The sequence below is a fragment of the Tenrec ecaudatus genome, chromosome 7, assembly GCF_050624435.1.
Source record: "Tenrec ecaudatus isolate mTenEca1 chromosome 7, mTenEca1.hap1, whole genome shotgun sequence".
Taxonomy (NCBI): Eukaryota; Metazoa; Chordata; class Mammalia; order Afrosoricida; family Tenrecidae; genus Tenrec; species Tenrec ecaudatus.
Window position 1 is genome coordinate 104,519,121 of NC_134536.1, and position 1,153,433 is coordinate 105,672,553.

Sequence of the window (1,153,433 nt, forward strand, 5' to 3'; positions counted from 1 at the left end):
ACAATTGATGTATGTATATGAGTGGATTGAGATAAGAGTTGTATGAGCCCCTAATAAAATGTTAAAAAAAAGAAAAAGAAAGAAAATGATTAAGACAAAGAATGTACAGATATGCTTTATACAATTGATGTATGTATATGAGTGGATTGAGATAAGAGTTGTATGAGCCCCTAATAAAATGTTAAAAAAAAGAAAATGATTAAGACAAAGAATGTACAGATATGCTTTATACAATTGATGAATGTATATGCATGGATTGTGATAAGAGTTGTATGAGCCCCTAATAAAATGTTTTAAAAAAAATTCCGCTCAGCCCAGCTCAAAAAATATATATATAGAATAATTTCCACAAGGATTTTAATCTGAAACTCAATTATAAAGAATTCTGAAGTTATATGTAATAATAACTAACGGTGCCTAGATACACAATAAAATTGGTTAATGTATATTGTGATCAGGATTTTTCCAACCCCAATAAATTATTCTGCCTGCCTATGTCTCTAGCTCATCAATAGTAAGAAAATTTAGACTGGAATAAAAGGAATTGGAACATCTGTGGCCAGAAAATATATAGTCACGCACGAACAAATGACAGCAGGAGAAAAAAGAAAACGTTGATTCTAACTCTTATTCTGTGTGTTTATGACTGTAGCCCCATCCTAAATGCAAGTAGAGATCATGATGCCCTGAGAATTGTCACCCTGATGGGTCTTACCATTAGGGGGCGCTAGGGAGATGCATAGCTAAAACAGGAAATTCCTTTTTCTCCCTCCAGCAGGTCTAGATATGCAAAGATTAAATATGGTGTTGTTGGATTTTAATCTCCAAATCTCTTGCATTTTCTTTCAATTCTTCAAAATGCAAAATGGAAAAAAAGTGCCGGTGGCTATGGTTTTCGGTGCCAGTTTAACACAATGTGCTTATCTTTAATCAGAGGAGTTTTCTGGGCATTAGGTGGCCAGGCGGAAATAGCTGGCAGTAGTTATTATTTGGTCTTTGCAGCAAAATGGTTAGTTCTTAAAACAAAATCATAAGCATTTTCTGGAATTTAACATTCATACAATGACTCCTGTGTTTGTTTAGAAATTAAAAAAATAAATGGAAGATAGATTTTTAGTGAAACAGCAAAGCTAATATTACCAGTGAAAAGTGAGTCGAAACCCCCAGATTCTTGTGAGAAGGCCCTTCCTGAGCTGTTGTCTCCCAGGAGGAAGGAGCAATGTGATTAACCACGCTGAATTGAAAGAAAGGGTGGATTTTTTTTCTATGTAGTCTTTCTGGAAAAATAAATCTCCTCTGAATTTAATTTTTTACCTGTATTTGGAAGTCAATCAAAATGTGCAGTTACAAGGGTAATTACGTCGACTTTGCCTAACAACAAGGCATTCATATCTAATGTAAGAGTCAGTCTATTTTATACCTCAGCATGCAAGTCCCCCCGGCAACCCATGTTCTTTGTTGTTTCATTATTACTTCTAAACAAAAGGTCTCCTCTTTTTACTTAAATGAAAGTTAGCATTTTATTAGAGAAAAAGTCTAAAGTGTAAAACATTAACTTTCTAATATATATATAATCTCCTGTACTAGAATTAAGAATAAAAAATGAAAACAATTCCATAGATTACCAAAGCAAACAACAATCATAACAAATACAACTATAAAATACAACTATAACATATCAAGAATTTTAAAGAAGGGCACATTTAAGTGAAGGGAGGCAATTTAATACAAACTAAGAAAACAAAATTAAATACAGTGTCACTAGCTCAGCACTACAGTTGTTGGTTGTAGAGATAGAATCTCTCTCTCTCTCTACCTCATAGCTTCATAGGATTATTTTTATTTGCGATTAGCAGGCAGAGAGGGAAGCACAGAGAAGTCCAGAACTTGCCGAGAATCCAGAGTGGAGAGGAGACATTCGAAGAAAGCCTCATCTTTCTCCTTGATGGCAGCCCGACAACTACCGTGCCCTTCAAATCCTGTGTGTGTGTGTGTGTGTGTGTGTGTGTGTGTGTGTGTGTGTGTGTGTGTGTGTAAGTGATTAGTTGAGCTGTTTGTCCTCCTGACCAGTCAGAGTGAAATCTTTGATAACCCAACTGCAATTAAAGTGTCTCTCTCTTACTTAGGCCTGATCTCAGCAAGGGAGTCCTGCTAGCCAGTGGTTACACACTGGGCTCTGTAGGGACAGTCACCACCTGCTCCGTGGGAGAAAAGCAAAGCTCTTCGGATAAAAAAGTGCAAACAAAATGGAAAAGAGCAAAAGGAAACGGGCTGAAGCAGCTCACCAAGAAACTACAAAAGATTCACGTGCCGAAAATGGAAAAGTGAACGACGAGGAGAGTCCAACTTCTGATGAGGCAGGAGAAAAAGAAGCCGAGTGTGACTAACGTGTATCATGTCTTATCAGTGGGCCCTGTTCTCTCCCTTCTTGTACTATCCAGAGGTATATTCTTATCAATTATTTTGTAAATGCAAGTATTTTAGTAGCTCTAGAAACATTTTTAAGAAGGGGGGAATCCCACTTCAACTCTTTTTTGTTTTTAAGTGTAAATGCTTTTTTCAAGATGTGGAATCATTGACTGGTTGTTTATTTTTTTGGTACAACCAGAAGATAGCGGGATGTTGAATTGGGGGAAGTTTGACTATCTTGGGTGTCAACATAACATTCCATGGGATGGGCCGAGGGCAGAGGGGATGGGGAGGGGTTTACATCCCTACTACGAAACATTCTTCATGGCAATTTCAAGTCCCTGTCACGCATTTGTATGTCTTGAACATTTAAAATTTAGTTTCCATGTTTGTTTTCTTAATGGAACTGTGTCTGAACCCATCTGTCAATCCGGCTCTTGTCAGAATAGTGTGCGCTCTCTAACCTTTGTGCATGGTCGTCCAGTTTGCCCGAAAGCATTGCTATGCACTGTGAAGGGCTGAACACGTGAGTGTGTAGGGTGTGTGTGATGTTAAATTGTTGATCTGTGAGACTTAACAGCTTACCAACAGTTGAAGATAATGGTACTTAATAATCTGTTTTTATGAGTTTGCCTCAAATTTAAAGCTGGAAAGTCACTGGAATTTAGAAACAAATTTTATCTATATGCCATTTGAGGATTTTGGTACATACATTAAGACTTGTGTACAAATTGTTCATAATATCCCTTTACTATTCTCAAAACGACCAATAAAATGCCAGTTGCAAAAGAAATAAGACCAGAGTTTGTCTCAGCATTATGTCCGCTTCCTAGACAACATCACTACAGAGGACAACTCTGAAGATACAGTCGGGCAGAGTGGCTGGTCTGACCTGCCCACGTGGGGGCAAACCAAGAAGACAGTGCAAGGGACCAGCAATGGGAGCAAAGCCAAGAAGTCCCCGAGGAATCATGATTGCCGTTCTGACACAGAGGGCAGCACTTGGCATATCATCTGAACTGGTTGGGGGATAGGCACAAGGAGGACACACTGAAAGTCTAAAGGTGTAATGGGGTGGGGAATAGGGCGCTACACTGGGGCACTAGACTGCTCCATTCTTGACTGCAGGAAGAGCAATGAGGTCTTGTAGAAGGCGCGCCCCTCAGACATGCATGCTGAGGACTAAAAGGGGAAATGTGCTATTAGGTAAGCAGGTCCTGGGATGCGGATCCCTGAAAGAAAAGGGAATTGGGCTGATGGATTAGAACAGGGCCTGCTCCCTGTTTAACAGAGGGACACTCAGCTTGTCTGGGTCAGGACCACAGTTAGACTTGAACTACATGTATGGCCTTTTTAAAATATCCTTTTGGTGTATTTCTATACAAGATAGGCAGAAGAAGCAATCCCACGGAGACAGCAACAGGGCTGATGGTTCTGCAGAAGCACGGGAGAGGAGGAGATGGGAGAGGCGGGGGGGGCGGGGGGGCGATGATCCAAGAATGACAGGAACAGGAGAGTAGCAAGGGATCTGAAACTGACAGCGAGGAGGGTGTAGCACTCCTTGTTATGTTTGATTAATTGAAATGTATTGGCGAGGAATTACTGAGAGGTGAATGATCAATAAACATGATAGTGGTGCAGGAGGAAAGAAAAAAGGAAAGTACAAGTAAAATTATATCTATATATATAGATATAAACATGTATATATATAATTATAAAAATAGGTATATCTCTGTGTGTGTGTGTGTGTGTGTGTGTGTGTGTGCAAATACAACACGGAAACAAAGGGACTTTGGGCCTCTAATTAAATCTTACCTCAGTACAAGAACGGTTTGTTCTAATAATGTGGCAATTTATGCGACTCACCTTCCCAACACAATCTTGAAGATAAAATGGGTGCATAAGCAAATGTGGTGAAGAAAGCTAATGGTGCCTCGCTATTAAAAGATACAGCGCCTGGGGTCTTAAAGGCTTGAAGTTAAACAAATGACCATCTAGCAGGGAAGCAACAAAGCCTACAAGGAAGAAGCACACCAGCCAGTGTGACCATGAAGTGTCGATGGAAATAAGTATCAGAAGTTCAAAAACTAGCAATCAACTTGATGTGAAGGCGTGTAGATGAAGTGGAGACCCAAAACGCACCTGTAAGATAATTGGACAGTCCCTCACAGAAGGGCCACATGGCAGGGATGATAGATTCAGGTCGCAGTGCAGTAGAGCACTGGTGAACCACATAAATATCCTCCTGTTTTTTAAATATTTCCTCCCTCACTCTTATGGTCTTAGTTCTACTTCATTAATCTTTTTGAGACCTACATAACCTTAATTATACCCATAAAACCTTAATCATACAAATTATACAAATGTTATACAGATTACACAAATGCTCATTTGTATAATTAAGGTTTTTTTGATGCATGAAATCCAAGATAGATAAATACTTCAGAAATAGTACTGGGACTAAGCATTCCCTGAGGGTATGGGAAGCAGGGTGGGGGTGGGGGTATCAGTAGCTGCAATGATGACTGTCTAACCCCACTTGAGGAGAATGAATAGCAGAATTGTAGGTGGAGAAATACATTGGATGGGGTAAAATATGGCGATAAATAAATTAAATTAAAAATAATATAATAATAGCGGTTCCTGGGGTGTAGGGGAAGGGTGGAAGGGGAGAAGGGGAGCTGATATTAAAGAGTTCAAGAACAAAGAAAGCGTTTTGGAAATGATGGTAGCAGCAATTGTACAATTGCTCTTGATCTAATTGAATTATGTATTGTTATAATATCTGTAAGAGCTCCCAATAAAATGATTTTTTAAAAAGTTTGTTTCAGAACCCCACGGGGCAGTTCTAAACCAAGTTAGACTCAATGGCCATGAATTTGGTCTGGTTGTGGATATCTTAATCAGCATACAGTCTCTATAGAATTAAGCTAACCTCAGAGTAAACATTCTGTAAACTATGGTATTAGTTCTACCACTTCTACCCACTTATTTCCCTCCCCCATACTAGGGTCTTTCTAGCCTTGTTTACTTCTGCCTATAAAAGATATTACAGCCGGAGTATTCTCCTTTTCAGAAGAGTTCTACTCCCCTATTGCAATAGTCTCTTTCCCTGTCTTGCAATAACCCTTTCATAGAAAATCACTCCTTACCTCAATCCAGATGTAAACGTGTACTGGACACATCTGCGCCTTTAGAGAGGTGCCTGCCCTGGTGGAAGAATAGTTAAATGCTGGCTCGTGGAAGGATCAGCAGTTTGAACCAAGCAGCCACTCTGTAGGAGAGATGGCCATCTTCTTTTGTGACAATTACATCTCTGAGAACACCTGGGGCAGGGGGGCGGGGGCATTCTTCTTTGTCACAGATGGTCTTTACAGGCTCCAATTGACTCCAGAGCAACACTTTAGTTTGGGGGGGAGTTGAGGCGGTTTCCCTTTCTTCTTTTTCAGGTTTGGTGCATTTTAAGGCAGTATTTTATTCAACCACTGTGAGCAATTTTTGAAGTCATTGCTTATAAGACAGGATAATTACTCATACATCCCTGGCTACTGTGCATTGAGACAATGACCCAAGTGATTCGTGCAGAAATCTCCACACAGCCACAGTCCTCTGCCTTGCAACAGTTAATTAAAATTACCCTTCTCAGACTCCAATGCATTTAATCTGGTTAGTTTAAATTAATACTGAAGGAAAATTAAAGCAAGTTAGGTTCTTAAGAAAGAAAACTGCAGGGAAAGGTCACAACCATTTTACATTTGGTCGATTGCCATAGTTTAGCCGTGTGGTAAGCTAATTTAACTTAGCGCCTAGGTAACGATGAAAGACATCCTTAATATTCTGATTTGCTTGTGCCCTGGGATCTTTAGGAAATTAAGCAAAGCTCACTACGTCCAAGGCTTTTAAATTCCAGTGTTCTTTAGGAATTATTTTCTATATAATTCCCCCCCTCCCGCCCCCAATTTGCGATTATCTGGATTTCTGAGTATAGATTTAAAATTAGAAATGTGTGGGAGGTTTGTTTGTTTTTAGTAGTTTCTTCTCCATAAGACAATACATCATTTTTTCTCCCACTGCCCTTGGTTCAGGTGTCAATACTTTATTTAACCGTCAAATCTACGGTAAGACACAAGTAATAGTTATAGTTAAATTGCAAGAGGAGTTAATTTCTTTGATGCTAAGTGGGCTACAGTTTCAAAACTTTAATGAAATTATTTGGGTTCGAGAGGACATTTACACTGTATCTTTCAAAGTCTAAAACTTCCATTCAGGAATATTCTATTCCTTCAATGTTACAAATTGGGCTGCCAACCAAAAGGTCAGTAGTTCGAAACACCAGCCACTCCTTGGAACACAGACAATGCTTTCTACTCCCATAGAGTTACAGTCTCAGAAACCCACAGGCGCAGATCTACCCTGTCCTATTGGGTCACTATTAGTTAGAATAAATTTGATGGGGGTGAATCTGTTTTTTCTTTTCTTTTTTAGGGGTGGTGGGAGTGGTGGAAGGGGGGTATACCTTCTACCCAGAAGAATTCAACTACCAGAATTAGAGCCTTATAAAACAAAATAGACCTTAGCATTTTTATAAATTCCAACACTGTTTTAGTTTCTAGAGGGATAAATTCTCAATAGTTAAATACTATATTTCTATTTAACTAATGCTAGTAAGACACTCGAATAATTATCCATTTTGGTTTATTGGTGGGGGAAACATGAAAACAAATTCAATTAATATATATGACTTAGGATTCATGTATTTCTCCAAATGAATGAGTGAAGCAGAAAAATCTATTTGACTTAAATATTGTATATCCCGTGTTAATGGTATGATATTTAATATCTCATATAATATTTAATAATTTCACTGGTAATTTGAAAAACATACTTTTAAAAGAAAGTCTACACTTAATGGCAATTAAATGGGTCTATGTCAGGACCCCCTGTGGCCTAGCGGAGAATGCGTTGGACTGCTAACTGAAAGGTTAGCAGCTTGTAATGAACCGGCCCTTCAGGGAGAAAGAGAGACTTTCTACTCCCATAAAGATGTGCAGCCACAGGGGCAATTCTCCTCTGTCCTACTATACATCACGATAGGATCTATGGCACTGAGATTTAAATGAGCATCAGGTTTTTATTTAAGTTTCGTCCATTTCTAAAATTCTCAGCTCAGACCACACTGAAAGCACTGAGTCATATAAACTAATATTTGGGGTTAATAATAAATTGGAAATTTGAGAACTTCTATATTTGAACATTTCTAAACTTTCTCATCAGACCCGTAAAAGCAGGTAAAATCATGTGACATTTTCAAAAATAGAAACTATGCAAGATTTTGGAACACTAGGATGAGAAACGAAAAATCTAATTTGTTCCTAAAATGAAACATTTCAGGTACAGTTTCAGAGGAAACAGTAAAGGAAGCAATCTATTGTACTTCAAATATTAGAATTAAAATATCAATATTATTTTTCCTATCTTCAGCCTAGTATAAACTGCCATTACCCAGCCATGGTGTCATGATAAGATCTGTATCATCACCACTCAGAGTCCAGCACAGCCATCAACTCGTTTGGCCTGATCTTAGCTGGGCCCACAGTATATTCAGTAATCTTTTATGTTCATCTTTAAACAATAACTGGATGTACTCTGCAAAGTATTTTGGCACTTTTCTGTCCTCTAAACTCACGCCCATTGAGAACCTTTTAACTCAGCCGATTGAGACTGGAATTCCCTTAAAAAATCTCTTTTAAAATTTTATCTCATTCATCTAAAACTACCTTTTATTCATATTTGTTGCTTAACCCCCCCCCTCACCTCTCCGCCTCAAACTAAGGAGAGTGCTCTTAGTTTCACTCCCTCTTACTTCCTCTAGCACTTTGTGCATTTATTGAGCCTTTTCCATGGAATTCCATGAACATGACTACTGATAGTCTCAAATCTTGAATTTTTTCAACCTTTCCTTCAAAGTATTTTTTAAAATTAAGATTTTATATATCCAGCTACTTCCTAGCTGTCTTCTGTTGTCCAGTTAGGCCTCAACCTAACAACCATTGTTGTTACTGTTAGCTGTGTTTAAGTCAGCCCTGAGCCCTGACCCAGGCCCAAGGGGATGGAACACTGCCAAGTCCTGCATTATCTAAAGTATGGGCTCTCCATGGGGTCTCTATGATCCATAAGATGCTCAACGACTAATTTTAGAAGTACACTTCCAAGTCTTTCCTCCTAGTTCCACCTAGTTCATCTTATTGTGAAACTTCTACTGAAACAAAGTGATCTGATCCTCATAGCTAGGCGATGTCATCCTCATGTTGGCCGTAGATAACCTCACAGAATATCAACACCAGACAAGGTCAAGGTGAAGTCATGATAAGTAGGATAAAACAGTCACTTTACAATCCAGAAAATATCAACATTTCTCTACCTCACCTAATCTGAGTGACTTATACTTCTATAATAAGTCTAGGTTTTTCTGACCCAAGAGTGCCCTCCCTGTTGGTAGAAGATATTGAGATGCTCAATCAAAGGTAGATAGACAGATATGTATGAGTGACCTGGACCTGATGCATTTCTATGACAATATGACTTACTCAAGGGGTGGACTAATGACTCAAGGAATACTGTGACATTCCCCTGGGATTCATATCCAGCTGGTAAAAAGATGCTGTGTCTCTCTTCTGTTGTTACATTGGATGGCCCATATGTTACGTGGCCATGTGAAGAAAATGCCATGGTAGCGAGAAAGAAGAACGATGCAGAATGCAGAAAAGAACAGACAGAAAGGGAAACTGTGCTAGGGTCCCCATGGGGATGCTCTGGTCTCAAGTGTCCGAGTCTCTGACATCTCTGCCCTTATTGGAGACTAGTTGTTCATATGTCCCTAAGATTATGAGACTTCAATGGCTTATTTTCTTAGTCCTACTGGGTAGCTATCACAAGGAATCTAAATATTTAAAACTGATGAACTTATTTACACTCATCTCAATCCCATTAAACAAACAAACAAACAAAAAGGATATACACAGTGTTCCTATACAGAGAGTTTTAGAGGAAACATGCACTTCAATGGCACACACAGACTCTGCTGAACTTGACCATAGTCTGTAGTTTGGTAAATCTTTTTATTTTTATAGGCAGCTAAGACTTATTCTAGATCTTTCTGTGATCTTTCAGAAACTATTCAAGTCTGGGAAGGTGTTCTAAATGTAAATTGTCTTTTGTTGAGAAGAACACAGTGGAAACGTAAATGGCATAGAAACGGGGCTATAGGTCTTTTCTTCTTATTCTGATTCATTTTCCCACAAAAACACATTTGCATTTAGTCGTTAAGGTCACAGGCTTGGGATTTGCAGAGATGATAAACCTGAGTCGTACCAAATAAAAATGAATAATCATCACTAACACGTTTTATTTTGTAACCAGACTTCTCCCTAACATTAACTCCAAGAAATGCTTTAAACACAGGGGCAAGCCAGGTCTTCACAGTTTATTCTGCAAAATGTTTCTTTGTGATTAAAAAAAAAGGTGGGCGTTGCAGAAAATTAGCTATTTAGAAGGTTCACAGTTACTAGTCAAAGACCTAAAAGTGTGGGAAAATAAGAGGATCCGAAGAATGGAATTCAGGATACTCTTGATTTCCTGAACTTTCCATGGCAATATGATCAATTGATTACGTGTCTCCTTCCAAGAAGGCAGGCAGCCATGGCCTTCCCTGTTCCTCTCTTTGCTGGCTTATATAGGTGTCAGAATAAGGCATTTCTTCCCACTTCCCCCAAAAGGAGGCCAGAGGGTTCTTTAAACAGTCAAGAGGCTATACTTCTGGGCTAAAGGTACGAAGCACAGAGCATAGACTTACAGTCCACCTAGTGGAACGATCACCAGACAGGGGGAGACCTGCAGTGAGTGCCCATTTAAGCCTCTCACCCTGAGCATAACGGGAGGCATTCACAGGTCATCTTTGCAAGGATGGCTCCTAAGTGAGGGAGCTCAGCCTTCATGGAACATTTCAGGCTGCACGTTGTCAGATTTCTGTTAAGTAATAAAAGCTATTTTTTCATGTGCTAATATAGGTTCAGGCTCTGAATGGTAAAATAGGGTGTGTACGGGCACACCTATTAGTTATTCGTAGTGTTCTAACGGACTCCTGGTGACTTCGAAATTAGGTACCACCTATGAACACCACACATTTTGAAGTGGTGTCTTGAAGGTTGTTACAATGAGAGGAATAACTGTGTAAAGGAAATGTAGTTTTCTTGGACACCATTATCCATACATTGTGGACCCATAAACAGTCATAAAGGAAAGAACTGATTAGTTGGTCTCCTTATTTATCTGCTCCCCAGGTGTTTATCAAGCACTGTCTTGTGCCATGCAGTATTCTAGATACTGAGGATCTGGTGACCAAGCATATTTAGTCCTTGGCCACCAGGAGCTCATGTTCTCCTGCTGACACCAATGCATTGAGACTCGAGGGTAGCGGGTCTCAACCTGTGGCTCACAACCCCTTTGCGGGTTGAACGACCCTTTCACAGGGGTCGCTCGATTCGTAAGTAGCAAAATGACAGTTATGAAGTATCAACAAAAATAGTTTAATGGATGGGGAGTCACCACAACGTGAGGAATTGTATGAAAGGGTCGCAACTTTAGGAAGGTTGGGAATCACTGCTCTAGAGTCTGGCTGGTTTTCGTTGCCATAAATACTTTATAGAAATGACTAAGCTCACTGGTCAGAAAGAGACTTGTGGACTCCAGCACCTAGGCCTGAGTTACTCTTCACTTTGGAAATGAACTCCACACTCCATGACTCAATTTTCAGTCCAACAACAAGCAAGTCTATCGGGAATGACAGCACCAGTGAGGTCCCCATACTTTAGAGTAATCAACCATCTATGATGGACAAGGCGCAATCACCTGAGAATAAAGTTCGGAAAAATTAGGAAACAAGGAAACAAGGAACACAGAGAAGAAGTGGAATAAGTGATGTCAAATGGTGTGGATTTCCATCTGTGAGAGGAAACAAATTTGTGTTAGTGAAAAATGGATCTGTTTTCTAAAGCTTCACCCAACTGACAATAGAAAGCTTGGATTTTTTTTTAAAGGAAATGACTACACTCTACATGCATGAGGAAAGTATATGGCCCATGAGAAAGCTACATTATCCACAAAGTAAGTGAGAAAACAGGCTTCAGGCAGCGAGTTTTACAGGGAAAGCAAGTTTGGGTATCCTTTCTACCTGGCTATCTGCTTTGCACATGTATTGAGGTCTGGTAATTTATAGTGATGACAACAACCTTCTTTCTTCTGGCTATAGGTTAATTAGATCATTTATTTTCCAAATTATAGGAGACCTTGTAAAGTGAAAGGAGGCATTCTGGAATGATGTCTGGACAGCAACAATAAAGAACTGCTTTGGGGGAAACGGGACGGACAAGGACCCATCTGTGGACTTGTCTGTCTAGGAAGAAGTATGGCTAGAGGGTTCTTTGGAGCACATGTTGTCAGGAGAGACCAGTTCCTGGAGGAGGATATCATGCTTGGTAAAGTCGAAGGCCAGTGAGAGAGAAGGAAGCCTTCAGAGTGGATTGACACATGGCGACAATAATGCGCTGCAGCACAGGACTAATTGTGAGGCTGGCACATGGTCAGGCAGTAGTTAGTGGTGCGTAAGGTTGCTATGGGTCAGAACTGACCTGATAACATCTCCTTTACCTCACTGCCCCCTGAGTCAAATTGCCTCATAGCGATCCAATTGGGGGTAGGGTTGAACCATCTCTGTGGGTTTCTAAGACTGGAACTCTTTAGTAGAATAGAAAGCCTTCCCTGTCTCCCATGGAGCAGCTGGTGGTTCTGAACTGCTCGTCTTGCAGATAGTAGCCCAGCCTATAGTCACTGCATGATCACCACTCCTCCATGATGGCAACTCAAAGTCTGTCTTTTGTCCCATTACCTGTGACTACCATGCCAGCCTTCCTCTACAGAACCCTAACCTGTCCATTCCGCTCGTTAGTAATGTCACCGTTACATGTTGGGCTGCAGTTAGAGCACCCGATCAGCAGTTCGAGCCCACTAGCCACCCTGAGAGATAAAAGTGAGCTTTCTGCTCTCATAAAGACTTACACACTTGGAAACCAAAAGGAGCAATTGTACTCTGCCTAAAGGGTCACTCTGAGACAGAATTAACTCAGTGGCAATACATTTGACTTTTAGTTTCATCTTAATTTGCCCTGAGCCTTTAAACAGAAACCTGTGCCACCTAGCAAGACTCTTCAACTTCACAAAACAACACGAAACTTGTTGATCCTGGTGATACAAAAGAGGCTCTAATAAACTCTCCGGTTGATTTTAGGGGACATTGAGTCCATTTTGAGTTATTGTAACTCTATTCAATGAAACGAAACACTGCATGATCAGAGCCACCGTCACAACTGGTGCGATATTTGAGCCCATTATTGCAACCACTATATCCCTCCATGTCATGGAAAATCTTCCTTCTTCACTGACCCACTACTTTAACAAACATGCTCTTCCTGAGTACATGTTCTGAGTATGTGCGATGAAGTCTCGCCATCTTCACTTCTAAGGAGTATACTAAAAAACGCACAGCCTGGCTATCCTTCTGCAAAGATAGATTTGTTTGTTTTTCTGGCAGTCTATGGTTCTTCAATATCCTTTGCCAAAATCATGCATCAGGGATACCTTAGTCTTCAAAGTGATGGTTTTTTTTTTTTTATTTCACACTTTAATGGATCCTTTACAGAAGATTTACCCAATGTAATATGTCATTTGATTTCTTGGTCCTGCTTCCATCTGCAGTGATTATGGATATAAGAAAAATTAAATCCTTGAAAACTTAAACGTTTTCTCCATTTATCATGATTTGCCTTCAGCACTGTAACTTGAGGCTTGACTTTTCTCTTTAGTTCTTTAACTTTGAGATATGCTGGAAGTATTTTTCACTTTTGATTTTCTAACTCCAAGTCTTTTCACACTTCATTTTAATACTTTATTTTCGCAAGCTGCCTTTCCACATTTTCTGTTCAGCTCCTGGGCTTCCTTTCTTCCGTTCACTTCAGCTACTCTACATTCAAGAGCAAGTTTTACTGTATTTTTTTATATCCATTTTAGTCCTTTCTTTCTCTCCTGTCTTTTTAATGACCTTTTGATTTTTTCATGTATTATGCTCTTGATGTTTTCCCACAATTTATCTGGTGTTCATTAATTAGTGTTCAATATGTTGAATATATTCTTGAGATAGTTTCTAAACTTGACTTGGTTATACTCAAGGTTGTACTTTAGCATTCCTGGACTTATTTAACTTTGTTCATCTTCAACTTGCATATGGCTAATTGTTCATTTATCTTTTGATTGGCCCTTGGTCTGGCGATAATGAACAACTTCATCAACTCTTTCCAGATATGTATTCAATTGGAGTCATATGTATTCCATCAGACAATGTCCATGTTTAGAAAGTTATACAAAACTATCATTAGGTAATACCTACTATTTTGCTAATCTTGTCCCCCATTACACAGACATATGGATATTCTCTTTAAAAGGCAGGTCAACCTTTCTTGCCTTACCAGCTGCAAAGAAGACATGCGTGGACTCTGGACCCTTGGGGCTCTGTGGATTACAGGCAAACTGTGTGAGAGCACCCCATGGAGCCCTTGCTGTGGAACTGAGCATGTTCATTAAATTTCTTAGGTTGCCACCGATGATGAGTGAGGCATGATTATATGACTTCTATAGGATTTCAACCGCTAATCTTTATGATATACTATGGAATGTTTCATAAAAATGACACTTTTAGTACCTGAGAAATAAAACAGATAATCACTTTGGTTGACAAATGTTGGAACACTAGATTAATGACTTCTGACTATTCTATTATTTATTAGTAGTTAACCTTGGTTGAGCTCTAATGTTATTGCTACTGAGCAAGTCACATTTTCTGTGCTTCAAGAAACATCTGTGAGGTGCTTTCCAACTGATACCTACATAGGTAAAAGTTGGGAGGAGTAGGCATTTGAGGAGGGGAATTTAGGGAGAAATTTGCTTATTATGAACAACCATTCAGTAATTAGCAACTTTTCTATTTCATTTGATGAATTAACCTACATTCTCCTTGGTCCCTATTAGTTCCGGCATGTTCATGACTCCTTTACCACGGGAAATTTATACTCCATTCCTACTGGCCTTTCCATAGTAACCAGAATGCCTCAAATGGGGTAACTTATGAAGGACTAAAATCTGCTTTCCAAACAGTTGATTCTGATGATTCCCCGACCATGCACCTCAGGCACAATCATCAATTGAGGCTATGTGTTGTGATACTTCAGCTAAAACACACTAGGAAGTGAAAACCCTCGAAATCACATTAGTCTGATCCACAACCAATGATGGGACAGCACAGGACCAGGTAGCTTTTCATTCAGCCATGCATGTGGTCACCATGAACTGGGACTGCCTGACAGCAGCGTCGGCAACACTTTGGCCGGAAACCATTTGTCCTCTTTCTCGTTCAAGCACCATGTCTTGTATGGCTCACGACAGAGTAGTTCTCTACTGAATAAATGAATAATGGGTTTGGTCATTTATATAAACTGCAGGATTTTCGCAATACTGACACATCCAACTGTCAAAATATGAGCTATAATTTGGGAATTATCAAGACACAATGGTTTCCTATAGGCATATACAGTTTCAGTTAATACATGTTCTTCTGTACATTGGCATATGAAACGAGCATCTCTATGATTTAATTGAGGTACTTGTAGCACACACTCCTGAAACATCCACACTAGTCTATCATTTTGGTTTAGTGTTTTGAATTGAAGGACTGTCTTCAAGAGTGCTCTATTAAAATGCAAATACACCCTTCACTATAATAATCACCCCCGTGGCAGAGATTAGCTTTCAAAGGAGCTCGAGATGGAGGAGGAAGGCGTCCACCTGCGCTGTTTGCCTCTCCGTGGCCCCCACAGCAGCCGGCGGTAACATTTTCGCAAGGTTCTGAAACACTGCAGATCCTGCAGCTTTGGGGAGAAAGACTCTGAAATTAATCAATATGAACACACTCCAGATCCCAGGACTTTGCAAAACAGCCACCGTAGGCATTACTTTTTTCTTTTATGAACCCACAGCTGTTCGGGAGGATAATAACCATGGATCAAGGGGAGGGAAGGATTTACTTCTTATTTTACACTCTGAGATAAACATCGTTAGTGTTTAGAAAAATTTTAAATGGCACGATCTAAACTGCATTGGACTTGTGTGCTATCAGTTTCACTCAATACCTGTAACTTTCTCAAATACTTAGCCCAAGTAGTGGCGATGAAGCTTTGTTAGGTAGGTGGGAAGAATTATTTTTGTCTTTGAAATATTTGTTTACTCCTTGGGCACTGATATTTCTTATGATGATGTTGATAATTTGGATAACATTGTGTGCACTCTGCTATGTTTTTAGTTCCTTGAGATGGTAGAGCCCGTGAAGATCAGGTTTTACTGTCTGCTTACGGAAGCACAGTTTCTTCTTTAATGTATAATTCAATTGCTTTCCTTAATAAGGGAAATGCTGTTGGGGATGAGAGTCTCCTCGAGCCCACGTTGAATGTGAGGCCCCAATTCAAACTCTTCTAACATGTGCTGCTGGTTCAAGGCAACTACTAAGATGCAAATGAAAGTTTCAACCAAGACATTCCAAAGACAGTACAAACACCAAAATGAAACTGACTTGAGAACAAAATTTGAGAATATGGAAAACTTAACCAAAGGAAACTAAACAACCATAATATAATTTATGAATCACCTCTTTGGTAGAAGTTGATGTATAATTAACATTATGAAATCTTTAACTTTTTATAGATGGATGAGGATGACAGAGGACTACTTCCAGCTAGACTGCTACCCCCATGGCCAGAGAGAGGTCTTCTGGTGTTCAGCTTGCCTCCATAACGCTTCGCAGTTCCTTATTTACCGGCCCTCATTCACCTTCGAGACAAAAGGATGGGAAATGCACCCACTAGCTAAGAAAAAGGCATGCCACTCCAAGTTCATCTCTGTCTCGAATGGCAAAAAAAAGGGACAGTTTTTATTTGAAAATATTTCATGGAGTTATGGATCAGTCGCCTAAATAGTAACTCATATGTCATGTATGTGTTTATTAAGATATGATGAAAGATAAAGCAGTGTGGAAGACAATTATGTGAAGTGTAAAACAAAACATTTGTTCCCTTTTAGTCCAGGGATCATTCCTTAACATGAAATCTCACTGTTCTCTTGGCTCTCAGGGGAGGGTTTAGCTTCTATTTTATTTTTAAAGTAAAATGCATGCATCATAATTTTCTCTTCAATCTGTGTTCTTTTTATATTACCATATCTCAGAGAGATGGGAAGCCAAGGAAATGCAGAGGCCAAGCCCACCCAATTTGTTATTCTAAACCAAAATAAAAATAACTCCCAATCCCGCACACAAAGAAGGAATTCTGGGCTCCTGGGCAGGAAACAGAGCCTTCTGTCACTTTTCTAACACTTGTCTCTTTGGGTCTTGCTTAAATTATAAATAACAAATGCAGAATTGTTTCATAATGTAATAGTAATGATTCAGATTAAAAGGAGATCCATCAATAAATGAATGCATAGAATAAATGTGGTGTCTGCATACAATGGAATATTGTTCAGTTATAACGAGGAGCAACATTCTGAGACATAGGACAGCCTGGATAAGCCTTGAAAACACTTTGCTGAGTGAAAGAAGGCATACACTAAAGGCCAAATAGTGTGTCATCCAGTCAATTCCTATTCATGGCACTGCTATAAAATAGGGTAGAACGGCCCTTGTGGGTTTCCAAGGCTGTAACTCTTTATCTGAGTAGAAAGCCTCACTTTTTCTTAAAAAAATGAATTAGTGGTTACCATATCTGGAGGGCAGACGAGAATGGGGGGAGTTTAATGGGTTAATTGTACACTGCACATGACAAGTTTTGCTGCATATATTTTCCATAATATAAATAAATGAATGGACTGAACTGTTTTCCCTTTATTCCTTTGTCTTAAGCATCTTTAAAGTTGAATTTCTTTATTTTTTCAGGGGATGCAATTATCAGAGGAACCCTGGTGATCCACTGGGTGAAGCATTGGACTGCCTGTCAGAAGGTCTGTGGGCGAAATAGAAGTTGGTCTGCTTCTGCGAAGAATTACATACAGCCTCAGAAATCTTACCGAGAAGCTCTACTCTATGCTGGAAGGTCGCTGTCACTGGAATTGGCTCAGCAAGTTTAGATTAGTACTTACCAAAGTGGCACATAAGAAGCAAGCACAGAGAGGCCTGAGGGGCCGGCTCCAATCCCAACTATGTAGACAGCTGCCCCTCCCCCCAGAAGAATTTATTTCAGAGGACAGCACTGAAGCTGCAGCTCCGGGAGAGGGACAGGTCTGATCAGAGCTCACGGGAACAAAGGAAGGTGGAGGAAGAAAGAGTGGAGCACATCCTAGCCCACCAAGCCTTGAGAATGATATTCCCACTCAGAGCAGCCAATCCACAGAGAAGACCATATGGTCGACCCCACTATGAGACACGACATCTCTCACTGACCCATAGCCCCACAGGGGACAACACTGGAGAGAGTGTGAGATTTCTACCTGATTTGATCCCACCACACAGAGGCAAAACACTAAGGGTGTGGAACAGAATAGCAAGGGGAGCAGAGCAACAACGTCCCCAGGGAATATCAAAAATAGATTTGGGGGCCATGGCTTGGTGCCCCATCAGACTGGACTGGAAAACACTCAAAAAAGCCAACAAACAGTCCTTTAACTACAAGCTTTTCTTGTTGTGTTTTGTTTTTTTGGTCATTGGTTTGTTGTTGCTTTGTTTTATTTTTTTGCTTGGTTTTGTGCATGTTTATTATCTCTGCAGGTCTGTCTAAATAAGATAGGTTGGATGAACAATCTGGAGGAGAAAACAATGGGACCGACAGTTCCGGGGGGGCACGGGAGAGGTTAAGGTGGAGAACAGGAAGTGGTGTTAACAAACCCAGGGACAAGGGAACAAGTGATCCAAATCAGTGGTGAAGAGGGTGTAGGGAGGCCTGGTAGGGCGAGACAAAGGGTAATGTATCCGAAAGGAATTACTGAAACCCAAATGAAGGCTGAACATGATAGTGGGACAAGAGGAAAGTCAAAGGAAATGGAGGAAAGAGCTAGGAGGCAAAGGGCATCTACAGAGGTCTAAACAGAGCATGTACATATCAAATATATTTATATATGAGGATTTGGAAATAGATCTATGTGCATATATATATAGGATTAGTATTCAGGTAGCAGATGGACATTGGGTCTCCACTCAAGTATTCCCTCAATGCAAGAACACTTTGTTCTATTAAACTGGAATTCCATGATGCTCACCTTCACAACATGATTGCTGAAGACAAAACAGGTAAATAAGAAAATGTGGTGAAAAAAGCTGATAGTCCCCGGTTATCAAAAGATATAGCTTCTGGGGTCTTAAAGGCTTGAAGGTAAACAAGTAACCATCTAGCTCAGAAGCAACAAAGCCCACACGGAAAAAGCACACCAGCCTGCGTGATCATGAGGTGCTGAAGGGATCAGTTATCAGGCATCAAAGAACAACAAAAAATAAATCTTATCATTGTGTGCTAACCTCCCCCATACAATCACTGAAGACAAATGGGTGCATAAGCAAATGTGGTGAAGAAAGCTGATGGTGTCTGGTTATCAAAAGATATAGGATCAGGGGTCTTAAAGGTTTGAAGGTAAACAAGCAGCCATCTATCTCAGAAGCAACAAAGCCCACATGGAAGAAGCACTCCAGCTTGTGCAATCATGAGGTGTCAAAGAGATCAGGTATCAGGTATCATCAGAACAAAAAAATCATATCATTGTGAATAAGGGGGAGTGCAGAGTGGAGACCCAAAGCCCAGCTGTAGGCAATTGGAAATCCCCTTACGGAAGGGTCGCCAAGAGGAGGAAACGAGCCAGTCAGTGTGCAATGTAGCAACGATGAAACATACAACTTTCCTCTAGTTCCTAAATGCTCCCCCCCTTTGCCCACTGTCATGATCCCAATTCTGCCTTACAAATCTGGCTAGACCAGAGGATGTACACTGGTACAGATAGGAATTAGAAACACAGGGACTCCAGGATGGATGACCCCTTCAGGACCAGTAGTGAGAGTGGTGATACCGGGAGCGTGAAGGGACAGTGGGGTGGAAAGGGGGAACTGATTACAAGGATCTATATATAATCTCCTCCTTGGGGGACGGACAACAGAAAGTGGGTGAAGAGAGACATCGGACAGTGTAAGATATGACAAAATAATAATAATTTATAAATTATCAAGGGTTCATGAGGGAGGGGAAAGTGGGGAGGCAGGGGGAAGTGAGGAAGTGATGCCAGGGGCGTAGGTGGAGAGCAAATGTTTTGAGAATGATGAGGGCAATGAATGTACAAATGTGCTTTACCCAATTGATGTATGTATGGATTGTGCTAAGAGTTGAATAAGACCATAATAAAATGATTTTTTAAAGCAAGTACTTGAAAAATAGTTGAGTGAAGAACTTAATACATAAACATATGAAGATAATTAAAAATAACTGAGATTAAGGAAAATGTAACTGATGATCCTTCTCAGAGACATCTTCTCAGTGGGAATTCCTGTTGTCAGGGGGGTTTGCGGTCTCTCTGCTTTATTCCTTACTACTATTTATCTTCATAGACAACTAAAGCCCAGTTGCTTTAGTCCTGTATTTGTCTGTTTCCTGTTTCTTGGAGATTCTTACTACTGTTCCAAGAGTGAATCTGCATATTTGGGGTTGTTGTTTTTTCCCCCCTAGAAGGGCTGTTCTCTCTATACTTGATCAAAATTACCTTGCTTCTGATGTAGACGTGATAGGCTCTTGGATTGCTGACTAAAACAGAGCCTGAACAAAACAAGCTTAAGTAAATCTAGTTTGGCTCACATTCACTTGCCATTTTCAGCTAACATTCCCCAGCAAGTAAGGCTGGCTCTCTCCAGAGTCCCTGTACCGTCGTCGTCGTGCTAGGGCAGACTTTCAGGCGTTTGCGCGCAGAGAGCTCTGTGATGAAAGCAGCCCCTGCTACTGCTTGAGGGTCATCCTTGCAGTAGCTGGACCTCCAGGAAAAGTCATGACTTTCATGCAAAGGTTTCTGTCCATATTCTATAGTTTAAAATGCTTTAGTGAGGTATGATTGGCAAACAGTAAACTGCACAAAATTAAAATGCACAATTGGTGACACTTGGGCAAATTTGTTTACAGATAAGACTACTCGAACAATGAAGACAATGAACATATCTGTTCCCTGCCCCCTGCCCCACCTTCCAATTCTCTTTTATCTTCAGGCCCATGCTCTGCAATGTCCTGGATCATTTCCAAAAGAAATGACAAAAATAAATTAATTTAATTTTTAAAAAAGTATTCTCCATGTTCCATTCTATGCCCCAACCTATTATAATTTATAATGGGAATCTTATTTTTACCAAGTAACATACTTATTTCTTCTCTATAGCACTACTGATGATTGGTTTGGTTTCTTTTTATGGAAAATAGAGCAAAAGGGCTCCTAAAATCTATTCTTCCATTTTCCTTTAGTGATTGTTATCCTGAGTTTTCTTGCTCCCTGAAATAGAGGATGATGTAATCACTTATAAATGAAGATCGAGGACTATGGCCTTCAGTATGGATTACAACTCCGAGTAAGCTAAACAGAATCCCCACAAGTAAAGCAATAGAAAAAATCATGATAAATGGAGAAGTATTAAAGTTATTAATGATTTCATTGTACTTTGATTCATATCATTGCATACAGAGCAGTGATTAAAAATCAAAGGATGGATTTGGTTGGGTAAATCCACTGCACTAGACCTATTTAAAATATTCAAAAGCTGGGATCCCACTTTCAGGGTTCAGGAGCACCTAATTTACATGTGAACGGTGGATAATGAATAAGGAAGACTAAAGAAGAATGGATGCACTTGAATTAAGGCAAGAATGCTGAAGTTACTCAAACACCAGAGGAAAGGACAGATGTGGCTTGGAGGTAGGACAGCTAGAATATTTGTTGGAGGTGAGGGGACAAGACTATGGGAGATGGTGGGTGGGTACAAAAAAAAACCTGGAATTTTTTTTCACAGCTGTGTATTTAATTTTTTTAATAAAGCAACCTTTTATAAAGCAAAGTACTCTCCATTATACTTAAGACATTTGTCAAATCTGTGAATCCATTCTTGGAAACATTTTTCAAACACATCTGTTTGGATGGCTCACAGCACCTCCCTCATTTTTTTCTTCACCTCTTCTATGTCGTTAAATCGCTATCCTTTTATGTCCCTCTTCATTCATGGAAACAAAAAGAAGTCCCACAGAGCGAGGTCAGGTGAGTCAGGTGTGTGGGGTAAGAAAAGTATGCTATTTTTTTTGTCAAAAAATGGCTCACTGAGATGGCTGTGTGAGCAGGTGCGATGTGTCATGGTGGCAAAATCAGTTCCCCGTCTGCCACAAATCAGGCCCTTTTTTGTTGCACCCTGTTAAACAATTTTTTCAAAACCACTAAATAACTGGATTAAGAGTTTGACCTGGTGGAATGAACTCCAAATGCAACAGGAGTCGACATTGGTGTCCATTCTGGAAGTTGATGGATGTCCAGGATGAGGTTTGTCATCAATCGACATTTCACCTTTTTTTTTGCAATAAGAAAAATACTTGTACACTTGAGTTTTTCCCATAGCGCTGTCCTTGTAAACTGTGTCCAACATCACTACAGCATTTTTCCCGAGCAGGAAACAAAATCTCACAGCTGCACGCTGTTAACTTACATTAACATCACAAAAAACAAGGCTGGAGTGAGACTGCTTCATGAAAACATTCACTGTGACCAGAGAGCACCTTCCCAGGCAACCTCACTGGGCGCACTAACTGAGCGAGTTTCTTGATGCTCGCCTAGTGGGAAAAATGCGTACTATGAAAGCTCTGTCCAGCGGAGCTTTTTTCTGTAATTTTTTTTGGGGGGAGGGGGATTTCCCCTCATATATCTCAGGTATTTTCAACATGCTATCAGGAAAGAACAGTCCTTGGAAGAGTACATCATATTTGCTAGAGAATCAACAACAACAAAAAACCACCAACCCAGTCTAATGCCTTGACATAGTCAGGGTACAATAGATTCACACCTAATAGTGATTGTAAAGATGGCACAGGGCAAGACAACATTTGGCTGTTTCGCGTAGTGTGCCTGTGAGTCTTAACTGACTAGAGAGCACCTAGCAACACACTGAGCTCTTGTCCAGACACAATCTTTCAACCTAAAATTTTATTTCCCAGTTTCTTTTTAAAGTGCTTCTTCCCAATAGGATGCGAGCAGGAGTGATGGGTGCAACTTCTTTATCAGTTAAGAGAGAGTAGAGTACGCCTCTCCTCATTGGCTCCCTAGTGAGCATGGCTCTCTCAAATTGGCTATGGAACCCTGGTGGGGTAGTGGTTTGCTGGTGGTCTGTGGTCTACATGGTCAGCAGTTCAATGCCACCAGCAGCTCCATGGAAGAAAGACTGGACTTCCTACTTCAGTAAATAGTTAGTCTCAGAAATCCACAGAGGGTCAGTACGAGTCAGCACTGAATTGATGACAGGGAGTTTTTCTTTAACTGGCTGGAATGAAATTGTGATCACTGAAATTGGATCAGCCATTTCGGACTGTGGAATGCACACTGCATGTTGAAGAGAGCAACGCAAACAAAACAGAAGCTGTTAGACATTTTTTAAAACATTTTATTAGGGGCTCATACAACTCTTATCACAATCCATACATATACATACATCAATTGTATAAAGCACATCCATACATTCCCTGCCCCAATCATTCTCAAAGCATTTGCTCTCCACTTAAGCCCTTTGCATCAGGTCCTCTTTTTTTTCCCCCTCCCTCCCCGCTCCCCCCTCCCTCACGTGCCCTTGGTAATTTATACATTGTTATTTTGTCATATCTTGCCCTATCCGGAGTCTCCCTTCCCCCCCTTCTCTGCCGTCCATCTCCCAGGGAGGAGGTCACATGTGGATCCTTGTAATCAGTTCCCCATTTCCAACCCATTCACCCTCCACTCTCCCAGCATCGCCCCTCACACCCTTGCTGTTAGACTTCTTATAATTAAAATTGCTCCTTCTATGTCCTATTTCTTATATGTAAACTACTATATGCATGGGAAGTAGCCTTCTATCGTGCTTCAGACACTGTTTTCCACTGTCATTGAGTCAGTTTGATGCATACCAAGCCTACATAGAGGTTCTGAAGGTTTGAACCTTTATGAGAGTGGATGTCTTCATCTTTTTCTCGAAGAGTTGCAAGTTGAACCTTGGACCTTCTGTCAGAGAGAGTCTTAGAAACCCTGTACCGCAGTTCTACTCTGCCGTATAAGTTTACTGTGAGTTAAAATCTACTTGGTGTCATCACGGGTTTTTAATTAGTTTGCTTCCATTTATTTTAGTAATAGGCTAAATATGGACACAGAGTGAGTAAGGGAACAAAACTGTGATTCGGGTCATTATGTTACAATGCGTATTTTAAAATAAATTGATGGATAAAGAGTGGATTGTTGGAAATCACTTGCAATGAGTGTCAAAGATTTTGAGATATTTATCAAGAAAGATGTTTGCAACCCGAACACCGCACGCTGCCACTCAGACGGAAATTCAAGTCTGTTCTCGTGAACTGCCCTTTTCATGAATGCTTGCTTCCTATGCCAGCCCCACCTCTCATATCCAGAGCATCAATGTTTTCCCTATTTCTCTATGGTCACTGCCGTGTTGCCTTCATTTTCCTGGCAGTTAGAAATTGTCCCAGAATGATAACAGGACTTGATTTAATTTCATCAAGTAAATATCCCTGACACAATGTTCTTTCAGTACTCTGTTGGGGAGGGCGGCGTGTTAAATATGTCATCATGTCACACATTTTTATCTGGAAAAAAGTCTAACTTGACCTTACCCCATCACCACAGGGGTGCTCCCCTCCCACCCCTCAACATTGGGAGCTCCTTTATGATCATAGTAGATATGATGTAATGAAGGTAGCTTCGAAAGGCCGGAACATGGCATAAGTTTACTGCTGCTGAATTGAAATATCAGGCCCAGCAGATGAACAGGTTGCCTAGCAACTGACACTGCAAGCTCGGGCGACGGCTCATGCCCACGGAGATTGACAAGGGAGCCATCCCTGGCTGCGCGGGCCTTTCTGTTTAGCAATTATGACAGCAAGACCAAAACACCAAGGAGAGGGTGGGGGTGGGGGTAATTAATATTTAAAGACATCGCTGCACATTTTTGTTAGTGGAATCTCATATTTATATTGTATTTATATTGAGGGAGAGAAAGCGCGGAGAGAACTGAGAAAGTAGGCGGGGAAAGCCCAACAAAACAGAACTTGAAAGAGAATACGATAGAAAAGAGACCTCCTGTAGGCCTGGGCTTTACATTTTCTATTACGAAACGGTTAATGTTGGCGGGGAGGCGCGTCTAATGCATGCATGGCTAGGCATGTCTAAGAACATTTACCTTAGATTACAACATCCATGAAATGACTTCTGAATATCTGAACAGGCGGAGCTACATGTTTCCCTACACAGCTTTGTATGCAACCATGCTTACTGTGTGTTGTGCTCCAATTGTCAAGCAGTACCAGCAGCATGATTTAGCAGTGCAGGTTTTCCTCCACAAGAAATTACATCAATTTTTAACCGTCCAGATAATTAGCTCTTAGAAAGCATATCTTTTCTAAACAGTGTCACAGAGAGCATTAATCTATGGAATTGGCGAATATATAAGCACGTGGCACCATTTAAAATAAATCTCTTTAAAATCAATCCACTTGGCTGTTGTTCACAGAAAGCCGTTGGTGGAATGCTTAGGAAAGGCATTTCACCCCCTTACGTTTTAGGGAAGAGAGAGAATTTGTGTTAAGATACCTCACATTTTGGAAGCCAATAATTAAATGAAAAGTACAATCCTATTTCAAATAAACTTCACTTCACTTTTGGTTATAAATTTCATATCCAAATCAATTTCTCTCCATAGGCTTAAAAGTGCATGTTCCACTTAGCATGCTTTTTAGTTACATACATTCTCTGACTCACGAAGTCTACTAGTGGAATTTATCTTTGAAAAGGTCCCCAATCTGTGAAAACATTTAAACAATTCAAGGTTACGTATTCTAATCTTGATTATAAGAGAAAACCACTCACTAACAATGTAAATGTCTACTAACTGTGGGCTGGGGACAAATTATCATAAAATGGAATACCAAATATCCATTATAAATGATGATATGAATGTGCACCATGGTAGGAAATGTATCTAAGATCTATTGTTAGGTATACAAATATTTGATATAGAAAATTGCAATTGTGTTCTCAAATCCACTATTCATAAACACTTCTATAAGGATGTGAGCGATTACAGTAGTTACTTTTAGCAGGGCAAAGTTTAGAGTCTATTGGAAGGGGTCTATTAAGGGGGATTTCACTAATAATTTTCTCAAAAAAATCACAAAAATTATGATACATATGCTAATATGCATGTTACTTATTACCAATTCTGTGAAATATTACTTTGATTCCATTTTGCATAGGCATATACGAACCCCCCACACCCCAAAAAAGTACTTTTCATATCCTTTTAGTACAGTGTATCTCTATAATTACCTGCCTTTGAATAATCCTGTTAGGTACAAGATTGCAGATGGCGTCCCTAGATCCTCCATGAGTCTTGTGTGTGCTTCTCAAGTCTTAAGGTAATTAACTCATGAACTTTCTGAATTATAAGCAATTATCTTTGAAACATTCTGAGAAGAGTTTGGGGATTAGGAAGAAGCCAATGTAATTCTGATCTCTTTCTTTCTCTTCTTCTTTATTTGAAGCCCCAAAGCCAATAATATAATTCTCTCCTATTAATTCTATTTCATTCTCCAGCGAAATCACGAAGCACACATTAGTGAAGTGAAACCGTGGGCCTTGTATCCTCTCTAATGCAAGATGCCATAGAATTCTAGGTTGGGGAAAACGCTGGTCTGCGTGGACGGTGCCTTCCCCCTGATCCTCCCAGAGGATCAACAGGCACATGTTTGTGACAAGAATGTGGTGACTTGTCTGCTAGAAGATGGATGGTTTAGGAGAATAAACCAATTTCATGATGGTTTTCTCACCCTATCAAAATAAGTACATGAAAAGCTCAAATACAATTATTTTGCATTTTTAAGGATAATAAGGCCAACTTCTGGTTGGCAATGGTTTCTGCTAGGACGATTAAAATACAGATGTTCAAGAATATTTGGGAGGGTTAGGGGGAAAAAGGTATGTTACGTAAGGATTTGCAGAGTGTCACTCTCCAACACTGCATGCCGTCTTTGAAAACCAGACTCAACTAAACATTCGAGTTTACTTTTCAAATGAGTTTGTTTTTGTTTCCTTTTATGTCATCCAGCTCCTCCTTAAAATAAAGCTTCTTGTCACGTTGCCTGCACGAGTACCCCCGACTGTTTATTGCCAGGACATTTATTAAACACAGGGATCAACTCAGAGGAGGTCTGAGATATACGCCCTCACTCTCACTGCCGGCGAACCAATGCTGACTCACAACGACGCTCTAGGACAGTGTGGAATTGCCCCGGTGAGTTTCCAGTATTGTAACTCTTCACTGCGGTAGAAAGTCCTGCCTTTCTCCCTTAGTCATCCTAGGAACATCTTAATGTTTATTATTCGGTGTTGGTTATTATTTCTCTGAAACAAATTATTCCAAACTGTTGTAGTTAGAACCAAATCCCAGCATTTATTTATGCTCAAAGACTGTGGGGCAGGAATTTTTACAGAATTCAGCAGGGATGGCTTGTCTCTGCACCTTGACATCTGAGATCTCATTTGGGAGAACTCAAATGTCCGAGATGACTTGATGGGTTGACAATAGATGAAACTTATTAACCAGAGTGCTGACAAGACCTTTCTGAATGGCCTCGCTTACTCACAACATGGTGGCTTCTGGGTGCTCAGATTTCATATTTACAGACTCAGGACGTTAATGGCAAGCATTTCAGCAAACATGCAGAAACATCCCAAGCCACAGCCATTGAGTCAGTAATACTTGTGGTAATTCTATTTAGGGTTTCTGAGACTAATTCATAATGGAGCAGACAGCCTCATCTTTCTCTCATGGAGTGGCTGGTGGGTTTGAACCACCGACCTTTGGATTGCCAGCCCAACATTTATCCCGTAGTGTCACTAATGCTTTTTTTAAATTGGGGGTTCTTGCAACTCTATAACAATCCATACATCAATTGCATTAAACACATTTGTACATATGTTGCCAGCATCATTTTCAAAATATTTTCTTTCTGCTTGAGCCCTTGCTTTGGTATCAGCTCCTTTCCCCCACCCTCCCACCCTCATAAACCCCTGATAAATTATCAATTTTTGTTATGTTTATATCGTACACCCCCACTGTCTCCTTTCATCCACATTATTTGTCCCCCTGGGGAGGGGATTGTGCATATCATTGTATTCGGTTCCCTGTTTCTCCCCTTCTACCTCCAATCTTCCCCCTACCCTCATGGTATTGCTACTCCCATTGTTGTTCCTTGGGGGGTTTATCTGTCCTGGATTCCATGAGTGGAGAGCTCTTATCTGTACCAGTATACATGATCCAGTCTAGCCGAACTTGTAAGTTAGAACTGGAGTCATGATAATGGGGAGGAGGAAGCATTAAAGGACTAGTGGAATGTTGTGTGTCCCATCAGTACTATGGTGCACCCTGCTGACTCGTTCCTTCCTTGTGACCCTTCTGTCCAATTATCCACAGGGAATGTCCAATTATCCACAGATGGGCTTTGGGTCTCCACTCCGGCCCCCATCATTTGCATGCATATATTTGTTTGGGGGGGGTAAATCTTCTGATGGCCAATACATTATCCCGTTGACAACTTGTGATCACACAGGCTGGTATGCTTCTTCCATGTGGGGTTTGTTGCTTCGTTGCTAGGTGGCCGCTTGTTCAGCGTCAAGCCTTTAGACCCCAGATGGTATATCTCTTAATAGACTTTACAGATGCTACCTAACCTCTGAAGTCACACAGCATCAACTCTGCTCTGTAGGTCAAGGTAGACACAACCCAGAGTGAAGACTTAGATCTCATCTCTCAATCAGAAATGTGTCAAAAAAATTTGAGTTCAGGTTTAAAACACCACACTCCCATTCACAGAAACATACTAGTTCCCCATATTGCCCACTGGAAAGAAATCTTAAATAAAACCTCCTTAACGACACTATAGAAGGGATAATTATTGGGCGTTTACTTTTTACTCAGTCACTTATAAAACCCTGCCATACATTATCTCTGCTTAACAATAGGGTTTTCGAATTAGATTAGTGAAAATTCAGCCAAAGGGTAGATAGCATATATGGTAATACAGTTTGCCCTAACACAGAGATTCTGTCCATATTATACTGACAGTGATCAACTGGACTCCCTTTGAACATTTTATCACTGGTAACAGTCATTTTTCAGAAGAATTTGTTATGTGTTAATATTGTAATACAACCCTAAATAATATAGTTTTACTCACAGTGAGTTGAAAGTTGCTTCTCTAATTAATCTTTGATCCTAATTTTGCTAGTGAGTCCCTAAGGAATACAAACAATTAAGCTCTTGACTACTAACATCAAGTTGGTAATCTAAAGTTCCTGGGAAACTCTTGGGAAGACAGGTCTGTTGATCTGCTTCCAAAAGGACATAGGAGCATTGCTAATCGCTATACCTAGGCCCCGTGTGTTGGCGAAAGAACAATAACAGCATTGCTGAATCAGTGTCATTCTCTAGTCTGGGATACAGACCCATCCACATAGATAGATAATGCATATGCTTGTCTAATGATTGAAGAGGGTTAGTATATAATCTGTGACTTGTTTTCCTTTCTTTTTCTAGGTTAATCATCTTCAGAGCTTCACACGTTTTGTGAAACACCTAAGTTTTAGGACCTTTATGTTCCTCACTGCCTTCCTCCGTACTTTCTGGTTTGTCTATTGAAGTCAATAACCTACATTTGCGTTAGTTCCTGAGTAATCAATGGCAGTTGAAAATTACCTCCTTTGATCTAGGTAAACTTTTTTCTGTTGATATAACCAGTCTGTAATGTGCAGTCGCTTCCTACACTGTTCATATTTAACAGTGTTGTCTAGGAACTGACTGTGTAGTCTCAGTACGATGGTGTGGTTTCCAATCCTGGGTCACTATTCCTTGCTGTGTGACCTCAGACTGAACACTATGCCTCAGTTTCCTCATATATCATCTGAGGTTGATAATAGTGTTGCTTTGAGCATACATGGCACAGAATTTATATGAAAAATATTTGCTGTATTTATAGTCTAAATATAGGCATGTACATATATAAATATATGCATATATGAGGATGGGGAAATAGATCTATGTGCATATATTTATAAGTTTAGTATTAAGGTATCAGATGGACATTGGGTCTCCACTCAAGTACTCCCTCATGCAAGATCACTTTGTTCAATTAAACTGGCATTCCATGATGTTCACCTTCCCAACGTGATTGCTGAAGACAAAGCGGGTGCCTAAGCAAACATGGTGAAGAAAGCTGATGGTGCCCAGCTATCAAAAGATATAGCATCTGGGGTCTTAAAGGCTTGAAGATAAACAAGCGGAAATCTAGCTGAGAAGCAACAAAGACCACATGGAAGAAGCACACCAACCTGTGTGATCACAAGGGGTCGATGGTATTAGGTATCAGGCATCAAGGAACAGAAAATCATATCATAGTGAATGAGCAGGAGTGCTGAGTAGGGACCCAAAGCTCATCTGTAGGTGCACACCCCCTTACAGAAGGGGCACGGGAAGAGATGAGCCAGTCAGGGTTCAGTGAAGCAATAATGAAACATACAACTTTCCTCTATTTCTTAAATGCTTCTTCCCCTCCCACTGTCATGACTCCATTCTACCTTACAACTCTGGCTAGACCAGAGAATGTACACTGGTACAGATAGGAACTAGAAACACAGGGAATCCAGGAGAGATTAGCCCCTCAGGACCAGTGGTGAGAGTAGCGATACCAGGAGGGTGAAGGGAGAGTGGAATAGAAAGGGGGACTCGACTACAAGGATCTACATATAACCCGCTCCCTGGAGGACGAACAGAAAAGTGGGTGAAGGGAGATGTCGGACAGTGTAAGATATGATAATAATAATTTATAAATTATCAAGTGTTCATGAGGGAGGAGGGGTGGGAAGGGAGGGAAAGAAATGAGGATCTGATACCAAGGGTTCAAGTAGAAAGCAAATGTTTTGAGAATGTATGGACTGTGATAAGAATTGTACAAGTCCCCAATAAAATGTTTAAAAAATATGTTATTAAAAATAAGTTTATGAGTAAATAAAACAAAATATTCACTATTTTGCTCAACTATATAAAATTCACTCAAACTGCATTAAATTGTTGCAATGAAGTGTATTAGTTAATATACCTCTTCTGGTCATAGCCTGTGTAACACACACTAAAAGACCTTGATTTTCCTAATGGGGCTGCTAAGAAGGTGGGGAAGATTATGTGATTCTTCTGTGACTGTTAGTTAACAGGCTTAATTGTAGTCACCATCCTGCTGGGTGTAAAATGAGTCATCTGGAAGTGAGGGTTTCACTACCACCGAGAAAGGGCCAGGAATGGGGTGGGTCACTGGACCTTCAGATCTCTGTCCATCACACCTTCAGCAAGTAAACCTGAATGCTTTGGGGCAGGAGGCTGGCTTGTGGGCTTTGGTGCCTCTGTCCTTTTAATTGGGGCAACTGGAACTGAGTGCCTTTGTATTGAAGTTTATAGTAGAGTGGCATGCCTTTTGGTCATTTATTGGCAGCCTTTAAACCACTGATTAAGTAGGACAGAGGTCAGGCCAAGAGTGGCAGAGAAGATGCTGTTTTGACTGAACGTCTGTATCCTGAGCATTTCTACCTGATGAACTTCCTTAATAAACACCATCATTGTGAGCATCATCAGTTGAGTTCTGTATGGAAATTGTGCTGAATTATAGAACCCAGGAACGTCTTGAGAGTTGTGGGAGGGAAAGTAGAATCAGAGTGGGAAAGGAAGGGTGTAGGGTGGGGCATACCTGTCTCTGTCTTGGGAGGAAGAGAGTTAGATATGACTTCTATGACATTTCGTCAATTATGCATTTCTTCACTTGTACAGTCAGTGGCATGTCTTCCAATTACCCCTATCTGTATTCTACCCCTATTCTGTGTTTTATTAGGCTAGGGTTTTCCATTGTTTTGTACCATCTGGTAAGTTGTTAAAGTCCGTATTTATCAAAGTCACTGATAAAAATTTGAAAAAGAAAATCGAACATAGGCCAAAGAACCAAACCACTGAGGCCTCTTCCGTGTCTCTCCTCACATCAGATCTCCCTGGAAGCAACTCATTATCCTCTGGCAGATAATCCTGGATCTTGCTGTCCAAATAATTGTCCTTCCCAAGAGTGACTTGGTTCAAAGCCACCTTTTCTTTACAGTTCAGCACCCCCTAGAGCAGTGGTTCTCCATCTTCCTGATGCTGTGGCCCTTTTATATGGTTCCTCATGTTGTGGTGACCCACAACCATAAAATTACCCTGTTTCCCTGAAAGTAAGACATCCCCCGAAAATAAGACCTACTTACAGTTTTGCCTCTCGCTGAAATATAAGGCATCCCCCCGAAAATAAGACCTCCCCAAAAATCAGCCTCCCCAAAGCTACTGTAACTCTGGACTTTGGACCGTAGCGGCGGGCACCACCACACAGCTCACTGTTGGGCGCAGTGCAGCCAGAGCAGACTGGAAGTACGAGGTTTCTTTTAATAAAGCAATAAACAATAAATGTGTACTGTATTCTTCATGGAAAAATAAGACATCCCCTGAAAATAAGACCTAGCACATCTTTCGGAGCAAAAATTAATATGACACTGTCTTATTTTCAGGGAAACAGAGTATGTTCATTGCTACTTCATGACTGTAATTTTGCTACTATTATGAATTGGGCAACCCCTGTGAAAGGGTTGTTCGACTCCCAAAAGGGTAGAGACTCACAGGTTGAGAACCACTGGCCTATACCCAAACAGTCCTGGCATATCGCAGGCACTCAGAAAGGAACCAAACCACCTTTGCCATTAGATCAAAGTACAAAGGCAAGAACTGCGAGTGCAAATGTCACCTTTAGGGAGCAGTGAAGATCTCTGACCTGTGATCATTTGAACCGGGCTTAAGAATTGGGAGGGTCATTACTGATGTTGGTGACAGGTAGGGAGAGAGTAATACAGACATTCCAGAAATCCATGGGAGTTTTGTGGGAGTAAATGTACATTGTTTGTCCTTAGGAGGTAAACATTTATTGTTTGCATTTAAGTTAATCTTTGTTTATTAGAATATAGAGAGTTTGTACTTTTGAATGACCGTGAAAGGAAGGAGGAAAGCGGATGGTATAAAAAGGGAGAGGATGAGTGAAGTAGCCTGAGTGAAGGGGAGTTTAGCAACAGAAGGAGAGTTAAGGTTGAAAAAGTAGAACTCAATTCTTTGGGGCTTTGAAAGCTTTATTAAAGAGCTGGCCTTCATCCAGTAGGCAGAGTGGAAGGTTTTCTAAAGTATGACTGCAACATAATTGGATTTTTGTTTTAGAAAGATAAGTGCAGACAAGAACAGATAGGGAATTGAACTAGGGCAGTGGCAGAGGGAAAGGGGATAATGGAACTGCCTGATACAAGAGAATTTTGGATGTGGTGTCAGTAAGACTAGGTGGCTGGTGGAAATAGGGAAAGGGTTGAGCAGAGGAGAAAGTTCTACAAGTCCGAGGAGTCTATCTTGATTAAATGGGCCACAAGAAGATGACAATATCGCTAAGACATGGTATTGGGAAAGACAGGTCTTTCATTCTCTCTGCTGTAAGTTTGTGGCAGGAATGCGCACGAGCTGATGGAGATGCAGTTGTGCGCTCAGTGGATTTCATAGTTATCTGCACCGATCCTTCAATGAGCCTTGGGAGGGATGCTTCCTGGGAGTCATCGGGTTTCCCTGGCTTGCTCACTCTTGGCAGAAGAATTGTAACTACTGTAATTAGGAGGGGTCTACTTATCCAGATGTCTCTACTGTAACAATACCCACTCAGGATGTTAAGATGGTAATAAGTTAAAAATAACTGAGCTCGCACTAAGAAGCAAGAAATAAGAATTGTTAAATTCAATCCAATGATCCTGGTAGGTGCCATTGAGCTGGTTCCATTTCATAGTGACCCCATGTGCAGCGAAAGAAACTCCCACGGGAGCGCTGCCAAGCACATCTAAGTCGGGCTCTGGCTCATAGAACTCGGGGAACTCTTCAGTCCTTCCTCCGGGTTCCGTGTGTCCTCTTTTTGTATACCCCAAGCTATTTTTAGCCTATGGCAGTACTACCCATATATTCATCAGTCATTGCTCAAAGTTTATTTTCAGATCAGCTATAATTGTGATGTTCAGAGGGCTTTAAAAACATTTTCTACTAAATAGCAACAGCAGCAGCAGCAAACAAAACAGATGAATCACCATGAACTCTATGGCAACTCCAGAGTATAAGGGGAAAATTGCTTCCAGTGACTGATCTGCCAGAACAACAACACTGGCCTTTCTCTCAAGGTGGCACTAGGTGGACTTGAACTCCAGCCTTCTTACTAGCAGCCCGTGTGTGTTAACATTTGCGGTATTTAGAGGGTTTTTAAAAAATGTTTTTTTCCCTAAATGCTTTCTACGAAATACCTTTTCTCCATTATTACATTACTCATTAGCCCTAAAATTGCTTTTCCTGTGTGACTGGGCTCTCCCACCCATCTCCTTCAGCAACTTAATTACTATATCTGTTTTGCCTTTGTGTGCTCTTTTATCAGTCCTGTGTGGGATCTAGGAGGTTGAGAAAGTTAGGAAATATTCAGCAGCTCCACATCACCAGCCTAGTCCACAGAAGAGCAGAGAAGCTGTCGACTCCCTCAAAGATCTTCAGTATTCAGAAACCCACAAGGAAATACTTCCTCGTCCTCTAGGGTCCCTAAGAGTTGGAAATTTACTCAATGTCAGTGAGTCTGCTTCTTTGAATTTTCTCTGCATCATGGTATTAGAATCCACCACTGTCTTTTAGTTCCGGGATTTCACTGTCTTGTTGGCTACCTTTGACTCATAGTTAATGTCAAAAATGTACGTGAGATATACTGTCCAGGAGATCGAGTCTTAAAGATGGGACCCTGGTTGTGTTAGGGTTCTCTAGAGAACCAAAACCAGGACACTTATGGTTTTATATATCTATATTTATATCATCTATATATACCAGTATATGGATAGACATATACAGCATAAATGAATATAACAGCTAATTAGTCCACACAGCAGTACAGAGAACTAAGTTCAACTCACTTCCATGAAACAGTTAATATACTGAAAGTCCTTCAACTCACGTGGGCTGCCCCATCCAAGGTCAAAGAAGCAGATAGCTGTGTCTCCTTTAGAACTATGCAGGCAGTCTATTCAAAGGCAGCAAACAGCAGGTTCAGTCACCAACAGCTAGCCAGATGACAGGATCCGACAGTCCCGAGCTCAAGCGATGTATACACCAGCAGCATGGCGAAGCATGCCTCAAAGGAACCTCAAACTTTAGCCACACAGTCCACGGATTTGGTGTCCCACAGGTAGTGTAGCTCACAAGTTGAGGCAGCAACTAGCTAAGGCAGCTGCACACTGGTCGGATCACCAGAGAACAAGAGAGAGAGGGAGGGGTAGGGTTTGCTGAGCCATTTATCTCTTTGCCTCCAATCAAACTGCAACCTTATTAACCCCACATATTCTTATTGACCAGGTTGGCACCATAAATCTACCTATCACACTGGTAAACACCAACACATAAAGAAGAACTGGCGGGTGAGGGTAAAAAGGGGAATAGATAGGATTCCACATTAGCACCTGGAGATCATCCATTTTACCTGCCTCTTTTTCTTGAATATTCACAAACCATTCATTTAATGGTCTAGAATTCTTCTGGAGATGGATGACATGTTCACCAAGTTTTACTTTCTGGAATTCCTGGGACATGTGCCCACCTCACCCCTGGCATGTCTCCCAGGCTTCGTTATTCATCGGTGTCTACACTGAAAGGCTTGGAGTCCACTCCTGCCTCTTCCTCAGCACTTCCTATCACTCTTCATCGCTTACCTGTGGCATACGGCCATTTATCATTATATTCTCCCTGCCCCTGAAATCTAAATTCTAAAATGGCTTGCTAACTGTAGTAGAGTCTATTCCAAGTTAATGAAGCCAGAAATGTTAGGGAAAAAGTGAAATTTTCAAATCTTATTGAAGACAAATTAGAAGGAATGCAGCTGCTCACCTATTGGTCACCCACTCACTGCTGTTAAGTCCATTCTCACTCAAAAGGACCCTATAGCAGGATATCTACAATCCTGACAGACTCAAGCACCTTCTTTCTTACTGTTTAGGTCTGTACCCCATGATGACTGCTTCTGTGCCAGCCTTCTCCTTCGCATTCTAGTTAACAGACATGCTAAAGGACAAAGAATAGCATCCTCGCCTTTCAGAAAGGCTTTCTAGAGGTTCCCACACAATTCACTTCAGTTTTCCCCTCACGGCAGAACTTCATCTCATGGCCACATATTACTGTCAGAGAGCCTGCGAAATGTAGGCCTGCTAACACTGTCACAGCACTGCCGTCTTCTGCTGTGCTGATTTATTTACTTCAAGAATCTCTAACAGCAGAGAGGCTCCACCACAAGACTGCAAGCTCCCTGAGGCCTAGGAACAGGCTTGTTTCACTCACCATTGCATCTCCAGTGCCCACGACAGTTCCCAGTGCATAGGAGGAATTAATTCAATCGCTATTTGCTGAGTGAATGAATGACCTAAGGACTATATAAGGAGCCCTTTATACTCGCTGGTATATTTTGATGATGTGAACGAGGGTAAAGCAAATCTCCTCACCCTGGGTAGCCGTTTTAGCAATATAGGTTCAGGCTGGGCTTTGTGGGTCTCTCTGGTCCACGGCACACCTGTTTGGGCTTTTATTTGTCTGCAGACAGTTGATGATAACCAAAGCTGACTTTAAACTAAATGATGAGGCTTTTAGGTGCCCTTTCTGTGCCCTTTGGTTGCCTCGGTTTCAGGCCCATTCTGCCTCTTTCTCTCAAACCAGCTTCCTTCTATTAAAGAAAGAAAACACCTGACACCAGGTATTTACACTGATTTTCATCATCAGTCTTCATGTTTTGGACCATTTTCTCCTCTTGTTATTGATCCTTTTCCTTATCACCTTTGGGCCTTTTTCATTTTTAATATCTGTCTTTTTCTATTAAAACAGGTATGGTTCTGATATTGGTTATTTTCAGATGTCCTGGTCTTCCATTATTCTTTGCTTTGTTCTAGGAAGCAACTGGAAGCCGACTTTTCTGGTGAAATCTGAGAAGGGTGGGTCTGTCTGGTTTGCTCAGAATTTTCCCTGAGTAAGAACACCTGGATGAATGGATGGAGGAAGATTGAAAAATGTAGTGAATTTTCTGTTTGCCACACCATGTGCCCTTGTGTGTGTGAGTATTTTATTCTCATTTGCACAAAGGCACCATAAACACTGAAGCAGATACTTGTCCAATAGATTCTGACTCATGGGCATCCCATGTATGCCCTCAAAATCTGTGCTCCGTGGGCTTTTCAGTAACTGAGTTCCTGGAAATAGATCGTCTGGCCCCTTCCAACTTTTTCATGGCTGGGCTCTGCCATGCAGCCTCGGTTGGGAGGTAAAGACAAGCATGAGGCACTTAGCACACGCACTCACTGACCAACGGGACGGACAGCTGCTCAAGTGGAATCTGAACAAGAGTGGCAAAACCTCTGGCAGTTGTGGTGGGATCAAAGCCGGGGTGTACCAGCTGTCCAGCAGGCAGGACGTCTTCACCAGTAGAACAGCAGGAACAAAAATCAGCAAACAGTCAGGTTCACAGGAGAATGGTATCAGTGAAGCAGTTAGAACTATCGCATTGGTAGTGCTGTGTGAGAAGAAATGAGAAGTATACAAAATGCATTTCCGCTCCCTGTTAAAAAATAGCATGGTCATATGGTTGGCTCTAGAAAAAGAAATATGATTAACTTGCAAGCTGAACTAGCAATTTTTTTTTCATGGAGCATCAATTCTATCTGAAACAATCAATGCCCATAAGACAGCGGTTCTCAACCTGTGGGTCACGACCTCTTTGGTGGTCAAACGACCCTTTCACAAGGGTTGTCTGATTCATAATCGTAGCAAAATGACAGTTATTAAATAGCAACAAAGATAATTTTATGGTTGGGGGGGTCGCCACCACATGAGGAACTGTATGAAAGGGTTGTGGCATTAGGAAGTTGGAGAACCACTGCCCTGAGATATACTTTAATTACTTAATATGGCCCTTCCGGCCCAGGCCTCTGTAACACCCACCAAATGACCAGGTGGGCCCACACAAACAGGATGTGTAAAACTTTAAAACAGAGGATTGTTCAGTTATGCCGTTCCACTGTCCATATGAGTGAGCCATTTCCAAAGCACAGAGAGATGAAATGATGTGGAGTTGGACCATTCTCCTTTGCGTAGTCAGCGGAGGTCAGGTGTGGCTCCCACACCATTTCCTGCTTGGGCATTTGGGGAACATTTTCGTGATATTGAGTGCCTGTTAACACAACTTCAAAGAAACTGACAGAACTAGCTGCCCATGATAAAATCTGAGACTTCAAGTGAAATTTAGAATTTTGGAAAATTCATATTCACCTCTGTGATCCTGACAACTGCTCATACTTGAAAATTTTTCTGATGATACTGATGGTAACAGAACAAAAGGTGATTTAAAAATATACATCAATGGATATTTTAATATTTGGAAAATGTTACGGCAGTTATATAATCTATCAACTTGTGAAGGGGTAGAATCTAGTCTGTCAATAAGGTCACAGATAATGACCTCATTTGGAGGTACAATGGAGATAAATATCTCACTGGAGGACAAACACACTCTGGCTCATATTCCTGATGACAAGCCAGATGGAGCTACGCTGATGGAACCAGAACCTGGGAGCTGGAGGAGCCAGGTGGAGACCCACACCAGTGCTGAGATGCTTCTACCGCCACTGGATCCACAGAACTTTTCACCCACTGGCTTGTGCTGTTCCTTCCTTCAGTGTCCTTGCATGTGTTGCATAAGCTTGAAGAGCAATTCATAGACTGGTATCAATCAGACTTATGGGCTAATATCAGACTTATGGACTTGAACTGGACTGGGCTGATTTCTTAATATACAATTACTCTTTGATATAAAATTATCGCTTACACATGAGCCTCCCTGAATTTGTTTCTCTACTCTACCCAGACAAACACACGGACACAGGAACCGATAGTTTCCAATGGTCATATAGGGTACAAGATGTGTTCCCAGTACAAGAAAAACCCAACATATCTTAACATAACACAATATGAAAAGTTTATTGTATGGGAGGTTTCAGATTCCACATTGTGAACAACTTTTAAGTTATGATTACTTGTCAAGACTTATGTTACATGAAAAAAGACTATCCAACGCTTTCTCCCTTTGCCAACCACACAACTCTGTGTTCGCATTTTCATTTACTTCTCTACAAGAAACATCAGATAATGTATTAAATACAAAAACCATGACATTCTCATTAAATTGTAACTTGTTTTAGAAAAGAAACTTTCCCAAGAGGTTATGCATGCCAAATGTAATAGTTGTACTATCATTTTTAAATTAATAAACATTATTTTTATTAAGGCTTAATATTTATCCTTCAAATGCTTTAACAAACCTTTTTTTGGAATGCACACTAATTTTTAAGAATGCAAAGGTGTCCCGCGCCTAACAAAACTTTGAGAGCCACTGTGGTACAGGCCCCTTGGGAATAAACTCTGTCCACACTCCCCCCGAGAATTCTGCCCACAATCTGGTCTCTCGTGCTGGTGCGCAAGGGAAGGGTGGTTCTTTAGACCCACCGTTGTTTTGGTGGGTTCCACGGGGTTGTTCTGGCTGCTGGCTCCATCTGACAAAACGTAACGGCTTACTGGGTTTCCTAGACTATAATCTTTATGGAAACAGATTTCTAGGTCTTTCTCCACTGTGCAGCTGGGGACATGCAATAGTCCACCTCTGGCTTAGCAACTAAGCACTTACCCATTGTGTCACCAGGACGCCTTTCAGGCATAAACCAAACTCACTGCCATTGAGTTGATTCTGATTCATAGTCAACTTGTGGGACAGAGTACAGCTGCCGTTTAGGGTCTGAGTTCTCTTTCTCATTAAGAATGGCTGGTGGTTTGCAGTTTGCATCCCATGACGTAACTCACTCTTCCACCAGGGCTCCTTGCTTAGGCATAAAAGGTTCCCCATACACTTAGGGCCTATTATGTTCGAGGAGGCTTAAATATGGCAGCTAGTTTAGTTTCCTGTTGTTTGTGTTTAAGTGTAATGGAGATTTGTGGGGGAAAGGGGAGACTGGTTGTCAATTGGTTGGAGGGCTAGAGTAATTCACTTTCTCATTCAATAATTCATGCACATTTTGATATCATCGATTGCAATCACCACAATGTAACCACACTTTCCCCACTTCAACTCTGTGTTTCCATGTTAATTTTTCTCTCTTTCTTAACCTTCTGAAAGCTAAGTCCCTTAGGTTAACAGTTACCTTTTTATTTTTTAATGGTTTTAGTTTAATTAATGTGATTTTCCTGGTTATTATTGTTCCTCTTTTAGACCTATTGTTTCACAGAAAATTGAGCAATGTTCAGGCCTGAAGAAAAACTACCGGCCACCGTCTCAGGAATTCCACAAGTCTATAACCAGTAAGCTTGATCTTTTTTTTAAATGTTTTTGAATTTTGTTCCATTTCATATTTTTCCCACTCTATGATCAATCTTCTAATGTATCCTTTCAGAGCAGTTGGTGGTGGTGTTAGGTTTAGGGAAGGAAGGCGTGCTTACCTTGGGCACACGGAAGAAGACGACCAGTTGAGATGCACAAGCGGCAAAAGGAGTTTATTAGCTAGCTTGAGCTAGGGCTTCCTCTCTCCACTGCCCCGTCCACTGAGGACACAGCGTGCAAAGGGAATCAGCCCCGAGCGCTTGGTTCCCCGGCCTTTTATAGGGCTAGGGGCAAGGGGCGGGGCAAGGGGCGGGACAAGGGGCAGTCCAGGGTTGCTGTTCTTAAACTTATTGGAGAAAACCTCTGGCGCCAGCATTGTCTAGCAGTGATTGGTGAGTAGATTCGTGCGTGCTTTCCTGATTGGTCCGTCACTGGTGGGCTGTCACTCGAACTCTATTGGCTAAGATGTCATCAGGCGATGTGTTCCATTGGTTAGGTTGGATCAGGCGCTGTCAGGAGATGTCCCATTGGCTAGGTGGATCAGGTGATGTGTTGCATCAGTGACGGGGAAACTGAAACCGAAACCAAAACCGAAACCTAGTCCTACCTCAAACCCCGGCTTTCACACAGCCTGTTTTAACTTTTACTCTGCTGATTCTAGCAGTTGCAGACGCGTGCCCCATAGTGGTAGACTAGCCTCATCAATTCTTCTGGTCCAAGGACCATGGAAGCTGAGGTTCCTGTCGTTTCTAACCCTATTGGACTCATTGTTTCCATGCATCTTTGATTTTCTTGAGTGGCTTACTGATTTATTTTTGCGTTGGATGAGGAGAGGCCCAGAGTTGCACCTTAGATGGCCACTTTGTAAGACTCGCTCTCTACGGGTCAAAGTGGAATGCCGAGCCAGTTGACCTGGGTGCACCCCCCATGCCCACGGACTCATTCCCTGAAGGTGTTTGGTTATGTTTTAAGAAGTTTTAACTTTGCCCTGTATGTTCAACCACATTCATGAATACATTTCTGGTATACGCCTGAAAAATGGCGAGTGTTGGGCTAGTGCTAAAAATAAGCTAAAACTTGAATCAACTTGACATTTTTTAACCTTTAATTATCCTTTGCTTTCTTAAATGTTTCTGTAGTACATAATTCAATACATTTTCTTGTCAGTATATACTCTTACTCAAATAGTTGAGTGGTGATAAAAAGATGTAGGGTATGTGATGTGGAAAACTTTTGTTTTAGAATAGTATTTAGCAATTGTGTTGAGTTTTAAAGAAGATATATATTTCCTCTCTGAAACTGGAAAAATAAAATTGGGGCTGTATTGATCATAAAACTGTAGTGGCACAATCTCTATGAAGCACTAACTACAACCATTTGATGAAAAACAACAGGCCAAAGGAAGATCATGCTTGGTGATAAGCACATCATTCTCAATTGTTTGCTAGAGAACGACATGGCTTTGTAAAACTATTTTAATTTACTGTCTTTTGCAGGGGTATCATTGGCACATTATCCCAGTTCAAGCCCTGCTATAACAATTTTAATAATTTAAAAGCCCACCTAGGTAATTCTGCTATGTAAACTTAAAACATAAATTAGGGTAGAAGCAATCTATTCTCTGAAAAGTTTTCTAAGTGTTTAAGAAAGGTCTGAACTGCAGGTAACGAGGTGTGTGTTTTAAATAGAAGAGATGTTGATGCAATTTCAATCCATCTTTATTATGAGGTAGTTAGATAATCCTTTAAAAGTCACTACCAGTTCTCATTATGAACGTGTGGGCAACTGAAGGAGATTCTATTCCTTAGGAAGTTCAAGGTCCCATAAATATACCTTAAACTTTATTTAACCAAGAAGCAAACATGAGCACATTTTTCTTTTTGTGCAATGTTCTTTTTCTAAGGCATAAGAGATCCTTGAGTTTCGTTTAGAAATAATGGAACAAACTCTTAACCCAACAAGCGGGGATGATTGCTGAATGGTTTGCAAAGTCTACGTTGTGTGAGGCCCAGGGCTAATCACTGCACTGAAAACACTTTTCTAGGAGGTTACCAAAGTTGGCAAAACGGAGGTCAGGCAAGGCTTGACGCAGTCCCTGCTAAATTTCAAGGCCCCGTGGTAGAGAAGACAGCCAGGGTAAGACAGGCTCAGCTCATCAGGAACTGAGCTTAGGTGCACATAAACAACTTAATCGCCTACCTTGAACACTCGACTCTCACTTTAGAACATTTAGACTCAGTTTGGAATTGGGGGAAGAAAATCCCTCGGATGGATAAGGCAGAATAAACAGCCACACCTGACAGGGATTTTTGCACCCTATCTACCAGTAGAAATGATGAGGCTTTCTCTTCAAATCCATCCCTATCAACATCTTGTGCTGCCTTCTAGATTTTCTGATTGCACTGGAGAAGGATTCTAGTAGAAGCATGGAGTGGTATCAACAGTTAAGCATTCGGCTCTAGCTGAAGGTGTGCAATTCAAATCCACCCAGAGACACTTTGGAAGGCAGAGCGGAGGCTCTTCTGAAAGGCCACGTGTTGAGAACTTCGGGGAGCATGTCTAGTATTCAGACATGGGCTCCCCAGGAGTTGGAATCTACTCGAGGCCAATCAACAACAGCAATGAGTGTCATCTGGTTTTGATAATATAGTGCTTTGTTGCTGCTATTCAGCAGATAAAATGATTTCTTCATTCTCAGAAAAAAGGTACTGCGTGTTTCCCATGGATGAGGTTGACACTATTATTAAAATTAACCAAATGTTTCATGGAGGTTGTTTAAATTATTTCTCAACAAGCTGCTAATAAAACAAAGCTGTAAGGTGTGTAAACCATAATCTAAGACTAATTAGTTAGGAAAAGGTGGCCCTCAGGGGTGATCACTGACGGTTTGGGTGGTAAAGCAAAGTATGGTGAAGAAATCCAGCAGTTCCCAGTGAGCAGACAGAATAGTGTCTGGGGTCCCAGCTGAAAGGATGCAGATTATGGTGGACCTAGAGGCCCCTCTGAAGAAAGGCCTCCTGGTCTACTTCTGAAAAGACAGCCTTTGCAAGCTCTGTGGAAGACAGTTCTCCTCTGGCACACAGAGGCTACTGTGAATTGGAATTCACTACCTGACAACTGGTGTATCAGGTGATGTAACCAAGTTATGTTACCCCAGCAGCTGTGGACTCTGCTATTTCCTGGAAGGGAGGGTCTATATTCCCAGCCGGAAAAGGCTAACTTTCTTTCCTTTTCTTTTGGTGGCGTTTGGAAGGATTCATTGTTTCATTTTCATGAAATATAAAAAATTGAAAAAAAGCTGAAATATTCCAAAGTCTTGCCAAATAGGAAATGAGGGGTGCTTCATGAACTTCTTCTTTGGGGACCAAGCATAGGACATTTTTATGTCACTTACAAGTGGAGCTGATAACATAGCATTCCAAGGAGAGGAGTTATGTTTCTGGAATTACTGTCATAAAATGCGGGAGCACATGACTTCTTTGTTGACGTACCATCCCCAATGTTATCTCTTATCTATCTATCTATCTATCTATCTATCTATCTATCTATCTATCTATCATCATCATCTATTATTGACCTAACTCCCTACAATCTACTTATCTGTGGATCGATCGATTTATCGGCGCTGTTGCAACTACGGAGAAGTCCTGCTGGTGCGGTGATTGCACGTTGGGCTGTGACCCACACTTCCTGCAGTTTGAAACCACCAGCAGCTCCACAGCAGAAAGAGTGGGCTTTCTACGCCAGTAAGCAGTTCAGGTACCAGAAACCTACAGGGGGTTTCTAGGAGTCAGCATTGACTTGGAGGCAGTGAGTTTCGCTTTTGGGGTGCTGCTGTGGGAGTCCTAGTGGTGCAGTGGTTAAGCACTGGGCTGCTAACCTTAAGGCCAGGAGTTAGACACCATCTGCCGCTCCCTGAGAGAAAGTTGGGTTGCCACTCTCCTTAAGAATCGCAGCCTCAGAATCTCACAGGGGAAGTTCTACTCTGCCCTACAGGGTCACTGTGAGACAGCATCACCTCGAATGACTGGTTTTGAGGGTTTGTTTGTTTTTTTGGATGCTATGGCTGCAGAGTTATAGGCAAAGAATGTACACCAACATTATCTTTGATCATTGCCAATTCTCCCACCCCAAAAGTATTTTGTTAAGCACACTATTTTACATGCTGTTGTAAAAAAATAGCATAGTCATGTTTATGAAAATATATTGTAAGGTGGTGGTGAATGATTGGCAAAAAATTATGATTTTTGTGTTATTTACATTAAAATGGGTAATCCTGGTTTTTATATATTTTCTGGGTCAAAATCTTTCAACTTAGTCATAGACTATGTATGTTAGAGGAGACCTGGGAGATCATCGAGTTCCACACACTCTCTTCCATGTAGTAAAGAATTCTGTCCATGGCAAAAAGGCCCTTCCTGTTTTCCTGATTCCTATCCCCACCTCACCATGTAGCTTCTCTTGTAAGATTCTTTTCATCTCTTCTGAGTAAGTAATCAGATCAAGTGGTCCTCTGGGCCACTGGGCATAGTTAAGAGTGCTGCTTTTATATTAATGAGTTAAGAGTTGAGGTGAGTGAACCCCAAAGTATAAAAATCTTGTTCTTAATTTTGATCAGTACTTTGGCAAAATATGAAAGTGGGCGTCAAGCAGATGACAAAGCAGGGTTCGTTTCATATTTCTAAGGTACCATAAATATGCGTCTCTGATGTTTCTCTACCATTTACCTGCGGATCAGCTCTCCCTAGACACATACATGAAGAGACTGGATGAGCCAAAGCATTATGAAGCCGTCCGCATTGTTCATAGCAATGACCAGATGGAAAACTCCTGAAAGCATCTTTTACAAAGCACATGGTAGCTGCCGCTCACTGTTTGCTTTCTCTGTCCGCATCTCCTTCACTTGTCTGCTTTTGACCATGCCAGTGCCTGCCAGGCCTTGCCATTCAGTACTTTAGACTGCCCCTCAGCCTTTACATTCTGCACGGTGTTTTCACCACAGACTAGATGTTTCATAATCCCCACGAGTCTTGCATGCTTTGGGCTCACAGAGAAATACCCGTTTGTTTCCATGGTCTCAAACTGTTTTCTCTGTTGTATGGTACAGAACTGGCAAGTCATCGTTCCCTCTCTTTCCCCCTCCCCTTTTCTTCTCCCGCCATCTTCTTTCTCTCTTCTTTTCACCCACCAGCCCCTGAATACCACAAATTGGCTTTCATCCACATTTCTGACAGAGAAAACCATGATCATTAGGCAGAGTGGTGGATTGATGACCATAAATCAAGTTATTTTCTGGAAACCTTCATTTTCACCTTGGACTCTAGAAAGACTTTTGTAAGGAGCATAAAAACTTCTGAGATGGAGACATTTGAGATGCACAGCTTTGTGTAAGCATAACTCGACACTGAGAAGAACGGAAGCCATTTCTGAGTGACCTTTGTTTCTGCATCTGTGGTTATGAGCAAGAACTGCAATTCATTGCTCAACCTCTTTGACCCTCAACATAACAAATATTCTTCTGAGGCAGGCCTGGCTTCACCAGAGGGCATGTGAACATACCCAAATCTGAAAGCGTATAATGTAGTTAGACAGGTGCCCATGAGTCCCCACCAGCTTTTCTTGGCTGCCTGGTGAAGGAAGCAAAGTCAAATCAGAATGATTTGTTTAGATGATGAAGACATTTTCATGAATTTTCTCTTCGAGTATCAAAAAACACATTCCCCCGAAATCAACCATTCTAGGATGATAACACTGGATGTTAATTATACTCATTAAAGTAGGGTCAGCTAGGTTGCTGCACAGCTGTGGTGAAGCGAAGCATTTGAAACTCTGCACAAGGGCTCGCCTCATGCTCTGCAAACACTTGGTTATCATAATGTCTAAGTCAACAGAAAGATATGCAGCTTCAGCTCTGAGATGCCCCAGAAAGCGTATCGGGGAAATACACAGACAGACGGCCCCTGCTTGTGCGCCTGAGAAATGTGTGTATGATGTGGCTAGTAATCATTTCTTGGATACTCCATAATAGTTCTTATAACATGGAATTATCTCTTTCTTTGATAGCTCACAAAACATCTGTAGATGAAAATGTTTTTCTACATACCTTTGAGGAGAAAAATGGTCATAAAACTACTTAGAATTCCAGTGTGCTGAAGAACCTAACCAACATAAGAGGGCTTCAGAGAGCTTATGGAAAGTTTCCAGTATCTATTCATTTCATTTTTCCACCGATTTTTTGAAGCCCCCGTGTATTTTCCATCAGATAAAAGATCGGCTGCTCAGTCAAAGGAGATGTGCTAATGAAAAATGCCCTTTCCCTGTTTGGAAGGCCAGCGTGGATTTCTATGAAGTGTGCTCTAATTCACTGTCAAACTTGGCAGGGAGAAAAGCTTGTTTTGGCCCCTTTCTCCACGCCTTTCAATAGCAAGAGAAAAGCGCTTGGCCCACGCTGAGATTGGTGCTCCGTCCACAAGCACCACTCCATCTGAGTCAAGCAGCCCCACTCCAATTTCATATGCCCCCTCATGTTTCTCTCTGTCATGTAGCCTAGCAAACACGCTGCCCAGAAAATGAGCCCCACGGCGTGTAGAACTGAGGACGGTGAGAATGATTGGAGAGCCTCGATTCCAAGCACAGTCAACGGCATGCGTTATACTCACTTTCCTTCACGAAGGAGACTGAGGCAAATCCTGCCCTCTGATCATGAGAAAAAGTCAGATTTTGCAAATCAACTACAAAGCCTCCCAACAGGTAGGACATTGGCTATGACTGATAGCTATCTGGTGGGTGGGCGTAAGAAAGTCCAGAAATGGAAAAAGAAAGTGGAGAGTTTCATTAAAACTAATTGTGCCCTCAAATTCCAAAACAAGGACAAAGAGAAGTCCCAGTTGGCATCCCAGAATGGCACCACGGGCAGGCTATTGGATCAGAGTGAGTGGAGGACATCTCTGTGGTTAGGGAAGCCGGGCAGACAAATCTGTCCGCTGAACAAGAGGCAAGAGGGGAGGCAAGAGGGGAGGCTCCACTATGGATTCTCCCCATTTTTCCTTTCTGATCCATGGGTCATTAGGAAGGTTGGACAGTGGGAGAGGGGCCTCTCCAGTTGCTTCTATTGTTCTATTTTTCTCTGTTCCCATAAAGGGGAAGATCAGCAAGGAGCAGCCCTGTGAAATTCCTAGACAATTCCTCCTCAGGCTCGGGCCTAACAGCCACTGGCACACATGTAACTAGCCTTGTACAGTCATCAGATGGCTGCAGGCCACTCAGATGGGCCTGATTGCATAAATGGCAACTTTACACTATAGCTTATATAACATTGAAAGCTTTTTTTTCTGTAGCCATACTTGGAGTTTGACATTTGAATTTTCAGTGTTAAATTTAGTCCTGTCTTGGGATAATGTTGAAGAACATGATTGCCATTAGGTAAAATTCTTCTTTTTAAAAAAGACAGCTTGCCAAATTAGAATTGTTAGTTTGTAGACATTTTATCCAAAACACAAGAGTTTCCTACAGCAAACAAATCACAAGTCTGGGTTTATCAAGTATTCTTTGATTTGTTAATAGAGCCAGTGGACCCTACCACCCCCAACTTCCATACCACCAGTTCAATTCCATTCATTGTGACCTCCGTAGAGTTTCCAAAGGAGACCTGATAGTGTAGTGGTTATGTTTTGGTTGACAGTTTGAAATCACCAGAAGTTCCTTAGGAGAAAGACTGGGCTTTCTATTCCCATACACAGTCTTGGAAACTCACAGAGCAGTCACAAAGAGTCAGCTCTGACTAGATGGCAGTGAGTTTGGTTTGGTTTGGATAGGGTTCCCAAGAGTTCAAATCTTGATAGAAGCAGCCATCTCCATCCTTCTCTTGCAGAAGTGGCTGATGGTTTTGAACCATCGACCTTGTGACTAGCAGCTCAACACTGAATCCTCAGTGCCACCAGGCACATGGTAATCTCTCTTTGGTTGAAAGCCTGTTTTCACCTGACAAGAATTCAATGTGAGTAGGGGGGTGAGGTGGACATGGGGAGTAGGAAGTACCCTAAGGATATCTATTGCTTTTATTCACCTTTTGCTTAATAATTCAAGTTAAGATACATATATGTGTGTGATTGACTGGATAATGACACTTTGTTGTTGTTAGTTCGTTGTTGCCACACCAATTCAGATGTATGTACTCAGAGTAGAATGACGTCATAGGCTTTTCAAGGCAGCTGTGACCATTAGAAGGAACCCTGGTGGCACATTAGGAGCTCTGGCGGCATTGGGCTGCTGACTGCAAGGTCCCCAGTTCAAAACCACCACCTGCATTCTACTCCCATAATGAGTTACGGTTCTACCATTTGGTAGGGTCACTATGGGACAGCATCGACTCAATGGCAATGATATTTGTTTGGGGTTATCATCTTTTGGAAGCACATCAACAGGCTTCCGAGACACCCCTGGATAGGGCCAATCCTTTGGACCAGTTGTCAGTTTCATTCTTAGTCAGAACCTAAGGTTTCATTTTACCCTGAGAGTTGATAGTTATGGGAATGATCTCTGAAAGTATAAGTTAATTTACAGGATGGGGGGTGGTGGAAAAACTGAGCTATGTCTTGCTTCTCTAAAGAATCTGTCCTACTTTTTGAAGAACTGAATATGTTAGTCCCTTTTCCACCTTCCAATGTACAGAACAGAAAGGAATAGGTTCCCATAGTCTACCCTATAAGATGAACTTCTGATCTTCAAAAATATGGCCACATGACATATCTAGTACTCGAATGTAATCGTTATGACACGACTTCCACTTCAACAGTTCAAAGCTTTAATCACTTTTTAAGAGAATATCTAGAGAATAATTAATAATTGTTAATTACCTTGGATTAAACCTTGCAACCAGTTTATCCTATAGTAGTCACTGAAAAATCATTTAATGTTAGATTTCTCCCTAAATAGTAAATTTCTTAAGAATATTTTTATGAACATTATATGCTTTAGTAACTTGATTATATCATCTAAGCAGAAGTTATCATTCCAAGGTTCTTTCATACAGAACATCGGTACTGGTCATCACCAAGTTATGAATGAGTTCCTTTCCTATGTGAGGATTTACATCAAATTTGTAGTTAAAGGGGAATAGGTTCCTACTTCGGTGCAAGAAGAGGCTAGCAGATGCATATGCAGCAATGAAGATGATTGTGTTGAAGCAGCTGTTGCCAGTACTGGTTGGTTCATGGTTTCAAACAGAGGTCATATTACCTAACACTAAAGAACAAGTAGGACTTGCCTGAAACCAGGCCTTTCAAAACCTGGGGACTGCTTGTTTTTCATTGTCTCCTGTGCTCTGTAGTGAACCAAATCCACCCACGTGTTCTGAGGATGTTTTCAGGTGTTTTGTTCTCATTACTCTTTCTTGTAGAGCTGGAGCCTCTCTGGTCCAGGTATTTCTGTGTGACTGCACACAAGGAAGCCCACGTGTCTGGTCTTAGTTCCTCCCAGTTTTCAGTAAACTTAACCTTGAGCTTTCACAGTAAAAAATTTATTCAATTTTCAGCGTAATGATTGAGACCTTAGACTGGAGCCGAACTGTGGGATTGAATTCTGGTTTTACAATGACCTTGTGTAACATGGGGAAAGTTCTGTACCTCAGTTTCCTTATTTTTAAAATGAAACTATAAATAGAAGATGCCTAGCAGGTTTATTTTGAGATTTAAATAAACATATGTAATTAAAATGTTCATGATCACCCAAAAGAGTTAGAAGTATTACCAAAATCTTGCTTCTGAGAAATCTACACGTGAATGCTTTCTTGAAGTAGAATACACGATTTGTTTTTTAATCATTTTAAATTCAGCCAGAGAATGGGAGAGCTTCGCACTAAACCACATGATTTCGAACCTGTGAAAAATCACTTTCCATGATTTCACTGGGGTGCTGAGTATTTGCCCTTCAAGAAGGAGTTTAAGAGTTCTCTCCGTGAAACTCATGGGGTTTATAAGTATGCCACTGAGAATCCACGTTGTGAGCAAGCGCGAACGTTCATTGGAGGCATTCCTTGGCTCTGTGCTTCCATGGAGGAAATGTCTGGTTAAATTACTGAGAGACACTGTGAAGCCCATAACCAATGTTTTCATATCACCATTGCTAGGAAGCTCACATGTCACAGCTCTACAGAAAAGTCTAGGCCTTTAGGATATACATACATAGAAGGAGTTAAGTAAGACTCTCTGCTACCTTGTTTGTCCTCTTATCTTTAATTACCATGTATCAGTTCTGTTTCTATTGGAATTCTGGTGGTGTCGTGGTTACATGTTGCGTAGCTACCCACCAGGTCAGAGGTTCAAAAGTACCACCCATGCTTCAGGAGAAGATGAGGATTTCTACTTCTCTACAGAATTACCGTCTTGGAAACTCAACAAGAATAGGGTCACTATGAGTCAGAATTGATTCAGTGACAGTGAGGTTGGTTTTCAGTCCATTTAAAAACAAAGCACAACACAATTATGAAATAGTTATATTTTAATCTGTATAGATCAAAGTTTTAGAATGGGGCATATTAGATGTAAGAGAAAGACAAGATAATGCATTCACTTGACAAATTTATACAAACTTTGAGCTTGGAAGAGCAAAGAATAGGAATTGAAATGTTATTCTTCAATTCTAATGTTTGTAAATCCTTTTCAGAATATCACCTGTTAACAGGTCAGCTGGCCCTATGTGAAGTGTAGAAGTTTTTGTGAGGAGAGAGCTGCACTCAGCCACTTGCTAAGAGGCTATTAGGCATATCATGTACACAAGTCGTTGCTTTCAGGAGAATCAGTTTCACAATGAATTCTTTGTCTTTATTTACGAGATAAAAAGGAGACGTTCTGGGTGGTTATTTTGAGGTAGCTTAAGTTTAGTGGGTCAAAATTATGGAAAATTCTTATTTTAGGTGGTTCTCACATCTATTGATCACTTGGGGATCAATCTGTGGACATTGATTCACATTAGCAACACATTCCCACAAACTAAAAGCCATTTTAATATTGTAGAAAGGTAAGTAATTTGGAATCAGTCTCTCAAAATCATCAAATTTTATGGCACAAAGATACAAGCCATCCAAACCAGGAGATGATTGGTAAGCTTAGAATGGAAGAAAATGGCGTGTTCTTATCTGGCATCCAGTATTTACCAATTTTCACTTGGGAATTATTTTTACTTAAAGAGTCATGGGCTTGGGGCTCATATAAGAGAGGTCTTTCACTTAGGCAGTGCTGGTTGAACACTGACCGATTCTGAGAAATGCCTCATTGCAGTGGGTTTTTCATTTTTCTTATTCCACTGGCCTCGTTACCTGTTACAACACTGAATTTTGCCTGAGCCCCATGTTCCTGGTTAAATTGCAAAGGCCAAGGACTTCCCCATGCTTTAGTGTTCCCAGCATGGCTTATTGCAGAGACTCACCTTCCCCACATTATGTAGAGAAAACACCCAGATGGATCACTTGGGTACCTGTAAGAAAACCTTTTAACAAAAATCTCATTGCCATCAAGCCGATTGCAACTCACTAGTGACCCTAGAGAACACAGGTGTGGGATTCTGAGTCTGAAAATCTTCCTGAGAGTAGAAAGCTTCATCTGTCTGCCAAGGAGTAGCTGGTGACTATGAACTGTTGACCTTGCAGTCAGCAGCCTACTGCGTCACTCGGGCTCCTTACCGATAATGAGACTGGAGATAAATCTTTCTAATTCCCGTCCTTTTCCTCATCATTGATGAGTCGCTTGTTCCTATTGATAAACATGGACAAACTTGCTAGCTAGACAAACTGGCTAACTTGAGGTGACCAAATTTTGTTCACTCTTCTTTCCTGCTCTAAAAGCCCCTCAGGAGAGTCAGTCAACCTTGAAGATATTTCCTGCCTAATCACCTCACCTGCCTGGCCTACTCACGGACACCTGGTTCTCCCTGGCTGTGCTTACTTGACCTTGTAAACGACACACAGGTGGGGCTGCCATGAATCAGAGTCAACTCAATAGTAATTAGGATAACATGTCTGCAGTTTCTGCCTTCACTTTGAAATGCTTGTGGTCTATACAGTCAGAACATTCTCCTTACTGCAAGAGTACCCTCTTCTTATTACAATGCACCTACCCCTCAGTTATCGACATGGTTGGGTTACAAAGATCGGGTTGTTATAAAAAATTGCCATTATGTAAAAATGGTGGATGACTACATCAGATCACGAAATGGAGGATGACCACATCATTACATAGCTTCCAAATGATATCATTACTTAACTGCCAAATTACATCATGGCCCTGTCAACTTGACCATCTCGGTCAAGATTACTATGGCCTTGCACCTTGGCATTCTTTCCTGTCAGACATATGTTATTAATGTGCAAATAGTCACATAGTAGATTTTTGTTTTTGTCACTGTTGGATAGAGATATTGTCAATAAGTGATGAGTAGGTACACTCTTTTCCAGTAAAAGTCTCCTTATATGAGTCTGGATTTGTTTCTTATCTGACACCTGAAAATAATCATCTCCTTGATCCGTAAGACTTCTTCCATTTTTATTACAGGTAAGTATCTAGTTACAAACATCAAAAACATCCAACTTATGAATTACTCCAACTTACCCTTTCATGGTATACACATGTTCCCTTGCCTTAAAAAAGAAACCAACTTCAAATCTCAACAAAATTTTCATCTCTCTCGCCTTCATTTGCTGCATGAGAACTTTGAAACCAGTGGGAAAAAAAAATGGAGACTTTCTTGCACTGAGCCAAATAACATCTACTGCCACTGTGCCATTTTTGACTCACAGCAAGCCTGGAGGACAGGGTAGAATTGCCCCACAGGGTTTTTAAGGCTGTAAACTTTATAGAAGCAGATGGCCACATCTGCTTCTTACAGAGGCAGTGGTGGGTTCAATGTACTGACCTATCAGACAGCTTATTGCTGGAACACTGTCAACAAAGCTCCTTACAGTCATCATGATACCTTAAAAACTGAGAATAATTGGTAACAACCATAGTATTAAATTAGGCTAAATAACAATTGTATTAATTGTTCCAATTTACCTATAAACTTGACTAAAAGACATAGGATGGACCTTACGCATAGCCCAGGGGCAGACTGTGTTCTATAGTTCTTGGTTCTCAAATTTCTGATCGCCTTCATTACCCCAGTTGCCCAAACCTGAATGCAGAGCCATCCCAGAGAGCAGGCAAGGTGGTTTCCCCTATACAAAACTTCGGGAGACGACATACTACGGACATAGCTCTTTCACACTCTTTAATGTAGAACTACAGATTTGCATAATTTATTTAATTGATTTTTGACAAAGATGACTGGACTCCAAAACCTAAATATGTTTCCTAAGGATCTGAGGATGTTACAAATTTTACAATTTCGGAAGCAAAATTTTACTGATTTTTCAATTGTGGTTGAATGTTTATACTCCCTAATGTCTCTGAACCCTGTGTGAAAATTCAGGACAGCTTCTCTCTTCTGGCTCCTTTTAAGTGTGTCCATGCAATAACCAAACCCCCAAAAATACTGATTTTAAGAGAAGTTAAAATGCAATGGGGGAATAACTAGAATTCTACAGCACAGTGCACTTCCGAATCTACTTATGATCATTTGTTATTTTAGGTCAACCGTAGTTTTTGCTAGAATCAGCTGCTAGTCTCCCTATACCTATGACACCACAGACATGTGTCCAGGTTTATGGTTCTATTCCTCACCCGGGAGGCATCTCTCTAGCTCTTGCTGAAGAAGTATAAACACCATGTCATGGGGATGACCCCACGTATTAGGAGTCAGACCACTTTCCTTTCATCATGGGTTTGTCACTTTTTTAAAAAAACAGTATCTGAGGTAGGGTCAAGACTTTTCTAGGCCTTTAATTCTCTAGGATAATCCATTGATTCATTCTGTAGTAGTGTGAAAGATAGGAAATGAAACAAGACCAAACCAAACAAATAGCAGACAGTGGTCCACAAGGATCACGTTAACTCTAGGTAGCCACATGATCCTAGGTTAGATCGCCCCTACACCTGGCAGTTGCATCACTCACCAGGGAGACATTGTGCTAAAAATCCAAAAGGAAACCTACCACGGGAGCAGTCATGACCCCAGGGACTAGGAAGGCATAGAGCCTTTGGTATTTGGCCTGATGAGTGAGATGCTGTACTACTTTAGCAGCAGTTCGCAACCTGTGGGTCCCGACCCCTCTAGAAAGAGCTGGCTTAATGGTGAAATGACACTGAGACTTTCATAACTGTTTAAAGAAATATACTTTACTATCCGAGGGAAATCTGTAGCCTCAGTTTGTCGGGCAAAATTGGGACCAGACTCCATCTTTTTAATTGAAAATAGAACCTATATAAGTCCTATTTTACAAAGTTCTATTCAGCTATTACTCAAATTTACCCATCAATTGTGAGAGCCAGTGATGAAGACATTCCACCAACTTTGTCAGTCCAAAATGGATCAAACATACATTTGAGATTCAGTAGTAATTGCTGTTGATTGGAATATAAATGTTGGAAAAAAGAAGCAGGATCAGTAATTGGAAAATATGGCCTTAATAACAGAAATGAAGCTTGAGATCACATGGTGGGATATTGGCAGAGCAGTGACTTCTTCATGGCAAACACATCATTTTCAACAACCTACTCAGTGACTTTTCCCGGGCCCTCGCCGGTGCAAGATGCAGAGACCAAAGTGACCGCACCATTAGGAAGAGGCTTGGAGGAGTGGCAGCCCAAACAGGGCCGGACTGATTGAACATGCGTGAGAGGATCGAGTTTGCATGTACAAGTTCAGGCCAAAATTGAGTAGAATTAAACCAAGTTAGCAAGAGCCAGAATACGACCTTGAATATTTCCCACTTCAATATAGAGAATAAATATGTCAAGAACAGATTTGACTCATTGAATAATAATGACATAAGGAATACAAAGTAGTTTAAAATCAAGAAAGGTATACATTGGATTGCACCTTTTAGCATACTTATTTAATCTGTATGTTGAGCAAATAATATGAGAAGGTAGACTATATGAAGAGTGTGGCATCAACCTTGATCACAAGGTCAGTAGTTAGATACCAACAGCTGCTCCATGAGCGGAAGATGAGGCTTTCTGTGCCAGTAAAAGACTTGGAAACCCAGTGGGGCAGTTCTACTCTGTCCTAAAAAGTCACTATGAATCAGAATTGACTCAATATCAGTGAGCTTGTGGTATTTTTCGTTTAGATGTACCTGATACAACTTTGTTTGCCGAAAGTGAGGAGGATTAAAGATTTTGCTGAAGAAGATCAGAGACAGCAAATTTCCATATGGATTACAACTCTATATGAAGAAAACAAACATCGTCACAACTGTCCTAACAGACAACATCATTAAAGAATGGAGGAGCGATGGACATTGTCAAGGATTCAATTCTACGTGGAGCTGATATCAACCCGGATGAAAGCAGCAATCAAGGAGTCAAACGGGCTGCTTTGGCATCGTGCAGATGTCTACACTACAAGACCCCTTTAACGTGCTGAAAGGCAAAGACTTTTGAGGAGTAAGGTGGGGTATTTTAAATCATCTCAGATGATGTGAATGCTGGACAATACATATGGAAAGCAGCAAAGAGCTGATGCATTTGAATTACGGTGTTGGTGATGAATATTAAAAGTACCACTGACTGCTGGAAGAAATAAATCTGGCTTGAAAGAAGTACAGCCAGCATGTTCCTTAGAGGAAAGAATGGATTGCCTTTATCTCCTGAATTCTGGACATATTATCAGGAGAGACCAGTCCCTGGAGAGGGCCATCACATTGATAAAGTGGAGGGTCATGGAAAAAAGAGGGAGACTCTGGAGGAGATGCATCGACACTGGCTGAAACAATGGGCTCAAATGTCCTAACAACTTGGTGGTGAGGTGGGCGTTGGGCCATTGCCCAGGACCAGGAAGCATGTTGATTGTAAAATAATTTGATTGTCGTGAGCTGGAATTGACAACAAGGTGCCTAACAACAAATCCTGAAGATTTCTCTAAATAGGCATCAACATGTGCTGATTCAAAACTTTTTGACTCGGTTTACTCTTTTTCCACCAAAATTGTGGCTACTTTTCTGTCATAAAATTAGTTTCCAGAAATGAAAGTATGGTCTCAATTACATTCTGAAGAATTTGAATCTAAGGACTTAAAATAAAAGGAGAATGAGAGAAGAGAAATAGAATCCTAAACACTTGTTAGTACTTGAACAGTATTATTTAATTAGCATCTATTTATGTCATCAATAGAATTTGAATGTCCTGACTGCCTAGTATACGTGTAAACACATCATAGATAACTGGATAAATACGTTTGAGCAAGTAAGGTGATGTGGATGACTATCATCATATTGAAATAAATTCCATAAACCATTCAATAAACACTTAACATGGGAACATCATTGCATTTTGGACCTGAAGAAATACACAATAAATTATGTATCAATTCTGCTCTGCAGGCCATTGTACCAGATATTAGAAGTTCATAGAAATAACAAGATAGAAGAGTAAAAGAAATGTCCTCATAAAACAGGGATGCATCATGGAAGAGTACAGAGGAGAAAATATTTCTAGCTTTGAGGATTATGAAAGAGTTTGTGCAGACAAATTATGAGTTTGTGAAGGCAAATTATAAGTAAAATAAGGACTAGGGGGAAGGGAGCGGGTATCAAAACCCCAGTAAGTCAAGAGTGCAGGCATGGATTCTGAGCACTAGACCACTGTGTATCATCTGAGGTAGCAAACACAAGTCAGCAGTGTGTGTGTGTGTGTGTGTGTGTGTGTGTCTGTCTGTGTGTGTGTGTCTGTCTGTGTGTGTGTGTGTGTCTGTGTGTGTGTGTGTGTGTGTCTGTCTGTGTGTGTGTGTGTGTGTGTGTGTAAGTATGGTGAAAACCTAAAAGGAATAAACTAGCACGAGCCTTCCTTAAAGTTATGCTCCTTTAATATTTGTCTTCAGTATTTTGTTGTAGAAAAAACAAACCCGCTATCACCACAATCTGTCATCATTTGTATACAAACTGACTGTTTGAGTATGTAACATCTGGTTCGTTTTCATATAGTGATCTAGTATTAACTTGCTACAATTTTTTAAAATGGAAATTAAAAATGTAAGATTTTATTTTATGACAGTAAATATGACCGAATTTTAGAAGAAATATTGCCTCGTATATTATATTTCCTTATTTCCCCAGCACACTGAATTCATATGCTTTTTCAAACATATACTTTCTGTCATTTTTTCCACTAAGGCTTTACAATTTGGAATGGATGTTTGCATATGTGATCTGCATTTGTAACTCTAGGTAACTCACATGAAGCTGAGCATTATGTGGATACACAGTCAGCCCTCTGTGTCTAATGGTTCCACATCTGAAGATCCAATCAACTCTGGACTTTAAATATTCTTTTAAAAGAAAAAAAGACAATTAAATGGTTAAAACAATCCTTTGAGCATGATATTATGTGAAGTATTAGAAAGAATCTAAAGATGGGTTAAGGTATATGGAAGGATGTGCATAAGATGTCCTTGAGCATCTGTGTATTTGGGGTTCTGAAGGGGTCCAGAAACCACTACCCCCAATGGATACCAAGGGACAATTGTATTTGTTTATGTATACACTCAAGAGGCTTCAAAAAGTTTGTGGAAAAATTCAATGACCTTTTATTCTATTCTTCCACAAACTTTTTGAAATCTCCTTGTATATTCGTATTTTATATTTATACACATATATACATAAATGCATATATACATTCATGCATTCACATATATATATCATATATGTGGGGAGAGAGAGAGAGGCCAAAGAGAGAAAAATTGAAAAAATATTACTCCTATCACCAGAAAATCCTTTTGTAAGTTGAATAGGTTCTAAAATTACATTATCATTACCATGAATAATTTATCTCATTGAAAACTGAGTCTTTACTTTTGACATACTCTTTTCAGAATGTCATTTTAGTTTTTAAAATCTGATTAAAAATATATAGCATCTGGGGTCTTAAAGGCTTGAAGGTAAACTAGCGGCCATCTAGCTCATAAGCAACAAAGCCCATATGGAAGAAGCACACCAGCCAGAACGTGTCAAAGGATCAGGGATCAGGCATCATCAGAACAAAAAAAACTTTACCATAGTGAATGAGGTGGGGAGTGCAGAGTGGAGACCCAAAGCCCATTTATAGGCCACTGGACATCCCCTTACAAAAGGGTCTTGGGGAGGAGACGAGACAGTCAGGGTGCGATGTGGCAACAATGAAAAATACAACTTTCCTCTAGTTCCTAAATGCTTCCTCTCCCCCTCCCACTTTCATGATCCGAATCCTACCTTGCAAGTCTGACTAGACCAAAGGATGTACACTGGTACAGATGGGAACTGGAAACACAGGGAAGCTAGGGCGGATGATCCCCTCAGGACCAGTGGTGTGAGTGGCGATACTGGGAGGGCATAGGGAGAGTGGGTTGGAAAGGGGTAACCTATTTCAAGGATCTACGTGTTACCTTCTCCCTGGGGGACAGACAACAGAAAAGTGGGGTAAGAGAGACGTAGGACAGAGCAAGATATGACAAAAAATAATTTATAAATCATCAAGGGTTCATGAGGGAGGTGGGAGTGGGGAGGAAGGGGGAAAATGAGGACCTGATGCCAGGAGCTTGGGTGGAGAGCAAATGTTTTAAGAATGATGAGGGCAACGAATGTACAAATGTGATTTACACAATTGATGTATGTATGAATTGTGATAGGAGTTGTATGAGCCCCTGATAAAATGGTTTTTTAAAAATGAGGAGCCGATACCAAGGGCTCAAGTAGAAAGCAAATGTTTTGAGAATGATGATAAAAACAAATGTACAAATGTGCTTAATACATGGATGTATATATAGATTGTGATAAGAGTTGTACGAGCCCCCAATAAAACGATTGGAAAAAAATATATATATACTTTCAAAATACTTTATACTGAAAGCATTTTAAGAATCTGGCAGGATTTAAGCCTGAGTTGTGATGTTTCTAAGGCTCTAGCTTCGTGGACCACCTGAGGGTTGGAGCACCTTCATCTCTGCCCCGTCGGCATGAGAGGGCCAGACTCAGGCTGGTGGGAAGCAGGGCTGGCTCAGTTCAGTTTGGGGTAGACTACAGCAGAACACACAATTCAGCGTGGACTTTTATTTATTTATTATTTTATTTTAATTTATTAAATCTTTTTATTGGGGCTCATACAACTCTTATCACAATCCATACATCCATCAATTGAGTAAAGCACCCTTACACATTTGCTGCCAGCGTCATTCTCAAAATTCACCTTCTACTTGGGTTCCTGGAATCAGCTCATTTTCCTTTTTTTCCCTCCCCACTTCCCCCTCCTCCCTGAACCCTTAATAGTTCATAAATTATTATTTTATCTTATATTACACTGCCCGGTGTCTCCCCTCACCCACCCTCCCATTGCCCATCCCCCAGAGAGGAGGCTACACATAGATCCCCGAAATCAGTTCTCCCCTTCTACACCCCCTTCCCTCCTGGTGTCGCCACTCTCACTGCCGGTCCTGAGGGGTTCGTCCGTCCTAGATTCCCTGTGTTTCCAGATCCCTACGGCACCGCTGTGCATCCTCTGGTCTACCAAGTCCGCAAGGTAGAATTGGGATCATAATAATTGGGAGGGGCGGAAGCACTCAAGAACTAGAGGAAGGTTTTGCATTTCATTGTTGCTACACTGCACCCTGAGTGACTCATCTCCTCCCCACTACCCCTCTGCAAGGGATGTCCAGCTGTCTACAGATGGGCATTGATCCCCATCACGCACTCCCCCTCATTCACGGTGATGTGATTTTATGCAGCGTGGCTGTCACACAGAAGGGGCAGTAGGGACTTCGGTGCGGCCAGCTCACCTGTCTTCTGCATCTCAAACAGTGCTAAATCCCTTTTCTCTTTTTGCAGAGACTCTATCTAAGAATTTTATAAAGCCTCAATGAGCACAATTTTTGTGTGTGAACCTAGTTCCAGTGGTTTCTTTCATAAAGCATGCATAAAACTTCATTACCTAAATAATCGTTTTCCCTGAATTAATATTTTAGTATGTTGACTTACTCTTTTCTAGCAGTAGTCTTTTTGCCATAAGATGTGGGGGGGGCATACATATTTATGTAAGAGTGTATTGCAGCAGACTTCTGACAAGCTCCGTCTGCATGGTACATTGTTCCAAAAGGTGTTTGAGTAGAAAATACAGAAGCACAATACAAACCTACTGTTACATTGGATAAATCATTAGCCTCAAAGGAATAATAATGGTATATTATTAAAAGCATGAATACATGTTGAGTGTCTGCATTAAAAAAAACCTTCATAAATATGTAAATTTGTGTTCAACAAATCCGAAATAAAATGCACTAAAAAACTGATATGTAGACAAAAGTTTATTTACACCATACAACATTTTAAATATTTTATACACAGCTGCAGCAGAGAAAGCTACTCAGAGCTTTCTAGAGAAAACTGCAATAATAAAGATGTGAAATATATTATTCATATAAAAGTGAGATTATTACTTTATTGCATTTAAAGCAATGAAGAATGTAGCTCAACAAACATTCATTTAATGACAAAACTTTGCTTTTATATTATAAAGTAAAAAGTGTAGTAATGGCCAAACAGACTGTTATAAACTTTAAAAACTGCATAAATATATACATTGTGCTTCATGGTGAAGTTTTTTGAAAACTAAACCATATGAAGCGGTTACAACATGAATCGTTGCTTGAGGTTTATCTATAAAGATTACCTTACAAATCCATTCCACGGGTACTTACAACACAGGATGGTCAGAACTGTACACCTGGTCCTCACCCCACCAGCCTGCCTAGTGAGAAGTTACCATACAAAAACACCGCTGACGTTTGGCACATGGAGGTCCTGACAGAGGAGAGTCCCACTGTCCAGCTAGAAAGGCCAGGCTTCCCAAGTCTTTCAAGTGTCAGTGCAATGAGATGGTTGGCCTCCACCAGCTCAGGCCACTCTGATGGTGTTAAACTTCGGTTTGAAAATCACCCTCTTGCACATCCAGAGGCAAGTTCAGACACTTCTCCCACTCCGCCGGCCTCAGTTCCAAAGCATCTTTAGCCTCTGTGTCTAAGACATTGATTGTGGTGTAATGTTGGTACTCACTGGGGCTTTTGAAAGTGTCCCAGGGATTCTTGTTTGGTGCGGGGTTTTCCTGTTGAGAAAAGAGAGGAAGAGAGGCATTTATTTGATGACTGGCATCGCTGCTTGTTGACATTTCCAGGAAGGCAGCATGCTTGTGAGCTTGGTCCAGTTTATATGATTACAGGCAAGAGCTGATTGGAAATTGTGCACAGCTGCAGGAAATCCTCTTGATTCTAGCTTCTGTCCGGCGACAGGCTGCCGAACACCTTCTCTTGAATCTCCTAAATCCTGTGTTTCAGGAATCACAGAAAGTGTCTGACATTCTAGAAGGCAACACAGACTGTTTATTTCCTTTGTTTAGGGCATTTTGTTACATATTAATTGGCATGATGAGGTTTGAATAGGAAGGAGCATGGCTAAGTTTAAATGTCAAAAATAAATAAATACGGCACATCTTGTGTTCAGATAAACAAAGTTTTAGAATATTTAATGGGGTATGCTATTTACCAGGTATAAATAGTTACCCAAACTCTTTCATAAAACAGAATTTCATTAGAAACAGAACTTTAGGTCCTATTTCTGATCGCCTTTTCTGAAGACATTATCATTTTTAGGATATCAAAGTATCGCTGATATTCCCTTGCTTTGTGATTTATGTTTATGCTGTATAGTCCCTACACATTTTTATATACTCGATGGCAAGTAAGTTAATAAATAAAAGTCTTTACTTCAAAGCCCACAGTTTCTTGGGAAACAATAAAAGCAGGTCTTTGAAAATGTCCACCAACCATGATTCCTTTTCCTGCATACAGATTCCAGTTCTGCTCATTATGAACCCTCCCCGCCCTGCCACCTTGTCGGTGTGCGACAAATAAGTGTGTGAATACAATCACTAGAGGCTTCTCTGCCTAATGTTTTGTTAGGATTTAGAAGACAGCTTGTTTTGTTTCAAACTGATGTTTGTTTTTAAAGCATTCTATAAAATGAGGGAACATGACTGGGATAGGACTATGTTGAGTCTCATCAGTGAGCAAGCTAAAAACCCTGGCAGGAAAATTCTTGGAAAAAATTATTTAAAAGACTAAAATCCCAGTGGATAACTTGTTGGATGCTAAGTTATGGGATACTTGATTAAGATGAATTTGTTTACTGTTTTGTGAGGAAATGCCCCCCAAAATTATCTTCTACACACTAGACCAGGCTCTAAATTCATTACAGAGAATCACTAAAATTAGTCCTTATTTATGCATGAAGGTTAATGAACTCTTAATTGTTTGTCTACGTTCAGTTTTATCCTGAAAAAAATATATGAAGCTTTAAAAAATATAGGAAGTTTTAAAGAGGGCCTCTTAGAAAACAAACAAGCATATAAAAAAAAATGCAGTCTTTTCCTGTTGTACAAGGTCTTGATTTCTGTTGTTCTGGAACATTAAAGTTATTCAAAAGGCCTAAAATTCCGTTGGTAATTTTTATTATTTGGTAAATTTTATTCTGATGAAAATGCATTTTCATGCTGTATCAGGCATAGCTCCACTCCTGTTGTATTTGGTACATTGGCTGTGTGTGCTCTCTACTGCTCTGCATCTAGCCAAAGCAGAACTTCAAGTACTTACAGCCAAGTAGCATATGTAATGGGTCCTACAATTATTTTCTGGGTCTCACTTAGTTTATTAAACATCATCTCAAAAAGATTTGCTTAAAAAAGTTATAAATATGCTGGAGGCAATCAATGAAAATACTATAAACTATATATTATATAAGTATTCGCAAAACTTTGATGTTTTCAGCATTAAAAAAAACACAAGAAAAAGTAGCTAACAATAAAGATTCAATAAAAGTTCACTTCCAGGATATGTTTGGGAAACTGATTCTGCTTTAATCTTAATTCCTTGAAATCTTGCTTTATGAGCCAACTCCCCTGCTCTCTCTCTCTCTCTCTCTCTCTCTCTCTCTCTCTCTCTCTCTCTCTCTCTTTATTTCTGCCTCATTTATTTCCTCCCCCCTTCCCTGCCACCCGTCCACAATGTTACCAGGTCCTCTGTGTCAAACACTGTCTGCGCATGAAGGCGAGCCATCACGTGATCTATATGTAAAATGTGATCCACTAGCGAGCACACCATTTAAAGCCTGCTGCATGCAGGTCCAAGCTCCATTCTTCCACTTCCCCTTATACTTCAAAAAATTTAATTTCTTTGAATGTCAACTTCAATGTCTGCAAAACAGGAATGCACTCTATATAATGTGCCCAAAGAGTTGGAACAATCAAAACTTACATAACTTGTGAAGTTGTGAAAAGTGAAACCACAAACATTGAAAAAAAAAAGATGAGAACGACCTAGTGGGTGCCTAGGAATTTAAAAATGTTCCTTATAATCATACTTATTATAAAAATGCTCAGAGTTACAGACAGATACAAGATAAAACCACACTCACTCTTCATCCACTTACTTTCCCACCAACTAATATTTTGCATTTATGCAATAGTGAAAATCTACTATGCAATTATTTTGCAAATGAACAACATATGCAAGAGACGAGTGATAAGGGCTGTGACATTTAAGGTTATATGCCAACTTGGCTGGGCCATGGTTCTCAGTGGTTTGGTAGTGATGTAATAATATAATTTTTAGAGCTATGTAACGATTTAATCTGACTCCATCCTGTGATCTGATGTTGTCAATCTGTGTTTGACACAATGCTGATATTTGCATACTGATCTGGTTGTTGGAAACTAATCATGTTAATGAGTGAGGAGGGCGTGTACCTGTCTACATCCACCTTTCTGTTCCTATTTATGAGCTCGTCAAAGAGCTAGGGGAGTGCAGAGCAGATGGAGAGATGACGGCCGTCTGTGGGAAGCACATGAGCCTTGCCATGAAAAGCGGCATTCAGGCGGGTAGGCAGATGGGCTTGACCATGAAGAACATGTGGCAGATGGGCTTGCCCATGAAGAAACATGCGTGCTTGCATAGCAGGAAGTGTTAGCTCGGCGGTCATAGCAAGGGGAAAGCGCGGAGCTCAGAGAGCAAGTTTAGTTGGATGAAATTAGAAAGAATAACAGAAGAGCATGGGCAAGGTGAAATGCAGTCAGGTCATGCAAGGCCCTGAACTGAGAATTCCTTTTATCATCATTGAGGCATCAGGGCACATTTTGGGGTCCTACAGGGACCAGATCATCAATCACCAAATGAAGGATCCACTGGTGTAAATTTGTTGCATCAAGTGATAGAGGTCTGTCTTACCCATCATAAACCAGGTCTGCATTTAACAGAATTTCCTGGCAATAATTGAGAAAAAGTCCAGACTACAGGAGATGTAACCAAATTGAAGTGTGTGATAATAGTTTAATAAACTATAAACTCAATGTAAGGCAAAGGTGATGGAGCTTCCAAAAATGCTAATGCGGTATTAAGCTTGCATCAGTAGCTACAGAATGTTCAAATGAGATATTGGTTGAATAGGAGAATTCAGACTAATCCAAAATATCATTTAGGCTGCCTAAGCTTCCCCCTAATTCCTGAGTCCAGAGGTAGGATATCCTTCCAAGTCCCGGCTTTCCTCCCACATCTGTTCCCTCTCAGCCCTCATCTACACCTCCTTTCATCCATCCCTCCTTTCATATTTTCTCCTTTGCATTTTCAGAATTATTTGTCCCTCCATCCATTGCTTATTTTTCTTTCTTCCTACCTACCAATATTTGAAGACAAAGCAAAAGGGTTGTATTTATTTTCAAAACAAGCAAAAATTTTGGTAGGCTATTTGGAAAGAGGTCTTGATTGTAAATGGGTTGTGAAGCAGATCCAAAGTCATAGCTTGCTCTCTCTGGATATCATTAAATGGTGCCTTTTTGTTTGTAGATGGATTTAAATGTTGTCCTACTTGGAAGCAGGGAATGGACTAAATGGGCTTTTGGTTTTCCTTTGTGTCCCTAAATTCCATTATTGTACCTCATTCCCATCATTTGCAGTGCTGGGCAGGTGTTGTGAGTTAATAGCCATCAAAAGGAAGGGGAAAAGAAATTTTAAAATATTTTTATCCATCATTATGCAATTTTTCATTAGCAATGTGCCACAACAAATTATATAACTCAGCTACCAGGATGATGAACTCACTTGTGTTTGTTATTAGTCAGAACTGAATAAGGAACTTCTGGTCCTTTTTCCTGTGCTCAAATATCTGGGACAATCGTCACACACCAATGGCAACTCTATCCTCCCCACTCCTAACCTCTCAGAGAGTAAATATTTATAAAGCTCTCTTAGAAAAAGCATGTTGCTACAGACATGTGACATAATTAGTAGACTATTTTGGTTGTCAGAAAACTGAGATACAAATACAGATATTTGTGCCATTAATGATTTCATTCCCAGAGCACACACCAAAGGAGAAATTATCATCATATTATAGCAGTCATCCGGCTGAATCTGTTCATACGTCTTTTAGATTTGTAAATATACTCTTCTTCTTTTAAATAAATTAAGCTTCTTTAATTCACGGCTAGTTTTCAATGTTCCTAAATGAGTTGCTAATATGTTTAGGTCTAACATCAATGGTATCATTCTCATTTTCTCTGCTTGCTAAAAATCGACAGCTTACTATTAAGAAAAGTCAGTAAGGAAGAATCACTTCACATATACCTCTACATATGCAATATCTTCTATCTGGTTAGCATTCAATTGGCAGTACAAATAATTCAGGATTCTTCCATTGAGTAAGAGAGTAAGAAAGACTGGCATCTGGAACTACTTAGAGACCAACCAAGAATTAAAATCTGTAGTACTTCTTATAACCTTCATTCACAGCTACTGACTCAACTCCCACAGAGAGGCGATGCATTCATCAGCAGCCGCAGTCAGCATTGCAGAGGCATGAAGAGGACCAAAATGGAAACATGAAGCTACATACATGCTGCCTGCAGTGCTTATACTTTCAACTTCCTAGCCCAACCCAGTCCATTGAGCAGACTCTGCCCTGCTGTGGGATTTCTGAGGCTGTACATCTTTATGGGGGCAGTCAACGGCATCTCTCTCCCATGGGTCAGCTGATGGATTTGAACTGCCCAACTTGCAATTAGCAACCCAATACTTAATCCACAGTGCCACCAGGGCTCCTAATGTTCAGTTAGGAAGATAAAACGGAGGTTTAAAAACTGACAGTTCTCTGTTGAGCTTTGGACGAGATTGCTCTTGGAATCAATCAATGAATGAATGGTGACTTGCGAAAAAGGAATCGCAAAGGATCACTTGACTGCATAAAGCCCTGTGCTGCTGCGAGTGAATGAATGAGAACGACTGCAATCAACAGTAGAAACCTCAGTGCTGAGGTGTGTATTACTCGTCTTCACAAACCAACAGATTGTTCTAGCACCACCGACTTCCTCTCGGGGTTCAGTTAACAACTTCCAAGGCACAAGATAAACTGCATTTTATGGCCTCAAAATTCCAGGAATTCAAATGAAAACGGACAATTTAGTCAGTTACTTGGATAAGCGAATTACGTCAATTTTCACTTTGATGATTAAACAGAGTGGAGCGTACCTATTTTTTATATGCAATTTCTGATTAAAGTCATGAAACAGTGATATTTAACATAGGAAGAAAAAATGTTAATGTGTGATCATTCCAGTCATTTGTGTCCCTTAGAAGCCAATTGCAAGACACACTGAGAGGGAGGGCAATCATCTCCCAGAATGCTGTCTGGTTTTCAGGAGTGGGGGTCTCCTGCAAGGGGAACCCTGGGAGGTGCAAATGATCAAGGTGCCAGACTGCAAACTGAAAGGTTGGAGGTTCCTGCAGAGGCATCTTGGGAGAAAGTTCTGGAAATGCACTTCAAAAACACCAGCCATTGAGAGTCTGACAGAGCACAGTTATACTTTGACACCCATGGAGTCAACATGCATCCGAAACAATTCCCCAGCAACCTGTTCTCCTTGGGCAACAGGAAGAACACCTGGCTTCTCACCGATCGATGGATGAAGCAAAGCACACTCACCATACTGCTTGTATTTGGTATATCCCGAAATCTGTCCAAAGTTTGGAATTTCTGATTTAGTTCCTGAAACAGTTCCATATGCCTCTTCCTTGTGTGCATGACCTTCTGCAAGAACAGAACACGGTAGGTTTCATTTCCACTGTGATTTATGCATTAAAAAAGATTTCATATGTTCACTTTACTAACAGGAACCAGCAGGTCCCAGAAGTTACCACAAATACAAATGAGTTGTACCAAATTCTTGCTTTCTCTTCAGCACTTCTTAGAGAATTGGCTTGTTCTTCCACTTAGAAGATTACAAAAAAACCACACAAGTGTTTTCTCTTGTGGGTGCATTAAAAATGTAGCAGTCATCTCTGTGTGAGATTTTCATCATTCAAAAGTTAATGCTGTTCTACAAAAATTGTTACGATATGGAAAAATGTTTTAAAATTTGGAGTTGCAAAGTGCCCAAGCCCCTCGATGTTTGTCATGGGAAACATTACTTTTTTTATATGTCTTATTTCCATAAACACTAAAATCCTTTCTGGCTGTACTAATGGGGGAGTAAACTCCCAGGCCCTATCATTAACACTGACTCGAATCACTAAAGTGTCTGAAATTTATCTGGGATCTAAAACCTTGCACTTTCCAAGTGAATAATGACTGAGTTTCACAGAAGGAAAATATGACCCATAGGTTCCATATATTTGTTTACTAGATGTTCCAGAATGTTCACAATTAGGGTTTAGAGCATAAGTTGCGTAGCTGATGAGCTTCTAAAATCACAGATACAAATATGTTAATATTCCACCTCCCTGGTTACACACTTTCCTTGCAGCTCCATCATCCTGCAAAAAATAGGGCTATAAATAAAAATGGCATTGGGATAAGTATCAAGGGCGAGTCTTTTTCTATTACAGAGCATTGAAAAATGCACTAATAGAGTTAGATAAAAGTGTCCTGAATTTACAAGTGCTATATTAAAGGAGAACGTCTTCAGAAATCTTGATTGTGTTTTAAAGGTAAAAGTCCGTATTTTGGTCATTCTCCAAGACTGTCGTTTTGTGTCTGTGTAAGACTTGACATTGCTTTTAAGCAAACACTTCATAACTCACAGTTTGCATATGTACTTGACAGTAAGTATATTATATACATTCCTAAACTGTGATTTGAACATTTAGTCCATTACTTAATTGATCAGATTTTTAAAATATAAGTATGTGTTTTGAAAAAAATATATATCTTACAGAGAATGACTATATTACTTCATCTTCTTCTGAAAAGACACTTATGGAAACCACTTTTCTTCATTGAGGACAAAGCGTGTGTGAGAGGGTGGGGGCTAAAATAATAATGCAAATTATGGCTTTCACCTATTAGCAAAGTCTATGCTTTCCTGTGCATCGATTTCTATACTCAATCAGTTTGCATCTACACAACCATTTGCTTAGCTAATCTTATTTTTTTGTTTTCATTAACCCATTTTCATGTGAGAGAACTCTGCCTTTTAAAGGCTTGCAATAACCAAATGGTTCCATTATCACTTCTCTGAGCTCTAGGAGTGGCTGTTGAAGAATCAGGTGGTTGCAGACTAGAATGCAGTCACATTACTCATGATAGGGACATGAAACATAGCAAGCAATTACAGAGCGATTAACTTCCCATCAGTTTGAGAGAGTGAACAGGAAACAGATTTACAGGATCTACAGAGAAACACCAGGCAAACATAATTTGACTAGTGATGGCTGATGGAGATTTATGAGAGGATTTGCATTTCAGTTAGTATCGGAGCCCTGGCACCACTGTACTGCCAGGGCCCCCGTACAGAAGCAACTGGATGAAAACATGGAAGGATCAGGTAGCTAGCAAACATAAGGTAGTATACTCTGTCTTTAGAGAGGCAAGTATTCCACGCAATACCAGCTCCTAAGATACCAACACAATATGAATTTGTGTCACAAGGAATCATTAAATATATATATATATAATAATAGTTAGCTATACTCGTTAGAAAACTGACTTGGTCTCTAAAAGTTTTTCATAGTAATGAATCTTACTACACAGAGTAATTTTGTGATTTTTGGTCTGTGGGTTTTGTTCTAGGAGTGAGGTCACCTTCCTGATTTATCAGCTCACGGCAGTCTGGTCAGGGTGACTCAGAGTGACCCTACAGAACAGAGTAGAGCTGCCTCCATACATCGCCAAGACTGTAACTCTTGATGGGAGTAGAAAGCCCCATCGTCCTTCCATAGACTGCCTGGTAGTTTTGAACTCAAAACCTGTGAATCACAGCCCACTTCACCACCAGGGATCTATCTAGGAATATTTCATTCTAGAGCCTGTACAGATGAGCATCGTTTATATGAGCACCACACTCTTGGAGAGACAGTGGTGACAGAATCCGATCGAGTTCCTGCTCTTTTGCTGCTTTAAATCTAATGAGGGCAGAGACATTAATTCCATAATAAAACTAATTACAGAAAACAGTGATTTTTAAAGAGACAAGCAGTGCTCCTACAAGCATGAGTGGTAGGGGAAGTTCCTAAATCCAAGTGAAGTAGATCTCCAATCTTTACATTTCTATACTTACATTAAAAGTTTTCAAATCAGATATTCTCCTACTCTTGTCTTTTATCTTTCTGGTCTTTTTCCATTTAAAAAAACTGGTTTCTAGTTCAGTGTTAGTCCTGTGATTAAATACCCTCTCCTCAATGGCAGCTTTCCTTTTGAAAAACAAGGACCTCATTCTCTTCTCTGATGGTTAACACTCCTGGCACATCGCCTCCCCACTGAAGTGGACATCTGATGACATTGTCTGTGCAGCCTCCATTAACCCTTTATCTCATGACAGACCCAATTTTGCTTTGGAAAGCTACAGCTTTGAATCTGTCATTTAAGATCCCTACTAGCTCTTGGCCAAAGGGTGAACTGTTCCATATCTTTTTCAACAAAGTTCCCTTTGTTTGTTAGTCAAATTCACTTCTGGTTTCTTACAACCACATCCTGCTACTAGATAAAGCATGTGCATGAAAGCAAACCAAGTGTGCCCCCATGGAAATGAGAATACATTCACTGATTGGCATTTTAAAATCCTATTCTGATTGAATAGGTAGAGCCTTATTCTTAACAGAGTGATATTTCTTTTGTGGATTTGTATTGCTAGGAAACACTCAAAAATGTATAAGGAAAACATCAAGTTAGGTTGGGTGGCGATGTTATAGAACCAAAAAGCATTTTTCTGTATTCTACAGAGGTTCATAACAAGGATTCTGAATAATAAACACCAACCCCAAAATGAATATGGAAGCAAGTGAGAAATTTTGGATACTATACATACTTCCTACCTCGAAATATCCATTGCAAATATATATGCATGGAGGAAATTCATTCTGATTTGAGGTCACCTCCTTGGCACAGCCCGAAGTCACCCTGACAATGATGACCGGGGGGCTGTGCGGTATTCGAGTTGCCTGTAGGTGGTTCATGTACCTACTGTGAGTTCATTTTGATTTTCCACATGGGATTCCTTCTTCTTCAGAAATGTAAACACTTCTTTTTAGTCGGGGTCAGTGGGGGGGGGGTCCACTGATGAGAAAAGTAACTCACATCACACAGCGGAAATTGTGTAGCCCAGCACTGTTTGTGGATAAAAACTTAACTGCAGTTTTAGTTCTCACAAATAATAAGTCTCCCCCCTTAGGCATTTATTTGGATTGGTCATTTTCAATGTAGCACGCATACTTTATATCGTCTTAACTACTTAGACCTTTTCATGCTTCTACACCTTCTTGGCCCATTGCAATGGCTATATTTCGTTTATTACTAACATGAAGGCTCGCATATTAACCTTACTCATTCTTTTGTGACTAACACATCCCGTTTTCTGAAGAAATTAACTCCTGTGAAAAGTTCCATTTAGAATGCACTTTTCTTAAACCTTATAGAGATTTTCTATTGAAATAATCAAAGATATAGTCTAATTGCCAATTTCCATAAAATTCAGTGTCCTTTCCTTTTAGTGCCTGGCAGATAGGCTAGGCGTTTTTAAAATCAAGGTAAGCGCTTGGTTCTGATGACTATCACCCAACATGATCTGGAAGTTATGTGCCTCCCAATCCCAAGAGGCCCAGGGACATGAAGGTACTCTCTTGAGTAGCTAGTTTCACAGGACTCCCGTCTTTCACTTTACACTTCTGTAACCACAGGAAATCGTCTTTGCTGCCCTTTAGTGCTGATCTTAGAGGGGGAGATGATAAATGGTGAAATCCTTTCGTAATGTTTTTGATTCCTGAGGAAAATGAGGATGAAATGCACCCTCTAAGTCTTGAGACCCTACAGTATCCAGTCACTCTCCCCTATCCCAAAACGAAACTCACTGCCATGGAGTCGATTTGGACTCACAGTGACTCTTTAGGACAGAATAGAACTGGCTCCGTGAGTCCCGGAGGCGGGAACGCTTTCCCGGTGTAGAAAGCCTTGCTTACTCCGCGCAGAGTGGCTGGTGGTTTCAAACCCTTGACCTTCTAGGGGCACTCTCTTAAGATTCCCGAAATATTTGGAATAAGTCAAGTCTAACTGCTCTTTGTCAGTGCAAATTTAGAATTAGATGTCAGTTCCATCCCTTACAAATGGTGTGGTCTGAGGCAGGAAATCCAATCTCCCATTAGCCCCATTTTCGTAATCAGATTGCCTTGCAGGGTTGTTTTGAAGATTTTAAAAAAGAAAGCACTTATCGCTAGACCACACAGATAAAAGGCACTTCAGAAATGGTAGCCATTATTATCTCTTCTAATCCTCACAATAACCTTGGGAGGTAGACCCCACGATCTCTACTTTACTGATTAGGGAGCTGAGGCTCTGGGAGGTTATGTCAGCCCCACCCCACTCCCTTCCTCACCCCCCGCCCCCCTCCCCCGCCCTGGCTCATACAGGCGGGGGTAATAGAGGGCGGGATGCTTTCGGAATACAGTCACTTCTCTTTAGTTGTAACCATCCATTACGTGGTAGCATTGGTTTCTCATATTCAGCGTGAATCCTCTTTTAGATTACTCAGCTTTATGATTATGCCCTGTTCGGATGGAAACGAGCTAAAACAACCATCGGTGGGTTATGTGACTTTTCTGAGACTGTAACTCTTTATGAGAGTAGCAAGCCTTATCTTTCTTCCTTGCAAATCTTACAGGAGTAGAAAGTTACATCTTTCTCCCCTGGAAAGGCTGGTGGGATTGAACCTCTGACCTTGTGGCTAGTAAGAATCACCTTCCGTCCTTCAAGGGAGCCTTGGTGGCAGAGTGGTTAAAGCCCTCGATGTCTAACAGAAACTCTGATTGTTTGAATCCAGCAACTGTGTCTCAGATGAAAGAAGTGGGGTCTGCCTCCGTAGAGATTTGCAGTCTGGGAAACCCCGTGTAGCAGTTTGACTCCATCCTATTTGGCCATTCAGAGTCGGCATTGATTTGATGGCAGTGTGTTGTTTGTCCCCTTCCTGCCCCCCAATCTTTATCAAAAGCCTCCCCTCTAGAAGGAAGGCTTATTTTACACTTCTTTCCTTACATTTCTCATTTGATACTGGCACCTAAATCCCCAACTGGAACTTGTCAGAATGAGATGTGCCCGAGTCCCCTGGAGATCTTGAAAGGGTCCGGTGGGAATCCTGATCCAATACTGCAGAGCCATCATTTTCTGCTCCCTGCCCTCTCACCCCTCTGCCGGGTGAAAGACCAGAACCCACGGGCCCTGCATCTGCCTCTTTCTATGCCTCCAGAAAGTGGACACTCACCATCTCATTCCTAGATTTGTAATCACCTCTTACTTTATATTTCAACATCCTCTCTTGCCATGCTATAGACCATCACTTCCTGATATGCCAGCCAGAATCACTTTCTAAAAACTGAGAGCAGAGCAGGTAATTCCTCACGAAAAAACAAACATTAAAAAAAAAACTCACTAAAAAACAAACAACCAAACCTTAGCAGCTGTTAGTAGCAATCTAGGAGAAAACTTCTCCCTCTGGAGGCCTGTTTCCCCCACCCTTTCTATTCCTTTTTTCCCCACACACACCCTGTTTCAGTCAGTTTTGATTTGCATCTTACTCATGCACTTCACTGCTAAACAAAGGATTGGCAGTTTGAGTCCACCCGAAGGCATTGTGGGAAGAAGGTCTTGCAATTTGTTTTTGAAAAGTCAGCCAGGGAACACTCCCTGCAGCACAGTCTCCTGAGACGCATAGGGGTCACCATGAGCTACAGGCACCTGGATGTGTGTGTGTGTGTGTGTGTGTGTGTGTGTTGTCTGGTTTCTTAAACATGCCACCCTTTAGCCAACATTCGTGCCTTTTTTCTCCCCCTGGACTTTTAACCTGCCTTCTGTATCTCCTTGAGTGGTGTCTTTGACACCCACGGTGGGCATCTTGGCAGCGTCATCTCTAGAACCGTCCATCTTCTACACTGGAATGATCTTGTTAACGTTGTGTTACTTGCTGTCAGTGATCCCACATGTGCACAATAGGACAGCGCCGAAGGGTTTGAAGGCTGCGCGCTTTAAAAACTGATCACCAGGCCTTCCTCGGAAGGTGCCTCTTGGTGGGTTCAAACCGCCATTTGGGCTGGCAGTCCTGTGCTTGACCATGCATGGCCCCGGCTAAGATTAATCTAATCCAATTCAAGATGCTTCAGCATGCGATCAGAGTTTACTGAATGTTTACCATAAATATTCTGTTTGGGACTGAAAATACAAATTTGATCAAGAGTTCATTCGGTAAAGAATATAAAATATCTACAAAATCTGTATATATATTTTTGTAAATTTTCCAGAAAACAGAAGCCGGTGTCGCACTCTTCTGAGCCAAGTCACCCGCAGACTCTGTCTGCTCCAGGAAAGCATGGCTCTTCCGAGACGGGTCTGTGCAAAGGCAGTTTAGTTTTCCAAGGCTCAACACCAACTAACCACAAAGATTTTATGGATACAGGAGTTGACAGAATGTTTTTGTCATATGTAGACTCCAGAGAGTGTGTGTGATACCTACTCTTGAAGGAAAGATGCTCTCGTGAGACCAGGAGGCAAAGTTGGCCATTAGTCAATAAATTATGTGAGTGGGTATGTGTGCGGAGGGTGGGGTGGCGGTAGTGGTGTCAAGTTTGACATAATGGATCTAATCAATCCAGCCTGACAACACAGACGTCCTCTTCATGAGTCATCCGCAAAGTACTAATCAACTAAATTAAAATTCATCAAGGTTTAAATCTGTTAATACATTTTCAGGACACAATCCAGGAGATGTGTACCACTTACCTCCCCACTCACTGCCATGATTTCAGCTCATAGCAATGTATGCCCCTTGGGGTTTCTGGGATTGAAAATCTTTATGGGAGCAGAAAGCCTCACCTTTCTCCCACAGAACAACTGGTTAATTTGAACCTCTGACCTTGCAGTTGGCAGCCCAACTCGTAACCCACTACACCACCAAGACGCCATAGATGTCACATAATCTCAATGGTATAAGAGACTAAGAGGATTAGAATCAAATTATTTTTTAAAATACAATCTTTCAAATTTTGACACCTTTAGCAATCACACAATAATTATAGTAATAAAAGATCTGAAGAACATATCCAGGGTTCTTGAGTTGCAATTTCTTTCCATTACCAGAAAAAAATTAGAAAATACCATGGTTAGGTGTGTAGATTGCCAAGGGCAGGAAGAAATATCATCTTAAGGAGTCTTGCTACCAGTTGCCATAGAGAATGTACAAAAAAAGAACAGTGTTTCTAATGCTTTAAAAGAAACAGTGTGATTAAAATGCTCTGTAGTGCATGCGATTACATAATTTTGGTAGGTTGTATGGAGGCTTGATTTTAGACCTAGTTTTGGACCAAATGCCACGGATGTTTACTTGGTTAATTTCCACCAGTGTGTTATGCTTTCCTTTGAGCAGAACAACTTACTGCTGCTTGTAATACAATGAAAATATACAGTAGAGTTTTCTATTCTTCGCTATAGAAAATACTAATGGGAAAAAAATTCTGTCACTTACATGACCCTAAATAATTTAAATGTCCAAATGGCTTAATAATTTCTATTTGAATTTACAGTTTTTAATTTTTATGCTAAAACCTGTGGCCAAAATAAAATAGTTATCCCAAGTCGGGCTGTATAAGCAGGCTGCAACTGTATAAACATTTGCTAGCTTCTCTAATTCCCATGCTGTAGGAGGCAACTGCAAATGGTGGAATATAAGTTAAAGGTATTGAGCTCCATGTAAGTATCACAGGGTACAACTAGGCTGAGGAAATGTATTATGTATTATATCCAATTATGTCAGCAGGCTATGAATCATATCCAATTATCAAGATGCATAAGTGCATTTTATGTGACACTCAAACATCATTAATTTCGTGCTTAGCATAAGCTGCTCAAATGGTATGATTCCAGTAATTTCCAGCATCAATATAAATTCAAGGCAAATTGAAAATGAAAATTTTCATCTTGTTTACATCTTTGAAAAGGCATTTGCTAAACAGAGGAGCACATTGAACCAAAACTTGATATTGGAGAAAACAATGAATCTAAATGTTACCACAGAGAACTTAAATAATAGGGATTTGGAAACAAGGCAAATGAATAGCAAAGACACCCTAGCTCATCAGCTCAAGTGTCTTCAGAGAGTCTCTACTGATAGACTCCGCCTTCAGTAGATGCCACTGACGTACAATGGGGATCATTGTTTTGATGTTAGAAACCATGAACCTGACATTCTCCCTTCCCACTAACAGAACTGATCAAGTTCAATCCCCTCAATAAATGATCCCTGTATCTCAGCATTTCAAAAATTAATTCCTTGCTTGTCCAGACAATCTCAGTTTAACACATAATGAGAATGTTAAAAATCTTGTCCAGAGCTAATTATGTTGCATGAGTTCTAACAAAAGAGTTGACTGACTTCATTAACAAAATTACTCTATGGAGCTGTACAGAGAAATATATTTAAATAAACATATGAATTTTGAATCCAAATAATACAAATTATGAAATCTTAGAAACTTACCTCAAAGTCAAGGTCTGAGTATCTTGATTTTCTTCTCTGTTAGATGTTTTTTTAAAAAAGAAGAAGAAAAAGGAATAAATTTATGTTACTCATTCAAATAGTTTTGATATAGATAATTCTGCTTCTTTATATTCTGCACAGTTTCTTCACATAGAAGGATAGATACATTTTTACCACTTTAAAATATTCCATTTATATGATTGAATTTTCACATTGGGCTTTTAAAAATTATTATTACTGAAGTATCTAAAAATACAGCATCTTTCTTATCTTGACCTGTCAACACTAGTTTTCAGAAACAGGGATTTCTTTTCCATGAAATTTCACACTAAGTCTCCATTGTAAAGGCCACATTAGGTAAACTACGGCAACACTGCCTACCGGAAACGCAGGATCTAGAGTTAGATTGGGCATTCTGGTTGGTGGCACAATCCTGTAGGCACTCCTGTCCTCCCAGTGACCAAGCTCTGGCTTCCCACCAAATTCCCCATGGCCTGAGCATCCCCGGGTTTCTCATTTGCAGGTTTCCTAGTATTTGCCACCTTGCCCTGATATGATAATCCTTCTTGTTCATTGGTGAGTAGAATATTTTTCTTCATTTCGTAAATCCCAACTAAATACCCACACTCAAGCAAAGCCTAGCTGTAGAAGTTATGACAATGCTTGCTTATGACGCCAACGCTGTTAAACAGCTCCTGAACTAATCATGGCTAAACATGCATTAATAGACTAAAGTAATCAGACAGCAGGCTCAAGAAAAGAAAGGAAACTAATGCAATCTCATGTGATGACACGATCTCCCTGATATTAACATAAGGAAGTTGTTCTTAGCCTCTGTTCCCCAAGGACCCTTGACTGCCTAGGATGAATGGAAGGGAGGGATGTGTTGGTAGAGAATAACATAGATGGATTTAAATTATTTTTGCATTTGTGGGTCTTGCTCGTTACACTTTTGTTTGTTTTTGGTGAGAGAATAGGGATGGGGTCCTGGGAGATTCAATAAATATTAAAGACATTATGTAATCATAAACAGTTGGAAAAGAATATGTACACCTTTGGACAAGCTTCTTCTGCGTCATTTGCCTCTTCTCCCACCCCTAAACCTACCACCATGTTTAATCACTGACCAGGGACTCACAGCCCAAACAGGGGGCTCCTTGGCTGTAACCAAGCGCAGGGAAGGAGCAAAGCAGTAACGTAGCTTACTGAGAAACGTGGCTACGCTTCTGGAGCTGGAATTAAAGCTGTCTGTACAGACCCAGAACTTGCTGTATTTACCCAACTCCTCAAAGCATTCTTCAGCAAACAGAAAGCAGGGCTTCCTGCAGGTTGGTTCCAGTTGGAGCACCCTAGATTCAGAATCAGAACCCACATATTCACAACATCCACTTGTGTTTCCATCCTAGATAGGTGGCATCAGACTGCATATTTTAACAAGATCCTTTGGATTCTGATTCAAGGTGCCTGGTCTTAAAATGCAAACTGTTAGCAAGAGGTTGTATTGGAATGTGCATGTTTGCACCCCAGACAGAACGTGATATATCAAAAGAAAAAACAAAAATCTCACTGCTATCAAGTCTACTCCACATTCTACTGACCCCGTAGGTCAGAGTCTAGGAAGAAGTAGGGCCAGAGTGCTTCCTCTTACATGTTGTCAGAAGAGACTGGTCCCCAGAGAAGGACGTCATGCAGAGTAACGGAGAGAGGCAGCTAAAAAGAGGAAGGCCCTCAATGAGATGGATGGACACAGTGGCTGCAGCAGTGGGCTCAAGCACAGGTACAATTGTGAGGATGGTGCAGGGCCAGGCAGGGGTTCCCTATGTTGTGCATAGGATTACTATGGGTTGGTACAGACTTGATGGTACCTAACACCACCACCACCAACACAGCACAGAGTAGAACTGTCCCTTTAGGTTTCTGAGATTGTAAATTTTTACTGGCGCAGAAAACCTCTTCTAGTTCCTGTGGAGGGATGGTAGATTCAAACTGCTGATCTTGCAGTGAGCAGCCATATGTAACCCACTATGCTATCCTGGCTCCTCTAAATAAAAGTCCATTTAAAAAAATACACTAAAATATTCTGATCTACTTTCATTTTAATGGAGCTGTTTAAGATTGAGAATCTAGCCTCCACGTAAAATCAAGGAGAAAGCTGAAAAGAAGATTGCTTTATGACATGAAAACTCAACTTGGGACTCTTGCCTTGCTTCTTGTCTCCAATATTGCCCAGTGTGGCCCTGGAGACTTCTCAGAAGGGAAGATGTGCAGGAAGGCATTAAACGGGGCCCTCTTTCCCATCTCTCTGCCACAATTGTTATCTAACTGCGCTGTATAAAAATCCAGCTCCACCGACTGCATCACACTCTGCTGCAATATGCTAGACTAAATGTCAGAGCTTCCCTTCTGTTCTTGGACGCCTTGCTTTCTTGGCACTGGGGCTCAGCAGGGCATTTCTGCAAGTGTACATTAAGCAGAATTCCTTCTTCACACAGCAAAATGCAAGCACAGGAGCATTTGATTTTAAGCAATTTTATTATAAAACATGAATCATGAGTTTTGAGTTCCATTAGAAGAGTAAATAGTACAATCTTATGGGAAAGTTTTAGTTAGATTGAAGAGTGAGTAAGAGGCCGTTCAGCTGCGAGAGCTCAAGAGCTGGGTCTTTGTTGCCAGAGGTCATCCGAGCCATATGTTGCCCCATTCCTTTCTGAATTCAATGCTGCCTTGCCTAAGAGCTAGAAACACTGACAGATACGTGCCACTAAAAAAAGCTGCATATTTTTGGACTAGGAGCAAAAGAAGGGAAGCCAGAATGCCAGCAGTAGATTTTGCTTCTGAGAGCAGATGTTACCTGTGTTGATATGAAATACGGGGAAGAAAATAGATACACCGCTACAAATAGATCACATTCTCTTCTGTTTAAATTCACTGGAATTAAATTCTAATGCAAGAGTGTAGCATAAACGGAAGCCCTGGAAGGTTAAATCAAAGAATAAAAATTAAAAAAAAACATGAAACAAAAAAATTAAATCAAAGGAGCCCAAAGATGGAGGTGGGGAGGCTGGGAAACGAAAAAGGGAAGATTTAAAATATGTGAGAGTGAAGGGAGAATGTGGCAGATTGGTAGTTCAAGGTGGATAAAATCCTGTGCCAACATTTTAGTTCTCCAAATACATTCATGCTGCAACATGCTAGACTCTGTATGTAGTGAGCACACAGCACGATTTATTGTTCCCCTTTTATGAAAGAGGAGAAAGACAGGGCTTTCTATTCCAGTGAAGAGCTTGTTGGAAACTCTCAGGGGCAGTCCTCTAGGGTCGCCATGAATTGGCCTTGACTTGGTGGCAGTTAGTTTGGAAGGTTGCCATTTTTTAATGAAAGAGGAAAAATGAGGGCCAATCGAGTTAAAATAAACATTCACTTCCCCAGCAAATAAACTGAGACTCATCATCTATCATCTGAGTCTACACTTAGCACTTTCTCCAATATAGTTCACTGTCTGTTCAGTGGTATAATATTTTATAGCTAATATCCCTTTGATATTTTGCAGACTTTTTAAATGCAACAAGAATAACTGCAAATAAGCCAGTCAGTTAAAGGGACAGCAGGATTTGCATACCTTTTAAACATAGAGCACGATCAAATAGATTAGTTTTAACTTGTCAATTATAGATAAAGGACAGAAAATATCAATGTGATATTCACTGAAGAGTTAAATCTGATGGCAATGTACAAATATCTATCTATATCTATCTATATCTATATCTATCTATATCTATATCTATATCTATATCTATATCTATATCTATATCTATATCTATATCTATATCTATATCTATATCTATATCTATATCTATATCTATATCTATATCTATATCTATATCTATATCTATATCTATATCTATATCTATATCTATATCTATATCTATATCTATATCTATACTGAGTAACACTGTAATATGTATGATAGTTTATGAGCAACAATGCCTAAGAGTCCCAAACTTACCTACCTCCCTGATGTGGTAGTCTTATCGCAACTTTTAGTTTATCTTAAGAAATGTCTATCATTGAATAATTGTGGTGTAAGAGAAGTACCAGAATGTTCAGTCCTTTTTCTGTTTGCACCTTTGGTGCACATGCAGTATACTGAAGTGCCTTTCAAAGTATTAAAGTCAGTTGAAACAATAACAGACTTACTTGTTTATTCAAATATCCTGCTGAGCTGTCACAAATGATATTTTAAGGTTTAAAGGTCATTAGAATAATGGTTATATGTTTAAAATGAGGGTCAATTAACAGAAATGATAAAGTCATAACAATGTTTCTAATAATTTAATAATTACGGAAATAGTCTGCGTAATTTTAAAATAAGTCAGTAATGCTGACACATTCTGTGATGACATAAATCACCCCATTTCTATATTATTTCCAATTATCCAAATAACTTGATTAAATAATCCTCCTTGTCACATCAGGTGGTGTTTCTTTTGATGCTCTTTCCACTTTCAAAATTTCCATTTAGATCTCACTCTAACCTGTACTCTGTCCCCAACACCCTAGTAAAATTCTTACTGTCAAGGCCTCCGGTGGTGTTGGCCTGGTCAAAATCCAAGGCCATTTTTCTGCCCTCAACTTATTTGACTCTCTGAAGTTTTTAAATAGTCACTTCCCTCGCTTCCCAATAGCATTCATTTTCTCTCAGCTTCCCCTACCCCCACCCCCAGCCCTCTGACACTTCCCTTGTCTTTCTTCTGACTTTGCTTTGTGTACTTGCCTCCTCAAGGGTTCTTGGTTGGCAGTTTCTCATCTCCCTTTCTAAATGTTGAGTTCTTGAGTTTTCTGCTTTCTCGTCCTCTCTCCTGGATGACATCTCATCCATGTGGTTTCAATACCATCTTTATGTTCCACATACCCTTTCCTCCTCATGTGCTTCCCATCACATCAGGTGTTGGATGTCAGTTGGCCAAATTAGACACTGAGAAGTTACCTTTCCTACCCAGTTCTCCTTCCCTGTGCATCAAATCCACCAGCAAGAGCTTTCTACTCTTTTCCATCTCTGCTTTCACTTTTCTAGTCAGAGACGGTCTCTTCTCTTGTCCAGATTACTTCAGGGATTTCCCAATAGTTCTTCTACCCCACTACTGGTCCTTTGTCATTTCTCTCCCAAACCACCACGTATATATGCATACATGCTAAGGGACAGATGGTCAGACACAGATGATAGATAGATAGATAGATAGATAGATAGATAGATAGATAGATAGATAGATAGATAGATAGATAGGATAGATAGACAGATAATATAGATAGATGATAAACTATTGTGATTTTTTTTTACTTAAATGATTTTTCATTTGCTTCCATTTAGAAAAGTCCTGCATAATCTGACTTTTTATTCCAATCCCAGCTTCATTTGAAAGAACGCTCCTTACAATGATCTGAGCAGAGGGCAATGTCTTTGGTACCTCAGGCACAGGGCACTAGTTGCTTCCTTTGCCGGAAACATCTCACTCCCAGCTCTTCCAAAGCCATGTTCCATCTCAACTTTCAGTTTTTAGTTTATACATCACGTTAAAAGATTTTCCAGCTCACCTTACTAAAAGAAGTTCCTCCCTCCCCTCCCAGAAATATTCCCCACCACAGCATGCTGATTTAAATTGTTACTTGCTTACTTATCTACCTCTCCCATAGAACTTATCCTTTAGAAGAGCAGATCCGTGTCAATCTTGCTTACGTTTGTATACTTGTATTATGGGCGTCTAACAGAGTGTCTGACACAATAAGGTGAGTGTGTGTGTGTGTAGATATTTATTTATTGAGTTCACTGCAATATAACAGTCCAACAAATCTAAGAGAACTGCTTTTGCTGTTATTTTTTTTTTCTTATAGGAACCTGGGGACAATTTGAATATGCAAGTAAATAAGATCCACAAAGCAACCTATTATGAATGGATCAATTGGCAGCCTAGAGATTCAAGACAATTTACAAGAATATAGGTTTATCACTAATCAAAGAGAGAAATTCTTTCCAATAATTTTAAAATGTGGACATGCACAATGGGAATATTTAGCAAGTGCATGCATAGCGTCATGTCATCATATCCATGTCTTATAAGATAATGGATAATTTCCTAAAAGGGGAAATACCTCATTGTTTTTGTCACTGCAAATTAAGCTGGACAAAGCATTAGCAGATTTATAGCAAGGAATGAATTCCATTGACAAATGAACGACAATATATCTGCCATTAAAAGTTTATATTACAAGAGGAGCAGTTAGCATGACAAGAAGAAAAAGCTTTGATGCTTAATGCACACACAATAGCTATGAAAATGAAACCTGAGCATACTTCATTTTTAGTATGATTTTTGTTTGCGCTGATGTTGTTTGTATGGCTGCATCATAAAAGACAAAACTCCCTCACCCTGGAACAAAACCAAAACAGCCATGGGGCCACCCCTTCATTTCCTCAGTACGATGTAAGAAGACTGCAAAAGGGTGAAAAAGAAAAAAGGAGGTTCTGCACAATGGCCAGTTCCATGCTGGCTTCTGTGAGTGACAGTCTCACAGGTCCCAAATAAGCCGGGCGACTTTGTCTCACGTCTCCTCTTGAACCCCGGTTTGGTACAGCACTCAAGCTTCGTCATGAGACTCCAAGGCACAGCATTAATGAAGTAATAATAACCCAACCTCACATCTGAATTGCGCTCTACATTTTCTAAGGGTTTCACATACATTATCTACTGTCGTTCTCCTAACAGGCATACAGGAGGCACTGGTGCTGTGACATTATAGCTAAAATGTTTTCCCTTTAAGAAGCCATTACGCTGAGAGCTCCATCATTCATGGTGGAGAAGAACTGCCACAGAAAAATTTAGCCTCAAATTGGTAGCGCTTTCCGCCATGGACAACTTCGAAGAGATTTATCTGAGCATAATTCCAACTAGGTCGGAAAGTGGGGCGTGGGGTGTAAACAGGTGTAGGTGTCATGCTCACCCCTCGAAGGTGACTAACTGCTTTGCTTTCCTTCTCTAGGCAGACTGAAGGCACTCAGGGCAGGAGTCATTGCTGTGAAGAATTCTACCACACTCATATTGCAGCTCTCCCATAACAACGGGAACTCCTGAACTGCAACCTTCAGAATTGCCTCAAAGCTGATTCTGGGAATTGACTACAGTTAGAAGGTCACACATTGTATGGGAAGAAAGAAACAAAGATGTTAGCCTGGGAGAAAAATCTGCATGTGCTTTTATGCCAAGAAACTTCATGGATCTTTTCAACGTGTTGCGCCCAGTAATTGGGAGTTCAGTGGACAACTGCCCTGGAGGCTGGCGCCTTTGCTGTGGGCATTTTCCTCAGTGTTGGGAAGACTCCCTCTTTCTTTGTTGCCTCCCTCTTAGTCAATTCACACTTCTACCCACTCACCCAAGCAACAAGGCTCTTTGGCTTCCATAAAATTATACCTGTCCCCCCCTCCCTTTCTTACTGGTTTGTTCATTTTCCTACCTTCATTCTCCCTCAGGTACAATACATTCCGCTGGAGAGAAACTCCCAGCAACAGAACTGTCCCCTCTCCTCTGACTTTCCTCATCTGATTTCCCTTCTTGGCACTTCCTGAGTTCATATGAATATTTGTATCACATCCTTGAAAGGGTATGTCCATCCCCTGTGGGCTCAGCTCTCCAGGCTGGGTGCATCTATGCCTCCAACTTGCCATTCAATGCAGGTGGGCAGAGACTCAGAACTGTTCTGTTGCTTAGGACATCTTCACTTAACAACATCTTCTTTTTTTCCCCTAAGACCCAAGACACCTCCTGGCCTCTATTGACTCCCAACTCTCCTGGAAGTCTCTCAGCATCTTTTTGTTTCCCCTCTATGATCCTCAGCACATCAGCTTCCCCATCAGTTGCCTCTGCAGATACACTTTTGCATCGTTCACAGCTCCACCTGACACTGTGGCGCTCTGCTCAAAACGGAGGCTCTTACACTGCCTTTAGTTTCCGGGGCCATAGTCCACCTTTGCAATCTTTTGGTTGCATGCCATCTATGCAACAAACACTGCCTGCACTTGCTCTGTAACCTTGAATAGATGGCTTTACATTAGGGATTATAAAAACTTCTCCATTGCACAGAGGTGCACTGAAGATTAATTAATTCGTGTTTTTATGGCAATTTGAGGATCCACTAATGAAAGCTGCTATATAAATGCTAATTTTTTATTATTAATTCTCATATCTATATTGTCTCTTTCTGCTGTCTCCTAAAATGGTCACCCTAAGCAATTATCAACTACTAAACTCTTCTAAAGAATAAAAATGAAGAATTGAAATTTCATTCTGAATCCTGAATTTCTTTCCTTTTCAAGATGTAAGCCTGGTGCTCTCTAAGTCATTTAAATATAGATCTTTTTGTTAAATCACAGTAATATATGATATTTATACTTAATAATAGGGAAGTGGAAATTTGGGGAGAAGTTACAAATTGAACAAAGCAGCCCTTGTTAAACAGTCTACAATTCAAAGACACATAACTATATGATATCAAACCCAGCAAGGTTTTAGCCCTTTTATCTAAAGCCAACAGCCAACATGCTTTATTACATGATTATAATATATTTTTATAGAATGGCTTTATAATAACCAACATATTCTAATGACATTTCATCCAAACTTTTAAAAAACATTTTAAAGAGCAACTGTATGGAGGAAACTCTCATATGGCCACGATGGCTCCTTACGATGTCATGGCGTTACATGCATTCTCACTGCAAATCCTTCTAACAGAGCATTTGGATTTTGGATAAATATCATGTAGATTTGTGTTTATGTGGTGATTATGGGCTTATGGAGTAGGTCTGCTAGGCTCCAAGATAAGCAAATTGCAAATAGAGAAACAGTAGTTATTCTGCTCATTCACAGTGACCAAATGCTTTTGTCCACAATGAAACTCTGGCCAGACTTGAGTCAACTTGGCTTCACAGGACCAATGGCCTTCATTCTCAGGAACTGTCCTGGTTTTTAAGCTAGTCCCGAAATCTTATTGTGTTTGAATCCTATTCCTATTTCAGAGACTTCCACTTCCTAACTGTATTCCTACTTTGGTCTAGAATTTTCTAATACAGGTAGCAAAATTGTGCCACTCAACAATGACTTTAGCTGCTCAGAGTCTCTCTTCATTTTAACCTGCTGGAAGTCACGCTTTTGGGGAGAAGATAGAGACAATAGTCTCTGGACATGTTGGACACTGGTTCATAGGACTATTCTCATATCTCTGGTGGAAAAGATAGGGAAAAACTATTGCATCTCTTTTCTAAAAAGTGTTTAGGAAATACTCTATGATGTTTTTGAAAGGGGTAATCTGTGTAAAAGAAAGAATGGATTGCATTGCCTCCTGAACATATGTGCATCAGGAGGGTTTACTACAAACAACTGTCAAAGTCCAAAATGCTTCATGCAAGTGAGTGATGGATATAGAACAAGAGAAATATGACTATCTGTCTTACCTTGTCAATTAAAATATGATACAAGTGTTACTCACATCTGTTAAATATTCTCTAATGCCCCTTTTGGTTGGAAGAGAAGGTGAGAGACGTTCCCTTTCCACTTCTACAGTGTGAACACAAGCAGTACTCTATAGTAGATCATGGAGTCCCGGTCTTAGCCCACTTGATCTCTCCCTCTCTTTTTAATTTACAACTTTCTTGACAATTTTATTTAAAATTAAAATAATTTACAAGTCATCATTCTGTAAGAATTAAGAACAAAACATTAACTCTGAATGCTACTAGCCTAGTATAAAAGTAATGGGGCTCAGAGAATCTTTCCGATTTTGTTATTTTAAAAAGCTGTTCTCACACAAAATATTTCAGTTCTCGGTTCAGCTTTGTATATACCTCTACTCAAATCTAGTTCACTCTGGTAGCTGAGACGCATCCAGAGGGATTTCTTTTTGTTCTGAATTAGTGCTTTTTGTAGTTCCCATTCTAACAGATTTTTGGGTGTGGGTTACCTTTAAATATATTGAAAATAAATATATAAAATTATACATATTGTGTATACACACACGTTGTCAGTGAGTTGATTTCAACTCATGGAAACCCAATGTGTTGTAAGGTAGAATTGCTTCATAGGGTTTTCATGGCAGTAATGGTTAAAGAATCAGATTACCTGGTCTTTTGCCCCATGATGTCAGTAGGTGAGTGCCAACCACTAACCTTTAGGTTCATAGCTAACTGTAAAGCATTTGAAACATCCAGTAACCTTTTAAAAATATATATATATTACAGAGTGCACCTTTTTTAAAAAAAAACAACAGCAATTGGGGGACAGGGGAACTTGTGCAGTACTGGAAACCAAACATAACCAGAATCTCAATTCCAACATGCCCCCAATTATGGTATGCTATATAACTACAAAATCAAATGTGAACTTTATCTCCTAAAACCACTGTAACATGGATCGGTCATCCAAATTTAAAGTGATCAAAGACACTTTATTCTTCTTACCTCCAAAGAACTCATTGATATCGTTGATCCGGTTTCACTTCTGGATAATCCTGCATTATCATCTAACTCAGAGGCCATGAAGTTCTTCACAGCTGTCCGAGGCTCAAAGGGCAAACTCTGCATATGTTCCTGGGGCGCCAGATGTTGCTCTAAGTTCATGTTGAACTGGTCCATTACAGGAGGATTCACGTTGAACTCAGGATTCACTTTGTAGTGCAGTAGCCTTTCATGTGGCAAGGTTTCCATGCCAATATTCATTTTGTTGTCCTCTTTCATGGACGGCTGGGTATTTACAGAACTTCTGGGCATTACAATGTAGTCACTTTCCATCATTCTCTCTTGAGGGTGGACGATGTCCATATCAGCCCCTCTCAAATTGTCATCTGTGCACAAGTACACAGTTCTCCGTAGCTCACTGTTCTCTTTTTTCAAGCACTGGTTGCTCAGCTCATTCATGCTCATGGGCATGTGCAGACCCGTTGGTTGCTGAATTATGACCTTGGAAATGACATTTCCAGGCAATGTTGAGTAGCTTAGCCCTTCGGGGTTTGTTCCCTTTTCTTCTTCGTCATCATTTAGAGAAATCCTAGAAAGTGTCCCTGTTATCGTCGCAGCTCGACAAGGTCCAATATCCTTATGAAGAGCTGTGAATTAGAGCATGAACATCCATTCGTAAAAGGTTACTGCCTTCTGATTTTATTTTCATCATTATTCTCTATTAGCTCTTTTTATTAAAATTTTAATTAATATTTTTGTACATCTATGGAGTCATACATTGCATAACACCAGGGCCAGATGGCTCAATCACGCTTATTGGTTATCATATGTTATCATAGCTCTCAGGTAGCTGACAGCTAAATCATCTGAATTGATTAACAGTCCTTCAGAAATTCCAGTGCCCTGTCTTTAAACAACTCTGCATGACTTCCCAGGATACAGGTAGACTAAGAGAACATTTATATGTCAATCTAATTTAAAAGGTTTTCTGCAATGGATATATTCATGCAACTCTAACATTTTCTTTTTTTTTAAACATTTTATTAGGGGCTTATCACTCTTATCACAACTCTTATCACAATCCATACATATACATACATCAACTGTATAAAGCACATCCATACTCTAACATTTTCTTAAGGATTTTTCACCCAAAGTGTCCTAGAAGTTATATTTATTAAAATACTTACTGAAAAGACTATCAATGAGAATTACATCCTACTACATCAGAAATCCCTCCAGACCTTATGTATGCTGAAAAATTAATGAGAAATTATCTACTGAAGTCCATATGGTCAAGACACACACACAGGGTTCAAACATATTTATCATCATCATCTCGACAAGGGGGTAAAAAGAAATTTTTTTACAAGACCAATCCGTATGCTCAAATTCCCTTGAGGGAGCATTAAAACTGCTGAGTAAGTTTAATTAGGAAAAGCAACAGAGAAAGTGTCTAAACCTCTGAAGCCGCCATTCTGTGTTCAGTCGGAAAAATAGTGATTTAGAAACACTTGCAGTGTGATAGTGAACAAAATAAGCATACATCAAACCAAGCAAAAACAAACCAATCAACAATATATTGAATCAATATATTGCAATATATTTTAGTTTAGTTTTATGGCCTCTACATGAAAAGAAAACTATGTTTCATAGAAAATAGAAGGGGAGTGATTCAAATCATGCTTAATTGTAAACAAACGTCAGTTCTGAAGGCCCCCAAACAGGAACCGGAAGTGTGAGCAGCCCTGGTTCTGAAGCATACGGCTCAACCCTGTGAACAACCTGGCTCAGCACGAGTGTTTCATGACACACCAGTTACATGCAGATGCCATTTGAAACGTGATGTTCAGAGATAACTATGAGATAGTTTGTTTATTCTTTCATATAAAATGTTTGGTTGTCTTCAATCAACCCATTACTATCCAATTTTCAAGTCAAATCATAATTTTCTACATTAAAGGTTTTTAAAGTAAAAAATTATGAATGTCATCTATTACTAAGAAGAGAAGCCTTTAAAATTGCTTCAAAATACATGTCTTTTGTTCAGTACCTTTTATCATTCAACACAGTTTATCTAGTTATTGTACGAAATCTCTTTATTTTAGATACTAAAATTAATATTAAGCCTATAACTATGTATTTTTCAACACTTTTTACTTTGGCTATGGCATTTGTATTTATTATATAAAGAAGTAGAGCATTCTGTTTAATAAAAACTATTATAAAGCCTTTAAAATAAGATTGTCACAATTTGTAGTTACTAAAAGTAATTATGTGTAAACATATGAAGAGAAATAACATTACAGTTTAGTGAATTTACATTCCAAACAGAATACTTTTAAAAAATCTTCAAATTCCGGAAATCATTAACTGAATATAAAATTAATTAAAAATTCATAGCAGTAAAACTTGAAGGATGGGTGTGGTAATCTTTCAGAATGCATCACTCAACAAAACTCACAGCCATCGAGTCAATGCCAACTCACAGTGACCCCACAGGACAGGGAAGAATGACCCCTGTGAGTTTCCGAGACCGTAACTCTTTACAGGAGTAGAACAGTTTGTCTTTTCCCAGCTGGGGACTTCAGACTGCTGGCCTTGCAGTTAGAAGCCCAGTGTGCAATCAAGACCATGTAATTCTATCCTTTTCCTAGTATAATGTAATTATAAAGGAAGTGTTGGTACTATATATTTATTTCATGGTCTTTTCTTAGACCAAATTAATTGAGTTTTGTAAAAATGTAATCCGATTTGACATTTTATTTAATACATTTTAATCAAATGGTGCATCTACCTGTGTACACATTTTTATATCTTAATTATTTGGACTAAGATAATTCTTACGAAACAGTATCTATTTAATTTGAGAGGTAGAGATGCCTCCCTTATAGACTTGCTTAAAATAAATATCCAAGTTTTGAATGCATAACATAAACTCATACTACCTATAGATACAAACAGCTGATGAAGCACTGGGGCTTTTGAGGTACTTAACCATTGTATTGAAGTAAAAAAGAAAAAACAGAATCTAAATATTAGACACAATCAAATGTATATTCCACCCTTAGGAAAATGAGTAACAATCAATCTGGAGAAAGATTCAAAAACTATGCGCGAAGCCCTTCCAGTTGAACGCACTGCACATGGGTTGCAGCGCTCTCAGACAAGCTCAAGCTCACTTCTGCTAGTGTCTGGTTATGACCGTGATAAAACTTAGGAATTAAACCAGGAGCGTGATCTCTCATAGCCTTGGGATTATGACAGAACGCGTGTGCTCTGGGGTCTCTGTAGATGGGCAGTGTGGTGGGTTGGAGGTGCTTTGTTGAACAGAGCAGGGTTCTCCACGGCCTGATACCATTCAGCTCTCTGTTAACCATGGGAGTGAAGACTTTGCAAGTACTCCTACTAAATCTAGGGCCAGAATGTCTCAGAGGGAATATTAATCTTTAGCCAGCAAGATAAAAGCAAATAGATGTAAAGGTAAGGCAAAGGCAATGATTTTCCTTAAAGAATAAACAGAACATATATATGTGTGTATACACACACACACACACACACACACACACACTCTCTCTCTTTGGGAAAGCCCTGTTAGCTCCCGCAAAATATTTTAATTACTTGGCACGATGCAAATATAAATAGCATTAATGCCAGAGCCAGCTGCGATGAATGTTGGACATTTACTAACCCAATACATGCTGAATCAGTGTGCAGACATGTGAGCATTATTAATTTTAAACTGTTGACTAATCATAGACTACCTGGGGCACTAGACCTAGAAGGATAAGGAGTGATGAGGGCAGTATATTTGTTCAGTCTGGAAGAAAGGAAAATAAGAAGGCTTGGTTGGATTCTAGTTGCTTTGGAGAGCTGTCTTCTGAACTACGAAGTGGAGCTCCTCTCTCATGCCAGCAGGCAGCTCAGAGAGCAATGTGAGAACATGAGGTCTATTTTGCCCTAGCATGAAGAGTGATTTCCAACACCTGGAATGACACCACAGCTGTAGTCTCTTTTCAAACTCTTGAGCCATCTGCGGTGCTGACGGTTTATCTCTGGGCAGCCCTGAAGAGCGTTAGCATTCTACTGTAGGGTGTGGTCTTTCTTACTCTCTATTCACAGCGGAACCACAAAAATAATATATGCACCCATTTCACCCTTACAACAATTCATATCTCATACATCTCCAGAATACTGAGCCAGAGGTAGCTAAATTGACTGACATTTTGCCAAGTAGCCAGTAATTTGAAAGGGAAGTCTTTCGTCGCCAGGTATGTGCTTTACTGATTTTACGGTGCTCCCACTTCATCATTCTGAGTCTTGTCCTCTTTACTCACTCTCTCTCTCTCCATTTCCCTCTCTTACCTACACACACACGCACACACGCACACCATGCACACACACACTATTTTTACAATACTTCTATTTATCCTTCCATATAAATACATGCTATGTAAATCATAGCATTAAAAAAACCCAAATCTGTTGAAATTATTTAATATCTGAGTGATTATATTTTCATAATTCAAATATTCTTACCTGATCTACAAGCAATGTCTACATCTTTTTCAAAGTCTGTCTGTAACAAGAAATAATGAGACATAGAACCGTCATTTAGTGTAGCTCTCAAGTAACTTTACAAATCAGATTATCTGAAGCTTACAGGTCTCTGACTAGGCAGTCGTAGTTTACTGCCTCGTGCAAAGGAATGTTCACAAGGAATTATCAGATTTTTTAAAAGACCGTTTCCTAGTAAAGTGATTAATGGATGGAAACAGCATTCAATTTTCATAAGGCAATATGTCATCTTCAGATTGAGTACGACATATACAAGAATGGCATTTGAGGCAGTCTCCTAAATAATAATAAAATACTGAACGGGGCAGAATTCTGAGTATTTTAAAGTAAATGTTACCTAAGCTGTACTAGGAACCTGTATTATTTGAAACATTCCTTTTTAACAGGGTCTTTGTCACATACTATACAACACAGCTTTGTCAAACTCCTAATAGTCAAGCTAGACCTTTTTAATAATATATTTTTACTCATCTGTGACAAACGTCTTTCCAGGTTAGGAATTAAAATCTTAGGATTATACAAATGAGATTAATAATACTACTAAAAATCAAGTAAATTAATAATACAACCACCCACAACCCACTGGAATGAAGTTTAGCCTCATATTTTTCTAAATTTTATGTAAAACAAATAATTTAATTTGAAAAAATAACGCAATTAGCCAATAAATGATTTTTTTAATAATGAAATTAAGTTAGCCCATCTTGAAAGGTCATTTAACCCTAAGTCTCTCTGATAATTTTGAATCAGAAGTTCTAGTACTTATCTACTTGTTTTTTTGTTTTATTTTTAAATCAAGGACTTGATTTTACTTCTCAAGTCTTAGTGATTAGTGAGACATTAGTCTATTTTTATGTTTCCTAGTGTTAAAAAATGCTACCAAATTCAGTATCTTGGGAAAACAATGGGAGAAAGCACTCTGAAATTCAAGTCCTAATTTTAACAACGTAAAAGTTAAATCTCACCTAATTTTTAAAATATAAAAAGGGTGAGCCCAAAAGTGCCCCTGAACTCAACCACGGTCAGAGTTCATGTGAAATCACTGTCCTTCCGTTGGAAGGGTGGCCACCTCTTATCTTTGAGCGTGGTAGTTCTCATGCTGGGCTGTTCATTGGAAACACTGCTACCTGGGTTCCGGCCCCAGAGATTCAGATTTAACAGGTTCGTCCAATGATTCTAATGTGTAACCAAGACTTAGAGCCACTGCTTTAAGACTTGAAGATCACGTGCATAGTTGTCTGAGGTGTAAATATATACTGATAGACAAAGCTTTCTCCCGATTCTTTGTAAGGATGAACATACTCTGCTGTGTTACACGGGCCTCCCACATTCAATGTCCTAGAGGGACGATGAGTGCTGGATTCCACAGCCCAGACAGACTAGCTATCCTGGCATCAAAAGAACTATACCCGGTATCGGATTTCTAAGTCTAGTGATGTCAGAATTATAGGCATTACTTAAAATGGGACTCAGATACTGCTTTACTTAACTAACAATGAAATGATAAAGAAAAACTCACCATGATTTGAGCATGCCCATTAGGAAAAGAACTTGAAGAATCAGCATTGATGGGATCTTGACAATTTCTCAATCGGCATCTAAATGCATCCTGCACCTGTGAGGGTGTAGGGTGGTGGGTGGTAGGGGATGGGGAGGTGAGAGATGAAAGACAAACATCAATTCTCTCCTTCCTTGAAAATGATTACCAACAACCAGAAGCAGATTCGCTGCCATCCAGTTGATTCTGACTCACAGGGACCCTAGAGGACAGAGGAATGGCCCCTCATCCTTTCCAAGCTGTGACCTTGACAGACGCGGAGCACGGCCTCTTTTCCCTGAGAGGTCTAACAGCCAGCCTTCTCGCGAGCACCAAGCGCTTCACCGCTGTGATGCCAGGGCTTTGTGTGAGCATGGCTAAGCACGGTCGACAATGGCAATCACTATGAAAATGCGTTACTCTATTGCCTCTGTCACCTAATGTTCACTCTGTTTACTTCATACTACAAGTCCTGCTGTCCCTGGACCATGCCCTGTATCACAGATTTATCACTTGCCACAATCTCTAAAGGGGAGCGCTGGGAACTCCTCAGCTATCAAAACAGTTACATCTGACTCAACACTAATAATGCTAGCCAGAGGGGAGATTGAGTTCCACCATCACAAGCAATGCGTGTTTCATGGAGGGGTTACTAGTTGATAGATCGTAATCTTCATCCCAGGTGTAAACATAGCGAGAAGCGTGATTACTGTATGATCCCTTGACTGGAATGGATTGGGATTTTCCTTTCATATGTCCTGTAAGAGATCTTGTGAGGGAGTCTTTTTTTTTTTTTTTGGCTCTCTTGGGGAAATATGCTGTGATAGAAAAGCAAAACAAAATGGAGTAAAATGAAAAACAGAGCAAACATCTAACTTTGGGGATGATTGTCTTAGAAAAAAACAAAAAAACCAAGCAAAGCCAAACTTTCCAACTACCCATTCACACTTGGATTTTGAGTAAAGAACAAATATGTCACCAAGATATGTTGACAAGTGCTTCCTTTATTAATTAACAAGGTAAGAAACATGAACTGCTGGTTTGTAAACATGTCAAGCAACTGACAGTGTACTCGGAGCAGATGAAGCCTCAGCATTCATTTGTTCCGTGCTACTTTCTGTGGCGCAGTAAGCTCCTAAGAAGCTACTGGGAGACCTCTCTCCAAAATTAGTTACTATTCCTAAGCCCAAGGCAAGATCGTTTTACTAAGACTTTGTTTTTCTGACTCATTTTATAGATTTGTTTTCCTTTTTGTTTCTTGTAAAATGTCTTATTGGGTTAAAAATGGCATCATGGTGGAGGTTGGCCAACTTGATACACATTCACGACATTGAATTATCCATGAGAAAATGGCAAAAATGTCTAATGTTCTGCTATCTGTATACTTACCATAATAAAAATAATTGACAATGTATAATTGCATTGCATTACCCCAAGTTTACTTAAACTAGCAAGATAAGCATACGCTCAGGCTTGCTTTTGGAAAGAACACTGATATACAATATCTTCTCACTAGTTTGTTTGTGAGATGTGCAGAGTAAATCTGTTGTTTGGAAAAGTCAAACAAAACAACACCAAGTCTGTTAAGTTATTTATAGCGGCCTCTCTGTTCTCTCACCCATTTCAGTCATTAGCAGGCTCTTTCCCCAAACGCAATGTAGTCCAGAGTTTCATCACCACCGCAAAGTTTGGGGCAAGCAAGCTACGAATGGGACTTTCCTGAATGTTCACGTCTATTTCTCCACCTCAGGTGGTAAGCCTGGAGACGTGACCACCGCAGTTATGAAACTGGCAGACATACCCATGGTTTTCCTGGCTTCTCCTCTATTTTGGATTCTAGGATTTCTAATTACGATATTTCCTTGATCAAAAGTAAGACGTTTCTGGATATAACCCAGTGAGATAATTTCTTATTTCCTCTTTTCAAATACTTTGGTAAAAGTTCAGATCCAGTGTAATCAGTTGGCTTATCTTTTCTTGAAAGAATATGTAAATAATAAGACAAAAATCACTTGAATTTTCCCTGTGAAAACAACACTGCTAGGGCAAAGATTGGTTCTTTCACGTGAGTGCTTTCAGACTCCTCAATTTGAGATTAAGAAATCATAGCTAAATGTTATAAAGTGACTCAATAATTTTGAATTGCTAATGAGCATAATGTTCACTAGGTCATCACTTTTTTGTTCTGCAGAAATATGTATTGAGGAAACACTATGAATGAGCATCTCCAGTTAGAAAAAAACAAAACAAACAGAGAGCCAATGACAGAAAAATAGGTACATGCTAATTTTATGCTTATGCCTTGAGGCAACTGTTTTAGAAGCACATTTAGAAAGGAGGATAAACAATATGTTAGAAATAGTGCATTCTGGGAACTTGCCTCACGGAAATTATTTTCTTTAAATCTTTTTCTAAATACGAGCATAGGTACAGTAAGAAAGGTAACACTTGATAATGCCGGACATGAATTTAACTGGTCCTCAGCAGCCACACAGTTTTCAGGCCTTCAAAACAGCTGTTAGGATATTTATGGCGGTCAATGAACTATGGGAAAAACCTGCAACATCTCCAGGTTTTTCTTCAAAATTCACAACCTGAATTTTTGAAAGAGATATAAAAGAAAGCTAGCCTTTTCCAGAACACACACAAACACACATAAGTAGTTGAAATACTTAAACTCCCAGACTCCCCAATATGGCCATGTACTAAGGGCATGGCTACCCTGAGAATGACATCAGCTTCATGAATCAGTCGATGCGTTTTAGAGGGAGCATAAAATAGAAAAGCCTAGGTCATTTTAGTAGCCATATACACACCATAATTCAAGCAGTGAATTCCTTGGCATTTTGAGTGCTTCTGAGTCCTTAAATTCAGATTGATTTTCAGGAGAAATCCCTCTCGATTTCAAAGAAACCAAACTCTATCACCACTGAGTCAATTCTGACTCAGGGTGACCCAATTCAAGACAGGGTAGAACTCCCCCTGTGGGTTTCTAAAACTAACTCTTCAGAGGAGTCAAAAGCCCCATCTTTCTCCCATCAAGTGGCTGGTGGTTTCGAACTGCTAACCTTGTGGTTAGCTGCTCAACACATAGGACTACATCACCAGAGCTCCTGTGACTTGATTCCAGATAGCTCTATTAAATTTTTTTAATCTTTAAAACATAAAGAGGCAATGTAGATGAATTACCTTTAAATATTTGTCAAATATTGTTGGCGAAGAATGATTAGACTGACCAGATGTCACCCTGCATGTTCCTTTTCACAAGACAGGGTGCCTCAGGCAGGACAGCACCCAGAAAACGCATCTCTAGCTATTTGGAAACATTTTGCTAATTAATTGAATCTTCTGTGAGGCAGTTAAAAAGAATTTTATCTTTGGTGAATCAATGTGAGTTTCCCTGGGAAAGAATGACTGGATTCAAATTTTTCATTTCAGTCATTTCAGAACAAGTCTATAAAATGTTAATCCTAAACAAAGAGAAAACATAAAATGAAACCAAACAGCATCTTGAACTGGTCAGCTCTCATTCTGAAAGGAAAACCTGGTGGCAACAGTTGTTACTGCAATGAGGGGCATTCTAGTGGGTACCTTTCCTGCCTTGTGGTCAAGATGGCAGGGAAATAATTTCTAGAGTAATTAAAATCCTTATCAATTGAACTCTTTACGGTTTACTTAGTTTAAATAACGATTTAAATTTACTATTATTTTTAGAATATAACATCATTATAACTCCAAGCTCTCTCAGAATTAGCATTTTTTAAACATAGGACCAGTAAAATATATTTTAGATAAGGCTAGCTGTACTATGTATCTTTCACTTAAACTATGGCACAGTTTAAAAAAATATCTAGATTTTGGCTGTTCTTCGCTTTTGTAATACTCACATTACCTGCCAGCCAGAGGGTTAATAATAAATTCCCAGTGCAGTAGCAACTAAGTGATGTGCAAGTAGTCATGGCATATTTAAGGAAATTTTAGGTAAATGGATGTTGTTCAAAAGAAACAAAAAAGCCTGGGAAGAACGTTGTTTTAAAATAAGATGGGATGAAAACAATCGTGTGTGAAGACTGCCTTCTGAGAGCCTCTAATGAGGCAGGAGCTGACTGAACCCTGCTGAGGGCTACTCTGAAACTCCAGAGCCAACTCAGCATCTCTTAGTGCGGACAGATGCTTGGACCAGGCAGACGTTCCAAGAGGTTTGCAGGGGTGTGTCTGGCTCCTATCTGCCCCCCAGGTGAGTGCAGTTCGGTGCCACAGCAGCAGTGAGCAGAGAGCTTCTCCGTTGGTCCTCTCCCAGAAGGTGGTTGGCAGGATGTCATTGTGAAAGCCAGTGCCAGCTTTCGATGGCGAGGGAAGAGCACCAAGCAATGTTTGGCAGCGGTGCAATTCAGAGAACGCTCCCAGGGAAGAGCTGTACAGTCTGAAATGAACTCTGTATTTAGCTAGGGAGTTCCAGGCCCCCATCTCGACCTTTTAAAAGACAGTTCTGCCTCCCATTATGCTTGGCTTCCTATTCCAGACGATGGTTGTGAGCCCGAAAAGGAAGAAAGCGACATGGTTGTCATTATTTACGGTTGTTAGCTTTAGGAAGGGGGCGACTTACGGATGTTGTGGGAGACTACTCAGCTCTATTGTCATTCCGCCACTCTATACAGTGCTGAATCTTATGCCAACTATCACTTACTGTTTGTGGAAGTGCCTTAGCTATTTTTTATGATGTTAAAATCTTATCTAACTTACATCTTAAACAATGGGTAAGACTGTTCTCAATTCCATGGAGAGTGTGCCAACTGACATAAGAAACATGAATGACTTCACATTAAAGTATTATCTGACTTCTATGATGGCCGAGTCAGGAAGCCAACAAAAAAATGAAACATGTCATTTACTAGACAATGAAGAGAATAACATGACTTTGGGTCTCAAATTTCAGTCCTGACTTTGAAGTGAGCGTAACTTGTTACCTTTAAATTATCTTTTTTCTTGGTATCCGTTTTGCAAGTCAAGTAAGTCTCCTTTAATTACCTTTCACATACATGTTCTGTATGAACTGTAACCACATTTTTTGAGCAAGCATATAGCAAGGAAGGAAGGGAATTTATGTTTGAGACGCCATGATCTATGTCCTCCTATATGAAATCGCATTTCAGCCTCATGCAATCCCTCTTTGAGGCAGACGTTATCCCAGTGGCAGAGTTGAGAAAATGAAGTTTAGAAAGATTAAGCACTTGCTTAAAATCATAACCATAATAAGTGGCAGGGCCCAGCGTGGAGCCACTTGACATGAAAGCAAGGCCTCCCGTCACACCACACTGCCGCCTCCTCTCATGGCCTTGCTGAGCCACAAAATAATACGGTCTAAAGGATGGACCAGATCAAAGCAATGACTCCCAAACGCATCAGAAATTAAGTTGCTACACCACTATCATCAATCTGTTATAATTCAACTGAAACATAAGAAATGAGAAGTTTGGTTTCTGTTTCAACTTTCATTGTCATCATTTTCAACTTTCGGTGACCAGTGGAGTAATTTTGTAGTGGGAGGGAGCCTGAGCTTTCTAGAACTTGCTCTCCAAATTGTGGTCACCTACCTCCCCTGACTCTGACCTTGAAGTAACTGCTGCTCCCCGGAGTGGGGTTAGTTGGGAGGGCAGGGTGTGGTTTCAGCAGAAGGGTTGTGCTTAACAGCAGGCCCCCGGTGGGATGCTCCCGAGGAGGTAGGCTGCAGTTAGCCAATCTCTCTGATGGACTCTCCTCTCCTTCTCTCCCCTGTTCACTGAGGCCATCTTTCATATCTGACTTCATGCTCTTGCTAACCTCGTAAATCTCTGTGTGGACTTCATGGACTTCACATGTACAGATTAAGATGGGCTCTGGCAAATATTCATGACACAATTCAATATGGTCAAGTCAAAGTAGCCCAAATATGGAATGAGAGGTAGAATTTATATAGTCCCTTCCCTGAAAAAGGAGATGGCTATTTTAGAAGTGAGTCGCAAATTTGGGGGCGGGGAGTAGCTAGGAATATGAACATATTCTCAGGTCTTTTGTGCTTACTTAGGGCAGTCGTGTGTGCTGTGCTCCGTTCTGATACTGCTCATCATCATTACAGGACTGCTAGTCATTCTCCCACTTCAAGATATACAACTTATTTCATTAAAAAGGAAACAGGTAAAATCTCATTTAAATGCATTTGTTTTTGAACATCTAATCCAGTCTAATAAAAATAAAGTGCTTACCAGTCCACCCCCCTTCCCTGAATCCTCATCCATGTACAATTACTTTCAGAGCAAGCGAAAACTGTTAGGATCGATATCCTGACCCTCACTACCCAGGGCTACTCCCTCAATAGCGCTCTCAAAACACCATGCAGAGTGCCTCTTCTGACTGCTGACCACATTAACCAGGAAGCTTTGAAACCAGCCCTCATTATAATGCCTCGCCCTCAAATGATCCATCCTATCTCTCACTGCTGCAAATGGAAACTGCTTTTTTTTTTTTTTAAATATATCACTCTGGCGTCCCTGATTACATCATTCCCTTTAAGCCTTGATGTGTTCTGGTGGCCCAGAGAAGACGCAATCGCTCTTCCAGTCACCATATGCTTGGTTCCACCAAACTCTATGCTCTTTGTCCTACTTTGATTCTCCCACAGCCTCTCTGCACTCCCCCCCACCCCACCAGCCTCCCTATGTGCTGAAGTCGCTCATCATACATTTATTTCCTCATCCTCAGAGATCAATGGAAAAATTTCCCCTCCTCAATACTATAGGGAACAGATATGCTCCCTTCCCCACCCGCCATACTAGTAAGTCAAACCTGATATCCCTTTAAAAATCAAGCTTCAGATTTAAGCAACTCTCCATCTGAATTATACTACACATAGACTAGGCTTTTAAAAATATTGCTGCCTACTTATTTCATTACTAATGGTGTGATCTAATTAATTTTAAAATGGGTTTCTTTGGGGGTGGGGGAGGGTAGATTAGGTAAGTGTTATGAGTCAGAGCCAACTCAACAAGGCTTAACAACAACAACATCTATTGAATTGATTTCCCTAAAATACGTGTTGGAATCCTTACCCCCACACCTGCGGATGTCATCTAATGTTGCTGTTGACTGTACTCAGCCCAGAGTCATGGTGGTCGTGTGCATAGGGAAACATTGCCCAGGCTTGATTGGTTACGGTTTAGACCACTATGATATATGGGTCATTGGTTGATTTTCAAAAGAAGATTTTCAGAGTTTTCTTCCTAGTCTTTCTTAGGCTGAAAGCTCTGCAGAAAGCTGATCTGGTAAATTAACCATGCAAACTAACTAAGACTTGAACCTAAGTCTGTCGCATGAAAGTCAAGAATTCTGTGACTGAACCACCTATAATCACTTTTCAGAAGGCAATCTAATGTAATGTGAACAGTCGATGGAGGCTGTGAAAGGTGGATCTTGATAAACAGAGAAAAGGCTGACGTTGTCAAGGATTTCATCTTGTTTGGATCCTCATGTCAGTGCGCAAGGAAGCAGCAGTCAAGAGATGAAAAGACATTGCATTGGATGAAGCTGCTGCCCAGGACCTCTTTCCATTGTGGAAAAGCAAGGATGTCACTTGAGAATTGACCCAGGCCACGTATCATCAATCCAATGCTGGTAAAAGTTGGACCTTGCATGAGGAAGACCAAAGGAGAACTGATGCATCTGAAGGATGTGCTGGTGAAGAATACTGAAAATACCATGGGACTGCCAAAAATGCAAACAAATCTGTCTCGGAAGAAGTACAGCCAGGATGCTCCTGAAAGGCAAGTATGGTGAGGCTTGGTCTCAGATACTTTGGACATGTTATCTGGAGAGACCAATCCCTGGAGAAAGATACCATGCTTATTAAGTGGAGGGGCAGCGAGCAAAAAAGAAAAGCCCTCAATGGGCACAGTGGCAGCAGCATGGACTCAGTCATACAGAACAATGGCGAGTTTGCTGCAGGAGCGAGCAGTTTCCTTCTATTGTACACAAGATCACGGCGAGTCGGAACCAATCTATGGCACCTAACATCAGCAATGTGGTCGTTATGAGTCAGAATCTCCTAGTGGCACTGAGTTTTGACTTAGGATATGCATTACAACAGCACTGAGTAAACAGGAAAAGAGGTTTCTATGCTGTGCATGTCTGCTGTCTTTACGTCCCTTTGCTTACCTGCCCTTATTATGAAAATAAGGAGACTAAATGAGAGATTAGCAAAAAGCGGCAGAGGTGGAAGGGAGTGGGAAAGGGAGGGGGAGGGAGGGGTTCCAGAGAAGAGAGGATAGTAGAAGGAAGGGAAAAGGAAAAGATAAAGAAGGTAAAAATGGTCGTGTTTCTTTTAAGCACACTTTGTTAAAAAAAACAACCAAACACCCACTTCTTGATTTTGGGTAATGATTCGGGGACCCCATCTGGCGCAGCCCAGACCTCCTGCCAGCTCTTGAGCGAGACAAAAGAGGAGCCTGGCCCAGTTACCTCCTTGCCTCTACAGGACAGCCACAGGGTCCTTCCACTCCAATCCCAAATTATCCATTTAAGCACTTTCCTTTTTTCCCTTTTATTTAGAGAGAAGGCTTTACTGTAGCTTATTTTGTATCAAAATCTGGCTATTTCCCCCCTGACCACAAGCTGTCCGATTGTCTCAGAGCCAGGCACAGCCCGAGGGAGGAGAGGAGAGAGGATGCTGCGGGCCCCAAGAAAGTGGTTTCCTATAGCAACGGCAGCTGTTTCAAAGGATGCATAACTCTTGTGCGGTCTGAATTTCCATAGCAATGTGGAGACTAGTAAATAGTGTATGCTGTTATCTGCTTAATCCAAATGGATTCTAGTCAACAAAAGACGGAGGGAGGACAAATCACATCTGTATTTTTTTCTATGAGATTCCATCTTACTAGGTGTTACACATAGTAATGCCCTAGATCTGGGTTTGGTTGCTGAAAGTAATGCGTTTGGGAATTCAGATGGTTTAAATTTTTCTTTTCATTCTAATGCCCCTTCTTATTCTCTCTTCCGTAAAGAAGTATTTATGAAAGCATTTCAAAAGACAGGGTACTCCAAAAGAAGAAACGATAAAGAGTATACATTTTATGAAATTAAAATACTAAGATATCAACTCTCAAGGCTACAACAAATTGCTCTGTACATAATTGCTTTGCTTCTTCTTGAAAATGTGGAATATGGCTGAGTTGGCACTACTAGGGCAATCAATTCTCCTTTATCTCCTGATTTGAAATGATTTCAGTTTTAAAATTGAACCCACTAAAAGCAAAGGCACTTTAAAAAAATTATATACCATAAACATCAAATTCAAAATGTCAGTGACAGGATTTCATTTCTTTTGTCTTTATAAGCAGCAAGACTGTATTCCTCCCCCAAGTACACTTACTCTTTCACAGAAAATATGCAAAAGTAAATAAGTATAAAAGAAATTCTCTGAATTCATAGTGAGAAAAATCAGTAAGATTTGAGCCCCATCAATTATGCTGGGAATGTGAAAAACACATTCGAAAAAGAAATATGTTTGTATAAGTACTGAGTCTCTTTAAATCAACATATTTCTCACAGTGCCTCCACTTTTTTAAGCAAAAAGATTCAAATGAGTAGCATGAATTATGGTGAAGAAAAGACATTGAAGTGAATGAAAAAATAGGGATAATTCTGTGTTCCTCCCACCACCCATGGGATTTTCAAGTAGATTAATAGGCACGATGCATTATTACTTTATATTATCAAAGGAGCCATCTATTCCACTGTCTTCTGTGTGCGTGTTTTGGGTTGTTGTTGTTTTGTTATTTAATGACCTTGCATTTACTCACTGGAGACCTAGAGGCTGTGGAAATGTGCTTCTTTTCGCTTCCTCTGTGGTTAATGTTAAAGCACTGTGATTACAAGTTTTCTAGATTAGATACATTTTCAGTGTCAGGGCCTGTATATGTATAAAGTAAAAATAATTTCTGTGGGACTGCTGAGTCCTTATTATGATGTGGAAATTTGTTTTTTGGAAACTTTTAAATAATTTTCTTCTCTTTTTTTTTCCTAAAACAATTTCTTTGAGGCATTCTGAAACAGAATTGCCCTATAACTGAAATCTTCTCTGAGTCTTGGCAGCAATATTTATTAGGTATTTTTAAGGCTCAGGGTAGAAAAAGTTGTGTGATTTGTCGTTTCACTGTTGGAACTGAAAAGGGTTCTGTCACCGTGCTATTAATTTATCAGCTGTAAGATGATTCAATTTGAACTAATCTTTGAAAATACAATAATAACAGGGCTAATATTCACATTTTTAGTCCACATTGACAGAGAAAACACATATTTACTGACATCAACTTTAGCAGAAGCACTTATTAAATGCTTTGACTTAATTACCCTTATCTCATATCTTTGACAGTTAATAGTCCAATTAGCAAACATGGACAAGTTCTGGTAGAGATTATTTTGTTTGTGCCAAATATTTGCCTGCATGCAAGCAGTAAAACTTTGATAATCAGCCATCATAGTAATGTCTGTCCCTCTCAAACTTGCACATTCTAACCACAGCGTAGGGTAGGGGTTCACCTTCCTAAGGCTGGGACCCTTTAATACAGTTCCTCCAGTCGTGGGGACCCCGTAAGTGGGCATATCTGCATGTGGGCGGACCCGTCAGGATACGGATGGAGGAGCGGGCGGTTCCTAAGATCATCGGAAATATGGTCTTAAGCAACCCTTGTGAAAGGGTCGCGACCCACAGGTTGAGAACCGCTGGCAAGCTCTCTCTGCCATGCTGCCCATTTGCCATATCGTGATAGCAGCTTTCTGTGTTGTTTTTATGCTGGATTGAAAGCCAGTGGTATTTCAAATACTATGTTTGGTCATCCGTGTTGACCAGGTTTGCAGCAGAACTCCCAGACTCAGATAACCTAGAAAAGGGGCCCTGGAGATCTATTTCCCAAAAAATGGCCCAGGGAAACCTTCAGCTGACAGCAGGGCATTGTCTCGCAGATGCTGGAAAGCAAGCAGGACACCACCGGGGAAGAGCGGCTTCCTCAAAGCAGGGCCATGAACAGACAGGCTTGCAGGACTTTCATCGGCAGCTGTGGCACAACTCAGAATGCAGACAGGCCTCGCTTGAACATGTCTAATCGTAAGTGCATCGTAGAAAGTAAAATTTATAGCACTTGGGACATGAAATGGAACTATAAAAAGCACTCTTCTAGGCATTAGCCAGCTGAACTGAACTAGCGTTGGCTATTTTGAACCAGACAATTATATGGTCTACTGTGCAAGGAATGGCGATTGAAGAAGAACAGGGTCACATTCTTTATTAAAAAGAACATTCCAAGATTTACACCTGTGCCAATGATATGTGATATCCAGATATTTATAAGGAAGGTCAGTTATTATGATTAAATTCATCTATCAGCCACTTATGCCAAAGACAAGAAAACTGAAGGTTGTTTTGTTTTGTTTTTTTACCAACTTTTGCCCTCTGAAATTGCTCTGATGAGCAATCGAAGCTCATCGATAATTCCTGAGGTTGGAATAGCAAAGTTGGGGGCAAAGAAGGCCTGGGAGCCGGGAAATATGGCCTTGGTGGAAAATGCTTCTCACAATCCGTGATAGAGTTTAGCAAGACCCAGGGGCCATTCCCGGAAAATGGCAATTTCTAACAAAATAAAAGATAAATTTTGAGAAAGAGCTCCATTATTCCCAGATATAAATGTTTTCAAATAGATGTTCTCCAAGCCAAATTATGTGCCTCATCCCCCACCACCCCCACAATAGCTCTCCATTAAGGAGCAATCTTAAAGGAGCTACCGTACCAGATTAGTCATTTCTGTGTCTGGCTACTTCACTGTGCCTGAGGGTTCTCGGTAGATACGGAAAAATCAGGTTCTATTGCCAAACATTGTAAACTGTAGCAAACTCTGTTCTGACATCTCTTACTGATACTTATCAGAGATTACTACCTCTGGGGAGGGTTGGGGGGGTTAGAGGTCAACTAGCACTAGATCAAGATTGGCCTCACCTCATTGCTTGTTTATTATGTTATTCGCGTATGATATCACCCATCTACTTTGCTGCATGTTAGTTGTATGATGTGCTTGCCTTATGAAATATACATCCCATTATATATACCCATTGGAAAATACATTCTCTCAGTCCTGGCATGGGATGAGGAACACCTGTGCCCTGCTGTCTGTCTGTCTTTTAATATTTTCCACAATCACTAAGTTGCTCCTGAAGACCCGGCTGAGTGGTAGGGATCCCCCCACTCCAATAGTGAACCTCACAAGTTATACTATATGTGAGTCTACTCAATTTTATTGGTAAAAGAGAAGACAAAGAATTAAATATTATCAGTCAGATACAGCCAGAAGATGACTGTGAAATTAATTGCTCAGTTGAAAATATTGATCATTAAGAACTAGAACCAAATACGTTGTGGGATGACCTCAGGCTGGCACATGCAAAAGAAGCAGAAGTCATCACAGAGACAGGAAAGAAAGAAAGAACCTATATGGGTGTCAGAAAAGATCCTGAGACTTGATCTTGAACTAGGTAACGTGAATACAAACAAAAAAATGATGACGTAAAAGATTTTAAAGAATGGCTGGATAAGAAGACAGAGTAAAGTACTAATATAAAATTTTCAAAAGCCTGGAGTTCAAGACCTAAACGGGAAGAACACACTCAGCATTTCTCAAGCTGAAAGAATGTAACAACATAAGGACACTGCTGTTGCAATATCGAGGAGTCTATGGGTAGAATATTGAACAATGGCGAGAGGAAGTATCAAAGGAGAGTGTTGAAAGAAGTCACTGGAGTCATTGATCTAAGCAAGGCTCTATGAACTGATCAAATATCAATCACTATAATAATTGAACAAATAAATGCAGGACTAGAGATGCTCACTCGTCTATACCAAAAAATTAGGAAGACAGCTACCTCGCTGATAAAGTGGGAGCGATCTGTGTTTGTGAAGAGATTTTCAAGAGATCCATTCCAAAGAAAGGTGATCGATCCAACAGAATGCAGAAACCATTGATCGATATAATTAATATTGCATGCAAGTAAACTTTTGCTAAAGATAATTATAGAAGAGTTGCAGCAATACATCTACTAGAATCTGACAGAAATTTGAGTTGGAATCAGAAGAGGACATAGGATATTGTTCCTGATGTCAGATGGATCTTATGTGAAAATTGAAAATATCAGAAAGAAGTCTCTGTGATTTACTGACTACACAAAGGCATTCAGTTGTTTGGCTCTTGACAAATTATGGATGACACTGTGAAGAACTGTAATTCCAGAACACAGAGTTATGCTGATGGGGACCCTGTATATTGACTAAAAGACAGGCCATTATTTTAGGCATTAGTGAGCTAAAATGAAATGGTGTTTGATTAGATCAACGAGACACCATATGGTTTTAACATAAGGAAAAATATGCATCAAAGTTGTATTCTTTCATATTTACCTCACCTGTATGCTGATCACAGAATCTGAGAAGCTGGACCAGGTGAAGACATACATGGTTATCAAGATTGGGTGAAGACCGTTTTGATATGCAGATGACACAACTAAACATGCTTACAATGGAGATGATTTGAAATTGAAGATTAGAGACTAGAGCCTCTCATATCAATCACATCTTAACATAAGAAAACAAAAAGCCCACCCAACTGGATAAATATGGAACATCAAATTAAAGGCAGAAACTATTGAAGTTGTCATCAAGGACTTCATTTTATTTGGATCCACAATCAATGACCATGGAAGCAAAAATCAAGAAATCACATGATGGCATGTGAACACTGTCTCATGAAAACTACTTTAAAAAAAGAGAAAGAACCAAACTTGACCTATGGTGTCCATGGGTGAAGGAGGAACAACTATTGCTGAGAGGGCACTGGATTTATGATAATGGGGGTGGGATAATTTGGAAGAGGATATTAATACAAAACTACATGAATAGCAATGAGTACAAAGAAAAAGAAAATGTTCTAAAATTGACTGTTGTGATATTGTACAGCTCTTCTTGATATGATCGCACTATTGAATTACACGATATGTGGATGAAGTGTCAATAAATCTGTTTAAAAAGTGCAAAAGACCTCTTTAAATAGTTAAAATTCAAATATTCCACTCGATGAGTAAGGTGTCTCTGAATCCGGCCATGGTCTGGGTACTTCTCAACTGCCTCACAGGTAGTGGAAACTGCACAATAAATAAGGAAGAGCAAGGCAACAGTGATGCCTTTGAATGAGGCTGTTGATGAAGAATACAGAAGATACCAAGGACTTCCAGGAGAAAGAACAAATCTGTGCTGGGTGTCACCCACTTTGTGAAACACTGTCCCGCTTTGTGAAACACTGTCCCCGATGGTGCGCAGCTTCCTGTAAAGCTACGAGCAGAGTGGTTGGAGGTTCGAGTCCACCTAGAGGGGTCTTGGAAGAAATGCCTAGTGGTCAAGTTCAAAATGATCAGTCATTGAGAACACGGAGCACAGTTCCACTCTGATACACATGTGTCCCCAAGAGCCAAAGCGGAGAGCTGCTGGCTATAATGCAATGTTATCAAATAGATTTGTCTCATAGCAATGGAAAAGGGCAGCGTAGGGCTCTCCTTATGGTTTCTAAAGCTGTAGCTTTACGGAAGCATCATGCCACACCCTTCTTCCGAAGAGCAGTTGGTGGATTTGAACTGCTGCTCTTTCCTTTAGCCACACAGTACTTCACCACCAAGCCTTCGGTGCTTTTTAACTAGTTATAAAGAAGGCTAAAAATAATCTGGTACCTGGAAGATTTTTGATACTGAAATCCTATGTAGACATTTGTGATGGGGGATAGTTCAGGCTTGGTATTTGTTAGTTGAATCAGATTTTTTCTTTTAAAGTGATGAAGCACACTCCCTTTTGAAATCTGAAATGCCTTGTCATCTGTTTCATCTTATAATGGTCTTAAATCGATGTGCGGCCTGACTGCTGGCATCTGTACCCTATGGAAGCAGCCCAGGCGGCTTGTTCTTCCCAGCTGGTCAATCAGGGAAATGTTTTTGGTTTCCTCGACACATCACTGTAAACATTTTGTGAGTATTCTTGTCGGCACATGGATCTTTTTGCAATGTGCACATCGTAATAAAGTTCTCACTGCGGCTAGATAATGCGAAATGACAGGATGGAGCGTATTCTCAAAATCACTAGCAGGGCACTGTGTCAGGCCCCACTCATCCCCAGAGCAAATGCTAAAATGACTCATAAGCCTTGTAAACACCTTGTCAGCGCTGGCAAGCACTCAGACTCATTTTCACACTGGTCGGGAAACAGTGTTTGACGCGGAACCACCTCAAGCCTGGGCTCCTGCAGTGCTTGTGATGGAATCGGTGCAGGGTAGTGTCTCCCTTATGAAGGGAGACTTCTTCCTTCCATCCCTGCTGCCAGCAACCCTCAGCCACGACCTGGAGAAACGCTGTGCCTCTACTGGCACGTCTATGGTTCTAAGGCAACAGGACTGTCGACCACGCTGAGCTGTGCACATGTTTATTCTTTTCACAGCATGCACATCCATAGCAAAACCACGACTCTTCAGGAACCTTTGGGACAATTTAGTCTAGAGACAGAAGCACTGCTCATTAATCTGCAACATTTCATATCTAAAATGACACTAGGTAAGCACGAGGAAGCTTAGAAGCACAAGTTAGGGAAGGCATCAGAGAAGCAGTGTACAATGTGTGCAAACCGTAACTTGTAAGAATGGGCCTCTGACCGTCTTATCCCTAAAATGTGCCTGGGTCACACACATGGTTAAGCACGCCACTGGCAGCTGAAACACAGGCCATGCAAAGCCCGCCGGATGCGCCTCAGAAGGCAAGCCCTGCTAACCTGCTGCTGAGAGATCACAGCCTTGACACCCCACAGCACAGTGCTCCTCTGGGCACACGGGGTCTCCATTAGTCAAAACTGCCTCTCAGAAGTTGCCAACCCTCTCACCTAGCAGGGATCTCTTTCTCGAACCGATCTACTTACACCAACAGTTCCTTCCAAAGAACGTTTCAAAACCGAACCCAATGCCGCGGGGTCGATTCTGACGCCGAGCAACCCTCCAGGAAAGGGCAGAACTGCCCACCCACTGTTCCCAAGGTGGTCGTCTTTACACCCACTGCCACAGCTTTCTCCTGCCGCAGAGCTGGTGGTTTCGAACCGCCAACCTTTCAGTGAGCAACCAAGTGCTGCTTAGCCAGCGGGCCAGAGCCTTCCTGTTCGTGGAATCGCCTTTCTTTAATCTGTTCTCCCTTGTTCCTGGCACCTGGGGCGGTGCTTCCCCTTGTAGAATCCCCATCCGCTTTTATTCTGTACCTTTCAAAGTCCGCACTAGCCTTTGGAACCATTCCTCAGAGCTTCCTTTGAGCTTTGAGTCCTAAATGATTGTCTTTCTAAGAAGGTAATTTCAAGCTGAAGATCAAGTCGTTAAATGAAAAAAAAAATCTCACAACCATTGCGTCAATTCCAACTCCTAGTAACCCGATGGGAGAGACTAGACTTTCCCCTGTGCGTTTCCAAAGCGGCAAATCTGTACAGAAGGAAAAGCCTCCGCTTCCTCCCTGGGAGCTGCTAGCGGGTGGGAACTGCTGCCCGTGCTGATTAGCTGCCGCACACTTGACCGGCTCTGGCACCAGGGCTCCTTCTTCAAGAAAGAGGATCTTTGTTAGCAAACAGCCTTCATTCTCCTCACAGGAAGTTGATGCCTTACCTCCCTCCGAAGAATGCAGTGGACCATGACGATAACAAAGCCTTGTAATGAATCAAACACAGCAAACAGTATCTGAAACAATATGGAGCGTTTATCTGTCATAGCTAGAACGGCAGACATCCATGTCAGGGCCAGGAGGGGCAGCACCACGCAGGAGCTCCAAAGAGAAGCCCTGTTGAGAAACAGAGAAAGGAACACTCGGTAGCTGCCCAGCAGGCCCCAAACAATAAGCACATCCCCAGCCAAACAAAGCACTTTGTAATGCGTGGACCAAGACCATTAACTTGGAAACCACAAAGCCGATAACATTTGAGAGTTTTATTTACTTCTTTATAGACCATCCCACCATACTTATAAAGGCAGTTGCCAATTGTAAACATTTAAGTATGCTCTTAGCTCCAGTTATTAGCAAACACATCATTATTACTATTTTCATCATAGCATTTTTCTCACATGCACTGTAAAAGATTTGTAACAAGAAGATGTAAATGATTGGGACTAACATGGCGTTACTGGCGGTGGTGGCTGACAAAGCTGTTGTTGAAACTACTCCACACTTGGCACATTTGAGCGTCAAACCGCTATGAGGCTCACTCATCTGACTGCAAACAAACAGAACACCCACAAAAAGAACAAAATATTGAATTGTCACCAAAAAAAAGTTGCTGCTGCAAGTTAGCTTTTCAATACCATTTCATGCAGAAAATACGTATATTTATCAATGATGAAGGTTCTCGGTTGCTTAAAGATGCATTTTCACATACTATTTTCATTCAACATTTCCCTTGTGATCAGATGGGCCTTGGTGGCATGCAAAACATATTCCCGTCATTTACACTCGGGCGGCCCTTGGGTCCATAGCCCCAAGTGGCCCAGTACACTGAGTGAAACAGAAGCGTGCGCTTGTGTTGACATACAGTGAAACCCTTTATCCAGACCTGTGATGAGCAAACATGGGAAGACACCTATGTTCAAGGACTTTCAATGGCATTTACAGAAGGCACCCAGTTATAAGGTAAATCCTTCTGAAACATCAGCACATCTCTTAGGAGTCCATCAGAAGAAGATACATACTTTAAGTCTAATCATTTGTGGGACATGCAGCTTCAACCTCAATACATTTATAGCTTGAGTTTTTCTCAACATTTCTTATAGCACCAAAGAACTGTCAATATTTTGGGGGATGATCTGAATAGAGGGGCTGATGAAATTTGATGGAATATTAGTTGATAATAGTGACATTTTTCCACTTTAATCAACACGTTTAACACAATCATTAGGTGAAATACTCTTTCTATACATTTTGTAATCAACTCCCATTTTAGAGTCTTTAGGTGGTCTACCACTAGCTAGAGGTTTTTGTAGGTAAGCTCAATTTCAAATAGTTCAGATTCAATATACCATATCATAATGCCCTATAAAGAAAAACTATATACATCTGGTTTTTAAAAATAAATAACCCACTGAAAATAGCTGCTTGAGGGAAACAATATTCTAGAGGGGAAAAATAAAGCCAAACCACCCCCCACAAAAAAATCATTGAATCAAAATTCAAAACACCTTGAAATAATCTCCTACGGTAAGCTTCTTATATTCATGCGTACATGGGGTTTGTGTCTGAAAGATATGTTTGCCTGTCGGCTTTCTATAATATGAGAGTGGAGCGGTTTAACTCTGTGTCTCATAAAGGAGGTAGAAGAAAGTAAAATATAAGATACTCATTTATAAGGTCTGGTTGCTTTAAAATACAGAAATGTACTCATTTGTGAAGAGTGCTTGGATGACATAATCAATCTGAATAGTATTAGCCAAATAAATTTGAGAATTGAATGTAGGGTAGAAGAGATGCCACTTTGTGACTGAAAACCAGGGTATATGTATCAGCGATTTGTGGCCACAGTTTTCAAAATAATATGTAGTCAATAATCTCTTAGAACACGAATGCCTCATGGGCTGGCAATGAGTTTGAAATGATCCCCAATGCCAGTATTACCCACAGTGCACATCAGTTTCACCGCTCCCCCTTCCCCAAAGGCGCTTGTTCAATAGGAATCAGCTGTATTTTTAAAAGTTCAATCCATTTAAGTTTCTTCAGTGTTACTAAGTCTTACGATAATTTTGTAAAAGGCAGTGGTACAGGGTCATTATAAGTGGGAATTGGCTCAACGGTAATGGGCTTTGTTCCAGTTTCTGTCACTTATTGTTGTTTTTCTCCAGACATGAGAGGATATATTGAGTTTAGGCCTCAGACATGGATGTGCTATTATTCCCCATTTAGAAATAATTTGGCTTTTGGCTCTGAAACAATATGGGAATGTCAAAGATGAGATAAAATTATTTTAATTGTGTGATACATGAGCCAAAACTTTGACCCTGAAAACAGATTTCATCCAAGTATAGATTTTTCTGAAAATGAAATTTAAATCTGTATCCAAATTTCTCAGGTCTCTCTATTTGAGATATATTTGAGATAAACAGCAACTTAGAAATAAATGTGAACAACAATGCTTGATACAGACTGGGCACTATGAGCCTTTTAATACCGTATGTGAATGAAGCCCAGCAAAGATATGCTATCCAGTGAAAGTTCTTTTATTTTTTTCCCTTCTGCTCATTTGTACAATTACTAATGAAATTAATGTAATATGAAGAGCACTTATTGTAGATTGTATGCTAAATGGAATTGATGCAACAAGAAATAAAATCTTGTCTTTTTGCTACAAAGGCAGTTCTGCATTTATAAATAAAAAGTGCTGACAGTTTTTTTAAAAAGAAAAGGAATTAAATTGCCCACAAATTCAAGTAGACTCAATATATATTCGTGCTTCTGCTAGTAGCAGCCTGATATCATTCCTCACGGTCTGCTCCCAGTAGTACTACAACTCCTCTACAGGCTGTGATTCCCTCCCTACTTTTCTTTCTTTCATTCTTTGGGACAATTAAAATTTCAAGTGAAGTCAACAATGTCAACCTATATGTTTTCATGTGTAGTTAGAATCTGTAAAGGCTTTCCAACATTATGTATCTGGTAGGTTTAGTCTTAATGGGAAAGCTTCCTTGGAAAGAAATAACTCCACCCTTAGAAAAAAATCTCCCAAACTGTGTCAATGACACTAGGAAATTCGTCTTATTCAGTGCCCCCAGATAAAATGAAGCAGCTTATAGTAGTGGCTAAAGAAAACTCCACTGATGTGATTTTCTGTTGAAGATTTCCAAGAAAGACATAGGCCATTTTATCTTGTTTTAACTGAGTGCTATTTTAATAAATGTATTGACATTGAATAATAAACTGCCTCTTGGGAAATATATTTCTTGTGTTTGAAAATTTTAATATACTTTGAGTATTATAAAACTTGTTAAACTAGTATATTAATTACTCATTCAGTTACTCATTCCTTTATAAATATTTATTGAGCATAAACGAGATGCCTAGAAGTTTCTAATAGCCAATTATAATAGGGAAAATAGAGAAAACGAGAGGGGGAACTTCTTGGCACCTTATTCAAAATTATAAACAAACTTCAAAAGAAATGGTTAGTATATATCTATATTCAAGAAATCTTAAATAGTCAATCTCTACAAGGAAGGAGACCAATTGTGAAGTCAATCCATTACATTGTCTCTTTAGTTAATTCTATTATCTGTTTTCATTGAAGTCTTTCTTTATTACTGCACTCACCCCTTTTCTATCAACCAAAATTAGTTCCAATGCCCATATCTTCTAAAATGCAATCTCTGCAAAGAACACACGGGAGTGCAGGGCAAATTTCAATCTCTATATACTGAGTTATCTTTCGTAAGAGACGTGTTTGTTAAAAAACCAAACTAGAACTATTGATTTACGAAGAGCTGCTTTGTGCTTTGGTAGTTTCCAAGATTCTACTTTCATAAGTAACAATATTTCTGCCTCTTCAGTCATGACCTTGGAACCAGAAAAATGCTGTTTGACTCAGTTTTGCCAATAAAATGCATGTTGCTTCTAAGAATACTTTTATAGTTAGTGGTTTTACATTAGTAGTTGCTTTTATTAGCACCTAGAATGAAACAAATCATTTCTAACTTCATAAGATGGTCATACTTCTCTTTCTCCTGAACTTTTCTCATACCACGTATGAGGGTCTGCGTGAGTGAAACTGGACAAGGAAGGTAAAATACTTTGATAAGAAAAACACACTGACTAGAAGTCTAATAAATCTTCTGCACTGTACTCATTCTCATGATCTCATCTCCTTTGCTGAGTTCAGGGTCATGATGGTGGAATCCTAGACTTTGATTGCTAGAGAAGGCAGGAATCTTTGAAAACAAAACAAAACACCTGCCTGGTTTGGAGTCCTCATTTCCCTTATCGGAAGAGTAGCCATCATATGTCACATGTTGAGTGAGTTTTACCATTTGGGTGCTAATCTAATGACTGCCTTATAGACTACAAATCTCATGTATTTCTGGAGGTAGCGGTTGTTATTCCATTTTAAGGGGAGAAAAATGAGTGACAGAAATATTATATATATACACACACACACACACAAGTTTCTGTCACCAGAGGCAAAGCTGTGACTCTCTATCCAGTACTCAATACGGTCAGCTTACTCGGCATGAGTATCTGGAAAGAATAACTGAAGAAGCGATTACTGTGATTTAGACTATAAGTGGTAGATTAACAGCAGTAATAGTATAAAATCTTTGGGTCTACATCACATAGAAGGCTCATTCTCTGTACTACAATTAAGTCTGCTCATTAAGGATACTAGGGAGACATTTATGTCTGGGGAGAAAAAAGCAACCCAAAAAACCCCTCTATTCTAGATGGGAAATGATTCTCTCTCCTCATTGAAATCTTCAATCCAGCACTATAGTTCTGATGTCTGATATAAATAATATCAAACTTTCATAATAAAACCCAGGAAAGTCAATGCTTTACTAGGGAAAAATAGCTTTCATACCTTATCATAAAAATCATTTCATAAGAATTATAAAAACCCCAAGAACATTTAAAATTCTTACTGGCAGATGATCACAGTCTATGACTACTAAGTAATATAACACAAATTATGAAATACAAGCACACTTGTTGGGTGGGTTTTGAATTAAGGTAAAATTTAATGAAAAGGAGATCTATTTATGTAGGAGATAAAAAATGGGAGGCACTGATATTTCACTCAGGTTACTACAAATTTAAATGATCAGGTGATGATATGAAACCTTACAACACTGCTATAAATCTGCATATGAAAGGTCTTCATTAAGATATTAGACTGAGTGACATTACAGTAACAGTAAAATTAAGAGAGGTACTTTCCATATTGCAAGTGGTTAAAATAGGCAAGTGAAAACCATATGTAATACTAGCAAATTATAGCCAAAATGTCATAAAGTTTCCTTTCTGTCAGTGTCATTTCATTTATGACAAGAATAGTGTTTGATAGGTGATCATTTCAAGTATAGATCTTTGCTGATCTACTCAATTAAGCCAAACCCAACCAACTCAAACCAAACCAGACAAATAAAAATTATACAACAAATAATTTTTCTGCTCAATCTAGGTTTGCTCGTCCCCAGTGAATCTGTCAGATACACCCTCCTTTCCTTTGAAATCAAAATTAGGAAGCCTATGGAAACGTAAATAAAGCTGAGTTATTGGAAGCCTTGCCCAAACATTTAATCTTATCAACCCATTTAAATATCAACCCAAATGTCCTGGATGGTTTGTTTTATTGTTTAAAAAATCTTTGATCACATTATGTCAAAATCGTGCATTGGAAACTTTTGAATGACTAAATCTACCAGACATCTAGAACAAAACTCAAGGTACAGTCAAATGCCACCAATGATGATCTGGAATTAGAGTATGGGATTCACTGGTAAAGAGTCTTCAAAATCCACCAAGTGCAGCTTACCCGGCTCTGTGTTTGAGTTTTTTATCTAGGATCCCATCTCTGGAAACAAGTTTATTAAATACCAAAATGCCAATCACCATGTTGACCTGTCAAACAGAAACAAAGGTTGACCTTTGAATGATATTGATGAGAATCAGGTCCCCGTTTTTCCTGAAAATCATGTTAGATTCGTTTATAATCACCAAGAATTAATATACTTACAATAGTAGGCATATGGAGTACTTCTCAAATATTCTATAAGCGCATAAAGGAATGGAGAGCAATTTCACAGTGGTGTGTTTCTTGAAAGTTTTAAGAACACTTAATTCCCCGCGTTTGCCCGTTTGCAGTTAACACAAGGGAATTAACCTTTAATTGCCTAATTTGCAAATGGTACCATACTATGCCAACCTGGCATTCTTCTCTTTCTCTAGTCACCCCTGAATAAAATAATTTGGGTGAACGAGTTTTGTCCTCTGCCTGAGAGTCAAAATATTCTGAGCCTTAAAGAGGGATATCAGGGTAAATTCTAGAAGCCAAAGATGCAGCTACCTACCCTTTTCTCTAGTAGAGAGAATATCAAATGCCTAATTTTCTCCTTTCATGTGGTTTTCCCTTGTGGGGCTGTGCATTTTAATGCACCATGCGTTTCAGGGCAAAGGGGAAACCTATTCAGTTTGCCAGACTCCTTTAAGAAGGGGGACAGGAATGCTTGCTTTTTTTTTTTACACATACAAATAAACAACAACAGCGAAACAATGTGCTGTATTGAATACTCTCATTTATTTTCTACGCCGCTTTTACTTCCACTTAAAAAGTCTTTTGCATAATGCAGCTGAAATTAAATCACACAGATTTTTGTCTTAAGAGGAATTGTTAAAAAGCTGTAGAGCTCGCTATGGTCTATTTGGGGCAGCGTGACTTGAGGGCCTCTGGCTCCCTGACACTCCAGCACTTCGTGACAGAGAAATCCAGTCCAATACTAAAACCCAAAAAAACATGCGAACATTTTGGTCTTCTTTTGTCAAGCTTGTCATTTCCCTTTGGACATCCCTGAGCACCAGGATCTTGGTGTGTTCCTGATGCAATCAGGAAAGCCTTTCCATTAAGAGTATTGTTTCACAGAAATCTGCCTGACATTGAATAGATAACTCGTGAAGAGGAAGGATAAAATTCTGTCCCCAGTGTACTCTGGACAGATGAAAATACATAGGTAAAGTCTGTTTAATAGCTGACACAGGGAGATCCACAGCAACTCTGATGGGGTAGGGTTTAGGAAGCATTACTGTTCACAGTTTGATTCCAATATTATTTAGCTAAGAGAAAGACTTTTGGGGTTATTTTTTAAATAAATATTTATCATTATTTGAACTAAGAGAAAAAGTGCATCCTATGGATTTTATTCATCTACAACTTAAGCCTGAAGTAATTGATCCCTACTCCAAAGACTATACGTTGGTGTTTCCATTATATACATATTCTGGTTTTTTGATTTCAGAGTTAGATGTATATTAGCCTACTAGCTTAGGGAAATAACTCAGTTGATTAAATGAAAATTCAATGCGGCAGACAAATGTGTGCCTAATAGTTTCGATTTCCCTGCGCTCTTTTCTAAAAGTCCTGCCTAGATTTTATTTTTTTCCTGTGAGCCCTGGGTAGTTTCTCCTCCATAATGCAATTTAAAGGAGAGAAAGCAAACTTTGATGAAAGGAAAATGAGCCACATTTCAGAATTATTTTGAAAGATGCCACTGGCTTCCAATTTATTGAATGCATCATTTGAGGAACCAAAGGATAATTTTCCAATTAGAAATCTAATTGCATAGCCTTATTGATCTTTGTATTTAACTCATATCATTTATTTCCTCCCTTATTCAATGATTTATTGGACAGGAAAGATTAACAATCAATTAATTCAGTGAAAGTCAAAGCCAAGTAGGTAAGACAATTTGCATGTTACTATAATTAAAATATTAAAGAATTACCTTTGTGATTGAGAAATGAAAAAAATTATTAAAGGCGCATGCTCAGCTTTTTGTAGTGGTTCTTAAGAGAGGATGTTTTTGACCACCCATGCATGTTGGGTAATGCTTGCAGACGTGTTTTATCATTACAACGGGAGGGAATTTCTAGCAGCAGGAAGTCGCTATGGTGGTACTAGCAGCTAGTAGTTAGATAAATATGCTGCACAAGATCTCTGTAAAGTGCTGGAAAGGAAGGGTGTTCATTTGAGGACTAAAGTACATCTGACTCAAGCCATGGGATTTTCAATGACCTCATGTGCATATGAAAGTTGGACAATGGTTCAGAAAACTGAAGAAAAACAGATGTACTTGAAGTATTATCAAGACTATTGAAAGTGTCATGGGCTACCCACAGAGCTGTTTTGGAAGGAGTACAAACAGAATGCGCCTTAGGGACGAGGATGGCAAGACTTCATCTCGTGTACCCTGGACATGCTACTAGGAGAGACAGGTCCCTGGGGGAGGAGGACCTCCTGCTGGTAAAGCGGAGAGGCGGCGAATAAGAGGAAGGCCCTCTACTAGATGGATTGTCCCGGTGATGGCAACACTGGACTCAAGCACAACAATTCTGAGATGGCGCAGGGCCGGGTGGAGTTCCATTCTGTTGTACGTAGGGGTGCTCTGAGTTGGAACGGACTCAACGGCACTGAACAACAATAGGAGCAGCCAGGGATGCTGCTAACCATCTTACCGTGCACAAAGCAGCCCCCAAATGTCAGTAGGTCTGAAGTGGATGAAATAGGACATATGCATACATGTATGATTATTTTCTCTTTCACAGGCATTTGGTAGCACTAGCTTGGAAGATATACCTTCCTCTTCACAACTGCATAGAATATACACATGACTAAATAAAAAAGCATCGCTACAAAATCACAGAAATCTTTATCAAACAAAAGTTGCAAAATGCGAAGATACATTTCTAGAATGATCCACCATCTAGGTGTATTCACTCCGGGAGGCAGTGGTTGCACTTCTTTAATTCTTTCCCAAAGAAGTCTTCACTCTTCAGTTTATACCAGGTCAAAAGAGTACTTCTGATGTACTCGAGACTCAACCCATGCTCCTTTTCAATGTACTTTGAATGTGGGGAACAAAAAGGAGCCCGCAGGATTAAGGTAAACAGGGTAAGTTTTCCCAGTGGAATTCTCAAAGAAGGAGCAGTAGCAGTAGACCTAAGCCTGGGGAATCCGTGCGTCACGGCGGGGGAGAGACCCGTGGTGCAGCTTCTCGGGCCTTTTTCCTCTCAAATATACGTTTCTTAAATCATCTTTGTAATAAGCCCCAATGACTCTCCTGTGTCCTTGGAGAAAACCTGCCAAGATCACACCTAAGGAATCCCAGGAGAACACGTCCCCATCACCTTCTGAGCTGACTCTGCCTTGAATTTAACTGATCTAGCGGAGCCCATTGGAAGCCACTGTTTTGATTGGCCTTTCTGTTTGTTTTGAAGGTACCATATGCGCCATAGACAGGTGTGTTATTGTGCGAATTTATAGGCAGCCATCCACTGATCTCAAAGGTATGTTTACAGACACGCTGTGTAGAGTAAACCCACAGACCTATGACTGCAGCCAAAGTCGAACTACTTCTTCCTTACCCTCATATGACAGCACAACTGTGAAATGATGGGAAATATTGTATCCTACACATTACAGGGGCAGACTTCTGTGGAGGGTTTCAAACTCTGAAATTACGGTAAGAAAAATCCCATACGCTCAAGTTTAACATGCTTCAGAATTCCAAATAAGAGGGCATTCAAAAAATAGAGGCCTGAGTAGCCCCTTCTCTTCAAATCAAAGAAACAATTCACTGAGTTTTAAGGCATATACAGCAAATGCAACACTAACACAGCCTTGCTCTCACGGAAATACAATGGTTTTCATTTGCTAAGAGGACAAAGCGAATGGGTTTTGATGTTTACCAGCACAACGGCAGCTGCAGGTCCAACGAAAGCGTACAGCAGTCCTCCTTCGAGAGAGAGCCAGCAACTGAAATAACACGAGACAGAAACTACCACGAATTAAAGATGAATCGTAAACCACCACACGGTGATGCATCTCACTTCTACTATGCATTTAGTCTCGGAATTTGGGCACCGTAAGGGTTGGTTAATTTCTAAAAAGTACTCAGAAGAAGTGGAAAAGGCTAGAATTGGACATAGTTGAGTGAACAATGCTATCTTTCTCATGGAAAAGAAACTTTTGTTACAAGGCCCTACTTTCCGGTAGTTAAAACGTTTTAGACAAATTACTCTTGCAGTGAGATTTCTATATTTACTTTTAGCACAAAGGTGACTATTACTTAAGTTTAGTAAAATGCTGCCTTCTGTCCATTTTGGGGTTTCTCACATGTACTTTTAAGCAAGAACAGAATGTTTTTCGAATCTTAACGCATGCCAGTTACCTACCCTTCAATGAGACCATTGACATATCAGGAGAAATTGGTTTAAAGGTCACCATTGCAGAGAATGGGCTCATTTCCATTTTGCATGCTTGTTTTCTTCTAGCTTTATTTTTTCCCCCTCAAATGACCTAGAAAACTCACTAAAGATAAACTTCCAGATTAAAAGAAGCCCATCAGTGCTTATTTCATTTAGCAAAGCTGCCTGGAGATGGAGAGATGTAGGTGGTCCATTTAGGCAAAAGCATTCTTTTGTTCACAACCTAGGGAAGTGCAGAGGGCATGGGTTTGGGCACTGGAGATCCTGCAAGGTGGTACGTCTGTGTGTGTATCATTCAGGAGGGAAGGGTGAGACCCCATTTAATCACTTCCGGGGCACAAGTAACCCAGCCACCATTGCATGAACCCATGTTTGACATTAGATCTTTTCAATATGACCTATCACTTCACAGAATCTATGCGGTGCCCTCAAAAGTACTACTACACAATGACTGTCCGATTTGTGGTTACATCAATGATGCATTTGTCAGCACACATAGAATCGTATGCTAAATATGTAAATTATACCTTAATTTAAAACATTATTCTAGCACACATACTCTGTGGTGTATATATACACACAAATGTTTCTGTGTGTTTGAAGTCTGCACGTCATTATTGTTTTGCTCTTGCCATAGTCATGCACAGGGCAAATCCTACTACTATTCCACTTTGGAATAGACAACTGAGTATCAATTTTCTGTAAAATACCTGGAGAGAAAACCCTTTGTCGGGAAGAACACTTGAGTTTGTCGTCTCAGGAACTGCCACTACATTTCCACTGTATTTGTTTAAATTAATCTTCAACCTGACATGTATTACTCATTGTATTGTATGAGGCTTTGATTATAAACTCCTTCAAAGTAGCAACCATATCATCTATGATCTGACTTCGTTTATCCTCCCTTTTCAGTGCTTTCCAAATACTAGGTTTATACCAAAATAGGCTTGATAGTAAAAACTGTAATAACTTAAAGGCAATAGTGCTGTGATTACACTAATCTGCAATGTATGCTATCGGAATTTCTAACATATAATCGCATGAGGAAACAAGTGTGGTGAGAAAATGAATTCTTCCCATCCTTTAGAAGTTTCTTTTGGATGGGGAGGTGAGATGATGTCTCTTTGCCCATTCTTCGTGTGGAACAACCCAGGAGAAAGGCTAATTAGCAGTGACTCTTACCTCAATCCTGATGACAACTAAACAGAGCTACACATCCCCTTTAAATTTTATTTCTTTAATAAAAGCATATTCCCTTCGCCATTATCAATTGTTTCCTCCATAGGAAGAGGAGACAAAGCAGAATATAGAAATGTATTCTTTATATATGAAATATTAAGTATAAACTTTCCATAGGAATCTCATCATATAATTTATCAGTATTACAGCTTTAATAAGATGGGCCAATGCCATTCATATCCTTCCTTTATCTATTATCTTCACTTCCATTAGCCAAGCCTTTGCTAATGCAGAATCTATTGATTCATCTGATCTCTTTTTTTCCAGAATAGATTATTGTAACATAGTCTAAAACGTGAACTAATGTGACAATATTTATTTTATGCTAATACATATTATCATGGACAAAATTAGAAACTCAGATCACAAACACATTTTAAAATTACGTATGCCAAGACATCCTATGGATTTTTTTTAAAGTATGTGAGATAGAACATCCAGAGTATATACTGAAATCTATTTAAAAGTCAAATAGACTTTTCTTACTAGGAGATGTGAAATCAAAACAAGTAATCTGAACAGCGCTGCAGCGTGTTTTTCCCCAACCGTTGCACATTTTCACTGCCTTACGTCATTCCTTACTAACGCAATTTCTACCATTGCTCATGACTCGGTGACAAAATTCCACCCATCAGGAGAGTCTGCCAAGACTAATGAAGTCTCTTGGCGGATTTGCTTAATTAAAAATGTGATTTATCACCATGGATGGACTTACTAGTGATCAGTGCCATATCCTTTCGTCCGGGTGAAGCCAACTGATGTGGCCACTACTAACGCTGGTAAGCCTGCAAGAAAAGCATTGTCACGTTTTACATTCCATCTGCACACTGCAAAGATTCGCCCCAGGAAAGCCGGGCCAAGCTCCAGATGCCTCGGTCGGAGAGACCCCCTTCGCTGATTCCCTTCACAAAGTAGGGTTCCCTGGCAAGCTTCTTTGCAAGCACAAAAATAGGAGGACAGGAGCTCAGTGTTCAACTCAGCGCACCTCTCTGATGTTGCCAGGTTACCACCACGTTTGACAGGGCTTAAAAGAAACTAATAACAGAGATTTAGTATATCTTTTAAGCTATTCCCCCACCCCAGGGGGTTACAGTTATAAAGGAAATGTATAGTTATAAAATCAGAAAGGCAAAAAACGGATGTTCGGGTGTGATGGAATATTAGGGAAGTGGAACATTTAGTCGACATATTGATCCATATCAAGCTGTACTTCCCATCAGAATGAGGGGGATAGCTCATCAGTTAGCTCGTCATTTATGATTTACTCATGACAACAAGAAGTTAGGTGCAGGATTAAGGAGCTCTGAGGGACTGACACGGTCATACTTCTGAAAGAAGGTCAGATACATGCCAGTTTCTCTTCGTGGACATTTAGGTACCTGCAACTCCAAGCCCTGTCCAATCCCTCTTCCAATTCAGTTACCTTAATGCCTGTCCCAATTCTACCAACTAACATCTTTTCGTTTACATTTGTGGGACTTACACGGACTTCGTTCCAGGTTGGTGGGTCTGCATGGGTTTCGGTGAATATCGCTCTGTCTAATCTACGTTGTTTGAACTTTTCAAAGTTTCAATTATGCCTTCTTTTCATACTTAACCAACTTAGGTCGACAGCATCCTTCTCCTGAGCTCCTTTCTTTCCACCACCTCCCTGCTCCCGGCTGGTCTCTCTCCTCAGCAGAGCCTTGTCTAGAAACACTGCATTATTTCATGAGCCTCAATGCCGCGAGACTCTTGGATGGCATCTCAGGAGGGGCATAGCATATTTTGGAGCAAGTACGTGTGGTTATCTATATATGCTCTTTCTTCATATTCATGCAATTTGTCACCCTTTTTGGATTTATTGGAATAAGTTCATTAAGAAAAAAAAATACTTTCCCCCTCCTGGATCAGAATGGAAGGTTTGATCATTTTCTTTCCATACAATTTGGATTTAAAACAAAAAAAACAGACTTTCTTCATTTTTATCTTACACTTCCTAACAAAACTCATCCTACTGTTGTGTTCTCTTCCAGACGTTCTGATGTTCTAGAACCATTGGCTTAACTTTTGGTGGCTATTGTGGTGCTGGTTGTAGAGGAGGCTAGCTTGAACTCTCTCTCCAGTATCTTGGATTATGATGCTGCAGAGGACAGATACCAGCCAGTCTTTGTACTGCATCCTTCACTTACCTGCAACCTATAATTTCTGCGCCTACACTACTAATTCCTGAGAAAATGTCCCTTTGATGGAATCTAATCTTAGTTTTAAAAGGCATTTGGCATGGAACCTAGACCAAGTGTCAGGAAAGCCCAAGTCGGTCGTATTTTCCAGTTTTATCTTAAATGTTTTCTCTTTTGCTTCTGCAAAAAAACAAAACAAAAAACCTACCACAGAAAGAGATCCTGGCTGAAACTTGATGCTTAATTTTTAAGCACATGTGATCCTAGCATCCAAGAGAAATTATTCAGGCATTGTAATAAGTACACTTACTCACAATTCCCCAGGTTCTCTCTAGCATTCGACATTCCTGTCTTTTAATATGTTAGCACTTTGTTATATATGTCTGCCCTAAAATCTCTCAGTGTATACAACTCAAAAGCAAACATAATAAAATAGCAAAATGTTTCTCACTTCTTAAATGAGGCTACAATTAGAATTGGCCCAATGGAATCTATAGATTGTCAATGTGTCCATTTTGTAGGCATATTCATCTTAATATGACAGACATTTTTCCTGATAAAGATATCCAAATGTTTACTCAGTTCTCTGGCTGAAAGCAATTCCACGTTTCCTCTGTGAAGGCCCCATGACCAGGGGCGAGACTTCACTCATTCTTTGAATGACCCTTGTTCCCCATTCCCATGGATAGCTTGGCCTTCCCTTGTTGCTCACTGTCATACAATAGGTTCCATGCCTCCACGTGCTTTAGATGTCAGTGTTTTTGAGTATTTTGAACTTTTTAGAAAATATTAGTAGAAGATAATTTTCTTCTCCCCTTGTAGAAATCTGTGATCATTCACAACTTTGTCCTTTTTAAAAATCCACATGATCGACCCAGAGTCAAAAACATAATTCTTCTTCCATATATCAAACTCGATCTAAAGAAAAGTCATCTTTGAATAATCACTCTATACGGTTTCATAATTTATGTTCAAAGTTATTGGAACAAGACCATAAAGGTTAGATTCGTGTGCTTACCCCATCCAAGGCACAGAAAGCGTTTCCTGATAAGCCGCGTCCGGATTTTTCCAGTGACAGCCATGTATGACTGCCACGCCTCAGTCAAAACCCAGCAGAAGGAAGCCAGGAAGAAGAAGTGCAGGAAGGCAGTGGTGGTCGTGCAGATGCTCTGCGAAAGCAAACACAAGAGATGCACAACTACTCATCTCCGAGTCACTGCTTTCATTGCAAACACTGACCTCACCTGTGTGAGCAAGGGGCGGTTTTCAGAAATTAGAAACCTCATGGTCTTTATGGGGCACACAATATCGATGATGGCAAAAACAACCAGTGTAACGTGATTCTATTTGTGCATCATTTTTTTAAATGAGGTTAACCTGACTGTAAACTTAAACCCAGGGAAAAATCAAAATCACTCTTTCACTGGAATTTCTTCCTGATAGAAAACTATTGGAATCATTCTTCCTCTCATTTAATTGAAGTTACAAGGACTTTGCATAATTATTTTGGCCACATAGTTTATATCCTTCCTTATTAAGTGAAAATTCTTCGATGTTGTTTTATCTGTGCTACTGTTAAGGTTGCCTTGGCAAACCCCACATCCTTCCAAAAGGACAATGATCCACCACTGCTTTCCTCTAATGCAATTATTACACGCAAAGGACCAGAGACTATAAAATAACCTTTGGCTAAAAGCCTAGTACAAGAATAGCATATGTATTTTAAAGGACTTGGTGCACGGCTTCCGTGATATTACACTGCAATGTGTGTTTTAATCAAATGATTTGAAAAGCTAATCAAGTCACTGGAAGTACTTAGCTAAGCTATGATTTCATCGACTTTTTCTTTATGACATTTAATCCCTGTGAATATGCCCACCAGCAGATACCCATGATCTCTCTTCAAAGGGCCTGCACTTTCTTTCTTTGTTTGGTAAAGCTACGATTCGTTTCACAATTGGTATAAAATCTCTGTGGAGATGGTGTTAGGATCCTCTATAAACTAGAACCAGCAGAAGCAATTCCTCTCTGTGTCAGATCCACTCAAACTGTGTCAGCTGGAAGAACAACAAAACAAAGACAACAGGACTAAACCACCAAACAGAATCTTTGAAAAAAGTGAAAAACAAAAACACAATCTCATCCCACCACCTCCACTCTACTTATTACTAAATTTAGATATCACCTTATAATCTCTAATTTGATGCCCAAATTGTTCATAGTATTTATTTTGTTAAAATGCACCAGATGTTAACTTAGCCTTTTCATCACTTAAATACTAATAACTTTACTATTTTATCTCACAAGATTTTAGCAATGATGAGAGATAGCATATGGAAGTGGCCTAAACCTAAATTGACTTTGTACGATAGTCTATGCTCATAAAGATGATAATTTTCAATCTGATAAAATCATGTTTCTTGAATGCTCTTTCTCATACCTTACTTCATATATTGAGCATACTATAGTAATTATTCATCAATAGTGATTCCTTCTGTGAGTGAGACAGGGGACGTCCCCTGCCCCCATCCCCAAGTTAAGGTTTAAATCTACCACTCATTGCTGAGACTGTTGTGCCATTGTGGTTTGCGTGAAGCTGTAGGTTGCTTTGTACTACCTCAAATACTCGCAGAGTCAACCGTAGTGAACAGGTTTCAGTGGCGCTTCCAGACCAAGACAGACTAGGAAACAAGGCCTGATGAATCTACCTCTAAAAATTAGCCCATGAAAATCCTTTGACTCACAAAAGAATACTGTCTGATATAGTAGTGCTGGAAGTTGAGCATCCCAAATTGGAAGGTGCTCAAAAAGCCCAGTGCCTGCAACCATGACCTAAACACGCCAACCATGATAAGGATAGAACACACCAGCCATGATAAGAATAGAACACACCAGCCATGATAAGGATAGAACACATCAGCCATGATAAGAATAGAACACACCACCAGCAGTGATAACAACACGGGGCAAAAGCAGGAGACACTTTGCTCTGCTGTACCTTGAGGTCCCATGACTCTGACTTAATGGTCACGCAAATCAAGAGCAAAGTTTAAAGATAAGAGCTGCATATCTGACCGTAGTCCTGATCCCTCCATGAATTTCAGAGATAATTTCCAAAGACTAGTTGTACGTCCTAATTTATCATTTCTTTTCTTGCACGGGCTTGTTTCATCTCAGCTGTGCATGTGATAGCCAAGTTATAGGATGAAGCTGTTCAATCTTTGGATACGAAACTTTTCATTTACTTTATTTAGAATACGTTCCTTTGAAACTTCCAGGTATCAATTTAGTTCTAATATAAATTGAAGTACATGCAATTTATTTCAATAATGCAAGTGGAAAACAACACACCTCAACCAAGTCCCCACTTCAGAGCTGATGAATACTGTTGACCCACATTTCAAATTTGAAATGAATCTAGTGAATAAACTGAAGATTGTTCATAGCTATTAACCTCACTTTCAAGTCCCCCAAACACAATACAAATATTTCTTAAATTAACTAATTTGAGGGAACGCAAGAAGCCTAGACTTTGTTGAGGTGGCATTTAGGCTGCGTGGCCGAAGAGAGAGGAATCTTCAATTCGAACAAATGGCCAACTGTGTGGATGCTCCTATGACATGTGGACAAAACAATACAGATTTTTGTCATTGCTATTTATAAAACCTGTATTTTTCTAAAGTCCATTTACATCATTACCCTAAAATCAAGACCACTTCAAGTAAGGCTCATAGCGACCATATAGGACAGAGGAGATCTGTTCTTAAAGTTTTCTGAGGCTGTAAGACAGTCTTGTCTTTCCCCTGCAGAACTGGTGATTGGTTACAACCTTTTGATTAGCACCCTAATGCTTACTCCACTATTACACCAGTGCTACCGATTTGCATCATTGCAGCCTAACATGCAAGGTGTATCGGTACTTAACTAGTGTGTACTTCATTTCGCGGATGCTGCGATTTTATTCTCATTCCTTAAATGAGAAAGCAAATTGTAGCTTCCTTTCTGTATTTCACAGGACTGTCAATCTTACTAGTATGCTTATACAGTTTTGTGATTTAGCACACACATACACCCACATCCCTTAGGTTCCGATGCTTTACTGCCATATTGAACACATTGTCCAAGCATATATGAATATAAATACCAGACCATAGGAAAATGCTTCTCTAGTTATCATACATTGACCCACATGGTTTGCTGTATTGCAAACTATTTAGAACTCACTGATAATTAAGTCAAATTGAAGATAATAATAAAAATAATTTTAAGGGTTCACAAAGGTGGGGGAAGGAGAAGGATAAAGAGGAGCTGATAATGTAAGGGGAGAGCGGCACATCTGATCAGAGGACACAGGATCAAATGAAGAGGGAGGAGAGAGAGTGGAACTCATCCTGGCCCACAAAGTCCAGAGGATGATATTTCTGCCTAGAGCAGGCAATGCACACTGAGGACAATAGGGCCAGTCCCACCAGGAGACACAACACGATGTTCTTCACTGACCCATAGTGGTATGGGGGACAACACTGGGAACACAGTGCGGGAATTGTGCCCTATGTGACCCCATCACACTGGGGCGAAACACTAAGGGCGTGCAACAGAACAGCAAGGGGAGCAAAGTAATGAAGTCCCTGGGGAATACCCAAAATAGTCTTTGGGGCCAGGGCAGGGCACCCCAAAGTTCAACAAACAGACTTGGAACTATTTAGAGGCTTTTCTTTTTTTGTCATTGGTTTTTGTTGTTTTTTATTTTCTTTTGTTGTTTTGTTTTGCTCTGTCTTGTTTTTGTCCTTATTATTTTCTGCATGTCTATCTAGATAAGATAGGCAGAATAAATAAAAAACAATGAGATCAACAGTTCTGGGGTCATGGGAGAGGGTGAGGTGGGGAAAAGGAAGGGGCAGTCAACCAACCCAGGGACAAGGGAACAAGTGATCTGATTTCAATGGCAAGGAGGATAGGGGATGCCTGGTGGGGCCTGATCAAGAGCAGTGTAGCTGAGAGTAATTACTGAAACCCGAATGAAGGCCAAACATGATACTGGGACCAGAGGAAAGTAAAAGGAAATATAGGAAAGAACTAGGAGGCAAAGGACATTTATAGAGGTCTAAATACAGGAATGTACATATGTAAATATATTTATGTATGATGACGGGGCAATAGATTTATGTGTGTATATTTAAAGGGTTAGTATTAAGGTACCAGATGGACATTGGGCCTACATTCAAGTACTCCCTCAATGGAAGAACATTTTGTTTTAACCCGGCATTCTGTGATGCTCACCTTCCTGACAAGATGGCTAAAGACAAAATCGGTGCATAAGCAAATGTGGTGAAGAAAGCTGATGGTGCTCAGCTATCAAAAGATACAGTCTCTGGGGTCTTAAAGACTTGAAGATAAACAAGTAGCCATCTAACTGAGAAGCAACAAAATCCACATGGAAGAAGCACACCAGCCTGTGTGATCATGAAGTATCAATGGAATCAGATATCAAGAATCAAAGACCCAGAACAAAAAATCCTATCAATGTGAATGAGGGGGAGCACAGAGTGGAGACCCAAAGTTCATCTGTGGACAATTGGACATCTCCTTACGGATGGGTCACAAGGAAGAGATAAGCCAGTCAGGGTGCAGTATAGCACTGAAGAAACATACAACCTTCCTCTAGTTCTTTAATGCTTTCTCCCAATATCATGACTCCAATTCTACCTTATAAGTCTGGCTTAGACCAGAGCATGTACATTGCTCCAGATACGAGTTCACAACACAGGGAATCCAGGACAGCTAAACTCCTCAGGACCAATAATGAGAATAGAGATAGCAAGAGGGTAAAAGGAAGGTGGGGGAGAAAGAGGGAATTGATCACAATGATCTACATACAACCACTTCCTAGGGGGATGGACTACAGAAAAGTGGGTGAAGGGAGACAGTGGTCAGTGTAAGACATGGTGGAAAGAAACCGTATATACTTGAGTATAAACCGACCCGACTATCAGTTGAGGCACCAAATTATACCACAAAAAGTGCATTAAAAATGTTCTACAAAACTTGGCTTACACACAAGTATATAGAGTAATTTAGAAATGATCAAGGGTTCATGAGGGAGGGTGGGTGGGAGAGGGATGGAAATGAGGAGTTGATACCAAGGGCTCTAGTAGAAAGAAAATGTTTTGAAAATAATGATGGCAGCAAATGTACAAATATGCGTGACACAATGTCTGGATTGTGATAAGAGCTGTAGGAGCCCCCAATAAAATGATTTTTTTAAAAAAGGAAGGGCTTAAGTAGAAAGAAAATGGTTTGAAATTGATGATGGCAATATATGTACAAGATTGCCTGATATAAATGGTTATGGATTGTTATAATATCTGTAAGAGCCCCAAATAAAATGATCAATAAAAAAATAGAATTAAGACAAATAAAGAAAAACTTGTGGAGTTTAGTTAAGACAATTTTCAGGATATGTGTTTTTTAAGAAGATAAAAACAACAAATCATTAAAATAAATTAACTACTAAAAAGTAAAAGGAATGAATAAAATCAAGAGTAAAAATGAATAAAATATTAAATAAAATGAGTATACTGCTCTATTAAACTACACGGACTCTAAAACCCCAATAAAGCCAACAAACTGTTGGAAATTATAATTTTTAAAAGATGTAGGAAAAAGTCAAAATAAGTAACACTAAGAATTAAAAAAGATATTTACAATATTATAAAAGAACAGTATTTACTACACATTTATAAATTTGAAAACTTATATAAAATGGACATTGTTCTATAAAAACAAATTATCAAAATGATTCAGAAGTTGAACCACTAATTTTAGATAAAACTTAATGAGAATGAAAGAAATGCTCCTTTTAATAACAAGAATATTTTATGAACATGTATAGGCACGTTCTTTATTTCCACTTTATACATTTTCCAGGACCTCAAGAGAAGATTAAAGTATACAACTCATTAAACATCGCTTATATATCATGAAAATTGAAATGAAAAAGAATTCTACAAGCCACTCTCACTTGTTAATATATATGTGAAAACACTAAATCAAAGACTAAACCCAGAAATATAGTGATGAAGAATAAAACTTTATCAAATAACAGTTTGACCATGGCATTCCATGATGCTCACCTTCCCTACAAGATGGCTGAAGACAAATTCATGCATATGCAAATGTAGTGAAGAAAGCCCGTGGTGCCCAGCCATTAAAAGATATAGAGTCTGGGTTCTTAAAGGCTTGAAGGTAAACAAGCGGCCTTCTAGCTCAGAAGCAACAAAGCCCACATGGAAGAAGCACACCAGCCTGTGTGATCACAAGGCAACAACGGGATCAGCTATCAGACATGAAGGAACAAAAAATCAGTGAATGAGGGGGAGTACAGATTAGGGACCCAAAGCCCATCTGTAGGCAATTGCACATCCCTTTACAGAAGGGTCATGGGGAGGAGATGAGTCAGTCAGGGTGCAGTGTAGTGACGATGAAACATACAACTTTCCTCTAGTTCTTAAATGATTCTTCTTTCTCCCTCCCCCCCCCCCCCGCCACTATCGTGATCCCAATTCTATCTTACAAATCTGGCTTGACACAATGTATGTATGTATGAATTGTGATGAGTTGTACAAGCCCCCAATAAAATGATTTACAAAAAAAATACCCAGTTTGACCAGCAATGCAGGGGAATTCAATATTAACAATGACATCCATATAAGTTACAGTATTAACAAGATAAAGAGGAGAAACTGTGTAACCATACCAAAAATACATGATTGATGAAATTCATGGAAGTAATTTTTTTAAAAGAAATTTAAAAATAAATCACACTGCAAATTATGATTAGAGAACACACCTAACAAACATATCTCAAAAACCATAGTAAAGTTTATATTTAATAATAAAATAACAGGAGCATTTCCATCAGCCATGGATAAAAGCAGGATGCTCATCGTCTCCTCTGCTACTAGCATTACTACATGCTACTGGAGTGCTCACGAAAATAATACCCAAAAAAGGTATAAAAGGAAGACAACATGTTTGTTATTACAGAAGTTATATGCTCTTACTTAAAAAGCCAATTTTTAAACTATTAGAAATAGTAGCTAACAATAAGGCGACTGACTGCAAGATCAGCATACAAAGAGCATGCTCTCTACACACTAATAGCAACACCAACCTCTCGTTTGCCTATACCACAACATCACTGGCAAATGTAACACCAATGTCCTATTAGACACGACAACGCTATCTCTTTTCATTCCCAAGCGACATTAAAATGAGCACGTTTTTAATCCGCAAGGAAAAAGGATCTAGACAGTACACAGCAATGGACTCAAGTGCTGATGCATTCAGAACATACTGGCAGAGAAGGGTCTCCTTCAAGGAGCAGAGAAAGTTACAGTCACGGGCTCGTGAGGTGTAAGAGAAGGTCATGAACGGCTGTTTGCAATAGAGCTAAGTGATGAGTAAGGTCTTCTGAGGGGCTTAACTTTTGACGACAGTAGGCTCCCGAAGGAGAAGGAGGACGCAGGCTTTCATGGAGCTGAAAAGACAGGACTGGTTGAAAATTCCGCCCATGCAATGACAGGAACCCCTGTCCTTGCCCACTCAACAGAGCCCAGCATTGTCACAAGGAGCTCTTGAGAGGTATAATCCACCAGTGAGAGCTTCAAATCATTTCATAGGGTCTTTCTTTAATGTGTGTATAGAGACAGCCCGGGATAACTAGATAATAGAGAAAATTTTCCCATATGGATACAAGAAAACCCAAGGCAGGAAGGGGCAGGAATGAAGGATGAGTGGAGATGGGGAAATGGATTGCAACCAATATAGGTATAAACTTCCAAATGGAAAAACTGACTATACTCTTTAAACGTACATCAAAAACTACAATAAATTCCTAAAGTCAAGTAAAGGAAAGCAAATAGAAAATCTAAAACACACCCAAACAATTTCAAAAGGACTAAGCACTTTAGAAAGTGAGAGAAGAGATTACATATATGTCAATTCCCCGTTAAGATATTCAAGGCACTTCCCATCAAATCATATGCAATTTCTTGTTTAGTTTAACAAGCCTATTAAACCTCATAAAGATAATCATATCTGAAGAACAGTCCAGAAATCTAAAATGAATAAAGCAGGATAAAATTTGTCCTAATGGCAAAAGCAGTAAGATGTAGTTAGGTTATCTTCATTCAGTTTTACATATGAGAGCAACACAGTTTAGAGAGGCTACGTCACTTGGCCAAGATCACACAGCTAAGAAATGGAAGACCAACTCAAACTCAAACCCACTGTTGCTGAGTTGATGTCAACTCAGAGATCCAGTATAGGGTTTCCACGGTTGTAAATCTGTGCGAGCAGAGAAAGCTCCCTCTTTCTTCCGTGAAACTGCTGGGTTAGCAACCCGATTACAAAGCCAGTGCCTACCACGTTTCCTACAGGAATAGAGATTGGCTTCAAGAATTCTCTCTGAGTTGGTACACTGACTTAACACCTCACGATGCAGTTTGACAACACTTTCTGCTCATTTCATCTTCGTTTCCAGCCCCCAGCTTCATCTCCCTTCTCTTCTATTGCACGGAGGAGAAACAGATCTGACTCATTTTTTAATGCTCCTAAATAATTATTTAATGTAAACAATAATTTTAAAATATCTTCATTTTTCTCCTTGAAAATAAACTCTTTGTTTCCTACAGCAGAATTGGTAGATTAATAGATTAGCGAGAAGGCAGGTCCCTGGAACCACACTAGGTCTAGTTTCAGACATTCACTCTTTAACTTACTAGTTGTTACCCCAAATCCCTTGACTCTCTTTCCTCCCCTGAAAATTAAGAAGAACAACAGCACCTAGCTAATATGATTAAAGGTTATGTAGAATACTTTTCAAAGGAATGTGATACCCAGAAACTAATCTTGCTCTTCCATTCGTATTCTCTTCTTCTGGGGTCAAACTCCTGCCGTGGAGTGGAATGCAGCTCACACACAGCCACGCGGTAGGGCAGAGCAGAACTGCTCCTTGCAGCTCACACACAGCCACGCGGTAGGGCAGAGCAGAACTGCTCCTTGCAGCTCACACACAGCCACGCGGTAGGGCAGAGCAGAACTGCTCCTGGGACTGTCCTACACAGTTAGTCTTTACAGGAGTAGAAAGCCTCATCATTCTCTCCTGGAGTGGCTGGTGGTTTCAAATAACTGACTTTGTGGTTAGCAGTCCAAATAGTAACCCATTATACCACCAGGACTCCTGTTTATTATTGGGTTCTAGAAGAAATCTCTTCGCCTATAAAGATGCTGATGTGTCTATCTCAAACAAAGCAAGCTCTGTTTCATTGGTCTGTCTCACTGGTGCCACCTCTCTCTTTCCAGTCATGAACAGATGTCTTAAAAGGTTCATGTACTTGCTAAGTTCTTTTTTTCCTCAAGCGTGCTCTCACAGGGAACACCCTGGCCTCCTAATACCCAGAGCTCAGAAATGAGATGTTTTAGGTTTGCCACAAAACACTGGGTGTCAATGTTTTCCCTTATCAAATAAGACGTCTTAACTTCAAAACCTCACAGGCTTTCTTGGCCCTGAAACTCTACAGTATGATCATCTTATGAATGAACTGTTTCAACAGGCTTTTCATATGGTGCATTTTGGTTATTTATATTTTCTGAAAGAATTGACTCCACTTACATTTTCTATTGTGTTAGTGTATGATTAATGTTTTCTTATAAATTCTAAGAAATACTTTCATTTTCTATTTTTACTGTTACATGTCTACACATTCTGTTTCTTATTTGATATATCTGAGAAATCTGATTTACTAATTTCAAAAAGCTTAATGATACTTTAATTGTACCTTCAAAAACTTGTTACATTAACACAGTGAGGAATTTCTTTGAATGTGTGATATAATATTTTCACTGCTTTTCATTTGGCAGATTTTCAAGAACCATAAAAGAAAAATGCAAGATATTATACTCATCTTACTTCAAACCTTTTACATAAATCTGAAAAAGATTATAAGTATTTACAAGATAAGCAATTTCATATATGTACTATGCGAGAAGTTTTAAAAACAATTTTTATGAAACTCACAGGATGTAAACAAGTTATACAAAATATAAAATAGAGAAGCTTTCTTATATTAGAAATGCAAAAAATACATCTAGATAAAGCACTTCAAGACAATGCTTAGAGTCTCTCATATTGTATCAATATTTAAGGACCCCAATGGCAGTATTTATGAAGAAATTCTGAATTATTCACAGTCACTGCAGCATTTCAATAAGCCTCAAAGAGCTGAAATAATTCCACCATAGGAAACTGTTTTTATTTGAATTATTTATGTAATTTCCTCCATTCACATGCTCACTTTCCTGTAGTAAGTAAATTGGCAATATGTATATCTTTGCATTCACAGAAGATTAAAAAGATGCACAGATACACATAGATATAATTCAAGAGCACAGCAGTAACTCCTCACTCCCAAAGGAAGTGCTAACAGACAGTCCTGGCTCCTCACCACAGTAGGTTCAAAGCCAGTTCTTGAAAGGCTAGACTAATAATTGCATGTTTGCACTATTCAGATGGTGACGGCTTTAATGCATAAAGATGGATTACTGTGAGGACAAAATCAAATAATAAACAGCAGCTTGCACAACTTCATACCCAGTAAGCACTCAATAAATAACAGCTATTAAGAGTAGTATCACAATTAAAGACAGTCAAATACATAAAAGGATCTTTGAATTTTCAAAAAAAGGCAAGTGAAGATGTTCAAATATATTTCATGATGTGATGTGCAAATATATGAATGACCTACTCTGCCTAAAACAGCAATTTCAGAGCAATTCTACCAAGTAATCTAAAGACCAAACCCAACCCTGCCATCGAGTCAATTCTGCAATCCTATATAGGGTGGAATAGAAGTGCCTTCCAATTTCCAAGACCTTAAGTTTTTACAGGAGGAGACAGCCTTGTATAATTTCCACAGAGAGACTTGTGAGTTCGAAGTACTGAGCTTGAAGTTGGCAGCTCAATGCCTACCACTCCCTATACCACCAGACTTCCCTGGTAGTATTTTAGAAAGGAAAAAATTAAGCACATCCAAAATCACACAGATGGCATGTGAAGAAGCTTATACGTTTCCTACTATAATATGTTGCATTGTGAGTGAATATGATTTTAACTATTTATTTTGATATTGTGTTATATACTTTTAAACCACCTCAAGTTTTTCATAAATAGGCACATATTATGATAAGAGATAAAAATGATAAATGTGCTAAATCCTTCATTTTCATATCACAACCAAATAATCCAGGCAAAAAGGGCTCATTTCCAAATATATTTATAGTTACCTAGACTCCATCAACACACGTGAACGGAACACTTTAAGCCCAATGAGACAAATCATCAAACCAGTGGACATCAAATTTCATAGCAACACAATTCAATTAAAATATCCATAGCATTAACAGTTCAATAAAAAAGCCGTTAATGTAAAGTTGTCCACTTTATTCTCCTTCTGAAGCTACTGTTACAAGTTACATCTATGGAAATATCATAGGCAGTTAGCTGATGAATGTCCTCCATAGGCTCCTAATTACATAGCCCTGGTTTAATGGAAAACAGCAATAGAAGAGACATTATGGGATCACTTTTTTTCTCTGCAAACCTCTTAGTTTACCATTATTCGAAAACTGCAACACCTGCAGAAAGCTATGACAAAAAACAGCATTTTTTTCAACTCTCTTTTTGAAAAATTTGTGGCAAGTCATTTCTGCATAAAGGAAATCCCTGTCACAAGACTGACCAATGAACAGAAGAAGCTGCTAATATAAAGTCATGGATGGTACAAATAGTGAAGATTGAAGAAATAATAAAAACAGTTCCAAATATAATAATATAACGACCTCAAACATTGCAACTCTAATTTCCTAGATTTTTAAAATCTCATATTAAAATAAAGCACCACTAGTCTAAAGAAAGTAAATACTAGATAGATGTCGATAGAGATAAAAATCTGTCGCACAGATGTCAAAAATATGTATCTCACAGAAAACATGTTCATAATTTGAAGACCTTGGAAAGTGTGCCAAATATAACAGGAAAATCTGATTTTTTAAAGTGTGTCCTTTGGGAATCGAGACATTTGTACATCATACACAGCAGATGCTTCATTTATATACAGCTAACTCCAGGCTTAGGAAAATAATAATTTTATGCAAAACGAGATGCAATTAAGTTACTTGCTAAATAAGGCCAAGAGTTCAACGAAAGCTTTTTTAATAATTTTGAATTTTCAAGATGTGTTATAAACTCCATGATACCTCCAGGAACTGATTCCCACTGTGCTCTGGATCTGTCAAGTAAATCCCGTGTGGGTAGGTTTATACCTTCTGATGCGTGCAGACAGCCTTTCCATCCTGCAAGAGCCATAGATGGTCATTTAAACCAGAGAGAATAGTCATACAAATATTAAATTGTTTCTAATTTGTGGCAAGCAGAGCAAAAATCCTGCACCCAAATTGCTTGAAACTTTAGGCTTTGAACATATGTATTTGATGATTTGGGAAAGTACAGGAAGCTAACAATGCTTTTCCGATGTGTTTCAACATAGTGATCAATAGTCCTGTTGGAGGCACATGACTATTTCAATGTGTGATGAGGTTTATTCAGAGGCAGCATGGTGTGCAAAAGGCTTCAGTTTGTTCTATGTGGACCAGTGATTCTTAACCATGCCTGCACACTGGTATCGCACGAGGAACTCTTAAAAATAGCGATCCATTTGTGCTGTCCTCCAGGATTAGAATGTAATTGGTCTAGGGTACAGCCCGAGCGTTGGAATTGTTAAGGGCCTCAGGTGACCCTAATGGGCACCCATGATTTAGAATGAGCGATTCAGATGTACTGTAAATATTATGTATAATATATACAAAGTGCCCTGTTCTTGAGGGGTTCTCCAAGAATGTTAGAAGCATCGATTATTCATACATATTCTTGACATGGAAAGTTAGTTCCTAAAGCTTTAGAAGATTAACAAAATGAAGCACTCTCTGCTACACATTCATATTTTATTTTAAAACTTAGAAGTCCCTAACAACAACATGGAAACAGCATTCAATAGCTCATATTAGGAAAAACTTTCTGGCACTGAAATGCATATAAAAAAGGAGAAAGAAAGAAGAGCGTCATTCGCTCGCACCCTTTTGCCCCTCTATGAATACTGAAGCGAACATGCCCTCTGTGATCGGACAACCGCCATAGTTAAATTATGCGCACTTTCATCGCTCCGCTTCTTAGAGATTTCTGGCTGTGATGGTAGGTGGCAATCTCAAAGGGCATCTTCTACAAAGTGCCATTTGAATTTTGGGATTGGTTCATTCTCTTTGTGCCTACCTTTCAGCCTCTTGTCTGCTTATCTCTGAGCCATCCACACCAGCCATTTCAAGCTAAGTCCAAAATAAATTCTTCATCTTTCTTGTTACGCCAACTCCTCCTTCTGTATTTGGCACTAGTGAAAGAATACTAGCACCCCGACTAACAACATGGGTGTCATCCTAGTCATTCGCCCTACATCCATCAATTACTAAGTCTGCGTTATTGTACTTAATACTCGGTCTCAACTCCGTTGACTTCTCTTTCTCTATAAGCCTAGAAGAAGCCATCCTGTACTGTATTCTGAACTGTTGATGAATAAGTAAAATCCCTCCAGGAAGATCTCTCCTCCTCCAGGGCCAGGAGAAAATGGGATCATCCAAATTTAGATACTGTATATACTCGTGTATAAGCTGTTTTTTTCAGCACATTTTAAATGCAGTTTTTGTGGTAAATTTAGGTGCCTCGGCTGATATTCGAGTGGGCTTATACTCGAGTATATGAGGGGTGTTCTTGGAGCGAGATGGTAACCTTCCCTTCCCTATTCATATTACCGACCCCATCATGCCTTTTACCTATTTTAAATCAGTCACCAGGAGACTCCTGTTGTCTTACATTCCAAGACTTCCATGCAACCCATTTTCTTCTTCTAGTCAGCAACTCCACAAGCAGCCGCATCTTTAGTAAGTCTTGAAGCTCGTAGGGAACTGACTATATCCTGGCGCTCACACTGCAAGCAGAATGAGTCTCTGGCCCCATCCGCTTCTGGCCTGATCTTTAATCTAAGGCACATTCTTAACAAATATAGCCTCATATCACTTTTCTGGTATGATAGAAGCAAGAGTTATCTTCTGTGTCTCTGTTCTTTAGATAGAAATACATAGTACCTCATAGGATGATTGAAAAGATTGATAAAGTTAATAAAACAAATGTCTTAGAATATACTAGATGCTCAGTAAAATTGAGTTGTGGTTACTGTTTTTATAGTTATTAGAAAGAGATGTGAGTGCAGAAATTTTTAGAATGAAAAATATTAAAATATTTTTAAATGTCTATAAAAGAACCAAGAAAGAAACGAATGAACAGACGTAAGAGAGAATACTTGATTATATTATATTCTGAACAAGTCTAATAAAAATGAAACCTAAAGTTCATGAGACAGATGAGGCTTTGTTAGGAGGAAGCTGCCTTTGTTTGAAACAGGAAGACTGGGACGGATTTAACAGCTTAGTGTACTTTGTAGGGGGAAGTTGGTAGAGGTCCTGTGTGTTTCCATGATGGCTACTCTATTCTTTGTGAAATAGGTGTAGGGCTAGATACTGAAGCTAAAGATGTCGGAGAAGATCAGAGGTTTGAGTGGATTGGAATCGGACTGTGTTAAGAGTCGGAAAGTCAAATTACATGTAATTGCTACAGAGCATTGATGTCTTTGTTGAATGGGAATGAGCATGCTGGATCAGCTAATTCTCATCAGAAAAGACAAACAAACAGCCTATAACATGGACCTGTTCCAACCTCGCAACTCTGAAAACATGGATTTCAGTTCTCTGCAAAGGGAGAGAATGGTAGTTTTGCTGTTGGGAGTCTTCCCTTGGCTCCTGTTTTACTTGTCCATGCCTTTGTATGGTTCCATGTCCTTCACCCTTTCCTTTCTAATGGCACATTTTTCTACTGTAGTACAAGAAGAATAAGCCAGCTATAGGAAAACTATTCAACCTTTGCCAGGAACAAATCAAGATTTCAGCCCACTGGTTGGGAAATGCCTAAATCACTCTGTAGCAAATGCCTTTTCTGAACCAAGATTGAAGATGTGTGTCAAGCTGCTTCTTATCTTTATAATAAACAATCACCTTTGACAGTGCAGCCCTACTAGGCTGGGTTCTCATTTTCCCAGCAGGTGGGAAAGATGACTGTGGTTAGGGTGCTGTATTCCAGATTGAACAAAAATAACAGATGACAAAACAGACGATTTCTAGTGCCATTACTTTCATAAGTAATGACTATAAATACCTTTTTGGAAGGCATTAATTTATTGAGAAAGAACAGCTTAGCACAGACAACCCCTACGTGGTATTTTGTTTTTGTTTCTTACTATACCTTAATGGGTTTTGCCAGAGGAATTCAGGGTCAAAATATTTATTGATTTTAGCCAATGTATGAAAAAAAATGTCCATGAAAAATGGAAGAAGAAAATGTAAGTATTAAAACATGTCTACAAGCAGTCATAATAATATCAACATGTGCTTAGAATGCATTGTTGTCATGAGCAATGTCAAGAAGATAAGGTTATTCATATTTTGAACTTGCTTTTCGTGCATAGAAAAGATTACTAAAATTCCAGATTTCTTTCTTTATTGATACAGAAGATAGCTGAATTACTATAAAATCCATTGTAAAGTTGGCGCCAGAAGAGGAAAAGCAAATAAGAAAGTTGATGGAGAAGGAACTAAAACCTCATTTTACTTTTATTTTCAGAACACGGAAAATCAGTAGTATTTTACAAAATTAATCGAGTTTATTGAGGAATAATAACACCTCAGTCACTGGGCTTCTGGGTTGAGTCAAAGCTTTGCTATGAAGCGCCTTCACTTCAGCAAGCTGTATCATGCTGTTAGGGATTGAATTGTGTCCTCCCCCAAGTATGTGTTGTAAATCCTAACCTTTATACCTGTGACTAGGTATCAACTTGGAAGGAGTTGTTTTGTTATGTTAGTGAGGCAAGATAAGGGTAGGTTGTGTTGTGAGTCAATCTCTTGAGATCTAAAAGAGATTAAATAACGGAGCAGAGAGTTGGGGCAAGATCCCAGGCTCCACTGAGATCTGCAAGGAACAGAAAAAAGAAATTTAAAGCAACAAGGACAAGCCCCAGAGCTGTCCTCCAGGGGTGGCTTCCGGGACTCCGATTGTCAGCCTCTAAACCGGGATAAAATAAAGTTGTTGGTTAGTCACCCATTTGGGAATTCCTGATACATTAGGACTAGCTAATTAAGACAAAGGCATGTTATTATTTTGCTTTACCATATTGAATTGTTTTCTTTGAAACCAAAACAAGAAAATGTGTCAACAAGAAGAGAAAAGCAAAACTCAAAAAACCATTGAGTCAAAAATAGATCATACCAAATATTATAAGTATAGTCTTTTCTTTTTATATCATGCCTTTAAATTATACAGTTTACAGGAATGCGAATGAGTTGTGAAACTCCCTCCATTTTCCAAGGAGCAGAAACATAATGTAGGGCGAGAAAGAGCGGTTTAGGCCCAAGGTTGCGATGGGGAGGGCTGGGGGGTGGGGTGGGGGTGGAGGACCAGATGAAGCGTGTTCCCAGTCTTCTCTGGAGAGCTATAATTCCATTCCCATCATTGTAAAGTGGGTGAAAACTGTTCTTCTCACCCCACCTCCAACCTTGCCTCCTTCTGTTCTTTCCCATACATTCTTGCCTTCCGAGAAGAGGGTGGCAGCAGGCAGAGACAGTATTGGGGCAGCAAAGAGGAGAAGAATGCAATTACATCCAGCTACCTGTCCTCCTACTTCGACCACAGTGCGCTAAGGCCAGAGCTCCGCAAGAAAGAGAGGCCGGCGCAGATATGAAATGAAACAAGTGTTACAAATAACTGCATGGACGGAAAGCAAGCCAGCATTACATAAATAATCCAGCTCTTTGTCAGTGTGCCTACTTCTCTTCCACTCCACTTGAATATACGAAGTGCATATTTCTACATAAAAACTAGGTTACCATTCATATGCAGTTCTCAAATATAGTCACTCGGTGCATCAAATCTTCCCTTGTGGGCGAGAAGTATAGAAGATCAAAGGCATAAATCTGACCTGACAGTTAAAATTTTGTCAGCAGATCCCCAGCCCCCGCCCCGCTCCCCTGCCCATGATGCATGCTGGGCTGGTCTGGCTTCCAAATTTTGTGTACTTTTGGTTTATATTGTGTTCATCGGTTTCTGTGTGTACATATTAGAGTGTATCTCAGAGATGTTGTGGCAATGCAGGTCACCACCTTGAAACCGTGTGATATGCTTTTCTGTTTTGGTTATCACAGAGGGGTCTAGAGGAGGAGATGAGTCAGTCAGGGTGCGACGTAACACCAATGAAGAATACAGCTTTCCTTCAGTTTCTAAATGCTTCCTCCCCCCACCCTACTACCATGATCTGAATTCTACCTTGCAAGCCTGGATAGAGCAGAGGTTGTACACTGGTGCAGATAGGAGCTGGAGGCACAGGGAATCCAGGGTGGATGATACCTTCAGGACCAGGGGTGTGAGGGGAGTTACTGGGAGGGTAGAGGGTAAGAGGGTTGGAAAGGGGAAACCGATTACAAGGATCTACATGTGACCTCCTCCCTCGGGGATGGACAACAGAAAATGGGGTGAAGGGAGACGTCGGACAGGGCAAGATATGACAAAATAATAATTTATAAATTATCAAGGGCTCATGAGGAAGGGGGAGCGGAGAGGGAGGGGAAAAAGAGGACTTGATGCAAAGGGCTTAAGTGGAGAGCAAATGCTTTGAAAATGATGAGGGCAAAGAATGTACAGATGTGCTTTATACAATTGGTGTATGTATATGTATGGATTGTGATAAGAGTTGTATGAGTCCCTAATAAAATGTTAAAAAATTAAAAACAAAGAATATATCAGGATTGAGAAAGCTATAGGGACAGCAAGTAGAATAAGGAGCTCGGGGGGAAGGGGGCACATTACAAAGGGGGTAGGGGGTAAAAGTGAGACGATGTCAGGGAGTCCATGTAGAAAAAGAATGGAAACTGTGGTGGTAATTGTACAGTCTACCCAACATGATTGAAATATGGAATGATGTGATATATGAATTAAATCTCAACTAATTAAAAAAACAGCTTCCCCTGGAGTAAATGAAGCACCTTGAGAGGAAGACATATTCTGTCAAGGTTCCAGGAGGCCGCTTAATGCATGACTACCGCAAATGATGACTGTGTCTCAGAACACTGCACTCTTTCGTTAACGGATTGCTTTCATGAATTGAAGTACACATTCTCTCTGACCATCAACTTAGTACCACAGCCCCTCTTTCATGCTCATTTAATAAACTATAGCTTCTACAGAACCCAGATGATTTCACAGTTGGGGTCCTGCCCTGCTAACCAAAAGATGGGTGGCTGCCTCCCCAGTCACTGTGCAGGAGAAAGATGTGACCGGTTGCTTTTTTGTAGATTTGCGGCCTTGAGAACCATGTAGGCAGGTCTACTCTAACCTGCATAATTGCCGTGAGTTGGAACTGTCTCCATTGCTGTGACTTTTGTTTGTTTGTATATTTCATTAGGTTTTTAAATAGCTTCTATGGTTCAGGAATTTGTTTCCTCCTTGTACATCCCCTGCAATACCAGGCATGTAGATGATACCCAGCATACATCTGCTGTGTGAAAAATTAAGAAAATCATTCTGTTACGAACAAATGGTTTGGAGATTTGGGTTTGGATATCCGTTCTATTAAAAAAGCAACCTGTGGCCACTGACTGATTCCAGCTCACAGCAACACTGTAGAGAGAGTGGACCTGCCCCGTGGGGTGTTCGAGAACGTGTATCTGTACTGGAGTCAAACACCTGGTCCATGCTGCCACTTACTGAGAAGTCAGGAAAGGGAGTCCTTCACTGACCGTTCTGTGCTATTTAGTCTCTCTTTTCCTCACAATGCAACCTGGAGAACTCATAGCTGGGCACATAGAATAAAAGGTGATGCTCTACCTGCTCTTTCAAGTGACAGCAGTGCTGATGAGGAGCAGGAGGAGTGTGTACAACTTTGGGGAGGATCCCTCTTTCTTTTACCTTCTTTTTGGCATATAGAATATGTACATGACAGCTACCTTGGATATGGAAGTAAAAGTTTCATACTTAGGATAACAGAACAGTCACTGGTGGTACACGTTGGGCTGGGATCCGAGGGGTCGGCAGTTGGAAACCACCAGCCACTCAGCAGGAGAAAGACAGGACTTTCTGCTCCTGGTAATAGTTACCATCTTGGAAACTCACTGGGGCAGGTCCACCTGGTCCTGTAGGCTCACTAGGAGTCAGCATCAACTCAGCGGCAGTGAGTTGAGAGCAATCACTCGAAAAGAAATGGGTCTCTATCACTGGCCTGCCAATACTTATGCGAGAATAAAATATATTTTCATTTTTAAGGCTACTCTTTTCTTGGACTTTCCATAAACACTAGGCCAAAGTTAAACCTAAAAATTACATTTGGGGTTAAAAGACCGTATTCATGCTTTATCTTATTCTTAATTAGTAAAATAGTATAGTGTGCTTGAGTAAAAAGCAATCTGAGAAGTTAAAACTGGGATGAAGTATACCAATTTACCAAGCTCTGAATTCAATCTGAATATTTTCACTTCATTTAATAAACTCTGAACCATATCCCACTAAATTCTTCTTCACCTAGCAACAGTGGTATACACAAAGTGAAGTAGGTTTAATAGCCAAAGCTGATGTTCACTATTTCATTTGAGGACACCTCAGCAGGAAATGTTGTTAAACTTACTTTCTTTGTATTATATGGATGAATAAACTATGCCCAGTGAGGCTCAGTGCCTTTCCTCGGGTCACACCATAAAGGCCTAGCCAGGAGCCAAATTCATGCCTTTTTAATGATTCCAGATCTCTCTTTGGTTTTCCCTCACATTAAATACTCTAAGTGAATCCATTTCAATCAGAAATGACTGATAAAAATCAAAATTTATTGGACTGGATCAAAATCTAAAGCAACCAATATCAAACTCATTGCCATCAACTGATGACAACTCACAGCAAACCTGTAGGGCAGGGAGAACTGGCCCTGTGGGATTCCTAGACTGTAACTCTTTAGGAGAGTAGAAAGCCCTGTCATTCTTCCATGGAGCAGCGGTAGTTTCAAAATACTGACTTGGCCGTTTAGCAGCTCAACTCATAACCACTACTGAATCCTTGTGTTATTGCTCCATTCCTGTCCAGTAGTCTCACATCAAGATTTCTGTGCCTTATATTGTCCTGGGTATAATATTGTCATGAGAGTTTGCTCTGGAGTTTTCAATTTGATTCAAAACTTGGATTGAACCACCCCTCATCCCTGTATCTGAGAGTTTATGACTACATGGCAAAAAAAAAAGTCACACTGTGCCAGCCACATGCTCATAGTATTTCACCATCAGCAGGGTCAATTCTTATTCCTCCTGCCCCTAGGGGCTCAATTTGGCAGGGCTATTGTAATGAAAAGCAGCCTACTGGCATAGTGGGTTACTACTAGGTCAGCAGTTTGAAACCACCAGCACCTCAGTGGGAGAAAGATGAGACTTTCAATTCCTGTCAAGAATTCACAGCCTTGGAAACCCACAGCGGCAGTTGTATCCTGTCTAATAAGGTTGCTATGAGTTGGGATTGACTTGCTAGTAGTGAGCTGTTTGTTTTTCATTGTAATGATTGAGAACAGATAGATGAAGTTAATTTTTCATACATTTTTTTACTAACAGAAAAAGTTTTGAAGAATGCAAACCACATGAGATAGCTGAGAGGCCTACTCCTATGTCAGAATCAGCTGACAGGTAGTGGGAGGGAGAAAGGGGTAAATAAAGGATAACTTGATGAGAAATTCCTGGATTGTCAAGGAGGGGGGAAAAGAAGTGCTGACATAAGCTTACAACATAGCTTCCATTTGGCTGTTCTTGTAACCAGGATGCTGCCGAAAGTCAAGATAAACACATATTTAAATTATTCAAAGGCAAAAAAATGACAATTCCTCCCTATTTTGTTACTTGATTTATTTTTCATGTGAATTACTCAATCATGAAAATATGCCTTACCTTCATTTAAAATCCACTTGGCATGATGTGATTCTGAAATCCACTATGTCATAAGAAAATTAACTAAAATAAATGTTTTTTAATTGGTTGCAAAGTGTTGGTAATTTAATATCAGAACCTTAGAGAAGACAATGAAACTTAGATTTTTGGAACATCAGAATTGGATAATTCTCTCCTCAGAATCATATGCAACAACCTAATAAAAAAAGGGGGCAGTTACGGATAATGAAATGAGACTGAATTTAAATGAGTTTCAAGCTTGAATATGAGCATAATTAGGAAAGAAGGAAAGTTCTTAGAGGTTAGCAAAAAGTGTGTGTGTATTTTGCTTTGTTTTGTTTTTAATGGAGTTATTACAATGCCCAGTGCAGAATACAAAGCAGGGAGGAGAGCGGGCATGTTCACCAAGAATTGTAATGCAGTATGACTGAGATGATGATACCAAAGCTTGTAGGAAAATTGTGAGTGGAGGGAATCACGCCAGATATAGGCTCTCCTGCGCCCTAGAGAGGAGCCTTGACTGCCTAGAGGTTATTCTGGGCTGTGGTCAACAAGGTGAGCAATTCGAAACCACCAGCCACCCGAGGAGGCAGAAAGTCTGGGCTTTCTCTGACTGTCTACTTCCTTAAGTAGTTCCAGTTTGGGAAACTCAGTGGCAGCTTGGCCAGGTCCTCTATGGTCACTGTGCATCAAAATTGACTCCATGGCAGTGAGTTTGCTTGTTTGTTTGTTTGTTTGTCTGTGCTCTAAGGAGCCCTGTAACTCCCTATAAGCACCATGGCACATGTCGCGATGGCTTTTTGTCTGCCGCTTCTCTACCAACTCTGTCTCTTCCCTATCCTACTCTGTCTCCACACTCCTTCACATTAGAACGTTAAGTACCATGAAGGGAGAGATTTTTGCTGTTCATCATTGTCACCACAGAATTGAGTGCTGAGTCTGATCCGTGTTGATAAATGAAAATACAGTTAGTTATTCAGTAAGAGGGCAGATTACTAAATGAGGCACTCTGTCTTTGCACTGCAATGTTTTTATTTGATACATCTGCCTTGTGTCCTTTAATAGATGCTCCATGAAAAAGTTCTATTTCCAATGTATTTCTCTGTATGTTACTATTGGTAGCACACATGTTACCAGCCAATGGTTTGGGACTTGATGCATGCAAAATGAAAAAGACATTCTTATTTTTACCATGAATAAGAAGAGTCGACATGTTATCCTCTAAGTGGTAGATACTGGAAACTTTGGATTTAAGGCAAATCAGTGGATAAAACATATCAGGATCTTAATTTTAAAATGATGTGTTGAATGCAGTATATCAAGACCTCACTGGAGTTTTGTGGATAATATTATGTTGGTGGATGATTAATAGATGCTTTCGGAATTAATAGGGTATAAAAGAAAATTCACTTCCTCACCTCCCCAACAGAACATATTTTCAATTAATGATGGCAGACTAATTACAGGCTTGACGTGTGAGAGCTCTATGGCTAATTTATAGCCCAGTGTTGATTATTTAGAGGTATAGAGGGTTACAGAATCAGCTGTTAACTACAAGGTCACCAGTTCAAAACATCCACATGAAGAAGATGAAGTTTTTAACCCTGGTACCCACAAGGGCAGTTCTACTCTGCCCTTAATGTTGCTATGAGTTTCTGAGCTTTACTGATTATTTAAATGATTCTTAAATCAGTAGCCGATTTAGCTAGAGCTTCATAAGTGTGACCATGGTCATAATGTCTTAGTGTAACTGAGAATGGAATCGGCTGCTGAAAACTCTCCAACCTTAATTCTAGAGAGATTTAGAGAAAGTCAGGAGGATTGCCTTCTTATCCAAAAGACAAGCTTACTATAATTAAAAGATATTCTCATAATTCTGGGAAAAATAGCTCACATCCTATCCATCTACAAACTACGTGAATTTGGTTAAAGCAGCGATGACGACAACACCACCCCGATAATCAGTGTGCGTAACAATGGCGTCACGGCAGATCACCATTTGAACACCTTGTGACTAATGAGAAAATGATTGATTTGTGTTCATTCACTTTTGTGTCATATATAGCTGCCATAATTATAATTTAGGAAAATTCTTTTCCATGGCAATAAAAACCGTGCCTTTGGGTTTTGGTATCTGAACGTTAGAAAGGGTGCTAATGTACCTGGCACTGTGGTAAGGGTGGTGCTTGTATTATTTCTAACCTTTACAATACCTGTTCACAGGTAACATCACTTGTTACTGGTTGTACCATTCTACCACAGAGGAAAATGAGGCTCAGAAAGATTCAGTCACATGATCAGGGTCCCAGCAAGCGTAATGAGCCATGCTGGGATTCAAACGTGAGCACAGCCGATACCTTTGCCCTAACGCTTCATGCAGCTCTAGAGATGGTTCGCAGCCATCGAGCTGACTTTGATTCATGGTGACCTTAGGTACAACAGAATACAAAATTGCCTGGTCTTACGGCATCCTCACGATTGCAGCATGATCAAGTCCATGATTCCAGCAATTGCGCCAATCCATATTACTGAGGGTCTGTTTTCCCCTTGCTGACCCTCTACTTCAAACATGGCATCCTGCCCCAGTGACTGATCTTTTTCTGATAAACTGGATGAAGCGAAGGAGTCAGACAATGCTCTGTCCTGATCCATGTTTTCATTTGCTACTACATAGAAGAAGACTGCTATGCCTGCCCTCCTAGTGTGTCTTAGTCTGAAAGCTGTGCTGAAACCTGTCCACCAAAGGTGACTCTACTAATATTTTAAATACCACTGGCATGCCTTCCAGCATCCTAACAACACGCAAGCCAACACAAACTGGCCAAATTCAAGACTCACTGTCATCCAGTCAATACTGACTCAGAGCAGCCCTGTAGGACAGGGCAGCATCGTCTCTGAGTTAGGAGACGGAAACTGAGCACAGGAGTAGAAAGCCGGTCTTTCTCCCATGGAGAGGCTAGTGGACCCTGGAGATCGCAGCCCAACTTGTAACCACTATGCCACCAGGGCTTCACGACACAACTGGCAGGTGGAAGGTATATATTGTTCCATGTTCCCTATGAAATATTGGAAAATTATAGACAGAAAATACAGATCGTGCATGGTTAACAACAAAATTGGAGACCAGAAAGTGATATTGGGATCTCTCTTTCTCAAACTAATTTGAAAAATTGGAAAACTTTGTACATGCCTTCCAAATGGAAAATGTTGATTCAAACAACTGCCTTCATTATAGAGACAGATAAACAAACAAAAACATTTTTTAAAAAGTTGTGCCTTTGAAAACACAAGTCAGAATAGGAATCAAGAGTATAATTTACTACCAAGTTCTGCACAGTTAACTGCCACAACCAATATGTCAAAAGAGAAGAGGAAACCATGTGACTTTCAGCACTGATTTATAACACTAGGAAACGCATCAAGCTACCAAGGAAGCAAAAAAGATAAGTTTAATATAGCCAGGATTACAAATCAACATCATTAAAGCATAAGGACTGAAGTTTTAGTGCCTAAGATATCTGGTTTAAGTCTAATTAAGTTCTAGTATCTCTATTTGTTCCATACCCCATTCCTCTCTTCTGGGAGTCTGAAAAACATCTTATCAAAGAAATGACAGGGCTTTTAAAATTCATTTCTTAAGTCATTGAAGTCTTCAAATCAGGAATTTGAACTTAATGAGTATGCTCAGTATGCACGTTATGTTTTTGTTTTGGTTGAAAATCTTAGAAAACAAATGGTATTTTCCATGAGGATTGGATTTTCCTCCCTATGTGAAAAGCTATATCTGCAACTCAAGGGAAAGAGCTTGGGTTGCTTTACTGTTTACCTACACACCAAGAGTGGGGACATTTGGTTCGATTTCCAAACGAGAAACTATGTGTTTGTCTTTCTTAAACCACAGCAACACAAGCAGCAACTTATGATGTGTGATTAGTAAAAGATGAATGTGGCTGAGAGGCCTTTAGTAAATCAGGGCCAGGAGAGTGCTTGAAGGATGGAGAGGCTTGACGCATGTAGAGCATTCTGGGGCAAAGGAAACCTGTTTTCGTGAAGAATCACAGTTCAAGGGAGGTGATTTTTTATTAAGAGTATGATGGGATCCTGTTTTATGATTCAACCAAATCCCAAACTGTTGGAAAATTAAAAAAAAATTTTCTAGACTTTCTATTGAACAAGGTGTCCTTTAGAGATGGGTCCATTTTATATATACTTTAAAAATACTGTAGGGGAAATGTCTATCGTTTTGTGGGAGACAAAACATAGAGTAGAAATGAGCAAAAAGGGAGGAAAAACTTGAGATGAATTGAACTCCATGGAGGTCTGACTAGATGAGGGGAACTAAAATAAGGTCAACATTTTGTATGAAAAAAAAATTTTTTAAGCTGAATAGGAAGGGCCAAAGGGCTTGGTAAATAAGCAGAAGGAAAGGGAAGAACATATTTCTGAGTGCCTCCGTGAGTGAGCTGCTGCACCTGCCACACTAACTCCTGAGCAAAACCTTTAAGAGGTCAGGTAAAGAAAGTAAATCTGCTTAATAAGTGGCAGAGTAGGAGTTCAAACCATGCACTCTCACTCTCCAAGAACGTTGGGAGGTGGCTGAAATGCTGCTGCTTCCACGGAGTGAGAGTTAACCTCTCAAACCCATGGCTGGACAGGCAATTCTGACTCACGCGACAAGTGCTCCGTGGGCTTTGCCTGGCTGCCAGCTTGACGGCAGGCCTCCCAGGGGTTCTGCCAGAGCACTGTTGGGTAGGTTCAAAATGCCAGCCTAGATGCACGCAGACAGGCACTAGCAGTCTGCACCACCCAGGGGCTAGGAAGATACAGAGTAAGCCTATCACACACCAAATTCAGATTGAATACCCTGTTGACATACACATGTCCTTCTCCTTTTCCTCAGTCATTTTTAAATGCAACAGCCACGGTTCACAAAGAAGACCATGTCTCTAAGTCAGCGGTCTCAACCTGTGGGTCATGACCCTCTTGGGGTGGGGCAAAATGACAGTTATGAAGAAACAATGAAAATCATTTTCTGGTTGGGCGTCACCACCACAGGAGGAAGTGCCTGAAAGGGTCGCGGCATTAGGGAGGTTGAGAACCACTGCTCTAAGGGGTCCACTCAGAAGCCTCGTGTGGCATCTCAGGAATGGTGGGACCCCTGGAAGGTGATGGCAATTCAGAGACTGGGCTCAGACTTTCCTGCTCTGGACTCCAGTCTCTCTCTCCCTCTCTCTCTCCCTCATAGGCCCAGGGTATGAGTACAACATGTTATAATTCAAGTAAATCGTTTTTGAAATAAAATCTTGATAAGTGAGGAGATTTATTTTAATACTGGGAGAGTGGCCATCTGTCTCTTAAGAGCTCAAGTGAGAACACAGCTATTCCTTTTGTATGGAGTAATTTTCAAATAATATGTTTCCTCACCTCCAGTGCTTGAATATTACTTGAGCTGGAACGCACTCGGTCTCCTCACTCTCTGACATGTGTAGGTCTCTAATTATTGCTAAGGAAGACATAAATTCATATTATCGCTGGAAAATGCTGCCACATTCCACAAGGTGCATATGGGAAATGGGGAGAAGTGGACTGAGCAAGTAAAGATACGGTGAATAAAACAGGAGATGGAAGTACTGCTGAATCTCTTGTTTGTAATGCAACATGGCTGAGAAGTAACCATCCACACCTGTTACTCGCCATGGTTATCCTTCATGGAGCTCTGTAATCCCCAAATGTGCACGGGGATTCTTTCCATTGCACTTCTTAAACTGCCATTTGTAACATAACCTTCTCTCACTTTCGATAGTCATCGACTGAGTTAACATGGCTTTTACAATAGAAGGCTCTGGATTTGGTGGAAGTCACAACAGTGCACCATTTGTTGTTTGGCCCGAATGCCAACAGAAATGGTTCTGGGGGCATAAGTACACAGACCAGCTGGAAAGCATGATAAATCACACTACACGTGCCAACACAGGCCTTCATATGCCCCGAGTGCAATAGATGAGGTAACATTTTCCCCCACCACGTCAAAAAGATTTCCTGATCCAGATGTGGACTGTAGTCTGGTCCCCGGCTGTGAATAAGGGCGCCATGCCAACATTTGGAACAGAAAAGGCAAAGATAATAAAAATAAATCAACAACTCTTCATGGCACTTAGATGGTTTGCAGGTTATTGCTTTTTCTTTTTTCACTCCATTGAGAATGATCCAGGGAATTAAGAAATAAATAAAAAGGTACGTAGAATTGTAATGGCTCTGGGCAATTGTTGGAGGGATCTGTGAGCCCTGCCCTGTGTTGGCTTGGGGAAGGGGTAGGGGTTCTGCCCCAAGACAGAGGAGTACTGTAAGAGCAACTGCAGTCTTTCAGGCAGTTCTCACTCTTCCGCCCACCAGGTGGTTCGAAGGTGGGAGCCATCATCTCCAGGTAGTCCACCTCCACGCAGTCCGACGCTCCAGGCTGCTCACACTCCCTCTCTACCCTACGCCGCCTGCCCCTGTGGTAATAAAGCCTCAATTTCTTGAGCTGTTCTGTTGTCAGGGAGCTAAATTCAATCTCAAGGTGGTGGGCAAGGAAGATACCCATCGGTCTAAGACTGAACTCCGAAGTCCTCAATCCTGTCTGAACAATTGACTCTCATTAGGGAGACAGGGTAATGACAACCTTAGAAAAACTGACTAAATGCACAGGAAAAGTCCGTAACTATTGATCAGATGAAGGTCTATTGTTAGGCTTCTGTCGTTGCCTTGTTATTTATAGATTCGATCTGGATTTCAAAGATCCCTGCATCTACTGGCATGGATCATTGAAAATTGGCTGCGGTTTTCAGTCACATCAGGCAATCAAGTTGATTACTTTTCCTTTTGTCTCCAGGGCTAACCCTTGGCAGTGGCTGCTGGGTCACTCAGAGAGCAGGCTTCCTGCAGTGAGGGTGCGCACAAAGGCCCAGAACAGTAGTAATGGAACATCACTGAATAGACGCTTGGCTTTTCTCAGGAACCATATTATTAGCGATGCATTTGACACCGTTGCAGAGAATGTAATTATTTTTCCACCAAAATGAAGGATTAAAAAATTATAGAACCTTACTTGTTAGAAAACAAGAGCAAAGATAAGAAGTCAGATGTAGGGCGAGTATTTGTGCCTTCCAGGAAAAAAAGAAAAAATAAAACAAACAAAACCTGACTATAGGGATTGGATTGTTACATAACCACGCTGTACCTCTCCTCAAGCGTTATCATGAGACCAAATGTGAACATTTCCAGCCACACTACATAGGTTTTATCTTCATTACATAAGTACCATATGTTTAAGTCTTATTTTAAGAGCTAGCAGTGCACTGCCCTAGTAGAATGGCACGGGAAAGAGATCCAGTGTGGGAAGTGTCGGAGCGGATTGTAAGAGCCCAAAGCTGCAGCTTGCCATCATACGAGGCTCTATATTAGGGAAGAGAGAGCGTTGAGTTGAATCGCTCTCACTTTGTCCCCTGCTTGGCGTGTTGAAATATTCCACTGCTATTTTTCCCCATCTGTCCTATTTACCTTGTAACTCCACATGCAAATTTAGGTATTGCTAAATATACACTGTCTTCTGGAACATGGTTTGTGAAATGTATTAGGGAAAGCTTGTCAGAAAAGGTTTTATCCCCTTTCTTCTCTCTTTAAGGAGCCCAGTAGTGCTTTGGATAAGATGTAAAGCTGTTAACTTCAAGGTTGGCAGTTCAAACCAAGCACTGTGTGGGACAAAGATGAGGCTGTCTGCTCCTGTAAAGACTTACAGTCTCTTCTCAGAAACCCTCAACATGGTCACTGTGAGTTAGAGTTAGAATTCCCGATTGTGGGGAATTTATTTTTGAAGGAAGCCTATTTTCTTAAATTTACTGATGAACAATGCACTGACACTATACTGCAATCTAATGCTTAACAAGAAAAACTAGGGCTTCGTCAGAATAACAGTTATCTCATTATATATTTTGAGCAGAAGGACATTAATGTAGTAATTGGGTAAACAGCGAACAGAAATGCTGAAGCTACAAATGAGAGACTGTGTTGCCATCTTGGGATTGATAAAAGCGGGAAGTCACTGCCCTTCCTATCCCGAGATGGTTCCCACACTCAGCTGGACCTGTAGACATGAGCACGGTGGGATTTCACATGGGCTCACATTTCTGAAGACCCTGCCCTTGTCTTCCCCAGACTCCCTGGCATAGGGTCAGTTCAGATGCATGACAATGCTTTTCAGTGTTTCTGAGACTGCAGCTGACAGCTTCATTTTCTGCTCATGGAGTGGCTGCTGAGTTTGAGCCACTGACCTTGTGGTCACCAGCCCAACACTTAGCCCACAGAGCTACCAGGGCTCCTTTGTCTTCTCCAGCTTTGATCTTTCTTACAGGGAGAAGTCTCTTGGTCAAGAAGATATGACCATCCAAATCCAAATCCAACTCCTCTTCCAAACCAGGCACTAGGTTTCTAGGTTGCGGTGCTCACTCGTCCAAATAGATAAAGCCTCGCTCCAGAGCATGAATGGAACTTTCCTCCTTTGATCAATGAGATCACAAGGATCGGGAGTTGAGGGGCGGTAGCCATTTGCAGGTAGAGAGAGTGGGCTAGAGTGTCCATGTGAATGCACACATGGAAGAGAGCCATGAAACCAAGAAAAGAGGAGCAAGCTGTAATTACGAGGTTTAACAGTTTGAGAATTCCAAGTTTGACCTTGGCTTTCCTCTGAAGAACTTAAAGGGCCAATGCCAGCAGGTAAGGGGGATGGTGGCATCTTATGGACAAAGGATGCCTGTCTTAGATGGACTAGAGTGAGGAGAAATATCCTGGTCTCCTTTTTAAAGAGTTCTTCCAATTCCTGGACAGTGAGGACAGGAGAGTGCTAATCGGTGCGTGCGTGAGTGGCCAAACCTTAGATGCTTTAAGCAACCCATAATAAGTGGAAGGAAGTGAGTGCTTACCTGTGAGCTTTCCAAGCAATGACTTTAAAAAATTATTATTAAGATGCATTTGTCAGCGCAGGAAAATAGAAAATAATAATCTGATCGTTAACATTATAGTTTTAAAATATTGGGCCTAGATGTGTGGACCTCCTTTTGTACCTGGGTTGCCCAAATGCTGGAATAAGCTTGCGAAAGCCCATCAGCTGGGCCCATGAGGTGGGAGATAAACCAGTAGGCCGTGCAGTGGAAACTGCCAGGAAGGATCTGGGGCTGTGCAGAGACGGGCAGCCTCACAGAAATGTGGCTCACAGAGAAGTTGCTGCCACTCTAAGACACAAAGAGGTTGAGAGAAACAACCCGACTCTCTCCCTTCTCCTCCCTCCAGTCTTCTTTCAGGGCCACTCATTGACAGAGCCGCATAAAACAAAGTCAAAACCTAAAAGCATTCTTTTTCTTTTATAGGTTACTTGATCTAGTTTAAAACTCTAGTTCTTGAGAGCACGTCTACTGCTCGTTTACATGAGGCCTTCTATGATTCTGGAGTCCTGGTGGTATCTCATTACATTGCTAACTGCAGGGTCAGCAGTTCAAAGCCAACAGCTGCTCTAAAGGAGAACTATCAGGCGTTCTGTTCCTATCATCATTGACAGCCTTGGAAATGCAAGAGGCAGTTCAACCTTGCCCTACAGGGTCACGGTAACAATCAACTCCATGGCAGTGAGTGAGTTTATCTCACTGCTCAATTTTATTAAAAAAGGAGTCTTGTGGTGATGGCATGAGGAACAATTTGAGACCGCTTCTTGTTCTTTCTTAGCAAAATTATTCACCCCATTGTCCTAGAAATATTTTCCATGAGCTTATCTCATTGAAAACACAAAGCCATGCAAAGTTGGACAGCTTCTCTAAACTCCTCTCAAAGTTAAGGAACGTAGAAAATGCTCCATTCTGTATATTAAAAATAAATGTAGACAATACTGATAGTATTAAGGAAGTTGGGGGTTAAAAGGATAATCATGAAAAGACTTATTATCATGGTGATTAAAGTTGAATGTAAGAAGTAATACTGTATATGGTTGAAACATCATGGATATCCACACTGGAATCCAAGGTCTGCCATGCACAATAGTTACTGGGTACCTTACAGCTGATTTCTATGCCTACTTAAGTCTCAATCTTCTGATCTTTCAGATGAGGACAATAATAATAGTTAGCTGTTAGTTATAAGGAATGCCCATAAATATTCTAGCAGACGTGCGTGACAGTGTAGCTCAGTCATCCCACTGATGGTAGTACTCATCAGAATAACAGCTAAGTGAGCCTGGTGGTCCTCTGGGCCACCTGAAGGAAGGAACATAGCCACAGGGCCGAAGTAGCCCTCACATCTATTTTCCATGAAAGCAAATTAAGACAATTTCAAAAATTAATCCGAAGAACATTAGGCAGAAGATGACAAAGCTTCCTTTCAAAACCTATTATTCCAAGTTTTAAATATTTCATTCCTCACTGCGAATCTTAATGCTTGAGACAAAAAATGGTCCGCCAATACAATTTGGTACAACTACACGTGAGAGCAGAACATGGCCAGGCGAGTGCATGACTATCCATGACCCTTCCAGTCAAGTTCATAAAGTTTGACTCTAAAATAGCTTAAACAAAAATCTCAGGTATTTATCAAACTATTTTTAGTGTCTGCTTCCTTGTCCACTTTGTTCTGCTATTTTCAGATGTTAACTTACCTTTGATTGCACCTTTTCAACACATATTATTATCCTCCTCTACGCCATCGCTCCACAAGCTTCACCTGGGACACTCATGTGCTTAGCAGAGGCAATCACTAGGGCTTATGTAAATGTTTACTTAGCTGTTTATTTACTTCTTTGTTTGAGGCACTCTACTTAGCTCGCCAGAGAATAATAATGACGGATACGTGTAGACCTGTGCTTGGCTTTCACAGGGGCACCCCGACAGCGCTGCAAGAAGAACCGGAAGCCACAAGCGACCTATGTTGGGGTGCATTTTCTAGCCCCCTCTTACCTCTCTCCTCTTCCAGTCCTCAAGGGTTAAAGCTTGGACAACTGCGCCATCAGTCCTTGTTACTAATTATTTTCCAACTACCGCTGCAGCAAACTGCTCCGTGCGATTGCTGCTTCCCTGTTCCTGCCACTCCCTCCTGTAATTAACCTGGCTATTCTTAGCAACAAAACCCAGATCTGTGCCAGGCTTCTTCAGGACGCTGTTTTATATTTCAGGGGCCGGTTCCTGTCTGATTTTCTCTTGGGAAAGGGTCTCTAATAGCTCAGTCATATGAATGCTGGGGGTGACTCAATCGTTCGCCGCCACTCCCCTTTCATTCTGATAATATTCAGGGCAATTGATCCACTGTGTTTAGCAAGTAGGCCGTGGCTGTGCATCTGTAAGAGTTGGAAGGTGGATTTCGACACACTGACTGAGGAGAGGGATGCTGACTCCTGACCACCCTCGAGGACAGGGTAGATCGGCCCCGTGGGGATCCCGAGCCTCTAGGGAAGCAGACACCTTTCTCCTGGGGAGATGAGGTGCACACCGCTGTCCATCGCGGACGCAAAGCACCACGGGGGCTCCAGGCGCATCCCGGAGCGGCGAGAATGAATACTTTCCCAGGGAAAAAGCCACTGTGTCTGCGTGTCTTTCCTTTCCGTTTAGAGGCTGTGCCCTCGCAGCCGGCGAGGGGATTCTGGAAGGCTATGGCTCGCGCTGCCGTTCATGACTGCGGCGTGTCAATCGTGGGCGATGGGCCGCGGATGCGCTGCGGCAGGTCGCAGGGCGATTTGTCAGTGGTGGCCGCGACGGGAGAAGGAAGCCAGCGTGCCTGCCCTCCCAGCTCAGGCTGCTCACCAACTGTTGCGGAGGTGAAGCTGCGTGACCCGGGGTGCTTATGGGACCGGAAGCTAAGCGTTGGTTTGCCACTGATCAAATGCATTCTGCTGTGCTTACCGCGTCCAAGGTGCCAGGACACTCAAGTGTAGAGGAGGCATGAAGCAGCAGAACAACTGAGTGGGTCTTAAGGGAAATAGGTGGGGCTGCAAAGACAACACGTGACCGAACTATAAATTTCTTTAGGCCTGAAATACAATCCATTCTTACTGCATCATCAAGTGAAAGGGGTGATGGAAGGGGGAAATCCTCTCTCTTCTTCTTTTTAGTAAGAGTTCTATTAAAAGTACCAAAATGAGCTATATTTGGGCCGTACGGAAATGCAAATCTTTTATTTTTTTTCTTTTCTCCTAGTGGGCGGAATTGTGTTAAGGACCTCTTGTGTGATGTTTGGGGCATTATTGAAGCAGCTGTCTTAGGGGTGTGGTGTGTGAGGGTCTAACACTCTGAAACTATCTCTTTGTTCCTTTCTGTGCTGTCTACCTCCTTTCTACCTGGTTTTAAAATCCACACCATTGGGGGCCACTGTCTTGGATAAAAATTGGACTCTTTCTCAGATGGCCCCCTCTGAGATATCTTTGTGTTTCCTCAGTAAGCCTCAAGACTGGGCCCTCCTTTCCAGTGATTTCATGTGTTTTCTCTCTCTCTCTCTCTCTCTGAGACACTTAATCTTGAGGGACAAGGTGCACATGCAAACATCATGTCATGGAAAGAGAAGCTTGGAGTACAGAGTGAACCTGAGTTCCTCTGAGTGAGAGCTGGTTACACCTGGACCACCTTGACTTGTATAAAAGGAAACAAGCTGGATAGGAATTCCCGCCCCCCATTATCTTCTCTCACCCTACATATAGCAGTACTACTGCTGCCAACTATAAACAGAAATTTTGCAACAGATGTGAGGTAACATCTTTAATTAAAAACCAACAAGTTAACTGGGAAAGCTGAAACCACATGGATGCCCAGAAGGTACACCCATGTTTAAGCTAACGAAGGACTCCCTCAGGGACACATATCTGTATCCAAGCAGTGCCATTGGATTGATGAACCTTAAACCCACCTATCAAGATGTAACAATGTAAAACGTTCTGAATGAAATTTCATTTCTGTTGCTATCAAATGGTAAACCATGATCTTTAAGGAGAGAAAATGATATCAATTTCAATAAAAAAGGCACTGTCAAAAAGAGGTTTTACTGCTACTGCTGATTTTAGCTGCTCAAATGACAGATCATACTGAGAATCCGTGTAGCTACAGTTTTAAGTAGGTCTCTAGGCATTTCTTGATATTTTAATGTAATCTACCTTGACTAAGGAAAAATAAGAATCACTATTGTACAAATACATGGTAATATGATATATTGACAGGATTTTTCTCAAATATAGGAAAGATTCAAATAGAAATCAGGAAACCATCCTAGTGACTTTCACCTACATAATCAATATGGTTGACATCATCAGAGAGGAAATTGATGTAAACTAGCACTCAAAGAGCACAGACAGTGACAAGAGTACAGAATTTGAGTCCAGTGGGCCTGAGTTTAAATCTTGCCCGTCTTCTACTAGTTCTGTGGCCGTGACCTTCAAGAGACTCAAATTCTCCAACTGTGGACAAAGTAGGACCCATTGACACTATCAATGGATTGTTATGAAGTTCCAATAAGCCAACAATTGTGAAGAGACTGAGCTCTATGCCTACTGTCTAGCAAGCTCACATTTTCTTCCCATACTGAAACCATCCTTTCCATGAGAAGTGGCATTGAAAATGGACATAATTAATTGCATTTAAAAAACAGAATCTGAATCTATTGTTCTCTTAATCCAGAGGGAATTTGCATGTATTGGGTGACCCAAGGAACTTTGCTACCCCCTTTTCACTGAGCAGTCCTTCTTCACTCCAGACAAATGTCAGAAAGCGGGCACAGAGTGCCCTCAGAAGTTGAACACCAAGCTTCATAACTGTGGTAGTTACATATTTTCATGTCAACTTGATAAATAGAACGTAGGGGTGGAGTCTAACTTGTCAATCAGGTCACAAGGTAACACCCACCAGAAGGATTCTGGGAACTTTCTCTTTTTCTCCTGGGAGGAGGACAACTCTCTCTCTACTTCACATTCCTGTTGACAAGCCACATGGAACCCTGCTGATGGAGCCAGAGCCCTGGAACTCAAAGAGCCACGTGGAGACTCACACCAGTGCTGAGATGCTTCCAACATCGCTGGATCCACAAGACTTTCTACCCACTGACTTTTGATCTTCCTGCATTCAGCATCATTGCATGACTGTGTGAGTCTAAAGAGGAGTTTATGGACCAGTATTGTACATAGGGGCTAATATTGGACTTAATGGACTTGATCGGGACTAGGCTGGGAAGTTTTCTCAATATATAATTGCTCTTTGAAGTAAAGCTTTCTCGTAAACACATATGAGTGTCAATGAATTTGTGTCTCTTGTCAACCTGGACTAACAAAATAACTTTGAAAGATACCTGTCAGATATGCACCCATATGCACACACGCACCACATACACTAAGACAAGGGCACCCTTCAAAGTGTTCTCCTTTAAGGTAGCTCTGTAATGTTTATGCAATGCAAGATATTCTACGAGGATAGGATAACCAGATATGTGAACTTTGAAATTACAATTCAAATTAAAATAATCCAATAGAGTTTAAAAATACATTCTAATTATATGGACTAGATAAATATTGAAGAAATTCAACACTGTATTAATATTAAACCCACCAAAAAGAATATAATATTTGGTCACTAACATAGTGTATATTATCAGCATATGTATGATATAACAATTTAATCCCGTAAAAGTTGAACTTTTTAAAAGTACTTGATTCCAATTCTTTTTTTAAGAGTAAAACTTTTATTCTCTTCCTTGACAATATGTTGTACCCGACCCAAGAGAAAGTGGATTTCCATGGTGAATTTAAACATGGTGACTTTTAAATGCTGTATTTATGGAAACATTGCCATTTTAAAAAAGACTTCAGCACAGTTTCTCCCTGATCTAATCTTTGGCATGGCAACAGCTGCATTCTCTGCTTGAATCCAGAGTTGGGTTTTGGCAGGCCTTCCCCTGAACCTGTGGATGTGCTGCGCATCCAAGCTTCACTTTGTCGTCCTGCTCTCGCTACACCTGGGCTATTTGGCACGTGCACAGGCTTTGACAATACAAATAGGAAGGGGAGGGAAGGTAGCACCTCGTCGGTAAGTTATAGTTCCCACACTGCTGTCAGGAATACATGCTTGAAAGTAAGAAACAAGAAGATGCAGATGTAGGGTGGAAAGGGGGGAGCAGAGGACCTAACAACAGGGTCCAGGGTATTAGGAGAGAAGAAAAGAAGGGTAAGTGAGATGAGAAGGGGCACGCACTATTGAGCAAATGGGGAAATAAAAAGGTTTATAAATGAAGAATATATATTTGAAACACTTACATAAAACGGGGAGGCAGAGAAAGAAAAGTGAAGAGAATGAGGGTTGCCATGACGAGTTAGCAAGTGACAGGCTTTTCCTAGAAAAATGATTTCTTGTTTCCTCTTCTCGTTTCTCTACGCAGAAGAAAGGGTTGAACCAGCACAGTTCAAGGTAACAGAGACACTCAGGTTTCAGAAGTGGAAACTAAATATGGACAGGCACTATATTAGAAGCTAAAAGCGTGATTCTGTTGCTTTCTTAAATATGCTGAGAAAATATCTGAGAAGGTGACTAAATGAAAAAGATTACAGTATTAGGATGGGAGAAAGACTTACTATGATACACTTACTGATAAATATCAAAGGCCACCATCTTCTGGTGGATTACACCTCAGTATAAAGAAAACAAGTAGCCTAATAAGCAACACCATGATAAATAAAGAAAATACTGAAGCCATCAAGGAATGAATTGTTCTTGGATCCACTATCAACACCCATGGAATAAGTGGTTAAGAAGTCAATCTTTGGACCGCGGTGGGAACTGACACCTGGCCGCTGGTGCTATCTCGCCTTGGAGAGTAATCCCACCCTGCATCTGTGGAACTCTACATCAAGCGGGCACACCACCTGCTACTTTGAGGAAGAGTTGGAACTCCTCCAGCCCCACGGACAGGTAATCAAGTCTCAGTTATCTCCTTACCTACTACTCTATTTCTTCTTTCTTTATTCGTTCGTCCTTCTATCTTTCCCACCACAGTCAGTCTCAAAGAGCTGAGGTTTGTGTTGGGTTTTTTCCTCCCCCGCCCCCCGCTTTTTTCCATTTTTTTCTTTTTCCCTCTTTCTTCTCTTCTCTGCCTCTCTTTCCTCTCATATGCCACTACGGGCTTCCAGGTTACTACCCTCCGCCTAGGGCAAATCAAATAGCAGGGGGAACTTCCAGCCTGCCCTCCATGCGAGTGCTGTACATCATATGAGGAATCTGTGACAGCCATCTACAGTGAACTGCACTGCTGAGGAAACCTCCTTCGGACCGCTAAGGTGATCTCGTTTACTAGGGCAATTCTGCCCAGCATCAATGGGTCCCTGCATTAAAAGGGCACACCCACCTGCCAATGTGGGGCAGGATCTAAGCCCCTGTGGCCCCATATTCAAGCAATCAGGGATCAGCTATCACTTTATTCTTTATTTCCTCCTTCTCTCTCCCCTCTTTGCCATCACAGGCAATCTTAGTGAACACAGTTGAGTTTTTTCCCTTCTTACTCTTTCTTTGCTTTTTCTTTCTTTTCCCCTCTTTCTTTGTTCTCTTCTCTTCTCTCTCTGCTTGTATTATTCTCTTCTCTCTCTCTTTCCTTTCACAGGCCACTGATGGTTCCCAGACCCCTACCCGCAGTGGGGAAAGCTACAGCCTGCCTCCTAAGACAGTGCTACACACAGCACAGCACAGGGTCAGCTATATCTTTATCTGTTTTTTACATTTTCTCCTTCGCTTTATTTCTTCTTTTTCTTTCTTTGCTCACTTTTTCTTCTTTTCTCCTCTAGCTCGTCTAGCTCTTCTCTCTTTGCCGCCACAGTCTCAGCAGATTCAGTTCTCCTTTTTTGTTTCAGTTTTCTTTTCTTACTGTTTTCACTTTTGTTGAGTCTGTGTATCTTAGTCAGGGTGCGAGTGGGTGTTAGTTTTCTTGGCATTATTGCTCCAGTCTTTGTTTTCTTCTTTCTCTCCTTTTCCTCTCCTTTCACTCTCATTCCTGTCACAAGCCACGAGCGGCCTCCAGGCCACTCCCCTCCACATCAGGCAACACTGAAGGCCCAACTGGGGGAGCTCCCACCCGCAGTTATTGGCTTGGCAAGCAACTGGGAAATCACACTGGTCCTCTTCCATACACAAGCAGCAGGGGGTTCTCCCCTGCAAACAATGGGAACATCTCCAGCCTAAACCCCGAGGCCCTGCAAGTGACTGGGGGAAATGCAATACAACATGACATCACAGAGTCCACAAATGGATATAATAACACTGAATATCAATGACCTGAACTCAGGCATTAAAAGGCAGAGACTAACAGGGTGGCTCATAAAACATAACCATCAATCTGCTGCCTCCAGGAGACATATCTCAAGCTTGCAGACAAGAAGTCAATCTTTGGCATTTGGCAAATCTGTGGCAAAAGAGCTCTTTAAAGTGTTAAAAAGCAAGGATGTCACTTTGAAGATTGAGGTGTGCCGGGCCCAAATCATGGTATTTTAAATTTTTTCATATACATGGAAAAGCTAGTCAATAAATAAGAAAGAGATTTTATTTGCATTCTGGTGTTGGCAAAGAATATTGAATGTGCTATATAGACTATCAGAAGAATCAACAAATCAGTTTGGGAATCAGTACAGCCAGAATGTTCCTTAAAAACCAGGATTAGAAGACTTAATCTCAAGGAGTTTGGATATGTTATCAGGAGGACCAGTTCCTGAAGAAGCTCATTGTTTCTGGTAAAACAAAGGGTCAGAGATGAAACTTATTCAAGATATTCAGCTTTTGACATTCCAGAAAGGGCAATAGTTGTCAGGAGTCCACGGCTCCCACACTCCAGAATGGGAAAACATAATCATGTCATAGAATACTCACTCCCCGTGAATCTCTATTATTTCAAAATGCTCACTTTAAAGATTTTTCCTCTGACTTTACCTGGGAAGGAAATGAAATCTTTTCTAAGCTAAACAAGACTAGGTAATCATAAGAGAGTCTACCATATGAAAAGAGCAAACTGAGCATGGGAGGTGCGGGAGATTGACACAGCGGTTACCACATGGGCATAGCAACGCCTGTGAGGAGAGTGCATGGTAGGGAACTGCTTCATCTGTACACATGGAATCACCAAGAGTCTGGAATGACCTGATGATACCTAACAACAAGAATCAGGAACGCATCCAATTAAAGCAAAGGTCTTGTTTGGCCTAAACTTGGGTCTACAGTGGCATCTGTCTAGAGCTAGTGGGTAAAAAGAAATGCCAGATTCAAGATGAAGGTTCTGCTCATGGAGATTCTGGCTAGATGGGATCACATAGAGGATAGTTATACAGAACATCAAAATTTCAGAAGTTTTTAACTTGTTGCTGCAAGTAGTTCTTGAGCAGAAGCCTGTCACAATGAAAGTACTATCTTAGCAAGATTCGTATGAGAACGAAGTGGCGACGATTTGGTAGTAGAGGGAATTGTGAGGTTGTTGAATCAAGACAGGTTTGAGGTACGAGTCCAGGTCATGGGCAAGTCTATGTCCTCCTTCTTAACTACTCAGTGTATAGGAGGAAAGTCATTTCAATTTCTTTTGGCAGAAGTTCTCTTATTAGACTTCTTGATGATAGAAACTAGAACCATTGTCTCAATCGCTGTGGAGTATTTAAACGTGTATGCCTCTTGGGCAGACAAGCCAAAAGAAGAGTGTGTCAATTCCGAAGCGTTTGTTGAGCCTATTGTTACTCCTCAAAGGTACAGGTGTACAGGTTTTATTGTCAACCTTCATCATTATTTTCACATTTGATGGGTAACTATATTCTTCCTGCCTTTCTCTGTAATTTCTTGCCACGTTCATTTGTTAAATTCAAACTTTATTTTATTTCTTTAGTGTTTGTCTTTTAGTTCTCAATTTTCCCTGCTGTTTTTCTGTGCCTGCCATAAAGCCCATTATGATGATTCAATTTTCCTTCTCTCCATGTTTTTAATGAAGAAAGTGAAATTGGAGCACCGATAAAAATAAAAATAAAGAAAGAAAAATTGCTTCCATCTCAACAACTAGATATTTCAGGAAGCACCTTTAGTCATTTGTCAGGTTAAGTGGCAATATTTACATAAATCTAAATAAACGCAGGTTAATTTTGAGGACAAGATACACAATGTCAAGAGAAAGTACTTCTTCCATTTGCATTTAAGGAAAAGGCCAGATGTTAAAATGCAATAACCAAGCCTCCTTGCCCATGTTATACCACGCCTGTGGGTCTTTGTTGAGTGCCTGGCCAAGCTTACAGCCTGAAGCCTGGCTGTTTGGGACCCTCGAACACTGCCAGTGCAGGAATCACGAAGCTGGTAGTCAAGCAGATCAAATTGGCTGATAGGATTCTATTCTCTGACCTTTAACAAGAACACAAAAGGGATCAATTATTTCCATTGCCCAATGGAGTCTAGAGAAAAGCTTGACTAAAAATGTATGATGAGTCTGTGTAAAGTGTGAGCTTAATGGCAGGATGCCAGAGAGAAGAGATGAAGGTGGGGGTTAGTGCTAAGGAGTAACAAAGAAGAGTCAGGATTCTGTTCCAGGCCAGGGTGGTAGAGGATCAATTCAACTCCATTTCAGACAAGCTTCTGAATAGAACTCCTATGGACAATGGGGATGTGCACTTCCCCATCACTACATAGAGAAGTAAAAGTGATTTGGGGTAAAAGGAAGAAGCCTTATTCCAAAGTCCCTTTTGTGGAATAAACCAGCAGCAGCCTATGAGTCATGGCTGTTGTTTTTATCTCTCACTCCTCCCCCCCCCCCCACACACACACTTTTCAGGGAAGGATTTACAGGGTAAAGCAACTGTCTCCTGCCTCTGCATCTTAATGGGGGGAATAGGTACAAAGCTCAGACTTTCACTTGCACCACCCTGCCAAAGCATGCTTTGTTGGGTTAGTGATGTCACAGTTCAAGATGCTAATGCCTCATCTGCTTGTGCTGAAAATAGATTGTCAGCAAATCTATTTGATCATATGTCAAGGAGAGTACACACTGGTTTATTAAAAAGATGTTTATGGAGTCAAAGTCAATTTACTGACTCTATAATTCAAATTCTTAATCATATACCAGTAAATTAGTTTGCCAGCAAGTTAATTTCAATTCATGGCAACCCCATGTGTACCAGGGCAGAACTCTTTCCACTGAGTTTTCAATGACTGACCTGTAGGAATTAGATCGACCAGACTTCTTTCCTGAGATGCCTTTGGATGAATTCGAACTTCCATCTTTTCAGTTAGCAGCCAAGTACATCCACTGCACATACCACCATAAACATAGCGACTAGATCATGCCTTGGCACTATGTGCTCAATAATGCATCATCGTGAAAGAAGAAAACAGGTGTAAAGAGGTCAGATAACATATCCAACTTCACACAGCCACACTTTGAATATAAATCCCACTTTAAGACATCTAAACACTGTCCAACTTCTGCTCTGCTATGGTGAAAAAGTCCAGCTTCCCATTTGACCAATGGGAGGAGAGACAAAAATCATAACAACTGTTATCAATCCACTGGGAAGGCAGGGGCTCCCTCCCCCACCCCTGAGAAAATGGGTGAAGTGAGCGTGAAATTGGCTGTGGGCCCTTGGGCTTTGCTACTCTCTGGAGTATCATCTTTACATCAGTCATACTTGATTTTCATTACAATATAATCTTTTCCCCAAAGCAATTTCTAATTGTGTCACTACCCTGTTATAAAACCAAACCAAAAACAAATATCTTTTAATATATCTCCCAGCCTCACTGGTGATTTCCTAGAAAAGAAAATTCCCATATTTTCTCGGACTTATCTCCCTTTACTCCAGTTACAGCCTCCTATTCTTGAGCCAATGAACTTCTCACAATAGTTCTCATCTTGCTTGGTTTTCTTACCCTTCCATCTCTTCCTCTCCTTGGTCCAGCTCTATCTATTTTCCATTTTTCCTTTCTATTGAAACTCAAATGTCCTTGCTCTATTCTCATCCTCCATCCCTGTACTATCATAGAATTTTACCTGAACCTCCTGTCTTTCGTGTATCTTATAAAATTGTGGATGATAAGATCTGTGGTTATGACATCCCTTTGAATTTTCAGATACTTGGGGATCTGAATAGGAATAACATTATGTTCATGTGTATTATTCTTCCAGAGTACCTTACTTAGGGATTAATAAATATTCATGTAATGATCTTACTTGCTATATTCTGAATCCATGGAATCACATTTAGTTCTGTGAAGCTTGGGGCCACCCAATAAATACCGATCATTGTTAAACACAATAGTCCCATTAATAGTTCTTTTATATATTTCCCCCATTACCCGCTTGTCCTCTAAAATCAATTATATCACCAACAAAATCCAAGTAAACTCTTAGCATAGCTCTGACTTAATTCCTTCAAGTACTTTTTGGATTTAAGAGTTTTAAAATCAAATTTTGACGAACCATGATACTTAGATAGATGGCCTAAGTGCACTTTAATTCACCTTTTAAAAATAGTAATTCGGTCTCTCTACTGAGATCATTGAATTTGTCTGTTAAAATTTTTTTTAAATATATGTACACTGTAGTACCACATCGGTTAGGGCATTTTCTGGCTGCTGTTTTATTTGGGAATACATTATATTTTCATTCTCACAAAATCAATCTCATTATTTAGTTCTGGGAATAAATATCAAGATTCTTATGCCTTCTCAAAGTGGTGGGTGGATTTGCATGTAAGCAGCTTTCAGCTTTTTAATCAGATGCTTTAATCCTATAATGTCCATCCTTTTTCCAAATTATTTTCCTTTGGAGCCATTTCTCATGAGAAAGCTGGAAGTAGAAGCAAGACCCTTGGAGCAGGAGTACCAGCTTGTGATCTTGAACTCCTAGTAGGATGAAACTCGGAGAAACTTTTGGAGAGACTTCAAATTGAGCACCCTCTCCATTCTCTTCTTGTGAACCTGGTGCTACAGCGGTGGTTCTCAACCTTCCTATAATGCTGCGACCTTTTAATACAGTTCCTCGTGTTGTGGTGACCCCCAACCATCAAATTATTTTCATTGCCACTTCATCACTGTAATTTTGCTACTGTTATGAATCAGGTGACCCCTATGAAAGGGTTGCTCAACCCCCAAAGGGGTCGCGACCCACAGGGTGAGAACTGCTGTGCTAGAGCATGGCCCTTCTTGATGTTTTGCATTCTCCTTTCTCTATTGACACTATCTGAGCACTTATAATTCGTAAACACCTTTCTTCCTTAATGATGTGATATAACATGATATCCCTGAAATAAGGAGCCCTAGTGACATAGTGCTTGCTGTTTCTCAAATAATGATGCCATCTTACCCACATTTAAAAGTGGCTGCTAGCTGATTTTAATCTCAAAGTCTCCCTGCTACTAAGTTGGTTCCCACTCATGGAGACCCTGGAGGACAGGGAGAGCTGCTCCAGTGGGTTTCTGAGGCTGCAAATCTCTACTGGAGTCAACGCCTTGTTGTTCTCCCATAGAGAAAAGCATTAAATATTGTTTCTCAGCACCCAGAGTGACTGCCTTTGAAATCTTAGAGAAGTATGCTTTATCTTGGATTTCAAGGTTAATATCTGCTGAGTGAAACAAGTCCATTGAACTGTGGTCTCGGTCGTATAATCCCAATGTCTATGGAATCAAGCTTGGCACCAAGAAATTCACGTTTCCGCTAGTAACAGAAATGCCACGCTAAAGGTAATGCATTTTACTTCATCTTTTGCCACAGCTATCCACGACACAGTTTTAGTGGCCCTTCCACATGGATTACATCTTTTGTATTTGTCTAAAAGAGTGGAATCTCCCCAGATGAGCATTTCTCACAGGCCTCAGTTATCGAATCCTTTGTAGATCTTGGCTGGATTAACTGGGCTCTGATCCCAAGCAGGTTGGCCAGTGCCTCTGAATGGGAGAGGCCTGAGCAAGGCAGGCTTGGGTGGAGCTGATGCAGGGGGGCTGAATGTATTCCAGGTGGTTTTGATTTCCTTCATCCTCCTGGGCCAGGCTTTAGGGTTGGCACAACAAAGACACCAAACTCACTACTGTTGAGTTGATCCTGACTGACAACCACCTTCTGGCACCAAGTAGAACCTCGCCATAGGTTTCCCGAGAATTTGCAGGCATGGACAGTCTCGCATTCCTCCTATGGAGTAGATGCTGGGTTTGAACCCCTGGCCTTGCCGTAAACAGCCCAGTTAGCACCAGGTCTCTTTGGAGTTTGTGAAGAGAGGGAGTAATGGCTCTACATTGGGTAGCTTCCCTTCCAATCAAGGTTTCTAGGGGCAGCAAGACCTTTTTATGGGGATGCCAAGATGCTCTGGGGCACCAGGCCAGGTTTCCTCTAGTTTCCTAATTGTTCTACTAGACATTTCTTGGAAAATGAGTAAAAGCACTAATGGTCTATGCGTCAGTATTTGTGTCTGAGACAGGCTTATCTTCCTTACTAACTCTGAGCTTGAGCCTGGACGTGTACTCCTGGTGTACTCACTCCGTGGGCAGAACATGCTGCTCCTCCCTTTCTTTGAGAGTGCATTTGACCGTACGAGAAGCAAGCCTACAGAAAACTTGAATCAGAAAGCACGCTGCAGCGGAAATGCATGCTCTAAATTACCAAACAAAGTTGACCCTTGGTCTGTGGCTTAATTAAATGCTATGAGGCTGACGGAATTGCTCAGTTCTCCAGGTAGCATTGTCCTTTTGACGAGGCTTTCATACTAATTAATTGGCCCGCTGCCCTAGTTCAGATGGGGATTCTGAAAGACTGGGTACAGGGACATTTTAGTCTGCTAGAAGGGAGATCCCACTGAGATTCCTGTTTCCTGGGATAGAGAACTTGTTTTGTTCCTATTTATTTATTTTCCATGATGTTTCTTATACATTTGGTTTTGATCATTTCATTATTCCAGGGTCACAGTTTTCTTTGGCTGTGGAAAGCTGCCTGCAGGATTTGCTTGGCAAACTAGGTTAGCTATTCGCATTGTGCACTAGGTATTGGGCTGGGTTCTTGGGATTAGGAGAGTGATTAAATCTTGTTTCCTTATCATCAAAGAAATAAAATAAAACCTTGAGAGTACCTACTATGCTCCAGGCATTTTTCTAAGTGCTTTATATGTACCAATTAACATTTAATATTCACAACACAGCCAGGAGGTAGATATTATTATTCCCATGTACCTATGGGTAACGGGATTGAAACCCTTCCCCCAGAGTATACAGCGAAATGGTGATTGAGCCAGAATTCAAAATCAAGGTGTCCTAGGCCAGAGTCCTAGATTCTAATCACCACAATACCATGTCCGCCCAGGAAGCCACAGGGTAAAAATAAATATGTACATAGCAGTGACAGAGGTCCCATAATAGGGGTGGGCGCTGCCAAAGAGTCATGGGTGCATTACAGCTAGTGAGCTCAGGAACGGGCTTAAGATTTGATAGCTCCAAAGGTCTAGTGTTTTATGTCTTTGTCCTTTGTGATCCACAGGTCATCTGGCCTTGACTGTGGCCTTCTGTTCTAATGAGGGATGTTTTTCTGCATACAGCAAAAATAAAGAGCAGATGTAAAGAAAAAAACAAAAAAAAGCCAACCACCAGCAACATTATTTGTTCAAGTCCCACCTCCCTCCTCCCTCTAGCTGTCAGCACCCCTCTGAGGACTGCAGCTTGCTGATCACTGGGGAGCAGAGCCAGGAACAGCAGCAGAGACCACCTGCTGCCAGGGGAGGCCAATGACTACCTCAGCTGAAAGCAGTAGGAGGTTTTTCTCTAATACACTTTGGTTTTCCTAGGAGGTGTTTGATGGAAAGGCAAGATACAAACAGGGAGCTCTGGTGCCTAGTTCATAGGCATGAAAAGAGGATAGTTTCCATTTAATTAATTTAAGTGTACTGGTACTCCCCCGATCCTCCCATTTGTTCTTGTCTTCATCTCCAGACGGAGGACAAAGTTAGTAACCTTCCTGAGAAGGCTGGATTGCACAGACATCAGGATTACAGGAGGATGCCAAATGGTGAACAGAGTTCAATTGAATTGGTTATGGCTGCAGGTATTAAACTTGAAATTGGTGATGGAGCATAGTTCCTACAAAATGTGAAAGTAGTCAGTCCAGGTGGTACAGAATTTTGTTTATTTAATTCTTGGCAGATTAAACCCCAGGAGTTTTGTAATCTAGGTACAGATTACAATTTGGGCTGCTGATCACAAAATCTACGGTTCAAAACCACCAGCTGCTCCACAAAAGAAAGATGGGGCTTTCCGCTCCTGTAGAGAGATACGGTCTCAGAAACTTCCAGGGCAGTCGTGACCTGCCATGGAGGGTTACTATGAGTTAGCATGCACTCGATGACAGTGGGCTTGGTTTGAGACCAAAAATCAGCTGCCATTTTTGACTGGTGGCCATTTTTGAATGTTGGCCAGAAGTCATCATTGTTTAATAAATAACCAGGCAAATTTTTTAAAAGACTCATGCGAGTTATTATGCCATTCAAAATATTGGGGAAGAAAGGTAAAGATGAAGAGACATATTATTAGAGTAGAATTTTCACATAGACATATTTTTAAGAAAGGTTTTCATTTCATTTTCCAGTGGTCCATACAGTTTTTTATGTCTGGATTATATTGGAATGTTTAATTATTGATAATAAAAGCAAATTTTTTTAAATTTACTTCTCCACTATCCTGCTCAGAAAGACATTATTATATAATGTACCATTGCACAGACAAAGAAACTGAGATCAAATCCGATTAGGCAGAAAAAACCCCAAAGAAAGTTCAACCTAGAACACAGGCTTCTCATCAGGACACTGTAAATAATTGCTTCCTGGATTTTTCACAAAACCGGTGATCATTTCTTAAATACAAAAAACACCCTCACAGATGCAGGAGAGTTAATACAGAATTTACTGAATTTGTACCTATGATCGCTATCAATGCTCTTCACAGAAAATCGATTGAGAAAGGTGAAGAGAGGTTACAAGAGATAATAAACAATGGAGAGAAGTAATTTATGAGATAATAGGGAAATTCTAATATCCCAATTGTTACACTGAATTAATTCATCACTAATACACTACGGCTATGCATCACAAGGAACACATCTGAATTCCCTAAATTAAACCTCTAATGACTAAACTTTTTTAAAAATGGCTTAATGAAAGGATGACTATGTTATAGCAAAATGCTTGTTGTCTTTTCATAAAAGCATCTGATAAAAATGTATGAATACTTTTATTACATGAATATATTAAATCAAGTTTTATAGATTGTCACACTGTGTAGAAAATGCTAAGGACCGGTCATATCTACCTCTCCCCCACCGTCCCACCCTGTCCAGTTTATGCCCTTAGTTCAGAGCCATTTGGATGCTATGAATGTCGCTAGAAATGATATATTTCAAATTCCTACCTTTTGAAGAAACATCGTATTTTCCCCCAAAAAAATATGTTTATAAAGCACCAGTAAGAAAATGGATGCCTCGTGTGGAAAGCAGAACACTACAGTGAAAGAGGGCAACTGTAACTTAGGCCGAGCATGCTGTCCTTCGGGTGTGACGCACACCAGCATGGAAATAAGAGTGAGAGATTTCATCCAGAGTGGTCTTACCATACGCCAGATACTATTCTAAATACTTGTATTGTTCATTTAAGCCTGTAATACTATGAGGTTGCTGCCTTTTGATCTTTATTTTAACGAGTCTAAAACAAAGCATGGCGTGGCTAGATCCATTTCCCAAGGTTTGGCAGCTGGAGGTAGAACTTGTGTTCTTAACCACCATTTTTCATGGGTTCTAATCATAATGGTAATCATAATAATATTAATCAATAGTACTTGATGGTGGGAGGAATCAGCTCTCTTAAAAACAGAGCTCTATCAGCTCTATAAAAAATCATTAACAGTAAACCACAAATCTAAAATGAAGTTGACCTACGACCTGAAGACAAACCTTGTAGCACTCGATGACACGCAAACCCTCAACAACAAAAACAACAACAGCAGCAGTTTCCATGAGTGAATGCTGCCTCGTGGCACCCCCACAGGTGTCAAAGTCGAACTGTGCTCCACAGAGTTTTCAATGGCAGGCTTTGTGGAAGTAGATTACCAGGCCTTTCTTGGGAGGCACCTCTGGAGTACAGGAGCCTCCAACCCTTTGGTTAAATGTCTGTGCCATTTGAGGTGACAGGCACAAAACCCTTGCAGTTCTTTGGAAAACTCACTTTACAAGTCTATAGGTCCTCCTTGAGTGTGCCAACTAAGACTACGTTGTGTAGTCTCCGTGTTTCTTCTGGGTTCATTTAGGAGAGGGCTCTGGGCCACTCTGCCTATGAGAGGGATGGTGCTGAATGGTGGAGAACTCCGCACCAAACTTCAGTTTTTAAGCAATCAGTGAAGTCGAGGGTAAGATTTTTAGCAAAGATATTGTGTTCTTAAAGCACACTAGAAACAGGCAGGCTCTACTTTGACTGGAGGGTCTCAGGAAGACAGAGTATGAGGGGAGAAGCACGAATGGGTGACTAATTTGACACTACCTGAATCCTGTTCATTTATTCATTCACTGGTGGCACAGTGGGTACCCATTGGGCTGCAATACAAAAGATCAACAGTTCAAAACCACTAGCTGCCTTGTGGGAGAAAGATAGGACTTTCTACACCTGTAAAGAGTTGCAGTCTTGAAAACTCACAGGGGCAAGTCTACCGTATCCTACAGAGTCACTGTAAGTTGGCATTGATTCGATGACCATGAGTTTTATTTTTATTTATTTATTTTTAACTAGAACCCCAGGATGCTTTGTTGGTGGCTGGTGAAATGATATGGGAAACTTAGTCCTGCCCTTCATATATTACGTCTTTCTTTCTTTTTCTTTTAGATCCTGGACAGGAATTTATTTGAACAGTTTTCTCTTGCAGGGACTTCTTTATTTTCACCTGCCCTGGGGCATTTTCATTTTAGATTGATTCAGATCTGGGATGACTTATACTGGAGAGGTTATTGACTTGCTTCTTTCTCAAAACTCATCTGCATGTCCCTGGACCATAGCTTGAATTCTTGAGAATGCTTATTTTAATTTCTTCTTTTTCATTTGGCTCTTGGTTAGCATCAAAATATTTTGTGCCACTTGTGAATTTGTTTAAAATGGTTTCAATTTTTTTCTGTTCTCCATGGTGTTCACTCCCTCCTCTCTGGCATACCGGAAGACATTTAGCAGAAGTAGGCTAAATTCCTGCCACTTTAGAAATCCAGTGAGATTTCTCTTTGCAACTCAGAGTAATCAAATCTCCCCATCTGATCTACATTTTACCTTCTGGGAAATTCCAATGTTTATGCCAAATATGAATGTAGTAAAATTTTTATTTTTAAAATAAGTGTTTAATATTCTACCAGGGACATAAGATGCTGAGTTCCTACGGAACACTGTGATTTAACTTGAATAATGGACTGCTGATGTGAGATTCTGTTCACTTGATTTAGACTCTTAGCAACCCCAAAGGACAAAGTAGAACTGTCTGTCCCAATGAGTTTTCTAGAAGGGGATCTTTCTGGAAGCAGATGACCAGATCTTTTTGCCCTGGAGCAGCTGGATAGGTTTGAACTACCAACCTTTGGGTTAGCAGCTAAGGACTTAACCATGTGCTATGATTACTTCGTGAATTAACATTGAGGGAGACTTTGTAGCGTGAATGATATTTTCTTAGTTTCTGTAGATGTTCCATTCCTTCAGAAAGGACTAGCCCTTGAATCATTCCATGAAGCTCAAAATTGTAAGAGGAAAACACTATAAATAAGTAATTTAAAATAATCCTTTATGCAAACAAAATGTCAGAGGTTCTCCTTGGCTTTTTGTAGAGTGATGCCTAGCCTTGTGCAGTATGTGGCCCTCATTATCACTTTTATCTGAAGGGTTATCATTGGCCTAAGTATATCGAGCGATATGGAGAAGAGGATCACTACATTCATTTCTTAGGAACACATTTTTCTGATTATAGCACAATGATATCTGGATTGTAGCATAATCTCAATTATGTATCTCTAGCCCTCAAAAGAAGAGTCCTGGGCTTAGTAGTTATATGTTGGGCTGCAGCAGTGTGGAACCATCAGCTGCTCCAGGGGAGAAAGAGAGGACTTTCTACTCCTATAAAGATTTACAGTCTTAGAACCTCATTGCGGAAGCTCTACCCTGTCCAATAGGATTACTATGAGTCACCTCATCTGATGACAGTGAGTGAGTGAGTGAGTGAGTGAGTGAGTGAGTGAGTGAGACCAATGGGTTTATGGTCGTAGCATAGTGTTTATGGTCGGCCTTATAAATCAAAGGTCAGCAGTTCAAAACCCCCAGCCAATTTGAGAAAGATTGGGCTTTCTACTTCCGTAAGGAAATTCAGTCTCAGAAACTCACAGGACAGCGACAGTTCTATTCTGTCATATAAGGTCACTATGAGTCTGAACCACCTACGTGGCCATAGGTTTGTTTTTAGATCAATAACGAATTAATATTACAAATATAGTAACTTTTTTCTCCCCTCCCTATCTTTCTTTTTATTTTACATAACCCACAAATCAGAGTTGAAGTAACGGCAAGGTTTCCAGTTGAAGTAATGGCGAGGGAAAACCTTTAAGTAATGAAACACAACCTCTGAAGCACCTTTGAAATTTTGAATTAGGAATGAAACTTATTGAAAGTATTTGGCTTGAGAGATTCTGGGAAGAGGCAATGCTTGTCAGAATCCCATTGCCCCCACATTCTAGAACAGGAAAACATAATCATCATAGAAGGCTCACCATCATTGAGTCTATACCAATCCAAAATGCTCATTTTAAATACTTTTTTACTGACAACATGGGGAGTGGGGGACAACAATTCTTTTCAAAGTTAAAGAAGTCTGAATAACAGCCAGTAATAGAATCCACCATATGAAGAATGCCAACCGAGCAGAGGTATAACGGGGGATCGTAATCAGTACATTAGTACATTTCCAGGACTTGGTTTATTTCCTTGGTTCTAGGACTGGCCAATGGTCCAATCAATGTTTTAACAACCGGTCGGCGCAGCCCTTCTTGGGCAGAGAAGTCGATGTAAAGAAATGGTAGAAGAGGGTCTTGGAGGCCTGCCTGGTTCACAACATTGCACAGGCTCATCTTTCTGAGTGGGGTGACCTTGGCTAGAATAACAACAGGATTAAATGAACACAATCGCACATATGAGCAGCAGCCTCATCCTCAGTACATATTCTCTCTCTCACACAGCGCACTGCTTTTTTAAACAACTCAAACCCTTCTTTTCTCTTTCTGGCCTCAATGTTACCTGTCAGATAAAAAGGTTTAGCTGTTTGTGACCACAGACTGAAGGGTAAGACTCACAACATTGGTTGGCTTTAAACCCAAAGAGTTTCTCCAGAGGTGAAGGATCTATGTACTAGCATAGCAAACATTGATTTTTGTTTCCTCCTTGAGCATGCTAAAGTGCAACTTGGAACTGTGAGCACTTCTGTGTATGAGTGGATAATGTTATCGCCTTGACCTTGTTTTGTTCAAAATGCCCATTTCAGCCCCTTTTAGGTTTAAGCAGAGATTTGTTGACTCTGGATGTTTTGATTCTCAATTTTGCCCACCTCCTAAAACTGCCACCCCCCTAAAACATGCTCCTACACCAACTCCCACATAGATAGCTTAGCTTTCAGAGCTACCTTTTCAATCCAGTACATCATCTAAATTTTCAGGTGACTGTGATTGATGACAAATTTCCCCATATCACAGTGCCTATGTTGGGAAGACAGAGATAGAGCTCAATTGACTACAGATGATCATTTCCACTAGCATCGAGCCACATTGTACCTGGAATCCCTCCAATTCATTCCCTTGCAATTAAGGTGGTCTTGTTGTTTGATGAGAGCAGTAGTGGTTGTATTGAGTCACACAAAGAAACCCAGAAGGTGCCCATTATTTTACAGTGGTTAGCATGTAAACATTCCCCAAATCAGCGACAGAGCGAACAGTGGAAACCAAGTGCAAGGACTCCTTTGACATTGGCTTGTTCCTGACCCAGTTCACTGTGGTGCTTTATCTCCCAGCTAACAGCCTTTACTCTCTCTCTCTCTGTGTGTGCGCGCGCGTGTGTGTGTGTGATATCTTGGGACCTGCAAAAAGCTGACACACACCAAGGGCTTCTAGGTTTGTAACAGAATCCACATGGAACAGAATATTCCATCTTTCTAGATTTAAACAAGTACTTTAAGTTTTCCCTATGTGGTTAATCAGATGGCCATTCAAAGTGGCCTTATTTCCTTTGTCAGAGTATTCCATGTGAAACTCTGAATTTACTCACCTTAGTTTATACAGGTATTAAAATGACTAGCAGAACCCACTGGAACTAATAACCCTCATAGCAGTGGAGCCTTTAAATTAATTAAATTTTCCAAAACCATGTTATCGGGAGCTAAGACAGATAGAAGATCAAATCAAGCACTATCCATCAAGTCAAGCAGTATCATCCAATAGCTCCCTCAATCAGTTTCAAACCTTTCTCTTACTTCTTAAACTCCTTGACATCCGCTCCCTTTTACCCCTCCAGTAGTATATTCTTTATGGATGAGCAGTTAGTTCAAAACAATAATAATAAAAGGCTATAAAGCAAAAGTTATCAAGACTACTAAATGGAGGGGAAATTACAGACCCTTCCAATATTTCAAAAATAAATCAAATAACGATGGTGGGCCAGCTCATAAAGGATGCTGTGCACCAGTCCCACGGCTGGCCTGACATCTACTCGACTCTTTCCCTCTACCTGCCCAAGCCACTAATCCCTTCATGGGGCGCCAGTCGACAGACAGGCTGTGGCTGTTTATATCTCTACTGTCACAGTGTGGGCACTGTTTCCCAACCCTCAGTCTCTCCTCCGTAGAATCTGTCTCTCATCCTGCAGCCCATTGTATTTTCCTATAGTTTCATTAACATCCTTACCAAGACATTTGAAGCTTAGCTCCATTTGGCTCTGAAGTCCTTTTTTTCAATATATTTTGTGTTGCAATAAATAGCACCATGATACCATTGACTGGTTCCCCCAATATATCCTTCTTGCCTAGTAAATTCTTATTTATACAAGTCCCTTATCCAATATCATGTCCGCCATGAAGCTTTCCCTTATTTCTCATCTCCATTCTCATTTTGATTGTGCAGAATTATTTTCTTTCTCCAGTCTCAATTGGGGTACTTACCACACTGTGTTCTAATTAATTACTGACCTGCCTGTTTCCTCCAGGTTAAGAAGTGAGACCCATTTATCTCCACGCATCATGCACCTTGTGGGAAGGTGGGGGGTGTGTGTGCAAGAGAGGGTGCTATGACAATAAATTTCAGGGCACTGTCCAAATCCAGACAAGACCCATCAAAGCGATTTGGATCAAGTTCACCACCTAATCAATTGGTCTTGTGTGTGTGTGTGTGATACATGCTTTACTTTTGTCTTTCCTTCTTTGGAAGCTTTAATTATTTTTGTCTTTAATGTATCTGGATTTATTTAGCTGTGTTTTCTACCTTTCATATATTCAGTCATGCATGGAGTACACACAATCAAATAATAAGAAATGATGCCTTGAAGCAATGCAATTTTGTTAATAAGCAAGGAAAGACTCAGATGTTTTTAATATGATGTACCTACCAAGGCAGAAATGAAGTCATATTTCAGAAAGCAAAACCAAACAAAGCTGGAACAAAAAGATGGTGATTAATCTGAAATTTAAATAATGTTCCCTGTTATTGGTATGGTGTGTGTGCGTGCATATGCGTGTGTGTGTTTGAATGAGCAAGAGCGAGAATGAGAGCAAATATGAAAGAGGAGAGTGTGCTTCAATTTCGGACTTGGAACAAGTTAGAGAATAGATTGGACTCATAGCGACCATATAGGATAGAGAGAATTGCTCGAGTCTCCAAGATTGTAACTCTTTACAAGAATAGAAAGCCTTGTCTCTCTCCGGTGAAGCTGGCTGGTGATTTCAAACTGTTGACCTTGCATGAGTAGCCCAATGCATAAGCACTATGCTGCCAAGGCTGCAGCCTCACTTAATTTTAAATAAACCAAGCCAAGTACTGTCATCTAGTCATTGGTGACTTACAGCGACCCCCTGTGTGTTCCTGAGACTGTCAGTATTAAAGAAATTGAAAACCCAGTCTTTCTCCTGCAGGGCTACTGACGGTTTTGAACTGCCAACTATGCTTATCACAGCCTAATGCCTAACTACTACACCACCAGGCTCCCATTTTAAATAAAAGACTAAAATATAAAATAAAGCAATTAAGCTAATTTTGGAAACCTCTTGCTACTTTAAAAATATGCTACCCAAAATATTGATGGTAAGTGGGAAAACTATTTAGATGAATGCATTATATATATTCATATACATATATTCATATATATGTATGTATTACTTTGCACATCAAATATACTGCACTGGATTAATTTTTATCCTTGGTATATAAAACAATCCCATCAATTATCTACTCATGGCACTCTTTTTCTTCACCCATGATTCCTTGGATCCTTCTACCTGTGATAGCCACCATCCTTGATATTAGGCTTCAGGTGCCTTTGCTCCCCTATTTATCAATGTCATTTTATAATTTGCCCATCCTCATAGCTATGCCATGGTTAAAGGATAGTTACCACTTCTTAATAGAAAATGTAAGTTTCTTACATCAATTACATGATTCGTAGCTTTCCTGATTTAATACAAATTTTGTGTGCTTTTATGACAGCCAATCATTTAATTGAGATAATTGTCAACTATGCTAAAAATCAATAAATCAAAAATTGTTGTGTTATCAAGTTACTGGATTGCTTGATGGGGACTATTTTGTGCAAATCATATTTTTGCTTTAAATTACTGATAGATGCATACACTCTAAGAGTAGAGTAAAAATAAAAAAATTAAGGATATGTAATATACACCTACTACTAAATTAATCTGTGTATTGGCTCAAATGAAAGGAGAGGCAAAGCCTTAATGAAGTAATGGGGCAGTGGGTAGATTTTAAGAATCTGTCCTCCACCCTTTTCCCTATGTTTTCCAGTGTGATTATGACTTATTGTTCAAACTGCTACTAAAATGGACCTATACATTTGATTGGCTCAATTAAATTGACTAATGAAGATGAGAGTTTCCTCAGTTTTCACGTGCTTTCTTCAGCTATGTATATACCCATATATACATATAAATCTCCATTTCTTTGAAAAGAATAAGCTGATTAGATTTATATTTTTACAGATGAATTATGTCCATAGTGTATTCCTGAAAGTCCAAAGAAACTCACCACCATTGTGTTGATTTTGACTCATAGCAACCTTATTGGGCAGGAGAACTGCTCCTGAGAGTTTCTGAAGCTTATCAGTCTTGAGGGGTGCCGGCAGCCTCGCCTTTCACCCTTGGCTTTGAACTCCTGATCTTGTGGTTAACAGCTCAGTATACAGCCCCCTATGTCAACGGGCTTCTTTCACGCCCGAGAATTGGCCCAATAAGGCTCATGTGAGAAACATGGACCAAGTAAGACTTGATGTTTACTTCAAAAAAAGCAGAGGGAGTAGTCCAGCGACCAGAGTTTACCCTGTGACATCATTTCTTCTCGTCACTGTGACGCCAACAGCATGCTCATTTACAATGAGGTAATTTCACTGCTGAATGCACTTGGCATTATAGACCCAGAGTGCTAATCATGGAAAGCCTGGAAAGCTAAGCCACATCTCTGGCACAAACTCACTGCTGGAAGTCTAAAAGAACAATGCTAGCCGTAGTGGAAGAGCCACACGCGCAAAGTGTAATAGGCCCATCACAAACTCCACAAACTGCCCTGGGCATGTCACTCAGATGATAAAAACTGTAAGGATGGAAAACATTGCATTTTTTACCCTTGCACTACAGAAAATGGTTCCTTAATTAACACAATTGCGCTCAAATGTTTAATTTTACAGTCTTTACTAATGTGTTCATGCTACAAATGATTTTATAATATTTGGTGAAAGAAGAATTCTGTAAGGCAGTAGAGCGTAACGTAGCTCCTACAACCCTTAATTCCGCTTTAATTTTAAAAGGAAGTATTAAACAGGTAGTTCTATTTGAAAAGCATACAGTATAAAGAATATAATGTGGAAACTAAATGAAATCTTATGTTAATATAAATTTCACTCCTTGGGCCATTTTTCAGTCTTAACTTATAAAATCAGATGATACTACAAAATACTTCACTGGGCACAACAGTCTAAATACTCTGATTTCTTTGTAATATTAATTATTTAGTATTAATATTGAGTCTTATAAATACCAAGGTTAAATACTAACTAAAGAAATACAATTCCCCCTCCACTATCGTGACCGTGGTATTGCTTCTCAATTCAGACTAGACTGGAGCATGTAGACAGGTGTAGAAGAGATGGGTATCATGACATACAGAATTCAGGAACAGTACTGGGAAAAGAAATACTAGAAGGGTAAGGATAGGGGGATGGGGAGAGGAAGGGAGAAAGTGGGAACCAATGGCAATGATCTACACATAACCGTACACCCCTCTCCAGGGGGGAAGAACAACAGAAAACATTGGGGAAGGGAGGAAGTGGTCGGTGTAAGATATGAAAGTAATCATTTATAATCTATCAAGGGGGTATGAGGGTGGTGGGGAGAGGGAAGCTATAAAAATAATAATTTATAATCTACCAAGGGGTCTGGGGGGGTGAGGAGCTGATACCAAGGGCTCAATAGAAAGTAAATGTCTAGAAATGGATGAAGGCGACATATGGACAAACATGCCTGATGCAATCAGTGTATGGATTGTAGCAAGAGTTGTAAGAGTCCCCAGTAAAATGATGTTTAAAAAAAGAGAAAGAAATGCATTTTTTCCTGGCTCTATATTGTATGCAATGGAAACACTGACTCTGGGCACGCGGAGCCCTGGTGGGCTTAGGGGTTCTGCGTTGGGCTGCTCACCGCAAGGTCAGCAGTTGCAATCAGCTGCTTGGCTGGTGAGAGGTGAACGCGGAAGCTTTCTTCTCCTGCAAAGCTCTACAGCCTCAAGAACTCTACAGCCAGGGGTGGTTCTCCTGCAGGGCCAGCATGAGGTGGCACTGGCAGTGGGAAGAAGTACCTGTGATTTAATTCATTTCAGAGGCACCAGCATAGATTTCCACGTTTTCATATCAGCTTTTGATAACAAGTAACAGGAGAAACAATCACTTCAAGGTAGATATTTTTCCATGTCAGGAAGTCTCAAGTGGTCACATATTTTTAATATTTTAAGGTTTGTTGATAGACTCTCAAGGAAGGCTGTGGTTAATTTAAAAAAATTGTAAAATATAAGCTTTCTTTCTATTCAGAATAAATACCTCTGCACTCTGATGGGGCTGGAGTGAATGTCTCTAGAATCAGCCAAGCCTAAGTTCAGAACTGGGTTTTGCTTTACACTAGCTGAGAGACCTTGGATAAATTAGGTGGCCTTTGTAGGTTCCAACATTTCATTTCTAAATTGGAGGACAGAAAACAGTGTATTGTAATGGTTTGTTCTGAAGAGTCAATGTAATTATTGACATAAAACCTCAGGTTTAGTGTCTCCCAGAAAACAAATGCACACTAAATGGTGAGGACAATTACAATGGTCTAGGTGGTTCGTTGGTAGAATTCTTGGCGTTCATGAGGGCGATCCTGGTTAGGGTTCAGCCAATGTACCTCACATGCAGCCTCCAACTGTCTATCAATGGAAGCTTATGTGTTACACTGCTTAGGCGGGGCACGGGGGGCGGGGGGGAGGCGTGTTCCGTGGCCTTTCCAGACTAGACGGGCTAGAAGGAAGGGCTGGGGTGGGGTGGGGTCTCTTTCTCAAAATAAAAATCAGCTAAAGAAGTCTATGGATCGTAATGGTCTGATTTGCCACCAGTCATGGGCAGGATGTTAACCCGGCAGCATTTTGTCCCACTGAACACGGGGTCCCCGTGCTTCCCGGGTCAACAGCAGGACACCCAGCAACAAGGGCAAAATAACAATATTTAGAACGATGGTGACCATAAGTGGTTTCAATATCGGGACTCTAAACTGCAGGGCTGAAATGTTGGAACCAAAACGAATCTCTATCCTCCTCTGTTCACGTCATTCTATGGCGGAAAATGAAACAAACCACAAGAAACAGAGAACACCAGTGGCCCCCTGGTCCAACATCTCTCTCTCCCTGTGATGTGCTCTGGCTGTGACCCTCCCCTCTCTTCTTCCCCTGCAGTCCATTTCAGGAATGTGTCATGTGGGGAGTAGTGCTAATGCCAAGTTGAAAAGAGGTTTCCCTCTAACGAACAGGGAGAAATCATGCATGACAGAAAAGCAAAGAGTGCTCAGAAAATCGATATGAAGTTTTTATCCAAATAGCCACTTCCAGAGTGAGAAAAGGGGTCATAAGGTCTGAAGAACAAAGGGCAAGGTCCCCCAGGACAGAAAGTGTCAATACTCGTGTGCGTACTCCCACAATGCTCTGGGAGCCTGGAAGCAAAGCAAACCTCCAGCTGCCTTAAAATGTTAGCAGGGTCATCTTGTCAAAGCAGACTGCTTAGAGAGAAGTCTAACAGGAATGGCAATAAATTCAACCTGATATAAAGCCATGACTGCTTAATATGCTACCTTGGGGCTGCCTCCGACTCATCCAAAAGTAACAGGCTTTTGAGGACAGTTAAGTCATATGTTCAAAAGCATAAAGTATAGTCATTCCTTAGCTTTCATATAATTATATTATTGATTGGGGATTTTCAAACGATAAATGTGCCATATTGAGGAAAAATTAGATGACAATACACACAGCTACATATCCCAATACTATAATTGCACTCTTCAAATACTTTTTATCATACCGTTTCAATAAGATTCATAAGGTTGAAAAAATAAAATCATACAGAACATCTTTCTTAAAAATGAAAATGTTTTCTAAGGTCAGGCAAAGTAAAAAGGAATATTCAACTCTTCATACTGCACATATTTGGACTGAAAATAATATATTTGAACTCAGCATGTTTTGGTTTGTAATGAAATACATTCAACATTTATGAATCTCTTGATGTAAATCAGAAGCATTCTGCTATAGTGAAACAGATGTCAATGAAAACGGTTGTCAGTGGCTGATTTTTCAAAAGTAGACTGCCAGGCCTTTTATTCAGCATCACTCTGGATGAAATGAAACCCTTAACTGTTGGTTCACATCCAAGTTGATTAACCGTTTGTACCACCTAAGAACTCCTGTGGACAAATCAACTGTAATACAACAATGACATTATTGACCAAGAACTGTAATTTTCAGGACTGTACTTCAGATTTACAGTTGTCAAAGTGACTGATGGCAGCTGCGTTGGTGAATTTATCACCGAATGGCCAGACAGTAAACATCAGAAACTTACACCAAAATGACAATAAGCTCAAGCCTAGTCAGAAATTGTTTGATGTAAATCTCATTGAAAATGAAATGAAACTGAAATAAAATTTCAATTTGATTTTAACTAACAGTTAATTTTATTATAGCAATGCATTTTACATCTCAATGGCTTCTATCTGAAATAGGTTATTTTATTTGATAAATAAACCCCAACTTCTGATGCAGGTGTCTCTGTGTGTGTGTGTGTATGTGTGTATGCTAAAAGTAGTCTAATAGGAAAATATTGTTGGGGATATTACTACCATACAGCATTGAAACTGGTGAAGAAATTAATACCCTGACAAGTACAAATGACTTTTATGTTCTATCTGTCACAATATATCTTTTGTAGACGAGGATTTACTTTTAGTGCCAGGATCTCTAGGGATATTAATATTCACTGGGGCACAAGGGGGAATTTCTCTATCTCACTAAAGCCTCCAGAGGCTTTGGACTCTCTCCCTCACGGCATGTAGACACTGAAGATGCAAACTTGAGACCCTAAAGAAGAGTACCGACAATAAAACCTTCAAGCACACCTAGTTGGTCATGTTCACCCATTACTGTCAACAACAGACAAAGAACACCCAACACCGTTCTCTAAGGAAATATACGAAGCAGATACACACACACACACGCCAAAGAAAATGCATCAAGACACCTTTGCGGAAGCAGGTTTCCACAGCTTTCTCTTCTGGAGTGGCTGGTGGGTTAGATAAAGCAACCTTTTGATTAGTAGTTGAATGATGTTTTTACCCCTGTGCACCAGGACTCCTAAATATTAACACACACACATATCTAAGTATTGCCTTAAATTATTCAAAAACAATCCATAGCTGTATTGGCAAATTATAGCTCCCTGTCTTTTTCTTTTCTTTAAAAAAATTCTCAAGCATAACAAAATGAACTTGTTTGCATACATGTTTAAAACCTCTAAGAAAGCACCTATAAACTTTCCTTTATCTTAATATTCTTTCTGGAAGCATTCAAGTGTTTTGGAAGTATTTCTGTACATTTTTTCAGGTATTAAGCTGATCACCAACAGGTATGGAATGAAGCAAGGATTGAAGTAAATTTCATTTTCTGTGGAGCAATTATTTGTCTTCTGCAGATGGGTAGGTAATTACTAAAATTAGGTCCCTCAGCATTCACATGGAAATAGTATTTAGGGAAAGTAGATAGAAAGTGATCAGGAACAATTTCTATTTAAAAAAAAACAAAACAAAACCAAGCTAATGAATAACTTTAGGGTTTTTTTAAAACAATTTATTAGGGGCTCATACAATTCTTATCACAGTCCATACATATGCATACATCAATTGTATAAAGCACATCTGTACATTCTTTGCCCTAATCATTTTCTTCTTTTTTCTCCTCTTTTCTTTTTTTACATTTTATTAGGGACTCATACAACTCTTATCACAATCCATACATATACATACATCAATTGAATAAAGCACATCCATACATTCCCTGCCCCAATCATTCTCAAAGCATTTGCTCTCCACTTAAGCCCTTTGCATCAGGTCCTCTTTTTTTTTTCCCCTCCCTCATGTGCCCTTGGTAATTTATGCATCGTTATTTTGTCATATCTTGCCCTATCCGGAGTCTCCCTCCCCCCCGCTTCTCTGCCGTCCCTCTCCCAGGGAGGAGGTCACATGTGGATCCTTGTAATCAGTTCCCCCTTTCCAACCCACTCACCCTCCACTCTCCCAGCATCACCCCTCACACCCTTGGTCCTGAAGGTATCATCCACCCTGGATTCCCTGTGCCTCCAGCCCTCATATGAACCAGTGTACAACCTCTGCCCTATCCAGCCCTGCAAGGTAGAATTCAGATCATGGTAGTTGGGGGGAGGAAGCATCCAGAATCTGGGGGAAAGCTGTGTTCTTCATCGGTACTACCTCCCACCCTAATTAACCCATCTCCTCTCCTAAACCCCTCTATGAGGGGATCTCCATTGGCCGACACTTGGGCCTTGGGTCTCCACTCTGCACTTCCCCCTTCATTCAATATGGTATACACACACACATACACATACACACACACACACATACACACACACACATACACATACATGCACACACATACATATATATACATATACACACATATATCTTTTTTTTTTTTTTTGCATGATGCCTTATACCTGGTCCCTTTGGCACCTTGTGATCGCACTGGCCGGTGTGCTTCTTCCATGTGGGCTTTTTTGCTTCTGAGCTAGATGGCTGCTTATTCACCTTCAAGCCTTTAAGACCCCAGACACTATCTCTTTTGATAGCTGGGCACCATCAGCTTTCTTCACCACATTTGCTTATGCACCCATTTGTCTTCAGCGATCCTATCATGGAGGTGTGCAGGGAGATGGAGGAAAGAGCTAGGAGTCAAAGGGCATTTATGGAGGTCTAGACAAAGACATGTACATGCAAATATATATAGGAGGATGGGGAAATAGATCTATGTGTCTATATTTATAGGTTAAGTATTAAGGTGGTGGAGAGACCTTGGGCCTCTACTCAAACACTCCCTCAATGCATGAATACTTTCTTTTATTAAATTGGAACTCTATGATGCTCACTCTCCCGACACAACGGCTGGAGCCAACGTGGGTGAACAAGTAAATGTGGTGAAGAAAGCTGATGGTGCCCGGCTATCAAAAGAGATAGTGACTGGGGTCTTAAAGGCTTGAAGGTGAATAAGCGGCCATCTAGCTCAGAAGCAACAAAGTCTACATGGAAGAACACACCAGCCTTTGTGATCGAGTGGTCCCGAAGGGATCAGTTATCAGGCATCAAAGAACAAAAAAATCATATCATTGACTAACTTTAGGTTTTTTAAGCTATTAGGATTTTATAAAACAGTATTTTAAAAAATAATTGGACCAAAATGGTCTCTTTTTTTGGAACAGGTGATTTGGAAATGTATGAGCTAAATCAAATTCATTAGTGAGACACTTTCATAATTAAATTAGATCTTAATTAAACTTAAAAAATATTTTTTTAAAGAAAACACATAACCCTGGGTAGTTTCTTCTTGTGGGAAATCAGGGTTAATCAGAGTGGACAGAGTTGTAAGAATTGAATGTGAGATAAGTTTTATTCAGACTAACAGAGAGGTTTCTTTGTGGGGGTAGAAAATGATTAACATTCTGCTCCATGAACAACTTATATTTCTACCCTGTGGAAACACCTCTACAATGAGTTCATTGATTCCAACTCATCGTGACCCTATCGGGGCAGTAGACCTGCCCCTTTCGGATGCCAGTACTGTAAATCTTCATAGGGGCAGAATGCTTCATCTTTCTCCCAAGGAACACCTGGGAGTTCAAATTGCTGACTTTGTGCGGTTAGCCCCCAACTCATAAGCCACTATGCCGTCAACACTTCTGTGGAAACCCAGTGCCCTTTACTAAAGTCGATTCCTGCTGGCAATGTGCACACTGTATCGCTTAACACTGGTTACATATGAGCATCATTTGTGAAGCATTATACAACTCCAGTTCCCTAAGTTCGTTCTCAAAACTTCTAACTCAGTTGATTTCATGGGTCAGTCCCAGCATGGTTAGCTGTAAATGGCTCTACTGATGATTCTGAGGAGCCAGATTTGAGGACCACTTTATAAGGCCCTGTTGCAGTTTACTTGTTCTTGGTGTAAAGCTATAATCAGGATTTCGTAAGAAACAGAAATAGATGCAACGGGAGAGAGAGAGAAAAGGGGTTTGGTTAGTTATTTGACTAGGAGGCAACCTGATGACATGCAGGTTCAAATGATCAGCTGCTAACAGAAAGGGGGTCAGTTCCAGCCCACCAGCTGCTCCTCTGGTGAAAGACGTAGCAGTCTGCTTATGCTTTGGAAACCCCAGGGAATACGTCTATAATGTGCTACAGGGTTGCGACGAGTTACCATTGACTCAATGACAATGGCACCATTGGCGGATTTATTTATTTTTTAATTAGAAGAGAACCAGTAAGATCATGTTTCTTAAATGATTCAGACTTCCTCCCAAAATAAAGTGTCCATGAAAGAGAAACAATAATCAAGTTCCTAAGACTCTGGGAGGACGGCTAGCTTAGAAACAAACACTCTATTTCCCTGGGACTGAGTAAAGACATTTCTTTAAACGTTGAAAGCAGCGGTCATCAATATTTATTGCATTTATTGTTCTGTCTTCTGTAGGACTCATGGTGGGTGTATGCAGTGAGCATAGATGAGAAACATACTCCGAGAATTCTATAACAGCTAAAAGAAAAGTGTGTGGGGAGAAAGACATGCGGTGTAGTGCTTAAGATGATCTTGGTACAGGGCTGTGGGGGTTCATAGTATAGTTTGAACACAGAATAATGAAACCACAAGAGGGGTGAGAAAGAAGGGACTTCTAAGGCATGTGGCTCAAATTCAGATTGATCGTCCTGATAGGCTTTAACACATGAAAGGGAATCCCTGCTGGCCTTGAAATCACCATGGCGGTTTCCAGGCATCAATCTCCGGAGTCTATGGATCGCAGATACCTTAGTTGTATTTAACTTTTGTATTTCAAGTAAAATACATTTCCCCAGAGAAATTCTCCCTCGCTTTGTAAATGCGCTTTTCCCAGAAACTTTAATAGGATATAGTTTTCTCACGATGTTTATGCTTGATCCAGGAAAAAGTGAGGAGAATAAGGATGCCCATCCGTGGGTGAGCAAACTCTTGTGGGCACAGACTCCGTCCCCACATCCTTTGACACATTTGATAATGGAGTTCAAACCGCCTCTTATGAAATAAGACTCTATATGAAATAGAAAGAATTAGGTTATTCATATAGAAACTGTGGTCAACGAGGTTCCCCTCAGCATCAAATAACTGGAGGAAGAAGCGTGCTTACACCACTCTGCTGCGAATTATGCGCTTTCAGTAAGCCCTCTGCTTCCATGTCCCCATCTAGTAAGTGAGCCGTTTGATAAATTTAATCATTAATACTACTTCCAGAAACAATGGGCTGCGATGAAGCATCCTATTGGTCTCCCTTAGCATTTAACCTGCCTGGAATTTTCCTTCTCTAGGAAGCCGCTCCAAATCAATCTTACAGGGAAACAGACCACTGAGCGACCTGCATTTGCAGAGGAGGTTGGACCTTCAGGGGCTGCAGTTTTGTCTCGCCTTGATATCTAACCGTCATGTTAATCTGTGCCAGCCTTGTACATGAGGCAAACAGGACACCTGTCCTTCAGCTAGACTTCTGTGGCTCCCAGCGCCTGGTGTCCAACACTACGCTTTTAGGAAAACATGCAATCTACTCAACGGAAATCAACCATGTTACTCCTGGCACCCAACTTGTGTCAAAATCCAAGTCATTTACTGGCCATCATATAAAAATCCTCCTTCTTGCCATTGTGATCTTGGAAGGAAATTTGAGAAGCAACCAATTATATATTTGAAAGATAGCTAAGGAAGGAGAGCGAGTGTTTGCATGCCTGTGGGCATGAGGACTCGCATACAGAGCATTCACTGCTGTCAGCAGCTGTTGTGCATGGAGAGCACATCAAGACACAGTGCTCTAGTCCCTTGCCTCATAGACAGCGAGCTGAGAAAGTCATCGCACAGTTGTAATGTCCTTTACTAGCTCTTGAGAGCTATTTTTTTATATGAGGGTAAGGAATATGTAGAAGTTAACCCACTTGTAGCCTTTACTTCCTGAGTTCTTTCCCATCAATGGAAAACACAGACTGTGGGTGATATTTGACACCTGTGGTAAACAAGTGCCATCCACAGAGTCCATGAACCTTTACTATCGTTTAAACCCAACTGTTTGATTGTTTATATCAGGTTGGTACAAACAGTAAGAAATGGGTAATAAATCATAGCTTTTTTTAAACACTGTTGAAATAAGAAAAAATTATGTACATGTACCCAGGCTCAATAGTCCCCAGAGAAAACCATTTGTGTAAAGCATTGCTATGAATAAAATCAATGGAAACAAGGATGAGGCAAATATGAAATCTGCTCCTCCAAAGTATTCACCTATTATATGCTTTCATAGCTATTTATCTTTATGCTACTTTAAATAGATGGAGAAAAAATGAATTAAATAAAAAGTGAGAAGCTGATACCAAGGGTTCAAGTAGAAAGAGTTTTGAAAAGGATGGTGGCAATAAATGTACAAACATGCTTGACACAATGGACAGATGGATGGATTGTGATAAGAGTTGTACGAGCCCCTGATAAAATGATTAAAAACAAGCAAAAATAAGTGGGTAAAGAAAATGATCTTGTTTAAGATAGAAATTCTATGAACTACAGAGGGGTTCTAAATAAATACTACCTTGTGAAGTACAAAGGAAGATTCCATATTACACCTATGTCTGTCTTAGATCCAATCTAAGGTATATTGACTTAAAGACTAGGGGGGACTGGATGTTTTGATCTTTTGAGATACATTTTTACTTTCTTTCCCTAAAAGCACTATTAATGTCTTTATAGGTTATATAGACTACATTGAAGACAGGTAAGCCAACACTGAATAGAAATACTTATAACTTATTAAAGATACATTCTCTAATTTGGCCTAAAGTATTTGATAAATACTCTCTAAAACGGTATTTACTCCTCTAACATCAACAAATGCCACAGGTATCCTTGAATCCTTCCAATTCTGATCCCCTGTGGGCACAATGTACAAATCGTTTTTAGCCAATAGCCTCAAATTGTTGTCTTCATTGGAACTTTCCGATTTGGCTAGTTGACATAAATGGTATGCAGCATAAAGCAAAGATTCACCAGAAGTATCAAATGCAAAGCATTACTGTGTACAGTGGTATTAAGGGTCACATATGTACATATAGTTATTCATCTAGGGTTTTCTCATTTTCAAGTTTTTTGAATAAAACTCTTTCACAATTTTACTCTAGCTCTGCGCTGTACAAATACAATACAATAAAATGAAACAGCAATTAGCTTATTTTACAACATATTAAGATAGAAAGATTCTTGTCTGTGGCCCTTGCGTAAGTCCCTGCAGTCAGACATAGTTTCAATTTCTTGCAACTGATGGCTTTTCTCTTGGATGAACTTTGGTTCCAAGGAATATTTTAAATAACTATTCTTTTTGAAATTCTGCTTATAAAATCTACAAGTCTTTGGCAATATAAACGTACAGCATTTCTGAAATTCTAGCATTTCTAGCAGTCTGAGACATATTGCTTAAGAAACACACACACACACACACACACACACATTTCCCTGCAGGATTCTGAAAAATTTCCCAGCAACACTCATTAAGAAAGGCCACAGCTATCGATTAGCCTTGCTGCTACCATGTTCCTTGTGTTTCTTTGGTGACAATTTTCTATTCAGTAGTGCAACTGCATATAATTATTCAAATACAAAAGACTGTTTTAAAAGAATGGGGAAATGATGGCAAAAACACCCAAAAGCAAATGAACTGCTATGACTTTAGATGCAATTTTATTCTTCACTGTATTTACTGACAATTACCATTAGGAAGGATCATTGTGTAAGAATCTGAGGGCAGATTTGGTCCATTTGCAGAGAGAAAATATTCCTGAATACAGTTTAGACAGGTTCCAATATATAATAAACAAAATATTTCCCATTTTTAGTATACAGATGATTCATCACTAAATTGGTAAGGGAAAAAAAGAAACATAACAACAACTGCTAGTGCCCACATTTTAATGTTAGAATATAGGAAAACTGGAATTTTATAATAAAAACAGATGCCATTTAGGAGAAAATGTATAAGTCTTACAACAGAACTAGTGGAAATGAAAAACAAAATATTCTTCTAGGTAAGAATCTTAGAATTTGTAAAGGAATTTAAGAGGGTTTTCATTTTCCTCCTCCCTGTAGAATCTCATTGTCTGTAACCCACCTCACCCACTCCACCTGCACTCAGCACAGAAACACTGATTTCTCTCTTAGAGCTCCTTTTTCTTTTTTTAATTACTGTTGATAGCGCCTAGGCAGCTTGCCCAAGACTATTTCTTGGTTGATGACAGGGTTAAGATTTGGAATTATGGCTCTTTTTCTTATGCCAAGTTGACTCTGAAATACTGCCCAGAAGAACATCTTAATTATAAAATGGACTTTGTAAGTTGATTTCTGGTCCCACTGAGAAGTGTCACCCTTTCCCCTTGCCCTACTGGAAGAAAGATAAATGCACATATCTAGAAAAGGCCGTCCGGCTTCTCTGTGCTTGAATGATTGACTCTGGACGATAGAACAGAATGGCCTGGTGGGATATAGAAATATGTAATGTCATCATCTGAAGCACCCATGCCAAATATTTTCCCCACTTTACCCAATACAGCCGATGGTCTAATACACAATGAAAGGATGCCATGCCTTAAATATTTTAAAATAAAGTCTGACTTTTAAAATATCCCTCCCTCACATCATCTCATCTATAATAAAATGGCAAACTGTGAAAAAAAAATCTGTAACTGAGCAAAAGACACCCATATATTTGGATGGCATACATTTGAGTTAAAGAAGATTAGTTTTGAGCTTCTAGGTAATTTTTATCATCTCCTGATTTTAATTATATATAGTTAAGGATAAAAATTGGCTTTTTATAACTTAAAGTTAAAACACATCGAATAGGAGTCATCTTATCTCCTACACGTTCAATGATGTCATTATATCTGCTTCCATTAGTATTACGTATGAACAATAATTACTTTCGGTTACACGGCAAGATCTTATTACAACTGTAGAATGGGTTACAACTTGGTAACTGTGTTCACGCTTAACCTCTCAAGGTTAGAACTAGCCATATGGCATTGCACACAGGCACAGGAGGTGACAGTAAAGAAGTGTGACGGGAATGCTGATGACATTGGCTGCAAAGAGGCGAGTCATTAAAGGCGTATAAGCTATCTATTACTTAAAATTATTCTCCTGTAGGCTCTGCTTTTTGGTGAATCTCATCTGCTTGAAATGGAGAACTTGTATTAATTTGAATACTGACCCATTTTTTATTAAATAAATTTGAAATGACATGATATTTTTGGCTTTGTTAGATTCCTTTTCCTTAATCTTTTACTTTTTTTCTGGGAGGGTCAAAGAGTTTATATTAATCTTCATAACATGACTTCTGAATATTCTTATCCTCATTGGACAGGCAATAAAGGTAAGGTGAGGAGATGACATGGCATAGATCAACATGGAAGTGCAGCTAAGGGAAAATCCTCCTTGTGTTTCTTATCCAGCTGTCAATTTTGTTTCAAGCATCCCCAGCTGTGTTTCTAACATCTCATGTTCATTTAGTCCTATAATTCCCCAAGGCATAGAAAAATGTTGTGGAGATGAGGGGAAGCTGGATCAAAAACTTCAAATGGTCCTAAATGCCCTATCTCCCTTACTCTAAGTGATGGAGGGGGCTTGGTGGGGTTGTAAGGTAAGCATTAGACTGAAAATCACAAGGTTGACAGTTCAAGCCCAAGAAATGCTCAGGGGAAGACAGGTGAAACTATCTTAGTCAGTAAGGAATTAAAGCCTCAGAAACACCACTATGAAAATCAGCTCAATGACAGTGAGTTTAGCTTCTGAGTTTCAGATTCTTGTATAAACTCAAAAGACTCTCAAACTTACTGTCCCCGAGTCACTGCCATTTCATAAGGACCCTCTAGGACAGGGTAAGACTGCCCTTAGGACTTTCTGAGACTATAGCTGTTCATAGGAGTAAAAATCCTGTCTTTTCCCCTCAGAACCTGCTGGTGGGTTTGAACTAGAGCTTCTTAATATTTTCACATTTTGTCTCAAATATATTTCCCCACAGCATCCTCTTTTAAATGTGTCCCCCACTATTACAATAGAATAATCCATCCATTGGGCATTAGTCTACATACACCACTTATTCTTTAGGAAAATGGATATGAGTCCTAAGATATTTTGACACACAAATAAAATTATTATATTAATGAATTTGTATCTTTTACTTTGCTCAAGGCAATATTTTATATTTGGAGCAGTTATCAATTGTTATCTATCTATCTATCTATACACACACACCCACAAATATAAATGTGTATGTATATATACACTCAATTGTATATATTTATCTATATACTTACATATACATGCTAAAATTTATTCTGTTGTCAAGTTAACCACATTGTCAGTATTTTGCACATTTTCAGGTTGTCTAAGTGCAGAAAATGGAATAATCATGTTAGGGTGCAATTTTAGAAGTACAAAAATTAGCTACTCCCATCCACCCATTATTTTCACCTCTGTAACTTCCTTTCTTTCTCCAGCCCCTGAGAATTCCTATGATTTTTGTAGAATTGTCCCCACCAGAAATAGCTGGCCTTTTTCCCCCAATCCATTTCTGTGAATACAATTTCATTTCTGAAAATGGAGCTCAAGCATTTTCTTCCTTATATTGCTAGCTGCAGAGATTTCATTCAAACTCCCCTCTTTCCCAAGAAATGGGCTCTGGAAGCGTAACAAGGATCCTCTTCATAGCTGGACATGTGTCTAGGGAAGCTGCATAAATACATGCCAGCAGCTCCCCTGTAGAAGGGCAGCCACAGCTCTACAGACAGACAGACCTGCCAACAAGCATTGAGGGCACTGTGCTGAGCTACCCTGCACGAACCCCTGAAGAACCTAGTTCCCCTTGGTGTGCATAGCTAAGCTCTATTATCCCCAAAAGAAATTACAAGTGAGTATCCAGGGGAGAACACACACCGAGAAAATGCACTTCCCTCACACAATCCGCACCATTTCTCTACGAGACGCTAATGCAGACCAGTCAGCTAAATCTTGAACACGATCAGCAGACAAAATGGCAAATAATTAACTTCTTTCCCCCATCTGTGTAGGGGTTTTCTGTCATTTGTTTTCAATTAAGTTTATCACCACTTCCTAGCAGTGGAAATAGGTAAACCGTATTTTGTTTTACTTTAGTTGGCAGATGTTTTATTTTTTAATTTAAAAAATTTATAATCAATAGCTAGTGAGACAGGGCTTCATTGAGTGCAGGATGGAATAAAAACATATCCTCAGGGGTGGGTGGGGGGAAATCAGTTCCACTGGAAGAGAAAAATCACTTAATAAGAGTAAATCTAAGCACTAATTGAAAAACGTGCAACTTCAAAACTTAAAGCTCAAATAAAATATATTACTTTCTTTGATAGTATAGAAAGCCAAAAAGATGACACACAATTAGTTGTGCAATGTAATCATGTTTCCATATCACTAAACACCTTCAGAGAGAAAAATGGAAACACTTTAAGAAAAGCACAATACAAATTATAAACCAGATCCTTTTGTATCTATGCAAAACTACACAGGCACATTCATTCTACAAGTTGACGACTAAAAATGGCCAGACTCTAATGCTAGATGGGTGAATATATTATTTTTACCTTTGAATAACAACATTCACTATATTTGCATTAATAGACAAAAGAACAGCTGTTTTCAGATATCTGAATGCTGAGCAGACGGAAGGGAATCCTGGTGGTGCAGGGTTTAAGCGCTAGGCTGCTAACTGAAAGGCTGGCGACTAGATTCTACAGCTGCTCGCTGGGAGAGAACAATGTGGCTCTCTTCCATAAAAATTTATAGCTTTGCACAACCCAATGGGGCAGTTCTCTGTTCTACAGGATTGCCATGAATCCAAATGTACCCATGGCTATGGGCTTGACTTGTGTTTTGTTTGGCAGGGCAAAGGGGGAGAGGGGGATGGAGTTGTTTCTAAGAAGCCAGATTCAGAATCCCACTTCTATCTTTTTTGTTTAGCGTAGTCAGTGAGATTTAAAGTATACATGTTTCTAGACTGACCATGTACTAATAGGTTCTTAATTGGTTGGAAGTTAAATGATATTTCCATGGGTGAGCTCTGATCATTTTTAATATTTATCTTGAGAAAGCCTTTGTTCCCATGCAAGAACAATGCCACCGGCCTTTGATTCCATATACGCTCTACAACTACTCCCGTTTTAGCTAAGTCACACGCAAACAATAAAATGGACTATGCACTTACTTTTTACCTTTGAAGGATTTCCCCCCTCAGCTGGTACTTAAAAATCTCACGAAAGAGGATATAAACTCAGTTGCTTATTGCATCCCATGTTGATTAAACTATATGATTAAACTAGTCATCAGAACTGACCTGATGGTAGTAAGGTTTTGTTTTGGATTTTTTAAAATAACATTTTGGAAGGAAAATGTTTCACTTTTAAAAGAAAACATATTTAGGCAGCAATAAATGGTCTCTATCTTGATAATGTGGAGAACATCGGAAAGAAAGGGAAGTGCAGAACACTTAATAGTGCTCACGGGGAATCTGTGTAGACTAAGAAGTCATTTGAACAAAACAAGGGAGCACTGCAGAGTTGAAAATCGGGAAAGGTGTGCATTCGGGTTGTATCCTTTCACTGTACTCATTCAATTTCTACGCTGAGCAAATAATCCAAGAAGCTAGATTCTATGAACAAGAGCGGGACTTCAAGATTGGAGGAAGGCTTATGAACAGCCAGCAACACGCAGATGACACAACCTTGCTTGCAGACAGTGAGGAGGATCTGACAAAAGCGATCAAGGACGGTCTTATCCCACACATGGAAATAACACCAAACGCCCTCACAATTGGACCATCATGATTAATGGAGCAAACACTGGAATTGTGAAGGGTTTTGCCTTGCTCGGATCCACAGTCCATGCCCATGGCAACAGCAGTCAAGACATCGAAGGACATGCTGCATTGAGTAAATCTGCGGCACAAGACCTTTGAAAAGTGTTAAAAGAACAAAAGTGTTACTTCGAGAGCCAACGTGTGCCTGACCGTAACCATGGCATTTTCCATTGTTTCATTTGCATGTGAAGGCCAGGCAAAGTAAAGAAGACCAAAGAAGAATTGTTGCATGGTGTCGTATGGTGTTGGTGAAGAATATTGAATCATGGACTTCCAGAAGAGCAAACGTATTTCTTTGGAAAGAAGTACGGCCAAAATGCTTAGAATTAAGGATGGAGAGACTTGGTCTCACACACTTAGGAAGTGGTAGCAGTAGCTATAATTTTACAAAACATATAATTTATGGGAATGCATGGTGGCATCATGGATTAAGCACTGGGTCACTAACAAACAATAAGATCTGCAGTTCAAACATACCCGCTGCTCCATGGAAGAGAGAGAAGGTTGTAGGTCCCCCAAAACCGAAGGAGTATTTCTATTCTGTCCTGTACAGTCATTATGTGCTAGAATGCACTGAATGCAGCTTGATTGTTTGGGTTTGATATGGGGGTGGTGATCAACTGGAAAAGGGCAGGGATATCCTTCTAGAGTGATGACAAATTCCATTTCTTGAATGAGCTGTTGATTACACAGATATAGACTGGTCAAAGTATCAAACTATTCACTGTGAATTCTGTGTATGTAAAATTTACCTCAATATTACAGTAACAATAATTTAAAAGACTTGTTAAAAGCATTTTGGGATACAGGTATGCTATCTTACTCGGTCTTAAGAGATCTCTTGTTTAGATTCAAAATAATAATAAAACAGCAATAAGAATTAAAGCATGGACAATGTTCTTGGTGCAATCATTGATATCAAAATATTTGTGCTGTGAGCTGGGATCCACGTTACACACTGTGTATACTTGTGTAAATCAGATAATGTCCATTTTATACTGAGTTTAAATAAAGATAAAATTACAGATTAAAGTAGAGCCTATGATTTAAAACAACAGCGCATTTTCTTACGTGAGAGTAATAGAAAATCTATTGTAGCTTTTTGCTTTGAGAAGAGCAGGTGTTCTGGGAAAATTGCATTTTGGCTTCAGGACAGATACCAGACAATTCGGCTAGGCCAAGAATGGGAGATGCCTTGGAAGAGAGAATGGGATATGAGAAATCCCCTCTGTGTGGTTTGCCGGGGCAAGTACATAACGGGACACTTCCAACAGCCCCTGACATAAGAGTGGCACCGTGAAAACATAGAGAGTTGCACCTGGCAACAGGCACAAGCATGGGAGAGGGCACCTAAGCGATGGATTAGTAACGACTCCTACAATGCCCGATGACTGAAATATAATGAAATAATGGAAAAGCAATGCAGATGGGGAGGGGAGGTGGGAGAAGGGTTTGGGGGTCATCTCATGTAGGAGCTCATGAGCCATTCTATAGGGTTTGAATGTATTCCAAGGGTAATGAAACTAAACTTATTTAAGGTGTAGGACTTTAGGCAGACAAGTGTCATGGTTTGATTTATAACTTTCAAAGATCACTAGGCTGTGCTGGGAATGGTTAAGTACCTTGAGGAAGGGCACACAGCCAGTAAGTAATGAAGCTTTCCTTATGCCTCCATCCCCAGTCAGGTCTTCCGATGACTGTGGCTCAGACTCAGTCGCTTGAGAGACTTTGAGAGAGGATTGCCCACTGAATAGCTCCCAACTTTCTAGTTCACAGATATGGTGAGAGCTATCAATATTTATTGTTATTTTAATTAAGCCACTGAACTTTGAGGTAATTTGTTACGTGAGCAATAGATGGCCAGTAAAGATGATCATTTTCATTTTCAAAAAATAATGGTCCTTCTTCGGTACATACAGGATTCATTTTTTAAAACTTTACCTGGAGTCTTGGAGTTTATCAAAATATATAACACCATCTTAAACAGAAAATAAGATGGTGGTGTCTAATACAAAGAAATAAGTATCTATCTGAGAAAGAAAACCAGAAGACCAGAACTAATTTATATTTTGCAAAAGCAATATACATCATTCCTACTCATTAGGAAAAATGACTTTAAAATACAGAATTTAATTACTAGTTGGTAAATAAAAAAATAAAAAGAGAGAAGGCCAGGAACGAGATGCATTGAAACCGTGGCTGCAAAACAATGGGCTTAAACATATAAAATGGTTATGAGGATGGGACAGGAGCAGGCAACACTTTAATTCTGTGTGTATACTAATGTAGCATCTCGTACACACAAAGGCACACACACACATCTATCTGTCTATCTTGATTGGTTATGTGTATATCATAAGGTGCCCAGGTAGCATGATGATTAAACATTTGGTATCTAACCAAAAAGTGTGGTGGTTTGCACCTACCTATTTGCTCTGAGTGCCTGCTGGTATTATCCAGTGTGTGTTGGATTGCTGACCTCAAAGTCTGTAGTTCAAACTCACTAGCCAGTCTACATGAGAAAGCTGAGGCTATCTGTTTCCCTACATATTTGTAGAGCCTCGGAAATCTACATCAGGTCATTGAGAGTCAGAATCGTCTCAATGGCAGAGGGGGATTTGCTCTGAGCGACAAAGACCTGGTGATCTCCTCATATAAATTGCCCTTAGAAAGCCTCATGGGGCAGTTCTGTTCTGTCACCTATGTTGCAATGGGTCACAGACCTGGTAGTACCTAGCAAAAATAACATGAGTGTGATAATTTAACACAGAGCAAAACTAAAGCCATCGTGAACACCTTCCACTGGGACACACTGCTGACCAAGACTTTAAAGTGTTGAAGATCCAGGCTGTCACTTTGAAAACTGAACTCTATGTGACTCAAGCCATGGCTTTTTCAATTGTCTCCTGTGTATGTGAAAACTGGACACTGAATAAGAAAGATCAAAGAAGAATCAACACATGTGAATTACTGTGCGAGAGAATAAGATTGAAAGTACCATGGACTGCCAAAATAAGCCAATCTGTTCTGGGAGAAATGCAGCCGAATGTTTCTTCAAAGCAAGGACGATAAGACTTCATTTCATGTACTTTGGACATGGCATCAGGAGAGACAGGTTCTGGGGAAAAGGCTCCAAAACCAAGAAGGGTCCGGAGGGGATGGATTGATACAGTGGCTGCAACAATGGGCTCAGACACAACAATAGTTGTGAGAATGGCAGAGGACTGAGTAGTATTTCTTTCTGTTATAGGTGGGGTCGCTATGAATCATACCCCTAACGACATCGAATGTACCCCGAACAATAAATCATGAACAGTCATAATTTATGATTGCTTATGCTTCCACTCTTAAAGCAAATCATTGCTTTCTTTACATTAGAAAGAAAACCTTAATCCTTGATTCAGACCACTAGCGGCCTGGAATAAATAAAAATATATCTGAATGTAGCTCACTTTAAATTTTATACATTTTAAAGTCCATAGTTAAGACCCAGACCCAATCTAATCATAAACTCAATTCTTTCTTCCAGGCTTAAAGTTTAAAAATTAACTGACTGGCCTTCACAAAAGAAGTGGAAGGCTAACTTTTTATCTGCAAATATGCTTCCCCCAGCTCACCCCCATAATAAGCATTAATGTTCATTCTTTAGTTCTAAAGTTTGCTGTTGCAATGTTTATGACTAATATACATAATAATAAGGCGGCATTTAGGCTAGTGAGGGCAAGAAGCTGAAAGGCAAAAAGAAGGCTCTATCGACAGCTGACTTGTGGAGGAATTAGCTGGATGCTGCTGCCCCTATTTTCTGCTTTAGATGTTATTTCTCTGTCAGATGAGAGACATTCGCTAATCGAGGCTTTACTATTTATTGCTGTACTTTAGAAGTTTCCTTGGACACAGCAAGTCAGCTTTGTTGTCTCAAGCATTGGATGTTCGTTAACCTCATTTAGCTTCCTCGGTTCATAAAAGGCCTTGCTTGGTCCTGAGTGATTTGATTCGTGTTTTATTTTTTTTATGTTCTAATAACTGGCAGTCACTATAAGTGAAGAAATTCTGTCTTTAGTTCCAGCTCCAAAAGAATTCAAAGTGCTTTACAGCCCTTTTTAATCTCTGCAGAAGCCTCTTCCTAAACTGTCCAAGTTTCTGAAATGGTCCCCTGTTCCATTTCGGCAGCATCTACAGGCTATTCCCTTGATAGACACTTCAAGTCTGAAGGTCATCTTGACACAAGAACATCCAGCCTTAAAAAACAGGCTGACCTCGCCTTACATTGTGGTACTTTTCGTTTCTGTGTGCACTAGATGCGTCCAGAAAACCCAATTGCCCACACTGGACAAACTGCAGCCAAGGCCAAGTCCTTTATGCCTTAAGCCGCTTTCAAGTCACAAGAGTAGTGTTGAGTGGTCGGTGTGGGGCCATTACTCATGGCCACCCAGTCAGATCTGGTTCCTGAGGACCTGAGAGGGCAGAACTGCCCAGGGGGGTTGGATACTGTAACTCTTTCTGAGAGTAGAAGCCACAACTGCACTGAAGGAGCAGCTGGTGGTTTCAAACTGCTGACTTTGTAGTTCACATCCCAATGAATAAACCCACGATGCTACCAGGACTCTTGAAGGTCCACCAAAATATAAAATAATTACTAAAAGAACCCACCAAACTGGCTCTCATCTGGTGGATGCGGACTCATGGCCACTCACTGTGGGTTTCTGAGTCTGCGTCTGTTCACAGGAGGAGAAATCCCAGTCTTTGTCCCTTGGAAATGCCGGCGGTTTCCAACTGCTCACCACGTGGATTGCTGTCGAACTTGTAACCACTACACCACTAGAGCTCCTCTCACCACATGTACTTCAGGTCAACAGTTTAAGACCCAAATTAGACTCGAACATTTGGGAAAAGAGTTCTCTCTGTGCATTCTAATTTCTCTCAGGCCAAATTTTGTCTTTGTCAAATGAGCTCAGTCAGAACTCTTCATCTCAGACTCACCCTGGGAAAGGCGCTGCCCCAGTTTTACCAGAATGAGCCATTGCAAACTCTGTGATTAAAATGATTGACCTTAAAAAAAAATCACCTCCAGTGGTGTTTATTTAGCATTTTGGTACTTTTCCACAACTCATGGGTCAATTTGTCATACTATAGTGGCTATCAAACTACTATGATTTTGAAAGATAGGCCTCAGTATTTCTAATACAAGCAGAGTTGCCCAGGAAGGCTCAAAACCTGGTTTCAGCTAAGCTTCTTGACTAACATCTGATTTTACTTTGGAAAAGTGGTCCATGCAAAGCCTATGGGTAAAAATAGATGGACTGCTAAAAGAAGAGCCCCTTACATTGCAAGGTATTCAGAATTCACAGTGAGTGTGACAATGGACTTGAGCGGACCAACACTCACGAAGGTCACCCAGTACCAGACCACGTTTGGTTCTATGCACATGGAGCTGCCAGGAGCTGGAGCTGACTTGAAGACGAGGAACAACAGCAGTGAGGATTGTCATAAACATTACCATTTATAATCGACTACATCAGAACTCCCTTGCTGGCATTGACCAAATTTCTGACCAGGTTATTCTGGATATTGTGAAGAGACTAGTAGAAAAATGATACAGGTGGAGAAATCTGTCATTTCCCTACTAGTGTGATTCTAGAGGAGAAAAACAGATCATCTTCATCCTGTCTGTAAGACTGTTGGAGAGACATTCAATCATCTCATATCAAATCAGGGCCTCAAAGGTACTTTCTAAGTTTTCAGTGTAAGACTTCAGGGACTTCTGAAGGTTTTGACTCCTTCTTCTCATCACAAAAGAACAATAATACTTTTAAAAATGGATCTGGGTTGCAATTATTCCAAATGGGCTCCCTAATATGGATATGGCTGGTTTTATGATTTCTCATTTCATAGAATTATAACCGCATTCATTCATTAATTTTACTCATTCACCCAACATTTATTGTGCAAAATGAGTACTGACATTAATGGGTTTAAAGGCTAGAAATCAACCTAAAATATCTTCATTGAGGACCACAGTAGTGGCAAAGGTTAATGAGTAATTAAACAGCCATCAAATAATGTGCCAAAACAAAACAATGTGACTGGTTCTAAATAAAGGAAGATCCCAGGAATGAGGGAGCAGGAAGAGTGCATGATGGGCTTTACTAAGATGATTTCCAGGGCCTACTTCCTAAAGGATGGCAGGCATTTATCAGGCACAGTGAACAGCAAGGACAAAGGCCCAGAGAGCTGGCGCCCAGCAGGGGACAGAAAAGAAAGGCAGAAATCTAGCCTTTGTTGACCGCACAGGGGCTATATCAACCTGGAGAAAGGGAACAACCCAGAAGGAGTGCATTTTTCTATTTTCTAGGAAGTCGCCTTATGTGCTGGAGGTGGCCCTGAATGGGGATTATGTTCACAACACAGAACGAACGCTATGTGCCCTGCAGACACATTTGGTAGGATTTTATGGAGGGAAGTGATGTAAGGTATGGGTTTCAATTGTAAGGTCTTTCCCCCACACTTCCCCACAGTAATACAAAATAGAGCAAAACCCAGCTAGAAGGATGTTATAGTAATCTAACTTGAAAATGAAGGTATTCTCTATACCTATAAGGTTTAAGTCACTATTATGCTTTTAAAATGCATAAAATGAGCTTAGAAGGAAAAACATGTATACCTTTGTGAGATTCACTAATATTAACTACATATAGGTCATTAGAAGCTTGTCATAATCAAATTGCATAGAAAATTTCTGAACTTAGACTTAGGAGACATAGAAACATATAAATTATTTAAAGAACAAAATGCTGTGACAGACACACACGCAGAATATCAAATGCAAACAAGCACTCTAATCTCTAACTCTGAAGAAAGTTTCATCATTCCAATCTCTGACCTTGGAGAAAAGACATAATATCCTAGTCTTGGACACTACTGTGGCCCTGTTCTGTGTAGCCAAGGTGACAAATTCACATAAACCCCAAATTTTGACATACTCACAGAGGGCAAGTAGGCAGAGACAGGACTGAGACACTGTTTGTGACTGTTGACTTTGAATCTTTGTGCCTAGGGACCTCCAATGAGCTTGAGTAACAGTTAAGCTTTCCTCCCAAGATCTTGTCAATGGTGACAGTCTGAACTCTAAAGCTTTGAACTCTAAGCATTGCATTAACATTGTAATAATTAATTGTAATTTTGTGGTTCTGAATGAAGGTTATGTGTTCCTACATGAGAAGTCTGAGTGTCTATCTATTTTCTAAGATAAAACCCTATGCAAGTGAAACTGAGGTCCAAAGCTGCGGTGGTGGGAATAGAGAGTGGACATTAGCAATTCTAGGGAATTTTCTAAAAAGTAGTTCTTTACGTTGTCTCAAGGGCACTTCTGCAACCACCTACACATAAATGACCAGAAGGGAACCAGGGTGCCCGATGCTCCCAAAGCAATTACTAGCATACAAGGTGGAGACTTGGTTCGCTCTTGTTGAATGTTTAGACTAAGAATTTGACCTAAGAACAGTCATTTACTACCCAAAGTTATTTGACTCCTTAAATGTCAGCTAACTCAGTAACTCTTGATTCTCAAATAATTCTCTTTTCATTCCCTTTGCTTATACCAAACCAATCCAACATATCAATTTTTACCTTATATGGAGCTGACTTAAATACGCACAAACTAAAAATTTTTATTAATCAGTGACGAGAAGGTTACCTTGTGCCAAAAGTGTTTCCCCATTGCATTGCCTCTTGCTTGGTTAACTTCAATCTAACAGGATAAAATAAGCCTTCAAAATCCAGAGTCTGGGGAAAATGAAGGAACTAGCAACCAGTCTGTTCCGTGGTTTTTTTAATCTAGAAGAATGCTGGTGGAGTGACTAAGTACTTCAAAATGGGCTCAAATGAATCACGCATAAATTTATTATCTTCACATTCTTTTTAAAAAAAATCACTGTCAGCCGTTAAGCTAGATATTAAAAATTCTCAATAGGAAATTTTCGATTCAGCCATGTGGATCATGCACACATTTGAAATATAATAAACACACATTTTAGACATCATTGGCCAGGATATAACTTTTATGAGAGGAATGATATTTACGTAAGTACATTTCTTTGGAAGGTTAGGAACATTGCTTTTGCATGACTTGTCAAGTAAGAAGATCACACCTGTTAGATTCTACAGTCTTCTTAACTAAAACCCAGGACCCAGATCAGTCATTTAGAGCTTACAATAAAATCGCTGCCATCAAGCCGATGCTGACTCACAGCAACACTTTAGGACAGGGGAGAACTGCCCTTGTGAGGTTCTGAGATTGTCGTTCTTTACTGGAATAGAAAGTCCCATCTTTCTCCTGAGGAGCTGCCTGGTAGTTTCAAACTGTCGACCTTGCTGTTAGCAGCCCAATTTGTAACCACAACGCTACCAGGAATAGACCCCAGGAAAAGCCTTAACACCATTTTGACTTGGACCCTGTCAAGATTGGAGGTCCCTTGTTCTTATAAAACTAAATAATGCCCCTTACTAACTCCAAAGTGTAAGGTCAAATTATAGATTCAAGTGACTCCATCCATCCATTCATTCTCATAGTCAATTATTATACTAAGCTTACTAAGCTCAGACTATTTGCCGGACAATGAGGTTAAGAATGAATGTAAAATAATTCTGCCCTGAGAAGTATGTAAACTCTCTGCTATCAAGTCAATGCTGACTCATAGCAATCTTCTGTGGGCTTCTGGGACTGTAACTGTTTACAGGAGTAAAAAGTCCGGTCTTTCCCCGGAAGGACTGCTGGTGGTTTCAAACTGCTGACCATGAAGATAAAAGCCCAACAAGTCACTACTATACCACCAGGACTCCTTGAAGAAGCACTTAGAATTATTAAAAATATGTAACATAATACAATACAGTGGGTGTGCACTGGTGTTCACCAATCCCAGAGTAGCTATGCCGAAGAATGAAGAAGGAAGAACATGTCCTAGAGGGGACAAGGGCTGAGCTGAGAGTCAGAGACTGAGCAGGAGCCAGATGAAGGTTTTGGGAGGTCCAGGATGTGGAGAATAGATCCAGTTTTCCGGCATGAAGGGCAGCATGGAAAAAGAACCCATGGAGGTTTTTTGACAGACTAAGTAGGTGGGTGTTGCCCCTGTTGTAAAAGGCAAATCAAAGAACAAGATGATGAAGTTGGTGAGGTTAGAGTCATGGTACAGCTCAGTGGCCTCTCAAGTTCTGTATCTGCAGAGAACTTTCCTTGACCATGAAGTACTCCTGAGCTCTAGTAGATCAGTGTGACAAAAGCAGCACACGGGGATCTTCACACTTCCATCAAACGTGGTTCCCTGCTTGTGTTTGACCCCAGTGTAAACGTGATCCCTCTGGTTAGTGTGGAGGCTTAGGTTAAAGATGCTGGCCGCAGTGGACTGCTGAAGATGATGAAGAGCTGACTGAATCAAGAAATTGACATGAGTGTGTGATTTATTAGATTTGTTTGATGAGGGAGATGGAGACATATCAGATAGCACTTAGAATTCTAGTGTGTGTAACTGGATTGGAGGCTACATGAAATATACTTGATTTATACCTAATTTGTTGGAGTTGAGATGGGATGGGGGCATGATGAATTTAACAATGAGGAGAAAACTGGACACAGAACATTTGAAGCTCAGAAGAGAAGTTGGGAACTAGATTTACAGCTGGGAATCACCATTATCATCATCATCATCATAGTTACTACTTGATGAAGGCTTACAAAGTACTAGGTGCTGAGGGACCTCTGTATGTTCTGTCCTTTTAAAATTCCATAGCAACACTGGAATGAGCACACTAAGATACATGTAACGTCTAGAGAGGCTGTGAATCTTGCCCAAGGTTTTTGAACTGGGAAATAGCACATTTAGAATTAAAGAAAAACAAACAAACAAAAACTACTCTTTTAGTTGTCAACTGTGACTCCCGGTGACCCACGTGTGTCAGAATAGCATTGTGCTTCACAGGGTTTTCAAGAGCTGATTTTCCAAAAGTAGATTCTCAAGCCTTGCTTCTAAAGCACTTCAAGGTGAACTCAAGGTTCCAACCTTTTGTATAGGAGCAGAGCATACTAACTATTTGCACGAGCCAGAGATTACGGACTATGGATGCTTATGTGGCCAAATCACCTGCTGGTAACCATCACAACTCGAGTAAGAGCTGTCTCCCAGGAAGACAGTGAGATGGATTGCCACTGGATGCAACAATGGACTCACACGTAATAATAATCATGAGGATGGTACATGACTGTTGTACATAGGGTCGCTATGATTCAGAAATGACACACTAGCACCTAACAACAACCATAAGAGAAGCAAGTAGCAATGACTATCAATGCAAGAGGGCTGACTGATTCAGACAGTATCAGGCGGAAAACACAGGTGACTGTATATGCGTGTTCAATATTCCTTCAGAGAAGTGGAAAGCACACATGTCTTCAGAGAGCACACGTGTAAGTAAATGGGTGAAGCAGCTGTGTCTATGACCAAAGAAAGACATGGTAGTAACAGGCGAATTAAAGGTATTGAAACTCAAGGTTGGCTTTCTTTTTAAAACACAATGCTGCCAACAGCGACACACAAAAACAAATTTCCCATTAGGAGTCCACCGCCCTCTAGTTTGGCTCACCTTTACTGATGATCTCTAAATATACCACAAGATGAAAACATAGCATCGTTTCCTTTTTTAACTTAAGGAGAACGTGTATTAAACCTTAAAAGATACAAGGACGACCCAGGCTCAGACACACCCTGCAGAGGAGAGAGGCCATTAGCAGGAGGTCAAATGCTGTCCCCAAGTTGACATCGTCATCAGCAAGGGGACTTGTGTAGATGATGTGAGGTTGACGAAGTGCTCCAGAACAGAGACCATTGGTTAGCCCTAACATTTAATGACGGGCTGGGACAGAGGAGGCCCAGAGAAAGCCAAAGAGGAGTGAAGAAACCAGCATCTGACGAGGCTGGAGCAGCGTCCTGCTGATAGAAAGGCTGCACAGGAGCAGAGAAAGCGCAGGTTCCCTTCAGATTTGATCACGGGGAAGTAAAGTAGTTCAAAGAACGTGCCAGCAGAGGCCAGCCTGTATCAGACAGAGGACGCTGCCGAAGACAGGGAGGTGAAGGCAGCTAGGAGAAATGATTTTTGTTGAAGTATTTACTTTTGAGAGTGACAGGCCAATCTTCTCGCCTCCCCACACCGCTTGGAGAAGCTGTCTGCGTACCCCTGGAAACACACCAGTAAAAATATTTTCTGTTACTGTGATGCCACGAAAAGGCCTGGCAGTCTAACTTAAGGGACGTGTCGCCTGCTGCCATGGCTTAGCTTTCAGACATTCTCAACCATGGTGATGGAAACACCCTGAAAGGATGTTTGGGAACAGAACACAGCCCTTCCCATAAATCAGTGTGCCATACTTAAAGACATATGACATAAATGGTTCCTAACCAGTGCTAAGGAGAATGTGTGTCTATACTCTCAGATGTGGAGGCTTCCATGACTTTATCTATCAGTAAGGGCGTTTCTTTGGTCTCTGGACCTCTGAGAACTGAAGTTGGTATCTAACTTTCCTCTCTTATGTGATTCCATTGTTTTGCACATTTCTCATGAACATGTTAGAGGGCTTATCATTTTTATTAAACATTGGTATTCTCAGTAGGTCCGTGTATACCAGTGAGTTTACCTTAATTCTTGGAGTATCCAGAAACATACTGACTAGGTTGACTCTCTGGCATTCCATTTCAAGTGGACGCTACAATTCCCGCTGATCTATGCGCATTTGCCACAGCCGATCCGTTATCAAATTGGATGTAAAAGATGAGGCTTTCATGGTGCAATAGGTGGTTAATTACGATGATCATGTATTGATGGATCTCTTTATGTAAAATAAAGGTATTGAGGATATGTGGATTGAGTCATATAGATACACACTTTTTATTCTTGAATTGCTTGTGTGATTGATTTCCCTGAAGCCTATATACTGCACTTCTTAAGGATGGGGTCCGTGGTTTTGTCCTTAATCATTCTGTGCCCAATCATTAGTTTAGGAAGATTTCTGATTGGGTGATGCTGACCCAAAGACACAAAATCCTGTCTACATTATGGCTATGTCCATCTCAAGAGAATGTTTCCTACAGATTGAAGTTAACAAATCTAAAGGACAAAGGCCCAAGAGTTCACTGAATTACAGAACAGATTTTATTCCTTATTTGATCGATAATCACTGCTTCTATAGATACCAATATGCATGACAAAATCTGGACTTAGATTTGCCTTCATTATAACTTGGTAGTGGGTTCGTGGGAGAGAACAGTATCCCCAACATCACGCGTGTCGATGTTATCTAAGAGCAACACCAAAACCATTGTTTGACAGAACTTAGCTTTGGTTAGGGAGAAGGAGTGGTGTGTGAACTCTAATACAGCAAATCACTTCAAAGCCTTTTGGGAAGAAGCAGAGAAGATTAAAGAAAATATTAGGCTCTGAATTTATTTGTTCCAAAGATAACCTTTGCTTTATGCAAAACAGTAGCTCCCAAAATAGTTTACACGTCACATCAAAAGATATGTGCATACTTGTAGGTGCAAAGAAAACTCTTTACTAATAAGCAACCTTTAAGATAGAGAAATACCTTAGTTGAAAATTTAAATGCATAAAGAGAGTAAAGAGTAATGTTACATCAAAAAGAAAGCTCAAAATATAATGAAGTGAACTGTAATTAAATTTTACAACTGCATTTAAAAAGGAGATATAATAACTTGCATGGATTCCTTACTGTGCTATGGCAAATGAATCTACAGTTTAAATATTTTAATACATCATATCTTAAACAATGGATTATTTCACCTTGTTCCCATCCAAACTAAAAAGTAAGCAGAGATACACAGTAGTGAGACAATCAGGTGAGTTCTATTTCAACACTCATTTCAGCGAGGAAGCCCTGTGTGGCCCTTCAAAACTATGCTGAACATCAGCAGCAAATAGCAGTTTTCACACAGGACAACTCTCAGACAGTTTCAAATAACTTGCTGACCAAAAAGCTCTATGGAATGGTTCCACTTTTCCATGTTGCAAGTATTAAAGCATAAATCAAAACTTAGCAGGAACTGATTGATGACAGAATGCCTGCGACAGCAAAACCCCACACAAACCCACTTGCCATCTCGCAGATTCCCACTCACAGTGACTCTGCGCAAGGTTTCTGAGAATAAATCACCAGGGCTCAGACAACCTCATCTTTTTCTTAGGGTGTGGCTGTTGGATTTGAATGACAGCCCATGTAGTAAGCAGCCCAGTGTTTATCCCATGGCAACACTAGCAGTAAAGGTGTTCAATAAACCAAACCAAAGGAAACCAAACCAACTCCATGTCGTCAGGTTGACTCTGACACATAGCAGCCCTAAGGGACAGAGCAGGGTTGCCCCACATGGCTTTCCAGGGCTCAAATCTGTAAGGGAGCAGAAAGTCCCACCTTTCTCCTACAAAGCAGCCAGTGGATTCCAACCATTGACCCCATTAACAGAGGAGAGTTTAATCAAGCGGTGAAGAGGTCCTAGGCACAAGCCGCCACTGAGCACTACTATGCACTTCTTTAATGCATCCCGGAGTTTATGCAGATCCTCATTTCACACGGGTAACACATTATACATTTTTCCTGTTTTTTTTTAAGCATTCCTACCTCTACAATAAAACATGTATACCCTTTCACACACCAAAATCTCATGTAGGAAATAAAGGGAATTAATTTAATTCAATTCAATACACAGATCATAATGAAACATATGATTCCCCCAACCCCAGAACCTTGTTATTTCTGAGAGTGCCTAGCAGTGCATACTAGGGTTTTGCCTTTTTTGCCCCTTTTAGTCTTTTCATCACAAATGTGCTCTCTTGCTCGTTCCTCTGCTCCAAACAGTTCATGTAAAATGTCCATAGCATCATAGCATGAGAGAAAAGCATTGATGTCTCATTTTCTTTAGCGTCACCATAACCTATCATCTCTCACAAAACCACCGTGCTGTAAAGCAAATCACGTTAATGGATTTGTTTTTGATTTTTAAATAATAAGAATATAACAGCCATTCCTCATGATCAGAAATGAAAAGTGCAACTCAACACATCTTATCCCATCTTTGAGGCATATTCACAATTTTTGCATGTAGCAAAAAGACATTTTGACTAGGAAGGAGGGCACTGAAATTCTGCGAAGGCCAAACTGGGCAGGCACGATGTAATTTCTCAAGACTGGTTGAGCTCCTGAAAATAATTATAGTCTATACTGTCCAATAGGATAGCCACTATATGCAAGCACCTGTTGAGAATTTGGAATGTGGCTAGTCCAAATTGAGATGTGTGTGAAGGTCAAATGTATACCTGATTTCAAATACTTAATTGAAAAATTATGAAATTCAATGTTCATATTGTCCATATCAAGTATATGTTAAAACAATAACATTTGGAGTATATTGAAATGTTAAAATGGACTTACTTTTTAAAAAGGTTTTCTTTTAATATGGCTACTGGAAAATTTCAAATTACATATGAAGTGTGGCTTTATCATTTGCATTACATTTCTATTTGGATGGCACTGATTTGGATCACTATAAATGTGCAGTAGTGAACCTTGCTGGAAATTCCATATTCCATAATTGGCTCAGAACCTATAAAAACTTTGCCACACAGTATGAAATAGTTTTGAAAGCATATTTTCGACTGACGATGATGCGGATTTGCATAGTCTAACCAGGAATTATTTAAGAGTGTCTGAAGTGTTACAAAAGGGAAGAAAGGAGGCTCTGGGTGAAAAAAAAAATCCTAAAACTTTGGGCTAAACTTGACTTGAATTCTGATATATTTTGCTTCGGGGGAAGCCTCCCTTTCTGGATGGAGATTTAAAGGAAAAGAATTGTGAGCATGAATCAAGAAACGAGCATTTCTCAGGGATCTAAAGTCTAGCCCATGAGACCACGGAAGAGTTAAGTGGTGGCAGGAGCAGCCTAAAGGTCCTCAGGACCTACAGTATTAGCTTCTCTGCTTCGAGCTGCTGAGCTCCTTCCCTCTCGCTCTCCCTTCCCCTAACCCGCCCAGGCCATGCCCATGTGCCCCGTATTTGGTCCACCACTGCGGAATTGGTGCTTTTCTGTCCCCTCCTCCAAAATCACTAGAGGCTCCCCTTACCTTTGAACCATCCTCTCCCTGTTTCCATTTCCCATGTATTTCCGTCATTGATTCATTTATTTCAAAATGATTCCAAGTCAAATCCACCTGGTGGAGAGCCCTTAACCCTCCAGGGTAGAGTGGAACTACCTCTATGGGTTGTTACCAAGACTCTACCCCTGATGGGAGTGGAAAGTTTTATATTTTTCCCAGACAGCAGCAAGGCAGCTAGTGGTTTAGAACTGCTGATCTTGAGGTGAGCAGCTCAGCTGGTAACCCCCTACTCCATCAGGACTCATTATATATATAATAAACATGATCTATAAATGCATATATATGTATCTATATTTGATGCATATGTATTTATAGATAATGTTTATAATATAGTTAGGATATATTTTACTAGACATTATGGTTCTCTCATCTTCTTTCTTTAAGTTGGAAGACACAGTAAAGAAAAAAACCAATATAAAGCATTTGAATCTCAAATTCATTAAGATCATTTTTACCTCCCCTCTGCACCCTTTATTAGTTATTTGATTGTGTTTTCTTGTTAAAGAGCTAGTGGCCTCCTCCTAGCAATGTGGCTCAAAATGGAATCTTCCGCAGACTCACCTCCAGCGTTTTCTAGGCCCTAGCCAGTTCCTTTGGGTGAGCAGCGGGATATCCAGAACGTAGATTAGCAATATAAACAGACAACCCAAAATCTGAACTGCTAGCCAACGTCTTAAATGAACCCGCTGAAAAGTTAATTTTAATGTATATTGTAAAGTTTAATTATTGACTTCTATGTTTGCAAAACAACAACCGGCCTAAAACCATGTGATTAGCTGACAAATAAATGATCAAGGCAGTATTTAACAAAACCCCCTCAAGGGTGGAGTAAATCCACCTGGGATTGCGCTAATGGGTTTCTTGAGATACATTTTAGAAAGTTGAGCATCATTTCTCGAAAAGACAGCTATTCAACTCAAGTCAATTCGCATAAATAGGACTCTTACATTCCACAAAAAGTGCCTATGCGGTTAAACTGCCATTTTGGCTAAGTACCAAAACACATCTTGATAAAGGGGAAAAAAAGTCATAAAACCTCCAGTAACTTCACTTAATACACACTTCCAGTACCGAATAGGGCATATTTTAGGTTCATGCTCAAGAGCAATCCTGTATGCAATGTAAGAGTCAATATGTTAATTAACCAGACCCAAACACAAAATAACCAAACCTTGCACATTTGACATCTCCAGGTTTTCAACACATAGAGCTTTCATACCATGCTTAAAAAAACAAAATAAAAATTTTGGGCTCTGAAGAACAGTTGCTCAACCCCTAGGAAATTAAGCCAATGACTATTTCTGGATGGGTATAGACAATGATTTTCATAACCCAATAACATCTTGATTTTAAAATGAATTTGAACCATTCTTCATTTTATCTAGAATAAATGTTCAGATTATCAATAACCAGCTCTGTGTCAAAACACAAACACACCAATGGAGTTAGATTAATTATCATGCCTACCTTATTATGCGTCTGAGTCTGTCCAACCAGTATGAGGATGTTGGATGAGATGATCGATAGGCAGAAGTTAATCAGAATTATGGACCGCTCAGAGCGTATGTACCTAGCCAGAGAAAGAGTGTGCAACTTCAAAATTCAACAGAAACATCTTTCTATATTTTGAAAAATCAACAAATCACATCAAGGGAAAAACAAACTAACACATGGGAAAAATATGGAAACGAGATTTTTAAATAAATGTTTCAAAGACCCAATGGTATAGTAGTGGCACAGAACGTGCTTCCAAACTACTTTCTCCTTAGATATTTGAATGGACAATGCGGCAAATTCTGCCTAAGCTTCAGTTGCACATCTGCTTTCTGTATAATCTTTTTTATTAATAATAGGAAACATTGATGTGTCAACCAGTATAATGCACCTTGGTAAGACACAGGCACATGCATTCTGTACATAGCAGGTTAAGTATTACCATGGGGATCAACTAACAGAAACTGACACAGCAACACAAAAAGAACAAAATAAACATCCCACAGGAAATCAAAAATATCATTGGCGACTATTAAAAGAAAAAGACCATCACGCTCATGAAGCCATGAACAGTTTCCCCCTGCTCCCATCTACTATTTCAAACATTCAAACATTTGTATGTAGTCAGGCTGTTACTCTAATTTCAATTCCTGAAAATTGGGGGGAAATTCAATAGCTCTCTAAAAGCTAATATGATTCACAAATAATTTGCCGCTAAATGGAAAAATTACACAGCCCTTGCCCCATTTTACCCTTATGCAGAAATGTTTCTATACAGTCTATTCTGTAACTTTTCAAGTGCACCAAGAATGTAAGCCAGAGAGAAAACTTCTCAGAATCAAAAGTCCTACCAGCTATTTACCCTGAAAGGGTAGCCACTATTTTGCTTTGTTGCTTTACCGTACCCAGTGGTAAATCACTGAGTGACAGTAACAGGAAGACCTGCTTGTATTTGCTGTATGTCTGAGCATGCTCAGTTTGTATTAGACCCTGGAATAACAATCCATAGTAGGCGTGGGCTCTCCTGTGCAGCATTAGATGGGGCTGCCCAAGAACTGGAGGCAGTCTTGGAAAGAGAAACATCCATCTAAGTGAATCTCTCTCTTTTTGAGGAGTATTTAGGCAGCAGGCCTACACACCATCACATATTTCAAATCAGAAAGCAAAACAAAAACAAGAGAAAAAATACAAATACATTTTATAGTTACACTAGAAATCTCTTTTTTTCATGAAGAAAGCCCGAAGGATTAACTTGGGCTGAGCCTCAACACAAGATGGCCTCAAATATTACTTAGTCTCACCCTTGCATTCTTAGTGCTAAAACTATCATCGATTACATAATGCAACACGGACGATACTATCAAACATTGAAGTGCTCCTTTCTGTGGGTTAGGGGTGCAACAAAACGTTTAAAGGAGACACAAAATTGATCTTATAGGTGGTATTAATGGCTTCACGGCATCACAGAAATTATCATAAGGGTCTCAGTGGCATTATTTGCTCCATACATAGGAAAATCATAATAATAGATCTCTAGAATTGATCACCTTTAGGAATCTTAAACTGGCTCCATTGTCATCAACACTAAGTCATATTGCTACCAATACAAAAGATTGCTCTAAAGTGTCACCACTTTTAAAACTTTTTATGTCATGTGTGAGGCTTGACACAAAATTGTGAATACATGATTTCGATATATTTATTAAAAGAACATGCTCAATTTTTCATTGATGTCTCAAAAGAACTCTACAGAATCTAGTTGTAAATAGAACATAAGATTCATGTAATAATTCATGAGGCTTGACAGTTCTGTCAAACTATTAATACTACTTCGATTCTTCTGATCTTTTAGACCCATACTTTGGAGTAATGTGAAAAGTTGGCAATGAGTCTCCGACCACCCACTTTAAGGAACTCAAATCAGTGCATTTCTTCACACTTTCCCCTAGACTTCTCAATTCATGTCAAATTTTGATAGCTCTTTTGAAGGTAATTGGTTAGTCATAGAAAACAGTTATAGTAGGTCATTTCTCTAAACATATGATAAATTTATTATGGACTAATTAATTTGCATCTCGCAGACAAATTTTGCCCATTAGTTACATTGGTAGTGCTCCTATGTGGTTCCCCATAGGTATTCAAGGGTAAGAAGAAGGTAGAAAGTAAGGTGCTGGTACCCTTAGTGCTAAGAAATGGAATGCTGTTCTAAATACTTTCGTGAGTATAAATTATGATGCCATTGGGATGACCTGGTATCCTGACCTATGGACACTGTCTCAGTTTTCAGAAAGTGTTGTTCAGGAAATGTGAGAGGGAAAGGTTTTCTTCCCAGACTTTGCCCATCTTGCTCTTACTTTACGGGACAATGCTTAGTTGACAGTGCCATGAGCTATTGTCTACAATGACATGACCAGCAAACGAAGCATTCTTTTGTTTTTTCCTGGAATAGGCCATATCTCTTAAGGTTTCCCAGTTTGTCAATGTTCCATGACAAGGTGGCTCCTTCAAAAAGAGGAAGAACTTCGATTCTATTTGTGAAGACGGGCCAAGCATGTGCATGTACTTTGCTGTGTTATGAAGCATAAGAAATATTAATATCTTTGGCAACTCAAATATCCCTTGACAATTAATTACTTTTTTTTCAAAATAGTAAAATGAAAAACAATGATTTACCAAAAAATAATAAATTCAACATTCTTTCCTTATTAAAAGATAATTAGTTTTTTTAATCTTTATTTTTTATTTAACATAACTGGAAAATCTCTGGAGCAGAAATGTTTGTTTTTGCAATATTAGTAGTTTAAATATTCAGCAAATGATAAATAATTATATTCCTCCTGACATAGTAAACATATTTTTAAAATATATTTTAATTAATAAATGAACATAAAAAGACTGAACATTTGAAACTTTAAAATCCCATTGGAAAGTTTGGTCATATGGTTTTGTACTGATTATAAGTATGTGAGTAGCTATAGAGAACCTCACAGATAGAGTCCTAGATCAAATATTGAGTAATAGCAATTTCTAAATAATATCAGATATAATTTCAAAAGTTTAGATACAAATTTTTCTCAGCCCTTTTTTTCCTAATTTATGCATTTTCTTCTGACTTCATTTATCAATTTGCAAAAATCTGATTTATTCGAAGTATTCAACCAAGAGGCCTTTCTAGAGCAATATGGTGTTATGTAGGCGCTTTAATCTTACAGAAGGGTTCATTCATTGTCAAATACATATAGAAAGCATGAGTTCAAAATTTAGGAAACTGGAGACCATATTTCTTATATTACATATTCAGTCAAACCCTCAAATTCTATAGAAATTTGGTTCAATAGGACCCACACCTGGACCTGACAATTGGGTCTAGGAGTGCATGCTTAGAGGTAATCAACTTGTTGAAAGCTAGAATCAATTGAGAAAAGTGTGTGCATGTGTTTTGTTTATTTTCTCAACACAGGCAAATATAGACAGAAAAATTAGGTAAACACAGCTCGTTTATTACAGCTCAATCAAAACAATTACAACTGTTGTAAAAATACAGCTTTCATCAAATTAAGAGGACAGACAACATATAATGATGATCACATTCCCCAATTTAACTCTGAACAACTAAACCTTGTAGTTCAAGCGTATCAATTGATTACTCACCTCCATAATGCTGCATAGACAACTGCTAGGGTGATCAAGGCCAAGCAAGAAAGGCCACTGCCAACTATTAGGGTGACTGAAGGTGTACCAGAGGATTCCATGATCTAAAATGGAACAAAACAAAGATGGGAAAATATTATAAATTAAAATGATAATATGTCCGTGAAGCAACAATAACGCATCACTCTAAAATAGGCAACACTGTGGTTGTAGTTACCAGATAATTACACATGGAGCCACCACTCAGTTCCCGTATTCCCTACCCCTAAAATGACTCATTCTAACTCTCCTCTCGCTCCCACTGTGAAGTAATACAGGCCACTGAGTTGTACAGGCTTGATGGTGGTGTATGATCTACCGACTGTGGTCTGAAATAAAGAACAAGCTGCAACGTGGTCAACCTTCACATGTTAAATTGTTCTCTAGCTGAAATTTGAAGGAGCATTCATTTTTCGTTAACTAATCACAGCCCAAATCTTTCACAATATGTATTACATTAAAAACTATCTCAATCTTTCAGTTGACAGAAAATAAGGTTCCCTAAATCTAGTTCATAAAGATTGTAAATTTTTCAAACTTCCCTAGTTTTGACAACTTGGTTCTAAGTATTCTTTCATTCAATGTCACTTGCTTGGCCCCTAAAGATAGAGAAGGCTATCAAATTTCAAATGCAAGAGCTGCAAATGTGTTTCATGATTTTCCCATTAACAGAATATATTGAAGTAGTTTTCAGTATCAGTACCCAAATAAATGACCTTGAAAATAGCTTTATATCTTTTAAAACATGCATAAATATCACAAACATTCATTGATCTGAAGGTTTCTGTTCTAAGATATGAACATATAATTAACTACTAATATCTGTTCCCATATTTTTAATATTGGAAGTTTTAAGAGAGCATTCTGTGTTCAAGTGTGTTCCAAAATCTTAGCTATACATACAAAATTATACTAGGTATTTTAAATCACCAGAATAAGTGAAAAAAGTGATACATATTTAGGCCAAATTTAGAATAAAAGTCACATTTATCTGAATAATTATTTTTCAGTACTTTAATTTTTGAAATAATTTCTCAAAATCTATTTGGTGAATATATTATTTTTCTTTTAGGCATTCTTATATAGCTTTTTCTTCCTAAAACTAGTTCTATAAATCCAAACACTTTTAAGGATTTATTTTACAGTTTCTGACGACCATGCTTTCATGAAAACTTCGTTTAATAAAAAAAAGAGAGAGAGAGAGAGAGAGAGAGAGCTAACCAAAAGATGACCCCCACTCCCCCTAGCCCCCCCCCCCCAGGATGCCTGTACTGAAAATATCCAATGCAGATATCCAATGTGTTTGGCTATCGTGTCTAGGGTCTTCAATCTACCACCAACGTTATTTCCACAAATTTCTCAGAATAGCTTTCCAGTTTAAATATAAAGGTTAAGTTGGCAATTATTTTTATTTGAAAGTTTGCAGCATATTAGTAATATGACTGGAGTACATTCTCAAAACTATACTGCAGAAATTTCAAGTTAGAAAACACAAAATTGAGTAGACTATAGTTATATCACACCAACAAGAATTCATTTCACCAAGCTACAGTAGCTAAGGAGGAGAGGAACCCAGTTTTGCCACCCTGCAACATTTTCCATTTCCCCATTTAAAATGCAGCTCCCTGGAGAAACACTCTCCACAATGCCCCTGCCTTTGCATTAAACCCGTGTTTTCCCTTTGTTACTTACTATTTCTCTAGGTTGCTGAGCCAAAATGGCGAAGGTAGAGAGACGATCACATAAGCATTTCGTATGGGATGCATCGGTAAGCACAGTTTTACATCCCTGGGTGGACCACGTTCCCAAAGATTCGTTCCTGCAAAGGGTGGGGGGAGATCGGGATAAATACGCCTGACGGCCAAATCCGTAAAGAAGAAAATGCAGTTTAATCGAGAGAATCGTCTACTGTAATTCCCGTACAGGGGGGGAAATCTACTTGTTGTTGGACAGGACGTAATTTAGATGCCTCTCCAGTAAAGCAAAGACGGAGTGGGAAAAAGCGAGCAGGCGGCGGTGCGGCGTGCAGAGAGCTGTCCAACGCCGAGGGTGCTGAAATCGGGACTAGCTCTGTCCAGCCCTCTGCGAGGAACGGCAGCGGCAGCGGCAGCGGCGACGGCGGCGGCACAAACTGCCGCCAGAGTGCTGGCAGCCACTTCCTATGCTCATCGGATCGTTTCAAACACTCAGGGTGTAAAGAGCCTTTTCATATTTTCATACCAGTTCTGATTCTCGCCCCGCATTTGGGGCCGTGAACGCTGGCTTTTAAAATGCGGATTTCTCTGAAAAGCTTTCCTAAAAGGTTACATTGCTTGGGTTGGTTGATAGGATCTTCTTCGCTGCTGGTTGGGGATTTTTTTCCCCTCCCTTTAGAATTAGCTGCTGTGAAAATTTCACCCTGGAAACGGGAAGCAGCAGCAGCGGCATCAGCTGGTTCTGCCTCTCATTGCCTTTGCCTGGTATCCAGGGGAGGGGTGGGTTTCAGAAGCCAGCTTCCCACTCCACACTTCACTCAGCCCCACTTGGCTCTGGAGCCCTTGACATTTCTCCCCTCACCCCTGACTTTGCCCCAGGGCAGGAGCATTAAGCTAATGCAAAGTCTGCTGGAACATTGGAGGAATAACCCCACCCCGAAGTCCAGTAGGCGGAGGGAAAAGAGGCCCTGGCTCAATTTTCAGCTTGGTTTAGCTATTCATAATGCTAAAGCATATGGTTTATTTCCCAGTCCAGCAGAACAATAAAAAATGGAACCAACCTACGTTTTCTTAGAATGGGGGAAGGTGCAGGAGAACCCTTCCACCCCCAGCTGAACTACTCCACAGGCAAAGGGAGAAAAGGAAAGGGGGGTGGGGCACGGGCGGAGAGGGGGGGGGAGCGATACAGTTCAACCAATCAACTTAATTATCATTACACGTGTTATAAACTGCACCAATTGCCACCCACTCTTCCCCAGGCACCGAGAGGCTACATTTAGCAAACCTGTGTGTGTGTTTAGATTGTGAACCAAGTTACTATCAGGACTAAAAGTGACCCCAAAACTTGAAGAAGGGAGAAACGTATGATTTGGTGTTAATATTGATATGGTCTAAATGCCCAAAGCTATCGGGTTAAATACGCATGCAGGCTATTTCTGAGAGATTCCGGTAGGACGCTTCTCTGTGACCACTGGACTTCCACGTGAGCTCACACTGCCCTTTTGGTTTCAGAAGCAAAAACTTTAATATTCATGATCTGATATCTTTAATATTTATGACTCCATATACTCTTCATTATAACTTATTGTACGAAGAAATACAATGCATTGGGGGACAACTCCATAAAACTTCACCCAAGGGACTATTTCAGTACTTGAGGAGTCTCCTTTCTTTGCCACGCTGACAAGAGGCCATGCCAAAATCTCCCCAAACGAAATCAGTTATGCCTTCAACGACAACACTAATAAATCTAATTCTACCTAGCCATAGTACTACATCCATTTATTTCATTAGTTGTATGTCTCTTATCTCCTCATGACAAACAGTTAAGGCCAAATGAAAAACATTTATCTCTGCTGATTAAAGTTTAAAGAAGAAAGATACTCTTAAGAGAATCTGACACGCTTTAAAACATAATGTCTTCATTATTCATCCTGATGGCAGCTATACTTCAATGCAGTGCTTCAAGATACAGGCTGGTGTTTATATTTTTCATATTATTATCATGAAACCAACCCACTGACTTAAAAGGGGGAGGGGACTTTAAGTAAGATTCCAGATGAGACAAAATTGTATATTTACGTCTATGTAAGGGGGGGGGGAGTTTATTTTCTGAGCACAAGATAAGTATCACTAAACTTTAAGTGTCAGCTAGAAAGTCTTGCACCCAATACAATAATGTTGCTAGATGCGAAAGAGCATGTAAATGTGATATGGCATCTTTAGAAAAGTGGGTCAATTCACCTGACTTTGTACAGTAATCGCATTGCTGACCTTGCCCAGCCCCAGGCCAAACTGGGAAGTAAGTGACACCATTCTTTAACTCCGTCTTTTGGTTCATCTTTTACTCCTGCACTCCCCAGAAATGACTGCCTCTCGTCTTCTCAGGAAGCTCTTGGTGTCTGTGTTTTCTTGAGGACACATCTCTGGTATCCTCTTTTTTCAGAGCTATTATCCCTTCATTGACTTTACCTACATTAAACTAATATATAATATGAATAATTGGGTATGGCTTGATATGCTCTTCCCAGTGTAAAACAAGATAAACAACTCAAAAGAATGTATCTGATAGGAGAGAACAGGATGAGACTCTGGAGCAAATGAGCAGAAAAGGCTGTTCAGTCCCAGGCAGGGGGGGTGGGGTGGGTGGAGGGGGTATGGAGAGGAATATGTATGCCAACCTATGCAATTAGCCTTTCCCAGAGTTGAAAAATAAGCAATGAGCTGTCATTCTGATGTCAACTTTTCTGTCGTTTCATGAAGCCTCTTGATTTTTTGAAATCATATCAACTCTTACAAGTTAGTTTTCACCCCCATATATGTCACTATGTTCACATCCCCTGTATCAGGTATTGGCTTTATTTCTAAACGTTTCACTGCTTGTTGTTACTGTACCAAATTCTTTGAAAGCCCGGCACACGTGTCTGATTGATTTCAGGGAGCTCTTGTAAAGCAAACTGATATGTGGTGCAGCTAATGTGGAGCAAAACAGCTTCCCAGACAGCATGGAACAAGGTTTTCTGAAACATGAGGACTGTTCCAGCAGTCCCGTCATTCTTCTAATGTCATAAGTTCGAATGCTATAATAAATGGAATGTCTGCAAATCACACTGAGTCATTAAGTCTAGGTTGTCATCAGCAGGGCAAACAAATACAGTGAAATATGGATGAGTATTCCAGATATCATAAGATTAACAGAACGATGATGTCAGAAGCAAACACAGAATGATGGTGCAGACATAGATATTATGCTGGGAATCACATATTTCTTTTCCACAGTGTCTTTTCTGTGCATTAAGTCATTTTAAAAATTCTTTTCAAAAATAACTAGGCCTACAGACATCCCATACACCAGCACACCCTTTGTCGGCTCCACCTACATGCACCCATGTGAGCTGGGAGCTGTCAGCTGTACTTCTTGTCTCTCTATTATTAGGTTCGCTGAAAGAAGCAGAGAGTCTGCCTATCCCAAGTCTGCAAAAACATATACCCCCAAACACATTAGTCTGTAAAATGCAAAACATAAAATCTATTAATTCCCAGATTATTATTCATCTGAGGCTTTCTCCCAGTTTTCCTAGAGGGATACACTGTTTCTTTCTGGCTCTGAGTAGATGGGTCCATTCTAGACTTCATGGTATTTTTTTAATACCTTTATTGGGGGCTCTTGCACTCTTTTCACAATCCATACATTCCTCCAGTGTGTCAAGCACATTTGCACATATGCCGCCATCATCATTTTCAAAGCATTCTCTTCCCACTTGAACCCCTGATATCCACTCCCCATTTCTTGGTACTTTTAAGTTATATAATATGGGCCGCATTCTCAAGCATTCAAAATGAAAGGGAATGATAATGTGTTGACTCCAAGAAAGAAAACTGTTTAGTAAAAAGCTGATGGTGAAAATTTCTAGCAATACATTTCAAAACTTGGGTTTAAACAAATTATATTTTTATATTGAAATGGCAACACATATATAGCTATCCCACTTGAATCTATCTTAAAAAAATTTTTTGTCAAAGTATTTCGACTCCATCTTTAAAAACTGCCCCTTCTACTTCATAATAAATCAGTGTATGACCTGTTTATTAATAAGAAGGTATACACTTTATGAAGCTTATTAACTTTTAGTAAATTATTGATCCATTTATTCAAGATAAAAGTAGGCATAATTGCATTTAAAGCATTTTCCATACATTTTTAGCATATTTCCCTCATTTTATAATTGTTTCCAAATCAAAAGTATAGTTCCTCTCTAAGAATTATGTGGCTCTATATTTAAATGCATATGTCACACCAAAATGAACACCATATAATTGGATATTGGTTTAAGTTATTCTCATATCCAGAATGTTTAGAGTATAGAAAAATTTTCCAATCCTGCATAGAAACAGTCTTTTGGGATGGTTTCTAGTTTTCAAGAGCATGCAATTACTGAGGAAATTGTAATATCTAGCAATAGTTATCATGCCAAAGCACAGTGAATCATAAAATGAAGGAGTTTCGCTAACAGTAACCGTAGTGATCGCCTAGACCACAGCTTTCAACCTTTTTGGTGCATTAGTATTGTCAGGAGAACTTTAAAAATTAAACCTTGGGGTGGGGCTTGGGCCTTATTATTCCTCTAAGTGATCCCCAGGTGATTCTAGTGTGCAGTCAGTGTTGAGAATCACTGGCGTATCCTAATCACTTTGTTTTATAGATGAAGAGAGTGAAGGGCAGTGCATTTAGGAAGCGTAGTAGAAACCACAGCGTTAGAAACCAAGCTAGTAGCATGCAGGTCTTATTAATTCAACTAGGGTTTTTTAATATTAAATTTTAATTATAATGTTTCAAAATACAATGCTCAAACAACAGAAATGTAGGCGAGGGGAGATAGCGGATGGTATAAGATATGAAAATAATAATAACAGAATTTATCAGAAGCCCAAGAGGGTGGGAGGTTGGGAGGGATGGGGAGGGAGGGGAAAAGAGCTGAAATCAAGGGCTTAAGCAGAAAGAGAATGTTTTGAAAATGATGATGGCAACATAAGTACAAATGTGTTTGATACGATTGCTGTATGGATTGTTATAAGAGTTGTAAGAGCTCCCAATAAAATGATTTATTAATAAAAAACAAAATAAAATACTACTTATATGTCCTACAAAATTATAAGAAGATCTCAGAGTTCTGTCTATTTACCTTCACATACATTATGGCACACGCTCTAATAAAGTATGGATTACTAATGGATAAAACAAACAAATAAGATAGGCTGTCATACTCTAATTATGGTCACATATCGGTTTTGTTTGTTTATTTTTAATCAATACACTACATTGTACATTAAAGAAAAACATTGATTCTTTTAAATCAATTTTTCAGAATATAAAATACCTTTCGTCCCTTTGGTGGGGTCACCTGCTATTTGGAGTAATATATACCTTCTGATTTTAAATTAAAAAACATGATAATGTGTGAAACTATCAATTCTGTCTTTCTTGTAAGAAATTTTCTGTATTTTGATGCACTAGAAGGTCATGGCTGATATCATCACAACAACACAAAGCATCTATAAGTCCTATTCATATATACTCCATACGACTTAGAAGCGTATGCTTTCCCACCATCAGGATACCCACTACACTACTGGGTATGGTCTTGAAAGTGGCCTGTCTCTCTCTCTCTCTCTCTCTCTCTCTCTCTCTCTCTCTCTCTCTCTCTCTCTCTCTCTCTCTCTTTCTCTCTCTCTCTCATAACACCAGCTTTTCAATTTGCTATTGAGATATTAACTCCTCACAGAAACACTCCACGCTTAAGGCATATCTAAATTTCTCCAGGCTTATTAAGACCTCCAGCCTACAGTGGTAGTTGATAACTTCATCCCACTTTCCTTATTAAAAACATTAACACGTTCTATGCCATACATAAATTAAAAGGGCCAGAGAAGAAATGATCCATTTGAACTATGGTGCCGGCAACTAGTATGGAAAGCCCTGTGGACTGCCAGAAGAGCCAACCAATCTTGCAGGAACTGCCCCAAGAATGCTCCTTAGAAAGAAAGATGGCAGCGCTTCCTCTTGGAATTGTGGGTAACTCTTCAGAAGTGATTCATCCCTGGAAAAGGACATCATTCCTGGTGATGTGGAGAGTTAGTGGAAAGAGGAAGACCCTCAACAAGATGGAACAAGAGTGGTTTCAATATGTTGATGGATCCAATCATAACAGCAATGGTGAGGATGGCACAAGACCACCAGTGGCTGCTTTATGTAGGTGTGGTTGTGACTCCATAGCCCAGACCAGAGGGCCATGCCAGAATATTAGTGCTTTTGACCAAAACTGCATCTACCATGATGTTGAATCCCTAATACACTGCTGAATGAGAAATGTCTATTTGGTTCAATTATTTAATTTCAAGGATGGCTTTTAATACTGAGCAAGATTGTAATATGAAGCAGAAATGTAATATGAAAATGAAGAGTATCAATAGGTCTTCCTAGGCTCATCATTAGCTGTTGTTGCTTCCACACATCATTCAATGGTGAACTCTGAACGAATCAGCATGCTATGGGAATTTTGCTCCATCCAGCCACCAGCCTGAGTCTTCATTAACAGGTCTGTAGTACTTGGTGAGTGCTACTTAAAACAACTTAGTTCCCTTCTTAGAGAAGATGATAATTTGATTTAGGAGGACCAAACAACACACAATCCACAAATAAGTGTTCTGCCTTTCTAGGTCTACAAATATGGTCAGATCCTTGTTCCCAAGCCACCATCATCGCTTGTCTGGAGTATAATAGTAGTCTCGTAGTCTCTTTAGTGCATTCATTGCTTCTATTCTAATTTCAAGATAGCAGGCAGAGGGCCCCTTTTGGAATATATGTCGGCTCATGTAAGTCTCTTTCAATCTTATTCAGAGTAGAACACCCAATCCAGTTACTGGTTGTAAAGTCTTACATGAGCTGGTCCCTCAGTGCCTTTCTTCCTGCATTTTCAACCACACGTGCCTTTGCCCAATCATTACTCATCACAGTGAGCATCGTATTGTATCACCCTGGAATTCTGTGCCGGCTGCTCCCTCAGCACAGGAGCCCTGCTGGCATAGTGGGTTACATGTTGGGCTGCTAACCACAGATCAGCAGTTAAGTCACCAGCGGCTCGAGGGAAGAAAGACACAGCTTTCTCGTCTCATAAAGAGTTCCAGTTCCAGAAACACACAGGGACAGTCCGGCCTTGGCCTAGAGGGTCAGTGTGTGGCAGGGTTGACTCAGTGGCAGTGCATTGGGCTTTATTCCCTCAGGCCCAGATATCCACACTGCTTGCTCCCTTGCATCATACAGGCTCTGCCCTCTCATGAGAGATGTTGCCATTGATTTTCCATAGAAGCCAGCAACTCCTTTCCATTTGTAGCATGATTAAAATGCTCACTCAGTCTATGTAACTCTTCCCAATCAAAACTAGAGTCTGTGTCACTTTCCTTTGAAGTTCTGACTTGATTTGATCAAAAGAATATGGTAGAATTGACACTAAAGTTTCCAAGCCGAGGACCCAGAGGTCTTGTCGTGGCTTCCACTCTTATAAAATAATAGTATCGTGTAAGGTATTCAGGCCAGCTTCTTCCAGGATCAGAGGCCACTCAGCATCGCTGAACTTCCCAATGTCTGCAACCTTGTGCATAGCCCAGATGAGACAAACAGAAAAAGCATCCAGTTAAGCTCAATCCAAATAGCTGACTCAGCATTAAGGAGATGATCTGTGGTTGCCCATAGCATTTATCACTTATGATTACACACACACACACATGCATACACACGGTTAATAAAAATATATTGCAACTGGGGGTCCAGTTCATACAAGCATGGCCTTCTCTCAAACCAGATGTGGTTAAGCATGTCAGTTAATCAGTAGAAGAGTGCAGACAAGTTCTCTCAGTGATACACTTGTCTTAGTCTCATCAGAGACTTCTCATAAAGAAGGTCCAACCCTAACAGTGGCTCCCCAAAGGGATCTGCGGGGACAGTTCAATTCAAGGCAGAGTCGTCAACTCAGAAGGTTGTGATGACTGATTCTGGTGGGCGGGGGATTCCAAAAGGTAATATTGATAGTTCTTGAATGACCCAGGAAGATCATGCGCAGTGGGGGTGCTATTCTGAAAAAGTGTTCGAAAAATTGGAAGCTATGTATATTGGTGAGCCCAAAGGTCAGGAAAATTGTGCCAAGAGAATTTTTTCCCCCATCACGACAATACATCTGCTCATTCATCCAAGGTAGCAAGGATAGTCCTGTGATAACTCCTTTGAGAAACCGTACCCATCCGTTCTACAGCGCTGATCTTGCTCCTTCACACTTCTTTGTGTTCCTCAGATTCAAATAATATTTCAAAGGCACAGGCCAATTTGACCTAGTGCAAACTGGAGAGCACAGCGTTATGTGGGGACAGGTTACCTCATTCACTGCCTTTGAGTCAATTCAGACTCATAGCAACCCTGGAGGCTGGAGTAGAACTAGTCTTATGCATTTCTGAAACTATAACTGTCAGCATAGAAAGCCTTGTCTTAGTTTCGAACTGCTGACCTTGATATTTTTAGACCAACTTGTAACTGACTACATGGCAACATCTCCTTCAGAAGGGATACAGATGGAGAATATGTAGAGGGGAAATAGCTTCACATTTTGATATTTCTGTTTAATGAAGTTATCTATGAATTGTAGTAATACTTTTTTACTTATATGTGTATGTTTGAGTATAAATTTTTTTGCTGTTTATCATTCATTATTTGAATGTTACCTTTATGAGGACATGGATATTACTGGGCTCATGTTGGCATTCTCAAATAAGTGCTCAATAACAATTTGTTGACTGAATCATTAGCATAAAATCTGACCTGATAAAATTGGGCTTCCCTGAATCATTCATTAATTCAACTAGCATGTATTAAATGTCAGATATGATCAATTTTGTGGAATATTACTTCAATAGAAATTACTTTCCAAGTCAAGGGAGATGGAGGAAAGAGCTAGGAGTCAAAGGGCATTCATGGAGGTCTAGACAAAGACATGTACATGCAAATATATATAGGAGGATGGGGAAATAGATCTATGTGTCTATATTTATAGGTCAAGTATTAAGGTGGCGGAAGGACCTTGGGCCTCTACTCAAACACTCCCTCAATGCATGAATACCTTCTTTTATTAAATTGGAACTCTATGATGCTCACTCTCCCAACACAACGGCTGGAGCCAAAGTGGGTGAACAAGTAAATGTGGTGAAGAAAGCTGATGGTGCCCGGCTATCAAAAGAGATAGTGACTGGGGTCTTAATGGCTTGAAGATAAACAAGCGGCCATCTAGCTCAGAAGCAACAAAGTCCACATGGAAGAACACACCAGCCTGTGTGATCGAGTGGTCCCAAAGGGATCAGTTACCAGGCATCAAAGAACAAAAAATCATATCACTGACTGCACACCTCCATGATAGGATCGCTGAAGACAAATGGGTGCATAAGCAAATGTGGTGAAGAAAGCTGATGGTGCCCGGCTATCAAAAGAGATAGTGTCTGGGGTCTTAAAGGCTTGAAGGTGAACAAGCGGCCATCTAGCTCAGAAGCAAATAAGCCCACATGGAAGAAGCACACCGGCCAGTGCGATCACGAGGTGCCCAAGGGACCAGGTATAAGGCATCATGCAAAAAAAAAAAGATATAAGTGTGTGTATGTATGTGTATATATGTGTATATGTATATATGTATATATATATATATCATATTAAATGAAGGGGGAAGTGCAGAGTGGAGACCCAAGGCCCAAGTGTCGGCCAATGGAGATCCCCTCATAGAGGCGTTTAGGAGAGGAGATGGGTTAATTAGGGTGTGAGGTAGTATCGATGAAGAACACAGCTTTCCCCCAGATCCTGGATGCTTCCTCCCCCCAACTACCATGATCCGAATTCTACCTTGCAGGGCTGGATAGGACAGAGGCTGTACACTGGTACATATGAGGGCTGGAGGTACAGGGAATCCAGGGTGGATGATACCTTCAGGACCAAGGGTGTGAGGGACGATGCTGGGAGAGTGGAGGGTGAGTGGGTTGGAAAGGGGGAACTGATTACAAGGATCCACATGTGACCTCTTCCCTGGGAGAGGGACAGCAGAGAAGGGGGGAAGGGAGACTCCGGATAGGGCAAGATATGACAAAATAACGATGTATAAATTACCAAGGGCACATGAAGGAGGGGGGAAAAGGGGAGAGAGGGGAAAAAAAAAGAGGACCTGATGCAAGGGGCTTAAGTGGAGAGTAAATGCCTTGAGAATGATTGGGGCAGGGAATGTATGGATGTGCTTTATACAATTGATGTATGTATATGTATGGATTGTGGTAAGAGTTGTATGAGTCCTTAATAAAATGTAAAAGAAGAAAAGAGAAAAAAATGATTAGGGCAAAGACTGTACAGATGTGCTTTATACAATTGATGTATGTATATGTATGAACTGTGAAAAGAATTGTATGAGCCCCAATAAATTGTTAAAAAAAAAAAGAAATTACTTTCCAGGTGTAGGGTCACTGCCTATTTGTCATTAAATATATATCCAACATAAAAATGTCATTCTATGTTCATTGTGCATCATTTAGAAGTATAAAAACACAAGTTTTATTGCCAGTCGCTTTTTCTGTCTTTGAAAATTTGGAAATAATGTGAACAGAAATGTGTATGGGAGAGAAGAACATTAAGGAAACTAATCAACTCCTGTTATAAATATGTATAAGTATCTTTACCATGATTTATTGATAATTAAAGGTTAAAATATGCTAGCTGCTATAATTATTCAATCAATAGGCAAGTAATAATAATTACTCTCGTGTACCATCCTTGCTATTGTTATTCTATTTCAGCTTATGGTTGCAGCCACTGTGTTGATTCCTCTCCTTGTCAGTCTTTCTCTTTCTCTCTGACCCGCTGTTCTTCTGGCAGTCTATGGGATTCTAAATATTCTTTGTCAACATCATAATTCAAATGCATAGCTTCTCCCTCATTTTCCCAATTCATTGTGAAGCCTTTATAGCATATAAGGTGAAAACATCACGGCTTGGGTCAGGCAGACATTGGTCCTCAAAGTGACATCTTCTCTGGTCAACAATTTTCGGGATATCTCAGTCTGTGTCGTGACTGTGCAAATGATGAACTACTTGCCTCTGACTCTATTAATTTGTGCTTAAAATAAACACACTTTTTATGTTTAAAATCCAAGGAATCATGACACTCCCAAGGCCATGCTAATGGGGAAGGCCTTTGCCAAGAATCAAGCCCACTTTTGTACACCATCAAAACAGACTCCCCTTCCTCTGTTCTCCCACTCAGGGGTGCAAACCCCAAACCAAACTCTGCCATCGAGTTGATAGGAAGCTGCAGGGAGAACACTCCGCAAGATGCCAGAGCACTGGAAATTAACATCTCACAGAAAATAAGTGGGGAGAATTTCATGCAAACATACTTAAGGTCAAGTAAAGTCAAAAGGACAAATGCTTAAGAAAATAAAGGGATGTAGTTTGATAAGGGTTATTGACTTGGGATAGATGAGGCCATTAAACACCTTTGAGAGATCTTTAGTGGAAGTGTCAGATGGAAATAGCTTGCTTAAAGTTTGAAAATGGAATCTGATGATAAGAAATAATTTACAGCAAAAAAGAAAGTAATTGCCAGAGAGTCAGATTGCACAGATAAACAAATTTTTTTTCAAATGTGTTTTCACTTGGAGGTGGTAATCAATCTCCTAATACCTTTCAATGCAAATCTAAAACTTTTCATGCAGGGAGAGATTATGATAGGATGTAGTATTCATAAGATATAAATTGTGCAATTTGATTCAGAGTAATAATGAAGGTATTAATATTAGAAATATAAAGATACCTTCTACTGAGACTATAATGGAAAAAGATTATTCCTTTCAACAAGGTAGAAGAAAATCAAGCTTCTTTTGGATCAATTTATGCCTTTTTTATAAGGTTTCTAAAAATTCATACAGACTATTTAAAAAAAAGCAAAATCTGGTTGAGTAGAAAAAAGAGTTCTGGGAATAGGAAACTGAATTTGAATGGAACTCTAGTAAATTGTTGAATTATGGAAGATAGGTCAAATAAAAGAGCAAAATTACTGTAGTTCCGTATATCAGTAAGCTTAAAAGATCTCCAAAGCCATTTGTAGGCATCGTCAGGGGGAGGCCAGTTACTTTCCTCTTCTTGTCACCAGGCTTTACAATACATTGCAAACTGGGTGTTTGTTCATCAATCCCAATGTCATAAACACATAATTCTCAAATATTTCCTCTCAGGGGAAAAAAACAAAACTTTTGTGAATCTGATCCAGCATTTTCAATGGCCTCAAATGGGTAGGAAAATTGGACATTGATTAGGGAAGATCATATAAAAAACCATGCACTTGAAATATGCTGCTGGGGAAGAATACTGAAATTACCACCGGCTGTCCAAAGAGCAGGTCTGTCTTGGAAGAAGTAGGGGATATTCCTTATTGGTAATGATGGTGAGATTTTTATCTCACACATTTTGGACATGTTGTCAGGAGAGATTAGTCCCTGAAGGAGGACATCATGCTTGGTAAAGTGACGGGCAGTGAAAAAGAGGAGGGACCTCTAAGGGATGAACTGACAGTGTCTGCAAGAATGGGCTCAAATATAGGGACAATCATAAGGATGACTCAGAACCAGGAAGTGTTCCATTTTGCTGTATGGAGCCTCTCTCAGAGGCCGAACAAACTCGAAGTACCGAAACACAACCACCTCTGATCCAGTAACCAATTGATCACCTAATATCATTCACAACCGTTGTGATGCACAACCCAGAAAAAGTTGGAATGTTGAAACAAAATAGAGAAAACGTATACTATTTTCCATAGTGGTTCTCAAATAATTGAACACAAAGTCAGTCCTGATATAAAACAATATGAATCCAACTTGCTCATTTCCTATTACCAATGACTGTTGATTCACACGTCTTTGCCAGAGAACTAACTGCAAATGTGTAAGGGGCAAATGGCAAAGAGCTAGGAGAAGAAGTTCAGCTGTTGTCGTCTCAGAGGACTGCAGCACAGGTACTTTTCCTTGCTGCTTCATCTTTTTTTTTTTTTTAACTTTTCAATTTTCCTTCCAATGTGGCTAAATAACTTCTGTAAAATAGATTTTTAAAAATACAAAATCTAGGGTTAGGGTTAGGAAAAAAAATTTTTTTAATTAAAAAAAATACAAAATCAAAATTATAACAATATTATCCTAAAATTAATTATTTACTGTCTCTCTTTGTAGCAAATGAGCATATCTACTTAAGTTCTTTTCTAACTTGAGCCAAAGTGGTTACCGCACCAAAAATGAAAGAAATTTGTTTAAGGAAAATGTATGTTTTAAAAGGCATATGACTTTATATTAGTTAAGAGTATAAGAGAGTTCCAATTCCAAATAGATTCTCCAAGTCTTCTGCTCTTGGTTTTCAAAAGCCATTTTAAAAAGCGTATGAATTTTTTTCTCTAAAACTACAGAGCCTTATAGTGCATTGAATTGAATTAATGATGATTGTGTTTGTAGATGGATGTTCACTTTTAGTACTTTCCACTGCTCATCAATGACATAGACATCTTATGCTATTTTGGTTAATTTATATAAATAATTTATTCAGGTCTATGGTGATAAGGCAGACTTGGTAAACTGATATGGAACCACCAAGTTAATCATATTTTTAAAGTTTTACCATTATTTTGCTGGAGACTACATAAAGGACAACTGATTAAAAGGACATCTGGTCATAGGTTTGCACGTGAAGGTCAGCCTGAGGCTCTATACAACCTAACTCGGGACGAGATCATGGAGGCGCGATGGAGCCTTTCATATTTCACCCCTAAGTTAAATCACTCTAGCCTTAAACACTGCCTACAAAGAGGTTCCATAAAACATTTTAACGAGGCCGTGAGAGGTAGATCTAGGATGCACACCCATCTTCTATGGCTAAAACAAGTCCCAACAGCAAAGTCACTGAGTAAGCGCTTTGGCAGCTGTTCGCCTTTAACAAGTTTCCCCAATTCCATTTGCGATGATGATGATGATGGTGTGGGTTAGCTATAGCGTGATGTAATCATGCTTTTAGCACTGGGTCAAAGGTTAGTTGTTTTCTAAGTGAAAACGTGAGGACCTGCCTTTAATGTTACTCCTGGCTGGGAGAACAGTAATTCTCAACAATATGCTGCACAGAGGCAATGCCTAGAGGCTGAAGTGTAATTCTTTCAAGAGCCTGATGGAGTGGTTCTGGAGTCAAGAATACATGATTTTAATACCAAAGTTATTAATTCCAATAAATACAAATTTACCTTGAGTAAAATTGTGCTTCAAAAGCTATGATTCATCATTACCTACACAGAAATTGCAAAGATGAAGGCTCATAAGGCATTTGTATTTTTGAAATGACTAGTTGAATGACAGGCTATTCTCAGAGTTCCTAAAAAGGGAGTTCTGAGTAATAGGGGGATGTGTCTGTGTTCATTTCCTCTGGATACGATGCACAATTTGCAGGAGGAAGTGGAAATGATTGGAGTGGCTGATTAAAGTAGAAAGACATAGAAAGGAAATAGAGTGTTCTCTGTTTATATAAAGACCAGAATTCAATTAAAATATAAACTAAGGGCACAATCAATGTACCTTAAACCAAGAGATTCGTAGTCATATATTTACTCAACTAACACATGAATTTTGTCATAGCGTAATATCACTTTTTGCAATGATTGAATTCTTTAAAAATTAATCAATATCCCAGCATTGCAGTATTTAAAGTTGAAAAAAAAAACCAACCTCACACAATAAAAGCCATGCTACAAACATTCTGTACTGACTTAAGGATAAAGTTAACTGTTTTCATCAAATCAAACCTTATATTAATAGCTTCAGGAAAGATTAAAAATCTTTTTTCTCAGCCCCACCCCCCTTACCTAATTGGCATTACACTTTGTGTTTGCCTTTTAATCAGTTTAAAAAGAGCAGTCCAATTCTCCTGTCTTTTATGTCATTTTTAAAACTCTAGGGCCATGATGAACAAATATCTTTGTTCGGTGTGTCTATAGGTAAGCATTGCAAAGTCACGACTGTGGTGACGGGAAACCTGGCCGTGGTTTCAGAGCTGTTACCATTTCAGGTGCACCCTCAGCCTCTCCTGGGGCTCCGGGTCTTCACATGCTGGGGAAAGTCAAGACACTGGAAGTCCTCAGCAATTGCTTATTGAGACTATGGGATGGGTCAGGCATACAGGATGAAAATAAAGATACCATCGTTTCTAAAACATTCTGTATAAATTCAGTATGTCATGATGATGATCACAGGTACCATTTTATTGATGAGAAAATGATCAGAAAGGTTAAATGACATGAACACAAATGTGTGTCGATAATTATCTTATAGTAGCACAATAATATTTCCAGGTTTGAGAGGGGACGAGTGGGTCCCGATGGGAAAGACCCAGAGGTTAAAAAACAAAAACCTGAAGTGATGTCCCTCATTGTTATAGATGGAATCTTGTCTCCCAAACGGAGACACTGAATCCTAATCCCTGACCCTGTGGATGTGCTCTGTTATGAAATAGCATCTTTGAGGATGTTGTCAGTTAGGTTGACATGAGGTCATGCCAAAGAGGGTGGGGTGGGTTCAATCCTATTTGACCACTGTCTTCCTGAAACAGAAGATACATCAGTACAAAGGAAGCACGCCGTACTATGTGACCACTGTCGGTCAGCGGGTGTCTGGAGCTACTACGCAAGAAGAGCCATATGGAATAGTGTCTCTCTCGGGGGCATCAGAGAGAGCCAATGTGGCCAACGCCCTTATCTCAGTGCCCCGGATTCCAGAACTATGGGAAGATGATTTTCTGTTCTTAAAAGCCATCCAACCTATGGTATTTCATTACAGTATCCCCGGAAAGCTAATACCATTTTGGATAAGTAAATAAATGGTATACAACATTTATTTTCTGCTTTGTCTTGTCACTCTTACAGTTTTAAGAAGTAGAAAGGTCATGTGACGTGAGTGATAAGAAGTGGGAAAATGGGAAAAGAAAAGTAACAATAAAATAAAGTGTCTTGTTTTAAGGGAAGATTTTACGCAGTGGAAATGGTGTCCCAGATTAAGAAATCTCTTTGGAACCACAGAGCCACAATCCAAATGCTAAATCACAAACTTTTTAGCTCCTTGGGACTGGCAACATATCAAAGGGACAATTATATACTCCCAGGGAAGGGCCCGGGTCATCAAATGCAGAGAGGTGCTCTTCCTGTACTCTCAACACTTCCATGGCCAAGAAAGTATCAGTGGAAAACCATCACTTAAATCCTTTGGGGTTGGATAGGAGTAGTTTGGTCAAGAAAAACAAAACGTAAACTTGCATAAACATAAGGATTTGTCAATGAATCAAACTTAAGTCAAAGACAACTGTGCTAAAAAACAGCCATCTTCCACAAAACAGGAAGACACCAGGCATTGAGAGGAGAGGGGTTGCCCCTGCTGACAGCTCCCAAAGGAAGCAGTCCGACATCACCTTGTATTTTCCACCTGGTCAAGCTGCAAGGCACCTAGATCAGGAGTCGTAGCCGATAGAGAAAAGACAATAAAAATGCAGGATGTCGTTAAAAGAAGTGTGTAGCATGGCAGTTTATGAGTTCATTGAAAGATGATTTTTAAATGTGGATTCAAGAGGGCAGGATTCTTTCATGAACTTGTGGGCAGGTCAAATTAAGGCATTTCAGTGCTAGTTTAGACAGTCTGAGACACTGAGTGTCATGATTCAGAGAATATGAAATTTTGTCTTAACTTCATGCATCTCTAAGCTTACATACACTGTTCTAGTGTCCCCTGCACTTCCCCACCCACCCAACTGCTGCCCACCTCTGAGTGTGTGTGTGTGTGCGTGTGTGTACTGTGCATAGTACGAGGCATTGGGATTTCAAAAATTAAAAATAAATATAGTGACTGGTCTCGAGTATGGTATGGAGTCAAATATAGTGCTCATCTACTACCCAATTGAAACCCCCCCCCCCCAAAAAAAAAACCCCGCAAAAAACCCTGCCCCTAACCTGTAGCCTATTCGAGTCTTTGGTGGTACAAACTGGTAAACTCCCCACCTACTAACGAAAGCTCGATGGCTTGAATCCTTCCAGCGGTAACTCAAATGAAACCCAGATCATTGTTTGGCACATTTGGGGACCATGGGTCAGAACCCACCCCCTGCAGGTGGTGATCGGAGAGTCAAATGAGGAATTAGAGAGTTATGCCTAGTGTTCTGTTGGCAAAGAGGAAGAGATACATCAGTGCGTTTCTCCGAAAACTTTACGTACACCTTGCCATATAGTTAAATAATATTTGCTCAGTTTTTATATTGCTCCACTGGTACTTGATGGTTCCTAATTCTCTAAGAAGGCAAGTGGTAAAGATTCACCATTGAAGGACAGCACGCAGGTCTCAATGGCCTCATTAGCATTTTCAGGAGCAGTCAAGGCCTCTACTGTTTGATATCTCAACCGTGGGTCTCCTGAGTGCATCCCAAGCTGTTGAGCTCAGAGAATGCGATGTTCCTGAGTTGTTGAGATGTTAAACGTAATGTGTCCCGTAGACCAGGATTACCGCTTGCTGCTGCCCTCCGTTAGCAAAGCTCACATAGGTGCCAGTGTGCCATTCCAGAGTCCAACAGCTCGCTCCCCCTCCTGCTTCTTTTTCAGCAAGCTGAAGAAGCGTACCCATAACACTCAACATCTTGGGGCGGCCAATTCTGAGTATCTAACCAACTAATTGCAAATTCTCCTCATTTGCAAGGTGCAGTGGACTAACTGCTATTTGGGGACACACTTATTTGTAGAGGAAACATTGGGTAATATTTGTAATTTAATTATTGGCAAATCAAACATTGCTGAAAACACCAAGGAACTAAACTTCTTCATTGAAGACAAGTTTGAAGGTCATTAAAAAGCTATTTGTTTTGAGGTTTCAGAAAGTAAAGTACCCTTAAAAATGTTCTAATGGATGGAAAAACACTTTTATTCTCAGATAAAATATCTCAGAAACATTATAAGGCCATCTCATTATTTTGATTACTTGGTCAAAAAAAATCATGAGAAAATTACTATAGGAAAATTTCAAGCATCTTACAAATGAGGTTTCTATTGGAAAGGCCTTTTCTGTCTTGATTAACACAGCATCACTAGTAGCAGATCCAGGTTCCTCTTCCTGTTTTCACATCTCATTTCTGACTGTCACAGACCCAGTACTATTTTATATACAACACAGATAGCACAGTATGTACAGAATCTTGAGGATTTGACACTTATTTATTGGTGATAAGAAACAGTTCAAATTATTTCTACATAAGATGTAAGCATGAAGGAGTTGAAACACTTTTTTAATTAATTAATTTGAAACACAAATTTAAAAACTAAGGTCACCATGTACATTTACCTATAAGTTACATAATCCTTTATCAACAATGCAAATTCCGTTGTGTTCATTGGGAACTTCAATCTTCCTGTTTTTCTCTTAACCATAGTCAAGGTTATCAAAAAAACAAACCAAGCTCCCAACTCCCTCCCCCACAATCCAGTCAAAACACATATTTAGATTGTCGCTTATATGAACAACACATGTCTTTTCTCTCACAGATGTAATTTTCATCTGGACAAGCATATTACAATTTCCCCACAGAAAATCAGACATCAACATGTTCCACAGCATAAACGATTTACTTTTTGAAGTCAGCTATTGTGGCAGTTACATAATGCTCTGTCAAAATTGGAAGGGGTGGAGTCTAGCCTATCAATCAGGTTGCAGCTTGATGACCTCATTTGGAGGAGCAACAAAAATAAATAGTTCCCTGGAGGCCAGACCAACACTCTGCTTCATCTTCCTCTGACAAGGCACATGGTGCTAGGCTGATGGAGCCATAGCCCTGAAGCTGCAGGAGTCATGTGGAGACCCCTGCCAGCGCTGAGCTGCTTCCACCACTACTGGATTCACAAGACTCTCCACCCACTGGCCTGTGATCTTCCTGCATTTGGCATCATTGCATGTGTTATGTGAGTCTGAAGAGGAATTTATAGACTGGTATTGAACATATGGGCTAATATCGGACTTATGGACTTGATCTGGGACAGGCCTGGGGTGTTTTCTCAATAAAAAATTGCTCTTTTATATAATGTTCTTTCTTATAAACATACAAAGGTCTATGAATTTGTTTCTTTAGTCAACCCGAACTAACATAGCTATCTAAGATCTAAGAAGAGCCCTAGTAGCATAGTAGTTAAAATACTCAGTGGATAACCAAAAGGTCTGCAGTTCAAACCAACCAGCAGGTCTGTGGTGAGAGTTGTGGCCTTTTGTATCCAAAAGGGTTACAACTTGGCAACCTCATGGAGCAGTTGTACTTTATCCGACTGCATCACCGTTTGGCAAAGTGGATTCGATAGCCGTGGATTTGGACATTTACCTAGGAAACACAGAAGACTGGCAGCAGAAAGCCAGACTTTTTCTTAATGAGGATATATTTGGGAGAAGGAGTGTAACATTGTTTATTCTGATTCAGTGTAAAAATGCAAACTCACTGCCACCAAGTTGATTTCGGTCCATAGCGATCTCTTAGGTCAAAAGAACTGCCCTTGGGGATTTCTAAGACTCTAACTCCATCTTTCTCCTGAAGAAGGGCGGGGGTTTCAAACTGCTGACCTTGCAGTCAGCAGCCCAACTTGAAACGCACTGTGTCACCAGGGAAACTTTCATTGTGATCCTGGCCCATACATTCTTTTCTAGTTTGGCAATTTCAAAACAAAGGAAGAAGTTGTCTAAGTTCAAGCATCTTGAAATCAGTATATTTTCATTAGGCATATATTCAAAGTCCTAGAGCTTAATTTCGCCAGTCCAAGGTGTAGCCTGAGGTTAAAAAATAACCCTGAGAGTACAATAACTCCTTTCTGGAGCAGGCGCTTTGTCTTAATAAGGTGGCTTGAGAGAAATGCTAATGGACACCTGTGACACCTTTAAGTAAGAGTCATGATACCCCGTGAACTAAACGCAAGTTTGAGAAAACGGTTAAGAAGGGAGTAGACGTACAGAAAATCCATCATGTGTGACCTCACAAGTTCTCATCGGCTCCAACTTGTTCTATTGACCGCAATTTTCTTTCATTCCGGAGCTGTCTTCACCTAATTGTACGCTCTTGCTGTCACACTTGGAGAACAACAACTCCTAGAAAGGCACTTGGATTTAACTGATGGATAAGAAGAAGTTACTTTTGGAGTCTGCCATCATTCCAGGAATTCAGTAAGATTACTTTTAGGTTCTCTGTACAGTCGTTTTTTATGGTAATTTATTTATTCTGGTTCTCGTGGATTAGGCTGTAATTCATTGGCATCTTCCAGGGCAAGCTAGAAAACACTGATCTTCAGTATGACACCAGTCTTCACTCTCTTCTTGCTCTTCCCATGGAGCCAACATGCAGACTAAAGTGATCCTGTTTCTGCGTCTACACAGGGACATACACTGCACGGGCCTCCAGCTAATGCAGCAGTCACATGTAGGTGGGGGGGGGATGTTGCATATGGAATAAAAGCGCTGCTAATGGGTTTATGATCGGGACCTTATTCAAAACATGAGTAACTACTTTTGGTACCAGAATCCGTGCTGACATTAATGGGTTCTACATATTCAGCTACAAGTACTTAAGCATCACTTTGCATAAAAGGTTTCATATTAATATAACAATGACTTTTCATTTTGTGATGTTAAACTTGAAAGGCCTTGAACCATTTGGGGAGGGTGGGGATGAAGGGAAGGCTTTTTTGTGTTCGCCTGCATGTACCTTTGTGTGAAATTAATATGTAATAGATCTAAATGCAAACAAACAAAAATCACAAAATCATGCAAGGCCTTGCACCTTATGTAAGAGTGGTCTACTTTGAGCTAAAATACCCATCATTCTAGCAATCTCTTTTCATTTCTTAAAACAAAAACTTGTCTAGCTCCCAAAATATAAGAAGAAAGGATATAGCCACATTACTCTTAATTCTGCCAGGTTCAAATCTTACTGTCAGATACATCTTAAAAAGGACTCAAGGACAGAGTGCTCTTCAGCCTGACAGCCACGGGGGCTGCATTGTGAAGCGATTCAGAGTTTTATCATCCCGGCAGCACAAAGGAGAAAACACGCTAATCCCCAACCATCCATCTCCCACTGCACCTTTCAGACACGTCGAAGGCCCTCCAGAGCGGAGCTGGACTGTGCTATGCTCATGGGGCACTGGGTGACATGCTGCTTCTGTTTCCTTGCAGCAGCCAGGCCACCTTGAACAACGTACTGCTTTCCTGCTGCATCATGCAGCCTTCCTTGACCGCCATGTTACTAAACTATAGAGAATTTATGACTGCAACACTTAGGAATAAAGGACTTGCTGAAGGCCAGGTTTATTTTGTTTGCTGCCCATTGCTTCCTTAAAAAATATAATATTCCCACACAGGTTTTAATTGCAATAGTAGTGTAGATGTGTCAAAGAAGTTTGGGGTGAAAAAGTCTAGCCGATATTCCACCCCCCTCCTCTGGTCCACAAACTGAGTGGCCCTCTCAGCCACGGAGGGAGTGCTCCCAGGACTCCTGCATGGCCACCAGCGGTAGTGTATCCTTCAGGAGCATGGCCCTGTCTCCAGAGGATGGAGACCCTCCTGCATGTGATGGCTGCCACAGCACAAGGAAACCTCAGAGAAAAGGAGGGCCTCAGTTTCTTTCTGTTTTTTTAAATGGCTTTATTAGCATATAATTCACAAATCATTGACTAGTTCAATCATATTAAGAAGAGTTGTATGATCACCAGCACAATCAATTTTCGAACATCCTGTAAGGTTGCTATTACAATTCTTTTTTTTCCCTTAAGTATATGTATACCTTTTATTTATTTATCTATTTTTAAATTCAGTTTATTGGAGGCTCATACAACTCATCACCATCCATACATCCATTGTGTCAAGCAACATCCATTGTGTCAAGCACATTTGTACATTGGTTGCCATCATCGTTGTAAAACATTTTCTTTCTACTTGAACCCTTGGTATCAGCTTCTTATTTTTCTCCCTCCTTCCTCCACCCTCCCTCCCTTATGAACCCTTGATAATTAATAAATTATTATTATGTTTCCATGTCTTAGACTGGCAGATGTCTCCCTTCACCCAGTTTTCTGTTGTCCATCCCCCCTGGGAGGAGGTTATAGGTTGATCATTGTGGTCAGTTCCTCCTGTCTTCCCCTACCTTCCTCTTCCCCTCCTGGTATGGCTCCTTTCAATATTATTGGTCCTGAAGGGTTTATCTGTCCTGGATTCCCTGTGTTTCCAGCTCTTATCTGTACCAGTGTACATGCTGTGGTCTAGCTGGATTCATAAAGTAGAATTGAAGTCAGTATAATTGAAAGTAAAGTAAAGTAGAATTGAAGTCAGTATAGCATCAGTGCTATACTGCATCATGACTGGCTCATCTATTCCTTGTAACCCTTCTGTAAGGGGATGTCCAATTGCCTACAGATGGGCTTTGGGTCTCCACTCCACTCTTCCTCTCATTCATAATGATATGATTTTTTGTTCTTTGATGGCAGATACCTGATCCTGTCGATACCTCATGATCACACAGGTTGATGTGCTTCTTCCATGTGGGCTTTGTTGCTTCTCAGCTAGATGGCTGCTCATTTATCTTCAAGTCTTTAAGACCCCAGATGCTATATCTTTTGATAGCCAGGCACTATCAGCTTTCTTCACTGCATTTGCTTATGCACCCATTTTATCTTCAGCAATCATGTCGGGAGGTGAGCATCATGGAAGGTCAGGTTAATAGAACAAAGTGTTCTTGCATTGACGGAGTACTTGAGTAGAGGCTCAATATCCATCTGCTACCTTACTATTAAACCTATAAATATATCTACATAGATCTATTACCACATCATCATATATAAATATATTTATATATGTACATGCCTTTATTTAGACCTATATAAATGCTCTTTGCCTCTTAGTTCTTTCCTTTTATCCCATTATCATGTTCAGCCTTCATCAGGGTTTCAGTAATTCCTCTTGGTTACATTGCCATGATCAATCTCTACCTGGGCCTCATCTTCTCATAGCCATTCAGCTAGATTGGTTCCTGGGTGGCTGAAGGGAACATACACACACATGAGGGGGTACCCCCCAAAAGCTATGCATTTAATTTTTTTTTTTTACAAAACAACCTTATCACCTTCAAAGCACTCTCCATGACACTTAATACATTTGTCAAATCTGTGATTCCATTCATGGAAACATTTTCAAACTCATCTGTTGGATGGCTGACAGCATTTCCCTCCCTTTTTTTTCTTCACCTCTTCTATGTCATCAAATCACTACCCTTTCATGTCCCTCTTCATTCACGGAAACAAAAGGAAGTCACACAGAGCAAGGTCAGGTGAGTCAGGTACATGGAGTTTTTGCCAAAAACTGGCACACTGAGATGGTGTGTGAGCAGGATCACTGTCGTGGTGGCAAAAGCAACCCACCATCTGCCATAAACCAGGCCTTGCTTGGTAGCACACTGCACGGCTATCTTTTCTGAACCTCTAAATAGAAAGCTTGATTAACAGTCTGACATAGTGGAATGAACTCCAAATCCACTATCCCCTCCCTTCAAAAAAACAAATGAGAATGTTCTTGATCTTTGATTTCACTCGATGATTTTTTTGGGGGGTGGGGTGAATATGGCGTCTTCCACTGGCTTGATTGATGTTTGCTTCCAGGGTTGTAAGTATGACCTTGGGGGAAAAATCTGGGTTGCTTCGCAGCTGTTCTGTCAAAGCACGGTATGTTTCCACTGGACGCTCTTAGTCCTGGCACGAATTTCACAGCAGTCCTTCTCATTCCCAAATGTTTTGTTAAAATTCCTTGAACTGAGCTCCAAGCAAGTTCAGATAACTTCCTCATCTCTTCAATGGGCCGTGTTGGTCTTCCAGCACAAGTACATGAATTTTGTCAACATTTTCATTCATTGGGAGAGTTAACAGATGTTCAGAGCAAGGATTGTCATCAATCGACATTTCATCTTTTCTGAAACATGAAAACCACTCATCCACTGGAATCTATAAGTGAATGCTGTCCTTGTAAACTGTGTTCAACATCACAACAGTTTCTGCAGCAATTTTCCCAAACAGGAAACAAAAGTTCACAACCACAAACTGTTCTCTTAAACCGGCCATCACAAACCTGGCCGTGAGGTTCTAGCAAAACTGACTCCTCCTAAAAATTCACTGTGACCAGAGAACCTCCCCAGACTCTGCCACTGGGTGCACTAACTCAGAGTGAGTGGCTGGTGCTCGCAGAGGGGGCGGGATTTCGAACTATGAAAGCTCCATCCAGCAGAGTTTTTTCCTGTTTGTTTGGGGGCACCCCCTTGAACATGATTATTGCATAAAACAGGTGGCATAGTGGTTATAAGCACAAGGTCAACAGTTCAGAACCTTCATTCTGCTGGAGAAAGACAAAGCTTTCTACTCTGGAACAGAGTTCACTCTTGGGGACTCACAGAAGCAGCTCCACTCTATCTTGTAGGGTGGCTATGAGGCAGAATTGACACAGTGGCAGTGAGTTTATGGTGGTATTGTTCCAGAAAGGACCTCTGGGGGAGTGGTTGGTTACACAGTGGGGTGTGAAGTTCAAGGTCAGCAGTCAGACCAACCAGCTGGGTTTCAGCAGAAAAATGAAGCTGCCTGCTCCTGTAAAGGTGTGCAGTCTTGGAAAAGCCCACGTAGATTTGCTGTGAGTCGGAATCAAGTCCATGGCAGTGGGTCTGGGGTGCGTGTTCCAGGAATAAGGATCAAGAATCTCAAATGTCTTCTTCCCTCTCCCTATTTTCTTCAAAAAGCCCCTGGACCTTTGAGGACAAGTTCAGCTGCAAGGAGCTATGAGGGCAGGAGTGGGCATTGGGTCAGCCCTTTTGCCCTCTCCATCTCCAAACTAAAAGATTTCCTCTCTCCAGATTCACAACTGATTCCATTTTCCTGCCATGTCATGTAAGTAGTAAAGCATCCCTCCTCCCGTGCAATCTGATTACTTTGTCTGCATGACCAATGCATGGGCTAGCTCTGGTTATTCTGTCCAGTCTGACTCTTTGTGTCTTTTTGAAGACTCGACTTTGGGGGTTTCAATATATGTTCATTGAACACTTACATGCATTCTGTATGTTCTCAGAAGACCATCTTGCCTCTGGTCTCACACTGTCCAGTCCAAGTCTTACCCTCAGGTATTGCCCAGCACCCCTGCTGTAGTGGGTTGCTCCTGTACTGCTAATCACTGCCAGCGGCTCAGCATATCCCATAGAGACTTACATTGGAGCTAACCCTTAATTCTAGTCCCAGTCTAAGAATACTTAGCTCTTGGTCCTGCTTGAAGCTTACCCTCATGAAGTGATCACTGAAGATACAGATACCGTAGCAAAGGGTGGTGAATAAGCCAGATGATGCCTAGCTATCAGAAAGAATTGTGTTGGGGGTCTTAAAGACTTGTCTTTACACCGCAGCCATCCAAGTGAGGCATCAACTAAATTCACATGGAAGAAGCAGGATTGCAAATAATAAAATCCAAATCTGAAGAAGGCAAAAGTATTAGAGCTTAAATTGTGAACACCTGTTTTGAAGAATGCTACGGATGACAGAGAAAGCCCAAAGTCCATTTGCAGGATCCACACCTGAATTAAGCCTCCAGGGAATCCCCTCTTAAAATAACCCAGGGCTGTGAACAGGCTTGCTGGCAGACAGAGAGTATTGTAAAGTTGACTATGGCAGATATAATTAGGTTAAAATGTAATGCCTTACTATTTGATGTCTCTTTTGACTTGTTTTAAAGTTGCTTCAGTTTTTAATATGTTCCGCTTTCTTTTTGCTTGCGGTTTTTCTATGTTTTGTCTAGTTGTTGGGTTTTGTTTTTTTTCTTGCTTCCTGTTTGTGTGATTTTCTGTAAATGAAATCCAGGATAGGTAGATCTACAGAGACAGTCCCTGGATTGATACATGTTTAGGGGAAGGAAAGGGTTGCGGGGTGGGCGTGGGGACATGGGGTTCTAGCAATAAAGAGGATGAGAGGAAAATGTTCTGAAATTGATTGTGGTGGTGACTGCACAAATCTTAATATGACTGAATAATTAAACTGTATAATAAATATGTGGAGTACATGCCAACAAAACTATTTTTTTAAAAAAAGGATTCTTTAGCCCTAACTGTAGTTAATCTCTTTCCTAGCCCTAGCTCCCCAGTGGCTTTTTTTTTTTTTGTTTTTTCGTAGATTTGCTTTTTCTAAAAATTGCATATAAATGGCCAAGAAAAAAAAGAAGAAGAAAGAAAAAGACTGGCATCCTTGAAACCCACGGGGGCAGCTCAACTGTGTCCTGCAGATTCTCCATGAGTCTGAATGCACGAGAGGGCAGTGAGTTTCAGAATGCCCTGGGTGTCTGTACAGTCTCATTCACATCTTGCTCTCCTTCCCCAGAGCTGGTGACCACAGGGGCACCCTCAGATAACCTTGATGAACCCCAGGGTGACACTTCTTTTTAACAAGGTGCTGAAAGCCCTTCAAATTACTGAGCTTCTCGACAGGAATCTTGATCCAGAAACAATCTTAAGCAAATTTTCTCACTAATTCTAGGCATTCAAATGCAAATGACCCCAGGCAGTAGTCTTTGGAGCTAGAAAGCAGTTCTATTTCAATGCATTAGGATCTCTCAATCAAGTGAAATCTTAAGCCTAGGGCATCCCATCCATCCATCCACTTAATAAATAAAGTGCCTACTACTGTCAGCCTTTACCAGGCATTTGGGAAAAAGCAAAAGAAACTCTGCCGAGTCCATTATCATATTTAAAATTAAGTTAGTGCTTAAGACCAGCCTAGAAACACGCTGGGAGGAGTGCACACTCTTTCGATTACGGTCTTGGAACTACGAAGGAGAGGCCTGGGTGCTACAGTGAGCTGCACGCTGGGCTGTTCCCTACGGCCAGCAATCACAAACAAGCGCTGCTAAGTGAAAGAAAGGAGAGACACCTAAGTGCCAGGCAGATGCACACACAGTCTCGGGCACACACAGGGACAGTCCTGTCCGGCTCTAGAGGGCTGTGGTGAGTCAGAAATGGTTCAGTGGCAGTGGGTGTGGAGGTTTGAGATCCAAGTGCACATTTCAGGAAGGAGTCTTGCATTCTAAGAAGTAGTCGAGGGAGATCAATCAGGGCAGCCTTGAATTCATTTAAACCAACTGTGCAAACGCATTACATGGCTTAGCAACATTCTGCTCAAAGATTATCCGGACCTAAACCATTGATTTCATTGAGTGAAAGATGACCAACCACCCATTTTCCTTACCATCTACAAGAAACATTTTGTTTGTGAGAAAAGGCCTCATCTCAGCTGTATCGCAGTAAGGTATGTTTTCTTTTTGAGTTAAATCTTCGAAATACCTCTACAGCAAGGAGGATGAAGTTTTCGTGGGAGGGGTCCAGTGTTGGAAGCGTGCAGGGGAGGAGATGCCAAGGAGCTATGAAGCCAAAGGACGTTTGGAAGTCGATCATGGTAGCAATTGTACAGTTCAGCCTGACATCATTGAAACATGGAATGATATCACTTATCTATTTTGGAAATCTTTTAAATGTCTCTAATGAGAAATGTAGCTATAAGCTAATTTAAGTCTCTTGCCAGTCATATAGCCCATTCCTCAAACCCAAAGTTAGAGAGTAGTTAACGATTTCCTGAAATGAAAATAGATAATTTGTGAAAATAATGGACATTTCACAGATTAAAAGGGTCAATGAGTGAAATCCACGCTCTTTGTCATGGAAATTCTTTAAAGTGGCATTTAAATATTTAAAATGAAAGCTTGAAAATAGTATTCAAAACAGAAAGGGAAATGTATGATGGAATGGGATGTATGGGAAGGAACCAAGATCATACTAAGGAAAATACATGTTCAACTATTCATGTTTGGTCGATATCTGGTCCAAATTAAGCTTTATAATAAATCATCCCAGAATGTCACAAAGGAAATGTATCAATGCTGTGTAGCCACAGAATTTTCTGTGTGATTGTTTCTTTACATAAAGGCCAATAGGTGATGAATTTTAATGTCTAATGATAGAATACAGTTACAATCCTGAATCATGCAAAGGTATTTAGGGACTGTCCCTTAAGATTTGCTACAGCAAAGCACACACCTGTTTTCCAGTCAACACAGCTCTGGTGATTTTGGAATCAAGCTCATTGGGAGCCAGGGCTAGGTATGTCACCCAGAGAAAAGTATAGCTGAATTGCTTCTGTTGGTTGTACTAATTCTAATCCTAGAATTAGCATATAGGAAAATAAATTATACCATTTGAATTTTTTTCAAAGGGAGATTTGGTGAGGGGAGTGAACAAACAGCTGTTTTTTTCCACTTTAATTTTGAATCGAGTATTCACACTCCTCGCAAACAGTAAGTTATCTGAGGGATGAATGAAGAGTCTTCAGTTTCTACTCCCTCGAGTACATTATTAGATTAGTCGGTTACTCTGAGACATCGATCCCATTATGAGGACACTTTTGTCAAGCTATGCACCAAACTTTGTCACAAGAGATAATGTCATTTCCCCCTCTCAATCCTTTATGCACTTAAAACTAAAATAAGGTCGACTGCCTCCCACCACCTTCCACTGTTGCAAAGAGAGGCATCTCGGGCCCACGATTCCATGAGAAAGTTCTAAAAGAAGCAAGATGAAAAGCTGGTTTTGACTTGCTGATAAAGGTTACATGGAAAGGCTCTTAATCAAACACTGCCGACTCTTTTTCTCTAACACATTAAGTTTTCTTATCAGATGAGTTTCATTGTCTGCAGTGGGATTTAAAATAGGACTAGCTGGCCAATTAAATATTTCAAATATTCTGCCTACCAAATCAATGGAGGAGCTGGCCAATCAAGGAGCTCCATTGTATGAATGTTCATTAGCCTGGAGGAATCAAAGAAAAGGGCATATTTCACTCCTAGTGACGAGTCTTCTTCTCTCTCCCACCACACCCCCTTTTTAAAATAAAAAATTCTATGGAAAAAATGATAACGGATATTTTTTGACAACCTTTAACCTCAATTTCATTTTGAAAATTCTGTAAATGAGCTCTTTTGTTAGGCCATTTTGTGTGCGTGCAAAATTCAGTAATGGGAACTAAAGCCAGTGTGATATGATTGACTCTGAAAGAAAGTCTTGATCGTCTCCCATTTTCAGCTGAAGTGAAAGGTCAGAAGATTAGGGATAAAGGGAATTTCCTCCACTGAACGCCTACGCTAAACAAAAATTAGCTGGCCATGCCACAAATAAAGGGGGGCTTGAAAGGAATCAGGTACACGAGACACCTTTGGGGACAATCCAAAGTTGAGTATGCTCAGACCAAGGCCAGCTACGGCAGATGAAGGTCAACCTGGGCACATTCTAGAGACCAGCAACATTAGGTCATACATGCACCTGAACTCAGCCACCAAGAACAGCCAATACCGTCAACCATGCCCCCTCAAGTGAAGGTGGGAGGGGATAAAAAGCAGAGACCAAGACCAGTCCGATCTCTTGTTCAGGTATCCCCTGAAGTGGCCATCTTCAGTCACAAATGCTTGCACGGTCCCTGCATGACCTCACTCGCTTATCGGAGATAGTGTGTACTATCTGAGACTGTAATATCTGAAACTTCCCTGTGTTAGTCTGGATACTTTAGAGAAACAAATCCACAGAAACTCGTGTGTAAGAGAGAGTTTTATATAAAGGTTAAGTGCACATCAAGAAAACATCCCAACCCAGTGCTGCCCAAGCCCACAAGTCCAACATTAACCCATTAACCTATATGTCCAATACCAATCCACAAAGTCCTCCTCCATCTCACAAAATGCATGCAATGAGGATGACTGCAGGAGGAAAGCTGAACCAGTGAGCGTGTAAGCATCTCTGCACTGGTAGGGGTCTCCACATGGGTGCTCCAGCACTTAGGACTGCATCAGGTTAGGTCCATGTGGCTTCTCCTCAGGGATGTCTTGCTGGAAGTGAGCCTTGCCAGCTGAAGCAGGAAACTGGCTAAGGCAGCTGCACCCTGGTCCGACCATCACAAAACAAGAGACCTGAGAACTAGTAAGGCAAGGCTTGCTGAGTCATTTAATCTCTCTGCCCTTCAATTAATCCCACATGTGTTCATTGGCCAGGTTGGCACAAAAAACTAACTCATCCCTTTCCTCATAAAATATACTTGGATTACAAAAGGGCTTGTTCCACTTGAATTCTTTCAGCATTGAGAAGCAAGAACTGGGGAAATCCATCCTAGAAACTTAACAAATAGACTTATGTGACCATTTTAATTTTTTAAATGTAGCTGTATGTGATTTATATTTTCACCAATTCAGCAAAGATAATTAGAAGGCTGCCTTGGAGAGGGCCATGATAACGCACATTTCCCAGCAAACAGCAACAAGGAGAATGGGTTTTGATGCATTTTCAAATGCTTTATAGTTCTGAGGTTATAGCAACTTTATTTGATGTCCTGCAAGTATTCCAGGTTCACTATGTAAATATTGGAAGCTAATGGTACTCCTACATCAGAATTTATAGAGGCCAAATCATATTAAACTACATTTATTCATATCTACAAGTAAAATTACATCCACTAAATGGAATTATAAAGTATATATTTCAATTTATCTATCTTCTTTAGATTTATCTATTTGGATTATGCAATTTCTAAACAGTCATTATATACTAATTTTTTTTAAGTTTAGGATATGTAAAATATATGGTGCCTGGTTATAATCCATCTATAATTGGTCAAACAAGATTGTATTTGGGTATCAGTATAAATTGAGAGTTAAGACTACAGGCTTTAGGGTCATACATTCATGTATTCAACAAACACTTTTTTTAGGTACAGTTCAAGGTTCTGAAAGTATGGCAGTAAACAAAGTCATGTCCCTGCCTTTTTGTTTGAGTGGGGTATAGATAATAATGTAAACCAATAAATATACAAGGAATTCATAAACTAGCAGAGGATAAGGGAACAGTCAGTGATTGAGAACAAGGTATCTGCTTGGGAAAGTTGGCTAATTTAAGCTCAATTTTTCTATCGTTTATAATATTGCGTCTCATAAAATTGGAATGGATTAAAAAAAGATAATGAAAGTAAAATGCTTAGCCAGTACCTGGCACATAAGTACACTTAACAAATGCTAAAGATTTACAGAATTAGATTTGGCAGCAAACTACAGGTAACCCCATGTTTGTCATAAATCTGAAGTAAGGTGGCCCGGGCTGGTAAGATAGTCCCTGAGTTAGGAACCCACGTTTCTTTTCTCTTATTGCGCCATCCTCTACGTCCTCCAGTTAGAGGCTACTCAACCTCGTCTTCCAAAAGCGCTGGTCCAGCGCCAGGCATCACGTTCTCATTCCAGTTATCATGCAATAAATAAATTAATGTAAGGGAAATGTGCTTCCTTTCCTTAAGAACATTTCCTGAATGTTCTATGTTGAAATTAGCTGTGCTGAACGGGTCCTTGATTCCTGGGAACTTCACACACATAGAGAATAAATCCTTGTGATACATAGGGCTTTCATTGTTGGCTTTTTTGAAAAGAGATCACTAAGTCTTGTTACCTACCCTATAATGCCGAATGCGACGTTTTCATAACGTTTAATTAAATGTATATTATTATATATTGATAACTATGAAAGTAAAGAATAACAACAAAATTTCCCCCCTGAAATTAAAAATTTAAGGCATTAAAGGGCTAATCTCTTAGTCTGTAAATCTGCTCAAACCTGTTCAGAATAAGAGCAACAGGCAAGGCTCTGCTAAAAGACTAAGCACCTTGAGGCTTGTTTGGAGGTTCTGGCAGGGGAGCACAGCTACTCCTATACCTTTGACGGAAGGACGGTCCTCCTGCTACCAGGGAATGTCGTCTGCTACAACTGAACGCACAGCTTTGGGAGGGATGCACATGGAGTGGAGAGGGAGGAAGGGGAAGCCGGCCCCGCCAGCCAGATCATCCAAATGAACCCTGGTGCTCAATGGGGTGACAACTGCCACAGCCAGATAGCCCAGGGAACAGCAAAAATAGACTTTGGAGCCAGGGCATGGCACACCATCAGACTCGACTGGAAAAACACTCCTAAAGTTCAACAAACAGACCTGGAACTATTTATAGGCTTGTTTTTGTCATTGGTTTTTGTTGTTCTTTGATGTGTTGTTGTTGTTTTGTTTTGATTTTTTTTTCTTGTTTTGTGCTTATTGTTGACTCTACATGTCTACCTAGATAAGACAGGCATGATAAGCAATCCTGAGGAGAAAACAATGGGCCCGATGGTTTCAGGGGGTCATGGGAGAAGGGGGTGGCAGGGGAAAGGAAGGGCAGTACCATCAAACCTACAGACAAGGGAACAATAAGTGATCTAAAGTCTATGGCGTGGAGAGTGTAGGGCACCTGGTGGGGGTTGATCAAGTGCAATGTACCCAAGAGGAATTAATGAAAGCTGATTGAAGGTCAAACATGATAGTAGGACAAGAGGAAAGTAAAAGAAATAGAGGAAAAGGAAATTTATAGAGGTCTAAATAAACTTAGTGGTAAAGGATATTTATAGAGGTCTAAATATATTTATACATAATGATAGGGAAATAGATGTACGTACACATATTTATAGGTCAAGTATTAAGGTAGCAGATGGACATTGGGCCTCTACTCAAGTACTCCCTCAATGTAAGAACACTTTTCTAAAAAAAACCGGCATTCCATGATGGTCACCTTCTCAACATGATTGCTGAAGACAAAATGGGTGCATAATCAAATGTGGTGAAGAAAATGGATGGTGCCTGGCTAGCAAAAGATATAGCATCTGGGGTCTTTAGAACTTGAAGATGAACAAGCAGCCATCTAGCTGAGAAGCAACAAAGTCCACATGGAAGAAGCACACCAGCCTGTGTGATCATGAGGTGTTGATGGGCTCAGGTATCAGACATCAAAGATCCAGCACAAAAAATCATATTGATGAGAATGAGGGGGAGGGCAGAGTGGGTACTCAAAGCCCATCTGTAGACAATTGGACATCTCCTTACAGAAGGGTCACAGGAAGAAATGAGCCAGTCAGGGTGCAGTATAATAGCACCGTTGAAACATACAATGTTCCTCTAGTTCTTTAATGTTTCCTCACCCCACTATCATGACAGGGAGAAAAGGGGGAGCCAATCACAATGATCTACATATAACTCCCTCTAAGGGGGGTGGACAACAGAAGATTAGGTGAAAAGAGACAGCAGTCAGTGTAAGACATGAAAAAACCATTATCAAGGGTTCATAAAGAAGGGTGGGGTGGTGGTGAATGTACTGTTAACAAGGGCTCAAGTAAAAAGAAAATGTTTTGAAAATGATGATGGCAACATATGTATAAAAGTGCTTTACACAATGGATGGATGGATGGATGGATGGATTGTGAAAAGAGCTATAAGAATCCCAATAAAATAATTTTTTTTTAAAAAAAGACGATGTATGCACATGTGTGGATTGTGATAAGACTTGTATGAGCCCCTAGTAAAATGTAAAAAAAAAAAACCCAAAAAAACCCACCAAACAGACTGTTGCTTCTGACTCATAGCAGCCCTACAAGACAAGGTAGAACTAAGTGCCCCTGAGGGTTTTCAGGACTGTAATCGTTTACAGAAGGAGTCACCTTCTCTTTCTTCGGAAGAGTAGCTGTTGGCTTCAAACTGCTGACCTTATGGTGAAAAGCCCAGGGGTAACCCTCTAGCACAGGTCTAACTTTCACTAAAAGACGAGTGGTGGCTATGTTTGAGGTGCTTTGACTGGGTGTTTAACTTGGGTCACTCGCATTGAAGAGATCAATGAATTAGTGCTGTTCCCCAAATTTGCATAGAACCACTTAAGTTTCATTGACTAGAACTCTAAAATACACACACATTTAATGAAAGTGAGTCTCTGCTATGCAGGTTTTATTTAATTTTATTGTTGTCTTGTTTTGGGGTGTGAGGGTACTAATTCACTCAACTAAATAGGGAAAGAGGTTTATTATTATAGAAAAAAGGGGAGAACACTGGTGGATACTTAACAGATCGGTGGGGTCAGTAAAGGCAAGGAGGCTTATTTTAAATGAGAACTCCAATCAGGAAGAGTCTCCTCCTCTAGGAAAACAAAAAAACACACACTCACAAAAACTAAAAAATAACTGCCATCGAGTCAATTTCAACTCATAGTGACTCCATAGGACAGGGTGGAATTGGCTCTGTAAGTTTCCATGACTGTAACTCTTACTGGGAGCAGAAAACTTCACTTTCTCTCTTGTATCCACTTGGGTTTTCAACTACTGACCGTGCAGTTAGCAGTCCAATGCATAACCACTACAGATGTGAAACACCTAATATTCTCTTAAGGATGGGAGAAATGCAGCGGCCTTGCAGACCCCAGACGGCTTACACTAAATCAAACGTACATGCACAGAGTGGCCAGTAGCTGACTACTTGGGTCAATCTTGTTATGTTATCTAAAAGTGGAAACCAAACCCACTGCCAAAGAGCCGACTCCAGTTCGCAGTGATCCTGGAGCGGGTTCCAAGACTGCACATTTTTAAGGGAGCAGAGTCTTAGCTTTCTCCTGTTGAGCCTCTGGTAGTTTTGAACTGCCTGCCTTGAGGTTGAAGTCCGACACTTCCCCGACAGCACCTCCATGGCTCCTTAAGCAATATCTTGTTTCATCAAAATAATTGTCTTATGAGGTTCATTCCTAATTGGGTTTGCTCTACGGTGAATTTTAAAAACAAATCATTTACCGTTCACATGAGTGATGATGTTTCAAATGAAGATAATACAGAGAGGAACATGCTGCAGATAAATATTTTTTAACTTAATATAAAATGAATCCAACTTTATCATAGTGGGTCTTACTGATTATTACATTAGGAGCATATAAACAAGAACAGCATGCATTGTACAACGTGGAAAGTCTATGAAGTACATATGATCTACTACCTACTCTTAGATGTCACTTAACTTTGCCCATTAGTATTAGAGCTGGCAGGGATACTGAAGACATTGTACAATAATCCCTGATTTTACAATTTAGAAGCAATGTGACAGAGAAGTCAGAAGACTTATTCAAGGAAAAACAACTAAGGGTGACAACTAGACAACGAGTCTTCCACTTTCTATATACATAACTTTGTGAGAATATACACACACATACACATTTATATATATACCCCTCCCTCCAACAAGAGAAACCCTGTAGTTAAATGTTATGATTTAGTTCTTATCATCATCCTACAACACTGACAACCAGGAGCAGAGTACTCAATGCACACAATGCACGCAGATGATACTCTCTCAGTGCACACATGCCTCCATTTTGTGCCTTTTCTTTTCGTTGAGATCTTTACATAGTTGAATATTTTATAATTACCAATTTAATCTTTTCATTGCTGTTACAAGAAAAAGAAGAACAAATGTGCCAACTGAATTTACAGTGGCCCGTGAAAACATTTGGCCTCAAAGAAAAAGAAAAATTGCTTTGAGTTTGAGGACTCTGGGCTTTTATATTTCACACAAAACACTTAAGGTTCAAAAGCTATGCCAAGTCTCAGGGATGCTTTCAAGTTCGAGTTATGTGTCCAGAATAAAGGTTAGGTTTACTCTTAGTGTATTACTGGTTAGACTGCCAGTCAGTCAAGACCATTTATTAAAAACAGAATGTCTTCAAGGCATAGCTTTGGGAACTTTAAATATAGCTTTGTTTCTTTTATCAGAAATCTTCATGATCTTAATGAGTGGTTTAAAAATTCTCACTTGAAATATCCGGGATCAAGTAAAGCAGAGATACATAAAATAAACAGCGGACATTCTCACATCCTCTCTGTGTGTTGAGCAGAGGGATCTTTGGAGTTTCAATGGACCAGACTTGTGAAAAGAAAGGATACTAAGCCATGAGAATTCACATGATGCAATTAATTAGAAGAGATGTTCAAGTCTTCAGAATGGCTTGTTGATAATGTTCACAATGACTACGTCATTGCGTTGGCTCAGTTAGAAGGAAATGCAACAGGAGTTGAAGAAGTTAGGAATTACAGAGGATAAAGCAGGAAGTTGGGTGAACTGCAGCTGGGAGAAGTGGGCCTGGCCGAGTACCTGAGGAAGTTAGTGATTACAGTTTCAAGCTTGGCCTTTACCTTGTAGGTAATGGGATAACTGAGAGATTTTTAAGAGCTAATGGCATAGTTTTCTATCAGTTTCAATAGGAGAAGAGAGAAAAATAGAAGGCTGGAATATAGAAAGGATAGAGAAATAGTTCAGCCATTATGGCCTTAAAACCAAGGTCTACTCTCAGTTGTGAAATACCACTTCAGCTGATGGATAGCTAAAATAATGATAACAAGGTGCAGTGGCTTGGTACCACAGGTCATGAACTGATGGCAGTGAAGTGCCTTCATACTTCCCAGGATTAGGCTGTGATTTGAGATTATTTACAAACCTGATTTCATAACACTGTGGTAATTTCACAAGGAGCTTTCTTTCAAATCTTTGTCCTCTTAATCAACTGCCCCTTCAGGCTCCAATCCTAAGTCATTTAGTGGTTGTGGTCAACAAGTTATCATGATTACTCTCTGTCATGGAGTTAATGTTCATATAACCCTTGCTGTGATGATTGTGCACTAGCAGCTGAGAAGGCTAATTTATTACTTGGTTATTACTGTTGAAGGTCATGGAATGCCATTGTCCTGCTAAAACGTTTGATCACATCCCGCACACCCTGCCAGAGGAAAGCGTCTTTTCTGGAAACTCCTCCGGCTTGTGTGGAATGTATCGGTTTTTCAACCAGCTAGGTTCAAGGAAGTGCGTACTGATTTCTGGTGGCTGCCAATAGAATATCTGACTTCCTCAGCTCCTTCTGTTCTCAACTCCAGCTTTGCTGAACTCAGTGCTCGTAAGAAATGGTGTTCATAAAAATTCAGCTTCCTACACATTCACCCTTCAAATACCAGTAGGAGACTAAGTTAGCTCTGCAACTCTTAAATCTCAAGTAGGGCACTTCATTGTGTTATTTCAGGTATATAGAAGATTTCTTTCATTTCTGGCTATTCGGGTCTATTAATGGTGCAGGTATATACTGTGACTTACAGGATCATTTTGAGACAAGTGGAGAAAGTAGCTTGTCTTACTAAATAAGTCAATGGAGTTGAACTTATGGGGTGTTTCAGGATTTAAGAGAAATGGATTACTTGATTGGATAAGTAGCCGTATTCTAAATCAGAGGAAGGGAATAGAGTCAAGATCACTTCGGTGCACAAAAGAGCATAGGGGATTTTGGAATCTGTCATCCATAACTTCTCATTTAGATATTTCACTCTCCAAATTATTACCATAATCATTGACTAAACTAAAACACTAAAGCTTCAAATTCATGGAGTAAAAATTTGTAACTTAAATACAGTATCACTACATTAAGCATTTGTGAGCAAACATAATAAAATATATTCTTCTTCTTCTTTTAAAAATATATTCTTGAAATAAGCTGAAGTCCATCTTCTGGTTCCAAAGGACACCAGCTGCTGAAAATGCCCAGCCTGTTTGGACACTCTTCACTGCCATTGAGTCAAGGCTGCCTCAGAGCGACCTGCTGGGAGTTTCTGACATGAGCTGTTTATGGGCCTCAAAGCCCAGTCTTCTCCCAAATTGCTGTTGCTGGTTTTGAACTGTAAACCATGAGGATTGCAGTCCAAAGAGTAGCAACCTAGTGATATACTTACTGAAGAAAGCGAGGCTTTCTACTCTCATCAGAGCCCTTCAGTCTTGGAAACCCACAGGGCAGTTCTACCATGTTCTAGAGCAGCGGTTCGCAACTTGTGGGTCGCGACCTCTGTGGGTGTTGAACAACCCTTTCACAGGTGTCCCCCAATTCATAACAGTAGCAAAATAACAGTTATGAAGTAGCAACAAAAATAATTTTATGGTTGGGGGTCACCACAACATGAAGAACTATATTAAGGTCAAATTAGGAATCACTTCAAAGCAGAGTTCAGATTTTACCTGGATATGATTTTTGGGTAGTGATATTTCTGAGTATCTTATCTGTGCAATTTGAAATGATAAAGGTAAACAATGGAAGGTATATGGTATTCGAAGAAATGACAGGCTGGATTGGAGAGTGGTGGGAGCATTCTGAAGCTATTAAAAATATTCTGTTCTTCCTCCCTTCACCATTCTCACCACACTGGTCCTGAAAGGGGGTAGAGAAGGGGAACCGATTACAAGGATCTCCATATAACCTCCTCCCTGGGGGATGGACAACAGAAAAGCGGGTGAAGGGAGACGTCGGACAGTGTAAGATATGACAAAATAATAATTTATAAATTATCAAGGGTTCATGAGGGAGGGGGAAGTGGGGAAGGAGGGGGAAAAATAAGGAGCTTATGCCAGGCTTATTGGAGAGCATATGTTTTGAGAATGATGAAGAAAATGAATGTACAAATGTTCTTTATACAATTGATGTATGTATGGATTGTGATAAGAGTTGTATGAGCCCCCAATAAGATGATTAAAAATAAATAAATAAATTTAAAAGGATTAAAAAAATATATGCTGCTCTGAATAAGACTAGGGCCCAATTGAAAGCTCTAGAATAATAGAAGTATTCTAGAAAAGAAGGTGGGGGGAGGACAATGCCAGTGATATCTATTTGGTTATAATTCTGAAATGGACTAGAAATCAATGACGCTGGCAATGATGCAGTTAGAAACATAAATAGGACAAAGGAAGATAGTTTGATTTTGATAGGTACAGAAAAAAAAAGAAAATGCATAGAAAGCTAAAAACACAACTATAGGAAGTATCTACTTTTACAAGTTAAGGGACAGGAAGTAGAGGCAGCACAGAAAAATTAATAGGATTGAGGGGTCAGATAAAAGGAATCCTGAGGCGAGATAGGAAAATAGCAAAACAGACCAAAAAACAGTGGAAAATAAAATAGAAGCTAGAAATAAAATTGAGAATTCCAAGAGCACCAGTAGTGCTGACACCAAAGAGAGAAAACGCTGACAGCAGCCTGGGGTCAGAAGTCTAAGGGAGTCAGATCCAGAGCCAGGTCAGAATGAGCAGGAAGAATCAGGATGAACAGCACGTCCAGAACACGTTATGCAGTTTTATGTTTGTTTTTTAAGTAAAATACTTAAAAGATGAAGAAGCAGTTAAAAAGGAACAGATGAAATATTGTCAAGTAAGGGTGAGAGATCCAAGTTGTCTGTTCCTGGAGAGAAAACTAATATTCAGGAAGCACTCGAGCAAGCCGAGGAGGGTCTATGGACTGAGGCCCCATAAGGAGGACAGGTTGGAGCAAGAGGAGAGATTTCTACATTAAAGAGGAGAGATTTCTACATTTCTATAAATAAAGTCATGCTCTGCTATGTACTTTTGTTAGTTCATATTACTTATTAAATAAATTGTTTGCATTTTCTTTTAAAAACGTCCATTAAGAAAGAAAGAAAAAAAGCCCCGGCCCTCTCTGAAACTGCCAACGTGGTGGATATTAGTTTTATCTTAATTAACTTCTTGGCCTTTTAGGCTTTATTTCTGACTACTTTAAAAATTCCTCTTTGGGAATCAAGGAGTTTGGCTGCTTCTGGTTTTCCAAAAGTCACTTGCTTGCAGATTCTGGGTCTGTTGTGGCCTCCGGCACAGTCAAGGCGTGTCGCTTGTCAGAGAGGTGGGTGGTGAGGAGCAATGAGGGGCTGTGGAGCCCCCTTACAGATGCTCCCCCCAGGCCATCGTGGTCACTTGCTTTTCTACAGATGCTTGGATGTGCGTGTCAAACAGGAACACTGTATGCTCGACAGAAACTTTAGTTACATAAAAACTGCAGGCACACCCACCCATCCTGTCCGTGGTCCACTCGGACACTCACATTCGGTCGCAGGTATCATCAGCCTTTATGTTCTCCAGCCTCGGTGCCATTCTGATGCACACGTCTCCCGTTAGTAATTTGATCTGTCAATGTGGGCTTAATTTCATTTGTCTACTGATGACAACAGATTGATGTTATAAAATTAGCCTTAATGTTCTCTCTGCCACATCTGTGCTACATGCTTGCCAAACTAATGTCAAGGATAGGGTATCTAGATAATTTCTTCAAGTTACCACTACCAAAATAGTTGAATTTATGAAACGCCGGCAACAATCCTATCCTCCCGTCTCTCTTTCTCTCTCTGTTTCTGTAAATTTCATCATACTGTAAGCCGGCGACCTGTACACGAGAATATCAGACTCACTGTAGTTTTTGGTGTGCTTCCTCTGGAAAGCCCGTTGCTGGTACACATCTGCGTCTCTCTGGTGCGGGAGCCCTGGTGGCACAGTGGGGTACACAGTGGGCTGCTATCTGCCAGGGCAGCAGTTGGAAACGACCAGGCTCTACAGGAGAAACACTAGACTTTTTACTCCCCTAAATGTGTGTAGTCTCGGAACCCACAGGGGGCACTTCTTCTCCATCCTGTAGAGTCACTATGAACCAGAATCGACTCGGTGGCAGTGGGTTGTCTGAGGCGCAGCATTTCTGGGTAAGCTCTGGACTGCTAAAGGCGAGGTGAGTGGTTCACTTCTACCAGCTGAGAGAAAGACGGGGCTTTCTGCTGCAGTAGAGAGTGACAGTCTTGGACACCCACAGGGCAGTTCTATCTTGTAGCACAGGGTCACTATGAGTCGGAATTGACCGGACAGCAGTGAGCTTGGTTAGGTTCTCTAGGGGAAAGATGAGACTGTCTACCCTCATAGAGATATATAACCTTGAGAACAACACTATGTAGGGCTCGTTAGGAGTTGGAATTGAATTGATGGCAGCAAGTTTGATCTTGTTTATCTATGGATCTATCTATCTATCTATCTATCTATCTATCTATCTATCTATCTATCATCTATCTATCTATCTATCTATCTATCTATCTATCTATCTATCTATCTATCATCTATCTATCTATCATCTATCTGGTGTAAACCAGAAAGTCAATGACATCAAGTTCTAGCAGTTTAAACAAAGAAACACTATTTCTACTTCAGAAAGCAAATACTGGAACAAGATGCATTTCCTTTTAAGAAACTCTTTTTCGATTACGTTGAGAGAATAAATAGACTTTACAACAAACAACAGATATATGGAGAGAGCGACTCTAGGGACATGAGTTAACACTCTAAACCATGGTTCCTGCAGCTGAACAGGCACTCTCCTCGTGTCCATCCGCACACCTGAATGGCAGCCTTCGCCTCACAGAGGGCCAGGACCCCTCAGCACAGCCAGCAGTGATGTGCTTTCTCCTCCCTCCCCCTTGTCTGAGTTTCCAGAGTTTGGGAATATTAGCACCACTATGTGGATAACTTTAACAGTGTGGTAGCCCACCCCACTACCGATGTAAAAGGATTGCCTAGACAACTCCCCTACGAGGAGACTTTCCTGTGGAGCCGTCCACCGCTGGAAGAATTAATACGACATCCCAGTCCGGAAGTCCCAGAATATAATAAAATTATCTCTCAGATGGGCTCCAGGTCAGTTTTTTTTCCCCTCTGGCCCCCCAGGTGTTCAGAAGTTGAGTAGACTATACGTATTCCAAAGTTTCAAAAGATTTTTATTTATATAACTATTTTTAATCCACATAAAAACCTTATAGCAGAGATATTATTATTAGCCCCATTTTATACCCAAAGCCATAACGAAGAGAGAATTTATAGAACCTCTGTAAAAATAATTTGTAAAACAGTTTACATTACGGCTCAGGACCAAGCCTTCTAGATTTGGACTTCAGTGGTTTTTCACAATTTAATTATTACCTCCAAACTATAGGTTACTGCTTCGGATGATGTTCATGACTTTTGTCACTGAAATGACAAATTTGTCCTGAATTATTAAAAAGGAGCATAACGTACAAAGCCACTGCCTCTGATTTAGGGTCAAACTGCCCCATGGGGCTTTTAAGGCTCTAAGTCTTCGTGGTAGCCGGTCGTCACAGACAAGAGGTATGTTCAATCCCCAAAACTTTGGGGAGCAGCTGAGTGCTGAACCACTGGGCCAATGGGTCTGCTTTTTCTCTCTTAAGTTAATTCCCAACTTCCTTTTTTGAAACCTGTGGTATAAATGCAGGTTGTAGTGAATGCCAGGAAAAATTGTGAAGGCTTTTTTTTTTTAATCCGGTGGTTACAGAATCATCACATACTAAAAGTTATATTTAGGAATCCAGGTGGCTATTTGAACCTACCAGGTGGTCCTTGGACGAAAAAATGAAGCTGCCTGTTCCGGTAAAGGTTCATAAGAAATAACCTTTATAGGAAATTTTACCTAGGAATAAACCTAGGAAATTTTACATGAGGTTTTTGTGTATCAGAATCAACTCATAAGCACTGGGTTTGGCAATCTGCTCCTACAACCATCTGCAGTCTAGACATCTTATGAGCAGTTCTACCCTGTCTTCAAGAGTTGCTCTCAGTTGGAATTGCCTTGATGGCAGTGGGTTTTGAGTGAGCGCTCTATTAAGGGCTTTACATGATCTCTCTTTATCCTCATGACTGCATTACGATGATGATTGTCATTATCGTTATTCTGTTGTATGTGTTATTGAGTCAGTTTCAAATCATGAGGACTCATCTCCTATTTACCACGGTCAAATCTATGGCAATGACCATTGAACCTCGGTCAAGGTCACCCTGTTGGCTTCCAATATACTTTAGCTGGTAGAACGCGTGTGGTTAACTTCTGTACATACTCTCCCTTGGCAAAAAACACTTGGAACACAACTGAGCTGTTGAGAAAGCTTTCCTTCCAGCATTTCATTGCAATGCCCAAGAAAGTGTTAGCAGAGATGCTCTGAACAACGAAAAGGAACAGCGAGGGAAATCTAGTTTTCAGAGTGTGTGAGTCTACCCGCTGTAGTGAAATTTATGGTCACCTCTATAGCTACTTTACCTCCACTAGCCCTGCTCATGCCTGCTTAGGAAAGACAAGGGAAGGAGCCTGGATTTAGCTTTGCACTCAGTTGCTCTGTGGTCCTCATCATTTGCTCCAGTGAGCACAGCTTGATTCATACGAAAGGATCAGACTTCTTTTTGATTTTGATAGATGGTGTGATTTGGTTGCAGAAAATGATACTATAGTAATTAATCAGTTACTTGCTTCTAAGTAAATGTACTTGAATCACACCATATTGGGGCATTATTGGAATGACTTAGTCACGGACTTAGCCAATATGGGATCATTTCTTCATTCGGTGGGTTCTCAGTAGACTCAAAGTAAAAGCCAACCCCCTGTCCAGATGACAACAATGCCCTAAATGGTGGGGCCCATTTGTAATTATTCCACGTTCTCTCATGAGTATCCCCCACACTCCTGACACTGCAGTGAGACTCAGCACTTAGCTGTGGGTTCCTTAATCTTGCCATTGTGTTAGAATCCTTGTGAACTGACAAACCTGGGCTCTTTCCCTTTAGAAATTTAAATTAAACCATCTACATTTGAAGCACAGAACTCACTAACAATACCAGCTGCTGGAATGTGAAAAGCCCTACTAGCAAAGAGAACCATCTGAGGACCAGATGGCCTATCTCTAAACCCTGATGGCTCCAGCAGATCCCCTCCCCCTAGGCTTGTCTATGGAACACCCCTTAAGGTGTTGCATGGGGACAAGGTCCACTCTGTTTTTCTTGGGCACTCCACTCATTTTTTTTCAACACATAGGACTCTAGAGGACAGAGTAGAACCTGTCTCTTAGATTTTTGAGAATACATCTATACAAGAGTAGAAAGCCTCATCTTGCTCCTGAGGAGTAGTTGGTGGTTTTGAACTGCTGACCTTGGGTTAGCCACCCACTACATAAGCCACTATGCCATGAGAGTTCCTTTTTGAGTACTAGTACTCAAGATATACTCTTGCTCTCCCTTCTACCACTGTCTCATGAATTGGCTCAGTTGCCACAGACTGCCCAAATCACCTGTGATGTCTGAACACGCTTATGTACTCCCTTTCTCTTAAAAACCAACAACAAAAAAACCAATCCCAAACAGTTGTCCTTGAGTTGACTTAACTCATGTGTCAGAGAGCTGTGCTCCATAAGATTTTCAATAGCTCATACCTTGAAAGCAGATGGCCAGGCCTTTCCCCCCAAGATCCCTCTGGGTAGACTTGAAAAGCCAACTATCTGGTTAGTAGCCAAGTGTATGCATTAACAGGAATGCCTTTCTTTCTGTTAAACATGCCAAATATATGCCTGGCTTAGAGCCTGTGTAGTTGTTGATATGTTTGTCAGAAAGATTGGACCTTCTGATTTTTCAGAATGAACTTGCTAACTTCATTTAGGTTTCCACTCCAATGCCACTTCTGCCCAGAGACCTTCGGGATCAACACATAATACATGTATGAAATAAAAGATGACTCCACCATTCCACTGCCTCCCCCCACATGCTGATTTTTGTTCTTGCCACTTTTCCCAGCTGGGAACACTCTATACTTTTTTCTTATTCTCATTTTTTACATTAGAACATAAACTCTTGAGAGTTAAGTTATTTTACAGTCTTGCTCACCTCTTTAATACCAGCACCTTAAACACACTTAGCTTATTTTGAGTGCTTATTTTATTCCACGGTGTAACAATGAGCAAGTCATGGAGCTTATATCCCCTATGTGGAAGATTGACAATAAGCAATCTTTCCAAACTTATCATTTAATTATTTATTATGTCAGATAGTAAGGAATTAATTATAATTATATTAATTATAATTTGAGTGCCTGTGGAAATATGTGAAAATTACAATTATTCATCTAGTTACAAATGCAGAGATAATAAAAGTAGAATGAAGGAATAATCAGGGATATTTAAGATTATTACAGAAAAGAAACTCCCAGCTCACTGCCATGGTGTCAATACTGACTCATAGCGACCCTCTAGGACAAGGTAGAACTCCCCCAGTGAGTTTTAGAGGCTATAACTGTATACTGGAGTAGAAAGCCCAATAGTCTTCCCATGGAACTACTGGTGATTTCGAACTGCCAGCCTTTTAAATCGCAGTCCAACTCAAAGTAGAGTTTGAATTAATTAAGGTATGGCGAGTAGGATGAATAGACATAGGGGAAAGAAAATCCCATGTATATCAGATTAAATCTTTTTTCCAAAATGCTTTAATAGATCTTCTTTTCACCCAAACTTTTACACTGCTTTGCCTCTTATCTTTGGCTGACGATACACCATATTAAAGTGTAAATCCAGAGCACCCCATTTGCAGAAGGCTGTGGATGACGGTGAAAGTGCCCTATCCACTTGTAGGGTTCCCCACATGGATGAAGCCTCCATTGAATTCCTTCTGCCCATTTTCCAGGGCACTCCAATGTCAAAAGGACATTGCAAAAGCAATCATGAAGTAGAATGCTGTGATGGAATTATATCTATCCAATTAATAAAACTATTATTCCAATTTATACACCAAACATGAATATAAGTGAGAAAAATATAGAAAAAAAATCTACCAACAACTTCAGTCAGAAATTGATCAGACATGCAACCAAGATGCACTGATAATTATTGGCAATTGGAATGCAACACTTGTAAACAAAGGAGGAGAAATGGTAACGGGAAAATATGCCTGGGTGAAAGAAAGGAAGCTGGAGATAGCTTAATAGAATTTTGCACAATCAATGTTTTGGTCATAAAAAGTACCTTTTTCAAATACAAAATGTGACTAGACACATGGCGTTCTCCAGATGGAATACACAGAAACCAAATTGACTACATCTGTGTGAAGAAACAATACAGAACCTCAGTACTAGCCGCTAAAAGCAGAGCAGAGTCTGACTGTGGAACAGACCATACATTGCTCATATGGAATTTCAGGAAAAGCTGAAGGGAAATGAAAACAAATCCACAAGAGCCAAAGTATGACTTCAAGTCCATCTCACCTAAATTTTGAGTACTTCTCAAGAACAGATTTGTTGCCTTAAACACAAGCGACAAATGACCTAATGAGCTGTGGGAGGACATCAAGATCATTCATGAAAAGAGCAATAGGTCATTAAAAAGACAGGATGGAAGAAAAGATCAAAGTGGATTCAAGAAGAGACTGAAATTGGATGTTAATCTTAGAGTAGCTAATGTAAATGGAAGAAGTGATGAAGTGAAAGAGCTGAACAGAAACTTCCAAAGGGCGGCCCCAGAAGACAAAGTCATGTAGTATAACGAAAATACCTTGAATTAGGAAACCAAAAGGAATGAACATTCTCAGTATATCTTACACTGAAAGAACTCCAGAAAAAATCCTAACCTTGACTTGCAATCTTGAAAGATTCTGCGAACAAAATAGTGAATGATCCAGAAAGCGTCAAAAGAAGACGGAAAGAATCCACACAGTTACTGTACCAAAAAGAAGTAGTCAACATTCCCCCATTTCAGGAGGTGGCACATGAGCAAGAATCAATAGTGCTGAAGAAAGAAGTTCAAACTGCACTGGAAGCATTAGCCAGAAACAATTGATAGAATGCCAATCAAAATGTTCCAACAAGCTGATGAAGCACTGGAAGCATGAGTCTATGCCAAGAAATCTGGAAGACAGATACTTGGCCAGTTGATTGAATCCCTGTTTGTACCCATTTCAAAGAAAGTGACCTAATGGAATGTTCAAATTATAGAACGTTCCTGTACCACACGCAAGTAAAATTGTGCTGAGGATCCACAACAATGATCGCAGCAGTACACTGACAGGGAGCTGCCTGAGCTTCAGGCTGCATTCAGAAGAGGACTCTCTAGAGAATTGAAAAGAAAAGATGTTACTGTGAGGACTCAAGTGCACCCGACCCAAGCACCTATCACAACAGCCACCATTCACGTGGATGTGAATAGTCTTGCCCTTAGGCAGGCAGCCTTGGAAAGTGGATCACCTCCACTTCTTTCCAGCCAGAGCAGTGAGGTGTGATCTCCCAAAGGGGCTTGACAGAGATTATAGTACTGAGGGTAGGTCTTCATGAGTCATGGCCTATCAGTCTTTAATGACTGCTTGATTAGAAGACCCTGGATCAATCTTGAAAGCTCTTTTGTCCCTAATGTATGTATCCCAGTCATGGTTCTCTGTTCTTGCTTCTGTATTACCACCTTAACCGTGACGTATTGATTTTCCACTGAGAATGCATTTGTAGCAGTTTCATTTGTCTTATTCAAGTAGCTACTTGACTACAAATCCTTAGACTCCATTATGACCTTACACTATGGTGTCCTTTATACTGATAAGGGGGCTCTGTCTTATCGCTATCCGGTTTAAGACTTAATAAGTGTTCTCCTCAAAGTATATTTGAAATTCAGGAACTGTTTTGAACTCTAAAGCGATATCCATATGAATATATTGCACATAGAGTTGAAGGTTTAATTTATAAATAAAATAAGAAACCAAACTCACTGCCATTGAGTTGATGATGACTCACAGGGACCTCAGAGAGCATGGTAGGACTGTCCCTGCGGGTTTCTTAGGCTATAACTCGTCACAGGAGCTGACACCTCCATCTGTCTTGTGGTTTAGAACTGCTAACCTCGCAGTTAGTGGTTCAGCCTGCACTCACAGCACCACCAGGGTGCCTTTTGACTCATTTGGGAAACATAAATTAGAAAGTGAAGGGATCTATGGATACAACATTTAGAAGAAGTCACTGGAAATGTAAAGTTGGTAAAAACTGGTGGGATGTAAGCTGAACCCTTTTGTGGCATATTTACTCTCTTTCCAGAAATTGGCATGCCAAGAATACGTACATGTACCATGTGCATTTTATTATCCTCAACTGAGCCAGTGATTTGAGTCAGTGATTCATCATAATTTTCCACCTAGCTGTGTAGTGGAGTCTCCAAAAATTCTAGTAGTTAAATAACAATAACAAACAAGTTTTAGAATAATGGTTAGAATGCACGTTACTTTAAAAAATGAAGGCAAAATAAATCAGCGACTTGATATAATATATACTTACATGCAACATTACAAGCTTTCACTATATTTAAAAATAAAAATGAAAAGGGATTTGTGTTTTTGAGAAAATGGTGAATAAACTAGCTAAAAATAACACTACTAGATAAGAACATAGAGAATATTACTGATCAGTAAAAATTAATTTAGACTAAAATTACTAGCAGACTTTTAATAGTTTATCTTCTATCTTACACTCAAGCGATTCCAAGGTCTACATAATATTATCAACACAATAATAATATTATATGCACAGCCACACAGAGGTGTATAAACGGTTGGCAGAGTGCTCAGTATAAGGACTTCTAACTCTCACAATACTGCAGTGTAATCTCCATGCTGCACATTTACTATTGTGGTGCTGAGAGGTAACAGTGACTTGCTTATAATAATGTATTCAAACTCAGGTCTGTCTGACCTTAAAGCCTATGTAACATTGCTTTTCTGTAGATAACAAACTGTTCTTTATAGTGAACCAAATAATTTTCTCTTTAAATATTATAACATCTTATTTGCTCTTTCTCTTGTAATATAAGGTTGATCTGTGTGCCATTTTATAAAAAACGACATAACGAATCTCATATTACTGGGACCTCTAGCTAGGACTCTAGTTTACATGTAATTGGCAAGGGAGAAAAATTTTATAATGCATAACTTTATGAGTTTATGCACCTGTTCATTACATTATAAACATTCCAAGATAAATGGGAACTTCACTTTCGATGTAATTTGAGACTCTCTGGGCAGTATGCACCCTTTATCAGTATTCATTTTTCCTCAGAAGTCAGAATTTGCTTCCTGAACACTAAACTAAAAGATGAACGGAGCTTGCAGTCACATACATTTGCCTGGGTGGCACATAAAGACAAAAAGAGATCACTAAATTGTTGTTTGGAATGGTGTTACAGACCTGGGGGGCAGAGATCAGAACAGTGGGATCCTGTTCAACAAAGCTCTGCCTTGCTTCATGTGTACAAAACTCCATGTGTCCCGGGTACACCAAATGGAGACCTGATGACAGAAAACCTGACTTCCCTCACAGAGGGAGGAGAATTGTGAAGTGTGCAAATAGAACAAGAGAACAATAGTGGGAATAAGGGTCTCATCGTCTTTAAAGATCTAGCCAGTCTCTTCAATTTTGGAGCACGGATACTACAATTTTTATAGCTTTGCAATAGTTCCATTAAAAAAAACCCTGGATTATGGGAAAGATTCAGGTCTGGGGTTTCCCACTGGGGTGCAATGAGAAGTGGGCCTACGTGGGGAGGTTCCCACTGAATGGCTATTCTCAAGACACTTGTGGTGATATTCTCCAGCCCCACTTCTGCTCAAGCCTAGTGCTACCGAGAGGTTTAGGATCTCAGTTTTCTCCACCAACAGGTACCATCTCCAGCAATGCAATTTAGTGACTTAGCTACATCAGGAGTCAAACCATGAGCAGCTCGCATGTATTGAATGCACATTATGACAGTATGTGCAAGCACTGTTGTTGGCACTGCACTTAGCATAGCAGAGTCTCGATCCTATGAAATACTATTCTTATTCTACTGTTGTTACACTATGATATACTGAGGTGGAAGATATAAAGTGACCTAGACATATAGTCAGTACATCCAGAGTTGGTACCCAAACCAAGCTGTGGAGCCCCAGAGGCCTCACCCCTAAGTATTCAAATATTTGGACTCTCATAAAATAAAACTCTTCTTCTTTTTTCAGAGAACCAAAAGTCCCACCAGTAGGCTAAGACGTACCCTCAGTAGAAGTTAAGTCATTTGATTACCATCACATGGATCCTAATATAAGTGGTGGTACCAGGACTAGCAGCCAAGATAGCTCATTCCTATGCAAATTCATACATAATCAAAATTGGTTTTGGCAACAGAGAATGGACCCCAGCAGTAATTAACATCTTTACTTTTAGCTGCCAAAGTATGCCCTTATCAAGGAAAAACCAAACAAAGAGCTATTAAGATTCCAAAGATCTTCTGGCAAGTTTGCAGAGAACTAAACACCAAAGACAGAAGCCTCTTAAACAATGATGCCATCACCATTACCTAATATATGTGAAAAATCGAGTGGGTAAAAAACAAACACGCTTTTAAGAATAATGATCATAAAGCACTTTGCTTTTAAGATTTAAGCCGAAACATAAGTATAATATACACTTATACACAATATTATAAGCCATCACCATACCCATGACATATAAATATTTAACAAGGAAATTGAGAAGATACTTAGAGCTTTGAGATAATGGTAAGTAGACTAGCTGAAATTAACACCACTACAAAAAAAGGGAATACTGTTGATCAGTAAAAACAATTATTTTGACTAAAATTACTAGCAGATATTTTAATATTTTATCTTCTATCTTACACTCATGGGATACCAAGTCCATATAATATCATTAATATAATAAGAACTATTAAGGACACAAACACACACAGATATATGAATGCTGGGCAGAGTGCTAAGGCTAGTTATTTCTAATCCCCACAGTCCTGCAATCCAATCACTGTGCTGCAGGTTTACTGGAGGGAGGATGAGAGATCACAGTGACTTGCCGGTAATAATGTATTCAAACTCAGTCCATCTGACCCTAAAGCCTATGCGACATTGCCTTTCTGTAGATGACAAACGGTTCTTTACAATGAACCAAGGAATTTTCTCCTTAAGTAACATGAGCCCTGTTTGCTGTTGCCAGACAGAGCAATGTCCTTAGGAGGCATAGTTAAATAAAGCCCTACACATGCTCCGTTCCTGTTCTTTTGAAGGTGCCACATCTAACTGCTCTTTGATTTTGAGTAAATAGGCAGGCTTATTTTTTCCTCAATATGTCATATGACTTATATTTAAAAGATACATTTAAATTGATTCACATTTATTTTATTGTAGGTGTTTATAGTCACCCTGAGGTAAATGGGGAAATAAGAGAGGTACTCTAATGTCAAACTCAAGTGTTTAAACATTTACAGAGTGAAGTGAGATGAATAAGAAATAAGAAAAATTTATAAAAAAGGAAATGAACATGGTGGATTCCCCTTGTCTTTCAGCAAACCATTGCATTTCCTCTTATATGCTCTTTTGATGCATTGAAAGAGGAAATTAGTATAAGTGCATTTAAATAATAGTTTAACAGAACTTTTTGAGATAAGATTGCTAGTCTGTACTCCTTGGTTATCAAATCTAATAATAATGAGATCATACTTTTGCCTTAAGCGTCCATAAGCCAGTGAGCTCTTTCTCTTCTGGAGTTGTCTGGCTTTATAAGAGCGTTGCCTGCCTTTCTGTGTATTTTCCTTGTCTGTCTACCTCTCACTCTCTCTTGTCCCTTTTCTTAAATGGGAGAATAAACACATCAGAATGGAGGGGGGGAGTCCATTGAAATCCAAATATTCTCTGAAAAACATGATATTTTGGGAAGTGACTATTATAAAAACTTACTCAGAGCTTTATACATCGATTTGATGGCAAGGTTTAAATAGAGTACTGCCACTTGAGCAAAGAGTACCCCTGCTGATGGGTTACAAGTTGAGCTGCTAACTGCAGAGGTGGAAGTTTAAGTCTACCAGCACTCCTCAGGAGACCATTGAGAGGTTCTGTTCACATGCTGATTTATGGCCAGGAACCCTGAGGGGCAAGGTGGCTTTGAGTCAGAATCGACTCGATGGGAGTGAGTTTATAATAAATTCAATAGCAACCATTTCTATCTTCTTTGTTATTCGACTGAAAATAGAACCCATTATCCAGTAAAAGAAGCCACGGGAGTGGGTGGGAAAGCACAGGAAGAACCAAACAGTAGCTGGAGAGAGGGAATGAGCACCGCGTTCCCAGGAACAGAAGACGCTGCTGCTCGTCCTCTGTGCTCTGGCCCTTGCATTTCCTTCCTACACTTGACCTGGGGTTCTCATAATTCAAGTACTGGACTAACATCATTTGAATGCACTATGCTTCATAATGCATATGAATTACATATCCCTTAATCCACCAAACACTACTATGACCCACTCAAAACCAGTCATTTACTTTTTAGATGAGAACATAGAGATTCACAAGGTTACGCAGTTTTCTGAAAGTCCCTTGACTAGTCAGTCGGTGGTACAGCCAGGGATGCAACTACAAACTTACTGCTCTGTGTAGTAAGTCATGCTGCCTCTGACTTGTGCGCTTATAAAATATAGGGTCCTGGTGTGAGGAAAGATGAACTAAATCTACTTCTTTACATCCTCAGCACCTTGCTGTCTCCAACTCTTTTTTCTCTGTTTAATTATTCTCCTGCATGTGGATGAGATTGATATCAGAATTAATGCTTCAGAATAGTCTGGAAACTATTCTACATAGCATGTTAAAACATATATATACTCCGCAGACATAAGGTATAAATGTAGTTTTTGTTTCAGCTCTTTTTCCTCTGCAAAATACCTGCCATTTAGCCAACACTTGGTTTCATATCATTCCTGGCAAATCTCTGCAGAAGATGGATGCTGAGTCAGGGGAAGCCATGACATGCTCTGGGAGAGTGAAATTGGCTGTGAGATGGAGTGCGGTGAATGAGGAAGATAGGAGCAGGCAGTCTTGATGAAACACTGGCAGAGAGTACTACACACAAGGATCTCTGAGACTTGAATTAAAAGTAAAAAGCAATCTGCTTCTAGGTAACCAATCTTGATAGCTGAGTACTCAAGACATGGGGAAGTGAGAAAAAAAATCGTCAACTTCAATTCCCCTAGGAAGGGTCTTGAAAACAGTAACTTAGTTGAGTATATGCCTCCCCACAAACTAACTTAATTCTGCACAAAATATTGGAGTGGAAAAATTCAGCAGTGGAAAACTAGGTACATATGCATATTATGTAAAAATTGCAATTGCACCAAGAATATGTTTGCTTATTCATGATGTATGCCTTCCAATCAGATTAGTGCAGAACATTATAGATACTGAAAAAAGTGAAACCAAAGACTATGAAGTAAAAAATAATTACATATTTTACAATTCTTAAGATATAAGCAAGTGCTTATAAGAAAATAAGCAGTAGGCACATAAAAATATTAAAAACTCTATTGGCATATTTTAAAATGGAAAACAATAATAGATTGTTTAAAATCTCACAGCTTCAGACTCTGTTCTGTTTCCATACCATAGAGAGCACCACTGGTCTGTCAGTTTGGCATACTGTGGTGACTGGAATATGGCTATGGTGCCCGAAGGTACACCAGTGTGTTCTAAGCACCAGCAGGATCCCCCATGGTGGACCTGCAGCAGTGGAGCTTCCAGACTAAGGAAGAAGGGCCTGAAAATCTACTTAAAAAGAAAACTGGCCATTGAAAATTTTATGACCAGCCTAGTATTGGAAGGACTGGAAGATGTGCTGGATAATGAGTCCCTTTACAACATAAAGGCACTCAAAATATATCCAAGGAAGAACAACTTTTTAAAAGTTGAGTTGACGTGGATGGAGTATGTTTTCAAGATCTTCATGGGCTGATATGGCATTATTCAAAATCAGAAGAGACAGCTGCAAACATGGGAATGTGGACTCTACAAAGCCAAAGACAGACTGACACAGTGGCTGTGAAAATGAGCTCAAACATAACAGGTGTGAGGATCGAGGCAGACCGCCCACATAGTGCTTTATTTTGTGGTGCATATGGTCACTATGGGTTGGCATCTACTAGATAGCACCTAATCAGAATAATGGACAGAAATGAACTGTTGGTGGCTGTTTTTAACTGAGCGAGTATATTGTCTACTGTGCCAGGAACGACAAATTAAACAGGCATGGCTTTGGATTTGTTGTCAAAATGAGGATTTTAAGTTCTATGCTGAAGCTCTTAATATTGACAATACTCATACATCTATAAAGAAGACTAATTCACATGACTATCATTCCAATGCACTAACCACTGACTAATGAAAAAGATGAATAAATGGAAGATATTTTTAACCAATCCTGCAGTCTGAATTTGATCATACATACAGTAGAGATGCATTGTTAAGGATTAGAATGCAAAAGTTATGCAAATGAAGGACAAACATCAGTAAGTAATTGGAGAATATGGTGTTGGTGACAGAAAAGAAGTTGGAGGACATGACACAATTTTGCAAGACCAACAATTTATTCATCGCAAACATTTTTTCCCAACAATATAAATGATGACTGACTATGCACGTGTGTGGGAGAAAGATGATTCTTCTGCTCCTGTAAAGATTTATAGCCTCAGAAAGCAGAAAAGGGTAGAACATCTCTGTTCTATAGAGTCAATATGAGTTGGAATCAATTTGTTGCCATTTACCAAGTCATCAAGCACGCATGCGCACCTCACATTTTATTAGGATCCACAATCAATGCCCACAGGGGCAGCAGTCAGGAAACCAAATACTAGGTAGATATGCTGCAACAAACCCTCTTTAAAGTACTAAAAAATGAAGATGTTACTCTGAGGACTAAAGTGCGCTTCACTCAAATCACGGTGTTTGAAACTACTCTTATGCATGTGAGAGCCGGACAATCCACACGGACGACCTAGGAAGAATGAATGCATTTGACTTGTGGTGTTGACGAAGAATACTGAATACGTACATACACACCTGCCAGACTATGTATGCCTGCCAGAGGTATAAGCACATTTGTCTTGGAATAAGTGCAGTTAGACTGATCTTAAATGGAGGATGTCACTCTGTGTCATGCACTCTGAGCAAGCTATCAGGGGGGACTGGGCCCTGGAGAAGGACAGCGACTTTGGTAAAGTAGAGGGCCTCGAAAAACAGAGCAGAATGACACAGGGCTGCGATAATGAGCTCAGGCGTAGGGACATTTGTGCGGATGGTCTAGGACACAGTACCGTTTCGTTTTCTTTTACACGGTGTTAATATGACTCTCGACTGAGTTCATTGCACCTACCATCAACATCAACTGTGGAAGACGGGTCTAACGTCCTCCAGGGTCATCGTGAGCTGGAATCTACTCAACGACAGTGAGCTTGGTATGTAATTTTTGAGTAGATAAAAGAAAATATATAGAAAACCATTCACAAGAATTATTAGATTGTTAAGTTATCTTTCCTCATTCCCTCAACCTAGTTTTTAAGTTTTGAAAATATGAACTCCCTACCCTACATTTAGTTAGCGACATTCACTCACAATTGTCCCAGAAGAGCGTGTCGCTTGATTTACAACTTGTGCATCTTGTATTTTCCAATCCTAACACTCACCAAGCTGCATTATAATTACTTCTTCAGTTGTTTAATTGTCTTCCATTTAATCTTAAATTCTTTGTGCCAGTTGGGACTGCATCTTGCTTATTTCAAGCAAGCTGAATCACACATATTAGTCATTTCAATGTTGGCTGGGTGAATTAAAATGTATTTCAATGCACTTTCTTTGTTGGACTATGGTACCACTAAAGGCTCCCCTATTAAATATATATTATATGATAAGGTAAAATTATTATCAATCCTAAAATCTAATGACTGTTTATATGTGCGCCCCCAAATGATATCTATATCATTTCGATTATTTTCCTGAATTTTAGTTAATGCCTCCAACTTTCCAATCTATTTATAAATACATGAGTGCCTCTAAAATTAATGAATATTTCATTATCTTTTAATTAAATTTTCCATGAGATTCTTTAAGTCTTACCCCCTCCCCCGAGTAAATCCCTTCATATTTGAAAAAGTTGAAAATATTTATATTTGCGGTACTTGAGACAACTTAGAGTAAAACCAGCAGGATGGAATGGAAAAACGCAACACTGCGTTAGAAGCAATACGTCCTGGATTCCCGTCTTAGTTTCACAATAATCACGTGATTTCAAATAAGAACAATAATATTCAGAGGCCAGTATTTCACTTTTAAGAAGTTGTAAAACCTCAGGCTTAAGTATATGAGAGCATTTTGTAAACTCAACAGCACCATAAAAATTTAAGACTGCCTTCTGCAAAGTATCTTTCTAATATAAAGTTAGACTATATTAGGAAATATAGTCTAACGATTCAATATTCTGTCGGTATCTTACAAAGTAAAGAGACTACAATTTTATTGATGAGCAATCGAAGGTCAACTGCTGACTCATTTAGCAGCAACAGGCCTAAATGATAATAGATGAGCCTATTTATAATTCTGAGAGTCCCTAAGGAGAGGGATATTGAACTAGATGTTTTTATCAGACAGAATTTTTTTCCACAGAAATGAATGTGAATGTTAATATGTGTATGACTCTGGTTATAGTCATATTAATAATCCAGTAATATGTCTAACAAAGCAATAAATTAAAAAGTTATTCTTTTAAAAATAGACATTTATGCTGAGTCAATAGTAAGTCCTAAAGCCTCTCTACGTTGATGTAAAATCTTTACTATGAAGCAGCACCAGTGTGGATAAATGGTGGTTAGAACTGTCCACATGGAACGTGCTGCTGTGATTGCAGTCACTGGAGTATAATAATTCTTAGATGAATAGCTCCCAAAGACATCAACGCAGAAATACTAGTGAATGACTGGAGTCCCTATTCTGATTCTGCAAGTGCGAAGATATTGTTACTTACACACTTAATGTAACAGTTTCTGAAATTTGTATGGCACTCCTAAAATTTGAAAGTGTAGTTTTGTGTCCATTTCTATGTACTGCTGAAATGCACATAGTCTTCCAGAAGAATTTTTTTTAATCTAAGGAAAAACAAGAAATTTGTATGTTATGATTAAACTATGTTTTTAATTTAGCAAACTCAAGCACATATATATTTTAAAATGAGTTTTTTGTGTGTTTGTATTTAACATTTAAGCCTCAAAATACGATAACTCATAAAAATGCATCTGTTGTGAAAAGAGATAAAATACACACCTAGGACAAAGAGACCCCAGGAAGCAGACACAGTGAAACAGCTTTAGAACATTTCACTGTGGACTGGTATGATAACCGGATTAGCACCCAGAATATAACCTTTCAGTTTTATTGGTGTGATTAGTTCCCTGAATCTGGAGTTTACTCAGTTCTCCAACAACATCTACAATAAGGCAACACTAATCATGAAACAGCTATCAGATCATGTAAAGCTGAGAATAAGGCTCCTTCCACAAAGGGGGGAAATATGATTTTTACAAAGAATTGGTAACTTTAGTTCATCACTTGGATAAGCCACAGAATAACTAATTTTCCAAATGACCCCAAATTAAGGAAATCTGTAGCCTCCAGGTCCTCCTCTAAATTTGCTGATTTCAGGACTCTCTGGGAAAGCAGAACTTGGTGACCAGCCAGAGCCTGGCTCACAGCAGGTCTACTTGCTTCCCTTTCATAGGACTGTGTCTCCAAGCTCCTTTCAAGAGCCAGCTCCCCAGCAGCGAGGAGGCTTCGTTGAAAGGCAGAGCTTGAAAGCCCTATCTCATGTAAAACGTCTACTTAGAAAATGTGCTCCTTTGATTTGTGCTGAAACCAATGTAACTCATTTTCATTCTACTTTTGAATTGGCTAAGCGCCACGAAACAAATCTTACCAGGTATCATCTTCAAAGAGGATGATATGCTACAATATGAATAGTGCTACATGAAGTTAAGATCGATGGCATATTACGTCTGGAATTTGAAAATCACATGAGTCACATAATTTCACTTTAAACATGCAAGCATCATTCAATGAAGAGCTGATCTAATATAGGTTATTGTCCATTAGTCCTGTCATACACCATCATTATACACATGTTCTTTTGGAAGCTTTGCGGCTCACCAGGCAGTTTCATATAAACAACAGTGGCGGTTATTGTCCTTAGCCTCATCTCTGGCAAAAATCTTATCTCCAGTCCCTTAAGGCTTACGATCCAACAGTATAAATTGTTTTTTAAAATCTAAGAAAATGTAATTTAAATTAGTTACTTAGTAGATTTGTAAAAGCAAAACTGATTTCATACTTTCATTTGGCACCTGACAAATTTTTGCAGGGTGAATTAAGATGCATTTTTCCCTCACCTCCTTCTTCCATTTATTAAAGAACTTAAAAAAATTTATGGAAAAATGGAAGTAAGAGATCATGGACTATTTTTGAACTTTCTGAAGTGTGTATATATATATATATATATATGAAACAAAAAGAAATATGAATACTATAAAGAAATAAAAATCATTTAAAAATTACTTATAATTTTGGAAGAAATTGAGAAACATTAAATTTCAAGTGTTAGGCTTACCACACTAGTATACTGTTAATAGCTAACCCTAGAGATTAAAGAATAAATTAATCTGAAACCCACTGCCATTCAGTGGTATGATCTGATGCCGTATCACAGTGACCCCATAGGACAAGGCAGAACTCCCCCGTGGATTTTCTAGATGATCACTCAAGACAACGAGGTGTAAATGACCAAGGGCACATGAGGGAGGGGGGAGGGGGAGGGAGGGGGGAGGGGGAGGGAGGGGGGAAAAAGAGGACCTGATGCAAGGGGCTTAAGTGGAGAGCAAATGCCTTGAGAATGATTGGGGCGGGGAACGTATGGATGTGCTTTATACAATTGATGTATGTATATGTATGGATTGTGGTAAGAGTTGTATGAGTCCCTAATAAAATGTAAAAGAAGAAAAGAGAAAAAAATGATTAGGGCAAAGACTGTACAGATGTGCTTTATACAACTGATGTATGTATATGTATGAACTGTGAAAAGAATTGTATGAGCCCCAATAAATTGTTAAAATAATAAAAAAAAAAGAAATAGGAAGCTAGATTCTTAAATGAAATCTTGCTATGATCATATATGAGACTAGAACCTGAGCAACTGGCAATTGCACAACCAGATTAAGAAACTTTTTTAAAAGGAATGGAAGAGCCTATTGAATTAATGAAGTTTGTATCGCCCATCCTCACAAGAGATTGCAAATTCCTGAATGGCAACAAGTCAATGAGGCTTTCTGATAATGCTTCTATTTAAATGATGTGTCAAATGAGCATAGTCTTCTTACTCTCAAAATAGAACATGGGGTCTTACAGGTCTAGTTGTGGCCAAGGACAAAAATAACAAACTTACAAATGTCTCTTTTGTCAGTAAAGGGTTGTGAGCCGGTTGAGGACTTACTGTCATCATCATTGTTGCTTCTTCGATTTCATTTGGTAGCACATTTGTTCAGTTCCTTGAATGCCCGACAAATAATATCCAGCTCCTTTTACCCCCTAAGTAGGCTTAGTTCTGTTTTCTTCATTGAATCAAATCTAAAACAAGTTACTGACACCCTCTACTCCTGTATTCCCCTCATATTTGTTTTTAAAGCTAGAAACCTAACTTTTAAAATTTTACTCAGTGCTAGTCTTTTAAGCCTATCTTAAGGACCCTTCTTAGCACACAAATATTTTATTGGAAATATAAACTCTGAATGCATTAGATGAGGGGTTCTTGGGTAGCATTTGGGAATCACAATATGCTAATTGCTTCCCAGAGCACAGGGAAGTCATGGTGGTGTTTCTTTGCACTTAAAGTCAGTGACAAGCAGGTTCTGCCTCTGAGAGATAAGGCACATGCACATATTTTATTTCCTTCAATTACATGAATTGAGACCTAAATAAAGCCTCCTGCAATAAGATCAATGCATGTACCTTGTAAAGGAAATGATACGGATGAATGAGGCCCTTCAAGAGTTCAGAAAGCATTGCACTATCCAGAGGGCACAGAGTATGAACAGTCGTAGATAAAATGAAAGCCGGGATTCTAAGAAAGCAGAGCCTGGTACTTGTACCCACATGCCATGTTCTGTTCTGTGCTGGAAATGTTCCTTTCTCTCCTCTGATCTGGTGCTTCGGTCTGGTAGTAATTCTCCTTTTATGAAAAGTACGGGGGAGCTTGACATTCTTCTAGCCGTCTTTAAACAGTGGATGACAGAAGCCAAATTCATTTTCATGGAGTTGCTAATGTGTCCTAAGACAGTGCCGGACTGGGCAGAACTGTCCCAGAGCTGTAATGGAAACAGGCAGCTACCTTTTTCTTCCACAGAGTTTAAATCACCAACCCTTCAGGTGACAAGCTCCCCTGTAACCACTACACCACAAGGTTTGTATCAATGGATAAGAGCTTATCCATCAATAAGGAATATCCATGCTCTATTGTATTCTGTTCCAAATAGCTCATCTGTATTTGATCAGAATTAGAATTACACGAGGCCCATTATATGTATAGGATTTCCATAATATTTCATTAAATCTATCTCCTAAAATAGCCACTGAAATAAACCTCTATTTATTACCTTAGTTTTCTACATGTAAATGGTTTTCCTGCAAGGACACATTTGAAGCTAACCCAAGATGAGAAAAATCATAAAAGTATTATGTAATAAGAAAAATTTTAAAATTAATTAAGAATGTGAACTCTTTGATAAATCTGATTCTATGTGTGTACAGTGCATGGGTGGGTTCTTGTGTTTAACTAAAAAAAATTCACTGTCATTCAAAGAACCTCCTTTTCTCTTAACCGCATTGGGAGAAAAATGCCAAGGTTGTAAAACCAAACATTTTGAAAACACATTCTCAAATAATCTGAAACTTTTAGGGCATAGTATTCTCCACCCCGACAGATGATACCTCATTAAAATTGTGAATATAGTATTTTCCTGGAGTGTTTCATTTATGTGGCTTTTATTCCATTAAGAGATATTTGGAGTAAATATGAACCTATATTTTATGCTTTCCACAGATCTGTGTTTTTATTTTATTTTTTAATACCAAACAATATAAAATACTGATAAAGTAAAATTTTGCCAATAAAGCAATAATGTTAAATGTAGTTTATAATCTAAACTAGGCTGCTTTAAAAATTGTATGTGTTTTAAGATGTTAAATTTCACTACATTATTCCATTTGGATTTCCAAGTATATTTAATGTACATGTAAAAAGTATGGTATATTCTGCATAGATGTTTGAAAAATTACTTCTAACTTTTAAAAATCTTTGTCATGGGTGGTGATAGTGGTCATGATGGTGTTTTGGCAACTTATTAGGGTAGGCGGGAAGGGGACTTACATTTACATTTTCTCTCAAGCCAAATGAGAAAAGGCAGACTATCACACTACATATTATCACACTATACATATTTTAAATAGCACTAGGGACATGTGCATAACAAGTAATGGAAATGGCTTTAGAAAACAGTGGAATAAGATTCACTTCTATGTAACGGGGGGTATATAAAGGGTCATTGCTTTAAATCATGATTTTCTAGAGATATATCAAGGAGTGGATACATTGAAATGTATTCATTTTTCAATCAAACAAAAATGCTATCGTTACCATGATGAACATGTTCTACTCTTTCACTTATTGATTATAACATGATCTGAAGTAATCACACTTGGGATTTTGCAAATTTATTTTAACTAGAAGTATGGTGCTAATTAATTTTATATAATTATACTTATTACCACAATACAAGGAAGATTAAAGCAAACTTTATTTATGCAGCTAATATCTACAAAGCACCAGGTACAATATTAGTGCGTTCTTCTTCCACAAATGTGTTTTTTTCTTTCATAACCAGGCAATTTATCTTCATTCATGTCTTTTCAGGTCTGTAGAGCTTTAGAGAGTCTAATATAAACCTCTGCATCTTTGAGGAATCGCAATTTAAAGTAAGGAGTTACCCTTTAAGATTAAAATGTAGATCTACTTTTAGTCTTTACACACATCACTTAAGTTCTTCATTGAAGTTCAGGGGAAAATGAAGTCACTGGCCCAGCCCAGGCCTGTGAGAATGAGGCGAAGGAAGGAGTCCTAACGTTCGGTAAGCACTTTGACAAGGAGTCCTGCAGCAGTCTTGATTCCGCAGCGCTCAGCAATTCAAAGCTAGCGGAGGAATTCCAATCTGAAAGAATGAGGGTCTCCTCCAAACCTGAAGCACTCCAACAATTTTAAATTATTTTCTACTCTGTAAGTTCAGAGTCCCCACGACTTGCAAGGAGAGTCGCTTTGAACAAAGGGGAAAGTACCACAGTAATTTCAAATCACTCGACGCCGCATAGGGCAGTGTTAAGACACCAGGTGCTTAGAGGCTTTCTTGTTCCACCTGAAGGCTTTCCGTTTGAAAGCAAGTCAAGCAGTTTTGATTTTGTAGCAAATGAAAAATACACCAAGTGATTTCGAATTTAACAAAAACTATAAAATATTGTATATAGTTCAAGGAAAAACATCAACATAAAATACTCATCCTCTAAAACATAAAAGGATGTTAAACTGTCCCATATTTTGTGGAATTGGCTTAAAATGGAGGGAAAGGCGGGGATGGGGGCAAATATCTGTATGATAGCAATATCATATTTTTAGTAAAGACTTGGAAACTGAATCACATAATGAAAGACAGAGATTCAACCCGGTGTAATGATTTATCCAGTCATGTAGGTGAGCTGGCTCATCTTGGTTTTACGAGTTGATTGTGGCCATCCCCTCACACTTCTGGGGTGCTCTGTGTCATTGTGTTGGTAGTTTGATACCAGTCATAATGGGAGCAGTTAGGCCAGGGACACTGACAAATGTTAAAAAGAGGAGCATTTTGCCGTGGGGAGCCATTTATTCAATATTTTTTGCATAATCCAATTTATGTTTATGCTATGTTCTTTCAATTGTACGAAACAGAAACTCATTTGTATTTCAAATATTAGTGGTGATGAAAAGAATAAGGAAAAACAACTTTCAACTTCAAAGGACACCATGGCTGGGTTTGGAACAAGGCCAAATGTGAAGACTGAAAGGTAATGAAGATAATAGGACATCACTGGCACCAGAATGTCAAGGTCAGTCATTGAGAATCCAATGAGCTCTAGGTTCCTCTGTGGAGCTTTGCTAGCTTAGGATTCCATTGCTAGATCTAGACTTCTTTAGGACACTCTGATGGTGCTGCACAGGAAGTATTGGGGCTGCTAACTAAAAGATCAGTGGTTCAAGACCACTAGCCACTCTGGGAGAAAAATGAAGTTGTTTGCTCCTGCAAAGATTTACAGTCACAGTAATTTTCTATGGGGCCCCTGGGACTATGAGTTGACTTGATGGCAGTGGGTTTTGTATGGGTTTGACATAATTATATTGGAGCCCCTAGATGGTGTAAATGCTTGGCTACTAATCTAAATTATGAGCTGGGCTACTATCTAACCTAGAGGCTGTGGTTTCAATGTACCCAGAAGTGCCTCAGAGTAAAGGCCTGGAGATTTACTTCTGAAAAAATCAGCTATTGTGAACTCTCTGGAGAACAATTCTACCATCTCATAGGGTTATCATGTCTTGGGGTCATCTTGACATCAGCTACTATCAGGATTTTTGCTATAGTATGTCTAGTTATCATCCTATAGCACTCACAATTTTAAGATGATTCTATATCATATGCACCTTTATCTATGTGTATATGCAGAGCTTCTGTCAAATAATAAATTCTTTTCTATGTCCACATAAAAATGCCTGAAGATGTGACAGTGGTGAAGCTACCTTGATTTGTTCTGATTTTGTGGAAAGCACTGAACCAGCCAGCCTATTGATGTCTGTCATTGGGTTACAGACATAACCTGATCAAATCATCCGAGGCGTAGGAGATGGTGGTTCACAGGGTAAAGAACATACATTTAGGCTATCCTCTCCAGTGAAGAAGGTTCAGACAACATTTCTCCTAGGAAAGGACTGATTATGGCAGAAAGTAGGAATGTAAACAGTCTTACCAATTTTAGTGATGAATATCTGCCATTAAAATCCTCTTATGGAACCACTCAATTTTAATACAATTTAATCATTTATTGACTATCTCTTTTAGGTGACTCATTGCCATCTAAAATTATCTGTAAACCCACGAAACCATTGTTTTGCTGTTGTGTGCTGTTGGCTTGGGGTCATACATGAAAGAGTAGAATTGGCCCTATACTATGGTCTCCGATTTTGTAGATCACCAGTTCTGTCCTCTTGTGGAGCAGCAAGACCTAAGATCACCAGTCATTTGGTAAGCAGCTGCGAATGTAACCACTGGGCTCTAGGGCCACTTACCTATCAAGATAATGACCTCTAAAAACATCGAGTTAATGAAACAACTATGTTGTTAGGTGCCATCGAGTCACTGCTGAATCAAAAGGATTCTCTGTACCACGGACTGAAACAGGGCCTGGTGCCGCACCGTCCTCACACTCCGTCTTGTGCTCCATCTCATTGTAGCCATTGAGCCAATCGAACCGATTCTAGTACGCTCTTTGAGCATTCAGTGAAGGGAGAATGTCCACACAAATGAGGACACTTTTAAAGATGTAGTTCATCGATAGTTATCAATACAACAAAGTGTAAAAACGAGGGCCTTCTAAGTAAAAGTAACAACCTGGAAGAGAAGTCTCTCTGGGTTTGTCAGGATTCTGTGTATTGGGGAGCAAGACACAGATTGTCCTCTTTGTTGGCACTACGTTTTAAAGATGGGGGTATAGATAATGTTTTCTTCCAGAACAGAAGACAAGCATGCTAACTGTCAAGTGTAAAATATTTTAGTTCCTTAAGCCCAGAACTCCTCTTTTATAATACGAAACACTACAAATACAAGTAATTACCCTCCTTGTGTCAACATGTGTGACGTGGGACTCAAGGAACTCCCTCCCCCAATGACAGTACCCTAACTATTGTTTGTGAGTTGAGTTAGTAACCAACAGCCCTTCATTTATGACCGAGGAGTTTCACGTAGTCTGCCAGCATTTCTCAAACTACAGCAGGCTAATGTAACAGGCGAGAAGCAGAAGCAATCTCAAACTCTTTACCGTTCTTGACAGCAGTAAGACTTAACACGCCACGTCCTGGGAAGAGGCTGGGAATACAGAAACCTTTAGGCAACACTGGCAATACTATAAGGACTCATTTAGACTTTGATTACCAGAATGACACGTTTGCATTTTTAAAAAAGTATCCAGCACAATGTTACTGAGAAGGTTTTTGATCAGAGAAGTGGTCTGAAAAAGGATGTACAAACAGCACTTATCTGAGTGGGAAGAAGAGTCATTAGGGAATTCAGAGAAGAGACTACTACAGGCATAGGGCCAACAGAATTCAGGTTTCCACAAGGGTGGCCGCAGTACGAACGAATAGGCAGGGATTGATGTGAGAGCTAGGGCAGAAATGATATTTTCTACATTTGGCTATTACTCAAATGTAAGTAGGGAGGAACAAGATCGTGTCTAGCATAATCCCCAAAGTAATATAAACCACATTTACATTTTTTTCGCTCAGTGATTTTGCCTTTGGGAATCAAACCTATGGAAATAATCCTGAAATTAAGACAGAGATTCATGTACAAAGATGATTATTTCAATATTATTTTATATAGTCAAAAATTAAAAAGAATGCATGTGTTCAAAATTTTGGAAGTAGAGATGATAAATATGTACAAATTCAATGAAATATTATTCACTATTAAAATTCTACTAATGACCTTTCAAAAAAACAGAGGACTATATTGATTTGCAATCAATGAGATGTCTGAATTGTTGAGTGAAAAGTCAAGCTGCTCTGTACACCTTCACCCAATTAAAAATGCAACGTTTTAGAAAAACTTGGGTTGGACTTCATCAACAAAGTGACAAACAACTCAAACAAGCAAGCAAACAAAAAAGGACAAAGGATATGAATAGACACTTCAGCAAAGAGACATACAGGTGGATAATATACATTTTAAGAAATGTTCAATATCATTAGCTATTAGAGAATTTCAAACCCAAAATACAATGAGAGAACATATTACTCCTGCAAATAAAAAAAGAGAAAAGAAAGAGAAAAACAGCAAGAACACTGATCAAAAAAACTGATAAAAAACAAAACAAAAATACAATAACAAAACTGGAGACATTGTAGGGAGATTGGAACTCTTATACAAAACTGGTAACATGGTACAATGGTACAACCAGAAGGGGGGGGGGAGTAAGAAAGAGGAATACTTTCCTATCCAGCAATTCTACTCCTAGGAATAGACTAGAGAAACAAGCCATGACACAAATACATACACGTGTACCCATTTCATGACAGCATTACTCACAATAGCAAAAAGGTGTAACCAGAGTAAATGTCTGTCAACAGATGAATAGATAGACAAGGTGTGGCATATAAGAACAATGGAATACTACACAATGACAAAGAATAATGACGAGTCTATGAGGCATCTTATACTAATAATGAATCTAGAGGATATTCTACTGAGGGACATAATTGAATGACATCACTTTTATGCACAATCAAGGAGAGGCTTCTATACAAAAAGCAACATTCTTTGATGGACAGGAAAAGGAGGGAGAATGAGTTACTAGATAGTAGACTCATGTTAATCCTGGTTAAGGGGGAAGCAATATACAATGTGAGGGAATTCAGCACCATGTGACCAAGGTATACAAACACACTGAGACGAACTCAGGCATAAAAGAACTGCAATGCTGCAACAGCAGCAAACAATACAAACATGTGAGTGCACAGGTCGATATGCATGTTATACAGTAATGGAGGGGAGTAGGGGAGTTCTGCCAGATGCATGCATCAGTATGTCTGTGGGCATTTCTTGTATGTGCTGCGTACACACCAGGGCATGGTTATGGAAACATTTCAGACATATACCAAGACCTCATGAAACTGGGTTACCAGACTTGAAGGGTAAGGATGATAGGCGTGGGTGATAGGTAGGCCAATGGCATAACGTAGTTCATAAAGAAAATGTCCTATATCCTAGATTTTTAGTAGCATCTGGAGTCATAAAAGCCTGTGAGTATCCATCTATGATATTAGTCTCTTCCCATTTGGAGCAGAGGAGAGAGAAGGAATCCAAAACTCAGAGCAGCATAAGTCTATTGAATGAATGGCTCACATGAGCCAGAGCCTCCACTAGCCTAAGACTAATTTTCTATGCAAAATTCCACCTGAAACACCACTGAGGTTTTTATTTGTGTGCTCAGTATCTTAGTCACCATCTGGCTATGTGTATTTTTCTCACATTCTCTCTGGTTCGGCTAACTCTTTTCACCCACCTGCCATTATTTATCCCTCATCTCCTAATCCCTTTAGGTCGCACTCTCTGCTAGGTGACAACAAAGAGGAATGATGATTTCCTGTCTGACGGAAAGGGTAGTTAACCTAGTGTAGCATTCCTTCCATTTCTCTAATGTTTTAACTGCCTGAAAATCCATGTGTCCATCTTTATTTTTCACTGCTACCATCTTAGTCCCAGAAACTAATTTCTACCTTAGATGACTGCCAACAATTCTCTTGCTCCTGTCTTATCCACTAAGTTGTACATAATTAAATAAAATAGCAAGCAAATAGATAAATAAGTCAGACTTCTTATTCTCATTTAAAAAAATATTTGGTGGCTTCCCATTTTTCTTAGAAAAGAATCCAAATAACCAAACTGAGCTAAGGAAGTTAATAATTCCTTAACAGAAGTCTATATTAATCTCATGCTAAAATTACAATATTTTGATATATAGAGTGTTTCTCTAGAGAAACAAATTCATAAACATGCATATGTATATAAGAGAGAGCTTTATATAAAGGGCAATTGTCCATTAAGAAAGCATCCCAAGCCAGACCATTCCAAGTTCATAAGTCTGATATTAGCCCATATATCTGATACCAATCTATAAAGTCCTTTTCAGACTCATGAAACATATGCAATGATGCAAAATGCAGGAGGAACATAGGCCAGTGGGTAGAAAGTTTTTGGATCCAGTGGTGTGTAAGCATCTCAGCGCTGGCAGGGGTCTGCACGTGGTTTCTCCAGCTTCAGGGCTGCATCAGTGTGGGTCCATATGGCTTTTCCAGCTCCCGGGGTGAAGCACCATGCGTCATGTCAGTAGAGCGCCTCCAAGGGAGTGAGCAGAGAGTCTCGCCTACCTCCAAGGAGGAAAAACCAGATTTCCCAGAATTCTCATGAGAAAGCCATGCCCACACAGAGGCCTCATTGGCTGTAATCCGATGGACAGACTAGACTCCACCCCTTCACTCATAATCCTCTGAAATTGACACCAGATTATGTAACCACCACATATAGGGATACAAATATATAACAATGAATCTCCTTCCAGCTTATTTTGTCAATGCGGCTATGGGAAAAGGGAAAAGCTACGTATGCAGCTCTTGTGATATTTCTATGGACAATACTGAGCTATCAAGTGTTTGACTGTGACCTTCTTTGAGCGCTTCACCTTGATCTCTTCTACATTAAACAAAACTGAACTATTTACAACTGATTTGCTCTAATCACCCAGCGGCATCCCTTATCCCCACTCACTGTTCAAGTTCTCGCTCCACTGCCATCTCTTCCATGCAATCTCGCCACAATTCCTTTCCAACTGGAAGTCTTATTTTTCTTTGCTTGGACTACCTTACAACTTAGCCTGCGGATTTTCTGGCAGAAATTATTCTTTGTTTTACATGACTATGAAATTATTATGTGTTTAGAAACCTTTATTAGACTTCATGCTTTCTTATCTGAGCAGAGACGGTGCTTCTGAGAAGCAAGAGGGTCAGATAAGCATATTTTGAAGAATATTTTAGAAATCATAGAATGAGAGCTGAGCAAGTGTAAGGATGCAGAGGGCTTTGCACAATGGTGGGACACTCTTTTACAATGTCAACAAAAAGAGCACTTCTGTAGAAAGCGAAACGCATGCAGCTAAGAATCCACACCACTCAAAAAGTCTAAATCTAGAGGTAGTTTAACCAAAATACTATGTGTTCTTGACATACACTTGAACTGAAATAAAGGGGAAAGAAGTTTCAGACTTGTCCTTATTACAGAAATTTGGAAAATTACGTTTCAGCCTCTCAAAGAAATTCAGGTTAAAAGTCTAGTAAAACGTTCACAATATTTCAGTGCTCTGGGATGCTGGGAGAGCAGGAGCAAAGGAAATCACCTGAAGCTTCTTCTTACGGCCAACTTCCCTCCATTAGTGGTGCTTAGAACGAGTACTAGTGTCTCCTGAAACCCGGCTGGTCTTCCTGACCTGATTCCTGGTAGAGTGATTAAGTTCCAAGAGTTACCACAAAGCCTTCTAGCCAATTCTAAGTTTTGCTGCACCTAGGTGGCCAAGGACCTCCAGGCTCAAGTAGAATAGAGACAGTGCATAAGCATCTAATTCAAGGTCATGCTGTAGCTATCATCTGTCCAGCCACAGTTGCCAGGCAAAAGTTTAATAAAGAGCCATTGCATTTAGAAAAGGTTGAAAACTCCTGACCTTTGAAAACTGGAAACCAATAGCTGTGGAATATTTTCCTTCTTTAGTTTTTTTTTTTTCTCAGAAGATCTTGTTTACATTTAAGGTCAAAGCTATTATCTTCGGTATGGACTCATACTTTCTGATTTTTTGCAAGTTCTTCAATATCTACTGTTTATGACTTAATGCATACCATTTTTGGCAAAGAAAGCATCTTGGTATGACTTACAAATAAGCCGAGAGCATTGAAAGACAAAATAAATTTAAATAAGTAAGAAAGAAGGCAAGCACAATAAAGGTAGGTAAATAAGCTATTATATGAACTTACAATGAACACAGCACTCCTGTTGTAAAGTTCTACACATCTGCTGGATATGAGCCACATATTTGAGACAAAGCTGCGTTTCCAGAAGTCAGTAAAATTGTTTTAAGAGGACTTATAATAAATGGAAATTTATCTTTCCTTTGCCCATCTATCTAGTCCAGTTTCTTCTGTTATCATCAGGTCCCTTTCTTGAAGATAAATGTTGTCACCCAGGTAGAATATTTTTCAAGGAACTGACTTTTTATGGGCATAAACTTTCATCTGTGATATTTATAACAATAGATATTTCAATATTCGAAAAAGTCACTGAAAGTTAATCCCCTTTAAGTAGAACAAATGTTCATGGCGAATATCACAAACTGACCATTAAAAAAAATCCAAGGTAAGTTAGAATGCTTTCTTAAAATACACAAATAGATAAATAACATATCAAAGTAGGTTTATTTTATAGTTAACACAATTTGGTTTATACTTCCAATTCTTAGTCTTACTTACTAAACTCAATAAAGGTTTTTCCAACAAAAAATGCTACATAGGGCCAAATAATATTCTATTAGAAATTTTACTGGTATGAATAATTCTGCATTACATAGAAACGTGATTACCTAGATTACATGAAATCACACCTCAGAAAGTTCAATTACAAAGTACAATTTTAGTTGGTAATTTACTTGTTTTAAAATAGAGTGTTAGGAAGACTATTTAATACAGGTCATAATAGGCTAACTAATAAAAACATTATTAGACCCAGTGGACATAAATGTACGGTGAGCCAAGTGGGGTATTTTAATAGACTGGTTTTATAAAACATTAGCTTATTAGAGAATATTATCCTTTAAAAGCAATCTTTGGTTCTTCATAAGCACCACAACTTTGGTACTCAGCTAGTAAATATACAGGTAATTGCTGTGCCCCTACATCAACTAGTCGATTTATTTGCTGCTTTCCCATGAGATAATTCTACCTTTTCCCTACTTTTAATTATCAGATAACGGCAGCTGCGTTTGCCTGAAACCACATTTTATCTGGTAAAATGGAACCCGGCACCCACCGGTTTTCATCTACTTGACGGCACGCTACAGCCTCCTACTGATTAAATAACTGTCCTTGATGAACACTGACTCCTATAACTTACTGGATTCTAAACTACATAACAAGGAGTCCTGGTGGTATGGTTGTTACCTTGGGCTGTTAACCGCAAGGTTTGCAGTTTGAAACCAGAGAATGATGAGGCTGTCTACTCCCATAAGAACTGCCCCTTGGGGAACTGATTACAAGGATCCACATGTGACCTCTTCCCTGGGAGAGGGACAGCAGAGAAGGGGGGAAGGGAGACTCCGGATAGGGCAAGATATGACAAAATAACGATGTATAAATTACCAAGGGCATATGGGGGAGGGGGGAATGGAGAGGGAGGGGGGAAAAAAAAGAGGACCTGATGCAAGGGGATTGAGTGGAGAGCAAATGCCTTGAGAATGATTGGGGCAGGGAATGTATGGATGTGATGTATGTATATGTATGGATGGTGGTAAGAGTTGTATGAGTCCCTAATAAAATGTAAAAGAAGAAAAGAGAAAAAAATGATTAGGGCAAGGACTGTGCGGATGTGCTTTATACAAATGATGTATGTATATGTATGAACTGTGAAAAGAATTGTATGAGCCCCAATAAATTGTTAAAATAAAAAAAAATGTAAAAAAAAAAAAAAAAAGAACTGCCCCTTGAAGGCAGATCTATCTTGACCTATAGGGTCACTTTGAATCAGAATCAATTTGATGGCAATGAATTTTGAGACACAGAGTTAGATTAAGACATTCTAAACTTTTCTAAACTTAATATTTTAATAGTAACTTCAATTCTGCATCCAGCATCTTAAATAGTTAGTCATTATTTTTTATTATTATTATAAGTAGTAGCAGTAGCAGCAGCAGCAGTAGTCTTGCTCACATTTGTAGGAGAGATATATGAGTAAAGACACCGAGTATTGTAAGGTAAGGAGTTATGAAAGTATAGGAATATGGCTTTGGAAAAGAATATTGAACGGAAGAAAGAGTCCATCTGTCCTGTTGGGGGAAGCACAACACGATAATCCTTAGAAGCGAGGATGGTGAGACTTGGGCTCTTTATTTGGGATATGTTATCAGGAGAGAGAAAGAAAACCCTGGGGAAAGATATGTGTGGCAAAGGGCGAGTGAAAAAGAGGGAGACCTCAACAGAAGGACTGGCAAAGTGGCTGCGACTGTGTGCTCAAACAGCCATCATTGTAGAACGATCAGGAGCAGGCAACATTGCAGTCTGTTATATATAGTTCCCGCTGAATTGGCACTCACTCAATAGCACTTAACAGCCAAAAATGGTGAGCAATGTCAGAGGTATGTGAAAGGGCCACAGATAATCCAATACATATATGATGCTTTTCAAAATCAAGGTCTGTGTCAAAGCTTTCTGGAAGATGTCAGCATGTTTTTGAAGGGTGCAAACATGGGTTCGGGTAGCAAGCTAAGAAAATCAACTCTCTGAAGATTCATGAAGTCCAGAAGATCATGGTGCACCGGGGAAGCACACAAAGCATTGCTATTGCTTGAGGGTATGGCGCAGTTGAGGGTAAGGTGGATGAGGGGCAGGGTAGTACCAGCAGATGCCAGAGAGAAGTGACAAACATCCTCTGTCCTATTAAATAGCTTGGGTTTACCCTGGGGTTCTTAATGTAGGGTTCCTAGACCTTTGTAGGGGTGTCAGGAACGAGCTGCTGGGGGAGCATAAATTAGAGTCAACATCTTGTGTGTAGATGTGTTTATTATATGTGGGAAGACAGATTTTGAGACTTCAAAAGGATTTCAAAATAAAGAATTTCTTTTATTTGGGGGATTATGTGATCTTAAGAAAGATCAGATTTTTAGGGGTTTATAAAAATCCCTTTAGTGGCAGTTATAGAAGGATGCCTCATATAGGATCTTGGTGTAAAGTGATGAGCCTTTGTGATTAATGTAATTTATTATTTACATATTAGCATTAATGAACTTAAGGCAAAAGGCTCACTCTTACCAAGTTGATGTTGACTCATAGCAACCATCTAGGACAAAGCAGAACTGCCCCTGTGGTGCTTTTGATACTGTAAATCTTCCCAGAAGTTGGAAGCCACAGCTTTCTCCCACAGAGCAGGAATTGCTAACCTGGCAGTTATCAACCCAACGTAGCAATAAGCTAAATAGAATGTGTCTTAGTTGTTTCTTGCCCGCTAACTTGTACTATCTGCCCTGCAGCAGACATTGCTCTGTAGACGCTGGAATGACAATAATATTTGTATAATAACCACTATCTTTTACTTATCCGTTAGCACAAAGTCCGTCTGCTCTAAGAGGTATATCTTATTCTAACTTAAAACTTCAAGTTGCACAGTAATACATTAATTTATCCTGATCCCTCATGGGATTGATTCCATGTCTGAGTATGTGATTACATCTGGTTGTCTCCAAGTCTGCATGTTTTTATTCATGAAGCCATTTTTCTCTGAGAGTTTGTATCACTTGACATGAAAAAAAATGATGCTGTCTATTTGATTTGCCTTGACATTCCTTTTGACCTTTGCCTCTCTATACTTAAAAAAAACAACAAACAGTGACACAGTCCCACCCATAGGACTAGCTTAGTTATTGATGACAAATACATCTATGAACAAGTATGTATGGTTAAAAAGGACCAATGAGCAGTGCAAGAAAATGACCACTCCTTTCTACCTTGGAGAAACATACTGGGGGTATAAAGCTGACTTAGACGTTCCTTTGCCTCCATGGATCTCCCATGGTGGATGACTTCGCCTTGGAGAAGTACTGAGAAGAATACTGAAGGCGTACACTGAGATCCAGAGGGTGTCTCATTAAACTACTGGAAATACTAATGTAGAATTTAAAGAACACCCTGGCTAAATATAGCACGGTTCAAAGACGGCAAAATTTGAAGGGGCTTACTCACAATGTGTACATTAAAAAAAATGATCAAATGATCTGTGGATTTCCTTTCTTACAAAATTATTTCTAGATAATTAGATCTGAAGCATTGGCTACTTAATTATCTTTATTTTAATACTAGAGAGCTAGAGGCAGGAGAAAGTTGAGGCTCTTCAATCCTGGAAAGATTTACAGTCTTGGAAACCCACGGGGAACGTTCTGCTTTGTCCTGGAGGGTCACTCTGAGTCAGAAGTGGTTCGATGGCAGTGAGTTTGGGGGGGATTTGTTCGTAGAACTAGAACCCAGTTTCTTTCCTGCAAGGGCTACGTGGTATCTACAATTCAATCAGCTCCTTTATGTAGCCCCATGCAATCTTGATGACCATTTTATTTTACCTGGGCTTTGGCTCACTTCAAAGCAGTTTGTTATATCTATGATTCCCTAGTTGAACTGATTAGCATTTGGAAGGCCAAGCTGAAAATACATTCTGTCTCTGTCTCTCTAATTTTTCCTTATGGTATGCATGGTTTCGCTGGCTGATTTTCTGAGTAGTGTTTTAACCTTTTCAAAAGCACGTCCATTTGCACTTTGCTGAGCATTAATCACTTATCGCATGGCAAAATCGGAAGGGTGGGCACACCTGGTTGCAGAAACCTGGTTTCTGGTTGCAGAAACACTGGAGAAAAACTACTTGATTTAAGTAAAGAAGACTTTTGTGTGCTTTTGGACACATAAGCTAATTTTCCGTGGCTGTGAACAGCTGAAATAGTGCTGAGAAAAACACTGATCTTGAATAGGCTGCTGTCTGGGGAATGGATGACTTGAAGCTGTCTATGGCTGATGTGATGGGTAATGGTTAGGGTACTTCTGTTCCCTTCACTCTCTTTGAGATGATTAAGAGAACTGATAACATGTTGAACTAAAGGTCAGCCAAAATCAATAACTAGGAGGTGAGTATGGGCTGAGGCAAGAGATGACTTGAGATAAATAAGCAGACAAATGGAACAGAATCCCCAACTACAGAGGCTAAGCTGCCCCCTGGTGCTGTGGTAAAATACTATGAAATCTGCTCTTGAAATTGAATGACATAGACTCTGAGTCTGTGTGGGAATGCTGATGAAGTTGTGCAAGTATGCTGCCCCATTGGGCTCAGAGGGCAGCTTCTGAGCACAGAGTCTCAACCAGACTTTCAAGATCTGGGGGGTGGGGATGGGGAATATATAGATGTACATGTGTTTTTAGAACATTACATCTTCCCATGCAAAAATAATTCCTTTAAAATGTCTACTTAGACTACTTTTAAATGAAATAAACTATTCCTTCATATTAAGAAATACTGCTTTGTTTTTTATATTGATTCCTCTCTTGATTTTAACAGTTATTATATCCTTTGTTATATCATTAATTTGCAGGACAGTGTAAGCTTTCAGAGGCAGAAGCATAGAGAAACACAGAGACATAGAGAAACACACACACACACACACACACACACACACACACACACAGAATATTTGCTGATATTCCAGGCTGCAGTATCTCTCAATTTAAACCCCTGCTTAATGATAAATAAAGGGACATGGTGGAATTGAAATACTTAATGGCATTTAGCTCCACAATTAATTTTTATAATCTTGTTTCTTTGAATTATTTAATTTATAGGATTTTATACAAAGAATTGATAGCTAATGTAGATAATTTTTAAAAAAGAAGAGCACTACTATTTTAAACAAGACAATATTATCTAAACATACAGATCATCTCAGATTACTGCAGTGACTTCTTGGTTAGTCTCATGTCCATTCTCGGCATCTCTCCATGCTAGACCCATTCATGTCACTCTCCCACTTAAAATCCTTTACAAAGTTTAGGTTGTAATCCCCGAGTCAGCAGCAGCTGCACCATCACTACCCTCTTGGCAATCATTGGTAGCTACCTCCTGGTATCAATGTTCTTGTGAAATTCCTTCTCATTGCCTGTGGGCTGAAGTTAGAAATTCACTTCTAACAAGCAGCATGTGAAAGGTGGTGGGATGCTACGTCCAAGATTAAGTTACAAGAAATACTTAGGCTTCCATCTTCGGAGGGCTCTTTGGCTCACTATGAAGGGAGCCCATTGCCGTGTCATGAACAGTCTCACAGAGAAACTATGTGACCAAACGTGGAGAAAGGTCTTTAGCCAACAAGCAGCAAGGAACCCAGGCCCTCACTCCAGCAGCCGGAGAGAAACTGGATTCTGCCCCAAACCTCCTGAGTGGGCTTGAAAGTGGTTCTTCCACCAGTGGAGTTTTCAGAAGAGACACACCTCTCACTGACATCCCCAAGCTGTGAGACAATAGATGCTTATTGTTTTAAGCCAATGTGTTTTGTTTGCTACGCAGCAATAGGGAAAGGTAACCCTGGGAACTAGTCAAAAATGCAAATTCTGAGGATCAACTCCAGACCAATTGAATTAAAACTGGAGGTGGGACCCAAGAATCTGTGATTTTCAAGTCCTTAAGGTGATTATAATGTATATTAAAGTTGTAGAATCACTATTTCACAGTATACATTTCTTAGCTAAGTATACAAGGACCTTTTTATGACTCTCTATCTATCTGTCAATCTATCTATCTATCTATCTTCTTTCTAAACGACTGTACCACCAGCCTGCGCCACTCCTCTCAGCATTTCGCATGGACCCAACCTTCGCAGCTAACGAAGTTTTCACCGTACTGGCTGTCTTAAGCCAAATGAAACCTGCTTTACTGACTGCCACACACTACGCTAAGAAAATGATAAATGTTTTGTTTATTCATGGTAATTATAATAAAGATCATGATAACTACCACTTGTTGAGTAATGGTTCATTACCAGACTTCACTGTAACCACTCTCCATATCTCAAGGAGCCCCGGAGGTGAAAACTTGGCTGCTAAACAAAGATCAGCATTTTGAACCCCTAGCAGCTCTGCAAAAGAAGTGACCGGGCGATCTGCTCCCACACAAATCATACCCCAGGAAACCCTGCAAACCAAGCTCCTTGTCACTGAGTTCATTCCAACTCACAGTAGCCCCATAGCAAGCATACAACTACCTCTGTGTGTGTCTGAGACTGCAAGATTCTACAGAAGTACAGAGGTCATCTTTCTCCCCCTTTCGCTCTGTCATACTCTGGTGGAGTAGTGGTTGCCCATGGCACTGCTAACTGCAAGGTCAGCAGTTAGAAACCAGCAGCCACCCTGAAGGAGAAAGATGAGGCTTTCTATTCCGGAGAGTTATAGTCTCAGAAACTCACCGGGGCCATTCTACTCTGTCGTTTAGGGTCGCCATGAGTTGGCATCAACTCCATGGTAGTTGGTGGTTTGTGAAAGAGTGGCCCACAGGCCACATTTAGGAGAATTGCACAAAAACAGTGTAATATCATGAGAGACTTCCTAACAAATCCTATGTGTTATAGTTGAATGTCTTCTTGACCAGCCCCCTAGACGTGCTGGATATGCTACCCAAATGCCTGTGACTGGTAATAAAGTTGTCTCATTATGCTTTGAGGCCATACCAGCTGGGGATACCCTAAACCTCCTTCTTTCTGAAGAATAAAGGGCAGATTAGACAGACACACAAGCATACGTAGGGGGATATGCCACATCAAAACTGCCAAGAGTCAAAGCCTGCCTTGGGCCCCTGATGAAGAAGAAATATATAGTTGAGACTCTGATTTGAACTTTAGCTTCCACAAATGTGAGAAAATGGTTTTTTCCCTTTAAAGTCAGCTATTTGCAGTATCTCTGTTACAGCAGTGCCAGAAGACTAGGACAATATGGATTTAAGTTCTTCTTGCCCTCATTTTATAAAAGTGGAAAACACATTTCTGAGAGAAAGGAACTGGTCAGCGTCAGAGACCTTGTGGCTAGAATGCCACGGATGAGCTGCTCCTGGGACACCAGCCTCTATCCGTCCGTGGTTCTCACCCTTCCCCCAGCCTTAAAGTGATTTTCGTTGCTACTTCATAACTGCAATTTTGCTACGGATATGAATCGGGCGACCTCCGTGAAAGGGTCGTTGGACCTCCAAAGGCGTCAGGACCCACAGGTTGAGAACTGCTGCACTAGGTCCACGAGCTTGTTTTCTTCTGAAGCCTCCAGGCTTCTTACATCAGACCTAATAACTTATAGAACCTCTTTTGGGGCTTTCTCTGGCAGAAATACATGCTCATTCATTCATTCAAAAATATTTATTGACGTCTGACTGTAAAACCCCACTGCCACAGAGTTGAGCAACACACCGTGCACCTACAGAATTGCCCCCCAGGGTTTCCAAAGCTGTAGTCTTCATGAAGGCGGTCCCCCAGCTTTCTCCCGTGGACAGCTGGTGAGTCTGAACTGTTGACCTTCTAGTCAGCAGCCCAGCACGGAGCTAACTCACTGTTCCAACCAGGCTTCTCTCAGGTTTATTCTCCCTGGAACAGAGAACCCATCATAGCGGAGTCAGTTTTGACTCACCGTGAGCCTATAAGATAGAGCCGGATTTCCCCAGGGGCTTCTAAGACTGTCGTTTGTATGGAAGCGTACAGCCACGTCTTTCTCCCGTGGAGCGGCTGGTGGCATCTAACTTTTGGTTAGAGTGCTTTCCCCATTCCACCACTAGGGCACCTTCTCAACGACACCAAACTCGCTGCCATGGAGTAGATTCTGACTCGTAGCGACCCCACAGGACAGGGTAGAACTGCCCCTATGGCTTTCTGAGACTCTAACTCTGTATGAGAGTAGAAAGCCTTGCATTGTTCACGGGGACTAGTGGTTTTGAACTGTTGCCCTGGTGGATAACGGCAAAACATAAGCACGGGCTCCTTCAGCTTGTGGTACAACCCACTGGCACTACAGTGACCCTACCAGTGGAGCCTATGAAGTAATCCATTGGGGGTGGTGGTGGTGGTGGTAGAGTTATGTTAGATGATAACAGGAAATGGAGTAAAACAAAGCAGAGGAAGACTATTGGGGATCTTGTGGTGAATAGGCCAGGATTCCTGTATTAAATGCAGTGGTCACGGTGACCCTCTCTGAAAAAACATTTGAGCCAAGCCCTGATGTAAGTAATGGAGCCAGTTTGTAACCTGAGTCTAGGAATGTGATGCTTTGGAATGAACGGTGCAGAGTCTGATGTGGAGAGTGCGTAACATGTTGAAGGACCACTCTGAGGCTCTGTGACTGGAGAATATGTTAAGGAACAAGCAGTGGGTGATACGGTCATAGAAGGAAAGGGTGGGGAAATATAAAGAAGGGCCTGGTAAGCCACCTATAAAACATTTGAATTTTTCCTTTTATGGAAAAATTGTATTGTATTCATTATTGTATTCTTTACTTTGGAGCTGGTAGAAAACCAGCTTATTCTTATTGATTTGAGGCCAGGGAAGAGCATTAAAACAAAGGGCTTTGCATCGTTTGATTTATACTTTAACAGTTGACTCTAGCTGATGGGCTGAGAATAGATAAAGAGCTAAGGACGGAAGGATGGAGAACAGTTAGGACGTATCGAAGCCTATTTCAATAATCAGAATTCTAGATCATTGACTATGGTAGCATGGGTTAGAATGAGAGACGTGGAAGTGGAGAAAATAGAGAATGGTTCGATTCAGCATACACTTTGAAGACAGAATTGAGAGAATTTATTAAAGATTTTTTTGGTAAAATCTGAACATTTATAAACACAATTCCTAACAGATTTGATGTGGGATATAAAGGGATAATTCAGATTTGTTTTTTTTTTTTTTTTTTTTTTTTTTTTACCAAAAAGGCCAGAGCTGTCTTTTACTGACACAGGGAAAAATGGGTGAGTTGTATGTTTGGGGGAAAAGTCCAGGAATTTTTGTTTAGAATGTTGATTGTGAGGAAAATTAGTATATTCTCAAGTAGAGAAACCAGAATCAAATATTCAGTGGAGCAGCTGAGGCTAGAGGTATAAGCCTAGATGAGATCATTAAGAGAATGAGTATAAATTCCTTAAGACTCCTTAACAAATATACACGTTCAAATACAGCCCTCACTCATTATTTTTTCTTCTCTTTTAAAACATACATTAAGAACCTCCTAAATGCCCAACATCCAGAGAGACCTGTTTTTCCTCCTGTTCCCCTGTCTCCCTACCGACTACTTCATGGAGCCAGACTCACAGGTGTTCCCCTTTGCATCCAAGTGTTGTACATGCAGATTTTGAATCTGTGTTGGTTGACGAAGCTAATAACTATAATAAACTTTACAAATACTTGCGATAAGAAGAATAAAACACGAACTCCAGAAATCAATAATGATCTTGGCATAATATGCTGACCATGGTCAAGATGCCAGTGGAATGCAAGAGAAAGCCATGTGCTTTAGTCTGAAGTCCTATAAAAGCATCCCTGACTGAGGCGTGGACCTGACATAAGTCAGCTCTCACGGATGTTGCAGGAGCCCTGGTGGCCGAGCAGGTCCGCAGTTGGAAACTCCAGCTGCTCCACTAGAGAAAGATGAAGTGTTCTGTTCCCATAAACACTTACAATCTCTGAAACTTTTCTGGGTAGTTCTACTCTGCTGCTATGAGTTGGAATGGATTTGATGGCAGTAAGTTTGTGTTGTTGTTGAGTAGTTTAAAAAAATGTTTTCATTACTGTGGCCTTTTGTTATCAGGATCCTTATAAATCCAGCATTGTTTTGAACAGTAAATCACAAAACGGAACATCTGCAAGTAATGACATTAACAATTTGTGTGCTATGACGATTACTGGCGATAAGATGGACAAAGAAAACCCAAACCACTGCTGTAAGTGCGGTTGATAGTAACTTGAAAACATCCTGAGTCAGGGGCTGTTTCTACCTCAATGACGAATATTCTTACTAAGACTCGGAAGTTACAAATGGGTTAGGTATTTAAGCCGATATGGGGAAGTGTCTTAGAATACTATGAAAAGAGATGCAGTAGAAGGAATGAGAAAGCAGGTCTACTTCTTTGTGCATGTCTCCCTTCCTGATTTTATGTAGGAATCCAAAGACGCCTGGAAACTTTCAACATTGGGCTAAAGTCATACTTTACCAGGGTTCATAACTGATGACCCCTGAAAAGAGTTTCCAGGATACGCCGGAGAAGAGGGAGAAATAAGGTAAATAATGCTACAAAACTATGGAATTAGGAGCTTGAAGCTATCCTATTCAGATCTTCAAAAAGATTGAAAATTTGTGATAATCAAATTATATTATAGCCTTCATTATTGTATTCTTTACTTTGGAGCCGGTAGGAAACCAGCGTATTCTGAGAGTGCTCTCATGTTGCCTTTGAAGTAGTGAAGGAAACGCTGCAGGGAAGCAAAAGAAAAGAACCTTCAAGCAAGTTTTAGAGGATTTAGCACAAAGGCTTATGAGGTAGGGACAGTTCTCCACAGTATCCTCCCACAAGTAGTATCAATAAGAAAAGTTTATCCATGTTGAGTAATTAAAATCATTTTTATTATACTCCTCCTATTTTTATGAGGTCACATTTAATTTTAGGAAAGCATGCTTCTTACCCAGGATATCTCTTAATGAGAGCGATGCCCTTCTATTCACATTGATTCTTTTTTAATTTGAAAAATATTTTTATTTTCATATTGATTTTGAGACTGCTAAAGTCTTATTCTGAATTGCTATATTTCCTCTAATTTCCATTAGAAGAAAGAAAATAGTTAATATAGCTTTTTAATCTAGGTTTAATCTTTTTAGATGATCAGAAATTAGAACTATAAAAATGGGGTAAGGAAGATGTAATTACCAAGAGCTATCCGACAGAATTCAATAAACATTAATCAAGTTTCATGTAGTACCTAAGGAATATCACAAGGTTATTAAAGAGGAGGAAACAAGTAAGAAACAGAACTCTGACCAGATTCTTTACCATCACTCAAATCAATGGCATCAAATTGATTCCATTAACGGACAGGATAGAATTGCCCCCTATGTTTCGGAGACTGTAACTCTTGGTAGGAGTAGAAAGCCCTATCTTTCTCCTGAAGAACAGCTCGTGGCATTGGACCGCTGCTCTTGCCTACTAGAAAGAAATCCGAGGTGTAAGCGCTAAAGAAGAAGAGAATAAGAAAATACTATTAGGGTGTTAGCATCTTTTATTAAAAAAAAAACAAGCATCACATTAAGCAAGAAATCTAACTATTATCTGCTGGGAAAAAGGGATAACTGAGGAAATATGCCAGACAGGATGATTCCCCTGTAAGTAAAGTGTTTATCAGTCTGATAAGCACTAAGGAAAATGTCCTTAAACAAGCAGGGTTTATTGGTAGCTCTCTCTTCAAAGGGCTTGCAGATACAGGTAGCTCTGAGATGGTTCGTTCAGCAGCGGGGCTACTGCAGGATTGTTACCGTATGTTTCTCTTTATTTTCACAATGCGGCTGCTACTATGCCAGTCATCCTCTGACAGGGTCACTAGGAGTCAAAGTCACCCTGTTGATAAGGGTTTGAGTTTTATTATTCTATGCATGAGATCCTCCTGTAGAAACACTCAACATCATGCAGGGGAAAATGTTTCTTTATCAAGGAAATAATTTGTTATTAGGAGCGTCTTCTAACTTTGCACATACCCCTTCACAACATGCTCCCCAATGATCCTGTCAGACACAGACGGTCAAGTTCAGAATTGAAGTCTGGGAAAGAACATACAACAGCATTTAAACCTTCTGTATGTTCGCATATGCACACATGTGAGTAAACAAGCACAGGAAAGAAGAGCTGGAGAGAGTGAGCGAGAGAGCGAGGGAGAGCCAGAGTAAGACAAAGGCTGTATAAAGCCAGAGAAAAGTAGACTTCTGTCAGTTGTGAAGCCAGGATTGACTGTTTCTGTTACTGTCACCATCATGTGATTTCTTTGATATATGCCTATCAAATATGTATATCAGAAATATATCTCCCACCATTCCCACTACTGTAAAAGTCCTCCCCAAACCTATGCACATCCGTGGAAACTGAACATCTGTTACTTGCAACACTTAGCATTTCTGGGCTCTAGTGGCCCAGTTTTAGTGACTAATCCGGCCTGGTGGTGCGGTGGCTTGGATCTTGCACTACTAACCATGAGGACAACAATCCAAACACACTGCTCCATGGGAGAGCGATGCGGGGCTACCTGTTCCCACAAATGTTCACAGTCTGAGACCCCTGTACAAGGTCACTGTGAGTTGGCATCACTTTCATGGTCATAGACTATGTGGTGCAGTGAATTATAGCCCTTTTATCCACAGTCTTTGTAACTTCCAATACATGGCTAGATTGAACCATGCAAAGAGTGTGTCTAAAACTCTAACAAGGGGATCCATCATTTTTGCCATGCTGCTATGTTCAAAATGAGCCATCTCAGAAGCAGAAAGAAGAGCCAAGAGCAAAGTGTTTGAGTTCTTGAATGCTGGATCCCTGCACTGAACCTCTTCCATCAAGGAGACAAGGCCGTGACACTAGAGACGTGGCTAAAGCACAGGCCGCAGCACCAAGAGTGTGAGACAGATCTCAGAGCAGGTAAAGAAAGCTTAGTGCTTTGGGCAGGAGACTTCTGGTGGAGTGGGGTGCCTCCAGGCACTTAATCAGGAGAAGCTAGGTTTGCTGACCTACAAAGCTGGAGCCAAGTGCCTTTGAACTGAGGCTTAGGGCCAAGTGGTGTGCCTCTGGGCATTTATCAGCAGCACTAACGGAGCTCTGTAACACTGTCTCAGCAGAGCGAAGGCCAAGGAGCCAGTGGCCGAGGTACCAAGGGCCACGGTCCTGTGCCTGCAAGCATGAAGGAAAAGAGATGGTGCTGACCACAGAAAGGTTGGATCCTGAGTATTTCTGATCTTGACTTGTAACCAATGAACTTCCAGAATAAATCTCATACTTGTGAGTATTCTCTGCAAGTTTTAGGTAACTAGTACAATAAGTTTTGACTGCGACAGAGAAAAAGCATGCTGTGGGAAGGAAGCCTGGTGTCAGAGTAAGCAAAATTAGAGGCTGGAGCCCTATTCTACGTCAGCCAAGTAGGATTAAACGTGGGGTGGGGTGATGTCCAGTTTTTTCCCCCTCGTGAGGCCAGAAGAGGTCAGACACCACACACGCCACTTATTAAATATTTACCAAGCACTGATCCTAATGCTGCGCATATTAATTTCTATAGTTACCTACACAGTAGAGTACTGGGCAGTTTATGCAGAGAGACCCACAGTTGGTATTTTTACCATTTTATGTGCTGCTTCCTCTGGGTTACGGAGGCCTGGGGTTTTCTCTGACCCAGAAAGCTACTTATCTTGGGAGCTATACTAGACATTACCTGGGCTTTACTTTCTTCATCAGAATTCTCCTTGTGTTGATGAAACGATACAAACTCCTTGTAATGGCCTAAAGCAGTGGTTCTCAACCTTCCTCATGCCATGACCCTTTAGTACACTTCCTCGTGTTGCGGTGACCCCCAACCATCGGAAATATGTGTTTTACGATGGTCCCAGGTGACCCCTGTGAAAGGGTCATTCGACCCTAAAGGGGTCGTGATGCAAAGTTGAGAACCACTGGTAAAGACTAGGAGCTCACCCCTGAGTAACCGCTCTCTCATTCTGTGCGCCACAGGCAACGTGTGGGGCTTGTCCCTGTGGTTACCACATCTGAGGGGTTCCTGGCCCACCATCATACCCACCGGGTCGCCATCAGGACACCTACGGTGGTGGACTTAAACTCTCAATTGAAGCATCACCGCCTCACAGCTGCTGCCCGGGACCATTCTGTCTAGACAGAACCCTCCTCTGCTGTTTCCTGCAATAGCATTTTTCCACTTTCTGAAATTCTCCTTAAGTCTTAGGTAGGCTCTAGGCTCTCTTAAAGAAATCGTTTTATTGGGGGCTCTTGCAGATCTTATAACAATCAATGCATCAATTGTATCAAGCACATTTGTTGCCATCATCATTTTCTTTCTATTTGGAAGTTGTCCTTTTTAATATGTTTAACTATTACGCCTAGAATTTCTTGTTTAACAAAAGCTTCCCAGTTCTGTAAAACACAATTATAATATTAAAGCTTAATCAATTTGGGAGAGGTTCTCAGTTTAATAGTTAAATGAATATTGTTCAATTAACATTAATATCAATATATTTAAATTAAATTAATGAGCATATAAAGTAAATTCAAAGGTTTTCTAATTACACCTATATTTGTTTCATTAATTATGTGCAAAGGGGCTTTAATAGGTTCATGGGAAAATTCCATTATCTTTTAATTCTATTTTTCTATGAACATTTTGAAGTATCACCATATAAGAAATATCATGTCGAGATACTGTCAATAGCTCTATCAGTGAACATGACTAATGGATATATGGGGTAGTTACACAATTTCATGTCAACTTGATGAAGAGTGAAGGGGTGGAGTCTAGCCTGCAAATCAGGTCACAGCCTGGTGATTCCTCCTTGTGGGTGTGGCCTTCTCAGGAGGATTTTGACACTTCCTCTCTTCCTTCCTGGGTGTGGGACACACATTCTCTGCTTTGTCTTCCTGTTAACAAGCCACATGGAGTGGAGCTGATGGCTGCCAGAGCCCTGGAGATGCTTCCATTGCGAATGGACCCACAAAAATTCCCACCAAAGGCCTGTGAACTTCCTGCATTTTGGCATCCTTCCATGTGCTGTGTGAGTCTGAAGAAGAATTTATAAACTGGTATCAGACAGATGGGCTAATATCAGACTCTTGGACTTGATCTGGACTGGGCTGGGATGTTTTACTGATGTATAATTACTTCTTGATGTAAAGTTCACTCACACATATATGAGTGTCAACGAATTGTTTCTCTTAGTCAAGCCAGTCTAACACAGTATGGGTGTAAACATTAAAGAAGCTCTAGTGGGACAATAGTTAGGCACTGGACTGCTAACTGAAAGGTCGATGGTTCGAACTTATCAGCTCATCTCCAGCAAAAAGAGGTGGCAGTCTGCTTTGGAAACCTTGTGGGTTTCTCAGATGCCCTAGTTCTCCTCTGCCCTATGAGTTAGAACCACTTGACAGCAGTGAGTTTGCTTGTTTATGTGTTTCTGAGTTTGTGTAAATATTAACACTCAAGCAATTACATGGGATTTTTCTTTTCCACATGAAACTTCCATAGGAAAATAAAATAATCAGTACTTTATTAGACCTTATAGCTGTTGAAACTAATGCATTTAATAGAAACAGGTTGGCTTATGAAAACATTGTAAATGATAGAGAGTATTTGTACCCTGGCATCTGCTGTAGAAACGGCTCCAATATTGTATGACAGCAGAGGATTGGCTGATTGGGTTGACAGAAGTAGCTGACCTTTGGAAATTTCCTACTCCATGATGGTTCAATTTGTTCCTGCATCTAACTGCACTTTAAAAATATTATTGCCTTAATTTTTGTAATGAAGTCCATGTATTTTGAAAAGTAACAAGAGATGTGAACTGATGGCAATGATGGCATAGTGTCAATTTGTATTTTTCCCTAGACTTTCTTTTCTTTGATTTTCTGGAAAGCAAACAAAACAATGCGAATAGGGAATTGCTATTTCTCTTTTGGCAGAAGGAAACAAGCACCTGTAACCTGCCTGGTGGTGTATACAGAAATGTAGATGTTTATCTTGTTTCAAAAGTTAATGGCAATAGTCTTTTGGGAGATGTGGTTGGCAAGGAGAAACATTGCTAAGATGTGGAGTCTCTGCTCTTAGTAGATCTATTGGGCACCTCCCTCCTCAGGAGGCAGTTTTTCACATTAGGCTATTAGCCGTGTGAGAATTAGCTCTCAAATTCAAGTTAATAAATCAATTCTAGGATTTGAGAATACTTGTAAAGACTATTAAGAGTTTCAGAGCTACTTAAATAACCAGATGTGGGCAAAACGAATTTTCAGCATTCTCTGTTCATTTGATCACTTTTATACTGTCAAAGCTACTGCAATTTTAAAACTTAAAATGACCATTCTTTACCTATATGAATATGCTGTCTCTGCAAATATCAAGGGCCTTTATAAGCACAATGAAATCCAATACCTGCTGGTTGAATAAATAAATGGAGACATATATTATGGCAGACTTGAGTATACTGTTCAATGCATCCCCACAGATACATAATGAACATCTACTTTGAGCTAGATACTGTGCTAGGCACTGGGGAAATCAAGTCACAGATGCAAGGCTTTGATTTTTACCCCTGTACTCCCGGGGCAAGATGAACACTAGCACAGAAGCTCATTACCATGTACTATGTGCTAAGTTAGTAGCAGATAAAGGATGCTTTGGGAATACAGAAAGTAGGGGCTGCAGCTATGACCTGAATTTGCCAGGTAACGTGTATGGAGAGGGCTATTCAAGGCAGATGGAATAACATGCAGAAGGTGTGACTCCATTTGGTTGCTGAGAGGTCTGCTGGAAGGTGAGGGGAGAGGTACAGAAAGGGAAGAGAAAATGATGGGTGCTGGGGCAGGATCACAGAGGGTCTCCGGAACCATACGAAAGCGGGTTGATTTTAATCTAATGAGAAGGCAGGAAACCATCAGAAGACAAATCTTCTGGTAGAAAAAGAGAAGATTCATGTGAGAACAATAGACACAGGTCAAGTAATGTCTCCTACTGAAATGATTGATTATAAATGCAGGTTTCATCTCACCACCAAAGCCAGGTGTGATTCTTAAACCCTGACAGGGGTCTAACACAGAAACAGCAAACAATCAAAGGCCTGTAGGCCACTGTAAAAGGTGACTATAGGTAGCTCTGGAAGACGGTTCATTATTGCATCAGCACTGTTAACGATGTGCTAAGATTAGGCCAGGCCTACGTTCACTATGATGTCTTTAACGGGATTTACGTTATTTTTATCAAATACCAATACCGAACTTTTTGTGTGGTTTGCTATTCAGAGATGCAGGCAAGTCAAATACTCTCTCTGGTGGACTCCATTTGATATGTCCAGGGTTTACGACATTAAACTTGACTTACCCTTCAGAAGACAAACAAGTGGTTTTGTACCTTGAAGGAAAAGAGCTTCTTTTGATATTGCAACATTTTAGAGCTTAAAATGTGTCACCCTCTGGGTCTTGCTCCTTTAAAATAATTTTTTCAGTCTATTTTACGATGCACTTGTGCTTTTTTTGGTGCCCAACTCCCCCTTTCATGTTATTCCATCTGTTTGTGTGTTTTTAAGAATTTAGGTTTATTAAGCTTGACTAAAAGAAAAGACAAACAAACTGCAATCCAAGGGTCCATCAGCAGTGTCGCTACAAGGCTTGCAGCTCAGACAGGCACGGCTTATTCCCAGCACGGCGTGGGCAGTGTAAACCTGTCTCTGACGTCCATCTGTGACTGGAGTCACACTCTCTCAATGACACCCGTAGTCTCATTTCAAACTTACTGCCATGGGGTCTGTGCCAGCTCACAGTGACCCTCGGGGACAGGCAGAACTGCCCCTGTGGGTTTCCAAGGCTGCGATTCTCCACGGAAGTAGAAACCCTCGGTTTTCTCCTGCGGAGTGGCTGAGGGTTTCCCACCTTATGGGAGCCTTATGGTTAGCAGCCCAGCACATCGCCCGCTATGCCACCAGGGCTCCTCTTTTTATTAAAAAAAAAAAATCATTTCTTTGGGGGGGGAAGGGCTCATACAATTCTTATCACAATCCATACATCTAACCACTGTGTCAAACACATTTGTACATTTGTGGCCATCGTCATTCTCAAAACAGTTTATTTCTACCTGAGCCCTTGGTATCAATTTCTCATTTTTCCCCTCCCTTCCTCATGAACCCTTGATAATTTATATATATATATTTTTCATGTTTTACACTGACCACTGTCTCCCTTCAACCATTTTTCTGTTGTTCATCCCCACTGGGCGGCAGTTATATGTAGATATCAGTTCCCTGTTTCTCCCCCAACCTTACCTTTACCCTCCTGGTATCACTACTCTCATTATTGGTCCTGAGGGGTTTATCTGTTCTGGATTCCCTATGTTTCCAGCTCTTATCTATACATGTGTACATGCTCTGGTCTAGCCAGATTTGTAAGGTAGAATTGGGATCATGATAGTGGGTGGGAGGAAGCATTTAGGAGCTAGAGGAAAGTTGTTTGTTTCATCGTTGCTACATTGCACCCTGACTGGCTTCTCTCCTTTATGTGACTCTTCTGTAAGGCAATGTCCAATTGCCTACAGGTGGGCTTTGAGTCTCCACTGAGCACTCTCCCTCATTCACAATGATCTGATTTTTTGTTTTGGATCTTTGATGCCTGATTCTTGATCCTGTTGATACCTTATGATCACACAGGCTGGTGTGCTTCTTCCATGTGAGCGTGTTGCTTCTCAGCTAGATGGCCACTCATTTATCTTCAAGTCTTTAAGACCCCAGATGCTATAGCTTTTGCTGGCTGGGCACCATCAGCTTTCTTTACCATATTTGCTTATGCACCCACTCTGTCTTCAGCAATCCTGTCAGCAAGGTGAACATCATGGAATGCCAGGTTAATAGAAAAAAAAGTGTTCTTGCGTTGAGGAGTACTTGAGTAGAGGCCCAGGGCTCCTCTTCATCTCATGAGGGCTCTCTAAAAAGAAGTTCCAATCAAAACAGTGATTCCTGTGGGTTACGCTGAGTCAGTAAAATTCAAGGCAGAGAGGCTAAGAAGGTTGTGGTACTTGATTTTAGGGAAGACAGAGATTGAGACATGTTAAGGATTTTGTTTTTCTTGGATACCCAATCAATGCTCATGGAAGCAGCAGTCCAGAGATCAAAAGACAGCTTGCTTTAGGTAAATCTGTTGAATGAGACCTTTTTAGAATATTAAAAAGCAAGGATGTTACTTTCAGGACTAAGGTGGACCTGACCCAAGCCCATGGGGTTTTTATTTGCCTCATATGCATGTGAAAGCTGGACCTTGAATAAAGAAGATCAAAGATTGATGCATTTGAATTGTGATGCCGGAGAACATTGAAAGTCCCATGAACTGCTAAAAGGACAAAGTGATCTGTCTTGGCAGAAGTAAGCTCAGAGTGTTCCTTAGAGGCAAGAATGGCCAGACTCTGTTTTATATACTTTGAACATGTGTTCAGAAGAGATCAGTCCTTGGAGAAGGACATCACATTTGGTAGAGGGGCAGCCAAAAAGAGGAAGGCCCTTAAAGAGATGGATCGACAGCGTGGCTGCAACAATGGGCTCAAGCAAAGCAACAATTATGAGGACGGCACAGGCCGGGCCCATATTTCGTTCTGTTGTGCCCGAGGTCGCCACGAGTTGGACGGCCCCTATCAACAATAACAACAACCAGGGATAAGCATGACAGCATTTCTCAAAAGACTCGGGATAATCGTAAGGGCTGCTACAAAGAAGTGTAAGAAGATTGAAGAGTGCATCAGTGAAGTAAAGGCCAGGAAAGCTGTACAAAGGAGTTATTTTCCATCACGACAGTCACCCGCTCGTTCTTCACGTGTAGGCGTGGCTGTCTTACACGAATTTCAGTGGGAGACCTCATTCACTGACAGTCCTGATTTTGCACCTAGATGTATTTTTGGTCCTCAAACTCAGAGACCATCTAAAGAAACATAACTCGAGGCTCTGATCCTTTCAATGGGATTTGCATTGGAAAGTGCAGGATTCCTTGGGGAAAGGAGTTGAGAGATGGCAGATCTAGATGGAAGCTATCTTGAGAAATATCTTCACATTTTGTCAAATAAATCTTGCTAGGATTTTTATGGCGATGTTGTTGATAGTTACCCTCATAAGACTCCAATCCCAGAAGTATGCATTCAGAGGCAGGAGGAAGAGTGACTACGTTGCGAAACACTTTGTAATACTATCCTCTCTAATCTCCCATGAGCTAATCTCCACATCAAAAATCTGCTCCCTTTCCTTTTAAAAAATGTTTTTTCCTATCATTTAGCAGATTTTAGAAATGAAAGCCAACTCTTTATACTAGGTTTCAGACATCCTAGAAATAGTCAGTTTAGTACCTAGCATGGCACTTCATTCTGCTTTCACTCCTATAGCCACACATTACTGGTTATGGCTCCAAGCTCAGGACTCTATTTTATGATTTTCCCTTAACACTATGACTTAAATATGTATTAGAAAATAAGTGATATCATAAATTGATTGCCTTAGTGTAGCTCTAGGACCCTCGATTTAGAGATATGAACTCCAAACTTAACTCAGTCAGTGGGGTGATTCTGACTCACAGTAAGCCCATAGGCCAGCACAGGACTGCTTGGTAGATTTCCAAGACGGTAATGGTTTACGGGAGCAGAAAGCCTCGTTTTTATGCCCATGACAATAGAAAGCCTTGTCTTCCTCCTAGGGAATGACTGATGGTTTTGAACTGTTGACTTTGTGGTTAGCAGTCCAACATGTAGCCCACTATGCCACCAGGTCTCCTCAGGCTAGAGATATAAACTATCCTTTTTACAATTTATTTAAGGTTTTCATTTACTGCTGTAGTACAAGCAAGTTAGAGAAATGCACGTTCTCTCCCTGCTCCCTGGAGTTTTGACTGTTCAATCAAATTCTCTTGTGAACTAAACCCAACCAAACTCACTGCCATCAAGTCCAAGCCAGCTCATATAGACCCTATAGGACAGGATAAAACTGCCTCTGTGATGCTCTAAGATTATAATTGTTTGCAGGAGTAGAAAGCCCCATCTTTCTTCCTCAGAGCTGCTGCTGGTTTTGAACTGTTGACCTTGCAGTTAGAAGCCCAGTACATAACCACTACACCACCAAAAATACTATGTAAAATCACTGTTAATGTCTTATCAAAAATATCATTAAATGTGTGTCAACTGTGGAGGATAAATTCTCGTATTTATAAAATGAAAAACACATACCCAGCTATGATTATGGATTCTGGCACTTAGCACACTTATGGATTGAAAAATTGTGTAGCCAACACAACTGCCCCTATGACTTAAGACACACAGAATTAGCTATTTGTGTCCTTGTGATGAGGCTAAGTCTTTAACAGCACCTGTAATTAACCACCTGCTCTCCTCATTACAGAAACGTAGATGAAATATTCTGGAAAGCAATTCGCTTTCCACATTTCAGATTAAAGACACAGATTTACATAATAGGAGAACATTTATCCCACTAATGGGTTCTAATAAATTCATACTCAATTTGCATTCAGGAGAGTTACATTTTGGACCTGAATTTAAACACTACCCTTTCAAGATTTGTCTCTGGATGCTATAGATGCTCCTAGAAACATTGGCTCCACAAGATAAATCTATTCTGAGGTAACTATTATGAAACAATATATGCATTTTTGACACATATAAATCAGACATAGAGCTTGAAGGAAATAAAATTGTTCTTTCCTCTCCCCAAAAGACACCTTAAAAAACAAAAGTAAAATGCACCAGTGAGCTCTGATTAGGAACTTTGGAATAATATTACTAACTATCTTGCCCCTTCATGATATTAGAAATATTTAGCCAGGAGCAACTAGACAGGATTGATAAAATTGTTTAATAATTTCACTAATTCATTAATATATACATTCAACAAACATTTAACAAGACCTGGCCATACAGTGGGTTATTTAGGCAACTAGCCAAAAATTTGGCAGTTCAAACCCAGCATTTGCTTTGTATGAGATAGCCTGCTTTTGTAAACATTCACAGAATCTGAGGTACTTTGAGGCTTTCTAACCTGTCTTATAGGGTCACAGTGAGCCCCACTTGATATCAGTGAGCCCCACTTGATATCAGTAAGCTTTTTGCTTACTAAGGGTGAGGCATTTTGGATTTACCCGTGATTTTGTTTTGTATGCTAATGGTGATTAAAACAGACACAAGCATCTCCCTCTTTTACCTGCGTGGAGTGAGAGCAAATTACCAGCAGGGTAAATAAGTTAAATATACAGTATTTGCGCACTAATTGCAAAGGAGAATAAGTAAAGCAAAGTGAGAGATAAGAAGCATCCAAGTAGGACACATGAATCCATTGTGTACCATGAATTCCAATGCACCGTGACTATCCCATGGCAAAGCAGAACTGCCTTCTGAGGTTCTCCAGGCTGTAACATTTCCAGAAGCCAATTGCCACATCCTTCTCTATGGGAGTAGCTGGTGGGTTTGAACTACTGACCTTCTGCTTAGAAAACAAATACTGAACCAGGGCTCCTGCGAATTTGGGGTCAAGGTTGAGGGGTTAGTTAATAGATCATGGAGAAAGCAATAGTTTAGTAAACAGGTAACAGAAATAAGTTAGCGAAGTATTCAGGTATCTAGAAAGAAAGCTTTCCAGCTAGGGAAAAGACACCATTTGTGAGGATGCCTACCGCAGACCAGAGTGATGTGGAGAGCAAGGAGGAGTGTATTAAGCATACTTCATGCAGAAAAGGGACCTATCTGCTGATAGCAAGGGCAATGAAGACAGAAGTTAGCATTAAGATTTAGACGTTAGGGTATCTGGGTGATGACCAAGTCGAACTGCTCCATTTGAAGACGAGGAAATCAACACACAAAGCGGCCGGGATTTTCTCACGTTTAGCTAGTAAGAAGGAGGGGGTAGAATTTGCAACTAACTCACGGCCATCATATCGACAGGCTCAAAGTTGCACAGACACTACTCAGGAAAGAGTATATCTTAGCTTTAAGGAAATCCGAAATTGGTATTGATGAGTTTAGAACTAGTGGCCTAAGCGGAACAATTACATTAATAAAGTGTTCAGGGAAAATGGAATTCTCTAATATTATGCTTTAATCTTGATTTTGGCAGGTATTTCATTTATTGAATGTCTTTAATGAGAGCATGTTCCATACGAAAGAGTTCGGGTTGTTAGATTGAATCTTTGAAGGTTAGCTTAAAATAGTCTCAAACATTGGCTTGTAGGATCTACATTGCACCTCTGTGTTTTGTGTATATAAACTGCATCATCTTTTGTCTATAACTGTATATGAGCGTGTGAATAATCAGGACTACATGGGAAAGTTCCCCATGGGCATCTAGCTTAGTTGGTGAAGGCTGGAAGCTAATTAAGTTGGGAGCATGAGTTTTCCCCTGTGTGGGTTTGTTCCTTGGCCCCACCGCGGCTGCAGAATGATCCCAAGCCCTGGCCAGCTGTCTCAGAAATGCATGCCCTCAGTCAGTCGAAGGACAGAGCCACACAGATCAATCACTGTTGATGGAACAAAACTGCCCAGAGCACAAGCCATACTGGTAGTAGGTCAGCAGCATCCTATTAATATAGGCAATGCACTGGCTCATCCTGAGTTAGGGCAAAACTGGTTACTTTCCTGGCCTGGCTCAGAACAACATAGGCAGATGAGCAGCAATTTTGTCTCTCAGTGTGAATGTCTCCTCATGTCTGCAGGGAACCCTGCGAAGAATTTCTCTCTCAGTGGGTCTCTGTGTGGGAGTATGGACATGTTCTAATCTAGGAAGTGATCAAACAAGATTGCAGGTTTTTGTTTGTTTTTCCTCTGTGTTCTTCTTAAAGAAAGACCCAGTCGCACTTCTCATGAATTGCTCTAGTTGCTCTCCTTGCAGACACCTGCATTAATGGTCATGGGATTTAGATGAATGTATATGGTAGGTAAGACACTGCCAATTAGCATGTTTCTATTGAGCTTCAAATTCCCATGTTTCTCAGACACAATGCTTTCCTTTCATACTCAAAGGATCAGTTTTTCATAGATCAGTGGCTCCAGTGGGATAATCAATGAATCGTGTAGGACACATGCAGGAGTCAAAATGCAAGTGGAAGGAAGAGTGACTTCCGTTCTATCCTATGCTATCCAGCTAGCCAATTAGGCGATCGTGATGAATGTATTTCATTTCTATGGGTCATCATAGATCAATAATTTTAGACAAGGTGTTCTTTCAATTTCCTTCAAAACCTTAATGTTTTCTAAAACACAAACAACAAAGTCAGGACAACCTAGCTGTATTTAAGACAATGGGCATTGGCCCATGACAGAACTGTGCCCTCAGCTCTCTCCCCACTTCATAGTTGGATGAATATGGAAATTCACATGCTTTCACTCCATCTGTATTCATTTGTAGAAGAGGGATACAAATTCATAGTTTTTAGAGGAAGATCACCCTAGAGCTCATATATGGTACTTAAGAGAAGTGAATGACATACAAGAGGTCATCAAAATGTAGCTCATCACGGAGTTTTCAGTTGCTTCACCGAGTTGTGGACAATGAATAACAGAGACTGGAGAAAAATGAATGCATTCAAAGTGTGATGTCGAGGAGGGATATTGATGATACCATCAACTTCCAAAAGAATATATAAACCTCTCTTGGAAGAAGTGCAGCCAGGCTGCTTCTTACAAGCAAGGGTGGAGAGGCTTCATTTCAAGTACTTTGGACATGTGAGAAGGGACCTCCCCGGGGAACGACTTCACGCTATGTCTATGTTCAAGGTTAGGAAAAAAGAGGAAGACACTCGATGAGATGAATTGACCGAGAGACTGTAACAACAGGCTGAATCAAGAATGATTCTGAGGATGGCACAGGACGGAGCACTGCCATGTTCTGTGGTCATTATAAGTGGAAACGGATGTGACAATCTAACAAAATGGTAGCTTTTGTTATTGCCTTGACTCTTTTCAAACACAAATGATTTAATTATACTATAATGTGAGAATAAAGAAAACAAACCTTCACATAAAGCACCACCTTAGTAGACATGTGTCATGATTTCAGAGACAATAAAGGGACACACACACAGAGACAAAGCCTTTTCCCTGAACGTAGAATGCCTGGAATTCTTGCGTCGGTATTTCGTTTGTACATGGAGTACACGTAGGGCCCACTTTCATCGGAATGAGTCACACAGGCATTTGTTCGTTCAATTTGCCTGTAGGAAGCAAAGGCTTGAAGGTTCCCTGTGCGGCCAGGAGTGTGCTGATAGACAGCAGGAGAGTGGCGTGCGTACCCAGGAGTAGCATGCTACCTAGACGGGAAGAGGGGGCCCTGGAGTGCCAGGTGAACCTGGGTATCCTGTGAGGGGGGAGAGGGGAGAAGGGTTCTGAAGAAAGGGTTGGGGAAAGCAACAACTCTGGAATCATGAATGTCACATATCAGGACTTGGCGATGAGCCAGCCTTCTTAGCCATAACCACACCATGCGAATAGAAGGCATCTCCTGTGGAGCGATTTTCTTCCATTTTGATGACCTTTCAAATACAAATTCTTGAGCATAGACTAATTAAAAAAACACCCAGAAACTGCTTATTCTGTATAGTCATGCAGTTAATTTTAAAGTCAAATAATATTTCCCTATAGAGTCTTCTGATGGGTAAAAAGCAATTTTTCTCACATTAACATTTTCCCTCTAATAACCTTGGCTTTCCTTAGTCACTTGAATTATGATGTGAATTTTATCATACAGCTTTCTCTTGTAGTTTTAATGGCAGCTTTACAATGGGACATTCTTATTCCTCATTATAATTCATTAACTTGGCACTTTATAAACTTAATATTATAAATCTCCTTAATTTGAAATTCAAGGAAGACAAATAGTAACCTCCAATGAAAAACAACTTATTGTATCTGATAACTCATTTTAATCACAGAAGAACTCAGTACTGAAACAGGTTTTCAAATATATATATATATATATATATATATATATATATATATATATATAGAAGCAGTTATGTGTGTGTATATATATATATATATTTGAAGCAGTATATATATACTGAAGCAGGTTTTCAAATATATACATATATTTGAAATAAATATATATATGAAAGAAATAACTTGTCAATGGGTGTGTGGAAGTGGAGGTTATAAGAGTTTGGTTTAAATCTCACTTCTCTTTTCATTCCTTTGAACAGCTTCAATGAGCTTGGACACTGACGACCTCTGAAGACGTTTTCAATCAGCTGCCATGATGAACGAAGGGCACCCTCTTGGAAACATTACACTGCTGCACTTTGAGCCTGAATAACTCTGGAAAGGTACAGCTGACAACCTTGACATAGTGAACCACAAACAATACGAACAATGGAGAGCTAGCAACTTTCTCATACCCCGCTTGATTCTGGGGCAAGAATGCCATGAGGGAGCCCTGGTGGTGTAGTGGTTATGCTCTTGGGCTGTGACCTGCATGGAGAAAGACTGGGCTTTCCACTCCTGCAAACAACTGCAGGCCCGCTAACTCCCAGGGGGGGTCACTATGAATCAGTGATGACTCATTGTCAGTGAAATGCACTTATGACAACATTTGGGTTAGGATTGTTTTCTATGTTAATGAAACATATGTTTCTTATGTTCTATTTGTTAAAGCCAGCTATTTACAATATTTTTATGATAGAAGCATGAGAAAACTAAGACTGGATTTGGTACCAAGAAATGGGATCCTGCTCTAATAAGTACCTGTAATGTGGAAGTGATTTGGGTATTGGTTAAGGGGGAGAGGATGGAAGAGTTTTAAGGTGCTTAATAGTAAATATCTAGATTGTTTTGAAGAAATCATTGTGCAAATTATGGACATTTAGGTAAACATGCAGAAGGCTTAGAAGAAGTGGAGAGAGCTTTAGAGAAAGTCTCTACTGCCAGTAAGCACATGGCACCAGCCACAGACTGTTGTTAGACATGTGGATGCTAAAATTACCCCAATAAGAGTGTAGAAGAAAATGACGAACTTTTCAAAATGGTAGAAGGAAAAACACTGTTCAAATGTTTGATTTTAGAAATTTAGATGGAACTTGGAAATGATGGATTTGCTTGAGTAGCTTTCTAAGCCAAATCTAAATGAATCACCTAGGTTGCCCACTTATCATCAGATAGGAAAGACTTAAAAATGAGCGGTACAAAATGAAAGTGAAATTTAGAAGATCTAGAAAATCCTACTGTACAAACTGAGGACACATGTTCTCAATTTTCAACAACAAAGGATCTAAGAAAGCATGATAGCAGAAAACTCATCACCTTGGACGGAAGGAGGAAGGGGAAAAATGAAATGGAAGTCCTCTTAGAAGTCTACAGTCAGCCCAAACAAGCTAGAAGAAAAGGCCCATCCCTGGGGGAGCTCAGAGATCAGCTGAAGTGCTGAAAGGAGCCTGGGAAGGGGAGTTGCCTTGATTTCAAATGGTGGAATTATGGCCTTCTGCATTTCAAAAGGCGAGGCAACACCTGCCAACCCAAACAGTTGCCAACCAAAGTGAGTGGGGCTTTCCTGCCCAAATGGCAGAAGAATAGAGCTGTTGGGGTCAATGCAGTGGGGCCATCCCATGAAGGAAGAAAGCCTGCTCAAGCAGAGCTTCCATCTCAGTACGGCTGCAAGGCTGAACTAAAGCCCAAACAGAGGAGCCTCTATTTATTCTGAAGGCAAAGGTGTGACCAACCCCCAGTGTGTGAAGAGTTAGGGGGGTTAAAGGCTTGTTTACAAAAAAACAGTCATCTTAGAGAGATGTCTACTAAGTCCACATGAAAGAAGCACATGAACATCTGTGGATCCAAGGATTATAAATTCTAAAATCCAAATCAGAAGGAGGTAATAGGATTAGAGTTTATATAGTGAGATTCTGGTTTGAAGACGGCTATGGATGGAAGCAGAAGTTCAAAATACATTTGCAGGATCTCCACAGGGAATAAGCTCCGGGTGATTTCCCTCAACCCATAATTGAGAGATGGAAATAACCTGCTTACCAAACAGAAAGTGGTGGAGAATTGACTACAGTAGATTAAAATGATAAATCCGACTTGAATGTGATCTCTCCTCTAATATACTTTGGGCTTGATTTGGTTTTTAATATTTTCTGTATGCTTTAAAAAATTATCTATGTTGTATTTTGTCATTGTGGGTAGCCTTCTTGAATCTTTGCTGTGTGTATATGTTTTTCAGTATATAAATCCAGGATTGATGGAACTATAAAGGCAACAACTCATGGGGGGGGGGCTATGGTGGGAAAGGTGGGCAGCTGTGGGGGAGCTGACAACAAGGAGTTTACAAAGGAATAAAATGTTTTGAAATGGATTTTGGTAGCAATTGTACAGTGCTGCTTGATGTGATTTAATTATAAGATGGTATGATGTCCTCTATTAGTTCCTAATAAAATGGTTTTGGGGAAAAAATAGACATGGCACTGCTTGATGCTCTGCCTCATGAAGATCCTGAAGATCTGGATGCTATAGTAAATTGTGGGAAGGAACTAGATGCTGGCCAGCTAGCAGTCAGAATCATGTCTGGGGTCTCAAAGGCTTGTTTTCAAACAAGCAGCCATGTAAGTGAAACATCAACTACATACACATGGAAGAAGCACTGTGTGATCCCAGGATTGTGAATCATGTAATCCGAATCTAAGGGAAGGAATGGCAAAGGAGTTTAAATTGTGACCACCCAGTGTGCAGACAGATGTGGATAACAGTGGGAGCCCACAGTCCATGTGCAGGGTCCACACATGGATTAAGCCCTAGGTGAATCCCTCTGATCGTAGTTGAGGAATGGGAAGAGCCCTGCTACCAGACAAAGAGCACTGTAAAGTCCACTGTGGCAGTCAGGTCAAAATGTAACCTCTTACCATTTGATCTCCTTTTTCACCCATTTTAACCTGTTCCAGTTAAAAAAAAAAAAGAGGTGGGTGGGGGAAGGGAAATACATGTGGCTTAGTCCCCTGGTGTGTCTCCTCTGACCACGGCCCAGGGATGTGGATCACCTTGCTCACAGGCAGAGTGCACTGGGCAATGGACTGTTGCAGATGCAGTTGGGTTGGATCACTTGATCTCCCTAAATTTGTTCTAGTTTCTAATATTTCTGTTTTCTTTTGGATTGAAGTTTTAATTTATTTTGTTTCTTGTTGGGTTTTTGTTTTGCTTTTTAATTAATTTTGGTGGGGTTCTTTTGGTATATGAGATCCAGAAACGGTTCCTTAGGGGAATGGCAGGGGAGGTTGGGGAAATAAGATAATAACCATGGAAACAAGAAAGAAAATGCTCTAAAACGGATTGTAGTGACTATTGTACACCTCTTCTTGATGTGGTTGAACTATTGAATTGTATGATATATGAATAACAATGCAAAAACATTTAAAAATTCATAATTTATGAATTATTAATGAAAAGGTCATATATATCTATATATATATGAAAGGGAAACCTTTGTTTGAGACCAAAAACCTGTATAGAAACAAGGAGAAAGACTAAATATTTCTGAAAATTTCATACCAAATACTCATCAAATGCAGGTATTACAAGAGACTATTCATCATCCATTTTTATTTGAGTCTACATGTGAGACCACAAAGACTTGACAATGGGGTAGGGAGATTAGGGATACTTTAAATAAAAATAAATAAATAAATCTTTTGAAAAAAGAAAAACATCCAATTCTGAAAGATTAAAATTAGTTCTATGCTCAATGAAATAACTGGACTTCAAGAACATACTGCCTATTCATTGTAGATCACATATGTATGCAACCACAAAGTGCCACACAATGCTGGGCATTACGCAGAGTAGAAAGATAGATTCCCTTCACCTGAAACATATCACCAAGATCGGAAGATGTGGACGGAAAACCCAGAAAGTTCAAAGGAGAGGAACTAAAATGGTGAAAGAATACACAGGTTCTACACGGAAGTAATAAGATGACATTTTAAAGAAAAACCATTGGGAATATCCAAAAAGGAATGAAATCATCAAGAGATAATGGATTAGTTTACAAAATTCTAAGCCTATAGAAATAGATCAAGCCCTGGTAGCATAGTGGGCTATGCCCAGTGGTCAGTAGTTTGAATTCTCCAGCCAGTCTGAGGGGAGAAAGATGAGTTATAGTCTCAGAAATCTACTGAGACAGTTCCACCCTGCCCTATAGAGATATAAATAAATAAGGGGTTCAATATCAAATGAAGTTATTTACTTTTTAAAGATAGAGATATGCATGTCTTTGCAACATAAAACATCAGCCTTTACCACGGGCTGGCCAATCAACATACAGAGAGGAGCCTGTTTACAGCTTTAAAAGCTGAACCCATAGGAAAAATATATTTTAAGTGTACATCCCTAAATTTTTGAGATTACTATAGATTATAGGTGTATTTTCCTGGAGATTATATTTGACACCACTGTTACCTACAGAATATGGGAGGGGAAAATTGATGTTTTACTTAGTATGCCATTTCTTATGTTTAATATTTTTATAGCCACTGTGTTTATACTTTATTAATAGCACATGGATATATGAGGGTAAATGATGAATTATTGCTATAAAATTAGACAAACTTTTATTAAACAACACCATCAAAATACAAAGCCATTGTTTCTTGATATATCCTCCATCCAGGTCTATATACTTCTGAAGGCAGTGTTTCCATCTCCCTAACCCTTCCACAGAGAATTCTGTGCTCTTAGATTTATTCCAAATTCAACAGGCAGTTTTGAATCCTTGAGGGATTCAAATGGTGTTACTTTCCAGTGTTCTCTGAGCTTGCCGAGCTTCAGAAGAAGGGAAATCGGTGCTGTTGGGTGGATGGGGTAAACTCTCGGAGGAGAGCCCGATAATGAAGGGCCTTGCCACGATGTAAAATTTCTTCAGCACAATTTTCATGGCATTTTCTAACCAATGAAGTCTCCCCTTTGCTGCAAACATCTGTATATTAAGCTCCCATGATCCTCCTTTGGATATTGAGAAAATTTACCAAGATCACCCATTTGAGATTCCAGAAATCTGTTGTCATAACCTTTTTGCGTTATCTCTCTGCCTTGAATTGAACTGGTTCAGGAGATCCCCTCAGAAGCCACTGGTTTGATCAGACTTTCAAGAAATCTAAAGAGACTATGGCAAGTGCCTCATTGAGAGAATTTGGCTATCGCCATCCACTGGCAGGGTCATGTTTAACTATGCCTTGTGCGGGATAAACCCGTGGATGAATGAGCTGCAGCTCTAGCAGCAGATTCTCTGACTTGCCCGTGCGTGTACACACACCCACAATCCTTATGCACACCTCTACATACATGGTGTTCCTGAGTTGGGCAAATCATTAAGCCTTCAACTAATAACTGAAAGGTTGGTTGTTCCTATGCATCCAGAGCCACCTCAGAAGAAAATACTCATATTCCATTTCCAAAAGATGACAGCCATTGGAAACCCGATGAAGTTCAGTTCTACTCAGCCGTCTGAACCAACTCAATAGCACTGGTTTTAGTGTTTGAATACATATATTCACGTTAATTAAGGCCATATTTCTAAGTGATTTCTTTTAATTAAAGAATAGACTGGAAAGATATATCACTGGTTATTTCTTAATTTGGTTTTGTTATTTTTCTATTTTCTCAGTGGAGTTTAAATCAAAGTTACATATATTTTGGTACATTTCTTCTTAGTTCATTTAAATCACACATGGGCTATCTTTAGAGGGAACTTTTTTGTTTGACTTTCTATTTGTTCCTACAGATTAACCTGGTATAACTTTCCCAAATTCAATAGCTGGAATATCTTCTTCCTCTCCTACTTGTCTCGGTGGTCTCTTCCCCCAGATAGTGAGGACTTCGGATGCTCAGGCACATTTTGATAATCATAAGCCTATGAATAGGAGATGGTGAATTTTCTAAGTCAATTGAAATTGGTCCTTAGCCATTCTTTAAACACAGAGACTGCGCAGTATAGTAATTAATGTGCTCCAACTTGCCTCTTGCGCTGAGCAAGGATTTTTAAAATAATGACATAAAAAGTATCAATGCCATGTTGTCTGTACTTACAAATTTATATGTAGGAATTAATTCATGTATAACCTTTCCTTATGCCTAATAAGAGTGTGCATCTGATTTTGTTGGATTAAAAGAACTTAAAAAACGATGACTAAAATTTCACTGGCATTAAACTATTAGCTTTTAGAAGGCAATTTTTATCAACTCCATTGAAATTGATATGGATAGGTTCACACGCACACACACACACACACACACACTTCTTTGAAAAGGCCTGAGGTAACACATTAGAGTTGTTACGTGGTAAAATGTAGTTGTGAATTTGGATGAACTGGTTAGACTGCTTCCAGCAGAAAACAGATAGATAATAAGAAGACTACAGTGCACAATAATAGCTATGCTACTTATTTGAAACCTAAAAGTTTTCTTATTACTTTGAAATCTTATCTTCAGAGATTACTCTGAATGAAGTAAATCCTGAATGAAATTCTTAACTTTCTATTGAAATTTGCACTCCTAAAGAACACTATGAAAATAGCGTTCTTTACAGAGAACAAAGCAAAAGAAAAACAGCAGGGACCAATAACAGAGGCTTAAGATGACGTTTATATTCAGGAGAAAAAAACCCTGCCCTAATCATTAGAGCATTTACTAAAAGCCTGCATCAACCTCTCAGCATATTCCACGGAGGAGCCCTGGCGACACAGCATTCCAACCCTGGGCTGCCAACTGACAAGTGGCATTTGGAAACCACCAGCCGCTCTTTGGGGAGAAAGGCATGCTTTCGACCCAAACGGACAGCTCTGCCGGGCGGGCCCTGTCGGTTTGCGGCTCCCTGGCAAGCAAGGGCTCTACGATAAAGGTGTTCTTACTCTTTTGCCACCTCGTTAGGTTTGCCTCAGAGGTGCTGGCTGTCCATGTGCTGGGGTTGGATCTTTACATTTTCCCTTGGTGCGTTTAGGTGAGCAGGTGTGTGTGTCTGCTCAGGTGGGACACCGACCTTCCTAGGTTCATGAGGGCAGAAGCTGTTTTTTGTGGAATTCCCTTGTGCACCCCTCTTCCTTGTCCCTTGACTACTGGACGGGCCAACACACTCAGACAATGTGGGCAATGCAGCCTGGCGGTACTGTGGGCTTCCAAAGTAGCCAAAGGCATGGCCCGGAATTTCAAAAACGGTCTCACAGTTCCACTGGCAAAATGAAACCTGAAAGTTCGCTGACATCACACGGCAGTGTGTGAGGGGCATTGTAAGTGACGATGAGTACTAAAAAGATCCAGGGATTTAATGTGGCGAGGGAAAGCTTTCGGGAGAAAATGGACTGAACCTGAGCCCTTGGTGAAGAATAAAGTGTGTCGGTATGAAAGAGTACTGAGCATAAAAGGAGACACCAAAGGGTGGGAGGAGGGAGTAGAGGGCTTGTAGTATATAAGGAGTGACAATTTTAAATGAGTCCCAGTTAAATCTTTGTGTGACAACTCTAAAAACACACTCAGAATCTGTGGTTCTTGACATTATGCACCAGGCCTTTGTATTCAAATTTAAAAACTGTCTTCGGTTCTGTTTGGTGCTTCACTTAATGGGAATTCCTCAGTGTTATCTCTTCACCCCATTTAGCTACACATAATTCCCAATATTAGCTTTCTGCACTCTACAATCTGACGTCCACAATAATTCTACAATTTGTAATTAAAGGTCTTATACTGAGAGGCTATTGAGTTAAGCATTGTTTTTTAAATTTTTTCTAATTTGGAGCTAATTTATACTAGGCTTTCATCTTGAAATAATTAATGGCTGGCTCTTTCCTAACACTTGAAATTCCTGGTCGCTTTCCAAAGAATCATTTCATTTTGCTGGTTCTTAAGTCTCATCTGGATATTTTATTTTTAAAAGAAAATGTAATTATAATTTTTAATTAGTCAAAGAAGAAATTATACTCTATATAATTCAATAACTAACATAGGTTAAAATATATGCCCAGACAAAGGTGGAAAGAGGTCTGTAATAAGATTTGCTAGTTGAAAGAACTACTAAAGTATCTATTTCAAGTAGAAGAAAATTGATCCATGTCAATTTGAAGAAATTATAATGTCAAAATTAATAATAGGAAAATAATTTGCTAATTGTAGATAAAATTTAAAAGCATAGATTTATAAAAACAAAATGAATAATTATGTAATTGGTGAATACAGACAAAAATGATTTAGAAGTCTGGCATAATCATAATAATTAAAAAGAAGCTTCTAACACTTGGGGAAGATCTGAGCTTCAGTGAGCTGTATGAGCCAAATTAACAGACAATTCTGAAGAAAATGAATTGCGCACGCTCATATGGTCGAGACAGTGAGCTATCCCAAATGCCCTCCAAGAACATAAAGGATGAAGAGTTTAGGTAAGACACCAGAGGTGGAGCTGTGGCACCCACTAGGACAGAGAATGAAAGTAGACCTTATAAGTCCCCGACTTGAGTGCAAGTATGTTTGTAGTTAGGTGCCGTAGAGTAGATTTTTACTTATGTGACAGCAGAACTGCCCCGTTGGGTTCTCTATGTTGAGATCTTTATGGGAACAGATTACCAGGTAGTGCTTTCTTAGAACTGGCAGGGTTGGGGGGGCGGTGGTGGTTGAACAACCTATCTTTCAGTTAGCAACTTAGGGCTTAACCAACGTGCCTCCAAAGTTACTGAGGGTGTGCTTATAGTGAGAACAATAAACACACAGATTAGTACAACTAACTCCTGAAGAATGCTCACAATGAAGGCCCAAGTTTAAAGAAGGCAGAGACGAGCTAAGGAAAGAGTCAGAGGACTATCAAAGTTCTGATTGCCACCGGCAAGGAAAGAGTTTTACAGTGGAAGTAGCAGGATCAGTAACAGACACATACCAGATAACACAGGAAAAGTACAAGTCAGAATTTTAGAACACTGGGGTTGCGTCATTTCATCCCAGAAATTCAATTGTCCTTTAGTTTGAATTCCACTGGAAATGAGATTATTTTAGAATGGGATATATTAATTTTGACTATAAGTAGCAAAGAATAGGCAAGCAGAGGTCCTAGTTATTGGTTAGGCAATAAATGATTAAGGGAGAAGATGTTAAGTATATATTGGGCTCTAGGCATGTTTCAAATCATACACATTCCATTAAAAGTGTGTAAACACAAAACGAGCACAAAGCACCCAGGGGAACTGCAGACAATTTCACTTCCAGAAAATTGTGCTCAATGCCAGCTATGTCCTTAGGCAAGTTCCTCAACCAATCTGAGCTTTCGTTACAGGTGGGTAATAAGAACCTAAATCCTAGAACTGTTGTGAGGTTTAAATGAGATAATACCCAGGAATGTCTTGGTAATTGAACCATTCAATATTTGAGGGAAGACAAAAAGTATTGTTATTGGCTTTATTCCAAACCAAACCTGGTATAGCGTGTCTCTGCCATTAGTGGATGGCTGCAGACAAGTTTGTTCAGTACTACACTTGTCTCCGTCTCATTAGCAAGAATCAAACTCACTGCCATCGAGTTGATGCTGTCTTAACAACCCTATACAGGATTTCTGAGCATGTAAATCTTTATTGGAACAGTTGGACCCCACTTTCTTCTGAGGAGTGGCTGTGGGGTTTGAACCAGCGACCTTGCAGTTAGCAGTCCAGTGCTTACTTGACGCTGCCACCAGAGCTCCTCTTCGTCTCACACGGTTCCTTAAAACTGTAGAAAAGCTAAGGAAGATAGCTTTCCAGGCTATCTTCTGGGCCAGTCAAAGTTAGGGCAGAGAGCTCAGCTCTGCAGGTTATACACTGTTCTTTTTGTCATTTTCATTCCAAAGGGGAACTCTTGGTAGATTTACTTGAAGGAGAGCAGACAATCATGGTGACGTGTCATGAAGAAGTTTTCAGAAAGTTGAAAACTGCATTGTGGAGAAGAAAGCAAGGGAGGAAGGACAGGACAACACACCTGCTCATTTTTCCAGGGTAGCAAGGGAGAGTCCAAGGGGGATGTCTTTGGGAAGCCTTGCCTTATCTACCCTATAGCTCTGATCTTGCCCCTCAGACTCCTTTTTGTTCCCCCAAACTCAAAGGACATTTAAAAGGACTGTGAGGATGCCCAAACTGCCATATGGATGGAGAGCGAAATGAATAAAGCAGAACAGGAGAGAGATGCATGAAGCATCACATTAAGAAGCATCTAGACCTAGACGGAGGCTAAGTCAAGAAGCAATGACTTCAAATTTGATGTTTTTGTTTACATGATGTTTCTATGATTTTGTAACAGGACTTTTTAATGTACTCTCATCAATGCCAGTCTTATGGAGTGGGATTTTGAAAGATGTTACAAAAAGGGAAACAAAAACCAAAAGAACAATGTTTGAAGGAATGTGAACCCACACTTCCTGACCAACAGCCCATAGCTAAACTCTGTACATGAAAACTGGATACAAATAGTTAGAGCAGATTTTTAATTGGAAAGAGAAACAGAATGATGAGATAGAGTGTGGGAAATACTTTCCAGGGGAAGCAGATACTGTATTATATGTTGTATTTCTGTTCCAGAATGAGTCCTTAGAGCACTTGTTCTTCAGATTTTGTACACTGAACAAGCGCATCATAAAAGGTGCAGCCCAGTGCAACGTCGCTCCAGGCATCTGAAGGAGTGCCTGATGCTGACTCACAGGGGACAGAGATGGAGAGTCTGGGAGACGACACTGACAAAAACTGGCAAGCAGGGCTAATTTAGGAATAGAATGCTTGCTTTTACCTTTTTTTTCAATCAATAGTTCTATTCCAAGCTCATCAACAATAATTTTTTAGCCCTTTTTTTTATAAAGTGAGAGTTCTCTTCTCTCACTGATATTAGTCTTCCCCCCCCCTCCCCCAAGCAGGCTCTTTGAGCTGTGTATATTGGGATTCTAACTACCCTACAGCTTTGATCTTGCACCTTCTGACTTCTTTTTGTTTTTGCAACTCAAACAATATTCGAAAAACAAACATGATTTGAGTCCCCCAATGATTCCCAGGCATCTTGCCATTGTGTACGTTGAGGGAAGAATGAGATGGAAACACTGTCCAGTAGTGTATAGACCTAGTTGGAGGAGGTGATGACAAACAGTAGCTTCACATTTTTATATTTTTGTTTAACAAATGATTCTATGACTTTGAAGCAATACTTTTTTACTTGCTCTTGTGTACTCTAAGCACTGGGTTAGGCCTTAAGAAATGTAAACAATAAGAAAACACGAGTCTGTGTTCATAAAGAAATAAGTGTCTGGCCAGATCAATATCTGACCGGCTCCTAGCAGCAGGTGACTTCTGAACCTCCCCTCACCCATGTGCAGAGCTGACCAGAGCTGGCTGAAACAACTAGCAGTGGGTGACCTTGAATCTCTCCCACACACCTGCCGAGCTGACCAGAGCTGGCTAATGAAACCTGTCAGCCATTTGGCAAGCTTTTTTTCCTCTTCTTTTGCTCACAGCCCATTTTGATCAAGGCCTGTTTGGCTCATGACCTGCTTTGTTCTCGGCCCACCTCCCTGCACCCTGCAAGAATACACCCGGAACCAGGAAGACACCTTACATTGCAGAAACCCGGACATACCTGTATCTCCCCATCCCTGACTACCTTATATGGCCTCAAGGCAGCCCAGTCACATGTTCCCCAGCTATATAAACACCACTCCTGTAGTCTGGAGTGCAACTCCCTCGGCCTGGACACTGTGGACCGTGGGACTTCGCCCAGGCTGAGTTTTTCTCCCTATTAAAAGCTTGTTTGCTTAAATTAGACTGATTTGGTTTCTAACGCCTCTTGACTACCTTACATAAGGCATCGTAGCACCATTAAGCAGTCTGCTGCTAAGGGGAAGATGGGTCATTTGAATCTACCAGTCAATCCACAGAGGAAAGCTAAGGCAGTCTCCTTCTGGGAGAGTGGCACACAGAGGGTTAAGCATGGGTTTATTAATTATAAGGTTGCTGTTTGGAACCCATCAGCCACTCTGTGCAAGACCAATCAGGCTGTCTGATTCCATGAAGATGAATAGCCTGGGAACCCTATGGAACAGTTCTATTCTCTCCTATAGGGTACTGATGAGTTGGAATCGACTCAACTGTCAACGGGCTCAGAAAGAGTTCATAAACCAGTGTTGTTCCAGACAGGTAAATCATCCATCAAATGAAAAGGGTGACTGAAAATGCGCCACATGGAAAAAGGATTAATACCTTGGGAAAGATTGGCCCAGCAATCTTAGAAAGGTCTTGATGGACCCAAATAATTCCATGACAGTTCAGGAAAGAGAGGTGAAAAACAACTCAAGTTTTTCTTAAATGTTTAGAGAGGCCAAGTATTATAAGTTATTAAAAAAAAGTGGTGTTATAATTAACATGAGACTGGAGTATGCAGGCTTGAAACTGGAGTAAATTCACTGAAGTAGTTCCAAAAATAAACAATGTAAACAGCCTCAAACATATGAGTCTGAGGTGAAAGTAGCACCATTCCATTTACATTTTTATTGTCTGGTCTATTGAGGAAGTACTAAGAATAGATTGCCTGGCTTAAAGCCTAAATCACTGATTCCTGGAGATACTCTCCTCTTTTTCTTTGGGGGTGGAGGTGAGTGGGTCTATATCTACTGTATGATTCACAATTGGCGAGGTGTTATAAGAAATCGAATGAGTACAACTGCTACATGCTAAAGACACTGAATGACGATAATAAATTATCACTATTATTCTTGCAGGATAAATATATTCAAATCATGGGCCTCAGGATCCCCTAACAGCTCTCTTCACTTAAACTAGGCTTTAAGTTTTAATAAATGACTCTAAGCTGTGGATTTTGTCATTTTGGCTTTGGGGAATCAAGTCTTTAAGTAAAATTGATGTGGCAAAGATACAGAAACACATTTGACTTTCAAATAAAGGAATAGTTCTTAGATATTTTTCCCTATGAACCGACAGGTGACAGTGAGTCTCGGATAATATGCATTGCATTCTGATCATAAGTCTTGGCCATTTGTAGTTAGCCTGTACCTTTTATAGATTACCCACAACCTACCTAATTTTTTCACCAGAAATGAACTGATTAGACTTTAAAAAAATGAATCATCTAAGGAATCTTGGTGGCATAATAGGTAATGAGTTGGCTGCTAATCGAAAGATGAGCAATCCTAACCCAGCAACCTTTCCACTGAAGAAAGATGAGCTGTCTGCTCCCTTAAAGATGGCAAAGCTTGGAAGTCCGAGGGTGCAGCTCTCCCTTTCCTATAGGGTCACCGTGAATCAGAATCGACACAATGACCATTGGTTTTTTTTTTTAATGAGCACATGATGGTGATTCTAGGCATTTAATTTCCTTTCTTTGTAGGGGGACAATTTTATTATCTCTTGTGGGCAAAGCAGGGAAATTATGAAAGAGACCTGAATGGCACCTATATTCAAATGCCACAGCAGAAGGGACATCTGTTTTCTTGGCTGTAGCTTTGGTCTGTAGGCCCTCCCTTCTACATCTCTCAGGTAACTGGGCAATTTAAGTAATGATGGCTTAACATTTACAGTAGGGAAAATCTGATTTATCATTTCATGCCAATATGAAGAATTATATATATATACACACACATACGGATTGTTCTATTTAAAATAAAATGTTTTTTATAGTGCAAGCAAGGGAAGGAATGTTATATTCTATTTTGAACCTCAACATATTCTAGCTACTTTTCTATACATTGATCTTAAGACATTTTGAGTGATTAGTATTGTATTTGCAGTTTTATAACAGAGAAAGGTTAGACAGGAAAAAGATCAAGTGACATGTCCAAAGTCAGTCCATTATTCTATTCTATTCAGTCACTGGGCTGAAAGTAGTCTAGAAGCTATTTGACTCAAAACCTTATGGTTTCCTCACTCTGATTCATTAAGGGCTAGTGCCTCTGATTCCTCAATTATTCACATTCAGTGGAATAGTTTATAATTTTCTTGTAAAATTTTGTGAACTTGAACTTTGTTAGCTGCTGTTGAAGTGACTCCAGAGTCCCTCAAGCACAGGGAACAAAAAGGTTTACAGTCTTTTTTCCTTCCATGGAATGACAGCATCTCTTGGCCCCTGTTAGCCAAACTCCCTGCCATCAAGCTGACTAGAAGTGATGTAGCAACTTCTGGTTGCTTCCTTTACAGAGAGTAACTTACTCTCTTCTTCCTCTGTCCTTCTGTTCTTAAACTACCTAAATCAGTACAGTGGTACTAGAGCACTTGCCAGAGAGCTGTGTGATGGAAGCCACATGTTCTGAATGACAGAGCAACACAGCAAAGGAAGCCTGGTGTTCTGATGATTGTGGAGCTTTCAGCCAACCCTTAATTCCTTTCCCCGACTTCTTGTTGTTGGTAATGGCCTATAACGTTCTTTACACAACAGAACAAGCCATTGCCAGCACTGGGTCATTATTGCAATTGTTCCTATGATCGAGCCCATTGTTACAACCACTGTGTCAATCCATTTGGTTGAAGCTGTTCCTCTTTTTTGCCTCCCCTCTACTTTACCAAGCTTGTGGTATCCTTTTCCAGGGAATAGACTTCTGATCACCTGTCCAAAGTATGAAAGACAAAGTCTCACCATCATTGCCTCTAAGGAGGATTCTGGCTGTACTTTTTCCAAAACAGATTTCTTGGTACCTTTGAAAGTTCATAATACTTTCAATATTCTAAGCAAGCACCACAATTCAAACAAATCCAATTAAGCTACTATCTTATGGTTGCCTTTTGTGATACACAAAGCCAGCAATTTGAAACCACCAGCAGCTCTGATGGAGAAAAATAGGGCTTTCTACTCCCAAAAATAGTTACAATCTCAGAAACTCAAAGGGGCAGTTCTACAGTATCCTATAGGGTCATTATAAGTTGGCATCGATTCATAACAGTGAGTTATGAATCAAATTGCCAGTAGTCAAATTTCCAATAACTTAAGACAATACTTAAGCAATACTAAACAAAATAATAAAATTCCCTTCAAACATAAAGGAAAAAATCCTTTTAAAAAAAGATTGGCCATCAATAAAAAAAACACACTTATGGGAAAGTCTATTCTCAGCAAAGCAGCCATAACGTTGTTTTAAAATATTAGATTATGTCCTTCTCTGATTTTATCATGACATTTTCTCCCAGATTGAATCTGACATCCTACGATAATCCCAATAATCTTTGAGATCTGACCTTGTCTAACTCCTTGCCCACTGGACTCAGGCTACATTTCTCTCTTGGGTAAGTGTCTGGCTTTCGGGCCCTTGAACCTGTTGTTTTTTCTGCCTGGATGGCTCTTTCCCTGCACATACCCCACTCTTCCTGTGAGTCCTGTGCAACTGTCCACTTCTCATGGAGGTCTGTCCTCATCATCCTGATTAATGCTACAGTTTGCCCTCCACCCCAAGCACATTTTCCCGGCTTTGCTTTTTCTATAACATCATCACCTTCCACCATGACAAATCTTAACTGCCACACAGTCAATTCTGACTCAGAACCACCTTTTAGAACAGAACTGCCCCCATGTAACTCTTTCTGAGAGTAGAAAGCATCGATAGTCTCCAGCGGAGTGGCTAGTGGTTTCAAACTACAGACCTTATGGTTAGCAGCCCAACAGATCCACTACACCACTGTCTTCCTCATAGAAACGATCATAGCATCATAATTTTACGTGTCCTTTTATCTTGGTCTATGGATAAATTAGCATTTTCATGTAAACTTGCTAATTTAAAGTTTTTACAAGTGGTTAAGTGATAGACTTTGCTCCTTTCATGGGGGAGAACTGGATTAGAATCCAGCCCAATATATCTTATGGACGGCCACCACCCATTGTCAGTGGACACAGATCTTCATGTGATGACACTGAAGAGGTTTCAGCAAGGACTGCAGACCAAAACTACGGTGATCTGCTTGGCAGTCTATGTCTATGAAGCAGCCAATGAAAACAACGCACTGCACCACAACAGTCCACTATGCAACTGATCCTGGGCCGGTGCAAGAGTGAGCAGCACTGTGCTATGTTGTGCATGGCGCTGCCGTGAGTCGGAGGGTGACGTGATGGCAGTTACAAACGACATTACTTTATGGGGAAGAAGAACATTTCTACCCCATCACTTCAGTTTTATGGAAGATAAAAGATCCAGTGAAGGCAAGCAATTTGCTCAAAATTACAGGGCTACTTATATCAAAGCTAAGGAGTGAAATACATTCTTTCCTGTCCAACTAATTTTAGTTTTTCTGTCTGAAAGAGAAGAGCCATACAGAAGAGTAACAAGGAGCATGGCTCTCTTGACCTTACTGCTGTCTTGTTAGGAACCTGGAACCAGGAACCAAGTGGGGGAAGAAGGAAATGCTCAGACCGAAGTACCAGAGGAGGAAAACGAAGCAGAAGGTCCAAGTTATCTAGAGTGGGCTCACTCTTAGAAGCCACCGCAGCAGGAATATGGCATACCTGAAGCTGGGACACTGGGAAAACTTGTTCACTGCCCGTTACTGTCTAGAACTTCTATCAATCTAGAATTTTGATCACAGTCAGGCACCTGAGCGGCCCACCTTGCTCCCTTTTGCTGTCTTCACTGAAGAATCAAGAATCTAAAACACAAAGGAGACTGAAGAATTGACATAAAGGATGTCTCTGCCAGTTTATAATTCAGGCTCATATAGGCAAGGTGAAAATCTGGTTGGAGAATATTTGTGTATTTCCAGCCCACTAAATTATCCCTTGCTCATTAGATAAAGGATTTCCTTGATTGATAGTATGCATTTTAAGATACCATGGAAGTTTTTCCAATATGAGAGATTCAACTTATATTCAAAATTGCAAATCTAGGAGATTACACATAAATAGCAGTTGTATAGCATAAGAAAATGACAAAAATAAATTAAGAAAGAAAGTATTTAGGATTAAGGTTAAGTATTTCTTTTCCAAAAGAACTCAACCATGTGGCTTAAAAAAGAGGAGCACCCAGGTTAGCAACAGAGAAGTATCCAGGTTAGCAATGACAAAACATATAACTTTCTAGTTCTTAAATGCTTCCTCCCCCACCCACTATCATGATCTCAATTCTACCTTACAAATCTGGCTAGATCAGAGGATGTACATTGGTACAGATAGGAACTGGAAACACAGGGAATCCAGGACAGATGACCCCTTCAGGACCAGTGGCGAGAGTGGCAATACTGGGAGGGTGGAGGGAATGTGTGGTGGAATGGGGGAACCGATGATAAGAATCTACGTATAGCCTCCTCCCTGGGGGATGGACAACAGAGAAGAGGGTGGGGGTAGACGTCGGACAGTGTAAGACATGACAAAATAATAATAATTTATGAATGATGAAGGGTTTATGAGGGAGGGGGGAGTGGGAAGGGAGGGGAAATGAGAAGTCGATATTAAGGGCTAAGTAGAAGACAAATGCTTTGAGAATGATGAAGGCAACACATGTAGATATATACTTGACACAATGGATGGATGTACGGATTGTGATAAGAATTATACAAGCCCCCAATAAAATGATTTAAAAAAAGAGGAGTATCTATATTTTTTCTTTCAGCACTCATATTTTTCAAGCAACATAGTTTATCAAAACATGAATTTGACTATAACGGAATTAATTGTTCACTTTTGCACTAAAAGCACAATAGACATTTTTATGGCAGAGTTAAACATCATCTGATGTTAAGGCTTCATGCCCCAAAAACAATTCATGCAGTTTATGGGGCAAGTGGACCTGTACAGAATCATTTTTAATAGGAGACAGGGATCAGGAACAGACTCACACAGAGAAAGAACACGGTTAAGGAGCTACCTTTAGAGAATGAACAGGTAATTATGAACCAAATGGAGATTAGCAAGGAATGCCGCGACCTTCTTTCTTGTCCTACCAGAGGCTGTGAAAATCTAGTTTGGACATTGCAATTTAGGAAAACCATCTTCCATGACAGGAAGCTCCACAACAAAGTCAAGGAATATCAAGTGTGTCTGTTCAAAATTCACATTATTCATTTTGTAAATATTAGTTCATATGAATAATTAGTTCCATGAGTAACATGCTATTTTTCCTCTAATTCTGAATCAACTAATATTTATGGATTGCTTAACATATGCTATGGCAGAACCAGGCACAGAAATCAAAATAAGAATTCAAGTAAATAAAAGGTGTTTTGATAGACTGGTAGGGAATTGTTTTAATGTCACTTCAGGGCCTCATCTTTTAAGATTAGAAATGGGAGGGAAAAACTTAGTTTTTAACCTTACTTTCAGTTTTCCAATATAAAATTGGTTGTTTAGAAAACATTTTGTCTTTGGACTGGCCCATATAATAACTATATCTGGGCTTTGCGTATTAGGACAATTATAAACTGCCACGATAGTGCCTACATCTCAATCCCAGAAGCAAGGTCATTTCAATGAACTATTAGAACTGAAACATAATGAACTACTCAGTGATAAATTAGGCCTTTTAATTAGACAACATTTTCAAAGCACTGCATTGCATGGATATCTAATTTTGTGATCTTCTTTTTGGAAAAAAAAAATCTCCCCTTACTCAAGCCTGGTTTTGTTTTTATTTGGTAGTGAATGCTTTCTATATTTCTGCTGGCAGTTGAACAATCTGAAATAATCTTATTAGAAAAATTCAAAAGTGGAAAGCAAAAATTCCCAAAATTGTTTGTTGAGATTTCAGTTAAGTATTACTTACATAAAACCACCCATTTTAATAAGATTTCATTATTTTATATAAATATATGTAGGTATAAATTACCTTTATTCTGTATGGATTGTGAAAAAATATACACCCTAAGGACCTTCCTCCATATTCTGCAATTTATTCATTTCTCTACAGCGCTTAACAGCTCCTCAGTCAGAAAGCAGGAGCAATGAAGATCAGCTTGACCCAACTATTAGTTGACACTTGTGTCTGGAAAGCACTATGGCAGAACTAAACTGACTTTTCCACACACATTTTTAGCTAAAATATTTCCAATGAAGAGGCCTTTTTAGTTTCCTTGAATGTAGAAGACCATGACAATCAATGAGTCCTTTAAGTCACACAGACTTGGCCTTAACAAATAGCCTGACTATATTTTCCTATAACAAAATGAGAGAATGATGAGTTTTCCTGAAAAATTAGTTCAACTGCATTTCCTTTTTTTTAAACTTTCTGTAGTCAAGTGTTTACCCATAAGATCACCAGATTACCTTCATATTCTAGAGACTTCTAAAAGCTTTTAGATGTTATAACTTACTTTGTTACATAGGAAAAAATAAATCTAAAAACTGAAAACAAAAATTAAACCAATACGCAATAAACAACCAAGATAAACTTGGGAGATAAGTGGAAACTATCTCCATTTAAACTCCAAACCAAAGATTATTTTCCTTCTACATAAACTGAATAAAAATTCTCAAACATAATTCCTATTTCTACTGAATCAAACACCTTGCATGAACCCTGTATTTGAAAAGCAATCAGTTGTTTTAAAATTTAGCAAAACTTCAATAATAATCCTGATTTTCAGCGGGATTAGTAGAAATTATTTTTGGCAACAAGAAAATAATGGATACGGCTTTGGGAAAATTATGTGGCTTCAACTCCATCCCAACACTCCCAGCTTTAGCTACAAAGCTTGTAAATATGACTTTCTCATTGACATTGTCCTCTCTCGAGATACCTCCTCAAGTCAACCTGGTGACATATTATTATTACTCGCTACCCATTAAAAATATAAAAACTAAGATTCAGATGAATTGCCTGCCTTGTCTCTTCTGATTTCTTACTCTAAAATCATGACAAAACAATAGTGTGACTGAAAGCAGGGTTCTCTTGTTTCTCAAACCGGCGCGTGTGGCAGAGTCGTTTGAAGGCCTGGTGAAAGCATGAATGTCCCAGGCCCAAGCCCACAGTTCCTGTTGCTGTATATCTGGGCTGAAGCTCAAGAATTTTCAGTTCTAATGTGTTCCCAGGGTCATTGATATTAGAGATTCCGAGGCAACAATCTGAGAACCCTAACATGTACAAATGCACATTCCCCAGCTTTAGGAACATCATGTAGAACTCTTATTTTACCCTCCACCTTTCTAGCTTTCGCAACCTCACTTAATGGATGTTATGCTTCAACCCATCCTTAAAGTCATTCTGCCGTCCCTTGTTACCTTCATCCTTGAAATGCAGACCTCCAAACACAGAATCATTACCTCCACGGCTTCCGCCAGGACAGAGCTGACATCTGCTCTCGCCAGGATTACTGGGAGAAACGTCTTCCTCCCCTCCTTCTTTCCTTCCAGCCCATGCACAGCACTGCTGATAACTGTAGTCACCCCAAGATCTTTGCAGTGTTCGGTTTATAGTATTCATCACCACCTGGTGGTCTCCCCTTTGCTGACAGCACTCTGGTCATGTCAGCCTCCTTGTTCTTCTCTAGAGAGCCAGGTAGTCTCCCACTGAGCATCTTTACCTTAGATGCTTCCTCTGCCTAGAAGATTCCCCTTATATGCACGAGTGACTTCCTCAGTGTTTTTAAAACTCTTCAAATCACCCTTCTTAGAAAGGCCTGTGCTGAACGCACACCCATACATCCCTATCATCTTAACATGCTTTTTATTTTTTCAAAGTACCCTCTATAAGATGACACATTTACTTATTAGGTTTCTTGCTTATTGTCTGTATATCCTTGTTAGACTATATACTCCAAGAGGACAGAAATGTTTGTCTATTTTGCTCACTAATATATTTCAGTATGGTGAGCATAAATAAATATTTGCTGAATGAATGTATGATTCTGCTCATCCATCTAACATTTATCATAGGCTAATACATTCAATGCAAATGATCTGCTCCTAGACTGAGCCATTCACTGATGAAATAACTTTATAATACAGAGAAAGAAAACACAATTACCAATAATTCAGATTGATATGCAAATCATTTTCTATGACAGTGGTTAACTGGAAAAAGGGTATTTATACAGTGGTACGAGGATTTCAAATATTATTATAAACAAATGTCAGCTTGGGAAAATCTATAACATAAAGTACCAGTATTGCTCATCTAATATCAGCTCTAATTCTTTCTTACCAGAATAAAAGAGGAGCTAAAGTACACCTTAACTCAGATTCTGTTAAATGGATAAGAACAAATCCTATACTACATCTTAGAGAAAAGACTGAAAAACAATCATATTACATTTTTTAAGGCAAATTCATCAAATACTCTTTTAAGAAAATCATTTTACTGGGGGCATTCCATACATCGATGTATCAAGCATATCAAGCATACATTTGTTGCCATGATTATTTTCTAAACTTTCTATTTGAGCCCTTGGTATCAGCCCTTGGTATCTCCCTCCCCACCCCCCCGCCATGGCCCCTTGATAAATGACTAATTATTATTGTTTTCATAGCTTACAATGACTGCTATCTCCCTTCACCCATGTTTATGTTGTTCATCACCCTAGTGGGGGTGGGGTGGAAGTGGGGATGGGGGTTTTATGCACCAATCATTGCGATTGGTTGCCCCTTCCTCCCTCATGAACATTTTAGATCAATGGGGAAAGGTAATATTTATAGCACTGCTACCAAAGCACAATCTTATCATAGGACAAATAAAAGTTTGATTATTAATGATTAAATAATCACTTTCAAAATCTCATACAGTAACATTTCCATTTTAAAAAATAAGACATGCTTGTGTACAACAACATTGCCTTGTTACATGACGCTGCTGTAGCAAGAATGCCACAGGTGGATAGTTTTTAAAAGAAAAAATATTCTCCCACATATTTCTTTGATAAAGCAATGGCCTCCTTATGCATTTTTGGTATCAATCTGATATTGACAATGGCATGATCAAACTCTCACCACCAAATCCAACCTTGGTCAGATGTGATGTCCTCAACTGCAGAGAGTGGGCTTTTAAAATGTGACGTGGCCCAGAGACCCGCCTAGCGAGGGTTCTGAACATTCTTAACTACCTCCAAGGAGATGCATCTCTTGCGACATCAACTTAGAATTGAGATCAGTGAGGGGAGAGAAAGAAGGCACCAAGGAAACCATTGAGTTGCTACCAATTTTACTTGGCCCTTTACTCCTGGTGTCTGAGTCATTCGCTCTTATAGACAGCTTATTCAGTGATACAGCGTGGCCTTCACCTGCATAAATGGCCAAGTTTTCTGTTCAGAGTCATTCAATATCAGATATTAAATTATCTGACATTATTTACTTGTTGGTAATTTGTTTCTGGCCCATACAGAAGTACTTTATTTTACAGGTGAGGAAACTAGGAAGTATCTGCTTTCCTATTTTTTTTTGTGTGTGATAAAGCTATTCCTGAATTTCGGGAGCCCCTGTCTATTTGTATAGAAAGTCATTCTTGCTATACTTCAGTGTTAATTACATCACTGCCATTTGACTTTGGAAATTTCATATATGCATGGAATAATGAAAACAAACAGGAAGAAAAACTCGGATGTTGCAGACAATGCTGGTACCATCTTCACATATTTTGAAATAGTCATTTTAGAAATGAACAATACACCTTTGCACTGTGGACATTAGCAATTCATGAAATAAGCAGTAGTGATATTTCTGGAGACCACTGCATAATAAGCTCCCAAACTTGATTTTATTCTAATTCAATAAAACGCATCATCCTCAGACATAAGAAGACAAGACAATAGTTAAAGAGCACGGTGATTTTTTCCCCTTAGATTCAGACTGGCTGCCTTAAAGCTCATAATAATGAAAAATTTTTAAATGGTTGTTCTTGATTCATCACTCTTCTTTCAGAACTTGTGGAGATAATTAAATTTTAAACTAATGTTTACTTCTGAAATATTACCTATTTCCTACAAGGATTTAGCTTACTGTAATATGGTTCTGATATTCCTTATTAGTAGGTGATGACTTAGTATATCCTTTTCTATTTCTCCTGCTTAAAGACAGAAAGAAAGTAATGTATGCCTGGTAGCCCGAGGACCACAAAACTCTCCAGAATGTGTGTTATACTGAAATAGCAAACTTTATATTTTTATCAGTAGTTTGTAAACTCGACTTCAACACTAATAAAGAATATCAATATAATTGAATTCTATGCAGCTCCTACAACTCTTAGAAAAATACAACTATTGATATGGAACGATTTTAATGACATAGTAAATAAAAAGGCATGTATATAAAAACATAAAGCCATGTCTTAATAATTATAGTCTATCTATACCCAAAGGCACATTCACATTCATATCCATGCTAAGCTAAAAGCGTGTGCAAATAGGCATGAAGATAGGTGGCAGAATGGCAGGTTTGAAGTTTTTAATTTTTGCTAATCCCTTTTTAAAATTTTTATTCAGGGTATCTATATGATTTTTACAAAAAAGAAAAAAGTTTGCAGTATCTCTTGGGCTTTGACACCATGTCAGTTGGAAGGAATGGGCAGCTAGACAGAAGGTTGCACAGAGGCCCACCAGCCAAGGGCCACCCTTGCCAGGCTGACTCCCCCTTGGAAAGCACTGAGGAGGCTGCAGATCAGCAGAGGCACATTAGTAAGCCCAGCATGCCCACTGCTGTAATGTGTTTTCATAAAGCTGTGCCCCAGGCAATGAGACTCCAGCCCAAGGACAATCGCTTTGCTAATGAAACTTTTCTTCTGAAAACCATATAACTTCAGCCCACCCTAGTAGTTTTAACCTTAAAGAGAGCAGAGCTTTTGTCTAATACTATATCTTACACAAACTCCACTTTCCTAATGTCACCTAGGGTACGAAATTGCCTTTCGTTTTTACTGCAATCAGGAAAATTAGCATCCACCACCCTTTGTTTCCCCTGATCCCTCCTACAGCTTATGTGAGTATCAACAGAGACACTTTGTCACAGTACCGAGCCCTCAGTGTCCTGAAAGACAACTTTCATCTGCACATACAGCTCCACACATTGGGGAAAGCCTGAAGAGAGTTTCCCGAATTTAGGTTTTCTTTTTTTTTTTTGTGTGTGTGTGTGTGTCTTTATTGTACAAAAGGCAGCTGAGAGGGGAAGGGGGGTTTGTTTGGGAGAGTTATTTTAAAATCCACTTTTATCTACATCTGAACAAAAAGTTGTATACTTGTAAAAGAGCTTTGGAATCAGAGAAAGAAGAAGGGAGGATCCTGCCCTTCCCTGAGCTCTTTCCTTACTTTTAAAACTCAGTTTTCTTATTTACAAAGTGGTGAAGACACTGCTTACCTGTCACATGATTAAAAGACTTAGGGTATTCCTGGGACTGTGTGAAATCTTAGGGAATGATGGATATGAAAATGAGAGAGCCCTGGCAAGCCTAAATTATTCATTAGGGTTGCAGCACCATGGGCTGGAGTCTCCAGGAAGGAAACTTGTTAGGGTTGTTGTTTTTAGATCTGTACCCAGGAACACAGAGGATCAAGTAATGCTCATTCATTTTAATAGGCAATTGAAAGAGCTCTCCTCATTCTGTATTAATAGCTGTCTAAATCAGACCTGAAGTAATAGTCATTCAAATATTTGATACTGCAACACATTATCAGGAAAAGTCATAAAGATAAAAATTATGTCCACTGCATAATTTATGCCCACAAGATTTTGAATAAATCACTTCCCCAGAAGCAAAATAATTGACTAATAGCCTCATTCATGTAAATTTATCCTTTCCACAGTTTCAAGTCAAAACATGTAACAAATAATATACGATGTTGAACTTAGGTACTATAATAATAGATGTAGTAGTTTCACATAAATATTTATAATATTTTTATATGAAAATATGATCACCCCACTTAATTTACTTAGAGTTATAAAGGACCTATAGCTATTTTTTGTTATGGTTATTAATTTTTATTTTATTTTTATAGCTTGACTTTTTATCATTTTCGATCTCCTAAGCAGAAGAAAAAGCAGTATTTCAATGGGAGCTACTGGAGTAAGATGCATTTTTATACATTTACATTCTTATAAAGGTAGGTATATGTTTTCTATTATTAATGTTTTGGTAAGAGGGATAACTGTGCTTGTGGTTCATATTCCAACCATCCTTAAAATATGCTCTTACCTCTTTAGTCTACAGACCGTAGAGAGTTTTAGCCAGAGACTACCTTTGGTAGTCTTTATAGCAACTAAGTGAGTCATATGATTTTGACTGTGGTGTTTTAGTCAATGGGATGTAAGCAGAAGCAGAGCGATCCACTTTCCAATAACATTATATAAAGGGAATTTCATACTCTCCCCTTCCTCTCTTCCTTCCTTTCTGCTGACTGGGAAAGGATGACAAATGGAGTTGTCTGCCCAGGACCCACATAAGGAAGCCAAAGTGTAGGGTGATAAAGTAGCACTGCCAGCTTGGGGTATGGTCTCTTGGGGACATTTGGAGCCAAGTTACCCATCCTCTCCTGAATTCCAGTCTACCTAAATCCTGCTAAGGAGCAAAAAGGAAACCACTTTTTTTGTTGGAGGCCCTGCATTTTCACATATATCTGTTACAAGTCTAGCCTATTCTAAATATCCCAGAATCCATTTGTCATCCAGAGGTTCTTGCCCAAGCTATGAGATAGGTTCTGACCTTTGAAAGGGAGAAGAAAAGGTTGACATTGTCAGGGATTATTCCCCCCCCAACCATCCCCCCATGATTCCACAATCAATGCATCAGGAAGCAGCCATCAAGAGGTCAAAGGAGAACTTTCATTAGGCAAATCAGCCCCACAAGCTCTCCTTAGAATGGTGAAAAGCAAGAATGTTATTTTGAGGACTAACATGCAGCTGGCCTAAGCCATAGTATTTTCCCTTGTCTCATATGCATGTGAAAGTTGGACATTCAATAAGGAAAACTGAAGAATAGATGCATTTGAATTGTGATACTGGACAATATTGGACTGGGAACATGGACTGCTCAAAGCACAAACGGGTGTGTCTTGGAAGAAGTACAGCCAGAGTGGTCCTTAGAGGCAAGGGTGGTGGAACTTCATTTTACATACGTTCGACACGTTGTCAGAGGAGACCAGTTCCGAGAGAAAGACATCATGTGTGGAAAAGCAAAGAAGAGGACGGCCTTAAAGGGATGGATTGGCACCATGTCTGCAGCCATGGGCTGAAGCACAGGGACGCTTGTGCGATGACACGGGGCCAAGCGGTGCTAATTAGATTCTGTTGAGCACAGGGTCACTATCAACTCAATGGCACCTAGCAACCGCAATCACGGGACCTTTGAAAGGCTTTTAAACTAGTGACAATATAAATGATGTCTTCATGTCCACAGAAAATGGCCCATATTTCAACAACATACACCCAATATGCCAGCCAAAGCAGCAAAAAAATACTTTCACATTTTCTTTCAAAGTTTCCATAGAGAGTTTTGTTTTTCTTGACCAGATGGCTCATATATACTGAGTTGTTTAGTTTATTCTGCTTTGCACAAGTCTGAGGTGAAATGACATTTTCTTTAAAAATAATTCATTGCATCAATTACAGTGATCTTTCTTCCACATCACAAGAACTCCAGTCAAACTGACGCTAGATGGTGCTAACAGCAGGGGGGCTCCAATCAGAACCTCCAGAGTCTCCCTCAAACCTCAAAACCAAACTCCCGTCACTGAGTTGAATCCAGCTCACCGCAACCCCACAGGGCTTCTGAGACTGCAATCTTCTGGAAGCACACAGCCTCATCTTTCTTCTGTGATCTTGTCACCGCCGAGACACGTTTTGGTTCCTTCTGTCAAGTTGCTTCACTCCAAAAAAGTTTATCCTAATTCTGACTCAGCCCAAGGTCTAAAGAGTGCTGCGGTTAGAAACCATGGCTATACAGTGCTTGTTTATGGCCACAAAAGATTTCTTATCTCAGAAAAAAGTTAGGAGGTTTGATTTAATTGGACTACTTTACCACATGTAAGCACAGCAATCATGTGGCTGAGGTGATGAATTTAGGTCAGTCAACATTCCCTGTGGCTTGGGTTAGGGATGATGCCAAACACAACATTTTATAGGAAGGGATAAATGGATTTATTACCAACTATCATGCAATTCTTCCTATTAGGAATGGCAACATGAGTACATGCTGGGTAGCAAACTGCTCATTTAACATATTTCAATCACAGTGCATTTGGAAAGGCCCTAAGTGATTCTAATGTACAAAAATTGAATAAATGCTCATGTGTCTGTATGACAGACATTGTACTTGTTGATAAAAGACAGAATATATTTTAGCACAATAATATATCATTAAAAATAAGACCATGAAAAAGAGACCAAATCCATTTGATATTCAGAATAATGATGAAAATACATTATTTATTTTTGAGGAAAACTTCCTAAATTTGTTCTCTATTATTGAGATGTTGACTGCTTCTACAAGTGGAAAGTTTAATCATGTATATCCCAGGGAGAAATGGAAGCTAGTAAACATCACCAGTAAGAATGTTGTTAATTTCCCTACCTCTCTTTAAAAAATGCTACCATTAACAGACTGAAAATTATGTACAAAAGGTTTATACTTCACCTCATTTGATGGGATAGATATTGAAAAAACAAGTAGGGTAAAATATTTTTCTTTCATTTCCCTAATGATTGCTTATCTTCAATTATTTAAATCAAGAAAAAGGGGAAAGATAAGATCAAACACAATAGTTCTCTGGTTCCTTAAGGTCTCCCCACCTCCCACCATCATGATCCCAGCCCTGCCTTTCAGTTCTGGCTAGACTGTAGCATGTTCAATGGTACAGATAAGAGCTCACGACACACGGAATCCAGGTCATATAAACCTCAGGAACAGAAATGGGAGTGGTGATACAGGAGGGTAAGGGTAAGGTGGAGGTAGAAGGGGAGGAAGGGGGAACTGATCACAATTATTGATGCCTAACACACATACACACACCCACATACACACACACACACCCAGGGGGACAAACAACAGAAATGTGGGTGAGGGGAGACAGTGGTTAGTGTAATATGTGAAAATATGTGGTAATAATTTATAATTTATCAAGGGTGGATGAAGAAGAGAAAAAAAGAGGAGCTGATACCAAGGGCTCAAATAGAAAATGTTTAAATATGCTCAATATAACTGATGTTTGAAATGTTATAACAGCTGTAAGAGTCCCCACTAAAATGATCTTTAAAAAAAAAGAATGAAGAAGGTTTCATGAGGAATGTCAATAACGTGGTTGTATTCAAGGAAAACTGGGCTGCTCAGGGGGGAAGGGAGACTCCGGATAGGGCAAGATATGACAAAATAACGAGGTATAAATTACCAAGGGCACATGAGGGAGGGGGGAAAGGGGAGGGAGGGGGAAAAAAAAAAGAGGACCTGATGCAAGGGGCTTAAGTGGAGAGCAAATGCTTTGAGAATGATTGGGGCAGGGAATGTATGGATGTGCTTTATACAATTGATGTATGTATATGTATGGATGGTGATAAGAGTTGTATGGGTCCCTAATAAAATGTAAAAAAAGAAAAGAGGAGAAAAAAGAAGAAAATGATTAGGGCAAAGAATGTACAGATGTGCTTTATACAATTGATGTATGTATATGTATGAACTGTGATAAGAATTGTATGAGCCCCTAATAAATTGTTAAAATTAAAAAAAAAGATTAAAAAACAAAAAAAGAAAAAAAAAAAAAGAAAAGGTACCGAGGACAGAAGTTGTAAAGTCAGCTCTCCACCGCCGGTCTGAAAATCACTGGGTATGATAAAAAGTGCATTTAGGGTTGTAAAGCCATTCTGTGGTTGCCCCTGATGACCAGGAAAACCCCAAAAACTAAACTCACATCTAGTCACTTCTAACTCATAACAGCCCTATTGGACATTGAATTGCCTTTATGAGTTTCTGAGGCAGTGACTCAATGGAGGTATAAAGCTTCATCTTTTCCCCAAAGAGTGGTTGGTCGTTTCAAACTGCTGAAGTTGGCAATCCAACTCCCTCCTCAGATGGCTTATATGTTATTGAAAAATGCTAATGACCAAAAGGCCATTTCAAGTCATTTTTCATTTCTCTCCACTGTCGCTTTCCCTTCCACCATTCAGATAAAATATTGGTAAGTCTGGAGCAAGAAGTATCAAAGTTTGTTGGCAAGATGGGGAAAATTCCTCCTGAAGGATGGCGAATACATCACCCAGGTGTCTGGCAGCTACAACCAGTGTCTGAGCCATATCAGTATCATTACCAGAAAGGGGCGCCACATACAATTTGGCCTTCCAGGAAGACATAAATTCTTGACCTTATCACCAGGGTCATCTAAGGGGTCAGCTCCATCAGTGACCAGATGACGTGGATGTGTATAACAGATTTGGCTTTCAACTGGGCCAAGATGGAGACTCCAACTACACCCAAACCAAGCCCCTCATCTACTACTAGGCCCCCTCCAGGAATTTCAGTCTCCCGTTCAACCACTATGAGCACTTACTCTTCCACATCTCAGGGGACTTCCTCTCCTACATCTCAGGCCACTTCCTCCCCCTCTCCCACTTCCTCGCCGTCTTCTGAACCTCTTCAAGAACAGCAACCGGAACAGCAAACCCTTCAAGTAAAGAGATAGGAAGTCCAAACTTTCAGCTACAACTCTCACTGGAAAAGAATGAGTTAGCCAGATGTACGATGACCTTCCCAGCAAGGAGAGAGACATAGAGCACTGGCCAATCCCAATAAATAAATACGGCTGGAGAAAAAAAAAAAAAGAAAAGAAAACTGGGCTGCTCACCTCTGAGGAAGGAGCTGCTGAGAACCTTATGGATAGCTTTGAACCACTGTCAGCACTGAAGGACCAATGAATGGGAGCAGAAGGCTATCTTAGATAGGGCTTGAGGATGGGCCCTGCTGGTCTGAGGGCACTTGAAATGTGATTGAGGAGGAGGTACTTTCTCAGTGAAGCTGACCATGGTAACACGAGTCAGGTAAGGCCTTTGGGAGTAGAGCCATTGAGATTGTTGGGATCATCATTTGTTGATGGGGTATGACTCAGGGAAATAAAAAAGGTGCAAAAATATTCTAATGATCAGAACTTGGAATGTGCAAATTATGAATCTATGAAAATTAGAAGTGGTCAACAATGAAGCAGAATGCAAACAAGATCCATATCCCAGGCATTAGTGAGTTGAAATAGATGTCTTGACCATTTTGAATGAGAAAATAAAATTATTTATTATGCCAGGAAAACACAATCCAGTGGAATGGCTTGGTATTCACTGTCAAAAAGAACATTGCAAAAATCAGTCATGAAGTACAATAATGTCTGTGATAGGTTTGTATCTATCCATCTTAAAGGAAATCCAATCAATAAAACTATTAATCAAATGTGTGCACCAGCCACAAAACTAGTGATGAAGAAATTGAAGAATTCTACCAAAGACTTCAGTTAGAAATTGATCAAAATGCAATCAAGATACATTGATAAGTATTGGTGACTGGAATGCAAAGTTGGAAACAAAGAAGGAAGAGCAGTTGGGAAATGTGGACTTGGGGATAGAAAGGAAACTGGAGCTAGCATGGTCGAATTTTGCAAAAGCAATGACTTGCTCATAGCAAATACCATTTTTTAACCGCACAAAAGGTGATTTTACATATGGATTTTTCCAGATGAGAAATAAAGAAATAAAATTGACTGTATTTATGGGATTAAGCTCAGTATCAGCAGTTAAAATCCAGTCTAGGGAAGACTGTGGAACAGACTGTCAATTGCTCATATGACCACCAATGACCATCAATTGGTCAGGAAAATCTGAAAAAAAAAAAAATTAAAACAACTCTAAGAGAGCCAAAATACGACCTTAGGTCTATCTGAATTTCAAGGAAAGCTAAAGAACAGATATCATTGAAGACTAAAGATGGACTTGATGAGCTGAGGGAGGACATTAAGAGCATCATTCTTGAAGAAAGCAAAAGGTCATTAAAAAGACAGTAAAGAGAAGAAGGATCAAAGCGGATGTCAGAAGAGACTGAAAATTTTTCTTAAATGTAGAGGAGCTCAAAGCAAATGAAATAAATGATGACGCCAAAGTGCTGAATAGAACATTTTAAAGGGCAGCTTGAGAAGATAAAACCACATATTGTAATGAATTGTGCAAAGACAAAGAATTTGAAAACCAAAGGAAAGAACACCCTCAGCATATCTTACTTAAAAAAAAAACACCTCAAGAAAAAAATTCAAGTTTCCATGTCAATCTTGAAATATTCTATGAGCAAAATATTGAATGCGGCAGAAAGCATGACAAGAGGGAACAAGTATACAGAGTCATCACTGTACCTGAATGAACTAGTCGACATTCCACCATTTTAGGAGGCAGCCGATGGGCAAGGACCAATAGTTCTGAAGGAAGAAGTTCAAGCTGCAGTGAAAGCATTAGTCAAAATCAAGGCTCCAGGAATTGATGGAATACCAATTGAAATGATTCCAAAAGCGAACACTGGAAGCACTTATTCATCTATACCAGGAAATCTGCAAGACAGCTAGTTGGCCAATGAACTGGAAGAGATGTATATTTGCAAACATTCCAAAGAAATATGGTCCTACAGAATGCTCAAACTATAGAACAATATCACTGATATCACATTCAGGTATGCTTTTGCTGAAGGTCATCCCACAATGGTTGCAGCAGTACATTGACAGGGAGCTGCCAGAGCTTCAGGCTGGATTCAGAAGAGGACATGGAACAAAGGATATAATTTCTGAAGTTAGATGGAGCTTGTCTGAAGCAGAGAATACCAGAAAGATATTTACTTGTGCTTTATTGACTATGCCACTGCATTCGACTGTGTGCATCATAACACACTATGGAGGACTTTAAGAAAAATGGGAATTCCAGAACATGTCATTGTGCTCATGTGGAATTTGGATATGTATCCAGAGGGAGTTGTATGAACAGAACAAGGAAATACTGCATGACGTAACATTAGGAAACGTGTGCATCAGGGCTATGCCCTCACACTATACTTATTCAAACTCTATGTTGAGCAAATCATCAGAGAAGCGGGATTATATGAAGAAAAATGTGGCATCAGGGTTGTAGGAATGCTTACTGACAACCTATAACATGCAGGCTTGCTTGTCCAAAGCCAGGCGGACTTGGAGCATTTGCTGATGAAATCAAGTTTCGCAACCTTCAGCGTGGATTAGGACTCAATATTAAGAAGACCAAAGTACTTGTAACTGGACCGTCATAAATGGAGAAAAGGTTGAAGGTGTTAAGGACTGTTTCTTTCCTGAATCCACAATCAATGCTCATGGAAGCACCAATCCAGAGATCAAACAAGAACATGCATTAGGTAAATCTGCTGCATAAGACCCCCTAGGGAATTGAAAAGGAAGGATGTGTCTTTGAGGACTAAGGTGCACTTGGCCCAAGACATAGTATTTTCAATGACCTCACATGCATGTGAAAGTTGGACATGGAATAACAAAGACTGAAGAAGGATCTATACATTTGATGTGTGGTGCTAGAGAAACATATTGACAATGTCATGGACTGCTAAGGGACAAACCAATATGTCTCGGAAGAGGGAAAGCCAGAGTGCTCCTTAGAGACAAAGATGGCGAGACTTCATCTTACATGTGCTGGGCATGTGTCAGGAGAGACCAGTCCCTGGAAAATGACGTCAAGTTCAGTAAAGCAAGAAAGAGGAAGGCCTTCAAAGAGATGGATTAACAGAGTGGCCTCAACACTGGGCTCAAGTATAGGAGCAATTGTGAGAGTGGTGCAGGGCAGGGCAGTGTTTGATTTGGTTGGGCATGAAGTCACTATGGGTCAGAAAGGACATGAGGATACCTAACAACAACCTTCTCATTATATATATTCAAAATCAACCCCACTGGTGAGGTTCAGGCACTCTGGCAGGGTCAGACCCAACCCAGGGATCCATAGGGAAGCCAACTAAAAAGAAGGGGGAAGCGAAGGAAAGTTTTAAAAATGAGAATGTGGGAAATGGGGGACCAGGGCACTAACCCACCCACAGGGAGTGTGTTAGTCTGGATACTTTAGAGAAACAAATCCACAGAAACTCACGTATAAGAGAGAGTTTCATATAAAGGTTATGTGAGCATCGAGAAAACATCCCAACCCAGTGCTGCCTAAGCCCACAAGTCCAACATCAACTCATTAACCCATATGTCCAACACTAATCCACAAATTCCTCCTCCATCTCACAATGCAGATGCAATGACGCTGACTGCAGGAGGAAAGCCGAATAAGTGAATGTGTAAGCCTCTCAGCACTGGCAGGGGCCTCCAGCACCCAGGGCTGCATCGGAGTAGGTCCATGTGGCTTCTCCTCAGGGATGTCTTGTAGGACGTCAGCCTTGTAGGCTGAAGCAGGGAACTGGTAAGGCAGCTGCACCCTAGTCCAACCATTGCAAAGCAAGAGACCCGAGAACTAGAAAGGCTAGGCTCACTGAGCCATTTATCCCTCCGCCCTTCAATTAACCCTACGTATGTTTATCGGCCAGGTTGGCACAATAAACTAACTAATTCAGGGAGGGTATTGTTTATGTCTCCACAGAAAACGGAGAGAGCAACCAGACCTCAACCTTGTAACAAGTCTTGAAGACAACATCCTTGCACGAAGCAGTAAACGAACAGAGAGGTCTGCAGAGCCAGATCAATCCCAGCTTCGTGGACCCCCTCCCCAGAAGAATGCACTACAGAGGACAGCACCAAAGATACAGCCCAGGGATAGTGGTGGCTCTTCCCAGACCATATGGGAAACTAAGAGGGAGGGAGGGAGGGAGGGAGGGAGAGGGAGAGCGAGAGCGAGAGCGAGAGCGAGAGCGAGCGAGCGAGCGAGAGAGAGAGAGAGAGAGAGAATATACCACATCATGGCCACCAAGCTGGAGGACTACATTACTGCTTGGAGCAGCAAATGCACACAGAGGATCTTAAGGCCGGCTCCACCATGAGACACAACTTCCCATCACCGATCCATAGCACCTACAGGTGGAAAGCACTGCAGACACAGTGAGGGAATTGTGCCCAGTCTGCTCCCCACACACCGGTGCGAAACACGAAGGGAATGCAACAGAGCAGCAAGGGGAGCAAAGAAATGAACTTCCCGAGGTATCCTGAAAATGGACTTTAGGGGGAGGAGTTTGGCACCTCTTCTACCTGAACAGAAAAAAATCATAAGGGTCAGCAGACAGACCTGGAATTATTTATAGGCTTCTAAAAAATGTCTATCTATATAAGATATGCAGGATAAACAATCCCAAGGAGAAATCGATGGGACTGATGGTTCTGGGGAGACATGGGAGAGGGGGAGGTGGGGAAAGGAAAGGGAGAGCCACCAACTCAGGGACAAAAAGGGATCTAAAATCAATGGCTAGGAGGGCATAGAATGCCTGGTGGGGCTTGATCAAGTGCAATGTAGCTGAGAGGAATTATTGAGAGCCAAAAGAAGTTTGAACAAGATAGTGGGGCAGGAGGAAAGTAATGGAAATAGAGGAAAGAACTAGGAGACAAAAAACCTGTGCAGAGGTATAAAAACAGGCATGTACACATTTAAATATATTTATATATAACAATAGGGATATAGGTCTATGTACATCTATTTATTAAGTATTAAGGTAGCAGATGGACATTGGGCCTCTACTCTATTCAAGTGCTCCCTTAGCGCAAGAACACTTTGTTCTAATAACCTGGCATCCTGTGATGCTCACCTTCCCCACATGATCCCTAAAGACAAAATGAGTGCATAAGCAGATGTGGTGAGAAAAGCTGATGGCCCCTGGCTATTAAAAGATATAGCATCTGGAGTCTTAAAGGCTTGAAGATAAACAAGTAGCCATCTAACAGGGAAACAACAAAGCCCACACAGAAGAAGGACACCAGCCTGTATTATCATGATATGTCGACAGGATCAGGTATCAGGCATTAGAAGACCCAAAAGGAACACTCATATTGATGTGAACGAAGGGGGCTGGAGTAGAGACCCAAAGCCCATTGGTAAATAACTGGACAATCCCTCACAGAAGGGTCACAAGGAAGGGATGAGCCAACCAGGGTGCAGTATAGCACCTACGAAACATACAACATTCCTCTAGTTCTTTAATACTTCCTGTCGGCAAATCATGACCCCACTTCTACGTTACAAATCCAACTAGACCAGAGCATGTATACTGCCATAGGTAAGAGCTCTTGACACACAGAATGCAGGACAGATAAACCCCTCAGGTACAGTAAAGGGAGTAGCAATAGCATGAGGGTAGGGGGAAGGGGAGGGAAGAAAGGGAGAAAGGGGAACCAATGGCAATTATCACCATATAACCCATCCTGAGGGGGATGAACAACAGAAACATGGGGAAAGGAAAACAGCGGATGATGTAATTATGAAAATAATAATAATTTATAATTTATCAAGGGTTCTCAAGGGTGAGAGGGTGGAGGAGAGAGGGAAAAAAAGAGGTGTTGAGACCAAGGGCTCAAGTAGAAAGAAAGTGTTTTGAAAAGGATGATGGCAACATATGTACAAATGTGCCTATACAATTGATGCATGGATTATTATAAAAGCTGTAAGAGCCCCAATAAAATGGTTTATAAAACAAAAACAACTGGAAAAAAAACAAAACAAACTCAACCCCACTATAATGAATGAGTTTCATGAATGCAGGATATGTTTGAATTTTACAATGAGTTCATTTTTCTGTCATAATACTCTAATTACTGGTGACTCTTTTTTCTCTTTGTGTATCAACAAAGTTTGAGATGCTTCCTTACTTACTTGTCATTGAATCAATTCCAACTCATATCGACTCAATAGAACAGAGTAACATTACTCTGTGTGCCTCTGAGGCTGTAAATCTTTAAGAGAGTCTAACTCCTCACCTTTCAGCCTCAGAGTGCCTGGTGGTTTTTCTCTGCTGACTCTGCAGTTAGTTGCTCAATCTACTGTTATCCACTATACTGTGCGTTATTCTCAGGAATATTATGTTCTCCAAAGTATTATGGCTTTATTCTATCTTTGACTGAAACTTAGCAAATATCATTTCATTGTTTTAAAACTATTTCAGAATAAATATTATCACCTCAAAATTATGATAGATCTTCTAAGGTACTTCAAAATAGCAGAATTTTCTCACACCACAGTTTACTTGTGCATAGAAATAGCCATAGCAACAAGACAAGAGTCCACAAGAGTCCATCTTATTTCATTCTCAATTTCCTACTGCACCACCAACATGTAGTTGTAAGCAGTCACTAACCCACCATTCCAAGTATAAAGATTTAGAACAGGAACAGGTGCTGTGCCATTAGACAACCTGAGATGAATTTAAACTCTTTACCTATTAGCTATAAACCTTCTTACCTCAGTGTTCTCACCTCAATAAGCCTTATTCCCTCAAGTATAGAGTAGGCTGGCTCTTACCCCATAATTTGTTAAAGGCTCACTTAGGGCCATTCCCAACTCAGTTAAAAAGGACAATGAAATATAAAGCCCATACTGTGCTTCCTAATCTACAGTAAGTACATAATCAATAATCTTCCTTATTATTACTATTTTCATTAAGATCTGTGGAGAGGAGTAGATCCACGAACTGAAGTTCAAAGGAAATGGAGGTTATGGGGCGGGGAGGGTTAGTAATATTGATTCAGACTTCACTTCCTTTAGGCAACTGGCTTTGGAAGCGTGCCTCAACAGGAGGTGATAATAAAATAATTTTCACACGAATCCTCAAATTACCAAAGACATCTCTTCCCCTTTGCAATTTATTTATTATTCACAGCCATCAAGTCAGCTCTGACACATAGCTACCCTACCCCTTTATTTCAAAAGTGAAATATAATTTCCAAAGTATTCAACTTTGGCTAACCTATGTTACCAAAGCAGGCTTTCTTTTTGTTTTTCTTTTCTCTCTTAAAGAATAAAAATATAGTATTCCCAGAACCTCTAGGCCACTCAGAGTGTGCAGCTTTTATTAAAACATAAATCAGAAGTTTCATTCTTTTGTGGGTCATCCTTCAGTGGCTTCCCATTGCATTTTGAATTAAAAACAAAGTAAAACTCCTGCGCATGGCAACCCCTAGGGTGTGCATGTAGACTGTGTGCTTATGTCAGCCTTGGTTTACATCTGTTGTCCCACATCATGTTTCATATCGCCCACTCACCACCACTTTTACTTTCAAAGTGTCCCAGTTTACGATACCAATTAGGTACTCATCCTCCAAATGCATCCCCTGGGACAGCCCACACCCGTCACACCACTGGCCTTTCAAATCCCGGAGGGCACCAACCTCACTCCTGCAGGGAGAGCTTCAGCATTCCAGGCCTTCGGTGGTTTGGCATGCCTTTTTTTTCTCTGCTCTTTCCCTGGATGATTTTCAGCTGTCATCAAGGCATTAATTTGATTTCACTTTCTCAGAAAGGCCTGTTTGGACTTACCCAAAGTAATTTCGTACAGACTACAATTTAATAGAGTCTCCACCCTATTGTTCATTCTCGGGGTGTCTTGTTCTTTAGCATCCGACTCCTTATAACAATTTATCACTACACAGACATAGCCCCCCACCCACCCACCATCGCATTTTCAGAAGTTATCTTCCTTATCCACACACCGTGAGCTCCAAGAGGTTAGGTATTTTGCATATGACATTTGATTGGAAACTACTTTGTAGGCATCTTCACAGTTCTATCAGAGGTCAGATTCACGAACAATACAGCTTAGTTGTTCCAAAACAGCTTAGTAGTTGCCTGCGGAGCGGATACCAGACCTCACATTTCTGTGACTCTAGACCTATCACTCTAGTATGCACCATGCTAGTCTCATGGCTTTGTTAACAATCAGGCATTCTCTGGACCAGTCTTCAGGTCTGTAGAATTTGAATGTTAAGAAGTGGTCTCTTGGCCAAGTTTAACATGCATAGTTAAAAAAAAAACAACACTTTTATGGCTTGAAGGTAAGATTTCAAATGTTATGACTTTTCCCGTGATCCAAACAATTAAGGAGATTCCTTCTTCCCTAGATATATATATTTTTTTAACTCCACGGCTTTTTTTAAAAAAAAGACATCATTAGTTATTTAGTGACTATAAAAACCAATTACAAGGATCTCCATATAACCTCCTCCCTGGGGGACCCACAACAGAAAAGTGGATGAAGGGAGCTGTCAGACAGTGCAAGATATGACAAAATAATAATTTATAAATTATTAAGGGTTCATGAAGGAGGGGGGAGCAGAGAGGGAGGGTTTATGTGGAGAGCAAATGTTTTGAGAATGATGAGGGCAATGAATGTATAGATGTGCTTTATACAATTGATGTATTATGGATTGTGATAAGAGTTATTTGAGCCCCTCATAAAACAATTTTTAAAAATCACGTATTTTTAACTGATTTCTCACAATGAGAAAGCTGCAATTTAAGAAGGGATATAAGAAACAAATCTTTTTTTATTCTAAGGACTTTTCTGGACACATAATAACAACCCACTGCCATTGAGTCAATTCTGACTCATAGCAACTTCGACACTGGGTTTCCAAGACTGCAAATCTGTCTGAGAGTAAAGAGTTTCATCTTTCTCCGGATGGCTGGTGGGCTTGAACTGCTGGGGTGATTAGCATCCCAACACTTAACCCAGAGTACCAACCATGCTGCTTAGACACATAGTATGTATCCAATAAAGATTTACTAAATGGACTTGTGCAGGGTTCAGTATATTACAATCTATATTCAACATATGTTTGAAAGTGATCTTTAAAGTTATATTCAGTGTGTTGAATAAAAAGTAACTTCTTAATTTTATAAAACTTGGATTTTCAATTCCTTTGTCCATGTGTTTAAGAAGAAATGTATAAAAGGTTTTTGCTATTAAAAATAAAAAGCCTAATTAATAAGAAAGTACACTTACATGCACCCTGTAATTTTCTTGCAGACGTTTAGCAAAGATTAGTCATAGAGTCTATTGTTTTGCTGTTTAGAAAGAACATCGAAGATTTATTTAGACATTCTTTGGGAAAGATAATTATGAAACAGATTTATCTAAAATAATGGCATGAATGTTATGAACTAAAAGACGTTTACAGAGACTGGAGAATTTAGACAGAGTTATGTTCAAGCTAACTAATGTGTCTGGAGCAAAACTTCCTCCATGACTTTACTTTTCCTGATGGAAGGTCTCTATTCTGCAGGGATCTGGAAACTTCTACCTAGATCCAAAGTTACACTATGATGCTACCATAATGGAACACTCTTAGCACCTTAAATCTTAATCGGATTTACCTCAGATACTTAGCCAAGCCACTGGTCTTTAACATGGCCACTGGCACACTGGCTGTCTCTATACTACCAAATGGAACAAGCGGGAACAGGTAATTCATGACGCAGAATTCCCCTGGTGCTATGTTCTTTAAAACAGAAGTCCCTTGAGGAAAGTGCCTTTACCAGCTTTACAATTTAGAATATGATTATAGTCTCTAGAACACTGCTAGCGTCATTGAATTCTCAGGTTGAGCAAATAACTCTACCAGTGGTACATGAAATGAGTTGGTTAATAATCAAAAGGCTTTAAGTTACTTAGATATTTTCCAAAATGTGATTTTTATTTTCCATTGAGAGGGAGGAGGGCATACAAATATATTTTTCGTCTCTTTCTTTCTGTTTTAACATTTTCAGGAACAGGAAAAAAGGGTCCAAAAAATTAACTTACGGCAAGGGTGAAAATGTCAACATAGGCCTGTCAAGCTATGCAGACTGCCATTGTGTTCAGTGAAATTTATACTTCTTTACAACTGGATCTTTGGCAGTGCACAGCTGGACAAGCATGCTTTGATGAAGTAACAGTAATTATTATAGCAAAACTATGATCGGGTTTGATTATTGTCACAGAATGAAGTCCTCAGAATATTATTTTATTTATGAAAACATATTTTGCATATACCTTTAGATGCTTTAAAACAATCTTCCATGGATTTTAGTTATCATGTTTTGTTTTTATTTTGACCATTTCCCATGTTCTATAGTTGAGTAGTACCATGTCATTCTTTGCTTTTCATTGATTTCAGAGTATATTTAAACCTCGGGAGGAAAAAAAAAAGCAACTTTTTTTCAAGGGACAAAAAGTACATCAGGCACATCATTTTCTGCAGACTCCAGTGCATCTCTCTAGGAAGGTTTAGCACATGAAGCTGACGACTAGCCAAGCCCGCCCCTGATTCTTTGAACATCTGTGGCGTGTAACGTGCATTCGGACCTGAAAGTTGCTGTACTTACGTGCCCTCCCGTTGGTTCCACCTGCAGAGACCCTGTGAGCTACAGAAAGAGACAGGGCCTGGCCCGGTGGCACCATGCTCACCAGTGTTCCTATGCTTAAGCCCTTGTTGCCGCCATGTGTCACTCTACCTCCTCATGTGTCAATCTACCGCTCTGTTTACCAAATATCACTTCCTTTTCCAGGACTGGTCTCTTGCGACACCATGCCCAAGTTAGGGAAGATGAAGTCTCACCATCCTTGCCTCTAAGGAGCACTCGGACCGTATTTCTTCAAAGATAAGATCAGTCCTTAGTTCTTTTCAATTTTCTCCTCCAGCACCACAATGGTCATGGAGCGATTCTCCTTCAGCATTCCATGGTCCATGTGAACTTTCACACGCGTGTGAGGCGACTGGAAAGGCCATGGCTATCAGGTGTACCTCAGTGCTCACAACAGTTTCTGTGCTCTTCGGGACTCTAGAGAGGTCCCATTTGGCAGCGTTTCTCAATGTAATGTGCCTTGTCTTTGGATCTCTCTTCTGTTGCTCCCATAGCGCTGATTACGGATCAGCAAGAGGAGATCCTCGGGAAGTTCAGCCGTTTCTCTCTGTGCCATCATGCTACCTCTTCGCTCAGGGGTCAAGAGTCTGGTTCTCTTTACATTGAGTTTTCAGTCAATGCCACTTCACAGTTGTAAAGCGAACTGGCATTTCAAGGCGACATAGCTTTTTTCACATAATGATAACATTATGACTTTTAATGATATATTAAAAGGATATTATACTAAAAAGATGCATATTGAAGGAACGAAAGTGTACATTGATTATACAGAGAATTGCGCATGCATGTATCTCAACCAGGGAGATTTTGCTTTTCTGTGAGATTTTGCCTTTCTCCAAGGGATATTTCACAATGGTTAGATATTTATTTTTTTGGAGTTCATCCATGACAGTGATTTTTTAAAAGATTAATTCCCCTATCCTACAATTCAATAGTTAGATCATAGCAAGGACAGATCTACAATCATCACCACAATTTAGCCTGGAACACTTGCTTCATTTTGTCCTCATTGCTAGCTCACCATTTCCTCCAACTTCTCTGCCACTCCCTGCGGAAACCATGAATCCAGTTAGTCTCTCTATAGAGTCACATGTTTTGGATTTCATATATTGAACAACACACAAAAACAAAAATCTAAGGAACCAAAAATCTAAAAACAATATAGAGAAAAACCTCGACTTAAAATAAAGCAACAAATATTAAGAACTAGAACAGCATTAAAATAAATGCATCCAAAGGGACATCAAGTGATAAGGAGTTAAGTCTTAATCTATCCACAGCTGGCCGAATCCACTTTCTAATGCACTCTGCATGGTAGAAAGGCTTAATCCCTGGGTATTTCCTCATTCATTTTTTTTCTTGAGTTGATACAACTTTTAAAGGGGGATCAAGTATGATGTTACATTTTAATCTAGAAATATCTACCAAAATCATCTTTACAATAGGCTCTGTATGATAACAAGGCTATTCACACCCTTTGATTATGGTCAGAGGGATTCACTGGGGGCTTTAATCTATGTGTGGACCCTCCAAATAGATTTTGGGCTTCCACTGCCTTTCCTAGCCTTCTGCAGACCAGTGTTCACAATATATCTTTGGTAGTCTCTTCATGAGGTCAAGGACCAAAGAAGGCCATGTCAGAAGAACTAATTGTTCTTAGACAGTGGCTAAAATTAAGTTCAACCCCAAGATTCATTACTATATGCCTCTGGTTTTCCTTAGAGACATCATTGTCACTTTACATTAGAAAATATCCATCATCTTCCTGGGGCATAAGGCAATCCTACTGGTAGTGTCACTAAAATAAAAGTCTAAATTACATGAGGAAGAATATCAGACTGGACAAGAATTAGGAAGAGAGCAGGAGATGAACTAAGAGCTTGAAGTACAGGATAAGAATTTCGTCAAGACAAAGGTGCCGTAGAGTTCGGGAACATCTCCTCCACTAACTGACAGGAGAGACCGGGATGTTAAAACAGGAAGATTACATGGTGTACCAGTGCACTGTGGTCCAAAACTAGAAAGGATTTCCATACCCAGGTGGGCCAAGGACGCAGGAGAGATGCTGGTTGCATGGACACAGAGTCTGAAAAATCAGCTTATCTTTGATAATCAGAGTGCAGTAAACCCCAATGGAGGTGAAGTAAACCTCAGAAGTATTGGGGTTGTGACCTTAAGAGACTGTGTGAAGCAGGAATTGAATTTCCATGAAGCCAAGTAAGATAAAGCTTAGAAGTCAGATTTTACAAAAAAAAAAATGGTAAAAGGTTTTGGTATATTTCCTGCAATCCTAAATCTGTAAAGCACAAGTTATATCTACTGTATATCCATTCCTACAACACTTATATGAGGATTATTAGTAGTGACTAAATAACTACTTTACATATTTGAGGATCAATTTTGAAGGCACTGGATAAAGAGGGCAATATTAAAGTAATTTTACATTATAAACCATATTATAATAATAAATACACAGGTGCCTGGTAACATACTGGGTTAAGCACTGGACTCCTAAACCCAGGATCAACAATTCAATCCCACCAGCCCCTCTAAGGGAAAAAATAATAAAAATGCATAGGTTAATTTTTAGATTGATACCCTCAATTTACAAAATATTTTAATAATAGGTATATTGACATATAACTTAAATATCAAGTACTTTCAATAGTTCGTTCATAATAAAAGGGGCTGTATCATCATCACCACCATCAGTTCTAGGACGTTTTCTCCCTCCTCATACACATGATTAGCTCCCTATTTACCCCCACATGCACTAGAATTGTCCTGCTGGAGAAGAATAGTGAAGGTACCATGACCTGCCCAAAGGACAAACAATCTGTCTTGGTAGAAGTACAGCCAGAGTGCTCCTTAGAGGTAAGGATGGCGAGACTCTGTCTTACCCACTTTGACCATATTTTAGGAGGGAGACCTGTCCCTGCAGAAGGACATTATGCTTGGTAGCCCGGAGAGGCCGAGCACAAGCGGAAGGCCCTCCGTGAGAGGGTCTCAAGAGCGGGCTCTGGCCCAGGAAGGATAGAGAGGACGGTGCAGGACCTCCTTCTGTTGTGCACAGGGAGGCCACAGGTGGGAATAACCCGATGGCAGCTAACAACAGTTTTCCCTGCACCCTACCCTTGCATACCCCCAACCATTAATATGGCTTTGAGTGATGTCTTTGGAACAGTGGTGCTCAACCTGGGGGTCAACTAACCCTTTCACAGAGGTCACCTGATTCATAACAGTAGCAAAATTATGGTTATGAAGTAGCAGTGAACATAATGTTATGGTTGGGGGTCACCACCACATGAGGAACTGTACTAAAGGGTCGTGGCAGTAGGAAGGTTGAGAACCACCGCTTTAGACGAAAATGGGCAGTTAATCAAACAGTAAAGCAGAACCGACATAGCTACTTACACTGACCACAAAGAACCCCGTTTATAAATGAAATTTTTCTAGAAATTTCTATAAAAGTGAATCATCAATAAATGGATGGAAAAACTAATAAAATATTACATTATTAAGCAACTGGGGGAATCTTTACAGAGAAAGATGTTATGTTTTCAAGGTTACGTACTGCTTCTCTATCACAGAGAGTAGCTGGTTATGAGTTTCCCCAGGTTTCTCTAATTGTACTATAGAACAGTGCAGAATATTCTGCATTCTAAAATTATATGATTTTTAAACATTTTTAATTAAAAGTTGGAAAACAATCTAATAAAATTATTTTTTAGAAAATCCAAAATTAAGAATAGAAAGAAAATCCCAAATTATAATTTAACAGGCAGAATTTATCCCCTGTCCTGAACCTTGAACACATCAAAATATAAAGTTTCATGGGAGCTAAGCTATCAACAAAACTCCCAGGCCCATAACCCATTAGTATTCTGTCCCTGGCATCTTCCTCTCTAATTTAAATAGTAATGACAGCACCCATGAAAACCTTGAAAGATAGAACCAAACTGCTAATTAGTTTCCCTACAACTTCTCCCACTGTCACTACCTGATAATTCTTGAGCACCCATGCTTCTGTCTCATATATGCTTATTTATCCTTATAAATACATTTTACATAAACACAGACGTACAGACGAGCACGTGAGCTTTTCTGAGTGCACGGGTGAGAGGAGCCATGCAGTCACCCTTCGTTGTGTTCACAACTCACTACAGGAGGAAATTAAAGGCTAGGACTCAGAAGAAAGGCTGCCTAAAGCCCTTAGACATTTTAAGAGAGGATAAAGAGAATTGTAAAAATTGGATCACAGCCATGGATTTGTCATAATTAATAAATATTCAAATTCTCATTGCCAAACGAGCCCAGTCTCTTTTATTTTTAGCTTAACCAGTACATTAAAAATATGACTATGGAGCCAGAAGGTGAGGACATTTTACTTCAATATCCATTTATACTGTCTAGCTATGATGTGTATGACTGCATCTATTAAAAAGCTTAGTTAATGTATCATCTAAGTAGAGCGCTATACAATAGCTCACCCCCACCCCTTATTTATTTTTTTGTTGTTGAAAATGAACTCCACTCCGTCTATTTCATTGTCTAAGTTCCATTGTACTAAATATGGTCACAATTGCCTACTTATGACCCGCCTAACGCCACTAAGTGGAACAGAATTTCAATATGCCAGAAGCACTGGGATTGTGTCTAAAATGCACCTAGAAGTCCTCGTACACATGCTCCAGCAAGGGCGACATGACCTTCCAGCGAGAGGTCAGCAGCATCGTGTCAGTTTGTGCTTGAGGACACTTTCTGAAGCCTGGAAGGTTCAGACTGAGGACACCATGGGCGTGAGTCCATTCCGAGCATACTGTTTGACTTGGAGCTGCTGTCTCGAGAGCAAATGCACAATACAGCACAGGGCCTGCTGATGCTAACCCATGCAGTAGGAAAAGAGCTGCCAAAGAAGGAGAGAAGCTATAATTCAGATTCCAAGGTTGTGGATTTTTATAAATAAGTCTGAACACATCTCAATATTGTAAGAATGAGCTCCAGAAACATATGAAATAGCAAAGCAGTAATTTATTCATGAACTTAAACAAGAAGTACATATTGATTAGAAAAGGTTATGACTTCCTTTTGCAAAGGTCAGTTAGAGCTGGACTTTCATTACACGTCCACTCTGTTCCATAAATCAGACATGGCACCAGGTAGACTCTTTTGTCCCCCCACCAAGTAATCAGCACAAAATTCCTGAAGCTCTAGTTTCCATTTGGGCTTCAGCGGTCCGACTTGGTAGCCCTGCTGCTCACTGATCGGAGCCATAATGTCCCTTCGTGCCCCTGGTGACACAGGGGTCATGGCTCCCTCTTAGCCCAGGGAACGTGGTCTCAATCACAATACCAGCCACCCCGAATCCTAGCATCATGCATTTAAAAGCCTGCTTCTTAAAACCTACAGCACATTATATCTATGCAAAAAGGTGATCTGGTTTACCCTATTTATAAATTTAAGAAACAGCGCTCCTCCATTGAGCCAATTTTCCAAGTTCATGAAAACAAAAGAAAAGATTCTAATGAAAGGCTTCAAACTCATAGACTATACGAATGTAGTTAACTGTTTTGAAGGTGGAGATTTCTGACGTATTACCTTAGAAGACAGCAACACTGACGCTGGAGCCTAACCAGGTTTATATGCCAAGGCAGGTGAGACTTGGGCTCAGCTCCTTTGACACGTTGTCAGGAGAGACCAGCCCTGGAGGAGAATCTGCTACTTGGTACAGGGTGAGCGCAGGAAAAGAGGAAGCCCCTCCACCGATGATTGACCTGTGACTGCAACAGGACGCAAGCAGAGGACCCAGTGGTGTTTCCTGCGGTTGAACAACGGGGAACTGAGCCTGACAGCTTAGTGATGAGGTCCCGTAAGGCATACATGGTTTCAAGTGGAGCTGCTAACCCTAAGCTCAGCAGTTCAAACCAAGCAGCGACTCTGCTCTGGGGAAGACAGCGGAGGCTTTCTACTCCTGTAAGTTGTTACAGTCTTGGACCCTCCAGGGGCAGCTCTAGCGGGTCTCTATGCGTTGGAATCAACTCCGTGGCAGTGAGTTTGGTTTGGGTTTTGTAGTGACATTGGGGAAGTTTTAAAACTCACTCTTCTTTGTTCGCTAATGTATAAATGAGGGGCAATATTATCTTATAAATTTTCACGTGGTTAAATATGTTCTTATACACAGAAAAAAACAACAAGCAGAACAATGCTCTGGGCATTCACTTCTAAGGAAATTGCAGTTAAAATAAGTTTATTTCATTGTTTACTTTGATACTCTCTGCCACGAAGTCAATGTAGACCCTCGAGAATGGGGTAGAAGTGCCTCTGTGGATTTCTGAGACTCTAAATCAGGCATCCTCAAACTATGGCCTGCGGGCCACATGCGGCCCTCCGAGGACATTTATCCGGCCCGCAGAGTGTTTTTGCCCCGTTTGTTTGTTTGTTTTTTCACTTCAAAATAAGATATGTACAGTATGCATAGGAATTTGTTCATATATATTTTTTAAACTATAGTCCGGCCCTCCAATGGGTCTGAGGGGCTGTGTAATGGCCCCTTGTTTAAAAGGTTTGAGGACCCCTGCTCTCAATCTTTATGGGAGTAGAAAGCCTTGTCTTTCTCCAGGTCTACTTCCATAAGAAGAATAGAAGTGCACCTTACATTTTCCCCTATGGATCTATTGTATATACTTGCTGTACCTAACATTAAGGAGCCCTGATTGCCTAATGGATTAAGCTTTTAGCTGCTGATTGCAAGGCCAGCAGTTTGAGACCACCAGCCTCTTCATGGGACAAAGTTGAAGCATTCCTCTCTCAGAAAACCCCAAAGTCCACCTTGGACAATTGGGCATCCCTTCACAGAAGAGCCCCAAGGAAAGGACAAGCCAGTCAGGGTGCAGTATAGCACCAACAAAACATACACCATTCCCCTAGTTCTTTAATGCTTCCTACCCCTCCCTCCCCTAATATCATGACCCGTTCTACCTGAGAAATTTGACTAGACCAGAGCATGTACAGCAGTACAGATAAGAGCTCTTGATACATGGAACCCAGGAAAGATAAACCCCTCAAGAATAATAACAGGAGTAGTGATACCATGAGGGTTGGGGCAAGGTGAGAGGAGAAAGAGGGAATGGATCACAATGAGAGACATATATCCCCCACCCCACCCCCGGGTGATGAACAACAGAAACATGGATGAAGGGAGACAGTGGATGGCAGACGATATGAAAATAAAGATAATTTATCAAGGGTTCACAAGGGTGGGAGCATGGAGTGAGGGAGGAAAAAATGAGGAGCTGATACCAAGGGCTCAAGTAGAAAGAAAATATTTTGAGAATGATGATGGCAACAAATGTACAAATGTGCTTGACACACAATGGATGTATGGATTGTAATATGTACTGTAAGAGTCCCCAATAAAATGATTTAAAAAATAAAGTAAAAATGAGGAGCCTCGGCTTGGACAAATAAAGAACTCATGTGACCTTTTATAACCAAAAACAAACCCATAAGCCTTCTCATTGCTACTGAGCCATTTCCAACCCTTAGTGAACCTACAGTGCAGAGTAGATGGCTCCTGTGGGCTCCCAAGATCGAATCTTGACAGGAAGAAGCAGCTTCATCTTCTCCCTGCACAGTGGAGGCTGGTTTTACAGCATCAGAAACTCATGGGGACAGTTTGACTGTGCCTTACAGGGCTGCTATAAGCCAGAAATGACTTGATGGTGGTGAGTTTCGTACCAATATTTACATTGGTGGCCTGATGAATGTTATAGATTTCAAAATAACCTTCTGAGTAAATGTAATCAGACAACATTGCTTGTAGGGACAAAAATAGACAAAAATTTATTTCACCTTATTGTAGACTTCCAAAATTCAGCAATCTATTCATGCTATACACATCGCCCTTCATGAACCGCAACCTTCATTTAAGCCGTGTCTCACTTTAGATTACTTGTGGGTTCACTGGGAATTATGGGAACCACTAAAAAGTGGTTATTTATCCAAGTTTCCCTTAATATGGGAAATGAGGTAAGACATAAAATCTCATTTTAAATTAAAAAAATTTTTAAAAGGTTGACCTCCTGTTTCTAGGATCATAACAGCACATGCACATCACTGAGTGTCTGTGGATGCTTGTGGACGCCTCTAGAGTCTGCACTGACGGGCTCTTCTTTCCATTCCCTCCTTCTCATTCCCCCCTTCTCGCTCCACTTCTTCCTCCCCTCCCCCTGCTTCTCTCCCTCCCGCTACTCCTTCTCTGAACAAAAGAGTGTTCTAAGATGGCAGTGCAAATGTACTTTAAAAACTATAAATTGAGTAATAAATAGTCATTATATTTCTGGAAATAAGGTATATTTTTAAAATATACCTTGTAAAGTTTTTAAAAACCATTCTAGCAATCATTTTAGTACCAGAACTTCACTAATTTGAAATAAGAAACCATGTATGACCTATCTAAAATAGATGTACTTCTGTGTCTCTAAGTTTGTACAACAACCAAGACATTTAATACAGGAGAAGGTCAATTGTCTCACTCGAGTGAAATTTTTCTAGTTAATATTGATGAAATGGAAGAACATTGTGTGTGTGTGTGTGTGTGTGTGTGTGTGTTATTCTTTCTCTTTCCTGAAACAACAAGAAACTATTTCAGGGACTTGAATCAGAGAGAAACAAATATTCGCCTAGGGAAGCCTGTCATTCTCATCTTTTATTCTGGATGCTGAAATGCATCGCTGGGACCGTTGCTGTTTCTTTGGTAATAGTTTCGAGTACTGAGAGCCTGGGATATACTGCACGCAATGACCATACCTCTCAATTGCACAAGAGAATTAAGCATAAAATGCATGGTATTTGTTGGAAGTTATTCGTGCCTTGGAATATAAATAACTTTTGAGATTTATTTACAATATACTATTTTCCTGGTGAGCCTTTTATCGGTTGAAGCAAATGCTATTATTTTTATCTTTCTGTTATTCTGTATTCTGTTACAATATCCCCCCACCTTCGAAAGGTGAATAATAATAGCACATGTTTCTTAAAATGTAAAGGAAACTAAACATAATCAAAATAGAAAATTTAATATATGAGATACATAAAATGATAGGTGCACACAGAGTGGTTTCCCGGGAATTTCACAGTACAACAAAGGGCCCATCTCCATATGCATGGCTGTGACAATGTGCATTCCCATTGATAGCTAGAGTACTGTCCTGAGAGAGGGCCCAGTCTGAAAGCTTTTGTTTTCACAAAGAATATCTCTATGTTCAGGTATAAATAACTGATGTGTCCAAAAGGTTTATAAACTAGACTTAACAAATCTTTTCTCTATTTGAAATGACTCCACTTTTCCTATTTTACTCTTTATGGATATTTATGGGAGAGCCACAAATAGCCACACAAAGAAACAAAGGACTGTAAAATAGTGTGTATTCTATAAGCAAATCATTGTGATGTATCATTAGATCTGTTTTATGCAGTACAGCTTATATGATATGGGGCAAATGGATCATAAAATGAGCACTTGAAATGGCTTATCCGAGGTTGAGAACCAACCTGATGGCAGTGGGTTTAGGTGTCTGGTTTGCTGGTGACAGCATTTTACCGTTCATCACTTTGTAGAACACATTAGAACAGAGCAAAGTCTCCTTAGAATACTGGATAACTCTTTTACTTAACAGAAACTGTACGAATGAGTGGGCAAACATGAGGGACTGCCTGGTAATGATAACATAGCAGGGGTCCCTAAACATGCGAGGGCTCTATCGAGGGAAATCAATGCTAAACAGATGAGAGCTTTAATAGAGTCTGAAAGTAGAGAAGGAGTCCTGGTGGCACAGTGGTTCAGTGCTCGGTCACTAACTGAAAAGGCAGCGGCTCTAATCCACTAGCCTCTTGGAGATAGGAAGATTTAGTCTTTTCTCCCCTTAAAAACTACAGCCTGGGCAAACCTTGGGGGCAATCATACTCTTCCTACAAGGCCATTGTGAATCTGAATAGACTTGATGGCAATGGGATGGTTTGTTATAGAAACCGAAGAAAGGCAGGCTCCATCGTGACAGGAGTGGTTGCTTACCTCAGCCAACGTGACCCTGTGGCCTCACTTATTAACCAAGGTAAACCCGAAGGAGGGCTTCAAAGCGTTTCTAAATATCATCCCCAGTGACATTTTAGACCGGCTAATTCTTCTCGTGTGGGGCTGCCTGGTACATTGTTGAATGCTTAGTGACATTCTTGGCTTCCCCACAAGTTGCCCACTGTAATGACAGCTGAAAATGTTTCCAGACATTGGGAGAGCTCCCAGGGGACACACTTTGCCTGGTTGGGAACCACTGAACTTGTTATTAGTATTTAAATTGCACATGTCATAATATTATGGATGTAGATACTTAAAGATGAAGCTAATTATGGGATTCCCAATCACTGGTTCTCAGAGAAGTGCTTGGCACTAAAGAAGTTTTCATTTACATGGGGTGAAGTGGCAAAATAAAGATAATACAGTGACCGTTTGTCATAGCTACGTGTACTTTACTTATCATCATTCTATTTGAATTTTTAAAAATTTATCATAGTATGTGAAAGATACCCTTTCCGTGGTTTGATAATGCTCAGGTAGTGCTTTTATTTTGACTTTTTAAATAAAATAAGCAGATAACTACTTGTTGAGAAACATGACTCTAGTCCTCAAAGGAGGTAGACTCGGATAAATTTCACTCTTATTTAATACACTTACTTTAACATGTCTTTGAAGTATCACAGAGCAAAATTAAGAGCAAGGAGGGAAAATATACGGATACATTTGAAGTAGTTTATTCACCTGAGAAGTCATGCACAGGGTGATTGAAGAAAGTAACCTATTTTTACCTAAATGATCTAAATTCCAACTGTGCAAATGAGGCCAGGAAATGTCTGAGTTTAATGTTAACATAATTAAGCTTTTACTCTTTCTTTCCCAGGGACCACTATGACTGTGTAATTTAAAGCAACTCATAAATGTGTAAATTAGAGATTTCTATCTATTTGCTAAGTTCTTTTTAAGGAAGAATGTCATTTTGCAGCAGTGGTGACTATATTTGTGTACTCAACAAATTCTAGAGAACACTTCCAATCTATTTGGTTAATCTAGATTTTTCCCACTTCTGTGGCAGCCTATAATTGTATATGCATACTGTATGCATATGAGAGGGCTTCAAGAACTCATAGAAAAAAATGAATAATGGAATTTGCCATGGACTTTTTGAAGTATCATCCTGCTGTGTGCATGAGTGCACACACACACAGAGGAAATGCTATGGTCTAGGCACTGGGCTGTTAACTGCCAGGTGGCTGGTTCAAACTCACCAGCCACTCTGGCCCTGTGGCCGAAAGATGAGGCTATCTGCCGCCACAGAGATTTCCAGCCTCAGCAATCCTATTTTATAGTGTGGCTAAGAGTTTGCATTGGCTAAATTGCACTAAGTTGTTTAGAAATGGATTTGGGATTTAGAGTTCTTCTGCACTCAGAGAAAAGTAGCTCCTATTGAGAAACATCTCTCAAGAGGATCGGCATGATCGACTGGGTATTCTGCATTTGTCCATGCAGGAAAGAGTTCTCGTTTGCCAATTCCTGAGATTCTAGCCTTCAGAGATCACCGAGAATGCAGTGGACTTTCAGCACTAATTAATTCACCCATGATCTAGTTGTTATAAGACTTTAAAAAAAACAAACCAACCTTTTCTTCTAGTGAAATCATTGGCTTAAACACCCTCTATGTAGTGTGATATTGCCATTCATTCAAAATGTTCAAATCTAGAGATACAATTGTATTAGCCTTATTAAACTGGTCATTGCACTGAGCTTAATCAGAATCACAGACGTTCTAATCGCACAAAGTTCTCCATGGCATCAACATGACCTAACTTTAAAAATGACTGAACGGCCCTAAAGATAAAATGAAACACGAGGTAACATTGAGCTCTCATTACCAGCTTCTTCGACACAGAGCTTTTTAAAGGGAAGTTGCGTCCTCAGTGTCCTGTTTCACCCGAATGGGACAGGACATCAGGGTCAGCTTCTAGTATTTATGTCAGGCAGGAATTCAAATAGCCTACCTTCCAAAGAAAGTGATTTTCACTTCATTTCAAAGGCTCAATGCAAATTCCATTTGGATTCCTGAGAGACCCTGTGATTCAGTTCACATTTCGCTTGCAATGCAGTGTGTAGTGGGGTTAAGACACAGGAGAACACACTCCTTGGTGCCCATCTTGTTCCCTCAAATGAAATGAGGCGCTTGCGGAGGTCAGAATGGTATCGCTGTCTTCCCTGGTGGAGTTGACGCAATGTAAATGGACACAGCGTCCCAGCGGCTTTTAGAAACTGGGCACAACTCACTCGATGGGGGTTGTTTCAGTTGAAAAAACAAGACAATAAGATTTTGATAGAGAAAAATTTAAACACAAGCCATTATCACCATGACAGCGATTTAAATCCAAATATCAGATTTTAATTTAACTAGCTGAAACCCAGATAGATACTTTGTAAAATAAGGCAGCGAGGGAGCTAATATTCAGAGTGCTTACATTTAGAAGCATGTGGGTAGGTAGTATCAAGTCGCTAACAAGCTTACAAATGCTTTCCTTACCCTCGCGGGAAACCTAGGTATGCCTAGTAGATGCATATAATAACACAGGATGTATTTACTAGTGATAATCAAAGAAAATGAAAGAACTTTCATCTTGAGCAAAATAAAATTGGCTTCAATGAAGGCAAACTCACACAGCTTTGGGACTTGGGTTGTTTTCACATATAGATGCTAGGCACCACCGAATACTTTAGGTGATAGCAGTTTTTCATGAGGAAATTAGGAAAGTTAAAATAGTCATTCATGACCTAAAGGGACTTTAAGATTTTATCATATCAGAAACACTCCAACTGGAATTGCTATGAAGTTTCATGAAGAAATATGAATTCTTACTTTTAAAAATTGCAACATGAGCCTCAAAACAATCTGAGATAGGAATGATGGATATTGTGCTGAATTTTCTTTGCCTTCAAGGTGCTCTGAATTTAGTTGGAAAATATTTAACATATTGGTATTACTGCTACTTATTTACTCCTGATCTGTGCTTCTGCAAAATTACCAAGAAAATAACAAAACTTTCTCTGTGATTATCCAGAAACATGGAGGGGTTAAGAACAATAGGGAGCATAAATAAACAAGGACTGTGTATGTGTTTACAGTCCTATCCCCCTGATACTGAAGCAATACATTTCAATAAGCATCCCTGTTTGTCTAGTCCAGGGACATGTGAAGTAAATAAATGTCTTTCATATGCCTAAAACACATGGGCCAAATAGTAAAAACTCAAAGCCCTGCACTTTCTCCCAGACAAAGCTAGATATTAAACGATGTTAGAAGCCGGAAAAATTGTCTTCCTAACCCAATTTTCTGAGCATGAAGTTTGATATTACTGATCAAATTTATCTGCATACCCAGCCTAATTTTCATCATTTTCACTAACTAAACATATTTATTATATCTTTGAATAAATGTATTGTCTTCTCCTCGATGCATAACCCCGAAAAGGCGTGCTCCAAACACTTCCTCTCATTCTATTGATAGAAAGCACATGACCTTCACAAGTAGACCAGAACTCCTTGCTGAAATTATGATCAAAGATCCTCCTTCTGACTACTATTTTAAAACAATTAGAAAATGCAAAAATAAAATAAGTTGGCAAATCTACAATGTTCCCACTTTTTCTTTTAACTGGATGTAACCTCTACATTAGCACGTGTAGATGTAGTAAGTGCCACATGTGAAAAGCAGATGGCAGAAACTTTAAAAGACATTCAGAGTTTTTGGCCTCATTAATTCTTTCTGCTCCCTTCATTGCCCAGAAAACAAGAAAATCACACGCAAACAAACAAACAAATAAACAAACTAACTAACTGCCATCAAGGTCTCTCTGATTCATAGTGACTATATAGGGTAGGGTAGAACTGTCCCTGTGGGTTTATAAGACTGGAACTCTTTAGAAGTAGAAAGCCTCCTTTTTCTCCTGAAGATCCACTGGCGGTTTTGAACTGCTGACTTTGTGATTAGAAGTACAATGCATAACCACAAAACCAACAGCCACCCCCCCACCCCAACAACAACAAGAAGAAGAAGACAGGTTCCTTAATGCCTGATCTGAACTCCTGCAGAAACCTTTACAGCAGTCTCAGTCCTCTAATCTTGATCCCTCTGGTCCATTGAAATGACATAGTTCCCTGATTTACAAATTTTGTGGCTTTCTTCATCGTTAAGAAAAAGTCTACACTCTTTAGCAGGGTGAATATAACTCTTGCATCTCTGCCCCTGGCTACTTTTCTCTCCTGTGATTGATGGCCCATCACCACCAGCCCTGGCACTTAGGCTCAAAGCATTCTCAAGAAGCTGTGACTGGAGCGCCACCCTCTACACCTTTCGAATGGTTTGATGTTTCGAACTTCTCGCTCCCCAGGCCTGTAGTAGGAACAAATTCAGACATCATTTCTCTGCTGAGAGATCCTCCCTGAATCCACTAGTCATATATGCACTCTTTTGTTCATCAACTGTAATTTGTGGGGTTTTTTTCCTCCTGTTTTCATCATTAATTAAACCTCCTTGGGGTCAAGATATTTATTTGTGTATCTATTTATTAATCTGTATATATTTAGTACCCTGCAGAGTGACTTGTACAGCAAGTACATTTCATACATAGTGTTTACACATATCATTAGTCCATCAAATCTCCAAGGGCGATTTTCATCACTCACTGTGTGCAAAAGATAGGTGCATATTTAGGATGGGTTGAGAGGTGGACACGAAAATAAATAAAAGTTGTCTCTGCTTACAAGACATTTATAATCTAGTTGGTGAACATAGTGGAATAATGAAAAGTTCATTAGAACTATTACTTCAAATTAAGCATTCAGTAAACATATAAGATCCACACTGTTGTTTTGAGCTCCTTTCAAAATAAACATCTAAACAGATATAAGGGTGCCAGGCATTTTGGCACTCAACGAGACAAGACATTGACTTTGAAGTAGGATGGAAGAGATCAGACACATGCATCAAGCTTGTGAGTATCCCTACAAAATTAAAATTAGTTCAAAGATGTTCACTTCTAAGAAACTTAAAAATCTTTGCTGGCAAAAGAGGAAAAGGCAGTAGGGAAAGTCAGGCTGTAGAATCAGAAGAAAACTCAAACCAGATCCAAAGCCACTAAGTCAATTCTCACTCACAGGGGCCCATCTCAGGTTTCTGAAGCTGTAAATTGTGAAGGAGTAGACAGGCTTACCCTTCTTCTGAGGAGCAGTGGGTGGGCTTGAATCACAGACCTTGTGGTCAGCTGCCCAACAATTACTGGACAGCACCACTGCCTTCGAGCTGATTCCGACTCATCGTGACCCTACAGAGACTTCCTGAGATTGTAGGCAGGTACCATTTTTCAGGTAAAATCTTCAGAGAAGCTACAGAAAAAGGACTCTAGAACCCAGGAAAAGAGATGAACTAGCCTGTAGATCGATACAAGTAAAAAATGCTTCAGACAGAAACCTAAATGGTACTCACAGTAAAAAAAAAAAATTAGTGTTAGTGTTAAAACTTACTGTTCTGTTTTAAATAGTCTAATCTTGTCAAAAATACTCCACACTTGAAACATAATACTTCTATTTTTTAAATTTAGTAAAAGATATTGAAGGCTATTCCTAACACCCTTTTATATCTAAAATTAAACCATTGTGGTAATTTAATTAAATCTCAGGAACATGTCCTCTTCCTAATTGTAAGTGCACAGGAAATATGTTTACCACTGTTAACCTAATTTCCCCTACGATATTGGTCACGATTAGGGTAGAAACATTAGACACTAAATTGCTTTTCCCAGACAATGAGGGTGTTATTTCCTTTGCCGAATAAATGAGTTCCTCATTGACCGCCCTGCCCCCACCCCCGAGCTGGGGAACTCAGTTACAGCCCCTTGCTACAGGAAATCAAACCTTCCTCTTGCAAGGGCTTAGCAGGCTCCCTGGATTCCATACTTTCCCAAGGTTGTAAATCTTTAGAGTGCCTCGTCTTTCTTCATGGAGAGGTTGTGGGGTTCTAACTACTGTCCTTTTGATTAGCACCCCAACACTTAACCCACTACAACACCAGGGCTTATTGTATTAGTCCTGCTTCCCTTAACGTTTGCAAGTTTCATATGTCATCATTTGTGAACCACACACTTCACAAAGTTCCCAGCACAAGGTGGCCGCTCAATGGATAGCTCTGGAATCTCAGGATGATGCATCCATTAAGTACATGGATAGCTGAATTAGTGAAGGGTAAAGACATGCTGTGCTCTCTCCACAGAGGCTGCTACCTATTAGGTTAGTCTGAGCAAATGCGTCACCAGTCCCGGAAGAAAAGACCCTGTCAGTCAGAGTGATCTGTCGGGTGACATCACCTCTCACCTGGTCAGGTCCAGGCCATCATTCCACAGCGAAATTTCGCTGGGGCCCTGTTTCCTCCCAGGCCCGTCCACAACCGAGGGCCCAGAGGAAGCACTCGGTTTTAGGGTCCAAGAACTGATTGAAGGGTAAGTATTAAATAAATGCAAGACTTGTAGGGGTTTAGAAATATGTGTAAAATTAAATGTACAGATGTGGCTTTGGGATTTTGCATTATGAAACAGGAGTTAAGAAAATGAAAGTGAACATCAGCCAGGGTTACTTGTGGTAAACTCGTTAAAAACCCATTAAGTTGATTCTGACCATTAGTGACCCCATATAGAATTTCTGAGGCTATAAATCTTTATGGGACCAGATAGCCTTCTCTTCTTTCTCCCACAGAGTGGCTGCTGAGTTTGAACCGGTGACCAAGGCAGTCCAAGGCTGACCACCTAGAGGCTGCATGTGCTGAAACACCAAATCACACAGAGTACTTCTGTCACCTCAAAGACTGGGTTTCGGTAGATCTGAGCTAAAGGCAGGAATCTGCATTTTTAAGAAGTTCTCCTCTTCCACTTGCCCTCAGTTGGGGGGATTCTCTGCTTTCCCAGGTGAGCCCCGCCCCAGAGGCGCTGCTGGCTGGCACATAGCAGGTAGAGAGCAGGCATTCTCCCAACAAACAGCAGTGCCAAAACTGAGAAAGGACGCTTCGCAGGATCCTGCTAACCCGGTGGAAAGGGCAATGCTTCAGAACAGCAATGTGCTCACAGTTTCGGACAGGCCCCCACCCATGCGAGGATATACAGTACATGCTGGAAAGATCTAGATGAAATGTTTCTAAAAGAGGTAAGCTCCACTTGAGTGGCCTTCTTTGTACAAGGATGACTTCACCCGCCAGTGAAGCTGGATAAATGAGGCATCAGCGGATTCTTTACTTAACTCCAGCAACAGAGGCTCGGAAGAATTGTGGTATTCCTGGGAAACCTGCAAGGGAGTGTCTGGCTCATTAAAACATATGCAAATGCTTATATAACAAATATTTCCTTTTTAAAACATTTATTGAGAACCAAATTGTCATACTTTAGAAAAATATCTGAAACGGTACACTTTGTAAAGTCGATGATTCTACCTATGTTCAGTTAGGTCTCCATAAATACTTTTTTCAGGTTAGTGGTTATTTGTCAAATTTAATCATAGTTTGGAGTGATTTTTGTCCTGATGGCATTTTTCAATGCTGTTCACTAGTGCATACTACTGTCTACTTTCAAAACTAGTAGAGATCTGTTTATGCTGTGCTGAACTTTTAGACATCAGAAAACAATATGATATTTGCCCTTCAGAGCTTCAAAAAACTGTCACTAATTAACCCTTTGTCTCTTTAAAATTAAATTACCACTCCCTAGCATTTCAAGACAACTGTAAGCTTCCACTCCGAAATCTGTAATATCAACACATATGACTCGTTTCTTTCACCAACTGTAGTTGATTTACCATTTAGCAGAACAAATTAAGAACTTATCAGTAATTATGAAAATAATTTCCTCCTTTTATTGAAATCCTTTGCAGGCACTGCGGCTGAGCACATTATGATTCTGGGGGGCGTAGGTGTTGTTGAAAGGCAGTGTGAAAATAAGAGCCTGAATTATAAATTCCTCCCATGAACACCGAATCACTTTGTATTTTCTGTGGCTAACAACTTATTTCTTGCTTTAAAAAGCAGCAGAAAAAAACCAACGAGAACATTTTAACTTTCAGGAACACTCAAGATTGCTCGCATTATACACTGAACCACTCTGAAAAAACATGGTATTCTTTACTTCTATTTGTTCTTTTAGGTTGTGAGTGTAACATGTGCATCAACTTAGACTAGCACGTTGCCTTTATTAATTTACGATCAAATTAAATCCTCCAGTAAGTTTCAAGTCAGCAAGTGCTTATTCCACAGTGACTGTGAGAAGGCCCTCAGTGGGCATGAGCAGCCAGCACGTGATGAGCAGCATAAAGGGTAGAGGTTGAGGTCTTGCAGTTACACAGGGAAAGCAAACATTTGGGGCTGCTCCCCTCTGAAACCCATGGGGCCGACATGAGTTGGAACTGAATCGAAGGCAAAGGGCTTTTTTATTGTTGTTGTTTTTCTTGAACTGTGCTAGTTTAGAACAAACAGAAACAATGCCAGAGACCCAGAAGATCTTCCCCAAATCCAGAAGTGTTAGGAAGCTCCAAAGAAGACCAATGGGGAGCTGGGGGGGGGGTGGGGGGGGGTAGAAACCAATGGTTTTAAAGACAAGCATCGAGTGTTTGAAACACTTAGCAAAACACACACTTATTTTTCTCAGTTTTTCAAGATGATCTTCCGTGGCAGCCACCTTTGTGGACTCCGGTTCTGTGGAACAGATCTAGTACCACAGGCACTACATGGAGCTCAGGCAGAACGTGTCCTTTTCCACGTCACCGTTCAAAGGAGAGATCCTCTCCTGTGGCACAGACTCGTGGGGGGTTTGAAGTGCCTTCAACATGGATTTTTCTTTTTTTTAAGCTGCATAACAGCGATGTGACTCTAAGCTATTTTCTAATTCTCTCCACCTGTCCTTTGTGCTGAGCCCTGATGGCACAGTCCAGCAACTCAGTTAACCGAAAGACGGTCAGTTTGAACCTATCAGTCACTCGCAGGGAGAGAGAGAGACAGCAAAGATGTACCCCCTTAGAGACTCTACCCAACTGGGTCGGAATTGGAATTGACCAGACTGCAACTGGTTTTTTGTTTGTTTGTTTGTTTTTTAATACGTTTTGTACAAAGAACTTCTTTATACAAGGACTTTTCAACATTAGGTGAATATGGATCATCAACATTAGCATTTAGATGAACAGATATTCTTCTATTTTGTCAACGGTTTTAGCTTAGAAGGGGTGGATGGTAATACATTTAGAACCGTAATGGTGATGTACTCTCTTCCTTTTAACTTTCAGAAACCCTTTTCTGAAAGTGGATATGGCAGAAAGTAAGAGCAAACATATGACTCATTTCCTTTAAAGTTGTAGACATGGAGGTTTAGGCCTTCTCTGGGGTCCAACTGTAGTCCAGTCTCAAGTGCCGACGATAAAGAACCAGGGGTGTACAAGCCCAGAAAGGAAGGGGACTATTTTGGTGACTTTGGGGTGCAGTTCATTGTGGAATGGAATGTTGAAGCTCTCTGGCACATTAGTACAATTGTATGTCTCTAATAGAATCCCTCAAGGTGTACATAATGCCATGTTTAGCAGAGCAGAGAACAATTGGGGGACATGGTTGAGCACATTAAAGTTCAAAATCTGTTTAGTTGAACATATATTTCATGCACACAAGCATTCAAATAAAGACTAGGCACATGCTACTGTGATTGTTGAAAATGATACAAAAATACATATTTGCTTGATTTCTTTTGTATTTGCTTCAATGCTACCTCAATTTTCCCCTTCTACTCTTCTAGACAAAATTGTGTTTTCTGAAAATATGTGTTGTGAATCCTCACCACTACACCTGTGGTTATAATCCAATTCAGAATGGATGGTCTCTGTTATGTTAATGAGGCAGGATTAGTGTATATTGAGTCTGGAATCAGTCTCTAATAAAATATAAAAGAAGCACATAAACAAGCAGAGGTGAGGGAAGACGAATGCTCAGTCCCCAGCAGACCACCAAGGAACTAGCAAAGAGAAGCAGAGGGACAAGGACTCCGCCCTCTCCCAACCCCCCCCCGCCCCCCCCCCCCCCCCCCCCGCCCAAGCCACCACTAAGGTGGAGAGAGAAAGCCCTGAGCTCAGTCTTCCAGCCTCCAGAACTGGGAGAAAATAAGTTTCTGCTTGTTAAAGCTCCCCACTCTGGTGCTAGTGGCACAGCAGTACTAGACACCTAAGATCACCCTCTCAGCATACTTACACCCCAAAATAAGCAAAAGAAAATCCAACACCAGGTTTCCATTCTTTGGCTCTTTTCTCAAATATAGTTTCACAAAACCTGGCAAACAAACCCACACATTTACAATCTACTACAATCCACCTCATTGCCTGAGTGAAACATCATGGAACAGTACGGTCCAGTGCTGCCGTATGCTGCTCCCAGTCCAGGGCAATGCATTTCTCCAATTCTCCTAGAGGCCAGGAGTACTTGCAGGGGCAGGGAGTTATGTAATGTAGCTCTCCTAGCCAACAATTCTAACGTATTACAAAATTTCTCTGAAAACCAGCTCCCTTTGCTTGTCTAAATAGCAGCCAGCTATGAAAGGATTTATTCTGGACCAGTGAATAATTCAGGTATTGTAGTAAGGGGTTAACCTACACTGGTCCAATATCCCTCTGTCAACCGTGTTTTAAAAATTAGTACCAGGGCCTAATCAGTGAGAATATTAACAGAAGATCTTTTTGCTTCAGGGAGATGATTGATAAGATTCTCTACCATATATTAATAGTGACAATATTAACAGAAGATATTTATGCTCCAGGGAGATGATCAATATGATTCTCTACTATAAATTAACAAGAAGGTCTCTACAGGGAGCCAAAGTCAGATAAAAACCAAAAACATAGATCCAGGAATAGATTTTGGGCTTGCACGAAATCCTAGCTCCAATTTAAGAACAATTAGTAATTACATCATGATGCTGCTCGATACTAATCCCCAGGAAGGGAATACAGAAGATACGGTGCTACATCAAAGTGTGGTGAAGTGTGGTGTCCGGCTATCGAATAAAATATGATCTAGGGTTTTAAGGCTTGTTTACAAACAAGCAGCCATCTAAAGAAGATGTCAACAAAATCTACATGGGAAAAGTACACCAACACCAGTGGCAAAAGGATTGTAAATCACATAATCCAAAGGCGAAGGAGGTAATAGTACCAATGCCTAAACTGTGAGATTCTGGTTTGCAGCTGGCTCTGGATCACTGTAGAAGCCCCAGATACATTTGTGAGATCTACACAGGAAATACGCCTGGGGTGATTTCCCTCTGTCCATAATGGTAGGATGGGAATAAACTGGTTATAAACAGAGAGTATTGGAGAGATGACTATAGGAGATCAAAATGATAAACCTGATTTGATCTGTTAAAATATTGTCACCTGATCTCCCTCTGTGGCACACATTGGGCCTGATCTGATTTTCAACATTTTCTTTCTTTTTTGCATATTGGTATTTATCTTGGATGTGTTTTGTCATTGGAGTAGCCCCCTTGAATTTTTGCTATGTGTTTTCTGTTTTTTTTTTAGGTATATGACACCCAGAATAGATGACACTATAGAGACAAGAAGTAGAATAGGGGCTCCTGGGGGTGCAGTGGGGGAGAGGGGGGAAGCTGACATCAAGGAGTTCAAGAAGGAAGAGAAGGTTTTGATACTGATTGTGGTAGCAATTATACAATGCTGCTTGATGGGACTGAACTATGATATGATATTTGTATTAGCTCCCAATAGAATGGTTTTGAAAAACAAACAAAGACTTTTTCTTTCATGTCTGGTAAGAAGGTGGGGGAAGATAATTCTGGGATTCACCTGTGAGACATTTTGACCAGAATACCATGCAGTGTCAGTGTGCTTCTTGGGAACTGGGCCTTCTGAGAAACAGGAGGAGGGATTTACCACCAGCAAGATCCTTGAACGGTACACGCTCTCCTTACCCGAAATCCCTGTACAGTGAACCTCCAAATCCAGAACACAGCTAGACCGTCCTAGGAGCAGCAGGACCAGGAGTTGAACATGGAACAAAGTGATGGACTTCTCAACCCATGGACCAAGTGAAGCTGAGTGCTTTAGTTCAAGAGGTTGACTATATAACCCACCCCTAGGGGATGAACAACAGAAATGTGGGTGAAGGGAGACAATGGACAGTGTAACACACGAAATAACAACAATAATATATAATCCATCAAGAATTCACAAGGGTGAGAGGGTGGGGGAAGAAGGGGTAAAAATAGGAACTGATACCAAGGGCTCAAGTAGAAATAAGATGATTTGGAAATGCTGATGGCGACATATGTACTAATGTGCTTAATATAATTAAATAATGGATTGTTATAAGATTTTAAAAGCTGCCCAGCAAAATGATTACTAAAAATATAAAATAAGATAGAAGAATTGCCTATAGAAAGGAAAGAGAATGGGCAAACATTATATTGGCAACATAGTGTTCAAAGTAGTATTTTACTATGAGAGTGAAAATATTGATGGCATTTTAAAAGTGGTTTTCTTAAAAACACTCTTCTATAAGCCATGTCTTTATATATTCTTAAAACGCCGTCTTTTATGTCCTATCTTGGCAAAATGTGTCATCAGTAGTATGATTTAACTTGTTTGGGAAGAAAATTTTAAGATGTCAGGGTTGCAGTTCTTAGACTCACAACCCTTGGGTATAATTGTGTGCGCTCCAAATCACCACAAACTCACTGCCATCAAGCCAGTGCTGACTTAGCAAACCTACAGGGCCAGGGGGAACAGTCCGTGTGGATTTCTGGGGCTGTAATTGTTTAAAAACCCCACCTTTCTCCACAGGAGCAGCAAGTAGCTTCAAACGACCTTGCGGTTAGCAGCCCAATATGACTGCTCGACCAGGGCTCCTATTTATATACATCATACCACCCGGCCCCCCCGAAAAAGGAAAGACACTACTCCACCAGGGCTCTTATTATACACGTCATACCCCCCCCCCCCCGAAAAAAAAAAAAAGGAAAGACAATGATTTTACTTCTTCAAAAGTCAAAATCTTTACTCCAATATGCACTCTTATCCTATCACTCTTCTGAAGCCAGCCTAGGACAGGGAGCCCCACAAAGCTGGGTCTATCATCTCATAGATAATTCCACACCTCAGAACGGTGTTCTTTACATTTAGCTTATTCCTATTAATGTTATCCAATCAATATTTCAAATGATTTAGAAGAAATTATAGGAAGTCACTTAAGAAAGAGGATCATTTGGTTAACATTTCCTCAGAAGAATTGAGATCAGCCTCCTTTAATGATTGAACATCTTGTAATTAACCATGGCACAATGGACAGTTCTGCTCTTAAAACAAGAAAAGGAAATAACAAATTCAGTATTAACAAAACACATCTAGGCTGTTTTTAAAGGACATATAAGAAAGGGAAATTTTAGTCTTGTGTCATTAAAAAACTAAGGAAAACCACAGGACTTAAATGATCTCATATGAATTTTCAGCCGTTTAAAGCGTAGACCTACTCTATAAACAGAACTATAGACATTAGAAAATTAAGAAGTTCATGAGAGGCCTATTCTTACCAGCCAGCACTAGGTAGCTCCTATTAATACCGTGCCCATTAATATTTTAACAACAGGATTTTTAAAATCCCGTCAAAAGGGTCTCCTGGACTCATCCCAGGATCCCAAGGAACAGTAGAAATGGGTGCAAAGTATTGGATGAACTCCCAGTTTTGCCGTTATTGATTTTTAAAACATTCTTTTTAAGCTAATACTTTGCAAACTAACTTCAATGACTTTCAGGAAGGAGAGGGGAAAGAAAGTAGACGGAGCGGGGCGCAGAGCACCCATTTACCACAGCGTAAACATGGGTGACAGCTTCACTGGCACCCAAGTCTCCCAGCCTGCACATCTTGGTTTTACTTTGTCCAAGTGAATTTTTTCCCCTTCTCACTCTGGGTATACTTCCTTCTCAAGGGTGTCTTATACAGTAAAAACAAACAAACAAACAAACAAAAAACCTCATCCAGATAGATGAGGCCCACTGTTTGGGGCAGGCAATAAAAATAACACACCTTCCCTATTGAGATCTCCTACTAAATAACCAGTCAAACAGACAACCTCCCCATTCCCCAAACATTCACTGAGCACCTGCCATGGTTAGCCACCCTCAAGCTTCTAAAAGTTAGCAGATCTTTTCTAAATGTATGTTCCTGAAGCATGGTGCTATGCATAGATGAGGTTAACTACCTAAAGATTAAAGGAGAAGACCCATTCTGCACACCCCTCCTCCCCACGATGAGTGGCATGCGGATGGGTTTTACTTCTATATTTTCCAGGGCTCCTACTATGAGGTGAAGGATGTGGTGACTACCAATATAAATGTCAAAAGGAGAGAAAAATGTTCTGGTTATGTAGAAATAGGCATAACAGAGCACAGGAGAGGAATCACTGCAACTCAATTACCTAACACCGAGATAAAACACGGCCGTGTCAATCTTAGTCAAGATGTGACTCTCGCTATTCCCAACGCTAATAAATCAATTTGAAATGTAGAAAATGGGGATGTTCAATCCTTAAATGCTCTTCTTTTCAACATTAATGCAGGAAAATAAATTACACATTGATTGATAAATTGTTTATTAATAGTGAAAAAGTTACTCTAAGGAATTAAAATTCTAAAACATTTTCTGAAAAGAAACAACAATCATTCAGTGAGTTGAAGGCATCACACGGTTTTATTAAGGCCCATAAAGAAACACTTGACCTTAATTTAAAATATGTTTCCCAGGGAATGTACTCCCTACATATAATTCAATACTCAAAATCCAAATTTGAATAGCCCAAAGAACATGCATACTAGCCATCACCCAACTGATAGTTCTGTAAGCCATTATAAGAAGAAAAATGGCATCTTCTACTTAAAACACATCTCATTTTGAAGTGATCAAATGCATTTCAATTTGTGAACTACGTGAAGTACTATCTGCATCATGCTAATTTCTTAAAATCACACGCACACACACACACACAGAGCAAAGCAAAGCAAACCAAATCACTGCCACTGAATCGATTTGCATTCACAAATACCCTACAGGATTGGGTGAAACTTCCCTTGCGAGTGTCTGAGACTGTATATCTTTAGAGGAGTGGACAATCTCGTCTTTCTCCCACAGGGCAGCTGGTGGTTTCAAAGTGCTAACCTTGTGGTTAGCAGCCCAACCTAAACCCACCAAGCCACCAGGGCAAATCAAATATGTCTTTATCGTCTTCTAGAACTGGCATGTCTATTGACAATAGACTAAACACCTTTGCTCGGCATCATCAGGATAATACATTACTTTTAAAAGTAAAATAGGCTGCTTATAAAGTTACGTTGGTACCCACACCAGCTGGAATGTTCTTTCATGCTTCCAATATTAGATCTAACCATTGCTATAAATGTATACATTGATTGTAAAAATGAAACAGAAGTGACATTAATTCTCAAATAGAAAGCATCCTCTCAAGGTACATGTAAATCTTTCTCTCAAGAAACTAAGCAGTAAATAGTTGCTATATGCACAAGTGTCGGACGAGGCACCGAGAATGCCATGGTGAGTAACAACCATAAGACAACTCACCAGGGTGCTCCGGTGACAAAGTAGGTTATGGGTTGGGTTGCTAACCATAAGGCTACCAGGTGGAAGCCACCGGCCGCTCCTTAGGGAAAAGAGGAGGGGTTTTGCTCTGGTAAAGATTTACAGCCTCAAGGGGCAGTTTCCTCTCTGCTGGAGCTGCACTGTGAATGAGAATCAACTCAACGGCAACCAGGTTCCGGTGGTTACTTTCTTGTGGGAGTGACACACAATAAACCCATAGAACAATGACTAATAAAGAAAGGCTGTGCATGACTGACAGCCCTATGGGGGACAACACTGGAGACACAGTGTGGGAATGGTGCTCAATCTGACCCCACCACACTGAGGTGAAACACTATGGTCATGCAACAGAACAGCAAAGGGAGCAGAGCAAGGACGCCCCGAAGAATACCAAAAATAGAGTTTGTGGCCAGGGCGTGGCACCCCATTAGATTCCACTGGAAAAGACTACTAATGCTCAACAAACAGACCTTGAACTATTTACAGGCTTTTTTCTCTTTGTTTGTCATTGTTGCTGTTCTGTTTTTTTGTTGCTTTTTTTTGCTCTGTCTTGTTTTTTGTGTGCATCTTATTATTTCTGCAAGTCTCTCTAGATAAAATAGGTGGGATAAACAATCTGGAGGAGAAAACAATGGGACCAACAGTTCCAGGGGACATGGGACAGTGGGGAGACAGGGGAAAGGAAGTGGTTATTAACAAAACCAGGGACAAGGGAACAACAAGTGATCCAAAATCAATGGCAAGGAAAGTGTAGGAGGCCTGGTAGGGCTTTATCCAGGGCAATGTAATAGAGAGGAATTACTGAAACCCAAATGAAGGCTGAGCATGAAGGCTGAGCATGAGGGAAGTAAAAGGAAATAGAGGAAAGAACTAGGAGGCAAAGGGCATTTATAGAGGTATAAATACAGACATGTACATATGTAAATATATTTATATATGATGATGGGGAAATAGATCTATGTGCATATATTTATAGGTTTAGTATTAAGGTAGCAGATGGGCATTGGGCCTCTACTCAAGTACCCCCCCAATGCAAGAATACTTTGTTCTATTAAACTGCCATTCCATGATGCTCTCCTTGCCAACATGATTGCTGAAGACATCGCATAAGCAAATGTGGTGAAGAAGCTGATGATGCCTGGCTATCAAAAGATATAGCACCTGCGGTCATAAAGACTTGAAGATAAATGAACAGCCATCTAGCTGAGAAGCAATAAAGTCCACATGGAAGAAGCACACCAGCCTTGTGATCATGAGGTATCGACAGGATCAGGTATCAAAGAGCCAGAACAAAAAAATCATATCATTGTGAATGAGAGGGAATGCAGAGTGGAGACCCAAAGACCATCTGTAGGCAACTGATCATCCACTTACAGAAGTGTCACGGGGAGGAGATGAACCAATCAGGGTGCAGTATAGCAATGATGAAACATACAACTTCCATCTAGTTCTTTATTGCTTCCTTCCCCCCACTATCATGATCCAATTGTACCTTATAAATCCAGCTAGACCAGAGGATGTATACCAGTACAGATAAGAACTGCAAACACAGGGAATCCAGGACAGATAAACCCCTCAGAACCAATAATAAAGGTATTGATACCAGGTGGGTAAGGGGAAAGTGGTGTAAAAAGGGAGAACTGATGACAAAGATCTATATATAGCCCCCTCCCTGGGGCACAGGCAACAGAAAAGTGGGTGAAGGGAGACATTGTACAGTGAAAAACATGACAAAAAATAATAATTTGTAAATTACCAAGGGTTCATGAGGGAGGTGGGGCGGAGAGGGAGGAGGAAAAATGAGGAGCTGATACCAAGGGCTCAAGTAGAAAGAAAATATTTTGAGAATGATGATGGCAACAAATGTGCTTCTCACAATGGATGGATGTTTGGAATGTGATATGAGTGGTACAAACCCCCAATAAAATGATTTTTTTTAAAAAGAAAAAAGAGGTTCTGATACAAGGGCTCAAATAGAAAATAAATGTTTAGAAAATAATGATGGAAATATATGTACAAATATGCTTGATAAAATTGATGTATGGATTGTTGTAAGAGCTGTAAGAGCCCCCAATAACATTATATATATAGAAAAAGAAAGGATATGCACTTTCAAGGATATGACGTAGAATAAGAATCAGAAAACAATGGAGTCATTCTTTGGATTGGTCAGGGACATCCTCAAGGAGGAATCCATAAGAAGGTAGCACATAAAGGCAGCACATTTTTTAGGAGAAAAATTATTAGAAGCCACCTCAATGACCACTAAAATGGGTAGCACCAAGTGCACTGCAGCATGCATTTAGAAATGTGGCAGATTTAGTGAATAAAATGTAAGTAGTAGCATAAAAATATCCAAGATTTCTTGCTGAATGAGAAATGGAGAGGGCAGAGTGTCACACACAGTGTATGAGTTATTCTAAAATGGTATTGTTTTCTGTGGATGATACTTATGCCAATGTAAAGCTGCTTAAAGATGAAGGTCTGAGATCATACACGGTATTAAGGATGATCCTGGGGAGGTGTGTGAGCACAAAGGACCAAAGAGGGGAGGGTCAAGGGGACCTTTGGATTTACTGTCATATTTTAAACTTTTACAATCAAAAGATACTCTGATTACTTCTTGAATAAAATTAAACCATTTTGAAGGAGAAAAAAATTGATAACCTAACCAAAATTCAAAAGCGGTTTCTAATTTCACTTTTTCACTAGAATCTTTAAAGTATCATTCAATTCATTTTTTTCTATATAAAAAGAAGTGGCAATATTTTTCAGTATTATCTTTATTGGGGAATATATAAATAGTACAAGTGTTGTACATTGAAAATATCCAAAGTAGAAGGGATATGAACAAGTTGTCTTAACTTTCCTTATTTAAAAACTCACCCTAAAAGCCATCTGGTAAAATGTGACTAGAAAGGATTTCTCTGCAAGGCAGAAAGCTTTTAGATCCCTTTTCGGTTTCACCAAGGAAAGATGAGCTACACTGATCTGATGAAATCTCCTTTGAAAAGCCCCTGAGCACACTTCCTTCTCGCACCAAATCGGTTCCTTCAAGGACAACTCAGAAGTTGAAATTTGTCGAGCTAAGACATGTTCGTCATGACTGATAAAGAGTCGTGTTATCAGCAGATGCTAACGAAAGTACTGTGTGACTGATTCCCAAGGTTAACACCAATCGCCTTATAAATCAAACTGCACACCTCAGACGTCCAGGAAAGAACACCAAATGTGGCACAAAAAGAGGATGCCGTTTTCCTTGTAGTGTCCCTGTAACAGTCCCTAAGGGTTTTGGGAATTGGCAACACTTTCCTGTTTGGATCAATAGAAAAGTATATCAGAACCCACTTAAAGGATGGTAAGCCTAAATCAAAGTTGGCTATTATGTATGAATTTGTGTAAGCAACTACGTAAAATTTAATATTCAGTATCGTATGTTATTCTCGAGCAAAAAAAAATCAAACATTTTGAGCAAAACATTGAGCAAAAACCTTGTTATAGTATTTAATTCTTCCCTGGGGTTGTACCCCATACCAAGCATTGTCTTCATATGCTGCCTCAAAGTCTTCTCTGGACATTGGTAGAAAGGGAACATTCACAGAAATTTTACTGCGGTGGGTTCCAGGTTTGGTTGTTTTTGTTTTTTTAATATAGTCTCATAGACAGCAAATCATGCAGTGGATGAAAGCATACAGCTCATATTATCATCAGGGTAAGTTGAAATTGCCCTTCTCTGCTAGGGACTAGGATTCCTAGCAGAAGAGGATGCCTAGAACACCTGGATCAGTAGCAACAAGTATATGTTGACACTACAGATTTCTTAACTAAGTAAAGACACCTCTAGATTAGATCGCCTTAGTACCCTAGAACTGAGCACCTTACCTGTGAGTTTGCTCTTTTACTAGAAATTCTATGCCCTTTTTAGACTTCCTAGTAACTGCTGGTGAAGAAACTGACATCATAAAATCTCAGACGTCTGTCCGATTTAAAGAAATAACACTGAGCGAATTCTGAGGAGATACAGCACTCTACTGCCTGTTTGATAAAATTTTAGCTTTGGGGTTGATTTATATATGCCTCCAAAGGGAATGCGTAATCTGGCTACATCATTACAATAAACCCAAGTAGTTAGAGCATGAATCTAACTAAAAAAAAAAATGAAAGATTTTTCGGCCTTGAAGATATTAAAATCTCATAGAATTATGAATGAGATAATTTGACCAGATATATTGCAATCATTTGTACAAATAATTACTCATCCTTATCTAATGCAATTGTTTGCTGTTAACTACATAAATTCACAAAATATATGTATAGAAAGTTAAATGTCACTGAATGTTTTATATATCAAAACAAATTGAATGAGCCCTATAATAAATGTTACATTGTTTTGATAATAGATTCAAGGTCATGCAAGTCATGCATTGGCCAATTGGCCCAAGACACTGCTTTTCGAATCTGAACAGCTAAGCTGAATCACTAGAGAAAGAGGTTGAAATAGCATTTGGGCTTCTATAATTTCAAAACATCAGAGCTTTTACCAAATCCTGGACTCAACATTGCAATGCACTTTGCACATTAGGTAATGCAATCCTATCCGGAGCCGTGCCCTGATGGCATCACACACAAACACATTCATCACGCTGCCCTGCAGAGTCAAAAACAAGAGACCGTTTTCTCTCTGAGTGTAACTCACATCCCCCGACTTCTCATGTTCCTGTTGACTAGCAGGCGGCTGAACTAACTTAATGTGCTTTGAATATTTAGTCCAAGGAAATGTAAGAAAACAGCTGTCACTTACGCTTTTGAGTCATCCCACAACACACAATAGGGGTTCAAGGTGCCCTAAAAAATAAGCACAGAGAGAGTGAATAAATCTCAAGTATATACAGTTTTAAAATTAGGGGTTTTATAAAATGCAAGTCAATTGGTGGCTGTTGTATCTGGCAGTGAGATACCTCTCTACATCTTTGATTTGTTGCATAAGAAATCGCACTTCCTTCTTCATAGATTCGATGGCCGCTGTTATGGACTCTGAATCATGAAAACCACGCAGTCATTCCATGTGAATTTTAAATGAAGTTTTCTTGTACCCAAAGACCCGTACTTTGGTGACATCTATTTCTTCTAAAGTATTCATTGCTGTGTTCTTAAGAAGACCTGCAGTCACACTATCCATGCAGCACTCTCTCTCTGTCCCTCTGCCTCTAGGGGGAACTGCCCGGAAATTGTTACATATTTCTAGAGGGGCTTTAAAATTTTTTGTCTTGTCCTATCTTCTTCATCATCAGATCACACTTGTATCAAATCACACCTAATGATATAGTAAGGAAACAATGCTAGATTTTTATTTAATTCACTGACTGTGCATTGAGAACCCCCCAGAACTCTCAGGACGATACAATGGGCTTTCCATACTGTATTATTAAGAGAATATATTTTTTTGTTTCCAATTTGAATTGTTAGGTCCTGCCCTCCCCAGCCATTTATATATATCTATTTACATTCTTCTGGGCCTTAATCTGTGGAAATTAGTCTAATAATTCTCCCCTTAAGGAATAAATTCAGTTAATCTACAGATCATTAATACATCCCTGAGGGGTCTTCTCTTCCCCATAAAATACATTCTTTTGGTGTCAAGTTCTCTCATACTCTATGACACTTGTTTTCGGGAATACACACTCTTAAAGTGCAGTGAGATTACTCACATATATGTGGGACTTGTGCACAATAAACTGAATTACTGTGTCTGCAATTTAGGTACCATATTTCTAAAAACACAAACTAAGACTAAATAACTTTATTATTTTTTGAAACTGGCCATGCTGTCAGATTATATTTTAGGGTATGCATAAAATATTTTAGAAAGAAAGCTTAATAAGTTTTGACATAGGTGTTTGAGGATAAGTAGAAAAGTGCTTATTCCAAATAAAACATGTTTAACATGTCTCTGTGATTGCCGGAGATGTCTGCAGGTAAGTTCTTTCAGTCATAATAATGGCTTCTAGGGTAATCGGCTGAGGTTGTTAAATTCAAGGCTAGAGGAGTCCATTGCAAAGGTATGGCTACTGCTTTGAGTAATCCCAAAAGGATTTCCCCAAAGGACACAGGACAGTCACAGGAGCTTATGAAGCGGTTTGCATAATTTAGAAAAGGTTATCAATAATGGTTGTACAACACAAATAGTATAATCAATAGCATTGAATTATACATGGAGAAGTTGTTGAATTGGGGTGGGTGGGGGAGAAAGAAATTTTCTTTTTTTGTTTATTTTTTAATTAAAGCTACACTGATGAGAAAAAAAGTCCAGAAAAGTTGTGCCCAGGCATTTTTGTTTCCTCATCATAACGACACATCTGCTCATTCTTCAAGGGCAGGAATGCTGCTCTACAAGCATCTCATTGGGAAACTTGATCCCTACTCACCCTACAGCCTTGATCTTGCCCCTTCAAAATACTTTGACTCCTCGAACTCAGAAACATTTCAAAGGAGCATCATTTGAGACCCCCAGGATGCCCAAACTTCCCCTGTAAAGCGGTGTAAATTGGAGAGGGTAGAGAATTCTTCAGCTAAGGCTTAGAGAGAAGGAAACATCGCCTTTAGAAGCAATGAAGGGTATGTCAAGAAACAATACATTCACATTTTGGTATTTTTGTGCAGTAAAGGTTTCTAGGACTGTTTGGTTTATTTGTTGGTTTTTTTACAATTAAGAAAATAAGCACATGCATCGATCCAAATAATCTCCTCACGGATCCTTCGAGTCCCATTCCCATCCACCTTCCCCCACTGAATAACTCTTTTGGATGATCTCTCCTTGGGCTTGACAGATATGATGTATGCATTGCGAAATCTTGGCGGGGGTGTACTTGGAATCCAACATTTGCTACCCCGGATGTTTATCAAACTTGCTTCCAAGATGTTGGTCTATATAGGATTATGAGATGCACATGAGAGCTCACACAACAAAGTCAGTGATAAAAAAAGCGACAGTTCAAGGTGAGCATACGACAGGCCTGAAGTAGGTCACTGACTCTTTTCTGTAAGTGAACCAACCAACCAACCAACCAACCAACCAACCAACCAACCAACCAACCAGCTATAAATGATCCAACTAATCAACCCAAACCCTGAGTTAGCCCTCAGGTCTCAGTGCTTGTTTGCAAACTGAAAGTTAGCTGTTTGAACACACCTCCACTTTCTAGGAAAAGTTGTGCAATCTGCTTCCATAATATCCTTAGACATCCTTCACTTCATTTCCACACTGTCCTACTGGGTCACTACACATCAGAATTGACTTTATTTTGTTTTAGTCACCCATATATCTAGGAAAGCCACGCCTGTGAAAATCTAAAGCTTTTTTTTTGTGTGTGTGAATAGTGTCTTTCTAAGTACTGTTTGTTAGTCTTTTGTAGAATTTTGTTAGAAATAAAAATTAAGATTTCTATTTTAAAATTTATGAAATGTACTCCAATTTTAATAATTATTCACTTTAACTTGGAAGCTTTATCAACTCCAACTCCGTTGCTGTCAGTTGTTCGGTGTGGTCCAGTGAGCTCTGGTGCATAGCGACTCTCCAGTGCGGTGCCATTCTCACTACTGCTGTAAGCATGTGCGCTTTCACATGCACGTGAAATGACAGAAAATGCCATCGCTTGGGTCAAGCATACCTCAATTTTAGAAGTAACGCCTTTGCTCTTTAACACCCACGGCAATACATCATGTGATTTCCCCACCGCTGCTTCCATGAGCATCAACTATGGACCCAAGTAAAATAAATCCTTGACGTTGAAGGACTTTTTCCTTCGATACTTCCAATTCTTGTTCATTTGCATCTCGTGAAAGGTTGAATGTCGACCAGTACTTTTTGTGACAGTGATTCTGTGTTCCTTCTAACTTCTTTTGATGATTCTTGCATCATTCAATATATTGCCCAAAGACACCTTCGATCCTGCAGCTCACGGCTTATCTGCTTTCTTCCTTTCTTTCCCTCCAATGCACGCTGAGCACAGTTCTCTTTGGCTTTTCTAACGCCAAGTATTTGCACCTTTCTTTATCCTGCTTGATTTCTGACTTCTAAGCTGCCTTTTGAAATTGTATGTTCGGTTCCTTTATGTCATCGTTTCATTCATGTGCAAATATCAGAGTCTCTTTTGACACCCACTTTGGCCTTTGTGTGCAGTTTCCTTACCACTCCCCACACATCCACAGATCCAGCGTATTTGACATCCTATCACACATTCATATTTTAAATCATGCTGGTAAAGTACACAAATGAACTCCTCCCTGAGAAGGTTAGTGTCTTCTGGACAGACAATGGTAACATATAAAAATGCTTATACAGCAGTACAAGAAAACTGCGCATATAAATGGCACTCGTTATAATATGGCATCTAAACGACAAGTGAGGCACAGAGTGTCATGGTCTGTGGTCGTCAGAGCCAATTTCAGGGAAGAAGTGCACTTTTAGCTGGCTCTTACACAAGGCATGGATCTGGATGTTCAGGGCCTGGCGTGGGTAATGATATTTCAAATGGTTTCTTAATCCACACTAAGAGAAGGTGTCTACTTGTAGCTGTAGACATTTTTTCATATAACTTGCTGCTTTCTGAGAAACCTTCAGCACAGCTACCATGCTGAATCCTAAGATCAGATGATATTTATCTAGGGTGTGGCTGAAAGGAGCTCATAGCACTTAATGGTCAACACATCGTTCTTGCCGGGTCACAGGCAAAGATATGGGAGTGTGCATTTCATGGATACAGAAACGAGCATAGGTGAGAAACCTGAGAAAAATAGATCCTTTCAATCCAGTTCACTCCTGGTTTTATTCCTTTCTCCATTTCCAAAAATATATTATTTTATTGTTTTTGGTGAAAATTTACATGCAAGTTACGTTTCCAATCGAAAAAAGCCACATAATTCTCATCTTCGCTTAAAATAAATGTTCATATTCTGGTCTCATGCAGGTGATTTATTTAATTTAATTTAATTTAATTTTGGGGTAAAGCACTAATCTTACGGGTTGTATCCTTTATTTTGTATTTGCTACTCGGATATTTTGCTAAGAAGATGAACTCAGTGGATACTTCCTGTTTAAAGTTAAACTTGATTGTGTTAGTTGGTCTTTTTTCTTTTAATTTAAGAATTTGGGGTCTCTTCCCAGTTTTCTCCCATTCTACTTGGACCATCGAATCGGATCCTGGTCAGCCGCCTGTGGCCTCCGGGTCGATGGCGGCGTGCTTCTTCTCGTCTCAGTGGAGATGAAGGTGCGCGTCCAGGGAGCCGCTCCCCTTACTTTTCTCTGAGCAATTGCGGTTATCTTCTTATGCTTTTGTTCCAGAGCCGTAGAGACCAACGGTTTTCTCCTAGGTAGATTGCTTGCAAGCTTAAGGACCCCAGGCGCTACTCACCAATCCAGAGTGCGGCCTTAGTCACTCCTGTTTGTAGCGTCTGATGGAGCGGAAGTTAATCTCTACATAAATCAGTGCAGGGCACTGACTTTGTATTCACCTGTCCTCAGTACTATCCCTAGCAGGGTATGGCAATAGGAAATCTCTACTAGAAGGAAAAGACAACGTGTGCAACATGAAAGGATGATGTTTGAGTAACCCTTTACTCCTGAAGAAGTAATTCCATGAAGAAGCTAATTTCTGATTTGGGACTAAAATATAAAAACGAGAAACGCATCTTTTACTCTTATTCCCTGTCTTCACTAATGCTCCGTTTTCTCCTCGATCTCTCTTACTTCTCATGTCCTATATGTTGTTACAGCCTTCCTGTTCCCTCTCTCTGCACCGGTGACATGTGGAACAGCATCCACGTAGTGTTATCACTGGTTCCAAGCTGCACTGATGTGTATTACTATGTATTTAGGGATGTGTGGATCAGACAGACCTTTATCGTGAGCATATGTGCAACCAGAACTATGGAGCCTTGAAAACTGCGGTCAATGGCGGGTACGATTCAGAATGTTAGAAAATAATCTAAACAAACTAATTCAAGGAATCATTGTGCCTGGTCACTGAAGGTGTAGGAGTGTGAGACCGGTCATACATAGCAAAAAATGAGTGCATTCTAAATATATATATATATATACACACACACACATATATATAATTGGTTATAAGTTTCTGACAGACCACTTGTAAAATATTTGTTATTAGTGTTCAGAGACCTCTCTCAAAGGGACTCTGGTACAAGATCTGTTATGAGGAATTTACAGGAAATCAATAGCAGGAAACGCTGAGCTCAACAGAGAGCAGTAACAAAATGTAATGACAGGGCAAGAGGAAAACAAGCTATGGACTGACCTGTAGAAGTGGATTTAAGAAATGCATTAAACCAGGGGTCCTCAAGCTTTTTAAACAAGAGGACAGTTCACTGTCCCTCAGACCCACTGGAGGGCTGGACTATAGTTAAAAAAACAAACTATGAACAAATGTGCATGGACCCTGCACATATCTTATTTTAAAGTAAAAAAACAAACGGGCGAAAACATCTAGCAGGCTGGATAAATGTCCTCTGTGGGCCGCATGTGGCTCACAGGCCATAGTTTGAGGATGCCTACATTAAACAAAGAAACAAATATTGTCATGTAAAAGAGACAAGATGGTCTACAAAAGGTTAATTTACCAAGCTGTCAATGGTCACTTCAAAGATATTAAAGCAGTATGTATTTGAAAACTTTTGGAAAGGATATGCTAATTTTGACAAACATGTTTTGGGCCAGACAAATACAAATGGTTCTATTCAAAATAATCTAGTTGAACTTGTTCTAACCTAAAAAGTAAATAATTCCAGTTTTTAAGCCTAATGACCCCAATTTTAATTGCCACAGATATTCCCCACAGCACTTTCATTCCTTGTCTTTTCCATTTTGTTTTACTTCTGTTTTAACCTCAACTAAACCACATTTATTTAAAAATAACAATAAGAAAAAAAATTGCCAGCTTTGTCAATATACTTCTTGGTTGACATAACTTCTCTCTTATTTACATCACAAGGAGCTCAGATGTAGCATTCCATGCTGTCCAGGCAATTTTAGTAATAATTAAGAACATCATGACTCCTACTGACCCTATAAGACAATGCAGAGCTAACTGCCCCTGTGGGTTTCCAAGAGTGTAACTCTTGACTGGAGTGAAAAACCGTGTCTTTCTCCCCGGGAGCAGCTGGTGATTTCAAACCACCGACCTAGCCGTCAACAGCCCAGTAGACATTAAAAATCCTTGGGAACACATGTGAGAGGATGTAAGACCTTAGTAGATATCATAGATTTAAAAAAAAATTAGGACAGGTCTCTAAAACACTGATTGATGGAGGAGGGGCTATATATATTTTTAACATATAAACAACTTCGTAGTCTCTGGAAGTACTTGTCACACAAATTATCATGAGGCTTTTTGTGTATATGACCAGTCTGAGAATTAGAAGTGAACCTGATTTGCTTTATCAACTCTACCTCCTCCCTTCGAGTGGCAGCTCAGAGACAGAAAGAAAAAGAAATGCGGACTGGATTGAAGGCCAGGGGGTCTTTCTCTTTGAAATGGAACCACACATCAACAGGTTTGCTTTGAAAACAAAAGTATGTTCAGGCTGGCAAAGTTGATCGTGCAAGAAATAATTAAAATGTTTTTGTTTCTATATTCTTCTAACTCATCTTTAGAGGTAGGAATGTGAGTCCTAGCGTCATAGTGGATTATGAGTTTTGCTGCTCACTGTAAAGTCAGTAGTTCGAAATCACCAGCTGCTCTATGGTAGAAAGATGAGGCTTTCTATTCCTATAAAGATTTATTGCCTTGGAAACTCATAGGAGTAGTTCTACCCTAAGAGGGCCAATTTGAGTCAGGATTGACACGATAAGGGTGAGTTTGCATTTTATGGGTTTTAGACAGTAACACTCAACCCTATTTAGTCAGGTTCACAGATGGAATGTGTGTACGTGTATATGCTTTGTGTGTGTTTAGTGTGAGTGTATGAACATGTATATACCTACAGATTCATTTTAGTCCATTTATTTAAGTCACAAGAATGACTTTTGCTAAAACTATTAACTGTTATTGTGCACTCTCCTATGTTCCATAAATCTACTTAATCTCAACTCAGAATAACCCTATGTGGGTTTTTTGAGTTATATAGCTACATAGGAGCAAATAGCCTCATTTTTCTGCCTCAGCACTGCTGACAGGTTTGAACCACTGACCTTGTGTACAACGCTTAACCAAAAGCTACACTATAGCTCCATCTCACTGCCTTTGAGTTGATGTCAACTCATAGTGACCCTACTGAGCAGGGTAAAATCCCTGTGATTTTCCTAGACTGTACCTGTTTATTGAGATAGAAAGTCTCATCTTTCTCCCACAGAGCAGAGAGTGGTTTCAAACCACTGACCTTAGGTATTACAGCCCAATGCTTAACCACTACACCACCATGATTCTTCATCATGGCTCCATAGAGTCTAGTAATATGGGTAAGTGTAAATGTCACTTTGAATGACTTTGAGTTACATGAAAAATATTTTTTTCAGGCAAAAGTAAAATTTGACATTTCTTAAGCATGAACAATCACTGTGTCTAAGCGTCAGGGCTGTAAACTGTAGACTACAGGTCACAGCAACAAAATCGTTATCCCCAAAAACTGAAATTAGAAAAGCAATTTACTCATTAATGACTTACGAGCTAGTTACAAGTGCACTTGGCTTTGCTAAGTACCATTTGGAGTTCCAAGGTTACATATTCTGTTACCTCGTCTTACCCACTCCCACGGGCCTTATTATATTTTACATACTGTGAATGCTATTTTAAAGAGCATATTTTGTTTAGAAAATGTTAACAGGCTTTTCCTTAAACTCACTATAACTAATAGTTTCCATTTCTTATTTTTTTTCCACATGGTATCTGAACCAGATATAATTTGCAAGTTAATATTCTCTCCTAAACTTCATGAAAGTGCATGCAGATACTTTTTAAACAAGAAAATAAGTGAAAGCACACAAGCATAAATTAGTAATATGTCATATCTAAAATAGTTATGAAGGCAATAACATGAAGTTGCAATCAATTTCATTCCATATATTTAAGATATATCTTCTCTTCACATTTGAGTTAAGTTTGTCATATTTCTGGAAGGCTTTTTATTCATTTTCTCTTATTATGAGTAAATTGAGTATATATTTATAAAAGTGGTAATAAATATTAAGATATTAGTAAATCAATCATATTCCTCTCTCACTGAAATAAAAATATATGGTCTTTAAAAAGTCTCTTTGGGGTTCTGAAATAAACATTGGCGTAACAAGTACATTATGCTCAAACCAACACCACATGAAGGGCTCTCTCTTGGGCAGACCAGTGTGAGCGTAGTGCTTGAACCGAAGGGAAGAGAGGAGGGCTTGAGCCGTCCGGAGAGGTTCCATGGTGGGTTGACAATTAAAGTGACCTCCGAGGAGGTTGAGGAGGCCTGGAGGTCTGCTGGTTGAGCATTAGGATGCGAACGGCAAGACGTGTGGTTTGAAACCATCAGCCACTCCTTGGAAGAAAGATGAGGCTTTCTACTCCAGTAAAGAGCTATAATGTCTGAAGCCCAGTGTGACAGTTCCACCCTGTTCCATTAGGTTATGAGGAGTCTTTGGAATGGATTCCATGGCAGTGCATTTGTTTGTCTCTTTTGTGGAGGAGGGTGTTGAAGTCCCTGGATGACAAACATGGCTGGCTGCTTACTGAAAAGTTAGCATCAGGCATTTACACAGAAAACCAAACGAAACTCACCGCTGTCGAAAATCGATGCTGACTCAAAGTAACCCCCCAGCCCTCACCCTGTGGGTTTCCAAGACTGTAACTCTTGATAAGAGTAGAAAACCCCATCTTCCTCCCACAGAGCTGCTGGTGGTTTCAAACTGGTGACCATTTGGCTTGCAGCCCAACAGGTAACTAGTAAACCACCTTGCTCCCACATTTACACAGAAGTAGCTAGGAAATAAAGCCTGGCAATCTACTTCTGAAAATTTGGTTATTCCACACCTCAAGGAGCACGATCTATTCTGGTACTTACGGATCACCATGGGTCAAAATTCACTAGACAGAAACTGGTTACAGGTTTCCGAGGATGGCAACTGAATAGACCCACCAAGTCAGGGGGAAATGGAGTGAGAGCAATTTGAAGAGGCCTTTCCTTCCCATCCTCAGCGTTTCTTCTTTCTCCTCCATTCTACTTTCTTTTCACAAAGCATGTGCCTATGTTTTGTGAAGGCTGGGCCTTTTTGAATGGGGGTAGTGTTCTTTTGACAGCTGCTAAACTTGCTGACTCAAAATATTTGAAGGCACAAATTGACTCTAAGAGAGATGGGATGAATACTTCACCATTGGCATCTGGTCCTCTCCTTGTTACTCCAGACACTAGCTGCTAAGCTTACTTGACGGGCCCTACTGGCTCCCATAGGTAGCCCATTTGTTCACATGCAGGGAAGTTCTACTGTAGGTCAGCAGATACAAGCACTCAGAAGAGTAAATTTTGACTCCGAGTTTACAGATATTCATTTCCAAGAGTTTTAATTAATCCATATAATGAGACTGTGTTAGAGGCTATCCCTTTTTAAAGCATATCAAAAAACTTTCTTTTAATTCTTATGTTCTTTAAATTCTAAGCACTGATTTTTACCCTACTTTGGAAGTATTTGTAACTCTTTCTTTCTTTCTAAGGAACATGGCACATATTCTGACATGGTATTGATGATTCAGTGATTCTACAGGTTTTTAAAAAAATTTTCATTGTGAATTAGGTGGAAGTTTAAATTTCAAATAATCAGTTTTGCAGTCAACAATGGAAACTACTTATCAGCCCTCATAGCTCACCCTTCCTGCACTCTCTAGTTTCTCTTCTCCCTCTTGCAGAACACTCTCTACTGCCCCCAAGTCAACACCTGCCTACTGTCTTGACTGTGTTTTACTGTCTTCCCTAGTGCTTGAAACTGAATATGCAGTTCCACAATGAGCTATACAAAATAAGCATTAGCAATTATATAGTGAGCAAACGCATACACACATGTTCCTCGAAAAGAAATACCATATGTCCTTCCAACAGTCAACGCATGAGGAGTTTAGGTCGCTCCTAAAGCATGAGGAGCTACATTGTTGAAGTAAAACACATTCTTTAGCTTAGAGAGAACCCGGATATACAGTCCTTTTTTGACAACAGTAGGAAGAGACCTAGAAAGTTTAAGAATTATTAGTGATGTTGGAAAGTTATTGCTGAGAGATTTGCAGTTTTCATTAAACAAGCTAGGAAGCCTGGGGCAGCTTAGTAAAAAGTAGTTCACTGGGAAGATCACTGACAATTTTCACAAAACCCAGGTTGATTTAGAGGAGAGAAGCAGGAAGATACAACAGCAGACAATACAGAGGCATGGTAGCAAAGAGAATGTGAATATAAAGTTTGTATGTCAATCAGTAAGTTGATGACTTGGGGAAATGACTTAGCAACTTGGCACTTCTGTTTTTTGATATGTCATGGTCAATTTGATGGAAGCTTTATGAGGGATAAACAATGTGGTTAAGCCTGAATCTGGCTCATCTTGATTGTCCCAACCTAATAACAATGTAGTTATTTAAAGTGAATGTATAAGGATGAGTAGGCATTCTTAATTTCTGTGCAGAACTGAACAAGAGCTGTAGAAATTCATCCCCAAAAACGATGCACATATAAGCACTGTCCATAGGCTATGATTAGAACCTATGTTGCTGCATGCATCTCTACTCTACATATTTACGTGCCAGTATTCCCCACTGCACAGTTAGAGAGGATCTTTATTTATTTGGTGCCTATCACAATGTTCAACTAATATGTATTCACTAATAAGTTAAAATGCTGTTAAATATTCCTTGGGTATAGTTAAAAACAAAGAGAGAGAGAGACTGATCGTGGGGAAAATCATAGAATAGTAAGGGGCATGTCAATTTTATGTCATAGCAATATGTGACAAATTCATTCATGGGTAACCATAAATATTCTAGAGTGCGTCGCAGTTTTATCGGACAAGGAACTCAGTGCCAAGTGGATGATACTTACATTAGCCAAATGAGCGAGCTCTATCTCCAAAAATGAATCCGTTGTTTTGGGTTCAGGTCTGATTGTCACCACGATAATTTTGGAATTTACAACAGTATAATTTCTGAAACAGAAGAAATAGGATGAAAAAGATACAATATTAGGGAAAGTATTACTTGCTGCTGCTCAATACATGTTTAAACGACATATTAAAACAGTGGGTTGAAAAACTGGTCTGTGAACTGCCCAAAGTGGGTTTGAACCAAAAACCACTCCCAAGGAAAGGATGGCACTGTGTACTCCCATGAAGTTTCACAGTCATGAAAACTCCTTTATGGTGACCGTGAGGCAGAATTACTTGATGTCACTGCCTTTTTTTAAAAAAAGCAAATGAATGGAGAGAAATGTTTGGTCAGTAGATTTAAATCATTATTCAAATATTTAACGGTTATTTTTGGAGTTATTGTTATTTTTTATTTTCCAGATCGTTATTGTTATGAACAGACCACTCTGGAGCTAGAGAAATTTGGGGGGAAGCTATTGCTGCATGTTACCTTTTAAATGTAGAAAAGCTGAAGAAGCAACAGGCCTGACAAGCATCCCGTTACTTAAATCTGATTCACCTAGGAGAGAGGCGGATTGTGAATTCAATCCTTCAGGCAAACTTTAATGAATCTTACTTTCTCCAAGGTGAGCCTAAAAGGGTTATTCTCCTGGAGATCCAAAAGCTTTCTTACAAAGTGCTGCCTTGGCACTTCTAGGCAATCATTTTGGGGATGATTGACTGTAAAACAATATTTTTGCTAATTACTGACCACAATCATTACTGTAATAGAGATTTACAAGTCAATGCTTCATCTCAATATGCTCAATTTATGGAAATAGATCTTTTGAAATAATTCACTACGCACACTCTCCTCACAAAGATATTTACGCTATTTAAAATATAATAGTTATACATTATGAAGTATACTTATTTTAATACTTATTAACTGAAATAAACCTTCATTGCACATACATGTTCTAATCAAAATGTGTAATTTATTTATCATTTATAAAACTAAAGAATTGTCAACGGGACTTTTAGGTATTGGAAGGTACTTTAGAAATTGGAAGAAATTTGTTTTTTATTTGAATGGAACTACCTGCTATTTATAGGACAGTGAGACCTGGTAGAAAAGTGAATTAAGCATTGACTGGGCTGCCAGTCTTCATGTCAGAAGTTAACCTACCAGTTACTCTGCAGGAGAGAGATCGAAAGGGGCAGTGCTATTCTGTTTTAGAGGGTGGCTGTGAGCTGGAAGTGACTCACTCCTTCACAGCGCGTGCGCCTTACTCACTGGACATGTAAGACTGGGGTACTCCTGGTCAGTATCAAAGAGAATCATTTCATTTATTGCCCCCCTTTTGTTATTTACTTACAAATGCTGAAATGCAGTTAGTTTCAGTGTGTGGCGGTTTGCTCTTGGCAATGGCAAGCAGTGATGCGCCCACCATCACGATGAGAACAGATAACTGACTCCCCACCCGGAAAAGTCCCCTCAATCATCTTTACACGATCTCCTCTCCTCCCTTCGCCCATGCTGCCCCTAAAACCCCCTTTTCTAGAATTTCTTTCAAAGGAAATAATCTATTACAGAGATTTGCGTTTGACTTTATTTAGCATAATGCTTTTGAAACTTTAACAGACCAGATCGTTTGAAAGTCTTCAGCTTTGCCTCTGGCTGCTGAGCACTATTCCACTGTGTGCACGTCTACCAAGAGTCGATCCCTTCACCAGTAAATGGACATGTGGGTTGCTGCTCGTTTTTAGTTGTTATGAAGCATTTCAGTTCCTAGTAGTTTATTAGATTAATAGGCATTCACCCTTTACGTATGGGAATGCATTTTTATGTCTTTGTTGAATATCTAAGTGTGGCATCTCTGGATCATGTGATACACATGATATTTAATTTAAAAAGTCATTGCCATCTTGTGATTTCTAGAGTGACTGTAACATCACAGTCATTTAATTTTGAGACTGTACAGCAAAGTGATCACATCTATTTGTGATCACATTTATTTACAACCAAGAAGAAGGCAATGCTATTAAAACTTATTGCTATGCTATGAGAAGTCATTGCATTTAGTAGCTGAAGAATTATAAATATATTGTGAATATGATAACATAACCTATTTCTCATTATGCCCTTTAATAATGTCAAATAACAAACTCTTAAGTACCCAGGAAATGGTAGTCAGGCTAGTAGAAAAAAGTCACAAGATAATGAAGCATGGGTTTGTTTTTGTTTTTCTTTGAGGGAACTTATTGCCCGGGAGTTGGTTTGGATTCATAGCAACTCAATAAAACAGAGAATGTCTCCAGTGGGTTTCTGAGACTATAACTCTTTATGGGAACAGAAAGCCTCATCTTTCTCCCACAGAGCGGCTGGTGGTTTCAAACTGTTGACCTTGTGGTCATTGCAACTCATAACAGCAACACCACCAGGCCTCCTCCTCTTATAAGGAAGGTAGTTGTAATAAGGAGGCTATTAATTTTCTTTATTTTATTTAATAGCAATTGAGTTGAGTGAAGGTCTTTGACATGGACATAAAACTAAGTTCTTTATGCCAAACTCCCCGTGCCAACACACCCTTCCTGGTTTCAAACAATGTGTTTAAACATGGCTCTGGGTGTCAAAAATCTGCCTTAAAAAAAAGAGTAAGCCAATCAAAACAATGGCTTCTTCAACTTCTGGGGCAGCTCACTTCCCAGCAGAGAGGTCAGTTCAGATGGTACTGGTGACTGCCGAGGGGGAATCTTGATAGGTGTTTCTAGAAGAACACAGTATAAACACTGGCTCACTATGAAGACATTTTAGGAAAATTGAGAACAGCATTGATGAGAAAAAGGGATTTTTTTTCTTTTATTACAATTCACTTGCTTTTCACAGCAAGGGCTATCCTAGGTGTACTTTATTAGGAAACCTTGACCCCTTTGATCCTTCAGGCTTCTTTTTGTCACCCAAAGTCAAAGAAAAAAATAAAGGAACCTTAATTTAAGACCTTGAGGATGCCAAAAACTACTGTTTCCATTCAACGTAGGTTGAAGAGAGAAGAATTCATTAGGCACATGTTCCAAAAAATAAAAACCTATAGCCATTGAGTCAATTCTGACGCACAGCAACCCCAGACAGGGTTTCTGAGACTGTGAATCATCGCGGGAGCAGATAGCTTTATTGTTCGTTCTCCTCGACAGTCACTAGTGGTTTTGAACTACCAACCTTGGGGTCAGCAGTCTGATGCTTATCTCACAGTGACGCCAGAGCTCCTTTTATAGAGGCATTAGGGAGATGGAGAAACTACATAGATGGAGACAATATCAAGAAATAACAGCTTCATCTTTATTTGCTTAATAAAGATTTCTATGATTTTATAGTAATACTTTTTACCTATCCTCATATATGATGCATGGGATTTCTGAGACTATAAAATCATTTTAGGAGTGGCCAGTCCCATCCTTCTCCTGTGGAGTGGCTGGTGGTTCTGAACTGCTGACCTTGTGCATCTCAGCCCAACGTGTAACCCACTGTGCCACCAGGGCACTTCAGCATACTGCCACTTTTATGCATTATTCTGACTTCTGGTTTGGTGGTCTCAATCAAAATGACTTGCCACTCAAATGATAATTTTTACTTCATTCTGATTCTGTGAATAATTCCTTTCTCTGCTATAAATAAAATCCAAAGGTTGTTAATTTTTATAATAAAAATAGGTAATCTTGATAGTATCAAGCTAACTTGCATTATTTTAAAAGTTGCATAAATGGAAATTTTAATAAAAACACAGAGAGTTATGATGAATTTTATGAAGTTTGGTTTGTTTGTGTGGGTATGTGGAAACCTTAGCCCTGGGAATCTGTGCTTTGGGAAAGAGAACAGCTATAACAGGATGTGGAGTATATTACATTGCGTCATATTGAGCCTGGCGTACTGGAGGAGGCACTTAGCGGTTGGAGTGGGCCACATAACTGTGGGAAACGTGTGCCTGATTTGTTTGTGTAACAGACTTAGAGTACAATGAAAATGTGTACTTAGAGTACAATGAAAATGTGATGCATACAGATTTTTTTCTTACAGGACAATGCATTTGCTTTTGCATGAACATAAATATGCTTAGCTCATTAGTGTGTTAGTACTTTACCTCTTGTGCCATGACATAGTTACCTTCCATTTGTAGCATATTATGTCTTCCCCATAAGATTGTAAGTTTATTGAAGACACTGTTTGTATCCAGCATTTAGTATATCCCCATTCACATAATCCTTGGTACGATTTAGTGCTCAATTTAAATTTGAATGACTCGTTAAATAAATGCACACTAAACACAAGTATTGAAATGTTGACCAGGTAGATTTAAGATGTAATGCCAATATCATGACATTAAAATGCTTAATGAAGGAAAAGTAAGTTGTTCTACATTATGTGACAACTCTGCTTTAACTCTGTGTTCAGTGTACAAAATTATATTTAATTTATTCCATCATTTTGTTCTAGTTTGAATAAGCGAATAGCTGGCTTCTGATATGCCAAGCCAGCCTGTGTGATCTACTGATGCTTCCTGGCTGGGCACACTGTTGCATTCATGGCTGGAAAAGCAAATCTTCCAGACAAAGGAACTTCGTGACTGAAGTCAGAAAGTTCTTTCCTGTCCTTGAGACTAGTTTTAGCTGCTGTCTTAGATATTTAAATACGTGTGGGGTTAATCTTTCAAAGGAGACCTGACTGATTTTTCACAATTGATGAAGAGTCTTAGATGCTTGGGCCCAGGAGCTCTATCCCAAAAGGGGGTCAAAAAGAGATCACATACCCGTACAGTGGTCAAACATGCTAGAGGTTTCACGAAAATCATGCAGTTCCAGTAGCTTCTTCCCATGAAAAAGTATCGCTCATATAGATTTAGCTTTGAGAGCCCCAAATTTAAACAAAACCACACTAAAATAGATGACTTCTTATTTTGGGGGGGGACAGGGAGACTACAAAAGAATAAAAATTATTAGTCTCCACACATTTGTTTCTTAAACTAATATCAACCGATGACAGTTGAAAGGTAGAGTGAGACTTACTTAAAGATTTGCTACCCAATTTGTTCATGTTAGGTTTCCTAAGCAATGTAGCATCTAACAGCCACAAAACACAACAAGAACAAAGTAAAGAAAAAAAAGTCACTTGTAAAAAGTTTGGCCAAATTAATTTCAGATTTTCCATATAATAAATCGATTAGGTTAAAATATTTACATACTAGTATTTATCGTCCAATCACGTGTCAGTTTGTTGTACTGTGGCTTATGTGTTTCTGGAAGCTTTGCCACAAGTATTTCAAATACCAGCAGGATTGCCCAGAGTGGGCAGCTTTCAGTGGAGTCTCCAGACTGAGCAGAGGGACCTAGTGATCTACTAAAAATGTTGTCCCTGAAAACCATAAGAATAGGGGCAGCACAGTGTCAGATGTAGTGCTGGAATGAGCACCTGGCAGGTTGGAAGGCACTTTCAAAGAGCACCTGCTAGAAGTGAAGCCGACCGTAGTGACATGAAGAGAGCAAAGTTTGGAGGACCTTCATTTGCTGATGTGGCATGACACAAAATAAGAAGAACCAGTCACAAACAGCCATTAATAATCAAAACAGGGCTCCGGGCCAGGTGCCATTGACCACTGGGGCATTGAGTCCTGGCTCTTCAAGGTGCACAAAACTCACCAGAGGCTGCAACCGAGGTCCAATGTGAGCACTCCCACAGGGGAACTGGACTCTCCCTCAAACACACTTGTAACCTGACAGTTTAGGACTGAGAGTTCATGGTGTTTGATGATGCAGAAGACAGCTATACCAAGATTACCTTGGGATAGGCTTACTGACTTACTAAATCAATTGACCTTCCATATCAATGCCCTATATGCTGTATAAAGATCTATTATTATTCTGGCAAACCTGTGCCTGACATTCTCAGGGAATATAATTGTAAAATTTCCCTGACAACCAACTCCCATTGTTTGTGTAAATAGTGTCCAGTTTTGAAAAGATTTATTCTGTTCAAGTGAATAATTCAGGTATTAAGATATGGAGTTAACCTACATTGGGTAACTCCATATCCCTCTCTCAACAGGGTTTCAAAAAATTAGTACCAGGGACTAATCAATGACAACTTTAATGGAACATATTTATGCTCTGGGGAGATGATTGATAAGACTCTCTACCATAAATTAACAAGGGGCCAAAGGCAAATTAAAAACACATACAGGAATGGGTTTGGGGCTCACAATAAACACTAGCTACAATTTAAGAACAATTAATTCTAATATTATGGCCCTGCTCAATATATGCCCTCAGAAAGGGAACACAGAATATATGAGTTCTATAGCAAAGCATGGTGAAGGAATTAGATAGTGCCCAGCTATCAGTAAATAACATCTAGGATCTTAAAGGTTTGTTTCCAAACAAGTATCCATCCAAGGGAGATGTCAACTCAGTCCACGTGGAGTACACAAACTTCAGAGGCTAAAGAACTATAAATAAAAAAAATTTGAAGTTGCAGGAGGGAATGGTATGAGAGCCTAAATGAGGAGATTCTGGTTTGCAGAAGGCTCTGGATGACTGGAAGACCAAGATATATTTGTTAGATGTACATCAAAAATAAACCTCCAGTGATTTCCCTCTGTAATGGAGGGATGGGAAGAAACTGATTACCAAACAGAATGTATTGGAGAGATGACTGTAGGCGATCAAAATAATAAACCTGACTTAAAACCTTCTCACTTGATCCCCTCTGACCATGCTGGGCCTGATCTGGTTTTCAACATTGACTGTTTTTTTTTGTATTTTCATCAATATTGGTGTTTCTCTTGGATGTGTTTTGTCAAGGGGGTAGCCCTCTTGAATTTCGGTAATACGTTTTCATGCCTTTTCAGTATAGGAAACCCAGGGTTGATGAACCTATAGAGACAATAAGTAGAATAAGAGTTCCTGGGGGAGTCATGGGGGAGGAAGGTAAAAGGGAATTGACATCAACGAGTTCAAAAAGGAAAAGTTTTGAAACTGATTGTTATAGCAACTACACAATCAAGCTTGATGTGGCTGAATTTTGTATGGAATGATATGATCTGTATCAGCTTCCAATAAAATGGGTTGAGTAAAAACAACCCCCAAATAATCATCAAAACATGAAATGTAAAAAGTATGAATAAATAAAAGTTAGAAGTTATAGAAAATGAAATAAAATATTTAAGTACTGATGTCCTAGGCACTAGTCAGTAGAACTGGATTATTATTGGTAATTTTCAGATCAATTATATGCCCAGAATGACAAACTGAAGAGGAACATCACATTAATTTTCAAAAATAATATTTCAAGGCTATCCTGAAGTGCCATGCTGTCAGTGATAGGGTAATAAGCATACATCTGGGGAAAAAAACATTTCAAATGACTGTTTTTTAAAAATTTCACACCAATCACTAATGACAATGGTGAAGAAACTGAATATTTTTACCAATTTCTCCAGTCTGAAATTGATCAAAGGTATATTGGCAATTATTGGTGAGAAGAATATGAAAGTTGGTAAAGAAAAACTACTCAGTTATTTGGTAGTTGAAAAAGAACAAAGAACACCTTGGTAATATAAATGACTATAGATATGACATGAATATACTTTGAAAGTTCAATAGCTTATTTGCTGTATATTACATCTGAATTTATAGACCATCTCAAAAATATATTTGACATGTTGAATAATGAAGATCAAAGCTAGACAAGCGATAGAATGGCATCAAGAGTATCAGATATGAAAAAAGCAAAAGGTTATTAAGAAGCAGGATACAAAGTACAGACCAAAATTTTGCTAGAATAGACTCTGAATCTTGCTCTTGAAAATAAAGTTGCTAACGAATATGGAAGAAATGATGTCTTAAAAAAGTCGAAGAGAATATTTAAGTGGTGGTTCAAGAAGACAGAATAAAGTACAACAGGGAACTGTGAAAAGACTTGAAATTAGAAAATCAAAATGGGGAGACTATGTATGACACTTTTCAAATTAAGAAAATTGATGAATAGTTGAGTTTCAAGGTACAGTATTGAAGGAATCCCTTGGCTAAAAATTATATAACACAGTTAGTACAGTGTCATACATGATGTCACACTACCAGAAAGCTGGTTGATGCCCACTCATTTCAGAAGGCAGCATACAACCAAGAGCCAGTGGTTCTGAAGGAAGAAACCCAAACTGCACTGAAAGCACTGATGATAAACAAGACCCCGGGAATTCGCAGACACCATTGAAACGATCCAACAGAGGGATGCAAAGCTGAAAACGCTCACTCATTTCTCTAGACGAAGAAATTAAGAAGGAAGCTACCTGGTCAACCAACTGGAAGGCACCCGTGTCCATTCCAAAGAAAAGTAATCCAACAGAACGTGCACATTATCGAACAATATGATTATTATCACATGCTGGTAAAAATTGCTGGAGCTTCGGCCAATGGAGATCCCCTCATAGAGGGGTTTAGGAGAGGAGATGGGTTAATTAGGGTGTGAGGTAGTATCGATGAAGAACACAGCTTTCCCCCAGATCCTGGATGCTTCCTCCCCCCAACTACCATGATCCAAATTCTACCTTGCAGGGCTGGATAGGACAGAGGCTGTACACTGGTGCATATGAGGGTTGGAGGTACAGGGAATCCAGGGTGGATGATACCTCCAGGACCAAGGGTGTGAGGGACGATGCTGGGAGAGTGGAGGGTGAGTGGGTTGGAAAGGGGGAACTGATTACAAGGATCCACATGTGACCTCTTCCCTGGGAGAGGGACAGCAGAGAAGGGGGGAAGGGAGACTCCGGATAGGGCAAGATATGACAAAATAACGATGTATAAATTACCAAGGGCATATGAGGGAGGGGGGAATGGGGAAGGAGGGGGAAAAAAAGAGGACCTGATGCAAGGGGCTTAAGTGGAGACCAAATGCCTTGAGAATGATTGGGGCAGGGAATGTATGGATGTGCTTTATACAATTGATGTATGTATATGTATGGATTGTGGTAAGAGTTGTATGAGTCCCTAATAAAATGTAAAAGAAGAAAAGAGAAAAAAATGATTAGGGCAAAGACTGTACAGATGTGCTTTATACAATTGATGTATGTATATGTATGAACTGTGAAAAGAATTGTATGAGCCCCAATAAATTGTTAAAAAAAAAAGAAAAAAAAATTGCTGGAGCTAATTGTAAAAGTTTGCACTACATTGACAGAAAACTGCCAGAAATTCAAGCCAAATTCAGAAGAGTACTTGGAAAAAAATACTTTCATTACTGATATCAGTTGAATCTTGACTGAAAGCAAAGAATATCAGAAAAATATTGACATTTATTTTATTGACTATGCATAGGCATTTAATTGTGTGGAGAAGAACCAACCATGAATAACATTGCCAAGAATGGGAATGCCAGCACACTTCATTGTAGAGCAAGTGATAATTATTGGAATTAAACTGAATTACTGAAATTTAGTAAAATATGTGTCAAGGCGATATTACTTCATCAGATGGAGTCACATGGTATGCTGAACAAATACTCTAAGAAACTGGACTATAGGTTGAAGGAAGTAGGGTCTCTATTGTAAGATGACTCCCTGCCAGCATTCAACGTGAAGGTAACCCGACCTGGCTTACTGCAAACAAAGAGGGCTTGCAGCACTTGCAGATGATGTTCAAAGACTGTGTGGACAGTATGGATTCTGCCTTAAATAAAGAGAACAAGTCTTCACCAGCAAATCAATGAGCAAGAGTATGAAGTTCCCAAGGAGCTCCCTCCACTTACATCCACAGCTAACACTCATGGAAGCTGCAGTTACATGATTTAAAAAATAAGAATTCATTGCACTAGGAAAATAAGCTGCAAAAGAGCCTCTGTGGGGTGTTTAAAATATAAAGATATCTCTTTGAGGATTAACATGAGCCTAACCCAAATCATGCTATTTTAAATCACTGCATATGCTAGTGTAGTGGTCATGCATGGGGCTGATAACCACAAGGTCTGCAGTTCAAAACCACTGGCCACTCCACAGAGGGCAGGGCGAGGCTTTCTACTACCATAGAGAGTGATAACATCAGAAACCCACTGGGGCAGTTCATCCTTTGTGTCGGAATCGACCCGTTGAGAGTGAGTCGACATGTGCATGAAGAAGTTGGGTCATGGAGAGGGAAGACAATTGATGCCTTTGAATTAAAATGTTGGCAGAGGATATTAAATATACCAAACTGCCTGAAGAAAAGACAAATCAATTTTGGAAGAAATAATATCAGGTTGATGTTTGGAGGGCACTTTGTCTTAAGTACAATGGGCATGTTCTCTCCAGGGACTAGTCCCTGGAGAAGCGCTTCGTGTTTGGTAGAGGCTTTGTGGAAAAGAGCAAGACCTTCAAGGAGATGGATTGACACGACAGAAGCAACAATGGTCTGAAAGATATCAGAGCTTGTTAGGACAGTGCAGAAAGGAACACATCTGTTCTATGTAGAGTCACTTATTTATACTTGATGGCACCTGACAACAGCAGGTATGTAAATGTATTGTCTCACAGATAGTTTTTATTCCTAATGTGCACATGATAGGGGATTAGAAAATGGACAGACTGTCATAAAATTACTTGATCCTACTGGAAAGGCACAATAAAGAAACAAGGTTTCATGTGGAGGGCTTGAAACTAAAGGAGCATAGCTTGAAAAAGCTGATTACTTCAGGTTGATTGCTTTTAGAGTGCGTTGTTGAGAAAGTGATTATGTCTGAGTTTTTCTATTATTTCCAATATTATTTAGTTCAATTGCTTTTCCCATTTGCTTTTAATTCCTGTAATATTAGGAACTCAAATGAGTTCCAGTTTCTAAATATGAAGAAATTTCAGCATCATTTATCTATATTAAGTCAGAGCACTTGACAGCAAATTCATGTGATTTTGCATTATTGAAATTTGTTCCATTTTTAGGAGATAATTTTAAACTACTATTGGCTTATGAGAAGGTTGTCGTTTTTCTGTCCATCTGTTTTTCTCAGGTAATTTATTACTACATAGAAATCTGCATATATTGCAGTTAGATTATTTAAAAGATTTTAAATGTTAAAAGCAATATGAAAAGGTATGTTTAGGTTTTTTTTCAGATTTTTTTTTAACTATCAGGATAAGTTCTTTTATTCCCAGCAGTTTATTGGCACATAATTTACATACAATTCAATAGTTCATTTGTTCAATCATATCAAGAAGAATTGTATAATCGTTACCACAGCAGTTTCTGAACAACCCCCCCCCCCACTGAGTTAAATTGCCCTCAATTCAGTTTGAATACTTTTCAAACCTACACTAGTTGAAAGCCATCAGAAACAACACCCACAAGCCAGTAGGACAAAGTTAAAAAGAATCAGTGGCAAATTCCACTTGTTTTGTTTTTTAGCACCAGCTCCAGGTAATGCATTTTCTTTGGCTAATGTAAGACTTTGAAAGGTAGAGTTTAAAGTCTAGCTGGTCGAGGCCAAAGGTAGAGAAGATGAGAACCTGTCTAAATGCATAGCTTGTTTAATTGTTTAAAGGACTATATTTTCCTATATATCTTACTAGGAAAATTATACATCATCCACATGTTTATATATGTGGTTTGTGGTTTTCTCACAAAACTAACACCTCAATTTATTAAGCAAATCAGAGGAAGGATTGTTTACAACTGATACTTGCATCCTTGGCTTGAATGTGTGGTAGCCTGATTAAAAAAATCATTTCTTTAAAATAAATTCTTATAAGTGAAATTGCTATGTCAATAACAACGCATTTTTAAGAGCTTCTTGCTATTGCCAAACTGGTATACAAAGAGGTAGTTGCAGTTAAAATGTTTACCAGTATTTTCTCAGCATTGCCAGACTCTGGGTGCAGATGCCCCACTTTTCGAGATGCCTGACCTGCATTTTGAGACTGAAGGCATTGCGAAGGCCATCCTATCCCCTGGAACCCCAAAGGGTCTTGCCATGGAAGGGAGAGGGGCACCTAAAGTCTCGGGCCTCCAAAGCCTAGGCTGGGGTTACTAGGAAGAGTTCTGGCTCTCTAGAGCCAGTTCACGGGTCTTACACTATTTTCTGCAGAAAATACACGTGTTTCCACTCAGCATAAAAGAAAGCTGTGGGTTGTATCACTTAAAAGGATTAAAGGCTGACAGTCCTGAAGACAGCGAGATATAATGGAAGAATTGGGCAGACAAAAGACTCAGTTGGATTATAACTCAGTCACTTACTAGCATTATATTATTGGTTTAAGGATCCTTAAGCAAGAAAATCTCCATTTTTCTCATCAGGATTCAGACTTTCAAGCTAGCTTGTAGCACTAATATGGTTCTATACATTTTAACTGTAAAGTGTAATTCTGTGAAGAAGCACAAACGTGAGAGCCCACGAATAACACACATTTACTGCGGAAGTGACAGAATACTATTTCCTTCCATTATAGGGGCAAGCTTATAAACAGGAAGAAAGTCCAGAGCAGCATAAGCATGGCGGCTGGAAGAACATGTGGATTCACATGAGAAAGGAGGAGAAAAGCAAGTCTAAAGGAGAGTCACCAAAGTCATATCCCTTTCTGTATAAATGAAAAATTCTAAATTAAATCTACTCAAAATATCATGTCACGTTTTCTTTCATGGTGTTCATGAGAGAAATTATAAGAAATATTGTTTTGAAAATGATTATGCTAAAATATCAAATTTCTAAAAGCACTAACAGCAAATCCAACATTTTTTGTGTTTGGGAGAGTTATCCCTAGAAATTTCAGAAGGTGTTTCATAAAATAAATATTAACTAAATACATAGAGTAATTTTTATATTAATATGTTCATATGGAATTAGGAGATACTTCTTTTACTATATGGTCAATCTATAGTCTAAAATGTACAGCAAGACAATTATGAAATGATATGTATTACATTCCTTTGTAAAATGTTTCTATAATAAAAGTAAAATTTTTGCAGCTCACTGTTTAAATGGTCATATAAGATATGCTCTCAGGAAAAACCCATTACATGAGCACAATTTCTCAGTCGTTGTTCTTCAATGAGCATTCGAGAGTCATTAATCATGGTCAATGAATCAAAATGTGAATATAATTTTCCTAGAAAGCATCATTTTCTGATATAGTCATTTACCAAATTCACATGTGTACAGAAAGAATAAATATGTACTCATTGCCATCGAACTCATTGCCTTCTGAGGGGATTCGGACTCAGAATGACCATCCAGGCAAAGTGGAGCTAACCCTTTCATATTTCCAATGCTGCCATCTTCATAGACGCAGATGGCCACATTATTGGCAGTGAAGCAACTGCTGTGTTCAAACCTCGGTGATTTTGGTTAGTAGGTCACTTCACGAGTATGTCTACAGAGTCATAATTCTTATACCTAAAGTGTCTAAGCGGTTCATTTTAGAGAATGTGTCAGAAGCTGGGTAATTTTATTACAATAAAAATCAGGACATTTTTGATTTTGACAAAAAAATGAAAATCTTTTGAATTCAAGCACCACATTTTAGTTACTATACAGAAAGTCAAGGCCTCACTCAGATAGTTTGTGTCACAGGTGGCATTTGGCGCCACTTCTCCTGATGCCTCCTTGTCGTAGCGATTCCTCTCTACCCAGTAACTCTAAGGGACTGCTTTCTGGGCAGTGATAAACATTGCTCAAACATTAAACAACTTCATTATAAAAAACACCATAAAAGCAGGTGTTTCTAGATCAATTTCCAAAGTCCTGAGTGTTTTGTGCAGATGTGTGGGACTTACAATAACCTGACTCAGTATGTATGGGTGAATGAGTTCACTGATACCGCGCCCCATTCGAATGATGCTCATGCAACTCTGACAGGGCACTGGAAGGCCAGTGCTTCATAAGGCAAATCATGCTTGCTGGACGTTTTATTTGCATAACTCAGTACTTATCAATATACTTCCTTTTTAAAGTTGGAAGAAACACAAAATTAGGCCCAGATACAAACATGACCTGAACATGTTTATGAAAGTCTTGTCATATTAAAATTGAAATCAAAATCTAAGAAACCTGATTTCAAGTTAGTGCGTAGTCTAAAATACTTAGAAGATATGCTTAATACAAAGTACGCGCTTATTGAAAGATGTCAAACTTGGATTATTGGAAAACAGCTAAGCTTAGCACTTCTTTCCCAGAAGAAGTATCATTGCCAAAGTGCAGGCAGTGTAACTATCAAAAGATTTTATTTTAGGATAACTTTGCATACCAATATGTTTTCATAAGGCCATTGTGAAAAAATGGGAGCAAAGCTAGTCATTTAAAGAAAAAACAAGTGACCAACACCAAATCAGACCTAAACTTATTTACATTCACGAAGCTAACATTCCACCCAGAGGACATGGGAATTAAAAACAAAAATCTCCCTATACCTTCCCTTGGTTGCCTCTCTGGTTGAAGGAGAATTAGTTTTGAATTCAGAACTCTTCATGACTCACTGATTAATAATAAATGTTTCTCACCGAAATATTTTCTCCATTGATCAAGACTATTCACTGCAGCCCTTTGCTGCTGGACTGAACTCTAATGGTTTTTATTTATCAGACTATTCATGATGCTCTTGGTATAAATGTGAGCATCATTCACAGTCTTCCTCCCTAAAATCTTGAAACTTTATTCATGAGGGATGAACAGGAAGCCATGCAAAAGTGGCTGTGTTTGAGTAAGATACAGCTCAGTGTCAGTTCTCCAGAATCTAATGATGTGGAGGAAACAGGGAGTCACGAGGGACCTCTCTACCCAGATAGACATAGCTGTTGTTTTCTGTGAGGCTTGGGAAAGCAGGTGAGGCAGTAGACCATATAAATGTATAGTGGTAGAATCACTGTTTGTAATTATTTCCTTTAACGTCTGGGAGAAAAGAAAATCAATGCATTTCTTTCAAAATTAGACCCTTAAATGAATGATGGCATCTCCCCCCTCTTATTGTAGTTATAACTGGAAATTTATTTAGGAGAAAATTGAGGTCTTGTGCAAATGAGGAACAAAACCCATGTGTTCCCAGACATCATGTCACTCCTTTAATTTCATATATCGTTGATGAACCAGAGTATCAAGTACAAAGGGCGACAGATCAATTTTTCAAAGGTCCATTCTATTACAACTTTTTGAGGCTTTTTCTCTTTTTGTTTTCAGTCTGAAGGCAAATCGTTATTACTTCCAAAGAGTTTCAGGGCTATAATCAGACACCCAAATTGTCTTTTCTAATTGTTTTGAAATGAATAATATGCTAATAACCTAGTCCTTAAATTGGTATTATCTATTTCATTTAGGGAAAAAAACCTTAGCATTAGTAAAGTTTGTTTGACTATTTTCCAAAAAATGAACTATAATTACAGTTTTAGAATAATTTACATAGATGACAACATTTTACGATATTGTGCCTTACCTCAAAGTGGGCAAAATAAGATCCAAGTTTTTGTACAGGACGGCTCCAAGGACAAATACAGATGAATCATCTAACTCTAGAAAGAATACATTTTTAATAATTTAGAAAAATAGCAAGAAAATCGTGTTTTATAAAACACTAATCTCCTCATTATAAGGGGATTACAGTACTTACTGGTGCAAAGAAGAAGCTAGGGAGGGAAAAAAATTGTCTTTCTCACTAAGCATAGGGCAGGCTGATAGCCTCACGCCTGACGCATAGGTGGCTCTCGCGGCCCGGTCCATGGTTCTGCTTCAGAAAGCAGTGTTCCTCAACCAGCTACAGCTGCGAGGCTACATTTCTAATGATATGGGAAAGTCAATTCTCTCCTGGACTTTCAAGTTACATAGGCAAAACCTTCAAGGTTTTTAGTTGCCAATGAATCAATTTTTTGCTGATGATGTCTTCTTATGTGAAATATTTTTATTACTCCACTTGATTAATTGACTGTAGCTTATATTCACATATTAAGTATTCTACTATTAGCCAAGAAGTCTACAACCAAAAGGTTCTAAACTTGAACAGATCCTTTCCTTCAGTGAATTCAGATGTGCAAGATCGAAGCCAAGTTTTCTATGACTTATACAGTGGGTTTGGAAGCACGATTGCTGACTAGTTCTCAAATCAATGTAAGGAATTTTATATGGAGTGTCTCATAAAATGATCTCTGAATAAAATGTTTTATTCAAAATCCAGTGTGTATTTTACATATTTACCTTTTGATGGCAGAGGGGTGAAAATGCTTTTTGGAATGACCACTCTGTCTTCTGAGTTTCTTGCCCAGTCAACCATTCCCTTCCGCCCTTTCATTGGGAAGTTGATGTCCGTTAGAACAGAGGCTGCAGGAAGCTTCTGAATGCTAGCCACTATTGGAATAAACAAACACAAACATCATGTCAAGTAAGATCTTGTTTTATTTCCCTGTCTAATCACAGGAGACCAAATTAGTTCTTAAGTATTTTAAATTTCAAGTCCTTACATTTAAAGTGAAAATTATCAGAGCCACCAGGAAGGCTATTCAAATAAGTCTTCATATTTTTTTGTTAAGGTTGTTGATGATTTCACTTCTTGATCAAAGTTATATGCTGGTTTCAGAAGGAGTCATGCAATGATGGCTAAGGGTATTGTGACTATTATGAGAACTGATAGATACCAGCAAAATGGTGGCTCATGGTGTGCTCCCTTGCCAATTATTAGAAGGCCATAATGTATAATTTCTGAAATATTTTTATTTTTATTACCCAATCTGATTCATTGCCTGAAATTTATATTTAACTATGAGCTTTGTCTTCAGAAAAAATGATCTACATTTACATCTGAATATTATCTCAAAACAAATCCCATGTAGAACAAAACCACATTGCTTTGGAAGGTAGAAGACATAAATCCAAGTACCAAAGCACCACTAGTACTATAACCACAAATTTAATGTGATATCCCAAATACTCATAAAATAAGTTACTAGTAATCAGTAATTCTTATAACTCCCTCCCTACAAATGTAATTAATGTACATACGTGAATGGTGAAATATCATGATTAAAAAGAAATTAATGTATTTGAGAAAAGTCATGAATAATATATTTAGTACTGTATGCATATGTAATTCTCTCATGTCATATATGTGTATGTACATTATGTATATTAATACTAAGTGTAATAACCCCCATTCATCTGTTTGTGTGTAGTGCCTTGCGTCCTGCCACTCTGCTGGAGATTCGGCCATGAGGATTTCACACTACAGCTAGTTTTCAGCATAGTGCACACACTAAAAATGGCTTAGAATGAAGGGCAGGCTGTCCCCTGTTAAACAACGACCCACTGAAAACCTTACAAATAACAGCAGGTCCCTGTTTGATCAAGTGCCAGGAGAGGAGACCCTCCGGATGGAAGGCCCTTGAGGATCATCAAAGTAGACTCGAACTTCCTGACATGGACGGAACACGGTTTCTGGGACCTGCCTCTGCTGCTGGAGCATGAGGAGACACAGTGGGTACAACACACACGCATACGCACACTAGTAAGTGGAACTTAGAATGTACAAAGAATAAAGAACGAATCAAGGAAATCTGGTAGTCATAAAAAATGAAATGGAATAGTTAGAATCAATATCTTAAGCATTAGTAAGTTGAATTGGACTAGGGCTGGCCATTTTGAGTTGGGTAATTACATGATTTATTGTGCTAGAAATGACAAATGCAGGAGGAATGGGGTCACAGTGATTTTCTAAAAAGAGCAGCTCAAGCTGTATCGTGAAGGACAAAGCTGTGTGATGGGATCATATTTCCAGGCTGAGAAGTAAGTCCAGTTAAAACAATGATGGTTCAAACTTATGTGCTAACCCATGCTTTAGAGATTGAAGAGTCAAACAAAGTTCTTCGGTTGGAAATTGCTCAAGCATGCTATTAAGATGCCTGATAATCAATGGTGGCTGGGATATGAAAGCTGGAAACACAGAGGAAGGATCAGTACTTGGAAAATGTGGCCTTCGTGACGGAAACAAAGATCACATTATGAAATTTTGCAAGGCCATTGACTTTTTCATTTGAAATATCCCTTTTCAACAGCAACAAAAACGGTAGCTAAACATGTGGTTCAGAGACAGTGGAATACACAGGGATCTCAGTGAGGACGGCTTTGGGATGAGACCAGGGAGAAGCCTTACATCATAAGCCAAAACAAAGACCCGTGCTCCCTGTGATTAGACTACCAATTGTTCATATGCAAGTTTAGGCTGAAATCAAAGAAAATTAAAACAAGTCCACAGGAGCCGAATTGTACCATTAAATACATGCCCCCTGAATTTAGGGACAGTTTAAGAACAGATTTGACACACTGTATACTAACAACTGAAGATCAAACGAATTGGTAGATGTCACTAAGAACAACATACGAAGAAAGCAAAAGATTATTTAAAAGGCCGGAAAGTAATAACAGACTAAATTAAATGTCAAAAGAGACTGAAATTTGCTCTGGAATGTAAAGTACCAAAAGTAAATGGAAAACTCTCTAAGTAAAAGAGCTGAACAAAAATGTCAGTCAGCTCTAGAAGGCCAATGAAAGCACTGGAATGAAATGCGGACCTGAAGTTAGGAATCTGAAAGGAAAGAATGCTTTCAGTGTACATTCAGCTGCCATACCTGGGGGGAAAAGTCAGGCACCAGTTGAAATACTGAAGGATTCAGGAAATATCAAAGGAACATAGAGGGATGCACAGAATCACTGTACCCAAAAGATTGGTCAATGCACAACCATTTCCAGAGGTAGCATATGATTAAGAACTGATGGTTTTAAAGGAAGAAATCTAAGCAACCTTGAATTCATTAGTGAAATGCAAGGCTCTAGGCCTTGATGGAGCACCATTTGAAGTGCTTCAAGAGACTGATGCAGAATGGGAAGCACTCACTCATGTAAGCCCCAAAGTTCGGAAGACAGCTACCTGATCAACCAACTAGAAAATATACATATTTTCCCCTCCTAAGACAGGTGGTCAAACAGAATTTAAAAATTATCGAACACCATCATTAACAGAACATGCATGTAAAATTTTGATGACATTGATTCCAAACTGTTTGCAGAAATATATCAACTGGGAACTACCAGAAATGAACCGTGAATTCAGAAGAGACTGTGAAATGAGAAGTATCATTCCTGAGGTCAGAAGGATCGTGGTTGAGAATACGGAATACCAGAAAGATACTTATTTGATAATTGACTGCATAAAAGCAATCTATTATGGGACTTTAACAAGCTGTGGATACCATTGAGAAGAACGTGAGTTTTAGAACATTTAAGTATATCCGTGTGTAGACTGTGCATAAACCAAAAAGTAATTTTTGAATGGGGCAGGAGAACACTATATGGTTTAAAAGCCAGAAAGGGCGAGTCAGGGTTGCATTTTTTTACTATACCGTTCTAATCGTTTTTTATCCTGAGCCAATGATCCGATTAGTTGGACTATGTGAAGAACAACTTGGCATCGGGATTGGAGGGAGTCCCCCAACAACGCGCACTCTGCAGATATCGCCAGCTGACTTGTGAATGTGAGGGGGACATGAAGTACTTGCTGAAGATGAAAGTCTACTACCTCCAGTCTGAGTCATAACTCAATGTCAAGAAAAACCAAAGAAGCCAAACAACTCTTCAAAAATGAACCAATCATGATAAATAAGAAGAAGATGAAGTTGTCAAGAATGTCCTTTTATTTGGATCTATACCCAACATTCATAGAAGCAGCAGTCAATAAATCCAGTGACACTGTGCACTGGGAAAATCTGCTGCCAAAGACATTTTAAATTATTAAAGAGCAAAAATACCATGAAGAAGCATTGGACCAGTGCCTGCAAGTGGTGTGTGAGGGCAAGTGAACACGGAACACTGAGTAATGAAGACTGAAGAAGAATCGATGCATTTGAATTATGGTATGGGCAAAAAAAATGGAAAGTATCCTAGCCTTCCAGGTGAACAGACAGATCTGTTTTGGAAGAAGTGCAGCCAAAATGCCTATAGTGAGAATTTATCTCATATATTTTGGGCAGGCTAACAGCGGGGACTGGCTCCTGGTCAGACACATCATGCTTGGTAAACAGAGGGTGAATGAACAGAGGAAAATCCGCCAGGAGATGAACCGACATAGTGACTGCAACAGAGGGCTCAAAGGCAGCAGCAATGGGGAGACGAGCACAGACTTTGCCATGGCACACAGCGTCACTGTGAGTGGAAACCAGCTCCGTGACATCTCACAACAACACAGCAACAACTGCAATGAAACTGGGAAGTTACTTAAGGAACTATACATAGGCTTACTTATATTCCAACAGCAATGATCATTTTCAGATAGGTCCATGTTTACTAGACACGAAACCATACAAGTGTCCCATGGAAGACTTAAATGGAAAAACGTAAAAGCTGTCACGACAGGGCGGCACAGTTCAGTCACTGGCTTTGCTCATAGGTTTTATGACTCCCACCAAATCATTGGCAGGAGCTGGCAACCAGGTGGGGAGGACTCTAATGTGGGCATTGACACAGTTTGCCATCCTGTTGTATATAAAGTGAGTCATCTCAGAAGCAGCAAAGAGAATTCCATAACCATCCATCAAGAAGTGTGGCTGAGACTCGTATGTAGAAAGCGGGCTGTGGTCATGGGAAACAGAACAGCAGGTCTCCGGGCCTTCAGAACAAACAAAGCTGAGTGCCTTTGAACAGGAACTGGCTTGGGCAGTGGGGTACCTTTTGGCTATCTGTCAGTGCTAATGGAGCTTTGTAACTTTTGTCCGAGCAGGGCCAAGGTCAAGGGGTGGTGCAGCTGGGGACAAAGACAAAACAAGTAGTATGGGCAAAATAACTGTGCCCATAATATTTCTGAACCTGACATAAACTGTAGCTTGTCTCATAAGCTCCCTAATCTTGACGATTGTGCTGTCTGTGAGGCTGTGAAACCGCTAGCTGAAGCCAGCAGAGAAACAGACCGCCACGACACAAACAGCTGCTAGACTAAGGGAAAGAAGCTTAGCGAGCGGCGGCATGTCTGAGCCCAGCCTCATAGACACCGTCCTGGAGCAGATGTGGAGCTAGATTCTCTTTCTCCCCTATGAAGTCAGAGCAGTAGGATGCTGCCCCCATGCCATTTCCTCAATAGGGGGATTAAAGCAAAACACTATGAGGCTCCTCAACAGTAGAGTTCCTCTTAAAAGATCTTGTAATTTAAATTAAAAAAAAGAAAAACCCAAAGCCATTGAGTTGCTTCTCTCACCAACCATGTATTGAGCTTCCTAAGCTACAAGTCTTCCTGGGAGCAGATGGCTCCCTCTTCTCTGCAAAGTAGCTGGTGGTTTTGAACTGCCGGCCCTGCAGTGAACAGTCTAGTGCTTAATTTAAACCGGGGTGTCTTAATTTAAATCAAGAGAGGCTAAAAATTAAGAATTATTACTGTACCACTAGCTTAATTCCAAATTAGATTGGTAATATATTATTGTGTCAGACAAGTGAAATTGTACTTTATTAAATTTTCCCAGGCTGTTATACACATCCATTATCAGCATAGAATGGAATTTCATTTAGCCTGTAATTGAACACATTAAGCTTAAAAATGAATTTTGTAACAAGGTGTTGAAGGAAGGAGGGTATTGGGTAAAACAGTTTGGTAAAAGAGTTTCTTTATATAGCCTTTTGCTATGATTCTTTGGAAAAAACAGCTTCAGAGATTTCCCCCATAAACCTTTAGGCATTACCCGTGTCTTTGTTTTTCACCACAGAGAGGTTTGTTGCTTTGGTCCAAGTTGATTGACATTTCCTGGCTAAGCTTTCAACAGGAATGGCTTCCTACTTTTTGCCTTGCCCTTGGTAGCCTTTGCCTTGAGTGGCAGATGCTTTGCATGGCTTAATCAGCAGAATATGCTAAGTAAGTATCTGCAGATGAAGTGTATGTGGATCTTGTGAGAGAAAACTGGTCAGTTAATGGTGTTGTTGGGAGCTATACCCTGAAATTGATTTTTTGTTTTTAAATTGTAGCTATAAGCAGCTTAACCTCATAGTGGTTTCTGAAGCAGAAGGAAACAGGAGGCTGGGAGAGACAAAGAAACAAGCAGCAGCGGAGGGGAGAAAGAAGAGAAAATAATGGGAGAGAGAGAGTGAGGAGGTAAGGGACCTCCAGAAGAGATGCGACATGATGCAAGAGGCTGAAAGGAAGCACGCATGCTCTGAAGACGCTGCCAGCAATGTCTTGTACAGAAAACTGAAGCCTTCGTGCCGCTGACCTGGAGTTACAGTCTTTTGATGTTGATCACAAGCAGTACTCTTGCTTCTTTAAATACTGTCTGTGAGGTCTGCGTGGTCATGGCAACAGATTACCAAGGCAGCAGAGTAGCAGAGAGTGCTGCCGGAGGGATGGCTGTTGCAGGATTAAGGGGAAACATTGGCAGGTTGGAAATATGTTTGACCTTCACCTCACAGGGATCAGCTTTGGGCTGATTTTGATTAGACTGATCCCCTGAAATGAGACAGGTTCAGAGAATGCTACCAATCTGACCATGACTTCACAAGCACAGTTTTTGATGGTAGCTCTAATTTACCTTAGTTTCTTTTATTTCGAAATCAATATAATCTTTGCTCTCCACCAATATATAACTCGGTTCACATGTCCCAGATGGTTTGAGCTCTGCATACTGACTGACAAGTCACCATATTAGTTGTAAATTCTTCCTAAAAGTTCCCTAAGCTTTTTTGCAGTTCTTAGAACTAAGCTCAGTCACTTTCAAATTAACTAGCTTTAATTTTGGTTGACCCTGAGTCTACAACAAATACATTTCACCTCTCTAAAAGCTGATTCAAAGAAAGTCGATTTTCTGACACACAACTGATTCGTATAGGAATATAAAAAAGATATAAATTATTGGGTCCTGATGCTGAATAATTCTTTTTTCTATAGAGAAACAAAACAATAAACCAAAAGGAACAATAATAAATAGAAGAAGCATATCTCTTATTGACTATAGGTTACTTTATCCTGAACAACTGCTAGTCTAACCATATTCTAAAACCTATAAAAATGTTATATAAATGCATTCATTTTTGAATTAGTGATACACTAGCTATTAACTTATAACTACCTAGATTGAAATTTACTTTTGAACAAAATGCATATTAAAAGAATAAAAAAATAAATTAAGAAAACAATCTAAATTGTAAAATAATATCCTTTAATCCTATAGTATTGAGAATGCAAGGGAAAAAAGGTTTCATTGTATTAAGAATCCAGTTCTTAAAGTAAGATGGTTTTGTCAATAACTCCATTATTAAAAAGATGTCTTCATAGACTGATAGGGTTAAAATAATTTGGGATTCAAAGGATCAGTATACAAATCTGTGAAATCTGAAGCATTTAAAATGGTACACAGTTTTATCTAAATCTTTGTAGGCATAGCTTAAGAAAACATATTTTTTCTTCATAAACCAGATGATAAATAAAAAAATCTATTTCCATGTAGCAAAATAGTTTAAAGTGGCTCTCCTGTCTTTCAATGGTTATTCCAGACACTTGGGATGATTGTTAATCTCATCCCTATTCTGGGTCTTTGTCCAAAGCTTTCAGGGGATATTTAGATAAAATTAGGTTTTAAGGTAATGTGAAGTTCATATAGTATGTGAATATCAAAGAGCTAGGACTTGAAAAATAAATGCCTAGACTTTACTAGGGGAAAATGCATGCCTGGTTTTGACAAAGGGGCATAATGCATAGCATACATATATGAACCACATACCTTGCTTCTGCAACAATTGGCGAATTGAAACCACACATTGAGGGAGTTTAGAGGATATGGTATCTTTTCTCAAAATAAATGAAGAGAGAAAACACCTTTCTTACCGAGGATTGCAAGGCTTAGAGAAAACTCAAAGAACACAGTGTCCCTGAATAAACAGGCACATCTTGAGCACTTCAAGAATTACCCTGATCTCACTATAGAGAGTTTTCATTACACTAGATTTGATTTCTTATGCAATAAAAAATAGGTGACTCACCACTGATAAACCTTGGCGAAAAATCAGCTGCGTTTTTGTTTTGTCATTTTAATGCTTTCACTTTGAATTTGATTTTGCAGCATACAGTTTGCTTGAGAACACCATGTGTGCTGTTGGCCCGGGTTTCATAGGACTCTGGGTCAGTATAGATTTTCGCTCATCAGGAAACATAAGGAAAGTTTTCAGCAGCTGAGGCCAAACGTGCCGTTTCACTTGCAACCTTTGAGCTTTCCTGAGGTTCCTGAAAGCAAAGTGGTCTCCCCCCTTATTTTCTGAGGGGACTCAAGAGCTGTCAGTCTTCACTGAACGGGAAGTTGAGAAGTCTTTATTATGCCAACCCCGTGATGGGAATTCTCCCCAGATGAGTTGGAGATGGTTAATTAGACACATCGTTTGCCAAATGAGCGGGATGGGAAGGCACCTGGAAGGAAAATGCTGGAGAGCAAGGACTGAAGGCAAGGATAGAGACTGAGGGGAGGAGGGAGGCCGATGATAGAATAAACAGTCTACTAGATGGGTTATCCTATGAACGCAGCCTGGGCCATGGGTAGAAATCATTTGTTTTGTTCTATTTTTAAGGTAACGATACATCATGCTTTTCTCAAGTTAATCCCGCTGCTCTGTAAACTCATTAATGCCATCGTATGTCCTGCCACCCCCTCCCCTCCCCCCCCCCGCACATCTCAGTTTAGAAGAATACATATAGGTTCAATGTATGTGTAACTCAGAGCAGATCAACTAGCCTCTCGGTGCCCCGGCTTCCTGTGCTGTGATGGGAATAATACTGAGGAGTAAACAGTTGGATCTATTGAGTGGTGAAGGCACGGCACTTAGTGTCTGGCCCAAGGGTCACACCATGGGAGCACTGGTGAATAGCTGGGCAGGTTTTCCTATAACTAGGTCCAGGGCAGCCACCTTACAGAATGCTTCATCTTATGGTAAAGCATCTGGATTTGACATTGGCTTTGCAGTTTGTTTTCCTTCAGTGACCTTAGATAGGAGATTGCATCATCAAAACTTAAAATTGACCATATTCAGACTACCAAAAACAGGGGTGACAGAAACAAACAGCTCACCCTTTAATTCTTATGTGTTCCAGCTAGACAAATGAGAAAGTGTTCTTTTTTACTTAATGATTTTTCCTCTCCTGCCTCTGCTCCTAATAAATTCTGACAGAGGAAAAGAGCTGTCTTCTCTTGTTATTGGGTTATGAAGATCAGTCAGGATTAAAAAAAAAAGTCTATGAACTCAATAGTTTTGGGAATAACTGCATCACGAACGACAAATACATTATTCCCATTACAGCCACGACTAAAACAAGAACTTCGAAACACTGACTCTCCAATGGTGGCTTGAATGCTTAATGCAGTGCTTCACTCTGCAGCACTCAATGAAATGATTAGAGATGACACCCAGGGCCAGGGTGCCTCAGAGCTCTAAGCTAACATGTAGGGAGGCACAGAAGATGTATATGTGCTGCCTTAAAAACGACCCTTTCCACAAGGGAAAAACATGGGACCCCAAATGGTAGAGAAGGGGGAGTGGCAGGCCTGGTGGGAAATGATCAAGGGTAAGGTTGCTTAGAGAAGAGGTATACTCTAGCCCAGGTGGCGATGAAGCATGGTAGTAGGGCAGGAGGAAAGTCAAGGGAGATGGAGGAAAGAGCTAGGAGTCAAAGGGCATTCATGGAGGTCTAGACAAAGACATGTACATGCAAATATATATAGGAGGATGGGGAAATAGATCTATGTGTCTATATTTATAGGTCAAGTATTAAGGTGGCGGAAGGACCTTGGGCCTCTACTCAAACACTCCCTCAATGCATGAATACCTTCTTTTATTAAACTGGAACTCTATGATGCTCACTCTCCCGACACAACGGCTGGAGCCAAAGTGGGTGAACAAGTAAATGTGGTGAAGAAAGCTGATGGTGCCCGGCTATCAAAAGAGATAGTGACTGGGGTCTAAAAGGCTTGAAGATAAACAAGCGGCCATCTAGCTCAGAAGCAACAAAGTCCACATGGAAGAACACACCAGCCTGTGTGATCGAGTGGTCCCAAAGGGATCAGTTACCAGGCATCAAAGAACAAAAAATCATATCATTGACTGCACACCTCCATGATAGGATTGCTGAAGACAAATGGGTGCATAAGCAAATGTGGTGAAGAAAGCTGATGGTGCCCGGCTATCAAAAGAGATAGTGTCTGAGGTCTTAAAGGCTTGAAGGTGAACAAGCGGCCATCTAGCTCAGAAGCAAATAAGCCCACATGGAAGAAGCACACCGGCCAGTGCGATCACGAGGTGCCCAAGGGACCAGGTATAAGGCATCATGCAAAAAACAAAAAAAGATATAAGTGTGTGTATGTATGTGTATATGTATGTGTATGTATGTATATATATATATATATATATATATATATATATCATATTAAATGAAGGGGGAAGTACAGAGTGGAGACCCAAGGCCCAAGTGTCGACCAATGGAGATCCCCTCATAGAGGGGTTTAGGAGAGGAGATGGGTTAATTAGGGTGTGAGGTAGTATCGATGAAGAACACAGCTTTTCCCCAGATCCTGGATGCTTCCTCCCCCCAACTACCATGATCCGAATTCTACCTTGCAGGGCTGGATAGGACAGAGGCTGTACACTGGTGCATATGAGGGTTAGAGGTACAGGGAATCCAGGGTGGATGATACCTTCAGGACCAAGTGTGTGAGGGACGATGCTGGGAGAGTGGAGGGTGAGTGCGTTGGAAAGGGGGAACTGATTACAAGGATCCACATGTGACCTCTTCCCTGGGAGAGGGACAGCAGAGAAGGGGGGAAGGGAGACTCCGGATAGGGCAAGATATGACAAAATAACGAGGTATAAATTACCAAGGGCATATGAGGGAGGGGGGAATGGGGAGGGAGGGGGGAAAAAAAAAGAGGACCTGATGCAAGGGGCTTAAGTGGAGAGCAAATGCCTTGAGAATGATTGGGGCAGGGAATGTATGGATGTGCTTTATACAATTGATGTATGTATATGTATGGATGGTGGTAAGAGTTGTATGAGTCCCTAATAAAATGTAAAAGAAGAAAAGAGAAAAAAAATGATTAGGGCAAAGACTGTACAGATGTGCTTAATACAATTGATGTATGTATATGTATGAACTGTGAAAAGAATTGTATGAGCCCCAATAAATTGTTAAAATAAAAAAAAATAAAAAAAGAAGAAAAAAAACAAAAACAAAACAAAAAAACGACCCTTTCCATTGTTTCCTTAGAGTGATGGTTCTGATATATTTCAAGTTTACATCATGTTTCATATCGATCCAGGTGGAACAACATACAAACTTGGTCTGGACTAAGCAACCTTAGAAAATTGTCCAGTTATCAAAAAGGAATTGTTAGTGGAAAACCTCACTCAACATTACTAGATGGCCAAGTGTGTGGGTCTGAAATTCAGAAAGAGAACCGTGGGAAGGAATGATGCATTGCTTGTGGGTTAGCAGCCACCATTCGTTTTGTCCGTGTAGCCTCCTGCAGAGGCTGTGCTGGACGGCCAGGCAGGGTGACGCTGGCAGTTCGTGGTTCAAAAAGCCATGGTTTTCATATTGATATACTGATGATGAATATCTTGTAAATATTGAGTGCGTTTGGGAGGGGAGGGAAGATTGATGGCATTTACTGATGTCTTGCTAAGACCTCGGCACACTTCATCCATTGTTTAATTCATTCAAGAAGTATTTTCGAATGCCTCCTCTGTGCCAGGCATTGTTCTGAGTGTAGCACTTGGCCAGGTGCTTAATGCATTAAATCTTAATAAAAAAAAACCTTTCATAGCATCCTTACTATCAATATGTTTATTATTACCAATGTGGTCATTTTACAGAGGAAGCAGAGACTCTGTTTAAGTTACTTCCCCCAAATATTAAGGGCCATTGTAAGTGGCATATTGCCATTTAGATCTCAGTGTGGCTATCCAGAAAGCCCTATCTGGATAGCTTTAATTTTACTTAAGCTAACAGCAAATTTACTTTGTCGTACTGCCACGCCCCCCGCCCCTGCATATAAAGGTAGACATAGATATGTAATTCAAAAAAATGAAACTAACAGGCGATTCAAACTAGAAGCTACCCGGAAGAATGGTGGTTATCAAAAAGGGATAAAGATACATGTACACATCCCACCTGAAGCAGTCTAATATAAATGCTCCTTTGAATTTTTGATGAAAGATCACATTTTAGGGTTCTGTGACAACATTAAAACAGAAAAGATTTTCAGTTTCCTACTTCTGCGCTCTGCTCTCCTCATCTACTCTGTATCCCTGCCTAAAGCCAGGGTGGAACCCTTAAGGCCACAGAAAGAGAAATATCGCCAGAGAATAGCTGTTAACCATCCTTTCCCAGCAAGCAAAGCAGGAAGGCAGGTGCATCTTGTAAGGACCGTGGGGCTGTGACAGAGGCTCCATCAGGGCAGTCTATCCATCGCCAATACACAGTTGAGGATCCCCCAGTCCTAGGAGTTCCGTTCAGAGATTTAGATGGGAAAATGCTTCCCATCAGGAGTTCACAGTTTAGTAGAAAACCAGGATCCTTGATTTTCAAAAGGAGACAAATAGGCAGTTGAGAAATTAACTTAATTTTGTTTTTTTTTTCATTTGCTAACAAATCTTTACAAATATAACGATCAAGATACTTAGTTAATAGTGATGATTTAAAATAATGAAGCATTCCGAAAATTCCTTTCAATGTAAAAAAACCCCCCACAGAACCTTAAAAGTTATTTTTGAATCATCAGCTTCAAATTATTGTTATTATTTTATCCATCAGCCATTTCAAAGGCTGGAGTCTCTTGGCACAGGGACCTATCTGACTTTGGCTGTTGAACTTGTTGGCAAAGTTGGGCAACTCTTGGAAGATTTCCTCAGCTCTCTTTCTTATTCCTGCCACTTCCCCAACATTGAATAACAATGATACAAACAGAATGTCAATGCCATCACCATGACTTTGAAGCTGAACTATCTTGCCTGGGAGGTTAGGAAAGGCGCCGCTAGTGGCACAGTGATTAAAGTGCTCAGTAGCTAACGGAGAGGTCTGTGGATCCACGTTCCCACCTGCTTCATCAGAAAGAGATGCCACAGGCCGCTTCCATCTAGACTTACAGTCACAGAAACCCGTGGGGCAGAGCTCCTCTGTCGGGCAGAGGATAGAAGTTATCGCACCCTAACTAACACACAGACTAAGTCTAACACCTGGTTTGCCATGGTCTACAACGTCAACGTGCTCTTCACGTTCTAAAAAGTTTGCAGAAGAGAATAAAATGTTTCCTAAAATGTAAAAATCATACGGAATTAAAACCCCCATGCCCACAAAGTGTATTGGAACAGAGTCCTTCGAACGCGTTTGCACGTTACCTGCAGCTGCATTTGGGCTACGTGGCTGACATGAGTAGCTGCGACAGAGGCCATCTGGCCTGCAAACCCTAATTACTATTTGACTCTTCACAGAAAACGCGTGCTGCCACCTGGCTTAGCAGCATTGTAATAGAGCTACTTTTGAATATGACAAGCTTTCCCGAGGAAGCGCTGCAGTTAGTGCACCTATCCAGCTGTCCATTACTTTGTCTCTCTCTCTGGAATGCATAGACTATGCTAGGAAAAGCTTCAACTGATCCACTCCTTCCCACCTTCAAAATCATACGTAGCTTTTTAGGAATAGCCATTCATGACTTTATACCTAGCACAGATTTTTAAAAGTGATATGGAAAATCATTTGTGCACATGTAACTGGGCATTAAATATAAACATAAATGTAGAAAATACTTTGGAAAATTAGCTTCCCCCAAATAGTGAAATGACAGAACATTAAGCCTGTAGAAAAATGAAAGGATAATAAACCCATCCATAAAACATAATTTTTACACATGAATCATTCTTAATTATGTGATTGTTATAAAATGCATATTTAATATTTTACTTAAAATATTATCAGAAAATATTCAAGAGCATAGGGAGACACAGGCATCTAGACAGCCAGGAAATAAGAAGTGAAGGCCACGATACAAGTGACTTCTCAAGGTAGTGATCTATTCCCAGAGAAGCAGTAACATTGGAAATTTCTCTGACTTGACAATGGAAAAAGTTCATTGTAGCCTAAAAAGACTAATCTGGAAATTCACTTACATAACCAATTTAATTGAGTCCCTAGGGTGCTCCAGGCACTGTTTTAGCACCAAATATTTAGCAAGTAAGCAAGAGAGATAACATCTTTGTCCCCAAGGAACTTATGGGCCAATGGGGGATACGCACAATTTGCAATCAGATAATTTAGATTGGTGCCATGAAAGATGGGTATGATTCACGAGCCAGGGCATTGGTTGGCCGAGGAAACCCTGACTGAAGAAGCATTACAAGCACTGCTGTGGTGTCGTCTGAGTATGAGCGGAATGAAATCACCAGAGAAAAGCAGGTGACATTGTCAGAGGGCGGGCGACACTAAAATGACTGTAGCATGCTTCTGTTTTAGCAGAAACATAGTCTATTTATTAAAAAAATCTCCAAAGTTATAGAAACAAAGACATTAGTTGTAGTAATAAACGTTAGGTACAGTAACAAAATATTGCTCATCACCCAAGCTTCCAAACCAAACTCACTGTCAGTGAGTCAGTGATGACGCAGAGTGATTCCCCGTGGGTGAGCCAGCTTACCTGGATCCACAGACCCACCTGATGGGCAGCTACCACGTGTTCAGTAGTTGGAAACCCCCAGTCTCACCAAGGGAAAAAAGATAAGGGTCCCATGAACAGCCAGACAATCTCAAATACAAACAATACAAACAAGGATAGCTCTCCCTGACCTACAGGGTCTCTATGAGGCGTCTGATAAGAGTGCGTCTGGTCTGTGTTTTTGAACTGTAACCCACATTCAATGCTCATTGAAGCAGCAGGGAAGAAATCAAGTTATACATTGCATCGGGCAATCTGCCGCACAGACTGCTTTAAAATATTGAAAAGCAGGGTTGTGACTTTGAACACGAAGGTATGCCTGACCCAAGTCATCATGTTTTAAATTACCTCATATGCATGTAAACGTTGGACAAAGAACTGATGCATTTAAATTATGGTGCTGGCAAAGAATAATGAAAGAATCACGGACTGCCAGATTAACAAAAATATGTCTTGGAAAAAATACAACCAGACTTAGAAGCTAGGATTGAGACTTCATTTCATGATAATTGGGCATGGAGAGGCCCGTCCTGGAAAATGACCTCATGTGTAGCAAAGTAAAAGCCAAAAAAAAAGTGGAGACAGTCAAGGAGACAGATCGCTACAGTGGCTACAGCAGGGGCTTAACAATCATGAGGACTGCACAGGCCCAGGCAATGTCCCTTCTGCTGTCCACAGGGCGACTATGGGGCAGAACTGTCTCCGGGCACCCAGCAACAACAATGTGCTCTGGGCACTGTCTACAGGAGTGACAGGACTTCAAAACGTGAGGTTTCATTGGCACACACTATTGTAATTTAAAGGTGAAATTTCATTTTTGTTAGTTGCATGTTTTTACAACTGTCACACCATACAGTGATATGTAGGGATTATACTTTATGAGTAACATTATCACAATACATTACTACTTTCTATATGATCTGATAAGGGAAGAGGTACCATTGCATCATAAATTACCACCAAGGATGGTACCAAACCCCCTGCCTGGGCTGAGGTAAGAAGAAACAGCCTATGCTGTTTCTTAGAGGCTGGACAGAGCTGGCGATGTTTTAGAAGGGAAGTAAAAAGGAAGGATACTCGATATAGGAAGAATGGCAGGACAGGAGGATAGGAGGGATAAGCACAGACATGAGAACCAGAAGCTTAAGATACCTTAGCAAAATCCAAACCAGCTCATTACAAATTTCGGGAGCACAGAATTTATGTAGAAAATATACTGGAGAAAAGCCAAATATGATATTGTAGTAGATTCATAAATATAGACTGTGATCAAATTTAGAATATGGAGATAGCTGTTGATGGTTATCTTCTTACTGAAACTAGTAGTTGACAGTGTAGATATGGATAAATTCTCCTAAGGAGAAAATATAATGGACAAATTCATGCATTTGGCAAACATTAAATGTGCACCTTGTACATGCCACACATAGTTCTTGGCACTGGGGATGGGCCAGTGAATGAGAGAGTCGAAACCCAGCCTACATGGAACTAACATGCTCACTGGTCAGGCAGACAGAGAGAGATGTACAAGCCCAGGTTGAATGTTGTTGGTAATAAAAATGAGATCGACAATTGTGAGTGTGTTTGGGACACTATGATAAGAGGGGAATTTTCTCCATGAGGTGGGACTTGTGCAGATACCTGAAAGATGTGAGACAATGAACGATGCAGATATTGAGAAGATAGAGGAAAGGAGAAACATTCAGTTTAAGAAAGGCTCACTGTTATCAGATGGAGATAATTAAACCAGAACATATAATGAGGAAAAAAAGAGACCAAAATTACTAAATGGTCAGAGAGGGGGTTAGAAAATCAGAATAGTAAAATAATTCCAAAAAATGGGTAGGGGCTGGGGCGGGGGGGGGGGGGCGGAGGTTATACTCTAAAATTAGGCTAATGCTATGCTCTAGAGCAGTGGTTTTCCATCTGTGGGTCGCGACCCCTTTTGGGGTCCAACAACCCTTTCACAGGGGTCGCCCGATTCATATTGTTATGTAGTAAAATTTCAGTTATAAAGTAGCAACAAAAATAATTTTATGGTTTGGGGGTCAACACAACATGAGTACCAGTATTAAATGACCATGACATTCAGAAGGCCGAGAACCACTGCTCTAAAGCCAGGGTCTTGGGTGCTATTCTGAGTCACTTTGGGGCTCAAGTTGAACTCTCCCAGTGGCTTCTTACTCCATGCAGATTGACAGGCACAGAAACCCTAAGCCGAAGAGATGGTACAGATATGAGAACGGTTTGTAGAGTTTATACTCCAAAGCAGGACTGGCAAACTTTTTGTTGAAAGGGACAAATAGTAAATATTTTCCGCTTTTTGGCCACTAAATCATGATCCCAACTACTCAACTTTGTAATTATAGTGTGAACGCAGCCAGAGACAATACCCAAATGAGTAGTCAGGGCAAGACAATCAGGCATTCACTCATACAAACAAAACTATATTACATGAGTAATAGAAAATGACTCTTTAAGTCAATAAATATTAAGCGGAAACAGAGTTTGGTTTGTTGTTGTTGTTTTTGAACACTAAAGCACTTTCTTCACGTCTTTCCCTAATTTCCTAGAAGGCTCCCCCATCTACTCCGATGCGCAAACTCATGGCGAATCACTCTTCCATTCAGTTGCTCCTCATTGCCTACATGCTGTCCATCAACACACGGTAGCCCGGTGTGGAAAACGTGCCTCACACCGTTGAGCTTTGCCCTCTCTCCATGAAACAGTGAAATCACTAGTATCTCTCATGGGCTCACTCAGGCCGTATGGATTCGACTTTGGTCCTCCCCATTCCTTCCTCCCTCAGGTACCCGAGTGATACTTTTAAAGTACAAATCAGGTCCTACCTTTACCTGAAATACTTCAGTGGCTTACTGGTATTTTTAGAATACAAACAAACCATGTATCACTGGGCTTGGCTTCGGATAGTCTGCCGCCACATTAGACAGCTTTCGTGTGGACCGTGATGAAGTCACACAGGTGTCTTCTACCATGGGGATTGCAATCTCGATCTAGCACAGGCGTTCCACACGTTCATCCTTGAATCCTTACTAGTTTATTTACAGAATTTTATTCATCTCATCCGAAGGAAAATTTCAGGTCCTATGTACTTCCCCCCGCCCAATAGGAAGAGTTGAGGTTAGCAGTGTTTAACAATATAATTTTCTACAGAAAGAGTGGAAAATAGAAGTATCAGGAGATGATCCTTATCAAGCACTCAAATGCTGGACACCATGTATTATCTAACTTGATCCCACAACATAATGGAACGAAGGAGCGCAATTAGTCCCACTTTGCAGACCATTTCCAATCACAAAGTTGTAAAACCCATCTTCAGAGTCTAAGTGTACAGAAGTAGAGAACCATGCACTTAAAATTATAAACAAAATTAGGAATGTGCAAAATTTATATATATATAAATAAATATATATATATATATATATATAATCAGCTTTCTATCTGTGAGCATTATTTCTTTCCCCTCTCAGGGAATAAACTCATTAACAGAACTAAACTTCAGGAGATAGTTTTGTTCTTTGGATCACCAAACCCAAAACCAAATCTTCACACAAACAATCATTTTCTGCTCCTTCCCCACCAGCATGCACAAAATATAAACCAAATTATCTATTTCACAATCAATTATATTCAGTTAAAAGAGCATATCAGCTAATTACAATTTTGCTTCACTTATAAGTAACAGTACACAATAATATATACAACTTTTGATATTAAATACTCTTTAAAATAAAATAGTCTATGATTCTAAGGTGCTATGACAGATTCAGATAGTTCTGAATTGTAGAATGAAGTCAAAGGATAATAGAGGTTATTCTCAATAATTAGAATATTACTGGGCTTGAGGGAATATAAGGAAAGAATTTGAAGGTATGAGAGGAAATTAGAAGAGAGTAATTAGGCAATCAGTTTGGGGAAAGCAATAGCAGATAATGTCAAAAGAACTGAGAATGGGTTTAATGCTCTCAAATAATGGAAGCAGATTCTTCAAAAGGAGAAAAGTTCACCTTTTAAAGTAGAATAATGTACCCCAAATTGATAAGAAGATGATTATTAAAACATTTTTATGTCAGTAAAGAGAATGTTTTCATACCTTAATTTCAATGATAGCCTATATAACCCTATTGCATCTTAGAACTCTATTAATAATTTCAATGTATTCGGTATTACTTGAATTCAGAATAAATATTTGGGAATATAAACTCTTTATATGACATAAATCATTCTGTTATGGCCTGCTCAGTCCTTATAACTCTAAGATCACCTTTTGTAGCTACAAACTACACCTTAAACATACTGTCCAGCATATGCAAAAAGGCACCAAAAAGTCCACAGAAAAATCTCAAGATCTTTTCATCCATTTTTGAAGTCCCCTGAATAATTGTATTCCCTTTAAAATCTATTACTTTGGATTCTCAGTGCAATTATCTTTTAATGTAAAAGGGTCTTAATTCTTTAATGTAATTTAAAGGAATATATAAGTCTCCCCTGGCACCACAATATGAGTTTTAATGGTGTCTGAAGTAATGGAACCCTAGGTTCAAATACTGATGTTTTAGAAACACACACAGATAAGCAGACACTCACACTGACTCTCTCATATCTATCTGGCCTAGGCCAAAATGAAAGACGAAACTAAATGAAATATATTAAACTAGCAATAAGAGTCATTGTTTACATTTTAAAAGTTAAACACTTTGTGTGGCAATTTCAGTGGGTTGCTAAGGCAGATCGAATTATGGTTGACTATTCAAACGACACTGCGGAAGGAAAGGAGTGCTGGGGCTTGGTTATGAATGTAGGTAAGAGTCTATCACAACACTAAGGACTGTTTTGATGCATCGATAAATACATTGATTTTAATGTCTATGGAGAAATCATAAAATTTTGCCATGACAGTTGATACATTACTTGTAAAGAGTAAAACAGAAACTATTCCTTTTCAGGAATCATTAAAGGAAGCTCGGATCTAACTAATGAGGAATACTGAATTTGTAGACAGAAGAAAGGGGTTGTTTCTTAAGAGAGTAAAATGTCCTATATCATACTTACCATACTTGTGGTGTCATTAGACCACAGAAAGTATACTTCTTTTAAACTAAGAGACATATTTTCAAGCTTTAGTTATATATATTACCTGCTTAGAAGTTTGGGGGTTTTATTTGCTTTGAGAATTGAACAATAGCATGTTATTGAGGCACACACAAAGGATATTAAATTTTATGTAGGAACTTTGGAAGGCCCTTAGAGACTAGGCTGTGGCTCAATGAGATTGAATGATTTGACCAAAGACACACACGGAGTCTAGTGGAGCTCAGATGACGACTGGGTCTCTATCCACTATCAATTATTGAGGTTATATTATGCCTCCCAGAATGTTGGGTCTTACTGTTGTGGTTTTCATGATGATGGCATGCTGGAAGATATACCCTAGCATCTCATATACCAACATCATCATCCATGGTGGACAGCCGTCAGCAGAGATGCCAAACAAGGCAGAAAGGCCTGGTGATCTACTTCCCAAGCCCAGCCACTAAAAAGCCCTATAAAACATAAAATAATATTATCTGATACACTGAGTCACTTCCTGGGGAAGGCCACAATGGACTCAAATATACTGGTTATCATGCAGATGGGGCTGTCTGGGACCATAGTCCATCTCTTGAACGTCGAGTTGCAATGAGTTGGAGCCAACATGGTAGCCAGTAACAACAACTGTATGCCACATACACTGTATTTGCAGAGAGAGACCCAGAGGGGAGATATGATCTCTGATTTGTCGTGGAACACACGGATGGATTTAGAGATGCTCACAGAGCCACAATATAGCCACAAGTACTTGGCTCCAAAGCCAGAGGGTTGTCCAAGGCACAAAACGACATTCCTGCTCATCGTGATTTAAGAAGTGCCGGTCTTGACTCTGAGTCAAATTTTTCATTTGCCAAATTCTGATTTGTTTCTCAGTTTCATGCCAGGACTCATTTATTTGCAATTCAGTGAAGGAAGCATTGGAGAAGACGAATAAACTTCCACACAGAACTTCTAGTATAAGCAAACAAAACAATGCTGCTTAAAGGGTGAAAGTGGGAAAATGAAACAAAGCCTGCTATCTTGCTGTGTTTCTGACGCATAGCAACCCACTAGGACTGGGCCATAGGGTTTCCAAGGATGGGGACAGATTTTCATATACTCCTCCCTGGGAGCTGATGGTGAATTTGGAGAGAGGCTGAACATTCCCTACTGCACCAATAGCTCTCATCTTTTAAAAATATAGTGTCTGTTTTCTTCCTCTTGTTCCTTACTGGTGATGGTTATAAAGGCAGACCACTATTGCCATAGAGATAAGGAATGATTGCCATAGAGACAGTAAAAATAGATTTAAAATTTTTTTACAAGTTCAGGTAACATCATTTTAATTTAGTTAAATAGCAAAATCAGGAAAAGGGCAAACAGGATAGCAATTTAACTAATTTCAAATAACTGAAGCCTAAAGAAGCCAGAGATAATAATTCACTTGAGTTTCACTTCATTTTAGATTTTAGCTTTGTATTTATATCAAAATGTGAGTCTATAAGATTTTGCAGAAATTTACCTCAAACACAAGAATGAATTCACACTGCAAAGCCCTGGCATCCAAGTCCTTTCAGAGCTAAAACCTCTGGGGAAGTGGCATCTCCTCATTTCCCATCCGGTCCATGTGTTCCATCAATCGCTCTCTCAAACCCAGCCCAGGTTAGCCTCCTCAGCCAGATCTCTGGACCTGAGGCCTAGCACCAAACCCCTGAGGCAAACTGTCAGGCTCCACTTCATAGTCCCTCCTCCTGTCAGGCAAGCAGCCGCCTTTGTGCACAACACCGGGGAACTGTGAATTAAAGGACGCTCAGAACGGCAAAGTTCTGTGACTAGGTGTGTGTGTTAACACATCACCAAAGGCCCAGGAGCTCCCTCTCCGCAGTGCCACCAGAAGTCGACTTTTTGAAACTGGAGCTCGACTTTCATAATCAAATACACTAAAATGTGCAGTGCCCAGACCGTGGTTTATCCTTTAGGCCTTAAACTTATTCTCATAAATATGCACAACTCTCACAGAACCAAGGCCTCCTGCTTTTCTGACCCCCAGTGCTGCGGGGCTTCTGCATCAGCAGGCAGTAAGTCTGGGAAGGGGAGTCCCTGGTTGGTGCAGTGAATGAGCTGGGCTGTCAACTGAAAAGATGGACGTCGTGATGACCCCACAGGTTTTGGAATTCACTTGGTGGCCACTGTGGTTACGCATAATATGCTTCCAATCGAATTGTATGTGATCCCATCATGGGCAATGTCCCCAGTAAATATAATAAAACTGATGACAGAGGCAAAGATTTGTTTCTCTATCTATGTACCCGCTGTTTGACAAATTAGTGAAGGAACAGATATTAAAGAAGTAAAAAATATGATAGGGGTGTGTGTGTGTGTGTGTGTGTGTGTGTGCGTGCATCACATTATCGGTCATATCCTGTATATATGTCAACCCAGTGAAATGATGTGACTGTCTATAGCAGTTATAGGGCTCATGTAAAGAGCAATTCAAACCCATCCTTTCAAGAAGATGTATTTAACCAGAGAACCATTTTAGATGTTCTAAATGGTAAGTATATTTGAAGACTATTACTACAAAACAGAGCAAAACATTGGTTAGGAGTTATTTTATCTTGATGTAGAGATTGTGAATATTAAAGTACGATTTCCCGAGAGTCACATCAAAAACTACACTGAAGTCCTTTAGAAAACAGAAGTAGGTTAAAGTTAAAGTGTGGATGGCTGAGCAAGATAATGACACAAATCTGTAACTATCAATTACTAAGATGCAAAGGGGAAAAGAAATGTTTCCACTCCAAGTGGGAAGCACTGATGTAGGACAAATTGTGCGGTTGCCCTTACAGCTCAGGCTTCAAGGTTACTTGGAGTAAACGGTATTGTGCATGATTGCGATAGTATTACTTTGGAAAGGGCTTCTAATGTGCCCCCTTAGACATAGGAAATGCTTTATCAAAACATTCCTTGCAACATATCATCAGAGGAGAAAATCACACACACACACAGTTTCCTACATATTGTACTTAAATGGCACTTCTGCAAAGAAGTCCTTAGAATAATAGTCACTGACTGATACTAGTGCATTTGAATGTGTATTTCACATGTACACAAAAGGTAATGCAAGGCAAAAGCATTCAGATAGGTCTTATTTTTGCTTTCTTAATGATAAATTAATTCAGGACAAAGAAACCAGAGCTATGAAAGCCAATGTGGAGATGAAGCGGGAGATTCAGAACTGTGCAGCAGCTCAGAAAGAGTGACAAGTTGACGTGCCAAAGAAACAACCTGGTCACCACGCAGCGGATCCCTACTCGGAAGGACCCTGAAGCCAGAGCCAAGCCACCCCCAGAGATTTCGAGGTTGTTTAAAGGAAGCAGACTACTGCATTTTTCTCCCATAGAGTAGCTGGTTGATTTTATCTTTGTATTTAGCATTCTAATACTTATACCCGGAAGCATCCCCAACTCCAGCTCACTACCACACAGTCCATTCCAGCCCTAGAGGGCAGGGTAGACCTGCCCCTGTGGGTTTCTGAGACTGTAACTCTTTACAGGAGTAGAAAGTCTCATCTTTTTCCCACAGAGTGGCTCTTGGTTTCGAATGACTGACCTTGGGTTTCACAGCCCAATGTGTAACCACTACGCCACCAGGGCTAGAACTGAAATTGGGATAACACGGACATAATAAAGGATAAGCTTACGCCACCAGGTTTTCCAGTTTCCAGAGGAATGGCTATTAATAATGTTTCTTAGTTTGGGGATCATTTTTCAAGAATTAGAAGCACTACTTGATACAGACTCTGAATGCTTGAGTCCTTGAGCATGGTGGTAAAAAGCAGATCAAGCAAATGTGGGAATATTATACCATTTGTATCCCATCCAGTTACATTATAAGAGAATGGGGTTTTCTGATCATTTGAAATCCTATAGCACAATTGAGTGTTTCCCACCTCAGGCCAAAACCTGTGTCTAGTGTAGAATGTGAGGCACACCACACTTACAAGTGCCCCTAACCCCCACACCACGCCTTTGTCAACATCTTATTTTTAGTGATATGTACTATATGCAGTGTTGCAGTGTGTAAACAGCTGATGTGATCATTCTCAGGTATTGTGCTTATTTATAAAGACACTTGTGACAAAAGAGAATCACGATAAAAATAAAACAAGGCGCCTCAGTGGCACAGCTGCTAATGAAAAGGTCAGGGGTTCAAGTTCACCACCTGGCTCACGGCAGACAGACGAAGTCACCTGCTTCTGTGAAGATCGACAGCTTCAGAAGCATGGTGGAGTCGCTCGTCTCTGTTCCGTAAGGCCACTCTGGATTCGAATGGACTCCATGGCGGTGGGCTTTATGGTTTAGTAGTAACAATTTAAAAATAAGATTTATTTGATGGACTCTAGATTCAGCTTACAACAGAAACACGGGCTTGGAACCTCATCATAAATCCACAACTATCTGTAGAACTACTCAGACTAACTTTTATTTTTGGGGGGAGAACAGAACTAAAGATGCTGGTCAAAGACCATTCCAAAACACGCGATACACTTCTTTTCAAGAAGTTTCAGGTAGTACAGTGGAAGGGACTGCTTTAGGGTTGGACTTGGTTGACCCTTAGGAGCCCTTTCATTCCGATTCTCTGCCGTTACAAATAGAAGAGGTAACAACACCACTATCAGCATGTTAGAGAAAATAGGGCTTAGACCTACACAACTGGCAGCTCCAACCAAGTTACAGCTTTACAAAGTCACTTTGATCAATAATTTCATGCCCAATATTCCAGGCGGGGCAGATGATGACAGGATGCGGATGGCTTCAAGAATAAATGGTCCAACCTGACTGAGAACACGTCCAATAAAACGAGCTTACATCAAAAGAGCAAGGATTTGTGTGGAACCCAGAAAAAAGAACAAATAAAAAAACAAACAAAAAAGCTCCCTAGAGACTCAAAACTTTCAAGACATTTAAATGATGGCCCAAAGCAGGATTTTAACATCTGTTTACAGCTTCACGTTCAGGTGTCTCCTTTCGTCTCTGTCCGTGAGTCCTGAGACCTACCAGGGAGCTGTGTTCACACCTTGTGCTACTGTGTCCACTGCACCTCGCCCAAGTCACCACGCTACCTCACACAACACAACCCGCATTCACTCATCCCTGATTGCTCACTGTAAAGTCCTCCATCTGCAGAACAGGTTTTCTGATGAATTCACTAGTAAAATAGGCATTTGTTGAATGAATGCCATAGTGAAGGTAGCAAACTGACACCAGAGACCAGTTGAAATGAGCAATCTCTGTTGGAAGGGACGGAGTCCACCCCCTGGAGCAGTGTGCCATGGTCAGTTCTTGAAGGGTCTGCAAGAGCCTTTCCTAACACCTTTGCAATGCTTGCGATCACTTCTGTTCAGGAGAAAATATCAAAGAACTCATTGCTATGGATTAAATTAGGCTTCTGCCTTAAAAAAAAAGTATGATGATATTCAACCCCTGTACCTATGAGTGACTGAGTTTGGAGAAGTAGTTTTGCAGGTGGTAGATTAAAGGAGGACATGCTGGAACAGAGGGGTGCCAATCCTAATCTCCTTTGTGTGACATTATATTTTTAAAAATTACGAAGACATACACAGAAATAGAGGCCCTTGAAGGGGGGAGATGCATGTATGTGAAGATGGTTACAAGCTCAAGTGCACCCAAGTCGCAGGGGGCACGGAGAGTGTGGGTAATACTGAATACTGCCAAAGGGGTGACACCAAATGACTGTCTATAATTCTTTGTGCAGTGTTTCAGTATTGTATGATCCAGCCCATTGACTTGGGGTCAAGCCACTCTGTAGGACAAAGCAGAACTGCTCCTTAGGGTTTCCAAGTCTCAGCTTTGGGGGAGTAACCTGTCTTCCCCTCGAAGAGGTGGGGAGGCTAGACCTGCAATCGTGCAGTTTGCAGGCCAATACTTAACCCATCCTGCCACTTTGGCCCCTTCCCCATTGTAGTGAGTTAAAGCAAAGACTTTTTTAATAAGCATGCTTTACAAGTATACATATGCTCACAAGATTCAAAATCTATGATAATTAACTTCGTGAGCATGCTAATGCTCTCTGGGCAGACCTAATCATTATCCAATGCGGATGATTCTTCCAATCACATGGTTTCCTCAGCCAGTAGCATTGTCATTTAAAGGTGACATTTTAATTTTGATTTAAAAAGCTATCTACCATCTATCTATCTGCCATTCAGTGATATATAGAAATGCAATGTATTACTAATCTTAGTACAGAAACATGGCCGAGGATTCTGTATGGTCTGGTATGGGAGGAGGATTATGGGGGAGAGGCGACCACAGAAGGGGTTTCACTGGGCAACACCAGCTCCAGGGACACATGGAACCAAAGAATGCTAAGAAACATCACCCACTGGCTAAAGAAGATGAAAGAAACAAGAAAGACGTTTTACTCTTAGGGCCTACAGAGCACACAGTCCCGCTAGTCACCTGATTTTAGACGTAAGCTTCCAGAACTGTAGTAGTAGTAATAATAGTAATAATGATACATTTGTGTCCTTTGCGATGACAATGTTAGGAAACTGAGTCCCTCCTAGTGCTGCACGTTCTCCCAGCTCAGAGATTAAATTGATGTTTAAATTGCTTGTTTTTCTCAAAGGAGCCAGTATATTAATAACATTGGGGAGAATAAGAATAATGGCAAAAATAACACACAGATTTATTTCCGGACCTACAGAAAAACTTGTAGCTTGCTTCGAGTGTCTAGCAAGAGTGGTAGGAAGGCAGGAAGTGGATGTTGCCCCAGACACTTTCAAACTCTAGTCTAGCTAACTGAACAAGATGTCAGGTACTGCAAATGCATCACAGCCACAACAGAAAGATGTTAAATTGTGCTTGTCTCAGACTTGACGTCAACCGACTACCAGTGTCTTATTTTTAAAGAAAGGAAGTAAAACAAGTGATGGGGAGGTGTGAGCCCCCAAACTAAGCAGTAACCAAATGGAAAATAAACCTAGAAAGAGCGACCACTTCATTTTTATATTTACATCATCAGATAGGAGGTGAGCTTGTCAATTGAACATCATGGCATTCTACCAATGGCATTTACAAGTTTTACCAGTGAATATTAAGAAAACCCACAGACTTGATATTGATGGGAAGGCACACTGAAGGGAGATGAGAGGTCAAAACTACATTGTACCGTTACTCAGATTGAATTCAGATCCCACTGCAGAAAATATCAATAATGAATGTCTACGCTTGAACCCCAGTATCTCATATTTCTAAACCAAGAATAGATGGTGATACTCAGTTTGTTGAGACACTGGCCTTCTTGAATGACTGGGAACGAACCGAAATGCACTTTTAAGACTCGTGCATCTCTGACCGAGATTATTCATAGGCTTGTATTTTAAATTCCTGAGAGCTGACAATGATAATGCTCTGTATTTAGAGATGCTATTAGCCTAGAAAATTCACCTTCCATCAGATATTGTCAGCTCTGGAAAATTCCTAAGGAGCAGTTGTGAGGCAGCAGGAAGTGGGTGTGATAACTTTCATCTGTGCACATTAAATCCCAGGTGACCCTATCAAAATGTTCCAGTGTGATCCGCAGAAACCACCGAAAAAGCGAAGAAATCTAGATCATGTTCATTTATGTCTGCACTTTTCCTGAGGCATGTCATATCAGCAATCACATGAAAATGTTCTCAACTTTTCAAAGCCTTTGACCTTCATTAGCAACTGGTATTAAGTGCAGTGCTCATTTTGAAATAGTCTCTTCCTCTTGAAAATTACATGACACAGATTTTTTTTTAATTGCCCTGACTGGAAACTCCCTGTTGCTTCCATCTCTGAACATGCTTAGTCTGGTAAATTCCCTGATTGTTTCTAAGGCAATAACTCATTAATTCCTTATCCCTTTTGCTCTTTTTGCTCATCTAAAATATTTTCATGACCTTAAACTGTCACTTTTAAGAAGTTGTTTCCCAAGTCTATACATATAGATTTCAGCAGGTCATTACATTTGCATATGAAAGACATTCACAAATGTTTGTCAAATAAACAAAATCTCAAGGCTTGACGTTTAGCAACCAGCTATCTAGCAGGAAAGCAACAAAGCCCACATGGAAGAAGCACAACAGCCTTTGTGCTCATGAGGTGTCCATGGGATCAGGGATCTAAGACCCAGAAGAAACAGCTATTTTGACACCAACAAGGAAGTTTGGAATGGAGAGCCCAAACCCATCTGTGAACAATAAATCATGCCCTCACAGAAGGGTCACAGGAAAGGGAAGAGCCAGCCAGGGTGTAGTATAGCACAGACAAAACACACGGCATCCTCTAGTTCTTTAATGCTCACGCCCACCCCGTCCATCATGACACAAGTTCTGTCTTACAAATCTAGCTAGACCAGAGCATGTGCACTGGTGCAGATAAGAGCTCTGGACACACAGACTCTAGAAGAGACAAACCCCTCAGGACCAACAATGAGAGTAGTGATACCATGAGGGTAGGGGGAAGTGTGAGAGGAGAGGGAACAGATCGCAATGATTGACATACAATATCCCCCCCCCCCCCCCGCTCCCACCACCACTACCAGGGGACTAACAACAGAAACATGGGTGGAGAGAGACAGTGGATGATGTAAAATATGAAAATAAAAATAATTTATAAGTTATCAAGGGTTTACAAGGGTAGAAGAGCGAGGGAGCGAGGGGGAAAAGAGAAGCTGACACCAAGGTCTAAAATGGAAGGAAATGTTTTGGAAATGATAATGGCAACATATGTACAAATGTGCTTGATAAAATTGGTGTATAGAGTGTTATAAGAGTTGTAAGAACTCTCAATAAAATTATTTATTTAAAAAAATCTCAATTTCTTTCTTTATACCTGGAAGATCAGTAAATTATGGAATTCTACCAATTCCATGTTCAGAGATAATGTCACATGCGCAGCCCCATTTTTGTTCCGGATATTACTCCCACCATGCTTACAGTCTAATTTTCTGTTACAGCATTACTATTACCAAAGTGCAACTCGGATCAAGTCCAGCATTAACAGTTCCCTCTTGTCTTAGAACTCAGAACCATCCCCATCATGGCTCAACATGCCTCTCCAATTTTATTTCCAGTGTGTGTGTTTGAATCAAGATAGGCCACGTGCCCCTGAGCATACGCTCAGCTGACATCTCCTTACTGTTCGATAAAATGACATACTACAATGTGACTCACTTCTTTATCGTTCATTCCCTTTCTTGTAGTTATCAATAGTTCAATCATCTTTCAAAAGCTACATCAAATCCTTCTTTAGGAAGTTTTATCAGCTCTTTCCTCAAACCAGCATCTCTTGGAATGAAGCCCTATAAATATTGGTTTATATGGTATATGCCAAGATTTACTTGAGATTTCATTTATTTATTTTATTTCTTTCTTTCTCCCCAGAAATAGACTGTAATATCCTTGCAAGCCAGGAGCTATTCATTCATTTTATTTTATTATTTTTATGATTTATCCGGTGTTAATATATGTACACCATATCATGTCATAGTTCAATCCCATTCAGCAGAATTGCACAATTGCTACCACAGTTTCCAAATACTCTTTTTTTCCCCTGGACTCCTTGACATCATCTTCCTTTTAAATCCCGCCCCCACCATTGTACCCACTACCCCTGAACCCTTTATTCTACTTTAATGCCCTGATTCACTCAACAAAGATAGTGAGGATTTTTTTTAATGGAACATCATCAATGGACTATCATCAGTGATCTTCCATATAATCAATTTGATAAATACAATTCAAAGAATAAAACTAAAATAATTTTTGAATAATGAATAAAGCAATCATAATGTATGAGATGAAGTTAATATGGGAAATAGATGAGCAAAATGTAATAGCTTTTAAAAAAAACCCCAAAATTCCACTGCAACATTAGACAAATCTTCATGACAATGAAGATATACACACCTGTCCTATCGTTTTGATGGGGTGAAATACATTCTAGTTGTCTCTGCAATTGCAAATAGCTTGGTCTCAAGAAATGTAAACATTTCCTTTACAATGTTTTATCTCATTTATGTCATTGCTTCAAAAAACATCTAAATTTTTCTGAGTCATGAGTAGCCCAGAGGTTAGTTATCTCAACCCACTCCAGACCCTTCCGAAGAGAAGTCTGGCCCTCTGCCTCCTTAAGGTCACGGTCTGGAGAGCCCTCTGGAGCAGCTCTGCTCTGAGCAACTGGAGGTTGCCGTGACTCAGAACCAACTGTACAGCAACTAACAGCAAAGTGCTACAGATGGACAAAGTTCATTGCTTGAAGTTAACAAGTCAGCTTTGCTTGTAATGTTCACATAGGAATCCTAAAAATACACATTCCAAAGCTTCTATGCATGCATTCAGATGCTTAACATTTATGTTAGGATAACCATATTTCCCAAGCCTTGTATTAAATTAAACTTTTTGAGATCACAAATCTTTTGAGAATCTGATCAAAGGTATGGGCTGGTGCCCCAGAAAAATGAATGCATACTTACACACCCAAATGTTCAAACTTTTTTTTCATGTAAGAGCATTTCATTTATCAAAAGCTGATGTAGGTAAGGACACTTTTCAGATAAAAAAAGCTTTTAGCTTTTTCATTTGAACTATTTTTTGGAGGATAAAAAAATCTTTGTCATCATGGCCATATTAATCAGAATACAGCAACTTTATTTTGTTCAACCAAGAACATAGTTTTAAACATCAATTACTGTTCTAAATTTTAGAATGAATATTCTCAAAAGTGAGGCATGAATTTGGGTTTGGTCTCACAGAGTAGATTCTACACGGTTTATTGCATCCTTTTCATACCTCCCCCTTATTGCACGGATTCTGTTTGTTTGATAGGTGCTTCTAATGGCCCTCTCTCTGCTTCTGAATTTTTTTTTAAGCCAGTACCAGAAAATGGAAATGCTCAAACTGTATATAAAGTTAAAAGGAAATAACTAGACTATTCATGAGATTCTGGGAATTTTAAATTCAATTGTATGACATTCAATTTTTACTAATAAAATGTTCTCATTCTTTCTCAAGGAACAAGCATTATCTCTATTCCAGGAAAATTGGTTAGCTGTTTACATATAATAACATTCAGGGATTGGGGCATTATTTAGTCTTTACCAATTACACCCTCACGAAAATTTCCATGACCACTGAGAAGCCTTTCTTAGTTCCCTGGTCTCTATTGATCACTCCCATGTGGAGTATGTGTATGTGAGTGTGATGAATATAAAGACACCAGTTATGTGGAGCTTCATCCAGCTTAACCTGGTTCCAGAAAGTCTGTATCCTATGAATATGTGAAATTCTGTTCTCTTTTCCTTCCTTTTAATTATTCTTATACAGACTCTTTGATCAAAATATTCAGTGTTGGTAGCCAGGCAACATTCAGTTCTTCTGGTCTCATGGCAAAGGGGACAGTTATTTATGAAGGCCATTAGCCAAACACTTCATATCTCCCCTTGCTCCCCTCACTCCTTCTTACTATGCTGTTCCAGGCAAATAGAGACTAGCTGGAACCTTAAACCAGAAATACCCCTTAAAGCAGTAGTTCTCAACCTGTGGGTTTCGGCCCCTTTGGGGATTGCCTGATTCATAACAGTAGTAAAATTACAGTGATGAAGTAGCAACAAAAATAATTTGATGGTTGGGGGGTCACCACCACAGGTGGAACTGTATTAAAGGGTTGTGGCATTAGGAAGACTGAGAACCTCTGCCTTAAAGTCTCCTTAAAATCAAATGATGAAATTTCCCGACATCATGTCGAATCTGACTCAGAGCCATGCTACAGGGCGGAGTAGAGCGTCCCCTGTGGGTTTTATTTTCCAAGACTCTAACTCTTCATGGGAGCAGGAAGTCTTTCTCTTGAAGATAAACTAGTGGCTTTGAACTACTGCCCTTGCTCTTAGCAGCCCAATGCACAACCACTGCGCCACGAGGGGTCCCCAAATCAAATACCTGTAGTTTAGCTTAATTAGTAAAGAATGTCTGCTTTAACTAGTAGGCGTTTAAAAGATAGATCAACGGAAATCTGAATGATTAGATAGAAAGTTTAAGGTGCAGTAGTTTATGCTAATGGGGAAAGAAGAACTTGAAAAGGAAAGTGAGAATTGTCGCCTAACTCTAATTGAAGCCACTGAAATGAACCACTGTGCAAATCCTCAATAACAGAAAAATAAAATAAAATTAAAATCCAAACTACTGCCCATATTTTTACTAATGAAGCAATTAGTTTTTCTTCTAACACTATTATGAGGTTACCAACAGCCTCTTGTAGTGTTCTTAATGTTAGTTTTGTGGGTTTAAAAATTTTTTTAATGTTACTTTTTCAATGAAATGAATTGTATCTCCCACCTGATAAAGAATTTAATTAGTCCCACTGATTTGCACATGTAGAAATTGTTGACTTGGTACATCTTTGCTTTTGTATACAAACAAAGCCTATTGATGCTGGATGGTTAACATTTAAAGCTACATTGGATGGCTAATGCATGCCAACTCCCAGTGTCTTCACTTGGTACAGTAAGATCTCCTCTACGCATAGCCTTGCTCTGAAACATTGACAGAACAGAATCACATATTCTGCACACCGTCGTATATACTAATAGGCTTCCTGGGTAGTGCACAATTAACATGCTGGGCTTCTAACACAGAGGTTGGTCCAAGCCCACCCAGAGGCTCCTCAGAAGACAGCTCTATTGAAATCCTTCCAAAACGAGCTGCTGAACTCCCTGTGGGGCACATTCTCTTCAGACACACAAGTTCATCATGAATGGGAGAGAGCTCTACAGCAAGTGGCACCCTATACACTAGTGTCAAACTGGACAGTCAGAAGAGCCTGAGTGCAAGGACTTATCACTCACAGTATTCAATTTGATACTAGTAGATAAAATAGGAGATAAACTTTGGAAAACCACTAATATTATGGAGAACAACCTCGAAATTGGTGTCATATGACACATCCCAAGTTAGCATCATTTAAAGAACTCAGCCACAAGTAAGGTCTTGCTATGTAACATGTTTCAAGGTCCTGGATCCCAGAACATTGTTTATATGTCATAATTAGCAGGATTCAGGTGATTACATGGCACAACTCTATCTGTGCACGAGATGAAGACACTATAGGACGATGTTGGCTTTATCTGCAGCGTCCATGCTTCATGTTCAATAGCCTTCTTCAAGTCCAGGGATAATAAAGGAAAGGAGAAATCCTAGGTAGCATAATCTTCATGTGAAAAAGAGCACGCATTTTCAACTGCACAATTGTGGCAAAACAGAAAAAAAATGTTTGCACGTTTTAAAGAAACCTTTATAGAATTTTGTCAACAAATGAACCAGTAACATAGAAAAATGGATATGCTTGCTTGTTTTCTTTTTTTTCCTGGAATAGTCTACATTAAGCCCAAGTTTAACTTTCCTACTCTGAGATTGGCTTTGTATTTTATAGATTTCTTCCCCCAAAACACATTCTGAACAAATGCCATGTATTGATTTGATAATACTTTTAAATAGCAGTGCCTTTTAGAATCAGATGGTAACATTTACAAGAAGAACAAGACAACAATAGTTCTTGCTCTTTTCTCCTCTAGTTTTATGAGCAAATTACTTTGTCAGTTGTCCAATCTGGTACAGTGTCTTTCATAATTCCTTCCTCGCCTACCAGAGAGAGAAGCAAAACTTTGTAAGAGACATTGATGCCCCATTCATCAGCATCTTCTGTCTCTAATTTTTTCTTACATGGACTCTGAAACCACCAACTCACCATGCTCTAGTTCTTTACAGTCATTTTTTGGAACACTACATTCAATTTGAATTTTTCCTGATTTCTGAGTTCATTTTTCAACAAAAATATGCTCTTTGGTCTCTTTATAGAGAGGACATGTTGATTTCATACCTGAAGCTGCCCATGGTGCTGTACAGTCAGTCTGGGAAAGTCTGAGGATTCAAGATGATTCAGTAGGAGATATTAAGACATCAACCTAACTGATTAGAACTTATACTTTGTGAAAAGCCATCAGAAGGTTATCAAAAGGTATTTGAGAACTCCATTAACCAGATTCCCTCCACAGAAGAATATTATTAGTAGTTAGCTACAACCCATTGTATTCTGAGTTCACCATGGTAGAAGGTATCGCAACTACTGATGAGTCTCTGTAGGTCTAAAAGACCTTAAGAAGTAATCGAGTGTACAATAAATGACCCTAAGTCTTAATTGTTAAAAGAAAATGCTATACTTGCTTCCAGTTGAACCCACCAATAGTAGATTCCCCACCAAGATAAGTCTTTTCCTGACCCAGACACCCAAACTTATGCACTTATGATTAAAATACACTTATTTAAAGATGTACCATGGTCTTTATCCAAAAATCACCAAAGCAGAACCAGTGTACAAAAAACTGACTCACAGTAATATTAAGAGAGAAATTTAATATTTAAAGAAAACTATAACCTATCAGTCCAACATGCATAATATTTAAGAAAACTATTTCTTTGTTCTTGTCATTTTTTATAATTACCAATAGAAATGTTCAATTTAGCTAATATAATTGTTGCTCACTCAATGTAATTGTGGAGAACAAATGTGTGTGTAGGTTTTGCTTCTCTGTATAATTAATCCCGATTGTAAGAGTCGGTTTTAAAGGCAAATAAAAATAAAGGAAGGAATATGTCTCCACCCTGGCACTGCAGAATCCGCTAGGTCCTTCAAGCTCTCGAAGCACTCTCAAGCATCCCCCAAACACACGCAGCTCCGCACTTGCTAGAGACAGCGAGCAAGAAAGTAACTGCCCCTTTCTGAACCGTGTCTTTATTTGCATGCGTAAGTATTCAAAATGAGCATGGATAACAATGAGTGCGGCTTCTCCTTTTTCCCTTTAACTTTAGCACATGTAACAGGAATCATGTACTCTCCCTCACTTCTCTGTAAATAGATACATACAAGTCGGCCTATGTGGACTCTTACAAAGGCGTCACATGTGTGTGTGTTTATGCATATATGTATAATGTACAAGTGACTGAGCCTATCAAAAAATCACACTAGGTATGTTTAATATAATTAATCACATAGGCAGGAAGACATGAACAATTGACATTTTACTTATTAATGAAGGAAGTAGATACTTGCAATCTTTTTTTTTAAAAATTTCAGAATGATTTGGGGGAAAATCTTACTTCTTACCTACATTTCCAGTCATTAAGTATGAATTTTGAAACTCCATCATCCCCATTCCAACAATGTGTATAAAATCTTCAATCACCTGCATTAATTCTATTGAGCCTGGGTAAATCTACAAAAATAAGTAAAGATTAGATAGTATAAAATGTTTTTATAATAGAATTCACAACTGAAATTAATAGACTGCATAATCAGGTCACTCTCGGAGTGCTGTATTTTTTTTAAAGAAGTTTCTGCAACTGGAAAGAGCTATAATTTGTCAGGTACCACACAACAAACACTCTGAAGGCAACAGGATAGTGTTTGATCTTCGGTATACCTAAGAAAACTCAAAATAGCTGTGCAGACTCGCTACTCAGAAATAATGAGCTCCTTTCCTTACTTAAATGTAACATAAAACAAACTCTGAAATGGTGCTCTTTTTATTTAGTGTCTATGTAAAGGAACACTAGGGGCCAGAGGGGGTGGGATGCGGTGGGGGAGGGAGGGACAGTATTATTGCTATCACTAGGATTCTTAGAAACTACTAATTCCATTATATAGTGAATACCTATCTTGGGAGAAATATTTATTCTCTCCAATTACAATAGTCATCATATTAGCATTGGTTTCTGTACTGAAATAATAACTTGAAAAATATTTCATATGTATATAAAATATTTATGAGATTGACATTATAATTCTTATTTTATACAAAAAGGAGCTCAAAAAAAGTTATATATCTAAGAAGATGCTAACAAATATACCTAAGGTAATTGTTTTTTGTGGCTGACATAGGATGGTAATATATATAAATATATACACACATATGTATATCTGTATATCTACTTAGCTACTTAATGGGCTGTCTGCATTGATGGCCCATAGTTTTCGCTCCAATATCATGCCACCTCATGCACTATACATAGATAAATATTTCTGGCAATAAATGTATATGTGGGATGTGAAGGTCATTTTGAACAGGTCACATTAACTTTTGCGTGTGTGACTCATAAAGCTTACAAAGTCAGCCTTTATGACGTAACTACATTGCAGCAGACAGTCTTTTGAAGTGGGGGTCACTTCCTTCTAGCCCTCCAGCACCACTAGCTTCAATCCATGAAAAATTAAGTGGATTAGAGAGTTCTAGCTGCTTTGCATTTGAAGAAGCCAGTTTTTAAGAAGAAATATTCTGATTCACAAGGAAGCAGACAGAGATGAAAGGAAATTGGTAGGAAAGCTGGTTGGGAAAAGGGGATTTTGTAGATTGTGGTTGTAACTATTAAAAAATCAGATACCAAATATTCATGATGTATATGTACCTAGGTATTTGAAGATATATCTTTCTTACAATAAAATTTTATTTCCTATTTATTTTTCTATTGAAAGATAATTTTGAAGATATATTTTTTAAAGTTTATCACACTTACACATCCATGGTATAACCAGAATCCCAAACCAAACCATTCATTGCCACTGAGTCGATTCCAACTCAGATTGAGCCCATAAAAGATGTGAAGACTGGGGCTCTTAAAGTGAGCAGACAGCCTCGTCTTCCTCCCCCGAGAGGCTGCGGGCTTTGAACTACCCACCTTGAGGTTCTAAACGGAAGGGCCACTAGGGACTCTGCATGCATGACATACATAAATTACTTTTTTTTTAATTTCATGAAAGTCTTGGTAAAAGGTATTCTTTCTTACCTACATTTGAGGCCATTAATATAAATTTTAAAAGTCCACCCTCCTTTTAAGAATGTAACTAAAATTTCTCTGTGTGTGTGTGTGTTCTATTTCTAACTTTAAAATGTTTGTGTGTGGGGGTAGGTGTGGGAGCTTCCGAGAGCTCACGTAAGATCACGGGCATCTTTCCACGAACTTTGTGAAGCCTTCTCATATGTCTGTATGAGGGGCCCCTGAGAAGCACAAGTGGTTAATCATTGATCTACTCACGGGGGGGGGGGGGGGCGGGGGTGGTGAATCCACCCACTGTGCCGGGTGAAAGAGAAACGAAATATGTTGCTGCCAAGTCCACTCTCACTCCTGCTGACTGCACAGAGCCGCCTCGTAGGTTCGCTTTGCTCTGCTTCGCAGGGAAGTCAAGAGCTACGTCTTTCCCTTGAGGTGTCTCTGAGCAAGTTTGAACCGCCACCCATTCGGTTAGTGATAACTGTTTACACCATTTAGGAACTTTTCCAAAAGATCAGCTCCATGATCACCCACTGCCACTGAATTGCTTCTGACACAAATCATTCTTCTCTGAAACATAGGGCGTCACCATGCATTGCAATCAAGACAGTGGCAGCTGCTTCCGGCTTTATGTGCATATGACGGTGTGCAGACAAATGTTCTAGAGCAGGACTGGAAACATGTGTTGGCAGTGAGCCAGAGAGTAAATATAGTTCTGCCTCCAGTATCATGGGGTCTCTGTCAGAACGACTCAACTCTGCTGGGAAAATGGAAATCAATGGGTGTGTCTGTGTTCCAAAGCTTTATATGGAAAACTGACTGCAGATGGCTCAGCGGCCAGTTTGATGAGTCCTGCTCTAGAGAGCCGTATGCTTTCGGTGTCGCAAGAAATAGAGAAGACAGTGGCATGACTGAAATGGCTAATGGTTTGTCAAATCCAACTGGTGTAAACTGTATTATATGGTCTTTCCCCCATTTTATATACTGTATTTTTAGTAAAATGCTTTGTCTGAATTTACTTTGATCTTCCACAGCAAGGTCTGGTGACTAGCCACCAAGACCTGAAATGACTTTTAGTGTTTAAAAGTTTAAATTCTGTCTACAAGACTTTTGATGCCAATGCTTACATTTAGCTAGATTTCCAAATGTGCACCGAGCTGTTTTATATTTTATTTTGTTCCTGCCACTACTCTAAAATAAGATAAGAGGACCCACAAAGGACTTAAGCAGTCCTCATTTCTGACAAGTTCATGACACCAATCACCTTTTGCAATATAAACTTGATGACCAACTTATGATGTAGCAATGATGACAATAGCTATTACTAAAATTTGCAGAATATTCTGTTTGTTTTTAAATTTCAAATTGTTAGTTTTAAATATAACAACATTTAAGATTATTACTGCCGCAAAAGTGCTTACATGGTAAGAATATAGCTTACTCAACATTGCAAGCAATAGATGGATTGGACTGGAGAGTTTCCATTAACTCTAAGAAGGTGTACCACCAGCCATTATTCGTTCAAGTTGGGACCTTACAGTAAATAACCCTATCTGATGACTTGAAGTCTTGTTTTAAATAGGGTATTATACATTGGTTCTAAATATATCCATAATTAACAGTCTCAATGTTCTACAAGGATGCGCTTAGACTCTGCAGCTGTGTTCTAAGGAAAGACGCCATTTTCTTATAGTGAGTGAATGAAGCTCTCCTCTACTTGACCGCCGAGGACAAATGAAGAATTCAAATGAGTTCTACTAGAAGATGGATTCAGGAGCTTTAACTAAGGAAAATATTCGTTTCTTCCTTGCTATGGTGAGAAGCACAAAAGTTGTACCTGAACCCTGGTTGGCATGGTGATTATGAGATAGGCTGCTAACTGCAAGGTCAGAAGTTCAAAACCACCAGCCACACAGGAGAAAGATGAGGCTTTCTATTCCTCTACAGAGTGACAGTCTCGGAAACTCATGGGACAATTCTTTCCTCAACTAGAGTGTTGCTATGTGTCCCAATCGACTCAGTGGCAGTGAGTTTGGTTTGGGTTAGGATGACAGAAAGAGCCCTGGTGGCTTTATGTGTGACATGCTGGACTGCAAAAGGTCAGCAGTTTGAATCCACACGTCACCTTTGGCACACAGATGATCTTGCCTTCTCCTTTTAAGATGTGCGGCCTCAGAGGCCCCAAGAGAGAGTTCTGGTCTGTCCTAGAGGGCCACCATGAATTGGAATCTATTCAATGGCTGTGGGTACCAGGAAAGGAATAAAGAGCCCGCCTTTCTCCTAAAGGCCCAGAGTAGCATGGGGGAGATAGTTCAACCAAACCTCAAAAATTACAAGGCAGAGGCCGGGGTACAAGCTTTAGTGGAAAACTTCATTACTTTTTAATCTTGTTTTTCAACTGACTTTTTTAAACTCCCTATATTCAGTCTTTCCTTCTAAGTTGCATTGTTCTCATAGATTTTTAACAAAGTACAGTAGAAAGCAAAGAAGTTGGTACAATCAGTTTTTAAATGCTTCTATGGCGTAGAACTGCTGTACACTCTTTCCATGATTGGAAGTCTTCACAGAAGTAGAATGTCAGATCTTTCTCCAACTGATCAGTTTATAACCAGGGCCCTTCTGGTCTCCAGTTGAGTGTTTCAACCACTCAGCCACAGGAGGGAACATAGTTATTATGACTTAATTCTTTAAAGCACAGAATTAACCTGTTATTTTTCCCCTTCACATTTATATCATGTGTCCCGTACACTGATATAGTAAAAAAGATCGTTCATTTCCTCTAAATTTAGCATGATATAATACAGAATGATTTTACAAAATCCATTTCTGCTCTTGGAATTCTAATCATTTTTTTCTCCCTAAAAGATCAACCTTGACTTAGCCAACTTCACTTTAAGTTCTGAAATAATTCAAATCTTACCTGTTGTGCATCTTCCCACTTTTCCTTGTTTTCTTCATCTAGAAGGTTACTAACTATTTGAAAGAAGTTCTGTAAATTAAATTAGATAAAAAGTTTAATATTACATGAGAGAATATACTTTCAACAACATCTCTCTCAGCTAATTTTGTGGCCCTATTTTAAGGCGATAAACATTTTGCAATATTGCTTTGTGATCCTGATGGATTATTTCAGGATATCTCTGAGGACCCTTTATTAGCACCATCATTTCAGGATTTCTATGAAGCGTACAAATGCAAATCTCAGACGAGATAAAAACAAACAAACCTGAAACTCACTGTTTAGAGGTTGGCTCTGAATAAGAGTAGGTAAACACTTATTTTCATTCACAATCCCCTGTTCCATTATAGGCTATATTCTAGTCTATAATATTATACAAAGAAAGAAACAGAAAATCAATTCTGACTCATAGTGACTCTATATCAGACTTCTTTCTCTTTGGGGTTTCTGACACTGTACATCTTTCAGGAGGCAGGCAATGCCATCTTTCTCCCCAGGAATGGCCGATGCATTTGAACCACCTGTCTTGTATTAAACAGTCGAATGTCTAGCCATAGCATCACCAGAGACCCTTAATTATTTTATAAATTACCGTGGGTTCCTTCTGGAATAACAGCCAATCTCATTTGTCTTATTGATAGTTATCCTGTTAATTTCTGACCATGATCACTACTTAGACTGGTATTCTGAAGTGCATCATAGTGAAAACCCTGACTATGCATGCCATAAGTTAGAATTCTGGCTCATCCCTCTCCGGTAAGACATTCAATAAAGTTTACCTCCTTTTACATTGTAGGTCCTGGGTGGTGAATACAGATAACAAGCTTAACTATGAAGAGAAAGGTTGGACGTTCCAGTCTACCCTGAGGGACCTCAGAAGAAGGGCCTGTGATCTATGTTCGAGAAATCAACCATCTACAATCCTATAAATTTAACACACGTGGGGTCACCGTGAGTTGGAATGAACTGAGGCCATCTGCTTAACTTGTTTGGTTATTCCTCATTCTCTCACTTCTTTCCTTTGCTAGAAACTTGCAGTAGAAGAATAAACATGCAGAGCAATGTTTCCTAAGAAAGTTTTGATTTTTTGGTGAACTCTCCTGGAAGGTTCTCCTCTCCCTGAAGAGTCGAGGACTTATTTGCTTTAGTTTCGTCTGGCACAGCCCACTGAATTTCTGCAGTTCATGCAGACACTTTTCATTCACGGTGCACACACTGATGAAGAATGGGGCTCAGTTCCGCTCTGTAAGTGCCCATTTCATGCACGAGGGCTTTTCTGTTTGTCTGTCTGTGTGTTTTGTCCAGTAGGAAAGACCTTCCTTTCCTCTCATCTGGCACTGGGCCATCCATGTCCTGGAGTAAGGAGGGGACAACCAGAGTGCCCACTGAAGACAAGTGGGCACCTGACGTCACAGAAGATCTACAAAGCACAAAAGGAAGTTAGGACTTGACCTGTGTCTTAAGCTACATAAATCGTGTCCTCTGGTTGTGACCTCGAAGGCCACGGCCACTAACTGCTCTGCATGTAATTTGTCAGGAGCATTACCGATAGACAAAGACATTAGCCTAGGACAAGAGTCCCCTGAGCACAGATGCTTTATTAAAATTTGTTTTAATCTCATGTCTTCCTTCCCGTCTAACTTTTCAAAACAGTCATTTGTTCTAATTCAGATAAATCCACCTGGGTGTTTTTAGAAGGGAAGCAGCTACATTTCCTTTGCTCGTGTGCTTTGAAGCTGTTAGTATCTATATTTAATTGGCCTATTTGTGCTATTTATTTTAATAGTTCCTGGCAATCACATGGCTGAACACTCTTCAAGTCATGACCTCTGTCAAAGCTACAGACTCTTTTATGCAAGTCTTGACAAAACGGCAAGTCTGTTTCAGTCCTATTTCAATTCGCTTAACCTTTATGTACTACCCGTCATTTTTTCCACTTAAAATTTCCTGGTTGCCGTGATAGCATTTTAAGGCCTTACTCCACTGAGCCGTAACTCTACCTATGGGTAAAATGAATTAACCTTCAGAGTCTTCAATTGCCTATGGCTGGTTAACTCAGTAGGGGGCTTGGTGCTAATGAGGAAAATGTTGCAAATTTCAGCCCTATCCACGCCTGATAGCTGTGCCGAGATCCCTGACCGTGGTCTGTGTTCTCACCCCGGCCAGCTTTCATGCAAACACACACCGGTGCTAACAAGACGCCACGAGAATAGGAAGCAATTGGTACAAGTGTATCTCTGGGCCTGGGAAAACATTTCACAAGACATGTTTCACTGACAGAAGGTCAGTGGCTCTGTACTTTACATGAAAGCCGGTACTCACACACAAATCCTCAACAGAAACGGCAAGTTCAGAGTTCAGGTTTTAAAAATTCACCGAAAAGCATGCACGAGGAAAGTCAGAAGAACGCAAGGCCCAATGCAAACATACACTTTCATGTCTATCTTTTCTGGAGAGCCAAAGAGAGAAGCTAAGGGATATTTTGTACTGTTTGCCATGATCACTAAATTGGGAAGCAGTACAGAAGAAAATCCTGCCACAGAAAATCTCTCCTCCTGTCTGCCCGTGGATTGGATTTGGGAACAATCAGTGGAATGCAGGAACAGAGTAAGTGACCTGTGAGCATCTCTGGCACTTGGGTCCCCAGGGGAAGCATGGCTTTCTTGACCATTTGCATGTCCTCAGCACAATGTCAGGGCCCCGAGTAGGTATTTAAGACAATTCTAAATCATAGGAAATGATGAACTCACAAAGTCAGCAGCTTGCGTGTTCTCAAACACCATGTCTATGAGCTGATCTTGCTCCAACTCACTTCCCAAACATTGAAAGAGGGATCGGTACATGCTTTCAAAGCATTGCTCAATATCTATGATAGATTCATATATACATAAAATATACACACATAAATGGACTTCAGAAATTTTGTGGAAAAATAGAATGAAAAGATACTGGGATTTTTCCTAAAAACTAAAAAGCTTCATGGTTCGTGAGGGACCAGTGGAATTCTAATAGTATGGCCCTTATTCTCCAGTCTAGAAATGAGTTCCCCCTGGTGAAAATGGCTCAGCTTTCAGCCAAACCATCGGACTGGTCTATACGGGGAACAATAACACTACAGTGGCACTCTCACCTTAATCTAATCAGCCATTTGAGATCAAAAGGGACGTTCCCCACGGACAATGTTCAGAAGGGTTAATAAAGGGTTAAGGAATGTTAGTGGGAAGCACAGGGAGGGCGTGGGATAAGTGATATTACATTGTGGGGGTCGCAATGAGTGAGGTGAAACAAATGTGTGCGAATTATTGAGTGGAAAACTGATCTGTGCTGTAAGCCTCTACCCAGTGAGCAATGAAAAGATATATTAATAAGCTTTTTTCACATACTTTTTAATGCCCCCTTGTATGTGTGTTCATCAGCAGAGCTAAATGGCATTTGATGGACATATGTGAACTATCTTTGGCATCTTTTCAAAGATCATATAAACTGGACAAAACTGAACCCAACAGAACAGTCGTTTTTCAGAGGAAATCCATTGCCTTTCAGGTCATTTGACTGCATTTTTTGAAGAAAGTAGCCTGACAATAGAACTGCAGTTTGCTTGGAATTCTCTCAAAGCTCCACTGTTCAAAGGGCTGATAGCTCTCTTTTGATGACACATGGACCGGACCGGGCCACTCATTTCACCCCCTGAAATGCGTCTGCCAGTAAAGTTGTGCTTGTTTGTTTGCGTCAGTCCAGAGCGCTATGACCTTGCATGGTCTGCAAAAGCCAATGCCCTCGTCAGTTTGAAGTTTAAATTTATAGTTTAAAATTCTCTGTATCACTTTTTTTTAACTGTGGGCTTCTGGGAAATGCTGCCCACCTGTGCTTCCCTTCCCTTCTCTGTACAACAGAAACAAGAATCGCCATGCAGAGCTGCTGTAAAGTTTGAAGCTAATTCTTAGCATGGAGCCTAACACATGGTAAGTGCTTGCTATATGGTGCTTTGATGGTTTTATTTCCTCTGCAATATCTTTTTTTTATGGCTGGCTGCATGATTTGTGTTTATAGCCCAGTAGAGCAGATAGGAGACCATAATGTGACACTCTTTCCTCTTCTTTTTTAATGTCTCTTCCTCTCTGGGCAATATGCAGAACACAGAACTGATTCATCACTAACCTCAGCTATATAATTTGTTCTTCAGAAATATCATCTTCTCTGGAATGTGCTTTTCCGGGAGGAGGGGGTTAAATGTAGTTATTATTAGACACCTACTAGGAGAGGCGTGGAGCTGAAGCGTGGTAGGACACAGAGATCAAGGCGGCATGGTTTTTGCCCATCTTTGCAGGAAATATATGAAGACAGCTGCAGCAAAAATATGTTACAAGAACAGCACCAATATTTCTGCTACATTGCTAACACTAGTCCTAGATTTGGGCTTGTGAGAAAGAAGGCACACGCTCTTTAGGAAAGGAGGCAAAATAATTTTTTTTATTTCTGAATGGCTTCTACTTGACAGATTCCACATGAATTATATTCAACAAACAGGAGATAAATGGGAGCAGCCTTAGCATTTAGGTATTGCTGAATTCCCCATGGACAAAGTGCAGTAGATTAAGGGATCCATTTGGTATAACCGAGCCTCTGAAAATGCAGCTTTCTTCCTCTGAACCCAGAAGCAAATTCCTTGTACACACAGAGACAAAGAGAAGCCTGAAAGAATAATTTAACAATGTTGGAAGACTCTTGATAATCCTGACTAGAAATGCAAGGGGATCCTAACAAAAGCTTAAAGGTTAAATAAGGCAGGGGGAACAAGCCATTTGGATAAGGCTGTGGAGGATAAGATAAGGGATTCCCAAAATGGAGAGGTTGTCAGTTACAAGACCACGCATGAACCAATTTCTACCTACTCTCCAACTTTATCTTTTGCTACTCTACCTTAGACTTGCTATAATGTAGGACATTTGATCATTTACAATCATCCCAAACTCTTTCCTGCCTTGCTGCTGGGCCTGTGCTTATATCCACGCTGTTCCCTTTCTTGAACTACACTATTGCACATGCTTCCTCTGAATACATACAAGATAGGTTGCATGGCCTAATGAATCAAGAAGCAGCAGCTAGGAATGTTTATCCTCAGTGTTAGACATGGTAGCAATCAAGGAATGGAGGTCCTCCTTTTAAGCACCCTGCTCACCCCACCACACACCATTATTTTTTACCCCAAACCCACCTCTGGTAGAGTGCATTGGTGGTAGGAGTTTAGCTTTTTCCTGCACAAGACGGCCACAAGGAAAGTAATAAAAACATAGCCCAGACAGCAAAGCGGAAGGGATTCCCAAAGACAGATAAGCATCGAGGGAAGGAATGGCACTCTGTCAGCTTTATGAATAGCCCAAAACAAAGGCTCTGAAGGGCTGAAATAGAGCACTGGGTACAGGAATAGAAAGGTACTAAAGATTTGGAAAATATTGAAAAGTTTCTTCTTATATTTGAGAATGCATCTATAGGAACAAAATCTGTTGAGATACACAGCTGCTGATGGCCTGTAATAGGGCTTCTCACAATGGGGTTGGACTACTGCAAACTACCAAACTGAGAGGCTCATAAGGGCCGTTTATTGAAAAGGAATATTTTAAACAGCCCCTAGTTCTGGAGAAGAACAGAGACTTTAAGGACATAGTCATCTTCCTTTTTGTCACAAATGTCACAGAAGCTCTGACTCATTTTGAAAATAACATAAAAACATCGTTCCAGGAAACACTGGCTGCCTGCACACTCATCTCACTGGCTACTATGAGGTAAGGCAGTCTGACCTGCAGTTTCTGAAAGACGTGCATAAGCATGTGCCCTCCACAACCCCCCAGTCCTTGGGCTCAAGGACTTCTTGATGGAACAATCGAAGGACCCTTCTTTGAGATTTTGGTCACTGAGCAGAGGATATGGGGTGCGGGTGGGGAGATAAGTCAGTGAGCCTCATTGCTTTGGGGCACGAGAGTGGTGTCACTTTCCAGCCTTTACTTACAAATAGAAAGAAAAAAAAGTAGCAATACTAGTATGCTTACATATGCTAAAAAGGATGCCCCAAGAGGCAGGCTGGAGAATAAACATAATGGAGTGAAACCAAACAGTAATGTTAGTCAGACTGTAACCCTCTACAGAGAGCCCATGATTGCCCAAGGTGGAGCAAGTCTGGTTGCTGTGCCTCAGGGCCACCGTAAGCAAGATGTACACTCACCACACCTTCACACTCTGCTTGTGGCAGCCACAGTGGATCCAGGGCTGGGGGAAGAGGGCTAGCACACACCTTCCCTCAAAGGCCACTCTCACAGTCCTTCCTTTTAAAGGAACAATTATTTGATAACAGTTGGACTCACAATCTTCTAATGAAAACCTCAAGATTTTCTATCCTCTAAGGGAGATAAGGGGGCATTCTGAAAGGACGGACCTCCCTACTGGGGTTTTTCTTGTGGATATGTGTGTGCGTGCACTTCTTTTTCTTTTTTTAATTCAAATAAAGCGTCCTTTGCAGGACTGGGCGATAGGTTGCACTGGATACTCTAAAAAACACTCTTTCCCACTTGCTTGTTATGCATACTCTGCACTCCCCAATGGCGGTATCAGTTCCACTCAGCCCACACAAATCTTGTCCAGGGTGGGGTTTAATAATGTTGAGTTGTAAAGGAAGACTTGTTCAACATCTTAACTTCTCATCTAAGGAAATTACTTGATACTAAATTTCTTATCTGAAATTATCTTTATTACATTATCTTTAATAATAAAGGCCAAATCAACTGTCAGTGACTTGCCTTCCCCTCAGTAACTCTATCTAGGGTTTCTGAGAGTACAAATCTTTCTGGGAGTAGAAAGCTTCATCTTCTCCCCACAGGGCGACAGAGCACCTAGCAAGTTTGAGTGGGGTTAACAGTCCATTCTCTCGAAGACAGAGAAACAAGAAGGAATTTTCTCAGATGGCTAGTATGGAGAACAGTTGCCTTCAATGACTTGAGACGCTGATGTGAGCTGGGACTTACCTTCCTCTACATGACTTGCTTCCCACAGAAAGAGGAAACCCCAATTTTGAATTAAGCAAATACCCTCAAAGACTTGGCTGCTACTTCAATGGCCCAGTGGTTTCTTTCATGAGGTCTAGTGCTCTTTTTCTGCCTCCCATTTCTCTGACACCTTTCTTGCCTTCCTTTGTACTAAGTAACCAAAAAGCAGTGCCCACTTCCTGAGGCGCCACCAGGAGAAAAGTCTGACCTATTTGCTTGGTAGAAGAGATTCCCAAAATACACATCAGCACTGGCAGCAGGTGACTGTTCTCCAGACTCTTTGGGGTTTTCTTGGTCTGTCAGAATTTCACCTTTACAAATAGTAGTGGTAGCTCCATCTACTGACCTCTGACTATGGGCCAGGTTTCTCCCTACACACAGGTTTCACCTTCTATGTAAAATCAGAATGTTCATATGAAAGCTTTCTTAAGCCAAAATGGCATAAAATGAAGACGCACACACCATTCATATGTGAGAAAGTGTAGCATTTCCAGACACAAAAACGATCACACATAAAACCTACAACAACACCAGCACAAAGCGTTCATAGAGAATGCAAAGTTAGGGAGGCTGTAGCTGAGAAGCGGAGGGCAGTTTCCAGGGAAGAAGTTTGGTGATGCCACGCGTCCTGCGTCTGGTGCATGCTGCCTCTTTAAAGGCTTGCTCCTCCACCCCTCCCACCCCCAATTTCCCCGCAACATACTGAATGCTAGTAAAAACACTTGCCTTTTTAAAAAAAGTGACAGTCCTTTTCTGAGTTAGTGAAAATTGGTGCTGCTGTAGGTCTTTACGAGTGACACGCTGTGAAGTGGACTTTTAATACACAGGAGGATAAAGTAATTCCCACATCAACCCTATGAAGAGATCCTATTTCCACAGGTGAGGGTCATCGTTCTATGATGGAGTTACACAACATCATCACGGAGTGATGTCACCGGTCAATGATGTCAATGGGTCGCGGGTTTGAAACCATGTGAGTGCAGCTTTTGCAAGGGAGAAAGATGAGGCTTTCTACTCCCAAATGTGTAGCCTCAGGAGCCCGCCAGGAGCAGTTCTTCTCTGTCCTATATGCTCACTATATGGCAGTAAGGTTTTAATACATGTTACCATGACAACACACATACTCACAGTCCTCAATTCACTCTTCTCTGTGCAATAGGTTAGAAGTGGCTGGCATCTGAACTACACAAGACACAATTCTCAAGGGCTTCACTGAGTAACCCAACACTAATCATTGTCAGCACAGGACACTTTGACAGTGCCACCTATATTCTTGTTCATCCTGTGTTTTAGGCTAGACTATGCCTGAGCCAGCGGAAATCACTACCTCTGTTTTCAATGCACTCACTTGGAACTATTTTAAGCAGAATACAGTCTATATTGGAGCAGCCCTGAATTATGCATTGGGCAGCTCAATGGTGAGCAGTTCGAAACCACCATCTCTTCTGCAGCCAAAAAGATGAGGCTTTCTACTCTCATCATAAGCAGTTACAGCCTCAGAAATCCACTGGAGCAGTGCCATCCCATCTTAGATGGTCACTGTGAGTTACAGTCCATTCAATGGTAGTGGGTTTGACTTTGAGTATTTTATAGTCCACATTGAAGGGGAAAAATAGAAACTTAGGATTTGAGCTTCCTGTTTAAATTCAATGATTGAAAGGTTAATTTTACAGACCTTGGGAAAGTGGTAGCTGAATGCTTATTTTTACAAATGTCGAGAACTATAATCAACTTTTAAAAAATGCAATAGAAGATAGAATTAATTGTAATCATCAGGATAAATATTATTTTCTAATATTCAGTTACAGTGAGCAACAGTCAAAAATCTCTAGAAAACATGGATTTCGGTGGATAGTTTAGACAAACCATCTAAGTAGAAAACAGAGAACTGGTTTTCTAAGTAGAAAACAAGGAACAGGACCTCTAAGTAGAGGGCAAAGCACAGGGTATCTGAGTAAAAATTGTTCCTTGCATTCAGGCAGTGGTGAGAAAGTTTTTCAGGAACACAGCTTCCTAGCAGTCTCCATGGATACCACCATGTAGATATATTTTAAATATCTTTACTTAAAGAGAAGATGGAAAGAACACACAGAGTCACTGTACCACAAAGAACTAGTAGACATTCCACCATTTCAGGAGGAAGCATAGGAGCAAGAACCAACGGTGCTTATGGAAGAAGTTCAAATGAAACTGAATGCATTTGCCAAAAATAAGGCTCCAGGAGTTGATAGAATTCCAAGTGAAATGTTTCAGAATGCTGAAGAAGCTTTGAAGGCACACATTTGCCTTGCCAGGAAATTTGGAAGACAGCTAGCTACTTGACCATCTGACTGGAAGAGATCCACATTTGTGCCCATTCCAAAGAATGGTGACCCAACGGAATGCCCAAACTGTAGAAGGACATCATTGATACCGCACACAAGTAAATTTTTGCTTAACATCATCTCACAGCGGTTGCAGCAGTACATTGACAAGAAACCACCAGAAGTTCAGGCCAGATTCAGAAGAGGACATGGTACAAGGGATACCATTGCTGATATCAGACAGATCCTGGCTCAAACAGAAAATACCAGAAACGTGTTTACTTGGGTTTCATTGACTATGAAAAGGCATTCGATTGTGTGGATCATAAGAAACCATGGATAACCTTGAGAAGAATCAGAATTCTGGACCACTTCATTGTGTTCAAGTGGAATTTGTACGTGAACCAAGAAGAAGTTGTAGGAACAGAACAATGGAATACTTCATGGTTTTAAATCGAGAAAAATGTATCTAGGTTGTATCTTCTCACGATAAGCTGATCAAATCATCAGAAAAACTATGCAATGTGAAGAACAGCGCAGCATCTGGATTGTAATCCAATACTGAAGGCTACAATCTTTGATCTTCCTCAGCAAGTGCTTCAAGTCCTCCTCACTTAGAGCAAACAAGGTTGTGTCATTTGCATTCCACAGTGTTTGATTTTGTTGTGCATGGGGTCACTGTGGGTCAGTGCTGAGTAGATGGCTCCTAAGAACAACAACCTAAACTATTTTAAGGACCAAGCTTTCATTCCATTAAGAGGTCTTTCAACTATTTCTGGTTGTCTTTCAGTAAATATGTTTCTTTTTCAGGAACACTAATGTGTTAGTCTGGGTAGACTAGAGAAACAAATTCATAAACATGCATATGTGTATAAGAAGAGTTTTATATAAAAGAGCAATTGTATATTGAGTAAACATCCCAGCTCAGTCCAGTTCAAGTCCAGAAGTCTGATATTAACCCATATGTCTGATACCAATCTATTAATTCCTCTTCAGACTCACACAACACCTGCAATGATGTCAAATGCAGGAGGATCACAGGCACGTGGGTGGAAAGTCTTATGAATCCAGTGGCAGTGGAAACATCTCAGTACTGTCAGGGATCTACACATGGCTCCTCCAGCTCCAGGATTCTAGTGTAGCTCCATGTGTCTTGCAAACAGGACTGTCTCCCAGGGAGTGATTGTGTGTCCCGTCTCCAGTGAGCTATATATTTCCTTAGTGCCTCCAAATGAGGTCACAAACCAGCAACCTGATTAGTGGGCTGAACTTCACCACTTCGTTAGCAATTGTCTCAAATTGACAACAGATTATGTAACTACCACAGACCACCCCTGGTCAATTTGACACTCTCACACAACTCTTTAGCCATACATAATTTTCAAACAAGGATAAAATCATTTCTGTACCTAAAAAGATAAAACTAAAATGCGCACAATCAATATGTGACACCCTCATTTAGACATAACATTCTATAAGTGGACAAAACAAAAAAAAGCCTATGCTTATATGAACACCTACACCATAAACCTATGAACATATTCCTAGGAATATATTCCCCTACCTATGAAAGTTTATAACACAGCCCCTTCATGCCTCTATCCTCCTAATTTTGGATATACAATTTCTATACTGCCCACTTACATCAATCCAGTACTCTCAGGAGACAAATATGTTCTCTGATGTGAAGAATCTTCATTCCAGTTGAAAACTTGTGAGTCTGCATCCATAAGCAAAGTCAAATCAGGACAGGCCATCCATAAAGTAGCAGCAATATGCACCTGTTCACAAATCTTCTCTTTATCTAGTTGGGTTCTGGTCAAATCAATGTGGGCTGTCTCACTTAGCCTCACCAAGGTGCCCATTGGTTACCTCATCTTTAGACAATGGGCACTGTCACAAATTCTCAACAACCCTAGCTCCCTTATGCTAGGTCATGAACTTCAGACCAGTCAACCCACTCTGGTCTTCTCCTATAGTCCCTGTGAACCACGTTCATGGGTATCAGTGGACAGACCCAACCCATCTCTTTATTACTGTATTTCTCACTTCCACATAACAAGTGGATCCAGGTGGTCACCTAGCAAGCATTTCAGCTTTCCCACAGGCTCCCTTTAATAGTTCAATCCTAGAGTGGAGAGTTTCTTCAGGAATCCAGAGTTTTCCAGCTTCTGACAAAAACACTAGTTCAAGATTCAAAAAACCAAAGAGTACTTTTTTCTTCAATCTGTCAGTAGCCCCCTAGGCAAGTCTCTTGGAAGGCAAACATCCTGAGCACTCCAAAGCACTGGGTGAGGCTTATCTTTTCAGAGCCTTCTTTGCAGATCTGTCCCAACCCATTTAAAGATTCAAATTTTAATGGTTGAAAACAAGGCTTAAAAATGCTCTATTTTTATCCTTCCCAATAATCACTTCTACCAATCATTTTATCAACAAAATTAAAAGGAAATAAGTATAAACACAGTAGAATCAGATACTAATCTCAATTCTTAAAACAATCCAGATCAATCCTTATCTATCTTATCTTAATCCTTATCTAAACTATTCTATTGATACAAAATATGGAATTAGGCCTCTGATGGCATCAAACCAGAACCAGACTTTCTGTCAGCCACTTTGACCTCTGTCAGCCATTTTCACTAAGTAGCTCTGAGAAATTCAAGAGGTGATTTTGTCTCCTGAGCTCAAAATATACATTAACAGCATTCATTTTCTTCATTTCACATAGGAATAACCAAAGACAACAACCAAACAAAATAATCAAAACTAACTTCTCATATTCTTTCGAGAAAACAACCCAGTCAACTGCATGGCCATACCTGACCTCTGGCTAGCCAAAGAAGAACACTACACATCCATTCTCCGTCTTTATGATATGTTTCTCTAGCACCCTACTCCCAAGTTACCAGAGTGTGTTAATCTGAGTAGACTAGAGAAACAAATTCATAAACATACATATGTGTATAAGAAAGAGTTTTATATAGAAGGGAAATTGTAAATTGAGAAAACATCCCAGCCCAGTCCAGATCAAGTCCAATATTAGCCATATGTCTAATACCGATTTTTAAATTCCTCTTCACATTCACGAAACATATGCAATGATGCCGAATGCAGGAAGATCACAGTCCAGTGGGTGGAAAACCTTGTGGATCCAGTGGCAGTGGAAGCATCTCAGTGCTGGCAGGGGTCTCCATGTGGCTCCTCCAGCTCCAGGGCTCTAGCATAGCTCCATGTATCTTGTTACCAGGAATATCTCCCAGACACTGAGTGTGTGTCCTCACTGCAGCAAGCTATTTATCTCATTAGCGCCTGCAAATGAACTTATCAACCAGTGACCTGATTGACAGGCTAAACTCCACCCCTTCACTTGTAATAGTCTCAAATTGACAGCAGATTATGTAACTACCACAACTACCATAGTTTTCTTCTCCAGTTACCTTTAGAATCCATGTCCTCTACCACCATCATTTGAGTAATACCACTTGCATTTATTAACCTTGCCTATAGAAAAATCAAGCCCAAAATCTTTTTGGTCTAAATGTCTTTATGATCTGTACTTGCTAATGAGCTTCTGAGTGTGTTGTTTCACGTGTTTCTATGTCTAGCTTGCTTCTGCAGATTCTATCTCGAGGCCTAACTCTCTATTTTGATACTACTGCAGATCAGACCTCTATCCTTGTTGTTCATCACCGTGGAGTCGGTTCCAGTTCAGAACGACTCTATGGGCATAAAAACAAAACATGGCAGGTCCTGTGCCACCCTGACCATTGTCCTTATGTTTGGGGCCATTGTTGCAACTGCTCTGTCCATCCATCTCTTTGAGTACTTTACCCTTTTCCCTGACCTTCCACTTTTCTAAGCACGGCATCCCTCTCCATAGACTAGGCTCTCTTGACAACAGGCAAAGTATGAGAGATGAAATCTCATCATCCTTTATGTCTAAGGTGCACTGTGACTGTACATCTTCCCAGACCGCTTGAGTGCTGGGCTGCTCTTTTGGCAGTCCATGATACTTTCAATATATTCATCACGAACTGGTCAGACCTGTGAATTCCTAGAAAGGAGACAAACTGTACTTCTACTTCATTGCCATAATTTGACTTTGTGTGTCTCTTCTTCAATAATTTGCAACCAGTTCCACAGCAAGCCTGTTCACTTTTACATTAAGAGCTACCAGGCTGATAATAATGGCATGGCAAAGTGTGCCAAGTCTTAACAAATATTATTATGTAAATATAGATATATATATTTGAGGGGCCCTGGTAGCATAGTAGGAGGCATGGGGGCAAAGTTATTAGTGTTGGGATTTGATCCTAGTGGTCAGCAGTTTGAAACCCCTAGCAGATCTGCAGGTTCTATTCCCATAAACAGTTACAGTTTCTAAAACCCACAGGGGGTCCCTATGAGTCAGCATTGACTCGATGGCAGTGAGTTTCATTTACACGTGGCTCTGTAATCCACAAGGTGCACATTATAAAATCACCAGCCACTCTGTGAAAGAGAGACAGGGCTTTCTACTCCCATTAAGAGTTACAGTCTCAGACACTCACAGGGGCAGTTCTACACTGTCCTATAGAATTGCTGTAAGTGGGTTTGACTCTACTGCACTGTTTAGTTTATTATTATCATGTATTTAGCAAACATTATTTCCAAGTTTTGTAACAACCTTGAAAAATAACCACTGATATCTCTTTTCATAGTTCCTAGTGAAGGTGCTGTAAACTCAATCCTCTCTTGATAAAATGAGACAGGTCTAAGATTTTACAGAGGTTAAAAAAAATAGGCAATCTCTTTCTCTCTACTGCTCTCTCTGCCTCCCTTCCTTCTCCCTTCCCTCACTCTTTCTTTCAACAAGATGTCCAGAGTCGTTTTCTTATGTTTTGTGAAACAATGTGAATTCCCTAGACACCATTCTATCACTTGTGTTCATTCCTTCATTACATGAACAAATCTTGAGTGTCTGCTCTGCCTCCGCAGGAGCTGACGGTGTTGTGGAGTACCTAGCGGGTTGCTCACGACAAGGAAAACAGTGACAGCTAAGTCCAAGGAACCGTCACCTACTGCGTGGGAGGAAGTGAGGCTTTCTGTGTCAGGAATATCCACAGCCTCAGAAACCCCAAGAGGCAGCTCTGTGCTGTCCCAGGAGGTTGTGATGCGTCAGAATCGACCGATGGCAGTGAGAGTGGCTGCTTGTGCTTCGTGTTTGGACTGTCCTTCTGTGCTACAAGACCCAGGAGAAGTCCTGGGGACACAGACATACTAATGTCTCCAGGAACTCTTAATTGACAGCTTCTAAAAGACCTAGGAACAAATAAGTAGGCATACACTGCTATAGGCAAGATTATGATGGAGGGATGTTTACAACATTTTGAAAGACAACACAACTAAGGGGAACAATCAAGTTTTGATCTGACTTTGGTGACTTGTCAGCTGAGAGGAAAAAACAAATATTTTTGAGCTGGATCTTGAAATAATATGTTCAAACTTGAAAACTGGGAAGATAGTCCACATGTAATACAAGTAGAATCTTGGATCTATGACACGTCCCAAAGTTTGGGAAATGTTATGCCTGAAGCGAAAGAGCAAGAGATGTTTGGAATGTCTGTTCTACAAGTTTTCTTTCTTTCTTTCTTTTTTAAAGATACCGATGTATCACTATTCTAAACCATACAGTCATTTTTGTTTGGGTTGTTGTTTCCAGGTTACCGTGTCGGAAATCAGGACTAGTCTCAGAATGAGTAGCATCTTAGCAGTGTCTCAAGAAACCCCGGAGGAACTGTGGATCATGAGTTGGGTGGCCACTCACTAAGAAGGTCAGCAGTTTGACTCCAGTAGCCACTTTTAGGGAGAAAGATGAGGATTTCTGCTTCCCCAAAGATTTATAGTCTAAGAAATCCGCGGTGATAGCTCTACCATGGCCTATAGGGTCACTGTGAGCAGGTGTTGACTCAATGGCAGCGAGACTATTTTAGTACTATGTAACAGCTACATGAGCTATATTTTCATTTTAGAGAGACGTAAAACATTGATATGTATTTTAGGGTTTAGTGTCTAAAAGTAATGAAACACAGTCCTGCAGTCCTATCCAGAGATGGTTCCTTTGAGGTAAGAGGCATACGGCTTTATGAGAAGCTTCCCTTTCTGATTGTAATGTCAAACACAGCAAAACCAGAAACTCCAGCTTTGCCTGGAGTATAATTTGCATATGTTTTATTAAATGCACCTTACAGACCCATTGGGTGTCTAGCTAATGAGAGTGATAATGCTCTGAAGCATCTTCCTTGTTTACCTTTTAAATGTTTTATCTATTTTTATTTTATATTTGTCCATAAATATCAAGTTTGTAGCATGAAAAACTAAATATTGAGGAACTGGCAAGTGTTGTTGGAGAGGAACCTTTGAAACAATGACCCAGGAAAAGAAGAGTAGCTATTGAGATTGCTTATGATGTACAACCAAACACCTCATGAGATATGGTTCTCTGATTTGGAGGCTTAAGAACGTGGTTTCATGGGACGTCTCATTTAATTGACCTAATGATATGCTTATTGTTCTATCTTCCTCCTACTTCCTTGACAAGTGCGTAGTGTCTTGAAAGTTTACAATTGACCATCCATGGTACAAAGACAGATGGATGTGTTGCCTGCAGCTACAGGGGAAGAAGGGGAATGAGGAATAAGAGGAGTGATGTGTGGTAACAGAGAATATATGCTTAATTATCTCTAAACCCAACATCCTCCTTTGCCATGAGACCAGAAAAACTGACTAATGCCCACTTAATACGACTGAACATTTTCATCAATGAGTCCAGCGAAGACTAAGGATCAAAATGGGAGAATACAAAACAAAAATTCAGAATTTCAAATTCTTAAGAATTACAGACTTTATAGAAGGTTAGATGGACTCCTAAAATTATTACCCTGCCTGACATCATCTTCAAATCTTCTGTGCAGTGAATTATTTTGTATGGTCCTTGCAGTTTTAAGCTTCATAACAACAACAACAACAAAACCCAATAGGGTAGAGCTTACAAAGGAGAGGTCCTTATGGCCCACCAAGAGGATTGGATAGCTGATTAATAATGTCAGTAAGGTTCATGGCACCCTTGTGGGGTAAGATCATCCAAGTAAAGTGCATGGGACCTTAAGGGGGGAGGGGTGTTAAATTTTTCATCCCACTACAAGAGGATGAAAATGAACTTACGCTAAGCCATCCCAGGGATGGAAAGTGGAATCTCATCACAAATAAGAAAGAAGAGAGAGTCCATTGGATCTGATATCCCTGCACTGACCCTCTTCAGTACAAGAGTGAAGGCTATGATATCAGAGATGGTGAGTGATGGCGGGAAGGAGTGGTATCAGAGGCAGCAGAACCAGGAGACTCGCAGAAGACAGTGTGGTGGGCTCGCTCTGCCCTATGGAGTGAAGAAGCCAAGTGCCTAGGGAGGAGATTCATTGATGCAATGGTTGAATTCTGAGCATTTAACATGGAGGGATCCCTAGAAAGTAGCTTCTTGAGCGGAGTATGAGGAGCCTTCTGGAGAGATTTTTCCCAGTAGTTGAGGCTGAAGGGCCATGGGACCAAGAGACCAGAGTACCTAGGAGCAGTCGAGAAGTGCCTTCTCTTGCTGGACAATCTGGATCGTGAGCATTTTGGAGTCTAAATTGTTCCAATCACATAATTATGAATCTCATCTGTGAGCTCGGTAGTGCAATTCTGAATTATTCAAACCAGCAGGGAAATATAGCATGCCATCAGAAGGGTGGTCCTCAGCCATTTTTAAAGCACCTTATATGAAGACCATTTCCTCAACTCTTCTTGAATTCAAACAATATTTTAGCTTAAGTAGCAACGATGCTCAACTTGAATATTATGCTGTAAATTGATGCATATGGGATTAAATTGACAATCATAACCTGAAAGATTATGTTTATATAAATGAAGGAGGAGTAACTGATAAAGGAGGGTCAAAATAGTAGCATGGTTCACAAAAATGTAACCAAGGTCACTGAGTTTCATATGTAGGAATCACTAAATTGGTGTATGTTCTGCTATGTGTAATTTTAAGAGCTGAAAATAAAATAAATTCTTTTAAAATGAATAAACAATGAGTTTAAGATGTATGCTGTGATGGTGGGTATCATCTTACTAGGAAACAGCTACCAAAGAGTTAATTAAATGATTTCTGTCAAAAACAGTTCCAGATCGAAGGAAAGGGCCTTATTTCATTTAAACTCTTTTCCCTTATTAAAGTAAGTATGCACTTCTAAGTGAAACTTCGTGTTGACTTAGCAAAGCAATATTTTTGGAATCCAAGACATGCTTTTCCCCCCTTTTTTACATATGAAAACCATAGCAATATATGTTAAAGCCCCAATTACCTTCATTAGATAAGGAAATGCTATGTATACTACCCTGATTTGTTTTTAAATGACTGGTTCCCTATCTGGCTTCCTGTTTTCTCAGCTGTCATTGGCAGTCAATCATTGCTCTTCAGTAATGAAAGAGAACATCTATTCTCAGAACTCCAAATTCAAATTGTTACTTGCCTTCAGGTTGGTTCCGACTCCCAGAGACCTCCCTCAGGTGGTGCAGAGAATAACTGACACCGTCCGCTTGGAATACTGGCTCTCACTGATGTGGATCATTCAGAGTACATGGAGTGAAACTTTCATTGGTTCTTAAGCTGAAAGTGGAGTCTCTGGGTGGAGCCAATGGTTAATGCACTCGGAAGAAAGGTGTGGTGGTCTCCTGAAAGACCACCGCTAAAACCCTGTGGACCACTGTTCTAGTCTGAGACTTATGGACTGGGTCAATAGGAGTTGGAATTGACTTGATGGCAACCTGTAAAATGTTTCTTTAAGCTGAAAAGAGTATTCTGCTTTAGACAGTTGTTAAGCCACACTTGTTGGGGGGTGGGGTGGGGGGAGTGCAGAGTAGGGAAGGGTGTGGGAAAAAAACAAAACATTTAAAACCAGTGAAAAATTACAATAGATTTGTGGTGAGTTGATGTGAGGGAAGGAAAGGAAATAACAATGTAATCTAAAAATATGTGGTCCAAGGTGGCAGTTCATGGGTTTTCTCATTAAACTCCACTTGATAGTATGGGAATTGTGCCCAAATTGACCCCAACACAATGGGGCAAAACACTAAGAGTGTGCAACAGAGCAGCAAGGGAAGCAAAGGGGCAGGGCATGGCACCCATCAGACTTGACCAGAAAATACTAGTAAAGTTCAACAGACCTGAAACTATTGATAGGCTTTCCTTTGTTGTTTTGTTTTGCTTTTTTTTTCTTTTGTTGTGCTGTTTTGTTTTGTTTTTATGGTTATTATTGTCTCTGCATTTCAATATAGATAAGATAGGTGGGATAAACAATCCAGAGGAGGAAACAACAGGACTGACAGTTCTGGGGGTGGGGCTGGGGTAGGGGAAAGACTGAAGAGGGGGAGGTGGGAGAAAGGTAGGGTGTTGCCAACAAATCTAGGGACAAGGGAACAAGTGATCTAAAATTTTATGGCGAGGAGGGTGTAGGAGGCCTGGTAGGGCTGGATCAAGGCCAATGTAACCGAGAGGAATTACTAAAACCCAAATGAAGGCAGAACATGATAGTGGGACAGAAGGAAAGTAAAAAGGAAATAGAGAAAAGAACTATGAAGCAAAGGACATTTAGAGAAGTCTAAATACAGGCATGCACATATGTAAATATATTTATATAAAATATGTATTTATATATAATGATAAGGAAATAGATCTCTGTCCATCTATTTATATGTTAAGTATTAAGGTAGCAGAAGGACATTGGGCCTCTACTCAAGTACTCCCTTAATGCAAGAACACTCTGTTCTAATAACCCCGGCATTCTGTGATGCTCATCTTCCCAACAAAATTGCTGAAGACAAAATGGGTGCATAAGCAAATGTGGTGAAGAAAGCTGATGGTGCTCTGCTATCAAAAGATATAGTGTCTGGAGTCTTAAAGGCATAAAGATAAATAAGCAACCATCTAGCTGAGAAGCAACAAAGCCCACATGGAAGAAGCACTCCAGCTGGTGTGATCATGAGGTATCAATGGGATCAGGTATCAGGCATCAAAGACCCAGAACAAAAATTATATTGATGTGATTGAGGGGAAGGGCAGAGTGGAGACCCAAAGCCCATTGGTAGATCATTGGATACCCACTCACAGAAGGGTCACAAGAAAGAGACGAGCCAGTCAGGGTGCAGTATAGCACTGCTGAAACATACAACATTCCTCTAGGTTTTTAATGCTTCCTTCCCCCACTATCATGACCCCAATTCTACCTTACAAATCCAGCTATGCCAGAGCATGAATACTCCTACAGATAAGAGCTTGCAATGCAAGGAATCCAGGACAGATAAATCCCACAAAACCAGTAATGAGACTAGCCATACCAGGAGGGTAAGGGAAGGTGAGGGGAGAAAGGAAGGACAGATCATAATGATCTATATATAACCCCCTCCCAGGGAGATGAACAACAGAAAAGTGGGTGAAAGGAGACAGTAGTTCGTGTAAGACATGGAAAAAAATTATAAATTATCAAGGGTTCATGAGGGAGGGAGGAAGGGCAAGGGAGGGGGGAAATTAGTTGATACCAAGGGCTCAAGTTAAAAAAAATGGTTTGAAAATGATGGTGGCAACATATGTACAAATGTGCTTGATATAATGGATGGATAGATTGCGATAATAATTGTAAGAGCCCCCAATAAAATGACTAAAAAATACTGCTACAAAATCATTGAAACCTTTATTAACAAATAAAAAAATCACTTTATAAATTTCTTATATATTAAAGTATTATTTTTGAATGGATATGGATAATACAGAATGTGAGAATGGGACATAAATGCAAAAAATTGCATAGAAAATTCAAAAGCCTTGCTAAATAAAAATCACCATTGACAGACTTTCTCCAGGGTTTTGCACTAGCTCTTGTTGAGGGGAGTGGGTTGGAACAGGACAAAACATTTTCCACCATTCTAAAGACTTCAGAGTACAAGTAATACAAGATCCCAAAATGCAGCATAGAAGGTGCTAATGCAGTTCAGAAGACAAAAGTACCCAAAGATGTCTTTAGAATGCTGGATGGACCAATGTAGGCTGACAGCACAGGGGGATAAAAGATGAAAAGCCAGGGAGCCTTCAAAAGGGCGGAAGTAGTGAATTTCACTCAAATATGGTCGCTTTAAAGAAGAGAAATTAATGCACACAGTTAACCTACATATTATAGAATGCACTAAAAACAAAGCTAAAGGCTGTAAATTGTCGTTCCAAAGGCTTTAAAGCTCCATTGAAGGGTTTGTCCAGAAGGAGCTATTAATGAGACCATAATGTCTAAGCAGGACGGGGGTGCAGATCAAGGTGGGAAAGAAGATAAAAGAACAAGGCCAAGAAAATAAGGTAGGCTGAGGCATTCGGAGACCAAATTAGAACAGCAGCAGTGGGAAGAGAGGGGGAAAGGATGGAAGATAACACGTGGGCCGACCCAAGAGAAAAGGAGAGAAGCGGAAAGTCATCCTGACACAATGGTGCTGGCATGGAGACTGATCATTCCAAATGAGAACTAGGAAATCTAAGAAGTTTTTAAATCTATGATGAGTTTAATTTATTCACATTTAACCTGAGATTATTGGCCATTAAAAAAAAAAACCAACCAAAAGTCTTGAAGATAGAAGATTGAAGTGTTCCTATAAAGGTAAGGTTAACTGAGGTTACAAGCTGGATATTTAACCATGTCGTGAAGATTTTTTTTAATGGGTGCAGAGTATACGTAGAGCTCCTGGGAGATAGAAATGGCTAACCTGCCCTGAGACTAACTGAACAGCTCATAGTTGAGTCCTCCCAAAGGTGCTTCGGAAGAAACATTTAGTGATTACTTTCAATAAATCAACCTCTGAAAATCCCTTGAAACCCAGGTCCATTCCCATAGACTTGAAGTTCCTATGAGCCAGGACGAACTCAAATGACGACTGGTTATAGGCTATGTAGTGAATTATGGAAAGCAGAGTAAGCGAAGCATACAGTTCTCTGAATTTCAAAGAGACGGATCATCTGCAATGGAGTTAGGTACTACATAATCCAGCAGTCCAGAAGACTTGCTAGAGTTGGGCCAGGATTTTTGATAGGCTGAGATGAAAGAAGAAAGAAATTCAATTGAGGGGGGCCATTCTAGATGCCATAAAATATACTAGAATTTTTTTTTATTGCAGCTCCTATTTGTTAGAGAGGCTAGAGCATCGATATAACATGACAGAGGGTTTCTGAGACTGGAAATCTTTACGGAAGCAGAGAGCCTCATCTTTCTCCCTCAGAGCTACTGGTGAGTTTGAACTGCTGCTTTTGGGGGCAGCAGTCCAACACATACCCAACAGGGCCACTATGGCACATAAACTAGTAGGACAAAACAGGAGAAACCTATTCAGTCTAAGAAAAATAACCACAAGCTAGGTGGTCATATTCCATATATCCATCCAGTAAATGGCCTAGACAAAGCACTGGCTTAAGGTAATTGTTAATTAAGTGAATGAACTCTAATGAATAGCTAAACTAAAATATGCCCCACCCCCCACAAACCTGGGCACCTTAATTTTTAAACTGCAGCAGATAAACACCCTAAAGTCCTGCACTCTAAAGGGCACTAGAAATTCTTTAATGTAAGAATCTGCCTGCTGTCTGAACAGTAAACACCATGTCTTATGTAAAGTTTCTGTTCTTGAAAATGCAGCTTGCATTTTCTGTCAATGGCATCACATTTTATTTTTAAAACTAAACACTAACAGAGAGAAATGCTTCAGAACTGCAAAAACAAAACAAACAAAAACTTGCCTTTTGTGTACTTTAAAATTTTTAAACTTGGAAAGCTTTTTCATTTATTGTAAGGGGGTAAAAAGATATAATCTTTTCATTTTCCCCCAAAGTAAAGTCATTAAATATGTATCCTTTAGAGACTGGTGGTACAACAAACAACACTAAGAATGCTCAAAGCGGTTGGTTCATCAGTAAGAACGAGACACCATTGGCTCTCCATACTCTCAAGCTCCGCATCTTCAGATGCAACCAAGTGAAGCTCAAAAATATTTTGGTGGGAAAACAACCACGTTGTCAAAGCAGCCCCTTAACACCTAACAAGGGGCAGGGAATGCTATTTCACAGCCTTTCACTGGGTTAGGATTCCTAACTGAGAGATGACCGCAATATGAGGGGAATAAGCTATATGTACACATGACACCATTTTATATGGAGATTTGAGTATCCTTTGATTTTTATATCCATCGGGGAGGTGGGGGTACCCTGGAATAAATCCCCAGAAAATACTGAGGGATGACTTTTAAGAGTTCCGTTGCTATCTCAAAGTTAACAGCTCAAAACTACCAGCCACTCTCTGTGAGAAAAGACCTGGTGTTCTACTCTCCGCCAAATGACTGTCTAGACATCCCATTGAAGCAATTCTACTTAGACACATGCGACACTATGAATCTAACTCCATGGCACAGGGTAACAAAAAGCCACAAGTGGTGAGAAACTCAGAATTATTTTTGAATGGTTCCATGATTTCCAAAAGAGCCCCCTTTCCCTCCATAGCCAATTTACAACACACACACACACACACACACACACACACACAACTGTAGCTCAGGGCTAGCAAGTCAATTCTAACTTACAGTGACTCTATAGGACAGAATAACCCACCCCATAGGGCTTATAAGGCTGTAAATCTTTATAGGTGCACAAAGCCACAACTTTCTCCAATGGTGTAACTGTGGGTTCAAACTGTTGATCTTTTGCTTAGCAGCCTAGCTCTTCATTCACTGAAAAAGCAAACTGAAGAAAAACAAACTCACTACTGTCTAGTCAATTCCAACTCAGCACTTCTGTACAACAGAGTAGAACTGCCCTTGTGAGTTTCCAACACCATAACTCTTTACAAGAGTGGAAAACCTCATCTTCCTCCTTCAGCACAGCTGGTGGTTTCGAACTGTTGACCTTGTACTTAGCAGTCCAATTTGGAATCCACTACACCACCAGGGTTCCTAAATGGATCCCCAAGGCTACTTATATATATTTAAAAATCACACAAATAATATTTGAAAAAAGAAGGAAAAGAAAATTTCCATTCTGCACATAAAATTCCTAGATGGAGAATAGACTAATTGAAAACAATACTTGACCTGGGAGTTTTGCCAAACCTCTATTTTAATGAAGTTAGATAGAGATGTGGGGAAGACTGTGATGGAAACACAGACACCGGCTCAGCATTTTGGACAGGAAGGAATACATTATAGCCTACAGCATGAAAAGGGTTAATCTGAAATGCAACTGGAGTTGCATTAAATATGCTTTGTTTGCCATTCAACAGGCTTTGTTTTAATGGCATAGGCAATACTTAAAAGGGTAAGTACTTAAAACTGTATTATGGACATAAGTGAAGTTGCTTAGAGAGTCTTTCTTAACTAGAAGCATACACTGAACAATTGTACTCAGAACGAGTGCCTATTTTCCTGATATACTAAGACAAAGGTGCCACAAAATTAAATATGATTTCCCTTTTTCTAATACAAAAAATAAGCAAACACATCCTAAACAATGGCTTCCTTGCAGGTTATAGTTAAGGCACTTTCATTATGCTTAGTGTACTTTAATAGCCTCCATGGCAAAATGGTGATATTAAATGCGAGACTGAAACATCCATGGTGCTCCCTCGAATTTGCGACAGCACTTTTAGCTGAAGGTCACAGCACTTTCGGTGACCCATATCCCCATTCAGGGGCTCCTTGAGGTGTTTTATCTCCATTTTATGGTAGAGGACACTGAGGTGCAAAATGACTAAGAAAATTGAGATCATTTCTGAGCTCACACTAAGTACAAGCTAGATGATCGTCCCTGAAACGGGAGCACTCTCTACCTCCAGTCTCGCCTGCCTCCAAGATGGCCGCGTGGACTTGGGACCGCAGATTGATTGCATCGTCTCTAGTCTTTTCATTCACGTGCTTGTCTCCCTTACCTGGACACCATCAGACGCAGGGGTGTAACTTGCCCTTTTAAATGTGTCTGTCACGTTTCTGAGGATTTCAACGGACATCAGAAGATCCCCTGCATAGAAATTTTTCCTCTGAGTTAAATCCAACAGTGTCTTGGTCACCTGGGACATCCCATCACCTGCTAGCATCCGCTGCCCCTTAGCAAGATGTTCTTTAATCTGTGATGGTCAAAAGAACAGAATACACATCAGAATCTTCATTACGATTTCTCTGAACATCATGAACAAGTCAATGTATTTAGTTCTCAGTTAATTTTAAGATAGTTTTTCAATAGCTGAGAGCATTTAAAAACTGTAATTCATGTGAATTCTAAACTCATAGGCCAACATCCCAGATCAAAAAAAAGCCAATGAGCATATAAATTTGGCAGACTTACCAGGTAAAATTCTCAGGATTCACAATTCAAGACATTGGGGAAAATGAATACTGCTTTAGGTTTCTAATTGAAGTAAATATAAAATGTAAAAATAACTTTACATATGGTAAACTACGTGTGATCAGAGATGAGAAATTATATATACTTCAAAATTTCCATTTTTACAAACAAGCTGAGCTATTACCTTTTGCATTGCCTCCTAGTGTAAACACATCTTTATATAGCATCAAAAGCAAAAACTTGCCACAAGAACAATTTCAGTTTAAAACAAGGTAACAATTTCAGCTTAAAACAAGGTATCAAAAACAACACATTTTTTCAAAGCTGTATATTACTTTTTTTTTACAAAGCAACCTTATCAAAGTACTCTCCATTACACTTAATACATCTGTCAAATTAATGATTCCATTCTTGGAAACAGTTGTCAAACTCATCTGTCTGGATGGTTGACAGCACTTCCCCCTTTTTTTTTCTTCACCTCCTCTACTTAGTCAAATCACTATCCTTTCATGTCTCTCTTCATTCGAGGAAACAAAAACAAGCTGCAAGGAGCAAAGTCAGGTGAGTTAGGTGCCATGGGGCAAGAGATGCATGCTGGTGTTTTGGCCAAAAACTGGTACACTAAGATTGCTGTATTAGCAGCTTCTTTGTTGTGGTGGCAAATCCAGTCTCCCGTCTGTCGCAAATCAAGCCTTTTTTTTTTATGTCGCATGCTGTCATGCAATCTTCTCAGAACCGCTAAATAGAAAGCTTGAATAACAGTCTGACCTGGTGGAATGAACTCCAAATGCACTAAGCATCTCACGTCAAAAAAACAAATGAGCATCATCTTGATCTTTGATTTCACTTGACGAGTGTTTTGGGGTGATGTGACAATGGTGTCGTCCACAGGCTGAAGAATAGCACCATGTCTCATCACCCATAACGATTGCAGATAAAAGTCTCGGTTGTTTCAGAGCTGGTGCTTCAAAGCCCGGCATGTTTCCACTGGATTCTCTTTTTCCTGGTCAAGGCACATATTTTGCAACTTTCCTTCTCATTCCCAAATCTTCTGTTAAACTTCACTGAACCAAGCTCCAACATAGTCCCAAGAATGTCCCCATTTCGTCCATGGTCCCTCGTCAGTCGTTGAGCACAAGTGTGCGGATTTTGAAAGTGCACACAGTTTCATCCCTTCAGGAAGTGGAAAGACTTCTAGAACGAGGTTTGTCATCAATCAGTTTCACCTTTTTAGAAACGAGAAAACTACTAGTATATTTAAGTTTTTCCCACAGCACAGTCCTTGTAAGCTTTGTTCAACATCACAACAGTTTGGGTGGCATTTTTCTCCTGAGCCGGGAACAAAATGTCACAGCTGCACACTGTTCTCTTAAATTGGCCATCACAAAAAATGAGGTTAGAGCGAAACTGCTTTTATCAAAAAATGCACTGTGACCAGAGAGAACGCTTCCAGGTGACACCACTGGGTGCACTAAGTCAGAGTGGTGCTCCATGCTCGCCTAGCAGGAAGTGTGAACTATGAAAGCCCTGTCCAGCGGAGTTTTTCCTTTTATGGGGGAGGGGGTACCCCCTCATACAATTGGTGTCAGTGTGGAAAATGCTGAATTGGCAAATGTAGTGATGTATCTATGTTCCCCCAAATACAAAAAATTAAAAAATTAAATAAAGGTTAGTAAGGAAATATAACCCCACAGAAAAATTGATATACAAGAGTTAAAGTGAAATACGTGTAACTACTCAATTTTCATTTCTTGTTTCCCTTTTTAAAAAGGTCCCAATCTGTCTTTCAAGAAATGACAATCTGAACAAAAAGATTTTTTTAAAAAAATGTATTTACTAAGGTGTTTTTATTTACATGCTAGATATTTTACAACATTTATCTTTCATCTCTAGTGTTCTGTTTAAAATATTTTGGTTAAATAAGCATTTTTATGAGACATTCCTTTGCATAGTTTTATGCTAAAAGTCTCTATTCAGGTAGCGTATTTCATCCTGTTTCATCTTTTAGTCCTCTTCCTGTCTCTTCTCCGTGGCAGCCATCAGAAATGGACTAAAGTCCAAGAAGTGGCACGGCATCAATGATCTGTCTAGTCCTTTTGAATCTGTTTACTCTCAGCGCTCATTCCGTTTCTCAGCCAATCAGAAAGGATTGTAAAAGCCAGCTGCTGGCTTCCCTGAATAGTGTCATGAGACGGAATCCAGTTGTGCTTGAAACTACTAATAGCATTTACAATTTTCTGTCCAAGTCATGTATTCCATGCCGTTGTGTTTTTTCTCATAGTACATTTCCCTTCTCTTCACTACACCTTTGCATATAACCACTCAGATTTGATTGCAAGTCTTCTAAGTAGCTAAATAGAGTTAATCAATTCTGTGTCTGTGTTCTCTCCTACCTTACGCAGAGCTGGCTGGTATCACAGTGAATTCTAATGATTTGATCTTGCTGCCTGTATTTATAGCCTGCAGCACACAGCACAAGTTAGTGTCTGTAGTGAAGTCAGGTCTACGAAGTCGTACTCTAACTATAGCATTCACAAAAATACGTTTTAAAAAAAAATGGGTTTGAAATCAGTGGTGCCTGACTTTAAATTCTAATTTGCCAATTTATTAGCTGCATGATTTTAGCATCTTGGAAACCTAGCTCAACATTTCTTTTATTAAGTTAAATAAACTCACAACCCCCTAAAGTAATCAGCACACTTTCCAGCATAAATGAGAGTTTATGATGAAGCAAATGGTTAATGTGCTTGGGTGCTAACCAAGCAGCTGACAGTTCGAGTCTAGGAAGAGGCACTTCAAAAAGAGGCAAGCTAAGCTACTTCTGGAAACTTCTCCACTGACGAGTCAATGGAGCACACTTCTATTCTGAAACACACGGGTGGCTGTGAGGTAAAGGGATTCAGCGGAACTTTTTATGTGTTTATTTTTTATCATATAGACCAGTGGTTCTCAGCCTTCCTAATGTCGCAATCCTTTAATACAGTTCCTCATGTTGTGGTGACCCCACCATAAAATTATTTTCATTGCTACTTCACAACTGTAATTTTGCTACTGCTATGAATCATAATGTAATTATCTGATATGCAGGATGTATTTTCATTGTTACAAATGGAACATAATTAAACATAATTAAAGCAGAGTGATGAATCAGAAAACAACATATAATTATATATTGTGAAATATTTATGTGTTTTCTGATGGTCTTAGGTGACCCCTGTGAAAGGGTCGCTTGACCCCAAAGGGGTCACGGCCCACAGGTTGCGAACTGCTGATATAGATGAAAGCTTCTCTCCCAGCAAGGTCTGTGTGCCCTACATGCTGGCGTTTTAGACGCTGCTCTCGCTGTTTTGCCCCTGCATTTCCTTTTCATTGCAGTAGAGTAGAGCAGCGCTGTTGACTGCAGCACCAGTGGCTGCACTGCACGAGAAAGACACGGTTGCTAGCCCCCTTGAAGACCTCGGGCTTCAGAAACACAACGGGGCAATTTGACGCTTTTCTGGAAGGTCACTGTGAGTTGGAAACCGCTCAATGGCAGTGCTTTTATTCCTTGAATTTTGAGGCTTCCAAAAGAGATGCATGTGTTTTAGGTTTTTACCCAGATATGAGCTCCCTCAGATGAGTCTTGCCTGACTCTGTACCTAAAAGCGTACCCTTATCATGCTCAATCCTCGTACCCTGATTCATCATGCTTAACCTCACCAGAAATCATGCTGTCTCTATCTTGGTTGCTTTGTTTTACCATTTTTTCTGCTTCACCTGTAGATTAAAAGTTTTGTAAAGGTGAGGTGTGACCTATTTTGTTTACTGTTATCTTCTTGGCACCTAGAGAAACTACTCAATATACTGAATAAATTAATTAAATTAAGGAATGAGTCAACTTCCTTCTTCATTCCTAGATTTAAGTCAGATCTAAAAGCTATGCCAGCTCACTCACACATAATTTATAACAAACACTAATATCAAATTGCTAATGAGTTGATTCTGAATCCTGGCAGTCCCATGTGTGTCAGAGTAGAATTGTGCTTCATGGGATTGTCAATGGCTGATTTTTATTTTATTTTTTTCAGAAAAAGATATTTCTCCCAAGACAGTGCATAGTGGACTAGAACCACCAACCCTTTGGAGAGAAAAATCATTCCATTAAATGCTTACATCACTCAAGGACTTGCATCCACTTTGTTGCTGTTATGTGCTGCCCAATTGGTTCCAACCCAGAATGACACTCTGTGCAACATAAGAGAACCTGGTCCTATATCATCCTTAAAATTGTTCTTATGTTTGAGCCTATTCTTGCAGCCAGTGTGTCAATCCATTTCTTTGAGGGACAACCACTTACCAAGAATGATGTCCTTCTCCAGAGATTAGTCTCTTCTGACAACATGCCCAAAATATATGAAGCGAAGTATCGATATCCTTGCCTCTAAGGGGCATTTTGGTTGGACATCTGCCAAGACAGTTCTGTTCTTTTGGTAGCTGATGGTATTTTCAACATTTTTCACCAACATGGTAGCTCAAATGCTTCAATTCTTCTTTAGTCTTCCTTCAATGTCCAACTTTCACATGCATATGAGACCTTTGAAAATGTCATGGCTAGAGTCAGGTGTACTTTATTCCTGAAGGTAACATCCTTGCTTCTTTTTTAAAAAAACACTTCAAAGAGGTCTTGTGCAGCATATTTACCCACTGCAATGTGTTCTTTGATCTCTTGACTACTGTTTCCATGAACACTGATTACGGATCCAAGCAAGGTGAAATCCTTGACTACTTCAATCTTGTCTCCCTCTTTCTGGATGTTACCTGTGGGTTACTGCTAAAAGTGAGGACTTTGGTGGTCTTCACATGAGTTGTGTCCATACCGAAGGCTGCAATCCTTGATCTTTATCTGCAAGCGCTTCAAGTCCTTACTTTCAGCAAGCAAGGCTGTGTTATCTGCATATCATTGGTTGTTAATAATCTTTACCGATGCCACAGTCTTCTTCATAGAATTCAGTTTCCCTGGTTATTTACTCGGCATACAGATGGAATAAGTATTATGAGAGTATACAACCCTGATGTACACTATTACTAATTGCAGACCAGGCAGGATTCCCTTGTTTTGCTCTCCTAACAACGGTTCTCAACCTGTGGGTCATGACCCCTTTGGGGGTCAAATGACCCTTTCACAGCAGTCACCTGATTCATAACAGTAGCAAAATTACAGTTATGAAGTGACAACGAAAATAATTTTATGGTTGGAGGGGTCACCACAACACAAGAACAGCATGAAAGGGTCGTAGCATTAGGAAGATTGAGAACCACTGGTTTAACTGTTTCTTCATCCATGCACAAGTTCCACATGAGCATAATGAAGTGTTCTGGAATGCCCATTCTTCACAAAGGTATATAGTTGTTGTTGTTTTTTTTTATGATCCACATAGTTGAATGTCTTGGGTAGTCAGTGAAACCTAAGTACACACCTTTCTGGTATTCCCTACGTTCAGCCAGATCCATGTCCTCTTCTGAATCCAGCCTGAATCTCTGGCAGCTCCCTGTCAACTGCTGTAACCATTGTTACAATAACATTGTTACTTCAGCAACACTTTACTTGCATGAGACATCAGTGTTATGGTTCTGTAATTTGTGCATTCTGTTGGCTCATCTTGCTTTGGAATGGGTACAAATATGGATCTCTTCCAGTCATTTGACCAAGTAGCTGCCTTCCAAATTTCCTGGCATAGTTGAGTAAGTGCTTCCCATGCTTCACCAGCATGTGGAAACATTTCATAATGGATCCCAACAATTCTTGTAGACTTGGTTTTGGCTGACGCTTTCAGTGAGACTTGGGCTCAAGTCAGTACCATTGGTCCTTGTGCAGATGCTGCCTCTTGAAATGGATGAATGTTTACAAGTTCTCTGGTACAGGGATCTGCGTATGATTTCCATCTTCTTTGGATGCTTCACGTATCACTCAATATTTTACCAATAGAAATGTTTCATATAGCAATTCAAATTTTTTCTAGATTCCTTTTGATTTAAGGTATGCTGAATGCATGCTCTTAATTTTTTATTTTCTGATTCTAGGTCTTTTCACATTTCATAATAATATTTTATGTTGTCTTCTCAAACTGCCCTTTGAAATTTTCAGTTCAGCTATTTGACTTCATGAGTTCTTCCATTTGCCTTAGCTACTCTTTGACTAAGAACAATTTTCAAAGTCTCTTCTGACTTTCACTTTGTTCATTTATCCTGTCTTTCTAATGATCGTTGGGTTTCGTCAGGAATGCTGCTACAGATGTCAGCCCACACCTTATCAGATCTTCAGTTGTTAATGTTCAATGCAGTGATTCTGTTCTTCAGATGTCAAAATTCAGGTGACATTACTCAAGATCATATTTTGGCTATCATGGATTTGTTGTCATTTTCTTCAACATCAACCTTTGTCCACACACGTAGTCAGTTTGATTTCTGTACATTCTATCTGGAGAAGTCCATGTGCACAGCCAGTCACCTTTTGTATGGTAGAAAAACAGCATTTGCAATGAAGAGGTTGTTGGGTGGCAAACTCTATAATGAAGTCTACCAATAAGACCATTTTTCCCCTAACTACTGTTCCTTCCTCTTTGTTTTAAACGTTTGCATTCCAATCACCAGTAATTATCAATAAAATCTGTTCACTTTGGGTGACCCTGCTGGTGTTGAAACACCAGTGACATAGCTTCCAGCATCACAGGAGCACACAAGCCACTATGACAAACTGCCATGACAAACTGACAGAGAGGCGGTGGATTAAATAGTAGAACATAAATCAGCATCCTGTCTAAGATGCACAGTAAAGCTTCTGGGCTGGAAAGTGTCTTGTTCAATTGATTGCCTATGAAGAATATTTTGAAGGGAAATAAAGTTAATAGAGGCTAATAATAATAAAACTAAAAAATCTGTGTGTATATATATGCATATCTATGTGTAGCTACAGCTATAGAGATATCAGACTTTCTGTCGTTACTCCCCAATGAAGACAATCTTGCAGCTATATATAAGTCAATGGTGAAAATTATAACTTTAATGTTCAACACAGCAGGATGCCTAAATTGCTCTCCCAATAGTAATAGAAGGTAGCAATGATTTACCTTGCTTGTTAAGGCAAACGACACTAGATTGCTTCAGATTAGACTTGTATTCTTTTGGCAACAATTTCCCAAGTCTTTGAGTGATCTAACATGTACAGATCCAATTCGTCCTTCCTCTCAGACAAAAACATCACACCGCAGCCTTTAATTTTGAGGAATAAAGCAGGTGGATGTATTTTCTGGTTGTAATAAAAAGAAGTACAGAAGACACTGTAGAGCTCAACTAATCAGCTAGTCTCTCACCTCCGGGTCAGTACCAAATCCGGCTCATTAGGAGTAAATAGATGCCATTGCCAGCGGACAGCTGCTTATCAGGCTGATAAAGAATAAGCTTTTCTCAGTCCAGCTTTCAGCGGACAGGTGCGCAGATTACAATATCAGCCCTCACAACTGATATGAATTAGTATCCTTCCTGGTATTTCAGAAGAAATCACCAGAGTAAAGCTAATGTAAATTTCCAGACACTGTTGCAGACTCTCCTAGCATCCAGAAAGGGTAGGCAGAATTTTTAGATAAGACCGATGGTACTTTCTACTTTTCTGATCTTCTGTCCATGATGCAATCACACTGAGAAAAGTGATTTCCTTATCTCAGGTCTATGATTTTGCTGTCTTTTTCAAGAATGGTAAATCCTGGTGCTATTTGCCACGCTGTTTGTCTCTTCTCCAGATTATGAACACAATAAATCTTAATTGGATTTGTTCATTTACCTTTCCTCCATTGGAAACTATTCTTTACTTGCATTCTAACTCTCCTGTGGTATTTCTACCTCTATGGAAGAAGCATCCCCTCTCATTAAGATTTTTAAAAACATTACCATTGAACTGACTCTCCTTCATGGTGATCTTATCTGTACCAAAGAGGACCTGTAAACCGTCTTGGGGCAGTGCTACCTTCTCCTACAGGGTCCCAGTGAATTGATATTGACTCAGTGGCAGTGAGTTTGGAGTTTTGTACATAGGGCCACAGGAAAAAATATTCTCTCTCTCTTAGAATAATTTGACCCAAGTGTTAAAACTCAGTATCATAGTCTCCAAATTTATCATACAGAATTTTCACTCTGTGCCTAAATATCTTTTACATTTCTGAAATGGTCTCTTCCTTGTTCAAGAAAATTACAAAGCAACAAAAAAAAAGATAAAAAAATGCTTCCAATTCATATCAAAGCAAAATCAGTGTCAACAGTTTGTCTTATTTTGTTGTTAGGTGGCAAGGAGTCAATTCTGATTCATTGTAACCCTATATACAACAGAACTGGGACTTCCCAATCCCATGTCATCTTCACAACCATTCCTGTGATGTCTTTCTCCAGGAGCTGAGTCCTCCTGATTAGACGTGCAAAGCATTTGAAGTCTAAGTCTTGCTATCCCCACTTGTAAGGAATATCCCAGCTGTACTTCTCCTATGACAGATGTGTTTGTTCTTCTGGCTGTTTATGGTATATTCAATATTCTTCACCAGCACAATGATTCAAATCCATCGATTCTCCTCCAGCCTTCCCTATCCTCTTCCCAGCTTTTGAATGCATGAGTTTGACTTACAAGAGCCTTCAAATATAGCTCCAATTGATGCTTCCAATCTTTCTTACCACTCTCCCACCTTACCTACCCCAACTCTACATGGCAACTATTTCTATTCAATTAGTTTCAGTATTTTAGTCTCACATTTTCATCTCTTTTTTATTTAGTATTTTAATTCATTTTGTCTTGAATTCCTCAAATTGTTTTTACAATGATTATTGGTTTTTAAATAAACAGTAAGTGCATCCAATTCCTTCTTTCACTGTTGCCTCATGGCGGTTGCTTGTTTTCACATGCTTTTTTTTTCTGTGTGTACTTTCCTCCCTCCCCGCCCCTAATCTTGTAGTGATTGTTTGTTGAGGTTCTTGGAAGACTTTCAATTTTGACGGACAGTCTTTGTGTCAGACATACCTTTTGATCGATCTTTTAGATAGGAGTCTGTGGTAATTACATAATGTCATGTCAACTTGATACAGGGGTAGAATCTAGTCTGCCAATCAGGTCCCAGCCTGGTGGATGCCTACTTGTGGGCATGGCCTTCTTATGAGAATTCTGAGTGTCCTCTCTTCCTCCCTGAAGGTGGGACACATTCCTCTTTTGCCTTTCCTTCCTGTTGACAAGCCACATGGAGTCATGCTGATGGCAGACAGAACCCTGGAGATGCTTCCACTGCCACTGGATCCACAAGACTATCCACCCACTGGCCTCTGATCTTCCTGCATTCGGCATCATTGTACCACGTTCTGCATAAGTCTGAAGAGGTATGTATGCACTAGTATTGGACATATGGGCTATTATCAGACTTATGGACTTGATCTGGACAGAGCAGGGGTGTTTTCTTAACATACAATTGCTCTTTGATATAAAGCTCTCTCTTAACACACGAGTGTCTCTGAATTTGCTTCTCTTGTCAACAGGGTCTAACACAGAGTAGTTTTATTGTCTCAATATTTTTAACATGTGGTTTTACTGCCTTTTATGGTTGCAGTTGCAAAGTTTTCTGGTAGTATAAAAGCCATTCTTTAATAAATCAGCAATCTTTCATTTGTGGTGGCTTCTAAATTTTTTTTCTATGCCCTTGGTATAATGCAGATTTGCTTTATGATTAATTTATTTTATTTGTTTTACTTGGGAGTTGGGGATCTTAATAGCCTATTTGTTCTCAACTTTGAAAAACTCCTTTGCCCTTATTCAGAGAATATTATCTCTTAAGTCAAGTTCTTCCTTGTCTCTTTCTATAAATTCTAATAAATATATAAGGGTTCTCTTATTTGTTTTCTCACTTTTATTTTTCTATTACAGTTTTCATTTCCTTATCTATATGTTCTGACTTCTGAGTAATTTTTTTCACACTTTACTTCCACATTAATAATTTTCTCTTCAATTGTATCTTATTGGCTAATAACTTTTTTCACTATTTCCAGTACCAATATTTTTAACTTCTAAAAGTTCCATTTAGGTATTTTAATAGATTTTCATTTTTAATTGTGCTTTCTTTTATTTCATCTTTTAAATTATCATTAACAAATATTTTATAATTTGGCATTTTCTATTATTTTTATTTCTTGAATTGTTAATTAATCAGATTGCCACATTTATTGTTTCCCCTTCAAGATGTTTTTTTCTCATGGTATTTATGATTATTTCAAAGTTGTATGCAGTGGTATTTATTTCTAGTAGGAAGAGACCATAAAGTACCTGGCTTGTGAATGAGTATATTTGAGTATATTTCTCTGGGAAGACCTTAATCCAATGATCCTGGATCATTTCCTGTTATATTTTATGTTAATTTCTTTGGCATACATTTGGGTTTATTCTTTCAGTTTTTGGAAAGCAGTGACTCTATTTTCCCTGTCTTAAAAGCATTTCATAGCTAGATCCCACATTTCTTGGACATATCTTAGACTTGAGTGCCTAGGGTTTTATGAGTCCATGAGTCGTGGGAAAATGATAGATGGTAGTAGACCACTGCAGAAACAACTTGGATATCACATCATCCCTTATGTGAAAGGAGGTCCTGTCAGCATTTTCAAGAGAGCTTTGCCATTTTCCCCCCAGCCCCTACAACTTGCATATAAAATGAAAATAGTAGGGGGTGCTGAATAATTAGTTTTCCTTAATAACTCTAACTTTAATTTTTTCCTTGCATTTCTGGTATCTAAGCATTTCTGAGTTTTATTTTTTCCATTTGAGCACAGCATTACTCAAGGTTTGAAAGTATATTTTTACTGCAGTTCGTCCAAACAACCGTGTGATCTAGTCGTGTCAGTTTGTCCCACCTCACTGTTGTACTGCATCTGAAACCCCCAAACCACCCCCCAGGTCTGCTTATCATTTCCCAGAGAAACCTCATGGGTTTCTGACATTGTAACATGAGTCAGGCTATTCTATATCTTTAAATGCTGCCTTTATCTTACAATGTTATCTTCCCTTTCTCCTTCATGAATTCTTTCTACATAGTTGCAATCATGGTGCAAGATCTCTACCTGCAAACTCTACAGAAGGAATCTTCCTGTATCCTCTATTATTATAGTGTTTGTGTTCTCATCGTATCCATTTGACTAGACTATCAACACCTAAGGAGCTTGTACATGTTACCCGTCTGTTTGCTTTGCAATCCCTAGCATTTTGTCTGGCACACAATAGATAATAGCTCCAAGTGCTTGCTACCTTGAATCGAGACTACGGAAACATTTTGTTTTCCTTCTGCAACTAAAACACTCATAAGTTAACATGGTAAAGCATAGCAGTCCATGATTATTCAATATAAAGAAATATGCAATAACGGGAGAACTTTTGTACATCCTGAGAGAATTATCATTTAAATGAGATCCAATTAATATAAATAGGCATATTATTTTAAATGTATAGACCTCTACAGTTATAGGTCTATAATTGTTACTTTTAATAGCTATAGGTGGATCATTGCTACCTTTGTAAACAATAACAACATTAAGAACAATAAGGATAGAGCATTAACATGGCAGGTCCTCATTTGAGTGGTAAAACAACCCCAGTGGTGCTCTAGGACCTGTGTTTCATAGATGAAGGAGTGAGGCTAATTGTACAACTAGGATGGTTACAAAGCCCATAAGGAGTGGTTGCACTATGATTTGATCAGCCTCTACATCCTTTATTCGGGTTTGACATATTGGTTTTCTTTGAATCTGTCAAATATGAATAAGGGCTTAAAACTGTTCTCAACCATGCTTTAAGCATTATTATTATTATTAATTATTCATATGAGAAAAGCATACAAGAAGCAGGAAATTTGAAGTGGTTTGCCAGATTCATAATATTATTGACAATTATTTGGTTAGTAGTCATTGCTTTGCAAAATATTATTTTAAAATCCCTATAAACTATTTTCAAATATTTATAAAATGTTTTGTGGGTGAATACATACACACATATTGTATAAATAAATTGTACACATAATTTATTTTAAGGTATATGATGTGTATATATAAATGTATATCCCAAAATATATAGTATATAAAGATTTCTATTTCCCTTGGATTGTATTTTTAAATTGTCTTAATTCACTCACTGAGATAGGTTAGAAAAGTACTGTACATTTAATATTTATTTTTGATATTATAATTATCAGTGATTATCCTTGATTGTACTACAATTTTCTCTGAAGAATTTTTTCCAAAACAAATATTAAAAGTTTCTGTGTCACTCACATTAATATTGCTTGACAACATCCACAGTTTAAAAACATAAAACAAAACTGAGATCCTAGAATAGTTATTTTTTTATCGTTCTGGATTAAGTGTCCTTGTTCTTTATAGAGAGGTGCTGAGGGCCATGGTTTAAAGAGTAGGCGTGCTCCTGAACTAACCTTTCCACTGAATGCCTCCTACTGCCATGCACAGTTGTCTCTATTGTGTGAATTCTAAAAAAAGGTGTATCAAATGACATACTTCAAGTATCATATATTTATATATTATTTTCAGCATCCACCCCTACAGTCCATCTGTAAGGTATATTAACGGTTCTCACAATTTTAAGTGGCTTCAATTAAAAGATAATTATACAAGAAGCTTCTTTTCATAAAGCAATCATCTAAATATACATCATTTGCTTGAGCTGAAGAGTCTGTCATTTTCTAATGCTAAAGGTACTCACTAGATGATGAGATAAGATTATTTACAGATCTACCTAGCATCTCTACAAAAGGCAGTGAGAGTGCATGAGAGGCGAGGCTGGGAGAATGGAGGATGAGTGGGTTGGAAAGGGGGAACTGATTACAAGGATCCACATGTGACCTCCTCCCTGGGAGATGGACAGCAGAGAAGAGGGGGAAGGGAGACTCTGGATAGGGCAAGATATGACAAAATAGCAATCTGTGGATTATCAAGGGCTCATGAGGGGGGGGAGGGGGGAGCGGGGAGGGAGGGAAAAAAACAGATGACCTGATGCAGAGGGCTTAAGTGGAGAGCAAATGCTTTGAGAGTGATTAGGGAAAAGAATGTACGGATGTGCTTTATACAATTGATGTATGTATATGTATGGATTGAGATAAGAATTGTATGAGCCCCTAATAAAATGTAAAAAAAAAAAGAAAAAAAAAGAAAATGAAGGCATGCTCTTCGTTCTAAGACATGAATAATTCTTCATTTTCTGTTTTATATATATATATGTATATATAAAACCTTTGACTCGATCATAGACTTGTTAAAGAACAAGCGGTTCAAGTTAGAAAAGCAGTTCTTTTTTTACATTGGGGATTCTTACAGCTGTTATCACAATCCATACATATGTCCGTTGTGTCAAGCACATCTGCACATTTGTTGCCATCATTTTCAAAACATTTTCATTCTACTTGAGCCCTTGGTATCAGTTCCTCACTTTTCCCCTCCCTCTCCCACTCTCTGAAAAGCAGTTCTTAATGTAAACACAATTTGATTAGAAAAGTTAACCCAAATTCTCCCTGGGTAATCATGTATGTGTGGTACAGTTCATAAGATTGTGTCGTGATTAGTACATGGCCAGATGGGAATGGAGCCCCCTGGTTTCTTGACCCAGGACTCCCCAAATAGCGAGTGAGGATGCCATGGATTTGAGATTTGTAAGGTATTGGTCTGGGGGAAATGTGCTTACTCTGATCAAGAACAATGAAGCCAACACACAGTGTGCGCATTTCACTGTGCAGCATGCACATTTCCAAAATACGAGATGGCAGTGAATCCCTCTGCCCAGTAAGAACTGAGGAATATCTCAGGTTGTAGTCTGTGCTCTGAATTCATCAAAAGCATAATTTCTGAGCAAAAGTAAAAATAAGTGAGATTCTGTTTCCTCACATCAAAGCTGTGCTGACTGCTAACCAAAGGTTCAGCAGTTGGAAACCACCAGCCACCGCTCAGGAGAAAGACGAGTCTTTCTACCTCCAGAAAGAGTTACAGACTCGGAAACCCACAGGGGCAGGCCTGTCTATTCTGTCCTATGAGGCAAAATGGACTCATTGTCAATGAGTTTGATTTTTTGGTTGTAACACTAAATAAATCCAGAATTCCGTCGAGTATTCTGAGGTAGGGAGTAGATTCTGAAACTGAGGCCACGAAAGGAAAGCAGTATTGTTGACACAGAATGAGTCACAGGCTTCCAGGAGTCTGCATCCAATAGTAGGTAGAATAGCAGCCAACACCATAGCCTACTACCTGTGAGCTGTCCCTAGCTCATAGTGACCCTGTGGAACACAGGAGCACTGCGCCATAGTGGAAAAATCTAGGGTAACCAAGTCAGAACATCTTCGTGGAAGTAGAATGCCAAATCTGTCTTCAGTGGAATAGTGGGTGCCTTCAAACCACCAATGTTTTGGTTTAGCAGCCAAGCACTTGAACCATGACCCTCCCCAAAATTCTCAGAGCAGGAAGAAACCCAGTATTTCTCAAAGGCTTACCAATTCCAATTTCTTAAAACTTTGCCTTGTGAATTGGATGAAAGTTTTCAGAACAGGTCATCAATTTTTACATATGACGATTCATACATATTATATGATCAATCATAGCCATCCTCTCAATATAATTTCACTTAGCCCACTTACCCTTTCCGCTTCCTATGTCCATGCACCCCCTTCCCTAGCACTTCTGAATTTGTTCTTGGCTCAATGCTGCCCCGTGGAGGCAAATGGTTGGTTATTCTAAGGGACATAAACCTCACTGGTGTTCTTGTTGCCCTTGTAGAGCTGCCTGTTGTTTGGCTGGAAATGGAACTACAGGGAGGAGTTTAGTTCCAGATCTCTAAGATAACTAAGGTCTAACCAAATCTATAAGATAACTAAGGTCTATGCAGATCTCTAAGATAACTAAGGTCTATCCAGATCTATAAGACAACTAAGGTCTATGCAGATCTATAAGATAACTAAGGTCTATCCAGGTCTATAAGATAACTAAGGTCTATCCAGATCTATAAGATAACTAAGGTCTATGCAGATCTATAATATAACTAAAGTCTATCCAGATTGATAAGATAACTAGCATCTCAGGGGGATTCGCCCATTTCTATCTGACCAGAAAGTCTGGTTTCTGTTTGGATTTTGAATGTGATTACACAATTTCTCTATCAGACCAGAAATTTTGTTTTCTTTGGGGATTTTGAGCTTTGTTCCACACTTGTCTCCCCCTCTATCCCGGACCTCCTCAGAGCAGTGCCATGGCGGCCAGCCACCATCCCTTTCTTTGGGCCGCAGGGTCATGGAAATGGAGGTTCCCGTGGTTCATTAGTGCACTGGATAAACTGTTTCCCTGTGTCTTTGATTTGTATCACTCTGTACTTCCGGACAGAGGAAACCAATATTTGCACCTTTAGATGGATGCTCACAATCGCTTGCAATCCTAGTTGCTACTCACAAAAGGAGGATGTAGAACATCGTCTTTATGGCTTGTGTACCCCCAAAACTGTAGTCTGGAGACCTCAGCAATTGATTGTTTCAAGGTATTTGGTCATGTCTTTGAAGATTTCATAACTTTACCCACTATAAACTCCACCACCATTATGGATATATTTACAGCAAATACCCTCTGTTTGGCACATGTATCCTCTGTCAGATTGAAGTGTGTGTGAGTATCTCCCAGTCTCCCTTCAATTTGTAGACCACCATTATTGCAGGACTATGGATAGAACAGATTTGACTCAGCTGCACTTAACCCTGATAGTCTTCTCAATGTCTTCCCTGCCTCCATCACTTTTGGTTCACTTTGCTATTATTGTAGAGAGCAGCGGTTCTCAACCTGTAGGTCACACCCACTTTGCAGGTTGAACGACTCTTTCACAGGGGTCACCTAAGACCATCAGAAAACACATAAATATTTCACAATATATAATTCCATATTGTTTTGTAATTTATCACATGGTTTAATTAAGTTCAATTTGTAACAATGAAAATACATCCTGCATATCAGTTATTTACATAACAATTCATAACATAATAGTGGCAAAATTACACTTAAGAAGGAGCAACGAAAATAGTTTTATGGTTGGGGGTCACCACAACATGAGGAACTGTATTAAAGGGCCATGGCATTCGGAAGGTTGAGAACCACTGATATACAGTCTTCCCCTTCACCAAAATTAAGGTTTGCCTACAATATAGGCCATGACTGCCCTTCTCGGTGTCCAGCAAATAAGGTGTGTGTGTGTGTGTGTATGTGTAAGGTTCTTGTTGAAACTTTACAATAGTGGTTTCATACAACATTTGTCCTTTGTGACTGATTAATGTAACTCAATATACTAGCCTCCAGGCCCATCAATGTTACAGAGTGTTTCACAGATTCATTTTTAATCTTTAAAAGTTGTACAGTATTTCATTGTATGCATAGACCACCGTTTCTTGATCTCTCTTTCCTTCCACCACTGGATATTTAGGTGGTTTGCAATTGTTTTCTATTTTGAATGATGCAGCAGCAAGCATGGTGTTACATATAACTAGTCCCGACATGAGGCTTATTTTTCCGCGAGATAGACCAAGACTAGGGATTGCTAAGCCACGTGGCATTTCTCTTCTCCACTTTTTAAGTAAGTGCCATGCCAGTGTTTATGGTTTTGTTTTGTTTTTATTTCATCAGTGGACAGTCCTCCCAGCAGTGCATGCGGGTCATCTCTCTCCATGCCTTTACCAGTATTTGTTGTTTTCTATTTTGATTTCACTATTAGTAATGGAATGAGAGGATATCTCATGGTTGCTTTTATCTGCATCTCTCTAATGACTAATGATCAACACACGTCTTCATATGTTTATTGGCTGCCTAAGGCTCTGTTGGCTGAAACGTCCAGAGTCCTTTCCACAACCATCTTACTAAGCTCTTTTCAATGTACATATCTTCCCTATCTTCTTTCCTCCAATATAGTGAATTCAATACCCTTCATTTAGGGAAGCCAATTCCTTGAATCTTATTCAAGAATTACCTTCTTGAATTTTCTTTATCTTCTTTCTTCTAAATCCTTACCAGTTTCTTTTTCATTTGAATAATTTATTTTGATATACAAAACTTCTCTGATATCTTCCATTGTAAATTCAAAAATATATTATAATAAAACAAAACCCTATTGACTTCACATTTTCTTCTAACACTGGCCTAATTCATATACTTCCATTCAAAATCAAGATCTAGATCAGGATTTTGATTGCTAATTTTATGTGTCAATTTGGTTAGGCTATAGTATCCAGTTATGTGGTTAAATGCTAGTGTAGAGGATTTTGTATAGGTATTTTATGGATCTGACTCACATTTACAATCAACTGATCCTAAATAAAGGAGATTATTCTTAATAATATGGGTAGTCCTGTTCCAATCAATTGAAGATAAAGGGCTTTAACTCTTTCATCTTGCCTGACCAAATTAATTTTTGCTTTGAATGTTTTGTTGATATTATGTGTTTTCATTAATAAGAGGCATTCGAGAATTAAGTATTTGAGGTAACATAAATTTTGATACAATAATGTGTGACATATATGTCTCAAGTAGATTTTGGTGGTAGGATTGGTAGTGGGGTGGCCTATACATTCATATAATTAGCTCACTACCAGATGGAAATACATTCTATCACTGGGATAGTATGACATCCATCATTTAGGTTACAGTTTTAGACATTGTTTCTTCAGATTGACCATGCTGCCTCTCTTACCCACAATAGTCCTAGCTATTATCCTCTATGTTGGCACCTCATTTGTTTCCTTCAAAATGTGACAATTTATCATTACTTTATCCTTTTTTAATGACTGCTTTATTTTGTTTATATTGTATATGTCACATTCATATTCCATCCACAGGCCCTTTCAATGTACTTGGCACATAATGGAAAATCAGTAACTATTTGGAGAACTAATTAAAAGATAAATGGATGGGTGGTGTAAGAAGGTACACCTTCTCATGTAATCTCTCCCTTCTGTCTTAGCTAAAATGGACTATTTATGCAATATTTGATTACCATCTTGCAGGGCAGTGAATTATTTAATGTTGCTCTTCTAGTCAGACTCTCTCTAACTCCCACCAAACAACCTATTCTTGATGGATCTGAATATGAAGGTGGGGGAAGAGCCTGGTGGTTCTGAGTACTTGTTCATGGGATTCATTGTAATGGTCATCCTGCTGCATAGAACGCGTTACCTCAGAAGCAGCAGGGGCGATTTCACTACTAGCAAGAGTCAGGAGTGGAGCATCTCTTCTGGCCCCAACAATCCCTGCACAGTGATCATATTTGATAGATGGGACAGAGAAGTGAAAGAAGAGCAGCAGCAGAAGGTGGAGGATGAGACAGCAGTGGGCTGCTCAGCTCACAGAGCAAGTAAAGTAGGGTCCTTTGGGCAGGAGTCTGGTCTGTGGAGCGGGGTACCTCTGGGAGCTGAATGCAGGAGGCTGGCTTTGCCAACCTGCAGAACTAGAGCTGATTGCCCTCAGGTTGAAGATTATAGCTGAGGAGCATGCCCTTTGCGCAGCTTAGCAGCAGCCCTAAAAGGAGATTTATAACATGCCCCACCTAACAACTGTATGCTGAGCATTTTCCACTTGAATTGTAATCTGTTTCCTTATATATTAAACCATGTATTCATAAATATTGTCTGTGCATTTACAGTGGCCACTGCAATGAAGTATAAAACCCACAGCTGTAAAAGTAGAGTGTTGTATATGTTTGATGTTATGAACATCAATTTTAATTCAGTAAATTTTAATGTCAAAATTTTGCGATAAAACCTAAATTTTCCTCATCAAAGTACATAAAAGCCATATGATGGTAGAAGTCTCAGAATCATCTGGTCTTTTGTAGACATAATCTGTGAGATGTTCTAATGATATAAAAGAGAAAAAAATGAACATACCTTAACCTTATAGGATGATTTCATTTATATAATTTTATAATAAAATGATTTCCAAAACCCTAGGAAGCATATCATTGGTGCGTAAAGATTATTTTCTTTACTAAAATTGAAATTTTCTGGTTTGTTAGTGTGTAGTAATTAATATAAAGGTAATATCACAGCAACTCCATGATGGATTTGAGTGGCTGAAAAATTATGCATTGAGCATTTAAAGGAATCTACGTAAACTGGCAGGTGTTAGCGTGAAAACACAAACACAGAAGGCATTTCCCTCAGTCTTGTAAGTGCTTTGGGAACACGTGCCCACTGGTGGATGAAGCCGGCCTTAAACACCGAGCAGGTCTCCGTGTCAGGACATTTGCTGGCTGTGAAGTTGCTTGGGCAGAAAGTTGGTGCACGGATGGAGCAAGGAACCTCTACAGGGCAGATCTGACTCTCCCAATGTTGCTCAAGGCTGACAGGTGCTAGAGGAAAGGGGGCTAAGCAGCAGTCCTTTTACTAAAGCTGAAGGTCGGCCATGCCCTAGAGCAGCCCCTGTGACAGCCGGAGGGATCCGCCCCTCATTCTCTTTGCCCAGTCAATGAAAGGGAGTGCGTTCTGGTGGAAGATGGCAGTGTCTGCAGATGCCACACTTTTGTGATACAGAAACATCAGAGACTCCACTTTTTAAGAAAGGACTCAATATGCAAAGAGACCATATTATGTGATTGATAATAAAGTGGGGAGGGAAACTGACTGACACGCAATCCAGAATTAGACTTAACTGTCAAGGGCATTGAAATAAGTGTGGTTAAAACAGTAAATGAAACACAAAGTCGACTGAACAACAGACAAATTCAAAAAGTTAGAAGTTTTTTGAAAAGACTAAAATGTTTATTTAATGTCAGACTCCAGTGAACTACACATCCTGGCCACACCACGCCCACCACCTGTTTCTACAGGTAACATCTGATCGGAGCATGGTCAGTCCTCGCTCTGTGTTTATTTTCTGTCTAGATTCCACACAATCAGAGCCAAGGGACGTTTCCTGGCCCTTTTTGGAACTACAATGAAATATACGACCTTAAAAAAATGGAAAAACTCATAGGTCTAAATTTACCAGGAACTTGTGAAATAGGTTGTAAATGTTTACACATGCGTTTTTTTAGACCATCCGGGACTAAAGGAGCTCTATTGTGTCCCCTCCTTCTGGCTAGGCCAAATTTAGCTTCAAAGTAGGGAGCAAATTAAAACAAATCTATCCTCCGTGTACTTATTGCTCTCTGGATTAACAAATTATTCATAATAATAGAAGAAGTAAAGTCCTGAAAGCAGGATTTGAGTTCTTTCACATCTTTTTTCACACAGGTTGTTGATTCAAATCTGTATTTGTTTGTGTAATGAATTTTTGAAGAATAGAAACAGAGCTTTAGTGATCAACAATTTGAAAGAAAAAAATGTGTACTCAATTCTTCATATTTTGATATAGAGGAACCTCCTTGAGAGCAACATATGTGGACTTTCTCTGTCTCCATCCTTCACTTCTACCCAAGGAGGGAAAAGTAACTTATTTGCCCGAGTAATTAAGTTATATGAATTAGTATGCTTGCCTCAATTCCTTTTTACTTTGTATCTTCAAAGACTAGTATTCTGCAGTGTTGTATACAGCCCATCTCTCCAGGTGTGTGTGTGTGTGTGTGTGTGTGTGTGTGTGATAGACACATAGAGAGAGATACAAGGTAAATACAAGATTAGAGATAGATGGTAAATGGATGGATGGAGGGCGGGCGGGAAGAGGAAAGACTCCCTTTGGTTGCCTGGTAGAGCAATAATGAAGTGTGTTTATTTGTCTAATTCAGTTTGAGGTTGTCCCACATGGCCATAGTATTTACTCATTTTCTCTAAAAAGTTCTACCAGCAATAATAGTTTAAAAAACAGAAACAAAGACCCCCCTTCCACCCCCACACCCCAAACTCACTGCCCTTGAGTCATTTCTGACTCATTTCAGCCCTCTCCGTGACCATCAAACCCACGGCCATCAAGTGCATTCATACTTAGAGCAGCCCTCGCGGGGGTCTCGAAGCCCGTCCACGTACCGGGGAGCAGAGAGCCTCAACTTTCCCGTGCCGCCGATCAGTAATACGAGATGAGACTTCATTTTCCTGACTCTTGTGTTCATCTCTCAACAGTTTCTAATTTTATTTCTCCCTTGCTTAGTGTAAAATTTTAAAAACACCTCACAGGATGTATCAAAGCTTTGACATGTGAAAAAGGAATTTCCGATACGACTACATTTTGATCCTGTCCCTTCATTTTGAAAACTGCAGGAATGTGTCTGCATCTGTGTACTTATCCAGCAACAGTGGGTTCACAGTATTTAATTTTGCATGCTTTCTAAGTGAATTTCACTAGTTTTAGCTTATTGAAATTGGTCTTCAATGACCAAATCATTTCATAAAGTGACACCATGAATTTTTTCACATTTATAAATAAATTGGGGCTGGAAAACTGCACATTAAAATAACGTTTGTTATTTTCACATGATTAAAGTTCACGAACATTAAGTCTGGTAATTAGGTCTCAGAAGTCTCCAGCTGTCTCAAACTCAAGTCCCTTTATCCCTACTCTAAGAATAAGGATGGAGTCATTTTTCAATGCACGCATGTATGGAAAACTGCATACAGGAATGAAGGTGAAAATATGGTCCCTATCTTCAAAGTAATTCAAATAAAATGTTCAAATTGGTGATGTTATATATAAAATTCATTAACTACTCTGTTTTTCTATGTCAACTATTTTCATAATTTCAGATTTCATTTTTTCTCTTTCAAATAGTTTCTGTTTCTCTTCATTATTGGCCAATAGACTTTACTCGCAGACTGTAAGCTTACTCACAACTCAGTGGATTATGAAATAAAATTTTTCCGGAAAAACAAGTGGCATGTCTCCTTCTTAATAAACTTGTAAAGCTCAGCTTATTTTTTATTTACTTTATCAATGTAATTGATTGTCTCCATTCATTAAAATAACTAAGCAAAAACTGATTGTGGATGTGACTAAGATTAAAGAAAACTTAGTGTCTAAAATCAGAAAAACATAAAATTCATTAGAAAATTCATATACTTAATTCTGAAATATATGTGCTCAGTTATTGACAGCTATTAACAGAAGAAGCTTTAAATGGAATGTTTGCAATTCTATATTATTAAATTAAATATAAGCATATATAAATATATACTAAATTCATGTAAGTATACATTAAGTTTGTATTAATTTAGTTTATAGATATTTATATGTGTAAATATATAATATAAATTTTAATACATTTAGTTTAAATAAAAATATTTACTTGTAAATAAATATATACTTAATATACATTTAGCTTAATAATACATAAATGCAAAATATTCTATTTAAAACTTCTTTTGTTATAGCTGTCAATAATTCAAACTTGCTTATGTATTAATGCTCTCCCTGCAATCAAATTAATTCCAACTCATAGGTAGGACTGCCTTCCAAGACTGTAACTCTTTATAGGAGTAGAAAGCCTGGACTATCTCCCTGCGAGCAGCTGGTGGTTTTGAACTACTGACCTTACAGCTAGAAGCTCAAAGCATAACCACTACTCCACCAGGGCACCTTAAATTAAACATAGACAAGCAGAGATAAGGCTTTATGTCCACAAATTACATATTGATATGTAAGGTACAAGAATGATTTGCTTTTCAGAATAAAAATAAGGCCACCTTTTGCTCAGACAATGAAATAATTATTCACTCTATTAATTGATAAGGGTTGTTATTACACAAACTATTTCTCCATCCATAAGAAGAATGATCTTTAGGTTTTTAAAATTAAATATACTCATATTTTTGGATGATGCTACATAATTTAAAATAAAACCTAAGCATAACAAAACTTAGAGTTTCTTAACATTATTTACTGTAGAACTTTCCAAATGACTCATGTTTATATTTTGTTCCATTCTTCACAAAGTTTATCACCTAAAGTGTCCCTCGTGACTATTGAGCTAAAATGACAACAGTCTCAAATAACAATGACGTATGTTAAGCAGAATTTAATTGTGCTCCAAATACTCACAAATCATATTCTGAATAATCAATGATATGAGGGAAAAGAGGAACTATTTTTGGAAAAGTTGATCCTTGTTATCTTTCGTGAGCAATTCCTTTCCTCTGTCATTGTCTCGTGTCTGAATCTTGAGAAATGTGACAGCTAAACAACATAGACCTATCATTCCCCAACTACTGAAAAAATTAAAATAATTTAATCTTAAAATGCAATCCATTTTGAAAAAAAAGTCTTAATATTGATCAAAAACGTGCAAATCTTGACATCCAGTTTAACTCTTAGAGAGATAATTGAATAGGAAACTGCTCAGTCTTTCACCCATTAGACAAGAGATTCTTTCACTGAAATAGTAGGCTCCTAAAAGCCCAAACCTTAAGAACAGAGCAATTTTTCACTGACTAATAACAATTAGCTTTCTATCACGTTCTCTTTCCTTCAGCATTTCTTGAGAGTGCATTTAGTGATTCGGTTGTATACCAGAAGGCCAAATTCTTACACAGTGGTTATTAGCCAGGATAAACAGAGCAAGCACTAAAGCGGGCTTTGCACCTACTGAATGCTGCAAGTGGCGGTACTCATTCGACGTGCATCTTGCAAAGCTCGGCTGCTCCCAGAAGGCCACTCCGTGAAGACTGAGAGAGCAGCGTCTGCTAGTGGTGCCTGCGTGTCACAAAGAACAGAGGAAAGCTGCATGAAAACGACGCTAGAAACCATCGCTGCATTGTGAAATGGGCTAAACGTGGGGTCTGTATACATATAAAGCATGGCTTTAGAATGTGTGTATGAAGTGATTTTGATTATTCTTATTTTAGTCATACTGGGAAAAAGCAGTACAGCCACGATCATTTATTTCTCGGGCTCAGCGTTAGCTCCGCTTACCAAATCCTTTGCAAAAATTGCTACCTTCCTAGCTTGCAGGATAGACATATTAATTGAGGTCAGACAAAGCCATGACTTCATCAGCACACTGCATGCTGCTCTTGCAAGACGGTCGTTGTGCGGAGAGGAAGGATTGTCCTACCGTACCTGTGGCATTGAGAGGGCACTGATTGAACGCCAGGTCGCCTGCCGGAGTCCTTCTCCACACCATTGACATCAAATCATCCTCTGGGCATATTTCATAAGGTGCTGCGATTTAAATCAGAGAGACCTGAATGCCAGCAGTGTTTTATTTTTCTAAATATTGGCAATAACAATCTCCAAATGTATCTCTATAACCTCAGAATGCTTTCATTTTCTTGAAATTGATTGTTTACTGAAAGGTTTGAAATGTCTTCATTAGCAAAAATAAAGACAACAACAATAACAACAACTCCACAACAACAACAACAAACCAGGTTTCAACTTTATTATTCACAAAATCTCCACAAGGTAGTTTCTTTTGAAAGTACTTTCTGAATAGGCTTTTTAAAAAGCTATTTAGATTTGCATATAATTGACATTATATTCAAAGCATATAAATCAAAACTATTTGCAGCATGTGCAATTTTTCAGGTGTTACACAACAAAATGATTTCCAATCAGAATTCTGAATGGAATTAGCAAGAATAAATATTAAAGAGTAAGACAAACATAAGGGGCAAAAACACACACTGTGTCTAACCACAATGATGTAATGTATACTACATTATATAAAAATTAATTTATTTGATCTTTTTTCCTATATTACCTTCAACAGTTCAGTTTATTTATTTAGGCAAGAAAGTATTTCAAGAATAGCAGATGTATTCAAAAACATTTTAATGAAAAGCCATAGGATTTTGAAAATACAAGATCTGGCTGTGCGACAGGTCTTGGGATGTCTTGTCCCTCTTCTAGAAACAGTGTTGTACTGATGCCATTGTCCGGTACTTGACATGTTCACGTATTTGTCTCAGGACTTGGCCAGGATCACATTCAGCCTTCTCTCTATCTTTGTAACACCCATGTCTTTCATGCAGAAGTTATTCAAAATTTAATCCACACATGAATGTACTATTATATATGTTCCTTAAGAAATATATGTGCACCTGGAAAATAACTAACCAAGTACATAAGTGTGACTCCCTAGGACACACTTCTTCCCTTAAGGAAATGCACTATTGGCTCCAGAATGACCACACTTCCATGGGTACCAGTTCTCTTAGTACTTATGAATCTGTCAGGATGTACCGCAGCTGTTTGGTAGGTGGTGGATACATTTGAAATGTAATCTTGAAACAATTCTTTGTAACTACCCAAATAAGATAGGGGTTTTCTCTAGAGTTGCAAGGTCACCTATGCGGCTGATCACCTATTCTGTCTCCTTTCTCCTAAGAGAGAAGGTTCCAGCGCCCCAAAGAAGGCGTGTGCCCTGCTAACGGAGCGAGGCAGCAGGTGCAGGCATGGCAGGCCTGATCCCAGGATCCCTGCCTCCTCAGGAGCTGTGTTTGCATTGCCTGCATCTCCTCTTTGCAACGTCACTTTGTTCAAGAATAGTGTCTCTCATTCTGAGTTCATGTATATTGTTGAACACACAGTCTCATTAAAACATACTGGCAACTATTTCCTATTTATAAAGTCTTTCTTTGGGGATAATTTTGTAATTGACTCAGCTTCTCCATAGCGCTGTTTTCATAAACTGTCTCCTTGTTGTCTTCGCAATGATATTGTCAGGCCCAAATCTCATGCTCGCACCTCAGTCATTCCTCGCTGAATCTTCCCTGGGACAGCACTGGCTCTCCTGGATTTTCATTGCTGCTTGAAATGTTTTCCCTAATTTCTTACCAAACTACTAATTAGCTTTCTCCAAGTAGATCCTCCCTCTGCTCTTCTTTTCAGAATCACCCATGCCTGATCATAACAGGATTCTCTCATTAGGCACATGCTAATCACAAATGTACAACCCATAGGCAAAATGGTTTCATCTGGTAATTTCACACACATTAATATTAGTAGTACACGTTATATCAGCACTCCTTGAGCTCTGATTATGAGTCTAACAGGCAGAGACTGATGCTATTTCCCCAGCAATCATAGGAAGTATGGACTCTTGCTATCCTCCTTTCCAAGGGGGAAAGCAGAGGCAAAAAGAGATGAAGTCACTTTTCCAAAGTCACAATCGGTAAATATTTTTTTTAGGAAAACATTAGAATACTTTAAAGTTGCTGTCGAGGCAATTCCCAGTTAGGGTGGCCCCACAGCCATCAAAGTAGAGTGACCCTTCGTTGGGCTTTATCTATTCTGTTGCTCACCTTGATAACATACCCTAAAAACCATCTATTCAGCACTTGCATGTACAACTCAGTGCTATAAATTACATGCCTTGCGTCAACCAACCACACCCTCTATTTCAGAGTGCTGTCACTTCTAGTAACAGCATCTCACTGTAATCTAAAACTCTGATGTAACCTTTGAGTTGTCACTTCAATCCCATAGCGAGAGTTCTTAAATAAAGGATAATTTTCAAGATGGACATCTTTCTTAGTTAAGCTAAAGCATCATTGGTTTTAAGAAGATGTCAGGGGACACTTTTGGTTTCAGGTGTGAAGATTATCTTAGAGCAATAGTGTCAGGGTCATAGGATGACAGTCATTGATTTGAGGGGATAGGGATTATCCAGAGTTTCTTTCAAGATACTGTGCATGAATTTGAAGTGCTAATTTTTGGATTCTTAGCCCAAAGCATGAAGCATTTGTGCCACCCAGATTCCCAGCAAATATTGGAGATACAATATAGTACTGGCAGTTTGAATTTTGATTCCACATTCGAATTGCTATGTTGTAGTCAAGTCTCTACATATGCCTCTTACACATACAGTTTGCTGCTGCTGTTGTCTGCTTAGATGATATTGGTAGGTAAAACTTGTGCCTGAAGTATTTTAAATCTAGCTTTCCCAAGAAATCTCAAAGGGAATCTATCTTCTCCTCAAATCTTGTTATTTCCCCCCATAAACCTGCCTGTTAACTCTTCTATATTTTCTAGATGATTTAAAGAAATTTTATTCTAGGCCCACAGCTGAAACTACAAGGTGAATCCACTCCACCAGCTCTTCTCTTGGTCTCTAAGATTTCACATCTGACGTCTTGAGTTCGGGCTTCCTCCCATCAGGAAACAGCCTCACGAGTTTATATGGGCATTTACTCTGACTATGTGCTAGGCCCTGTCTAGGGGATTCAACAACTCAACAGAAAACGTATATGCCTTGTGTATCTTACAGTCCAGGAGATAAAGCAGAAGCGATGAAAAAGGAAACTGAGTCCTTGAGTACAATAGTCACACGGATTTCCTAGGAGAAATACAGGGTGTGCTCTTATTCAAACTGAAAGGATCAAAGAAGGCTTCGTGGAAGAAGAGGCGTTGCATTGAGAGGGGTTGTGTCAATGGACAGAAACACTTCAGGCCAAGGGAAAGGGAACGTGAGTGCAAAGACTTTAAACCGGGGGCCAGAGGGGATGCAGGCCAGTGTGGCTGCGGGGGAAGACAAAGGACAACATGGAGGAATGGGCTAGAAGAGTAGGCTGCCGTCAGAGCTCTCCAGATATTGCCCCAGTCACAGAAGATTTGTAAACAAAAGTTTACAAAAGCTTCAGTTTTTAATTTTAAAAAGATTGGTTAGCTGACTGTAGACAAAGTGGCTGGGGGAGCCGAAGGCAGGAAAAGTGGCTCTGAACAGGCCGATTGAGGCCTTCAACTCTCAAGCAGTAGCAGCTGTAGGGAGCCAGGCTGCGCTGCAGATGAAGACAAGGAGGTGGACGCACAGGTACACTTAGGACGTTGATTGAAGACATGATAGAGGAGACAGAGGGAGGGGACAGGAGGAAGCATGGTTTCTGACATGTAGAACTTGGTATAATTTGGTAATGTTCGCTAGTACCTTTCCTATGTAATGCCATGTTCAGTCACAGCCAGAGAGTAATCCATAAACTAAAGTGGTGTCCTCTAATTTGTTGCTTAACCCACTCTGGTGGTTCTCCAGTTCTTAGAGGATGCCGAGAACTATTTTCAGTCTGATGATCAGATGCTCTACTAGCACCCACTTCTAGTATCCCCCCATGTCTGAGTCACCCAGAATAAATGACCACTCTCCACAATGCCCATGCCCATTCAGGCTTTGCAAACCGTATCCATTCCTTTTAATGCTTTCTTCGTGGATTAGTTTATGCAAATTTTCTTGTCATCCTTAAGACGTTGACATTGTCTGAGAAACCTTCCTAACAGCCTAGTGCCTGGATAAAGGGGTCCTGTTGTTAGGGGCCATCGAGCTGGTTCTGACGCACACTGGGTCTGTGCACAGCAGAATGAAAACAGTGCCCAGTCCTCACGACCGTTCTCATTGGTGACCCCCTTGTGGAAGTCAGCGTGCCAGTCCAGATTGTTACCAAGCATGCTGCTCTTCTCCAGGTCCTGAGCCCTCTTTCCAGCACGTCCAGAGTACGTCAGATGAAGTCCCACCTCCTTGCTTCTAAGGAGCATCTGGCTGTACTTCTTCCAAGACAGATTGCTCTGCCTGTCCAAGGGACTGTCAACCATCTTCTCCAGCACCACCATCCAAATGCATCCCTTTGGGTCCTCCTGATTCAATTGGTGACTTTCAAATGTATATGAGGTGATTGGAACTTATTCAATCTGTGACTTTCACATGCATTTGAGGCGATTGGAATGGCCAGGACTTACCTCAGCTTTCAAAGTAACATCCTTGCTTTTCAAGATTGTGATGCCTGCCTGCTGCTTCCACGGGCACGGACAGGAGCAAGACGAAAACCTTGGCAGTTTCAATCTTTTTGCCATTCATCACGCTGTTCATCTCCATTTATTACGTGTTGACCTATTGGTCAACTTGAGAATGTTTCAGTTTTCTTGACATGGAGTTGTAATCCTTATGAAAGCTGCAGTTCTTGATCTTCATCAGCAAGTGCTTCAAGTCCTTCTCACTGTCAGCAAGCAGGTTTGTGTCATCTGCATATGACAGGTTCTTCCAACCCCGATACCAAATTCTCCTTCTTACAATTTAGTTTGTCTGATGATTTGATCAGCATACAGATTGAATAAGTACGGTGAGAGGACACTACCCTGACACACTCCTTTCCTGATTTTAAACCATGCAGGATTCCCTGGCTCTGTTCACACAGCTGCCTCTTGAGCCGTGTACAAGTTCCACAGGAGCACAATGAATTGCTCTGAAAGCCCTATTCTTCTTGACACTATCCATATAGTCTGTTATGATCCGCACAGCTGGATGCTTTGGCACAGTCATTGAAACGTAAGTACCCATCTTTCTCGTATTCTCTGCTTTTAGCCAAGATCCATCTGACATTAACAATGATATGCCTTGTTCTGCCTCTTCTTCTGAATCCAGCCTGAACCTCTGTCAGAACCGGAAATCCTCATGACTAGAAGCAGAGCATTATCAGACACAGGGCCGCAGGATGAGCTCCTTGGACACTCAGCATATGACTGAGGAAGAGCTGCCTTCTCAAAGTAGAGATGACCATATGTGTTAATCTGGTAAACTAGAGAAACAAATCCAGGGAGACTCATTCGTGCATACAAAAGAGGTTTAGAAACAAGGGCAATTAAATATTGAGAAAACATTCCAGCACAGTCCAGATTAAGTCCAAAATTAGCCCATATGTCCAATACCAATGTATATGATCTTCAGATTCATGAAAACATGCAATGGTGCTGAATGCAAGAAGATCACAAGTCAGTGGGTTGGAAACCTTCTGGATCCAGTGGCATTGTAAGCATCTCAGTGCTGGCAGGGGTCTCTATGTGGCTTCTCTGGCTCCAGAGGTTTGGTTACATTGGGGAGGTCCATGTGGCTTTTCCAGCTCCTAGGGTGTAGCACCATGTGTCAAGTCAATGGAGCATCTCCCATGGAATGAGTTGAGAGAGAGTCTCTCCAGCCACCAAGGAGGAAATCCAGGAATTCCCAGAATTCTCAGGAGAAGGCCATGCCCACAAAGAGACCTCATTGCCTATGATCCGATTGACAGACTAGACTTCACCCCTTCACTTTTGATCCTCTCAAGTCCCAAACTGACACCAGATTATGTAACTACCACACTATAATGATGTGGATGGAATAAATCTAAAATGAGGGAAACTGCTGCAAATATCAATTAACAATCAGAAATCAGAAGATATGAAGTATGACCCTAAGAAAATTGGAAGTCATCAAGAATAAAATGGAACTTCCTCATTGATATGAATACGGCAGTTCTTTTTAAGTGAATGGAAAGCATTTGGCTATGTGTGGGCAATTCCCCAGTCCCTTACCTGTGCTCTTTTATGAGAGGAAGCATATTTTATTTGATTCCCATTAATCTCCAGTTATAAACCACAGTAGAGTAGGAGCTCTAAATATGTTTGTTAAAGAAATCACTTTTACTGTAGACACAATGCTATAAGAGAACTTTCTGAAATGATGAAAACCTGAATTCTGTGTTTTATTTCATTTTAGCAAGTATGAAATATGCATTTACATTTACATAGCCATCATGTTGGACAATGTTATTTTAAAAAATTCACCACCCTGGAGTCAATTCCAGCACATAGGAACCCTATCGTAGATGATAACTATCTTTTTGTAAATGCCAACCCCAAACCCCCATGAACTTTGCTAGAGAAAAATGAATATAGGTTATCAATAGGTTATCAAATACATATATATAATATCTTCTGTGAATGAACATACTAGAAATATCACACAATTTAACATTTAGTTTGATAAAAATCTAAACTGTGACAACTCCCCCCCCACCCTGTGTAGTAAAAATTTCTTTTCAGTTCAATTATTAAGGGTTGTGCCCCCTCAGGTAGGAGGCTAGAAAAGCAATTTAGATAATTCGGAGGCAGGAACCATCTGCATTCAGGGGCTTCCCGGGTGGTGGTCTGGGAAGGCCTGCACAGAAGCTGGCCTCAGTTTAGATTTATGTGAGGATGTTGGTCTCATCATCCCTAGAGAAATAGAAGCATAGCTAAGTCCCAAACTGCCTTCTTAGAGAATCAGTTGTAGCCTGAGATCACTGTAAAAACCTGCTTCTGTCACGTAGTTGAAGATCTCTAACTAGCTTAATTTTTGCAACAGTTTGGAAGTAGCCAACCCAGCTGCTTCCTTCTCTGGTGCCTTTCAGACTAAAGTGAGAGTTTCTCAAATTACCCTGGTCTCAGCCAGCCTCGGCTGAAGGAGTGCCAGGCCTTCCCTGTCCCTGTTTGCTGGCGTCAAAATGGCATGAATTAAACTGATTACTATTACATTTGATTTGATTTCTTTCCTATTTATGCACCCCACTTCTTATTTCTTAATTTATATATTTTACCTTCACTCCCTTCTTGCTCTCTTCCTTTAAATCTTCAGTTTTATCTGTGCCATTAATGAAACTTGAAAGACCTTTTATAAAACCAGTTTCTGTAACTTCTAGTGGGCTTTTGTTTGTTTACATCTTAACATTTTTTCCAGTGAATGTATCGTGTGCATGAGACTACTTCATGGTCCCTTTCTGGGTTCAGAAAGCTGTAGGCCTTTACAGTCATTCTGGCAAGCAGCAGGCTCCTTTCTTGTGCCCTTCCCCCTCATTTGACGTTATAGTCAGAATATCCTGCAATTGCACACAATGACCACGAGATGGCACTGGTGGGCCAATAGGGTGAAGCCTCACTGCAGGAGAAGGGGAGCAAGAATCCTGAATTTTAAAATCAGTGGAGAGAAGGAGCTACTATCTGCCTGGGAATAGGAGTCAGTGCTCGGCTTTTCTTTTTCCTTTTAGATACCTTCATTTTCTTAGGTATACTGCTTAAGAAAACACCAAAACTTCTTTCTCTCATGTAAACACCACATTTAACAAATACATAAATTAAGCTCAGTTACAAGCCCCTGCAATCTTTCTCCACCCCAGCTATACTGACCTCCTGTCTACCCCTCCCAAACCCCAGAGAAGTCTCGGTCTTTCTATCTAGGGTGCGATCGATCCTCCCTTCTAAAACTCAGCATGTCTCCCTCCCACACTGCCTGCACAATTTCCTCCTGTGCCAACCTCTCAGGGCTCCGCAAACCTTCCTCCATGGAGAGCTGCACAGAGCACTTGTCACTGTGTGATTCCGACATACTCTGATGCCTTTTTCTTATTATTACATAATTGTGCCTCCCCCTGACAGCAGGTGCGCACGATGAGAGAAAGAGGTTTTTGTTCCCCGCCCCTCTCTTTTGAAAATTCCTATATCATTTAAAGGAGGTGGCACTGTCAGTTACAATTAGGATGCTAGCCACAAGGTAAGTGGTCCAAACCCACTCCTGCTCCTAAGGGAGAAAAAGAGAGGCTATCTACTCCCCGTAAAGTGCCACGACATTGGAAACACTTTAGGGGCCTACGAGTCAGAATGGGCTTCATGACAATGTATTTGTTCGGTCTGGCTTGGTTCAGTTTGGTATATGCCTTGAGTTCTTACAGTTCTTGGTGCACTGAAGGCACTTCATGATTATTTGTTGAATTGACACATTAATCAAAGAAAAGCGAGTTCGTGTACTCCCACTCTGAAGTCCCCTGGGTAATACCCCAAGTTACTCCTGCTTGTCAGCATGAACGGGATTCTCTGGCCAACCCAGTGGCTCTTACTAGGGAGGCAGCTCCCTGGCTCCATGAAAGTGTGGATAGACCATTGATATGCCTCATATGCATAATCGACAAATACCTATAAATGCAGACCCACACATGCTTACCGCCAGGCCCTCCGATACTAAGATCTGTATCTCAGTGATGCAGTTTCTCAAGATCACAAAGGAAACAGAAACAGATTCTGGGTCTCTGTTGGAGGCTGGTGCTATACAGTGATGAGAACTTTATGTGTGCAAGCATGTGTATGTGTGTGTAAGTGAAGGGAGAGAGAGGTAAATTGTCTACAAGCAGGTAGTAATATCCACTTAGGGACAGTAGAACTGAGAGCTTAGCTTCCACAGTTATCCGGATAATTGGCCAAATGGATTTCCAGAGAACCAGGTATTGACTAAAGTTGGCACTTGGAGGGCTCTGCCTGATTTAGTAAGTGTCATGGGGCCCTTATTCAGATGCCCAGGATGGGCTTTGGCTATATCTTGGCTCTGATTAAACAAGAATCTGATTAAATAACAGTTATCCTTCTCCAGCCCCAACACTCCCCAGGAATCTAGTGTGAAGTCCTGTGGCTCAGTGGTTAACCTTTCAGCTGCTGATCCAATGTCACTGTGTCACACTCAAAAGCCGCCTTGCAGAAGACACTGGAGCAGTCTGCTTCTGCAAAGATGCACCACCTTCGACACACCTCGGGCCACATGTACTGTATCCCATCTGGTCACTATGAACCAAAATCACCTTGAGAATTGTGGTTGGTATCTATCTAGTGACTTATAAGATTGATCTATTTACTCTGAGAGCAAAAGAACCAGAAGGCTTGCAGAAAGTTTCAAAAATCTAAACCTATGTTTTCCTCCCCTGCCAACATATGCAGTTTGAATCTTGCTTTCATGATGCGTTTTGAGGACATAATTTTAGCACATAAATAATTTAAAAATAAGAAAAAGAAGATGACAGGGAATGGTATACTCAAAGTTGCAAACTAGTCCTGGGTTTTCAGCTTTTCTGTAGTGATATCAAATCCCACAGCTGCTTGAAATATTTCATCAAAGGTGATTCATGACTCTTTGAAGATTACATCTTTTAAAAAAATTAGCTCAAAAATAGGTCTATTTGTACTCGTGCCCAAAGCAAAAAAAAAAAAAAACACAAAAAACCCCAGGCATTAATATCAAAATGTGCTTTCAGTCATCCTAGCTTTATAAAACCTCCACTGCGGAAACTTTCTGGGTTCTCATCAGTACTAGCTTACAGAATTTATCCTTCAACGAATATTTTCTAAGCACCATAAGGTCCCAGTATCCCCCACCACCCTGCTTCCATCACATATGACACTTTAGAAAGATTGGCAAGCCTAATCATGGTCTCTTAGCTCCCAAGCTGGCCAGGGTCCCAGTAGGTAGAACCACTGCAAAGAGAAAGGAATATTAGTTGGAAAATATCATCTTAGTGATAGAAATGAAGCTGTAGATGTGATGATAGAATTTTGCAAGACCGATGATTTCTTCATCTCAAATACCCCTTCTCAATAGCACAACATGGTGCTCAATACACTTGGACTTCTCCCGACAGAGTCCACAGACATCACATTGACACTACCCCTGTGGGAAGACTGAAGAAAGGCGACCCAACACAAGGCTCACTCTATAGAACAGTATCCCTGACATCACATCCAAGTCAAATGCTGCCAAAGACCATCCACCAATGGTTGCCCCAGTCCACTGACAGGGGGCTAGCTGCCAGTGCACACCAGATCCAGCAGAGGTTATGCCACAAAGGGGTATCACTGCAAGGCCAGATGAATCTTGGCTGAAGGCAGAGAATACCAGAAAGACGTTTACTTGCTTTTGATCGGCTATGCCAAGACAATTGACTGTGTGGATCGTAACAGACTACTATGGCTACCCATGAGAAGCAGAGAGACTCCAGAACTCTCCATTGTGCTCGTGTGGAAACAGTACCTGGATTAAGAGGCAGTTGTGCACACAGAACAAGGGAATACTGCGTGGTTTAAGCCAGAGGTGCATCCTCTCACCACACTTACCCCAGCTGTCTACTGAGCAAATCCTCAGAGAAGCTGGATTATATGAAGAAGCGTGAGGAGTTAGGATTGGGTGTTTATTAACAACTGGTGATATGCACACGACACGGTCTTGCTTGCTGAAAGTGAGGAAGACTTGTAGCACTTGCTGGTGAAGATCACGGATTGCAGTCTTCAATGCAAAGACCATTTCCTTATAGATGGACCAATAGGTAACATCACGATACCAACTGGTTCTGCTTTGAGAAGTTGGGTCAGGAGTGCCTAATCCAAACCACGGGGTTTTCAATTGCTTCACACGGATTCTGAAAGTGGGACGTGGTGTTGGTGAAGCGCATTGAAAGCACCACAGACTGCCAAAGGGTCAGACGTCTGTCTTGGAAGGAGTACAGCCAGACTGTTCTTTATAGCCACGGATGAAAAACATTTGTCTTACAACTTTGTAAGTATTATCAGCAGAAAGCAGTCCCTGGAGAAGGACATGGGGCTTGATAAAGTGGAGGGGCAGCGAAGGAGTGGATGCCCCGAAGGAGCTGCATTGACACAGTGGCTGCAGCTGCGGGAGCCAGCAGTGGGCCAATTGTGAGCATGGCTCAGGACCGGGTGGTGTTCAGTTCTGTTCTGCATTGGGCCGCTATGGGTTGGGACTGACTAGATGGCATCTATCAGCAACTCATTGGACCGCAAATATAGTATCTCATGACCCAGCCATACGAAGGCGAACAGCAACTCTTTATCAGCGGAAAGATAACCACTGCTTCCTACCACTAGTGGAGGATATACAATCCCATCTGTAAGACACAACTGCACTTGATGTCACAAGTGTGTAGTTAGCATGCTCCCTGAAAACAAGGTAGCAATTACCTAGTGATTAGCTGTTAATCTGTCTATTCAAACTGATTTTCTGTCTCTTAAAAATAGCAAAAATTATACAGAGCTTAAATCAATTTGATGTGGAAAATTAGTTTTCAAGCCATACGCTGGAATTTCGGCATTAGAGAGAAATTGATTCTAAACTGTAGAGCTCGCACAGAGATAAAGAGAAAGGCACGCACTACGCGCGCGCCCACACTTCAAATGGCACTTGCGGGGGGCGTGTCCTTAGCTCCTCTTTTCAGGGGTGCCACAGGCGGAGGGTGCAGAGGGAGGGAGAGGCAGTGTGCGGGCTGCAGTTTTCAAGTCTAATTTTAAGAGGTGAAACCTACTCATGTGAAGAATCCATGCTGATGCTAACGGGGCAGGAGAAAGACGAATGGCACGCACGAAATGTGTTTTCAAACATACAGCAAACAGCATTCATCTGCTCAAAATATGCACAATTAGGTCAGCAATATTTACGTGCCAGCAATATTTACATATCACCCCGCGTCCGGCACTCCTCTAAGCAATCACATATGTTAATTTGTGCATTTTCCAGTGGCCTTAGGAAGTGGATAGAATTGTTATTCCATTTTAAACATGAAGAAATCAAGCCAGAGAGACTTGACCTGACTTCCCGCAGAGAGGAGGAGAAGGATTGACTTCTAAGTCCATTTTCAGACAATATCACTCTGTCTCAGAGCATAAGAGATTGTCTTTTGTTGTGGCAAACAGATCATTGACACAGGTTGCAAATTTTCCTTTTTTTTAAGACTACAAGTTAGCCAACTTCAAACTTTTAATTTATTAGCAAGTACTTTTTTATAGATTGCCTGTTTAGGTACTTGATCTGGAATTTTAAAAATATATTTTTCTTCTGGATTACATATTAATACATTTAAAAATTTTTATATTTCAACATCAAACAAATTCACTCTTCCTCTAACCTGTTAACGACAGCAATAATAAAAACATATTTAACTTAATTTTGAGGAATAACTAAGACACTATTAATAAACTTTTGCATTGAACTACTCTCAAGATTTCCAGGAGAAATTACATTATTTACCTTTCTGTACTACCTTACAAATTGCTTAGGCTAGTGCTGCTTCTCAGCCTCCTCTATGTGATGCCATGTGTAAGAAATGATAATAAACCTAGGCTTCATGGAGTAAATAGGCCAGGTTGGTAGAGGCTGGAGGCAACTACCATAGCCCTTGCTCTTGTCAGAAGTTTTACAAAATCCAAATGAACAAACTCCTTGTCCGCAAGTCATTTCTGACTCAAGTGATCCTATGGAACTGAGTCAAACGGCAGCAGAATTTCCTAGGCTATAATTTTTATGAGGCTAAACCATCAGACTTTTGTTTGAGTGCCTGGTGGGTTGGAACTACAAACCTTTGAATTATCACCCAAGTACTTAACCACTGAACCACCAGGGCCCCTTCCTTTAGAAATTCACCATCTGAGTAAACGATTAGAGGGGGCTGGTCTGGGAGCTCTGTCCTAAGAAATGAGTTGGGCTAGAAGGTGGGGAATGAACAATTTGCCATTGAAACATATATGTGTGTGTGTATATATAATTTTAAAACCCCATATTTTTCTTACCTCCAAAATTTCATTATATATTTATAAAGAAGACTGATGCCATAAATTATTTATATGATTTTTATACAAATCTCTTCCTTAGCCCAGCTAGAGTGGCTATTACATGGAATAAAAACATTTAAAATAGCATGTTTTTAATGACTTATTGTGCTCAAGGCATAGTCCTAATTTCAATGCAGAATAGGGGCTTTGAGAGGTTTAAATTAGATACCGCATCTTCAATGATCTGGGATTCTAATCAGAAAGGACACATTACACTCTAATCATGGATTTCAGAGGAAATTTTGTAAGAACTCAGAGAGGGAAGAGCACTTTTATTATTGTCGGAGAGGAGCGTCAACACGATGGCACACCCATACACCGCACAGTGTTCCTCTTATAGCAAGCCTTAAGGAAACAAGTGGAACAGCTACATAGGGCAGCGTGGGCATCCTGAGCATCCAAGGCTCAAATGGAATGCCACGTGGAAAAAGCCAGTGTGAAAAGGAAAGCAGATCATCGTCTCAGAGAACCACCGATCGACGCCCTGCCAGATACATCATGTTGCTGTTAGGTGTCATCGAGTGGGTTACGATCTAAGGGACCCTGTGCGCAACAGAAGCAAACACTGCACAGACCTTCGCTGTGGTAGTTACATAATCTGGTGTCAATTTGAGGTTCAGAGTGACAGACCATAGCCAATGAGGCCTCTGTGTGGGCATGGCCTTCTCCTGAGGATCCTGGGAACTCTCTCTCAGCTCACTCCCTGGGAGACATAGCAGCTGACAAAACACATGGAACTAAGCTAGTGCCCTGAGCTGGAAGAGCCACATGGACACCCCTGACAGCGCTGAGATGCTTACAATGCCACTGGATCCACAAGACTTCTTACCCACTGGCCTGTGATCATCCTGCATTGGGCGTCATTGCATGTGTTTCATGAATCTGAAGAGGACTTGATAGGTTGGTATCAGACATATGAGCTACTATCAGACTTATGAACTTGCTCTGCATTGGGCTGGGATGTTTTCTCAATATTCAATTGCTCTTGTATACAAAGCTCTTGCCTATACACATATGTGAGTGCCTCTGGATTTGTTTCTCTATCAACCCAGAGTTGTTCTTATATTTGAACCCATTGTTGCAAACACTGTCAATTCATCTCATTAAGGGCCTTACTCTTTTTCACTGTCTCCACTTTACCAAGCATGAAGTCTTTCTCCAGGCCTGGTCTCTCCTGATAACATGTCCAACTTACATGAAATGGAGGCTTGCTGTCCTGTCCAACTTTCACATTCATATGAGGCAATTGAATATATCAGGAGTTGGATCATGTTACCTTAATCCTGAAAGCAACAGTGTTGCTTTTCAAAAGATCATGTGCAGCAGATTCACCCAAAGCAACATGTCTGTTCTCTTGTCTGTTACTTCCATAAGCATTGATTACGGATCCAAGCAAGACAAAATCCTTGAAAAACCCCATCTTTTCTCCATTTATCATAGTGTACCCTATTAGGTTGTTGTGAGGATTTGGGTCTTAATTACATTGAACTGTAACCCACACCAAAGGCTATCCTCCATCATTTCATCAGCAAGTGTTTCAAGTCCTCCTCACTTTGAGCAAGCACAGAAAGGTCTTAGGAACACTACCAGTTGCTAATAAGCCTTCCTCCAATCCAGATACCCCATTCATCTTCATGTAATCCAGCTTCTCTGAAGACTTGCGCAGCTTAGAGACTGAATAAGTGTGTGTAGAGGATACGACTCTGACACATACATTTCCTGACTTGTTTTCCTTGCACTATTATTCATAGAACCCTTTACAGGTTCTGTATGAGCACAATTAAGTGTCTTAGAATTCTGATTCTTCTTATGACTCTCCATAGTTTGTTGAGATTCACATAGTCAAGTGCATCGGCACAGTCAATCAAACTCAAGTACACATCTTTTTCGTATTATCTGGTTTCAGCCATGACCCATCTGACATCAGCAATGACTTATCATGCTCCGTGTCCTCTACTAAATTTGGCATGAACCTCTGGCAGCCCCTTGTCACGATGCTGCTGTAACCACTGCTGGGTGATCTTGAGCAAAATTTTACCTGCATGTGATATCAATTATAATGTTCTATAGCTTGAGAATTCTGTCACCTTTCTTTGGAATGTGTACAAATAGAGATCTCTTCAAGTTAGTTAGTCAAGTAACTGTCTTCCAAATATCCTGGAATAGATGAGCAAGTGCTTCCAGGGCTTCATCAGCTTGTGGAAACATTTCAATTGGCATTACATCCGTTCCTAGAACCTTGTGTTTGGGTAATGCATTCAGAGGAGCTTGAACTTTTTCCTTCAGGACCACAGGTTCTTGTTTACCTGCTACCTCCTGAAATGGTGCAAAATTGGCTAGTTCTTTTTTGTGCTGTTTCTTTCTGTGTGTTCTTTCTATCGCCTTTGGACTCTTCCTGCATCACTCAATATATTGCCCATAGAAACTTTCTTTTTTAAAAAAATCATTTTATTAGGGGATCATACAACTCTTATCACAACCCATACATACATCAATTGTGTAAAGCACATTTATACATTCATTGCCCTCATCATTCTCAAAACATTTGCTCTCCACTTAAGCCCCTGGCATCAGCTCCTCATTTTCCCCCTCCCTCCCCCCTCCTTCATGAACCCTTGATAATTTACAAGTTATTATTTTGTCATATCTTGCACTGTCTGACATCTCCCTTCACCCAGTTCTCCGCTGTTCATTCCCCAGGGAGGAGGTCACATGTAGATCCTTGTAATCGGTTCCCCCTTTCCAAGCCACCCTCCCTCCACCTTCCCAGTACTGTCACTCTCACCACTGGTCCTGAAGGGATCATCTGTCCTGGATTCCCTGTGTTTCTAGTTCCTATCTGTACCAGTGTACATCCTCTGGTCTAACCGGACTTGTAAGGTAGAACTGGGATCATGATAGTGGTGGGGAAGGAAGCATTTAGGAACTAGAGGAAAGTTGTATGTTTCATCATTGCTACACTACACCCTGACTGGCTCGACTCCTCCCTGAGACCATTCTGTGAAGGGATGTCCAGTGGTCTACAATTGAGTTTTGGGTCTCCACTCCACACTCCCCACCTCATTCACAATGATATGATTTTTTTGTTGTTCTGGTGATGCCTGATCCCTGATCCCTTTGAAACTTTCAATATTGCAAGTAGAGTTTTAAAATTTTCTTCTTGAGTTCTTCCTATTTAAGATATGCCGTGTTGTTCCCCCTTGGTTTTCTAATGATAGGTCTTTGCACATTTCGTTGTGATATTTTCCTTTGTCTTCTCTTGCAGCCCTTTTGAAACTTTCTGTTCAGCTCTTTGACTTCATCCGCCTTTCATTTGCTTTAGCTACTCCACAATTAAGGGGAAGTTTCTGGATCACTGCTGATGTCCACTTTGATTTTTTTTTCTTTTGTCTTATTAATGCCCTTTCACTTTATTCATGAATGGTAATCTTTATGTCATCACACAGCTTATCAGATCTTCTGTCATTAATGTTCAATGCAGCAAATCTGTTCTTGAGATGTTCTTGAAATTCAAGCGGTGTAGGCTCAAGGTCATATTTTAGTTCATGTGGAGTTGATTTAATTTTCTTCAGCTTTTCCTGAACTGCTATATGAGTAATTGATGGTCTGTTCCACGGGTTCAGCTGCTGGTGTTGAGCTTATCCTGCATCTCTTCCCACTCTCTCACTCTTCACCGTCATCGAGTTGATGCCGACTCACAGCAAGCCTGTAGGACAGGGTAGACCTGCCCAAAGCGACCCAGGGCTTTTTTTTGGGGGGTGGGGGGAGCGCTGTCCTGTGAGCTGTGAGCTGAAAGGTCAACAGTTGTAAACTATGAGGTGATCTGCACCAGAAAGATGGGGGTGTCTACTCTCATAAACAGTTACAGTCTCTCTTCCTACAAATGTAATCAATTTGATTTCTGTGTATTTCATCAGGAACAGAACCTTTTGGGTTGTTTAAAAAGGTATGTGCTATGAACATGTGTTTGATTTTTGAAAAATTCTGTTGTGAAATCTCCAACTTCATTTATATCACCAACTCTTTAATTTCCAACTACTTTTCCTTGCACTTTGTTTCCAATATTTTTCATTCCAACCAGCAATAATTATCAATACACCTTGAATGCATGTTTTCCCAATTTCAGACAAGCTGTTGGTAGAACTTTTCAATTTTTTTGTCACTAAATTTTATGGTTGGTGCATAAATTTGAATATTATTTCTATGGATTGGATTTCCTTGAAGATAGAAGGATATAATCTTATCACAGACAGCACTCTTTCATGATTGATTTTGCAATGTCTTTTTTGGCAATGAATGTTATGCCTCTGGATTGTTTTATTCCTGCCTTAATAAACCATATGATCTTCAGATTCAAAATTGCCAATACTAGTCCATTTCAGCTCACTAAAGCCTAATATATCGATCCTTATGCATACAGTTTCATTTTGAATACTTCCAATTTTCCTAGATTATTTCATGCATTCCATGTTGTGATCATCAGCAGATTTTTGGAGCGTTTTCTTTTTACCATGAGTTTTGCCTGTCAGCACATGAATATCCCAAAGTCTCCACTGCCGTGGGCTATGCCCAACTCAGGTGACTGTGCTTGACTCCACCTTGAGAAGTCCGTTCCTCCTCAGTCAAGTTCTGAGCGCCCTCTCTCCCACGGGGCTCACCTTCCAGCACTATCTCTGATCAAGCTCTGTGTAGTCCATTAGGCCTTCAATATCTGACAGTGTTCCGAAGCTGTGCATAGGGTTTTCAGTAACCCCTTCCTCTGAAGTGGGGAACAAAGTACTTTTTCATTGTCTGTTCTTAATCTGAAAGCTCTGAAGAAACCTGTTCACTTTGGGTGACTCTTCTGGTGTTTGTAACACACCTGGTGTAGCTTCCAGGATCACACACACTACCTGTCCAACAAACTGACAGACAAGTGGTGGAACAGGACTTAGTCACAACCAAGTAGCGCCTTGAAGAACTGAGTCATCGGCCTTAGGGCATGGTACTATCCTCTTGGGGGACAGCTAAGTAAAGTGGCATAATATACTGCCAAAACACTACATCTTCCTGTAGTCTAAAGAATTAGTGGAGCATGCAAAACCCCAGCCCCTGCTCATCTGAATCCAGGAAAAACAGAGGGTGCCCAGCTGCCACTACTAACCCTCAGATTACGCTCAGAGCACAAGGGGTTGACAAAAACAGGGGATAATGTAAAACTAAATCATAAGAAAAGCTACTTGTCTGAGACTGACTGAACCAACCTGCAAGGCTATGGCCGTTAGCTATCTTGCAAACCTGGAACCATAGCTATCCTGAGGAATCGTCTTTCGGACAAGTCACAGTCAGTTCTAGGGAGTGAGCAATAACCCCCACGACGACAGGCCTGCTTGAACCAATCACTTACAGGGCTTTGAAAAGGCAGCATCTTCCCCAAGGATATTTCAGAAGGTAGGAAGCAGCAGGAAAGAAGGAAGAATGAAAACCAGGAACATAGAAAAGGGGTAGGAAAGGGCTGCAATATTAAGGAGATAGTCACTAATGTTATGGAGCAAACTGAAAAAAAATTCTTGCATCCAAATTAACGTGCTCTATAAACGTTCAACCAAGTCATAAGAAAATGTCCAAACATAAAGATTAAAGTGGTTGTGGGATAAGAAAGAGTGATTGCCTTTAATGGATGGGGTCTGGACCATTCCCATATCAGTTGGTTGAGAGGAAAGGAGAGGGACCCTCCCATTGTCGTGATGAACAGCAAGGACCACAACAGTGCAGGCAGCACACACAGCCAGTAGCACGAACGAGAGATCGAATCTATTTATTTGGGTAAAAGGAGGTAACATAGGAAAGCTACACATGGGGATACTCAAATTGCAGAATCCCAGCAATACTTTGCCTGTGATTGAGATGCTCATGACCAGTATCATGAAGAAGGAAAGGCGATCAGTTAGTGATCTGGGTAAAAGAGATTAGAGATGTGGCTGTTGCAACAGTATGTGCAGCAGAGGAGGAACTAAACTGCTGTTTAATAATTCCAGATATAATATCACTTTAGTTTTTCATTTTGATAGCAACCCCATGCGGTAAGTATTACTTCCCCCAATTTACATATGAGGATACCCCCCACCTCCATTACTGTTGAGTCAATCCCAACTAATAGAAACCCTAGAGTTGACTCCAGCTCAGAGCAACCACAGAGTGCAGAGTAGAGCTGCCCATGGGGGTTCTGTAAATCTGTCTGGAAGCAAATGTCCACAACTTCTCTCTGGAGCAGCTGTTGGGTTACAACGGCCAAACTCTGGATGGCAGCCCATCTTGAGGGGACTGTGGCTGGAGGAGGCCAGAAAATGTGCTAAGGTCCATCAGACACTTAGCTACTGATGAGCAAGAGTCCAACCCAACGGCGCTCACTCCCCCGCTGCACTGCCTCTCCACCAGGACAAGGTGGTGGCAGAGGATACAGAGAAAAAGGACCACTGTGGAAAGGAACTTAATAAAAGTGGGATGACCAACAGGAACAGGATTGGTCAGAAGGAGAACCTACTCCAGATCACATCAAGGGGTCAGAAAGGCAAGTTCCCTTGGTCATGTGGGGCAGCCTTTGGGAAGGGAGGTCAGGAGGCTGTTTGAGAGATTAGGCGTAAAGATGTAAGTCTGGCAGCGTTGTTGGTGTTCCTCACAGCGGAATGATCAATAGAAGATCATTACTAAGAGAAGGATGGTAAAGGTGTCACCCATGTGTCTGGGGAAAAGAAACGGCTTGGACATAAGTGGGGGACCAGACACATGAAGAGCTGAGGTTCAGGATTAGGGTCTTGGTAAGCATGAACTCCAAAAAGGAAGTTCTCTAATTGCAAGAATTCACATTTCTTAATGTTAAAATAATTGTGAAGTGTTCACTAAAATTTATGTTTAGTTGTACTATAAAAATAACATTAAAAAGAAGAAAATGTCACAAATTCTTGCTTGGATTTTCTATTTAAACTTGAAAAAGATCAACATGTTGTCAAATAGTTCTAAATTAGCCTCCATGGGATCATCTAAAATTATAACAAATTGCTTTTGAAGTTTCTTCAGTGGCAGAAGTTGTGAGAGTTTTCTTGAAATCTCCTCTGATGAGCAACCTGATAAAACACATTTTCAGTTTCCCTAAACAATTATCTCCATTGCAATAGGGTTGAAAAGTGGACAGATAGTTGCATCTGAGATGCACATAGAGTCTTTCGAATCTCGGTGCTCTTCCCTATTAGTGCCCATGAAATTAATCTGATTTGCTCTTAAAGTCTAGATTAAACTCCATAACCACATCATAAAACCCATGCTGCTTTCTAAAAGGTTGGCTGCTAATAAGCAAGAAGCCATCTTTGTTGCTCTGGAACATCTTCCAGTTTGAACTAATTTTCCTACTTTTAAAATGCACCTGACATGACAGGACAAGAACAAATATCTTGCGATAAAAGGAATTATTACTTAGTGCCACCTACTGTCAGTATTGAACTCAGTGGTTGGTTTAGGCCTACAACCAGTGTGCATGCTGAGTTGTGACATTATTCGCTTATATTCATAAATAATTCGAGAAAACATGCTTTAACCTTTTAAAGAACCTAACAAATAACAATAAAGTACATAAAACAACTGATAACTGAAAATATTAAGAATTGTGCTAGAAGGAAGCTCATTTAAAGTACTAAAGGTGATGAATTAACCTTATGCTTGGTTATGAAAATTAGTAGTGCCGGGCTTAAATTGCATGGAATAGTCTAGTGAAGAATATGAGTTTCTTTTTTAACTTTAGAAAAGAAATGTAAAATTCACACGGAAATACTGACATGATGATTACATTTAGCCTCAAATGCAGGAGCCCACGTAATTTAGAAGAATCTAAATGATTTTATAGTTGCTAACAGTGACAAAATATTTATAGAGTGATTGATTACTCTTCTGGTAACTAGAGCCTTAGAGAAAATGAAATCAGTGTAAGATAGGACAAGCGGCCATCTAACTGAAAAACAAGAAAGCACACATGGAAGATGCACATCGAAGATCATGATGCATCGAAGGGATCAGGCATCAGGCATGAAAGATGGAAAAATATCACAGCATTGTGAATGAGGGGGAGTGCAGAGTGGGGAGCCAGGGCCCATCTGTGGGCAACTGGACATCCCCTTGCAGAAGGGTCGCGGGAGGAGACAAACCAGTCAGGTGCAGTGTAGCAACGATGAAACATACAACTTTCTTTTAGTTCTTGAATGCTTCTGCCCCCTATCCCCTCCCGGAACTATCATGATCCCAATTCTACCTTACAAATCCGGCTGGACCGGAGGATGTACACTAGCACACATAGGAACTGGAAACACAGAAAATCCAGGATAGATGATCCCTTCAGGACCAGTGGTGAGAGTGGCAATACTGAGAGGGTGGAGGAAGGGTGAGGGAGAAAGGGAACCAATGACAAGGATCTACATATAATCTCCTCTCTGGGGATGGACAACAGAGAAGTGGGTGAAGAGACGTCGGATGGTGTAAGATATGACAAAATAATAATAATTTATAAATTATCAAGGGTTCATGGGGGTGGGGGGAAACAGGGATGGAGGGAAAAGTGAGGAGTGAATACCAGGTGCTCAACTATAAAGCAAATGTTTTGAGAATGATGAGGGAAACAAATGTACAAAAGTACTTGACACAATGGATGTATGTGTGGATTGTGATAAGAGTTGTATGAGCCCCAATAAAATGATTTAATTAAAAAAACAAACAAAAAGATAGAATATCTTTCTGTCGACAAAACGTGCATCCCACCACCAAATATTATTTACTTGCATATATATATATATAATATGTGATAATATATAATATATATGTAATAGTTTGGAGAATAAGAGGCAGTAAGAAATGCATTCATATTTAAGAAGAATGCTGTTGGGACTGGCATAACTTCAGACATCCAGGTTCTGGTACTGGACAGCTTTAGAGCATACCTGTATAAATAACTCCCAACTTTGGTATTTGTTCCCTTTCCTCCTGCTTTCCATGGAACAGGAAGAACAGGAACCCAAGAAGCTGAATGGAGGTCCAAGCAAAGCAACTGATCTTGAATCTGTCATGAGACATCTTCCTTCCCTGGACTCTAGTCAATTTTTTACTCTCAGAATAAGAATCGGAGAGCTGGAATTGCATAGAGAGCAAGCCATCCTCCTATGTCCACAGTGGCTACTTCAATGCCCAATCGTTCTCTGAGTGACTACTGTAAGGAGATCTCATTTGGATGGAAACATGAGTTGGCCAAAGAGGCTTACCCAGGTCACACTTCCATTGTATGAGTCCCATGGCACAGTGGCAGTGTGCTAAGCAGCTCGCCCAAAGGTCTGTGGTTTGAAACCACTGGCCAATCTGTGGAAGCGTATGGTAGGTGGTTTGTGTAAGATTCACCCTTGAGGAGCAGTTGCACGCCCCTATAAAGCCTGTGTGAGTCAGCATCGACTTGACCACAATGTGTTTTGTTTGAATTTTTGGTATTTTCATTGTCAATTGATTTCAGAAATAAGCCTTCACTATTTATGAAGAAACTTTCAATAAAATAAAATGTTGCACTATTGATGAGGTGAAAGAATGTTTTCTAGTTCTTTGTTCAGTTTATCAATTTACTTGTTTTACTAAGAAGCCCTCAAGGCCAGCAGTTTGAAACCACCAGCCAGCACTCCACAGGAGAAGGGTGAAGCTTGCTACTCCTGTAAAGATTTACAATCTTGGAAGCCCACCTAGGCAGTTCTATGGATCCTATAGGGTGGCAATAATTTGGAATTATCTAAATGACAGTAATCTCGAGTTTTAGATTCATTATACTGTAGGCCAATAAGACTCAGAGACCAACACCATCATCATCGTTGTGAATTGGTTAGAAAGAGAGATTCCCAGGCCCACACTAGACCCATTGAATCGGAAGCGCTGGAGGGTCAAACACAGGAATCCATGATTTAACCCACTCTCCTAGAGATGTTTATGTGTGATACTCTTGGGGAGAACTTCCCTAGACAGCTAGAATCAGAGCCGAGTTCAAAAAAAGCAGGCTTACTACCAGTGAGTCAATTCTAACACATAGCGATCCCATAGAACAGAAGAGAACTGCTCCTGGGGGGTTCTGGGACTTTGTTCTCCTGGATGTAACAGCTGCCTTGTGCTTACGCATAAAGCCTACTGTACAAAAAAGAAAGCTAGTCACAACTCAAATGATCCTGTTGGAGAGCAGCCCTAGAGATCTTGGGCGCAGTCCTCCCTGGGAAAATATTTCTCCTCATGGGGTTGTCCACATGCATTATATTATAGAGATGCCAAATTGTAACATGTAATGCATCTCAATATTTGGGGGTCTGGGGAAGAAATTTTAGATTACCAAGCCCACTGTTCCCTTCATTTGTTCTCAATATTTAGGATAAGTCTCATACCAAATGCTACATTTAAGTGGTTATTACCAGATTCCTCTTTGCGGTGGCTAGCCTATTTTGCAGCCTATTCAACCTGTGCTTTCCCCCACCATTTGCTGAACAGGTCACTTATGCTCAGAAAGAAAACCTTACATGTAAATCATTTCAACATCTACCTTAGAAAGCAGGGTTCCAAGTTAGCCCCACACGATGACAGAGTAACGGCTCTTAGGGTTCCGGTTGGAAGAATAGGGAGCCCTTCCCTGATCACAAGGACCCTGGGGCACACTTGCTGTTACCCAGAGTCGGTAGTTTGAAACCGTCAGGCAGTATAGAGAAGAGAGGCGTTTGACAGCCTCTGGGAGTCCAGAAACCCCAGCGGGAAGTTCTGCTCTAGCCAAGTCAGAGTTCAGGGTGACAAATTTGATTTTGCCTCTGACAACAGTGCAAGGAAGTTTCATACTGTAAGGAAGCTTGGAAATTTACTAATAACATTTGCTTTCTGAATGATATGGATCAGGAAAATACTTCAAAACACACATAAATAAACAGAAAATAAAATATTATGTTCTCAAGTGATAATAATGCGAAAAAAATCACAGGGGCTATTAATATTTTATCATTTTAACTCTCAAAGCCTGGGGGTATTCAAGGAGATTAAAATCATTACCTGGTCAATTTGAATAACAAAAAATTGGGCAGTTTAATTAACCCCTCTGAATTACTCTATTTCTTAATGTGTAGTTTTGTTCTAAAATAATATACATATATATATTAATCCTTCTAATTGTCCTCTTTTATGAAGATGAATTCAATACCTCATTTTTCGGCAATGATGTCATTTTTTCCATAATTTTATTGTATCTATTTGCCAGTAAAGAAATACTCTAACTTGATCAGAAAATATTTTTATATCTACTTTTTTGTATCTATCAGAGCAGCTTTTGACTAAAGCCAGATGATTAATCATTATTTTTATTAATTATCCAGACAAAGATGTGCACATATGACAGCTTTCTTTCTTGACAACAACTTGATTAATTTGTTATGCATGCAAATTAAATGAAGCATAAAAATATATACTGTCCTGAACAACCTGGAAAAAAAATGAAGAATGGAAAATACTCAAAATAATCCCAGAAAAATATCAATTTGATAGGATATTTGTCACAGCTTTGCTATTTTAAAAAGAGAACAAATGCCTTAGTGATGGTTATAGTAATGTTCAAGTGTTTTTAATTAATATTGTCAATGAGTAAGGATAATTTAGTCTGACTGTAGGAATTAACTCACTGCTGGCTGAGTCCTGATGACTCCTAGTGGCCCTCCATGGGTTTCTGAGACTGTAACTGTTTTAGGGAAGTAAAAAGCCCAGTCCTTCTCCCGTGAAGCTGCAGATGGTTTTGAACTGCTGACAATGTGCATTTCAAGCCAATGCATAGTCAAAAAGATAAAAGTTAAAAATCCACTTATTTTGATTTTTAAAAATCCTATGTAGGAGCAAATTTTAAATTACTAGTCACAAAATTTTTATAGAAAATGCAAATTGTATTTGAGATTAAGTATGTTCAAAAGTTATTGTGCAGTATACATACATATATATATGTACATATATACATATATATTCTACTACTCGATGAGCAGTAATTTACAAATAATTTAGCTGCTGCAAAAATTCGTTTTAATTATGAGAATATTACTTACATACCTAGAAGTGATTTACAGTTCTTTACAAAATATACTATTGAAAAGCATAAAATAAAAATCTGTTAGTACAAGAATATATGTACTGTGATATGATACAATATTTTTGTTTCATATGCTGATTTTCAAAGTCTCCATTAGTTTAGCTGTCTAAAATTCCAACATCTTGTAAACAAGCCTACCAAATCATGCATGTTTCTTATAGTTTTGCAAAATATTTTCCAAACAGCAGGTGGCAATCTTTCAAAATTTGATTGTCAAGGCACCATTTTACCTCTGCATATGCAGATGAAAAACAGTTTTAAAAAAGCAGTGATTTATTTTGATATGTTCACACTGATTTAGATAGCATCAGACACTAAAAGAGTTTTACTTAACCATGCCTATCATTCTAAGGAAATTTCTCTCTGGCAAAATGCTATTTAGCATTTACTTCTCAATTCTCATGCAGCAGGGGAGGAATTTCATAGCATTAATCTGTGTCTGCATTCTATTCAATAAATCCCAGCATACTTGGTATGTATTGTTTTTTACTTGCTACTTATTGTCATTTCAAATTCAAATGTGCTTAAGAATTAAAACTAAAAATTAGTTTTATATATTTTCTGAGTTCTTAAAATCAACAAACAACAAACACTGAAATAGTATTACTTTGAAAGTCTTGTACCTGTGGTTATTCTTAGTATTTAAATGTGAGAAATCTTTGAATTTTAAGTGTAGAGAAATGGAAAGTTTTGACTCCTGGATAGCTGGGAGTGTCTTGTGGTTTTTTCTCTAAATTTTCAAAGCCAGAGATTTCTGAACTGAAAAGGAATTTGAGACCTTCTGCAGACTGCTTCACTCATCGTATCCCCAGGAAACCCGTAACTACTTGTCACAGATAATTACGTGCAGGGACGAGTCTCCTTGGCCTCTGTTGCTGTTAGCTGCCATGGTCAGCTAGGCCTCAAGAGACCCAGTGAACATCAATAGTGAACACTCACGACGGGCCTGTGCCATCCTCATCATCGTTCCTATTTTAAGTGACTTCCCACCTGAGGGGCTCATCTTCTGGCAGTACAGCAGACGATGCTCTGCTGTGATTCGTAAGGCTTTCGGCAGTTGATTTTCCTGAAGTGGACCCCTTTTTTCTTCTTCCTTGTCTGATTTAGTCTGAAAGCTCTGCTGAAACCTCTACACCCCTGGTGACCCTGCTGGCGTTTGAAATGCAGCTCCCAGCATCGCAGCAGCATGGCAACCACAACAACACAACAAACAAAATGTCCCAAACTCACTGCCGTTGCTTCCGACTCACAGCAGCCCTGCAAGCCAGGGAAGACCTGCTCTTGGGGGCTCCATGACGGTACCTCTTTATGGGAGTTGAAAACCTTGTCTTTCTCCTGCAGACCGGCCGGTGGTTTCAAACTGCCGACCTTGCAGCAAACAGCCCAACAGCACTTTCCTCTCTACTCCGCTGTGAATATAGAAATTTTCCACCTTCTCGACTATACTTATGCCAATTTCACACGTCATATAATTCTAAAGCCCTGACAGTCACAGATTTATGGAGTCCTTAATGTGTTAGTAATCGTTCAGGAAAAACACACCAAAGTCGAGTTCTTAATGACCCAAATAGTAAACTGCTGGTTGCAGGTTATTGGCTACCCAATAGTGCCTCGGAAGAAAGGTCTGGCAATCTAATGAAAATCAGCAATTGGAAACAGTATGGAGCACAATTCTACTCTGAAACACATGATATTGTCATGAGTCATAAATTCACTCAAAGGCATCTGGTACTTGTGGGTACGCATTTAAGACTTCTCACTATAAATGATAGTTTAAACTCTGATTTCTGTCTTCAGCTGAGTTCTCTACAATCTGTATAACTTCTGATGTTTGATTCCTTTCTATACATATATAGGAGCACTCCCATTCTTTCATCACTAAGACTTTATGCTTTAATTATAACATGTGTCCCTCATGGCATTTCCTTTTTGTAGTGGACAATGGGGCAAGAGCAAGTAATCAGAGACGGCTAGAGTCATACATGGAGGTAAGATGAATTAGGATCAGAACATTAACGATTCTGAATTTCAACAGCCATCTCCTTTCTGACTTAGCTGTGGCTTAGAACTCATGTTTGTAATATAGATGATCTTAGACAACTTGTTCTATGTTGTCACTAAAAATAATTTCATTAGAATAGCGGAAAACATTCTACCCCTTACAAAATTATATTACATTGAGTCTCCTTACTATTTGGCATGACTGCCTTTGTACTATTTCATACTTTGAAAACATTACCAAGCAAACATTTAAAAATCTACAGCAGAAATATCCCCAAACAAGTTAAAAACCAAAAAGGTTACCCTATACATTGTCACTATCATTTGCAATCTCTTAACCTAGGAAATACTTTCTTTAACACAATATATGTATATAAATAATATATATTAATAATATATATGTAATAATATATATTTTAAATGAAGTCATAAATATTTTGCATTGGGATAACGTCAGCTGGTTCTCACCAGGGCATCTTTGCTCACTGCATCTTCTTACTTCTTCGCCTGACCCGTCACAGTGCTGCCCGGTTAGCGCGGCGCCCTGGCAGGTCCGTATTCGCCTTTCCCAGCCGCCGTCACAGGACTTAGAACATCCACTCCAGTGACCCCACTGATTCCACTGGCCATTGGCTGAAAGACACATGTCAACATCAACAGCTACAGTCTACCGTGCATTCTTTGGGCATTTAAAAATCCAAGGGCAACACTCTCACTTCCAATTTCAGTAAGCTCCAACCATGAAGGCTTCCCACCTTTCGTTTGTCAATTTGTTGTACTGCCTGTTGCCACAATGCTGAAAATTAAGTCAATAGTACTGCAAATACTGAGTAGACAGGGTTTAGCAGAGCTACCAAACTAAAACTTGATCTAAATAGTAAAGCAGCTAAAACAAATGGAAGAAATGATGACGTCACAGAGCTGAATGGAAAATTTCAAAGGGCAGTTCCAGAAGACAAAGCCAAATATTTTAACAACATGTGCAAAGAACTAGAATTATTAAACCAAAGGGGAAGAACATAGTCTGTATACTTTAGACTAAAAGAATTCAAGAAAAATTCCAGTCTTAAGCTGCAATATTTAAAGACTTTATGGGAAAATGTTGAATGAGGTAGGAAGCATCAATAGAAGATGGAAAGAGTATACTGAGTCACTACACAAAAAAAAGAAATAGTCAACATTCCACCATTTCAGGAGAAATCACATAAGCAATCATTAATAGTGCCGAAAGAAGAAGATCAAGCCACACTAAAAGTATTACCCTCAAAACAAGGCTCCAGGCATTGATGGAATACCAATGGAAACGTTTCAACAAGCTGATGAAGCACTGAAAGCACTCACTCGTCTATGACAGGAAGTATGGAAAACAGATCTTTAGCCAACTCATTGGAAGAGATCCCTATTTGTACCCATTCCAAAGAAAAGTGACCCAATAGAACGCACAAAACATAGAACAATATCACTGATATCACATGCAAGCACAATTTTTAAGATCGTATAAGGACTGCAGCAACACATTGACAGAGATGTCGAGGTTCAGGCCAGATTCAGGAGAGGATGTGGAACAAGGGATATCATTGCTGATGGCAGATGGATCTTGGCTGAAAGCAGAATACCAGAAAGATATTTCCTTGTGTTTTACTGAAAGTATTTGCCTGTGTGGTTCATAACAATTGTGGATCACTTTGAGAAGAATGGGAATTCCAGAAGACTTCTTTGTGTTCATGGGGAACTTGTACATGGATCCAGAGGCAGTTATGAGACCTGGAGAAGGGCATACTTCCTGGTTTAAAGTCAAGAAAAAATGTGCATCAGGTCTGTATTCTCTCACTATGTGTATTCAATCTGCATACTGATTAATCATAAGAGAAACCAGCATATGTGAAGAATATGACACCAGACTTGCAGAAAGATTGACATACTCATGACACAACCTTGCTTGCTGACATTGAGGAGGACTTGAAACACTTGCTGATGAAGGTCAAGGCTTGCACCCATTAATATGGATTACAACTCTATGTAAAGAAGACTAAAATCCTTACCATGGGATCACTAGGTCACATCATGACAAATGGAGAAAGGTTGAAGTAGTCAAGAATGTTGTCTTGCTTGGATCCACAATGAGTGCTCATAGAAGCAGCAGTCATGAAACTGAAAGGCAAGTTGCATTAGGTAAATCTGCTGCACAAGACCTCTTTAAAAAGAGGTCTTAAAAAGAAAAGATGTTACTTTGAGGACTAAGGTGTGCCTGACCAAGCCATGGTATTTTCAATGACTCATATGCATGTGAATGGTGGACAATGAGTAAGATTGAAGAAGGATTGGTGCATTTGAATTATGGTGCTGGAGATGAATGTTGAAAGTACCATGGGATTGTAAAAGGACAAGCAGATCTGAATTAGAAAAAGTCTAGCCAAAGTGCTATCTTCAGGAGAGACCTGTCCCTGGAGAAGGATATCATCTTTGGCAAAGTCGATGGGCAATGAAGGAGGAGGAAGGCCGTCAAGGAGATGGATTGACATGGAGGCTGCCTCAATAGACTCAAGCGTAGCTGTGTGGAAGGGACAGAACAGGGTGGTGCTTCGGTCTGTTGTGCAGAAGGTCACTGTGGGTGAGAATGGACTTGGGACACCTAAAACAGCAACAGCAACAACCAGAGAAGAGAACAACTAGGAAAAGAGACCGGCAAGCTACTTCTGAAAGCCATCTAATGACAGTCATGGCCTACAGTAGAATATTCTCTGATCCAATTCAGGAAGAAGAGCTCCCTAGGTTAGACTGCCCTCAGAACTAAAAAGTATGAGAAACGGCCACATCAATGGACAGCAGCATGCCAAGAGCATAAAGATGGCTGATCAATATTCTATCAGCCACAGCTGACTGCATAGCCATTAATTACTATATCCGTAGACTTCATTCAAGTATCTATATACAACATTGTGATTAACAGAAATTTTCATCTTTGTTAATAGACTTTGGTACTTACAAAAAGTGAGAGACGACACTTAATTTCATCAATGGTAAGACTATTTAATCTCATAAATTCTTATTCGCTCATAAAATTTTTTGATGAATATATTTGTTATTTTATTAATGTAACTCACGGTTCAGTGAGGTCTGGTATAATTGCCTCCACTCACTAGAAATAAACAGGCATGCTTTGATTATTCTGTAACACTGTGGCATGGTTCTATGTTTGCTAACGGGCAGACATGCTGCCTGTGCAATGATCACGCCTTACCTGTGCATTCCGGGTTGTAGCACTCTCTGCTTTCTGCCCAGGGCCCTCTGCATTCCGAGCCCCCGTGAGCAGCTGCAGTGCACTGCCTGCTTCTCTGTTGGGTCCCATTCGAGCATGTCACTGAGCACTGGCTCCAGGAACTCCATTCTTGCCACTGTCCATCAACTATCAAGGCAGAAAAGAAAGAAAGAGTGTAAGAAGAGTATGGCTATCTTCTTACAGGGGCGCTATGCAGGAAAACAACAGAGCTCTATGGTGAAACTCACCTTCATGATGCCTTCCAGTCAGTGGGCTATGAGTAAATGCCATTGAAGGCATACTGGCAGCAGGAGCTGCTGTTACTCCTCTCCTCTTCCACAACTCACGATAGTGTCTTACTCTTACTTTCTTATCTCTACTTTCTTTTATGGAAGGTCCCTTGATCCATTTATCCCTTCAACATATTTACCGGTATTTACTGACCACACAGAAATCCAAGTCCTATGTCAAGATTCATGGACACAGAGTAGAAGAAAGATGGGCTTTCTACCTCCTTCAAGAGTTACAGTCTCAGTAACCCACAGACGCAGTTACACCCTGTCCTATAGGGTCACTATGAGTCAGAATCGACTCGATGGCACTGAGTGAATGACTGAGGTACACGGTCTGTTCTGAACTGAATTGTGTCCCTCCAAAATACATGTGAATTCTAAGCTTTGTGTCTGTGGTAATAATCCCATTCTGGAATGGGCGATCTTTGTTATATTATTGAGACAAGGTTGGTAGAGGTGTGTTTTAAATCAATGTCTTTTGAGATTGAGGAGATTAAACAATCAAAGCAGTGATGGAGGAAGAGATGCCAACATACATGAAGATCGCCCAGGAAAAGAAGTCAAAAGAATGGCCAAAAGGCCATTCCTTTAGATCTGACAGAGGACAGTCACTCTTCTGGTCTCCTTCTCCTGAAAAATATATTGTTAGAGACATTCGTTTGAAGTATTTTGGTTTCAGCAGCACTACCTAACTAAGACAGAATTTGGTACTAAAAGAGTAGGAAGCTGCTCTCACATATACATCAAAAGTAGAAGAGGTTTGAAATGGGTAATGGATAGGCTGGAAGAATTTTAAGATGCCTACTAGTAAAAGCCCGGAGTATGTTGAAAAGACTTTTGATAGAATTATGGATATCAAAGACAGTTCTGATTATGGCTCAAAGGATGTAAAGGAGAGCCATAGAGCAGTCTCTATCATCTTCGAAAGCAAGTGTTGCTAACAGCAGAATGCTATTAGAAATTACATGGGCTTCTTATAAAGCATGGGATTGAACAATGGAAGAAATGTGCTACTTTTTATGCAGTGGCAAAGCACTCGTCTGAATTATGTTCAAATAGTTGGTGGAAGAGAGAACTTCTAAGTAAGGAAGATGGATATTTAGGTGAGGAGATTTCTAAGTAATGTCTTAGAGAGGCCATGTGGTCTTTTCTCCCAGCTTTTAGGAAAATGAGAGAGGAAAGAAATGGCCTTGAAAGGGAAGTGTGCACAATAAAATTTTTTAAGATTTAGAAAATTCAGTTCTACAAATGAAGGACATATATGTACCCTGGCATATTCTTCTAGGATATGGCCAATCTTTTGTTACAGACATTGTTCAAGACATTGACCTGGTGATTAAGCCAACTACCACAGCAGACAACCCATCAGCTTAGACTGAAGGGGACAGAGGAAGAACAAAATGAGAGAATTTCTGCTCGTAATTCTACAGGCAGGAAATAGACCAAGAGAGCTACATCTGTAGTCTATCACAAAAGGAAAAGAACCATTTCATGGCTACTTGGAGCAGAGTTGTTGGGAACACAGTTGGCAGAGCGACCTTGAACTCAAAAGGTGGGGCAGTAACTTCTGGGGTCTCAAAGGCAGAGGCTACCACCTCCTGCACATCACAATGGAGACTCAAAGGCTCCTCAATTCAGCAAGACAGATCTTCACGCACTTGGTTCTGATCTGCAGGACTGGGAGGCAGGGCTGTCATGCCCAAGGTACAAAAGCATAGGACCTGCTAAGGTCAATGGGGGAGGGGCACCACTCAGAAAGACCAGGGCAAGGGAAAGTGAACAGAGTTGTCCTTCCCCTGGGCTTGGAAGGTATTGCTTAAGGCCAAGGATACGAATCAAGAGCCATGGCTATTGTCCAGAGTCTAGAGGACAGGGTCATTGAATAGGTGGTCTCAAAGAGCAGGGAATTATTTGTTAGTTGTGAAAGTGAAGGCTGGGTTTTCACTTGCTTGAAGCCCATTTTCCCTTCTTTCCCTCATATTTCTATTTCTAATAGTAATGTCTACCGTGTCTTGTTCTATCCCTGCCTTCCAGAGCCATTAATTTGACATCAGATTTTGATTCATAAGATGAGATATTGAATTTCAAGTTGATTCAGGACTTTGGGAGTGAAAGTGATAGGGTGAGTGTGCTGTGCTTGTGATGTGGGTATGCAGTTTTAGAGGCCGAAGGGTGAAATTTTAAGCAGTGAATTGTGCTCGTTCCCCCGAAACAGGTGCTGTGAACCAGAACAGCTATGCTTGTGGCTGTACTCCCACATAGGAATCGGCTGCTCTTTAAAATGTTGAAGAGCAAGGGTGTCATTTTTAGGATGAAGTTGCATCTGGCACAAGCCAGGGTAGTTTCAATTGCCTCACATGGATGGGAAAGGTGGACAACGAATAAAGAAGACCAAAGCAAACTGAATGCATCTGAATTCTGATGCTGGTGAAAGTACCACGAGCAGCCAAGAGGAGAAACCAATCTGTGTGCGCAGAAGGACATTCCAAATGCTCGGAGCAGCAAGGGTGGCCAGACTTTGTCTAACATCCTTTGGACATGTTTCCAGAAGAGACAAGCCCTGGAGAAGGGCGTTATGCTTGGTAAAGCAGAAGGGCAGTGAAAAACAGGAAGACCTTAACGGAGATCGACTGATACAGTGGCTGCCGCGACGGGCTCTGACACAGCAACAACTGTGAGGACTGTGCAGCATCTGGCTTACCCAGGGTCCCTATGAATTGGAAGCAACTTGACATAACCTAACAACAAAAAGCGGTAAGAAAGTTAATTTATGGCTGTTAACGTCATCCACTTGTCATAGTTTTGTCATAGTGACATGGGAAAAAGCAAGAACACTGAACAATAAACTAGACCTCATCCTTTAGCGAGGGAGTCTCTTGAATTAATTAGTTGTGAAGCAGTACTATGAAGAAATATTTTGGAACAATAAGATAAGATGGTAAAGGAGGTTTGGAATGTTTCTTGAGAAAGTGATGTTTCTGGTATGCTTTAAAAGAAAATGACAAAATACCAAGGAAGAGGGTATGTGTAGAGAAGAGAAATGTACAAAGTTTCTTGGCAGAGGGAACACAACCAGTCCTAAGAATTGAATTATGGTAATTTTTATTGGAATCTAAAGAGTCATGTGGAGAACTGTACAAGAGAAGGTTAATAAAAAAGGACCAGAGCTTGAGATGAATGTTAGAGTTTTAAAGTTAGCAGATTGGGTACAAAAAGAACACAAAAGAATCCAAAAAGTTTATGGATATTTCCATTTTTATTTATATTTTTCCAGAAACTTTTTTGAAGCCCTTTCATACATAAAGGGGGAGACAGATATCATTTGATAACAAAGCTAAGGATGAATTTAAAAGCCATGGAACAATTTCTGACTACTGTAAGCTAAAGAAGACAAACAAGGAAAAAAGATAAGACAAACAAGGACCTGTCTTTAGAATCAGCATCCTAAACTGAGACATCTAGACTCTACATTTGAGAAGATAAATTTCTGTTCTTCTAAGCAATTCACTTGTGTTACTTGTATTAAAGCTGTTCCAGAAAACTAAGAAAATGACTCATAAAATGTTTAGATTTTCAGAAGGCCGCTCACATCTATTTCAAAAGCAACTATGCTAGATTTATTATGGCAAGATTTGGATAACTTTGACAATGAGGATATTGATGAAGCCAGAAAATACAAATGAACAAAGAAAAGAAATGATCAGATTTAAAATTCATAAAATAGGATATAAACGTTAAAAATATACTTGTACATGGCTGTGTAATTTTTCCAGTATCATTCTAAGATTCTTTGTCAATTTCATTACATGTAAGACAGAATACACCATAAGTCCAGAATTCTGATATAAACTGATATGGTTATGAAAAGTCAACCTAGTTTCAGACCTTGCATGTAGCTATTAGAAAAGAAGTGTGCTTAATAACTATCTAGCTGTACTTAATAAACTCTTTGTGAGATTAAAAATCACAAAATGCCAATTAAATCATTCCATTCAATACTTTCAGCATCTCACTTTATTAAAAGTATCTGATACAATCATATTGGCTTTGCAGTCTATTTGTTATACATAAAAAGAAAATTCTTGTGACTCAAAAGAACATTATAATAATCAACTTCCATCCATTTTGGCATTAAGGATGAGTAAAGTTTTCATTTCAGAATTTTGCTTTCCAAAGTTTACACTCGCTGTTGGCATTATGAATTCTCACTGTGCTAAGCATTCTGAGAAGGTCTTAAATTATGCAAATCATGCCCTGAACCTTACCATTAATTTGGCAAGAAGATGTCTCGATACAAAACGCAATGAGAACACTCAGCAAACAATACAATAACAAAGATGAATTAAGCGAAGTCAACCCTATCTAGATGCTGTGTTATTTGAAAAAAAAAAAAAAGAAAGGACTGCATGATGTATCCTTAAGGATTGTGGTGTGAGGCAAATTTTCTGCAGTTTTTTATAATGTAATGCAATAGTTACACACTCACTGGCAACAAAGAGAAGGTAAGTCTTTCCAGCTAGGGAGACGTGGGTCAGGAATGACTCAATGAAGGGGGAAATCAGTGGATGGACGGGGCAGGGTGTGTTACACGTGAGGAGCAAGGGAAGGGCTCGCTGAGAGAGAGGAACAAGAATGCGAACACCTATCGGAGAGGCATCTCCTTGTCAGGTGGCTCCTGGAAGAAGACTCTGCATCATCATCAGTAAAATGTTAAATATACTTTAAATTCACAGTTAAACATGTAATATTATATGTTCAGCCCTTTCTGTCAATGCCAACATTCTGTGTTTTGACTAAAAAAAGCCTGAGTTAATTATACTATTTGAAATATCATTGAAGATGTAATGCTATCCTACACATTACCAAAATGTGTTATATTAGATGTGAACAATTGTTTAGTTAAAGTTATCATTATGTAAATAAATAACAATGAAATTGAAGGTTCTCAGGTGGACTTGATAGTGGGGGGGGGGTGTTGTTATTTTGCACCAAGTACTGGAAGTTCCTTTTATGGATCATTAGCTCCTCCATTATGAAAAAGTGGACCTGACCAAGAAACTAATTGGATATAAAAACAAAAGAGAAACACAATATTTCTTCAGTATGTCAAGTTCACATTACTGAGGAACTAGAAAGGAAAAACAATATATTAAGATTAAAACCGAGATGACAAGCTGACATTGCATACACATGAAAAAATATGTCAAATGTGTGACATTGTTTATTTTTGGTTTGATCTTTTAGAAATAAAGAAAAAAATCACTGATTTGTACATTCTTTTCAGGTACATCAACTTGATCTCCTGCTATCAATTTGAATAAACCCGGTGACCCCACAAGACAGAAGGAAGTAGCCTTTCTGAGGCGATATATTTTTACAGGAGCAGATAGGTTATCTTTCTCCAGAAAGCAGCTGATGGATTTGAACTGCTGACTTGTGGTAAGCAGCTCTTTGTTCAATTCACTCAGCTACTAGGGCTCCTTACATCAGCCCTGAGATCTCAGGAAATGATTGTTTCAATTACTTAATGGAAAAGGATGGAGGGAGAAACGAATTTTTAGAGGTGCAAATTTATAGTCTAGGAAACTCACAAGGCCAGTCCATTCTACCTTGTCCCCTAGGGTGGCTATGAGTCGGCATCGACTTGATGACAGTGAGGTTTGTTTCCTTTGGGGGGCATGTTAAGCAAAACAGTCCAGTATATATCCAAGAATATATGTGTATTACATTTAAGAGATTCATTTAAAAATTAAAACATGCATCCTATTCTACTCCTTAATATTTATTTTTATAACCAGCCATCTACAGACTGCTTGTTCTCTTTCTCTGATCTTCAGCTAGGGATCCAAAGCACGTATACAGATGCCCTGCATACAGGCTTGCCTTTTTTGCTTGATTTAGTCCAGAAACAACAGACTATGGATGCCTCTCATCACCGTCCACTCATTCCATGTGTACTGCTGATCCCCAACATTTATGAGCTACCTTTGAGGGTCATCGAAGATTGACACATTTGGAAATGCCTCCAAACTATTATGAATGCATTGTTTCAGACATAATAGGTTGAGAATATTTAAACATTTAAAAATCCCTCATGGTTTCTCAGAATTCACTTATAAAAAAGATTTACTGAGAAACCATGGAGTAACTGGCCTTGTTCTACTATATCCTGGGATACCCTGTGAAAATCAGTGTGACGAAGAATGAATGGGCCCCTGCTCTCCTGGAATACACAGTCTGAAAGCTGTGGTGAAGACTGAGAGATACACAAATTAAAACACACATAAACAAGGGAGCTTCAGATAGAGCTGTTGTGAAACAATGCTAGTTATAAAACTTGAGAAAGAGTCCTTGGTGAGATCTCTATGAAGAGATGGTGCTACAGATCTGGAACAGCTAGAAGGACCCATCATGTGGAGATCTCTGGAAAGCTGTCCCTCATGTACAAAGTCTTCAAGTCAAACAAGCTTTCTGTGCTTAGGAAATGAAAGCTGTGGCTTGCAGGGCTCATGAACAAGGGGAAGTGTCAGGAGCTGGGTTCTGAACGTGGGCAAAAGCCAGTCACCCTCCAATACATGCTAAAGAATAAAAAATTTAGGTCCACAGATCCTGAAACATCTTGCTCTAGGTCACAGATAGATCTGGCCTCCTCAGGTAGATTTGTATTCCTGCATCTCTTTCTTTGTGTTTTTCTTTGTTACTTCCTAATATAGGCCGTGTGACGACATAATCTGGTAAGCCATGAAAGAATGTGGTAATATGTAGTTAATAAACTGCTTCATGTATGATATCCAAATTACATTTTAAAATTTGATTTTGCTACTATGTAAAGAATGGAGTGGCAAGGTGATTCTTGATAGGTGTCAGGGGAATCCACTCTGGTGCACACAAAAATTATGGTGGTTTGTACTATGGTGGGCTTCAGCAGGGACATTAGTGAACGGTAGAGAAAATAGGGAATCAAGTTTGATGGTGGCTTGTTAAACAATGAATGGTGGATCTATTTATCAGAAGTGTTTTATTGGGGTTAAACAGAGTTGGTTTTTTTTTAACAAGTTAAACTTGAGAAGGCACTTTTGACTGATATAGAGGAATTCTGTATGTAAAAAAAAACCAAATTCACTGTAAAACAATTATCTAAAATTTATTTTCAATATGTCTTAACCTCCATACACACCACATCCTATGAAATACTTTTAGTAAACCCTACACTGGGATATATAGTTTCTATAATATTTAACCAGGCTGAAATAACATAGACTCTATGCTTTAAAAGAGCAGCTTATGTGGGCAAATGCAGGGTGCTTTATGGTGCACTGATGTTGCGCTCCAGAAAAGGTTATATTTCATCAGGGTAACACAATACTACATTTTCTGCAGCCTAAATAAGCAACATTGCAAATGTTAAATGCTAGGTTCCCAGACTTTCCTTTCTTCCTACCATATATTTGGAATTGCAGTTGAGACCAATCAATTTAATGCTATGATATCTATATCAATATCATTGATATCTATTATCTATGCCTATACTTATATATATACATATGTCTAATAGTTTCAATGTACTTTCTTGAATTGCTAAATAACTAGTGGCCATATTGAATAATTAGATTACAATGGCCCTAGTTAGATTAAGTGCCCGTCCAAAACAGGAGTATTTCAGACATGTCAACCAGTTTTGGCAACTGTTCTGTGTTGGAGATTGCTGATTGATTTGCTGCCCTTTGTAGGCAGGATGTGGGCTGGGGGAAGAATTCTAACCATTGGATTTGGGGTTATCTAATGTGATTACAACCATGATAAGTTCAGCTATGCACTGATTTGGGAGTAGACAAAGAATGAGAAAATTTCTTCAGCACCAAAGACTGAAATAGAAAAGAGGCCAAGCTCACTTGAATTTGGCACATACTGTAGAGAATGAATCTATGTTTCCTACTTGAAACTTTAAAATAAACCATAAGAGAAAGAAAATTTAAAAATGCTTCATCTTTTAAAATATTAGAAAGAAAATAGATATGAGTGATCACAGTAAGGATATTTTTAAGTTGGTAAAATTTTAACAAAAAAGTTAAAGTGAGAACAATATTAAATAGTTAGAAGAAAGCAAGCCAGTATTAATAAAGGCATAATAAATGAAAACTGAAAGGTCACCAAAATAATTCTAAAAGCCTAACACATTTGAAAAAAAATCCAAATGAATTAATGAACAGGTTAATGAGGCAGCATATTAATTTGAATGATAACATCTTCATGCAGAGAGAGTTAGTAGACTTTGAATCAAGGTCAGAATACATGTTTAGCATCTTCTCCCCACATTGTCCGCACCAGATGGGCTCCCTGCGGGAGGACTCCAGGCAGGTGACCCTTCCTGGGATGCTGAGGGATACAAATCTTATATCCAGAGACACTGACGCTTCTTCCTCTGGATAACATAGTCCATCAGTGCTCCTGAGACCTTACCCTTGGGCAAGGTCTTACTCTTGGATGATTACGTCCCCATTCTGACTTTTTGAAGAGCATGCTAATATACCAGGAGGTTACAACCGAACAGAATCTCTCTAGGGTGATTCTCAGTTCACAAACTGCATTTCTCAAATGCTGAATGACCCAGAGAGATGCTACTCACCCCACACATGGACACAGCCCATGTGTGCTTTCTCCAGCACAAACGTGAGGGAAAATGCAATGGAGCCTCCAGGTAAGGTGGCTGAGAAACAATACTCAGAAGTGAGCATGAAATCATAACTGTATTTGCCTATTTAAATCTCAACAATAAATGAAGCTGTCATGAGCAGAGGGGTCTAAAGTGATCAAATCACTAGAGCTATTGGGAACGGTATGACATTTACAGGGAGGCTTAATGTCTTTAGAGCCAGACCACCTTGTTCTCCTTGCTGGACAGAAACCATCTCAGAGAACGTCAACATCAGACATTCAATAAGGTCATCAAAAGAACATAAGAAAGGCCATTTCATATTTTTATCTTAGCACAGAAAAAGAACAAGGTCACCGTGAAATCCACAAAATCCCAAAAGTCCCTTTCTCTCCCAGTTAATATGAAAAGCTATTTCCTTCTTAGGGATCCCGCTGGCATCATGGTTAAGGGCACTGCTGTCATGAGTGGGCACATGCCAGTCAATAATTGGGAGAGAAGACTGGGCAGTCTGCTCTGTAGCAAGAACATGTACTGGGCAGTTCCACCCCACCCGGCAGCAGCTTCTTCCTCATCAATTGCATTTTAGCTTCACTCTGCTCTGCTCTTCCTTCCTCCGTAAGACATTCAATCTTAGAATTACTTGTTCCTCTCTCTGACAGCATTCAATAAACTAAACCCCAATTTCCTGAAACTCTATCCAAATTCATTAAGCATATGGCCAAATACCTCACTGCTAAAAAGAACAAAAACTCTCTTCTACTGAAATACTCCACGTTTCATTGCAAACACAAGATAGAAAATTATAAGTGACCCCGCACAAAGAACGAACCTAGTAGGATTTGATGTGAGGGCAGTGGGATGGTAAAGGTAACAATAATGGCTACGTGTTGTTGTTACTTTCGGGCCCATCCAGTCAGTTCAGATTCCTAGTAACCATGTCTGTATACAGCAAAAGGCCACACTGCTCAGTCTTGTGCCATCCTCACAATAGTTATTTTGGAGCGACTGTTGCAGCCACTGTGTCAACCCATCTCATTGAGGGGCTTCCCCTTTTTGTTGACCTTGTATTTTATCAAGGAGATGTCCTTTCCCAGGATTGGTACTACCTCGTAATATGTCCAAAGTACACATAAGAAAATTGCAGCATCCTTCCATGCAAGAATTATGTTGGATGTTCTTTCTCCAAGACAGGTTTGCTTGTCTATAGTACTGTCAACCTTGTTCGCCAACACCTTAATTCAAATGCATCCCATCTTCCTCAGTTTCACAGCATAGTCCAGTGAGTTATTCCAGCACTGCATTCATTTCTCCAAACATTTCTAGTTGTATTCCATCAACGTCTAGAGCCTTGCATTTCACCAATGCTATCAATGCAGCAAGAAATGCTTCAAAACCATCATTCAGAAATGATGTGGAAGGCCAAGTTTCAGTCCTTCCGATTCACAAATGAGAAGAAGAATTAAATCCACATTTTCCCAAGGACGGTTGTTACAAGGTGGGGGCAATCATGCCTCTACCCTCAATCCTTCTTTGCCCCATTCCTCCCAAGAAACCCAAGCTGATTTTCTGCTGAGTTTGATAATCCCTTGCCATGGCTACACAGAAATCACAGCTTATTCTCACCATGATGGGGGTTTATTAGGGAAATTAACAGGTTAACACAAGTCACAATCAGAAAACTAAGGATACAGTCGTTGGCCCACAGCAGGGCCTCTTCTGAGACAGCTGCCATATTTTTCTCTGGTCCTCAGTCACATGATCATGTGGCTTCTGCCCTGTTCCATGGGCCAGGAATCTGCCACTCTGGCTCAAGCCAGGTCTGGTGTTGCCCTTCTGCTCTACCGCCCGGTCTTGGTGCTGAGATCTCCAGTGGCTCTGCTGCCTCTGTCATTCAGACAGGGATCTCACATGTACTCAGGTTGTCGCTCTTCTTTTTTATGGTCACAAGATTCTTCTTTCTTGCTCCCAAGAGGGCTCTCCTACACCCAGAGAAGTTTCAAGCTGACCAACCCGGAGTTAGAGCCCGTTAGACCTCATTTGCATGTTCTTACCCAGTGACAAAGAACAAGAATAGAAGAGCCATATCCAGTCATTTCACTTTACCACACACTGAGTTTTAATCATATGCTATCTCTTAAAATGAGTAATCATTGGCCAATTATTTTTGGTACAGTGAATGTGAATATTCCTTCCATACTTTTGATACTTCCTGTATTTTTCAATATTTGGCCCTTTGAATCCTTCACTATTGCTACTCAAAGTTTGATTTTTCTTTTCAGTTCTTTCAGCTGAGAAATGTTGATTGTGCTCTTGATTCCTGGCTAACTCCTGCTCTTTGCACAATTGTGATGCATTATTTTTTCTTGAGCTACCCTTTAAATTCTTTAACTTAAATATAACCTTTAAGTTCATCTCTTCTATGTCATCATTTCTTCCAATTCCTTTAGCTATTCTATATTCAGGAGCAAGTCTCAGAGTTTCTTCTGATATCCACTTTGGCCTTTCCTTTCTTTTCTGTGAATTAAATGACCTTTTGTTTTTTCAAGTATGATACTCTGGATGTCATCCCACAGCTTGTCTTCTCTTAGGTGACTGGTGTTCAATGTGTCAAATTTGTTCTTAAGATATCACTACAATCAGGTGAAATATAATCAAGATCATATTTTGGGTATCATAACTTTAAACTTTTTTCTTCAACTTTAATTTGAAGTTGGATGTGATCACTTACCATATATATTCAAGATCATATTTTGACTCTCATAACTTGGTTTAGTTTTCTTCAGTTTCAACCTGAACTTGTCTATGAGCATTGATGGTCTGTTCCATTGTTGGTTTCTGGCTGATGAATTCATGCTTTTTGATTATTTCTTCCCATGAATTTAGTCTTATTGATTCCTGTATGTTCCATTTTTCAGACCCTTGTGCATAATTAAAATTTGTGCTGTTGAAAATGGTATGTGCAATGAAAAAGTCATTGGTCTGGTAAAATTTCATTATGTGATCGGCAGCATTGTTTGTAACACAAAACACATGTTTTCCAACTACTGATCTTTCCTTGTTTCCAAGTTTCTGTCCCAATCACCAATAATCATTAATGCTACTTGCATATATTATCTCTTTCAAATTGAAGAAATGGAAGAATTCTTCAATTTCTAAATCATTGGCTTCAGTGGTTGGTGCACATATGTGAATAATAGTCATGCTAACTGGTATTCCTTGTAGGCATATAGTTCTTATCGCCTATCATAGATAGTATAGCCTTTCAAAATACATCTTGAAATGTTTTTTTGTTTTATTTTTGTTTTTTGATGATGAATGTGATTTCATTTCTCTTGAATTTGTCATTCTCAGGATAGTAAACCATATGATTATCTGATTTAAAATGGCTAATACAAATCCATTTCAACTCATAATACCTATGATTTAGATCATTGCACATTCCTTTTCATTTTTGATGACTTCTAATTTTCCTACATTCATACTGTGACAGTTGGTTTTTTTTTGTGTGCCAACAATGGCACCTATAAGAAGATATGGGTGGAGTTTTGCCTATCAATCAGGGCTCAGCTTGATGATCTCCTATAGAGGTGCAACCTAGATAAAAAGCTCTCTGAAGGCCAGTCTCTCTCTCTCTCTCTCTCTCTCTCTCTCTCTCTCTCTCTCTCTCTCTCTCTCTCTCTCTCTCTCTCTCCCTCTCTCCCTCTCTCTCCCTTTCTCTCTCACCTTCCTGTTGAGGAACCACACTGAGACCCGCTCAAGGCCTGTGATGCAGGCACAGACATTGGATCTAAACATCTCTGCACCAACTGGCCTGTGGCCTTCCTGCATTCTACATCATTGCATATGGTTGCATGAGTCTGAAGAGGGACTTATGCACTAGTATTGAACTTATGGACTAGGATCTGACTTATCAACTAGTATCAGACCTATGGACTTGAGTTGGACTAGCCTGGGATGCTTTATTGATGCACAATCACCTCTTGATATAAATTTTCTTCTATGAGTGGTCTGGATTTATTACTCTAGTCAAGCCGACCTAACACACATCGTTTGTAGATTTCACATTCTGATTATGAATCGAAGTTTGTCAATATTCCTTCTCTTGAGAAGTGCCCCATCATCAAGTGAAAATCTAAACCATTTTGGTCCATTTGCTTGGTCAACTCTTTGAGGAGACAGCTGTTCTCTCCTTGTATTTTGACTGCCTTCCAACCCAAGAGTCTCTCCTTTTGTCCCTTTAACAGACAAAATTCTGCCGCTCTTCATCAGGCTTTCAGTGGTTAATCTCTTAGAAGTGGATCACTTGTTCCTCCTTCCTTTTCTGTTCTTCTGGAAGCTCTGCTGAAACCTGCTTGCCATGAATAACCTTGTTAGTATTTTGAAATATCTGTAGCATAATTTTAGAATCACAGCAACAGACAAGCCACCACATTATGACAACCAAGAAGCCATGTTTATTGTTGACTGAGTTATCTGATTCACAACATGTCGAGTGGTTGTCATACAACCTTGAGATGAGTGTTATTATTGTCTTTATTTAACACATGAGAAAACTAAAGGCCAGAGAATTGACATGGAACCTAAACATGAGTACAGATTTAAATATGTGATATATTGCAAAAGTCCAAAATTTCTACTGTATCTCAATGATATATTTAAAAAATACAGAAAAGAGGTTATATGGAAAATCTGGATGAATTTTAGAAATTTGTATATTTCTATATCATAGAAATCCATCCAATTTTAATGTAGTAGATGTTACCAGGTAAAATAGATGCATGGAAAAATAGAGAGGAACTGGAAGAGAAGTTTCTTGCCATTAAATAATATATCAACTAATATTGGTAAATCAATTAATAACTCTATGACCTTGATTAGTTGGTGACTTTACAATTCAAAGAATAGAATGTTTGAGTTTTTAAAGCTGGAATGTCAAAATTTTGAATTTGATTAGATATAATATACACACCCAAAAGACCTTTCCATAACATGGCACTGAATTTGTATAGAGAAGAGTAGCAATGATTGTGCTTTATGATCCATTAAATGAATGAATCATAGTTAATTTATTTTCTTTCTCTTGGTTTCCTGTCCACCTCCCCTCTTTGACATCAATCCTTGTTTTCTGACCAAGGTACAAAAAAAATTACTGGTACCTTCAATGAAAAAAATCTGTATTGACGCTTTCCTTTTGTTCTAGCCTTATCTGTTGCTCGTGCAATGGGCTGCTCTAACCTCAAACTGAGAGGTAGCCTGAATGGTGTTCTGCTATTAGCTCACACTACACACCTCACAACTCACATAGGTAAGCCCTGCAAAGATGTTGAGTTATCAGATACCCGATTTATGATTTTGAATGTTCCTATCCTCTCCTGTTAGCCCTTAACAATCTGCTACCCAAGAAAACCCTCATAACTCCAGCCCATGTAACCCGACATGCTCCCCATCCCATGACATTTTAGGTATATCTCGGGTAGAATGTTTAGAAGAAGCATTACTAAATCACAAAGTCCTCAAATCAGCAAATTTCACGGAGGCTACCATATCTGTATTTTCAAAACGGCATTCAAATTTAACACACTTATGTATGAATTTTCTGAATAGATTTTACATTTTTTTATATCAGGGACTACATATTTTTATCATTAATGCCTTAACAGCTAATTGATACTTATGTATTCAGTGAATGTGCCCAAGTTTAGTTATCTAATAATTAGTTATAAAGAGAATTCTAAATGTTTGAACCATATCAATCTTTTATATTTTAAAAGCATAATACCAACATTTCAAGCAGATTATAAAAACAATTTATAAAAATTATAGCTGTTAGAATTTCCATTTAGATAATAAATTAATCAAGGTAGAATGCAGTAAGAATTCTGCATATTTTTGATACAACTAAATTTAAAAATAGATACACCAGGATTAGGAAATGATACATAAAAAGTTATTAAATAATCAAGGATGGATTCATGATGCTTATTTATATTATAAATAATATAAACAAACCAGAAAATGAAGGACCAACACTGAAGCCATCCAATCTCAATGGTCTTAGAGTGATTTCCAGCAACAGTGTAAGCTCATTAAAAACAACTAACTTGAAAACACACATTCTTTGATCATTATTATCCAAGTAGACAAAACACAAACACAAAAAATGTGCAGAACACACATAGGAAACTAATGCACAAGAGAGTTGTGTGGTTTGCAAACATTCTTACAATGCGTGTATTATTCACATAAAATATGCAGTGGTATATTAACTTGGTATATTAAAACCAGGTTTCATATTTTAAGTCTAACAAATCCTATCAATTTATAGGCTGGTCTTTTGCTCCTAGTAAAGTTGATAAAACAGATTATGAGATACCTTGTTTGTAATATTTGAACTGATTGATAATATTATAACTTTGTACTTTAGGAGTAAATGAACATAATTTTTTAAAAACTAGAAGAAAAATTCTATAGTTACCTATTATTTCTTTATCTCCTCAGACTATTTTGTTTTCTCACTCCCTTGGACAAATGAGAGTAAACTATACATGATACTTTGTAAATGTCACAGTTCAAAAAAAAATTTTTAAAGGATTCTAAACATTGAATAAGTTTTGGCAAATGTTTGGGGGAAAGGAAAGGCTTTCATATGTATGTCTGTGCCTTTGTGTCTATCTATTTTATAAAGAGAAAATAAGGTTGATCTCAAGAACTAGAACAGCTACTGACGAGGTCTGCAGTTCAAACCCACCCTCTCACCCACGGGAGAAGACGTGGTCAACTGCTTCTGTAAAGTGTGTAATTCTGAAATCCTGTGGGGCAGGTCTATTTTGTCACATACAGTTCCAAGAAAGGCAAGTAGTTTTCATATCCTTCTTCTAGATTTCTGGATAGATCAAAGAACTGTTTGTGCTAGAAACTTGAATAGTTCTCAACTAGGTAGCAGCACTGTTGAAGACATGGCCTGACGATCTCCTTCCAGTAAGATTACAGCAAAGGAAACTCTATGAGCACATTTCACTCTGTGTAAATCTGAATCAATTACTCTAAACAATTAATCTTACTCCCAGGTGTGCTTTACCAGTTCTGGAGCTGCTATCATTTATGTATGTGTATGATCTTCCATAAATTGTGAGCCCCTTGAAGCTGGGATCAATCACTCTTATTCATTTTGTAGGAATTTGTTTTATGTTTAAATATATGAATAAATAAAAGTATGCTATTAAGAATGCTGATTTCTAACATAAAGGCTGAAGTCAATTTTCAACATAAAGATTTGGAATATTTTAAGAAAAAGAAAATATTAAGATAAAATATAATCTATAAAGAGAAAGCATAATCTGTAAAAGCATATGAATATTACATAGTCTTTCGGATCTAAACAGTGCATACATCCTGAAGCGGACCTAGAAAGTCTAACTAACATCCTAGCATATATTTGGTCATTTTCATACATTCACATTCTCTATTTTAAAATGTGTGTGAAAGAATAACATGGGAAAGGCAGCCTCTAAAATTAACTCTCTAGTTGGACTATGAAGGCAATAATCAATCTCAAGTTCTGTGGGACTAACTGAAATCTTCTTAGAAGGGAAAACTAAATGTGGGTGAAATCTTCATAAAACCAAAAAGTGTGAATTAAATGGTACTCAGCCAAGGACATATTTCATCACTTCATATAATAAAATCTTCGAACGAACCCAGCATCTTGGCACAGTTTCTCCAACCAAAGAACACTGCTTTTCAGGGTGACTGAATGAGCATCCTTAATAACAAAGACCACAAATGAAGTACATAGACGCACAGTTCACCAGATTCGGAATACGCTCACCTGGGCATAGGGCAATATTACAAGGCTTATGATGTGTTTCCGGCCCTTCACACGGCCTGCCCCCATACTGAGGAGGTGTGCATGACCTTGTTCTCGTTCGTTGGCCTCGACCACAAGTAAATGAACATAAACTCCATGGTGACCATTCCTCCCAAACTCCGTGGACTGTAATAAAGCAAACAAGCTTCAACAACAAAAGCAGAGAGATAAAGTAAATAGTATTTTTTCTTTTTAAAATTCTTCATCGTTAAGAGGAAAATTCTCAGCAAACAGACAATTATAGGGATATTTTTAAAAGAAAAACTGTATTAACATTCTCCATAAAATGTAAATTTTAATTAGAAAATTCACTAAAATAGGAAAAACACATGTTCTTCACATTTGAACATAATTTTGCACATAATAAAGTTTAAAATTTTCTTTTCTTCAATAGAAATATACTCTCTTCCCAGATGGCAAAATAGTCATGAATATTTTTGAGTGAAGAAAATTATCTGCAAGTAAACTCCCATTTAAGTAGAGAAGGGTCTATTTATTTAATTTATTACTTGTAAATGTTCAGGCTCAATGAATTTTATGATTTCAGAAAATAAAAAGGAACAAAATTTAACAATGAATAATACATATTTTAAAAGCTTATTAACCTTACATTTGACAAAAAACAAATATGCTTGTGCTATTAAAAAATTTTAGGTGTCTACATTCAAGATCTCTATAACTAAGAGGGAAATTTTAGATACTGTATCTGTTAATATAACATCCTCCTCTTTTATCTCTTTTCAAGAGTGGCAAATATGAAGATCTCTTAATGGTCATGATACCAGATGATACCATTCCTGTCCCAATAGCTTGAAGGAACTGGAAATTTGCCCAATAAATAACATTTTCTAATGAAAATTAATATCCCATGTAAGATTAAGTCTAGCAAAGCTGTGGGTTTATGCTACTTCAGATATGTCATGACCATGAATTCAAACTTCATCTGAAATACCAGCACAGTTTACATTCTTCTATATCAAGATGATAAATACCATGCATAATTAGTAATACCTTCTTCAAAAGTTTATCAGGGTTAAAAGTTTAGATCCCTTGCCTGTATTTTTACCTAACTACTACCTAACTACTCATCTCAATTCTTAATATTGAGAACAGTAAATAAATATTATTAAGAGAGAGAGAGAATCCTGACAAATTGTGCTTTGGCTTAGGGTTCAAAAGCTTCTATCTTAATGCTGAACCTGTGGTCTTACCAGAAGTTTAAGAGTTCAGATACTGAATATATTGCCTTTACTAAGGTGGACATGGAGGCATTTATAGGCAATGACAAAAAATAAGACCTTCATACTCTCCATCTCATTGGTAGTACAGTCAGAGGAGTTAAGCCTATATATACAGTACATCTAGAAAATAAGTTTTATGTATTTTATGACCTAGTTGTTACTATAAAAATATAGTTGTGAGCTACCCCATTCTCTTTTATGTTACTGAAATGACATGTGAAAATATGCTTAAATAGTGAAAAATGGCCTAAATTACTAATGTTCAATAAAAATTTTAAATATTATGTGACATGTGTTGGTAAAACATATTTAATTAGTATCTAGAAGAGAACAATCGAATGAGATAACGTGAGATGCTTACTTTTGCAAGGGTATTTAAACAATCAGGTCCTTTAAGACAGTTTGCACTGATTGTCATAAGAATCAACAGGAGTTAAGCTACAAAGGACTTCAGCAAGGTTGCGGACCCCATGGAACTGACAGACAACAGTAGTATGCCATGAACGTTTTGGAGTTCCCTCATTTATACTCTACTGTAAACAGATGTTTAAAAAGTAACTTGAATAAATGCATTTTAAGTGAGATATCCATTTTTATCAATTTATGCAGTTTTTACACTTACCAAGATTACTCTATGTAAAAATCTGCTCACCCATTTCTGGAATGAAATGTTAATAATGTCACATAGAATTCATATTGCTGGTTCATGGCATTGTATGCAAACATTACATAATACCAGGACAAATGTTTCTAAATTGGCAACATTTTTTCTATTATTCTCAAAAAAGGTTAATGTGACAGCTTCAAAAATTTGAAAGAATTCTCTAAAAAAATAATAAGCTACTTAATACTTTTAAATTTTAAGCTACTTAATGCTTCTATTACTTATTACTTGTTCCAGAGCCTCTTTTTGTTTTAAATGGTGAAATTTCATGAATCATGTATAAAATAACTGCATTTGAAAAGGACTAAAAATGATTACTTTAGACACAATTGCATTAATAGGAAATTAACACATACCTTATATTTATATATGCTGTACATTAGATTTATTCTAAAGATGAGATATTTCCATTTAAATGGAAATTTGTTAGTTATTCTATCTAGCAGAAAAATATGAAAATCTGTAAATTAATCAGTCCATTCAAAAACTCAACTCTAAGAAAGGTAAATTAAATGAATAGATTTCATTAGTTATCTGTTTGGGTTTAGACACTAGCTATATTAGCAAATCTTTACTTTGTGATGTTTAGAGATGAAGTGAAGAATACATAATAACAAAAAGAAGCACTACCAGATTTTGAAAATAATATCTAAACATTATTATTTAATTTTATTGGGCTGCACACAATATAACATTTTATGTAAAATATTGTTTAAATAAATGAATAATGTAAGAGCTGACATTTTCAAAAAAGGATTCTAAATCAGTCCTTAGCCCACATTAGTTTTTCCTAAGGACTGAAATATGTTTAAGGTAGACTAGTGTTTCTTCATGTGGGATACTCTGGCTCCTGAGGGGCACTTGGAAAAGTCAGGAAAGAGTTCTGGCTGTCGAACTTTGGAATGAGGTGCTCCAGATGAAGATGTGCCTCTGGAATCTAGAGGGTAGAGGCCAAGGACGCTGCTGATGTTTAGCAATGCCCAGGAGAGCCCCCAGTAACACTTAACTAGGACAAAATGAGCATAGTGCTAAGGTGGAACGACTGAGAGTAGACTGCTAAACTGCCAATCACAAACCAGGCCGATAAATATACAGTTTAAGGTAGCTCTCTCCTTTCCTCAGTTTACTTTTGGTGCAGACCCATCATTTTCTCCTCCAAGCGATAAAAGCTACTCAAGAGAGTATCATGTCAAAGCATCAGTTTTGAAGAAGACTGGATTTTCCTAGTGCTAATATTGGAAGTAACATATAACTAAGCAATTTATTTTTACAAAACAATCATTTTTTAATCATTTGAAGAGTAAAGAGGAAGGCAACTAAGTTCTAAGACGATTGCTTAGCCTTTTATGTTCAAATAAATACGCGCTATGATTCTAATAAATCTATCATTCCACGTGCTTTGTGGAAAGTGACTTCCAGATTGCATTCATTCTTTTCTTGAGTACTTTTCATCAATTAAATGATAATTACATTTGAGTATCCATTGTGTGACAAATTGGTTTTGGTCACTAAGCTAATATTCTTTTCTGATTTTTAAAGTATTATTTACAGAGATGTTTATACTGTTTAAAGTATTATTGGTTTGTTTACGTCCATTATGCACTGCTCCCAGGACATATTTAGATAAGAAAGAGTGCATTAATTAGAATGCAAATAGCTAGGCAAAAGAGTGAACATAAAATATCTCACAAATAATACAATTATCGTCTGAAAACAATTTAAATTTCCCATAATGGCATATTTGTTCCATCTTTTAGTTAAGTCACCATGTTTGCAAGGTTAAAAATAAATCCATAAAGCTATTTTTCCTTCCCTTAAATTCAGCAAATGAACTAAACGGATTAAAAGATACCCTTTAATACTCAATCAGTACTACTTAACTAAATTTAAAAGGATCAAAACTATTTGTATATATTAATGTGAAAGGAAACTAGTAATTATTATGTACTTCCTCAGTGTGTACAAGTACAGGAAGTGTAAGAAATTGAGAAAGAATGGAATTATAGATTATGACTCAGCTTCAGGACATGAGGCACAAGGAGTAGAGGAGAGTCTGGCAACACCCCGTGGAGCCAGGGTCCTGCGACTGGTGCCCTCCATGTCCAGTGAGGGTTTAAGAAGCCATCTCTGGCAGAAGATCGAGGTCTCCACTTGTCAACCCCATGAACGTACATAACCCATGTCTGCAGAGTAACCTCTGAATGGACAATTGTGAAGAATACTAGCACATTTGAGAGACCCATTATTGTTTGGTTGGATATGTTGAAAGATATACTGAAAATACACATCAGTACTTGCAATATAAATGTTGTTCAGCATCATTATCTATTGACACTTTAATTACCAAGGGGAAAGCACAGGACATTAGAGTGCCCACTGGAAATTCTTTTAAAGAGTGTCTAATTACTCAGCCAGATAACCATCCTAGCCAACTCATCTGAAAATCTACAAACCTTTGTTTTCGGAAGAGTTCATTTAAAATAGTCCCAGTTCCTTGCCTCCTCTCATTTGATGACTGCCTACCCTAACCAGAATCTCTCTGCTCCCTGAACCCTGCACTGTCTGCTCCCTTCCATGGGCTCTTTTCACTTCATGTTCTTTCTCCCCTAGTCTCATTGCCATGGCTCCTCACTGATTTTCTTTGTCTTCAGTGGCATGCATTGCTCTTTGCCGGCTGTCTTTTCTTTCTCATAGATGTTAGCTTTCTGCTCCATTTAGCTTTTAATTCTACCTTCACCTATGGTTTTGTTCTCACACAATTCTGGTATAAAGGGATTTCCAATCTCATTGTCCTATTCCTCCTCCACCTTCTCCCCATTACTCCCTTTACCTTGTCTTTCATCCAGAATGCCTTTTAATGAATTTATCTTGCCCTGTTCTGCTGGAGAGTTAGAATTATCCACTCCCTTCCCCTAGGCCCCCCATGCTCTACTTTCCCCTTTGGCAGCCACAGACCCAGTCATTTCTGGAAGGAAAACTCACCAGGAAGCCTTAAAACACAATTTGGCAGCTGAAGGGCTACTGCAATGCAAGCCTTCTGCATTGTGCACACCCCTCAGGGGGCCCAGGGGAAGAGTGGCAATGCACACTCAGTGCCAACTGCAATGGGCTGGGAGTTGTCATCCATCCACCAAAGATTTGAATAAATCTGGAGAGCCACAACATCATGTGCTATAGACTTCTTGAAAGAAAGGCCAGGTTTCTTTGAATACTTAGGTTTACAGGACAATCACTGGTCTGAAATGTAGAAAATCCTTAACTGTCCGAGTAGGTATTGATTGAAAAAGAAAATTTTGATGTAACGTGGAAAAATCTCACCCAAGGTGGATAAGTATTTGTGTTTTTCTCCAACAAACATTAAAGATATTTTAACTCATAGTAGCATTCCTTAATGACTAATTGAACTATGGCCTTAAACTAGCAACCTAAAGCTCATTTCAGTATGCTAGCAAGTTGCACATGATTTCGAAATGATAAAACTGGACATTGTTCCATTGAAAATGAGGAAAATCTATTACAAAACTAAACACTATTCGAAGCAGATACAGAAGCTTGACGCTGATATTTGGGGAGAAGAGGCAGAGGAGTGATTTATTCAATGCCCTGACCGCTCTGAGAGCAGAAATGATTGCTTACATAAGAAATGCTCACAGTTGAATAAGTACCATACTTAGCCATTCTAATTAAAATGCCCAAACCCAGTTCATATGGAAATAACAAATCGTTCCAAATGCATAGCACGACAAAATTCAATAACATCCACAGTTGTAGTTGCTGCTAACACTACCTGGACAGAGGGCAGTGTTATTGCAAACCCTTGATTCTCTTAATGGGCCGCTGCAGTGTGTCCCGTAAGGTGATACACAAGTTCTGGTTCGCACCTGCGACCCTTGACCACAAGTAACTGAGCATGAGCTCCACTGGGACCACTCTTCCACACCAGATTCACCTGCGTGTGAGACAACAAATAAACGTGAAATACTGTCTTGAATATTCACAGGGAAAGCATTATATCAATCTGACATTATGACATGCAAGAAAAATTCTAATGTAAAAATGTGACAGTACATCAAAAGATAACACTTCAGAGGAAAAGAAATTTAAAGACAGGATGTGCAAAATGCTGATGCAATGCTGAGTTTGCTGTAACCTTGTTAGCAAAGCTGCTCTTCCCAAATTCCACTGTGCTATGGATGCTCTGAAGAACTAGTCAGCGTTTTTCAACAATAATGGTTTTTTGAAGTGATTCTCTTCAAGCCAATCTAAGGTTTTGCACTATGATGGGAGAGGAAGCAAAATGTCTTGGTCAGCATACTCTATATCTTTTGTGATCAGAAATATATTGATGCATTCTTTCTCAATTTTTGTTTTGATAGCTTATTGGAGCCCGTTTAGTGCTGGAGGAAGTGGACCTCTGAGAGTCTCTGCATATCTAAATATCATTCAGTTGGATACCAACACCCATTTATGATTTAAGCCAAGTGCGATTCCCACATTTTCAACTAAATAGGAACCTAAAAGGCCAGTGAATGTCTGATATTTTCTTCAAAACAAGAGTCACATTAACACTAAGACTAATTTCTATTACCTAAAGTCGTGTCCAAGGAAATTTAGAGTCAGGTGTTAAGGCCATAGCCAAAACACAAGCCCATACGCCAACCAACTGCCATAGAGTAGATCCCAACTCACAGTGGCTTAACAGTGACCCTGTAGGGCAGGTAGAATGGCCCTGTTGAGTTTCTGAGACTCGACATCTTCACGGGAGCAGGCAGCCTCATCTTTCCCCAGTACGATCGGTGGGTTCCAACCGCTGACCTTGTGGTGTGCAGCTCCACGTGTAGCCCACTATGCCACTGGGGCTCTTTAAGAAGACCCCAGGGTCCTCATAGTCTGTTCTAATCTTAGGCTCAGGATAGATTTTTAAAATTGGCTTCAAACCTTGCCATTACTTGCAGTGATTATTTAAGTTAACAGTTAGTAGTTGAAACACTTATAAGTATAATGTTTCTGAGAATTTCTATCCCTGATCTTATAGGTCAAGGAATAATTTAACTCTAGCTTTTTACGTGATTAAAAACTTGCCTTTGGAATGGACTCAAAGGGAAGAATCTGATCATCCATCTACCATATCTTGGTGCGGGGGAGATTGGTTAGTAAATGCCATGCAAGCGTCTTAAGACAGCTGGTCCACAAACTGGTTGTTATTGGTGCTCCAGGACCGAAGGAATTTGCACCAAAATGTAATTCAGCACACAATTATATCATTGATAAAATCCTGTTTAAAAAAGGCAACTGAAATAAAATATGTGTTGGACGAACATGCTGATTTTACAGTCTCACAAAAATTCTTCCTATTTCTTTAAGGGTCTATAACAAGCACTGGACACCTGACAATGTTTTTAGTAGCACTGTTGTGAAGTATCTACACTTTCAGTGGTACATTGCGGAAATGCATATTTAAGCATTCAAAGTATTTGTATCCCATTAAGTATCAGAAAATGGGAATCGGAATAACTTATTAAATTAAATAGGGCTGTTTTTCTATGTAGTGATCAGAGTTTGTCTTGGAAGTAATGCACATCTTTGTTCATTTCAGTCTATTTTGCCCATATACATTTATAACTATAATTCCTTGAAAATTCTCTTGGATTACTACTGAATAATATTTAAAGTACCAAAAGTTAATGTACCATTATTGGTCCTTTTATATATAAAGACTAGTCCCTGAAGATTGAAATCAGTACTCTACAAAATCAATTATTTGAAAAAAATATTCACACATATATACATGCCTATCAACATTTAGCAGTGAAAATTTTAAGTTAAAGTTAGTGAAAGTCTTATGCATTTGTTTTCTTATAATATTTCAACCTTTGTGATTAAATTAAACTAAGTGAAGGCATTAGGGTCATATATTATTAAGACAAAAGGAATGATGTGAGCATTATATTAAGATGTTAAAGGTTATGAATAAAAGCAGTTATGCTTGGCCACAAAGCAGTCTTTATTTTGCTCGTGCCAGGGAAAAATTAATTAAATCAAGGAACAAATCAGGATCAAGAATTACTTTTAAATACATCTTTGTACACACATTCTTAAATTGGCTTGCTTCCAAATGCATGAATGTCCTGTGTCCTGACTGCCATGTGCCTGTTGCTTCCAGACGATGAATGAGCTATATATTCATCCATGCACTGTGATGACTTTGAACTGGCTAAACACTGTGCCTGGGTCATGAGAGGCTGATTGTGGAAGGTCCAAAACGGCCTTCGGAATACTCCCTACACCCTCAAATTGATGACCCATCTCACAGATCAAAATCAAAAATAAATAAAATGCACACTGGCTTTCACATTTGGAATAAGATTTTGCATCTAAAATGCAGCGATTTTATTAGAGCTCAGATACTACACGTTGATGGACATTTCCACTAATCACATACCTTTATGTGACCATTTTCTTCCTAAAAACCGTGTGACATCTATTCTACATGATCACCTCGGGTCATTTCTAGAAACAGCTAAGCTATTTCATAAGGAAGATATTTAAAATAATTTAATTATATTAAAAATGAAAGATTCTATTTTAAATATATGTCTCTTGGGTGATAACACAGACTAGTCTGGGGCCTTAACTTGTAACTGGAAAGTCATATTAAAGACCATGTAGAAGGTTTCAGTATCTAAGGTACTATTAAGGCTCTTACTTTGGCACCCAAAAAAGAAACAAGAAAAACGGAGAGAAGAAATACGGAAAATCAATGTAATTAAAGTCAGAAGACTTGAGCGTGATAAAAAATCTAATGAATTCTAACTCTGCGACCTTGGGAATGTCACCTGGTCTATCTCTGAAACACTTCAATATACATCTACCTCAGATTTTGTGAAATATACATCTACCTCAGATTTTGTGTTAAGCCAGATAACGTGTGAGAGTGCTTTTGAAGTTATAAGCAAATCACTAATAGAATTTTGCTAGCATGTTAAATTATGAAATTAGAAGCATAATTTTAAATTTATTTTTCCATTTTAGATTTCACACTACACATTCCCAGAGTAGACTCTAAAACAAAAGAATGATTTTTAAACATGCTTGTACAATCATTTACTACATCTGATGAAAAAAACCTCAAGAAAGAAAATCAAGATGCCTTACACATTTAATAGTAATTCAATTAAGATATTTCTATGTCTAGCACTTCATTTTATTTCTCATGACCTTAAAGGCACATTTTCGCCTAGATTGTTGATCAAAGCCTATTTATATTCAGAACAGTTTGGCTCAACTTATGTTGATTAAATAAAGCCCCTTTATTTGATATTATCCTCCTTTCTTTAAAAATGTTCATTTACTAATAGTTTGGCTTTGTTTTTCCTCATTAGTCATATAAAATTTACAGTTTCTTTTATTATTTAATTTTAACTATTGTACAATACTGTCTCCAATGTTAGCAAATGTTTATGCTTATTGATAAGGAGGATTAATTTCTTGGTTTGAGAGAATAATACAAAGAAAAGGTTTATAATTGAGACTTAATTTTGGTAAGGCTTCACTGTAGGGCACCTGCATTTACTCAAACCAACAGTCTTAATACCTATAGAAAGTATAATTTCAGAAAAATGTAAAGCAGAAAACTTTTACTTTAATAACTTTCTTTATTTGCTGTCCATATTATCCTTAAAATTGTAGCTATTTAGTTTCCTACTCTTTTATAAGTAGCTTAGTGGTTATCTTTGAAAATAAGGATAACACTTGTATTTCTATTGGCTTATATTATCTCTAAGGTTCCTGGTAGCATTGTGGATGTGTTGGGCTCAAACACATGAGTCATTCCATGGGAGGAAAATGAGGTTGTCTTCTCCTGGAAAGATTCCTAGGCTCTTAACTTGTTCTAGGGTCACTATGACTTGAAATGAACATGATGGCAGTATGTTTGGTGTGGGGTTTAGTTACATAATCTTTGGCTTAAGATAATATATATATATATTCAATTTAAGCACCCAATCAAGATTTTCAGAAATGTAATTTTGATGTTCATTGTAGTTTCTTAATAATTGTTAATAACATGGGAACCTTGTTTTAAAACTCATTGTGACTCTATTTAATAAGTGCTTTGTCTATTTTACCAACTCATATATTACCATATACATTTAATTCAAAATAATGACTGAAAATATAAAAAGAGAAAACAGTAATTTCTCCTTATGAAAGGATAATGTTCTTTGTGATTTAAATTTTTAAAATGGGTTCAGAATATTGTGTTTGAAATCCTTCTTGTTATATGTAACTAACAGACAAATCCAAGAACTGAATTTGTCTAAAAATTCATGGCCAAATTTTGAAATATTTGTGCATAATACAATTTTACACTACTTGTGGAGAGTTAACACTATTTGTCTCCATTTCACTCCCACCAATCTTAGCCTTTAGGAACCACAAGTAACCAGTGCCTGCTCTCTGTTTCCACAATGGAAGGGAGGGCACCTTCTATTCCTGCGGAAAGGCTGGAAAGGGAAGGTGCCTGAGGAAGGTTAAGTAGTCAATCTGTGCTTCTGTATCATCAGCAATAGACACTTTTTGCTATCTGTTAAGGAGAAAAGCACATTTGGAAACACTGGAAAATTGCCTAACCCTGACAATGCACTTTTGAACTTTTCAAACAAATAGTAAACACGTAGATCTTTTCTGTTCTCTAAATTAGATGGTACAACAAAAACAATTTAGATAAACAACTTTTCTCCACTTCTGAAGTTGGCTGAAACAAGCATCTCTTTAGAAAAAGGTGTCCTCGTTGAAGAATTTATTTTAAAAACCATTTCTTTTCTGAGAACTCTAACCTTCTTCAACTTGCATCTAAACTTCCCACTTTACTACTCACCGATTAAGACACTGGGGGCACAGAGCGCTAAGGCGCCATGTTACAGTTCCAACCCACCAGCAGCTGCACTGTTGAGACCAGCAGCCTTCACAAAGAGTCAAAGCCTCAGACACTCTGGGGAGTGGTTCCACTCTGTCTTATGGGGTCCCCATGAGGTGGGATAGACCGGATGGCAGTGGGAATCACCCATTACAATGCCATTATGTCATTAAGATCCTTGGCCTCTTAGAGCTGCAGATTCAGAGGTGCATTCTGAGTAAATGGTTTATTCTGAGAACATCTGAGCTGATTGAAGGAGGTATCACATTCTTCCAGGGAATTTCCTCAGTCATTCTGATCATATACTTTTACTTTCTGGATTCATGGTAAGCAAATTGGCCAGTTTTCAATTTATAAAGCATTCAAAGACAGATGAAATAGCATTTTCCCAAAATAAAGGTGACAGCTGAAAATGTTCATGATAAAGTTTAAATATTTTTCATTTAAAGATGTGCCACATGCAATGTAGGTAGATGATATTTTAGTCAATTTATTATTATTGGTCAAAAGATGTATTGTATTTCTCCATTCAAATTCTATAACAAATTAAATGAGCATAAATTTAATACATTCAGATTAAATATGTGCATATATTCTGAATTTATACGATGTTTATATATACATATACACACATACTGAAGAAATTATAAATAAACATTCACATACAGTTTAAAATTTTTAGAAATCAAAACATCTTTTTGATGATATTTAACTATTTGGAGTATACTACATCTTACAAATAAGGATTTTTCAAACTTTTATTTGCTAGGTTTTTAATCCAGGATCATTAACATTTTTTAATCGTTTGAACTAATTTCTATACAGTTTAACAATTAACTGATACTTATATATGAAGTATGAAATTTGAAAAATATTCAAAATATTAAATTTTGTTCAATTAGTTGTCATCATCCATGAACCTATTTAAGATTCTATTTCTAGAAAGTGCTATGTCATTAACAGATGAAATATTCTATATTGTCTTTAAAAGTTTAATGTTTTAAGCAGTTAAGTAACAGAAATAATATTAGGTAAATCCTAAATGTCCCTGCCTGAAAGCAAAATAATTCCCACTCCATATTTTTTTGCACTTTTGAATTTCCCACTACTGTATTTATGGACTTTAATTAGTGACCAAAATAAAAATGGTTCAAAAAAATCAGCTCCAAAAACTGACAAATGTGCAGCAAAAGATTATGAAAACATGCAGTGGTTTCATAAAATTAACAACAATAGATAGAAATATGTAACTAACGTATTACCAGTTTGTGCCATAAATTTAGCAGCATCAGCTTGTTCCTGAGGGACCCTTTTTTCATGAACAGATCGAGGTCGCTGACTTTTAATTGTATGATCTCCCATCATTCCAAATTCTAAAGACAGAATAAAGGGATATGAAAGCTTGTGTGTAGACATTTCTCACAAATTACATCACTGACTCATGCAATATGCTCCTACACACACCTAGAGTTTATTGACTGAATTCACAGTTCCTAAAACTTGCTAGGCTGATCTGTGTGGAATATCTTTAAACTCAAATCAGGAAACCTATAAACATGAGCAAGTTCCCAAGAAACAATATTGACAGTGCATGAAATGACACATTTGTTTTTTAGGTCAGCTCAATTAATAGAAATATTGTACTCTTTCCTGATAAAATAAATTTTCAGAAAAATATATTACCACGGTGCTATTGTTTTACAAACATGGAATGCTGACTAGTTAGCAGCTTATTTGCTGTATGCTAACAACACCACAACATTTTACCAGGAATGAGAAATCTGGTCCCCAACTTTTCCTGAGCTAAACATGTACTTTATGAATGAGGTTGTCCTTGGTATCATCAAAGGCTCCTGAAAAACGTTGACGGTAGTAACCCTATTTCTCTCATGTCATAACCTCAAATTATTCCTCACCTCATTTCTAGCCACAAGTCAAGCATATTTTTTCTCTTTTAAAGTCAAGTGGTTAACTTTTAAAGGTACATCATGGGACATGGGTTTCTGTTACTTAATCCTTTGAGAGTGCAATTCCAAATAATTGCAATATATCCTTATGCATGCATAAAGATATATGGCAAATATATATATGTATACATATATACACACAGCTAGGAATATATAGGAATGGGTTCCATAAAACATATTTTTAAAATGCATACTCCTAGAATTTTGCAAAGGTGCAATTTGATTGCATTTTTACTGTCAAACAATGTAAAAACATCAAAGCCTAATGCATCTAATAATTGGTCAGCCTCATAGGAGCGGAGGTAAAAGAAAACGGAAATTCTGAAGAGCAAGATACGGTGGTGGTTCTTGTTTAGAAAGAAAATGATTGTGTCCTTAAGACAAGGTTTGTTGTGTATGATAGAGATGGCTGTGTAAATATATTTATTGGTGGAATGTGGTTTGTCTAACATACTTTTGGAATGAATAATTTAACCACCTTATTGTTTAGCCATCTCTCATCATTTTCAAAACATTATTCTTCTGGGTTATATAACTTACATTTCAAAATTAAGCAATATATGCACTAATCCTACCTAATGGTTGTGTTTTAGACGCTGGGGAAAAAAAGCTAACATGAGTTTTTGCTGATTCTGGAAAATCCCCATGTAAAATTAAGTATGGCACTTTACAAAGAATGATTTGACATATGTACCTTCTAGATATTTAACCCAAAGTACATCCTCTGAGAAATTTAAGAAATCTAAATGTGGTTTGTTTGTTGTCTGCTTCTTTAGATATCCAAGGCTAGAAATGGAAATTTTGAGAAAATATCAGTTGATGTTATCTTTCAAAATCTTTCACTGATTTCCAAGGAGGTCAAAACTCTTCCAATCCAATATATATGAACAATACAAGGATGAGCCAAAAAGTATTGCTTCTAGTTTATCAATCTGTATATGCACTGTTCTAGTAAAAACACATTGCAATTCGCCTCTGAGGTCAAGGAAAGGCTACAGACAAGTTCTTTGAGCAATACACTTGTCTTAATTTCATTAAGGTGCCTTCAAATCTGACCCAGTCAAACAGTGACTTCCAATGGGATATGCTGGGCCAGTTCAATTCAAGTCAGAGAGGTCAGCTCAGAAGTTTATGACCACTGCTTCTGGGGAGTCTCTGAAGGGGTAATCTTGATAGACTTTCTTGACACAGAATATTAATGGAGTTCTTAGGAAGAAATTTTAAGAAAATTAAAAGTTCACGGATGAGAGCAAACACCAGGCAATTTTACCTAAGAATTTCCCCCACCCCCTCAATATTACAATGCACATCAGTCCTTTCCAAGGTTATCAGGGGAAATCCTATGAAAATTTCATTGGGAAACCTGACCCTGTCCAACCTATAGCCCTATCTAGCCCCTTCAATCTTCACTTTGTTCTTCAAGTTCAAAGATCATTGAAAACAAACACTATGTAAGCTCCTCAAAGGTATAAAATCTGCTCTCTGTGATGTGGTATAAACTGAAAAGAATCCTCGGGAAGGTTAAAACAAAAACCACGAGCAACAACAAAAAGTCACTGCCACTGAGTCCACTCTGACTCACAGGGACCCTGTACACCATTCCTTGGGCTGCTAACCTTTCCAGGAGCAGAGCCTTATCTTTCTCCCACGGAGAGGCTGATGGGTTGACCATTAACCTTGAGGCTAGCCACCCACTGCTTACCCAACAGTGCAATCAGGGAAGACTCAGAGGACGGAAATACTGTCTCTAGGAGCGTGAAGACCTATGTGAAGGATATGTTGAAAACAATATCTGCATATTTTGATGCTATTGTTGACTATAATTTTTCAATGATTTTGTAGCAATAATTTTACTTTACCCTCATAAATGTTATCGAAGCCCTATTTTCATCATGACAATATGAATCAAAATTGACTTGATGGCAGTGAGTTTGGTTTGCGGGGCTTGGAATAATCACGTAGTCATATGTTACTTAATGACTAAAAATGGTTTGCTTACAAAATGTCTATCAAGATTCTTATGCATTAGTCAGTATTTTAAAATGTTACATATAACTATTTTTTCCTGGATCTGGAAAAGCAAAATAAATTCAGTACTAAGTTTAATTAACAGTATACTTCATTAATAGTATAATATAAATCAAAGGATGTGTGTGTGGATTGCATAATTTAGGGCATTTTAGTTGGAGTATTTGTTTACATAAATAAGTTGGAGAACTCTTAATACTAAGGCATTTTTGGAAAATAAAATGCCCTCCCACATTTGTCAATGCCTATAATTTATTACTATAAAACATCATGTAGTAAAAGAAGAGTATTCCACGTAATCACGGCATACTCGTCTGCAATCTGTCTTCTAAGGGAATAGGTTCGCTTGTATGGTAAATTATGCATCTGGCAAATAGTAGTCTAAGTGTGCATGTAGACATTATTAAATAAATTTAGATGTGCCATCTTTTATTTTAATGATTTTCTAAAGTTTAAAGCAAATGATGTACTTATGTTCAAAAATAACATAGAATTTGAGTAACACATTTAAAATTTTAGTTGGCTAAGAAAATTTAGCTGAAATGTGATTTATATCTCTCTAAACTGTTTGATGCAAATTAAATTTCAGTATTCTCCACTGTAGTCTTCTACTTATCATCAATAATAAGTGTTATGGGAGAATTAGTATGGATACTTTATCATGGTACAGACTAAGATACAAAAGGCTTCAATATTTATTCACTTCGTTACATATATCTTAAATAATCAAATGTTTCAATGAAAATTATCTTCAAAATATTTATTAGAAAAAGATTTAAGTGGATATACATTCAAGGCCTTGTTATAGCTTAATTCAGTGTAAGACAGAAGGCATGCTAATAATTCATGTTTTCCCTTCAATGGAAAAATAACACTATGGTGGTATTAGAAGAAAATACTAGGCCTAAAGAAAAACACAATATAAATGTATTAGTAAAACACATAAACCATTATTTAACAAGTGTGTTTCTTAGTTAAATGTTTGGTAGAAAAAATATATAATTTTTATCATTGTTGCTAGAAATTTTAAGATTTAAAATTAAATGCTGAGGTTCTATCCATACCTTGTAATAAGATATTTTCAAATATTTATGTTTTTTCAAGATGAAATTATCTTCTATATTTTTAATTAAAATATAGGCCAATTGCATTACCCAAACATAGAAAAAAATTAAAAACTAAGACCTTTGCTATTGCGTTTTTCCTGTGGTAAATATGGGTTACAGTATAGCTCTAAGCACATGAATAATATAAGGTCTTCATGGGTGGCTGATTAATATTCAAACAGTTTGAAGTTTGGCAAAGATCATATATTACATTAGTTACATGATAAAAATAGCATAGCCAAATAAAAAGATGATCTGTTTTGATGAAGCAATGAAAATCAAGTAGTGATATCAAATGAAATTAAGTACAGCATCAGATTGTATATGTACACATGATACATGGGTTATGAAAATACAGGTTATTTCCTATATGTTCATGTTGGTGGTATAAATGAAGTGGTGAGTAAATAACATGGTCATGTATAAAATCCCAATGATTGAAGTTGACTTCCATGTTTTGGTATATTTTCTTGGGTACCCTTTCATTTTGTTTCTTGTTTAAGAGTTCAGGCAGTCAGATGTAATTGGAGATACTTGAAAAAAAGATTTTCTTGAAAAGCAATTGCCTTAAATACATAGATGGTTTTATGTTTTTCTTTCCCCACCCTGGAATTTGTAAGCAAATCATTAAAAACAAAGAGACCTGAAACCTGACTTTTATAGTCAATTGTCAATTATGAAGTTTTTGTGTGGAAATCAAGAGTTATAATGAGGAGGAATTGAAGTCATGTGGAGTTAAGACTTACACATATTCATTTATTATTTTACCATATGTTTGTCAACTATAGATAATCAGAATATTAGATTAGTAAACACTTAATACTACAAACGATCTTGCAACGGAATTACAAAGGTCACACTCTTAACTAACTTTTCATTGCCTATCTGTGACAGTGATCCAAGTCCAGGCCATAATTGCTTCTCCAGAAATTCTTCTTGTGGTCTTTGAACTAATTATTATCATGGAAATGTCTCAGCAGATGTACTTTTCTCAACTTTTCCTCCACCTGAAAAGTTGCTCTTACAGTTACCCTGTAAGGAAAGCCCCCAATCACACTCAATGAAGTCTATTACCAACCAATCAAATGTGGCCTCTGCCTTCCTGAACTTCTATTCTGCTTTGTATCAATAATACATTTTGATTCCAACTATTAGGTTAATTTGATCATTTCTCCTATTATACTAGATTTAAAATTTCTAAGGAAATGGAAGTAGGCCTTAAGCATCTTAAAATCTCTGCCTGCTTTGAACGTCACTGGTATTCAATGCTTCTTGATTAAACAAATGTATTTCGGGCTAAGAACTGCTACACCAAATGAAAACTTCAAGATGTCTATAGTCATACCTTGGAGAACAGTGTGATGAAATAAAACTATGCCAAGTAAAAACACTAATTCAATATGATCTGAACTTTTGAAATACCAAAGACATTTACTTTCATAAAAAAAATAATTATACTATACTTCAGACCCACTTTCATGCTTATTAACCAAATTTTTAAAAAGCAGTTGCTTTGAATTCCAATGCATGGTGACCCCATATAGTAAGTCTAGAACTACTCTCCACAGAGTTTTTATGGATGTGACCTTTTGGACGCAGATGAATAGTTCTTCTCGGGAGATGGTGAGGGGGTTGGAACCACAAGTAGCTGGTTAGTCAGTGAATACCTTAAATATTTGTGTCACCTGAGGAGTCCACAAAGAATATCCTTAATTATAGTAATTTACTAATCTGTCTTCAAAGAGGAAATGCATATTTAAAAATTCTGCCATGACACTTCATTTTACATAACCTAACACAAGAGAGTATGAAACATATGATATGCTGGCATCTTCTGCCTGGATTATAAAGGGGTACAAAAGTAAATTTTGTTAGGAAGCAACCAGATAGTTTCTGAAATGTGATTATTAGATTTAATGCATTTTAGATTCATAGTTAGACATGAAAAGTTATTGAATTTGTTCATTTATTTTTACATTTACTGGAAACAGAGTTGGCATAGCAATTTTGAATGAATGAGATTTTTTTTTCCTGTCTCTAGTTGGGAAATATTTAGATCACGAAAGGAAATCCAGATCATTAGTCATTCTAATATCTTTTTATTTCTTGAGGTTGTGTGGTAGTTTTTATATATATTTAAAAATGATGTTGGAATAAACAATTATCATTCTTTCAGTAAACAAGTGTTTGTCAGGTACTATGATCCACGAGGCCAGCAATTTGAGACCACCAGCTTTTCGGGGGAAGGACAGCTTCCCCTCTCTTACACAGGTAGAGTCTTGGACACGCCCAGGGGCGATTCTACCTGCTCCTGGAGGGTCCTTGGAGTTGGCATCAACTCAATGGCAGTGATTTTGAAAATACAGAGCTTCTGAATATACAGAGTCCTGAAAATATAGCGTTCCTTGAGAAAAGTAATTGAATATTCAGTGACCCTTGCATGTTAGAATTTGAGAAGCCATGATATTATAGAAAATTGGGATTCTATAATGATAAATTATTAGTTAAATTTAAAGGACATTAAAATGTCTTACTTTGTATGAATAATACATTTTCATTTTACTCATTCGATTATTTCATCTCTCCTACTAGATTGCAAACTAATGGAAAACAAGTATGCCTTGGGATTCTTAAAATCAACTAATTTTCTAAATAATCAAATTGGCAAGAAATCAGTGGGAGGAAGTTCAATTTTTAAAAACTTAAAACTAAAAGCTCTATAATAAACAATTGGAAAAAATTAATATTAAATACTATATATATTAAGAAATATTAAAGAATCAGGAAAACATATCATTACAATATAAGAAGTTAATTGTCATGATTTCATTTAAATGATTTTTAGTAACTTTATGTGAGATATATGTATAAAAGTGAAGAGTCAGCAGTTCAAACTCAGTAAGTGTTCTTCGGGAGAAAAAATGATGGCATGTGATCGAGTAGAGCTTTACAGCCTCAAAACCCCTATTCTGAGTCCCCAGGAGCTGGAATCAACTCATTGGCAGTGGGTTTCGTTTTGGTTGTTCTTGCAAAGCACTGGTGTCTTAGAAAATATTTGTTACTGGTTGATGGTAAGAGAAATAAACGTAAAAGCAAATACATACTAAATACAATTCAACTGTCAACAGCAAATTTGTTGAATTTTATTTTAGTCTGAATTGTGTCCACCAGATATTATGTGCTGCCAATCTTAACACCTATGCCTCTTGTTATGGTCCTATTTGGGAAAGGGTAGTCTTTTGGATGTTAAAGAAGCAGGGTGAATGTAGGTGTATATTGAATCAATGTTTTTTGAAATATTAAAGTGATTAAACAAGGAAATTAAGAGGGTGGTTTTCAAGATGCATGGAGCTCTCCAAGGATCAGAAGGGGAAGAGAAGAGAACCTTTTCCCGGGGCAGCAGAGAGGGAAATAGTGACCCTCCTGGCTGCTAGCATCCTGAAATGTGAGTCCCTAGAAGCCATCCTGGTGGAGGGCACAGTCCCTGGAGAAGAACATCATGCTGGGATAGGCAGAGGGGCAGGGACAGAGGGAAAGACCCTCTGCCAGATGGTGGACATATGTGTCTGCAGCGGTGACTCAAGGACAAGACCAAGTCTGAGGGCAGGCCGAGTGTTCTGCAGTGTGTGGGGTCACGACAGGCTGGAACTAACTGGACAGCAACAAACCGAGAAAATAAATACATTTCTGTGTGTTAAAACCATCTGCATATGGCCTATTTGTTACACTAGCACTAAAGAACTAAGAGGACATATTGGAATTTAATTAGCATCTAGATGTTTGACTATAACTCTTTAGAACCTTGAACAGCATAATCAAGCGCACAACATGATAAGATTTGAACAACTCCACTGCAAATGTTCCTAACGTCTCATGAGACTGGAAACATAAGAAAGCACAAACAACTGTCTCCATAGAAAGTATTTCTAATCCTTTTCTAGCCTGAACAGATGTTGGCTCTTTTGTTTTTTTGTTTTGGGGTGTTGTTTGTCAAGATTGACCTTTCGAGGCATCTGGGTATACATAAAAGCCCTTGCAGGGGCTTACAAGCGGAGACGACTTCCGCTGAACCAACAGCCCCGTCTTCTGGGCTTCACCTGGAAGCCCAACAGTGAACCAGGAACCTAGTCAAGTGTTTCTGAAGTGATAGGCTGCCGTCCTGACTGATCTGGAAAATGTTTAGTTAGAAAATTCGGCATTTGAGGTGGTGGAGGGTGGGATAAAAGAGGAGCTGATACCAAGGGCTTAGTGGAAAGGTAAATGTTTAGAAAATAATGATGGCAACATATATACAAATATGCTTGATACAATTGATGTATGGATTGTGATAAGAGCTGCAAGAGCCCCCAATAAGATGCTATTTTAATAATAATAATAATAGTAGGAGGAGAAAAAAGAACATCATTTGAAATTGCTGGATGATTCGTGTTTGCTGGGCTCCAAATCATTCATTGATACGGACTCTCACCAAGATTCTTCTCCCAGCAGAGTCACCCACTGATTAAACGGTGAGTGCAAAAAACATACTTTCCCCTCTTCATTCTCTGAGCATTTCTCATTGTCTGTTAGAGAAACCTGTGTAATGCTTTCCTCACTACCCATTAACTCAACAATGTCAGGCCAAAGAATGTAAGCTTTCTGAATTGAATGAAATGTCTCTTGACATGCCTCTTTGGAATTCACATTCATCGTGATTTCTTCAGCATTTAACACCTGCACACCCTCTCCTTTCATCACGCCCCATCATCAAATCTTCCCCTCCCTTGACTGAAAGCTGACAGTGTGCTTTCCTTCGCCCTCTTGACTGTTTTCCTCCCTCCTTCAGTCACTCGCCATGCCGTTCACCAAGTGTGCATTTCCTCCCATGTTCCACCTCAGCACTCTCTCGCTCGGAAATCCCACTCCCCCTCGCACTCCTTGTGGTCTTTAATTTTCAGAGACTATTCAGCATGGCAAAAGGATCATGGAAAAAAAAAGAGTGCGTGCTTTCTCAAAAACTATAGTTTGGTGTCCAACTTATTTTTGAATAAACTTTTGACCTTCTCGTGGACAAAATTCTTTAGACTGTAGTTAGAAGGTTAGGAGAAATTCAAAGAATCTTCAACACAGAACTGTGCATGCCATAAAGGACATAAAAATGGATTCTTAATATAATCAAGAGCGGAGGATATTCAACTAAGAAAAAGAAAACCTTAGGGACAAAAGGTAATTATCTTAGATAATTGGAAAGTTTTCATATAATAGATGGAGCAGAGATAAGTTAACTATGGTGTTTATTAGGAAAAGATTGAAAAACATCAGTCAGATCTATACCTCAGTTCAAGATCAGGACAGGAAGTGATCAAAGAGCACTTTGTGAATACGCTGCTGCATATTTGCTCTGACACAGAGAGCCGGCGCGCAGCAGAACCAGTTCTGCACCACACCCCCAATCACTGTGGTTGGGTCCAGTGCTGCAGTCCCCAGGTCAGGCCAGCTTTTTGAGGTCCCTCTTTTCTCTGACGCTGCACTTTGAGGCCGGAGGTTCTTCTCCAGGAACTGATCCCTTCTGGTCACATGTCTGTGGTGATTGGTGCCTGTTCTTTTCGATGTTATTCATAGTTTGCTATGATCCATACAGTTCATTGGCTTGGTATAATCAATAAAACATAGGTAAACCTCTTTCTGGTATTGTCGACTTTCAGCCAAGACCTGGCAGTCCCCTCTGCAATGATTTTTGTATTACTGATGGCAAAGCTTTACTTGTGTGCGTGAGTGATGGTATTATTGTGTGATAGATTCTGCATTATTGGATCATCTTTCTTCAGAATGGGCACAGATGTGGGCAGTGGTTGATCAAATCTTCCAAGTCTCTTGACATAGACGAATGAACCTTCAGATGGTCTCTCTGCATATTGACATATCTCAATTGTTATTCCATTAATTCCCGTGATTCAGATCCTACACAAAATTAGCTCTTATATTTTATCATCTTTTGAAAAAAGGGAAGCTTGTTTAGGCTCCAGCCTTTATGAAGTTAATATGCATGTTAGTCCCTCAAAACCTCACACGATAAGCAGATTCTCTCTCCACATAACAGCACCAAGATTCTAGTTTAGTAATTTAGAGGCAAATTAGCAGCAAAAGTATACTTCGCAATGTTAAATGGCAATACACACACACACACACACACACACACACACACTTTGTTGATTAACATGTGCCGAACCCAAGCTGTAGTATTTTCATTATGCACTTGCAAACTGGACAAGGAAACAGGAAGACCAAAGAAGCAACTGGATCTGGTGTTGGTGAAGAATATGACCAAATGGACGGAGAAACTTGTCTTGGAGGAAGTGCAGCCTGCCAGAGGGCTCTTTCTGAGCGAGCAATGAGATTTTGTCTCACTTAACTTGGACAAACAATGAAGAAACATCAGTCTTATTAAGTAGAGGCCAGAGAACAAGAGGGAGGTGATCGGTGAGATGGGCTGTCACAGGGGTCGCAGCAAGGAGCTCCAATAGGGCCATGATTGGGAGAACTGTCTGGACAGGATCGCATTGCGTGCTATTTACACAAAGCTAATGCGTTGGAGTTAGCTTGACAGAACTAAACAATAACAGCTATCCTGAACAATTAAAAGTACATGATTTACCCTGATAATTCTGCCCATTGTTATGGATAGTATTTTTGGACACCTATAAATATAATTCATGTGTGCTACCATTATGTTTTATCCAGGACTTCTAGAAGTTTTTTTTTAACATCCACAGCAGCTCACAATGTCATGTTGTGAGGATATTTTTCCCAATGAGCTAGCCACCATATTAAGAATTATTTTCCCATGAGTTACGTATAATTATTAGATTCATTTTAGATATGGATAAAATAATGTTTTAGGAGGTTATGCCACCTGTCCATCATGACACAGCTAAAATCTAAAATCTGTAGTTTACAAAGCTCTATGTCGTAGACAAGGCAGGCTCTCAAGTACACACATGTATGAGTGGGTTTTAAAATGTTTATGGGAAAATAGAATTAAAAGACCAGAAAAAAAAGACAATGGAAAGTTATATGGGAGGAGATCATATTTAAAGTAGTTTTACTTGTCATGGATAACTTACTTGAATTTTAGCATGTGATGTCAATCATCATGCATAAGCCCAAATATAAATAATATAGAACCAAGTTGATGTACACTTGGGGATTTTTTAAACTCAGTTTTGGGTCCTTTCTAACTGGTTTTTTATATTTTATGCGATACTCCATTGAATGCAAAATATGCTAAATTATCTGAAAGTATAAAATGATATTAGCAGATCCCAAAATGGGTATTGCTGTCTTTTTGTTAACATCAGGTTTATTATAATAAAAATGCATTAACAGTGAGTTAAAGATCATACTGCTTTTCCCCTGATGTTCAATCATGGTAACCAGATGTCTTGTTAATTTTCCCCATATCAAAATGCCTTTATTGAGCAGGAATAAAAATATGCATATATATTTACAATGAAGCATTTTAAAAGGTGAGTATTTTGCCACATTAGACTTAATTTGGAAAAGGCACATAAAACCAAAAAAATTGATGCACTTCATCGAATAAATTATTAAGACAAAAATGCATTCAAATTGCTTTTCCCATAAACCTTAAAATTTTCCCAGCTCCAATTTTAACAAAAGAATAAAATTCTCACAACAGTGCTCAGTTCTTAGCAAATTGCTGAGAAAAAGCTGAACTCCTTTACCAGGCAAGCAATCTGCTAATTACTCTGAAAGGTCATAACCGAATCATACAAAAACTGAGTTTTTCAGTCTAACAGTGCTCTGTTTTTCCCCAAGCCTCGGGTTCTAGAGAACTAGCATTTCCCACTGCCTCAAAACACTAGCTTGAGCTGAAAAACAAGTTTGGAAAAAAATCTTCCAGACATTGAAAACAAGAGGCATGAGTAACTACCAAATGATATTTGACATTTAAGAATGACCTTTGTGTAGCAAAAAGAAAAGCCATTTTCCTAAAAGCCAACATTCAAACTTTCCCAGAAACAAATCTGCAAATGAAAATACATCACCAGCTCAAAAATCTTAATCACTAGCCACAAACTTTGGGGACCTTTTTTTCAAATGCAACTGAAACCAGTGAAGCTGACTTCCCAGACTAAGTAGAGACGGTGTGTCAATGCTCGTGTCACTTGTGCAGCACTGCTGAATCAAGCTTGATACCTCTAGTCACTGCACATTTTCTCTTTAATTGCTAACCCTCCTTATCCACAGTCTGCTACCAAGAGAGAGTGCATTATATGCGGGTGAGCACAGGGTTTCACTGAACTCCCAGATGTAGGCATTAAAACAGGTTGGTTGTTTGCTGTCTTGACTGCAGCAAGGTTCCTGCTGATTCAACAGAAGGAACTCTCTGAGCTCCCAGAAGCCCACTGTCTGGAAAACGGGTCCTCAGAACCAGGCAAGTCTCTCACTAAGGCCAAGCACCAAGCTACAATAGGAGAGTTGCCACAAAACGATCCTAAAAAGCCACTCCCGCCTTTTTGTCTCTGGCTGTCTAAGCGTTCTGTGCCATCATGAATGACACGGTAACCATCCGGACCAGGAAGTTCATGACCAACCAACTACTTCAGCGAAAACAAATGGTCATTGATGTCCTTCACCCTGGAAAAGCAACAGTGCCTAAGACAGAAATTCATGAAAAACTAGCCAAAATGTACACGACCACACCAGATGTCATTTTTGTATTTAGATTTAGAACCCATTTTGGTGGTGGCAAGACTACTGGCTTTGGCATGATTTATGAGTCGTTGGATTATGCAAAGAAAAATGAACCTAAACACAGACTTGCAAGACATGGTCTGTATGAGAAGAAAAAGACCTCCAGGAAGCAACGCAAGGAGCGCAAGAACAGAATGAGGAGAGTCAGGGGGACTGCAAAGGCCAGCGTGGGTGCTGGCAAAAAGAAAGAATAAAGCATCTACAGGGACTCGATCTGCACTGGTTATGTGGATTTTTCACCAGAGAATGAATAAACTATAAAATCTTTAAAAAAAAAAAACCACTCCCATCGAGTCCATTCGGCTTCATAGATTGGTGGCATGGTGGTAATGCCTTAGACTGTTAACCTCAAGGACTGTAAAAATGACCAGTTACTCCAAGAGAGAAAGAGGCTTTCTACTCTCATGAAGAGTTACAGTCTCAGAAACCCACAGGGACAGTTTTATTCTGCCCTTTTGGCTTACAGTGAATCAGAATTGACACGATGGTAGTACGTTTGGTGTGGTTTTTGGAAGGCACTGGGGACCATTTTCCAAGAAACCCCGTGCTTCTCCAGCATCGTCACAAGGACTCCTTATAAGGGAACATCATCTCAGAGCCCAAAGAAATGTGTGTCAACAACGATCTTTCTGACCTTAATGGAGACACCAGTATTTCCTGATTCTCCATGACTACCTGTTATTAGAAGGATAAAGTGTGTTACCCTTTTATATTTGTGAAATAATCTTAGCCATTGTAACCCAATGTCAGTGTTTTTAAATTTAGGGATGACTTATAATCATGGAGATAGTAACCATGAAGCCATCAACTCAAGCCGTCCAGCTGCTCCAGGGAAAGAAGATGAGGTTGTCTGCTCCTGTAAGGATGTGCAGTCTCGGAATCCAAAGGGGCAGTTCTGCCCTGTCCTATAGAGTTTCCCTGACTTAGGATGGACGCAATGGCAATAGTTTGGTTGGATTCTATTAGTTCTTAAGGAGCCCAGATGGTGTGACAGATTAAGAATTAGGCTTGTACTAAGATCAGCAGGACAAACACAATGGCCCCTTCATAGGAGAAAGGTTATCTGCTCCTGTACAGATTTACAGCCTCAGAAACTCAAGGGACCCATTCTATTCTGCCCTATAGGGTTGCTATGATTCAATGGCTATGGATTTGAGATTGTTCCAGCAAAGAACACTTTAGAATAAGCATTGGGCTACTAATGAAAGGTTGAAGGTTCAGACCCACTAACCTGGGGAGAAAGATGAGTCTGTCTATTTCTGTAAAGATTTACAGACCCAGAAACTCTAGCGAGCAGCTCTACTCAGCCCTATAGGACTGATATGAATCAGAATAGGCTCTGTGCTCATGAGCTGGGTGGTTTTCAATAACCCTTCCTGGTTGAATTTCTTCTTAGTCATCAGAATCTGATTGTCAGCTCTGTGAGAGAGAGAGAGAGAGAGAGAGAGAGAGAGAGAGAGAGAGAGAGAGAGAGAGAGAGAGAGAGAGAAATGACAAGACCAAGCACAGTGTGAAGACAACATTGGATAAGCTTCTGAGTAAAACAGGCAAGGACTTGGATAACTTCAGGATAAAAAGACATAGAAGTCTGATGTTCTCTTCTCAGCGACCAAGAACTCCCCACAAGGAATCATTTCTGTGGAGTTTATGGTTTCACTAAACATCATAATAGAAATGTTCAGCAAGTGGTTAGAAGAATGAATGAAGGATATCCATATGAGAATATAACCTTATACCATTTCTAATGTGATGGGAGTTGGGTGAGTTCTACAAAGCACACAAGAATCACACAAAGCTTTGGAGAAGCCCTACATGTAGGTTTCTGAGCAGAAAGTGGAATTGTGAAGACAATAAGGGATAGTATAAGCTGACAGAAAAACAGAATTTTTCACCAGGGAAGTCCTGCAAGCAAAAGAATTCTCTTGGGGATGCAGAAGATTGGCATGTTTGTAAAGCAAGTACTGGAAACTCTCCAGAAACAAATATTTTTCAAGAGGAATACGTAAATAATAAATTAATTAGAAAGAGAAAAACTCATAACTTATCATAATCGATAAAGACAATAGATGTTTCTTTCTTACAGTGACTGGACAAATCCTGCAATTATAAGAGAAGGAAAATATAAATTTAAAACAAGTGAGTAAGAGTTTATATACCTTTAGTACAAATTGTACTCATGAAATTTAAGATCCCATTAAAATAAAATTTCTCAGGGAAAAACAAATTTAAAGTAATACAAGAAGTAACAGACTTCTTCCTTCATGTGACCAACAAAAAAAAAGTCACAGAAGATGTTGTGAAATAACCATATGCAAATAAGAATCAAGGGAATAGCAGTAGTGGCTAGTTTCTGATTCACGCAAAATTTTACAGCAGTTTAAAATTATTAAAAGCTACTAAGTTTTTATTAAATTAAAATTACACAGAAAAATTATTTTACAACTAATTCAATGAAGTAAATAAATAAAAGGACTAAAATATTCATAATCTTATGAAACCAATGGAAAAATATCATCTAAAACTCAAGACAAATTGGAAGGTTTCAATCACTAATATATATACACCATATATACTAGAGTATAAGCCAACTGCAATATCCACATAATTTTACCACAAAAACTGCATTAAAAATGTGCTGGAAAAACTTGGCTTATACTCGAATATGTATGGTATTTTTTGAAAAAACTAAGCGTCCTTAATATTACTAGGAGAAACAACAACCACATCAACAAAAAAGTCTCTAGCCCTAGTCATCATTCCTGGCAGTGAGAGTGAGCTATGAAACAAATCCACTAATATGAATGAGAATTACTGAGTAGGTGAGGTTTTATGCTGAATGCATTACACTATTATATTATTCAATTCCTTCAACGATCCTACTATATGTATGCGTTAGTATCTTTAGGGTCTTAAAACATGTCAGTACACTTGATTAATATTGTAAAGTAAGTGACAGAAGAAGAAAGAGGCCAAAAAATAGAAGAGAGCAGGAGGTGATTGAATGGGCACAGACAGTAATAGATGTGACAGATTTGACTTCAGAAAATGCTCTGTACATAATAATTTCTTTAACTACAAAAGTCATAAAAAATACAATGTAAGCTTTGACAATAAACCTGAGCAATATTTATAACAATGTTATGAATAAATATAACTTATAAATAACTCAAAACATGGTGGTTCCAATAGCACTCTGAACACATGATAACCACAATAATAAATGTGTCGAACTTATTAAATTGCCACCTTTAACAAAAAGATCGATGATCTTTTTAAGGACATAGTGAAGTGGGCACTCACATGACGCTTCAGAGAATCTAAACAATTTTAAACTTTGTCTTTAGCAACTTCGCAATTTTTACAAGAAACATTAAGTTGATGATATTCTTTGACCTAGCAAATTTATTTTTCTGTCTTCTGAAATGATATTTAAGATGGGCTTAAAAGTGTGGGATCAACTATTAATCACAGACTCATTTTGAAGATTAAGAAATCAGAAGGTAAGGAACAGTGACTTGTAAAAAATTAAATTTATAGGCACTTGAAAACTGTTGTCCAACAATTTTTCATAGCAAAATAAAATGTTCTTGCTTTATTTATAAACAGTAAAACTGAATTAAAAAATAACGATCACAGTAATTCTTTCTGTGATATTATAAAAGATTGTTGTGTCTTCTTTATAATTTATTATCTTGTCCAAGTTTCCACAATGGCTATGCATTATTTCTAAAAATTAGGAAGGGATCATTGGACAGCAACAGACTCAGCTCACTACTATTGAGTTCATGTTGCCTCCCCGTGACTCAATGGAACAGGGGAGAACCACCCCTGTGCATTTCTGAACCTGTGATTCTTTCTGGGAGTAGAAAGCCCAGTCATGCTTCAGCACACGAGTGGCTGAGGGTTTCAAACTGCAAACGTGGTTCACAGTCCAATGCGTAACCACCAAGTGTCCTCTAAGGGAGTTAGAAGTGTATCTTTAAGGAGGCAGACAGCGAAAACTAAATGAAGGTAGTGGCCAAATTCTTTCACTCTGTAACTTAGTGGAAAAGAAAACTGGGACAATAGCTAGGGGCAAGAGTAGAGTTTGAATATTTAGAAAGTTTAACCTCATTTGCAGAACTCATTTACAGTTTGACAACAAAGAAATGCTAGAAAGCAAGGCTACGTGGGAGGATCGCCACATATCCCTGTGGAATGAGAACATTGATGATAGAGGTCAAGGACCAGCCCGCAGCAGGTAGACCTTGAAGTAGGACACAGGTAATTGTCTGCTTGACCAACCAAGCAGAAAAGGAAGCCTACTGGAGTTGCTGTCATTGCTATTGTAATTATAATAGGTCACAGCATGTTTTGTTGCAAAATAGATGTATTCCAAAGTTACTTTACAACGCTATCCCATAAAAAAGAAAGTGTTTTTGCTCAGTCTTGATTGAGAAATAATAAAGAGATGTCTCATGCAATAAGGAACAGAATTATCATTCTTAATTATTCTTAATGGTAGAGGCATAGCAGGAGACTTTTGTGGGATTCATGTGGTTTTGAAATGCAGCTGGAGAAAGAATGAGACCACACTTGCATCACTAACAAAGCTAAGCTGAGAACATATTAGAAGACCCTTCATACCCTTATGGATCCTAAATGCTGGAATTTCATCTTTAGGAGTAAACAAAACTCTAATAAACCACATTATTTTGGATCTAACATTTGGGGCTATTTATGTAGATAAATACTAGAGCTATACAGTGGTCAGATAATATTAAACATCAATAATCTAAATATGCTTGTATATTTTCTTCCTTCTGATTTCATCCAATAGGAGAAAAGTTGGTCATGATCATATCAATTTTTAAAATGAAATAAAACTCAATCTCACTGTAATTGCAATTTGATAAACATTTCTCACTTTAAATAAAGAGGAACTATTGACAACCTTAGGAGTCTTATGACCCAGAGTAGGCCTGAAATCACAACTGAGCTTCAAGAAGTTGGGGGGGGGGAGGGGCGGGCTGCAGGCCACAAACTGCACTGGGGAACAGTTTCCGTCTGTGAAACATGACCTTGGCAATAAAAACAGAGAGTTTCTAGATATCAGTGGTTGGAGGTATAGCCATGGAAACAAGCTACGTATTGTTGAACTATCAATAGAAAAACACAATAAACTAGAATCCAGGCCAAAAGAGGTGTAAAGAATACTGTAAACATCACAGCTGAGGCAGATTTGTACATATGGATATTTTTACTGCCAATTGAAAGGAGAACATGTCACATAACTTGTGGACCTGATTCCACTGATTCAGATTTTTACTAAAACACATTATTTCTGAGGATATGTCACAAATATGGCTACTAGGATTCCACTTCATATACGAACATGTTTATTCCAAATGAAACCTGTTGAAATAAGTCTCTGCAATCATTGCAAACAAGCTCTCTCCGTAAGACATGTCTCGTCTGCTAAGGAAGCCTTCACCCTCCGAAAAAGGATATGCTTTGTGCCATAGGGGGGAGAAATGGCTTTCAATGTGGGCTAAACATTCTTAACAAACTTTAATGACCATCCTCTCAAATCATGAATGCTTTGCAACATGTTTTTTACAACATGCTGCCCCATCTAAAGCACCAGTTTTTATGGATCGAGCATTTGAATGAATGTCGGAAGACCTCAAGATGACCACCAACCTCCACTAATGGAAAAACTGAAGTTGAGAAGATGATGGGAGAAGACTGTACCATCGCCATTGATGTGATAGCTACAGACACTGGGATCTAACAAGGTTTGGTATTTTCAATTTTAAACAAATATTTTGACCTTAACAAGCTTTAGGCTGAATGGGCGGAAAATTGTTGAGCAAGAGTCAGCTGGCTCAAAGAATGAATCTTTCCTCCACGTGTTAAGTAAGATGGAAGCTAAAAATAACATTTCATAGAAAGAACTATAACTGGGAATGAGTCTTAGATTTATGATACAGTCCACAGAAAAATGTCCATTAAAATAGTGGCTTCCAGAAGGATCTGCTGGGCCAGTTCAGTTCAGAGCAGAGAAGTCAGCTCAGGAGGTTATGACAAAAGGTTTTTGAGTGATTCCAACGACTAACCTTGATAAAGTTTTCTCACAGGACAAAAGATCATCATTTTCTTGCAAAAACTTTAAGATAATAGAAACTATATCATGAGGGAAAAGACCAGAACATTTGTATTAAGAATTTCTTTGTACCCTACAGCAGGACATATTTTGTACCCTACATGTGCTCATTCTTTGAATGTAGCACAGAACTGCCATTTAATAATTTCATTGGGAATATCTTGTCCCATTTATGCTACAGCCCTGATATTGCCACTTCAGACTTATTTTTACTCCCCAAACTCAAAGAATATTTAAAAGGAACATGATTTAAGTCCCTCCAAAATGCCAAAGCAAGGTTTAAATGAAAGAGCACAGGTAGATATGGGGGTGGGGTGGGGGAAGCATTAGAGAGATGAAACACTTGCCTTTAGAATTGTATAAAATGATAGAAGATATTTCCAGAAACATTTGCTTCACATTTTGGTATTTTTATTGTTTCTGATCTTATGTCAATATTTTAATTTACATATATATATTTATTTACATATATAAATTCTTGAGTCATTTCTACAGAAACCCTAAGGGTTTCTGTAGAAATGACTCAAGAATTAAACCAACTGTTAACACTGGCTACTACATGGAGGCAGAATTGGCCAGGAGGAGAAGAAACAATAGCATGCTGTCAATATCCATGTGCACAGTTTGGAGCAGTTACAATAAGCTTGAAATGACAAAACAGCTTGGGAAATAAAAATTTTTAAATTCTTCAGGGAACATTAAAAGGAAAGGCTTATGGTTTATGAATAACAAGAACAAAAAATTCACTTAATTCCAAGACAACTCAGAAGGTCTCTATTTCTTATAAATCTAAATAAAATGCATTATGGGTTTTTATCCTTTAGAAAAGGAACTCTCGTGGCTCAACAAGTTAAGCGCTTGCTTCAAAGTCACCACCTAAATCCCAGGGAGGAATAACCGGTGATCTACACTGTAAACATTACAGACCAAAAAACTGGATGTCAATTCTACTCCATCTTACAGGGTCGGGTCAGAGTTAAATCAACAGCACAGACTAACTACAACATGTCTTAAATACAATTTAATTCCAAGGTGTTTCTGGACTTACTGGTGCATACAGGATTCAGTTGTCAAAAAAACAAGTATTAGGGAACTATGCCTGAAGCAATAGTTTCTTCCAATAGGAAGCTTCCATTTGCATTGTTCATCTCCACAATCCTTTCTTGATGTGAGGAGCCATTTCAATATTTATTTGGAATCATAACCAATTCAAATATGATATTTTGCTGATGGTCCCACTGAGCCCCCCCAGAGTGTCCATGGGCATCACTAAGCACATTCCTCTTTCTAGCCCTGCATTGGCATGTAGTGACTAATTCTTGCACAATGCTTTCTGAAATGTGTCCTAAATACATATTCTTACACTCTAATGCTATTGTTTCAAATGTGAATAATTAGAAATTGCCATGCGTCGCTGTAAATAAGATGAGAGTCATAGGTACAGGAGTAGGTCTCTGTTCATGCAGGAGATGTGCTCTCTTGCCACATGTAATATTGAAATTAATAAACAAAAAAGCCCAGTTTTTTTTCAGAGAACAAGTGATATTTTAGTAATGCTTCCAATAAAGCCAGGGAACTTAACGTTTGCCCTTATTTTCCTTTCCTTTTGTTTTCAATGTTCACATTAAATACCATTTGCAAGTGTTTCTACACCTGCCTCAGGAGCACAGAGTGCACCCTTTGTTAAGCATCCGATGAGTCTACACAGTCTGCTATAGAGCAGACTTCAATTTAATTCATTACGTTCTTGGGTAGATTTTTAACTCACATTACCCTGAGGATAGACTAGAACTAGTCTTTTAAATCCTATGGCAGCAGTTTGCAATATTTTTTTCCCTAAAAGACATTTACGTGGCTTTGCGCCCTAACCTTTCAGTTAGCAACCAGGGCTTGTTGCTTCCAGATTTCCTTCCTTACAATCCTCTGTGTTCTCTGAAGCTCTTATCAACTGGCCCCACGTGTTCACAAAAGTGTTTGATCTGGTGTGCACCATGTCTTCACAATCATACACTTTCCCATGAAAAATATGCTTCTGACTTCACTGGATCTATCAACACAGGCCAGCACACTTAATTAAGGAAACAAGTAAATAATAATAAGATGAAAACTTATTAGACTAGATATACTCCCGAATCACCTTTCCTACCTGTGTCCCACATTACTGGTCCGATGAGCTACTCGAGGCTCTCAGATTGACTAAGTCTGTGCACAGTTTGGTTGTTCCATCTTATCATTAAAATCTAGTAACTGAGGTTAAGACCAAATTTATGTAGCGAACATGCTATACATGTATATATGCTAAATGCTATACGATTATTTAGTCTGATCCATCATGATTTCAATCAGAGTTTACTGTAAGTGAATGGAAGAGATTTAGTTACTAAATTTAGTGTTAAAAGTTTTATGGTTGTAATCAGCATTAAAGGAACTCTGATCATTTTATCAAGTTCCAAATCGCCTCAATTCAACTGCAGATGTCCAAATTAAGTAAAATTTTCTATGAAAATTTGTAATAGAATATGGAGTTATTAGATTTTTTCTATTAAATTTGTTCCCTAAAATAATGAATATATATGAAGCAAATAAATAAGTCTTGACAAGATTTAACGTTTTTGAAATACTATCATCATCTTCTAATCTTTTCATTTAAAAAAATGTCAAAAATTTCAGGGTGAATTTCTGTTAAAAGGGAGATCATCTGGCTATTTCTTGATTTTAAATAGGAAGCTATTTAGGGATAAAGTAGTGCATAATCTTGTTTTTATTGATCATGAAATGGTTCCATTTCAGACTGTCAGATCTTATAGGTACTGTCCGCATTTCCCATTGCCTATTACTTATAAAGCTCCTCCCAGCTTCTCCAAATAATTTTCCGTTTCACAGCGGCCCTCTTTTCTGGTTAGATCACTATGCCTGTTGCTAATGATATCAAGCTATAAATGCAAATTATGGGCCAGCTACCTTTTCGATCTCAGTCCAAGATTAAACTGCATGTCCTAAATTTTTAAAAATAGTCCTAATCTAAATATTATCTATCAAAAAATACTTCCATACTTATCAGGACATATACATTGATACTTGTTTTCATATTTCATATTCAAACTCATTTGCATAAATCAGAATCCTTGAAATAAGTCACTTCTTCCCATTAGACAATTTATAATATATTGAAAACATGGGATGTGAGGTTGGAGCGACTTTGAAATCCCGCCATTCAGCCCAATTCATTCATTCTTGGAGGATTTAAGGTTATAGTGTTAGTGTCAAGATCATTACACAGAGCTGTTACTTGACCATCCAGATGGAATAAAACTGTATGATTATATTTGGTAAAATGTTGTTTTTGCTTGTCCTTTTTCTTGGCAAATAATTTACTTACTACCTCAAAGGCCTCATTTGAATAGGACCTTTAGCTTTTCATTGTTTCTTTCAATATTATCATACAGCCAAGCATAGGATTCACAATTTGAAATATGAACAGCAATTTTTTAAGTTCTCCTTTAAATCTTCTTGCAATTTTCTGATTTTTTTATGACACAATGTTGAAAAGGGCAGTGAGCAATGCCCTTTGATTTGCAATCCATTATGAGCAAAGCCAACATCTCCAGTCTACTAAGGAGACCATAAGTTGTTTCCTAACAAAAAATAAATGAAAATCATTGAACACTGCCACGTTAACAGGTATTGCCTAAGTAAAGAAATTTTTAAAAATCTACCGATGTTTCAATTTATTGTCCAAAAAAAAGTTTCAAGGAATAAAGACTTGTTCTGTATACTTTTTTTGTGATGGTAGACATAATCTTTGGTGAAATAACCATGAAATACCTGCTATTTGAGTTATAGGTTGTAGGATAAATATCTAATGTCCTATAAATTGGTTTCAGAATTTAGATAAGAATATGTGGTGAAAAATCATGAATTCTTAATAAAATAATACTATAAAACCTAATGTTAGTACTGATGTGCATCTCCCCTATGCTCAGTCACATCTACTTGATAATAATTTTTAAATGAATTCATATGTTGAGAATATGTTTCTTACAGATAAGTAATACGAACACTAAACATTACAAGTATGGCACCATGTCTTTCATTTAAAATAAAAATGTTTCAACAATATTAAGTGTTTTTAAAATGAAAACTTTGGCATCACACACTCACTCTGTTCCAATTTAATTTTTGCTTTTTATGTCTTCTTTTCCAGTCTTTACACTTATACATTCATTTTGATCTTTTTCTTGCTATTATGATTAAGATAATTTAATAAGAATGTTCCATTATGCTTTGTACTATAAAGAAGTGCTTTAAGGATTTCTTTTACTTTAATCATTAATTATGCCCTTATTATCATTTAAGTTATTAAAAATTCACAGTGCTGCTATAGGAAATGATAACAGAAGCTGTCATACATAAGTTCTACATATTTACTTGGTGTGTGGCAGTGTCTTAAATGGTTCCAACTCTCACCTCTTGGTATTCACTTGTGTACTCGACTGGATTTAGAAGATGTAGTGACTCTGAAAAACAGAATATGGCAGAGGTAATGGGAAGCCATCTACTAGCTTAGTTTATTGAAATATTGTGGAAACTTCAGTCTTGAGTGATTTTATATGCTCTTGGTTCATTTGTCCTGGGGAAATCCGGGTACCATGCAATGAGGACCAACATGATGAGGTGTTAAGGTTGTGACACAATCAACGGAGTGAGGCTGACAATAGATCCACACCCCTAGGGGAGAGACACCATATCCTGACTGGCTGCACGCTTATAAAAGAAAGGCCTTAAAAGGTACCTTGTTTGCTGAGATCTATATTCCAGAACCCCAGAAACTGAGCTACAAATATTTGTTAGTTTAAGCTGCCCAATGTTGGCATAATCTGTTACTCAGAAAAGCATACTTTTATATAGCTTTGGGGGCATAAGTAGGGTACATAAGAAGACTAATACTCCCATGACTATGGGCCTACTGCTATACTTCGTTCACAGGGAAATAATCCTTAGTTAGAAGTGATGGAACACTAATAGGATAACAATGCACAACTCCTTCTGTAAGCCCTTCTACTAAAGTTCACCATAGCTCTGACAGAAGCACCGCGGAGAGGAACGAGAAATGCAAACCCAGAGTATGCATGAAGCGCTGTCCTCTTCCACGAGGGAAGAGGTCCATAACTTATTGATGGTCTAAGGCAGTGGTTCTCAACCCTGTAGGGTCGAACGACCCTTTCACAGGGGCCACCCAATTCATAACAGTAGCAAAATTACAGTGATGAAGTAGCAACGAAAATAATTTTATGGTTAGGGTGTCACCACCACATGAACTGTATTAAAGGGTTGAGACCTTAGGAAGGTTGAAAAGCACTGGTCTAAGGGAACGAGGCCATGTCAGGAGCTCAGCGCTCGCCTCAATTGCTTGCAGATCAAGCACTCGGGATTGATTGTAGTCACACCACCCTAAATTAAGTGGAAATCTGTTACTGAATCCACCCATGATAAACCCCATCCTTGCCAGTATGGTCAATTAGTTCACAAGTACATTGGCAGCATCAAGAGTGGCCAGGGAAGAAGGCTGACTGGTGTCAACTGAAAGGATTTTATTTCATCAAAATAAATTTTTCCTGTGCTAGTCACTCTCTAGCGAGTTCATAAGGGATACAAATAGACTCACACCAGTTTCTGACTCAGTACGTAGGTGGTTGGTGAAAATGATTTGCTCTCAATGATTAACCTAAAGGCTAGCAGTTCAAATCTACCTACCAATACAGAGGTGATCTCCTTCCATCATAGTACAGTCATTGATCACCCAAGGGAGCAAAGTTCTACAGTGAACCCTACGAGGTCGCTATCAGTCAGAATCGACTTGACAGCAGAAGGCAGCCTGTTCACAAAAGCTGACCATACATCTTTTCCAGACTCCTTGTCGCCTTGCTTCAAGCAGCAGGCCTCCCGCCTCCGACCAGCTACCCAGAGAGCACACTTTCTGAGCCCTGCAAACCTGTGTCAGGGAATGCAGCAAGCAATGAAAAGGACACTGAAGGACTTTCTTAAAAACACGGTAAAAGCGCTACGATACATGTTTATGCCTTTGTTGGTGAAGATTGTTATTAAAGTTTTTCAGTCACCAACGATATTTGACTAACTCATTTGACTGTTAAATTATTGTTATGCATGTTTAATTTATTAATTTAATCAAGTATATATGTACATATATTCTTTTTTTGTACATATATTCTTAATAGAATATATATACACACAACTACATTCTATATATAAATGGTAAAGATACCAAAGTATTCTGAGAAATTGTTATGTTCGTGTTTAATGTTCTATTTTTTAAATCTCCTTCATTACTTTCAAATGCAAAATTTCAACTCTAATTTTCTTGTTATTTATCCTCATGCATATTGCTCATATCATTGTTTAATAATATGCTGAAGATACAATGAAAAATAGTAATTAATTGGAATTCCTAATCTAGTGTCTATGTTAAACTTTATAATCCTGTTACATAATGTTTTTCATTATTTAAGCAAAGGTTAAAAATATATACTTTAACTTTCATATTTTTATACCACATTAGGCCTTTAAAAATACCCTCATGAGATATGACAAATATTTATTTCTGTTACTATTATAACCATTTTTTAATCTTATGAACTATTTCATTCATTTGACCTACAGTTTTATACAAATTGTTGTTAAAGTACAAAAGTATTTCAGAAGAATCTTTTCTCATAATTTCACCTCACATTATTCTATTACCTCACAATTATCATAAAGCTCCTATTATTAAGTAATAAGTAGCTTATAGCTATTTTTCTGCATAAGCTGTTAGACTACATAGAAGTTGGAAAGTAGTACAGAGCTCCCACACCCCGCATTCAGTCGGTTTTCGCTAATGCTAGCATCCTATGTAACGGTGCTGTATTTGTCTCAACTAATGATCCAATACATTCTGATTAACTGAATGTTTCCTTAATATTTAATGGCCTCTTGCTGCTCCAGAATTCCAGGAAGGACATCATACTACCGCTAATCACCACGTCTTCTTAGGCTCTTTTGATTGTGACAGGTTCACACACTTGTTCTCGATGAACCTGACCGCTGTGAGGAGTTTGTTGTTGCTGTTATGAGGTGTCATCAAGTTGCCCCTTATGGAGAGCAGAATGAAGGGTCGCCTGGTCCTGTACCATCTCCAGGATTATTACTGTGTCTGAGTCCATAATTTTGACGGTTATGTGAATCCAGTGATATCACGGAGGGTTTTCTTTGATTGCTCTCATCCTCTACCAATCATGTTGTTCTTTGATAGCAAATGATATTTCCAGAGTGAGCAGGCTGTAGTCTGTACATGTTTGGGTCCTGGTTGGTCTTTTGTAGTATGTCCTCAGCTGAACTTTGCCCGATGTTTTATTTTTATTGATTAGAATTGGGCCAGGCGGTTGTAAGGAAACCTCTCAAATAGGCTAAGGCTGGGGGATTGAATTTACAAGCTGTGGAGCAGGAGAGAGATGTGGTAGTGGCTTCTACAGAGATCATCACCTTAGAAGCTCTGTGGAGCAGCTCCACTCTATCCATAAGGCAGATCTGACGTAGGATCAACTGACGGCCTTACGACTGTTCATGCCTTTCTCTCTTTTTATGATTATGGATGTGCTTAGGGAAGGAAGGCCACAGAGATAGAGATCTAGTTATCGTATTGATGTTTGACAATAAAATTATTTTCAGTTCATCTCCTCTCTGCAGGTGCCTACCTCCCAACTGTGCCGACCTCCCAACTGTGAGGCTACACAGGCAATGGTTTATATCAGTTGGGTGGCTTCTCCTCAGATGGGTCTATGTGTGGGAAAAGTAGGACTGAGATTACAGCAACATTTTATAGACTCTGTTATTTAAAACTCTATAGCATGATTCTTATAACAGGGACTACTTTGAGTTGCTGTTAAGTGTAGTCAGAGGATCAAAAGATGTATGGATTTTCACATATGGTGATGTTTTAAGGTTACAAGACTGAGTCTACAAATAATGTGATAGCAACCGTTTTCTCTGCCAAAGGTGTTACATGTGTGACAACAGAGATCTAATATGATTGGGTGATCATTTTGATTATTTCCTCTTAAAAAAAACTGAGTAAAACACGATATATGCAACCCCCATTTCTAATAGGATCTTTTTTCTCCTTTCCTATCATTTTATTGGGTGGGATCTTACAAATCTTATGACAATCCATCATTAAATTTTATTAAGCACCCTTGTAACATGTCAATATTTCCAAAGCATTTACTTTCTACTTGAGCCCTTGGTATCAGCAACTCTTTCCCCCCTTCCTCATGATTCTTGATCAATTATATATTATTTCATGTCTTATACTGTCCATTGTCTCCCTCCACCCACATTTCTGTTATTTGTTCCCCACATATAGGCATACCTCAGAGATGTTTCAGGGTCCTTTCCAGACTACCGAGATAAAGTAAATATCCTAATATACGAGTCACACTTTTGGGGGATCTCCCAGTGCAAATAGAAGTTATGTTTACACTTTGTGGAGTCTATTAAATGTGGAGTAATATGAAAACATTTCAATTTTGTGAGACTGGTCTGATTGTGACACAGTGACATGCAGTGAGTACATGTTATTGGAAGAACTAGTGTTGATTGGCTTGACGGATGGTTTCCACCAAATTTCCAATTTCATTTAAAAATAAGATCAAGCACCTACACTGTGCCTGCAAATTGCAAGGAAACCAGACATGCCTCTACTTTGTGCCTTGCAAACAAGAAGCTCGCTGGTGTCACTGAAATGAACACACCTTTGTGATTTTACCTTTGCAAGTATGCTTAATTAAGGCAAGAAGGTCGCAGCCTGGAGGATTTATAGTCAATTAAAAGAAAGAGAGAACTGGTTCTTGACTAATGGAAAATTCTTCTCAGCATTTTCTGCTTGCTTCAGTAACCTAACATTGTCATTCTGAAAATTCTTCAGTTAATTATTTCTTGTTAAAAATTTCTTTAAATAGCTGAAGAGCAATCTTAGGCTGAACAGGGAGAAGCAGCATTTGTGAATCCCCTCTTAGCAATGTCCCTGACTGTGCCCCCAAGGTCATTTGGATGTTTCACCTTGTCTTCTACGCAAATCATGTGTATTCGTTGGATGTGGAGAACATGCAGAAGCGAGTCTGAATTCTGTAGGCATATATATATTTCAAAACCTTATGTGACTATTAGCTGCCAGGTCAACACATTCTAAGAGAAGTAAAGTTTCAAGGAGTGCTTCCACTTGGGAACTTCATCTTTTGTACATTTTTAGGTATCGATTCTGGGGGAGGATCATTAGGCTAATGAACATGGTCTGTTTTAAAATGAATGAATCCAAGAGTTTTTGCTTATGGTTACACCTTGAGCTGCTAGCTGCAAGGTCGACCGTTAGAAACGACCAGCTATGCCCTTGAAGAGCTACAGCCTCAGACAATCCTTGGGCGCTCTGGCTGTACCCTGAAGGGTTGCTATGGAGCCTTGGGGTGTGGCAGTCACGTGGTTTTTATTTGTTTGGTGCTTAAAATGTGTTATTACATTATTTTACATTGCTTCCCTTTACCAGTGAGCCCTTTGTTTTGATAATAGCAATTAATTTTTTCCAACCATGATGCTTTTCAAGAACCAAAATCAATTGAGACTTACAGCCATTCTCTAGAAAGAGTCTGTCCCTTAGGAGTTTCCAGTGTCATAAATCTTTATGGAAGCAGACTGCCACCTTGTTCCTGCAGAGTAGCTGTCTGATTAGAACTGCTGACCTTAATGTTAGCAGTCAAGTACTCTAGCCAATTGGTTTGGTGTTCCAAATGATGATGGGATCAAATCTGAATATCCACAACACACCAAACACTAAAATTAGCAAATATGTTAATTCATATACCAAGTAGATTAATAGTTATTTGAAGTAACAAATTAAGCTGTATCTTAACTCTTACGATTTGAAGTGAAATGTTTATGCCAAAATTACTGGAGCACACGGCATGTTCCTTAGACTCATTTAAATTTTTGAGATCAGTGTGAGTTAGTGTTTTGACGGAGCGATCTAAATAATTACTTCATCTGCATTTCACAGGCCATTAACACATTTTTTATACCAATCAATCCATCTGTGTATACAACATGAGTTCATAGGTAATTATCTACCTACTTTTTAACATGCCCCTTTGGGGAAGGAAAGGAGATTTTTTGTGGAGCAGTGTTTAAAGCATTTAGCTACTAAAAAAAAGGTTGGAAGTTTGAACCCACCAACTGCTGTGCGGCAGAAAGGTGGTGCAGTCTGCTTCAGGGCAGGTTCAGAAACCACTCTGTCCTACAGACACTGGGAGTCAGAATTGACTTAGTGGCAGTGGTTGGGGTCTAAAGACAGACCAAGACAGACATGTCCTCTGGGGACTTGGGTTACACTTTTCAGCACTTGGGAACTATCAGGTTTTTTTTTTTTTTCTTAAATGTTCCCTCTTCTTGTGACTGCATAAAGCAAGCTTTGTAACTCACAACTTATAGACCTTTTGCTCCAGGGTAGACATTCTAGAAGTTCAGTGATTACACTAAAAGTACACCTTAGATAGCTTATTTCATATTCAAAATCAAATTCACGGTCATGGCGCCAATGCGGACCATAGGACAGGGTAGAAATGCTCCCTGGATGCCCAAGACCATGACTCCTCAAAGGACTAGGAAGACCCTTCTTCGGCCCGAGGAGCAGCTGGCGCTGCTGACTAAGTCTTAGCCACTCTACCACCACAAGTCTCAAGTCTGAGGCCTCGGGCTATCTTTCAGAACTCAAAACAAAGACCCATTTTGCTTTCTTCCTGAAGGTGGTACATTGGCTTGGAAGTGCCATGGTCCCCATGATTGGTTGCAGTTCAGCCCTTTGTGATCCAGACGGTTTTCAATGGCTGACGTTCAGAAGCAAATTGCCCTGACTTCCATTTCAGCCTGCCTTCATTTAGAAGCTCCGCTGCATCTTGTTCAGCACCATGGCAACATGCACCTCACCTTGGACAGATGGGCCACTGGTGGCTGCACAGGAGGATCCTTGCAGGAATCAAAACCAGGTCTCCCACAGGCAAGGAGCTAAGTCCACCAGTGGAAAGAAGAAGGGATTGGCAATGGATTTCAGAATGGATAGCATATAGTCATATTACTTCAAGGTTATCTATATTTGGGGGAGCACACTAGCACAATTACCTTTTCTATTTGAAGTTTCATTTTATTTTTCTAAAATATATCACTTTTAAAACTAAACCACACACACACACACACACACGCATATGTCACATTTATGTACATGATCTTTTCTCATTTAAGAAATTTTCAGAAAATCAGATTATGGAAACATCTATTTGAATAGAGAACTAAAACTCAAGGTAAGTTATAGAAAGACCACCAGCTGAAAGGTGTCTTTGAACTATTGGAAAACAGGCCTTGAGAGCTACTTCTGATTGGTCACAGCCCTGCAAGTGCTATGGAAAAGCTCAGCACATAACAGGTTTTCATGAGTCAGAATCAACAGGAATGGCAACTATTAACGACACAGAGTTAAAATGAGCATTTGCTTTTAGATTGGATTTTTGTTCCCAGGACCTTTATATTTATAAAGACTATGCATATAGGATGGCAGTGAGTGTGTATTCATATAGTAATAGTGTTAAACACATAGGAGGAGATTTTTCACTTAGGTTTGGAAATACATTTAGCATTCATTTAATACATACGTTTGAGGTAAAGGTTACCCACCTCATATTAGCATCCTGAGCTACATTACAATATATTTCTTTCTATTTTTCTCATCTTTTCTTTTTTCCTTCCCTTAAAGATTTATACACTCATAGGAGCAGGACAGAAAGCAAGGCATTTTTTTTTAAAGCTGGTTGTCAGGTGGACAGGAATCCTCTTGTCAATAGATATGCATCCTCATCTTAAATGTGAAGAAAACTTCTGGATTCCATGTATGTAATTATTTTTCTATTTGACCTTTACTAGATCTTGAGAAACAGACTCTTAGAACAACACTCTACAAATGTTGCACCATCAATTCCATTCCTAGTGAAATGAAATTTTATGAAAAGCATCCCTCTCTGGTTTCTTAAGTAATGAAAGCAGTACCACGGGCTAGCAGCTTTATTTCACAGAGATAATGAAAGTAAACAACCATTTTTTCCCTGGATAATAAATCAGCCATTATTTCTCATGCACCCACAAGCAGGTCCTCTCTCTTTTGTTACTAAACTACCCAGCAGAGAACTCATTCTTATTTTGTTTTCTCCATGCTAAAAGCAGTGGTGTCTACTTCCACCATCACTGACAACTCCAGCAAGTATCCCAAGCAAAACTGCTCCAGTGTTTTCAAGGAGCAGCGTTCAGGGGGTAAATCAGATTTACATAATGGACTGAAGAGGACCTCTCAGAGGAATGACACTCAGCAGAGACTTGGAAGATGAAAAGGAGCCAGTAATGAAAGCACAGAGACAGACGGAGCCGGTTTCGGAGAGGACAGAGGCTGTGCCTAGAAAAAGAACCCACCCTCTTGGGGACATGGGGAAGCTGGTGGCTGGGCTTTAGTAGGGAAGAGCGAGGGCTACCCCTCCTTATAGTCACGCGTATTATTTTGTATCTTATTCCATACAACGAAAGGTCACTGGAGACCTTGGAGCAGAGGACAGCCACATTCCAGCTCACATTTCAGGCCTTTCATATGGCAGCTAAATGGAAAAATTATTGCCCTGAGACAAGCGTTTTAAAAGTGTGTGTAACTGCATGACCCCATTCAGTAGCTGCAAGGGACTTTCATATGCAAGCTAATTAGCAGTATATAAAAATTAAAATTTAGTTCCTCAAGAGTCGTATGTGACGACTGGCTACCTGTGTCCTGAGCAGCATAGATAAAGGACATTTCCATCAGGGCAGGGGGTGCTCTCTAGGCATCGTTACTCTGGAACAGGGGTTTCTCACACCGCGGCCCGTGGGACACATGCGGCCCACTGAGGCCATTAATCCGGCCTGCCGGGTGTTTTTTCCCTTTTGCTTTTTTACTTCAAAATCAGATATGTGCAGTGTGCATAGGAATTTGTTTATAGTTTTTTTAAAACTATAATCCGCCCCTCCAATGGGTCTGAAGGACAGTGAAATGGCCCCGTTTAAAAAGTGTGAGGACCCCTGCTCTGGGACATCACACATATGGTTTTCCTGGTCACCACCCTTCAGCTCCTCCAACTTTATGCAGAATCTACCAGAGATAAAACCACTCTGAGATTCCTCCTCCTCGTTTCTCATTTTGCAATCTCTTCCAGTTCTCCGAGTACTTCACAACGTCCTTCCTCCTCCTCATTGGCTTCTACTTTAGACTCCACTTTCCAGCAGCCCCTGGGAAACTTCGGTGAATGACTGCCACAGCAGCTTACGTAAGTTTGACATGTTCAAATGGATTTTGTTTTTACCATAATATTACTTCTTCCAAAGCTCTGTGCTTTTACCTCCTGGACCACCATCTCAGTCATGATCCTGAGGTCATCTCCTTCCCTCACTCAAGCACGGGGAGAGGGTGTTCAATCAGTGGCGTCCTCATACAGAATTTGCCTTCAGAGTGTCCTACAACCTTTTTTGCTCCAAGATTGCCCAATTAGTTCTTGGCTGCTATTGTTTCAGTTCGAGGCCATCCAGTTGAAATCGACTACAAATGATGTCACATGACAAAGTAGAAAGGCTTCAGAGTTTTCTCATGAACTTGGATGTGTTAGCAGGAGAGATGAGGTCCTGGTATCGTCTGCTTAGTACAGTACAGTCGAGGGTCAGTGGACGAGGCAAGATCCTCAATAAGGTGAGCGGACACAGTGGCTGCAGCAACACGCTCAATGATAACAGTTGTGAGAATGGCGTAAGACGCAGGGTTTCTTTCTGCTGTACACAGGGTATTAGTCAGAACCACCACAAAGACACCAACAACAGTGTTTCCGGCAGCAGATCATCAAGCCAATCCCCCCCGGAACAAGTGGGTGGGAGCAAATCACCAACCCTTGGTTAGCAACCAAACGATTAACGTTACCGATGCCAAGGCACTGTGATTAGACTCTTTGTTACGTCACTGCTAAAATATATCCCAAATCCCTAGTGGTGGATTAGTCTTAACTTAAAGCGTCAAATATTCAAAAGAAACATATGCTTTCTCAGTATTGTTATAAAAAACAATATTGAATTTCCAATTTTACTGTTTTATATTTTCCAAAGCTCATCTGCTGAATTTGCCCCGTGCTTTTTCACCTAAAATATTTGCTCGTTACCATCTTTTCTCTTGAAATCTTCTAATCTCTCTTTATAATTGTGGATATTAATACTCATAGCAGATGCTACTTACCCTGTGAGGTCATTTTTTAGATTCAAAACTTGAGGTTTTTCTTTCATTGCTTCCTAGGCACTTTAAAAACAGAACAAACAAACATAGTGTTCAGAGTATACAGTCTCCACCTTGAATTATAGGCTTTATTAATTATGTCATATCCTTAGCAATCTCTGAGAGCAAGAATAGACAAATTAATATCTCCAAGGGCACCTCAAATACTTATTTAGTTGAACTAAGTACACAAAGACCTCAAAATGACAGATTTTATTGCTGCTTTAAAGAAACATTCCATCTGGATTTACCACGGTATCGTAAGTCTAATGTCGTTGCCAAGACAACTCAAGCGCAGTATGACAATGCTCCTATTAAAGAGTTTGGGAGTGAGACCTGGAGTCTTCAGTCACATGGTGGTCACTCCCATGGATTGCTCTTACCTGTGAAAAGAAGCATACAATGTTCTATTTTCTCAGGGGAAAATGATTTGCTAATGATAAATTGAACATAGTGGGTGGAATTCTCAAATGGCTGTACTTACCTGTAAGGTAAAATCTGCCAAGAGTTTCTCAAATTCTGCAGTCCAAGATAAATGCCTGGGAGTGTAAAAGCCATGACTTGTACGTGGGTACTGAGTAGTTCTCCCGATGAGAGGTACACTCGATGAAGATAAAGCAGGTGCTAGCTTGATCAACTAATAGCCTTTTGATTTCATCAGGACTTTATTAAAAGAAGGAATTTCAAATAGAAAAACAAAATCCCTTCATCTTTTCAATCATACAATGTCCAGAAAATGTGATTGAAATTTTATTATTTCCATTTATTTGGGGGAAAATAATTCAAAATATTATTAAATTCGTATGGAGTTGATGGGTATGTTTTTTACATTATTTATAACTGTTTTATCTCCATATAACTATGTATGTAGAACATGTGTGTACACAAAGAAATGGAAATTTTACTCCATAATTTTGGGTTAATCATGTAAACGCTAATGACAAGACCCATGTTTTTACAGTCATTTTGCTGCTCATTAAGATGTCAAGAATATTTATGTATTGTCAAACTGGAGCAAAATTTCAGATGTTTAAAATATGCATATAACTGGTTCCACTGCACACGAATTTACAGGCTCATAGTCGCAGGGTAATTCACCCATGGATACTATTATAGCAGGATTTCCTTTGAGCAATCTCCGATTGTTCTCGGGCCCTAATCTCCACTTACGGAGGACAGATTTTAGCCAACTGAAATTTTGTCTCAGAAACTGAAAAGCCTGATTTTAGTAAGCATACCATGGTGGCACGAGAAGGTAAGGGCCTCATTCCTTTCACCCATCAAATAAGTGAGGGGAGGACTTCAATTTTCATACATAGTCATGTTCACTTATTTAAAATTTTCACAGTATGCTGCCTGTTCAGAGACTGGTCTAAATAAGATTTGTCTTCAGCATCAGTGTTTTCTTTGATAAACTTATCTTTTGATAGATTTTATATACTTTCTGAAGGATTGCACTATTGAAGAAAAGCAAAGTAAATAAAATAAAGTAATCTTAGTAAATATGCCACTTATGTGCAATTAAACAAATAATGAATGAAAAGTTAGATAAACTTAGGACTTTTGATGTTAAGCAACAGTAGGTATAATCGCATCTTGCCTCTTTGATGTGGCACCGAAAGTTCTTTCCCAGAATGGACATAACCATTCAAATTATCTTTAAATGTTAAGTGTACTGGTTGACAATTAGAATACAAGATTTAAGAAATAAGCTTTCTGTTACAAAGTGGGCATAGAAGAGGAATGAGTAATTTGAAAGGAGAAATAAAAATAACCAATAAATACATAAATATGAAAGTTACTCACAGATGAACCCCAAAGTATAAATTAGAACCTAAGATATAATTTTTCACATATTAAATTGTGATGATAAAAACCAATGATAAAGTCTAGTGTTAAATTGTTAATAAATAAATAAGTGAAAGAAGAGCTATTTACAGAGCATGCACAGGGGAAGAAACATGATTTCTGTACAGCTGTGTGAAAATATGAATACTCAAAAAAAAATCTTTGACTGTGCTGGATGGAATACAGCTTTTGTAGCATGCATTTTTCCCGGCAAATTAGCATTGAGCAACTTGCCCTGCATTAGTGCACCCAGTGGCATTGTTTGGGAAGGTTCGCTCTGGTCACAGTGAATTTTTTTCATAAAAGCAGTTTTTTGGTGTGTGGTGGCCGATTTAAGAAAACAGTGTGCCTCTGTGAAATTTTGTTTCTTACTCGGGAAAAATGATACAGAAACTGTTTTGATGTTGAACACAGCTTACAAGGACAGCACAGGGGCAAAAACTCAAGCATATGAGTGGTTTTCTCATGTCAAAAGTGGTGAGATGTCAACCAATGACAAACCTTGTTCTGGAAATCCACCAACTTCCAGAATAGATGAAAATATAAGCTCATGGTGCAATTTGGAGTTTGCTTCACCAAATCAGACTGTTAATCAAGCTTTCTACTTAAATATTCTGAAGAGATTGTGTAACAGTGTGTAACAAAAAAGGTCTAATTGGGGCAGACTGGGTAATGGTTTTGCCACCATGACAATGCACCTGCTCACACAGCCATCTCCGTGCGCAAGCTTTTGGCAAAAAAACAGCATGCCTCTCTTGCCCCACTTACCTGACTCACCTGAACTCACTCCTGTGACTTCTTTTCATTTCAGCAAATGAAGAGGGACATGAAAGGACAGGGATTTGATGATGTCGAGGAAGTGAAGAAAAAACGAGGGAGGTGCTGTCAGCCATCCACCCAGATGAGTTTGAAAAATGTTTCCAAGAATGGAATCACAGATTTGACAAATTCATTAAGTGTAATGGAGAGTACTTTGAAGGTGTAAAACAATTTAAATACATAGATTGGGGGGGTTTCCATTTTGGGGGGGTCCTCCCTTGTACATATTATAAGTCTCAAACAGCACACAACTTTGATCCAACATTATTTCTTAGAAACTGACTAAGGAAATGATCAAAGAAGTATGTGTATGGATGTAAGTACGCACACATATGTACAAATTATATATGAGAGCTTCAAAAAGTTCATGGAAAATGGAATTAGAGTTCTACAAACTTTCTGAAATCCTTTGATTGTGAATATATACACTAAATCATACATGCATGTTTAGATAATATGTTTATCTGAAAATGTACAACTTTTACAGTGGAGCCTTCCAATCATCTGAAAAGAGATTATTTTTTTCTTAAATAAAATTTAATAGGAGTCTTCAGAATGATAGTGTTCTACAATTTTCTATTGAAATACATTAGTGACTATAGATGGACTGAAAAAAGCAGGCAGCAAAATAGTGAATACAAAATGTTGACATTTTCAGTATGCAGAATATGATCACATTACAGAAACATACATTAGTTCTATGCATTACAGAGAGGAAATAAATTGGGAAGGTCATATTTGTTAGTTACAGTCAATAGATTCCAACTCCTCTGTGCATAGTATAACTTGTCCACTGGGTTTTAGGGTGTGACTCTTGGTGACTCTTTGAAAGCAGGTCACCAGGGGTACCTTTTGTTGAACAATCAAGTACTTAATTGCTAGAAGACATATACTAACATTTGCCAGTGGTTATCTTTGGAGGGTGTGATTATGGTAGTTCTAACTTTAATCATTTTTGTTGTCCAGAGATGCTCAGTAAGTGGGCTAGCTGCATTAAAGGATGTATTTTAAGTCAGAATTAAGATTCCAGTGATTTCCCTCTATCCATATTAGAAGGATGGGAGGAAATTGGTTACTAAATAGATTGCATGGGAGAGGTGACTGTAGAAGATCAAAATGGTAAACCTCACTCAAATGGTTAAAACTAAATGGTTAACACCCTGTCAGTTGATTCCTCCCCTCGCCAACCCCCACCATTGCACATTAGGCCTGATCTGGTTTTCAACATTTTCTGTATTTATAAAATTTTTGTTCATATTTGGGTTTATCTCAGATGTGCTATGTCATTGGGGATCACCCTCTTGAATTTTTGTTATGTGTTTCTGTTTTTCAGTATATGAAACCCAGTATTGATGAACCTGTAGGGACAGCCAGTAAAATAAAATTTCTGGGGGTAGAGTGGGCTGAAGGTGTAAAAGGGAGCTGAGGTCAAGGGGTCCAGGAAGGAAAAGAATGTTTGGAACTGTGGTAGCAACTGTACAAAACTGCATGATGTGATTGAACGATGGACTGATGATATCAAAACCAATCAAATGGTTTTGAAAAAATTGTTTTAACAAAAATCTTCCAAAATTATCTGAAAATAACAAAGACAATGATTTGATTATAGAAAGAAGCTTTTTGAACCAGGAATCTCTTTAGGAATACAAACTGTGGTTATGTCTGCCTCTAATTTTGGAAACTATTAAATAAAGGGCAAGAGGGAGGATATGTGAGACAGACCTATTTGTTGAAAAGTTTTTATTGTGACTTAGGAGAAGGTTTGCACAGCATCAGTTTTACATTCAACAATTTATACATATTTTATGTCAACTCATCCTTTTCAATCCTATCAAGATACCATTGGTTCTCCTACGTCGTCCTTGTGTTTCCATTTTCCATCCTGTCTTCTTTCCTCATCTTCTTCCCTTGGATAAAACCTGCTGCTGGTCTTTTTCTCCTAAATGGTTGATTGTATTTACTGATATGGGGGTGAGTTTAGTTCTTGATCTGAAGGTTGACTTAGGGCCATAATATGTTGGGTCCCCATCATTATTGACCAATCCACCTGGCCTTTTGTAATGCTTCTAGGCTCTGTTCCACATTTTTGTCCCACTTTACCCAGCACTTTCTAATGTGATCTCTTTCAGAAAAGTGGGAAGTGGTAGCCGGGCACCATCTCATTCTGGTCTCCAGGGGTGGTGATGGATGTTTGCATGGTCCATTCGCCCACTGGGCAAATTGTTGCCCTGCATCTCTTGAGTGGTGGTCGCTCTTCTTTCCCCGGACCTGGAGAAGAGCAATGCCTGCAACTTGGAAGGGGCTGCTCATGAGCTCTTAAGACCTCTGTCATGAGTCACCAAATTAGGATGGAGAACATTGTCTTTGTGAAATATGTTACATTAATTGATATTTGTGTTCCTCCGAGACTATGGTTCTGTGACCCCAGGCCAAGTAACTCATTCCATTGAAGTGTTTGGTTATGTCTAAAAAGTTCTCATAACTTTTCCCCTGGTAAGCTCCACTACTGTCAGGATATATATGAAGCAAAGGTAAATGCACATATATTAATACCTTCGGTCAAATTTATAAATATTCATTGCTACATTTCCACTCTCCCTCTCACACTTGTTCAGCATGAATGCCTATCCAGGTAATCTACCTGTACATCACCACTATTGCAGGACTGTGTATATAAAAGTATTTGTCTTAATTGCCTTCAACCACCCAGTATCTTGTCCACACCCCCCCATAAATGTCCCACTTACACTTACTAGGCAAAATTACAGCAGAGCAGGGGTCATTATTGTCCCCGCTGCTGGGGGAAAAAAGCCACACGAAGGTCATATCATGGGGGCGCATTCACTAGGTAATGGACATTTTACGTTACATTTGTGGAAAATATTAGTTAGTGAGGGTTAAGTAAATAATATCAAAGAAGGTAAATTCCATCCTGCAAGTCTAAATATCAGAACTTGACAGCTGTGGAGATGCGAGTTCTGTCAGACCCGGGGTCTGAAATTTGCACTGGTAATGCTGCCGTTATCACAACAAATGAGGAGCCTGGGAGCACATTGGTAAGAAGGCCAAGGCTGATGACTGGGTTAGCACCCACCAGCGTCTCTGCAAGAAAAGACCACATGATCAGCTCCCATAACAATTACCGGCAGTTCTACTGACCACAGAAGCTGCTGGGCATCGGAATCCATCACAGCACACAAGTCAAGGTGGAAGCTGGGACCATTTGGCATCACATGGATAGGAGATCCCACAGATACAATAAAGTACATATTTTCCAAACCTCATAGCCCCAAATGCTAACTCTAATAAGTTTACTTGGTCTATATTCTATGGTCTCTCAAGACCAACTTTCATTTCCTTTCTAAATAATCTCTCCTACTTTTAGTCCAGGTTGTCATAAATCCCCCTTTAAGCAAACTCAAATTCCCCTTTATTTCCAGATACGAAAAGAAGACTCAGATCAAGGTAGCTTTCTGACAAGTCACTGACTATACCATGGATTATTCTATCACTGTCCTGAAGAAGGTCTGATGGCAGAGGGGGTTACGTGTTGGGCTATGAACCACAAGGTCATCATTTCGCAACCACCAGCTGCTCCTTGGGAGAAAGAAGAGGCTTTCCACCTCAGTAAAGACGCATAGGCTTGGACACCAGAGGAAATGTTCTACTCTGCCCATAGGGTCATTTTGAGTGAGAACTGACTCAATGGCAGTGAGTGTTTATTATGAACGTAGATAATGCAGTATCAGGATTAGAGAAAGACACAGTAGCAAAGAGTGACATTCAGAAGCTACTGCCTTACATCCTGAAAGGGAACAGGACTGGAACGACTTAAAGGCAAAGAACACAATCCACAGAATCAACATGGTTCATGTCTCAACACAAAGAAAACAACGATCCTCACAACTGGACAAATAAGGTTATAGTACGATAAACAGAGAAAATAAGGAAGTTGTCAAAGATTTCATTTAACGTGAAGCTACAATGAATGCTCACGGAAGCAGTGGTGAAGATGAGGAGCTCTATATGCACCTGGAAAGCCAGCTGCCTGCGGATTGAGAGTGTTAAAAAGCAAAGAGGAGAGTAACAGGAAAGAGAGGAAAGAACTAGGAGGAAAAGGGCATTGGTGGAGGTCTAGATGCAGGTATGTACATATATAAATATACTTATTTATGATGATGGGGGAGAAAAGAAAACCGGGGGGAGCAAAGTTTTCACTCTGAGGGCCAAAGTGAGCCTGATCCAAACTATGATAGTTTCAATTGCCTCATAAGCATGTGGAAGCTGCATGATGATTAAAGAACCAGAGAATCGATGTTTTTTGGCAAAGAACATTGAATGTACCTACGTGCCCCAACAATGCACGAACCTGCCTTAGGAGGACAGTCAAATGCTCCTTAGAAGCAAGGATATAGAGACTGCCTCATTTACTTTGGACATGTTATCAAGAGGGACCAATCCAGGAGAAGGATGGCTGCTTGGTAAAGTAGAGGGCCCCAGAGAAAGAGGAAGGAATCGGCACAGGAGCTGCAACAGTGGGTGCAAGCACAGTGAAGATGCACGGCACTGGGCAGTGTTTCACTCTGCTGTACAACGGATCACAATGAGTAGAAACTGACTCAAAGGTACATAAAACAACAGCTATTGTCCTAACATTTTGTTTAAATCTTTGACAATGAATTAGTTTTTAATAGCCTCATCACTTTTCTAACTAAAACACACTCCCTAAGATTTGGTATTGGGCTTTATATTGGTAGTTTTAAATGAGAGTATGAGTTTTTTTCAGTTATACATGAAAGCTTTCTAAGGATCTTTTTCAGGTTTTCAAATTCCATGTATGCTCCTGACTAAAAATGTCTTTAAAACAAACAAACATGTTAAAAGGCGAACTTGTATAAAACAAAGGCAAACCTCGTGTCCATTTAGATTCATCTTTGCGCTGCACCCATCTCTTCTCCACTACACCCATACTCACGTCTGACTTCCTGCCTCTTTCTCTTTTTCCCTTCCCTTTCCTTGTCTTCACTCTTCTTTACCACTCCATCGCTTTCTCTGTGTCTCTGCTATTTTCACTGAAGGAGGGAGCTTCAAAAAGTTCATTAAAAAAATGGATTGTTCCCCACAACCTTATTAAAGTTTCCTTTAAAAAGTTTCGAATCCTGAGCTTGCCTTATGCCCTCCATGACTGCCTTTCTGCCTACTCTCTCCGTCCTCCTCTCTGACACAGTCCCAGACCCCAAGCTTATTTTATTCCTTGGGCTTTCCTTTAAACCTTCCTCTCCCTGAAATGCGGCCGCATGCTTCCCTTGACAGCTGGCTAATTCCTCCTCAGCTGCAGGCTTGAGTTGAAGGTTCTTATTCTCTCAGAGAGATATGTCCTAACTCAACTTAATTTAAGTTGATCCTATTATTATCTTCCCTGACACCTAAGACAACTATCTTTGCAGCACTTACCACAAATATGTATCTTTATAGAACTATTTGTGTGATTCTCTAACATTTTTCTCCCCCTGACTCTGAGCTCCCGAAGGTAGGAATTGTTTGAGTCTTGCCCACTGCCCTTTCCCAGTACTGAGCACAGGGCCTGTCACAAAGAATGTACTCAGACACAGAGCAAGCGAAAGAGCATATCCAAGCATATCTTAATTCTAAAAGCCATTGTACTTAGAATAGAATAATCTGTAAACACCATGGAAATGAAAGCTGTGATCTCATTTCATAGATAGACAGGGGACATTATGGGAGTTGGGTTTTGTGTCAAGTTGGTTGGACCAAGATTCGCTGTGGTTTGACAGTTGAGGTCAAATCCCCCAAATTAAGAATGTGACCAAACACTACGTAATCAACTCCTTACAAGGATCTGCCCTGAGCAGCCAAACAGTTGTATGAATATTAAGGCCACAGCCCTACAGCAATGGAAAGGAAATGTCCTTGGGGATATGCCTACTTCCTTTTTAAGGATGTGGTGAAAAGGCTGTTTGGTTTGTTTGTTTGTTGTTGTTGGATCTGGATCCTGCAGCTGACTTTTGGACCTCTGAAACTCCGATTCTTTGGACTTGAGTCAGAGGTCCGTCATATCACCTGAAGACCCAAGAGCCATCAGCAGCCTGCCATCTGAGATGCTGACTTTGGATTATCTGCCTCTACAGTCAGAGACCTGGCCCTACAATCACCCATCTGTGGTCTTCTTGCCAATCTTGGGTTCAGCAGCCCCTAAATCACCTAAGTAAGGTGAAGCCTGTAACTTAGCATCTGATCCATAGATCTGGGGCCTGTCGGGATTTTCCCAGTTTTACAATTGTGTGAGTCGTTTTCTTAATATTAATGTCTTATACATATATAAATATCACTAGTTTTGCTTTTCTAGAGATTCCAGCCTAATATACATGTTTAACCAAAAAAAAGTTTTAAAAAGATTAGAATTGGAATCAAACACTCCAGTCAAATCTCTTTCCAGTCTGCCATGCTTACTTAACCAATCCCCACTGATAGGAACAATTGGGGAAATCTACTTAACTTCCTGTTTGAGCACAAACTTCATTAATTCTAACTTGATCAGATAAATGAGATGCTTATAGATTTAAAGCTGAACTTTTTCTCACTATCTCCATCTGTTTAATGACGGTTCTTCATTAAAGACAGCGTAGTAAGGCAAATCAGAAGGAATGACTGAATTCTAAAATAACTATTCTTTTTTCTTTTGAGGGTATATTCATTAAGGGCCTTTAATACCACTTTAGTAATTATGCTGAAAGAATTTCTCAGATATTATGTGGACTTGATAGAAAAAAAATTGGAAAGAGGAAGAGATAGATGTATTTCTTTTGAGAATAACCTGAAATAATGCGTAATAAATATCACAGTTAGGTTAGGTCTTACATAGTATCTGGTAAGGGGCTGGGTGCAGGGCCACTATAAAGAAAGTGGATGATTCTATTTAGAGTTAGAGAGATAATCTTATGTGATATTATCATGGAGAAAAACATACAACATGAAGGAAGAGTAAAGTTATTTGAAGATCTCTGAAATAATATTTTTTAGAAATCACACCAAATGCTATTGTTTCACAACACATTTAAAACAATACAGTAGAAATCTATAGCTCTTCAGATCAAGCAATACTATATATCATTAGGAAACTGCAACAGGAAATGAGAACTTCAGTATCCTATGGCTTAAATATTATACATTAAAGTGTAATAACTATTATTTGTATGCAAAGTACATGCATTGCCTATATTAAATCTCTACATCAAAAGATTTTTTGAAATACCTTTATACTGTACCATCTAAATAAATGTATTTTTTCTTTGTAGTAATAGAGCAATTACAGATAATGTCAATAATTTTCTGTGGGAGTAAGATCTATATTATGTTCATGGTTTAGAAAAAACATTAGAAGAGTATTTATGAAATGAATGGGAATGTAACATTTCTAAATCAAAGGCAAATAACCTTTAAGAGAACATTAAAGGTTGCTAATGGAGCTAGTTTATCAACACCTAGGAGGATACAATAGTGTAGAAAAGAAAGATTTACAAATTTCACATAGCAATTAGGAGTAGATTATTAAATCACAGACCCACATATACAAAATCTGAGTGTAACTTGCTTAACAAACTCAAAACTATAGTTATGATAGCACTTAAATACGCATAAAGTATTTAGTTTACTCCAGTATGGAACAGATGAATATTGTAAGGGGTTTTATTACTTTATCCTGAACGATAATCATAAAAGAAACAAAGCTATGTTTTATTCCTTTATAAAAAAAGATTAAAATTGAGCTTCTAAAAGAGCAAGATGCTACCTTCCAAATTTCTAATCTAAGTGTTCTTCAGTGGTTTCTGATCTTTGAGCTCACAATCTCTAGTATCTGAGACTGAATCTTCATAACCGCTGGCTCAAGACAGACTATCTTTAGCTCATCCATGTGGCCTTGCAACATGGTGTGCATCATGACTTATCTGCAAAGATCTACTGATTCCAAATGGAAAGGTACATGAAAAGAAAAACTTTGTTTCGTCACCATAGCAGTGGATAGATTAACAGGCCCCTGGGTAGTACCAATGATTAAATGCTCAACTACGAGCCCGAGGTTGGCAATTGTAACTCACTCAGCGGTTCTTCAGAGGACAGGCCTGGAAATATGTTTCAGTAGCTGTTGAAAGGTCACAGCTAAGAAACCCCTATGGATCCGATCTCCTCTGCACGAGTGATGCCACCCTGAGTCATGCCTGATTTCTACGGCACCTTCCAACAGCAGTGCCTTGCTCATCAACACTCATTCAACAATTATCGACTCAACCGAAAAACGTATTCACTCAACACACATTAACAGGACACCTGCTATGTGCTGAGATTTTGATAAATACTGAATAACAAAAACACAAAGTCTTCTTCCTCATGGAATGAAATGCTTTCCAGTAAATAAGAGAGCAATTCAAATAATATGAGCTTCGTTGATATGGGAAAAGGTATGCCAAAATAGGTTATAGAGGGTAGTCAGAAATGCTTTTTTGGATGAACACATTTTGACAAGGCAAGCCCTAATGATCCAGAAGGACCTTAGGCCAAACACAGAGATGTTTAATTAGAACGCTTGCATACTACAGTATGGGAACATGGAGGAGTTCAAAAGAACACCAAAAAATAAAAGAGTGAGAAAGAAAAGAAGATGGATAAAGCTGAGGAATGATTCTGTATGGAATCATAAAAAGTCTGGCAGCACATGCTAACACATATGTCCTATGAAAAGGAACAGATAGCAAAGGCAGAAAAATAGGGGAGGGACAGACTAAATCTGCCTTTTAGAGACATGACAGGTGGCAAGATGTGTGCATTATCACACAAAACTGTGTATTTCACAATAAAAATTAAAAACAAATGTGCTTTATACAATTGATGTAAGTACGGATTGTGGTAAGAGTTGTATGAGCCCCCAATAAAATGATTTTTAAAAAGAATAAATTTTCATACAAAAAAATTAAAAAACATATCCAACACATAATTTTGTTTTTTTGGTTCAGTACCATTATAAGGAATAATAGTTTAAACGATTAAGTGCCATTCTAGGATCCCTCCTATGCCTGGAAGTTCCTTGGGGGCAGAGGGGAGAATGCATTCTGCTTATAGTTTCCAAGTAACAAAAGTACTAATTTTTTAAAAGGACCTTTTTAAATTGGAGTTGAATTTTCAGCTGTAAAATAATGTTTCTGTTTAATAAAGAACGTTGATAGACTTGTGTTACATTCAACACAAAAGAGGGTAATATTCACGTGGAATCGATGACATCGGCCATCGCTGATATTAGAACTAGTTATCACACCAGCTTTCAGCTTCAAGCATTGTTGGCAGGTCGGGCAGCTCACACTTCTGAGTCAACATCACCACTTAGTTGATGATGGTAAATCATCCATTTCTTAAATACTATCCTCTCTTCCTTCTGACTTAAAGCGTAAGTCAGGATCTTTGGCACTTCAAACCTGATTATAATGCAGCAATACCTCTTGAGTTAGCAATCTTCAAACAGTTTTCAAGCAATCTGATCATATCCATTTACCATTGGTCCAGGAGTTTTGATACACACAACCAGATTTTATGGAAATTGGTTTACATCTCACTATTTACTAGGCCTTAGTGGAGACCCACTTTAAACAGAATTGATCTAGATCAAAGTGCCTGCAGGAAGGGTAAAATGCGTCGATATCTGCATTGGCTTAATTGTCCAGACATTGACTGAACCTAAAGATGAGCTCAGGGCCACAAATGGCCCGAACCAGGAGCTAAATTATGTATCAGAACCTGAGCTCAAGTTGAACTCAGAAAAGATGACAATTGAAATGTAGATGAAATCGCTCATTTATTCGGTCCCTATTTAAAGGGCTTTTTTTTTAGTTCAAGAATAAATGGAACTAAAGATCATGAATTCGTGCCATAAACTTTTGAAGCCCCCCCTGTATATGCAAAACACTTTATAAAATCAATGGTTTCTAATACAAGAGGTTTTAAATTTGGAAACAATATGCTCACGGAAATGGGAATATCACGATCACAAGGAAGCAAGCAGCAGAATGACTGGGTCATTGGAAAGGAAACACATCTACTTAATTGCTCGCTCGACTGCTCTCTCTCGGTCCCGCCCTCTCTTTATTCTTGAGTTTATTATAAGCAAGTCAAGGACAAGAGGAAAATGCAGGAGTTTAATTTAGATGGGCCTAAAAACGTCCCCACGGGTTTACTTTTTAAAGAATAACTGAATCTCAATTTAACTCTGCTCTTAAAACTATACATAAAACATTTACTTTTTCTGTGCCTAAAAGCCTTAAAAGGCAAGTCTAAGAATTTTAATAATCTTTATTGCACAAGTGTTATGGTTAATGCTACCAGGAAGTGAAGATGCCCAATGTGTGAATTTCTTACCTGATCTCACCTCTCATTGTATCCTAATACTCCCAATTTAATACTGAAAACCATGAATTTATTAGATTGATGATTTATATCAAGCCCAGCTCTATACTAATTATACTCAAAGAGGATCTGAAGTAAATGATACATATTTTTAAACTTTGAGTCTAATGTCTAAAAAAATAAACAAGATTGGAGCGATGGATTAGATGAAACTGAATTGGAAATTATTCAACAAAACTTTACTTTTGGTGATAATTATTAAAGTTAACATGTATGACAACCAGAATGTTTGACACTGATTAGTTTTAAATTGCATTTTATCTTTTCACTGCACATTCCACATTAGAATAAAGTCGTTCTTAAAGCTACTCATTTCAGAGGGAGAGAAAAGTAGAAGGAACTTAAAAATATGTCTAATTAGACAAGATTCATTAAAACTGGAGATATGCTTAGACAGGCCTTTAGGTGTACCCATTTAGGAGACTCCCTGCCTTTAATAAAAGCATAAACAGCAAACAAGCTGCAGGCTTTTATGGGGAAAAAAAAAACCAAAACAAAACGGGACTTATTTAAACATGAAACTACTTTTGAGTGTTCCACATCAATTGGCAGGCTGCAACTTGATGAGTGATTTTCATGTATCTTTATTAAAAGTAATAAGCTCAGGATCTTTTCTTTTTACCATAAGAATTATTGTTCATTACGTTTCTAAATGGTGGCGACTTTCTATCTATAACTGTTCGCAAATGCTGCCACCTAAAGGTGAAATCTGAGTATAGCCTAAGATGTTTAAAAACCAAAAACAAAAGTGCAGTATCCGAAGATTTACAAAAAAATGCAATGATTTCCTTGGGCCATAATGTCCATTTAAATCTAAGCATGTCTCTCAGAATGGCCCAGGAAGGGAATCACAGTGATCAACTATTAAATTAACAGATGTACCGTATTATCAATGACCCTAACAAAGAAAATAGAAAAATAAAGACTGGCTTATTGTCTAATACTTAAGTATTAGTAACTTTATGACTTGATACTCTAGTAATAATAAGGCTGCTGTTGCATAAGAAAAAGTCTAAAACATTTATTTGCTTATCTGGACATTTAAGATTAACATGAGTGCCATTCTCCATAATGCATTTTGCAGTGGGTGCAAAATGAACTTAATATATTTGAGAAAAAGCTATTCAAATATACATTCGTAGTCTATAAACATTTTGAAGAAAGCAAACACTCTAATCAAGATGAGTAAGCTAAGTCTAAAAATATATAATACTGAAATATAACTCTGAACCTGCTAAATAGTTTTATAATGGTCATTTTGGGAACCTACACAAAGAAAATTACATCAAAATAATTTTTCAGTATTTTTTATCATTCCCATAAAGACTTATAATCCCTGGGAAATAAAATAATTTGGTCACCAAAAATGCATTGTGGAAGTGTCTTGGAGCCAATTTCTGGAAGAAAAAAACACATATAGTGTATCCAATCATTTAATCTAAATCCCTTTCCTATAATATAGTTATAAAAAGCCTCCACCAATATTTTCAAGTGCCCAGCACTTCCTAGCATCACCTTCCATCAACCCAAAAACACTGCTTAGATTCTAAAACCCTCTTCTCTGAATTTAGTTAAAATGTTTATCTGCTTATCAAAGTCAGATTATCCCTTGGCCAACTGATATTCCGTTTCAAAAAATTTAAATAAAGTTTTCTTACCCAACCAAGACACAGTTCATGTAGGTGGGAACTCTTTACAAAGCAGATTTTCATCTCTCAATTTGATTTAAACAAACTATAATTCATCATGATAAACTTAAAAAATGCTGACATTGTTAAGGATTTAATTTTGTTTCACTCCACAATCAATGCTCAGGAAAGCAGTAGTCAAAAAAACAAAGGACATACTCCATGGAGCACACCTGTTTCACGAGAACTCTGCAAATGGCTGAGGAGCAAGATGTGTCTTTGAAGACTATGGTACTCCTGACTCATGGTGTGGTATCTTTGTATTGAAAAAGTTTAAGTTTTATTAACAACCAATTCACATATCATACAGTTCAACTGTTTAACCATATTAGAAAGGGTTATGCAAGCATCACTAAAAGCAATTTAAAAAGACTTTTCCCTTTGTACTCATTATTATTAATTCCCTAATTACTTCCTAATCTTCGCTGCCATCACCCCAAGGAATTTTTAATCCAGTTACTATGATGAATGAAACATTTACCTATCCTGAAATCCATATAGAGAAAAACATACAAAAAACAAACAGCAAAAAGAAAAAGAAAACTAAAAATGAAGCAAAATAAACAAAAATAATAAAATGTAACAAAACAATAGAATAACCTCAATTGAAATGATAACAGAAAGTAATAAAAACTAGAACAAATTTTAAATGATTCAACGGGAGAAGAAATGAGAAGGTATTAAATTTTAACCTATTTACATCTGCATTAGTCCACTTTCCAGGCAATCTGATAAGAAGCACATTCACATCCTGATCAGTGATTGGAGTTGGTTCACTGGAGGCTGAATCCAAGTGGAGATCCTGCAAACGGCTTTTTTCACTGTGATCATGAGTCGCCTTCTTCAAAATGGGTCTTCGGATTTAAGCTCGAATACTGTTCCCTCCTCAAGTCTTGGATTTTATTATTTACAATCCTTATATCCCACAAGCTAGTGGGCTTCTTCCACTGGACTGAACTGTCACCTCAATTAGATGGCTGCTTGTTCTAAGATACTGCTGTAAGACTCAAGACCCCATTTTTTAATTATAGCTACCAGGCACCCTCTGGTTTCTATAGAAGACTTTACAATATCATGCGAATCCTTTGTAATCTCTTTACGAGGGCAGGTATTGAGTAGGGCCATGTCATAAGAACTAATTATTTTTAGATCAGAGCTAGAGTTAAGTGAAAACTCAAAACCTATCCACATTTTATGGTTTATATACACCGAAGTAAACTTTATACATATCATTATGCTTTTATTTGGAACATCAAAAATCATCCCCATGGGGAATATGGTATTTATATTACCATCAATTTAGCCAATGTTACAGAATTTCAAATCCTGCTTCCACCCAATCTTAGCCAAAAGGCCGAGGAGCAATCAGGAATTGGTGCATTTGAACTATGGTGTTAGCAACGAATGCTGAAAGTACTATGTACTTCCATACCAAAAAAAAAAATCTGTCTTGGAAGAAGTGCAACCAGAATGCTCCTTGGCAAGGCTGCCTCACATAATTTGGACATATTTTAGGAGAGACCATTTCCTGGAAAAGAACATCATGCTTAATAAAGCAGAGGTCAATTGAAAAAAGAAAGACTGTACAGGAGATGGACTGACACAGTACCCACAAGAATTAACTCAAGCATACAACTACTGTGAGGGTGGCATAGGACAGGGTATTGTCTTTTTCTGTGGTTCATACAGGATCATAAGGAACCAGACCTGATTCCATTGTACCTAACACCAAAACAACAACTCATTTTCTGTTTGTTCATAACAATCACAAGACAGTATGGTCCACAGAGACTGTGTTTGATTCACTGAGTCTCTAGCTCAATGCCTAGTGCAACTACTAGAACAAACAAATAAGACAATTTTGTACATTTTCAAGCACTGATTATATGTTTATTAGTTATAACTGGAACTATACTTCAAATTAAAAAAACTATTATTTTTTTACCTAAAATAACTTCATTACGATTCAGGATTATATGAAAAACATTAACAAATTATTTTTACCAATTTAAAACTTTAAAAACACTAAAACTTTAATAAAATATTCTCAGAAAAACTGTCACCTATTTCTTTTTTATATAATGTCACTCATTTTTTTTCTTTCTTAATGTGATTAAACTGGTATCACCTGAGTTAAAAATTAAAATACTCTAACACTTAGGCACTCAGAAACTGAGTTCACATCCCAACTCTGTACACATTAGTAAGAAACCCATCTCCCTTATATGTGAAATGTCAATAAGAATATTTTGATGCTCACATGATCATTGGCCCAGCACAATGACTGAAACAAATAAACATTCAAGAAATACTTGGCATACATCAGGATGAGGAAGAATATCTTGCTACTTGAAACAGAGCTATTTCTCAGAACCATATCATTATCTAGCAAAAATCACGCACATTAATACACAATGTCTAAGTTCATGCTTTCCACTCAGTCCCATCAAATGTCTATGATTTAGTCAGGTATTGAAAAGAAAGGGCCCAAAGAGCCAGTCTTCCTTTTGCAATACAGCTTTTGCAAGAAAAAAAGTACAAATAAATAACATACTTCCTTTCTCCCCACAGAGATGTTTGTGGTGGCTTTCCCCGGGAGAGTAAAGGACAGGAAGTGCTACCATCTACTTAAGGAGGGTTTCCATCCTCACATGAGCATTGGGCGTCGCAGAATCCAGCTTCCTTTCAGTTTACCTTTTGTTCCACGCAGCCTAAGATATGCTCATCATCATCATTTGCTCTTAACTCTTTAAATTCAGATTTCTTAAGAGCCAACACCAAATAAGGTACTGTATGTCATCACCAAAAAGTTAATGGGACATAGTCACAGATAGATGGCTTAATTGAACAACTTAGTTAAAAATTCCTTGGAAGCAGCTGCTCCTCCCACTGGATCAATAAGCAGCAGCATGTTAAAGAGAAAATAATGATGTTGTCAGGATTTTATTTTACTTGAATTCATAATAAGTACTCATGGAAGCAGTAGTGAAGAAATCAAATATTTTATTGCATGAGGCAAATCTGCACAAGATCTGTCAAGTGTTATTACTACTTTAAGGACCAAGCTGCACCTGACCCAGCTAGGGTATTTTTACTGGCCGTATATGCATGTGAAAGTTGGACAGTGAGTAAGGAAGACTGAGGGAAAATTGATGTGTTGCTTTGATGGTGATGGAGAAGGGTGTTGAATATCACAAGAATAAACAAATCTAGAGTGGAAGAAGTGCAGCTAAATGCCCCCTTACACGTGCAGATGGTGGGATTCTGTTGCAGCCTTTGGATATGTTACAAGGAGGGGGCCTGTCTTCAGAAATGGATGTCCTGCCAGGCAAAGTGGAAGGTCCTTCAAAAAAGAGGAACACCTTCAGCAAGAACGATTGACCAAGTGGCTGTCACAATGGGCTCAGCTGTATCAAGCTGGTGAGCATGGGGCCTGACCAGGCAGTGTCTTGTTTTCTTGTGCATAGGGTTATTCTGAGTGAAAGCCAACTTGATAGCATTTAACCAAAAGGACAAGCCTTATTTCACATGCAGTCACTGATGTTTAACTGCCAGATGCTCTATTAGAATTTCATCTATAGAATTCTAACTGAATCTGGTGTACACATTTTGGGCTGCAGAAATAATAATATTGGGCCCTTTTAATGGTCCTACAAATAAAATATTTATTTAGTTATGTAAATAGCATTTTCAAATTTTCATAAGTTAGTGACTATCACTGTATGAAACTTAATTCATAGAAAGCTAATTCAGAAAAGTGACAATTTTATTTATTGTTAATTTCTAAGAGACCAGGATGCTATCAAGACTAAGTGCTCTTTCAGGTAGGAATATTTTTAAGTGTGTTTAAAAGTGTACAGTTCATAATTCACACTCAATAATTCATAATTCATAGCTATGGAACATTTATAGTAATAAAAGTCAAGCCTAGAAATTCAAGGTGTTACCCGGAAACATAATAATAAATCATTAGGGCATAACATGTTATTTCCCAGAAGGTTGTGTTTTAAGAAAACAGCTACAGTAGTAATATTTATGTGAACTCAAAGACTTATGCTTTCCAACAACTCATTAATAGATAGTAGCATTCATTACATTGAATACTATCCCGTCATATTAGATGGGACTCTCAACAATAGCACATGGCATGAGAAATAGGAATATATACAGTCAGCATTCCTGAAAAGTCAAATTACAGAACTGATGTATACAACAATTTGTGGAACATTAGCATTGAGAACTCTTCTATATTGCATCATCATAATTATACTATCCAAGTACCAGTATGATTTTAAAATCTTCATGGAATATTTAAGATATATTTGAGTTATGCTTACTAATTTGGAGTGAAGAGAGAATATGTATTACATTTTTACAGAATAAAATGTCCTCCCAAACATTCTGAATTACCTTTAGAGAAATATGAGTATTTTGAATATTTAATACAAATTCCTAATATAATGAAGTCATCAAAATTTAAATTTTCTTCTCATTTCCCCTCTGAAGAGTGAATATTTTATTTAATACTGTTTCTCTGCTAGAGAAGCTTAGCTCTTGTACTGATTTCCTATATTATCAGTGTTGAAGTTCATAGTTGATCACTTTAAGGTTGAAATTGTATGTATTATTAATGCTAAGTTATTGAAAATAACAATTGAAGGCATTGGGTCATCATGAAATTTCCCTACAGGAACAGCACAACTTAACTTTCCTATTTGTCAATTTTCCTTGTGGAATCCTTATTGCTAATTTACAGACTCCTGTTTTATCACCGGCATTTATAATTATCACATGTGTTATGCCAAATGCTGTCCCAGTTGTTTCCTCTCTAGGGATTAATGACATTACATCCAGGAGATTTTCAATAGCTTTAGAGAAAAATACATAAAATATAGTTTTAATCCAAACTAGAATCTCACTCAAAATTACCAAACCTAAAAACCATAATATCTTCACCTGCTGTTCAGAAATAATTTTCCCCAATATTCTTTACTGTGAATGGCTCAAAATTATACAAAAATATGGCAAGTACCATAGCACATATTGTTATCATCTATTTTTAAGACATGCAAAGGATTTGGCCTGATTTTATTAATGCAATTATAAAGGCTATCTAAATTATTTTGCTTTTCAACAATGCTATTTTCCAAAAGTCAGCGTGTCTTTCAGATAGAGATAGAGATGATATAGATAGCAATAGATAGATACTTTTAGGTTTGTGGAATTCTGTAGAACTTGCAGATAGATCAGTGTGTCACCACTTAGTAAGCACATTTATGAGCCCCAAATCCAAGTATTCAATAGGATTTAACTTTCCAATCATTATTTTTTTCAGAGATTCTATTTTTGTAAAATGAACCTAGAGTGGTTCAGAATGCTCAGACAGCAATAAAATACAGACAGGCCTGGACTGGGTGTTAGTCACAGCTGGTCTCATCGCTAAAGCAGACTGCTCTGATCCCTACAATTTTGTAAATAGGCACTGCAACAGTGGCTATTCACCAGACGACAGAAGACAAACCTTTGGTTTACTGAGGCTGTAAATCTTTTCAGGACCAGTAAGACTCATCTTTCTCAAAAGGAGTGGTTGTTGGTTTTGAACTGCTAATCTTATAATTAAGAGCCTAACTGCTGACATTGAAATTACACCCCAAAGGGTAATTGAAATCATATATAAAGAAAACATAAAATTTATCAGGCATTTCACATGGATCCTCAAGGAAACTTAATAAGGCAGGCTCTTCTTTTTTTCCTCCTGACTTTACAGATGATAAAACTAACATGCAGGAACACTCGATAACTTGGTCACCTAACCAAATCATTTATAAGTGACCTTATAGAGCATTTCAGAGGCTGCCAACAGTGATTGGTGCAGATGGCCTCAACTCTTTCCTATAGTGATACCGGTGGGTTAAAAGTGCTAAAGGCCACCGATCTTGTCAATTGATCTATTCTGAAGCTCACAGAGGGTCTACAGAGTGCGTGTATTAACAATTATATTTTATCACCTGGGAAACTCAGGGGAGCAGTAAGACCTCAGTTTTTTCTATTATAAAAGCTAGAATACATAAGGGGTCAACATCCAAATGTCTTTAGAAACTACATTGGTACTAAACAGTAGGAATAACGTGGGTAGTGGCAACCCAGAGATGTGATCCTTCTGAAGAGAACTCAGTTCTAATTCACGGATATTGAATAACAAACCAAACTCATTGTAATTGCAAGTTTATCCTAAATTTCCAGGATAAGGTAGAAATCCAGCTTTTATGTCAAAAAAATGAGTATAACTCTAAATGGACCGATACTACTGTAGCTGAATACTACCCATGAGTCACTAGTGTGTGTTTCCAATATCTAAGGCATTTGTAGGCTTTTTTCAGAGCTAATGTCCAAAACTTACTCCATAATACCCAAGGAGGTAGTGTATTGGATAGTTATTTCTCATGGGAAAGCAAGGAAATGCTGCCACTAGTTTTCAGCATAGGATATACAGTGAAAATCACATAAAAAATGATGAGTTGTCTTCCACACTACAACACATCGTGCCCGTTACTCAGAGCTATGTGCTGCGATGTGTTTCTTACATACAGTTAGATTTTACTGACCTTTAGTGGTATTTCATATATGAGAAGAGTCCAAAATTCTAAATATGTTTAACACTGATTATTGTTTCTTTTTCTTAGAAGGAATTCACTTTTGCTTTCATGCTGTGTTTATGAAATGCATATTCTAACTGATAATGGTCATATAAATTTTGCTTACTGCGGCTTATAGTTACATTTCATTCACTGTATCACAAATGCTTAGATCTATCTTGGATGCTCTTTTATGATTTCCTCCCCTATCTTTTTACCTAGAAAATTTACGTGTTTTATTTTTTAAAATGTATTTATAACTCTAACTTGGAAACATTCATTTGTCATAGTCAAACCAGCTGCAGATACTCTTTTAATTTTGTAATGCAGAAAATCTCCATAATACAGTTATAGTTTTAGATACAGTTAAAATTCTAATCAGATAAAGAATTATATGTATGAACTATAGACTTGGTTGAACTAGAGTATGAACTATAGATCTATGGTTTCCATTGCCCATATTTAGCAAGTAAAATATGGAAGGAATCAGTAATTGCAATGATAATGCAGAACAATTGAAACACAAGCATCTTGCAATTAGTTTCTCTCATGTACTTTAGCTTCCATCTGACTGCTGAGAAAGATAAAATCTTTTAGGTTAAACACATTAGTTTCATTGGGATCTTCTGGAAAGCATTCATTTTGCTTTGAGAGCCCATCAGCAAAACCCAAGCATAACATTTTAGTGCTCAAAGGGATCTGGAGTTGAAGTTAAACACACAGACGCACACACGCACACACATCTGCAAGTCCTGCCTTGGAGCTGTCCTGACTACATAAAATGCTGCATGGTTACTAGTCTTTCAGGAGTTTATAATAAAAGAATGCATATCATCACACATCTGGCATATGCCCATATAGAAATATTGCACAAATGTGTATCACAGTATTTATTCAAAACATCGCACAGTAAGATAATAGTAGTTATCAAGGTTATGGAAATTCCCCAAACAAGATTTCAAAAATGAAATGTAAAAATAGCAACATTTTATATTCCCATAAAAAGATACTATGGGAGCAAGAAAAAATAGAAGTTCACTTTAGATGTGCGTTGTGAAACCACAGTAAAATTACTTACATCAAATTTGTTTTGATTTTAAAGATTCCATTTTCCTGTATAGAACAATACATATTCCCCATTATGAACTCTCTCACTAGTTCTTCAAGGTAACAACATTTGGAGTGAGACTAGTATCACATTCTACAGACAAAGAGTTTTGAAGTAATCTACATTCTGGAGACAAAATCACCAAAACCCATTGATGTTCAATCCATTCTAACTCATAGGGACCGCCTATGTCAAGTGTTACATGTGTTTCAAAGCCTGTAAATCTTCCTGGAAAGTAGACTCATCTTTTTTCCCATGAAACGAAAAGTAGGTTTGAACCCCACTGACATTGCAATTCGCAGGCCCATGCTTGACTCACTGTTCCTCAGGCCAGCATTATATCTAAGAGGTAAGAGCTGCAGAATCCCTCCCATCCCTTTCTAGTAAACACATGCAATGGAATCGAAGTGGAGTGGAAGCTTGTGTTCTTGAAAAAAGGTAATTCCCTCCCCTCTGTCCTCATTGTGGGGAAAAGGAGGTTGGATGTGTGCTTAGGTAGCAGATTTACTACTATGTCCCAGGCCTCCCTGCGCCGAAGAGTAATGGCAACTACACACAGCAGCCTCACACCTAACACTGGGTGTGAGAAGATGTGTGAACTTCGATGCACTAGGTGGACCCTTTTGGAGGATTTGAGTCCTTCTGCAAGCGTCCGTCAGAGAGAACTGCCATCAAATGAAGGCATCTCTGTGGTTAGAAATTGTAGATATTTTGCACATCACCTATACAACATCCTTAACATGGCTAGAGCCATTTCTGGGGATTGTGTAAGGGGCTCTTGAATCCTGAAACATTGGTAGTTTGAACTCACTAGCTTCTTTGTGGGGGATAAAAAGACTTGTCAATCTGCTCCCATAAAAAAGTACTGCCTAAGAAACTCTGTGAGGTCGTTCCACCCACGCTGACCTAGGTGGTTGTGATGAGCTGCCATCAGCTCACCAGCACACAACAACAGGAACTGAGTAGTAGAAGGTCTATATAGCCTAGAAACTCTTAGAAGGACATGCACTGAGCCTTTTGCACTTTAATCACACAAAGGACCCCTATATCAGAACTATCAGTTTTCACACCGATGAAATTGCTCTATTGCATGGTATAAAATCCGCATATGAATAAAAGCAACCACTTTAGAGAGAGGAGAAAAGTTGCTAGTGGGAGACATACTGTGTTAGTTTATAGTTATCTGTGGTAGCCGAAAAGAAAATACCATAGGGAACACACAGCACAGAGTTCAAGAGGCATTCACTGTAAGGAAGGCTGCACTTCATTCATTTATTGTTTAGCCTACCTGTAATGCTGAGGTTACTCGCTGAAGTTCATTAGGAGTATTTTAAAAGGCTAGGTTCTTTGAAGAAGGCTGGGGAGCATGTAGTGCATTTTTATGGTGAATTGGTTAAACTAATGATATGCTTAAGAGTACAACTTACTGGGTATTTAGAAAACTCAGCTTTCCAGAAAATCATGCATTAAATAATCTACATAATTGAAATTTTAATTTTAATGTGCTCAAATGTGTATTCTTAAATGTGTTCACCATTAAATAATATTTACATACATAACATCACATATTTAAAATTACATATATTTATAAATTGACATCATTTTGAGAAGACTGATAATTATTTGGCGTTCAGTAATGACAAATCAAACTCATTTTGATAAAATATTTCAGCATATTCGAAAATGACATTGTAATATGTGGTAATCACTTAAATAATCCAAATTACTTTAAACTTAGTTGCAGCCATTGTACACTGTGAAACAGTAAGATTATATATTTATATTATTTGCTATAAAATGGTAATTTTAACAACAACTAACTTCTCTGTTAGTATGAGGATAGAGAAAAAGAGAGACTGTGTGAGAGTAATTTGAGAAACAAAATAAAACAGATGAGTATCTGTCCTTGATTCTTAGGAAGATCACATAACCGGTACAAAAACTAAGTGTTGATGATTAAAAAGTACAATGATAATTCTTAGCACTAAGGTTTTTGTAAGCTTAAATTAATGACTATGGCTTTTTTTTTTTACAACACTGAATTTTAAAATAAAGTTAAACTATCCTTGAAAGTCCAAACAGGCACCAGCTGAATGCTACAATCCTGAAATAAACTAAGAACACCCATTATTTGCGCATCGGTTATTGGAAGGCTTGAGGGAAAATCTAGATAACTGGAAACAATTCTGGGTTTTGAAATGGTATTAAATATATATATATATATATATATATATATATGAAAACAAAGCAAAATCATTGTTTAGCTTCAGGGAAAACAAAAAGTGGTGCATAAAATTTTAAACATGCATACCTGGAGACAGCATTATCATAATATAAATACTTAAGATTCAGATACACCAAATGTATGGTCTACCTTATACTGGAAGAACGCATATATTTTCTAAGTATAGGGAAGGATTAGAGAAACAGATTCTCATCTCCTACAGTGGGAAGTGAAGAAATAATTTCTAAGGCTGAAAACTCATATGGCAACATATAAAGGTAAATGTCAAAGTAATCATCCCAAAGACGCAGAAGTGGTGGCCTTATAGGCAAAGGGTGGAGCAGAAAAGATATTGTGGTTTTACAATGCAATCCGTTATGTATATTTGACCTTTTAAAAGTAAAAGTACAAACAAAAATAAAGAAAACAGGGATGAAATATAATCTTATATAAATGGTAGGTAAACATAGCTAAAGTAGTGTGGGCAGACACTGTACATTCTGATAAGCTCTTTGATATATAAAGTTAATATCACTAAACCTTTGTCCCCCTTACTTGGCCTCTGTAAAACGGGACACTTACCTCAGAGAGACTATAAAAATAAAATGAGATTACATTTGTAAAGTACCAAAACCACCAAGAGGTAGGTATGACATTTCAGCTTTTCACCAAATGAAATTAATAACAATGCCACACAGCAAAAAACCTGGTGCTTGACTGGGGGTGGGGGTGGGGGCTCTGTTTTTGAAGTAATTTCCTTGCTGGGGAAAAGAACAAACACCAAACCTTAGGCTGAGGCAAGGTTGGTGCAAAAATACAAGGAGGGGGAGTATTCAGGAAGTGGAGTCTAGGGGCAGTATCAAATCAAGAGCACTGATACTGATACTGATACCTTGAAGCTTCTCCAAGAAAGTCTTTCTCCAGAAGGAGAGAAAAAGATGTAGCTAGTAAAAGGCCTGCAGTGTGTAGCTAAAGGAGAGAAAATAAGATTAAACAAACAAACAAACAAACTAGGTCAAGTGTTAAACTGGAAAGGCAAGGCTAAACAAAACAAAACTGCAGACACAAGAGTGAGCCAGTGTTTTGGCCATGGTGAGACTGGATTCGGAGAGCTGCATGGAATGAAGGGGTCTGGCATTTCAAAGGCTAATCTGTACAATGCTGGTCCACACAAGACACCCATTTTCCCTAGTGAAACCCCTGGCACGAACAAAAGCAGTTCTTTCAAGGCGGTCACTTCTCTGAACTACCCAGCACAGTTCCAAATTCCAAGCTCTTGAAACTGTAAAGCTACAAACTAGAGAGAAGCTTTCAGAGAACGTGCAGTGATGGGGTGGCCAGAGAACTGCGGAGATTGTCTAACGGAAAGAAACGCTACACAAGCTGTCACAAAGAGACAGCTGATAAAGGCTTTGCACATCGTCTCAACTTTGACCATCCCCAAGCAGAAAAATATAGGAGTGCTGAGATGAGCAACTGGCAATTCCTACATAAAAACCAACATGGCAAGCAAGCACATTCAATTGACAATTAAGATGATGAATAAAAGATGTGGGAGGAATGAGGTAAATACATTTTCCCGTGCATGCACTTGGTTAAGGATTTCGGAACTTTCTTGGTGAAAAAGGCTGGAAGTAGATATCAGAAATATATTACATAATACTTATACTTGGTTATAATTACGCATGCTCCTGGAAACTCTCCACCACTTGTCTGTCATTTTGTTGTACTGTGGTGGCTTGGGTGTTGTTTGATGCTGGAAGCTATGTCATTGGGATTTTGAATGCCAGCATGATCACCCCAAGTTAGCAGGTTTCAGTGGAGCTTCCAGACTAAGAAGAAAAAGAAGAACTTGGTTCCTTACTCGGGCGGAAGGAGATGCCAAAAGCCTTCTACAGAGCTTTGAAACATTATCAGATACTGAAGTCTAATGAATGGAAGCAGAGCAATGTCAGGGACAGTGCCAGAGGAGGACACTTGATAAGAGGGAGGAAGAGCTGATTTCTCCTGGCTGAGTCAACCTGACGTCAGTTGCGTAGAGCCAGTAGGAATGAAGCGGTCAGGATCTTTGCTGTTGATGGGGCACAGCTCAAGAAAAGGAGAAACGCTGCACAAGGCTTGCTGAAAAGCAAGGATGTAACCTTGAAAACGCAGGTGTGCCCGACCCAAGCCATGGTCTTTTCAATCACCTCACATGCATGTGAAAGTTGGACACTGAATAAGGAAAGCTCATGAAGAACTGATGCATTTGAATTGTGCTGCTGGAGAAGACATTGAAAGTAGCAGGGCTGCTCATGGGCCAGACAGACCTATCTTGTAAGGACAGCAAGAGTGCTCCTGAGGGACGAGGATGGCAAGATTTGCCTTGAATACTTTGGGCATGTTGCAAGAGAGGCCGGTTCCTAGAGAAGGGCATTAGGTTGGGCAAAGTTGGGTGGCAGCAACAAAGAGGAAGGTCCTCGAGGGCGTGGACTGGCCCAGTGGCTGCCACAGTGGACTCAACACAGCGACATTCGTGAGACGGTGCAGGAGCTGACCGTGATTAGTTCTGCTAGGCACAATGTCACTGCGGGTTGAAATAGGCTCAATGGCTTCTAATAAAGATGCCAATGCCATTTAATAATAATGGCATCTAATAATGGGAACTCTCTAACAAATGGAAAACAGTTCATTCCATGGGCAATTTCCAAATTTTTCACATAATTTTAAGTTGTCTTTGGCCATTCCAAATTTAGGAAAACTTTTTTAGCTAATTTAAACAAGGATAGATATTTGAACCAGGTAAATTCCAAATGGACAAATACAGAGAATATCCTCAGACAGATACAGAAAACTGCACCATTACTAGTGTGTCAAAAAAAAAAGGAGATTAGAGCTGTTTTTCCCACTGATGAATTTATTCTTTATATAAGAGCTTTTTATTTTAAAATTCCCATAATTCTTTATTTAGAAGAATGAGTCACTCCAGAATAAAAAAAAAGATTATCTTGAAAAACAAAATGAACAGAATAATAGTTGTTTCAAACTTAAGGAATTGAACACGAGGCTTTAAACTCTGTTGAATTCAATATAGGCTATGAAACTTAACTCAATTATGATAGTTAATTGCTTTTATCCAAAATACGCTTTTCTTTATATTTAGTCTGGCTATTTCACCCGGTTATTAGCATACTTTGTCATGCTTTGGTTTATCATGATTGTATAATAGATTAAAGGTTCACTCATGGATGAAAATAAATTATATACACAAGTGAACAAATATTTCAACAGAAAAATATTGGGGCTCTAGAATGCATGCAATGCAAACTATATCTGATTTCAGGGATGAATTTAAATGTTGAGCTTTGCCAAGCTGTTCAATTTTACACTGAGGAAATTGGTGCCGTTGAACAATGCACGGCCTCGTCGCTTAATATTCTAGTCATAAAAGTGACATGGTTTCTATTCCTGGCATTTTCGTCCACTGGCTCTAAGGATGTAACTCATTATTCCACACTGAAAATCAACATTTTCTGGTTGAGACACAATTCCAACAAAGTTAATGTGAGCTGAAGATGGCATTAATTCAATTTCCAGTTAAATTAGTTATCTCATATTTGACAACCTGCCTTGCTACCATGTGCAGCAGTGAAGTCTACAGAGTTTTCAGAGGGGGAGAAAAGTTCATGAGCTAGAAAACACCAAATAGATGTATCTAGCATTTTACAGGGGGATATTATTAAACCAGTGTCACCAATGATATTGACAGTAAGTCCTAAAACAGGAATTGATTTTACATCAAATATTTTTAAAAAGCCAAATGAATTTATTTATCTTTAAAAGAAAGTAATTCTAGGTGTCTTTATGAACTTTGTGATAATAGCTAAAACAGTTTATCTAGAGATTTTAAAGATACATAGTTATTGACTATGTATTATTAACTATATAAAATATTTTGAGAATGTGTATCACAGATTAATTACCTCATTTTTATTTCTGTCTTATTAAAATATTAAGCAGATATTTATTTAGCTATTCTAACATTCCTGCACCCTTTTACAAAATCAGTGTACTAAGAATTGAAAACTTGATGATTTTTTTAAAAGATTCAAAGGCTACAATAAAAATATCCAAATAAATCTGGATCTTCATGATTAGAACACATTTATAAGTACTTGGTACTTGACACATGATACTTAATCTCTAATTTTTTGAAAACAAAAGAATATGAATAGTTAATATATTTAAGAAGTTGCCTTGTACCCACTGGGTTACAATGAAAGGAGTTAAAAATCTATTACAATAGATTATAAAAATCAACCTGAAAATGAATTGTTAATATACAGATTTGATACATCTAAGAAAATAAAAATTAACCCATGGAAGCATGCAAGTAACTTGCTTATTTTTTCTTTATTTAAATAACTGATAGCAAACAGAGACAAATCCATGAAAACCATGTAAAGGCAACTTAAGTTCACTACAAAAGTAACTTATATTTGCTACAAAAATGATTTTACCTACTTAAGGAAAATATAAGTATGTATAAGAACCATCTCCATGTGACAAAGTTTTTGTTATTAATGATTTTTAAGTGCAAGACATTAAAAAAACCACAGTTCATGCAGCCTACTTGTCTCAGAAATAGAATGAGCATGGAAATTTACACTTGGAGATTGGAAAATTTGGCAGTGTATGCCAGAACTTTAAAGATTAAACAAGGACTTCTAGGTTAAAATGACAATTTAAAATATCATAACAGAATTAAAATTCTCTTTTGATACTAAATAAAATTAGAATATAAAGGAAAATCATGCCAATGATAAACAAATACATTGACTATCAAAAATGACTCAACCATAGAGAGAGAGATGAGTGTGCTTCTAAGAGTACTACTTTCTAGCACATAATTCTCTGTCAACAAACAAGACTGCTATTACAAACAAAACAAAATTCTGAAAAGTCTTTATTATTATTGTTAAATACGGGTAAAGCTCATTGAACAGACAGCCATATTAGGAGAAATGAGGCAAAAGTAAATACTCTGGGGGTAGATATGAATTGGAGGTTTCACCTGAATATCAAGGGCCAGACTAAAAGGAATTATGAATACTGTGATTTCTACAGTTAGCTGGAGTGAATACAGAAATTTGACATCTCAGAATGGAGAAAAAAAATCCATTAAGAGATGGACATTGGGTCTCTACTCAAGTACGCCCTCATGCAAGAACACTTTGCTCTATTAAACTGGCATTCCATGATGCTCACCTTCCCGACACAATTGCTGAAGACAAAATGTGTGCATAAGCAAATGTGGTGAAGAAAGCTGATGGTGCCTGGCTATCAAAAGATATAGCATCTGGGGTCTTAAAAGCTTAAAGATAAACAAGCGGCCATCTAGCTGAGAAGCAACAAAGCCCACATGGAAGAAGCACAGCAGCCTGTGTGATCACGAGGTGTTGATAGGATTTGGTATCAGGCATCAAAGAACAAAAAATCATATCATTATAAATGAGGGGGAGTGTAGAGTGTAGACTCAAAGCTCATCTGTAGGAAACTGGACATCCACTTATAGAAGGGCCACAGGGAGGAGACGAGCCAGTTACGGTGCAGTACAGCACAGATAAAACAAACAACTTCCCTCTAGTTCTTTAATGCTTCCTCCCCACAATTATCATGATCCCAATTCTACCTTACAAATCAGGCTAGACCACAGAATGTACACAAGTACAGATAAGAGCTGGTAATACATGGAATCCAAGACAAATAAGCCCTCAAGACTAATAATGAGAGTAGCGATACTAGAAGGGGAAGAGGAAGGTAAGGGAGAAAGGGGGAACCTATCACAATGATCTACATATAACCCCCTCCTTGGGGAATGGACAACAGAAAAGTGGGTGAAGGGAGACATCGACAGTGGAAGACATGAAAAAAAATATATAAATTATCAAGGGTTTGTGAGAGAGGGAGGATGGGAGAGGGAGGGGAAAAAACAAGGAGCTGATACCAAGGGCTCAAGTAGAAAAGAAAATGTTTTGACAATGATGATGGCAACAAATATACAAATGTGCTTGACACAATGGATGAATGGATGGATTAGGATAAGTGTGTATGAGCCCCCAATAAAATTATTTTAAAAATATATCCATCAAAGTAATTTGGCATACACTAATGCCAAAGATAAAGAAATTAAAGATTTTTACAAAAAAAAAAAAAAAGAATGGTGTGTCACATAAGCTTAATTCCTTTCTCTCACTCCCTTTGCCATTACCTCAGGCTACTGGAAAATAAAAATGTACACCATCATATGACAGATTTGAAAGAAATATGAACTGGCTTCAGATAAATTATAAGTAAAAAAGAGGCATCATCATTTTATCAGAGCAGAGAAAAAATTTCTATAGAATTTCCAACATGAGCAAAGAAACAAGAAAAAAAACAATACAGAAAAAGGGGGTGGGGGGAAAGGAATGAAATTCTTCATAATTATTTCCTGTTTTTTGTGCCTTTTGTAAAAATAAATTCAAAGATGATAAAATATGATGTTAAATATATACCATGGACTTTATAAACATAAATGATAAAAATTATACTACTGCATAACAATATATAACATAGAAACAAAATCAGCTTCACTAAAAATCAAACCAGTGACAAAAAAAGGTATTTATAGTAAATGCTGGCTTTGAAAAAGTTCAAGGAGTTAAAAACATTAGAGAACACAATTAGACATACAGTGAGGAATTGGGATTCCAGCATAATCATTGTGAAGTAGGGTAGGGTACCTATACAATTCAAGCGAAGATTCATTTCAAGTCTGTAAGATTAGAGAATTCCTCAGAATGAAGAAGAAACTGAATACAAACACTAAAATAATACACTATAGATTGATCAAACATGATGTAGAACAGTCAATGCCAAGACAATGCCTATTGGTACCCCTCTGATACTGTACACTACCCCACACTGAGTTAATAACAAGATCCCTAATAGGAGGGAAAACATTAAAAACATGAAGCTCACAGTAAATACACATCTCTAATTTTCAATGTAAGTCGTGATGCCGACAACATGGTAGGATAAAAAACTGGAAACAAACGAATGAAACATGGGAAGCAGGCAACACTGGGCGGACATAGACCTCTGAAGGCTGGGTTGAATGAGCCTGTCTATGAATTGTTGAATGTAAAACTGTTGTCCATTCTAAAAACCTTCTCGCAATTCACAAAAAGTGTAAAGGAAAAAGAAAATGGCACCCGAGCTTTCAGTATAAAATATTAAATATTTCTAGTATAAAACTCTTCGTTATTAAAAGAGTGAGAGAACAGTAAATCTTCTAAATGTGGAGTCGGTAAACACGTAAAATTTAAGGAGGCATTTTTCTAGTCTATTGTGAATGCTTTTTAAAATCTTGTCTTTCTTTTCTTTCCTGGCTCTCCTCTTTTTCTTTCTCATCTGCTTCCCTCACTTAAATCATCTTAACTAATGCACTATATTGTGGTAACCATTTGCTTAATATTAAATCCTTTATTTCCATATCAGTCTTTATATTCTGACATTTAAGTGAAACTAAAGCTGACCCTTTTTAAAAATTTAAAACACTATCTGAATTGTGATTTCCAGATTACCAATGATCTTCATGAACTCAATATACATTGGGTTGCTGTCCTCATGGTCGGTGGTTCTCACCCATCAGTTACTTCACAGAACAAAGACGAGGCTGTCTGCTCTTGTAAAGATTTCAAGTCTGGAAATCCCAAAGTAATAGTCCAATGTTGTCCTACAGGGTCGCTACAGAAGCTCTGGAAGCATAGTGGTTACACAAAGTCCCATTTCTAAACCAGCAGCTGCTCTGGGGAGTAAAACACGGCTTTCTACTCCCATAAAGAGTTACAGTCTCTGAAACCCCCAGGGGCAGTTCTCCCCGAGCCTATAGCCTTGCCATGAGCTGTGATCAACTCAATGGCACTGAAGGGAATGAGGCAGGGTCACTATGAGTCAAATAAACTCAATGGCAATTAGTTGAAGTGAGTTGTTAATGTATCCACTCATACATCCAAGTATCCATATTTCTACCTGTATTTCAGCACAGTGAATTGCGGTGTAAAGAGATGTATGGGATGGTGTTCAGCCTATCTTAAAACTAGACACTTCAGAGAGGACAGAAATTTAATCTTTATCTGTATACTTTCAGTATGTATGTACCTTTGCAAAAATATTTCTTTTCTGTTCAATATAATTTCTAGTAGTTTGAACTTAATGGAAGATTACTCACAGGTTTGATTTAGATGAGGCGTTAACACTTATGTGTCACAGCTTGTCTATTTACCGCTTAATATTTCCTTCCCTAAGTAATAACAAAATGAGCCCGGGTAGTGTGGTGGATTTCACCTTAGGCTGATACAAAGTCAGTGGTTCAAACCACCACTGCTATGCTGGAAAAGATGAGACTTTTTAGTCCTGAAGAGTGAGAGGATTGAAAATATACAGTTCTACTCTGTCCTATCAGGTTGCTATCAGTCAGAATCAACTCTATGGCAGGCAGTGAGTTGCGAAGCAATAGGTAAAGTAAGAAATGTTAGTGAATCTTTTAAAAATGGTAACGTTGAATTTAATTTAAATGTGTAACTTAGGTATCAGTCTTCACATTCTGGCTCTTTGTTAAAACTTCCTTCCAAACCCCCAAGCAGGTACAGATGATTAAAATGATACTAATAAAATATATTATTAAGTACCTACACTCGGAGCAATTAAATTTATTTAAGACCACTGATATTTCCCAACAGCCTTTTTTGATGATTCAAGAACCAGGTATCACCTAGAGAGGACATCAAACCTTCCCTCTCAAAGTCTTCTAATAAACAAATCAAACATCACCAGAGCCCAGGTGAGCATTTAACTTTTGTCTTTTTAATTAAGCAACCTTGGAGAGGAATCCTAATTGTTTTCTGCTTCCTCTCTCTAAAACAGCTGTTCTCAACCTATGGGTCAAGACCCCTTTGTGGGAGGAGGAACCTTTCACAGAAGTCGCTGGATTCATAACAGTAGCAAAGTTACAGTGATGAAGTAGCAACAAAAAAAATTGTATGGTTGGGGGGTCACCACATGAGAAACTGTAGTAAAGGGTCGCAGCATTAGGGAAGTTGAGAACCATTTTTCTAAAATGAACCCAGGTATGACCTTTCTCTTTACTGGAAAGATACAACAAAATTAGATTTATATTTGTACTGTCTGCGCTCAAAAATCAATAGGAAATCCAGAGGATGCAATACTACCTCAAAACAAGATTTAATGACAGTGCATATGAAACAATTATTAAGTTTTATGAAAACTTGATAGGATTGGTCCTTGATGGTGTTACACTCTTTAAGGTGAAACAAATGCTGACAGAACAAAAAAGCAAACACAAACACTCTTTCCATTAGTTTTTCTTCAGTCAGAATTTCCCTTTACTCTAAAACAGTGGTTCTCAACCTTCCTGATGCTGCGACCTTTTAATATAGTTCGTTAGGTTGTGGTGAACCCCAACCATCAAATTATTTTCGTTGCTACTTCCTTACTGTCATTTTGCTACTGTTTTAAATCAGGCAACCCCTGTGAAAGGGTTGTCAACCCCCAGAAGGGTCACGACCAACAAGTTGAGAACCACTGTTCTAAAAGATCATGATTTTAACTCATGTAGAAAACCTGAAACATTTTATAGGAATGATTAGAAGCATCATGCAAAGTTAGGAGTCTGAGACTGAACATAAAATATGAAACGCAAAACTCTGATAAACAGAATATTGGATATCAAATTACTTAGATCAAGGCAAAATATGAGTCACATATTATGATTTTAACAAATAGCAAAATTCCAATAATCCAAATCCATAACCAATACCCATGGAAGCAGCAGTCAAGAGAGATCAATCAACGCAATGCATCGAGGAAATCTACTGCACAAGACCTCTTTTAAAAGTATTGAAAAGCAAGAAAAATGCTAGCAAGCACTCAGGTGCACCTGACTCTGCCCTGGCATTTGCACTCACCTCTTATGCATGTGAAAGCTGACCACTGAATCAGGAGGACTGAAGAAGACTGAATTGGTGCATCTGAATTGTGGAGCTGGCAACAAAGATTGCAAGTACCATGGATTGCCAAAAGAACGAACAGATCGATCTTGAGAAAAGTACAGACAGAATTCTCTAGAGGTGAGACTGTCCCATATCCTTTGTGCCTACTCTTGGCACAAGGGACTCCATTTTGAGTTCGGCACCTCCACCTTAGCTCTCAGAACTCACCCCTCTCTGGCCTCCCCTCCCCTCGCTGAAAACAGCAAGTATATGGTCACTCCACCCATCCTTGACATGTAGATAAGAATAACGACCTTCTCTCTTCTGAAGCACCTGTGTGCACAGATCCTCCCCAGCTTTGATCCTCCCCAGCTGTGCCTGCCAGCAGTGGGCATAAAAACCTTGCAGGGCTGGATAGGGCAGAGGCTGTACACTGGTGCATATGAGGGCTGGAGCCACAGGGAATCCAGGGTGGATGATACCTTCAGGACCAAGGGTGTGAGGGGCGATGCTGGGAGAGTGGAGAGTGAGTGGGTTGGAAAGGGGGAACTGATTACAAGGATCCACATGTGACCTCCTCCCTGGGAGAGGGACGGCAGAGAAGGGGGGTGGGGGAAGGGAGACTCCGGATAGAGCAAGATATGACAAAATAACGATGTATAAATTACAAAGGGCACATGAGGGAGCGGGGAACGGGGAGGGAGGGGAAAAAAATAGGACCTGATGCAAAGGGCTTAAGTGGAGAGCAAACGCTTTGAGAATGATTGGGGCGGGGAATGTATGGATGTGCTTTATACAATTGATGTATGTATATGTATGGAATGTGATAAGAGTTGTATGAGTCCCTAATAAAATGTAAAAAAAGAAAGAAAAGAAAATGATTAGGGCAAAGAATGTACAGATGTGTTTTATACAATTGATGTATGTATATGTATGGACTGTGATAAGAGTTGTATGAGCCCCTAATAAAACGTTTAAAAAAAAAAAACGCTGCCAGGATATTTTCCCTGCGCGGTTTCAATAGCTCAATACCCCCAGTTGCTGAACCCGCCCGCAAGCTTCTCAATAAAACCTGCTTCTAAAACTTTGCCAATTGGATCTTTAGTTCTGTTTCACGCCCAATAAACCTTACACTTTGGACCTGACATGAGGAGAAACTGGTCCCTGGAGAAGGACACCAGGTGTGGTAGACGGGTCTTCCCAAAGATTGCTTGACGAGAGGGCTGCAGCATGGGCTCCAAACTCGAAGCAGCTGTGCGGGCGCACCTGCGCAAGGAGTCGCCATGCGTCTTTAGGGACTCCTTGAAGGCGGCTCGCAAGCAGCCAACAGCTTTACTTACATGAACATCTTTAGAGCTAGAGTTCCCACTGTCTACCTTTGGGCTTAATTTTTCAATGCCATAAATTCAGGTCCTATATTTTGATTTTTTAAAATGCTTTCTTTTTTTTACCTTTTATAAACCAAATCCTCTGCTGGATAATTTTGAACTGAGTTTTTTATAACTTAGTTACTCCTTTTGATATCATTTATTTATCCCATGGTCAGTGAGGAACGCCACTGGGAAGCTATTGGGAGAAACGCAGTATCATCTAGAGGCGGTAGGAAATTCCCTATCAGCGTTTATCTAAAACTATTAAGAGGAATCTGTATTTCTGGACACTTAGGAGAAAGCAAGAGCAAACTTTCCCAGGGGAGTCAACAATGTCCACTTAGAAATGGTCACTCTGATCTTTTGTGACAATGCTGCCTTTGGTATATAATATATGCTGCCTTTGATACATAATCAAGTCATCATACGAGAGCTTATCGTGGATTCTGATAAGCTCTGGGGAAATATGCACAAAGAAAACGGGTTTAGGGAAGTAAATTTTCTTTTAAATATGACTATTCCATCCAATCTCTTTTGTGATACATTGTAAAGTCTAATTTCTACACTGGTGGTTATAACTATCAAGGATGGAGTTCTCTATTATGTTAATGCACAGGATTAAGGTGGGATAGTTTCGGAGTCCCCATATTCCTAGCGGATGTGATTCAAATCACCATTATTGGTTTCCCTATAGGTATTATGTGTTGAAAGAGAAAAACCACACCTTTATGAAAGCCATTCCCGTATCTTAAAACCAGAGAGGAAATCCAGGGATCATCGAAGAAGAGGAATCGTCAGCATTAGTTCAGGAAGTTCCAGTTTCTTACCTAAGGTAGTGGAGGCTGAGCCAGGGGCCAGGGCACAGTGACCATGGGTTACACAACACAGCACAGGGGCTGAGCTGAAGACCACAGGCAGGAGACCTGAGACCAGGAAACAGGAAGTTGCAGTGGGAGATGGGTTTCCTGGCTACAGGTAGGAGCCAAGGGACCATGTGGCTTAAAGGCACAGAAACTTGTTTGCTGGCTGAGAAGAGGGGTTTGGCGGACCATTGGCTGTATACTTACTGTTTATGAATCCTGACTTATGTTAAACTGTTAACTTGACTAATCAACCTCATATTTGTGCTTGCAATGAATTATTGACCCAGCAGAAAGAAAAATAGTGTTTTAGGAGGAACGGTTAGTGTCCAAAGGGGGTAAAGACAGATGGAGGTTGAGTTAGTTAGTTTACTGTGCCAACCTGGCCGATAAACACAGGTGGGGTTAATTGAAGGGTAGAGAGATAAACGGCTCCGTCAGCCTGGCCTTTCTTGTTCTCGGGTCTCTTGCTTTGTGATGGTCACACCAGGGTGCAGCTGCCTTAGCTAGTTCCCTGCTTCAGCTGTTAAGGCTCACTTCCTGCAAGACATCCCCAAGGGGAAGCCTCATGGACCTACCCCGATGCAGCCCTGGGTGCTGGAGCAGCCATGTGGAGACCCCTGCCAGCACTGAGATGCTTATGAGTTCACTGACTTGGCTTTCCTCCTGCAGTCAGCATCATTGTGTCTGTTGTGTGAGATGGAGGAGGACTTTGTGGATTGGTGTTGGACATATGGGCAAATGGGTTAATGTTGGATTTGTGGGCTTGGGCAGCACTGGGTTGGGATGTTTTCTTGATGCTCAAGTAGCCTTTACATAAAACTCTCTTTACATGAGTTACTGTGAATTTGTTTCCCCAAAGTACCCAGACTAACACAGAGGTGGAAGCAAGTCTAGTTTTTGTCTTTTGGCAACGAGCCTTGGGCTGATGTGGAACTGTAGTCAAAAGAAAAGACAGATATGACTTCCACACCATTTTCTCAGCAGGAAACACAACTTTGCCTAGTTTTCATAAGAAACCAGATGTTATTGAAATTTACCTGAATTTCTAAGAGAGCATGTAAATGAAAACCATATTTCTAATTTGAACCACTCCTCTAATGACTGGCCCTAAGAAGCTCTCCCTCTCCAATGAATTTGTGAGTCTCTGTGTATGTGTGTGTGTGTGTGTGTGGGGAGGGGTTGTACTTTCAAATGCTGTGAGTTATGTAACTGCTGTATTGAAACAAATTGTGAGCACTAGGTTTTCAAAAAGCTACAATCTACAGAAGAGCTCTAAATTCATTTCTGGATCTCCACATAATCAGCTTTCATTTGAGTGCTGGCTAAATGTGCACATGAAGCGTTTTGGCCTGAGGCAGAGTGTGCTCACAGGTGGATTACTGCCCTCGCTCTCAAGGAAAAGCCTAAGCATGCCCTGGATGGAAACTGGGATACTAGGGTCCAGAGTCATGAGTTATCCCCTAATTGCCTCGTGAGGAAGCCTCTGAGCCAATCTTGCAGACTTGTCCGATCCCAGTAGTGTACCTGCTTGCAGCTGAGATCAACGGGTCTGCAACCAATCAGGATTTTGTGGCATTTTCCCTTGTCCTTCCTGTCCTAGCTAAGTGTCTGCATGACTGTGGATCTCTGGGCACCATTATGGCCGCCACTTGAAGCTCTCCCTCATGCAGCCAAACGATCTATCTATGTCCCTCTCTTGTTTACGACTTAATGTGACTTTCAAGTTTCTACTTGAATTCTGGGATATCTTCCCTGCCCCTAGAATATTAGTTTATTTTTTCCTTCATGTGTTAATGTCTAAAAAGTGAGACCCAACTTTTGTCATCCTAGTAGTTTAGACTTGAATTTAGTTTTGCTTTGGCTATCCCTTTGTATTGGCCTATCCTTATGTCTTGGTCAAGCACTTCAAATAGTTTTTGGAATGAAGCAGAGAGAAAGAAAAATACCAACATAGGAAATAATCCTCAATATAACCATTTTAGCTATTTGAAACGGCATATCAACTTTGCATTTGGGACACAAATATGATGAAGGACTTTCAAAAATTAACTCAGTACATAAGAAAATCTAGAACTCCCAACCCTGATGGAATCCTACCTAACTGAATGCCCATTCTTACTTCATTTGGCTAAGCTACAGCAATTTGTTTTACAAAAGAAAAAAAGTCAAAACAAAAATCAATTGGCCAAATAAGATGATCATGATTTGCCATCACATACAATCTGAATGAAAAGAAAACAGAGGAAAAGGGGTAGTTTTGTCTGTTTCCTTTAATATTGTGGTAGGAGTGAGAAGTAAACTAAGGCCAACTATTTCTTGTGCCCTCAAGGTATGGGGGTGGGGGGCTGTAAGGGAGCTGATGTCGAGGAGTTTAAGGAGGAAAAGAATGTTTTGAAACTGAATGTGGTAGCAATTGTACAGTACGGCTTGATGGAATTGAACTATGGAAAGATACAATATCTGTGTTAGCTCCCAATAAAATGATTTTGAGACCAAGACAAAAAGAATACATTCTTGGTCTAGTTACAAATGAGCTCTAAAGGGGACGAACATTAGACAAGACTTACAGGGCAAGTGTAGGGGATATTTCTGAGTGTTTTGTCAAAGGACTACCATGAACAGAGATAATATGAATTCCCTATTTGGGAAGACATTGGAAAATGAGTTCTGTTATGCATGAATAGTCTGTAAATTCCTTTTTACTGGGAGCATCTATGGACCGTGGCTTCTGGAAGTCACATTGTACAGAATTGCTAGCATCCTGTTATCTATCCTTTGGCAGGCTGATATTTCCCTTTAGGGTTTTCATTGTTTTTTTCTTGAATACTGCTTTCTAACTCTTATTTTTTTTCCTCCACATAAAACTGAGAATTTAGATGTTGAAAATTCAAGATCCCAAAACAGGGTGATTGCTATCACAACAGCCTCAGAAATTATCGTTAATGAACTTGCCCATAGTTCAGCTTGAGATGATGCTATTTGGCTGTTGCTTCTGTAGATATTTTATAAAACTGGTTAAATCTTCGCACCATGGCATTCTCCTTGAAAAGAGTTAGTGGGGGTTCAAGCGTACAGGTTACTCTAAGTGATAAATCCACTCAGAAGGAAGCGTGGCCTTCAGAAGCCATGCAATAGCCCCCCAGGTCACCAAACCAATTTTTCAAATGAGAAAGGCTACAATCCCAGCGTGAAAGGACATCTTTAAGCCCATATCCATTTCTCTGGCTATGGTCATAAACTATTACTAAATGATACAAAGAAGTTTCCATCCTATTTTAAGACTTCAAAAAGAGCATATGAAACTTTTATTGATAACCCTTCTCTTTTCTTTAAATGACAAGCGCGGTCTAGAAATTCTTTAATTTATCTACCATACTTCCTACTAAACAAAGGTTAAATTTACCACATTATCTGTAAAAATATTTGAATAATTACACATGTATTTATAGTAATGTAAAGTAAATATGAAAGTACATTTAATACAATAATTTTTCAGTTCTTGGTGGCCTTTCCATCTTTTTGTCCTTAACTTTGCAGTTCAAATTAATAGCATTTTTCTTATTCTTAGGAGCCCTTGTGGGGAGGTCAGGTAAGTGTTAGACTTCTCACTGCAAGGTCAGTGGTTCAAACTCATCAGCTGCCCCAATAAAGAGAAGTGGAGCTCTCTGAGCTCCTAAAGGTTTACAGTCTCAGAAACCCTATGGTCACTATGAGTTGCAACAGACAGGATGGCAGTGGGTTTGGGCTTTTTCTTTATCATATAGCACACCAAGTATCCGAAAAGCAGTCTTATGAGCCACGACCATCATTTAACTTCCATACTCCAGTGAAACTTCACCATTACAGAGAAAAGCTCTTCAAAGACGTGTTTTCTTTTTCACTCGCTGTTTGATATGAATGAGTCTCCAAAGTAATGCACTACTTCCCATCATGGGATTTGAGTATAGGAAATTACTGGTTGGTGACAGTGGTGGTGACGGTGACGGTGGTGATGGTGGTGGCAGCAGCAGTGGCTGCACTGGAATTACAGGAGGGAAATGCCACATAGATTTCCAGCTTCTCTAAGTTAGAATTCTCAAAATGGAGGTAATTTTTAATATTCTGAATGTATAAGAAAATGGAAATGAGTTTTGAAGTTATAGGCATATTTTTATATGTAATTTCTTTCCATTCTCTCTCTACATAGCTTCTTTCCACTGACATTTTTACTCTTAAAATAAAGTGTGTGGGATTGAGGTAAGGTATTGTGCAATGCTGTCTCTTACAATTGAGAAAAAATAATTTTTCCATAGCACATGGGGTCTTTTTCAGTAGCTCCCTCAGAGAGCCCACCAGCATTTCAAGGGCTATGTCAATGTAATCTGGTCAGTTAAAAGGTGCCCAAGTGAAGCTCTCTTAGTTGGGTTCCTCTTTGAGACATTAAACAAGAGAACAAATATAAAAGGGATAATGTCATCTTGGGTGAAATTAAGAAATGGCCAACCATAAACCCTGAACCACAATCTGAGAAGATAGTTGTCAAAAATAGTCAGATCTGACCTGGCCAAGGTCAGGAAACGAGGGAGCCACTCTCAAGGAACATGGAACTAGAAGTGCCAACCAGTGTTTGCTCGCCTAGAAAGGCAGGATGTGGCTGTGTAGAAAGGTGTGCATGAGATCCCCAAGTCTGTCACTACAGGGTGGCAGAAGAGGGGCCCAGATTAGAAAACACATTCCTGGCCAACTTGGATAAAATGTGAGCACTTTGTCAGATGAAGGAACAAAATTCAGTTCTGTGATGGATATCAGGTGCATTCAGGTGAAGTAAAACACTGCATCTCACAGGTGCTGTGTACCGCATCTCCATGGGCCTGGTTCACCTTCTAGCAAGGAGCAGAGGCTCTCACTTCTAGGGTGAATGGCTGCAAATCTGCGGTGGATTTCTGACTCATTGTGACCCTAGAAGACACAGTCAAACTGCCTCTTGGATTTCTGAGGTTTTAAGTCTTTGTTGTTGTTGAAAGGTGTCTTTGAGCCAGTTCTAACATGTAGGGTCCCTAAGTAGAGAATGGAACACGGCCCCGCCCTGTGCCTCCCGCACACCTGTCCTCATACGGGAGCCAATTGTTGCAGCTATGTGGCAATCTATCACCTTCACTTCTTTCCACTGACATCTTCCTCTTAAAATGAAGTGTGTGGGATTGCAATTAATGACCATTTGCTTTCTGTTCCTCTACTTTTATCATGCAGGATGTCCTTTTCCAGGAGCTGGTCTCTCCTGATTACAGTTCCCTGTACATGTACTGCTGCAACATTTGTGGAATGATCTTCAGATACGTTTATTTGCATGTAATATAAATATTGTTCTATAATTAGTGCATTCTGTTGGCTACAAATATGGATCTCTTACAGTTAGTTGGCCAGGTGACTGTTTACTAAATTCCCTGGCTTTGACAATTGTGTGCTTCCAGTGCTTTATGAGCTTGTTAAAACATCTCAGTTGCTCTCCCGTCAGTCCCTGGAGTCTCTGCCTGGCTCATGCCTTCAGTGCAGTTTGGACTTCTTCCTTCAGTACTGTTGGTTCTTGCTCACATACTACCTCATAAAATGGTTAACTAGTGACTAGTTCTTTTTCGTACAGTGGCTCTGTATTCTTTCTCGCTTCCTTTGATGCTTTTTTGCATTGCTCAATATTTTTCCAACGTCATTTTTCATATTGAAATTGAGGCTGGATTTTCTCTGAGTTCTTTGAGATATACTGAGTGTGTTCCTTCCTTTTGGTTTTTGAATTCTAGGTCTTTGTATATTTTACTTTGTCTTCTTGAGCCGCCTTTTGAAAGTTTCTGCTCAACTCTTTTACTTTATGATTTCTTCCATTTGCCTTTGCTACTCTATAATTAAGAGCAAGTTTCAGAATCTCTCCTGATATTCACTTTGGTCTTTTCTTTCTTTCCTGTCTTTTTAATGACCACTTGCTTTCTTTATGCATGATGTCCTGATGTCATCTCATCAGGTCTTCTGTCATTAGTGTTCAATGCAGAAAATCTACTGAGATGGTCTCGAAATTCAGGTGAGATCGACTCAAGTTTTTATTTCCTTCTCTTGTGGATTGGTTTTAATTTTCTTCAGCTGCAAATGGAACTTTCACATGAGAAAGTGATAGACTTTTCCATAGTCAACCACTGGCCTTGTTTGAGCTGTGGAGAGTGAGCTTCTCAGTCGTCTCTTCCCACAGATGTACTCCATTTGATTTCTGTGTATGCCTCCTGGACAATCCCACATGTACAGTTGCTGGCAAAAAGCTATTTACTACGATGAAGTATTGGTCTAGCAAAACTCTCTCATGAGATCCTCCACTTCATTTCCATACTGAAATCTGCATTTTCTACCTACTGTTCCTTCCCTTTTGTATTCAACTTTTGCTTTCCAATCACAAATAATTGTCAATGCATCTCGACTGCATATTTGATAAATTTCATACTGAAGACATTGATGAAATTCTTCAATTTCATCATTAGCTTTAATGGTTGGTCCATAACTTTGAATAATAATTATATGGACTGAATTTCATTTTATGTGGCTAGATGCTATCCAATAACAGAAAGTATTTTAGTTCAAGAAAGATCTTGAAAATTTCCTTTTTTGATGATAAAAAGATGCCATTCCTCTTAACCATCAGTCCCAGCATTGTAAGTAATATGATTTTTTTAAAATTCAAAGTGGCCAATACCAGTCCATTATAGCTCACAAGTGCCTAGGATATTGATCATTATGCATTCTTTTTCATTTGTGAAAACTTCAAATGTTCCTAGTTTCATACTTCATACATTCCAAGTTCTAATTATTACTAGATGTTCACAACTGCTTCTTCTCATTGTGGGCCATGTGCTATCAGCAAATGAAGGTACCCAGAGCTCTACTCCTACAAGCTTTACTCTGTTGTCCGGTCATTGGCCAAATCTACTTTGAGAAGAGAGGCAGCTCTTCCTCAGTCATATTTTGAATGCATTCTGATCTAAGGGCTCATCTTCTGGCACAATCTCTGACAATGTGCTGCTGCTATTCATGAGGTTTTCAGTAGCTGACAGTGTTTCTATGGTATCCATAAGGTTTTCAGGGGCTACATTCGCTAAGAGCCTATGCCTTCTTCCTAGTCTGTTCCCAGTCTGGAATTTTTTCTGAATGCAATTTGTTCATTTTGGTGACCTTGCTGATATTTGAAATACTAACAGAATAGCTTCCAGCAACACAATAATATACAAGCCACCACGGTATGACAAATAGACAGACATATGGTGGTCATCATTCCAACAGAAAAACACATCTTTCTCCCACAGAACAATTGGTAGATTTGAACTGCTAGTTAGTCCCACTTTTAACTCACTACACCACAGGGGTCCTGTAAAACATAGTCTCCATTAAAAATGAGCATTATTAAAAAAGAAAAGAGCTTTTAAAATGCCACCAAAAATAAAGAAGGACAAGAAAAACAAAAGGCAAGAGTCCCCCACAGCAGACAAATGTACGCTTTAAATCACGTGAAAGGTTTAACTGACTCCTTCATGAAAGCTAGGAAATTGCATAATTTGACCTGACATCTGAACCCCATAAAGGTTTGCAAAGGCTCAAAAAGAGACAACATAAAATAAAATTTTAGCTGGCATAGCAAGAGACAAATATTGAAAATGAGAGTGGGGAAAGATCAGCCCTCATGTTTTTAGAGGTGCTGTATGTCATTTAGCACCTCTTGACTCTTCTAGACAACTTCCACTTTTGTTCTAGATACCTATATTTCAAAGATGATTGAAAATGAAAAATGCATTCATTCCTTTCTTACAAAAACAGAATACAATAAACCAACACATTCTTCACTTGCATACAATTTCTCTAACTACAAATTCCACCAAAAGACAAAGATCAAGCACTTCGAAATTTCCAGTGAGACAAATTCAAACTGAATCATAAAAGCAGTGCTGGCTCATGAGGATCAGTTGAAAAACCTACACCTTCTGTGTGGCTCTGTAGCCTGTTGTAACACCCAAACCTTGTTTCTCATCCCTTACAGTCAGCTGGAAAGGTTTCCCTAGTGACAAAAAAAGAGCATGTGCTTTCCCCAAAATCCTCTTATAATAATGGTATTTGTCAATTCTTTAGTGAAGGGAAATTATGTGGGGAAATATGTTATACAGTTTTATCTGATCCAAATATTAGTTTCTTCACTAATATCCAATTTAACTAGCTAGTATTTTTGTTTCTCATATAGATATAATTTATCCCATATGTATATATCTCCAAGATATAATTATTTATGTATATATACAAATATGTGTGTATATTTACATATATGTGTGTGTGTGTACATATCCGAGATCTAAAAGTTTGAGTCTGATCTAGAGTCTTCAAAGACAATCCTGAACTTTGTTTTATAAACAGTATTTCACATGCCCTGGTGCATTAGAGTGTGCTCTTAGTACGTTCATGCTCGAGTGACTCATCAGCCTGGAGTTGGAGGCCACCCATAAATATTCTTCCAGGCTTTCTGCACTGAACAGATGGAGTCGCCATGAATAAACCAGCAAACATAACTCAGGATCTGAAAGTCTGGGGAAACAAGGGGTTGAAGTTTCCTCTTAAGTAGTTCAATTGGCAACAATCTTGCAGGCTTCTTCTTCACTCAAAGCTGTTATTTTTTAAGCTATTTTTTCCCATCCTTTGGAATTCGGTGGAACTCGTCCCAGGAGGAAGAAGTCCTGGTTACACAGTGGTTCGGCCCCTCACTGCTAACCCAAAGCGTGGCCATTAGAACCACCAACCACTCCTGGGAAGAAGGCTGTGTCAGTCGGCCTCCGTAGAGATTACAACCTCGGAAACCTGTGGGTCGTTCTCCTCGGTCCTCCAGGGTCACCAGGAGTTGGCACAGCCTCAGCAGCCCCAAGGACAATGGGAAGCCACAGTAGAAACCCATCAATTAAATGATCTTAAATAATTTTATAACTCATATTTAGAAAAAATATATAAACTCGTATAAAATTATAAGCATAGCAACATTATCGTTTTAATAGTATCCTATTTTTTCATGCATTAAAATTATATATTGGCCCATGCTCTGGAGGCCATATGTTTGGCATAATAGTTTTTTCAGAATGATTAGCTTTATGATGATCCACATCCACATATGCTTAGTTCATATTTTGACCTGTGTATGAGAAAGAATTGAAAGAAGCAAAGTTTTGAAACCCCAAAATACTGACATTTGGGGGGGACACCATGTAAATTAGAAAACAGTCCAGGAAGTGTCATAGTTGAGCACTCAGCACTAATCATATGGTCGGTTTGAATCTACCGAGGAGGAAGACCTAGCAGCCTGCTTCTATTAAGGCTACAGTGAAGGAAACTATGTGCTAGTTCTATTCTCTGCCCTGCGGGAGCAATGAATCAAAACCAACAGCCTAGTAAATATATGAAAAGAGATTGGAAAACAGAGCTGAAAGGGTATTAAATATTTATTTCTTAGCTAAGGTATGTGTTATTTTTCTTGGTTCAGCCCAATTATGTAAATTACATATGGATTTGTTTCCAGATGATCAGATTCATATTTCATTCATTACATTTTATTTATCTAAGTTTTATTAATTATCTCCTACTTGTGTGCACTGCAGATGGTGAGGAGGATCTAGCAGCAAACAAAGCAGACAATAGGCCTGTCTGCAAGGAGATTACACTTTTTTTACAAAGGAAAAGGATTTGTTTTGGTTTTTGCCTGACTTGGTTATTGTGTTTTGAAAGTGGCATTTTACTTTCCTTCAATTCCAGAAAATGACATAATATTTTAAAATTATGCTCACCAACACTCAGTCAATTTTTCAGTTATTTTGTCAAATTTTGCATTCTATTTTGGATAAAGTCATTTGTTTAAATAATAAATTTTCTTGAAATAGTTCAGCACAAAAAACTGCAAGTATATAACAGAACCAAGAAGCAGTAAGAAATCTTGTACTTTCAACTGAATAAAAATTGGGGCCAGGGCATGGCACGCCAACAGACTCAACTGGAGAACACTCCTGAAGGCCAACACACAGTTCTTGAACTTACTATAGGCTTTTCTTTCTCGTTGTGTTTTTTGTCATTGGCTTGTTGTTGTTTTGTTTTATTTTGTTGCTTGGCTTTGCTCTGTCTTGTCTTTGTCCATGTTATTATCTCCACAGGTCTGTCTAAATAAGATAGGCTGGATGAACAATCTGGAGGAGACAGCAATGGACTGACAGTTCCGGGGGGGACATAGGAGAGCGGGGGTGTTAACAGACTCAAAGACAAGGAAACAAGTGATCCAAATCGGTGGTGAGGAGGGTGTAGGAGACCTGGTAGGGCATGATCAAGGGTAATGTAACCAAGAGGCATTACTGAAACCCAAATGAAGACTGAGCATGATAGTGGGACAAGAGGAAAGTCTAAGGAAATAGAGGAAAGAGCTAGGAGGCAAAGGGCATTAATAGAGGTCTAAATAAAGGCATGTACATACGTAAATATATTTATATATGAGGATGGGGAAATAGATCTATGTGCATATATTTAAAGGTCTAGTAGTAAGGTAGCAGATGTATATTTACTCCTTATCAATGAATCAATTTAACATTAAAATTCTGTAGACAAAGCAGGTGCATAAGCAAATGTGGTGAAGAAAGCTGATGGTGCCCAGCTATCAAAAGATATAGTGTCTGGGGCCTTAAAGGCTTAAAGGTAAACAAGCGGCCACCTAGCTCAGAAGCAACAAAGCCCACATGGAAGAACCACATCAGCCTGTGTAATCACGAGGTGTTGAAGGGATCAGGTATCAGGCATCATCAGAACAAAAAAATCATATCATTGTGAATGAGGGAGAGTGTGGAGTAGAGACCCAAAGCCCACCCGCAGGCAATTGGACATCCCCATATGGAAGGGTTGCTAGGAGGAGACCAGCCAGTCAGGGTGCATTGTAGCAATGATGAAACATATAACTTTCCTCTAGTTCCTAAATGCTTCCTCCCCCACCACTATCATGATCCCAATTCTACCTTACAAATCTGGCCAGACCACAGGATGCACACTGGTACAGATAGGAATCGGAAACACAGGGAATCCAAGGCAGATGATCCCTTTAGGACCAATGGTGCGAGTGGTGATACCGGAAGACTAGAGGGAGAGTGGGTTGGAAAGGAGGGACTGATTACAAGGATCTACATATAACCTCCTCGGGGGGAGGAGGGGACAACAGAAAAGTGGGTGAAGGGAGATATCGGACAGGGCAAGATATGACAATATAATAATTTATAAATTATCAAGATTTCATGAGCGAGGGCGGAGCGGGGAGGGAGGGGAAAAATGAGCTGATACCAGGCACTTAAGTGGAGAGCAAATGTTTTGCGAATGATGAGGGCAATGAATGTATATTGATGTATGTATGGATTATGATAAGAATTGTATAAGCCCCTAAAAAATGATTAAGAAAATCTTTTTTTAGGAGACAGCTAATTTGGTTTAAAACATAAAATTTTTAAAATTTGTGTATCTTATTTAAAGTCCCCTTGTGAAAGGATTTAATCCAAAAGTTTTATTTTATTCCAATAAAATATTAATCATTAATCATATTTCTGAGTATTCTGATGATAACAGAAAGCAATAAGGTATGCAGTTGTGCCAACGTTAATAAGACACGGGAAGATCGTCAATATAGCCATTTCAAATATTGGGGCATGGTGAAGAAACTGCTGGGCTGGTTCTTAGGAATAGCCATGCTGGTGATCAACACAGAGTTGACAATTGCTTGGATGGGTTTTCCGTGGATATAGAGGGATGGATAATGACTTCTCTACCTCTGTCTACCATCCCACACCAGGATGTTTAATCAGCAGTGCACAGCTGCCAAGGCGGGCAAGGTTAAGACTGAACTTGCGGCTGTTGAAAAGACAGCTAAGGATGCCAATCATTATTCAAAAGTCTAATGATCTTATTTGTAGGACACTCTAAACCAATTCATTAACTAGTCAATGATATAATGAGAAAATTAGATTAAACAAGATAATTTGAAGAACTGTAAAATACGAAAATGTGAGCTGTCAATACTAAGGAAATAGCAAAAATTAATCTCATCAAACCAGATATGTCCTGTATCACACAAGAGGGCTTCAAAAGTTCTTGTAAAAATTCCATTACCTCTAAATTCCCTTTTACCATGAATTTTCTGAAGCCTTCTCACATTTGTTGATTTGATGTTGAGAAAATTTCCACTACATCTCTAACTTCAGACTTTGAGTCTGCATGCGAAGCAATGTTGGAACCTCAACAGTGAGTCAAAGAAGGGGAATTCAGGCTTAAGAAAGTGACTAAGTGATTAGTAAATAATTCTAAACCAAAGTTAAATAAATGGAAACAATAACTATTCAGCCTTATCCATGTTTATACAAGCGCACATACTGTTTAACTACGGAAATAGATCTAACTACTACTGAGTTACTTTAAAATACTTTCTAAACATATCATTTCTTCATAAATATGCTTATGCCAAATAAACTTAAAATTTTTAAGTTAATTTTTGTCAGACTTACTAGGTTCTTTACATTTTCATACAAAGTCCAATATAGAATATATGTTTTAAAGTGTATATAAAAACCTCCTGCCATGTATGTATATGTATAAATATGTATTACACAGAAATGCATCAGTATTTAAAGTAAACCATCTGATTCAATCCCTTTAAAATTGGGCTTTGAACAAATCCTAGCCATACTTATTGCCCTCCAGTTGATTCAAACGTGTAGTGACCTTAGCCGGGTTTTCCAAGGTCATGAATCTGGCAAAGGAACAGCCAGCCTCGTCTTTCGTCTACAGGGCGGTTTGAACCAGTGCTCTGGTAGTCCTGTTAGGAATGGCAATATCATATATAAAGTCTACGCAGACCCTGATCATTGTAGTGTAAGTCAGTAGAATTCATATTCACACAAGTGAAAATTTAAGATTGATCTAAAAGAGAATTCGGAACTCTGGAGATGAATAGATAGAAAAGACAGGAGATATAATTTAGGAAGACAAAATGAAGTTCAGAATTTAAGAGAGGGGCAACTCTCAGAACAAGAATTTATGTGGCTTTAGCAAATAAAACAAAATTCAAAGTTCAGTTGAGACCTTAAAAGTTTGCTATTTTTACAGTGTCTCTAATCATTTTCTATCCCCCAAATCTTTGCAGCACAACCAATTTCTCATTCCATTTCATTTCATCTCTCAGACCAAGGAACCTGACCCTTCTTACAATTCCCTTAATATGATTCTTCACTCCTCCTTCCAGGTTTTCTCTCTACCTCTCTGATGACTGTTTCAGCTAACATTTTCCCCCACAGCTCTCTTGGGAGGATCTCATTTACTACGTTGGTTCCAAATTATGTAAGTTCAGAGACTCTGAAACCATAGACAGATCTGTGTATCCTGTAGGCTCTGGGGCAACCTGACAAATACAATCCTATCTTCTCTCAAGCTCTGTATTCCTTTCTGAATTGTTCACTGACTGCCCAGAGAAATAGTTTACAGAAATCAACATACCCCAAAATATTAAAACTAAATCTTTTCTGTTTCTGTATTATAACTTTCAACACTTTCACATTGCTTAAGTAAACAATCTTGGGTCCATTTTGATATTGTAATCTCTCTTTCATGCTCAAGGCTAATTCATCACCATTTTTCCAGTTGCATTTCTTCATGTGCCAAGTGCGCTCCTTTCTCGTTATCTCTCTTTTCTGTTATAATTAACTTCTTTGTGTTCCTTCACACAGATAATTGCAATACCTTTTAAAGGTGTCCATGTGTTTTCAGAATTGCTTGCTCAATTCACTTTCAATAATGACATTAAAATTTAATAGTGAAATTTAGGTCAGATCAGGCCATTCCATCCTCTGACCTTTCAGTTGTTCCTTGTGGATTTGAAAATGATAGTTACTGCTCTTGCACGTGGCAAGACACACAAACAAGCAAACTTCACTATTCGGTATACTGGTAATGTATGTTTCCAGCCGCATGCCTATTGCCCACCCACACAACTCACACCCTAGAGTCAGAAATTAACATCCTCTCACACGCGATCATTTCATCTTCCGTGCCTTTTCATAAATGATTACAAGAGGTTATAAAACTTCTTTTATAAAATAATTTTAACTTGATCAACTCAATTACTACTTCCTCTTAAGCTTGACCTTTTTCTTGACATTTTATCTGTGGTATTTAAAATACTTAATTTCTGGTCAACTAGATACAAAAATATTGTCAATGAAATTAAGAAAAAATTAGAGCATGAATTCCCTGCATTTTCTAAATTTTATTACACCAGTTGCTTTAATTGAAGCTGATGTTCATGATTGTCTCATCTCTTAGAGCAAATGTAATGAAGCCTGGGACTAAAGTTCCAGCTCCCATATATTATATCTTATATGGTGGGTTTGTAGTTGGAATTGACAGATCTAGGTTACAGTAAAAAGTTATTTCACCTTATAAATTGCAATCCAGATTATGAACCTTTGCTTTTTTTGAAATTTGCTCCTATCATCCTCACCTCACCCCCACTTTGATTTACCATTGTATTTTCCATGTGACAGTAAAGGGCAAGACATTTCCAGTGCTACATGATACTATCATAGATCTGAAAATGTCAAAAATAATACTTGCTAATGGTGACTGTTAACTGACTCTGATTATGGAAATACTTATGATTCACAAGAAATCAAGACATTTTTTAAAATGAGCCTCATCTGCTACTATTCTTTTAAGGTGAAAGTTTACATGGTTCTTATTACATCTGCTTTGATGGAAAGATCTTAGCTGTTTAGCACTCTCTTTAAACAAAGGATAATTGTACTCAAAGATAATTTTGTAATCTCTGTATGCCAGAATAGCAGATGTAGCTATTTATTTCAAATAATCATTCTAATAATTATGTTCTGTCTTATATGAGACAGTTTTACTTCATTTTCTAATAATAGTAAATTCCACAGAGAACATTGTTTTCTATTTTAATCAAAGTGCAAAACAGAGCTTTTGTTACATGATAGTCATTTAAATATCAATGTAGAAAACATTAATTACAACTAATCTGAATAATGTGACTTCTAAGTGAACTCTTTTGATTATGTTTCAAATCAAAAGAAGATCCTAAAGGAAAGAGCTACCTGATATTACTAAATACATTTGTCAATAAAGAAGTTTCCTAATTCACATTCATCAAGAGCAAGGCTTTGGGTTTAAGACAGATCTATCAAAAGCATGATGAATAAAAAATATCTTGTCTTCCTACGAATCCAAACCAAATCCACTGACATTGAGCTGATCCTGACTCAAAGCACCCTTAGAACAAAGCAGACTTGCCCTCAATGGTTTCCTAAGGCATCTCTGTACGGAAGCTGATTGTCACTTTTTCACTTCTTTCCTCCTGCAAGTGGCAGGGAAGTTACACCATCTACTGTTAGTCACAGATGAATGCTTTAACCACTGAAGCACCATGGCTCCTTGAATTCCTCCACTTCACTCATTTCTTTTTTATTATGAAGTTACTGGGAAGCATGATAATGTGGAATTTTCATGCTTCTCTTGGAATGAAAAGGTCCAACCTGGCACAAAACATACCACATTTAATTTTACAAAGTAGTTCAGTTACTAGAGTTAAGAAAAGAGAATTCTTTCTGTGAAAAAAAAAAGAAAAAGAAAATTCCAGATTGCATCAATAGGAGCATATCATACCCGCCCCCTCCCCCCACCACCACCTCATAGTTAATCAGTTCTAATAGGTGCCAGGGTGTTTCCTGAAGGATCTAAAACCTCTCCCTTTAATTTTTTTTTGTATCAAAAAATTCTACATGTAATATATGTTGGAGATTGTTGGGGCTGACTTTTGTTTTGATACTGCAGGAATGACTTAAAAAGCACCAATTACATGAAAGATGTCTTTAAAAATGTTTGTGATAATTGAGGTATTGATGAAACAGTTGGAAATCAATTTAAAAGATTTTATGAGTCTGGAGTCTACCATATGCCGAAGGAGGTATAATTCTAGGATAAGAGTTGGTCATCTCTTTCTGTGGAATTCAATCTTTAAAATTTATCTCCGTACCATGTTAACTCCAGTCATAGGGGAGCACAGCGAGAAGAAGGCTGTCGCCTCCAGTCCACAGCTCTGAAACAGAAGTCTCTGCTGTCGACACCCTTCCACTCATCACACAAAGAGCAGAAGCCAAGGCCAACCATTCCTTTTCTTTGATTCCAAGTCAATCCAATAGCTCATGCTCTAGGTTTTCATTTGTGTTAAAAGTCTCTTGATTTTTGAGATCCAATAAAACCATAGTCAACCACATTGTTTTACTACTCATTTTGCTTTTCTTACATTAACTCCAACTACATGCAGTCACTCATTCAAATGTATTGTTTAAATTGTTATTTCAAATTACTACTCCCTTTGCCCTGCCCAGCACACAGGCTGACTATCCATGTGCTTCCCTAAAGACACGCTTTTAAGACCAGAGAATACTTTATTGTCGTGAGCAAACATTTCAACTATTTGAAGCAGTACTTGGTAAGCTGTAGGAACATAGCTGAAGTTCTTAAAATTAAGCTTAGATTTGGATGTCTAAATAACACGTATGCATTTTTCTTTGTTCTTTTTGAACAAAGTACATCTTCTTCCAACATAAAACTATTTGCTGGCTTATTGCAATTATACTCTAACTGCTAAAATATGTTACTCAGACAGCACAAAACTCAGCGCAATTATGGCAATAATCTACTTAGTCTTCTCGCCACTTAAGCAGTCATACTGAATAACAAGAGGGATGCCTGTGCATTTACTTGTCCCGTGCAGCTATAAATTTAGCACGCTTTTTCTTTTAAAAAAAGCATTTAACTCGAGATATGCTTGTTAATCAATTAATAAATTGTGAGTGCCATTATTTTAGGCAGTGCTGGGTGAGCCTTGGGTTGCCAAATGCACGGTCCACATTTCAAATGCTCCAGTTGGCCCACGGAGAAGAGAAGCTATCAGCTCCTTAGCAGAGTTAAAGCCTCAGAACCTATATATGATCACTAGGATTTGGAATTGACTCAGTGGAACTGAGTCTGGATTTTTGGTTTTGGTGGTTTGGTTTTGGTTTCTGCTATGTGCTCTTTACAAACAAGTTGCTGGCCTCCTGAGATTGATGTCTAATGTTAAAACAAAACAAAAACAACCTGGCAAGTATCAAATGAATGAGAAGTTAGGTTTGTGGAAACTACTACGAACTTCATAGTGGGTTCCAAGGGAGCAGGTGCCAAGGCCCTAGGGTGAGTGGGGTCACAGGCTTTCAGGAACGAAAAGTCCACTAGGGGTGGGATAATAAGATAAGGGGCTAGACAATGTAGGGGCTTTAATAGCATGCTGACAAACACGACACACTGTATTTGTGAAAATAGATGGTAATTTCTAGCCACGTTTAGCACTACATAACCCAATAAACTCCATTTATGAAGCACCTTAGTGCAAGCATTCTTTTGAAGCCAAAACTCTTTGGACAGTTATCAAAGGTCAGCTCCGACCTTAATGATGCACTAGATCCCATTCCATCACATCAGGTCAAGAGCATATCTCGGAACGTTCTTGCTTCTCTCTTTTACATCATCATTGTTTTCCTATTTCCCCTCCATTAATTTTTCCCTTTACAAACACATGGTCATTTTTACCCTCTGAAAATACTCTTATGTCCCTACTTCCCTTTCTGTGATTTAATTCTCTGCTCCCATTAAAACGAAAAATACTGCTCCCCACCCCTGTTCTCTCTGAGACCCCTCCAATCAGCATATGACAAATGATCAGTCTCCAAGTGGCTGGTGCCATAATGAAACCACAGTCCCCACGTGTTGTGGTACAGTCAGCATCAACTGACACACTTGGTAACTCTGCGATTGTCCTCCCTTCCAGGGCAGTACATTCACCTGAGTTATTGCATTCTCTATTTCAACTTGCATTTGTAGTTCCCTCTCCCCTCTCGCCCTCTCATAACATAGAACTCTGCTCTCCAGGAATCTACCTCTTTTCTATCATCACTCACTTCTTTTCGGAGTAATCTAGTCTTGAGGCTTTAGATAAAATCTCTTTATTCATGCTGCGCTAGTGGTCTTGGTGATGTTGCAGGTTAGGTGTTGGGCTGCTAACTCTAATGCCGAAAGTTCAAACTTAGCAGCGGTGCCACGGAGCAGTTCACCCCTGTCCTGGAGAATCACCCTGGGTCAAAACTGACCCTCTGGCTGTGGGTTTGGTTTTGGTATTGATGCGGCAAACATGTAAATGTACTGTCCTGACTTGTCCCTTTCACTGCCATTCTATTTGAAATCTCACTGGAATGTCCAGTATGCAACCCCAGACAAACACTTCTGAAGCGGATGCTCTGATTCACTTTACAAGCTCACGGTCCATATTCCAGTTGTTCAGACAGAAAACGTTGCAGTCATTCTTGGTTCTGCTTGTGCATATCCCACATTCAATCCACTGACCTACCCTGTAAGCTCTAGTTTTAAAATCCTGGGAAAATCTATGTGCTCAATATTTACACTGCTATCACTCTGGTACAACCACTTCCAGCTTCATCAGAGTTACCATGGCAAGTCTGTGTTTCCTTCATTGACCAATTCGCGTCGATTTCAAAACTGCAACCACGCTTAATCCTTTAAAACATACATTAGATCCTATCATTTCTCTTAAAAAAAAGTCATCCAAAAGCTCGCTGTTTCCCTTGCCATAGCAGTCAAATTTCCCCCAATGCCTGTATTACAATAGAGTCGAACCCTATTATTGTGCACCTCATCTCCTATCCTTCCCATGATCAGTCTGCTCCAGTCCAGCTGGCTGCCTTTCCTCTGCACACATGCCAGTTCAGGACTGTTTTGTACTCTTCTGCAACCCAGACTGTGCTTTTTCCATGTCGCAACACTGCTCTTTTGTCACCATTGACAGATCTTTGCTCTCTGATAGGCTATCTCGACATCCTTCTTCAACGTGTACCCTCTCTCCCACTAACACTCCGTTTTCTTATTCCATTCCTCCACGGCATTCCTTGCCATCAGGCATACCGGATGACTCACTCAGAGCTGACTTTTCCCTAATAGAATTTGCAATATATGAAAGCAAGGAGTCTTGTTTCTTTTGCTCACTCCTGCATCTACAAAAGTATCTGGTGCAAACTGGGCATTCAATAAATATCTATTGAATATAAAAATAAGTAAATGATTAGATGGCATCATAAAACATTATCTGGCATAAAAATGGGAGGAAATTGAACAATAAGGTATGTATATCCAGGTACTGGGTAGTTATTATAAAAATTGGTCATGTCACGTTCTATTTCCTAATCTGTGGCATAGTAAATTAGGCATTTATTTTAATGTTGTTTCCTTACATATGGAAATTATTTACATGCATTCCTTTTTACCTATGAAATTTTTACATGTGAAATATGAGGTGATAACATTTTAAAATAATTTTGTATATTCATTGAGCACCAACCAAGCAAAAGCAAATACAAACTCTCTTCTGATGAGCAAACTCACAATAACGGACACACAGAATGACTGCTGACAGGCCTGTGCACAGCAATGCAATCGCAAACTTTTGAAAAATAAATGCAAGGCAAAGAGCCGCCGTGAGTACAATTCAGAAAATACACAAACACAACCAAAATAAAGCAGAATTAAACTACCAAAAGACTCAGATTATAGGATTACTGAATGCCTATCATAAATCTATCTGAATAATTAAAGCATAAAACAATAAATGAAAATATTGGCAAGGAAAAGAACAAGATAATTAATAATCAACATAATACATAATAAATTTTTAAAATGATAAAACAAAATACAAAAGAAGTCTTAGAGAAATATTTTATGTCATGATATGACAGTGCTTAAATAAATTACGCATTTGAAATTGGTATTTTATTTTATGCAACTAGACCTCAGACAAGTTGATTTTTAAATAACTTATAGAAATGAAAATTCAATTATTGAAATCCAAGATGCAATGAATTGAGTAAACAGTATGCTAAATCTGTTTTTTTTTAATTAATGGTCTAGAAGATAAAGCTGATAAATTATTTTTCCTCTCAGGAGGATAAAAGGTATGGAGATACCAAAGTGTGAAGAAGTCATAGGCTACACAAAAATTTAGAATAAATCCCACCTAGATTTAATATATATGTTTCACAATGAGAAATGTGATACAATGAGAGAGGGCAGTATTTATAGTCAAATGGATAAACTTTTCCCAGAGTAGATGAAAGTCAGAAACCTCAAATCTAGAAGCACAACCTACAGGAACTCCGGCAAGTATAAAGCATTTCTCAGAGAGGCACAGAGTATCCCAAACCCAGCAACTAAAATAAAAAGCAAGAACATGTCAAAATCCACTAAAGAAAAAAAAATTGCAAGAGAATAACAGACAAGCTCGCAACAACAGAAATGATAAGATAATGGAATAAAATGACCAGTTTTCAGAAAAAACAGAAAAGAGGTAACAACGATGACATTTTTATATAAAACCTGAGAAATTAACCGAGGCTCAGTGAAAGACCTAATTGGACAGATCAATCACAATGTAGAGCGATCCTATAGGGCTGAGTGGAACTGCTCGTGAGGGATCGGGGACTCTCAATAGTTACGGCATAGAACACCTTTGTTTCATCCTCTAAGGAAGGACTGCCATGCAAGAAATAATGATTATTGGGTCTAATACAGAAATTGAGTTCCATTCCCATTTCATAAGATGACCCAGTATTTCTAATATCTTTTCACAATTCAACTCATCATCTAACAGAGCACATAAAGTAAAAATGGTTCTGCCTCATTAATATTGCTAGACACTGACTTGATTCTTAAACAAAATATGAGTTTTTCTTGAAAGACTGAAAACAATTTCCATAACTGGATAAAAATTCTCATCACTATTTATATTAGGGGGCATAAAAAGATTAAGAGCAAGAACATAGGAAGGAAACATTTCCTTCTGCATTAATAAGCATTTGCATTGCTTAACTAAACCATACAATGTTGGTAACTATTTACCTATCTTTATCTATCTATCTATCTATCTATCTATCTATCTATCTATCTATCTGTCTATCTATCATCACCTAGATTGGAAGCTATACCATGTTGAATAAATTTCATTTTTTTATATCATACAAAATATATTTGCTCAAAGTGTCATGATTTCAAAAGTTCAGGAAAATATAAAAGCCCATGTTTGCCATGCTCCATATTTTTCTATGAACAGTTTCTTAGTCATAATCATATTGGCTACAGAATTTTATCATCTGCAACTTTAACATTATTAGGGTTTTGAAAAAGTTCATCTCTGTAGTGACACCATATTCCACTGGACAGAGGCATGAAATCTGCCTTCCTTTGCCCCTCTTGTGGATCTCTTCCATTACTGCGAATTAGTTGACATCAGCAATCATCTTTTTGCCAACAGCTTTGTTTTCAGTTTGGTTCCTAGACATGAAACGACATATTTTCTAGCTTGGAAATGAATACAGTATTCTTGTAGGATGCAAGATGAAAAGATGTTCCAAAGACTCTTAACTTCCCAGCAGCTTTGCTTCTGAAAATGCCACTAACTTTAACGACCTGAGAGTCGTTTAATCTGGAGTCTGAAATGAAGTGCCTCATAAAATGCATGGATGACAAATTCGGTTTCTCAAATTCCGTATAAGAGCATCTTCAGCGATAGTCCACGGCTTGAAATGGAAACTTTACGGAAGAAACATTTTTTATCTTCATGGTGAGCTCTTCCTTCAGTAAAATATCTGATGACTCAGATGGACATTAGCTGCACCTTGAATGGCTGCCTTTGTCCTTTAATAATAAGGAGGGACAGTGGAAATATCGGCTATCGGATGACACAATAAACTCTATTTGAAGAAAGCTTTTAAACTACTCTCCCTGTAGCAATCCATCTGAAGCATTTTAAAGCACAAGTATTTCAAATGGAACAAAATATGAGACAAAGAGAAAGTAGGTGAAAAGAAACTAGGTTCTAGTAGACCAGTAAGCCGTCGCCAGACCACTTTCATTACTGCTTCTGATAGAATCAAGATGTGTATGCCTCCAAAGATAAGCAGTTACTTCATTTCTCCATTTTCCTCCTTTGACATCCTCAGTTTAATTTTTTCATATTCCTCACTTTTAAGCGATGAACTTGGCTACATAAAAGTCGCTTATTAAGTTGTGTTTAATATTTTTAATCACTTACTTAAGACCAGTCAGCCTCACTTTGCTAACGTTCCCTGAGAGTTTCTTTTATTCACCTCACATCCGTATCTAAGAGAAGTAGTAGAAGGTCTTTTCGAACATGAATTGTCTCCAAGGGCTAAATACAGGCACCAGGAAGCGGGAGTCGAAATGGTCTGTGGAAGCAGACCAGTCTTTGACGGAGGGCCTAAAGTCCCAGGTTAATGCAGCAGGCTTGGAAGGTGCTATTATATATTCAATGTGAATACTTAGGAAGGCTTACTTGACAAAGAGGAATGATGGATTTGGATTGGGTATAAAATACAGTATAAAGCTATTACAATACCTCAAGTTAAAAATAATAAAAATTGGCAGTACACTGTTGTTAGTATAAACAAAAAGAGGTGAATTTGGAAAGAGGGGGAAAAAAGTTGGAGGAAAATTACACAGGACAAAACCAAGAAAGAAAAAAATGTGAAAGGAAGGTTTGCTTTCTTTTCAAACTTGATCTCTACTAACAAGAATAAGAGAAAAGACATAAATGTTCTTGGGAAATAGTGATTTTGGCCTTGGAAATTTGAGGTGCCCAGTGATACCTGCAGGCAGAAAGGCCACAGCAGCAGGAAATATATGGGAGATGTCAGCAAGAGATTTGGAAGCCACATCCCCAGAGGTCCTCAAACTAAATTCAATTTACAGGAGCAAACGGAGATACTCTGGAAGACAGTTTTCCAGAGAGCAGTCATCTGACCCTGCAGTCTTGTTACAGATAGAAAGATGGGAGCCTAAGAAATGGGGTGGGGGGTGGGGTAGCTTGGGAAATATAAAGGCAGATAGTCCCTAGGAGTTGGGGAGGGGGATGGAGAGTGGTGAAAGGAGGCAAAAACAGAACCAAAGGAAGCAGAGATTGAAGAGAAGATGAGAAGTGCCCCGAGTCTGACGGTCCTGGTGATCAGAATGAGCAGTTCTAATGGAGCCGAAAGGATGAAAGCCAGCAAAGAGTCAAAAGACAAGGGAACGTGACTGCGAACACACCGAACAATACGCAGTCAGTTACAAAAGAAGATAGCTGTTTGCTTTTGGACAGAGAGGTGGGGAAAAATGAAAAGGGAAAAAAAAGCATCTATATACGAAAGGCTGGATAATTCCTTTAGTGGAATAAACAATATTCTGCTCATTTAGCCATCATTGTTGCAGCAGATGACAGCTGTGGAATTTCCAGATAAAGAAGCATCTGCCGTGGCCATTGTTCCCTGTCCAATCAAACATTTTATGTACGGAAGCATGTACTTATCAATAGTTTACAGAATTACTTCAGATGTCTTTCAAAGGTGTCTTTCCTCCCGAGAGATGGGTTTCTCTAAGGACTTGAAAGAGAGAAAGCCAGAAAGATTGCATAAAGAATGGAGAGGCTCGCTGTCCTGGAGTTCTCTGCATTGAAAATGTTTATACTGGCAAAACATAGAGCATTTCTTTGGGTCTTTCTGCCCGAGGATAAGAGGATCTGGGTAGTTCATTGTGGAACTGCAGATAAGTAGAGATGTAAGTGATAAATAATTAAACCTACACTTCATGGGAGGAAAATGAAACCCAGCGAAGTTCACCGGGCCCCAGATTACACAGCTCGTGAGATTAAAGCGAGGAATGAGAGTTTTATTGGTTTGCTTGTTTTGTCTTGTTCTGCTCCTGTCTGATAAGGGCTTCACACTAGCTACACCATATTGTCTCTAAATAACAATGCCCCCTCCTAGCATTGCTCACACAGCCCAGCTGTTTCATTTCCACAATGCGCCGAAGAACTTCAGGGAAGGAAATAAAGACCTATCTACCCAGTGCCCTGTTTTGTGCTGGATGCTTATCAGTTAGGGGTTCCTTCTAAGGACATGAGACCACTGAATCCCTATTTTACTTCAAGCAGCATTGTAATGCTGAAGAGTAAAGTCCATCTGTGCATATAACTACTCATAGGACAAGAAGCAGTGTGCAGATTGAGAATGCTGAGGGCACAGAGAATGGATGCGCCATTTACATTCCTTGCTAACAGGAACTTGTCAGCTAACAGTTCAAATTACAAAGGAGAAGGAATTGCTCCCAGTTTGCCATGGGATTCAACAGGTTTGAAATTGTGTGGAAGCAGTAAGAGACAAGACAAGCATCAAAGTATCCTCCTGGTGACAGGAAGAGCAGTGGAATGCAACAGAAGCACTGATCCTGTCAGGGTCCCTGGTGGCTTCAGATATCTGGAGGACACCAACCAGTGATTAAAGACAGTACACGGATCCCCCAACACCAGCATTTCCTCCTGCCTTCACTGCTGAAGGTCGGCTTTGTGTTTTGTGTTTGTATTCTTTCCCCCTGATTAGTCTTAACCTTTGTGCAAGTCTAGTAACTTAAGTGAAATTAAGGCAAGGACGGCTCGACAATTTATGCAGTAATAAAGGTGATTCTTGACTCCAGAGCCATAGACATTTAGAGGTGGATAAATAGCATTTGTTCCATATATAAGAATTTATAAACTAAACTAAGTAAAGCCAGGAGAAAAAAGCCTTCCTCTTTAATCTGGTTGTCATTAATACTGCAAGAGTTATTTTGCACCCCTGTAGAGATAATTACAAATCAATTTTATATAATTAGATATTAATACTCTGTTATGTTTTCTAATAATTCTCCATTCAATAGTGTCATAACTTGGTACAGATCTTTAATCATTTTCATGATAACAAATAATCACAACTTTTATTTTAATAAGCATTGGCTACTTGCTGCAAACTAAATAGTCCTAGTAGGTTGATTTCAGATTCTATATCTTAAGTATATTAATGAGTGCTTACATCCAATGAAATGCAAAGCCAATTTAAGTTGCTGCTTTAATATCAACGAAATACTTTTTCTCATCTAATATTAGCTAATTTTGTATTTTCAAATAGAAACTTTGGCCCACACTTTGATTTTCACTTCATCCCTCTGTTTCTCCAGGAATGGATTCTTACGAGTTATTTGGCATCTCTTAACAGTGAAAACAGAAGAAAGAGTGTTAGAAAACACCTTTATTGTCTGTCTCATCTACTGAAGAATTTCTTTCAAGATACACAGTTATATTGAAACCAGACTAAAACAAAACGCCTATGCTCCAACAAATGGAAACGGAAATACCCTGGAAAGATTCTGTTTTATAAAGCCTTTCCAACTTTATTAGATAACTATAATGTTAACAGGCAATTGTCTCCTGTTACTGTAATCTTTTAAAAATATTTTGCTCCAAAGTATTTTTATAGTCTCCAACCATGACATTTTGGGTTATTATTATTGCAGAGAAACAGAAAAGATTTTGAAAATTGGGAAATAACTTTGCAAATGAAAGAATATTGTTCTAGAAGACAATAATATGTAAATAATATGGTAAGTAAATCTATCAATTCAATAATGTCAAATATGTACATTATATAGACTTCCTAAAAATGTGTCAAATACTTTTTTTGTACTTTTCATATCAAATATCAACTAAAGTGCCCTATTTTTCAGAAATGCTATAAAACATTGTAGATATTAGGAACTGAGTAAAAGATTTCTGTCTCTAAATGAATAATCCAAGTCTGAACTTTAAGCATACTTTGTATAACTGTATATGTAAAATGTCTAAGGCTGATTATTTTTCTTCCTTTACTGAGCCTTCATAATCCAGAAAGAGATTTCAAAGAAATGTTATATCAAATAAGGTGTCCTACTGGAGCTGTTGGATCAGTGCTGGGCTACTAATCACAAGGTCAGTTGCTCAAACTCACCAGCTTGTCTGTGTCTATATGTGAGTGAAGGAAGCCTGCAGTGCTGTGAGTAGCCATGTGGGTCATCAGTTCAATCCCACTGGCTGCTCTGAATGAGAAAGATGAGGCTATCTGCACCCATAATGATTAACAATTTCATAAACCCTATTTTAAGATTGCTATAAATTGGAATCAACATGACAGTAGTGGTTTTATTTTTATTATTATTTCAAATAGGAACTTCTCACACCTATACTCACACACCAAACCAAAATCAAGCCCTGTGACATCAGCTGAATTCCAACTCATAGTGAGCCTCTCTTTAGGACACAGTAGAACTACTCAGAGTATCTGAGACTGTAGATCTTTATGGGAGCCGTAACCTCATTGTGGTCCTTCAGAGCAGCTCGTGGGCTTGAACTTCTGACCCACATGCTGAACCCACAGCACCAAGAGGCTTCCTTCACTCACACAGAGATACATATTATTGTCATATTTTTCATAAGTGGATTCTATTATTTATATTGATTAATTATTACATCAGTGTGAAAATTAGTATCTTAAAAGTTGGGTGATGATTATCAAATGTATTTCTGGGTGAAATAAAGCTAATGTAAAATAATACATTTTCTATTTGGTTGACGTAGGGGAGTCACCTAGAGAATAATTGTCTGGATGGAGTCAGGTGGGAAAATTGAAAGGCCCCCTTCAAAGCTGAAAACTGGCCGGGCCAAAACAGAGCCAAGACGGAGGAAGTGTAAGCTTGCATTCTGGTACACAGAGCACCGCAAGGAGCTGACAAACCGTTCTCCAAGCACCACCTGCCGCCTCAGATGGTTTCCCCACCCCCAGGCACCTTCTTTAAAAATCATATACCCTGACCACTGGGCATGACTTCCCCGACCTGCCTTGATAAGTCACGGAACCTCGCCTGGGGACTCTTTCGCTACAATCAAGCTGTCCTTAAATTTACTTTCCTTCAATCTGACTCAGGTCTCACTTCTTGCCTCAGTTTACCTTACAATAACAAAATTATCTAAAACTGTTTCTTTCAAAAATATATATGCTTAACTTTGTTCAAATTTAGCCTCTTGCCAAAATATGCCAATGGTCAGCTGCTAACTGACATAATAAGTCAAATCCATCAACTCCTCTGTGAGGAGAAAGATAAAGCTGTGGGCTCCCATAACGATGCACAGCCTTAGAAACCTTGTACAGGATAGTTTTCAGTTGTAATCAACTCGATGCTCATGGCTTTGGCAGTGGATTTCACTCACTGAAAGGCTAGCAGTTCAAATCTACTCATAAACTCCACGGGAGTGAGACTTGATGACTTCTATGAAGATTACAGCCTAGAAATCTTTATGGGCTTGTTCTTCTCTGTCACATCAGGTTGCTATAAAAGAAAAATACAACAGAAAGGCACACAATAGTCTAATCATTTTATATAAAGATCAAAACTCAGTAAGGCCTATCATCTAAGATTCAGAACTTAACCTTCCTGTATAGTAAAGGATGATATCAAGAACAGCGATCCCCATGCTAACTAAAACTGTGTTGAAAACTCAAACCAGCTGAGCAAAGAATCTTGACAGATTGCTTAGCCAACAAGCATTAAAACACTCCATTATTCACAGCAAGTTAAATACTTCCCACTGTCTGAATCCTGCGTGTTCTACCATTCATGGAGTCTACATGCCTGCTACAGGTATTATTAAATCAGGTATCTGTTATTATCAGAAGCTGGTTTATTACTGTGACTACTTAACATATTAAACTGACACCACCAAGCACAATTTAGCCCAGTAGGTGTAAAAGTAGTGTCCCATGTTGAGGATTCTAAAAGCATTTAGATTCCCCTGGCTCAATTCTTAAAGCATCCCTAAGTAGCAATCTTTGTACATTGCCTGGTGGGAGCGACATTCACAATTAAGCACCTAATAAATGACTCTTTGTGATGAGAATAAGCCTTCATGTGTTACACAGGCCACTAATTTGTACAGTTATTCCCACAGGGGTTGAATCCATTAGGCAAGGCACAATGTATAAATAACTACCACAGTATTGCAGTTATCTGTGAGATATTTTTTACAAACAATATGTTTCTATTGCCATTGGAAATTAATAGAATAATATAAGAAAAAAGTACTTAAACACTCTGAAATACACATGCATACTTTCTTTAAATAAAGTTAATTCAGACATACTAGGAAACACAGGTTATGCTATCTTAAGCATATCAAATAATGTATATATTTCACAATCTTTAGATACCCATGTGGAAGTTAAAAAACCTCTTAACCATATGGTTTAGCCAGAGACCAACAAAAGTATCTTACTCCAAACCTTAAAACACTTTTGCAGAAAAACAAAAATGAACTTTTCACTAAATAATATATGCTAAAATATGTATTTTTTGACATTAGATTTTTAGCACTTTGGAAAGAATTGTCTTGATTTGCATAATATGCTTGGTTGCGATTCAACGTCAAGCATTGGTGGAAAAAGGAAGCAGAAACTAATGTGTTTTTAACACAGATTTAAATGCCCATGTCAAAAAATAGGTCTATAGAAAATGCCTTTCCTCCCTTAATCAATAACTCTCAACACCAATATGTGCAATATTGTTTTAAAAGAAGGGAAACGCCATTTGATTGTAACCTTTGGAACTGAAAATTTATCTCTGCTTTTTATGCCAGAAGTTTTTTATAGATGAGAAGTGTTTAAATTATATATAAAGAAATAGGTTTATAATTTCAAAAGTTATAATTAAAGCATGCCCCTTGCATAACCCTTGGGGAAGCCCCATCTGACCTCTCTGGATAAATATGGAAGAAGGAGAATTCAATACCTCATCAGCACAAAGTCTGTGGCCACAAGAGAGAGGTTAGACATGAGTCCACCCTCCATCTTTCTTTACCCAGTCTGACACCAATCATTCCTCCCACAATGCTCAACTTTTATGGTGGGTTCAATGATTTGTTGCAATGGCAACACAGAACTCATTGATAATATTCACAATCGTGGCAGGAGATTAGGGAATTAGTGGTCACCGCTGACAGGATCAATAAACAGTAAGGGTACACTCTTTTGGTCCACAGCGGCATGTCTCCTCAGCCAGCAGCCAAGTCTTCTTTCTAGTGCCCAGACTCTCAGTCATGTGGTCCCTTGGTCTCTCCCTGCAATGGGCCAGAAAGCCAGTCAGCTGTTCAGCATCAAAGATTCAGAGTCTCAGCCCTGCTCCTTTCTCTGCCTCACTGTCTCCATGCCAAACCCTCTGGGGCTTCTGGTCTTGGCCTCTGCCACTTCAGACAGCGAGCTGGAACATCCTTCACTGGTAGATCTTCCTGTCATCATCCTGGGAATGCGCTCTGGTACTGTTTCTGAGATGATGCTTATACACAGAGGAATGGTTTTGATGGAGGTGTGGTTTTTGTCCTTCAGCAGGCTGGACCCCCAAGGAAGCAAAGGGTAGTGATTTGGTTTACACCCTTTAGTAAGGTGAAGATGCAGAATACATCTGATTTTAATCTTGGCTAATAGCCTAGCAGAGAACTCCCTCCAGAATGGGATTAAAATAATACATCACATAAAGGAATATGGCTAGAAGCACTTCCTATTCAAATCATTATAATTTCTATGCTTTGGAAATTAATTCATATGTTAAACCTTCATAACTTCATTTTGTTACTTAAAGATTAATCATAGTTATCATTCAGCTTGAAAGAAAGATACTCTGAAAATAAGCCATTTTTGTCTAAAATTCTCCTGCTCCTATTTTAAAAATTCTCACTCTTATAGTAGTGAATGGAGCAGGGTGAATGAGTTCTTCTTAATTTCTGCCTCCCAATGTTTATTTTCTTTCAGTTATTTATGTGTTTATATTTGTCTTAATGATTGTACAGAATCATATTATCTGTATAGATGTTCTAAGGAACTATAAGTTTTTAAAAATAAGTCCATGGGTTAGAACTTTAAATTAACGTTAACAATAGGTCTCAAACTTCAGTAGAGATAAGACTCATTTTTTGCTGCCCATTAAAAAGCAGATTCTTAAACCCCCTTCCAAGGAAATCTGATTTAGTAGCTAGGAGGTTACATGCAAGAAGTTCTATTTTTAACACATTCAAAAAAAGCCACTTAAGGTAATTGTCAGCTACAGAGACTATGCAAGCACTTTCAGTTCTTCATCCATCATTCATTGTGTCTGTCCCTCTTCATCAGCTCTTCTCTTCCTCCTGCTCAACAACCACTAGTGAATATGCACAAAACACATTGCTTTAGGAACTGAATTACCTTGGACAGTGTTTCTTAGCTGTGAAAGCATTCTGGAGATATTAGGATATAAAACAATTATACAGTTTAATGACACTTTCATATTTTCCTTTGATCCGTTCTTAGCAAAGATTACTGAAGTGCCCTCCCACCAAATAAAACTCCTTGGGGGGAAAACAATAATTGTTAAGTATTAAAAAGAGATTATATGTATATATATATATTTTAATGATGCAAATAGCTGTTAGTTACCCATCAAGTTGATTTTGACTCAGGAGAACTTCCCAAAGCAGATCAGTCGGCCTAGTTTCCAAAGCACCCCTGGTTGGGAAGAACCTCCAACTTTAAATTAGCCATAGAGAACCTAATCATTCGCACCTCCCAGAGACTCCAAGAAAGAGCTAGAGGGAACATCAACAAAAACATAAGTCTTAGTAAAGTAAGACTTTCTCTGACCAGAGTCAGTAACAAATCTGTCTTACTGAAAACTGTTCTAATGATGCTATTTCAAATAGAATCCCAAGACTACTTTGCATCTAGCTGACCAGGTGATAGATGCTCTTACCAAAATAAGCACTTTTCTCTTTGATTATACTTTTGACACCTATAAAAGCCAGGTCAGAAACTGTCATACAGGAATTTTGGGAGCCTGATTAAATTTTATATGGCTTTATTATTTCATAGTTAGATCCACATGTCCTTGAAGTATTGTTATTGAACTAATTTTATAAATATTTTAGAGTTCTCTCAAAGGCACAGCAAATCCACTGTGACAAGGTACCAATGCTACGAAAGCCAAAAGGGGAATTTCCGTATCTATTCGATGTCCTCATAGTTCTTCCCCCATGGAATTCTTGCCAATATTGACTGATAGCTCTAGCTCACAGAACTGTGCTCGCCAGATCCACTGAAAAAGAGGACAAGTATCTCCTAGAACACAATTAGATACTTCTTCTTTCTTTCATCTGAATGTACTACAGATTTATGAGTTCTCACAGGAGTGGATTTATAATTACACATTGTTTTTAAATGCTTAATTTGAAATAACTCTCGCCTGTACCCATCAAATAACCCCGCTGCCATTGAGTTGATCCAACTCACAGCAGTCTGACACGATGGAGTGGGCATCTTCCGTAGACCGTAGACCGGGCTCCCTGGCTGTGAATCCCCACGGAAGGAGATTGCTACATCTGTCTCCCTTAGAGCATCTGGTATGTTTGAACCACTGACGTGATGGTTAGCCGTCAAGTGTTTTTACTGCTCTGACCACCAGGTCACCTTAAATGATGTTTTCACATTTCTCAAATGTTTCATTTGAAAGAATTCTTTCTATAAACTGACAATTGGAATGCCTTGTCTGTGCATCATTGTCATACTATCTTTATTTTTACTTTTGAATTTTAATTTTGTGATAAGTCAGGTATATATCACGAATCACTGCCATGTTAAGAAAAAATAGACATTTTGACAGAATAACTGCATCAATGGGCTCAAACATAGTAACATTGTGAGGATGTCACAGCACCAGGTAGTGTTTCGTTCTGCTGTACAGCGCCTTACTGGGGGTCAGAACTGACTGGTCCGTAAAAAAATGGCATGGGATATATTTAGTATGTTATCTCATATGATCTGTAATTAAGATTAGGTGGGTTTTTGGAGATATTTTGTGATGTTTATGCAAATTCAGCAGTTTATACTAAAAGTGTATTTTTAAAATGTTCTAAAAGGGAAAATTGTGTGTCATCCACTGCTGCTGGGACCACAAGCTTCCAGAAGCTTTGATGGAGGTGGTCCTGTCCATACTTATCAGAAGGCTTAAAAATATGCCTACCTTTAGTCCAATATTAAGGATATTTCCAAAGTAACTAATCAATCTTGTAATAACATTAACTTACATTTTAGTATTATTTAAAATGCCAGTACATTATATATTCACAGAATTACAATCATAATAAATACATTAAAATGATGGTATATTCCATAAACACTATGCAGGCCACTCTGATTTACAGTTATGAAGAATGACCATAATCAGCAATCAAAATTTTGGGTTCTAAAATATATCTTTTGAATATATACTTATTGATCATATTTCATATGAGCATGTTCATATTCATAAAAATGTAACTAGATATTTAAAATATTAAAGGTATAGTTCAATAGTTACTCTCAGTGGAAAGTGGAATTATTAGTACTATTCATTTTTAAATCCAGGCTGCTTACTAATTCATACTACTACTGTAAACTCAGGAAATAGTTTTTAAAAATTAATATGGTATTAATGAGAGTATTGTATAAATTTTATCACGTAACTATCTAGGATAGTGTTCAACCATTAACTGATAATTAAAAAACTAATAATTTGGAAAGTCTTTCTGGAAATATATGAACACTCAGAACACAAAACTGTGTATTCTAAGGTTCAAATGTAGTATTACAGAAATGCTCTTGAAAGGAATGGGGGAAAGTAACATTAATGAGCTTATTATATATTATGACAATTTTAGATGCATATATGCACATGTATGTATGCATGCGCACAATGTAGATTCCATTATAAAGTTGCTTGAACTGAATAAATTTTGAACTTCAGGATATGAACCCCAAATCATCATCTATAAATATTAAAACACTTGCATACAGGTCATACATTCACTACTTAATTTTTAAATATCTAATAAATGGATGAGATTTTGAATTACTACACTTAAACTCATTGTATTCTTTGTCTGTTTACTTCAGGATTATCAGAGTTTTACAAATGCAATGTTTATTATTTGATTCAATGATAAGTATTAGAATTAATATGGATTGTATTTTTATATCTAGGGATTTACTTTTGTTTTAAAAATATTCAGACATCATGACATTGTCTATAAGAATAATGCAAAGTTAAATATTTATAAAATTATATTTTAAAACTGTATATCTGAAAAGTGTAGCAAACAAATACTTTGGAGTAATTCATTCATTCATCCACAAACATGTATAATATGGAGACACTGTGCTGGCTCTTAAAGTCTGAGTAGCAAAACTGGCCAGTGCTCTTTTATGAACTTAAAGGTTGACAATTTGAACTTACTAAGAGGTGACTGGGAGTACAGGCCTGATTATCTGCTTCTGTAAATATTACTGCTATGATAACCATACAGAGCAGGTCTACTCCATACACATGATGAAGTCACCAAGAGTTGGGATCGACTTGTCCACAATGGAGTGGATTTCTGGCTCCAGGCTCTAGAGATGTGGTTACATATATCACCACCACTGCCTACTGAAAGAGTGAAGACAGATTTTTAACATCTACTTCCATGATTCAAAGGCTGTCAGTTCAACAACTCAACTCACAGCCATTGTAGCAATTATTTGGAGTCTTATTTCTGCTTTGAAGGCCTTCTGTGGATGAGAAGATACCCAGAACCCTTGAAAGATCCCCAAACTCACTGCCATTGAGTCAATTCTGATCACAGCATACCTGTAGGGTACAGTAGAAGAGCTCCTGTGGTTTCTGAGACTTTTAAGTCTCTCCAGGTAGACACAGCCTCGTCTTTCTCCCACAGAGCAACGGGTGGGTTTGAACCAGTTCAGTGCAGTTGGAAGCTCAATAAATAGCCCACTAGACTACCTGTGCTCCTTCCAGAAGAAAACGAATAGTGTAAAATTTTCCCGGAAAAAAGAAATCAGTACCCACATAAGCAGTCAATACTGTAGGGGGAGTAAGTACTTGTAAGATGTTTACACTGTATTTTGTATTTCTTTAAGAGACATATTCTAATATGACATTCTATTTTCAGAGCACTAATCTAAAATATGTGAAACCACAGAAAAGTCAGAGATGATAGATGATGAAAAATGAGAACTACAATGAATGCTAGTTGGATGACTAACAAAGAAAATACATATTGAGTGAAATATATTTTAAAATACTATCTAAAATGTTTAATTTTGTTACAATAACTGTGAGGAGAAAAGTAAGCATTTATCTCCTAGCTATCCAAATTCAATTTTTTAAATGGCAGAAAGAAATTTTTTTTCACTCCTCTTATTTTTACTAACAGCTTTTAGAGATGCTTTCAACCCCCATAAAGGGTTAAAAGTCTGTAATCCATGGGGCAGCTCAATCCTGACCTGTGACATCATTAGAAGATGAGATGCTGCATGACAGGGAGTTTACATGCAGGGCTAAATCAGAATTTCCCAGACTACAAAGACTCAATGAAGGAAAGAATAGGATTTTCAAATACATTAAGATTTAGTGGTCACCAATAGGGTACTAAGCTTTGTGAATAGATAAATTAATTAATATAGACTCTAACCTAATTAAGCAGGAAACATACTGGGGAAGAGAGAGAAGTACAAAAAAATCAATACATGATATGGACACTTACTGAAAAATCCTTGCATGCATAAAAGTGCTAAGGCAGTAAAATGGTTGTTAATTGTCCATGTAAGAATCAGGGAAATGGTCACAGTGAGGATCACATTTGAGTGGTAACTTCCAGATAAGCAGGACTTTTTCCAGTTGAAAAGTAAGATAGAATATTCTGTTTAGAAGCCAACAGCACGGACTCTGAAGGCATGACGATGCAGGATATTTCAGAGACCTTCCGGTGCGATGATGACAACTGTCGTAAGGGAGAGTTAGCGAGCCGATGGCAGATCATGAAGCTGATTCTGTAAGGCATGGAGAGGAACTGATGGCATTTCCGTCTTTTTTTTTCCAATTATACTTCATTTTATTGGGGACTCATAAAACTCTTATCACAATCCTTACATCCTTCCATGTGTCAAGCATATTTGTAAATATGTTCTCACCATCATTTTTAAAGCATTTTCTTTTTCCTTGAGCCCTTGGTATCAGCTCATTTTTCCCATCCCTCCCACATGAGCCCTTAATAATTTATAACTTATTATGTTTTATATCTTGAACTGTCCGATGTCTCCTTTTACTCCCTTGTCTGTTGTCTATCCCCCTGCAAGGAGGTTATAGGCAGGTCATTGTGATTGGTTCCCCCTTTTCTTGCCCCCACTTCCCCTTTCCCTCCTGGTAAGGCCACTCTCAATATTGGTCCCGAGGAGTTTATCTGTCCTGTATTCCCTGCGTTTCCAGCTTTTGTTTGTACCCATGTACATGCTCTGGTCTAGCCAAGGTAGAATTATGGTCATGATAGTGGGTGGGGAGGAAGCATTAAAGAACCAGAGGAAAGCTGTATGTTTCATTGGTGCTATACTGCACCCTGACTGGCCTGTTTTCTCCTAATGATCCTTTTTTAAGGGGATGTCCAATGGCTTACAGATTGGCTTTGGGTTTCTACCCCACAATCCCCCCCTCATTCACATTATGATTTTTTGTTCTGGGTCTTTGATGCCTGATACCTGATCCCATCGACTCCTCATGATCACACAGGCTGTGTGTGCTTCTTCCATGTGGGCTTTGTCTTCAAGCCTTTAAGACCCCAGATGCTATATCTTTTGATAGCTGGATGCCATCAGCTTTCTTCCTCATATTTGCTTATGCACCCTCTTTGTCTTCAGCAATCATATTGGGAAGGTGAGCATCTCAGAATGCCGGATTATTAGAGCAAAATGTTCTTGTGTTGAGGGAGTACTTGAGTAGAGGCCCAATGTCCATCTTCTTCCTTAATACTAAACCTACAAATATATGTACATAGATCTATTTCCCCACCATCATATGAAAAATTATTTACATATGTACATGTCTGTATTTAGATCTCTATAGATACCCCTTGCCTCCTAGATCTTTCCTCTATTTCCTTTTACTTCCTTCTTTAGGGAATAACATTCTGAGATCTGTATTCCAACTAGGCCTTGAGCTTCTATGGGACAAAAAATAAGATAGGCAAATAAAAGATGCAGAAAATCCCTATGCTTAATGCTAAGAGTGGGCAGTATTTCATGAAAGAACAGATATGTTTAATTGTGCTGAAGTACAATAAGAATGAGGCAGAGAAGCCCACTGACTAAAACAAATAACCAGTAATTTGTACTTCAAGGTCATTTCAGTAGTGCTGTGACAGTTAACATCTGTGTGCATGGAACTGAAGGATGCACTAAAGGATACAGTAAAGGAAGGAAATTCGAGTCTGTGAGAGTGGGATTTTATGTCAACTTGGGTGGGCCAGGATTCCCCCATGATATGATCTAACATAGTGTGGTCAATTCCATGATGGAATCTTGTGTAAGGCAATCAACCAGCTGTGCGAAGAACAGACCTTCTTAATCTGGTTACAGACTTGATATGATGGAGGAAGGTCTCATTCAGAGTGTGCGATACTCTCAGTATGAATTTACAATGGGTGGATGTTAGCTGGCTTTTAATGCCAGAGTAGGAGCCTGCATCTGGTTCTTTGACCTCCTCTCCATGATCCCCAGAGGCATCAACAGACTTCAGACCTTGGATTCTTCCAGCTGATCTCAGATTCGCTCTGCTTGACATCCACCAGTGTGTGTGTGGTCTTCCCGCTTCCAGTTCATTAGCCCTTGGAGCTACAGGAGTCCAGAGAAGCCTTCAGTTTATATCTGACCCATGAGTTTTAACTGAATTAGACTTGCCCACTTCTACAACTATGTGAGACAATTCTCGATATAAATCTCTTTCTACATACTTACACATTTGAGTATCACTGATTTTGCTTCTCTAGAGAACAGAGCCTCATCAACGAACAGTCCAAACATTTGATCATGAGCAAAGTGCAAGCAGCAAAAGAAAGAGGCAAAAATGGAAGAAGACATTGTTTCTTACAATGAAATAAACAATTATTTTGTAATCTCACCAAAAGAATCAATGAAAATGGGCAGTGGTTGGATTCTAATAATTTAACAACTGGTGTGCTGCTTTATTGACTGCTTTCACTATTTATAAAAGCACACTGGTAGTTTATTATTTCATACATTAATACTTAAATAAGAACAACAAAAGAGGTACATAAAATTAGATCATGTTATGCCAGTTTTCAAATATTAATGAAAAAATATTTACTAATACCTGACAAAAAAACTATAAAATGGTCATTTAAGATATTTCCATATTGTTTCTTCTTTTTAAGCCAGTTTCATTTGCTCGTTTTTTTGCACTGGAATTATTCTTCAATAACATCCTTAAGATTCTTTGTCTTAATCCTTAACAACCACACATGTGCAACCACCCAACGACATCTCGGGGTTTTCCTTCTCGGTCAGTTTTGCGGAGGCCTCCCCACTCCCCACGTTTCGTGCCGTCATGAACCTTAATGAGGTTGACTTGGTGTTCAGCACAAAGGCTCTCCACTCTCTTGACAGACACGGGCTCGTCACCATTGTATGCTTGGTGCTTCTCTAAGGCGCTGGCACTTCAGGAGTCCACATGCTAGGCCATCGTGGATGAGGGCAGTCGTCAGCACCTCGTGCGAAGCAGTATTAACGTCCATTCCACCAGCAGCAGCAATACTTTCCTTCATATTGCTCCTTGATTGATGTCCTCACTTGCAATCTTCTTCTTATCCAATCATCACAGACTGCGTGATTTATCCTTACCATCTTCTCACTTGTAGGACCAGGATCCCATTCCTTTAGAAGGAGGCCAAGTAGGCAATAGTCATTGTGTCTGACACATTTAAACCCGTTAAATGACTTCTCATCTCTTAACATATTATGTTGTCTTTGAAAAATATTATTCTACCTCTGCTGAACTTACAGCAATGGTTCTAACAATATTTTTAGCTCTTTGAACACTTTCTGGAGTTGTATAATTCACTTATAAGATCTCTTGTGAATTTGGGGTGTAACACTAAGTTCGAACGAATGACAGAGTGTCACCCTCTGGTTCTTTGGCACTTTTCCCCTTTACATTATATGTCTACTGAAGTAAGAAAAAAAAATCAAGAGAATAAAACTGGTATTTCATCAAAGGTATAATGAGTTTTATGAAATAAATAAAGGCTGCAAGCATCGTACTGTCGAATTTTTTACACCTATGGATATAATGAGCGTTACTATGGTACTGAGTCTGTACGCTATTGCACAGATGAACGTGAACATGGAGTAAGGAGCGTAAACCTGTGCGTTCCACTTTGGGGGCTGTGCACCGCCCACCTCTGAGAGAATCCTGATGGTTAAGTGCCAATTTAACAACGGCTGAAGCTCTCAACCAAAAGTTACACTCGGTTCAGCAAACCACTTTGAACCTGCTGAGCCCCACCCTTCAGCTAGGCAGGGGAAGACAGGAGAGAACCACATGTCAAAATCCCACGTGACAAGAGAATTGGTGGGAGGTTTAAAAAGGGATGCTTTTAAAGTGTCACTTAAAACATGGCAATCCCAGGAAGCTGGATGAGATGCCTGGAGGAGCAAGGCGAACTTTCTCTTCCCTTAAATAGTGTCTTGAAAACACGGGGGCACGTTACTGTGAATTCCAAATTACTTTATCTAGTGCTTCCATCAACTATCATAGCCCCAAGCTGAGAAGGAGTGTGGTATCGCTCTTGGCGCTGTTAGGGGCCATCAAGTCTGTTCCAACTCATAGCGGGCCGTCCTGCAACAGCATGAAACACAGCTGCCCCTGCGCCAGCCTCACATCCCCTCTCAGGTTCCAGCCACTGTGCCGGTCCATCTTGTCCAGGGTCTTCCTCTGTCACTGTCCAGTACGTTACCAAGCACGATGTCCTTCTCCAAGGGCTGCTCTCTCCTGACCACATGTCCAAAGTGCGGGAGATGAAGTCTCGCATTCTTTGCCCCTCAGGAGCCATTTGGGCTGTGCTTCCTCTAAGATCTATTTGGTCTTCTTTTGGCCGACCATGATCCTTTCAACGTACTTCACAGGTACCATAATTTAAATGTGTCAGTTACTTAATAAAAGGTAGATAATACTTTTTTGTTTTTTTTTATTATTTTTTATATTAATCATTTTATTGAAGCTCATACAACTCTTATCACAATCCATACACCCATCAATTGAGTAAAGCACCCTTATACATTCGTTGCCCTCATCATTCTCAAAGTTCGCCTTCCACTTGGGTTCCTGGAATCAACTCATTTTCATTTTTTCCCTCCCCTCTCTCCCCACTCCTCCCTCCTTCATGAACCCTTAATAATTTATAAATTATTATTTTATCTTATCTTATACTGCCCGACATCTCCCTTCACCCACTTTCCTGTTGCCCATCTCCCAGAGAGGAGGTTATATGTAGATCCCCAAGATCAGTTCCCCCTTTCCACCTCCCCTTCCCTCCCGGTATCGCCACTCTCACTGTTGGTCCTGAGGGGTTCATCTGCCCTGTGTTTCCAGATCCCTGCTGTACCGCTGTGCATTCTCTGGTCTAACCAGGAGATGAGGCACTCAGGGTTCAGTGTAGCAATAATGAAACTCACAACCTTCCTCTAGTTCTTAAACACTTCCTCCCCCCCCCCGCCCCCAATTATCATGATACCAATTCTACCTTGATAATACTTTTTAAAAAGGAGATTGGCTAGAAACGAGATGCGAAAACTGGTGCTAGCGACGATACTGCTGGAAGGAGTTGTCAAGGGTTCTAGAATATAGAGGGGTTTGAAGTGTATTCTGTACGAAATGGATTTTGGTCAAAGATTTTTAATAAAATAATTAATCAAAGAGTTTAAAATGTTAAATCCAATGGCAATGTGGAACCTGCACTGGGAGAGACTGTTATCTCACCATTGACCTGGAAAATCAGATTTCTAGCCCTTTACTCAGATAAATTCTAACAACTCTGACATTTACTTTATCTACATGTCGTCATGGATTTGACTGATTAAACTGATTCATTAATCAAATGATTTGTGCAATTAGATTTGCATTTCAACTGACAGATGTTTCAGTAAACACACATCACTTTGAATTGCTATATCAAACTAGTCTACATCAGGTTCATGAGCACTCAAAAACTACCATAATTTTCTGCAAATAACACAGCCTTCTACATCTGTTTGCCAACTGTTCTCTCGCCCAATCCAGGAATATCTACAAGCACCATTATGCCATTTTAAAAAAACATGTTATTGTAAAAAATGATAAGCTTAGCACTACATATCCCAAAGTACCTGTGAGTGGTATTATTGGCAAAAAAAAAACAATGTATAAGGCATGTTACTTGCATCAAAATATGATAAATATAAAAAATTCATATTTCTTGTCAATACTTTTTTTACTTTCCAAACCACCAAACTATCTTTGCTTCTATATTACAACTAATACAACTTAAATGTGAACAATAAAAGAGAATTTAGCAAAACATTGTAAACACTTTCTATATCCACAATCTGACATATGCTTATACGATAGTATATACTTCTCACCTCAAATAGTGTTCTGGTTTCCAAAAGTATTATAAAATTAATCTGACTACTCAACAGACAGAATTAAAATATATTCATTATATATATATAAATTTGATGGCTGTGGTTCACACACACACGAAGCAGGAAAGGATCTGAAAGACTTAGGTTCATGTCTGAGCTCTACGACCTTGAGATTTATGTCCTTAGCGATATCACTTAAACCTAATGGATTTCAATTTCCTGAAGAGAAAAAAAAGTTGAAATATGATCTTTCTTTGTCTAAATTCTAAGATACTATTCTCTTTCCCTTTACAAAAATCTGTTTTGTTACTATGTGCTTTCGATAGTCATTAAATTGCACAGTCTGTGGCCAAGAAGTTAACTTAATTTTAGGCTCTGTCCATTGCTGTGGCTAGGGAGGATAGATCAGAAAAGAGCTGATTTATGCATGTCTCTGAGAATTTCCTTTTTAAATTTATGAAAGAAAGACTGAGGAATGTCCTCTCAGTATCTGGGAATGGAGGTTAAGAACTTTTGGGGGAGAATGGCCCTCGAGGACAGAATAAAGGCATTTTCTTTCTGTTGAGTTTGAATCTAAATCTGTAATCACTAACCCGAAGGGCAGTGAGGCCGAGAGGGAGCGAGGGGGGAGTGCAGCACAAGTAGGGAAGGAGAACAGTTTTGCTAAGAACAGAGGACTTGGTGAAACCATCCTGTGAGAATCTGAGACGCAAGAGAGATGAATAAGAAGGCTATATGACATGGGCAGCAATCAAGTCAAACACTGGAATAAATGGCACCACATTAATTAACCTCATATTGATAGGTCAGTGGAGCCAGAGGAAACGGATATTATTTCGGGTCATCATCTCATCAACTGCACAGAATCACTTTCACGTTAGTCTCAGAATAAAAGCCTTTATAATAGGCTATTTCTAAGGTTAGAAGGCCAACTGGCCCCATGGCTCTTCTGGCTCTGACACTGCCTGCTTGTGGCCTTCATTCCTCTTATTTACCCTTTCCTCCAGAGAGACATAGTTAGCGTCTGCCCCCTATCCCCCGCTTCTGTGGTTTGCACCTACCCAGTATACACTAATATTTTTGGAAGGCTGCTATGCTCACCACTATGCCACCAACGCAGTAGCAATAATTTTACTTTTGCACAGTTATTTTAGATGTGTGTATATGGGTCAACTCCAGTTTTCTAGACTATTAAGAGTCTGAAACCTGTTAATTTTTTAAAAATTTATGTCACAAAAAATCTGCCATACATTCCTGCTCAATTTACCTAATTTTTCAACAGAAATGGTCAGAGTTAATTTGACCTTTTTAGAGCAATATTTGTGGAAGTCCCCCACTCCCAAGACTGTTCCTGCTTCTTCTACTCCCCCCCCACCCCCCGCGGGTGTTCCACTCTTCCTGATCATTTTAGCATACCCCAAGGCTCAGTGAGTCCCCATGCCTTTCCGGTTGGTCCTCTAACTTCAATGAAGGCCTTATTTGGATGATCGTTGGCACCTCTGTAGTTTTAGGAAGCCTGGTGGCGTGGTGGGTTATATGTTGTACTGTATTCTACAATGCTAGCTGTTTGAGACCACTTATTTCTCTGTGAGAAAAAGATGAGGCTTTCTACTCATAAATGTTTACAGGCTTGGAAACCAACAGGGCAATTCTATCCTGCCTATAGTCATTATGAGTCAGAATCAACTCGATGGCAGTGTTTTTGGTTTAAGCTAGATGATTACAGAAAAATAAAGGAACCCTGGTGGCAGGCGCACCACATGCTACCAATCCCAAGGTCAGCTGTTAAAAATCACCAACTGTTCTGAGGGAGAAAGCCTTAAGCTTTTTACTCCCATGAAAATTTGCCACCTCAGAAACCCACAGGGACAGTTCAACTCTGTTCCATCAGGTCACTATGAGTCAGAATTAACTCGATGGCAATGAGGTTAGAGTCTGAATAAAAATTTCTAAAATTCTTGCTAGCCCCACTCTCCTATGGACAAGGACCAAAATCTAGTACTTCCCCTTGACTATTTTTTTCCTGCATAAGGAAATGAATAAATCCGTAAATCCTTCATTTAAAATATTCAAATACACACTGAATACAACCACTCCTCAATGCCATACTATCTCCCTGGTCTAAGACATAGCATTTACCATATAAGCTGCGAAAGTAGATTTCTAAAGAGTCTCTCTGCTTCCACTCTGAGCTCTTATAATCAAGTCTCCACACTCAACAGCCTGTATTTGAAAACTAACACATATTATAACTCTGAGGGTCATGCTCATCAGAGTCTCCATCCCACACTGCAGAAAATCCAAACTCCCTTCCATTGCCCACCGCTCTGAAACTCATTTACTACAATTCCCTAAATCATCTTGACTTAGGCTCTCCCACTCTAATAATATAGCTTTTCTTGCCAGGATTATTCCAATCTCACGGTATTTGTTTTTCCCAAGCTCTCTACTTGAAATGTTCTTCTCACAAATCTTCACATGAATATCTGATTCATTCATTCTTCTAATGAAAGGTCAGCTCCTCAGAGAGACCTGCTATTCTCTCTTACCTATAACAATCTTAGCCTACAGTTACTCCCTCTTCCTTTTTGCGAGCATTTAACACTGTATAGGGTTAATGATTCTGTTTATATGTATCTATTTTTAATAAAATATATGGTAGTTAATAGCTGCAAGGGTTTATTTTCTGTAACGATCAGAGGACAATACTGTCATGCAGCAAATCGTATTAATCAAGTTAACGGAAGGCAGCTACTCCAAATGCCTTTCTTTTCTAGGCACTCTCTGTGATGTGGCACCACTTCTCCATCACTCTCCAAAGCCTGAAACCTCCATGTATTCTTGGGCCCTGTCTTGCTCCTTACCCAGATTCAAAGACTCGTTCATTCAGTTTCTCCCTCCCAAATAATTTCGTCCTCCTTCCCCCATGGCACTATCTTGTGAGTGTCTGTCAGCATTTCTAGGTCTGAGATTTTGTAGCAAATACCTAGGAGCCCAGGTCGTGTAGTAGGTTATACATTGAGCTGCTAACTCAAGGTCAGTAGTTCAACACCACCAGCTCCTGCACAGGAGAAAGATGAAGTTTTCCACTCTCATCAAAAATGAACTGTCTTGGAAATCCTCATCCCTACTTGGCAGAGTTTGAGTTTTGATTGTTTTTTGTTTTTGAGCAATTTCTTAAGCTCATCTCCCTATTTCTGGCTTCTCTCTCCCTTCCTCAACTCAATGATCTACCTTTAAATTGAAATTGTTTTTGAATGTACTCTGCAAATGTGTTCAAATAAGTGTCCTGCTTTAAAGACTCTGCTGTCTTCACATATCGCAAAGGGTGAAGTCAGGTGAGGTTTATTCCACCAGGCAGCCATTATCCCACCAGGGAATTGGGGTAGTTATATAATCTGTTGTCACTTTGAGACTTAGGAGTGAAGGGGTGGGGTTGAGCCTGTCAATCAGGTGGCAACTTCATGACCTCATTTGGAGGCACTAAGGAGATAAATAGCTAACTATAAACAGGATACACGGTCACTCCCTGCAAGTCCTTCCTGACTACTAGACACATGCAGCTACACTAGAGTACAGGAGCCACGTAGAGACCCACGCCAGTGCAGAGAGGCTTACAATGCCACTGGATCCACAAGACTTCCAACCGACTGGCCTGTGATCTTCCTGCATTTGGCGTCACTGCATGTGTTTCGTGAGTCCAAAGAGGACTTTAAAGATTGGTATCAGACATATGGGCTGATATCAGACTTATAAACTTGATCTAGAGTGGGCTAGGATGTTTTCTCGAAACTAAATTGCTCTTGTATATAAAGCTCTTTCTTTTATACACATGAGTGTCTATGAATTTGTTTGTCTAGATTACCCAGACTAACACAGGCCCTCTTCTCAGCATCCTTTCAGACCTGATGCTTACCTAGACTTGGGGACTTAACTTTCCTAAGCAACCCATGTTGTTTCATCTCTACATGTTGTCGTGTGCATGTGTGAGCAGGAAGTCTGTTTTTCTGTGAGTAATCTTCTCTTGCAATTTGCTCCTCCTATAAAACTCCTTTCTAGTTTATGAGAAACTACCTTTGATCCTTTTTGTCACTCTTCAGGAACTCTGCGTTACTCTTCCTCTTCAGTATTCTCTCTATATATTTACTATTGTAGTCTGTATTTGGTATATTTCCGTATTTAGTTGCTTAAATGTTTGTCTCTCCTCCCAACCTGAGGTGGAAACAGTATTTTGTTCCTCTCTTAATCCTCTACATGGAGTCTTTGTGGTGCAGTGCATTATGCAATTGACTGCTATCCTCAACCTCAGCAGTTGGAAACCACCAGCCCCTCGGAGGGGAAAAGATGAGACTTTTTATTCTGGTGAAGATGTACCATCATGGAAACCTGCAGGGTGGGTTCATTCTGTCTATAAGGTTGCTCAGAGTTGTGATGAATGCAATGGCAGTTGAGTTTGGGTTTGGATTTTGGAACCTTCTACGTGGAACACAGCGGGCTCATGAATAAAGACTACTTGCTGAACTAGTTTAAAATACACTTTCATAACCTTTTGTCATGTAGAGGTTAGTTGTTTTCAAATAACTATCCATTTTAATAAGTTCATTTTTAATATCATCTATACCTCTCCTCCTTTGTCTTGCAAAATAACTCTGATGCTGGGGAGAGGGTAGCTGGAAGATGCTCTTTAATTTTACAATATGTCGTGTTGAAAATTACTTCTAACTAGAAATTAGAACAATGGAACTGTCACAATAAGAAAGTACATGTAGGAGGGAGGAAACATGGTAAGAATAGAAAAGACACAGGTACGTTCATTGGTAACTACTTTAAACAAGTCAAATTGATATACTTTTAAATGGCTTAGTACAGCAATGAAAATATTACATGGGTTCAGCCTCCTTGTTTAATACCTACTGTCCATTGAGGACCAAAACCCATGCATGAAGAATATCCCCTCCTCCACCCAAATCTGATGAGCAAGACTTGATGAAGAAGGAGATGCTTGTTTCTACATAGCCAAAGCTAGCCAAATCTCTACTGAGCTGGCAAATCCACTAGACCAGAAGCTACAAGAGTCAAGGTCAGTAACTAAATTCTAGAACATTGACCTCATGAACAAATTTGAACTTCTCTGAACCTTCACTGCCAATTCTTTATGGTGGGGAGGTGACCTGGGCCTTCCTTACTTCCTATGGCCATTCTAGTGAGTGAAGAGCCAGGTGTTCAAGACAGATCAGGTATCTTAGGTTTCATCTTGTGTCAAGATCTTTTGATTGCTTCAATTCTGCAAGTGCAGCTCCTTCCGCTTAAATGGCCTTGCCTTTTCCCTGCTTTTTATTGCAGAAATGCAGATGAAAGCTGTCCCTTACAGCTCAGGCAACGCTGGACATGTCTGTCTCGTTTCTTTTCTACAACGTACTTGTTCACATGTCTGTATCATCTCACTAGACAGTGCACTCTGGATCTCATTCTGAGTCATGGCACACTACCACTGCTAGATATGCACAGAATACAGAGAATCAGATATTAGAATTCCCTCCTGCCCTAAAAACAACAGCAGCAAAACCAAACAAACAAAAAAACCTAAGTAGTTAAAGAAACAAACATTTTATTGTTTCTGGGTATTTCAAATAACTTTTATCAGTGTATGTGAGATTCTTTTCTTTAGATTTTGCAAAGAAGGAGGTATAGAACAGATACAAGTACATATGTATCATTTTTAATTTTCTCTTGCACTGATACCCCCTGCCCAGAAAATGTGTGTGTGTGTGTGTGTGCGTGAGAGAGAGAGAGAGAGAGAGAGAGAGAGAGAGAGAGAGAGAGAGAGAGAGAGAGAGTTTCACCCTATGTTCTATCAAGCCCATCTGTTTTCACGCACAGAGAGAACTGTGCCTCGTGTGGTATGAATGGACAAGTGTCCCTTCGACTGTTTACATCAGAAGTTACAGAGCACACATCTCATTTCACAGTTTTCTGAATTTGGGTCATAATAGTAGCATTATCACCAAGACAACAGAGATCTGAGCAGTGAACCTCAAAGATGGGAGAATCTATTTTCAGGAGCAACATATTTGGAAAGCGCTTTACAGAAGTTCTCAGACAAAATAGGAAAATTTCAAAAATTACTTTTTAAGACTGCTGGCAGGATGATTGGAGACATTTTGGAATAAAATATAGATAATCTCATCTCAAAAGAATGACAAGGATAATAAGAAAACTTGTAATCCTATAATATTTTGAAAATGGAGGAACATTCATCCAGAACAGAGTTTAGACTTTTGTGAATACAAGATTATAAAATAGAAGTATTGGGGTAAAATCACATCTAGGTAGATTCTAGTCAGTATCTTTTCTAGTAAAGAAGGAATAACTTTCTTGGGTATATTTTGATAACCTACTAAAATGTTTGCATCAACCAATAAGCAAAGATTAGACTAATAAGGAGTTATAAGTAGATACCAAGTATAGTAGTTAGATACCTTTATGTCAACTTGAAGATGTGTAAAAGTGGAGGAGTGAAATCCAAACTGTCAGTAAAGTTATAGCCTGACGCTTTCTCCCTGGGGGGGTGGGGGTAGCCTTCTTATAAGGTAACTGCTTTCTCCCACCACTTTGCATGCTAGGTCTGTGCCACTGACCCTGAGAACTGCTGGAGCCCTGCCCTGTTTCCCTAGACCTTGGGTCCACCTGACTCTGCCCCCACTGGCCCGTGGTCTGCCTGCATGCTGCCTCATTGCATGTGGCTATGTGAGTCTGAAGAGGGGCTGATGGACTAGTATCAGATATATGGACTGATTGTGGGCCAGTTGACATGTAATTACTTCTTGGTATAAAGCTCTTCCATATATATATGAATGTCACTGGATTTGTTTATCTACCCAACCCAGTCTAACACACAAGTTATATATATATATATATATATATATATATATATATATATATATATATATATATATATATACACACACACACACACACACACATACCGTATATACTCATGTATAAGCCAAGTTTTTCAGCACAAAAAATATGCTGAAAAACTGGGGTTCAGCTTATACACGGGTCAGTTGTACCCCAACGAGGTGTAACATCTGGCAGGTGATTGCCGTTCCTCCGCTGTTCAATCAAAGCCCCGCTGACACTGCAGGGCTTTAAATGTTTGTTTACTCACATCTAACCAATCAGAGCTGTCCTATGACATGGACGGCTCCAAGTCGCAGAAGCACACGTAGTGATTCACTTACACCGGCAGCTGAACTGGTAAGGATGTGTCTGTGACTGTGCTCCGTCTCTCCCCTCTGGTCTCTGTGTTAATTCACATCCTGCATTTTCCACTCTAGGCTTATACTAGAGTCAATCAGTTTCTCATTTCCCAGGTACCTCGGCTTATACTCGGGTCGTCTTATATTCAAGTATATATGGTAATTTCATTTCATTTTAATTTAATTCACTATAATTTTTGATATTTGAGTATTATTATTACAAGTAAGATTTGATGAGAATTTTAAAAACTGAGGAAAAAAGCTCAAGTGGCAGAGAAAAGATTTGAACTCTTATCTACCTGATAACAATGTTTTCTTCTGCCTTTTATTGCAGTGGCTCTTAAGCACAGAGTTATCATTGACTTGGTAGAGAAACAGACAAGATTCAGGAAGCTGAAAACGGAATTTCTTTGAGGCTATGATTGTACAACTCCATGCAAACGTCTCTAAGCCAGTGTAACCCACGGAGAGGTGTAAAATATTAAAAAATATAATTTGGGGTAATAGTTATTGAGAGTTTTAGGCTTCTTTGAAAATCTGATGAAAGGAACAAACTTTCTCCCCAGAATAAATTAACTAGATACATATCCACAGTGTTTTGCCTTTTAAAATAAAGATGTCCATGGGCATCTCCAAGCCCATTCACGGACATATTGTGTTTATGTCTTACTTATCTTAACCTTTTTCAAAGACTTCTTAAATATTCAACTTTTGGTTATCCCATAAATATTCAATCTTTAAAAATAAGAACTTAACTAATGAAAAATTCTGAAGTTTTGATTTGAAAGAAAACATTGATTTGACCTCTAGCTAGCTAAAAGCACCTTATGATTTGCATTTTATCACTGTATATTTGGACCTGATTATTTTAAGAAGAAATTTATAATTGCTTCTGTGTTTTTCCTAGCAACCTCTGCCTTCTTGAATATCTAATCAATCTCTATTTGAAAAGAAAATGTCTCATTTATCTTAGACATCATATATGTATATGTTATTCATATATTTTATGTTATTTCACTATATAATTTTCCTTTAGAATTATTTCACTTATTCAGAGTTTTTCAAGATAAATTTACTTTTCTATTTTTATCTGCCTTCTTTCGAAATGTTATCTACTAATTACAAGATTGAAATTTTCTGATTGCTAAAGTGACACATTTTCAGTGACATATACCTGAAAGATCACTTAATAGCTAGTCATGGAACACACCTGACAGTTGAGGATGCACAGATATTGAAATCTTATATACATGTTTACTTTAATCAATTTTACTAAAGTGTTCCATTACTTTCTTCCATCTATGACTTAGTCACTATTTTATATAATCTCAGAGTTGCATAGAGCAATTGTAGTTAAAAATGATAGTTAATGTTCATGAGAGCCAATAAAGAAAAATGTTATTCATGTGTATAACTTGAAGGAGAAAATATAACACCCTGCCTTCTCTGGACTCTTCCAGTATCCACCACGGAGATTTTTACATTCTATGACCACAGCTAACAGTCATTCACAGAACAAGATCAAGCTGGATGTAACTCACTAAGCTCCAATACTTTCCTCTCTCAGAGAGGATTTATCTCACTGAACTCCAATACCATTGAGGATTTCCAATCCCTAATAAAGCCTCTTCCTGAACTTTATTCCTAATGACATGGTTCATTCCTGGAGCTCAATCTCCTTCTGAACTACAGAGGGACGAAAGACACTGAAATAGACTATCGGCTAGCAGATGTGCTAATTATAACATCCTGGGTAAATTACATAATTTCTTTAAGTCTCATGTGCAATTTGGGAATAATAATAATACTTTATACAGTTGCTGTGAATTTTAAATAAGATATGAATACAAAGTGCCACCTGAAATGAGCTCAATATGTTGTAGCTATTACCACAGCATAAATTTCTTCCACAGGTTGCATCATTTTACAGAAGAGTAAAAATGAACAGGCTTGAATTTCAAACTGATTCTATAGCTCCAATAATTCTTACATTTTTTTATTGATCTAGTTTTAGAGGTGAGTGTAAATTTCAGAGATGGGTGCTATCCAAACATTAAGCAGGGTTAAATAACATGGCTCGCACTGAAAGGATTATATTTTGATTTACATATTCACTGAGACTAGCGCCTTGAACCATTTCCCAAATTAAAAAATACATAAAATTTGTTAAGATGCATAAGAAATTTATCCATCTAGCAGTGCCAATGTTAGTTTCCTTATATAGTATAAAGTATGAAACCGCTTTAAGCTGAAATATTGCTTCTCACTGCACAGGACAATTTTTAACATTTCAAGAGACAACTTTACAAGCATCTTGAGAGAGCAACAATGGGAAAGCTCATATTGTCACAGATGTAAGGGCAGTAAATAACAAAGTAAGAGCAAATAATGTAGGAAAATTTGTAGGCAAATTTGTAGGAAAAGTAATTTCTTTAGTGTCATCTGTGATCCCAACTAATATAAACTAATCTCTAAATAAGTTGGTAATTTTTACCAATAAAACTCTTAAATGCAGTGTATAACCCAAAGAAAAATATGAATGTACTCATAACAAATTCATGTAGAGATAAGAAACTAATCTACTGGATTAGACAGATAAATAATTAATTTATAGATATAACAATATATGTACATAGAAAAATTCACATAAGCACACATATCTATATATATATTTACATACCAACCTACCTACTTACCGACCTACCATCTTTGTATAGGAGGCGGCTTTTAAAAGTTCATGGAAAGAGGAAATGAAAAGAATGAATTATTCTGTGAGCTTTTGGAAACCTCATATATAAAGAGTACAGACGATATACACCAGTTTCACTTGTTAAAACGTTAGATGTATATAAACTTACTGCCATCAAGTCAATGCTGACTCCAATAGCCCCCTGTGGATTTCTGAGGCTGCAATTGTTTCTGGGAGCAGAAAGTCCAGTCTTGGTTCCTTGAAGTGCTGGTCGTTTTGAACTGCCAACCACAGGGATAGCAGCCCAATGTATAACCACCACACCAGCAGGACTCCTTGGATATATATATATATATATATATATATATATATATATATATATATATATATATATATATATATATATATATGGAAAAAAAGCAATGCCACTGGGATTCTAGTTAATACACACATGAGTTTATTCCAAAAGTGTGTCTGTGACTAGTGGTTGGCTGCAGGCAAGTTCTCTCTAATACATTTGTCTCATTTAATTAAAAGTTGACAGATAAGTTAAGAAAGTTATGGCAAATGATCTGGGCATCCCAAAATGGCATTCTGAGTAGATTTTCTCAAAGGATACAAGATAATCATCAGTGCTTATTAGTAAAATGGTTTACTAATTGAAAACTGTGTTGGTAAGACCAGAAAAATTATGTCAATTTTTTTCTGTTGTCACAAAACATCTGCTCATTCTTCAAGGATATGAAGGGCTATCCTATGAGAATTTCACTGGAAAACCTCACCTCATCCACCCTATAACGCTGACCTTATTTCTTCAGATTTAGTGTTCTTCCCCAAAGTCCAAGGACACTTAAAAGGCACACAAACAAGATTACGTGACTGCCATATTGACCCAGTGGAAATTAAATGCTTCTCCAGGGAAGGAGTAGAGAAATGCAATACCAGCTTCAGGAGGGCATCGGCACAGCTGGAAGATAGCCAAGAAAGAAGAACTTCATGTTTTGGAATTTTTATTTAATAAATGTTTTCTTGGCTTTTTAGCAATACTTTTAACTTTCCTTTGTAAACAACCTGTGTGTTCTGTTGTATATGAGAATTATAATAGTAAGCATCAAGTTGTAGTGATCAAAAGTTCACTCTCAGCTAACAATGATGGAATAAATGCAATAGTGTAAGCACTTCAAAATATACAAGCAACCCCTTGAACCCATCCATGTGTGGTATCACTTTCAACTTGGTTGAAAGTCCATGTCTGTGAAGTCTTGTTCTAGGTTGAGTAAGGGTCTTCAGTTGATTCTGAGAATCAAAGAGTTGACCTCTCTCACATAAATCATGGGGAGGGGGGGAGTACCAAGAACAATTCTGAGAGCTTGATCATGAGAGTAAAAATAAAAAATAAACCAAAGACATCGTTATTCTAAAATGGCCAAATATACTTCCTGGAAGTGAACAACTGTATTTTGGGAAGGGTGACATTAAGGAGTCTTGGTCATAAGAGATGTTACACCTGGTCCATTGAGAAAAAACAGAAACAGGCTCGGGCATCTGAATGCACACACTTCTGAGGAGGATGTCAAAGACTGGCCTTCTCAGTGAATAACAGCAGTCCATGCCTTGGGAGGTCCTAGATCTAGATGATTTGAAAGAGCATGGAGGTGAAGAGGGAATCAGGAACAGTGAGAGCACATGGGCCCCCTCTAATAGACTATGTGGTCACCACTATTTTTTCACTGTGCTCCAATCCTCTGCCCAATATTAGGCGTTTCCTCTGCCTGATAATTAAGCTTTTATTCAAAGAAAGGATTAAAAATGGTCAGAATCATGACTCCAAAAGAAATATTCATTATGGCCTTCCCACTTGTGCCCCTATATGTCCATAATGGACACAAAGGGCCTCATTACCTCTTGTACCTTTGGCTAGTACTTTTGGCAATCCAATCCAGTCCATTCAAATGGCAAGAAGGGATCAGAATGAAACAGAGAGCAAGGCGTCTCAGCTGCAGCACCCAAGACACACGAGAGGATTATTGGCTGCTGATGAAAACTAGGCATGAGGGTCTTCTTATTTCATCCCATCATAAGGTATATTTTAATTTAGACTCAAAATAATAAATGTTTCTACAAAAAATGGGTTCAATGACAAACAAGTCAAAGGAAACGCTGCTCCAGCAGAGCCACCAGGGCAGCACAGACACTCAGGTAAGACGGGTGGATGACCTCCAAGGACGACGGGCAACCTGTGGTCAAAGGGAACGAATTGTGAGGTTGCCTCACTATGAAAGATCCTTCAAGCAAGAGAGTGAGGATATACTGTAACGTCCCCAAACGGCCCTGAAGCAAAAGTGGGCGAATCAAAAACTATTGCTACAAAGACTACTTCACGGGACAGTGTCCATAACTGATACTTTTCTTACTAACGCTTAGGTTATCAATGCACTGAAAATGGCAAAGATGAATTCAGGACCAATAAATTGTACCCAGATACCTTACAGAGGATGGGTTGTCAAACATTCCCACAAACACATTTATATTTATAAATTCTTAAGTAAAATAATCCTTTAAGCTATCAGTCTTACAGGCGCCCTTATCGAGCACTTCTGGTCAAGAGACTAGGGTCTTGAACCATGATAAAGTGAACTGACTACCAATTGTCCTTAAAGCATAAAAGTCGCTTCAAGTATCTAATTTGAATACCAATCCTACCTTGCCCATTAGAGTCCCTTGTGGGTTACATTTTAATTTATCCTGAAGAAAACCTCTTAGCCTGGGAAGACACAGAGACACATTCACATGTATGGAAAATGAGGCATAATTTCCTCATTCAAAGTCTGCCAGCTCGCTAATTGCACAGTTGGAAATACAACTCACCCTCTGACTCACAGACTCTGTAGTGTCTATACATGACCCAGCATTAATATTTTCCTAGCAAGAAGATGAATTGTACTAAGTAGTAAATTTACATAGAAACAACACATCAAGCAATATTCAAATCGTTCCTTCAGATTTATTGTATCGTGTCTGTATGTACACGCACACTGCTTTAAGGAAAGCGTTTCTCATCTTCACCTCTACGGTCATGGTTTGCTTTGTGGTTACATGTACACATGAGCAGAGGTGGGAAGGACCTAAATGGATATTTCTTTGAGTGTGAGATGCGCTCTGAGTACGTCTTAGCTCCTGTCTCCCTCACCTTTCTCTCAGGAAAGCCCTCTTCCAGGGCTGGCCACCAACACTTCTCGTTTCCCTGCAGGAAGCCAAGTTTCTCAGGCTCTTAGCAAATGTATGCACTGCTGATCCTGCACTTTGCCCTGACCGCCCTTGCCTTCCTGGTTCACAAAGAGAAACTCTCACTTATATTTCAAGTTCAACGTAAGTGTTGTTGCCCCATCTGCTATCCCTCTTGCCCTGAATGGTCACTTCTTCCTCTGTGCCTACATTATGTCCTGGACAAGGAAATAATCGAAGGTCTTCTTACACAGTATTATATTTAAACTCATGTTAGCAACACATATTCTAGAGTTAGAATATGTTTCAGTCTAACATAATGTCTATCCATTAGGTGACCCTGCATATTATACTTAACTTCTTAAAACCTCAATTTTACTTTCTGTAAAATAAGTTAGTAATGAATTGAACCCAAAGTGTTAACTGTGAAAAAAACATGTGGCTTAATTAGTATGATTCCTGGAACATAAGATTTATTTTAGGGTACAAAAGAGACCCCATATCAAATATAGTTTAAGGAGACCATTTATTAAGTCCTCAAAGAGACAAAGGCAACACAAAGACACAGAGTCATCATCGGGATGAGAGGACCAAAACAGGAGGTTAAAATGGCATCCCAGGATTTGTTGATCTACCAAGCTTTATAAAGAGCAAGGTGGGCAAAGGAAACTCACAAAAGCATCAGTACAACTACAGATGGGATTACAGAGGCCGAGACAGGACCGTGATTGGGACGCAGACATCTTTAGACAGAGGTGTTTACAAGATTGGTACTGGGTCCAGACTGACAGGGTGACTCATGACTGTGTACCCACCCTAAACCATTCCCAGAATGGTGACTTCCCTCAAGGACACACCTAGGCAAGCCCCCTAAGAGGGATGGAGGCAGTTCACCCTCCTAGGGATTCTGCCTGAGGGTAAAGTGACCTCCATCCTTGGCTACTGATCAGAAAGCATTCAACGGAGGCTCAATCAGTGTGCGGACTCTGCAAATGGATTCTGGCTTGCCCCTGCCATCCACCACCCTTCGCAAGCCAGGGTGTCAGAATTAAAGCTCAACTCAGATAGAAATTGTATTAAACATGCTCGCTGCTAGCTAACTATCATGTTAGCACCTATAACGATAATTTTGCTGTTTATATGACAGTGTTCCCTTATAAACCTGAGAATTGCTTCACAGCAGATATATTATCCATGTAATCTAAGTCCTTTATGTCCAATAACAGGCTACCCCAGAGTAATTCTTTTTTCAAACAGCACAGCGATATTTGGCACATTTACTCTCAGACACTCACATGCTCTATTTGGTGAACCTGAGCGGAGGCAGGCTGGGAGCTGAAGCTGTTTCCCTGATTGTCTTGTCAATGGGCGTCTGGTCAGGTTTGGCCCGTGAATGGCCCAGTCTAAGTACCTCTGCTTCCTGGGATCCAGTGACTTTGTCTCTGCTCTTGCGATTTATTGTTCAGCCCTACACAACTACACAATTTCTGTGGTTAACCTTAGGTTTGTTTCGCCTCTTCTGAATGTCTTTTTGCCCTTCTTTCTAGGTCTACTTGTTTATATAAAATTCTCCATATTAGATTTCTTCTGCTGTTTTATCTCGCAGAAATGTCTCTCTAGATGACCCAACATTTTTTTTTTTTGGTACAATGAATGGAGCAAGTTTTTCTTTTGTTATTTTCTAAAGGAATGCAGATGACCTTTATAGTCATAGAGATCCACAAAGCTTAAGAGGAGATAAAATTATTTGCTCTGGGTTCTTGTGTAAGATCAAGGAAAATCCTGTCCATAAAAGCATTTTAAAACTACAAACTGTTACAAAATACAAATTTTTGTTATTATTTTTTAATTACAAATGTGAACCTAGCTTCCTTGTTTTATAGGAACAATTTCCTTTCTTTCTTTCAGGAACAATTTTCTGAAAATACTAATATCTTCCAATGGCAATAGGCCTGTAACTTATATGGCAGAATGAAGGGGAGCATAAAGTCAAAGTGGCCACTAAATCTGATGTAAGATGAATTTTATTCACAGATATTGATGAAACTAGTGAAATTTATTTTTTTTCTGAAGGCAAGGAGCTACTTGGAAGACAGCCGTTTTAGAATGCGCTCTTAATTTTGCAAGTCAGCTTTCATATGATCATCTATTAGAATTCATGCCATGATGGAGAGTATTATCCATTTATTAGAGAAAAAAGCAAAAAAAAGAGTAAACGATAAAAGCTGACAGCAAATCCATGAGCAATACATCAAAATTTTAGGTAAATTTGAAGTGTGTATTAATTAGAATTTTTACAAAGTATCTGCTCACAGTAGAATAGTTAAGTGATTGCTAAAAATATTATTTCAAAAAATCATTGTCCTAGTTACCAAGTACTGCTATAAATAACTGAAACACAAAAACTAACAAAAATTACTTTCTCCCAGTTTAACCAAACCAAATTCACTGCCAATAACAACTCATAATGATGCTACAGAACAGTGTAGAACTGCCCCAGTGGGTTTCCAAGGCTGTAAAGCTTTATGGGACTAGAAAGCCCTGTCTTTCTCCCTTCGCGTCACTGGTGGCTCTGACCTGCCCACAGTAGGAATCCCAGCCCAATGCATACCCATTAGGCCCCCAGCGTTCCAGAGGGGACTCAGAGGCTTTCTCTGTGGGCTATGGAAGGAGGCCTTGTGTCTTTCGACATTCTACTGCTCTGCGCTTGGGTGATCTTCATGTGGCTCAGCTTCTCTGTTCTGTATCTCCGCTTCTCCGTGGCTAGTTTGATCACTTTTATATACAAAAAGAGGCTGCATCAAGACACACTGAGCCTAGTTACCATAACATACACAACCAATTCCAAACGCCATCATAGCTCCAGGCATAAAACCAAAACCAAATCCACACCATGGAGCAGATTCCCAGGGAATCCAGGGCGGATGATCCCTTCAGGAACAGGGGTGTGAAGGGTGAAACTGGGAGGGTAGAGGGTGAGTGGTGGGTTGCAAAGAGGGAACCAATTACAAGGATCTACATGTGACCTCCTCCCTGGGGGACGGACAACAGAAAAGGGGATGAAAGGAGACATCGGACAGGGCAAGATATGACAAAATAATAATTTATAAATTATCAAGGGCCCATGAGGGAGATGGGAGCGAGAAGGGAGGCGGGGAAAAGGAGGACCTGATGCAAAGGGCTTAAGTGGAGAGCAAATGCTTTGAAAATGATGAGGGCAAAGAATGTACAGATGTGCTTTATACAATTGATGTATGTATGGATTGTGATAAGAGTTGTATGAGTCCCTAATAAAATGTTTTAAAAAATAGAAATATAGCTCCTGGACAAAACTTGCATCGGGTTTCCGAGGTTACCATCTTTCCAGAAACAGACAGCCACGCCTTTCTCCAGTCGGTTCCTGATGGATTCCAGTGGCTGACCTGTCAGTCAGCAAGCAAGCACTTGGCTACTTTGTCACTAGAGCCCATCCTACAGTCACCTCACTCAATGCCAACTCACAGTGACCCTATAGGACAGGGGAAAACTGGCCGCTGTGGTTTCCAAGGCCTCATCTTTCCTCAGCGTTTGAACTGCAGATCTTGTGCTTTCAAATTGCAGACCCAATATGTATGTAATCTCTACACCACCAGGGTCCTCCTACAAGCAAAGCGGTTTAGAATTACAATACACATTTTGGGCCAGGATTCAATGTTGTAACAATCGTAGTCCAAAAGGAGGGCTGTACTTCCTAATGTGAGTCCAAGTGGTGCTGTGGGTTAGATGTGTTAGGTTGGGTTGCTAACCACAGATGGGCATTTTGTGGGAGAGAGTTGAGTGAGTCAATACTATGTGCTTCTGGAAAGATTTACAGACAGCAGGGACCCCAAAATGACTGTGTCAGGTGGCTCTGGTGCTGTCATCATGCCACAAAACGAACCTATCAAGTTACACGGTAAGCACTAGGGGTATCGTTGGGATTACCATGAGAGAAAGAGAAAAAAGGAAAGTTGAGCAGCTCATGAACCAATGATTGCTCTGAAGCCCAAGCTCTACCATAAGCAGCGTCATACTGAGAAAATACAAATGTAAAAGACTATCCAGATGTGTGGGAAGAGAAACACCAAAGACTGATGAGAAGACCCCACAGGCGCAGTGCCTGCCTACCTGCTGGACAGGGAGGGGCGGTCTCGAGCTACAGTCCTTTTCAATATGATCAAACAAAAACAAAAAGAGACAGCGGGGAAATGGGAAGTCCCTCTGCCCAAAGGCCATGCCCAGGGAGAAACTAAAGAGGAAAAAGAAGGAATGAAAAAAGATGGTTACTCAAGTTTGCTTTGTTGGGGATGGCTTTACATGGACACCACCAAAGTATGAATGATTCATCAGGCCTATGGGCTTATGTTTCAAGAAGGCACATGTTACGCCCCCTGAACTTAAAGCCTCCTTTTGCTTACCAACACTTGGTGTGAAGAACTCCTTATCCCCACTGTACACAATGTTGAGTGCTATTACCAAAGGGACTATCGTTGAAGTTAGTGTGAGCAAGCGGGGTCTGGTGACACAGGAGGCAAGAGGATGTGGGGAAAATATGCCTAGGTTCCCAACACTCCTGAAAGTGATGGCTGCACAAATGCAGTCCTACTGGTTTGCTGGCCCTTCATCCGAGGACCCCCTATATTTGGGAAGATGACAGACGAATCATGAAAACCACGATTCTTACCCTGTGTTTCTGAGTCCCACCCAACAGTGTGCGTGTCTGACATCAGCAAGAAAACGATTTATAAGAAAAACAAAACATTAAAATAGTCCAGATGATAAAGAAAAAGGTTTACAGACTGGGAAACTCGAAGGAGCAGGTCGACTCTGTATCCTAAAGACGTTTCTTTGCATGAGTCAGAATTGTTTCCATAGCAGTGGGTTTGGGTTTTTGTGGTTATGATTATTATGAGTAAGATGTTCTCATTCGGAAAATTGAACAAATATATACAAGAATTCTCTGTGCTACTTTTGCAAATTCTTATGAATTTAAATTATTTGAAGTTTTTTTTTAATGCAGTGGACCAACAGATAATAGTTTTTGTTATCAGTTGCCATCAAATTCAGTTCAGACACATGGAGAATAGAAATGTTGCCCAGGCTTCTTCTCAAGGCTGTGAGTTTTTGGAAGACCAGTAAGCTTGTCTTCTGAGGTACCTCTGAGTGAGTTTGGACCACCAACTTTTGGGCTACCTGTCACATGCTTAACTATTCGTACCACCTAGGAACTCCGAAACAGATTACCCACATAAAGAATCATGAAAGAGATGTCTCTAAAATGAGCCAGAGACATATTTAAACCATAGGTGTATGAATGGATTGGAGACTCACATGTGATTCTAGCCCCAATCTGAGAAGAGTTCATTTTTATGACATGGATCCACTCACTATTCAACATCAGACGAGATCACTGAAAGAATTGCATCTGGGGTCTTAAAGGCTTGCCTTCCAAAAAAGTAGCCATATAAGTGAGATAAAATTAAGTCCATATGGAAGAAGCACACCAGCTTATGTGATCCAAGGATTGATCTGATAAATCCATATCTAAAGGAGGGAATGGTATCAGAGCTTAAATTCTGAACACCCAGTTTGCCGAAGGCTATGGATGACAGTGGAAGCCCAAAATCAATTGTCAGGGACCATACATGATTTAAGGCTCCAGTGAATACCCTTAGACCATCATTCAGGTGTGTGAAGATTTTGCTATCAGATAGCATTGTAAAGCAGATTATAACAGATGTTTCACTCACTCACTGCCATGAAGTCAATGCTGACTCATAGCAACCACCTGTGGGTCTCTGAGACTGTAACTGTTTATGAGAGTAGAAAGCCCAGTCTTTCTCCAGTGAGGCTGCTGGTGGTTTTCAACTGCCAACCATGCAGATCACAGTCCAAACTCCTAACTACTACACCACCAGGGCTCCTTAGTTAGGCTTAAATTTTATATCTTATCATTTGATCTTCCTTCTGACCCATTTTAAAGTTGTTTCAGTTTTTAATATTTTCTGCTTTCTTTTCCACTGAGGTTTTTCTGTATGGTTTGGTCATGGTTCCTGGCTTTTTGTTTATTTTCAACTTATTGGTGTTTTAAATGATTTTTTGTATATGACATCCAGGCTAAATAAATCTGTAGGGAGAGTCACTGGATTGATAATTACCTAGGAGCAAGGCAGAGGCGCCTAGGGGGAATGGAGAGCTAACAATGTGTACAAGAAGAAAGTGTTCTGAAATTGTGGTGATGATTTCCCAACTTTTCTTAATATAATTGAACAATTAAATTGCATGATAAATGAATTATGTACCAATAAAACTTATTTAAGGATCCACTAACGAGATGAGAGTAAAATCTGAAAGTCTTAAACGTACTGTCTAAATTCAATTGGAATGTATACAACTGCTATGTAACTAAGATACTCAGATGTTTTAATTACTAGACAGACATATATCACCAATTGGTTGTGTTGCCATTGCCTTTCTGATTTTCTTTACTGTTTCAGAGATGTGCTGTGGTCCTTTCTGACCCATCTGCTGTGTAGCTGAGGGTTTCGGGTCATTCAAACCTCCCTGCTCCAGGTGAGTCTTTCCCGTGCCCGTACGAGGTTGGCGAGTCATCGGATCCTCCATACTAGCTTTCAGAATGGCAGAGTATGTGTTCATTTATGAGTCAAACACCAGACCCGGCGGCCAGCTTGAGGACTCCAAGCAGCGGTGCCGCCAAGACTCCTTCATGTGATTTCAGGTGTCGTGTGCTATTTAGTATGAGTTGGGAGGTTAGTTGTGGGGTCTGGAAACCCTCCAAATGTTTCTCTCTTTTTAACGATGATTATATCTTTGCCACTTCAGTTTATGAAAGATCTCAGAGGAGCACCCAGTTATGGATCGAATGGGAGATCGGTATTAGTTCACATGAATTTGGCAAGGGATTGGCACATTGGAAACTGCCCCTGTCCCCTGATACACCCCCTCCTAACCAAAGACGGGTGTGTTATTCTGAGACACTGGGGCTCGGAGCCTGCTTTCACACCAAGGAATGATACGAAGGGTGACTCAACGTCAGGTCAACCAAACATGGCAGCTCAGGTTTGTCAGCGGAAGTGACTTGCCCCGTGTGCAGACGCAGCTGTGCCACAGCGAGAAAGCAGGGTCCCAGATCTGCAGCATGCCATCCGGTGAAAACATGTCCGTGCCGGGGTCTCTAGGGAGAGGGCCTGAGACAGTGGGTGGGTGTGTGGTGACAAAGGGCAAGGCGATATACTGCTCTAAATGGTGAGGCTGCTTTCTTCCTACTGTGATTCTCTCTCCTGTAGCTATACAAGCAGATACACATATGCACTCATAGACCCAACCTCCCACATATATATTTAGAGAAAAATTCTTAACAGTCACCCTCGCATTCCAAAACCTGCAGAGTATCTTATATAAAATATCTTCCTCCCATATACTCTTGCCTCCAGATTATTTCTAATAACTAATAGAATGGGATGCTATGTAAGTAACATTTTTACACATTCTCTTGAGGGATAGCTACTATGACTATTTTGTTGGTTTCTAGAAACTTTTTTTTAAAAATGTCAATCCTTGGTGAGTTTAATCCCCAGAGGCAGAACCTAAATAGAAAGACCCCACTGAGTGAAACCCCCCACCCCACCCCCACATACTCTCTCTCTCTCTCATATATTCACATATATATGTAGCTACATATATATAGACATGATTTAGAAATATATATGCACACATAAAGAATGGTGGAAAAAATATTGCTAAAGAATTATATCAGTTTTTCTTAAGCAAAAATATAAAACTGTGAAATTGTTTCTCAACCATCTCGCTAAGCCTTCCCCCAAAGAATTCTGCACTCTGATTTGTACCATGTCAAAATGACAGTTCAGCATCCCTGAGAGCCTCAAATCATGTCCTTTTAAGTGTTCTTTGAGTTTGGGGAACTGAAAGTCGTTGCAAGGGGAAAGTTTCAAGCTGTAGGATGAATGGGGTCAGTTCTCCCAATGAGCTGCCCATGGAGAGCCCTGTCTACAATTGAAGATGGAACAAGGAAGCATCTTGCCGTGATGGAAAAAGAATTCCAATGCACTTTTGCACTTTCTTAATATTTCTTTAGCAGAAGCCCCTGTGATCGTCCTGTGCCCCTTGTAGAAACACTATGAAGATACTCTTGGGGATAACCCCCCCAAAAAGAAGCCATCAACTTTTGAACTCATCTCTCGCCTCTCATTTTAATTGGCCTAACAGAGGCACTTAGATGGGAGCTTTTCCCTTTTCTGATTTTTGGAAGGCATTCTAAAGGGACTAAGAGTCGTGTATGGTTGAGAAAAATGGTCAGTAGTCATCCACTGTGCACAGACAGATGTCTGCAAGGACCATGTGCTTCCGGAAACTACAACCCTACCAGTGATGTTTCTTGATGTTCTCCTCTGGGTGTGTATTCATGTGCATGCTTCACACTGTCTGATAACACCAAGCAGGCCTTGAGTGGCACAAAGTACTCATTCAGTAATCAAAAGGTTAGTGGTTCAAGTGCACCAAAGGGTGTCTCAGAAGAAAGGTCTGGCAATCTACTTCGGAGAGATCACAGTCACTGAAAACCCTGAAGAGGACAGCACTACTTTAACACACACACAGGCTATGAGTTAGATTTGAATCAACTGCAACTGATATTTGTACTCTTAATGCATTGGGTATGTGGTCTCTTCCTGTCAATTCATCACTTACCGTAATTACTGAAGCTCCTACGGAATGTCAGCTGCTATAAACATTACCATTGTCTCCTTTCTTCCTTGTAGGCTCATCTGCATTTGAAACCAGAAACAGGGTGCCCATTGGCTATACTGATCCTTTAGAAGCCTAACTGAGAAACCAGCATCATACAATTTTGGTTAAGTCCAAAATAGAAATGCCTTCTCCGTTCCACCAGATGGCAGTCCCACATCAGGACGGATAAAGATGATGTTGGTGGGGGAATATTTGGGAAACAGAAGGATGCAATTCTGGTATATTTTGAAATGGGAAAAATTGACAAATATGCAGAATGCTCCATACGAAATGAAGTGTTGGGGTTTTGTACAAACGCATCACAAGTGTTCTGCGGGGAAAAAAAGCCAACAATTGGAGCTGCCGGAATTAAAAAACAATATTTTGATGACTAACCTAAACTTTTGCTACATGACATAGCAAAAATGGAAAACAAATCTACCAAGCACAGAATGTGTTCAGGTTTGAGGTTGTAGTCACTAGCAGCATTTGATTTCTGTCCTAAATATGCTTTTGGCTTCCGAACTAAAACTACTATAACCTTGTCATTTGGAAAATGGGCATGACAACATGTTGTTGGTACAATTAAATGAGATGGATACATGTACAGGAGCAGGTTGTAAGAGATCATCTTTCTGCGGTGATAAAGGGATTCTAAAAGTCGATTTGCACAACAACATAGGGTGTGTGAACATTTTTCCATCTGTTGCAGCAGCCTCTACCACGCACAATAGCAGAGAGAGTTTTTGCCCAGTTCCCCTGGAAAACCCACTAGCCTGGCTCTGCTGCCAGGTCATGCTACTTGCTAGCAGTGAATCATGCTAATGAAATAGCATCTACTTCATGATGGATGCAGCCTCATGTGACGTCCATGCCAGTCTGGGAGCCATTCACTAGACAAGAAGGGGTGAGTCTTTTTCACTGATGGTCTTCTACCTACTGAAACTTGATGTTACATTGGCATCGATGGGTTCTGTTGCTTCATCATATAAGGACATGCCAGTTTACCAGGTTGAGGTGGTTTTGCTTTACCTTGATAATTGAGGTAGCATTTCCCAGCATGCTCCACACATCAACTAATGTGAACTTTCACCTCAGCTTTCAAGGTGATGCTTCATAAGCAGACTCTTTGTACATGTCTATGTACGAATCCTCATGACCTGAGCTCATCTGGTCAAAGTCAGCTCGAAGCACCTGGAGAGATGAGTGAAATCTTTTCCATGTAATACACGAGAGGGCTTCAAAACATTTCTGAATGGATTTTCCATTATCTTTTCATTCCATTTTTCCACAAACATTTTGAAGCTCCTCTGTATGTTAAGCATATCATGCTTATATTCTTATTTACCAATTTTCTTAGCTATAAGAGGAAGCAATTGATCCCACCATCCCTTGGGGCCCACGGGCAGTTTTCTGGAATCACATGCTTCCTTTTCAGTCATTTACCATCATTGCTCATGTGTCCAAAGAGAGTCTACCTTTGTTCCTGTGACTTACACCAGAGATGATTCATATTACCTCTGGCAGGGAATATGAATTAGAATTTTTTGCATTCTAAAATAATTGATCTTGCGAAATAAAAGTACAGAGGCATTCTGGGTAGTACATGATTTAGGAATAAATATTTCTACATCCTTCCCAGAACTTTGGGTCAGGCATCTTATTCTATTTATGAGTACAATCAATACATTAATGTCTACACGTATTTTTCAATTGCATCATTGTGCACACAAACTAAGGTCAATTAACTCGGCAGAGTTTGCTGGCATTGGTAAAATTACTCCATCATTATGCTTTTAGAAATAGGAACATACACTTACCATTCTGTATGAAGCACTGATAAATCATGTCTTCAATTTCCCCTGCACATAAAATGCACAAAGACTGAATTTTCCAGCAGTGGGATTGTATTATAACATAGAAGGCTATTTCACTTATTATGGATTTGAAAAACTCTCCCCAAAAATGTAGGTTTGTTAGACTGTTTTGCAATATGTTTTCTATTATCAAGGAGCTAAATAGGTCACAGGTTTTTTCTTTTTCTCCCCTAGCCCAAAGGGCATGTAGAAATTTGACCTAATTAAAGTTTCTGTAACGAGCTTTTTTATTAATTTTTCCACTACTTTGAATTTTCCCTTAGTTATGAAGTGTAATGATTTCTTTCTGATTATTTCTTAGGAAAATCTTCAAGGAAGTCAAAGTAGATTAATAGCCTTAGAAGCAATGTGGCACCTAAGGACTCTGCCCTTTCATTGTGAGTTCCCAATGTAATCTGCAATATCAATTTTCTTAGCTTTGTTTACTTTCCATTACTCATAATTGCTTCTTTTAATTGGACCAAGCTAGCCTCGTTGAGACCTCCCTTGAGAGTGATGTTGGCAGAAATGATTGGCAGCTCTCTCCCCCACACTAGGCAATCCTGAAATTGCAAATGTCAGTTAGCAGGTTTCTCTCTCCAGTGTTTGAGAGTAGGAGTCTGCATTTAACAAAAAGGAGTCTGGGTGCACATATTTCTGAATAAATGCATAGGAAATTATGCATTCAAATTACTGAATCAAGGGGCTGAAAGGAACAGGGAGAGGTCATCCCTGCCTCAGACTTCAGGTTCCTCAGCCACCTTGGACAGGTAAAACGAAATGATTCTGTCTACCCAGCACTCCGTTGTCTATGGTAGAGGGTGAGAAAGGGCATCATTGACTAAATTTGCAAGAACTTTTTCTATCATGACTTCCTGCAAGGAGGCTCGTGCTGGAGCTTCTCATCGGAAATACAAGTGACAGCACTCAGTCCCCTTCCTCCTTATCTTGCATGCCCAGTTAACATTGAGATGCTATTAAGTAGTGATAGATAGGGCGAAGGGAAGAAGGGATGCTATAATTGGCAATAGAGAGTCTGTAGATGCCATGACCTCAGGATCCCGAGGATTCACTTTCTATGCACTAAAACTGGCCAGGAAAATTCAGAACATCATTCTACATTGAGCCCCCTCCTCCGCCAACCCCCACCCCCAGTTCTCATTTACAAACTCACCACACACACACAAAACCCCACAACTTAAAAAGGAACTTATAATTCAATGAAAACGATATGATTAAAATATCTTTATGACAAATCAGCTGGGTGTTTTTTTAAAAGATACAACAAAAGGAAGAAACTGCATTGATAGCCTGGCTGTGCAGATTCAACACGCATTGAGAAGAAGAGAGGAAGCAACCCCGAGTAAAGTCCCCATAGGTGAAGGCTGAAGCAGAGAACTTTCTGGTAATGTGGATAAGAGGACCTGCCTGGTACAAAACAGAGCCCTGGTGTTCCTTTGTTCTTTTCTAAATCCCGGAGCAGAAGGAAGCCACGGTTATGTCTTCTATTTGCAACACGTCTCCAGTGTCTTCTCCGTGTCAGTCACTGTTCTGAGTGCTTCTCAAATGTTATGTCTCTCATCTTGGAGGAGTAGGCCAGTCAGAGGTCAGGGGTCGGGAATATGGCCTCCATAACGCTTCCACCTGGGGGTGTTTGTGCTCAGGAATACAGATCTGCCACATCCTCTCCTCTCTGCCCCAGGGTAGGCCCTGCCCTGATCTGACTCCCAGGATCAATGCCAGTGAACGCATTAGCCTAGGGTCTTAAGGATGCTTCCAGCGGCGTGCAGACAGCCACTTCCCTTCACCTGGTCCAGTCCACCCTGAATTCATATCGAAATATCCAAGGAGCTCCCTCTCCCTCTTTGGGTCCTCATTTATCAGAACTCCTGTGGCCCAATTACCCACCTCTGGGGCCACTGAGGGACGTGCCAAGAACTGAAGTGGAAAGCAGGTGGAAGGGAGAAATCTCACCCCCCACACCCTTTTTTTTTTTTGAGCAGGTAGCTTGTGAGAGTATGGAAGTGAAGGTTTCATAGAGCTTCCTTCATTTCATCGTATATGGATGGTTCTTGTTATCTCCACTGGAAGCCACATCCATGAGTCTGCTATCCATAGACCTCCCGCTTTCTCAACAAGGCACTGGGCTACACAACTTAAATGCACCTCTACAAATGACTGATCTTTCAGAACCCGTCTTCCCAAACAGAATACCAGATTTCTCACCATCGGTTACTGTTCTTCAGCGCTCAGCTGCTAATGAAAATATTGGTGGTTGGAACACATCAGTTACTCCATGGGAGGAAATGACGTGGGGGTCTTCTCCTAAAAAGAACCACAGGCTTGGAAGCCACAAGGAGGTTCCACTCTGACACGCACAGTTACCAGGAGGCAGAATTGATCTGATGACACGGGACAACAACAGGGGGATTCATTACTGGAAAAGGTTTCTTTTCAAATCTAACGTGCAAATATAATTTGGGTTTTTTTGTTTGTTTGTTTAATGTCAATCCAATTTTCTATCCAATTTGCATTTTGATTTCACACTTTCGTCCAAAATCCAGTTCTCAATTGTATGAGTCTCCTGGATATTCAAGTAAAGTGTTTTATCATTACCTCAGAGTCTAACCCTGAAATTACCTGCCCCGTAACCAGAAAGAGGCTCCTCCACACATCTTCCATCTCTCCCCGTAGGGTGCACTGCACCCACCATGCTTACAGTCCTGGGTTCAACATTTCAGAAGCGTCAGTGATGCCCCCCATCCTTCATCCCCGATTCCTTTCCTCGCACCCACATGATGTCCGTTTTCTTTTGGCAGTCCTTTACATCTGTCTTCTCCATTAAAACCTCAGCCCTAACTTGCCTGTGGGTTTTGCTATACAGTTTCCTAACTAATTTACCCGGTCTGCATTCTTTCCTACTCCAGTTCCTCCTACGAAGTGCAGGTGAGCTATATTGCATTCCTAAAAGTACCTCTCTCCTCACAGTAGTCCTTTGCTTATAAATAGCAGCAAGCAATAAACGGAGAAGTTAATGGCCTCCACTCACTTGGAAGGCCATACTCCTTAGCAAGCACTCAAAGCCCCATGCAGATATTGATGAATCACAACAGTGCCTCGAAAACAGCCTCTTCTCCCTCAAGTTCTAGTTGGTATTTACCACAGATCTGTTGGCTCTTTGCCTTTATCCACCTACATGAAATCCAGCTACCTCATTTTAATTTACCCAAAGTTTACTTCTTTTCAATGACTACTTCAAATGTTTCCACCCCAACATTTCTAAATGACACTAAACTAAAATTTGAAATACCTTTCCAACATTTGGAATAGAGAATGTCTTTCCACTCTGGGAGGTATTCTGGTGATGTAGTGAGTTACATGTTCTGTTTCTGACTACAAGGTCATAGGTTCAAATCCACCAGCAGCTCTGAAAGGGAAAGATGAGCCTGTCTGTTGCCACAAAGATTTGGAGCCTCAGAAACCCACTGAGCCAGTTCTACTCTGTCCTGTAAGGTTGTTATGAGTCTGAATCGACTCAATAGCACTGAGTGAATCCCACACAGTGCTAAGGTGAACAGTTTATGGCACCTTAATTATATAGGCCATTCACATTTCTTCCCCCAAATGATTGAAAGAGTCTCCTAAATGTTCTACTCCCATCCTTCTTAACCATCTGAATATACCTCACAAAGGACCACAGTGATTATGGGAAAAATCTAATCTGACCTCAGAGCTCTCCTTATTCAATTCTTCCAATGGTTTCCCCTCACACTTGTAATCAAAGTCTTTATGATGGCCCACCTGGCCCTGGATGACTGATCTTAGCTCTGTCTCGTCGCTCTGCCTTCTCCAACTCAGCTTCAATGGTAGCCTACTTCTGGCTCCACAGCATGTCACACAAAAGTTCCTTATTGTTCTTATATAAAGAAGACCTTAAAGAAAATACTACAATTATACACTAATATGGACCATTGTATAAAATGTATTTTCTGTTACTTGTGCTGTTATTGAGTTTCTACTTCCATTCAAAGAACTCGTTCCGTGGTCATCCTGATATCTCACACTGGCACATGCTTCTTTATTCTGCAATATATTTTTTCATGGAAATTAAAATTATACTACATTATGAATTTGTTTGCCTATTTATTGCCTCTCTTGTTAGAATATAAGTTCGCTGAATATGGGAACTTAGTTCCATTAGCTCTTGTGATCTCAGTTCTTACAATAATGTGTGTGTGTGACTCAGTCGGTGCTCAATAGAGAAGGATTAATGAATGGATGGATCTGGCTTTTACTATATTAGACTTTATAATACAATCAGTTACATACACTTAAATCTCATCAATTAGAAGTAGTCTATATACAAGCATAAACACATGCCCTGTTTATATCCCCTAAACTCTCTAGCTTAGATCTACAATCAATACTAATGGAAACAGCAGTCAATGAATCGAAGGAAGTACTGCATCAGACAGATCAACTACAGAGACTTCTTTAAAGTGTTACAGAAAATCACGTCGATTTGAGGACGGAGGTAAACCTGCCCAGCCACGTTATGTCATTATGTTTAATCTCTCCATAAGCATGCAAAAGTGGAACAATCAGTAAGGAAGACTGCAGGAAAGTGATGCATTGAATTATGATGTTGGTGAAAAAATATGGAAAATACTGTCAGAACCATTTGTCTTGGAAGAAAGTATGCTACAGAGGGCTCCTCTACGTAGAAGGCTCATCTCATAAGCTGGAGGATCTTATGAGGAGAGACCAATCCTTGGAGAGATCCATGCTTGGTCACGTGGGGGGGCCAGCAAACAAAACAAAAGGAAGCCCCTCACTGGAAAAAAACGGACATAGTGGCTACAACAATGGGCTCAGACAAACAACATGACAGAACACTAGCCTGGACAGGGTTTCATTCTGTTGAGCTTGGAGTCCCGGTTAGTTGGAAGCCACTAGATGACCCCTGACCACAACCAAGCAGCAGTCGGCAATGTCTCAGGCACATGACAGGTGTGCGATGAACAGTGAATGGAATCGCATTTTATGCACACGTGAAATTTGATTTTATGATTGCTCTTTGTTAAACCATGTTAAAAAAAAGAAACCTCCTAGTTCAGTTATTTACTTTTTAGTGTCACCAACATCTGAAAATTGAAATATTTTATAAAGCAAGGTGAAAGCTTAAAGAGTAAAAGTTGAAAATTAAGACAATTTACTACAATCTGTTAATGGCTGTACTATTCCTTCTTAGTGAAAGTGAAAGGCTTTTAATCTAGGATTCAAGAAGTAAGAAAAAGAGACTGCACTTGGTGATTAACAATCACTTGCCAGTTACATGGCACACATCAACGCTCTCCCAATTTATAACAATACTAAGGAGCAGCGAAAGAAAATCACACCGCCTTTGCCTCATCAGGAACTTTTCAACATAGAGTTGTTGAATGAGGGAGTAAATTCCCAATGTTACAAAGCAAAGGATGGACGATGTGCAACCGGGTACCAGTGACTCCAGGAGAGGTTCAGCTTTCCCCTGGAAGCCACTATCCCATGCCACTTCTCAGAAATCACAATGTAAGTTTCCAAAACCAACCCCATCCCAATTAACTTTATGGAACAAATTTTAAATCCTCTTGTTTATAATCAGTGGATTGGTGATTTTTGATAAAGACTCACCTAGTTTTAATACTCTGAAATCTAAAGTATAATTCTCCATTATTGTCATGGACTAAACTGGGTCATCCTCCCGAATCTCATATTAAATTCTAACTTTGGGAGGTAACCTTGTTTGGAAATAAGAAAGTTTCTCTTGCTCTGTTAATGAGGGCATATAGGAACAGGAATAGGGCTAACCATGAACCTCTTCTCTGCACAGAGGTATCTTGTTACAAGGGAAGACAGACACGGAAGCACACAAGAGGAAGAGAACAACCATATGAGTAGCATCTGTTAGGAATTTCATGGGGAATGCCAACGACGGGCACACCCAAGCTGATGCCCTGGTTTGGTTTTCTAGCTTCAAAAACCATGAGAAAATAAGCTTATTCTACAAAAGCCACCTAGTCTATAGTAGTTGTATTATGGTAACTAGCTATATAAGACAGTTATTCAAGGCAGCTTCAAAATGTTTATAGGGGAAAAAACGCATTATCTTTTAATTCCTAATTGTTTCATTTATTTACAAGCATTCAGGGACATTTTTTGAAAACACAATAAACGTATGTATGAATGACAGGAGAAGAAGAACGTTGGGTACTTGATATAAATAACCACCATCCTATTTGAAAAACAAGTTCTTTGAACAAAGGAAAATTAATTATTCCAGCTACACTGCTGGTGGATGTGGTGTGAAAGATTATGAACCACGTAAGAAAACAGAAAAGTCTTCTAAATGCTCCTTAAACGTTTCCATGGCCTTTGCTTTTGTTAGTCCAAATTAGGTTGCAGATGCTAATAAGAGTTTTTAAAAAACAACCAATAATATATAAAGTGGTGAGAACAGGGTCTGTATATTCCTAATGTTTTAACTCAGGATAGCCTTGCGCATTATCAACATCAGGACATTGGTGATTCCGGCAACCACTTCTCAGACAGGGTTCTTGTTCCCCTAAAGCGGTCCTTCCAGAGTGCCTGCCCTACTGGCCAGATAATCAATAAGGGTTCTGGGATGAATAATGGCAATGGAATCTCAGAATCCAGTTAGTCGGGCTTGTGTATAAAACAAGAGTAAACAGGCAGTTTTCCCTCCATACTGCTGAGATGAAAAAGACAGTGATTGTCCGTTGAAAATGCAGGCAACCAGTTTAACTCAAAATCTTAACAACATAAAGAACACTCACTTTGATTATTCATTATTTTAAAGAACACTAATGCTGTGACAATGAACTCAGTGTTTTCTGAGTGGATTCTGGCTCCTGGCAAACCAACAGGACAGAGTAGAACTGCCCCTTTGGGTGTCTGAGACTTTAAATCTTTACAGCAGCATTCAGCCGCATCTTTCTCCCAGAACAACTGGAGACTTTGAGTCCTTGGCCTTTTGCTCATCAGCAGGAGGCTTCTAAGCCCACCACTGCAGAAAAAAAGGCTTCACTGGGACATTGAACCCCTGCCCAGGGCGGGGAGAGCATGGAATCCTGCCTACTAGACCCCCAGGGAGTCTTAGACCAACACAGACTATAATCCAAATATATCACCCAAAATAATAATAAAGATATTGACATCTCTTCTATATGTTTGTTTATGCAATGTTTTAATATTACTCACACATTAAGGCTTATGATTGTAATGTGAACAAAAATTTAAGCAGGTTTGGTTTGGATTTTCCTTTTTAGCTGAATCAAATGCATACTTTTTTCATCATAATAACTAATATACAGCTCTATCATTTGTTCGTTTGCCTCCTCTAACCTAAAAAGCATTTAGACAAAGTAACTGAAGTTATTTAAGATATAGTTGGGGTGAGGGCTGGGATCAGCTATCTCTTCAGAAGGAAGAATTTTAAAATGAGAAAGATGATCTAAAATGTAATGAGGAAAATTATTTTAATATAGATTCTCTTATAAATTAGTAAAAGATACAAGCATCATAATAGAATTGTTATTTACTAAACCTCCCCAATTTTATTTTTCATTAATATAATGCCAACTTTCACAGTACACTGGCATATGAAATATATAACAATCCCAGTGTTTTACTATCGGTTATAAAAGTATTAATTAATTTTTTATTGAAAAAATCCTACATGCTGTACAGTAAGACATTTATACTACAGTAAGAAAGTATTTTATAAAGGCAGAATTGTGTATATATTTAAACTATTTTTAATTGTAACTATGTTGTGTACACTGGTGTGATAATATATTTATTTTAATTACTACAGTTCATTAATGAACCATTTTAAAAGGCTTGGCATACATCAATGATCTGTATAAATGACCCTATAATCATACAATTCAAGAGTTACTAACCCACCCAAGGGGAGGATATTGCTTATATCTCCACAAGGAAAGAAGGACCAGACTTCAACCCTGTGCTTCAAGATGTGAATGCAACATGCCGGCGTGGAGTAGGGAATCAGTGGAGAGGTCTGAAAGGCCAGCCCCAAACCAAACTACTAAATGGACACCTGCCCCTCCCACCAGAAGAATTTTTTTCAGAGGACTCCACTGAATCTACAGCTCTGGGAGAGGGACATACCTGATCAGAGCACACAGGAGCAGATGAAGGGGGAGGAGGAGAGAGTGGAACACATCCTGGGCCACCAGGCCTTGAGGATGATGTTCCCTCTTAGAACCGCCAGTCCACAGAGAGGACCACATGGCCGGCTCCACTATGAGACATGATGTCCCTCACAGACCCATAGCCCTACGGGGGACAACACCAGAGACACAGTGTGGGAATTGCACCCGATCTCTTCCCGCCACACTGAGGCAAAACACTAAGGGAGTGCAACAGAACAGCAAGGGAACAGAGCAGCATTCCGCAGGGAATGCCAAAGATGGACTTTGGGACTAGGGCTTTTTGTCCCAACAGACTGGACTGGAAAACACTCCTAAAGTCCAACAAACAGTCCTTGAACTAACTACAAGCTTTTCTTTCTTGTTGTGTTTTGTTTGTTTTTTTCCCATTGGTTTGTTGTTGTTTTGTTGTATATTGTTGCTTGTTTTGGCTCTGTCTTGTTGTTGTGCATGTTATTTTCTCTGCAAGTCTGTCTAAATAAAATAGGCTGGATGAACAATCTGGAGGAGAAAACAACGGGACCGACAGTTCCAGGGGGACATGGGATAAGGGGAGGTGGGAGGAAAGGAAGTGGTGTTAACAAACCCAGGGACAAGAGAACAACAAGTGATTCAAATCAGTGGTGAGGAGGGTGTAGGAGGCCTTTAGGGCATGATCAAGAGTAATAAAACCAAGAGAAATTTCTGAAACTCAAATGAAGACTGAGCTTGATAATGGGACAAGAGGAAAGCAAAAGGAAATAGAGGAAAGAGCTAGGGGGCAAAGGGCATTTATAGAGGTCAAAATAAAGGCATCTACATATATAAATATATTTATATATGAGGATGGGGAAAAGGATCTATGTGCATATATTTATTGGTTTAGTATTAAGGTAGCAGAAGGACATTGGGCCTCCACTCAAGTACTCCCTCAATGCAAGAATACTTGGTTCTATTAACTTGGTATTCTGTGATGCTCACCTTCCTGACACAATCGCTGAAGACAAAGCTGGTGAATAAGCAAATGTGGTCAAGAAAGCTGATGGTGCCCAGCTATCAAAAGATACAGCATCTGGGGTCTTAAAGACTTGAAGGTAAGCAAGCGGCCATCTAGCTCAGAAGCAACAAAGCCCACATGGAAGAAGCGCACCAGACTGTGCTATCACGAGGTGTCAAAGGGATCAGGTATGAGGCATCATCAGAACAAAAAAATCATATCATTGTGAATGAGGGGGATTGCTGAGTGGAGACCCAAAGCCCATTTGTAGGCCAATGGATATCCCCTTATCAGAAGGGTCTCAGGGAGGAGATGATCCAGTCAGGGTGCGATGTAGCAACGATGAAACAAACAACTTTCCTCTAGTTCCTAATGCTTCCTTCCTCCTCTACCCCCACTATCATGATCACAATTCTACCTTACAAATCTGGCTAGACCAGAGGATGCACACTGGTACAGATAATAGGAACTGAAAACACAAGGAATCCAGGGGGGATGATCCCTTTAGGACCAATGATGTGAGCAGTGATACTGGGAGAGTGGAAGGAGGGTGGGTTGGAAGTGGGGAACCAATTATAGGGATCTACATATAACCTCCTCCCTGGGGGGTGGACAACAGAAAAGTGGGTGAAGGGAGACATCGGACAGTGCAAGATAGGACAAAATAATAATTTATAAATTATCAAGGGTTCATAAGCAAGGAGGGAGGGGAAAAAATGAGGACCTGATGCCAGGGGCTTAGGTGGAGAGCAAATGTTTTGAGAATGATGAGGACAATGAACATACAAATGTGCTTTACACAATTGATGTATGTATGGATTGTGATAAGAGTTATATGAACACCAAATTATAAAAAAAGGAATTAAGAAGTGAAATAATAAAAAATGTTTATTTTAAAGAAAGCCTATAGTTTTGTTGAACATAGAAAAAATATATAAAACATATTTCACTTGTCATAAAAATATGGCCTATATAATTTAAATATCTGTGAAAAAGACAAAGAAGACTAATCTGATACAACTTTGTAGGGAGCCATGAGTTATAAAGGAGGTCATTAAAAATGACACTGCTCTTTCCAGATTTCATTATAAGATGATTTCTACTACAATGCTTGATTTTTGTATTCTTCAGAACAGATACTATCTATTTGGAGCAAGAGTAAGCTATAAAATGTTTTTCAATAAAAAGGAAAAGTTATATATATGTATGTCTCTTTTGGAATTTCTCTAGTAGAAATAGTGACCATGAAGTATCTAAAGAGAGGTGGAGAAGAGGTTAAAAAAAAGCCCCTTAAATGAGGTTAATTAGTAGATTTATTAGCAATGATCTGTAAGGAAAACTGTGTTATTAGAATAATCAAAATATAAATCAAGCAAGCATATAATTATATTCAAACTAGCCTTACCTAAGAAGTCTTGACAATCAGAAAGCAAGAATAATACACTAGTTTTGTTGATTAAATTATTAATTCAGAATAAGATCTATACAGACTGTTAATTCCTATTAAGAACTACAAACCTTGAATTATTACCTCACATTACTAAAGTTAGTCTTATTAATAACATCTATAGAATACATATAAGTACTGAATGCAGATATAAAATATAGGGGAAAACATGTACTTTCATATTTAGAGCATGTATAAAGTGACATAATTTAGTGTGTACCACATGGTGCTACAGCTTCTTAAAAGTTCATATTCTATAGGAAGCGACTAATGCAGGATCTTTAAGAAAATGTGTACCCAAAATATACTTTAATAGGATAATTGAAAATAAGTAAGATAAGCATTCAATACAATGGGAAAATAAAAGAAATAGAATAAACATAAGTGTAGGGGAAAGATTTAAGATGTAAAATAAATTAGTAATATAGGAACCAACCATAAAATACAGTTGGTAAGTCAATAAAATTATTTTTTATTAAAAATCAGAAAAATCTATCAAGATTAATCAAGAAAAAGAAACAAGTCATGCATAAGACTAAAATATATAAAATAATAAAATTTCAGACGTTTTAATTTAAAACATACTATTATTAAAACATGTTGATGGACTTTTAAATCTAACTAAAACATTTTCTGGAAATATATAAATATATACAAATACAGATTATGAAACTGAGCAAAGAATGCTAAAGTAGTATAGAAATATTTTCAACAAAAGTCCTGTCAGAGTTTTCTAGGGATATATGCATATAATTTCAAGAAGTAGGTGATCCTAAAATAGTATATTCAACAATATAGTGAAAATAAGCAAAGGTATTCACTTTCAGAAAGTAATTTAATCTTAGGACAAAGAATCATACAAAAGCAAACAAACATACAGCCATCCAGTCTTGATGACCCTATAGAATAAACTGCCGCTGTGTATTCCAAGAATGTAAATCTTTACCAGAGCAGAAAGCCACATCTTTATCCCATGGAGTGCTCGTAGGCTGAAACAGTTAACTCTATGGTTAGCAGCCCATAACACACGAGGCCAACAGGGCTCCTTTAATACATCGTATGGAAAGTAAATTATAAGCTCATTGCACTGCTGTGAGTTATTAATGACTCTTCTACCCAGAGATAGACTTTGTTACTCCCACTAAATGACTTTTCCCTGATGGGTCTGGGCAAGAAAAAGAGGGAAGATACTGATTGCATTATATAATTCAGTTGTGAGTGATTGTTAACAGGGTTAACTATTATTCCCATACTGTTACATTTGAATTATAATGCTGGTGAAAATATTCAAAGTAGCATGGACTGCCAAAAGAAAACATCTATCTTAGAAGTACAATCAGAATGCTCCTAAGAACCAAGGATGCCAAGACTTCCTCTCACTACTTTGAACATTTAGGAAAGACCAGTCCCTGCAGAAGGACATCATACTTGGTAAAATAGAGGGGTGGTGAAAACGAGGAAGACCATTGACAAGATAAATTGACACAGCGATTGCATCTGTGGGTTCAGGCATCAGAACAACTATGACAATGACACAAGACCAAACAGTACATAGAGTCTCTGAGTCAGAATTGACTAGATGTCACCTAATAACAGCAGCATACTGCTGGGTATAAAATGAGTCATCTTAGATGCAGGGAATAGGAGCTCACTACCAGAAAGAGAGAAGATCCAGAGGTGGCTGGCTCCTTTGGACTCTGTATATGGTTTGTCTTTCTCTGATTCACTTCTACTTCACAGGACTTGAGCTGCAGCATGCCAGCTGCTGTGATTTCATAAGCTTCTTCAGACTTGTGGCTCAGGGGGGATTCTCCAAATAGATGCCTGCAATTTGAATTTGGGGTTAACCAACCACTACAACTTCTGTGTGAGCCATTTTCCTTTAAGTTGTGCAGAAAACTGCAGAACCTTGGGATGTAGGGCATCTACAAACGGGAGGAGTGGTGGTTAGTATCAGGGAGAATTAGCAGGACAGATTTTTTTTTAATTATGGGGTCAAATTGGGACCTTTGGAACATATTTAAGCCCACTTTTTTAGTACCAAAACCAAAGTCCCTGAGATTGAATTCACAGTAACACTATAGGACATGGTAGACCTGTCCAAGTGGGTTTCTGTGGTTGTAACTCTTTACAGGATTAGAAAGAATCATATTTCTCCCTTTTTGATGCTAGTCTTATATTAATTTTTGAAAAGAAATTATCCCTGCACTTATCAAACTTAAAAGCAAATACAGATGAATTAAATGAGATAAGAACCTTGCAAAGGTCAATAATGTTCAACGAAGAGTATCAGCTATAACGCATCATTAATTTAAACTTCTGTTCCACTTGTATAATGGTATATTTAAAAATAAATACACAATAGGCAGGATATTTTGTTTGTTTTTCAAATGATGGCTGACATTTAGAAATTCTATCAATTCTGAATTAAAACAACGTAAATAATTACACACAGGGGAGTATTGAAATCCATGTGTGGAATCGGGCTAAAGTTTGCAATATGACTATGAGTTAGTGATCTTTCAACACTATTTCCCTCACTCGAAAATCATGGAAATTATCATATGACATTAATAGAGGACTAAATGCAGTGTTAGATGTAAATCCCTCGGCATTCCTAATACAACACAAGGTCTCAGTAACTGATAAGATGCTATTATTTTTGTTAATATAGGTGTCCCTGGGCGGTGCACACTGTTAAGCACTTGGAAACTAACCAAAAGCTTAGCAGTTTGAATGCACCCAGAGATGTTTCCAAAAAATCTTGGTTCTCTACTTGTAAAGAACCACAGCTCTGGAAAACTCTCTGGGGTGCGGCTCTCATCTGGAACACATGGGGACGCTGTGACTTGAGAGCTATACTGCAACCTAACTGCTTCCTCACTGTCATTGTTCTTTCATCATTCATAAATGCTCTTTGAAATTCTATCTGTGTTCTACTCTGCAACTATTGCATGATGGGTATTATTTAGCTTTAGGAATACAGCATTTGAGATTGTGCCAATATGTTCATGATTATTCATTACTTTCCTGCTTAAGGAAGGTGAGACTCCAAGTTTTCTTTTCGCCAAACAATTAATTTTATTAACAGGTCAATTCTTTGAGTCATTAATAATTTATTTGGCCACACTGCTCACTCAGCATATTTATATTCACATTTGGGATTATGGGGGGCAGATTTAGTTTGCCTTATTTTGCTGCTTCTCTCTGTACAGTGGTAATTTAATCAGTGGGAGTTCACAGTAAGGCTTAGCACTTAGAACAAGTTGCTCATTATTATTAAATATTTTTATAATTATATAATATTCACCTGTTTATACCTTTATATTAACTCCAGGATTACCTTTACAAAATCGTTTGAAAGGAAATAGAAAGGGGTGGGGCATGAGAAAATAAGAGAGGAACTAGTGAAAGAGAAGGAGGAAGGAGAAAGACAGGGAGCAGACAGACAAGAAGGACAAAGAGATGGAAGATGGAGACTTTAAAAATAGTGCATACATTCCCCCAAAAAAATTTGGAAATAAGGGGTATTTTCACTTTGCTTAGTTTTATGATCCAAGAACATGGGCATTCTTTTGAATACTGAAATATAATGACTTCCAAAAATCAAACCTATTCCTGTCGAGTGGATTCCAATTGATTGCAACTCTGTAGGACAGAATAGCATGGCTCCAGAGGGTTTCCCATAGAGAGGTCTGTGGGCTCACCATTGCAAGCTTAACCAGTGAAGCCCCAGGACTCCTTAGATATTACCGAAGTGGATTTTGTTACATTGAGGTGGAATTTAAATGTGTCATCATGGTTCAAATAATTACACTGCAAAATCTGTCATCCTTATATAATTACATTGGCAATATATGCTTCATATACAACATTCATATACACTATCCATTGGGTAAACAAGAAATTAACATAAACACCTAATTAGACTCATAATCACATTTTCTATTTTTAATGATCACTTTGGACAATAGGACACTACAATGATGTGTATTATATATTAATGATATATATTTAACATTTGCATATGATGAAAACCTTAAATGGAATCAAATGAAAATCAAGTTTGCACCATTTAAAAATTAAATAGCAGAAACTAGTAAATAGGGCCAAGAGAAAACAAGTCAACACCAACTAGTTAGAATCAACTCGATAGTACTGGGTCAATGGGTAGCTATAGCCTATGTAGTAATCATAAATTAAATATCTGGCTCATGAACAATTTGATCATTGCAGCATAATATTTTGCGCAATGAAGAAGAGCACAGATAAGAACAAGGCTGCTGAGGATACAAAACACAACCAATGTTTCATGAGAAATACCAATAGACACACAAGCCTAATTTTAGGGAGCGCCACAAGGAGGTATAAAGTAAAAAATTGTGTAGAGTCAAGAGAGAATCAAAGAAACTGTGGGCCATTTGTGTAAGTATATATATGTGCAGGGGGGGTGGGCGGGAGGTGTACGGGCACATATGTGTGCACGTGGACGAGCCATTGTCTTTTATTCCCATCTTTTCATGATCTCATTAAACTCCCACGGATATATACAAAGGTACCTACTGGAGAATGCTCCAAAGGAGAAAGATGGAACTACCTGCTCCTGCAAAGATTTACCGCCTCCTCAGAAGCCCTTGCACAGGTCCCAATGAGGGAGAATCGACTAGATGCAGTGGGTTGTGCTGTTGCTGTGTTTTAGGACCTCCTAAGCCTTAGGACCTAAGGAACCCTAATGGTAGGATTGTTTAGTGTTCTCGAAGGCATTGACTCTACCAGAGAAAGACCCTGGGATTTCTACCATAAAATAGCAGAAATTATATAAGACAGTTGCCCTCTGTCCTATAGGAATGCTGTGAGTTGGAATCGACAAGATAGCACACAATAATCACCACTACCTCCTGCTTATTCCTCCCTCCCTCTCTGGTGTCTTGCGTATTGAGAATAGGAGAGAGAAAGGGCAGTGCCCTTGCAGAGAGAGCCTGGGAGCCGAAGAGGACCTCAGACCTTGTGCTGCTGTTTAGTGCTCTGGAAGCAGCTGCCCTGCCCTTGGGATCACCAAGGAGGAGTGCAGTGAGACCACCCACCGTGGGACGTAAAAGGGAAGTACATCAACAGAATGGACTTTATTCTTTCAGCATAGAAATGTCTGAGCTCTTTAACTAGAAGGCAAACTTCAAAATAACGCTTATATATTTTAGAGAGTATAAGTTTACCCAAAAATAAATGACAGCATTTGCATAGTTCCCCCTTGGTTTCCACTATATGCCACATATCTAAAGCCTACAGAGAATGCAGCTGACAACTTTATTCGCGGAAGTGGACATGATGCTATTATAGTGTCCTGTGGTAGGCTCAGTAATTGGACACTGAATCCAGCTAGAATTCATACTCAGTTACATTTTGGTCGGGGAGAATTTATCCTGGCAAATGGCATGATGTTTTCTAGCAAGACTACTAAAAGGGACACAGTCCACCTGCATGGACAGCTGCTACCTCACAGACCCTTGGCAGCAGCCACGCTGTAACAGCGTTGTGCAGGCATTCTCTTCGTTGTTTTTTTCTGACCCAGAGCAAGGGGAGTGGGACCTGAGTTTTAGTCTTTGACTTTCATAGTTTCTGAAATGTATTAGAAAACGATACTTGGTAGTGTCATTTTATTTGGTTCGGTCCAAAGTAATCCTTTGATACTTTCTGAATTATTTATCTCACTTTAATAAGGCTTAACATTGCAAATTAACCTCTTATACAGTCCTAATTAGTTTTTAATGAATTTTAGTTCCTCTGTTAGGGAAAAAAAAGTCTATCTAACTAACTAGCAGGAATTTGATCTCTGTTACTAAAACCACTTTGGGGGTAGGCGGGGAAACGTTTGTGTATGTGCGCATCTGGCATTCTAAGGAATAACTTAAATATTGAACAAAAATTTTATCTTCAACTTTGATGGCAGAAGGACCTAACATCATTTGCAACTAACAATGACTTTTATTACCCAATGACATATGTAATATAAATTATACAAATTTTGAATATACTTAATTGCCTTCTTCTGTCTCTATATTATGCTTTTAATCAAGATAATAATGGAAAAATGATGGACCTAACCAGAAAATTAGGTTATTAAATATAACCTTCCATGTTAAGGATACATTGATTAGAGTGATAACAAAGGTATATTTGGTCCCCAAAATGAAATAAGACATATAATTTCAAGTAATGGTGCTATTTGCTTTATCTAATTTTTAAAAAATTATGAGATTTTCTTAGGAAAAAATACATAATATGTACAGAATACCCAGGAAAGAATTCATGCTATAAACATAGATTTTCTTCAACTATAGACCTCATTTCTCATCCTTCAATCGACCTAGTTTGTTTGTTGAAGGAGGGAAAAGAAGGGTCCTTTTTCTATATTGAAGAGATTTTAATTAACACCCACCACCACCAAATACTGTACATAGAAGTATTTGAACCTCAAGAACATACACATTAAAGAAATGTTAGGAAAATATTTTGGAAACAAATGAGGCAATCTAATATAGAGATGATATGTGCAGCAGAAGGAAATCAGTAGCCAAAAGTTGCATACATGTTCTTCTATTTAAAATAAAAAGAGGAAAAAAATTAAATGAACAAATAAATAAATAAAAGAGGCCAGTATAAATTTTAATGTAGTCAATACAAAGAGATTTTTACAAATATATGTAGTTAATAATGAGCATATTTTTTCATTGCAAGGTTATGCGAATTATTTTGAGCTCAGATAAGAAAAAAAATCACAGGGATATGTAAATCTTTTGTACTGGTAAATGTATAAAAAGGAAACTTGGTATAATATATTATTTATTATTTTTCTTTTAAATGCTTACCCAGTGACTGTGGATATTTATCCATGCTATTTGTTAACAAAGGAGGCACCAACCATTATAAAAGACATACTTTAAATGACCCAGATATTCTACCACTCCGCCTTTATTGTTTTCTTAATAATACTACATTGTCAGGGCATGCTGCCCATTCTAAAACACTTTGTCTTGGTTAATCTCTCTAGACAGAATGATCCTTTGAAGTATCAAAGCCCACAAGAGATTATGTACTAACATTTCAAACTTTGGGCACCTGTTATATTTAAATGTCATTTAAACGGTATGCGTTTGTATGCGGGTACCTGTAAAGCTGTCAGTCCCAGACTCGCACATCTGAAGCATCAAAGTGGTTGAGGGCAATTCAAAAATGAATGGAACACTGCAGTTTCCCTCAAGCAGCTTTTAGGCTTGGGAGAAGAGTGATGGATACTCATATAAGCAACTCGTTAAACCACAATGCAAAATAACATAAATACCATAAAGCTGCAAAAAGTGCTGCATAAGCACAATAGGAGAGACATTGAATCGTTCACTGCAACGGGGCACTGCAACAGTGACTTCAAAAGAGGAGATAATATTTTAGCTGGACAGCGTGAGTGGAGAAGCCCAGGAACATAACATTTCTGGTTGACATGCCAATTACTAACATCGATACGATTGAAAGTAGGTTATCTGTTTTGACTTGAACACAGGATATAGAGAAGAACATAGTAGTAACAGTGGAAGTCATAGATGGTGTAGGTGACATGTTAGGGCAACTGAGTTACAACCGGGAATGCTTACAAAGAAAGTGACCCAATGAGATTTTATTTGTCACTGTGTGCTCAGCCTGGTGTTGCTGTTAGCAAAAGCAGACACGATCCCAAAAGAAAGGGTACAAACAGGACTAGAGAGCCGCTTGATGATCCAGTAATAAGGTGCTGGTGAGGATGATGGCTATTGTCATGATTATGGTGGCAGATATATAGGGAATGGTGACATAAGCAATCTAAATTCGACTGCATTTCTCACCTGTCCAAATCGGTTAAATGTTAAGACCTGTTACCTCAAATTTTGAAAACAAAGAAGTCGGTAAGGTTTACCCCCTACAGATGAATGAATGATGTATGTATGCAGTGTGATTAGAGTTGTATGAGCTCTTAATAAAATGATATAAAAAAAGAAAAGATGAACGAATGAATGCTGGACAAATTAAGAAGCCCCCGCGACAGTCATGTTCTACAAGAGGCATTCCACCATGGTGCTTCCCATCAGTGATACTCCAAAATGGAGATGTAATAGAGAGTCAGCGATCCAAGCTTCAGCAGATTCAAGGCAAGCTGAGCCAACACTGAACACAACATGCCCGACGTGCTTAGTGGAACTAGGGAACAATCTCTATAAGCAGTAACTATGGATGCCGGAGGAAAGGGATGAAAAACTTAGAGTAAGGCAGAAGCAATGGTGATGTCATGAGCCTCCCTTTCTAAAAGGACAACAAGAGAGATGAGGGAGGAAATCAGGATTAGTGAAGGGTTTTCATTTTCTCTTAGTTTTGTTTATTATGATAAAGAAGACAACCATGGAAGAGGGACTTGTAAGGGGAACGAATGGAAATCCAGGAGCATGTGTGCACAAAACACAGCAAGAAGGAATTCAGCAAGGACAATGCTCACACTGGAAGCACAAGGGCCACACACACAGCTGCCACCGACAGGTTTGGGGTTGGGGCTCACCCCATGATTCCACAGGAGGAAGGCTTGAGGAGCTGCTCCTGTAAAGATCACAGCCGGGACAACCCCACAGGGCAGTACTCTTCACACACGGCTGCGACGAATCCAGTCGGCATCATCAGTAGGCAAATAACCAGAATGCTCGCCTATCTGGACCCCTGGAGAATCTCAACCTTAAGTCTGAGATAGGAAACTCGGTCGAAACAACAATAACAAAGGTTATTCTCCGCAAGGGACTGAGACACTCCTTGATAGAGAATAGCAGGGAAGTGAGACATTTATAACGGAATTGGAGGGCAGTGCTGGTAATTCGAACCTCACAGAGAATTAGACATCTGGAGGGCAGGGCTGGAGTGTGAACTGTGAGAGGGCCGGTGCTAGGTCACGGGCATTCTGCGGGAATGACGGAGGGCCGCAGCTATGAGAAATGGAGAGGCACCAGCCCTGAGAACTGAGCCAAATGCTCCACTATATTGCACAAATGGAAGGCACATGGTATGTGATTAAATGTCCATTATCACCCCTCAAGAGACACCATACCTGGAGATTTTTAATCATTCCAGGAACGTATACATGTGTCGAGTAGAGAGCAGTATATCTGCAGTGATTAAAATACCGAGGGGTTTGGAATCAAACCGTCTCTGTTCCTTGTGGCAACTTCCTCCATCATTAGAGGCCAAATGATAAACAAAACCACCCCGAGCTCCCATCTATGTGCACCCTGGGCGTTCGGGTGGTATTGAAGTGTGCCTGCGGTACAGTGAGCATGTGCACTACTATATCATTCCGTGCCATTCATCTCAAAGAAGTTTCAAAATCAAGGAACCCAAGCTTCTGTTTGCGACACTGTGTTTGTAGGAAGGCAACCGCTTTCCTCCACAGCCTCGCTTACTACATTGCTTCTGTGCACATAATAATCCCCATTGGATTTAAAGTGCTCTGTGCATGGGAAGGGAAGTACTGTATGCACTTGAAATATTATCTCATTAAATTGTTTTAGTTCTTAACTCGCATACCCATGGGGTAGATAGGAAGGAAGCAGTGTTATTCAATTATAAAATAACTCTCTCCTTAACCAAATGCTTTAAATTAAACCCTGGCAATTTTTTTCATTGGTGGCATTTAAATGGAAGTTGTATACAGCTGTCTCCTGGGGCATCAGTACTCTGTCCTCTACCCTTAATTTGACCTGAAGAGACTTCCCAGAGTGGAGTTAGGCTAGCAAGGGAAGGCCGTGGAAACATCTGCTCATGGAAACTCTAGAGAATGCATATATCAACTTTTTCTCAAAGCTCTTTCTAACGGGGCCATGAAAAAGAAAGAGTTCAACTGTGCCTGAGAATTTTCCTCCTTAAAGAAGTTTTATTTGTTGTGGTTTGTTTGTGTTGCGTTTTGGGGGGTAGTGTGGATTTCAGGGTAAAACTACACAAATGGGCCGTGCCTACATCAGGTTGGCACAAAACAACAAAATGACAATTATCAGAAAACCTGAAATCATAGACACAGTGTTACAAAATAAATTTCTTGAGTCAAAGTCTTGTGAAAATATTTCTCCTTTATCTGAGATCCCTCCACTTCCTGTAATCCAAGGCATGCACTCTAGTTCTTCTCTAGCATAAATATTTTGAATCTTTTCCTCCAGGTGGTTTCTTGTCTCCCACCTTCAAATACTGAGTGTTCAATTTTCCCTGTGCTGATCTTTGGCTTCCTTCATTCTCCCAGCATCCTTTTTCATCTTTATTGATCTTCTCCCATGGAGTATCTATTCTCACCTGACCTTTCTTCCTTTCAGGCCCACATCAACCTCATTCTAGTAACTCTTACCTGGCAACTCGAAAGGAAAAAATCCAGACAGACCATCGTATCTATTTCTAGCACAGTCCTAGAGCCCCCATCCAGGACAGTGAGTATCCCTACTAATTCTCATTGCCCTGTCGAATGCCAACCAGTAGAGGAACCCCTTCCTGCTTGGTGAAAAACTTCCTGGGCATCTGTCCACCACTTTCTACTCCCCAGGTGTTTCTTTATTCATTAACTTCATCAATAGTAGCATTTTGCTATTCTCCTTGCCTGGATCATTCTCTTACACAATTAAGCATAATCCTATCAACAGATAACGTGAGAGAAAATGTAAGCCTCTACTCTTCAAATGTATCTGACTCTACTACTTTCAGCCCTACGCTTCTTCGGCCTTTGGTTAGCTGATGTTGCCATATCTTTTGTCAAATACATTTCTATTTATACCTCTGATCAACCACAAAGCACACACACAGGCATGCATTGCATAGTCTCACAACTGTCTCCCCAGTGGATACCACTATATTCGACCTGTCTGGTTTACACCAGCTCTTCAATGCTCTGTCTGTTGGGTTCATTTCCTGCTCGTGGCATCACCCCATGTCTCCCTCATTACTTACCCTACAGTCCCTGCCGCTCAGGAAAATTCCTCACGACTTAATTCTCCATCCCTTCTCTTTTTCCTTTGAATTCTCATAAAGAACATACATGTGCCCATTGTTGAATTTCTGAAAGGTGGTTTTTCAAATTTCCCTTGAATTCTTATTCTGCACATACCACTTACACAAATAAATAGCTTTGTTAAATGAAGAAAGTCTCATCCAGATCACTTAGAGTTACCTAGTTTATGATTTTTTTCTGAATTTAGGGACCAAATTTTCTATTTAACACCATTTCATTGAACTCAATTATCCTCAAATAGTACCTTGCCAATAGTGAGCATTCAACAAATTCCTATCAGATGCTGTGATAAATGCTAACAAGAAAATACAAATAAGATACAGTGTATCCACCCAGATTCCCTATCATAAATGAAAACTGTTTAATACTAACTGCTAATGGTTTGGTGGATGTAAACACAACAGGAGAGAAAACAGAAGGGTGGAGGGACACAGTTCCACCTTCTTAGTTCTCCGCGACACTTGATGACTGTTTTCTAAGATCCCCCTCTTACACTTACTCAAGGTACTCAGCTACTATCCAAATGGTGGGCAGTTCAAATCCACCCAGACTTACCTCAGAAGAAAGGTCTGGCAAGTGACTTCCTAAAAAGCAGCCACAAGATACAGCAGAGAGAATAGTTCTCCTTTGAATATGCATGGAGTTATCAAGAGTCAGACTCAACTTCACAGCAACGGCTTTGCACCAGAAGACTGATTGGAAGTAAGGGAACGAGCTCAGGAATTAGCAAAAATGTTTATTTTCCCAAATAACAATGGGGATAACATTGTCTGCACTGCTACTTCATGATTAGGATGAGACTCAGACACACATGTCACCTGAAAGTAATCTAAAATTGTTTGCTTAGTTTTAATCTCTGATTTTTGCCCATGCTCTCGCTTGCTGACTATGGGAGTGACCCAAGCCACAATGTGTCACTCTGTTCCTTCCCTTGGGATGTGCTCTTTTACAGAACTCATGAATGAACCATCTGGATTAATATTTATTTCACATCCCCAGCTGTTATCTCAGACACATAAGACAGACTTTCTGTAATTCCAAATCCTTTTTGTTTAAATAATGTACTTCTAAAATTCCCTAAGACCCTATGTTTTCAAAAGCTACATCTGTAATTTTCTATCAAACACTTCCAAGTGCTTATCCTCCAATAGCCTCAAGCCAAATCTGTCCTATTACCTGAAAGATATCCCATCCCCCTCCCGCCAGCGTAACAACACTCTGCTTCTCTCAGTACATCACCTCAAAGACATGCCAGTTAGGAAAGAAGGTGTGCATGACGGTGTGTCTATGTGTTTCTACGTTCTCCTCCCTCACTCCCAGTTGGCTGTTGGCATTATATTTTATGCCTTATAATCCATCCACCCTGTCTTTTGAATTCTTTTTTTAATTATTAAATCATTTTATTGGGGGCTCATACATTGGCCTTACATTGGCATTGATATTTGTGTGTGAAAATGCTTGTTCCCTCTAAGGCATGGATAGCATATGACACCACACACTATGCTTATCCCCTATGGTAGTATGTTTAAGACTATTGCCTCCCTCTATTTCTTTTCTTTTAAAGAAAGGCTGATGGTATGGTTTCATCCATTCAGGCTCACACTGTTATCTCCCATAGCACTCTGCTTCATTTTCCCTACTTCAAATGTCACCCCTAGTAAAATTAAACATAGCTCCTTTTCTATCACACAATTCTAACCACTTTCAGGGCTAAACACAGTCTATGGATCAAAGTTTGCTTGATTCTTTAATTTGCTCAGTTTCTCCCATCAGTAAAATATTTTGCAACCTTATGTCATATTCATATACTAACATGGGTTTGTTCTTTTAATGACTCAACCAAGCAATCATAGGCATACTGCACCCACTCTATTGAAAGCAAGACATTATATGTGGCCTCTTGATCTTAACCCTAGCACCTCAAGTGTGACCATCAGGAATCTTCATCAACTGGATATACCTCTTAAGGTAAAATATTTACTTTTCTCCAGGCAATATATTTCTAAGGCTTGCTAATGGGCAGCTCCATATTTTGGGAATATTCTACCATAACTGAAAAGCCTTGTCAGCCAAGTCAATTTCTATAATTTCTTTATTAGCTAATTCCATATCTTAATTTTTATTTCTTATAATACATATAGTCTTAAAAAGAATCCAAGTGATATCTTATGTTTGCTTATAAATGCTTTACAACGACTTCAAACTGTTTCATGCATGAAGGTTCACTCATTACAATCAAATGTTCTTTTTTTTTTTTGAGACTCAGAATTGGTCTATTGATGATGCTCCATGCTGTCCTCTGCTCTCAGGATCAAAAGAACCCAACCCAAGTCCCTAAAGTTGGTGTCTTAGCATGGCTCCCCTCCCTGAGGGAGGGCAGAGCAAGTACCCTGGCCTGTTCCCATCAGGCCACCTTTGGGATAGGGAGATGCCTGAGCATCACACAGTGCCACCCTCTCCGCAGCCGAGACTAGAGGGGTCACCTTTACTGGGGTGCAGAGATGGTGTGGCCCCTGCCTATCCTGAGGTCATCCTAGAACAGTCACCCCGGGGAAAACAGTAACCAGATCCAGACACATACTTTGGCTCCCCCCTTCTTCAAACTGTCCCCACCACTCCCCGAGATCCAGGCCATGGCAAAGGGGCTGGCAAGAAGGGAATGGGGAGAAATCAAAGGTTTTTTAAAAGAAAGAAAACCTTTTTTAAAAATGTCTTTTTATGAATAGTCAGAAAATAATAATTAACATATAATTACATGAAATATACAATTAGTTCCCAATATTCTAGAACTATACTCTATCTTCAGAACAAATAGATCTATCTTAGAAGAAGTACAGTCAAAATCCTCTCCAGAAGCAAGATTGGCAAAATTGTCTCATATATTTCGGACATCTTATCAGGGAGGATTAGTTCCTAGAAAAACACAGCATGTTGGGTTACGTAGATGGTCAGCAAAAAGAGGAAGACATTTGAGAAGATGGACTGATGTAATGGCTGTACCAACAATGAGTTCAAGAAATAACTATGCAGAGGATGGTCCAGGACTGGGCATGATTTAGTTCTATTCTGGTCGGTCACTATGAACCATTGTGGCATTTGACAACCCCAAGACATTATGTGCTATATAGACAGACATGGCTCATCAGGGATGCACGCACACTTTGTGCTCAATAAATAATCAGAAGTACTTAACAACTGGAATAATTATAACATGTCCTCTTGGATTTATGTTCTCTCTATATATGAAACAGAATTTTCTAAAACTGAATGGACTCAAATTTGGACAGAGTGAGTAAAGATGGAGAATACATTTTTTTTAATTGGTCAGCTTTTCTTATTTCTCTACAGGTTCTATTTTGATTTATGTGAGGGCAAAATATTCTCTTGATATCAGGGAAAATTGAATATGGCTTTTTGGTTATGTAAATTTATTATAATATCTAGAAGGCTACTGTTGTGCATAATAATATATTTTAAAGCTATCTTTCTTCTCTTCAGCTTTAAGGTTCTTTCTCTTTCCCTCAATGTAAAGGCAGGATGTCACTGTTCAGGAGGCAGAAGAGGTCGAATCTCTTATTCTCTGCTGAGAGCTTTGGAGTATTCAGAGAGGGGAGGCAGGGTGCCCCGATGGCTCAATGGTTAAGAGCTCATCTGCTAACTGAAAGCTGAGAAGTGAAAACCCATTATCTGCTCCATGAAAAGATGTGGCATCTGCATCATGAAGATATATAGACTTGGAAATTATATGGGAAGAATCAATAGCCAAGTTCCATTCTATGTTATAGGCAGTTCAGCTCTGCCCTTAAGGATCAGTATAAGTAGGAATCCACTAGATAGGTCCATGAACCCAGCACAAGGGAGAACTGGTGTTAGTTTGGGCATAAATCAGCTGGGAGTGATCAGTGAATACTTGTGTAGTGAGTTCATCATAAAAGTAAGAATAGTGCAAGATCCAACTTCCATAACAAAGCAAGAATAATTCCAAAGACTGAAAATGATTAGTAATTAAAGACGCAAATGGTAGGAAAACAGAGGCAGTCCTTATTTAGGAATCATTGAGAGAAAGTTGGCAATGGATACTAGTGATGGTATCACAGAATGACAAATATAATCAGTGTTTATGGATTGTAGATATAAAAATCATTGAACTGGAAAATGTTGTGTTATACATATATGTAACATAGAATTTTGTTTTAAGATAAGGAAATTCTTACCGGGAGATCATCTGGTCTGTACAGCATGATGAAAGGGTAAGCAATGGGCACTCAAAGTGTAGTGCAGAGCTCAGATGGTGGAGCGATTAGAAAGAATGGCATCTGGGGTCTCAAAGTCTTGTCTTAATCCAGGACCAGAGGAGGGAAACAGCATTAGAAGGTAAATTCTGGGCACCAATTTTATGGAAGGCTATGGACGACAGTCAAAGCTCAAAATCCATTGGCAGGGTCACAGTATGGATTAAGTCTCGAGTGAATTCCCTCTGAACATAGATCAGGGATGGGAATAGCTTTGCTCTCAGACAGAGTGCACTGTACACTGGATTATTGCAGAGGTGGTTAGGTTCAATTTTATCATTTTACCTCCCTTTTGACCTATTTTAATGTATCTCTAGTTTTCAGTATTTTCTGCTTTCTCTTTTATATTGAGGTTATCTGTTTTATTTTGTTATTGCCATTGGGTTTTTGGTCTGCATGGTTGTTAGGTTTTTTTGGGGGGGGGTATATTTTTCTGTATATGAAGTCCAGGATAGGTAAATGTCTATAGACAGTAACTGGATGGATGGTTTCTTGGGAGGATGGCAGGAATGTTGTGGGGAGGACAGGAGACTAACAACCATGAGTACAAGAAAGAGGAATATGTTCTAAAATTGATTGTGGTGATGATTATACCGCTCTTTTTTAATATGATTGAACTATAGAATTAGATGTTACATGAATTATGTGTATAAATCTCTTAAAAGTAATTCGCTGTAAAAAGAACGAAAAGAAAACAAATACGTGCTCAGTAAGAGATGAACTAGAGCTTTCTATTACGCAGCCCGAGAGAGCAACTGTATCTAGTAATGAGCTGCAATCATCGCTGCCTCTGTTCGGCATTTTCACTGGTGCTCTTACAGAGAGAGCTTGCATTCAGGTGTGCTAAAAATGACACAAGAGAGTAGCCTGGATCCACACCAGCATAGCAGCTGCACAGATGGAAAACAGTATCTTGGGTAAGGAAGGCTCATTCTATCATCAAGAAAGTAATAGAACAACAGCCTCAGCAACTCCAGGCCGATGCGGGGGGGAAAGGCAAGTGCTCCGGGGTATTATCAGAAATACGTGGAAAAACGAACCGAGACAAGAGTTCCTGCCACCAGGGATCGTGTGACATACACAATGGTTGTGATGGTATTAAAGGCTGAAGGCTAAGTTCTACAGCATTTCAGGGGAAAAGAGGTGTTCTAACACTGTACATATTTTCTGATTTATTTGCATCATATACCAACCCCCATGTCCTCTCTTCTGCCTGCCTGCCCCCATCCCATCTCACCACGAGCCTGTGGAAGGTTACAAAACACACAATCCATAAGGCAGAATTCTTTTCAATATAAACTGCTTTTGAAGACCAGAAAACAACTGTTTATGAACAAAGTGGTAAGCAAATTTTTCAAATGGTATTATTAGTAGAACATTTTTTGGTAACATATTGCTGCAATACAAATAAAACATTATATTTGATAACACAGAAGCATAAGGGAAAAGATGCTCAATTCAAGAGCTATAAGCAATGAGAAATCAGAATATTGGTATTGACAGTCAATAAACCTGTATCTTGTCAAGACTGACCTCTTTGCTCCAAAATTCTCTCCACTCTCATCACATGGCTTTAAACATTAGGTTCTAGATTGCATGGTCTATGAATATATGAAAGCTTCCATAGTAGTTCCGTAATCACAAATAAAACCTCATTATTTAACAAAAAAACCTTTGGTATAATACTAACAAATAAAAAATAGTCTAAATCTTGCTACTTCCTGTTAGAGCAATACAATTTTATCTTTACAGTAAAATATATAGATATTAATGTTAGCGGCAACAATGTTCACCTTTGAGTTCCAGTAAGCCCAGTTTCATAATATAGTAACTGAAATTTTAAGTAATGTTTGTTTTAATTATCCAGCATGGTCATGAAATAAATGTTCATTACTGAAATATTCTAGCTAATGCAAAGATGCTGTACATGGATTACCGGTCATAACAGAATTAGAATGAATGAAACAGTTAATTCCTAAATGATGGTAAATAGTTTATTTTTTCCTTTGACTCAAGTAAAGCTTCAGGAATCTGTGGTATTATGGGATCATCAGTATGGACAGCACTATCCTTAGAACTGTGCAGAAATGCAATGCGATACGCTCGGTACAAAGGTTACTTCAATTTATTTTGTTAGTAGTCACAATCTTTGATTTAGAATGTCACACAGTCCTTTTTTCATCTGTATTCTACAACTTGCCACAATAATTGCTGCAAAAATATCAGAACAGGTAATCATAGTGATTAAGCCACGTTGGATTTATGGAATTTAATAACACTCTTTTGACAGCCAGTATTATTGGACAGATTCACACTGGCATAAAACTAAATCATGATGCAGTTATTTGAGCCCATTTTTATTCAACCTTACAATCTGGGGCTAATTTACATGCAATATTACCAATAAAATACTAATACTGCTAATGACAATTTTTGCCAAGTGGTAATATAAAACCTGTGGGTATTTTGTTGGCAAGAATACTATCAACTGGACAATTTTATTTCTAGATTTCATAAGCTCTCATAAACTATTCAAAGATTCTCCCATTTCACACTTTCATATCAACCTTCTTCCCTATGCTACGTTTAGTGCCAAATTTGCAAATGAAATTGGCTGAAATGATTCTGCTTAAAGTACTTATATAAATTAAGCAAAAGTATAGGGAAACGGTATATTCAGATTTGGAGTCTTAGCTAGGAAATGCTGTCTGTTACTTGAGAATGCAATGTAACTGTTCAAATGGATGAAAAGAAGGATGAAGATACGTGCCATATGATTAATCAAATAAAGCCTTCAATAAAAATTGTTGTTTGATACTTTGAAATTGTGATCTAGGTGAAAGTTTAAAGATAAAATTAGCTTTCTATTAAAAATATATTCTCATATTGTTTCATGATATTGGTTGCAATAGACCACCGATGTAACAATCTCTCTCTTTATTCTGATTTCCTTTCTTATTTCCCTTTCCTTATTTTTCCTCATTTGCCCTTTCTTCTGGACTCTTTTGTCCCTAGGAGCTTTGATTTTGAGCAATTCTCTGTTCACATGAGGTTCATTGTACTGAAGAGTACATTCCACCCTGGTAGGCATATCCATTGTTTGGCTGAAAGCTGATCCCTGGGAGTGGAATCCCTTCCATGCACACATTGAAGAGTTCTAGAGAAACAGTCTTGGGGGTTCCACCAGCCTCATTCAGACAGTAATGTTGACCTTTTCTTCATTTTTAATCCTTTTCAATGCACTTTTATCGCCCTCCGTTCTGTCCAGAATCTTCTATTGCGATTCTGACATAGCCAAGAATTATCTAGATATTATCGTCTCGGGGTATTCTAAGTGGTGGTTCAAGTGCATTTGTTCTTTGTACCAATTGTTTTTAAAGGAATACAGTTTAACCAACCAGTCACTCTTTGGAGAGAAAGATGGGGCAGGCTGCTCTTGTAGAAACTGACAAACACAGAAATCCTGTGGAGCATTTCTACCCTATCCCAGTGAATCCCTCCTGGCCCCTTAAGGGGAGAGGTGAGGGATGGGGGATGGGAATGGCTAATGATTATAAGCATGTCTTCAAGCATTTGCTGGCTGTCTGTATGTCTTCTCTCATGAAATGTCTATCCATAACTTCTGCCCAATTTATAATTGGATTGTCTGTCTTCATTGTTGTTGTATTTTATAAATTTTAGAGAGAATCCTTTGCCAGATATACCATTGTCAAAACATCCCCTCCCCCACTGCATGACTAGATTCTCTTCTTTAATGCTGTACTCTTGCTGTACTTCAGTGTTCCGTTTTCCAGAGTTCCCAGTTACCTAGGTCATTGCTGCACTTCAGACAGGTCTGCCAAGAGTATGAGTGTCACACAAAGGTTTGCCATTGAAGTGCATGTCCTTCTCACGATGCACACTTGGCTTATCCACTGTTCTCTAAGACGTGACAAGAGAACCAACGATGCAAAAGTCCATTGTATCTACAGAACTGCATCTGTGTTCACAAGGGCATAAGATAAATTCCAGAGGAGGAAAGGAGGAGGTTTGAAAGATATTTTTACATCTAAAGCATATGTGTGTGTGTGTGTGTGTGTGTGTGTGTGTGTAGAGAGAGAGAATAGTTTTAAAGGTTTTATGTAAACATGAAATTCAGAGGCAATGTAATTTTCCAAAAATTTTTGAATCTACCTTGTAATATATACATAAAAATGGAATATATATATATATATATATATATATATATATATATATATATCCCTGTGTCTAAGGGGCTCACCACCACTTCCAACCCTTGAATTCTGTTTAAGCCACTAGTATGTATACTACATTTCTCAGGCTACAGTGAATTAACAAAATAGTGTTGTATGGGTGCCATGATGTGATTCTGATATATTCTGTCCCAATGACACAACAGTATGTGAACAAATGCAACACTGTACAAGGGAAAGCAAATACACTGAGGGATGAAGAACATGGGATGAACTAGAAGAGGAAGTAAAAATAAAATTAGCCTCAGAGAGAATTAAGTAAAATAGAATTGTGTGCTTAAAAGATTGCAGTGCACAAAAAGAATTATTAACAATATCACGTAATGTCTTTTCAAGAAGTTGAAAAAATCTACAACAGAAAAAGAAAAAAAAGAAACTCCAAAAACAAAGAATAAACTGTTCTAGAATAAATAAATAGAAATGAAAATAAAATTTCAACCAAAGAAAGAGCTAAAAGATAATTGAGAGAAGGTCCCTAGGATAAGAAACAATAAGATGAATAGTTGATGAACAGTATTAACAATACAAGAAACAAACTTCTAGTTACCATGTAATTATAAAATGTCATATAAAACAAACTCATTTATTTGATTAAGTAACAATCTACAGAGATTCTTCTAAACAAATTTGCAGAAAGAGCGCTTGCAAATTGGCAAGGAAAAAAATAAGAAAAAGGGAAAAGTTGACAAAAAGGAACAAGAAGTACACAGAAAATTTACACAGCACTTATGAATGAAGTATGGAAATTCTCACCCCATTAATATTAGGAAACATCAAAACATTATATGAGTCTATTCATATTGCATTAGAGAACGGTCTTAGCTCATACGTTTATATAAAACATTTAAATTTATGTTACCAATGTTGGCAAAGATGCACCTGAAAAGACATTCTCAAGATCTATAGAGGATAATTTGGTATTCCTGAATTTTTTTAAATGGAAAAAAGCCCTCAAATGTTCATTTGTGTGATCCAGAATTCCATTACTAAGAATATACCTATTAGAAAATGTATGCAGAAGTGTTCATTGCAGCTCCGTTCTTGATAAATATCCCCATCCAATGAAGAACGGAAGCACTCTCTACCAAAAACCACACTTCCCATTCTGATGCCACCATAATCTGCATGATCATTTTTGAAAACTGTTAATAAACTGACACAAAAAGAGATATTGTGAAGCAAAAACAGGCCAGCTAAAGCACAACGTAAACACTAAGTTCTCATGTGGGATAAAACCGCCACACGCACTGCCTCACAGACACACAAGCATCCATACAATCAAACTCACTGCCCTCTCTGAGAATGGACAGAATCATCCTCTTCATCCCGCGGAGGAGGTGGTGCATCTGCAAAGCTTAACTCGCAGCTATCAGTCCCATGCTTACTGCACATATATATGTATATATACACGCACACATACACATAGGCCCATGCACATCTATGTATTTATGAGGGCAGTCAATATTTGCATATACATAAAATACGCAAAACGCACGCACAGACATGTATTAGGTGCCAAGTCACAGCAAACCTACCAACAAAATTAAATTAACATGGCCGAGTCCCTTGCCATCCTCACAGACACTGTCAATTGAGGGTCGTCTTCTTTTTCAACCTGCTGTTTCAAGCATGATGTCCTTCCCCAGAAACATGTCTTTCCTGATAACATATCCAATGTAGGTGTGCTGATACCTCAACATCCTGCCTTTTAAGGGGTGTTCTTGCTATACTTCTTCCAAGATGGATTTATTTAATTCTGTTGTTGGTGGTGGTGGTGGGTGCCGTTGGGTCAGTTCTGACCTACAGAGATCCTATGAACAACAGAAAGAAATACTGCTTGGTCCTTCGGCATCCTCAGAACTCTTCCCATTCTTGAGTCCATCTTTGCAGCAACTGTGTCAGTCCATCCCATTGAGGGCCTTCCTCTCTTGCAATGCCCTCTGATTTACCAAGCATGATTTCCTTCCCCAGAACTGGGCTTTCCTGACAAGCCCACAGTATGTAAGAGGAAGTCCCACCATCCATGCCTCTAAGGTGTACTTTGACGTACTTCTTCCAAGATGGATTTGTTTGTACTTTTGGCATTCCACAGAACTCTAAATAGTCTTCATCACCCCCACCATAACTGAAATGCATTGATTCTTCGGGCTTTCTTAGTGAAGGACCAATTTCCACATGCATCTGACGTGACTGAAAATACCATGGCTTGGGTCAGGGGCGCCTTAGTCTACATAGCAACATCTTGGCTTTTCAATACCGTAAAGAGATTTTGTGAGGCAGCTTTGATCTCTTGACTGCTACTGCTATGAGCATTCACTGTGGATCCAAGCAAGATGAAATGCTTCACAATTTGAATCTACCACATTTATTGCCACGTTACCAATTGGTCCTGTTATAAGGACTTTGGTCTTCTCTTGGTAGAACACACTATCTTCAATATTCTTTGTCAACACCACTATTCTTTCATGTGAACTGCTCAGCCTTTGCATGTTATCAGGGGACTGTACATCCCATAACGAGTTAAGCGTACCTTAGCCCTCAAGGGGGCCTTTTTGCTTGTGAACACTTCAGCAGTACTAATAATAAGAGGGGATATTTTTGTTGTTTTGTCTTGGGGAATTTTTGAAGCTGGTTTTTCCAAGACATCATTTGATTACTTCCCTGTTGTTGCCATGAGCACTGCATGCAGATTCAAGTAAAATGAAACCCTGGACACCGTCAGTATTTTCCCTTGTACACTGGATGTTGCTCCTTGGTCACTTTGTGAGGATTTACTTTACACTGGGTGCAATCCATAGTGAAGAGTGTAAAGTTTGATCCGCATCAGTAAGGGCTCCTAGCCCTCTTTGCTTTCAGCCAGCAAGGTCATTTCCCCAGATCACACGTGTTTAGGGAGTTTTCATCCAGACTTTGATGCCATATATTCTCCGTGATAGCGTCTCTGCTCGGATTATTTGCTCACCAGAGGGATTTGAATAACTATGATCAAAGGATTCAGCAGGATACAAATCTTCCTAATATGAAGCCATGTACAATCCCCGTTCTGTTGCCTCTTTTTCTATGTACAATTTCCCATTCTTCACAATGTTATCTATAATATATTATAGTCCGAACAGCCAGATTCCATTACATAGTCTATAAAATGCAGGTACGTATCTTTCTGGTATTTTCTGCTCTCAGTCAAGATTCACAGGACATCAGCAAGGGTATCCCTCATGCCATTTCTTCTGAATACACCTCGAATGTCTGGCAGTTATCAGTTGATGTACTGCTGAAAATATCTTTTAGGTATTGTCAGTAAAATTTTACTTGTGTGGGTATTTATGAAATTGAATGACAATTTTCACCTTGTGATAGATTGTCTTTCTTTGAAGTTGGTGGCACAAATATAAACAGTTTGAATAGTCTGGTCTTTCTTCTACATTTATTAGCACAGATCAGTGAGCTTTTACACAATTTCATTCATTTGTTGAAACATTCCATTTTTATTCTGTCAATTCCTGCAGATTTCTATTTCATCAGTACCTTGAGTGTAAGGTTGACTTCTTCCTTCAGTAACATAAATTCTTGATCATATGCTACCTCAGAAAATCGGTGATTACCAACCACTGTTTGTCACGGTGACTCTGTATGTTCTCTCCATCTTCATCTTCTTTTTATTATTACTTCAATGTTGAATAATTTGACAGTGGAAACCTTCAATTTTTCAAATCAAAGCTTCCATTTTTTTGTTTTTCCAGCTTGTGAAATACTAAGCATGCTGTCCCCTCTTGGTTTTTTCTCTCCAGAGCATTACATATCTCATAATACTTTACATTGTTTTGTCTTCCAGGGTTGCATGGTGAACACTTCTGTCCCACTCTTTTATTTCAGTAATTCTTCCATTCAGAGTTTTTCTGATACCCGTTTTGTTTTCTTTTTCCATTGATTTTGTTTGAATAACCAGTAGTTTTCTTCACATATGATGTCCTTCCTTGATGCCATTCCACAACTTTTCTGGTATTTTTTAATTATTGTTCAATGCATTTAACATACTCAACTTCATACTTTGACCCTCTGGGTGTTATTTTAATTTCCTCAAAATTCAACTAGATTTTCCATATGAGCAGTTGGTGATCTCCTCTATATTTAGCTTCATATTTTGTTGTAACTAAAGGTATGTGACTTCTCCATTGTATCTTCCCAAGGATGTAGTATATTTTATTTCTGTGTACTCCATTTGGAGAGGTCTACATTATGGAGCCCACATAGAGTAGTGGTTATGATTTGCACTGCTAAATGCAAGGCCAGCAGTTTGAAAACACAAGTCGCTAGATGGGAGAAAGAGGAGGTGTTCTACTATAAAGAATTATAGTCTGGGTTTTCAGACACCCACAAAGACAGTTCTCCTCTGTTCCACAGGAGCACAATGAGTCAGAATTGTCTCAGTGGCAGTGAGTTCTTGGACTGAGACATAGAAAGCAGCCATTTATGTTGTTGGGAAAGTATTTCCAATGAATTTGTCTTTCGTCTTTCAACATGATATCCCCAGTAGTGTTTCTTTTTTACAATGAATGTGATGCCATTCCTCTTCATTTTGGCATAGTGGGTAATGCACAGAGTCATCAATTCAAAACCACTACTAAAGATGAGGCTTTCTATTCTTGTAAACATGCACAGTCTCCGAAACTCACAGTCTATTCTATACTGTCCTATAGGGTCACTATGAGTCAGAATTGACTTGATATCAATGATTTGGTTTTTGGTGAGCATAGTAGACCATTTGATTTTCTAATGTAAAATGACAAAACTAGTCTATTTCAGCATTTTGTATTTGTTGTTGTTGATATCTTTCAATTCATAGTGACTCTATGTACAACAGAATGAAACACTGCCCAATCCTGAGCCATTCAAACAATTGTTACTTTTGACCCCATTATTCTTATCAATCTACCTCATTACAAATCTCCCCCCACCCCACTTTGTTGACCTTTTATTTAACCAAGCATGATGTCTTTTTCTGGGAACTCATGCTTAAGATATTGATCCTTGTGTTCAATTTCATTTCTGAAAGCTTCCAATATCCCTAGATCCGTGCTTCACACATTCCATGCTTCCAGTTATTAATGAATGCTTGCAGCTATCGCTTCTCTTTTGAGTCATTCCATATCAGCAAATAACGGTTCTGAAAACTCAACTCCTTCCTGTTCATTAAGATTGACTATACGTTCAGCAGGCAACTCTTCCTCAGTCATACCTTGGAAGCTTTCCAACCTGAAGTGCGTGCTTGTATTCTGGCACTGGATCAGACAGTATGTTGTCCCAGTAATCAAGGTTTTCACTAGGCAAGAAAACTTACAAGTAGGTACCAAGCCCTTTTTATTCTGTCTCAGAATGGAAATTCCACTAAATCCTGTCCACCATGGGAGGGCTCACAGGTATTTGAAATAACAATGGCATAGTTCGCAGTATCACAGCAACACATGTGCTACCACTGACAGGTGTGGTGGATATGTAAGACAGGGCTTCACATGGAAAATATGGAATGAAAAGATCATGGGAAAATTTCTGTAAACATTTTGATACATACGGTCACCCCTCGTGCTTATGTAATCCTTTATGAACATAAAATCTCGTAACATTTTCAGATTGTCTTGTCTCCGTTTGACTTTTGGGTGAGTTGAAAGTCACCTTGAACAGCAAAAACAGCTTTTGAGGATATGGAAATGCATCACTACATAATCGTCTGCATTTCACAACCTATAAGCAAAACACTTCTCAATTAAATAATTCAGGAGATAACATGAAAGTGTCGTCACTGCTGAGACCTTAATCAGTGAGCTAAAATATCCAGAGCAGAAGGAAAACATGAATGCAAAGATAAGACACTTAACACATAGCTTCTGGAAGCTCGACACTCAACCGGAATTCCAGAAAAAGAAGGGACTGGGGAAGAAAAAGCTAAAGCCAGACATACAATAGAAGGCAAATGTTTCTGAGTTAAAGAAATATATGTATGATTCAAAAATAGACAAAGATTTTTAAATTCCAGTCTATATGTAACACACACACACGTACCCTAGTTATATCTGACAAATTAAGAAGAAGCATAAAAGTCCTACACGATACCAGACAGGGAAAATGAAAACAATGACCTATAAAGAAATAAGATATCTTTATCATATAAAAGTTAAAATATACAGAATATCACACACACAAATTCCTTGCAATCCTGTCACATAAAATTACTTGTGAACTTCAACAACATTATACTGAGTTTATTTTCTTAAATGAGTGGGGGGGGGGAATTAGAAACTTCTATGGCCATGGTATCACTATATCCATGTCCATGACTTCAATTAACATTTTAGAATAAATTCACAAGTGAGGGCTGTCTATTGAGTGCAAACCAAAAACAAACAAACAAACCAAACTCACTACCTTTGAGGTGATGCCAACTCATTGTGACCCTTGAGGACAGGCTAGAACTGCCTTTGTGCGTTTCGGAGACTGTAATTGTCTACAGGAGTAGAGAGCACCGTGTGACATTTTCTCACATGTTCTTTACTCCACCTTTACAGTGGTTTATCCTCCACAGATCCCTGTGCAGCAGCACTGGCTATCTTCCTGGTACAGAGAGTTGGTGACGTTGCAAGGTGGTACAGAGGTGAGGCATGGTCAAGTTTCACTCCCTGACATTCCTGTCCTATCTGTTCTCTTTCAATTATAGCAACTCACCCTTCTGGAAATGAACTTCAATTTTGAAAAATAAGATTACAATAGATAGTGCTTTTGTTTTTCTTTTTGCCCTTTTCAGAGTTAAATCCCAGAGGAAGTAGAAAAACTGTCAAGATTTCTTTTTAAACATATATGACTTGTCATTGGGAAGGCTTAAATCATCCAGACAGTTATGCTAAAATATAATATATAAACAGTATGCTAAATTACAACCTTGAGAATCTACAGCGTATGCTGTATTGGAGCCTATTTTTACATCAGGAAGAAACTGCTCATTAGCAATGATTTGTGATAAGTGTGGGGAGGGGAAATTTATTTTCTAGGATTTCGCTACAAGTCAGGTGCAAAGTAATAACAGGCAGTGAAGGACATTGGGACCAAAACTGTACTATTTCAGAGAAAAGGTTGCCATGGTTTGTGTGTTCATATTTCAAGGTTAAATACTCTTTATGAGAGATGTATGCAAGTTCAGGGTTCTGACCAAACTTTCACTATATTAATTTGGGTTCAGATTTTTTTCATGAACTTTTTCACGTTCACCTCTTTAACAAAGCTGTACATAATGAAAATGTTCACATTTTGATTACTTTTAAATAGAATACCATAAATGAAGACATAGATGTTTATGTCTGCTTGTTTGTAAGATTTCATGAGAAGCAAATTTGGGGGCTCTAAGGAATTAACCCTGGTGGAGTAGTGGTTACACATATGGGCTACAGTCAGAGTGGTCGCAATTCAGAACCACCACCCGCTCCTCAGGAAAAATCTGGATTTTCTACTCCAGTGAATGGGATTCTAAGACTGGAAACTCATAGGGGGTAGCTTAAAGTCAGCATTGGTTAGATGGAGGTGAGTATGGTTTGGAAGGAATTAACAGCAGGGATTAAAATGCCATTTTTCAACTGTTTAATATAAGATGACCCTCCTCATTATAGATTAAAAATGGCACCATGACCGAGTGGTTTTTCAAGCAGCGCCAGTTCTGCTATGTATCGGCTGCATGACTTTGGGTTGGTGAGGCTGAGTTATATGATCTTTTTTGTAGCTCAGTTTCATTCTCTGTACAGTATGAATAAAAAAACAGTATTACCTGTGATATCATGAAGATTATGGTTATAATAAGTGTAAAACACGTAAAGCCATGCCAAGCACACAATAAGCCAATAATACATACCACTAATTTGTGTGAGTGCCTGTATGCCTGTGTATTTCCTTTGTTTCTGTACATGTCAAAGTAACAAATGGCTTTCTACCAACTTTTCATAAATGTTTGTGTCCAGGAATCCGAGAGCAGTTTCTTCTCCTCCCACCTGCATGACCTTTATACTGGGACTGTCACAGAAGAAAGCACCGTAGGGGGGTCAGGCCCCTTCCCCTAGTGCCTGGAGTGGTAAGGGATATAATTAACTGTATAATTGTAAGGTGGCAACGTCTAATCTTAGAACCCAGAAGGGGAGGGAATGTTCTTCCTTGATGCCAATGCCACCAAGGCTGGGTATAATGGCCATCAAAGTGGCACATACCCTCAAGCACAGAGCACAGCATGGGGCAGTTTCCTTTTCCTCCCCTGCCTCTTTTCCTAGGCAGCAAAACCTTGACATTGAAAAGGCCTCATCTCGTTGTCCCTTTGGCTTTCCCCTGTGGCATATCAAGGGGCAATGAATGAATTGAGATGGTTTCTCTATCAGTCCACCCTGGTATGAGGGCCAAAGGAAGATCAGTCTGAGACAGAATTCTACTCAGTCACTCTTTGTCCTAAATACTGTGTGAAGTCACCAAGGTTGCGGTCCCCACATTGAGTCAATGCCACTTGTTGAGAGCAACAGTGCTACAAGAAGTTGGCGTCTAGTTTTCATTCTAGGCTCACACTACTTTCTAAGTTTTTAAAAGAAGCTCTTTGCTAATAACTTAAATTCACCTGGCATTCTGTTTCCCTTCCTCTCCTTTTCAGAACCTAACCGAACTTCTTGCCATCAAGTCAGTCAATTCACAGCAACCCTGTGGGGCAGGGAAGACGTGCCCTTGTGAGTTGCCGAGACAGTAGCTCTCTATGGAAATACAAAGTCTGTCTTCCTCCCTCTGAGTGGCTGGTGGTTTCAAACTACTGCCCTGGTCATGACAGCCCACTGGTAACCACGAGGCCTCTAGGGCCCCTGTCCTTTCCTTCTCTGGAAACCAAACTCTTTCCTTCTGTGTAATAACCCTGCTCACTCTCTCCATATTTTCAGCTGAACTGTGGACCCCTGCTTACACGACGCAAATGAAGGAGAGGGTCCAATGAAAGGAATGCCGTGGCCCACTAACGTTCCCTCCAACTGCACTTCAGTTCCCACAAAGTCACATCGTTTTTAAGGAAGTGGGAGAAATGGAAGAAAGGGCTGTGGCTCTATTTTAATTCCACAATTCACAATGTCCCGTAGATGCACTGAAGATAGTCTGTTTAAAACTTGCTTAAAATATAAAATAGTGGAAGGATAAATGTGTAAAGACCGGTTCTTATAAAATTTCTGACTCATTATCACTCTCCAAATTGCAATTTTGTAAAAGAGCTGTATCTCATTGAAACTCTCCTCTCTGCCATATTGCCACCGACGATGAATGATGCGAACTGATGGGGTTTGCAAAAGGGTCTGTGTGTCTGGTATGATGATGCTTTACTTGTGTCTAATATTTTTTCTATTTATTACTTTATCAATTAGTATAACCTAATTCCTTTGGACAGCCTGCTCAAACATCGTTCACATTATAATTGGTCCAAATTTAACACTCACTGAAAGATACTCTTAGATTTGTTTTGAAAGGAATTTTTTATTGATTAGCAGAAAGGGACGGCAGCAGAAAATATTACCAGAGTTCAGTCAAGTGTAAAATAAAATAGTTGGGAGAAGGTTGTGTGGGACTCTACTACTCATTGCCAGCTAATCGATTCCCATTCTTAGCGATTCTCTAGGGTTTCTGAGGCTGCACATCTCTATCGGATCAGATCATCTATCTCATCTGTTTCTCAGAAGAGGCTGATGGGCTGGAATCACTGACCTTGCAAATAGTAGTCTAATGCTTCCCTGACACCGGGTCTAGGTATCTACTAATTCTGAGGGATTGGCATTAACCACCTCAGGCGAAATTTCCTGTGTTGAATCTTGTTATTCCCTTGAAAATACTAAATGAGGATTTACCTCAACAACTAGCAACCTTTTGTTTCCAGTCATAGAGAAAGTTAAACAATAGGATAGAAAGTTAATTAAAACCAAACAGGTGAGATAATGAAACTAAATGACTGCTAATGACTTAAACTGCAATAAACTACACGGATGACTTGATGTCTGTTAATAATTAACTGACTATAATTTAAATATGTAAACATTGTGTGGAATGTATTTTGTAGCATGGATTTGTTTTCTTGAAACTTTTTTTTAAAAGTAAGTAACAGCTTAAGAAAATTCATTTTTCTTAACCACATCTCCACCTCTGTTCCCAGTCCTTCAACACCCACCATCCATACTTCACAGATGCTGGGCCTTCTTTGTATGTTACTCAAATATACATACAAGCAGAAAAGTGCTTTCCACAGCTCTCAGCCCAGTTTCTAAATACTTTCCTCTGGACCTAGAGACTGTGGCTTCCCTCAACTCTCTCTTGGTTCCTATTTCAAGAAAATGCCTCAACTGTGCACCAGATTCCATGCCTTCTTGCCTGATTTCAGCTTTTTTCTCCGTTGATACTTATGGTATAATTTCTATTCTCTCTTAGGATTTATTCTCCTATAATACAGTAACATAAGAAACTTTCTCAAAACTCAGAAGCAAATCAAACAAACACTATGCATTTAACCACACATAATTTGCTAATTCCACTCATGTATGTTTCAATGAAGGCTAGTCTTTAATTTTTACTTCAAACCCCTTCCTTCTTATTAACCCTTAAAGTTAAACCAATCAGGTCACTTAGATTTCTGTCTTGCAAAATGGCACCAAAATTAGCATCAAAGACCAATTTGTTAATTCCATCATTTACACTCTATCATTTTCCTCAGCCACCAGCAGCATTTGCCATCTGTGCACACACCCGTTCGTTTGTCTTCACTTAGCATATAGGACAGAATATTCTTCGGCCAACCCCTCTCAGTCTACTTGTCCCAAGAGCCTGAAAAACTCACGGAAAAGGGGAACTTAGGGAAGAATGCAGTGAAGCATTTAATACTCCACAAATTGACCTTCATTTCTGGATAGTTGTAAGAAAGTGGAAGATATTGATTGGATTATGTGATTGAACTGCAAGTGATTGTTAACAGGGTTTATTGTGATTCTCATTCTAATGGGTATAAAGTAAGTGGTATAAAGAAGTAGTCAGGCAGGAATCTCACTACCAGCAGACCAATGCTAGGAGTGGAGTGTGTCCTTTGAACCCTGAGATACCTGTGTGATGATCCAAGGGCATGAGATAAATCAGTAGACTACACATCCTATAGAGGAAGTAAAGTGGAGTGCTTTGAGGCAGGAGGCTGGCTTGAGGAGTGGGGTGCTTCTTGGACACTCAATTGGAGGATTAGGTTTGCTAACCCATGGAGCTGGAGTTGAGTGCCTTGGAGTGGAGGCTTACAGGAGAATGGCATGACGTTTACTGGCTGCTATAAATGAGCTTAGTAACACTGGCAGTGCAGGGCAAAGACCAGGCCAAATGGCAGACGGTCAGAGAGTGATCTGCCAATGGACAAGGCAGAGAAAAAACTGTCTTGATTGAACAAATGTATCCTGAGCATTTTTCATTTGAACTGTCTCTGTTAACTTTTTAAATATACCCCATGATCAGTATTGTCTGTGCGTTCTAGCCAGCCATTGCAATGAATTATTAAACAGAACCCCAGAACAGCTATGTGAGAGCTACGACTGCTGTCACAATAAGGTCAAAAGGGGAGGAGGGTGGAGGTGAGTCAGCACTTTCTTATGGCAATCAACTCTGGAAGCTGGAAGAGGTCATATGGAGACCCCATGTCGACCCCATATTCCCAAAGGATAATGAAGTTTTCCCATGAAGTCTTTGAAGCCCCCTTGCATCTTTCTCGTCTCCCCAACCTTTAAATAGTGTAGTGTCTAAGTCCACGTCAAATCTATCTAAATAGCCACTCTTTCAGTAAGATTATAGAGACATTTCATGCGTTAAAATGCCGTTGATTTATTGAAAATATTTATGCTTGTATCGCCATGAAGACCTCTCTCCTGAATTCCAGTGTATCAGATCAAAAAGCCTATTTCATATTTCTGCGTAATGTGAAATTGGAATCTCAGCTTTATTATGACCCACACCAAACTAGCAACCTGCTTGCAGAACTTGCTCCTTCCAGTCTTCCTCGTGTATGTGAATAAATAGTATCTAAATCCTGATGGTTTCTCAGGCCCCAAACTGCAGTCATCCCTGAAGACTTGCTCTCTCTCAGATTCCAAATCTAGAAAGTGAGGAAATGATTTTGACTTTGCTCTCAAAATGCAGAGACTAATAATTCTCCCTTCCTCCACTGTCCTAACCCCCTGTTCTTAATCTTCATAGTTATAACCTTGCTCCAGTCCACCAGGATTTTTTCTCCTGGGTTATGGGAATAGCTTTCTAATGTGTTTTTCTGCTTGCACTGCATACCTCCCCCAACTGTTCTCAAACAAGCAGCCGGAGCGATCTATTTAAAATGTGTGTCAGTTAATGTCATTCCTCTTTTTAAAGTCCTCTGATGGCTACACACGTTACTAAAAATAAGAAATAAAAAATAGCTAAAGTCCTTGCTGAGAAGATCAAATCCAGCTTATCTGACGCCTATGTCAAACCAGAGCAGGTTTAATTATTCCACATTTGGTAGTACCTGCGTAATGCACTACGTCTACCTCTAAGTCTAAGCTAAATGAGATTCCACAAGTTAAAGAAGATGGCCCTGGAGGGTGACAGGTGTGCCTGAGGCCTCGCAGATAAAAGTCTGGGTTCACAATACAGACCCCCCAAAAATTTGGTCTGCTGGCTGCACGTTGGGGTTTGCCCACTATCCCTTGGGGCTATCAGGGGTTGTGAGTGCACCCCTCACTTCCAATTGACGACTCCTGCTTTTCCTTTGGGTTTGATGATCAGGTAGAACAACTCACAGAACTCATGAACAAACTGCTACCATTATGACTGAAGTGTTATTATAGGGAAAAGTATACAAATAGATCTGCTGAATGGGGTCTGGGCGGATTCCCAATGCATATGTTCCCTGTTCTAAAGAGGGCTATGCTGTCATCCTACGTACCTACCGCGATGTCTTCCATAACTCACTGGCCCACGGGGCTCCCGTGCCCAAAGCTTTCCTGGGCATCACTACAGACACAACTGATTGATGATCCTCCCAGCCTGAAGGGCAAGTTACACGTATTTGTAAGTCTAGAAACAGAGGACTTGGACTCAAATCTTGATTGGACTTCCAAAGGCACTAAAAGGCTTACTAGTCCGATGCAATCTCCTCGTAAATAAAATGTAAGTTTAGAAGTAAACGATAACAATAACATTGCATTCAGCATATGTGAAAATAGCTCTTGAACTTATTTTTTAAATGTATCATCATTAGTATTACATTATATGCAAAACAACATACCATTTTTAAATGATAAAATATTCACGGCTATGAAGAAGGTGGAGAGTTATCTCCTGGGTGAGGGAAACCTTTCAGATAACTCTTATACATCAGTAGCTATACATAAATCTTATACATAAAGAACTGCTCAATGCAGCAGCTCCGTTTGTGAGCAAGAGCCGCCTGAGGGACGCATAAACATGCACCCTTTACTACATTTTTTAAAAGTTCAAAAATAAATAAAGAGTTAAGCAACTTATAATTTGTCCACAAAGTAGACCTTGCCATATGTAATATCCCCTATTTCATAAGAAAAGTCTTTTCATATATAATTAAAGGAAAGTATTCTTAGCATCTGCACAGTATCAAAGTGCTAAACGTGACGACCCCAAACAAGCAGGAGATGTGCAAACAGACTGGGAGAAAAAAGAAAAAAAAAGAAGATCACTATTGAACACTTCCTGGGTGCTGTCTTTAAAAAAATTAAAAGAAATAAATGATTTGAAACCCTGCCTTTTTGACAAAATAATAATTTATAAATTATCAAGGGTTCGTGGGGGAGGGAAGAGCAGGCAGGGAGTGGGAAAAATGAGGAGCTGATACCAGGGGTTCAAGTAGAAAGCAAATGTTTTGAGAATGATGATGGCAACCCATGTACAAATGTGCCTGACCCAATGGATGGATAGATGGATTGTGATAAGAGTGGCACAAGCCCCCAATGAAATGATTTAAAAATTAATTAAAAAGTACAAAAAATCACTTTTTTATTGTTCTAAATATATAGTTAAGTAATTGCTTGCCATTTCAGTGTTCCTCATGAGAAGCCTCCATAGATATTCATTACGTGAACTCACCATTCAATCCTCATTCTTCTTAGGTCCTTCCATAAACATACAGCTGTCCTAAAGCATCCAGCCTTTGTAATGGTAGATTCTCCAGCATCCCTCCCGCGCCTCCCCACTCCGAGCCAGTCCCTCTCTGTGGCCTATCTATCCAGATGCCTTTCTCTTAGAGACCCCATTTAAATGCTACCAGCATTAAATCCTAATAGCAATAGATGTCCAATTAGTAAAATCATTCAAATTTTAAGAAAACAAGCTGTCAATTAACTCCACCAATAAAGATAAATGGAGTTCCCATGAATACAGGTTAAATATATTTTTTTATTTTCATGGAGACACTTAATGCTATTTATATTGTAGGCTTTCTTAAAATCATCCAACTTTCTACTACTGGGATAAGGACAATAATGTTTCCGGGATTTCAACTTTAAATAGGGTCATTTCATCATAAAATACTGATCAAGCAATTGAAAGTTTTAACATTATCTATCTCCAATGCGAAATTCAAAGCAAATAATGATAATAAAATGTGATGTTTAGAGGACAATTCACTGTTGGGTATGAGTATTACAAATATCAGTGAAAAGCTTTGTTCAGTTAAAAAAATCAACTAAAACTGAAGTATTTACCCATTTTAAGATAGAAACAAAAAGCAAATTTGTCTCAGAAGTTTGCCCCTAACAGCAGTCTGCAGTTTGGATTGTCCTAGTTAAATGCAGTCTACAGAGCTAAGCACCCAATGAATAACTATCTCAAGTGAAGCATAGCAACAGGACAACCTCACAAATTCTAGTTTGAATCCTTTTCCAGGGAATAGATTGAACAATGGGGTTTATCTCTCCTGGTTTTTGTTACAAACTTGTATCAATTTGGAAAAGCTTCAATTTCCAATGTATTTTAATATGGGAACAATCGTGCTATTAAATTATCATCACAATCCTGGCATTTTTTGCAAATATTTGATCACTATATATTAATAGATTACCTTTATATCTCTGATTTATATTTTTGTTTTCTTCCATGTCTTATGTATTGCATATAGCCTATAATTACAAAGCAGTTTAGATCATCTCAGATTATACCTAATGCCTTTCCTCAGGGATGGTCTTTTATTTAAAAAAAAATAAATTTCCTCCATTGCTGAGAACCCTAAATACATTAGATATTCAAAGTATCTACAAAACTTTGAGAATGTTTTAGGACAAGAATATTTTTACATCAGAAATCCGTTAGATCTCCTATCTATACAAGTTCATTAAAGACTGCCCTCTAAGACGTCAGACAGGGCAAGATATGACAAAATAATAATTTATAAATTATCAAGGGTTCATGAGGGAGGGGGAATATGGAGAGAGGGGAAAAATGATGAGCTTCCAGGGGCTTAAGTGGAAAGCAAATGTTTTCAGAATGATGAGGACAACGAATGTACAAATGTGCTTTACACAATTGATTTATGGTTGGATTGTGTTAAGAGTTGTATGAGGCCCTAATAAAATGATTTTTTTTAAGTTAAAGAAAGCAGAATTGAGTTGATTATTCCCTTCTCTAAGGTAGTATTTGATCTTGTGCTATATTAGTCACTCCACATAGAACTATTAATAATGCATACTCCCCATTTTTGGAGCATTAAAGAGGAAATGATTTTTTTCTAATAGTGGACTTATAATCAAAGGTATGGTGAGAGTTAGGAAGAAGATGATCATAGAGCTAAAACCTGTTACCATAACTAGATCAAGAGTATAGGGAAGAAAGATGGAGTGGATAACAAGACCAAATGAAGATCACATAACAAGACCGCGAGGTAGGAGAGATCCAGGTACATTTTCAGAAACAAAAATTATTCCTGAACAGGGAACAGAGTGAAGAAGATGAAGCTGGAGATAGAAAGGTGAGTTGAAGAGAGAAGATGAGGTGATAGAAAAAGGTAGGTTGGAGAAAGAAGATAAGGTAGGAGATAGAAAGATAGAGGGAAGGTGACTGGTCGCAATGAGAATCTATTTAATAATTTAAAATCAAGAGTGACTCAGTAGTATAACTGATCTCAATTCTTCAACTTTTCCTTTGAGTCTGTTACTTTTGAAAACAATAATCTATTTTTATACATAGTAAGGATGTAATCTACATACTTCTAAGTCATCAACTCACAAATATATGTCACTTATTTCTCATACTTGAAAGTAAATGTAAATTTTACATTGTAAAGTGACTAAGATTATGTGATTCATCATTTTATCATAAAGGAAAACAGTTTGGTTTAGTTATACTTCATACCATGTTATAAACTATACTTGTGACTAAAACATGAGTAATCCAGAAAAATTATGGAACTGAAATATAAAAATATACATCATAGTATTATTATGGACTGAAAAACAATGGTTTATATGAAGAATATCATCTCTGAAAACATCTATATTCTAAATTTGAAGCATTTAATAAAAGCATCTGTATTATGAATCATAGTCTCATGTTACAGTCTGAAATTTTAGGGTTTTACATTCTTCAGTAAATTTTTTATGCGGCTGTTCTCTTCTAGTCTTGATATCTGGAAATGCAGCTTGTTTTATATTAATGTATTAAAGTAATGTAATTCCTAGTATAAGTAACAATCAGAATCATGTAAATCGTACTCTAGGGGATTTCAGTTTCTTTCTGACCGAACTAAAAATGTACAATATATAATAGAACTAGGATAAATCAGTAAAAGGAAGATTCAGATGTATCTATGGGAAACCTCCTTTTGAGAAAAGAAAAAGTGGGGCAGAAATGACAGACCAAATATTCTCCTGTTGCAGGTTCCCACTGAATCTACTGTCATGGTCATCCCATGTGCACACTGCAGACTTGTTCCTTGAGGCTGCCCAGGATGTAACAGTCAACTATTTAACTGCCCGTGCCACCCATGTGGTCATGATATATGCTTTATTATCATTAAGTCTCCTTGTCTTCAGCACAGTTCTAAGAAAGTACATTTATGTATATATATACACACACACCTATTTGTGAGCATGTATTCATATACACATATACAGGCATGTATGTCACTAGTTTCTTAAACCTGCTCAGACAATACCTATACGCTCCCCTTGGTTGGGAGTTTGTGGATGGTGCAAACAGCTAACGTGCTTGGCCGCCAGCCCCCAAAGCAGGGGACTCTGGTCTACCCAGAGGTGCCCCCAAAGCAGGGATGATGACCTACTCCCCTAAATCCATTCATTTAAAACCCTTGCTACATGACTTCTATGGCACGCATGAGGTCACCATGAGTCAGAAGGACTGCAAAAATGTTTGGGGGGGTGGAGATTGTGTGCTAAGACCTAGAAAAAAATGTTTAAGTTCTTCTTGTTTTCTCCCTAAGGTTTTTCTTGCCCCTCTGAATAACAAAAATATTTTTCCCTCCCGTTGAACACACGACTGAAATCTTGTGGCTGATCGACCAAAGCAAGAGGCAGCATTAGACAGCAGAGCACAGTCTCAATCTGTAGATTAATGTTTGGAATAAAAGTTAACCACAGATTTATGGCTAATTGAAAAAATACAGTCATGCATAAATGAAAGCTACACACACTTTAAAAGTCTAATTTAAACCATTAGTTTCAGTATCTTCCACTATGACTTCTCTTGAGAATGTGTGACTCAGTCTCCTGAATTTAAGCCCCTCTAACTTCCTTCGTTCCTATTTAACCCACAAGAAGAGAAAGTCTGATGATGACTAAAAACTATAACTAAAGAGGGACACTATGAAAGAAGTCCCCATTGCATGTGGATTTCATTTCTTCCACATGGATCATTTATCATTATATAAGTTCACTGCCATCTAGTCAATTGGGATGCACAGACACCCTATTATGGACTGGGTGGGAAGGCCCCTGGGAGGTTCCAAGACTGTAGATTTTTTTTTAACGCTTTTGATATTTTTTTGTAATCATTTTATTGGGGGCTCACACAACTCATCACAATCCATACATACATCCATTGTGTCAAGCACATTTGTACATTTGTTGCCATCATCGTTCTCAAAACATTTGTTTTCTACTTGAGGCCTTGATATTAGCTCCCCACTCTTCTCCCTCCCTCAGGAACCCTTGACAATTTAGAAATCATTATTATTTTGTCATATCTTACACTGTCTGATGTCTCCCTTTACCCACTTTTCTGTTGTCCATTCCCCAGCGAGGAATGTAGATCTTTGTAATTGGCTCCCCCTTTCTACCCTACTTCCCTCCACCCTCCTGGTATCGCTACTCTCACCCCTGATCCTGAAGGGATCATTTATCCTGGATTCCCTATGTTTCCAGTACCTATCTGTACCAGTGTACATCTTTATGGGAGCTGAAAGCCTCATCTTTCTCCTGTGGAATGGCTGAATGCTTCAAACTGCTTATCTTTCCGTTAGCAGACCAATGATTAACCCACTATGCCTCCAGGACACTATCAATATACATGTACCTGTTCTTTCTTCTGTCTTCACAGTTCCTGAATTATCCATTTGCTAGATGAATATTGAAGAATAAATAGAAGAAATGCCCTATGTTTAGAATCTGTACAGTACTTTTACAATTGTAACTAATTCCAAGCTACACAGAAGCAGATGCCGCCTCCTTTTTTCCATGGAAAAAAGTTTTAAATTCAAGCCTGTAAGTTAGAAACCCAGTGCCTAACCCACTGTGCCAATCGAGATCCATAAATAAATTGTCTACATCAACACAATATCACTACTTTTATGGGATTAATTTCATCCTCCTTCTAATGGTTTCTTAACCTTTTATGGTGAATCTAGAAGCTTAGAGAATGGGAAACATTTTTAACTAATGGTCAATTTATTCATGACTAAAAAGTTGCTAAAATGTTACAAAGGAATTTATGGTATATTTAATTGAACATGAGTTTATGTGGTCACATGGTTCAGGATTGGGAAGACTTCTATATAGAAAGAACAGTGAGGCAAAAAGCCTCAAACTCTCAAATGGCTTTGGAGACAGTTCTAGCTCATCCTGGGGCTCCATGTGTTTTCCAAGTCTTCACAGGAGCAGACAGCCTCTTTTTTCCCAGAGGCGTGGCTGGTAGGTTGGAATAACCAAGGTAGCAGCCCAACACATCTTGTAGAACGGTGCTAGGCTCTAGAAATATAAAAATGAGTGAGACACAGTCTTATTTTCCTATATCACTATTTAACAATGGTGACCGTCAGGCAAACAGAATGACATCGGTTTATTTCTAAATACCATAGGATTTATTTTCCAAGTCTCTTTTTGCTACTATTGTAAACTTTCCTATAGCAAAGTCAGTTTCTTAAACATCTTTGATTCCTAGAGCCAAGATGTGTGTATTGCCAGCTTGTAACTTTAGCATAATAGATTTTTGGCTGCTAGAGTTGGGATCTATACTGTAAGAATATGAAGGGGAGTGGGATGGTATTTGTAAATGGAGAATCAATAAAGCAAGGAGAAAAGTCGTTATCTGAGTATGCTTTCCTTGGGTTTAGCACTGATGTTAACGATTCTGAAAAGTGCCTTACAATAACAACAGTGATTACAAGCACACAACAATCATCAAAACGTTGGCCCTGGTTCTTTATGGTAGTTAGTATGGAAAACAGATTTTCAGGGATTCTTAAGTGACTGCAAGGTGACTTAGTGCCCTTAAGAGCCTGCACTAGTACACCAGAACCTCAAACCCCAGGTTATGAGCGTTAGCATGAGAAACGCCTCCAGGGTCATCTCCATACTGATTGTGGGGAAGGTTCGATCTCTGACTGTTCTCCACTCTATCAGGCTCTTCAGCAGAGTTTGCTAACCCCTTTGTGTGGATTCCTCAACCGCATATCTTCACTGACTACCAGCTTCCCTGTGAGTTTCTGCTTTGTTTTTGTTTTGGCCTTGTTAACAATAACGCTGGCTGGGATGGTCCACAAATCACAAAGAACCCTAAACCCATTTCTTCAGCCAGGGTTATCAGGTCATCGCATAGATCAGAACCTTGGATTTCTGTATCTAAAGGGGAGATCCGATAGATTACTTATCATTACCCCAGTAGCATGAAAACTTCTAATGATATTAGTATTTTAAAAGTCTTATAATAAATAACGTGTTCAATAACAAGATAATGACTTTTGCAGCAAATTAAGCAGTGAGAATAGATCTGGACTTTACAGCATGTGCCTTGCTAAAAAAACAAAACTTCATATTGTCTTGATGACTTAGGGGTGCTGCTGGCTGGCCGCTAAATGTTATCACCAGGAACAAAAGGAGGACTAGGAAGGTTTTCCCAACAGCACTGCCACCCAGAGCCAGGTGACTGGGCAGAAGGAATAAAAGTGCCCCTGGGATAATTAATGCCACCATGTAGAATCTACTCTCTCTTTTTTTTTCTAACTGACTACAATGGCAAATATATTCTCAATTTTATTATATGTGTACTATCTGTTTTATTGTATACTTGTTACTGTTGCATCCCATCGAGTTGATAGCAACCCTTAGCAACCCTCAACAGGTCCACTGCTCCGTGGGTTTCCTGGGCTGTAATCTTTATGAGTGCAGGTCATCATGTCTCTTCTCCCACGGAGCCTCAGGTGGGTTCAAGGCCTCAATCTTCAATTAGCAACTGACAGGTTACCCATTGCACCACTCCCAGATTCTCTGAATCCCTTGCCTACTTGAGGGTTGCATAGCTTATTTTGTTACTCACTAGTGGAAAGTTATATGTTAATCTGTTAAGGAACAACAACCAAAAATAGAACCTTCCAGAATTTCAGGATTCTGAAACGTCTGGTGTTTACATTTTATACCTGGATATATGCTTCTAAATTTTGTTTTGCCCATTTTACTCAAGGCCACATAGTGCAGTTGATTGGTTTCACTAAGGACCCTAGAGCTTATGCTGCCTTATTGAATTCTAGCTCTGCTCACTGGTGGCCCTGTGATCCTGGGCAATTACTTGCCTTCTGTGTGTCACAGTTCTCTTCTCCGCAAAACAGTGCAAAAGCATCCCTATTTGACAGGGAAACTATCTGGAAAAAATACAGCCAAGATATAGGATGGATGGATGGATGGATGGATGGATGGATGGATGGATGGATGGATGGATGGATGGATGGATGGATGGGTGGGTGGGTGGGTGGGTGGATGGATGGATGGGTGGGTGGATGGATGGATGGACGGATGGACATACAGATGGATAAAAAGGAAGGCAGGCGGATATAGTGATAAATACAGTCATGTTGAAGAGTGCCTGGAACATAATGCTTTACAATTGTTTATATATGCATTCAATTCTTTTGGGTTAAGCAAAATATTTTATGAAGAAAGATAAACAGTACCATTTGGAAGCTTCAATGCCTATGTAAAAAGGCTCTTTTGGGTTTCAGAGGCTCTGGGTTGGTTTTTGTTTTTTTTTTGTTTTTTTGGTCCCATATTGCTAGAATGGCAGATCAGAGTTTTGTGGTATTCATAAACTGCCAAGAAGTCAATTTGCATGCATAAATTTAGATGCAGAAAGATGTACAGAGATACTGTCAAATCTCATCTGGACAAGTAGTGGAAAGTATGGCTTAGGGAGCTACCAAACATCAGCAAATATGCTATCAAGCTGCAAAGGAAATCAAAATGTAGTTTAAACTGTCCCTTTAGTGTACTATGTCAATATTTTATTTTTCAAAGAACATGGCCTATCTACTAGGAATTTCAATAATGTGTTAAACCATCAAAATGTCACTTTGAGTGAAACATACAAGTAAAAAGTCATTCTCATAGAAGAGTCAGAAAAATCAAATCAAATCAAATTCAATAAAACATACCCAGATAAAATAAAACAGATGGAATTTATACTAAGTTTCTGACAAATGCTTGATTATTTCATTTTCAGAAACTATTAAAAGTTCAACATTCATCTCTGGTGAATTAGTTCACTTGGATGCTGGAGAATTGTTTTATGTCATTTGAATGACATGACAACCATTTTATCACCCAGACAGACTTCCTGTCAACCTGTTGGATGCAGCACATGCTACTGAATTCACACAAATAATTCTAGCATCAATTTTCTAGCTTTCCATGTGGCATTTAGATTTCCAAGGAATGTGTAGATAGATAAAGCCCCCGTGTTCTGTATGTAAGAAAAATAGTCTGAGCCTTTCAAAATGAATTAGGAAATGTCCCGTGAAGGAAAATACAGAAATTCAGTGACTCCATGCAAGGATGAATGTATCTTATTCTACAAAGTGGCTCTTTAGGGGAAAAGGAGGTTAAATTACAATGAGCCACTCTGAATTTCTTGGCATACATCTTTTATTCTCTCCAGATTTTACATAATGCTTAAAGATATTGTAAAGGAAGTTTAAATACAGCCAATAAAGGAAGGGTATCCTGTTGATCACATCTTGGAACATTTTGTCTAATAATCTTTGCATAATCTTAAATGCATCAAATGAAATGTGGGGGTGTTTTTTTTGCACTTTTGACAATGTTAAGTTTGGTTTATAGTAAAATTATGTGACTGAAAATCAAGAAACGTGCTCATCAGAGTTGTGTTCTTTCACCATACTTAGTCCCTCTGTATGCTAGGCAAATTATGTGAGAAAAAAGGAGTGCATAAAGAAGAATGTGTAGTTGGGATTGAAGGAAGACTTATTAACAACATGTATTGTGAAGTTAGGAGCATATCTGGTTATGTATTTGACTGCTAACCTCAAGGTCAGCAGTTCAAACCCACCACAGTGTCACAGGAGGAAGATGAGGTCTTCTGTTCCTGTAAAGAATATTTTAAGGCTTGGAAATAAACAAGCAGCTGGACTCTGTCCTATTGGGTGCTATAAGTTGCAATTGGCTTGAAGCCAATAGGTTTAACTAGTAAAATGAAGAGGACTTGAAGTACTAACTAATGAAGACCGAAGACTACGAGCTTCAGTCTGTATTATCCTTCAGCATTAAGAAAATAAAAATCCCCACAACATAACCAATAAGCAACATCATGGTAAATGAGGAAATTATTGATGTCAATTTCATTTCACTTGAATGCATATCAAAAGCCATAGCCACATTAGTCAAGAAATCAAACAATGGGTTTCACTGGCAAGTACATTCCTCTCTAAAGGGTGAAAGTGAAGACTGCATTCTGAGTATGAAGAGGAGTTTTACTCAAGCTATGGTATTTTCAGCCACTTATCATATATACAAAAACGGCACAAAAGTGACGACTGAGGAAAACGTGTTGTCTGATTTGTGGTGTTTGCAAAGAAGGGTGTTTGCAAAGAAGACCCACTCTAAGGCACCTAACAGTTTTATTAGACGCCATCAGCACTTTAACATGCACAAAATAGAGCAGGTGTAACAAAACAACCTAAACATCTTATAAGAAATCAAAATTATACCTCAATCTCACTGCATTACACAATGTCTATTGTGTTTTACAATCCCATATTACTCATTGACCATATATGGATATAGCCCATATTTCCAAATATAACATCTTGCATGGTCTGTCCACAGGGTCCATCTAAATGCAGCTCAGCACTATCAATTCCTGTGAGTCCAGATTGAGCTGGAGGACAGATGGCGGCAAACCATGCAGAACATTTCTGCAATGACACAGCTCATTTGTTTTTCTCTGCATAAAAATGACCTCTATCTTTCTGTTCACGGAGTAACACATAAGACAGCAAACCAGGAGTCAGGAGATCAATCATAGGCTTGGTTTTGCAACTGACTTTGGGAACGTATTGGGCAGGACACTTAAAAGTTCTGATGACGATTTCCCCCTCTCTACATTGGGCAGGAGGGCAGAATTAAGATCATCTCTAAAGACCTCCTAATAGTCCTTTCCTATTTTCTAGGATTTTTATCTTTAGACCCCAATAAATCACTCAAATGGAAACATATAAAATGATCATTGTAGAATCCTTTTTTTGTGTAATTTAAAAAATAAATCTCACCAAATTTTACCTAAAATAAATTCATACTTGCTCAAAATAAATTTACTATTAATAAACCAACATTTATTCAAAGGTCTACAGGTTGACTACAATCTACAACACAACTGAAATATTTTATCAATAATAGCTTCCCAATTGCCAAATCCAGAGACCTGTAGTTTTTTTCAATTCTTGGACTTTCCTAAAATTCGACTCTGACATTCATCCTCTAACTTCCTCTACTTCTATCTTAATTATTATGTCAACACCCTCTCTTGGAACTTCTCTATATTCATTTTATTTCAACTTATTTAATCTCAGACTTTTGGCTCCTTTTTCTTAATCCTCCCCATAAAATCTGCAAACCCTCCCAATTTTTTTTACTCGGTGCTTTCTCCTAGAGCTGACCCATCCGTGGTCAGATTCAAAACGACACTTTATAGTTGCTAGTAATTCCTAAAGAACAATCTCCTACTCTAAACACTCTCTGGGAGTCAGATCAGATGGACCTGCCACTTGTTATATCAAAGTAGCCCAGGAACCCAATAATCTTCTTTATTCTCAAAAGCTCTTTCCTCTGCAATCTCCATGACACCCCAGCTACAACCGGAGGGGGGGGGTCATCCTCAAATTCTCTTTTTCATTTCTGACATCTAATTAGTTATCAATTGGTTTCAACTGTGTTCTCTGAATACATTATTTCTGGGGAACATCACCTCCTGGCTTAGTTTATATCTATGCCAAAAATATGACTGCAAAAAAAATAAAATTTTAAAAACAGAAACAAACCCATAGTCAGTGAGTTGGTTCTGACTCGCAGTGATCTTATAAAAGGTCTCCAAGACGTGTGCATCTTTCAGGAGCGGACAGCATGACCTTTCTCCCACAGAGAAGCTGGTGGGTTTGCCTGGCAGACCTTCCAGTTAGCTGTCCAAGGCTTCCCCGACAGGGTCACTGGAGCTCCTTGGGAACAACTGCAATCGTAGCTTAATTATTTATCTCCTCCTTTTCTTTCAACAGAGCCCCTGGGGAGCTGTCCAGTAAGTTTCCTTGCTAACTTCAAAAACAATGGTTCAAACCCACGAGCTATACAGTGGCAGACGGGTGAGACTATCGGCTCTAGTAAAGAGTTTCAGCCTCAGAGGCCATAGAAAGGGTTGCTAGAAGTCAGAACTGATCCTATGGCAGTGAGTTTGTATTTTTCACTTTGTTTTGTTTTTTGAGAAAAATGTTCTCAGCACTAATGCATCAGAAAAGGAGCCCTGGTGGTAAAGGGCTAAGAGTTGGACTGCGCTGGACATGACCAGCAGGGCAAAGCCACCAGCGGCTCCTTAAGAGAAAGCCTGGACTTTCTGTGTGGGTAAACAGGTACAGTCCCAGAAACCCACAGTGGGTAGCTCTGAGTCAGCACTGACTCAATGGCAGTGAGATTGGTTTGGGCATGCAAACTACTCCTGAATTTTCTTTCAAAGACAAAACTCTAATGTCATTTTTAATGGTTTACAAATTGCCTATGGAATACAATCTAAAAGGTTCAATATGTGCTATCACACCCTTCTAGAGAGCACCTTTCACTTTGGTCTCCACCACAGCTCCAACAAAGCCAGGAGGAGCTCACACCGACCATGTTTGAAATATATGTTGCATGTCCATACTAGGACGGCTTTGGATAGTCTATCACTCTGCCAAGGCTCTTCTCGCCCCTTTGAGACGACCCCAAAAGCCCCTTCCTTTGTGGAACCTTCTTAGGCTCCCTGATGATTAGCAGCATTGCTCCTCAGACGCCCAGCAGCACAGCTGTGAAGGTTGATAAAATTTAATATCTTTATGGAGATGGAAGGCCAGTTTGCTGAACATTAAGACCATTCTATAAACTCTGGTTTGCATGGTGGCTGTAGGTATGCCTACAATTGTAACTATCTTTCTCTGAAGCCATCTATTCGTCATACCTAACTTTATACCATTTAGTATTTGACAAACTAATTAGTTTTTCATTTCAAACCCTCCCAATGAAAAATATTAAAGAAATGCAGAAGAATGGGTAAAACTCTTCATTAGATTTCACTAAAACAACGAGTAAGAGTCTTATAGACAATTCTCTTTTATTATTTTGTACTTGTTTGTGCTATATATTAACCTGCATGTGCCAAGGTCATATCTCCAAAATGCAAAGGGACACACAAAATCAGTAAAAAAGGCCTTTATTTTTGGTATATACAAGATCATATGAAAATAGGATGAGGTATGTAATTTTTATATTTATTCTAATTATTATATATAATTGCATCGGGATACTAATGCAGATGTTGTTAGTATGCAGAAAATAGAAAAATTGCTGTCCAACATTAACAAAGCTTTATTCGATTAGAAGCTTCCTTCCTAGAACAATAAACTATTGAGTTTTGAAAACTGACCTGCAGTTGACCTAGATGTTGACCCTCCCAAAAGTGAATAAAACATCCATTGAACCTCTCATTTAATTCCATATTTCCCATGTTGCAATTAACTCTGTTTCTGGGTCAAGAATTTGAAATCTGTTCAATAAAGATGGAAAGAGTCCAATGTAGACAACTTGGATTCCTTAATGTGAAACATGACATCTACAGAACTCTTGAAAGTATCCATTGGGACTTCAAATTTCCTGCAGTGTACATAGTATGGACCATATAAAATAAATACCAACTGGGTAAAAGTCACATCTTACTGGTGATATTTTCTATGTATAGCTCTATCATGTCATGTTAATATTTTATTTACATTTCTCTTAACATCTGGGGCAAGATTTCTCCAGCTCTGAACTTTGGACATATTTTCCTTCATAATTATTTGGGGTGGGGAGCAGTCCTGTGTATGTGATCAGAATCTCAGGATAAGGTCACTATGAGTCAGAATTTACTCCGAGACAGTGGATTTGTTTTTCCCGGTCTTGTGGACTGTGGGGCACTTAGCAGTACCTTTAGCCTCGACCGCTAGATTTGAATATCCTTTGTCCCAAGCATCAATAGCCATAAATGTCTCCATTTTTACCCAAATGTTTCCTAGAAGGCAAAACCAGCTCTAATTTAAAACCATAGCTTCTATATAAATATTTACTGAGAAATTAGTGAGTGGTGATATTTGGGATTATATGTTAAACTTTATATAAAAAATTCTAGAAAGATATATTTTACCCATAAGGCATATCCCATTCATGCTTTCTAAAAGAGATGATCAATTCTCCCCACTCCTGAGAACATATCATCTGACCTCCTTATTTGTAGATAAGTAGCACCATCTCTTATGTGAGGTAGAACACAATTAAAAAAAACAACCCTCATCAGCGATTGCGATTCCTAGTGAAAAAGGAAAACATGATTGTCACGGTGAGACAAATTACCAAACTGTCACCAGGTAAATAAATGAGACTTCTTTCAGATTGGCAGACTCTGACTGTAATTTCACTGACTGTATTAACACCTGAATAGAGAAAGAGTCACTTCGAGAAGTGTTCAACCTGGAACAAATGGACAAAAGGGAAAATGATGGAGGTGGATGTTGGGTCTCGTCATTCTGAGGACTGACTCCCGGTAGCACAGTAGCTTTTGACAAAGCATGTTTTTATATTATCTTTTTATCATCAAACTACATGGGAAACCATGTGATGAAAAGTTTTCCAGCTGAGCATAAAATCAGAACACGAGAAATGATTTATACATACAAGGCCTTCAAATACTTTTACCTGAGTGCAACCATCTGCACGGATGAAATTTCATCAAAGAAATTTCAACATCTGAAGTCCTTAGGAGTCTCAAAAGTTATTTCCATGCTTATGGGGGCCTTTTGCTGCACACATTTCCTTCCTTTTACTTCAATTGGCTTCTTTTCCCTTGCTTTATTACTGTTACTATTTATTATTATTATTAAGGCTTCTTGGTTTTATCTATAAATGAGTACCACCATAGGTAAATTTAGACTAAAGGCATCCCCCCTCTACCCTTTAGAAGTTGATTTTTTTAATTATAATAAAAATATCATTAATCTATCTAATGGCATAGAGATTAAAATGCTACTGAAAACCAGCATTTACATCTTTATATGTCTGTATTTACATCTTTATATAAGTATATTTATATACGATGAGAGGGATATAGATCTATGTATATATATATTTATAGGCTGAGTATCAAGAAAACAGATGGATAGTGGGCCCCTGCACAAGTACTCCCTCAACACAAGAACACTTTGTTCTAACAATTTGGCAGACCGAGATGCTCACCTTTGTGGCATGATCGCTGAAGACAATGGGTGCACAAGAAAATGTGGTGAAGAAAGCTGATGGTGCCCAGCTACCAAAAGATATAGCACCTGAAGTCTTAAAGACCTGAAGATAAACAAGCAGCCATCTAGCTGAGAAACAACAAAACCCACATGGAAGAAGCACACCAGCCTGTTCCGATTTGATTGCTGAGGACAAAGTGGGTGCATAAGCAAAAGTGATGAAGAAAGCTGATGGTGCCCAGCTATCAAATGATATAGCGTCTGGTGTCTTAAAGGCCTGAAGATAAACAAGCTGCCATCTAGCTAAGAAACAACAAAGCCCACATGGAAGAAACACACCAGCCTACCCTGACACGAATGCTGAAGACAAAACAGGTGCATAGGCAAATGCAGTGAAGAAAGGTGATGGTGACCAGCTGTCAAAATATATAGAACCTGGGGTTTCATAGGCTTAAACAAGGGGACATCTAAGAAACAACAAAACCCACATGGAAGAAGCACACCAGCCTGTGAGATGACAAGGCAAAGAAGGGATCAGACATCAGACATCAAAGACCGAAAAAAAAAATCATGGCATTGTGAATGAGGAGGGAGTGCAGAGTGAAGACCCAGGACCCATCTGGGGGAAATTGACATCCCCTTGCAGAAGGGCTGAGGGGAGGAGACGAGCCAGTCAGAGAGCAGTGTAGCATCAATGAAATATACAATTTTCCTCTAGTTCTTGAATGCTTCCCCCCCACACACACACACACACTATCATGATCCCAATTCTACCTTACATATCCGGCTGGACTGGAGGATGTACACTGGCACAGATAGGAACTGGAAATTCAGGAAATACAGGCCAGATGAACCCCTCAGGACCACTGGTGAGAGTGGCAATATCGGGAGGGTGGAGGTAAGGTGAGGGAGAAAGGGGGAACAGATGATAAGGTCTACATATCACCCCCTCCCTGGGGGATGGACAGTGGAAAAGTGGGTAAGGGAGACATCATATGGTGTAAGATATGATAAAATAATAATTTATAAATTATCAAGGGGGAGGGGAAGGGAGGGGAAAAATGAGGAGCTGATACCAAGGGCTCATGTAGAAAGCAGGTGTTTTGAGAATGATGATGGCAACATATGTACAAATGTGCTGGACACAAATGATATATGTATGGATTATGAAAAGAGTTGTATGAGCCCCTAATAAAATGATTTTTTTAAAGAATGAAAACCAGCTTTTTAGACCAAAATACACGACATGTTCTTTTAGACCATTTGTGCCAGTTAGGTTTTATGTCAACTTTATGGTACCTCCTGTGTGGAGGTAGAGGTCAAGCCCAAACTGTCAATCAAGTGAGACCCTTATGACACCTCCTTGGGTTATGACGTTTTGGATAAAAGAGAGACATTCCTGCTTGCTCAGACTCTGTGCCTGCCTCCAGGGGCAGCCTCCAGTGGGCCATCCTACCCTGAAGCTGTTTCCACTGATCTGGGATCCATGAGACACCACACCCAACAGCCTGAGCTCTCCCTACTTCCACCTCACCGTTCAGTGCCCTCAGCCTGCACTTACATGAGTCTGAAGAGACCCTGGCTAGCATAGAACCTATGGACTTGAGTTGGACAGGGCTGGTATGCCTTGTTAATATGAAATTACATCTTGATATAGAATTTTTCCTTATACAGACGAGTGCCCATGGGTTTGTTTCTCTAGGTAACCCAGCCTAATATACAATTTAAAAACATAAGTGACAGACCACTGTTTAGGAAATAATGAAGGTTGGACACAGGCAAAAGTTAAAATAACGCTCTTTCACTAAATCCAAACTATGTCTTCAGGATTAAGCTATATCATAAAAAGCAGAGAAAGAATGAAAATAGCAAAATATATGGTAGTCCTAAATTACCAAATATTGTATAACCTCAAAAGCAAGATATTTGAATCAAAGTCTAATGACTTCTAAAGATATAACCTTGGGATAGCAGTCATCTGCTCTTTTCACATGAAGACATTTCAGCCTCAAGTCCAAAGGAATACTTTGGTTCCTTTAATTTAAGGTAGAGTTCAGATCACTTACTGGATTTCCAAAACAGATCATTCTGGGGTGCCCTATGAATAACACTGTACAGACAAAACCTATCACCCAAATATCCTAGAGCTCTCAGCCTGGGTCAAGAGCTGAAGAGAAACTCAGTAAAAAATGCACGATTAGGGATAGCACCGGGTAACCTCTCCCACTGGGCCAGGAGTCCTATATAACTAAAGTTAGGCGATTTCTCCAAGGACAGGCTGCCCATCCTGGTTTGTCCACCAAGAGACGTGCAATCAGCTTCTCACAGACAGAGATATCCACCACCACCCCACCCCTCTGGTCATGAATTTCCACCGAAACTCACTGAACACTATTGTAGGAGTATCTATGAATTTGGGGTGATGGTGGGGCAATGCTGTATAGCAGGAGCTATTTGGTCCTCTCCTTCGAGCCCCGAACAAAACACTGAGCCCAGCTGAGGTGTAGCCTCCTCTGAAGTAGATTTTGAGAAATAAAAATAAAGGAGTGATAAATGGATTATAAGCATTAGACAGTCATTCCACCACATGACTTGAGAGACCAGACTAAAGGATTTCCTGACCTGGGAACAGATACCTGTTCTTCATCTTGGTGGCGAGCCTTACAGTTGTGGTCTCATACAACAGTGTCCTTTTGCGATCGCCTAAGGAAATTGATTATTTTGTTAGTCTTCAGACTGTCTCTCATGTGATGGGATGACTTCTAATCCTCATCTTTTTAATTATATCATGGTTATTTGGAGAATATACAGCCTTTAATGCTGACTTTGGATGTTTACAGATTATAGATTCAGTTATAGAGAAAAAGAAATTTAAAATAAACTCAATCATCATTAAAAGCAGTATAACCTCATTTTTAATGTTTTTAAAAAATTTTTCACCTCCCTTTTTAAATAACAGCAAAATTTCAGTTCACCCACAAATATGTACCTCAGAATCATTTTTAAATGCTTCATACTATTCAAATGCATATTAATATCTTGGGATAAAATTAGAAATAATTTCTAAAAGTTTAAGCAAGCACAAGACATGGACAAAACTGGAGAACACTATGCTGACCTTTGCAAACTCAATCAGTCTTACAAAGATAAATAATTAACATTACTATTGTTATTTAAAAACACACATGCAAAAAAGAAATGAAGCTTAAAACACCAACAGACAAAAGTATGATGACTGTAAGGAGACCTGAGATGGGATGGGAACAGGTAGAGGGGGAGGACAGGGAGAGAAAAAAAATAGGTTTAACAGGCTATTGTTGATTTATATAATGTCTCTTTAATGCCCCTACCCCACATTAAAAAACAATCTCTCCAGCTTCCTTATCCTAAAACCGACAGTGGTTTGAGTGGCTTAGAGGAAAAAGAAGTGGAGGAAAATCAAATTAAAATGGACTTGGGCCTCTTCAGTGATGAACAACTCACCTCAAAGAAACAATTAAAACTAGTCTCAGAAACAGATTCAGTTGCAGCAGAGATGCATGAAAAAAGAATGACAAAAAAATAAAATATGAGCGAAGAAAAAGGTCAGTATTTGTTAATAAACTTTTATGGCATAGTTACAAAATACATACCATATTTTAAGAAGATAAAAATTATTCAAGTAGCCTTTCCTCCCCTCCCCTACTTCATGTGAGCAAAAGGGAATGCAACTAAGAGGAGGGTTGACCTGCCTCTGAAACCCCATGGACCTATGGAAAGTATGCCCCCCTTCCTTTCCTAAAGCAACTGAGATGAAATAGAGCACTGTATTTTAAACCTATGTAATTGAGGAGATCATCTAGATGAATATTTGCAAAAACAAGTCATTCCACCCAGAGATTACAATGTCTAGTGTAGATCCCACTGAGTGCCCACCTTTCCACATTTTTATTCAAAGCCTTCAAAAAGGTCCAAATAAAGCCTCTCAGGTCATCTTTCTCATGTCTCCAAGCCCAACAAAGCACGCACAACCACACACACATGCAAAATGTATGTCAGCCTTGAGATGTTTCTAAATGTGTTTACTTTCATTGGTAACGTGGCACCCTTTACTCTTTGAATTGATGACATTACAATCCATGTAAATGGTAACTGTCCCCCAAAGGGAGGTTTTTGTTTTCCTACAGACTCAATGCCATTACAAAAGGAGGCCCAGGGAAGCGACTTGCTGCTGTGAGTGTTTTCCAGTCGTACCCAGTTTTCTCCAAAGCACAGCAGCCCCATGCACCATAGTAAAACCACTGGCCGGGCACCATCCTCGCAATTCGTATGTTTAGGAACTTTCTGCATGGAATTAAAATTTTTACACCCAAATTTAATTAAAATAAAGCAGATCACACATTTCTTTAAAGCAAAACTATTACTACCAACAATAAATACAGTCATCAGAGCTTCTTATTGATGATGTAACCACTGCTTCCTCCTTCTCACATCCCTATTTAAGTATTATAGCCTGTAGTTAGTGGAGGGGCCATGGTTACATGTTGAAATGAGCTCCAAAAGGTCAGCTGTTCAAAACCAACAGTGGCTCCTCAGAGAAAAACCGTGTTGTCTACTCTGGTAAAGAGTTGCAGTCTTGAACATCTCGGGACTGGTTCCACCCTGCCCTATGGGGTCACTGTCAGTGGCCATCAACTCAATGTCACTGAGTTTGGTTTGGGGTTTTCTCTCTAGTGTAATGATTAAGACAGCTTATATTCTTCCCTCTATCTGCTTTGTCCAAAATAGTGCTCACTAGCTACAATGATTTTAATCAATATTAGGTACTTAAATTCCCTCAGTGGCACTGGCAACATGTCGATGGCTTGTTACCCACATGGGCCTAGTGGCTATAGTACTGGATTAGTGAGGTTATAAAACATTTTTTTATCATTTCAGAAAATACTCTTAGCACTATATAAAGACTTTCTTAAGGACAGAAACCAAAAACCAAGAGGTAGGAATGAGAATAATTTATATTTCCTTTTTAGATATGATAAATGTATATTCTACCACTCTTTCTATATTCTCTAACCAGCTATTTTATATAGCCTATGTAATGCCAGTTCCTCTGAGGGAGAAAGGAGAGACGATCTACTCTCGTGAGCAGTCGCAGCCTGGGAAGGCCGTCAGAGGGAAGTTCTACCCTGTCCTTCAGGGTTGCCATGAGTTTGAATATGGACTTGATGGCAGGGAGCTTTTTTAAAAAAAATAGTACCAAAATCCTCTAATCATTCTCTTAAGTGCATGTGCATAATTAATGTATAATCATGTGCTAATTATGGACAGCACACATTCTAGGGCTGGAAAACTCTTAAAAACATATGGAAAATATTTTAGGCATTGAGAATCCTGTGTCCCTACTGCCATTAGAGTGTGAAAGCAGTCTAAAACAATGTGTACATGAATGGACATGGCTGTGTTCCCATAAGACATTATTTACAATCTAGGTACCAGCAGAATTTTGGCCCCAGATCAAAATTCGCCAACACCTGCTCTAGCTGACAGATAAGCATATACATTCTACGTATATAGATACAAGAACACTTTGATAAATGCTATAATATGTTCAATGTCTTGTGGGAACACAGAGTTGTGAGATACATTTTGTCTGAGAGAACTAGGGAAGATTTCCCACGGGAGGTGAGCTATGAAATGGGTTTTGAAAGATGTGTATGACCTCATTAAGTAAATATCGAGAGAAGGGGCTTTCAGCAAGAGGGAATAACTTGAGAAAAGACAAAAGGCCTAACAGCATTGGACTCGTTGCAGGAGTAGGAGGTAGATCATCGCAACAGGAGCTGACAGAGGCACCAAAACATGGATTAGTAGGAGGCGAGCGTGCTTTCTAAAAATATATTAGGATGTTATTTCCTACCATCAATAAGAACCAGTTTTCCCTAAAGTGATCGATGGGTTGGCAACCTCCTCTACAGACAATGTGAAAGTATACTTTTTATATCACTCAACAAAAGCTAAACAAGTTAAATGTTTAAAACAGGCTGAAATTTTAAGAAAAGCACAGAATTACTGTTTTAGCTGTTTTTAGCCTTTATCCCCTCTGTAAGTAAAAGATTGCAGAAGTTTAACCATTCACTGCTTGAAATGGATTTCAAGAAGCCCCTCTCCTTTCTAATTTACTTAAATCCTAGAAGAACCTATATTCTCCATCTAAATTGGTGGATGGATTTGTAAAGTTGTTATTCCTTTTTCTGGACCTCAGCTTTAAGGAATAAAATATACAACTCTGTCTACTTATCCTCACTCACATGCCTCTTCTCATATTTTGAAAACATCTGTCCTATAGTATTTAATATTTCTTTCTTCATATACATCAGAAAAGTTTATACAACCAGGAATATAGATGCTCACATATTATTAATTATAAACTTGTAAGAAATATTTTGGATAATTTTAATATCATCATCAAATACTGCAAGTGATGTAAATCTGTAAATTCCAATCTATAAACGACAGCTACACATCACTCATTGATGGATGTACATCCCTGTTCCCAGTATTTTCCCAAGTTGGAAGTTCTTTTAAAACCAGTCGCAAGTAGGATCACTTTTCCCTAAACACATTGCTTGCCCTTACTTACACTAATTTCCATTCATTTATTTCACCCATTTATGAAGATTTTGCATAACTTTTTTTTTAGATTTTGGATACCTAAGACATTTGTAGACAAGAATTTGGTATGATGTGGCATTTCAAAATACATCATTTTTAATGTCAAGACTTTGAGTGTAAACTAAATTGGAGATATTAGCATATCTAACAGAGATTCTAAATTTGGAATGTTATAAACAGTTGTGCAATATGTATAGATCTCCTGCTATACAGACCTTCCGAGCGGTGCATGCTTAACATTTAAAACTGTTGATATGGCAGAAGCAAAAATTTCCCTTACAAACTGCCCTTTATTGAAAGGTTGTTCAAGGCAAATTGAAGTGATCTATTTATAAATATATTATAAAATACAGTGGCACTTTTTGAAAAAGAAGGCCATTGCAAACAAAACCTTTTTGGACAGGACATGGAAACTGCTGGATATCTCATGTAGGAAGATAAGCACCTCGGTGAGAAAGGAACAAAGCCAGCATTATCATAAGGTCTCTTTGTGGAAATAAAGAACGTGAGAAAAATTAATAAATCCTATAATAATAATAAAAATATTTGAATCTTAAGTTTACAGGCTTTCAGAAAATAAATCATTTCTAAAAGTGAGAGCTTATCTTTAGGGAACAGGAGGGTAATTTATTTTGCCTAGATGCAGACTCTTCAGAAATCTGCAAATATGTCAGTAAGCTTTCTCCAACAAGAGTGAAAAGCAGTGATGAGGTGGTAAAGCTGTCACAGCACTCCTGGAGAGAGGGCCCGGAGGAAGTAGGAAGTGCTGCTTTGTAGTGTTGCCCATTTCAGTCCTGTAAATATGCACCATTTGTAGACCCTTGGGCTGTCACTAAAATCAAAACTGAGGACAAATGCAAGTTCTTCTGGGTTGGTCTGAGCTGGCTCCCATGTACTTCTAGAAAAGAAGTATCTGTGGAACCGAAAACCATAGGTTCATATTTTAGAGTGATTCAAAACCTCCATGGGTTTTTTTAAGAGCATACTAATAAGTAGCAATTTTTTGATAAAGTTGGCTAATAATATTTCAACTCCACCCAACTATTTTGTTCTTATAGTATAATATGTTGCCTATAACACATATGTAAATATGTATGTATATACATATATAAATCCACAAACACATATATCACTGACATGGAGTTGATTCCAACTCATAGTGACCTATAGGACAAGGTAGAACTGTCCCTTTGGGTTTTCAAGAGTGTAAATCTTTTCAGGAGCAGAAAGTCTCATCTTTGTCCTGTGAAGCAACTGTTAGGTTCAAACTGTTGACCTTGTGCTTAGTAAGATAACTGGTAACCCACCATGCCATTAGTGCTCCAAGTATCAACATGTTTCCATGTAAAATGAGCCTATCAGCTTCACATTTAATTGAAGCAGATGACTGTATCATTGTCAGTGCATTGACACTTAAAGTGTAGTCTCTGGGAGGAAATAAAAGAGCTTTCCAAATTCCCTGCTGTCTGTCTCTCTTTCACATGCACACACACACACACACACACACACACACACACACACACACACGCAAGCACTCAAAAACTTGGATTTTAATGCCAAGTTTACCAATTAAGACTTCTGTAACCTCAAACAACCAATCTATCCTATCTGAATCTCAGTTTATTTATTTGTTCAATCGAGATAATACTATCAATCCTCTTGGAACAATGTAAGTAAAATGCTTGGCACTTAGTAGAACCTTAGAAAGATTAAAATTCCCAACACTGAAAGCATACCCCTGCCTCCCAGACATAGGCAGATGTACCCCCCACTCAAAAGACCTAGGAGAGTATAGGAGAGCCTGCTCATTGTGCCCCCAACTCCTCTCATTACTTTCAGGCATCTATACAAAGTATTTTGTATTATGCCTTTTTGTGCTTGTTCATTCCCAACAGTGTCATAACTGACAGCAATGGGTAAGGTCAGGGAATCAACCTCCTGTGACACATGGGAGCCCTCATGCAGAATACATGCTTAGAGCACACGAGTTGCCGGCACAGTTACCAGAATTGCCTTTCCTTCTTTGCTAAAATTGACAGGCATTCAGAATAGTTTAGATAGTGTGAGAGATTCATGTAAAACTGGGCCACGAAATAAGAAATCCAATACACGTTTGACCACTTAGTGTTTACATGACTGTGAAAGAGCTTCACCGAGAGTCAGTCGCTCATATATTTAAACGGAAGTAACATCACAGAACAGGAATCTTCATGTGATAGTAAGCAAGAAAAAATAGGGAGAAATATGACAGAGATAACTGGTACTTGCTAAATAGCAGGGGACTTTTCATTTTTCTACAATCCCTAAAAGGGGAGGGGCATACGGGGAGCATAGAAATGAAGAACAGAATAAATGTGTGAATGCATGTGCAGGGCACCGACTGGATGGACCGGGACAGAGGCTTGCAGAAACTATTGTGCTTGCCAGTGATGCACAGTCAAATCTCAGAGACTGTTTTCAGGAGGCAGAATTAAAATAATTGTTATTGTGGAAGAGTCTCCAACTCAGCTTTTCAAGGAGGCCGTTCCCGTTCACGGCAGCCCCATGAGTGCAGAATAGAATGTTCTAGTCAGATCACTAGCTCTATGTTCTGTGGCCCCTCTGGGTGGGTTCAACCAGCAACCTTTGAGTGAATAGTTAAAACTTAATTATTTGCATCACCCAAAGACTCCTAGTTTTGCTTTATCTAACCCACAGCCATTGAGCGTGTTTCCCAGAGTTGGGAAATCTTGGTGGGACCAGACATCCTCATGTTTCTCCTATGGATTTGAACTGGCAACCTCCAAAGATTATGAAACAGTACCATATCTATGTTCAGTCATAAAAAACATAAACTGATTTTAATATAACCCTTTAATGGTGAAAAAGATAACATTCATATATTGAGGACTTATTTGGGGTCAGACCATAAACTAAGTGTTTTGTATGCATTAGGTCACCTGATTCTCCTCACAACCTCCAATGCGACATGGGGCATATTACCCTTACTGTGCAGATGAGAACATCCAGTCTCCGACAGACCACCTTCCCCAGAGACCCCAAAGCTCCAAGTGTGAGGAAGAAGAACAGAGTTCACATCAAATTCCAGTCTATCCTCTTGGAAACATCAAATACAATTTAATAAGACTATTTAAAATAAATAAATAGGGCGGTGGGGGGAACCTGCTGTTTCTTAAATTTTCCTGACTCTTAAATTTTCATTTTTTTGAAATGGCTCATTGTTATTCCTAAGACATATAATATTGAAATGGTACAAAAGTTATTTCCCCACAGGCCTGTTTTAAAATCCCTCAGCACTCTGCTTCATCTTCATTATTGGCGCATGTGAGACAGAAGCACCTTCCACGTGATCTGTTATCATACCCTGGTGCTGTGTGCACAGCACAGAGCCTTCGATCAAGCCGGGCCTCCATGATGCTCATTCTTTTCCAGACTGACTATTAGGTAAAATAAATATATGAATCTGTGTGCGGTTAATGCACACCAGCCAGCCACTACTACCACATGTTGGTTAAAAAAATGGGTGAACACCGACAAGACTGCCTTCTGACTTCAGTAGAATGAAACTGACCACATTTACAATGAGTTTTTCACAGAAAACTCCTCTTCATTAATAAAAACTTACTTTTTAAGAGATACTCCTTTTTATACACTCTTGTATTTTGGAATTTAAAGCTAGGCTTCAGATATCAACCAGCTACACTGATGAATACTCAGCAATGACTGCAAATAATATATGAATCACAAAGAAGTGCAAAAACTGTACAGAACACTCAAAATTAAGAGTTGGTATTTTATAGGTTAAAAACACAACACAAAGGGCATAGATGATTGCCAATAAATTATCTTTTAAATATAATTTAGCATGCTCTTCCCTTTTAATATATAGAATTTACTCTATAACATTCCATTTGTATAAAAGTATTTATATGTAATCTGCAATAAACATAATATGTAAATGATGTAACTTATTATTTGAAGTATTATAGCAAAATAGACCATTTTATATTAAGGCATGGATAAGAAGAACATACTAAACATTAATAACAATATGCATAAATAATAGACACAGACTCTCCTGGGACTATAAATATTAACTTCAAATTTCTAACTGTAAAACTAACTTGGGTTTAGAGAGAGCGATGTGAGTACGTGAAATGAGAGGAGTTTCTCTTTGTTATAGCCCTGGCTAGTTCAATCTAAAGCAGGCAGGGTGGGTATAATGTAAGGGAAACGAGAAGGCAATCTGTGTGAACAAGGAGGCTGACAACAGGATTTGCAATGGGAAATGAAAGTAGAAGCAAATTTTAGTAAAGCAAATGAAAATGGTAAGGTAGAGCCAGAAAGCTCCATAAGGCTGCGAACGCAGCCCATGGTCACTGAAATTCTGAGAGGGATCGGAAAGCATGAGGCAGATCCGGACCTCACGGACAGAATGGTTCCCGTGGTCATGATGGATACAGTTTTGTTATCATTTCATATGGATCCTATCTCAGAGAATTCAAAAGCATAGACTACAGGAAACCAGTAACAAAGCACCTTGAGATCTAAGGAAGCGTGTGGGTTTGCAGTGGGAGCAGGTAGGTAAGGGAGGTTGCTCTTACTGCTTCTCTGAGTGATTCATTCATAACAATTGTAGGCAGTGGGAAAGTGCCTGATCCAGCTTACCTGCGAGCTTCTTGTCTGGCTTGTTTTTCCATCAGGACTCATTTCCTCATCGTTGTGCCACCATATGTTATCCCTAATTAGACCACAAACCTGAGTTTGATTTCAAAGAAGGGCTGAGATGTTGGAAATACATGCTGATGCAAAGTATAACCTTCAGCTATTTTGGTAAAAGGCAGGCTTAATAATCCAAAATGCACACAAAAATAAGATTTTCTGCCAGTGTTTGAATGTCAAAGAGGCATTTCAGTACATATAATAAATTGACCAACAGCTATATGGTTCCAAACTGAATTTCTAAACAACAACAAAAAATGCTTCTTCATCCATTAGAAAAAACAATCAGAATCCAATAAGAGTGGTTTTTAAAACATCAAAATATCCAACTGTAAAAATTAAAGGTTTCAAGGAATAAATGAGGGTTCTTAACTGCTAGAGTTTCAGCATTTCAAATATTAGTGATAAATTATATAATTTTTGCTTATCACTCAAGAAAATGGGGGAAGGCAGTATTCCTCAGCGTGGTATACAAACATGCAAGGTCCCACTTTACTGGACTCTTATTGTTCTCTCTCTTTCTCCTTCTCTTTCTCCAGGGTCTCTTTTTGTCAGTCCCACTCTATTCTTCTTTGCCTAGATACATGGCCTCCTTTTACAAATATCCTTTTCATAACCTTCTCAAATTTACTCACACCTTCTCTTGCTTATTTCTTAAAAAAAAAATACAGGGTGGTATTATATGAATGTGGTCCATGGTGGTTTTGACAAGCAGGAATAAAATATGCTGGAGGCAAAAATTCACTTTTGTATTCAAGTGTTAGAAGCAAAGCTATTAAAATACCAAAAAGAGTTAGAATGAATTTGAAATAGTAGATATTGAAATGCCTGTGGTGTAGATCAAGACCAAAATTGCTAATATAGCTATGCCCTTTACCTTCTCATTCATAGTCACCAAAAATTGCTTCCTCTTTATTTATGAAAGGGTTTTATCTCTGCTGAACTGATAAGTTGCAAAATGATGGTATCCCACACATAAATTAGACCTCTGCTCAACTTCGGTCTCATAAAAATTTTAGTGCATTTGGAATTTCAATAAATTTATTAATAATATTTTTTGGCTCCTGTCATTATTTCTAGAAGTGTAGTTCCTACTCCTGAAGAATATTTATCATAGAATTAGCCTTTGTTTGGGTAGCATAATATTGCAAGCCAAGAGCAGACTTAACTATTAAACTACTGTAACATTAAAATGTATTATTGCTGTCACTGAGGCCATCCCCACTCCTAGCCGCTCATGAACAACAGAACAAAGCACTGCTCAGTCTTGCGCCCTTCTGACAACTGTTCCTACGTCTTAGCCAGGGGTGGCAGCTACTGAGTCATCCATTTGTCCAGGGGCTCCCTTCTTTTTGGCTACCCCTCCACTTTACCAAGCCATTAAAAACAGTCACTTCTCAGTGTGTCGTACTGTGGTGCATTGTATGTGGCTGTGGTGCTGGAAGCTATGTCACTGGTATTTAAAATACCAGCAGGGTCACCCAACGTGAACAGGTTTCAGTGGAGCTTCCAGACTAAAGAGACAAGGAAGAACTGGGCTCCCCACTTCGGTGGAAGGAGCTGCTGAAAACCTTATTGGAAACTATGACTTCTAACAAAATACTTTCTCCAATATATCAACTACTCCCAATCCTGTCTCACTTGGTAAGAAATTTTCACAGATGTAATAGTTTTCAAGACATTTTGTGCTAATCGGACTTACCTGATATGAAGGCATAAAGAACATGTTTCTTTGAGTCATGTGGCGAGTAACTTACGGGTGTCAGTGGGGTCGACAGAGGATTAAAGGACACAAAGGAATCCATCAGAATGCTTGTGCACATTGATAAGTGAAGGGAGGTAGCACGTTACACGAGAATGCACGATATGGAAGGACGGCGGCAACAACCGCAACCTCACTTTTCCTGGGGCAAAAACCTCATGAGCTTTCCTCAGCCTGCTGACTCCCCAGACAAAAGCAGATGTGTGAGGAAAACACTCGTGCAGAAGGTTAAAGTAGGGACAGTGGGGGAATGTCATAAAGCACACTTAACTCCATTTTATTGGATTAAGACTACAAGGATTGTGACTAACATGTATAAGTTCTCTAGCATTTCCATAATTCCCAGTATGTACTAATTTTGTAAATTCTGTTTGCTTACCTATGAATCTCAAACTCTCTTTCTCTCTCCCTCCCCCCTCCTCTCTCACTCCCCCTGCCATCTAGTCCAATCTGACTCATGGTGACCCTGTAGGACAGGGTGGAACTGCCCCTGTGGGTTTTCAAGACCTATGAACAGTGACCATATAGACTAACACAAAACAGACATTATTTAATCTGCTGTTCTCCCTTGCTGCATAATAAAGGAGAAAGAAAGATTACAAACTGTGGTTCACCAGAATTCTGGAGGCGGGGGAATGAATATAGAACAAAGAAAATGTCATAGTAGTGAGAAAAAGGGGACAGAGAAAGACAAGCAGGTCACATTATTGCCAGGAAGAAAGAAATAAGGTCTTGACATATAAATCTGGGATGTAGGAAGAGGAAAAATAGCATCAGCGCCCTCATTCTTTAGGCATGCGGAGACTGGCAGCAGATCTAGCCTGGGATGGAAAATCAAACAATGGACCAGAATGGAAACCCCGTGGGTCAAATTTCACTGCAGAACGTGGGGCAGGAGGAGGCATAAAGAGAACCAGAAGAACAGCTGATTGAGGTCTTTTGATTATTTCAATGACTGGATGGGAACAAAGGAGAAGGGGAATTCCAGAGGCAAAATTACCCTGGGAGGGAATTTCTCAAAGCATTCAAAAGTGTCAAGGCCCATCTCCAGAAGCTCAAGTTCTATGAAGACCACCTGGTAAACTAATTATGGAAAACACATAGCTTCTTGTCAAACCTTCAGTTCGGAAACTAGGTAGGAGTCACAGCTTTTCCTTCGTTTCCTTGCCTTGTGCAAAGGCTTACCTATGATGATGGTTCCAGTTCATTTCCTACAGTTCATGTGGCAACTAGAGAAAAGGGTCTGCTTTGAACTAGAAACATAGAATCCACTAGAAATGTAAGGAACCATAGCTGGTTTTTCTTTCACGACTTAACAAAAGCACATCATCAGTTAGAAGACGAACCAGATGGATACAAATGAAAACTGGTATAACACTGAAAAATGTCCAACTCAATGCCAGAAGTGACCTGGGCAGGATCTGAGGATGGAGAATCACCCCGAATAAGCGTGAAGGCAACACAGATAGAAGCATGGTGAGTCAGGTCAAGTGAAAGGAAATACACAGCACCAACCAAGGAGTAAACATGTTTGATGACACGAGAAGAGGAACAGGAAGGTAGAAACTTCTGGGGGAATGAGCTTTCGGTGACTCTTCAGCTAAGACAGGAAAGTCAAGATTACATTCACACACTGTTTTTAAAAACAATTATCTCTATCTTTGATTATACCTTCCTTTTCTGCCTTGTCAATCCCTGTAGCTTCCAAGGTATTGAAAGCATTGAAAGGGTAAGCTAGATCAACTAAGTTCAAGTCCATTGTCCACTTAGTAGGATGGCATCAGGTAAGTTACATGGTCCCACTATCACCATTACTTCTGGGTTTTGCTTATAAATTGTAGCTAAGAAAGAGCTCTATAGCATATATGTGTTGTGAGGTCAAGAGTATAATCTTTCCAAGCACTAAGGGCACTGGAGTGTAGTTGTTGTCATAGCTACCATACGCACAACAGAATGAAACACGGTCCAGGTCTGTGCCACTCTCACTGTTACTGTTCGGTTTGAGCCCACTGCTTGCAGCCATTATTTCAGTCCATCGAGTGGAGGGTCTGACATCAATAAAATAGATGAAGAAGGCAAAAGTCCATTAAAAAGATAAGAAAGGAAACAAAGACCCAAATGGATGTCAAAAGAGACTCTGAAACTTTTGAACATAAAGTAAAAGAGAAGTTCTGCAGAGGCCAGGTAAGCACAGGGGGAGAGGGTCGATGGTCCACACCACGCCAGTTGCAGCCCCAACAGCAGGTGTCAGGGTCGGGCAAAGTGAATGGGAGAAACACTGAAATCAGAGCTGGACAGAAAATTTCAAAAGGTAGTTCGAGAAGCCCAAGTAAACCACTATAATGAAATAGGCAAGCCACGGAGTTAGAGAACCAGGAAGGAAGAGCACAGTGCGTCGACTTCAAGCCGGAAGAACAGAAGACATTCAAGTGTGACGTTTCCATTTTGAAGACTTCTACATAGACGGGAATAACATCAGTACGTGCTCAATAAATAATCACTATTCGTACTGGCTTCCTCATCATCAATATTAAAATAAGGTTTAAATCTGGCTAGACCAGAGCATGTGCACGGGTACAGATAAGAGCTGAAAACACAGGGAATCCAGGCCAGATAAACCCCTCAGGAACAATATTGAAAGTAGCCATACCAGGAGGGGAGGGGGAAGGTGGGGGGCGAAAGAAGGGACCAAATCACAATGATCTATCTATAACCCCCTCCCAGGGGGATGGACAACAGAAACATGGGAAAAGGGAAACATAGGTCAGTGTAGGACATGAAAAAATAATAATTTATAAATTATCCAGGGTTCACGAGGGAGAGAGGGGAGGGAAAAAGTAGAAAGAAAATGTTTTGAAAATGACAATGGCAACAAATGTACAGATGTGCTTGACAAAATGGATAGATGGATGGATTGTGATAAGAGTTGTATGAGCCCCCAATACAATGATTAAAAATAAGATTTAAAAATACAAAGAACAATAAGAAATAAGATTAGCAAGGATAAAATGAGGGCTTAAGAGCCTATTGGGATTCTATTTCTCAGAAACTGAAGAGCACAATGATATTCACCAAAAGAGAAACTCATCTACCAACTGCATTTCTTCAAAAGTATTACAATTAGGTCATTTCTATCAACATAGATGTCCTTTGAAAAATGTGGTTTGACACCAACAGTGTCTCTTGAATTGCCATTTTAATACAGGCACTGTGTCCTTGATGGCAATACTACTCCTTCCTCATCACCCTCAAATATCACTATTTGGAAAATACAGTGGCCTTCTCTTTCTTCATCAGAGCCATTCACATCAGTGGGCTCAGTATCTCCCGCTGAAGTGCTGAGGCTCATTTTAAACACTGAAAATCTCTCAAGCTTAAGGAAGCTAATAAAAAGCCCCCACTGATTCCACCAGCAGACTCATTAGTGGGGAAACACATGTTTAGTATTCAAGCAATCTCATTGTTATGTTAAATTATTTTCTTAAATCTGATACATTTTTTGCATGGGATGAAAGCATCATGTCATATAATTATTATAATTTTTGCCAAGTTAAATTAATTTAAAATAGTGTGGTACAGTTTAATACACATTTTCCCTCTTGTGAAACACATTAGAATACGATTAGTATTCAGTACTCCATCTCAACTGGAAAAGAAAAAAAATCAGTGTGACCAATGGAAATGTTATTTGCTATTAACTCGCTGGAACAGCAGCGGGTCTAAAGTAGCTGCATCTCATTTTGGATTTAATTATTGCAATAACATCTCATTTGCTTCAAGGTATTACAATTATCTCCTGTTTTAAATTGAAAGGTATTTTAGAATGAATGTAGTTAATGAAGCAAAGGGTTCAAAATGTGCAGAGCATTGAGCTTTAAAGCAGAACAACCTACATTTTAAACAAACCCTTACTAAAGGGATGCATTTTCTTTCATCAAAGCCCAGTGTCTGTGCCCATGACGGAGTTATAATGACTTTTTTATTTCAATGGCATTATGTTAAAAATTATATTAGGTACAGATTGATAATAGATAATTGGTATTAACATTAACTGAGCTTTGAAAAACTGCTCGCTTTAACAGTTTCATAAGATACCATTAGCATGTATGAAATATTCCCTTATTTTCAGTAAGAGAAAATTATTTTTAAAATCAAATCATATCAAGCTTCAAATATAATATGTATCCAGGGCAAGACATTGTGTAGTCCTTATTTATCTTTAAAGTAATTCACAGTATATAGCTTTTAAATAGCCAATACAGATATCCATGGTTAAGATCTCTTATGTGATAGATCTCTTCAATTAGATGTGTCTGTTTTTGTTTTGATCAATGTGATATGATCCAGACTTGTACTGAGATGAAAGATTTCATAATCCATAAATTGAGTCTTTCAACAATTTATTTGAATATCATTATTACTACAGACAAGGATTACTTGAGGAAAGGGTCAGGAATGACCCATAAACTCTAGTCAAGACCAAGTACAGAACCAGACTAGGACAGTACTAGAGCATGAAAGACATATCACTGCCATTCAGTTGGTTCTGACCCATAGCAACCCTATAGGGCACGCTAGAACTGCACCTACGGGTTTCCAACACAATCTTTGTTGGAGTGGAGAGCCTCATTGTTCTCTTACAAAGCAGCTGGTGGTTTCCAAATGCTGACCTTGTGGTTCGCAGCCCAAAGCATAACCACTGTACCACCAGGCTCCTAAAAAGGCACAGAGGATTTTGTTTAAGAGTTTGAGGAAATCTGTTCATTTCTTGCATATACTCAGGAGAAACCTGAATAAAGCCTAGTTTTGATTATATTTCTTTCTTTTTATACTCATGCAGGAGCCCTGGTGGCACAACAATGAAAGGTCTTGGTTGCTCACTCAAATGTCCATGGTGAGTGACAGTCACAGACTGGAGCAAGGTGACGACCAGGTAGCCTACACGGGATGGACCCCGCAGAATCTAGGAGAGGGGTTCTCAGTTTGCGAAGCAGAGACAATAACTGATGCAATAGTTAGGGAGGGGTAGGTGGGGAAAGGATGAGGGGAATTGGGGAGCAAATAATGAATGCAGGAGGGGTGAGGGAGTATTAGAACCAATTGTGATGATGTATATACAACCCTTTTTTGAAAAGTGAAACAATTATGGAAGTGTATGATATGTGAATATTATATCAAGAAAACTACTGAAGACAAAAAAAAAAACAAGGAAAGAAATCAAATTTGACCTATGGTTACCATGAGTGAAGAAGGAAGAGTGCTTGGGGGCATTTTTCTGTTAATGGTGGTGGAATGATTTGGAAAGGTCTATCAACAATGATTGCACAACACAAAGAGTATAATCAATGGCACTGAATTATTCATGTAGAAGTTGCTGAACTGGAGATCATTTTGTTCTGTCTTTGCCACAAATTAAAAAATAATAAGTACTCAAATAAAGAGTACAAGGAAGAAAATATTCTAATATTGATTGTGATGATGATTGCAAAACTCGTTTTGATATGAATGAACTATTGAATTGTATGATATGTGGATGAAGTGCCAATAAAATGGCTTTCTTAGGAAAAGTAATGGTTCCAACCCAGCATTTGTCCTATAAGAAAAAGCCATGGCGGCTGGCAGTAAAGATGGACTGCCTCGGAAACCCTACGATGGGCAGTTCTCTGTTGTGCGAGCCCCGTGCTTCACAATCGCCTGGACAGCAGTGCGTTTAATTGTGTTTTCTTATACTTATGCGTCGATTCAAATTCGGTTGATATTGTGAAAAGGGGCCCAAAAGGCAAAACTCCTCCAACCTGTCTCACAGTATGTTGACATTGTTCGTATGTTTGTTTTTAGTGTATATACAGGAAGATTTCATAGATCACAACTGTCGGTCGAAGCTACAATTGAGCCTATGGAAATCTAGAAACTATCCTAAGAGTCACTGGCGCATTGGCCCAAGTCCTGTCTCCATGGTGCCCACACTGTTGTCCTGGCTTCTCTCAGTGACCTAACTGTTCTCTCTTTGCGAGACCATCTTCTGGGGCAGGGCCTTTGCTCCTCAAGCTATTTGCCCCTCCCGGTTTGCTCTCCATAGGTGACTTACACATTCCCACTCTGTGTCAACATCCATGGCTGTGCCTTGGGGAAAAGCTGGAGATTAAGCCATCCCTCCTGAGGCCCTGAACAGGTCCTATCAGAGTGCAGAGCAGATAGAAGATAATCTCTTATTGTCCTGATATTGCTGGTGTAATTAAGTTGATTTTATTCCTCTACATGAGTTAAGGAGCCCTGGAAGCTTAATGAGCTAATATAAGGCTGTTAACCGAAAGGTCAGCAGTTCTGACCCCCAGCCTCGCTTCTGTAAAGACAGCCTCACACACCCTGGGGAGCGGTTCTCCTCTGTCCTGCAGGGTTATGTTACAGAGTTGCTATGAGTTGGAATAGATCCACAGCAGCAGGTATGATTTAGGTTGCTAAAATTATACCCACTTGATAAATTAATTTTGAGTAAGAATAAAATATTCCTTGAAAATTTGTCATCGTAATTACTCAATTCATTTCATGCATATGTGAACCTACATTTTTAACTTCAGTGTATTCGTTTAGATTATTTTAATATATTAACTGTAGACAAATGATACAGTTAAAAGTGAACTAATGTGTTGTCCTCTGAGTGCAATAATTAAATTGATTAGTATATGCTTGAAATACCTTCTCTTCAAAATATGCACACACACATGCATAAACATATATACATCCCCCACACAAAGAGGATTCTACCTCAATGTTTGTAACACAGAATCTGTACATTGGAGTTTTGTGAGGCATTTGGCTATATCACACATATGTACTAGGAAGAACAATATCAACACCACAGTCCATTTAAAAAGACTTGAGTTAACTTTGGTTTTAGCTGGTTTTATGATTTATTCGTTTGTTTGACCAATTTCAGAGTAATTTGAAAGAATCATTTCTAGGAGACTGCACAACAAAAATAAAATTATTCCTTTAAATTCATTTCTGTCAATGATATAATCCAAAATAACGAAGAAGAAAAAAACCTCGCTGCCAATAAATTGATTCCAACTCACAGTGACCATGTAAAAGTCATCTGAGCCTATGAATCGTTTGACACCAGCCTGCCTCGTCCCTCTCTATTGGAGTGGCCGGTGGGTTGGAACTGCCGCCTTTATGGTTAACAGCTCTCAGGTCCCCAGGGATCCTACAGATAGAGTATAGAATAGCAAATATTTTCTTCCATAGCAATCTTAATTATAACTTAATGTCTATGGGTGGCTATGAAGTCCTTATGTGACAGAAGAGTTTGCACTGGGTTGCTAACCTAAAGATTGGAGCTCTGAACATACCCAGTGCACTTGGTGGAAGAACTGACAGTCGGGTTCAACTTAATGTGACATCCAGGAAAACACGATGGGCCCTAGTCTTTAACATGTGAGTTCACCACGAATCAGAATTCCTGCAAAGGCAACTAACAACAACACAGGTAGACAGATAACATATCTAAATGTACATATTCATATAATTATACCAACCTTTAGTGAGTGCTTCTTAGCTCTCAAGACTGGTTCTCAGCACTTAGCACATAGATATATAGATGATGATATAGATATATTCTATTCTGTTCAGATCTCCTGTTGAATTAGCAATTAGGGTATTCCCTGCACCCCAAAGTTTCTTCACTCTGCTGGGTCACAGTAGTCACGGTGGATGTATTTCTCTTAAAACGAGCCCTAGTGAGCAGTGATTAAGCGCTCAGGCTGACTAAACGGCTGATGGTTGGAAATCTCCAGCCACTCCACAGGAGAAATATGTGGCAGCCTCCTTCCACGAAAATTACAGCCTTGGAAAGCCTATGGGGCAGTTCGCTCCTGACCTATATGGTTGCTATGAGTTGGAACAAACTGGAGGGGAGTGGTCATTTCTCTGGGCTCCAGACACCGGTTATCTCTCCAAGTCCTAATTCCTGTAATGTTCCTTCCATTTGCCTCTCACAGCAAGGTGATAATAACAGCTGCTTCCCCTGTTGCTAGTTCCTGAGTGCTTCCTGTCCCACATTCATCCCTTTACGTTTTCCACTCCTCTAACTTCTCTTTTATTAACTTTTTTCCCCTCCCAACTAAACCTCTCACAGTCCATCTGCTTTGCTGGAGGGCTTCTGACCGCTGCAGAAAGAGCACCAGAATTCCAAGGTGCACCACTGAACTCCATGATGGTCCAAACAGTCAGACGTGAAAAAAACAAGCAGGAACAAGAGGAGAGGAATCTGAGATTAGTTTACTCTCTTTCCAGACCACTGAAATGTTGGTTTGCATTTGAATGCCCTTTAGAGAAAGGCGGCTTAAGGCATAAATAAACTGTTCTAATTTTTCTAATTTATTGAGTATCTATTCTGGATTAAAAGAAGGAAGACCAGTGCTATCAAATTCATTCTGGCTCCCAGAGGCCCTATCTAGGGTTTCCAAGGCTTTAGCTCTTTGTGGGAAAAGAAAGCCTCATCTTTCACTTGCAGAGGAGCTGTGGGGTTGAACCACTGGCTCTGTGTTTAGCAATCCAACTCTTACCAACAGGGCCAACAGAGCTCTTTGAGGAGATACAAACAGGAATGAATGAACATTGAGCATTGAGAAGCTACAAACTGCTTTTGAGCATTGATTTCAATGCTGAAAACATACCAGCAAACAACTCATTAGCTGCTACCTAAAAACCATGGTGATGTATTGTGCTGCTGTGAGGGCAGCAGTTTGAAACCACCAGCTGTTCCTTGGGAGAAAGAGGAGGTTTTCTACTTCTGTAAGGACCCACAGTCTTGGAAAACCAGAGGGGCAGTTCTACATTGTCCTACAGGGTTGCTATGAATCAGAATTGACTTGACGGCAGGGAGTAAGACCCCAAAACCAAACCAAACTCACTATCAAGGCATTCATTTTGACTCAATACAACCCTATCGAAGATGGTAGACTTCCAAGGTTTTCCATAGGTTTTGCAAATCTGTAAGTCTTATGGAAGAAAACTCTCTCATCTCTCTTATGGAGCAAGTGTCATGGGTTGATCATTTGTTGAGTAGCCCAGACTTAACCCACTGAGCCACTCGGCCTCCGGTAAGTACGACACTCACTGCCAGCAAGTTGGTTGTGATGCATAAAGTACCTGAGACAAAGTTGAATAAAATTTCTTACTATGGCTCTTCTGCCCACTTCTCTTAACTCCCAGCCAACGACTGGGTGAGACTACATAAGGCGGGCATGTGTCACACTAATGGAGGGACTGGCCAGCTGTCATCTCCATTCTCCTGGCCATACAGATGAGCCACCTTTGAAGGAGGAGCAGAGAGCAAGAAAGCCCAGAACCATCAAAAGAGCACCTTCCAGGCCGAGAGCAGAGGCACCAGAGACTTTGGCATGGGACAAGAAGGACAGCAGAGACTATGGAACTGTGAGACTGTAAGAGGCAGCTTCCTGGCTGCTGAAAGCAAAGGCCAAGGATCAAAACAAACAAACAAACAAACAAACAAAAACTGGGCTGGTGACTGAGAATTGTTGCTGTGGACCAGTGACTGCATCATTACTGAGTACTCAGCCTGACTTGTGGTAACCGAAGGATGTCATTAATAAGCCCCATCAGTATGAGTATTGCCTGTTCCTTCTGTTTGGCCATTGCAATGAATTATCAAACTTAGCAGAGCAATTAGGTGGTGTGGGAAGCACAGTTGGTGTCAGAATGGTAAAGGATAGAGTGTGGGCACATTGAGAATGTCTGACACCTGCCTCACACCAATAGAAAAGCCAAAGGTCAGCTCTGCCCCACTACAACATTTACTGCAGAAGTAGGACTGCTCCTTAAGGTGTCTGAAACTAAGTCTTTAAGGGAGCAGACAGCTTCCTATATCTCCTCTGGAACAGCTGGTGGGTTTGAACCATAGACCTTAAGGTTAGAGTCCAGTGTCAGAACTTCTTTCTTGTAAAGTGTTTTATTTGAAAAAATAAAGACAGATAGCTTCACTGGCCTTCAGGTGCAGAGCAATCATCTTAGAAATAATGATTACTAAATTGGAACCTAAAAATAAAGAGTCACTGGACAAGTCAGAGAGAAGAATATTCCAGTTAAAACAAAAAAGTAAGGAAAGAGACTGTGATGATATTTTAGTTTTGTGTTCTTTAGCCTGGTAACTCTTCCTAAGTGAAGTGGCCACGGCCAGGTCATTGATTTGAAGCCGCCAGTCTCTGAAGAAGAAAGAGGAGGCTTTTACTCTCATAGGGAGCAGACACCCACCAGGGCAGGTCAATGTCACTCAGAATCAACCTGATGGCAGTGAGTTTGGGTTAGGGAAAGTGATTATGACATTTAAAACTGTCGTTTAAAAGTGATATATAATCCTTAAGAAGATGTGATATAATGTTAATAAGCAGATGTCACTTATTTGTTAGGTTTATGCATTTGAGATATATTTTTCCTCAAGATCATAGGATTTTAAGTGTTTCAAATAGAGTTGGATTTGTTTTTATTCCATAAGCAATCCTTTGCCATTGTAAGGGTTGAATCATGTCCCAAAATGATTCATGTACACCTGGCATCCTAAAATGGGAGTTGAGTTGGAACTAGAGTTTGTTGTTTAACTCATGCAAGTAGACAAGGACTTGGATGAAATCATACTGGATTTGGGAAAACCCTAAATCAAATGACTGGTGTCCTGAGTGAAAAAGTGGTGGTCAAGTGACTCACAGAAGAGTCTGAGATGAAAATGGCAGCAGAGACAGTAATGATGGCCCTACAAAGCAAGGAACATCCAGGGATTCCTGGAACTGCCAGGAGCTAGGAAGAGACAAGGAAAGATTTTTCCCAAGAGCCTTCAAAAAGACCCAGACACGGCTGGTGCCCTGATTGCAGATGTCAGAACTCCAGAACTAGCCAGAGAATGCATTTGTTGTTTGCAGCAATCCAGTTTGTGACCATTTGTTAGGGCCACTGCGGTTAACAAATACTGCCAGAGAGCAGGATTTCATTTTATAAAACTCATCAGGAGCCTGTGGAGAATCAAACCACAATTATACCTACTGTTAGACTCCTGGACACTTTGATATTTATTTAGATAAAATTCTGTGCTTCTCTATTTCAGCTGCTCTCTCAGTGAAAAATAAAATAAAATAGCGGTGGGGGTGGGATGGGGAGAGGGCTTTATGAAGTCCATCAGAAGGCAAGAATATCAGCTCACTGCAGCATGAACCTGAACTGTGACCCAAATACATTTACACTCTAAAAGTTATTGATGGAAATATTCCTAAAACCAGTGAAAAGGTTTAAAGTAGGTGAATTCAAATTTGATGCCATTAAAAATAGCTGCTTCTTGGAACATACTGTTGTCTTCGTAACTTTTAATGAACTCTTGAAAGCTCACTTGAGAATGATAATCAGGTTTGCATTATTCTCTACGTTGCCCAAACCGAAAAACAAGACAAAAATTTTTAATACAACACTTGAATACATATAATACTTGGGGTTAATAAACCTTGTTGTTTTAATGACGCCATGTTTGTCTCAATATTTTAAGAGATATACTCTTATATTCTATTTTTTTTAAACTTGAACTACCTCTAAATTGAATGCAAATGGTGCTTCTTAATGAAGCATAAAAAATGCTTATGATGTTCAAATGTTGTTCATGAGTGAAATGTAAATGGCCAAATAAGTTGCTAAAATAACCTACTACTATATCAAGGTCAGTAAAAAGAAAGCATTGCTTCCAGTGTTGCTACTAGTCCATACAGGCAAGGGCTTATTCGGAACAAACCATTGTTTGGATAGCTCTCCATGATGGCTGCAGACAGGTTCTCTCGGTAATGCACTTTCTTCAAAACGCTTGCCTTTCAAACAAAGGTCCGTCAAACAGTGGCTCCCAGGGGCTCTATTGCAGCTGGGCCCATTAAATTCAAGACAGAAAGGTCAGCCCAGAAGGTTGTGCTAATAGTTCTTGTTTTGTTTTGTGTCGATGGGGATACCTCAGTAGTCATATTGATAGATTTTCTCAAAAGACACAGAATAATCACAGAGGCTTGTTATTATGATGGAGTTTTACGAAAAGTGAAGACTGTATCCATGAGGAAAAGGCCAGGTCCCGGAGACAGTGGAACAATGCACCTGCTCCTCCTCTCACGGCAGCCAGAGCTGCGCTGCAAGAATTCCATCAGGAAACTTTACCCCTTTATTATAAACACCGAGCAAAGTTGAAAGGATTTTACTATAAAGAGCTTACACACCACTCAATTTCCATGACATTTTCCATCACTCGTCTAGTAGTCTGCCATATTGTGGTGGTTTCGGTGTTGCTTTGATGCTACAGGCCAGGCCATTAGTATTTCTTAGGGCCAAGTCACTCATGGGGAACAAGTTTCAGTGGCACTTCCCAGACTAAGACAGGTAAGGAAGAAGGAAGAAGCCACTAAAACCTTCTGAACAGCAATGGCACCTTATCTAATTGTCTCAAACCTAAGACAGACAGACGGTAAGGAAGGTCCAGGAAGGGGCACTGTTTCCTTCTCTTGTAGAGGTACCATGAGTTGGAACTGACTTGACAACAGCAGTGAACAACATCAGCATTTCAGTATACTTCTATCCATCTGACAAGAGCCCTGGTGGTGCCGGGATTAAATGTTGACCTGAGGTCTGTATGGATAACAGTTTAAAACCACCAACTGCTTCTCATGAGAAAGATGAGGGTTACTACTCCCCAAAACAGTTACAGTCTCGGAAACCCACAGCTGGTTCGCCAGGAGTTGGCATTGATTTGATGGCAGTGAGTTGAGGGCTTTTTCCCCTACCCATCTTATCAGAGTTTCCATTTATCCATATGTTTTAACTTTTCATTAATTCAATTCTTTTAAAAATAATATCTCCTTGTATCTTAGGCAACCAGTGAATTAGGTTACCATCAATCAATTTTTATAGAAATTGTTAAAGGATATTGGTTAAATGTTTCACAGTGTTTCAGTCAACATCCTCTGTTCCATTGCTTCTAGAAGATTCCATCCTGCTTCTTGCATCTTATCTTTGCTTGTGGGTAAATGTTGACATTTTATCTGAAAAAGTTCATTGTTTAAAGGAGCATGCAGGTGCTTATTTTATAAGCTTATTCTATAAGCCAATCTATTATTTGGCTGAAAGATGACTTCCAGGAATAATTTCAGTTCCTAGGTCAAAGGTGATGTTAGGGCTGTCGCAGCTGATGATGCAGTATATCTTGCTTTTTTAGGAATTAAGCATTTGCTGTACCAGTGGCTCCCATTCTATCTGGGATCTTCTCTGTGTCCCTGGTCAGACCAGCTGGAAGCGGTAGTTAGACACCAGTTAGTTCTTCTGGTTTCAGGTTAAAATAGTCCCTGGTTTGTGTGGCCTGTTGGTTCTGTGGACTAGTTTCTTCTTTGAGCATCTGATTTCCTTAGTGCTCTTTTCCTCCTTAAAATTACAGAATGTATCATTTATCCATTTTTAAGTAAATTCACAATATTACATGTTAAATATAATTTCTTACCATACTTATTCAATTATTTGCATTATTCATAAAGCCTCAGGATTGCAAAATTATATTTCCAATGCTGTTTTTGTTAGGTGTTATCTCAGTGCTTTTGATGTAAGGTAATCCCATGCATACCAGAACAAAGCGCGCCTGGTCCGACACTAGCCTCACAGTCGTTTCAATGGACAAGCCCATCATTGTGGCCAAGGTATTAGTCTATCACACCGAGGGTCTTCCTCTTTCTGGCCAACTCTCTTTCACTGAGCATTCCTATTCCAGAGACGGGTCTCTCATAACATGTTACAAAGCACATGAGGTGACACCTTGCCATTCCCGCGTCGAAGGAGCAATCTGACGTCGAAGGAACAATCTGAGACAAGTGCTTTTGTTCTTCTGGCCGACCGTGGTACAGTTAATACCCTTCACCAGCATAACCATTCAAAGTCATCGTTTTCTCCGCAGTCTCCTTGAGTCACTGTCCACCTGTCACGTGCATATGAAACTACTATGACTTGGTTTAAGGGCACCTGATGTCTTCAAAGGGACAGCTTTGCTTCTTAACTTTTAAAAGAGATCTTTCACAAGTAATGCTATCTCACCTTTCTTGATTCTTTAACCTCAACTTATCGCAGATGCGCTCTGTTTTGTATGCATTCTTAAGAGACACTATTATTTGGATGAAAGGTGTTTATTGGCACGGTGGGTCTTATGCCTTTATGGCTTCAGATCCCTTCTCCCTCTCTCCTGCTCTGCTCTGTAGGGTAGGACAACTGTCCCCTGATAACGGGCTGCCTTGATGGCACTCAAGTCCTTAAAGAATTTAAAAATAATTTGAGGAACTGACTAAATACACTCAAAAACTGTATTTAAAATCAAATCTTGCAAACTCTGACCCAATTTCTTTGTTACTTCCCAACCAGAATCTGTACAGGGTTCTGCTCCCTCTAGTTGAGTGAAATGGACAACAGAAGAATCTCAACAACTTCGTGTACATAAGCATCACACTTACCTTGAAGGGGTGACGAGGAAATGGATCCTTGTGAAACAGGACCTTTCTGGTGCTGTGTGGCTGCGGCACTTGATCTGAGAAAACTCTGACTCCATTTTTTGAAGCAGTACAATAATAAAGAAGAGCCAATTTAAATTGCTTTCAAAGCACAGGAGAAAAATGAATCTGCTTTTCATCCCATTGCTTTGCAAGCCCCTCAATCAAAAGAATGCTGAACCAAGATGTGATAAAAATGAGACCATTACATAAAAGAAGTAAGTTTGCAAGATGTTCTGCTAATTTGAGGTACGAGGCAGTGATAATCATAGATACAAACACCTTGCAAATACAAATGTTTCTTTCCTTTTCTTTCATTCTCTGTGATCAAATTCCTTTATGAAGAAAATTTAAAGATTAAATTATATTATGAATTACATCAACACTGAGAGGCCGAGTAGCCTTCATCTTATGAGTCGACTCAATCAATTGGCAGGGCGGGCCGGCAGTCCTGTATTGAATGAGATTGCAGGGCCTCATTTGAGTCAGGTGGGAACGAATGCCCCGGCCATGATGGATGTCAGCCTTTGGCAAAGATGGAGGAGAGGAGCAGTGAGTTCTGTTTATTTGTTAGCCTTGTCCCAAGCACTAATCTGAAATTACTTTATGGTCGTTGGCTGTGAAGAAATCTATGTAATGGAATTGAATTCTTGGTTTTAATACTGTACCCTTTTCAACATTGCAAGGTGTAGTCAGAGGGCATTTTTTAGCTGCCAAAGAGAAATGACAGTTTCATAATGGCAAGTTTCACTGGTTATTGAAATCACTTAAGAATGCTTTTCATACTTCGGTATTACATTTACTTCAGAATGACATTAAAGATATCCATTGGAAAGTACTTAAGCCTTTCATGTGTTCTACAGAATACCTACACTTCATCTAAAACAACTTACATAATATATTTTATAAAGATGAGGAAAGGGTCAAACTTCAATTCTACATTTACTAAACAATAATGTGGCAAAGTGGCTTTTCTTTTTGTTTTTTTTTTCTTCTTCAAATTTTACTGAAAGGGTTTAGAATGATAGTGGATGGAGGAGGGATGCATTTTTAAAAATATCAAAGGAGCTCTGAATATAGATTTTGGTCTTTGCTTTAATAACAGGCGTTGGAGGAGAAAAACAGCACCAGGCAGATCTCTTTCATAAGACCCAAATTCCCTTCCTTATGATTGAGAAATGCTCAATTGAATCGAACCCCTTTGGTAGATACTTTTTTTTGTCTTCTATTGACTTTAATAAGTGTGTGTGGAGGTCATTGTTTTCAAAATAAAATAGAGGTAATTGAAAAGGAATGCACTGCTTGCCTTTCAGCACTCTCTGCCTCGCTGCCATTGAGTTGCTTCTTGACAGCAGGCACCTACACAGCTGAGTAGAACTGCCCCTGTGGGTTTCCAGCATTGTAACTGTCTAGTGGCATTGAAACCTCATCCCTCTTTCTCCTGCACAGCAGCTGGTGGTTTTGAACAGCTGGCCTTTCCAGCTCCGCTATGCCACCGGAGTTTCCCATTTACCTTTGAAAATGAATAATATTGGGTAGTGTATTTGCAAGATGTCTGAGAATTGTTGTGGTAAAAAATATTTTGAAACTGGGACTTTTTTTATCTGCATTTAAATTCCACCATCAGAGCAGTCTCTTTGCTCTCTCTTTTCACTGAAAGGGTACCCCCAAAGCAAACAAAACAAAAATGGGCAACCAGGGTCAAAGATCCCCATAACTGCAGGCCACAGTCCTCTGTGATGCTATACTGCACAGCTACTTTGAGTGGTGAAAGCCAACCACCTCCTTCCCCGCCTCTGAGGTTTTCACCGTGGCACACAGCCCTCGGAGTGTGCATTCTCTTTCCGACTGTGCCCATGCATCAGGTCTGATCTGCGTCCCTATATACGAGATGGCCTCTTAACACAGGGAGATCTATGGGACATTGAAATTTAATCAATCTACCACCATCAGCTGCGGCCTAAAATACATTTTCAGTTACTCATAAATATGTGACAAAATATTAAAACTTGTGTCAGTCAAATGCTGAAGGTGCCACCCTTCTGCTAAGATTAAAAATATATCACTACATCCCAAGAATCATGTCTATCTGGGCTTATAAAAGCTATGTGAAATACTGGTCTCTGAAAATGTCTAGGAACAAATTAGTTGGGTGTACTCTTTAGAATTACCTCACTTACATGTTTCTCGCTCTCTCTTTTTTCCTCTCAATGGCAGTAATATACCCAAGTAGATCTGTCAGTCTGGTCATATTTATTGTCTTGAAATGGCAGCAAAACAGACCGCACTTAATCAAAGAGTAAGTTACCTTCTAAATCTAAACTCGCTGTTTTCGCACTGACTCCCACCCACAGGGACCTTACAGGATAAAGCAGACCTGCCCCCTTTGAGTTTCTGTGACATTACATTATTTAAAAATCATTTTATTAGGAGCTCTTAGAGATATTCTAACAAATATAATTAAATTAACTCAAGCACAACTGTAAAATTGCTGCCACCATCATTTTCAAAACATGTTTTCTTTCTTCTTGAACTCTTTGATATCAGCTCCCCTTTATACTCTCCCTCCTCCACCCTACACCCCATCAACCCTTAATATATCATAATATATTATTATTATTGATTATTATGCTGTATCTTATACCAGGTGAATGTATCCATTCACTTACCATTCTGTAATTCATTTTTTTCCTAGAGTGGGGTTATACAGTCATCATTGTTATCAGTTCCTCCTTCCCCCACTTCCCACTTCCCCTATTCCCATCCTCTTAGGGAATCATTACTCCTGTTACTGTTTCTGAGAGGTGTATCTATTTGGGATTTCATGCATTGAATGATCTTAATTATTTAAATGAACATACACAGGTCTAACAAGATTAGTGAGTCAAAATCAAGGCCATAATAGAGAGGGGAGAAATGATAAAGGACTAGAGGATCATTATGTGTTTCATCAATGCTATCCTGCACCCCGGATGTATCATTCCTTCTGTGTGGCCCTACTGTGAGGAACTGTCCAATTACCTTGCAGGTGGAATTTGAATCTTTATGGAATGGACAACCTCATCTTTCTCCTGGAAAGTGGTTGGTGGGTTAGAACTGCTGGCCTTGTGGTTAGCAGCCCAGTGCTTCCGAAACCAAATTCACTGCCATCAAGGCAAGGCTAACTATAGGGCAGGACAGAACTGCCTTGTAGGTTGTCAAATTTGTGCTTAGAAATATATTAAATAGGGAAGAGCCTATGTACATTATAGGACTGGAAGTTTCTGGAATTGGGATCCAAAATAAGTAGGATATAATTTTATTATTATTAAAAAGATTTTCCAATTTTTAGTATATGTGCTGTCACAGCGAGCACTAAAAAGATTTTCATATTCACTTTATTTCATTTCTTTTTACATAGGGAACATTTACAGAAAAGCCAAGATATTTGTGTTAAAGTAAAAATAACCCTAAATATTATACGCATCAGAATTCTCTAAGAAATCTTTTCAATAATAATGCATATTCAAGACCTACAATTTAATACTCTAAGTCAACAGGTCTGAGGAAATGTCTTCTTTCTTTCATGGCTGGTGCTATGAATTACCCATCACCCATATCATACTTGCATTTCTTTACCTGGAAGTCAAAGGCAGGTCCTTATGAGGAACTTCATTGAATGTTGGAATGCATACTAGGGGATTTCAAAGAGTTAGTGCAAAAATGGAATTAAAAGATAATGGACTTTTCACATGAACCTTTGGGAAGTTCTCAGTACTTCTCAGATTGACTCCTTCCCTGGCATTCCCCTCATTATCAATAACCAAGAAGCCCAAGTGATGCTGGGTAAGGGCTTGACTGCTAACCACAAAGTCTTCACACCCAACAGTCATTCAGAGAGAGAAAGATGAGGGTTTCTGCTCCCATAGAGATGTACAGCCTTGGAAACACTACATAAAGTCAGAATACATAGAAAGCAACTTGATTGGGTTGTATTTATAAGCAGGTCCTCTAAAAATTCCCTGTTGTTTTTATTCTTTAATGCACATACTCAGAAAGGCAAGACTCATTTTTGTGCCTACATGTGGGCATTCAGTGACATCCATTGAAGTAAAATAACAAAAAGCTTGAAAGCAGCAGCAAAAACAGATGAAAGAAATTATCCAAAATAGGTGCAATAAAACTAACCAAGTAGAAAACTATGGAATCCTATGTATGAAACAAGGATATCTGCTTACTGTGAAAAAAAACAAACTCATCCTACTTTTTCAGAGCATGATCTGTTTGTTATTTTCTGATCTTTCCTCTGCTTTCTATTCTTTATTCTTTCACATTTTTAGATGATGACTGTCTGGTTTACATATTCTCTAAGCTTTGCTTTTCTTTTCTTTTCTTCTGTTGCCTTTTCCCAAACACACAAATAGTATCCAACTGAAAAATGCTCAAAATTGGCAAAGTATTCGATAAAATTAAAATATACAGGTAATCCTCAATTCATGACATATTTGAGTTACAACACACTACACGTAGGATGGTCAGTTTTTTAACCTCAGCAAAATATACACTCTAATATTTTATGTAGTACATGTTGACAAAGATAAAATTTTCAACATAGACAAAACTGGCTTCTTTGCAGAAACAAAAAACAGGCCGAGTCATTGCTTCAGCTGAAGGCATCCAAAGACAGCGACCTAGGTGCTTGGCAGCAATGCTCACTGCCCTTGGGTAGATGCCGACTCAAAGCGACCCTACAGGACAGGTTAAACTTCCCTGTGAGTTTTTGAGACTGTAACTCTTTTGTTTTTTTTAAATAATTTTATTGGGGGCTTGTACAATTCTTATAACAATCCATCCATCCATTGTCTCCGGCACATTTGTACATCTGTTGCCATCACCATTCTCAAAACATTTGCTTTCTACTTGAAGGCCTTGATATCAGCTCATTTCCCCCCTCCCTCCCCACTCCCTCCTCCATCCATGAACCCTTGATATTTCATGTTATTATTCTTTTGTCATATCTTACACTGTCCGACGTCTCCCTTCACCCACTTTTCCATTGTCCATCTCCCAGGAAGGAGGTTATATGTAGATTCTTGTAATCGGTTCCCTATTTCTCCCTCCCTGGATTCCCTGTGTTTCCAGTTCCTATCTGTACCAGTGTACATCCTCTGGTCTAGCCGGATTTGTAAGGTAGAATTGAGATCATGATAGTGGTGGGTGGTGGGAGTGGGAAGGAAGCATTTAAGAGACTGTAACTCTTAAGGGGAGTAGAACGTCCTGCCTGATGGTTTTGAACTGCTGACCTTGAGACTAGCACCCACACTAACCATTACACTACCAGGACTCCTTTTGGAGATATTTCTGCTGGATTTAAATGAAAAATGTTCCTTGTTTACCATTTTCAAAAGCCCAGGTATGCACAAACATCCCTGGAAATAAGTTTCTGGTTTGCTGTAAGAACAACCCTCAGGTCTTGACCCTGGCTGTTACTGTAAGAGTGATTCAAGACACTGGTTCATACCGGCAGTACCTGCCAAGTGCCTTGAAAGGGTCTCTGCATACACTATTCTGATGCTACATGATGGAGCCCTGGGATGTGCTCTTCAAGTAGACGCTCTAAATCTCGATGGGAAAATTGTTTGCCTACTTCCCAATACCACCGCTGTGGTTCAGTCATACTACCTATCTATTATGTTTGTTCAGAACGTATCTGCAACCAATGGGGGTTTAGCAACATTACCCAATGTCTGCAAGAATCCTAACATCTCTCATTGTGTCTGGAATGCTGCATCTTCCTAGAAGGAAGTCAGGGAAAACGCTTGCAGAGGATGTGGGAAAAAACTTCTGAGGTAGAGGAACATTTTCCAAGCATTTGGTCTGGATTTTATGACAGAAGATATTGGTGGGGAAACCATCCACGCGGCAAAACCCTAAATTTAGAAACTGATATTGCTGAGGTGGAACAGCTCTCAGAGCGCATGGTCGGGGAATTGCTACATCAGGTCTTAATGGTGCTGGAAGAGGAAAGAAATGGTGAAGAAGAAAGAATTTTTTTAAAGGAGAAAAGCTATCAAAATATTTTCTAGTGAAAAGATTAGCTAGCAGTTTTCTCTAAACTAAATCAGGGATTTCAGTTGCTTGAAAACATGAACCTGATTACTTTGCTAATGTCCATAGGAAGATTTGTGAAGCAGTGTGATGTTAATGTAAAACATATTAAGAAAGAAAGAAAGAAAGAAAGAAAGAAAGAAAGAAAGAAAGAAAGAAAGAAAGAAAGAAAGAAAGAAAGTAAGAAAGCAAAGAACAGAGCTATCCGGACAGTCCTCACTAGCTTTCTGACTATGAACACCATTCCCAGCCTCAGGGGTAATCTAGCTCCTTTATCCAGAAGTGGAGTTCCAGCTGAGAGAGAGAGATCACTCTTACCCGACTCTTTACAAAAGCTGAGATAAATGTTATGATGTGCGGTTTTGACTTATATATGTATTAAACTATAACTGTAAATTTATAGATGATGTTTCTAATCTCCCAAAGATCAGATTTATAAAGACACAGATAATAAAAGGCAATAATATTAAGAAGGGCAGAGGAAACAAACGAAGTATTTGACTTGCATTGGAATCAACTTAATGACAGTCACAAAATGGAATACCATCATAAATTGGGAACTTGTCATTAGGATTTGATTGCTTAATCATCAATTCAACATAGATGGCAGTAGTTATAGTTTCAACTTGCTCTGTATTAGAATTTGTGGTTAGTATTCATAGCTATTCACCTATCCATTTAATCTTTAAATAACTATTAATAGTACATATTGATCAAATTCTACAGATAAAGGAATGTGACTTTATATATGTTGAATAATCTGTGTAAATTCATTTGAATATTGGCTGCTAGAGCCAGAATTCAACCTCATGTGCTCAGTTTACAAATTCTATCGCTTTGAAAATCTAGCAAAAAAAACAGTCTTATGTCTGGAAGTTGAGGCAGTCTGGAATGTGCTGGAAGGCACCTGTGCAGGTAGCATGCAACGATTATCACCCTCTAGTAAAATAAGTGACAGTGATGTTCCATTGACTGCACTGAGCAGAAGACATAGAAGCTGGGGATAGAGAGTGGAATCCCTGCTTCCTGGACCATGATCACCATCATGACTAACTAAACAGCTATGTCAGTCCATTCTGATGACTGTTGACCAAATTACTAATGTGAATGAGCAACATTTTTTATTATAAAGGATGTGGCCTTGCACACTGAAGATAAATGAGAGGAAAATTAAAAGCATAAAAAGTAATTTTGTGTATTTCTAAACAATATGTAATGTAAATGAAATCTAATTCAAGGTGAGTCAGTCATTTGCCACTGGGAGAGATGATTTAAAAGAAGCAGTAAAGAAACAGTTGTCATTCAAGGTAATCAAAGTCAGACATTGTTTTAAAAATTCTAGCCTTAAAATAATTACATTCCTTACTTTTAGAAATCCATCCAAAAACTAACTCCAAAAATTAACAGTGAAGCAACTCATAAAATGAGACAGTAGTTATTACTTTACCTTTGTAAAATATTGCAAAAAATGGCTACAAATTTTTAAAATAGCATGAAATTTATCTCCATGTAGAAAAAGCCAAAGCTATATATTTTTCTTTTATATAAAATCAGGATTGAAGTATTAGCTATCAAAGCTTGATCCATCCCCCAAGCAAGTCCTCAGAAAATATCTTCATAGGATTGTCTTTGGTCCCCTGAGGTCTTTTTGTTATTCTCCCACTGACTGATCTGAGGATGGAACAGCACAGGTGATAATTGACCTAGAGTAAGAAGTACTACACTACAAGGGATGAGCACAATGGAATCAATTTATGGGAGAATGAAAGCCCTTTAATTACATCAAAGCAATCTGGGCTTTTCAGACTCTCTTACAGCAAATACTGGTGCACAGTTAAGGACAATCTAACTAAATTTCCTTCATACTGCCTTGCTACAAAGCAAAAATAAATGTCTTACTTTTCTTGATTGAAGAATCTATATACTTTATAATCTCTAAATCAGTTTAGAGGTCAACTATTTGAAGCTAAATTGGAAATTGTTATTTAAATACTGATAGTCATTCATTAGGAAGGGAGCTCGACTGGTTATGCATTGGGCTGCTAACCTCACGGTCAGCCTTTGACACTAACAGCTACTCTGAAGGAGAAAGGCTGGGCTTCCTATTTCGGTAAAAAGTTTCAGTCTTAGAACCCCCAACACACACACACACACACACACACACACACACACTGTCTTACCCTGTCCTATAGGTTCACTGAGTCTGAATCAACTGGGTGGCAGTAAGTTTGGTGTTTTGGATTGAGTTTAAATGTTAGAACAGAGGCTACATAAATATGTAGGATTCAGAATTTATTATTAAACATAAAAACATATTCTTAGTTTATGAATGTGTTCGGCAGCTTAGCTTAGGAATTGGGAAGTCCATTTACGCATACCCAGGAGAGCCAGCAAAGGACAAAGCTGGATTTTCCTGCCGGTGGGCTCAGATGGGCATTACACCTGGAGCAGCCCACCTGGGCCAGGTGATTGCAATTCAGCCAATGGGAGCGACCTGGGGTCATTCACCATGCCTCCCCAGGGAACCCTTGAAAAGGCAGGGACTGGGAGGGAGAGGGGCTGATCTGGTCATCTTCCTGTGAGGAGAGATCCTTGCATGACCCGGAGCAGTCTCTGCCAGGCCGCATGGGTGCCGCGTAAAACCTGAAGCTTCTTTTAACTCTCATTAAATTCACTTGGATCACGAGCCCCGGCTTCGGCGTGAAATCTTTCTCGCGCCAAGGACTGAGGTTGGAATTTCGACCAGAAAGAGAGACCTAACAAATGTAAACATTTTCTCTAAGCCCCTGAGTAATTATAGATGTATCAGAGCAATAAGACCAAGTGCAGGAGTATCCTCATCTAAACACTTATATTAATCCAACTGTGATTTTTACTTTACTGTAAAATGAGGATCTGTGATATCTCATAATGTCTCTGTTTTTTTAAGATACAGTATTAACAAATATTAGTTTTCAAAAATTCAGAAAACTGAAAAAACATTTTAAATCTCAAATCATATAGTTAACATTATTGTTTATGTCCTTTGTATTCTTGGTACAGGAAAGCAAAAAGAAAAATAATTCCTCCTCAGCTTCTGATAGCCAGAATAAGCCTGAATTCACAGTGACACATCCTCCTGAAAGCTGGGCTTGGTTGAATAAGGCAAATCAGAAATTAGAAAAGTTCTCTTTAAATATTACAATTTAAGCTTGGCCAATGCAGATCACAAAAGCTTACAATGAACCATTGAGAGTACAATTTAAGACAAGTTCTGCCTGGGCAGGAAAAAAAATGCAAAGGCTTTAGATGGGGAGGAAATGGAATTTAGATATACAGAACTTCCAAAAGAGATTCCCTTCCTGTGCCTCGTCCCACCATTACAAGGGATAAGAAAATCTATTAAAACAATCCCAGATTTGCAGATGGAAAAATCCAAGAATGTGCTGAGTATGACGTCCATTTTCTCTACCACATTTAATGTGGCAAAAAGTGTTAATCCTGCCTCGTAGATTCCAAAGTACTGTAGATGTACTCTACAGGAATCAGTAGTTTAATCCTAACAACTACTAGGAGACCAGACTGGGGATTGACACAAATACCTAGGGGGCCCGGAGAGTAGCCCTTTGACGAGCCCTCTCACCTGCTGTAGACTATTAACAGAAGAGGTTATGAAATTGCCCAGGCATCCAGGAAATCAAAAGAAACCAGAGATTGGCTTTCACAGGGGATCCCTTGCCTATTCCCAGAAGACTAGTCATGAACTTTCTTTTGCAACTTTGTATCATCCTTAAAAAAGAAGTGAGCATCTACCCAGAAGACACCCTTAACTAAAGGTTTAAATGTATCACACTTTAAATTCCCAATTTACCACCTTCACTGAGTACTCAGAGATAGGGAAGCACAAGAGAAATTTCTAATCTGATATATAGTGACCAATGGAGCAGGTTTTGTTTGTTTGTTTTTAAGGTAATTGAGTTGCAGTGGGTAAAATCCAATTTTGTTATGTTATACCATAATTTTCACATATAATGTTTACAATGACCATTTTTCAGTCTTTTTTCTTCCTTGTCTGTCAACACATTCAGACCTATGATATCAAATAAGCAGCCACTAGCTATATGCGAAAATTTAATTTTAGCTAAATACGTAATTTAGCTAAATACGTAATGCTTTCTGAGAAATGGTGTGTGGAATAAATCAAACCTTGACACAATTTTTTTCATTAGACAGTGACTGCCATCATGGACATCACAGATACTGTATATTTCTATCATTGTGGAAAGTTCTAATTAAAACACTAATAAGGGACTAAACTGTGCCAACTGCCCCATCACAAGGAATAGAAAAGAACCCAACATAGATGAGAATAAAATAATTCTGATTTTGTTTCTAAAAGCTTAAGCTCATAGAGATAAAAGGAAACTCAAAGGCATATCGCCACAATGTGGAGAAAATTTTAGAAGGGGGGAACTTTCTCCAGTTGGGAATCTAATCTAGAAAGTGCTCCCAGTAGCAATTCCAAAGATAGAAAGTCACATACTCAGGCTTCTTGTGGCAATGGCCAGTATAGAGAGCTGCTGAGATTCAGAAAGCTCTAAGTTTACCTATCTCCTTATCGCACTATAATCTGTAAACAACAAAATAATTGCAAACGTCAAACCTGGAGAATGCACCAGAACTTAAAGGTGCCAAGCTGCTATAAACACAGTCTGTCTCTGAGCTAAGCTAGGGCCAAAAAAAAGCATTGTAGGTCATAAAGGATAATGGGTATCTCAGCATGGGTAAAAACATGGGGGTTGGGGGAAGATGAACTAGTGTCCCCACTCACATCTACTCACAGCCTGGTCAATGCCTAGACCTGGATACCAGCTACCCTCCCCCACAGCGACAAATTGAGGAACTGAGGTAAGGAGGCACATCAGACATTTACTGAAATCATAATTCCACCATGAGTAGGATGTCAATCCAAAAGGAAAATAAAGAGGCACAACCATATATCTTACTATATCTCAACGATTGAGAAAATATAGTCATGTCTTCATTATGGTTTGATGGTTGGGTTCATTATGTCAATTTGCTAGGCCCCTGGCATCTTGCCTTCCACAGAGAAAAACTGCCCCTTGTGTCAACAGTTCCAAATTCACAAATAACACTTTTGAGTGTTTTCCAAATTTGGGGGTAGAGCCATGTGTTCCCAGTGATTAATGTGCATCTAATTTGTCAATTAGTTTAGAACATCCAGTTCTGATGATATCATAAGTTCAGAGTGAAAAAAAATGTTTTGGTAATTCATAGGCATATATATGTCTGAAAATCAAAGTTTTATATATTAGAGAGAAGAGAAAATTAGAGTGTTTAAGATACCCTGCATCATTTAGGTGGAAACAAATCCAAAATTCTTTCATAGGAAATCAGAAGAAAGTAATTTGCCATTTATACACGGGAGTTAGTTCATTATATAATATGCAAAAATCCTGGAGTGTTTCAATAATTTTTAAATTCTTAAGTATAAAATACTTTGCCTAAGATATGGAGCAATATAATGTTTACTTTAACGAATTCCTGATACAGTTGGTATGTTTCAAACGATGGCCATTTGCAGGCCTGATAATTCATTTCATTGTCTCTCTTAGCTGTGCAATTGGTTTCCATATGTCTAAGAACTCAAAGTTGGAATTTTAGAGACATGTGAAAAATTGAGGCCCATGAACTATATTATCTATTGAACTCACAAAATTAGACATGATTATTTTAGAAATCTAACTTCAAGCATATTTCCACTATTACTTCTCCCCTTCAGAATGGTTACTTTTAAAACTTAACATGCTTTCAGTTTACACCTCTCCTTAATTTGATTCTGCAGAGCTGAGGAAGGTCTTAGAAACTCCAAAGACAATCTTTTCATCGGCACATGTTTTTAAGTAGGTGATTTTTAAGAGTCCTTTTGAAAACATTATTCACTGTCGACATTTTTAAGGGAGCTCTGCACTAGTAGCTATCACCTTCATTTCTCTTTGCCACCCCCTTTGCGGTTGGAAAATGCATTCTCATACATCTCAAAGTAGGAATGGGAGTCAAAAGGCAAACTCTTTAAAGCAATGATATTGAGTTTCAAAATTCTATACATTTCAAAATGACAGAAACAAAACAGAGCAACAAAATGTTCAATAATCTCTAGTAGATGATATTAGTCTCAAACATCCAGTTCAAAATACCCTACGGCTCCCCTACTTAGTTTGATTTTAGCTTTAGTTAAGGAGCATTGTTGGCAAATATGTATTTCATGGGCCACTGGGTAGACAGAACACAAGTTTAGTAACTCCCCAGGAAGCCTTTACTGAGGTTTTTATTTGGGTTTTCGTTTTTATCTAAGTTTCAGAAATGGTATAACAAAAGAAACATTTAAATATACTCCCTTACCTTCTTAAATTGGAAGAAAAAAACAAGAGTTCAGAAATGGAGAACGTGTACGTTGAGCAGAATGGCTCTGTATGTGTTCAAAGTCTTAGATTTCTTTACTGCTATCCTTTGGGGTTTTTTTTTTTTAACTTTCTCTCTGTAATTTTAAATGTGGGAGAAAGATTTCATAGCTGTAAACACCAAATTAACTTCCAGGGAATAATCAAAGTAGTTACTCCATATGTAAACAGCATTTCAAATGACATCAAAGTTACTGGACTCTGAAAACTGATGGCAAGAGATTTTGCAGCTTTACTCCAAATGTTAGAAAAATTGTATTCTAAGTTTCTTAACAATTATTTTTAGAGTTACTCTTAGAAAAAAAAATTTAAATGATCCTTCCTTTACAGTTATAATGTAGTATAATATTATAATTAGTTCACAATTTTATATTTATGAGTGTGTACATAGTAGTATAACTTGTTACATGTGTCCATTTTCAGTAATATTCTATATACTATAAATTTATGATTTACCATTATTGGCATCTGTTAGGAAAAGCCAATGTACTTAAAATATATAAGCAATCCAAATATACATTTTATTGTGTGTGTCCTAAGCTTAAAAAAATAGGCAAAAACTTGCTAAAATATGTGTAAATTGTGGGCTTTTTAAAAATTAAGGCTTTATATTGCACTCTCATTCAGAGTAGAAATAAGAATTGTCATATTTTATTATTATAGTTTCATTGATAATACTTTACATACCATGCCAGTCACATATAATTCATGGCTCTTGCAAACTACAGTAATCTGTTATATTGGTAAAAGGTGAGTTAGGGCTTAGTTTGGGTTCAAGATTTAAAGCTATATCTGAGCATTAAACTCATGGTGCTTCTCCAATCTCAACCGGTCTGAAATATCTAGTTTGTTTGTTTATTCAATTTTAGGAATTTAGGCTCTATGATACATTTTTCTTTGAGTCTAATAAGCTAGCATGTTAATAAATGCTTATTATTACATTCTTGCCAATAATAATGCTTACCATAACTACGTACACAAACAATTTGTGATCTCATCTTTTTTTAATGTTGTTGTTAGATGCCATTGAGTCACTTCGACTCAAAGCAACCCTAAGCACAACACAACCAAACACTGCCTGGTGCTGGGCCATCCTCCCATCTGCCCCTGAACTTGAGCCCACTGTGGAACTGAGTCAGTCCATTTCTTTGAGCACCTTCCTCTTTTTTGCTGCCCCTTCACTTTACCAAGCATGATGTCCTTCTCCAGGGTTGGATCGCTCCTGACATGCAAATTCAATACAATATTCACTATAGTACTGTCTTCTAAGGACTATCATCATATCTAAAATAGTAAATAAGAAAAAGGCAATTACAGAATGGATACACTTTGGATCACTTACATTCAGGGAATTGTGTATGAATGTTTAAATGCATCGCCTTCAAATCTGAGAGTCCACTAACCAACATACTTGGCAATACAGAAGCTTCAAACCATGCGTGAAAGTTGCCAGAAGCCTTAGCCACATCAACTTCACAAATTCCCAGAGAGAATAAAACTTACACACTGCGCATTCATCTATCAATCGACCAAATGCCAGCTCCTTGTTGCAGAGATCCTGAATGCTCACGGAGCTGTGACTTAGCTCACTTACGAAGCAAGCAGCTATTTTCAGTGAGAAGAAAGAAAACATGACGAGAAACCCACTCCAAGGTCTACCATAACTCAGGCAGTTAATTAAGGGGGGAAAATCATGTGCTCTATAAATCACATTAAATTTTGCTAAGGTCCATTCAAACATTCGATTGATGCCCACAGCTCTAACATGCTAAACAAATAATTACACCTAAGCCAATATCTATGTTGGCCTCCTTGGTCCACAGTAACAACAAATGTAATACATCAGTGAAGAGTATTGTTGACAAACATTAAGTCTATGATAGGCATAAAATAATGTAGCATTGTTGGATGAACTATCTAGCTGTCTAGGAATAATCCCAGGTGTTTTAGGAATCATTACTAGTTTCCCCCTCTTTTTACATTCTATGCATGATTTCTTTCTTTTCTTCAAAAGGAATATAACCCAGGTTTAGTATTTTTATGAAATAAAAAGGGAAATAGACATAAACATTAAACACAAAACCTGCCATTTCTAGGGAGAAAACTGAGAGAGGAGAACTGTTATACTGACGGTGTATATCCTATTAGATTATGTATAACTGTATAATTATATTGTACACTTGGTAGAAGCTACTACACAGCCTCATTTTATGGATGAGAAGTAGCAAGGCTTAGAGGGTACCGCGAATGTCGTACAACTAGTAGTGTTTCAAACCCATGCTTTTCAAACTCAAAAGCCTTTTTCCTTCCATAACCACATGAAAACGGATAAATTAGAATCATGCAGTGCTTGGAAATGCAAAATCTTTTTCTTAGTACTTTTGTACAATTAAGATATAAAGGATTCTATTCTGCTCTTGAAGAGCGTACAAATGGGCAGCAACCCGCAGCATGACCCCAGGAAAACCTCTTATAATGTCACACAAGGAGCTATTCCTTTTGTGAATGACATTCTGCAAAGAGGAAATTTGTTGTTGTTGAACTCCTATCTACATTTTGAACTATACCTCAAAGCCTTAGAAACAAACAAACACCCACTGTACCCACTATAATAGTCTCAATCTTTTTAAGGGGCAAACCTCCTACATACAAACCAGAGTTGCAGTTAGTCCTACACATTGTTCTGCAAAAATCAACCAATATAAGGAAATAGTCTCAGAGCCTAAATTGTAAGACTCTAGTTAACAGGTGGCTATGGATGACAGTGGAAGCCCAAGACACATTTATGAGATCTATACAGGAAATAAGCCTCCAGAGAATTCCCTCTATCAGTAATAGAGAGAAGGGAAGACACTGATTACCAGAGTTGATTGGCAAAATGACTATAGATCACAATAATAAACCGGAGTTAAAGGATTATACAACCTTGTCCATTGATCCCCACCTCTGATTCACACTGGGGCTGGTTTTCAACATTTTCTCTGTGTATTTGTGTGTGTGTGTTTGGCGGGGGGGGGGGATTGTGTGTGTTTCATATTGCGTTTGTTTCAGATGTATTTTGTCATTGTAGTGTGTCAGATGTGGTGTGTCAAGCTTTTGTCATATGAGTTTTTGGTTTATGAGACTCAGGCTGATGAAGCTAGAGAGACATCAAGTAGAAGGGTGCTTGGGGCAGGGGGGACAATGTCGAAGTGGGGGAGGATAAAAGAGCTGATATCAAGGGGTTCAAGAAGGTAGAGAATGTTTAAAAACTGATTGTGGTAGCAATTGTACAATACTGCTTGATGTGATTGAACTATGGTATGTGTATCTGTAATAATGCCCAATAAATAGTTTTGGGGGAAAAATCAGCCAATATAAATCTGATTAATCTATAACCAGTCATGAACTAGTACAGGTTAGGGGGACATTTTGTTTTCTTGAGTGTGTGGGGACTAAAGAAACGGGAGGGCGGCTAGCAACAGCTACATCATCACGTACACAGTGGACAGACACCATGCCAAGAAATCAAAACAGTAGTGCTCCCCTATCGGCAGCATACTTGATACACTCACCATTTGTTGCCCCTCTCTCTGATGGACATATAAAAAAATAGAACTTATCAGAAGTCCTGCATTTTTAGAGCACAAACAGGAAGCAGTACTACAAACAGCAAATTCAACTGGGTGAAAGTTGCATGTTTTATTCATCTCCATTATCAATAATAAAAAACATGCCAAGGGGAAGATGAAATCATCTTTATATTTTTCTTATGGGGAATAACATAAAAGTGATTAGAAAGCACATAGCAAAATTCTAGGGGAAAAAAAACTATAATGAGCTGTGACAGTCAACAAAATAATACAATTATCAAATGGTTGTTTTGGATGTTAGCATGTCTATGGTATTATCCGTTTTTGAATTTTACATTTTGCAATGAATTTATCTCATTAGTTTTAATAAATATTTTGTTTCATACTTAATTTTGTATTCTCTTTCCTTAAAAGGGACTTGAAAATTGAATAGGCTTCAGACCCAGAAAAGCTGCTGATAATGTCAAAATAAGGCACTCTGTTGGCAAAGTTTAAGTACTCAAGTGCTAATCAAAGACTGACATTTCAAATCCACCCTTGGCGCCATGGGAGATGGGATTTGGCAATCTCCTCCAATAGAAATCAGAGCCTAGAAAACCCTACAGGGCAGTTCTACTCTGGCCTTAGGGCACACAACAACAATAACAACAAGGTCAAATGAAGACAACCAACCGTAATTCTATGGGTCCCAGTTTTGGGTCAAACAATCACCAACTTGTCGTCATGGAACAGTAGTGATATTAGTTTGTCTGAGTTGGAGACTGCTTTCCATAATGTTATGTAGTCTAATCACCTTAGATGTAATATAATTTAATCATCATCCATAATGTAATATAATGTAATGAAGTGGTTAAGGTCATATTATTATAAACTGGATCCTAAATCTAATCACTTTTGAATTATAAAATGATGAGGACAGATGCAGAGATGCACACAAGATTGATGCCATGTAAGACTAGCCCACAAGTCAAGAACACCAACACAGGAACACCAGGTTTGCCAAGCAGAAAGAACTCCACGAGACTTAAACTTTATTTGGACTTTTAGTACTCAGAACATGAGAAAATAAAGTTCTGTTTTACTGGCAACTTATTTAGCGTGTTCATGTTACAACAATAGATAACTAAGATAACAGGTTAATATTACACATAGCATAAAAAACACACTTTGCTAAAAGAATAACAATTCATGTGCTAATGCTAAATCATGACTAGCAATGGTATGCACATGAATATAAAACTCGAGTCATTAATAAACATGCTTTTAAAAAGTCAAGAATGAATACATAATACCTGGAAAGTAAAAAAAATTAAAATCATTTAAATATGAGAAATATTATTTTTGATGAATTCTCTTCCAACCAATCTCCCCTTAAAGTTTGCTTTCAACAAGAGTCACTACCCACTATTCACTGCCTTGTTGAAGAGCAAGGATATTACTTTGAGGCCTAGCATGTACTCGACCCAATCCATGTTTTTATCAGTCACATTCTATGCAAGTGAAAGTTAGACACTGAATAAGGAAGACCAAAGAAAATTTAATGCATTTGAATTATGATGCTGTGGAAGAATATTGAAAGTACTATGGAATGCGTAAAGAGGAAACAAATCTGTCTTGGAGGAAGCAATCAGAGGGCTCCTTAGAACCAAGGATGGAGATACATAACTTCACACATTTTGGACATATTACCGGGAGAGACCAGTCTCCGGAGAAGAACATCATGCTTGGTAAAGTACTGGGGCAGCTTAAGTGAGGAAGATCTTTGAGGAGATATGGATTGGCACCGTGAGTGCAGTGATTTGTTCAAACAAGAACAAGCTGTGAGGATGGACCAGGACAGAGCAGTGTTTGTTCTGTGGCACGTGGATGGCTATGAGTCCAGGAACTGACAAGACGACACTTATCAGCAACAACAATACACGAAAGACAAGTGCAAAAGCTAGACTAAAAGACTGACAGTTACCATCACGGTTCCAGAGAATTACTAGAGACATCAGCTTAGAAAATGTCTTACGTTAAAAAAAATCAAAGCAGAAATGGAAGATGCATTTCCATAGTCATATTGTGGAAAAAGTAATTGTGTAAAATTCACTGGAGTGGATAAAAAGCTATTAATCGTAGATGAGTAGATAATAGCTGGGTAATTTCAGAAGAACGCAGTGAGGGTAAAAGATATTCCATCTCCTATTCTGTTCTCTCTCTTCCTTCCTCCTTTTCCTCCTTTTTCTCTTCCTCCCACCCATCTCCCAACTCCCATTACTTTAAAATAAAAATCCCAAAATAAATGAGATAAAATCCTGAATCAAACTAGATATAGCTCTAGAGTTTCATTACTTTGTGATATCTGGATAAAAAATAATTAGCATGATGAAATGCAGATAGGTTGAAGGAAGAAATTTATCTTCTATACTGTTTTAATTTTAAGTAAAATCTTTACATTTTATTCTTATTTTAAAAAGAAGATTGACTATGCCATGTGGCTTAAGAGTGTTGAGAACAGAGGGCTCATATCAAGTCGCATCCTAATTAACCTTCAATTCATTTGTGACAGGGGGTGATTTCATTTACCTAACTATCATGTTTATCGTTAGGGGCTACTCGGGCAATTCTGACTCACAGGGACTTCTGCGCTACAGAATGAAATCTTTCCCACATCCTCACCATTATTGCAATATGTGATCCCATTATTGCAGCAGCCATATCAATCCATATTTTTGTCATCATCTGAGGTAATTAGTTATCATCTGAGGTTATCATCTGTGCCAACCTAATAAACACAGATGAGGTTAATTGAAGGGCGGAGGGAAAAATGGCTTGGTGAGCCTCGCCTTTCTAGTTCTCAAGTCTCTTGCTTTGTGATGATCGGACCAGGGTGCGGCTGATTTAGCCAGTTCCCTGCTTCAGCTGGCAAGGCTCACTTCCTGCAGGACATCCCCAAAGAGAAGCCGCATGGACCTATCCCGATGCAGCCCTGGGTACTAGAGCAGCCGCGTAGAGATCCCTGCCAGCGTTCACTGATTCGGCTTTCCTCCTGCAGTTGGCGACATTGCATGTGTTTTGTGAGATGGAGGACGACGTATGAGTTAATGGGTTAATGTTGGACTTGTGGGCTTGGGCAGCACTGGATTGGGATGTTTTCTTGAGATGCACTTAGCCTTTATATAAAGCTCTCTCTGATGCATGAGTTTCTGTGGATTTGTTTCTCTAAAGTACCCAGACCAACATCATCCTCAAAATGATAGGGCTGGCCTTCAATTTGTTAGATACCTTTTTATAACTACAAACCAAGCTTAAATAACCTGGCCTTCAAAATAGTGCCTGGAAGTAAAGAGCTTCAGCTTTCATAACTTGATATTCTTTCACAGGTTACTCAACCTTCTCTTGACTCAGTTTCCCCAAAGGCACAAATAGCAATAATAATATCTCTCTGTCTGTTTCTAAATTTACTGACAGGGATGGTGAAAAGTTACTGTTGAAAACTTAGTGTAACTTAGTGATCAATGCACCTCAGGAAAGTCACTTTATAAAAATGATGGTATTTGGGGAAAATAAGTTTTGAACGTTCATACATGTTATACATGAGAACTAAGCATATAAAAAATATATTTAAATCCTCAGTGTGTTCTCTTATTTTCCCTCAGGGTGCTGGTAGTGATACGTCACCAAGTGAATTTAAACACATAGTGATGTCATAGGTCACAGTTCAACTGTCCCATAGGGTTTCATAGGCAAAACTCTTTACAGGAGCAAATTATTTCCTGGTTTTTTCTCCCCAAGAGCTGCTGGTGGGTTTCAATGGGTGATCTAGTTAGCAGCAAAACTTTGGAAAATAGTGGTTGGAACTTTTAGGCATTTTCACAGGAAAAAACATATTGCAGGATTTTTAAAACTCTCTTAGGACACTCTGCTTTCCCTCATAGAATGGATTAAAACTGGTAGCTGAATATTTATTCATGTGGATAATTTATTCAATGCCTTCTGCACTGAAAGGGAAGATGTACAGTGAGTGCTTAGAATAAGGATACAATATGTTTGTTGATTATAGATGCATCAATGAATGACTGTTGGTTAATTACATGTTAAATTCTATAAGTATATATGTGTAAGTATGGAGATACAGTGTCACACCCACAATCATCTAGTTCACTTTAACACTTTGTACAAGATTTTTCAACAGATATACAAGGTAATTTCTTAAAACTCATGGAGAAATGAAATTTAAAAACAATGTTATCTTTCCACAACCTTTCTGAAGCCACTCATACATGAGTAAAAGTTTTCTTACATTTAGAAAAATTACATGGAAAGGGAAATTACACACCTTCCAAGAAATACCATTTCTGGGGGAAAATCCAACCTGGAGGCATAGAAATTTCTAAATATTATCTTTGAATCAGAGAAAACCAATATTTCATTATTAGTATTATGGGTAAACATTGGTTTTCACATCCTTTACCATTTTGGGGAAAAAGTTTTAAATATATAAGTGTATTCCCAGTTACCGTCAGGTCAACTCTGACACATGGAAACCCTGTGTGTGTTTCTCAGTAGATCTGTACTCCACAGAGTTCTCATGGTTATAAGTTTTTGGGAAATAGAACATCAGGTCATTCTTCTAAGTTGCCTGTTGGTGGGTTTAAAACACCAACTTTTCAGTTAGCACTGAGATTAACTGTATCATCCCAAGAGTCCATGTAATGCAATATACAAATATGCACCTATTGCTGCTAAATTAAAACTATTTTAAGTTTTGAGTCAACACAAAATAGGATCTGCCTTATCATTTTAAATTTATTATAATATTTAATAAAAATAAAATATTTAAAACATTTGCTGAATTTGAAAAAAAACAGACGGAGGGGAAAAAAAAGAGGACCTGATACAAAGGGCTTAAGTGGGGAGCAAATGCTTTGAAAATGATTAGGGCAAAGAATGTACGGATGTGCTTTACACAATTGATGTACATATATATATGGATTGTGATAAGAGTTGTATGAGCCCCTAATAAAATGTAATAAAAAAAAACAAAAAAAACAACAAAACTGCTAAAAAAAAATTTTAAATAGGACCACTAAGAACTTAAAAAAAAGGAGAGAGAAGGAGGGGGGTAGAGGCATGTCTGACCTTTGCCTCATGGCAATTGAACTTGGACTGGTGAAGAGTTGCATCCTCCTTCTCCCTCGCATCGCCAGCAGCGGTTAGATAGGACCTCATTTTCTCAGTAAGTCAAAAATTATGGCCACTAGAATTTTAGTGCAGGGGTTTAGTCCAAGTAAGACATATCTAAAAATGTCTCTGCTATCAGTGGATGGCTGCATACAAGCTCAGTAAATAAAAACCGAAATGACAAAAAAAAAGAAAAAACCAGTCTTTCTTCATCATGTGTCAAAGTTTAAAGACCTGCCATGACAGACTTCCTAATGACATTGCATATATATATATGGATGAGCTAGATATGCACACAAAATATCATCACAGGCTTTTTCGATGTTATACAAGCAATCTCAATGAACTGAAATGACATGAACACAGAAATGAGAGATTAAAATGTTTCTAAATGGGAGAAATGGACAGAAAAATATCACATTTGAGCTAGATTTTAAAATATGACGTAGAAACTTTTTGCATCTTTGGTATGTTCAAATTCATGAGGCTTTCTTTATCTCTTCCAACTATTTCCGGTGGCACAGATTAGGGGGTGGTGGTTATCGTTCCAACTCACAATGGCACTGTGTGCAACAGAACGAAACTCTGCCCGGCCCTGCACTGTGCTCACAATTGTGTGAGCCCACTGCTGCGGCCAATGGCTCAATCCATCTCCCCGAATGTCTCCTTCTTTTCCTACCGTACTACAAAGCATGATTTCCTTCTGGGACTGGTCTCTCTTGATACTATGTCCCAAGAACATGAGGTGAAGTCTCACCATCGTAGCCTCTAGAACTCCACCAAGGCAACTCTGTTTGTTCTTTTGTCAGTCCATGGAACTTTCAATATCCTTCACCAGCATCATAATTCAAATGCACTGATTTTTTTTCCTCCTTATTAAATGTCCAACTTTTACATCCACATGAGACCAATGAAAATTGGGTCAGGTGCACTTAATCCTTAAAGTGGCATCCTGGCTCTTCATTACTTTAGAGACTTTAAAGTCTAACAGTTAGGATGTTCTTTTTCCATGTTTGGAAATTTCTCACTTTTCCTTGGATCCTCTATTTTCTGGAGCCAATAGCTCACTCATTTTCAGCTTAATTTCATCATGCTGAATATCACCAAAAATGTTCTTGAAAAAGACTCTCTGCCATTTAGTAAATGCATTTAGTCAAGGCTGACTCATCCTGACTCCCTGTGGGTTCCGGGGCTGTAACTGTGATGGAGCAGAAAGCTCGTCCTTTCTTCCCAGGGAGCTGCTGGTGGTTTTAATCTGCCAACCTTGAGGATCACAGCCCTGTGCTAGCCACTACACCACCAAAGTTCTAGGATGCAAACTTCTGTCATTTTTGCTGTTTTAAAATATCTCTAATCAACATTCATGTTGGATTAACTATCTAACTGAGTACAGTACTCTGTATGGAAGATCAGTTCAACAGAAACTTGGAAGAATTTATTATCTTCTAGTTTACAATGTCGCCATAAGATGACACGGCAATTCTTCGCTGCCCCTATTATTTAAGTGCTACATGTTGGCATGATTATCTTCTTAGAAAATTTTTCAAGATTCTCTTTTTTCCCCCAATGTTCAGAAATGAATAATGCTGTGCCCCCTCGCCCATCTCACTGGGGGCTAAAATCAGAATACTCGTGTCCTTTCCTCTGCATTTGTAACACTCTCTAGTAATTAACATTTTTAAAATCTTATTTTTGCCCACATATTGTTCAGATTTGAATCTTGCTGATTGCAACTATATACTTCAATTTCATTCCTTTTACATTGCTCATCATTGAACTTGCTTTACTTTCTGAATCTAACCTTTAATTTTGCATTTCAATTTCAAGTATTAAATTTTTATTAACTTCCAAGAGAGATTCATTTGGTTCTCTGTTCTCTGCTTACTTCTCACATAGCTATCTTTTTTTTCAGTTTTAAAGAAGCAACATAGTGTACTTCATTGTTCACAGAACTATTTATACTTCTTTGAGGTATTATTTTGCTCTCTGAACGTCTCCATGTCTTCTGGGCTCCATTTTTTCTCTCTTTTGTTTATATTCTTAATATTAGAAGTTTTCCTAAATTTATATAGTACTCGTTCAATGGATAAGTAGGTTATAAACTCTGTATAACTGTATAATCAATGGGCTTCACAGAAATGCAAACAGATGGCCAGGTAGCTCAGCCACTGGGGACAGTCAACATTGAATATATAGGTCATTTAAATCTAGATTGGCTTTCTTTCTGGCTGTCTTTCCCTGAAGGATATTAATAGCACTACTTGTGGCCCTGAATAGAGTTAGACAGTGAGGAATCCTGTCAACTTTTTCTTCATATGGTTTCCTCTCATAAGTCTGTCCAAAAACTCACCCTTCTCGCTTAGTCTTCTAGGAAGCCACGTTCAATCCTCACTTATTCTGTATTCACAATTTTTTTATAAAATGAAATCTATTGAAAAAGACTAATTATTAAAGGCTGGGAATTTATGATTATTTTATTAGCATTAATGTTGACATTAAATTTAAAGCTCTTTACTATATAGCACCGGTTCAAAGGGATAATCTGGTTATACTGTTTTTGTATTTGCAGTAAATATATCATAAGTATATTCTCAAGTTTTTTCTGAAAATTTTCTGCCACATTACCATATTAATTGTTCATCACAGCAAATCATATATTCTTTTCATATTTTTCCCAGTGGAGCACAAGTCCTTCTTAATAAAAGCCATATTAAAAGAGAGGACCTAATTAAAAGTAGGCCAGACATCTCAAATCTGATTTCATTGACCACATTATAAAGTGCAACATTAAATCTCAAGAAATGGCCATATTCGGTTTATCTTAAAGTGCTAAAATCTAAAAAAAATACATCTTTGAGCTAACAATATTATTATAGACAAAGCTGAAACTGATTATTTTTTTCTAACTGACTGAAAGTGAATTTGAACAAGCAATGCCGTAGACTGAACACTAAAAAGCAAATGGCCAGAAAAGGCATTGTGTAGGCTCAGGAACAAACCAAATCAATAAATAAGACAGACAGGGTAGATAAACTCAGTAGATTAAATCCAGAGTGACAGTGAAAATGGGAGGGCAGACATGAGCACTACCAAGAGGGAAATTAGGCTGGAACATTACAAATTATTCCAAAGCACTATGGATGAAAAACAATGCACACTAATCCTCCAGAGGTCGATCTATTCCACGTTTGTGTTGCCAGATTCATGATTTTTTTCATTTCACAGAAAATACAAATTTCCAGTTTTTCTTGATAACGTGTCAAGTAACAGGTGTCCCCATTTTCAAATGACAGCAATTATGTGGAATTGGGAAGCAAATACCTCACCCAGAGAGCTGTTTTGTGTTCCTACCATTCACACAGGGTATACACACCTAATGCACTTGACACCTGTCCCCCTTCTCCATTTATGTACTTGCTTGATCTGTGCACAGCACTGAATTTGCCATGCCTTAGATGAGGCATTCATACAGACAAAGAACACCGCTTTGAAGCCTAAATGCACAAAACTGTTGTCAGGCCTGTGAAAATGTAAGTTAAATGTCATTTCCCGTTTCACAGCACTCCATTGGTCCTGTACCTCACTCACTCTGAGCCAATACACTGACTATCTCCATCTTCATTCAAATGGCCTAAGGAAGTCATTTTTCTGTTTTTTTTAATTCTCCTTGATAGGAAGATTTCATTCATATAAAATAATGCAGTCATTGTAGAAAACCTGAAAACTATGAAAGAGGTGAAAAAAAGATTGCTCATAATTCTACAATCTAAAAATTGTTATAATATCTGTTTTTTCTACATAGATTTTTTTTGGTAAATCTGATTTTTTAAATTTAATAATAAAAATAATCCAAACAAATATATCATGTCAATAAAAATGCCCTAAGCAGCAGTTCTCAACCTGTGGGTTGCGACCCCTTTGGGGGTCAAATGACTCTTTCACGGGGGTTCCCCAATTGAGAACAGTATCAAAATTATAGTTATGAAGTAGCAATGAAAATAATTTTATGGTTGGGGTCACTACAACAAGAAGAACTGTATTAAAGAGTCACGGCATTAGGAAAGTTGAGAACCACTGTTTTATGCCTGCAACATCTCGTCTTTTATAATACATCAAAATTTGATTATCATCAAGTGCTTAGCTACTTGTTTTCCAAAAGAGTGTATGCATTACAAATGTATTACTACTCCCACAAAAATCTTTAGTAACATCTCAGATTATCTCTGGCAAAACAGGTTCTAAATTATAGGTTGTTTCCCAGTTAATGTTTCCATTGTACAGGTAGGCCAAGTTAGATGCTGCTAAAACATGAGTCTTACCTTAACCTAAACAGCATTTACTATTTCCTTTTGAAAATATTTAATGATTTTATTTTTAAACTAAATCAACTACTTATGTGTCGACTACTACTTCATTGTAGTGGTTTAATGCATGAATTCTTTAATTTTACATACATAAATAGATTCATTCATTTCATTCTTTATATAATACCCTCATCTTCAAAGAGGATTAACATACTCGGTCGCTAACCAAAAGGTTGGAGGTTCAAGGATAAGCAGAGGCACGCCAGAAGAAAGACATCGTGATCTCCTTGCAAAAAACAACCATTGACGACCCTGCAGAGCCCAGTTTTACTCTAACACAGATGGGTGACCAGAGTCAAAATCAAGTTGGCAACAGGGTTGTTTTTCTTTCTAAAGCACATAAAAAGAAATTATGTCAGGCAAAGCAGATTATGATCAAAATTTGAGATATCATTCTGAAATGATTCATTTACAAGTTGGTTAAGGGCCATTATTGGCATATATGACTGAATAGTTTCAGCAAGAGAAACCTGGCAGTGTTGAAGAACCATAGCTATTTGTTACTGGTTCTCCCAACACAGGAAAAGGGATTTCTTCTTCAGAATCGGTCCTTGGTCAGCTATGACCAAGGAAGCTCCTCTGACCAACTGTCAAAAGCTCTTAGTGCCCGCCTAGCATTTGACCACCCTACCCCAACAATTCGTTGTGGCATTTTTAAAAAATAAATTTTATAGGTGTTCTTTCTACATGCCATCTGTATCTGTTTCCTGCTCCCAGAGAATTAGCACTTTCAAACAACTGTCATGCTGGAAAAGGTAAATGCATAGGCTCCCAGGGTCAGACGAAGAACAATACTTTCCACAATCCAATTTGACATAGATAGCTTTGGAATTTTTCTTGGATAAATAAAAATAAGTCTTAAAGTACACTTCCCCAGAAATTAGCATAATCAACTGTAGTCTGATAATTTCTATTATTGTTGTTATTCTTCATTTTATTATTATTTATTTGCTGAGTGGCCAAACTAAATCTAGTGTATTTCCATAATGAAATCTCATCATGAATTATAGCTCAAAAAGAAAAAAATGAGAGAGAATACATTTTGAGAAAGAAAATAATTTTTAAAGAGTAGATATAGGCAATGCAAAATCAAAATTTTGCTACAAAATTGTAGAGATGTTTATTGAATAAAATATCAAAATATAAAGGTATTGTTTCTCAACATATCTTCCATGTAGATAGTTATACTTCTGAACATGGTGTTTTTGTTCTTATTCCTTCCCTGAAGAATTTGATATTCTTGAATTTATACCATGTCAAAAATGGCGGTTATAGCATCCTCAAGGTTTAAATCATGCTCCTTTTAAAGGTTTTTTGAATTTGAGAAACAAAAAAAAAGGCTGAAAGAACAAGATTATTTCTGTAGGGAACACAGGATTAAATTTCCCCAAAAAACCTCATAGGACAAACCTTTGGCTCTCAAAGAATGCACAGGTGCATTGTCACGATGGATTAAAAAGCAAAAACTAAAAAACAAACAAAAAAGGGCTACATGCCTGGCCTTTTTCTCATCAAAGGAGCTTTCATTTTCTTAAAACTTATTCATAATAAGAAACTGTAATTGTTCTATGTCTTTTCAACCGAGCTAGCAAGACTACACCTTTGAAATATCAAAAAGTCATCATCAAACATTCTGAGTTGACCTATGCCTTGAATTTAACTGGCCCAGCAAACGGCCTCAGAAGCCACTGTTGGATTGGACCTTTTTTTTTTATTGGACCATTTTTTAGGTATGTTATTGAAATAAGTGCATCACTGACAGAACTTCAATCATGTTTTTTAAAACTGGTTAGTTAAATACACTTCTAATAGATATTAAGTGTTTAATAACTGTTCTTTAATTATTTTAAGCATACCTGGTGGCTCAATAATTAAAGCACTCACTGTTAACTAAGAGGTCAGTAGTTCAAACCCACTGGCCACCTTGAGGGAGAAAGATGAGACAATGTGCTTCCTTAAGGATGTATAGCCTTGAGAACACTATGGGGGAAGTTCTGCTCTGTTTTATAGAGTGGCTGTAGACCAGAATCTACTCAATGGCAGTAAATTGTAATTATAGTAACGATAGTTCAAAATGACTAATTTAAATGCAGATTTTCCTAATGGAAAACAACTCTATATGAAAGCCTTTCTTTGTTTTCTGTTTCTACATGCAAGTCTTTGGCTCTGCAGATTCAAAATTAAGCAATCAGGAAATGTGCATTTCCACATAAAAAAAACTTAAAAAAGACAAAATTTCCTTTCCTTAAAAACATATTATTTGTCCAGACGTCCTTTAGGAATACATTTCTCTACTTTTAAGAAACTGTGAATGCAAATATACCACACATGGTTCTTTCCCTAGTGCCACCATTGTGCCCAGGGTTGAAATAGGTGATAAAGTGAACTGCATACTTAACTCATTTTAACCATTAGAGGTAAGAAAATGCAATGAATAAAAAATCAAAAGCATTTATCCTATAGCCTTGAATTTCCCTCTCTTACCAATGATTTCATAACATCTTATTTAGTTACTATTATTTTCTATACTATTCTCTCATGTTCCTGATAAACAGTAAATAGATTTCTCAGATTGTGTGCAAATTATTGGCTCTCGGGTCTAAATCATCCAATGGTAACTTTAAGTGGCCCCAATTTGGATGTAAGAAATAAATTTTCAATATGGTGTATAACTTCAAAGTTCCATACAAATATCGGCCTTATTTTTATTATTCACCTTCTGATAGTTATCATTTATGCTTCAAAAGACCGTTGTACTAACTATGACACCTTTGGGATTGATTGCATTTAGTTTTTCTGGTTACTGACCCCGAGTCCTAGAAATTAATTTCTGCCCTGCTGAGCAGTTCTAGCTATTTCATTCAGAGTATGGCCTCAAAGGCTTTGGGATGAAAGAACTGAGGCACTCTCTGCAAGGTTAACTGGCTCTACCACGTTTCAAACACACAGAGTTGCGAATGTACTTTTCGCCCATTACTGCACCATAAAGCTAGACACACTCTTCAGTCCACTCTTCAAAATGTGCCTTTCTCTGCCCTGTTGGTCACTTTCATTGTCTCACGTACCTAGAGTACTTAGATCTATTTTTACCACCACTAGTTTTTTGCCCCTTTATAATTTTTATTTTTTCCTATCCCATAATTTATTGTTTTTCCTTTTCTTTTACAGTTTCTTTACTCCTTCTCTGCCTCTCTGACAATAATATACCCAAGGAGAGTGTTTTTCATTATTTTTTGCACCTTTATAAAAAAACTTTCCATTAGCTATGTTTCATTCTTACTGGATAGGAGAAATTGACTGAATTGTGGTATGGTTTACAACAGATACTTTTAATTTAAACATGTCCCATACATTGATCTTTATTTATTGGTTGCTGTATTGAAAATCATGGCATTTATTCAAAAAGAATAAATAAGTGGGCATCAGAGTTGTATCTTTTCTCCTTACTTATTCAATCGATGTGCTAAACAAATCATAAAAGATGTTGGAATATATGAAGTAGAATGTGACATCTAGAACGGAGGAAGATGCAACAACTTACAATATGCAGGTAATAAAACGTTGCTTTCCCCAGATGAGCATGGCTTGACACATGTACTCATGAACATCAAAGACTACAGCATTCAATAGGGATTAAAAAGGAATGTAAAGAAAACAAAAATACTCACAAGTTGGCAAAATTTTTTTCAAAAAATGGAAAAATTTGAATTTGTCAAAAATTTCATTGTACTTGGATCAATAATCAATACCCATGGGAAAGGAAGCCAAAAAATCAGATAAAGAATTGCATTATCTGCCACAAGACCCCTAGGAAAGTTTACAAAGCAAAGATTTGCTTTGAAGACTAAGGTGTATCTAAATACAAGATATGTAATTTTTAGTTGCCTCGTGAATTGAGAACACTGGACAATGAAAAATAAAATAGAAGAATTGAGTTATTTGAATTTTGATGTTCACAAAGAATATTGACTGTACCGTGGAGTAACAAAAGAACAGACAACTGAGTTTGGGGAGAGAAACAACCAGAAAGCTGATTAGATGAGAGAATTGTGAGACTACATTTGTTTTGTTTTGTTTTGAAGGCATGTTATCAGAAAGTAGAGACCTGAGAATCCAATGGCTAATGAACCTGACCACTAACTAAAAGGACACCAGCCACCCACCAGGGAGAGTTGTGGCAGTCTACTTCTGTAATGCTCTACAGCCGTGGAAAACCTGTGAGGGCAGCTCTACACTGTCCTATTCTGCTGCCTTGAGTCAGAGTGGCAGTAGGTTTCAGGAAAGATCAATTATAAGCAAAGGACATCATGTTTGGTAAAACAGTGCCAGTGAAATGGATCATCAAAGAAATGGATTGACACCATGATCTCACACATACGATCATAAACATGGGAAGTTATAGTCAATTCATTAATATGGTCCTTCTAGCTATAATTCCTTATGTGCTATATATAATATATATTACACAAATAAAGTGATATATAGTTTTCAAACTATAAGTCTGTGGCTACATTTTTGAGGACATTCTCTACTATAATGGGCACAGTTAGGTTGGGATAAAAACCTGGCCATGGTAGCGGGTGTGAATCAAGCTCACTGGACAAAAGGGGAGATCCTCAAAGGAGGAATGTGGTTGGAAATAAAGAAGAGCATTTAAGAATAGACAGACGCATGGAATGTATTTAATCTCCAGCTCTTCGGGACTATTCTGGTATTAATGCCTCTAAAAACTATTACCACAGTTGTACAGGAAGGAACAACATTTAGCTCTATTACATATGCATGGGGTTGCCGTGAGTCACAGTCGGTTGGATGCCAACTAGCAATAGCCTGTCCGGAGCCCTGCAGTCAGTATAAACCGAAGCCCTAAGTGGATGGCTTCATTAACACTGGCAGGTAAGATTGCCTGTGTCTGGAGGGCATGCTACCCACCAAAATTTGAGCTCCAACTTTCACTATACTGATGGGGTCTCTGGAAGGTAACTCCTAACCAAGGCCTTTATTTTCCAACACTCCTTGTTCCTAAGTGTGGTCATGTAACTAATTTGTATAAATGAACATTTGAGTAAAAATAAAAGTTCAGGACCAATAGAAGCAGAGCAATCTCCTCTGTTAAGTTTTCCCTTTTTATTTATTTGTTTATTTTTTAATGGATTTCCCCTTATATTAACCTTGATGTAAGTCATGCTTTTAAGATGACACAGACTAACAGAAGATAGAATATGAGGACATATAACAACTCACAAAGGACTGTCAGGGCTATTTTCATTGAGTTATGAATGGAGCAAAACTTAAAATTCTATTGCTCTCAGCCACTAAGAACTTGAGGATTATTATAGCAACAACCATGACCTAAACAAATACATTATTGACTTCAATGGTTTTGTGTTTTCTGTTTTATTTTTTACACTTGAGAGTGTTTATAATAATCTAAACAAATATTTACATCTATCGTCGGGCCTCTATATAATTAGTAAACTATATTGTAATTATTTTTAAAATAAAACAAGATTTAAACAATTCATTAATATGAGAAAATGCATTTAAAAAGTAATGGCATTGTAAAAAGCAATTAATCACATCCAAATATTTAGCATCAGTATATCTGTTAGGTAAGTCCTTAGACGATGAGAAATAGCATCATTTAAAAACAAGTTTTATTATGCTACCCCTTTTATTTTGTTACTGACTTTTTCATTATATTATTTTGACGATATTAGATTGTAAGAGAATTGTAAAATTAACGACGTGCTAAGATTTTGATAATGCTAACCATGTTATATATTAAGAATCCCAGAAAAATAAATTAATCTGAGCAACCCATAAAATTGTATAAAACTCATGTATATATAACCAGAAGGATTCTTTACATTAATTTCACATATTTTACTTCATCCAACCGTCCTCAGTTCACACCTGCCTTGCAAATGCATCTGCAGCTTCTCCTTTTCATTTACGTCTGGTCATACGTGCCAAAGGATAAGTCACAAATGGAAAGGGGTTGGGAATGAGTTGGGGTTGGGAATGAGTAATATCTATGAGCCATACTTGTCTGGAGTGGCCAGGGAAGTGAAGACATGCGGGAGGTTGGACCCAGTCTGGGAATGCAGACCAGGCTCCAGGCAACTGCTGCCCTGTGGAAATGCCACCCTGGTGCCTTTAGAACTTCTGACTTGTTCAGAGGGATTGAAAATCCAGAGCTGCATGAGAAATTACTTCCGTTCTGGAATACTGAAGGGCAAGTATACAGCACTATGGGCACAGTCGACACCTATGCTCTGCAGATCCTACCCACATGTAAACAACTCTATTTTAATTTTTTTGAGAAAAACAAAGAGCACAGATCATTTATTTAAGACCAAAGATGCTTTGGCTCCTTGTTTGACTCAGCATGACCTAAAGAGAAGACATGCCATTTTTTATGGTGGTTTAAAACCAGTATGCGTGTTATTTTATGCCAGGGTCTACTTCACACTATCACTTTGAAATGATTTTTCTTGTACGTGAGTAAGAAAAATGGAGGAAACTTGGATGCTTCTGTTAGATAAACAACAAATCAAACCCACCAGCACTGTGTTGATTTTGACTGGTAAGAACCCTACAGGACACAGAACGTCCCAAAGGGACGCCAAGGCTGTGGCTCTTTCCAGAAACACTGCCACATTTTCCTCCTGGGGAGCAGGGGGTGAGTTCCAATGCAGAGTATTTATTTAGTTAGCAGCAGACTGCTTTAACCACTGTGCTACCAGGGCTCCTAGTTATCCATTATATAGCCCCCATTTGACACATCTTGGAAATTCTTAATATAGTCCTGAAATTCCATATCTTCCAATAAATTTGAATGTTTCTTATTTTATCCATAGCCACGGCAACGGAGTCCATTCCAATTCATAGGGACCCTATATCGGGTTTCCAAGGCTCTTTAAGGGCGCAGAATGCCTCATTCTTTCTTCAGAGGAGCGACTCAGTTTTGTACCACCAACCTTGGGGTTAACGGTACAATGCTTACCTGACAGCTCCTTTAAGCATACAGATTTTTAAAATAAACGATTAAAGCAGTGACATTCATGAAAATTATTCTGAGCTAGAGTATGTAATGTCAAGAAGATAGCAGAAAAATCTTCAAGAAAACTGAGCATTTTCTATGGTTTACATTAAAGCAGAACCAGTAGAAAAGGATTGAGAAGAGCAAAACGTTTACTTTTGAATAAAAGAGCAGAAACACTGGGAGGGTGGGGTAGGGAATTACATACTGAGAGGATTGAAATGCATGAGTTGAAGCAAAAGGGCTCTAAATTGTTGAGTAGAAACTGATGCTCGTCTCTGTAAACACCTTCATCTAAATCACAATAAAGAGTCAAAAGAAAAAAAGCTATAAGCAGCTTAAAGAATAAACTTTCAGTTTTGCATAAAATACATTCTGTTTTGGTTTGGTACAGGGCTTTTAAGAAGTACAAATATCTGAATAAAAGAAACAAGAGAATCTTGCCAATACGAAATAAGAATCCTTGCCAGAAAATGATATATGGAGTATTTACTCTTCATGTATACTCTTTGCCAAACAGGAAAAGATGTGCACTAAATAGGATTTATTTATGATTTCTAGAATGAAACAGCAAAATGCAATTAAAATAAACAGTATTATGGAATGGCTGGCTCCTGCATAACTGCATCATTTTTTTTTTGCAAATTGAATTAGAGACTATAAAAATTCAGGTAAAGTGTGTCTTGTAAGGAAGCTAGCTATTTCGTTTAAGTGCAGGTTTACTCGACTTGAAATCTTTAGTAAAGATGCCACCTGGCTCGAGTTATATGCACAAAAGAACAGTATCATTAATTGAAAATGCATTCATTAAGAAGTACATTTTAGTCAGCAATGGACCAAGAGGTTTGGAGAGCATAAAAGCAGTAAGATGCGATTGTCCTGGGGGTCTTCGCCATCGAATGGGGAAGACTAGATCACGGAAATATTAGAAAACAAAAGTGAGTGCATAATAATAGAGCGTGAAAGAGATTCACAACATAGGTGGGTGCTTAAGCAGCAGTGCTCCGGCTATGAATTTGCTTTATGACAGTTCCGTTACTGCCTTAGCATTTTAGAAAGACAACATCAACCAGAAAGATGCCAGACTTTCATGAAGAATCAAACCCTAAAGACTAGAAGACAATTTCATTCTTTCTTTTAACGCAAGATAGGATTTAGGTAAAATATTTTTAAATATATATGGTTTACATATAAGTATGTAAAAACTATTTTTATATAAATGCTAATATAGGACAAATAAACTATTGACTGGTAAGTAGAAAACAAATATTAAGAATCAGCAAAGAGAATATTTTATAATCATATATATATATTTTTTAAACTTAGGGTGAATCTAATTAGAGGGTAAGACTAAAAATCTAAAGAATCATCAAAACTCAGAATTGAACTCTACAAGCAGAAGATTATTCAATTACATCATATTTTGATATCTCTGAATTTCTTTTTCTTCTGTTCTCTTCTTATTCCTTCTATTTCTTATCTTGCTTTCATTAGGTTTTTAGCAATTCCTAGAGTTATCAAATTCTTTATACCTTACACATGTCTTATGCTCTTTATTTTTAATTTTTCTTTTATCCCAACATATATTTCATCCCATTTCTTTCCTTTAAATGCTGTATTTGTCATCTTAATACAACTACAATACTGTAGTAAATTTCCCCACCGATTTTGTTGCTTACTGACTTGAAGCATCCCCTCAGGCTCTCTCTGTGAAAGCTTATCCAATGCATTAATTGTCACCTTTATTCTCTCTTTTGATTTGAATTTCTTACCAGAGAGATGCAGGATTGAGAGCAAATATCTATATAACAAAATAACAGGAGGGAGGCTATTAAACTCCCTGCTATCCCTGCTCTTTCTAACCAGGAGTTTGGAAGAAAATATACATTTCCCTCTAAAATATTAATTGCAGATAAGTAAATGACAGAGCATTAAAGTAAGGGTTTCCATTTTGTAAATCTTAATATTTGAAAAGTATATTTTAAAGGTGTTGTTTTTATTTTAAGTGCCATCAAGATTTCTAACTGCTTTATAGGATCATTGTGAGTCAGAATTGACTTCATAGCTGTTCAGTCAGTATCAAACTCTCGGTGATTCCATGTATCACATGACTGAACAAATGATTTGGCTGAAAGGAGACTGTTAGGCCCAAAAATAAATCAGTTAGGTACACTGGAAACAACTGCTGAAACAAAATCTGAAACGTTAATTTTAACGTAAATAGCTTAGTCCACACCACTTGCCTGTCAACTTGTCCTATTGCATGCAGTGCCTTGTTTGCTCTATACTGTAAGCTACTCTAAGTCACTAGCATTTCAAATACCAGAAGGGACCTCCAAGTGAACAGGTCTCAGTAGAGCTTCCAGAGTAAGAACACAATTACTCTTACTGCCATTGAATTAATAATGACCCTTAGTGATCCCCTGTGGATTTCTAAGACTGTTTACAGGAATAGAAATCTCAGTCTTTGTCCTGAGGAGCTGCTATGGTTGCTTTTGAACTGCCAACCACGTAGACTGCAGCCCAAGCAGAAATCACTCCGCCGTCACGGCTCCATAAGAACAGACAATAAAGAAGTAATAGGCCACTGACCCCCTATGGATAGTATGGACACATTGTCAGATACTCAAAACATCATGAATCGAAGGCAAACTCTGCCGGAGAGAGCACCAGAAGATGAGCCCCTGCAGAGAAAGCACTCAAAACGCAACTGAAGAAGAGCTACCGTCTCACAACAGAGTCAAAGATGATGATTTGGATGGAGTAGAGCTCACTGAAATAAAGTTTTCGGAATCTTCATTTCTTGACAGAACATAACTCAAAAGGGAGAAGAAATGGCCACAAATTTCAATTAGTAAGTGGAACTTGGAATGTACAAATTTGGAATCTAAGAATATTGGAAGTTGTTAAAAATGAAATGGAACACATAGAGATTAATATTCTAAGTGGTAGTGAGCTGAAATGCCCCGGATTTGTTCATTTTGAGTCAAAAAATTAAATGTTTTTCCTCTACTAGGAAATGGCACACTGAAGAGGAATGGCATTGAGGTCATTCTCAAAAAGCACATTTCAGGAGCTACCTTGAGAACAATGCTGTCTGTGATGGGATTATGTCTGTCCAAATGTAAGGAAATTCAGTCAATACAACTATTATTCACATTTACGAACCAACCACTAAAGCTAGTCATGACGGAATTGAGCAATTTGTATGGAAGAAGTCAGGCCAGAGTGCTCCTTGGAGGCAAGGATGGCAAGACTTGGTCTTACATACTTGGACATATTGTCAGGAGAGGCCAGGCCCTGGAGAAGGACAACATGCTGGTAAAATGGAAGGGCAGTGAAAAAGGCCTTGACAAGATGGACTGGCACAGTGGTTGCATCAACGGGCTCTGACATAGGAACGATGGTGAGGATGGCAGAGGTCCGTGACATGTTTCTGTTGTGCACCGGGTCACTCTGGGTCGCAGCCAACTCAATGGCATTTATCAACAACCTTCCCCATTAGAGGTTAACTCCTAAAACAGTAAAAAAAAATAAGTTTTCCATTTGGATGTCCTCTGTGGCACTTCCTGTGTATACTGAGAAATATTTTAGGGGAGAAGGCTTTTTGAAAAAAATGTTCATTTTCATTTATATTTCATTATGGAGGTGTGTGTATGTGAAGGGGGGTGGAGGGGAGTGGTGATTCCCATTTACCAAATCTTATGCCGCATATATTTTATATCTCCTCAGATTTGATAATCACGTCATTTTGCATGTTCTCACATAAAACAGTATGACAAAATTCCAAAGAAAAGCATATTCTTAATATCAAAATAGTTGTTTATGTACACATATGATCAAGATGCCAATCACTGAGCATCCTCAGAGAAATCACTTCTAGCATGAAGTCTTAAACAGACCATCATTAAATGGTTCAAAAAAATAGATGTGATATACTTTCCAAAGAATTTCTAAATAATGCAATATTTAGAAATAACTTTGGCATTGGGCTTTGAAGGTTGTTTCTTACAGTATATAAAAAAGTGTATGACAACTTTCTTAGCAAAGGTTCCCACTTCAACGCTCAAAAGAGTAGCAGAACAAACACATTCCAGTTTTAGAATATAACATGTTGTTCTAGGTCTGTATGTACTAAATTTTCACCTTGTCCAAAGAAAAGATCTAGCCATTGTCTTTGGCTTCTAGGAGAAAATTTCCAACACCTTCATTTACCTGGAGATGTTAGGTCATTGCAGTATATAGTCTAACAATGTGATTTAGCCTTCGGATTGGATCCATATACCCATATGATACCTGGAGATTTCGATTAGCCACTTGGAAAATAAATCAACCATGGGGACATAAAGGTGTCAGTGAACAATGAAGCTCAAATGAGCTTCTCTGTCTGGCAATACCCTGGGTTTATCGCCATAAATGAATACTGAGAGAATAATTCATCTTGATTATCCAAGTAGTTTGCAGAACTCCCCAAACTGTATTTGTATCATGAGAGAAGAATTTTCGTGAAGATTGTTGCCTCTAACCTTTGAAGTTGGCCCTGAAACTCATCATAATGTTTCTCAATGACATATACAATCTTGGAATCTACCTCAGGAGAATTTAAAAACAAAATCTGCAAGGATATCAAGTCAATTCTCCCTCCCACTGAGTGGCTGGTGGTTTTGAACTGCTGACATTGAGCAAGAGCCCCAAATGTAACCTACTATGACACCAGGGTTCCATTCTGACACACAGGCAAGGAAACAAAATGTCCCTAATTAAAAATAAAGTTCTGGGGAAATGCTTTCTTTAACATTAGGTAAACTGTCAACTCCAAAAGCCAAGACAATGGCAGAAAAAAAAGACTGCTAGGAAAACAAAATTGCAACTTTGTTGCTTTCCCAATAACATAGTAAATTTCATCCTTTAATCCTATCCAATCCTCCCTCCCATTACCTCCCCTATTTTTGCAAAATATTGTACTCTCTGGCTAATCCATGGTATCCTGGCAACAAAATAATTTAAGAAGTGGGTGTTTGAAAGACGGTTCTCCAGATTGTAACATTCATTGGGCTGCTATAGACTTCCCTTCCCCAGGACTAGATTACTCTCCCAGTGCAGATCAATAGTAATAACCCTCACTTCCTAATATTTCTGTGGGCCTTAATATAGCTATAGGCTGATTCAAAGTTTTTGCACATGGGAGGTAAGATGTAGCCAGTTAGGCGGGTTCTTCCAGCCATAACCGCGTATGCGATACAGTATAAATTCTGACCTCCATGCCTGGGACTATAGTCCATTGTGGAAGGAGTTCTCTGCTGTGCTAATGCACAGGACTCAAGTGACTTTAAATCTCCACTTTTAGCACTAGATATGAACCAAGTCCCCAGCCCTCGTTCCCTTGGGCTTATGGTCTACTGAAAAAAAAAAAAAACCACATCTCCATTAAAGCCATAACTGTCTGCAAGAGCCATCTCAGAAGCAGAGAGAAATCCCAGAGCCACTGAAAGAAGAGACAATGGAGAACTTTGGAAATTTCTGTCTGAAGTGTCAAAAGCCAAGACTAGAGGCACTAGGCATGGAGAACATGGGGCACAGCAAAGGAGTACGGCCAGAGACCAAAGACCACGGCAAGAAAACCTTGAGACAGAGGAGAGCAGCAGCTCTGAGACTGTACGACTGTGAGGCAGAGGAGAGGGCTGCCTTCCTGGTCTATGGAGGTAGAGACTAAGGGACCACAAGGCTGAGTGGTCCAGGACTGGAGAGGGAATCTGCTTCTGGTTGTGGAAAGGTGTTGCTGTGGGCCAAAGGCTGTATCCTTTCTGTTCACTAATCTTGACTTGTGTTAACCTGCGCCCTAATGAACGCCCATAATTTTGTATACTGTCTACTGCAACAATTTATCCAATCTAGCACAAAAGCTGAGTGTTGTGGGAATAGGTAAACAAAGACAGAGGATGGAGGCAAATCTGACTTCTGCCTCATGAAAGAAACTGAGGCCAGATGAGGTACGATGTGACCCTGCATGCTATTTCCACAGTGGATTAGTTCCTTTACTTCCCTACAGTACACTTCTCTCATGCATCTGCCAGGAGACTCCATTCTAAGATAAGATCAACTCAGAAAACCTATGCCCTTGAATACTAGCTAGTTTCTATCCTTTGCTATCAAAGGTAGATGCCAAAATTTTTTTTAATGCAACTGCTTTTAATTGAATCAGTTACCTTTTAAAGACTCTGTGCAGGGTTGTGAATTTTATGTGGTGCTTCTAGACAAAGTTTCCGTATCTCCCACCAAACAGCCTTTTCCTTTTTGGGTCTGGGTAAGAAGCTGGGGGAATTTCACAACCAGCTAGAGTCAAAAGTAGAGAACATACTCTGGACCACGAGACCTCCCTGTGCAATGAACTTCCTTCACCCGCTAGACAGCTTTGACAAATGGGACGCAGAAGAGCAGCAGAACTAGGAGCTACAGCGTGAGACTGAGTGTTGGCCTTCCCAGCCCACAGAGCAAGTAAAGATGAGTGCTTTTGCACAGGAGGCTGGTTTACAGTGTGGTGCCTCTGGGCACTTAACTGGAAGAGCTGTGCTTGCTGATCCACACAGTAGAGTGCCTCTGGGCGCTGAAGTTGAGGAGCTTCATTCAATAACCCCTGAAGCTTGAGCTGAATGCTTAAGGTTGAGATTGACAGAGATGTAACATGCCCTTTGGCATTTTTTAGCAGCCTCCGAAGGATATATTTTAACACATCTTGAGTGAACATCTGTATGCTGAGCATTTCTCATCTGCATTGTAACCTCCACAATAAACCCTGTAACAATTAAGTATATTGTTAACTTCCACCATAAACCCTGAATTTATAAATATTGTCTGTGAATTCTATGGGACCATAACAATTAATTATAGGGCCAAGCGGGAAAAGTAGATTGCAGGAAAGGTAGAAAGAGTTCTAAGTTACAGAATATGAAGGAACGATATCCACTACACTCACTGACTGCATAAATTGAAGCTCAACATCACTGCATTGATTCTGACTCTCTGGGAACTGATAACGGAGAGTGGCACTGCCATTACAGGCTTTCTGAGACTAAACTGTTATGGGAGCAGACTGCATGGTTCTCCTGTGGAGTGTCTGGTAGGTTCATACTGCTGACCTTGTAGGCAGCAGTCAAGCACTTTATTCAATGCAGTACTGAATCCTTCAACATCTACTCCAACTTCCTAATATGAGTTCTTGTGTGTTCAATTTTGAAGAGTTAAAAATTCACATTTCTTAGAAACCTCTGGATAAGATTTTTTTTAATGTGGTTTCATTTCATCTTAATACAGGGCAGAATTTACAGAAGAGATGCTCTTTCTGCCATAAAGTATTGCCATGAAAATATTTTATTTTCTGGGGCACTGTCCCACAGTTGATGGTCTTCAAAAGAAATAGCATTGGATTTTACTTTTGGTCGCTAGTAGTTACTGCATGGCTCTGAGCTCTTATTTGCATTGTTGCTTCCTGGTCTTTGATTTGCAGCAAAGAGAGTTATTACAAGCTTGCTGCTCCTGTATAGAATGTAGTGACAAAACAATAAACATCCATTATTTTTTAAGACCTTTGGGGTTGGCTAAATGGGCCTCCAGACCCTCAACCAGTTCTACTGTGCTACATGGTGAATATAGCCAAAGTTAAATTTAGTCTGGATAGATGGAAGAACTCCAATCATTATCCTGAGTGCTCTCCTTTCTCCAGAGGTTGTCTCTAAAGGCAAACAGTATTCAATGTCCCATTAGCCTAAGCAAATCACATGGAATACTCACTGTGTACATTCCTATTATCTAGGGCCAGAGGCGAGTTCCCGACTTCCTCAATCTGGGGTGACCTTTTAACTTATTCTGCCAAGTCAAATATGGTAGAGATGACAAAGTACTCTTTGGAGTCATATCTTAAACAGCCTTGATGTTTCTGCTCTTGCTCCTTTAGAACTCTGAGAACCTATGAAGAACCTATGCAGTGAAGAAGTGGTACCTGCAGTGAGAACCACACTCTCCAGGCAAGAGTCCTGGATACATCAACTTGGATTCATCAACCAGATAGTCTTGGATACATCAACCAGATTAGGACACAAGATAAGAGCCATGGCTCGGGATGGCATGCCCTTCAGCAACTCTGTGAGCATTTAATCCTATCAATTCCTTTGTATTTATATAGCTTGAGTAGTTCTTGTGATTTGGAGTTAAACCCACTTTTATTATACATTATAAATAATATCCTAAAGATATCTATATGTGCATAAATATATTAAATACTGTGTAGATTTCAACATATGTATTTAAAATGTGTGCACATAAAATTTTTATAAAAATATTTATAAAAATTAGTTCAGCAACAAATAAGATTGTTGTAAAGATTGTCATTTAATACCTTCTTATACACTTTTATACTCACTGGAGTTACCGAAAGAAATGAAAAGGCACCTACTATAATCCTATCATTAAAAATTTATAATTATTTCCCTATAACCTTTATTTTTAAAATTTTATTCTGTAACATCTTTAAGTTTTATTAGCACTTCAATGCTAACTAGCTCTTCATCCACATGTCATGCTATAATCTTTGCATATACACATATACATTCTAAAATCAAACTTTAGTTTACTTGCACTTTTTTTGGCTTACCATTATATCATGTATTTTGTGTCATTTAATATTCAAACTAGTGGTTTAAAATATCCATATTACTTCATCATATAAAGATATAATTGAATTATTTCCATATAATTGGCACATGGATTGGCAAATATAAATAATTTTGTGAGAATGTGCCTGTAAATTATTCTGAAAATGCTGATATGTCTTAGAATGTGGAAAAACTGTTCAAACTCCTGGTTTATATAATTTTCATAGGGTTTTCACCAATATTACTTTTAAAGAAGCTACATATGATCTCACTCTTATCACTACTTTGAATTTTTTAAATTGATATTCTATATAATATCCTAATGGCTGTTTAAGTTTATATTTTATTACCCATGATATTAAATATGCTAATATATTTACCCAGTATTTGGGAAGTATATTTCAGTCTGTTTCCTATTCATATCCTTTACTCTTTCATTACTTTTTTTTCCTGATTAAGCTACTATTTGTTCAAAATATTATTGTTTATTGAGTATGGTGAAAAGCAGTAATTTGATTATAAAGGAGCTATTCCATTTTTCCTAAGTCCTCAGCCTCCAAAGATTATTTAAATATCAAATGTTTCTTTCAATTCTTGTAATTAAACATTTTACATTTAACTCAATGATTCATTGAACCTATTCAGATAAATTTTCCCGAGTAGCAGAAAGAGAGCCATGGTAATGTAAGGGTGAGGCTCTCACTAGCTCTCCAAAAGAGCTGACCATTGGGACCCCTGCTTCTCCACGGGAGAAAGATGGTGCAGTCAGCTGTCCTGGAGATTAATAGCCTTGGATACCTTGTGGAGAAAGTTGTCTTCTCTCCTATCCAGTCTTGATGTCTAGTGGATTATATGTGAGCCTGCTAACCACCAGATTAGTAGTTCAAATCCCCCGATCTTCCTGGAGAAAAAAAGAAGCCTGTCTGCTCCCCTAAAGATTTACAGTCTTGGAGATTCTGGGCATCCATTCTGCCGTGTCCTATAGGGTCAGCTATGAGTTGAAAACCATTTGATGTCAGCTGGTTTGTTTTTTGGTTTTATAGGTTCACAATGACTCAAAATCAACTGTATGGCAATGAATCTGGTTTGAGATAACCTAAGAAGAAGGCAGGTTTCCAACTTGAGTTGTAATTTCCTAATAGCACATTCATCAATACTATGCGTTGAGTGATTTATTCTGTTTGCGATGCTTCCCTTATGAAATATTAAGTTCTAGCTTATTCTAGGATCTGTACAGTTTCATTTTTTAAATCCACAGTCCTATCAGTTCTAGGGTACATATCAATTAATCATTTGAATATTGAGTATAAGTTCTCCTCAGAGCTATTATCTTAAAAGTGTACTTATTGGAATAATTTTTTTTAATTTTTAAATTTCTTCCATCTGAATTCTTCCATATGACTTGAGTCATAATTTGATGAGGGAAAAAAGGACATTTTTATAATACTGAGAATTATCTTCTAAGAACATATGTTCTATTTTTTTAATTGTATTTTTACTTAAATGTAGTGCTTTTTATACTCATATATTTCTAATACATATTTATTTTGAACTAATATTAATTCTAAGAATATCTTGATCAATTATTCGGGTTCTAAACATATAAATTCTACTGACAGGTTCTAAGGTTTATTTTATGCCTCCATAGCCTTGGGTTGTAAGAGTCCTGGTAGTGTAGTGGATTACAAATTGAATTACTACTGCATTGTCATTAGTTTGAACCCACTAGCTGCTCTTTGGGTGAAAGATGCGGATTTCTGTTCCCAAAAAGATTTACAGCTTTGGAAATCCAAGCAAGTTTTATTCCTGTCCTGTAGGGTCACTATGAGTCAGAATTGACTTAATAGTGGTAAGTTATTTTTATTGCCTTGGGTTCACAGAGGACAGAACACTGTTGACACTAATCATAGATAATCCTTTCAATTAGCATCTTCACATTGAAAGCCAAGTTCTGTAGCAATATGTGTGATCCACCAAACAGCTTTATGTGTGTGTTAGTCTAGGTACATAAGAGAAACAAATCCACAGAAACTCATATGTATAAGAGAGTTTTATATAAAGGGTAAATGCGTATAAAGAAAACATCCCAACCCAGTGCTGCCCAAGCCCACAAGTCCAACATTAACCCTTATGTTTGATACCAATCCACAAAGTCCTCCTCCATCTCAAAAAACACATGAAATGATGCCAACTGCAGGAAGAAAACCGAATCAGTGAATGTGTAAGCATCTCAGCACTGGCAGGGGTCTCCACACGGCTGCTCCAGCACCCAGGGCTGCATGGGGTAGGTCCATGGGGCTTCTTGCAGGAAGTGAGCCTTGCAAGCTGAAGCAGGGAACTGGCTAAGGCAGCTGCACTCTGGTGCGACCATCAGAAAGCAAGGGACCCAAGAACTAGAAAGGTGAGGCTCACTGAGCCATTTATCCCTCTGCCCTTCAATTAACCCTACAAGTGTTTATTGGCCAGGTTGGCACAATAAACTAACTCAATGTGCTTATTTGCATTAGTAATTCTACCTTTCTGCTGCCCCATTCCCTACATGATAAGTAAATACTCACTGCTGCCCCATTCCCTACATGATAAGTAAATACTCACTTTCAATCCCCTATCAAAGCCTGTTTTTTTTCCTTCTTTTTTTTTCAAAGCCTGTTTTAAGTAAGTAAAATAATCACAGTCATTTTTCAATTATGATTGCAAATTGAGTTCAGCTAATAAGAGCAGTTTGATGTTCATATTTTAGTTATATTACTATTTTCTTTCAAAATAAAATGGTATATAAAAATGCTAGATAGATGACTTCTGTAGGCATATCCATCATATATTTTTGCCTATACAAAATTCATTACAACTACTGAATAACAACTTAATCTTTCAAATACTACTATTAATACTAGTGGATCATGTTCTATTTATAAAATACTAAAAATAATCCTGTTAATTTGGATATAATACCTTTCTTACAAAAAGTAGAAATAGCTTTCCTTAATTCATATCATTGTCTTGATAATTAGCCCATCAAAATTCCCAGTCTTTCATGATATCAACATCATTAATCTGAACCAGACTTAATTACTTAGAAAGGGCTTATCCTCCTGTTGGAGTAAAAATTATTTTTAATAATTTAATCTTAAAGGGTAAATGATTTTACTAAATAAATTAACATGTGAAAACCCAGTTATATTCAATTAGGCTTTATTGCAACAAATATGTATTATTTTAGGGATGTATATCAGGCCTAATAATCTGGATTTAGTAATTCTAACCTAAGGCATAGCACATATTAATTTTATTCACAATTTTAAAAACAGCCATTTTATCTGATATGAGCATTCTCTTTATCTCCAGTGACCTCTGATTTTTCCAAAAGTTATTTAGGTATATAGTGAATAGCTATCTCAAAAAGCACCCCATTAAAAACATTGAATAAATGAGTGATAAGCTTTTCTCTGGTGGCAAAGTGGGTGAGGGGTTGGGCTGCTAACCATAAAGCGAGCTGTCTGAACCCCCAGTGCTCTGTGGTAGGAATGGGAGGCTTTGGGCAACTTGGAAGATCTAAGCCTTGGAAACCCACAGGAGACAGTTCTCTGCTCCAGAGGGTCATGTGTTGGAATCAACTAGCTGGGAATGAAAATGTTTAAATTTTCTATGAAATAATAATAATTGACTAACATGCATTTTTCAATTATCATTTATGCCAAAATCTGGCACATGATTAGCAGTTATATGTTTTTCAGAGAGAGAATTAAAATAGCCAGTGGAAAAAGTAAAAAACCGAATAGGTATAAACCTTGTTACTATAAACGGACATTTTTTTCTCAAAATATATCTTTTTAGGCCAAGAAACCATGGATCTTCTAAAAACCATGATATGTTACTCTCTGGGCCACTGGTCAAGCGGAACAGTGTGTCAGCAGGACAGACACCACCTGCCCTCAAGAGCTGTATTCCAGTCGCAGTTATGACACAACTCGTGTAATAGATGTGCAGTGGGAGACCAACAAAGACTTTTTCTCAAATATAGTCCATTAAAAGAGGGACAAAGATATAGATAGAAAGCATCTACAAAATTAGAAGGGACTTCAGAGATGTACCAGGAGTCAAAAATCTCAAGTCCTGCCAGTGGTTGCATATTTGGCATGAATGTCTGAAATAACCTGATATAAACTATTGTAGCTTTGACTGAAGTCATTTAACTTTAAGAATACTCGGGACACTGATAATATAAAAACCTTTCTCCAGGCCTGATTCAGGTTTGCTAGTTTATGGTTTTGAAACTTGCCTACAAGATACTTAATAATGAAAAGTATGATAATCAGGAAAAAAATGTTTAGAGGTAAATAAAGTCTATGAAAATATCCTAGCTGAGATACATACAGAAACAATTAAATGACATTCAAATAATGTATGAATAATTGTTATTTAGCTTGTAGGAAGAATGACTGTTTCTGTTTTGACCACAACTTCATCCGTTTATCATTTGATATTAGATCAATTATTTAAGAGATTATATGCTAATGCTATGTGGCAATAGACATGACACAGTGAAATATTAATGTTTATATCATATAAATTTATATTTAGCATATCATAATGAGAAATATTGAATACATGAATACACTGATATTAAATTCTATATTAATGGTTAAAAATAAAGTATTAAAGCAATTGTTTTTACCCATTTTATATTCAGATAAAGGAGCAGGTGGTATAAAGGATTACAAATTGCACTACTAACCCACAAGGTCAACAGTTCAAAATCACCAGGTGTTCTGTTAGAAAAAGATGAGACTTCCTGCTTAAGATTCCCAGTCTCAGAAACAGCAGGGGCAGTTCTGCTCTGTACCATAAGGTCACTCTGAGCTGGAATCAACTAGATAGCAGTGAGTTCAGCTTTGTGAGTATTTCCAGAATTCAGAGTATATTTCAGAATTTAGTATATTATATGTAAAATATAGCTATTAGACTTAATTTCAAAGTGGAATACAAATAAATGCAAGCAAAATAATTATTATGGTGTATGGCACTTACAGCAGCACTGGTGGCCTGACACTCCTAAGAAAGACAATGCTTTCTGTTCCTGTAAAGATGTATAGCCTCAAATACTGTACAATCACTGAGTTAGAATTAATTAGTTATTAATTAAATCAATGGCATTGCGTGTGGTACTTGACAAAACGCTTGGTATGTGTTTTACCTTTCAAGGCGCTCTACAGTAGCTCTATGTAGCAAGTACTTGGGTTTTTTCTCTTTCAAAAGCATACAAGTTACACGAAGTTACCTAAAATCTCAGTTTTAATTTATAAAAACTTTTTGAGCAAACTATCTTAGGCTACAGTTAAAACATAAAGTCTACATGTCATCTGAACCACACACTAGGTCCTCATGAGCCCACACAGAAATGACAGCTAACACCGCACCAGCAGAAGATTAGTGAGGACGTCCAGAAGCTTTCACTTGCAACCTCTCCTCCAGACTCCACCCCCAAACACTCCCTACCTGTCCTCTTCTTGTCTGTAGGAAACGGAGGGCCTGAGGCAGCAACTCCTCAGCCCAAGCTGGTTCTGCCTCTATACAGGGGAGTCCTTGGGAAAGACACCCAGCCTCTGGGCCTCAATGTCTTCATTTTGGCCAGAACTACATAAAAGTACGGCCATGATAATGCTATCCCAAATATCAAACTACGCAAACCTCCTTATATTACTGAAATAATGCAGTTTTTCAGGATAACACTTACTCCTTATGTAGTTATGACAATGTATGACATATAAACATATCCACTATAGTTCATAAAGGCAAAGATGTCATTTTGAGGATTACAGTAGGATCAACCAAAGCCATGCTATTTTCTATTGGCCTGTGAGCATAGCAAAGCTAGGAAGTGAAGCATACAGACTGAAGAAGAATTGATACATTGAAGTTACGGTGTTGGTGAAGAATATATTGAATGTTCATGGGCTCCCAGAACAAATTTGTGTTGGAAGAAGTAAAGTGATAATGTTCCTTAGAAGTGAGACTGGTAATACTCAGTGAGAGCAGTCCTCCGAGAAGCACATCATGTTTGACAGAGCAGAGATCACTGAAAAAGACAAAGAGCCTCAAAGAGACGGACTGACAGTGGCTGCAACCCTGGGCTCACACCAAGCAATTGTTCGGATGGTGCAGGATCATGCAATGCTCTGTTCTCAGGTGCACAGGGTCGGTCGGCATGGGCTGGAAACAAGTCAACAGCACCAACCACAGCAACAACAGTGGCCAACCGGGGGGTGGGGCGGAGGGAGGGTAAATGAAGACAAATGAGAACACTGATCATTAGGTAAATTATCAATGTCACTCATCTTCTTTTCATTCAGCCTCAAATAATCCTTTCACCTCATGAGTACAATTTTTATGTTCATATATTGCTGACAGGGCAATTTTCCTATTGACTTTTATGCTTTTAGGGAAAATTAAATTGCACAGAGACCATTACACTGGGGGCATTTTATTTAGGCTATTTATAATTTATAGATAATATCACTCTAAAGATTACAATCTTTAGTGCACTGTAATATTTGTGTCGTCTTTGACATTCATATATTCATAAATAAGTTTCTAGATGAAGAAGAAGAAAATAGTAGCAGGCCAAAAGCTCTGTTTAGCTGTTTATATTTAACTTATGCTGAAATGAGGCAATGTACTGATTGGTAACTGCAGTACATATATTACTTGTAAATTACTTACAGTCAAAGCTATTAATCGTTCCAAAGAATGAAGATTAAGATGGCAATGAATCCGACTCCCATCTTCTTAAAACCCTATCTTCATCATAATAATTTTGAATTCCCCAAATGTCATTGAAATTTCTCTCTCTCTCACTGCCTGGGGGCCAGTGCTGACTCACAGTGACCCCCCCTGTGGGTTTCTGAGGCTGCAACAGTCCATGGGAGTAGAAAGCTCCTGCAGAGCTGCTGCTGCTGAAGTGCCAACCATGTGAATCACAGGCCCAACGTGTAAGCACTGTACCACCAAGGTCTCCACACACCTCGGCCATTTCTTCAAAGGCACAACACAGGCTGCACGACTTGGACGGACAATTTTATTCCATTACTCTCAGGTTTCAAGTTCCTAAAATTTTTCATAAAATATAATGATTTTCAATAATAATATCTTTTTGCAGAGTTGGTTATGTAAAATTTGAAGTCATACTTTTTTTAATACATGAAGAAAAAGAAAAATAATCTAAAATCAAAACTATATCGAAAAGCTTAGAACTAATGGGAAACAGAGTGCTGGGTAGAAAGTACATAAGAGATACAAATATAATTTACTATTTATTATCAAAACTCTTCCTGGAAAATCAATTTATATATATTTTTGTGGTAAATCTATGCAATGAAACTTTTGCCCCTTAACATTCTTCAAATATGTAAAACAAAATTATAGCACATCTGAAAAAGAGATTATAACATTTTTTCATAACCACTATCATCAAGACAATTCCAACTTAACTCATAAGCCACCCTGAAAATAGTTTATAAGGTTGTACATCTTTATGGGAACATATAGTCTCACTTTTCTACCTAGTAGAGGCTGGTAGATTTGAACCATCGGCTATTCTATTAGCAGTGCAAAGCTTTCCCAACAGTGCTACCAGGCTCCTTAAACAGATGAATTATTAAAATTATAGGAATTTTTTTTCTTTTCATTATTTCCTATAACTGAATAATCCTAGAACAGCAACTTTGCAGCTAATTTGTGAGACCATCAATAAAGAATGACGCCAAACACTATTTACATGTATAACATAATAACATCAGTGCGTATGCATAATTAGTTTTTAATAAGGCTAAAATAATATTTTATATGTGTAATATTGTGGTCTCAATTTTTATAATGAGGGTAATTGTAATCTAATATTTTTTAAGCTACAAATTTATCACTGCTGTATACAAAGGCACTATAATAAAACCTTTAACTTAACTCATGAACCCTGGAAATATAATTTATTAAATATTGAAAGAAAAATACCTACAATTTGAATATTCCTGGTTTTCTTTATGCGTCATAGACCATAGTTTTGACTATCAAGTTTTGTCATGCTTTGCGGGGGGGGGGGGGGAAAGACACAACTTCTAAAATACTTATTTGATGACCAGTTTTAATTCTTCACAACATTGTCTTTACCTCAACCTCTGGATTCTATTTTTCTGCCCCCACTCTTCACTGGATTCTAGAAAGATCCTAACAACCAAGTCCTATTCTATGAATTACACCTCAATTATCTTTCTGTCTTTGCATATAGTTTTTTTATAATACTGAATAAATCATCCTCTGAAAGTCAGATTAGACTACCTTTTCCAATTGCTTCCTATTTTCTTCTAAATTATTAAACACCAACTACATGATAAGAACTTGTCTCTACTGGAGACAAGTTGCAGTTCAATCTCTTTACCACTCATGAAAAGTTCATAAATATTTACCTAAGTAGCCCACATGAAAACAAAAACAAAACAAAAAATTACTGCCATCAAATAAATTGACTCATAGACACATTTTATGATAGGGTAGAACCGCTCACTCAGACTACAACTGTTTACAGGAATAGAAAGCCTCATCTTTCTCCCACATATCCCATAATAAATATATTTTTAATTAAAGCTGTTTCCTTTGGCCTCATTCTTTCAAATCTTTGAAAATCCAATTCTAATATTAATGGCCACAGAACAGATGCTATTTTCCATCTCTAGAATATTAGAATTTCTTCTTTCCAGATGTGACAATATTTTAATTCCTCTTATTTGAGGGTTATATTAAATGTATTCTTCATTTATATTCCATGGCTGTAACTTCAAGGTCAAAGGCATTAGAATGCAATAAATACCTGTTAAACCTCATTCATTCCTGAAGTAATTAGATATACTACTTGGAAGAAGAAATTCTAAAACCAAAAATCATAGTATAAATGTTATCAAAATTATAGTACACTATAACTCTGCCATGACATATATATGATAGGCATGATGTACTTTTGAGTTGCTATACAATACCAAGAATCATGCTTTACTTTCAGCCACATAGCCAACTTACCCCACATCTTTTGCTTATTAGCTAACTACCACCATTATCACATGCCATGAGCTAAATTAACATTTGTTAAAGAGAAGCAGCACACAGCAAAACTCAATCCTATTCTTTGACAAGATATTAGAAACGAAAATTAGTGTAGGAGTAACTACAAAATTATATAACCTGCTATGTTATTGAAGCACTTGGCTAGAAAGGTTTCCTTTTTAAACATTTTATTGGGGTTCATATAACTCATCACAATCCATACATACATACATCAATTGTGTAAAGCACATTTGTTGCCCTCATCATTCTCAAAACATTTGCTGTCCACCTAAGCCCCAGTCATCAGCTCCTAATTTTTCCCCTCCCTCCCTGCTCTGCCTCCTTCATGAACGAACCCTTGATAATTTATAAATTATTATTTTGTTAGATCTTGCACTGTCTGACATCTCCCTTCACCCACTTTTCTGTTGTTCGTTCCCCAGCGAGGAGACTATCTGTAGTAATACATATAACCCCTTGTGATTAGTTCCCCCTAGAGATATTTTAAGTCTATCTTGCTTTACTTAAAGTAATTTGAAACTTTTCGACCTTACCTTTAATTGCCTACCACCTCATTCCTGAAAATTTAGAGATGAGATAAAAATTTAAAAGGAACTGTTAGGTAGCAAGATAGGGGGTTGTTCCTCTCCATTCCTAGGGGACCCCCGAAGTTGGAAGCCTATAAAGGCTAAAGGGCATGCGCAAATTCAGGCCCTGGGGCCAGTACACCTGGGTAGGCCCAAACCAGGCCAGGTGGGATTAATTCAGCCAATGCCGTTGACCAGTAATGTCAACCATGCCTCCCAGCCGAAAGGGCCCAAAAAGCCAGAACTGGGAGATCAAGGCCTCTTTTTCCAGCTATACCTCGCTTTCTGCATGGTCATGCTGTGGTCTCTCTCTCTCCCTCTCTGGGCTCAGGCCACCACATGTAGGTATGTAGTTCACAAGTTTCCCCATGCGCGTGACTGTAAAACCCAAAACGTCTTCTGTCCTTTATTAAAATCACTTGGATCACAAACCAGGCTTCGGCATGAATTCTTTCTCAAGCGAAGCCAAGGACCGAGGTATTTCTCACCCAAGAATTCTAATAGAAACGATAATAATGTGAATGACATCTAGTGATGTGGAATTGGAAAGGAGAAATCACATCACCAACTTCTGGTGTTTCGCATAAAGTGGAATTGGGAGTATAGAGATTATTTATTTTTAAAATTAGATTAAAAACGAACTTTTTAAATAATAACTGAGCATGCAAGTTTAATTGACATTTTTAACTAAAAGTTTCGAAATGCTATTGTTAGGTAGTTTAGCTTAGGGACTAGGGTGTCCATTACACATGCCCAGAGGTCAGAGCTACTGGAACAAGAGTGGCACACTGCACATGCTCAGAGGTTCAGGTTTTCCGCCAGGAAGGGGAAGTACACCTGGGTAGATGCTGCACCTGGATTGGCCAACGTAGGCCAGGTGTATTCAATTCAGCCAATGGGGTCAACCAGAGTCGTCACCACGACTCCCCGTGGAATAATTGGAAAGGCAGAAGCCTGGAGCTGACCAGGTGACTCTGCGACCAGCTTCTAGGAAGGCTGCACGTTTGTAAGGAGCCCTGTGGGTGCCTATGTAAACCTGAAACTTCTTCTAACTCAGAAAACTCACTTGGATCACAAACCAGGCTTTGGTGTGAATTGTTTCTTGTGTGGAGCCAAGGACTGAGGAATATCTCTCCCCTGAGAGATCTAACACTATCATTGTACTAACTGAAAATAGAAGAATTCTATACATTTAGTTGAAAAGGTAAAAATATGCTCTCTGGAAACATATTATGTATATAGACAGACTACATTATAAAATTTATCATCTAACAAATAAATTAAATATCTTAAAAGATGTATAAATAAATACTCCTTATCAATTTAACATTACAATTCTGAAGACAAAGCAGGTGCATAAGCAAATGTGGTGAAGAAAGTTGATGGTGTCTAGCTATCAAAAGATATAGTGTCTGGGGTCTTAAAGGCTTGAAGGTAAACAAGCAGCCATCAAGCTCAGAAGCAACAAAGACCACATGGAAGAAGTCCACCATCCTGTGTGATCACGAGAGGTCTAAGGGATCAATTATCAGGCACCAAAGAACAAAAAATCATATTGTAAATGAGAGGGAGTGCAGAGTGGGGACCCAAAGCCCATCTGTAGGCAACTGGAAATCCCCTTAAGAAGGGTTGCAGGGAGGAGACCAGCCAGTCAGGGTCAGTGTAGCAATAATGAAACATACAACTTTCCTCTAGTTCTTAAATGATTCCTCCCCCACCACTATCATGATCCCAATTCTACCTTACAAATATGGCTAGACAAGAGGATGTACACTGGTACAGATAAGGGCTGGAAACACAGGGATCCAGGACAGATGATCCCTTCAGAACCAGTGCTGAGAGTGGCAATACGGGCAGCGTGGAGGATGAGGGAGAAAGGTGGAACTGATTACAAAAATCTACATATAACCTCCTCCCTGGGGGTTGGACAATAGAAAAGTGGGTACAGACAGACATCAGACAGTGTCAGATATGACAAAATAATAATAATTTATAAATTATTAAGGGTTCATGAGGGAGGGGAAGCGGGGAGGAAGGGGAAAAATGAGGAGATTCCAAGGGCTCAAGTAGAAAGCAAATGTTTTGAGAATGATGAGGGCAACAAATGTACAAATGTGCTGGACACAATGGATGGATGGATGGATAGATGGATGGATGGATGGATGGTGATGAGTTGTACAAGCCCCCAATAAAATGATTTAACAAAAAGGAAAAAGGAAAGATTCTGTTATACACTATGAGCCCTGGGGTCATAGTGGTTTCATTGGGCTGTGATCTGCAAGTTCTAAATTCCAAAGAAGAAAGACCAAGCCTTCTACTCCCTTAATGAGTTACACAGCCTTGGGAACCTCCAGGGGATTTCTACCCTGCCCTTTAGCATTTGGCTCTTAACCCAAAGGCCAGCAAGTTCGAAGCCCCAACCTCTGCTAGAAAAAAAGATGAAGTTTTCTACTCCCGTACAGAGGTACAGTCTCAGAAACCCACTCTGTCCTATGGGTTCCCTGTGAGTCATAACGAACTCAATGGCAATGAGGCTTTCTTTTTTTAAAATTGTACTGTAGTATTCCTTATTACCTAAAATATGCTATATGAATGTCAATGATCCACATTCTTCATCAATTTTCAAGAGCTAGCTTTCCTTTCCAAATTGATATTGATAGAGTTGAAATCTGATTTTAATCAATGCTGTCCTCATTTTGCATATGAAGTTTAGCTAACAAGCTGCCGGTAAGAATTCTCAAGTTTTCTCTTCATTTTCAAAGTGAAGCCCCATGGCAAAAGCAAGCAAGAACTGATAGCAGTTAATCCTTCCTACTGTGCATGGGGGCTCAGTGCAAAATATGGTTACTGTTGTGTTAACTTCCATTATTCCAGCTGTTTACCACACATTCCAAATCAGTAAATTGCCTTGGAATATTTTTCTAAATCTTTTTGTTCTTTAGTCTGTTAAATTATGAAAATGTTAGGATATTTTTAATCATGTACCTGCAGCCTTTAAACGTGACTATCATGATATCAGAATCAAGAGTAATTTTGCTTTCTTGCCTTTTTTGAAATGGCAATATATGAAAATTGCATAGGGGATTAAATGAAAGATGATTATTATAAGAAAAATGAATTAAATACAAAGTACTTAGAAATGGTAACACAGACCAAAATTCTAATATTCTTTCCTATCACATATGCATAAGAAATTCAGGAAACTATAAAATAAGAGAAAATGGAGATATACCTTAAATCTTCTGGTCCCATGAACACTGTAGATATATACATATTTTTAGGTTATCTTTTCTCTTTGCTGTATTCTGATTAGCATTGTCCTACACTAGGTCTTTGGATCCCCCCTTCTTAGAATACATAGAGAATCTGTTCTTTTCTGTAAAGAAAAACAGATCTGTTTTGATTTTTCCTCTCAGGGAACCTCTCTATTCCACAAATTTGAAGCACTACCATGAAAATATGTTTGATAAGCTTGTAGTAGCTTAATATTCAGTAATGAAAGTGTGCGGTAGAGTGAAATTGCTTGTTATGGCTTTTCTGGCCACAGTCTTTGTAACTCCCACCTTGAGAGCAGGTAAAGAACGTGACGGTCTCTCATTCAAGGACTGGACCGTTTTTGCCATTCTGTTGAGTATAGAAGGGAGTCACCTTAGATTCAGCAGAAGGAATCCCACAACCATTGATAAAGAAAAGCCACTAGTGAAGCTCACTGAGATCCCTGCCAGCAATGTCAGAGTCAGCAGAGGCACAAGACCCAGCAGCACCAAGACAATGAGACGGAGCAGAAGAGTCTCATGAGACCATGAGACAGAACAAAGGAGCAGCACCTTAATGCACAGCAGTGAACTTCCAGACCCACAGTTAGTGAAGCTGAGTGCCTGCAGGCAAAGAACAGCTAACAGAGAGAGTGCCCTGTGGGCATTTATCAGTGTGAAAGAATCTTTGAAACACTGTTCTAGTGACCACAAGTGCAAGAGGCTAAGAAGGAGGGAGAGATGACTGCCAGCCATGCTGAGAAGTCCTGGAGACAAAATAACTATCTCCTTAACATTTTCTGGTCCTGACTTGATGTAACCTTGTAGGTTCCACAAGAAATGCCCACAATCATGAGTCTTGTCTGTGAGGTCTGTGTAGCTCTTGAAACAGATTGCCAAGCCCCGTAGAGAAGGACAGTGTCCTGGGAGGGATAATTGGTGTCAGAATCTGCAAAAGAACAAGGTGGTTGGAGGAATGTCTGACGGCCACCACACAGGACTCATTCTTGGACAGATGTAGCAAGAGGAGGTCACACATGGCCCTCCCATCAGGGTCCTCAGAGTGCTCTCACACTTAAAAAAAATCCCACGGTGTATCATTTTAGCTGAAATGTATCAGGATGTGTTATTTTTCCTATTAGACAATATTCATGTTCAGTGGCCATGCAAATAATAGTTGGAAATGTTACTAAGTACTTATATAAATTGTTTTTAAATACAAAAATTGGATAAATTATCCCCTGACCTAGTAAATGAACTTTTCACCTCGATTCCTTGTATACAATACTGTTTCCTAATATTAGAAATGCTCATTCTAACCATAAGCTATTTTTGTCTAAATATAAATGACATCTTACCAACTTAAATTCATTAACTTATACAAGAAAGGTTCATTGTAATTCTAGTTTTATTTTGATCTTCTATGATCATAATTACAGAAAAGATTAAGCACCTCATTGTGTTAATGTGGTGCTAAGTGAAGTTCAAGGTAATTAAACCGCCAAGTCTTTACCATCTATGCCCTTATAACCTAAGACATTCACACTTTTATAGAACAAAATATTAAAAACAGACTATACTGCTATTTAAATGAATATTTACATTAATTTCAAATCTAAAAATTCGATAAATTAATATTAATCTGTAGAAAGTATTTCATAAGTGCTGCATGTCTCAGAGCAGGTCAAAATCAAGACTCTATTTTAATCACTTAGAAAAGGTTCCCTGGGAAAGACAAGATGAAGAATTATTTGACTAATAGACTTGGTTAAAGAAGAAAGCCCCTCTATTAGGGAAGAAAGATGCAGACCACAGTTTGAGAAGGGCTAATAGATAACAGATTCAGAGGTTACTGAGCATATGAGAAAATGTACTTCAGAGGATTTTAAACAGAATTTTACCCTATTTTAAAATAGATTATATCCAAAGGGATGGCATGAGTGAAGTATTTTTTGAATTGTTGAAAAACTTTAGACCAGCGGTTCTCAACGTGTGGGTCGCGACCCCTTTGGAGGTCGAATGACCCTTTCACAGGGGTCATCCAATTCAGAACAGTAGCAAAATTACAGTTATGAAGTAGCAACAAAAATAATTTTATGGTTGGGGGGTCACCACAGCAATGAGGACCTGTATGAAAGGGTCACGCAATGGGAAGGTTGAGAACTACTGCTCTAGACCAGATTTATCTTTACTGAAGAGTTAAGATGGCTTGAAGGTCGGCTGGAAGTTCCATGGCTTGAAGTTTGGTTCAACTTTTTAATTCTCAATGTAATATTGGACAAGCTCACTCAAGTTCTCTGTGCCTTTGTTTCCTCACCAAGGAAAATGCGGTTAAGAATAATCAGTGTCTCTCAGGGCTTGACGGTATCTCCCAAGGTTCGCCTGAAGACCAGGTGCACTTCAAATGGCACCGGACCTATAGTTAAGTGATACAAGAGTATCTGTGAATATTTAAAAAAATAATACACGGAAAAATACATATAAAGTATACACTTAATAACCTGTTTTGTTCAATTAGGATTCTCTTCAAAATATCCACTAGAGCTAAGACATTTCTAGTAAAGATTTGTGTTTAAGAGCTTAAACAATTGTTGCAGTCATTGTGACTATCCACCTGTGACGTTCCCCACAGATGCAAGGTTTGCAAAAGAGTTTATGACATCCAGGTCTGAGTTGTGTAATGCCAACTATAAGAAGCTATAAAGAATAAAAAGAGTTTAAGAATTTGACATTAGCCTGATTTAGCATGAGGTAAACAGATCTGTTTGGGTTTGTTTGGTTTTTTTTAATCTCAATATAGCTTTACCTATTTCTTCTGGAGCCGTGGGCGAGGCACAGGGCCACTAAACATAAGGTTGGTGATGACTGGACAGACATCCACACACCAGCTTGCTATATAGGAGAAGGTCGAGGCTGCCTGCTCCTTTAAAGACTCACAGTCTCAGAAAACCTCTAAAGGACTGTTCAGGGTCAGAGTCAACTAGAAGGCACTGGGTTATCTAGTTTGCTCCACTTGTTCAAAAGCACAAGATTGAGTGTTGTTAAAAAGGTTTTGCCTCGTATTAAGTTTGTCAGAACTCAGCACAAGTTCTAAGTATTTCAAGTAGAGAGTAACAGGCAGAGGGCTTATTTACCTATTAAATTTGAGGCGTTATTCCATGAAAGCAAGTTTATGAGTGGCTCTGTGTTCCAAAATAGTCACACCTATAAACCGCAGAGGCTAAATTCGAATCTGTAGTCTTTTCAAGAGTTCAAAGACACCCTATGAAACTGTGAAGGTCTCCATATTTTATTCTGCTTAAGAATTTATAATTATGTAAAGTATATCTAATTTGTATTCCTTAAAAATTAACACATTCAAATTTTCATTAAGGTGATACAGATTCTTTACTTATTTATGTGTAGCCATGGGCTGTTGGAGAAAATGAATAATTCTATGAAATTCCAATTTTGCTTAGACAGTTTTTCAAGAATTAGGTAAAGTTTTCAGTAAGCATTAATGTGAATCCATCTCATCTAAAGCTAACTCTTGGCTTCCTCAAGAAGGAAAGCATGTGTTTATTTCTAAGCAGCCTAACTGATTGACATGAGAGTAGAAGCTTATTATGAGGAGATTAATTATGTTTTTTATCTTCATCAACAGTGTAGGATGACTGGCGCTGAATGAAATTGAAGTCCATATACTTCAGTTTACTGTGAGCAGCCTAAAACTTAAGATGTGCTATTACTTAAAAACACACAAATTAAGAAAACCGCTTCTTTCCACTTCATTTGTAGATCATTATCATTATTATTGTGCAAACTATATACAAAAAAAATAAAGACACATGGAACAGGAATAATCTCTATTTTACAACTGTAGAAAGTGAGGTCCATTAATGTGAACCAAATTGGCATATGGTCACAAAGCTGATGAACAACAGGTGAAAAGGAAACTGAACTATTTGAATGTGGTGACTGATATAGAAAAAAACAGACAAGACAAACAATAGACATGCTTCTCCCGAGGACATTAGAGTCTTCTCAAATCATGACAATTCCAAAGATTCCTTTCCATATGAATCTTTCTGCTGTTTTTGCTGTTAGGTTCCAACTTCTATAGACCTCATGGGCAGTAGAATGAAGCCACTGCCCAGTCCTGGGCCATCCTCCCAATTGTTCTTATGCTCAAGCCCATGGTTGCAGTCACTGTGAGAATCCATCTCCTTAAGAGCCTTCCTCTTTGTCTCTGCCCCTCCACTTGACCAGGATGTCCTTCTCCAAGGACTGGTATTTCCTGACAACATGTGCAGAGTACATGAGGGGAAGTGCCGCCATCTACGCTGCTAAGGAGTATTCTGGCTGGACTTCTTCTTAGTCAGGTTTGTTTCTTCTTCATTGGATTTCAGTATTATTTTACATACATATATGGTGATGAAGTAAACTAGGAAAACTTAGTTTTACAAGTAGCTATTGACAAAAACAGTAACAACCACAATAACATCTTCTGATACCACTTGCTCTTTCCTCAATGGCTTTCTTGCATATTCCACTTTTACTTCCCATACAAGCCTATGAGTTACCGACGACTGCTCTTCTTTTCATAAGTGAGAAAACAGAAGCTCTCTCTGAGAGAGTATGTGACTTGACTGAAATTACTTGGAAACCAATGGCAAAATGTCATCCGGACGTCAGTATTCAGTGTTCTAGCTGAAGTGCCTTTTCAAACACAAGGGACTAGAGAGAGTTAAAGCTCTAATATCACTTCGCTAATTCTCTTGTTTGTAATGTCCAAAAGTTTTATGGAATTGAAAGCAAGGAAGTATAATCTTTTGAAAACAGAATATAGAATCATATTTTATTGCCAATTTCCTGCATTGAGCCTAAGAACAAATGTTATAAAAGAAGACAGCAAGCAAGATATTTTACAAGGGGAACTGAGTCCTTTCCGAGGGATGCAGAGGGAAAAGGGATTCGTGGCAGGCTAAGAGATACACATTTGTGATGTGCTTCATTTTCTTTCTTTCGAAAGAAATCAGAGGGCAGATTTTAATTTGACCTCATCAATAATGTGTGACGTGATTTGTACTGTAACATTATTGATAACTAGACAAAGGAGGCATTTGCTCAGGCAGTGGAAATGGAATTGCTGCTTTTTCCAATTCAGAGTCGACGCCAACCTTTAGGGGACTCTCAATTGTGGTTTCTCAACTTTGGCAAACAATTCATGATGTAAACAGGGAATTTTTTTTTAATGAGTTTGGAGTAAATGAGAACAAATATGGCAGCTTACTATTCTTTTTCGAAGAACTTGAACACACAGAGGGGAGAAAGATTTAAAGATACAGTGCATGACTGCAGACCAAACAATTGGGAAGTCTTCTGAATTACTTTGAAGTCAATTAAATAGATAGATTTCTTTCCCAAGTGAATCAAATTTTTATTTGTTGAATTAAAAAAATCTACTGTTCTAAATGGTTCCAGGGTCATTCAATTAATGAATGTTAACCATTAGTGAGCCTATACTAAACAGTCCCAACATTACGCTGTGTATTTTACAGGCATTACTCGATTCAGTTTCTCAGTTAATTCACTGAAATCATTATCCCTTCACACACGAAGAAACTAAAATTTAGGAGGTAGGTCATTTTCCAAGGCCACAATGCTAAATGTTAGAAAATTGGGACTTGAACCTAAGAAGTCTAACTCTTGCAGCAAATTAACATTTTATATTAAAATTACCTTCGCCCGGGATATATCTAAAAATGAAACTGAAATTATAGTTTGGGGTTCTAATATGTAACGATGTTCTAAAGGAACAAAACATGGGGGAAAAGAGGTTTTAAAAGATGATTAATTTTTATAGCACAACGTATTGTTCCTATTTCCAAAATGTGAAAGTAAATTATTCTCTTTTAATACTAATACTATATCAAGGAATTTATATCGCAAATTACAAACTCTCAAAACCTAAGAAAAAATTTCATTTCTGATATACAAGAAAAGTCAGTGGATGCTATTCTGTATGTAGTGACCGTACTGAAAGAATCCCAAGTGACTTTTCAAGGCAATCAACTTAAAATGTAAAGCCTCCATTGCAAAAGGTCTTTTTATTCATCTGTCCTATGACCTTTAAATAAGTCATGCCAATCAAATTTATATTTAGTACATATTTAGTTAGTATACGTAGTGTAACCAGGTATATCTTCTCAAATTAATGGCAAGCATTTACTTGTTCAAATTATATAAGTGCATAATGCTGTGAACATTTCATGGCACATATACATGTGTTAAGTATGTATGTCACCCCTATAAATTAGAGATAAACTTGTGGGGCCTAATGTGTAGTTAATTCCATTCCTAAGTTTTTTCTCCAGAACACAACATAATGGGTAAAAGACAAAAGTAGATTAGTTTTTTAGAGTGCCAAGGTGGTGCCAATTGTTAAGAACTCAACTACTGGCCAAAAGATTGGCAGTTCCAACCCACCAAAAGACACTGGCTAAGACCTGGTGCTCTTAGTAAGGTGATAGCCTTCAACACCCTGTGAGGTAGTTCCATATTCTATTTAACTTTCTCAGTTGGTCAATGACCTATATATTTTTCTTTGAATGCTAGAGTATGTTTCCTAAAATTAACAAGCAAACCATAATCCACACTCTTGAGAATCATAAAGCTAGGGCATGAATGGAAGGCACAGCCCAGTGGACCAGATTTACCAGCGTGCCACAAGCACTAGGAAGAATTATTCTCTTGCCACTAAGTAACACAGAAGCATTCTTGAAGTTCACAGCAGCCTACTCGCTCCCCTCCGCCTCTCATGGGAGGTAAGAATACTTCTCATTGAAACAAAAGCCCACCTACTCAAAGGGGAGGTTAATTATTGCTACATAATTAACCTTGCAAGAAAATTGTTAAGATTAATGAAGCACTGTTTACTAAGTGATTACAAGCTCCCCATGAACTACCATAGAAATAGATTTACAATAAAACCTCCTACATGGATATTAATATCAAGATTCAGTGTAAACTATTGCAACATATAATCTATAGGTCCTAAAATCATATAGGAAAGTATAGGGAAGTCTATGTATTTTGCAAACATTAGAAAAATTAAAGGAAGGGAAGGCAGAAGAAGGAAGAAATAGAATGTAGGACAAGATTTTACTTTTCAGTGTGAACCACTGGAAATACTAAATGAATATGATGAACGCACTTAGGTTGGTGGTAAGGTTGGTGCTGCTAAAGATTAGTCACCCCTTAATCTGGGTACACTTGCAAATACTGGGAAACCTAAGTAACTTTTTGAGGAAAAAAATGTTGAAGATGTGGTCATTTGTCATGTAAATACAGAATTATTGTAGCAATTTCAGTATGAATTCAAATTAGGCTGATGCAAAAATGTGGGTTGTTTCCATTAAGTTTAAACACAGAGGCCCTAGAGCAGTGGTTCTCAACCTGTGGGTCGTGACCGCTTTGGGGGGGTCGAACAATCCTTTCCCAGGGGTCTCCCAATTTACAACAGTAGCAAAATGACAGTCATGAAGTAGCAACGAAAATAATGTTATGGTTGTGGGTCACAACATGAAGTGTATGAAAGGGTCGTGGTATTAGGAAGGCTGAGAACCACTGCCCTAGAGCCCAATGTACACTAGTAAGTGACATGGCAGTGTGCAGTAGTACTTTTGGGCTAGGAAACCAAGTTGAAAACATTGGAAATTTTAAAAATTTGAAAAAATTGAAAAGGAATTCAAGTGGTTAGGAGGAGAGATGGAGAATCGTGGCGTTTACCCTGATGTCCACAGAAGACCCTCTACAAACTGGCTCCAGATAGACTTTGAAAGAAGTGTTCAGATGATTAAGCCTTCAAAGTGAGCCAGGCATAGATGTCTTAGTCAGCAGGTTTGACACAGAGTGGAGAAGAGGGGGTGGTCTCTCACCTCTGGCCTGAACCCCAGTATGGTTTCATCACACTATGGTCTCTGCAAAGCCAGGGAAGAGACCCTTGAGCCTAGCAGGAGACAACCGAGGCCCACCAGCTCGGATGAGGCATGCCAGAGACACTGCAGAACACAACCACACCTCTCCCCGAGAAACCGGGAAAAGGAGTCAGGCCTGGATGAGGGTGGAAGTGAGAGCCTGCACACTCGGCCATTTCGTCAAGCAGTAACAAGGCATGGAAGAAAATTAAGCATACCACGTGGGCCATAGGAACTGACAAATTGTGAATTTTGTCCTGCGGAAACACCAGAAAAGCAAAAGGACTGTTCTGATGTATTCTTAGTGATCACAATACTGAAAATATTAGTTCCAAGGAGGAAGAAAAAGTCTATAAAGTTAATTCTAAAATGTCGCTCCATATAGAGGGGCTCTCTGATTTATAGTTTTATAGTGCTTTTCCAGGGTTACCTCTGAGACCAACAGAGGAAAAATTTTTGGAGAGACTGATTAAATAGAACTCTGGTCCTTCTGTCCACATCAACAGAAGCAACTCTAATCTTGTAAATCTTTTAAAAATTATTATTATTTTTAAATCATTGTATTGGGGGCTCGTACAACTCTTATCACAATCCATACATACATCCACTGTGTCAAGCACATTTGTAAATCTTTTTAATATATTGGCTTTTACTTAGGAAGAAAAATGCTCCACTTCTAAGAAGCAGCAGGAAAAAAATTGGTGAAACTTACATCGCGCGCCTTTTACTGATTTCTTTCTCCTTCCTTAGCTCTTACTATTGAGTGAATCAATGTCAGCCCTGCTCCCAAACTCCACGACTTCATGTCTGTGGTTTCTGTGGCTTCAGGAGGACAGCTTATTTCATATTTATTATGCCCAGAACGCATTTATACCTTTTATAATCCATTCAGCACCTAGATATGGCCACCAGAAAATTCCAGGGAAACCACTAATCTACACTAGTCATAAGCTTATTAAGAGAGAGAAGTAGATTCTTCACATATACAAGCACTACGGTATTAAAATACTGTGCAAGTGAAACAGTGGCATTCTACAGTTACTTTGCATCCTCAGACTTGAAAGTAAAGCTTATGGGGAAATAAAAAGGCCACTGTAATTGGTTAATTCATCAGGCATCACTTAAAAAAATAGCTGCACTTTGCTCTCTATATTATAATAACCAAGGCCAGCCAAAGAGAGCTGACCACAGGGTGATCTATCTGCAAAGGAAGCTGACCTCTCTGGCAAAATACACTGAAATCTCAGTCGACAGATTCCATCAGGTAAATAGATTTTTGTCTTCTGCAGGGATCCTATTTTCCACGTTATAATTATGAATATCAAACATTAGAAATGTCTCTAAAAGCACTTATGGTACACAAAATGTTCGTTATGAATTACCTGTTCAGAAAAATCCTAACATAATCTATTTCAACAGGCGTTCAGAAAGAAACGGTTAACCATGTCTTTATGGGGGTGGGTAGGTGCATTTCCTGTCCTCTTATTTCTCTCATGACCTGAAGAGCAGTCAATACAGACACACTAGACCAAACCAAGCTCACTGCTTTAGAATGACACCAAAGGTAGGGTAGAACTGCCCTTTTGGGTGTTTTCCAAGACTTTGACTATAAAAGCAGCCAGCCCTGTCTTTCCCCTGTGGAGCAGCAGGCGGGTTCACTGCAGGCTAGTGGGCAGCAGCTCTGTGCGTATAGCCTGTTTGCCACTAGCACCACCAAACCCACTGCCAGGGAGTTAACTCTGACTCACAGCGACCCCATGGGACTCACAGAACCGCCACGTGGGTTTCAGAGACTAACTCTTCACAGCACAGAGTGTCTGGTGACCTTGTGATTACACCACCAGGGCTCTGGTGACTGATTCTGCATGAAGGCTACTGTCCGTAATAAATTCATAGTAACAGTTGACACACACGACAAAGCCAACGTCTTCATTAAAACCAACAGTAATGATTTCTTTATGTACTATTAAAAAAACAACAACCCACTGCCATGGAATCGATTGCAACTCACAGAAAGCCTACCTAATAGTTCCAGGCCCTGACTCTGTAGGAGAGCAGATAGCCTAAACGTCCTGCATAGAAGTGGCTGGTGGATTTAAGCAGTGAACTTGACGTGAGTGGTCAACGTATTCCAACAGTATCATTAGGACTCCTTAATGTCCCATTAGGAAACTAAAGAATATTAGACATGTTTTTTCTCTAAAGCAGATTCTCTAGCAAATAGTGATGAAATGAAAATCCAAGCTAGGTCTTGCTAAATCATTTTAGTAATTCTAGTCAGACTTGAACTTGAAACACATAGCTCTTTAAATTTAATGAGATTAGATGGAAAATCAATAGTTTTTTGAGTCCTCTGCCACATTTTTTTGAACATACACCAAATAGAACAAAAATATAATGAATGGACACTTTAATTTGTAGAGACCATTCTGCATTAAATAGTACAGCAAAATATAGTCTTGGATCTCATTAGTGCACTGACTGAATATCAAATTTTTTGTTTTTGTAGTGATTAATCAAACAGTCCTAAATGACCATGCCCATTTTACATTAAGAGACATATTACGTATAAATCCCATAAAGTTATGTTCATAGGAAACCACCTTCCAACATTTTTATGCAGATTAGAGTTCTATTAATCAGGTAAATTTTGGACTAGATAATAACCAAAGTCCCATATAAATCTGCATATCTATGATTCAGATTCAAGTGCTCCAGAAATAGGGGAAGAATCAACATCGCCAAAATTGTCAAGCTTCATTTGAAACAATTTATATTAAAAAATTCTTAGAGAAAGGAAGATGGTGTTTTTCTTTTATTTTCTTAGGTGGGCTACGTGGATAAAGTTTCCCTCTAAAATATGTTTTATTGAAACAAGTTATTAGTATTTGATATGCAAGCATAGACTTTTTTTTAATTTTCCATTAAGAAAAACACCTCAAAAGGGAAGCACATCAGTAGAAATAGTAAATAAATACTGCATATTTAAAATTCTGCATCTGCTGTGAGTCAGAAATGACTTGATGGTAGATATTTTTTCTTTTTGGTTTTATAAATTACCCCAGAGAACAAATGTTTCGGTGACATTTCTATCACGTCAACATGTCGTTACTGGGCACCTTCAAGTCATTTCAGGTAGCAGAGTACGAAGAGCCCCAGGGTCTTCCAGGCTGTATTTTATGGGACAGGCTGGCGGGGCTTTCCCTAGAGGGGTCTCTGGGGGTGTCTGTGCCACCAGCCTTTTAGCAGAACAGTGTTTAAGTGAGTTTAACAAAATTATTGTTTAAAAAAAGTAAGTTTCTCTCATAGACTCAATTTTCTCAATGCTTTCATTGTGTATGAGTCCATTTTAATTGTATTTAAAGGGTTTTAGTTTGTTTGCATGAGTATTGTCCTGTCTTTTTCATGTACAGTCACATTCTTTTTTCCTAAACAAATCTCAGTCCCGAAAAGGACTTAAATCACCCCAAAGAGATGATTTGAGAATATAACATCTAGGATTAGTTCTGTCCATGGCTTGGAACCAGTTAGAACTGATTCAGTTCGGGTCCTCAAGGTGAACTAGGAACAGACACCAATGTGCAAGCTGTAGGTCTACTGAACCCACAACCAGATTTGGAAACATGGCAGGCAGAGCCTCGCTATGGGAAACTCAGAACCCTTTCAGAAGGTCACATTATTACCAGGACTGTGGAAAACCAACCATGTTCAAAGTAGTAAAATTAGCTGTCATCTCTGTGCAGGGCACTATTGTTTGCAACTCTGCTGGTCAAGATAGGTAGTTGCTAAGCAATGCCCGTGGCGCCTTTGTTTTCCTGAATAGAGATTACACTTCTAGGGGGACACTGATGGTACTTTTTCTGCATTCCCATGTATCGTTCTGAAACACCCATATTTTACTGACTGTACACCGTCTACCTTCAACATCCATGACTGATACGTGAAGAGTCAATTCAAAACCCTAGACCTTTCATTTGATAAACAGAAACCGAATGGTAAGCATTTGTCTGCCGATTTGACAATGCATTTCAACAGAATGAATTTGAGATAGGAAAAGTTGGGATGAGGAAAAATGAACATAAGCAGACATATTTCAGGTTTCAGAAATTCAGACTTTCCTTCATTAATTTTCAGATAAACAGTCTCATGCATGTCCCTGTATTTACTATGCATTTCTTACATCCTGTGAAATGCAGAAATGTATTCTTTATCAACCTTTTGTAACGAGATAACCAGGCCATTCTCTTCATGTGAGTTAAAGCCCAAGAAGTTAGTTAAAAGATAACTGAATAGAGCATCTTATAGAGTCATACAGCTACACCATTTTGCACAATTGTCCTGCTTTAAGCAAAAGCAGGATCTCTGAATGAGAACTGTTCCTGGGTGCCCTACAGTTGATGGCAATGCTTAGCAGGCCTCTATGCAGAGTAGCAGTGGTCTGCGGGCTTTCTAGGCTGCAGTCTTGAAGGGAGCACACCTTGGAGGCCAGATCTTTTCTTCTGTGGTGTCCCCACTGCGGGGAAGCCACAGGCCTTTCTGTTGGCAGAAGGCATAACCACTACATGGCCAGGGGTCCTCAAATAAGCACCAGTAGATTATTCTGAAATGTGAGCACCTTCGGAAGACTCTTGGGGCTCACTGATATATAATAATTGATCACAATTCATTAAAATAAGCTCCAGCAGTCATTTTGGTTCCAAATGGATGAATATGCACTATTTCAAAGCATTTCACTTTCAAAATGGATCTCAAAACAGAAATTTCATTTTGAAAAATACAGCAAACACTGAAATATTTGAAACTGTTTAACTCAAATGATTTCCAAGTCTATCTGCAATGACACCCAGAGGACAACTCCCCCGGGCTGAGATGACTCATACACCACTGGCTGGATCTGTTTTGATGTATTAGTCATGCCTCCATCAACACCAAGGTATTGAGAGGCTACCTTTTCTTTATGTAATACAAAGTATTCAAAATGCTTACAATCTTCTTGCTAAATGCCCTACATTCCTAGATGATTTCAAAAAAATTAAATCACCGTCAACATCATGATTGAATATCAATTCTCCATGGTTTTCAGCCAAAATGCATGAATGAAAGAGTATTTAAAAGATGACTTGATTAGAGAACAACCTTTTACATTTACATAGACTAATAAACTGTAAAAGCTGGGCAAAGTCAACTAGATACACTAAGGAAAATACGTAGAATCTTCACTATTCCAACTATAGAGTATATCTGTGATAAATGCTTGCTTCACAAAGAAATGCTATCTGCAATTTCTTATTTAGTGAAAAATGCAGCCGTTTGAATTCATTTCCCCTACCACACATAGGCTTGGGGTATTCTGTGCTTCAAGAGGGAACCGAAAGACTCGCAGCGCTAAAGCATCATTATGTCTTATACTTCAAACAATTTCACTATCAGCAACATACGTCCATTTGAATTTCACAGACGAGCATTAAAAATTGAAATTCTTTACTGTTATTTCTAACTCAAATTCTCACCATGTCCCTCAGATTGGCATTCATTGAGTAAAGAGTGTCTATCCACAAAATGTCACTACCCAAGCCAAGTACTCAGTATGCGTGTAATCAGTGAGGAGCATTTGAATAATGGTGGATCAACCAAGAAAAAAAAAGTCTTAACACCTGTGATGGCATCCTTTTCTCCCAAGCCACCACACATTGCAAAGTAATTGCCACACTGACATGGTTCTCAAAACCCTGAAGACCCACCCCAAATGACATCTAGCTTCACAGTTACCAGTCAGCTCTCTTTGCTGCCCCATTCCTGCCCTCACCCTCATCAGCCAAAAGCAATTACATCAAACACCTAGCTTTAAATCTAAAACAAAAATGGAATCAAGAGTAAAGAAAAATAGTCAAAAATGATGAAGCCCTACACAAGCTTTTTTTGCAGTTTATTATTTTTAATGCTGGCTTTACCCATGTCATCATGTCTACAATATTTGTTCATATAAAATTCTATATTGGTTATAAAAAGCAATAAAAATGGTGTTAAGCATTTTATAAGGAATCGTTATGATGCAGAGGTCTAAGATATATAATGTCAGTTGATGAGGAATTGCTTTTATTCACTCAAATTAGGAATTATTTTTAGTCACAAAAAATCCCACAAATATTGGGAGCAGATGGTAAGGGAAAAGAAAAGGCACTGATATTTACTGAGGGCTGAATATGATTTGAACACTTTGATAAGTAGTTCACACATACAATCTATGGTGGGTATTATTCACATTTTATTGGTCAGTCTGGTGAAGCCAGTTGAAAAAGATGGAACTATCTAGTTAAGTCATCCTAGGAGCTCAGGTCTCTCTGACACTAAAACAGGCTTCCTTTCAGTGAGGTGACACACACAGAAAAACTGAGTATCATTCGGATTTCTTATTAGTTAATTGATTGGGAAGAACTTTCCACAAGACTAGACAGACAGTAAAATATCCCAAGCTATTAATTTTACTAGTTGGGTTTTTTTCACTTGTAATGTTATTTCCTGTTCTTCATAACCTAGTCTAAGAATAGAAAAATGCTAACATAGAGTAACAGTTACTATGTAGAGAAAGAATCATTCAAACTCGTTTCCCTCTGGTTCAAAATCTTAAAACTCAGCATATGATCTTTTGAATACAGTAAGAAAATTTAATTTTTTTAATGAAAATGTATTTCTGATTCAGGAGATGGATGCCTTTCCTAATATATGCCAGATGAATTCTTTTTTTAAAAAAGTGTAATAAAAGTAGCTCTCTCAAGAAGTTTTTTTTTCATGTAACAATAAAATTGCTTCTATCAGGAAGTAAAGGCATGCTTGAAGCTAGAGCCCAAGTTCAATCCCCCATGTCACTTTCAGAAGAAAACTAACCTTTAACACGTTTGCCTACAGCGATCTTAAAACCTTACCAGACACATCTCTTGGCCCAATGGTACATGTGTGCCAGAATGCACATATGCATACTTACATTTAACTCAGGTTTTCATATTTCTCTTAGTTTATTAAAATTATTTACCTTAAAAAGTAATCCTAATAGAATTTTTCTATATTAAACACTTTACATGCAAGTTATTTCCTAAATTGTTTGGGAAAAAACAAGATAAAAATGAGAAAAGAACATTCTTGACTAAGCCTACAATATTAGTAACAATCAATCAGTACTATAGTTATACAGGGCGAATAACAGAAGCACTAAACTTGACATGAAATTGTATCCTTTCCTCTTTCTTGGAAAGAGATTGCATATGAGAGGGCTTTTAAAAATCTGTAGGAATCTTCCAGTATCTTTTAATCCGACTTTTCCAGGAACTTTTTGAACTCCTCTCCTCTTTGTCCTCAAATTGTGGAAGGATTTGGGAACTATCATTGCTATAGAAGTAATGACAGACCAGAAAAAAAATGAGAAACGTTGAGAGACATGAAGATGACCAAACAGAAATTTGCAAACTTTCTAGAGAGCTATGTATAATACCCAAAATAACCAGAATTGTTGCCCCTCAAACTTATGTATTTAAATTTTTTTACAAAATAACCTTATCACCTTCAAAGTACTCTCTATGATACTTAATGCATTTGTCAAACTGCAATGCCATTCTTGGAAACATTTTCAAACTCATCTGTTTGGATGGCTGGCAGCACCTCCCTTGTTTTTTCTTCACCTCTTCTAGTCCCCAAATCTGTTCTTTCATGTCCCTCTTCATCCTCGAAAACCAAAAATGCTGCAAGAAGTGAGGTCAGGTGAGTAAGGTCTGTAGGGCAAGAGAGGCACACTGCTTTTGCCAAAAACTGGCCGGCTGAGAGGGCTACAAGACCAGGTACGTTGTCGTGGTGGCAAAGCCAGTCCCCCGTCTGCCACAATCAGGCATTTTTGTTGCACCCTATTACACAATCTTTTCAGAACCTCTAAATAGAAAGCTTGATTAACAGTCTGACCTGGTGGAACCAAATGCACTACATGCTGACATTTTCTTTGTTTGGGAAGTAGATGGATGTCCAGAATGAGGTTTATTGTAAGTCAAAAGTTCACGTTTTTTGACATGAGAAAATCACTCATTTTCAAACTTGAGTTTTTCCCATAGTGCTGTCCTTGTAAGCTGTGTTCAACATCACAACAGTTTTTGCAGCATCTTTCTCGAAAAGGAAATAAATCTCACAGTTGTCTGCTGTTCTCTTAAATTAGCCATCTCAGAAAAAAAGGAGGCAGAGCAAAACTGCATCTACAAAAAAATTCTCTGTGACCAGAAAGAACAGTCCCAGGTGATGCCACTGGGTGCACTAACTCTGAGTGGGTTGCTGATGCTTACCTAGTGCGAACATGTGCCCTACTAAAGTTCTACCAGTGGAGCTTTTTTCCAATTTTTTATAACCCCTCATAGATAGCATGTTATATCGATCACTACATTTTAAAAAACTGTATGAAGGGGCTTCAATATTTCATGGACATAATTCCATATTTCCATGAACTTTTTGAAGTCTCCTTGTATACAAAATCAACAATATTTCTTAATGAATCCATTCCTCTTAAAATTTTATTAAGTCGTACCTTGGAAATAAGAAACATGCATGAGTAATACATTAATGAATTTGGAAATTCTATCATGGTAGCCCTTGAGCCCTGAGAAATAAAAGAAAGTGAGAGATGGCTGCTGCCTCAGTGTAACATACTTTTTCCTCTACTGCATGTAATCAGCGGATTCTCATCTTTCCTAGACATTTTTTTTCCTTTTAATTTTGGTCATTTAAGCTTTGTGTAAGCAAATGCTTGCTGAAACCCTACTTAGATTGTGTTAGTCACGTTCAAGACCAGTTTTTATTCTTTTATCTCCCAGTCTTTATTCTAGAAGAAGTCAATGTCTGCTGGAAGGAGAGGAACGTGTCAAGAATGGGGTGGGAGGAAGAAAACAGTCTACTATACTAAATGCCGGAGGAGAAGCATAACCTGTGTAAATGGCAAAGAGGTGGAACAAACTGACTCTGTTTCTTCCAAGAGCCACTCCCTCTGTCTCAGTACTCCTTCCACGTCCTGATAAAGAATGCGGACTCAAGCCAGTTATTTACAAAGGATGGAAGACGGCAAGGGTAAAGAGGAGGATGAAAGGGGGCTAAAAAGTCATGTGGGGGCAAGAATAGTACAGGTAGAAAGTACCAAGGACAAGTACACTGGAAAGGTTGTAAATTGCTTTAAAGTGCTTATGTGTGCCTAAATATGTGTATGTGTACGGAAACGGGTCAAGTTTACACAGGCACATGGTTAGACCTCCCTGGGGTAGTAGAACTCAAGAATTAGCAGGGGCGGAATAAAGAGACAAATGAGTGTGTGTGTTCAGATTTCCTGGATTCTATACAGGGGTACCAATTTCCCTTCACATAAGTAGGGCCATTGATGTCAGTAAGGAACAAAGGTTCTATTAATGCTTATTAAGTGATTTAGATATCCTGGTGCGGACTTCTGTTCAAACTGTTTCATTATGTATTATAAGTGAACTTGTAATAAATAAGATCTTATATCTCATTTTATATCTTAAATAGTCTAGAATCATCTATGCTAATAGTTCTATAAAGTGTAGAAAAGCTCTCAAGAATAATGAAGATGTTCTCATGAATGTTTGCCAGCCTCTGCCCAGAGTCGACACAGCTGAAAAAACCAGGTGAACAGGAATGGTGTTTGCGTTTCCTTAAAAAGTAGAAATATCTATATACGCAAAGAAGTTTCTCTGTTTTGTGTTATGTTGCTTAAATAACTGCCTGAAGCAAAACATCATGGTAACTATTTCAAAAGCCCTTATTGTATTGATTTACACCTCTTCACAATTTCATATTATGAGACATTGAGGGGAGTGACAACCAAGATTGCATGCTACCTCAAAGTACGTAAATTACGATCTTCAATGAGAGACACTTAAATGTATAAGCATGTTAGTTCTTTAACGAAACATCGGCACAATAGTTTACTTTGATCGCAGATTCAAGATTGCATTTGATGCCGTCACTACAGTCACAGTTTTCCTCTCACTGTTTTCAGATTGGGAAAGTCATGAATGGTATTAAAGAACAGTCTAGTGGGAGTCCTATCGTAAAATATTCCTGAGAGCCTATTGTTTCCACACAGACTAATTAAATATAACCTTGTAATCCCAATGGGTACATTCACAATATTTAACATTTGATATACCTTTGCCATTATCATCAGTGTCACACCAGACCGTGTGGAATTGCATTGACTCGGTGCACAATTTTTATTTTGCCAAATCTGTGTCATTTCTAGGAGGTAATCCACATGAAAAACATTTCTATTTGAGGCTTTAGGGACTGATTACAAAGGATACAATGGGAGCCATTAGCTAGAGAAAATAATCTTTGATTTATTCCCCTCATCACTAACAGGATATGTTGACTGTTTCCCTAGTAAACAGAATTCGTTGAGGAATATAAAACATACGTATGTTTAAAGTCTCATTTTCAAACCAAGGATTAAATGCTATCATAAAAAGTAGAAGTAAGCGCCCCCAATAAAATGATCCTTAAAAAAAAAAAAGGCGGGGGGGGGGGGGGTGAGAGGGAGCACACTAGGGAATAAGATTAGATAAGCAGCACAACTCTCTGTGATTTTAAAGTCAAGCCTTATGCATAGCATCCTGGAAACGTTTGATGTGGCATTAACAATTTTCAAAATCATTGTATATCCACCACTGATATGAACAATTATCATGGTTTCCATAAATCCCAGCCCTGCCTTAACCTACATCTCATGACCAGAAGAAACATCTTTTCTCAATGTGGTCCCAGTGACATTGTTTTTCTCATTTGCTGCCTTTCACAGAAAGGCTGTGAAAGTGGGTTCACTTTCTGAGCAGCCAATTCCATGATAGCATTTTAACCATTGAAGAGATTTCATTAAAACAACAACAACAACAAAACTTGTTTCTGGTGTTAATTGTCTTATTAGCCAGTTTGTAAGATCGCATTTTCTGTGTGTACTGTAGCTTCTTATTCTAGGGGACACTAATTAGTTTTAAATGGTGTTAAATACCATCCCTGCAGTTGCAAGGGCTTCTCTGGGATTTTTACTGGAGAAAAGATCTGCTGTAATTTAAAACCACTTTGTTTTCTTCAGTCACAGATATTAGTGAAGGGATGTCCGGTAGAATCTTATGGGTGTTTCGCCCCCCTCACACTGCCATTAGCTTACACTTATTTTCGGGCATATCTTGCCCCCCCCCACTCTCAGTACCAGGACGCCACCACAATCCCTCCCCCCACACTGCATCCACCAGGGAAACCGCAGAAGCTTAGTTTGAGTTCTCCTTGCCTCTCTCCCTCCCCTTACAAAGCCTTGGCTACCCTTAAAGAAAATTCTCCAACAACGTGTCAATTTTATATTGCCCACAAAGGCAACTTCTGTTGGGGAGGCAGGGGAGAGGGACTGGAGCTTGGCTGTCCCTTTGCACAGACAGGGATCTTTGTGGCAATCGGAAAACATTTCCTGCATAAAAATCAACACATTCCCTGGTTGCAGCTTTTGGGAGCAAGAAGGAATACGTATCAGCTCGGTCCTCACAGGAACGAAACCCATCCTTTAACCTTCCAAACAGGAAAGTCATTTTCTCAAAATATGTCACACTTTCTTGCTTTATTAAGCCTAATCCACAATCTTAAATCCTCTGGCATCTCTTCCCACAGGGACTGGGCAAAAGCTATAAATCACTCCAGGACTTTCATTCTTTCCTCCGCATTTCCGTTGCACTGTTTGTTTGAGGGTACACCCCCCCCCACACACACACACACACACAAGCTCATCTCTGGCTGGCCTGTCTCTCTCCGGGTGTAAGGGCAGAGGACCAGGAAGCACGCAAACGGTAAATGGGATCTGAAAGGATCTGCTATTTTTTTTTTTAGCACCAGCCACAGTAGTCTCATGAACTTGACCCCACAAAGAGAGCAAGTTAAATCTGTGTGTTTTAATTCCGGTCAGGCCTCCCCCTCCAGCCTGCACATGACTTCACAGGCCAGGCAGACCCCAGAGAGTTTGTGCTTCCAGTTGGGTCCCATGTGGGGTTCTGCTGACCCAGGACAGTGCGAGCTCACTAGGTTTATAGGGCAAAGCATGTCAAACAAAATCCAGGTGGGGGTGGGGAGGCAATTTATAGTCTCCTGTCTGAAGGTCACTTGGAACCTAAAAGGCTAGTTAAGAAGTTTAAGTTTAGTCTTTGGAGTTTAAGATCAGACTTGCCTGGGTGGTGAGGCTTGAGGAAGCCAGGGAAGGCAAGGGGGGCACAGGGATAGGAAGTAAAGAGAATATAGGGCTAGGCAGGAGGCAAGGGGCACCTACAACTTCATTCCTCAGCACTGTGTACATGGCTGTGCCTGTAGGTCCCCTCCAAGCTCTGCAACCTGAGCAAGGGACTCAGCATGGCAAGTCAAGTCACCCTGCCTCCCACCTCCAATGCAAGCTGTCAGCCACATTTCAGAGCCTTTCAGTCTGCACTTCCTTCTGGGTCGTGTGATGGAGCAATCCCATTCTCAAAGTCCCACCATTAAAACCTGGAACCTTCAAACAAGTTTAAAGGTTCTTTCTGTATCCGGAAAGGTCACAAATCAACTAAATTCAAAGATGGCAATGTAATGGAGCAAAGATTAGTCCTGGGCTTTGAAACAGCCTGTGTTTGCCCCATCCCCCAAAGTCAACACAGTCCTCATTCCCCACCCAGAACATTGTGATCCAAGCCATCACCACCACCACCACCCTGTCCCCCCACTGTCCTTTGGGCACTTACCTTCTTTGGGCGGTCGCTTGACCTCCCTGGTAAGATTGCAGACCTGGGTAGTTTGCAGCTCCTGGGTCAGGCAGCCCTCCGTCTGCTCATTCAGGGGTAACACCACGTTATTTAACAAAACCAGGGACTGGTCGTCGATCCCCCACTCTCCCAAATGCTGAGGGCAGGTGCATTTTGTATACATGATCCCACAGGATTCTGTTCTCCCATTTTCCGACTTTAGGCAGCTCTCCAACCAAGTGCATAAGACATGGCAACCAAACTGGCTCGGGCTCACCTTGTTCAACACCAAAAACTCAAAAAAAGATTTCTGATCTTCTTCCCCTTTTTTCTGTAATCCTGGGAAATCAGTTGGAAATACCCGACGTATCTGAATAAAATTTTTATCATATTGTAGAAAAACGAAAGCATTCTTGGAACTGCAGAGTTGCATTATAGAATGGTTCTTTCTTAAAAGATCCTTTATCTTTTCATGAGAAAAATGATCAAACTGATAAGCCAGGAGAGAAAAGTTAGAGCAGCTAAGGTCCTTTTTGGAAAATTTCAGGTAAATGCTATATTTGGTTGGATCTGGATTTTCCAGCGTCCAAGTGCAGTTTGTAAAGTTTTTGGGAAACATTTCACTTACAGAATACGATCCATAAATGACTCCCTTCACCAAAGTTGAACACCAGAAGTCTTGGGCAGCATTAAATCCAAACATAACCAGGAGATAGGTGGAAAATATATAAATCAGCAGGTTACGAACAGCCTTCATCCTATGTCATTTGGCCTGTAAAAATGGCAATGAAAGTAAAATGCAAGTCGATGCGCATTGAAAAAAAGAAACTCCTTCCAATATTACAGCCAGCTGTTTTCAAGATTTCAGTAAAAACCCCTTTTAAAAAGAAGGGCAGGTGATTTTTATTTTATAATGCCAGGAAACTATCCGCTGCTGTGTGAACAGCGCCCTCACGTGGTCATACACAATGGTCAAATTCTCCACATTTAATTTAAAAATAACATTTAATAGAATATTAATAGGAATGCCCTAATTTATCTAGGAGGATATCCTACAAGTGCACTATGTGTGGATGAAGAGAATAAAATGTAGGATGATCTAGATCATAACCCAAATGTCCATTATTGGGATTTTTTAATCAACCTATATAGTCCGTTCCCCCCCCCCCACCCGCCTTCTTCAGTCTTCTGTCGGCAGTAAACATCATCACACAAAATCTAATCTGATAATCTGGGAACAGCTGTCATCACATTATTTCTTTTCTCTAAAATGTGAAAAGCAATTATGATAAATTATAGGCACAATTTTAAAAGCATAGATTAAAATTTGTTGCAGATGGAACATCATTTCCCAAATGCCCCTACTTGCCTTTGCAGGGGCCACCATGTATACTGATGAGAAAATTCCTGTGCAAAAGCCTGGGCATCCCTCTGGACTGGCAGGATTTTAAAACTACCATCTGGGAGAGGGCTTAGATGGCTAGGTACAGAGCAGATACTTGTTGTTCGGCATCACCACTGAAAACCAGGACTGGAGGTAGTCATTTCTATGTGACATGCCTCTTGGGATAAATAAAGTGAATCACTGTATTAGTATCTGTATCCAAAAGCAATGTCAGTGAAAAATCCCAGAACCACAGTCATGGAGCTGCCGTGAGTTTTTAAATTGCCTCTTTTTTTAAATCAGTGTTATTATATCTGGGGTTATCTACTGTAATTTGAGATGTACACATGGTAGATACCAGATATTAGCCTTTTCTTTCCTAGCAGATTTCAATGACTGAATTGCTCCCTTTCCGATCACAGTTCCAAAGCTCCTCTTTTCCTGCCTTCCTTCCTTCCTTTTTTTTTTAAATCTTGGTCTTGCATAATAAAGTAATCCTTGGTTATATTTACCTCTAGAACTTGTTATCCAAAAATAACTTCAATTTCTTTCCTGCTTTAACCTTTAAGAAGTTATTTCTTAGAATAAATGACACTGCTTTTTTGTTTAGCCTTTGAGCTGAGGAAAGCGATGCCAAGTTAATGTTAAGTCTTTAGGCTGCAGTCTCTTCCACTGTTCTGTAAACAGAGACAGACACACAGACATATAGATAGTTAAAGAGTGTCCATCCCTTTGCCTGGGGCCTCTTTGAAGCAGAGGATAAAACCTGTCCTTCCCGTTGCATAACACACACCAACGCATGCACATAGAATCCAGTATGGAAAGTCTCTGAAGCTAGAGCTGCATTTTCGAGATGGTAATTCAAATTCTAGTCTTGATACAGGCAAAAACAGCCCCAAACTCTGAATCTCTATAGAGCAGCAGTCTGAAATAACATCAGAATCACTGGAACTATCAAAACAGTGTTCTCTGGTGTCAGGCATAGAGTTTAATGAATGATACATTTTCTGCTTCAGGGAATTAAGTCAGTGCACATTTAAAAGTTTAAAAAAAAAGGAAAGGAAAGTTGTAGGAATTTCTGGGATTTTTCCCCCCCTTTGCTGTAGCACTTTGCAGGCAATGCAGGTCTGCGCAGTGTTCTTCAGGATAGAGTGTAGGCGTTGAAAGCCAATGTGACAATAAGTGTCTAAATTAGGAATTCCATCCATGAAAGGGGGCTTCGTTTTAGAATCAGTAGCTCAGAAAGAGGTCGTATTTCGTTTCCTAATGAATCCTGGTACTTTTGCTTCCATGTATTTGACAGAGCATGTCTGCAGTGCTGTGCTCGGCTCGGCCAGGATTAGAAAGAGTGAGGAAATCGCTCAGATTTCACTTTCACGCCTCTGGACATCATGCTTGGTATCTTAGATTCTTTAAGCAGCCTCGGCGTCCAGTCTCCTTTCCTTCTAAACAATCCAACACGCATCACTGAGGCGCCCCCGCCTCACCCCCACCCCCCAGGACTGCAGGGCCAGTTCACACCACTGCTGTTTCCCTCTTTACTAGTGACAGCGATGCTGGAAGAATGGGGGCGGGGGGGCTCTAGTGCTGGCCACCTAAGTCTCTGGGAGGCTGGACGTCTTTATTTATTAATTTATTTGTCTCCTGCTGAGGAGCAAACGGGCGTTTAGTTGAGCTGTTCTCAAAACTGATTTTCTGGGTGACACTTTAGTTTAGCCAAACATAGACGGCGCCATCACTCCACCAAAAATGTTCCCCGATCGAAGACCCACTGCCTCCCCTTATTTTAACTTCCTATTAACCTCAAATCCCCCCCAGCCCCCACCCCATAAAATTACCTCAATCACACACAACCGCCAGATTTCCCCGTCTCTCTGCCGGTTCCTTCCGAACCGGGCACCTCGCTGGGAAACCAGACTTCGCCAACTTTTCAACTGCGGCGTGGAAGTGAACGCAGCCCATCGGGGATGCTCGCAGCCCCTCCGCCCGCGGGCGGCAGCCCCTCCTCGCCTCGTCCTCTCTCCCCCTACGCCGAGCGCAGAGCCCCTCGGCGACGACCCTCGCCGCCCCCCAGCCCCGGCGGAGGGAAGGGGACCCGGATCCCGTCCTTACCTTCCACTCCGAAAGCTCCGGGAGGCTCTCGCTCTAAGCCACCAGCGCAGGCACGCGTCCCAGCAACACTGACCGAGAGACTCCCCTTCGGTCCCGATCACCGTGGCCCATTTTCCCCGGCTCAGCGCCCCAAATCAGGGTTTAGTCTCAAAAATGCACACATGCACGGAGCCGACGGCAGAGATGGGCTGACCAAAAAAAGAGGGTGCGAGGGGAAAAAACCCCGGGAGCCCAGAGCCCGGCGCCGCGGGAACCAACCTCCAAACCCTGAGGGAAATCCCCCCCGCGAAGAGAGCCTCTGAGGAAACCAAAAAAAAAAAAAAAAAAAGCAAGAAGAAGTGGCTTCAGGTGGAGGATTTGTTTTTCCCAAATCCGTCCCCACAACAAACCGATTAGCCGAGAAGAAGGGGGGGACAGAGGGAAAACGCGCCGAGAGGCGAAGTGCCCGGCGGCGGCGGCGGCGGCTGCAGGCTGGTTTGTCCGGCGCTGGGTTTCTCACACGAGTGCTCGCGGTCCGATGCGAACGCTCAGCTTCGGCTGCTCCCCGTTTCCGCCGCGCTCCCTCCTCAGCCTGCCCACCTCGGGTACGGACGGACCGACGGCCAGGAAGGGAAAGGGGAGAGGGAGGGCGCGGGGAGGAAAATCCTCGGCCGGAGCTGTGTCTGGAAGCGGTTTGCAAGCCAGGCGAGGAGGGAGGCGCGCGAGGGAGCGAGATAGTAAAGCTCTGTCTCGGGAGTGCGCGCCGGCGCGCGGCGCTCGCTCTCCCCGGGGCGCGCGCGAGGGAAGGGGCGCGCCCGCCCGCCCGCCGGCCGGCCGGCCCCCCGCGTGCTCGTGCGCGCGCGCGTCCTCGCGCGCCGCGGGCCCCGCACCGGCAGCGGAGCGCCGGGTGGCCCGCCCGAGGCTGGAGGCGCGTGGCGCGGCCACGGCACCTGTCCTGGAGCGCTGCCCCCCGAGGGCGCGGGCGGGCGGGCGGGCGAGCGCCGCGGCGGCGGCGGCGGCGGAGGGCAGAGGGGGGCCGGCGGCGGGGGACCAGGGGCGGGAGCGGGGTCTCCGCGGAGCTCCAGCCGAGGGCCGCGGTGCGCCCACACGTCACGGCTGCTCAGAGCCAAGCACGTCCCGAAAGCGGCGTGTTCTACGTCTGGGAGCTGGGTGCATCCTCCGTTCCCACCGCTGCGGCTGGCGGCGGCGAGGGGCAGGAGAAGCCCGCGGGGAGGCGAGGCAGGGGGGCGAGGAGGACGGGGAGGCGACTCGCTCGGAGGGGTGCGGAGTCCAAACAGGACTCGGTGGTTTCTCACTGTGTCTTTCAGCACCGACCGACCTGTCGCCAGCGGAGAGCTGCGGTTCCAGCCTCGGGATCCGGAGGCATTGATCGCGTCTGCTGCGGCGGGGCACGTCTCGGCGAGCAAAGGGCTGCGCGTCTCCGGCTGGAACAATAGTAGTTTTTTCTCGGCGAAGCTGCAATTAACATCTTATTTGTTCGGGCTCCATGCGGGCTTTGTCAACACCGCTGCGCGGCGACCGAGGTTGGGCTTCTGGCACTGCTTTCTGCATGGCAATGGGATCCTGTGGTGGTGGCTGAACTTTTTCTTTCTTTTTAATGTGTCTGATTCTTTTTTTTTTTTCCAAGTTTCCCCAGTAACAGGTTATGGTCGGGGCGGTAAGAAATGAGGAGGAGAGGCTATCCGATTCTTGCCTTAGGAAGGGAAAGTGCTGGGCATGGGGGGTGGTCTTTTTCCACCCTAAACCCACTGGCCTCAAATCGATTCAGACTCACCACATCCCCATTCCCTTTTATTGTGTGCGTCTTTATTTGTTTAGCCTCCTGGACAGTTGGCTGACGCCGTATTTGATGAACTAACCACCGATACATGCTGCAAAAGGTCATTCTTCTCCTGATTATGTCTGCTTGTAAACGCAGTTGGTGGTTTGCAAAACAAGTGCTAAAATAATGCAGTGATGTGGTGGGAGGAGATCATAACGGGTAATCCATATAAAGTGTCCGAGTCTTCCAAAGGATGAGTTGCTTGAGTGGCAGGTGGAGTTGAATAAAGCAATTTTCCAACATTTCCTTTCCTTCCTCTTTCTGCATTTTTCTGCCCCTCCTTCCTCCAGTTCCTCTCCCCTGGGGCGAATGGATAGCCAAGCACACCATTTTAAAATCCGGTTGTAGTGAAAACAAGAAGGTGTGAATGAACTTTGATTCACTGGAGTTGTTTGAAATACTAAAATTGGCCCTTTACTCCTTAATACATATTAATAGGGTCAGCCCTTTCAAGATGTTCTTTTCTAGGACAAGTGTTTGGAATCACCCCCTGCAAGGCAAACAGTTAACCATTCCCCCAGCCAGCCGGCTTTCACCTTATTACCAAGAACAAATCAAGAGCCCACTTGGTGCCGTTTGGGTTTTGTGTCATATTTACTTCATGACAAGATTTTTATAAATCCATTGGAAGGAAGGTGAAATAGAAATAAGGTGTATGTGTAGGGCAGAACCCAAAACACTGTTTCTTAGGCAAACATTTTCTTTGAAAAACAAACAACGTTCAGCAGTAGAGAGAAGAAAAACATTTCATTTATTCCAAACGTCAACAGAGGTGGTAATTATGACATTTGTTGCCATTTGAGTCAGTTCTGTTATTGTAAACAAAACAAAAATGAATATTAATGATAGATATGAAAAACACTAATTGGAGGCCGTTAAAAAAGAATGCTTTGCATGGTTTGAACACAAAAAAGAGAGGATACACGAAGAGCTTGAGTTAAGCTGCTTCTCCATCTAGTGATTTCCAACATTGTGTTTCAACGCCGTTGATATTTCTAAGACGTTCTGATATTCAGGATAGAGTGACACAAGAAGAACAGCCGAAAGGGACACTGCATAAAGCCTCAGTCTTAATGGGAAGGAGCCCTCACTCCCAGGGTCATTTATAAGGAAGGAGAGCAGAGGACTGGGTCAGAGAAGAACACCACCCTTAATAAAGCACTCCACCCTTCACACTGCTTCCCATAACCTTCATAAATTGCAGGCTACTGAGCTGGCCTGATGATGATCCTGCTGAGGTATATTTATAGCAGTTGATTCGTGAATGATAAATATGCCAAGCAAGACACAGTCTCCAGTAACCCCAGGCTGGTCTGACTTCCTCAGGGGCTCATAATCAAGAGTCACAAAATAAAGAGCCATCGAGAGAGCATCTGGGCTCTGGCCCCTGACAGCAGCACAATCCAAAGCTAAATCAAGGAGGAACCACTTTGTGTTGTGTCTGCACTATCTTCAGGTGAAAACGTGGCTTACCTAATTGACCCAGTGACAGAGTATTAGCTTACCCACCCTAGGCCCTCTGGACTCTTAACTCCCCATTCCAAGTCGGTCATTTCTGATACTTTCATGGCGCCATTTCAAATTATACTCACTAGCCATCACTGACCTTTTTCACAAGGCTGGTCATGTAGATGTGTGTATACACATATACAAATTATATATACATAGCTGAACATATATATTATGCATGCATTTATACATACATAAATGTTTCCTCCATAGAAGTGGAAGTCAGTAAATTAAAGGACATATTGCATTAGATAAAACTGTAAAAGATCTATTTTAAATGTCAAAAAAATCAAATATGTTATTTTGAAGACTAAGGTGTATGCCTGATCCAAGCAACGATATTTTCAATGGCCTCAATATAGGTTCGTGATCATTGGGCAATAACAAAGAGAGACCAAAGAAGAATTTATTTCTTTGAATTATGAAATCAATGACTAGAGGACTATTAAATATGGACTGAAGAAGAATAAACGTATCTGTTTTGTGAGAAGTACAGGCAGAATGCTCCTTAGAAGCAAGGATGACGAGACTTAGCTTTATGTCTGTGACAACGACCATGTTATCAGGGGATTCCAATCCTCAGAAAAGACAGCGTGCTTGATATAATATAGGATCAGCAATAAAAGAGGAAGATCAATGAGATGTCAATGAGAGGAATTGACACAGCAGCTGCAGCAGTGGCCTCTAATCTAGGAATGATTGTGAGGACGGCACGAGGGCCAATGGTGTTTCCTTCTGGTGTCCATAGGGTCAAGATGAGTCATAAGGGACTGAAAGGAGGCCAACACAAATGATAACTATCATTGACATGTACACATATGTACCAGATGCACATATATTTTTAGTTACACAGACAAGGAAGCTTCAAAAATTTGTGGAAAATAGTATTAAAAAACGATGCAATTTTTCCATGATCTTTTTTGAAGTCTCCTCATATAACTGGTGGTCAGTTCTGTGTCTGGGAGATTTGATCAACTCACCAGCCTCTTCGTTCATGCATTCATAAATGTAAGACGAGTAAAATTGAAAAGGAAAAAACCCTCAAAATACAATAACATGAGAATGTTTTCACAATGTTGTATTTCTCTTTGATAAAACATGGTAAGCTCACCTCTAAAACAGAAATTGCTGTATAAACATGGTTAGCTGACCCTTTTTAATTTTGAAAAGAATTATTACAAAATAAGTTACAATACAGCGCAATATAAATTAACAGGTCAACTCTAATTCATAGCTACTCTGCAAAACAGAGTTGAACGGCCTCCTCTGGCCTCCAAGGCTGTAAACCTTTACGCGGGCAGATGAGCACGCCTTTCTCCAGTTTCTTCTATCCTGTGGACCTTTTGCTTAGCAAGTGAGCTCTTTAACCACTGTATTTTAAATTGGCCCAAATATACACTGTTAATTTGTTTTAGAAATTTTCACTCATTATTTATATATTTTATTAAGATGCCTACAAGGAAATGAAATTTCAAAATGCAAATTTCTAAGTATAATTTATCTCTTTTCCTTCTATTGCTTTTTTATTTTTGGCTAAATTTAGTATTACTATACTTGAAAATCACCTCACACTCCAAGATCATTGCTTTAAAATCAGTATAATCTGCACATTTTCCAGGCTGCAGTAATATGTTTACAGATTAGATTTAGTACTTAATTTTAGAAGGATCTCTTTCTTAAAGCGGTTCTCAACCTGTGGTCGTGACCCCTTTGGGGGCCGAATGACCCTTTCACATGGGCCGCCTGATTCATAACAGTGGCAAAATTACAGTTATGAAATAGCAATGAAAATAATTTTATGGTTGGGGGGTCAGCACAACATGAGAAACTGTATTAAAGGTTCACTGCACTAGGAAGGTTGAGAACCACTTCTCTAGAGTGAGTGTGCGTGTACGTATCCTAATTCTTGTAATTTGTCTTCTTTAGAAAGACTATGTAACACAAACAGATTATTCTTGTTGAACATGCTCCAACATTCTAAGACTTATCTGGAATTTGTACACAAAAGAAAGTCTTTTGGGAGCTGTTAGTTAGGGGAGACTAGAGAAACAAATCCATTGAAACTCATGTGTATGAGAGAGTTTTATATAAAGGGTAATTGTACATTAAGAAAGCATTCCAGTCCAGTCCAAGCCCATAAATCCGATATTATCCCATATGTGCGATAACAATCTATAAAGACCTCTTCAGACTTACAATCACGTGCAATGACACCGAATGCAGGACGATCACAGGCCAAAGGGTAGGAAGTCTTTATATCCAGTGGCATTATAAGCATCTCAGCGCAGGTAGGGGTCTCTACGTGGCTTCTCCAGCTTCAGAGGTCTGGTTGCATCAGAGTAGGTCCATGTGACTTCTCCAGCTCAGGGCACTAGTGTAGTTCCATGTGTCTTGTCAGCTGCAATGTCTCCCAGGAAGTGAAGTAGTGAGAGAGTTTCTCTTGCCTCCAAGGAGGAAATACCGATTTTCCAGAATTCTCAGGAGAAGGCCATGCCCACACAGAGGCCTCATTGGCTATGATCTGATTGACAGGCTAGACTCCATCCCTACACTCGATCCTCAAATTGACAAACGATTATATAACTACCACAGAAACCCCTAATTTCATCATCAATAAAATCTTTGGAAATATGAACCTTAATTATCTTATTATTTTCTATAGATTATAATCAAGGGGTGCTTTAATACATGGTTTTAATAAAATTATAAAATGTTATAATATTGGTATGCTTAAAATTAACATATTTACTATGAAATGAAACTAGTACTTCTACGTTTTATTAGTATTTAATTATGAAGCTGCTCACAAGCCAACCTGAGTACCCTTAATTCCCTATCTAAAAACAAACTGGCCCCTTTCCACTTGGACATCCCAGAATAGACAGTATGTGACAAATGTGCTAGAAAACAGAAGGACAGAGTAGGGTAGAGGGAGAAGAGATAGGATGATTATCCTGTTCATTCCTGCTGTCACAGCCTGAGTTATTTAAAAGTCCAACAACCCACTCGCATCAGGTCTTGATTTGTATCTTTGTTTCCCTGTAGATTGGTTGACACATGTAAAACAATCAAATTGTTAATGTTTTGGGTCACATTGTCCCAAAGATTCATTCATGACACTCAGGAAATACCATAAGTAGGTAAAACATAATGTCATATTTCGTGTTTCAGAATCATCTTGGGAAATATGAACGCTGAAAGTTCAAAACACGTGTTTGTAATTAAACATGAATTCGCCCTACAATTCTTCTCCTGTCATTTATTTTACTGTTTCTTTCTTACACGAAGTTACTATTCGGAGCCCCTGTGGTGCAGTAGCTACAGGTTGGCCTGTGATCCTCGAGGTCTGCAGTGAGAACCCCCAGCAGCTTCTCAGGAGAAAGACTGGGCTTGCTGCTCCCATGAACAGCTACTGTCTCTGAAACTCACAGGGATTTGCTGTGAGTCAGCAGTGACTTGACAGCACGGAGATGTCTGCTACTATTCTTCTCCAAAGGTTACTATTCTTAGGCCCTGGCATTGCAAATGAACCGGCAACCAACTTTCTTCATTTTCACCCCTGAATCTGACACTAACTATATACCTGGCTGTGGAAAAGGAGCCATGGACCCTTTGGAATTCAGTTTCCTTACAGAAAAGGGGCTTGACAGAATAATTTCTACAGTCCTTTCTGACTCTATCTCACAAGAAATGGAAATAGTCACACACAAAAATAAAGCAAAATCTTTCACTGGAAAGAATCACAATTGTTCCAGTCAAATATTAGAAACTCTTTTACTCTATCATAGTTTTTCAACCCTCTTCAGTACAGCTTTCCCCCTGCCCCCACCCAACCCTGCTTCTTGCTGTCAACTGCAAGTGTCCAGAGACTCAGCTTTTGTTGTGATGAATGTCTTTCTTGGACTAAGGTCCCACCCTGTTGTTAATGAAGATAAGAACAAAAGTTGTCAAGATCAGCATTATCTGTTGACCTTAGTTAGTACCAGAGATTAAAGTCCACTGGTGACCCATTATCTGTGAACTTCTCTGCCTCTCTGGGTCTATTCCTGACTCACTCACCCACCATTCCTCTTCCTGTCAAACCCCCCCCCCCCCATTTTACCCTCTATTTTCTTTCTCTCCTCTGCGAATTAACATTCCCAGAATGTTCCCTCTGCACCTTCCAGTGACTAAAACCTGATGTCTTCCCAAGGTGTGGTGTCTCTTGAAACCATGTCAAATGAAAGCCACTTATGTTCTTGCTATTTCCACACCTTAATTAAGTAGTTGCAGTCATGAGCTAGAATCAGTATCCTGGCTTTTCCGCCACATTCAGATCTGTACACCTAATGTCACCTTATGCATTTTTTCCTTTAACGTTATACCTTGTGCCTTTATCAATTTGGCTTTTTCTTCCTTTGCCATCGTCTTTTGATTTTTATGTTGTTGCTTTTCCTTCAAAGAACCCTTTAGGTGCCAGTCCGAAGACGTCATTAAATATCATTCTTTCTTCTAGTGAATTCAGCATCAATGTATATGGTTTGTCAAATATTCAAGCTTCTTAGTTACTTTGCTATATTTTCCTCCATTCCTATATTTGCCTCCATATTTTCCTTCAACCGCATTTTCCTATGATTTGCCATTAAAGATGTCAATCAATAACTCCGCCACTCATCTGTCAGTTTGTCTTATTGTGGTGACTTGTATGTTGCTGTGATGCTAGCTAGAAGTTATGTCACCAGTATTTCAAATACCAACAGGGTCATCCATGGGATACAGGTGTCAGTAGAGCTTCCAGATTAATAAGGACTAGGAAGAAGGGCAGGACAATCTACTTATTATTATTATTATTATTATTATTATTATTATTATTATTATTATTAATGGTCAATGATGGCATTATAAATAGCAGGGGAACATAATTTGATACAGTGCAAAAAGCCAACCCTTCAGGTACTAATGGGAGATGGGAGATAGAGAATCTACAGGCAGAGTGGGGGAAAAGGCTGGTCGTGGGAAACACTGGGAGCGGCAGGATATCTGTAAGGGTGATCTCAACAACCAAGAACAATCGAATCTTAAACTGGCAGGCATCAGACACCTAAGCTGATTCTAAATTCCAAGATCATCAAACCCAAGAATCTTTTTACTGACTTTGTGTGCCTGCTTTCTTGTCCAGTCCCAAGCAAGACCGAGCCAAGGGGAGACCATGACCAGGTTTACGATTGGACCTGAGAAATACCAGTCTCGGGATTGGTCCGTTCATAACCCAGAGATGCCGATAGGTCAAGTGCCCCCACACCTGAACACAGTTCATTTAACAGCAACTAAATTCAGCCCCACCTGCTGTGTCAGGTGCTTTTCTTTCCTTTGCAAATATACTGTTTTCTACTTGCTGTTTTGTTTCTCTTTAGTCTATTCGTTGGTTTGTGAGACCAAGCGCACCTAGATGCATCAGAGCAGGTGCAATAAGAAAACGCTCAAAATATGGCCCAGGGAGAACTGCTTCTTAAAGTAGGATCAACCTTAAGGCATGGGTGGAGTAAAGCTTTCAGTATCTTAATTTGCTGACTCAAAATAAAACACAGCAGCAAACATTCATTAATAATCATGATGTGGAATATAGGAAGTATGAATCTATGATAATTGGCATTGTAAAAAATGAAATGGAACAAGTGCATAGGTCAGTAGCCTAGGCTTTGGTGTATAAAAAGATTGGTTTTGGCTATTTTGAATTGGACAGGCACATTTTCCACTAGGCCAGGAATGAAAATTTAAAGAGAAATGGTGTGGTTTCATCATCCAAAAAGAACATTGAAAGTTCTAATTTAAAGTTCAAAATGGTCAACGATAGGCTCATGTCCATACCCTCACAAGGAAAACCAGTTAATACAATTATTTTTCAAATTTACTCACCAACAACTTGTGCCAAAGATAAAGAATTTAAAGATTTCTACCAACTTTTGTGGTCTTAATTTAAAAAGGAATCAAGTTGCAATTTTAATTACTAGTGATTGGGATGCAAAAATTGGAAGGAAAGAAGAAAGATTAATACCTGAAAATATGGCCATCTTGATAGCAACTATGTCCAAGATCACCTGATAAGTTTTGCAAGACTAACAATTAGTTTACTTATTGGAAATATCTTTCTTTCATTTGCATAAAAGGCAACTCTACACAAGGACCTTGACAGATGAAACTCAAATGCACTACATCTGTGAAAACAGACCATGGAGACGCTCAGTAGCAACAGTCAGCACAAGGCTAGGGGGCATCTGCAGACTAGACAGTCAATTGTTTATAAGCAAGTTGAAGTTGAAGAAAATTGAAAAAAAGTCCACAAGAGCCTAATACCTTGGTACTATCCTATCAGAATTTATTGACCATCTCAGTAATTGATTTGATGCATTGAACACTAATTATCCAACTTGTTGAGAGACCACAAAGACATTATACATGAAGAAAGTAAGTCATTAAAAAGACAGGAAAGAAACAAAAGAACAAAATCGATGTGGGGGGTAAGGAAGTGAAGTTAACAAACCCTGGGACAAGGGAACAACATGGGATCCAAATTGGTGGTGAGGTGGGAGTGGCAGGCCTGGTAGGGAATGATCAAGGGTAAGGTAATGTAATGAAGAATTATAGCTGTAACCCAGGTGGGGACGGAGCATGATAGTGAGGCAGGAGGAAAATCAAGGGAAATAGAGGAAAGAGCTGGGAGGAAACGGGCATTTATAGAGGTCTGGACAAAGACATGTACATGCAAATATATATATGAGGATGGGGAAATAGAGCTATGTGCCTATATTTATAGGCTTAGTATTAAGGTGGCGGAAGGACCTTGGGCCTCTACTCAAGCACTCCCTCAATGCATGAATACTTTCTTCTATTAAATTGGCATTCTATGATGCTCACCCTCCCAACACAACCGCTGAAGCCAAAGCAGGTGAACAAGCAAATTTGGTGAAGAAAGCTAATGGTGTCCGGCTATCAAAAGAGATAGCATCTGGAGTCTTAAAGGCTTGAAGATAAACAAGCGGCCATCTAGCTCAGAAGCAACAAAGCCCACATGGAAGAACACACCAGCCTGTGTGATCTCGTAGTTCCGAAGGGATCAGTTATCAGTCATCAAAGAACAAAAAATCATATCATTGGGTGCACACCTCCATGATAAGATCGCTGAGGACAAACGGGTGCATAAGCAAATGTGGCGAAGAAAGCTGATGGTGCCCGGCTATCAAAAGAGATAGTGTCTGGGGTCTTAAAGGCTTGAAGGTGAACAAGTGGCCATCTAGCTCAAAAGCAAAAAAGCCCACATGGAAAAGCACACCAGCCTGTGCGATCATGAGGTGTTGAAGGGATCAGGTATAAGGCATCGTCAAAAAAAAAATCTTACCATAGTGAATGAAGGGGGAAGTGCAGAGTGGAAACCCAAAGCCCATTTGTCAGCCACTGGAGATACCCTCACAGAGGGGTCTAGACGAGGAGATGAGTCAGTCAAGGTGCAATGTTGCACCGATGAAGAATACAGCTTTCCTCCAGTTCCTAAATGCTTTCTCCCCGCCACTACCATGATCCGAATTCTACCTGGCAAGTCTGGATAGAGCAGAGGTTGTACACTGGTGCATATAGGGGCTGGAGGCACAGGGAATCCAGGGTGGATGATACCTTCAGGGCCAGGGGTGTGAGAGGCGATACTGGGAGGGTAGAGGGTGAGTGGGTTGGTAAGAGGGAACCGATTACAAGGATCTACATGTGACCTCCTCCCTGGGGGATGGACAACAGAAAAGGGGGTCAAGGGAGACGCCAGATAGGGCAAGATATGACAAAATAACAATTTATAAATTATCAGGGGCTCATGAAGAAGGGGGAGCGGGGAGGGAGGGGAAAAAAGAGGACTTGATGCAAAGGGCTTAAGTGGAGAGCAAATGTTTTGAAAATGATTAGGGCAAAGAATATACAGATGTGCTTTATACAATTGATGTATGTATATGTATGGATTGTGATAAGGCTTGTATGAGTCCCTAATAAAATGTTTTTTTTTTAAAAGAGTTTGGATATCATGGCCTGGAACAGTCTTTTGAATGCCCCCCCCCCGCCCCTCCCCCCCCCCCCCCGCCAAGTCTTGTCCTTGCCTGGCTGACCATCCAAGAAGTAAGCAAAAAAAAAAAAACAAAAAAAAAAAGAGAGAGACTGAAACTAGCTCCTGAACACAGATTGCTAAAAACAAATGGAAAAAATATTGAAGTAAAGAGCTGTACAAACTATTTTAAGAGAAGACATTAATGGACAAATGGATAAGACCAAATAAAATATTACCTTAGAATGTATAAAGACCTGGAAAACAAACAAGCAAAAAAAAATTTTAAAAAGAACATATCAGACACCTTTGAAGTTGAAAGAAGTAAAGAAAAATCAAGCCTCCAGTTGCAATATTGAATGATTCTACATGGAAAAATGTTTATGATTGAAGGAAATATCAAAACAATTGAATGAATACATAGAGTCACTGTTTCAAAATGTTTTGGTGGCTTTTCGACCATTCCAGCATTTGATCAAGAACCAATGGTATTACAGTAATACGTCCAGGCTACATTGGAAACCCCAAATCAAACTCATTGCCATTGAGTTAATGCCTACTCATCGGGACCCTGTAGTGCAGACAGAGTAGAATTGTCCTTGTGAGTTTCTGAGATTCTAACTGTTTATGGAAGTAGAAAGTCTGGTCTTCGTTCCTGAGGGGAGGATGTTAATTAGGAACTTCTGACCTTGCCGTTAGCAGCTCAACAAGTAACCACTACACCACCATGTCTCCTATGTTGGAAAACATGGTCAAAAACAAGGCTTTAGGAATTGATAGAATGCCACCTGAGATGCAGTCTCAACCGGAATGATCACTTTCCAAATGCATGCAACTCTGGAATTGATCACTTTTCTATGCCAAGGAAGTTGAAAGACAGTTACTTGGCCAACTAGCTGAAAGACATCCATATTAGTGACCATTCTAAAGAAAGCTAACACAAGATAATGTAGAAATTATTAAACAACTTTTTGAATATGACATGTAAGGAATATTTTTAAGTAGTTATTTAGGTGAAAGTTTACAGAACAGATACGGAATTTTATATTCAACAATTTATACACATTTTGTTTCACTGTACTAAAGCTTTTCATTATACCGTTCTTTACCTTGCTTTCTTCCAGTGTTCCCAGTTTCTATTCCTACCTTTCCCCAACTCTTTGTCCTTGGGTAAATACTTCGCTTTTGATCTTACGTAGTTGATTGTTCTAGCACAAGGGTTATTTCAGTTCCAGACCTGACAGATGACGAAGAACCATAGTCCTGGGGTTTCCACCAACTCCCAGTCCTTATCCAACAAATAAGCTTGATCTCTTTCATGATTCCCATTTCTGTCCCACATTTTCCTCCCACTCAGGATCTTCTTTTTTTTAATTTAATAAATCTTTTTATTGGGGCTCATACAACTCTTAACACAATCCATGCATACATCAATTGAATAAAGTACCCTTATACATTCGTTGCTCTCATCATTCTCAAAATTCACCTTCCACTTGGGTTCCTGGAATCAACTCATTTTCCTTTTTTTCCCTTCCCCATCCCTCCCCGCTCCCCCTCCCCGCTGAACCCTTAATAGTTTATAGATTTTTTTTCTTTTTTTTTTTTAACAATTTATTGGGACTCATACAATTCTTATCACAGTTCATACATATACATACATCAATTGTATAAAGCACATCTTAGATTATTATTTTATCTTATCTTTCACTGCCCGGCATCTCCCCTCACCCACCTTCCCATTGCCCAATCCCAAAGAGGAGGTTACACATAGATCCCCGAGATCGGTTCTCCCTTTCTACAACCCCTTCCCTCCCAGTGTCGCCACTCTCACCACTGGTCCCGAGAGGTTCATCCGTCCTAGAGTCCCTGTGTTTCCAGATCCCTACTGTACTGCTGTGCATCCTCTGGTCTAACCAGGCCCGCAAGGTAGAATTGAGATCATGATAATTGGGAGGGGAGGAAGCGTTCAAGAACCAGATGAAGGTTTTGAGTTTCATTGTTGCTACACTGAACCCTGAGTGTCATCCCCTCCCCACTACCCCTCTGCAAGGGATGTCCAACTGTCTACAGATGGGCATTGGGTCCCCATCACGCACTCCCCCTCATTCACAGTGATGTGACTTTTACTCCCCCCCCACCCCAGGATCTTCTATTGTGATCTTTCCAGAGCAGTTGGTAGTGGTGGCATCTCGTTCTTCTAGTCTCAGAGTTGTGGAAATTCGTATTTGAATGGACTAATCATTTTTATCTGCTTTTCAATTTTTATCACTCTTTTTTTTCCCTCCAGATGAGGATACACCAATATATGCACCTTAGGTGGCTGCTCATGAGCTTTTAAGACCCAGTTGCTTACTCACCATAAAAAGATGTTGAACATAGTCATTGTGAACTCTGATAAATGCAAATAAAAGTTTTCTGAAGATAGTCTAAAAAAAAAAAAAAACAGTTGCATCAGTACATAGACAGAGAGCTGCCAGAAATCCAATTTGGGTTTAGGAGAGGACATAGAATGAGAGAAATCACTCAAATGTCAATTGGATGTTGATTTAGAGCATACCAGAAAGATATTTACCTATGTGTTCATATACTATGCAACGGCATTTGACTGTGGTTAACACTGCAAAGATAGGGAGAGATCCCAGAACATTTAATTATACTCATGCAAAACATGCACATAGACTAAGAGGCATTTCTCTGAATAGAAAAAGGGGGGTTACTGTGGTGGGGGTAAGGGTGAATAGATTATCTTCAGTTTTTAGTATCATCGTAATGCAAGTAATGTTGAAGAATATGTGATATATGGTACACACTCAGTGTGTTGACACGTTCTTTGTGTGTTTTATTGTTGAAAACATTAGGTGTTATTCTATAATCAGTGAAATCTACATGTCTGATGTACTAATTAATGCAGGTCAGTGTTATTGTTGGTAGCTACCCTCAATTCCTTCGAGACTCATAGCTGCCCCCCCGCACACTTCTTTTTTTTTTTAAGATGGTTGGGTGCTGAGACGAGTGAATCCAGCCAAGGTCGGCAGTCATCGGTGGCTCCTGGGATTGACAAGCGATATGACAGGAGTTCCATGAACCAGACACAGGAGCAGTAGAAGGATCAGCAGCAGAAGAGAGCTACTTCCATGCATTGTCAATCTATACTAAATGGAAGTCACGCCTTGAAGGAAACGTCCCTCAATTGTATCATGACTATGGCCAGATTAAGGAGGTGGTTCTCTACATTATTCTTCCAAAAACTGCCTGGCTGCTTCACAGAAGATCCCATCGTGGAGCTAACCACACTGTGTTAGATCATTTCATGGGAGAATCGTGGTCCCCCCAAGTTGACGTAAAACCTATCACACTATGGACATTCGTTAATGTCACTGAACAATGCACGTGAAACATTGAACTGGCTGATGTTGTGTGACAGAGGTAGTTGGTGTCATCACTGGGTTTTGTACAATTCTGCCATTCCATCACCAGCATCATGTCTATCACCATTGCCATATTTTCTAACTACTCCACTTCCTCTTTGCTTCTTTTTAAAAATTGTTTTATTAAGGACTCATACAACTCTTATCACAATCCATACATACATCAATTGTGTAAAGCACATTTGTACATTCATTGCCCTCATCATTCTCAAAACATTTGCTCTCCACCTAACCCCCTGGCATCAGCAACCCTTTCTATATACAACAGAACTGAACACAGACTGGCCCTGTGCCCATCATCACAATTATTTTTTGATTTGATGCCGTTGTTGCAGCCAGTAAATCAATCCATCTCACCAAGAGTCTTCTTCTTTTTAGAATTCCCTCTACTTTACAAAGGATAATGTCCTTCTTCATGGATTGATCTCTCCTGATAACATGTCCAAAGTACATGAGACAAAATCTCACCATCCTTGCTTTCAAGAAACCTGGCTATACCCCTTCCAAGGCAAATATCCTTGTTGTTCTGATAGTCTGTGGTACTTTCTATATTCGTTGACTGCAACATAGTTCAGATGCATCAATTCTTCTTTGATCTTCCTTATTCAATATCCAACTTTCACATGAATATGAGGTGTTTGAAAATATCATGGTTGCCTCGGGCACACTGTAGTACACAAAGTGAACTCACAGTTATTGAGTACTTTAAAAAGGTCTTGTGCAATAGATTTGCCTCCTGTAAAATGAAATTTGATTTCATAACTGCTGGTTCCATGAACATTGATTATGGATCCAAGAAAGATAGAATCTTTTTTCTTTCTTTTTTTGTGTGTGAAGATTTTCTGATTATCTTTTTATTGTACCCAGAATACTTGTACCCAGAACTAATTCAAGTTGTATCTACAGGATGGTCCACTGGCCAAGTGTCCAGGATCTGCCAGTGGCTCAGTCTGACCAAATACTGTGCAGATGGGTGTGGGGCTCTCCATCCCCCACGTCCCTCCACAAATTGTATGTTCATAATTTTTGCTCTGATGCTTTTCTCCTCACCAGATTTGAATTTTGTGTTTGTTATCTTTGAATCACACAAGCTGGGTGCTTCTTCCATGTGGACTAACTTGACTCCTCGCTTGGATGTCTGTTTTTTTTTAATACAAGTCTTTAAGACCTCAGACACTATTCTGATTGAGAGCCAGGCATTTGTTTTCTTCACCACATTTTGCTGTAGCACCTTGGTTGACAGTGATCATTTCATGAAGGTGAGTATTGAGAAGGGCCATGATGCAAGAACTGATTGTTCTTAAGTTGGCTAGAATTTAGGGTGAGCCCCAAACCCATTCCTAGATTTATGCCTTTATATTATTTATTTTTTTAAAATTAATTTGCTGTACTTCGGAAGCTAATACATATGTCATATAGTTCTATAGTTCAATCGTGTCAAAACTAATTTTACAATTTCTCTGATATACATACATATTTTCCAAAACTTAATTGTCCTTCCTGGATTTCTTGACATCATCTCCTTTTTGTCTCTCTCACCCCTCAATCACCCCTTTGCCAAAACCCTTGTTATATTTTCTTTTCCTGTAGGCTCAGCATCCTTTGGTTTCAATTTCCAAAAAAATTATAAGACAAATAACACAGCTTCAAGAAGATGAGCCCCAATGGTAACACCTCTCTGAGATACTCTCTAATGTAAATGAGCATGTGCAGAAAATAACAGAGTGGCATTCACGGGGTTGCCAGGATAATATGTGTCTTAATGCAGCAGAGTGGGTGTTGATGTACCCAGACCTTCCTTGTGTGTTAGTCAACCAACAGTACACAGCCCTTGGCTCGGATACCCTGTGTTTTAAACTGAGGCTTAAGTCCTCAGGTTACAAATGTGTCTGGGGTAGAGTCCAGTGGGGTCTCACTGATGCAGCCTTTGGAGCATGACGTGTACCCCGAAGGTCAGGATTCAATGTCCCAATGTTCTGTGACACTCATCTGAGTTCCCGGGTTTCCTACCCCCAGAGGCTCCAGGTCAGTTCTGCTCTCCTGCTACATGCCACTAAAGACCCTCCCCACCTAATGGTCCCCCAAAGCATCCTCAGTCTCTCCTCCTCCCACCAGAGTCAGGGCTCCCTCCCCTCCCCTCAATTGACATGCACCTGTCTGTGTTCGCCAAACCTTGACCATTCCCTCTCCCCTGTCCTATGCTAGCCCTCTTATCAGTAAGCATCATCCCCCTGATAGGGCCTTCCTCCCTCTCAAGGAACCTCACCCCACGTCCACATGGTCATCACTCAGCAAGCAGCATCCTTCCTTTCTCCCCTAGCCATTTGATTCCAGTGTCATGAGGCACCCTGTGGTCAAGTGGCTTACACCATACTTACTTAGAGTAGCTAATCTGTGGTTCATTGGCACTGGTCTGGCTCTTTACCAGAGTGTCTGGTCCCTCCAGCCAGAAGACTGATGCCCTACAAGATTGAATTTGCACCCATTCTGCTACTCGTTCCTACTGCAGTGGACTCCGCGTATTTGTCCTTTCATGCCTGATTAACTTCACTCAGCCTAATGTCTACCAGACTCCTCCAGGAGCTGGGGGTTCATGGTTTGATTGCTGTTTTGGGGGGATGCAAACGATTCCATTCTGTGTACGTACCACAGATTTTTATCCACTCTTCTATTGTTGGGAATTTAGGCTGTTTCCAGCTTCTTGCTATTGTGAACTGTGGTATGATGAGCATGGGGGAGAAGACGTCTGTTCAGGATCTGTTTCTTATTTCCTTTGGGTATATGCCCAGTAGTGATATTGCTGGCTCTTATGGTACTTCAATTTCCATCTATTTTAGGTAGTGCCATATCGACTTCCATAGCAGCTGTACATGTTCACAAGCCCATCAGGAGTGGGTAAGATCTCCTACCCCAATGGTATATAGGAATCCAATTGATTTCTGCTTGTTAACCTTGTATCCTGTTACTCTACTAAACTCTATTGTTTCCAGCAATCCTATTGTGGATGCCTTAGGATTCTGAATATATAAGGTCATATCATCTGCAAATAGTGAACATTTCACTTACACTCTTGATATTTTGCCATTGTCTTATGGTGTCGACTAGGACTTCCAGCACAATGTGGAACAGAAGTCGGGATAAGGGACATCCTTCACAGGTTCCCTTGCTCAACAGAAATCTTTTCAGCTTTTCTCCATTGAGTGTAATATTTGCTATTGATTTTTCATATGTGACTTTTATTTATTGAGGTCTTCTAAAACTATTTTCTTGAGAGTCTTTATTAGGAATGGGTGTTGGATGTTATCAAATGCTTTTTCTGCATCCATTGATATGATCATATTGTTCCTGCTCTTTTTTGTGTTGATGTTTTTCAAATGTTGAGCCATTCCTCCATCCCTCATATGAATCTCACTGGTCATGATGTATTATTTTTTTATATGCTGTTAGATTCTATTGGCCAGGATTTTGTTGAGGATTTTTGCACCTATATTCATGAGCAATATCAGTTTGTAGTTTTATCCTTGTGTGGTCTTTGTCTGATTTTGGTATTAGGGTTATGCTGACTTCATAGAAGAGTTTGGGAGTTTTCTATCCCTTTCTATTTTTGGGTTGGGAAATTCTTGATCACCTTGTCTATTTATTCTTTTGCTATGGGGCTGTTCAAGTTCTTAATGTCCTTGTGAATTTAGGGAGAGAATGATTTTCCAGGTAATTGTTTACAACCTCCATATTATTGAATTTGTTGGAATACAATCTTTCGTAGCACTGAATAATTAATCTTTTTATTTCATTGGGGTCTGCTGTGATTTCCCCTGTTTCATTCCTAATTCTATATATTGACGTCTGGTCCTTTTTCTTCTTTAAGTTTACTAGTGGTTTGTCGATTTTGTTGATCCTTTCAAAGAACCAACTTTTTGCTCTATTGAATCTTTCTATTGTCCTTCTGCTTACAATTTCATTTATCTCCACTCTGATTTTTATATTTTATTTTATTTTGCTGTTACAAAGATGATGTTATTGGTTCTGTTCTTGATGCTGAAGGTGCTGAGTTAAGGTGCTGACCACACTTCTCCTATTTTTACATGTATGCATTTATTGCAATAAAGTGACCTCTGATAACTGCCTTTACTGAGTTACATAGGTTTTGACATGTTGCATTTTATTCCCATTGGTTTCTAGGAACTTGTTAATTTCCTCTCTAATGTGGGTAATGCCCATTGGTTTTTTAAGAAGCATGTTATTAAGCCTCCAGGTGTTTGTGTTTCTATTGAAAATATCCAACTTTATGGTGTTGTGGTCAAGGGTGATTTGAAGGACCTCTTTGTCTTTGAATTTTCTCAAGCTTGTCTTGTGTCCCAGGATGTAGTCTGTTTTCCAGTATGAACCACATGTATTGGTGAAGAATGCGGTGGGTTTTGTTGCAGGCTCTGAGATAAGTCCGACTCCGTGCTTTGGAGTACTCAGGATGTTTGTATTCAAAGAGTCTTGCCTAAGGAGCCATTGTTGACAGATTGAAGAAGTAAAACAGGAACTTTTTGGATATTTGAATTTTGAACTAGTGGAAAAAATCTGGAACCATGAATAAAACTCCTCTCTGGGACTGAACATTAAAGGGAGCCTGTGCCACCTGGATCCACTTGTTGACTGGAAGTGAGAGAAAAGCAGCAATAACAGACAGGTTAAATCTGGCCACTGACACCCATGGACCTGGTTTATCAGAACTAGAGAAGATGAGAGTGGGTTGACTGGTCTGAAGTTCATGACTAGCACAAGGGGCTAGGTTTATTGAGAATTTGTGATGGGGCCATGATCTAAAGGCGAGGCAACCAATGGGCACCCTGGTGAGACTAAGTGAGGCAGCTCGCATTGAGTTGACCAGAACCTGACCAGATGAAGAGAAGATATTTGTGCCTGTGAACTGGTGCATATTGCTGCAGACTTTATGGACAGCCCATCCTTTTTTTTGACTTTGCTTATGGATGTGGACTCACGAGGTTCCACTAGGCATGAAGATTCTTCATGTCAAACAATATGATTGTCTCCTCAGAGTACTGGGTTGATGTAAGTAGGCAGTATAGAAACTGGATAGCCCAAAATTGGGAGGATAAAGGCATGAAGTGGCTGGCTTACAAAATGTCATATGTTGAGGAATATATTCATAGGATTATAGGATTAAAGTATAGGTGTTATTTAACTGCTATAATTAGGCACAGAATAGTTTTATTTGTTCACTTATAGAATGTTATGTTTAAATTAGATGACACATATTGAATTGTATGCATTTTAGTTTTATCATGTTAGGTACATATATGATTTTATTATTGTTTTGTTAAAAATTATGTATGGCTAAAGAGTTATGAGAAAGTGTCAAATTGACAAGGGTGGCCCGTGGTAGTTACATTATCTATTGTCAATTTGAGTATTAAGAGGGAAGTTTAGCCTGTCAATCAGGTCACAGCTTGATGACTTCATTTGAAGATGTTAAGAAGACAAATAGCTCACTTGAGGTGGGACACATGCTGACTTCCTGGGAGGCATTGCAGTTGACAAGTCACATGGAGACAGGCTGATGACATCTAGAACCTCCGAGCTAGAGAAGCCACGTGGAGAGCCCTGCCAGCACCAAAATGCTTCCACTGCCACTGGATGCACAAGACTTCCCAACCACTGGCCTGCGATCTTCCTGCATTCGGCATCATTGCATGCCTTTTGTGAGTCTGAAGAGAACTTCATAGATTTTTATCATACATATGGGCTAATATCAGACTTAAGGACTTTATCTGGACTGGACTGGGATGTTTTCTTAAAGTATAGTTATTCCTTAAAGCTCTTTCTTATACACATTTGAGTGTCTATGAATTTGTTTCTCTAGTCTACCCAGACTAACACGGTATATTAAAATCACATATTATAATTTTTAATCAAGTGATTTCTCTTTTCATCTCTTTGAGAAATTGATTGATGAATTTCAAGGGTCATCCATTGGATACATATATGTTTATTATGTTCATTGGTTCTTGGTCTACTGATCTCTTGAGCATTATGTAATGCCCATTCTTATCTCTCTTTATGTCATGTACCTCGAGGTCTATTTTAGCTGAGATTAGTATTGGCATTCCTGTTTTGTTTTTTTCATCGCCATTTGCTTGTTAAATTTTCGTCATCCTTTAATTCTTAGTATATTTTTGTCTGTGAGTTTGAGATGTGTCTCTAGAAGGCAGCAGATTGCTGGATTTTGTTGGCTAATTCACTATGCCACGCTTTGTCTTTTATGAAACCATTAACATTCAGTGTAATTAAATCTAAATATAGATTGGTTGCTGCCATCTCATTTGGTTTGTGTTTACTATTTTCCTTTCTTCTCCATTAAAGGATGCCGTGTATGTGTGAGGAATTTATTCTTGGCTTTGTACCCATTCGGTCTGTAATGTTTGGGGTACTGCTTTTAGTGTGTTGGTTTCAGGGTGGTGTTACACCCTGTGCTGGTCTCATGTGTGCATGCTGCGGTTGTTGGTTTTCTGCCCAAAAGGAACTGGAACATATTTTTTATAATGTTGGTTTTGTTCTTACAAATTCTCTAAATGCTTCTTTAGCCAAGAGAAAGTTAACAGCTCCTTCAAATTTGATGAAAAGCTTTTCAGGATAAAGGATTCTTGGGTTGCAGTTAATGTCCTTCAGTTGTCAGAAACCGTTGCTACAGTTTCTCCTTTCCTACATGGTCTCCGCGTGAAGGCCTGAGCTTATTTTACCTGTTCACCTTTATATGCGACTGCATTTTTCTCTCTTGTTGCTCTCATGATTCTCTCCTTTTCCTTGATATTGGATAGTTTGACTATTATATATGTGGCAGTTACATAATCTCCAGTCAACTTTTGAAGGGGTGGGGTTTTGCCTGTCAATCGAGTCGCAGCTTGATTACATTTGGGAGGGACAAATGGAGATAAATAGCTCACTGGAAGCCACATACACGCTCATTCCCTGTGAGACATTCCTGCTGACAAGCCACATGGAACTATGCTGATAGCACTAGAGTGGGGGGAGCCACGGGAAGACCCACGCCAGCACTGAAATGCTTATACCACTACTGTATCCACAAGACTTTTCACTACTGGCCTGTGATCTTCCTGTATTCAGTGTCATTGCATGTGTTGTGTGAGTCTGAAGAAGAATTTATAGATTGGTATTGGACAGATGGGCTAATATTGGATTTATGGATTTGATCTGGTCTGGGGTGGGATGTTTTCTCAATATTCAATTGCTTTTGTACATAAAGCTCCTTATTATGCACATGAGAGCCTATGAATTTGTTTCTCTAGTCAACCCAGACTAACACAATAAATATTTTATGTGGTTTTTTTTTGTTGAGGGTTTAATCTAATTAAAGTTCTCTATGCTTCCTGAAGGGTTATAATCTGCTCCCTTGTGATGGTGGGTAATTCCCCCCCCCTTCCCAGGAATTCCTTTATTATTTTTATGTAGGCTTATTGCTGTCTTCCTACTTCAGTATCCCAATAATTCATATATTGTTTCATTTCATGGAGTTCCACATCTTCCCCTGGCTTTCTTCAGATTCTTGCGCTTTTTAGCTTAACTGTTTCTTTCATTTGCTGGATACTGCTTGGTTATCTTCTAGATGACTTATATGGTTCACCATCTCTGTCACTCTATTATCAATATCCTTTACCTTTTTATCTATTTCTGCTATGTCATTCCTAAACTCTTGGACTTCCCTTTTGTGTAAGGATTCTAGTATTTCTATTCTTCTCATTTGTTTTCAGGATCGAGCCCCTAATTTCCTGAATGGCACTACGCAATATTTCCAATTACTTTTTCACTGGCAGTTCAAGGGCTACTTCTTTGGTGTAAACCTTCATCTTTGGGTCCTCTTCAGTCAAGGAATTTTACAACAGCTGTATCTGTTAGCAGCTGCTTGTGAGCATCTTGGGTGAGTGGCTGATGGAGTGGTACCTTCTAGGATGTGTAGGGGTGGGGCTGGCTCTTTAGGTTAGGGGAGCATCAGATAGGTGCTGGAAAACATATTGTATGTAGATGAGGAACTGTTCGTTGGGTGAGAGGAACAATTAGAGTATAGGTGCTCTGGAGTAGGTTTTAAGTAATGGTATTAATCATAGGAAGCCTTCCCTTAGGTATCGTAACTTTTGATGAGTTGGAGAAGAGGGTTATGGGAGATGGGATTTTACTTGGTAAGTAAAAGGAAGTGGTGTGTTGCTGAGGTGGAGGGAACAGGTTCCGGAGGGGTATCGTGTTTGGGGTAAGGGAGAGGTATAATGAATCTACCAGAGTCTCTTATGGACGCTGCTTATTATTTAGGAAGAGTGTACTCTTTCCATCGCTGTGTTAATAACAGTGTGGCTTCCTGTACAGCTAAGAACTATATGTTCCTTATATGTGGTCCTGTGCTATTGTAGGTAAATGTGCTATTGTAGGGGATGCCCAAGGAGGAGGGCTACCTTTCAGAAGGGGATTAAGTTAGAGTCTGGGCACCACTCTGAAGGCTCCGAGGACTGTGGTGGGAAAGCTGCCAGGAAGTCCAGAAATGCTGGCTTCTGTTTCCACTGAGAGGGTGAGGAGCGCTGTGATTCCTCTCCGCAAACCAAGTGGAATAACCTCCACTGACTTCCTAGAACCCCTTGGTGGTGGATTCCAAACACTCCTCTGGTGCTGAGGCTATCTCCCTCTGGCAGGATCTGTTTATCTGCGGGGGTGGGTGGGTGAGGGAGCTGGGCCTTGGCTAGGGATTATCACCAATGGGATCTCTCCTTCCTCTGTGGACCACCTCGGTTCCAGTGTTTGCCTCCAGTTGTCCCAGAGGCCGTTTGTGGGGTGCCTCTGAGGTATAAACAGCCCCAGCCACTTGCTCATGCTGGAAAGCCACCTATGGAGGTGGAGGGTGGGGGCAGGGGCGGGGGGATGAAGGGCTGCAGCGCGGTGGGCAGAGTTGCTGCAGCTCCTGTAAGGGCGGCGAAGATTGGGCAGGCGCTGTGAACAGGACCACATGTGTGAGGAGTACAGCGGTGCTCTGTGGGCTAACAAAAACGGAAGTGAGACCTGGTCTCATATCCCGGTCCCCGCAACGAAGTTACCTTACCCCCAAATCCGGCGATCCTACAGCAAGCTGTTCACACAGACAATCCTATATCAGCACCAAATTCCCGGAATCAAGATGAATCCTTGACAGTTTCAAAGTTTTCTCCTTTTATTATGACGTCACCTATAGGTCTAGTTATGAGGATTTCAGTCTTCTTTACATTTAGTTACAAACCACCCTGAAGGCTGCAAACCTTCATAAGGATCCATTCCATTTCCAGTGTGTCATCTGTATATCAAAAATTGTTAATAAGCTTACCTCCAATTGGAATGCAGCATTTGTCATCATATAAGTCCAGGTGTATGTTTTATCTGCTTGGGATATACATTGAATAGGTAGAGCCAAAGGAAACAGCCCTTACACACACTTTTCTTGTTCTTAAACCACTCTGTGTGTCCTTGATTTATTTGAACAAATGTCTCTTGATTCATGTACTGGTTACACATAAGCACAATTAAGTGTTCTAGAATTCCCATTCTTCTCAATGCTATCCATTGAGTTTCTTATGATCCAATCCACACAGTTCAAAACTTTTTGTAATTAATAAAACACAAGTAAACCCCTTTCTTGTATCCTGTTTCAGCCAACATCTATTTTGTGTCAACAAGGCCAACCCTCGTTCCCCACACCTTTCTGGTTCCAGATGGACTTCCTGGTAGCTCCCTGTGGATGCGTTCCTTGAACCACTGTTGAATGTTCTTCAGGAGAAGTTTATTTGCATGTGATATTGATATTGTTAAAACATTTCCACATTCTGTTGTGTCACCTTTCTTTGGCATAAGCACAAATATGGTTCTCTTCTCTCAGTTGGCCAGATTTCTTTGTATAGGCTTCCAATGCTTCATCAGTTTGCTGTAATACTTCAATTGGTATTCCATCAAATCCTGAAGACTTGATTATAGATGATGTCTTCAGTGTAGCTCAGGCTTTTTCCTTTAGTATCATTGGTTATTGATCTTATCCTATGTCTTGAAATGGATGAAAGCTGAACAGTATTTTCTGTGTATTCCTTCAATCTTCTTGGACATCCCTTTACAGAAGGGTCACAAGGAAGAGATGAGCCAGAGAGCGTGCAGTATAGCACCAATAAAACATACAACTTTCCTCTGGTTCTTTAATGCTCCCCTCCCCATCCAATTCTACCTTACAAATCTGACTAGACCAGAGCATATAAACAAGTACAGATAAGAGCTGGAAACACAGGGAATCCAGGATAGATAAACCCCTCGGGACCAACAATGAGAGTAGTCATACCAGGAGGGGAAGGGGAAGGCGGGGACAGAAAGAGGGACCAATCACAATGATCTACATATAACCCCCTCCCTGGAAAAGGGGCAACAAAAAAGTGGGTGAAGGGAGACATTGGTCAGTGTAAGACTTGAAAACAATTATCAAGGATGTATGAGGGAAGGTGAGAGAGGGAGGGGAAAAATGAGGAACTGATATAGGCTCTAGTAGAAAGCAACTCTTTTGAGAATGATGATGGCAACAAATGTACAAATGTGCTTAACACAATGGATGTATATGTATGTATTGTGATAAGAGCTTTATGAGCCCCCAATAAAATGATTTAAAACAAAAAACTTCTTTAATTAATTATTGATATATAATTTACATATCAAGCAATTCAATAGTCTAATCATAGTTAAAAGAGCTGTACGTTTATCACTATATTCAGTTCTAGAATATTTCCTTTCTTCTGTACTCATTGATATTAGTTCCCTACTTCACCCAACTTTCTCTTTATACCCCCAATAAACCATTATTCCAATTACTGTTTCTTTATATTTATCTATCCCAGATATCATATACAGGAAAGCATTCACACACATACAGAGAGAAAACCAACAGCAATAACAAAATAAACTTTAATCAAAAAGAAAGCAGAAAATAGTAAAAACTGTAACCAATTTAAAATGGTTCAAACAGGAGATCAAATGACTAGGTGTTAGATTTTTACCTAACTACACCTGCAACAATTTACTTTCCATTGCATGATGCCATCATACCAAGGCCATTCATAGTCCTGGTCTGTAGTCAGAGGGGTTCACTGGAGCCTTCATCCATGTGTGTTTCCCCTTCACTTTTATTTTTTTAATGAAACAACTTGAAAACAGGTCAAAAGGGAGATCAAATGATAAAGTATTACATTTTGACTTAACTATGTCTGCCATAATCTAGTTTACAGTGCTCTGTCTGATAACAAGGCTCTTCCCATCCTTTGACTTTGGTCGGAGGGGAAGCACGGGAGGTTGATCCATGTGTGGACCCTGAAAATGGACTGTGGGCTCCCACTGTCATCCATAGCCTCTGCAAACCAGGTGTTCGCAAGTTAGGCTCTGATACCATTCTTTCCTTCTGATTTGGATTTTATCATTTATAATCATTGGACCACACAGAGTAGTGGATTTAGATGATGTCTCACGTAGATGGCTGCTTGTTTGTTTTGTTTTTTTACATTTTATTAGGGGCACATACAACTCTTATCACAATCCATACATATACATACATCAATTGTATAAAGCACATCCGCACATTCTTTGCCCTAATCATTTTCAAAGCATTTGCTCTCCACTTAAGCCCTTTGCATCGGGTCCTCTTTTTTTTTTCCCTCCCTCCCCGCTCCCCCCCTCCCTCAAGAGTCCTTGATAATTTATAGATTGTTATTTTGGGCTGCTTGTTTTAAAACAAGCTTATGACCCCAGACACTGTTCTTTTGTTTGTTTCTTTTTAAAATCATTTCATTGGAGGCTCATATAGCTCTTATCACAATCCATACATCCATCCATTAAGTCAAGCATATTTGTACATTTGTTGCCCTCATCATTCTCAAAACATTTTCATTCTATTTGAGCCCTTGATATCAGTTCCTCATTTTTCCCTCCTTCCTTCACCCTTCCTCATCAACCCTTAATAATTCATAATTTTTTTTCATGTCTTAGACCGATGTCTACCTTCACCTACTTTTCTGTTGTCTATCCCCCAGGGAGGGGGTTATATGAAGATCACTGTGATTGGTTCCCCCTTTCTACTCCACTTTCCCGTTTCTATCCTGGTATCACTATTCTCATTATTAGTCCCAAGGGGTTTATCTGTCCTGGATCCCTGTGTTTCCAACTCTTATCTGTACCCGTGTACATCCTCTAGTGTTGCTAGATGTGTAAGGTAGAATTGGGATCATGATAGTGGGGTGGGGGGTGGGGTGGAGAGGAAGCATTAAAGAACTAGAGGAAAGTTGTATGTTTCATCATTGCGACACTGCACCCCGACTGGCTCGTCTTCTTCCCCAGACCCTTCTGAAAGAGGCTGTCCAGTTGCCTATAGATGGGCTTTGGGTCTCCACTGTGCACTCGCCCTCATTCACAATGATATGATTTTTTGTTCCTTGAAGCCTGATAACCTGAATCTATCTACACCTTTGGATCACACAAGCTGGTGTGCTTCTTCCATGTGGGCTGTGTTGTTTTTCAGCTAGATGGCTGCTTGTATATCTTCAAGCCATTAAGACTCTAGATGCTATATCTTTTGATAGCCGGGCACCATCAGCTTTCTTCACCACATTTGCTTGCACCTGCTTTGTCTTCAGTGATTGTGTCAGGAAGATGAGCATCGTGGAATGACAATTTAATAGAAAATAGTGTTCTTGCATTGAGGGAGTACTTGAGTAGAGGCCCAATGTCCATTTGCTACCTTAATGTTAGACCTATAACCTTATGCACATAGATCTAGTTCCCCATCTGAATATATAAAAATATATACTATATATAAATAAAATCTGTTTATTATTATATCTATAATTTATATTATATTTAATATATTAATATACTTACACATGTACATGCCTGTATTTAGACCTCTATAAATGCTCTTTGCCTCCTAGCTCTTTTTTTCTCTATTTCTTTTTACATTCCTTTTGTCCCACTATCATGCTCAACCTCATTTGGGTTTCAGTAATTTGTCTTAGTTACATTGTCATTGATCATGCCTTACCAGGCCTCCTACTCCCTCCTCACAATCGATTTTGGATCACTTTTTGTTCCCTTGTACCTGAGTTTGTTAACACCTATTTCCTTTCCCCCACCTCCCTCTCTTCCATGTCCTCCTGGAACTGTCTTCTCCTACAGATTATTTATTCAGCCTATCTTATCTAGATAGACCTGCAGAGGTAATAATATGCATAAAAAACAAGACAGAACAAAACAAAGCAACAAAAGAAAACAAAGCAGCAACAACAATAAAACCAATGACCAAAAAATAGCAAGAAACACCTTTAAATAGTTCAAGATCTCTTTGTTGACCTTTAGGAGTGCTTTCTGGTTGAATGTGATGGGGTGTCATGTCCTGGCCCCAAACCAGACCCTGTTCTTTTTGATAACCAGGTGCCATTTGTTGTTTTTTTCCCCACCCATATCTTCAGTGATCTCTTCATGACGATAAGCATCAAGCAGGGCCATGTCATAAGAACTAATTATTCTTAGCTTGGAGATAAAATTAAGTGTAAGTCCAAAATACAACCATGTGTCTATGGTTTATATGTGTCTCTGGTTCACTTTAAAGGCCTCATTATCTTTTTATGATAGAGAATATCATCAATCATCCCCTTGGGACCTAAGATCATTCTATTGATAGTGTCATTAATTTATCTAATGGTATAGAATTTAAAACACTGACGAGAAAAGGAAATCATACACATATAGTTCAGCTACAAAGTATTTTACATTAATTGATGATTTGTAGAGATGATACTCTTAAGAGACTGTGCACTATTTACAATAAAAATGGGGCTTGGTGATAAGCCAAATTTTCCAGTAACATTCACTCACAATGGTAGAACCACGCTTACCATACTAATGCATGTCACAGTAAATCAAGAAACACATTCATTGAGCACCCTCAAAGCAAGGGATCGGAACCAACGTGCAGTGATCGTGAATCCCATAACCTTGGGGTAGCAGTTATATGCTTCCTCTAATTCTAGGGAGTTTCAGCCATAAGTCCAAGTGCTTCAGGTGAGTTTAACGTAAGGCCCAGTTCACTTAGTGGAGTTTCCACATGGAGTCATTTGTGTGACCTTTGATGGATGCTATGTGCCTCGAAAGGACAGAGTAGTTTATAGCATACAGCCTGGATCATCAAAGGTTGGAGAGAAGCTAGGTCCAAAATGTCCAATTAGGACCATAGTACCTCCCCCAGATTGACTTGAATCTTCAGTAAGTTTCATTTATCATTCTGGTAAGGAGTGTTTGCCGAGTTGGGGTGAGCTTCAATGTTCTTTTGATGCTTCCTGTATCATTCAATATTTTACCCAAAGAATCTTTCAGTGTTGCAACTTGAGGCTTGAATATTTTCTTCTGTTCTTTCAGCTTGAGGTATGCTGACTGTATTCTTCCCTTTTGGTTTTCTAATCCTAGGTTTGGGGTTCTTTTTTTATATATAATACTTTGTCATTGGAGCTGCCTTTGAAATTTTCTGTTCAGCTTTTTCATTTCTTCAGTTCTTCAATTTGTCTTATCTGTTCTACAATCAAAAGCAAGTTTCAGAGTATTTTCTGACATACGATTTGATCTTTTCTTTCTTTCCTGTCATTTTAATGAATTTTTACTTTCTTCATTTATGATGTCTTTTATATTCTCCCAAAGCTCATCTGGTCTTCTGTCATTAATAGTCACTGCATCAAATTTATTCTTCAGCTGTTCTTAGAATTCAGGTGGAATATACTCAAACTGGTATTTTGGCTTTAGTGGACTTATTTTTAATTTTCTCCACCTTCAGCTTGAACTTACATATGAATAATTAATTAATGGCCCCATAGTTAGGCCGTGGCTTCTTTTTGTCTACTGATATTGAACTTTTCCCATGGATATTGTCAATTTGTTTACTGAGTATTCCATCTGGGGAAGTCCATATGTATAGTCACTGTTTATGTTGTTGAAAAAAGTTATTTTCACTGAAGAAGTCATTGATATTCCAAATTTTTATTATATGATCTACAGCTTCATTTCTTTTATCAAGTTCATATTTTCCACTAACTATTCTTTCCTCTTTGTTTCCAACTTTCACATTCTAGTCAACAATAATAATCAATACATCTTAATTGTTTGCTTTATCAATTTCAGACTGAATAAACTAGTAGAATTCTTTAATTTCTTCACCTTATCTTAGTGATTATGTGTAAATTGGAATATTGTATTAATTGGATTTCCTTTTATGCAAATATGTACCGTCCAATTGCAGACAACATTGTACTTCAGGATAGAGCTCACAATGTTTATTGATACGATGAATGTTACACCTTTCCTCTTGATTGTGTCATTCATGGATAGTAAATGACATGATTTTCTGATTCAAAGTGACCAGACCATTTTAGCTATCCTATCAGTGCAGGGAATATCCATTTTTATGCATTCAGCTTCATTTTTGATGACTTCCAAGTATTCTAGACTCATATTTTGTATGTTCTAGATTATTAATAAATGTTTGCCACTGTTTCTTCTCATTTTGAGTCATGCTAAGTCACTCGTAAGTACTAAATAGCTTAAATTCAAAAAGAAACATTACAATGTAAACTTCTAAGGGACAGGCTGTTATTTCACTCTACAATATCACTAGCCTTTGAGATAGGATCAAGTAAATAAATACATATGGAACAGCTCTCAGTAATCAAGTATATTTATTCATTTATCTATCTATCTATCTATTTATGTTTTAGTTATTAGAGAATGCTGTTTAACCAATCAATCCAAGTTTAATATCTATTATACACAGAGCATTCTCCTCTTACAATACTCCTAGTAGTAACTGTTAGATTAACAGTATTCCTTTTTTGTTTACCTAGACTGGTTCTCTATTTATCACCCTCTTTTCTTATATAATTTCAAATAATTCATTCCATCATTTACTCCAGATTTTCCCAGAAATCAATATTCAATTTATTAAATGAAGATTGCTATAATTCAGTCCCCTCTCTCTTTAAAATACTGTTAGGATCTATCTTCTCATAGAGTCTTAGTCTTATGCCCACTTTTTCTCCAAGATTTTTCAAAGGTTGCAAATATGAGTTCATAAGAACACTTAAAACATTTAAAATATATATTGTCATGCAATTTTTGTAGACCAAGACATATGAATTAATATAAAGAAGCTTAGACTCTTTAAAAATCTCTATGTTCCCTTGGGGATTGTTATACCCTTAACTAATGCTCCATACTTGAAGTGAAAGATCATCCTATTTTTGGAAGAAGATGGCATCAAAGTAGCAATTGAGTATTGCTCTCTGTCTTCAATTCTCATTAAACTAGAAAGTCAGATCTCATTCAGCCGTTACCTTATTGTGACACATTTAAGCTTTAAAAATATTTTATACTGCATTATACAGTTTGTTTCTACCTTTTTCATTAAATTTGATCTAAATGAGAGGATTCCTACTGTTGCAATGGACTATCTTCCACCACCTGGGCTTTAATTAGCGTGGGTTATTCTCCCTTTTTCAGCAATTTCTTTTAAAAATAATTTCTGACTTTTTTCCTTGAAAAATAAAAAGATCTATTAGAAATTTCAAGTCCTTTAGAATGCATTTAAGAAACATCTTATTTATACCTGAATCCTGATACTATGGAGAATGTGACAGCTCACACTTATTGAGAAGGCATTCCCTTAATTATACTATTCTTTGAAATTGCTAATAGGGAGGAAATCTTAAGTAGATTCTCATTTCCATATCAACACTGCTTCCCCACGAGATCCTAGTTGCTCTACTAAGGGAAAAACTGGCAAACAATGTTCCAAACATGCCTCCTTTTCCAAAGCCATCTCATCACCTTAATTGTTTCAGTGTCAACATCTGACATAATTTCCCTACATTCTAAAGTGTGTTCAATATTGTCTTGGAGTTGGTACTGCCCAGATTACAGGCACAGCAATCAACTGACAGTTTCATCCTTAGAACATTCACTCTGAAGCACTTATCCAGCAACTTAAAAAGAAAAATGCAAGGACCATACAATTATCTAACTGCATCTTCACATTTTCTTTATACAGAAGGGAGGGAATCTAACATGGATGTTGGTAGTCATTTTCTCTCTGTGCCTCTCCTGAGTGAAAATAAATTAGAAATAGCAATATATATATATATATATATATATATAAACTTTAATATGTCATTAAGATATGAAAGTGGAGATCTATATCAAGTTATTCAGTATTCCCACAAGCTAAACACGAAGTAACCGTACTGAACATGTTACCCACTGAATTACTGAAGGCATAAAACATAGGAAGACTTGTATGGCTCATATATGCAGCTTCATCTTCATTTGGATCAAAATGTCATTCTTCATGTGTCCTCATTTCAAAGCTCCCAGTAATAACAGACAATAAACGGAGGCTAAATTTTATTTTCCTCAAGAAAGTAATATACAAATGGGACAAAGTAAGGATTAAACACAAATATTTGGTGGTGATGAATAATTGTGTTTATTCACTCTCCATTCCTCTGCACAAAAAGTTGTCACAGTAGCAGAGCTCTGGGTTTTCATAATTACAAGCAGCACTAGAGAGAGTTTACTCCTTTGTTTCTGAAACTTCTCTATCGCCATTGCCAATTGGGTAGCTCTTAAAATACAGTGAGCAAATTCTTCCACACTGTTTTCTCAAAGAGTTTTAGGCTTCTATATTTTAAACACCATACGTGACTCTATGATCTTTCAAGTTTGGGGACTGGCGCAGTTCAAGATTCTCATTCTCGATAAGGTAATTGAGAAAACGACAACAGTGAGCGATGCGATGTTACTCAGCAAAGCCAGAGTCACGTGCTAGGTTTTTATCGTCTCTTGACCTCTCTCTATAAAAACATTTCTAATTAGATATCTTAATCTTGGCTCCTTTTTTAAGTATAAGAAAGGCCTTATATCAAGAAGTAATCTTCTATAACAAAGGCCTCTCAGTCCATTGCAACTCACGCCCTTGGCTCAGACAGATGCTCAAGGATGGAACCTTCTGCGGGCTCATGGGCTGCAGACCGACATGCAGAAAGGTGAAGCTGGAGGCAGGAAGATCACCAGTGGGTGAGCACAGACCGAATCTTGGTTCTTAAATGAGAAAATAACTCATTGTCCTCTGAGGAACCAATTTGTTGTTGATCACTATATGATCACTTGAACAAATACATGCTGTGTTGTTTTCTTCCTTGATGATAAACCACAGGCATTATTTTTATTCCTGCACTGGGAACTACATGTTAGCGGCCTAGAGTAGGTGCCCTGCACAATGCATGAAGCCACCATTGGACTCTCTTTTATTTGGATCTGGTAGATCCATTTTGTAACTGCTGAGGGCTTTCATGAATGCCCTAGAGAAAGCAAAGAGGCTAGATATAATTCTTAATGTTAATTAAACTCACCAATGAAATTCATGGAAGTGAAAAAGAGCATCGCAGCATGAATAAGATTTTATTAATACACTAGTTTAAGAAGAACTTTTGTTTGTCCTTTCCCCAGCATCCAAACCAAAAGCCAAATACACTGCCTTTGAGTCTCTGCTGACTCAGAGCAACCTACAGGACAGGGCAGAACCGCCTCCCAAGCCTGTTCACTACTTAGAGGAGGAGAAAACCCAACTTGTAACCTTTATGCCATGAGGGCCCTGCTCCTGCACCACACATGTTATATTTGAAATACATCAAAGCACATTCAAATACCCACAGGACAAACTTGACCAAATCCTTTTGAGACAGTAAAAGGTGTCATTTCTGACTTTGCCTCCTCATAACTGAAAAGTGAGAAAAGTTGCTTCCCTTTTGAGTATAACTATTTTTAATTTAATGATTTTATTGTTTAATATGGTTTTAGATTTACAGAACAACTATGCAGAAAGTATGGAGTTCCTATAATGATAACTCTACTGCTGACCCAACAGTTTTCCTGATTATTATCAGCCCCTTGCACTACTGTGGTGCATTGATGAGCCTATATTGGTACATTTCTATCAACAAAAGTACATAGTTTGCAATAGGGTTCATTCTCTGTGTTGTACAGTTCCATGGGTCGTAATAAATACATAGTGTCAACTGCCCACCATCACATTATCATACAGAAGAGTTATCTTCAGTGACAGACCTATCCAGCATGATTTCCCTCACCTTGAACTCCTGACAGTCACTGATCCCTTTTATTGTCACTATAATTTTGTCATATCAAGAATTTCATATAGCTGGAGTCACTCAGCGCACAGCCTTTACAGTCTGGCTTCTTTTACTTATGATTGAGCACTTAACGGTGCCCCATGTCTTCCTGGCTCATTTCTTTTTATCACTGCTTACTCTACTGTGGGGGGCGCAAAGTGTGTTGCTTGTTTAGCCATTCGTCTAGTGAAGGACACCTTGTTGCTTTCAAATTCTGATCATTATGAATGAAGCTGCTGTAAACATTCAGAAATACATAAATTTTATCTCATTTGAGGCATTGACTGTGTTTTGAGGTCATTATTGTTACTAAATTGCAACAGTCTTTCCAAATTACTAGGCATAAGAGTTAATTAAAAACAATGACCAATAATTTCAATTCATTTTTTTTAAAGAAGTGTGATTGCTGATCTATTTAGGACACATGTTGTGGTCATTAGGTGTCGTTAAGAGTAGATAGCTAGATAGATAGGGAATGGCATGAACATGAGGGGAAATTAAAAAGTTCATAGAAACTGCAATTCCAAGATGATAATAACATTTTCCTACAAACTTTTTGAAGCCTTTCTAGATGTGTTAATATTTATACCCTACATTTGGAGTTGGACTGGTTGTCAGCAATTTCTGAAAGTTTTAAAACTGCTTTCAGATATACTTATGACAAAAATGGATTATAAATTTTCAACTTGTAACTAAAGCAAAAGTCTGACCTCCATAATGAATATGGCACAAACTAATCACATATAAAATAATCATTCAAATCTATCTCTAATTGTATGTACTGAATAATTAATTATCTCATGAATCAGGACATACATTAGCATCTAAAATCAATTTTAGTTTCTTTTTCTGAAATAGAAGAAATAAAAAACTATCAAAGTATCCATTACATACAACATTCCCCAACACGTCATCAAATAGCACTGGGATCTTTAAATTACTTAATATTTTCAATAGAGATCATTTTAATTTTCAAGTTTTGCTCTAGAATGAATTGAAAACATATGCTAAACCTAAAATTTTCCTTTTAAAATTCAATCCATACCATTAAAAGTTTGCTGTAAGACATGTATGTAAAGATTTATTCTTGAGTTAACATTCCTAGCTAATGCCAAATTACCTGTACCTTTCTGAAAAACATTCAGAGAATATGACATTGGCAGTTTAATTGAGTGCTTCTGTAATAAAGCTCAAGTAATTGGAAAATTAAATTTCTGTAGTGTGCTTACAGTAAAAAGCAGATTGTAATAAATCATTGAAAACTTAGTTAATATGAATTAAATTTAAATATTAAACTCTAGCTGTTATAAGGTAGTGAGTGAAATTTTTGAAAAGTATTAAATATGTTTTGGGGTCAATATTGTTACTAAATTATAATATTCTTTCCAAATCATTACAAGGTATAAGTTAATTAGATACAGCCACCAGTATATAAGTTTAATTGTTAAGCCTTTACATTTCTTTAAAGCAAAAAGAGTAAAAGACTCATGGAAATTTTTGAAGGCAATATTAGACATAATATCAGATACTCATAAATTCTTCCTTTTTTGTCTTCATAAATAATCACTACAATGAAAAGACACACAAAAACAAATCCTATCTACTGCCAGCAGCTGATTCTGCTGTAGAGTAACCCTGAAGGGGCTTTCCAGACTTGTAGATTTTTGATGGGAACAGACAGCCTTATCTTTCTCCCTTGGAGCTACTCGTGAAATTGAAATGCTGACCTCGGGGTTGACAGACTAAAGCCTAGCCCATAGGGCCACCGGGACACCTTATTAATATCCATGGAAGCCTTACAATTTTGAAATTGAATAGGAATTTTAGAATCACATGTTTTTCTAATATGTGAAGAAAATTGATGTTGAGACCCTAACAGTATAACCAAGCTAGTATAATGAAGATGGATCAGGTTTGAGGTATTAGGAAAAAATACTCTCTTTTGTGCTTACTAAATTTCAAGATGTTAATCTGACAAAGTTATGTCTATCATTGAATATGAACATGTCTGTCTAATGTTAAATAAATTCTTGATGCTAAACCATGGAACCATGGAGAGGTTCAACTTGGTTAAACATTAAAACAAATGGGTTGCCACTGAGGGTAGCATGTCTGCTGGAGACCCTTGCGAGTCTCACTCTGCTCCACAGGGTTCTCAGTGGCTGTTTGTCCAGAAGCCGATCATCAAGTCTTTCTTACAAGGTTCTTCTGGAAAAACTCCAACTGCCAGCTTCTCAATGAGCAGCTGAGATCTTAACATTGGTGTCACCAGCAACACTTCGTTATAAATACTTACTATTAAATAGGTGACACTGGAAAGCTTGGAATTTGGTTTTGTCTTGAAGGAGAATTTGGATAGAGAACCAAAAATAGAAAAGTGGAAAGTGAAACAGGCAAAAAAAAGAAGTAAATTGGAATAGCATGTCAGATATTTAATCATCTACAGAAAGGTGTGAAATTATAAAGTTCATTACAGATCATGAACATTATTATAATGCCTATTTTTAAAGTCTAAGGCTAAGTAGTAACTACATCTAACAAAGCAATATTAACTACTTTAAAAATGGTTCATTAACAGAACATAGAGAAAACACGAAGCAAGAAGGAAGGGAAAGTTGAAACTATAAAGTGACAAATTGGACCAAGTACATTTATGGTGACTAACTTTATGCGTCCACTGGAATATGATTCCCAGTTATTTGGGGACACACTTGTCTAGATGCTCCTTGGAAGATAGTTACATGTTACTAATATTTTAATCAGATGACATTAGACAAAGTAGACTTTTCTCCATACTCCATAATGTAGGTGGCTCTCACTGAATCAGGCAAAGGTTTTAGACCAAAACTTGATCTCTGAATGGAGAAGGAGTCTGTTGCCAAACTGCAAATGGCATTCTGCTGTCATTTCCGGCCCACTGCATACTTGCTATGGGAATAATTGTGTTTCCCAAATTGTTCTGAGTTTCATTATGTTTTATTATATGTATAATATGCACACACTCACACACATCTACCTCGAATATATAGGTGCTGTGGATTGAGGGATTATTTTCCCCAAAAAATGTGTGATGTAAATCCTAACCTCCATCCCTTTGGTAAATTTGCAAATGATATTTCCTTGTTATTTTAATATGGCATGATTAGTGTAGGGTCTAACTTGAGTGGATTTCTTTTGAGCTATGAAAGAAATTAAACAAGCTAGTAAGAGAAGCAAAGAAGGAGAGATGCCAAGCACATGAGCACTACCCAGAAACGAAAACTCAGAAGAGATAAGGACCTTACCCCAGAGCAGGCACCCTCAGTACAGAACCGTAGCATCCAAAAATATGGATAATACATTTCTACTTGTAAAAGTCCGTGGTGTTTGTTTTATATTAGTACGAGATAACTAAGACACTGGTCTCTCCAAATTAAGATATAGGAACATAGTATATATCCAAACATGTGTATGAATATCATTCAAATATATACCACTCTATTATGTATGCCTAACTAATATATATTGTACATATTCAAATATATATATACATATATATAACTCACTGTGCTCAAATCAATTTCAACCCATAGTAACCCTGAAGGACAGGGTAGACCTGCCCCTGTGGGTTTCCATGAAGGGAACTCTTTATAAGAGTAGAAAGCCTCATCTTTCTTGTGAGGAGCAGCAGGTGTTTTTGAAGAAAATCGATCTTGTGATGTACAGTTCAACACGTGACTACGATGCCGCCAAGGTTCATGTGTATGTGAGCTCCTGAGCGCATGTATACAGGGAGCTCAGGGAGTGAACGAATAGGGACATATTATTCAAAAGGACTACCATCAGGAAGAATAATCAAGGAAATTTTAAAAATGAAGCGAAGGGCAATTTTAATGGGCAAGCAATAACAAATGAAGTAAAGAGGGTCATTTTAAAATTAGATAAAATTAAAAAGCCCAAGCATAGAAGAGTAAATCAGGAAAAAGTGGGTTATTTTTCATTGATAAAATATCTACAGAAAGTTCCTGGATTAACGAAAAGTTTCATACATAAGTCTGCGTTTAAACTCAATTTGCATGTCAATCTGAAGTTAGATGCAGGCAAAGGTAAAGCCAATTTGTCAAATCCTTATCTAAATGTACAGTCTACAATGTACTTTTGGTCTACCACTCATCTACCTGTTGTTGTGGCATGCATGTTTCCAGGAAGCTGGGAGCTTCGTCACTGGCATTCCAGACACTGGAAGGGTCATCCATAGCGCACAGATTTCAGAGTGATTTCCCGACTGAAAACAAATTGGGAAGAAGGAAGAGACTGGTTGCTGCTGAGGGATTGGCCCCTGAAGACCTTGTGAAGAGGAATGAAACATCATCAGATACAGGGCTGCGTGCTGAGCGCCTCTGTTTGTGAGGCACACAAAACACTGCAGAGGAAAAGTTGTCCCCTGAAAGTAGAGTCAGCCTCAACGAGGTGGATGTGGTAAAGTTGTAGGGACCTTAATTTGTTGATGGGATTTGACTCAAAATAAGAGGAAATAGCTGCAGACATCCTTTAATCATTGGAAAGTAAAATATACAAAGTATGAGCTTAGAAAATTGGAAGTCATCAAAAGTGAAACCAAGCTTATACTTAACCTGGCAGGGGAGATACCATGATCACGAAGGTGGTTTTCCCAGGGCGAGGCTTATCCATTGCGCTCGGGATGTGCTGACCCCTGCGATTTCCCCAAATGCGGGAAACTCGACTGCATAATTTGTGGTAGTGGGGGACTGCGTTTGCGCTCTCCCCTAAAAAAAATGAAGCCAAGCTCATGAAGATAGAGACCCTAGCCATTAATGAGTGGAGAGCTCTAGAGTGAGAAAACCAAAAAGGAAGGGCACACTCAGCATATCCAACACTGAAAAAACTCAAGAAAAAATTGAGCCCTGAGTTGCAGCTGGACGTTTTGAACTGCCAACCTTTCCGATTATAACCCACCACGTAGCCACAACACCACCAGGGCTCCTAGGAAAGTACAGAAAGTAGAAGGCCCTCCACAAGTTGAATGGACACGGTAACTCCATAGGATGAATTGTGAGGTTGATGTAGCACCAGCGTTTCATTCTGTTGTGCACAGGGTGGATGGTACTTAACAACAACAACCACAATGGGTGTCTTATATTCAAGCTTCCCTAGATCTAGGAGGTCCTCATGGCATGGACCTGGGTGCAAGGCGTGCACGCTCCTCACAGCTCTCCTCTCTGGGTAGAAGCAGATCCTTCAGTGACCAGTTTACTTCTCGATACTTTCATCTATTGTAAGATAAAAGGCGTTGCAAGGCACACCCCAGATACCTAATACTCTTTGATCTAATTAAGGCTACCATGGGATTAAGAGATTCATCTTTAAACCTGTTGCAATGGATTGGGTTATATTATCCTTTCACATCACAGGCACCATTACATAGTTGTTACATTGCATGGCTACATAATGGCAAAATCAGTGAAAATTATGGCTCAGCCAAGTGCACACATAATCATCCCACTCAAAGCCATCCAGTCCATGCTGACTCATGGTGATCCCAGTCATAGTGGGTTTTAAAAGCTTGTGGAGAAATCCCATTATCTTTCAATTCCATGTATCCATGGATTTTTGAAGCCTTGTTCCATTTCTCTGTTATTGTCAGGTGCCATCCACTCAGTCCTGCCCAGAATGACCCAATGCACAACAGAATTCAACACGGCACTGTCTTGTGCTTTCCTCAAAATTGCTCACAGTCACTGTGTCAATCCCTCTCATTGAGGGCATTCTTCTCTTTTGATGTTTTTCTAGACTGGTCTTGTTTGACAACATGTCCAAAGTCTGTAAGACCAGGCTCACCAATTGCTTCTAAGGAGCACTTTTTCTAAAACAGCTCTGTTTGTCCTTACGGGGGTTGGTGGAACTTTCCATCTTTTTTTCCAGCACCACGGTTCAAATGCATTAATTCTTCCATCTTTCTATTCAATGCCCCCATTTTATCCCATCCTCCCCTGATTTCCTCCTAAGTAATTATTAATACAGTTTCTGTCTCTATAAATATACCTATCCAGGATTTCTTCAGTCTTCTTTATTTAATATCTAACTTTTCACTCACATATGAGGCAATTGAAAATATCCTGGCTAGGGTCAGGCACACTTTAGTCCTCAAAGTAGCATCCTTGCTTTCCAACACCCTAAAGCAGTGGTTCTCAACCTTCTTAATATCGCATCCCTTTAACACAGTTCCTCGTGTTGTGGTGACACCCCAAACATAAAATTATGTTTGTTGCTACTTCATAACTTCAATTTTGCTACTGTTATGAATCGGGTCTTGTAAAAGTGTCATTCGACCCCCAAAGAGGTCAGCGACCCACAGGTTGAGAACCGCGGCAAAAGAGATTTGTGTAGCAGATTTGCCTAATGAAATGTGTCTTTTGATCTGTCGATTGCTGCTCCCACGACTATTGATTGTGGATCCAACCAAGACGAAATGTTTGACAATTTCAACCTTTTATGAAGATGTTGCCTATTGGTCTAGTTTTGAGGATTTTCATCTTCTTGACATCAAGGCACAATCTATTCAGAAAGTCATAATGATTGATCCACATCAGTAAGTGCTTCAATTCCTCCCCACTGTCAGCAAGCAAGGTTGTGATACCTGCATACCACAGCTTATTAATAATTCTTCCTTCATTCTCAATACCATATTCTGCTTCATGTAAACCAGTTTCTCTGGTGATTTGCTCAGTGTACATATTGAATAATGATGGTGCAAAGATGCAACCCTGCCTCACACCTTCCCTGATTTTAAGACATGAAGTATTTCCTTGTTTGGTTCCTAAAACCCCTCTTGATCCATGTAAAAGTTTGGCATGAGCATAATGAAGTGTTTTAGACTCCTGTTGGAGCTCTAATAACTAATCAATGTTACTATCAACTTTATAGATAGCATTAAAATAGTTGATTATCCTAGAGTCAAATATTTTCACTGGGTCTGGTATATACAAGTTCAAGTATTATTATTAATTTAAAAGATAAGTGGAAAAGTATGCAGAGAATGCATATTCTATCTCTCCATTTCACAGTCCTTGGATCCATACCTTTAAGTAGTGGTGTATTTTAGAAAAAGAAGAAAATCTGTGACGCTTGTTATCTAATCTTCTAAGTATTTATAATAAATTAACAGGCTTCTGGTGACAGTCTTCATATGTACATATCTTACATCTATTTTTGTTGAGGTTAAAACTATACAAACCGAAGGGAAAAGACACAATATTAGGCTAAATAAATGTTGCAGTCACTGTGTCAATCTCTACTTATCAATTTGGAAAATGCACATGATTTTAAATGTATCATGTAGAAACTTATGACGCCACTAGTAATTGTTGAACAATTTACAGTCGGGAAGATGAGAATAACTTCCATAATGTAAAAGCAAATTCTAATGAAATACTTTGTCTAAGTTTATACTTGGCTTCTAAGTTCAGCTTTTGAAGCAGTGACCCAGAAAAAATTCCTAAAGTTCCTTGCTTATTAAAATGATTTGTTATCATAACAATAACCAATCTCATTCTAGATAGCATCCGAAAAAATTCAGTGCAATTGACTACCTCTTCCTCAAAGTATGATTTAAAAAAATTATTTAACACATAGCTCTATTCTCCTGGTTCATACAATCTTGGTGTCAAGCCAATTTTTAATTGAATTCAGTTAGTTTAATTGCTCCTTAGAGATGTCCATAAAATGTGCTCTCCCAGATTTCCTAGCAGAATTGCCATTGTCCCTGCTCAGCATTCCCAAGGAGACAGCAAAACTGCCATCAGGCTCTGACTTGCTCAACAATGACTCTTTAATGTGGTCATCTCATGTGTTTTGTACTTCACTTATAATTTAGAACAAATTAAAATCTATTTAAATGGAGAGCATCATCTCTTAGTACTCTTGAAGGAAAACCACTCCAGAGACTCTATCTCCTGAAGGTAGCAGAGTTTTTTAAAAGGCCATATTTTGCCTCCTTAATTTTATATCATCAATTTTATTTCCCTTCTGGTTTAATTATACATTTTTTGTCAGCATTCATTAGACAAATCAAGTGTGCTTTTGTCACATACTCTAAATTGACCAAACATCTAAAGCTTGACACTTAAATGAATACCTTAGGTATTCATTTGGTACATTCAGCAATCTTGTATTTTAATATTATGAAACAGGTCATAGAACACTGACAATTACTTGCTTTGATATGGAAGAAGCACATAATGCTTCAGCATAAGGATATCTCATGGAATATAGTCTTAGTTTATAAAATCCTTGATAATAATAAACACCATGTAAGACTATACTTGTATAGCACATTACGTTTTAGGAAACCCATGCCCATATATTTGATTACTTACACCAACCCAGTGAATAAACAAAACTGCTGTCATTGCAGACCATATTATAGTCGAAAAGAATAATAAAAGTAGGCTATGCACATCAAATTTCAAAACCGATCTGTTTTTGTCAGTTGATGTTTATTGCAATATGCCCGTGCCCATTCTTCAACATACTACTTATGGCCCTTTGTTCTTACCACAAAGTGGAGTGGGTGTGGCAAGGACCACAATAGTCCACAATGTCTCAAGTACTTGCTATTTGATCTTTTAGAATATTAGAATAATTTTACCATCTGTACTGTAAGTAACTAATTTGAATTGAATTCCAGAAATGTGACTAATGTACCACACACATATTTCTCATGTCATATACCATATATATACATATATTTGCTGCACAAGGCCATATTTTTTAAATATTCATTGTGATTTAAATGGTAGTTTACGGAGCAGATTGGTTTTTCATCCCGAATTCCATACACATTTTGCTTCACGTGCAGTTCCCACAATGGAACAGCCCTCTTCTCGCTTCTTCTGTTTAATTTTTCCATTCATCTGTTTTTCTTCATTCCTGTTTGATGAGCATTATTACTGGACAAGTGCTGCCCTTTGGTCTCATGTGGTTGACTATTCTAAGGAGTGGGTACCTCCTTGATGATATTTCATCCTTTAGCCTGCTTATTGTTAGGTTGAAAGTTGACCCATGGGGGTTCTAGGCATGAAGCCTGACTAAGAACTATAGTTTTGGGGATTCCACCAGTCTGTGTCATATGGGTGAGTCTGGTCTTCTAACATGATTTTGAATTGTCTCCACCTTTGTTCTCCCATTCCATGTAGGAAGTTCATTTAGAGCAGCCGGCAGTGGGAGCTGGCTAACGTTTGCTCCTTCTGGTTGGTCTTAGGGCTGTGGTGTCTCAGGTTCACAGTGGTCCACAAGCTCTCCGTGTTTCCTTGGCAGTCTTTGCTTTCCTTCATTGGGGTTGCAAGACATCAATAGCTGCATCGTAGATGATTGCTGGCAAGTTTTTAAGACCCCACTCACTGTTCACCAAAGTGGATATACTACATGGTTTTTGTGGACCATGTTTTGCCAAGTGGCCTTGATGATTTCTGAAATTAATTCCCAAGTAATTCGGACCAGTGACTCATTCCCTAAAAGTATTTGGATAAGGAGAAGAAGTTTACATTTTTTGTGCCTTATTTATTTTATTATAAACACAGATATATTTACAGCATTTACCAATATGTTTGGAGAAACGTTAGCTGCTAAGCCTATATATGGTCATGAATGTAGCGTCTGTCACCTACTCATATCTGCTCATCTTGTCTGTCTGCCTTTGTATCCACTAATAGAGAAATGTTCATATTGCTGGGCAGGGCTGTATTGGCAGTAGGGTTTTCCTTTGCTGTCTGTAACTCTTGTGCTCTTCTCTGTGTTTTTCTTTTCTTTATTGGTACAGTGCTGATCACCCTTTATTGTCTGTCATCTCTCCCTTAACCTGACTTAATACGTTCTATAACCTAGTTAGTGATTTCTCCTTTTTTCCTTCCATCTCTGGTAACCATCAAAAATATTTTTTCTAAGTGTAACATTTTCCTTGACTTTTTATAATAGTAGATTTATACAATATTTGTCCTTTTGTAATTCACTTACTTTCTCATCATAATGTCCTGCAGGCTCACCAAGGTTATGAAACATTTTGTGGATTCTCTAAATTGCAAAGTACTTGATTATATGTATGTACCACAGTTTGTTTATCCATCCATGTTCCTATTTCTTTGCTAATATGAATAATGTTGTGATGAACTAGGTTGTATATATATATCTATATATGTCCACGTGTGTCTATTGAACTAACTACAAGCTTTTCTCTTGTGAACTGTTTTATTCTGTTCTTTGTCAGTGGTTTGTTTTTGTTGTTTTGTTGTCTAGTTGTATACTGTTGCTTTGTTTTCCTCTGTCTAGTTTTCGTGCATGTTAGTGACTCCACAGGTCTGTCTGAACAGGACAGGCTGGATGAACTATCTGGAGGAAAAACAACGGGACCGACAGTTTTGGGAGGACTTGGGGTGGGGGGGTAGGGGGGGTAAGGAAGTGGTGTTAACAAACCCAGGGACAAGGGAAAAACATGGGACCCCAAAGGGTAGAGAAGTGGGAGTGGCAGGCCTGCTGGGAAATGATCAAGGGTAAGGTTGCTTAGAGAAGAGGTATACTCTAGCCCAGGTGGCGATGAAGCATGGTAGTAGGGCAGGAGGAAAGTCAAGGGAGATGGAGGAAAGAGCTAGGAGTCAAAGGGCATTCATGGAGGTCTAGACAAAGACATGTACATGCAAATATATATAGGAGGATGGGGAAATAGATCTATGTGTCTATATTTATAGGTCAAGTATTAAGGTGGCGGAAGGACCTTGGGCCTCTACTCAAACACTCCCTCAATGCATGAATACCTTCTTTTATTAAATTGGAACTCTATGATGCTCACTCTCCCGACACAACGGCTGGAGCCAAAGTGTGTGAACAAGTAAATGTGGTGAAGAAAGCTGATGGTGCCCGGCTATCAAAAGAGATAGTGACTGGGGTCTTAAAGGCTTGAAGATAAACAAGCGGCCATCTAGCTCAGAAGCAACAAAGTCCACATGGAAGAACACACAAGCCTGAGTGAGCGAGTGGTCCCAAAGGGATCAGTTACCAGGCATCAAAGAACAAAAAATCATATCATTGACTGCACACCTCCATGATAGGATCGCTGAAGACAAATGGGTGCATAAGCAAATGTGGTGAAGAAAGCTGATGGTGCCCGGCTATCAAAAGAGATAGTGTCTGGGGTCTTAAAGGCTTGAAGGTGAACAAGCGGCCATCTAGCTCAGAAGCAAATAAGCCCACATGGAAGAAGCACACCGGCCAGTGCGATCACGAGGTGCCCAAGGGACCAGGTATAAGGCATCATGCAAAAAAAAAAAAGATATAAGTGTGTGTATGTATGTGTATATATGTGTATATGTATATATGCATGTATATATATGTATATATATATCATATTAAATGAAGGGGGAAGTGCAGAGTGGAGACCCAAGGCCCAAGTGTCGACCAATGGAGATCCCCTCATAGAGGGGTTTAGGAGAGGAGATGGGTTAATTAGGGTGTGAGGTAGTATCGATGAAGAACACAGCTTTCCTCCGGATCCTGGATGCTTCCTCCCCCCAACTACCATGATCCGAATTCTACCTTGCAGGGCTGGATAGGACAGAGGCTGTACACTGGTGCATATGAGGGTTGGAGGTACAGGGAATCCAGGGTGGATGATACCTTCAGGACCAAGGGTGTGAGGGACGATGCTGGGAGAGTGGAGGGTGAGTGGGTTGGAAAGGGGGAACTGATTACAAGGATCCACATGTGACCTCTTCCCTGGGAGAGGGACAGCAGAGAAGGGGGGAAGGGAGACTCCGGATAGGGCAAGATATGACAAAACAACGATGTATAAATTACCAAGGGCATATGAGGGAGGGGGGAAGGGGGAGGGAGGAGGGGAAAAAAAGAGGACCTGATGCAAGGGGCTTAAGTGGAGAGCAAATGCCTTGAGAATGATTGGGGCAGGGAATGTATGGATGTGCTTTATACAATTGATGTATGTATATGTATGGATTGTGGTAAGAGTTGTATGAGTCCCTAATAAAATGTAAAAGAAGAAAAGAGAAAAAAATGATTAGGGCAAAACTGTACAGATGTGCTTTATACAATTGATGTATGTATATATATGAACTGTGAAAAGAATTGTATGAGCCCCAATAAATTGTTAAAATTAAAAAAAAAAAGATATACACCTAGAGTGGGATTGCTGGATCAAATGGTATTTTTATTTACGATGATTTTAAGAAGTACCATATTGTTTCTCACAGTAATTATATCACATTTGTGTTAGTCTGGGTAGACTAGAGAAACAAATCCAGAGACACTCATATGTGGGTAAGAGAGAACTTTAAATCAAAGAGAAATTGTTCACCAAGAGAACATCCCAGCCCAGTCCAGATCAAGTCCATAAGTCTGATATTACCCCATATGCCAATACTAGTCCATAAATTCCTCTTTAGACTTATGCAGCCATGCGATGATGCCGGACGTAGGAAGATCACAGGCCAGTGGGTGTGGATCCAGTGGTGATGGAAGCATCTCAGCGCTGGCGTGGGTCTCCACATGGCTCCTCCAGTCCCAGGGCTCTGGCTGTATCAGTGCAGCTACATATGGCTGTTAACAGGAGAAGAAAGCAGAGAGTGTCTCCCACCTCCAGGGAGAAATATAGGAGTTCCCAGAATCCTTAGGAGAAGGCTATAGACACATGGAAGCCTCATTGCTATAGCCTGATTGACAGGCTAGACCCCACCCCTTCAGAAGTTGACCAGAGATTATGTAACTGCCACAACATTGTAACATCATCATCATTGGATGAGAAATCTCATCTCTCTTTACCCTCACCCACATGTGTGTTCCTATCATATTGAGCTTTGTTGTGACTGCTGCAGTGAGATGGTATCTCATCATTGTTTTGATTTTTAATATTTCAAATGGCTTAGGATAGTGGACTTTTCTTCATGTGTTTTATTAGCCACCTGGATATCTACTTTGTGAAATGTCTGTTCTTTGGTTCAGGCCATTAAAAAAACTCTAGTTCTTAAATGCACCCCCACCCCCACTATCATGATCCCAATTCTACCTTACAAATCTGACTAGACCAGATGATGTACACTGGTACAGATAGCAACTGGAAACACAGGGAATCCAGGACAGATGACTCCTTCAGGACCAGTGGTAAGAGCGGTGATACCAGGAGGGTGGAGGGAAGGTTGGGTAGAAAGAGGGAACTGATTACAAGGATTCTATATATAATCTTCTCCCTGGGGGACAGACAACAGAAAAGTGGGTGAAGGGAGATGTCAGATAGTGTAAGATATGACAAAATAATAATAATTTATAAATTATCAAGGGTTCATGAGGGAAGGGAGAGCGGGGAGCGAGGGGGAAAAATGAGGAGCTAATATCAAGGGCTCAAGTAGAAAGCAAATGTTTTGAGAATGATGATGGCAACAACTGTACAAATGTGCTTGACACAATGGATGGATGTATGGATTGTGATAAGAATTGTATGAGACCCCAATAATATTATTTAAAAACAACAACAATAACAACAACAAAAACCCAATTGGATCATTTGGTTTTTGTTGTTGATGTAATAAAGTTTTCTATAAATTTAAAAAATAATTCCTTGCAAACTATGATGTTACTATTTTTTCCTAATTGATAAATTATCTTTTTACCCTTTTGGAGAAATTTTGACTCAAATAAGTCTTTACATTTTAAAGGTAAGACTCATTTACTTATCTTCTGCAGTATGTACATGTTTGGTCATATTTGATAGTCTATGTCATAAATTTTGGCTTTTAATTCTGTGACTCACCAGTAGACCTTGTGGTGGTGTTTTTATGTGTTGGGCTGCTAACCACAAGGTCAATAGTTTGAAACCACCAGATACTCTTCAGTAGGAATACTGGTGAGGCAGTTAGTTTATTGTACCAATCTGGCCGATAAATACATGTGGGATTAATGGAAGAGCGGAGGGATAAATGGCTCAGTGAGCCTCACCTTACCTTTCTAGTTCTCGGGTCTCTTGTTTTGTGGTGGTTGGACCAGGTGCAGCTGCCTTAGCCAGTTCCCTGCTTCAGCTGGCAAGGCTCACTTTCTGCAAGACATCCCTGAGGAGAAGACACATGAACCTACACCGATGAAGCCTTGGGTGCTGGAGCAGCTGTGCGGAGACCCCTGGCAGTGCTGAGATGCTTACATGTCCACTGACTCCGCTTTCCTCCTGAAGTCAGCATCATTGGGTGTGTTTTGTGAGATGGAGGAGGACTTTGTGAATTGGTGTTAGACATATGGGTTAATGTTGGACTTGTGGGCTTTGGCAGCACTGGGTTGGGATATTTTCTTGTTACCCTTTATATAAAACTCTCTCTTGTACATGAGTTTATGTGGATGTTTCTCTAATGTACCCAGACTATCACAACTGGGCTTTTTATTCCTGGAAAGAGTTATAGTCTCAGAAACTCACAGTGGCAGTTCTACCTTGTCCTTTAGATTCGCTCTGAATCAGAATGAACCTGACAGCAGTGAGAGAGAAGTCTGCACCTATTTTTTCTTTGTTGTCTTTTATGTTTTAGGTTTATTTGATTATCTTCAGTTAGTTTGAGTGCATATAGTGTGATGCTTGAGCCTTGTTCCACTGTCCAATAAACAGGTGTCTAGATTTGTTGCACAATTTCTTAAGAAGACTATTTCCCCCCATCTAATAAATTTTAATCATTTTTAAGATCAGCTTCCTTAGATGGATGAATTTTTTCTGTGTTCTGAATACTATTCCGTTGGTCCCCACATTTGTCTTTGTACTAGTAACTGACTACTTTGACTACAATAGCTGTACAGTGGGTTTTTAGATAGGGAAGTGTGAGACTTCCCACTTTCTTCTTTTCTTCAGCCATACTTCGCTGAACAGGGTTTCTTTCCTTTCCATATACACTGGGATTTTTTTTTTCATGTCCTTAATGAACATTGATGCAAGCTGGATTAGGATTGCACAATATCAATTGATTGCTTTGGGTAATATAGACATTCTTAAAATGTAACTCTTCTTATCCATGAACATGATATACATTTTTCCTTTTATATTGGTCTCTCAGTTTCTCATAGTACTGTTTTTATTTTTATTCATGTATGTTTTTTGTATCACTGGAAGTATTGTATCTTTTTGGTAGCTCATATAAACAATACACATACATTTTATTTCCTTTTCAGAATTAACTTTATTGGTGAATGTTGATTTTGTACCCTGTAGCTTTACTGAATCTTTTAATTAATTGCAGAGATTTTCTTACTGACCTTCTGAGATTTATTTTTTAAAATTATTTATAGGACTATATCATCTGCAAATAGGATGACATTATCTTAAATATCGTGCTCATTTGGATGCCTTTTTATTTCCCTTTCTGGCCTTATAGCCCTGATATACCTATTACAGTGAAAGCTAAAAGACCATGAATGAAACCGGGATGCCTCGTTTCTCCATCTCTTAAGTTTTTCAGCTATGACAAAGTTAAGTCTTAACACTTTTGTGTTGCTTATTTCCATGAAAAATATTTGTATTTTCCTTTCCTGACTGGTTTATTTTCTTTTAAAAAAAATCATTTTATTGGGGACTCATACAACTCTTACCACAATCCATACATACAACCATTGTTTCAAGCACACTTGCACATTTGTTGCCCTCAGCATTCTCAAAACATTTGCCTTCTGCTTTAGTCCCTGGTATCAGCTTCTCATTCCCCCTCCTCGCTCCCCGCTCCCCCTTCCCCCATGAGCCCCTGATAATTTATACATTATTATTAATTTGTCATGTCTTACACTATCCGACATCTCCCTTCACTCACTTTTCTGTTGTCCATCCCCCAGGGAGGGGGTTATAGGTAGATCCTTGTAATCAGTTCCCCCTTTTTACCTCACCCTACCTCCACCCTCCCGGGATCGCCACTCTCACCACTGGAGCTGAAGGAGTCAGCTGACCTGGCTTCCCTGTGTTTTCAGTTTCTATCTGTACCTGTGTACATCTTCTGGTCTAGCTGGAATTGTAAGGTAGTATTGGGATCATGATAGTAGAGGGCAGTGGTCAGGGGAGGAACCATTTAAGAACTAGAGGATAGTTGTATGTTTCATTGTTGCTACACTGTCTCCTGACTGTCTTATCTCCTCCCCAATGTCCAGTTGCCTACAGATGGATTTAGAGTTCCCACTTTGCACTCCCCCTCTTTCACAATGATATAATTTTTTGTTCTTTGATGCCCGGTATCTGACCCCTTCGACACCTCATGATCACACAGGCTGGTGTGCTTCTTCCATGTAGGCTTTGTTGCTTCTGAGCTAGATGGCTGCTTGTTTACCGTCAAGCCTTTAAGACCCCAGATGCTATATATTTTGATGGCCGGGCACCATCAGCTTTCTTCACCACATTTGCTTATACACCCATTTGTCTTCAGCGATCATGTCAGAAAGGTGAGCATCATGGAATGCCAATTTAATAGAACAATGTGTTGTTGCATCGAGGGAGTACTTGAGTGGAGGCCCAATGTCCATCTGCTACCTTAATACTAAACCTATAAATATATGCACATAGATCTATTTACCCATCATTATATATAAATCAATTTACCTATGTACATGCCTGTATTTAGACCTCTATAAATGTCCTTTGCTTCCTAGTTCTTTCTTCTATTTCCTTTTACTTTCCTCTTGTCCCACTATCATGCTCAGCTTTCATTTGGGTTTCAAGAATTCCTCTCAGTTACATTGCCTTTGACCATTCCCTACCAGGCTTCCTACACCCTCCTCACCACTGATTTTGGATCATTTGTTGTTCCTTTGCCCCTAAACATGGGCGAGGGGGAAGTGGAAGAAAGGAAGTGGTGCTAACCAAACCTGACTGGCTTCTACCCAACAAAGATTTCAGCTTTCGTTGGTTTTACTATATATGCAAGTATCTGCGATCATTGGTATGAGTTGGAAATTACTCAAATAACATCTAACAACAACAGAAGCCACGTGAGTCTACAAATACTTCATTATCAGGGCCTACAGGGGATGGAGGATATATGAGGCAGAAAATTGAAGAATTGTTTTGGAAGGTAGTTAGGTAGAGAGTGAATCTTCAGAATTTGGCAGTGGAGAGGTATACAACTTCAGCCAGTGCAAATCTTGGGCGAGCCAAGATTACCAGGATTCAAAGGCAGAGTACTATTAGAGTCAGCAGCTGGGAACCAGCACATTGAATTCAACAGTGTTGGGAATACGAAGCTCACCTTCATCAGTCAGCAAGTGCCCCCTTTATGCTTGGCCTATTTGGGCTTAGAGGCAAACATTTCAGAATTTTAGATTTATTTTTCGTTTCTGAAAATTTATGTTTACTTGAATTCTTAGTTAGCTCTATATACATTGTCAGTCTATTTTCATTATAACCTGAGGAAAGTTTATCGCTATTATAAGCACCAAATAAATTGTTTGACCCGATTAACTTTTTTCAAAACACATTATATGTGAAAAAAACATAATAATTCATATCTGCTAATTTGTGGGCACTGCTTAAACTTAGCAATGGTAAACCTGGCTATTAATTAATAATTTTGTTGTTATTCTTGTTACAGTTGATTCCTTAATTCCTGACCATATTCTAATTCTTTAAGCATTTTTATAATTTATTTTCATAAACCTATATTTTGAGATTAGATGGATTTTTTCTATTTATAAATTTTCTTTGCAATATAAACTATAAAATTTATTTTCCCTCTTAAAATAATTATTATTAAATGGGAGTTAATATGCATATCATTCCATAGTTTAATCACATCAAGTAAAGTTGCTACCACAATCAATTTCCAAACATCATTCTTTTTCTTCCTGAACTCTTTGACGTTGTCTCCCTTTTACACCCCCCTGACCACTGTACTCCCCCCACCACAATCCTACTTGCTGACCCTGTTCGTTCATCAATCCCAGGTTTCCTGTACTGAAATATATGCACACATATAACACAACTTCATGACGGTGACCTCCAATGACATAACACTTCTGAGATACACTCTAATATGAACAAACAAAACAAAAATAGAAAATGCTGACAATCAGATCAGGTCCAACATGCATCAGGGGACTGGGGATGGGGAGGGCAGGGAGGATCCACTGATAAAGTTAATATTTCAGAGTGGCTGACAGGTAGCCTTAAAATTAAGAAACACCCTTTACTGGTTTTATATTATGCATTTGCATGATAGAATTAAAAGTTCTAAAGAAGATACTGCAATACAGAAAGGATATTTAAGTATTTGGAAGTCAGTTTAGCTTGAATTCTAATGATAAAATTCAAATAGCTTGACATCTAATTGAGGACTCTGTGCCCTTGGGTATGATTTGTGCCTATCTCTGAGGAGCCCTGGTGGCACAACAATTAAGTGCTCAGCTCTTAGTGGAGAGGCCAGTGGTTCAAACCAAACCAGCTGTTCTGAGGAAGAAGCCAGCTGGCTCTCTGCTCCGAGAATGATTACAGCCAGGCAAGTCCTGGGGTCGCCAGGAGTTGGAACTGGCTTGGCAGCATACAACATCACATATCTACACACTCATTCAAAAATACTTGTTGAACACCCACTCGGTTCCAGGTACTGTTCTAGATGCTTAGAATGCAGCCATTGACGAAGTGAACACACTTTCTGCTCTCCACGTGCTTGTGCCATGTGGTGACAAGTGCTGTGAACAGGAATGAGCCTTCGGGGAAGGTTAGTCAGTCAACACAGAATGAGGGATCTGCCTTTGACAGGGAGTCAGACCTGCCTTTCTGCATTTTCAGAACAAGAAGGAGCATAGTTAGGACATGCATCACTTGTGCGTTTGGAGCCAGCTGTGAGGGGAAGACCAAGTGCCAAGGTGGGAGGTAAGAGTGTGCTTTCTGTGTGCTTGGAAGATAAACAAAGAAGGTAAAGTGAGGAAGCCAGCGAACAGTGAGATCACAGCGAACCGAGTACCCCAATGCTGCGTGTCCAACTTAAACAATATGCGGCTTGTCAGCGTGCCACTTCTCCCTCTGCTGTGAAAGCTGCCGTCTGCTGTGAGCTCTTAGAGGCACCCTTGCCATTGCATTAATTCTACCACAATAATTGTTCCTGGGATTTTTATCATAAAATTTCTTATATCATTTCTAAAATAACATGAAAATTAAAGACGTTCTACTTTCTCTCTCCAATCTCTGGGCATGGCTAGACACTTTCAAAGTATTTTACTACCTTATTAATAAAGGTCAAATTTTTTAATGCCATTTTTTTCTTGACTATAAATTATATTTTATAATTAGCTCATTACTTTCTTATATTTAGTCAAATAATTTCTTTCTCTAAGTAGCTCTTTCTTAATTTCACTAGTGGGCTCATATTTCAAAAAATTTTCTCACTTAAAAAAATAAAATAATTTTTTCTCTAAACAAGTTATTGTTTAATATAAGGTAATACGAGTTCCATTTGATCTTAAGTCATTTTGCTTATAAATTATATCTTTGTTAGAGACCAATATTTTGAGACCGCATGTGCACCTACTGGATAATAACAAGTAAATAACAATCTGCAATTTGCCTATATGTTTTCACTTCTGGGCTTGCTTCTAAAAACTGGATACACAGATAATATAAAAGTTCTTAAGGGCCATATGTTGGTAAAAAATATAAACAGGATGAAAAGGAAATAATTCAGAATTAAGTAGTTATACTTTGGCTTATATTCTTTCAATATTATAATCTATATATAAATACATATACAGACATACACACAGTTCTATCATCTACTGCATAGAATTTTATATCATATATTTATGAGTTGAAATTAGATTATTTTAAAAGGTTAGAAGTTAAAAAAGATTAGTAAAGAGATATTTAGTACTTAATAAATCTAAAAGAAATTGAGTGGGAAAATAAAGCACTATGAAACCCCTGATGGATAATAAAAAATAAAACAAAAACTACAATATGAAGCATGGCACTCTGGTGGCACTCAGGGTTAAAGAGCTTGTTAGCTAGAAGATTGGTAATTCAAACCGACCAGTAGCCCCATGGAAGAAAGATGCCAGAATATGCTTCTGTGAAGGTTGGGTAATAGGCTTGGTAAACTTCTGAGGACGGTTCTACCCTGTTCTCAAATGTCAATAAGTCAAAAATTAACTTGAAAGAAATGCGTCTATACGCCAGGGTAATATTTTTTAAAAAGTGTCATAACTTGAGTTTCAGTTAAAACATGCATGGACTTGTCTCCCCCCGCCCCCTTGACAAACAGGTTTAAACATGTCTCTGCAATCGGTAGATGGATGCAAACAACCTCTTCCAGTACTCTAGTTGTCCTGGCCTCGTTATCTCATAACCCCCTGTCATTGAGTGATTCCTTCGCATATGGTTGTTGTTAGGCACTATTAAGTCGGGTCTGACACATAACAAAGCTATGCACAGCGGAACAAAATACTGCAGGGTCCTGCATCATCCTCACAATTGTTCCTTTGCTTGAGCCCATTGTTGCAGCCACTGTGTCAATCCATCTCATTGAGAGCCTTCCTTTTCTTTGTAATACCTCCATTCTACCAAATACGATGTTTGTCTCCGCGGCAGGTCTCTTCTGACAACATGTACAAAGTATATGAGACAAAGTCTTGCCATCTTTGCCTCTAAAAAGCACTTTGGCCTTACTTCTTCCCATTCAGATGGGATTGTCCTGTTAGCAGTCCACAGTACTTTCAATAATTTTCTGCGACACCACAATTCAAGTGCCTCTATTTTCCTCTGGTTTTCCCTATTCATTGTCTAACTTTCACATGCAAACAATGCAATGGAGAATATCATGGCTTGGGTCAGGCACATCTTAGTCCTCAAGATAACATCCTTTTCCTTTGATATTCTAGAGGCCGTGTGCAGCACATTTACCTAATGCAATACATTTTTTGATCTCTTGGCTGTTGCTCCCATGAGCTTTGATTGTGGATCCAAGTAAGACAAATTAGGTACTTGACAACTTCAACCTTCTTTCCATTTATCATGATTTACCTATGGGTCCAGTTGTGAGGATTTTGGTTTTCCTTAGCAGTGAGTTGTAATCCATAATAAAGGCTACAATCCTTGATCTTCATCAGCAGAACCTTCAAGTCCTTCTTACTTTCAGCAAGCAAAGTTATTAATACGCCTTCCTCCTTTCCTGATGCCACACTCTTCTTCATATAATCTAGGCTCTAGATTCTAGAGTATCTGCTCAGCATAAAGGGTACAACCCTGCCACACACCTTTCCTTATTTTAAACTATGCAATATTTCCTTCTTCTCTTCCCACAGCTGCCTCTTTATCCATGTACAAATCTGAAGGAGCACAATTAAGTGTTCTGGACTTCACATTCTTCTCTACGTTATCCACAGTTATTATGGTTCACACAGTGAATGCCTTTTCATAATCAATGAAACACAAGTAACCATCTTTCTGGTATTCTCTGCATTGAGCCAAGATCCATCTGACATCAGCAATAATATCCTTTGCTCCATGTCCTCCTCTGAACCAGGCCTAAACATCTGGCAGTTCCCTGTCAATGTACTGGTGCAACCATTGTTGAAGTTTTCTTAAGCTGAAGTCTATTTGTTTGTGACATCAAGGATGTTATTCTGTAGTTTGAGCATTCTGTTGGAACAACTTTCTTTGGAATGGGAAAAAATAGGAATCTTTTCCAGTCAGTTGGCCAGCTAACCATCTCCCAAATTTCCTGGCATAAACGAGTGCTTTTCAACTTTCTGAAACATTGCAGTGGGTATTCCATCAATTTCTGAGACCTTACTTCTGGCTAATGCACTCAGTGCACTTTGATCTTCTCTCAGCACCACTGGTTCTTGCTCTGCTCATATGCTACCTCCTGAAATGATGGGATGTCAACTGGGTCTTTTTGTACAGTGACTCTCTGTATTCTTTCTATCTTCTCTGATGCTTTCTGCATCATTCAATATTTTTCCTGTAGATTACTTCAAAATTGCAATTTGAGGCTTGAATTTTTTTTCTTTGAGTTCTTTCAGTTTCAGATATGCTGAGTGTGTTTTTCACTTTTGGTTTTATAATTCTAGGTCCTTGTCTTCTGGAGCTGCCTTTCGAAGATGTCTACTCAGCTCCTTGACGTCATCCTTTCTTCATTGGCTCTCGCTATTCTACTAGTGGTAGCAAGATGCAGTCTTTTTCTGACATCCATTTTCATCTTTTCTTTCTTCCCTGTCTTTTCAGTAATCCTTTGCTTTCTTCTTGAATGACAGTCTTGTTATCCTTCCACAGTTCATCAGTTTTTTTGTCATTAGTGCTCCATGCATCGAATCTATTCTTGAAATGTTTTCAAAATTCAGGTGAGATAGACTGGATGTCATCTGTTGGCTCCTGTGGTCTTGTTTTAATTTTCTTCAGCTTTATCCTGCACTTATATACGGGCAATTGATAGTCTGTTCCACAGTGGGCCCATAGTTTAGTTTTAGCAGCTAATATGGAGCTTCTTCATCATGTCTCCACAGATGTAGTCAATTTGATTTCTGTGTATTCTATCTGGAGAAGTCCATGTGTAGAGTTGCCTTTTGTGTTGTTCAAAAAATGTATTTACTATGAACAAGTAATTGGTTTTGCAAAATTCTATCATGCAATCTCCAGCTTCATATCTATCACAAAATACCAAGTCCACGTTTTCCACCTACTGTTCCTTCCCTTGTCTCCAATTTTTGCATCCCAATCCACAATAACTGTCAATGTATTTTGATTGCATGCTTGATCAATTTCAGACTGAAGCCATTCATATAATTCTTCAATTTCTTCATCAGTAGTTTTTGTTGGTAGGGTATAAATTTGAATAATAGTTTTATTGATTGGATTTCCTTGAAGGCAAATAGATATAATCTGATCACAGATAGCTTTGTACTTCATGATGGATTTAACATTAGCCTTTCTAAAAATGAATGTCGTACTATTCCTCTTGATTGTGTTATTCCAGTGTATTAGACACTTCCAGTAATAGTAAATCATATGTTTTATGTTTAAAAATGACCAAGAGTAGTCCATTTCAGCTCAGTAAGGCCTAGGACATCGATATTCACATGCTCCATTTCATTTTGACCACTTCCAATTGCCCTAAATTCACCCTTGTCTGTCAGTTTGTCATGCTGTGGTGGCTTGGGTGTTGCTGTGACGCTGGAAGCTATGTCACCAGTATTTCAAATCTAGCCGAGTCACTCAAAGTGAGCAGGTATCAGCAGAGCTTTCAGACTAAGAACAGATAGCAAAAAGGACTTCCTCCACTTCAGAGGAAGAAGCAGCTGAAAACTTTATGCAGAGCTTCCAAACATTTTCTGATATGCGAGCAGTCCTGGTCATCTCCTTCAAGATAGTGATGAGATTCTCAATGAAGGATAAAGCTAATTTGTGTCCAAACTCCTGACTTAATGATCCTGTGAAAGGAAGGCACTTGTGTTTTAAAGCTAGTAGATTTGTGGTGAAATATTACACCGTGTTGTTTTTGTTGTTAGCTGCTCTCTAATTAATTCTAAATTACAGGGACCCTCATGCACAGAATAGAACTTCTCCAAAGGGTTTTCAGAGCTGTGACCTCTTGAAAGCAACTCACCAGGCTTTGTTTTCTGCAGCTTCTCCAGGTTGTTCCAGTGACTAATCTTCCGGCTAGTGGTGGTGCACTTAACTATATGTCCCATCAAGGACACCCTACACAGTAAAAAATAACGAATATCCATTGTTCATTTCGGTATTCCTGAGCATATTTAAATGCCATATTTTCAATTTCAAAATTAATATCTCCTTGGGTCTTTTGGAAGAACCAAGACTTGAAACTACTTAGCTTTATTTCTCAAACTCAAGCTGATCCTGACCCATAGTGATCCTGTAGGATAGAGGAGAAATTACCCCGGGCGTTTTCAACCGTGTAACTCTTTAATGGAGTAGAAAGCCTTCTCCTTCTCCTGAGGAGCAGCTGGTGGTTTCAAACTGCTGGCCTTTGGTTAATGGTCCAATGCATAACCTGCTATATAATCTAGTATTTAAAATTTCACCCTTCTTCATTTATTATGCATTTAGAAAAAGAAAAGTAAGCCATGACCAGATGGAAGTGTATCATCATATACATGTGATGTTTATGAATGGGCTTAAGCATAGCATGCAGAGGCTTTTAAATGTTCATAACTAGCATCAATAATGGCCCACCTAATTGAACTTTATCAATGATTCAGAGAAGAACGTGATTAAAAAGATTAACATGGTACCTTAGCCTCAGCACCAAGTTTCTAGAAAGTAGACTTAAAAAAATCTCTCCTATAAAAGTAAAATACAAAAAATAATTGTAAATATAAAAGCTTCAATATTTGTAAAAGAAGATAACCATGTTCTTCCTTTACCAATAACCAGAGCTTGGGAATTAGAATAAAATTAATTTCAAACTCAGAGCCAGGCAAAAGAGAAAATGGCAAAGGAAATTACTGAAGACAGGAGCAGCCTGAAAAACGGCAAGAAGAGCAAAGTACTCGAGAGGACATCGTAACTTCTGATCAGCCTCCACATGCTCTCTTCCGTCAACATTTGTTTTGTTGCAAGATTCTACGTTCTAAAATATTATTTTTGGAATGTCATTTTCCAATTCAAAAATGTTTAATTTCATAAACTAGATAAACCAAAGTGTACAGATACTCTTAAACATATCTATTTTCTTCTAGTTTGCACAATCCTTATTCTCTCAGTCCACCCATGTGCAGTTAGATTCCTCTTGTGTCAAGACAATTTATTTACCAACCCACAATTGCACCATGATGATTTCCCTATGATTCTATTTCAAGTTTTCCTGGCCATAAATTAAATTGAGTTCAATAAATATATTCAATGAACTCCTACTCTATATAAGATGCCGTGAGAGATGCTGAGATGAACAGAAAGCGTCCTTCTCGGTTGCAACTCGTGTCTTTTCTAGCCTAAATGCTGTGAAGACAGGGATTCATAAATGAAGGGTGATATTATAAATACCATTATACTTTTCCTTTGCTGTTTCTATTTTTGTAAGGAGATAGACACTGAATCGAGTCATTTCCTCCATGAAGATTTCTTTAGCTACTCCAACAATAAAACTAATTGCCATTGAATCAATTCTAACTCAAAGGACAGGGTAGAATGGCCTTTGTGAATTTCCAGAACTGCATATTAAGTACTCTAATTCTTAAATATGTCTTTCTTCTCTAGCTATTAAAGTCCATACTCTTTTAAGTCAAACTATGGTTCAAGAATTAGAGCACTGAATCACCAGTTTATTAAAAATTCAGAATCTCAGGTCTCATTCTAGACCTACAGAACATGTCTAATTTAAAATTAAAGTCTACTTTTAACTAAGATCCCTAGTGATTCACGCACATGCATAACATTTACAAAGCACTGGTCTATACCATAGAATTTACATTATTTTTTTTTCACATCATTTATATTACTGGCTATTCCTTACCTAGCTAGTTAATCTCTTAACTGCAGAGTCACTGAATTGCCCTGCAGTAAATAAAGAATTGATACTTATTTGATCCTAAATAAATATCTGTTTATTTATTATAATAATGCATTTCAAACCCATTTTTAATTTATAATTCATAATAATTTCATTGTATTTAATATATAACATTTAGTAATGAGGGAAATAACTCTATTGAGTAACCAGAAGGAAATCTTTAAAACTGGTCATTTGACATATAGTAACATATCTTAACCTTATATGTAATCTGTCTTAAATGTTTTTTCTTTTCCAAAATATAATCTTTATAGCTTCAACAAAAAATCAGTTTAACTTATCAAGTGTTTTCCATTAATTCCATCATTAGTGACAGCTAAAAGTGACCCTATCAAATGAAGTGAGTGACAGTTGACACTGGCAGAGCCAGTCACCTCTGGATTGCTTTCTGCTAAGTACAATAGCAAAACTTCCTGGTATATTATAAAATTGACACAGACTAGATCCGGTGGGTTATTAGGATTTATTCAAATATCTGGATAGTTAAAGATAGCTGTAAATGGCACTATCTTTTACTTCCAATTCTGAAAAAAATGTGTCTATGTGGCATATAAAACTGTGTTCACCACATTGTGAGGGGGTTATATTAAAGATATCAAAACTATACTTATATAAATAAAAATTTCTTGTTTCTGATTTTAAAAAAATTCTACACCAGGGAAAAGTATTGTATTTAGTCTAGTTTATTTTTACCTAGTAGAGCTACCCTTCTCATTTGTATATTTTCTTGACATTGGTACTATTTTTAGGAATTGTGGCATAGTGGGTAATGGTTGGGCTGTGATCTGAAAGGTTTGCTGCTCAAAACCACATGCCGCTCTGTGAGAGAAAGCTCTATTTCTCTGCAATGGAATGGGTCATGGTTTTGAACTGCTGACCTTGAAGTTAGCAGTTCAATTTGTAATCCCTGGTCCTTAGGGCTCCATGAACTTAAAGGGACTCCAAAAAACACTTGGAAAATTTTATTATCGTTCAATATCAATAATCCATGGACTTTTTAAAAGTTCTCTCATGCATATGTGTATATTATGTGTGTGTAAATATATAATTTATATGTATATTAAAGGTAATTGTAAAGGTAATTACTCTCTTTTTATTTTTAATTCACCAAATTATTTTAGATCATTCTATTGGGGGCTCATATGCCTCTTATCACAATCCATACATATATCCATTGTGTCAAGTACATTTGTACAAATATTGCCATCATCATTTTCAAAAGATTTTCTTTCTACTAGAGCCCTTGGTCTCAGCTCATTTCTCCCCCCTCCCTCCACCTTCCTTGCATCATGAACCCATGTTAATTTATAAATTATTTTTTTCATGTCTTACGCCAACTGCTGTCTCCCTTCACACATTTTTTGGTGTTTGTCCCCCTGGGAGTGGGTTATATGTAGATCATTGTGATCAGTTCCTCCTCCCGCCCCACCCCCTCCATGTAACCTCCGGATATTGCTCTCTCGTTATTGGTCCAAAGGTATTTATCTGACCTGGATTCCTTGTGTTTCCAGCTCTTATCTATACCAGTGTACATGGTCTAGCCAGATTTGTAAGGTAGAATTGGGATCATGATAGTCGGGGGGAGGAAGCATTAAGGAAGTAGAGGAAAGTTTTATGTTTTGTTGGTGCTATACTGCACCCTGACTGGCTCTTCTCTTCCTTGTGACACATCTGTTAGGGGATGTCCAATTGTCTACAGATGGGTTTTGGGTCTCCATTCTGCACTCCCACTCATTCACATTGATATGATTTTGTATTCTGGGTCTTTGATGCCGGATACTTGATCCCATGGACAGCTCATGATCAGACAGGCTGGTGTGCTTCTTCCATGTGGGCTTTGTTGCTTCTGAGCTAGATGGATGCTTGTTTATCTTCAAGACTTTAAAACCCCAGATACTATATCTTTGATAGCCATGCACCACCAGCTTTCTTCACCACATTTACTTATGCACACGTTTGTCTTCGGTGATCGTATCAAGAAGGTGGGTACCCACTGATATGATTTTTAGTTCTTTGATGTCTGACAACTGGCTCCTTCTACACCTTGTGGTCAGCCAGACTGGTGTGCTTCTTCCATGTGGGCTTTGATACTTCTCAGCTAGAGGGCCACTTGTTTATCTTCAAGCCTTGAAGACCCCAGATGCTATATCTTTAGATAGCCGGACACCATCAGCTTTCTTCACTACATTTGCTTATGCACACATTTTTCTTCAGCAATCGTGTCAGGAAGGTGTGCATCCCGGAATGCCAATTTAATAGAACAACGTGTTGTTGCATTGAGTAAGTACTTGAGTGGAGGCCCAATGTCCATCTGCTGCCTTAATATTAAGCCTATAAATATATGCAAGTAGATCCATTTCCCCACACTCTTATATAAATATATTTACCTATGTAAATTCCAGTCTTTAGACCTCTATAAATACCCTTTGTCACCTAGTTCTTTCCTTTATTTCCTTTTACTTTCCTCTTGTCCCATTATCATGCTCAGCCTTCATTTGGCTTTCAGTAATTTCTCTCAGTTACATTGCCCTTGTTGAATTCCTACCACGCCTCTCACACCCTCCTTGCCACTGATTTTGGATCACTTGTTGCTCCCCTGTCCCTTGGTTAGTTAGCACCACCTCCTTACTCCCGCTTCCCACTCTCCTGTGTGCTGCTGGAACCATTGGTCCCATTGTTTTCTCCCCCAGACTATTCATCCAGTATATTTTATCTAGATAGATCTTTAGAGATAATAATATGCACCAAAAAATCAAGCCATAGCAAAATAGGCGATGAATGAGAACACAGCGATGACAACAAAAAAGAAAACCAATTACCCATAGAAGAATAAATTAATTAAAAGAAAAAAATTAAAAAGAAGGAAAAACCTGTAAATAGATCAAGGTCTGATTTTTTATCTCTAGACGTATCCTTCAGTCAGGTCCAATGGGGTACCATGCTCTGGCCCCAGTCTGTCCTTTGTACTCCCTTAGGGGCTCCCTGCTCTACTCCCATGATTGCTCTGCCTCACGTCTTTAATGGTTTGCCTCGGTGTCACAGGGTCAGTCTGGACCAGTCCTGACACTGAGTCTCCAGTGTTGTCCCCCTTAGGGCCCTGGGCTATCAAGGCACAGCGTGTCTCCTAGTGGGATCAGCCATATTGTCCACTCTGTGCATTGGCTGTTCAGAGTAAGGACATTGTTCTCCAGGTCTTGTGGGCCACGGTGTGCTACACTCTCTCTTCCTCCCCGTTCATTTGCTCCCATTTGTTTTGATCAGGCATGCCCCTCTCCCCTAGCTGCCACTTCAGTGCCATCCTCTAAAGTAAATTCTTCTGGGGGGAGGGGCAGTTGTCCACGTAGCTGGTATGGGGGCCGAGCCCTCAGACCCCTTCACTGGCTCCTCAGTCTTTGCCGGCATGCTGGATTCGTCTGGCACTGGCTTTAAGTCTGGTCCCTCTTTCCCTGTAGAGACACAAACAATACCCTCCTCTTGGGTGGGTCAATGCCCTATTCCCCCACCACACATCTTTTTTTATTCTTTCCTTTTTCCTCCCTGCCTGCCTCCTTTTTAGTTGGCTACCATATGTGCCTTGGATTTGGTCTGGCCCTACCATATGACCTGGACCCCACCCCTGGAGAGTTTGTATACAGTACCTTTTCCCCTTTGCCCCTTTTGCATTTACCTTTCTGTTCTTTATTTGTATATATATATATATATATATATATATATATATATATATATATATATATATACACATAAACTTACCTCAGCGGACTCCTGTTATACTTGTCCTTTTGTGCTTGCCTTGCTTCACTTAGAATAATTTTCTCCAGTTCTTCCCATATGGTGATATGCTTCATGCATTCACCACTACTTTTTCGTGATGCATAATGCTCCATTGTATGTATGTACCATAGTTTCTTAATCCATTTGTCTGTTGATAGAAATTTCAGTTGTTTCCAACTCCTTATGATTATGAACTGTGCCGCAATGAACATTGGAGCAAAGATGTCTGGCCGTGGTTTGTTTCTTGCCTCTTCTGGGTATATGTCCAGTAGGGGGATTGCTGGGTCATATGGTAACTCAATTTCCATCTGTTTGAGAAATCACCAAATCAATTTCCATAGTGGCTGTACATACCTACAGGTCCACCAGCAGTGTATGAGAGTTCCTATCGCACCACAGCCCTTCCAACACTTGTTGATTTCTGATATTTTGAATTGGGTCATCTTTGAGGGTGTTAGGTGGTATCTCATAGTTGTTTTGATTTGCATTTCTCTTATGGCTAATGATCAGGAACATTTTCTCATATGTTTATTGGCAACTAGGATTTCAGACTCTGTGAAACTTCTGTTCAGGTCCTTTGTCCACCTCCTTAGTGAGCAATTAGTTTTTCTCTTATTGTAAGCTTGCAAAGTATTGTAGATTTTAGTAATAAGGCCTTTGTCTGATGTGTTATTGCTAAAGATGTTTGCCCAGTTGGTGGACTCTCTTATTACTCTCTTGGTGAATTCTTTCGATGTACACAGGATATCTTCAGTATATCCCTCTTGACTGTTTGTGACTCCTCTGTATTTGTATCCTTCCCTATTTCTGATAGCCTATGTATTCCCTGTGCCAAGGTTCTCAGGTTGGTCCCAATTCCATTACTAATGGCTCTAATTGTTTGGGGTTTTATCTCAAGGTCTGTGATCCACCTTGAGTTTATTCTTGTGCATGGAGTGAGGTAAGGATCTTGCTTCATTTTTCTCCGGGTAGATATCCATTTATTCCAGCACCATTTATTAAAGATGACATCTGCTTCCCATTTAATATTTTTTTTGGCCCTTATCAAAGATCAGTTGTCTGTATGCAGATGTTTTTATTTCTGAGTCTTCAGGTCTTTTCCATTGGTCTGAATATCCGTCATTATGCCAGTACCACACTGTTTTGACTACTGTGGTTGTATAGTACATGCAAAAGTCAGGTAGAGCATGCCCTCCTACTTTGTCCTTCTTCTTGGGGAGTTCTCCACTAATTCTGGGCTTCTTCCCCCTCCGTATGAAGTTGGTAATCTGTTTTTCCAATTTTTGAAGAAGGATGGTATTATTCGTATCAGGTTAGCATTGAGCTTATATAGTGCCTTGGGCAGAACTGACATCTCTACTATATTGAGTCTGCCAATCCACGAGCATGGGATATTCTTCCATTTGTTGAGGTCAATCTTGATTTCTTGTAGCAGTGTTTTATAATTTTCCTCATATAAATCTTTCCGTTTTTTTTAGTCAGGTATATCCCTAGGTATTTCAATTTGTGCTTGGCTATTGTAAGGGGCACTGCCTTTTTAATGATCTTTTCTGTGATCCTGTCTGATGTGTAGAGCAGTCCAATAGACTTCTGTTTGTTGATTTTGTATCCTGCCACGCTGCCATATTCCTCTATTGCTTCCAACAATCCGCTTGTGGAGTTTAAGGGATCTTTGATATATAGAATCATATCGTCTGTGAATAATGATAATTTTGCCTCTTCCTTCCCCAGCTGAATACCTTTAATATCTTTTCTTGTCTTATGTTGTTAGCTAGAACCTCCAGTATGATGTTAAATAGGATTGGGGCCAGGGGCATGCTTCTCTGATCCCCTTTTTCAGTGCAATTGTTTTCATCTTTTCTCTGTTGACTACCACGGTGGCTATTGGTTTTTCATATATGCCTGGTACGATATTGAGGAAATTCCTTCTATTCCTTTCTTCTTGAGTGTCTTAAACAGGAATGCGTGTTCGACGTTGTCGAATGCTTTCTCGCATCTATTGATATTATCGTATGGTTTTTATCAATTTTCCTGCCAATGTGGTGAATAATGCTGACGGTCTTTCATATGTTGAATCATCCCTGCATCCCTGGTATGAATCCCACTTGGTCACGGTGAATTTTTTTAAATATGCTTTTGCATTTTATTGGCCAGTATTTTATTAAGGATATTTGCATCAATGTTCATTAGGAATTTTGATCTGTAGTTCTCAATTCTTGTGGCATCTTTGCCTGCTTTAGGTATCAGAGTTATACTAGCTTCATAGAAAGAGTTTGGAAGTTTTTAATCTTTTTCTATGTTCTGGAAGACTTTGCATAGGATTGTTGTCAGTTCTTCCCTGAATGCTTGGTAGAATTCTCATATGAAACCATCTGGCCCGGGGGATTTTTGTTGGTAATCCTTTGATTATCTTGTCTATTGCTCCCATTGCTATGGGTCTGTTGAGATTCTTGACATCCATCTAGGATAGTCTAGGGAGGGAATGTGTTTCCAAATATTTGTCCATGTCTTCCAAATTGTTGAATTCATTAGAGTATAGACATTTATAGTACTGTGTAATTATCCTTTTGATTTCATTAGGGTCCATTGTAATTTCCCTTGTTTCATTCCTCATCCTTGCAATGTCTTTTTTTCCTTCCTTTCTTTGGTTAGGTTTGCCAGGGGTCTATCAATTCTGTTAATTCTTTCAAAGAATCAACTTTTAGTGGCATTAATTTTTTCCATAGTTTTCTTGTTTTCCCTCTCCTGTATCTTGGCTCTGATTTTTATTATATGTATCCTCTTGCTATTAGTAGGGTTGTTCTGTTGACTCTGTTCTAATTGGTGTAAGTTTTGTGCCAGCATATCATCCACGAGTCTCTCTTCTTTTTAATGTGTGCATTTATTGCTGCCGGCCTTCCTCTGATGAATGCCTTTGCTGTATCCCACAGGTTTTCATACTTCATATTTTCTTCTAGAAACTTCCTGATTTCATCTCTGATCTGGGTCAATATCCACTCCTTTTGCAATAGGAAATTGTTCATCCTCTCACTGTTTGCCCTTGCTTTCTTCACCGTCTGAGATAGTTAGTTTATTGTGCCAGTCTCCTCGTGGGATTAATTGAAGGGCGGAGCGATAAATGGTTTGGCGAGCCTCGCCTTTCTTATTTCTCACTCTTTGATGGTCAGACCAGTGTATGGTCAGACCAGTGTATGGTCAGACCAGACTGCCTTGCTTGTTCTGTACCTCAATTAGAAGGTTACACCAACTGTGGGACGCCTAGTCTGTGAACTTTGTCACTGTAAGTTGAGGTCCCTTTAAGACCACACAATTGGAACTTACATCTCTTGAGCTGGGGACTGAGTGTTGGTGACATGGTTGACTGTTGGTGACCTGCCTTGTTGCTTGCTGCCTGTGCTAGGATAGCCTGGATCTCTACAGAGGACTAACTAATGGCCCTCAAGACTTGAAGGACTTCCAGTGTCTCACAACTCTCTCATGGGAGTTAGTTGCACTAAGTCATTTGTAGTGCTTCATAATTTAACTGTTCATTTTTTGTGTTATATACCGTATACTTGAATATAAGCTAACCCAAGTGTAAGTCGAGGTACCTAATTATTACCGGCAAACCAGAAAAACTGATTGAGTCAAGTATAAGCCTAGGGTCAAAAAGCCTTTAGCTCTCTCTTGGGTGATTTGTATGAGTACTTCTATGAATTACCTGCTGGTAGTTGTACTGTGGGGTCAGGCTATTGCTACATCTTCCTGTGGTTTCACTCTTGTCCTAGCCATCCAGTATTCCGTTATTTGAAATGTGTGTTGGATATTCCTCTCATATGATGCTGGTCAGATTGTTGTGGGCCCATGAGGGCATCACTTCCATAGATGATATCTAAGTAGGCTTCACGGTTCTTGGCCTGTGGTGTTTCCCTCTGAAACTGGAGTGTCGAGGAGGGTGTGTGGGTATACCCTCCTGTGTGTGTAGAGCCCTGTAGCTGACAGGGGTAATTACCATAGACAGAGAGATTGCCTTGGAGATTGGGTGGATGTTCCCACAGTAGCGTCGAGCCCCACAAGTGGTGTTTAAGCTTTTCCCCCAGTCACTTTTAGGACCTCGGGGTTTAGGCTGGAGATGTCTCCATTGTTTTTAGGGAGAACCTCCTGCTGCTTGATGTATGGAAGAGGACCGGCATGCTTTCCCCAGCTGCTTGTCAAGCCAATAAATGTGGGTGTGAACTCACCCAGTTGGGCCTTCAGAGTTTCCCTAGGCATAGGGTAGTGGCCTGGAGGCCACTAGTGGCTTGTGACAGGAAAGAGAGTGAAATGAGAGGAAAAGAGAGAAAGAAGAAAACAAAGACTTGAGCAATAATGCCAAGAAAACTGTATATCCACTCCCACACACCTGACTAAAATACACATACTAAACAAAAGTGAAAACAGTAAAAAAAGGAAAGAAAATAAAACTAAAAAAACAAAAAAGGAGAAGTGAACCTGATGAGACTGTGGCATGAAAGATAGAAGAGCTAGAACAAGAGGAGAAAAGGAGAAAAAGTGAGAGAAGAACAAAAAGAAAGGAAAATAAAAGTGAGGGAGAGAAAATTTTAAAAATAGATAAATAGATAGCTGCCCCTGTGCAGTGCTGTGTGTAGCATTATCTCGTGCTGTGTGAAGTCCTGTCTTAGGGGGCAGGCTGTAGCTCTCCCCACTGGGTGGTCAGAGTTGTCCTAGGCAGAGGGTAGGGGTCTGGGAACCAGCAGTGGCCTGTGAAAGGAAAGAGAGGGAAAAGAGAGAATAATACAAGCAGAGAGAGAAGAGAACAAAGAGAGAAGAAAGAAAGAAAAAGAGAAGAAAGAGAAACAAAGGGGAAACGTCAACTGTGTTCACTAAGATTGGCTGTGATAGTAAAGAGGGAAGAGAGAGAGAAGGAGGAAATAAACAATAAAGAGATAGCTGATCCCTGATTGCTTGAATGTGAGGCCAGAGGGGTTTAGACCCTGCCCTACAATGGCAGATTGGTGTGCCCTTTTAATGCAGGGACCCAGTGGTGCTGGGCAGAATTTCCCTAGTTGACGAGATCATCTTAGAGGTCCGACGGAGCTTTCCTCAGCAGCGCAGCATATTGTAGATGGTTGTCCCAGCTGCCTTGTGTGGTGTACAGCACTCCCATGGAGGACAGGCTGGAGTTCCGCCTGCTATTTGAGTTGATTTGCCCCAACCAGAGGGTAGTGACCTGGAAACCAGTAGTGGTGTATCATAGGAGAGAGTGGGAGAGGAGAAAGAAGGAAAAAGAAGAAAAAAGAGGGAAAAAGAAGAAACGGGAAAAAACACAACACAAATCTGAGCTCATTGAGACTGATTATGGTGGGAAAGATAGAAGGTCTAGTGAATAAAGAGTGAAGAAATAGAGTAGTAGGTAAGGAGATAACTGAGACTTGATCACCTGCCCGTGAGGCTGGAGAAGTTCCAACTCTTCCTCAAGGTAGCGAGGTGGTGTACCCGTTTGATGTAGGGTTCACAGCTGCTGTGTGGGATTACTTTCAAAGGCAAGATCGCACCTGTGGCCAGGCATCAGTTGAGTGCTGGAGTTCCCCTCTATTTCTTTGCACTTTCCTCTTGTCCCACTCAGTCTTGTTCAGTCTTCATTTGAGTTTCAGTAATTCCTCTTGGCTACATTGTCCTTGATCAAGCCCCACCAGGCATTGTACGCCCTCCTCACCATTGATTTTAGATTACTTGTTGTTGTTCCCTTGACCCTTGTATTATGGACACCTCCCTTCCTATCCTCCACCTCCCTCTCTCCTGTGCACCACCCCACCACCACCACCCCCCCGCCAACTGTTAGTACCATTGTTTTCTCCTCAAGATTGTTTATCCCATCTGTCTCATCTAGATAGACATGCAGAGACAACAATATGCACAAAAGCAAGACAGAGAAGGCAAAACAGTAAAAGCAAACAAAACAACCACAACGACAAAAAAAAGAAAAGTCTATAACTAGTTCCAGGTCTGTTTGTTGATCTTTAGGAGTGTTTTCTGGTTGAATCTGATGGGGTGCCATGCCCTAGCCCCAAAGTCTATTTTGGTATTCCCTGGGGACTTCTTTGCTTTGCTCCCCTTGCTGCTCTGCTGCACGCCTTTTGTGTTTGGCCCAGGTGTGGTGGGGTCAGATCGGGCACAGTTCCTACACTTTTTCCTGTGTTGTACCCATAGCAATATGGGTCAGTGAGGGACATCGTGTTTCGTGGTTGGGCTGCCCCTATGGGCCTTTCTGTGCATTGGCTGCCCTCAGGGATTGCTGGGCTGGGATGTATTCCACTATCTCTCCTTCCCTCTTTGTTTGCTCCTCTGGGCTGTGATCAGATGCACCCCTCTCCCTGAGCTGTAGCTTCAGTGCTGTCCTCTGAAGTAATTCACCAAAATTTGAGTAAGATTAGAAATACTATGAAATCCCATAGGCAGCTTACAAGAAAATTCATCAATATTTCTTATTTCATGTTTATATAGCTTCTATTTTTACATTTAAATCTTATAAATTTGGTGTTTATTATTACATATCTGAATTTTGTTTTATACAATTATTATAAGCTTTATAATGGTAGTGGGGAAAAGTGAGTGGTCAATAGACCATAGAAGTTATGATAAATTGGCTGAATAGTAAAGTTAGGTGGCATTTCTATTTCTGAAATCAGCTTTTAGTCATGCATTCTTTCATATATTATTCATTTGTTCATTCGTCCATGAAGCAGGTAATAAATGCTTAATAAAGTCTGTCCTAATTATCCTAGAAATATTATTGTAAAAGTCACAGTTAGTAACCATAAGATATAAGTACTTCTTTTTTATATATAAGTACTTCTATTGTTCTCATTATGTGGATGAGATGAGTTTAGTAATTTGGTCATGTTTATAGAAGTCTACCAACCCAGTTGACTTGGCCATCGATTCATTTGTTACTCAAACTATCCAGTGGAATAATGAATACAACAAAATCCAGATACCATTATTCCAGAAACCAAGCATCATGCAATATACCAGATAGCATGATAGTTGCCAGCAATCATAGTGAAAGCACAGGACTAGGTAGTTTTTTGTCTGCTATATAGGGTTTTATAACTCCAGGTCTTTGCACATTTCATTATATATATTTTTCACTTTTTCTTCTTGAACTGTGCTTTGAAATTTTCTGTTAATCTCTATTCATATATTTTCCTCATTTACTTTAACTGATCTACAATTCAATATAAAGAAAACAAAAATCCTCATAACTGGTCCAATAGGTAATATGATTAGTGGAGCAAAGATGGAAGCTTTCAAGGATTTCATTTTGCCTGGATGAACAATCACTGCTCATGGAAGTGATAGTCAAGAAATCAAATAATGTATTGTACTGGGCGAATCTGCTGTATAAAACAAACAAAACAAAACTCACTGTCATTGAGTTGATGTCACCTCATTGGAACCCTAGAGGATCAGGTCGAACTGCCCCTATGGGTTTCTGAGACACTGTTAACTGCTTATGGGAGCAGAAAGCCCCATCTTTTGTCCATGAAACACACTAGCCACCAGGGCTTCATACAAAGCTGTTGCATAGACCTATGAAAGTATCCATCTCCAAGGATGTCACTTTGAGGATTAAGGTTTGCTTGATCCAAGTCGTGATAGTTTCTTTTTAAATAAAAATTATATTGACATATAATTCATGTACCATACAACTCAGTAGCATATAGATATGTATGTGTATATATATGTGTGTGTGTGTGTTGTGCAACTATAACCACATTCAGTTTTAAACACTTCTTTATTTTGTTGTACTCATTAAGTCATGACATTTTCAATTGCTTCATCTGTATGTGAAATTGGACATATAATAAGGATGACCACAAAAGTATTTGACTCGTGGTGCCAGCAAGCAAAGAATATTATTGAACCTACCAAGGAGTACCAAAAGAACAAACAATTCTGACTTGGAAGAAGTACAGCCAGAATGCTCCTTGAAGGTAATTTGTCTAACGTGCTTAGGATATGTTATCAGGAGAGATCTCATTGCCATCAAGTTGAAGACAGAACAGCTTTTAACTGGTTAGAGAGTAGACGACCTCATCTTTCTCCTGAGGAGCAGCTGGTGGTTTCAAACTGCAAACTCAAGGATAGCAGTCCAACGCATAACCACTATGCCACCAGAGCTCCCATCAAGGTGGCATCGGTCCCAGGAAAAGCCTGCCTTGCTTGGTAAAGTAGAGGAGTATCAAAAAAGAAAAGATCCTTTACCTGATGAATTGATAGACTGCCTTCAATAAGGGACTCAAACGTAAATGTGAGGATGGAAGAGGTCCGTAAGGAGTGTTTTGTTTAACATAGGGTTGCTATGAGTTGCTTCCCAAGATTAAAGCGGTTTTTAAAGCATTGGGCCTATCGTGCAGACTGGAGGATTGCATTCTTTAACTTATGAGATCAGTGCAGGCTTTGTGTGATTAGGGCCAGAGCAAAGAGAAGTGCTGCAGGTGCAGGTGCTGCTAGAATAGCCGCGCCGAAGGGAAAATAGGGCATTTTATCTAATTGACATAAACAATCAAAGGGAATTAATATAGTCAATTGGATCCCTGGGGGATTTTACCATTTTTCATTGTCCCCGTCAATTTTAAATGTCTTTTATAGTATAAATGGTGAAAATTTCCTCCGCTGCAATATGTAATCTTTTGCTGTTTAAAAATAAACACATTATTTCAACAATTATTGCTCCAGTGCTCTTATATGAGTACAACTTGAACTTCCTTTAACATATATTTTATTTCACTATTTACACAAATCCTTACAATTCATATCACTGAATGATGATTTCCTATTATTAAGTCTGCATTCATATGAAATATGTTCGGGATAAAAGGAGAAATGAGGAAGAAGAAGAATGACAGCAGCAACATAGATTGTGAGCTTCTTGTTCACACCAAAACACACAATAAGTAGTAAATCAGCTTTCTATGTAGTAAATGTATAGCCAGCACCTTTATGGTTAAACACGATTCTGTTTACTATGTAGCTCTTTGCACAGTGACTTCACCCCTTTATTTGTTTTATATATGCAAAAACCTGGAAAATAAAAATAAACTTACCTTACAATGTAAATTGCTAAAAATTATTTTCTCACCCAATTGTTTTTACAAACCATGAATATATGTACTTATTAGTTCTTATAGTTTCCTCTTGTATTTTCTTATTGCCTTAGTCACAGTTTTACACCTATCTAATTTTTGGAAGCAATCTTATTTACTGAAAAAATTACGGTATATAAAAATTGAAGATTTGTGTTCAATGAAAGAGACCCAGACAATAGAATTGGGGAACATACACTTAATAATTGGCCTTGAATTAATATTTTGAATATAAAAGCAATAAATGATAAATTGATTCAAAATAGAAACTGAGCAAATTATTATAGAAAAATGAGAACCAGAAAAATAAGCTAAGACTTTAAAAGCATATGAAAATATTTTCAAACAGATTGTTGTTGTTTATAGATGCAGTCAAGTTGGCTATGACCTGTAGTGACCATATACAGCAGAAAGAAGCACTGTCCCTTGCTGTACCATCCTCACAATTATTCTTACGTTTGAGACCATTGTTGCAACTGTTGTGCCGATCCATCTCCTTGCGATCCTTTCTCCTTTATTTTCGCTGATCCCACCACCCAACCCCAACTTTACCAAGAATTATGTCATTCTCCAGGGAGAGGTCTCTCCTGATAACATGTCCAAAGTCCATGAGATCAAGTCTTGCCATCTTTGTCTTTAAAGAGCATTCTTGTACTTCTTCCAAGACAGATCTGTGGGTTGTTTTAGCAATCCAAGGTACTTCCAATATTCTTTACCAGCATCATAGTTCAAATACATTGAATTTTCATTAATCTTATTAAATGCCCAGATTTTCCATGCAATATGGTTATGGACACACCCTGTTTTCTTTCTTTCTTTTTTTCATGAAATGTTTTATTTTTATTTTTTTTAAATCATTTTATTGGGGCTCATACAACTATTATCACAATCCATACATCAGTTGAGCAAAGCACCCTTATACATTCGTTGTTCTCGTCATTCTCAAAATTCGCCTTCCACTTGGGTTCCTGGAATCAACTCATTTTCCCTTTTTCCCTCCGCCTCCCTCCCCGCTCCCCTATAAATTATTACTCTATCCTATCTTACACTGCCCGGTGTCTCCCCTCACCCACTTTCCTGTTGCTCATCCCGCAGAGAGGAGGTTACGTGTAGATCCTCGAGATCGGCTCCCCCTTTCTGTACCCCTTTCCCTCCCGATGTCACCACTCTTACCGCTGGTCCTGAGGGGTTCATCCATCCTAGATTCCCTGGAAACACCAGGCACACCTTACTCCTCAAAGTAACACGTTTGCTTTGCAACACTTTAAAGAGGGTTTGTACAGCAGATTTACCTAATATGATGCATCATTTAATCTCATGACTGCTGCTTCCATAAACATTGATCCAAGTAAGATCTTTTCTTTGTTTATCATGATGTTTCCTACTGTTCCAGTTGTAAGAATTATATTTTCTTTAATCAAACTGGTTATAATCATATAAATGTAAATTAAAATGGCTATTAGATTTCACTAGACAACTCTAAGCCTGATTGTAAGTGAAAAGTTTAGATGAGAATGTGTGATTGAGACAGTCTAGATCTCTGTGATGGCATAGTATAAATATTTCTTTCTTATTTTAATATTTCATATAAGATTATGCTAGCTATCATTAGTTAAGGAGTGCTGGCGATGTAGTGGTTTATGAATGGGCTGCTAACAGGAAGGTCAGTGATTCTCCTCCATCAATCAATCTTTGGAAGAAAAGATAAGGCTTTCTACTTTCATTAATTACAACCAAGAACCCCACAGGGGCTATTCTACTCTGTCCTATAGTATCACTGGTGAGTTGGAATCAACTTGTTGGTAGTGGATTTTTGGGGGCTATTCGTTATTTATCTACCTTAATATAAATATTAACATATCTTAAAGTAAATCTATAGGGAATTATGAATGTGTATGCTCTGTGAAGACTTGTTGACATTGTTTCGTGCCTTTGAGTCTGTTTTGAGTCATAGCAATGCCATGCACAACACAAAGAAACACTGCCCTGTCCTGGGTCACTCTGATACTTATTGCTAAATTGAGTTATTTGTTGCCAAGATCCATTTGCTTTTATTTTCTTTAAAAAAATCATTTTATTGGGAGCTCATACAACTCTAATCACTATCCATGCATACATCCATGGTGTGAAGCACATTTGTTGCCATCATCATCCTCAAAACATTTGCTTTCTACTTGAGCCCTTGGTATCAGCTCCTCATTTTCCCCTCCCTCCCCAACTGCCCTCCCTCCTGAACCCTTGATAATTTATAAATTATTGTTATTTTGTCTTGTCTTACACTCTCCAATGTCTCCCTTCACCTATTTTTCTGTTGTCCGTCCCTCAGGAAGTCAATCCGTTTTCTTGACGGTTTTCTGGGCCCTCTGTTTATCAAGCACAATGTCCTTCTCTAGGACTGTCCCTCCTGATAACACACTGAAAGTACACAAGAGAAAGTCTCACCAGATTTCTTTCTAAGAAGCATTCTGGCTGTACTTTTTCCCACACAGATTTGCTCATTTTTCTGGACGTTCACGGTATATTCAATATTCATAATAATTCAGATTCATCAGTTCTTCAATCATCCTTATTCATTGTCCTACTTTCAAATGCACATAAAGTGATCGAAATGAACATGGCTTAGGTCAGGCACACCTTAGCCTTCAAAGTGACAACTTTACTTAAAACATGTTAAAGAATTCATTTGAAGTAGATTTTCCCAATGCAATACATCATTTGAATTATAGAGCACTGCGTCTATGGACACTGATTGAGAATCCCAGTGAGATGAAATCATAACATTTTTATGTGTTTTTTATTTATCACAACACTGATTATTGCTCTAGTTATGAGAAATTGTATTTTCTTGTTGTTGACATATAATCCATACAGAAGATTATAGTTTTTGATATTCATCAATTCGTGCTTCAAGTCATCTTCACTTTCAGCAAGCATATTGCAGTTTATTAACGAGTCATCCTCTGATCCTGATGTTGAATTCTTCTTCAAATAGTCCAGCTACTGGGATTATCTGCTCAGCAGATTGAATAGTATGATTAAATCACACAATTCTGGCACACACTTTCACTAATTTTAAATGATGCAGTAGCCCCTTGTTCTGTTTGTATGACTACCTCTTGTTTTAATGAAAGATTCCATCTAAGCATGATCATATACTCTGGAATTCCCAATCTTCCCTCAAAATGTTTTCAATAAACTGGTGTGTCCATACAATGGAATGGTTTTGCATAGTTAAAAAAACATATGACCATCTTTCTGATATTCTCTGCTTTTCAGCCAAGCCCTATCTGACAGTAGTAATGATAGATCTTGTTACATGTTTCCTGACTCCAGTTTGAATTTCTAGAAGTTCCCTATTGATGCCCTGCTGCAACCACTTTTGAATTATCTTCAGCCAAAAGTTTGCATCAGTGTGATATGGGAGTTCTGGTGGAGTAGTGGTTAGGCTGCTAACCACAGGGCAGTAGTTCAAAACCACCAGATAGGACTTTCTACTCCCATAAACAGTTACAGTCTCAGCAACTCACAGGGACAGTTTTACCCTGCCCTATAAAGTCACTATGAGTTGACATCAGTTCAGTAGCAGTGGTTTTTGTTTGTTTCTTAGGGAGTAGGGGTTGATGATATTAATGATTTCGGGTTCACTTCTTTGGAATGGGCACAAACATAAATCTTTTCCAGTTGTTCAGTAGTTCTCTTCTAATTTTATTGGTGTAGATCAGGGGTGTAAAACTGTTCACCCATGGCCGCATGCAGCCCCCGAGGTAATTTTTTGTGGCCTACAATGCTCTGAAATAAAATGTAACGAGGGAATTATGTGTATCGTATTGCCTCGATCTCCCAGGCCTAAGTGCTATTTTTTTCATAACATTTTTTTCCTATTTTCATTTTATTTCAGAGCATCGTGGGCCACAAAAAATTACTTCAGGACCGCATGTGGCCCATGGGCCGCCAGTTTAACAAGCCTGGTGTAGAGGAATAAATGCTTCCAGCAACACCTCTTTGTGTTGAAACTTGTCAATTGGTATTTTCGATAATTCCCAGAATCTTGTTCTTCGCCAATGCCTTCAATACACCTTGGACATCGTCCTTCAATAGCACTGGTTTTTGACCTCCTTAAATAGCTGAACTTTGACCAGTTCTTTATGGCTCAGTGAATTAAAGATCACGAAATACTTCTGTGGGCTTCTTGCAGGTCTCTTGTACCACACACTGTCAGAAGAATGAACAAATATCTCTTTGAATAAATGAGTGGGAAAGCTTCTTAGAAGAGAGGCTGATGAGACTTACTTTCACATACTTTAAACAGGCCACCAGAAGATACCAGGCTCTGGAGAAGGAAGTCATGTTTATAATGGGGGGTCAAAAAAGAAAAGAGGAAATAATTATTTCAAGAAGGTGAATTGACACAGTAGCTTCAACAATGGGCTCAGGCACAAAACAGTTGTGAGGATGGTGCAGGGCTGGCTTGTGAAGCCATTATTGTTGTACATAGGGTAATTATGAATTGGCATCAAGTCGATGTCATCCAACCACAAAAATAGGTAATTGTGCTTTGAATATATGCTGTTGCACTATATTCAATGGAACTGTTTTGAGATTCAGACAGTAACTTTTAAGACAGATCTTAAAAGAAGTGGTTAGTAAAATACCAAGGAAGAATCAGGCGTACAGCCCAGTGGCCTTCTGTGAGAATTAAGAAATTGAGCACACAAAACAACAATACATATGTCACAAGAACAAATACTGATAACAATATTTGAATATATGGCTAGATAGCAGTGTTGGGAAAGAGTGCAGGGATAGAAGGAACATTTTAAAATAATAATAAAGAAAATAAGTCAATATTAAAAACCGCATGCCAATTTTTCTTGTTTACATTAAATCCTTAAATAATTCATCAAGATGCACAAAGTATGATATAATTTCTGTCACGTTTCAGAAATAGTGTAGACTACATCTCTAAGTTAAATTAGTTTATAAGTAAATATTTGATAGGTTTTATGAAAAAAATTGAGTTTGAAAATATGAGGGAGTAGCAACTATTCTGCTTTTTAGAATTATAAGGCAAATTACAATCTCTCAAAATGTTTCTAGCCTGTGATGTTAAACCTTGCTAAAACGCCCATCGGGATTGCAAACTTCCAACCTTCGTATGCTAGAAAATATACTTCCCAGAAACCAACTAAGAGTTGAGTAGGAGTCTGAAATAGGTCATCTAGAAGAAGCAAAATTAATGATTTGTGATTGGAATGAAATTGCATTTCTCCCAAAGAAAGTCTGATCTGCGCGTAGAGGTATTCTCGTGTTAAGGAACCTTTATAAGACATTTTGAAGTTTTGTGTGCCACACAAATAAACGGTATCATTTACACATGGATAGAGTCACTTTCATTGTGACCAGATATCCACAAAGGGCAGATTTTTTCCCTTTCCTAAATAGATGAAAACAGACTGACACAGAATACAATTGATTAACTTTCTTAACAATTTCTTGGAAAAATAGAAAAGAATTGAATTTTCGCTATAGAGTACCACATAGCTTGTCTCTTCCTGCCTCAGCGCTCTACCTTATATGCTACTAGACACTTACCTTCATTTAACTTTTAATTTAGCGGATAGATGCTTTTGCTATTTTATTTCATGACAACCAGAAAAGTTGATAGCTATTATTTAACTGCACCCCCCTTTTTAACTGATTTATGGAAATCACCAAAATATATGCTTTTTATTTCAGAACCACAAGCCAATTAGTAATATCCATGAAGGATTTTATAAGTTTACAGCATGTCCTTCTGATGGAAACAACTGCATCATTAAATAGTCATTCATGTTCTGGCCTTATTAAGAGTCAATGGAACATTAGGAAGAAAAATAATCCATTCTATGATTATGGTCTATTAGAAAGCCAACAACAACAACAACAACACACACACACACACCCCAAAAGAAAAATAATAACTAAACAAATCTGTGACTATAAGTGAATAGAGCCTGGGCTGATAATCATAGCATAGGATGACAATCCTCCGCTTGGCCTATTGTACTGTTTTCCCACCCGACGGGTGGACATGACACTTAAAAAACAAACAAACCACTGTACGAGTGTAAGTTCAATTTATCCTGAAGTTGCTGTTGGTTTCGTGCTCACTGATCATAAATTAAAGCGCTCGGGGCAGTGCCAGTCTCCCCTGGAGCGGGGTGAGCACCGGGTGGCTGAAAGGCTAGTTGCAGGAAAAGATGATCTGTCATCATCCGGGCACTTTTTTTCCTTTTGTTCTTAAGATTTAACAAAAGACTACGACCACACTCTAAAATCTTCCCTCACATATGAATGAGGCAACAGTACAAAAACAAAATAAAACAGAAAGACAGACTGGGTTATTAATAGCAATGTTTTCCATGTGAGATATGAGTTTATTTTTATGATTATTTTCAGGTCAGAATAAAATGGTTTATTTAGATGAGTCTTTTCAATAAAGAATCACTGGTGGCATTACCCTTTATATATTTTAAATCACGGAGCCCCAGCTTCCACAGCAAGTCTCTTTGCGGCAGTAGTTGGCATTATTCCAGAGGAATTCAAGCAGTGAAATGCCGTGCCAAAATGGGGATCTGATCTCATGGAAACATTGAAAGCCTTTCTTTCTTTCTCTTCTTTTTTTCTTTACTTTGTTAAGGCTGAGTTATGTGTTGTGCCACAGTTGCAATGATCGGCCATAAAATTTAAGATGGCAGGCATTTAGGATATTTCATCATTTGCCTTGTAAGACAGTCAACTACTGTTGGCTTCAATAGAAAAGAAACCAAACCAAAGCAAAATTATATATATATATGTCACTGCCAATTGCTATACGTTCAGGGGAAATTTTTTTTTGTATTATCAACCATAGTTTACCATGTTCAGTTGTTTGCCGTTCAGATACTTTTGTAAAGGTGATATATACATTTTCTCTTGAAAAAAATCATATGTGGTATGGTTGCTTTAGATTAGATTAGGAAACTTTAAAACAATTAAATAGTTGAATTCAAATCTCTTGTGAATGTGACAATCCATCAACATGTATTTATGTCTTTAAAAGTTGTTAACACAACTCATTAAACTTTAGAGTTGATGATGGGTTATGATAACGATTCAGCAGAGATTGGAATGTTTGAGTTAAACTGTTCAGTAATCTTCAGAGATTTTGATGGAAAGATTAATGTGGATTTGTCCCACTTTCTAATCTAATTTTTCCAGACTACCTATCCAGGGTGAAACATAACTAATATTTTACATTCATTGTAAAACATGGTGGTTTTATATATAAATGCCTCAAAATTTATTCCTCTTTACCTTTGAAGAAAAACTCATCGCTAATCCCATTTTATGTTTTATGAATTATTGTTATGAATTCTATTTGACATTTTAATTAAGGTCACAGGAAAGCTGAAACACAGAGGAGTGCAACGTGTTTTGAATTTTTGTTTCAGAAATATAGAATTAACTAGGACCACCAAACTAGCCACATTAAGCAACAACTGATGCATTTATATAAAAACCAAAACAAAACAGGAGGAAAGTCATCCAAGAAAGGACATGCTGTGGATGTAGACAGATGACATCAAAGGGCATTAAGCCCCAGGGGATGTTTTATTTTCACCAGGATGGTAAGGCACTGTCTCCTAAAAACAGGTCTGGAGTCTTATTGTTTAAAAATCTTAAACCTCCAGAAGATAGAAGACCTAAAGGCTTGGTACAAATGTCATTTTTGAAGTACAATGTCCAGCAGTTCTTTATTTGATGTCTTCTTTTTTTTAATTAAAATTTTTATTTGATGTCTTCTAAATGATGGTGGTGATAACAATAATGCATAATAACAGCTTACAATATGCAAATATTTTAACTTTTGCAAAAACAGCCCAACCCAATGTGGGACTAAGGTACTATTTCTACCTGTCAGTTTTTTGTTATTGTTGTTTTGTTTTGTTGTTCAGTGAAGAAAAATCAAGCCCGGATCACATAGCTAGTAAGTGATGAATATAGACCTTGTATGTTTATTTTATTCAAAGTACATTGCATTTTCATTTTGGTATGGATTATGCACAAAGTGTTATCATAAATAGTATTATTTACCTGCTTAGACAACAGAGTAACAAACAAAACAACATATAGAAAGTACGATTTCAGAAGTTTAAACATCCTTTGCAATATGTGTCATAGTGAAGTATGAAGAACAATGAATTTGTAGTAAAATTTGGGGACATGTTTTGGAGTTGTGTGAATAACATTACTACATATCTTTTCTGGGTGTTGCTTACTTATAAAAAGAAAATTAATAATTGCTCCACTCCCCTTATTGCACCGTTTGGAAAACATAGACTAATATTTCATTTGTAAGCCGAAACCTAAAAATCATTTACACACAATTGAACCACCCAAATTAGAAGGTCTATAGACCCTATCTCTTCACTTGTAACATGATATGTTTAACAAACATGAATAATGCCAGATTTCTAATAAATCAGAGTTGTGACATCTGTTTTGTCAGTAGAGCATCTCTCAGGGAGTGAACAGAGAGAGAGAAGTGTCTCTAGCTTCTAAGGAGGAAAATATAGGAGTTCCTAGATTTCTCAGGAGAAGGCCATGCCTACCCAGAGGCCTCAATGATTATATCTTGATTGACAGGCTAGACTCCACCCCTTCACTCTTAATCCTCAAATTGACAAACGATTATATAACTACCACACATATAAATAATATTTTTCTAATGCTTCTGTAGCTGACACTTTAGGTATATCACCCAGATTCCTAGAAATTTCTTTTAAGAGTGGCTATAGTTCTGTGAAAGGCCAATATCGGCACCCTTCCCTGGAGGACTCCCTTGGGCTGCATGAGCTGCTTCTCCAGTTGAAGACCAGACAATAATTGATTAGGCCCGGCTCACAAAAGTCTGCACCAGGGGAAGCAAATTCTGTGATGCAATGGATTCTCTGAGCTCCATAATAGGATCAGACTGATATTTCACCTGAAACGACATGAACAGTAGCTTCTTACCTTCCCTATACTGTTTCCTTTATTTATTTATTTTTTACACATTTCTTCTAAGGACATTCATTTAATAAATCATAGGCATTCCTTTCCAGGTTTAGCTTTACCTCACACAAACTCTGATCCAGGTTACTTAATCCGAAGCTACTTAAGGGTGACATTTTAGGTGGCATTCAGTCACATATTTATTGATCACAAAACCAAACTTTGATAAGAAGAGCAAATTACTAAAATTTAGGCAAAGAGTAAAAATTTGGGAGAAAGATTATATGTATTTCACAATTTTATGCAAACTAACGCAGGACAAAGTTAGTTACTAGCCTGAATATTGTTGCCCAGCTGACTGAAATAAAAATTAATCTTTATATTTAACATAGAATGATGTGTAACTCAGCTTTTTATTTGAGTTTTAAAGTAGATTTTTATGCTTTTACTTCCTCCCCCTTTAAAAATACTATTTAAAATGCTTTGTCCTATGTCCACTTAAAATAAATCCTGCCGTTTCCTGTTCTTTACATGCCCTATTGTCTGGTAGCATCTCCATCATTTCTTTCCACAAGCATAGTCAATTTGATTCCTGTTCAATCTATATGGTTAAATCCACAAGTACATCAACTGTTAATATTTTTGAAAAATATTTCTCAATGAAAAATTGTTGGTTTTACAAAATTATGTCATGTGGGTATTACAATCCTATATATGTAAGAAAGAGCTTTAGATCAAGTAGTTATATATTGAAAAAAGATCCCAGTCAATTCTAACTAAGCTCCATAAGTCTGGACTAGTCCATAAGTCCCTCGTCAAACACACGGAGTCACATGCAAGGATGCAGAATGCAGGATGATCACTGGCTGGTGGGTCCAGTCGTGTGGATCAAATGGTGGTGGCAGCATCACAGGGTTCACAGCAACCAGGGTCAACCACCAGGAAGGTGAAGGCAGAGAGAGAGTGGGGGGGGGGGTTCCCAGGATTCTCCTTATGAGAAGGCCACGCCCATAATGAGTCACCATCAGGTTGTGACCTGATTGACAGGTTAGACTCCACCCCTACACTTTTACATATCTTCAAGTTGACATGAAATTATGTGACTACTACCTTGTAATCTCTAGGTTCGATTTGACCACAAAAGTCAGGAAAGCGATATCTGGGATAACTGTGGAACAGACCATCAATTGTTCATATACAAGTTGAAATTGAAGTTGAAGAAAATCAAAAGAAGCTCATGAGAACCAAGATACATCCTTGATTATTCTAGAAAAACAAAACCACTGACACTCATGAATTTATAATAAAGAAAATTATACTGAGAAGGAATTGTCAATCAAGAAAGCAGCCAAGCTCACTCCATGGGTCAGATGCTAGCTGGAGACCCTCAGACTCATGAACCTTCTGGCAGATGAAGCAGGAAGGGGAATCAGGAAGCTGGAGGATCACAGAGTCATGGGACAGAGTTATAAGAAGCTAATGCTTCCAGGAACTAGGAGGGCTAGGACAGCTCTCAGCGATGGCAGGTATCATGCACGGTACCCCAAGCCGACACAGAATCCATGCAAGGAAGGTGAAGAGGGTCAAGAGTGGGCTCATTCTCCCCAGTGTCTCTCTTATAGCGATTTCACTCAGCCAAAGAGGCATCACCAGGCTGTCACTTCATTGATAATGAGGTGTGAGTGGAGTATGAGGTTCCACTCATACTCCTTACAGGTGCGAGGTTGGCACAAACCCTGTCATATCTATATCCCATCTGAATTTTGAGACTATCTCAAGAACAGAATTGAATCACTGAAAACTAATCACTGGACTCTTGATGCGTTGTGACAAGGCGTCACACATGAAGAAGGCAAAGGGTCATTAAAAAGTCAGAGAAAGAAACAAAAGACCAATGTGGATGTCAGAAGAGACTCTGAAACTTGATCCTGATTGTAGAGCAACTAAAGCAAATGAAAAAAAAAACTGTTGAAATAAAAGGGCTGTACAGAAAATACCAAAGGGCAGCTCAAAGAGGAAAAGTAAAGTATTATAACAAAATGTGCCAAGATCTCAAGTTAGAAAACCAATAAAAACGAACAGGTTCATCATGGATAAAGCTTGGAGAACTGAAGAAAAAGACCATGCTTCAAGTTTCAACATTGAAAGATTCTATTGCCGAAATATTGAATGATACAAGAAGCCTAAAAAGAATTACACCAAAACAACTAGCCAACATGCAATCATTTCAAGAGGTGACATGATCTACCAATGGAATTGCGGAAGTCCAAGCTTTCCTGAAAGCTTCAGACAAAAACAAGACTCCAGGAATTTGTGGAATACCAACTGAAATGTTTCAACAAGCTCATGAAGCACCAGAAGCACTCTATCAGCTATGCCTTGAAATCTAGAAAATAGCTACCTGGCCAGCTGGCTGGAAGATATCCATATCTGTACTCACTGGAAAATAAGCTAACCCAATAGAATACAGGGATTATTGAACAATGAGATTCCTATAAGAGGCAAGGTCAGTTTTGCTGAAGATCATTCAACAATGGTTGCAGCAGTATAGAGACAGGAGGCTGCTAGGAATTGCAGCTGGATCTGCAAGAGACCATGGAACAGAAAATATTACTTGTGACGTCAGGTGGATCTTGGCTTAAAGCAGAAGATACCACTAGGAAAGGGGAGAAAGGGGGAACCCATCACAAGGTTTCATATACAGGCCATCCCCAGGGGGACGAATAATGGAAATGTGGGCGAAGGGAGACAACAGACAGTGTATGACAAGAAATAAAAACCATACTACATAATTGATTAAGAATTCACAAAGTTGGGGAGGTGGGAGAAGGAGGGGAAAACGAGGAGCTGATGCTAAGGGTTCAAGTAGAAAGTAAAGGTTTTGTAAATGTTGATGTCAACATATGCACAAGTGTGCTTAATACAATTGAATGACAGTTTGTTATAAGATTTGTAAGAACCCCCAACAAAATGACTAATTAAAAAGGATATTGTTTAGTGTTTTCTTGACTGTACAAAGTCATTAGATTGCGTGGCTCTGAGAAAATGGACCTTCTCTGCCTTCAGTATTGCCGTGAGATGGAGAGCAGACATGCCTACACTCACCGTCTTTCTTTATCTTATTCTGACAGCAACCATTCCTCCCATAACACTCTGCTTTTCTTCTGGGTTTGATCATAGGCTGCAGGAGTCATACAGAATGCCACACGATACTCACAATGAAGGGGGTTTGTTGGGGAATTAATAGATTATCACAAGTCAGGATCAGTAGACAGTAAGGACACAGTCATTGGTGCACAGCCAGCAGCCCAGTCTCTTTCTGGTCCTCAGTCTCTGCATTATGTGGTCCATTGGCCCCTACCTCCATAAACCAAGAAGCCAGTCTGGTGTTCTCTCTCATAGTTTTATAATCTGGGAAGGCCTCTGGTCTCAGTGTGGCTCCTATCCCCTGTTTTATGATCTCCATGACACAACCACTGAACTTTAATGTGCTTCACTGGTGGTTCTTCTTCCAATGGTCATTGAATTTCTCTTTGTTGCTGATTCTGAGACAGCTCTTAGGTGTAGAAGAATGGCTTTGATGGACATATTGTGTTTGTCTTTCAATAGACGACATCCCCAAGGAAACAAAGAATAGTGTCTTAGTTCACTCTCTCTATTGAGGCAGAGACTGAATGCATCCTAACTTAATCCTGTAACACATACCTCCAGCCAGAACAGGATTTTAGCCAAAGGCATTAAAACAAAGCAAAACAAAGCCATGAAGTGGACGCTGAGTCACTGCGCTCCTACAGGACAGGGTAGAACTACCCATGTGAGTTTCCAAGACGGCAATTCTTTATGGAGTGGAAGCCCCATCTTTCTCCTGTGGAGCAGCTTGCAGTTAGCAGCCCAGCTCGGCACCACTGCACCATCGGCACTCCTGTAGCCACAGACCTAGAGGCTAGAATTTATAATGCCTCCTTGAACAGTTTATGGCTGGAAAGGCCATTTTAATGGACTATATAGCAGGATCATGACAAATTATGGGTAGTATTGAGAAAATGAGAATTCCAGAACACTTCATTGTGCTCCTGTGGAAACTGTACATGGAGCAAGAAGCAGTTGTTGGAGCAGCGAGTAGGAATACTGTACGTGTGGTTTAAAATCAGGAACTGTGTATGTCAGGGTCACGTCTTTCATTTGTATGATGAGCAGATGATACCAGAAGCTGGACTGTGAGAAAAACCATGTGTCGTCAGGACTGGAGTCCGGATTATTAACCGCCTTCCATTTGCAGATTACTCAGTCTTGCGAGGGGAATGCAGGGAGTGCTTGAAGCACATGCTGGCGAGGATCAATGACTGCAGCCTTCAGTATGGATTGCAACTCAGTGCAAAGGAAACAAAAATCCTCACAGTTTGGATGAATAAATCATAATAAATGAAGAAAAAATGTAAGTGGCTAAGGGATTTCATTTTGCTTGGATCCACAAGCAATGATCATGAAAGCATCAGCCAGGAAATCGAGCAATGTATCGCATTGAGCATACCTTTGGGACAAGCCCTCTATAAAGTATTGACGAGCAAGGCTGTCACCTTGAGGACTAAGGTGCGGCTGGTTCAAGTAATGGTGTTTTCAGTATGTCATATCCCTATGAACACTGGACACTGAATAAGGAACACTGAACAAGAACTGAGTTTGAATTCTGGTGCTGGTGAAGAATATTGAAAGCACCATGGAGTAAACAAAGAACAAACAACTCTATCCTAGAAGAAGTACATCCAGGATGCTACTTGTGCTTTGGCCATGGTGTCAGGAGATGCCAGTCCCTGTGAAGGATCTCATGCTTGGTAAAGTGGAGGGAATGAGTGAGACCCTTGATGTGATGGATTGACACAGCGGCTACAACAAGGAGCTGAAGCAGAGGAGGGCATGGGTCCTTATGAGTCTGAACTAACTTGCTGGCACCCAACAACAGGGTCTGGTAAATACAGAAATGGAACAACTTGTTTTCAAAATAGAGATGGATTTCTGTGCGCATATCTCAGTCTTTGCCCTGAGAACAATGTTGGATGTTAGAACTGTATCTTCTAAACTCCCCACAGGGAACAGTACCCATATTGTGGGAGTAGAGTTTTACAAGGGTACCTCATTTATCGTGCTTCAATTTATTGGGATTCTAAGACAATATATTGCTAATAAATGGAAGGTTTGTGACAAGCCTGCATCACGGTAGTCTGTCGACACAAATTTCCCAACAGAATGCGCTCATTTTGTATCTCTGTGTCACATTTCAGTCATTCACACAATATTTCAAACTTTCATAATGTGGTTGTTCGTTATAGACTCCAGTAGAGAGTAAATATAACTTTCATTTGTACTGGGAAACTCCAAAATATGTGATTTGCTTTATTGCGATGTTTGTTTTATTGTGTTGGTCTGCAAACAAGTCTGCTATATCTCCAGAGTGTTCTGTGGGAGCAGTCCCAGGACCATTTGCAGAAGGGCAGATCTGAGATCTCTGTCTCAAGTGGCAGAAGTCAAGCCCAGGGGCACCAGAGACTATATGGGACAGAGCAAAGGCATTAGGCCAAGACCAGAAGTGAAGCAAGGAAACCCTGCGACCGAATGAGGAGCAAGGGGGGGGGTGCGGGGACCATGGGACTGAGGCAGAACAGAGGGTGGACTTCCTGGTCAATGGAGGCAGAAACCGCCTTTGAGAAATTGTGGCTGAGAGGCTGAGGACCTGAGAGCTGCTGACCGTGGACCACTCACTATATTCTTACCGTCTACTGATCCTGACTAGGGGTATCCCATTAGCTTCCCTAATGAACCCTCATAAATGCATGCGTAGTATGCTTGCATGGGGTTTTATTATGCAGTACTGCTAATAATAAAATACTCATCACTGACTGTTTACAAAACTCAGACTATTTGTTGCCACCTTTTCTGTTCTGTTCTCATTTCTCCTCCTGCTTCTCTACTCTTTGCCCTGTCGTTCATTCGACATCTCAAATCTTTTAGTTGGCAACACTCCTTAACTCCTCCTGTTCACCTTCCAACTTGCTGATACTCACATTCGGGCATCTCCCTGGATTCCTAGTTGAGTTACAAATGACTCATGTGTATCAGGCAGAGCTTCTCAATTGCTTTAGTATCTAACCACTAACATTTTATCTATTTTATGCTAGTCTGTGGATTGTAGTTGCCCTTTATCTCACTATAAGAGGGCAGGGCGAGTTAAGGTTGCTGCTTCACCAGAAGGTATATTATCAAGGAATAAACACATTTAAAACAGATAGGTGGGCTGGGTTACAGGAAAGCAAGGTGGTGAGGCACAGTATTATTCCTTAGTGCTATAATTTCTGGAGCACTTTCTATTGTCATCCTACTCAAGATAGATGGTGTCTCTTTTAACATTTTAAGATGAGGAAAATGACTGGGTGTTGGAAAGCTTAAACAATATATATAATAAAGAATATTCCCAAGATTTAAGCCCTCTAAAAGCGTGACTCACTAAAAATCACATGCTTTCAATAATTATGCATCGTAGGAAAGTATTAGACTTGTTAAGTTGACCCTCAAAATTTCTGACCCCAATATGGGAGTTGTTTGATGCAGCCTAACAACACACACTATGTCTTTTTTCTCTCCTTTTGTTGTGCAGGGAGACAAGCGCTTGAAGCAGGGTTGGGAGTGGAGGTCTGGAGGACTAGTAGTAGAAGAAATACTCGTGCTAATAACTTACCTACTTTCCAGAGCATTAGTCTTTTTACTTCGCCCATCTTTGGTAGACACTTTCAGCATTTCACCATTTTCTTCATCCATTAGTATTACGACGATGAGAATTTTTCATCCTACAGTACTCTTTGTCTCATCAAAGGACGCTTTTTACTCACTCACTGCCATTGATGCTGACCCATCGTGATCCTACAGGGCAGGGTGGAATTGCCCCCTTTGAGTTTGGGGATCGTGGCCTGGGAGTTTCAAACTGCCACCTTGAGGATCCCAGCCTAATGCGTACCTACTACAACACCAGGGTTATTGATACTTAAAACAGACACACACACACACACACATATAATTTAGTCTAAGTATTTTCCAGTGCCTTTACTTTTTTTAACACTGCAAACATTGATATTATGAGTATGAATGAAATAGATATGTACTGTAATACGCCCACTCACATAGAATCTTTCTGGCTCATTAAACAAACAAACAGAAAATGATCTCTTTTGTTCTTCTGCCAATCTGCAGCTTTTTGATGGCTACAGCTTTTTTCTTCTATCCACTTCATGAGGGAATGAACTAGTAGTTAGATCACAGATATTATATCTCCCTGTATAGCCTTTAGCAAACTAATAATTAAAAACAAAGTGTGGCTGTTTGTGAAAACAAGAAGAAATATAGCAGTTACTGGGTAAAGTAAATTAAGATGAAAACATTACATTCTAATTGCTAGGATAAGAACGACATTAGAATTTCCCTGGATATGTAGAAAATACACACTGCAGAATTTGCCATATAATGTTAACCTCTCACAAAGGAAAAGTGTTTCAAACACTTATAAATCACAGGATTTTATAATTTAAAATGGCAGTTTATTTTGCCTGTAAGGACTAAGTCTATGCTCCTGATCAGACTTATTTCAAACAGAATAAAAAATACGGCGACAGCAAGTATCTTAAGTCACTCTGCTATTCATCATGAGGGCGGGTACTATGACTCAACCGGGGCACGGTATTCATCCTTTCTGAGGCTATTTGTAAAAAGAGATCACTTTATCACCTCAATTGTATTGTTTGTGAGCAGTGAGTAGGAAATAGTATGTGTAAACCATGTTAAATAATGCCTAGTAAGAGAGATCGCATGTTTGAGCTTAAGTTGCTGCTGTTATCATTGTTTTGACTAGTTTTATAATTGGAATAAAATATCTTCTTTGATTTATCCATGATCACCTAATATCTCGATTTTAAAAGCTTTGCACATACACTACTTATTTTCTTAGAAAGTTATTTTTTAATATGTAAAATTTTGATATTCTGTTCTTGTAAGTGGAAGTGAAGGAGTATTCATTGACTGAAGGCTGTTACTGTCTCTATTAGACAAAAAGCACATGATTTGAAACCATCAGGAGATCAGAGCTGAACAGGATCGCTATTTTTCTAGCCAGATTTGGAGCAGTTTCACCCCATTACCTTCAAGGGTTATGAGTCTATCACATGTCCATTAGTGCACTTACCAAAGACAAAACAAATTATTCCCACCGTTCTCTCAGGTAATGGATGAGAATGCACAAGATGTTCCTGATGGACTGTCAAAATTATGTTGGGGAAAAAACCCCAAAGTTTTGGCTTAGGACATTTAGAAACTTCAGGAAGGGAAAAATAGGTAATTCATGAGACTGTTAGAGTATCTAATTCTAAACGTAATGAATAAGTTGTGTCTAAAAGTCTAGCAATTTTAATAACTTAATATACTTAAAAAATATTACTTTTTGAATGTGATTAAGCTCTACTGTTAGAAATTCATAAAATCTATAACTTAAAATGATAGCACATTTTGGCATATCTTTATAAAGAGAAACTGAGAAAATACATTTCTGTTTATGAAATACCCATTACAAGGACATAGTGTTATTATTATTGTTCTTGTTATGTGCTGTGGACTGAGCTCCAACTCATTGCAGCCCTATGAGTGACGTTTTGGGGAGTTTTACCTTATATAACTTCTATAATGAATTCATCAATTCCTAATTGACCAAATTCACATGAAATGTCCACCCCCAAAAAGCTTCAAATGACAATTAATTATTCATCTTGTGACTAATGATTACCAGCCAAAAACTTGCCGTCATGTTAATTTCACCTCATAGCAACCCCACTTGTGCCAAAGAAGAACAGTGGCACAGAGGTTTCTAGGACTGAGATCTTTGTGCTGAGATCTTTGGGTTCACTCACAGTTTGAAGCACCACTCTTTCAGTCATTACAGGTTTTGCACTATCCAAGTACTACTTGACTAAAAACAGTGAAAATATTTCAGATTTTCTCTCTTTCTTTTTTTTAGGAATTAATACCCAAAAGAGTATTTTATCTATCTATCTATCTATCTATCTATCTATCTATCTATCTATCTATCTATCATCTATCTATCTATCTATCTATCTATCTATCTCTTTATCCATCTATCTACTTATTGATCTATTTATTTATTTATAAGCTCTTCTTGAGTTTGTCCTCATGCTCTACTTACTGGGCTTGTGTAGAGTTTCCCAAGCGGTCACCTATTTGTTAGTTATGTTGTTTCTTGAAAATGGAAGTGCAATACCATAAAATGTTAATATGTGGGGAATATTGCATTGTTCAATGCTGCACCAAACTCAAATGGCCACAGGAATGGTTCTGAGGCACAGCACAAGACTCAGATAAGCAATGCACGTGTCTTGGATTCTGATTACATAAGAAATTTTCATTATGGATTTTGATTGCTTTTGCACTCGCCCCACCTCATACTTTGAAGGAAGACCCAGAAGGCTATGACAAGAGTACAGGAAACATCATGCTACAGGATCTTGGCTCACACCTGTTTGCTCCAAGAAAAGCTGTGGTCAAGTAGGACTGACAGGAGGCTAACTGGACTGTGTGGGTAGGGTGGCGGTGGTGAGAGGGTGAGTGTATGAGAGATGCAGTCCACAAGAGCTATCGTGTTATAGCTACATAATCTGGTGTTAATTTGGGACTTGATAGGATTAAGAGTGAAGGTGTGGAGTCTAGTCTGTCAATCAGATCATAGCCATGAGGCCTCTGTGTGGGCATGGCCTTTTCCTGAGAATTCTGAGAACTCCTGTATTTTCCCCTTTAGACACTGGAGACACTTTCTCTCTGTCTGATCATTCCCTTGGAGACACTCTACTGACAAGATACATGGCGCTACAGCCTGGGATTTGGAGAAGTCACATGGACCTACCGTGATGCAACCAGACCTCTTGGGCCAGAGAGCCACATAGAGACCCCTGCCAGCGCTGAGATGCTTACAACGCCACTGGATCCACAGACTTTCTACCCACTGGCCTATGATCCTCCTGCATTTGGTGTCATTTCATGTGTTTCCTGAGTTTGAAGAGCACTTTGTAGATTGGCATCAGACATATGGGCTAATATAGGACTTGTTGGATTGGACAGGACTGGGGTGGGATGCTTTCTTAATATATAATTACCATTTATATAAAACTCTGTCTTATACACATATGCTTTTCTATGGATTTGTTTCTCTAGTCTTTCTGGACTAACACATACGGGATCTAAAAAGAATTGAAAATCTTATCAACTGCTAAGCCTTCTATGGAGGGTGTTGGTGGAGAGAGAATGACTAGGATTGATGACATTTTAGCTTAAAGAAATATGATAGTTAAGTGAGAAAGAGGATTCCTCTGTTTTCTTAACTTGTGTACTTGGCATTGCCTTGTTCTCTCCTTTATTCCTCCATCCTGTATTTCCTCTTCTCTTTTCAAAAATTCTGATGCTTATCAGCTACCCATCTGCCACAGACTACCCGCAATAAAGTCCCATCTTATTATCCCTTGAATCTTCACATTCTCAGGCAGAGCTTTAAAATCTTATAAGTGGGATTACGTTTTTGGAAGGTAAATATGTGTTTGCGAGTCTCGTCACACACTTGCCTTGTACAAGTTGCTATGATGACAGATTGTCAGCTTCTAATGGGCTCAGAGTCTCTTTAAAGTTTAGATTTGGAACCGTTCTCAGCCCAGCAACTTGTATTCAGAGCTCTGACTATCTGGTGATTTAAATGTACTATCACACCACTATATTGCATTCATTAATTGATCATTTTCTAAGAATTACATAAGCTCTATGCTTGCATAGAAAATCAATATTTGCAACTAATATCAAAATCTTGATTCTTATTACTTCTTTGACTAGCTCTTTTTTTGAAGATAAAAACAGATTTTAATTAATAAAAAGCTCAAAGTAATTTATTTTTCTACCTTTTCATTAAAATGTAAATAAAACCAGCTATTTTTCTTCAAAACTAGCTCTTGATTATTAAAAATACTTTTAAAATATCAGTAATAGTGCTAGAGAGGGGTCAGGTAAACATTTTGTTTTTAAAATTGTTAAATTTCAATATGAAAGGAAAAAAATAATTCAAAAATGTGAAAAGATAAAATTATGTCACTTCTTTTATTTTAAATGCCAGTAATATATATAAAATGTATTATTGGTACAAAATGTTGACAGTTCTTTATTGCCTAACAGCTCAAAGGACAAGGTAAACACCCATGCATAAAGAAAAAAAATCCAAAGGTTAGTTCATGTCAGTTAGTGAAGAGATGTAGAAACAGGCTTCTATAAAGAGTACAACTGAGAACACGCAATGGGAACATGGGCAGTTCTCGTGAGGATGTCGCTGGGAGTCGGGATCAACTGAATGACAATGGATTTTAGGGGTTTTACTGCTTTCTCCCCAACAATATATCCCCGTGTCTATGCCTGCCCCCACCTTCAAGAAGAGATTGCGAGTGCATTTCAGCTCATAAATACTACCTTGGGCAGGTGTCCAACTTGTTCAGGACACAGCGTGTATCCTGGTGCCAAACCAGAACAAGTTATAGATAATCACTGCAAATGTCTAAAGAGGTCAACATTATCAGGAGTATTCCCTTGTTGCCATCACATTCCAGCTTTATGTTAACAGGTCAAATATAAAATGATGTGAATGGTAATCGTTTCTATTTACACAATATAAAACTAGCACCATAATTTGGGTAATTTAATCTGCCAGGTATTTTTCTAAATTTTTATGGGTAGGTGTTCCTAATCTTTTTAAGGAACACATTTTTGTTATTAAGTACATTATAGTGCCCTTTATATTTCCAGAAGGAGCTTGGTGGTGCAGTGGTTAAGTACTTGATGAGTAAACAAAAAGTCAGTCATTCTGATCCACCAGCCTCTCCATGGAAGGCTATGGCAGTTTGTCTCCGTAAAAACAGATAGCCTTGCTACCCCTATGGGGGAAGTTTTACTTTGTCTTCTAGGATGGCGAGGAGTCAAAATTGACTCCATGGAAATGTTTTTTTCTGGGGGGGGTGTGGAGTAGGGGTGGAGTGGGATAGGGAGGGCCAGGTGGGGGGGCTAGTTCTTTAAAATGTAACTCGATTTGTTTCTGACACTTCCAGGGAACTGCCTTTAGGAATTCTCAAAACACAGACCACAAACTGACTTCGCTTTCTAGAGAGCATGCAAACAACAAAGTCCTATTGCCTTTGGCTTGGATTCTTGATTCCCTCTTGTCCTCCTCGATGGTTTTCGAGCAGTCCACAGTAATCTGAGCTACAGGATAAGGACTACCGAAGAATAATTGATGCATAAGAATTATGGTTGTGGCACAGGATATAGAAAGTATCATTGACTGCCCAAAGAACAAATAAATGTGTGATGGAAGAAGTATAGCCAGAATGCTTGTTAGAAACAAGAGTGGTACTGTGGACATGCTGTCACGAGAGACCAGTGCCTGGGAAGGGATTTGTTTGGTAAAGTAGAGGGGCAGAAAAAAAGAGGAAGGCCCTGGGATGAGACGTATTGAAGCAAAGGCTACATCAATGAGCGCAAACCTAACACGAGTAGTGAGGCTGGCACACGACCAGGCAGTGTTTGCAAACGGGTGTAAAGTGTGTGGCTATGAGTCAGCACCGACTGGATGGCCCCTATCAACAGCAACGTAGTAATCTGTCCACATTGATTAATTTAGCGTTTGCCAAGATTTGCCTGTGATTGCTTCCTTACCCTATATCAAAAGCAAAATGACAACTGAGTATGATAAACATAATTTCCATTTTCCTTGGGCTAAGTAGTTAATTTCTGAGATGATTACATTTCTAACATTAGAGAACTCCGTTCATATAAAAACTCCGATGCCATTTTTGACTAGTATTCTCAATTTGATAAACTCAATATATTGCATCTCTTGATTCTCCTGCATTATGAAGTCCATCATTTCACCACAAAGATAACTTGTTCAAGTTGAAAAATATGCTTAAGCACAAGTTCTCCCTTATTCACCACACAATCACAGGTTGATATGTTCTTATATTTTTCAACCCCTTAACTTCTGACAGGTAGGTTAATTGCTATGTTTCATATTGTTAAAGGAACATCCTTCAGGGTAAGAAATGTGTCACATCTGTATTCGCTGTTGCAAATAACAAAGTTCAACCCACAGAGTAAGTTCATAATAAATTACTGTTGAGTTGAATTTTTTAGCCATTATTATATTATAGTTTTGAAGCAGTTTTCCATATCTAAAAATGATGGCTAGAGACTTTGAACCCCCAAAGAAGCACATACTCCTATGCAATGTTCACTGAAGAACTTGAACTAGGAGCCCTGTCCTTAAGAATGTCTTAAAACTTGCCACCATCAAAATGATTTCGACTTGCAGTGACCTCATAGGACAGGGTAGAACTGCCCCTGTGAATTTTGGAGACTAGCTCTTTAATGAAGTAGAAAGCTTCTTTGCTTCCCCAAAGTGGCTCATAGCTTTGAGCTGCTTACATTGACAGTTAGCAGCCCTATGTGTAAACCACTACACCCCCAGGGCTCCTTAAATATGCAGTTCCCTCAACAGCTCAGAGGCCTGATGTTCTAAAAAGTGATCCGACCAATTTGGGCGTAGGCGGATACAAATTGTCTTATCCAAATAGATGTGTATCTGTATGTAGTATTTTGATTTATGATCACAAACAAAAACAGCAACAATAAACTATGTCTACTTGAAAGCTGACATCTGTATTTGTTTAGCATGGTAATGAGAAAACTTACTCTTTGCAATCTTAAAGAACATGCAAGATATGAATCTAGATAAACAAGTTGGCATGGCATTAGGAAACCATACCTAACCTATAGGAACGATCAGTGAGCATTCTGTAATTCTTCCTTGGTGAAAGTAGGAAAATGAAGAAGTACTCTGGGCACCGGAGGCAAGTAGTCGGTTAGCTGTGAAGCACACGGAGCCGTGTTAATTTACTTTGGGGTATAGTCTACTCACTAATTAGTCCAGATAGGAAAATCTCAATGCTATGCTATTTTTCCACTTTTGAAAACCATAGAAACGAAAGCACGCGGCTTAATTTTAAAGATCAGCTTAATTTTAGCTGTTGCTAATTTCAAATGTTCGTTTTCCTTGAATTCACTTTTTGGACGCATTACTTCAGTGCCTCCGCTGGTCGAAAAGAAGGTTTGCAGACACTGAAGACTATCAGTGGCCAGCAGCACATCGGAAATGAGCGACCAAAAGCCCTTCGCGTTGCCTTTCAATTCACCACAAAGGGTGGAAGATTGGTCACTCTTTGAGGGGTGGTTTCATTTTGACCCGAACTGTAACTGGTGTGACTTCATTTTTCACACCAAAAGTATATTTAACATTGTTATCACATCAAGGAATAAACAATTGCTTAAGGAAATGTACGGTCCTCGTGTCTGGGCTCCAGTGCTGACTCAGTCATGCAGAACTAATTTCCTGGCGGTCTCTGAATGCCCATAAAGCTGCTCTGGAGCTTTCGCTGACCATGAACTAGTGACTGGAAAAAGGAATCTTAAACACAGTCGCATCTCCCGACTGTGAAAATCCTGTTCACAAGGCAAACTGATCTAATACGCTACAGGACAAGAATAACATTAAAAAAAAAAAAAAGCTAAGCAATATACAAAGTTCCTCATCTTCTATTTTTTAGGTTGTTGCTAGGCAACACAATAATTTTTTTTAAATCCTACATTCCTCAGAGTATCAAAATTCTATTTAGATATTTGTGCCCTGAATATTTAAATGATGAAAAGTTTGCTAGATCCACGACCTCAGAGTGAATACTTTTCATGACATGTGAAAGGAGACGATTGTGTAAGTTTTCTTGACCACAGAGTGTGATAGGAAATTATTAATATCTTGATGCTTAAAAGGGAGCCGACTCCTTCAACTGATTTGTAATCTAATTACAGTGGGTGGCTTGCTAACGAGTGCTTATTGATGGGGTTGGATCAAATGGTGGGGTTCTGTTTAAAGCAGAAACGTAAGAATCAGATGGATTTATCAGATAGACCTTATTTATTACTTGGCAGAAAATAAAGCAGAAAATCACATCATACAGCACCCCATGTGGTTTCGCCAGGGTCTAATTCTACTGACCATTTCCTGAGTTTGCAACAAGGCTTTCCTGCCCTCTAGTAGTAACTAGGCTTGCCAAGTTCATGAGGAAAATGAATTGCATTTAAGAATTTAGAGATATCTGAGAGAAGAAAGAGCATCACGTTTGAGTCAAGACAGATTTTCCATCATCCTCATATTAATAACTATAAACTCCATTAGAATATAGTTTTATTGGACTTATCATTTTAATCAAGTTTTATTGACTTTGTCTACATTGAAGTGATAAGTTTTTTTTTTTTTTAGGGGAGAGCGCGAACGCAGTCCCCGACTACCACAAATTCTGCAGTCGAGTTTCCCACATTTGGGGAAATCGCAGGGGTCAGCACATCCGGAGTGCAATGGATAAGCCTCGCCCTGGGAAAACCACCTTCGTGATCATGGTATCTCCCCTGCCAGGTAAGTATGAAGTGATAAGTTTTAATCAACATCAACCTCTGAAAGAATTCAATATGAAGAAACGTTATTTTTGTTTTTTGAAGGAATGGAATTAGAAAGAATAGAATTAGAGTTGCTAATTTAACACTACAATTAATTAGATTCAAATAGATTTTATTAAGTTTTAAACAGCATTTTTTGGCTATTGAATTGTCATTAATTCTAAACACAAGTAAACAATGCTGTCATTTAATTTTAAAATAATGGGGCTCATTATCTTAATGTATTCATATTACTATTTTAAATTCATGGAGTCATAGAAGTGTGGAATTTGAAGGGATCTTTTATCTTATCTGTCCAAATAATTAATTGGGGAATATTTAAAAATATGTGTTGATAATATTTTCTATATAAAGGTTTTTTTCTTAATTTTTAATTGTAGGCAGGATAGATAATGCTTTAAAAAATGCAGAATATTTTTATTTTGTGTTCCACTTTATGATAATTTCTAAAAATATTTTATTTTTAATTACAATAAATAGATATTTTAAAATTTAGGGATAACCTTACAAAAATATCAACATTTCATCCTATTGATTATGGTATGGAATCTGCTATTCTCACCTTTCTATTGATCTGTCCTAATAGGTATGCATTGTTTTAAATTCTCACACTTAAAACATTTCTCCCAAGTTTTTTGTATCATTCATAAAGGTCTATAAATGTGTCAGTTTTATTATTTATATTTTTATGTGTGAATATAAAATTTATTTTTGTTTTATGGGTGTTTTATTGTGTGGAAATAGCCCTCTGCTATTATTTTTGTTAGATTTTTACTTCTTCTGTGAACACTTCTTCCTTCACTTGTGTAGGCTGAGGAGCATTTGCAAGTTTACACCTTTGCTGATAGAAGTCCTGGTGGAGGTGTGAGTGTCCTTTTGGCCTCCAAACTGCAACGCCAGTGTGCTCAGTGCCTAGGAGAAAGATGCCGTTTCTGCCCCTGAAATGAATGACAGCCTTGGAAACCCTTAGGAGCAGTTCTACTCTGTCCTATGCGGTGGCTATGGGCTGGAGCCTCCTTGATGGAAGTGATTTTAGTTTTCTGATTTATTTTTGCAACTTTAGGGTGGGAACATGTGATTCCACACACCTGGTTCAGAATTGAGTTTGTGGCCCTAGCTGGATGAATCAGAACGCCCCCACCCCGGCTGTGTAATCGCTTATTATGGGAAAAAGATATCTATAAGTGTAGCTTGTTTTCAATGTGATAACCTGGTGGTGAGAGCTTTTCCAGTCAATGAAGGCAACAAAGGAAATAAAAAAGTAAGAGCTATAGTCCTGCAGCTAGGACTTTTGACACACTAGATCCCATCTTATCTGAAGCAAGCATAGTCCCTTTTACATTGCAATTATATGAGGCAGGACAATTTATTTATTAAGTTAGGGCTTTTGTTACCAGCAGTCAAAAGATTCCTGAATATTGTAGACATGAACACATATTTTCATTCATATGAGAACCCCTCTATTATTCCCAAGTTATATCAGTTGATGGCAAAAGTTACATTATTTAAAACTCAGTACTTTTAGTCTTAAAAATCATAATATGTTTATTTGATCTTTTAAAATACTTAAAGTAAGTTTATATTTAGATGATATGCCATAAGAACTAAATGTACACCTTTTGTCGCCTGCCTCATCATTTCCTGGCTATGTGAGAAGGACCAATCACTTGGTCTGCTTCCGAACAGAAAGGGGAAAAATAAAACAGACCTCACAATGTTGTAGAATAAATGAGGTTACTTATAATGTGTTCAGAAAATGATGAGGTGATCATTGAATGCTCTTTAGCTAATGTTTTTATATCATTTTAATGTTTTCTTATTTATTAGCTATGTTTTATCTCCTTACATCTTTTGTAAGATGAAGATTCAGCCATCTATTTATCAAGTTTCCAAACATTCTTCCAGTGGTTAGGCTTTACATTTTCAATAAAATATTAGTTATTTTTATATAAACCTAGACTTGAGCTTATTCTATCTTTTTCTCATGATTTTATGAGAAGAAAGCTCTGTAGGCAGATGCTCTTTCACAGAAATGTTATTGTTTTTGTTATTATTCTTATTATAATGACTTGTGACCCTGACTTCTATAGTACTTGTTCTCATTACTTCCTCAGTAGCATCTGTAATGTCTGATTTGGGTCTCCATTGCCTGTCCTCCTTATTGATCATCCATTTCATTTTCATTTATACATTTCCCCTCCATTCTTCAGAAATGTTTTCATGTTGTAGCTCATTTACTGCTTTGCCATATTAATTCTCCTTTTTATGGACTCTTTTTTAACTGAGGAATTTAATTCTGGTGTTAACATTAGTCACTTTTTTCATATTCTTTTTTGAAATCCCTTGCTATGTCTGCACCTTGACAGCTCAGGACACTGTCTTTAATCTCATCTTGCATCTTGTAGTCGCAGCAGCTACAGCATCTTATTTTTGTCTTACAACTGTGTAAGTTAGATGCTATCCAAATATTTTCCCTGCTTCCTAGAAAAAGAAAACTTGTTAAAATGCATTATTTCTCTCCATCTTTCGGGAAATGTTCCTTCTCCTTTATGTTGCTGAATTGTCTCATCTTTTCTCTGCTGCTGCTGGTAGTGACTTATTCATCTTAACAGGGGAGCTCTATGTAGGATTGATGTTTGCCAACAGATACGGCGTGAATTTCTCCTCCATGGACACTAATGTCTGGCTTGATAAGGACAGAATTATTCTCGGTTTTAAACATAAAGCCTAGAGGTGTACATAATAAAAACAAAACAAAAACAAATCCCATGGCTTTCCAGCATATGATAGATTGACTTCAGTAGATAAGGAGGGACATTTTCCTGAACTCAATACCTGGTTCTTTCTGTGGACAAAAACGTATTCCTGTAACATAAGGTGCACTTTGTGCTTCTTTGACTATGGAATGCACAGAAGCACCACAACCAACAAAGTCAACTGTAATCAGAAGGCTCTCGACTTCCTCTCGAACACTGACATTATTGTGAAACACAGTAGCAAAAAGACCCTCTGCTTGTTTATTACACATATGTGACTGATTGCTTTTGTTTTCTGATGCTGCCATGTATGAATAGCTTTAACGAACATAAATTTAATTTCTTCCCATTTAGAAAGTTTTAAGTCCTGGAGTATAGATTCTAGGAGTTCTTCGTCATCTCTGGGAGAGAATATGGGTGTCTGTCAGCTTCTGTTGCCATGAGTTCTCTGTTGCTCCTCAATTTCTCAGGTCTTTGATGATCTACATGAAATCTATCCCCTCAGATGTTGTGCTTCCATTTCCATGCGTTTATACTTCTTCTTGGAACTCAAAAGCGATCAGATGTAGGATACACCCTATACCAAGATAGCATCACTCATGAAACAGAAAGCCAAAGCCTGTTTTTAAACATGATTGCATCCACAAGCCTTCCAGACTTGAACACATATTTTGAGTACACATATTTTGATCCACAACATTGATGCTATAGGACGACAGTGGGAGTTGTAGCTCTAAGTAGATGGGAGGCTAAAGATAGGTGTGATCATTGAGTGGCTATGACAAGTGGCTGGATCGGTGTGAGGTGAGGAGGTAGAAGAAAGAACCTTTCTCAGAAAGACAATGAGGAGTATCTATAGCCTTAGACCAAGATTCTGCAACAGGGAATATGATTCTAATCTAACTACATTATGCTTTAAAAATACTGTTAATTGACATTAGACAGCACTATTCATTGATCAGAGAAAACGCCTCAATCAGATTCCTTTGAAAATAGGTTAATTCATAATCTTATTTTTCAGTACTGTTATAATTTTTCTACTTTTGTGGTTCTTTTGGTTATTCAAAAGGGCTGAAGAGAATATTTCAAAGTGAGAAGACAAAGAATTATAAGGAAAAGTACAAAGAATTAGAATTAGAAAAACAAAAGGGATGAGGTAAAATAAAAGAACTGAAGAAAAATAGATTTGCAATATTGAAAGATTCTATAGAAAAAAAATCGAATGATGCAAGAACCAGCACACAAAAATATATGGAAAGAATGCACAGGGTGTCTGTAACAAAAATAGCTAGTTGACATTCAAACATTTTAAGAAGTAGCATATTATCAAGAACCAATGCTACTGAACAAAGAAGTTCAAGCTGCACTGAAAGCAACAGCCATAAACAAGTCCCTAGGAGCTGAAAGAATGCCACTGAACTGTTCCAACCAGCTGCTAAAACACTAGAAGTAGTTACTTGTCTATGTCAAGAAAATTGGAAGACAGCGACTTAGTCGATTGCGTAGCAGAGTCCAAAGGAAGGTGACCAAACAGAAAGTGGAAACTATCAAACAATATCATTGATAGCACATGCAAATAAAATTTTGATAAAGATTATTCAACAATGGTTGCAGCAGTATATCAACAGGGAGCTACCAGAGATTCAGGCTAAATTCTGAAGAGAAATAAAACATGGAATATCGTTGCTGATCCTTTTGTGAGGGATGACTCATTGTCTACAGATGGATTTTGGGTCTCTTTTCTGACCCCCCTCATTCTCACAATATGGCTTTGCTTGTTTGTTTGCTTGGGTTTCTCCTGTTGCCTGTTACCCGATCCCGTCGACACCTCATGATCACACAGACTGGTGTGTATCTTCCATGTGGTCTTGTTGCTTCTCTGCTAGATGGCCACTTAACTTCAAGCCTTTAAGACCCCAGATGCTGTATAATTTGACAGTAAGCACCATAGTTTTCTTTTCCACGTTTGCTTAGGCACCCATTGTGTCTTCAGTGATTGTGTCAGGAGTGTGAGCATCACAGAATGTCAGTTTGTTAGAACAAAGTGTTCTTGCATTAAGGAAGGGCATGAGCAGGGGCCTGTAGTCCATCCACTAGCTCAGTATATTGCCATATAAAAATATGGATATAGGTCAATACCTATATCTTTATGAATTAATGTATTTACATTTGCACACACCTATGCATGTACCTCTAGCCATAGCTTTGCTTCCTAGATCTTTCCTCTGTTTCCTTTTACCTTCCTCCTGCTCCACTAACACACTCACCCTTATTCTGCCTCTTAGTAATTCCTCTCAGTTAGATTGCTATTGCTCCAACACTCCTAGGATCACTACATTTTCCTCCTTGTTGATTTTAATTCCCTCATTATTTCCTTGTCTATGGGGTTGCTTGCTCACCACTCCCTTCCACTGCCTCCTTCTCCCCCCAACTCCCTCTGGAACCATCAGTCCCAGCGCTTTCTCCTCCAGTTTACTTCCCATGCCTATCTTATATAAGGAGGCAAACCAACACTAACAGAGACCAAAGAAAAAGAAAACAAAAGATTAAATAAAGAGAGAGAGAGAGAGAGAGAGAGAGAGAGAGAGAGAGAGAGAGACAACAATTACTAGCAATAAAAGCATACATAATTCCAGCTCTGTCCACTGACCTTTATGACTATCTCCCTACTGGTCCTGGGGGAATTCCAGGAACTGCCACTCATAGCCTGAAGTCTATTTTGGAGGCTCCTCAGGGGCTTTGTGGCTTTTCTATGCTCCCGTTGTGGATCTGTTATGCTCTCTTCTTGCTTTGCCTCATTGTTTGGTGTTCAGACCTAACTAACTCCCCGTCGTTTGTTCCCAGTATTGCCCTCTGTCGTGGTGTGCTCTAGTGAGGGTACATCATGTCTTGAGCTGTCGTCGACCCTACAGTCCTCTCTGTGCTTTAACAGCGCCGTGCAGGTGCAGAAATGTCGACCACCAAGCTTGGCATGCCAATTTTGGGTCTAGATGATCCCTTTTTCTTATTCCTTCTGGGTTTGCTTCTGTGTGGGCAACCTATAGGTTTAGTGTTATCCTTGTAGCACATACTTTTAAGAAGGGGGTCAGTTTAGCCCTCAGTGGGGCTGCCCCTGTAGCATGCATTGCTTCACGTGGTTACATTGCCCTAAAGGTTTGGTGTGCCATTTTGGGGGCTGCATGCACGCTCCCAATTCTGTGGAGAACCAATACTCTCCACTTGGGTAGCTTAGGGCCCTACTCCCCCTGTGCCATTGCCCCACCCCTTTTTTCCCTCCTCCTTTCTTCCTTTCCCCTTCTTTATGTTGGAATAACATGTACCTCCTTGGGTTTAGTTTGAATCCCACCCAATGACCTGTACCTCAAACTGGTAAAGGGTGAGATAAGTGTTTTTATTCCATACCTTCTGTGCTAATACTTACCTCAGTGGACTCATGTTGTATTTGTCCTTTTGTGATTGACTAATTTCGCCTTAAAGAATTTCCTCCAGCTCTTCCCATGAAACGATGTGCTTCATGTGAGCATTACTACTTTTTTAGTGATGCTTAATACCCAATTGTGTGTATATGCCAGTTCTCTTATCCACTCGTCTATTGATGGAAATTTAGGTTGTTTGCAATTATTTGCGATTGTGAATTATGCCACAATAAATATTCGAGCCCAGACAACTGGTCATAGCTTTGCTTCTTCCCTTTCCTGGGTATATGCCCAGTAGTGGGCTAGCTGGTCATTTTTCATTTATTTTAAACATCACCAGATTGCTTTGCATGGAGGCGTACGTATTTATAAGACTACTGGCAGTGGAGGAGAGTTCCTGTCTCTCGTCTCTCCACATCCCCTCCCACAATTGTTGCACTGTGGTTTTTTGATTTGGGCTATCCTCAAGGGTGTTAGCTGGTCTCTCACAGTGGCTTAATTTGCATTTCTCTAATGGCTAATGACTGAGAGCATTTTCTCAAATGTTTATTGGCCATTCAGGTCTCTTCCCTAGTGAAACTTCTTTTAAGGCCTTTTGCCCACTTCCTTACAGGGTTAACTGTTTTCCTCTTTTTGTAGGCTAGGAGGATATTGTGTCATTGCTAAAAACCCTCTCCCAGTCTGTGGGTTCTCTTGTTACTCTCTTCGTGAAGGCTTTCAACGCACACAGGTATTTATCCTTAGCATATCCCATTTGTCAATTTCAGGTGTGTGTGTGTGTGTGTGTGTGTGTGTGTGTGTGTGTGTGTACACTTCCCTATTGCAGTTACTCTATGTATTCCCTGAGCTAAGGTTCTTAGGTGTGTCCTGATTCCTTTGTTGATGGTCCTGGTAGTTTGGAATTTTACTTCTAGCTCTGTGATCCACCTTGTGTTTGTTCTTGAGCATGGGGTGAGGTAAGCTTCTTGTTTCTTTATTCTACAGGTGGCTATCTATTGTTTCCAGCACCACTTGTTAAAGAGGGTATCAACCTCTCACTTGATGTTTTTGGGGCCTTTGTCGAAGAACTCTTGTCTATATGCTAATGATTTTATTTCTGGGTTTTCTGTTCTTTTCCATTCGCCTGAGTATCTGTTATACCAGTACCACCGTGATTCGACCACTGTGGCTGTGTAGTAGGTGTTAAAGTCAGGTAAAGCAAGCCCTCTGGCTTTGTCCTTCTTGAGTTCTCTGATAATTCTGAGCTTCTTCACTCTCCATATGAAATTGGTGGTCAGTTTTTCCTGATCTTTGACAAAGGTATTGGTATTTGAATCAGGATAGTTTTAAACTTATACAGTGCTTTAAGTAAGATCAACATATTTACTATATTGAATCTTCTGATCCAAAAGTATGGGATAGTCTTCCATTGGTGGAGGTTCTTTTTGGTTTTCTGAAGTAGGGCCGTGTAGTTTTCCTTATATAAATCTTGTGTTTTTTGGTTAAATGTATGCCTAGATATTTCAGTTTGTTCTTGGATATTGAGAAGGGTACTTGATCTCTTCCATGGTCTTGTCTGATGCGTATAGCAAACTGATAGACCTCTGATTGTTGATCCTGCCACTCTTCCATATTCCTCTATCAGTGTCAGTACTCCTGTTGTGAAGCTCTTGGGATTTTCAATGTATGGAATCATGTCATCATGCTAGTTTCACCTCCTCTCCCAGTTGGTACCTTTTATGTGCTTCCATTGCCTTATGTTGTTAGCTAGGACCTCCAATAGGATGTTGAATAGAATTAGGGCCAAGGGACATCTTTGGTCCCCTTTTTTCTGTGGATTGTTTTAATCTTTTCTCCATTGACTTTGATATTGGCTGTTGGCTTTTTGTAGACAGCTTGTATTAACTTCAGGAATTTTCCTTCTATTCCTAGCTTCTTGAATGTCTTAATTAAGAATAGTTGTAGGATGTTGTCAAATTTTTTTCTGTGTCTATTGATATTATCATGTGATTCTTATCCTTTTTCTTTTCAATGTGATGTCTGCGATCGGTGGATTTTCAGATGTTAAACCATCTGGTTATGGTGGGTGATATGTTTTATATAACTTTGTATTATATTGGTCAATATTTTGTTAAGGATTTTTGCATCTATGCTCATTAGAGATATCAATCTGTAGTTCTCTATTCCTGTGGGATCCTTCACCTGTTCAGGTATCAAAGTTACTCATTCACTTAGTAGAATGAGTTTAGAAGTTTGCCATCTTTTTCTGTGTTCTGGAATAATTTGTCGAGGATCGGTGCCAACTCTTCCCTTAATGCTTGGTAAGATTCTCCTGTGAAATCATCTGATCCAAGGGCTTATTTTGTTGGTAGTTTCTTGGTAGCTGTGTCTATTTCTTTTTTTGCTATGGGCTGTTGAGGTTCTGGACCTCTATCTGGGATACTCTAGGGAGGGATTGTTTTTCCATGTATTTGTCCATGTCTTGCACTTTGCTGAATTCATTGGTGTGCAGACTTTCATAGTATTTTGTGATTATCTTTTTAAACTCGTTGCGGTCCATTGTGATTACCCTTTTTCATCCCTCATCCTGGTTACTGATATTTGCTCTTTCTTTTCTTGGTTAGGCTTTCCAGAGGTCTGTTGATTCTGTTGATCCTTTCAAAGAACCAGCTTTTTTGCTGCACTGATTCTTTGCATTATTCTCTTGTCTTCCCACTCATTTAACTCTTCCCTGATTTTTATTATTTATTTTGCTATTGGAGGGGTTTTTCTGTTGACTCTGATCTACTGACTGGAAGTTTTGTGATAGTGTATCACTCATAAGTCTCTCTTCCTTTTTTTATATGCACTTATTGCTATCAAGCTACCTCTGTTACTGTTTTTGCTGTATCCCATAGGTTTCGGTACTTTACATTCTCATTCATTTCTAAAAACTTCCTAAACTACTCTTTAATCTGGGCCAGTACCCATTCATGTAATAGACAATCATTGTTCATTCTTCAATTATTTGCCTCTGTTTTTCTGGTCGCCTTTTTATTGATCACCAGCTTTATGGCGTGGTAATCGGAGAGGGATGTCTGAATGATCCCTATGTGTTTGAATTTACTCAGGCTCAACCTGTTTGCTAGCATGTAGTCTACTACTGAAAATGAGCCATGACCACTGGAAAAGAATGTGATTTTAAAAAAATTTGCATTTGGATGGAAAGCTCTATAAATATCTATCAGGTTCAATTTCCTAATTGTAGTGTTTAGCACTGTAACCTCCTGATGAGCTTCTTTACAGTTATCTATCTTACTATGACAGCAGTGTATTAAAGTCACCTACTATGATTGTTGAATCTGTAATCTCTGTTCTCATCTTTTGAATATTTTTTTGGCGAATTTTGTGGGTCTCTCATTAGGCACATATATATTTATTATGCTCACTGGTTCTTGGTCTACTGATCCTTTGAGCATTATTTAGTGCCCCTTCTTGTCTCTTGTTGTGGTTTGAACCTTGAGGTCAATTTTGTTGGAGATTAGCATTGCAACCCTTGCTTTTTTAAAGGTGCATTTTGCCTGGTATATTTTCCACCAGCCTTTAAATCTTGGTCTACTTTTGTATGTGAGCTTAGGATGTGTCTCTTGCAGGCAACAGATTGTTGTACATTTTCAGAGTCAGTCTGATAGTCTTTATCTTTTCATGTATGAGTTGAGCCCATTGACATTCAAAGTTATTATCATGAGCTGTTGATTTATTACTGTAATCACATACCTTTTTTGTTGGGTGTTTTTCTATCTCCCTTTATATCAGTATGCTGTGTTTCTGTGTGGTGCTTCATTCTTGCCATCTTTACAATATTATCTTGGTAATTTTTTATGGGCACATTGGCTTTTGGGTAGAGTTGGACTCTATGGTGGTCTCCCGCTTATGCTTGGTGGATGTTAGTCTTCTGAACATAGTGAGTCAGCAAGGATTTTCTACATGTTTGGGTGTCTTATGGCATATTTTTTTGAGTTTGTCCTTGTTCTGGAAGACTCTTTTTTTTTCTTCTTTTTTTTTTCTTTTAACACTTTATTGGGGATGATACAATTCTTTTCACAGTTCATACATATACATAAATCAATTGTATAAAGCACATCCGTACAGTCTTTGCCCTAATCATTTTTTTCTCTTTTCTTCTTTTACATTTTAATAGGGACTCAAACAACTCTTACCACGATCCATACATATACATAGATCAATTGTATAAAGCACATCCATACATTCCCTGCCCCAATCATTCTCAAGGCATTTGCTCTCCACTTAAGCCCCTTGCATCAGGTCCTCTTTTTCCCCCCCCCCTCCCTACCCGTTTCCCCCTCCCTCATATGCCCTTGGTAATTTATACATCGTTATTTTGTCATATCTTGCCCTATCCGGAGTCTCCCTTCCCCCCTTCTCTGCTGTCCCTCTCCCAGGGAAGAGGTCACATGTGGATCCTTGTAATCAGTTCCCCCTTTCCAACCCACTCACCCTCCACTCTCCCAGCATCGTCCCTCACACCCTTGGTCCTGAAGGTATCATCCACCCTGGATTCCCTGTACCTCCAACCCTCATATGTACCAGTGTACAGCCTCTGTCCTATCCAGCCCTGCAAGGTAGAATTCGGATCATGGTAGTTGGGGGGAGGAAGCATCCAGGATCTGGGGGAAAGCTGTGTTCTTCATCGATACTACCTCACACCCTAATTAACCCATCTCCTCTCCTAAACCCCTCTATGAGGGGATCTCCATTGGTCGACACTTGGGCCTTGGGTCTCCACTCTGCACTTCCCCCTTCATTTAATATGATATATATATACATATATACACATACATATATACATATACACATACATACACACTTATATCTTTTTTTTTTGCATGATGCCTTATACCTGGTCCCTTGGGCACCTCGTGATCGCACTGGCCGGTGTGCTTCTTCCATGTGGGCTTATTTGCTTCTGAGCTAGATGGCCGCTTGTTCACCTTCAAGCCTTTAAGACCCCAGACACTATCTCTTTTGATAGCCGGGCACCATCAGCTTTCTTCACCACATTTGCTTATGCACCCATTTGTCTTCAGCAATCCTATCATGGAGGTGTGCAGTCAATGATATGATTTTTTGTTCTTTGATGCCTGGTAACTGATCCCTTTGGGACCACTCGATCATACAGGTTGGTGTGTTCTTCCATGTGGACTTTGTTGCTTCTGAGCTAGATGGCTGCTTGTTTATCTTCAAGCCTTTAAGACCCCAGTCACTATCTCTTTTGATAGCCGGGCACCATCAGCTTTCTTCACCACATTTACTTGTTCACCCACTTTGGCTCCAGCCGTTACGTCGGGAGAGTGAGCATCATAGAGTTCCAATTTAATAAAAGAAGGTATTCATGCATTGAGGGAGTGTTTGAGTAGAGGCCCAAGGTCCTTCCGCCACCTTAATACTTGACCTATAAATATAGACACATAGATCTATTTCCCCATCCTCCTATATATATTTGCATGTACATGTCTTTGTCTAGTCCTCCATGAATGCCCTTTGACTCCTAGCTCTTTCCTCCATCTCCCTTGACCTTCCTCCTGCCCTACTACCGTGCTTCATCGCCACCTGGGCTAGAGTATACCTCTTCTCTAAGCAACCTTATCCTTGATCATTTCCCACCAGGCCTGCTACTCCCCCTTCTCTACCATTTGGGGTCCCATGTTTTTCCCTTGTCCCTGGGTTTGTTAACATCACTTCCTTACCCCCCCTATTCCCCCACCCCAAGTCCCCCCGGAACTGTCGGTCCCGTTGTTTTTCCTCCAGATAGTTCATCCAGCCTGTCCTATTCAGACAGACCTGTGGAGTCACTAACATGCACGAAAACTAGACAGAGGAAAACAAAGCAACAGTATACAACCAGACAATAAAACAACAAAAACAAACCACTGAAAAAGAGCAGAACAAAACAGTTCACAAGAGAAAAGCTTGTAGTTAGTTCAGGGATCGTTTGCTGGCCCTTAGGAGCGTTTTCCAGTCCAGTCTGTTGGGGCATCACGCCCTGGCCCCAAAGTCCACTTTCAGCATTCCCTGGGGACCTTGCCACTCCATTCCCTTGCTGTTCCACTGCACTCCCCCAGTGCTTTGCCTCGGTGTGGTGGGATCAGGTCAGGTGCAATTCCCACACTGTGTCTCCGGTGCTGTCTCCTGTATCGCCCTTAGTCACTGAGGGGCATCATGTCTCATAGTAGGGCCAGCCATGTTGTTCTCTCTGTGGACTGGCTGCTCTACTCAGGAACATCATCATCACGGCCTGGTGGGCCAGGGTAGAGAATTCTTAGACTGGCATTTTTTTCTTTCAGCTTTTGGAAGATGTTACTCCATTCTCTTCTCTTCATGGTATCTAGTGATTGGTTTGAGCATATTCTTACCTGAGCACCATTGTATGTGACAGCTTCTTATTCTCTTGCTGTGCTTAAAACTTTCCCTTTTCCTCAAAGTTGGGCAATTTATTATATTCCTTGGTGAGTTCTTCCTGCTGTTTAGTCTAATTGGTGTCCTCTCTTCTTGCTGTATGACTGTTTGATTCTTATTCATTAAGGTGGGGAAATTTGCTTCCAGAAATCCCCTCCCTTATTTACTGTTGAGTTATTCATTGTTTCATTCTGGTAGACCAATTATTTGAATATTGTTCCTATTCATAGTATCTGTAATTAATCTCAGATTTTATTCTGCCTCTTTAATTATCTTGTTTGATTGTCTTTCCCATTTGTTGAAGTCTGCCTGGTTGTCCTGGAGATTGCTGGAATGATTCTTCACCTCTTCTATTCTATGAGTGAGATCTGTGGTCTTGTGTTTTGCTTCTGTTACCTCATCCTTTAACTCTAGTAGTCCTCTTTGGCGTGTGAACTTCATATTCTCTATCATTGTGTCCTTATTCTGTGTTGCTTCCCTTATCTTATATATTATTCCCAGCAGCCTTCTGAGGATTTCTTTTTGTGTCAGATCCATGTGTGATTCTTCTATGAGCGTCATTAGCTCTGAAATTGTTTATTTTATTTCTTCCTTGTTGAGAGTGTTGTGGTATATTGTTGTTTGCAAGTCATTTTGGAAGAACTGGGCACCATCTTTCTGGGCGAGCAAGTGGCCCTGAGCTCTTTCTCTGTGTAACTGGTAAGAGTGTTTTCAAGGATTACCTGTCATCTAATATAGTGGTGGGTCAGACTGCTATGTAGGCTTTGTGTCATGGAAACTCAGTGGCCAGCAGCAGATATGGACCTCAGAGTCCTGGCTGTGGCTGGTGACTGTAGGTAAGCCACTGGGCTGGGTTGGAGCAGGCCTTCAGCAGGGGTGAATGTCTGGTCTGTACTGTCAGGTCACAATTTTTAGCCTTTCTGACCCTCCATGAAGCCCATGTTGGTAGGGCATGTTATTTGTTATGTTAAAAACCCTAGGCTCTGCTCTAGAGATTAGCATTCTGGTTACCTTGGTATGTTAATTAATGCTAATGGACAGAGTTCTGCAGGCTTACATCAAAAGTTACACAAAAGGAGACACTTCTCTAGATCTGCAATTAAGCTGACAGTTGTAATTCAGCCACTCACATAATGAGACTCTGGACCTGGTTCTCAGCAATGTCAGCTCTGTTACTAGAGGAGAGAAGGCTCTCCCTTGTAGCACAGACAGTTGCTTTCAAATATGCTTGTTGGTACCTGAGGCACACTTCTGAGGCTCTGAGACCATCCCTCTCCTTAATCACACTTTCCATTGTAAGAAGGACCAGAAAACCAGCTTCCCTATACTTGTCATCCTGACAAAACTCCTGGAAAATATCAAAGATACGATCACTCAGAGCCTCTCCTTTAAACAGCACCCCATCTATCAGTAGTGATACTGTAGATATTAGCTTTGCTATTTCACACCATGGATTAGTAAGGGTAGCAGACTTATCCATACTTTGGGGCATAGAAGTAGCATTATTAGTGCTGTTAACACATTGTGGACAGATCCTGAGTTTACTCGTGTTTCACGTGCAATCTGTTATGAACAGATCACAACATAACTTGTGAAGCCGCATGAACCTGTGTTCATTTCAAGCAATGGAAAAAAGGAATTTCCTACCAGAATCTGTAGAGTTTGAGTTGCCCATGGAAAAAGAAGTGAAACCAGGTATATTTCCAAATTTTGTAAGTTACCGCTTCACAGAGAAAAATGTTATACAAAATACCGTACATTAAAAAAATACTAGGAACCTGTGTTTATATAGGTCCTATACTAACTATAATATATGAAATAATCTAGGAGATCATTTTTGCACAGTGTTTCAGGAATAATATTTGCACACTGTCTTTGTTTCTCAATGTAGTTGTATAGTATAGTTGTAGAGTACAGTAATAATAGTACATTGTATAACAAAGGAACATATCAACAAATGAACAGTGGGGGACAAAGAATGTATTTTTGTTTGATATACTGTATTTATTTGTACTGGTTTTCAAAGTAATATGGATTAAGTTGATTATTTTTACAAGAAGTTTATAATTTCATGAAGATTATATATAATAAAAGTAATAATGTTCTGCATACATTGCAAAACATTGTTTCATAATGTGAAACGTTTTATATTCAAAATCTGAAAGTTATAAATAAATATGATTAAAAAGTTGATGAGATGTAAACCCATTTATGGTTTAATGCAAAAAAACCCTAACAGCTGAAAAAATACACAGCTACTTGGATAAGCTGGTAAAAAACAAATCTGCTCTTTAATGTATAAGACTAATCAGGCTGGAGAGCTAATGTAAGAAGTCTATATTTATGATTTTATTTCTCTAGAAGCACTTCTGGTACCAAAATGTGTTAGACAGGGTTCTCTAGAGAAACAAAACCAGAATGCTAATAATTTTACATATATTTATACTGATACATAGATTTATAACATAAGAAATAAACTGTTAATTTGAAAGAAAAATAGAAAGTTACACAAAAGATCACAGGATGGAATTGAAAGCATTAAAAAAGGTCCTTTTTATAATGGACTTGTGGGGTGCCCTGATATTGGGTCTGTGCCATGCTGACCCCAGGGAAGGGGGCCCAACTTAGCAGAGTGGTTTGGGGACTGACTGGATCTGAATTCACCCCCAGCTGTCCTCCTGTGCCTCTCCAGCTCTATTCTGTCAGCACTGCCAGTTTTGCTCTATGGAACTGTGTTCTGTCACAGGTAAATATCCCAGTAGTTCTTCAGTTGCTAAAAACTCCTGGTTAATTATCTGTGGTAGCCCATGGTGGCAGGTATGGAGCTGGGGCAAGCTGGGAAGGGGATGGTCAATGTAGTCACTTTGTTCCTGCCTGGGGAGGGTATTTGAGAAGCCCTAGACTGCAGACTGGGAGCATATAGCATTGTGGGGTACTCTAGTGTGAGGTCTTGTGGCTATCTCTTGGAGGTTCTCTGTGAGTCTTGGATTATAACCACTTTTAGACAGCAGTCTGGGGGAAATTACTGCTTGCTGCAGGACTAAGGTGCAGGTAGGGGTGGCAGGTGCTGACTTGCTGGACCTGATGAGGGGTCCACAGGCAGATGCAGTATCAACAAATTCTCAAATTGCTTTATGGGTGAAAATCAAAGAGGGATATCTAAACTGGATCCTAGTACACTGAATCTAATTTTAGCATCCAGTTTCCCAGTATTAGCCTCCTTATCTCTTAATTTTCTGGTCTGACAACAAGAACACAGGTGGTTGATACTACTTGGATGCTATCTTGACTCTCTGAAAAGTGGGAGCTTCATATATCTATTTTAGATAACCAATACAAGGGGATGGCCCTGGGACAGGGAAGTGTTGCATTCTTTTGTAGTCAGAATCACTTTGATGGCACCTGATAACAACAAAATGTCTATTCAATTAAGTCATATCCTAGTTTATTTAGAAAGTAATAGTATTCCTTTGTTTTTAAATAGTCTTTTGTTCCAACAGTATAGCTGACAAGTTAATCTTTGAAAGGTCTTGTTAGAAGATGTCAATATGCAGGACAAAATTTATTGAATATGTTTTTCTTTAAACTACCAGAATTTTCTGAAAAGTAAGGGAAATTCTAAGAATCTAAAGTGAAGGAACTAAAATCAGAATATTTGAGTAACTAAATTTATGCTAAGTACATTTTGTTGGGTTTTCAGTTAGATAGCCAATGGACTTGGCTTTTAACTTCCTCTTTGAAAATTGCCCAGAAAGTATTGAGCTAAAACCCAAACCCTCAATAATAGTAGGAGTTAATCCAACACTGCTAGCAAAGCAAAGATTTTCTATGTTTTTTTAGGCCCGAGGTTATGGAAAATAGCTTACCCAAGAATTTGCAACCATGAGCTTGGACCTAATATACTTGGATTTCAAATCTATACTAACAATGTAGACTAGAAGGCCCTCAACATGAAGTAATAATAAACATGTATCCTGGAGGTAGTCAGTAAGAGCAAATGTAAAAAGATTTGAAGAAAATACAGAGTCAGCTCAATTCTCACATCATTTCTAGGGAGAAAACTTTAGTAAGATAAATCTGAAGATTTCTGTTTCACAAAATTTTACATTTTGCTAACAAGACCAATCCTAAGGCTCATAAAATATACATAAATTGGAAGGATTAACATGTTTGTATGACATATATATCTTTATAAATTCATGACATTTACATGTTTGTTTCATATTCATGTGAAATTCATATATATATATATATATATATATATATATATATATATATAACAAAACATGTAGGGGGCATAGTTGTGGAGATTTAGTAGATGTAACCAACACATCATGAGATTGGTTTATTAGAGCAAGTGGTTTTAACCTTTGTCTTAAAGGAGAGCTAAGTCAATCAGGATGACACAGATCATAAAAATAATTCTCTATAGCATAGTTGGGTGAGTGGAACCTGTGGTTGTAAAAGCTTGAACAAAAAAGATTGAAGGAAATCACAGACTCAGAAAAGAAAGTAGTGCACAGAACAACTGACCACACAACCAGAACCTATTTACACCGGAAACCACCAGAAGTAGCGGATGCTCAGCTAACACTTCAGACCACTCTAATCACAGCAATAATAAAAGATCCTACAGATAATGTAAAAAAATGTAGAACAAAATTCGAACTCATAAACCAATATCAGACATTTTGAATGGCTAACCTCTGAGACTATTGCCCTAAGATAACCTTTGAAATAGAAGCTTAAGCTATTTCTGGAGGTCACTTTTTAGTCGAATAATAGATTTGCTTATGAAATAAACCATTTAATGTGCTCCCTACACAATCACCTATAAGAACCCAGATTTCTTTGCATTTAGATAAATGTGGAAAACCTGGTCTCAAGGATGGAATGGAAAGTTAGATTAATAGAAACAGAGCAAGTAGTACAGAAATAATGAAAATGTTAACACATTGTCAACATTTTAACCAATTATGGGATGATTTTTATAAAATGTTTAAATGTTAAACACAATAAAATGGTATTAAAATGTTCAAAATGCACAATAAAAAATGGGAGGAATGAGCATCTCTCATTTAGGGGGACCCATGACTCTTTCTCTTCAAAATGAGCCTCTGAGCTTATCAGGTTAGGAAAAGTCATGGATTTGGGGCAAGTATTTATAATTTTGAGGATGTAATATGTTGTCTTAACAACAATATTTTCCTCATCATTAAAAAATTATAATGGTTCTATTTGCAGTATATTTTGTAAAACTGATATCAGTTTTATTATACATATGTAACACTCTATGTTTCATCCTTATTATATATGTGTGTACACATATGTATCGTAGATTATACAATTATAGTATATATACATATATAAATGACCTGTCTCACACTAGACTATCAAGTGTTATTTATAGCTTCATTCACTTGTTTCAGTAGCCACACAGAACTCCCAGACAACGATCATGATTATGGGGTTTATTACGAAAGGTGACAGATTTTAATAAAGGTGAAAATTCTTAAGCTAGAGTTGTTCAGTTTTAAGATGTTATAAAATATGTTTACAGCTGTTAATACATGCTCAAATGACATACTACTCTGCTGTAAGCTTCAACCTAAAGTGACTTCACTCCAGTTTTCTGGGTTAGTAACCCTGAATTAAGTGGCCAGAGGAATCCCACTCCATAAGCCAGCCTCAAGCCCCAAAGCATTCAGCTTGACTCCTCTATGGACTGGGAAGTCCACTGCCCTGTCTCGTGCTGCCTCCTATTCTGCTGCCACTCCTCCTCCATCACTCTTCTGATGGCACAGCTGTCTTCTGTATCAAGTCGATTCATGGCCCGGCGATCTCATGGTCCCGAGGACTCAGTCCCGTCCCTCCCTTCCCTGACACAGGCGGGTAGTGAGATCATCAGCCCTTCTGATTTCTCCGAGGGCTCATATATACCCAGAAATACAACTATCACAATGAACCCCATTACCTATTACTCACCTGTGCTCCTATCAGTGATTTCCACCACACTCTTGTCTTCTTAATAACCTGTTGCTTTCTTCATGTATGATGTTCTTGGTATCATCTCATAGCTTGCTGTTCTTTAGATGGTCTCAAAATTCATGTTGAATATACTCATGGTTTTATTTTGGATCTTGTACACTCACTCAGTGATAAATGCTGCTGTCAATCTAAGGAACAGATTAGTACATATGTCCTACTCTTTTGGATATATTGTTGCTAGTTACTGTTGAGTCAATTCCAACTCAGAGCAACCTTATGTGCAGCAGAATGAAGCACTGCTCAATCCTATGCCATTCTCAGAATTGTTCTTATGTTTGAGTCCGTTGATGCAGCCACTGTCAATCTATCTTGTCTATGTCCTTTCTCATTTTCACCGCACTGCTACTTTATCAAACATCATGTTTTTTCTCCAGGGACTAGTCTCTCTCAGCAACATGTCCAAAGATTGTGAGAGAACGTCTCATTTGGCTATAACAGACGAAATAAAGGAAACAAACAAACATGGGAAAAACACACCAAATGCATCTACCGATTAAACACAAAACAATTCTACAGTTTGCCAGAGACAACAGTCAACCTGAGTTTGCATGAAAAAGTGAGATAGAAGGACTTGAACAAGTGATCAAACTTCAGAAATAGTGTTGTACCTAGCTGAAGAGGAATTTAAGTCTGATACTTGGAAACCTTAACGGACTGAGAGAACGACCTGGAAAGCACAGAAAAACAATAGAAGAAAACACGGGTAATATTGTAGAATAATTCAAGGAAACACTAAAAGTGCAAACTGAGAAAAGAAATGAAAAATTTAAAACCATAAAAAAGCAGCACATAGAAATCCAGTCATTTAATCCTGAGATTCTAGAAATAGATACATAACAAAATATTAAGAAGTGAACTGAGTCAAGGGGACACATAACTAGACAGAGTTGGCATTGAGAGTTCCAAGTACTAGGGGCCTGCATTGTCTGACCAGTGGCGGTAGCATAGGAAAAGCAGAGCCACTGATCAAAGGAGGAAAAAAGTTGTGACTTCCCAAACAAGCCTGGATATTATCCATGAGTTCGAATTAGGAAGCACAGCAGAGCCCTAATTAGTTTGGAAAGACACTGTTATAACAGTAAAGGTGCAAAATCTGATGAAACTCTGTGGGACAGGGCTCATGATTCAATTTAACCTTTGCAAATCATTATGACCATGGGGTAAAGTAAGAAATCTAATGGGAACTGCTAAAACAGATTTTGTGGAAGATTAATGCATGGAGTCTAATGTAAGAAAATGTGATTGTTTTAGACCCTACTTTTCCCTGGGAGGAATTCCAATGTCTTAAAAATAGTCAAATCCTGGTTAGGTGGTGACTTAGTTCTATTAAATAAATATAGCATGCAAAGTGATCTAAATTCTATGGTAGTAAATATAGACAAGCAGTTAAGGCATACTCTTTAGAAATAAAACTTCATATCTGCCCTTTCTGAGAACTCCTTTCCAGGCTGTAATGTAGATTTTCTTAGGGAAGAGACTCATATTTGTGGAGATGTGTATAGCATACATGAAGGGAGGTGGTTTAATAACAAATTAGCATTTGAAAATAGTTTATAGACACATGCTAATTTCTTAATATGAGAACCAAACCAATTATGAAAACAATTTACATAAAGCCCTAGAGCCGACATTGGGATTGCCAATGTTTGATTTATTTTACTGTTAATACATCATTTCAGAAAGACTTCATCTCTGTGAATAAAAAAAAATCCTCGAAAAGAAAAATGTGTTTTAAAATTATTTACATTATCAATTCTTTTTGGTTTTAATTAAAATATATATTAAAAGTGTCACACATATATACATATATTTTAACATTTCTGAAAACACCTGCTTTTAAAATATAAAATAAAGTTAGGTATTAACTGAAAACAGCACCACTTAATGATGGAGTAGGTCTTACTTTCAATTCATTTAAAAACTTTCTGTGAAATTATTAGACCCTTACAAATATTCTGTTTTTTAAACAGTTTCACTGTCTCCTTAGATTTGAATTTATTATACATAATCACCAAAATGTAGTCATAGGCATGTCCAAAAGGTATAACCTATTTATTGTGATTATATCTTGATATAGGAGATCACTTCCAGTAAGTTTTCTTTCTGAAAGAGACTGCCCAAGCTGAGTCAGGGTGGGTGGTACTCATGGGAAGTACAGATTACAGCATTGCCTATAAATTTGGTAGCCAGACACTAATAAAGTTTCTTATATTAATACTGATTATTAGAAAATAACCTTGAAGAACATATAATTAACTATCAAGATATATCCTTCAATTTTTGAGTTCCAGTTATTCTATTTGTCCTAGACTTTAATGAAATCATAATATTTTAAGTTTTATTGGCATATAATCCACATATCATACAATTGAGTAGTCCAGTCATATCAAAAAGAGCTGTGTTATCATCACCACAATCAGTTTTAGGAGAGTTCCTTCGTTCTTGTTCCCAAAGTCATTGGCTCCCAGCTTCCCCCCATCTCTCCTGCCATGCTCCCAAGGAACCATTAGTCAGTCACTGTCTACAGATCGACTGTTCCTTAATTTCATATACAGAAAAAACATTACAAACCCCCCCAATCCACAATGATAACAAAGTAAAGCAGAGAACATCCTCCATAGAAAGAAAGGAGAAAAGGACTTCCGGGAAGATGGCGACGGAGTAACACATACCAGAGGGACTCCGCAGAATCCAGCCCAGGAGAGTTGCTCAGAGGGAAATTCAATGCCACTGGATCGCAGGAGACGCATCATAAAGATAAGTAGGCTCAGATCCACAGGGTTTTGAGGGCCTGGGGGCTTTTGGCTTACCTCAGTGGAAGCAGGCTGGGGCTCGACCCTAGCCTAGCCACTGTGCCTGCCCAAGCCAGGACCATTTGGAGCCTGTAGCAGGGCTTGGCCTAGGCGCAGCCACAGTTTTCCCCTGCCTGCCTCAGGGCAGGGACAGGGCCCTTGAGGCTCCACCAGCAGGGATTGGTGTTCAGCTGCATTGTTGCTTCTGTTTGCATCTCTGCCCTATATTCCCACGCAGCCTTGGAGGGCTGCGCAGGGGCTTTTTCGGGGCACAGCCACAGCTTGCCACGCCGCATGGGCTGAGCAGGGACTGAACCCAAACCCCCACAACTCCATAAGCAGGGATCAAGCTTCAGCTACACTGCGGCGTCGGTTAACATCTCTGCTCTCTTTCCTCCCACTTCTCTGGGGGCTGCTCAGCAGCTTTCTTGCTACTCTTCTTGAGGCCCAGCTACGGACTGCCACTGGAGCTTGGGGCAGGGAGTGGGCCCTTGCAGATCCACAGGCAGGGAGTGGGACTCAGCTGCATAGTTGCTTTTCCTTCCCTCATTTCCCTGTACCCCCGGCACAGTCCAGTCTCACTGTTTAATTTTTCTCCCCCTCTTGTTCCTGAACTGCTCTCTCACACTCCATTGCAGACTTACGGGACACTCCCATTGCCCTAGGGTATTTGCGCCTGGGCCACACCCAGCTAGGTGAGCTCCACCCTGCATAGATAGCCCAAGGCTAGGGAAAGGCCTGCTTGCTCTCCAGAGGATACTCCTCTGACTCCTCACCAGGGAGTTCCTGCCTGTGTACCTGGGGACATAAGGTAGCTCAGTCAACACTTATCAATATTCAAACCAATAGCAGGAACTTCAGCCCAGCCTCTGCAACACTGGGGCAGGCAGCCTATCTGCCATCTGAGGCACTCCCCTGATAGGGAAGCCACAGGAAGATAAAGTGGTAGGTTAATAACCTAGCAAAATCAGCTGTAGGCAGTTCGAAGAAGCATTCCTATAAGTCTTCCAGAGAGAGACTAGAAAATGGCACCTGGTCCCTCAAAAACAATTCAACGCAAACAGCCACCAGCCCCCACGACCTCAACGAAAAAACAGGAGAAACAAAAGACAAAGGCAGAAGATGTGCTGAACATAGCAACATACATAGAAGAAGCAGACATTGAGAAGCCATACAAAGAAACTCTCAGAATGCCGCTTGGAGTCATGCAGGATATGAAGGAAACAATACAGAAAAAGGATGAAACGATAGAGGAGATAAAAGCCATACACCAATGGGAAATACAGGAGCTTAGGGAGGAAAAACGAAAAACAATAGCAAAATCATGTTCCTTGAGAATCGACTGGAGGAATCAGAGAACCGCATCAGTGTCTTGGAGGACAGCCAAGCAGACTTTAATAAACGTGAACAAAAATCTAATAAGAGCACCAGAGAAGCTGAAGAAAACCTAAGAGCTATGTCTGATGCTATGAAGAGGAACAACATTAGAATTATTGGCCTACTGGAGGAAGACACAACAAAGAAGTCATCTGCAACAATAGCGAGAGAATTCTTGGAGGAAAACTTCCCCAGCCTAATGAATGAAAACCAAGCAACCATCCAGGAGGCTGAAAGAACACCAGCACGACGGGACCCCAAGAAGAAATCACCAAGGCACATCATAGTTAAACTATCCAACTTTGAGGAAAAGGAGAAAATCATGAGAGCAGCTAGGGCAAAAAAAGCAATCACATATAAAGGTCACCACATAAGGATATGTTCAGACCTATCAGCAGAAACTATGAAAAAAAGGAGAGAGTGGAGTAACATATTCCAAAAGTTGAAGGAAAACAACGCAAATCCAAGAATACTCTACCCAGCCAAATTATCGATCAAGATCGATGGAGAAGTAAAAGTCTTCCCAGACAAGGAAAAACTCAAAAAATACGTTACAACAAACCCAGCCTTACAAAAGATCCTCGCCGACTCAGTATGGGCAGAAGAACAACACTCACCAAGCACAAATAAGAGACCAACACATAGAACAACTTCACCCAGAGCACAACAAAGAGAAAACAGGCCCCAAGATAGCAATGGCTTAAGGATGGAAAGAAGTCAAGAATGAAACACACACAAAACACATACTAATGATAAAGGAAAGTAGGAAAACTCCCAACACAAAAGGTATAAAATGGCATCACAGAGTCCGCACATTGAGATAATAACCCTGAATATCAATGGCCTGAACTCAGGCATTAAAAGACTGAGACTAGCAGAATGGCTTAGAAAATACAACCCATCAATTTGCTGCCTACTGGAGACACATCTCAAGGCTACAGACAAAAATAGGCTGAGAATCAAAGGCTGGAGAAGGATCTACCAAGCAAACAGCAATACAAAAAAAGCAGGGGTTGCAATTCTTATCTCAGATAAAATTGACCTCAAAGTACAAACCATAAAAAGAGATAAGGAGGGACACTATATAATGCTCAAGGGAATGATAGACAATGAACCACTAAGCATTGTAAACATATATTCCCCGAATGAGAGACCAGCTCAATACGTGAACCAAACACTCCAAAAGATTAAGAAAGAAATCACAGACTCGACAATTATAGTGGGTGACTTCAACACACCACTCACTGAGAAAGATAGATCACAGGGAAAGAAACTCAACAAGGAGACTAGGGAGCTAATCTCCACAATTAGACAATTTGACCTAATAGATATTTACAGAGCTTTTCATCCAAATAAAAAAAATTTCACATTCTTTTCAAGTCCCCATGGCACATATTCGAAGATAGACCACATGCTGGGGCATAAGGCAAATCTACATAAATTTAAGCACATTGAAATAATACAGACCTCTCTTTCTGACCACTGTGCCATAAGACTGGAAATCAACAAAAAGAAGACAAAGAAAATAAGAGCAAATAATTGGAGAATGAATAACTCTCTACTGCAAAAGGAGTGCATACTGGTGCAGATCAAAGATGAAATCAGGAAATTTCTAGAAACCAATGAAAATGAGCACACGACGTACCAAAACTTATGGGACACAGCAAAGGCAGTCATCAGAGGAAGGTTCATAGCAATACAAGCACACCTAAGAAAGGAAGAGAGAATCATGATGGATACGCTGACACAAAATTTACAAAAACTAGAGCAGAGTCAGCAGGACAACCCTACTAATAGCAAAAGAAAAGAAATTATAAAAATCAGAGCTGAGATTCAGGAGAGGGAAAATAAAAAAAAACTATGGAAAAAATTAATATCGCTAAAAGTTGGTTCTTTGAAAGGATCAACAGGATCGATAGACCATTGGCAAACCTAACCAAAGAAAGGAGGGAACAAATCTCAATAGCAAGAATAAGGGATGAAAGAGGGGTCATTACAACAGACCCTAATGAAATCAAAGGGATAGTTACACAGTACTATGAAGGATTGTACTCCAATGAATTCAACAATTTGGAAGACATGGACAAATTCCTGGAAAAACAATCCCTCCTTAGACTATCCTCGGCGGACATCAAGAATCTCAACAGACCCATAGCAATAGAAGAAATAGAAAAGGTTATCAAGGGATTACCAACAAAAAAATCCCCTGGACCAGATGGCTACACTGGAGAATTCTACCAAGCATTCAGGGAAGAACTAATACCAATCCTACACAAACTTTTCCAGAACATAGAAAAAGATGGCAAACTCCCAAACTCCTTCTATGAAGCTAGTATAACTCTGATACCCAAACCGGGCAAGGATCCCACAAGAATCGAGAACTACAGACCAATATCCCTAATGAACATTGATGCAAAAATCCTTAACAAAATACTTGTCAACAGAATACAAAAGTATATAAAACAAATAATTCACCATGACCAAGTGGGATTCATACCAGGGATGCAGGGATGGTTCAACATACAAAAGACCATTAGTATTATTCGTCACATTGACATCAAAAAGTATAAGAATCACATGATTATATCAATAGACACAGAAAAGGCATTCGACAACATCCAACAACAATTCCTGTTTAAGACACTAGCGAAGATAGGAATGGAAGGAAAGTTCCTCAAGACAATACAAGCTATATATGAAAAACCAACAGCCAAAGTCATAGTCAATGGAGAAAAGACTAACACAATCCCACTGAAAAAGGGGACCAGACAAGGATGCCCCTTGTCCCCACTACTATTTAATATCGTGCTGGAGGTTTTAGCTAACAGCATAAGGCAAAGAAGTGACATCAAAGGTATTCATCTGGGGAAGGAAGAGGTGAAACTATCGTTATTTGCAGATGATATGATTCTATATATGGAAAATCCCAAAAGTTCCACAAAGGGAGTACTGGGAGCAATAGAGGAATTTGGCAGAGTGGCAGGATACAAGATCAACAAACAGAAGTCCATCGGACTGTTATACACATCAGATAAGACCACAGAAGAAGAGATCAAAAAGGTGGTACCCTTCACAATAGCCAAACACAAACTGAAATATCTAGGGATACACTTGACTGAAAAAACAAAAGATCTATATAGGGAAAACTATAGAACACTATTACAAGAAACCAAGAGCGACCTCAACAAATGGAAGAATATTCCATGCTCTTGGATTGGGAGACTTAATATAGTTAAGATGTTAGTCCTGCCAAAATCACTATATAAGTTTAATGCCATCCCGATACAATTACCATCATCATTCTTCAAAGAAATGGAAAAACTGATTACCAACTTCATATGGAGAGGGAAGAAACCCAGAATTAGCAGAGAACTCCTCAAGAAGAAGGACACCGTGGGAGGGCTTGCTTTACCTTTGACACATACTATGCAGCCACAGTTCTCAAAACTGCATGGTATTGGTACAATGACAGTTACTCAGACCAATGGAAAAGAACTGAAAACCCAGAAATAAAAGCATCAGCATACACACAGCTGATCTTTGATAAGGGCCCCAAATATATCAAATGGGAAGCCGATGCCCTCTTTAACAAGTGGTGCTGGAAAAAATGGATATCCACATGCAGAAAAATGAAGCAAGACCCTTATCTCACTCCATGCACAAGAATAAACTCAAGGTGGATCACAGACCTTGAACCCCAAACTATTAGGGCCATCAATGAGGGAATTGGGACCAACTTGAGAACTTTGGCGCAGGGAATACACAGGCTATCAGAAATAGGGAAGGACACAAACACAGAGGAGGCACAAATTGACAAATGGGATATACTGAAGATAAAACACTTGTATACATCTAAAGAATTCACCAAGAGAGTAATAAGAGATTCCACAGACTGGGAAAACATCTTTAGCAATGACACATCAGACAAAGGTCTTATTACTAAAATCTACAATACACTGCTAGCTTCCAAAAAGAAAAAAACCAATAGCCCACTTGAAAGGTGGGCAAAGGACTTGAACAGAAATTTTACAGGGACAGAAATCCGAATGGCCAACAAACATATGAGAAAATGTTCCCGATCTTTAGCCATAAGAGAAATGCAAATTAAAACAACAATGAGGTACCACCTGACACCCTCAAAGGTAGCCCAATTCAAAAAATCAGAAAGCAACAAGTGTTGGAGGGGCTGTGGGGAGACAGGAACTCTCATCCACTGCTGGTGGGCCTGTAAGTATGTACAGCCACTATGGAAATCAATCTGGCGATACCAAAAAAAGATGGAAATAGAGTTACCATATGACCCAGCAATCCCCCTACTGGGCATATACCCAGAAGAGGCATGGAACAAACCAAGACCAGACATCTGTGCTCCAGTGTTCATTGCAGCACAGTTCACAATTGCAAGGAGTTGGAAGCAACCCAAATTTCCATCAACTGACGATTGGATTAAAATACTGTGGTATATACATACAATGGAGTACTACGCATCACTAAAAAGCAATGATGAACGTACGAGGCACATAGCGGCATGGGAAGAACTGGAGGAAATCATGCTAAGCGAAGTAAGTCAGGCACAAAAGGACAAGTACAACATGAGCCCGCTGAGGTAAGTATTAAAAAAAATTTTTTTTAATGCAAAAGTGGCATAGGGGAAAAAGCTACTGTATACAAACATTTTTGGGGTGAAGACTGTGTAGTATGGCAGAGACCAGAACAAAACCAGGGATGCACATGGTAGACAACAGTGGAGGATGTGGGGAAAGGAAAATAAAAGGATGAATATAAGGAAGAAAAGGGAAGTGGGGGCGTGGGGCACTAATCAACCCAAGGGGAGGGTATTGTTTATATCTCCACAGGGAAAGTGGGACCAGACTTCAACCCAGTGCCGCAAGGTGTGAATGCAATATCCCAGCGTGGAGTAGGGAAACAGTGGAGAGGTCTGGGAGGCTGGCCCCAGCACCAAAAATTAAGTGGATTCCTGCCTCTCCCCCGAAAAGAATTTGTTTCAAAGGATGACATTGATTCTGCAGCCCCAGGAGATGGACATATCTGATCAGAGCACACGGGAGCAGATGAAGGGGCAGGATGAGACAGTGAAACACAGCCTGGCCCACGAGGCCGTGATGATGATGTTCCTGAGTAGAGCAGCCAGTCCACAGAGAGAACAACATGGCTAGCCCTACTATGAGACATGATGCCCCTCAGTGACTAAGGGCGATACAGGGGACAGCACCGGAGACACAGTGTGGGAATTGCACCTGACCTGATCCCACCACACCGAGGCAAATCACTGGGGGAGTGCAGTGGAACAGCAAGGGAATGGAGTGGCAAGGTCCCCAGGGAATGCTGAAAGTGGACTTTGGGGCCAGGGCGTGGTGCCCCAACAGACTGGATTGGAAAACGCTCCTAAGGGTCAGCCAACGATCCTTGAACGAACTACAAGCCTTTCTTTTGTGAAGTGTTTTGTTTTGTTCTTTGTCAGTGGTTTGTTTTTGTTGTTTTATTGTCTGGTTGTATACTGTTGCTTTGTTTTCCTCTGTCTTGTTTTCGTGCATGTTAGTGTCTCCACAGGTCTGTCTGAATAGGACAGGCTGGATGAACTATCTGGAGGAAAAACAATAGGACAGACAGTTCCGGGGGGGACAGACAGTTCCGGGTGGGGGAGGGGGAGGAGGGTAAGGAAGTGGAGTTAATAAACACAGGGACAAGGGAACAACATGGGACCCAAAATGGTAGTGAGGGGGGAGTGGCAGGCCTGATGGGGAATGATCAAGGGTAGGGTTGCGTAGAGAAGAGGTATAGCTGTAGCCCAGGTGGGGATGGAGCATGGTGGTGGGGCAGGAGGAAAGTCAAGGGAGATGGAGGAAGGAGCTGGGAGTCAAGGGGCATTTATGGAGGTCTAGACAAAGACATGTACATGCAAACATATATATGAGGACGGGGAAATAGATCTAATTGTCTACATTTATAGGTTTAATATTAAGGTGGCGGAAGGACCTTGGGCCTCTACTCAAGCACTCCCTCAATGCATGAATACTTTCTTCTATTAAATTGGCATTCTGTGATGCTCACTCTCCCGACACAACTGCTGAAGCCAAAGTGGGTGAACAAGTAAATGTGGTGAAGAAAGCTGATGGTGCCCGGCTATCAAAAGAGATAGTGACTGGGGTCTTAAAGGCTTGAAGATAAACAAGCGGCCATCTAGCTCAGAAGCAACAAAGCCCACATGGAAGAACACACCAGCCTGAGTGAGCGAGTGATCCCAAAGGGATCAGTTATCAGCCATCAAAGAACAAAAAATCATCATATCATTGGCTGCACACCTCCATGATAGGATCGCTGAAGACAAATGGGTGCATAAGCAAATGTGGAGAAGAAAGCTGATGGTGCCCGGCTATCAAAAGAGATAGTGTCTGGGGTCTTAAAGGCTTGAAGGTGAACAAGCGGCCATCTAACTCAGAAGCAAAAAAGCCCACATGGAAGAAGCACACCAGCCAGTGCGATCACGAGGTGCCAAAGGGACCAGGTATAAGGCATCATGCAAAAAAAAAAAGGGGGAGGTGCAGAGTGGAGACCCAAGGCCCTAGTGTCGGCCACTGGAGATCCCCTCATAGAGGGGTTTAGGAGAGGAGATGGGTCAGTCAGGGTGCGAGGTAGTACTGACGAAGAGCACAGCTTTCCCCCAGATTCTGGATGCTTCCTCCCCCCAACTACCATGATCTGAATTCTACCTTGCAGGGCTGGATAGGGCAGAGGTTGTACACTGGTACATATGAGGGCTGGAGGCACAGGGAATCCAGGGTGGACGATACCTTCAGGACCAAGTGTGTGAGTGGCGATGCTGGGAGAGTGTGGGGTGAGTGGGTTGGAAAGGGGGAACTGATTACAGGGATCCACATGTGACCTCTTCCCTGGGAGAGGGATGGCAGAGAAGGGGGGAAGGGAGACTCCGGATAGAGCAAGATATGAGAAAATAACGATGTATAAATTAAAAAGGGCACATGAGGGAGGGGGAAGTGGGGAGGGAGTGGGAAAAAAAAGGGGACCTGCTGCAAAGGGCTTAAGTGGAGAGCAAATGCTTTGAGAATGATTGGGGCAGGGAATGTATGGATGTGCTTTATATAATTGATGTATGTATATGTATGGACTGTGATAAGAGTTGTATGAGCCCCTAATAAAACGTTTAAAAAAGAAAGAAAGGAGAAAATATTAAAACTACAATTTATTCAATATGGGTTGAACAGTGTCAAAATAATTGATTATTATAAATAGACAGAACTTTATAATGTAATTGCCTTTATATGTTTAATAGAAGAGAAATACATTCTAGATACAAAGATTAATGACTTGCTAATGAAGTTAATCCGTGTACATGGATGGGTAGAGTAAGGTAGAACAGTCTTAAAATAAAGACATTTAAGGTCAGCAATTTTGAAAATTTCATTTCTTTAAAAACACATGTCGATTAAACATGTGGTCATTTAGCAGAGAAGGAACAAGCCCACATGGAAGAAGCACACCAGCATGTGTGATCATGAGGTGTCAACCGGACCAGGTAACAGGCATTCGAAGACCCCAAACAAATAATTATATTGTTGAGAATGAGGGAAGTCGGAGTGGAGAAAAAACCCATCTGTAGACAATTAGACATCTTCTTACAGAGTGCACAAGAAAGGGTTGAGTCAATCAGGGTGCTGTATAGCACCAGTGAAAAACACAATATTCTTCAGGTTCCTTGAGGCTTCCTCACTCCCAGTATCATGACTCCAGTTCTACCTTACAAATTCGGCTAGACTGGAGCATGTCCGCTGGTACAGACGAGTTTCAACACACGGAATCCAGGACAGATTAAATCTGTCAGGAAAAGAATAGTGATGTGAAGAGGTGAAGGGAAGGTGGCGGGTGGACTGGGGATCACAAGGAGCGGTGTATAAATGTCCCCCGCCACAAGGGGAATAACAACAGAAACGTGGGTGAAGGGATACAGCAGTCGGTACAAGATATGAAAATAATAATAATAATAATAATAATGTGTAATTCCTCAAGGGTTCCCGAGGGGCGGGACGGAGGAAGGAAAAAAGATGAGCTGATACCAAGGGCTCAAGCAGCAGGTACATGCTTACAAGGCGATGATGACAACACATGTACAAATATGTATGATAAACTTTATGTACGGATTGCTATAAGAGATGTAAGAGCCCCCAATACAATGATTTAAAAAACTCAACTCATGTCAAGTATTAATGCTAATAAACCCAGGTGTATCTCAGAGTGACTATTATTACTCATTCACTATTAAATCATATTATATACATATGATCATGTTAGAATGAAAAGTTCATGGAGAAATGGAATGAAAAAGGTGTGAGATTTTTTAATGAAAATTTTAAAGCCCCTTGTATATAAATGAAGCACATACATAATTTATATTTATAGTCATAGGAAACGTGCATCCTGAAAACTTCAATGAAATCAATCTGAATTAAAAAGGGATTAGAATCCCTACATAGTTCTTTGGTTTAAAATATATTAAATAATCCTTCAAAAGTGAATATAAAGTTTAAACTTGAAAAGAGGTAAATCTCACAAAATCTTTCATATAATGAAAGTTAAAAAGCAAGATATTTGTAGATGTCTGATGATGTCACATAGAATTAATAATTTTTAACCAAATTAAAAGTTTCCTCTGACTCTATTATTATACTCTGGAAATGTTTGAGGAAAATCAAACTCAACATAATTAATGTATGATGATGGTGAGTTATTCTTTTCTTACATAATTTGAAGTGGTGTCCACCCAAATGGCAGCATTTGAGTAGAATATTTTGTATTAAAATTGACCTGAAAACTGACAAGAGAAAAAAATGTGTTTTTCTGATTTCATGGTTAAGAAACTATTGTCAAAACCTTCATTTTGACAATACGTCAAGTGGTAAATGTATGGATTAATGTAAAAAAATCATGTTCTTTATTTCTGAAAATATTTTAAAGAAAAATACACTGCTTCAAGAAGCATAAGGAGTCCTGGCAGTGTAACGGCAAGCACTGAGCAGAGAGCCCGTGGTCGAAACCACCAGCAGCCAAACAGCAGAAAGACTGCTTCCTAATCCTGTAAACAGTTACAATCTTGGAAACACACAAGGGGCTGCTATGACTCAACATTGATGCTATGTCAGTGAGGTTTCTTTTAAAGAAGGAAAACATTGTGGTGTATGACATAGACAGGTGTCAAATGTATGCTGTTAGAGCTAGATAAAATATGAAATATCACATAAAAGAAGTCATAATTGTCTCATATGAATGTCTTATTACTTGAAGTAGATTATGAGATGAAAATATATTGTAAATCCTAAAGAAATCAATGAAACTATAAAACAATAAAATAACTACTTAACATAATCAAGAGTATTATTAATGCAATTAATTCAAAAGAAGGCAGAAGTAATGAAAAACTTAACAATGAAATGATAGAAAAAATATAAAACAATTATTAAGATAGTAGATTTAAACTCAATAAATAATCACGCTAATTATAAGCAGCCAAAATACTACAAAAAAGGGAAGTATTATCTCATTGCATGAAAAGATATGAGATCTTCACAAGGTTTATGCTGTTATTGTTCCTGGACACCATCAAGTTGGTTCTGCCCAACAGCGACCAGATGTACCACAGAGCAGCCCTGCCGGTCCTGCGCAGGCCTCACAGCCCATTGATGCAGCCCTGTGTCACTCCATCTCCTTGAGGACCTTCCTCTTTTCTGCTGTCCCTCCACTTTGCCAAACATAATGTCCTTCTCCAGGGACGGGTTTCTCCAGAACCATGTCCAAAGTACCTAATGCTACATGTCTTTTGATCTCTTGACTGCTGCTTTTATAAGCATTGATTATGGATCCTAGAAAGACAAAATCCTTGACAACTTCAATCTTTTATCATGATGATACCTATTGATCTAGTTTTCAGGATTCTGGTCTCCTTTACATTTAATTGTAATCCATACTGATGTATGGTATGTAATCCATACCACCCTTGACCTTCATCAACAAGTGCTTCAAGACCTCCTCACTTTCGGTTGTGTTATCTACATATCACAGGTGGTTAATAAGCCTTCTTCCAATCCTGATGCCACATTCTTCATATAATCCAGCATGTAGATTGAACAATCTGGTGAGAGGATACACCTCTGATGCACATCTTTCCTGACTTTAAACCATGTAATATTTCCTGTTATTTATTTAGTGATTTATTCATTTATTCATTTATTTTGCACAACTGCATTTTCATCAATGTACAAATTCCTTATGAGCAAAATAAATTGTTGATACGAAGGTTCTAAAATACCACTACTGGAGGCTGAGTGGACCATTGAGACTTCAGCTGCTTCTGAGAAGTTAAGGAGGCCTATTCCCCCCTGCTGGGAGGGATTTTATCATTTGAGTTCCCACCTGGAGCCATTTGGAGTAGAGGAAAAGGTAATTGATCACACACACAAACACACACGCACACACACAATTGACAAGAGGGATAGGTGTTTTTGGTTCAGTCCTTAATAGGGGACATGAGATCATATGGTAAAATAGCCCACATGTGATGAAGCAAATTTCTTGTGGGTATTGGACACAGGAGTCCAAAGTATTCTAATTAATCTCCAAAACCTGTCAATAAAATCTTGCCTGCACAAGCCTGAAGATGCGGTACAATCTTAGCAAAGACTTCCAAGAAACGGTAGTGATCGAGTCACAGCAAGTGGACCAGTCAAGAGCAAAGGTATTGGCAATAGATGATATATAGATATAGATGATATAGATATAGATACTCAAGACATTTTGTTTGTTGACTTGAGAGTATTTTGAGAAAGTTAACCTTATTGTAGGAAGAAAAATGCCTTGGAAAGTGTTATCACAGCTTTCCGCCAACATGGCAATGCTCCTGCTTAATCCTATCATGAAACAAAGCCAAATTTGCATGAGTTTTGATGGGAAATCATTAGACATCCATCTTGCAGTCCTGATTTGGCTTTATAAATTACTTTTGTTTTCTATCTTTAAAAAAACCCTTTTAAAAGTAGCCATTTTTCTTCAGCTAATAATGTAAAGAAGACTCCATTAACACAGTAACATTTCCAGAACATTTAGTTTTTTGCAATAAGCTAAATGGCTGGTACCATGCCTTACAAGAGTGTTTTTAATATGATGGAGCTTAGACTGAAAAATAAAAAATAAATTGTTTAACCAATTTTTTGAAGACTTTTCCCTATATGCTATCTATAAGAATAAACTCTACAACATAATGACCCAGGTAGATTAAAATGAAAGGCTGGAAAATGATCTAACATGTAAACACCAATCAAAAGAAAATATTATAAGTAATTCTGTCACCTTATTTTTCCTTAGAATTTTCCCCCTTGCTGTTAATTCAAAAACTGAATATGCACCTTTCCAACTTATTCCTATTTAGGATGGAAGGTAAACCTTTCCCTGTTGCTACAACAACATGAGAAGTTGAAATTTAGTACATAGATTCTTATCTGCCCCAAATTCTTACTATTTAACTCTTTCTCTTTCTGTTTGTATGTATGTGTGACTAACTCCTTGCTTCTCCTTCAGCTAATTTTCAGTTAGCATCCTCCTCATCAAATCTCTTGATTGGCACTCCATTTCAGAGACTAGGATGAAAGCTTTGCTCTCACTATCGTCCTGCAATTGAATGTCACTTGATGTAAGTGACAACAGGTGTAGCAATACATTGACAGTAAGATTCCATAATTCAAGCCAATTTTAAAGAACATAGAGAAGGAGGAAAATCATTTCTGATATCAGATGGATCTTGACCGAAAACAGAGAAGGCCAGAGAGATGTTTATTGTGCCTATTGATCTGGCAATGGCATTTGGCTGGATGGATCATAATTAACAAGATATTATTGTGAAATATAGGAGTTGCAGAACACTTAATTATGCTCATGTGGATCCTGTATAGATCAAGAGACAGTCGTTCAAATAGAACATGGGAATATGACATGCTCTGAAAAAAAGTCAGGAACAGTGTGTGTCAGGACTTTAACCTTTAAAACACTACTTATTCCATCTATAAACTTCATTAAATCCCTGCCAAGGACTCTAGGCAGACAGAGAACTGAGTGGAACTGCCAGTGTGAGGTTCTAGGATGTTAACTCTTTGCTAGAATAGAAAGCCCAATCTCTCTCCTGTGGAGTGGCCGGTGGTTTTGAACTGCTGACCTTTCAGTTAGCAGCCCAACTCTGCTGAGAAAAAAAATCAGGACTATATGAAGAAGAGCATCTGAATTGGAAGCTCATTCATTAATGACATATGATACAACTTTGCTTTCTCAAAATCAGGGGGACTTCAAGCATTTGTTGATGGAGATCAAAAAGTACAGACTTCAGTAGGTATTACAAATCAATGTAAAGAAACATTTAAAAAACCTCACAACTGCTGAAATAGCATCTTGATAAATGGAGAAAAGATTGAAGTTGTCATGAATTTCGTTGCATCGGATACATGATCAATGCTCATGGAAAAAACAATCAAGAAGCCCAATGAGACATTGCATTAGGCAAGTCTGATGCACAGTTTCTCTTACAAGTGTTAACTAGTGAAGATGCCACTTTAAGGACTCCGGTGGGCCTGCTCTAAACCATGATATTCGAATCTCCTCATCTGCATATGAGAACAATGGAAAAGGAAGATCTAAGAATGATTAATGCATTTGAATGATGTGGGTGGCAAAGAATATTGACATTTCTGTGGGCTGTCAGTAAAATGAACCATCTGCCTCGGAAGAATTATAGCCAGATCCTCCTTAGTAGTGAAGGTAGCAAGACTTCATCTCATGTGCTCCAGACACGTTATGAAAAGAGAGTATTCCCTTGAGAAAGGCATCATACTTTGTAGCGAGTCAGCAGAGAAGAAGGGCTCCAACACTGATACAGTGGCTGAAATAATGAGTTCAAACAAAAATTGTGGTGATGGATGGCCCAGGACTGGAAGGGCTTCATTCTGTGATGCAGAGAGTGCCTCTGAGTTGAAGCTGACCCGATATGTTATATGTATGTCATTATAGCAACAGTCGTTCCGTGCAAAATTACGTTTCAGTTCTCGAACTCTCCGCGAACCACTCACAGATGCTCTGGAAGCAGGTTCCTAAGACCTCACCGACATATTCCACGTTCCCTACATCAGTCCCATCTGTCCGTCTCTCACGGACTTAGTCATCTTACCTCAGAGAACTTCGGAGTCTCCCTATCACCTCATTTCAGCCTAAGTTACATGCCATTTCAGCCTAAGGCATTGCCAGGTAAACAGCTTCTCTATAGACATCCCTATTTACTATACAACTTACCAGTTAGGAAGGATCATAGCCTCTGAATTATTGGACTTAAAAAAAATAATGAATCACCAATTTGGAGGTATGGCAGTGACCTATTCTGAGGGCTTGCCTTCTGGCGAGGTAAAATACATTGCTTGACTTTTTACTTACTGAGAATGTTCATGTGGCCAAAGTTTCAGATTTAGATAGTAGAAATATTTCCATACATTAATTTGAAGGATATGGTCTTCCGTTTTAAAGAGTCTTCCACTTACCTGTTACAAAGTAAGTAAACAAAAAGGTTCTGAAAGAGACTGGAATTAAGCCTTAGCAATTACTACTTTGGCGGGAAGTAGTTTCTTGGTTCACTTGCTTATGGCAATTAATACCATACTAGTAAGTGGTCTGTAGGGGTAAACATAGAGTGATTTTCAAGGATGACCTGAAGGGGAAGTTCTTATAGGGGAATGGGGGTGGTTAAAATAAAGCTTTATCAGGTTGACCCTTACTAGGTATGGAGTTCATGCGACTGTCTATAGGTATGACGCCAAATGACTTGATGGTGGTCAATGAAGGGTTACTGACAAATATTAAAATCCACACTCTAACTTATATACATATTCATCTCCGTAATTCTACCTCTCACGGAAAGGAATGGGCAAGTTCATCAAGTAAGTACAAATTGTAGACATGTTTTCCTTCCCCATTCCACTTTCCATTTTAACAATGGCTGCTTTTTTGACAGAGAGCCGTCAAAAAGGACAGACTAAGGAAGCTGCTGTTTACAAAATGATCACATTTCAACAAGTTCATGCTACTTGGTAAAGGGCCTTCAAGCTGGAGTTGGAACATCTAAGGAAGGATTATTGGTCCCATCTAGCTTCATATTCCTGAACGGTGTCGAGGAAAGAACGCGGGAGGCTAAAAACGATCGCAGCATCCACCTGCTCTAAATGGCAATCCTATTTTAACAACAAAACCAGACTTTCCTGGCAGCCTTTACTGGGAAGCATATGTTTACCTAAAGCTGTTCACGTCCAGGTAACACGGGTTTCTCAGATGCATGTGGCTAGGAGACCATATAGCCGAAAGGTCTGTTTTCCTTTTTGCAACAGAATCTTTTTTTTAAAGGCTAAATGTTATATCTGTTTCTGACAGATAGTTTTAATTCTGTAAAGAGACCACAAGAGAAAGACAACAGAAGAGTTTTAAGGGAAAGGGGTCTCATTGTACAAATGGAACATTCGAGTGAGATAGAAAAGTTACATCTGCTTTATGAAGACTTCACTCCTTCCCAACCTGAACAATCGCATGTGCAGATATTCTAGAGTTTAACATGTATTGACTTTTTTTTCTATTTTCTTACTTAAATGTTTGTCTCTTTGAGATCATTTAAAGTTTGAGGGCAAATATTTACAGATAAAAATATTTGGTAAATCCTTTTATTAATTTGAAGAAACCAATAGGAAAATAATGTGAAATGACTGAAGCGGCTCTTTCTATTCTGCTCTAAATTCAAACTAGCCTCAGCCCCAGGGTAAGCCCCTACCCTGCTGTCTATGAGCCCTTTGGGCTTTAGTTTGCTAGTAGCACGTGTGTGCCATTGCTTTCTGCTCCATAATTCTAGAGTTCTTTTCTTCCCTTGCTATCTTTCACATGTCATAACTCTGTGACAAGCTCTAGCGGAAGTTCCCAGATGAGCAACTACTACTGATAATTGAAATTGGAAAAACTTTCTAGAATCCTGCCATCGCATTCTCTTTGATAGCTTTTCTTCACAGAAAGATTTGAGGTACTGCATGTCCAGGAACATGGTGTGCCCCAGAAAACACTGTTTTAGTGAATTATATGTTGCTGCTCAGGCATTTTAACTAGCAGTCCCAGTACTTAGCATTTAAAGGAGTAAAACAATGCTCCCCCATCATGGACCTTGTGCTTATTTTTCTCATTCATAATTTAGTCATGATAGCAATAAATTGGCATGTATGAGAAACAAATTTTAAAGGAGGCTTCTGTACTGAAACTATCTGCCACTGAATTGACCCCATTTCAAAGCCCAACATCCTAAAATTATGGAAATGCAAATGAAGCAAAAATGTTGACACTAAATTGCAACACGGCTTAACATCTCAAACTCATCCTTCTACCTTTAAAAGTTATTTCTATATCTATCCATCTCAAATTGAGAAGAAAACTCACAAGCTTACATTAATAATCAGAAGATAGAATATACAAAGTATGAATGTAGGAAAATTTAAAGTTATCAAAAAGAAATGAAGCACATACATATTGATATCCTAGACATTAGTAAGCTGAAATGAGTTGTCATTTTCCATTTTGAATCATTTCAGTGACTATACCAGGGATGACAAATTCAGGAGGAATGGTGTCATAGAGTCAAGGAGAACATTTAAAATTCTAACTTAAAGTACAATGATAGGATAATATCTACACCTATGAAGGTGATCAGTTAATATGACTATTATTCAAATTTTTGAAATAACCACTAAAGGAAATTATGAAGAAATCGAAGACTTCCACTAGTTTCTCCAGTCTAAAATTGATCAAACCTGCAATCAAGATGTGTTAATTATTGCTGGTGATTATTATGGGGAAGTTACATACCAAGAGAAATGGTCATACCAAGAGAAAAGTTACATACCAAGAGTACTGCGAAAGTATATCAGCATGATAAAATTCTGCAAGACCAACAGTCCATTAATTGCAAATAACTTTTTTTTAACAACCTAATGGTGACTGCATATGGCCGTCACCAAATGTAAGACACTGAAACAAATTGACTACATTTGTGGGAAAATATAATGGAGAAGTTCAGTGTCATGAGTTAGAACAAGGTCATTAGCTGACTGTGGAACAGACCATCAATTACTTAGATGAAAGTTTAGGTTGAAGCTTAAGAAAATTAAAATAAGTCCAAGAGCACCCAAGGCAACCTTTAATATATCTCATACAAATTCATAAGTCACCACATGCAAATTTGATGTATTGTATGCAGATGACCAAAGACCAGATGACTTGTAGGATGACTCCAGTAGCATCATCAATGAAGAAAGCAAAGGTCATTAAACAGTCGGGAGAGAAGCAAAAGTTCACAGTGGATGTCAGGAGAGACTCTCAAACTTGGTCTTGTATATAGAGTAGCTGAAGGGAATGGAAAACATGATGTTAGAGGGTTGTACAGAAATAACTGATGTTGGTTATGGCAGGTCAAGAAGACAGAGTCAACTATTATAATGAAATATTCAAAAACCTGAAGTTGTAAAACTAAAATGGAAATGTCATTCAGTAGGTCATAAGCTGCAATAACTGCAGAAAAAAGTGAATCTGAAAGTTGCTTATTACGGATGCCATGAGCAAAATATTGAATGATGCAGGAAAATGAAAAGAAGATGGACAAAACACACACTCACTGTACCAAAATTGATTGGACAGTCAGCTCTATCAAGAAGTAGTGTATATTAAGAACTGATGGTAGTAAAGTACAAGTTGTACTGAAACAGTTTTGAATACCAGGATTGACAGAAAACCAGTGGAAACAATTCACCCAGTGACACAGCACTAGAGGCGTCACTTTAAACCAAGAAATTTAAGCTAGCTACGTGGCCAACAAACTGGGAGAGGACCATCTGTGAATCCACTCCAAAGAAAGTTCACCCAACAAAATGTTGACATTATTGAAAAACACAATTAATATCATTTATATCATGTGAAAATAAAATTTTCCTAAACAAAATAAAGCAAAGCAACAAACAAAATAAAACCCAGTTTCAATAGGACATTGACAGGGAACTTGCAGAAATGTGAGCCAGATTCCAAAGAGGACATAGAAGGAGCGATATCATCGCTGATGTCAAATGGTTTCCCCCCAAAGCAGAGAATACCAGAAAGATATTAACTTGTGTTTTATTGTCTAAACAAAGGGATTCAACTGTGGGGATATTCTTTGTAATCTGTTCTTCACCTTGAAGCTCCATTGACATCTGTTCACCTTGAATGACCCCGCTAGCATTTGTAATCCCAGTGACATAGCTTCCAGCACCACCACAAAAGGATGACAAATGGTGGAAACTCTGGATAGCATTGCCAAGCATGGGAAATCGAGAACATTTACTTGTGCTCACGTCGAACCTGACCACAGAGAGAGCTATCCATTTGTACAAAACAAGGAGATGTGAAGTGGCTTAAAATGAGGAAAAGTGTGCGTCAGGGCCCTATCCTTTCACTATGTTTAATCAATCTGCATGCTGAGTGACTAATCAGAGAACCTGTATTATATAAATAAAAAGGGGCATCAGGATTAGAGGAAGAATTTTGAAAACAATACACAGGTGGCACAATCTTGATGATTGAAAGCAAAGTACCTGAGTCATTTACTGGTGAATGTAAAAAAAAAAAATACAGCCTTGTGTTAGGTGACTGTGTTAGGCTGGGTTTTCTAGAGAGTCAAACTCAGGGATATGTATGTATATGAAGAGGCATTTATACCAAGAAAAATGCTCACACTATATTATAAATATGCTCACAGTATATTCTACTGAAGGCTTTTCCTCACACCCATGACTGCCTAGGTACGGGGAAACGAGGAGATCTGGTAGAGACAGAGATTGAAGATTAGGATCAGATGTTTTGGCAGGTCTTGGGTAACTCCCAGAATCAGCAGGAAATATCTTGAGCGGCAGCATGCATCCCAAGAGACCAGTCACAGATTTCAGCAGCAAGGAAAGAATGAAGGAAGGAAGGTAGGAAGGAGGAAGAAAGAAAGGGAGGCAGGAAGGAGGGAAGGAAAAACAGTCAGTTCTTTTTCTATAGCTCTCAAGATAGGCTGCCCCTCCAAGTAGACATCATCTGGCTGTGATCAGCTCCTTTTAGAGGAGGGCTTACTGTCAAATGAGGAGAATTCTGCTGAGGGAGTTAGTTTATTGTGCCAACCTGGCCGATACACACATGTGGGATTAATTGAAGGGCAGAGGGATAAATGGCTCGGTAAGCCTCGCCTTTCTAGTTCTCGGGTGTCTTGCTTTGTGGGCGCAATGGGGTGCAGCTGCCTTAGCAGTTCCCTGCTTCTGCTGGCAAGACTGACTTCTTGTAAGATACCCCCAAGGAGAATGGACCTACCCCGATGCAGCCCTGGGTGCTGCAGCAGCTGTGTGTAAGACCTGAGATGCGTACACATTCACTGACTCGGTTTTCCTCCTGCAGTCGGCATCATAGTGTCTGTTTTGTGAGATAGAGGAGGACTTTGTGGATTGGTGTTGTACATATAGGTTAATGGGTTAATGTTGGACTTGTGGGCTTGGGCAGCACTGGGTTGGGATGTTTTCTTGATGCACACTTAACCTTTATATAAAACTCTCTCTTATACATGAGTTTCTGTGGATTTGTTTCTCTAAAGTACCCAGACTAATACAACTGCTCGGGCAAATTGACATAAAACCTATGAGAATCCTTAAATTTGCATTAGATCCTTAAACCCCAATATAAAGAAAACAAAAATCCTGACAACTGGATCAATAAATAATATTTAAATAAATGGAGAAATCATTGAAGTTGTAAAGGATTTCATTTTATTTGTACCACAATCAATGCTCATAGAAACCGCAGTCAACAAGTCTAATGGCATATTTCATTGGATAAACCTGTGGCACAAGATCTCTTTCAAGTGTTCAATAGCAAGGATGTCATTTTATAGACCAAAGATTCACCTGACCCAAGTAATGCTGGGTGGTTTCAAAGACCTCCTATACCTGTAGTGCTGGCTAATGAATAAGAAACACCAAAAAGAATTGATGCGTTTGAGTTATGCTAGTGGATAGTCCTGAAGTTACCCTGGACTGCCAGAGAAACAAAGTCAAGGGAGAGAGGCAGAGAGACAGAGGGCGAATGCATTTCATTAATTTAAATCCATGATAGGAGACGCTTGAGGATGTCAGAGTTTATATCTTGAATAGGATTTTATTATCAAGACACTCAGGATATAGGAAGTTGTGTATTTCCCATAGACCTAAACACAGGAAAATTGGGCAAATTTATGAAATATACCTCTTGTTAAACATAATAGGAGCCCTGGTGGTGTACTGATTACACTTTTGTCTGTTAATCACAAGGTTAGGTGTTCAAAACCATGAACTTCTTTGTGGGAGAAAGGTAAGGCTGGCTACATCCTTCATTACATTCTCAAAAACCCACAGGGACAATTCTACTCTGTCCTATATTGTCATTATGCTTCAGAATCAACTTGATGGTAATGAATTTGAATAAAACATATTTACATGACACTGAATTAAAGGAGTGGATCTAACAGTCTTTTACTAATTTAGATTATATAACTGCTTACTTAGTATACAGATATCAGAAGTAGAAGATTATTGAAAAACTACAAGTATGACCTAGACATTCACTGATGGCCTCATAAAGAAAAGAGTTTATTGATTCTAAATAGACTTCATTTTCATATGTCTCCAAAAGTGAGAATTATCAGCATTCTTCTTTAAATTATTCCATGCAATTATTCTAAGCATGTGTCACAAATTATGTCCTTTTAATCTATTTCTAACCCATTAAGAAACAATTCCCATTTTTAAGATGATGACGAATCACACACGATGGGAGGGGTCTGTTGTTTAGGCCATACAGCTAATAAATCCTGCAGCTGGAATGTGATTAAGTCTATTTTCATGAAATTCTATACTTGCACCTACCATGATATACAATTTCTAAACCTATCATGCTTATAACAAATTGTGGCTCAATGACAATGTTATGCAGAACATGACATTTTATGCGACTGTAAAAAAAACATTTGTATCCATACTTTACAGTGCTCACTGACAAAACTATGTTTTTATTATTTGTACAAAGTTGAGATCAATAGTCATTTTATTCAAAATGATAGTTCAAAGTAAGCATATCCTTGTTTTAATAGTGAACTACGCATTTATAAATACCACTCAGAAATACACTGAAGAGCTGTGTAGTATCTCTGTGAAGTGACATGCGTGATATAAGAATGACCGCTTTACCAGTCCCATCAAAACGGAAGTAATTACAAAATCTTATGGGTTTTTTCCTCACTCAGACTGTATTAGGAATATGTTGCTCTTAATAAATTAAGTGCATGAAAAGTACTTCTGAGTCACTAAATGGAACTGCAGGTAACATGTTACCTAGATCCTTTATGAGGTGAGGAATTTAAAACATCCAGGATTTACTATTACTCTGGCAATATTCCAGCAAATTGTGAAATCTTCAGACTTTTAGGGACTTCACAGATCTTCGCCTTCTCCGAATGGTTACCCCCCCCCCCCGCCGCCCCCCCAGGAATATCCCTGACAGCAATGCTTAGGCTTTTGTTTTACTTCTCTAATTAAGCCATTCACTATTCCACATTCCGTTTCCAAAGTACTATAATTATCTTTAATTTCTTCTCTAGTTTGCATTTAAATATACTTTTCTGTAGTACCTGTTCATCAGTCCTAGATTTAAAACCATATGGAATCACTCTAACAACGCAAACATTTGAAAATGATTGTCTCGTTAGGTGCTCCCTCATTCTTGCACTATTGGCTGAATTTCCCCTTAGATATCTTCCTTTTCGTGAATCAAGCTTCTTCAGAGGCAGCTCACTGGAGACACACAGAGACATCATCTCTTAATAAACACCGAAGACCATGTTAATCAGTGTTGACGTTGGAATCTTGGGTTTCTGAAATATATTTCCTACCAAAAACTCTCAAAATTTAAGCAGAATGGTTTAGCCCTTTCAGACACAGGGCAGAGTCTCTTAAATTGGAGTATTATTCACAAATAGGTAACCTGATTTTAATGAACCTTAAAATTCATAAATGATCCCATAATACTTTATAAGCATAACAAATTTTATGCTCAGTGTAATTTTCACATTTCTATTGCCTTTTTCAGTTCAAGTAAATATTAAAAGGAAGTTCAATCAGTCTGCAAATGATAATTTTTTGGACATTTCATACAAAAATGAGATGAGCAGAAACTAATTTTTATTTGGCTAGTGGGTCAGAGGAAAGTATTATTGTCAATTATCTACCTTCTCCTCTTTCTAATTAATTGTATCTGGCAGTTTTCCAACATGCTTTTTAGTTCTTAAACTTTATCTTCTGAAAAAATATAAATGCTGTGAGAATAGAGAAAGTTTCTAACAGTTTATATTTGCTATAGTTTTAAAGTTATGGAAGGTCATATTGTATTCTGTAATGTCTGAATTTCATATTAATTTATAGTATTCTTAGTTGATCTTTGAAAAATATACATTAACAATTTATTAGCGAAATATTCCCCTAAAACCTACAGATAACTTCTGAAATCGGTGATGTAAGCATTAAAAAGGATAGGTTGGAAAGAGTCCCTTTAAATATATTCAAGCCTGGCAAATTGCAGATATGTGAGCCCTTTTGATTTTGTCTACTAGTGGCATGCATAACACAAAAGCATGAAAACTAGACAAGACAAATGTGACCTCCCCCAAAAGACTGTTTCCCCACTTCCTATAGTGTATTATTTTATCATTCCTTGAGTCATTATTCTTGTATTACCTGTGTACATATCATGTCCCTGTGGGGTAGAACAGATATTTATTCTATATTCCCCCACAATATCTGGCACATAACTTTTCATTGCGCTTCACTTAGGTTTTAAATAGAAGTGTATCACACAATGGATTATCACTGCTGTCCAAAAGAAAACAAGAAAGACGATAAATAGGGTAATTTTGCCATTACTCAGTTATCCCTTAGCAGAAAGGTTGAAACAAAGCTGAACGACATTTCTTTTGAATCCTCATTGAAGCAATGGAAATAATGACGTTGTTCACGTAAACTCGATGTTGCACAAAATGCATGATTAAAACCATTACCACTCCGTCTAATCTGTGCACTGTTGCCAGTCAACAAATTGTCCCTCCAGAACTATATAGTAAGTAAGTATGTAGCAAAATGTACAGTCATCGAGCTCATTGGTTTAATCGTTTGGATCTACTTACAAAATCGGGGGCTTGTCTAGTGTATGTGTTTATTTTATGTTTATTGTGAATTGTTTTAGTCTGCTACAAAATTATCCACCCAGAATAGAACAGAATTCGAAGGAAAACAGTCTCTCCCCACAGATGGTGTGAGAGCACGGCTCTGGACCAGCAGCCCCTGACCAGTCTTTGTCTTCTATTGATAAAATGAGTGCAGGAAGTGAGTGCATGTTGACGTATTACAGTCGATGAAAGTTAAAGACACCTCTTTATTTTCATTTTCTAACCCATCCATTTCCAAAGAAGCACTGGTGGTGTGGTGGGCTATGCATTGAGCGGCTTACCACAGGGCAGTAGTTCAAATTCACCAACTACTTCACCAGAGAAAGATGAGGCTCTTCCTATGGTCGTCATAACATCCTGTGAAAGAGTGTCCAGCTATGTAATATAAGAGTTATTAGGCATCATGAAAATCTATAGCATTTTAATGATTTTAATTATCATGTTAATAAATGTTCAAATTTCATATTAAACAATTTCATTCATTTATGAGAATTTAACTGATGTCTAGTTAACTGATAAGTTTATTATAATTTTCAATGATCATAAGTAGTGTTTGATTCTTTTCTCAAAAAAGTAATATGTATTTTTTAAATGAAAGAAAATATTTTTGTAGTGAGCATGAAGTAAGATAATAGAATCAAAACATAAATCATATGAAATCATGTATATAAGTAGATTTGTTGATTATTAAAACATCTCTGAATAATAAATTATATATTATAATTAAACTATATGTAAGGTATTTTAAAATTATCATTAAGACAAATGTTTTAATTGTTATGGAAGTCCATGGAACATTTGATGTTCTTCCTCAAAATCATAATTCTAAGGCTTTCATTCTTATTTGGTCTTCTCACTTGGTGCAGCTTTGGCATACATAGGAGGTCATTGAAAATCAAATGGTTACAGTTTGGAGTTCCTCCATCCTCCGAAGTGACGTCTTTGCTCTTTGACAATTTAAAGAGTTCTTTTGTAGCAGACTTACGCAGTGGGCTTTGCCATTTGGTACCCGTTACTGTTGTTTCCTAGGCTCTTGATTGTGGGTCCAAGTAAAATCAGACGCTTGACAACTTCACCCTGTTTTCTGTTTATTATCACTTTGTGTATTAGTGCAACGATGGTGATGTTTCTTTTCTTTATACTGCAGACTGCAGAATTTCATCATTAGTGTTTCAAGTCCTCTTTGCTTCCAACAGGTAAGGTTGGCTTATCTGTGTATTGCGTGTCTAATTTTTTTGTCACGTTCTCCATGTAAGCTTCTTGAATTTTTGCTCATCATGTTGTTTTTGTTAGGTATCACTGAGTGGATTCTGACCCAAAGTGGTCCTATAGATAACCAAACAGCACCAGCTTCGGCACCAACCTCACCACTGTTGCCCACTGTGACAGCCACTATGTACAGTCATGTCATCGACACCCATCCCCTTTTTTAGCTGGCTCAACACTGGCATGGTGTCATGTCCAGGGATTGGTCTTTCCTGACCGCATGTCAAAAGTATGACAATGCATTCTCACTGACTAGGATCTTTCTGGTTGTACTTCCCTCAGACAGATTTGTCCATTCGTATGGTAATCCCTAGTTGACTTAATATTGCTTGCCAACATTATAATTGAAAGATCAATTTTCCCTTGGCTTTCCTTTAATACTTAATATTGTTTACCACCATCGTAATTGAAAGGTCAATTCTTCTTTGACCGATTCTTCTTTGGGTTTCCTTAAATGTGTCCTGATCTTTTAAATATATGAGCCTACTGTCATCATGTTGATTCCTACTTCCCGTGTCCCCACAGGACAGAAGTAGAACTGTTCCTTAGGACTGTTCTGAGACTGCATCTCAAAAGAGCAAGCCACTTTATCTCTCTTACTCAGATTTTCCTGCATCATTGAGGTGTCTAAAAATATCATACTTTGTTTCAGACACACCCTAGTCTTCAAAGGGACAGTTTTGCTGTTTAACACATTGAAGAAACCTTTTGCAGCACATTTGCCTAATGCAATGATATTTAATGACTGCTAAAGGCACTGACTGTTGCCTTTATGGGTATTGATTACAGACCTAAGAAAAACAAAATCCTTGCAAACTTTATTTCCTAGTTTCTCCCTTTATTGTAATGATGCTTATTGGTCAAGTTATGAGGGTTTTTATTTTCTTAGTGGCATGCTATCATCTATACTGAAGGCTGTAATCTGTGATCTTCATCTGTAAGTACTTCAAGTCCTTTTCACTTTCGGCAAAGGAGGTTGTGTCCTCGAAATGTCCCAGAGCGTTAATGATTCTTCCTTCATTTCTGATGCTGTGTTCCTCATATACTCCAGTTTTTCTGGATTTTCAATATACAGATTGAATATGTATGATGCAAAGATACTACCTGAACACATACTTTTCTTGATTTTAAATCATGTAGTGTCCTTTTGTTCTGTTCAAACAACTGCCTCTATGTATGTGTACAATGAAGTGCTCTAAAATTCCTACTTTTTATAACGTTACCTATCATTTGTTATAGTCGATACAGTACAATGCCTTTGAATAATCAATAAAAATATACACAAATATATTTTGTTATTTTTCTCTTTCAGTCAAGATCCACCTGACATCAGTGATTATAGCTTTTGTTCTATGTCATGTTTCCCTTTAAATGTACTGGTACAACTTTCTAAAATTATCCTCAGCAGAAATATATTTTTGTGTGATATTAATTACATTGTGTAATAATGTTAAACTTTTCTGGATCACCTCACTCTGTGGGATAGAATATGACTTTCTTTCTGCCGCTTGGTAAGTCAGTTGTCTTCCAAATGTGTCAGCGTAGATGACTAACAACCTTAGTGCTAAATCCATTTGCTAGAACATGTCGAGGGCATTCCATCAGTTTTTGGAGTCCTGGTTCTTTAGCAATGCCTTCAGTGCAGCTTGGAATCCCTCTTGTGAACTCATTGGTCCTTGATCATATTTAATCTTTGAAAATGACTGACTCTTGGTCAATTTTGGGGGTACAGATTCTGTGTATTTCTCCCATTTTCTTTTGATGCTATTTTCTTCCATTATGTTTCCTCATAGAACCTTCAGTATTATTTGATGGTCTTCACTTCTTTTAGCTTGATAAATGCCAAGCAGATTCTTCCCTTTTGCGATTCAAACTAGAAGCCCTTGCAGATTTCATTATACTTCACTTGGTCTTTTCCAGAAACACTTTACAGGAGCCTTGGTGGCTTAGTGGTTGCATGTTGGATTGGTAACCACAAAGTCAGCAGTTAGAAACCATCAGCTGCTCGGTGGAATGAAAATGAGGCTCTCTATCCTGATAAAGAATGCCTGTTTGGGAAGCCCGAAGGGGAAGTTCGACCTGTCCTATAGGATCACGATGAGTCAAAAACAACTAGATGGCAATGGTTTTTTTAAATTTTATTGGAGTTACCCTTTGAAATAGTCTTGTTTAGTTCTTTTACTTCAATACATTTTACATATTTCTAGCTATTTAAATGTATTCAAGAGAAAATTCCAGAATATCTTCTTACACCATTTTTTTTTCTTTCCAATGAACTTTTGCTTTCTTCATATGTCATGCCCTTGATGCTATTCCACCATTTCCCTTGTCTTTGGTATTAATGTTCAATGTGTCTTTTAAAACTCTTTTAAGAGGGTCTCTATATTAAGGAAGAATGTATACTCAAGTTTATATTTTGGTTATTGGGGATTTGTTTATAATGTCTTCAGATTAAACTTGAACTTGTCAATGAGCAACATAAATAACACAAGAGCAATTGATGGTCTGTTCCAAAGTCAGTTACTTACAGATCACTAAAACCCAAACTCACTGCTATCAAGTCCATCAGACTCCTAGTGACTTTATAGGGTAGTTTTGTTAGACTGCAAGTATTTTCAGGAGTATCAGCCTCATCTTTCTCCTATGTAGTGGTTGGTGATTTCAAACTGTTGACCTTAGGTTTAGCAGCCCAACTTGTAACCCATTATGCCACAAGTGCTCCCTCGCATCACAAATATAATCACTTCGATTCCTTCCTGTGTATTATTATAGTGAGATCCATGTGTTGTTGTTGTTGTTGTTAAGTGCCATGAAGTTGGTTCTGACTCTTGGTGAACCTTTGTACAACACAATTAAACACTGCACAGTCCTGCACCATCCTCACAATTGCTGGTGTGTTAGAGTCTATTATTGTAACCATTGTGTAAATTCTTACCAACAAAGACCTTCCTCTTTTTCTTTTTTTCCTGACTCTCTGCTTTACAAGCATGCTGTATTTCTCCATTGACCGATTTCTCCTTATAACATGTATGTGAGGCGAAGTCTCACCACCCTTGCCTCCAGAGAGCACTCTGGTTGTACTTCCAAGACAGATCTGTTTGTTCTATTGGCAGTCCATGGACCTTTCAATATTCGTTGCCAATACCTCAGTTCAAATGTATCTATTATTTTTGGTCTTCTTTGTTCAATATCCAAATTCCACATATATATGAGGCTCTTTAAAATATTGTGGCTTGGGTCAGGTATACCGTAGTCCTGGAAGTAACAGCCTCACTTATTAACACTTTAAAGAGGTCTTGTGCAGCAGATTTATCTAGCGCAATTTGGACTTTCATCTTTTGACTGCTGCTCACATTAACATTTGGGAAGATTTTGGTCTTTACACTGAGTTGTAATCCATATTAAAGACTACTATCTTTGCTATTAATCAGTAAGCACATCAAGTCTTCCCCCTCATTTTCAGCAAGCAAGATTGTGTCATCTGCATATGGCAGGTTGTATATTATTTTTCTCAGATATCGATTCCATATTTGTCTTCATATAAACCAGCTTCGCTGATGATTTGCTAAGCATACAGATTGAATAAGTATGGTGAGATGATACAATACTGACACACTTCTTTCCTGATTCTAAACCATGCACTGGTCCCCTGTTTTGTTTGCACAACTGCTTCTTGATCCATGTACAGGTTCCACATGAGCATAATGAAGTGTTCTGGAATTCCCATTCTTCTTAAGATTATCCATAGTCTGTTATAATGCACACAAGGGAATGCCTTGTAGTAGTCTCTTTTCATATTGTTGAAAAAGTATTTGCAATGAACAAGTCAGTAGGCCTGCAATAGTCTACTCTGAAATCTCTGCCATCCTTTTTATCACCAAGGTCAGATTTTCTAACTACCCATCTTTCTTTGTTTTTACCTTCTTCACTCAAACTACAAGTATGCACGATCAATTGATTGTATGTTTGATCAATTTCAGATGACATAAAAACCTAAACTCACTGCCATTAAATTGAGTTTGACTCCTGTCAGCTCAGTAGTGAATGTCTGAAACTGGAAATCTTTAGGTTTGCACTACTCATCTTTCAGTAAGCAGCCTGACACTTGATTCACTGTACCACTGGGGCTACATTAGGGTACACAATTGGTAAACCTACAATTTTGTTCATCTTTGGGATCGATGGTTGATGGATAAATTTGAATAATAGATGTATGAATTAATCTTTCTTGTAAGTGCATGGCTATCGTTGTGTATCTGATAGTGCACATCTAGGTAATCTTTTTTTTTCAGTTTCTCTTTCTCAACCTTGTAGACCATCTGATTTAAAACATCAGCCCATTTCAGCTCATAAACACCTAGGACAGTAATCTTTATGAAACCAATTTTATTTTTTATGACTTCCAATTTTCCTAGATCCATTCTTTGTGTATTCCACATTACAATTATTAAGGGGTATTTACAATTGCTTTGTTGTATCGTTCTCATCTTGAATCATGCCTTATCAGCAAATGCAGCACTGAAAGCTGTTCTTTATTCATGTCTTTAAGGTCGACCCTCTTTGGGTGTGCAGCTCTTCCATAGTCTTATTTTGAATGTCTTCTGACGTGAGGGGCTCATCTACAGGAACTGTATCAAACCGTTTCAATGGTTTGTCATAAAGTTTTCGCTGGTAGATTTTGGGGAAGTAGATTGCTAGTTCCTCTTTTGTAGTCTGTCCTAGTCCAAGCCTGACTATCAGCTCTGCCGAAACCTGGCCAAGAAGGTTGACTGTGCTGCTATTTGAAATTCCAGTGACATCGCTGTAGGCTTCACTGTTTAACACACTGACAGATGCGTGTTCAATGGTAGAACTCTCCTTAATGCAGCTAATGAAAGAGGCGCCGGTTCACTATGAGTTGCAATCAGCTTGGTAGCAGTAGGTTTGGATTTCTTTTGTGCAGGAGGTATACATCAAAATATGTAATGGTTATGGATTGGACCAGTAACTGCAAGGTCAACAGTTCAAGAACCACTGCTTCATAGAAGAAAGGTGAGGCTTTCTACTTCCATAAAGAGCTAGAGTCTTAGAAAACCACAGGGGCAGTTGTAACTTGTCTGATAGAGTTGCTATGAGTAGGAATCAACTCGATGGCAATGCATCTGGTGTTTTAGAAGCACATGGGCAGAAATATTATATTCAATGTTGTTACATTACCAAATATCCCTAAAATCATTTGTAGATTTAGCACAGCCACTATAACCAAAATATCAAAATTTTGAAGTTATAATATTTTAAGGCAATTAAAAATCTTATATGCCAAGATTTAGGTACTGAAATCCCATATGTAAAGATTTATATGTAAATATATTTACATGTAAGATTTAAATATCTAAAACAAGTTTTAAAATAGAAAAGAATGCTGGATTATTTACATCACCTGATTTCAACACCTACTATAAAGTTATTGTGATCAGTCCAGCATGCTTTGTTCGTTAAGGCATGGGAACATAAATGGCACAGAATCAAGAGTCCCAAAATAGACATGCATTCATCAGTAGAAAATAAAAGTAAAGAAGTATTTAAAAATATAATTACAATAAAATCTAAACCCACCAACATTACTTCTATTTAGTTGATTTCTACTCAGACCATCCATCTAGGGCTTTTCAAGATGGTAAATTTTTTGTAAAGATAAAATAGTAATACAAAGATTACAAATGCACAAAGAATAAGTAAGAGAGAAAGACCCTCATCTGTATTGAAAAGGCCAGGGAGGAAATGTTTGTCATGGAAATACTTGCACCTGGTACAATTTCAGGTTGGGTCAAGAGGGAGGCCAACTGACGAAGAATCAAGTTCAGTCCAACATAATCACGATTCTAATTATCTCTATCGGATTGTAAAGCTGTTCGAGATCCTTGCCTGTGGCTGTAGGGGATCTGGTGAATCTTAATCTGACTGGAAGGATCTTCATCTATAAAAGAAGGCGGGCACACCTTTCCCCTGAGAAGGAGATGGTTGACTGAAATCCATGGCCATTCGAGTTAGCAGTCAAATGTTTCACCAACTGCACCATTAGAGCTCATGAAACGAAAAAAGGATCTAGCAGTATGAGACTTGCCTTTATTTCACTATAGGCAAAATAAAAATACAATCAACATGCCACATTTTCAAAGCATTCCTGACAAATTGAGGTCAAATAGGAAAAATTGTTAATACTATAAAGGAACGTGCCTCAGAAATGCTCTTTCTGAGAACAACATATATACTATGTAAATAGATTCTGGAAGAATTTCATTAATAATTTAAATAGTAGCAAGTTATCTACATATGAGGTTATAGATAACTTCATCTGTGAGGGAGATGAGATGTCTTCTATTTTAATGATTTCAATTCTGACAATCAAGAAACTGTGAAAGCAAGGAGCATCCAGCAAAGATAATGTAGTTATACGAAACAGAAAAAAAATCACTAGTCATTCTAATTTGATAATACCTAGTATGCTTAATGTACTGAAAGAAGTATTGAACAGATTTAAATAGCTTCCAGTCTGCCAACCAATGACTAAAGATATTATAGCATTTACTAAAATTATAGTGGTAAAGATAACACCTTATAAACCACCAGGCAAGAAAGGGATAAATGATGTAGACTTTAGGTGGTGGTAGCACCAGCAGATAAAGAGCCAAATCATGATTCAGCAAGTTCATAATTTAAAAATCAGTCTAACTGCATGGAAGTCGAGACACATAACCCATCAGAAACAATAATAGGAGTAATGGGCTGCTGAGGTTACTGTAAGTGGAAGGAAGCTGTTAGCATCGATGACTCGATACGCCCATTTAATGGGATGGAACAACAAAATTGCATGTGAATGGATATATTGGATTGCAAGATATGTCAAAAACCAAACCAAACCAAAAAACCCAACTATTATAGAAAAAAAAAATCCAACAAGTGTTCCTGGGGGTTATGGTAGAAGAGAGGGGAATAAAAGGGAGCTGATATCAAAGAGTTCAAGAAAAAATAAAATGTTTTGAAACTGATTATAGTAGCAATTGTACAATACTGCTTGATGTGATTGAATTATGGAATGTTATGATACCGTCAAGAGCTACCAATAAAATAGTAAAAAGTCTTTTACCACTGCCAATAAGAGAGTTCTCAGACATAAGATCATTGTCTACAATATTGAGTGGTTATAATCTTATCTATAGGTCATAATATTATCATAGGTGAGCAATGTCTTGCTGGTTCCAACCAAATTCTCCAAGAAAAGAAATTAGCCTGGAGCAGCTAGTTGGAAAGCTGAGAGGAAGTGACAAATGTCATCCACAAACTCAGGACAGTTGCTAATTGGCACCAACTCAACTCTTAGACCATTCATTGGCCCTTGCTTTCTTCTGGTTTACATTTTTCATTTGATGACTGGTACTCTAGTATCCATATTTGGTTATGTCATGATATTGTGAATGATAATAAAAGCCCAGCAGAAAATTAAATGTTTTCATCAGAGAGGGCCCAGCGGATCTTCCATCTTCCTCACTTTGTTTTCCTTCGATATTCCTGATGTAAGAGAGACAGAGATGATCTTGTTTAAACTTCTGTTCTTTTTTTACCACTGTTTTTTTTTTTTTGAGGGTTGTGGTAAAAAAAAAATTCCTATCTGTTAAAACTGGATATAACATATAACAAATCGCCATATTTTGTTACCATTATCAAAGGAAGGTTTTTACAATTTAATTATGTTAAGTATTATGCAAATTGATGCATATTCGAAGATCAAAGAGTCATGGGTTTTCACTGACTTCAAAACTGAAGCTTAATCACTAGGGAGTTATGTATGAAATGTCTTCCTTGTAGAACACTAATTCTAGCACTTAATTTTTTCATGACGGTTGATGTATAATGTGTTTTCCAGGGAGTAGTACTTTCTAGGTTAATTAAACTATTTAAAAAGAAGTGTTAAAAGAACCATTTATGACCACTAGACATTGCTACTAAGGAACCTTGTCTTATATTTCAAAAAGTTTCCTGCTACAGTAAGTAATGAAATCTACACCTCCACCCTTGCCCTCCTTGCACTGGAACAGATCAGAAGGTACAGGCAGTTGGACTTCCTTGGCGTTGTCCATATGGCCCTGGCTGGCATTGGATCTAGGGACTTAAATTGGACTGGGTGGGATGGCTTCTTGTTATAAGATTACTGCTTTATCTAAAGCTCTTTCCTCTACTGTCATTGGTTTTGTTTCTCTAGGCATCCCAGTCCAAAACAGGTAGCCAGCTAGGACTACTGGAACAAATATACCACAAGTGGATTGCTTCAACACACAGATTTTGTTTTTGTTTTCCTCTCTCTCACAATTTAGAAAGATAGTTCAAATTTCAGCACTAGCTAAAGGGGACAGCTGTCTCGCTTTGCTGGCTCTGGGGGAATGGCTTTGTCATTTCTCAATGACAGTGTCCCTGTCAATGTCCACAGGCTTGGAGTCCCTTGGAGACCTAGGTGTGTGCATTGACCTTCCCCAGGGTCCATGAAGAACCCAGGCCCAAAGGAGACATTTCATTTGGATCTGGGCATCAAAGGAACCAATCCAAAAATTCTTATCTATAAATGAAAATTACAAAAATGAAGAATTTGAACACTCTGCTACAGAAATTATGTTATGAGTAAAAGAGATTCACAACCCCCCTTTTTTTAAATGGTGGATGAAGGTTTAAATGTTCTAAACATGGAATTATTGACAGGCCTATTGTCTTTTGAAAGAAGAGAGTCTCTTTGAATTTAAAGGGCATAGCATTTAAGGAGTGATCAATAAACAAACGAAAGACTCCCAGGAGCATTTTTATATTGTGCTTATTTCAAGAAGCCCTGGTGGCGCAGGGGTAATTCGATAGGCTGTTAACCACAGATGAACACGGGAAGCCCAGCTGCTCGTAGGAGAGAGGTGAGGATTTCTGTTGCCATTAAGATGATCATCTCAGACACCCACAGGGACAGTTGTACCCTATTCGATAGGGTCCCAATGAATTGGAATCAACTTCATGGCATGCTTTTTGAGAATTTATTTGAACTAGCGCTAATTTAGACTTGTGTGTGCAAAGTTAAGTTTGCAAAAGAAACAACTGAGAATTATTGAAAAGTTATATTCAGAATTTCCCAAATATCTAACAGGACATTTTATGAGTGATGACAGTTCTTGGGAATGAATATGTATTTCCTACTGTAAAGAAATATTTGATCATTCTTATTAATTTCAGTGTTTAAGATGATTTCTATGTTAAGTATCTAGTTTCCTTTATATTCTTATTTTTATATCTAATTTCACTAAAAAGTGATTTCCTCAGTGTGGTGGGATCAGGTCAGGTGCAATTCCCACACTGTGTCTCTGGTGCTGTCCCCTGTATTGCCCTTAGTCACTGAGGGGCATCATGTCTCATAGTAGGGCCAGCCATGTTGTTCTCTCTGTGGACTGGCTGCTCTACTCACGAACATCATCATCACGGCCTGGCGGGCCAGGCTGTGCTCCACTCTTTCCTCCTGCCCCTTCATCTGCTCCCGTGTGCTCTGGTCAGATATGTCCATCTCCCGGAGCTGCAGAGTCAATGTCGTCCTTTGGAACAAATTCTTTTCGGGGGAGGGGCAGGAATCCACTTAATTTATGGTGCTGGGGCCAGCCTCCCAGACCTCTCCACTGGTTCTCTCCTCCACGCCGGGATATTGCATTCACACCTTGCGACACTGGGTTGAAGTCTGGTCCCACTTTCCCTGTGGAGATATAAACAATACCCTCCCCTTGGGTGGATTAATGCCCCATGACCCCACTACCCTTTTCTTCCTTGTATTCATCCTTTTGTTTTCCTTTCCCCACCTCCTCCACCATTGTCTACCATGTACATCCCTGGTTTTGACCTGATCCCACCACGCCGAGGCAAATCACTGGGGGAGTGCAGTGGAACAGCAAGGGAATGGAGTGGCAAGGTCCCCAGGGAATGCTGAAAGTGGACTTTGGGGCCAGGGCGTGGTGCCCCAACAGACTGGACTGGAAAACGCTCCTAAGGGCCAGCAAACGATCCTTGAACTAACTACAAGCTTTTCTCTTGTGAACTGTTTTGTTCTGTTCTTTGTCAGTGGTTTGTTTTTGTTGTTTTGTTGTCTGGTTGTATACTGTTGCTTTGTTTTCCTCTGTCTTGTTTTCATGCATGTTAGTGACTCCACAGGTCTGTCTGAATAGGACAGGCTGGATGAACTATCTGGAGGAAAAACAACGGGACCGACAGTTCCGGGGGGACTTGGGGTGGGGGGGTTAGGGGGGGTAAGGAAGTGGTGTTAACAAACCCAGGGACAAGGGAAAAACATGGGACCCCAAATGGTAGAGAAGGGGGAGTGACAGGCCTGGTGGGAAATGATCAAGAGTAAGGTTGCTTAGAGAAGAGGTATACTCTAGCCCAGGTGGCGATGAAGCATGGTAGTAGGGCAGGAGGAAAGTCAAGGGAGATGGAGGAAAGAGCTAGGAGTCAAGGGGCATCCATGGAGGTCTAGACAAAGACATGTACATGCAAATATATATAGGAGGATGGGGAAATAGATCTATGTGTCTATATTTATAGGTCAAGTATTAAGGTGGCGGAAGGACCTTGGGCCTCTACTCAAACACTCCCTCAATGCATGAATACCTTCTTTTATTAAATTGGAACTCTATGATGCTCACTCTCCCGACAAAACTGCTGGAGCCAAAGTGGGTGAACAAGTAAATGTGGTAAAGAAAGCTGATGGTGCCCGGCTATCAAAAGAGATAGTGACTGGGGTCTTAAAGGCTTGAAGATACACAAGCGGCCATCTAGCTCAGAAGCAACAAAATCCACATGGAAGAACACACCAGCCTGTGTGATCGAGTGGTCCCAAAGGGATCAGTTACCAAGCATCAAAGAACAAAAAATCATATCATTGACTGCACACCTCCATGATAGGATTGCTGAAGACAAATGGGTGCATAAGCAAATGTGGTGAAGAAAGCTGATGGTGCCCGGCTATCAAAAGAGATTGTATCTGGGGTCTTAAAGGCTTGAAGGTGAACAAGCGACCATCTAGCTCAGAAGCAAAAAAGCCCACATGGAAGAAGCACACCGGCCAGTGCGATCACGAGGTGCCAAGGGACCAGGTATAAGGCATCATGCAAAAAAAAAAAAAAAAAACCAACGACATAAGTGTGTGTATGTATGTGTATATATGTGTATGTGTATATGTATATGTATATATATACCATATTAAATGAAGGGGGAAGTGCAGAGTGGAGACGCAAGGCCCAAGTGTCGGCCAATGGAGATCCCCTCATAGAGGGGTTTAGGAGAGGAGATGGGTTAATTAGGGTGCGAGGTAGTACCGATGAAGAACACAGCTTTCCCCCAGATCCTGGATGCTTCCTCCCCCCAACTACCATGATCCGAATTCTACCTTGCAGGCCTGGATAGGACAGAGGCTGTACACTGGTACATATGAGGGCTGGAGGTACAGGGAATCCAGGGTGGATGATGCCTTCAGGACCAAGGGTGTGAGGGACGATGCTGGGAGAGTGGAGGGTGAGTGGGTTGGAAAGGGGTAACTGATTACAAGGATCCACATGTGACCTCTTCCCTGGGAGAGGGACAGCAGAGAAGGGGGGAAGGGAGACTCCGGATAGGGCAAGATATGACAAAATAACGAGGTATAAATTACCAAGGGCACATGAGGGAGGGGGGAAAGGGGAGGGAGGGGAAAAAAAAGAGGACCTGATGCAAGGGGCTTAAGTGGAGAGCAAATGCCTTGAGCATGATTGGGGCAGGGAATGTATGGATGTGCTTTATACAATTGATGTATGTATATGTATGGATGGTGATAAGAGTTGTATGAGTCCCTAATAAAATGTAAAAAAAAAAAAGAGGAGAAAAAAATCATTAGGGCAAATACTGTACAGATGTGCTTCATACTACTGATGTATGTATATGTATGAACTGTGATAAGAATTGTATGAGCCCCTAATAAATTGTTAAAATTAAAAAAAAAAGAAATAAAGACCATCTATGGAACCTGAAAAAAAAAAGTGATTTCCACTGTGTAGAAACCCACCATAGTGATAATTTATGTATCAAGCTATCAATGGCATCAGACAATAAATTTTATTTTTTTATGCTTTGTATCTTGAGGTAATTGTCAAAAAATAATAAAGGAGTTAATAAAGTAACTCCTTCAGATATTGGAATTTTGGACATGAAAACATAAATTAATACAGTACAGTTTTTTCCGAAACCATTTTATTAGGAGCTAATACAAATATCATATCATTCCATGGTTCAGTCACATCAAGCAGTATCATACAATTGCTACCACAATCAGTTTCAAAATGTCCTCTTCCTTGTTGAACTCCTTGATATTGGCTCCCCTTTCTCTTCCTTCCCCACAGTACCCCCAGGAACCCTTATTCTATTTGCTGTCTCTACAGGTCCATCAATCCTGCATTTCATATGCCGAAAAACAGGATAGCAGATCACCGAAATTCAAGTGTTACTCACAATGAAAAACCACATCTGAGAAACCCCCCAATATGGGAAAGAAAAACAAACAAACAAATGATTGAAAACCAGGCCCCACGTGTGTTAAAGTGGGGATCAACTGACAAGGTGTTAAGTGTTCAAGTCAGGTTTACCCATTTGACCGCCTATAGTCATCACTACAGTGCACTGTTTGGTAATCAGTTTGGTAACCAGTTTCTTCCCACTGCTCCACTATGTATAGACTATGTATAGACTGGGAAATCACTGAAAGTTCAGTTCCTGTGTAGCTCTCCCAAATGTATCTTGGGCTTCCACTGTCATCCAGACCCTAAATTCTCCCAATTTAGGTTCTGATATGATTCTCTCCTTCAGTTTTGGATTATGTGATTTATAATCCTTCGGTCACTGATGCTGGTGTTCTTCCATGTGGATTTAGTTGATATCTCACTAGATGGCTGCTTGTTTGCAAACAAGCTTTTAAGACATGCCACCCCCCCCCAATTAATCTGATATCCAGGCACCATCTAATTTCTACACCACACTTTTCTATAGCACACACATTTTCTGTGTGCCCTTCCTGAGGGTGAGTAGTGATGTAAGAACTAATTGCTCTTAATATTGGAGCTAGGATTCAGTTTGGGCTCCAACTGAATCTATGTATTTCATCTGCCTTTGGCTCCCCTTAGAGAAATCCTTGTTAGTTTATGGTAGAGAATCAATTGATCATCTCCCTGGATCATAAAGGTCTTCTGTTAATCATGTCATTGATTAGCCCCTGGCAATAATTTTAAGACACTGTTGCAAGAGGGGTATTATTTTTTTCACAAAAGAAAAGCTTGTAGTTCGTTCAAGGATCGTTTGCTGGCCCTTAGGAGCGTTTTCCAGTCCAGTCTGTTGGGGCACCATGCCCTGGCCCCAAAGTCCACTTTCAGCATTCCCTGGAGACCTTGCCACTCCATTCCCTTGCTGTTCCGCTGCACTCCCCCAGTGCTTTGCCTCGGCGTGGTGGGATCAGGTCAGGTGCAGTTCTCACACTGTGTCTCCGGTGCTGTCCCCTGTATCGCCCTTAGTCATTGAGGGGCATCAGTGTTCCACTCTTTCCTCCTGCCCCATCATCTGCTCCCGTGTGCTCTGATCAGATATGTCCATCTCCCGGAGCTGCAGAGGCAATGTCGTCCTTTGGAACAAATTCTTTTCGGGGGAGGGGCAGGAATCCACTTAATTTTTGGTGCTGGGGTCAGCCTCTCAGACCTCTCCACTGGTTCCCTACTCCACGCCAGGATATTGCATTCACACCTTGCGGTACTCGGTTGAAGTCTGTTCCCACTTTCCCTGTGGAGATACAAACAATACCCTCCCCTTGGGTGGCAAGAGGGGTATTGCATCATGTAGGCTAACCAGATATTATGATATCTCAATTATTCCCTTGTACAGAGTAAACCTTAAATGGCCGAATGCTACTTACATAAACAATAGGAGTTGACTGTTGGGGAAAATTTACAATAATATTCTCTGACAATGTCAATCAAGGTCTGTCAGAGTAATATATATCTTAATACAGCAAGTAGGGCACTGATGTACTAAGTCAATGTTTGTCCTCCTACAGAGAGTTCAATATTCTTGGTAGAGCTGTCTTCTCCTTTTTCAAACACTGAATTTTTAGTCCTCAGGTTACAGGTAGGTTTGAGATAGAGCTCATCTCACCTAGTGGAGATTTCACATTGGATCCCTTTGGGTATGGCCTTTGGGGTGTGTTTGTGCCTTTGGGGTGTGTGGCCTTTGGGGGATGCTTGTGCCTGGAAGATCTAGGATCCAATGCCCCAGTTTTCTATGGCACTTGGCCTGAGTCCCCAGGGAGTGTACAGAAACTTGGACTAAAGTGTCTCCTTAGATACGTATTAACAGGCAAACTCCCTCCTCAGTGTCCTTAGCAGTATTGTCACTATTGACCTGGTCCCACACTCCACCATTTGGTCCTCCCCTTTCTCTACCAATAGACATTTTTTTTGCCTTATAATACATGTACACATGTATATGATTTTGAAAAATATTTTGATATAGAGACAACAATGTTTAACCTATTTTTAACTCAATTCTTGTATCGCAACTTCCTCCCTGTTCAGTAATAACATTCCTAAGATTCATGTCAACAAAATCAGAACAAAGGAGTTTTATCAGTCTTAAAATTATTCTCTGAACCTATGATTATGGACAACTTAATTGCTAAGTGTAAAATATTATATAAAATAAAATACCAAAAGTTAGAGTGCCAAAATTATCAAAATAAATCTTCACCCTTTCCTTTTATTCATTTAATTCACTAGAAACTGGCAATCCAGATAATGTATGTGGAATAACATTCCTGCTGCTTATTCAAAGAACACTTTATCAGACAGAGACATGCATCACGTCAGCATCTACCCTTCAAAAATTATGCCCTTTCATGTTATGATCCATAGTTGCATTACACTTAAAATGATGTAAAAACTTAACTGATAGAAAATAAGAAAAGAAGCTCAAAAGCTAATTTTCATTTAAAATGTCTTTAAAAATTGGATAACTACTGCACTCACCTTTACAAATGTGTTAATATCCCTTTGGGATGCAGGAAATACTGGAGGAGGAAAGCCAAGGGACATGCAATCTAATGGGAAAATGGAATGATTTATATATAAATATATTTTCACCTTAGTTTGAAATTCTGGAAGCAATTTCCTAAGATAGTGTATTTGTTCAAGCCATAGAAGAATGAAAAGAAAGAACAAAAAGACAGTCAATAATAATATAGGATTATAAGTATTGGAAAGCTTAGCTACAATAGGATTAAATGATATCCAGAATTCTTTGGGATTTTGGATATACAAAAGACAGATGAAATAAATAGTAAACCGATCTCTATCTTGTAGTTTTATGCTTTAAATTATTTTATATTTCAAGGCTGAAGAGTTTTTATTATTATCCCTCATAGTTATTAATGTGAACATCCAAACAGGACAAAAAAAGAACCTAATTCTAATTGATTTTGTTTTGTAAATCAAGAATAATTAAAAAAAATTATGCTCATTTTACTGTGATAAAAACCTAAATCAGCAACCTCACATTTTACATATCATTGCCTCTTACTATACTTTTATTAGAAAATAAAATGATATATTAAGTATCTATATTTTAAAACATATATTTAGGTATAATTGACATTTATTAGAATTCTGAGATTGAAATACACAGTTTGATTGGTATGATATACACACATGCCTGTGAACCCATTACCAAAATTAAGACTGTGAAGAAATTACTATCTACAAAATGTCCCACTTTTCAGCTCTTCTCACATTGTATCTTCAGTCAATGACTGCATTATTTTTCATTAGTGTAGATTAATTTTTGTTTCCATATTCCACAAGTGCAATCTTACAATATGTACCCTTTTTTGGTCTGGATATTTTTACTTAACATAGTCACTTCAAGGTGAAGCTATATCGCCACATGCATTGATAGCCTATTCATTTTGATTTCTGAGTAACACCCAACTACATCAACAATTCATCCATTCTTCTGTCATTTGGCATCTAACTGGGTCACTTCTGGGAGATTACTTAAAGCTCTATGAGCATCTGTGCCCAGCTCTTTGTAGTGACATACACTTCGATTTTTTCTTGGTTGAGGACTCAGTAGAATAGTAGGATCATGCAATAGTTGTACAGTTATTTTTTAAAAGAAATTTCTAAATACCTATCACAGATATTCCTAAGGTTATTTTATATCATTTCACATTTGAAAATATACTTCTCTTTTTTTAACGTGGTCTTTATGCTATTATTATCAAACATGATACTAAACTATATCCTATAAAACTTTAAATTTATTCTTATTTTGGCTTAACCATCTATTATCCTTTATGAAGCTGTCAATATTAATAAAACATAATTTTACTCATGTACTATTTTTCTTGCTCTTTGTTCTTTGTATGGACACACATTTCCTTCTGGTATCATTTTTCGTTTGTCTGAATGTCTTCCTTGGACATTGATTGTTGGCAAGTCTTCTGGTCATAAGTACTTCTTTGTAAGTCTGAAAATGTCTCTCTAAATACTTTTTTCTATATTTTTTATAATGAAAGATCATTTCATTGGGTTTAAATGTTAAGTCAAGGGATTTTTAAATTTCTTTTGTCATTTTAAACATGCTGTTCTGCTGTCTAGCTTACACCATTTCCCTCATGAAAAGTTCTGGCATCTGTTTTCACTGTTGTTTAATTGTGCATAATTTACGACCTTGTTCTCTGATTGCTTCTGAGGTGGCGTCTTTAGAACAGGTCCTTAGCAATTTGCACATCACATGCACTGTTGTAACTTCATGCTCCTGGAGCTTGGGTTGTGCCCAGTTTCTTGGATCTCCGTGTTTCCTCAGATTTTCAAATTGGTCTTTTGCTTCCTTAAGATCTTTCTTTGTCTCTCTTCTCTTCTCTTTCTTCTGTGAGTGTTCCAGTTACATCTCTATTAATTCACTTTAGTAGTTCCACCGTTTAGTGATGCACTTTTACTCTCACTATACTGCCTCAAGCTCGTGGGTTTTGGTGGGGGCAGGGGACACACTTTCTATGACTGTGTTTTCTTGGGCCTGAGGTATCACAGTGTTGTCTAAATAGTAGTGAAGGAGAACAACCAAACACAAACGTTACCTGCCACATCTTAGACTTGTGTGCTCTATGCAAGGTTTGGCAGAGTTCTTCTGGATTGCTCCAGCCAGATCCCACCGCTAATACAGTCTCTAGTCTCTCAGGAATCATTATGGTTTAATCTCACTGCCATGTTCAATCATTGCCTGGAAGAAGCCAATGGCAAATGTGATCTCAGTTCAAATCTGATAATTAACGTTCATGTGCAGCATGCGGCATCTGAGGCCCTTTGTTAATCGTATATTCTCATGGTCTAGCAGTTCTGAAATTGCTTTCTGAATTCCAGAATTGAGTAATATGTAAAACACATTGAGGATAATAAATATGAACCAAGTTTCTGACAGTCACAGAAGAGGAGCTATGAACATAGATAGAAATCATCACCACTTATACTGTTACAGAATCTTATTTATTTACTATAGTATTTTAATTGGAGCTATCAGTATAAACTCATGTTTTGAATGTAGATTGATATATGTATAGGAATACATGTAGTTCTGCATGCTTACAAACATCTCCCCTCTAGTGTGTTGATAAGCAAGAATGGAAATTGCGAAGAAATTTTCAATCTAGAGATTTTTCTTTGTTTCCTCATGGCTCACCAAATTGAGAACAGACTTAAAAAAATAAATGAATGACTTCAGTACTAATTTAAATGACTTTCCAAATAGTGCTCGAGAGTACCAGTTTATAGCTCATGTTCTGGGGTCTCATTGTTATTCTGCTGATCAACAGCTAAGACGTGAGAGAGAGAAGGCTAGGTAAGAAGATATTCAATTGTTTTAATAATTAGTTTTCTTTTTCAATGTGGCATCATTTTGGCAGTTGAAAATGTCAGATGAAAACTTTTGCTTTCAAATATAACAGAAGTCTGTCTGGATATAGATAATCAATATTATTGTATTTATGGATTTATGAAACTAATTTACAGATGGCTTACTATATCCCAAGAGTGCTCCTAGATGTTGCAATTCTAAAGGTTGGTATTTGAAGTCAAGCGAATGAAAGAAATGTCTGTGTTAAAGTTAAAGAGAAATCAGCCAAAGACTAACATAGATGGAGATAGGGCAGGAAGAGAAATAAAACAAGAATACGTGGCAGCAAATGAGAAAGCCCACCTTAAGGTTTGATTTCTAAGCATCATGAAACATTTCACAAAATCTTAAAAATGACTGAGAAAATGAGGTACTAAGAACAAACTACTTAGTCCATGAGGATACCTTAAAAAGCATGACTACTGGAATTCCAGCTCATATGTCATATACGCAGGAGTTTAGTGTAAGCAAAAATAGATTTGTACGTATCTCTGCAATTATACGGTGCAGCCCCTGGAGATTAAAAAATATTAAAAATACATATTTTTTGCAAGCAAAGAATAACATATGATCCCCGTGAGAAGATATTTTAAATGCATATATCCAATAGGACTTTGTTTCCTAAATATTTAAAGATTTGCTGAAAGAAAATCAGTTGAAATTGAAAAAGAAATCAATAGTAAAGTATAAAAGATATTTGAAGGCTATGAAATGTTCATGGAAAAATTCCATTACATTTTCCCCCCACAAGCTTTTGAACCCCTCTTTCATATGCAGGCGTTTTAGAGTAGACAATAAACTATTGGCCAGTAGACAAAGGAAAAGCTGCTGAGTATCTTTATTATATAGGAAAATGTTAATTTAAAACACACTAAGTTCTGAATACCAAAGATTATCAAAAATTTTAAAGTCTAGTAATACCAATTTTTGTTGAATGTTAGAGCAGTGGGAGTGCCTATCCACTATTAATGGGAGAATAAGTTGATACAATTACTTCATAAACAATTTAACATTACCGGACAAACTTAAAGCTGCATGCCTACAACCCAGAGGTTCCATTATACAGTCTATGACTGAGATAACTTTTGGTAAATATGCACCAAGCAAAATTTAAGAACATTTTTAATGCTGTGATTTGAAACACAAAAAGAAAAGGAAAGTAACTTAAACATCTTCTAACAGGACAATGAGCAAGTGAATTCTGGCAGATTAGAAAACAATGTGTACATAGGGGTAGAATTGAATAGGTCCTAATCTTATAAAATTAATTCGATCAAATAAAGCAAATACAAAAACGCTCTATTATTTGATCTATGTAAGTGTCAAGTCATACATAGATAAACATGATGTGATTTAAAGGTGCTTACATAATTGGTAAATTATAAAGAAATGCAAAGAAAGAATAGGTATTAAATTTAGGATAATGATTCTATGCAAGAAGAGGTGATTTCATATGGTGTTCAAAGGTATAGATAATATTCTATTTGTTACGCTCAATTGTAGATACTATTGTATTCTTTAACTGATAGTATTTTCACTGCACATTTTATATACTCTCTCCAGGTACAATATTTCATAAAATTATTATTTAAAAGGTAATGCATAAAGGAATCTCCAACACATCCATCTGAAACTCAAATTCACTCCCATTAAGTGAGGCCAATGCATAGTAAATCTGTAAAATTCCCCCCCTCCTTGAGTTTCTGAGACGGTAATACTTTACAGGAGTAGAAAGTCTCATCTTTCTCCCACAGAGCTGGATGGTGGTTTTGAACTGCTGACCTTGCAGTTAGCGGCCCAGCTCTTAACCACTACACCACCAGGGCTTCTACATATATATCTAAGCCCTCAAAAATTCTAAAGAAACTTTTCAGAAACTTAACATCTTCACTACATATACCATGTCACCTTGTTTAATGACTCAGCCTTCCAAGCTGTCACTAATATTTTCAAGTATAGTGGTGGTGCCTGTGTTAGCCATTTATGTTGACTTGACGATGTATAAAAGTATAGGGGTGGAATCCAATCTTCCAATCAGGTCACAGCCTGATACTGTCTCCATGGGACGTGGCCTCCTATAAGGAGGGTACTGGGAACTTCCCCCTCTCTCTGCCATTGACCTTGAGAGCTGCTGGAACCATCCTCCTTGGATCCACACAACTCTGCACCAACCAGTCTGTGGTCCCCTTGCAGTCTCCATTATTGTGTGAGGATGCATGCGTCTGAAGAGGGACATCTGGACGAGTATCACACTTTGGTCTTGAGTAGGACTGGAGCAGGGTGTTTCTTTTATATAATTACTTCTTGCTATAAAGTTCTTTCTTATACAGACATGAGTATTTGGTTCTGAATTTGGTTCTGTAGTCAACCCGGCCTAATCCAATACATTTACTGATTTTTTTTCCCTCAAATGAAAATATCCTTTGATGTACTTATAGTGAGGGAACCACTTATGATATATTTATAGCTACAAAATATAATGAGAGCTAGACATGTATTTGAGAGGTGGCTTAGTCTCATAGAAGGGTGGGTTTCACTCTGGTTTGAGACATCAGCTTTCACACTTTCTGGTTGTTGTGTCCTGGGGCTCTTCACTCTTTTCTTCATATTCTTCCAAAGTGCTTCTAGCAACTACGGTCTCAAGAATTTGTGTGTTTGTCTTTAGAAGAAGTGGCCTAAGTTCAGCCATAGACAGACAATGGCAGTGAAATATAGAAAACATTCCTGGTATAGGGAAAATATGGTTTTTGAGGATGTGCAGTTTCTGAGGTAAATAAAACATCTGTTCTCTTTTAATACACTGTGTTAGTCTGGGTAGACTAGGGAAACAAATTCATAGACACTCATAGGTGGATCAGAAAGAGCTTTATAGATAAGAGCAGTTGAATATAGAGAAAACATCCCAGCCCAGTTCAAATCAAGTCCATAAGTCCGATATTAAACCATATGTCTGATTCCAGTCTATAAATTCCTTTTTAGATTCCTGCAATACATGCAATGATGTGGAGTGCAGGAAGACCACAGGCCACTGGGTGGAAAGTCTTGTGGATCCAGTGGCGGTAGAAGCCTCTTAATGCTGGCAGGTCACCATGTGGCTCCTCCAGCTTGGGGGCTCTGGCTGCATCAGTGTAGCTCCATTAGGCTCGCCGTCAGGAATGTCTCTCAGGGAGTGCGCAAGTATCTAACCTCCAGTGAGCTATTTTTTTTCCTTAGCGCCTCCAGATGAGGTCATCAAGCTTCGACCTGCTTGACAGGTTAAACTCCAACCTTCACATATACTTTTGATAAAAACGATATAAATTAAACTATATATTTTTGTATCTAGAATTTGCCTAATATTTTTACTTTGTCTTTTAAAACACTGTGTTTGAAGAAGAAAAGGAGTACAAGCATTTTACAGAGAACTTTGAACATAGGTAACTTATTTATGACATTCAAAAACTTTCTGACTTCATGAAGAATGTACCATCAACATTTTGCCACTTATAAGATTACCAACCACAGAAAATACATTAGGTTTACTAAGGAATAGTAAAACATTTGGCTATGTTTGATTTACACAAAACATAAACAAGATTATAAATAATTATAAAATATCTTTAGAACTCAAGATATATTCATTTTAGAAGGCATAATAAGATAGTATTAACATTCGAGTGAAATGATAAATGTGAAATAAATATAGGAAGTGTGTTACTTTGTGTTAGTCCAGGTTGACTAAAGAAACAAATCCAGAGACACTCATATGTGTATAAGCCTAGTCCAGATCAAGTTCATAAATACAATATTAGCCCATATGTCCAATACTAGTCCATGAATTCCTCTTCAGACACACACAGTACATGTAATGATGATGAATGCAGGAAGATCACAGGACAGTGGGGGGAAAGTCTTGTGGATCCTGTGGTGGTGGAAGGTGAAACAGAGAGTTCCCAGAATCTTTTTGAAAAGGCCACGCCCACAAGTAGGGATCAATCAGGCTAAACTCCACCCCTTCATTCTTTCATCAAGTTGACATGAAATTGTGTAACAACCATACTTATATGAAGTTAAAAAACTGTATGCACTAGCTAATTAATTTCCTTTCCTGGACAGATTATTGCTACAATCTTAGAACTAGAAGAAAATGACAACACAACAGGTAAAGAAGGAATTGAATGAAAAAAACAACTAGCCTTTTTAACGAAGCTCGTCTGAAAATGAGAGAACAGATGACTCCTAACCTTTGGCATTATGCATCCGGATCATTTAAAATACGGAGTCTCTAAATGGCACAAGCAGGTAAGTGCGGGATCCTTAGCTGACAGATCAGCAGCTCCAGCCCTTTCAGGAATGCCTCAAGAGAAAGACCTGGCAGTCTCTTTCTGAAAGATCCTGATCAAACCAAATGCCCTGCCCTCAGGGCAAATTCCAACTCAAAGACACTTCAAAGGACAGAACTTCTCAGTAGGGTTTCTGAGACTGAGCATCTTGATCTGAGCACACAGTTGCATATTCCTCCCTTGGAGTGGCTCACTTTGCCATTAGCAGCCCAACATGTAACCCACCGCAGAAGGAGGGCTCTGAAAGATCAGTGTTCAAAATGCCTAGGGAGAAGTTCTACTTTGCACCCTTAAAGTTGCTTGCCATGAATCAGCGTCTACTTGATGGCAACCAATAGCAACTAGTTTTTCACTGTGTGAACTGTCAGCAAGAAGTTCCGGCGGTGGTGGGTGCTAATGTCAAAGCTCTAGTGACAATGAGTTAGGTTGCTAATGGCAAAGTCAGCTGTTCACATTCACCAGTCACTCTGCAAGGGAGAGATGAGGCAATCGGCTCCCTTCAAAGTGTAAAGCTCCCAAAGCCTCATGGAGCCTTATAGGTGTTCTACAGTGTGACTGCAAATCAGAATTGACTCAATGGCAGTGTTTTCCAAAGGGTTAGGTGTGACCTATAAATGTCAAGGATTTCAACCAATGCCCATAGAAGTAGCAGTCAAGAATGTAAATGATATATTGCATGGGGACACATCCATGGCATAAGACTTCTTTAAAGTGTATAAAAGCAAAGCTATCATTTTGAGGTCTAAGGATGCTCACTCTATGCCATGCTATTTCAGTCACTTCATTTGCACGGAAAAGTCACACACTTATTAAGGAAGACCAAAGAAAAATCAATTCATTTTAATTATAACCTTGGAGAAGATATTGGCTATTTACTGGACTGCTAGAAACTGTTTTGGGAGAAGTTCAACGATAATGCTGCTTAGAAGCTAGGATGGTGGGATTTCATCTCAGTATTTCGTTATTAAGAGGGGACAGTCTCTTGAAAAGGACATCAAGTTGGCAGATGTCCTCCTTTTGATGAAAAAAGAGGAAGATCTTAATGAGATGGAGTGACATAATGGCTGCAACAATGGACTCAAATTTAGCAACAACTGTGAGGAAGGCACAGCATCAGGCAACATTTTGTTATATATATATATATATATATACACACACACATACATATACATATATATATATAGCAAATATATGAAGGGGCTTCATAGAATTTTTAATTCCATTCCCCAAAATGTCTTTGAAACCCCCTGCATTAAGGAAGCCAGAGCAATGGTGAAGTGCACGCTGCTATCAGCAAATTTGGTGGTTCAAATCCACCCAGCGGTTCTTTGGCAAAAAGTCTGGTGTTACGCCTATATGATTACAGCCAATAACACTGCATGACTAATATTTTCACAATTTAATACAAACAAAAACAAAAAAGAACTTAAAAGCACGGGAAATAAAAATAAATCCAAGTACAAGAGGTATTTTTTCTTCAGCATCCTAATTTAAAGATAGACATTTATGCTCCTCACATAATTTTGATTATGTATCCTTCTTTGGAACAACTGAAAAATGAGTGGTTTAGAGTGGATGCACATCAGTGGTAGATTCCAACTTTACCTAACATAAAACCATGCATAAAGTTAAAATCAGAATATTGTGAGATTTTTAAATGGCATTTTATAATAAAAGTGCTGACAGGTCTTGCATGTCTTTCGCTAAAATTGGATATGTTTAAGTGGGAGATTCAAGTTCTAATAATTTTCAAGTCTTGAAAGTTGCTTTGAAGTGAGTCAATTAAGGCAGATTGTTCTGTGATTTTTAGTTTAGTTCAGTTTTCATCAGAAATCACTTTGTGGAATAATTTGAGCTCAAATGAGGGATATTTGTATAAGATGAGCATGAATTGAAAGCAATTTATGACTATATAACACTTATTAACATATTTTATTTTTTGGATGTTATTAGTAATTATAAAAATTAAATATATTCTCTTGGCATGTGTGCTGCAGTGAGCTGCTTTTACATTGTGTTTATAGCTATCATTTTTTATCTCTCCCAAAATTATTGTTTGAATTATAATCTTTCAACAGATTGGTCAGTTTTCTATGAAAATTGAATGATCTCTTATACTGAGGAGATTGATAAATGTATAGTCCTAGTGGGGGGGTTATGCCTGGAAATTGACAAAGACTAGGTTTACACAAGGGCTAATCCCACTGAAGTTAGGGGAAACCACTCCTATTAAGGAAAATCTGGTACACAGTGGGTTTCTTGGTCACAGAGTCCCTGTGCAGAGAACCTTCTTGACTCCAAAGAGAGATGGGCCGGACACTGAGATGGTACAAGATGGCAAGAGAGAGCAATGGTGATTGGGCTGGCAAATGGAGTGATAACTCATTCTTCTAGTAGGCAGCTTGCTAGCAGAGCTAAAATAAATACTTGCCTGTATATCACAGTGACCCAAGGGTGCCTGGTACAGGGTCTGCCTAATGGATCTTGTGCAAACACCTTGCTACAACACGATAGCGTTGGATGACTCTGGGTGGCAGCAGTTTTGTTAGTAGAAGGAAAAGAATTGTAATACTTACTAATGAAGGGCAAGAGAGGGTGCGAGCCTAGCAGGGCATACATATCATGCAGCCCTGAACAGTGTGGATCCTGGTAGCATGTGACAATAGCCACACAAACTTGGATAGGACAGTGGTAACTGGCAGTGGAAGCCAGTGAGGTTGGCAGGGCAGAAGGTTTGGTAGAAACTCCGGTTCCTCTAACAGTGTGGTTGTAGCCAGAGGCAGCCGTGACATGAATGTACGATTAGACCTGACCACTGCACATCTGTGCTGTTATATCAGAAATGGGAAGTGTAAGCTTTTTCTTTTTAGTTTATTGATTTCTTTCTGAAAATAAGGGGGCGGGGGAGGAATGAGGAGCTGATACCAAGGGCTCAAGTAGAAAGCAAATGTTTTGAGAATGATGATGGCAACAAATGTACAAATGTGCTTGACACAATGGATGTGTACATGGATTGTGATTAGAGTTGTGTGAGCCCATAATAAAATGATTTAAAAAATAATAATGGCTTTCACTTTGTCAACACTAATTGTCTTGTGTGTCCAGTGAGAAACATAGGACCCATAGAATAGTTGATGCCCATAGTTTGTCTTATGGCTGCCTGGAAGTTTAAGGCATGGCCTCTCTGCATGTGCAAAGCAGGCAAACAAGACCATACAGCACGGATGAGGCAAATTGTTTTATCCATGAAAATGTAGGGTTTTCTTTCCTCTGTCTTGGTGGTTGATATCTTTTGTTTGGGTGGACTTAAGGCTACGTTATGGGAACAACACACACTAAACTATCCAATATTTATGAAAATATCCTAAACTCTCATTTGTCTTTCCTTCCCTTAATATTTCATGGGAGGATATGTTATAACACATTATGTTAACATGAAAATATTGAATAAATATAAGGCTTTGAAAATAAACATACATGCAAACAGTGTGGTTGTCATACTTTTAAAGAAGAAAAATGCAAAACTCTTCAAATTATCCATGAAATTTTGTCACTTTTTGTAGATAAATTCCTGTGTTAATTATTGGAGGCTAAAATTTTCCATGGGAAGGTAAATCACTTTCTAAATTTGGATTACTGAAAGATATTTTTATGAGAGCCAGGGACATGGTACTATCAGATTGAGAGTGGGACTAAAAGACAGCAGAGCCTAAGTAGATGATAGATGTAATTAGAATAAGCAATTTCTGAAGCAGAAAAATAGGCAAAACAAAAGTCACTGGCACAAGTAAATAATTTTTTTTAGCTTTGCTCAAATTTAGATGATTCCTTTGGTTTAGGTACATAGTGGCTTGTTTAGCCTTCATTAATGTGTTGAAGAGTTAATTTCTTGAAAGCAGGGATGCATTGTGACCACAAGGCTGGATCTTTCACATCAATAATTGAGGGCTAATCTCCCTATTAGACACAGCAGTGACATGAGCTCCTGTGACATGAGTTATATTCAAAAGACTCATTTTGAACACCCAGATCAAAACTAAAATAATCATGGTATCTGTCATATATTAAGTTCCAACAAATATACACAGTTATTAGACAGGAAATTGTTGGGAATTCAAGCTGGAGTCAGAAGAGGAAGTGGGATACAAGATATAATTGCTTACATCAGATAAATCAGGAGTGTCAAACTGGTGGCCTATAGGCTGCATGCAGCCCCTGAGGTAATTTTTTGTGGCCCGAGATGCTCTGAAATAAAATGAAAATAGAAAAAAATTGTTATGAAGTAAATAGCACTTAGGGGAGATCGGGGCAATACCGTACACACAATTGCCTCGTTACATTTTATTTCAGAGCATCGTGGGCCACAAGCAATGACCTCAGGGGCCGCATGCAGCCTGTGGGTCTCCAATCTGACACCCTGAGATAAATCTTACCCCAAAGCAGAACAGAAGGATAATCATCTATGTTTTGCTGACTGCCAAAAGACACACAACTATGTATGTGAAAACGAGCTGTGGGCACCCCTACAAAGGATAGACATGCCAGAAGACTTCACTGTCTGCATTGTGTGCATGTGTACAGAGACCAAGAGACAGTCCTTTGGACAGAAAAACAGGGATATGCATGGTTTTAAATCACGACCTGTGTCTGTCAGGACTGTCGTCCTTTACCCCATTTATTCCAGCTGTATGTTGAGAAAATCACCCGAGAAAACTCATAGCATCCCAAAGACAGAAGCAAACTGTTCCCTAGGGGTTTCAAAGGTGCAAATCTTCACAAAGGCAGGCAGCCACATCTTTCTACTGGGAAGCCAACTCTTCATTTAGCGACAAAATGCAGAAGCCACTGCACCACTAGGGAATGTTTCATCGGAGAAGCTAGGTTATATGAAGGAACACAGCACCAGGATTGAAATAACTCATTAAAAACCTGTCCTGTGCACATGACAGAAGCTTATTTTCTGAAAGTGAAAAAGACTCCAATCCCTGATGGATAAAGAGGAAAGAACACAGCGTTCAGTCTGGATTACACCTCAATGTCACATCAGCAAAAGTCCTCTGAGGGCCAAGAGGCAACATCGCACTCAGCAGAGAAAGATCGAAGCTGTCAAGGATATAGTTTTATTGGGATGCACAGTCAGTGTGGATGGGAAGCCGCAGTCCATAAAGCAAACAACACATCGCATTTACTGCACCTGCTGAAGCAGATCCCGGTAAGTGTTGAAACAGGAAAGACGTCCTTCTGACGACCGAGGTGCACTTGGCTCAAGCCCCGGTCGCTTCAATACTGCATATTGATGCAAAACCTGGGTGATGAATAAGCAGAATTGAAGAAACGGTGATGCCATTGGATTATGGTATTGTGGGGTATATTTAATATATCTACACCATGCATTGCCAGAAGAATGAAAGAAAAATCACTTTTGAAAGTAGTATAGCCAGAAAATCCTTGTCAGCAAAATTGGTAAGATTTCACTTCAGTATATTGGACATGTTATCACAAGGACCAGTCCCCAGGGAAGGGCCTCACACGTGAGAACGTACAAGGTCAGCAAAATAAAGAGGACAATCCTCCATAAGATGCACTGCCACGGCACCCTGCTCCAACAGCGGATTCAAATGTAACAAAAGTTCTGAGAGCACTGGCCTTGCTTCTCTGTGATAACGTGGACTGCTTGCTTAATGTCAATGCCGTTCTTGTTATAACTTTCATTCACATATGAGAGTCACTGGGTTTGTTTCTTTAGAAAACCCTGCCTAACACAGTAAGGCTCAGAACCAACTAGCTGGCACTGAACAACCACCACCACCTAAGGATTATACAGGGGCAGTGCTGGTCTTGTGGTTGAATGTTTGTCCTTGATGTGGAGGAACTGGGTTTGATTCCTTGCAAATGAACCTGCAGTATAGCCATCAATGAAGTCTTTCATGCACCTATCATACTGAGAAGAGTTTGGTGGTGTTTCTAGCCTCAGTTAAATAAGGAAGAAAGGCTTCCTTATCGATTTTTGAAAACTCAGCCAATGATTCCTCTATTCATCACCAGGATTTGATCATGTTATGCATGCCCCTCTGTTGAGTTGGGGATAATTTTCAGCACCAACAAATAACAGCAGGTGTTATTTGTTTTTTATATATATATATGTATATATATAATGATCTATATCATCAAAATGAAATTCAACACATTCCTGTAAGTTAAAAGTTTTTATTTCACTTGTATCAAATGAATACATTGAACTTAGGAAGAGTTTAACTAACTTGCTTAAATTCACACAATTAATATGTATTGGAGCAATATATCTCAATCCTATTATCAAATTAAGTCTGTTATAATTACAATATCCAACTAAATTTTCAAACTAAAAGAAATGCAGCCTGAGGGATTTTGAGTCCATTTTCAATTATGTTTGAAAAATGCTTTTGAGCATACTGATAAAATAAAATCAAGCATAACATGTGCAGCTCAAAAAACATGTCACACTTTTGTTCCTTATCAATTAGAGAGAACCAAGTACAATGGAATATGGCTATTTATTACTACAACTAAAAATTAACATCAATGTGGAGATCAACATCCAGGTCTATTGAGAAGAACTGTGCCTTTTCATTGTCTTGAGATACACCTAACATGCCTGAAAATATAGAAAATAATATAAAAGTGATGATAGTAATACTAAGTGGCTGTTTGGATAAACCAACAGATTTATGAAAATTGGAAAATTAATTTTAAGAGGAATAATCAGAATTAATATTATTTATGTCAGTACATTTCATGATAAAAACAATAGGAAGCAGATAGATATAATGGGTGGGGTAGGAGAAAAGAGTGAGAAAATATTCAGGCCAGAAAAAGAGGGTTTATTGTAAGTCACAGGAAAAAAAGAGGATACTAAGTATGGGTGTGCACAGAAGAAAAAGAGACAAATGAGACAAAAACCAGGGGTGTAGGTGCTGGAGTTCGGGGTAAATATGGCAGGCTTGTGTATTCAGAGGAAAAAAGGAAGGAAAACCATTTTTAAGGTGGTTGTATCCAAATGTAAAGGCCTGCTTGTTTTGAGTGTGGGAAATGCATATTTTCAGGATGGTGGGGTCACATTGGAAGAGGAAGTCAGAAAGAACTAGAAAAAACAATAAAATGATTATAATAGAGTAAAAACACCAAAACAAAAAAAAAGAAAGAAAAGAAAGCAAAAAATAAAAGCACTTTGTGGGGTGGAATCTGTTTTTGTAGTATTTTTCATAGTGTTATTTTTGATGGTGTTAGTTTGTGTAATGGGAGGAGGGCTGATGGGAACAAAACCAGCCAGGAGAAGAAGAAAAAGGACAAAAAGATGTAAGATGGTACTGAGTTTCTCAGCAACCAGCTGTCCACAGCTGCAGAGGCCTCAATCTTGCTTGCTGAAAGTGAGCAGGACTTGAAGTACTTGCTTATCAAGATGGAGGATTGTAACCACCAGTATGAATTGCAAATCATTGTAAAGAAAACCAAAATCCTTACAACTGGACCAATAAGTAACATCTTGATAAAAAGGAAAAAGATGGAAATTGTCAAGGGTTTCATCTTGCTTGAATTCACAATGAATGCTCATAGAAGCAACAGTCAAGACCAAAGGGCACCATTGCATTGGGGTAAATGCTGCACAAGACCTCTTTAAAGTTCTGAAAAGCAAAAATGTTACATTGAAGATCAATGCCTGGCCCAAGTCATGATACTTTTATACATTTGAAAGCTGGACATTGAAAAAAAAAGCTGGACATTGAATATGAAAGCCAATAAAGAATCAATGCATTTGATTTATGTGCTGATGGCATATTGAGGAGTACTATGGAATATTAAAAGTACTATGGAATACCACAAAAACAGACACATCTGTCTTGGAAGAAATATAGTAACCAGAATGCTCCTTAGAAACAAGGATAATGAGATTCCATCTCAGGTACTTTGGACATGCTGTCAACAGACCGGTCCCTGGACTGGGGATCATGCTCGGTCGAGCGGCAGTGCACAAGAGGAATACCCTTGACCAGACGGACTGACACAATGGGTGCAACCAAGGGTGTGAGCATCCCTCAGGATGGCACAGAGCAGGCAATGGTACATGCTGTTGTACCCAGTGTTGCTATGTGTCGAATGGCACCTAACAACAACATCATGGCAGTGCATTGCCTCAAGGCTGAAGAATCAAAGGTGCATGAGCAATAAAAAAGCAAGCACGTCTTTAATAGTACTGATTTATATTGAACACAGAAGACACCCTTGAGAATACTTTATTTCAATTGATGCATCAGGACTGTCACCTGAATATGGATGTTTCATCCCATGGTAATCTTCTCAGTACTAATTGGCTGTAAGTGCATTGTGTTATTTCAAATCACCAGGGATTATTATATATTCGCTACCAAGTTAATGAGAATACTGGTCAAGTCAAGTTAACAAAACTATCACTGTGGTTAAGTACTTTGCTACTAACTGAACTTTCTCGGTGCTCTGGAGACCACGTACAGCCTCAGACCTGATGTGCAGCTCTACTCCGTCCCAGAGTTGCAATGAGTCAGAATTGATCCAAAGGCCACAGTGGTTGTCGTAGTCCTTTTGTTGTTGATTTTACTCTATGTTGTTTAAGATGACGGCATTGCGTCTCTGTTACCTTTATTTACTGTGCTAAAGATTCAGGTCTAATTATTTTAAAATTTTCAGAAAAATTAAAATTATGGGATAGTCTATAAAATACTTGATGAGTAGGGCACAAAACTGTTTAGATGTTCAAACACAAAGTGTGACTGATTTTTTTTTCAGAAGGAAAACTGGTATTAAAAGAAATCTATTAGGAGAGGAGATGGGTTAATTAGGGTGTGAGGTAGTATCGATGAAGAACACAGCTTTCCCCCAGATCCTGGATGCTTCCTCCCCCCAACTACCATGATCCGAATTCTACCTTGCAGGCCTGGATAGGACAGAGGCTGTACACTGGTACATAGGAGGGTTGGAGATACAGGGAATCCAGGGTGGAGGATACCTCCAGGACCAAGGGAGTGAGGGACGATGCTGGGAGAGTGGAGGGTGAGTGGGTTGGAAAGGGGAAACTGATTACAAGGAGCCACATGTGACCTCTTCCCTGGGAGAGGGACAGCAGAGAAGGGGGGAAGGGAGACCCCGAATAGGGCAAGATATGACAAAATAACGAGGTATAAATTACCAAGGGCATATGAGGGAGGGGGGAAAAGGGAGGGAGGGGGGAAAAAAAGGAGGACCTGATGCAAGGGGCTTAGGTGAAGAGCAAATGCCTTGAGAGTGATTGGGACAGGGAGTGTATGGGTGTGCTTTGTACAATTGATGTATGTATATGTATGGATTGTGGTAAGAGTTGTTGGAGTCCCTAATAAAATGTAAAAGAAGAAAAAAAAAAAAAGAAAATGATTAGGGCAAAATATGTACAGATGTGCTTTATACAATTGATGTATGTCTATGTATGGATTGTGATAAGTGTTGTATGAGCCCCTAATAAAATGTTTAAAAAAAAAAAAAAGAAATCTATTTCCAAGTACAAATTAATAAAAAAAATAAATTAAATTTCTCTAGCATTGTTAAATGCATGAATATTCAAAGCAACACCTGGCTTACTTTAGCATGATTTGTGATATGTATAACAAGGACCAGTTAATTATGTAGATATATTTTCTCATTCCATTCTTCACTCAAATTTTGCTCAAATTCCACCTCTCTTGAGAAGTTTTGGCTAATAATTAGGAAATTTCCTTTTATTGAATTTTGATGTTATTTGTGAACTGAATCAAAGTGCTTGGCATTTAAATCTGAACTTAAATTTGTTTGTTTTTAAAATCAAGAGTGATATTTCCATCACTAATATTATCATTCTTAGAGGAGCACTTTTGAAGAGATAGAATGAACTGGAATGTGACAAATCCCACAAGATGAATCCCAGCTATCATCTTGATATTGCATACTTTATCTGTAAAGTAGAAGGTGACCGGAGGACCTTCTCAGCATACAGAATAAATAAGGACGGTGAGAGAATACAACCAGCCCCACAAATACCCTGATTTTATAACATGCAGTATTCCCTTGCTCTGTTCAAGCAATGCAGTATTATGGAATTAATATTCTTCTCAACCTTACTCACAGTTTGTTGCATTTAAGTAGTGAAAGCTTAATAAACTTCTTTCTGGTAGTCTTAGGTTTCAGGTAGAATCCATCTGACATCAGGGAAAATATCCTTCATGTCAAATCCTCTTTTGAATACGACTTCAATTTCTGGCCGCTCTCTGCCCATGGATTGTTGAAACTATTGTTGAATTTTCTTCAGCAAAATTTTACTTGCATATGACATTAATGATATTGTTGTAAATTAGCTCATTGTGTCAGGTCACCTTTCTTTGGAATGGGTGCAAATATGCATCTCCGCTGATTGGGAAGGTAGCTGTCTTCCAATTTTCTTGATACAGGTGAGCGAGCACGTCTAGAGCTGCATCAATCAGTTGAAACATTTCTATAGGGTCTCCATAAATTCTCTGAGCCTTGATTTTATCTAAGACAGTATACTTTGGACTTTGTTATTTAATACCTTTGGTTCTTGATCATTTATGACTGCCTATAATTTTTAAATGCCAATCAGTAATTTTTGGCAATGTGACTTTGTGTATTCCTTCTATCTTATTTTGCTGCTTCCTGCATTGTTTAATAATTTCCCCACAGAATTTTTTTAAATATGACAACTTAGAGCTTTATTTTTTTCCCTTCCATTCTTTAAGCTTGCCATGTTGGTTTCCTAACTCTAGGCCTTTGCACATTTTACTATGATTCTTTATTTTATCTTACTTTTGAAATGTTTTGTTTAGCTCTCTTATTTCATAATTTCTTTCATGTACATGAGCTACTGTACATCAAGTTTCAGTCTCTCCTGACCTACACTTTGACCTTGTCTTTCATCTCTTTTTAATGACCCTTTGCTTCTTCGTGTGCGATGTTCTTGATGCTACCCTACAACTCATCGGGTCTTTTATCATTAATATTTAATGCATCAAATATATTTTTGAGATATTTTCAGAATTAATCTTGGATATAGTCCAGGTAGTATTTTGGATCTCATATACTTATACTTTTATTCAACTTCAGCATGAATTGAATTTATAAATGAGCAACTGATGATCTGTTTTACATTTAGCCCCTGACTTTGTTTTGACTGTTGATCTTGAGCTTCACCATTATCTCTTCCCACAGATGCAGTCCACTTTTCTCTGTGTAATTCATTTGGACAAGTCCAGATGCTATAGTCACCCTTTATATTGTTGAAAAAATTGTATTTGTGATGAAGAAGGTGCTGGTATTTAAATTCTGTCATGTAATCTTTGGCTTCATTTTATCACCAAGGCCATATTTTGCAACTAGTGTACCTTCCTTTTTGTTTTCAAATTTTCCATTCCAATTGCTCATTGCTAATAATTATCAACACATCTTGATTGTATGTGTGATCAATTTCAAACTGAAGAAGTAGGTAAAATTCTTTAGTTTCTTTATAATTAGCTTTAGTGGTTGCTGCATGTATCTGAATAATATTTGCATTAACTGGTATAGTTATTGATGTTACTTATATATGTATTGATATTATCTTCTCACAGACATTGTTTTAACACAAAACTTTAAATGTTCTTTTTTTATTATAAATGTGAAATTATTTTTCTTTAATTTGTCATTTCTAACATAGTAAATCATATGATTGTCTGTTTTAAAATGTCAATGTTAACTTACTAACGCCTAAGATCTTGATCTTCATTTGTTACATGTCATGTTGGATTTCTTCATATTTTCCTAGATTCATACTTTTTATGTTCTATACTCAGATTATTAATAGATGATTTCAATTGTTTCGTCTCATGTTGAGTCATGCTCAGCAGCAGCAAAGGGTCCTAGAAGCTTTCTTCCGTCCGTGTCGTTGTGGTTGATGCTACTGTGAGGAGGCAGCCCTTCACTAGTGTCTTCTGAGTGCATTTCGACCTGAAGGACTCATCTTCCCACAGGAGCATCTTCTGACAATGCTCCTCTGAGGTTCTTAAGGCTTTCAGTGACTATGTTCCTCTAATATCTATATGATTTTCTGCGGCAAATCAAACAGAAGTGGACAGTTTTTCTTCTTTATAATCTGTTTTTTTAGTCTGGAAGCTCCACTGAAACCAATTCACCTTGGGTAACCCAGCTAGTGTTTGAAATACTGGTGGCCTAGCCTCCAGCACCATAGCAACGCCTAAGTGACCACAATATGACAAACTGAAAGACAGGTGGTGCTTCTAATACCTATCAGATGTCAAATAGTGAATTAGGCACTTGTTTAGAGTAGAATGTTGTTTTGGTAATTAAAATAAGTATTTTGATTGTGTTAGACTGGGTTGACTAGAGAAACAAATTCAGAGACGCTCATATGTGTGTGAAAGAGTTTTATATCAAAGAGCAGTTGTATATTGAGAAAACATCCCAGCTCAGTCCAGATCAAGTCCATAAGTCTGATATTAACCCATGTGTCCAATACTGGTCTATAAATTCTTCCAGACTCACACAGCACATACAATGATGAAAAGTGTAGGAAGAACACAGGCTGGTGGGTACAAAGTATTGTGGATCCAATGGTAGTGGACCCACATCTAGGACTTTGGCTGTGATCAGTTTGGCTCCATATGGCTTGCCAACAGGAATGTGAAGCAGAGAGAGAGTGTAGCCCACCTCCAGGGAGAAAGAGGAAGTTCCCAGAATCTTCATGAGAAGACAACATCCACAAGGAGGTATCATCAACATATCAACTTTATATCAACCTTACCCCTATACTTGTTTATCAAGGTGCCATGAAATTAATTAACTACCAATTTGATATAGTAGCTAAGTGTGACAACGTGGTTACATGTTGTGGTGGTAACAGCAAGGCCAGCAGTTCAAAAATCAACAGCCACAGGAAAAAGATAAGGCTTTCTATTCTTGTAAAGAGTTGCAGCCTTGGAAACACCTAGGGGAAGGTCAACCCTGACACTATGAGTCAGAAATGAATCTATGGCAGTGAGTGAGTGCATGTGGGAGTGAGTGAATGAGTGCTAGGCTACCAATCTATAAGGATGGGTGGCCATTATCATAGGATAGAAAGGTGAGGCATAGTCTCTTGTAGAGTACAGAGAAATTTCAGATGATGTCAGCATTTGGTCTTGGAAAATAACTAAAGAAAAATATTATACTGGAAAGAAATTAGAAGCTGAAGGAATAGCACCTGTTGATGCACAGGAGGTGGAACAATTGTTCCATGAGCTCAGAAGTAATGAGAGAGATTTGGGGACACAGTCAGTGACATGGATGTCATGCTAGTAAGCTCTTAAAGTGGATCTCAGTCTCCTTAGAGGAAATAAGAGTCATAAAGGGTTTAGAGGAGGGAGGGGGAAATAGATGGTACCTTTGTTCTCCCCCCCATTTTATAGCCCAAGCAATCCTCCTTCATATATTGAATGATTTAAATTGTTGTTGAAATTAATTCATTCATTTACTTAACATGTGTTTTTGAGTGTCCAAGATGTGCAACAATGCTTAAAACTGTTTTCAGCATTTTAAGTATCAATGATCCAACAAGACAAGTCCATGTTGTCAGGGAGTTTATATTCCTGGAATGGGATAGATTAGTAAAATGGTTACTAATCAAAGTAAATAAATAAAATGTTTTTCAAGTTAATTAAAACCTAATTTACAAAAAACAAGAAAGGAGGTCCTAAATGTGTCAGAGGGTGGGGATTTAGAAAGGTCCTGGAAAGGCATAATTAGGATACTGTTATTTGAGTATAGTACATGTTATAAATTAACAGAAAGCATTCTTCTGATAAAAAATATATAAAATATTGTTTTAGACATTAAAGTGCTAATGCATGCTTTTGGTAGATGGATATGATTAAATTTTAAGTTTAAAAGGATCAGCTTTTCTTTAGCATAGAAAACAAATTGAAGCCAGGCAAGGTTCTAGGCAACAGAATCTGTGCCGAGTTTACCGAGGAAAAGCAACAACAAAAGATTTACTTGTTGAGGCTAGAAAGGGTTCATGGATAAACTACTGTGGTTTCTAGAGGTAGAAAGAAATGTGAACTCAGACTGTGGACACCCTGACAAGACACTCAAGTGAGGGCTGAAGGCAGGATGGACAAGTAGCATGGACAGCGAGAGAGAGGTAGCATCACGGTATCTTTATGAAATAAAATAGGCTCAACTCGGTAATGAGTGGGAGAAAACAGAAAAGCTAAGATAATTCCTAGATTTCTGGAGGAATGGTTGGCTATAGATTTTAACAAAAGAAAGCTTTACAATAATATGTAAAGGTGTTCACTTCCAAAACAGAGTGTTACCTTCATGAAAAATCAGTTCACCAGCTTTCTGGTTCAACACTATATCCCTCCGCCTCCTCACTGACTTAAAGTCCTTTCCAACTCAATGACCCCATAGGACAGGCTAGAACTACCCCCATGGGCTTCCAGGACTGTAATTGTTTGGAGGAGCAAAATGCTTCATCTTTCTCCAGTGGAACTACTGGTCTTTTCAGACTGCCGGCCTTGAAGGTAGTCGTGTGGCCATCAGGCCACCAAGGCCCCTTGAATCTATCCTTAAGGCCTGGCGAGCACGTGCCAGATAAGGACTCAGCAAATAATTTTGTCAGGAAAGGCCAAATGTTAAGTGTTAAATTTGAAGTGAGTGTAACTACAATGGTAAATGGGATACTAAGGAGTAAATCTTGGCATGAACATATCAAAGTACTGTCATGATGTCATTAAAATCAAGGTAGTAAATAAAATCAAGAAAGCGAGGAAATTAGGAAGACCGTCACATATATAGCAAACACACAGAGAAAAGTGGAATGCATGCATTAAGGTGGGGGCAAGTATACTCAATATAATTTAATGTATAACTTCACCTAGACTTCACGGTTGTTAACATTCTTGAGCATCCTCTCTCTCTGTCTTCCCATCTTGTTGTGAGGTTGTCTACTTGAGATGGGCTCCGGAAAATTATACCGGGCATTTACCATCATTTGTTCCATATTTCAGAGGGAACTCTCTCCTACGATTTGAAAGTGCCATCATTAAAATCAGGATGCTGACATTTGTAGAGTAAAGCCACCTACTCCATGGATTTCTTTCAGATTTAATAAACTTGATCAGCAAGGGCATTTATAGTGAAAAGGTCAGGTCTAGGGTAATGCACTCTATTTATTTGTAATGCCTTTTTATTTTCCTTCACTGAAAAAGAGTTCTTCATTTTTCTTGACTTTTTTTATTGGCATTTTGAAAATTATAAGCCAATTATTTTGTAGGATGCCCTTCAATTTAGCCTTGTCAGAGTTTTCTTCAAAATTAGATTTTGCTTTCCAGGTATGCTGGAAAATGACAGATGTGGAAAATGTTCTTAAATCTCTCTTTGTTGTCCATATGTTTAAAGTTGACCATAACAAGGTCTTCATCCTAAATAAAAATTCGCTTCTGATTCTATTCCTTTGTTTGTACAGTTATCTTTCTTCTTCGTTTATTAAACATAAGCTGCTGCTTTCATGTTAAACTCCTCATGCCTTCCACAGTCCCTTGCTTTTGAAAAAATTCTTTTTGCTGATACTTGAGTTTAATATTTGGACATAAATTCCCTTGATGTAATTCATTTCCACTGCTATCTACACGATTGCAATGTCCATCAGTTTTGTCCAACTTAAAAAGTGTCAAGCACATAAATAATCCCAGTAATAAAAATTTAGCATCATAAATGTAACAATTATCTTGGAACATTTAAAATTTAGCAAATGATGGGGGTGGAGTAGAGTTTCCAAGGCTGTAAACATTCACAGAAGCTGACTACCACATCCTTCTCCCAAAGCAAAGAGTGGGGTTGGGTTACCAACCTTCCTGAGAACTTTGACCATTGTGCCACCAGAACTTCTATCAAAAGTTTACTTCTGCAGACATAAAAATTGGACTACACAGTTTTATGTAATGGGATATTATAATTGAATAAATAAGCATTTCTCAAGGTAATACACATAGATGTGAGACTGTATGGCTAGAATTTCTTGTACACTTTAATGAATAAAAGGACCTCTTATTCATATCCTTTTATTAGAATAGATTAAAATAGATAGTTTTCACTCAAGATAAAATAGAATTCAAAGTAGGAAAAAATTGCATTTAGTCAGTTGATGTCTATCAGTTATAAACATTACCTCCATAGTGTAGTCATCCATGAAATGTTCTAGGATGGATTAGTTGAGGTAATGAAGCTTAAGACCCTACACGTGATTGTTCACGCCAACATACGCCTGTCTGAGTAATCACATACTATGAGGATTCGATTTAGGGACTTCAGTTCTAAATCATATGGTGAGCAACTAAGTAGGCCAGTTTACTTTTTTAGTGGAAATAATACATGATGGAAATCATAATTCTATTTCAGAGGAAATAATTTTGACTGATATGATTGAGATAAATTCATTTTAACCAAATTCTTATATTTTATATTTCTTTCCATTTCCTGTAATATATGCTTTAACTCTAGAACTGTATCCAATTCTATAGTTTTCTGAAAATCATATGAGTGACATGACAATATTTTTTAACTTGTCAGTATAATTATGTTATTATAATTCTGTTCTCAGCTACCTCTTCCTGACAGTTGCTAGATGACAGAAAGATGGTCCATTTGATTTATACACCAAGACTTGGTTCTTGTGTTCTTTGCTTCACTGTGTTGAAATCATTTATTAACATCGAACTCTAGCAGCCCAAGTCTCTGGCCTGCTGATGAGAAGTGCACTGAGAAAGGCAGGGAATTTTTCCCATTACACACCAGAACAGGCCAAATGCTGACTACTTGATTTCAAGTCTAGTGACAGATTTAGGATCTGTTTTTTTCAAGAAGTTAAGGGATTTGAAACAAATTCAAGGTGTTCCCTATTCCCCAATACCTGAAATATTACTATAACCTGAAATATCGGCCGTTATCTTCTGAATTTTATTAAACATGGTGGTATTGACTGGGGATATCATAATATCATTCACATGCATCTAAAAGTGAAGTATGACAAGAGATAATTTAATTTTTTGACATGATTGCAGTGGAGATACATACATCTTTTAACTTTGTGGAGATGAATTATATAAATTATAAATTTAATATTATTATGGGTCAAATTTTTAAGATAGGAGTTAATATATGAAAGCTTTGTGGGTAAGAATCTAGAGTTAAATATGGAGTGCCGTCCTTGCATCACCTCGTAAAATCTTACAGAATACAGGACTTTCATTACTCAATGGCCACTGTATTAATAATTGCACATGTATATGCTATTTTATTTAGTTTACATATATCCTAATGCTATACATCCACTTTTTATCCCCATTTTCTACATGCAAAAATTCTGATCATAGGCATTAAATAGCAGGTAAAATTTTTGTGAATAATATATTTATAAGTATAAAGTCATCATCTTTTCCACATGGGTTTTTCTATATGACAATTATTTCTATAATGGTTAGCTATGTATCAAAATTGATAAATAAAGAGCAAAAGGATTTGGGAGATCAAGGAATTCAGTTATTAATCAACACTTGAATCTACCGAGGCCAGAAAATATAGACATGGGCATCAACTCTATAGCCATTTAGATAATATCTTATAGGTACTGATAAAACTCTGTAAAGAGTTTAAATTTCTTTAAAATCCTGTACCTAGGTGTTATACATGATTTACAATGTGTTGTTAACTAAAAGGCTTATTGTTTCAACCAACGAAGCAGAGCCATGGGGAAAAGGCCATGTGATCTGCATTTGTAAATATCGCAGTCAAGAACACCTTGGGGAACATTTTTATTGCATCACGTAGGCTCCTGGTGATTTGGGCTCGACTTGATGGGAGCTATCAAAGAATTTCAGTCCCAGTCTCCTTTTCTATGTATTCTCTAGAAATGTTGAACATTTAACAGCTCTGCGTGGTACTCAAGGGTTGGTACATCACGTGGATGTGAGCCGAACAAGAACCAGAGGGAATTGGAGGTGCTGGTATGGGCCATACCAAGAACGCACCTTCAGGACAGGTATGGGCATAGTTTGAGTTGCTTCTTTACCATTGTGCCCACTGTCTACTTTTGTATCATGGCTTGGGTCAGGTACACCTTTGTCTTCAAAGCAACCTCTTTGCTTTGCAGTGTTTTAAAGAGTCCTCGTGTGGCAGACTTACCCAATGCAACGTGTCCTTTGATCTTTGGCTGTTGCTTCCAAGAACACTGATTGTGGAGCCAAGCAAAATAGACTTCTTGACAACTTCAATATTTCCCAGTTGTGAGGATTTTGTTTTCTTTGCATTGAGTTGTAATCCAGACTGAAGTCTGCAGTCGTTGCTCTTCATCAACACATGCTTCCAATCCTCCTCACAGTCAGCAAGCCACGTTTTGTCACCTGAATGTTCAAGGTTGTTAATGATGCTTCCAATACTGATGCTGCATTCTTCTTGTGTTAGGATTCTCGAGAGAAACAAAACTAGGACACTTATGATTATATATAGCATGAGGGAAATATAATATCTAATTAGTCCACAAAGCAGTACAGAGGGCTCAGTTCAACTCACTTCTGTAGAAGTTAATATACTGGAAGTCCTTCAACTCGTGAGGGCTGCTGGGTCCAAGGTCAAGGTAGCAGACAGCTGAATCTTCCATAACAAACAGCAGGGCAGGTCATCAACAGTCAGCAAGACAGCAGGATCCGACAGCCCCAAGTTCAACCCATGTATACACCAGCAGTGAGGTGAAACAGGTCTAGAAGGAACATCAAGCTCTAGCGACATCATCGATGGGTTGGCTGTCCCACAAGTAGTATAGCTCACAATTTGAGGCAGAGAACTAGTTAAGGCAGCCAAACACTGCTCTGATCACCAGAGAGCAAGAGAGAGAGAAGCGGGTCTTGCAGAGTCATTTTTCCCTTTGCCCTCCAATAAAACTGCGACCTTCTTAATCCACATATTCCTATTGGCCAAGTTGGCACAATAAACCTACTTATCACGCTTCTTCATATAATACGGATTCTCTAATTAGTTGCTCAGCACACAGGTTGAATTAGTATGGTGAGAAATACAACCCTGAAGCATTCCATTCCTGATTTTAAACCATGCAGGATTCCCTGGTTCTATTTACACAACTGCCTCTTGAACTATATAAAGGCTCTGCATAAGCATAATGAAGTGTTCTTGAATTCCTACTCTTTTCAAGACTATCCATAGTTTGTTATGATCCACAGTTGAATGCCTTTGCATAGTAAATAAAACACAAGAAATCATATTTCTGGTAATCTCTGCTTATAACCAATATTCCATGTGACATCAGCAATAGCATCTCTTGTTCTACGCTCTTTTCTAATTCTGGCCTGAGCCTCGGGCAGCTCCCCTTCACTGTTCTGCTGCAGCTGTTCTTTGATGATCTTCAGCAAAAAGTTTACTTGCATGTTATATCAATGAGATTGTTCAATAATATGAACTTTCTTTTGTGTCACACTGCTCTGGGTAGGGTAAATACATAGATCTCTCCCAAACAATTGGCTAAGTAGTTGTCTTCTAGATTTCTTGGCAAAGACAAGGGAGTACTTCCAGTGCTTTATCAGCTTGTTGAAACATTTCGATTGGTCTTCTATCAGATACTGGAGCCTTCTTTGTGACTAATGCTTACAATGCAGATTGAACATCTTCTTTCAGTATTATTAGTTCTTGCTACCTCTGAAATTGTGGATGGAGTGTCTACTAATTAGTGGCCCTGTGTATTTTTTTCACCCTCTTCTTTGGATGCCCTCTGCCTCGTTAAGCCAAATGTTGTATTAGACAGAGCTTAATCTGAGCACTAGGTGGAAGCACTAGACCCATTTTCCAATTACATAGATTGAGGCATCATTGAATTATTTACAAACATTAATTGACAATTTCAAATAGCTTTGTCCTCAGGCAGAATGTGTTAGAAAGTGGAATAATACTACTACCTTAGCCAGTCCATTGAGATTAAGGAAATAGTCACAAAATTATGATAGACAAAAGATCAATGTGTCATAGTTTCAGGTATGATTACAAAACTACAAAAGAGGCCATTGTTTGGATTATGTACATTATAGCCGAGGAAAAGTTTACAAGATTGGATGAGAGCCCTCTAAGTAAGGTTTATCAGGTTATCACTTATGACTATGCCAATCCTCATACACCAAACTCTTTCAAAGACTCACCTAGGCAAGTCCCTAAGGGCTTGGCTCTCCGTATCCTGTTCAAGTAGCCGTGTTTCTGTAAATCTTGGGATGCCATCATGGCCTTGTTCTGTGGTGTTCCTCATCTGAATAAGGTGTCTTTGCCCCATTTAAAAGTTAATAAATGTGTTTCTATAAAATATATTTAGCCATGGGCTCTATTTTCTCCCCTAGCATGGTGCATAGACTTTGTGCCATCAGGGCAGCTTTTGTGATCCTGATAACATTCATAAAATATCTAATTTTTGGTATTAGCACTAATGATGAAATATGAAGTGTACTTCATTTGGATAATATTTTCATGCTTTAGATGTACTGATCTAATTAACATAATCTCCTAAAGTGGAGTACTTATATTAAGATCCATATCTAACCTTTCACCAAATATTTTACATCCTAATAAACACACCTCTGTGCATATTTTGAGGTTTCCCTGGACTTCACTTTATCCTCTTGTTGAAAACAAGAAGCTTCATGGTAATAGACTCTTGGGCCGAGATTTCTAGGTTCTAAGTGATTCTCAGCTCAGATGAAATAATGTTAGAAAATACTCATGTTCAAGTCCCAGTGCCCCAGTATCTCATTTAAGTAGTCAGACATTTAGCAATACAAGTGTACTTTAAAGAGTCCTCACCATTCTGTGAAATACAGGCAGAATTAAGACCACTGGCTTACATACAGTAGTAAACAGACATTTAAAAAATAATTCTCTGGACAATATAGGCAGTTCAACCCTCCTCTCTGATCCTTTAGGGTTTACTTCCAGTAGATCTATTTTGAGCTGAGACATATTAGCTCTTGTCTCCTGTGGATGCTATTTGACCTTAAATGCAACGATAAGCCTCTTCCTAAAGAGAGGAGACAGATTCCAAAAGATAATCCAGTTAAATGCTAAAAACACAAAAACCTTTAAGGATAGAATTTGCATCTGTTATTCATTCTCCTGCAAGTACAAATATAACTCTCATTCCTAAATAAGGAATGACAGAAACCACAGGGTGCGTTGACATTTGGCATACTTTGCTTAAGATCAAGTGTAATACTATTCAAGTCTCTAACAAGAAGACCATTGCATGGCTGGTGACCAGGGAGGAGGAGTATTAGGATTATTAATTTTTTAAAGGATGAATGGAAATCACAGACATAGATAGGGGAGCTTCACTAGGCACTGGAATATAGTCTCACCTCTATGCAGCTGATCTTGGGCATACCACGTACACATGGTGCCTTTTTCTAACTAGTGTACTAAGAAGGAGGGGTCACTTATTCTTACCCACCCCGGCCTCCAATTCCCGAACTGGGAAGACTAACATAGTGGTCCAGGAAACCTACTCTTGAATATTTTCTAATTTGACTCAAGTTACTAGTTTTATCATCATGGAAAATATCTTTAGCCTTCTGCGCCTCACTTTACTCATCTATAAAAGAAGACTAATATTAGATCCAAATAATGAAGAGATTATGGAGATCAAATAGGTTTTATTTGTAAAAGGCTTAGAAAAGTTCCAGTGAAGAGTCAGTAATATGTGAAAGTTTGTTAATAAATTAATAATCTGGCTGTTTCCACGAGGAGATTTTTAGTTCTCTAAAGAGAGAGATCTGTACGTGCAATTCCCAAAAAACCCAAAGTAAACTCACTGCCACCGAGTTGATACTGACTCACAATGACCCTACAGGACAGGGTAGAACTGCCCTTCTCCCATGTTGGTTCTCGATAGCTGACCTTGTGGTTAGCAGCCCAATGCATAACTACCGCCCCATCCGGGTTCCTTATATGTGAAACTGGAGGCAAAGTCCATTTTATTTTGTCCTCAAAACAATTTTATTTTGTATGTTTTATTTGCATGGAAAGGTAGAGAAGCTGAACTTGGAGATATTAAGTATGTTTTAGGGTATATAAAAACACAATTCTCAAATATAGTTTAAAGAAACCATTTATAAAACATTAAATGGGACACTAACTGCTTTGGGTTACAAAAGAGATTCTAATTCCAACTATAATTTAAGGATAATGTTTGTTAAGTCGTAAAAGGAACAATGCCAACACAAAGACATCATCTGGATGAGGGAGGCCATCGACGAGAGGTCAAAATGGCATCAGAGGATTCACAATCTGGTTAAACAAGCATGGAACAAAGGGACTGCCAACAATAGATCATATATTCATAGTGGAACTATAGGAACAGGAAAAGGACCATGATTGGGACATATGCGTTATGTTAGAAAGGACTTAGAAGACCAGTCCCAGGGCCTTTCAACTAAGACAATCAGGGTATGACCGACGGGTCTGATTCATAAAAAACAACACAATCTCCTGAACTGTGCCCAGTAGGGGAATCTCTGTCAAGGACACACCCAGGCCAGCCCCTAAGAGATTGCCCCTCTCTGAGCTGGCTGGAAAATGTAGTTTTTGCTAGGCACTAATGAGTTGCTTTTGACCCATAGTGATCCTTTGCACAACAAAACAAAACAAAAAACTACTCCATCCTGGGTCCTGTACGATCATCACAATATTCCTTTGCCGGAGCCCATTGTTCAGCCAGGTATCAATCCATCTCGCTGAGAGCCTTCTTCTTTTTTGCTACCCCTCCACTTTACCAACCATGATGTCTTTCTGCAGGGACTAGTTTCTCCTGACAATACATCCAAAGTATGTTAGACTAAGTCTTGTCATCCTTGCCTCTAGGGAGCAGTCTGGCCTGACTTCTTCCAAGACAAATTGGTGTGTCCTTTCAGCAGTGCATGGTATTTTCAATCTTCTTCTCCAGCACCTTAATTCAAATGCAAGGATTCTTCTTGGGTCTTCCTTATTCAATGTCAACTGTCATATATACGAGTCAATTGAAAATAACATGGCTGGCCTCAGGTGCACATTACTCTTCCAGCCTTCCTTTTTAACACTTTAACGAGGTCTTATGCATCAGATTTACCTAATACAATGTGTACTTTGATCTTTTGCTTGTAGCTTCCATGAGTGTCGATTGTAGATCAAACAAGACAAAGTCTTTGACAAACTCAACATTTCCCCCCATTTATCACGCTATCTAATAGTTCAGTTATGAGAATTTTTGTTGTTGTTGACATTGAGGTATAATCCATTCTGAAGGCTACAATCCTTGATCTTCACCAGCAATGTTTCAAATCCTCCTCACTTTCAGCAAGGAAAGTTGTGTCATCTGCATTTCACAGGTTGTTAATAAGCTTCCTCCAATCCTGATGCTGTATTCTTCTTCATAGACTTGTTTTATTTTTGGTCAGCATACAGATTCAATACATATGCTAAAAGGATACAACCCTGGGGCCTTGTTTATGACTAATGCTTGATACATTGGGTTGTAATTAGTCTGACCTGACTCAGTGACACCTAACAACAACAACAACAGAAATTACCTATTGAACAATTGGTGGTTTAAACCCACTCAGAGGGGTATCAGAAACAAGGTTTGGTGGTTGTGGTAGTTACATAATCTATTGTCAATTTGAGACTGAAGAGTGAAGGGGCGGGGTTTAGCCTGTCAATCAGGCCGCAGACAGGCTTGCTGATAAGACACATGGAGCTATGCTAGAACCCTGAAGCTGAAGGAGCCACAAGGAGACCCCTACCAGTGTTGAGCTGCTTATACATTCTCTGGATCCACAGGACTTTCCACCCACTAGCCCGTGATCTTCCTGCATTCAGCATTATTGCATGTGTTGCATGAGTCTGATGAGGAATTTACAGATTGGTATCGGACCTAGGGGCTAACATCGGACTTATGGACTTGATCTGGTCTGGGCTGGGATGTTTTCTGAATGTAAAACTGCTCTTTGATATAAAGCTCTTTCTTATACATATTGTCTCTATGAATTTGTTTCTTTAGTCTACCCAGACTAACACAGGGATCTGCTTTCTAAAAGTCACAACCTTAAAACGAACCTTGGTGTTTCAAGTTGGAGTGGAGTCCCTGACCTCCAGCAACAATCACAGCCACATCTATTTACAAACTAACTTACTTTATGGATAGACTACAATCAAGGCCTTGCTCCTAATAGATATTGTTCAATCAGAAATATATCCATTGTCATTCTATGATTGTTAATTTACCTCAAATGTAAGAACAAGTATTTTTTTAAGTAAGGGAGTGTGGTAGTTACATAATCATGTGTCAATTTGAGGATATTCAGAATGAAGGGGTGGAGTTTGGCCTGTCAATCAGGTTGCTGCTTGATTGGGGGAGAACCTAGATAAATGGCTTTCTGGAAGCTTGCCTCCCTTTTTCTCTCTCCTCACCTTCCTGTGGACAAGCCACACAGAGCCACGCTTAGACCTGGGAAAGCCCTAGAGATACATCCACCACTACTGGATCCACAAGACTTTGCATCCACTGGCCTGTGATATTTTTGAATTTTGCATCATTGCATGTGCTGCGTGAGTCTGAAGAGGGATTTATGGAGTAGGACTGGATTTATGGGCTAATATTGGACTTTACCCAGACAGGGCTGGGATATTTTCTTAATATACGACTACTCTTTGATATAAAGCTCTTTCCTATACATATATGAGTGTCTCTCGATTCATTTCTCTTGTCTACCTAGCCTCATAAAGGGAGGTATATCCAAAAGGAATGAAGAATGCATAGCAAATAATATAAAATCTCTATTGGAGTGACTGTTCTTCATCAGCCTGATCATTTTTTCACTAATGGCAATTATTGTTTACCAGAGCATTTCCTGCCTCCACTCTTTTTTATATTTTTTATCTTAGGGTGTATATTTGTATAAGTTATTTATCTTATTTATTTCCTGAGTTACCATTAGAATGTAAACTCCTTGATGTAGATATTAGAGGATTATTTTTTCCCTGACTAAGTAAGAATAGGCAACCAATAAATACTGAGATAATAAATACACGAATCCTCTTTCACTCAGAAAAGGTGGTTTTTGAAGAGCTTTAAAATTTCTTACAAGTAATATGTCTTTGAAATAGAGTAGGAAGACTCTAGACTCATAGTTAAAATATTTATTTCATATCTCTATCAAATGTTTGGAAGATGGTGAATTAAATGTTTTTTTTTCTTGAAATTTTCATCGAAAACATATTAATGGACATATTGGTAAACACTGTATGGCAATTTTCTTTGTTAGTCTCCATTCTAAATGCTTGCATCTATTATCTCATTGGACCCTTGCATCAACCTTACTGTGTAGGAACGACTACAGTCAAACCCATAGGTAGGAAATGAAAGCACTGAGAAGGTACATTACTTACCCCATCTCAGACCCTTGTGCAGTGGTTGGTCTATGATTCTAATTTATAGAGTTTGACTATAGAATCCGTCCGGTGCCTCCCAACACTGTGTTTTCTGTTGCACTTCTATAAGATGCTTTATGTTTGATGTCACAAAATAATAAGAGACTTTTTGCTTTAAAGACTCAGAATTCTTATTTGTTTTCTTACTTAACATAAATTACTTGAAATGGGGCCAATATTCTTCATCAAATATTAGTTTTGAATCTGAGCTTTGAGTCTTATCAAGAAAGCAAAACAGTGTTTGATTAAGGTTCTGGAGTTCTTTAACCCATAAAAGAAGGGTTGGCTGGTATAACTCTTACATTTGAGGGCGTGTTAATTGATTGCTTTGTCCTTAATGGAATTGCTTGTATTTTCTTATTAATGTAGACCCAAGTTAAATTCAGAAGACATTCTCAGGGTTATTGAGAAGTAAAGAATACTGCCAAGTGTTTAAATAAATGAACTGTTATAAAGGATGATTTCTTACTCTCTACCGCACATACCTCTCATTTGTACCAGTTGTCGTTTGTCATGATTCCTGCACTAATACATTGCAGTTCCTGTAAAACTGGGGCATCTGCTCTTGTCCTATTCACTGCTGCCCTAGAGTCGATTCCTACTCTTAGTGGCCCCATTTCATAGCTATGGACGTTTGGGTGCTCTTTCCAAAGGCTATAGGGGTATCTCCTTTGTCTCCTCCGCTCTGGGTGTTCCTTATTCTACATACTTATGTGGCCATCTTCCCTCTCTGTCTCTCTGTGCCCTTTCTTTATAAAGTCATCAAGCAAAACAAACAAACAAACCCATTGCTGTCAAGGCAATTCCTACCCATAGCAACCATATAGGACAGATTTGTTCATTTATGGCCTGGACAACCACATCTTTTTCTCACAGTGTCTGGTGGGTTAAAATCGCCAAGCTTTTGATTAACAGTTGAGTGTTTTAATTATTTCAGCACAATGAGTGGCATATAAAGGTGTTCATATAGAGGCATCAGCCAAAATGAATTAAGAGACATTCTACTCTGACATGACCTTATATTAATTTGATTGACAACATCTTAAAAAACCCCTTTTTGTTAAGACTGCAACATAAAATTTTGAGGCACAATTCAATCCATAACAAGGGATATGGTATTAATTCTAAGAGAGATGTGATAATTTATGGACATATATATTTTAACCTTTGGAGCAAACTCTTAAAATACCAAGAAAGATGATCAGAAAGAGTAGAGTAAATTAACTGTAACATTATAAAATACTTAATAGCACCACTCATGTCTATAAATTAAATTAATTAAGGACTCCAATTAAAAGGCATTATCATGTGTGATCCAAGGATTGTAAATAGTAAAATCCAAATCCGAAGGAGGGAATGGTACAGAGCTTTAGTTGTGAACACCTGGTTTTCAGAAGGTGATGGATGACAGTGGAAGTCCAAAATCCATTTGCAGACTTCCCACAGAGATAGGCCTCCTGAGAATCCCCCTTGGAGCACAGTTGAGGAATGATAATGGCCCTGATACCATCCCAAGTGCAATGTGAAGTCAACGATGGCAGATGTATTTAGGTTCATATATAATATGCTTTCATTTCCTTTTGGACCTGGTTTTACAGTTGTTTCAGTTAAAAACAAAAGTGAAGGGAAAATATGCGCGGGTTAAGCCTCTGGTGAATATCCTCTGACCATAGGCTATGGATGTGAATAGTTATGCTGTTATGCAAAGTGCATTGAAAAATTGATTTTTGTAGATAAAATTAGGTTAAGATTTAATACCTTACTATTTGATCTCCCTTTTTATCTATTTAAAATTTTGTTCTAGTTTCTTATATTTTCTGCCATCTTTTCTATTGAGAAATTTGTTTTACTTGATTATTGTTGTTAGTTTTTAAAAATAATTTTCTGTATTTGAAATCAATTATAGATAAATCTATAGAGAGTAAATATATTAATGGTTCTACCTCTACTCAGTGACAATGAGATAGGTTTTAGTTGGTGGATGTATGGTAAGGGAGGTTGGTGAAAAATATACCTATATTTTGCTAATAACAATGAGCAAAAGAATGAAAAAACATTCTAACACTGTCTGTGGTAATGATTGTACAACTTTTCTTGATATAATTGAACTATTGAATTGTATGATATATGAAGTATGTGCAATAAAATGACAAATCAAAACAAAACAGGACTAGCCAACCAAATGGCATTGTTTGATAGCATAGAAAATTAAGACCTGTTCTTAGATTTCTAGAAGAAAATACTTTCCTTGGTCAATCCTATAAAACTTTAAAGAAATGCCAATTTTATATAAATTATTTCTGAAATCATAAGATGTTAGCACAATCTTGATATGAAACCTTAACAAATGTATTACAATAACAAAAATATTAAAGAATAACCACTCGTGACTTGATATAAAAATACATAATGAATTAGCTATTTAATTTTGCAATGCATACTATCTGAACAAAACTATCAAGTTAATGCTGACTCCCAATGAACCCCTGTGGATTTCAGCAACTGTAACTCTTCATGAGAATAGAAATCCCAATCTTTCTCTGGCCGAGCTGCTGGTGGTTTGGAACTGCCGTCCATGCGGATCACAGCCCAACTCATAACCACAGCACCACCAGGGCTCCCTATATAAGTACTTAAGAAAGTATATGACAAAGAAGGAAAAATTCACTGCCATCAGTCAACTTCTGATCCACGGCCACCCTGTCGGATAGAGTAGAACTCCCCCTGTGGGTTCAGAGATTGTCAGCCTCTATGGTAGTGGAAAGCCTGGTCTTTCCACCACAATGGCTTCTGGGTTCAGATGGCTGACCTTGCTTTTAGCAGCCCAACTCATCACCCATGATGCCATCAAGGCTTAACCAGGGAATAATCGATAGAGGAAAGATAGATAGATAGAGACAGATGGATATGGCTATTTATAGATAAACAAATACAGAGATATAAGAATCTGTTGCAGGGAATTGGCTTGTACTGTGTGTGTGAGCTAAGGTAACTCTGAATTTTGTAGGCCAGTTAATCAGGAAGAAAAGTACCCATAGATATGGGCTGAAGATGCCACGTCAGAACTCTTTTATATTGTATTCGTATATGACAAGATTTGTCGTTTTGAATATGCCTTTTCATTATCCCATTTCACTGGGTTGTTTAGTCAATGGAAAACAAATGTAAGTCCACATTTAAATCAGAGAGAATGCATACACTTACTAAGATTGCTCTTGTTATGGTCACTCACTCAAATCCTAGAGGCTGTAAGTGGCAGGTTGAGTAGATTAAATTATATAAAAAGATTGTGCACATTGATAACATCATTTTTTATGCTTCAACCCAAAAGGTAATTCTGAATTTGACAAGAATATTCCCGTTTAGCCCTCCTGAGCTATATTTAGTTATGGCAGTTCTGTATCTACCCCTAGGTAATAAAGTTTACATGAAATTAAGGTGAAAAGTCTTGTGTTTAGATGCAGGATCTTTCAGCCTTCTTTCAAGGCCTTATGAAAATTTAAAAACATGTAAAGTTACCCAGCATGCAGTATTTGCATCAGGGTACATTTTTTTCCTTTCAGTTAATTAAAAATGAACTAAACCAAACAAGGAAGACATAAAAAAGATATCAGATAAAATTAAAATAGTAGAGCACACTGAAATACAGGCTTTGCAAAGGCCGAACAAAGTTAAACACTTAAACCATTAAACAATGCAGGGAATATAAGTAACAAACTTTTACAAAAGGAATTTCCATCTCATTGACATTGAGTTTCTTAGGGGGCATAGAGGGTTTGGTGTTTCTGATGTGAAACTTTTAAAAGGTGGTGTACAGACCCATTCATACACAACTACTATGACTTCTCTATTCTACCTGTTAAAGAAGAAATTTGAAAACTTAAATTGTAGTTTTTTTGTGCTAATTTAAGGAAGTGAGACATCTGGACAAATTACTTGTCAAAAATGCAGAAGATCAATACTTTTTTTTTTTTAAAGAATTTCCCTAAAATGTGCCAAGGTTCTACACAGCAACATGTCACTATGTACATATGCATTTTAGTAATCTTCTATTACAATGGTTCATTCAAGAGCATTTATATTTTTATTCAACTTCATTTTTACTCATTCACAAACACATTATTAAAACATATTATGTATTAGGAACTATGTTGTATATCCTGATGTAAACTCCCCTAAGGTACAACTCTTGTGCACAAAGAACATTAGATATCATATGGAGAGAAGTTCCTTTACAACCTGATGGATGCCTTCATAGGTTTATGCCCAGCATCCAGGAGAGGAGAAACTGAGATCTTCCCAAAGGTCATCTCAGCAGGAACTGTATTTTCAAGGATGAATTGACAAGAGGGAAGAGTTGATATGATGGGAGGAGGGAAGAGTAAGGGCATTCATGCAGAGGGAACCACATCTTGCTACTGCACCAGAACATAGGTCTTCCTGACATGTTTATGCTCAAAGAATAATGATTATACTGAAGAATGATTGTCCATGAGGCTATAAAGAGAGACAAGACTTATGTTGTTAGTTTGTTGTTAGATGCCATCAGTTGTTTCCAACCGATAACAACCCTATGCACAAGAGCACTTAAAACACTGCCCCAGGCCAGCACCTTCCTCACAATGGTTCCTATTCAGCCCATTGTAGCCACAGTATCAATGCTCCGCCTCAAAGATCTTCCCCTCCTTCATTGGCCCTCTGCTTTACCAAGCATGATGTCTTTCTCCAGGGACCAGTCTCTTAGACCACACATCCAAAGTATGTAAGACTAAGTTTCGTGATCCTTGCCCCTAAAGAGCTCTCTGTCCATACTTCTTAAACAGATAAGTTTGTCCTTTTAGCAGTTCATGGTACTTTCAATATTCTCCTCCAGCACCACAACCCAAATGCATCCATTCTTCTACAGTCTTCCTTATTCAGTGTCCAACTTTTACATGCATATGAGACACCTGCTTAAGTCGAGTATACTTTAGTCCTCAAAGTAACATCTTTGCTTGTCAATGCTCTAAAGAGGCTTGTGCAGCAGGTTTACCTAGTGCAATTCTTTTGATCTCTTGACTGCTGCCATATGCACATAAGCACTGATTGTAGATCCAAGCAAGAAAAAAAATCCTTGACAATTTTAATCCTTTCTCCAGATCAATACTTTTTTTACTCTTCCTTCTGGGCTCTTGGAATTACTAAGAATTTTGTAATTTTATATACTTATATATAATATTTAATTTACAAAGGAAATAAAAATAATTTTTATAGCAGATAGTCTTTATCAGACACCAAAAATGTTGAGAAAATTTATTCCAGGGTTATTCAATTAATGTGCTATGTCTATGCCTATTAATCTTTGGTCCATTGTGATTTATACTATTACAGTTAAATTATGAAGTGTATATCAGATTTTCAGATTATCGTAATAAAAATTTGATTGACAACTTAGAAAAATATTATCATTATATTGAAAGGTCACAATACATTTTCAGTATAATGTATATGCTATATTATGCATTTGTTATAGATGCTTCTTTCTTTTAACCATATATTTAAGTTAGATTTGATTTGTTTATAATTTTAATATGTAAATAGTAACTGCTTCCATAAGGAGCTATGGCTATATATGGGGCTGTACCTTGAGCGAAACATTAAGTCACCAGGTTGAACCCACCACATGAACCTGTCTGCCTCTGCAGTTTTGAATGTTTCAGAAACACAAGGGTGCAGTTCTGTGCGCCAGGGGGGGGGGGGGGGAAGGGGGGGGATTAGACCAGCTATCCTGCATCAAGCTGGGTTCAAACTGAGGCATCTGAGGCATGCAGATGAAAGGAAAAGAAAGAGCTATGTACAAAGCATGGGAGGACTCCAATCTCATGGACTGAAGTCTGGAGTATATTTGAAGCTTGGTATATACTCTTCTTACACAAGGGAATTGGTTACAAAACAGACATCAAAGAACTTAAACATTCCTGTCACAGTTTCTTAACTTTAGAATAACAAAAGCACTGGGTTCAAGGACAATCACACGGATATGCAAGATTCAAGAGAGTCTCAAAGAGATCTTAAATAGCTGAGTTATCCCTCAATGCTTTTAGCAGCAAAGTCACAAACAGTCATTTTGCAATGCTTTTGTCTGCAAAGACACAGAGGAGCAGGGGACTAAATAGTCACCCATTAGTAAACATCTAGATCAGCCGGATGCTTCCTACAGTTCTGTTTTTTCCTACAGCTTTACTGGGAGTCAGAATTACCTGGATGAGAGTCATGTTTGTTTTTTAACTGATTCCATTAAATATAAATAAGTCAATGACCAATGTGATTAAGTAACCTAGATGTAGGGGTAGAAAACAGAGTCTAAAATGAAGAAGGATCAGAAATAAATATAATTGTGTTAATTTGTGATGTATACACTGAAAGTTGTGCATATCACTTGCTTTTAAAAATTGGTTGGAACTTATTTTTACAGCAAGCAGGCTTACTTGAAATAATGAAAACAAAATCCTTTCAGTAGCATGTGAGTGTAAGTAAATGTGTTACCCTTTTGTAAGGACTAAGACCACTGGTGGGGTAGTGACTTTGCATTGGGCTGTGATCAGCAGTTCAAAACCACCATCAGCAGCCTAGGCAAAAGACAGACAGGGCTTCCTACTCCGGTAAATAGTTACAGTCTCAGAAACTTACAGGGACAGTTCTACCCTGTCCTCTAAGGTTGCTGGCAGTCAGTATTGACTAAATGGCAGAAAGGGATTTTGTTGTTGCTGTTTGATTTAAATATATAGAAAATTTTGCAAATGTAATTGTTAGGATAACACAACCACACTATCTCCATGGGTCATGTGATAGGTAGGTTTGTCTTACCAACATGCCCAATGAACACATATGGGATTAATTGAAGAGTAGAGAGATAAATGACTGGGCAAGCCTTGCCTCTCTTGTCTCTTGCTCTTTGATCATCTGACCACTGTGCGACCACCTTGCTTGTTCTGTGCCTCCATTTGCAAGCTATACTACCTGTGGGACACCTAACCTGTGGACTGTCGTTGTAATTTGAGGTTCCTTCAAGACCTGCTTCACCACACCATTGGAATTTCCATTTCTTGAGATGGGGACTGTCAGACCCTGTCATCTGGCTGGCTGTTGGTGACCTGCTTGCTGTTTGCTGCCTGTGGCCGGATAGCCTGAACTGCTCCACGGAGGACTACCCTGTGACCCTCAAGACTTGAAGGACTGCCAACGTACTAGCTGTCTCATGGAAGTGAGTTGCACTGAGCCATTTGTACTGCTTTATAGATTAATTAACCATTTATTTCTTATGTTATCTATCTATATAAATATTTATAAAATTATTAGTGTCCTGGCTTTGTTTCTCTGGAGAGCCCTGTCTAACACAAGTCATCTTGCTGTCTGAAATGCATGCCCACCTTTGTTGTCAAGCACCCACACACACACACCAAAAGAGAGAAAAAAAACAACCAAACAAAAGGGCAAAATGTAGTTGGGGCAAAGCAGTTTCATGATCCTATCATTAGACTCGTGGTGAAATAATCAGAAATGGTATATAAACTGTTTAATGGTGATCAGCTGCTTGAATTTTGGAAGTGCGTGTTTTGAAATGGAAAAGCCTATTCAATTCTGATATTTGCAATTTGAAATCCACATGGTTCTGGTGGCTGAAAATCTAATAATGGGATAAGAGAGAAAGAAGGGGCAGGGATTATTCATTCGGCAATGACATGGCAAGCATATTATTCAGCCCAACAAAAGCACTTTGAAAATATAGTGCTGTGAAAACTTTGTGATCACCAGAGGAATATTCAAGTTTATTTTTTTAAGGTTAAAATGGTTTTGCGGATTCAGTTCACTGTTCCAGGACACTTAATTTTTCACATGCAGTTCTCCTACTAAGTTTATTTTGTTTAAATTCCTGGTTTAGGGTGAATATAAAAATATAATTATCCCATTGAGATTTAATTGTAAAATTGACTTTCAGAACTCTGTGCTTGTGATAGGAACAGTTCTTTAGGTTCAAAAGACACTGTACTTTTAACTTATTCAATTATCATACTTATACATTGATTCCATCTGAATTAATATAAAAGCCTTCAGACCAGCCATTACCTCCCTTTTGCGAACTTCCCAAGAGCCCGCTTGAAGGAGGAGACCTCGCAGTGCCTGGGTCACTCCGTCAAGAGGGGCGAAGTGGGAGATGACCACCCACTTGAGGCTATACAGCATCCAGCCAAGGTTTGGCAAATCAGTGCCACCCCGCCCGCAGACACAGAGGAAGGGAAGGAGAATCTTGCTGGAAAATCAAGCTAAGACCCCGGGAGGAGAACCTCTACCTTTTGGAAGGGATGCTGGTAGTACTGTCGGTGAGCATGGTGGGTGGTTGGGGAGAAGTAACCTCAGAAGCTAAAAAATCGTTTTAGGGAGCCTAGGGGCTCAATGGGCCAGATTGGATGTTCCTGGGTAGACATACGAACACCTTTCTACCCCACGTTCGGGGCCACATTATGAATGAGCACCACGATGATAGCGGAAGCTGGCTTTTCAGGCAGCATGGCCTAACCCAGTGCTGAGCCCTGCCTCAGTGCTGCCTGCTCCCTTAGACTGAGGCCTGGGTACTTGAATGGAAGAGGAAGCAGTGAGTGGTCGACCTGAGACTGTGGAAATGGCAGTTCATTGGATCTTGGGGGGCGGGGGAACCCCAGCTTAGTGCGTGTCCAATGGAGGGACCTAGAATCACCATATATTTAGTACTTCAACACCTTTTGGAAGAATCCTCCCTACTCCCAATCTCCATACTTAAACAGAGCACAATCCTATGGGGCTCGACTGTGTAGGGCAACAACTCGTGGGCTGGGGCTCAACATGGAAATGTACTTGGATACACTCCTCAAAACGACAGTGTCCAGAGGGCTGTGTTATTGGGGAAAATGATGATATTATAAGTATAATTATCTTATATCCCCGGCAGATAATTGACAGTAGTGCATTGTTTTTGTTTCTATGGGTTTTTGTTTTCCTGCCTTTAGTTTTTAATTTTTTCCCCCTTCTTTTTTGTTCCTGCTTGTTTGTTTGCTGGTAGGTTTGTTGCTGTTATTGGTGTAGTTGGTCTTAAGGAGTGTTGTTTTTGAAATATTATAGTCGCCAAAGTAACCCTGAGTCATTCATATCCCATGGACATAGAGATGGATTCTGGACTCCCACTTAGTTCTGATAACATGGCCCTGCTCCATAATCACCTTCAATGGTCCCAGCTACCAGCTGGAATCGTGTCTGAGGTCTTAAAGATTTGTATTCAAATAAGCAGCCATCTAAGCAAGGAGATAACCAAGTCTGCATGGAAGAAGCACATCAGCTTGTATGATCCAATGATGACAATAACAAAATTCAAATATGATGTAGGGGAAAATAGTAGAGCTAAAATCCTGAACACTCAATTGAAAGGAGGCTATGGAGAACAGTGGGAGCCCCAAACTCATCTGCGGAGTAACTAGTTAGATTAAAGCGCTGGCAGTCCCTGCTAGCTACAGGCAAGGGTCTCAAACAGCCTTATTAACAGAAAGAGATCATTTTAATGTTGATTATGCTAGATCAAACTTGATAATTAGCTGACCTCCCTGTTGATCCAACCTGAATTTGTTCTAAGTAAAAGTATATCTCGCGTGTTGAGGGTGGTCTTTTCTTTCTCACTCAATTTTTGTATTTTTATCTTTATATTATTTTAATTTTATCCTTACCGCTTTATTTTAATTTTGTTTTTATTGTTTCTATTGGGTTTCCCAGTTTTTGAAGCACAGAAGGAGTGGATGCATAGAAATAATTAATTGATTCAGTGGTTTATAGATGATGTATTGGTAGGGGGGTGGGAGATAGGGAGGATAAGGGGATTTTGGTAGTAAACAATGGCCACTGAACTGATTGTGATTACATAACTCATTTTAAAGGTGAGTTAGCCATAGGTGTGTGTGTGTGTGTGTGCACGTGTGTGTGTGATATTTGAGATAGTTAGTTTATTGTGCCAACCTGGCCGATAAACACATGTGGGATTAATTGAAGGATGGAGAGATAAATGGCTTGGCAAGCCCCGCCTTTCTTGTCTCTCGCTCTTTGATCACCGGAACAGGGTGCGGGTGCCTTGCTTGTTCTGTGCTTCAATTTGCAATCTACACTACCTGTGGGACACCTAAGCTGTGAACTGTGTCGCTGTAAGTTGAGGCCCCTTTAAGATCTGCCTCGCCAGAGAATTGGAATGTACATCTCTGAAGTTGGGGACTGAGTGTTGGTGACCTGGCTGACTGTTGGTGACCTGCCTTGCTATTTGCTACCTCTGCCGGGATAGACTAGCTCTCTCTACAGAGGACTACCTGGTGGCCCTCAAGACTTGAAGGACTGCCAGTGTCTCACAACTCTCTCACGGGAGTGAGTTGCACTGAGCCATTTGTACTGCTTTATAATTTAACTGTCCATTTCTTGTATTATATATCTATGTGTATGTTTATGATCTAACTGTTCATTTCTTGTGTTATATAGCTATCTTTATAAATATATATATAAAATTATCAGCAATCTGGTTTTGTCTCTAGAGAACCCTGTCTAACACAATATTATAAAATTGATCGTGGTAATGATTGTACAATTCTTCTTGATATGATTGAATGATTGAAGTACTGAATTGTATGATATGTGGATTAGGTGTCAATAAAAACAGAAAAAAGAACAAAGATCTGCAGATTGGACCATCAGAAACAATAAAAATAAAAACTTTGATATGAATCCATTTAATGTTTTAAATCTATTTTTGTTGTATTGTCCAAAGATTCAATTGTTATTACTACAATGAATTGACCATAACAATTTGAAGAAATTTGATTCTTTTACTTGTTTTTAGCCATCTAGGCTGTGCGATTTAATATTTTGAAAAATTCCATTAATATTTTTAATCATTTTACTAGGGGCTCATACAACTCTTATCACAATCCATTTTTACATCAATTGTGTAAGGCACAATTGTACATGCACCCTCCCAGTATCGCCACTTATACCACGGGTCCTGAAGGTATCATCCACCCTGGATTCCCTGTTCTTCCAGTTCCTATCTTTACCAGTGTACATCCTCTGGTCTAGCCAGATTTGGAAGGTAGAATTGGGATCATGATAGTGGGGGAGGAGGAAGCATTTAGGAACTAGAGGAGAGTTATATGTTTCATCATTACTACATCGCACCCTGACTGGCTTGTCTCCTCTGCGAGACCCTTCTATAAGGGGATGTCCAGTGGCCTACAAATGGGCTTTGGGGCTCCACTCTGCACTCCCTCCCTCATTCACAATGATATTATATTTTGTTCTGATGATGCCTGATCCCTGATCCCTTTGACACCTCGTGATCATGCAGGCTGGTGTGCTTCTTTTATGTGGGTTTTGTTGCTTCTGAGCTAGATGGCCACTTGTTTACCTTCAAGCCTTTAAGACCCCAGATACTATATCTTTTGATAGCTGGACACCGTCAGTTTTCTTTGGCACATTTGCTTAAGCACCCATTTGTCTTCAGCAATTTTATCAGGGAGGTGAGCACACAATGATATGATATTTTGTTCTTTGATGCCTGATAACCGATCCCTTTGGCACCTCGTGATCACACAGGCTGGTATGCTTCTTCCATGTGGGCTTTGTTGTTTCTGAGCTAGATAGCTGGGCACCATCATCTTTCTTTACCACATTTTCTTATGTATCCATTTATCTTCAGTGATTCTGTTGGGAAGGTGTGCATCATGGAATCAGTTTAATAGTACAAACTGTTCTTGCATTGAGGAAGTACTTGAGTGGAGGTCCAATGTCTATCTGCTGCCTTTACACTGAACCTATAAATATATACATGTAGATCTATTTCCCCACCATCCTATAGAAATATATTTACATATGTACATGTCTGTATTTAGACCTATATAAATGACCGTTGCCTCCTAGCTCTTTCCTCTATTTCCTTTTACTTCCTCTTTGATGAACTTTTTACCTGGAAATGGTGAAGTATAAGAACAGAGATTGCCTTGGCTCTCCTAAAAATTCAGAGTCAGTGTTTATTCCAGTGGTAAGGAGGGGTGAAGGAATATCATCAGTGCAAAGATTGTTCTTGTTCCTTGGCATTACCAGCACTGCTGCTCTTAACTGGAACTAGAGTTTATGGAACTAAACTGGAACTAGAGAAAGGTGCTGTTTTCTATTTGCTACCAATTTCTCTGCTAGACCGATTCCAAATGAAAATCTATAGATTGTAAATATTTTTATAAGTACAGAGTATTTATAATTCATTTTCTATATTCCATGATGACTCTATTATTTGTGACAAGAGTTTTATTTTAACTCTCTTTATTCAATAACATAAAAAGGCTTTTAAGGTCAGAAAGCTCTAATTCTAGGTCTTTCATTCAAGGATTTCCTATGTTATTTCAAATGACTGAAATTCAGGTTTTCTTTGTGAATTATGAGTAGACTCTTCATGATGAAGCTTGGTTACAATCCTCCTTCTTAACATTTGATTCACCTTAGTGACCTTGCATATGGGATAAGTTGTGCATGATTAATTTAAATATACATATATGGAAGTATTTCTGCTTCATGAAGTAAAGATGAAAAATATGAACCTGGTTTGAAATTCCCTGGAGAAATATTGTATAAAGGCTTCAAGTATTATTAATTATAATAATATATGAGAAGTATAAAATATTCTAGGGCCTCACAGGAAAAGAAAAGTCACTTAAAATCATGTTCCTGACATTTTCAGGATTTTTCTTTACAGGGGCAGGAATCTTGTTTTTCATACTAATTATCAACAAAACAACAATTTTGGGGAAAATATGTTTAACTGCTAGTTATTTATTTGGGTTCAAAAGGATTTCCAAGTCTGGTTAAAAATCTATTTTTTAATTTAAAATTCTTATGAAAGATGTGTGAGGACACTATTGGTGGGCTTTTATTATAACAAACTTAAAATAATTTTAAAGCTTTTATCACCTGGGATTTGAATTTAATGGCCAAAAGATTGCTAAACCACTGTCTTTTATTATATTACCTTATTCTTGGATCCAGTGCATAAGGATATAAGATCTACAAAAATTTTACCTGAGCATAATAGTGTCATACACCAGACGTATAATAAAAATTAGATTGCTTCTTCTATTATGTTATTCATTTTTCATAGTTTAATGATACAGGGTTCAAAATGCTGTAGGCAATTTGGTATGCATGTTAGATCAGGTTATGCATTGCATTCTAAGGTGGAATGGCTTTATAGAATTATGTACCTTCTAGGAAAAGTGCATGCAAGTTGTCTTTATTTCTGAAGCTGAGCAAAATCTCAATCCAATTGCTGTTGTTTGCTGCTGTCCGGTTGGTTCTGACTCATAGCAGCCTTCTGCACAGAGGAAAGAAACACTGCGCGGTCCTGCCCCATCCTCCCAATTGTCCTCATGCTTGAGTCCATCAGTGCAGCAACTGTCTCAACCCATCTTGTTGAATTTTAAGAAAATCTCAAGAACAGATTTGATTAATTGAACACCAACAACTGAAAACCTGATGAGCTGTGGGATGACATCGAGAGCATGACACATGAAGAAAGCATATTTCATGATCTTACAATACAATACTGTCTGTGATAGGATAATGTCTATCACTATATAAGGAAAGCCAATCAATACGAGTATTATTTAAATTTATGCACCAAACACTAAAGCTAACATATAAGATGTTGAATTCTGCCAATATCTTCAATCTGAAATTACCCAAACATGCAATCGAGGCATTGATAATAATTATCATTATTCGCGATTGGAATGCAAATGTTGGAAACAAAAGACAAACAGTAGTTGGAAAATATGGCCTAGGTAATAGAAATGAAGCTGAGGATTCCATGATAGAAATTTGCAAGACCAGTGACTTCTTCATCGCAAATACCACCAAAGTCAGATTGACTATGGCAGTGGGAAGAGATGATGGAGAAGCCCTTCCCCCAAATCCTCCTATAGGGACTGACCTTTGAATCTCCTATTTCCCTCCAGCAATAGAATTAAAAAGGTTGCAAACCATCTCATCAACAATATTTACTTTTCCTTGATTGCAAAAGGCTGTTTTCTGCTTAAGCCTATCTTTTCCCTGGAGGCACACATTGGCTGCTAATTACGAGGTGAGCAGTTTGAACTCACCAATCCCACTCCACAGAACGATGAGGCTTTCTGCTGCATGGTTTACACAGGCTCAGAACACCTAGGGAACATTTCTAATTTGCCCTGCAGGGTTAACTATAAGTCAAAATGAACTCCTTGGCAGTAGATCTGGGTTGGGGGGTTATTTTCAGTTAATGTATCTATACAAATTGAACATATTTCAGTAAAACATGTTGCAGTTGTGAGGTGCTGTTGAGTTGGTTCCTAATCATAGTGACTCATGTATAGAATCAGGAAATCCTACTCAGTCCTGTGCCGGCCTTACAAGCAGTGCTTGTTTGAACCAATTGTTATAGCCATTTTGTTAATTTATCTCCTTAAGAGTCTTCCTCATTTTCACCAATCAAGCTTTCCTTCACCAAAGAATGGACCCTCCAGATAAAATGTTGAGATCTATGTCTTGCCATATTTGTTTCTAAAGAACATTGTGGCTGTACTTCTTCCACGATAATTTATATTTTGTGTCATGTTCTCTGTTGTAGAGTCCTTATGAATCAGGACCTACTGATCAGTACCTAACAACATTATCTATCTGTCTATATATCTATCTATCATCTAGCTATATAATCTTTTGTGTCTCTGAATAACCCTAATTCAAAGGTGAAGAGAACCCTAAATCAAAGGTGGGATGAAGACACTGAGTGGGGGCAGGGTTGAGTAGAAATATAAAAATATCTGTTACAATATTTTCTCAGGTTTCTTTTTGAATATAGCATATTAACCAAATTTTAATGATTAAACATTTGTAATAGATACCTGACTGCAATTCCAATTCCACGTGTAGGCTCTACAAAGTGACTTCCTGTCTTTTATTTTGGAACCCTTAAATTAGAATACTAAATCTTCCAAAACTTAACTAGCTGTAAAGGGTGCTTCACTGGTACTTTTTCTCTGTGCATGCAGACTGCACCATGTTATTCATTAGTATATAGTCTTCTTTTTTTAGCACCAAGTTTTACAGTCTTTTTCCCCAAACCACTTTATCAGAAAGTAATTCAGTTCCTAATTCCATTCCATTCCATAGTTCCATCACACCAATTGTATTGTACAATTGCTACAAATATCAATTTCAAAATACTTTCTTTCTCCTTGAACTCCTTGATACCAGCTCCTCCCCACCGTCCCATCTCCTCTGCTGTGCCCTCAGGAACTCTTATGCGAGTTGTTTTCGCTCTAGCTTCTTTTCCTGGCTTTGTTATACTGAAAAACAGAGAGAAACACATAATAATTCAAGAAGTCTACAATAATGACAAAATACAACAGAGATAAACCCCAATATGAAATAAATATATATTTGAAGTTCTCTACTAACTTAAATGTCAGCAGTTTGAAACATTCAGCCACTCCAAGGGTAGAAGATCAGGCTTTCTACTCCTATAAGAAGTTACATGACCAGAAATCCACAAGCCCATTCTACCCTGTCCTATATGTTCCCTATAAGTCAGATGATGACAAATATGAAGTACATTTGAAGTATACATTTGCATTTTTGAGATTTTTATAGTAATTTGTCTGGAATACCCTCAAAATCATGGACTGCTTTTATTATACTAACAGATAATTTTGGTTTTGAGGTAAAATATGCATATGCTTATATATGTATTCTAATTCACATACATATACTGCTGAATGGAAATAGTGTGTAAATCATACATAATGAAAGTGGGTAGTTATATGAATACTTGGGTCAATATTAAGCAAATATTCTTTAAGGAAAGTTGTAAGAGAACAAGTTATATATTTCTGTTGTTTCATTTCATTACACATTAGAATGATTATTTTTTCAACAAAAGCCATTATATTATAATTAACTTAGAACATAAAGTATGTATAATATATTAAAACCTGCAAATATATGTTTTAAAAATAATGTGAGCAAAATAACCATCATAGTAAGTGAGATTCATCTTACACCTGACACTTAAAACAGTAAAATTGCATCTGAGCTAAGAAACTAAAAAAGTTTCCTGATGAAAACATCAACTGAAAGCATTCTTTCGTCTCTCTAGTGCTTATATTTAAATGGACTATTAGCAACAACAGTCTAGCTAACCTTAATCTTCAGGATAATATATAGATATTTGCAATTATTTTTATACATAATAATGTTCTAAAAAGTCACTCTAACTCTGTGACCTAACTTACATTTCACTAACATCCTAGTTATCATACTTCTGAGCCATAATTTCAGTGATTCACTCTCAAAATTATGGTATTAAAGTTCTTTCAATTGATATCTGCCACACTGGTAAAATGACTTTTTGCTTTGGCTGTGGGTATCGTTTTACAGTGCTCATCACAAATAAAATGGAAAAATAAAGGTGTTGTGATGGCCATTAAATGGGCACTTACTCTATTCCTTTTTGATCAGACACTACATGGAAATAATTTCTTTCCCCTGTCTCTCTCTTGGAAGAACCTAGAGATAATTTCTATTACCTTTCTAATTCAGTCTAGCCTATTTCTTCCTTTCCATTTCCTAATGTTACCAACAAACAACTCACCTAGCTAAATTATTTATTTAAAATGTATTTTGAAATGCTCTATTCAAATATAATTTTAACTTTTTTAATGTTGTCTGTCATTTGAACTTTTAAAATGTGCACAGATTTTCATAATATATATAGGCTTTTATGAAAATAGGCATTGACTTCAAAAGCAATGTAACTAATAATCAGGTTGTTAACCTATTCTCTAAGGTTATTCAACAGAGTACATATTTAGCCTGGCTATTCTTTAACAAAACTAATGTTTTTCTCTGAAGTGAAGAGGCATATTATGAAGTATTAACACAACTAATAAGAATTTATGCTAATACATACATATGTATATTATTTAGGATCACATAGCATTTGAATATGGAAGTTAATACTGTTATGTCTATCTAAATATGCTTGCCTTAAAATCGAAGTGCTAACCTGAATGTCAGAAGTTTGAAACCAGCTGCTGCGCCATGGGAGAAAATAGGGTTTCTTTTTCATTAAAGTTTCAGAAACTCACAGGGGCGGTTCTACCCTGTCCCGCAGGTTTGCTCCGAGTCAGTATTGACTGGATGGCAGTGAGTTGAGTTGGATGACTGAAAATAATTATTATAATTATGAATTGATGTTATTTTCCCTTACCAAAATTCCAATGGCAGTCCTTGTGGTAGTTACATCATCTGTTGCCAATTTGAAACGTAAAAGTGAAGGGATGTAGTTTAGCTTGCGATCAGGTCGCAGCTTGATGACCTCATTTCGAGGTGATAAGGAGATAAATAGCTCACTGGAGGTGGGACACACACTCACTCCCTGCGAGACATTACTGACAGCAAGTCTGATGGAGCTACGCTGATGCAGCCAGAACCCTGGGAGCTGGAGGAGCCATGTGGAGGCCCCCGCCAGTGCCGAAAGGCTTCTAGTGCCACTGCACCCACAAGACTTTTCATTAACTGGCCTGTGATCTTTCTTCCTGCATTTGATGTCATTGCCTATGCTGCATGAATCTGAAGAAGAATTTGTAGACTGGTAACAGACTTAGGGGATAATATTGGATTTATGGATGTGGCCTGGACTGGGATGTTTTCTTAATGTACAATTACCCTTTGATATAAAGTTCGCTCTTATACACATATGAGTATCATTATGAATTTGTTTCTCTAGTCTACCCAGACTAACACGTGATGGTACCTTAGGAGTGGGTATTAGAGAAAAAAAATCATAAAGATGTAGAGTGGTTGTTTGTTTGGCTTCTACCTCATGGTAGTGTTTCTTTTTTGGCTAGCCAAAGGTCAGATATGTGTGTGGTTTACTGGGCTGTTTTCTGGAAATAATATGGAAGTTAAAGTTTTGAATATTTTGTTTGGTTTTTATCTTTGGTTATTCCTCTTTGAAATGGTGAAAATGAATGTTGTTAATGTATATTTTGAGGTCAGAGGAGAAATTGCCCCTTGAATTTCTCAGAGCTGCTTAGCAAAAATGGCTGACAGAAATACTGGCTCTGGATTGATGCCGTCACAGACCTAATCCCATATTTTGTATCAGTAGAATAGATTAGATAAGGATTATAATAAGATAGATATGAATTGAATGTGACTGTTTTAAGAATTGAGTTTATTTCTGATTCTGCTTTGTTTATATGATTTCTTCTGCTTATTGTTATCGATGTATGATTGATTAAAATGCTTATTGGGAAGTATGAAACTAGAGTTTATAAGGCTTGCCTTCAGCTATTAAAATTTGAATCTTTATATGGATTGGGACACACTTGCAAAGAAAACTCTGAAAAAATAAGCCCCGCCTGATGATACTTTGGAGTACTCTGAACATTCCAAGAGACTTGCCTACGGGGCTGTTGACAGATTGAAGAAAAAGGAACTCTTTGGCTTTTTGAATCTTGAATAGTAGTTTTTTCCAGAAGCTGGAAAAAATCTGGAGCCCTGAAGAAACTGTCCGCTCTAGGACTGAACTGTTAAAGGGAGCTTATGGGCAAGATGAAATGCTTGTTGGTAACCACCTGGATCCACTTGTTGAGTGGAAGTGGGAGAAATGCAGCAACAAAGAGGTGGGTTGGGTCTGGCCACTGACACCTGTGGACCTGGTTTACAGGAACTAGAGGAAAAGATGAGAGTGAGTTGACTGGTATGATGTTCATGACCTAGCCCAAGGTTGCTGAGAATTTGTGATGGGGCCCATGGTCTAAAGGCAAGTCAGCCAGTAGGCTAAGTGAGGCAGTCCACATTGAATTTACCAGAACTCAACCAAATGAAGAAAGATTTTTTAGCCTGTGAACTGGTGTATATTGTTGCTGACTTTATGGATGGCCTATCCTGATTTGATTTTACTTATGGATACGGACTTCACAAGGTTCCAAGTGGAATGAAGATTCTTCACATCAAAGAATATGATTGTCCCCTTAGAGCACTGGGTTGATGTAAGTGGGCAGTATAGAAATTGGATAGCCCAAATGGGGAGGATAAAGGCATGAAGTGGCTGGCTTAAAAACTTTCATAGGTTTGGGGGAAATACATTCATAGGAAGAAATCCATCGGATTAAGTTGTAAGTGTTCACAAAAGTATAGGATATTTTTGTTTTGTTCACTTCTAAAATGTTTTGTCTAAATGAGGATGGTACATATTGAATTGTTTGCATTTAGTTTTATCCTGTTAGGTACAGATCTGATGTTGTTATTGTTTGCTTGAAAATTGTAAATGGCTAAAGAGTGTGTGAAAGTGTCAATTTGACAAGGGGTAGTCTATGGTAGTTACATAATCTATTGTCTATTATGACTATTTGAGACTATTATGAGTGAAGGGGTGGAGTTTGCATATGGAGGTGCTAAGGAGATAAATAGCTTGCTGGAGGTGGCACACACACTCACTCCCAGAGAGACATTGCTGCTGATGAACCTGACAGAGCTATGCTGGAGGAGCCGTGTGGAGACCCACACCAGAGCTGAGAAGCTTCCACTGCCACTAGATTCACAAGATGTCCCACCCACTGGCCTGGGGTCTTTCTGCATTCAGTGTCATTGCATTTGCTGCGTGACTCTGAAGAAGAATTTATAGACTGATATTGGCCATATGGGCTAATATCGAATTTATGGTCTTGACCTGGACTAAGTTGGGATGTTTTCTTAATGTACAATTTCTCTTTGATATAAAGTTCTCTTTTATCCACATATGAGTGTCTTTATGAATTTGTTTCTCTAGATTACACAGACTAACACATTTCTCTAAATTAGGATTTTATGAGGTGCAATTTGATCCTTATTTTAGCAAACAATATGTACTAGGTACTACTATTTTAAGGAGAAATGTCAACAAAGAATTGGTGTGATTACCAAATAGGAGTTCTAGCTTTAGTTTTACCAATTTTACTTTAAATATGCTTTACGATCTTCCAAAGACAGTATCTTCTTTTTTTTTCCTGATTCTATTGGCTCTTTCCTTTTTCTATATTTGATTAATTTCTACTTTTTGTTCCTTCATCATTCTTTTGTCTCCCATGTATCTTTGATACATAGCTGACTGCACTTCTAAACATTTTTTCATTCCAAAATGATCTGCACCATTTTCTGTCCATTTATCTTTTACCCAAACTCCAAATCCACTGCTACTGAGTTGATTCTGACTCATGGTTACCCCATAGAGTAGAGCAGAGCTGCTCCGTTGGGTTCCCAAGATAATACAACTTTACTGGGGTAGAGAGCCTCATCTTTCTCTGTGGGAGTGGCTCACTAACTCATAGCTGTCAAGCTGATGCCTACTCATAGCAGCCCTAGGGGACAGAATAGAACAAAGGAGTAGAACAAATTGTCCCTGTGGGACAGTTATGGGAGCAGAAAACCTCATCTCTCTCTCTCAGAGTGGCTGGTAGATTTGAATCCCAGCACTACAGTTAGCAGTCAATGCCTACCAAAGAGTGCCCTTAGGGTTCCATTTCTATCTCAATATGCTGCCACGGAGTCACTTCCAACTGCTGGGGACCTTGATCCTACATTGGGTCTTTATGAGACAAGACAGCCTCATCATTCTCCCATAGAGTGAATGGTCAGTTTGGACTTCTGACCTGTAGACTATTATGCCAGTAAGGTTCTCTTAGAGTTAATCAGGTTACACTGAAATCGTTGAAGGCAGTGGAAAACACAAACTCTGAAAATAAATGACTGTTTCTGTACCAAAGATTCTAAATGACTTCAGGACATGTTTTCTGACTCTATTTCAATGACTCAAATACTTTAGTTCTGCTATATTGGCAAGACTCTATAAATTAGCTCAATATATCATGAGGTATTTTAAAAATATATAAATAGTTACATAACATTCTGTATCTAAATTTTCTTACAAACATACAAATAATGGGATTTAGAAATAGTAAAATAGTATTTTCTGCTGAGAAATGGCTATGAGAACATCAGCATCCATTTGTTAAGGGATATGAATAAAAATGAAGCATCTTTTTCATTTTCATGTAAAAATATGTATAAAATTTTGATTAAACATAAAAAGATATATCTAAAGCCTATTTTCACATTTCTGTGTTCACCCTAAGCTTTTGAGATTTAATTTGAAAGGAAATGTGTATGTAGAATTACGTTGAATGAATTCCAACTTTCATGTACATATTTTTTCTGTGCATGCATGATAACAATGAAGCCAAAGATAGAAAAAATATGAGATCAAAATGAATGTGAAAAAATGAGTGCTCCAGTATAAAACATGAACAGTCAATAAATCGAATCAATCACTTAAGTGTATTAATGAAAAAAATAACTGTTTTTAGCTCATTTATATAAAAAAACTATTTTTATTTTTGGAGAATCTTTAAAATGCTATAGAAGAAACTCTCCCTATATAAAAAGATTCAGGCATGCTGAAGAGTTAAGTACTTTAATAATCACTTACATTGCCTAACATAAATGGGCTAGAAATACATCTAAAGTCACAAATTGAAAAGAAATGAAATATTGTTAGGTATCTTTGTATGTATCCAATCTATATACTATATAAGGTATATATACTACTATACTACTGTATTATACTACATATACTTATTTAATACTATATAATACTATAATTTTATAGTATAAATTTTATATAATAAACAAATTATTAAAATAATCAGAATAATTATTTCTGAATCAATGATGTAAATGGCATACTGCCTCTGTAAAATATGGAAAATTACATTATTTACATCACTACATTGCCTCTTTATATATCAAAATATTGCTTATAGAACAAAACCATGATAGAAAATGCAAACCAGATGGGCATTTATGAAGCACAGAAAGTGACAATTAAAGGAATGTTACAGGATGTTTAGCAACTGTTGAAAGATATCTCAAGTATCAGAAATTTATGTCAGGTAAAAACAGAAAGAAGAAATCAAGTTTTGAAATAATTTCTCTATTTTTATATTAAGTAAGGTAGTAAAGGTAAAAAGCCAGGAAAAGGAAACCATGGCATATTTTGTCAGTGTAGGCAGCCATTGCAGTGGGCCCCATTCTAATCTCTATCAATGGCTATACTTTAAATTATATATTTGCTTAAAGGATTGGTAGTTTATGACAGAGCCCTATGACACTATGTAATGAGAGATATGACTGGGTTGTATTATCATAATGATTACAATCGGGGAATGGAGTGATGTTGTGGGGCTAGAAGAAAAAGTTAGGCGTGACTACTAAGAATTTAATTTGGTTAAATAGAAATAAATATATGAAAAACCAAAGACTGAGCAACTACCAAGCCCGGCAGCTCACCATGACTATCAAAAGCAGGGCACACCCACATTGTTGTCGTTAGGTGCCACTGAATTAGCTCTGACTCAAAGTGATGCTATGTACAATGGAAGGAAGCACGGCCAAGTCCTGCACAATCCTCACAATTGTTGTCATGTTCGAGCCCTTCATTCTAGCTCCTTTCTCAATTCATGTTGCTGAGGTGCTGCCTTTTTTTCACTACCCTTCCCCCCCCCCGCCATATGTCTGAAATGAACTTGTTTATCATTAAAGATTCCAGAGTTCATGTCAGTTTGATGTTTCCTCCTTTTTTTTTCAGCCACTAAGGCCAATATTTAGGTCTGAGGGGTAAGAAATCTGCAGGGGATTTTGTTTTGTATTTTAAAGAAGTACACTATATATAGATTGACTACAGAAACAAATCCAGAGAAACTCATATCTGTATAAGAAAAACTTTATATCAAAGAGTAATTATGTATGAAGAAAGCATCCACTCTGAGTCTAGATCAAGCCCATAATTCTGATATTAGCCCATAAGTCTGATATTAGTCCATAAATCCATCTTTAGACTCATGCAGCCACACACAATGATACAGAATGCAGGGAGATCACGGACTGGAGGATGCAATGTCTTGTAGATCCAATGGCAGTAGACACATCCCTAGGGCTTTGGTTGCCATCAGTGTGCCTTGAAATGGCTCATCATCAGGAAGGTGAGACAGAAAGAGGGGCTCTCACAGGTCTTAGCAAGTCTCCCTGTCAACAAAAAGATGAGGTTCCTAGAGTCCTCATGAGAAGGCCACACCACAAGGAGGCATCATCATGCTGGGACCTGATTAACAGGCTCTACTCCACCCCTACACGTATTTATCAAGTTGACATAGAATTATGTCACTACCACACATCCATAAATATGGTTATATTTCTTTCCTCCCCCTCATCCTTCCTCCCTCTACTTGATCAAGCATGATGTTGTTTTGGGGGGACTGGTCTCTCTTGATAACATACCCAATGTCCGTGAAACAAAGATTCTGTAACCTTGTTTCTTAGAAATATTCTGGCTGTACTTCATCCAAAACATATTTCTTTGATCTTTTGGCAGTTGATAGTACTTTCATTACTCTTTATGAGTATCATCATTCAAATGTATCAATTGTTTTTTGGTTTTCCTTTTTCAATGTCCAACTTTCACATATGTATGAGGTAGTTGAAAATACCACGACTTGGGTGAGTGTGCTTTAGTCCTCAAAGTAACCTCTTTGGTTTTTAATACTTTAAAGAGGTCTTGTGCAGCAGATTTACCCAATGTGATGCATCTTTTGATATATTGACTACTGCTTTCATGAGTATTAATTGTGGATCCATGCAAGATGAAATCCTCAACAACTTTCATCTTTTCTCCATTTATCATGATGTTATCTATTGGTCTAGTATTTTTGTTTTCTTTTCATTAAGTTGCAATCTATATTGAAGGCTGCAATTCTTGATCTTCATCAGCTGTATGGATCCTAACAAACTATGGATAGGCTGAGAAGATGGAGAATTCCAGAACACTGAATTGTTTTCATACAGAACCTGTACATGGATGAAAAGGCTGTTGTGTGAACAGAACAAAGAGTACTAAACGGTGCACAATCAGGATAGGTACGCACCAGTGCTGTGCCCTCTCACCATATTTACTTAATCTGTATGCTGAGCGAATAGACAGACAAACTGGGCCATATGAAGAAGAATGCTGCATCAGGATTGGAAGAAGGCTCACTAGCAACCTGCTGTATGCAAATAACACAACCTCGCTTGCTGAAAGTGAGGAGGAATTGAAGCACTTGTTAAAGAAGATGAAGGATTGCAGCCTTCAGTATGGATTATATTTACATTATTTAGACCTATTCATGAAAGCAATTAATACCTCAATGCTGCATGAAACAGATTCCGTAAAGGACGTGCTTATATGTGGTAGGCAGTTCAATAAGTGGACTAAATAAGCAGGTGCATTGGGTTCGCATTGAAAGCTGTAGAGTTGATTCTGACTCATATTTTGCTGCTGTTGCTTTGTGTCACTTGTGGCTTCTGATGCCCAGCAACCCATATGAGAGTAAAACTGCCGTACAGAGTGTCCTCAGTTGTAATATTTAATGTTTATGGTCGCATATAGCCAGATCTTTTCTCAGAATGTAGACATGAGTGGGTTCAAACTGCAGATCATTTTGTCTAACACGTACTCCATTTAGCTGATTCTTAGTCATAAAAACCTTATAGAACAAAATAGAACTAAGCCATAGGACTTTTGTGGCAGTAAATCTTGAGGGAAGCAGACACCCTCATTTTTCTCCTGCTGAGCAACTGGTGAGATCAAACCCCTATCTTTCCATTAGTAGCTCAACACTCAGATCTTTCGTGTAATTGTCCTTAGTTGCTTCCAAGTAGGTTCTGACATGCAGTGACTATGTGTAACAGAAACACTCCCCCATCCTGCGGCATCTCCACAAATGCTCTGATGTGGGAGTCCACTCTGCAGCCTCTGTGCCCATTGTTCTTATGGAAGGCCTTATTCTTTTTCACTAACCCTCTACCAAGCATTATATGCTTCGCCAGATTTTGTTTTCTCCTAATCACATGTCCAAAGTACATGAGAAGTCCTGCTGTCTTCATTTCTAAGCAACATTCCAGCTCTGCTTCCTCTAACACAGATTTATTTGTTCTTCTGGAAGTCCACAGTATTTTCAATATTCTTATCCAATACCATAATTTAAATGTATCAAATCTCTTGTTGTCCTAATTCCATGTCCAGCTTTATTATGTACGTGAGGTGATTGATTTGAGTTGGGCATATCTTAACTCTCCAAGTAACATATTTACTGCTTAACACTTTAAAGAGTTTCTGGGCAGCAGACTTTCCCAGTGCAATGTCATTTGATTTCTTAATTGCTGCCTCGCTGGGCGTTGATTGTTGATCCATGAAAAACTGAAAATCTCCACAACGTCAGTGTTTTCTCTGTTCAACAGTCAAGGTTGTGTCCTATTGATATTGTGAATTTTTAATGTGTCTTTCTCCAATCCTGATGCCACGTACTTCATATAGCCCAGTTTTGCCAATTATTTGCTAGCTATACGGATTGAATAAGTATGGTTGGAAAAAAGTATAACACACAGCTTTCCTGTTTGAGTTTTAGTATCCTCCTGTTTTGTTAGAAAAACTGCCTATTCATCTATGCACAGGTCTGCATGAGCACAATAAAATGTTAGGGAATCTCCATGTTTTACAACATTTTGGCATAGTTTACTATGATATTTATAGTCAAATATATTTTCATAGACTATAAAATAGATGTGAACATCTTTCTGATATTCTTTGATTTCAGTCAAGATCCATTTGACATCACCAATGATATCCTTTGTGGCAAGTCCCCTTCTGAATCAGGCTTGGGTTTCTGGTCACTCTATCAATGTGTTCCTATGCTCAATTTTGAAATATCTTCAGAAGCTTTACTTGCATTTGTTATTAATGATATTGTTTGATAATTTCTACATTCTCTTGGGTCACCTTTCTTTGGAGTGCACAGAAATATGGATCTTTTCTAGTTGGTCGAGCAGGTAGTTTTCTCCCAAATTTATTTACATGGACTGATGAGTACTTATAGTGCTACATCAATTTGTTAAGACATTTTTGTGGGTATTCTGCAAACTCCCGACGCCTTTATTTTGGCTAATGCCTTCAGCAGGCTGCACCTATTCCTTCAATACCATTTGATCTTGCAAATGTTAAGTTACCTCTTGCAATAGTTGAATGTCAGCCAGTTCTTTTTGGTACAGTAATTTGGTTTATTTCTTCAATCTTTCTTTAGTTGCTTTCTGTCTCATTCAACAATTTTGCCCATGGAATCCTTCAATATCACAAAAATATTGGTGGCATGGTCTCCAGCCTTATCACAACATGAAATCCACCTAAGTACAGCAAACTGACCAACTAGTCAGGTTGGTGTAATAATTAAGGCAAGGTTATGGGTTGAGTAATTTCAGCAGCTATTTCACGGACTCTTTAATTAAAACTTATTATTTCCCCTCTTAGAAATTACATTCTTCACTAGAATGTGATCTGATGGACACACTAGCCTTCGTTCTTCTATCAAGTTGACATAAAATTATGTAACTAGCACATCTGTGTTCAGTCATGGTAGTTAGACGTCATCTTGTCCTTCCGGGCTCAAGGCAAATGAGATCGTTGTTCATGGAAGCTATTAGCTGCTCAGTATGGAGCTACACATTCTATATCCTGTCTCGCCATCTTCCTCTTCTACTTCCCAAAATAGATACTAATTGTTGTATCTTAATGGCCACTTACAAAATTTGGAGACCTATACAGTTAACAAGAAAGAGAGAGAACAAAATCACTAAACACGCTATTTGGCCATCTGTCTGTGAAGACCCATGAAAATAGACCGTAAACCTCCAAAATAAGAGACCAAATCCACTGAGGTGTTTGTACCTCAATTAATTTGTTCTTCCAGTGTATAAGTATCCTTACCAGCTACTTTTAAATTTTATTGTTGTTTGTGTCTCTATCATAAAACTTATTTTCCTAAGTTCTTTTATTCTATTTACACAATCTTATTACACAAAGATATTTTTAATATAGACTTGTATGCCATCTTATTGAAAAAGAAAGCCATTCCTTTAAATTTTCACTAAGGCTGGTCTTAAAGGATTAGACAGTTGTCCTTCATGCAGCATATGTTTGAGCTGCATGTGTCCTTATGTGTGTGTGTGTGTGTGTTTGTCGAACACCCTGTGAAGTTAATCATCTCAGAGTGAGCACTTCATCTTTCCAGTAAATTATGTATCACAGTAAAGAATGATCTCTCATCATCCTCTTGTCTCTCTTACCATGTTTACTGTAATACAAGAAAGCGTGAATGAAACATAGGATACATAAGAAGTTCCACAAGGGCTACTGGAAGTGTTCCAAGAAGCAAAGTCATGGCATTTAAAAAAGGAAAGGTGATGGATGCTGAATATCGAGGTATTCTACAGTGGTTGTCTACCAGCATAAGGACCATTGGTGGGATGTGTGTGCATGTGCAAATATTTGTGTGTGTGTGAAGCTGGGACAAATATTTTTATTATCTCATATTGAAAGTGCAGTTTTTATATGGGTACTGTATAATGCATGTTATGTTGTTAAATGATGTCCAGTTTGTTTAAATGCATACAGATTCTGTGCACAAAAGAATGGAACATTGCCGATCACCCATCTTCCTCAAAGTGTTGCCACAGTTGAACCCATTGTTGCAGGTACTGTGTCAATCCATTTCATCTAGGTTCTTGTCTTTTCCAATGACTCGCTACTTTCTCATACAGGATGTCCTTTTATACGGATTGTACATTCCTGACAACATGTTCAAAGTATGTGAAGCAATGTTTCTAAGCAGCATTCTAGCTGTACTTCCAGGACAGATTTCTGTGTTCTTCAGGTTGTTCCGAGTACTTCCAATGTTCATTGTCAACAGCCTCTATCAACTGTTTGTGTTACAAGTAATGCTTCAGGACCACAAGTGGTTCTTGGTAGTTAAGTTTTTGATGTATCAAAACTTATTTGTGGATCTTTGGCTACACAAGGGATTAGTCCCCACAACCCTCCAGTTGTTCAATAGCCACGTGTATAAACTATCATGCATGGAATTAACTTCAACCCCTTTATGTCTCAGGCCTTAGTCTGTCTTATCTGGTTATAAGGGTTCTGCTGTTCCATGTAAGAGTAGTCATCCTGCACCCATTTTTCTGTTTCCCATTTATACATGTTTTCATTTAAAAACTGCTATTTGAGGTATATGTTAACACTGTTCTCTTGAAAATTTCACCTTACCTGAAAATTTTTCTTTATTCTCAGGAACTGTGGTTTCATAAATAGCAATTTCAACTTCATACAAAGAAAAGTTGCTATAAAGAAATCTAACTGGGCTTACAGAAACTGTATTTGAAGAGAGAGGCCAGCTTAAGTAGAAGAAGGAATGATCTAGCCTCCCTGCAGTATAGGATGTCTTCCGTCTTTTTTGATCCAGTGCTTCCTATTTTCTAGAATTTCATGTAGAAAAAGGAGGAAAATCATAGAATCACAGCACTTAAAGAAGTGGAAGTTGAAGTAAAGAATAATTGCATGCTCTCATTAGAATATGATTCAAAACTAAAACACTTAATACTTGTATTCAATTAAAATGTTTCTATTTAATTGATTATCTTTTAAAGAGGACTATTTTTATGAAAATAATAGAAATTCTACTACATTAGCATCTCTATTTAGTAGTTATTCTACTAGGGGTTATAAATTAAATGTTAGGGTAGAGAAATATACATGCTTTGAAAGTAATATAACACATCTTTATTTTTATAATTTGCAAAATTTTTTACATGATGAAGAGGAAAATGTGTATTTAAGAAATATTTAAACCCCCCAAATCTTCTATTATTTTAACCTATAACCCAGATTTTCAGGAATGAAATATTAATATGCTGAAAAAACTAAAAATTACTTCAGAGGAGTTAAATAGGTCACATTGTACTTACTGTAAAATACATTTTATGGTCGACATTTTAACAACATCACACATCTATCTATGTTAAGGGATTTAACTATAGTACTTAGTCTTCAAGGGATGAAAAAAATTAATTTCCACCAGTATTTCAATTCCATCTAGGTACTGAAAAGAAGAGGGGATAATTTTAAGAAAATATAGAAATCAAAGTCAGTAGACATTTTTAACCTATTTTTGTGATACTTCTGTTGAATATTTTATCAAAGATATTAATATATTATAAATCAAGAAGAAAGGAAAGAAAAATTCATGTATTTTTTTCTATAAAAAGAGAATCAAGAAGTACTAAAACCCTTAACGCATAATTGATACATCCTTCATTTTAATAGATATTATGTTTATAAATATGTTTTTCATGTAAGCTTAATTTTCTAAGCTATAAATATCTATATGTAACCATGTTGCTGTATTGTCTCATTGTTTTTAGTTAAGTAAAAATCTACTAACAGAAAATGTCATTGACTTTAAATAAATGTATATTATTTGCTGATAATATTATAACTACTTGGCATTTATTTATATCTTTTATCTTTTGTGATTTGGGTTACAGTTTATAGAGCAAATTACCATACTGGTCCATTATATACATTTTTTGTTTTGTTTTTGCTTTACGGTATTATTGCAATCCCCTCCATGTAAACGCACTGTCTTTACTTTCTCCTTGTTTCCTGTCTTCAATGAACTTGTTTTCAAGCCCCCTTCTGCTTCCTGAACTTGGTTTGGGGACAAATTATGACCTTCTGGTCTTGTGTGGTTGATTGTTCTGAGGATCACACTATTCATGTGTATTATTATTTACTTTATAGGTCTTCTCTGTGACTAAAACAGCATCCCAGGATTTAGTGTCAAGTGTGAAGGACCACTTAGTGCCGTGATGATGGGGGCTCTTTCAGTAGATATCACACCAGTAATTTCAGGTTTTTTTATCATTTTTAATTTTTTTCTACATCTTTTTCTCACTTTGCCAAGGACTGTTATAACAAAACAAGTCATAAGGGTCAATTATAGTAGCTGAAAATCATTCAGTTATCTTGATCTAGAGTTCATATGGTCCATTAGTCCTTTATACTGATGATTTCCTTTAGTTTCTCTTTTTCTTTTTTATCAAAGTAGAACATTTTCTTTGTGGACTATGATATGCCATTTGATGTAGATGTGCTCCAGAACTATGGGCCTACACTTAACTCTTTTCCTCAAGCTGTTTACTTATAGCTATGATATGTTCATAATTTTGCCTTTCACATGTCCCATTGTATACATAAATATAGTTGCTGCAAATATAAATACATATGTAGAACTATCTGCCACACCTATATATAGCCATGGTTGTGTAATTCCATTGATATTTCCACACCTGTTCAGTTACATATCTACCTGTGTATCAACTAATAGAATATTGTTTGTTATATGTAATAGTATTTATTAAGTACTTACCTGTAACTCTTGTACACCTCTCAGTGTTTCCCTTTGCTTTGGTCATATTGTGTTGGCCACCCTAATTATACATTACTTCTCCCTTTACTAACTGAACATATCTACTCTTGAGATAGTGATTCCTCTTCTATCCCTGGTGATCATCAAATAATATCCATTCATGTTTACAAATTTGTTCTCGACATCTGTGGTCATTACATAATCTGGTGTCAACTTGCGAAGAAGTTGAGTACAGCCTATCAATCAGGTCATAGCTTGATGGCCTCATTTGGAGGTGCTATGGGAATAAATAGCTCACTGGAGGCCAGAAACAGATACAGAAAGACTCTCTGCTTTGTCTTTCCTGCTGGCAAGACACATGAAGCTACCCTAGAGCTCTGGAGCTGGAGGAGCCAAATTTATAGATTGGTATTGGACATATGAGCTGATATTGGAATTATGGACTTGATATGGGCTGGCTGGGATATTTTCTCAATATTCAATTGCTCTCATCTAGAAAGCTCTTTCGAAACACATATGAATGTCTATGAATTTGTCTCTCTAGTCAACCCAGACTAGCACATATGCTACCTTGGTAATATAGAAACAAATCATAAAGCTGGAGAGTGGATGTTTGTTTGACCTCTGTCTCATGGTAGTTTTCCTTCTTTGGTAGCCACAGGTCATATATGTCCATGCAGTTTACTGGGTTGTTCTGGAAAGTTTATATGAGTTTAAAGTTTTAATTCTTTTGTTTGGTTGCTCTCTTTGGTTATTCCTATTTGAAATGGTGGAAATGAATGTGATTAATTCATATTTTGAGCTCAGGGGGAAAAAGAGCTGTTTGCATTTCTCAGAGACCATGCTACTTAGTGAAAATGGCTGTCAGAAAGTCAAATTGGCTGACAGAAAGCCCAGCCCTGGCTTGATTCAGTCAGAGGCCTAGGGCCATACTTCTTATCAATTGAATAGTTGAGATAAGGATTAAGATAAGCTAAATAAGGATTGAACTTGACTGTTTCAAGAATTGAATTTAGGAGCTGACAGTACTAGGTTTGTACTTTTTCTTTTGACTATTGTTATTGATATAATGATTGATAGAAATGATTATTGGGAATTATGAAAATAAGAGTTTGTAAGCCTTGCCTTCAGCCATGAATACTTGAATCTTTAAATAGGTTTTGGACATGCTTACAAACAAGACCCTGAAAAGATAAGCCCCACCCAGTGTCTTAAGTGCTCAGGAATTTGAAAGTGAAGAGACTTGTCAAAGGAGCTGCTGACAGATTGAAGTGGGGGGGGGGTGGGGTGGGAAGGAACTCTTTGAATTTTGAACTAGTGTTTGTGCCAGTAACTGTAAAAAATCTGGAATCATAAAGAAAACTTCTTTCTAGGACTGAATGTTAATGAAGCCTGTGGACAGGCTGAAATGCTTGCTAGGTGACCACCTGGATCCACTTGTTCAGTGGAAGTGGGAGAAAGACAGCAACAAAAAGATGGGTTGGGTCTGGCCACTGACACCTGTGGACCTGGTTCACAGGGACTATAGGAGAAAATGAGAGTGGGTTGATTGGTCTGAAATTCATGACCTAGCCCAAGGGGTTGTGGAGAATTTGTGATGAGGCCCATGGTCAAAAGGTGAGGTGAGAAATGGGCACCCTGATGAGGCTAAGTGAGGCAGTCCACATTGAGTTGACCAGAACCTGATCAGATGAAGAGAAGATTTTTGAGCCTATGAACTGGTGTATATTGCTGTTGACTTTATGGATGGCTTGTAAGTGGGCAGTATAGAAATTGGACACCCAAAATGGGGGGGATAAAGGCATGAAATGACTGGTTTACAAATTTTCATAGGTGGGGGAATATATTCATAGAATTATATGATAATAGCGTAGGTGTTCACATAAGTATAGGGTATTTTTGTGTTATCTATTAATAGAATGTTTTGTTTAAATGAGACATTGGCACATATTGAATTGTATTCTTTTTAGTTTTATCCTGTTTGGTAAAGTTCTGATTTTATTATTGCTTTGTTAAAATTTATGTATGGCCTGAGAGTTGTGTAAATGTGTCAAGTTGACAAGGGGTGGTCTGTGGTAGTTTCATAAACTGGAGGCAACGTGTGATGGGGTGGAGTCTAGCCTTTCAATCAGATTGCAGCTTGATTACCTCATTTGGAGGCACCATGGATAGAAATAACTCACTGGAGGTCAGATGCAGAAAGACTCTCTCTGCTTCATCCTTCCTGCTGAAAAGACACATGGTGCTATGCTACAGCCCTGGACCTAGAAAAACAACATGGACACCCACATGACAGCTAAGATACTTACACTGCTACTGGATCCACAAGACATTCTACCGACTGGCCTGTGAACTCCCTGAATTTAGTGTCATTGTAAGTGTTTAGTGAGTCTTAAGAGGAAATTATCGATTGGTATCAGCCATATGGACTACTATCGGACTTATGGACTTGATCTGGACTTGGCTGGGATGTTTTCTCAATATTCAATTGCTCTTGTATATAAAGCTCTTTCTTATATACATATGAATGCCTATTAATTTGTTTCTCTAGTCCACCTGGATAACACAAGATCTTATAATAGTTACCTCATGCAGTATTTATACTTTTGTGATTGAGTTATTTTATTCAGCCTAATGTGCTCTAGGTTCATACATGTTATGAGGTGTTTCACAGAGTCAGTATTTTTTTGAAATTGTATTTTCCCTCTGTGTTTTCCTTTGTTATGTAAAACTGAACTTTTTTTTTTTATGAACCAACATATGCCAAACACTGTCCCTGTCTGTCAGGAGAGGCACATCACACATATAATTGCCTGTACCATCAAGAATTTTGCAAAAAATTGAAGAGACTGGTTTTATGTACCCTAGAATATTATCTGACCATGTAGGCCCAATTCACTGTGTTCTACTCTGGCTAAGCACTATTGTAAATATCCAGAGCACCTGTCAGTGGTGACAGTTTTCTTAACTATCTTTACTATCTTAACTTCTGTCTCATAATTGAGGTCTCATTTAATTAAATATAATTGGTTTATGAAACAAATCCATGTAACATAAACCATAAAACATGAAACATTGTTTTATAAACCAGTCCACATGACATAGCATGAAAGTCATAGCCCTAGATTAGACTCTCCCAGAATTGAGTAGCACTAGTCAAGTTAGATTACTTGAAATATAGATAGTCCTCAAAGGCAGTTGTGTTACTGTTAATCTAATCTGATTCCTCTATCAGTTAAAATCAAGTGAAGTAACCCATTATTATGAGTTGTTAATACCTCAAAGAAGGACTATGTAGTCAAGTGTCTGATTTTTCACAATCAGCATTGAAACTATTTTTTGTATTATAGTTTTTATTGGGACATTGGTGGCATTTTATTTCCCAAAAGTTTTGTAAATTTTCCATTTATAAATCGGTATATAGAATTTTATGTGGTAAAGTTACTGTTCATGAATTACAATGAGCATGTATAGTATTATACTTCTATTGTTTCAACCATGGAGGCTTTGTCTTTGGGTAATGTTTACAATCACATGGGCTTTTGAAAATGAAATGTTAACCTACAAATTTAATTGTATATTTTGAATGAAGAAGTGAAATAATGGGCTCTGATGTTAAGGGGAATTGTGATTAACTTATTGATATTCAAAATGACTCTAAAGAAGTCTAATGGTTCATGTAGTTTATATACAGATTACAAATATATGTTGTATGAAAGTTATAGCACTTAAGTCCTCTATAAAAAATTAAAGATACAGTTGAGAAATTTTTATATCATAGAGGAAAAAGCCTTAGGGGAAATATACATACAAGTGAAATAAAAAATAAAATGTAATTATAAACACAGTATACTGATAAATATCTGAATATTTAATATGAATGGAATAGTCAATTTCTTACAAAATTAAAATTAAAACTAATGAAGTCAAGACAACTTGCCTCTTAGAAGTTACTGTAATTAAGTCTTTGATTTAATGGGTGAGAATTACACCGAATTCGCACCATCTAAGTAAAAGGGTATAGGTTGATTCACAGTTGTTGAGAAAACTGCTAATGACACAAGGTTATGAATCTAATTATATAAAACAATTAGCTTTGCATAAGAAAAAATCAACATCAATAACAGCAAAGCTGTTCCTCCAACCGACATAAATTGCACCATTAAGTGCAGACAGCCATCCCAGGAAAGCTTGACAATGTTCCCCATGGGAAGGGACAACATATTTTCTCTCCTAGAAGAACAATTAAGTCCACATTTCCAGCTGTTAGCAGGTCAGCAGTTGCATCTTCATTAGGCAAGGTGTGTTTGAAAGAGTGGTAGCTAAAGAGAAACACTCTGCGATGAAACAACGGCACAAAGTCATATTGAACCTAACTCAAATGTAGGAATAAGCAAGGCTACCTCCAAGTAAAGACTTCAAACAAGTGACAGATTTATCTTACAGCAAATCCCAGAGCTGGGTTGAATCTCCATCATATGGTGAAATTATGAAAATATTTGCTCAGTTCTATCCTATTACTGTAGCAATCATATGAAGTAAGCACTCACGAGCAGCAATTCACTTATTTGTAATAGTAGTTGCTTTGGTAAAGGGATATTTTAGTACTTGCCCAATTCACCTTGGTGGTCACTTTTAATTAATCTATCTCATTATGTTTTCTGCCTCTGCTTTGGACTTGGAAAGCTGCCTTCTATGACTTGCCTCACTCGGATCCTCTTTCAACTAGGTTGCTTTTTTGTGTAAGAAACAGGTTTGTTTAAAATAAACAGGTGACGCAGGGGAAAGAGAATCAAATTTTAGTATTTCTGTTATTCTTTACCTATGTACTGAGCTACAAAATATGCATGAACAATGGTGTCACGCCAGATACTGTCAGTATAAATTATTTTATATCCTGCTCTTTGTTCATTACATTTTGGTCTCTGAGATTTATCATCTTTCTTCATCTTATTCCAGTGCTATATGATATGGTGTAAAAAGAAAAATAGATTTAAAAAATCTGGTACTCTTCATTTTTTTCTCTAATGAATGATTGTAACCCCAGCATAGTCTTTCTTGGTCAGATCTTACTTTGCTAAAGACTTTTGCAGAGCCATCAAACACTCATTTGCTGACAGGAATGATCATTCTGCCTTTCCTCTACAGAAAGCATTAAGACAGCTTCTTTAAGCTATAAATCTTATTTAAGCAATTTCTCTATTATGTCTGTCTTAGACTGAGTTCTTTAGAGAAGCAAAACCAGTGAAACATACATGTGTGTGTATACAAAAAAAACACCCCAAAACAAAAAACTCCAAACTTATTGCTATCAAGTTAATTCTGATTTATGCAGACTCTATAGGATAGAGTAGGTTTGCCCTTATGGTTTCCCAACACTGTAAAATTTCAAATTCACAGTAGAAAATCTCATCTTTCTCCTTCAGAGCAGTTGGTGGACTCGAACTGCTGATTTTGTGCTTGTAGTCCAACAAATAATCCACTACACTACTCTCCATACTCACTGCCATAAGTTGGGGTTGAATTAAAGCCTGTAAGACAGGATAGAGCTTCCCTTGTGGGATACAGTAACTTTTCAAGAGTAGAAAGCCTGGTCTTTATCCTGTGGATAGCTGGTGAGTTGAACTGCTTACTTAGAAGTTAGCACCCCAAAGTGTAACAACTATGTCACCATATTGGGTGGTTTATAACAAGAAAATGACTCATACAGTTGTACACATAAGAAAGTTCCAAGGCCGTGGGTCATGTGTTAAGCTGGAGACTTCTGAGTCACATTGCTGTAGAGGCAGGCGAACACAAGATAAGTAGATTAGGCAGTAGGCTACTGGTTCATAAGCTTTAGAGGCCAGCACATTCTAGTTTAGCAGGCAACACATCATACCACTGGCTCAAATCCTACACAGTAAAGGTAAGATGATGATAGACATTTTGAAGGATCCAGAATGAGTGAAAATCAGAGGGCTGAGCCAGAGAATTCATATATATTTAAAGAAGGTCACAACCAAGGGAATTCTCTTATAATTGATTGGCTGCTTATAGCAAAGGCCATCATGGATTACTTTATATCATATCTCATAATAGAGAATAATTACATCACTTCACAACTGTGGGATTACATTAGAATTTTCAGATCAAAGAATTGTATGGCCCACCAAACATAACTGTAACAGTGGCATTTCCACAGTATATTCAATCAATACTTAAAATTTATCTTCCCTGGAAAAATGTCCATACCACACTGCTCATCCAAAAATACCCCCAAATCCAGTAGTGTTTACTCATTTTAGTTCTCAGGAGACACTTCCATTTACCACTGACCTGCCAGGTCGACCTGTGGTGGTGGCTTATGTGTTGTTGTGGAGCTGGAAGCTACGCCACTGGTATTGCAGATACCAGCAGGGTCACCCACATGAACAGGTTTCAGCAGAGCTTCCAGATAAAACAGAATAAAAGAAGTAGCTACTCAAAACTTTATGTACAGCACAGAATGATTGTCAATGCAGGAGACCTCTGAACAGCAGCAGAATATTGTCAGAAATCATGCCAAAAGCAAATTAGAAGTTGTCAAAAATGAAATAGAATGCATAGAGATCCACTTTCTTGGTGCGAGTAAGCTAAAATGCCCTGGTATTAGCTATTTTGAATCAGAAAATCATATGGTTGACAGTGCTGAGTATGACAGATTCAAGAAGAATGGTGTCATATTCATTGTCAAAAAGCATATCTCAAGTTCGATCTTGAAGTACAATGCTACCTATGGTAGGATAATATTTGTATGCATACAACAAAATCCAATCAATACACCTTTGATTCAAATTTATGCACCAAACACTAAAACTAGTGATGAAGAAATCAAAGAGTTCTACCAAGATCTCCAATCTGAAATTGATCAAACATGCAATCAAGAAGCATTGATCGTTATTTGAGATTGGAATGTAAATATTAGAAACAAAGAGGAAGGCACAATAGTTGGAAAGTGATAGGAAGGAAGCTAGAGGTATTGTGCTAGAATTTTCCAAGAGCAAGTACTTCTTCATCACCAATTCCATTTTCAACAACTCAAAAGGTGGCTATACATGTGGACCGCTCCAGCTGGAATCCGCAGAAATCAAAGTGACTACATCTGTAAGAAGACAGGATAAAAGGGCTCAATATCAGCAGTTAAAAGGAGTTCAGAGGCTAACTGTGGAACGGATCATTAATTGCTTAAATGCAAGTTCAGGTTTAAGGTGAAGAAAATTAAAGCAATTGTACTAGAGCTAAAATATGATCTTGAGTATATCCCATCTGAATTTTAAGAATAACTTAAGAACAGACTTGCTTCATTGAATACTAATAACAGATGACTTAATGAGTTGTGGGATCACATCAATAATATTATACATTAAAAGATGTAAAAATTCATTAAAAAGAAATTGAAGAAAAGATTATAGTCATGCCAGAAGAGACTCAAACTTGCTCTTAGTCTTAGAGCAGCTAAGGCAAATGCAAGGAATTATGAAGTAAAAGAGATGAACAGAAAATGTCAAAGGACAGCTTGAGAAGATAAGATAAAATATTAAAATTAAATGTGCAAAGACTTAAAGTTAGGGGAAAAACAACAAAACCATCAGCAGCATATCTTAACCTGAAAAGACTAAAGAAAAATTCAATCCTCAAGTTGCAATGCTAAAAGACCCTTTGGACCAACTGTTGAATGATGCAGGAAGCATCAGAAGATTGGAAGAATACACAGTGACACTGCACCAAAAGCAATAGTCCACATTCTACCATTTCGGAAGGTACCATGCGATCAAGGATTAATGAGACTGAAAGAAGAAGTTCAGCCAAAAGCACTATTTAAAAAACAAGGCTCCAGGAATTGATGGAATGCCAGTTACAATGTTTCAAAGACCCGATGAAGCACTGGAAGTACTTAATCATCTATGTCAGGAAATTTGGAAGACACATACATTGGCCAATTGATTGGAAGCTATCCGTATTTGTACCCTTTCCAAAAGAAGATGACTCAACAGAGCACTTAGATTGTGGGATAATATGATTGATAACAACTATCGTAGTGGTACAGCGAAGCGAATCCAAGCAGAGGTCCAGGTTGGATTCAGAAGATGACTTGGAACAAAGCAAGTCATTGCTGGCATAAGATGCATTAAGGCCGAAATCAGAGAATACCAGAAAGATGTTTACTTGTGTTTTATTGACTATACAACTATGTCAAGGCATTCAGCTGTGTGGATCATAACAAAGATATGAATCGCTTTGAGACGAACGGGAAGGACAGAACACTTTATTGTGCTCATGAGAACACCTGTACATGGATCAAGAGGCAGTTGTGCAAACAGCATGCCATCTGTGAGGAGCTGGAGTATATGAAGAAGAATATAGATCAGAATTGGAGGAAGGCCAATGAATCGCCTGTGACATGCATATGACACTACCTTGCTTGCTGACAATGAGGAGGACTGGAAGCAGTTGCTGAGGAAGATCAGCGATTGCAGCCTTCAGTCTGGATACCAACTCAATGTAAAGAAAAGAAAGAATCTCACTACTGGACCGATAGGTAGCATCATGGTACACAGAGAAAAGATCGAAGTTGTCAAAGATTTTGTTTTGCTTGGATCAAAATTAATGCTTATGGAAGCAGCAGTCAAGATCAACTGGTGCATTGCAGTGGGCAAACCTGCTGTGCAAAACCTCTTTAAAGGATTGAAAGCAAGGATGTTATTTTGAAGATTAAGGTGCACTTGCCCCAAGCCATGGTATTTTCAACTCCATCATATGCATGTGAAATGAAGGAGGAGAACTAATGAAGAATTGGTGCATTTTAACTATGGTGATTGCTGGCCAAGAATATTGGAAGTATCGCGGACTGCAAGAGCAAACAAATCTGTCTTAGAATAAGTACAGGCAAAACATTCGTTAGAAAGCAGGGATCGCGAAAACTTGTCTCATTCACTTTGGACATCATATCAGGAAAGACCAAATTAAAACCCGTTTACTACCACCAAGAAAATTCTGACTCATAGTGACCCTTTAGGGCAGGGCAGAACTGCCCGGTGAATATTGAAGACTGTAACTCGTTATGGGCGTATAAAGACCAGGGAGTCTCCCGTGGAGCAGCTGATGGTTTCGACCTACTTACCTTGAGGTTAGCAACACATAGCTTAACACCACACCACCAGGGATCCTTCAGGAAAGACCAGTCCTTCAATGAGGACAACATGCTTGATAAAGCAGAGGAGCAGCATCAAGGAGAAAATCCCTTGACGTCATGGATTGAGACCGTGGCTGTGAGAATGTGCTCAAACATGGAAACAGTGGTGGCAATGGCACTGAACTGACGATATTTCATTCTGTTGTATGTGGGTTCCTATCAGAGGAGCCGACTGTGGACCCTAACAACCACACAGATTTCCCTGCCTTTCAACGACGTCAGTCTTTCACACGAGAATCCCAGTTGTCTACCTGGGTCCTCCCACTATCCCTGTTATACTGCACATATATCTTCACTCCTTTTTCTGGAACAAGACAATTTTGTATAAAAAAATGGAATTTGCAGTTTGTTAACTAGTCTTTACAGTTTCAAGCTCATAATTTGTTCAATGTAGCAGTACCTTTGTTATTTTTGCAGTACCTATTTTTGCAATGTAGCAGTACCTATTTTTGCAATGTAACAGTACCTATTTTTGCAGTACCTTCGTTATGTTTTGTAAGCTGTGGAAGTATGTAGATCCAGATCCTTATCAGAAAGTGAGGGTTGACATTAGCAGATCGGAATCTATGTGGACTATGGTGATAGTGAACACATTAATCACAAAGTCATTTATCAGAACATCCAGTATTTACATTAAAACAATATCTTGATTTCTTCTAAGTTTCCAGCATCCTAGTTTCCTTTTTTTATATACCCATATAGCTCCCAAGGGAGCCCTGGGTCACATGTTGGTTATGAGTTGGGCAGGGATCCGCAAGGTCTTCAGTCCAAAACCAGCAGCTCCTCTGCAGGAGAAAGATGAGGCTTTCTATGTCTGTAACAGTTATAGTCTTAGAAATTCACAGGGACAATTTTACCCCGTTCTAGAGGGTTGTTACTATTTGTCACTCTCATTTTACTAGGTAATACTTGGTGCTACAACTTGGGTAAGAGCTCATAGATTCCATTTTCTTCCATCGGTCATGGAAAAAGTCACCAACTCCCTAATTTGAAAACTAAAGGAAGTCTTTGAGTTTCCAAAGAGATGACTATTAAAAAACAAACAAAAAACCAGCAAAACTTCAAACTAATTTCAGCTACTTCTCATGACATAACATTGATGATTTATTATGGTAACAATTATTTTTCTTTATTCAGTGTGGTGGTTACATAATTTCATGTCAACTTTATAAAGAGGCGTAGGGGTGGAGTCTAGCCTGTCATTCAGGTCACAGCCTGAAGATGTCTCCTTGTGCGCAAGGCCCACATGAGGATGCTGAGAACCTCCTCTGTTTGTCTCTCTGCAGATGGGACACACTCTGTCTCTGCTTCACTTTCTTGCTATTGAGACACTCAGAGAGCTGGAGGAGGCACATGTAAACTCACAGCAGTGCTGAGATACTTCCACCACTGCTGAAGCCACAAGACTTTTCACTCAGTGACCTGAGATATTCTTGCATTTGGCATCATTGTACGCATATTCAGTACTTTTGTCTAGCACATATTCCCATTCACATATTTGCTCTCTGGTATGTGTAGCAAGAGTAAGCAAGATAGTTAGGACTAGCACAGTACAAGATAAATTCAATTGTTATAAGTGATATTATATGTGTTATGTAATTTCTAAAGAAATTGTGCTCAAATCATGAGAAGTTATGAGGAGCAGTTTATAGTGGAGTAGTGGGAGGAATAAGCAAAACTGGAGAGTGGAAAGAGGAAGAGATTGAGGCAGTAAGGATAAAAATTGCAGTGAAGTTCATGGCTGTATTTGAAAATGTTTGTATATCACAGTGTCTCATTCCTAAACATAAGGAAAGATGTATTAACAATAATGTCCTAATTATACCACGAGAATTGCTATGACATATTTTAAAGAACATTTTCCTCACACCAGCATGTGTATTATGGAATTGTTTGCAGGCAGTATAAACCTACATATAATGAAACACTATTATTTGAGTTTGAAATGTATCTTATAAATGCTGAGATATACAGATGTCATTCTCTCATATGTAGCATTTATTATTTTAAAATCGATTAGCTAGGTATATTAATGTGTCTCAACATGCATATGTGTAGAAGAGAGAGTTTTATATAAAGGGGAATTGTACATTAAGAAGGCATCCCAGATCCGCTCACAGAGGGGTCTAGAGGAGGAGATGAGTCAGTCAGGGTGCGATGTAGCACCGATGAAGAATACAGCTTTCCTCCAGTTCCTAAATGCTTCTTCACCCCCCTTTCCCCCACTGCCATGATCCGAATTCTACCTTGCAAGTCTGGATAGAGCAGAGGTTGTACACTGGTGCATATAGGAGCTGGAGGCACAGGGAATCCAGGGTGGATGATACCTTCAGGGCCAGGGGTGTGAGGGGCGATACTGGGAGGGTAGAGGGTGTGTGGGTTGGTAAGAGGGAACCGATTACAAGGATCTACATGTGAACTCCTCCCTGGGGGATGGACAACAGAAAAGGGGGTGAAGGGAGATGCCAGATAGGGCAAGATATGACAAAATAATAATTTATAAATTATCAGGGGCTCATGAAGGAGGGGGAGCGGGGAGGGAGGGGAAAAAGAGGACTTGATGCAAAGGGCTTAAGTGGAGAGCAAATGCTTTGAAAATGATGAGGGCAAAGAATGCACAGATGTGCTTTATACAATTGATGTATGTATATGTATGGATTGTGATAAGAGTTGTATGAGTCCCTAATAAAATGGTAAAAAAAATAAAGCATCCCAACCAGTTAAATCCAAGGTCATAAGTCTGATATTAGCCCATATGTCCAATAGCAATCTATAAAGGCTTCTTCACACACACAAAACATATGCAATGATGCCAAATGCAGGATTATCACAGACCAGTGGGTAGAAAATCTTTGGATCCAGTGGCATTGTAAGCATCTCAACTCTGGCAGGGGTCTCCACATGACCTCTCCAGATCCAGGGTTCTAGCTACAAAAGGGTTGGTCCAGGTGGATTCTCCTCAGTGATGTCTCCCAGGAAGTGAGCTGACAGAGAAAGTGTCTGCTCTCCAAAGAGGAAAATCAGGAATTCCCAGAATCCTCATGAAAAGGCCACACCCACACAGAGGCCTTATTGACTATGAGCTGAGCCCCTTGACAGAATAGACTCTACCCCTTCACTTGTAATCCTCAAATTGACAGAGTTATGTAACTACCACAGACCACCCCTTGTCAATTTGACACTCTCACATAACTCTTTAGTCATATATAATTTTCAAACAAACAATAATAAAATTGTATCTGTACCTAACAGGATAAAACTAAAATGCATACAATTTAATATGTGCCACACTCATTTAAACGTAACATTCTGTAAATGAACAAAACAAAAACACCCTATGCCTCACAACTGCAGTTAAGTAACACCTACACCTTAATCCTATAATCCTATGAATATATTTCCCCCACCTACAAAAGCTTGTAAGCCAAACACTTCATGCCTTTATCCCCACAATTTTGGGTATCCAATTTCTATTCTGCCCACTTACATCAACCCAGTGCTCTGAGGAGACAGTCATATTCTTTGATGTGAAGGTCCGCATCCATAAGCAAAGTCAAATCAGGACAGGCCATCCATAATGTCAGCAGCAATATGCACCAATTCACAGGCTCACATATCTTCTCTTCATTGGGTTGGGTCTGGTCAACTCAATGTGGGCTGCCTCACTTAGTCTCACCAGGGTGCCCATTGGTCGCCTTGCCTTTACATCAGTGGTTCTCCACCTTCCTAATGCCACAACCCTTTAATACAGTTCTTCATATTGTGGTGACCCCAATCATAAAATTGTTTTCATTGCTACTTCATAACTGTAATTTTGCTTCTGTTGTGAATCATAATGTAAATATCTGATATGCAGGATATATTTCATTGTTACAAATTGAACATAATTAAAGCATAGTGATTAATCACAAAACAATATGTAATTAAATATTGTGAAATATTTATTTCTAATTAAAAATAAATGACATTTTGTCTTGAAGCATGGAGCATGGTGTAGCAAGGGTAACAGTCTTCATGCCGGGTACTCACTGTGGGTGTATCTACATGTGGCTGGACCTGCCTGGAAGAACAGTGTCTCAGTTCCTAAGACCATTGGAAATATGTGTTTTCTGATGGCCTTAGGTGACCCCTGTGAAAGGGTTGTTTGACCCCAATGGGGTTGTGACACACAGGTTGAGAGCCGCTGCTTAAGACCATGGCCCCATCACAAATTCTCAGTGAGCCTAGCTCCTTAGGGCTGGGTCGTGAACTTCAGACCAGTCAACTAGCTCTCATCTTCCCCTCTAGTTCCACCAGGTCCATGGGTGTCAGTAGCCAGACTCAACCTGTCTCTTTACTGCTGGCTTTCTCCAACTTTCACTCAACAAGTGGTTCCAGGTGGTCACCTAGCAAGCATTTCAGCCTGCTCCAGACTTCCTTTAATGTTCAGTCCTCGAGAGGAGTTTTCTTCATGTTTCTAGAATTTTTCCATTTTCTGACAAAATTCACTAATTCAAGATTTCTCCAAAACCAAAGAGTTCATCTTTCTTCAATCTGGCAATCTTGCCCTCAGGTGAGTCTCTTAGAATGTAAATGTCCTGATTTACTCCAAAACACTGGGTGGGGCTAATCTCTTCAGAGCCTTCTTTGCAGGCATGTCATAAACCCACCTAAAGATCAAGTTAATGGGTGGAGGCAAGTGGGTTTACAAGCTATTTTCATATTTCCCAAAATCATTTCTATAAAACATTATATAACAATAATAAACAGAAGAAATCAGTTTAAACAAAGTACAATCAGATAATAAACTCAATTCTTAAAACAATCAAGTATAATCCTTATTTAGCTCATCTAAATCCTTATCTAAACTATTCTATTAATACAAAAATATGGAATTAGGCCTCTGAAGGTATCATACCAGATCCAGGCTTTCTGTCAGCCATTTTGATGTTTTGTCAGCCATTTTTTCAAAGTAGCATGGTCTCTTGAGAAATTCAAACAACAATTTCACACCCTGAGCTCAAAATATACATTAATCACATTCATTTTTTCCCATTTCATACAGGAATAACCAAAGACTACAACCAAACAAAATAATCCAAGCTTTCACTTCCCATATTCTTTCCAGAAAACAACCCAGTCAATTGCAAGGACATATGTGACTTCTGGCTAGCCAAAGAAGAAACACTACCAAGAGGGAGAGGTCAAACAAGCATCTACTCTCCATCTTTGTGATTTTTTTCTCTAGTACCCCACTCCCAAGGTACCAGAATGTGTTTGTCCGGGTAGACTAGAGAAACAAATTTATAAACACGTACATGTGTATAAGACAGAGTTTTATTTAATTGTACATTAAGAAAGCATCCCAAACTGTCCAGTTCAAGTCTGAAAGCCCAATGTTAGCCCATATAGCCAATACCAATCTATAAAGTCCTCTTCAGACTCACGAAACATATGCAATGACACCGAATGCAGGACCATCACAGGCCAGTGGGTAGAAAGTCTTTGGATCCAGTGGCGTTGTAAGCATCTCAGCTCTGGCAGGGGTCTCTACATGGCTTCTTCAGGTCCAGGGTTCTGGCTGCATCAGGGTTGGTCCATGTGGCTTCTCCTCAGGGATGTCTCCCAGGAAGTGAGCAGAGAGAGAAAGAAGTGTCTACTGTTTCCAAGGAGGAAAATCAGGAATTCCCAGAAGCCATGACCACACAGAGGCTTCATTGGCTATGTTCCCATTGACAGAATAGACTCCATCCCTTCACTCATAATCCTCAAATTGACAAAGGATTCTATAACTACCACAGGCCACTACCTTCATCGTTTTCATTTTTTACTCACTGTAAAATACCAATTACCAGTAGTAGCACTCACTTTTCTTAAAATTACTGGGAATATGAAGTTCTTTTGGTCATATTTGCCCAAGTCCACTGTCATAAAATCAATTCTGAATCACAGTGAGTCTACAGGACAGAGTAAAACTGCCCCCTTTGGGTTTCTGAGTCTGTAAACCTTAGGGGAGCAAGTGAAATATACCCAAAGTTATATTTTGACTCTCATCAATATGCTTTAATTTTCTTGGCTTCAATCTGAACTTACGTATGAGCAGTTGATTATCTGTTCCATAGTTGGTACCTACCCTCATGTTAACTGCTGATACGGAAACTGATGATCTATTCCACAGCTTGTGCCTGCCCTCATTTTAGCTGCTGATACTGAGCTTCTCTTCCCACCAAAGTAGTTAATTTAATTTATTTGTCTTCCATCTGGAGAAGTCCTTATGTATAGTACTCCTTTGTGTTCTTGAGAAAAAGTGTTTGCGATAAAGAAGTCTTGCAATATTCTATCATGCAGTCTCTAGCTTTGTTTCTATCACCAAGACCATAATTTCCAATTACTGATCCTTCCTCTTTGTTTCCAACTTTTGCATTCCAATCACCAATAATTATAAATGCTTCTTGATTACATATGTAATCAACTTCAGATTGAAGACTTTGGGTAGAATTCTTCAATTTCATCACAAGTTTTTGTGGTTGCTGCATGCCTTTGGATTTCTTTTTATGCAGATAAACATATTACAGAAAGCCTGTACTTCAAGAGATATCTTGAAATATCCCTTTTTAATGAGGAATGGGACACCATTCTTCTTAAATCTGCCGTTCTTGGTGTAGTAAACCATGTAATTTCTGATTCAAAATGGCCATTACCAGTCCATTTCAGCACACTAACATCTAGAATGTGGCTCTTATGCATTCCATTTCATTTAAAAAATAATTACAATTTTCCCAGATTCATACTTCATACATTCCAAGTTTTAATTGATGTGTTCAGTTGTTTCTTTTCAATTTGAGTCATGCCCCATCAGTAAATGAAGGTCTCAAAGTCTTGACTCCATTATTATGGTAAATCCTACTTTGGAAAGAGCTTTTTCTCATTTATATTTCTGACCTGAAGGGCTTATCTATTAGTACTTACTATCTCTGGCAATGCTCTGCTGTGATCCATGAGGTTTCAGTATTTGATGATGTTCCATTGCTATTCATAAGGGTTTCCGTGGCTCATTCCTCAGAAGTGGATAACCTATTCCTTCCTAGTTTATATAATCTTAATCTGGAAACTCTGCTGAAGTCTGCTCACTTTGCAAGACCCTGCTGGAATTGACATAGCTTCCAGCATCATAGCAACACACAAGCGACACAGTCCAACACACTGACAGAGGTGAAAGAATATTGTGTTGAAGAAAAATTGCTTGGTATGGCTCTTCCACCCCCCACTCCATAGTTTCGTATCTCCCACTAAATGATTAAGGGAAACCTTGCAAATAGGGTGTGTGACATTCTGATGGAGAAGATTGGTCAGTTTTCCCATTCCACTGAGTATAAAGTAAGCCATTTTAGAAGCACGGACAGAAAATCCCACCAGTTGCACGAAAGAGCCAGGAGTGAAGTGCCTCTGAGATCCCGGCATAGAGAGGCAGCACCGGATCAGTGCCCAGACCAAAGGCAGAGACGCGGGTTTCCCAGACCCCGAAATGAGTAACACCACGTGCCTTTGGGAAGGAAACTGGTATGCATAGTATGGTGCTATTTTCGCTTTTATCAGCATCACAGAACTGTGTTATACTTTTTCAAGAGAGCAGAAGCCAAGAGACCATGGGGCTAAGAGGCTGAGGACAGAGGCTGTTCGCTAGCATAGTTGAGAAGAGGTTCTGTTGACAAACTAACGGTAGCACTGTCAGTTTGTAAGTGCTCAGTGTCCCTGATAAACCTAATCATTTTTTGTATTGCCTAGCAGTTCTCTGTGGCCATTGGATCAGATTATTAACCAAGCAGAGAAGTGGGTGAAGGGAGACGTTGGACAGTGTAAAACATGACAAAATAATAATAATTTATAAATTATTAAGGATTCATGGGGGAGGGGTAAGGAGGGGAAAATGAGGAGCTGATACTAAGGGCTCAAGTTGAAAGCAAGTATTTTGAGAATGATGAGGGCAATACATGTACAAATGTGCTTGACACAATGGATGTATGTATGGATTGTGATAAGAGTTGTACGAACACCCGATAAAATGATTTTTTAAAGATATTAAATTTAAACCTAAAAAAAAAAGAAAAAGGAGAGATAAGGTTGTTCACATCTTCCCTCCTTATCAATCCCTATAATAGACTACAATATTGAAGGGAAGGCACATCAGGTCTATTATAGTAGTTACTGCTTTATTACTTGTAGCAATAAGTATACTGATAGTAATATTTATTGTGGTAGTTACATAATCTGGTGTCAGTTTGGGACTTGAGAGGATTAAGAGTGAAGGGGTGGAGTCTAGTCTCTCAATCCAGTTATAGCCAATAAGGCCTCTGTGTGGCCATAGTCTTCCCCTGAGGATTCTGGGAATTGCTGTATTTCCTCCTTGGAGGTGGGTGACACTTCTCTGTCTCTGCTCACTCCTCAATAGTCGCTCTACTGGCAAGACTCATGCCACTCCACTGATAGACCCCATGACCTGGGAACTGAAGGAGCCACGTGGAGACTCCTGACAGCACTGAGATGCTTCCAGTGCCACTGGTTCCACAAGATTTTGCACACACTGGCCTGTGATCTTTATGCATTCAGCATCATTGCATGTGTTTCTTGAATCTGAAGAGGAATTTACACATTGGTAGTGAGCATATGGTCTAATATTGGAGTTATGGACTTGATCTGGAATGGGCTGGGGTGTTTTCTCCATATTTAGTTGCTCTTGTAGCTAACTCTCTTCCTACACACACACACACACACACACACACACACACACACACACGGACTGACGTGTGTGACTTCTGCCTCTCAGGAATCAATATTGCACAGATAGGGAGTCGGATTCTCCTTCTCCCTTCTATAGCTGGAGGAGGTCAAATGTGGTTTGCACACCATTTTTCTCAGATATTGAACTCAGACAGCAGGAGAGAGGATAAAATGTTTAAATTTGAATTGTAGAGTCATTGCAGTTGCTGGTGATGACAAGAGCAAGGTTTAACTAGGAATTGATTAGGTGATGAATGGAAGATGTAGGAAAAGGTTGTTAATATTGCAAAGGTAAGAAAGCAATGACGCTCATTCATTTAGGTAGTCAGGATGAAATGAATGATATTATGAACACAGGTGGCGAGGAATGTAGTGAACTGGAAACTACAGAATTTAGAAAAGAGGTAGAATAACTGGACGCTAAATTAATGACAGAAACAAAAATAATCTCATATATGGGGGAGAGCATGGAGTATATCAATGGATAACAAAAGCATGTAAAATTACAAACTAAAATTTTAATCACTATTTTAATTGCGATATTTCGAGCAAGTGTAATCATTGACAAGGTACTTGACATTAGTAAATCTCATTTATTCTTCTGAAAACCTGGGAAGAATATAACTCCATAAAACTATTGTGGTAATTAAATGAAATAACAAATAGGAGGTACCTGGCACATAATAAAATCTCAAGATATGTCAGCCATTTATTGATTGATATATGATTAATGCATTGGTCTAATTTATTTAATACATGGGAATTCCTGAAAGTAGCATAGGCCGAAAGGAAAATTAATTGGATGATTCTGAGTATTGGAATTTCTTTTTGTCTTTCATCTGACCTGTCTCTGATTTGATTTAATATTTTGGGAATCTGCAAGTATGTCACTCTTTATGGGAAGTGGGATTCACCTCTGACATCAGAAATATAACATGAAACATTTGTTATCTTAGATTCTTGGATTTCTTTTCTTCTCTTCTCTTCTCTTCTCTTCTCTTCTCTTCTCTTCTCTTCTCTTCTCTTCTCTTCTTCTTCTCTCTCTCTCTCTCTCTCTCTCTCTCTCTCTCTCTCTCTCTCTCTCTCTCTCTCTCTCTCTCTCTCTTGCTCTCTCTCCATGGTACTTTAAATATTCTTCTCCAGCACCACTCCACAAATGCATCTATTCTTATATGGTATTCCTTATTCAACATCCACCTTTTACATGCATATGCAGCAACTGAAAATACTATGACTTTGGTCAGAAGCACCTTAGTCCTCAAAGTAACGTCCTTGATCTTCAATATTCTAGAGAGGTCTTGTGCAGGAGATTTAAAGCAGTGTGTCATTTGATTTCTTGATTGCTGCTTCCATGGGCATTGCTTCTGGATCAAAGCAAGACTAAATCCTTGACAACTTTAATTTTTATTTTTTCCATTTATCTTGATGTTACCTATTGGTTCAGTTGTGTCTTCTTCAGATTGAGTTGTAGTCAAAGGTTACCATCCTTGATGTTCATTAGCAAGTGCTTCAAGTTTTCTTCACTTTCAGCAAGCAAAGTTGTGTCAGCTGCATATCACAGAATGTTAATTAGCCTTCCTCCAATTCTGATGCCACATTCTTATTTATATAATCCCATTTTTCTGATGATTTACTCAGCATGCAGATTGAATAAGTATGGTGATAGACTATCACCTGGAAGCACACTTGTCTGATTTTAAACCATGCAGTATATTTTGTTCTGTTCACAACTGCCTCTTGATCCATGTATGAGTTCCAAGTGAGGACAATGAAGTGTTCTGCAATTCCTGTTCTCCAGGCTATCCATAGTGCGCTATTATCCACACAATCAAATACCTTGGTGGAGTCAGTAAAACACCAGGAAACATCTTTCTGGTATTTTCTGCTTTGAGTCAAGATCCGTCTGGCATCATGAATGATATCCTTTGTTCCATGACCTCTTCTGAACCTGGTCTGAATCTCTAGCAGCTCACTCTCAATCTACCCAACCTTTGTTGACTGACCTTCAGTAAAAGTTTACTTGTGTATGATATTGTTGTATAATTTGAGCATTCTGTTGATTTACCTCTCTTTGCAATGTGTACAAATATCAATCCCTTCAAGCCAGTTGGCCAAGTAGCTGCCTTCTGCATTTCCTAGCACAGACAAGGAAGGGCTTCCAGTGTTTCATCAGTTTTTTGAAACAGTTCAATTGGTATTTCATCAATTTCTAGAGGCTTGCTTTTGGCCAATACTTTCAATGCACCTTGAACTTCTTGCTTCTTGCTTCAGCACCATAGATTCTTGCTTTTATGCTACCTCCCGAAAGAGTATAATGTAGGCTAGTTCATTTTGATACAGATCATGCCTTTTATATCCACATTTGTTACAATGAAGGGATTAAGATTCTCTTTCTTTAGTTATAAATTTAAAAAAAAACTGCTGAAGATTTTAATTGCCTTAGCATGCGACAAATATCTTTTCCTTGACCAAATAACTATGGACGTGTTTTTGTTGTTGTTAGGTACCTGACTCGGACTGACATTATTTGGTACCTGACTCGGACTGACATTATTTGGCTCTGACTCAGAATGACATTATGCACAACAGAAACACTGCCTGGTCCTTAGCAGAGCACTCACCATTGATTGTTATGTTTGCACACATTTTTACAGCTGCTGTGTCAAGCCTTGACCATAGTGAAGGAGGATTATGATTCATCTACATCAGGCCATGTGCTAAACTCTTGAGCAATGAGCAAACCCAAGGATACAGATTCCCTCTTAAGTAAACCAAGAGTTTTACTACAATAGACATGAATAGAATAGGAGAAGGAGCATTTCCCAGATGAATATAGTAAAAGGCAATTTTCAAAGGAAGAAAGATAGATTCTGAAGTAGGCAAGTTAGAAACAGCTGTTACAGTTTATATATTTAAGTATGAGTTGAACAATATTGTAGCTGAGATATTGCTTTGCAAATAAAGGAAAATGATTAGAAAATTCTCACCCCCAAATTCTGTCTTTCATACCATGTCTGAGAATACGATGTCATAGGTTATTCAGTAAAAAGCAGACACAGAGGAACTCAGGGAAAGATGTTAGGAGGATAGTTATTCCCATAGTTCAAATATGAGGGCCTAAAATTGAGTAAAGTCAATTAGAACATAAAGAAAGAGCAGCATTAAAGAGCTATTTTGAAATAGCAATCGATAAAGCTTGATGAGTAATTGATTCAAGTTGGTGAAGGTTATTTCAAAGCTGTTGTCAAATATGATTATAAAACAGGCCAATATCCGTAATAGAAATGGAAAGTTTGTGTATATTTGGGTGGCAGGGGAGGGGCAGTCCATCTGATCTAGTGAATGAGGTAAATTATTTTAAGATGTTTCTCAAAAATCCATACTATACTAATACAAAGATTTCCCATTTTCCTTTGCATCCATTTTTACTTCTCAGAAATGTACAAATGAAAACATCAATGAACGAATGAATGTATAAATATATGGCAACATTTTCATTTTGCTGAGAGACTTTCCTATGATGCATCAAGTGAGTGTTACCCAGAATTTGGGAAAGGCTGGTCCAAATGCAACATAAATGTATTTGAAATAGAACTCATTCTTCCAGTGAGCAAGTTGCTACATGAAAGCAAATTAGGCGCTTTTAGAAGTTGCATTGGACAATAATTTAAGGCCAGAGGAGTAAGTATTGTTTCTGAAATTAGTGTATCCACACATTCTGTAAGAAGTGATTCAACTTCCGAAAGCAGCTGGCACCTTTGGAAATTGTTCATTTACTTCAAAAATCAGACTCTGTGCACATCTCTGGGCTTCTGGTCTTTTATTCAAAGCTTCAACTTGTTGATACTAATGTTGCTATTTAGGATGTAGGGATCTGAATGGGTGGGAGCTCCGTGATCAGGGACTTTACCCCTTCATACACAGAGATATAGGAATGACTTCATTGGGGGGGAAGTCTGTCTACAATGACTACATAGGGGCCACAGATAAACTTCAGCATACTACAAATGATTGCATATATATTTATTCTGTGATTCACCTAACGCAAATGAATTTGACATATTTGGTGGAGGAAATATCTCTGATGAACTATGCTCCATGGTTTATTTTCAAATTACCTAGTATAAAAATGGCAGAACGGTGAGTATATACAATATAGAAATTTGGAAACACTAACTTATCCAATTGATCACAGTGTATGGCCCCTGGGTGGCACAGAATGTTGGCTCTCAGTCACTCATAGAAGGATTGGTGATTGGAGGCCATCCAGCTGGGCCACAGGGAAGGCCTGGCAGTGTGCCTCTGTAGAGATTCTAACCAGGACCAGCCTAGGGAGCATTCTGCTCTATAGCATGAGTTACATCGGTTCAAATTTATTTGACGGTAAGAGGTTTGGCTTGGCTTTTGCAGCTGCCACTCTCTGTCATTTTCCCTGAAGATCTGTAATCTCAGTCTAATCATGGGAAGATATCAGGCAAGTCCAGACTGTGGTGCGTTCTTGGTTGAGACTCTTGAAGTATGTATGAATTGATCAGTATGCTTCCAGGCGCCAGCATCCTGAAAGTCAGGGAAACAGAGGAACTGTCAAGAATGGAAAAGAGAATAAAGAGTCATGGTGTTGAATGCAAAGTGGTGTCTTAGAGCAGTTTCTGGAACAGAAAATGACATTGGGAGAAAAACTTGTGAAAGCTGGAAAACGTTTGTATGCATTTTAATTTCTTAGTTTTGATGAATGACATATAAAATGATAGTATTAGTGAAAGCTAGGGGAAGCAATACAGAAATTCTCTGAATTATTTTTACCCTGTTCTACAAATCTAAATTTATTTCCAAATAAACTTTTAAAAATAGCAAAATAATTTAAAAATTATATTTCATATCCTATTTATGCCAGAAGATGAAGGATTAAGTCATCGCATCTGTGTATGTAGCCTTTTGCAACCAATTTCCATTTTCCAAAATAAATAATGACTTCCTTCTGGGCATAAGTCTATATAATTAATCTACATATGAGTGCCATAACCAAGTGCAATTCTTATTAGCAGAACACTTTTCTCATACGATTTATGTTTATTTAGCCAGTGTTCTAAGGGACCATTCACAGAAGCAAAGAGTTTCATATCTGAGTGAGGCCATGGAGATTAATTACTTAAGGTGAAGCTTTCTCCTCATTCACGAGTTACCATCTCAGAAACCCACGGCGGCAACTTTACCTTGTCCTCGGTGGTCCTGATGAGTTGGAGGTGACTCAGTGGCAATGAGGATGTATTTTATTTTTATTTCCTTAGAATAAAGTGGAAATATCTTTTTACAATACACCATTACAACTAGCAGCCATATCAAGAATCAAGACTGTATTTAGCATTGGAAACTTAACAAAATAAAGGTGGAACAAAACAACTATCCAACTGTATTTTTATGAAATTATTAAATAATAGCTCAAGAGATGCTATTTCTATAAAACAGAAACCTGCCATAGACTTTTTATCTCTGCCAAGGGTCAATCTGAAGTTTAAATAATGGACAGAATAGCTAGCACACTACTTGGAATACATTATTTGCAGAATATATCATTAATATCTCACCCATTATTTAATTACTGGTGCTACTATCGATTCCATTTGTTCACTTTCTCTTGGAAGAAGGTTAAGGAAATATATATTTAAAATATTAATGAAAAGAGTTAAGTGTATAGTTCTTAATGATGCTGGTTTTATCAAGTAAATATAACACACATTCCATACATTGGAATAGCAACTCAAGAGTAACTACAGTGACAAAAGCTACAAAAATGTCTCTATAAAGCAAGGAGAATATTTTGTAAATGGTAGAATTTTTACTCCTGTTTACAATGATCATATACTGAGTTCTTTACTTGATTTGAATATAAACTCACACTCGAAATAATGATAAACCAACAATACAAGAGAGCTTAAAAAAGTCCTTGGAAAAGCTCATTATATACTTTTAAGCCAAATTTTTATTGTAAATTGGGTGGGGGTTCACATTTCAGATGATCAGCTTTGTATTCAACAGTTTAATTCCATCTTTCAACAAACTTCCACCCCAAACCCAGGTAGAACCGAAAGCCAGGCTGAGAAGCACATGACCTGATGTGGAGGGATTCACAGGTGGGATTTTCCGGATGGGGATAGAAATGAGACCCTGGGCCCTTGCAGAGTAGGGTTTGGAAATAATTCTCTTGCCTAAATCTAGAATCCTGAGAAGACAACTAAGGAGAAGCCTGACAAGTTCAAAGTAAAAGACAGTACAAAAAGAACTCAAAGTGGGTTTTTTTTGTTTTACTTTTTCCCCTGTGAAGTTGTCTCATATTTTTATGATAAAAATTTTCAATAATTTTATGGGCCAAGAATTTCTAGTCTGAGAATTACCCAAAACAATAAACATTGCCCTAGGTGAGCTTTACTACTGAGGTGTCTGGCAGAACAAATGCAAACCCTTTCCAGAAGAAAATGACTTAAATCCATGCTGCCACAGATTTCCATAGACAATGTATTCCTGAAACAATTTCATGTTTTAAAATTACAAACTCACTAGAAAACAAGTCACCATGAATGATAACCAAATATAACAAATACCATTGACTGTAAGAAATGTATATAGCACAGCTATTAGGTAGAGATTTTCTAATACATATGTTGTAGATGATTAAGACTAAGAAAAGGGAATAATGAATTATCATAATATATAAATGCCATAAATAGAAATTCTTCAAATTAAAATTTTAATAAGTAATTTAAATAACAAATTAAACATGAATTAGAGACTCAGAAAGAAACAACCATAAAGAGATGGAAGTGAAATACATTGAATTGTGTTTCTCAAAAATTTGTGCTGCACTCAATCCATGTAGCTGAAAATATCACCATGTTTGGAAACAGGGCTTCTTGTGATGTTAATTGGGTCACAATAGCTGAAGGTGACTTCTAAACCTTGTCATTTCTGAAAAAAATATCTTTTAAAAGAACAGAATAGACATGTAAACACTGGGGGGTCCCAGATGATTTTATATGAGACTCATCTATGAATAAAGAAATAGTAAGGAAGAAAAACCCACCCTAGCAATTGACACCGTAAAGAGTCGGATTTGAGCTCTTAGTTTCTGGAATTGGAAGAAACAAATTTCTGCTCTTTAAAGCCACCGTTTATAGTTTTTTTTGTATGGCAGTTACGTAACTAAGGCAAATCATATGAGGGAAGTATGTATGTACAGGTGTATCTATCTATCTAAATGGCATATGCACCTAGGTTGTGCATTAAACTTCTAGCAACGAGACGCCACAAACCTCTCGCATGAACCATTCTTTGGGCTTTATGTTCATCTGTGATCCAGCTAGACACTTAAGACTCACAGAGTTGGGAAAGTGAAAGCAAACAGTACGTAAGAAAAATTGATTTCCAAACAAGAAAACAGATCATTTCTCAATATCTATGTACATTCTTAGGTTGCTAGGCAAATGGCTGTGGTTATGGTTTAATGTGTTCAGGTGACTACTGTCTCTGGTTCCCATTATGCTGTTTGTGGACAGGGATTTTCATGACTTTTTCAGGCTTCCTGATTTCTACTGGGCCTCACTCACTTCTAACTGCCAGGTTTTACCAAACTGCCAGATCCTGAAGGGCTTTCTTGCTACCCAGAAGGGAGGGGCCTGTATGCCTTCTACAAAATGTACTTAGCCACAAACAAGTGTTACAAGTCTTTCAGCTCTGGGGAAATTCTCTCTTCCCAGTTATGTCTGTCTCCACTCCACTCTAGGAAGTCGCTTGCACTGAATTTTCTAAGGCAACCATAGCAAGTAGCATTTATCGTGCACTGGAAAATATTACCAGCTTATTCAGCATGATTGGCAAGTCTCTTGTCTGAAGGTGCTCAACTCTCAATCCATCTGCACCTAAACCCACAGTAGCAGAGCTGCTTCATTGATCAGCAAGACTGCTAACCACTGTCGCTCACCACCTGGACTGTCTTCAACACTCATTAGTATTTCTGGATTTAGGAGATTCTCAGAGTAAAGACTTCAGGTCCAAAGAGTGTGTTCTACTCTTTGAATTAAGAAAGTTCTTAATACTTCTCAGGTTCCCTTAAACTTCAGCGGAAGTAGCCTTATATATGCCTAACTTTAAAAAATAGTTTAGGGCATGGTCTTCTTACCAGGATCATGAATTAGCTAATACCAATTGGTAGATCAGAAGTCACCCAATTTGCACCATCCTAATCAATTACTCTGTGGAATTTGAAATGTCATAGCAGAAAGGCCATATTGGATGTTATAGTAAAGTGTAGTGAAAAAGTCTGATCTTGCCTTGCTATCAGAAATAATAGTGTTTGAGGCCTGAAAGTCTGGTTCTGAAACAGTAGCCCTCTAAGTAAAATATCAGCAACGTCTACAAGGAAGAAGCACATGAGCTTGTGTGATCCAAGGGTTGTAAATAATAAAGGCCAGGACAGGAGGAAGGAATTGTACTATAGCTTAAGTTCTGTGTATCTGATTTGCAGAAGGCTAGAGATGACAGGGAAGCCCCAAATTCACGTGCAGAGCTCCCTTCAAAGGTATCCCATTGGATCAGTCACCAGGGATATAAAAATTAAATGAAGGGGGAAGTGCAGAGTGGAGACCCAAGGCCCAAGTGTCGACCAATGGAGATCCCCTCATAGAGGGGTTTAGGAGAGGAGATGGGTTAATTAGGATGTGAGGTAGTATCGATGAAGAACACAGCTTTCCCCCAGATCCTGGATGCTTCCGCCCCCCAACTACCATGATCCGAATTCTACCTTGCAGGGCTGGATAGGACAGAGGCTGTACACTGGTACATATGAGGGTTGGAGGTACAGGGAATCCAGGGTGGATGATACCTTCAGGACCAAGGGTGTGAGGGACGATGCTGGGAGAGTGGAGGGTGAGTGGGTTGGAAAGGGGGAACTGATTACAAGGATCCACATGTGACCTCTTCCCTGGGAGAGGGACAGCAGAGAAGGGGGGAAGGGAGACTCCGGATAGGGCAAGATATGACAAAATAACGATGTATAAATTACCAAGGGCATATGAGGGAGGGGGGAATGGGGAGGGAGGGAAAAAAAAAAGAGGACCTGATGCAAGGGGCTTAAGTGGAGAGCAAATGCCTTGAGAATGATTGGGGCAGGAAAAGTATGGATGTGCTTTATACAATTGATGTATGTATATGTATGGATTGTGGTAAGAGTTGTATGAGTCCCTAATAAAATGTAGAAGAAGAAAAGAGAAAAAAAATGATTAGGGCAAAGACTGTACAGATGTGCTTTATACAATTGATGTATGTATATGTATGAACTGTGAAAAGAATTGTATCAGCCCCAATAAATTGTTAAAATAAATAAAAGAAAAAAAAAGCCTTGTAAAGTGGATTAATGCAGATATAGTTAGATTAAAATATCACACCTTGTCGTTCATTCTCATTTTGACTCAGTTCAATGTTTTACTTTTTAAAACTTATTTTCAGCTTTTTATAAATGAAGATTTTCTGTTTTGCATTGTTATTGTTGCTGGGGGCATTGAACATATGTGCTTCTTTATATGAATATTAGGATGGTGAACCTATAGAGATAGTAACTGACTCAATGGTTTCTTAGAGTAATGGCAGAGGAGGTTTCACTAATAATGGAGAGCTAATAATAATGAGTACAAGAATGAAGAAAATGTTCTAAATTTGTCATGACTGTGCCCAACACTTTTTAATATATTGAAAATATTGAATTGTATGTCAATAAAATGGATAAGATTTTAAAAATAGAGTAAAACTATACCATGCAACAGCAAATTATCACACCATAAGGTATTAAAAGTATAGAAAATACAATAGAAGAATCAGCACCTGCTTCATCAAAGTATCATCGAGGGAGAGGAGAGAGAACACATGCAGGATTGTTGCTGCTGTGAGGTGCCCTGGAGTCAGGTCTGCTTCGTGGTCCCCTTCTGCAGCACGCCCCAGTCCTGGGCCAGTCTCACTGTGGTCCGTATGTTTGAACATTGCTCCATCTTGTTGAGAATTTATTCCTCCCTTTCACTGCTTTTCTAAAAGAGGAATGGTATTTGACAAATTCCGGAAATTTTAAGGATGTTAGTCATCTTCATCTCTAGAAACTATAACAACTATCAATCACAATAAAAGTTTGTTTTAAAAAAGAAAGGAAGGGAAGAAGAAAAGCGGAGACAGGAGTGACTGAGAAAGGGCTGACGGGTGGGAGAGGGGGAAGAAGGATGAAAAGAAGCATTGCCAAGGTAGGACGGGCATCTTATCTAAAGGTAGGACGGGCATCTTATCTAAAGGTAGGATAGGGAAACCCTGAAGCATCAAAGTTTGACAAAAATCTGTGAAATGGCAAGAAAAATCAATGCCATTTACAATAAAGCTATTAGGAACAATGGAGGGCAGAAGTTACAGGAGTATATATCCAGTTATTGAGAAGAAATGATTGTCAGCATTGGAACTACATTCAATTAAACTACCATATCAAATGAAGAGAACAGTAAAAGGGAGGAGGGGGCAGAGTTAGTCCATATGTCTTATCATGAGTATGAGCAAATATTTTTGGTGTTGATGCATTTGTTGAAACAACGGAATTTGTATTTCATTAATTTATGGAAACTCGTTTAATAGAAAAGTAGGGAATGATAAAATTTACAAGTTTGTAATAATCAATTTAGAAACAAAGACTATAAATAACTTCAAAACACAATAATTTACTGTCAGATTAAAGAAGAAACAGAACATGTGAATAGATTTACATATTTAATAATTAAATAGCTCATCACCTATCTATCAACAAAAAGCCCTTAGACTGATCATTTTAGAATAAAGTTCTGAAAATCTATTAGGGAAAAATATATTTAAAAACTTTTCCAGAAAATGTAGAATGGAGATTTTTGAAATTTAATTTACGTGACACCTAATTAAAGAATTATCACAGGGCAAGATTATTACCACATAAGAGAATTATGGCCTCTCAAACGTGGTTAAAAACAGCCCGAATTTAAAGTTAGCATACTAAATACAACAATCGTCTAAAAGTTACCTTAGACTCCTGTCACTTGCTGTGGTGTGGTCCCAGGCTCATGGCGATCCAATGATGAAAGACAAGAAACTAAAGGGGGAGGGGAGGGAGCCGTGAGTACAAGTGGGAAAATGATAGAGACAAGCGGGTAATAAGAGTTAGGTGCTTTTAAAAGGAGAAAGCCAGGAGAATAGATATTCTGACATTAGTCATTTTTCAGTCTCTGGCATTTTACTAGTACTGACAAAGAACTTAATCATTTTATCTACTAGGGTTAGTTTGTATTTATGTGAAATTCAGAAATCTCCACAACAAGATTCATTCTGAGGTATTTAATGAACTTATTTCTTTATTCCTCCTTGTGTTAGAGCGACATTTCTTTCCTTTTCTCTTTTTTTAAATCATTTTATTGGGGCTCATACAACTCTTATCACAATCCATACATCCATCCATTGTGTCAAGCACATGTGTACGTTTATTGCCATCATCATTTTCAAAACATTTTCTTTCTACTTGAGCCCTTGGTATCAGCTCCTCATTTTTCCCCTCCCTCCTGCTCCCCCTTCCCTCATGAACCCTTGATAATTGATAAATTATTAATATTTTTCATGTCTTATACATACCAATGTCTCCCTTCACCCACTTTTCTGTTTTCTATACCCCTGGGAGGGGGTTATATACAGATCATTGTGAGACAGTACGGGAATTGTGCCCGATTTGACCCCACCACACCGAGGTTAAACACTAAGAGCATGCAACAGAACAGCAAGGGAACAGAGCAGCGAAGTCCCCAGGGAATACCAATAATAATCTTTGGGGCCAGGGTGTGGCACCCCATAATACTCAAATGGAAAACACTCCTAGAGGTCAGCAAATAGACTTTGAACTATTTATAGGCTTTTCTTTTTTTGTCGTTGGTTTTGTTGTTGTTTGTTGCTTTGTTTTGCTCTGTCTTGTTTTTGTGCATGTTATGACCTCTGCATGTCTATCTAGATAAAATAGGCGGGATAGGAGGAACCGATTGCAAAGAGAATGAAATTTCTTAATATGACTCTTCTGCCCAAGTCTTTGTAATGTCCACCAAATGATTCAGTGGGACTATGTGAACAAGGCTGCCTGTGTAATACTAGTAAAGGCGACTGGTCAGTTTTTGTAAGCACCCTCCTGGTTATAAGGATGAGCCATTTTGGAAGCAGCGATAGAATAGAGAGAAACTTCAAGGATATTGAAAGATCACACAGCAAAAGATCTAAGAAGATCTCTGTCTGAAGTGGTGGAGGCCACCAATAGCAAACACTTCAGAGATGTTGGCAGACTCAGGAGCAATGCTGCACTATAGAGTACCTTCTCCTCTTTGGGTCCAGGTGGGTGGCCTTCCTGGTCCATAAAGGAAAAGAGCCAGGCGACTGAGAGACTGAGGACCAGACAGAGCAACTTGGCTGCTGGCTAAAGAGACCACTGACTAAAGCCTTACTGTTTGCTGATCCTGCCTCGTGGGAAGCTATTGACTTCTCTGATTTTAATTGTATTGTGTGTGAATTCTGTGCGGCGCCTATTTGTATTGTGGGTGAGTACTGTGTGTCCCTTGCAATGAATCTCAACCCCAGCAGAGATGTAGAGTGGTATAGGAAGGAGGATTGGTGTCAGAGTAAGTAAAGGGTGTATGGCATGTGGGGACATGTCACCTCATGCCAATAGTCACGAGAGGTCAGATATGTGCACTTCCATTACTGTTTCATGCACTCCTTGTCACGAATGTTTCAATCTTTTTTTTCTTTCAACTTCTTGCTCATGGCCAAGCCATGCTCAAAATTTGCTATAGATCTCCAAATCAGATTATTTCTGAGGATATGATGAGGATATCCATATGACAAGGTTAAGCAAGTACATGGCCTGAAGTTTTACCCCGTGGGAGAATTTTGGTTTGTACCGTCTTTCAGGACCACCCTGTGAGTGTGAACATAATGAAGACACTGGGAATTTCCTGTTAGTGCCATGACATCATGGTTCATTTGCAAACCAACCCTATTTTTCTCTCTCTTCATTGCTCCTAAGGGACTTCACTTAGGGACTTGAAGAGTTTAAGCAGACGTCCTAAGAGCCAGAACCACTGGTCTGTGTGGCTCACTGGTGCCTTCCAGACCGGTTAGAGTTTGTCTCCTCAAAGCATGTCCACTTTATAATCTTCCTGCTCCAAAGTCAGTCCAAGGATAGGACGTAATCACGGCCAGGGCTCAGTAGCATGCCAGAAGCCTGTTATTAAACAGAGGATAGTTGTTGGAATAAGAAAGCCCAACTTTATTCTACAAATTTAGAAGTCGACGCTGTGTAGCTCCCTCTGACTAGGAAACAGATCCTTGAGCATTTCAGGCTCCAAGTTCAGTTAAAAAATTCTTCAGAATGTCTTGTGTTTTTCACTTCCTCCAGTGGTCCATCATTTTCAGAAGTTGACACAAGATTCTCTGATATAAACCTAGCATAATCTATTTATGACTTGATTGTCTGACTATGCATCTCCATTAGACAAAGTATTTCAGGTCTCTAAATGTCATGTATCTTGTTATGGGCCCACAGATTCCACTGTGGTAATTAGAGGTTACTGATTATCAAACTTAAATTTTATGGGTGGAAACATGTGTGTGTTTATATAATTTAAGTAGCCCTGCTAGTTTGAGTACCTAAATAATATTCATTTGCTGCCGGTTGAATTATGTCCCATGGAAAAAACACATCATAATCTGCGAATGTAACCTTTCTGGGGAATAGGCTTGTTGCGGATGTAATTAGTTTAGATGAGGTCATTAAGTTGCCCCCTAAACTACTGAGCATCTTTAAGAAGACGAGAAGAGGCACGCAGGGATGAAGGGCAGGTACCCAGGGAAGCAGAGATTAGAGTGATGCTGCCACACTACAGCATGCCTCTCAATACTTAAAGCTGGAAGAGACAAGTGGGGGGGGGGGGTGTCTGCCAGCGCTCTCTGAGAGCATGGCCCCGCTGACACCCAGAAATCAGAATTCTAACCTCCAGTACTTTGAGAAGAAAAATAGCTGGTTTGTTTTGTTTCTCTGGAGAATCTTTGACAGGTTCTATCACTTTTAAAAAAAACCAAACCTCTAGTGCCTTCCTAAAAAGAATACTCACAAGATCATCTCCGGTGTATGGATATGAGTTAGCCAAGGAGAGTACACAAAATCTTATCACCCAATTTCTATCTTCTCTTTTAACTTTCAGAGTGCTCCTTCGAACACGTGCCATGGGAATTCAAGCATTGAAACCACATGTATTGCATTTATCTATAAAATTATATGCCCCTTTTTACTCCAGGTTCTGGATTTGCTAATGTAGCAGACATTATATGACACATTTATATGTTCAAATCAATACACTCAATATTTAATCTTGGATGAATAAATTTGACATGATATAATTTACATTACATTCTTCTTTATCTAGAGCCCTTAGAATCTATTTGCATTCACAATCCTCACGCTCCAATAATAAACAGGTGAATTTAGATTGCATAGGCAAATTTTACCTAAAGAAATTAATTTATTTCTCATTAGTAACTGGGATATTTTATTTCTTATTAGAAACTGGCTCAGTGAAGGCATAGTGGGCTGAATCCAATTGCATGTGAGACAGATGATCAGATAAAATCATTTATTACTATTTGTTAATGTCGGGGAAATAATTTTATTTTTTGAGAAATGAATAAAAGAACAAGGCCCATCTCTTTTGGTTAAAAACAAAAATGAACAAACAAAACAAGGAAATTTAAAAGCTCCAAATTATTAGCTTTTTCTCCAAAATGTCCTTGTCATTTACAAAATCCCAGTGCTGTCCTGAGTGCCCTTGATTTAGCAAGAGACAAGGTAGTTGACTATTTGGCATTGCTACTGTGTAACTCAGTACCCTGGACTTGGATCTCAGCGATGCAAAGGGGAACTGGGGACTCCTTCAGAGCTACTATCACGGTTGAGTGTTTAATTGCACTCTCATTTGGTAGTCTGCAGTATCTTTTCTTTTCAGTCTAAGTTCTCTACATGGCAGGAAGGCAGCTAGCGACTCCTGTATCTTATAAACAATCTTGTCACCAGAATGACTAAATGCCAAAGCTACCATATTTCCTAATATCTATACTCCAATGTATGTCCAATCTGGTGGTCTTTTGCGTGACCGATGAGATAGTACGCAGTGAAAACACCAGCACTGGAACCTGCAGAGAAAGAAAGCTACGTGAGAAACATGGCCTGTCAATTTGACCTTCAGTTGAGAGAAGTAGTCAGAATACTCTAAACCATGAAAGAGAGCAGGGAAATAAATATCCAATCACCTTCTTCTCTCTAATTTTTGGCTAGTGTTTTCCATTGGCTAGCCCCATTTGGAACAATCAGAAAGTTCTTTCAATATAGGTTAACATTCTGAAAAAAGCGGAGTGAGATTCTGGAGGGCCAAAGAGAGAAGTGTTTCTACAGTATTACTATTGTTCAAATTTCTGTGATTAATAGGCAAATTATTTTATTCAACTATATGCTCTTATCATACCTTTTGTAATTTGAAGATTTTAGTGATAGACTTGATTGGGAACCAGTTAGTTCATAGGCAATGATAGAACAAAATAATCTCATTCCATTAAAATCAAACATATTTTTACTATAATATGAAACATTTAAGCAGCTTGATTTCTTATAAATGTCTATTAGCATTCTGTATACATGAGATTCAAGACCCACTCATAATTTCCAAACAGAAAGACAACTTTCACTCTCACATTCTTAAAACATATGGGTCTCATTTTAACAAACATTAGAGAATTCCTTCATTAAAATTTCTCTTTAAAAATTTCAGCCCTAATTGACTGAAATCTGAAAACTGCCAAGGGTTGGCTGAAGACTTGTGAAATTTTAAAGAGTAAGAGAGTTCAGCAGATGTATTAACTATCTGCTCTTCTTGTGTCGGCAAATTCCATCTCAGTACTGAGACATATCACCAGAAATCAAAGTACTCAAATATATTTTCAACTCAATCACCTAATGCTTCCTTTAAGTTATTATTTAATGTTATTCCATTTGTCTTTAGAATGATAATTATATGCTAACATTAACAGAATACTCAGTACTGGATCTGGCACGGGATAAAGTTTTTACGTGAATTAATATGATGCTCCCCAGGATCTGTTGAATAAGATCACAAAGAGACATTTGCTGCACCATGTTCATCGGAACACTGCTCGCAATAGCAAGAAGCTGGAAACAGCTTAGATTCAATAGAACGATGGATAAGATCAAACAAAAAAACATTTCTGAAAAATGCACACGATAGCTATGCATCCCTTTTGAAAAACAGTTATGAAACAGCTCTGCTTGAGGGGGTTCTGGAAGATACTATGCTGAGTGGGGCCAGTCAGGAACAAAAGGAGCGCCACTGTCCACTGTGGTGGGGAAGCAGCAGAAAGAGCACGAGCTCCAGCTGTGGGCAGCGGGCAGCCAGCCTTCTGGAGGGCACCAGCGAGCCTGGCAAAGAGCCGGAGCAGTGCCAATGAATCTTACAGCATCAGCTCCAGGTAAGTATGGCGGAGGTCACGTGGCCCTAGGCATCTCACAACAGCTTGGATCAAAGGGCCAGGGGAGGTGAGTGTGGGGATGCTATCCCCTGAGTGGTATCCATGCAGACTGCAGGTAAAGTCCCCTAGAGAGGGAGGTGGCCCTGTCACAGACACGAGGCTTGTTGATGGGAGGGGGAGAGGTGAAGGAACAGTCAAGTTTAGGTGAACACACCTACGTGTCTGTTGGTGGCAGGGAAGGGGAGGGATGGCTGAACACCAGGTGGGGGAGGAGAGACTGAGGATGCTCTTGGGATCACTAGGTAGGGAGTAATCTTAGTGGCAGAACTGACCTAGGGAGTCTGGGGATAGCGTGGGATCCCAGGAGAGGAGCCGCAGAACACTGGGACAGTGAATCCTGACCTTTGGGGTACATGTCATACTCCAGAGGCTGCATTGGTGAGACCCCCAAATGGGAACCCCACCAAGTAAACTGGACCCTACCCCAGACACACTTGTCACCTGAGGAGTTAAGCTGGAAAACACATGGTGTCTGAGGTAGAAGAAAACAGCTGTGGGTTGGCCTACTGTTGTACTGTTGGTTGGTGAACAAAAAGGGTACAGCAACGCCTGCTACGCTGTATTAAGGCATGTATTATCCTGGCAACCCTGTGATGTCCATTCTGTTATTTTCTGCTATGCTCATTTGCATTAGAATGTATCTCAGAGGGGCATCACCACTGGGGCTCACCTTCTTCCAGTTGTGCTATTTGTTTTAGAAAATGAATTCCAGGGATGTTGAGCATACAGGGAACGAAAATATAACAAGGGTTTGTGTGAAGGGGGTTAGAGGGAGATGACGCCGAGAAGGCCAAGAAGGAAAAGCATGCAGGAAATTGTGCAATTAGGTTTGACATGATAGAACTATGGAATGATATGACATATGTATTGGCTCCCAACTCACAGCAACGTAATTGAAATAACTAACTAACTAAATAAAATATAGGCCTAGATCCAGGAAAAGATTGGGGCTTGCACTAAATCCTAGTCTGATTTTAAGAAGAATCAGTTCATACATCGTAGACCTGCTCAATACACACCTAAAAGAAATGATCAGTAAAGAGAAGGGTGTTACAGCAACGTGTGATAAAGAAAGCACATGGTGCCTGGCTATCAATAGGAATAGTGTCTTGGATCTTACAGGCTTGTATTCAAACAAGCAGCCATCTAAGCGAGGAGTCAATTTAGTCCACACAGAAAAAGTGCACCAGTTTGTGTGCTCCAAAGATGACAATTATAAAATTCGAAAATGGTGAGGAGAAAAGCATCACAGCAAAAATTATGATCATGCAAATTGTGTAGGGCTGTGGGGACAGTGAGAGCCCAAAACCAATCTGCAGGGTATCTGCTCAGAATGAGTGAGTCATTGGCAGATCCACTGTAGCCTCAGGCAAGAGTCCCCATCAGCCTTACTATCAGGCAGAGACCATTGTAATCTTGATTATGCTGCATGGACCGCTCTGTAGGCGCAACCTGAGTTTGTTCTGAGTGCCAGTCTCTTACTGGTTCTATGACAGAATTTTCTTCCCTGTCTTTTTAATTATTGTCTGTGGTCTTTTCCTTCTTATACATTATTAGTATTTTTGTCTGTATATTGTTATGTCTTTACCTTTACCATCTTAGCACGATTTTGCTTTCTTTTGGGTCTCCCAGCTGGAGGAGGAGTGGAGGCATAATGATGATAACGGATACAAGGGGATACTGGGAAAACACAGGTGGGAGGTGGGGTGAAGATAGGTGGGAAAGATTTCAGGAGTAACAAATGAAGACAAGAGGGGGGAGGGAGTACTATAACAGATGGCTACTGTATAACTCATCTTAAAGGCTATTTAACCATGGGAGGGAGGAATGCTCTAAAATCAATGTGTGGGGACTGTACAATTTGCTGTCATATGATTAAATGATTAAACTATTGAATTATATGATATGTAAATTATGTGCCAAGAAAACTTGGAAAAAAAACCTGTTGAAAGCTAGCTACCTCTTTTTGTGTTTTTAGAAAATTGAAGTGTTGGATGCTGTTTACAGTGCTGACCGTTACATAATAAGATTTTTCTTAGTAACATTCTATAATTCTTTTCTTCTTTGTGAGTGTGTGCAAGTATTTCAGAACGTAAGCCTTATGTAACCCAGCACTTGTATATTAAAATTTTAGATTTAGCTGTTCAGAAATTTAGAATTAAACTAAGAGTGCAGGAAGTACAGCTTTGATGCTTGGCCATCTTTGCTTTCTGTTCACTACACATGAAGGCTTTTTCTGCTTCATATGCCCAATGGGGCTATTTGCATCATGTTCACTAGTGGTTTACTTCCATTGGATTTGAAATATATACATTCTTAAGATATAAGGTAAATTAATCTCACTCATTTGCTGTTATACTAAGAGGAAACTCTGGCTTTGTTATAAAAGATATAGAGGCACAAGTTTGCTTTCACCCAAGGGAAGATATCATAAAAAGCAATTTTTAAAAATTTTTATTTATTTTTTGTCTTTTTAAAAAAAAGCAATTTTTGACATATAAAAAGAATCATAATTATTTCAAACAACTAGAGATTGGATTATTTTATAAAGGTACATCTTTATAAATATTAATAAAGATTTCAAAACATTTATACATAGGTATTATACCCCATTATTTTATTTTCCAGGCACAGAAGTGGCAAACATCTATCTATCTATCTATCTATCTATCTATCTATCTATCTATCTATCTATCTATCTATATACATATACAGTATAAACTACTCTTTAATATAAATATATGATTATATTAAATCATATAACCACTTGTCTGCCAGTTTACCATATTGAAATTTCTTGATTTTTGCTGCAGTGCTGGGAGCTAAGGCACCAGTATTTCAAATATCAGCAAGGCCATACCTGATGGACAGGTCTCAGCAGAGCTTCCAGGTTAAGACAGATTCAGAAAATGACCTGGCAATCTATTTGTTAAAAAAAAAAAAAAGAAAAAGGAAAAGTAAGCATTGTGAATAGTAGTGAAATGCCATCTGGTAATATGACAGAAGATGAGTTCCTCAGGTTGGATGACACCAAAATACGAGTAGGGATGAGCTGCCTCCCCCAAAGGGAGTTAACCTTAATTCTGTGAATAAAGAAAATAAAGCAAAGCGTTAGGATTTTCATTTGTTGATGTGACACCGTTTCAAATCAAAGTACCATGTATACTTGAATATAAGCCAACCCGAGTATAAGCCGAGGTACCTAATTATTACCTGGGAAACCAGAAAAACTGATTGACTCGAGTATAAGCCTAGGGTGGAAAATGCAGAAGCTATTGGTGAGTTTCAATAATCAAAACAAGTGAAAATAAAATTACTGAAAATGGAGACATCAGTGGGGTAGTGTATTTAAATATTTAAATAAAAGGACAAGTCATTTAACATTAGTAAACCAGTACAGTAAGTGGAAAATAGGTTCAACAAAAACAATACGGTATAAACAATGATACCTTAAGAGTACTATTCCCTGAAGTCAATCAGCAACTAAGCTAAAATGTAAAGAGTTAAGATCCTTCAAAACTGGATTCCTCATCATCATCCGTATCCCAATGCAGAGCTTCAGCTGGTGTGAGGTCATCATAGACACTGTCCTCACTGAGATCACCGTCATCACCATCACTGCTGTCATTTTCATACAGAGCGTAGTCTTCACTGCCATCCATAGCATTACTAATACTACATTTCTGGAAGGCACGTCGCACCATGTCTTCTGGAATGTCTTCCCATGCATCTCGAACCCACTTTGCTATTAATTCTATGTCAGGCTTCATGAGTTTTCCTCCTTTTGTTAGTTGGGCTTGACCAGATGACATTCATTCATGACACATCCTTCACACATAGTCTTTAAAAGGCTTATTCAAAGATACATTCAGAGGCTACAGTAGAGATGCACCTGGAATAACGGCTAAAGTAACTTTACTAGATTTTGCAAATTTTTTGATGTCATCTCATAGGTGGGCTTCTGAACATATCCCAAACAAGTAATGATGGCTTTTTCTTTAAGACTGCTCCTGGTCATCGGTTCCAAATTTCTTCCAGCCATTTTTTTGTTCCGTCTTCATCCACCCAGCTTTTAAGATGTGCACACACAGTAATTCTTGGTGGGATATTGATCTTTTCAGGCAAGGTCTTTCTTTTAAAAATAATGACCAGAGGCAGCTTAGTTCCATTAGAACAACTGTAAAGTGTTGGTTTTTTTTTTTTCATTTCCTGTGGTTTTGAGACAAGTGGTTTTTCCTCCTAAACTTGCCACAATTCTGTTGCTTGGAAGATCAAAAGTTATAGTAGACCAAACCTATTCATGAAGTGGGTACACCATCCTGCTGACGCAGCAAAATTTTCAATGCCTGGTACTTTATATTTGTCATCGTTAGCCATTTGTAGAGCACATATGTGGATTCCCATGAGTGTTACACAGTAACCATTTTGACGACACTCCATAACCCATTTATGCAACTCACTCTCTAGAGCCCCATAAAAAAGACGTTAAACCTCAATGTGCTTTTTTAGCTTTCGGAATCTGTTCCAGCCTTCATTTTCCTCCACTCCCTCACTTGCTTTTCATCAACACAGAATTTCCTACCTGCAATACTGTTATTATCGCTCTCTTCTGCTCTTGACACAACCTTCATTTTGAAACCGGCCTCATATGACCGGTGTTTTTGTTTTGGTTCAAGAGTATCCATTTCTAATAGGATAAAAAACCAAAACTTTGAAAAAGAACTTTCATGATAATGTTCCCCCCAACCCCACCCCGCGATGTCTTAGCCAGGAGGAGGGGGGAAGTCTGTGAGGGTGGTGGATGCAGGATGTGCATTAACACAGAGACCAGAGGGAGAGACAGAGCCAGCCACAGACATCCTTACCAGTTCAGCTGCTGGCCTAAGTGAATGACTAAGGGTGCTTCTGCGAATTGGAGCCATCCACATCATAGGATGGCTCTGATTGGTTAGATGTGAGTAAACAAACACTTAAAGCCCGTCAGTGTCAGCAGGGCTTTGACTGAACAGCGGAGAAATGGCAATCACCTGCGAGATAACGGTTGCTTGTCCTGTTACCTCGGGGGGCCCCAGCGAGATGTTACACCTCACTGTGTATAAGCCGAACCCCAGTTTTTCAACACATTTTTGTGCTGAAAATTTCGGCTTATACACGAGTATATATGGTAAGTGAAAAAGAGGTGTGGTCATTACATAATCTGTTGTGGATTTGAGACTTACAAGTGAAGGGGTGGAGTTTAGCCTGTCAATCAGATTGCAGCTTAATGACCTCTTTTGGAGGCACTAAGGAGATAAATAGCTCGCTGGAGGCAGGAAACCCATATACTCCCTGAAAGATATTTCTATTGACATTTCACCCACTGGCCTGTGCACTTCCTACATTCAGCATCATGGCATGTGTTGCGTGAGCCTGAAGGGGAATTTATAGATTGGTATCAGACATATGGGCTAATAGCGGTCTTATGGACTTGATCTGGACTACGTTGGGATGTTTTCTGAATATTCAATTGCTCTTGTATATAAACCTCTTTCTTATATACATATGATTGTCCATGAATTTATTTCTATGGTCTACCTGGACTAACACAAGCGGAAACACCTAAGCAATCAAGATTACATAGTAGCTACAACAGTGAATTTAGTCATAGCAATGCTTGAGAGAACGGCACAGAAAGAGGCTGTCATTTGTTCTATTATGCACAGGGTTGCTATGTGTTGAAACGTGCTTAATGGTTCCTAAAAACACCAGCAGCAACAACAACATATGGGCATGCATCTTTGTCATTTATACTGCTGAATGATATTATTAACATGGCAAAAGAGTCCTAAAACTATACATTAAGTTATGTGTATAGAGGGCCAGAGTAACACAAAATTTTCTTAATATAATATTTCTTAATCTTAGTACATTATTTATGGAAAGAAGTTACCAAGTGCACTTTTACTATGAGCTAGTATTTTTATCATTAATGTGGTGATTTTAGTGTTATGTAATATGTTCTTTCTTTGTATTAAATTTTGGAAAGTACCATTGTTATTGATCAAACACAGGCTTATGAAAGCAATATGCAATCATTTAGATGCATGGGAGTTTCACTGGTCTACAAACACATGCTTTCTCTGAGTTCCAATGTGGCCGATAGGTCATGAAATCTGCTCTGCTGGTAATTTTCTGTTTTACGCTCTGCATGACCCAGTTGGTGTTGAGTAATTCAATTTTTATGGAGACACCGTTTTTGTCAAAGTAAAACAGTGCCGCATAGAGTTTCCACTTCAGTGGCCTACTTTTTGGAAGCAGATCACCAGACCTTCTTTCAAAGGCTTGACTTTTCAGCCTTTCAGTTTGCTGACGAGCATGATAAGCGTTGTTTGGATCCACAATCAATGCTCATGGAAGCAGCAGTCATGGGATCAAATGAAGCATTTCATTGGCTTAATCTGCTGTACAAGACCTCTTTATGGGGTTGAAATGCAAAGAACTTACTCTGAGGACTAGGGTGCCCCTGACCTAAGCCATGGTATTTTCCACTGCCTCATAGGAATATCAATGTTGAATATTGTCGAAGGAACACTGAAGAAGAATGGATGAATGTGTGGTGCTGGTGAAGAATATTGAAAGTTTCATGGACTGGCAAAAGAAGAAGCAAATCTCTCTTGGAAGAAGTACAGCCAGAATGCTCCTTAGAAATGAGGATGACAACACTTGATCTCCTGTGTTTTGGACAAGCTGGGTAAAGTAAAGGGACAGTGAGAATGAGGAAAACTTTAGGTTAGATGGGTAGCCCTGTGGCTGCCACTAGCATAGGAACGAGCAGTAATCAGTTTCAGCTTACATAGGGTCACTATGGACTGGCATTAGCTCTATGGATCCCAGCAATAAAAATAGCATCTTAGCAACTCCTTTGCCCTTAGGCTTCCCTTTGGCTTTTCACTAAAGGAGAACCCTTAGGAGAGATGCAAGGGACAAAGGCATTGAAAACCTGGTATAGATCCCTTGTTTCCTCTTTGAGTACTTATTTGATCAAGTTGTATTCTTTATGTTATTCAGAGATACTCCCAAAGTGACCTTTTTCCAAGAGAATTTTTTCTCCTTCCAGATTCTCATAACCATTTTTTTCTTTACCTGTTCAAGACTCATTCGCTCACTTGCTGGAATCGTATGGGTTCTGAATACAGCATAGACCCAACCTGGCAATTTTCTGAGGCTGTACATCTTTCAGGGGGCTGCATATGCAAGGAAGCCTCACCTTTCTCTTGTGGATCAGCTGGTGGTTTTCGAACTGCTGATCTTCCTGTTAGCTGCCCAACTTGTTCTGGAGTAAGAAGACTCTGATAGCCCTAGGCATGGGTCCAGCAACATCCTTTGTGAATTCCCAACATTCTGTCCACCCTTTGTAAACATTGTTTTTCCTGTTTAACCATTTCCACATTAGTTTTGCTAGAATTGTGACGAACAGGAGTAGCTTAATGTTTGCCTTCCACTGGGGCAAGAGTTACCTAAATACAGGACCTATATCCGATGGGCTGTACCTGTTTGTCCAACCACCATGACAGCATTCCTCACCGATACATTTTATTTGAAATGTAACTAGGAGGTCTTTTCATTTCAGCTAGTCTTGGCTGTAATCAAACAGCTGTTTATAGTAACAGATGGTGGAGATGGGTGTAGCAATGCATTCTACACAAGTTTGCGAGGAAGCCCTGAGTTACAGTACCATCACCTCTCTAATCGATGGTTTTCTATGTTCACAGGCATGCTGTTCACAACTTTGCTAGCAGATAGAGCAACAGTTCTCAACCTGTGGGTCGTGGCCCCTTTGGGGGGGTCAAACAACCCTTGCATAGAGGTTGCCTAAAGCCATGGGAAAACACATATTTCTGATGGTCTTAGGAACCGAGACACTGCTCCTCTGTCTCCAGGCACGTCTGCCCATATGCAGATATGCCCACATACAAGTGTCCAGCATGAAGACTATTACCCATACTACATCAAGCTTCAAGACAAAATTCATTTATTTGTAATTAGAAATGAATATTTCACAGCATATAATTACATATTGTTTTGTGATTAAATGCTATGCTTTAATTATGTTCAATTTATAACAGTGAAATACATCTATTATATATTTATATTATGATTAATAACAGAAGCAAAATTACAATGAAGTAGCAATGAAAAAATTTTTATAGTTGGGGGTCACCACAACATGGGGAACTGTATTTAAGGGTTGTGGCAATAGGAAGGTTGCGAACCACTGATATAAAGCATGCCAGCTCAACATGCATGCAGAGAAGAAATAGTCCAGAAGCAATGGCACTGTGTAAATCCAACTTGCATTTGATGGATAGCCCATTGAGGTCATTGCTCTTAATATATTACCTCAATGCTTTCATCTTTAATATTCTCAAGTTACTAAAATCATAACAGGTCTTGGTCAAAATTTGTCAAGAACTTTGACAACCTAACTCTATCTCTTTCCAAATTTATAGGATCACCAACTAAGGGATGTGTTAAAATTATATAATTTTTATAATTTTATATGGTTCTTGGAACACACACAAAAAATGCCGGTTGCAAAATCTTCCATGATTCTTCACATTAGGCCTCTTAACTTTGTCTTCCAAGTCTAGCCAATACCAGCCCACATCCTGATATCAGTCAATTCTTTGACAACAGATTTCATTTTATACTGAAGCCTAGTGGGTTTGGCTGAATTTGCTTTTGAAACAAACAAGTGACACTTCTCTGTGTGCAAGAAAGAGCTTCTTACCAAGAACCAATTTTATATCACAAAGGCAGCCCTGTCTAGTTCAACTCAAGTTCCTAGGTCCAATGCGAGCTGCTGCCCCTTTCTGACTCACTTAGCTGCAGGTTGTTAACATGACAGGTGAAGTTGGGAAGCAGGGTGAATACAGGCAGGTGAGTGGAGAGTCACAGGTATTCCAGGGAAGTGGAAGCAAGACAGGGCACTCAGCTCTCAGGGTGGGCGGACGCCTTCTTGAGGCAGACACATAGTCTCAGTGAAGTCCCAGTGAGGAAGGTGATGTTGCAGACAGATTTTTTTTTTCTCTGCTTGATTTTGCTCTTATACAAAAGGCCTCGCCCCACAGGAGGTGATTGACAGGTTGAGCTCCATCCCTAGCCAGGAGTGCCTAGTTGACATGATATCTGACTACCACCCCTTGCATCAGCTGGTGAAACTGCAAAGAACCTTGGGTTTTCTCACATCTCTGCACCATCATAAAAAGGGCCATTATCATTTTCCACCTCTATATTTTGTCCAAACACCTCAATGAGGAGGATCATCTGAGCACCATTATCTTTTATCTACTAAAAGAAATTGAATTTCTGAGAAAATGGCTATTTTCAGATCTGGCGCAGAGAAAGCAAAAGAGGATCTCCGGATATCCTATTGTGCCAGAAACAAAGTACCGTAAGTACGTAAGGAACGTTGGGGGCATGAAAAGGGAGGACAGGGAGACTCATTTATAGCTTCAAAGGGCTGCTATGAATTGAATCTTAGAATATTTTACCCCCAAATAAATAACAATGATGTGGTTATTAGGGACTCGAGTTGGTTTTGACTAATAGCAACCCTAGCACAACAGAACCAGTCTCTGCCTGTTCCTGAGCCATCCTGGTCATTGTTGCAATGTTTGAGCCCATTGTTGTTGCAGTCACTGTGTCGATCCATCCACTGGAAGATCTTCCTCTTTTGACTGATGATTAACTTTACTAAGTACAATGCCCTTTTCCAGGAGTTGGCCCCACCTGATAAGATGCCTAGAGCTGTGGGGGCGTAGTGTTCTGCTTCACGCTGCAATCTGCAGGGTCAGCAGTTCAAAATGACTGGTCCTGTGAGACAGGGCTTTCTACTCCTGTAAAATGTTACGGTCTTGGAAACCCACTGTGGCAGTTCGATCCTGTCCTATAGGGTCGCTGCGAGCCAGCATTGACTTGATGCAGTGAGTTTGTTTTGTCTTGTTTTTGATAAGATGTCCAAAGATGAAAGATGATGTCTCCCCATCCTTGATTCCCAAGAGCACTCTGGCTATACCCCTTTCCAGACTGATTCATTTGTTTTTCTCATAGTTCACAGTAATTTCAATATTCTTAGCCAACACCATAATTCTAAACCATCAATTATTTTCCTGTTTTTCTATTCATTTTTCTTTTACATGCACAGGAATTCATTGAAAAAATGTCATGGCTTCAGTCAGAAACAGTAATGCTATCCTTTAAAGATAAGATCCCCATCTTTTATAACAGTTTAAGGGGTCATTTGCATTACTTTTGTCTAGTGTAATACATTTTTTAGTTTCTTGACTGCTGCTTCTATGGACGTTGAGTGTGGATCTGTGTAAGAAGAAATCCGTGGCAACTTCACTCTTCTCCATTTAGCATGATGTTCTCTATGGCTCCAGGTGCGTGAGCTTTTGTTTTCCATACATTTTGTTGTAATCCATACCAAAGGCTATAGTTTTTAATTGTCCTCACTAAATTCTCAACAAGAAAGTTTGTGTCATCTACATGCTGCAGATTGTTAATCATTATTCCTCCAGTCCAAATGTGTGTTCTTTATATTCATATAGTCCAGCTTCTTAAATGATTTGCTCAGTGTACTCAACTGTATATGGTAACAGGACACAACCCTGAGGCTCACAGTACTTGGTTTTCAACCGTGCAATATCCTTCTATTTGGTTCAAATGGTTGCCACTTGGTCTATATATCAGTTCTACATGGTTTTAGAATGCAAAAGAGACCCCCATCTTAAATATAATTTAAGGAACATATTTAATACACCTCAAAAGGAACGAAGACAACACAAAGTCACAGCCACACTATGAAGAAGAAGGTCATTAGTACAAGGTCATGATGGCATCCAAGGATCCACAGTTGGGCTGCTAGTTAAATAAGGCTTGGAACAAAGGAAGCTGTCACAAATCCCTGATGGGTGGCAGATTAATAAATCACAGGTACAGAGAAGACTACAGAAGGAGGAACAGGCCATGATTGGGACATAGATGTTTTGTTATATAGAAGACCTTGTAAGATTGGTCCGGGACCTACCAAGCAAGGTAGTCAGAGAAAGACTGATACTGCATGAATTATGACTGCGACCCCCAGTGCTGTCCATCAAGGACACACCCAAATAAACCCCTATAGGAGACTGCCCCTCCCAAGGCAGGCTGGAAAGGGGTAGAGGTAACCTACTCTTCAATGCACTCTACGTGAGGTAAGATTATCGACATTCTTGGTTAAGGATCAGAAGGCACTCAATGGAGGCTTTATCTATGTGTGGATTCTGCAAAGGGATTTTGGGGCTATCAATGTTATTTAAAGCTGTCTTCAAATTGAGGTGCTCAAAACTATGTGTCCTGGAGTTCTCCTTTATCCAGTGTGTTATGGTCCAAACAGTGGGAGGTCTTTGCACAGCAATAAAGCACAAGTAAACTTTCCTCCTCCCCACCCACCCCCACGCCCACTGATATGCTGATATTCTTTGCTTTCAGTCAAGGTCCAGCTGTCAGCTATCATATCATTCCTTCCATGTCCTCTTCTGAATCCAGCTTGGATTTCTAGCAGTTCCCTGTCCATGTGTGCCTTTTGAATGATCTCCAATAAAATGCTACTTGCCTGTGATATTAATAACAGTGCTTAATAATTTCTGCATTTTTGTTGGGCCACTTTTCTTTGGAATGGGAACAAATAGGAGTGTGTTCTAGATTGTTGGCCAGGTCACTATCTTCTCCATTTTTTCACATATGCTATCTTGTGTTTTCAGTGCTGCATCAGTTTGCTAAACATTTTCATTGGTATTCTGCCAATTCCTGAATCCTTGTTTTGCCTCAATGCCTTCAAGCAGCTCAGACTTCTTTCTTCAATATCATTACATATTGAGACTATGTGACCTCTTGAAATTGTTGATAATTTAGCTTTGTACAGTGACTGCATTCCTTCCTTATTTTGATGCTTCTTATATCCTTGAATAGTTTTGCCCATGAAATCTTTTCATATTTCAAATCGATACTTGAGTTTTTTCTTATTGTGGTTCCTTCAGCTTGAGATACACTGGGTGTATGATTTTTCTCCTTACTACTTCCAGGTATTTCATTATACTACTTTGCCTACACGAGCTCCTCTTTGAAAAATTTTATTCAGATCTTTTATCTATTTGATCCATTTGCTTTAGTTTTCCTATGTTTAAGACCAAGTTTCAGAGTCTCTTCTGACATCTATTTTCTTTTTTACTATCTTTTAATTGAATCTTTCCCTTTTCTCACATTTGATGTTTACAGCTCATCTGCTTTTCCTTCATTAGTGTTTAACGTCTCAAATCTGTTCTTAAGATGTTTTTCAAATTCAGGTGGGATACACTCAGTTTGTAATTTGGCCCTAAGGGAATTGTTTTAATTTTCTTCAGCTACAACTTGAACAATCAGAATAAGCAAATGACCATTCATTTCACGGTCAACCCAAGCGCTTGGTTTGGCTAATGATATTGAGTTCTTTCTATCACCTCTTTGCAAAGAGGTAATTGATTTGATTCTACATGGTAGCATCTACATGTGTAATCACTGTTTCTTTAATTACTTATAATAAATATGGAGTTGGTCTTGAGAAATTCTCTAAGTTAAGGGTGCTAATGGAGTATAACCCCTGCAATAAAATAGGATCCCATAGTGATACACATAAAAAAGAATGGAAATCCTCTTTCTATGGCAGAATACTGAACATTGGATCTCAAAATACTGATGAAGTTCGGAAAACAGACATTTGTGAAAGATAGCAATAGCTGATCAGGTAAGCATCATTATACAGACATAAAGTAATGACAGTTTAGTGAACACAGAGCATCTACATAGTCTTAAAGTATCGCCTCACAAAATATGTATGAGTTAAAACAGTAATTTTACATTGGAGAAAGTTGGAAAATTTCTTAACTCTATTTGAACAGTGTTAGCATCCCCTAATAATGGGAAAAATATATGACCTGCACCACTGATTTGATAAGATAATTAAGATACATCATTTTGTGTTTTTCTGTTGAAAATACAAAAATTTATTATAATCATAATTGAGCTTTATGGAAACAAAAGTTGAGGGTCATTTACAAAGACTAACCTAATATCTTTAAAAATATATTGCAATCATGAATAGCTAAGAAAATCTGGGAATTCTTCCAGATAAAAGGTATGAATCTAATTCTTCCAGATAAATGGTATGAATCAAAATAGTCATGACAAGCAAAGCTCGCCTTCATTTGGCGCTCTGCCATTTTCTCTCTTTAGCCATTGATATTTCTAGATACATAATGTAGACCCAGTTTTATGTAGTTTTAATACAAATTATATGAGAGGTAGTCAAAAGTTTCAGAAAAATGTTATCTTTAAATGCAATTTTCCAAGAAAATTTTGAAGTCCCTGTGGTAGTTCCACAGTTTCAAGTCAACTTGATAAAGAATGAAGGGCTGAAATCTAGCCTGTCTGTCAGGCCACAACCTGAAGGTGTCTTTGTGGGCATGACCCGATCATGAGGATTCTGGGAAATACCTTTCCTCCTTCTTGCAGGCAGGACACACTCTCTACGTCACCTTCATGTTGACAAGCCATGGGAGCCATGCTGATGGAAGCCGGAACCCTGGAGAAAGCATCCACCCCACGGGACGTTCCGTCCACTGGCATGTGACCTTCCTGCATTTGGCATTATTACATGTGGTGCATGAGTCTGAAGGGGAATTCATGGACTAATATCAGATTTATGGACTTGATCTGGATGGGGCTGGGATGTTTTATTGATGCATAGTTACTTCTTGATATAAAGTTCTCTCTTACACATATGAGTGTCAATGAATTTGTTTCTCTAGTCAACCGGGTCTGACACAGTCCCATATAAATGTGTAATTTTCTTTAATTTTAATATATTAATTTTCTCACTACAGGGCATTTCCCTCTTTCTCTGGGTGTGAGGGTGTGTGTGTTTGTGTGTATGTATGTATACATGAGTAGCACTAGTGAAACACAATGGTAAGTTCTCTATTGAAAGATTATAGTTCAAAAAGACCCAGTCATCTGCTCCATAAAGATTACAGCCTGAAACAAAGAAAACACCTCTGTGAGGCTGTTCTGTGTCACAAGAGGTATCATTGTGCTGGAAACACCTTGGATTACACAAAACAAAATGATCTACCCCTCCCTTTCTCTCTTTATAGATATTCATAGACTTGGATTCATTTTTTTATATAACTTTAGTATAAATACTATATTGCAGTTTTAAATATATTAACATTTTCCCTAAATGGCATTTTTGGATCAGTGTGTGTGTGTGTATACTGCAGCTCTTGTGAAATAATGGTTGAGTGCTCCACTGCTAACAGAGAGGGTGGTAAGTTAAAGAGCTCTGGTGATCTGCATTGTAAATATTATCGCCTAGAAAATGACAGCTGTACTCTGCCACATGGGTTTGCTATGAGTTAGAATCAATTAACTGACATAGAACAACAATGCACACACAGATAATGTTTATAAAATATTATATGGATACGCAAACACATGCATACACACAATAGTAAGGAAAAGTACATTACTACTAGGGTTCTGGTTCCTATGTGCATTGATTGTGTCTCTGTGATTAGTGGAATACTACAGAGAAGTTCTCTCCTTAATAAATTTGTTTTGTCTCATTAGGAAGGCTTCAAAAAAAAAAAAAGAAAGATACAATTATACAAACAACACACTAGCTTTGGAGGGTTTGTGTGTGCTGAGACAGTTAAGTCAAGGTGAGAGTTCAGCTCAGACCCAAGTTGATGACAACTGTTTTTTTGGAATTGCAAAGTGATAAAGGAAATAGATGTTCCCTAAGGAAACAGAACAATAATTGGGGCTTATTATAGAAAAGATTCAAGAAAATCTAAAGATGCATTTGTGGACAGGAAAATTGTGTCGATTACATATATATATATTTCATTTCTCATCTGGAAAATGTGCCTGCTTATTCTTTCTTAGTGGATAGTTAGGGTCACCTCAGATACATTTGATTGGAAACCTCACTTCATGCTCTCAACAGTCCTAATCTTGACCTTTCAAACTTCTTTCTGTTACAAAAATTCAAAAAAATTTCAAGGAATATTATTTGAGTGCCTCAAGGATACCCAAGTTGCTATTCTGAAGTGGTGTCAAGAGAAGAGTGCAGGGATTTCTAGGGAAGGGTTAGGGATGCATCTCAGACCTAGAGGGAGGGTGTGTTGAGAAACTCATATTATGATATTTTTGTTTAATAAAGGATGCTATGAGTTGTAGCATTACTCTCTGAATTATCCTATATATTCTTACAACTTGGATTTAAAAAAAGATTTTCCTTTTTTGATTTATGACATATTAATCATTTAAAACTAAAGTTAGAAGATTTAAAGATTTGTTGGATTGTAGGAGGTGGTTAAAAGGAGCATGTATAAAATTATTATTTTTTTAAAAATTAAGTTAAATATAGAGACCATCATAAGATCTCTGTGGAGTAATGATTCATTTTGAAGTCTAGAAATAGAATGCTTAGTTTTTCTACCTGACAAACAGTGACATTTTCTCTGGTAATTAGTATTCTGTTGACTGTTCCTTTCGAATACTTGTAGACTACCTTTTCCCCACTACTCTTAGTACAAGCTACTATTCTCTCTCTCCCACCTGGATGTTGGCAAGGTCATTCTAAACACTTCAGTATTCCTACTCTCAGAATCATCTTTTCCCAAATCTGTTGAGTTTACTTGCCTAACTGCTTAATATCTTTCTATGGCTTCTGGAAAAGTCTAGAAGAACTTGACTCACAAGAGCGTTGTACGATTGCATCCCTATTAGCCTTTCCAGCTAAATCTTCCTCTGTGTTCTCTGCAAAGTGTAATACAAGCTATACACACACTGTCACATTGTTTCCCTACAACTCTCTGTCCATGTCTCTCCCTGTCTCTGTCTCTTTCTTTCTCTCATACCCACACACATGCACACACACACCCCTCAGGCATTTATCTTGCCAGTTCTAATAAACCCCATGATCTTAGCTTATAGAAATCTGAAATTTCTGGACATCTGAAATTCAGGTACATACTATTCATTTGTGATTTCATAGTATCTTTTAAAAGACAAATGAGATGTCATTGACATAAAAATCATCTTTATAAAGTGTAGAAGTCAATGATTTTTAGTATATACAACCAGGTAATATAGTCCATTTTTATAATTCCCTAGAGAAACCTACCACCTTTCCCAGTCAGTCCTCTTTATTGCCTCCTACTTGTATAGACAATCAGTAACATGTTTTTGCCTCAGTAGGTTTGCCAAATCTGGGTATTTCATATGGATAGAATTTCACAATGTGTGGTCTTGTGTCTGTCTGGCTGTTTCAATTATTTCATTTCCTTTTGTGACTAAATAATATTCCAGTGTTTGCATATGTCATACTTTGTTTATTAATTAGTCAATCAATGAGCATTTGGGTTGTTTTCCCTTTGGGCTATAATGAATAATTTAAATTGGACATCCAGGTACACATTTTTAATTTGCTTAAGTTGGTGGGTAGTATGGTAACACTCTGTATAACTTCGTCAAAATTTTATAACTTTGTCAAAACTGGTTTCCAAAGGTTTTTCTTTCTTTCTTTAATATTATTAAGTACTTTATTTCCTTTCTTTTTTATAATCATTTACTTACAACTCTTGTTACAATCCATGCATCAATTATATCCAACATATTAGTACATATATACCATCATTCTTTTCTAGACATTTACTTTCCATTGAGCCCTTGGAATCAGCTCCTCTTCCCGCCCCCCTCCTCCCGTGCCCCCAACTCTCGTGGCCTCCTGATAGATTGTAGATCATTAATTATTTTCAAATCTCAAACTGACAGCTATCTCCCTTCCCCTCAGGTTTCTGTTGTTCTCCCCCCCAGATGGGGTATGTGGTTATGTGCCATTCATTGCGATCGGTGCCCCCCCTTTCTCCCCACCTCTCCCTGCCTTCCCCCTACCCTTTTGCTATCTCTATTCCCATTCCTGTTCCTGGGTTCCGTGTGTTGTGAGTTTTATCTCTTGCCAATACCCATGCACATGTTCCCATCTTGTCTAGATTGGGAAGCGGCACTGGGTTCATGATAGTGGGGTTGGGGAGGGGAGAAGGGGGGAGAGGAGTCCTCAAGGGATCAGAGGTATATTGTGTGGCCCATTAGTGCTCTACTACACCCTGATTTACTCAACCCCTCTGTGTGTGTGGGGGGGGGGGAGGGGTGTTCCATTGTCCATAGAAGGACTATGGGTCTCCGCTCCAACCCCCTCCACTCTCACCAATGCATTTTTGTTTGTTTGTTTACTGTTTGTGGTGAGTCTTCTGATGTCCTTTGCCTGGTCTCAAAGATACCTCACAATCACACTGGCTGGTGTGTTTCTTCCATGCAGGTTAGTTGCTTCGCTGTTGGATGGCCACTTGTTTAACTTCAAGCCTGTAAGACCCCAGACACTATATTTCCAGAGATTTTTCATCATTTTACAGTCTTATGAGAAATATATAATGGCTCTACTTTTTCAGTGTGATCTACTACATTAGAATGGGGATAGCCTGTTAACTGCAAGGTCAACAGTTAGGAACCATGAGCTGATCCTCGAGAGAAAGACAAGGCTTTCTACTCCTGCAAAGATGTACAGTCTCAGAAACCAAGTGGTACTTGTGTCCTGTCTACAGGGTCCCTATGGGTCAGAATTGCACCTGTGCTTTCTCTTTTTGTTGTCTGCTTGGTGTAGTTTAAAGGAGCCCTGGCAGTCTGGTGGCTTATGAACTGAGCTGCATGGAAGAATTATTTATAGACTTGAAAACCCGCAAGGCAGCTCTACTCTGTCCCATTGGGTCACCATGGTGGAGAATGAACTCAGTGGCCATGGTGGACGCTTATGGATTAAGATCAGGAACTATGTGGGTGGGCGTATATCACGTTGCCACATTTGTTCAATTTGCATGTTGAGCAAATAGAGAAAATGGACTATGTGAAGAACACAACGTCTAGGTCAAAGGAAGACTTCGTAATGTCCTACACTTTGAAGACGGCACAATGCGTTAGTCAGGGTTGACTAAAGAGACAAATTCATAGACACACATATATGTATAAGAGAGAACTTCCTATCAAAGTGGAATTGCATATTGAAAGAACATCTCAGTCCAGTCCCGATTAAGTCCCTAAGTCTGATATTAGCCCATAGATCCTATACCAGTCCACAAAATCCTCTTCAAATTCACACAACACATGCAATGATGTCTAATGCAGCAAGATCACAGGCCAGTGGGTGGAAAGTCTTGTGGCTCCAGTGATAATGGAAGCAACTCATCTCAGCACTGGCACAGATCTCCGTGGGGCTCCTCCAGCTCCAGGGCTCTGGCTCAATCCGCGCAGCTTCATGTGGCTTGTCAACAGAAATGAGTGTGTGTCCTGCCTCCAGTGAGCTATTTATTTCCTTAGCACCTCCAAATGAGGTCATCAAGGGGCCACTTGATTGACAGAATAAACTCCACCCCCTCATTTCTAAATTCACAACATATTAGGTAACTACCACGCTTAGGTACCTTTGCTTGATGACAGAAGAGAAGGCTCGAAGCACTTACTGATGAAGATCAAAGACTATACCCTTCAGGATGGATTACATCATATAATAAACAACACTAGCTCCAAAACCACTCATAAGTGAAACAATAAGCAACAACATGATAAATGGGGAATTATTGAAGTCATCAAGAATTTTATTTTACTTGGATCCACAATGCATGTCGATGGAAAGGACATTCAAGAACTGAATGTGTTGCATCTGTGGGAGCTCGAAAGCCCTCCTGTACAGGTTAAACGGAACTGTCACTTTGAGGACTAAGATGATCCTGAGGCAAGTCAGCGCTTTTCCAAGAGCCTCATGTGCAGGCAAAAGCTAGAGAATGAATAAGGAAGGTAGGAGAAGGATTGATAGATTTGAACTATGGTGTTAATGAAGTATTTGAGCATTCAATGGATTTCCAGAGCAATGAACAAACCTGTGTTGGAATAAGTACAGCCAGAATGTTCCTTAGAAGCAAGACTTCTTATGTGCTTTGGACGTAACCCTGGAGAGGATCGAGTTAAGAGTCAGCAAAAAGAGAATCTAATAGCTGGACGGACACAGTACCTGGAACAATGGGCTCAACAGCAATGCTAGGCTTGTGAGTACGGCAGAGGACTGGGCAGTGATTTTTTTCCTATTGTACACAGGGTGTCTTTGAGTCAGAATTCACATGATGGCACCTTACAGCAGCTATTTTCTATAGAGAAATGTATCTTCAGATTCCTTGTCCATTAAAAAATTGTTTATTTGTGAATTTAGCCATAAATAGTTATAGTTTTCAAATAATTATTCTTGTTGTGAGACCCTTATTAGATATTGTACCTCAAGGTTGCAAAGCTTTAGAACTATGTTTTATAACTGAGCATTTTCTAGCTGTAACACTAGCATTTAAATCTTTGCTTCATTTTGAGTTTATTGTATATAAGGTGAAGGAGAAACCTAACCTTATTCATTTGTGTGGTAGTTATATACTCATTTGTCAATTTGAGAGGATTATGAATGAAGGGATGGAGTTTAGCCTGTCAATCAGGAGAATGAGACCTATGTGTGGGCATGGCCTTCTCCTGAGGTTTCTGGGAACTCCTGTATCCTTGGAGGTGGGAGACACTCTCTCTGTTCACTCCCTGGGAGACATTGCAGCTGACAAGACACATGGAACCACACTAGTGCCCTGAGCTGGAGGAACCATGTTGAGACCCCTGACAGTGCTTAGGTGCCTCTATCACCACTGAATCCACAAGAGTTTTCCCCCACTGACCTGTGATCTTCCTGCATTCAGTATTATTGCATGTGTTGTGTAAGTCTGAAGAGGAATTTATAGACTGGTACTTGACATATGGGCTAATATATGACTTATGAGCTTGGACTGGACTGGAAGGGCTGGGATGCTTTCTTAATGTACAATTGCTCTTATATATAAAGCTCTTTCCTACACGTATATGAGTGTCTATGAATTTGTTTCTCTAGTCTCCCAGACTAACACATTATGGGGATATGCTGCTGTTTTGGCCTCATTTGTTAAATAGACTCTTCTTTTGGTATTGAACTTTCTTGTTATCATTATCCATAATGATCATATATCATCTTGTATTTCCACTTTTAATATTATTTCATTTATAAATATGCATTTTTGCCTATATGTTCTGCTGGAATTCAAACTCCTTGTTTTATTTTTTCCTTCTTATTTTATTCATTACAATGTCCCTGAACCAATTACATTGCCAGATATACAGAGTCATTCATTAAACATGAGGAGGCTTCAAAAAGTCCATGGGAAAATGGAAGTAAAAGGTAATGAAATTTAGCATGAACTTTTTGAAGTCTCTTATTTATGGAGCTAATGAATGAATGGTTCCGATCAAAATTATACTTGGAAGAAGTTGAAAATTAAATATTTTAAAAACATTAGTTGTTTAATTTGATTATTCCATTTTTACTATTATGCAAGTGCTGACCATATTATATTATATCTTAATTCAGTTGAGCATACAGTTTAATCAGTATTCAGAAGATAAAGCAGTGAAGCTAAAGTCATACTGCTTTTGTAATCATATATTTACCTTGAGTTCAAAATGATATTTCTTTTTTCAGAAAACATATATAAAGAATTTTAAACTTTGAGTTGAATCTCTCTCTCTCAAAATTTTGAGTACTTCCAAAAATCATTTAGGTTACCAATGTAGGTTAGCATTATATGATTCTCAAGACCTTTTAACTAGGTCATTTAAAAAATAAATGGTTATCTTCTACTAGTTTATATGTGCTGGTTTTTTAAGTTTAATATTTAAAGGTATGAATTATAAAGATTGACAGTGACCCTAATTATCATAAAGCTTAATTAAGATGTTTAGGTGTGAATCAAATTATTGTTTATTTATATGCTGCTTTTGGTCATCCAGAGGTAAAGTGACAGAGTACAACTAGATAATCAAAAATGGATATGGGATGTGGGCTACAGTTATCATGTCACTTTTAAATATGGCTGCCTTATGTTCATCTTAAATAAAATGTGCGTTCATAGTGTATCTTCAATTATCTATTTATTGATTCAGTAATTGAATATACATTTACAGAATGTACCCCCTGTGCTAGAGAGTGAGGACATCTGAGTTAACATGGCCACGTTTCTACTCTCCAGGAGCCAGGTACAAGAGCGCATGGTGAGTTTTGTGACTGAAGCATGTCCTTCCTATGGGAAGTTGTGCCTATATTTTCATGAAGGAGTTTTAGAAAGGTCTAAAAGGAGAAGGAGCTTACCAGTGAACGGTGGCGAGATAATTAAATGCTTTTCAGTATAGCAAAGAATGTCAAGCACAGAGGACTGTCTGAAACTTATCATAGGGGGAATGTAATATGTATGAGGAAGCGATATTAACAAGATCTGCAAAACATGGGTCCAGAGAGACAATATTCAACATTCCCCTTTTGAGGATATTCAAAATCCTAGATGAAGTTTACTCTGATCACCAAGCAATGTAGCATCTCCAGCTAAGAGGTAGAAAGTCCTGATAGAAATTACCCAGCACTTGATGGCTGACTGAATGTGAGAATTGAAAGAAAAAGTGCCAAGAAGAGTTTCTAGCTAGAAGACTGCGGTGACTATTATGTAGATTTGATGTTAAAGCAGTTAATTTCCTGTGTGGATCCCATGAGTAATTTCACCTAGGAGGGAAAATTTTTTTTAAAAAATGTGTGTGTATCTTATGATTGCATTGGTATAAATACAATATATATTTCCATAAGAACATTTTCTTAGACCTGAAAAGTTCATTTTTCTCCTTTTGATTTTGAAAGAATTGTGTGGGAGTAGGCACTATGCCTATTGTGGCTTATGGATAAGTTGGAATATATTATTCGTATATGAAGAGATGGTGACCCTGGTCATAAAACAATAAAACAGGTTTAAGAGAGAAAATAGTAAACTGATGTTAGCATTGTTGCCATGAGGTGAAAATTAGACATCGATGCAAACCTATTCAGTACAAATGGAGTTTACGGGCAATGTATGAATTCAAATAGTTCCTACATTAGTAATTATTAATGGTAATCTGTAGGTTCATATGAGTTAACATATGGGAAACTTTTTAGAGTGGAAAGATAGGGTTCAGGATGAGCTTGAGGAAGCACAAACATTCAAGGAGCTGGTGATATAGGACAAGAAATAGAAGGTACACCTAGATATAAAGCACTAATATTATCATGCTTAGAGTTTAGAGGAAGCAAAAGAACCTAGAGAAAGTTATTAAGTGGAATAAAAAGGAAGAGAGATTTTGAGAAGCATGAAATTATTGGAAGTAGTAAACACTGTCCCTGTCAAGTATTGAAAGGAAATAAGTAGACACTGAAGTTAGCCACATCAATGACAGAACATTTTTAGTTCAACGGAGAAAGAAATAACATTGCAGTGTTTGAAAGTACATGGGCCATGAGAAGGCAGGATCAGTACCGCAGACTAGAATTTTCCAGGTCATTTGTCTGTAGAGGATTTGTGGGACAGGTAGACAATAAAGGGCTGTGCAATTATCGTTTCCTTTTACTTCGTAGTTGTTTGCATCACTTAAGCAAAGCTACAGTTGTGTAGCTTGAAACTACAGAAAAGAGAGCAAAATTACAATCTTTGGATCAAGATCTCCAAAGAGAGGAGAGGAGATGGCAAGCAGGAGTGTTGTTATTCAAAGCGTAATCCATGAACCCAATAGGATCAACATTTCTAGGAGTTAGTTTAGGGCCCCATCCCTACTGTAGACTTACACAATGAGAATCCACCTTTTAACAAGATTCCCAAGTAATTAATAAGCACATTAATATTAAAAAATTCTGACCCAGAAACTATTAGATTAATTAGTGTTAGATAAGCAGATAAGAATTTTTCCTCCTGAGGTTGGAGATGAGAAAATAGGGTACATGCAGATCATAAGTTTGTCTGTGAGATATATAAAGAAAGAAAACACTGATAGCTTCAACTTTTTCAGAAGATTCGATGTTAACTTTCTAGGGACAGGTTCGGATTTTTGAGAAATATATGTATTATAAGTGAAAATAGAAAGAATCGGGGAAGTATGTGTATTTGTTAGGGTGGCTACGTAAGATATTTGTTGTTGTTATTGGGTTACAATTAGTCCATTCTGATTAAGAAAGATCCCACATTAAACAGAAAAACTACTACTCAATCCTGTGCCATCCTCAGAATCATCGTTGTGCCCGAACCCCTGGCTGCAGTCCCTGTGTTGTGTTCAGTCTTGTTAATGGTCTTCCTCTTTTTCACTGACCTCTACTTTACCAAGCATGATACCCTTGTCCAGGGACCCTTCTCTCCGGAGGACATGTCCAAGTGTACATAAAACAGTCTCATCATCCTTCATTTGAACTATTCTGACTGTACTGCTTCCAACACAGATTTGTTTGAACGTGGTGCAGTACCAAGAACACTTTGATTCCCCCCGCACCCCCAGCAAGAAGGACTCAGCAGCCCATGTGGAGAAGTAGAGAATTCAGAAACACATAGTGATCTGAGGTAAAGAAGATGAGTAATCCAGAATTTGGGTGTATTGGTTAGAGAATTAAAGAATAGTTTCCATAATGTACTTTTGGTTGGGGACATTTACTGTGCTGTACTGAAATGTCAAGGAAGGAAGAAAAATTGATAAATGCTGTGTTAGTCTGGATAGAATAGAGAAACAAATTTGTAGACACTCATATATGAATAAGAAAAAAAGTGTATATACAAGAACAACTGAATATTGAGAAAATGTCCCAACCCAGTCCTGTCCAAGCCCATAGGTCCAACATTAGCCCATATATGCCATACCAATCCATAAAGTCCTCTTCAGACTCACAAAACACATGCAACGATGCCGAATGCAGGACGATCACAGGTCAGTGGGTAGAAAGTCTTTGAATCCAGTGGCGTTGTAAACATCTCAGTGCTGGCAGGGGTCTCCATGTTGATTCTCCAGTTCCCAGGGCATGGGATCTATCAACATAATTCCATGTGTCTTATCAGTAGAGTGTCTCTCAAGGAGTGAGCATTGTCAGTAGAGAGAATCTTTCTCCCACCTTCAAGGAGGAAATCCAGGAATTCCCAGAATTCTCAGGAGAAGGCCATGCCCACACAGAGACCTCATTGACTATGATCTGATTGACAGAGTAGACTCCAATTCTTCACTCTTAATCCTATCATGTCCCCAATTGACACCAGATTATGTAACTATCACAATGCCTAGAAAAGCCATATTCAAGAAAGTGTGGGGTTGAGGAGAATTAAGAGGATTAAGATATATGCATTAAAGATCAAGATCAGAACATGGTATGTTGAAGTTAGCAACTTGGATGAAAGAATTAGCACTGTTTGTAGAGTGAATTGCTAAAGTAAAGATCAGGATTGTAGGAAGAAAAAATATGATGTTATTTGAGTATAAAATCTTTGGTGGCCATTTACACGGAGGTTGAAGTATCGGCCAAATCTCTCAGTTTAGCATAATGGCTGAACCATCACATTTGACTACCTGCAAGGAACACAGTTAATAGAGAGTGTTACCCACCCATTGTTGTCCAGTCAATTTCAGCCCATGCAAATCTCACATGTTTGAGAGAAAAGATGAGGTACATATGGTTTTCAATGAGTATAATCTTATAGCAGCAGAGTATCAAAACCTTCTTCCACATCGAGCTGCATAGTGAATTTGAACACCCAACCTTTTATTTAGTAGTCAACACAAATTGTTGTATCACCCAGGGTCCTTAATAAAGTGTGGTAAAAGGTGATAAATTAACAGGGAAAACGTTTCAATAGTGAAATCTGGAATCGGATTTGAAAATAGAAATCAAAAATCCTAAAACATACACAGATGTATTCACATGCCCACCTCCAGAGCCTTAAGTATGTGAGGAATGAAAGAAAGGCAGGGCTGCCAATTTCCATATAGAGTCTGGTAGCTTCCACGGAAGGCATCTGGATTGGAAGGGGAATTCTACAAAATTGCCAAGACAAGGTGGATGCTAATTAACACTAAGCAAAAGATATGAAGGGAGGTAACAGAGACCAGATGGAAGTTTACTCATGGGTTTGCAATCATTCTTGCAAAAGTGAGGTACAGAAAGAAAATTATTCCTATGAAGTCATATATCTTTAGGTGGATCCAAAAATTACTCTTGTACAATTTAGAGCACAGAATTCCTGGCTGTTGCAAATTGTTTACTTGACTGACGGCTAAAGAAAGGTTGGAAACGGAAGTCTACCTAGCGCTTCTGAAGAAAAGCTTGATGTACGTTAAAACATCAGCCACTACAAACTTTATAAAGCTCAGTTCCACTTTGGCGCACATTGGATTGTCAGGAGTTGCACTTGATTGAACTATGGATGCTAATTTAGAGAGCACCCACCCAAGTAGAGAGGATCGGAAGCCACTCCCAAGACCTTGAAGACCAACCTCAACTTGCCTTCTGCCACCTTCCCGAGCACAGTAATGCCCTTTGGGTGTTCTTTCAAGCAATCATGGTGTAATCGTGTACCTAAAGACCTGATCATGATATAAGTATACATATGCATTAAAACAAAGGGCACATATATGTATATGTATATATACATATACAAAGGGCATATATATGTATATATATATATATGCCTTTTGTTTTGAGTTAATTTCCAAGGTTATCTTTGTGGTGAATGTGATTAAATAAATTTGTGAATTACTGATATATAGTTACCTATTTCTCAATGGATTTTTGTTGTTCTGTTTATTTGAGATAGATTGTCACTAAAGACTCCAGATCTATTTAAATTTACATTTTTCCTCTTTATAAAAATTTTAAACAAATTATAAGCCCCTCAGACCACTATTTAGGTTTGAAGGAGAAGGTATCAAATACATTGAGGTCTCAATGTGTTGACACCATGATTCTTTTATCCCACTACCATTGAGTCTATTCCTTCTCATGGTGACCAGATATAAGCATTCTGAGACTCGAAATCATTATGAGAACAGACAGCCTCATTTTTCTTCTGTTCAGCAGCTGCTCCATTTGAATTGCTGACCCTGTGGTTAGTAGTCCAATACTTAAGCCACAGTGCCACCAGACTACATTATAAACCTTCATTTTATCTTAAGTTGCCTATTGGCTTACCTATCCACAAAGAGCATCAGCTATGCATAGTATTTTAGGATTGTGGTTTGAATTCTTATTATTTTCTTATAAACATTTTCCCCACTGACTCACCATTTTCCCATTAAGCTTTGAGAACTGCGTTTCATTGCAAATGGCAGAAAACCAAGGGACACATATGGATTTACTTTTTTGTCATTATCAGAAGTCTGAGGATAGCAGACCAGAGTGGGTCCACTGACTCCATGAAGCTGTCAGCTACTAAGGTCTCTTCAGTTTTTCTCTTTGCATTTGTAGAATTTATTTGACTTCCCCCTCAGGGTTGAAAGGGAGGTTGACCTTAATTATATACCCCTGATCAGAGAGGATGTAATCGTGAAAGGAAAAAGAGGCATATTTTCTAAGGACCCATCTCAATTAGAAATCCTGGCTCATCTAGCTAAAGCTCTCCACATTTACTGTACAGCGTAGAACAGGACCACGTGGGCACCCCGAAGGGAATCTCACTATATGGTGGGCACCGATAAAGGGGGTGAATGGACTTGGTGAAACCAATCACAGTGCTTTATGGTTGATTGTTGGGATTTACTTCCCTAGAGCAACACTCTCTCCTGCGCTCAGTGGCATCAAGAGTGTTGGTGTAACCTCTGAAAACTCGTGGTGTTTCTCCCCTTTCCCTGCGAGCTTCCTCCCATCCAAGACCATTGAGAACGTCATCGATCTCAGTCAAAGAATGATGTGTGAGAAATATCAGTGTGCAGTGCCCTCCTCTGTAGAACCGAGCAGCAAAATGTTAGCAACTCTGAACATCAGAAGTGAAAGAACTCATTACTTATTCATTTGTGGATTCATTTATTTTAAATGCCAACTGCATTCAATACAAAGCATTCCCCAATCTCATGACTTTAATATTTCTTTTAAAATGCTCTTTCCCAGGTTTTCAATTCAGTTGAATTTTTGGCCTCTTTAAAAAAAAAACACTTGAGTTATGTTCTCCCCTATTTTATCTCTCACACTTGACACTTTATAAAATAAGCATTTGCTTATCTATTTACCATTTTATCCAGGAGGATGTAAGCATCACAATGGTAGCATCTTATATACTTACAGCTTTTATGCAGTGCCTTGAATTATGTCTGATATAATGTAAATGATCAGAAGTATTTTACCAATAATGAATTAATAAATCATGTTCTTTTACCATGTGTTTTTTGTTTGTGTGTCTACAGTGTAGTGAGTTACTTAATATGAGTCTGCAAGACATAGTATATGTAATTCTTACCAAACAACTTTTTCCCTGGTGAGTCTGGCAAGAGAAAGTGGAGGAATGATTGTTAACTGAGATGATTGTGGCTGTAAATACTTGGAACTTTAACCTGGAGACTCATCACTTTTGCCATCCTGCTGGGTATAAAATCAGCCATCTCAGCAGCAGAATGGGAACATTGAACTACAATGTTTTTTTTAATTAACATTTTTAAAATGGATCCAAGAATGTGGCACATCCTTTGAACCTCATTATTCCTGAACATTGAACCTCCTCAAGCCGGGGACAGAAAGCTGTGACACCAGAAAGGCAGCAGAGGAGTGGCAGAGGAGAAGCAGCGGAAGAACCAATAAAGCAGCAGCAGCAGTAGTAGCAGAACCAATAGGCAAAGTGTGAGCCAGATCAGTGGACTTCTCAGTCAGGCACGAGGCTCACTTTCAGTGTGGAGTGTTTCCAGAACTTATTGTGAGCACTAGGCTTTCTGACATAGAGAGGAAGAACCCATGACCTTTGAGCTGAGGCTTATGAAAATGGGGTGTGCCCTTTGAGTGGTAGTAAAGCATTTATCGGTGGCTGAGAGGTCAAGGACCAGAAAGAGACCTGCCTGTGGGTGTGGTTGGAGAGAGGCTGTCCACACTGGAAGGTCCGTGTCTCGGGCATTTCAGGTCCGCATTGTCGCTTGTTAGTTTCCCTAGGACAGTCCATAAGTGTGAGTATGACCTCTAAGGCCCGTGAGTCTGTATGACCGTTGCAATGAATTGTCGAAATTAGCAGAGATGTAGATAGTGCTGTGGAAGGGAAGTGATGGCTGGCATCAACATTGATAAGGAAGGTTGGAAGATGGAGGATGTCTCACGTAAGTTCTATAAGAAGGAACCTGGGGCCGATGTGGACTTTGATTCTCCCTCCTTGCACCTGTGCCATTTTTACAGTGTTATAAAATATCACTTTACAACATCCTTTCATATTGATGTATTGGTGCGTGTTCTAGAATAGCCACTATTTATTTTCCTTATTTTGATTTTGAATGTTTTAGGAATTTAAATATGGTATAATAAATATCATTGGTCATGGATATTATTGCTTAATTCTGACTGCTTCTCTTTGGTAAATAGTAGACTAGAATAACTTGATCAAATGATTAACATTCTATTGCTTCTTAAATATTTTGACACAAGCTGTAGATTCACTGGCAACAGATAGTCCAGAAGCCTGCTGCTTGCAAGAATGCAAGGGAGATATTTGTCTGGGTGAATGTGTGGGAATTTTGTGTAAAAGGACAAGGTGGATGTAGGAAGACTGAGGGAAATTGAATGGCATAAGGCACTGGAATAATTGCTTACATACAAAGGGTAAGTAATCATGAACTTCAACAACTCTCAGGTATGCAATTATGTAGACAACAGGTGGCAACATCAGTTAATGAGAGTGATTGAAGGACTATACGTGAGGCACAGAATTGTGAAGTTTGGTTGGAAGTTGGTTCTTACAGTGAGTTGCCATAGAGTGCATTGGAACGCACAACAGAAAGAAACACTGTCAAGTTTTATGTAATGTTCATATCTTTCCCATATTTGAGGACATTTTTGAAACCAGAGAAACAACCTAGTATTTTAAGGCTCTCTTCTTCTTCCTGACCCTCTAGCAAGCATGATCTCCTCCAGGAACTGATCATATATGTTAGCATGTTCCAAGTACATGAGATAAAGTCTTGTCATTTTCATTTCTAGGGAGCATACAAGACAGATGTGCTTGTTCTTCTGGTAATCTGTTGTATTTTCAATTTTCTTCTTCAACACCGTAATTCACAGGCACCGCTTCTCATTGTTGTTGTTAGGTGCCGCTGAGTTGGTTCCCACTCAGAAATTCCACGTACAACAGCACAGAACACAGCTTGGTCCTACATCACCTGCATAATTGTTGATGTGTTTGAACCCATGGGTACAGCTAATTTGTCAAACCATCTTGGCAAAGGCCTTCCTGTTTTTTGCTGCCCCCCCCCCCCAACACACACACACTTTACCAAGCATGGTGTCCTTCTCCAGGAACTGGTCTCTCCTGAAAACAAGTCCAAAGCACTTGAGATGAAGTCTCACCATCCTTGCTTCTAAGGAGCATTCTGATTATATTTCTTCCAAGAGGACTTGTCTGTTCTTTGGGCAGTTCCTGGTACTTTCAATTTTCTCCATCAGCATCATAGTTCAAAGGCATCAATTCTTCTTCAGATTCCTTTATTTAATATCTGAATTTCACATGTATATGAGGCAAGTGAAAATATCCTGGCTGAAAAAAAAAGAACAAAGAAAAGAAAGTATCCTGGCTTGCCTGGGCACGCATTAGCCCTCACAGTAACCTCCCTGGTTTTAAACCCTCTAAAGAGCTCTTGTACAGTGGATATTCCCAGTGCAATGAATCATTTGCTCTTGACTGCTGCTTTCATGAGCACTGACTGTGGACCCAAGTAAGATGAAATCCTGCACAGTTTCAGTCTTTTGTGTTTTGCATGATGTTATCTTTTTGTCCAGTGTGGAAGATTTTTATTCTTTACTTGAACTGTAGTCCACATTAGAGGCTGCAGTGCTTGATCTTAATCAAGAGCTTTCAGTCTTCCTCATTTTCAACAAGCAAGTTTGTGTCATCTGCATATAAAAGCTTGTTAATAAACTTTATTTAAATCCTATCTAGTTGACATGAAATCACTTCAAAAAGTAACATGAGCAAGAACCAATGGTCTGAAGCAAGAAGGTCAAACTGCAATGAGTACAGTTGCAAATGTAAGTCTCCAGGAGTAGATGGAATATCAATGGAAATATTTCGACAAGCTGATGAAGCAACTGGGAACACTCACTTGTCTATGCCAAGAAATGGGGAAGACAGCTACTTGGACAACTGACTGGAAGAAACCTCTATTTGTACACATTCCAAACAAAGGTGACACCACAGAATGTGCACATTATAGAAAAATACCTTTGATATCACATTCAAGTAAAATTTTGCTAAAGCTCACCAACAATTGCAGCAGTACACTGACAGAGAACTGCCAGCAATTATGTGTTATTGATTGCATGTAAAGGTACTTGACTGTGTGGATCATAACTAACTATGGATTTCCTTGAGAAGAATGGGAATTCCAGAGCATTTCATTGTGCTATGTTTACCTGTACATGGATCAAGAGCAAGAACTAAGGGGTCTGAAGAAAGATCAAACTTCAATGAGTGCATTTGCAAATGTAAGTCTCCAAGAGTTGGTGGAATACCCATAGAAATATTTCAACAAGAGGCAATCGTGCAAAGGGAATAAAGGAACACTGCATGACTCAACATCAGGAAATGTGTGCATCAGACACATGAATTCTTCTTAGGCATTTTTTATTCATTTTCCAGCTTTCACATGCATGTGAGGTTAAATTATGATGGCCTGGGTTAGGTAGCTCTTATTCCTTAAAGGGATATCCTTGTTCTTCAACATTTTATAGAAGTATTATGCAGCAGAATTGCCAAATGCAGCACGTCCTTTGATTTCTTGACTGCTTCTTCCATAAGTATTGGTTCTGAACCAAAACAAGACAAAATCCTTGTCATCTTGAATATTTTCTCTTATCATTGTGCTGTTGCTTATTGATCCAGTTGTGAGGATTTACTTTCGTTTTTATTTTATTTTATTTTTTTGATTTACTTTTGTTTACACTGAATTACAATCACTGCTGGTGGTTCTCGTCTTTAATTTTCATCAGCAAGAACTTCAAGCTCTCTTTTAAGCAAGTAAGGTTGTGCTGTCTGCATCCATTGGTTGTTACAATATCTTCCTCTAATCTCATTGCCACATTCTTCATAAAGTTCAGATTCTTGGTTTTTGCTTAGCATACATATTGAATAAGAATGGTTAAAATACATAACCCTGACACCCAAACCTTTCCTGATTTAAAACCACAAAGCATTCCCTGTTCTCTTAGAACAATTGTCTCTTGGTCGATGTACAGATTCTGCATGAACACAATGAAATGATCTGGAATCCCCATTCTGCTCAGTGGGACCCATAGTTTCTTATGATCCACCGAGTTAAATGCTTTTATATAGTGAATAAAACATATGCCTTGGAAGAAATACAGCCAGAATGCTTTTTAGAAGTGATGATGTCAAGGCTCATCTCACCGTATCAGGAGGGACCAGTCCATGGAGAAGGACAACATGCCTGGGAGAATGTTAATGAAAAAGAAGCAGGGCCTCATGATATGGATTGACACAGTGGCTAAAACAATGAGCTCTGGCATAACAATTTGAGCATGGGGAAGCCTGAGGAAGTGTTTGTTCTGTGTCACATAAGGCCACTTGAGTTGGAACTGACCCCACGGCACCTTAAAAACACCCCATGCTTCCACTGTGCTGTAGATTTCTGTTAATGGTGTTGTCTATTCTATTTTGTGCACACTGTATTGCTGTGGTTGAATAGTGGTTACATGTTGAGCTGCTAACTGCAAGGTTAGCAGTTCGAAACCACATGCCACTCCATGGATGAAAGATGAGTTTTTCTACTGTCATAAAGATTTATATTCTCCTAAACCTACAGAGACAATCCTACCCTGTCCTATAGCATTACAATGAATTGGAATAGACTCCATTGCAGTGAGTTTTTTTGTTGTGTTTTGGTTTGGTTGGGCTCTTATTCAGTGTTCAGAAACTAGACATTGTAACTGTGGTCCACTCTTCATTTAAAATATATAGGACTATTAAATTTCCCACTTTATTAACAGATATAAATTAGACATTTAAATTTTTTATCTACTTTCCACATAATCAGAGTCTCTTCAAATTCATTTAAGCTTATTTGTGAGTTAAGTCAACAAACATGTACTCTTTGTGAGTACGTTCCATTTCAGGAACATTCAATTTATCATATTGTGGGGATTTGAGTGTTACTACAATGCTGGGCGGACTACTGCCTGCATTCCAAATACTTGAAGAGTCACCAATACCCATAGTACATATTTTAGTGGAACTTTCAGACTAAGACAGACTAATAAGAAAGGTCAAGTAGTTAAAATTGGAATGAAATACAACAGTTTTACCATGATTTTTTCAAAGCATCCTTTTACTTACCAAAATGAGCCAATGAAAATGTTGTTTTACAACATATAACCCTAGGTTTGAAAAATACTCAAAATACACAAGGAGAGTAACAACTGAGTTAAACATATCGACAATCATGAAAATGGTGCAGGGATGGGCCATGTTTCATTCTGATGCACATGGAGTCTCCCTGAGTCAGAGCTGACTCCGAAGCCATGGGGAATTCTAATTCCTTAGAGAAGGATGTATATAATAGGTTCAACGCATGTCCCAGGGAGGGTGAGCAATGCCTTAAAGCAGTACTGATTCTTCTGAAAGACAAGCCTGGAGATCTGTGCCTCAAAGGTCAAAGTTTTGAAAATTCTATGGAGCAGTTCTTGAAAACATGGGTCACCATGAGTCACAATGGACTGGATGAGAACCAACACTGGGATAGCAACAACAAACAATCCCTTAACCCCAGTACATTGCAGTCCAGTTGATTCCAAATTGCAGCTATGCTGAAGGACAGAATAGAACTTCCCTGCTTGGGGGTGGGGGGTGGAGGTTGTCCAAGGCTATAAATCTTGACAAACACAGACTGCCTCATTTTTTTTTCTTATAGAACAGCTGGTGCGTTTTAACAACCAACCTTTGGTTAGGAACCAAGTGCTTAGCTACCGAGTCACCAAAGCACACAGACACAAATGTGACATCCATTTAAAAATCAGAAGGATCACTTAATCTGAAGTTTCTGGGAAGGATATGTGCAAAAGGGAGATAAATAGCCCGTGGGTTGAAATGATGAAAGAGGTGGCATTTGGTCAGGAGAACTGACCTGTCTTATTTTTCAAAGAAGAAATGTAAAGAAAGGAAGTGAGAAAATAACAGAGTAATACATCCCTCATGGGAAACAAATCCGTTTGGTTGAAAAATCAAAGGCAAATGACATTGAAAGACAAGCTAGAGATGCAGGCAATGCCCCGCTAAGGCATCTGCGACAAGGCTAAAGAAAGTTACTGTAGTTTCTAAAATGGTTTTGCCTGATCATTATGTAAGTGACATTTTTCCGACGGGTCCACATGCTTTCAGAGAGAATTGTAGAGACAGAGGTTTGTCCGAGAATGAAGCTAATTGACATTAAATGATTTCTTTCCCCTTAAACCAGAAGGTTCGTAAAGTGTGTAGCCATTGAGTGCATTACTGCACAGGAAGCACAGTGAAGAGGAGGGAACTAGGTAAGCGTGGGGTGGCTCCGGCATGATTTAATGGGCTAACAATGTTTCAGAAACTGAGACGGAGTGATTCCTAAACCTGCTCTTCCAGTTAACACAGCATGTGGCATTTCTGCATTAATTTCTATGGTTATAAAATAGCTGTTTTCCGCAAGTCTCATGGGGATCCTGCAAAATCAATTGAATAACAAGCGATAAGTACATGGAGCTTCTTAGAGAGAAAACAAAATCTTATAATTGCCTTCTTCAGCCATCTTCATTTTATTTTATGTAGTCAACTGGAGTAAATATGAGATGGATTAATCTTATTTCCCTTCTTTTTTTTCACCCTTTAGTCAACTGCACACAAAAAGGAATTGTCGCAGAAATGGAGCATGTAAAATTTTTGCTCATAAGAGATATACTTGACATAAAAAGAATGAAACCACTTCTACGACATGTTTAAGAAATGAAGCAACACTTTATAATCACAATTCATGCACATAACATATTTGTGTTTATGTGTACATTTATGTTACAATCTACTTTTAGAATGGTGTATATAGGGGAAACAATGATTCCCCTATATTTTTTATCTAGAATCAGCTTTTATCCAAGACACAGATTTTCAAGAGGTCTGGTCAAGTCCACAGGTGCTGTCCTTGGACACAGAACAGTTCTTAGTGTAGCACTAACAGGCTTATTTATCTGTTAAGGTAATTTTTGGTACGTATTACAGAGGCATTGGACCTTGACCTACTTACATATGAAGGAAATTTATTATATGGTTTCAGGATACTCAAAAGGCAAAGGAAGAAGTGTGTCGCAAAGTCTCTGCAAGGGCAGGTACCAGACAGATGCCCCAAACTAAAAACAAGCCCACAGCTGTGGAGTCCATTCCAACTTATAGCGACTGTAGGGGAGGCATCCGGCTGTCTGAGAATGAGTTTTCAAAGCCGTCAGCTTTACAGAAGCAGGTGCCCAATCTTTTCCTTTTGGAGCAGCTTATAGGTTTGAATCTCTTCGATGTCGGTTAGCAGCTGAGCTGTCGAGTCACAGAGCTACAAGAACTTCTTAGAACATCTAACGGCATCCATAGAGTTAACTCTGACTCATAGTGACCCAATGCAGCATTTCTTAAGCTGCAGATCTCTTTGGGAGAGGCTGATGGGTTTGACCCACGAACCGTGATTTTAACAGTATAATGCTTAACCAATATCATCCCCAGGGCTCTTTCACAACAACTATAGAGACAAAAATCTCCTTATATTGTCCAGCTTGTCAGATTATTTGTTCGGCATTATATTCAATAAGTATGGTGAAGGGATGCAACCCTGATCCACATCTTCCCTTAAATTAAGCCAGGCACTATGCATGGATGCGTCACCAACTTTCTCTGGTTATATTTCCCGGTTCCACATGAAAACAATTTCAGTGTTCTGAAATTCCCCTTCTTTCAAATGCTAGTAATAATTTGTTATGATGCACAGTGTCAAATGCCCTCGCCTAGACAATAAAGTACGAGTCATCCTCTTTCTGGTATTTTCTGCATTCAGCCAGGTTGTATCTGACACGAGCAGAGGTGGACCTCATTCCATGTCCTCTTTTGAGTTTGACTTGCATTGCTGGCAGTTTCTTGTCCAGACAGTGCGGCAACATTGTCTGGAGTAGTCAGAAAAAAATTTGTATGTGATATTAATGCTATTAATTTTTAAATCTACATTCTTTGGGATTACCTTTCTATAGAGTAGGCACAAATGTGGGTCTCTTCCAGTCATTCGGCCAGGTAGCTGTCTTCCAAATTTCTAAGCATAGAAATATCAAGACTTCCAGCCCTTAATCATTTGTGGAAACATTTAAATTGATGATCTATCCAATTAGTGGAAGCATTTTTCACCGATGCCTCCAGTGAAGTTTGGACTTCTCAATACTATCAGTTTTCAGTCATGTACTGCCTGCTAAAGTGCTTAGATGTTGACCACCCCCACCTCACCCCCCACCAGCCAGACTATTCTGATGGCTAGTGACCCTGTATAGGGTATCGGAGTCTTTGAAATGTCATGGAAGCAGATAGCCACCGCTTTCTCCCACAGAGTGGCATGGCGGGTATGAACTGTCAACCTTGTGCTTAATAGTTCAATGCTTACCCAACAGGGCCACCAGGGCTCCTTCACTCACTCACTTCCACTGCCATTCAGTTGATTCCAACTCACAGTGCCCATGTAGGACAGAGTAGAGCTGCCACTGTGGATTCCTGATACAGGAACAGGAAGCCTGTTCTTTCTACCATGGAGCAGCTGGTGATTTTGAACTCTTGACCTTGTAGTTAGAAGGCCAGCACATAATCCAATAGTCCGCGATGTCTCCAGGACCAGGGCTCCTTAGGAAGCATAAAATACAGCATCTCGGAGAACTACCAAAAATAAATTTGTTAGCTGTTAAGGCAATATGTATAGAAATCATTTACAAATTTAAAGGTTTGACTAAGAAAATGACATAAAAGTAAAATATGATGGAAAAGGAACAGGGAATAAAGGGGTCCATGATTGAGTATATAATTTTTAGCATGTAATCTGAAGCTTTAAAAATTCTAAGTAGGCAATCTCACTAGAAAATAACACATTAATGCCCTTAGAGGTGGATACAAAAATAACGAAAGCA

General features: G+C 39.0%; 1 protein-coding gene, 2 non-coding genes and 2 pseudogenes across 3 annotated transcripts; 3 read left to right on the plus strand and 2 right to left on the minus strand.

Moving 5' to 3' along the window:
- Positions 1-61,056: 61,056 nt before the first annotated feature.
- On the minus strand, positions 61,057-857,607 carry ADGRB3 (adhesion G protein-coupled receptor B3). The gene is made up of 30 exons (XM_075554045.1): positions 856,851-857,607; positions 560,944-561,054; positions 554,552-554,713; positions 548,821-548,985; positions 532,026-532,190; positions 529,253-529,417; positions 501,541-501,642; positions 501,068-501,174; positions 477,080-477,274; positions 452,681-452,749; positions 448,100-448,208; positions 413,287-413,436; positions 412,532-412,607; positions 397,079-397,181; positions 385,818-385,861; positions 218,973-219,099; positions 217,242-217,345; positions 213,564-213,666; positions 124,654-124,804; positions 122,189-122,258; positions 119,716-119,782; positions 115,790-115,875; positions 110,399-110,497; positions 109,896-110,067; positions 93,136-93,231; positions 91,578-91,617; positions 87,042-87,685; positions 76,538-76,573; positions 67,513-67,617; positions 61,057-61,591 (listed from the first exon to the last, which is right to left on the minus strand). Exons 1-30 carry the CDS (start codon positions 857,605-857,607, stop codon positions 61,403-61,405), a joined length of 4,569 nt encoding a protein of 1,522 aa, XP_075410160.1. The 3' UTR covers positions 61,057-61,402.
- Positions 573,325-573,733, plus strand: LOC142452881 (small ribosomal subunit protein eS24 pseudogene; annotated as a pseudogene).
- On the plus strand, positions 688,834-689,616 carry LOC142453102 (ribosome biogenesis protein NSA2 homolog pseudogene; annotated as a pseudogene).
- A 41,447-nt stretch (positions 857,608-899,054) lies between the features above and the next one.
- LOC142454151 (U1 spliceosomal RNA) lies at positions 899,055-899,219 on the plus strand. The gene has a single exon (XR_012785671.1). It is a non-coding gene; the product is annotated as a U1 spliceosomal RNA (small nuclear RNA).
- Positions 899,220-957,332: 58,113 nt separating this feature from the next.
- On the minus strand, positions 957,333-957,496 carry LOC142454023 (U1 spliceosomal RNA). The gene has a single exon (XR_012785561.1). It is a non-coding gene; the product is annotated as a U1 spliceosomal RNA (small nuclear RNA).
- Positions 957,497-1,153,433: the final 195,937 nt, after the last annotated feature.

What these genes read in the sequence shown, in the direction of transcription:
- ADGRB3 (XM_075554045.1), bottom strand. Translation starts at nt 857,607, where the DNA reads ATGAAGGCTGTTCGTAACCTGCTGATTTATATATTTTCCACCTATCTC. An exon ending in ACTCAGACCTTGACTTTGAG is followed by an intron (nt 67,618 to 76,537) that starts GTAAGTTTCTAA and finishes CTGTTCTTGCAG; the next exon opens with AAGGTCATGCACACAAGGAA. An exon ending in TACCAAATACAAGCAGTATG is followed by an intron (nt 61,592 to 67,512) that starts GTGAGTGTGCTT and finishes TTTTCTCAACAG; the next exon opens with GAAAACCCCGCACCAAACAA.